Raw genomic sequence first — 1,153,433 nt, forward strand, 5'->3', positions numbered from 1 at the left:
TTTCTAATAGCCTTGGCTGTAAAGCACTGAAGGGCTTGTCCCTGCACAGAATATTTTCCTTTTTATCTCCTTTCTTTTGTCTTGACCACTTGTCTTTTTCTGATTGGCCAAAGTTCTGCCCCACTCCCCAAGCCCAAAATATAATATTCATGTGTCACCTAAGACACACTACATGGAGTCAAATGATGTAGAGGAGATATACACAAGGTGACATGCACAGAAGAACTCAGAGGTCCAGGTTCTGGCCCCAGCTCCTTTGCTTACTAATCCTGCGCATCTTAATTCCCTAGTTCTCTCCCCAATTTACCTCCATGAATGAAGATATTCCCATTTATCTCTGAAGACTGAAGTGTATCTAAAATCACCAACCGCTCTTCCTAGCTTTAGGTGCACATTTGGGTTCCTTGTTACTAGACCTCTTTCCAGATTGGGACATCCTGAGTTCTCCCGTTCTTCCTTCCCCCCAAGCCACAGACCATAGGATTTTAAGTCAGGGCAATTCTAAGAATGGCCCCCCTATTTTGGCCCCCCAGAGCCTATGATTCTCATACTCTTGCTAACTTGTACCAACTTGGCACTAAGACTCTACTCCTTGTGCCATCGCCCCACCTTGCCTGTTACCAGCCTGAGGTATAAGCACATGCTTATCCAAACAGTGGACCTGTTCTACTGTTCCCTTTCTAGAGAAATTCTAGACATTATTAAGATATTTTCTTTACAGACAAATTATCTTAGGATATTTAGTCCTCCTTGAGTCTTCAAATAAGTCTGACTGCCCCAAGCACCATGGTTGACACCCAGTATGGGCTTTGAGGATTCCAGCTCCATTTGGAGAAGCTGCCTGTGAAGCAGAAGCTGTCTGTGCCTTGCCCATAACCTCTTGGCACTCCCTGTTTTCAAATATGCAAACAGCTTCTCACTATAAGTCCTTGTGAGTTTGCCTGAGAGTTTTTCCTGGCTGCAAGAGCTTATCTGGCCAAGGGAGAGGCTAGACCTTTTGGGGAGTTTAAAAGCTGTGGGAACAGCCATCAATCGATGACAAAAATAAGTTCCTTGTCTTTGGGTGGGATAGGGCTGAGGCAAGGCCTATACCAGGTTGGCACTTTTCCTTAAAGTCGGTAAGAAGTACTTCAGTCTTTGAGGGGTATATGGTCTTTGTTGCAGCTACTCCTCTCTGGTATAGGGTAACAAGCAGCCCTAGACACTCTGTAAGTAAGAAGGGGTGGCGGTGTACCAGGAAAAATGTGAATTTCAGTATCTTGCACATGTCACAAACATTATTCATCTTTTCATGATCTATCAACCATTTAAGAACATCAAGACCTTTCTTAGCTGATGGGCCTTACAAAAACAGTCAGTGGGCTGGATTCAGCTTTGGTTGGCTGACCCTAGTTCTAAACTGTCCTACTGTGGCCTCCAGTGGGACGGAGCCCCAGCTGCTTCTATTGGCTTCTGTGTGCTTCCTTTCCTTCCTTGCATCACTATGCCCACTCCCCTGGAATCAACTTTCAAATAAGCAGCTTGCACTCAAATCCCTCTCAGAGACTGACTCTGTTCTTAAACCTCCTCTGAACTGGTAAACTGCATTTTCTCCTCTTTACAAAGCTACAGACCATAATGCTATAGAGGAGGGCAACTCAGGCTCCTAGACACTGGCTCTCCCCATCTGCCTTCCCTACCCTTTGTCTAGGCCATCCTGTGCTTGTCCTGCCTCATCCCATTCGCCAGTTGCCATATTCCATTTCTCCAAGGATACTTCCGTGAATAAGCTGGTCCTTCTCTGATACCATAGTGCTTTCATTCTGCTGGGGAATGGAGAAGAGTAAACTCACAATTATAACCGGTGAGATCACCAGGTTGGATAGGAGGGCACAGGGGTCAGAGAGTATTTACAAGAACTTTCTTAAGCATCATTTCCTGACCTGAAGAGGGGATGATCATAGTTTCTCCTTTATGGGGGTTTGGAAAGATGAAATTGATGTCAAATGCCAATCATCCGTTATAAGGCAGGGAACACAGCAGGGGCTCAGTGATTAGAAGTAACTGTTGTCATTAATGGACAAATAATGTTCTTCACAACGGAAGGTTCACTTGCTAAAGGCCAGCATAGTCATGGGAGAGGTATAAGTGGGTGGGGAAGACTGTAAGAAATGAGCAGGGTTGGGGTTGATTGCAATTGGGAAGAGAGCACTTCATAGTCATAGTACAGTGTGAGCAAAGAGATGAGCCCCCAAAGGTCCCACAGAAGAAGCTCCAATAACTAATCCAGCCCCTCATCCCTGGGAACACAGACCAAAGGACAAAGTGGCTCAAGCAGCTGGGACACACTTGTCAAACATGAATTTATCAAGTCTCTACTTCTATTGTAGGCAGTGTTCTTAGGGCTCAATAGATAATCTCATTTGATTCTTACAACTTTAATGAGACCAGCATTAACATCACCCACATTTTACAGGGAGGAAATGTGTGGTTGTAGGGGGGTTGAGGGGCCAGTTTGTCTAGCTGCAACAACTCTGTGGCTAACTGCCATGCTAGGATGATTCTGTGGCATGCAGGAGAGAGGCTGAGCTGGACTGGAGGCTCAGAGAAGGCATTCTGAAGGAAGTGATGTGTATGCTGATGTCTGAAGTTATCCCTGGGAGGGAGAGAGAGAGCACCCAAGGCTCTATCATATCCTAAGATTCAAAGGAATGCTGGAGACAGCAGAAAGAGTTTTCTCTGGCTGGCGCAGAGTGTTAGAGAAACATATTGGGGATGAGAGGAGAAGTCACAGGCTAGATGTTGGCTCATAAGGAGCCCTAGAAACTCTGTTAAGGAATCTGGACTTTATCCCAAGAAAATAGAGAGGTTTTGGAGGGTTTTGAATAATTAGAATTTCTTTCTTTCCATTTTGCTTTTCAGATAGCTCTTGGTGAGCATGGAGGGCCAGGACTGGAGGAAGGAGTGTTCATTAGAAGGCTGTTGTAGCTTTCCAGGCAGGGAAAGATGGTGCCGTGGACATGGAGAATGTCAGCAGGGATTGAGAGAAGGCAAATGTTGTGAGAGGGATAGAAAGAACTGGTGGAACATGGTGATTGATTGATTGGAGGAGGTGAGGGTAAGATAGTTGAGACTGATGCTTGGGTTTCTGCTGTGAGGCTGGTGGATGATGGGGTCTTTCCCACTAAAGGAAGAGTCAGGAGCAGGTAGGAAGACAGAAATCACTAACATACATTCTAGCAAACCAAAGGATATATTCCTTCATTCATCCAATACATGAATAAATTCAATAAATGTACTGCTTAGATCAATGGCAGCTGGAAAAGTATGGTTTCAAGTCTGGGGATATATGAGATGAATAACTGTGTCTGGTGACCCAGAATTCTAGAACATATACATTCTTCTGCTTAATAAGTGTAATTTAGGGGCATCTGGATAGCTCAGTCAGTTGGGAGTCTGCCTTTGGCTCAGGTTATGATCCCGGGGTCCTGGGATTGAGTCCTGAGTCTGGCTCTTTGCTCATCAGGGAGTCTGCTTCTTCCTCTCTCTGCCCCTCCTCCTACATGTATGCTCTCTCTTCTCTATCAAATAAATAAAGTCTTTAAAAAAAAGTGTAATTTAACTTTAAGTGAAAGGAGAGTACCATGGTATGTTGAAAACATTATTACATCTCTGTTTTACAAGCATACCAAAGAAAGTACAAACATCTATCGCATCATGACAACCTTTGGCAGAGGTACATCAGTGAAGAAAATGATAAATAATTTTAAACACCTCTGGTTTTGACCAAGTTCTTCAGCAGCCCTGGAAAAATCTGATGGAGGCAACGCTCCAGTGAGGCTAACAAGAGCATCCATTCACGAGGTGGGTGTCCAAGGCTAGGCTCAATGTGTGGATGCTGTTCCTTGGAGAGAAGGTGTGGCTAAAGGTAACATTTTCCATGTTAAGACTAACTTTTGGGCTTTGGAGTGTGTAGCAATAGACAGAGAACGATCACAGGATTACTAACAGTCAGGGATTCAGCCTCCATTATCTCTTCAATGCCCTGCAAAGTTAGGCTGGGTGCATTTCTGAAGCCTCTCATGCAGAAGTAAGCATTCTTCAACCACCAGCTGGGCTCATCTACTCAATGGAAATTGCAGATGTATCTTTTGATGAGTCTGAGCATATGTCTTCTGAAAAATCTGTGGATATGTCTTCTGAGAAAACTGTGTCTTTGGCTATAAGGCCATGTTCTATGATGACATTTTCAGGTCTCAGATCTGCAGTTCCATACAGAGGTCTCTGGCTGTGGAAGGATCTGGATGAATCAGCAGCGGGCTGTTCTGGCTTCTCACAAGTCCTGCAGTTTTGGGACTCCAACATCAAGAGCCAGTTCAAGGAAGTCTCCTTCTGCAAACAGGGGAAGTTTGACTTTAGCTTTGGTGGTGACATCCTGGCATTTTAAGACTTCAACTTTACATAGCTCACCTTGACTTTCAGCAGAAATGACAATCTTTATCAGCATGAGGAAGTGCTCCTTGGCAATGAAGGATGCAGAGGGCTTCATATGGTTATGTGTAATCTCTGGAGAAGCAGTGAACTTTGCAAAGTCACAGCTACATCAGATGCTGAGTTAAAGTCTTGGTCTTTCCTAAGGAACTTGCCTTGATAGGAACACGAGATAAAATGCTGCCTTTTTTTGCCCGTGAAATCTTCATGACCATGAACTTGTTACCTCCTTGGTCCTGAGTGTGGCTGGGAGTTGTCCACACTTAAGAGGAAGGGGCTTGCTTATGACCTCTTTGTTCTTTGGAAGTACCACTGTCCATTTTAATTTTCCGTGGGAATTTCCTTTTTTCATACTGTATATTTGTCACTTTGTCTTGGCTTTAAGGGGCCCACTTCCCATGGCTGTAATATCAGTGACATGCACAGCCAACTGGAAAGGAGGGCAATCTAGATTTACCTGGAGAAGCACAGTGGTGGGGGTATGTAGTAGGAGGTCTTCAGGAATGAAGCCAACTTGAAAAGAAGCAATGGTAAGTAAATTAATATTTGATTCATATTATTACAACAAGTAGAAGATAATTGGGAACTGTAAAGCTATTAGAAAATTTCATGGGTGGGTTATCCCAGTGACAGGTGTTAAGGAGGGTACATATTGCAATGAGCACTGGGTTTTACATACAAACAATGAATCATGGAACACTACATCAAAAACTAATGATGTACTGTATGGTGACTAACATAACGTAAGGAAAAAAAAGAAACTTTCATGAGATGTCAAAATTGAATAATTTGTCAATAGGATTATTTAGTGATTTCCCCCTTTGCTATATCTTCTTTTAGCGAGTACTTAAAGGCAAATAGGAGGTACTGGGAACAGTACCCTTTCTAAAGGTCACAGGGCTGCAGAGTACAACTTCTAGACAGAACAAATGTTCTCAGTTGGATGATGATAATGCCCTTATGCTACAAAGCTAGAGCTCATACAGCTAATACAACTCTCCCAACTACAGTCTTCGTGGATCTTCCATTACCTCTTGAGGCCATCGGGGAACTGTTACCACTTCCATTCTATAGATAGGAAAATCAAGGATCAGGTAGCTCTTGGAAGAATCAGATGGCACACTCAAAATGAGTAATTTGAGGGAAGTTTAAAAAAGGGACTTTTTATTTAATTTATTTTTTATTTTTCTAAAAAAGATTTTTATTTATTTGTCAGAAAGAGAAAAAACAAGCAGGGGGAATGGCAGGCTGAAGAAGAAGCAGACTCCCCACTGAACAGAGATCCTGATGCAGGACTCAATCCCAGGATCCTGGGATCATGACCCGAGCTGAAGGCCGATGCTTAACCAACTGAGCCATCCAGGCACTCCACAAAGGGACTGTTTTTAAATGCATGGGCAGCAAAAGGGGAAATCAGTATCTGGAAACTGCTACCTTCCATTTGAAGGGACAAAGAGAAGCAGTCAGCAGAACTCAGAGCACATAGCTCTGGGAGAGGGTTGACCAACCAGAGCTTTGGGTCAAAGAACTCAGCCAACCACAGCAAGTTGTTCAGGAATACATATTTTGTTCCCCCTCTCTTTGGTCTCTGACCTATGATGACTCCCCCCAGCCCCCACCTTGGTTGACACTAATCAGAAGTCAGATAGCAAGAGAAACTGGTTGATGCCAGATCAGCCTGTGGGCCCAGAACAGGGTAAAGAAGACATGAGTGGGCTGGTGACAGTACAACACATTCTGCAGAGATGGTTCTATGAGTTGCTTGAGGCTAAGGCAGGAAGGCGCAGGTACAGGATGAAAACTTCATTCTTACCGTGCACCGAAATGTTCTTTCTACTGCATCTTCTACAGGAGTGCAGAAGAGTTCCTTGGAGTGTGAATGCGGCAGCAGAGATTTCTCTTGCTTAAATGCTTTCTGAAGATGGAAATCACAATGTATCGCTAAGCCTATGGTTTCAGGAGGATCCTGACATGACCCTTTAAGCCCCAAGAATTCTAGATGGAAAATGGCTTTGGGCAAGTGATAAAGGGAAGGAATATGAGTGCTGCAAGGAGCAGCTGGTCCATCATCTCTCGCTCTTTATTCTTTAGGTGTCCATTAAGAAATTTAAATGTTAGAATTCCTGGCAGGGAGTTTCACTGTATGTGTCATCTTTATGGATGACGGAGGCAATAATTCTCTCTTTGTTGTGCATCTGAAGAAGACAGAGTGACCCATGCCCTGACATCTTCCTGAGCATGTAAAGATGCAGTGAGACCAAGTGGGCAGCTGTAATTCCCACCTCAACTGGGGAGGAGGACTTACTGTAAAATAAAATGTTGGGAATCTCATTAAATTCAATTGATTCCTGAAAATCAAAGTTGAAGCCCATTCTTTTTAAAGGGATTCCTATATATGCTCACATACTACAGATGAATTTTGGTGCAATTGCTATCCCCAGATCAAAACTGGTCACTGCCAAAGATTTTAGGAGCATCTCAACATGGTCATTTAAACTGCTAGAGAAGGCAAGAAGTTGAGAAGCAAGAATTTCCTTAATAAAACTCAGAGTATCAACATAGATACTCAAATTCACTTGAAAAAAGTCATTTCATTAATGAAGGCATTGTTCTTGTCTGTTAAATGAGAATAATCACATTTTGGCCTCTCTCGCTTCTAGTTGTTAAGATCAAATGAGATCAGGGATTTGAGAGTATTAGCCAAATTATTTTAAGCTTCAAAAACAAAGTTATTGTTTATGTTCAACTTTCCCCCAAAAGGTATAAAAATACCATTTCAAATCTGGAGTCCATAAATACCCAAGTGTTTACCAGCATGAGTAAAGTTCCAGGGTGCTCTCAAATTAAAGGTTTCCTGTGATCATGTGTAGCTTAGGAATAGGTTTTTGGTGTCTAATACACAGTTCTCAAATCTAAAATAAGCAGAGGCTCATTGTCTACTAATGACCAGTATTTGGGCACCATCTTGAAAGGCATGGCCATTTAGGCTGCTAGAGAAGGTAGTTACTGCTCAGACTCCAGATTAGAAATGAGAAAGGGCTGAGGAACCACAGGATTTCAGAGAGACTATCTGTACCCAGAAGAGGTAAGTCCTGGACTTCTGGAAAAAACTGTAGAGCCATCTGTTGGGTCCAGAGTGAAGACTCTGGATGAAGGATGTGGCAGTCTCCATAATGGATATGACCAAGCATGCTGACCCAGACATGCTTGTGACCATGATCTAGGCATGGCTCTAGTCTGGTGAATCTGGGATACCCAGGATTTCAGCTCCTTTCCCATCATCAGCCTGCCCTGTTTCCTGGATCGGTCCTAGTTTGTTGCTATATCCCCTGTCAGACCCTAACTGGAGACTGGTCTCTCACCAGACAGAATCTTTGCCTGAAGTCCATACATTCCCCAGCCTGCCTTGACTTTGGCCACTGACAGGGGCCCCTCTCCATTGCTCTTTCAGCCTCATCTTTTATTTGAGGAATAGCAACTCTCTCAAATAGGAGCTATCCCTGAGGTCCCCCTGCAGAAGGGCTCAGCTCAGTTCTGACTCTTCCCATCACTTCTTATATTCTAACTTCGTTTTATTTCCTGACCAAAACCATCTTAAGCTCCTGGATGCTGACTAGCTCATACTGTTCATTCATATGTCGGCTTTGCCCTCACACTCTGAAAACTCAGCAGAAATTGGATGTTTGAGTTTTTGGAGAGAATGAGGAGGGAATAAGGAGAGAATAGGTATGCTGGGTGTGTGTGGGGTGGGGTGGGGAGGACTTTGCAGGCTGCCCCCCTGTTTTCTTCAAGAATCAGATGATGTCAGCAGCTCAAAGAGGAGAAACAGAGTTGGAGGTCTGCCTTTACTGGGAGGAGGTTCAGCTGACACCCCTCAAGAGCAAAGTCTGTCCTGCAAAGGTAGTTTTAGAGATTTTAAGGTTTTCTTTGTGCCCCTTGGCCCTCTCTCATACCGTGCCAGCCATCCAACCCAAGATTTAAAAGACTGGCTCGAATGCAATGATATGTTTTATCTGCCATCATTCATCTAGCAGCCTATTTTTATTTTAAAGATTTTATTTATTTATTTGACAGACAGAGATCCCAAGTAGGCAGAGAGGCAGGCAGAGAGAGAGGAGGAAGCAGGCTCCCTGCTGAGCAGAGAACCCGATGTGGTGCTCGATCCCAGGACCCTGGAATCATGACTGGAGCCGAAGGCAGAGGCTTTAACCCTCTGAGTTAACCCAGGTGAGCCACCCAGGTGCCCCTAGCAGCCTATTTTTAATAATAAATAGGATTCATTCTTCTTACTACAAATTATTGCAGTCCATATGATGGAAGCCACAGAAGCTGGAGAACAAATGGGAGATGAATCTGTTCAACAAGATTATAGGAGGAGGAAGAAATGAAATTTAATTTGAGATCATGCCTGTGCTCAGAGAGATGTTTCTACAGTCATCAACGGTGCATACAAAGCCTCTGTATACAGCTAGTGTGTACTCATCACCCTGAGGTCTCTTTGGGACCCCAGAGCTACTGATGATTCCCCTCTACTACATGTATCACTGTTGGCATCTTTACTCAAAAGATGTAGCAAAGCAAGCATGGGAAAAGGACATGAGCTTTCAAGACTTGATGGTATCACAGTTAGTCTGAATACAGCCAGTAATCACAATCCTAACAAATCAAAGCAAGGCTTCTGCTAGAAATTCAACAATTGAGAATATTAATATTAATATTCTTGTCCTGCCATAAAGTTGAATTACGTTTTTTTTTGTTTTGTTTTCTTGTGTGTGTGCGTGCGTGTGTGTGTGTGTGTGTGTGTGTGTGTGTGGTTGTTTTTTTGTTTTTTGGTTTTTTTTAACAAACATTGCCTCCTGGAAGAGATCTTCTGGCAAGCTAAATTTTAAGCCTGCTATAAATTCATGCCTAATATAATATAACATTTCTTTTCTGCAAAGGAGAATAAAATGATCCAGTCCATGAGCAGATAGAAAAGTGAATTGGAGTTTGGCATTCATGTGAGGTACAAATAAAGTCATAAAATTAATGTGTGATAAGAGACTGGCCTTTATGACAGTATATAAGAAAACGCACCAATAATAAATTTGCTCAAAGGATAAACTATTTTTTTTCCTGCCTGAAGCCCTTCTGGCTGTCACCTTGAAATGAATATTTATTAAGGGAATAAAATAAAAGCACTTTATATTCACTAAAGAAATGTGTTTAAATATATATGATGACAAAAATATAATAATAGATGATGAGGCAGACTGGATTTTTAAAAAATTGAATAAATCATATTCTTTAGGAAGAATGTGTTAGGAACATGTTTTTGGCATCTAATGCCCAATTCTTCTTAAGTCAAGATGACTTAAGTCAGTGAAGAATGAGAGGACCAATTTTTGGAAAGGGGATCTCTGCAGCTACTTCTGAAGGACCTCAATCCGCCAATTAGCAAGGTGCCCAGGGTAGAGCGGGGCCATCTTGGCATGCCCGGAACCAGCCGCAGCTGCCCAGGGAGAGAGCAGACCTAGTGGAAGCTTCTTCATCAGGACCTCACAGCTTAGAAATCTCTTCCCTTGACCCCCGAAAAGCCAATTAAGGACTTAAGAGAAAAAGTTTTTCTCTTTTCCTGTGCACCATGGGTAACCCTGCTGTGGAGACGAAAACCAGGTTCTTAAAGCAGGAAGGGCTCTTAGAGATTGTGTGTGTGGCCTTGAGCAATTTGGACCGAGTGGACCATGTTGGCTCTGGTTTCTAATGGAAGAGGATCTGCAATCATTTGGAACATCCCTGAAGAGAAACCAGTAGAAAAAAATGTTCAGTTGGAGTCATTTGTGAGTATATGCTGGCTAGTTTTACTCTTAGACTGCCCTGTCTCTCAGCTGCTAAATTCTAAGCTCCTTGGTTACTCTTCAGAATCCTCTCTTCTCCATTCTTTATTGTCTGCCCTCATTCAGGTCTCAGAACTCTCTCTCCTTTGCTACCGAATGGTCAACGTGCCTTTGAATCTCTTTCTGTTCCCCCAAATCACGTGCCGTCAACCATGTGTCCTTCCGATGTCCAAAATCCCATTAGGTTCCCGTCACCCACTTCCATTAGGCTTTTGTCCTCTGGTCATGCTGCCTCAGTCCTCTCTGTGGCCTTGTCTCCCATGGCTTTCTCAACACTTGCCCTGCACTGACCCACACTTAGAAGTTCCCTCTTGAATGCTTTCTTTCCCTCTCTCCTCTGCCCAGAACATTCCATTCCTTGGGCGCCTGATGGAATCCTGTCCCTTTTGGGAAGACTCCCCTCAACCCACCAGTCACATTCTCTGGGATTATGCATGAGTTTTCTCATCTTTCATTTAGCTCATGTCAATGACACCCTTTAGAATGCCTGGGAATCTGTTTCAGAACCCAGACCAGTGGTCTGAAGAGTATAGCTTTGAGGCTACTGTGCTGGAGAATCTGTGGCTGCATGAGGGTTTAACTGGGAGCTCCTGAGGGCAGGATGACAGAACCTGGCCCCACAGTCATGACACAGTAGCTGCTCATGAAAAGCTGACTGTGTTAAACAAGCCTCAAGGGGCACAAACCAGTTAGCAGGTGTCTGTGAGCACAAGACAGCATTTTTAAGCACTGGAAACTTTGTCTGACCTCACAGTTAGCCCCAGGTAGCATTTTGTCACTCAACACTGACCTTGTCATTCATTTTCATCTTCCACCTCTACCATGAATAGCATCTTCTATTGTCATCTTGAATAATTGAATTAATTGTCCCTGTAGTGAACACCGGTCTGTTGCCAGAACACTTCCCCTCCCTCCTGACAAGAATATCAAGTTTTTGTTATTTTGTCTTGTTTTGGTATTTTAAAACCATTCCTTCCTTCATTTTCAGCCATGTAGTTTGGGTGGAACACACCCCACCTTTGGGTCCAAGAGTCAGTTGGCATATTTCTATCTCCTAGTGACTAGGATGCATCAGGGAGGGGCCCAAGAGGTTCCTTTGGTAACAGTGACTTATCCAGGAATGGTCCATGATCTCCACTTGTCTTTTCATAGAGAAACTCAAGTCCACTTCCGGGAATCCAAGTACCTATATATTCTATTCCCAGGCTTGATGGCATGAGGATGGGAGGCTTGGAGCTTTTGTGCCATAAGGGAGTGCCTGGAGATGTACTGGAGGTTCACTGAAAACCCAAGAAGATGTCCCGCTAGTGGATGTGGATGTGGAGAGATGGTTCTTGCAGACATTGTTTGAGTCCTAGATAAAGCTCTGCCTGAAACCAGTTTATCCCTGGATTCTCAGTTTCATGAATTGAACATTGCCTTCCTAGGACTAATCCAGTTAGACCAAAGTAGTTTTCCATTACTTGCAACCAAAAGTATCCTGATGTTTTTCTCATAGCCACATTTGTTGTTGCTCTCAGTCTTCTTGCTTTCTGAAAGATTAGTCACCAACACTCAGCTTTTCCACTTTAGTTTCTCACTCTAGTGTGCTGTGCTCATTCAGATATATTGTTTATGGGTACATTTCTCCTACCTGTAAAGAGCCGCTCCATGTTTCTTCTACTTGGAACTTTCTTGGATCAAAGGATACTTCCCAGTTTTATAAAGCCATAATGTTCCTGATCATATCTGCAAAAATCCTGCTAAATGAGAAAAATTGGGAGACAGAGATTGCTAAAAAGAAACGAGGCCAATATACTTGCACAATATCTGGTAGGTGTGCTCCAGTGTAACTATGTAGGTTCATTGCCATGGGTCCTTCCTCCCAGAAATCCTCCATCTACTACTGCCCTGAAACCCCCAAACCCCAACCCTCAGGTCTGGGCATATGCCCCAGGCTAGCCAATCCAGAATCCCTGGCTACTGTGATTGGTTCAGAGATGGACACACAATCCAAAGAGGCCCTTTCATTGTATTCACTGAGGTTTAATATTTTCATCACTAAGACAATATATCCTAGGGTTGCTCATTATCCTCCCCAAGGAAGTTATATACAATAGGAGGGAAAGAGGCCAATGGTGAAAGGAAGTTGAAAAGCAGAGCCAAGAAATTGATAGAGGCAATGGAGAGAGAGAGAGTGTGTGAAGGAGGGAAGAAATTGAGATATATAGCCCCTGGATCTAGCTAAAACCATTATAATTGATAACATTTTGGTTTCATGCAGCGAATTCCCCCCTTTTTCTTTTCTCTTATCTTTCATTCTTCCATTTGTTCTTTCTTTTCTTTTCCCTCCTCCTTCTCTTCCCCTTCCTCCTCCTTTTTCCTTTCCTCCTCCTTCTCTTCCTCCTCCTCTTTCTACCACTTCTATTCATTTGCCTGGAAAGGAAAAGTGTTTTAAAAACCATTCTTTCCTAACTTCTTGATTTAAAAATTTCATGAGTTGTGTCATAAAAATATTAAGGAAGCCACATGGATACTCATCAGGCAGTTCTTCCAGTAAAGGAGGGAAAGTTCATTTGAATGAATAAGTACTTTTTGAAAAAGAGATGTCCATTTACTCACCACTTAGGTGCACACATGTGTTAACATTTTGTCATGTTCACTTCATATCAGTATTTTTTTAAGACATGAAATATAGTTAAAGTCTTTCCTCAGAAAGGATTTCTTCTGGTGAATTCCCCTTCCTATCAAAACTATTTTAAACCAATTTTCTGTCGCTTAAAATAGGAAGTTTTTGCTAGTAGGTATGCCCCTTGTCTGTGTACAGCAAACCTAAACAATCCAATTTGAAAATGGGCAAAGGACTCAAATAGACAACCCTGCAAAGAAGACATATAGATGCGCAACAAGCACACGAAAAGATGCTCGACATCACTAACCTTTAGGGAAATGCAAACCAAAACCACAATGAGATATCACTTCATACCCATTAGGATGGCTATTACAAAAAACAAAGCCAACAATGACAAAAAAAAAAAAAAAGAAGAAGAAGAAGAAGAAGAAAGAAAGAAAAACCAAAACCAGACAGAAAATAGCAAGCGTTAAGGAGAATGTGGAGAAATTGGAAACTTGTATGTTGCTGATGGAAATGTAAAATGAAGCAGCTGATGTGGAAAACAGTAAAGTGGGTCCTCAAAAAGTGAAAAATTGAATAACCATATGATCTACTTTGAGGTATATACTCAAAAGACTTGAAATCAGGAGCTCGAACACATCTATGTACGCCAACATTTATAGCAGCCATTATTCACAATGACTGAGGAGTGAAAACATCCCAAGTTCATCAGTGGATGAAAGGATAAGCAAAATGTGGTCTATACACACAATAGAATACTATTCAGTCTTAAAAAATAGGAAATTCTTTTCATGTGTCTGATAGCCATTTGTATGTCTTCATTGGAGAAGTGTCTGTTCATTCTTCTGCCCATTTTTTGATATGATTGTCTGTTTTGTGTGTGTTGAGTTTGAGGAGTTCTTTATAGATCCTGGATATCAACCTTTTGTCTGTACTGTCATTTGCAAATATCTTCTCCCATTCCGTGGGTTGTCTCTTTGTTTTCTTGACTGTTTCCTTTGCTGTGCAGAAGCTTTTGATTTTGATGAAGTCCTAAAAGTTTATTTTTGCTTTTGTTTCCTTTGCCTTTGGAAACATATCTTGAAAGAAGTTGCTGTGGCTGATATCGAAGAAATTACTGCCTATGTTCTCCTCTAGGATTCTGATGGATTCCTGTCTCACATTGATGTCTTTTATCCATTTTGAGTTTATCTTTGTGTACGGTGTAAGAGAATGGTCGAGTTTCATTCTTCTACATATAGCTGTCCAGTTTTCCCAGCACCATTTATTTTTATTTTTTTTTAAAAGATTTTATTTATTTATTTGACAGAGAGAAATCACAAGTACACTGAGAGGCAGGCAGAGAGAGAGAGAGAGAGAAGGAAGCAGGCTCCCTGCTGAGCAGAGAGCCCGATGTGGGACTCGATCCCAGGACCCTGAGATCATGACCTGAGCCGAAGGCAGCGGCTTAACCCACTGAGCCACCCAGGCGCCCCCCCCAGCACCATTTATTGAAGAGACTTTTTTCCACTGTATATTTTTTCCCATTTTGTCAAAGATTATTTGCTCATAGAGTTGAGGGTCCATATCTGGGCTCTCTACTTGTTCCACTGGTCTATGTGTCTGTTTTTATGCCAGTACCATGCTGTCTTGATGATCACAGCTTTGTAATAAAGCTTGAAATCAGGTAGCGTGATGCCCCCTGTTTTATTTTTGTTTTTCAATATTTCCTTAGCGATTTGGGGTCTCTTCTGATTCCATACAAATTTTTGGTTTATTTGCTCTAGCTCTTTGAAAAATACCGGTGGAATTTTGATTGGAATGGCATTAAAAGTATAGATTGCTCTAGGCAGTATAGACATTTTAACAATGTTTATTCTTCTGATCCAAGAGCATGGAATGGTTTTCCATCTTTTTGTGTCTTCTTCAATTTCTTTCATGAGTGTTCTGTAGTTCCTCAAATACAGATCCTTTACCTCTTTGGTTAGGTTTATTCCCAGGTATCTTATGGTTCTTGGTGCTATAGTAAATGGAATCAATTCTCTAATTTCCCTTTCTGTATTTTCATTGTTAGTGAAAAAATGTTCATCATCACTAACCCTCAGGGAGATTCAAATTAAAACCACACTGAGATATCACCTTACACCAGTTAGAATGGCCAAAATTAGCAACACAGGAAACAACATGTGTTGGAGGGGATATGAAGAAAGGGGAACCCTCTTACACTGTTGGTGGGAATGCAAGTTGGTGCAGCCTCTTTGGAGAACAGTGTGGAGATTCCTCAAGAAATTAAAAATAGAACTTCCCTATGACCCTGCCACTGATACTGGGTATTTACCCCAAAGATACAGATGTCGTGAAAAGAAGGGCCATCTGTATCCCAATGTTTATAGCAGCAATGGCCACGGTCGCCAAACTGTGGAAAGAACCTAGATGCCCTTCAACGGATGAATGGATAAGGAAGATGTGGTCCATATACACTATGGAGTATTATGCCTCCATCAGAAAGGACGAATACCCAACTTTTGTTTAACAACATGGATGGGACTGGAAGAGATTATGCTGAGTGAAATAAGTCAAGCAGAAAGAGTCAATTATCATATGGTTTCACTTATTTGTGGAGCATAACAAATAACATGGAGGACATGGGGAGTTAGAGAGGAGAAGGGAGTTGTGGGAAATTGGAAGGGGAAGTGAACCATGAGAGACTATGGACTCTGAAAAACAATCTGAGGGTTTTGAAGGGGCGGGGGGTGGGAGGTTGGGGGAGCCAGGTGGTGGATATTACAGAGGGCATGAATTGCATGGAGCACTGGGGTGTGGTGCAAAAATAATGAATACTGTTATGCTGAAAATAAATGAAAAATAAATTTTAAAAAAATTTTAAAAATGGGAAATTCTGACACACGCTACCACATGGATGAACCTTCAAGACGTTATGCTGAGGGAATAAGCCAGACACAAAAGGACAAACACTGTACAATTCACTTCTATGAGAGACCTGGAGCGGTAAGACTCATAGAGACAGAATGTAGACTGGTGGTCCCCACGGGCTGGAGGACGGAAAAGGGGGAGTTAGTGTTTGATGGATACAGAGTTTCCGTTTGAAGGGTGAAAAGTTCTAGAGATGAATGGTGATGATAGTTACACAACATTGTGAATGTATGTACTGCCACCGGATTATACACTTTAAAATGGCAAATTTTGTTATGTACATTTTACCACCACCACAACAAAAAAGGGAATGATTCTCAAAACTAGAGACCCAGGTGGAAGATTAGTGGTTGCCTGGGCTGTGGGGGAGGGGCTGTGGAACAGGGATTAACAAAGAGTACCAGGATGGTGTTGGGGTTGATGGAAACATTTTAAAACTGATTTATGGTGATGATTATACAACTTGGCAAATTTCCTGAAAATCATTGAATTGTACACTTGAAGTGAGTGAATTATATGATATGTAAAATATGCTTAATGAGGCTGTAAAAAACCAGCAGTGTTTCTAGAAACATCTCACAGAACAATCCTAGCTCTATAGTGTTAATAGGAGTTCTTAAAAAAAGGTGGGGGGGGGGATGCCTGGGTGGCTCAGTTGGTTAAGCAGCTGCCTTCAGCTTAGGTCATGATCCCAGCATCCTGGGATCGAGTCCCACATCAGGCTCCTTGCTCAGGAGGGAGCCTGCTTCTCCCTCTACCTCTGCCTACCATTCTGTCTGCCTGTGCTCGCTCTCTCCCCGCCCCTCTGATAAATAAATAAAATCTTTTTAAAAAGGGGGGGGAAGGGGGGCTCTACACTCACCTGGTTTTGGGAAGCACTGTAGGTTTTTCCTATCCAAAGGTTTACAAGACACCAGAGAAGGTAAAGTTCTGTGAAGGCATGTGGCAAAGAAGCCTAATTCACCTGTCCTCCCCCAGAATGTCCTCAGTGTTTCACAGGTACCCCCTTCCTCCCTCCAGAGCTCTCATTTACATCTCTCTGCCTAATGTCCTTTGGAACACACTTTAGCAAATGCTAATCAAATGTTTCCTAGACATTTCTTCAGTTGGCAAGCAGCTGCTTAAGATCTTTTTAATTGTTCTGTTGGGGTCCCTGAAGTTGCTTTCTCTGCGTTGATGTCCACATAACTAGAAGGGATTATTCAGCTCAGTGAGTGCGAAGAACAGGGATGGCGTGAATACTTCAGCAGACTATGTCCCTCTGTGCCCCCAAAGCCAGCAGTTCCCCAGTGTGGCATGTATGAGGCATCCCACCCCCTCCACAGGGAGGAGATAGGAAGAGGGGAAGGCACTCCCTCAGCCCAGCTTCCTCCATTTCTCTTGTAGTACTGCTCTAGTTCTCATGAGGAAAATAGACCCTTTCTTGACAGGCTGATGAGTGACAGCCCAAGGTAAAAATATTAGGTAGAAACTTCTAGAATATAAAGCTAACTGAAGTAAAGAGTATTTATTGCACACCCTCTGTACACTAGGCACCACACTTGGGGTGTCCCTATGTCTCATTTAATCCTCTTGGAGCTCCTGTGGCAGGTAGCATTCCATTCCTTGGCAGGGGAGTCCTGAGGTGAGGGGGTTAAATGACTCCCTTCTCAGCTTGCGTCACACAGCCAGGCCTGGGTTCAAATGCAGCTTGTGTTCCTCCTATGACACCACACATCGAAACTCTAGCCAAATGCAGCTCAAGAAAGTCACCAAGAAAGGAAAACAAGGTAGAAAATGTGGTATTGACAGCCCATGATTTGGACGAGGATGCTGGGTAATGATATGTGAAATACACACACACACACACACACACACACACACAAACACAATTACACAGTTAAGGTTGTGATCAGGTGAGCGGCCTAGGGCACAAAGAGGCACAGAAGGGCCGGTGTCCTGAGGGGCTGTCAAGGTGGGGGGCAGCCACAGGAGCACTTCTGAGCCAGGCAAGTCTCCGTAGTGAATCCACACAGAGACAGGAAGTGCTGGTGACAACCTCAGGCCCTTATCTCCAGGGCTCAGGAACTCATGGGAAAAATGAGAACTCCAGACTGACATCAGCATATAAACAGGCCAGCAGTGCCTTCAGCCAAGCCAGGGGAAGGGTGGTGTTTCCTGCCCTGTCCCCCCACTAGTCTGGTGACCCTGCTGCCTTGTTGAGACTAGAAGTCTGGCACTCCCTGCCCTCCCTCCAGGAAAGACCACATGCAAGCGGATCTCTAAGACTGAGGCCAAATGGATCTTCTTGCCTGCTGTCTGGATGAGGTTATAGGGCTCGAAACCAGAGCTGCCTAGCCTCTGCACAGTCATTGACCCATGGTGAGAGCTGGTTCTCTGGGCATCACTGCCATCTTGTAATGATGAATAATGAAGGGGCGAGCACATCCCATAAGCTGTCTCTAATGGCAAAACTGAGACATCTCTGAAGTAGGTATTGTTGCTCCATTTTATGGAGGCTGAAACTGAGAACACACAGAGGTGAAGCAATGTGTCTGAGTCTCAGAGAGAAGGAGGGTAGGAGCGAGCCCAGGTCTCTGTGTGCAAGGCCTACGCTCTCAACTGCTCATAGACAGGACCAAAGTCATGTGTTTCATGTCGCCACGATGTTGATGGAAATACTGAGATCCTAAATCAATTCTTTTTTGTTTATTTTTTAAAGATTTTACTTATTTGTCAGAGAGAGGGACGGGGAGAGAGAGAGAGAGAGAGAACACAAGCGGGGTGGGGGGCAGGCAGAGGGAGAAGCAGGCTCCCTGTTCAGCAGGGAGCCCAATGCAGGGCTTAATCCCAGGACCCTGAGATCATGACCTGAGCCCAAGGCAGATGCTTAACTGACTGAGCCGCCCAGGTGTCCCGATCCTAAATCAGTTCTTGCCCCTGTCTTGAAAACTGCCATGTGGCCTTCTGCTTTGGTACGAGGTTTTCGTCACTGCTTGCCTTGGGAGGGCAGTCAACACTACTGGCTCATCAGGTCGGTGGCTGGGGCCACCTCTCCGCAGCCCAAAACCCAGAGGCAGCACATGGTACAGAGTAGCTGCTTAATAAACACTTGTGAGACTTAACGAATGCCCCAAAGCCATCCAAACAGATGAACTGGAAGAAGTTCTAAGAGTTTTAACTAACCATCAAGAGCTACCTGTCACTAGGTACCAGGAAACCATCAGCCCCCTCCGGTCCTGGGTCCATCCTCTGTAGTTCCCTCTCCTGCCTCTCACTGTTCCTGCTCCAGCCGGGGCACCTGGAGGACCCCCAACCAGAACATCAGTTCTCCCACACTGCAGTGGACAATTCTGAGGATCTTTTAAAAAATACATGTATAACTTCTATTGCTCTCTTTTTCCTTACTGGAAAAGTAATACAGAATGTTCTTTTTTGTTGTTGTTTTTAAAAAACATTTTATTTCTTTATTTATTTGAGAGACGGAAAGCGAGAAAGCAGGGGGAAGGGGCAGAGGGAAAGGATGTCCAGCAGGGTCTGTGCCGAGCATGGAGCCCCATGTGGGGCTGGATCTCACGGCGCCGAGATCATGACCTGAGCTGAAATCAAGAGTTAAATGCTTAACAGACTGAGCCACCCAGGCACCCCCAAGAATGTTCTTAAAAAAAAAAAAAAAAAGGACAAAAAAATAAAAGGTTGTAAGCCCAAAGAAGAAACATAAGGTTGATCTGTAATACCTAAAACCGAGCAGTAATGAAGGCTTACCTTTGCCTTTATACCCTGAAGTGATTTTTCCCCCTAAGTCTATGTATCTATTTACAAAAATGGGATCATGTTATGTTTTGTAATCTTTCTTTTTAATGTATCTACATAGCGAATGTTTTTCCATAATATGTTCTACAGCATAAATTTTGAGACTTGTCTGTATTTTGTCATTATAAATAATCTCTTATTTTTAGACGTTCAAGTTGTTTTTAACTTTTTCAATATTATGAAAAATTATTTAGTGAAGATTCTGTAATGACAGCTACATGCACATTCATGATTAATTTTCGGATGATAAGTTACCCGATGAGGAGTTCTGGGTTTAAAAAACATTTTATAAAAAAATATAGTTTAAAAAACTTTCAAAAACAATAGGAAAGCAACATACTCTCATTACATGTAATGTAGGAAATCCAGCAAAATCAAAAAAAAGAGTCAGCATTATCCATGGTAACCTTTCCCTCCTCCCACAACCATTGATAATAGTTTATTTTACCTTGTCTCAGGTTTTTCTATGTATTAGAAAGCATTCTAATCAATTACTTTACATCCTTCTGCATTCAGTGGTTTTTACTGCATTATGTGGCAGGATAATTCATGTGATTCAAAACTTGTCCTCATTCTTTGTGAGTTTCAATCTTCAGCCTCCAGGATTTTCCCAGAGGAGAAATGAGAAGCTGCTTGAACACTATGGGCATTTACAGTAAACAAGCCACCCAGGACCATTTGAGGGGCTTCTGCTGAGCAAGCCTTTAAGTTTGAGTAGGAACACGGCATGTCCTGAGATGCTCTTTTAAAAGATCATTCTGGATGCTCTGTGGGAACGGGTGGAAGAAGAGGGAATCCAGGGAGGCTAGTCAGTGAAGTGCTTGAGGCAGGGGAAGGTGATGGGTCAGGTGGGGGATACAGCCAGATTGGGTTGGCTTTGGAGGATCAAACTTCCTATTAATCACAGACATGACATGGTTGGGGGAGGAGAGACAAGCATCAAGGAATATAGCTTGAGTTTAGCTTTAACCAATTGTATGAGTAGGATGTCATTTACTGAGATAGGAAAAGCTGGGAAAGGAATAAAGTTTGGGGTAAAATTTCCTTTTAGTCTGGGCAAACGGAGCCTTGATCTGGATTTAATTTCCCTTTGGAACAAAAGAAATGAGAAATTCTGACCCACCCTCAAAGTCAGCTATGCTGAGAACTCTCTCCCCTCTTGTCTCTTCTTGTACTGTGTGGTGTTTATCACATTCTAACTTCCACTGTAGGACATGCTTCTTATATTTCCACTATAGTTTTAAAGTTGTTAGGGCAGGTGTGGTTTGAATGTCCCTTATGGCTCTGTATTCTCTTCACTGCCTGCAACAAACAGCAGGCACTCAATAAATAGACCTTATTAGTAGATGTTAAATGTGTCATGTAACTCAAATGCTGTGAATAGAACAGGAATAAATTTACTGATCTTGTAGAGGAAGCATTATTAGACCATTGTATAAATAAGAGGACAAGTAACCCACCCAAGAACACAGAGAGATCATAGAGAGATGCTAAAGTCAGAGTCAGATGCTAAGTCCAAAGCCCTTCTATTCCAACAGCCATTCTTGTACGTAAGACAAAGTGACACTTAAATCATTGTTCTATGTGACTCTTAAAAATGTTTTATGTGGGGCGCCTGGGTGGCTCAGTGGATTAGGCCGCTGCCTTCGGCACGGGTCATGATCTCAGGGTCCTGGGATCGAGTCCTGAGTCGGGCTCTCTGCTCAGCGGGGAGCCTGCTTCTCTCTCTCTCTGCCAGCCTCTCTGCCTACCTGTGATCTCTCTCTGTCAAATAAATAAATAAAATCTTTAAAAAAATGTTTTATGTATATTTGATAGCAAGAATTCAGAGAGAAGTCATACATTTTCTCCAGTTCCTTTGTAAAACCATACTATATTTTCCATTGAAAATTAAATCAGAAAGAGAGAGACAAACCATAAGAGACTCTTAACTCTACGAAACAAACTGAACATTGCTGGAGGGGAGGTAGGTGGGGGAATGGGGTAACTGGATGATGGACATTAAGGAGGGCACGAGATGTAATGAACACTGGGTGTTATATGCAACTAATGAATCACTGAACTCTATCTCTGAAACTAATAATACACTCTATGTTAATTCATTGAATTTAAATGAAATAAAATTTTAAAAAAAGAAAATTAATTCAGCAGGAAGAAAATGTCCTTCCTGTATCAGTTTTCTATTGCTGATGTCACAAATTTCCACATAGTTAATGGTTTAAAAAATTACAGTTTTGAAGTCAGAAGTCTGAAATGGGTCTCACTGGGCTAAAATCAAGGCATCAGCAGGGCTGTTTCTTCCAGAGGTTCTAGGGAAGAATCCTCTTCCTCACCTTTTTTTGCTTCTAGAGGCCACCCACACTGTCAGCTCTTGGCCCCTTCCTCCATCTTGTTCTATTATTGTGAATGGGGATATTAAAGTCCCCATTTGTTATTGTAAAACTTTCTTTTTCTTCCTTCAATTCTGTCAGTTTTTCTTCATATATTTTGATGGCCTATCATTACATATTTATATATTTATAATTGTTATATCTTCTTGCTGTATTGAAACTTTTATTAATATATAATATCCTTCTTTATTTCTTGTAAAAAATGTTTTGATATAAAGCCTGTTTTGTCTGATATTGATATAACTACCCCAATATCTTTTTGTTACTATTTGCACAGAATATCTTTTTTTCACCCTTTTACTTTTAATCTATTTGTGTCTTTTTTATCTAAAATGGGTCTCTTGACAACATATAGTTGGAGCATGTGTTTTTATTAATTTTGCTTATCTCTTTTGATTGGAGAGTTTAATCCATTACATTTAAAGTAATTACTAATAAGGAGGGGATTTCGTGTTTTCATTTAGCTCTCTGTTTTCTGTATGCCTTATACCTTTTTTTGTCCTTCATTTCTTACATTGCTATCTACTTTGTGTTTAGTTGATTTTTTATAATGAGATGTTTAAATTCCATTCTCATTTCCTTTTGTATATATTTTATAGCTATTTTCCTTGTGGTTACCATGGGAATTATATTTAACATCCTAAAGTCATAACATCTAATTTGAATTTATAGCAGCTTAACTTCTTAATATATAAAAACTCTGCTTCTTTATATTTCCACTCCCATTCCTGTGTTGTTAATGTCACAAATTATATCTTTATATATTGTGTGTCCCAAACCATGAACTAGTAATTCCTTTAAGTGCATTACACATATTATGGGAAAACAAGATTCAGAATTACCAAGTAAAGCTACAATAACACTAGTCTTAGACGAATAATTTTTTCTTCAAATGTGCTAATCTCTTAAATCATATAGAAAACAAGAAGTGCAGGTACAAATCATGGTTGCAACAATACTTGCTTTTATAATTGCCCATGTATTTACCTTTACTGATATCATTAATTCTTTTTTAAAATTTTTTAAATTCTGAAAACATTTTATTTATTTATTTGAGAGAGAGAGAAAGAGACGGAGCATGGGCTGGGGGGGCGGAGAAGGAGAGGGAGAAGAAAATTTCCCTTTGGGCTCCATCCCAGGACCCTGAGATCATGATCTGAACTGAAGGTGAACCGAGTGAGCCACCCAGGCATCCCTAAGAACTTTAATTCTTTTTCTGGTTTTGGGTTACTCTCTGGTGTCCTTTCCTCTCACTTTGAAGAAATTATTTGGGCATTTCATGCAAGGCAGGTCTACTGGTAAGGAACTTCCTTAGCTTTTGTTTATGTGGGAATGTCTTAATTTCTTCCTCAGTTTTAAGGACAGTTTTGCCTGATGTAGGATTCTAGGTTGATAGTTGCTTTGTTTTTGGCACTTTGAATATATCAGCCCACTGTCCTCTGGTTTCCAAAGGCTCAAGAAGTCTGCTGATAATCTTCTTGAGGGTCCCTTGCATGCAATGATTTGATTCTCTAGCTGTTTTCGCGATCTCTTTGTCTTTGGCCTTTGTATATTTTATTTTAATGTGACTTGGTGTAAGTCTCTTTAAGTTCATCTTAGTTGAAGTTCATTGAACTTCTTGGATGTTTATCCTCATATCTTTCATCAAATTTGGAAAGTTTTCAGTATTATTTCTTCAAATTTTCTTATTTTTCCCTTCTCTCTCCTTTTTGGATGCCCACGATGAGTACATTGATCCTCTTAATGATGTCTCATGGGTCTCCTCTGTTCACTTTTCTTGAATCTTTTTTCTTTCTCTTTCTCAAACTTAATAATTTCCATTGTCCTATTTTCAAGTTTGAAGAATCCTTCTCTACCTGCTTACATTTGTCTTTTAATCCCTCTAGTGAATTTTTAATTTCAGCTGTTGTATTTTAAGCTCCAGAATGTCTTTCTGGTTTCTTTTCAAAGTTTTCCATCTTTTAATTGATATTTCCATTTTGTACATTCTTCCTTTTCTGGACTCTTTCTACATCTTCCTTTAGTTCTTTGAGCATCTTGATGACAATTTTTTTAAAGTCTTCGCCTAGTATATCTGCCATTAGGCCTTTTTCAAGGGCAGTTTCTCTTGATTTTTTTCCTTTGAATGCACCATACATTTCTGTTTCTTCATATGCTTTATGACTTTTTGTTGAAAAATGGACATTTGAATCTAATAATACTGTTACTCTGGAAATTGAGTTCTCTCCTTCCCTCAGGGTTTGCTTTTTTTTTTTTTTTTTAAGATTTTATTTATTTGACAAAGAGAGATCACAAGTAGGCAGAGAGTAGGCAGAAAGAAAGCAGGCTCCCTCCTGAGCAGAGACCCAATGCAAGGCTTGATCCCAGGATCCTGAGATCATGACCTGAGCCAAAGGCAGAGGCCTAACCCTTTGAGTCATCCAGGCACCCCAGGGTTTGCAGGTTTTTAAACAATTTTTTTTTTGTATTTGTTCTTTGGTGTTTTTTGTTTGTTTGTTTGTTTTATTATTGTAGGCTATCTCTCTGTGGAGGGTCAGCCTGAGGTGTAAATGTAAGATCCTCCCAGTTCTTTTCTGTGCTTTTCTACAGATGTATGTGTCATTTTCTTTTTTCCTATTCATGCAGCTATTTTTTCATGATTTAGTCCTTAATGTTTGGTTCCCAAAAGTAGAAAAAGAGAAGAATAAAGAGGAATGAAAGACACTGACTTTTAAAACACCCTGGAGGTCACTTCAGCTGGAGGAAGAGGACATTGTAACAGAAGGGGGTAATATAACAATAATGGCTACCCACTTCTTTGTCTGTATCTCTGTGAACAGAAGCAACAATCAGCAGTTAGAGCACAAATCCCTGATATTTAAAAGATCTTATTCATTTTTGCCCACTCTTGTTCTCACCTATTGTGTGCAAGCTGTTCTGCTTGTGACAGATTCTACTAGTAAAATTGTTGTCTAAAGATGGGGCAAGAGATTCCAGGTAGTTCTTATTCTGCCATCTTTCCCTATTTCTTTCTTCTTGACTGATATATATGTTTCCACTCCATGGATATGCCATGAATGTTTGATCTATCTTTTATTGATATTTAGATTTCAAAGTGGCACCATTGGTTGCTTTCCTAACATCAATTTCCCCCTCTTTCTCTCCTAACATAATCCCAAATCTCTTCAGTTACTTATCTCCTTTACTACTCTGGAAGAGGATACTGATTAGTCTAAGCCCATTAGAACCTGGCTTTATCCTGGTGACAGTTATTAGTCCAGGAATGTACATATAACCTACACTCATCAATCAGATTGAGAGTTAGGGCTTAGAGACCATGCTTGGGGGTGAGAGGCTACTCTCTGCCCTGTGTCCTTTCTTTCTCTTTTGGGTAGGCAGGAGGAAGCATGTGGCCATCTTGCCAGCATGAGAAGAATCAGCTGACCCAAGAAAGACCCCGATTCTCTCTTTCTCTCTCTCTCTTTTTTTTTGTAAGACCCTGATTCTTGATGACATTTTTGAGTTACTCCTCATACCACCTCTCACCTGTGGATTTGCTTCTCACCTCTGGACTTGCAATTATGTAAGAAACCAACTTTCCTATTTTCTTAAATTAGTGGAATTAAAGCTTCTGAAACTTATGTATCCTAACTGATACAGGGTTGTTAGGAGGATTTAATCAATTCATACGTGTAAAGTACTTAGAATGGTGTTTAGCACATGGCATGCACTATATCAATGTCTATTGAATAAATAAATAAAATAGGGATTTTTCTGTTGTCTTCAATTACAAGTAATAATACCATAAACCTCCAGAATAAATGTAGATTGAATGACTAAAAAAAAAAAAGGCTGGGTCAAAGGGTACGCATATTTTAAATAGAATGGGTATTGACAAACTGCACTCCAAAAACTTGCCGAATTTGCACGTCCACCAACAGTGATTAAGAAAGCTTATTTTCCTACCCTTCTACCAACAAGTCATATTATCAAGACTTTTAATCTTTGCTAATATGATAGATTAAAAGCGGCACATTATTATTTTATGTTTGAATTTCCTTTGTTGTTGAGGGTATGCCTTTTTCATGTGCATTTGCAATCTGTATTTCCTTTTTATTATTATTTTTATTTATTTATTTATTTTTAAGATTTTATTTATTTATTTGACAGAGAGAAATCACAAGTAGATGGAGAGGCAGGCAGAGAGAGAGAGAGCTGAGCAGAGAGCCCGATGTGGGGCTTAATCCCAGAACCCTGGGATCATGACCTGAGCCGAAGTCAGCGGCTTAACCCACTGAGCCACCCAGGCGCCCTGTTATTTCCTTTTTAAAACCTTAGAAATTCTAGTTTCAAATAATCAGAACTAACCTATTTTCCACAGATTGATGACATACAAATTAAAAATTCTACATGTTAAAAGAAAATAAAATATCATCACTAAATACAGAAAGTAAAAAGCATCTCTAAACACACATTAAAATAGATACTATAAATATTTCCTTCAAAGCAATAAAAAAGATATAGTCAGCTTTAAAATAGGCAAAGAACAGGGGCACCTGGGTGGCTCAGTGGGTTAAGCCTCTACCTTTGGCTCTAGTCATGATCTTGGGGTCCTAGGACTGAGCCCCGCATCAGGCTCTCTGCTCAGCGGGGAGCCTGCTTCCCCCTCTCTCTCCCTGCCTCTCTGCCTACTTGTGATCTCTACCTGTCAAATAAATAAATAAAATTAAAAAAAAAATAGGCAAAGAACAGACAAAGAATTTAAATAAGCAAATACTATATGGTGTGCTAGAACTCACTACAAAGTAAAAATTAGATAGCGTCATTCAGCTACCGCTTTGACAAGGATTTTTTTTTTTCTTATAATAATTCTTAATGCTGCAAGGTTCAGGGATGCAGAAACTCTCATACTCAATGGTAAAGCATGAACTGGTCCACTCTTAGGTAGTATTTAAATTGTCTTTAACATGTGTATAACCTGAAGATTTTTAGGGAAGTAAAACCACTCTTGTGATCCATAAAAGTGGATACATGTCATTATACATTTGTCTAAACTCACTGAATGTCCAACACCAAGAGTAAATGTTAATGTAAGCCATGGACTTTGGTGATAATGATGTGTCAGTGTTGGTTCAGCATTTGTAACAAATGTTCCACTCTGATGCCAGGATATTGATAATGGGGAAGGTGGTGCATTTGCAGGGGGCAGGGGGGAATACGGGAAATCTGTACCTTCATCTCAAGTTGCTATGATCCTAAACCTGCCCTAAAATTATTCTTTTAATAAGAAATTTTTTATAATGTATATAACATGTTCCCTAATACAATCATTCTACTTCTGGAAATTTATTCTAAGTCATCAGAGATGCAAAAAATAATTTACGTATGCAGATGACTCATTGTACCATTACTTAGAACTGGAAAAGTACACCCCCAATGTTCAGTAATTTGGGAATGTTGAGTAAGTGTTGGTCTAGCTATATGATGGAATACTGTGTAGACATTAGAAATCATGAGCTATCATAAAACATTGAATCTTAAAGGAAGTTGCTCATGATATGTTAAGGAAAAAAGATTACAAGGCAGTATTGGCAATATGATCTCAATTTTGTGTGTATGGGAAGGAGTATGCATGTGGCATGGAGGGCACAAGCACCCACAGAGAAAAAGATTGGAAGTATGGACAAGAAATGTTAACCATGGCTATCTCTAGTTATACAGTTGCAATGATCTGTGTTTCCTTTTGTACTTTTCTGTATTGTTCACATTTTCTTTTATAATTAGCATGTAGTACATCTTTTCCCACAAATAATAAAGCTATCCAAATTATTTTCTATTATATTAGTAATTTTTTATAAAACTTAGGATATACTAGTTTGCAACAAGCCAAAACAAGGCTAGAAAAATGCCATGCTGCCGAAGTTGGATATTGATTTTTTAAAAAGACATCTCAATTATTTGCATTAAAAGTACACTCCATACTGGCTTCTGCTATAAATCCTCATTTTGGAGATAGACACTATGCATTATTCTGATGGACTTAACACAGCTGAGGTTATTTTTAAATAGAAGAATAGTAGCAGCACTTAGTAGAGTCCAGACCAAAAATATATCTCCATTTTAAAGTTTTATTTTTCACAGCCACAAATGGTTAGTTGAGACTTATAATAAGAAGATTTTCCTGAGCTGGAAGCTACAGGGTTGTTTTTCAGAAACATGTAATTTGAAAATTAAAACGATCTTGTTCATTTTACTTTTGGTGGCAGTTGCGGAAATTAAATTGTTTAAGAGGAAAGTGTGTGAGTAAGCACCATGTCTTCTTTTTAATCCTATTGTAGTTTCTAAATTTACTTCTAATATACAAAGGAGCTGGAAATTAGCCTGATACTCAATGGGGCAGAAAACTTACTTATCTTGATGAAAAGAATAAAGATGCTGGGGAAGTTGCCTGATTTTACATTAAAAAATGACAGTAAGTTGCTTCGTGTACAAATTACCTAATTTGGACCCATGCTCACTGCTGTTTGGGTTGACCCTTTTTAGTCAGGCTTTCCACTTTTCCTTGCATGTGGGCAAACTTGCCATTAGCCTACGTTTGGTGCTTCCTGAAAAATTATTTAGGCCCGAGTAGCCTTCCATAATTCTCTCCTTCAGAAATGATTATGTCTTCTATCATTATCTGTTTCCTTATGCTTCACTAACACACTCCACCATGGAACCACCTGTCAAACCTTTTTAAGTCATAGCTTCAATTTCCAGTGGTTCTAACGAAAAGAGTCTTTCCTTAAAAACCCTTTTCCTTGGGGTTTGGGGATTCTCTAGATTTAACTGGGTCACCATTTTCACCAATAAGGTAATGTCATGGTTGTGTTTATGTTTCTAGGGAATAGTTATGGTCTTTGTTGCTACTTTGCAACTAGAAAGAAAAGGTGAGGTGTTTATGTTTTAAAAGCTTCTCTATTGCTTAGTCCAGTTTCTTTCAGAAATGCTGAAAAAACTGAAACAATCTCCCTGAACACTTAAGAGGTGGGGGTGGGTGGGTGGAGGGGGGTTGGGGGTGGTTCCTCAGGGTTTAGGCATAACCGAATCATCTTCTCTTTTCTTCCCACACCTTCTTTCCAGAGGATCACAGAAGTTCCCTGGACAATAAGGACCATTTTTACACCACTGTGTTCCAAATGCATGTCTTTCCCCTAGACTTCTCCTCTGAGAGAGAGACTGACAGGTCCAGCTGCCAACTTCCCCGGACAGGCCCCATCCTACGCAGCCGCGGCCGTGTTGGAAGGAAGGCTGTGTAGGGCTGGGGCTCACTGTTCTTTACACACAAGGTGCTTCCTGGGAGTTGGGGAGGCAACGGAGAAGATTTTATTTACTCTTTTCATTTCACGGAGGAGGAATCTGAGACCAGAAAGGATTCAGGATTATGTCTGCTTGACATTTTCAGAGAAATTCCAGTTACATTTGTCTGAAACACTGCAAAATTAGCGTGTCTATACAATCTCTGATTTCCCTTCCGAAAGGAGCTCCCTGCTCCCTACCTTTTCCTACGACAGTAAATGGCTCCAAGATTCTCCCAATGACTTGAGCTGGAAACTAAGAATCCTGCTGGTTTCCTCACTTTCATTACTAATCCATCTGCCAGTCCTGTGGGGTCTCCTGGGCAAGCAGCTTGTGTTTGTCCATTTCTCTCTCTGGCCACCATCCATCCCTACCTTGTCCAGCCACTGCCATCTCCCCACATCACCACACAAGCTTCCTTTCATTCTTGCCTGATTCCAACCCATTTGCCAAAAAGCCACAAAGTGACCGTGTTAAAAGGCAACTCAGAACAATGACATCTCGAAGGCTCAGAGCACAAAGGTGATGGTGAGTGAAGAAGAGGGGGGCCCCGGAGGGAGTTGCTGGTGGGCGGACTATCGATGCTGCTGGGGTGCAGGGTTGCAGCAGGGCGGGGGCGGGGGGACAGATGTGCATGGCTTTGCTAGCTTTCCTGTGTCTGAAGCCATATGGTGCCAGAGAACACTGGGACAATCAGTGTTTCTTTCTCCGCTGCGGGTGCCCATGCCTGGTGCTGTTGATCATCATGCCTGCTTAGGATTCAGTCACCACCATGTCACCAGCTACTTACAAGAACCTAGACAGAACCCTGAGCCTCTGAAAGGGCTGGATGAAAGATGACGCAGGTTCCCTCCAGCTCTGTCTGCAGTCAGCCTGTGATCCAGGTAGGGCTGGGGCTCACTGTTCTTTACACACAAGACGCTTCCTGGCAGCCAGAACAATTGTGAATTGATGTCTTAATATGGCTGTGGTCCTGGATGGCTTATTGCAAATTTTTTTTTTTTGAGATTTGTTTTTTTATTAGAGAGAGAGAGAGCACGAGAGGAGGGACAGAGGGAGAGGGAGAGAAGGACTCGAGCAGACTCCCCGCTAAGCATGGAGCCCAACACAGGGCTTGATCTCACCACCATGAGATTAGGACCTAAACTGAAATCAGGAGCAGCCTGCTTAACTGGACTGTGCCACCCAGGCACCCCGCCCACTGCATACTTTTAAAGTAGCAGTTTTTCTTGGACACACTCTCATCTTCCTTCTTTACTGCTCGTTTCCCTCCGGCCAGGTTCAGGGATCCTGGGGTGTTCAGGCTGCGGCTTCACCATCAAGGACTTCCCTGATTTCTGACACTGCACCTGTGCCCTACACGGGCAAGAACTAATGCTGTACCCTCTTCTCCCCTGTTTCCATTAAACCTCGGACTCTTTGTCATGAAAAGGACCTGACTCTCCCATTTTATGTAGAGACTACAAAACCAACTGACAACAACCCCTGCCCCTCTCCCCACAGGGGGATCTACAAGGAAAAGTACATCAGGAGGCAGGTGACAAAGCTTCAGGACGGGGAGAATGGAAGGGAAAGTGCTAACGGACTTGGCAGCCTCGAGGAGACAGACATCAGGAGCTGGTGATGTGTGACAGCGTCTGACTCAAAAAATGGAACAAAGCAAAAACAAAATGAGGAAAGTCTCAGGAATTGTAAGGACCAGAGACTTTGGAAAATAGAGGTACAGGTGGAATGGACAGCAGAGCTGTCTGAAGATCTGTTTAGGGAACACTAAGCCCCACATACCCTCCCGGCTTCATGCTGCTGAGGGACTCCCTCTCCCTAGCCACAGCAGAAGAGCGAAGTTCGACTTGCAGTGAATCTGGACCAGACGATATCTGTCTGGCCTTCTGGACACCAGGCATAGCTGAACTCAGAGCTACAGCATGGAGAAAAGGGAGGTTAGAGGAAAGAATACATACTGATTAATAAAAACTAGGCTCCCATATCATGCTTAGCGAAATAAGTCAAGCAGAGAAAGACAACTATCATATGATCTCCCTGATATGAGGAAGTGGTGATGCAACATGGGGGCTTAAGGGGGTAGGAGAAGAATCAATGAAATAAGATGGGATTGGGAGGGAGACAAACCATAAGTAACTCTTAATCTCACAAAACAAACTGAGGGTTGCTGGGGGGAGGGGTGTTGGAAGAAGGGGTGTGGGGTTATGGACATTGGGAAGGGTATGTGCTTTGGTGAGTGCTGTGAAATGTGTAAACCTGGCGATTCACAGACCTGTACCCCTGGGGATAAAAATATATGTTTATAAAAAATAAAAAATTTAACCCCCCCCCCCAAAAAAAAACTAGGCTCCCTTCCCTTACATGACTCCAGGGGTGTTCACAGCCGGACTCACACTTCCCAGTTCCCTCGGAGGAGAACCTAACCATACCAAGAAAAAAGACCCATCAATACCGGCCACAGGGGGGTGGGGAGGCTCAAATGCCGTGGCCAGCCCAACGCATTGTACAGCGAAGCCCAGTGGTCAAAAAATAACTCCCCTCCCCCCACAGAGCTCCTGATGAACTTTTTGAGTGTCTTGCCCCTAAAGAAGGCAGCTGAAGATCACCAGACCCCCTCAACATGAACGATGCAAACGAAAACAAAGGAATAAGGAAGTCTGAGGAAACCGTGACCACACAGAAAACAGAGTAAAATTTAAAAAAAAATTATAGTTTCACAAAGCAAGAACAGTGAGTCCACCCCCCCCCATAAGCAGAAGATATTAAAACTCTGATAGAAGAAATGAAAAATTGAACAGAGGGTCTGGGGTGATATAATGATAAGTCTTCTAGAATGTAGAATAACAACAAAGGAAGCAATATAGGAAGAAAATGATGAGAAAATTGAACGATCATTTTAGGAGATACAGCAAGCAAATACTAGGTATTCCAGAAATGTAGGATGGCGAAAACGGGATGGGGGCGGGAGGGGGGGATGATCACACAAGTGTTTCAAGACTTATCAGAATTGAAAGATAAGTGTGTCCAGTTTGAAAGGGCTCATTGGATATTCAGCTCATTGTAGGGAACAAAGGTCCATCTGAAGGCACATGAGCATAACCTTTCAGAAATTAGGAAAAAGAATTGAGTCTTAAATTTTCCAAATTAAAAAAAAAACAAAACAGGTAATAGAAAAAAGATCAGGAATCAGAATGGCAAGAGACTTCCCAATAGCAACCGTGGATATTAGAAAAACAGTGGAATAATGCTTTTAAAATGTGGAGGGAAAATAAATCTCAACATTGAATTCTATTATCTAGTCAGATTATTAATCAAGAATAAGGGTGGGGGAGAGAGATTCAAGATGTGCAAGGTTTCAATTTTCCCAGAAAGCTACTGGAAGACATCCTTCACCAAAATAAGGGTGTGAGCCCAAAGAAGGAAGCCACGGGGCTCAGGCAGCCAGTCTGTGACAGGAGAGGCACAGAGAGGCAGGTGACGGGGGCACCCAATTTAAAGTAAGACAAGGGGTGCTTCAAGAGGGAGGTCTTACAATAAAGGATGAAATTGATAGGATGGCCTGATGTATTTGAACATAGTGAGAGGAGATTATATAAATGATAGAGGATTTGAGGATAAATTAACAAGGGAAACTCAGACAAAAATCACAACAAAATAAGTTGCAAAAGAGAAATTTAGCCAGTGTACACATCTGAATCATTATATTCAATTATCATAAGAATGAAAGCCTTAATGTGTATATGTGTCTTTGTGGGTTGGGGTAAACAAGAGTTATATCTTCATCTTCTATAACAGAAACCAATAAGTCCTATCTAAATTGAAAAAGAAAAATCAAGGGGCACCTGGTTGGTTCAGTGGGTTAGAGCCTCTGCCTTCGGCTCAGGTCATGATCCCAGGGTCCTGGGATCAAGTCCCGCATCGGGCTCTTTGCTCGGTGGGGAGCCTGCTTATCCCCCACCCCCTGCCTGCCTCTCTGACTACTTGTGATCTCTGTCTGTCAAATAAATAAAATCTTAAAAAAAAAAAAAGAAAAGAAAAATCAAGAAATCTCAGTACTCACAATTTATTTAGAAATATAGAAGGACAAAGAAAAAGCTAAAAGAGGTTGCCTTCTAAGCAGTCAGAGAAGGCTGGAGAAGGGGACTTCTCCATTTTTGTTACAATACTGACCTTTTTTTAAAGAGTGCTTGTATACATAAAACTTTGCTTGGAGGGGAGGGAGAAAAGAAAGGAGGGAGGAGCAAAGGACCTGATAAATTAGTTCATATCAAGAGAATTATGATCCATAAGAGTTTAAAGCATCACCGTTCTCAAAAGCATGTGCATTTTAAAGGTGACAAGAAAATTCATTTACACTTTAACCCAAAGAAATGAATCAGGTGCCATAATGGGTAACTGGGGGATCTGTGTAAGAACCATATAATCTGAGATTCCCTGACACCTTGCAAATCACAAGTGGAAATGGCCGGAACATGGATAGCTAGATTAAAGAAGGGAAGTTACTCCAGAAGCCCAGAGAACTTTGCAGTAAATATTGCCTTGTTCCTCTCCTGATCTTGAGAGCCTGGCACAGAGCAGGTGAGGGGGAAATGGAGCCCAGCCAGAGCTTGGGGAGCTCAGGGAAGTACCAGGACACCAGAAAAGAGAACTGGGGTGCAAGACAGGAATAAAGTTGGAAACTATGTCTGCTTGCTTGTGTGTGTGTGTGTGTGTGTGTGTGTGTGAACTTAGTTGCTGACACCGAACTTTCTAGGTGCAAGTGGAGAGATCCTGAGTCCTTTCCAACATCATGCATCTATGCCAGGGGCGTGGAAAAGTCAATGTGTACAGACTTTTGCACAAAGATGCTGCAGTGTTATTTATAATGTCAAGGAATAAGAAACAATTCTGATTTACATAGTTTGTAGGGGTTTTTATATTCTTAGTAACAATGTAAATGTATGTCTGTGCATTAGTGTCTGCGTTGAGCTGTTATTAAAATGATGCTAATGAAGAATTTGGTAAACGAGACACTATGTTACAATGTTAATGGGGAAATGAAACAGTGTATTATTATCACAGTGCTTGCTTTAAAAATGTGTTAGAGGACAAAAAGAACCTGAAAGCAATACAATGAAATATTAACAGCAAAAGGAATATAAGTAATTTCTTTTCCTTTTTTAAATGCTCTTTTTCAAGTTTATATAATGAACATATACTGCTTTTTAGTGGGAAGGGTTAATAAATGCTTGCCTAGCAAAGCTCCTGAGGTTCCAATAGGTTTCTATCATTGGAATCAGGTAACATACAACTCCTTCAAAGATATCCCAAGATTCTCAGTTCCTTCTAATATATTTAGCTTTCATTTCTAAACACCTATTGAATTTTGAAAAGTTAATAAAAAATTCAATCATCATAATATCTTCCTATCTACAGAGTTATTGTGGGTCTCAAGTTATTCTTCATATTCTCTGCTAGACGTCTCAAGCTTATTCCAAGTGGATCAAGAAGTTACTATAGGGGAGCCTGAGTGCCTCAGTCAAGCATCTGCCTTCAGCTCAGGTCATGATTCTGGCATCCTAGGATTGAACTCTGCATCGGATTCCGTGCTCAGAGGGGAGTCTGCTTCTCCCTCTCTTCCCTGCTCACGTGCTCTCTCTCTTTCTCTCAAATAAATAATAAAAATTAAAAAAAGAACTTACTATACCGTTTTTTTAAAAGATATTATTTATTTATTTGACAGACAGAGATCACAAGTAGGCAGAGAGGCAGCAGGGGTGGGGGGGGGGGAAGCAGGCTCCCTGCTGAGCAGAGAGCCCCATGTGGGGCTCGATCCCAGGACTCTGGGATCATGACTGGAGCCGAAGGCAGAGGCTTTAACCCACTGAGCCACCCAGGTGCCCCTACACTGTTCTTTTTAGATGATTTGCTAAAGATTTTTATGAGCTTTTCCCCCGGCTCCGTGGTGGTCATAATTAACAAACCCAGCTGTCATTCAAACCTGAATACATCAAACCCAAAGGGCACAGATCGTGTTCGCAGACAGTGCTGTGCATGTCTCCCTGAAAGTGAGATAATGCCAGGCAAGAGGGAGGCCTATACATATTGCATTCCAAAGCACGACATTGACCTACACTGTTTGACAGAAACATTAAAACACAGAGAGATCTGACACGTTCTACTGAAATTTCTTTTCCCGAGGGTAGCCAGGCTCCGGGCCTTGAGAATTGTTGAAAAATTCTGAAATGTCTCCTATTTATTGTTACTGTTTCCTTGTCACACAGAAAAGACTACACGGCTTTTTCTCCTGGCCTCACCAGAAATTCTCTGTGTGGGGATGGGGAGAGATGAACCTGTTACTCTCAAGGCTTGACAGATCTCCCAGAGCTCAAGTTCTTGTCCTCCTCTTTACCTGCTCTTTCCAGATTATTCACATTGCCCTACTCAGAAGGGTTCTACAAGCGCTTAAGGGGTGTTACGTGAAAGAATGGATTTCACTGATGAAAAACAAGGATTTGTCCCAGCCGCATCTCAGCTGTGCCCTTATCGAGAAACGCTCCCTGCCATGCAACAGATCCCGCCCAGAACCACAAGATGGCGCTGTAGTTACAGCAAAGGTTTTGCTAAAGCCCGAAACACGGGTCCCTATTAGGGAATCTTCGGCGGGAGGCAAGCACTCTCCAGGCCTCTGCGGGGCGCTGTGGAGAGGGATGCTCGCTGCTCTGCATCCTGGGTCAGTTCTAAAGAGGTGGTGCCTTTTTCTTTTTTAATCTTTTATGATTTCTTAATTTGTTCCTAGGAACTTGAATGTGTCCAACAGGATCCCGACGCTCTATAAAAGCCCATCGGGTACAGCTTTTGTACACGACTCATCCGGGCGCCATATTTTTCTTAAAAATATTGTTTAAATGGGGAAAAAATATAAGCTGTGCTTAAAACAATCTTTGAACAAAGCTCACTTGGAACAATCTTTGTCCTACAAATCCCCCAAAAGACATTTCTCACTGCAATTTTTCAAAATGAGTCGGTTTCTGATATAAATAAGCAAGAAGAACACTGTTCTTCTGGCCCGATTCCGCTGCAAAGCACTTAAGCCAAGGTCTCAAGGGCACAGGCAATTTCTGGGGGCTCAGAGAGCTCTACATTTTCGCTATGGAAAATAGTGTTTTCCAGAGAAATCTAAGTGCGGAGCGAGGTAATAGAAGAGTCGCGTTTGTGTGGACTGTTCTTGGCAAAACGACCTTCTCCCTCAGTGGCCATAATGAGGTCTGACACATGTTCATTTGGTCCAGAAGAGGTAGGTGAACATGAAGCATGAACTCAGGGGCCTTCCAGACGCGGCAGGTGGGTGGTCATCTCTTCAAGTGGGGGTGACATGAGAGCTTCTGCCAGCTTGGGGCCAGAGGCCGGGTTAGCATTTCCCTGCTCCCCAGGCTATTTCTGAGGAATTATCTACACACCCCATTCAAAAAAACTCTGCTCACAGTATCTGTCCTTTAACATTCTTTTCTCTTGCCTATGCCTCTTGCGTCCTGAGGCTCCTACGTACGCTCTATCAAAAACCCTAACTCACCTGAGTGAGCTCACTGTCATCCCCCAGTGACCCAAGTCTTGATTCCATGTCAGCTACCCACATCTGGGACCTTTCTAACCATTGCCAGGTGGCTCCGTTTCTAATGATCTTAAACTCCATTCTTTCTTCCTAGGTCCTCTAAGCCAATGGTTGGCAAACTTTAGGGTCATTTAGAATGTCCCAGAGGAAGACTTGAAACCCAGAACGCTGGGCCCCAACCCCAAAGGTTCTGATTCAGCAGGTCTGGGGTGGAGTCCATGAATATGCATTTCTGAGAAATAGCCAGGTGATACTGATTGTCCTGATGCTGCCCTGCCGGGCCACACCTGAAAAGCCCTGCTTTGAGGGCTCTCGGGACCGACTGCATATTGGAATCACCTGGGGAGCTCTGTAAGCCCCCTAGGCTAATTAAACTAGAATCTTCAGAGACAGGGCATTCTTGTGTTTTTAAAATCTCTCCATCTCATTCCCAGGTGACGTCAGGATGGAGATGGACTGCTCTGAGCATCTCGACCCCACGTCTGTTTCCTGAGTGCTTGCCTTGCCCAGCAAAATTGCAGCCCTAGATCAGTTCCACCTTCTGCTGTTTCCACTTCTAAACTGGGGCTGCTGAGCACACGCATTCCCGCGGATTCGGTCCATTACAAGTGTAGAGTTTCCAGTCTCCATTGGGTACTCAAGGCTGCTCAGCAGTCCTTTGATGGGTCCCCTGTCAGCTCTCTCTCCCAAGCTCCACAACAGCACTTTCTTCTCCGGGCTCTTCAAGCCCTCCGCCTCAGCTGCTCGCGTCCACCAGGCAGCGGAAGCTCGGAGCCTCCGTTGTCCCATCTGTCAAAAGACAGTAATATCTGCCCAGTGGAGGATGTTCTCGGGATTAGAGACAGTGGCACGGTGCCAGGCTTACAAGGAACCCACCAATGATAGACTTATTGTCAGGTTATGGTGGTTGATGCTTCCTCTTAGAAGATGGTCCATCACCACCTGTGTAAAATGGCCACAGACCCTTCAGTTTCCTGCCTGCCTACTTCCAAAATTTTATTGTCTTAGTGTCGTCATCTCCTCTTGTCCTTCCTGCCTAGGTCAATTAAATAATTTAATTCCAGTCCTTACATCACCTATTGGGTTTAAAGCTCTTGACCCTGTTGACCAAGTCGATTTGCTTAGAAGAGTCAACTCGGTTTAGTCCCTTCTCTGGTTTTTCTTTTGAGAACTGCTTGAGATCTTTCTGACCTTTTTGAAGCCCCCCTTCCCTCTTGCTGCCCCCTAAGAGGTGGTGTCCCCTCCTTCTCCCACCCTGCACCCTTTCCTCCCTGGAGCGCAGCCACTCTGTGGCCTGAAACCACCAACGGGGACCCTCTCAGCTCTCCCTTCCAGAAAGTTCTCTGGAGCACCAGGACAGCGCCGTCTGCTGCTTTGGGCCACCATGCCCAGATGTCCCCCAGGCACTTCAATCCAAGTCCCCAACTGACCTTGTGGTCTTCAGCCCTTACCTTTACTGCGGTCCCACCATCAATGCCAGTGAGGGAGGAAATGCTTCGGTGTACCCAGCGTAGGTAGGAAGGGGCCTGAGAGGTTACATGACCTTCCATGTGACTGTCTGGAGAGCCTTCATACCCCAGGAAACAGGACCCTCTTGGCACACCCAGACACCAAGCTGTTTGCACCTGCCCTGCTTTGCTCATGTGGTTGACTCTGCCCAGCCCGGCCTCTTCCAGGGAGTCTGAAGACTCAGTTTACTATCATTTCCTCTCTGAAGGCTCCCAGCGTGCTCCATCGTGGCTGGGCTGGATGCTCTCTTATGTTTTCCCCTGATGCCAGGTGTGTGGGTTTAGCATGTCACTTTAACTGTTATATTGTGTGTTTCCTCCTCTTTCTCTCCCCCATAGAGGTTGGGGGGTTCCCTTGAGCTCCCAGGGGATTCTGAATCCCCACTGTCCAATACGGAGCTTAGTACTGGTAGGGACAAATGTTTGGTCTCACAAATGGTCAGGCTCTACTCAGAGGCTCTGAAGGCCAGATGGGAGTATTGGTAACCAAGGCTCTGCAACTTTGTGGTTGGGTAACCTTGGTTTTCATTTCTGTATCCATAAAACGAGATGGTAATTTTTTTTTAAAGAGTTTTTTTTTTTTAAGATTTTTATTTATTTATTTATTGGACAGAGAGATCATAAGTAGGCAGAGAGGCAGGCAGAGAGAGAGAGGAGGAAGCAGGCTCCCCGCCGAGGAGAGAGCCCGATGCGGGGCTCGATCCCAGCACTCTGGGATCATGACCTGAGCCAAAGGCAGAGGCTTAACCCACTGAGCCACCCAGGCCCCCCATGAGATGGTAATTTTAACTGAGTTACTGTTTGCCCCATGATTGCCTAGTGGCTAGCACTCAGTAAGCCCTGTTGTTGGTGGAGGTGTAATCTAAATTCTGTGACTGGGGGTCTGTTTATCAAGCCATTATGGGGAAGGTGGGAGGGGGAAGGGCTTTGCTGCATATCCGAGTGAGAAGGGAAGAGGAAGAAGACGAAGAGACAGGGAGACAGCTGCTGTATAAGGGGAATGTTGGGAAAATGGGTAACACCTTTGTTCAGTCAAGAAAAGCAAAAACTTCCATTTCTTCTTCCCAATGCTACATTGGGGCACATGCCTCTGTGTGTGTGCATGTGTGTGCATGTGTGTGTGTGTGTGTGTGTACCTGTGTGTGTGCATGGCACAGCTTGTACCCTGGGCTTTTTGGTATTGGAGGTTTGAGCATGAGTCAGTAAGAAGATATGTCTTGTTATTTAACTACTTTAAATCCCAATTCCTCACTTATTAGTCAGGGAATATAACGCTTGTTTTAGAGATACCACAGAACTAAGTTGTGTTTTTAAAGATTTTTTTCAGCCTCTTTTTGAAAGGTGTTCCGTAAGGATAGAGCGTTACAGGGAGGGGATCTTGAGTCAGGTCTATCGGCCTCAAACTAGGCATCTTGTTGAATTTTTTAAAATAGGTTTTTCATTCTTTTTCCCACAGGCTATCAAAGATGCTGGGGGAAGGCTAAAATACAATAAACCATGATAAAAATAAATGGAAACTGAGTCAAAATGGAAGCAAATGATAAGAAGTCATACCTACGGCTCTGTTATGAAATAGATCAGACAGAAGCAAATGTGGAAGTTATTTTACTTCATGTAGTCATCATTTTGTGAATTATTTTTTCAGATTAAAAACTTCCCCAGTCTAACAACAATAAAAAAGTCAACATTGTTTTCTCTCTTAGCTTTGCTAGACTATCTTTCAAAATACTCTGGCTGTTAGATTTGAGGCGTGTAGTATGGACATAACAGAAGATGTACTAGACCCATTTCCCTTTGCTTAATAGGACAGTTATATTGGCACATCAAGTTCTACTACCTTCTGCATGAGGCCAGAACACAGACAGGGCATCCCCAGCCTTCCTCAATGATGGCTTGTCTTATCTCACCTAGACACATAGGATTTAAGAAGCCACATGCCTCACTCCTACCAGTAACCACCTCTGAGGGTTTCTTACATGTGACCAAGTCTTGAACTCCGTTGGCTCACCTTTTCAATCACCCATACTCAGTAAAAGCGTAACACACTGTTTCTAACTCCTTAGCATCAGGAGGACATTGATGGTTATCTTGGCTTCCTTCTTTGGTCATCAGTGCCAACCTTGCCATTAAGGAAAGGAAGATGGCAGGTGGGAGTGTATGGAGAAAAGGGACTTCAGTGAACAGCAAAAGTTTGCAAGAAAATGAAAGGGGGAGAGGAGTTTAGACAGAAACTCTACTTTGCCTTGGGGGTTGCAATTAGCCCCAGGCGAGTTGGTGTGGTTGACTAGAGCCAAGTGCCTTGACTCAGAATTGGATCCCCCATTAGTAGGTGTGTCCCATGAGAAGACCCTGGGGCATCACAGGGCTTGGCTATCATTAACAGTGTTCATCAACAGTAAACTTACTATCTAGGCTCATGGGTAAATCCATAGAGGCATTCACTATTCACCTATCTATTCATTTATTCATCAACATTCTTGAGTACCACATCAGAGGAACCATCTAGAGAAACATCACATCAAATCAAATCGAAACTCATCGGCTCTTCTGATAAATCCAGATATATTCTTTCCTGGAGCCTTTAGTTTTTCTCCCCTGTTGCTATGGCTCTTGCCCTCAAAAGACTCAACCTGGTTTTCCAAGATGATGACAGTGGGGTTGAAGATGCAAATTATCAAAACTAGGTTACTCTAGCTGACTAACTTGCATATTTGAAGATATAATATCACTGCCTCCAGTCTCTGATTAGCTTAATGAATCCAGTCTTCTGATGACTCGGAAGGAAATGTATTCCTAAGTACAAAGGATGGTCAGGTTTTCATTACTTTCTGGAAACGGGGGGTGGGGGGCTGCCCACTGAGGAAGGCTACATCTGCTGAAGAATTCACCAAAGAAGAAAAGGGGGTCTAAAAGGTTTAAATGGCCTGATACCATTTTTGTTACCCAGAGTGTTAGAAAAAAATTCAATATATAGCCTCATCTTCAAAATACATGCCTCCAAATATACCAGCTCATTCCTGCTCCTTCTTAGAAGGGTCCCTGACCAGCAAGTAACTGGCCCTGGCCTCTTTCTCTTCTACTTATTCCCCCGCTGAAATAGAGCCATCTGGACGTATTTGAACAAACCCGAAGTACAAATACCATTTATCCTAAAATGAAGGCCAGTTTCTTAATTTTCTATATAGAGGACTGTGCGATTTTTTTTTTTTATCAGTAAAAAGGTCATTTTTAACACAAAACACTGAATAAAAAAATTTCCTGGGATGCCTGGGTGGCTCAGTCAGGTAAGTGTCTGCCTTGGACTCAGGTCCTGATCTTGGAGTCCTTGGATCAAGTCACATGCCTGGCTCCCTGCTCTGCGGGGGAGTCTGCCTCTGCTTCTGCCCCTCCCCCGACTCATACTCCTTCTCTCTCTGTCTCTCTCTCAAATAAATAAATAAAATCTTTTTTTAATTTATAAAGATTATTCTTTTATTTATTTGAGACGGAGAGAGAGAATGAGAGAGAGAGAGTGCGCACATGATGGGGGAGGGTCAGAGGGAGAAGCAGACCCCCCCGCTGAGCAGGGATCCTGATGCAGGACTCCATCCTGGGACTCCAGGATCATGACCTGAGCCGAAGGCAGTCACATAACCCATTGAACCACCCAGTCGCCCCAGTAAATAAAACCTGTTTTAAAAATTTCCTGGTATCCCAAAGCAGACCAGACACAATAACTCTGCTTAGGAACATGAATGTCCCCTTCAAGACTTTTACAATGAGCTCCTCCATCTTGTCACCCAGCAGCACCTGACGGAACAGTGGGGGTTTCTGTGCTGGGAAAGCTGCATCAGAGCAGCTGACCCCTGGGAGACAAAGGGAGGAGAGGGGCATGGACACAGTGTGTCGTAAGAGGGCATCAGCTGAGCAGAGACCAGCCCAAGTTTTTATAAAAGGGCATATTATAGTTGATCAGTCAGAGAATCAGTGGTCGCTGAGCTTCCTAAGACTTCAAAGCAGGCAGTGACTCATTTGGTCCTTCGGTTCTGCTTCTGAGAACTCTCCAGCTGCCAGTCTTGGTCATGGGAAGTACCCACGTGGTCTCCTTGGAGATGGGAGACTTCCCAAGCTTGGCCATTCCTGGGAGATGGCACAGATCCACTGGAATAGTGGTATTTTTCCATCTGGGGAGAACAGGGTGCTGGAAAATCACGTGGGAGAGGGTGGGCCCCTTCATGCACAGAGACTAATGGGTTTCCCTTAGTAATGTGCTGGCCACAGGACTACATGCTTGACATGCATTTTCTCACTTCACCCCCCCTGCAAACCTGTGGAGGCAGCGTCATTACCTAGATTCACGGAGAAGCTAAGTGGCTGAATCAGGGTTGTGCTGCAAACTGGTCCATAGAAATACACCACAGAGTCAGATAACCCTGGTGCCCAGCTTCTGCGGGTTTTCATGCACAATATGCTCTTTCTGGCCAGTTTCAAGGTACCCTTCACCGCCAGCTCACAGAATTCATGCATATTTAACTGTCAGCTCTCCCAAGCTTTCAGAGCTGACTCCAGCATCATTCTCCCCGAACCGCCCCCCATCCCGTGCTGTCCTTTACATAAGTAAACATGGGGTCAGTGAGGGTGAGGCCAGTACTTGGAATAGTTCCTCACTGGATGTAGGAGAGAAGAATTAATGAATCACTAATTCATACAACAAACATTTATTGTTTCTGCAGGTTCACCTGTGAACCAAGGCCAACAGGATTTTATTTCTGGTAAAAGGATTTTGTCTTATGCTAGAGTGATAGATTTCAGGGCCTTGCGGAGGGGACCCTGCAGCCAGCTATGTGGCAGACAGCCACTGAGCATGGGGAACAGAGGAAACCCACTAAGAAGCCCTTACTCCGTGCTCCGTGCCTTTATTACCTGCCACCTTGCCGTCCGTGTGTTCTTTTCCTCGTCATCTTGTTAGTGTCATCCTCCAAGCATCGACGGCTTAGGCCTCTGTCTGATCCTAAGTTCCTCAACAGGACTCAGACAGTCAAGCCACTGAGTCCCAGCTCAGCATCTAGCAGAAAGCATGGGCTCAAAAACCGGTTATGGCCCCCATCAAACTAAGTATACTCATTTCGATCAGTGCATTTCCAGACACTAAGGTTTTGTGCAGGGCTCAATTTTTCAGCCAAGAAGCATCGTGCACAGAAAAACCTGTCTCCGTCCTGATTAGAGGCAGGTCACGGTGTGCTGTGAGAACAACGACCATAAGAGAGATGGGGTTGAAGTGACCTGACCAGTGTTGGCAAGTCCTGTGTCCAGCCTGGCTTCTGGAACTCAGAGGTCCTTCCCTGGGAGCTACCCAGCAGAACAACAGTCAGTCCCCAGATCAGAGTCAAAATACAGCCATCCCCCCTTATCTGCGGTGTGTGTGGGGGGCACCTCCAAGACTCCCAGTGGATGCCTGAAACTGCAGAGTGTACAGATCCCCTTTATGCCAGGTTTTTTCCTAGACATATGTTTCTGTGATGAAGTTTACTTTATAAATTAGGTGCAGTAAGACATTGACAATGATAATAATAACAGAACAATTACAGCCATACATTATAATAAAAGTTGCGTGAATTGTGGTCTTTCTTTCTTTTCTTTTTTTTTCTTTAAAGATTTTATTTATTTGACAGAGATCACAAGTAGGCAGAGAGACAGAGAGAGAGAAAGGGAAGCAGGCTCCCCACTGAGCAGAGAGCCCAATGCAGGGCTCGATCCCATGACCCTGGGATCATGACCTGAGCCAAAGGCAGAGACTTCAACCCACGGAGCCACCCAAGGGCCCCTGTGGTCTCTCTTTCAAAATATCTTACATTGTAAGTACATTGTAAGTACATTGTATTGTACTCACCCTGCTTCCTGTGGTGTTGTGAGTTGATAAAATGCCTACACGCTGGGATGAAGGGAGGGGAATGACATGGGCACGGGACATCGTGCTAGGCTACTCCTGACCTCCCAACGATCTGTCAGGAGGATCCTCTGCTCCTGGCCGGAGGTTGGTTGTGAGGAACCACAACATAGAAAGCAACACCACGGGTAAAGGAGGACTACGGTACCCCTCATCACAGTGGTGGAGAGCAGCGTTCTGGAACACGTTAGAAGGCTGGTATAATGAGGACCAGGAAGCGAGGGGGGAGAGCAGAGCTCCCCAGATCCTCTGCCAACTGCTGGTTCTAATGAGCTTGGTGTCAAGGTAGGCGGCCGCTGTTACCATACACAAGTGTCTGCAGCTGGTCTCCATAGAGATCATGGCAGGTGTTCTGCTCCCAGGTGGGAAGACAGCCCAGGGAAAGGGATGCGAACCTCGACGTCGACTTAAGCCCTGTCATCCCTTGGTGTCTGCCGCAGAGCCCAGGTGACATATTGTGGCGTTGATGTCTTCTGTATCTTGTCACAGGATATCACATTCCTTCTTCTCAGATGACAAGGCTGGACCCACTTTGCTCTGGTACAACTTCCAGAGTGGTGGTCAAAAGCACAGAGCCTAGCACATGCAAGCCAAAGGCTTTGTCTCCTGGGGAAAACCTTGGGGGAAAGTCAGTGGAGCCCACACCCCCGGTGGGCTGTATTGCCAGGTAAAAGCGGCGGAACTTCAGGATAGAACCTGGCCACAGATGCCGCAGTGGTTTCCCGCCCCCCCCCCCCCCCCGGGGTAGTTGATTTGGCTCATTACCCAGCAGACAGAGATGTGAGATAGATAAGATTGAGCTTTGCATTCACACTGAGCATCATGGGAATTCAACAAATAGGATGGAGAAAGTGGTTTTGGGGTGACTCTTTTTTGAGGAAAGATTCAGAGCATTTTTCCCCTCCTCTTTGCTTGATTTACTGTTGTTAGCCTTGATTCCAACAGAGAACTAGGCTGGATACGAAGATACGGCAAGTCTGGTAGCAAGGAAAACACAGCTGTGATTCCATCATGTATCATGATTGTGGCCCACTATCAGGCTCCGTATCCTGCCTGCCTCTTTCAGGGACAGCCAGGTGGGCATTTTCTTCTAGAAGCTTCTCGTCCTTTCTGGGGACGCCTCAGGCTGTCTGTCCAAGCCTTTGCTATTCCTTCTTTCCTTTTGTCAGTGTTTGGATCTCCCAGGGAGACAAATCACCAGGGTCTTGTCTCCCATCTGTTGGATCCCCTCACCTTTGAACTAGAAAGGAAAAGTTCGCTGAAGGACTTGTCACCCGCTCCTCCCACAATCTGGACTCACTCTAATGACATTAACGGCCACGCAACCAGCTGCTGCGAGGTGAATCGTTTTGGAGAGTAAATTGTAACTGTGCTCCCTGACACTGGTTCCCAAGCTCAAAGCTTTGCCTCCGGTGCCTGCAAATGGAAAGCTGCATGCCAGACCAGTGCCTATCCTTTTCCCCACCCGGTTCCGTGGCCCCGCGTTCCTAATGTGCACTCTGGGCAGATAACTGCCCTGTTATTGAGAAGAGGCTATTCCAGCGATAATGCTAATATCAAGTATGCTGGGAGGAACCGTTTAGTTGCTTCCCCGCAGGGGTTCTGTTCACCTGCTGCTCTATTTTACAGTCCACTTCCATCCTATTGCAATCGATAGACACATCAGCATGTTCTGCTGCAAGCAGGCACATCCGCAATCCGGGAGGTGGGCTCCCAGAGGTCCCCGGCATGGCGCATTAGGCAGTGGGCCAGCAGGTTCAGATCCGAGAAAGCTCTCCGTCTCATTACCTTCTCCCTGTACAGCAAAAAGCATGGTCATCTAGGTCGTAGCAATCAGGGCAGAATTGCTTGCAATCGTGATGGCAGATGCACCAGATTTCCGAGGCTTTAGACAATGTGGTTCCGTGAACTGTCGAGTTTTAGTGCGGAGCTGATGCGAGGATGGGAAGTGGATTTACTCAGCACAGAGGTTTTGGGTCTTGCTACCGTCTTCTGAAGGGACAGCGGAGAAATGCTTCTGGGTGTCAGCCCTAGATCATCAACAATCCCAGGGAAGCTCTTGGCTTCACAGCAAAACATGACATGTTGCAAAAAAAAAAAAAGCTGTAAAACACATTTTGCTCTGCTAGGAATCCTAGGAGGGGCTTTAGGAGTCAAATAGGATCTGAGAGCCAAGAAATCCTTTTATCTGTGCAGTGAATACACGGGACCTGAGGCTAAGGCTGAAAGGCCCATGGTGTCTGGGCATATGTGGATGGATAAGGGATAAATTATTTCACGAGGCTACTATTGATCCTGCCGTCGATCTCATTTTCAGGGGATCATTCATATTCTTAACTGAAAGAAAGCCAGGGAACCGAGGGAGTAGATGACAGGCTTACTATTCAGGAGCACAGTATTTGATTTCTGTGGGCCGTTGAGTTGACACATTGAGTGAGACCCTGCTAAATGCCAACCACGGTGCTGTGCCTGACACCAGTCTTCGAAGCCTCCTGGCTGATGGGAAGTGCAGACAGACCTTGGAACACAGTTTCACCATGCTGAGAAATGGGATGGCAGTATACCGTCCGCCCTCGTCCCATTGTGGGGACTAGAGAGAGCCTTCTGGGTGGAACGAGTCCTGAGCTGAGGCTTGGTCTTTATCCACAAAGATTCCGGGCGCAGGCTGGGAGGATTGTTTTCTGGGAGGGTGTGACCCAGCTGGCCTCATGGCGCCTCCTACTGGTGGCAGAGACTCAACCTCACCTCTGGTTTACAGGAGTGGTGGAACCAGAAGTGGAGGCTTCTGGAAATGGACTTTGATCCTCTGGGATCTAGGGCCTGGGGGCTGGGTGGGAGATGTCTGGAGACATCTGCAGGGGGTTAAGTGAACACATCTAGATGAGAGCTGCACTGTGCCACCAAGAGCCTGTCTTCTTCCTGAGAGGAGCTTCCCACCTTGGGGCTCTAAGAGAACCATGGAGAGCCTGAAGGGCCCCCGTGCAGGGCATTAGAGGCAGTTTGCCTTGGAGCTTTTGTAAAATATGCGGGGATTCCCAGTCCTCCCTCGTCTGCCTTTCTGGCCTCAGGCTGGGCCGTGTGCGGGTTGCAGGAGTAGGGTCTGAGCGCCCTATGTGTGACAGGGCCGGCAGGAGAGACGCCCCTCCTCACGGGTCCTGGTCTAGGTTCCTGTTCCTTCTGTCTTCTCTCCGGAAGGCTTTCCTGCTAGAGACGGCTTCTGGGGTGTAAATCTCACCTCAGAAGGCCTCCGGAAAGGGCCCGGGTGAAGGGCTGGCAATGTATGAGTCCAGAACTGACTCATGGCACAGGGCGGCCAAGCCCAGCTGAATTATCGAGTAGCTGGAACTCCACCGGCTGGCTTTCCATCTGATGGCCGGTGTCCTCCATTCTTCCCCTGTACTCCTTCTTTTTGTCTGGGGGTCGCCATGTTGGTGCCCATTTGTCCTTCTTGGAGGGCCCAGTTCTCTTCAGGTTTGTGCCCCTCCAGCCAGCAGGCCACGGGCTTCAGGGAAAGCTCCCTGGATGTCCAAGGGGCAGGAGAGGAACCCAGACATAGGCGCTGGTTCAGGAATGGCCGCACACGACTCCAAGGGAAGTTTTCTAGGGCCCCTGAACAGGAGAATTGTCCTTGCTCTCAAGAGTGAGCCACCGGGGGATGTTCATTCCTCCTGGGGAGCGGGCAGAGCCGCAGAGGCCCGAGCTGGCTGGAGCACCCCGGCTGCTTAGGTACTGGTGAGGCCGAGGGCGGCAGGAAGGCAAACCAGGCGGACCCCACAGGTGGAGCGAAGCCGGAGCCCCCATCAGCCGCACTTTCCCCCAAGCGAACCAATCAATCCGATCTCAGATGTGGTTTAAGCTGGTTCCAGCGAGCTTCTGTTTTTGAATCCCCAAAGCATTCTAACAAAAGTCCTCTTTGTCTCACTGAACCTTCCAGACCTTCATTTAAGGTGTCACTGCCCTGACTTACCTGAACCAGCCTGGCCTTCCCCAGGCACCCTCCACAGAGGGCCAGAGGGAGGTGCCATCACACGACCCCGCCCCTCCCCTTTCCCCTTCCCCTACCCCCCCGAGAGTGTTGGCCTCCCCCACCCCGGTTTGTTCCCCACCTCCTACACCACCTGCCATGGACCGGCTCCGCCCAACCCCCCATCCCACCCCCAGGAGTCCCTACGCTGGAAGACTTTGGAATGAACACAGTCAGCACATTCCTCCACTGGTCTTCCTGGAATGGCTCCCCTGGTCCGCACTTTGAGGAGGGGGACCAGTCCTCCCTGCTTTCCCTGCTTGACAGTGCGGCCTCAGCAAGGGGCTTGCCAGTAGTAACACTGAAAAAGTCCCAGGCTTGTGGGGATGAGTTGGTTGCCTTGCCTCAGCACCCCCTGGGCTCCTACCCCAAAACCAACCTGGATGTCCTCTGTTCCCTGTAGCCTAGACAGTGGCCCACCTGCTTTCAAATGCTCCTCATTCTGATGCCCAAATTCCTGCTCTTTCTACCTTATGATGCCACTCCTAACAACTGCCTGGTCTAGCGCTGAGAGCAAAAAAATAGAGAAGGTTTTGAAAAGTTAGGTATATGTCTAGGAAGTCTTATCCACTGGAAGGTATTCGAAATCCCCCATCACGGAGTTGTCTTGCTTAAAATGTGGATATGATTTCACTACATTGTTAAACAGATCATTTTCTGTCGTGCGAAGAAGAAAGTGCTTCCCATTCAAACCAGCAAAGACCGATGTGGGTCCTTCTGCAATTCATATGCAGAGATGAGACTTCTGTGGGGGGATTGGAAACCGTACTCTGTCCCCAGTCCCGATACCCCCTAACGAGCAGAATGGTCACATCATATTAGCAAGTGTCCTCTGGCGCACCCCAGTCTCACGCGCGTGTGGGTGACTGATGTCTGGGCTACAGGTCTATTAAAAAATGCCTAAGCTCTTAGCCAAGAAAATAGAAGAACATAAATCACATGTTACTTTACACAGAAATTGCATGTTAAAAATTTAATAACCACACAACCCTCCCTCTTCCATTGCATTGTGAGGGGAACATTCCTGCCTCCCAGCCCCCCGGGAGGGACGGGAGGTTGTTTGTCCAGGTATCCCAAGGGATGTAAAAATAGTAAGGGCCATCAATAGGGATTGATTAATTTCAATAACATAAATAATGGTTGTAATTGCATTTGGAAGAGAAATGCTTTCCTCTTTGATTAATCTGACCCTCTAGGCCACCATTAACACAGGCGTATTAGAATGCTAATCAGGACAGAAACGCGGATAAACAGCTGCAACTCGTCAGGGGTCCGGTTCGTCTGGGCTCCCGCACGCTGCCCCTGCCTGCCATCCGTCCCAACCCTCGGGTCTCTGCCACCGGTGCCCAGAACATCCCCGAAGCCAGTCAAGAAACAGCACACTTCATTTTTCAAGGCTGGCTCGTCTCTTAGAGCTATTACCACTGCAGAAACATCCGGGTTGGCACTTTGACCATTGCCCCTGGTGTTTTGAAAGCTCTGTGTGACCCTCTGTGTGGCTGGGTGGGCCAAGGGGCTGCATCAGTATCCCCATTTTCCAGATTACTGGTAAAGACAGGGACAGAAATGACATCCCCAAGCAGCCAGCAGGGGTCAGGCAGGAACAGGAGTGACTGCGTTCCTCCACCTCCAAATTCCAGCTGTGTCTCCCCAGGAAGCTGCTGAAGGCCCTTCTGGGCTGCCTGCCCAGTGGACTGACCCTTATTCCTTCTTCCTCGTTCATCCTCAGGGCTCCCAGGCTGCTCATGCCTCCTTCCATCCTCTCCCTGGCCCGACCTATGCCAGCTGAGCCTGCAGTCACTGCTTTTGATGAGCCCTCTGGGTCTCTGAATGTTCCTTTTTCTAACACAGTAGGCAGGCCTTCAAAGTCTGGAACTCAGTCAGGAGGACTGACAGAGGAGGCCGGCCAGTTTGCATGGCCTCTGGCCCTGCTCAGAAACACAGTCTCTCTGTCCCTGCTTCTTGAGAAAAGTGGGGCCAAGGGCAGAGTCGCAATGGAGAAGGGAAGTAGGCAAAAGGCAAGCAGGGGAGACCGGGGGCCCTCACACCTAGCACTCTCCCAGGGCCTGCTCTCAGAGAATTCCCCCCTTGGGTTGGCTGCCACTTAAAAGGAATTCAAGTCTAAGCTGAAGGAAACCATCTCTTGACGAGAACATTCTGGAGCTTACAGGGGAAAAGGCATCACGGGAACAAAAGCGTACCCAGGGTTCCAGTTTGAACATGGAAGAGCAGACTGGCCACTGTGAGCTGGTCAGGAGGCAGGACTGGAGGCACGTCAGCCCTGGGAACATTCAGGAGCCCTGGAATTTCCAGGCACCCAGGAAAGACCATGCCCAACAGATCTCGGTTCTAGAAATGACCCCACAGTAGCTAAGAGCCTGCTTTGCTTAGGCAAACTACTGAAACTCCTTTTTGAGGGAATCCATGCCTGTAATGTCTTGACTTGAGTTCTAGGCAAGCTGGGGCACGTGCAGTTTCTTCATCTTTTCATAGAAACTGGAGGCTCTGGATCCTCTGGGAAATGAATTCAGGAGCCACTTGAAAGGATGAAAGATCTTTCTTTTGCCCAATTTTCTTTACATCTGTGTACTAGCCCCATGTCAGTATCGAAGCTTTTTTTAATCAACACACAATCAGTAAAAACTTTTTTTTTTAAAGATTTTATTATTCATTTGAGAGAGAAAGTGCTCATATGAGAGCCTGGGAGGGAGGAATAAGGTGGGGGCAGCAGAGGGAGAAGCAGGCTCCCCGCTGAGCAGAGACTCAGACGTGGTGCTCGATCCCAGGACCCTGAGATCATGACCTGAGCCGAAGGCAGATGCTTAACCAACTGGGCCACCCAGGCGCCCCAGTAACAACTTCTTTGTGAGAACTGGTTCAAAATTTAGCACCCTATACATTCTGGCACCAACTGTCTTGTGGCGGACACACACCCTGACTAGGTTCCAGAGGGTCTGCGAGAACTGGTAGTTCCAGCTCTGCAAACACCTGGGTAGAATCCTTTCTTTCCTGCAGCAATGGAGAGAGAAGACTCTCACATCTGTGCTTTCAACGTCAGGCCTAAATGAAACCCATCTTTGTTTGTTTTTTTTAAGCAGCCCGTTCTGGCAATCCCGTTTTTCTCTGTATCTGTCTTCTTCTTTCACTGTCCAGGTCTGCCTTTCTCCACATCTGTGTTCACTTCTTTCCTTTTTGTGCTTCTCTCATTACATCCTCTTCCCTGATCACCATATAGACATGAAATGCATTAAAACAGTTTGCTTAATTTATGCATCTGTCTGAAGCTACAGAAGTTGAATGGAATATTTTTATTCCTCTTTCTGTCTCAGAAAATAAAACCCAACCACTCCCTATTGCCCCCTCATCACAGGGGCATCACACAGCCTCTGACTGCTTCCTGAAATCTGTTTCTTCAGTTGCACAGGGACACTTGCTAAGTACATCTGAATAGGAAGTGGAAAGGCTTCAGGTTTTCTCAGACATTATTTCCAAAAGGAGTGGAGTTGGTATTACAACAAAGAACAGATGATCAGTTTGTGAGATGTCCTTGTTCTGGTGCTTGGGGGCCTTAAGAGTTTAGACCACTGTTCAAAGAGCCAAGGCAGGATCAAGCTGTCTGCTTTTCAAGCCTGTGTCACATGAAAATACCCAGTGATTTCTTCCTTTCTCACAGAGCCAGGTTCCAGTTGGCACTGCAGGGAGCTGACTTTCCCAAGAACGGACTCTACATGGGAAAACCAGACAAAAATCTATCTTTCTCAGTCTGACTTCCTTCATTTAGCTTAATATCCTCTAAGTCCATCCATGATGTCACAAATGGCAAGAACTTGCCCTTCTTATGGCCATGTAATATTCCAGTGTGTGTATGTGTGTGTGTGTGTGTGTGTGTGTGTGTGTGTATCACATCTTTCTTACCCATTTGTTTATCAGTGGCCCCTTAGGTTGCCATATATGGAATCTAAACAAGAAGACAAATGAAGAAACAAACAAAAAGCCAATCAGACCCAGAACTACAGAGAAAAAATTGATGGTTGCCAGATGGGAGGCATGCGGAGGGATGGGCAAAGATGGGTGAAGGGGAGTGGAAGGTACCGGCTTCTAGTCATGGAATGAATAAGTCACAGGAATAAAAGGCCCAGCATAGGGAATCTAGTGAATGATGTAATGGCGTTGTGTGGTGACAGACTGTAGTTACACTTGTGGTGAGTCCAGCAAATGTATAGAAGTTGAATCACTGTGTTGTATACCTGACACAAATGTGACACTCTGTGTCAACTATACTCAGATAAAACACTGAAGTTAAACTAGAATTTCTTAGCAATGGGAAGATAAATTAGATAGAAATAGCCCTTCCCACCACACTCACACACACCTCTCTCTATCAAGGGTCTCAAAGTCTTAAAGGGGACACTGTGTCCTTTCCCTGCATGTCCAGGAAGCTTAGAGATGATCCTCAAAGCTCGCTCCACTTCTTTCACTTCTGCTCCGAGATCCAGCACTGCAAGATCAAAAATCATTATTATGAGGAGAACATAAGCAGTAACCTCTTCAATATCAGTCACAACAACTTCTCTCAAGATATGTTTCCAAAGGCAAAGGAAACAAAGGCGAAAATGAACTTTTGGGACTTCATCAAGATCAAAAGCTTCTGCGCAGCAAAAGAAACAGTCAACAAAACAAAGAGGCAACCCACAGAATGGGAGAAGATATTTGCAAATGATAGTACAGACAAAAGGTTGATATCCAGGATCTATAAAGAATTTCTCAAACTCAACACACACAAAACAGTCAATCATATCAAAAAATGGGCAGAAGATATGAACAGACACTTCTCCAATGAAGACATACAAATGGCTATCAGACACATGAAAAAATGTTCATCATCACTAGCCATCAGGGAGATTCAAATTAAAACCACATTAAGATACCACCTTACACCAGTTAGAATGGCCAAAATTAGCAAGACAGGAAACAACGTGTATTAGAGAAGATGTGGAGAAAGGGGAACCCTCTTACACTGTTGATGGGAATGCAAGTTGGTGCAGCCACTTTGGAGAACAGTGTGGAGATTCCTCAATAAATTAAAAATAGAACTTCCCTATGACCCTGCAATTGCTTTCCTGGGTATTTACCCCAAAGATACAGATGTAATGAAAAGAAGGGCCATCTGTACCCCAATGTTTATAGCAGCAATGGCCATGATCACCAAACTGTGGAAAGAACCAAGATGCCCTTCAACAGACAAATGGATAAGGAAGATGTGGTCCATATACACTATGGAGTATTATGTCTCCATCAGAAAGGATGAATACCCAACTTTTGTTTAACAACATGGACGGGACTGGAAGAGATTATGCTGAGTGAAATAAGTCAAGCAGAGAGAGTCAATGATCATATGGTTTCACTTATTTGTGGAGCATAACAAATAGCATGGTGGACATGGGGAGATGGAGAGGAGAAGGGAGTTGAGGGAAATTGGAAGGGGAAGTGAACCATGAGAGACTATGGACTCTGAAAAACAATCTGAGGGTTTTGAGGGGGTGGAGGGTGGGAGGTTGGGTGAGCCCGGTGGTGGGTAATAAGGAGGGCACATATTGCATGGAGCACTGGGTGTGGTGCAAAAACAATGAATTCTGTTACACTGAAAAGAAATTATATATATATATATATATATAAAATCATTATTATGTCCCCTTTTGAGAGTGCCAGCTTATATGGTGACCCTGAACACAAGTCATTTGTACAAGAGAGTTCTCAAAGGCTGAAGTTACATTCAGCGACTTGTGCCTAGTTTTCCTCTTGCTAAGTAAGAGCTTACAAAAAAAAAAAAAAACCAGTTATTAAAATGGGTTCACTATTACATACCAGGCACATGGATTCTTCTCCAAAATAAAACCAGAAAAAGAACACTAATTAGGTAATTCTATACCTTATATAAAAAGGCAGAATTTTAAGTATGTCAGACTGTGTAATTCATGTTAAAATTTAAAGTCATTTGAAATAATTTTCTTTTGAGAAGGGACAACCATCATTTGCCTTGTCTGATGGACAGGTGCCCCCACCCCATCATTTCTAGCAGTTAGCCCCATTTTCCTGTGGTAACAGTGCAGAGAAGTAGTATATGGTTTTCTGCTATACTGGATGAAATCTCACTAAACCATGGGAAAATGCCTCTCGCATTGACATGATTATTTTTTGTACCATCAAGCCTACAAAAGACAATTTTTCAAGATCACACTTATCTATCCCTTAGATTTCATGTGTCAAATTGCAGTAATTTCTTAGCAGAGTGAAAAATATTCACTGCTCAAAAATAACATTAGAGGTTGTTTTTTTTTTTTTTTTTTTTCCTTTCCGGGCAATCACTAAACTTCAAATAGCCACTGGTGAATAGCTTTCTCCCCATCGTCCTGTCAGATTAAAAATAAAACAAAAAACCCCTAGAAAAACACCTTCAACTAGTAGGAAATATGACAGCATATACTGCATTTAAATTCAAGCAAAGAGAAAAAGCAAGGCTGTGTTTTTTATTCTGCTCAAGGCTAAGGAAAGTACCTTAGCAAATAAATATCTCCTATTAATAAAACATTTTTTTTTCTAATAGTTGACCTTCTTGGGAAAGGGGATTTCCCCCCAAAAGTTGGGGTACATTAAAAAGAAATAAGGCCAGGATATTTTCTAAGGGAAATCATTCCAGTGACATGACACAATCCTTTAAAATACAGCATTGTTTTGAAGTTATGTAAACACAAAACCTGCTTCCTTAACTCTCAGTCCTGAAGACCCACAACCAAGAATCTTGACAATCTTTCATTCCTTCCAGCAACTGATAGGTTAAGTTCCTAGCTGCTCTCAGAATTCCTTGTTGCGTTCATGGACTGTCTCCCCTACCTGAAAAATCTTTTCCACTGGTCACCTCCACTTAACTAGGCAAGGAGTTCTAATTTAAGGGATTGATTTAAGGATTCCAAGGCGACTGAGATTTTTTTTTTCCTGAGGGGTGCAGTCAGCACCACTCAAGGGAATGAGCTGAGGGCAGAAGCTTTCTTTTGTGGGCAGCTCATCAGCTGTGTGACCATGATGGGGAGAACAGGAAGTGGCTCAATTGTCCCAGAGGAGTGCCTTGCTCACCCAGAGAGTGGAAGGCTGGGAGGCGCAGGACCCAGCTGATCATTTGGAAAAGGCTCTCACTCAGCTCTGGGACTGTCCTCAGATCAGAGTGTCCCAAACTCTACGGGCATCAAATCACCCAGGGTCTTGTGCAAATGCAGACTCTGGTTCTGGAAGTCTGGTGATTTGCAATTCTGGAGACTTCCAAGTGCTGCTGCCGCTGCTCCTGGTTCTTGAACACTTTTGGGGGAGGAAGGTGCCGAGAAGTGAGCATTGCAGGTTTCTCCCTGAAGTGTGGTCTGTGGATCACAGCATCCACGGGAGCTCATTGGAAATTCAGGTTACCCGGCCCTGCCCAGACCGGAGAGCTGTAGGGTCTGGGTGCGGGCCTACCTATGTGTGTCTAACAAACTGTCCAAGGGGGTTCAGGTGCGCTGAGGTTTGAGAAACAGCCTTAAGAGCCATGCCGCTCAGAGGTGGTCCTTGTGTGGGCAGCATCTCTGTCATCTAGAAGCTTGATAGAAATGCAGCCTCTCAGGCTTTGCCCCAGACATTCTGAATCAGTGGCTGTGTTTCAACAAGATCCCCTGGTGATCTGCTCTAGAGGACTGTTTCAGGTAAGTGGGACAATCCTGGGCATTTAAGGTGGGGACACAGCTGAAACCTGAGGTGTGGCTCTCATCTAACGTGTCTTGGCCCACCTGTAGCTTTTTCCCCCGTCGGCCTGCCTGCAGCCTTGACCCCATGTCAGCCTAGATGGGCTTCTGCCAGCAGCCACACTACTCAGAATGAAGCTTCCCTCTGGGCACAACTGGGTCCAAGAGGGTCCCTTGCAGGCTTGGCCACATGCTTCACCCACTACCGCCCCTATCAGCACTGCCATCCAGCCAACAAAGCCACCAGGCCACCGGCCACCAGGCTAGGAAGCTGTCACTTGGATGCGTTTTCTTCTTTATTTAATATGTAGAGGAATATAAGCCTATTATAGGAAATATAAGGTACTAAGGAAAGAAAGCCTCCCCCCTCCAAATAATTCCATCCCTCAGAGAGGACATTCACATTTTGCTGTATTTTCTTATGGTCTTTTGTTCTATTTATGGTAGAACATCACCTTTTTCTTTCTTTTTTTTTTTTACTTAATGTTGTTTTGGGCCTTAAAAGTGCTTTTTAAAATTTTTTAATTTTTTAAAAAGATTTTATTTATTTATTTGACAGAGATCACAAGTAGGCAGAGAGGCAGGTGGGGGTGGGGGTGGGGAGCAGGCTCCCCCCTGACATGGGGCTTGATCCCAGATCCTGGGATTGTGATCCAAGCCAAAGGCAGAGGCTTTAACCCACTGAGCCACTCAGGCGCCCCTTAAAAGTACTTTATAAACATAATTCTAATGCCTATAAATACTCAACCCGAATAGCAGCAAGGAACTGTTTTACACTAATGTTAGACATTTGGGTCATTACAAATTTTTTTTTTTTTCTATATCGGCAAAGATCTCACCTTGACCTCACAAGCTTTGAATACTACTGTTTTGGGGATATTTGCTAATTCATGTATCGTGCCACTTTCCTGCTTCTTTATGTGATGATAAACGCTTTCCATTTTGGCAGGTCACTGTCATAGAACAGAACTTGTTGGAACCAAACATGCTAAGGCAATTTAACTTTTTTCCAATGTGTATACTTGGACAGCTCCACACCCCTCCCCCCAATTTCTGGGCATCTAGTGTCCACAGCCATTCTTTTCTTCCAGGACTGCCTCCACCCTTCAGAGCAGGTCCTTGGGCAGTGCAAGCTGACCACAGGCCAGGTTTACCTCCTGACTTTGGCCTGGTTATGAACAAGTAGCTCCCAGCCCACCTCTTCCTGTAGATCTTTAGTTCCAGGTGAGTATAACAGTGTGTGTGTGTGTGTGTGTGTGCGCGTGCACGCGCGTGTAGGCGTGCGCGTGGGAATGGCAACTGAGAAGTATTTCCTTCTGGGGAGAGGCAGCTCCTGTAGCAGGATATGCAAGGCTTGGTGAGGGGACTGGCTTTGATGTTAAACCTCACTTACCTATTGACCAGGTATCCTGGTACAGGGTCAACCCGCACAAGCATACAAGGCAGCCCCAAGGTTAAGCTCTCTGGGGGCTTCTTCATGAAAGCTCCTCACTAGATTTGAGAAAGGAAAGGATCTCCTCTCTCTCCCACAATGTCTCTTTCTTTCTTTTCTTTTTTTTTTTGTTTAATATTTTATTTATTTATTTGACAGAAAGAGAGAGATCACAAGTAGGCAGAACAGCAGGCAGAGGTGGCAGGGAGCAGGCTCCTCGCTGAGCAGAGAACCCAATGTGGGGCTCAATCCCAGAACCCTGAGACCATGAACCTGAGCTGAAGGCAGAGGCTTAGCCCACTGAGCCATCCAGGTGCTCCCAATGTCTCTTTCTAGAAAACCTTTCCTCTAATCTTTATGCTGCAACATCTTTTACCCTTGAACTGAGTACTGAGCAAAGGACATATAGGGTGGCATCTTTTGTGTCTTGTGCATATAGATTTCTCTCACTTTCTTTTGGACTGAGGGAGTCACTGAGACAGACACTCATGTTCACTTCCTGTCACACGTTTATCATCTGTTTGCCCTTTTCCTTCTAAAGCTGGATCTTCCTGCTGACACTGTCTCTGAATGCCTTCCTCCCTCTTCCTCCTCCCACCTGCTGCTCCCGGCCTTGGAGCTGGACCAGACACCATAGCATGAAGTGGGCAGGTCCTACTTTGAGCCAGAGAAGAGGATGAGGGGGATGGGGTGGGGGGTGCTGGCTTAGGGAGAAGAACCACTGGTGAAGAGACTCTACCTGTCTTGGAAGTGTAAAGGCCTACTTAATCAGAGGGAGCCATTTTGTTGCAGTAAACTTAGATTGACCCTGCCCCTCCCAGAGGAACTTACTTGCAAAGCCTAGATACAAGGGCGGGTCAGGCCAGGTGAAGACATCCAATCAGTGGAGCGCGCATATATCTACTAGGGTAAATTGAAATTCAATTGGCCACCCATGTGTTACCTAGCAGTTTTTTTCTGTGCGTGGCAGACTTAGCATGACTATGCAGTTTTCTCTGTGTATTGCAATCCCATTGGCCACCTGTGTATAGCCCAGCTAAACTACCTCTATAAAAGTTAGTTTGTGAGGCTGGGAGGGGTCACCTCTTTGCAAGAGACGGCTCTGACCGGTCAGTTTGATTCTCGATGCTTGGCGCGAAATAAAGCTTTGCTTGACCTTCGCTTTGTATCAGTCTCGCTCCTTTGATTACGGACCCTAACAGGAAGAACAATGGGAAAAATGGAGAAGTCCTGAGCCACCAGGTGTAAGTGACAGTCACCTAGGGGAGGAACCCAGTAGCAGCTTCTTCCTGGTATTGGAGACCATGAGAAATAAACAGAAATGACAGTCAGTGTTCTAACCCCTACTGCTATGATACCTAGATGTGAGAAGCATGTCTCTTGAGACCCCAACAAGGATCTAAGAGGGGCGATGGGTATCTTACTGCCACGAGTAGAGTAGCCAAAAGCAGTATTAAAAACTGGTAGGGCTATGCTTTTGTTCCATAATCGAGTTTCTAAGTGAGTCTCCATGCTGTTTATAACCATCACCAAAAGTAATACCTTTTTAACAGAACCTCATTGGTCTTCTGTATACATCCGGGGTAGGGGATGGGGTCTGTAAGACCCCCGCCCTGAGAAGTGGAGAAGAGCAGCTTCTTAGGGACCAGAACCCTCTCCTTCCCTGAGCCACTTTGAGTGCTTTGTTCCAGCTTCTTCCCAAAATGACATCTGGCTTATATGTTGATGATCATGTCAGAAGGGTGTGGTGCGTGTGCGTGTGCTTGTGGGGGGTGGGAAGCTCCCTGCAGACTTCCCTAATGCCAAACATAACCAGTTCACTCAAGTGGCCATGAGCAGAAACACAAGTCCAAGTCTACAGAAGACACTCAGGGCCATGGACGGGCAGAATCCAGAAGCAGAACAAGACAAACTCTTCATCAGCAGGAGTTCAAGTGACCGGGTTGATTCCTCTGGCCAAAAGCAAATTTCTTTCTTTAAGGAAGCAAGCTTCAAAGAAAAAAGAGTTGAACAAATGAATGAAAGGGGAACTCCAAGCCCCCTGAGTGGCTGAATCATACCTCAACAGGATTTCTGTGGGTGTGGGAGTCCTCCATAAACCAGCATCCAGTGGAGAGAAAACAATACTCTGAGCGACAGTTATTTTTGCCAAAAGGAATCTTCCTTGTAGTCATGTTGTTCTTCCCCCCCCCCCAAATCCTTAACACAGACCAAGGAGGTGTGTTTTATTTACGTTTCATATATCCTCAGGTTTATGCTTGATAATTATAATTCTTTTGAATCATTGTTTAATTCTACCTCAACAAAAAGTCACACTGTATGACACAGAATTCCATTAGAACATAGTCACACAAGCAAACATAAAAGATCTGTAGATCACCGACACACTGAAACCACCATCACGGAGGAGCGTTGATGAATTACCACACAGAGGCATTGTGTGGCCTTTTAGGAAGAGCAGAGCACCGTGGTGGGAAGGTCGGGCTAACTATTGCCTTCTTCCTCAGAGGTGAGCCCAAATCCATCCACAGCGGTTAAGTCTGGAGACTTCTGATCTGCAGAAACCCATGGTGAGCGGGTATAGAGGAAGGAAAGTAGGGCATCAAGGCTGGCAGGATAGCCCCCTCTGATGGCAGGAGCTACATTTCTGCCTACAACCAGAGGGGTTGGGGCAGACATTATAAGATTCTTCTCTAATGGCAAGGACCCCAAGATCTCAGCCTAGCTTTTCTTTCAATATATGGCCAGATGTCACCTGTATGCTATCAGAGTTGCCCCTGCAGAAAGACCAAAGGAACTGGGGGCCAAGCCATTCTGGGCAAACTACCGCATTGGGTGTGATGTACATTTTCATTTTGACCAAATTTCATTTCAAGTCTCAGGGGCTTTCCACACAATAACTTTCGATCGTGCAGACATCCTGAGAAGGTCCAAGGCGTCGTGTCTCTCTGGAACCCTGGTGTAGGGAAGGGGATCCTTCCTGTCCCTAGACCCAACATCAGCCCCAAAGAGGAAATTGCTGCTCTGAGCTTGTCATTGAGCCTCTAAAGGATTTTCTTTTGTGGTCAAATATTCTATAGTAAATCACTCTGGATGTTATCATGTTCTTTCTCTTTTTGACTTAAATTGTGCTTCTTTTTTTTAAATTTCCATTCCTTGTCCCTGCTGAATCAACCCAAAGAGAGGCCTACTTTGTCTTCTTTTCAACCATTTTCTGAATCTTCGAGGACAGTCATAATACTTAAATATTTTCATTTTCAAGCTTAGCACATGGCGTGTGCTCAACTTTTCTTCTCATGGTATGGATTCTGTTATGTGCATTGTAACCAGTCCGTCCTGAACTCGAAGACTGTGGGCAAATTATGAAATCTTTCTGAGCCCTAGTGTTCTCTCTTGTAAAATGGGGATAGGGATGCTGTATCTATTATTTATTGTTTCATAATGTCATGGGTAAAAAAACATTGATTCAGGCAGATGGTTTCTTCTGGTTTAGGCTGAGTTGGCTAATCTCAGTTGGGTTTGTACATGTGCATGAGGTCAGCTGACAAGTTGGCTGTTGCTGGTTGGTCCTGGGGGGCCTCACGCATGTGTGGAGTTCATGTGTGACACAGGTGACTGGGCCATACGTTTCTCAGACTGGCCAGGGTCCATTTACATGGTAATAATGTTCTAAGAAGCCTCAGAGCCTGCACCCGTTGGAAGCCTCTGCTTACATCCCATTTACCAACATTCTGTTCAACAAGGTAACATGGCCAGCCAGATTCAGGGGGTGGGGAACTAAACTCTGCTTCTCTATGGGGGTGTGGAGAACTGTGGGAGTCTTTATCATTGATCCCCAAATGTCAACCCCATAGTGGTGACACAAGGATTAAATGACAGACAAAATGCAAAGGGCTGAGTGCAGAGCCTGGCACATAGTAGGCATGCAAGAAGCCTTGGTCTTATTCCTCCATGATACTTCCTCACCTGGTGAGGAGAGGGCCCTGCAGACCCCCATTCTCTAAAGGGCTTACCTGCCAGGGATGATGATGGGATTAATTAGATTTAAAAATTGCCTGGTAAAGCTCCATTAGTTCTATAGAGATATGCAGGGTGTAAATTTAAGGTGTTATTACATTATTATGACTTTCTCATCCTGGCTGGGGCTGAGAAATGAAGACTATCAAATATTATAGGCCCTTCGTTCTATTTTTACTATCAGAGTACCAGATAATAAATTTAAATGGGAGAGCCCGGAAAGTAAGATGACCTCTTTCCTACCAACTGTATCTGTTGAGAATTCAGGTCTAAACTTTGAGAACTGTATCTTTTTCCAGGGGGAAGAAATGACTTGCTAGTTCAGATTGAGGTATAAGTCTTTTCTGCAAAGGTGGTAAAAATAGCCTGTCTACGGAGCTGATCCCTCCTTGGGAAATTTTATTGAATGAAATTTAATGGTGACCAATCTGAGCTGGACTCAGATTTTTTTTTCCCCGTCTCTTTCCATTGTGCCTAAGTACATATCTTTCTTTTTCCCTTCTATTTCAAAACATGATTTTAAAATATTGAAGTAATATTTCTCTTTCCCTTTAAAGATGCTTGCTCCAAACCGACAACTTAAAGCTTCTTTCTTCTCCCAGCATTTAATCTGTAATTTCATAGGTTACACTCATTTGCAGATTTTAGAAAGTGCCTTTTATTCTTCTCTAAGTGTTACAGCAATTTAGATTAATGGGCCTCGGACTCTTTGATACCCATTTTTAAGGCATTTCAAAATGCGTAGAAGACGATACCCTTTCATATGTGATAAGTAAAAATCTTGGCAGATGGAAGACTTTTTTTTTTTTTTTTTTGTACAAAAGAAATCTTTGGAACTGCAGAAAAATGGCAGAAAAGAGAAAAAGGATCTTCCATATTGTAATTTTCTTTTCTTTTCCTCGTGCTTTGGGAACCCTGCCCTTTGCAGCTGCTTGTAGGAAATGAGAAAAGGGGTGCAGCATGAGGTCAGGTCCACAGAGAGGGAAAAAGGGGGGGGGTCAGGCTGCGGCTCTCATGAGCCACCCCCATGCTCTGCCCCTCATGAAGTGTTTACAGACCTTAATAGTCCACCTCAGGCTCCTTTCATCAGCACACGATGACTCTGTGAGGACCAATGTTCCCTCATAAAGATAGTGATGCTGGCCCCTGGAGGGTAGGCTGGCTCGTAGAAGCCCGGAGTGGCCCTGAGAGCCTGGCCTTTGTGCAGCTCCGCGAGCAGGAGCTCAGCCTTGCGGGGCAGAAGCAGCACGGACAGCTGCCAGCCACTTCCTCTGATGAAGGACTGTCAGATCCCATATCTCCACTGCCCTTAAGGGGGCTGAAGGGAGAGCTACACCCGCCATCCCCCCCCCTCCACCCCCCCCCCCCCCGGCTGCAGAGTTGGAGCTCAGCGGACCTCTGTGTCTGTGTGTCTCTGTGCGTGTATTTCTGTCCATCTGTCTGGCTGGTAGAAAGCACGGTTAGTGGTGAGGAGAGAAAGTGATGAGGAAGTCTCATATTTGTTTGCTGCACTTAGACACAGAGGCAGCCTTTTTTTTTTCCTTTGATTGAGACAAATGCCAGGAGGTGGATGAATTATAATTTGGCACCTGTGTGAGCAGGCACACCCCAGCCAGACCCCCAGAGCGGGCTGTAATTAGCAGAGACTGGGGTGGGGGGCTCCATGCTGGAGTTGGGAGGTCTTCTGAGGGACCATACTTATTCTCCTGCTCGGTGCCTGTGACAGCTTCCAACAGTTTCACTACAGTGCGATCAGAACGGTGGCATTTCAGAGCCAGGAAATGTCACCCCAGAAGTTCCTGACAACAATACCACCAGGGGAGCATTTTACTGTTGCTCCCTCCAAGGATACCATATTAAAAAAAAAAAAAATCAATTCATCTTATTTGTTTATTTACTTGTTTATTTTAAAGTTTTAATTTAAATTTCAGTTAGTTAACATATAATGTAATATAGTGTACAGTGTAGTGTGATTCAACAATTCTATACAACAACTGGTGCTCGTCACAGGTGTGCTCCTTAAACCCCCCCCCACCTATTTCACCCATTCCCCACCCATCTCCCCTCTGGTACCCATCCGTGTGTTCTCTAGAATCTGTTTCTTTGTTTTTTTTTCTCTCTCTCTTTTCTTTCCCCTTTGGCCATTTGTTTTGCTTCTTAAATGCCACATATGAGTGAAATCATATGGTATTTGTCTTTCTCTGATTTACTTCATTTAGCACAATGCCCTCTGGTTCCATCCATGTTGTTGCAAATGCCAAGATTTCATTCTTTTTTATGGCTGAGTAATATTCCGTGTGTCTGTCTCTGTCTCTGTCTCTGTGTGTGTGTGTGTGTATCACATCTTCTTTATCCATTCATCAATCAATGGACACTTGTTTCCATGGTTTGGCCATTATAAATAATGCTGCTATAAACATTGGGGTTCATGTAACACTCTGAATGATTTTTGTATCCTTTGAGTAAATACCTAGTAGTGCAATTGCTATGTCATAGGGTAGCTCTATTTTTAACTTCTTGAGGAACCTCCATACTGTTTTCCAGAGTGGCTGTAGCAGTGTGTCTTCCCACCAACAGTGCAAGAGGGGTCCCCTTACTCCATACAAAGATATCACATTTTGAAAGATTTTGTTTACCAAATTGCACAGTTATATTAGATGCCCCAGAGCCTCCAAAAAGTTGAAAATCAACGCATCTCATTTTGCTGACAGATTTTTAAATTTAAAAAAAATGAAGTGAATTTTTTCCTTTTATGTTAATGAAAAATATATCAAGGATTCTAGGTAGTTGAAGTAATAGCAGCTACATAAATCTGAATATCCCAACAGCCTCCAAAAGTCAACCAACAGCAGTCAGAAGAGCAATGAAACCCAGCTCTCAGCAGAACAGGAGGACAGAGAATGCAGGAACTTGTGAGCAGAAGAGTAAATGCCAAACTTCGGCAAGCTATTTTTCATCTTTCCACCTCAAGATGGTGGGAGGTAAGGGCATTCTGGGAAAAACAGAATGGAAGAGGGAACCCAGTAGTAGGACTAAGATTGACCTAAACTCCTAAAAAAGAGTCCTCTTGAATCACAAGAATGCCCAGTGAGTGAGCATGACCAACGAGGGAAGTCTTCAAAAGGCATCACTTGGGGTGGGGTGGGCAAGCTATAAAGGAAGGGAGATGTTCCCTTTGGAGAATGGGTGATATGAACAAAAGAAGGCAGAGGGAGAAAAGTACAAGAAGAAAGAAAAAAAAAAGTTCACACAATCCCTCCCCTATGTCCCTTTCCAAAAAAAAGCCATTCAAGAGACCAGACCATCTCACAGCAACAAATGAGGAGTCTTGTAAGTCACTCTGTCAAGTGAACTGGGAAAACAGATTATGCAAAAGAACCCCTCGGCTGATAAAAATCTACTTTTCCCCAAAAGATCACAAAGCAAAAGATAACTGTAACAAAGTACTTGAAACTGACTTAAATGTTATCAAACAAGGATTTTAGAATACAAATTCCCACCTTGAAGCAGAAATTCAAATGCAAAACCCAGAAACAGACAAAAATAGGAAGAAATGAAAAGAGAGGTGATTGATCTCAGGGAAGAAAAGAAAAAGACGAGATGATCTCAGAAATGAAATAGAAGTTGTAAGGTATGCCAGGGAGAATAGGCTCAAATGAAAATTTAATAAGGAGCACTGAAGAAAGGTGGGGAAGTAGCTGGGGGAATGATAATGATATAAAGAAAAAGGTAAAAAAGCTCTTAGAGAAAGCAACTGGAGGACAAGAAAGGCAGACAAAAAACAACATACGGAATTGGAGACCATGAAGAAGAAAAACAAAACTAGCATTTAAAAGGATAATGCAAGAAAAGTTTCCAAGAATAAAGAGAACCTTGAATCTACACATTGAAAGGACCCACAGAAGACCCCATATAAAGGACCAAGATCAGTCCACTCTGAGACAATCTCCTAGAGACATTATTCAAATTTCAAAATTAGAAAACGAAAATCAAGGTTTCCAAGAAAAAGATCACAAATTTACACCAGCAGGAGATTAAGACACACATTAGAGTTCCCAAAAATGACAAACAAGTAAGACAACAATTAAGCGGTATTAAAAAAAAAAGTCATGGAAAATATGAATGAAAGATTTTTATCAAGCCAAGTTATTCTTCAAGTATGAAAGGACATGTAAAATGTTTTAAACAAAGAAGGAGGTAGGGGATCCTCTATCTGTGAGACCTTCTTGAGGAACCCAGGAGCAGATGGGCTTCATCTAGCCAAGAACCCAAGGGTAGTGACCATGTAGAGATACGGGAGAGCGTCCCCTTCTTCACCCCGAGCGCGCGCTGGTTCTTTGCACCTCCCCAACCTTGCCCTCTACATCTCTGCGCTCTGGCTGTTCTCGAGTTAAGTCCTTTTACACTAACCTGGGAGTCTAGTCTCTGTTTGGATCCAGTAAGTGGTCACGTTCCCTGCCTCCTGCTAGGAGATTGCCCGTTGAGCGTGACAAATGCGACAGAACATCACAGAATCCTGATGAGCCTTCTTCAACCTCGGGTGCTTCTGAGCACCAGCCAGACCTCTGAGACTGCATCTGCGCGGACTGCCCTGGAAATTCGGCACCAACACCCCTGCGGGCCCTGGGGCAGCACTGGAAAATGGTCATGCAAAAGCTGCAAGACTCATTGGAGAGGGTTGTGCCTTTGCAGAAGGGAAGGGAGCCTAAGGAACAGCCCAGAAGGATGTCCAAGTGACCCATAACACTCGCCAAGAATTGGCCTCCCCCCAAGCCACCCGGCAGTCTCCCCGTGTCTGAGCGTGTAGCGCCTGGGACTCCAAGCACCAAATGTGAAATGAGAGGTGAATATTCCAGGAGGTACAAAGGAGAGAAGCCAGATAGAATTCAAGAGGCAGGGTTGCGGGTGTGTATGGAGAGGTCTTTCTCATGTGGCATCTTGGAAAGAGAGAGGCCTGGCGGTTTGCTTCTCATAAGACTTGCTCGGGATGTCCACAGCTGCAGCTTGCCCCTGCCGGACTCTGAAATCAGGGCTGAACCTGATCTCAGGATGTTCACGTCCCTTGAAACTGGAATCTTTGACGAGCTTTTCCTTGTTTGCAAGTTGGGGAGGTTAGAGTTTGTCTTTAATTTCAGTTTAGTTTCGTGTGTTGTTGCTTATGCAGTGTCTCTGGTGGTGGCTTTGCAGAGGGGTGGGGTCGCTGGTGACATTTCCTGCCAGGTCCCTTGCTGTCCGCAGCTGCAGCTAACAGTCCTCACTCCGCTTCCTCCATCTGCTCCTGTCCACCACCATCCAGGCCCGCCTCCATTTCTTCCATTTGCAGGTGCTTTAAGGATTCTGACCTCCAAAGTTCCAAATCAAAGACCACTCCCCCTGTCCCTGCCTTGCAAAAACAGAACTGAAGGGGAAAACTTGAACAAGAGGACTTACAGTGAGCACGTAATCCATATAATTGTAGGTTCATGACTCCGGGAAGTCAGAATGAAGGCTGGAGAGTAGAATTTTATATGATATAGGTTATAGGTTATGTGTTATATATCCTGACAAAAAGAGAAATAACTAACCAAAAGTAGATGAGAAGGGAGTAGGAAAGAAGGAAGCAGAATAATCTCATTGATTATCGAATAGAACATTAGGAGGGGACAAAATAAAGTAAAAGACATAGAGACTAGTGGCAGTTAAAAAGGTGTAGTGTACTCCAGGCAACTACTGGAATAAAAAAATTCTTTTTTAAAGATTTATTTATTTATTTACTTGACAGAGATCACAAGCAGGCAGAGAAGCAGGTAGAGGAGAGGGGGGGAAGCAGGCTCTCCGCTGAGCAGAGATCCCAATGTGGGGCTCGATCCCAGGACCCTGAGATCATGACCCGAGCTGAAGGCAGAGGCTTTAACCCACTGAGCCACCCAGGCGCCCCTGGAATAAATGTTAAACCTTCCTAAATACCAGAAGAAAATTAAAAACTGAGAGAACAAAGAAAGAACATCACACAGAAAAAGAAACATCACACCTTCAACATAATGTGGTTGTTTTAACATAAGATAATATGAGAGAGTTGAGATCAGACCCAGACTTCCGGCTCCAGAACAAATATTAAGATATCCCTTTTTCGGGGCTGAGACAACTCAGCAATTGAAATACATCGGTTCTATTTAGCCTATTAATTTAACACAATCCTGGTAAAATACCAACAAATGTGTAAAACAAAGCCAAGTTGATCCTAAATCTTATATGAAAAAATAAACATGCAGGGATAGCAAGAATATTAAAGAAAAGATATGAAGAGAACTAGCCTTATCAGACATTAAAACATTCTATAAAGCCTTTGTAATGAAAATGGTTATACTGATACCTGAGTAGGCAAAAGAACCTGTGAAATAAACCAGAAACAGACTCAACTACATGTGAAAAATCTAGTTTATGAGAAAGGCGGCATCTTAAACATGGGGACAAAGATAGACTTACTGGTAAATGGAGTTGGGACAACTGGTTAACATTTGGAAAAATGTAAAAATAAAAATGAGATCCATATTTCATACCATCCAGAAAAAGAGATGGGGTCAGGGGTCCAAATGTCAACAGTGAAATCACACAATACCCACAGGAAGACGTGGACGGATTTCTCCATAACCTATAACCTGGGTAAAGGGAAAAGCTGTCTGTCTATTGCTCAAAAGGTGAATGAACTAAAAGAAAAGATTGGTTAAGTTCAACTATGTAAAAAATAAAAAGAACTTCTACATATCAAGAGAAAATAAAAATCTGGGAGAAAATATTTGCAGCATATGTCACAGGTGAGGGACTGATATTATGCATACACCCGATAGAAAAAATGGGCAAAGACATGAACAATCACAAAAATATATAATAATGTTCCTTAAATACATGAAAGAGTTTAACATAATGCTTACTAACAGGAGGACAAATGAAAATGAATTGAAATATACTATTTCTCACCCTTAGACTGGCAAAGTTCAAGTGTACGCTATGGTCCAAAATTCAGATGTTGAAAACTACCCCCCACCTCCACCCCCCACCAAGGTGATGGTCTCAGGAGGTGGGGCCTCTAGGGGGTGATTAGGTCATGAGTGGAGCCCTCAGGAATAGGTTAGGTGCCCTTATGATAGAGACCCCAGAGAGCTCCCTCTTCTGATGAGGATACATTCCGTTGGCCAGACAGAACATTCTGTTGGCAAAGGATTCACTTCCAAGTTCATGAACATGGTTGTTGACGGGCTTCTGTTTTCCTGGGGTAGCAGGCTGGGGGCTGCGTTCCTCACTGTGTCACACAGGGCTTTGTACCATGTAGCAGGTTGTTTCCTCTGTGTGAAGAGGAGAGAGGGAGAGCCAGCGCCAGAGCCAGAGACAGAAACGGAGAGGTAAGGTGATGAGGACAAGGTAGTTCAATGTTAACATTTGGAGAATCTGGCTTAAGTATAAGAGAGTTCTTTGTTCTTGCAACTGAAGTTGTGTCAAGACTGTGTTTTTGTTTTGTTTTGTTTGTTTTTTTGTTTTAAAGAGATGATTCTGGAACTATACAAAATCTACCAAAGTACCAGGCAAAGAAAGCCTTTGAGCCCCATGGAGCCGCCACGTGGCCTTGACATATGCGGAATGCTGCTCTGGCTTACTGCTCCTGAATGCAAAATGTTTTAATGTGACTGAAAAATCCTGAGCATGGGGTGATTTCGGAAGGACCAGAGATCTCAGACTGTGAATCATGATTAGTCCCTTTGCTTTGCAGATGAAGACAAATTGCGGGGAGGGGCTGCCCCTGTGCTGTAGTGAGCCCCATGCAATATTGACAGCTTCTCTGACACCCAGAGTGGGGTGGGGGAGGGAGGATGGTGCTGGCGGCCCGGCCACCCCTCTCACCTCCCCAGGAAGATGTTCCCATCCAGACTTCCGTCTCTCAGTTTCCCTGACCTTACGGTTGGAGGGGTGAAAATGTCCAGTGTCTCCTTCTCTGTTCTCTGCTCAGTTCCACACTTAGTTTTCCTCATGCTAATATATAATAATATGTGGCCCGAGGTCAGGGTAACAGATGCATAAACGTAGGCTTTCCTGAAAGGGAAAAAGAAACCTAATTGATTATAGTTGTCGTTGACAAGATTGATGTTTTTAGGCAACTGGGCACACACTTTCAATATCCCTAGTGATGGTCAGAGCCCCAGGCACCCACTTGTTGCTGCTCCCAGACCACCTCCCCTTCGGCTCCATAGTTCATTCAGCATTTCTTTATTTTTTGTTAAATTTTAAAAAAGATTTTAATTCTTTATTTGACAGAGAGAGAGAGAGAGAGAGATCACAAGTAGGCAGAGAGGCAGGCAGAGAGGAGGAAGCAGGCTCCCTGCTGAGCAGAGAGCCCAATGCGGGACTCGATCCCAGGACCCTGAGATCATGACCTGAACCAAAGGCAGAGGCTTAACCCACTGAGCCACCCAGGCGCGCTTCCAGCATTTCTTTAGATTCTTCTATTTCTTTCTGAACTTCCTGCACAAGAGAGGTGAAAATATAGGGCATTGTCTACATCTGTTTCCCAAGAAGCAATGCAAAGCTCAGTAAATTTGTTTGGATTAATCACTTTTAAACATAACAGGTATTTTAAAATTCAGAATCTGGACTTTCCCCCACTCCCTCCTTGCCTTCTCACTGCTCCTCACACTTCCCAGCCCGCAGGGGACACTGGAGACATCGAAGGGGTGGCTTCTTGAAGCCACCTGGCCTGGACCTCTCAGAGCGGCCTGAGTGGGCCTGGGATAGGAATGCTCCTGGGCTAGGGCCACCATTTTGGAAAATAAGCCAGAGAAATCCCAAGCAGCCATTTCTCCACAAATAGCTCTATAACTGTTGTAAAGGGGCCAGCTAAGATGTGATTATTATATTTAATAATTTTTTAAAACATGTTTTGATTTTTATTTATTTTGCAGGTAGGTCAATGGGAAGAACCCTCCTAGGATGGGGGAAATGCACCTGTTACACAACCATTCTGAGCAATGCTGCCCACCCCCCTCATGTCTGTCCTGGGGCACTGCATTTGGATTTCGCAGCTGCTTCAGACTTTTAGGCCTCAGTTTCTCCATCTGTAAAATGGGTGGGTGAGGGGTGAAAGTAAAAATCTAAGACTTCTTTGGCTTTTTTAAAAAAAAGATTTTATTTCTTTATTTGATACAGAGTGAGAGAGAGAGTGAGAGAGAGGGAATACAGGCAGGGGGAGTGGGAGAGGGAGAATCAGGCTTCCTGGTGAGCAGGGAGCCCGATGTGGGGCTCAAATCCAGGACCCTGGGATCATGACCTGAGCCAAAGGCAGATGCTTAACCACTGAGCCCTCTAGGTGCCCTGACTTCCTTGACCTTGATCTGTGATGTTGACATCTGGGTGAAGTGTCAGGCCCCTGCTCTCTTCATCCTAGAAGGTCCCCAGGTCTGTCTCTGAGCCCAGCCAGAAGGTAGGCCCTCTCCTCGTCCTCCCCCCCATTTAGAAGTTCTTCCTTGTTCATCCTTCGTGAGCAAACAGGTAAACATCTTTGTGGCCCATGCCACGATTCTGACCACAGACCCGGAGGGGCCGACTGTGAATCTCCAGTGTGACGTCCAGCTCTGATATTCCTGGCCCATTCCTGGCTTTGAGCTGCCCACTGCCTGTGCCAAACATATGTTGCAGAGAGATTGAAGCCTCACGACAGACTTCCTGTTGAGTTTAATCCCTGAACGTGGTAGTACAAAGCCCATCTGCAAATGCATTTTCAGGGAATCCCTTTTCCTATTTGGATGAGAGAAACACATGTCATGTAGGTGTAATGTGGTCAGTCTGTACGATGCTCACTGGGGCTTGGCGTGCAGACTGTTGTCCTGACTGCCACATTGTGTCATGTTAGTCTGGAGCAGCACAAACACCCAGGCAGGATTTGGTCCAAGCCGTTCAGCTGGTCTGGTGAAGTTCCGCCGCTCTCCAGAGCTGACATTGGAAGGCCAGGCGCCAAAGGTCTTTGGCTTCAGAACTCAGCAACTCCCATAAAAACAGGCAGTCAGGATCCAACCAGAAGATAGGAAAGAAATAGAGATTTGAAAGCTTAATGGAAAGAATCATTAAAGATTACAGGAGATTGGCATAGTGGGAAACTGGAAGGTAAGAAGTTAAGAGGACACCAAAAATCACAGACACAGAAGCAGCCACACCCTAAGGGCTGAGAAAGAGCATCTCCAGGGCTGAGCCGCAGACCTTGCTGGAGGTGGAGGTCATGGCTGCGGCCTAGGGGGAGCAGAGATGGGACGGAGGTGCTGCCCCAGTAGAACTGGGTGGGACTCTGTCCTCTGAGAAACCAGGGCAACTGTCCCCAAGGAGGGGCTGCCTCTCAGAACTCGCTGCAAGGCTGCACCCCAACATGCTGAGGACAGTGGTCCCTGCTGGCCTTTGGATGGGCAGAGGTCTGTCCTGCGTTTGCAGCAATCTGGTAAGACAGGCACGTGGAATGGGGAGAGAAAACATCTTCCATACTCCCCGGCCCTCTAGCGTCCTCTATAGACAAAAGGTAACATTGCACCAACCACCCTCAGAAATACATCTGCAGGGCCCACCTCCTGTTTTCAGAGCAGACGATGAATTTTGAGTTTGGAACTCAGACAGAATAGATTGATCACTGGTACAACAGTTACTGGAATTTCCAGCAGTCAAGAAGAGTGAGGTATGGGAAAGGCAGAGGGGTTTTTCCTTCCTCTTCCCTTCCAGGAGCCAGGACCTAAAGAGGAGGTCAAAATCAGTAACAGGATCAGGGCTGCTGTGTAGAGCCACACAGACTAGGTACCCCATATCTCCAGGAAGTCCCTTCACAAAGACATCCCTGGGAATGGTGTCTTAACGTTGTACAACTTGGTAGTCCTAATTTGGAGAGGTATGTCCTATTGCCAGATGAGGACCCATGATTCCTAAGGCAAGGACAGTTAGTGGCAGAGTAAAGACTATAGATCTGGGTTGAACAACACCAGGCCACAGACATGATGACAGAGGGTGGCCTCGGTTTACTTCGATGAGCCTGACTAGCTGTGTGTTCTTGGGAAAGTTACTCCTCTGGGTTTCAGTTTCTACAACTACAGACAAAGGAGCTGGGGCTCAATACTTCTTTAGGTCCTATTAGCCCTGCAAGTATACGTCTTTGCACTTCATTTATTCATTCATCTATCCATTATTTATTGACTCCATGGCGGATTTACTGTGAAACTATTGAAGTGGAAGCCTCGGGGTTTCTTGCTTGCCTGGGGTCCTTCCAAAGCCCCATCTTCTTTACATCTGTAAGTTTCATTCTTTTTCTTCAAGTCTTTGGACTCCCCGAATTGTATAAGCTTCACATCTCAAGAAATCTGGATTCTCTCACGACTTCCAAACACTTCTTGGGTACCTCCTCCACGATTAGACACTGCACTGGGGCTGGCGGTATGCCCGCGTCAGCTTCTGTGGCTGCCACATCATGGCTGCCCTACTTGGAAAAAGTTCTCATGGTCAAAGCCCAGGTTCTGGGGGGGACCACATGAAGGAGCACGTGCAAAGGCACTGGGCATCGACCAGGTCTTGCCCCAAAAGCAGTTTGCCCCACCCTTGGGAGGAAAGGGACGCTCTGAGAAGTTTGGTCAGGAGGCTCAGAGACGAGATGTATGCCCTAGTGCACAGGGCTGCAGGGGAACTCTTGAGGCACAAGATGCAGAATCAGCTTCCGGGTAACAGGTCAAAAGACCCTTGCCTTAGAGAACAAGGGTGGGTGCAAATGGGGAACTGGCAGCCCCTATGGTGGTGGGCACCCTGATTATACACAAGCTAAGTTCCAATCCTGAGAAAGCATGGAGGGAACCGTGGGGGAGACCTCGACACCCTCCTAAGGTGGACAGTAACCCTGCAGTTGCTCTCACTGACAGTGAATGAGAATCACATGCATGTCAGGGGAGGGGACATGGGGTGGTGGCCACCAGAGGCAAGAACAGAGGTCAGGCCAGCAGCAGTCTTTCCCCGGCACAGAGCAGGTCCCAGGAATACCACCCCTTGGGTGGGAGGGTCCTGGGAAGAGATATTTTTTTAATGGGTTCTCTGTCTACATAAATACTTATCTTTAAAATATATTAAAAATTCAGGGGGTGCCTAGGTGGCTCAGTCGGTTGAGCATCTGCCTTTGGCTCAGGTCATGATCCCAGGGTCCTGGGATCGGGTTCCGTGTTAGGCTCCTTGCACATCACTTAGCCTTTCTAGGCTCCATTTCCTCCATTTCCGTATAAAGTGAAGATACTAACAGGACCCATGTAATATAGTTTGTGAGGAGTCCATAGTTAGTACAATAAAGAACTCAGACACACAGCACACAGCAGGCCCCCCTCTGGGTATTAGCCATTGTCCCTGCTACCTGGGTGAGATCCTAGCACTCCAGGCCATCTTGGATCTGGGAAGCTTACACCATGCCTGGCATATGGTAGAGACTCAAAGGTCTGCTTGAAAGGGCCTCTCAGCCCATCCCCCAGTCTGGCCCAGTCCATCTCCATGCTGGGTGGAGGGATCCCGGGGCTGGAGTGGAGCGGGGTTTGGGGGTGGCTTGTCCTCCCAACCTATGCATGTGGGAGAGGGGGTGGACCACATGGTGTCTGACCTGTCTCGTGGCCCAGCAGGGGCTCTGAGGTCTTCCTAGCCCAACAGTCTGCACTTTCCTGCTACCCCAGCCGCCCCCCTGAGCGCCAAAGCCAGACTGTAGAGAACTGGGAGGGAGCGGTCCCGGGAAGGTCATCAGAAAAGCAAGAGAAAAGTCAGCGAAGAACAGCAGCACTACACGTGTATGTCAGAAACAGCAACAAGAAACGAAAAGCATGATTAAAAAAAAAAAGAAGAAGAAAGAAATAGAAATGCACGTGCAGCACTAATGGAATGAGAGGACAGGAGAGGAGATACAGAACCGAGAGATGGGAAGGGGTCCCGGGGAAGGAGGATTGAGAACAGCGCTCACATGCTGCCTGCTGACAGACGCCCTGGGGACCCACGCCATCAGGCCCCCCAAGGCTGAGGGGACTTCTCACTCCCAGTCCGCAGTAGGCATTCCAGAGAGCCCTCGTAGCTGCTTGTGGGCTCCGCACCCGGGAGAGCCACGTGAGGACGTGTGTCCAAACCTGCACATGGGGAAACTGAGGCTCTGCTTTCCCAGGGGTCACACTAAGGGAGCAGAAGGCTGGAAACAGGTGCTGGCGTTCCCGCCACCCAGGCCTGTACCTGCAGAAGTATTTTCCTCGCTTCCTCCTTCCTTTGGTGTCATTTAAAATATAATACTAAGGGCAAATACGTGATGCCAGGCAGAGTTCTAAATACTCGTATTCGTTCCTTGACCCTATACGCTGCGTGAGGATTATCCCCATTCTGCAGAGGGAGAAATGGAGGCCCGGAGAGGATGTCACCATTTCTGGTCACTCAGGAAGTGGCAAGGCTAGAATTCACACCCAGCGCTGTCCCCGTGCCCCCAGCTACCGTGGTGCTCCATGCTTCAGGACGTGGCCGCTTCGGGTTTGTGATGGCTGTGATTCTTAAATTGTATTAGCAGTTCATTTGTTCCACACCCCCATAAACTGCTGCTACTTGATGAGAAGGGAAGCAGAATTTCTGTGCCTCTGGAGTTTGGGACGTTTACTGGTTTGATTGAGATTTAATGAGTAGAAATAAAAAAATACTTGCCGTGTATATACATTATCAGGTAATATATATTCAAAACAGGACATTCAAAAATTAAACATCTGCTAAGAAGCATTAATTTGTGCAGGAAAGTGGTTGCCTCGTTCTGATATAAATTTACTGACAAAATCCATCACTCTGTATTTGCAAATTGGCTTTCGAGTTCTGGGCAGGAGGAGTCTCCCTCTGGGTGGATGAAGTATGCTATGTGGTATCAGTAGGTTTAAATGCCATTGACCACCAGGAAAGTAGGGATTGTAGCAGAGCCCCAGGTACAATGATGATGCTATGAGCGTGTTCCGTGCCTGTGGATGGAGGAGTTGATCCTGGCAACCTGTCCTTCAGGTTGCTAAGTGAGCTGGGCTCCTGCCCACGCCAACCAGAGCCCCTGCCCAGCTCGAGAAACTGCATTATTGCAAATCACATCGGGGGTGTGGTGACAACTGGGTGACATGGAGTGTGCTGCTGTCATTAGCCTATTGAGGCAGGCAATTTTATGACGGAGGACGGAGCCACCCGTATGTCACTCCCAGGACGGTAGGCTGGGCCAGAAAACATGCACTGCCACTGTGAGAATGTAGCAGAGCTCTGAAGACCTGGTCTGCTGAGGGGTGCAGAGCCCTTGGCCTCTAGAGCTTGGCTCTAGAGGGAGTGTGAGGGCCCAGTGGAGTGTGAGGGCCCAGTGGAGTGTGAAAGAGGAAGCTTCTGGGCTCTTCTCTCTTTCCAAGGGGGGCAGACCCCAGGCCAGAGGAGGATGGCTTGGGAAGCTGCTCTGGGAACTATGCTTCCTCAGGAAGACTTAACATCTTCCTGTACTGCAACATGAAGGCCCAGGCTTCCGATTGCCCAGCGAGGGCTTGAGGTGCCCAGTTTAGAGTGTGTGGGGAGCCTTGGTACAGTGGGGGCTTTGTGGAGGACAGAAAGATTCCATTTCCTGCACTCAGTTTAGGGGAGAGGTGAGGTTTGTAGCCAATGCTTTATACTACTCCTGGAAATATATATAGTCATATAAATAGATGTATAGATACAGATGTTGTTTATCTAATACAACTATATATCCAATGTGGAGAGTAAGAAAGAGGTTCATTTAATGAGGCTCACAATCAATTATCCAAAAGACATGGGGTGCTGGTTATGCGCTAAGTATCCTATATGCTCTGCAGGAAATTAAAAATGAGGTCAGTATGTCCCCAGCTTTAAGGAGTCCCCACAAAGCACATACCTGTGGATACCAGAGCAGCAACACGAGTGACGTGCCAGCAACACACATGCAGGTGTGGAAATACCTGCCGGATGGCAAGGGTTCTGAGTTGAGAGGAGTCAGAGGTGATGGCCAGAGCAGGCTGGAGGGCTTCCTGGAAGAGGAGGAACACAAGTGCATCTTGAGGGGGGGGCGTATGGGGTCTAGACCCCTCTGGCAGCCTTTCTTTCCTCACCCTAGTCTCAGAAGAAAAAGATGTGCCCTGAGTCACTGCCTTCCTGTGTTCTGGTTGGCAGAGCGGAGGCTGTGAGCCGCGCCACCATGATTTGCGGTAGAATCCCAGAGCAGGCACACAAGCTCACCTGTGGCTACAGAACAGAAGCTTTGCTTGGAGGAACAGCCATGTTGCTCCAAAAAAGGTACGAGTGAGGAAAAGGGAGAGGGAAGCAGTGGGGGAGACTCACCTCCATTCACAGAATCTATTTTAAACTCTCAGTTGATAACCATAGAGTCCATGTATTAAGTACTTCTATTTAAGTACATTTATTACGTACTTTTTAGGTGCTTTCCAGACTGAACCAGAATGTTTTTGGTGGAAAGTGACAGAAAACACACTTGGAATTTGTTTGAATAAATGGAACTTTATGCCTCATACAACCAAAGTCATCTCAGCAAGGGTCAGAGGTGGGTGAGCTGGGCTCTTCCCCATGCCTCTTCCATGGTCAGCCCCCTCTTCAGGCCAGCTACCTTGGTAACCAAGGGATTACAGAACTCATAGAATCTAGACGATCTAGACAAAAGAAAATTTCTCTTCTCCAAACCACCCAAGTCCTGAGCTTCACTCTGAATGGACCAACCTAGGTCACATGATTGGGATCAAGGCATAAAGTCCTGACGTGGTCAGTCACGCCCAGCGCCATGGTTGCCACATTCACAAAAGATGCGAGGAGGCAACTGTGGTGAAAAGGGGTCTACGACGTGCCCGTCCTCTCAGCACCATGGTGTGGTCATTGGTTTTCTTCTCTTACAGATGAAGACACGTAGGCTGCCAGGCAAAGTGAAGTACCATGTACAAGATTACTGGCTTGTCAGGGAAGCGCTTGGATTGAATCCACGTCTGTGACTCCCCAGTTTGTGCATTCAGTCGCCGTGTCTTATTGTCTCTCGTGTTAGAGGCAATGGTTAGGTGCATGGCTGGGTAGTAGGGTAGCTCTGTTTTCAACTTTTTCAGGAACCTCCATCCCGTTTTCCAGAGTGGCTGCACCAGCTTGCATTCCCACCAACAGTGTAGGAGGGCTCCGCTTTCTCCGAATCCTCGCCAGCATCTGTGGTTTCCTGATGCGTTGATTTTAGCCATTCTGACTGGTGTGAGGTGGTATCTCACTGTGGAAACCATTGATTCTAAGATGCACCAATTTTGTGGGTCACTGAATAATAAGAACTGTCAATACCTTTAACATACTCTTTTTAGCACAGCAAATTTTTCTTTATATTTATTCAAAGAGCTTATTTGGACTTCATACACATGCACTTTAATCTTGTGTGTCTATAAGATTAGATAAGTGAAATACATCGGTTAGGGTATTTCTAAAACTTCTCCCCGTTCAGCATCAACCTCCAACTACATGAGATCCACTTTGGGTTCAGGGCACAGGCCTGTGTCTCCCATGGTGACTGGGCCATCACGGTAGGAGAGAGTAACACTTCCTGTAAAGATCTTCCCAGGGTTTGTTGATTTCCTGGCCTTCGGCGGCATTCCTAATGTGGCTAGGCAGTTCCTTCTCACGTATCACCCTCTGAGAGCGCCTTCCTTTGTTAAGTCACTTGGCTGTTGCCTTGCAAGAAAACATGAAATTGCAATGTGAAATATTTGCTTCGCTAACATCAAATTCACACCCCACTGCTCTGTACCCGTGCTCATCACATCCATGGTATTTTCACATTTCAAGGCCGAATCATAGTATATTTTTGAGAATACTTTTAAATGGCAATTAAACTCACTGGGTGTAGTACCCATAACGCCAATTACTCAAAGTGACGACCACAGGATGGAGGTTGTCATGCCTGTCATTCGCCTGACAGTGTTGTGAGAAACGTCCCTCTCTGAATCCTATAATGTGCATCTTAGAACCGACTCGGTATGACAGTCGTGTAAGCAGGCATTACCGAAGGCGGGAGAGCACTCAGTGGGGACGAGAGTAGGAAGGGCTGTTGGTGGGTCCAGCCTCCACAGTGGAATCACCATCGGGGTCCCATGTCATTTGATCATGAGGGTCTAAGGTTTCTGGGAAAGAGAGAGAGTGACCCCATATTAGGGCTGTCCCTGCTGCCCGTGTGGGTCTCCAAGAGCTGGCTTCAACCCTGCCTCAATACTGTGGCCACTTTCTACCACAGCACAAAACCTTGAAAGCTGTACACTGCTGTGGCCCCCCAAGATTCCCTGGCCAAGGGAAAAGGTGGATTGTCCCTGTCCCTTGCTCTGTGGAGCATGTGGAAGGGTGCCACAAAGGTTCTAAGACAAGAGGTCTTAAGTTTTGTTTTGGAGCCCTGCCCTCTGTGGGGGACCAGACACAAGACATCTGTGTGGTCCTCTTTCTACTTCACCCCCCCCAACACAAACACACACACACACACACACACACACACACACCTGGCTCTGCCCCCAGGTGTGCACCTCCGAGGACCCATTTCTCATGTGCAAATCACTGCCTATGAAGATGCCCGGATACCAGGGCACAAATCCCCCAGCACACCTTGGCATTGGCATAGGCTCTGTGTTAAATTCAGTAGGACTTTGTATTTCTTGCTCAGAGATGGCAAATTTGTAGGGAACCCCAGATCCCCCCAGATCAGAGACTGGCTGATCTCAGCACTCTTGCAGCCCAAGTTAGGCAGTTCCTGCAACCTTGGTCCATTCAACTAGCTCTGCTCTTTTTTTTTTTTTTTTAATAATTTTTAGATTTTTTTATAGACCTATAATGTATTATTAGTCTCAGGGGTACAGGTCTGTGAATTGCCAGCTTTACACACTTCACAGCACTCACATACCCTCCCCAGTGTCCATAACCCCACCACCCTCTCCCTAACCCCCTACCCCTGGCCACCCTCAGTTTCTTTTGTAAGATTAAGCGTCGCTTATGGTTTGTCTCCCTCCTGATCCCATCTTGTTTCATTGATTCTTCTTCTACCCCCTAAACCCCCATGTTGCATCTCCACTTCCTCATATCAGGGAGATCATATGATAGTTGTCTTTCTCCGACTGACTTATTTCGTCAACTGGCTCTGCTCTCAGGTAGAGCTGTGTTTCATGCCTGCTGCAGCCCCTTCTGGGGCATGGAACATCGGGGGGCAGTTATATTGGAAACTAGGGTCTCTGACTGCTTGACTAATTCCCTGGGAAAGTGGGAAAATGCTTGTGCTTAAGCGAGGGGCCAACATGGGGCCCTGTGGCCAAAGCTGCCAATGATCAGAAGGGGGAGAGGCAGGCATGGGGGAAGACTCCAGTTGGAATGTGTGAGGGGCAAGCTTGCCTCTCACACACGTGTTCCCTTCTCCGCGCCTGCCGTCACGGATCTCTGTGTCTGGGGTGGGAGCCACGTGCTCTGCTTCTAACCTCCCAGGTCCTTTGGAGACACTTTGTAAATCCCCAAGGTCATCTTTCTGCTGCGGTATTCTGTGTTACAGAAGTTCCAAATACAGACATTCAGCTTTCTGGAATTGTCAAGCCAGAAGCGATTATTTGCTTTAATCAGCATTTCAACCATATACGTCTTTGATTTATAACTTTTGGGGGAAGAAATTAATTATAGCAGAAATAAACTTATAGTCTAAGGTGGAGCTTCCGGGTGTCCATAGACATGAAAAATGTAATGTTTGTGGGAGTGTGTGTGTTATTTTCTGAATGGGAGAGAGTTCAAAACGTTTTAGATTTTCTGGGTGCCTGGGTGGTTCAGTTGGTTAAGCATCTGCCTTTGGCTCAGGTCATGATCTCAGGGTCCTGGGATGGAGCCCTGCATCAGGCTCCCTCCTCTGCCGGGAGTCTGCTTCTCCCTCTCCTGCTCTTTTTCTCTTTCTGTCAAATAAATAAATAAAATCTTAAATTTTTTTTTTTTTTTTTAGATTTTCAAATGGGTTGGTGACTACTACCCACCCCCCCCGCCCCCAACAGTGAAGAACAATTTTGTAGAGAGGAAGGCTCATTTACCTTTGGTATCTTATCTCTGACACTGGTGTTAGAAATCACGTTGCTTCGGCAGTTTAACACAGTTTACTGAGGGGCCATGACAGAGTCCAGTGTTCAGTCCCAGGGGGTATAAACCATATGGGTGAGGAGGGAAAAGGAAAACACAGGACTAGAGCATAAAACTAAGACCCCTGAGGCCAATACCAGCATTATTTACAATGGCTAAAAGGTGGAAACAACCCAATGTCCATCAACAGATGAATGGATAAACAAAAAACATAGGTCTGTACATACAAGAGGATGGCATTCAGCCTTCAAAAGGAGACTGTGACAGGCTACAACATAGCTGAACCTTGGAGACATTTGCTAAGTGGAGTAAGCCACTCACAAAGGACAAATTCTGTATGACCCCACTTATATGAGTTACCTAGAGTAACTCATATCCGCAGAGTTGGGAAGTAGAGTGGTGGCTTCCAGGGGCTGAGTCGGGGGGAGACAGGGGAGTCACCGTTTAATGGGTGCAGAGTTTCGATGTGGGATGAGAAAATTCCAAATGTGGATAATGGTGATGGTTGCATGTAATATGAATGGACTTAGTATCACTGAAATGAACTTAAAATGCTTAAAATGATACATTTTACATTCTGTATATTCTACCACAATAAAAAATAAATAAAAAGAAATTTAAAAACTCCTGCAGTCAATGTCAAAATGCCATCACCTTATGTATGGGTTACCAGTAGGTTACAAATTGGGTACTAAGGTTTTCAGCAGCCACGTATTAAGCATTTTTCCTTGGAGAGTGAGGGGTTTACCTGACTTATGAAGCACAACACTTTGTTATAATGGCCACTTAAGTACTGACAATTAAAACCAATACCTATTACACGGTCATTTAAATGTGTGACAATTTGCTAATGCTTTTATAAGCTAATGGGATTGGAAAGAGAAGGTGAGTTATGTTTAAATGGATATATATAATTTAAAATGAGGGTAATAGCCAATAAATTGGTATTTTATCAAATAGATGGAGATGCTGAGATAGCGCCAGGAAGACAGGGAGACTTGGGTGGGCAGATGCCCATCCTGCCTACCCTCATTAAAGCAGCGGGTGAGCTGGACCCCAGCGTTATGTCTCTGGTCGGGGAGGGACAGCCAGTGCATGGGGTGCAAAAACCCAGATTCAATAGGTTTCCAGCTCCAGGAAACCCTCTTTTCAGCGGGGGGAAGGCAGCACTAGCTTCTCCGCGGTGCTAACCCGTGAGGAGCTGTTAAGTCTTCTCTAGAATCTGACGGCCCTGGAAGGATGCAGAAGCCGTCACACAGCCCCTGAGTCATACCTTCTTTCCAGGCTGCAGCAGACCCCCAGGGAAGCCCAGCTGTCCCTGACGGGTAGTGGTCCCAACCTGGCATCCCTGGGCTTCCTCCTAGGGAGCAGGAGTGCCTTCTGGTGCATTGGCTCAGCCTGGAGGGACCAGTAAGGGGAGGTGTCACCCTCCGCCTCCCCACTGGAGGAGGCTTCCGTCCCAGCATTCCTGGCAGGACCAAGGTCAGGGAGGAACGAGGAGTGAGTGTTGGGCAAGGTGGGTGCAGCAGGAAACCCGGGCCTGACAGGGGCAGGCGGTGCAGCTGCCAATTCAGCCTTTCAAGTCCAAGGCGGGCCTCTCTTGCTGCTGCGCTCTCATCTAAGACGGCAAAGCTGAGTGTCAGGGGCAGCATCTGCCGGTTTCTCTGCTCCTTCCAGGTGGCCAGGGGACTCCGGAAAAGTCAGACTCGGGAGCATGTGGGCACCCGTCTGCCTAGCAGGCACACCATGGTCTGAGCTGGCCAGAAGAAGCCCAGAGCAGACTCTGACCTGACTCCGGCTCGGGGCGCTTCGGTGACAGCATTACTGGGCATGGGTCCTCCAGGCCCCGAGTTCCAGGGCTCCCAGGCAGCTTTTGCAACCTGGTCCGCTTTCCAAGGTCGCTGTTCGACTGAGGCTATGGGGAAAGCTCTTTTTCCCTGGTATTCATTATGTGCTCACGGGATCCCTGATCTGGGCTGCCTTTTTCTTCATCCTGTGAATTAGCTGCAAATCCACTGTGTCCCCCATGGGAGCAAGTGAAAAGAGACGCCTCTGTGGAAATGCTCTGGGGTAAGACTGCTAAGGTCAGGCTGGTGGCAAGACAGTGGTTCATTTTCAATAAAGGGGGAAAGGAAAGGAAGCAAAGAACCCACGGATCTTTGCAAACTGTACCTGTTGCCAAGAAGCGCCTGATTGAGTTGTCCGGATGTGGAAATTAAGACAGAGAGATTTAACTGCCCAAGATCCAACAGCCAGAGAGACAAGTGGCCATGACTTGAACCCAGGAAGCAGGCTTGAGAGCCCAGGCCTGCCAGGGAGGGCCCAGGGGACACATGGGTGCAGCTGGCCTGAGTTCTAGTCTTGCCAATGCCTTTTGGTGCTGGTGCAACCTCAGGGAAGCCACAGGGTCAGTTTCTGTGCCTGCAAAATGCAGCTGATAAAACCAGCTTCCTGGGGCCACTTTCAGGGAATGAAGGTGCTGTCTGCCCACAGAGCTGGTATAGACCAAGGGCTCCAGATCCAGTTTTTCGTACACCAGGAGCAAGGGGCAACTTCCATAGCTGTTCTTAATTAAGTTGCTATGGTAATTACATTTTCATCCTATTATTTATATGAATATAGAGGGATAAAGGGGCATCTTAATGTTGCTTTAATGAACCAAGAGAAAGCGTCTGCCGATGCCAGGCAGTGCATCTGAGGCCTGGTTGTGGTGTTATCTCTGTTTACGGGCAGCCGGCTGCTCGCCGAGCTCCAGGCCTGCGGGGCCCATCTCGTTCATGGAAACAGTTGGAAGAGCCCAGAGTCCATGCTGGCATTGCTGTCCAGATGCCATGGTGAAGAGCCATCTCTTCCCAGGCCTGCCCATCATTGTTAGTTCCATTAATGACCATTTTATGTACCTCGACTTTCCCTTTCTCTGGGTGAAAATCTTTGGATGGAGGCTTATGCCTATACTCATATCAGCTGTGCCTTTCATTCATGGGGCTCTTTTAATGTTGACCACGTCTTCTTATTTCATTTTGTTTTGTGCCACGTCCTTGCAGGAAGAAGAGGGAAGACCCTGCCTTCACAAAGAAGAGGGGATGGTGGCCAGCAAGTGGTCGGCTGGCCCCTGGGGGGGCGTGGCAAGTTTAGTTTCTTTTTCACCTGACATGGGGCACGAGCATTCTGGAATAGTCTCTGCTCTCTTAGGAGAAGAGAAAGTAGAGTGGAATGCTGTCTTGTTCACTCAACAAACATCCAATGACATTGGGTTTCTAGGATGACTCATGACCTACATGGTGCATCAGATTCTTTTAACTCAATAGGATGGAGGTGGGTGGCTCCGTCAGTTAAGCCTCTGCCTTCAGCTCAGGTCACGATCCCAGGCTCCTGTGATCTAGCTCTGTATTGGGCTCCCTGCTCAGTGGGGAGTCTGCTTCTCCCTCTCCCTCTGCTCTTGCGCACGTGCTATGTGCGTTCTGTCTCTCTCAAATATATAAATGAAATCTTTAAAAAAAAGGATTGAGGCAGCTGTCTGGTTTCTCTTATAGGAAAAGGTAAGGGAGTCAAAAGGTTAAGTGCCCCCCAACCCATTAGCACATGATTATCCAATCATATTGAAATGGCTCTGTTAGGCTGTGTCTTATGTTAGCGGATTTGGGCTCAGCACTAGCCCAGTGGCAAGAGCTGGAGGTTCAAGGCACGGTCAGAGACAGCCATCCCAGGAAGAGACGTCCCCGCAGATGGGGAGGATCTGTCCTAAGAGCTGCTATCCAGTCTGCTTGGGGCTGACATTCACATAGGCTGATGGATGTTTCCTGAAGGATGAGTTCCTACTGAGAGACAACGTGAGGGGGCCCCAGGGATTCTGTGGGTTGGGGTGAGCTGGAACGATCCAGAACTGGTCACAATGGTCTAGAGGTTTCCACAAACAAATGTCCCATCCTTGTTCCTACCAGTCACTTGTATTTGTTGCTTCATGCGGCTAAGAAAAAAAAATAAACACTCTGATTTCCATTTGAAATCCTACAAAGGCAAACCTAAAATCTATGGGATTTTAGGAGGAGGAAGGAAATTAGGGGAGGAAATTCAAGGCCACAGAACCCTAGAGCCCCTGCAGAGGCAAAGACTGGGAATGTGATGGGGTTGGGGTTAGTGCAGACAGAGAGGTCAACAGGGGTGGTTCAAGGTGTACAAGAGGCAGGAAGTGAGCCCAGCAGGTTCCACAGGCGGAAAGACTTCTTTACCCTGAGGCATTTACATCACCTGGAAAGGAAGGAGGACAAGTTTTTGTTTTGTTTTATATTATTCTGTAAAACTGAACATGAGAAAATTTATCCTTTTACGCATTTTTTGTTTGGTTGGGTTTTTTTAAGAAACTTCTGTAAATTCAGATAAGTTTTTTTTTTTATTGCAATATAGTTGAAATACAACATTGTATTAGTTGCAGGTGTACAACATAGTGATGTTGTATGTATTGCAAAATGATCACCACTATAAGTTAACATCCATCACCGCAAAAGCTATGAATTTTTTCTCACTATGAGAACTTCTAAGGTCTACTCTCCTAGCAAATTTCAAATGTACAATATAGTATTGTTGACTATTGTCACCGTGCCATACTGTACATCCCCATGACTTATTTGTCAGGGAAATTTGTTCTTTTTGACCTCCCTCACGCATCCCAACCCCCCTCCCCCATGGGAGTGACGGTTGCACAATAGTGTGAGTGTCCTGAACGCCACTAACCTGTACACTTACAAATGGTTAAAATGGGAAAGTTTACGTTATATGTATTTCATCAGCAAAAAGAAGAGACAAATAATATCTATAGTTCACTAGTTGTAGAACTAGTGAAAGGAGCAAGAGCACAGCTGCTGTGGGACACGGTGTTCACCCTTCTGCATGGGGCCCGAGGCAACTCCCCGGAACGAAACTGGAAAACCCTCGAATCAGCCCAGCCTCTTCCATTTTTAGCTTAAGAAACTTTATCGGTAAGATCATTCTCCCTTCTTCCGCACTGCCTCTCCCTTACCATCTGTAATTCTGACCAACCCTTCTGGCTGAGGGTCTACACTCTTGACCAGAAGGAGGGAGTTTGAGGTCTGTTCTGTGAGCCCCAGGCCCCCATGGGTCCATCTGCCTTCTGCCTTTGGGACCTCACTGCCTCCAACCTCTGACTCGAAGCCCCTGCTCTTGATCACCTGGAGTGAAAGACCAGGCTAGAATGTTCCTCAGGCCACAGCTGGGCTCTGCTTCCTGCTACACCTGTTGTTATGGGTTGACCTTTGTTCACCCCAAAAGATATGATGAAGTCAAAACCCTTAGGACCTGTGAATGTGACCTTATTTGGAAACAGGGCCCTTTTAGATGTACTTAGTTAGGATGAAGTCCTATTGGAGCAAGGTAACCCTTAATCTGAGCCGTGTCCTTATAAGAAGAGAGAGACACAAACACTCTGGAGAAGATGGCAAGGTGGTGACAGAGAGAGAGATTAGACTGTTATAATTACAAGCCAGGGAGGCGAGGAGGAATCCTTCCTTACAGGTTTCAGAGGGAACATGGTCCTGCCAACACCCTGATTTCATACGTCTAGCTTCCAGAACTAAGACAAGACAATTCTGTTGTTTGAAGTCACCCAGTCTGTAGTGCTACTCTGAGGCAGGAGCAGGAATCTAATCCACTGTGCTGGGGCTGGGGTGGGGGAGGGGCTGGGCTCCCATGGGGACAGACCAGTGGGCAAGCTCAGAGGTCCTCTCATTCTCTATTCATACTCAGGGTCTATGTCACGTCCCAGTGATGTTATTTATAATGTATTTTTTTTAGTTGCCTCACTTTTTAATGTTAAACAGATTTTAAAAGGAAGCCATAGAACCTTGTAGTACATCCATCCTGGAGACATAGTCTTGGTGATTGACGGAATCATGTTATTAGACAGATCAGATAATATGACAAAGCACTAAATGTGGAACATCACTGTGAACACATGGACCTCAAAGAAATGTCATTGACAGTTATTTTGGGAAAAAAGTGTTCCAACAACATCAATAGGAAATAGCATTTATTCCAATAGGGGCAACTCATACACACTTGTGGGGCCCAGATTTTGGTTTCTAACACTTGTCTAATTAAAAGAAAAAGACTAAATTAAGGGTTGAGTTATTGGAGCAACAATAAAAAACTTCAGGATTGGGGTGCCTAGGTGGCTTAATGGGTTAAGCCTCTCCCTTTGGCTCGGGTTGTGATCCCAGGGTCCTGGGATTGAGCCCTACATCGGGCTCTCTGCTCAGCAGGGAGCCTGCTTCTCCCTCTCTCTCTCTGCCTGCCTCTCTGCTTGCTTGTGATCTCTGTCTGTCAAATAAATAACTGAAATATTTAAAAAACAAAAACAAAAACATCAGGATAGGTAATATAAGGTAAAAAAAAAATGGAGTTATTTCAAGAAAGGGTGGGTTTAATGGAAAAGACCCCAGCATTGTTATTTGAATAATGGAAAGTGGTCCAACTCAATAGCCGACAAAAAGACTCGGTATCCAAAGCTAGCTGAGATAACAGAGTAACCAATAACGAGTGACTTGAAACTTCTATTTTAGTTAGCTAAAATAATCCCAGTGTACAAAGGAACTGTGCCATGAACAAGAGCAAATGGAAAGTGAAGCAACCATGGGCCAGCATTTGTGATCCCACACGTAATCAGCTAAAGAATATCCATCTGGGTTCCCAGATAACACATTAGACAAATGCCCTTAAAAGAAGAAAAAAGCAAGAGAAGAAAAAAGCAAAAGAAGAAAAAGCAAGCCCCTGACTTACTCCCCTTATTTTTTCAACCAAACTTTGTAAAATGCCACTAATTATAATGAGATGTTAATAAGACATATGTCCCTGAGCTTCTAATTATGGAGATAGACCAGACCAACAAATCTTAATTATTGGACCTTAAGTAGATGTCACATACAAAACCGAGAGACCAGTTCATTACTGAAAAGACTTCGGGTCTCAGAGTCAACATTGTTAAGGAAGACTGGAAGTGAGGTGTCCCATGATAGAACATGTGCCATCTCCCAGTAGCATCGAAGTAATATTCTCTTACTCTGGAGTCTGGTAAATTTCTAGAATCTTAGAAATATGTAAAAGATCAGTTTATGGGGCTGACAGAGCTATTGAAATCCTAGAACAATGTAAAGCACGTGTTGCTGGGAATGCACGAGGGTAAAGGGAACAAATTAAAGCCATGGTACCAGTATCATTGGAACCTCTTCTGGTGTAAGGGCATTAATCTGTTTTGTAGTTTTGCATTTCTGGGGTGACCATTTTGCATTTAAAGAGTCTCAGAATACTGAAGGGAATTAATATGTTAGTTGCAAGATTTTAATTAAATGTCTAAAAGTGGCGGGTTAGGTTTGTAATCTAGGTTTTTTATTGATCGGGAACATTTACTTTGCTAAACTTACAATTTTTTTATTTATTAGTGGTAAGTAATCGTAAATATTTAGGGCAATGTTGGTTGTTTAATATCTAAAAGAATGCTAATTGTCTAATAAATTCCTAGGATTAATAGCTGGGACATCGCCTGAGTTTCAATTAGTAGTGAAAATTCCTCTCCATGCACAAATGCCCCTTAGACACTAAGAAATCCATCAGCACTGGAAATGGAAAACGAGTATTTTTTAATACATAGTATAATAAATTCAGAAATGTTATAAAAATAAATGTTCATCTTTGCACCAGCTACAGTCATCTCATGAACCATCTGTGGTCTGTGTGCTATACTTTGGAATATAATGCCCAGGTAGAAGGTTCTAGAACCTAAGGATAATAAAGAGCATTGACCTACACCTTTACATTTTTAGACTAGACACACTTCTTTCTGGAAACTCCTATTAGGTACTGGAATTGCAACCCAAGGCAGAGATACTGAATTATCCTTCAAAGCCCAAGCTAAAAAGAACAAATGTTTGTTATCTTAAACAGTCTCCAAGGGCCAGGAATCTGGGGGCAGCTTGGGTGGGTGTTTCCACAGTGTCTCTCCTGAGGTGTAGGTGGGGGTGCCGTCATTTGAGGCTTACCTGGGGCTGAAAAATCCTCTTCCCACTGAGTCTAGAGATTGTTGACTGAGGACTTAGTTCCTCACTGGCTGTTGGTTGGGGGCCTTTCCTGGGGCCATCTGGCTGCCCACCCGCTCCAGAAGGGTGGTCCATGAGGGGGTGAGGACCCCGACTGTGCCTTTTAAGACCTAATCTAGGAAATCACACACACTGAAAAAACAGGCACCGCCTGTTGTGGGGAGGCTCTCAGAGGATCTGTGGACGGATTTGCAAAACCGCCTCAGCTCCCTCTCAGCACAAGAGTGGGGGACAAAGCTAGGGCTGTTGTTTGGAACGAGGAACACAACAGCCTGTGCAGATGTCCCCGCGTGCTTCAGATTTCCTGGCAGAGCACGTCATGCGGGGCTGAGACGTGCTGAATCACCACCGTCATTTAAATGCCATTAGCTGGAAGAGAAGCTGCGTGAAAACGACACATTGTCTGCTAATTGCCTGCGTTTTAACTTCTATTCCTTCAGAACACGCACACTTCTTTCTGCTTTCTTTTCTCCCCCTTCTGTCAGGACCAAGATCAATACCAGTTCTTTTCCTTGTAGTGCCCCTGAGCGGGACGTTCTAGCAGTTTCTCAAGTAAGAGCAAATATTTTGGGGTGGGGGGGTTTGATGTTTCAGAGTTGGTCAAGACCCAGGGCAGCATCTCCAAGTGTGCAGGACTTGTCTGTGCAATCCAAAGGACAGATCTTGCTTCTTTGCTGATTCTGCCAGTCTCAATCAACACGATGTGGTGGCCCTGTGTCAGGCTCTCTGCCCCTGGAGCTCCTGTCTGGTGACAGGACACCAGACATTAAGTGGTGGAGGGTGACACAGGCATCAAATGGGGAGAAAGGGTGCACGGAGGTTATGAAGGAGAAGGTAAGGTCCTCAGAGATGGAGAATCTAGTCTACAGGGCTAGGGAAGGCTTTCTGCAATGAAGCAGGATACCTTTTTGTAAAACCTTTCACCAAGGTTTAGGTTGGGGTTCCCTTCTCACTTAGTTTTATAGTTGTATAGTTGTAGAGTTATATAGTGAGAACTATAGTTCTCACTTCCCTTTCCTCATGAAGGTGGGGACTGAGGTGCTCCACTCCTGGCCATGGGAGATCTGCTGTGGGTTGGAGAAGAGTAGAAGTTGTCTGTGAGACCCTCCCACTGAAGCAGTGGTTAGGGTGTCCTGGGAGTGAGGTAGGGGCATGGTGCAGAGAGACTGGGAGAACCGACACTGAAGGAAAGGATGTCTCAGGAAGGGGTGGAGAGAGGGAGCTGTGGATTCTTGAAACCCAAGGCAGTGGCAAGACCCCAGAGGGGGCTGGCTGTGTGATGCTCTCAGAGATGGGACCCTTGATGCCTGGCTGCCCAGCCCTGGTTCAGACAGGTTGACATGGCCTGATGATCACATGGGTTGGATGGGGTCTTCCTGGCTATCATGAGTGCTTTGCGGGGATGGGGTGGGGTGGGGCTCCCAACTACATAACACTGGGGATTTTGCAAAATATTGGGGAGTGAGTAGCATAAAAGCCTCAAGAAAGATTGAGATCTAATTTCCTTCTAGTCTGGCATGATGGGGGCTGGAGTCACATGTAAGTTGATTTGAAAAATAGGGTGAAGCTTCTTGCATCTCCTGAGCTCGTAGCCTGAGTCATCCTCCTCCAAGAAGGGAGGAACACTTAAAGCTGAAGCTGAAGGGCGGGCCCAGGAGAGGAGTCACAGGGTCGAGTGGCTTTCGAGGCTTCGGGAACAGTGCATGCGATGTGAAATGTGGGGGGATGTGAAAGAGGATGGTGGCCCAGGGGAACAGAGAGGCTGTGGGGGACCAGGTGGCCAGGTCCCATGAGGCAGATTGAAGAGCCAGGGCTTTGCCTTGAATACAATGCGGTGGGTGGGCAAGGAAGAGTTAAGCAGACCTAGGAGGTATGAAGAGATCACTCTGGCTTTCTAGAAGATCTTCCAGATGAAGCCTGGAGAGTGGTTTGGGAGGGCGGTGATCAAACATGAGAGAGGAGTTTGCAGGCCACTGCGGAGGGCAGACGAGTGGTGCTTGGGAGAGTGTTGTATTGGTTTGGGTGGGGGTGGGGAAGAGGATGGATTGGAGAGATACTTAGGAGGTAGTCTGACACGCTCACATTTCCTGATCAAGCACCCAGGGGAGCATGGTGTCTGTCAGACAGGGAGGCCGTGAGCAGCAGCTCCTGGAACAGAGAGGAAGGAAACCCACCCGCCCATCCCTCATACAGTCCTGAGCCCCAGGCAACAGCCGTGGCTCCTGCCTTCAGAACCCGTCTCTTGAAGGATTCTTTCTCTTGAGTTTGGTAAAAAGGAAGTGAGAGTGGACATGGAGATTAATACATGTATAGCTGTGAGCGTGGACCATTTATTTTTCCTTCGAATTAGGTTCTAGAGCCATTGTTGCCCCCTGAGTGCAGAAAGTCTTGAACTATTTGCCGTGGAGACTCAGAAGGAAAAGACAGATCCCAAGAATTTACAGCATCAATAATACTCCCATTGGTGTGATTTTCTTCTTACAGGCTTTAGGAGCTTGGGTGTATTACAGAAAGCAGATGGATAGGTTTCTTTATTTGTTTATGTTCAAAGTGGGTTTCTTGTAGGCAGCATATAGTTGGGTCTTGCTTTCTTATCCAATCTGTGACAATCTTTGATTTTTAATTGGGGCATGTAGCCCATTTACATTTTAATGGGATTATTGATATATTCTAGTTTAAATCTACCATCTTGCTCTTTGTTTTCTATTTGTCCCATCTGTTCTTTGTTCTATTTTTTTTTTCTTATTCTGCTTTCTTTCGGATTAATTGAGTCTTTTTTTATGATTCAGTTTTTATCTCCTTCGTTGGTTTAGTGGCCATAACTCTTGTTGCTTGATGTTAGTGTTGCTTCAGGGCTTATAGTATCTTTACTATAGCATCTTTAACTTCCTTATCACTGTTTATCTTTAGGAATATACCTCCATTTCTCCCCTCTGCCTTTATGCAATTGTTGTCATAGCTTCTTTCTCTACCATGTGTTATAAGCCACATCTTACAGTTTTAATTATTTTTAATAATAAAAAATTTAAATTATTGATTTCCTTTAAGGTATTTAAATAAGAACAAAAAAGGCCTTTGGCATTTAGCCATTTGTTACTCTTTCCAGCGTTCTTTATTTCTTTGCACAGATGCAAATTTTCACCTGAGATCTTTGATTCATTTCTTGTATTCATGAGTCTCCTGATGAATTGTTTTTAGTTTTCATAGGTCAAAAAAAGACTTTATTTTACCTTTGTTTTGGTAAATAGTCTTACTGGGTATAGAATTCTAGGTTGCCAGTTTTTAATCCATTCAGTACTTTAAATGGTTGCTTTACTATTTCCTGGCTTTTGTTGTGTCCAAGAAGAAGTCTTCTGAAATTTGTGCCTTCTCTGTATGCAATGTATTTTTTCTCTGGCTGATTTTCAGATTTTCTCTTTGTCATTGGTTTTTAGCAATTGGATTATGATGTATGTTGGTGTAGTTTTCTTTATGTTTCTGGTGCTTGAGGTTTATTGAGCTTCTTGGATCTGTGCATTTATAATTTCCATCAGGTTTTGAAAATTTTGGCCCTAGTTCTTCAAATATTTTTTCTATCCCCCTTTCTTCCACTCTAGGGAAGCTCAATCTTTTCTCTCTGTATTTTTTTTTTTTTTTTGGATGGTTTCTGTCAGTATCTTCAAGTTCACTAACTTCTTCTTATACTTTCTAATCTGTTATTAATCCCACTAATATATTTTTATCTCAGGCTTTGTAGTTTTCATCTCTTGAAGTTGTTTGTGTCATTCTTACATCTTTCGTGTTTTTGCTTAGATATGTTAAGTCTTTTCTCTACTTCCTTGATAATCTGAAATAATGTTACAGAATAATTGCTTTAATGTACTAGTCTACTGATTCTACCATCCATGTTATTTTTGGGTCAGTTTGACTGATTTCTTTACTTTTCTTCTTTTTAATACGTCATATTTTCCTGATTCTTTGTGTTCCTGGTAATTTGGATTGTTTGCCAGACACTGTTAATTCTACTTACTCAGATGATGGATAAATGTTCTTGAGCTTGGTTCTCCAATGCAGTTAAGTTACTTGGACAGTTTGATCCTTTCAGTTATCGCTTTGCTAGGCTGGACTACAGCTTTGTTTAGTCTAGAGATGATTTTGCTCCATTCATTGAGCCAAAGTCTTTCTGGATTCTCTATCCAGTGGGAACAGAAGCTAATCAGGCTCTGTGTGAACTCTGTTGTTCCCTCTAATGTTTTTGGGTGGTTCTTTCTTTGGCCTCAGATAATTTTCTTAATTGTTTATATGAGTCAGTACTTAATGGAAGACTTGATGGGGGAATGCTGCAGATGTTCAGAACTCTTTCTTTATACAGCTCTCTCATCTCTGCTGCCCTGCCCTGAAATTAGTCATTTTGATTTTTTGGAACTCTCAGCTCAAATAAGAGAACTCTTGTTTCAAAGGGAAACTACTGGGCTACACCTGGCCTCCCATGTCCTGCACACTTTGTCTGGAAAATATCTCCAGGCTATGAACTGTCACAGTTCTGAAGTCCACTTAATTTGTTTTGTGTCCTTTACTTCTTGATATTTTGAAAAACATTTTTTTAGTGGCACCTGGGTGGCTCAGGTGGTTAAGCATCTGACTCTTGATTTCAGCTCAGGTCATGATCTCAGGGTTGTGAGATTGAGCCCTGCGTCAGGCTCTGCGCCAAGTGTGCAGCCTGCTGAAGATTTGCTCTTTCTCTCTCCCTCTACCTCTGCTCCTCTTCCAACACTTGTGATTTATTTAAAAAAAAAGGGGGGGGATTTAAAAAAATATGTTCTCCCCCGGTTTCTTAGTTGGTCAGGAGATAAATCTGATCCTTGTTTCTCTAGCTTGTTGGGGATTAGAAGTTCTGGATGAGTTTCTCTAAAACTGACCTTTTGTAGGATAGATGAATTGGAACTCTAAGGAGTCAAAAGTATTGAGGATGTTGGTTAGATTGGATGAAGCAATACATCTTGAGGCTTAAGTTGTACTGGGGAAGGAGGTAAGAAGGAGACAGGTTATAATCAGAGAATGAACTAGACAGCTTCCAAATTCAAAGAGCAAGGACCACAGGAATAAAGCAAAGAGTACCTAGCAGCTGAAGAGGTTAGGCTCAGAATTTGGCATGTTTATTTAAGATTTCAGAGGGGAGGCCTTTCAAGGTGACAAGCTACAGGGTGTGGCTACCATTTGGCTTGAGTGGAGTATGAAGGGCAATGGATGAAACTGAGGAAGTATTCGGAATGTGGAAGAATGATTTACTTCTGCTTGGGAGAGTTTCAGATAAGGCCATTTCCTTGGGAGTGGGGGAAAGAGAACCTTATTAATCCAGGCTATGGGAGAAGTTTATTTACACTTGAATAGATGTTCCCTAGAGCACAGCAAAAATGACTAGAGGTAATGTCTGCAGTAGAAGCTGGTAGAAAAAAAATGCATAGCAGCATGGAGAGGACAGCATTGGAGAGGAGTGATGTTGATTGACAGGCTAGGCATCCCAGGGATAAGCTTTTCTACGTTCCAGCTAACCAGCCGGCATGAGTAGAGGTGACAGCTGCTGAGGGAGGTCAGGCTGGCAGGCGGTGGCTAACCTCTCAGATGGCCTCCAACGATTCTCACATCCTGGGATTTGTGTCCTTGTGTATCTGCTTTCATACCAAATGGGACTGACTTCCGTAACCAATTAGGATAGTTTTCCACAAATAGGATATTGTGGAAATGGCAGAGAATGACTTCCAAAGCTATGTCATAAAAGAATGGTTGGCTTCCACCTTGTTCCATCTTGGATCACTGGGAAGGGCTGGCTACCATGTTTCAGGGACACTTACACAGCTTGGGTAGGTGGCAGAGGCCCACATGGAGAGGAACTGAGGCCTCTGGTCCACAACCAGCACCAGCTTGCTGGATATGTGAGTGAGCCATCTTGGACGCGGGGCTCTTCCCCCTTCAGGATCTCAGAAGATTGCAGCCCTGACCCAACATTGATTGGGACAGTGACTTCGTGAGTGACCTTAGAGCCCAAACCACACAGCCAGGCTACTCCTGAATTTCTGACCCAAAGAAACTGCACGAGATCCTAAGTACTTATTGGTAATCTTTAGCATTTCATTTTGGAACAATTTGTTTCTCAGCAGTAGACAACTAATGCTGATTTTGGTTCAAAGACCTGGGCCATTTTCACAAAATGTAAAGATATGGGTCTGAGTTTGGATCCAGAGCACAGGCAGAAGCCAGAAGGACTGGAAGGAGAGCACTGGCGGGCCGCTCATTGGCAATGTCACTTATCTGCCAGTTGTGGGCATGTGGCAGCAGGTGTGGCTGCAGCTGTACCACCTTCTGAATGTAAAAACTATAGCAGCTGCTGCTTCATTTCTGCCTTCTGCATCTGGTACAGAATGACCTCCGGGGGCTCAGCTAATTGGAAGAAAAGAGAGAACGGAAATCTGGGAAATAAGTTCAGTGATGCCAAGCGGACATATCGCAAAGCCACCATAGCTCACACAAGGGGTGCTGTTAGCAAGTCGTCCCTGAGCAGGACCTTGTCAGGAAGCCAGGGGGCAGGATTCCCTGATTTTCCTGCCATCACAGGTATCGGTGTGTCTGGGGGGCTGAGGACGCTGCCATGGAGGAGAACCCAGAATACTGAGAAAGGAAACAGAAGGGATGCTGAGCCCAAGGATTAGCGTCTTTTTGGGAAAAGGGGCAGAGACTTACTGTGTCCTGAAAGAAAGGAGAAGCTCAGCCATGCTGCAAAGCCTCACGGGAAATCAGAAAAAACCACAAAGCGTCCCTTTTCTTCTATCATTATTTCTGCTAAGAGGTGAAACCAAGTGAAAGAAAGGTAAAATCCAAGAGATTCAAAAGTCTAGAGAGAACTATTGGCTTCCATACGAGATGGGGCTTGATAACTAGGAGGTGGGTTGAACTGTCAGACTCATCAATCTCTGGCCACTTCTGCGCCACACTCAGGTGGCTTTTCAGCCCGGCTAAGGGGATGAGGATCCAAGCCATGACTTCATAGGAGAACGGAGGGCGCCATCTTTCCCTCTTCCCACAGGCCGGCTGGCACACACTGGGTACAGCTTTCTGTATGTGTTCACCCCTAGTCCTGTGTCCTGGGGAAGCCATTTTGAAGAGTACTCAAAGAGCAGTTTTTCACATTTTAGTTGTTTATCAAAGAAAGTTGTGTGGGGCTGGTGAGAGGACAAGGTGCCGGAGGAGCCCAGCAGTGAGGCATTTTGTCTGGACCCCCAGCTCGGCGCTGGCCTGCTCTCCCTGTGTGTACGGCAGTCCCTCCCCTTCAGGGGTGCCAGGAAATCCCTCCAGTCAGGTAGTATGCAGCCTGTACTCACAGCGCCCCAAAGTGGGGTGGGCCTAAGACACAGGCGTCAACCCCATTCCCCTCTATTCTTGTTGTCCTTACTCACCAAGGTCCCTAGAGCTACAGGAATGACCACCCTCGAGCCTCCCCTTTTTCTGGAGCAGGCAATGGGTCCCATCTCCCCGTCTCAGCAGGTCTGGCATTTCCTTTCACTGTGTGTTATAACAAGGGGGTCTGTGCTGTCCTTCTCCCTCCCCCGGGCCCTGGAGGCACCTGCCACCGACCAGCTGGGGTGACTTTGGACAAGTTATTTAATGTCTTCCAGACCGAGTTTCTCCGGCTGTAAGATGGCTCCAAGGACCTGCTGCCTCTGGGGTAGGCGCCCTGCAGAGTTTCTGACATTGACCTGGGTGTTTGGTGAAAATTCATCCTCATCGCCTGCTGCAATCATTTAACATGGCCTGCAGCTCAGCTTGAACTGATACTGTAAGTGCACGGCCTAGCCTCCTCCTTCAGAGGTCAGGCAGGGCCCTCGAGGAGAGGGGAGCAGGCCGCCCTGTGTGATCGTTCTCTCTGGCAGGGACTGTTTTGTTCCGCTTTGCGTCCTGCTTCAATGCACTGTGATCCTCTAACCCTTTAGAAAGTGTTCTCTCAGCAAGTTTCAGGTTTGAATGAGGCCTGGAGAGGACAGAGGTCACCCTCGCTGACTGAGGTGAAACAGAGAAATGAAGAGGCTGTTCTGGTCAGGAAGCCGGGCCCTGGCATCGGCTCAGTGCACTCTGAAACAGTATACCCACCAGGTTAGGGGGCGGGCGGCTCTGGGGCTTGGGTTTCCTCAGACCCAAAGAGGCTCCCAGTATGGGCCAGGATTTCTCACTGACAGATGTTCTCTCTCAAAAATCCCAACCCTATCTTCTCCAGGCCAGCAGACCCCAACTGTCTGCCAGGGGCCTGCGGTGACCGGAGCTGCCCCCATCACCGGGGCGCTGGGACACCAGGAATACAGCAAGACTGATCATGGGTCTATATTTATTGAGAAAGAGTTCACACAAGGTCATGTTGTACAATCAATCATTTCCTGCGCTTCATAAAAACGATTGTCACTCACTGTGCTTCACAAAAATTTCTTTTAATGAATAAATAATTTGATGAAATCAAAAATATTTACAATATAAACAAAGGGAAAAGCTTTGGATCTGTGAATCTGATCATCGAGCTTTGCATTTTTTTGAACTGACTTCTTCCCAAGCTTTTCCCTTGGAAACAATACAAATCTGATAGAAACAACAACTCATACAACATATCTTTGTTCATTATATGTTTATCTGTTAGTCTTGGAAAGGTACATAAGCTTATATTATGCAACATGTTAAAATACAAATATTAACTAAAATAATATATTATCATAATGCTAGGTAGCATTCTCCACAAAACAAAAATGTACACTCAGCCGTAACAATAACAAAGGTTCACGGGCCACAAAATAATACCCCAAAGGTACAAATTCCTTCATAAGAATATAATTGTGCTCTTCAGTTTACCAGATGTCTACGCTGCTCTAACAAGCCGACGCCTAGGAGGACAGGATTGGACGACTCTGCTGTGTGTGTGTTTTTCCGTCAGGCAGCAGCATTGCTGGGAATTGGGCAGTGCAAAGCAGTTTTAGAAACGCTTTCTTGGGCTCTTAAAAAGAGCCAATTATGCAAAGCAAAATAAGCATATTGAGAAGTCTTCATCTCATTGACACAAATACCACAGAAGGTCTTGGCTTTGTGGGACGGAAGGGTTGGTGTGCAGAGCTCTTCAGGCTATCAGCCAGAATTCAAGTATTCCAGAGCCACCTCGTAGCAGAACTTGTACTGATCCTGGAAAGCAGAAGGGCAAAGATGTCAGCTCTGTGACAGCCAAAGACTGGCGCCATTCAAGCCATTATGCCAGATTAGGATTCTAATCAGAAGAAATCAAACTGAGAAGGATTTGAATCAGCAACGCAAGTCCCGGTTGTGAACCACAGACCTATCCGCTGTCTGCAGACCTTTCCCGCAAGGCCTGATGAAGGGTATTTTGACATCTACCTTCACTAGAATTCTTGGAAAGTTCTGGAAAACTGGAACCCATATATAGGTTTGTCCACATGTGTACGTTTACCTGTACATCAACATCCTGAAACAAAATATGGGGAAATCAAGAGGTAGGGGAAAAAATGAAGTCTGGGGGAAAAAACTTTGCGACCTGCTCAGATAAGGACCCCCACAAATAAATGTGTCATTTCTGGCCCAACTACATGCTTGATTTTCAGTCAGCAGGATGTCTTCCACTTTATGAGAATTTATCAAGCACCTCTTAAATACCAAACACCTTAACCTGGTCCCTGACTTTGAGAAGTCTGTGGTCCAGTGAGGAGGCTGAGACCAGTACCCAATTATAACACATGGCACGGAGCTGAACAGGGCCTGGGAATGGTCCCCTGACATGGGTGCAGTGGGGAAGAGAGCAGAACTTCCTAGGAGGACCTTCGAGGAAGTAGCAGGTTAACTTGACCCCTAACCTAATGGGGGATAGAACAGGCATTCCAGGTGGAGGAACTGGATAAGGAAAGGCCCAGAGGGGAAGTGTTGGATGTCCTCTGGGAGCCACCTACAGTTGTTAATCAGACAGTAAAGGAATTTTTCTTGAGCACAGCTTGCTCCGATCATGGACCTTGACCATGGCCTACATGAGGTCCTGGCCCAGCTGGGGTCTTGGCTGTTAGGAGACAGCATTCTGCCCCTGTTGGTGTGGCCTGCCACTGCATGCTCACCGGGAGGAGTCTCTGAGCCAAGAGAGGGACAGAGCAGTTGAGGATGCTTTCCTTGCCACCTGGCAACAGCCCAGCAGCTGGGACAGAGGCGCTCAGCATCTGGAAGGCTCTCTTCCCATCTCCGTAAGAGATACGCTTTCACAAGGTGTCTCAATACCCAACACAACGGCCTCAACCAAGGAAATGGAGCTCTTAATTTTGGGTTTGCCAAATTAATTAAAACTAAATTTCCATTTTTGGGGATACGTGCCTCTTAATTAACTGGTCATTGCAGTTTTCTGGTCTTCACCTACATTTTCTTCTCTATATGCCCCACTAGTCCAACCTATGTATTTGAAGACAAGAGCCATACTTTATCCCTTTGTGTGTGATACACCAGTCTTTAGTGTGGAACCTGACGTACAGCTGGGGGTGTCAAACGTCAACTGTATATGTAAATGACAACAAAATAAGGGTTTAGCAGCATTTGATTCAACCCAATAAACACGGAAGGCCAGAGACTGGGGAGTTTAAGATGCAGCTTTAGTCCTTCAGGAGTTTACCATCTAGATGGGAATATGGGAAGCCAACAGACCATCTCAACATACTAGATTAAAATGTCAGTAGCAGTAGCACCCACCAGGAGGGCTAAGATAAAAAAAGACAGATAATAACAAGTGTTAGTGAGGACAAGGAGAACTTGGTGGGAATGCGAAAGGTGCAGCCACTTCGGAAGGTCCTCGGGCAGGGCCTCAACAGGTTAAACAGAAGAGTTAGTTACCAATGACCCAGCAGTTCCACTCCTAGGTGTACATATGTCTACACCAAGACATCTGAACATATGTCTACACCAAGCCTTCTGATTTGTATTTCAGTACCTGATACTTTTATTTTCAAAATACTTAAATAAAACCATTGTCATGTCAAAATTTCAAAAGACCATGTGGTCAGATCGACGGGCTGACATATTGGCTATGAAGGGGTTAACCCTGTTCTGAATCCTTCACAGAGACAATTAATGTTTTTCATGGAAATCTGAGAGATCCAATTACTTACTGCACAGACACAGGTTTGCATATACCTGATTGCGCAATTTCAGAGCCTACTATGAACCATCCTTTTAACAGAAGATCATGCACAGTTAGAGCGTCACATAGCTGCTGGCCTCGGGCCACAGCCACAAAAGGATTTTGGGCCTTGCTGCCAAGGGGCTACTGTGTTGAAAATCACTGAAGCTGCCTTGTCCCCGGCATGATTATAATTTTGGAAATGAATTCACCATCATCTTATCCCTTCCTGAGCAAACTGTCAATCCCAATAGATTCTGTGATGACCGGTTTCTGAATCAGAAAAATAAAGGGAGTGAGAAGGAAGACCATCAATTTTTGTGTACCCTCCCCCGAGCACCTCAGGAAATGCCTGAAATCCTCCTGCACTGCAAACTGTTACCCTTGATCACCAGGTTCAGGCCTGTCTTCTGCATTTTCCTCTCTTAGCTCGCTTGCTTTTCGGTGGTGTAATTAAGCCACACGAGCTATCCCTGTGCTTTGGGGGGGAAAAAAAAAGAACATATCTGCCTCGGTCCCAAGTTCTCCTGACTTGGGCAACATTAGTTGGCTCTGGGCATGAAAAAGTGACATGAGGAGGGTTTATCTTTGGGCAGGACTGGAACCAGGGTGGCCGGCTGCTCCCCCTCCCAAGCTCCCGACCCCCCCCTCACTGCAGCCTCACTTCCTGTTCTCCTGAAGAAGGAGAAAGTGAACTCTGAAGACACACCTACAAGCGAGGTTCTGTATTAAAGGTTTCCCCCCATCCCCGTTCACTCAGTGAGGACATCACGACACCACGAGGCCTGCAAGTGGCTCTGGGAAGCTCCTGAAGGGCTCAAGGTGTGCCCGTGTCCGCCCAAGCTGCCTTGTGGCTGAGGAACTCGGGGCCCTGCAGTCCCTCTGGACACTTCCAACACCTGCTCGGGACTCAGAGAGCAGTCCGCATGGCTCACCCAGGGCGGTTCTGCTCTCCCTGACACACTTGCTTTGTGAGCCTAAAACAACTTTCACAATTTCACCTGGATCCTGTGCTGACGGGTCCCGCAGTGTGGAAAAAGCCTTTTGACTGATGCCCCTGCCCGGAGGGTCACGTGGCCCCCAGGGTGCCAATCATCATGGGGAGGGGGGTGCTGTCTGCTTCGAAGTTCCCAGGCTGTCCAGCCAAGGAGACCCCTCGAGAAGACAGCAGTGCGTCTCTGACGACAGACAGAATGGGTCATGACTTTCATCTCTGACTTTAAAAATGGAGGGAGGACGTTCTTCCCTCCGAGGCTCACGCACACTTTGTGCCTGGTTCCCTAGTGAGACTCCCCCATGTGGAGCCTCAGCTTCCCCATGTTCCCAGAGCAGCAAGAGGCCGCTCAGGACGGGCAACAGTCCAGGTGTGCTGTCACGTGGCAGCTCTCTATGGGGCTCTCCTCACAGTCAGGAGCGCCACTGGTGCTGAGGGGATAGCCAGGCCCCTACTGGAGGATGGCAGAGTCTGGGGGCGGAGGAGGGCACAGAGCTTTCATGGAGATTCCTTCCTTCAGAGTGCAGGAAGGCTAACCGCGGGGTCACTCGAGAGTGGCTGCTTCTCCAGGGGTGGCAAGGCCAGGCCCAAAGGACCAGGAATGTCCTCAAGGGTCTCCAGAGATGGGCAACACTGGGTCTCTCTGACTCCCCATCTGGGGTCTATGGCCTATGCGCCAAAACTCGCACACACCCATACCCATGCCTACTCCCTTATCTACCCCTACACGTGAGCTTGCACACATGCACTCACATACACATGCCCACCCCCACCCCTATTCGTGCATACACACCCACACCCCCCCAAACATCCACTCTTACACATGTACACACGAACCCCCCCCACCCCTACATGCACACACCCCCCAACCCACACAGGTATAGACGAGATCGGGCGCATTCGGGGTAGTCGCCCACACGTGTACATACCCCCCCTGCCCCCCCAGCTCCTGCCCCACCTCCTTTCAAATAGCCTGTATGTTTCAAGTTCATGATGACTTCTGGAGGGGCAGCTCATACCCATGGGTTAGTGGAGTCATGGTGTTATCCCCAGGAGAGGGAGAAGCGCAGGCCCCATGCTCCGTGCCAGTTTGAAGGGAGCACCTTGCACTGAGTATTATCTCAGCATACTGAAGGGGCAAGCAGGGGCTGCGTGTGGGTAGCCAGCTCCCAGTTACAGATATGGGAAGACACTGGCAGAGGGCTGGGTCTGAGTAGGAAGGATGGAGGGTTAGAGGTGGGGAGGTGGGTTCGGATGAGGAAAGGGATGGCCTGTTCACCCTGCTCAGCCACGTTCTCACCCACAGCCCATTGAACCCACTGGTCTTGGGCTCTGTCTGCCATACTTGGTCTAGGGCACGGCCGGGGCCTCGGTGTTTGTGACAGCACCTCAGGGGATTCTAATGCCTAGATGCCTAGAAAGCACATTTTGTTCAGTTGTCTACATCAGAGAAATATAGAACCACAGAAGAATTCTCAAATGTTCATCCTTTTAAATCTTGTAATTGGTTAGTCCATATTGTTAGGGTCATCAAAATATACTGCGTATCATCCTAGGCACTGTGGACATACAAATAATATGTAGTTTCTACTAAGGAAATTTAAACAAAATTAAAGCTGTATTTCTCAAAATTTCTAATATATAACAATATGGCCCAAGTTTTTAATTTAAACAACAATCAGTAAAAAAAAAAAAAAGAAGGCCAAATATGTTGGGAGATGATTTCAGACTCCCAGCTCCAGATGGGGCCCTGAGGTTCTTAACCCCACCACACATTACAATCACCTGGGGTGCTTTTAACATCCGGCTGTCGTGGCCAGGCTCCAGATCAGCCCAGTAATGATTTCTAGGGTGGGCCCTGGGCTCAGGATTCTGTAAGGCTTTCATTACAAAAAAATAAAAAAAATTTAAAAAAATGCTAATTTGTAGAAACAAATTAAATGGTGGTCACCAGGAGCCAGGGGTGGGACATTGAGGTGGTATTGGTCAAGGGTACAAATTTTCAGCTGTAAGAGGTTCTGGGGATCAACGTATAGCACGGTGACTAGAGTGAGTGATAGAGTGCTGTACACTTGAAAGAGGCTGAGAATAGATCTTAAGCATTCTCACCACAGACACACATGGGCCAAGTAGGTTACCCAAATGGGGTGACGGCTGTGTTAAGTATCTTGATCTTGGTAACCACCATAAAGTGTGCATGCATGTCGAATCTCATCATGGGGGTTGGAATTCTCCCACCTCCCAGGGAGATAATATGTTTCTTGGGGAAAGATCTGTTCCCCCAAAGGCTGTTTCTCTGTTAAAACAGAGCCCTGGGGAAAAAAAAATAAATAAAACAGAGCTCTGGAAACTTCCAAAGCCCAGTGCGGACAAAAGTGAGAAAGGAGATGTTGAAGCAGCCCATTTCAAAGCTCAGGCAATGGGGCCTCCATCTGACTCTAACCAGGCAGGTAGGGGGTAGGAGGGAGCCCCCTCTGATGGAGCATAGTTTGTGGGACACAGGCCTGTACCCCCTATACCCCATTCCCTCTGCCTCCCCAGCTGGTCAGCACAGAAGTGCTTTCCAGGACTTTCTGGAACACATTTCACATTCTGAGACGCAGCTCAGAAGGCTCAGTACTCTGAGCTTTTCAGCTTCTGTGCTCGGGAGAGACTCCGGTCTCAGATAGTCTTTTATGCCCAATGAAGTCGTATTGGGTTTTATCACCCTGACCTGAATTAATTAGTTCCCTCAACCAACATACATATATGTGACTGCTTAAACTAATAGAAATTGCACTTGTAAGCAAAAACAGACAATTAACATGGGTCCTTGTTTTAGTTCTGGAAGCTTCAAGCCTGCTGAAAAGAGCCTTGTGACATTTTTTTCCCCCCTTCAGTCACCAGATTTTACCTCGTATTTCGCTAACAGGCATTGTAACAAATTTATCAGACATTCTTCCAGGAAATTGAAAACTTTTTTTTTTTTTTTAAATTTTTCAACACTGAGCTTATCCTTAAACTGGTACTGACCCTCAGAAATTTGGGCATCCAAAAGTCCTTTTTGGGGACGCCTGGGTGGCTCAGTTGGTTAGGCAGCTGCCTTCGGCTCGGGTCATGATCCCAGCATCCTGGGATCGAGTCCCACATCGGGCTCCTTGCTTGGCGGGGAGCCTGCTTCTCCCTCTGCCTCTGCCTGCCATTCTGTCTGCCTGTGCTCGCTCTCTCTCTCTGATAAATTAATAAAATCTTTAAAAAAAATAAAAATAAAACAAAGGTCCTTTTGGTCTATTAGAATAACACCTTGTCACAAAAATGCCTAAATTATCATAGAAGAGTGGACTCCTTCCTTGTCTAAGCACCTCCATGTCCATTCACTTCACAAAGAATCACCTCCGTCCTTTAGCTTGCACCACTGATTTGGAAAAAGCCACATTGTTTCTGTGCATAAAAATTCGTGAGTGTTGAAAGCTGCAGCCAGAGCCATTAGCGGAAAGGCCTGGAAGGGTCTATTACTAATGACCTGCTTAATTGAGGCTCCACTGAGAAACGATATATATATATTTTTCATCAAGGTCAGCTTTGCCCAAGTACCAAAGTTTGGAAGCTACACATCTGTCCCTGAGTCCCAGGAGTTAAATGGCAATGAAGTCAGAGCATTTTAATTTAGGCATTTGCTTCCATCTTTTGCCCAACTTCTTATCTGTTTTAAACTCAGGCCGCTTCTGACAGCTCAGCTGCCCTATCTCACCTGCCCCCAGCCCAGAAGATGGGAGTATTCCCTGGTGGTACAAGTCTTCAAAATTCATGGGTGGTCGCAGGGGGTGAGACAGTTCTCTGCCTCCGGAGGGGCAGAACTACTGAAGCCCACACTTGGGACACGCCAGCCAGCCTTTCAGCTCATCCACAGGAAATCCGTGCCTCCGTAAAAGGCACTGAGCGTGTGGCCTGGGACATATTAAGCACCATGTAAATGTCAGCTGCTTGTTGCCTCCTCCTGTTCCTCACCCAATCAGATCGTCTACACCTGCCAGCTGCAGGATGCTTTGCGGACACCCGCACTCTCAAGAACCACTTTCTCTCCTTTGCATTTTCCAGAACACTTTCACATCTATTGTCTCGCAGGATCAGCTCAATAAGCCAACGTTATCCCTGGCTTACATGACTCAGACTCAGGAAAGCTAAGTGGTTGGCCCGAGAAGACTTCCATTGCCAAGTTCATTTGTCTGAGGTCACTTGACTTGAATTAGTAGCAGAGCTGAGATGAGAATTTGGGTTTTCCTGGGCCTCCCCTAGGGGAGGGAGGAGAGGGAAGCAGTCTGGGGAGCACGGTTCTTTCTCACAGAAGCCAGGGTGCTAACTGCTGATGGTTTTGGGAGTTGGTACCTAGCCACACAGGTAACACTTTCCCTAAGTCCATGGGCAGCACAGTACTTCTGCAAAACAGAACAGCACAGAAGTACCTGGGGGAGGGGGCAGATGCCCTGGGAAAGTGACGTGTGTGGAAGAGAACGTGTCCAAGGAGTGGGTCAGCATCGGTGACTACATTACCCAGTGTGGGGTACGGCTGGATGACTGGGACCACAGCCCCTTCCTCAGCTTTAGCTCAAATCTCCACTCTCTCTTTAGTCCCTTGTCTTATATTTTAAATTTGAGGCCCCCCGCTGCAGGGCCATGGGCTGGGGCACGCAGGCTTTCCAGGCGTGGCGTGGCACCAGTCATGTCTTCCTCCCTCTCCACCCCAGGCCACTCTCCCGACCTTAGGATCCATCCCACCGTCTCCTTCAGATCCTTCTTCCACTGGCAGAGAAGTACAAACACCTGATCTGAAAAGCTTCCTTCTTTAAGCTATTCTATTCGAAAGTCACAGTGGTTGGCATTTTAATAGCTGCACACAAGAAAGAGATTTCCAGAAATACTCTAAGAAAATCACTGCACGTAGTTCTTTGTTTCTCGGCTCCTCTGTCTTCATCTCAGATATGGCCACCAGAACTAAACGCAATATTCTGGATGTCAAACTCAAATTCACAGCTTTGATAAATATTAGATGATTAAGCTATTTATAAAATCTATAATTTGAAAATCTGGCATTTCGTGTGCTGTGATTATTCCTTCCCCGCGAAGTCTAAGTGCTTAGCCACACGGAAGGCACTGCCAGGAACGGAAATGAATAAGGATGTTCACTTGTGAGTTTCAACTCTTTCCACCTTGCCAGTGTGTGGAGATGAAGTCTCCCTGTGAAAAGCCAAGTGAGAGAGGAAGAGGGAGAAAAAGCTCTCACAAGGAAAGCGATTCTATTATGTTCCTGAAAAGGAAGTGTCAATCCCCCCCCCCCCATGTGAATCAGTGGCCCTGCCATCTATGCCAGCTAGGCGGGAAAATGCCCCGTGCTGCAGGACAGGGTGGGGGGCCTACCAGGAGGTCCACCATGTTGGGCTTGTTGTTCCTCAGTGTCTTCACAGCGTGGAAGACGTCCACCGTCCTCTGGTGCCGGAGCATCTCACAGACAATGCTGATGGCGCAGAATGTCCCACTGCGGCCTCCCCCGTTCCTGTGGGAAGAGAAATCAGATGGTCGTACTTGTCCTCATGCTGCCTCCTGACCTACCACCCGAGCCGTGGACAACAGGTCACGGAGAGGGCCTCGAGGCCAAGGAAACGCTCCCCCCCGGGGGCTGATTCTTTCAATGAAAACAAATGGTGTTAATGAGCTTTCCCGCTGGGCCTGACTGGTCTGTTCTGCTCTCTTAGCTTTGTCTATGCTCTGGCTTATATAATCTGATACAGCATCCTCTTGGTTTTTATTCAATGGGCCTACTGCAGAAAACTTCCGGTGAACAAAGAGCTTATCTAGTATCTGCTACCAAAACTGGCAATGAGTGCTGGTTACGTTCCAAGATAGACTTGGCCTTAAAAAAAAATCGGGGTGCCTGGGTGGCTCAGTGGGTTGAGCCTCTGCCTTCGGCTCAGGTCTTGATCCCAGGGTCCTGGAATCGAGTCCAGCATTGGGCTCTCTGCTCAGCAGGGAGCCTGCTTCCCTTCCACTCTCTCTGCCTGCCTCTCTGCCTACTTGTGATCTCTGTCAAACAGATAAATAAAATCTTAAAAAAAAAAATCCATTAGTGTTTCATTAATTATCTCTAAAACATAAGGGCTCTTTCTGAATGAAACTTTCCATTTTGAACTCATTTTAGATGTACGGAATCACGGCAAACACAAGCATGGCGAGCTCCATGGCGTACCTTCCCTCATGTGAACACCTCACAGTCATAGAAAGTGCTGGGAACCAGGAAATTAACCCTGGTGCAATTCTTTTAACTAAACTACAGGCCTTAGTCAAATGTCACCAGCCAAATGTCACCAATGTCCTTTTTCTGGTCTAGGATCCAATTGCAGACCCTGCTTTGCACTGATTTGTTTTAGCTTCTTAGTCTCCTTTGTCTGTGACAGGTCCTCAGGCTTTCCTTATTCTTCCTGACCTTGACACCTCTGAAGAGTACTGCTCAGTTATTTTGTAGAATACAAAATACAGAATGGAGATGTGGAAAGTAGCCATGGTCCCATCCACAATTCGAGAAGTCATTACAAAATACAAATTGCAGAATGTCCCTTCACTTGGGTTTTTCTCATGCTTTCTCACGATTGGGAATGAGGTTATGCATCTTGGCATAACCAAGAAAACCACAGAAGGACTGTCCGTCCCTCCAGCAGTTCAGGATGCTAAATCATCTTACTGCTGGTGATGTTGACCTTCATCACTTTTTAAGATGGCGCCTTGCAGATTTTTTTTTCACTGTGTAGTTATCTTCTCTTTGTAGTTATTATCTTGGGAGAGACACTTTGGAATTCTGCAAATATCTTCTCTCCTCAAAGTTTCACCTACCAGTTTTAGGATCTATAAGTGGATTCGGTCTTAACAGAATCTGTCTGAATTCTAAACGGAATCTGAATTCTGTCGCAACAACGATCACTGTGCTGTTTGACCGATTGATTTTCTACCTCCCTCTCTCCCTCAACATCCTATTGTAAGAGAGAGCTGTTTCTTCTCTGCTAATTGACTAATTTAGTTGCTTACTTCTTTTATCTTACTATTTATTTATGTCAGTTTAGACTTATACATGGTAATTTTGTTCGATGAGCTAAAATCCAATAGTATCAATATTTATTTTGTTGCTGGAATTGTTCTGGCTTTGGCCATTGGGAGCGCCCTCAGACCTCCATTCTTTTCTGAGTACTTCCATACTTTCTGGAACTACAAGGTGTTCCAGACTCATCTTGTATCTTCCCTGCACCAGTTCTGTGATCAACCATTTCTCAAGGAGCTAGGGACTTAAAACAAACAAACAAACAAACAAACAAACAAAAAACCAAACACAATATAATTATTACATCTAAAATAAATATTACCTTATCAATATAATCGGATTTCTAGTTACTGTTCCAATTTCCCAGATTGTTTCTGACATTTCTTTACAGTTGCTTTTTTCAAATCCACATCTATGCAAAGTGCACACATTGCAATTGATTGACATGCCTTACAAGTTTATTTTAATCTACAGGTTCTTCTTTGCTCTCTTTTTCTTGGCGATCTAGTTGTTGAGGAAATGGGGTCCTCTTTCCTGGAGACACTGGAGACAGCCCCATGTACTGGGTTGCTCTCATTCACTGCATTTCTGTGAATCATTGAACATGTTTCTCTCTCATCCTCATTTCCTAGATATATTGGGAGTTCGCTCTGCGGCTTCATAAGTATTACATGTATTTTAAGACAAGGACACCTTACAAATAACTTTCACTAGGAAGCGGGCACAAAATATCAATTTGTTCTTGTTTGGTGATTTTGAGATTGATTATTGTGCTAGAATGCCGGCTTGATCAGTTCATTATTAAGTCCCAAATCAGTTTTTTAAATAAAGTATAACAGAGCCAAAATTAAGTCCACAAATAGTAAATATAAAGCTCAGTTAATTTCCAAATGCATATGCCACATAACCCCTACCGAGATCAAGACGCAGACCGTGATTAGCCCCCCAGACCTCCCTCAGACTTCTTCCTCGTCAATACCATCGATAACTCAAAGATGATCCCTTTTCTCATTTTTGGCTTTATAAATTTTTTTGGTGTGTTTTTGAATTTTGTATAAATGGAACCATCCAGTACATATTCTTTTGCCTCTGGCTTATTCCACTTACTATTATCTGTGTGAGAATCACTCCCGTTGTATCCGTGGCTTGTTCTTTTACATTTCTCAGAATAATCCCATGGAATGGATATACTACTGTATAACTTACTTATCTACCAGCTGAGGAGTATTTGGGCTTTCTCGTTTTCAGTATTATGAGTAAACCCACTATAAAAATGTTTCCTGGTGCATAGATGATTCACTTCTGTAGTCATGTACCTGGGGTGGGAAGAGCTCAGAGAATACCTGTATATTTAGCACTCAGCATGGCTGTCAAACAGATCCAAAATGGCAGCACCATATTTACTTCCTGCCAGCAGGGTATGGCAGTTTTGGTTACTCTGCAGCCTCACCAACACTTGGTATTTTCATTTTTTTGTTGTTGTTATTGTTTTTTGGCTTTTAAATTTCACCCATTCTAGTGAGTGTGCAGGGGGCATGTGATCCTGGTTTCAGTGTATAATATCCTAAAAATGAATAATGCTGAGCACCTTTTCTGTATTTATGGGCTATGTGCATCTTGTTTAAAAATTGAAGTTCTTTCAAGTCTATTGCTCAAACAATTGGGTCGATCTTTTCTTATTGGCTTGCAGTGGGTAGGCATTCTGGCCATGAGTCCCTTGTCAGAGGCACATATCACAAAACTCTTTGCCCATTCTCCGTCTTGCTTTTTCACTCTCCTTGGTGTCTTTGGATGAACAGAAGTGCTTAACTTTAATGAAATCCAATTTTTCAATATTTTCTTTTGTGGCCAGTGTTCTGTCTTGGGTGACATCATCTTTGGTTACCTCATGGTCATGAAGATTTTCTCTTGGAAGCTTCATTGTTTTGCTTTTCACATTTGGGCCCATGATCCATCTGGAAAGGATTTCTGCATGCAGCATGAGGAGAGAGACCAGGTACCCGGGCTGTCTTTTCCTGCCGCCTGGCCCTGCAGGAGGTGTGTTGCTATGGGTCTTTGTTGTAAATCAGGTGACCCTGAGGTGTGGTTCCATCCCTGGATTTTCTCTTCCACTCCATTAGCCTACTTTCTGTCTTCGCACTGATACCACACTGCTCTCCCCCCACCAAATTTTCACCTGATGCTTTCAGCAGCTGCTGATGACCACTGTCTATGTCCATTATCTTCAACAAGGGCTGCAAAATGGTGATCTCTTACTTCTATCCATTTCTTCTGGCTTTATGAGCTGGAAGATGTATAAAGAAAAAAAAACCCTATTTGCTCGCAGTGAGTGTACATGTGGCTCAAGGAACCATTCCATTTAGTCTCAGGCAGGAACTGCTCTGCCCACAACCATTAGGTGGCGCTATGCTATGCTGAATATAACATTCTTCCCTCGGAAATGAACAGCAGAGAGCTTTCGTGGTTTGATGCATTCTTTCCTGGCCTATATTGGAGGATACGAATTCAACCTAACTTTGTTTCTCACAACTAAAATACCTTCCATTTAGATTTATAAATCTAAATGATAAACGCTTTTACCAGGCATGGGTCTCACACCCATCCTGACGCCAAGAGAGCAAGAGGCAGCCCCAAGGGAAACACAGGGACTTCAGAATTGGAGAAAATGTTTCCCAAGGAAAAGTCAAGTTTCTCCTAGCAGAAGAGGGGTGGGGTGTTGGGCTGGCAAGAAGGCAGAAACAATGGATGCCCACCACCGTGCACTACAGAGAATAGCCCACTGTAGACATCACGTGGAATGGCATTGTAATGACTTAGTTCTGGGGTCACAGCTGGGTCTTGAGAAACTGTAGTTGGTGGTTGGTTGTCTATGAAGTGCAGTGATTTAAGGGGTCTCTGTTTCTTCCCCTCAGGCCTGTCCTGGTGCCTCAACTTCCTCCACGGTGACCCAGTCCTTTAGCTTACAGCACTAGCCCTTGTTAGAAAGATACTAATCAGAAGCACCTGGGTGGCTCAGTGGGTTAAGCCGATGCCTTAGGCTCAGGTCATGATCTCAGGGTCCTGGGATGGAGCCCTGAGTTGGGCTTTCTCCTCAGCAGGGAGCCTGCTTCCCTTCCTCTCTCTCTCTGCCTGCCTCTCTGCCTACTTGTGATCTCTCTCTGTCAAATAAATAAATAAATAAATCTTTAAAAAGAAAGAAAGAAAGAAAGAAAGAAAGAAAGAAAGATACTAATCAAAGGGGTACCATGCATACATCACATTCCTAGTTCCAGATGCTGGCAGACTCCAGACAGAAAAAAAAGGGTATCTGCAGACTGTTTCTAGTTTTGTTTTGTTTTCAAAACACCTAACAGATAAAATATAGACCATAAATAAAATGTCAACTTCCCTTGCTGGGACTATATCAGTTCACACTGGTGACCCCCCTGGCTGTATTCTGATCAGAAGTTATTATATCTACACTTAGAGAAATAAAAATGGGGATGTGCACTGTTAATCTTCTTTGGCATTTTCTTGGCAGAGAGGTCTTTAGTGAACTGGGTCTATGAGAAGGAAGGGACAGGCAGTCAGCGGGGAGGACAAAGGACTGGGGCCTCTGGTTGAGGCTAAGTGTGAATGGGTTCATAAGACTCTTTTCAAGAGAATATCACTATCTGTAGGTCAAGACACTGCCACCTTTTGACTCCTGGGAAGCAGGGCAGAGTTCTAGGATATCACAGACCCTCCTGGGCCCCCCCGGGGGGGGTGGTGGCACAGTGTGAGCGACAGGCACCAAGGGGAGAAATTGAGGTCCCTCGGCAAGCTTACCATTCTAACTAGGGTTGTTCTGCCCAGAGTTAAATCTTATTTTCCCATCAATTTGGGAGAGAGCTCACTGTGTGCTAATGACACTCCACTGAAAAGAGACATAAGCTTATACTCGAAGTTTCCACAAATTCTCTAAATATCTTCCCTAACTGCCATGACTTTCTAATTGCTTGCTCCATTAAGCCAATCCCAGCTGGCTGATTAGCTACATATCATCACCAGTGAGAAAATGCAGGTGAAAGTACTCTGAAAAGTCTGGCTGTCTGTATTCAGGGGTTCTCAACCTTGGCCGCACATTGAGATAATCTAGGAGTCTGAAAAAAACACGGATGTCTGGAGCCCATCCTCAGGGATTTTGATTTAATTGCTTTGGGTGTGGCCTGGGCACACTGTTTGGTTTTTTGTTGTTGTGATTTTAAAAAATCTCCCCAAATGACCCTCAGTGTGCAGCCACAATTGGAAATCATCGCTCTGGAGCATAGATTTTTCCCATTTGAGTGCCTTCTAGATTCTGGCTTCTATAAACCGCACTTTAGAAATACTGGTTCTCACCAAATCTTCCTATATATGGACATGCCCAGGCGAAAACCAAGACATAAACAAACACATTCTCTTAAAAGATAGTTCCTGTGAAAGATAGTTCCTTTGAAACTTCTAACATGATTTCTTACAGAATCAGCAACTAGTGTGGTCAAGATGCTCTCACCGGCTTTGCCAGACTGGAAGGGGGCCTGGATTTGCAGCATTTGCTGATGTAGGTGATGTAAAACTTCCACTGTGGATGATTTCAAGTTATTGACAGTTTAACAACCAGCTCAGGAAATTCCCCTAAACGTAACCCTGGGCTCTCAGGAGCTAGTAGGAGCCCAATGAACACACTCAGGTATTATTATTATTATTTTTTTTTGGTGGGGGGAAGGACAATCCCAAGGTCAAGGCTTATTTTTATAGCAGTGCTCTTCCACCTGAATGCAAAAAGTGCGTATCTTGTTTTCTGCAAAGCAAACCGAATCCTTAATAAGAACCTACTGATTCCTTTTCCATTCACAGAGAGACAAAGGGCAGTAAACCTGGGGGGACAGCAGAATACCAGTCTGGCCCTTCTGAGGTGCAGAGCTCCCCTTAGCACTTACAAGCAATGCACGACTGTGCGGCCTTCACCGCCGTTGTATTCCTCCTGCCACTTGTCCACTTGGCGAATGAGCTTCAAGAAGGAGCGCTTGGACACCGGCGTGTCCCTGTACATGGGCCAGCCCAGGAACTGGAATTGCTGCACCACCCGATATCCATCTTGGGGCTGGAGGGAATCAGGCAGCAATCAAGGAGTGGAGAGAAAACAGGCATTGTTTACTGGTGGAATTCTAGCAGGCTGATCCTACCTGCTTGGACTTCTCAGCAAAGCAGGCCATTACTAAAGGACAGGCCTGCCTATAAATACCGAAACAAGCTTCCACTGGCCTGAAGAGCTACAAGTTTTAATCTGGAGCTGTTATTAAAACAAACAAACAAACAAACCAGGGGTTTTACATGACAGGCCAGACAAATAAAAGTGAAGAGAACGCTTACAGCTTTGCAAAAGCCAAATGACAACACACAACGTGAGCACTGACCACGCTGTAAGGGGCAAAATGGGTTTCCCTTAATTGCAGGTAATTTAAGGGTAAGGAATAAACTATAATCTGGAAGCATGTGTGAGCTCAGGGTAATAGAGGTTACACGGCGTTTGCTGTGAGCATACCATGGTTTTGTGTATTGGTGTGAATCTTGCTGAGAAAGAGGTTAGTAGTCAATGAATCTTTACTTATAGTTAAGTGGAATTAGAGTATTCAAAGAAAGTGTTAGAAAAATGGCAACAGTTTTAATCTGGCTGCGGCTAAGTCACTTAGATCACATCTCCAGTAGCCTTCGGCACCTTTGATGTGAGTGATCTCTCTCGTTCTCTGACACTTTCTTCCCCAGCTGTTCCTTCTCCCCTCTCTGCTGTCTTGGGCTCCCTTTCTCCCTGACCTCTTGATGATGGAAGCCTACGCTCCGTCCTCGGGCCCCTTGTCTTCTCTCTCTCTGATCTGATCTGCTCACTCAGTCTCACAGCTTTCAAGACTCCAGGAAGTCATCAGTTTGCATCTCCAGGGTGGGCCTCTTCGGAACTCCCCCCTCACAGATCCTCACATGCCTACTTGACATGTCCACTCAGGTATCTAACAGTCCCCCTCAAACTCAGCCCATTTCCTGGCCTTCTCTCCAATGCATGTCGTGAACCCCAAACAGTCCCCTCATACCCGCAGCCTTCCCCAACTCGGGTAACATCAATTCCATTGGTCCATTTCTCAAGACCTAAATCTTGAGACCCACCCCCTACTGCCTGGGATCCAGCCTATTCTCAAACCCTGCTGGCTCTGCCAGAATATAACAGCATCTCTCTGCCTCATGTACCTCCACCTGCTGCCACTTCATCCTCCTGTGGTCACTTCTCATTTGGATTATTAGAAGGGCCTCCTGACTGATCTGTTCTCAACCTGGAAGGTAGAGTCCTCCTTTTTAATCATGTGATTCTTCTCTACTCAACCCTGTACTGGCTTCTCATTTCCTTTACAGCAAAAGCCCCAGTCCTGGCAGTGGCCTGGACATCCTACATGGTCTCTGTCCCCTAGAACCCCCACCCTTGGCCACTTTCCCTCTAGGAGGACAACTCTATTAGCTACTCTCATCTTCGCTTACTGTGCTCTATCCACATCAGCCTTGTCATTGTTTGTGGACCTTACCAGAGGAGGCCCTACCTCAGGGCCTTTGCACGGACCTTGCTTCTGCTTGCAAAGCTATCTCCACAGACAGCCATGTGGCTGCTCCCTCACTTCAGTTGGGTCTTTGCTCATATGGACATCTAGTTAAGACAGGGACTTCTTCTCCCTCCTTTTCATGGCCTTAGTGCTTTCTATTTCCCCACTTTTTTCACTATAGCATTTACTGCTTCTAACATACTATGTCTATTATAATATCGATTATATCTGTTACTTATTGTCTGTTTTCTCCCATAAGAATGTAAGCTCCATAAGGTCGGGGAGCTTTGTTTTGTTCACAAATACCTAGAATGTATTCCAAAATCCTAACCGGTGACTGACACAGAGTGGGCACCCTAGCTGTTCAGCGAATGAGAAAATAATGAAAGCAGAACATAAGTGAGGTTAGCTGTGAGTCTTACTCTGGCTGCATTATAAATACGGAATATCCTGCTGATGATGTCTTCTTCTAAGTCAGCAGAAACAAATTCCACTTGGATGGGGCCATGTCTGTGAACTCCATTCTCTGGCCAGTACTGCGGACACAACTGAATTCAAAACACAGAAACGTGAGGTTAATTATAGGAATAAACTGACTCCTAACAGTTTGGATGTGGTCACTATTGACATTCAGTAGGCCTCAATACTTCCTCTATTGGCTTCACTTTCTTTTCTCTCTCTCTTTCTCCTAGCAAGTAGGCTTCAGGGCTTCCTTGTTGGCTGATTCCTCAGCTTCACCTGTCCCTCTATTACTTTTTTCTTCATTTTCTCAGATAGCATCTTTAAGTCCTGAGCCATCCTGTTTTCCAAGGAGGCCATGGGGATGCTGTTCAAGACTGCCCATTGTAAGGTCTCTTCTGCATGCCTTTACCTGGCCGTGGGGAGATACCACTGGATCCTATCACAGGAGCCAAGACAGCTGAGATGGCGCACGTTCCTACTGACACCCAGGTCTCCAACCTCCCTCATGCGGGCTTGCCTTGTAATCTGTAATCACTTTTGGGAATTGGGCCATTCACTGACAAGACACTGATAACCGTGTTAGTTTGCACTTTCATGATCTGGTCCAAATCCCCCACTGGTGAGACTGGGTCACCAGAACTTTGTGTGAACATGATGTCCAACTTAGGAGAAGGAGGGATGCTGGGAAGGGTGGCTTTTGAAAGAGGTGGCCTTTGTTTGTTACCAACGCACAGAAATACTCAACTTGCAAATAGGTGGGAAGAACCCCCAGGACGTTTCCTTTTTCTGAAGCCCTGAGATACTAATAGGCCTTTAAAGTCTGAAATTAAACTTCTTTTGGGACTTGGTATTCAGGAACAGAGTTTAATTTTTATCTTTCTGATTTACCCAAGGGACAAATGGCTTGTGGGGAGCCAAGAGGGAATTACCTCATTATCTTATAACTGGGTTCTATTGGGACAAGAGCAGATGAAAAATCTATCTCAGTTTAAGCAGAATGATGTACCATGGAAAGAGAATTGCTCGTTGAATTTCCTTTTTTGGATGACTTTATTTTCCGAAGTATTTAAAACTTTGTTGCTAAAGGTTACAAAGGTTGATTTATACCCAAGATTGCAAGATAGTTTTCAGCTAACAGTAGGTCACTGAAACAGCAATCTCTATAACAAAGAAGTTGAAGGTTTGAACTTTATGATCAAGAAGGAGGCCAGAATAGCTAAGTCTATAGAATTTTTAAAAATTACATTTATTTATTTTAAAATAATGCTTCCATAAAAATTTCCCTTCCACACCAGCACTTCCTGGGGACAAGTTCTAAGACTGCCTTGTCAAATAACAGCATGCTGATGTTTATTTTCTCTTCACACCCAAGCGTGCCCGCTGTTAAAATTAACAGGTGTTATGACGGGAAGTTGAGATGGTAATAAAAGTCCTACCATGCACATTTGAACCATTCTGCCCATTTTTCTCCAGAATGAGCTAGCTGTGCTTCCTGCTTGTTCTCTCAGTTCAAGCCCTGATTAAAGCTCGTCACTTGCACCAGAGAAATATGAATGGCCCAGGGCAGCACGTGATTCTTGGCACACGACATTCTGCACTCAGCCCAAGTAAACCGTGTAGAAAATGGCTTAAATGGTGCATAACACGTCCATGAACCGGACCTATAAATACTTAAAATAGTTGAGTGCTATTCTTGTACAACTGCAGAGACGTCAAGTTCAAATGCTCAGTTTAGTGTTCTCTAAATGACTGTGTCCCAGGAGCCTCTTTCTCTCACTCTGAAAATCAGCTCTGTCTGCCGACTGGAACTGGACTCTTTGTCTCTCCGACCAGGGTCGGCCAAGGTTTGGTTTGAATCCAGACAGTTCACGTTTAGAATGCGGCTTTAGAATTCCAATACCATCGTTCAAAAAGAACATGTGGAAAATGAAACAAGATGAGATCAGGAGGGAGACAAAACATAAGAGGCTCTTAATCTCACAAAACAAACTGAGAGTTGCTGGGGGTGGGGTAGGTGAGGGAGAGGGTGGTGGGGTTATGGACATTGGGGAGGGTATGTGCTATGGTGAGTGCTGTGAAGTGTGTAAATCTGGCGATTCACAGACCTGTACCCCTGGGGCTAATAATACATTATATGTTAATTTAAAAAATTTAAAAAAAAAGAACATGTGGAAGTCACTAATGTCTGATGCACTGATATGAAAAAGGCAGTGTGTTACTACGTTCCAGGATTCACATTTGGGGAAAGGAAATGATTCTGAAGAGGGAACAGTCACTTGTCCTTTAATGGTCTTTGGCTGAAGACTCTTGAATTAGTGAAATTTAACCCATGGCATTGTGAGTTAGAAAATCAGGATCCCTAGTGCTATTTTGAGTCGGGCCTTTGAAGTTCCCTGAACTGTGGTGTCTGCTTGTCTTTAAAAATGGCTACAATCTCTTTCGGAGGGGATCAGTGTGGAAGACTTCTAAAATATTTAAGCTTCTTAAGCAAAAAGGACTAGATGAGGACAAGGATTATCATTATTATTTCATTCACTAGATTTCAGGCTAGAGCCTTAACAATATCATGTAGGGCCTCAAACATAATTAAAAACATGATAGAACTGAAGTGAATGCCCACGGAATTTATGGCACACTGATGACAATAAAATGGATTTTAGGAAGGAAAAACCTTGTCCAGGCTGGATGTTGAAACACTTCAGACCCCCACACCCCCCGCCTTTTTTTCTTTTTTAAACTTGTCTCTATACAGATAGAGAATTAATTCAGTTTCAGAACAAGTTTATTCTTAAAACATGAGAAGCCTATCTTTCCCACAATGCCCTCTGTCATGGCAGTTAAGTACAAGACCAGTGTACCCGTCCCCGAATGCAATAAATTCACCTATAGGGCCACTGTGCCAATGCCTGCCGACAAGTCCCTTTAGGGGAATGTTTCTAACCCCATCACTAGTATCGAGCCATCACAGCCCTATTCTTTCTCTTTTTATGTATAAGGACAGCAGCTAGGGGAAAGCCCCATTGATCATCCTGCGCTTTTGTGTTCAAGTCCCGGTTTTATTCCTTTATGCTATCTTTACCAAAGAGTTGACAAAAGTAATTGTTGTCCCTTAAAATCACTTGCTGGTCTCCAGTGTCACCCCAGCATGACCTTCTCCACCTGCAGGCTCCAGCGAGCCATTCCCCAGAAGGACGTGGCTTCTCCTGGATGGGCGAGGGGCTGCACTCGGTGCTGCTGCACTTTCTTCAGAGCTCCCTGGTTTGCGGGCTCTGTTTGGTGCCTCATCCCACAGCTCTGACTCCACCCATTACCCTGTATCTCCCTCTAGTCTGTATTTCCAACCTTTGGGAGCAGCCAATTTCTGAACCTGTCCTGCTTGTCACTTCCACTATCTATGATCTCAATCTGTCATTTTGGTTTCAGATTACTTTTGCTCCCATCCCTAATTCCATCTGATTTTCACATTTGCATTTTCAGCTCTGCCTCCCACCTGTCACCTGGCGTTCAGGACCCGGCACGGGGACCTGCGTGTCTCGATGTGCAAACAGAACAAACCCAGAGCTGACCGTGGGCAGGAGTCTCACCTGAGCAGGGTCCACATCATTGAGCATGACCACAGACGTGCAGTGATAATCCAGGACCAGTCTCCAGAAGTCTTTCACTGTGTTTGGCAAAGGATGCTGCGTCACTATGAAAGCTGAAGGCTGTTTATAACTCTGCAAACACAAACAAGAAAGGACCAGATATTACCCAGGAACACAGAAGGGGAGGAAGCTTTGGTTATCTTGTGCATGTGGAAATTTGTGACACAGAATTCTGGGCACATTTAACAACAGATGAATCACAGCATCCCTGTCCACACCCAAACAGACTAAATATATACTGATCTGCGGAATAGTAATGATAAAGTATGATCTGCAGAATAGTAATGATAAAGTATTCTCACTTTGACACCAGAAAAACTTAATAAGTAGCCCTTAGAAATTTTTTGATGTATCTGCTAGAAAGGCAATATCAGCCCTGTGAGTAAGCATTTTAATGGAGAAAACGTAATTTCTTTAAAAAGATTTTATTTATTTATTTGATAGACAGAGATCACAAGTAGGCAGAGAGAGAGAGAGGAAGCAGGCTCCCTGCTGAGCAGAGAGCCCGATATGGGGCTTGATCCCAGGACCCCGAGATCATGACCTGAGCCGAAGGCAGAGACTTTAACCCACTGAGCCACCCAGGTGTCCCGAGAAAATGTAATTTTACAAAGTAGGTACGATGAAAATACTTCTGTCTTTCCTAAAATTTGTTTGAGGGTCATTTATAGGGGTGACGGTGTTACTCATTCCGGCCACAGAAGGATATACAAGCTTTTTACATCTCTGGAGAGCTTCAAGTAAATTTAAGTACCTTTTTACTGATACCACACCAACAGAATTTGAGTTTCTGTATTAGCCCTGAAAATATCCATTTACTTTTCCCATCAATCGAACAGCAAATGTTCATTCAGTTAGAAGTAAACAGACTGACAGGAAGTAATGAGTTGTGTGCTATCTGTCCTGACAGACCATTTTTCCCCCCTGTGTTAATTACTGCCTAAATTAGGAGGACAGGGAATGAAAATAATGCTGCGAACCATATTATACCACTTCACTGCCTTAGGGACTTAATAGCTGTCTCTCGCTCTCCGGCCCGCGGGTTAAAAATTTAAGTGCTCAGAGAGTCCCTGGGACATGTTTCATTTATCAATACCTCCCGACTGGTGGCCTTCGAGAGCCCGAGATCATCCGCCCTGACGCAGAAACGTCCGTGGCATCTGGTACGCGCTTTGCGTGGAAGATGGTTTGTGCTTAAGAAAACCAACAAGGGGAGCCTGGGTGGCTCAGTGGGTTAAAGCCTCTGCCTTCAGCTGGAGTCATGCATGATCCCAGGGTCCTGGATGGAGCCCCACATTTGGGCTCTCTGCTCAGCAGGGAGCCTGCTTCCCCCTCTCTCTCTGCCTGGCTCTCTGCCTACTTATGATCTCTGTCTGTCAAATAAATAAATAAAATCTTTGAAAAAAAGAAAAAAGAAAACCAACAAACAGGGGAGGGAAGAGGAAGGGCTCCCTATTTCCTTTGGGGCAAGGTGGGGGCAGGGCCCCCGGGCTTACGTCCATGAGCGCGGCGTTGATGTAGTTGCTACTCTCCCCGTCGATAGTGATGAGGAAGGGCAGGCAGCGGTCTGGGGGCAGGATGTCCATGCAGCGGTTCTTCTCATGGTTCCGTGGCAGCAGCGCAATGCTGCAGTCTTCCACGCGCAGCGTGGGCGTCACCATGTTCAGGGTCTGTGCAACAGCATGCGACCACAGGGGTAACCGTCTCACCTTCGCACTTGGGCAGATCTGAGTGTCCTCAGCCACCGCCTGAAGGGGGCTCCCTGTCCCCCGCCCCCACACACTCAGCCCCCCCCCCCATGCAGTGCCCTTTCCTCTCCCCTGGATTTTGTCCACAGACAGCGCCCATCACATGCAAGGGCCCTCAGGGATCTGGAGGATTGGATCACATGTCATCCGGTCTGAGGAGGGCTGCAATTCTGTCTGGGTGCTTGGGAGGAAGAGGTTGGATAGGGTGTAACTTAGAGCCAGGTACACTTAGACCGCCCACCGAATAGGGTGAGTGCCCCTTGCTGGGTCTGGCTGCACCCACGTTGCACTGTCCAGCTGCCTGCAAAGGGGTTTATGGCTCTGCTAGACCAGTGGCTCTCAACCAGGTCCCTTTGCTCCCAGGGCCCCCTAACCATGTCCGCACAGAGTTTTGGTTGTCGCTACTGGTGTGGTGGAGGTCTCCCAGCACCCAGTGAGTAGAAGCCAGGGTGCCATTAAATATCCTACAGGATCATACCCACAGCCAAGAAGCAGCCGGCCCAAAATGTCAGTAATGCCGAGGCTGATAAGCTCTGTATGGACTCAGGGGTTCCAGGGCTGACTTCGAGAGACTTCTGAAGGAGCAAAGTCTCAGCCAGCTGCCTCTCCCTTTCGCACCACTTACCCGGAACTCCTCTTTAATCTGGCTGGAGTTAGTCTGCGGATCCAGTTTGTTCATGTCATAATACAGAGACCGAACTTGGGAAGCAGGGACCGAGGTGTCTCCACAAAGACAGGCTTCCAGGATGGCATCATGGATAAACACATACTGTTCCTGGAGAAGCAGAGGGCATGAGTTAGTAACAGAGAAACCAGGTGGGTTGCGAGAACTAGGGAAGGGCAGACAGCCCCTTGTAAAGACATGAGAACGGGATAGTGGTCCGTCAGGGACAATCCACTCCCGCCACAGTGAAACCACGTAGGAGGACTTGACCGTGGTGAGGGGGGGATCCCGCTGAAGCCCACGTGGGATGGCTGGCATGTACCCTAACTGGTTACGCGTGCAGCGCGAGCTGGCAGGTATCCTAACTGGTTACACGCAGAGCGCAACAGGAGGAAGGGACACCCGGGCTCAGCGCAGAAGCATGAAACAGACTGATGAAAGCCACGCGGATGCTGACAAATCCCAGGGCAAGCTCTGTCATGCTACAGTAGCTGTGGCTTATACCTCTGTCATTCTGCGCCCACGAGTTTGGGACTCAGGTGAGGAGAGGAGCAGAATCTCCTGTCTCTCCTGCAAAGAGGTATTTGCTAACCAAATCAACAGTGCAAAGAACGTCCAGGGAAACTTGACATCACTATGAAAATAAATAGTTCCAAGCACTTAAAACTACTTCTTTTGAAGCATCAATGTGACAGTTACCACAGTCCTTATGGGTCCAGGGAAGAGCTCTTGCCTGTGGGCACTAGTCCACGGCTTACAAAAACAAAAGGGCCCTCTCCTGAACTGGTGCAGACTTTTACAATTAATCAATAAAGTTTTACCATATTTATTATTGATCTTTAATTATATGGGATGCAAAAGGAGTCTAATTACTTTTTACTTTAATTTATATAAATTATGAGGACTCTTAATTCTCAAAAGGAGTCTAGTCCTTAGAAACAGAGCAAGCAGGAAAGGGGATGTGACAACATTTGATCGGTTGTAAAATACATTAAAAAATACATTACTATCATTATCATCTTTAAAGCAAAGAATCCCTACTCTAGAGAAAAGATGATGGAAGTGTTTAGAGTTCCTGCTATTTTTATTTAAGTTATTTGAAAATGGAATTTGGTTTTTATAAACTTGAAACCAGTGGCTTTTGTAAACTTTAATGCAAAATCTAAATGGGAAAGATTCTTTAGTCTGTAATCTGCTTTCTTTTTTTTTTTTAAAAAAGATTTTATTTATTTATTTGAGAGAGCACACATGTGTGGGAGCATGAGTGGGGGGGACGGGCAGAGGGAGAGGGAGAAGCAGAGTCCCCACTGAGCAGAGAACCTGACCCCAGGGGGGCTTGATCCCAGGACCCTGAGGTCATAACCTGAGCCGAAAGTAGCTGCTTAATGGATTAAGCCACACAGGCATCCCTTCATTCTGTTTTATGAATCATTTTTCCTAGGTGGTGGATATAATGCCTACTTAAAACAAGCAAATATTAAGTAAAAATATGAATTTTGGGGGGGCAGGATGTAATTTTATTTTTTTCTCAAACACTTAAATTCCTGAAACACTTTGAATTCTGATCTATAGAAGTACTAGTCAGTACGGGCTATTTCTACAAAACGAGCAAATTCCCATGATGCCAAGCCACTGGGCAGAATTTGTAGGGACAGTAGGAAAAGAACCAAGTGTACAGAGATTAGCCTTAAGCCACTTGGCAAACACCTCGCTATTCTTAGGAGTCGTCTTGCTCTGGTAAGTTACTAGCTAGTTTAAACTTAAAAAAAAAGAAAAGAAAAGAAAAGAAAATAGCACCAAATCCCTGAAAGCTTAACATAGAGACTCTACAGGGGCCCTTGGTACAAAAGCATGGGTAAATTTAGGTTCCTGGCTGCAGATTCTGTGACCTAGGAGACTCCTGGCCTTTTTTTGTTTATGAAAGGAGAAGAGAAAGAAGTGGGGGAGGGAGGAAGAAGGAGAGAGAGATTGCCACGTTTATCACTTTTTCTTCTGGGGAGTTTTGAAGAGAGAATTGTCAGTGTTTCTTCCCCATGTGGCTCTGGGAGGTGGGGCGTGGAGGGCGCGGGGGACCAAGCCCGAGGCTGGGCGGGGAGCAGGACTACCTCTGTCTGCACCATGTTCACCCTCCGAGACCGCAGCTCCCGCACGCAGTTGTAGATGTCAACCACGCCTTCCCTTTCTGCCATGTCCAACATGATATCAATCACGATGAAACAGCCGGTCCTCCCTGCGCCGGCACTGGGTGAAAAGAGGGCTCTGTCAGCTGAGGAAAAAGGACCCCTGTGCTTCTGCTTCTTTTACATCCTTGCTATGGTGAGAGTCCGATCCCATAACATGAACCATTCTGAAGCGTGTCATTCAGTGCCATTCAGCACCTTCACAATGTGGTGCAACCATCACCTCTATTGCGTTCCAAAATACTGTCATCGCTCCAAAAGAGCCCCGTACCCTCCATGTCCTACAGAGCTCCTTTTGAGAGGCTCTGGGTGCTCCACTTACCTGCAGTGCACCACCAGCGGGCCTGCGTTGGGCGGGCTCTTGGATTTGACCTGCCGGACGAACCCCAGCAGCCCTGTGGCATGATAGGGGACCCCGTGATCCGGCCAACCAGTGAAGTGAAACTGTCTGATCTCCCGGATTTCATGAACACCTCTCTGCCATCGATCGGTGAGCAGGGCAAGGAAGAGAACAAAGCAAAATAAATGATGAGCAACTATGAGAAGGTCAAGTACACTGAAACAGTCAGTAAGCCTAAGGCTAGGAAGCTTGGCTTTGCTGGGAGAAGGTTGTTCTTAGATTTAACATACACTTGGGAAGCCTTATTCCAGGTGGGAAGCTGGTAATGGGGGTGCAAGGTGGGGGGAACGTTTGAGGGAAAATGCTAATTTACAGGTGCAACTGTAGCAAACGAGTGCATCTCTGATTCCTCGAAATTCCTTTCTCCAAAGTAGGCTCTAACAGTTTGTATGTCACTTAGAGCCTGTGGTGTGAAGTGCAAGTCCACAGAGATAGAGAGGCACAGAAGAGGGACCTGAAGGAATTCAAGGGTATTTGTAGGTTCGCGACCAGCCTCTGAAATGCAGGAGGAACCTGGTTGAGCTCTTCTGTATTCTGGTACCTTCTCACACCAGGCATTCGAGCAGAGCATACGCTGTGCGTGCACAGAGAATGTCCCTGGAAGAATGAATGAGGACCGCTTTCCAACTAGAGAGGCCAGAGAAGGAATTTTCATTTGTGCCTCAAGTTTGTTGGGCTTCTCTTTCTAATATGGATAAACATTAACTCCATTCAGCCAATCACCAACCACCGGAGTGAAGGCAATGCTGCAAACATGACTCTAGATGCTGCGGACACAGAGCTATGAGATAGTGTTTCCTGTCTTCAAGTTGCCAAAATGGTGGGCTTGTGGCAAAGAGTCAGGGCAGCAAATGTCTACCATGGATATCAAGAGTGATTTCCCTGGAATTCTGTTAGATCAGCAAGTTGAAGAGGAAGGGCTGCCTCCCTCCTGAACTGAAGGAAAAAGACTTGAAGGGCTTTTTTTTTTTTTTTTAATTTACTCTCGTTTTGAAAAGAATAAAGTTTATTTATATCCATCAGTTTTTTTCTGTGAACCTATGTATTAAGTCTGTGTTGTAAAACAGAAATCTGTTTTGGAGAAAACATTACTTCCAAAATCAAGGAGGGATTTGTAAACCTGGGATCAAATTTGGCTTTTTCCTTTCTCTTATTTAGTGACCGCTTACTGAATACCATCTCTGTGTTGGGCCCTGAGTCTGGTTTTATTCTATCTTAATATTAAATACCCACGAACCCTGTCACATTCGCTATTGGCCATTGTTCACATATACTTAGTTAAGCAAAGAAGAAATGCAGATTTTTTTAAAAGAAATTCAGAATATTTAATGTGTCGAGAAAGACTAAAAGATGCAATAATTAGTTGTGTGTGTGTGTATGTGTGTGTTTTTTTTAAAGATTTTATTTATTTATTTGACCTAGAGAGAGAGGCAAGCTGAAGGAGGGTTGGCGGGAGAAGCAGGCTCCCCACTGAGCAGAGAGCCTGATGCAGGAGCTTGATCCCAGAACCCTGGGATCATGACCTGAGCCAAAGGCAGACACTTAACCATCTGAGCCACCCAGGCGCCCTGCAAATAATTACAGATTTTAAGATAAGACTTGTGTGCTATCAAGGTGTTACTATGTCTTAGTTTAATAACCCATAAATTCTGAAGCTTAATTTCTTTTTGAAAATCATGCTAATCTTTAATGGAGTTTAAGTATTAAGGAATTAAGCCATCAGGGATTCAGAAATGGTAATCCACACTGTTGTCTACTAACTATGCTCTGGGACTCCAGAGAAATTTTACTCAGTGGTTAGGAGTCCACATCTCTTATTACTTAAACCATGGTAACACTTTGGCCAGGCCCAAAGTCTCCACCAGAAGACAAATGGTTGAGCCTGTATCACCCTCCAACCCCCTAGAGAGCTCCCTTGACCTTTACCTATGACTGGGGCAGGGGTGGTTCCATGAAGCGGGAAAGCCTGTCATAAATATTTATTTATTCCCAAGAGGACCAAAGGGCATTTGTTTATTTTTTGAGATCTTCACTTCCTAGCTGTGCTAGATTTTATCTCCAGCATCCTCCAAATCCGGAACTCCAGCCATCAGGAGATGGCCCCCCACTGATCTCTCTTAAGACTCATTTTCTGAGCAAGGTAAATGTCAGTTTCTGGCATGCAGAAAACGTTTTCCTAAAATAAGCCTGCACCCTCTAAAATATTCACTATTGACAAGAGTAGCAAAGGCAATGGCTTCTGAGCCAACTTTCCTTCCTGCTCATCAATGCAGCAATTTCTCCTTTTACTGTTCTGTAATATATTTTGGGGAAAAAAAATCATTGATGCGATCACTGATTACAGTCCAAATATCCCAACTTGATATCAATTATATTTTTAATTTCCTTTTCACTAGAGCAGGTATTAATGCCACATAAGCAGGTGATATTTCCTTCATTTTCCATGGAAATACAATCGGAAGGAAGAAACCAAGGCATGACAGCACTTAACTCCAACATCCAACATCTGTGGAATGAATCAATCATCAACTACATGTTCTGCCTTTGAAAGGCAGGCCCACATTCCCACTGCCTCTTCTCTGGCACCTCCTGGGAAAAGAGATTTTGGTAGCTATTGTCAGCTTCCTTTCTGCCAGGATAGTCAGGGATCGATTCACGGGGCAGCCTACACCCATGGAGACCTCCCATGGAGCTCTGTCTTCTTCCAGACATGATGGCAACTTTGTTATTTAAAATCTATCTAGCTTTGAGTCAACGTTTGGGGGAGAAAGAAAAGAAGACAGTCCCATGCCAAAGGAGAGCTCAGCAGTTTCAAATTGCAACATGTCTGCGTGTTTCGCAGAGACGAGACCAAATCCATTTTTTACCTTGGGTCCCTTTGGAGGGACATCCTCTCCAAACAGAACCAGAAGGGCAGGCCTCTCAAAGTATATACTTGACTGTTCTGTGTTTTTCCCTTTCTCCTCGAATGAGAAAGTTTAAAACCTACCAGAAGTGATCCACGGAAGTGCTAATGATTTGTGGTCCTTGAAGATTCCAATTGCCCAGTTAGAAAATCACTAACATGTCATTTTGATTTCCCCCAAATCCTTAATAAGCTCCTCATTCTTCCCTTCCCTCCACCGGCTCTTTGCTGTTGTCTGACGACTAAAATAACTGAGTATTTCAGAAACATTTCTGTGCAGCTGGGAATGTAGGAGAGTACAATAAGAGGTTAAAAAAAGAGCAAAGAAACAAATAAACCCTTCCTTTAGCAACGGAGATGCGTTTTCAGCTTATTAGAGAGCTGACTATTGTTCAAAGAACTCCATGTTTAAGTGATGGCTTTGGATGATTTTTTTTTCCTAAAAAAAAAAAATATTGAGGGTCTTTTATCACTATCTGTTTTAATGCACTTATTCATGAGTGCTCTTGCCAAGAGCTATACAAAAATCCTCCACATGTTTTTCTCCAATCCTGCCTAAGAAGAAAAAAAAAAGACATCAAAGTGTGAGGTTCAGAACTTGAAGAATTGAGTCAACCAGAACTCCACATTCTTTGAAGTCTCCAAGCCTCTTGCCTACTTATTAAAAAAGACAGGCTAATGGAAAAAAAATGCTAAATAGTATGAGAAACAGATTAAAATAAACTAAAGTCTTTTCAGCCTTGTGATTCTATGACAAATATGGAATTGAAAACCAGATAGGTAGTTCAAAACATCAGGGTAAATTAGCCAAAAAGCAGTGGCTGCCATCTCCTTGATTTTCCAAAACTCGGCTTGTTAGTCCAAAAGGTGCATTTGGATGTGAGGAAAATGAGAGAGGAAGGCCAAGAGCCAACTGCCCAGCAGTGCACTGCCAGCCCGGGGTCCTCCGAGGTGACCTGCTGTTACTGACTGAGTGCAAGCTTTCGCAGAACCCATTTGCCACAAAATTGTTATGTCTGGTGCAGGACTCCGCTATGGGGAATCAGCTCTTGGTGGAAAAGTCTGTGGACCTCCGACACAAAACTGTGTATCCCCTTCATCCAAGGCAAGGTGAGAATCGGAAGGCAGCGTGTTTCTCCCCACGGCCTACCTGTGCCACTTCTCTGGATGGACTGCAGTTTGCTTCACCTCCGGCCCCTCCCTATGTCAGCAGAAAGAGGGGGAATAAGGAAATTCCCTGTTATGCCCTACAGTGCTTCCCAGAGAAGAGGCCCCATCCATGCACATGGGATGAGGCAGAGTCGAGCCACAGCACAGCATTCACGACCCAACACCAGCAGGTACATAGGCTAAAACCAGTATGAGAGTGAGGATGAATGAAAGGACTGGTTCATGCAAGCGCGTCCCGTGTCTACTTCGGTTTCCAGGTAAGTCCCAGCCCCCTGCAAATTCCAACGGGCCTGAAGAGCCTCAAGGGGGAAGAGGGATTCCAGGAGGGGTTAGGACCTGTGTCTCAGCACTGATACGAACTCACCACTGAGAAACCCATACGGACATAGGACATGAAGGACATTTATCAAACTTTGAACAAAGGAAGAGAGATGGGCCGAACAATGTCAACCAGGTTCAACAGAAAAGGGAGAGAGACAGATCGGCCTTTTCTTTTGATTTAGTAGCCACACAGAGATTCCTATGAAATGGGCATGACTCGCTTCAAAGATGGAGCGGAGCTATTCTAGAACCGGAGGTAAGATGCAAGGCGGAGGCATCACTAGTTAGAGCCTACCTGCATCCAGGTGCGACCCCACAGAAATTATCCCAGGGAAGTTAATGAGGCTCGTCTCACCAACACTGGACTGTAGCATTTCAAAGTCGTGCGAAACTTACCTTTTCGACTGCGAATGTTCTTATCACGTATTCTGCCAGTAGTTCTGTTTCTATGAGGGTGACTTTAATGTCTTTGTATATCTCTGTGTCATCGGGCCAGTATTTGCAGCATTTGACCTTTGGAAAACAGAAAGGAAATGAAGGGTTTAGGGTGTTTCATTGTTTTGTTTTCTCTTTGGGAGCTCCCCAAATGATGGGTCACAGTGAGATTTACAGGAGAAAATTTTTGCACACAAAAGCAAAAGTTAAACTGCACATTTAAGAAGGAGGTTAGGGGCGCCTGGGTGGCTCAGTGGGTTAAAGCCTCTGCCTTCGGCTCAGGTCATGATCCCAGGGTCCTGGAATCGAGCCCCGCATCAGGTTCTCTGCTCACAGGGAGCCTGCTTCCTCCTCTCTCTCTGCCTGCCTCTCTGCCTACTTGTGATCTCTGTCTGTCAAATAAATAAATAAAATCTTAAAAAAAAAAAAGAAAGAAGGAGGTTAATTTTTAGATCACTTGTGTTTCTTTTCTCACCCCAGAAGAAAACAAAATTTGAGTTCTGAGAATAGTAAAGCTTAAGAAAATCGTCTAAAGTTAACAAGCTGTATTTCTACAGCAAATATCCCAGTTAACTCTGACCATTCATTTCCTGTTTATTCAGGGAAGGGCCTGGAAAAATAAACAATAAAAGGTAGTTCACAACATTTTAGCTTCTCTGAATTTAAAATCCTCCTAGGTTAGAAGTTGCCTGAACATTTTCGAGGAGGCGTGAGCAGGAAATCAGAGCCGACAGTCCAGATTAGAGATTCTTTTCTGAAGAAGGAAGTCACTATGTGGTTTTCCTGAGTTAAAATTACACATTCAGTTTAATCTGAGTAAATTCTATATACAAAACTTGGGAAAATATGAGCAGTCTTTCCATATTACCAGAGCCTCTCATTGAAAGATTTTTCAGGTGAAGAAATCTGTCAGACTTGACCCCTCCTGGAAAATTGCTTTTTTTTTTTTTCCGCTCCTATAGCTCTTCCAGACCTTCCCTGAAGGGGGGTAGAGCAGGAGGAGGTCGGGCCAGGCCAAGGTGGTGGTCCCTGGGGCTCTGTCCTCAACCTCTGCTCTTCAGTCCTGCATTCCTGACAGTTCTATCCACTCCCGTTGCTGTTCCTCTGTAGATGGATGACTTCTGTATCTCTGCTCTGGCCCTGGTTCTCCAAGTGCTGAATTCAATTTCTGCTTTGTTCTGTGGGTATTTCCTGTGGAGATCCTTCCAGTACCCCCAAAGACAACACAACTGAAAGAGAATCCTTGATCCCCCATCACCTGGCCTTGTCCGACTCCCTACGTCAATGACACCATGATTTCTGCAGTTACACAGGCACAGAAATTGACGATTCCTTCTCCGAAACCAATTGCCAAGTCTAGGAGTATTTTTCAATGATCTCTCCAATATGTTTTCCAACTTTTTATTCCCTCTGTCACAATCTCAGTTCAGGCTCTGGTATTTCCTGTGTGGGCACTGTCCCCGAACTAACCCAGAAGAACCCTTCCCAAGTGTAATCCCGGTGGCATTCACTTGCCCTGCTTAACAAGCTTCTATTTCCAGCTACTACCTGTGAAATTAAATAGAAATTAAATTTGGCTCAGCATGTAGTTATTTGTCCACAACTAACACTTTTGCTCTATCTTTTACTACTATCTTCTTCTCCACATATATTTTATGTTTAAAGACAAGTGGTTTGCCCACATCCAAACTCTACTCATGCCCTTCCTTCTGCTTGGACTGTTCTCCTCCCACTTGTACCTCCCCAGCTGAAGATTTTATCCATTCTTCAAAATACATCTCAAAGACCACATCCCTTCAAAGTCTTTCCTCCATAGATGAGCTCTCCCTCCCTCTCTCTCTCTCCTTGATTCTCTGATAACACATGCCTGTTCCGTAAGTAGGACCCGCTTCTTACACCTGTCGGATCCTTCTTCTTACCTGTCCACACACGAAAGGGGTTGTATTGCTTATCTCTGCAACATCTACCAGTGTGTCCTGTACACACTACACATGCAACAGATCCATACAGAATTGATCTCATGGAGAAAATCATAGGGTCGGCATAGGAAGGGCAATCCCAGACTGGGAGCATTTACAAATAGAAGTATGGGCTGAGATGACCTTTTCCAGAATGCCAAACCCCTTGGTACACTGATGTTTCCAGGGTGGTACGTGGCTGGTCATTATCTTAGCTGCTTCCTCAAGAAATGTTTTGGCAGCTGATTCAGTGCAGTTCTACGGAAGCCTTATTAGCTTTACTCGGCAAGATGTAAGCCAGACACGTTAGGGGCTGGGAACACAATGGAGCATAAGACAAAGATAGTTCCTGTCCTCATTAAATTTTTAGTCTTCTTTGGGAGTCTTTCTTTTTTCCTCATGGGAACATTATCTGTGACTTTATAAAGTATAAATATTTATAAGTATTATGGCTTAAATATAATATTTCAAAGATTTACATTATGGCTACCTTTGCTGCATTTGAAATACTTCATAATAAGAAGGATAATTTTTCTGGTTCCCTTCCTAGACATAATGTGAGTCTGGACAGATCCTGCATATTTGTGATGATGTCTAACTTGATAGTGCCCCTAATTTCACTTATAGAATGCCTAATTACTTTTACAATGCTAATTAACAAAGATGCTTACATGGTACATACTGGAGTCCCTTCTAATTTTGGAGACTTGCCTTTACCTTTTAGTGATTCCAGTTATGCAAGCAGATGCTAGTGGATGGGTACAAAGGGAGTATGTATGTGCATGTCTAAAATTAAGCAGTTTTCAATGGAGTGAATATACAATTCAAAAACCTATGTATTTCTCAGAAAATTACAAGAGTACAAAACACACGCTGGCACCTGCATCCTGTTCCATACGGGGCACATCGTATCTAATAAAGATAACTTATTAGAATGCAATCAATGTAGGACATATAGCACGGTCACTTTCTATTTAAGACTCCTTACCCGCCCCATCCCAAATTTGCAACAAATATGGGTGTGAGGGGCTTTGGTGCCTTGGAGTCAGGGACACCAGAAGCCCCTGCAATGTATCGATGGCTTAGCAATTCTCTTTGGGATGGTTCTTCCTATTCGCTTGGGAGAGCTAGGGTTCCACAGGCACCGTGACCCTGATGGGCCCTCAGTGGCCGGCTCTGCCCTTCCCCCAGTTCCCCTGTGCGCCCCGCAGCAGCTCCACCAGCCAGATGCAGCCAGGCGCCCCCAGGTGCTGGACGGCAGAAAGTGGTGGAGGCCGGGTCCCTGGTGAGGGGGTGGGGGGGCAGCTCAAGGGGGTGTCGCCTAGGGCCTCTAACTGCAGCCGCACCCCTGTGGTGCCTGTGCCACACCCTCCAACCTTCAAGAGAAGCACATGAATAAGGAGGAGAGATGCTGGCCCCCTGGAGCGCTCCAAATGGGGGGGGGCCAGAGCATCACGGGAGCAGAGCAGTGATTAGCAGAAATGAAGCCTCGGGGCTGCTTCCTTCCAGAATGTGTTTACGGGCAGAGCCTTCTTCTATGCAGAGGCACCTGGCTGGGCAGGCCCAGAAGAGGCCGATGAGCCATTCGAAGCCCGCCCTCTCCATCTCATCTCCCGGAATATCCTAAAATGGCTCGCCACATCTGTTTTTAGCCCACTAAAAACCTTTCTAAATTGGGTTCCTTTTAGTTTCTTTTTAACTGCTTGGACTGGTGTCAAGTTATTATTTTGCTTTTAAAAAAAAAAAAAGTAAGAAGAATGTATACTTTTCTAGAGGCAGACTTTCTGTGCCTGGGGAACCTGGGGCCTGAGTCACCTCCCGGCCTCTAGGGTCTGCATACGGAGATGTTAAGACAGGTGGTTTGGGGGCACCTGTTGGAGCCCGGGAACCCAGAACCAGATGCTTCTTTCCTCTGATCGCTGGCCAGGCTTGGCTGCCTTCTGCAGCCTGGTGCTACCCGCACAGCTTCTAGGACAGGCCGTGCCTCCCATGCATCCCAATTATCTACCGCAACAGTTTCCACCCCAGAAAGCAAGGCTCTGATCAGAGCTCGTCTAATTACCTGGGTGCCCTAGCGGCGGCGCTGGTTCCAGTGGGTTATCGATTGGACCCCAGCCACGGGGTGTGGCTGCCTGTGCCCCCCCGGGGAGAGCTACAGGGGTGCACGAGGAAATCCCTGCCTTCAAGTTGGCGGCGGGGAGGGGGGCTTTGTTGGCTTTAAAATTCACAAACATGAAACAGTAGAGAAAACAGTAATTTCAGGATTTTTAGCTGCCTAAAAAAAAAAAAAAATTGTTCGAGTTTGGTCATTTTTAACCAGGCAGTTGATCCCAAGTGCAATGAAGGCAGAAGACCCCTGGGAGTTTTATGCACCTGAGGCTGACAGCGCATTACCATCACCATCAGGGCATCCTGGCATCTCTCAAGCAGGTTCTCAAACTTCAGCAGGCATCAGAATCCCCTGGAGGGCTTGTTAAAACAAGCAGGGCTGCACCCCAGTTTCTGATTCCGTGTGGGGCCCTGGAATTTGCATTTCAGACAAGCTCCCAGGTGATGCCGCTGGCCTGTGGCCCACACTCTGAGTTGTAAGGATTCGCACAACGCAAGCCGACTGCACAGCCTGGCCCTCTCATGCGGGTGACTACAGAGGGATGCGGACCGCTGTAGTAAGTGATAACCTGCAATGACAGCATTTGCTCCAGTGATGTTTCATTAAAAAAATATGGATATTCCTTCTTTTCTTTTTATGATTAAGTAATGACTGTGTGTGATCTGGACTACAGGTGACCACAGAGTTGTTCAAGGGCAAGAAGTCCACAAAGGGCCTGGAGAGGTGAAGGGGGTTCTCCGGAGAAGGAAGAAGGAAAAGCTTTGACAGGTGTGCATGGTTTCCGAAGGGAAAAGAAAACAAACAGAAACTCCAGTGACCCCTTTACTCTTCTTTCCTGCAAACCACTTTCTGGGGATGGGGAGGATCTGGGAGCCATCCGTTCTTCCACTGGAGGGTGTGATGAACTCTCACCAGAATTTAGGAAATGGTGTGCAGAGAAGAGACCCCTCTCCAACAGAGCTGGGAGGAATCCCAGAGACAGCTGGTTGACACTCATTTTCAAGATCATTGCAACTGCTGCACAGAAGGCTTTCGTGTCTGAGTTTCGGCACTTGGAATCACTGTGTTCTTCCAACTGTGGCTGCACATAGAGGCTCAGAGAGGGCAAGCGATTGGCCGGAGATAAAGAGCCGGCGTGGGCCACGGCCGGCCTCCGTCCTAGCCTCTTCATTCCTTCCATTTCTTGCGTCCTAAATTGAAGAAGCGGAAGAAAGGCAGGCCTAGGGAGGGCAAGTGACTTGCTCCAGGTAGTGAGCTGGATGGGTGTGAGGGAGAGGCTGCAGACCCAAGCGCCGGTCCCAGGTCCAAGGCTCTCTGGGAGGAGGGAACTCGAGGTGGATTATACATTCTTCAGCCAGGTCTGGCTTCGGGATCCGGGCCCAAGTGGGAAGCTTTGCAAATGATTTTAGCCACCCTGCCTTTTTAGGAGCGAGAGAGGGTATGATGGGTACTGGGGGTGAGTGGGAAGAACAAAAGCACACTCTGAAATCATTGCTCATTTTTATCCAGGATCGCGACCTGCTGTGTTTCTCCTGGGGTTTTCTGTATCACCAACTCTAGCAGCTGGCAGGAAGGAACCTGGGGCAGACCGGGAAGGTCTATTTATGGGGACTGTATATGGGTCCTAAGACTCACTTTGCTAAGAAACTCATAATTAAGAAAGCTTAAGGAACTCAATGTTAGCTCGTTGAACTAGGGGCACCATAGTGTGATCCAATAAACACAATTGTAAAGGGGTAGAAAAGAAAAAGTCACTGTTAAGAGTTTTGATTTGTCAAGAGGTTTTTCAGCAAGAGCCATCATCCAAAGAGATAGTGACCACAGTCCTATTAATAGCTGCGTGCAGGGTCAGCCAAGTACAGCTTTGATAGAGATCTGGGATAGCAAGAGCTAGAACACTGCTAGAAGCAGTTACCAAAAAGATCCCCAGCCAAGAGCAGTTGCCAGCCAAGTTTCCAAGGGAGCAGATTTATTATAATCAAAAAAAATTTTTTACAGTGCTCTCACAATAAAATCATTCATTCATTTAAATATCCCCCAAATACAGATTGCTTGGAATCATACCGACAAGCATTTGCTTTTCTCCTGCTATTTTGTGGTGTTGCAGCCAGTGACTTACGCTCTCTGAGCCTCAGTTTACTTCTACATAATATGGGATGACAGCACTGATTTCATAGGGAGTTTGGAAAGATTACCCGACATGATGTACATCAAGGCTTTGTCTAAAGTACCTGACTTTTAAGAGGTTTCCTAGTTCTTAGTTCCAGACCTGCTTCCTTTGGCCCTGGGGCCTCCTTTGAGCAGCATTTTTGAAGATAATTTTGAAACTGGCACTAAATCCTGAACTTCTGGAAGTCTGGATAGTCTGAATTTGGGAAAAGAATTCCATAGCCTGAGTAAATCCCCCTTTCTGTAAAAGGGGGGATTTACTGTAAGCTTTGGTTGAACACCCCCGCTCCCTCAAAGCTCCTGGGTTTCTATCTGGTTTTCCAACCATGCCCATTAATGAATGTTACATATAATTCTTATAATAACGCACAAGGTCACACCCATATCCACAGCATTTCTTTCATCAACTGCAAAGAAATGGGTGGACTAGTATGGCCCTTGTGGCATTGTGAGGGTCATCTTACAGACCAACTGAAGAATCTGTCTTGTTACACTCCTCTCTAGTTCATATGGATGAAAAGAGTCCTCCCCAACTCTATCTGAAAGCATCAGCTCTTCCAAGGAACACATATATTCAGATGGCTCATTCCCACCTTATTCAGTCGGTTTGGCTTTGCCTTGTAGCCATTCCCCAAAGGTAAGTCCTTCCGCCACAGGAGGGAGATTTTCCAACACGGAGGACAATAGGAAGTGTGTCTCATAGTCTAAAGATCCTTCTGAAAGAGGAGTTTCGGGAATCTTTTAAGCAATGATAACATTATATCTGTATCTGTATTTTTCCTAAGTCTATCTCTGTATTTGTATTTATATATCTCCCAAGGAGACATTTCTTGGAGTGAAATCTGGCAGATCTTTGAGAAAAAGGATCTGTATTTCCTCTCACTGGGGTCACAATTTAGATGTATGCAGGAGTTTTCAGGTTTGTAAAGTTTTAAATCCGTTGACTTTACCCAAGTCCTGAGACTGTTCTGAGTAGACCACATGGAGGTTACAATCATCCCAAGTCCTAGACAGGGTCTGGGATTGCATGCCAACTCACACTCATTTTGTGGGGGGTCACAGTATTATCTCTTCTTTATAAACACACAATCCAAAGCTGGGAGAGATGAAGAAGCAGACTGGGAAACTGAAGGGTTCCACGTTGTGACTTCAGTGTGGCCATGCCCATGTCTGGGCTGAGGGGAGCAGTATCAAGGCGGTCCTGCCAGTCATTCAGACAGCTGGGAACCCATCACGACAGCCATTGCTGGAGTACAGAGGGGAATGAGCTATGGTTCTAAAGCTCGTGAAGAGACAGGCATGTAAACAACAAATCAAACTCAGGGCAGAATGAAAGGCAAGGTTAGTAGTCGGGAGCACGTTACCCGGAGCCACATGGTTTGGGTTCAAAGCCTGGCCTCATTTCTCAGCCGTGTGACCTTGCACATGTTATCTAAGCTCTCTGTGGTTCCGTTTTCCCATCTGTACAATGGGGATAATAACAACGTTTTGTGAAGATTCACTAGATTCTTGTTCCTAAAGCTCTTAGATAGAATATACTTGGCACAAGTAAATGTTTGCTAAAATTAACAAAATGGAAACAGCTATTGGAAGTCAGAGGAAAGAATATGACTTCTAAAGGAAGAGATTCAAAGCTGTGCAAGGGAGTCCACATTACAGATGAGATCAGAAAGACGAAGTGCAGTTTCCATGGATGGCTGGGGCAGGGAAGGCATTCTAAATGGAGAAAGTTGGCAGGGGTTTCTCTAGAAAGCCTGCGTGGTCCTGAGCCTCTGTTGGGGTGGCAGGGGTGGGGGGAACCGCAGTAGGAACAGTCCCTGTTTCAAATGCTCCATCTCCTTCAGACACTGTCTTGGCTGAACCTCGGTGCTATGTAAAACAGCAGAAATGGTGTTGGGAATAGGTGGGTGTTGGAGAAAAGGCGGAGAATGCAGGAAATGAATTTCTGCAGGACTAGTCCCTTTGTGAGAGAGCCTGCCATCCCTGGAACCATCCTGGGGCTCTCTGAGGCCGAGCCAGCTGCCCTGCTGGGATGGGCGGCTAAGGACAGAGGCAAGCTGGATGTGGGGTTGCAGACATGAGTCAGCTGGGCTTGGGGGATCTAAGGGCAGGTGACTGCCCAGGTTCATGAGTCAGGCATCTCTGTCATCTGCGGCAGAGTAGACAGTAGTAGCCAACTGCCTGCAGAAGCCAGATGGGGTGATTACCATAACGGATATACCTTAGTTCCTAGAGGTGAGCTCAGGGACTTGGCCTCCTGCCTCTTTTAGGCTGCCAGGATATGACCTCTCTGGCTTATTTATAGACCAGAAATGTTCTTGAAAACATGACTACCCAACACAAACACACACACACACACACACACACACACAATTTTTCTAGGCAGAGTCACAAAATTTATTTTTAAGGACCACCCATAAAAAAGGTAACCTCTGTAGACAATCACATTTGGTGATGACATGGCATGGTGTAATGGAAAGAGCCTGGTTGGCATATAGGAGAGCATGGGGCTAATTCTACCTGAATGATGATCCAGCCATATGACCTTGTGAAAGTCACAGAAAGATTCTGCTTCTCAGTTTCCTTAACGGCAGATGAGGAGAGTAGGTCATATGACTGTTCAGATTATCCCAAGTTTGAGAATTATCCTGAATACATGACTCTAGAATGAGGTGTTTTGGGAAGCCATAGAGCACAGAGGTCAAGAGTATGGTTCTAGAATTCTAACTGTGAGCTGACCGTTGCTAGTTGCATAACCTTGGACCAGTTTTGTAATGTCTGAAGTCTTCAGTTTCTTGGCTGGAAGGTGAGGATAGCATAATGCTTACCCTGCAGAGCCACGCTGAGGGCCTAAAGACCCACCACATTGGCTGGCATATGAGAAATTGCCACTAGCCCTCAGTGGTAGTTGTCACTGTGCCCCCTTACCATTGGGCTAGCACCCCTGTGGTTCAGAAGTGTAGCTCACCTCGTGCTTTATTGATTACAACAGCTCACACTCTATGGTCGATGCCAGGATTGGGAAGACAATCAGCTTTAATTTCAGAAACACAGATCTAGGCTAAATTCCTGTGAGATAGTCCTGTTCCAATGAATCTCTTTGGGCAGGTCAATGATTCCAGGGGTTAAGGAAGCACCAAAAAGGAATGTACATGAGTCACTGGCTTCACTGGACTCTTCCTCTGTCCTCCTCCTTAGGTTATCAAAGGAATTGCTAAACAGAGCAAGAGAATTTGAAGAATTTAGGCACATAGATAGGTGACCTACCTAATGCCTGACTGAGAGTCATAGAAGTGACCCTGAGTAGGGGCAATATGTGATTCAACCAGTTGAATGGATGGAAACTCCCACAGACCCACTCCTGATTTTGGCTTCTCTACGCTATGACAAGAATCCATAAAGGAATCTATCTTTGGTGAGATGATGAATGTACCCTGCTTTTCTAGAATAAAAATTCTCTGTCCACTGAGAGTTGTAAGGGGTCAGGTTTCCATTTCTATCTCAAAGGAGACAGTCTGAAGTGAAGAGAGGTAAACCCCAAAAGAGAGAAGCTGAGTACAGTCAGCAAACCCCTCACTGCATGATTTGACCCTCTTCTCCGGAAGGTGCCCCGCATTTGCTTGCATATTTCTTCAGCCAGATATCCCCAAGTCTTTAGGGCAAGGAAAAGCAAGGCCTCAGAAGATGAAGTTAGCAGATCCACAAAGCAAAGAAGGGGGAAAAATTTGCATTCAAGATGGGACATCATTTACTGTGGGCTTCAAAAAAAATTACCAAAGAATAGGATATAACTGCAGTGTGCAAAGTGGGGGGAAAAAAAGCAATTTTCAGGGGCTCATGTGAGCAGAACAAAGGTGGAGGGCTACTGCAGCCTTGAGATCATCCAAAATTGTGTCCAATTATCCTGCCAAGAAACTGTCTCCTGCCCACACAGGTACCCACATGACTGGGGCTGTGCTAGAAAACTCTCAGGCTAGGAAGCCCTGGTCCCTGGTGCCCTGGACATCTGCTGCTCACGCAGGCCAACCCCACCCCCTATATACACGAAGGCAGGTGACCACCTAGATAATGGGCAATCAAGTTCATGGGAACAGGGTGAGATGAGAGAGGGTCCAAGGCCAGGCCAGGAAAGGAGGCACTCTTCAGGAAGACCAGACACAGACGAGTGTGAGGTTTTCCAGGGCCAGTCGGTTGTGGCAACACAGCAAGTGACAGGGCTCGAGGCGGTGACCCGGAATACCAGCATGCCCAGACCATCATCTCCATGGGGTCTGCCGGAGCATGCCACAGAGCTGACCCGCGTGGCGCTCGTAGTTACCCAGGGAGCCAGGATGGCGTGTGCCCAGAGAAACGTGCTATTCAGACCTGCAAATCTGCTTTGATCCACAATACCCGGCATGATGGGAGGATCAGAGATAGCTGATAGGAAAGTGTCAGATGACTCCTAGCAGGTGAAGAATTGGACCCAAAGCTGACCTGACAACTCATCGTCCATTAGGTAAAAAAAAAAAAAAAAAAAAAAAATAGTTTGTTTTTTTTTTAAAGGGACATAATGGGCTAGGCTGAACTGCTGAGAATGAATACAAAAGGGTTAATTAGGTAGGCTAAATGTAGATTTATTTCTGTCATAGCCACCAGAACTGCAGTGAACCCTATTCATACCCACAATGACCTTGTACAAAAATGGGTGACTCTGGATTTCAGCCTATTCTCCCAACATGGAAGACAGCAAGGGAAGGGGGGCAGCAAACAGAGATTGCCCTTGTATCAAATAAGTTATTCTGCACTAGCTTATATATTCCCTCTTCTTCTTCTTCAAAAAACACTTACTAATTTTTAACACTTCTATGTGTCCAGCCCTTCGGGATTCATAGGGAGATAAACTGGTCTTTGCTCAAAGGGGCCTGTCTTCTTGCAGGGGGGAGAGCAAAATGGTACCCAAGGGTGTTTTGCCCCTTCTGGCATACACTGTGTGTCATGCCTCTAATACTGGATTGTTAATGGCTCCAAGGCAGGGATCCTCTCTTCTATCTTCCTGGCCCTCCCCTCTAGCAGGTGAAGAGGTCACCCGATACCCGCACGGTAAGGAGTTGCACGTGCAACAGAGGAAGCACAGGAGAGACGAACAAAGACTCTGAGGGGTTAAGGTTTCTGTGCAGACAACGGCAGGGAAACAGGTGTGTGAGGCAGATAGAAGACTGATTCTGTCCTCCCCATGGGAAGTTCATTAATTCACGGTGACAATGCATACAGAATCCAGAAGAAAGACACAAGGGTCTGGGCTTGGAACAAAGAGAGTTGGCTGTTCCCAACAAGGCAGAGAGCATTTCTGAAACTGAGGGAAGGATGTGTGAGCAAGGGAGTGTGTGTGTGTGTGTGTGTGTGTGTGTGTGGTGAGTATATCTGGAAGAACCTTCTTGTTAAAATTGTGAAAGAGGAGTCTAGTCTAGTTACCCATGTCAGCAAATGTGAGGGAAGGGAGTAGCTCTTCTTTCAAAAAATGCAGGTATGGACACACACACACACATACACACACACTCTCTCACACAAACACAAATTTATAGGAACACTATCCAGAATAAATTTTCCAGAAATTAGGGTCAGCTTTGTAGGTATCAAATTTTACATAAGAAACCTCATGACTTTAAGCCTTAAAAGGCAGTGCTTCGTAATCTAAGCCTTCAGTAAGACTGGAGAACAAAGTTCTGTGGTTTTCTCCTCGCTTCGTTCTGATAGTATTTGTTTTCCTTTCATCTCACGTTTTTCAACATCGTCCCCCAATTTAGTAGTCAATGAAGTGTTTCCTAGTGGAATGAGCTGGTTTGACAATCGTGCCCGTTTCCCCAGGTCCTTTATACCAGTTTACCTTTCAATTACATAGATTTGCTACCCAGACTGGATTGATGGACATTAAGTAACACGCTGCTTCTCTAACGGACTTGGGGGGAGCAAAATAATTATTTCTACGCACCAGGAGACAGTCTTCCGGATGTAAAAGTGACTCTTGCAGCTGCACAGGCCATGGTGGGGTGTGTGAAGATATCTTTATTAAATGCTTGCAAGAGTTCTCTGGAGGGGTCACTCCCCCCGCCCCCACACCAAGCCCCTTTCCTGCTGCACACAGGGGACAGAGGTGGTACCACTGATCAGAAATAAGATTGCTCGATTGTGTCCCTTGATAAACCAGGGGATTGTGATAGGCAATTCTGAGACTTTTTGCAAAGAATACCCTCTCTCAAAAATAATAATTGGCCGTAGCCCGATTAGATCATTTTGAAAAGAAAATTTATGAATTATAGACTGAGCATCTTCTACGGTCTGTATAAATGAAATATAGATAGAACACCAACAGAATCTGTCCCCTCGGTACTTAATCACACTGCAATATTCCTCTCTAGATCTACAAAATTCGTGTATCATAGTGCAGAAGAAATAGGAGCAGACAGCTCTCTCCTGAGGAGGCGACGCTCTAGTCTTTTTCCCTGAATCCTTCCCTTTTGAAAAATCCAGACTCCGTACTTTCCTCCCGCTGTGGGTGTTCGGAGCGGACACAGTGAGTGCCAGGCAGGTCCCAAGGCCACGGGCATTAAAACAGAGCTCAGCTGTAGACGCATCTGTTTTTCAAACAGATCTCGGCGCCAGAACATAAACAATAAACATACAAATATTCTTCATACAAACACGGAATTTTAGAGCTCATTGGGCCCACGTCCCTTCATTTTGAGGATGCGTAAACTAAGGCCGGGCAGTGAGACCCGGTTGGTTTAGTCCGTGAGAAACGTCCCCACGCCCTTAATGTTCACGTGTGTCAGTTCTGTGAGGACTCTGGCTCCCGGCTGGCCCGGGATCCCCGTGCGGCCTGGCCCTTCTTATCGCCAGCCGCATCATGCTTATTCCCTTCCCTAGTCTTCCCTTCTTCCCGAGGCAGGAGCATGCCAGTTCCGACCTCAGGCCAACCCCTTTCCCCTGCGTTCTTGGGCCTCCCTAAAATACCTATTTCCCCAACCTCCTCAAGTCTTTCAGCCCGCGGCCTTGCTTGTACCATCACGGGGAAAATGAAAGTTATCAGGAGAGGGTGTGATTCCAAGGTGATTGTTTAATGTCTGGTTCCATTTATTTAAATGCGTCATCATCTGTCTCTGTTCTCCTGGCTCAGAGGACAAAATGTCACCCCTCCTAAGGCTGAACTGAAGACCAGCACTCTGCAGCCCCTTCCTCCTGCCCCTCGGGGGAAAGTCTCCCTTGGCTGTCCACTTGCTAATGTTCAATTTCTCTTTCCTGATTCTTTTTTCGACATAAAATTTTCAAAGGTCTTCCACCTATAAAAAAACACCCTTTGACTGTTAATGCCCCTCTGTCAGCTGCCATGTTTCCTCCTCTTCCCTTATCAGCTAAGCTTCTGCCAAGTTTAATTTAAACTCAGTTTGTATGTCCCATTTTCTACTCTGGCCTTGACCCTGCAGACGGCCTTCAGCCCTCCCCGTCTCTTGCGAACACATGTTATGTGGTCACTCGACCTCCCTAATGTATACTTGACTTCCTCTCGGGGAGCTCCTTTTTTCCCATGGGGTGGCTTGTCATTTCGGGGTCCTGGACAACAAGGGATGAGCCTATGTACCAACCTAGAGGAGTTAGATGCCCTGCCCCCATTACTGGAACCCCGAGCACAGTGAAAATGGCCCGGAAGTTGTGAGCACATGTTCTCTCCGCACCAGAACCTCGACATCCCTCCTCTCACTGACCCTCTGGACACTGCCTTTCCCCGTTTGCAAGCTGCCTTCTTCTCATCAACATGCTGAGCTCCGAACCTTCTTGCAGGAGATTTCCCTTTGGCTTCAATTAGCCTGAATTGATTTCTGTCACACGCCATCAAAGGACCCTGATGGGTCATCCCTCGGAAACTACTCAGGCAGAAGGTCACCAAAGACCTTTTCCTTGTTACATCCGGTGGCTGTTTTTCTGCCTTTAGATTACATCCGCTCCTTCTGCAGCATCTCCTCTGTGTCCCCTTCTCCGTGTCGCTCTGTCACCCAGTCCTTCAGTGTACATATCCTCTCCTCGATAAAGCATTCATTCGCTCCGTGTTCATTTTGAACACATTTCTGCAGTTTCCCTTAGGGGGCCTGTGGTTCCCTCCAACTTCTTTGCTGACTGAATCCCAGCTGCTCCTCCATACTCGGCCCCATCCACCACATCCTCTGGGAAGCATCTGCAGAGAAACCCCTCCAACTTTAGCTCCCAGCTTGATGAGGGGCCTTGTAGGAATCACCACAGCATTCTGAAACCTCTGTCATAGACTTGAGTCACCTTGCTTGCTTCCCCATTCCTGTGGACATGCTTAATTTAAAAATCTTTGTAGCTGCAGCCTTTTGTGCCTAGACACACTGATGGAGGGTACAGCCCTAGCTTGTTCCCTGAAAGAATGCCTTCCCACCTTGTCTGGGACCTTCCTGTCCCCTTGCCCCTTTCTTTTCTTGCACCTTTAATCTTTGCTCCCAATTGCATCTTCTCTTTAGACTCTTTAGACTCCCTCTTTAAATCTCCTTTAGACTATGCTCACGTCTACCCAACCATCACCACCACCCCCACACTCAGCCCCACACACCCGTGCCCTACCCCCAACTGTGATCATACCCTGAGCTTTGCTCAGCTCTAGGTGCTGCTCTGTCTCTTTCCTTTGATTTGCATCTCCAAGAACAAGCTACTCTAGTGGCCTCACCACCCACAGAGTCACTGTTTCATGGTCACTGCATTTGTGGTTGTCACACTACCGAAACCTGGTATGTACCAAAGACGGTGGTGGTGGGGTGACCTGTGGAACTCTGGAGAGAACACGGGCTTTGGAACAAAACATTTTAGACATTCCAGCTCTGTGCCCTTGGCCAAATTATTTAACCTCACTGAGCCGTACGTTGCTAACTTTGAAAACAGAAATCTTTGTATGTATCTTAGAGGGTGACCATGATAACTAAAAGACATAAGGTTTGCTCATCATTTAGTAGAATGCTTGGCACAGAGTAGGTGCTCAATACATTCTGCTGTTTACCTACCTTGCCCCTGAGGTACCAGACCTCTTTGCAGTTTTTGTCAATACTGCTCACATTCTCCTTATTGAAACTTTATCATCTCTTACTCAGGATTCTGGGATCTCATAGTGAGGTGACTTATTTCTCTTGTATACCACTTTCAGTCTCCATTCTGAGCTCCTCTTTCCTGTCTGCCCCTAAATAGATAATCTCTGGTGCTCTGTCTTCACTTCTTCTCTTCTTTCTCTCTGTTTTTTTTTTTTTTTTTTTCCCCACAAATGCCATGTTTCTGTCATAGTGGTTATCACTTTGTATTGTAACTTTTTTGTCTGCCCGTCTTTCTATCCCTTAGATCATGTCATATCTTTTCTTCTTGCTATTCTCAGTCTAGGCCAAAGCCTAGCACATAGTAGATGCTCAGTTCAGATTCATACATTTCATAGTTAGTCTCTATGTCTTCAGCTCATGTATCCCTCCAGAGCTTTCTGGAAAAACCCACATTGTTCATTCAGCATCTCAAACTCAGCATGCCCAGAATGAATCATGTTGATTGCTTCTTAATCTGGCTTTCCTTTTTCTTTTCTTTTTCTTTTTTCTTTTTTTGGAGGAGAGGGGTAGAGAGAAGGGTTACTCTTCTTATTAATAATCTTCACATCGATCCAAGTCATAATGGTAGAAACCTTGTTCATATTTCAGTTCTTTTCCCTTATTAGCATCCCAGAGAACACCCAAATTGTGTGTCTCCCATAAATTCCCAACACCTTTGCCACAACTCAAGTCCAAGTCATCTTTCCCTGAGAGTCTTACTCTGACTCCAGGGCTTCTGTCACCTTTCTAACCCTTTCTGTAGTGGCTGCTAGAACTGCCTTGCAACAACAGTAATTAGAACATGTGATTTACCAGCTTGATGCCTTCCACTACAACAAACAGACCACCACTCCCTGCATCTACCTTTGCCATGTCCTCAGGAGCCCACAGCTAGCCTTCCAGCCTCAGTTAGCTGCCCATCCCCAGTAGCTCTCACAGCTGTCTCAGACCCCTCACTCTTTCTCATCTTGCCATTGCTCCCTTTCTCTGGGTTTTTCCTACATTGGTTATGGCTCCGTTTTTCCCAGACAGACCCAGCTCTTCACTGTGTTCTCCTTGATGTCTCCTATGCTTCCTCAGGCAGAATTAGCCCTGCATGGGTGCTATCATCCTTGTGACTCATATGTATTCTAGCTCAGTGCTTAAATGGTTCTCTATTACCATTTCCATGTTCCTTGAGGACAAGTGCATCATAAACATCTTTGTATTTCTTTGTGCCATGGATACAGTAAGTATATCATTACATTTTGGAGACGTCATGCTGGAAAGGGAGTAGAAAGCTTACTTTTGGGTTAATTTGTGAATAAAACAAATTGGGCTCTTTGGTTAGTTTTCTAACATTTTAAAGAGGGGAGCTGAGAAAACCTTCGGGCAGAGAAACCCTCAAAGGTTCAGTCGGGCAGCTGGGGAGTTATTCTTCCTGGAAGAGCTGCCTGGCACGGAAGGGTCCATCGAGGGTCCCTCTCCTATTGCTGAGAGCTCAGTACCAATAACTGCCTCGCTTCTGGGGTGACATGCTGGTGGCAGGTGCTGTGAAGTGTGGCGGTGCCTCGGTGGGAATCATCATAGAGTGCCGACTTCGCTCTTTTTCCCCCTAGTTTTGTGTTAACATTATGGAGGGAGGTATGGCTTGAATCAGCTTCATTAATAGGATCACTGAAATGGCTGCTGGTATCAAAATGGTGAGAAATGCTTGTTGAATTAGTATAAATTAATCAAAGGCTAATGCTATAATTACACAGTTCATAAAACATCAATCTTAAATATCCAGTTCATTAAAAAGGATCTATAAAAGGCAATGATGAAAGTTCAAGACAGAGAAACTTTCGTAATGTCTATAAAAAGAATTTGTCTCTTCCCTGTCAAGTATGAGTTTAATGTCTTAGAAGAATTCAAGAGATTCTGTACAAATATTGTTGGTATTTTGCACTGTTAGACATTACCTAGGTTATTCCTCCTATCAAGCATTATTTCCACATTTTATAAAGGGGCAATCTTGTGTCTCTCTTGCTTCTTCCATTGATCCTGGATCTGGTGGCTTCTGGAAGAAGCAGATGTCCTTTGTTGTATGTGACAGGGGCACTTGGAATCTTAATATACCTTCCTTGCATGTGAATTCGAGAGTTAATTCTGACATTTAGTGTTCATCTTAAGCTTCTTTCTTTGTTACTCTTTTAGTAACAAATATGAAAGGAATCCCAAGTCAACCTCTTTGCGTTGATAATAATCTTTAAAGCATCCATTCTGGTAGTTGCATGCATCCTCTCCATTGACTGAAGTTAATGTCTCTGGTTTTGGCTTCTCTTTTCTCCAAACCACTTTATCACCTGTTATCAGAACTCTTCAGAGCAGCTCAAAAATAATTCTCCTATATGACTATGAGACCTCATTTGGATTTTTAATAAACAGTCACATTCTAATGAGGTCTTCATAAAACTGACTAAATATGTTTAGAAATCATTAGCTTAAATTACCAGCACAAAAATCTCCTCTGGGAGTCCTGCAGATTTGGTTATAAGATTTTTGGCAGATGGATTAGTACAACAACACAACAGAGTTTCTGAATCTCCCCACAAACGGTGTAAATGGGAATGCCTGGGAAACAGGCGACTGGATAAAAAGCTCGATGTCCCTCAGGTGGGTTCATTAAAGAGGGAAAACAATCACAACACATTCCGGAGCAATTTAAATGCCAGGTGTGCAGCCGTTGGCAGGTGCCAGGGAAACTGACAAGGGTCCCTTCCTGGAACACATGGGCTGAAAGGGGATGCACGGTGGTGACAAGGAAGTCTTAGATAATGACAGGTCCTGGCAGATGTACTGGGGACCCCGCTGGAGGGAAGTGCAGCGCTTGTGTCTTAGGCACCAGGTGCTGCGACAGAGAGGCTTCCCAGCGGCTCCGGCCGGGCAATTACAGCCGCCTAATGCAGAGCGCTTCAGGGCAGAAATCAGGGGAAAGCGGGTTCCCAGCTCTGACTTAATGAATCAGCAGCAAGTCTGGGTAAACAAACAGGCATCCACCTAGCTCATGTCTAATTCATGAAGGACACACCATGTGCAGTAAACATGTTAAGGAGGTAGTGGTTGCCCTTAAAAACCATGTCATCTTGATTTCTTCCGCGGTTTGTTGTTGCTGTTTTTAAGCATGGAAAACGGGGAGGTAATCTCTAAACAAGTGTGTGGCATTAACAATGGGAAGTGGCGTGGAAAAAGGGTAGTGCATTTTCCCGGAGGGAATGTGACCTCTTGTCAAAACCCCCAAATCACGCCAGGCATTTCAAGGACAGATGCCATAAATTCATTACTAATTGAAGGCAGACCCATCCATGTTGCTTATGCTAATGAGGTGAGCATTCTTCAGAGCTGACCACATCCCCAAACCTGGCAAGGATTCGGAAGGATCTTTTTCTTTCTTTCTTTCTTTTTTTTAAATAAGCTTACCAGACCTAAACTTACTGAGTTTCTTTAAGCCTATGGGCTTTCATTTGTGACTAAACCTGAAACCTAGTCACCCTCCCCCCTTCAGCTGCCTACTTTTAGTTGGGATTTCCATGGTTACTTGTCCAAAGGAATAGTTTCCATTACAAGAACCAACACTGACCACCCTGGATGGGGTGGGTCCTGGTGGAAGGAACAGACCACCACTGCGTGGCCTTTATTTTGTATCTTCCCAAAGCCAGACAATTCAAAATGCAAATTCAAATGTGTACAATTCGAGGTGGTGAATAACTTTTAAGGAGCATGGTCACTGCGGAAATAAGGCACTGTGCCAGTAGTCTCCAGAAATCTCTCTCCTTATCACACACGGGCAGTCAGTAGGTAATTGTGAAATGAATGAAGGATTGAGAATCCAACACACATGCATTTTAGGGAAAGAAACCCACGTACATTAAAAACAGAGACAATTTCAGTTTAGCTCTTTCACGTTACCCTTGCATAGGCTATTTGCTGACGCTAAGTTGGAAGAAATCTTCATTTCACTGGGCAGCTACTGAGTGCCCAGAAGGCAGAGACCAAAAATTTTGGTGACGTTGAACATTTTTTTTTTTCAGGAGTCATTACTGCTTTCATAGCAAAAGAATGGGGTAGAAAAGGTAATTATAGACATCACTATAGGTTTTAGGTTTGTTGGTGGAAAGATAAGGGTGACACTAATACCTGTATTTATGAAGTTCTTGAAATGGGCTGGGAACTTCTCTAACCACCTGATGCATAGAAATTCACTTAATGTTCACAAGCACCCTATGAAGCAGGTGCCACGACATACCCACAGCACAGGTGAAAGGTGGGTGGCAGAGAGGTTGGGTGGCTCCTTCTCGGACAGGTATCCGGTGAGCACCTGCCACCCAGTCCCTAAGCCAGCTCCCCTGCTCTGGCTCCCAGCAGAGGGAACTGAAAGAGGAGAAACAGATTTTTGTACTTTCAGGACATAAAATATTGCTTTGTAAGTTTTTATACTTCATGTATTGGTCTCCTGGTATCTACCCCATTGTCTTAGGACTTTATATCTTTAATCATACAGAAAGTTTTCCATTTTAATAAGGTCAAATGTCCCCATTCTTTTCTTAGCATATTAAATATTTGGTATCTTTGAAACACTTTTTTTTAAAAGGTCAGAAGTATTTTCCTTCATATTTTCTTCTAAAAGTTCTAAAGCTTAATTTATAGTTTAAAAGCTTAATTTAAAGCTGTATTTCAGTCTTTACTTGGCATTCGTTTTTGGATTTTTAATGATTTTTTCTTTTTTGTCTGCCCGAATAACCAAATGTCCCAACTCAACTGATTGCGAAGCTCATGCTTTTCTCCATGAATGGACATAGTCAACATCTGGGCTCTTTTGACCTGCTGGTCTATTTCTCTCTGCCCAGTTTATGGGACCCATAATTTTCTATTGTCCTATGTCCTTGTCTGGTTTTGATGTCAAGGTTACACCAGTTTCCCAAAATAAAGTGGGGGAGCAGTCTTGCTTCTCTTCTCCTCAAATAATTTTTTTTTTTAATAAGATCTGGAGGCTCCATTCCTTGAATATTTAGTAGAATACATCTGTACATATGTCTGGGACTGGTGCTTTTCCATGGGCCAGTTTTCAACCATAATTCATTTTTTAATTAACATCTATTCAGAATTTCTGTTTCTGTTTGAGTAAGTCTTAGAAAATCATATTTGTTAAGAAACTTACCTAATTTGTGTCAATTTTCCAACTTACTGTTAAGTTTTTCATATTATCTATTATGATAAAAGAATCTGTACCCTCTTCTAAATATTGAAAGATTTTGGCTTTCTATTTTTTACTTCAGATTGTCAGATGTCTATTTCATGAATCTCTTCACAAAGCCTTTGTGATTCTGTTGATTTTTTATTATTGTTTCTTTACTATTTATTTGACAATTATCTGCTCTTCTATTCATTATTTCCTGTTTTCTTTAGTTATATTCTGTTCTTCACATATCTTGAGTTAGATGCTCAGTCTTTCTCCTTTTCTAACAACATTTAAAAACATATATATCGTTTTAGGTACTATTTGATTTGCATCCAAAAATTTAATCTCTGATCCTTCTTTATTCATGGTTCGAACTATGTTCTGATTTATATCAGGGCATTTTACTTTGACCCAAGGGTTGGTGGAAGTGCTTTTTCACCCAAATCCTCAGTGAAGACTGATCTGCCTCCTTTTCACTTCCCAGGCCTGGTGCCCGGCTGGCTTTCCCCTTTCTACCTCCCTCCACCTCCCCAGACAGTCTTTTCTCTGAGAGTCTATCTTTTACAGGCTTAGGTTTTCTGTGGCAGTCTCATTTCAAATTCCTAATCCTGCACAGGCCTATCTCCTTTCTCAGCGGGCTGTAAAACCCAAGATCCAAGACCCACCCCCTGCCTCCAGGACTGACCCTCCCCACCTGCCCAGCTTCTAGAGAGCAGCAGGCGTGTCCACTCTCTGTCTGGTCCTCATTCTTTTGGTTTCTAGTATTCTCCTTTTTTGACAGCTAAGCTAAACATTTTTAACATATTTACAGTTACATGTGATTTACACATATAGTACATACAAATATATTAAAACACATATTTATATTTTATCTAGAATTTCTAGATGTTCATAGGAGGGGTTTTCAGATTATTTAGTTTGTTATTTTTGCTAAAATTGTAAGTATCTCCCATTTCTTAAAGTCTCTCTTCTTGAGTTGCACCTCTAGATACTTCTGAAAATCCTTTTCTGGAAACCACTTTATTGACGTATAATTGATAAACAATTACAACATACAGGGTTTCATGTGTATACCTGGTGAGTCTGGACACATGCGGATGTCCTGATGGCACCACTATAATCAACGTAATAGACATATCCAACCCCTCCCCCAAGTTTCCTGTGTCCCTTTGTTGTTTCATTTTTTTGTAAGAGCACTTAACATGAGATGTACCCTCCTAACAAATTAAGTGCACAACACCATATTGTTAACTATTTTCCACCAGCAGAGCTCCAGAACTTATTCATCTAGTGTAACTGAAACTTTGTACCCACTCAACATCGACTCCCCATTTCTCCCTCCTCCAAGTCCTTGGCAACCACAACGGTATTCTCTGCTTCTACAAATCTGACTATTTTGGAAAATTCATGTAAGTAGAATCATCTGTGACTGGCTCACTTCACTTAGCATGACGTCCTCATCCACGTTGTTGTAAATGGCAGGATTTCCTCATTTTTTAAGGCTGACTGAGAATCATAAGAAACAACCCCTGGATGGTATCCGCCCCCATTTCACTTCTAGGCTAATCTCCAGACTGCCCTTGCTGCTGAGGGCCGATCTCACAAGGTCAACCTTCTCTAAGAATAATGGTTTCTTGAGTGGAGCAGAGCCATGAACCCTACTATAAAATCAAGCCACTGCACCCTGTGTATTTTATCATTTTTGAATTCCACTTTGGAAATAATCCTAACACTTCCAAGGTCATAACTACGTAAGGATTTCCTAGTTAAACAAAACTAGCTCTCATGACCAGTCCCTCCAGATAAAGTGACACAAGACTTTAGGAGCAGAGGGTGATCTCTGTTTTACAGGTTAAGAAACAGAGAACCAGGAAAGGAAAAAGGAAGCCAGGGGAGATGCGGGAATGCCCAGTAACGACAACACCCAGTGCTGCAACACGGTTTCTGGAGTCAATTTTCCTGAGTTAGGGAACGCAGTCACATGCAGTGCAACGCCCATTGAGTTTTGACACCCAACAACAAGTGTTCGTGCTCAGAGGTGTTTTTGTGTGCTCAATATAGCCAGATAACAACTGCTTTTAAATCTTGAGTGCCTTTTCTGTCTGTTGCTATCGCAACTAATGAAAGCAATTCGGTCTATGTTTACTGATAATTTATAAGCGAGTGCAGCAAGCGAGAAGAGGTGGTGCAGTAGTTCATGATTTCTGGAGCACACATGATACTTCGAAAGACCCTATTTGCCTTACTTCGTGTTACCAACCGAGCAAGGAACACACAGCCATGTAGGTGGAGAGCCGACTCACCCTTCCCACTTCCACGAGGTTGGTGACCATGATGATGCTTGCGGTGTTTTCATGCCACACCATCCTCCAGAAGTCATAGATGGTCTCTTGCATTGGGCCTGCAGCAAAACAGAACATGGGCTTTTTTTTTTTTTTTTTTTTTTTTTTTTTTTTTTTAAATTTTGCAAGTTTGTAACTGGAAAATTTCTGGGGCTTACAAATAAACTGATGCATACCCAACTGGCAGTCCCCTCACTTTTACGGGTGGACGTGGTTCTCCTTTCTAGTGTGGATGCAAATAGGGACTCTTTCTGAAACAGCACCTATAGAAATACTGAATTTTTCATTCATGGTTGAATTTTCTCATGTCGTCAAACATATCTGCATTCGAGCTCTTTCTACCCCTCTTAAACTACTGCTGTGAAAGAAAGTTATTTCTCCATCATTTAGCTATTTATCTCCATAATACTCAAGAGTGAAATTTTAAAAAATGGATAGCATTACTCTTCCTGCTAACAACTGGCAGATATCCCAGGGAAATGGTAGATAGAATGAAATGAGCCTCTATAGGAAAAATGGCCTTTTCTTGTTTCTAATATTTTTCTTTTTCTGTGCTATCTGTCAGATTAACCTCCCCCCCACTTTTTTTTCCACCTAACTTCCAAAAGTAAGAGAGAAGTTAGACTTTTAAGTAGCTGTACTTCCTGTCCCTGAACATGATCAGCAGCTTGGGCTCAGCTCTTGGGATTGAGCATTCAAAAGCCGTTCTTATGGACTGGGAAGAAAAAGGGCAGAGAGGCATCACAAAATGCTACTTCTATAGGTACTAGGTACAGAAATTTGGAATACAAAATTTCTTTGAATCCAGATTTGTAAAAATACTAATCTCTACCTTATGCTCGTGCATATTTGAGAGTGTAAGTCACAGTAGAAGTCTTTATAAGACAAGCAGAAACGGGGCACCTGGGTGGCTCAGTTGGTTAGGTGACTGCCTTCGGCTCAGGTCATGATCCCGGACTTCCAGGATCGAGTCCCGCATCGGGCTCCCAGCCCCTTGGGGAGTCTGCTTCTCCCTCTGGCCTTCTCCTCTCTCACGGGCTCTCTCACTCATTCTCTCTCAAATAAGTAAGTAAAATTAAAAAAAAAAAAAGACAAGCAGAAATGCAAGGAAATGAGAGGAATATAACTTCAAAGGTACGAGAGTCCCATGGTATGTATGGAATCACACGACTGTTCAGGCACATGCCGGGACCAATCGTACTGTAGGATCTTGGCATTGCAGATGACTGGATTTGAAGCTCCGATATTTGGGTTTGAGATGTGCCTCTGCCTCTGTGTGATTTTGGACAAGGCAGCCACTGTGAGCTTCAGTGTCACCATCTTTCTTTATCTACATACTGATCTCAATAACGTTTCTCAGGGTTATCTAAGGATCCCCGGAGTTAACGCATACTCAGGCGTTTTGTAAACAGTGGAACATTAGAACAAACAAATGTTTAAAGGTATTTATGAGAGGTCCCTCCTCAGCTAAGGTTTGGACGCTGAGCAACGGTGGCACACCCAGGGTCCCCCTTCAGTCACCTTCCGTTCCTCTTGACCAATTATCAGCTGGTTCTTGTGTAATTCTTCTTTTCCTGCTTTACCATCAGAACCTCCTTCCCTTCTGTCCACAATGGAAGCTTCTATTGTTTCTCCTTGCTGCTCTGACCCCACTCTCACCTTTCCCAAGAAAACAGACTCCACCTCCTGATCTCTCTGCAGCTCGTCCCTTTACAGGACCCTGCACACCACCTCTCATGAAGCTGGGTCTGCCATTTCAGCCCATGTCCCTTGGCGTGTTCATGCCATTCTCCTGATGTATGGGCTGAAGATCTCAATGATTTCAATTGAAGGTTACACAGGGGACAGGTAAACATTGGATCTTCTCCATCACTACCTTTCTAGCTTGTAGATAGGAACATTCACTGTGTACTGAACAGCCTGTCATTTATTCACAAGAAAAAAAAATGTCCCGAGTCTATCTTTGTGTAAACAGATAGTCTTCCCAGCATAACCCCCAAACAAAGGGGTGGCCCAGACACTTTCCCCTTCCTTCACTAGATCCACAGACCTGTGCCACCTACTCTGAAAGTTCCAGAAACAGTTCTGATGACAATGGCTATAGGAGATGAATTAGATACTCCAGGATCATGGAAGGCGTGTGCCTGAGGAAGAGAAGATACTTCTCCCTTCAGGGCCTGACAGGAGTCACCCCAGAGACATTCCAGGCTCCAGGCAAGTTCCCACCAGCAGCTCACTTATACTTTCTGAGTTTTAGACTCCCTTGTGTTTACTTCATTTCAGTTTTCCCTAGAGGGAAACACAGATGTTACAGTTTACTACGCTTTCTGTGGCACCTTATAGACTACCTGGGACATGGCAGGAGCTCAATGAATAAATGAATTAGTCTGTATGCCTACTTATAAACTGTATTATTTATTATTAAAATATGTCTAAGTATTAAATAATATTAATATATCATATTTGTATAAATCCCCTCCTCAATGGATGTTTTGGAGATTATCAGTAGAAGCTGGAAAGCACGTTGGTTTTACTACTTGCCAATTCATTGAAGGGAGGACATCTTTTGCAAGGGTCTCTTCAGAATGACAGTGACCATCATGCAGGCCTCAGAGCGCTATGACGGAACTGCTTCCAACCATTAAGTGAGTTACTCCTCTGTTTCCTGGACTCGAGGCTTTGTATCTCAGCTCAGCTTATTTCCCTAGGTAACCAGAATGCCACCCTGGCCTCCAGTAACTGTTCTCTACCGAGGGCCACGGTTCTCAACTCTGGTTGCATATTACAATTATTGTGTAGCTTTCTAAAAAGTTCTGAGATCCCCTTGTTCCACCCACATTGCTGCAAATGGCAAGATAGCATTCTTTTTGATGGCTGAGTAATATTCCATTGTGTATGTGCACCACATCTTCTTTAGCCACTCATCTGTCAATGGATATCTGGGCTCTTTCCATAGTTTGGCTATTGTGGGCATTGCTGCTATAAACGTTGAGGTGCAGGTGCCCCTTTGAATCACTATTTTTTTTTAAAGAGTTTATCCATTTATTTGACAGAAAGATAGAGAGAACACAAGTAGGCAGAGCAACAGGCAGAGAGAGGGGGGTTGATCCCAGGGCCCTGAGATCATGACCTGAGTCAAAGGCAGCCACTTAACTGACTGAGCCACCCAGAAGCCCCTGAATCACTATGTTTGTATCCTTTGGGTAAATACCTAGTAGTGCAATTGCTGGACTGTATCAATATTTTTAACTCTTTTCCAGAGTGGCTGTACAAGCTTGCATATGCTAAGTGAAATAAGTAAGTCAGAGAAAGACAAACACCATCTGATTTCACTTGTATGTGGAATTTAAGAAACAAAACAGAGGATCATAGGAGAAGGGAGGGAAAGATAAAATAAGATTAAATCAGAGAGGGGGACAAACCGTAAGAGACTCTTAACTCTAGGAAACAAGCTGAGGGTTGCCGGAGGGGAGGTGGGTGGCGGGATGGGGTAACTGGGTGACGGACATTAAGGAGGGCACGTGATGTAATGAGCTCTGGGTATGATATGAGATTGATGAATCACAGGCCTGTACCTCTGAAACTAATAATACACTAATGTTACTTAATTGAATTTAAATAAAATAAAATAAAAATTATGAGATCCTAACCCAAAAGACTGCTTTAATTGGGCTGGAGAGGTGAGGTCTAGGTGTGTCTGCACATCAGAACCCCACACCCACAGCACCGGGACATCTGGCTCCACCTTCCATCCTCTCAGGAGGTCTCATATGCAGATGCAACGCAGAAAACCCAAGATTTGTTTGTTTTGAATCTACTGACTAGTCTAACTTTATATACCAGCAATTTGAATCCAGGAATCCCATTTCTCTCTGACTTAGAAGGAACTTCATGCATCGAATGGCGAGGAGCACGGCTACACCGGCTGGCCGAGGAGCTGAAGCAGTTAAGATGACAGGGCTGTTTTTGCTGTAGTTTTTAATGTTTACCTAACTACATATGGGTTATCTTGAAAACAAAGGGCATTTATAAGCATCAGGGGCTCATATGGTTGATGATATAAATGGCAGTCTTGATAATTTTCTTGTCTGCCGACGTAAAAAAAAAAAAAAAGAAGATTGGAATAGACTAAAAAAACAATTAAAACAGAAAAGTTAGACAAAAAAGGAAAAGACTGGGATAGAAAAATGAATTGGGTCATTGTTCTTTTCAATGCTAAAATTAGGACAGTTATCCAGAAGAACTAAAACAGCTTGGGTTAAGATCTGAAAATGAATTTGAATGCAAAGATTATTCTAAGCTGAACCCAGGAGGGAAAAAAAAAGAATAAAAACCACCATCCAAGGCGAGGGTCCTGAGTCCCCACCTCCCCTGGTGCGGATTTGCTGTGGTCTTCCTCGTCTCTTCTGCCCTTCCCACCCGCCCCCCACCGCCCCCTGCGCGGGGTACTGTGCCTCCATATTTGAAAGTAGCCCTTGCTGACACACCGTGTGACTTTCTCCCTGACCTGGTCGCAGTAGCAGTTCACCGAAAAAACTGCCCAGGGACAGGCTCTAGAGAGTCTTGTCTTCTGGGCTAATGATGCAAGATATTTTCAACAATGCTTATTCAAATTTTGTTTGAAAAAGAAAAAGGAAGGCACCCCAATTTAAGGTTTTTAGGGCCAACATTGGTCAATCCTCTTTTTCTTTTCTCTTTGAAACTAGTCAAATAATACTGAATAACATATTTCAAATTATTTCCTGAGACACGAATACATTAGGACTCAGAGACCTAGGACTTACAAAATCAAACAAGCGTGCCAGAGGCCAGGGCAGGGTAGCCTTTGTGGATCCCAATAGCCACTCCTTTTGATTTTGGCAGTTCCTGGTGGATCTGAGAGACCCTGGCCACTCGAAGCCTATAGACACATGCCTGGGATGCAAGGCCATTACCCCTGGCACCCACACCCTCATAGGGCTGAGATTTGGGGAGTTCAGTGTTCCTCTGCCTCTGATGTCAGTCTCCCAAAAGCTGGTGTGAGGACAGTAACAGGTCACTGGGGATGGCTCCAGGCTGGACAAACAACTCCTGAGACAAGGAATCTATAATAGCAGACAATGGACTCTGAAAAACCTCCCTTGTTCCAGGGACGAATGGCAGTGACCCACAGCCACAGTGACCCACAGCCATAATGACCCAAAGCCGTGGTGCCCCATAGCCCTGCTGTCTGATTTCTGCAGTTTGTGGCTGGGTGGGAGCTAGAGGCTGCTTTGGCTGTGCCTTACAGATGTTTCTGCAATAGGCAAGAAGGTTATTCTCAGCAGTCATCCCCTTGCGAGACTAAAGTATTTAAAATGTAAGGTCTTGAAATTTCAGTATCAGAACAATAATACATTCCATTTGGCTTACACGGACCTCTGCTGAGAAGAAAATGTATGCAGGGGCCATTCTGACCACCACGAAGCCTGGAAGGAACAGCGACAACAGGAAAGGTCAGGGAGGACCAGAGTGCAATGGGAAAAAAAAAAAAAAGAAAAAAAAAGAAAAGGCAATGAAAAGCATAAGTGAAAGCCATTCTGATGAGTTCTCTAGTTCATGGGAAGTGAGAGATATTTAAAATCATCATTTTAAATCTTGATAGAAGACTTGTATCTCTTCTTTTCACATTCTCATTTCTATACATTTCTGTGTTAACTAGAGCCACTGAGAGGTCAAGGTCCTTAAGCTCCCAGTGGCATATTAGTTTTTTGAAGGGAAGAAAGGTAGTACACTATCTTTCAATCGCTATCCATTGTAAATAGAAAAACGTCTGACTTCTTTGAGGGACTGTCTATATTGCCCAGGTCCCATATGAAGTATGTTATATATCTTATCTTATTCAGCTAAAAGATTTCAATCCTATATAATGAGCACTATGGTTCTCCCACATTTTACTGAGAGGACGGGAGGCTGAGGAAGTCTGGCACATCATCAGAAGGCACACGGCTAGTGGATTGTAGAGCTGACCTTTGAGGTCTACCCCACCATGTGACGCTGCCTCCATGCCAATGTCAAAAGCAACTGAGAAGGGTTCTAATTGACAGGAGTGTGTGTGTGTGTATGCGCACATGTGCGCCCAGTCATCTTAACCTGGCAAGAAGATAACAGAAGAAAACCCATGTCAACTACCTGAGACTACCTCCTTAAACATGTGTGTTTTTCTTTTCTTTTCTTTTCTTTCTTTCTTTCTTTCTTTCTTTCTTTCTTTCTTTCTTTCTTTCTCTCTCTCTCTCTCTCTCTCTCTCTCTTTCTTTCCTTCCTTCCTTCCTTCTTTCTTTTTTTTAAAATCAGGTTGACTCCTGCCTTGAAACCTCCCATGGGGCCAATGAAATCCAACTGCTTGACAAGCATGGCCAGCCCCAGCCCTCTTTCTCCACCACCCAACCTCTCCTGCGTCCTGAGCTGCCCCGACTCCGGAGCACTTCCAGAGTAGAAGCCCTCCTCCAGCTGCTATCAGCCTCTTCCTAAGCAGATGTCCGTCCCAGCCTGCAAGTCCTGCTATCTCAGCTTGGCCCAGTGAAGATGACCTCGTCAGGCAGGTGCTCCAAGACCGGAGCCATGGCTCTCTGTTTCTTTATTTACCATCAGCGGTGATGATGGTGTGTTTTTAATGAACCTATTCCTTGGTGGTCCATGAGTGTGGATCTACCCATTCAGGTCACAGTTTCTCTGTGCCCAGTGGTTCTACACCTAGCTTGCTTCCCTCGTTCATACCCCCTTGCTGGGCCCTGGTGGGGATCTGAGTGTGAATTCCGCATCTAAGGTGAGCATTCGGCTTGCTCTGTGTCAGATGCTCGTCAAGGTGTGGAAGGGATGCCAAGGTGAGTGACAGAAACACGTCCCTACTTTCAAGAGGCTTTCACCTTATATAAGGAATATATCACACTCTCACTTAAAGGGCAGTAAAGTAAGTGTCCTAAGATGCTTGAACTTCAAACTGAGCTATGTATGACTCTGGAGACACATGGAGATTCCCCATGGGGCACAGGATTAATTTTTAAAAGGATTCATTTCTAGATATTTAATTCTACGTGGATGCTACCAAACTGATCTCCCTGAGAAGGAGCCACCATGCACAGCAGTCTTTCTCACACTTAACCAAACCTTCACCCATCTCAAATACTATAATGGGGCCCTGCTCAAGTATACAACCTACAAATCTGAAGCAAAGCAATTGACTGAAAACACATGGCTTTGTGCTTTCCTTATCTGAAACAAAGCTCTGTTATGAAAAATCTGATGTTAGAAATGGGGTACATCTATTTTAAATAATGGGAAAATTTTATTTCTTAAATAATGCCATTCAATCCTGTACTTGATCATATTAGAGACTGGGGTATTTTGGTTCATGTTAGGATGCTCTGAATCAGAACACTTAAAGCAGTGGAGGCTAGAAAGTTTTACTCTTTTTTGGGGGGGGGGTACAGGGGGAGAGGGAGAGAGAGAATCTTAAGCAGGCTCCACGCTGAGCACTAAGCCCGACATGGGGCTCGATCTTACAACCCTGAGACCATGACTGCAGCTGAAATCGAGAGTCAGACGCTTTACCGACTGACCCACCCAGGTATCCCTGCCTATTCTTTCAAATGAAAGTGAAACGTTTTGCTGGTCCACCAAATTTTTCTGGATGAAACCCAGGGCTCAAAGTTTTACGTGTTTCCTTTCAGGTTAGATATGCTGTAATCCATCAATTAGTGAAAATATATTTATCACATATCATAAAATATTTATTCTAATTATATAAATCCTCATTTTATCTTGGCAAATATTTAATATTATCTATCTCCTTTTCATAAGTGGGCGCAGTGGGCTGGAAAGCGGGAGTCCAGCTACCCAAAGGCTGAGTGCAGAGGGAGTCGTAGAGCTCTCCTGTGGGATTCGGATGGACGCGTGTCTGTAGTGGAGGGACCTGTTTTATTTATTGACCCAAAACTCCAAGAAACAGGAATTTGCTGAATATGAAGATTAAAAAAGGGTAAATAAAGTGATGAGACTCTATATCGATTAATAGAGGGGAAATTTTTGAATATTTTCTCTAGACATATTAAAAAATGTTCAAATATTCCAAGGATGGTTCCCTGGGCATGCAGGTGGCTGGCAGAGACCAGCAGTGGAAATGTCCAGGCAGCGTGGCAATGGCTGGGATCCCGAGGTAGTGGCAGCGTGGCTCCAGGTGAAGCAGCACACGGAAGATGGGGGTGCGAAGGTCAGAGCAGTGGTGGGCAGGGTGACAGCCCTCCGGGTAGCCTTGACTAGCTGGTACACTCAAGGTCACCCAGTGCAGAGACGAGGCTCACATTTGAATCAGACGGGGGAAACTGAGGCTACCCTTGGAGGGGGTTTTAGATGAAACTGAGCCGGACTCTTGCTGTAACCTAGTGCACAGGAGCCCAGCGAAGCCCTGGGTTGGAAGGGGGACCTGGGAAGGGGGATGACAAAGAGGGTGAACAATTAAATGAGGCACAGGGATGAGCCCCTCGGGCTAGGTGTGATTTCTGTCGACTGTCTCATCTGTTCACCACCTCAAGTGTGTAAATTTCCATTTTAAGATGAGAAACAGGTTTGGGAGAATAAATGCCCTTGAAACTGGGATGACAACCCAGGGCAATCCAGCTGCACTTTCTAGATTTCAGAATGACCTCTGCAGACTGGTTGAGGGTGAGGCTTGTTAGTGAACGTCAGTCCTCCAACTGAGACGGACTGGCCCCAGATGTGGGAAGAGGGGCTGTACTCGGTGTGTGGTACACACTGAACGGTGAAAGTACAGACGGAAGGGGCGGGGGCAAAGTAGCTGCAGGAGTCCTTGCCCTGGGCACTGGCCTGGTTTGGGCTTGGTCAAGTCCTTCAGCATCCAGTTCACTCCATTAGCACTGAAGACCATTGAAGGTGGAATTCAGATACGGAAAAAGATGAGCCTAGGATTTATGCATTTATTTTAAAGCTCTTGCTCATAAATAAAAGGGTCCTAAATTTTTGATCCATTATTGTTATTGTTACTGCTGGCAATAATCTAGAATAAGTATCATGAAGTCAGTCATTCAACATTCAGAGCGTTAGATGTCCCTTCAGTGGTTTCTGAGTCAGTTTTTATTACAAAACTTTATGTGATTTCTCAATATGATTGTTCCATAACACGTCTATAATTTTACATTTAGTAGCTTTTCATTTGTGCAGTAGTGAAATGTAAAAGGTAAAATATGCCACCACGTTTCACAGACTGAATCTGCCTCGTGTGTCACAAAAGAGATTATGGTGACACAGAAAACACTCGGCTTCTGCATTAATAAACCTTAACAACACTTATTTGATAGGTGCATTTGCTCTTCCCTGAGGCTACTTATGTTAAAGCATGGAGTTTTTATGAATAATTTTTGGTATCAGCTGCAGAAAGTGGAAACCAAAGTTGAGATGGCTGGGTGCACGAGATGTGATTTGCTCATTTTCCTGAATTGCTAAGAATATCCGTCCCCTCACCTCCCAGAAATTACCATTTAAAAGAAACAATATAAATCAGCTAAGGAATTAGGAGCAAATGCTGAGGATTGTTCTATGATGGGGAAAACATGAGAATATTTAACTTAAATTCAGAAATATAACTAGTAGCATGTTAAAATAGGGTTTCTAAGGATAGATCTTACGTGAAGCACCCTCCCTGTCCAGAATTACAGGGTTCGGAATGTTCACCAGTCTACTGGAATTTTCATTTAGTGACAATAAAAGAGAAAATAGGCGTTGGAGCTATAATAAAATAGACCTTTTAAGAAGTAGTGTCAAAAGTGATGACTTAAATAAGGACATTAAATAGTGTTTTCAGCTAATAATTTCAGTGGTTCGCACACAAAGATAAACCCTTTCTTACTCTGGAGTAGGCTTTCCCACTGTGAGTCTTTTCCCTTTGCCTGGCCCACTCATGGGAGCAGCTACTTGCCAATTACCCCGTCTGTTCTAAATTGGCTCACAGGTGTGCGTTCTTCTTATAACTGAAAACCAGGCACACACTTCCTGCCATTCCCATTAGTAACATTTCCCCTCAAACACATAATCCACATGTTGATGTTTACACTTGACTCATACCCTTCCCTAAAATTGTCCTTTCAGACCGAAATGAGAGAGTGTGCCAACATCGACTGTGCAAATATTTGTGGCTCTCCCTAGATGATCCGTTACATGGAACGTTGGTTTCCAGGTACATTACTAGAACATATGCAATCCTGATTGGACACCAAAAGGTCATGTCAGATTTAATTAAGAGAAAATTGGTACAAACCAAACACTAATAGACAGGCTGCATGCAGATTCTCAAAAAGCCCAGGAAGCCTCTGTCTGTGGATTAAGTCATAACCCTTCAGACATTGTCTCTGTTTTGGTTAATAACGTGCCTTTTGTCTTATTCATTTATTCGATTAAAATAGTTATAAAATATTTTTAAAAAAACCTCTAAAGAATAATATACTAGATACTCGTGGCTATGTCTTAATAAAGACACATTTAATCAATACCCATTTTCTGCCTAAGAAATATAAGGCACTTGGTATTTTAAAATTCTAGTTTCTCCCTTCCCATTTTTCACATTCATATTGCTTAGTACTTTAGTTCCAATGTGAGTTCATTCTACCTCGATTAGTCATTATTGTAATTCCTTCTTTTCTGTTGTGAATTTTTATATACCCTCACCGTTTTTACTGTGGTTTTCCCTAGTTCATCTTTGTTAGGATAAACTTCCTGCCTTTCCACACACCATTCTTAACTATGTCTCAAGTGACAGCAAAAATAGATGAAGAAGCCCATTTTTTAAAAAAGTAAACTGGAAAAAAAATAAAAAAGTAAACTGGAAACAAAATGAGTCAAGTATTCTGAGTATATTCTTCCTTTCCCCTACCAGGAATTTTAAGACCTTTAAACAAGGAAATAAATGAAAATAGTGGCTTTGAGAACAAAGTTTGTCATAATATTTTTAGAAGTTTTCTTTTTCCTTAAACAAAAGCTCCATGTGTTAAAATTAACTAAAATAAAGCACTTAAAAATAAAAATCTGTAAGATCACCCTTAGGAGTCTTTAAATAAGTGATTTCTGACACACAAACACATACATACCTTTAACCATTTAGATACATTAGTGTAGTGATAAAATCCCAAATAAAGATTAAAAAATAAAGTCATTCAAAAAATAACTATGATGGCTTCCATACCACATATGACGTACGATGGCCTAAATTACAATTGTGGGTTTTGTTAAAAAGAAGAACACCAACATATTTTTATCTATGAAAATGTTGGCACCAAACTCAAAACTAAAAAGTTTTTGGAAGTGATATAAATGTTCTGTTAAGAAAACTTAGGAAAAAGCTTTCTATGTGTCATACGAAGTAGAATAAGGTCATCTGATTGTGTTGCCAGGAAATTTGTTTTGGAAACTTGTTAATAAATTATTGGTGAAAAACTTTAATATCCTGTTTGCTTTCCCCTGTGTGAGCATGAGGCTTTGGGTGTGGGTCAGGGTAGGTGTCACCTTCACTCAAAACCATAGGCGCGATTACTCACCAGGGAAGTGTCTACATTTTCTTGCCTGCATGTAAGTATCTCACTGGGTATCTCCATATTTTTTAAAGAACACAACCATGATACTGTTATATGATTTTAAAAAGAACTATTGTTCTTTTTACTCTAAACTCTTTATGCACAGATGAACTATTGACCCTGAGGTCCTCTTCCTCAACTGACTCGCAATGCTTGAGAGACATGTGCATTTCCTGGGACTCTGCTGTGTGAGATGGATCTCAGAAGTGGTCTGCAGGAATTCCTTTTGGTTCAGCTCCACACTGTCTACAATCTCTTTGATGCAGATTGTAACTGACCACTTGTAGGCACCTGGTCAACCTCTAGCCAAGCAGAAGACGGGGCCTGCCTAACTAGCACCTCCCTACCCAACACAGACAGGTTGAAGAAGGAGCCCAAGAGTGCATATCTTTCCTTTTATTCCCCCCACTGCTCGTCTGTCATTATTATTCTCTTTTCCACAAGATCATTTCTCAGCCCCATTTGTTATTTCTTAGCCTTCCAAAGCTCCTCTCTAAACTATCCTTGTGTATTCTTATCTCAGAAATTGGTTTGGACAAACCCTGTTGCAAAAAAACGTGTCTGGCCTTTGGAATTAGCGGTTTTCCCTTTCATGTGATCTGTGACTCTATGTGTGCTTCAGGGAAGCCTTCAGAACACCAAGACTGGTGTGCTTTGCTGCTATCAGAGCTGCTCAATTTCTACAAGACTTCAAAAGCAGAGGGAAAATACGTTTCTCCAAGCTTATGATATAGTTTATTGTCTTTCCAACCAATGTCTGTCCTTCATTTTTTTTCTTTTTATAATTTTTTTAAAAGATTTTATTTATTTATCTGACAGAGAGAGTACAAGTAGGCAGAGAGGCAGGCAGAGAGAGGGGGGGAAGCAGACTCCCCGCTGAGCAGAGAGCCTGATGTGGGGCTTGATCCCAGGACCCTGAGATCATGACCTGAGTTGAAGGCAGAGGCTTAACCTACTGAGCCACCCAGGCACCCCTGTCCTTTGTTTCAAAATGATGATAATCTTGGGGCGCCTGGGTGGCTCAGTGGTTTAAGCCTCTGCCTTCAGCTCAGGTCATGATCTCAGGGTCCTGGGATCGAGTCCCACATCAGGCTCTCTGCTCAGTGGGGAGCCTGCTTCCCCCTCTCTCTCTCTGCCTGCCTTCTGCCTACTTGTGATCTCTCTCTATCAAATAAATAAATAAAGATCTTAAAAAAATGATGATAATCTTTGCACTTTGAGGAGGATGCAGGACACTGGTGAAAAAGTAAGTGGTTCCCTTTGATATATCCCTCTGGAAGGAAGCATGAACCGGTGAAGAATTATTAATTTTTATAAAAACTTTATGGGTATACACTATACCAGCATTAAAGTCCGAACGGCCTATGTGTCACTGAAAATGTGTCTTTTGGAATTCACATGATGATAATGATAAGAATTGCAGCTAATAAGTATTGAGCAGTTGCTAGCAGATCTGGTATCTGAGCACTAACAGTCTAACTCTGGAATCCACTCTTGTTGGCTTCTCTTCTCTATTGCCCCTTGGAGGGGAAGAAAGTCTCATCTTAGTTACTGACATAAAAATAATGTTTGTATGTGGGAGGAATTTGTGGACCCCAGTTTCAAAGATTTGATCGTGGCCCTGTGAATAAAACCAACAACGGGGTGATCCTTAGCATGACTTGTACTTAGAACTGAAATGTTTCAAAGCATTTCTCGAAACCCCATCTACCTAAATGAACCATTGTTTGGATTTTGCTCTTTGTGGCCTATATTCCACTCTCCTCTAGAATCAGGCCTTCCTGGCAGTTACGTAAACATTTTCAGTGTGCAGTGGTACCACTGTGAATGGGAAGGCAAAGGCTGCTATTTTTCCTGATGTGGAGAGCGGAAGGATAAAGGCAGACAAATCAGATTTGAGGGACAGGGGTAAAGATCAGGCCTCCAAAGAGAAATCCTTATACAGAAAAGAATGAAAGGGTTGATAGGCAGCGTGTGGCAATAATTTGCTCCCCTCCGCAGAGACCTTTGGTCCTTGATCCCTGGGAGGGGTTGTATGGCAATATTGCTTGAAGAGCTGGGAAGAGGCGCACAAAAAAGTGTTTGGAGCCTCAGAAGGGAGCCACATGACAGATGTTCACACCACAAGAGCCTCTTGCTGGCTGAGTCACCGAGCATTCATCAGGCCTGTCTCCAAAGAGAACCCTCATAAACTCATCTTGAGTACTTGTTCATGCTGTAAAGAGGGGACCAGAAGAGAAGGCAATCAAGGAGAAAAAAAGAAGAATGGTGGCTTTCAGAATGGAGGGGTTTGGTGACCCAAAGGACCTGGCTGCCTTCTGTCAAGGAGAAATAAAGCAAAGGGAAAAAACTATATTCACATGCTTCAGGGGCCACTGCCGGAGAAATAAAAGCTTTCATTAGTCTCTGTATTCTTTAATTAAGCCTTTCTCAGTATACAAGTGGGATCTGCTTTTATTTAAGAAAAAAGAGAATAAATCTAATAAATGAATAAAATACAAATAAGTTGATTCCCTAGGTATCACGCAGTGTAGGCAATCTCAAATTTTCAATGGCAGCATGGGGCACTGCGAGAGAAAATTTCCAGAAGCATCCTCTTGAGTGAGAAGGCAAGGCACAAAAGTAACTTGCAATGGCCAGAAAGGTCCCAAACTGTCTGCTGTGAACTTGTTCAAAACTGTGTCGGTGTGTGATCAAGGAATCTGATCACCAGAGTCAGGAAAATAGCAGCAGTTCTGCACTGGGTCTCATTTTTCCACCTACTGTGGAGTACAGGGAGAGAAATAGCCTACAGTAGTTCCCAGACCTGGTCTTATGGCAAAACCACAACTTAGTGCTGGCTGCTTATACATACACCAGCACTATGTAGTTCCTAAGGTCAGCGCTGATTTTCCAACCCTGTCTGAGCCAGACACTTGGTACGTTCACAGAAATATTTGTTCCATTTTGGGTGAATTGGGCCTGAGAGCAGTGTCTTTGCTTTGAAAGGGCCTGTGATGCTGCAGGCCCCAGAAACCAGCACCGGGGGAGCCTGCGGGCCTGGGTCCTCAGCTACAGCTCTATCCTTCCAAAGGGCTAAACCTAGAAGAAAGACGTGACCATGATTGGACAGAAGGCCTCTCGGGAGACTGGAAACACATTCGGTTTCTCCGAAGTTAACACTGCATGCCATCTCTGAAAATATTCATGAATGATAATCGGTGCAGTTTGCAAATACTTTTGTATCTACACCACACTTGAACTTATAGGGATGAAAGTCACTTGAAGCAATTTGTGCTTTAAGATCCAACTGTCTCAATGGCAAAACAGGGGAGCTGGACTTCAAGACTTTAAGAGTTTCTACCAGCTTAAAAAGATTCTAGAATGTTCTACTTCAAATGAAGAACACTGGTAAATTATTCTTATAGATTCAAAAAGCATGCATGACAGCAGCATTGTCTGGCTTCCAATTATTCTGTGTTGGTTTAAGTTCTGTTACTCAAGGGACATGTTTCCATTGTGGCATCTATAACAATATGGGTGGATGCCACCTACTGCAATCTATTTTTGGTTTTATCTTTTAATTTGCAACCTGTCTTTAAATGTTCTCACTACTAATGAGCAGGTTTATTAAGAGCATAGGGTGAGAAATGTTTGTGATCTGACCTTTTGGCTAATTGGCCAGTCTCTGTTGAAATTAATCTGGTGAAGAGAAATTATGGTTTCAAAGGCAGTTTATGGGAAAGCTGTTAGTTGCAATTGTTTATTCTTCTTTATTCAAAGAAGACTGTGCAGGAATAGTAACATGTAGTGGCACCATGGAGAGTTTGGCCCGGGCATACGGAAGGTAGACCTCACAAAAGGTGACTGTTTGCTGGATATCAAAGCCTCCTTATTTAAGTTTGAAAATTAGAGACTACTCCACTTTACTAGACAATACTTTTATTTATTTATTTATTTTAAAAAAGATTTTATTTATTTATTTGACAGAGAGAGATCACAAGTAGGCAGAGAGGCAGGCAGAGAGAGAGAGAGAGAGAGGAGGAAGTAGGCTCCCTGCTGAGCAGAGAGCCCAATGCGGGACTTGATCCCAGGACCCTGAGATCATGACCTGAGCCGAAGGCAGAGGCTTAACCCACTGAGCCACCAAGGCGCCCCTAGACAATACTTTTAAATTAACCTCAAAGATGACACTTCCAGTTGACAACCATTGGAAATATGGCGGCCACTTAGCTGGGAGGAACAATGGCAGCCAGTGAACTTGTACACACTGGTAGTTAGAGGAATACAAACAAAAGTTGTTTACTGAAGACTTAGCTCTTGATTAAAACTTTTCTCTTTCAATTCTACTGAGAAATAATTTCAAGGTTTCATCTCCATCTGGAGGCCAGAATGCAGGAGACAGAAGCTTCTTCATGAATGTGTAGAACTTGCATCGACACTGACAAGTCTTTGTTCCAAGTGTGACTGGCTGAGGAGGGTTAAGTTTACCTATTCTAAGCACCATTACTCACTGCTTCAGGGGCTAGCGGGGAGAATTTGGAGCTAGGAAAATATAAACCACATTTATCTTTCTGAACAATCTTTAAGAAAAATAGTGCTACCACATGGAGTATGTGGAAGACGTGGAGAAGAAGACCAGACCAACAGCAAACAGAAGGAAGCCACGATAGAAAAGTTTCAATCGCAGTGCTGTCGTGGACGACTGGGAAGTGTTTCTGCTAGAAATCGTCACTCCCCACATTTTTGTTATTTTCATGTTCAAAGTCTGTTCCTGGCTCAAGGTCGCTAGAGGACATTTATTTCCAGGCTTCTCTTCTTTTTTCTCTTTTTCAAGTTATCAATAAATAATAATCATGGACAAATAAAACTGATTCTAGCCAGTGTATATGGGAGGGGGATAGGCAAAGGTAGGGTCAGGACAGAGATTATCTCCAAAAACAGTGCCTGGATTGTCGGAAGAGAAAGTGTTCATAAGAATAGGAGCTGATCGCCTGGACCTGAGAATAGACAGAGTCACAGACATTGGAGATCAAGATCTCCAAATCCACCAGGTGAGTAGATGCTGTCAACAGGAGATAGCCTTTTTGCCTGGTTGGAATGTCCTACTGCCTAACAGGGGTCTGGCACACAGTGACTCCCAATTCATTCATTTATTCATTCCTTCCCTCACGCGCTCATTTTTGTATTCTCACCAGGCATCTGCTTCATGCCAGCTCTCCCCCAGGCAGTGGGTATGTACCTGTTGAATTAATACTTGATCTCTGTGGCCCTTCCTCGGATACGAGGACAGGAAGCAACATTCTGCCCAGGCATCTTCCTCTTTCTTTCTTTCTTTCTTTCTTTCTTTCTTTCTTTTTCTTTTTTTTTTTTTTTTTTTGGCATCTTCCTCTTTCACTGGCCTGCAATGCAGAATGTCCTTGCCAGGCGAAGGGCGGTTCTGCCTGACAGACAGTGATATTTCTAATGGTAAACAGCTATCTGGTAACTGGTTTTCTCTATCAGTCCCAGTGTGACTGGCATCCGGAAACATGACACTGAGCATCAGAGTTTCTGCGAACAAAAGATGTGCTAGCTTCAGATTGTTAAGACCCATGCATTTTACTCTTCTTGAGGATAGGTGGCTTGATACCCTTTCATTGTTTATTTTTGGGGGGGACTGTGCTAATTTGACAGGCCTGGCTACGCCCCTGGAATTCTGACCTCAGCCTTCATTTTGCTGCCACATAGAGTCTCTTCCTGTCACCATCCGTGTTCGTTCCCTGGACTAGCGACTCTCCAAACAGGGTGCCCAGAGGCCCGCTGGGGAAAAGGGAAACTCTGGAATCTTAGTGTTACATTTCAGGACATCTGAGACAATTTTAATTAAGAGGTATTTCCAGAAATGACTGTATCATAGAATTTATTTATTTATTTATTTTTTTGAGAAAGATCATTAACTTGGAAGGAAGGGATTAGATTTTGAGGAGAGAGCTTCAGCGCGGGAGAAAGACCGTAAGCTTTGAGCCTCTAATCCAGGGTGAGAATCACAAGATTATCAGGCAGCACTCGACAGGGAAAGGAGGAAAAGTGTCTGGAAACATTGTGGGTGCACTGCCGGCCCTCAACTTCACGTTAGTTCTGTTTTCTACCCCTACTGCTCCCCAAGGGCTTCTTCTTTCCTCTATTTATGTAATGGGACGAGTAATACCCAAATTCATCAGAGGACAGAAAATTAGTTATACCAGAAAGTCTAGCGCTTAATAGGCACTTCATATTTATTGAATCAATGGACAAATAAAAATTCTGACTTTCAAAAAGAAGTGTATTTTATCAAGCAAAACTACGAATATAGAAAGAAAATGTATTTATCACTTTTTATTACATGAGAAGGAACATACTTGAAAATCAACTATTTTGACACTATATTTAATATTAGAAAATATATTTCAGTTGTATGCAACTTAGGTTATTGAGTGAAATAAAAGCTACACCTGCCTTGCTGTCACTATCGTTGTCTGAATTATTAGTTTGTACTCCAGATTTTTTTTTGTGTGTGTGGTTATTCTGTTACCTCTATTTCCAGTTTTCTCTGAGGGATAATTCCATACAAACTAATCCTTTTACTTTTTTTTTTTTTTTTTTAGAGAGAGAAAGAATGAGAGCTCAGGAGGTGGGGTAGGGTCAGGAGGAGAGAGAGAGATTCCCGAACAGGCTCCACACCCAGAGCAGAGCCCAATGCGGTCTTGATCTCATGACCCCGAGATAATGACCTGAGGCGAAATCAAGAGTTGGACCCTTAACCAAGCACACCATCTAGATGCCCCCTAACTAATCTTCTTAAAGCACTGTTTTCACCACCACATGGCTCAGAAACATCCTTCCTCTCCTGTCTCTGCCCTTCCTCCTTTAGTTAAACAATGTTCTCCATTCACAACCTTTAAACCAATGTCCTCACTTAACCTGCCAGTTTTTCCTACCCCTCCAACTCAGAGCTTTTTTTTTTTTTTTTAAAATCTGGGATGTAGATATTTTTCAGGCTAGATTTTAGTGTCTGTGAATGTCTGAATGTCTATATAAAATTGTGTGTATGTATGAATTTTTCCTGAGAGAAGATCCATTTCGATCAGTGCCTAAGAGGACTCAAGACACCATGAAGGGAGGTGAAGACCCTTCCTATCTGTAGTCAGGTCTCCCTTGTGCCCTCTGCCAGGGCTCTGTGCTCCTGCCTGACCTGCGGAGTCCTCCTGTTCATCCCGTCCTCTGTCCTCTGACACAGGAACCCTCCCTCAAGGTTGGCTGAAGACCTGCCTTCCCCACTCACCCCACGGATGCTCTTTACCCCTCCTCTGGCTCCCAGAAATGGCAGTCAAGTGCTGGGGCCCCACCACAAGACTGTGACCTCCGGATTTCATGATGGCCCCCACTGAGGGAGTGACAGGCAAATTCCTCTGGCGGGATCCACCGATATTCCTGTGCCCCTCTAGCCCACACATGAGCGGGGTCATGAGGAAGAGGGGCTGGGTGCTGGAAAGGCCGTGTCCCTCACAGACTGACAGAGTTTCCTTCCTCAACTAGCTGACGGCATCTTTCCTAAGGTTTCTAAAGCAGGACTCTTGAAGTCAGTCTTAAAAATAAATCCAAACAATCATAAAAAGAACACTTCTCCAGCCCCCCTCATTTGCATACCACATGGCTGGCAGGTGTTCTCCAGAATCATTTTGGAGGAGCGATTCTAAATGTGTGCCGTTTCCTCCAGCTCGTGGCCCACACTGGGGTCTCCACGGGGTATCTTTTGATGGTGAAATATGATCGGTTCTGGGCAATCCTACCCACCTGCATACTCATCTGCCCCTCACCGTGAGCCCTGCTTTTGAAATCCGTACTCTGAGTACAGACATGCATTAACAGATGTGACTTCCCCTCCTCTGATTCCTGGTGTGCGAAATCATAAATCCTGAAAGTTACAATTGTATTAACGGCTGGTCAGACAGGTGTGATGAGATGCATACTGGGTCACTGACATATTAGCTGCAGACAGAAAACAGTTAAATGGAGCAGAGGGGCAGGCAGGAAGAACATACTAAAAAAGCTACAGATCTGGCTTGATTGTGGTCCCTTCAATTTGGAGAAACATGACCGTTATCATCAAAGGTCAAAGTCAGTTACTGGTACAAATGTCAATAAAGTTGAGGTTGGGGAGGAAGAGATTGAAGAGATAAATTGAGGACATGTCTTCTAGATTGAAGGGAGTTGGTGAAAATCTACATATTTTAAAACTCTTGGGAATAGATCTGATTATCAGTAAACTGGACTGTTCATGTAGTTTTGTGGGTTCCTGCTATGAATAGGTTTTAAAGAATTATATCAGTGCACACTAGAAAAGATAAAGAGCAAGGAGAGATTTTAAAATTGCATCTGCTTTATCGCCCATTTTCTTGGATTCTTAGAATCAGACGTTTGTGGTTTTTGTTTATTTACGAAGGAGCTCCATGGTCGTGTTCTACCTCTCCGTGCCAATCTCTGCAGAGGATCAGAAATCCTCTGGCAGTCTGAGGCTAACAGTTTTGTTGCATTTGTGTAATAAACTAGAAGAGAGATTCTAACGTTTTAACCCAGACCTTGTGGTCTGAATACATCACTCTTAACATGATGTGTACTGTCTTGATTAAATGCTAGACTTAAAATACGTGCTCATTTCTGGGGCGCCGGGTGGCTTCGTTGTTTGAGCATCTGACTCTTGATTTTGGCTCAGGTCGTGATCTCAGGTCGTAGGATCAAGCCCCACATCGGGCTCCACACTCAGCAGGGAGCCTGCTTCTCCCCCTTTCCCTCTGTCCTCTGCCCCTCTCCCTGCTGGCACTCTCTTTTCTTAAAAAAAAAAAAAAAAAAGTCTTAAATTTTTTTTTTTCTCATTTCTGTCCCTCTCCCTGCACCACCATCAGTGATATAAGTACTGCTGGTTTTCCAAGTGCAAGCTGTGGACCACCCCTGTGCCGGGAAAGGTGCCACGTTCTGGCAAACGGGGCGTTATGGAACATCCTTCTCCATTAAGGGCACATGGGTGGTCTACCACAAAGTGATTACATTTGCCATTTCTTAGCTGCCAACAAATGTATTTACTCATTAACACTTGATATGTTGAACGTTTCTAAAGAGGGCTACTGAGCAATTAAGTATGACTCAGACGAATTCTGAAGGCACCAGAAAGTGTCTTCTCTAATGGCAGTTTTCTTCGAAGCGTGATATCCCCAGGGGGGAGAGTGGCAGAGGGATGAACAAAGGAATGCCAGGTGAGGGGCTGCACAGAGGACTCGGGGGTTTCTATCTCTACGATGCTGGCTGTTTAGTCACAGTAATCTAGAGGTCCTCAACTCTGAAAATTCAAATAAGATTTAACTTTAGGTTCATGCTATTGGTGAAACAATGGGCTAATAAGCAAGAAATCAATATTTTGTGTATTTTATGATCAAATTTTCACACACATGTATAAAAACTGCTAATTCCAGATTATCATCAGATTTATTAAATGAGATCTGTTATGACCCTTACTTTAAATATTCTGGAATCCATTAGCAGGATTTTAAGGAACTAACAAAGGATTCCTTTGAAAACATTGGTGGATTCAGCTGGGAAGCAGCAGCATATAGGAGAAGGCAACCAAGGCTGGATTCAGAGACCCTGGATACACGTCCTCATTCTGTCCTATCAAGTAAGAGTTTGAACCAGGCACTTGCTCCCTGAAGGCCTTAGCAACTCCTATAAGGGTCTGCTTCGTGTCAGCTGGGCACGCTCCATGTGACCTTTCTTTGACCAGCCAAGTGATCCTGGAAGGAGTCACTACTGCCTTCATTTTGGGGGAGGAAACATACTGGAGGTCAAGTAGGTCGTCAAAACCCAGGTGTAGAATCACAAACGGTGACATGAGACTGTGGACTCTATGCATGGTGCCACCCGGGTTCTGTCTGAGGCTGTCAGGATTAGGATTAGGCCCCTTGGTGGCTCCATTTCAGTCACACTACCCCAGAGCTCTGCTCTATGAAACTACCAGTAGGGAAGAGCCAAATAAAGTCATTTAAATCAATACTAAAATCTAAAATTCAGTTCTTCATTCATAGTAGATACTTTCAGAGTATCTCCTGGTGGCTATTGTATTGACTGGCGCAGAAAAGGAAGATTTCCGCCATTACAGAAAGTTCTGCTGGTTAGTGCTTCTCTAAGTGTTGACACATTCTGTTTGCCGGTTACAATCTATGACTCATTAACTGAACCTGACCTTTGTCCTTTAGCTACTTCTCTCCTCTTGTGGCCCAACAAACAACTCCAACCGTCCCGCCTTTAAGCCTAGACTTTCCAGCCATGATTTTCTTGGCATCCTTTATTCTCTTGCTCCTTGATGTTCTTTTAGGCAACCCCTGCCAATCCCTAACCATTGGCAAGTCATATCCTTTCAATTTCCCTGCTCGTGTTTCTGGGATATAACACAATTACTAAAAACAATGGTAAAATAATAAAATGAAGAGAATGCATGCTCTCAACCCTAACTGGATTGTCCCTGCTTCTCAGCTTTCTTTGGCTCATCTAACAGACACACTAACACATCCCTTACGATGCCTCTTTCCCAACACCCCAGACTTCCATGATCCTCATTCTCCATAGATGACACACCTCACAGTCAGTGTCCCAGGAGGACGATACAAAAGCTGTTACCATGAGCTTCTCCAGCACGTTACTCCAGGTTTCTTGTTCCTTTACCCCAAACGATCTGACAACTGCTTTCCACCCAGCAGCACTAATTGCTGGCTTTCGATCTTTGCTCATGTCTCTGCTATTCAGATGTTGTCTTCCCCAGCTGACCTCTGCCACGAAGCAGTTTTTGGATCATCCTATCTGAAAGCAACTTCTATCTTCTCCAAGTTTCTCTAACATTTTCTCTGAACTTCTCACACAGATTTCTAACTGGTGCTGCTTGTAATAATGTACAGGTCACCCGTACCTTCCTCACCAAATCACAACCAATGTGCAAGGGGGTGCCTGATGGCTTCAGCCTGCCCCCCTGGAGGCAACCAGCATGGGTCTTGGTATAGATAATGCTCAGCACATATTTATTTAATGAATTTCTATATACCTATTTATGAAGATGTCAGATTAATTCCCAAGGTAGACAGATTTAATTCAATAATCAGTTGATGAATACACTTCTTCTAATAATCACATGACGTTCTAGCTAAATGACTGGATTACCAGATCTTCTGATGGGTGGTGTATTGATGATAAGTACTGTAATAAATGGGGCCACAGCAGTGTAGGATATCATTCTGCTGGGGAGGAGGTGTGGCACAGGGTCAAAATGATACAGAGTGGGCAAACAACCAAAGAAAGGTATCAAAGCTGTAAGAGACTTACCTTGGGTAGCAATATAATGATTGGGTCGATGATAACCCTAAAAATAAATGAGAAAGAATATTTGACCAACTTAAATCGATACGCAGTGCAGAAGTCACACAGTAAGTCTGCCACAATGAATGCACAGACAAAGACCAACAATGGTGTCGGCTGGAAGTTCAATGACCAGACGCAGTACCACGGAGTTCCACATAAAAAGCAAAGGTGCATCACACATCACAGTTCTGTTGCTTACACCGGGGGTGGGAGTAACTTAATCATACACTGGCTATGAGATGATGGGTGAGCAATAAACACTAACAACTTATGGATTCTCTGAAATAACATGACCACGACTCTTATTAGATTGCAAACAGGCTGGGAATGTGCAATAGGATTTCATTTGTGTTCGGGATGTTATTGGCAAGATGCCAAGGGTTTTAACGCATTTTCTGTCCTGCCGGTATAGGCAGCTATATCAATAGTGATACTGAACATCATTCTTAAACACTGCTAATGGTATGCCATGCTGCTGTAACAAGAGCCAGAAATTTGACAAGGCAGAAATTCTGCAAGGCCCCTTCCTTTTATCGTGACCCCGTGAGAAGAGGAAAAGATGAAAATTGGGACCAAGGAAAGAAGGGAACAAAGAACACTGGAGGATCAATATCCGGGAAAGAGAAAACCAATTTAGAGAAAATGACACACAGGTAACGGATTATCACCGTGGATCTTAATACTTTCCATTTCTGTCCCCCGAGATTACTCAATATGCTGTGCCCAAAGCCAGATGGGAGACAGGAGAAACTTGGAGAGGAAATACAGATTTCTCAGAAAAATGCATGTCTGTTGGATGCTTTTTCTCTTAAAGAAAAGTCATCGATAATGAACAGCAAAGGCAAACCCACTCTTTATACAACTGACCTGCTGTAGGTCTCAAAGAATTTTGACAGATATTAAATAGGATTATTAAATGATCACTCATTCCTTGCCAGATGGTAGATGCCACAAAGCAAGACCCTGTCTGATGTACGGTTCCATGAATCAGTCCTAGCAAGGCTAGGAGATAGGAGGAACTTGTTTACAAAACAGAAATAATCCACACAGTCCACGAATGACTTGCGCTGCTAAATGCAATGGTCATTTCTCTGTTCTCATCTCTGTGACCTGCCACCATCTATGTGACATGATTAATCCCCTTGAAATACTTTCTTCTTTGCCTTCTGGGATATGATGCTCTCCCGTTTTTCTTCCTCCCTCCCTCCCTGGCTTGTCTCCCTCATTCACTTGCCCATTCCTCCTCTTTGCCTTGACATTGATGTTGGAGGGCCCAGTTCTTGGACTCTTTCCTCATCTACATGGACTCCCTTGGTGATCTCATCTGGTCCCATGGCCTTCAGTGCCATTGTATGCTGATGAATTCTGCATCCTCACTTCCAGCCTGGCCTTCCCTGCCCCCCTACCCCCCAAATTCCTATGTGGGATAATCTCCTACTTAGCTCTTTCACCTATATGTATAACATATATTTAAGGATTAACACACCTAAAAGTGAATTCCTTATTTCCCCCCTACCTCCCACCTGAATCTGCTCTGTCCACAGTCTTCTTCCCAGATAATAGCAATGCCATCTCAAAGGCACCCTGGCCCCTCTCTTGCTCCTACACCCCCAAATAAACTGTCAGCAAATCCAGGGCTCTGGGTTGAATATGGATCCAGGATCCTACCATTTCTCATCTTCCAGTGCCACCATAATTCCAGGCACCCCCCCCCCCCACCCCAGCTCTCTCACTGCTCCTGTAGCCCCTGGGAGGTCTTCATGCTTCTATGGGAGGTGTTCATGCTTCTATTCACACCCACCTACAATGTGTTCCCCTCTCCACTCTGGCATCATATCACCCCTCTGCCCCGGTGACTGCCTATGCGACAGTAAAAGCCCACATCTGTATGACTTTTACCTTATCTGTCCCTACAACCCTTTTAACCTGTTCACCTGGGACTCTACCCCCTCGACTCGACTCTACTCCACCAACCCTCGCCTGCTTGTTTCACTTCTAATTTGCCAGCCATGTTCCACAGCAAAGCCTTTTCATGGGCTTTGATTTTTTTTTTTTTTTTTTTTTTTGAGTCTGGAATGCTCTTTCCCTGAATACCTACATGGCATAACTTTTCCATTCCATTATTACCTTCTCAGTAGAGCTGACTCCAGCCACTCTACCCAAAAATTACAATCCACCTCCAAACCGCTTCTCTGTGTCTTCCGTTACGGCTTCCATTTTCTCCATTGTCCTATTACCACCTCATATACCATAGAGCATTAACTGGTTTCATTCATTTGTTGCTGTTTCCTCCAATTAAAGCACCAGCTCCCCTGGGTTGGAGGTCGGCTTTTGTTTTTGATCTGCATCGCTTGCAGTTGCGACTCCAATATCTACACCAGTAACTGACATATAATATAATAGGCTGCTCAATAAACTCCTGTTGACTAAGTGAATAAACGGGCCCTGAATATTGACTCTCTTCTCCATTAAAATAAAAACTAATTAATCTGGTATTTTCATTACTTTTATGTCTTTCCTCCTCTGTATCTTTACCCGCCCATTCTTGAAAGTTTAGTTAAAATCACTTCTACCACAAAGCCTAATCAGATTCCATTTACTCCTTCAGGCCTTGATTCATCAAACACTTAACGAAGTGCTTACGGTATTGCAGGTCTGGGCCCAGTGCAGGGGGTACAGAGACGAGTAGGATACTTTCCCTGTGCTTAAGGACTCTGCAGGGGCTCTAGCAGCTGGGACTGGGGATGGAACAGGATTCCCATGGAATTTCCCAAGGGAAAGAGTATTACAGAGAAGATATTTCTTACTTTAGCTTCTAAACTGTGAGGCCTTGGGGAGAAGGTAACAGATCTCGGACACCTGTGAGTTATCCCATAAGTACTCACTAAATGTCTGCTGGGTAAAGAAATAAGTACAATGTACTTAAGGAAGAAATTTTGCTTTAATGGAAAAAAAAAATCCAACTTGGGTTGGGTACGTTTTGGGCCATTATGAAGTTTAGGGGTTCATTTGAGGAATGGGATGGGAATTCGTCTTCAAACAGTCATCCCGCAAGGCCCCCCCTCAGATCCATAGCCAAAGTCTCAAACCTTTCCAAGTCATAGTAAAAATAACATTTCTTCTGGTTTGATGCTAGATTGTGATGCTAGGACTTTACTCAGTAGCTTCCGATTTATACTCAACCAAGAAAACCAAGATAATAAAAGAAGTCATATATGTATGGATAAGAATCCATCCATATATATATATCATATATATATATGGATAAGAGCCTATATATATGTATAGGTTCTATATATATGTGTATATATGTATATCTATCTATGCATATATATATGGATAGATATATTTATATACATTATGGATAGATAGATGTATTTATTATAGATATAGGTAGATATATTTATTATATCTATTATTTATTTCCCTGCCCATGGAAGTACTGATGGGCTAGAAGACAATGTGACAGCCAAGCACACTGCCTGGGGAACTGCAAGAGAGCTGAAGCCTGTTTAATGTGAGCCTGGGCTTGAAGGTAACAATGACTTCCCTTCGTTTTCAGGCGACTTTTGATTTCATTCATTCTTTCAACTGAAAACATGCTGTCTCCTCAGGAATTTATTCTAATGTAAGACATTAAGTTAACATGATGCAGAATGAACAAAGAAGCCGTCTTCAATAATTAAACAGCCTACATATTTAATGACGTGTCTTGTGTGCCTTACATGTCCTGGTTAACAGCTGCAGACTACTTTGAAGGCAACTTAAAAGTACAGTAATGGTGTGAGATTGCAAATCATCGAATTAAGATATAGAGAGTTTTATCCTATTAATATGTAAACAGGTTTTTTTTTTTTAAGTGTCAAATAATCTAAGTTGTTGACAAAAAAAAAACCACCAAAAACAAAAACCCAGAAATAATGTTTTCTTGGTCCATAAGAGTGCAGGACAGCAAGGGGGCATGGGAGGGGAGGAAGGGAGCTCACCAGCCCATAGGCCCATTGGAGACCAGGACTGGCCATGTCTTCCCCCAAAAGTTCTGCAGGGTGTGGGGCGACAGCTATGTGTTTGCTCTGGAGTTGGAGCAATGTGTGCCCACCCATGTCACAGCAGACACACGATGTGGAATGTGTCAGAACGGTTGGGCTTACGGACAGTTTCAAAATACATACATCGATATAATTTCCATTGATGTAGTCTGAGTTGGTATCTCCTTCTATGGTCTGCAGCCTCACCCGCGAATGATCATCTGCAAAGCAAAAAGAAAAGTGATTGAAAGCAATCTGTTAGGCTGTTCAGAGCCCCAGAATGTAAGCCCACGACATGGAGATCAGTCACATCCATGCTGCTTTAAAGATAAACAAAGAATTAAATACTACACACCTTCCACACTTCTTATTCTTCTCTGAAAATTAGGAAGGATTTATAATTATTTGCCTTTTACAGCAATTCTCATTAACTTATTCTTTTATCACTGACAGGCGTGAGGCATTGGCAGAGGTCTGAAACTTCCTCACTGAGTCTTGGGAATCACAACAGTCTTATTTCTCAGATTGAATGTGTAGCGACTTCACTAAATCACATACAAACCCTGAAATTTTGATGGCTGCCTTTGACGTCCACCTTGGCAAATGATAGTTTTTTTTTTTTTTTTAATATTTTATTTACTTATTTGACAGACGGAGATCACAAGTAGGCAGAAAGGCAGGTGGAGAGAGAGAAGGAAGCAGGCTCCCTGCCGAGCAGAGAGCCCGATGTGGGGCTTGATCCCAGGACCCTGAGACCATGATCTGAGCCAAAGGCAGAGGCTTTAACCCACTGAGCCACCCAGGTGCCCCAGCAAATGATAGTTTTTAACCATGGCCCAGCCTTCTGGAAGGTGCAGACACACACCTAACTGGGACCTTCCCTCGGTTCCCTAAGCAGATCTCTATATCCTATGTGTGAGTTTCAGAGTCAGGTGTGTGGTTTAGAATCCCTCACCTGGAGTCTGGGGGACGTTACTACACCTATCTGTGCTTGAGTTTTCTTATCTGTAGTCTGGGTGACCACTTTTCTTATCTGTAGCCTAGTGACCTCAAGGGATTATTGGGAATATTAAAATAAAATAAAAAATAAAAAAGAAGAGGCGCCTGGATGGCTCAGTTGTTAAGAGTCTGCTTTCTGCTCAGGTCATGATCTCAGGTCCTGGTATCAAGCCTCACACTGGGCTCCCTGCTCAGCAGGAAGCCTGCTTTTCCCTCTCCCTCTGCTGCTCCCCCTGCTTGTATTCCCTCTCTTGCTGTCTCTGTCAAATAAATAAGTAAATAAAATCTTAAAAAAAAACCCAAACCAAAAAAATATTAGAAGAGAGCCTCGGACACAATAAGTGATGGATAAATACCAGCTGTTGCCACTGTCGCGTGATGCGTCATGGACACGCGGACTGTTCTCACTTCTCATCTGTACAGCTGAGGTCCACACGAGAGCAAGCCAGGAACAGACCCCATGTGCGGTTGGAAGTTTTCCTTGAGGTGACCTACCCTAAGATTTAGTTTCTCAGAGTACATCTTGCTTAAAACCAGAGCCCCGCCCCACCCCAACCCCCCGGTGCTTGTTTTTGCTGGGGCCGGGGGAGGTGAGTCACTGGGGAGCTGGGGATGTGTGGATTGTTCTGGCTTTTGCATTTGTTGGGAGAGCTGGGGCACACAGACAGTTACTGCAGAGCTGGGCGGTAAGCAATTTCTGCAGCAAAGCCATTTGAGCCTCCCGAATGAAAGATGTTCCAATAGACCTGAATCATGGCCATTCTGCACACATCAGGCTTTTAGTCAGCTCCTCTGAAGGGAGATTAGGTCTGCCTTCCTATACTCCTTGACTTTCCCTGGGCAGTTTTTTTTTTTTTGTTTTTTTTTTTTTTTTAAAACGCAGGCATCACATTAGAAGCTCCCAATCTTTAGAAGCAGAGCTCTCCTTGTCAGGAGATCTATTGTACCTCCTTGTCAGAATCCCCCTTCTCTCACACTTTATTTCTCTTAGAACCTGAGGATGAACGCCTCCCATTCCCTATGATTTACCATGCTTGGGCTTCTCAAATTGTTCTGGAATGTTCTGCAAAGGGACTTCAATCTCTGATAAGACTGCACTCTCATCTCCCATAAACAGAGCCTTTGAAATAGAGTTTCCCCATCATCTCCTACTGTTCAGTTGGTTACCTCTCTCCCTCTCTCAATCTTTTTTTTTTTTTTTTTTTTTTTAACTTGGCTGCTATTTCTCCACATTTAATTGCCTTACCCTCCTCCTGATGGGGAAACCTAGAAGACATATGCTGAGCATATTCTCTAAGCAGACAGAGACTGCTTTTGGTTCTCTTTATATGCCTGGTAGTATCTTCTCCTTATTCTAAGGCTGATTTTACTAGGTTATAACTTCTTGGGGTCAGAGACCACATAGTGTCCATTGGGAACATCCCCGTTTCAGCCAGGCCACTGTGCCCAGCCCCACGGCCTCTCTACACAGCACTGCCTGCAGTGATCCCCCAACACACAGCAGGTGCGTGCAACCCCCTTAACCACTCACCCCACTAACGAGAGCCCTGTCTCGACTGTCACTGTCTCAACGGAAGAAGGGGCAAGCTGTGGTCAGGCGAGGTTTGCTGGGGCTTTCGGGGGTGCTGGAAGGTCCTGTTGTGGACTTGCTTAGTGGTTTTATCTGTGTTTGCTTGACAACAAATCTGTTAGCCTGCATTTGGAGGCTTTATGCCCTGCTCTGTAACTATATTTCATTCTTTAAAAATAAAAGGGTCCCTCTTGAGTGCATTGTGTTATGCGAAATAAACCCAGCTTGGGGCAAATATTGCATAATTCCACTTCCATGAGACACTAAGAGTAGTCATTTCACAGAGACACAAAGAAGAATGTGGTTGCCAGGGGCTGAGGGGAGGTGGGAAATAGTGAGCCAGCGTGGAGTAAATACAGACCTGGGGAAGATGAGAAAGTTCTGGGAGAGGGTGATGGGTTCATGACAATGGGAGTGAACTTGCCACTGAACTGGACACTCACACATGGTTAATGTGGTAAGTTTCATATTATGTTCATTTTACCACAACGTTTTTACAAAGTGAGAATCCACTTTCTCCACTCCTCCCTTGTAGAATACCCCTTCAAGTTTCCCTCTAAGCCTGGGTGTCCTGAGAAACAGCACCTTCAAAGCTGGGAACGGGCATGTCATGGACTCGCTGTCTTAGCACCCTCAGGAGTTCCCCTGTGACTCCCCTTGCCCTGATGAAGGCAAGGCAGTGGTGACAGTGACTCTAAAGCTTGCCACCAGAGGACAACTGTCATACATTATTGATGTGTACTCAGGAGATGGCTTAAGAATTACTGCAATGAGGTTGAGGAGGCATTGTTTTCTTTCAGTGATAAAATGTGTGAGTGTTGGTAAGTCAGAGTATCTTAAGGCAGGGAGACAGAGAGTTTAACGGGGAGAATGGGCTGAATCTCTCGGAGGCAGGAGTTAGCTGTGGAGAACAAAAGGACATGAATTTTGCCCAGCGAGAAAAGGCTGGTCATTACGTGACTGCCCTCTTGGCTGTCCCAGGCCCGCATGTATCCAGGGAGTCCTCTGCCTTCTGGTGCACCCGTGAGAGCACCGTCTTTCCTCAACAGCAATTAAATAAAAAGCCTAGTTTCACCAACACTCATGCTGAGTCAGAGGGAGGAAGGGCAAAAGAAGTAAGAGGATCTGTCCCTCCGGCCAGAAGAGTCTTCCCTAAACTCCTGCTGCTCCTCTGAAAATGCCTCGGTGACGGAAACTGGGATTCTTGAGCATCCTCTTTTAAATCAAGCTCTCCGTTGGTTATGGAAACAATAAATATAGATGGCTGGGCAGCACATAAGTCAGTACATGGAGGCTCACTGCCATCTTTTCTTAAAATCTCATTCACCTTGAATCAGAAGCCAATTAAGAAGACTCTCATACATCAGGCATTCTTTTAGGAAAGCTCAGATCCTTCTCCTGGGGCACACTTGAGGTGAAATACTATCCAGTGACAATGACGAAATGCCCAGAGGACATTTCCGGCATATGGCAAATATGGGAGACGCTCAGGCAAGGGATCCACAGAACTGCCGTTGCCCACTGGTTGAGCCCCTATCCTTCCACTTTGTTTTGGAGGCTGATTAGCGGGGGTAGGGCCTTGCTCAGTACTAGGTCTATCGTTTGGGTTGAAAGGAGGAAGAAGTTTGGAGAACTCAGCTGTTCAGGTATAAAAGTATGAGAAAGCCAATGGGATTTGTGGCTAACAACAGGTCAGCTGTTCATGAAAGCCAAGGGGTTGAGACTTTATAGATTTGCTATCTCCAGGAGATACAGCCCAGGAAGGTTGAAAAGACCCGAGCTTTAGACTTATCAATTACCAAACCCATTTCTCCTCCAGTATGGGTGTTTTTTCCCCCCATTATTCCCAAACCATATCATGTTGATATAGTGCAGCGTTTGGCTCTGGTGTCCCAGAGACTCTGATTCAAATCCTGGCTCTCTACAATTCCCCCCAATTGTGAACTTAGACCAACTCTGAATCTCTCTGAGCTTCATGTACAAAGAGGTTGATGATGGGCTACCTTCCCAGGATCGTTGGGACCAAGTGAGATGAACATGTCAACTGCATGGAGTATAGGACTAGTATAGGACTATAGTTTCCATTAAAAAGGAATTACCCCTCTTATGGGAATAAAAGTGACATCCTTGTTGCTTAGCAATTCAAACTACAAAAAGCCCAGGGTGCTTGTTTGGCAGTCAGCGGAGGAGAGGAAAACCTGTACACTCTAAGCAGCCAACCTTTTAGAAAGATGAGCTTGAGCTACTTTTGATGAGGAAACAGGATGAATATGCCCCAATAGCTCCTACCTCTTAATCCCCTGGCATCTATTCAGGAACTTGTCTTTTTATTTAAATATTTTCTTTTTAAATCAAGGCATAATTGACATACAACATTACATTAGTCTCAGGTGTATATCATAATATATGATATCTGTATATATTGTAAAATGATCACTGCAATAAGTCACTAGACAAAGTTAGACATTTTTTTACTTATTGTGATGAAAACTTCAGGGTTTACTCTCTTGGCAATTTTCAAGTATTACTACAATATTGTCAATTGCATAGTCACCACGCTGACATTACATCCCCATGCTTTACTTATCTTTCAGTTGGAATTTTGTGTCACTTGACCCCCTTCACCCATTTCACCTCTCCCTCAACCCCCCTCCCTCTAGCCACCACAATGTTGTATTAGTTTCAGGTGTACAACATAGTGATTCAATATTTATCTGCATTACAAAACGCTCAGCACAGTAAGTCTAGTCACCATCTGTTATCATGCAAAGTTGATATAATATTACTGGCTATATTCCCAATGCTGTACTTTTTATCCCCATGTCTTATTTCTTTTATAACTCGAGACTGTACCTCCTAATCCCCTTCACCTATTTGGTCCTCCCCCCCACCTCCTCCTCCCTTCTGGTGACCAACTGTTTGTTCTCTATATTATAGGTCTATTTTTGTTTTGTTTTGCTCTTTTTTTTTTTTTTTTAGATTCTAGATATAAGTGAAATTATACAGTATCTGTCTCTGAAAGACTTATTTCACTTAGCATAATATGTTTAGTTCCACTCATGTTGTTGCAAATGGCAAGATTTCATTCTTTTATGGCTGAATAGTATTCCATTATATCTATATATCTGAATGTATGTGTATGTATTCATAACCATTATATATATAGATAGATAGAGGTATATTTACATCTATTTATATATGTGTCTATCTAATATGTCTCTATCTATATTTGTGTGTGTGTGTGTGTGTGTGTGTGTGTGTGTATCTTCTTTATTTATTCATCCATATTCATTCATTAAACCACTTAGGTTGTTTCCATACCTTGGCCATTGTAATGATGTGGCTGTGAATACAGGAGTGCATATATCTTTCCAAATTAGATAACACCTAGTAGTGGGGTTGCTGGTAGTTCTGTTTGTAATTTTTTGAGGAGGTCCCATACTGTTCCCATAGCGGCTGCACCAAGTCACATTCCCACCAATAGGACACGAAGTCTTCCTTTTTGCCATATGCTTGCCAATACTTGCTACTTCTTGTCATTTTGATAACAACCATTTTCACAGGTACGCGGTGATAGCTTCCTGTGCTTTTGATTTGCATTTCCCTGATGACTACTGATGTTGAACATTTTTCATGGGCTTGTTGGCCATCTGTATGTCTTCTTTAGAAAAAACGTTTATTCAGATCTGCTGCCTATTTTTAAATTGGATTTTTTCCCCTGGGTTATATGAATTATTTATATGTTGTGGATATTAATCCCTTGTTGGATATATGATTTGCAAATATTTTCTCCCATTCAATATGTTGCCTTTTCATCTTGTTGATGGTTTCCCTTGCTGTGCAGAAGATTTTTATTTTGATATAGTACCATTTATCTATATTTGCTTTTATTGCCTTTACTTTTGGAGTCAGATCCAAAAAACCATCACCAAGACCAATGTCAAGGAGCTTACCACCTGGGTTTCTTCTAGTTTTATGGGTTCTGTCTTGCATTCAAGTCTTTAATTCATTTTGAGCTAATTTTTATATCTAGAGTAATATAGTAGCCTGGTTTCTTTTTTTTTTCCCCATGTGGTTTCCCTGTTTCTCAACACCATTTATTGAAGAAATAAATTTTCCCATTGTATATTCTTGCCTCTTTTATTGTAAATTAATTGACCATATAGGTGTGGGCTTATTTCTGGGATCCCATTCTGTTTCATTGATCTATATCTGTTTTTATGCCAATTTCATACGGTTTTGATTACTATAGCTTTGTAATGTACTTTGAAATCAGGGAGTGTGCTGCCTCTAGCTTTGTTTTTCTGTCTCAAGATTGCTTTCATTATTCAAGGTCTTTTGTAGTCCCATACAAATTTTAGAATATATTGTTCTTTTTCTGTAAAGATATGCCATTGGGATTTTGATAGGAATTGCAATGAACTTGTAGATTGCTTTGGGTAGTACAGATATTTTAACAATATTAATTCCTCCAATCCATGAAGACAGAATATCTTTCCATGTATTTGGGTCTTCTTCAGTTTCTTTCATCAGTGTCTTATTGTTTTCAGAGTATAGGTCTTTTACCTTCTTGGTTACATTTATTCCTAGATATTTTAATATTTTTGATGAAATTGTAAATGTGATTATTTTCTTAATTTCTCTTTCTGATAGTTTGTCATTAGTATATAAAAATGCAAAATATTTTTGTATATTGATTTTGTACCCTGAAAGTTAGTGAATTCACTTATTAGTTCTAATTGTGTGTTTGTGTGTGTGTAATCTTGATGGTTTTCTATATATAAAAATCATGTTTTTCACAAATAGTGACCATTCTACTTTTTCCTTTCCAATTTGTCCAAATTGGACAAATTGGCCTTTTATTTCTTTTTCTTGCCTAATTTCTATAGCTAAAGCTGCTAATACTTTATTGAATAAAAGTGGCAAGAGTGGTTGAGCAGCCTTGTCTTGTTCCTGATTTTAGAGGAAAAGTTTTCTGTTTTTCACCATTGAATGGGCTTTCCCCCATTATGTTAGCTGTGGCTTTGTCATACGTGACCCTTATTAAGTTGTAGTACATTCCCTCTATACCCACTTTGTTGAGAGGTTTTAACATAAATGGATCTTGAATTTTGTAAATCCATGCTGACAGCTACTTTTCTAAATACAATTTATTCTGTCCCTATCTAGTTCAAACCATTCAAGAATATCAACAGGGAACTGATCAACAGTGGTCTCTGTTGGGGAAGGTCATCGAAAAGCTGTGACCAGTGGTTGACCCATGAGTTGGACTGGGTACTTGAAGTTCCTCACCCATCTCCCCATTATCCTTGGAATGTGGTTCTGCTTGCTCTTCCTTCTCCCAGAAGCTACTCCAAGGCATAGTCTTGAGATAGTGATACCGTGTTGAGAACACTTGCACAATATAGGTGACTGAAGCTAGCTAAGATCTCTTCATAAACTTCTAAGATTTGGCGGGCAGATACAGGGATCCTCTCATCTTGCTGCTGCCCAAGACAAGCTCTGTATATAAAATCCCTTTACTTATTAAAATTCCCAACTACCATCCTGGAGTGCCCTGCCTCTTTCTTTGTTCTCTCCCTTTCCTCTGTGTCTGGGAGCTGGTTTCAGAGGACACCCAGGAAGCTCGAAGAGGGTTGAGAACTAACAGTCTTATAAAACAATGGAATATGATATGATCATCAAAAAGCATTTCTATGCTTTTATTTAATTTTACTTAATTTCTTTACCTGGGAAGATCTCTGTGACATATTGTGAAGTAGAGGAGGTTAGAAAGCAGCATGTCTTTTAAGAGTCTATCTATATGAAATAATTGTATATGTGTGTAGAAATGTATACTGGGATAAGGGTGGGAATTCTGCTGGGTGGGAAAATTTAGAGTCATATTTATTTTCATCCGTATGATTTTGTGTATTAATAGTCTACACAGTTTATACTGTCTTTATAATCAGAAATAAAACAATAAACCTATTTTTACTTTAAAAAATAAAGGCAACAACTTTAAGGCAAAGAACAGAAAAAAGATCAAAGAAACAGAAAAAAAATATTAGTAGGGATCAAACATTGTTGGTGAGGTTCCGAGCAATTTCCCCCAACTTTTCATTACTGCATAATTTTTCTATAATGTGTATGAATTGCTTTTATAAAATTGGGGGGGAAGATACCCATTTAGCCATGGATGACTGGAATATGATCAAAATCCAACAAATGTTTATATTATAATCACAACTCAATGTTAGCCCATCAAAAAGGGTAATGAACTCTGACGTTTTGAGAAAATCTACATAAAACCCTTGTTGCTATGCTTCTCATTCCTTTAAAAAAAAGCCTTTACAATAAGAAATAGGGCAAAACAGTACTTTGGGGTAAGAAACAGGCACATAAAGATGTGTTATAAAGCATAAGAAACAATTGCTTGCTACTGAAAAGTTCTAATCTGCTGGTATTTTCCCCCACGTATGTATACTTATGTATGCAAGTGTGTATGTATTTATGTATATGTATGTGTGTATGTGGGTAGTTGTGTGTGTGCATGTGTGTATTTATGGATGTGTAAGCATGCATTTATGGATGTGTGCTTGCATACACTAGAGGTTGGGTAACGAGATATTTAAAGCAGGTCTCTATGCTTAACTCTAAGTCTCTAAAAAGGTTTAATTATGCCCTTTTTGTCACATAACATTATATTTAAAACACCTCTAAGTAGCTTCAAATATTTTAACATTTCCATTTTAAACATGATGGATATGGTTAATAGCCTTGCAATTCACTTGTATGTGATTAGATATAACTAGGCGGTGGAAGTGGAGTGTGTCATTGATAATATTTCATCTCCAACCCACTCTCATTCTGCTAAATATTGATGACATATTTAAGGTAAATTGGAACCACAATGATCTAAGTAACATTTGCCCTCTGAGAGGAGAATCAAAATTAATTTTAATTATAATTGATTTCTGCAAATAATGGCTTTGCTTCTCTGTGGTTACACACTTGCCAAGGACTATTGCTGCACTGGTCTCGAGGTACAAGACCAGAAGAGACAAGGGAATGAATGGGAGGTGCTCAGCCATCTACCCCTGTGTGACCTATATGCTGGCCTGGTGTCCCTGCTTGTGCCCACCTGGATGCTCAGGTCATGCTAGTTCTGAGCACCAAGCAAATAAGGAACCTTTGAGTTCAGTGGTAGGTGGCTTCATGTTCACTTTTGCTCTCTCTGTTGGTTTTATGTGTTACTCAGGCTTGCTGTGTTTATTGCTTATACCTAGACCCTTGAATAGGGAGACTTACTCTTTAATCTTCAGTGTCCTGGCAGGACCCCTGACTCTTACTTTGTCTAATTCTTCCAGATTTTTTTTTTCCTTCCTAAACATGTTGTGTTGATTTGTTTCTCCCTTATTCTCATCCATCTGACTTTTAACACCAAGAGCTCTCCCTGCCAAACTGTACCTAACCAACTAACCCCTTGTTCCTACCATCCTCTCTTCAACTGTCTTTATTCCTACGCCAGATCATGAGGGTAGTAGATTCCTGAGAAGTGACACTGTTGGAGGGGCTCCAATGGGAGAGAAAAGCATAGTGCTATGCAACAAAACCCTGGAAGAGTAGTTTTCAGCACGAATATCAAGACTGGGACACTGGTTCAAAGAAACAGATGGGAGAGATTGGGTCAAAGGTTTCACTCTCCTCTTAGATACCTCATTATTAGCTAGGAAAAAGGAGTAGGTGGGCATGGGTAACATGAGGATGAAAACCAAAGCTCAGAAGGGACCCTCTTCTCTTCCCCTTCGTAAAGGTGTCTGTCCTCCCGTCATGTCCTCACCCATTGTCTCCTCCCTCCCACCCCCCACCTACGCCATTCAAAGCACCATTTGCTAATTTCATGAACAATTCTCATGTTGTTACATCAGTCTTTATTGCACTACGGACACCCTCACTTCTCCATGAGATAATGCTCCTTTGAACACATTAGGCAGTATTGCCTGGTAATTCCCTATTACTGAAGCCCCTCCACGCTGGGTCGTAGGCGCTTGATGCCCTCCATGCTTCCTCCACACATAATCTTATCCTGCCAATGGTTTTAACTGCCATTCTGTGCCCCAAGATTCACTCTTTTCTATTTGGGCCCAGATCCCTCCTCTTTGGGTTTCGAAGCAGTCAGTATAACTGCTTACTGGACATTTCATTTGAAGGTTTCACAGGTATCTGGGTGTGTCCCCAGATTCAATTTATAAGCTTTCCCTGGTACTGCCAACACATCTATCCCTGAGCTTCCCGCCAAATCTGGTTCCCTTTCAGTGTTACCCGTTGGAGTAAATGTCCAGTTCTTCCACCGGTCTATCCATCCGTCCCTGACTGCGCACCACTCCTCCCTCTGACCATCCTCCTGTGAGTTGGAAACAGAAGCATCACTGACTCCTCTGTCTTCCTTGCTCTACATCCAATCCATCTGATCATTTATTTCTCTTGAATCCATCTACTCCTTTTATTTCCAGTCCACATTATCCTTGCTTTTCACTTGGGCAACTGAAAGAATCTCTTAGTGTCCCCTTCCAATTCATTTTTCATTTTGCAGTCAGATTAAATTTTCCAAATGCTTATCTGATGAACAACCCCCTCCCATCTCCTCAAAAACCCTTTGATGAGGTTTCCCTTTGTTTTCTTAATGAACACTGACATCCTTAATCTTCCCTGGAAGGCCCTGGAGTTCTGGCTTTCACTTAGATACTCCCCACCCGCTGCTGGCCTACCTGCCCTTGCCCTTCCCAGCTCTGGCTACCTGGCCTTCTTGTAGTTCCTCAGACTCCAGGGCTTCTCTGATGTGAAGGATGTGTTCACATGAGGCACTCCCTGTCCACAACACCGTTTGCTCTACCCCTTTACTCAGGGATCTTCCATTTCACAGCATTTCATTCCTTTGGAGAGTCATTTAAGTCTCTCCTCCCTTGCCCCTTCCTTGGAAAACATCAGGGGCTGTGTCCACTTTGGGCCACCACGGTCCCTCCAGTTCTTCACATTTTCACTCCCCTTGTTCGCCCTCCCACTGCTCCAGTGACACTGGCCTCCTCACTGCCCCGGGCACCACGCTGGGGCAGGTCTGCCCCCTGAGAGCCTCTGCCTGTACCTGGCTCCCTTCCTCCCCTGGGACAGGCCTTGGCTTGCATCTGATCCTCTCAGGGAGGCCTTTCTTGACCACAGTTTAAAAACTGCCACCTCTGCCCCATGCGTCTCCTTTCCCAGCTCCATTTTCCCTGTTACACGCCTCACTTTCTAATAAGACATATTACACAGTTTACTTGGTGACTTTTTCTGTTACCCCCAAAGAATGTCAAGTGCTATCTAGGCAAGGAATTTTGTTCTGTTCCCTGCTCTGTCTCTGACACCTAGCATAGTGCCTGGCATGTAACAGGCACTCAATATTATCTGTTGAAAGAATTCCTCTAGCTTGACACAGAGCCTGGCACATGGCAGACCAATATGTCTTCCTTGAATGGACCATAGAAAGTGGGGGAGGGAGCTTGGAAAGAACCTGCAGATTTCTAGCTCCTTATCTTCAACTGCCAGCCTCCAGAAAAGAGGACCCTAGGCTTCAAGGGGTTCCGTTAGCCAGGAGTTTTGGTGTGTATCTTAAGCTCAAAATTAATTATAATTAGGAAACATCGAGAAAAGCAGGAGTTCTGTTTTTGTGGTGTGGTGAAGAGGGGTGTTTTGTTGTTTTTTTTTTCTGCAAAGGACTAGCTCAGCAAATTTATAATGTAAATAAGGGAAAAGTTTAACTTACTTAAGAGCAAAAGCCAATAAACAGTTTTTAAGCCCCATTAAAACCATTTTATATGCAAACGATATTGCAAAACAATGAATGTGATCATTACCAGCACTTCCTATGTTCTCTGAAAGAGCTCTAAGGAGGATTTCTAAGATACGCTGACTGAACCCCCCAATTCCTTCTTCTCACTGGTGGTCATTCCTGAGGCCTAAGTGCTAGGAAGTAGGCTTCGCAGGCACAATAACCAACTCTTTGACAACCACATCATTTTTTAGGGTGGAGGGAGATGGTTATACACCTCCCCATGCCTATAAACTGACGTGGGTGCATACACAAGCGGGATTTGGATAAGCATTTTTATTCTTTTTAATCTCAAATCCGTCCGCCACTCTAACAATACTGAAGAGTTATTTTCACTGTTGGAAGTAAAGACACATAGAGAGTCTCTAATGAAGCAGCGCCCGAATGAAATGATTCATCAGAACAACCTGGGGCACTTACACCGACTTGGCTCCACTCCTTAGGACTGCGAGCCTGAGTGAGGCTGGGCGAGAGCAGGCCCAGGGCGGTTCTGGGATTCAAGGCAACAGCTGTGGTATTTTTGCAACCCATGGGTAGTATCAAACTTACCCTACCAGCTGTAGATGCCAGTGGTGTCTAAGGATTTGGATACCCTACTTAAAAAGCATTAATAATTGTCTGGAGGAGGCCTAAGTGATATGCCAACATAGAGCCTTGTACAGAATTACATAAACGATCACAGTTCTAGAGGGATCTCCGAAAACAACAGGAAACTAGATGAAAAGATTATAATTTGCCACAATGCAGAGGAAACTCGAAGGCATCATGCTAAATGAAATAAGCTAGACACAGGAAGAAAAAACCTGCATGATTTCACTTATATAGGGAGCCTAAAACAGTGGGACCTAGAGAAGCAGAGTCTAAGGGTGATTCCAGGAGTGGGTGGGGGACCTGGGGAGATGTTGACCAAAGGATACAAAGTTGCCATTCTGTGGGATAAATCAGTCTAGAGAGCTCATGTACAGTGTGATGACTATAGCTAATGATCCTATATTAAATACTAGAACTATTCCAGGAGTGTAGATTTCAGTGATTATTTCATATGTATCTAGTACATGAAATCATCCTGTGAGCACAGCAGAATGAACAGACTTGTCCACCTGCTACATGATCTCCCTGAAAGTAAGGTAACTTTGTGTGTCAGCTAGACTTCAATACAAAGTAGAACAGAATAATTCTGATACATAAAAAAATACAAGGAAAAAAGCAGAAGATAACACGTGAGCACAGAGACTGGGCTCCAAATGCCACAGCAACTGAGAAGGAAGAATGGGAGCCTGGATGCTGGTGCAGCCGGGGCACAGAAGTGTCTTTTCAATGTGGTCTTCAGAAAAGCATAAGAACAAACAATGCAACCAGACGAAGAAACACTGAACGACAGGGAGGGAACAGGATGGAAGGCAGGTGAGAGGTAGGAAATCAGCCTGGGTACAGCCAGGCAAACCACCCAGAAATGGAGCCCAGAGACCCTGTCTGTCAGGGCCTGTCTTGTTGTGTAGAGTCATGCTAACAATTAGGGAGCAAGATGGTGCCTGCTACTGCCTCCCCGCTCATCATTTGGAACTTGAGGCTTCCAGATGTTGATATCTTTAAAAATTTTTAAATAACCTCGGAATCCGCAAGCTGAAGAGTAAAGAGCAACTCAGGAGAAATGAGAAGATGTGATTTTTTTCCAGCTAACATCAATCAATGTTCTTATATGGCATTTAGTTCTGTTTCCATAATAGGTGAAACTCAGGAAACTTGACACTGAGAAGGTTCGTGACTTAGCCAAGGTCACTTGGTTAGTGTACCGTGGGGCCAAGACCCCAACTGCGTCTTCTAGCTCCAAATCCTGTGTTCTTCTCTTTTGCCTAAAAGGCCTTTCCTCATCAGTCCACCCCTCACCCGTGTACCCTTCTCCTATCAGTTCATGCATGCCTTGGTCTGCTCCGGCCCCTAGATTGTGAGGTCATGGAACATTCGGGGCCTACAGAGGGGGGTTTAAAACCGTCTTTCCTAAGTGAAGGTTCCTGAGGGCTGGAGATGATGGTGAAGATGGTAGAAGTGAGCCGTGAGTGGCAGAAATGAACAGTTGTCCCAGCGGGATCTGTTTGTCTCTAAACCAGGAGTCAAGCCCGGCACTCTATGTTTTGAACTGAGACTGGCCAGCCGGTGAAGCCTAAAGGATTTATTATCTGGCCTTTTTCAGAAAGATCTGCCAAGCCCTGCCCTAGATGCTAATGGCTGGGTGGGCAGTGTCCGACTATGTTTAATCATCCTTCGGTAAAAGTGCCTAGCATGGTGTCTGGCAAATAGTACATGGTCAGGAAGTACTTGCTGAATTAAGGGATCAATTATTTGGTCTATTTGAGCACACACTCTCAGTTCAGCCATGAGGAGAAATCAGGTAGAAGAATGATATTCAATGTTTCTATGGAAAACAGAGGCACACCCAATATCTAGTAGGTCAAGGTAGAAACAAGGTGGGTGGGGCTTCTTGAGGCCTTCAGTGTAGGCCGTTCTCATGTTCCAGGAGGGGCCATACCTCTACATGGGTGTATTAAAATAAACTTTCCCAAATAATTAAACTAGAAAAAAATATGTTTTACATCACAAAAGGACGACACCTCCTCGTGTGAACTCAGGCTGGTCATTTTGTCTCTCCATACCTCAACCTGAAGATGAGAATAGCACTTAATAGAATTAAAATATTTGATATTTGCATAGAATTTGTGGCTTCAGTGTCTTCACAAAAAACCCCCACAACAGTATAAATTTGTATTTCGATCATGCTGGGAGGTGTTTTGGACCACGCTGATCTCTTGTTCGGTTTCCCATCTCACCCTATGTTCCAACGTGCTGGCCAGTGCCCTGCAGCCAGCGTTCCCCTAGGCCAGACCAGGCAGGATGTAGGCAGTCTTGTCGCCTACTGCCCTTCTCACACCCAGATCATTTTTAAATGTCCTCTGACATCTTGTTTATCCATTTTGAGCTAGGGGAGATTTAATGATAATAGGTTAACAACTAATCCCTACAGGAGACCCTGCCCCCCCCCATCCTTCTCAGACAATAGACGACAAAAGTCGTGAACAAAGAGCTTCTGCAGGAGACCCTGAGCAGTGGCAGCTCGAGAATTTCTCTACAGGGGTCTGCAGGGGTCAGAGGAAGGGGGGTAGGGCCAAAGTCTCTACCAGCTGCTTCTTGTCACCTACACCTGCCTCCGCAGACCACGATGCTAAGGGAGAAAAGCAAATTCAGGCACCATAGCAAGCCGGCAGGGACCAACAGTCCAACCGTGCATGGCACAGCAGTTATGAAAGCAGTTCGTGGGTTGGAATCCTGCCTCCACCTTTATGGACCCTGTAACGTTTCTCTATGCCTTACCTGCCTCCCCTGTGCGACAGAAACAACCAGGTAACCTATTTCATGGGAGAGAGTGAGTTAACACATGCCAAGTGCTTACAGTAGCATCTAGCATAGAGGAAGTGCTCAACAAATGCAAGCTTTTATTATTTTTTTTCATTCTTCTTTCAGAAATATTCCTCAAGTGCCCACCAAGCGCAGGTAATGAACTTGGCTTCAGGAAGGAGCAGGCTGAGAGTTCTACTGAGCAAAGGACGCCGCAGCTCTGAGCACACTGATAATTGCCTTCATCGACACTGGCTTCTGTGAGTGCCCAAAGAGGCCCACATCTGGGATGGTAGGGGGACTATAGGACAAAGGCTCCCCAATAGCCCTTTCCACCTGGTACGGAGGGAGGCCCAGGGCATGCTGGGAACTGCCCAGTTTACCTTGCAGATCCCCTTGGAGCTTGCTGCAGTGCTGAGTGAACTCCTGGAGAGAGCCCTGGAAGCCATGATGAGAAATCCGAATCCTTCTAACAATGCAAAGCTTTAGCAGCTCCCAGAGACATGAAGGAACTTGGAGAGATCTCTATTGGTCAACCAATTCCTCCCAGGACCATCCTCCGGTGAGAAATCAGGTTCCCCTTCCCTGAGCCCAGTGGTCCTGCACCCACAATTCCAGCCCGGGGCTGTGTCACCTCATGGGATTGGCGTCACAGTGCTCTGTTACCTGCCCACCCTGCCTTGTCCTGCTGGTGGGGCACATGCGTCCCTGTCACCGTGGGATCTGGTGCTCCACAGTGTTGACGGAATCCACTGAGGGGCAATAAAGCCTTAGATCTTAGGGAAGCATATTTTGACTAACAAGGACCCTGACACGACCACTTGAACCGCTAAGTCAATGAACAGACAAAACATGAAGCTAGCACTTGTCACCTGCAACACCATGTTTGGGATTTAGGAGCTGCCAGAGGGAGAACAGGGCAAGCCCATGCGCAGTCAGGATGGTTCGCTCCTATGACATGCAAACCCCACTCCCTCCTTGTTGACAATCAAACATACTTTTGACGGTCCATTTGCACCGTCCAACAGTGGCACCCACTTGTCTCATGTACTATTAAAATTCAAAGTAATTAAGTGAAAAACATTTTAAATCTCAGCTTCTCAGTGGCACCAGCCTCATTTCAAGTGCTCACGGGGTACGTGTGGCTACTGTTTCGGATGACATAGGGAGGGAACACCTCTACAATCACAGAAACTCCGATATAGCGGTCTCTCCTGTCCTTCCAAGAAATGTTAACTCAGACAAATAGAAGTTCACTGCACGTTCACAATCCATACTACCCAAAAGTTTCCCATTTGCTTTCTCAAATCGCAGTAAGACAAGAGGAACTCCAAGCTCTCCCACTCTATTCCCACATTGTTTGTTTGTTTGTTTTTTTGTTTGAATTTATGTATCTTCAGAAATAGTATTCTGTTGGTACCTGTCAGAGCCTTGGGGGCAGTCCCGTGTGACTTGGAGCAGTTTAACGCAGGGGATGGATGGCTCCGGCCCCGGGAGAAGGAGGGTCATCAATCTACCAGGTGTCTCAGCATCGTTATGGAACATTAATGAGGTTGGGCTCGATTTAAAAACCATCTAAGGCATTACGGATTGGTAACATTCAGCTTCACAGGAACTGGGAATTTCTAAGATATAATCCTCCCTCTTTTGCTAATGAGCGTTGTGATACAGGGACTATCATTTAACTTCTGAGTTTCGGTTTCCTGTCCTTAAAATGGGGCTATTACTGACCTACGTAACCCAAGTGTCTGGAGGATTAATGAGTTAATGCTCGTTGAGAACTCTGAGCCCCTCGCATTAAGGCGTGTGGCACATCATTATTTCCATTCATTCCCATGTAGCAGCTGGGAAACATTAGGACTATTATGTTTACTCCTAAAAGGCATTTTCTTTCTCAGCATTTTAGCATTACCTATGTTACCCAAACCCTAAATCTGAAAGTAAAACTAGCCCCACAGCAAGACACATGGATATAGTGGGGGTACTTAGGTAGTTTTCCCTTTCTTTAATACGAGCATAACACCAGCTTTTCCAGAAGGATGAAGGCGGTAATTGCACTGTAAATTCTCGCTGCGTGAGGCTGGTGGTCAATCTTAGCAGATGCAGAAAAGAAAGTTATACCACAGCACAATTACACTGTCAACACTTACATGCGATGATATTCCCATATCTGTTCTTCATTCTGTTTTCATCTTTCTTCGCGGAGTCCCATGGTGCAGACTGCCCTTCAAAGAAGCTCTGGAAGAAAGAGAAAAGTGACACAAAGAATTACAATTTGGTGCAGTAAACACAGGATCTTAAGGATGGAGGATGTTTTTAAGAAATGTACGGCAAGGGTCAAGAAGGAAGGAGAGGAAGGATTAAGTACCTTGTTTTCCTTCACCTAATACGTTATAAACATAGAGGGGGGCTGGAGAGTGAACCTGTAATTTATCATATAGTCCATTAAAATGGTGGTGCTCACTCTATCCGCTTTTAATTTAATACAGAAAAAATTAACATTCCTCTCAATTTCTTAATTATATTGCCATTTTTCAATACTCTCAAGAGATACAAAGATATCATTTTTCTACCTAATTGCTAACCGAAAGAAGGTGATTTTTTGGTTGAAACGGAGAAGGTAGGGAAGCTATGACTTCATGCCTTCAAGGCTAAAATCCTGTAATAAATTCTGCCAGGGTTTTCTCTTCATTTTTAATGGAGCTTATATGTCCATTTATTTAAGGATTTGACATTATTATGCCCAGGATCTTTAATCTTCATGTTATTAGTCAGATATATGTTTTTTCTGTTCAAGTTATAATGAAAATGTCCTTTGGTATCAGTTGACAGGTGAAAAAAAAGCTGGGACTTTTATTTCCACTTTGGCTCACAGTCCCTTTTATCCTTGCGTAGCCAAGTCTATAAAAGGTGAGGGGAAGAAGGATGGAGGCAAGAAGCAGTTAGTCAAACTGACTTCTTGTCTTTGCCACGGCTACTCTTCTACTTCTTGGTACCAAGTGGGAGAGAAGATGGGAGGAGGAAGTAGGCAGAGCTGACGGGGAGGGCACCGCTCTGAGCTACTGTAGGGCCAGAGGACATGGTGTCAGGAACTCACACACTCAAACATGCCCAGGATGGCTTTTCAAGTTCTTTCCAACTAAAGCCCCTAATTCCTGTCTCTCTTACATTGTTTGGCCATCTTGGCCATTTCCAACCATTACCAATATTCAGTGATTAGTCTGTGGTTCAACAGAACCTATTTATTATCTCTTTCTATGGCTCCAGCGGGGGCTCATTAGTTAAGCGGCATGAGTACTGCGGCAGTGGGTAGGACACACCTGCTCTCAGACCCCACGAGAGAGCCTCACCACTGGCCTACTGCACAGGACCCGACCATGCCATGCACGGTGCTCAGCTTATTCTAGTGTCTCTGTCACCAGTCTGGAAACTCCCTGAGACTTTACAGGGACTGCGTGGTTGTCACTGTTGTCTGGGCGGAGCCTGTGCCTCATGGTAGGAATCCAATAATTCTTTATTAAGTGATTGAGCGATTGTAGTGTTTGGTGGTGGTCTCAAGATAAAGTTTTACTTGTACAGCTTAAGTGTGTGACGGGCTCAAATACCTGGAAAATCTGCCTATGTACAGTTTGTGAAGTCCACACCTTTTCCATGACCTGATGCGTATTGGTCCTGCTATGACCATTTGGCTCAGTGCCCATCACAGAATGGCTGGAAGAGAGCCCTGTCCCAGGTCTGCGCCCCTGGGACCGGTCCCTCCATGCAACAAAGCAGGAAGAGCACCCCCCCACTTTCATGACAGGCAAGAGAGAAAAAAATAACACTGTGTACATAAGTGTTACAGTTTTAAATTGCCTGTCTTAATTTAAGGTATCTTAGTCATGGTCATCCTCAACACCTTATTACCATAATAGTTTTTACATTATATTTATCATTTTGAGAAAACATGGCAGCAGACCAGGATCAGATGTACTATGTAGCTCTATGAATAGGGTCACACCATATGTAGCTAATTGAAGGGTAAATACTGCACAATGCAGGACAGATACGAGGAAAAAAACCACTTTCAGGTTATTAATCAATTAAGTCAATAGAAATACCAGCAGTAAAAAATCACTCGTTAATTCCCTCAAGAACAAGACCGTCATATGATAAAGGATTTATTCAGACATGGAACTTCTATTCTGCTATGAAATATGCATCTAAAAATAGCTTCGGGGGCTTTTAGAGTCATACTCTTTTTCTGAATAGTGTCTCTGTTACTCTATGAACGACAATCATTTTACAGTTGAGTAATAACTATTATCCGACTGCCCTCATAACAATTTAATTCTCCTTTGAGGGTGTTGTGATGTAATTGTCAATTTCAATTCCCTCTGCCTTTCCCACCCATCTGAAAGTTCTTGGGTTTTGTTTTTTTTTGTAGAAAGATGAAGAAGGGAGTGGCCTCTGTGAGGGGCCTTGACATTTTCCAGGAGAATCCATGGCCGCCAATGAACACTATCACAGGGCGTGTGTGTGTAAGTGTGTGTCTCTCTGTGTGTGTGCGTGTGTGAGAGAGAGAGGGTGGGTATCAACAGTGGACTGGGAGAGAGGCACTTGTCTAACAAAGATAATGATCCCAGGTCACCTGAGGCAAAGCCACACAAATCCCCTCCTCCCCAACAAGAAGATGCTTTCCTCTGAGGACCACACGCACACCACAGCTGTTTCTTTACCATCTGGGACAACTTCAGGCCTTCCGATACTATATTCTTATTTTAACTTGTTTGTATTTGTTTATTTAAAATGTTTATTCATTTTTTAAGATTTATTGATTTATTTTTAGCGAGAGAAAGAGAGAGAAAGTGGGGGCTCCAGCAGACTGCGCTGAGCGCAGAGGCTGACCCAGGGCTCGATCTCAGGACCCTCAGATCATGACCTGATTCGAAACCAAGAGCCAGACACTCAACCTACTGAACTCCCCTAGGTGCCCCATGACAGCCCTTGCTTTTATAAATAGTATTTTAATCTCATTGTTCTTATGTAACTGGTGACCAGGAAACAGAAAGAAGCCAACAATGCAATGATTACCGTTCCCTTTCCATTGGAGCAGGGCACGTAGCTCAGAGCATTTTTTTTTTTTTTTTGAAGGTGATGGCCAGCTTCACTGGTTTCATACCTTTATTTATTTATTTTTTAATTATTTTTTATTTTCAGCATAACAGCATTCATCATTTTTGCACCACACCCAGTGCTCCATGCAATCCGTCAGAGCATGTTTTTATAAGGTGAGGCCAAGTGCTCTCCAACTCGAAGCCCTTATTTCGGTGCACTTACTAAGTGCTTGTAGAATGAACAAGGCCACTGTCTCAACTACAGCTCCCGAGAGTGGTCAGGCATGGAGGGATGCCTCCCTGCTCTAAACGCTGAGGGACACCAGCTGCAGAAGGAACACCACCAACTCGTAACACACAGGCCTGGGTCAGACCTCCATGTTTTTCTGACTCTTAATCCACTTCTCTTTCTGTATTCTCCCCTGTCAAAGACTTCCAAGGGGGAAACAGTGTTACATCTACTTATATACACATGGGCAGCAACTGCTTTCCACATCGATCACATCTCTTTCTCTCTAAATGAAGGTTTGCAACAAGAGAATACAAGAGAGATGTCAAGTAAACTTCAATTAACTGTTGATTACTTTTACGAAACAGGAAATTTTCTTATCTCATAGGATAATGGGATCATGGCAGGGAAGCAGCAGCAGCAGAACAGAAGTGGGAGGGCATTTTTGCTACAAGTCTTCGCAATTCCCCATCCAGGAATTACGTGAGTTACGTTGAAGCGGCAAAATGTTATTTTTTTCTTAAAAGCAAAATAAAACATAACAAAAAGAGCTGCTCCAAGAAAAAGATGAAATGACTATTGCCATCCATGGTACCCTGACTCCCTATGGACATTGTGACAGGGTCCTGCATTTTCTGGAACAGGTCTGGATGCAATTATATAGCTAATCTCCCCATGAATACATTTGCAATTATTAGAACCACATGTCCTTATCTTTGGCTTGGAAAATAAGTAATAAACCTATGGGGAGCACAGAGATAGGAAACAAGGGCTCTCTGGACTGACTAACTTGGCTTTTGTTTCCTTTTGTTATGGTGATAAGTATTATTTTTTATTTTCTAACATGGACCCAGTTTTAAATATTATAGCTTTTTGTAACCATACATTGCCTGTTTACATTTCTAGTTAGAAAATGAAACTTTATCTACAGCTCTAGAGCCATTGGGCATTCCAAGAGACTATGACATGATGCAGAGGTGTTCCACACTGTGAGCTCCTGTTTTCCAGGTTTAGGAATTCTAAATAAGAATCATCATCAAGGCAGGAATACACCTCATTGAGGCTATAGAATACTGTTTCCTATCTGGCCCACAAGGAGGCCTGGCATAGACATGTGACTCTGACGCAGCAGACATACTTACTACCTCTACTCCCCATTCTCCCAAGAGACTGAGCTTTTTTTTTTTTTTTTTTTTTTTAGGTTTCATTTATATATTTGACAGAGTGAGGAGCAAGAGAGCAAGAATGAGCAGGGGCACAGGGAGAGGGAGAAGCAGGCATCTGAGCCCAGAGCCTGACAGTGGGACTTGATTCCAGGACCTGAGATCATGACCTGAGCTGAAGGCAGATGCTTAACCCACTGAGCCACCCAGGTTCCCTTAGACTGAGCCTTTTTGACCTTAGGTGAGCCTTATGACCCACCTCTCTCTCTCTTTTGGCAGACCATGAGATGGACAGTTAGTTCCCAATAAACCCTCCAGTGAAACACATCTCACTAAAATTAAGTAATTTTGTTATGCAATCTTTATATTATGTCCTATTTCACATACCGTTTGGCTTTTAAATATTTTTTCTTTTTCCACTTTTTCTGAGATATACTTGATATACAGAGCTATATAAGTTTAAGGAATACAGCAAAATGGCTTGAGTTACATATCATGTGAAATGATTCCTGCTGCAAGCTTAGTTACCATCCATCAACTCATATAGGTATTTAAATACTGTTTAATAAATTAAGCAAATCAATATACATTTTATGTGACTTTCTTCTGTGTATTTTTCTTTGGGTAAGATTCTTTAGCTATCCTTTTTTTTTTTTTTTAAATCTTTAAGACAGTCAAAAGTTTTATGTGTCCATTTAAAATTACATAAATTGCCTGATGTTTTGAGAAGAATTCTAATCTGAACCAATATTTTTGGGACCATGAGTTATCGCCACATATTTTATGTGGTATCTAGAGAAGGGCTGTTCCTATCAGATTTGTTGAAAGTAAAGTCAACAAGGTTTTGAGTAAATTGAACTCCACTCCCTTACAAACATAGTGATCTGAAGGGGCACCTGCACCCCAACGTTTATAGCAACAATGTCCTCAACAGCCACACTCTGGAAAGAACCCAGATGTCCAATGACAGATGAATGGATAAAGAAGATGTGGTGTATATATATATGTATATACAATGGGATACTATGCAGCCATCAAAAACCCTGAAATCTTAACCATTTGCAATGATGTAGATGGAATTAGAGGTTATCATGTTAAGTGAAATAAGTCAATCAGAGAAAGACAATTATGACATGATTTCACGGATATGTGGAATTTAAGAAACAGAAGAGAGGACCATGGGGGAAGGGAGGGAAAAATAAAATGAGACGAAATCAGAGAGGGAGAAAAACCAAAAGAGATTTTTAACCACAGGAAACAGACTAGGGGGAGGAGGTAGCTGATTGACGGGCATTAAGGAGGACACTCGATGTAACGAACACGTGATGTAATGAACACTGTTGTAATGAACAGTGTTATATGTAATTGATCGATCTCTCAACTCTACCTCTGAAACTAATAATACAGCACATGTTAAAAAAAAAAAAAAAGAGCTCCATTCCTGAAGGAACCAGAGGATTCCTAAGCACATGTCAATATCTGGCATCTGTCCGGGGAGGGCAAGGGTTCTCTGCTTACTGCCCCTTACATGTCCCTGTGTCTGAGACAAACCCTTGTATTCAGGTGGAAGTACAACCTCCAACTCCTTCATCTCTTATCTCGTAGTTTTTGCTTGATGGTTAGGAGCAGGTTCACTAAAGTCAAATTCAGCCAAAGCACAGGCGTGCTTTCGCAAAAGAGGTCCGAGAGAGAACCAGTGTGATGGGTAAGGGAAGAACGGCTACAATCATCCCGTAGCAACCAGTGATTTTGTATCCTTGGGGCAGCCACATAACGACAAGCTTGGGAGACCGACGATGACAGCCCACACTCCCAGGACACTTTTCATGAGAGGAATTTAAGATACAATATGGACATTAAGGCAATATTTAGTGTTTAGCGTTGATTTTTAATATGCAGATCCAATTTAACATGCCAACGATGGACTTTTTATTATGAAAACACATTTTATGTATTTTGGGGATTTAAGTTAATGGTCTCACTGCACCTTCTGTTAGAATTTTCATAAATATACTTATGCTTTGACTCCACTTAAAATGTAATTAAAGTGTTTCCTCTGACTACCTTAGCTCATATATACCGAGAAAAGGCAGCAAACCTGGGGAACCACTCAGAAAGAGTAATAAGTCTCAGAAACAATAAAAATGAAGCCAGGCAAGCTCCAGTGAATACCAATGACTTCTCCACTTTAAGACGCTGGGCTCTCCATGGGCACAGAGCAGAAGGAAATTGAACATCTTGCATACAGTCATTTTTTTCTGAATGGGAAACATGTTTTTGTGATCCAATAACCTCCTCCCCCAGCCCACACACCACTATCATTTTCCACGGGATATAATTATACATCTCAGTTGCCCACCTCGAGAGAACGTTACTCCAAAATGATGCAGTTTGTTACAAATGCCGCAGCTCCTAGATATTAAAAAAGGAGCAAAAAAAAAAAAAAAATCCTATTCAACAGAAAAGCTTCCAGGAAGGAAGGGATGCAGGTCAAGACGGCACATAATGTACAGTATATTTCTAGGTAGTGCAGGGTCAAGTTTTTTTTAGAAGCTTCTGAAATGGAATTTTTCCTCCCTTTCTCCTATGAATAAAACTGGGCACATAAAATGACTAAAGCCATCACCCTGGAAGATGGGAGATGAACTTGCTGGGGCATGCAAAGTCTCTGAACTTTGCTTTCTGCACATTCTTCTTCTTCTGGTTCCTTCAGGGGCTGCATTTTATTGGGGCCATATAAACTATTTACTGCTATCGCACTAAGGCAGTTGAAGACACCTAAAACTGCCGGATGGGCCATAGGGTGGTGTGCCAATGGGAAGGTGGCCCCAAAATCTGCCCCAGTGCAGTCTACGGTCACTGTCGTTAGCCAGTGTCCTGGGCAGAGGCAGCCAGAGGGAGCAAGTGATGCTTTAAGGGCAAAAGACGTGGGGGCGGAGCAAAGACACACAATCTGTGTGATGCCTAAATCAGCTGAAATCTAAATGTGAACATTGTTCTGTATTTTTAAAGAAGGCTGCTAATCGATTTCAGTACTTCAAATGGCTGCGTTTTACTGAAATTGAGTCCATCCCCAATTTGCAGAACTTTTCTATTTTGCAAGATGATCCAGGCATGTGATGATCTAAGCAATAATCATATTGTATTTCTGCACCTAATATCGCTCCCTCTTTTGATAATGAAATTGAGATTTGCAGCCTGAAAATATTATATGATCTTTTCATGCCCAGAAACAGCCTCCACCCACCCCCAACATTTGGCTGAGCTTTAGAGCATGTTTTATAGTCTGTTGAATATGCCTCTGAATGAGTGACTTTTCACAGCAATGTCATATATTTCCTGTTGAAAAATATAGGCTTATGGGGTTTTTGAAGATCTCTCAGGTAAGTCTCTTTATTCCTATTGCACAGATGAGGGAATTGAGGATCAAAGGTATGATGTGGCTTGCCTGAGATCAGGTAGTCAGTGAGGAGAAACTAGGCCCTGGACCCCACACCACCTAGCTTTGAACTCTGTGTTGCTCCTTCTGGGCCACAAAGCTGGCTGAGAACACGTGACTTTGTGCCCACTGTACTGCACTGTGCACACAGCATTCTGAAGTCACCTTGGCCGTGGGTCATAAGTCATCAAGCATTTCTAGTTTCCACTTTTTGTGGAGTAAGCCTATTTGATTACACACAGCTTTGTACCATCTGCACAGTGAGTTCCCAGGGATGGGAAGCTATGTGCGCTCCAGAGGGACCTTCAATCTACTGCTTTTCTTTAAATGTGCCCAATTTCAAAGTCCCCTCTCTTTCCACCTTCAGAATCACTGCAGTCGTAAGCTCATGCTAATGATGTGACATTCCTCAAGTGTACCGAAGCAGAAAAAAACTCTGAAAAACCGCTGATCCAGTGGCCAGAAAGACAAATACTCTTCAGTTGAGTGACAGAGGGAAAGGGGCAAAAATGCTAACTGGGCAGCACTGACCGGTGCTGAACACACCATGGTTGGGACCAATATCCCATGGAATTACAGACACTGATGCAAGGTCACGTGGTTTCAAAAGTGGGGGCTATTTTAGTGAAGAGACACATGAAAATATGCTCAATGTCACTCATCATCAGGGAAATACAAATCAAAACCACAATGAGATACCACCCCACAACTGTCGGAATGGCTAAAATGAACAACTCAGAAAACAGATGTTAATGAGGATGGGGAGAAAGGGGAGCTCTTTTGTACCGTTGGCGAGAATGCAAACGGGCACATCCATTCTGGAAAGTAGTATGGAGATTCCTCAAAAAGTTAAAAACAGAACGACCCTGCGACCAAGCCATTGCACTACTAGGTACTTATCCAAAGGATACAAAAGTACCGATTTGGAGGGGTACACGTACCACAATGTTTATAGTAGCAATGTCCAACAATAGCCAAATAATGGAAAGAGTCCTGATGTCCATCGACAGATGAATGGATAAACAAGATAGGGTATGAATGAACAATGGAATATTACTGAGCCACCACAAAGAATGAAGTCTTGCCGTTTGCAACCACACAGAAGGAACTGGAGTTATGCTAAGTGAAATAAGTCAGAAAAAGACAAATACCATATGATTTCCCTTATATGTGGAATTTAACAAACAGAACAGAGGAACATAGGGGAAGGGAAAGAAAAATAGATAAATAGATAAAAATAGATAAAACTTGGTCAAAGTTTACTTCTTTGAGGTAGGCACTGCCTACCTCTTGATCATGGGGGACATCATGAAATCAATCAATTATGCAAAAATTCTGGAACCGGGACCTGGCCCTGTCCTCATTACATTACCCAGGCAAGTTCAGGGAGGCCATAGTCATTGGACAGGGTATCAAAATAGCGATGCCAGTGAGTGCCCTGACACAGATAGCCCCAATGAGACGACTGCCTTATTTTAAAGCAGGTGAAAGCATCTGATTCAATTGCTTTGTGGTTTCTCTAAATCACTCTGGCTTTGGGTCCTTCTTCCAGGATTGCCACCCACGGTTCAGAGAGAGCAATTTTCATTTCCTCTCTGATGCAGATCTTGCCAGGGTTTGAGATGTTAATACTTCTCCAGAATTGTAATTTCCTCTACCTCTGCACCTGCCTTGAAAGAGTGATTTGTCAGGTAACCTGGGATAAAGGTGTCCAGATCTTCTGAGATGAACAAGAGTCCCTTCTAGGAAAAAGGAATCTTTAAAACATCTGGAGAACAAATAGATCCTTCTGTACAAATCTAGCTTCTCCTTTCTTTCTGGGACAGAAAAGCTGACTTCCACTTATTTTTGCCTGCATTATGGTAGCAGTAGGTTCCTGTCTGCGCCCTTTACTACCCACCAGCTAATTCACTTCTTCCAGAGTGAGTTTTTTAAAAACACACTTGGGCACATGGCACTCTCCTATTTGAATACCCAGCCCGGACTCCCTACTGACAACATGACAACTGAGAGACTCCACACGTGCAACACACCTATTCCACAGGAAGGGCTCGATCCAGGTGCTAGTGACTACTGCTCAGGTTCTAATTGTAAAGCTTCAGGCTTTGATGGCAATAAATTCCTAAGTGACTTTGCTGCCATTTTTGTGACTGTCACACTGACAATAATCCTTTCCATTTTTTTCCCCTCTAGTAGATCTATATTTTCCCTCCGCTGATTCTATAAAGTACATACAAATGGGGCGACTGTTGTTTTGTTCTTGCCCCTCTCTTGAAAAGTCACACATCCTTTCCAGGGTGTTTCTTGGAGAGCTGGGAGTTTAAAAATGTCCTCACCTCAGAAATCACAGCACATTGACTCCATCAAATGTGACTGAAAAATCTAAGGATACATTTTTAGACATGACAGGCTTGGAAATGAATAAGCGTAGCAGTAAAGGAAATTTTAATGAGAGGTTTGTGGTTCTCTTTTTGACATATATTAATTTATAAAATCTATCAGCACAATTCCCAGCCTCTTCCTTCAGTACCTAAGTCATGGCGATTAAAGATAAAAAAATTTAAAAGGGAGAATTACCTTAGAAATTTGGAAATCGAGGTTAGAAATGCCTTTTCAAATAGTTCAGTGAAGAATAATTGCATTTCAATTTACGCTGTCAAAAGTTCAATTTCTACTCTTAAAAGAAAATATTTTATTGAAAATTATAACCCATTATGAAATTAGAGTCCTAGATATTTTTCTTTATTGACCAATGTTTTACCAAACATCATCTTATTGAAGACTGGGGACACTATCACTTAAGAGGTCCAAAGACTACTCGTGAGGCAAGTTTTGGCTTCCAGCCCTAGTCTATGGGCATGAGAAGGAGATTCCAAACAAAGTCAAAACAATGAGCCTGTACCAGGCACAGAATAGAAATAATGGCATGGTAGAAATTTCTACAAGTTGCTAACCACACCCCTCATTCCCCGCCCCAAGAGACAGAGACACTCACAGCCTCCATGGGGAATCTTCAGAGAGCTACTTCAACTATCAAAACAGAATGAACATTATTGGTTAAAATCATCTTACCACAGACCTCGGGTGGAACGCTTTGTTCACCAGAATGTACTTCCTACTAACTGTTAGCGTCTCATTAAGATGCTCTGGGATTGGGAAGTTTCAAGTGGGTGAAGGGGAAGATGAAACAAGAATCTGGAAGGCAAGTGGTGCTGCGGAAGGAAAGAGCCACAATCTGTATCACTGTGTACCAGTGTCACTATTTCCCTGGCCCCTTACCTCTTTCCTCTAATTTATTTAAGGATTTAAATTTAACTTATATATTTAAACACATTTATTTGGAAATGAACTTTCTTATCATTACAATACATGGAAAGCCAAGACACTTGCTGCAGGTAAAGATGATAGAAGAAGTGGAGTGAAAACAAAACAAGTGGTGTTAATTTCAGCCACGCCCTACCACGTGGGTGTCTTCTGAGTCTTTGTTGGGTGAGAGAGAGGCAGAAGATGCTGTAGCCCCAAATCAAAGCTCACTGATGAATCAGGGCTAAAGAACTAACTGGACAGGTAGTGAATAACTTTCCCACCCTGTAGTTCAGTGGACCTCCTAGAAAGTCACCTTATACCATCTCATGCTTGGGGAGGACTCTAAACTCACCATCAATCTTGGCTCACAAGACAGGGTACAGAAGAGGAGAGAACATGGGATCTTGGACTAGAAGACTGTGGTTGAAATTCCAGCTCTGACTGACTCCTTATGTGATTATAGGTTAGTTACTGAATTGTAACAATTTAAATTACTTAATGGGATGGTTTTTTAATATTAAAACCAATGGATTTCAGTTAAAAGTACATGTAAGGGGGCTGTACCTAAAAAGTGCCACACAGCTGTCATGTTATCAGTATAATGTATATAACTCAGAGAAGTTTCACAGAAATGCCCAGGGCACGGGAGCATGGGTGGCGGTCTCTAACTTGACCATGAGTCCCCAGGAGCGGGGGAGGGGACAGAGCCTCTATACATCCTCCGCAATGAGCATCTACCTGCCACGTAGAAGCAGTTCCATAGGTATTAAAGAATCAGCAGGTGACAGTGACAAACTGGAAGATTCCTACATCCTAAATTTGATTAAATATTTTTGAGGCCAGGTTCCTAAAAAAAAAGTTTAAAAAAAATTACACGCTCATGCCTAGTTTTAAACAAATTACCATTCTGATTGGAAGAGTAACCCTGAAGAGGCACAGTTCACACGGAGGGCACTGTACTCAGAATTCTGAAAATCCCTCTAACGTTCTTTAGTAGAGTTTTTGTTGTTGTTGCTTTTAAGAATCACAATCTGCTGAAAGGACAACAATTAGTTTAAGTGAATCAAGGTCAGATGCTAAAAGGAAGCAGCCAAAAGTTGTATTTGGAATCTGCTGATGCCTTAAAAAAATGAAGAGTTGGCCTTAATTCAAGAAGCCACATATTAGATTAAAACCTTGGGGGGCACAGGGTTCAATTTTTTTATTTAGGCCTACAAGGTTTGGGATTGAACTGGAAATAAGATGTTTCATGCCATTAGAAGGACTGCCTTCCAATATTTTAGAGAAGGCAAGAGAGTTGAAAGTAAATTTGAGGGTCAGTTTTGAAATGCAAACAACAAAGACCTAAAGCCCTTGGTGGACCCCCGTTAGTAGCTCTGTCATAAGACACAATGAACTTTCACACAATATTCAGAGACTGTTGTTTCAGCAAAGAAAATTCCTGAAAGGGAATCTGAATTTTTGCCAAGAAGAGTTATAAGGAAAAAACTTTTGCTCAAAGGATTTTGATTACATAAGAATTCTCCTAGTGGGGGCACCTGGGTGGCTCAGTGGGTTAAAGCCTCTGCCTTCGGCTCAGGTCATGATCTCAGGGTCCTGGGATGGAGCCTGGAGTCGGGCTCTCTGCTCAGCAGGGAGCCTGCTTCCTCCTCTGTCTCTCTCTCTGCCTCTCTGCCTACTTGTGATCTCTGTCTGTCAAATAAATAAATAAAATCTTAAAAAAAAATAATTCTCCTAGTGAAATCACAAAAACTATCAACTCACTAGTATTAATAAGAGCAACAGAAAATAGTAAGAAGAGACTAAATGACATTGATAATAGCACAAGATAACAAATGCAGCATATGTGCTGTGTCCCAAATATGATTACAGGTGCTTTACCCATAACATCTCGTACATATTATTATCTCTAATCCTATCGATGTTCTTTGATACATTAGTGACTGCACTTATGGCCCAGGAAAGCTCCCTAAACTCCCCCAAAGGGGTTCCAGCCCTGCTGCCCATTCCTAGTCACCCCAGCCATGCTGACAGTACCCAGTGGCACAAGTGGCTAGTGGCCACGCTGACCTTCTGGGAGGGCCCATGCTCCCTGATTTGGCTGCCACCAAGGTAATCCCTGCTGCATGCGAGGAGGACAGAGCAGTTCCAGGGGCAGACAGGAGGACGAAGGCAAGCTTTGTGGATCTGCCAGGATGTGCCAGAGCCCAAGGTTGTATGAGTGAATGACAGCAAAGGCTGAGAAAGGAACAGGAGAAGTTAAGAAGCTCAGGTAAGCAGGGAGAAAGGAAAGCAACATGAACATAGGTCCAAGGTAAAGGCACAATAACTAAGCTGTTGTCAGGGTCTTTCCATGTTCCGATTCTGGGGGACACAGTGAGGTTCTAGCCGGGGGTCCTTGTTCGCCCCAGCGTTCTAGCACACTCAGCACACTTAGACACGAACTGCTTCCGGATACGGACACACAGAGATTAAACGGAAGTGACTCTGATGTACAAGCCAGAACGCTACTGTACGAATCTGAAACAGGGATATTCTCTTTCTAAGGCTCTGTCCTGCCCCCGGTGCCCTGTGCAGTGGGGCACTACCTGGGAATGCCAGTATTTATGCTGGGGCCCACCAGGTGCGAGTAAAGCAAGTGGGATGTTTCGGGAAGAGAAGTCCCCTGTGTGCAGGAAACGGCGAACACCTGCTCTGGCGACACGGCTCTCCCTCTGCAGGCTGACATTCAGTGCTGGAGAGGCCCATGCAATTTCTGCTTCTCTGCACATCTTTTCCATAGCAAACATTCGTGGTCTTAATATTTTTTTTTTTGGGGGGGGGAGAAGGAGGGTTGTTATGACTGACTTCTGAGTCAAGCCACAGTTCAGGCAAGTAGGGAGACCTCCTTTCTCCATGCTGCAATCTGGGCCATGCTGATTAAAACAGGCCTACTCACAGCGGCAGACACAGCCCCCTGCCACAGCTATCACAAACAGCGTCCAGTGAAAGGCAGAGTGGCTGTTGGCTTGCCATGGCTATTAACCCGCTCCTCAGGTAGGGCTTATTTTGTCATGATATACAGTGGCAACTCCGGCAGCTAGAATTAATTAAGAACTATATGGAGATGCCGGAGAGCCAGCAGCGATCTACAGGTTCCCACCAGTTAATTAAGGGTCAGAAAAGGGTCTTCCTGCCTTCTCCAGCTCCACCGGCCATGTCCAGCCTCAAGCTACGAAGTCTTGCACGTGCCGACTTTTCCATTTCATATTCCTCCTGGTGGAAGATGACCCAAGAGAGGTCATTACTGCACGGCTGTCCTTGCAAAATGCTCCCATTTAGATCATCCTTGACAAATGGGAACATTTTCCAGGATCTAGGATCCTTGAAAAAGGCGATTGCACAACCTTCTTAAAGAGTTTGTGTTTGCAAAGAAGGCAATTGCAAAAACCCTTTGAAAGATGAGGCAACAGTATATGTCATCCACACAAATACATCTCTGGGCAGAGAACCAAAGAAAAAGAGCGAATACCTCCACAGATGGGAGAGCTGGGGTCTGCTAAGGATAGGCAGATCTGAGCAGCAGCACGGATGGCGAGCCTTGTCCTAACGTCCTTCTTCTGTCATGTTCACGGGATGTACTCAGAGTGCCCCAGGACACCATGGGCCCTTCCTTATTTTCAGCAGCTTCTTTCACATACCCAAGAACTTCAAATGAACTTACAAGCCATTACATTTCCACTGAAATGGATAATGTGATCAGGTTTTTCATTTATTTATTTTTTCATTTTGCCTCAGCTCTCACTGATGACTGCGGCAATCCCTCAGTCAGAAGTGAAGGCTGAGGTTTAATGACTTTATGTATAATTTAGTTTTTGGCAATAGGCCTCTTCGCTTTCTGTTTTGCATAAGCTGGGGGAAGCAGAGCAGTTTATCAGCTCTGCAAGGACACCCAAAGATGTACATTTCAGCTCTTTTCTTCTTATCTTCCAACGTCCTTCGTTAGGCCTGTACAGTCACGTGAAATTAGCTGCTGTAAAATATGGCAAAAGTTCAGCCCAGGAGACAGTGAGTGGGTTTGGTTTTGCATGGCTCCCCAAATAAACATTTTTAGGAAGCTGTGGGTGCTGCTACATAAATATTATCTTTCCGAAGACTCTAGGCCCTTCTTTTTCATTAGATCCATGGGCCACTGATTTTGGTGGTTTCTCAAATTGCACAGGGGGTGTGGAGCTGTAGAAGGTTGGCCAAAAAAAGACCTGAGGAAATAGTGCATCCAACCTAGTCAGAATGCCAAAAATGAGACGTCCTATATCGAGAGACCAATATCCCACCTGCAGACATCTTCACGTTTCTCCATAGTTTTTTTTTTTCTTTTCATATCCTACTTTTCTTCCTATTCACGTGAAGTTATAAGCACACAAGGTATACTGGCTTTTCCATTTGAACCACTGTTATCTGAATACTTTCAAAGCAATTACTGTGCTATAAACAGAAAATATTTAAAAAGCTGTAGCTCTTCTAGCCACACACTTGTGATAATCACCGGCATACTTTCCAGTTCACCATGCCAAGAGAACTTTAAACACACAAAAACACAAGTGCACACAGATACACAAAACAACAAACTTTTACAAATCTCGATCAATTAAGGCTTTGTGTTTCCACTTGAGGATTTTAATTAGACTCTGAAAGTTTGTGTCATTGGAAGTTTGACTTTTGAAATATGTTTATTTCTACATACTGAACATTGACAAATAATTTCAGTTTCCTTTCCACTGTTCTTTTACTTGATCACAATACTGCCCTTATTGGAATAAAGCATTATAGTGTTTTGGGTGGTCAGGGACCCATGGGTGGCCAGCGCCAAAGGACAAGCCCACCTCCCTCTCTTTAGCCTTTCAGTGTTGACCAGAGCAAGTCTACACTCAAGTCTGATTTTCAACACTTTCAAATAAAGGGAAAGTATATATACAGACAAATAAAGGAAGACCAGTTTGCAAGATAAAAGTTCTTACATCAATACTCTATCGTTGTGCAGTTAATAAACTTAATTTCCAACATTTCTGCTACTTGTTTATATTTTAGGAAATCATGACTAACCTACCATTTGCAATTGAAAGAAGGTCGCCAAGCACTCTGGAGATCTGGTGTACACAGAATTCCTTTTCCAGTTGTCTCATTTTCTCCACCCCTTCAGGTTTTATAGGCCCAGAATATGGGGGAGATGGTGAAGAAGACTTTACTTCTTTGCTGTAGCCAGAAGGTGACCGGCCCCCTAGGGTCTGCTCTCCTGGGTTCAAATTCCACACCTCTCATGAGTTCTGTGACACAGGTACGAGATGGAACTCACTAGGCCTTGGATTCCCCATGTCTTTAGTGAGGAAAGTTTGGGGAGCTCTAAGTAAGGAAATGCTGGGACCAGGGCCTGGCCCATGGCTGACTCCCAAGTCATGTTGAGTGACTGTTATGATAAAAGTATTGATTAGTTTTGTCCCCATGAAGATGCCCACCATTACCTGGTTCTAAGAATTTTTAAAACCATGAAATTATAATGATTCGGTTGTTAAACTTCAGCACCAATGGCCTGCGTTGGCATATAAGACAATCCTGTAAAGGGTTCTTTGTACTAAATGTTCAACCACGGTGCCTACTAGGGGCTAAGCAGAGTGCTGGACACCGCAGAGATACACCAAAGAAGAGAAGGCCTTGTCCTTGGGGAGATACAGCTCAGTGGTAACATTCATGAAACAGCAAATGGGACAGAGCAGAAAACAGAGGCACAGTTATACAGCCCAGATCCACACTTGGGGCAAATTTTTTGAGAAAGAAGAGATCCATGAGGACTTGATGGGTGGCTGGGGGGGTAGGCCTCACAGAGATGGTCCAGCTGGTCCTCATAGAACCAACCAGAAGAACATGGATAGAGAGAGGGGAGACGGAGATGGGCACTAAGCAGAGGCAAGCGACCGATGCCAGCTTCGAAGACAGCTGTGGCAGTGAGGGAAAGGGAGGAGATGATCACACCTGAGTGAAGGATTTTCACTACAGAACAAAAGCCTATAAGGAGAAGTGGGACAAACAAATCTCACTGAGGGGAGGTCGTAACCACCCAATGCTTCACAAGCGATGGTCCTAAGCACGTCGCAAGTTGGAGCTAAGCACAAGGGAAGGCATACTATTTCAGTGGGTGAAATATTATTCAACACCTGGTGAAACCTGGTGGTGGTGTAATAGCCGATTCAGTTAGAGATGGTGACCAGGTGGCTCCGGCAGTGACCCAGGAATGGGGGAACCCAGTCTGCAACATGGTAAAAAAAATCTATTCATGCATACACAGAAGTGTGTACACAAAACACCGTTCTCACGGTGGACCTATGAGGAAGACATTAATCCCCCTTTGCTAAATAAGCAGTTGGAGGGTTTGAGAGATGTGCCCGATGGGACAACCAGAGCAGAGTGTGTCCTCATGCAAGGCAGGGCCGGAGGATGCTGGGAGATGGCCTGAGATCTGAAGGCAGGCTGCCCCCTTCTGTGTCTTGCCTAAACATCACAGCTGCTACTCTACCTACCTGCTTTCACATTTGCTTTCCTGCAAAGGTCTGAACGCATGAGAGACTCCTGGATCCATTATGGTCTTATTACTAACCTCCTCATAAATCAACTGGACGTATCTGAAAAGGGATGCTTTGATTTTTATTATCCATTTAATCACCATTTTAAAATCTACTGCTCATTTTTTATGCAGTCACTTTCTTACAGCTTTTGCCAGTTGCAGCCTGCAGAAGAAAGATGCTTTCCACGACCACGGTGGGCTGAAGAATAATCACATGTGTCCCATCAATTAAGGGGAGACTCGGCTAGTAAGCCTTCAACATGTGATGCTAGGATGGCAGCTGATGTCAATCAGAAGCCCAGTGAGTTCTTCCTCTATTAATTATGTATGCAAGCTCTTGCAGGAATGTCTCCTGAGGACAGAGAACTTCTAGACTATTATCTACCCTGACTCTAAGTTTTCTAACTTTTCTTAACGGGGTGTTCTGGTGCCTATAGTGGCCCACAGACTCTGTCCCCCAGGCTCCAAATGTCTAACGGTACTTCTGAGGGTCCTTGTGGGAAAAGTGTTTATAGTTCTAATTATTTAACAAACGCTTAAAGGAATGTCATACTGAAGGATGGTCTTCCAAGAGCAACGCCAGCACAGCTCAGGCATTGATTAAATTGTTTTGACATAATTGCCAGTTCCCAAGAATCATGACGGTCACTGCTTGAACAATTTTGGAGGGAAAACTACTGGAAAGAATCACATGGGTTAAGCACTGGAAAATCAATTATGGAGAATCATTTATTTATTTTATGGGAACACTGATGTCAAATATTGGCATTAAAAAAAAAGCCCTAAATTTATCTGACCAATGAGGTAATTGTGGCTAGAACTCAAACACATAAATTTAAAATTTTTATTTGGTGCAAAATAGATCAGATCCCAGGCTCTGCAACCCCTCCCCCATGCTCTTTAAAATGGTTAAGAGGTCAATAATATTAATGAGACCCGTGCCAAGGTATAAACAAAAATATGGACAAGGAAATTGGACATCAAGACCATATACAAGGCATAAACCACTAACGACTCCATGAAAGATTTACTCCCCAGCAAAGGGAGCTGCCTGACAGTGAGCAATGACAGCCAGCTCCACTACCAGGAACACTAGTGCTCCTAGCCCAGTGACAATTGTCACAGCTACACTGGGAGCAGGTTAGCTGTCCCACCATGTAAGCACTGGGTCCTGAAATGAGGCATTATGGGGACCGCACACGAACAGAACCTCCAGAGGAATTTCAGAAGGGCAGAGAAAAATAAGCAAGTCATACAGGGCTCTTCAGCAAAGCACTTCTCCATTCATTTAAAATCACATATCCAGTTCTATTTTCTCCTCCTTTCTATTCATCAGACTTACAGCACAAGTTGCATCATTTTTAAATACAGGCAGCCTTGAACCACAAACACAATGAATGACAGACCCACATACACCAGCTGTGACTACTGTAGCTCCTGATTCCCCCCCAACCTCTGACAGTGGGGGAGGTGTTTCCACTGGAATGACCTTATTAGAAGATGAGAGCTTTTAGACAAGGACCTGAGCAGCGGAAGAAAGAGGTGCAGGAATGGGAGCTGCATCAGGAGAGTGTGGGCCTGGCTGCAGTCCAGGCTGTGGGGCAGGGTGCAGAAAGAGGAAGAAGAATGATGAGCCTCGGGAGGCATAAGAGAAGAGGGGACTGAGCACATGAAGTGGAACATATAATCCCATTTTTCAAAAGCCTTGCAACCAGAGAGGAAAACTGAGCTGGCAAGGCGCTCACACAAATGGTCGAGATTGGAGAGATCCATGTGATAAAGGAAAAATTAGGGTGTTCCCTCCATTTCACATGTATGTCCTATGTGGAAAGGCAAGGAGCAAAACCAGAGGGAAAAGAGATCAGGGGTCTGCTCTCAGATGAGAGGAATGCAGTGGCTGGCTCTGGCAGAAAGCATCTCCAATAATGGAAGGAAGAAATGGATGATGGTAGCCAAGTGTGACAACTGTCATCAGTAACTAACAGCAAAGGACAGGAGGGGCCCAGGTTGCAAGGGAGGCATGGCCGACATGGTTACGTGCCATGTTGCAACCCTACAACTATTGGAACTACGTGACGACCAGGTTGAAAACATGATTTTAGGATATAAGAAAGTTCTACAGCTTTGGGTAAGTTCCTAGGTACTCACAGAGAAGAAAACAAAAAGGGATTGTCTTAAGAACAGAAATCAAGATTTATTTACCTTTTAATCCTAGGGCCAAGGCGTGAATGAGAAATTCATGCCAATGCGTGAATGAGAAAATTTAAAAAACACTACCTTGTAGATGCTACAAATCCCAGGCAATCCTGGTTGTCAGGAATTTCCTTGTCATGAGATATTTAGAGGGGAAGAAAGAGATCTATGAGGATAAGGTTAAGCGATTAAATTAATCCTAGATTTTAAAACTTAAATATGCACGCTAAAATTTTGATAGTGACTGATGAAACCAAAGAGAGCATACAATTTTCAAATTAGTAGAGGGAAAAATGAAATGATACATAAAAATACAATTAATTAAAAATAGGCAGAAAAGGGGTGACGGAGGGAAGAAGAAAAAGTGGAACAAACATAACTCACAAAATAAGGTGATAGCAATGAATTAATTCACATATATACCAGTATTCACAAATTAGAGCTTTACTAAGTGGCAAATTACTAGAGTTTAAAGGTAAAAGTTTAAGATTTAATTGAAGGAATAAAATTCAGCTATATGTAATCTATAAGAGTGACAACTAAAATAGAGAGGTTGAAAATATACACAGGAAAATACTAATTAGAAGGAAACTGGCATAATTATATTTAAATTAGGCAAAATAAACTATAAGACAAAAGTATTATGGAAGACAATAGCATTACAGACTAATGATGTAATGTTCAATTCACTTGGAAGAGATGACAATCCTACACTTGTTTTTTCCTGATAACCCAGCTGCAAAATATATGACCTCTTCTAAACAAAATATATGACCTCTTTTAACACATCTCTTTCAGTAACTGTTGGATGAAATAGAGAAAAAGCTAGTTAAGTATACACAAACTGGGCTGCCTTCGGCTTGGGTCATGATCTCAGGTTCCTGGGATCGAGTCCCACAGCGGGGTCTCTGCTCAGTGGGGAGCCTGTTTCCCCTCCCTCTCTGCCTGCCTCTCTGCCTACTTGTGATCTCTTTCTGTCAAATAAATAAATAAATAAATAAAATCTTAAAAAAAAAAGTATACACAAATCGTGAACAACAAAATTTTTAAAAAACTTGACCCAAAGACTATAGAGAACACTGCACTCAATACTGTTGTTAAAATACACAAAATTGTTGAGAAAGTTGACCATGTGTAAAGCTCTAAATGGTGTCCACAAATGTCGATGAATTTCCTCTGCTCATAGTGCAATTAAGTTAGGAATAAGGCAACAAAAAAATTTCCTATGCATTGATAAATAAAACACACACTCACATGCTCTAAATAACTTATGAGTCAAAGAAAAAAGGGTGATGAAAATTACAAAATTAAACACTCAAAAGTCAATGATAATAGTACTCAGCTCTTAGAGAAAAAATAAAGAGCCTTAAAATAATTGCTTACACTAGAAAAAAAAATTAATGTGTTTAGCATCCCATTTAGGAATCAAAAAAAAAAAAAGAAAAGAAACAGAGAAAGTAGAAGGAAAATAATAAAGAGTGGGAAGAGAAGGAGTCTTTAAAAATGCAATATTCAAGATCAACAGAGCCAAAAGTTATTTCTCTGAAAAGGTGAATAATAAAACTAACAAACTTTTGGCAAGAATATTCAAGAAACAAGAAAGACAGAAGGTGCAAATAAACAACATTAATAATGAAAAAAAAAAGGAACATGAGTGCAAATTAGACAGATAATAAAATATTAACACACGTATGCCTCTACATAACAAAGTTAGAAAAAATGCACAAATTCCTCTGAAAATATTAGCTATAACTATTGAGAATTTAGTAATTAAAAATTTTCCCATGAGGAAACTGCCAGATTTAGTCAGTTCCACAGGCTACTACCAAAGATAATTTGAAATCTTACAAAAAAAAACAAAACAAAACAGAGTGCTAGCCCATTCATTTAAAAAAGTACATATACTTTTTATTCTAAAATATAAAAAAGGGAAATAGAAGGATAATTAAGGGACGAGTCCCACTTGTGAACACAGATGCAAAAATCATTGGTGAATAGTATTCAGCAATGTTTAGTATGTATCATGACCAAGTTAGCTTTATTCCAGGAATAAAATGTTGGTTCAGTATTAGAAGATTAAATATATTAATGAACTCATGATGCTAATATATTAACGAAATCAAGAAACTATTTTACATAACAATAGATGTTGAAAGAGCATTCTATCAAATTCAATATCTATCCATGGTAAATAGTATCAATAAGCCAGGGATGGAAGGGACTATCCTCAACTTTATCCCAACTAATTATTAATCATTAAAAGAATTTTCTCTTAAAATCAGGGCCAAGACAAAGATGTTTACTAACCTAAGTTTTATTCAATGTTAGACTGAATGTTCTAGTGAGTTTCATAAACAAGAAGAAACAGATTAGATGTATAAGGATTAAAAAGAAACACATGGGGCACCTGGGTGGCTCAGTGGGTTAAGCCACTGCCTTCGGCTCAGATCATGATCTCGGGGTCCTGGGATCGAGTCCTGCATCGGGCTCTCTGCTCAGCAGGGAGCCTGCTTCCTCCTCTTTCTGCCTGCCTCTCTGCCTACTTGTGATCTCTCTCTGTCAAATAAATAAATAAAATCTTTAAAAAAAAAAAAGAAACACATGGACATTAAAGAGGGTAGACATGATTTCTCCACAGAAAACTCTAGAATAATCTACAGACAAATCACTGAAATAAAGATAGCTGAAAATGTTTCTGGACATAGGAGCAATATACAAAAGGCAACAGCTTGTGTTGTGTGTGTACATATAAACATATACACACACCCACGTATATATACATACACACACCTCTATGTATTCAAGTGTATCTTCTATATTTTTGCAATAAAAAGAAAATATAACTATTTTTAAAAGATTTTATTTATTTGAGAGAAAGTGAGAGAAAGAACAAGTCAGGGGAGGGGCAGAAGGAGAGAGAGAGGGAGAAGCAGGGAGCCTGGTTTGGGGCTTGATCCCAGGACACTGAGATCATGACCTGAACTGAAGGCAGACACTTAGCTGACTGAGCCATCCAGATGTCTCACTTTATTTTTCTTAAAAAATATTTTATTTATTTATTTGACAGATAGAGATCACAAGTAGGCAGAGAGAGCAGGCAGAGACAGGAGGAAGGAGGCTCCATGCTGAGCAGAGATCCCGATGTGGGGCTCGATCTCAGGACCCCGAGATCATGACCTGAGCCGAAGGCAGCGGCTTAACCCACTGGGCCACCCAGGCGCCCCTCACTTTATTTTTTTAAGATTTATTTTTACTTATTTTAGAGAGAGAGAGAGAGAGAGAACAAGCAGGGATGGGTAGAGGTAGAAGGAAAGACAGCATTGAGCAGACTGCAAGCCAAGCGTGAAGCCTGACTTGGGCTCAGTCTCATGACCCTGAGATCACAACTTGAGATCATGACCTGAGGCAAAATCAAGAGTTGGGTGGTGGGCCAGATGCACCACCCAGGCCCCCCAAGAAAATATAACGTTAAAAGATGCTATGGCCATAACAAAATAAGTATATACAGCTAAAAGATGTACAAGACTTTATGGAGCGCTTTTTGAAACTTCACTAAAAATTATAAAGGAAGATCCCAATAAATGGAAACATAATCCATATTAACAAATAAGAAAACCTAATATTGCCAAGAGGTCAGTTCTCTTAATATTGGTAAATGGATCCCATGCAATTCCAAACGAAATTACAGGTTTTCATGAAGTTGATTGTATAAAATGTCCACATTTTCAACAGACAAGGTAAGGATTATGGAAGCACAAAGCCTAACAACTGCCAACACATTTCTAAAGAAGAACAAGGCAGACAAAGTCATACATAGAGTGCATACAAGTCAATAAGAGACCTTAACACCCTAGTGAAAAAAAGAGGCACATGATACGAACAATTCACTAAAGAAATTTTCACATGGCCAGTAAACATAGGAAGACATATCTAGTTTTAAATGGAACAATAAGATAGTCTTTTTTCACCCATCAAACTGGCAAGGATTAAAAATAAAAACTGACTACTGCTCACTGTAGTGCTGGTGGGTTGTAATAAGCATTCTGCAGGCTGCTCGTGGTGAGTGTGAACTGGTACAACTTTTTTGGAAAGCAAGTTGTCAATTTACCTGAAGAAACTTAAGGACCTTATACTCTTTGAACCAGTGAATCCATCTCTTGAAATCTATCTAGAGAGAACAATGGAGATAAATCCAAAGAATTATTCATGGCAGTGTTCAAGACAAAGCCATAGGAAACATTTGTGCTACAATACGAAGTGGGAAAACATTGTATGAAAAAATATATAATGCTTTTAATGCATTAAAACATTGGATGTACTGAAATATACTGAAAATTGATAGTGGGTTTGTGGGTGACTTTCCTTTCTTTTTTTTAAAAAAATATTTATTTATTTGACACAGAGAGAGAGAGAGCACAAGTAGGCAGAGCAAGAGGGAGAGGGAGAAGCAGACTTCCCGCTGAGCAGGGAGCCCAACACGGAACTTGATTCCAGGACCCTGGGATTATGACCTGAGCTGAAGGCAGTCACTTAATGACTGAGTCACCCAGGCACCTTGTCTTGTCCTTTCTTCTTTATAGTTTTCTTAAAATTTCCATAAAAAACTATGCATTGCTTTTATTTGTTTATTTAAGATTTATTTATTTGAGAGAGAGAGAAAGTGGGGGAGGGGCAGAGGAAGAGGAAGAGAGAGAATCCTTAAGTAGACACTTCCCACTGAGCACAGAGCCCCATGTGGGGCTTGATCCCAGGATCCTGAAATCATGACCTGAGCCCAAATGAAGAGTTGGATGCTCAATCAGTTGAGCCACCCAGGTGCCCCCATTTTGCTTTTAAAGGAGAACAACAATAAAATTGGGATTTGGAAAGCTTTAAAAACATATTTAGTTACTCTGTATCCTACAACTATTTTTTGTCATTAAAAGAGAGAAAAAATAAAAGCAAGCATTCTCTTTAGGCAGATAAATTATGTTAATTGGATTTATAGTACATTCTTTTCATGTTTCAAGGAATAGGCTTAAAATACATGTAGTGATCAGCCAAGTGAAAGAGTTTGGCCATAAAACTGGCAAAGAACTCAAATGCATAATTACCTAAAGCACATAAATGCAATACATGTAAAAACATACGCTATTTATAATTAACCCTGAAGACATTATAACTGTTCAGTATCTCTCCTATGACTTCCCAAAAGTAAACGAGAAAAGGTATCCCTAATGGGAAACAATAAAAGATAAAAGAAGTGAGAAAGTTTTTAAATGCACAAGATACTGAGTAATACAGGCAAATTCCAACATGGAGGTAAAACTACTTTTATTCCAAAAGATGCAAAAGAAGAAATTAGAAAAGTTGGCACATCTTTCTTTTTAGTGGCATGGCAGGTCAAAAAAATTATGGGCTCTGTTTCAACATTATTTTGGTCTGAATAATGCATGGGATGATCATGTGAATTGATACAATATGATGTGAAATGAACTAAGTAATTAAAAACATTTAATCCTGGGCGCCTGGGTGGCTCAGTGGGTTAAGCCGCTGCCTTCGGCTCAGGTCATGATCTCAGGGTCCTGGGATCAAGTCCCGCATCGGGCTCTCTGCTCAGCAGGGAGCCTGCTTCCTCCTCTCTCTCTCTCTGCCTGCCTCTCTGCCTACTTGTGATCTGTCTCTGTCAAATAAATAAATAAAATCTTAAAAAAAAAAAAACATTTAATCCAAATAGTTCCTTATTATTCATGCTCCTTAAAAACTGGGGCAGTGAGGATCAAAGATTTATTGGAATTATGATCATAAACACATTTCCAAACATGGCAAGGGCTTGATACAGAAATGTACTAACATTCTTACTATATCCTCTCCATTCAGAGTTCTCAGTGTTTTGGAAATGGGGTGGGGGTTAGAAGTCAGAGTGGGAGGGGGTTGAGTCGGAGGAAGAGAGGGGAGGAAAAGCTAGAAAGGTTATACTAGGATGGAAACTACCTCCTTCAGAAATGCTGAATAAAGTCACAATTGGCAAGGGAGAGCCAGAGAGCTGCCCGTGGATGCTGAGTGGGGGCACTCTACACAGTGACTGCTGGGCTGTGGCTCTGAGGCAGCCAGTCAATGTCACCTGCTGGAAAAATCCCAGCCATGGACATTTGTCAACCAATCTGGAAGTCTGGCATCCCTGAGTGGCGGCACTACTGATGTGAGAGACATAAGGCGAACACCTGGTTCCCACAACTGATTGAGTTCCTTCAAGGAAGGTAAGTGGTTTGCTAGAGGGTCCAGCCCTAGGGTCTCAGCAGCCCCTTCATGACATGAGGTCAAAGGCTTGGGACCCACATCTTCTAATTGCCAATCTACTTGCCATTTCTACCATATAGCACTGTTCTTGGGAAAAAATGATTTGACTTTTCAACTAGTTATGTTTTTGTATCATTAAGTCAAAGCTTCAAGGTGTTATCCTGGTTCTGCCTAGACGACAGAAAGCCGGTTACCAGCACTGTCATCCTTGCATTGTATCATCTCACTGAAAAGAGATTCAGCATCTTCCAGAAAGGGTCTTTCAGAACACTGTAGGCTTTCACACACAACTCAAGTTTACACATTCATTTTCTCCCTCTACTAGATTGGTTGGCAGTAATGACCCAGGGAAGCAGCATATGGAACCCCCACTCTCCAGAGCTATAGCTTGATTTTAACTTATCACTGGTCCTGGTGGGATTCCGGGGTTTCAACGAGCCAGGCGTGCTGATATCCAAAGATATGGAGTCTCTGGTACATCTCAATGAAAAACAAGAGAAGGAGAGGGGTAATGCTGGAATGACCTCGCTCTCAGAGCTGGGACACTGAGCGAGATTAATGGGCAGCATCTGCTGCTGCCGAGATGCGGGAAGGCAGAGTTGGCACTGTCAGCGGGACCCCAGGGCTGGATGGGTCTTCTGCCAGAGGACAGAACGCTTCAAAGCAAACAAAAGCACAGAGAGGAAAAATAATACTCTTGCCATGAAATCGCAAGTCAAATCAATAAACCACAAGGTTAATTTCCATAGGTTTGTAGTTCTGTGGTGTTGTGTGAGAAAGTGATTGGCACAATGGATAGAACATGGGGTTTGGAGTCCACAGATACGGGATAAATCCTTCCACTCGATGGTGGGATGGCCTTGGGAAAGTTTCTTAAATTTGGCATCATTTCCTCCTTGTCTGTAAATGGGTATGATAATGATGTACTAGCTTTCTGTTTAGAAAGATCCTTGTGCGTGCCTGTGTGTGTTTGTATGTGTGCATGTGTTTGTGCGTGTGCACGTCTCTGTACAGGGCTGAACATGAGATGTTAGATATCATGATCAAAACTCCAAGAGCCAGGGGTGCCTGGGTGACTCAGTGGGTTAAGCCTCTGTCTTCGGCTCAGGTCATGATCTCAGGGTCCTGGGATCGAGCCCCGCATCGGGCTCTCTGCTCAGCGGGGAGCCTGCTTCCCTTCCTCTCTCTGCTGGCCTCTCTGCCTACTTGTGATCTCTCTCTGTCAAATAAATAAATAAAATCTTAAAAAAAAAACCAAAAAACTCCAAGAGCCAATGAAGACTTTATGAAAAGTCTACTCCTCCAAGCTTTGCTCCCTGCTGAAATATGTCCATGATAACACAAATTACTTTGATGAGCTTTTAAACTGTATATGGTGATACATAGTTTCTCTCTTGGAATAGTCATGTTAAAGTCTCGCCTAAATAATTCTATATTCTTTCTACTGAAATTAAATAAGAAATTTAAAGCTAGCATGGGTTACAAATATTTATCCTAAAAATTTTTAAACACATGGTTGGCATTCAGTGAGTAGAATGATCAGCTAGACCCACGTCCATTAGGACCAGTTTTAAACAATTGGTTATTGGTAAGGTTCAACTTGGTCAACACCATTTTATTCCTGGTTGGTTCTTGCTAACTCACTTGATCCTATATGATGATTTATGGCACTGTGTGTATTTTGTCATAGCTCTATCCATCTTTAATTTCGTCTTCCCGTCTAGGGATGTGTGTGTTTAAATACCCAGAAATCCATTAAGCAAATACAAAGTAACTTCTATTTAGCAGTGTTTGTCAAATATCTATTGAGTAAGTCAGTTAATAAATAGCCAACCACATTATCAGTTAAGATACTGCCTGCTGTATTATCTGTACGTATGTTGCCTACCAGGTTACTCACAATGGACAGTGCAGGGGGGCGCAGGCTGTTTCTGATTTCGAGAACCAGGAGAGCTCCGGGAGGAGGCAATGTCTGAGTTGGGTCTTATGGAATCAGGTCCACGAAGAGGGAGCTGAAGTCCATCTAGGCAGAGGCCACAACATGAAGCAGTGCCTAGAGTCATGAAGGTGCTTGGAGCAGAGAGAGGACCATAAGACATGTGGTGGAAAGTGGCCACAAAAGCAAGCCTGAAGAACAGTCTAAGATCATATCCTGGAGGTCTGAGGAGACTGTGCTAAGGAGTTTCCCAGTCTTGGAAGGCATCCACAGCAGAGTTTTGAGCACCACGTGATAACACAGAGAGGACATGAGGCGATGGAAAGGTAAGTTAGGGTACTCTCATCATGGCCCCAGCAAGACTGCGAGGACCAGGCAGTGGGGTTGGAGAGAAAGGGATGGGATTGGAAATGGTGGGGAAGGTGAGCATTCGGGACCTGTAGGCAGCTGATGTGGTGGTGAGGACAGGGGAGGGGGCAATGACAGCCATGCTGAGGCTCACCAGGCCAAATTAGTGGGTGGTGACACCATCCAACTGATCCCAAATGCACATGAGGTCAGCAAGAGTGAGGACACAGGCACATCTGCAGTCCCTTCTGGGCCGCGTTCTGTGATTAATGTCATCTGACACTAAAAGCATGTTAACAAGTGGGAAAAGTACTCAACTTCTCCCAGGGTAGAACATTCTAACAACCAGCTTCCAAATGCAAACCACACAGTTGACCAGAGTGCCTGAAACAAGCTGGTAAATGTCTACGGCCATCAACTCTCATCAGAAGGAAGCCATAGTCTCGTAGGAAACAACAACTTTTAACCAAATTTTCTGAAGCTTGAGCTCATATGTGATATCATCAGGGGCACAGGCAAGAGGCAACTAAGTAAAAAACCAGCTAACACAGGGGAGGTCCTGACAGCAAGCACGACTACGGGGAACACAGAATAAAATAAAAAAGACACTTTCATATTCGCAGTGTAAAAAACAACAAACTACTCATAGTAAAATCAACCCTTTCTACTGCATTATTTAAAAGCATGCAGAAACTTTTATCCAATAAGAAAGTATCTATAAACACTTGCACTCGATTTGCCCCAAATAGCCTGAGCAACTTCAAAATTTCGGATAGGTGTTTTTCTCATCTTCTCATGGACCAGCTCAGCATCACCATAATAATTAAAAAAAAAAAAAATGTGTCAAAACTCACTTGGCTGCTCCAGCCACTGGAGGCACAACTGTTGTGATTCTTAACGCATTTACAGTGCCTGCCAATTCTCCCTCTAATGCCACATCCTTAAGCTTTCAGTGGTTTGGCTTTGTTTGTTTTGTATCCTGTGGAACAGAAAATAACCTGCACTGATTGTGGCGATTGATTGACTCAGCTGGGGCCTCAGAGTATGAAATGGCAACTGAAACGCATATCTGAAAGTGTGTGTGGGCTGGAGGTGAGCAGGAAGGGGGTGCCCCCACCCCTGATTATAGGCGCAAGCATGGAACCAGCCGAGGTCAGGCAATGGTTCTATCAACTTAGTAACACAAAGTACCTTGTATTCTGCTTGCTGCTCCCAGCTTTTGGTACCTAACAAAGAGGCTGCCCGCACAGGGCGCAGGGAGGGCTCTGAAAACTTTTCGAGAGAGAAGGACACACAGTTCTCCCTCTGTCAGCTAACCTCCAGCTGGGGAGGGGCAGACAGCCCTGGGGTAGGGCGGTCCTCCCAGGCCCTACGGCTGTCCCCTCTAAGGATCCACATTTGTCTTCCCTGGCCTGTCCTGTCTAACAGCATCTGAGCCTGAATGTGGAATCATACTTGCAAAGGCCACAGAGAGGAGGCGGCTTTCTTTAACGTTTCGCTGGCTTCCCTGAGGTGGGAGGCAAGCAAGCAAAAAACAGACTTTGAAGGGCACTTCAGACGTTTTAATAATAATTCCTTCTTCCTTGGCACAACTTTGGTCAAACATGAAAAAAGAGCCAAATATTAATAACTGGACTCCATGAAACAAAATCAGCTATTTTACTCAGAAAAGAGGGGGAAAGATGAGAGGGGAAAATATCTAATGCATATATTTTTTCAAAGACTTATAAGGGTCTACCAGCAGATAGACACGTTTAAAGACAACTCAGGTTTCAGAAAAACGCATAGGCTGTACTTAAGCCTGAAGATTTTGGCATAACAACTTCAATTTCCCAGTTTAAATTGAGCTGAAAAACAGTCTCCATGTTCAATTATAAAATTAATCACCAGTGCTTGTACCCTTGAGAAATATACAGGAGAAAAGTAAGTGGGATAAGTATAATACTTCCCTAAATATATTTAGATATATATGTATACACTTTTTTTTTTCTTCTTCTCAAGAGCAGGCTGCAAAGTGTTACTTAGGTTTACAAGTTTTAGTTCAGTAATTGGAAAATAAATTTTTGTGGCCCAGAGCAATATTGATTATTAGCTAATGAGGGTCATCTGTGTTTTTCAGGATGCCCTACCTGGGAGTAGTTTTAAAGTGTGGTCCCTTCCTTTCTCTTAATTTTACAGTGATAGCAAAATGCGCTCTTTTAGAATTAAGCAACTGTGGTCCTGTGTAAGGTTAATGTCTTTTCTGCTTGGATCCGCAGAGGGACTTCAAATCAGTCATAAAATAGAGAATGAAAGAAGGTCTTCTGGGGATCCCAGAGGGGAAGAGATTCACTCTCCAACCCCACAGGGTCCACACTGAGGCCCCCGGGGGCAGCGACAAGTGAGAGGACAGGTCACCCGTGTCTAGGATGGGGCCTGTCAGTTCAGGGAGGAGCAGCAGAGTCACTGTGACTCCAGAGCACAAAGGCCCAAGTCTGTGGGGAGGGAGGGATGGGGAGTGGGCAGGAAGGCACAGTCCTACCTTGTGTTCCCTGTTCATGCTATCTTTTTTCTCCCATTTTTGGTAAAGGCACAGATGTTCCCCAAGGGGTTAGCACAGATTGCTTGCTAGGAGAAAGGACACGCTCCTCTCTGCAGCAAAGTAAACAAACTTGTTCTTTCTGTTCTGTCTTTCTCCTGAGATCCCTGATCCACTCTCCGATGACAACCTGCCATTTTCTGTTCAATTCAGCATGTTTACTTTTTTATTGTGATTCATGTCTGAGTTTCTTTTGAATCAAATTACTGCATTTCCCTGGTGAGGTATGACATATGACGGTCTTGTTAGAACAAAATCAAATATAAAATTTGCACTCAGTGCTGCTCCATCTCGTCCCCACCACATGTTTTCCCTTTGGTTTGGACACACTTCTGTCAGCTACTGGAACGGTAATGAGTCCTTCCAGCGCTTGGGAGAATTTTCAGACATTTCTTTCTTGGAAACAATAAAGACAGACGGTTTGAAACAGTATCAACAGAGAGAAAGTCACTATTTCAAAATTAGTTTACAACCTAGATGGCTGTTTTCCCCCAATAAGCATGGATTGAAGAAAACCAGAAAGACCAACTGATTGACACTGGTGAGTCACAACAGCAGCTGAAGACTTTCTTGACATTTTATCCCTGGAGATATAACATCATTCACTGTTTCAGTGCGTCTGAAACAGTGAATGGGAATGGAACAATGTAATTGATATTACACTTTACAGTGACTAGTTTCCCTCTCCCCTTTACTTTTCTGCATGCTGATTATTATCTTTCAAGCAATTTTCTGTGTGCCTCGTACAAATAATGTTTAAAAACTAGGTTGAGCCAAATAGTGCAAGAATGAGTCTCCGTCCAAATACAGGAGAGACTTAATGTTACCTGAGTCCTTCTTCTGTTCCCACAGCTTCCAGGGTGACGTTCAAGCTTCTTGGTGGGATGCTTTTTGATCAAAGCCTGACTACCTGTGACCCCCAGCCCTTCCTAGGATTCAGGCACATAGTACTACTGCCATTTTGGAGCACACCCCATTCTCTGCCTGGAATCTGTCCTTTTCCACTTCCTGGCCAACTCCCGCTCACTATTTTCAGGAGTCATCCAAGCTCAGTCTGGTGCCCCAGACTAGACGACGTGCCCTCAGTGGCCTTGAAAGGACTGCTGTGAATCTCTCTTGTGGGATTCAAGCTGACAGACATGCTGTAGTCCCCGTATGGCATGAGCTTCTGGCAGGGGAGGGTGAGACAGGAAGTTCTCCATCTCCCCAGCATCCGGCAGTGTCAGATTCACGGCACCCACTTAGTACACACTGGCCAGTTAACAAGTGCGGCAACTTGTTAAATTAACTGCCTCTCCTCCATCTTTTGTTGCCAAAGACACCCTAGAAACTTTAAAAAAAAAAAAAAAAACACCAAAAACAGTATTTGGTCATCTATAGTCATACCATTCTCTAGGACTTTCTTAATTTAGATATGAAAATATTCTTTTAGCAACAAAAGGTGACAGGATCTACTTTGAAATACTTATTTTCTCAAACCCTTTGTCCACAGAATCAAACCTACCTACTCATTTAAGTGACTTTTTAAATGGGAACTTTGGATGATACACGATACATGGTAAGGAAACCAATGAGTGTTTTAGACAAAGCCAAAATGTACTAAGCCATAATGTGACTGGCTCACTCTATCCTCAGAGTGCTGAACACAAGAAATGACAGAGATGGACTGAAACCACAAAATGACACAATTTCCCCACAAAGAACACGGTGTGAACTTTTCTCTTGGCTCTTATTATGAGTTAGTATTTTTCTTTTTTACTGCTTAACACTTGAACTAAATGCCAGATTCGATCCTAACACTTAGGCTGCTACATGAGGTAATCCCCCAGTAAGCTTATGAGGTTGACACTATAGGTATTCCATTTTATGGAGGAGGAACCCGAGGCCCAGAGAGGGTACACAGCTTACCCAAGGTCACACGGCTAAAAAGATGCAGAGCTGAGCTGGAGTACAGTGTCTGGCCCCAGAGCCTGTGTCCCAAACGACAGTGAGATGTATGTTGCACCAGGCAGACAGGGTATGCCTGACTTCCTCTGTGGATGCGGGGCGTCTGGATGGCTCAGTAGGTTAAGCCTCTGCCTTTGGCTCAGGTCATGATCTCAGGGTCCTGGGATTGAGCCTTGCATCTGGACTCTCTGCTCCAAAGGGGAGCCTGCTTCCCCCTCTCACCTCAGCCTGCCTCTCTGCCTCCTTGTGATCTCTCTCTCAGTCAAGTAAATAAGCAAAATCTTAAAAAAAAAAAAAAAATGAAAGGATGCACACTCAGCCACATGGTTCACAGAGGTGTATGTGGAGCGCAAGGACTGCCCCCTACAGAATCTTCCATTTCATAATTCTCCCTCTAACACTTCCCTGTTTATTCCTGCTTTTCTCTCTAGCACATGTTCTTTTTAACTTTTTCCCCTTTCTTCTTCTTTCCATCTTTAAAAAATAAAAAACCAATAAACTGATAATGGTTTTGGTGCTTAAAAGTATTTCCCCCTGCCCCCCAGTTTCTTGAGATATAACTGACATGTAACATTGTGTCAGTTTCAGGTGTGCAAAGTGATGACTTGAGACGCGCATATATATTACAGTCCTCTCTGATCCACTGAATAGCTAAAATGAGAAAGAGTTTCTTGAAATGTAATTAATACATTTTATTTCAGTGTAACAACCCTTAATAAATCTTCAATTATAAACTGCTTCAAATGAGTATACCCTATTCTAGTTTGCACTTATAAATCATATTTCTTCAGGAGATATGACTGGAAAGTGAATTTTTGTATGCTTTCAAATATGCATCATCTATAGTGTGTTATTGGAAGTCTTGAGGTATTTTTATGTAGTCCGTGAAAAATGGGACTTAGGTGATCTTATGAATCGTTATTTGAACCTCTAACTAATCTCTTTGACATTAACATCTTTAATAAACATTTGAGCAATATCTGCATTCAGAATATTGGATAGAACTAAGACATCATCTCTATTCATTAGGCTTATATTTTTTCACTAACCTAATTTTGTCTTTCATAAGATATTAATGCTTTTGGAAGTCTTACTCTTAATCCTATTAATTCCTAAGCTACCCTTTAAAAGTGCATGAGGAAATATGCAAAGGCAGTCAGTTTCATGGAATTACAAGCAAAATTGCTAAAGGTAGCTCTAAGAACTTCGGGGTCTCTAAAATGCAAAACTTTATTGGAAAATATTGCCTGGACTGAAATCTGACCATCGAGGCCCAGTTTCCTTGGTGCAGTGGCCTTGTGAGCTGAGGTCACTGGCAACAAGGAGAATGCTCATGTCAGCAGAGTGTGTGTCTGTCCGTTTCTCTGCATTGGCCTAAAGACCCAGTCTTAAAAGCCGCATGGTGCAGCTCTGATGGCTCTAAAGAAATCTCTGGCGATTCAGCTCAGAAGTGGGGCTAAATCCAAGACAACACCACATCTGGGGCATGAAATGAAGGATCCTGAGTGTCCCCGAGAGAGAAAGAAGCAGAATTTGAGGGCGCCTGGGTGGCTCAGTGGGTTAAGCCACTGCCTTCGGCTCAGGTCATGATCTCAGGGTCCTGGGATCGAGTCCCGCATCGGGCTCTCTGCTCAGCAGGGAGCCTGCTTCCTTCTCTCTCTCTCTCTCTCTGCCTGCCTCTCAGTGTACTTGTAATTTCTCTCTGTCAAATAAATAAATAAAATCTTTAAAAAAAAAAAAAAAGAAAAAAGAAGCAGAATTTGAAACTTGTAGGATACAGAGATGGTAGGAACTGATTTTTAAAATACTCTTAATTCCAGACCAAACGTTTCCCGACTGTGAGCTGATTACGGAGACATGCTATCACAGACACATTCTAAAATGTCCAGAGCTCCCTATCTATATAATCTTGTTTGCACTGTTTGCAGGCTGCTACTTTTTTCTCCACCAATGCATGTGAACTAATCTTATTTAATAAGGTAAAGTTTACCCCGCTATCTTCCTCACCCTCACTGGCCTCAGCCATACACACACATACTCAAGGGATGGGATGCTTCTTTGAATCCGATTTCTTCATGTCAACTAATTCTCTCCAGTTCTTGAATGGCTTTCCAACAGAATTAGCTAATGACTGAGCTGGCAAAGTGCGCCCTACATTTTAGGGAAGGTTAAGAGAACATTGCGGTGCCTAGAAATGTCCCTGGAAGTCCCCCGCACTAGATCCCTCTACAATCCACACGCTCTGGGCTGGCAGGACAGCGGCTGTCACAGCCATGACACTAGCCAGCCCCTTTCCTGGGGCCTAATCTGCACCACATGACATCACTGGTTGGTCTGTAATTGCTTTAAGTGGACAGTTTCTTCCTGGATAACTACCGCAACATTGTTAGGCTTTAACATCATACTTAATTATAGAAAAAGCCAAGAAGCGTAATCATGAACAGGGAAAGAACCAGCTCAGCCTCTGTTCTGTTGCATATTTATGAGGACAAAGGGAAATGGGGAAGTGGTCCTCCTTTTTCCATTTCACATAGGTTTCCTTCCTGGTACAGTGTCTCACTGCTGGATGGGTGAAAACAGGTCCCTTTCTGGCAGCCCCCAACCCCGCCTTGCCCCGATCCACCCCGGGGATCCTGCCGACTGGCTGCAGGAGTTGGGAGCACGGTCCTGGGCATGGTGCCCAGCAAAGAGCTCATCTCACCTCGTATTCCTCCTTGAAGCCGTAGCCCTCGGCACACTTCATCTGCGTGATGTGCTGAAGCAGGTCCGCCACCCGGATGGCGGGGTGCAGCTGCCCGGTCTGGTAGGGCACGTCGGCCGGCTCTCGCTTCTTGTAAGTGTGTGACTGCACCAAGCTGCTGGTGTCGCTGGCCATCGTGTGGCTTTCGTCTAGGAAAAGAAGGCCACGACGGGAGTGAGGGAGGACCAGTGGGCTACATGCGGGATCCCTGAGGACGCTCAGAAGCTGCTGCTGACATCCCCTCCACCTATGGCTCCAACCATCCCCACGGTGGCTCAGTGAGAAAGAAAAGTTAGATGTTTAGAAATTTACATGGGCTCGGCAATACTGATAGGAATGCGGCAGAAATCTTTGTTTTTACAAAGCAGTCCAAACGATATATTGATTTCACAAAGCTAGTTGGTAGGAACCCTTTATTTAGCCTTTGAGCACTCAAGTTTATAGAAGTTTCCGTCTGAAACTTCACCAAGGCCTGGTGCAAAACCAGCCTTGTCCTCTTCCAAAGATTCGTTAACTAGTTTGTATGATGATGTAAATAAACTCTGTACAGATGTTCTGTGAGCAAAGTAAAAGTGTACAAAATGGGTTGGCTTGGAAAGCTAGCAATGAAAATGTGGACTCGACACATGAAATCCAAAGAGAGCAGAAATAGAAAGCGGATGATGAGTCACTCGCATGCTGCAGTGTCAGAAAGCTTGACAGAAGGTTGTGGACCAGCGCATGACACACAGAATGTTCTACAAGAGCTAACATGCAGGCCGGCACACAGCAGAACCAGCTGGCTTTGTCAGAATCTACAGATAAGACACACACTCCCACTCCCTCCACACCTTTTCCGTGGGCGAATGGGGGAACTTACCATTTATTGGCACTTTTAAGAAGGTACATATCAGGAGAAAAGAGGAGGAGAAAAAGGAAACAGGGCATAAGCAATAGTACTGTGTGAATAATTACAGGTAGTTTTTATTCTGCGCTTTACTTTTATGGTTAAGTTTTCTATCTGCAGGTGATCAGAGGTCAGAGCCTCAATTCTCCCATCACCTTAGGATAGGGGCGTTTTATTGAAGTCCTCAAAACCAAAAAGGAGGTTAGAATAGTATCATAATTACTTTTCATCCCCCGTGAATTAACTAATGACTAAATAAGTCTTTGTATTTGACACATTTTTTCATTTAAATTTCTTGAACACGTCAACCAAGATGTACTATAAAACTAATGCCAAAATTTGATCAAATAAGCCTAAAAAGGCTGTATCTTAATGGAAGACTCCTAGTACATTAGATTAACGAACTGCAGAAACTGTAGCTATTAAAAGATGTCTGATGCAGGAAAGGGCTATTAGATTAAGACTACAGGTTAGCTACAGGTTAGCTACGTGCTACAGGTTAGCTCATGATAATGCTGAATCCCTTTAGCCATTCTGTGATTGAGGCTGTGTCTCATAAACTATAATGCGAACTTCACTTAAAAAGAGAATGTTAAATCAAAATTGATTTTGGGTATAGAGAATTAAAACATATATACAAAGGGACAAGTTCATTTAAAAAAAATTCCCAGAATGTTTATGAATAGGGAATTCAGCTATGGGTATTATTATTATTATTATTTAATTTGATTTTTTTTTTTTTTTAAACAGCTCCAGGAGAAATTTCATTCAGGGGCACTCGGCTGTGGGCCTGGTTTTCCAACCTCAGTTCTATCTGCGTCGCAAAGCCCCTGGGGATGCATGGTATGGAAGGTGGTACACAAGTGTGTAGCTATGTCGCTGTCGCTGAAATGGCACCTGGATCACCACAAGGTGGCTAAAGACACAAAGACAAAATAAAAAGGAGTGGTACACTGATTTTATGATTTTCGTTTTCATTTGGATTTGCTTTGATTAGCCACTCAGACGCTCCCATTCTATTAGAACAGTCACAAAGAAACCGGGATGTTTTTTGCGTCCGATCTGCTTGCTGGCAACTGCCAAGCCCCTAAAGTGGGGTATGGGACCCCTGCTGAAGGACTGACTCCCTGGAGCTGTCAGCTACTCCAGCAGGAAGTTCTGTTCTTGATACGAAAATAAATGGAACATTAATTAGTTTCCCCCCTGTGCCTCTCTCATTCTCTCCATTTTGTACCTTTTGGGATAAACGTAATTAAATGCCCTCCATTGTGGACTGACCTTCTAAATTTCCCCTAAATGAATCATCTGGGCCTTTCTGGTGGAGACACCGTAGCTGGGTAGGGCTCTGGTCCTAGGGCAAGGCATTCTTGGAAGGTTTAATTCCCGGGGTGGCCAACACTGTCACCACTGTACTGATCGCGCCCGCTCTATTATGATGAGCTTGGCCTCATTACTAGCGTGCAGGACCCGTTAAACATGACCGAGGCCATCCCAGAAATGAGGGCTATTATCAAGTACACAGACATCGGAGAGGGAATAGAAGGCTTCTCGTGCCACCTGTGGCATGAAACTGGGTCACCCACACAATGAGAAATTCTTGATGCCACCGAAATTACTGGGTAATCGGTTTGCTCTGACTTAAAAAGAATGATTACTGATAAAATATGGCTTTTCACATTGATTTCTTATATTGGCTTAAAAATTACCAACAATGTTTTCAATTAAAAATTATGCCTTGGAGGAAATCAGAAACAAAGCTTCTCACTAACAGTTCTGACAGTTTTTGAAGAACTGTGAATTAATTCTACCTATATTCTTTAAGAGGCTATCTTCAGTTCTCAATGAACCAGCTGACAAATCTAGAACTGAAATGGGTGTCCCATTTTTGAGGTGTGTGTGGGGAATTCTATCTACTTATCTGTCAATATCTGTCTACCTATCTACATCTATCTATCAAAATCTGTCCATCAACATCTACCTACCTACCTATCAATCTCTTTCCCTCTCTCTCTCTTGCTCTCTTTTATTTACTTGTTTTTTTGGAAGAAAATGACGTAAAGGCATACTACAGCTCTTTACATGAGGCTGGGCACCCTAGCACATGAGCATAAAGGGTGGAGATAATACACTATTTCAGGTCACAGCAAAACCCTCTTGGCTCCAGCACTGATGTCTGTCCAGCTTATCCTCTTCCCAAGGTGTCCCGGGATCATCTCATTCATCCTTACTATGCAATATATAGATTCACTGCACCAAACACCATGGGAAGAATGGTTCCCAAACACTGCCTTTTGCAGCGCTGGTACATATATAAGCCAGACGTGATAACAGTTATTTGTCAATCTGGCCGACTTCCTTTTCACGAATGTGCATCACTTTTGCTACTTGAATCATCTGTTCAAATGATTCCCTTTTGGCAAAGAAGCCTAACCAAGTTTCAAAGATGTCCTTAGTGTTCATAATAACAAAGCAATGACTTTAACAAATGATATTTGTTTAATAAGCTTATCTTAATCCTGCTGTGCAATCTGAACATTTTCTTCCCTCTGACAGTGCACGTCTTCGCCCTCCCCACTCCGGCTCCCCCAAGGTCAGAACATCTACTAAAGGAGCTGCAGAATGAATGCCGTGGCATACGAAGAAATCACAAATCCCCGCCTATCACATTCTGCAAATGTCATCTGCATGTAGATTACTTTGTTCGGGTGCCTAAAATTAGCCTGTGCCCCTTACTTAGGAAAAATGCAGCCTTTTCCCCATATAGCTGGTATTCAAGGGTGGAAGGAGGGCTTTAGTGAGCTATGTTTGTTAGCCGTCAGAATGATGCCAATTCAAAAATTTGGGTTCATGACCATTTTGACACTTCTGTCCAAGTTTGCATGAAACTCGGGCAATGACCTTGCTCAAGTCCAGAAAACACTACAAGAAAAACATATCACCCTAGTTACAGAAATTGTAACAACTTAGAGAAAAGAGAAGCACAGGGGGAAAAATTATGTTGCAAAGATATCAACCCTTGTAAAGAGGATTAGGAAGCAGAAGTCAAAGAGCTGGGGATGGAACTTTTGCTACTATGAATTGGTATACGCCTTGAAGTGGATTGTGTCGTGCTCCTTCTCGGTAAGGTTAGTAGTAGAAAGAGAACACAGCCGTGATACGCTTGGGTTATTGATGCATCTCAAATGCAACAGCAGCTCATGCTTATTTGGTTATCGGAGTCAGGTAATGCCATTTCTCCAGAACCTTCTTACATTGGGCAAATGGGATTTTTTTCGGCTCCCCGCAGGGAACATTTTATATTTTCAATGCATTCTGCCCCACTGGGTTAACATTTTATTTCATTTCTAGTGACATCTGACACATAATAAACCATGTGATTATAAAGTGCCATCTTGTCACTTTGCTGCTGAGAACACATCAGCTCCTTTGAAATTCCACTGTGTGACAGACACTTTGGAAAGCTGGGGGTGCCTTGAATGGCTCCAAGAAGGGGCAGGGGGCCCAAACTCGGCTGTGATCATTTTTTCTGCATAACATTGGGCATAATTTAGAAAAATGCTATTTTTGAAATTGAAGATTTTAGTGCTTAATGGCAAGTGCAAATAATAAGAAGTGATTTTTATTTTTATGATTGTCACATTACAGAATTCAGCACTTGGAAGTACACAGCGGAGTGATGACATACTGTGTTTTCCCTTGGGATCAAATCTGACTTTAAATTCTGAACATGGAAAGGGAAAATACTAGAGCCAGGCTTATTCATTTGAATCTTTTGGTGTCGTTTCCAACATGCATGAGGCAAACCCTTCTTATCAATGGAGATGGTTGGAGAGTCTTTTTTATTATCTGTGCCCTCCCTCCGAGCCACCCGCCACCCACCTGTCCTGTTTACAATCCCTGCACCATACAGAGCAGAAATCCAGGCTCCTAAAGCGTGGCTACTGACTTTCTAAATTACTCCTGCAATAAACTGTGATAAAGGGAAATGTTCTCACCTAAAATTGCAGTTGGCACAAATGGGTCTGTCATACATCATAAGCAGGTCAATGCAGAGAAAGTAAAAAGAGAAAGAACAGTAAATGATTGATGAAAGGCCCCCCACTTCCCCCGCAGAAAGCCATAGAAAGCATTGGGTTACAACACATCAAACGTATTAAGCTCCTCAAGCATCATGGACACAACGTGAGAGCGTGGATTGGTTCTGATCGCTAAGGGGTTATGAGTGGATGGGACAATGGAAAAATCTGTTACCTGGGTAGTAAGAATTGGGCACCGATGTGCTCAGTGTATTCGTTTTCATTGTAAAGGACGAGGGTGAAGACACAGCTGTAAATGAGAGAAGGACTGGTCAGTAGGGGCAGGGAGGCAGTACCGGAAATACAGCCCTCCGAGGTCACTCAGAAGGACACTGTGCTGGTACAGACTGGACTGAAAAACGCCAGACACTACTGAAGTCTATGTGGTAAATACGCTCATTCCCCACTGTTTCCAGGCAATCACTTGTACTTTAGAGGACAAACACCCTTTTACCACTGAAAAGATTTTCTTACTCTACAAATGAAGAAGAATCCCCATCACCCCTGCTGCCATTTTGAATTGAGAAATTCATTAGTCTTCTCTTTTGACTTCTAGCCTTTGCTGGTAGAATTCTAGTATCAGGCCAGTTTTTTTTCCCCCTAATAATAACTAAGGGTATGAGGAGATGTCTACACATGGTTTTTGGAGAATTTTCTGAATGTCAGTGTTTTCACACTTTGCTAACTTCTCTCTTTCCTCCTATCTTGGGCATTCTGAGAACATTCTACAATGTTCTGACCCGATCTACAAAAATAAAGGTGATGTCTCTCATGCACTGTATTTAAGGTGAAAGCTGAATGCCTACATATTGTTCTATTAGTCTTTTCAGTCTTTTAAAAAAATGCTTATTTTTCTTTGAAATAGTCCTCTGAAAGACTCAGGATTTAACTATTAGACCTTCTCTTCCTCCCTGTAATTGGGAGGGAAAGTCAATCCCATCCAATTAATCTGATTTCTCTGAAAGTGGGTCCTTCCTTTTTTAAAAGTAGTTTGTGAACTGTCTTCAATATCTTAATTGATTAGTGTTGTAAAATCACTTTCATTTCATTAAAGTATAAGGATAAATGGTTTGAATGTGTTCAAGTGTTCAAGTTGGTTAAATGTAAGTCTAAATCTTAACTTTCTGGTGTAGTTATATGATTTATTTGATGCTAAAGTTCTGAAACAAGACACTAATACCCAATTACATCATTTTATTACGGAAAGAAGTACCAAATCCCTGTGGATAGTGTATGTTATCTTTATTCTGCTGACATGTTAATATATTTTAGCTCTCCTAGAGAAGTTCCTCTATGACAGTGTTTATCTGTTTATATTTTTAAAATGTAAAATTAAGAAATGGCAGGCCAAGAACCAGAATGCAAGCTGCCCGTCATTTATAAGATATTTCTCTAAAATAGAGAGTTATCATATTTATAATGCATGTTGATAGTAAACTGCCAGGAAAAAAGAGGATAACTGGTGAAAATAAGAACAAGAAACCTGAGTACTTATAAGATGTGTTAGGGTCAGTGAGAATAACGTCTGTTACCTGCAGACATTTTTATGTCATCAGCAAAAGTGCTTAAAGCAGATACAAAAGAGCTATGTTTTTCACCCTTTAAAATATATTTTAATACTTCTGTATTTAGTATAAAAATGAAACCCATTCCCACTATACATATTTATTTTCTCCCTTTGTATACCATATTAAAAGAAGATGGTACAACTCTCATTTGCTTTGGTAGACAGATTATTCCCCATTCTCATAAATATGCTTGTGCTTATTTTTAAATTATTCAATTTCATTTTTCTCACAGTCTCATTTCTAAAAGCTGCTCACCTCCCAACTCTAAAAGACCTCAGACAGACCCAGACTTGTAATAGGTTCGGGGCTGGAAGCCTTTGGGGTCTAAAGAGCCCCTCTCCTGCACGTTTCCTCCCCCAGTAGCTCATCTCTTATTTTGAGGGTACTAAGAGAGTAACCATGATAAAGTCACTGTCAGGGTCACGCTGATGGTTGGGGATTGGATGGCACCTCGCCATTGCTTACTGAGTGGGAGGAAAATGGAACGCCCACTGCTGTGTTTCTTCCATCATCTTTATTGATGGGAGGCATAAAATAATGGCTTGTGGCAGATGAGCCATGGAAGCTGATGCTGGTTTCTGCAGCAACCTCTCTGCCTGAGCATTTATGGGTTTCCACAGACACTCACTTTGTAAGAAGTAACCGCCAAATTAAATTTCCTGTCCAGAGGCAAATATCCCCTGTTGTTCAGACTTCAAAAGCCTAGAAACTCATCATGTAGGTTTCTACTCTGGGCAGACAGTTCCTAGTAAATGTATGCGTGAGGAATTTCACCATGAAATAGGACATTTGGTACATTAATGGATTATCCTAGAAAGTGAGAACACCTATCTGAGTGGCCCCTTTATAATGACATTGAAGAACTAACCACTACTACCAAGATTCTAGCCCTTTGGTGATAGGCAGGACTCTTCTCTCCCCAGTCCACAACAGTGTATCATAAGTTGCTTTAATTTGGCCATTAAATATGTTATATCTATGATGATACCAAAGGGCAAAGAGCAATGACCCAGAATGAAGAGAGCTACCCTCTCCACTGGGGTAAGAGCCGACAGAGGTGTCTACTAAACTCCTGCTCCACTGGGCCAGGTGTGCATATAGATGAATGAATGTAGTGTCTCTAAGTAGGAAGAGGCAGGCAACCGTAGCCACCATAAATAGAAAACAGTCTTTGGGGAAGCTCTGGGGAGCCCCGCTGAATGCATAAGGACAAAGCGTGGGAGAGACAGACACTGACCACGCAGTGACCAGAGAGAGGGCTGGTAGATGGGGTGCCTGGGAGCTTGCAGCAAAAGAACAGGCCAAGTGGATGGTCCAGACATTCCACACATTGTCTACACTGGTGTCAGTCCTCTCCCCCAGTCCCTAAGACCCAATTTCTGTGCTTCTCAGTCATCATTCCAGACTTTCTGCATTTTTATTAGTGTTGGTGATAGCCGCACATTTGTTCCATCCTTCTGCGGTCCAACATGCTAATTATGTGGCTGGTGGCAGTGGGCGTCTGTGGGTATGGATTTCACACAGTAAAGGAACCTCTGTCCTTGAACCCAGCATGGCGTTGAACCACAGAATCAGGCATCCATGTGGGATTTACTTCTGGTCTCTGAGAAGATCACCAGGGACACCACAATTGCTTGTTTTGTTCTTTACATACTCAATCAAATTGTTAGCATTCTAAAATAATGCCTTGTACCTGAATCACAGGTGGCAGTCTGAGAAGGCATGAGCTGAAGTTTGGTTTACCCACCTGGTGTGAGATGTAAGATTTGTGAAGTGGAAATACAGTTTAACTTATTAATTGCCACTAATACCCCTATAATAAAGGCAGAACCTGTCAGCTAAACAAATAAACAATTAACTTGTTACTGCCATTTAGTGAGCTGTTTCAGAACAGGCTTCCCTGTGTAATTCCACACCTGGCTAGCTCACAAACGGGATCTCAACCACAAAAAAGGATGATGAGAAGCAGGTGCCTTCCTCTTCAAGAAGAGAAAAGCCTTCATGTCAATGCTAAGGCTCCATAGAAACTTACTTGTGGCTTCCTGCGCTCCCTGGTCTGGCCCTATCATCTCTGCCATATCCTCCTCTCCCAAGCAAGCCATGGCACCCACAGAAGTTTTCAGAATTGCTGAAAGGGATGGAGAAACCAATAGGGCGTAAGAATTTTTCAGGGAGTTTTTGTTTTTCAATGCCCCAGTACTATCCAGTATCCTGGAAAACCAGAGCAACGTATTTGAAGCTAAGCCATGCATGCACTTACATCTCCCATTCAAATTGTGTGTGTCCATGAACGAGAATGCCTCGTCGCAGTTGGTGCCTTGCTCGGCATAGCTCTTGTCCATTGAGTTCACCATCACGGTCATCTCCTGCCGCGTGCTGCTCATCGTCTCCTTCCGCTTCTTGGCCAGTTTCCTTAGGACAAAGAGTTCATTATATAGACAAGCATGAGAATGGAAAATGGGGCCTTGACATGTGTCCTGCGTAATGATCGGGACTATTTTCTGTTGAATTACTCGTATTCATTCCTAACGTCTATTTATGAGCCTTCTCGATGTCAGGTTCTTTGCCAGCTGCAGAGACACAAAGATGAAGAGCATCCACTGTCCATTCTCAAAAACCCACAGTGATATCAGGAACACACAGCCTAAAATATTACTTTCTGCTTCTCCTACTACAAGTTAAATTAAAAGTATAATGCGATCGTAATCTAGTTATTGATAAGCTTCTGGAGTTACTAAATTTTTTCTAAATTATTTTCTACATTCCGTGGCAAAGAGTAGATGCCCTGGGAAATATCTGCCAAACAAAACTGAAAGAATCCAAGGGTGAATCTACGAGGCATATTGTTGAAGTAAGACACAAAAGCAGGCAAGAAGCGAAGAAAGTAGTATCATTGGAGGATGTGCAGAAAGGTTGCTGGCCGTGACGTTCAGCCTGCCCAGGACAAGAGGGGCTCAGACCTCAGGTGCACAGGAGGGCATATTCCTACTTCTCAGGAGCTGTGATGGGGCTTAATTCCACATGACCCCAGATTAGTTTCTCACCTAGGCTGGTCAGAGCAGAAAATAATGGCTGGCTTCCGTGGGAGAGTTTAGCAGAGAGGTAAGTCCCCATGTCCCCTCCCTCCATGGAAGAGAATGCAAAAAGGCCAAGGGAGGTAGAGAGATTACCAATTCTTTTGGAGACAGTTTAACGCTGGCCTCTGAGGCCTGCTCCCTGACCAACCAAAACTCATAATCACAAGTTACAAATACCTGGACAAAGCCATAAAAATATAAGAGACCTGACATACAAATAAGCAGATAAGACAAAATTTTTCAGCTTTTACTACCGGAGGTTGTTTTATGTACCCAGGAAAACCAAGAATAAAATGAGAGATGTGTAAGGAAAAGGTATAAAGTGAGAAGGTTTAAGACTATTGCACCATAATACCAAAGATATAATGTCCCAAAATATTCTAAATTCTGCCCAAGCACTGACAGCATTTACAAAAGAAGATGGCAGCTCTTCTAGTAAATCATCTTGACTCTGATTGACCTAGGACACAGCAGAATTTAAAATGAGCCACATAATCAAAATCACGCCATATTAGGTGATTGCTAATGCAATGTAAGACATTGACAACATTAGACCATATGGATAATCTTTATTGTCATTTCCAAATGCCACATAATCCAAATGCTTTCTTGCCTGTAGTTATAATAATCTTTTAATTTCATACTTTGAAGGCAGTAGGGTTTCATTAATAAGTTGCCCTTTTTATTACTAAAAGTTGTTTAAAAAGATACATTTTAAACAGAAAGATGAAAAACATCTATAACTTCTATGACAGTGCTAAAGTTGTAAAGATTTTTAAAAAGCAACCCAGAGTGGCTTCTTTGGGAGCTAACATTCTTCTCTTGCCAGCATGAAGACCATGATGGTTTTCTCGAAAGCTCCCTTTTTTCCCCTAGCAAGCCATGCTGGTCTGAGCTTGGATGTTCCCCACAGGTGTTCTGGACAGAGGCAGCAACCAGGCTCAGGCTCCACAGCTGCAGTTACAATAACACATTTTCTCTCTACTTCTGAATGTGCCAGCTCGTTGGAAAAGCATCCGTAAGCCAGGTCTCCCCAGGAACACTGAAGTGGAGGACCGAGATAATTAGCTTCATAATTCAGGCAAAAAGTCCCCTTTCTGCTGGAATTTCTTCAATTTGCTTTGGACTGATTTATGCAGATGTCTATCTCCATATTCTCTCTTGTTCTGCCCATGAAGAAGGGCATCGTCAAGTTCACCAGACTTCCCTCTTCGTCTTTTCTTGCTTGTGTTCTAATCTAATCCTCACAGGTTAGAGATGCCAGCAAATGTGCTCCTGGTGTTGGTGGTGGTGGGTGCTGGTGGATGGGGGGGAGCTGTGCACCCATAAAAGCTAAGCTTGTACTGGAAAAGCTCTATCTCCTTTCTGATCCTCTATCTTTGTGAAATAATTTCAGTGATGTCAAGCTACACACTTCATTGCTGATCATCTTTAAGCACAGAAGAAGCCCATTAAGGACCCATGAGAGCCTGCTCAAGTCAGAGGTCCTGGTAGAGATCCACAGCGCTAAGCTTATATCAAGAACATACTCTCTTCATGAAACTTCTTCAAAACCTGGCAATGTCCTCAAACTCCAGCAGATGGATCCCTCATGGAGGTCCCAGACATCGTAAATTTCATGACAAAATAGAAATCCGGGTTTTATGTGGACTCTTTTAAGGGTTGTCAAATAACTCAAATTCAAAAAATTAAAATAGTGTGGTCCCCAAACAGCATGTTTGTGGTACTTCTCCTCTCTATTAATATGACAGCACTTATATACTTAATTGCATTGGAATGGAAGGGAGTGGGAATTAACTTATAGTGCCCAACAGATAGTGAGTGACAGTACTCTACAAGTGTTATCTCATTTAATCCTAGTAATCTTGTAAGAGCCCTTCTTAATTCCTAATCTGCAGATGAGGGAAATGGGCCTCAGAGAAGTAAGGTGACTTGTCCGAATGTTAGAGCTAAGAGGGCACTCCAGATCTCTTGATCCCAAAGACACTCATTCTAGAACAGTGTGTTATGTCTAGTAAAGTTTCAATACATTACGTTTCCTTATAAGTTACTTATAATTACCTCCAGTTTGTATGAATACTCTGACTTCCTGTAACTAAATATTATGCTTTGAAAAAGGAAGAGTAATTTACTAGCACCTAGCCAATTATACAAAGAGATGGTATTCAATATGCTTGTTAATTGAATTAATCATGATCATACCACAGTGTTATTAAGGAGAGTTTTTCTACAACCTACTTATCAAAAGTAGCTGGCTTAGTTAGGAGGTTTGGAGTCATTGCTTGGGGTTTTCATATACCGCTAAATGCCATAGTCCATAATTACAGAGGATGAAGAACACTGGATTTAGAACTGAGGTGGGAATAACTGGGGATAAATGGAAGTTTTTACTTTTTCTTTTTTCTATTTCCCTTCTAAGCTTTGTGTTTCAAATCTGTATTTTTTTAAATGAAAATTTTAAAAACTGTCAGAAAAACTTGGCAAACATAATGAAATGAAGTGTTGTTCAGGGAAACCCCTAAAGTGAAGGGAATTCTCTTTCCAATCTTATCTAAAGATGCAAGAAAATTTATTTTCCATTTTGATTTTTAACAAATTGTTGCCTAAAGTATTTCAATCTCAAATCTCCAAATCTGGACTGCGTGAGTCTCAAAGAACCTTAATAATAGTGATGATGATAATGATAATAATAAATTCCTAACAATATCTAAAAATGGATCATAAAAATTAAAGAGTAGACTTCTGTTTACTATGCAACATGTAGCCGATATCGAAGAGGTTACTGCCTATGTTCTCTAGGATTTTGATGGATTTCTGTTTCACATTGAGGTCTTTCATCCATTTAGGGTTTATCTTTGGGTATGGTGCAAGAGAATGGTTGAGTTTCATTCTTTTGTATATATCTGTCCAGTTTTCCCAGCTCCATTTATTGAAGAGACTGTCTTTTTAACATTGGATATTTTTTCCTGCTTTGTCAAAGATTAGTTGACCATAGAGATTTCTTTCAAGACACATCTCCAAAGGCAAGGGAAACAAAAGTGAAAAATAAACTTTGGGGACTTCATCAAGATAAAAAGCTTCTGCACTGCAAAGGAAGCAGTCAACAAAACAAAGAGGCAACCCATGGAATGGGAGAAGATACTCGCAAATGACACCATACATAAAGGTCTGGTATCTAAGATCTATAAATAACTTCTCAAACTCAACACCCAAAAAACACATAACCAAGTCAGAAAATGAGCAGAAAACATAAACGGACACTTCTCCAAAGAAGACATATGAATGGCTAACAGACACATGAAAAAATGTTCAACATTATAAGCCATCAGGGAAATTCAAATAAAAACCACACTGAGATACTACTTTATACCAATTAGAATGACAAAAATTGACAAGGCAGGAAACAACAAATGTTGGAGAGGATGTTACACTGTTGGTGGGAATGCAAGTTGGTATAGCCACTTCAGAAAACAGCTTGGAGATTCCTCAAAAAGTTTAAAAAATAGAGCTACCCTATGACTCAGCAATTGCACTACTGGGTATTTACCCCAAAGATACAGATGTAGTGAAAAGAAGAGGCACATGTACCCCAATATTCATAGATGCAATGGCCACAATAGCCAAATTATGGAAGGAGCCTAGATGCCCTTCCACAGATGAATGGATAAAGAAGATGTGGTCCATATATACAATGGAATATTACTCTGCCATCAGAAAGGATGAATACCCACCATTTGCATCAGCACGGATGGAACTGGAGGGAATCATGCTGAGTGAAATAAGTCAAGCACAGAAAGACAATTATCATATAGTTTTACTTATATGTGGAACACAAGGTATAGCATGGAGGACATTGTCAGAAGGAAGGAAAAGATGAAGGGGAAATCAGAGGGAGAGATAAACCATGAGAAACTATGGACTCCAGGAAACAAACTGAGGGTTTCAGAGGTTAGGGGGATGGGGAGGATGGGTTGGCCCAGTGACGGGTATTAAGGAGGGCATGTATTGCATGGAGCACTTGGTATTATATGTAAACAATGAATCATGGAACACTACATCAAAAACTAATAATGTGCTTATGGTGACATAATATAATAAAAATAAAATTTAAAAAATGCAACATGTGAAGAGCTTGGAAGTCATCACTCTGTTCTAACAAGTGAAAAGCTGAACAAACTGAAATTTGGCAACTCTCCTTAGCTTTGTCAGATAATTGAGGTCATTGAGGACATAGGACAAACTGCTGCTGCCAAAAACACGGAGACAAACAGGTGAATACAAAAAATCATGACCCACGAGAGCAGAAGCCCATGAGCAGAAAGCTCTGGGGGAATCAGCACCAGACTAGGAAAGCCTAATCTGTAATTGATGAGGCTTTGGTGGACAAGTCTGAGACTTAAAAACTCTAGAAAAGAGTCTTAAAGGATCCCCACACTTTTGTGAGTTTTATCCCCAAGAACCCTACCAAGTCTTCAAAGTAAATATGGGAGAAAACAAAACAAAACAAAGCAAAACCCTCCAGTTTTCAACATAAGGAGGTGGAAAGAAGCCATTCTGAAATACACCAGAGCAAAGCATTTCTGTGCTTCTTGAATGGGCTGGCCCTCAAGAGGAAGTATTACTAGAGCCTAACTGGTTGGGGTTTTACCAAAGTGTAAGGGATCTAGGGAAAGACTAGCTTCCTACAGCCATCCTGACCCAGTTAGTGGCAGGTTACTGAGAAGCACTGGTGAAGGTCATAGCCCAGGGGCACAAATTCACTAAAAGACTAAGACCTAATCATAGATCTATAGAATGCCTGTCCTTCTCTAATACCTACTATCACATTACCAAAAAACCTATTCATAGCAATTCTTTTTATTCAGTACACCAAGTCTGGATGTCAATCAAAAATTACAAGGCATATTAACAGGCAAAAAAAAAAAAAAAAAAAAAAAAAAAAACAAACAAACAAACCAGAAGAGAGAGAGCAAGCATTGGAATAAGATTTAGATGGCAGGAATTGGAATTATCCGACTGGGAATTTAAAATGACTATGATTAATGTAACAAGGGCTCTAAAGGAAAAAGTAGACAACATGCCAGAACCAATGGATAACATAAGCAAAGATAGGGATTCTAAGTGAAAAAAAAAAATCAAAAGAAATGCTAGAGATCAAAAAAGCTGTTAACAAAAATGAAGAATGCATCTGATGGGCTCATTAGGAGAGTGAACACGGCTGAGGAAAGAATCTCTGAGCTGAAAAATATAACCATAGAAACTTCTAAAACTAAACAGCAAAGGAAAAAAAGACTGAGAAAATAGAGAATACCCCCAAACTGTGGAACTACAGAGTTGTAATATACAAATAGCGAGAAACTAGAACAAGAAGAAGGGGATAGAATCAATATTTGAGGCAGTAGTGATGGAGAATTTTTCCCAAATTATGTCAGACACCAAAACAGATCTGAGCAGCTTAGAGTATACCAGGAAGAATAAACGCCAACAAATATACACCAAGGCATATCACATTCAATCTGAAAAAAGTCAAAGATAGAGAAAAAAAACTTGAAAGAAGCTGTGGGGTGGCAGAGGGGGAACACCTTATTTATAGAAGAGCAAAAATACCCGGCGGTTCCATGGTGTAATGGTGAGCACTCTGGACTCTGAAGAGCAAAAATAAAAATTATATTTGACTTCTCCTCAGAAACCAGGTAAGGAAGAAGATAGTGGAGTGATATATTTGAAATGTTGAGAGAGAGAGAAAAAAATAACCTAGAAATCTGTACCCTGTGAAATTATCTTTTAAAAATGAAGGAAAAACAAAGGTTTTCTCAGATAAAACTGAGGGAATTTATTGTCAGTAGTCTGCCTTGCAAGAATTTTTAAATGGAGTTCTTCAGTAAGAGGGAAAATTATGAAGATCAGAAACTCAGATCAACATAAAAAAAGGAAAACGATGGAGAAGAAATAAAGAAAAGTAAAATAAAAACTTCTATTTTTCTTATTTTTAATTGATCAGTAATAACAGCTTGTTCACTTTAATAATAGCAACAATATAGCTGATAATAGTTTATGTATAAGTAAAATGAGTGACACCAATGATACAAAGGATAGGAGGGAGGAATGAGGAATCCTTTATTATTATAAAGTACTTACACTATCTGTGATGCAGTATAATGTCATGTGAAAGTGGAGTTGGATTAGTTTTAAATGTATATTGCTAACTCTAGGGTAACACTAAAAAGAGTTTAAAAAACTAAGAAAGAAAATAGAAAAATATAAAATGCTCAGTTCAAACTACTAAAGCAGAAAAAGATTGAAAAACAAAAACAGGAACAAAGAAGGGCAATGAATAGAAAACATTAACAAATCTGGTAGAAAGTAATTCAACAATATCGATAATCACTTTATGTATTAATGGTCTTAACACCCATTAAAAGACAGAAGTTGTCAGAGTGGATCACAACACAAGACCCAAATAATATGCTGTATATAAGAAATCCACTTTAAAAATGAAGATAAGAATAAATGAAAAGTAAAGGGATGGAGAAAAACATACAATATTAATATTAATCAAACAGAAAGCAGGAATTACATCAATTTCAGACAGCGGAATGTCAGAGCAAGGAAGGTTATGGGAAGTAAAGAAGGGCATTACATAATGATAAAGGGGTCACTTATACAAGAAGACCTAATCCTTAATGTGCCTAACAATAGAGCATCAACTCATGTGAGACAAAAACTGACAGACTGCAAAGAGAAACAGATGAATCCGCTATCATAGTTGGAGACTTCACCACCCCTCTATCAGAAATGGACAGATCCACAAGGCAGAAAATCAGTAAGGACATAGTTGAACTCAATAGCATCATCAATCAACTTGATATAACTGACAGCTATTGAATACTTCAGTTGAGAGTATTAGAATACACATTCTTCTCAAGTTCACAGAGAACATTCACAAAGATAGAACATGTTCTGGGTCATAAAACACACCTTAATAAATTCAAAAGAATAGAAATCATGCAATGTATGCTCTCAGACCACAGTGGAACTAAATTAAGAACGAGTATGAGACGACAGCTGGACAATTCCACAATGCATAGAAATTAAAGGACACTCTTCTTAACACATTGGTCAAAGAAGAAATCTCAGGAGAAATTAGAAAAAATATTTTAAACTACATGAAAATGAAAACACAACTTATCAAAATTTATTGAAGGCAGCAAAAGCAGCGATTAGAGGGGAATTTCTGGCATTGAATGCAAATACTAGAAAGAAATAAGGATCTAAATTCAGATACACAGAGAATTCTTAAAAGTCCACAATAAGAAAACAACCTAATTAAAAAGTCAGCAAGAGACCTAACAGCCACCGCACCAAAGGATCCTTACAGATGACATATAAGTATATGAAAAGATGCTCCACATTCTATGTCATCAGGGAGCTGCCAATTAAAATAACAAGATACTATTATGAACCTATTCGAATGGCCAGAATCCACAAAACCGACAACACCAAATGGTGACGAGGAAGTAGAGCAACAGGAACTCTCATACATTGCTGGTGGGAATGTAAATTGGTACAGCCACTTTGGAAGTTACTTTGGCAGTTTCAAACAAAACTAAACATGCTCTTAGCATATGATCCAGCAATCACACTTCTTGGTATTTACCCAAAAGATCTGAAAACTTATATCCACACAAAAGTCTGCACACAGGTGTTTACAGCAGCTGTATTCATAAATGCACACACGTGACAGCAATCAAAATGACTTTCAGTAGGTGAATGGATAAATATATACTGTGGCATATCCAGACAATGGAATGTTATTCATCACTAAAAAGAAATGAGCTATCAGGGGCGCCTGGGTGGCTCACTTGTTAAGCGTCTGCCTTTGGCTCAGGTCATGATCCCAGGGTCCTGGAATCAAGCCCTGAGCTGGGCTCCCTGCTCAGCAGGAAGCCTGCTTCTCCCTCCCCCATTCCCCCTGTTTGTATTCCCTCTTTTGCTGTCTCTGTCAAATAAATAAATAAAATCTTAAAAAAAAAAAAAAAGAAATGAGCTCTCAAGCTATGAAAAGACACAGAGGAAACAAATGCATGTTGCTAAGTGAAAGAAGTCAATGTGGAAAAGTCACATATTGTCTCATTCCAACTATTTGCCATTCTGGACAAGGCAAAGCTGCGGAGTCAATAAAAAGATCAGTGTTTGTCAGGGGTTGGTGGGGAAAGAGCCATGTCTAAGCAGGGCATGAAGCATTTTGAGGTCAGTGAAACCATTCCTTATGATACTGTTCGAGTGGATACATGTCATTACACAGTTTTTAAAAACTACAGCATGACACTGCCAAGACTGAGCCCTAATGTAAGCTATGAACTTGGAGTAATAATGACACAACAATGTAGGTTTCCCAGTTGTCACAAGTGTACCACTTTAGTGTCAGGTCTTGAGAGTGGAGGAGGTGGTGCATACATGTGGCAGAGGGCATATGGGAACACTGCACTGACGGCTCAATTTTGCTGTGAACCTAAAACTATTCTAAAAATTAAAAAAATTACAATAATGCCTGGGATAAAATTAGAGGGAGAAAAAAAATGTTACAGCCCCAAATTTCCAAACTTGAATAATGGTGGGGAAGGAGAGAAATGTGAGATAGATTCAAATTAAAAGAATGATTCTTCATGCTCATCATATTCCCTTATTTCTCTTATATTTCCTAGCACAAAAATAAGGGGAAAAATGCGATGGGGTGAAAGAAATGGGAGAAACCTATTTGGCAAGTTATTCAGTATAGCAGTATAAATCGGGACCAGTAAAGGAAGTATGGTGAAGAATGAACTCTTGAGCTATATGTCCTTCAGAATGCCTGCCAGTCAGCACCCAAGTGCCGCACGGTTGCAAAGGAAGCAGAAGTAACACTTCCTCTCATCTCCACTCTGAAACTAAACTGACTGAAAACTGTGAGAGGATCAGGATGGAAAGGCATGTTGTCACCGATACCCAGCAAATTCAAGGAGAGGGAATCTAAGACTCAATGTCAATATGCACCCCAGTCACTCTGTTTATTGAGACTTACCAAAAAGTATGGCTTCACCAAAAAACATGGCTGCCACCTCTCCCATTCCTATTAGAGACCCTGCTGTGTTGCGTTATATCAACAAAGATCATGGATGAGAAATGACTTAGTGGCACTCACCTGAAGATAAGCTGTCAGCTATAGAAAAGGTGTCTTCATTTTTTAAGCTATTTGTCATTTAAAAGTCTACTGGGATGGCAAAACTTGAGGATTTTCAAATTGCATATAGACATAAGAATGAAGAGGTAAATGGCTTTTGGGTCCTGGCTTCTGCAATTAAGTGTGTGCTCTGACTTAATTAAGGACTGGGGCGGAGGCTGGAACCGAAAAGAAGTATTTAATTTTTCTCACAGTAGGGATGAAATAGATATTGGCCAAGTCAAAGAATGCATACATTATACCAAATTGCTAAGATCCAGCTGAATAAGCCTAAGCAAATACGGGGCTGTCTCCCCAAAGATGGATCTGTGAGAATTACTAGATAATGTTGTTTTTAAAGGTAAAATTTTAAGGGAAAAAACAACAGTGGTCTGACATTTAATTATTTCAATTTGAAAGAACTAGCACTACAAACCAAAACAATGAGGATAATAATTATAAAAACTTACGCAGAACTTCAGATAAGCCATGAACTTTATGTTCATTAACTCTCTTAGTTCTTACAACTTCCCAGTGAGGAAATTACTATTATTATTCCTATCTTAGGGAGGGGGAAACTGAGGCATGGTGGGATTATGTTGCCCAAGGTCACAAAGCTAGAGAAACTCCAGACATGTGGCATTGTTTTCCTTTGTTGAGATAAAATCATCTCCATGAGAGTGTTGTTGGCATCACTGACCAAAATCTATCCATTGTTTGAATCTGGATGCTGAAAATAAAGTCTATTTACTTTACCAGCTGGGACTTTATAGTGGTTCACCGAGGTAAGAGGGTTCTTCTAATATCACCGCTAACTGTATCATCATCAAAGAAGTGCACTCAATCTGTCTCTTATAGACACAGTACTATAAAGCACACTCATCGCCTATCCAGCCACCTTCTGGTTTCTATTGACAGTAAACATTGACGAGTAAATATGGCATGTGTTGATCACAAAGAATAAAGTTTCATATTAAGACAAGTCAAGATTTTGCTCTTTGCTGGGTCTCTTTCAGAATTTACCTCTTGACTGTGTAATGAGATAAAATGACCGGCTGATGTGGCTAAAGGAACCCTTGTCTAACATCTTCCTACCCTGCGACCGAGAAGTGAGGATGAATTGTACTAACACATCACTTTATGCTACAGCTTTATTTCAGGTGACCTAGTGGTAAAGACGCCCAGGAATGTCTCTCTGACAGGAGGGGGTATCCGCAAAGAAATGCACGCCAGCTAGAGAAAAGAAAAGCGATGTCCATCTCTTAGATAAGTAGGTGTCAGGATCGATCGATCTCTCTCTCTCTCTCACACACACACACACGTGTGTGTGTGTGTGTGTATGAGTATGCACACACAAGCATAAACCATGTGTATTTTATGTTGAGGAGGTTCAAAGAACAGAGTTCTATCACACAAACTGAATAAAAAGCTGGTCTTTCTCCCAGACTTAGAAAGTGAAATATTTGGAAAAGATGGACTCCCTTCTAAAAATATGTTGAAAGTACATGAATTACATTTCAACACACAGCCAGCTCATGGAGGTCGATGTTTTACTTTTGTCTAAGCAGTGAAAAGGAATAAAAAAAGCCCCAGAACTTGAAAAAAATAATTTGAATTTAACATTATTCTTTTAACAGCCTTGGAAGAAAAGCCTTTGGGTCCATCCTAAAATGCACTATATGTATTATCAACCCCCCCCCATTTTTACCTATCTGATCAGGCACCTTCCCCACTTCCCTCAGTTTTCTTTCCCACCAAAGAGAAATTCTTTGTGAGGCCCTCAGGCCCTACTAACCCCACATCGTTCCATATTTGGCTTGTGTGCCTGGACAATGAGAGCTCCCGTTTTGTAATCACTGGACTTGTGTTTTAAGCTGAATTGCTCTGAATGATGCTGCCACAAGGACCAACACATACACACAGACACACACTCTCCAACAAAATCCACCTGCAGATGGTGCCCTCCCAACAAATCCAACTTCCTCTTGGGAGTAACTCCCAGCTCCCCGGAGCACCTAAGGTAATCTCCCAAACCAGCTCAAGACTTTTAAACACTAAAAAAAGTCGGCAGTTAAAATAATAGACACAGTATCTGTCATCCTTAGTAATATTTGGTTTAGTCTTATTCCTCATATCAGGGCAGTATGGATCCAGAGGGACTGGAACCAGCCATGGCATAGGAAATATGAAATGGGTACAATCCACAATAGAGGAAAATGAAAATAAAGTGACATTAGTGGTGGCGGGTCCCCACTAAGGGCCAGCTTATGTTGCTGAATTCCATGCGTGCACATGATCTTGAAATTTAGTGGTTTCAAAAATGTCACTTTGTAGCAAGACTAAATTGGTGTAGTGTTGATCCTCCATCAGGCTATAAATACAAGTGAGAAAGAGAGGAATTTTTAATGCACGTCATATGGGAATGGTACCTCCAGTTTCTTCTTGATGATGTTTCTTAAGCTCACTTAAAAACTGGAATGTCTAACAAAAACAGCAAGCCTCTGGTATCTGCACAAAGGGGAAGTGGAGACTGATCAAAAAGAAAACTTCATGTTTTAATTTAAGTGGTGATATCATCATCAAGTCCAGGTGACCCCTTGGCTATGCAGAACTAAGTGTCCAAGAAACTCATAAACACATAGGATGACATTTTTGAACAAAATAATTCTATTACAAAGTTTAAAATATAGCTGCTGGTTAATTTATTGAGGAGCAAATACAACCTATTTCTTAAGGTGTTCTAGCAACCATCATGGGACAGAGCAACTAAAATAGATTATTCCAGAAGCACTAGCTTTAGCCGAGAAGGGGATGTCCCCTGTGCATGGACCCAGAGGTCATGCACTAGGGAGAAGGACCCCTTGAAGATGTCCACCTCCTAATCTCGGGACCTATGAATATGTGTTATACTACATGGCAAAAAAAGAATGAAGGTTGGAGATGAAATTGAGGTTGCTAATTAGCTAATTGTAAAAGAAGGGAGTTATCCTAAATGACCCAGGTGGGCTGAAGGAATCAGAGGACATCTTAAGTAGCAGAAGAGTAGGTCAAAGAGATGTGGTGTGAGAAGGACTCAATCTACCCTTGCTGGTTTTGAAGACAGGGGTCACAAGCCAAATTGAGTGGTCTCTAGAAGTTGAAAAAGGCAAGGAAAAAGATTCTCCTTTAGAATATCCAGAAGAGAATGCAGCCAGGCTAACACCTTGATTTGAGGTCAGGGAGATGTACCAGGCTTCCAACTTAGAAAAGTGAGAGATAATAACTTGCCACTAAGCTTGTGGTGATTTGTTAGAGCAGCAATAGGAGAATGATACAACTGCATTTAATCAGTGTCCAGAATTTGTTATAAATATTATTAAATTATTAAATATTTAGTATTACAGGCATTTCTGTGGTCATTCGACTGACCATTTGGTTCTTCTAAAACATGTATTCACCAATCATTCTTCTCAGCCCAGGTATACAGTTTCTCATTAACTTATCCTGTATCATGGTCTTTTTATTGTCAAAAATACTCCTTCCTTCATGAAAAAATATAAAAATCACACTTAAAATATTTTTACATCTGATTCCGAATTTGTAAGTTTCTCCTTTAAAGAGAAAAGCAAAATAAAGGCAAAGGCAAAGCAAAATAGATTTATTTTAGTATTTTGGTCACTAGTAGTACAAAGTTCTTAGTTGTTAATAGAAATAAGAAAAGCAAATAATTTGGCCTTCATGTGCTCTGTGTGTGTGTGTGTGTGTGTGTATGTGTGTTTGTGTGTGTAGGGGGGATAATGGGAAACAAAGGGATAATGAGAAACAAACTGTGTTTTCCCACATACTCACCAACCCTTGATATCAGTTACAAAAATGTTTGCTTATCTGATGGGTAAAAAGTGGCATCTCACACTGTGCAGTTTTACATATACCTGATTGTATATGAGGCTGGTTATCTTTCAAATGTTACTTAGCTGTATGTACATTGTTACTCTATAAATTGCCAATGTATATTTTATATCAATTTTTCTATCTAAGTTGCCTTTTCTTCTGATGTCCAGATATTTTAAAAAATATTTATTTATTTATTTGTGAGAGAGAGAGAGAGAGTGAGCACAGGGGGGATGGGCAGAAGGAGAGTGAGGGAGAGAGAGAATCTCCAGCAGACTCTCTGCTGAGTGTGGAGAGTGACGCGGGGCTTGATTCCATGACCTTGGGTTCATGACCTGAGTCAATATTAAAAGTCTGATGCTTAACCAACTGAGCCACCTGGCATGCTAATGTCCAGAAACTTTTTTATATTTAGGTTACTAGTAAGTACTTGGATATATAAATATTAAAAATTGTTTTTCAAATCTATAGCTTATTTTAAAATTTTATTTATGGTGTTGTTTTGTTTATAGGAGTTTATAATTATGATATATTCAAATGTATCAATTATGTCTATTATAGTTTTGAGGTATTTTTCTGAGGTCATAAAAATATTCTCCTATATTTTATATGCCAATGACCTTTTTCTTCCTAGTAACAAAGACAAAGGGGATGACTTAGATGTTGACTTGTCAGATATGGCAGAAAGATAGCTGACAACAGGGTTAAAGATTGTGGTGAGGGTAGTTGATGTGGGTCTAGAAGCAATCCTGTCTTGATTCAGTGATCAACCTTTGCAGCCTGATTATGGTCTCTAAGTGCCATTTCCCACTCAAAGAAGCCAGGGTTTCTGGAAGAAATGGCTTGATTCCAGTCATGGTGAAGACAGTGCACAAAATGCATTGAGAATATCTAGTCATGCCAGGAAACAGGGAAACTCTCAAAGATTTCTGGGGTGATCTCAAAAAGAAAAAACCAAACCCCACAAGAGACAACCAGAAGGGGCTCCAGTTGGCCAAAGATCAGATACTTTGAACATCCAAACTTGAATCACTGTAAAACATTAAAAAATATCAAACATGTTAAAATCCCTGAGAACATAGAGATACTGTTGGCCAATGTATAAAGTTGTTTATGGCATCAATTAATTCTGAAATTGTAAAATAATAGGAAGAAATCAAACATTTATCTTGAGTTCCTATATGAACTATATTTCAGGGTAACCAAACAGATAAGTAGAGAATGGCACTTAATAAATACAGGCAGAATGATAGAATTAGGATGTCACCATTTTGAAACTGCTAATAAAATAATAAATCTAGGCAATCATCATCAGTAGCTTAAAAAACCATTAAGTGACAGGCTGATGTGGAACTTCATAATGGATGCACCAGGTTGGCAAAACTGCCACCCACCCCCTAATCAATCCGAGTATTACGTATTTCCTGATGCAATGTATTAGGGAGTATAAAGGATCACATATGAACAATTCTTACCAAAACAAGAAACCTGAATCTAATGAAACCTCTAGTTCTTACCCCAGTTCATAGGAAGTGCAGATAATAAAAGAACATATTAAATGACCCTACAAGAATACATCAGCCAAGTTCACAATGTGGGAAATTCTATAGGATGAATGGTTTACTCAACAAACAAGAGAGGGTATAACCTATTAATCTATGTTCTGAATAAGGAATCATATAGGAAAACTTAGGTGACCAGAACAAAGTCCAGGTCTTCAAAATTTTAATTCATTGTTTCTAACACACTCTGATCAAGGCCTCTAGCTTGACAAGCTCATAATCAGAGTTAATTTTCATGCAGGCAATGTGGTTTTTCCATGTTTTGATTGAAATTCACAGAACTATGAATTGAGATGCACATGTAACATGAAGTCAGGGAGGACACTGTTCCAAATGCAGAGTTCAAAAAGTAACAATAAGCCTGATTTTTGAAAACAAAAAAAGAGCTTTCCTTTTAATCGAGTATTTCATCCTGAAAGGGGCTTCTCCCTTTCTTCATTGACTGTCTTTCCCCTTTTCTTAAGATCGAACAGTCACACGATTTAAATAAAAAGAGAGAAACTGAGCCTGCTCAGGTGATAGCTGTGTGATTCTTAGTAGCAAATAACACAGACATGAAAGACATTTCCTGCAATGTATAACAGACTTTCAAATTATCTTTCTCTAGCTAATTAGCATTTTAGCAAAAATTTGGTTTAATCATTAAAGAAGCCATCTGCTTATCTGGGAGCTGTCTGGTGAACAGTGCTGGCAACTTTCATGGGATATATACCCAGCAGGTACCGCATTTTCTTTTGATTTCTGAAGCAGAGAGAAAAACTCTACCAACTCTGCACCCCAACTAATTCGAACATAATGGCCTGCCTGCGTCATGCTATGGTGCTCTTCTTTCACGTCAAAGAGTTGAAGGGGAACCGACATTGTATAGAAGGTATTTGAAAGTGTCTCTCACATACTAGACCTACAGAGAAGAGATGTGTGACCTTCTTTAATTTCTAAAACAACTGTTTTTTCTCCTCTGTATTGAATGGCATGACATGACAGCCAACATACATTACATTTGACATGAGTCCCAATTGTAAGAGGCGCTGTTTTGAACAGTTTGAAGTTAAGACTCCCGGGGAGGGGGGAAACAGCAAAGGTGGGTCCATCACATGTAGATTTCGTTTTCAATCATGTGAAATTGCTTGATGGCCGTGCAAGACCATGTTCTTCTGTGAAGTATCTCCTCACGGAGTCAAGGAGAATCCTCAGCAAGTTATTCTGCCAATGATGCTTAGAACTAAAAAAAATTATGTGAAAAATATCTGGAATATATGAAGCCCATATTAATAAGGTTGAAAACCTCTTGCTAAACTATCCATTGAAAAGCTTGATTGGATTTCCAACCAGCAGCTCTGGGCCACTGATCTGAAGCCCTGTTAACATTTCATTCCGACAAGATACAACAGTTAATGCTTACAATTGATATGATATGGCTATATATTTCAGAGCTTATTTATTATAAGTCAACCAACTTTTAGGAGAACACATAAGGTATGGGCTGCCTAGGGTGAAGCCCTTGTTGTCACTCTATGGAAGGCTTCGAGGGTGAAGCTGAGAAGTTGGGACATAATGCTTAGACAAGAAGAGTAAAGCTGTGCAGAAAATGATATAATAGGGATTACATTTTAGGAAAATGAATTTTCCATTTTCTCTCATCTCCTCATAACTCCGTTAGCCCTCCCTTTCCTATCAGATGAATGCTTACTTCACCGAGCAAAGAGCAGTCACCAGGGGATAGCCCCCCCTCCTCCTGCACTACTTGGCCTGTTCTGGCTTCCCATGTGAAAGACACAGAAACTTCGTCTTGGCTTCCCCCTATATAAAGGGGAGAGTGTACCAGCTACTTTGCAGGGAGACCAAGAGGCTAAAATAGGAATACCTATAAAACACCCTTCCTAATATCTGCTCAGGACTTGATAAATAGGAGGGGAAAATCAGACTGAACCCTTTTCTAACAGCTGAATGCTGTTTATGTAATACTGCTCTTTTTTCATAGATATCTGGGTATCCACAAAAGATGTCTTTCACTCTTTCCCAACGTTCATTCATCCAGCATTTTGTAAGTATCCTCTGTGAGCCTAGAAAGGTGCTAGCAGCTTGGGACAAGGGATGAAGAGGAGAACCCTTGGTTTGGAGAAACTCGCAGCTCTTAGGATAGATAGAAGGGCATGTGAACAAAGCCAAGGCAGCAACCAACAAAACGCATTATAATACAGCCTCCAGAAGGTATCAAGGCACATGGGAAAATGACGAAATGCACTCTGGATTATTATCCAGACAATGCCTTCCTTCCTTCTATTCCTATCCTACTCTGCTGTGACAAATTCTCCTGACAATAGTTTGTAGAATAAATACCCTCTCGAATCAGTAGTGGCTAATGGGAGGAAAAAAAAAAATAGAAGAAAAAGAATTCAAGGTCAAGGTGAGCCAAATGCCTCAATTCTCCAAGGGTAATCACTTGACTATCATCACTTCATGTGATTATTCTTACTTCGTTCATTGGGATCTGCTATCCTAAGGGTTTGGTGCAGTATTTGTTGAGTAAACTGCCCTCACTCTGATAGTTCTCATTAATGACTATAAAGGTGAGGCGGTGTTTAATAACATCTATCAGCCCATAAGTGCTTTCATTTAGTCCAAAGGAAAATTGGGTATTAAAAACATTAATGATCTTTGGATAGGTAACTCAGGAATGATCAAAAGGGAAAAAAAACACCCCTATTATGAAGTGAACCAGTAATTATGGTCATACATGTCAAAATAGATACCCAAGAGCTAGACTAAGTCTTGGCTCTGTTCCCCAAATGAGTCTTACTCAGGAAAAACTATAGCTTTCCTAACTCAAAAAAATGATGTGGATTAAACAAACCCATCTATCACATTTTTTCCCCCTAATTCTCTCTTGACAGTTACTTCTAATGGAGCAGGTCTCCATGGGCAATGCCCCAACCTGGTCAATGGGAGCATTGAGTGTAAATTTCTTCGCTTTTTCAAAAGAGAAAATGAAAAATGGATCCCTTTGTGTGTGTGTGTGTGTGTGTGAGCGTGTGTATGTCTGGGTGTGTGCATAATGAAAAGCAGGAGTATTTTATGACTGCCCCATGCTGTATAAAAGGATTCTGATAAATGGCTTGCATTATGTAACGTCGGCATCCCCCCTCCTCCCCAAAGCAAGTCGGTCTGCATATCTGAAGGACATAAGTTCAGAAACGGAAACACTTTCAAGTTTCTCAACTCATTACTCACACTTCCCACATTTTCTCGGTCTCATTTTTTCCCTCCCTCTTCCTCTTTAATCCACACTGTTTCTTTAATCATTTCATATTAAGTTCTGCGGTCCTTCTCCGGAGCCATGTAACAATCGTACCACAGAATGCTTCTGCAAAGCCATACAAGCTGAGCATCAGAAGACCGGGGGTGTCTAAAAACTGAAATGAGAAATAATGCCTTCCCTGGAAGCAAGGCTGACTGAGTTCAAGCATCCTGCGAGTGTCCATATTGCCCCGAGGAGGCAAGGAGCCCCAGTGCTGGGCACCCCTTCTACTCTCTCAGCACCCTGAAGGACATCCTGACTTGGATAATTTGTGGAGTCTTTCTCTTCCTGAATTCCTCTCTTTCCAAGGACAGGTTCAGAGTGGTCTGAATTCTGCATATTCTTTGGAGACCATGATGTCACTGTTCTGCGTGAGAACAGCCAAGAGCAGAACCGGAGAGTGTACCGCTTCCGTTCTTTTCTCCAACGCTTTTCCTTTAAACCCCCAGAAGGCTCTGGCAGCCATTCCCAATGCTTCCCATCCCAAATGGTGAAACGTGGAAGACAGAGGAAAATGAGAATCCGAACATTTTTCTTTCGGCTGAGCACCACACTGCCCCTTTGCCATGGCTCCCCAAGTCCCCCATAAAAGTAGAGCAGTTAATCTGCTGTTTATTCGAAACCACCTAGAGAAGTTTAATAGACAGTTATGAACTAATTGAGTGCGTCTGTGCTGCTGTCTCCTCATTCATCTTGCTTATTCAATTTAACTCCCTTAGTCTTCCATAAGGCACAGTGTCCCTGCTGCTCAAAACAGTCGCTTGCTGCAAGAAAAGCCCTGGAACAACAGGAAGCTAATAGTTTAACTGTTCCTCTAAATTTGTTTGACAAAACTGACATTTAGTGCATTATGTCACGTTGTCGGTAATCTGCAATTTACCCCTGGGCGTGCAGTGGATGCTCATTTTATTTACCTCTCATAGTTAAAAGCGTAATTAATATTCCACTCTGTAACAAAGATTAGAGATTTGACAAACATTGTAATTTAAATTCTCCATTATAGCAAACATTAAAATCAAACATCTTCCACACGCCCCATTGCATAAAGGACACGTGTAGCTGTAATTTAACTTTTTAGTTTTTAATACCACAAACTAATTTCTGCTGTCAGTTTAATGAGCTGGAAAACACAAATCTTGCTGCTCTCCGTGTGGGCAAGGGCTGTGAGAGATGAACCGAAGGGAGAGAGCGCACCAATTTCTTTTTCAAAACATATTTCCAAATGCACCGAGCAAATTGCGTATGTGTAATCTAGCCAATGCGATGTGATACTATGGATTCCTGAAACCGTTTTACAGCTTTGAGAAAAGAGCTGCAAAAATAAGACATTTCAAGAGCGAAACAGAGAAATTGTGCTGATAGTTTCTAAAGTCAAGGTGTATGTTTAAGAAATCGATGGAAACATAGGTGGATACTGACCACATATAAGACCAAACAACAAAGCCACGCTTGTGCCTATGAGACTTCAAATGAACAAGGTGGTCACGATGATGTCCGTTCCAGACACAGAGCTCTTTCCAGAACATCAAAGGTGGGACAAGGTGGCCAGACCACTGAAGGAGTTCTCAGAGAAACACTCAGAATTCTAATTCATGCTAATTTTCACCGGAATCTCAGCTTCATAAATTTTATGTGACTGATTAAAATTACTGTATGTGGAATACCTTCAGGCAGCTAAAATGGCTCATTAAACAAGGAAGCTAGCTGGGAATTATCAGTAATGTAACAAATTTGTATACTATGAATTTGATGTCTTTAGAAAGGATGTAGGAGGAATATTTAAGTCCCCCTCCCCCACCATAGCTGGGCTCAGAGGGAAAGGAAGAAATGCCTTGATCTCAAAGAGGCTCGGGCTACCCCCCCCCTTCCTCCCCAATCCGCAGAAACCCATTGGCTTGCCGACTTGCGCGTGAGACTTCATTAGTCACTGCCAACTTCAATCTGCTTCAGTTATTTTACATTCAGATCCCGGGAGGGAGCGTACTCTCTGGTGCAATTTCAGGCTAAACCAAAGATAAACTGATTCACTTTAGAAAACGACAAGGCGGCATATCCCAACTTATGCTAACATCTCACAACATGGAGAAAAGTATGTGTAAATATTATTAACCTTGCCAAAGTCTGAAACGAAAGAGATACGTATATTGCCAAGGAGGAAGGTTTCCAAATGGCCTGAGAGCCAAACACTCCACACAACGCTGTTTCCATAAACAACAGGGCTCTAGGGCGAAGCACATTCATTTCCAATCTCCTGGGGGTGGGGATGGGGGTGGGGGGGTATGCAAGGGCCCTCTGGATCCATTTTCCAGAGAGAAGTCAGTTATTCTCCCAAGCAACCCATCTTAGCTGTATTGAAAGACTTATTTGATAACTCCTGATGAGTATCAATAGCATATTCAAAATGAAAAACTTTGCCAGCTCTTTGTGGGGAAAAAAAAAAAGAGCAGCCATTTCTACAAAGGGCCTGTAGTTTCTTTCAAAGTGCTCAGGCAAGCCTGTGGAAATAATGTGCCACCATATGACTCACAGACAGTTTGTAAACCAGTTGGGTGAAAAATTAAATCAAACCATACTTTGTATTTTAAAAACAGAATTTTGGAAGAGAGTAACCAAATGAAAGATCTGGCCTTTCAGGAAGCAACACAACACAAAACAAAACCATCTGTCTTCAAAACCATGAGAAATGAGTGAAAACAAACTAAAACAGGCAGATTGTCAACATGGTTGCTCTGAATCAGAGGAAGAGCATCAGAAAGAAAGGAATGTGTTTTGTTTTTACCCCTTACAGTATATTGAGGAGGTTGACCTATCTGAATTGTTATTGTTAATGTGTAGATATGACTGTGGTTCTAGAAATAACCTCCTGTGAATTTATTGAAATTAATTAAAATAGGATACCATGATCTTCTTTCAAACACAAATTCTCTTTAAGTGAAATTTGAATTCACCTAAATTTCTACTTCCTAATACCTTGGGTCATTGGGAGAATTTCAGATACAGTGGCCAGACAATCCTATCAAGGATACGTTTAAAAAAAAATGAGATTTGGGGACAGGAATATAAATCCAAAGTAACAGAGGTTTTTAGGATAAAACCAATCAACACAGAGGAAAATGAGGAAAAAAGCACAGAAGTGTATTCTCTCTGTGAGGGGGGCACTTTTGGCATGTGCTTTAGCAGAGGCTAGCCACTGGTATTAGGAGAGCCGGGGAGGTCACGGTAAGTATTTTGTAGACTACAGAAGGCTACTAAAGGTTCTTCCAAGCCTTTTTTTCTTTTTCATTCTTTTTTTTTTTTAAGATTTTATTTATTTATTTGTTTGTTTGTTTGTTTGACAGACAGAGATCACAAGTAGGAGGAGAGGCAGGCAGAGAGAGAGAGAGGAGGAAGCAGGCTCCCTGCTGAGCAGAGAACCCAATGCGGGGCTCGATCCCAGGACCGGCTCGATCCCAGGACCCTGGGATCATGACCTGAGCAGAAGGCAGAGGCTTTAACCCACTGAGCCACCCAGGCACCCCATCTTCCAAGCCTTTTTTCATTCAAAGCAGCCATGTTACTTTGCATCTCAGGGAACCAGGTAAGAAGTGGGAGGTAGCGCTAGAGGAGAGAATTAGAATAAGGAGAGAATAACTGAGTCTTAAAATCAGAAGGTTTTTGAACAATTGTCAATAATGCTTGACATGTGGGACAATGGCACTTAATATGCATATTCCCTGGAATTAGGGAAAATGCTTTTACAAGTATCATCCTCAAAGTTGGAGAATGGCAGATCTTGAAGAGTTCCTGTCAAGCAAGAGATGGTAAATGACAAGTATTGCATAAAATTGGTTATTGCTAGTTAAAAATGTTTTTGTAATTGATGGCCTGTTCATGTGGTGCCTCAATCTTTACTGTGTTACAGAATGGAGATATAACTCTTTGAAGGATGTCATAGGTCACCTCTTCCCCCTGGTTCCCAATCTTGTTCTTTAACCACAAAGGTAATCTTTTAAAAGAGCATAACTTTCAAATTTCATTCTATTTGCTGGTGTTAATGAAGTGGTCAAATGGTGCTAGTCAAAGAACATCAACTCTGATCCTACAGAAATACCTGTTTAAATCATTGACAAAGATGTTCTGAATTTCATGGGCAAAATACAAACTGACCATTGAAAACTCCATTGAAGTCTGGACTTACTAAAAGTTCAAAGATACAGAGTCACTGCAGAAAGGATCAACTGAAAAAGAAAACACAGTGATAAAAAATACAAAATTATGATTTAGGCTTGTCCTTTCTTTGCCATCATGAGTAATACACAAATCTTTTAACCATAGTTTAATAAAGGAAATTGGAAACAACCACCACTAAAACTTTCCAAGCTGTGGTTCAGGAACTGCTACCTAATGTTATTGCTGATTAACACTGTATCTGTGTCTTTTTAAATGCACCACCAAACAGAAGCAGACCCTTTCTTATAGGACTCTAGGGGTTATAATTTTATCTGGTGACTGCAGGAAGACCCACTTTCTGCATTACTAAGAGCTTCTGTGTGCCTTTCATGAAGGGCTGTGCTCATAGGATCCTAGCTCCTGATGGACCAACTGCCATCACCCCAAACCCTCAATGGGGGAGGCAGAACTGGTATTTCAGATGTGGGAGAATCCCTGTGACTTGGCAAATTCTTCCCATTCCCACATTTTTCTGGGCTTGGATTTAGAGTGTGGAATGACTAATCTCCATTTCCAAGTTTAACCTGGTCAAAAGTAGTATAAACTTGTGGGACAAACATCGGAATCCCAGGACGCTTGTTGCTAACCTATCATTGGCGAAGTATCAAAAGAATGCTGACAAGGAATCCATTTTATGAAAATGCCTGTCAAAGGCGTGCCACAGAATGTGTGCTCAACGAAGGCTAGATGGAGGTCAATCTGATCACTCTGGATATTTCATGTAGACCACCGCCGCATTGATGGTAAGGCTTGTAGGAGGCCAAGAGTCATCATCAATCATTTCTTATCCTGTTCATCTCCCTTCAGTTTTCTGCATACTACGTATTTCTTTCATATACTCATTTCTGGTACGTTGCCATCACTAGAATGTAAGTTTCTCTAGCTTGTTCACTACTGCGGTCCCAGCCCCTAGGACAACGTAGGCATCCAACAAGCGTTCGTTGAGTAAAGAATGAATGACATTCTTACAGCTCTCTCTTCTGAGTTTCTCTAATCTATTTATCACCTGATCAACAGATTCCTATAAACAATTGTGCAAGCATGGCACATTTGGAGAATGTGTTCCCACAGAGCAGCTTTTCTCTTTGTATCCCCAGACCCAAACATGCTTCTGTGCCACAAGCTGTGTTGAACCCCCCCTTTCCAAAAAGCCTTCTCTTGTCCATAGGGTTTTTGATAGGTGGGATCCCTTAAGGTTGATAATTAGCCAGGAGCAGCGCTGAATGGGTACAGCACCCTTTACCATCTTAAGTGTGAGCTTTCAGAACTCTGTAATCAGAACGCTATAGATGCCAGAGGACTTGCTCATGTTATGATGACTTTCTGCAGCCTGTTGAGTTTTACTCTGCTGAGACCTTACCATGTTAAGTCGCGACCCCACTGCTTAAGCATTTAAGAAAACATTGATGTGTAAGAACTATCCTTACAGAATATACTTAGCATAGGTGACTTCTGTTATCTTTGTGATGAAACAACCCAAAACAACAAATTTGAAACCTGCATCAGCATGTTCATGATTCACAGCCAAGAGGTTAGAGAGCCCATTATATTGTTCCTAGCACTTTTTGGTGTTATTTGCTCATGTAGGGGGCAAATGCAGGATGCCCAAAGATGGGCCACTTTGGCATGAATATTATTTTGTGTTAGACAGCAATCAAACCCCAGCAGATTCAGGAAAAGCTCTTTACTTCCCCTTCAACTGCCTAAAAAGAATTTAGAATGAGAACTTGCTTCAGGAAGAGAGCTATCACCATAGATAACCACCTTATGATACGGACCAGGTATGATAGAGAGAGAGGAACGGAGCAAGGCCTGTTTGATCAAAGTCAATGTCCCATGGTTTCTGAGAGGTCCAGCAAACATTTGTTTACCAGACATTTAACTCCTTCATTTTCCTATGAATTCCATTCTTTCTCTTTCGGCGCAGACCCCTTCCCACTTTCTCCTTAGCTCAGAATGACATATATATCTCATTTTGCCCGTCTTTGCAATTTCCCATGTCTGCATGAACTCCCCAAACATAGGAAATTAAATTTTATATTCTCCTATTAATCTGCCTCATGTCAATTTGATTCTTAGTCTGGCTAGAAAGACCTTGAAGGGGACAAGACATTCTTGGCCCCCTGCAACACTTGGTAATCTGTCTCACGTCAATTTCTTTGTCTGGCCAGAAAGACCTTGAAGGGGACAGGAGTGTCTTATACCCCCACCGCCCTCAACACTTGGAAGCCAAATTAAACATAGTAGAGTTTGGGTTTTGTATTTCCAAGTTGGTCTCCTGGAATATTGGCAGACAGAGTGGACTGAAGGCCAGAAGATGACAGATTACCCTAAATGTGGCTAGGAAGAACATTCAGGTCAGAGAAATGAAGTCAGAATGATGATGGTTGGTGGGCAAAAGGGGAAAGAGAAACAATGTACTTTTCCTCTGTATTTATTAGATGTATATGCAAGTTAAAAATCTTATATATATATATACATATATATATGTTCAAAATTTATACAATAGGCTTTTATGTAGAAGTTACATACAACAAATTATACACACACACATACATACACATACATACTGGGGAGTGACAGGAAGCATTAAACTTGTAATTGGGAAATACAGTAGTTATTATTTATAATCCTGGAGAGTGAAGAAGGTAGTTTCTAGGTGTGTTAATAAATGCATTACGTGCAGTCCACACATTCACTGTCATCCCTGGGGTTCACATTTGCATATGATGTTCTTTCCTTGTACCTTCCCGTCTGTGACATTTCCATTCATTCTTTATGACTTCCTTTCTGAAGTTGTTCCTGGTCCCCCTCCCCTTGGCAGAGGTGACCTTTCCTCTGCTGGGAACATTCCAATTGTGTCTTCCATGGTTCTCTTTCATAGTGCTAATTGGTTTGTTTTTAGGACTCTTTTCTTCACTAGACTATGATTTGTTTGAGATGACAGTTTCTTCTGTCTTTAAAAAATTCTCTACTCCTTCATTCCTCAAGGCCTTCCTATCTTTTCATGTCTTCACTTCTCTTCTGGCCCAGGTCACATCCCACTATGGCGTCCTCATGAACCCCCCAGCTCCTCCATTACATCACGACCCTGCACTGAACTGCAGTACCACTCCTGTCTGTGCTTCTGTTCTCCCTTAACCTTCTCCTTGTGTCTCTCCACACCATCTTCCCACTCTATGTGCCTGTTCCCAAATTTCCCCTTTTCATAAGAAAAGGGCCTATCCTAATGACCTCCTTTTGATTTAACTGCCTACATAAAGATCAGATTTTCAAGTAAGGTCACATTCTGAGCTATGGGCAGTAATAAAATACTTAGGAGTAAATTAATAAAGGAGGTGAAATACTTGTATACTGAGAACTACAGAACTGTGATGAAAGAAACTTAAGTAGATATAAATAAATGGAAAGACATTCCATGTTCATGGACTAGAAGAATAAATGTTATTAAAATGTTCATACTATCATGGTCTATTCTTAACATAGTTTCCACATTTTTTTTTTAAGAAATTGAAGACAAGTATAGAAAATGTTTTTGTTTTAAAATAAAAATTGGGTATCACTCCATTTTTCAAAATTAATAAAAATTAAGGTCTTTAAAACAACAACTCTGCCTTGCATGATTCCATTATCTTGTGCATCAGCTCAAGATCTTGTCCCCCCAAATGCTTTTTCTTGATCCTTTGGTTGCAAACTCACTGGTCTCCCAGCTATTCCCTCTGCTGGAAGTCTCTTTCCCCTGACACCTTCGGGGCTCACTTTGTCCCTCCCTTTAAACATGTACTCAAATGGAGACCTTCTTTGGCCACATGTTTGGCCACTATTTACTTGTTTAACCTATTCCAACTTCTCTCCCCTCCCCTCTGCTCCCTATATTTCTTCCCAGCTTTATGTTCCTTGAGAATACAGATAAGTTCCTTATTTTCTTTATGGTCTAGCTTCTCTCATCAGAAAGCAAGCTCTACAAGAAAAGGAATTTGGTTAATTTTGTTCTGCAGAGCTTAGAATACTGCCTAGCTCATTATAGCTGCTCATTTGGTATTTGTTAAATGAATAAAGAACACATATTTAGCATCTACATATGCACTTGCCAATGTGAGTGTGTTTATTGCAGGATTAGGATGACTCACATGCACGGCAAATGTGTTGTATATTGAATGAAGTAGCTGTACACATGGACACACGTGAGGTTAGGACAGGCATGAGTTTGAACTCACCTTGGTCTGTGATTGTGGTTGTTGACAGTGTCCAGAATTTGTTGCTCCTTTAGGTTCTAACTCCTTCCTTATTTCCTCTGAACTTGGAATTTTCTGTTTTTCCTCCCACGGATAATGCTTCAGGTTTAGACATAATATCTAATTACTGAATACTTGTTGATCAGATGCATATCTTTCAAATTGCTAAGCATTTTTAAAGAAGTTATATTCTTTATTATGGATTTTCTTACTTGTTGTGAAAGCTAGCAAACCAAATAATGGAATAAATATTAGAATTTGTTCCGTTATTTATTATCGTTTTATTATTTTTAAGCATTTGTTAGAGCAAAAACGAAAAGTTTCATCCTAAAGTTATGGTTTTCCTTTAGTTTTTATTTGTTTGAACACCGTGTTTATACAGTTGGTGATGCTCACAGTAATCCCTAATTAGGGTCATTTTTTCCTCCTGTAAAATAAATATACAGGTATATTTCAAGTAATTGGTAGAATTTCAACCAAAAGAGCCCCCAAAGAGATTTCACTTGGATTTTGCTGATATTTGATGGTGACTATTTAAAAACAACCAATGAGTCTGAACTAGAGGCCTGAATCACTTCACCAGTCACTGATGTCATACTGTTGAGATGTGATGGTGACATGTTGACATACTGGCAGCTCAGGCCAAATGTGCAGAGACCAGAAATGAATCTGAGAAGGGTATTTAGTTATTGGGATTTACAAAGTCATTCAAAGATTATTTGTATGTAAATACAGGACAGGAAGTTTCTTAGAATAATTCCTACCCTTACTAAACAAGATGCGTGCCATTATAGCTCTTTCTCTGAAATGTTTTAGATATTTTAAACAATGCTGGTTCTTGCTAATTATGTACATTGATTCCTATGCTATCCCAACCCCTACTAACATGTTTGGCCTGGGTGTCTAAACTCCTATCTCAGTGCCTTTTTGGTCCCTAGACTGTGGACAAGACACAGACCTTTCTCAGCACAGGCTCTATCTGAACACTGTTCTTAGCCTTATGACACATCAACACACACACACACACACACACATTTTTAATTCAGTAACTTCATTTCATTAGCTGGTCCAGGGATAACACAGGTATTTATTGATTTATAAAATCTCCTCTTTGCTACTTTACCCTAACTATCTCATTTGTCCTGTTTCAATAAATTGCTAAAATAGATGAAAGTTTAATATGTTTTTTTAAAAAATAATTTTCATTAAACAGAATCTAGGAAATAGAAGGTTAAATATAAACCATTCATAAAAAAACATAAACCATTCATAATTTTACCACTCAGAATAACAATTGCTAATGCTTTGGGATCTTTTAATCCAGTCTTTTTTAGCATACATTTATTTTAAGTAAATTTTGGATTTTACTGTTCCACTTATTTCTATAACTTTAACATGTCACAAAAATTTTTCTGAAGGCAATGTTTTAAGGACTCAACACTACTAATAAAATGGCATTCATTTATGTGTGTCATTATTAGAAGTTTAGGTAGCTCCCAAATTCTTCACTGTCATATGTAATCCAATGATGAGCTTTATGAATGATAAATGTGATAAATGAAATTTATCTATAAATCTAAAATTTTCCTTAAAGAAAATTCCAAACGGCATTGGGTTGTCACATCTACTTAAAATAGTAGTGATGCCGCGGCACCTGGGTGGTTCAGTGAGTTAAAGCCTCTGCCTTTGGCTCGGGTCATGATCCCGTCCTGGGATGGAGCCCTACATCGGGCTCTCTGCTCAGCAGGGAGCCTGCTTCTAGCTCTCTCTCTGCCTGCCTCTCTGCCTACTTATAATCTCTCTCTCTCTGTGAAATAAATAAATAAAATCTTAAAAAAAAAAAGTAGTGATGCCAGCTATAAGCAACTTTTTAAAAGACTTTTTGTGCCAATTTCTACTCTCACCAGAAAATGCACAAGGGTGCCCTTTGCACTCTATCCTACTGGATTTTAAAAGTTGTCAATCCGATATGAAAAATAAAGAGGATGTAACTTTCTAAACTTGCATTTCATTGTTTATTAATGAAGTTGAACAGCTTTTACTACATATATTGATTATTTGCACTTCCTTTCTATAAATTTACTATTCTACCCCTTGCTCATTTTTCTCTTAAAGTATTAGTACATCACTTGTGGACGTGAATGGATTGTGGTAAGAGTATCAGCCATTCTTTGTTTGCAAAGTGCTCAGCTTGGATAGGAGTCCTCATTGCCTCACTGCTCTCTCCATTCATCTCTCTGTGCATTTGCTCTCTGCCCAAATCTTTCCCATACTTCAAGGCTCAATTCCCTGATGCCTCTAACCTTTCCGTCCACAGTGACCTCACTTATGTCTGACCTCCAAAGCAATTGTCATCCACACCTCATCATGTCTTATTTAATTGGTTACCTTAGAATATATAGGATGTCTTCTGAGAGCCACGAGGTAAGAAATCATTTCTCACACTGCACAGATGAAGCACGTTGTCATGAAACAATAGTGACCCTAATCATGAGGCACTCAAACATACTATAGTGCCCCCCCCCAAAAAGCACGCTGATTTAAAAGATGTTGCAATTTTTCTCTTATAGAAATATATTTTTTTGAAGAAGGAAAATGTCATCAAATATAAACAACTCTTAGATAATAGAATTTCGTTATGCATTGAGATGAGATTATTTTATATTACCCAGCACAAGCTGACATGATGTCCTGAGATGAACAAGTAAGTAATTATGTATGAAAGCTAGCAATGTGTAAATGGTAATATTTTTGGCAGACACGATATCCACTGAACGAACATAGTAGATGTGTCAAATTATTTTTATAACTCAGGCATAACATATCATTCCAAATATAACTATATATGGATCACAGCAATATAACATATTGCTGTATGCCAAAATACCAAAATATTGAAAGTTATAAAGTACATAACTAATTAAACATATAATAAAGAATAAAGAAAGCAAATCCAAAGAACTTAGGGTGGTTTATTCCTGGTAATGGAAACCATATGCATGTTTGGTAAACACTTCTAAAACTGAAATATAAACATAACCTAAGGCCATTCATGCATGCAGGAAAAATAAGGATGTTTAGAGAACCTACAAGGTGACCTCATGGAATTTGTTTTCAGTATCAAATACTTAAACTTGATATATTTTCCTTTTATGGACAAGAATGGAATTTATAGCAGCGAGAAATGACTGTTTCTTTACATATTAAGTGCACAGCTCTTAAAGCTTTCCACTAAGTAGTTTAATATTTTAGCTTTGAACTTTAGATTGCATTCTTAATTTTTTTATGATGAACATATTTTGCTCCCAAGGCTAGAATAGTTGTCTAATTGTTGAGCAAATTAGATGAACTGAAATCATTTAGGCACACAATATTTTGGCTGATAACAATGTAAGAGCAACTCCATTAAAAAAATAGAAACATTTAACTGCAACATACACAGTAGAAAATATCACTTTATGTTCGCAAATGCTTACGAAACACACAGAATGCGGCACATGCTGATGACCCAAATTCTTTCCACCCTCTGACCCAGGAGAATCACAGAACTGGATACACTAGAGAGAACACAAGAGGACATAAATTCTCAAAAAATTTTTCTGGTTTTTTGATGGGAAGTATTTTTTTTTTTTAAAGTTACCACATAAGGATTACTTCTGAAGAAGAGCTCTCACTTCACTGTATGAAGTCCAAAGGAAGCTTGGGACAAGTCTTAAGTGAAGCAAAGTACTGGTGAAACGGCCCTCCTGCCACACCAACCTCTCCCTGGCGCATTAGTGCTGCCCCCACGGAGGCCTCACCAGACTGTGGGCCATTTCCCCCACTTCTGCCCCCAAACTGTAACTGACTTCAAGACGTAGGCCTCATTTTTCTTTTCTCCCCCCCTTTTTGGGGGCTATTTTCTAAGATGGCATTATGTTTTCAAAACTCATTTTTCTATTTATATATCAACTAAAAAATTCCCTCGGAACTATTTCATTAAACAATTAGGGGAATTTACAAAGAAAACAAGCCTATTTTATTTCAAAATGTTAAGAGCCAATTGACCTTCTCACACACAATTCAACACACCTGTAAAGAAGAGGATAAACTACATCTCAAATTAGGAGAAGGGATGACAGAATAAAAAGCATCATGTTTGGAGGGGTTGCCCTTTCAAAACTCCTAGAAATTAAGGGGTGTACAATCACGTGGTTCACCCTTCCCCCATCCCATTCTGCTTAAAGCAAGGGAGGGAGTGACATGGTAAAATTGGTCACCCGATTTTAGGGTATCCAGCGTCAAGTGATTTACATTTCTTGGGTTCATTTGGTCAAGAAATAGTGGCGAGGAACCTCTTGCAGTTAGCTGGTGGTTGGGTTTAATTCTGCACACGTGGAAGGAGGACACGTGGAGGACACGTGGAGGACGCAGAGAAAGCCGGTCGGAGGGACCTTCCACTCACACCACAAGGGAAGGGCTCAGGTGGGCTGGCCTCCCCCATCGCCCATCCCCTTTAGTTTGCCTCATTAAGTTTAAGAAAAATCTTGGATTTATCAGCAGGAAAGTTAACTTAGAAACCTATCTTTCCCTCATTTAGAAGAAATAAGGACAAGACTTTCTGTGTAAGAGCGTAGGTATGAGCATATGTATACACGCGGACATCCATATCTACACTTCTCATGCTGAACCATTGGACCAGCTGGCTGAAGATGTTATGACGATGTAGCCTGATATCTGAGCACATATCACCAAAGAACGAGGCATTTTACATAACTACACTGTTATGACTCTTAAAAGATCTAACAATGATGCAAAAAGATGATCTTATATGCATATTTGAATCTTCCAAGTCATCCCAATAGTATCCTTTATTGTTGCTGTTTGCTTAAGAATCAATCAAGAGTCATGCACTGCATTTACTGGTCATGCTTCTTTAAAAGAGTCCCTTGAATTTTTTCCTTACCTCACACTGACCGGTATGAAGAATACAATCAATTATTTTATAAAAACTTCCCGGAGCCCGTGTTTTTCTCAAATAGGACATATATTTGAGGAATTCACTCCATAGTAGTTTGGACCACACATCTCTGAGTTCCATCTTAAAGAGCAGAGGGACTCATGAATGTTAATACGTACAATATCACTGGCATCAGGTTACCCTCAAAAGTCTGAGGACCGTGCTATCCCTGCATTTCTCCCAAATAATCTGAACCGGCAGTAATTACACCCATCCACATTCAGTTTAATTCACTGTCAACAAATACATATATTTTATGTTTGCAAATTAAAGTGAAAACTCATTTTTAGGGGTGATGAATGGGAAAGTAATCACAGCTGCGTGCTGTCAGAGGTGAGCGGGTCCCTCGCGCAGGCAGAGGAATCCTGCGGGGACTAGAGCACAGGAAGGGGGAGGAGTGGTGAGCGAGACGCGGAAGCTTTTTGAGTAGAAGGGAAGGCCTACTGGCGTTACGTGCAGCTTTAATTATATTTTATTAAGATAAGGAGATTGCCTAGGAGAAGGGGAAGAACAGCACAGCTGAGACAGCGTCAAGGAGAAAAAGGCTTAAAATAATAGGATGATAGTCTTGATCTCGGAAGAAATAAAAGGCTGGTATAAGACAAGGAACTGATAGGGCAGACAGGTTCCATAAATTACCAGCAGCATGCTGAACGTTTGGAGTTCAGTGAGAAATCTGCCAATTTCTTATCATTTCCGAGACAATAAGAGGAGAAGAAATGCAAACGTGAAGAAGGCATTATAGATTTGACCGAAACCAAATATAAGCTTCTTAAAGGGCAGAACTATTCTAGATATACACAAGCCCGTGTTTTTTGGGGTGTGTGTGTACGTGCGTGCATGTGTTTGTCTATAGACCAATTCCTGCATATAAGCATCAAAAAAGTAGAGGTGCTTAATGAATGTGCATTATTCAGTCCTCTGGGCTCAAATTAGAACCAGAATAAAGAAGATATGATAAATTATATCATATAGCATAGTGAGGCACCTCCTCTTTCAAATATGACTTCAAAATATTTATTGTAAAACAGGCTTATATAATTTTTAAAAATGTGACTACTCTGTGGAAAAGCAGGATTATTATTATTATTATATAGAAAATAATCAAGAGAGTGTGCAGCTGGGGAAGGGAGAAGGTGAGGTGGTTGGAACTGGGGCTGGTGTGACTTGACCTCTCTTTCAGATGCTGCCTGATGCCTGGGGGGTGTGGGGAGGGATAGCACCCTGTTCCTTCACATAGGTTCTGGCCCAGGTGCCTCAGATCCTCTTGCTTATCATCCCTACACAACCCAATAATTATTAGTAAATTTGAACTAGTCAGTCCAGCCAGACTAGGTAAATATGTCAGCTTAAAGCTTCATTCATAATTGATTCTGGAATCTGGCCTTTTCAAAGGCTGTCCAGGATTCAGCCCATCTAAATGGGCAGGCAGTGCCATATTCAACAGAGATGATGAAGCAGCAGGCTGTGGAAATTGTGACAGCCACAAGGCCAAGGCACAAAGCACTTTGTTTCACTATTCAGAAGACATAACCCCTTAACCCCTCAGGCTACGATCTGTGTAGACTCTCACCAGTGTTGAACCAGCACTAAGCAGGCTTCCAAGTCCAAGCAGGTGCTCAGGAAACATCTGTTGAATGATTGATTATTGCAGCTGGTTTATTTTGCTGTAAATAGGGGGCATGTCTTTAATTGAAGAAGACACAACTTCAGTTTAAAATTATCCAATTTCTGACCAACAGGAGCAAAATTTTACCTTTGTGGAATGAGCGCATGGATTTCCCTAGTTTGCCATCTAGCCAAAGGAAGGGATCTTCCAGTGGCTATCTAGATACTAAAAATTCCAGAAGCAGAGTGCACACATAGGAGGATGTGGGCAGAGAGTAGGGATGACCTGTTTCCACCCATTAGTCTTGGGAGGTTCTCATCCTACCAGACTCCTTAGTGATCTCCTAGAGGCTGGAATTCCTGGAAGGAGCTTCCAGCAACTGGTGAAGTCCTACATGAAGTTTCAATGAGAATGTGTTTGGCAGCCAAATGGCTTGGCTCTATTTTCCTCTCGTAGAGTTAAAGAGCATTATCTTGTTCACCAACCATAACAGAGAAGCTAAACTTCATCTTTAATTATGTCTGAACATTTGCCGGTTAGGACTGCTTACATACTGCTCTGTAAGGCTTTTTGTGTGTGGTGTGGAAGAGAAAATGCTGATGTAACTCAGAACGATATTAGTGAAACCACAGGACAGCATGTGGCCTGATTAATCTTATGAACTCAGCATTAACATATTGCTGGAACATAATGCAGATTATAAATTTATGAATGTTCGGTACCAACTCCCAATAAACAGAAAAGCTTACTCCTAAGCAACTTCCTAATTCTGTTTCTCTTAACCTTGTCCTAGGAACAGAAACTGAAGTGCCAAAGAAGGGGCTCATGAAATTCCACAAAGTACTCAAAAGTAACAGGTGTTTGTTTAGTTTTCCTGTCCTTTCATTGTAGATGGGTCCTCCCAACAATTTAAGGGTTGGCGACCACATTGTAAGTTACATGGAACAGTCAGATGAGTGATTGCCGATGATACCCCACAGATGTTTAGCCTAGTGACACAGTGCCCGCGCCCACAGATTTCCCATGAAAATATACCCTGGGTAAATAGGAACATTATTACCTAAAATAATATGTAAGAACCTTGAAGGATCTGCCTTGTTAGATGGAACATTGGCCTAAGCTTTCTTTCCCAGGAGATGAGGAAGACCTTGAATGCAACATTATCTAGGGCCTTGCTATTCACTCAAATAGTTAATAAATAGTGTTGAGCACTTACTGCGGGCACGAAGTATTCTAACCTCTCAAAGCAAACCAGAATCCAATATTGTCCTTACCTCAAAGTGCTTGACTGGGCATTTATTTGACTTTCTAGCTAACATACAACTAACATAATCAACCTCTTGAAGGTAATAAAAATTTAGAGTTATTAATGGCCCTTCTGTTTGCCTGTTTCCATACACTCAGGTCAGATTTCTGTCCAAAATGTGACATAGATATAGTGAGGGATCTTTTCATTCCAGTACACACCTCATGTAATTCCAAATTTCTCAGTGCCCACAGCCATCCCTCAGTGTTCTCTGAGTGACGCCATGGTTTAGGACAGTGGCTTCTACCAAAAATCACAATAGGAGAGGTCAGGAACAGTAGGAGAACATGGCAACATTGCACACCATTTAGAAATATCACAGCTGGAGTCCCTCCAACTGACAGAAGTTTCTCCAAACCGCTTTTTGACATAATCTAAATGTCTTTTAGAACATAGTTTCTGTCAAATATGAAAAATAATTTGAAAGCCAACTACTGTGAGAATTTTCCTGTCAACCCCTATACTGGACATTCATCCTAGATAGCTGAATATTCTAGGCAGACATGTGCAAACAGGACACTTTCTGAGTTATCAGGGAACCAGTGTCCCGGGGGGTCACCCACCTGTGGGACTGACATTTCCTGTATCGACAGAGCACTCTTCTCTTGGGGGATAAACACTGCTCATTTCACTGCCTCAGTACCACCAGAACTCTCAAGAACAGAGGGAGAGAGCTTTATCCAAAAAAAGAGACAGAACCTGACAGCTTTTGCTATGTTTGTGGTAAAGACCTTTGACTGACACAGTATCTGAAGGCAGGCTTGCCCACACCCTCTGGGCAGGGCTCACATGGAAGAGATGTTGGTGCAAGATACTCCCACAAGCCTCCCTGAGCACCAGTGCCAACCCAAGTAGGCTCATCATACTCTGGACAACAGCTAACTCAATGCAAGCAGAGGCTCTGTAATTCTAGATCTTGAAGGCCTTCCCCAGAGTCTGCCACAGTGAGTCAGAGTGTCTCACTGGAAAGGAACATGAGCGAGTAACTCGAAATTACTCAAGCTTAGGTAAAGATTCCAATATGCCCTTTTCACTTTTCCTCATACAATGTCAAGCCTGATTTTATATTTTTTCTCTACTGCCCCTCTGTCTCTTCAAAATGGAGAGCCGGTGTGGGGCTGGTAAAGCCCCTCACGTCAGAATAGCGCTGCGCTTCGGTAAAGATAGTCACCCCTTACTGACTTGACACTGATTTCACAGGCGAGGGAGCCACGAAGCAAAACACAATTGAGGCCAGAGACCAGAATTTGCTACTGGAGTCCATCTGAAGGGCCTCTGCTTTTTGGGTTTCCCCAAACACACCAAAAAAAAAAAAAAAAAAAAAAAAAAAAGAAAGAAAGAAAAAAGAAAAGAGGGATTTCTAAGAGTTGAGAATTTTGACTCCTTTCCACCCTGGCTACGTTCCAGGGCCCGTGGCCAAGTGCGGATAACGGAATCGTAGCTCCTGACAGGTTTCTGTGCAGAAATGTCAGAGTCAAGACGGAACATGCTCATTGGTGGGGTCCGGTCCTAGGCCGATTAGGATCTCAGGTGCCCGACAGGTGGCTTTCCCAGGAGATGTCTGCCTCCCAAGAGGAAGGATTTATATGTCCCATCCTCCCTGTGTTAACAAGGGCTCACACAGCTCAGATCTGAGGACACAGGGAAACACAACCCAAGTCTCGGCTTGTCTAACATGATTTCATCCTGGGAACATGGCATTCTCAGAGAGGACTGCACTGAACAACCCAGTATTTCAGAAGCAAGGAAAAGAAAATAACCCCACAAAAATGTCTTTGAGAAGGAGACTTCTACATTGACTTAGAACAGATGGGGTATGTCGGACGAAGGTGGCCGTGGCTGCGGCTGTACCATTTCCTGCTCACGTTGGTTCCAGAAGCCTACGCCATAAATCATGCCACTACTGCCTTCATGACAATAAACACAGCCTCATGAAGGAACACCCAGTGCAACCCCACACCAGCTGGCAAGTTCCTACCGGTACAGGAATGATTTGTATGTTGCTCATACAGGGTCCTGGGTGCAGGCTTCCTTTATGAAAAAGCTTCCACAGGCAGAACTTTCTGGAGACAGAAACTTACTATTTAAATTTTTCTTACTTTCTGCATGATATCTCTTTGTTCTGAACAATTTTCTCATACTTCTGCTAATGTCAAACACTGTTGGCTAACACCCCAGGTTTCTCACACTGGTCACCATAGGTTATGACGTTCAAGGTTGCATGCAGCCTTGAAAGCAGAGAAAGGGTCAGAGCAGGTGATGGGGACAAGGAACGAAAGACCAGGCACAGACATTTTAAGGTTGAATCAGGTATTCTAAACATATTTTCAACTGTGGTGTTTAGACATGTAAAATAAGGGTGGAAAGTAGAAGGTCTGGACCTAAAAGTTGTTGCTTGGTTTCACAAATGGCCTTTTGTAACGATGAGGACTTTTTTAAGAGTCTTTTTGTAACAGTGTGACATAACACTCTTGTCCTGAAGAGAAGACATTCAACGTCAGTACAAACCAGTTGTACCAGATCGCTATGATCTGGTACCTTCTTGGGACGGCACCCATGAGAATTCAAAAGTTAAGACCCGGTATGTCTGCAACAGTTTAAAACACCCACAGCACTCTCATAAGACAGGCCAAGATACAGAGAGTGGGCCACAGGCTAAGGGCCTCACCCCTACAGCCACTGAGTTTGGAAGAGCCAGCGCAGGACCCTCCCTCTACACCTCGGTGTGCAGCCCTGGTTTCTAACCCCAGAAGCCCTGAGCCCCTTCCCACCATTCGGCACCTTTAATTAAAGCTGAAGCTGCTAGCTGTCCACTGCTGCTCTCTGTTCTCTGCTCCCCACCTGCTAGACCCCCATGATAAAAGCACCCTAAGGTGGTGGGTATTATAGAGGGCACGGAGTGCATGGAGCACTGGGTGTGGTGAAAAAATAATGAATACTGTTTTTCTGAAAATAAATAAATTAATTTAATTAAAAAAAAAAAGCACCCTAAGTCCTCTCAAGGAGACGCCCTGGGGAGGGAGGCTGGCCACGGGCCGCAGGGTGGGGGCAGGGAGAGGGGCTGCTTATGTTCATTTTGTCTGCCCATAACACCTGGGGGGAAAGGAAACTTTTCGTGTCATCTGGTCATATTTTTTAAAGGGGTTTGGGAGGTACACACATTTTGGTGACTTCACTTTTATACTGGAAAACATAAAGCTGGAAAGAAGAATAAAAAGAACTTGAAATCAATTTATAAGCATTTAGAAGAGAAAAGGCAGCTGTATCACTGTATGACTCAATGGCTTTCTTCTCCCACAACTTTTTATCTTGAAAATTCTCAAGACCACAGCAAAGGCAAAAGAATAGTACAACAGACTCTAACTGTTCTTCACCCAGATCCAGCATTTGTAAACATTTGCTTTCTCTCGCTCTCTTTCAGTATCTGTACATATCTACATCTTACATGTGTTTTTCTCCAGAAGCATTTGATAGTTTGGGATATTATTTCAATCCCTGAGTACCACCCAAGCATGCGTCTCCTATGTAGCCACATGCGTCTCCTACATAGCCAATAGGCTATGTAGCCTATGACCACAACCAAGAAAAATAATGATTCCATAATGTCATTTAACAAGCAGTCTATATCCATTCCATATCCCCAATTGTTCCCCAAATGCCTTTTTAGGAAAACCCTGCATCCAGGTTCAAACACTGCTTTTGGTTATGCCTCTTTAGCCTCCTTTAATCTAGAACAGTCCACCTGCCTCTTTTTTTTTTTTTCTTTCTTAAACAACACTGAGTTTTTGAAGAGTCTAGGCGAGCTATAGTGCAGAATGTCTTGCCTTCTAAAGAAATATTTCTGTTTCCAGGATAAACATTTATGTCATAAGGTTACACCGGGTGAATCTGAACCCTTCTAATTGCATCACATTAGGAGGCACAAATGGTGATGTTTGCTAATTTTGATGAGGGAGGAAATGACCACCAGATCTTTCCACTGCAGAGCCTCAGTTTTCCCTCATGATAAGATTATCGTCAGGGTGATAATTTAAGATTGTGTGAGCATTCTGACTCCGAGACTCCCTCTCCCCCAGTGTCTTTAACAAGCACTGATGGTTCTCATCTTCATCAATTCCCGTATTAGGTTTTGCAGAAGGGGATCTTTTCCTCTCATTTCTACATTTACTCAGTGGTATTTGTCTGTAAAGAGAGACTTCTCTTGTCCCCTTCTCTTTATTCCTTTGTAATTATTTCAGTTTTTTAAAGTTTAGCAAAGATGCATGATGTATAAAACATTCAAAGTGTTATAACCAATTACTGCCGTCATTTTTTTGGATGTTCAAACTTTCCCAAATTTGGTCTGTGGCAGTTCTTTCAAGCTGGCTCCAGGATCCTTTTAAAATCATCCCATTGCTTGTTGAATACAATCGTGCTATCTGGCATAACATTGATGATTTTTCCCTGACCTAGACCTGGAAGTAGTAATTTCTCCAAGAAACCTTACTTTTTTTATTGGGGGACAGCAATTAGAAATCAAGATCTTGGTGCTGTGGATGCCCATTGCAACTGGAATTTCATTGTGTCTAGTTCATTTGAGTGAAGAGAACTTAGGATATGTTGTTATATGTATTACATATTATATATATTTAAATTATGATATCATACTAATATGACATCATAGTAATATTTCCAACTCAAATTTAACATTATAGAGATTTTCTTTTCTTCTTAAGTACTTGTCTTTTCTCTTGCAGTGAAAATTTTTATCTTAATTATATTCATATATTGCCTTCTTTGCCTTATCCTACTGCATATAGAAATTTTTAGAACAACAATACCAGTATTACTATGAAAAATAAATCTGCTAAAAAAGTATAAGATTTTATTTTAGATCTCTTCGTCCTTTGACTATATACTACTAAGAATATATAGTCAGGGTTGTGTTCAAACTTATTTGAATTCATTTTTTCCTCTGAGTGGTAAAATTAGTAATTTGATACATACTTAGATCATATGTTTCCAACTGCATTCAGTCTCAGGGCTAGCTTGCTCCATATTTTTAATTAATTTTTTTTTGGAATATGCAAAACATTTACATGCTTCAAAAATCAAAACTGTATAAAAATTATATTCCAAAAAGTCTCTTGGTCATTATCTCTTTTACTTTCTACCCTACTGCCATTTACCTATCCACACAGGTAACCATTATCAGGTGTTTCAGGCTTAACCTTCTCAGGTTCTCTCTGTAAAAAAAAAAATGTGCCTGTGTTGTGCTAAGAGACAAACATACACATATATTTACTAACTCCCCTTTCTTTCTTACTCAGAAGGTATCACTCCATATACAATCACTTGAGCCTTATATGTCACTGACCTTTTCAAAATGGTGGCTTTCCAACCCTACCATCCTTTACTTAATTGTTGGTTGGCATCCTTCTATAAAGATGAGATTTTCTTCTAGTTGCCTCCTTCTCTGGAAATCATCCCATGGTCCTTCTGTTCAGAGACGTGGTTTTCCATTGTTTTGATAGCTGCAGTATGTGTACCATAGTTTCTCACAGCTTTTCAACAAGATGGGCCATTCAGATACACCAGGAGTATCTTTTCTACAAGCATTGTTGTTGCATAGCTAATGTTTTAAAATTTTATTTATTTATTTATTTAAAGATTTTATTTATTTATTTGACAGACAGAGATCACAAGTAGGCAGAGAGGCAGGCAGAGAAAGAAGAGGAAGCAGGCTCCCCGCTGAGCAGAGAGCCCGATTTGGGGCTCGATCCCAGGACCCATGGATTATGACCTGAGCCAAAGGCAGAGGCTTTAACACACTGAGCCACCCAGGCACCCCTTAAATTTTATTTTTAATGATTTAAACTTAATTTTATTTTTTCCGTGTTCCACGATTCATTATTTATGCATCACACCCAGTGCTCCATGCAATACCTAACTAACTGAGCTTAAGGCAATTTTGCCATAAAGATAAAAAAATAACTGGTTGACAGTTTGGCTTTCCAGTTTGTTGGTTTTATCAACTGGTTGATAGTTTGGTTTCATTTCACTCTTGTTGTAGTACTTCCATTTTTCTACTATAGAAACAGCTGTCGTAATGGTCTATACAGTGGCACCCACTTCTGAACCCATGTTTCCCACAGACCTTTGGAAGGTCTATCAAGGGACATGTGATAATATGCCAAGAACAAAGGACAGTGTAGAAGGCTTTTGCAGTGCAATACATGCTCAGTCACAAATAACATACCCTAGTATATGGAAACAGATGTCTCTTTTAAGGAAGGAAGAAATTCTAGTTAGAAAAGAAGTGCAATGCTGAATGAAGAGATGGATCAACCAGCAAAAAAACCCTAAATGAACTATATAGTACTAAGAATGAAAGAAAACAAAAACTGGTGGCATCACAATTCCAGACTTCAAGCTCTATTACGAAGCTGTAATATGTGCTGTATTGGTATGTGCAGTATGTACTGGCACAATAACAGACACAGAGATCAATGGAACAGAATAGAACATAGAAATAGATCCTCAACTTTGTGGTCAACTGATCTTTGATAAAACAGGAAAGAATATCTAATGGAAAAAAGACAGTCTCTTCATAATGGTGTTGGGAAAATTGGACAGCCACATACAGAACAATGAAATTGGACCATTTCCTTACATCATACATGACTCAAAAGTAGACTCAAAATGGATGAAAGACCTAAATGTGGAACAGGAATCCATCAAAATCTCTGAGGACAACATAGGCAGCAACCTCTGTGAGCTCAGCTACAACAATTTCTTGCTTTGTATCCAAAGGGAAAAGTGAACCTCTTGGGACTTCATCAAGACAAAAAGCTTTTGTACAGCAAAGGAAACAGTTGACAAAATCAAAAGACAACTGACAGAGTGGGAGAAGATATTTGAAAATGACATATCAGATAAAGGGCTAGTATCCAAAATCTATAAAGAACTTATCAAATTCAATACTCAAAAAAAAAAAATCCAACCAAGAAATGGGCAGAAGACATGAACAGACACTTCTCCAAAGAAGACATCCAAATGGCCAACAGACACATGAAAAAGTGCTCACCATCACTCGGCATCAGGGAAATCCAAATCAAAACCACAATGAGATACCACTTCACACCAGTCAAAATGGCTAAAATTAACAAGTCAGGAAACCACAAATGTTGGCAAGTATGCAGAAAAAGGGGAACCCTGCTACACTGTTGGTGGGAATGCAAGCTGGTGCTGCCACTCTGGAGAACAGCATGGAGGTTCCTCAAAAGTTGAAAATAGAGCTACCCTATGACCCAACAATTGCACTATTTACCCTAAAGGTACAAATGTAGTGATCCGAAGAGGCACCTGCATGCCAATGTTTATAGCGACAATGTCCACAATAGTCAAACTATGGAAAGACCACAGATATCCATCAACAGATGAATGGATAAAGAAGGTGTGGCATATACATATATACATATGTGTGTGTGTGTGTTGTGTGTGTGTGCATGGTGTATATATGTATGGTGTATATATAATACACAGATACATATACATACATATACAATGAAATAGTACCAGCCATTAAAAATGAAATCTTGCCATTTGCAATGACATGGATGGAATTAGAGGGTATTATGCTAAGCAAAATAAGTCAGTGAGAGAAAGATAATTACCACATGATCTCACTGATATGTGAAATTTAAGAAACAGGGCAGAGGATCATAGGGGAAAAGAGGAAAAAATGAAACAAAATGAAACCAGAAAAGGAGACAAACCATAAGAGACTCTTAATCATAGGAAACAAACTGAGGGTTGCTGGAGGGGAAGGAGATGGAGGGATAGCATCACTGAGTGACAGACATTGGGGAGGGTATGTGATGTAATGAACATCAAGATGATTGACGGCCAATTAGTTATAGGGTAAAAATGCTGGTGGCCAAAAGGCTTGTAGGAAAGACACTTAAGGCAAAAATACTAGAGCTGCATTCAGACATTCTCCTGTGTTCTACCAACCTCTATCTTAAACTCAACCTCCAGCCAGCCTGGTTCAGTGCCAAGTGACACAGCCTACACGAAGAACGCCCTACCAAAGTCAGGACTGCAGGTGAACTCAGGGTACCCACCATGGCTGGCTGGCAGAGTGACAGCAGCTGCTTGCACTGAGCCCCAAGCCTCCCTGGAAAGTTCTTCCGTGGCAAGTGCAGACCTCTCCAGAGGCCCACCTGCTTTCCTAATCATGTTTTCAATAGGTGTCCACCTAATAAGACATTAATTAGTCTTTTCTATGCCAGCCTGTGGAAGTTAAGGTAAGACCTATTCCATGGGACATTCTTCCCCTGCACACAATTTTTTTTTTCACTAAGAGGAAATTCAGTTTAGTTGTAGGAAAAAAAATCTGCCATAACTTCGTAGTTTTTTCACATTTTTCTACCTATATTCTCTGGAAGTACATCTATCTGCTCTCAATAAAGTAATCATTATGCATATGACTGTTGATATCTATATACTGGAAGTCTAATTTATCTGTAAATTAACTGCCTTTTATATGGAATTACTACATACAAGCAGAACATGGATGTATTATTTTCAAACGGTGCACTAAAATATGAGAGACTCAGGTAACATTTAGCTATTGCTTCTTAGACACTCTATTGCCTTTGTCTTCTTGAAATCCAAAGACATCTAGAACACAAATTCAGAAAAGCATGGTAGCGACTGTCCCTGTGCTATCATTTCAGAACGAGATAAGGTAAACCCAGTCTTACAGGGTTGGGACTGAGTATGGGGACCAGTAAGAAAATTGTCGGGCTTAGCAGCAGAAACACTTTAGCTTTCCCGAGGAGGACTACATGGACGCGATCCTGTCGACAATTCTGTATTGCAGAACAGGGTCACAATGTCCCTGCCTGGACCACTTAGAAAGACCAGCAAGGGCGCCTGATGTGAGCTGATCTCTTTAAAAAATAGGGGATGCTTTCTTCATTTCCCTTTCCATTCTGAGATCTTTCAATGAATAAAGCCAAAATAATTTATACCTACGGATCTTCAGAAAGGCATTTTCTGAAAAATTTGTTGATGTGGCCACTACTCTTGTCTTATCAATCCAGTGGCTTTTAACGGGGAGTGGCATTAACTTTTTTAATGTTATGCATTTTTATGCATGTTTGTTCATCATCCCTGGAGATTCTTAGCAGGTCTGGAGTGCAGTTTGAATCTCTGTTTTAAAAGAAAAAGTTCCCCAGATGTTTCTGATGCACACCCCTTCAGTCTGAGAAAATCACCTTTTGTTCTTTAGACTGGCTATAGTGAAATGAAGAGAAATTTCACAATGAAGACCATTGGCTTAATGGTCTTTACTGTTGAGTTGTTTGCATTTACCAAATTTCAACAGATTGAGCATTTTTCAGTCGTTGTCTTTCAAGGGCTCGATGCATACAATAAATAATATATAGGCCAACCATGATGACCTGACAGATCCTGAAGATGGGCATTTTCTTTAACATTATGGTAATGCACTGACTTATACACAGGAAGCATTAGGCCCTCTTTTCATTATGGGAAAGCATTATTCACTTAAATATCTCCTACAGAGTTTGCTTCAAAATTATGAGTTGGTTCAGTGTTATAGTGTGCAGAAAAATGTTGGCTGCCGTTATAATGAAGGACTGTAAAAATCCCAGCTGTGTGCATCCTTTGTATAAAACGCAGGAGGAACCATCCTCTGACTACACAGTATTCAAATTTTATGCACCACTGTGGATAGCTTTCTGCTGTAACTGCGTGCCTTCTGAACGTGTTTTGTTTTGTTTTACCTTTTAAAAATGAGACCCTGTGCTGAACATTTCCTTTCTACCTCTCCATCAATATCTGAGAAATAATTAATGGTAGCCAGTTTAATCTATTTTTTTGGATTCAGAAACCTACATTTTCAGACACAGTTTCTTCTGTTTATGGAATTAAATATATTTTTAGCTCATGGGATGGAAAGCTTGTATGCTTTCAAGAATGACTGGAAAGAAACAGAAAAAATAGGATATTAAATATAAGCATCTGAAATTGCCATCTGCATACAAATCTCCAAAAGGCAAATAGAATAAAGCATGATGTATTATTCAATGGCCACAGGAGAGCTGTTCTTCAAGGGTAAAGCAGTTCAAAAAGAAACGTGTCTGATTCTTGTGACAAGCAACCTGAAGTTCACATGCTTGGCAGGTGGGCACAGATACCACGCCTGGCGTTCATGGTCATATCTTGGCCAGCTGGGTTCACAGCACAGCCATTCCTTCCACCAACTCCTTGCCCAAGCTGCCATCTATCCAAGGCCTGTTAATTTCACCTCTTAAATCTGTCTACTCTTCTCCCTCTCCTCATTGCCAAATGGTGTAGGCTTCTGTTTTCTCTTGCAACTGCTTCCCTACAGGTCTTTCGAAGCCAGCCTGGCCCCATTCCAGTGGGCTCTCCACACCGTCACCAGAGAGAGCTTTGAAAACGCAGATCTGTTCGCATGATGCTTTGGCTTAAAACACAGTAGCGGTTTCTCTTCCTCTTCAGATGAGATGAAAACTCTTCCTCCTCCACCAACCCCTCCCCGCCCAACCTAGAAGGCATCCTGCTGTCTGGGTCCACCTGGCTTCCTCAGCCTTCTGGCCTGGCAGGCTCTGCCTCTCTCCTGGAGAAACCTCTCTCGTCCTGGCCTCTTCCCAGTTCCTCAGACTTGCCATGTTCCCTTTTGACACAGGGCCTTTGGTAGAGGTTTCCATGCTTAGCATGCTCTGTCTTCGACTTCATCTCATTAACTCCTTTTAACTTGTAGATCTTACTGGAGTCTCTTCCCACGGGAAGCCTTCTCAGACCAGGCTAAGTCACTGCCCCTGTTACGGGGCTGTGGATAGAATACCCTGTACCTCACCTTCTGGTACACCAGTCACAGAGCATTTGCACGTCCATTTTGTGACGATTTTATTAGTACCTGTCTTCTCAACTATAGCATGAGGCCGCCTTAGGCTTTTGCTATATTTCACCTTGCTCTGTGCCTGGCCTGTTGAGTGTAATATGGTGCTAACCAGATACTCTGGAGTTGGCTGACTTCAGCTGACATGCTAGGGCCACCATTTGTCAATGGTGTGACTTTGGAAAGTCATTTAAGCTCCTTTTACCTAAGTTTCTCCAGCTACAAAATGGAATTAAAATAGAGTTGTAAAATTAAAATACAGTTAATTACATAAAGGGTTTAGAATGGTGCCCAGCATGTAATTGAATAGGAGTGTTTGCTATCACTGCCTCTATCACCGCTTCTTCTGCTGTTATCGTTGAAGCCACCAAAAATGTTGAATGAATGAAGGACCTTCCTGGGAATTCTAAAAGACCCTAGAATATTCCCATGTACATGGACAGGTGTCTCTGATGTGGAAATGCGGGCGACAGCTGTCCATGGAGAGCATCTCTGAGGGCCACATATGAGAGTGGTCATTGATGACAATGAAATTGTTAAATACAACCAACTCTTGGTGTGGCAAGGTGTTTGTGACATACTATGTGAAAAAAATGAGCTACATTGGACAGATAATACATATACACAGACACATATACACAGTTGCACACACGGTAATATATGAAAAGATGATCATGGGAATGATCATTGAACTTGGGCGGGGGAGAAGATATTAGATTATTTCCCCATTTTCATGGTGTTTTTCTTCTATGATTGAATATTTTATAGTAGACATGGCTTCGCTTTCCAAAGATGAGAAAGCTATCAGTGTTATCCTGTAATCCGTTATTTTATGCCTCTAGCATGTGCTTTCGAGTAGAGTACAGCAGTTTCCAAACAGGATCACCTCTGGTGCTTTTTAAAAAATAAAGATCTCTGCTTATTCCCTATTTGGGGTAACAAAGACAGGGGCTAGATATCTGTGTATTCAAAAGTTCCCTTAGTGATTCTCATTTGGATATAAATTTAGTAAAAAGGCAGTTCAAGAGAAAAGGGCACTATAACTGATGCATTGTTCGTAACAGGCCACTTTAACTTTAAAATAATTAAAAATACACTATAGTTTAGCTAAAATAGTATCTCAGAGCTTTAGCCCTACCTTGAAGACGAAAACTTCTTGAAAATAAATCACATAAATGTGATTCTTTAATATACTCAGCAACTGTAAATACATCCACATCCTTGTTCAATTCTGTTCTACAGTGAGCGAGTCTAAGGGACTTCCTTTCATGATGTGATCACGGCCCAGGAAACATAATTAAATTAGAATAAGAACTGAAAATATCAAAGGCAGCTCGTAAGGTGAGCCAGACACCCAATATAAGTAAAGACCCTGAACTCATGCTGCTCATTTTCATTCTAAAATGGAACCGAAACATTTTAAGTGAAGAAGTTCCCTTTGATTTATAGTTTTTTCTCTTTTAAGACATATTAACAGGTTTAACTACTTTTAGGATGCCCAGCAACAGGAGCTATCTTTGCAACATTGCCAGCACCGATGAAGGAAAGTGTGGCCTGAACTAGTAATGTGGGGAGCACCTGAGTCAGGTTCACCTTTCCTCAGGGGCCCTGGGTTTGTCTGATCCACCGAAGGTCATGGGAAGTGGCCGATGGAGATGTTTCCTAATGCAGTTTTACTTTTCTGAGATGCATGAGTAGCAGAAAATAACGCACTCAGGCAGAATCGCAGCTGCCCAAGGCAGTCACCTTTCTTACACGAAGTTGTTTGCTTTCTCCGCTCAGTCTGGGTTGGCCTCACAGCCTTTCAGCACTTCAGTCCAGGCTTTGGTGCACTTGGGATGGGCACCTACTCAAGTCCTCCGCGAAGCCCCCACGTCTTCTGGTGAGACACAGCTCAGCTCCGGGTCACACTGCTCCTATGTCCCCATGCACAGGATCTCTGCCTTCTTGCTCAGGGGTGGGGGGCGCAGCTCTGCTAGAGGATGCCTGCTCCTCACGCTTCCCCGTCCATGCCTGCGTCTGTGTTCCTTCCCAGCCCTGCAGAAGCTCTGAACCACCTTTGCCTCTGGTCACTGCCGCATCTCCTATGGGCTGGTCTCAGGAGACTGTGGTCACTTAACCAACAACAACCGGAATGAAGAAGATTGAGGTACACACGGAGAAAGGCAAAAGCACTCTGGACTCTCCCACATCCCTCCCTGATTATCACTTATTACTGTAAAATTTCTGAGGTAATTTTGGAGTCTCCAGAGAAGTCAAGATTTCTGTTTATTTTGCTCACTGCTATACTCTCAATGTCTAGAACAGTGTCTGGGCAGTCAGTTTGTTGACTGAATAAATAAGTCAAGAGGCATGGAAAACTCTGTGACGAAATGCTAAAGAAACTGCTTATTTTGTTGAGTGGATGATGGGCTGAGAAAGTATACAATGTTTAAGAAAGCTTTTCATGCTTTTAAAAAAAGGTAACAACAACAACAACAACAATAACCCCAACTTAAAATAATTTTGCTTGTTCCTAAAGGCTATTTGTATTTGAATGAGTAAAAAGAAAACACATGCCCTAAGAATATGGAGCTGACAGAAAAAATATAAAAAGGAGCAAAAAAAAAAAAAAATGAAGAAATCAGTGTACCTACAGAGAAAGGGCAGAAAGAAGAAAGGGTAGAAAGAAAAGATGAAAAATCTGAAAGAAAAGATCAATATGAGCCACAAGTAATCTGAACTGAAGCCCTCACGAGGCTTTCAAGCCATGATGCAGGGTATTATGAATCAGTTCTGCATGGGTCCGCAGTGCTGAGAGATGGCTACAGCCACTGCTTATTACTGAGTTGACTTCCCTTTCAGAAGGTTACTGGCCTTGATCTTTTTTTCCCGACTGGCCGTTGGTATTTTGCTAATCAGAGCAAAATCCTTCTTGAGTAACAACGGGGTATGTCTGAAGCTGATCTTCGTGTGACCTTTCTCTCAGCCCTTCATGCAACAGTCATTTGGAAGTTCAAAAGACATCACAAATTACCATCCTGTTGGTGATGATGTGCACTTTGCGTCCCTTTATTATTATTGGGGTTAAGCTTAGTAATTGACAGCAACATTCTATAATGGGAGTGCTAAATTTGAGATTTTTTTTTTCACACAGTGACAACTGCAATAAAGAAAACCATATTGTCTGTATTTATATGTGCGCGAATAATTATGGGAATTACACAATGGAAGGGTCTTAAGAAGTCTCAGATCTAACTCCCTGCCTCCAGGCACATCACTCTGAAATCTCTCAAGATCGATGGTTATCCAACCTATTTTTAGAAGTTGCAGTGGATAGAGACTACACAGCCTCCCTTGTTAGCTTGTTTCCAAAAAGAACTTCTAGATTATGTCTAACTGTACTCTTTCTCTCTATTATGCTGCATACAACAAGCAATTCATTAATTGCTCAAAATACAGGATGAATTTGCCCTTAGGAAACTATTAACAATATAAGCTCATAAATTTTTAAATTTCCCAGTTTGACCCTGGGTGGACTAAAAATCCTTAATTTTCATACTTTGTGAATATTGCCTCTCTTAATTAATGTGCAAAGCTCCAAACTCTTAAAAATGCTCCCCCCACCTCCTGACCACCTTCTCAGTCATAGGAATAACACATGCTTGTCTTTTTTTAGGCTTTGGCATCCCAGAAATGAGAAGCAAGGAAGAAAACATGAAATGGCAAGGGCAGACAGCTCACAAATAAATCTGCTTTACATTTTCAGTGAGAAAATGTATTTCTCTGCCTGTGAAACAATCCACGCTAAAATATGCAACATTTCCAAGTGGAAATCCCTGCGACTCTACTTCTAAACTCTGCGCAATCAAAAAATTACCTTGTGATACCTGTTTGACACAGCATTCTAAACCTGGCCCATTGCTTATGGCTATTTCCTTCACAGGAGCTGAATATAAGCAGTCACAGTTCATCGGCTATAAACATCTGGCCTAAGGTATTAATAGGTGAAGGCCTTAAAATAAGAAAATTACACACTGTCTAATTAAACTCCCAAATGCAAATGTCGCCTGTTGGTACAGGGAGGGGGGGGTAGTTACAGGCTGCTACTGGGATTACACTGTAATATTGGCACAGTACAAAACAGTATCTTCCAAAACCAGCTCAAAAATGAAGACAAAGTAATTACACATTGATGTTTTTATAGGAATTCTGGAGTCTTTTTTTGGGGGGGGGGGAAATGCCCAAAATTTCTATATATGCTTTTATATCTAATTGTCTCATGAGACAAATACTTATCAACTCCAGTTGTAGAACTCTTTCTTGAGCACAAAGCATCACTTCCTTACTTTAGATTTTAGGTCACTGAAAAGCCAGAGAATAATATTACAAATTAATTTTTCTTGACGATGGTATAACAACCATAATTAGCAACAAATCCTTTTGCCCTATTTGTATGTGCTGAATTTTCCTTAATTACTCTGCAGTCTAATTATGAAGCTCGGTCTAGAGAGGAGCTCACAGAAGCCAGTGATGCAGAAAGCAGAAGACCACTTATTCCACCTCCTGGATTTACTGCTTTGGAATCCTATAGCAAACCAGTCGGAACAAACTCTATTTGTGTGGGCACGAACATGTAAACAGTGTCAGGGAGAAGATGCATGGCGCCGAGTGGCCAATGCTAATGGAAAGTGATATTGAGTTTACTAATTCAGATAAAGGCACCCAGATTGCGTTCTCTCCAAAGCACGGGGACTGTCAGAGAAACAAATGCATGGCCCATGTTGCAATTAATTTGATTCTTGTTCTTTTAAGGCTCTCCTTGTAGATTTAATTAAAGCTTTCACACACAGGCACATTCAAGAAGTATGCGAGTTTAATGGCTTCTTTTGAATGAAAGCAGCAGTTGGAAGTTATGATTCAAACAGTAACAGGCAATCATAAGACAAACCTATTTTTAATGAGAGAGTATGCTTATTCTTATTCATGGAGCAATTTGTGTTTTTGTTTTTGTTTTTTTTTAAATTTTAAAAAGGGACAGAAATTGCACTTTCTCCCTGGGTGTTTTTCCCCTCCTCTTAGTGCCTTACTATTTCTGCACTGAAGAGTTTTCGATGCTCTGTTGGAATTACACTTCTACTGTTAGGTGGATAAATATTTTCATCAAATTAATTTTGTTACCCATTCTTATGTTGTGAAATCCCAAACCCGCCTGTCTTTGCTTTGATCTTTAAGCCCACTTTCCCAAACGCACTCATTTTGCTTGTTTGTAAACGTCCCCCGATGACCTGTTTCAATCACTCTGCCCACATGTTACAGCAAGTGCTATGAAACACTGTGAAAATGATAATTATTAATAATGATATTTACTCCAACACAGACTTAACATTTTTTATGTTTGATAATTTCAACCTAACTGCCACTTCCTCCTTAAAGTCTTCATAATTCCTCCACCTGAAAGGAAGTTTTCCTTTTGAATTTGCAGAGACTTTATACACATCTTCTATGGTGTTCTATCATTTTCAACCTAATACTGAGATTATAGGCATGGCTCTGTTTCCTACTAAATGATAATGCTCTTGTAGTTCTTGGGTTAGTCTGATATGTGTTGTTGCTACGACCCCTGCTTAGTGCCTTGAAGAAACACATACTCACATATTCCTTGAATGAATCAGTGTGTCATTCTAATGCTCATAAACCCTGAACCGAGCACAGTCCCTTACTAAGAATGATGAAAGAAATATATCATAAATTGAGAAAAAATTAGTGTGCTTGTGTGTATATGTACACATGTGTACATACATATACACAGGGCTTTGTTGTATGTATCATCAAGCTTTGGGGTAATTAATGACAGGGTCAGGCGAGCCCATCTGGGCCCCATTCAAGACTAGCTGTTGCCATACCAAAGGTGCTTGCTGAGAGATGGTCACACAGTACCAGCAAAATCAGAGCCATGGAACGAGGTTCCCTTGAAATTTCCCTTCTGCTCCCATAGGTTATCCTTATCCATCAGATACATCTGAGTGGCAGCAAGGAAAATATCTGAAAATGTATTTATCAATTTTTATTTATTAAATCCTGTTTTCCCTTAGGCCAATGATGTGATGTGCATGATGCTGGAATGACATTAAATCCTTACTTCTCTGAAAGGAATAGCTAAAGGCAAGAGCAGTTTCATAGGGGAGTACAATTAATAAGTCCCAGACTTTATTTGTAGCCAAAAGGTGGACTTTGTAAAACAGGAAACAAGTTTCCCTATTCATTCGAGGCTACAGACCCGGCAGACTGGAGTGAGAGTCACGGAAATGAACAAATCGAACAATGGGACTAGAGTTCACATAGGAGCTACCCATGTTTTCGTTCATTGAATCTATTTCTTTGTTGTAAAAATCAGATCTGGTAATGTTAGAATCAGGCATCAGTAGTGCTAAGGAACCAGAAGCACTGCAGTTCTTGACTGGATCAAACAGAGAGGCCCAAAGAGGTCCTCTCCAGATCCAGAGGTCATGGATGACTTAGTGGTCCTCCTGGGGCTAAAATCCAGGCCCACTGACATAGTTCAATGCCTGTTCTTTCAAACCAGGATGAGCTTAATCATTTTCAGAAGCAGCTGAACATTTTGCATCCACTAGGATTCCCTTCAATGATAGGCAAGAAAACTGCTGTCCTATAAAATGGGTACGAATAATTACGTACAGTCACTGTGGCTTTAACTTGATAAGAAGAGATACCATCTCTCCTTTAGCTTTCAGCTTTTTTGCTGGGATCAGCTACTAAGGGCTGGCCTGGGACCAGACAGAGCGACATGAACAAGATCTCCAGTGATGTCATCCACTCCTACCCAAAAGTCTTTAGAGGAAGCTGATGACTTTCAACTTCACCCTTTTAAAAGTTAATCCAGGTTACACTGGACATTCAGTTATTTCAACAAAGAATGTCCCCAGGGACAGGAATCCTTATGGACTTGACTATTCATCTTTAAGCCCACAGACTGTTTTAACTTGAAAGTAAATCTGCACATTTAACACAGAACTATGCTAGGACACTTCTCATCTCAGGTGGCCCCCAGCCGAGTGCTCTTAGACCCTGGTCAGGATGGGCCATGTAGAAATAAGAAGGCTCTGCAAAACAGGACAACCAGAAGGCTGTCCTAGTAGCAAAGGGGATCAAGAGGTACAATCTTTAAGTTATAAAGTACATAAAAGTTATGGGGATGAAAAGCACAGCACAAGGAAAAGAGTCAAGAGTATTTAAATGACTCCGTACAATGGCAGAGGGTAAGGACACTTATCAAGACAAGCATTTATTTCTAAGGTTCATAAAGGCCACATCACCACATTGTACACCTGAAACTGATATTTTTTTCCCTAGAAAAAGAATTAAAAAAAAAAAAGGACAACTAGAGATACCTTTTAAAATACCAACTTTTTAATTCTTAAGCAAAATAAACAGAATGATGCTCAAGAAAGTGCTGGAAGTTGAAGTAATTGCTTATAGAGAAAATTGGGGGAAAAAATCTCTTTAACAATGTAAGGGCCTATTTAGCCAGAGCGATTCCATCCGGTTAAACAGTGATTTTGCTGTTTATGCAGTAAAACTTAAACTGACACTGCCCCCTTCCCCACCCCCACGCCAGGGGAACTTACTTAAAAGCAAGTCTGGGAAACCAGTAAACTATGGTCGACCAGTCCCTGATAACAGAGCCCAAATACAAGGGTGGGTCAGGTCAGGTGGAGATAACAGAGCCCGGATGCAGGGATGAGTCAGGCCAGGTGGAGACATCCAATCAGTGGGGCACACATACTGTCTCCCTAGCTACCAAGGAGTGTGGGCCCCGCCTTTTGAGAGCCTTTTGGGTGCCAATTCTGACCAAGGTGATAGGCTAGTTCAAATAGCTACTATGGGGTGAATTGTAATTCAGTTGGCCACCTGTGTGACCTAGCATGACTGTGCAGCTTTCTCTGTGTGTTGCAATCTCATTGGCCCCCTGTGTGTAGCCAGGCCCAACCACATGGCCTTTGCCCTATAAAAGTTAGTCTGTGAGGCTGGGAGGGGTCACCTTCTCTGTAAGAAGCAGCCCCGACCGGTCGATTTGATTCTTGATGTTGGCGTGAAATAAAGCTTTGCTTGACCTTCGCTTTGTATCGGTCTTGCTCCTTTGATCACAGACCTATCATTGGGGGACCTACCAACAATACTTGTCTTTCCTAATGAGAAAAATCAAAATTTGAATTCACAAGTTGAAGATTTTTTTTTTTTTTTAGTTTGAGAAACAACCTTTTGTCCTGACATTTGGTAATAAAAAAAAAGGGGGTAAGACTTCTAAAGTGTTAAGGAGGCTAATTGTCAGGCCCTCAAAATGACATGTAAGAATGTCATTCTGAGGGGACTGTTTTCTTTGCAAAACACTGCTAGTTCAACCCTGATGCCAATTATCTGATAATATTGTTGAAAACAGGAAGACAGCAAAAGCCTATCCAGTGGAATGACAGGGCTAGTCAGAGGATTAACACTGGCCAACAGTAATGACCCAGAAAAACCTCAGCCCCTAGTCCCTACCTTCCAGACTCAGACAGTTTTCCTGGAAAATCAAAAGGGCCCTGGGCTAGACACAACCTCCTATTATTCTAAATGAGCACAGGACACAGACGCAGACACATTTATACGAAACCTGCCACATTTCCTCCTGCCTGTGACTCGCTTTCACGGAGGCCCCAACGTGTTTCCCCCTCACAGAGACCCGAGCTGTTTACCAAGCAACTTTTCCTCATTTCTCACAGTCCCACATCCATGGCAGACCGGTGGCATCTGGTTCAATATTTCATTAAATCCTCCTGAAAACTAACAGTTCAATCTATTAGAAAAGTACAGTCCCTAAGCAACATAAATTACCTAGCAGGCTACGGTCATGGCACGCCACACAGCCCATTTGCTGTGGAGACATTTATAGCCGTGGACTCTCGGCACATTCTAGATTCAGCAAGCCTTCATAAGCCTCCCTCAGACAGCAAACACTGCAACTTAAAAAACAACAACAACAACTTTTTTACCTTTACAAGCAAAGGTTATTTAGGTCTAGAATGAACAGTTTTTGTTTTGCCTCAATTATCCAGGAATTCCAAGTAGACTCTTTTCTTGGGAATGTGAGTGTTTTGGCCCCTGTAGCCCCAGGATCTTCCAGTTCTTTCTTTGCCTCGAGCTAAATGACTGAGGAGCATTCACACAATGGCCCCATCTAAGACTCCACGCTACAGAAAATTCAGAGCTAATTTATTTTTGCTGCAGGGCATCCGCTAGTTATGTGACTTAGAAGTCAGTCTGGATGAACAGTTTCATTCTGGACTGGTTTTGACAATCAGTGGTCAGTCCACACCAGCTTCAAATGTTGTTGCCACTTGAAAAGTCGAGAAGTGTGGACACCTTTGATGGCTACCAGGAGGGACGGGGGCCTTCTATCCCAGTTACAATAAGAACGTCAGAACCACACACAATTCAAGTGCCTGGACTGGCCCAGAGATTGATTCGTCAGGGATCTTTCTGGAAATTTCTGCTTTAATGAGTTTCTCCTCCTACCCTGGGCCACGAGTCTGAACTTCTATTTGTGATAATGACTGCAAAAGTAAGCAAACCTCTGTCTATGACTTTTAAGGCCCCCAAACAAACTAGCTTTAGCCAACACTCCCCCCCGCCCCCCACCTGCCAATACTGTAATTTTGAAGGCGGCTTTTTTGGTTGAGTTTGATGTTACATGTTTGTTGCACAGAGGAAAACGGTACAATGAGGCTTTAAGAACCAGGAATGTTCAGCTCCTGCACCAATTTACTGCGTGCTGGTTTGAGGGAGCCGACACTGTAACTGACTGTAATTGTGCAGTTGGCAGAACAATCAATCACGGCTTGGCCTCTTCCGGGCTGAGCGCTTTCTCCAGGCATCTGGGGCCTGTCACAGATTAAGACTTCTTGCTTAGCGGAGCTCACCTAGCTGCACTAGAAAAATACAGACGTTTTCAAATTAATCGTGTGGCCCCTGCATTGTCAGTGACATGCCATGAAATTAGCATAGCTGACATCATTCAGTTAAGCAGTCCCCAGAAAAGTCACAGTAAAGCAATCTGTGCAGAAATTGCAAATTGGGATTCGCAGCTGTGGATGTCTCCTTCCCCCACCAAAGCGTTTAACTTCTATGAGCTTCTGTGTTTTCATCTATAAAATGAAAGGCGAGAAAGAGATGAACTCCAAGGCTCCTTGCAGCTCTTGAAATTCTAGGCATCATTTAGTTTGGACAATCTTGTGCATTAAATGCATTCCAAATGATAGCAATATACAGTGCATACTTGCATACTAAATCATGTTTCCTAATTACTTACACTGTTGTTTCAGGAATGAGCACTTACAGAAAACAAAAAATGGAGCCAACATTAAAAAAAAAAATTGCACCTCAGAGAATTAGTATCCATTCAGCCCATGTGAATATATAAGCTCTGCAGGGAAAAAACAACAACAACAACAAAAAAACCAAAAAACTCATTCACAACCAATCCATACCATTTCTCGAGGGTGAACAAAAGTACATGTTATGTACTATACTAGATTCCTGCCCTGGGTGAAATTCTGACCAATCCTACAAATTATATGGAATCTCACAATATAGATTAGACAGTTAAGATTTTTTTCCTCTGTTGTTGCCAATGTTGCTTCTATGTCTAAATTTCTGCTCTTTGGGAAAGTTGCATGGAGATATGCTTTATGAAGTGTTCACAGAATGCACTCAGCAGTGAAGGAAATAGTTTTAAATAAATCCACGATGCACCACTCCTTTCCTTCACCCCTTCAACGAACAAAAAGTTTTTGTCCTATTAATTTGAAAAGTGATAATTGCCGTCTTCGCCATGGTATTTTTGCAGATGTGACTTTAGGGGCAGCCACTGCTAACGTGTGTCTGTCAAAGACTGCAGTAGCACTTTCTAAATTAATTTTTCTGGGAAAGGGAGAGAAAATAATGAACATAAAATGGTAGGGGAAAATGGGACTCTTGTCTCTCGTGTTTCTCACTGTGACATGTCAATGACATTTATCCTTTTTAGTCTTCATTTTCCTTCCATAGACTTAGAATATTTCTTAAAGGAAACTATCTCTAACGGGGTTGATACGATATTTATAGAGAAATTTAATTCCAAAGTCAAACAGGAATGCAATATATTTTATTTAACTTCTTCCCCGGAGTCTAGGCAGAACTTACATGTGTGATATTGCAGCGAATCTGGATTATGGGTAAGCAAATGTCCCTGTCTGGAAGCTACCTGCAGTGACAGGGGATCTGTACTATGGTGATGCTGGGTGCCCCGCGGGAAGGCGCTACTGCAGGGAATTCCAACGCTGCAGTATCTGTCATTATGTAGATTTGTGTTACTAAGTAAGTGGTCCATAAATCAGCTTCGATCTATGAAATTCAGCACTTTCCCCTTATATAAACAATTTGTGATTATCCATTGTTTTATCTGGATCTTTTCCCTCCTCCATTAACACAAATAATTGAGTGTTGATTCTACTTATAAAGGGAACTTCAGAAAATAGTTATTTTAAGAAAAATGAATAAGGAGCTAACTTATTTTTCTCACTAATGATGAAGAAGCAGTCTGCAAATTACCAAATTTAGCAAATTTGCAAGAGAGAGAGAGAGGGAAAAATAATTGAAAACTAAGAGTACCACACACACTAAATGTAGTCTACCCATTTATTTTTGATGTTTAATTTAAAATAGTTATGATGCTACTTCAAAGTACATTTCATAAGAATTACGAAAGATGTCACAAAGATCTTACCATAGTTTCCTATTACTTGGTCTTGGCTACAAAGCAGTCTGGGTCTGCCAGGTTTAATGTGAAAACCAAAGAGTTTGGCATACAATTGAGATTTAGACGTGGTCAAAGATGAAATTATGTCCTCATCAAATTCCTTTAAAAATACTTAATAACTCTCAGGAAATATCTTTCAGACTAAGATAAATACTATAATATAATGTTGAAATAGACGAAAAAACAAAGCTAGAGATGCCAGTAAATATTTTTAACTGAGTGCTAGAAACATATGCAGTGCTGTCCAGAGCTGGGAACCCAAGACCGTGTCCTGCTCAGCAGAAGAGAGTATGGATGGGAGGATTTACAACTGGGAATAAGCAAGGAAGGGCAGGGAGCCGGAAGGAAAATCAGTTTAGAGCCCCAGTGCCAGCCAAAATGGCAAGGCATCAATCACTTCCAAGACTTAACATCCCATTTCCATATATCATTGGAAAGTATCTTTATCTCAGTGTCAGATGCCATACGATGTTAACAAAGAGAAGAAGAAAAAAAGAAGAGCTGCGGTATCATGTTCATTTTATGCAACTTTCCACGTAGGAAAACCACACACATGCAGCCTTGCGTGTTTGTGAAGGAAGGGTCTGCAAGCTTGTGTGGAACCCCCGTATCTGGCTTGCTACAGCTCAAACCTCAGGCTGCCTGCGATCTTCTCCACCAGGACACTGAATTTCTCACCCCAGGGGCCTCTTGCAATGCAACCAAGGGAGTCTTCCTTCTCCTGAAACACAGAGCTGAAGTATCTTCTGTCCGCAGCTGGACAGCTCTCAGAACCTAGCATGCTGGCATGTAACAGGGGATAACTACACAAGTGGTTATGAGTTCCAGTCTTTTCTGTGGGCTGGAAACGGGATTAATTGTGGACTTCTGAGTCTTAAAGCCGAGCTTCGCTGATTAGGGTCTTGCTGAGAAGTGGCAAGCCTGACTCTCTTGCATAGTGCAGTGTACACACAGCAGAAATAGGACTTGTTTGCTGGAGTCACAGGCTTCATGACACAAAGGCTAGAAGAGGTGGGAGCCATCAGGATCTCCACACCAAGCAGTTACTGTATTTGGATGAGAGAGGCTGCCACATCACCTTGGATTTTCATGATGCGTGTACCGCGGGGCTTGGAAATCAGTTACACATGAAGACAGCCCGTCATTTGCTGTGTATTTCAAGCCTGCTGGGATGCCTGTTGTTTCGAAGGCTTCTAAAGAAGCCCGGGGTGCTGAGTCCCCTCTCTGCTTCCTGACCTTTCCTTGAGCAGAGCCAAGGTCTGGCTCTATGGGCCTCCTCTTCCATATGGGGTATGATTTTCTTCTTTCACAAAATGTGTGAAGTGAGAAATATAATACTCGTACAAGGGAGGTCACAAGATTTTCTTGTGGCTTCTTTCCAGTTCAGGGGGTAGGTACTGGGTCCGTCTTTTTCCACTTCTATTGCATCTCGACTAAAGAGCCATAATGGTTTGGAAAGGCAGCTCTGGAGACAGGTGGCCTGGCTCCCCTCCGGTTCTGTTGCTTACTCACCCTGCTACCTTAAACAGCTTACTTTCCTCTGTGTCAGCTTCCTGAACTGTAAAAATACGGTCACGGTCCCTATGTCATAGAGCTATTACAGGTATAACTGGACCAATGCTCATCAGTAACTCAGAGTGGTACCCAGTATGAGGCAAAGGCTTGACATTTATTGACTAATAATCGTTACCATTGCTGTTACCATTATTATTACATATTATTTAGAAGAATCGACTCATGTTCACTCATGGATGTGTTCATAACAATTTACATATTTGAAGGTAAATTATTTTTATCCTTTTTGGGGTCACTATCACTTCTTTTGGTTAACAAACTTGCTTCTAGGGAAGAGAGACTCTGTACGAGTTTTCTTACAGATGCCACACATCATAGACACAAAAGTATAGAGCCTCAAATAAGACAGTTGAGCATGGATAGGACGCTGTCTTCATCGTGGTGATTCCAGTCACTAAAAGGAGTTCAGGGAAAGGAGTTTTGCCAGAAGAAGAGAGTAGGAAGCAAGAATAGGCCTTGCCCCTTCCCTCAGTAAGGACAGGAAGCAAAAGTGTGGGGTTGGCTGAGCCCCTTTAAAAAGCTCGGGGATGGGCCATGAGGTAGGAAGAGCACTGGGGGGCTCACACACGGTATGACCAAAGGTCATACTCATTTACTCAGTGACCTGAAAACAGTTATGTAGTCCAGGTAAGTAATGGCAGATAATTAAGCCATAGTTCCTGCCCTCAGAGAGTCTCCAGTCAACTCTGAGCCATTTAGAAAAGCTGCTTAGAAACAGTCAAACCAGAGAATAATTCAGGATCCACTAATTGAAGCTTCATTCAACCAAGAGGAACCCTAGCAGTAAATTTTAAGCAGCATATACTGAATTTGTTTTATTTTTTTAAATAAAACTAAAATTACACAAATCCTGAGGCCTGCGTGTGGGGAGCAATGTGGATCTGATTGGAAGCACTGTTAGCTTCTAGAATGCTGGACACATTCCCATTCTGTTTGTAGATGTTCTCTGCCACAGTCACCATTACTAGTAAAGAAAATAAAACATCTGACGTTCGTGTAAGCCACTGGCCTGGCACCACCTGCGTCTCACTCTGTGGTGTCTAAAGACAGTGCAGGGGGATATACTGTTTTCTTCCCTCACAATAAAATTGCTCAGTTGTGTCACCAGTGACCCAGGTCCATGTGTTCCTGCTGGTTCCAGGTTGATGGCAATCCTGCCTTGCCCCAGGGGTACTCTGGGAACATTTCAGGAGCTACTTTTCAGAGGCACTGGATGGTTTCCTCACTGCCACCACAGTCAGTAAAAATGTCGGGATACTTCTGGCTGCACATTTTGAATATGGCCCTTCCAGTGTCACGGAAACATGCATCGACAGCATCCACATTCTCTCACTGTGAGCTGCGCAAAGAAAGCATCCTGGACAGCCCAGGCCTGCAAGCCCCATGTACAACACTCTTAGCTGCGCTGGGTTGGCACTCTGAGGCTGAGCGTTGAGTAGAATGATGAGGGATCTCTCTGCCAAATAAATAAATAAAATCTCCCCCCCAAAAAAGGGCCCTTGGGTGGCTCAGTCATTAAGCGTCTGCTTTCAGCTCAGGTCAAGGTCCCAGGGTCCTGGGATCGAGCCCCGGCGTCAGGCTTCCCGCTGGGCCAGAAGCCTGCTTCTCCCTCTCCCACTCCCTCTCTCGCTGTCTCTTTCTGTCAAATAAATAAAATCTTTATTATTATGGAGGGCAGGTATTGCATGGAGCACTGGGTGTGGTGCATAAACAATGAATTCTGGAACACTGAAAAGAAATTTAAAAAATTAAAATTAAAAAAAATTTTTTTTTTAATTAAAAATATTTTAAAAAATGGTGAGGGCAGTGCTGAGTTCAGGAGCTGCCTCAACATCCTTCTGTCTAACAGTAGTAAAACACTGTTTATTGTGGGAGAACCCATAAAACACATTTTCTTTTTTTTTATGCTATATGTTACATTTATTGAATTGAAATAACATAAAGTCAAATATAAAGTCATATTTTCTTATTTAGTGAAAAATTCTATAAGGATAAAACATGATAGATGTTTCATTTATATAAAACACATTTTCTAACTTAACTGTTTTAACGTGTACTGTTCAGCAGTATCACGTGTGCACTCCTATCATTGGGGAACCAACAGCCCATCTGCCTCCAGAACTTTTTCATCTTCCCAAACTGAAACTCTGCACCCATGAAACCATGACTCCTTATCCTTCCTCCTCTCAGCCCCCGGCAACCAACCACACTTTCTGTCTCTATGCGTCTGATCATTCTGGATGCCTCACAGAGATGGAGTCTTCCAGCACTTCTCCTTCTGTGACTGGCCTATTTCATTTAGCAAAATGGCCTCAAGGGTCATCCATGTTGTAGCCCGTGTCAGACTCTCATCACTTTTTAAGGCTGAATAACATGCCGCTGCAGGGATGTATCTCTTTTGTTTATATGTTAATCATTGGTGGACACTTGGTTGTTTCCACCTATTTGGTTATTGTGCATGATGCTGTGAATACAGGTGTACATCCGTTTGAGTCTGCTTCTGGGTATATACCCAGGAAGATATTTTTATAAGTGAAAACAGTAGGGTTGCATTTCTGGGTCCCACTTTAGTACATTTTCCATTTCGCACACCTCAAAAAGGGACTGCATGTTGCTAGAGAAATAAATTTAGCAGACTGTGTTTGCCAAATCGCAGAATTAACTCAGGAAGAGACTTCCTTCCCTGTGGGCTCAAGTCCTCTTAATAAACAACATTTTAGAATTCAAAAATCTAGTTTGTTTTTCTATATTCTAGTTAGTTTCTCTCTTAATCTGTGGATCATCATTATGGCTATTTCATTTACCTTAGCTTAACTTGATTTGTTACTTGCTCAGCTCTCCAGTTTAATTGTACTTCTTCACATATTATCACTAAAATTAGCAGTGTAACTTCTGAAACAGAAATGATTGTCAAGTGCCCTCAATTTAAACTGAAAATGCTAAAGCTAATGCTCTGGTCAGGATAGTTATTAAAAGATATTTTGAGAATTCAAAATTTTATAAGTCATAGAACACATGATATTAAAATAATTGTTGGTAACGTCCTTTAACTCTCTGTGTTAGCAAAAGGACCTTCCTTAATATCAATAAAGAGTGTCACACTAGCACATAATCAGATCTGTAATTGTGACCTTTGAAAATGAACTTGTTAATGATATTCGTGAATCAACCACATTCTTCCTATAGCTGGTTTCTCCCTTCACATAATGATTCATCATTTCAGTTAGCAACTTATAACCTTAGTTACATTTTGTTGTCCCTGTTGTTTTTTTATATCAGTGTCGATCAAAAAAATAAAAAAGGCACATAGAATAAGAACCATTTATTTATGTTGTATTCCTTTGTTAAAACATTATCAGGGCCTCTATGCTTGGCAGGTTTCCCTCGGGACTAATCACCAACAATCTGGTATCAGCTGTGGACAGCAGAGGGACACTTCAAGCAGACCATGGAGTGACAGAGCCTGGACATCACCACTGCAATACTGACAAGTATGTTCCTACTTGAGGGGACACTCAATAAGCTAGACTTGCTGAAGGTCCAGGTGTTTTTTTGTTTTGTTTTGTTTTGTTTTGTTTTTTAAATCAGTTTTAGAATTTAGGGAGAAGTTCAGAGACAAGAGTTAGAAGCTGTTCGGAGATCCAAACTGAGGGTCATTTACGTTCAGACACCAGCAATTAGGACATAGAAAATTAAATTGTTCTTGAAGTGAAGCCAGTGGAGCTCAGGCACCTGAGCAATTTCCTGCCGAGGAGTGAAAGTGGGTTGGCCCGGCCCTCGGGAGCGAGCTGTGGCATGACTGCAATGTGGCTTGTAGGCTTCTGTGGGCTTCTGTGAAGGTGCTAGATGCTGGCTGGGTGGGGGTGGCTGGGCTGGGGAAAGGGGCAGGTCTGTGAGATGTGCCGCTAAAGCTCTGGAACTCACTGCAGACAAAAGCAACAGAACCTTTTCATAACTGGAGCCTGACGTCAAGACCAAGCGGGGTCACCATGCTCTGCACCAGACAAGGGGGCAGGTCCAAAGCTACAGGGCATCAGAACTTGTTTAAATTTGGATTCTCTTTCTTAAATAGGGGTTATAAAGGTGTGTGTGTGTGTGTGTGTGTGTGTGTGTGTGTTGGGGCAGGGGGAAAGGAGAAACAGGGGAGATACACTATCTTTTTATTCTCTGATTATATCAGATTGGTAAGTATTACTCCTTCTCAGACTCAGCATAAGGAAATCAATAGCCATATATGGTGTTAGAGCGCCACAGAGCCTGTTCTCACACAAGCTCCCCGTTTCCTGGCTGTGTTGTCCGTGCTGGACTAAGCAGCAGGAGAACCCAAGCATTCAAGGCACATTCTATCAGGAAGTCACCTTAGGAAGGAAGGCCTTGTTGGTGTGGGCCGTCTTCCTTCCCAAGAACCCATCCACAAAGATAAGCATTGCTGGGAGCAGCCTTGTACTCTCTCTTCCAATGCGGAAATTGTTTGAAAAGAACAGAAAGATGATTTAGGTGAAATCTTATCAGTGAAAACACTCTAAAAGCTGTTACTTCCTGAGGCTCATCTAGAGTCCAGAGATCTCAAACCTGGACTGGAGAGACAGACAGTGGTCAACAGTATTTCTAAGGGCAGAAAGCAGGGACAGACTCCAGTTGTAAACCAGAGACAAACTTAATCCACACCACCTGGCAAATCACCAACAAGCTCCAGGGAAGCTTTAGTTATTATGTTTCCAAACAGGAACCACCTACTCACAAAATACTTTGAGGACTGGATTCACTATTTGAGAGCATCATAGGGACTAATGAGAATGTGGGCAGGGAGGAAGCATGGGCAAGCAGTCTATTGTCCTTTTCTGGGATAAGACAATACCTGTAGTCAGAAACAGGTGATAAAGAATTTTAAAATGTGGTCCTGTCAATATCTTCTGCTTGGTTAATCTTAAAATAGAATTAGGAATCATGAATTAGTGAGTGGATATCCATTTTATTTGGTCTAAATTTAAATTTAGAAATTGATCAGTTGTCAGTAATAAAAATGAGAAGATTTAATGAAAGAAATTAAGATTTCTTACTTCCTTGGGGATGGAAAGGGCAGAAAGATCTGTGTCACTGTACGATACCTGATCCAAGCTGACAACAGGTGCCTTCCTGAGACACACACACTTCACCAAGGGCCTCCCCTTTACTCACCTGGCTCATCTTGTGACCTTTAAACTGTACCTACTGTGACCTTTAACAGCAGAACTCTGAGTCAACCCTGGCTTGACAATTTATACAAGAAACATCTCAGGTATCCTATCTATAAAACTACACAAACCCACAGATGCAACTTCAATTAAGCCATTTTCAGCAAAGACACCCTCGTGAATTTCCAAGTGTCCCCTAAGGGGGCAATACTGCTCCCAGATGACAGCCACTGAGTTAGGAATGTCAGTACTTCATTTTCAAAATCTTAATCTATTTCTGAGATTTCCCTCCCTTCCCGTTTAGTAAAGGTTAAGGCCATACCTATGAACCAGGCACTCATAACGGACCTATTCTCTTTGAGGGGTGATCAATTTCTTCAGTGACTGAGTGTTGACTCCAAACCCACCGCCCAGGTTTTTAAGTGAGTCAGGGAAAAAAGAAAAACCATTTTGAGATGGTCTTTCTTATACCCTTCTATACCCTTAGTACATACTTACACAAATCTGTTCAGTAAAGGGCTCTTTCCTGATTTTGTCTCTGTTAATGTTTTCCTTCTCATATAAGGACAGCAAACCAAAGTTTGTCATACACTCCTATCAAACACACACCCAAAGGCACAATTCCATACAAGGATGCAGTGGGAGAGCTGTTAGCAGCCAAAGGACTGGAAATGAGAAAACCCGTATGAATTTCAAAGAGCCTTGGCAGAGATACCCAAGAAAGGAGTCTAAACATTTCCATTGTAAACCCACTGAAAGGAAGACTAACAAACGGATATTTTAATTTATTTAGGACCCATGCTCGTAGTATCAAAGAAATTCATCATGAAGCTGTTTATTCATTTTTTGAATAATAATTTTTGCCTAAATTGGTCTTGGTTCTGAAAACTATCTAAAGGAGCACTCGCCTTATAAAAAAGTGTTTCAGAGGTGATTTAAAAATAAGTAACAATTAAAGTAAATGATAGTTATGAACTATTTTATTTCAATGAGGCTGTATCTGAATTTAAATATATCCTTAATCACTTAAACTATTTTAACATATCAAATTAACAATGTAAGTAATTGTTATTCAAACTATTCAAAATAGGGGAAACTGTCCACCCAGAATGTCCACACTACGGAAAACTTAAAAAATATCTTATGCTATTATAAAATTGACATCTCTCAAATAAATAAGAAACCAAGGCAACTCAAAGTCCAGTGTTGCCCTGAAGGGCTTGCATTAAAGAAGAATTTTTGTCTGTAATTGTGAAATACACCAGACCCTTACTACCACAGAGCACCTTGCAGGGCAGGAGAGTGGGGTGTCAGAGACCATTAGAAACACACACACACACACCCCACAGTCCTTAATATGTTATACTCTAATGGAAAAGACAGATGGGGCCCAGGTAGCTCAACAGCCTGCCTGCAAGGAGAGAGTATGTGAGTTCTGTAATGTAAGGAAAGCACCAAATCCCAGCACCCAACGGGATGGATTTCTGGCATTCGGGTGGGTGCCTGGGGACCAGAATTAACTTTCAGGAAGTGCGTGCGCCTGAGCGAGCATCCGGGCCATTCTTAGATATCACAACCGGGGCTACATCTGCTGCCAATTTTCTGTTTTGTGCTGTGTTCACAAACAAATAGAAATATGTTGAACTTAATAAGTAAGTCAAGTTTTGCTTGTTGTAGTACAACCCATAAAAAGAGCTTCACTTCAGTTCTCCCACAGCCGTGCTGATGGGGAAACAGTACAAATGAGATGACAGCAACAAAAACCGACCTCCAGAGGGCCTGGGGATGCCCTGGGGCACTTTAAAAGACACACTGTGAGGGCACTGGGCAGTACCACACCTTCTCTTGTTCACCTTGATACACTGTTTCATGCAGTGTTGTATCTGTAATGCTGAGGGCAGCCAGACAGAGAGAGAGAGAGAAGTATTCTTCTCCTCATTACCTCAGTAATGTTTATTAAGGCTCTTTAAAAATTAACTTTATAGGGGTGGCCGGGTGGCTCAGTGGGTTAAAGCTTCTGCCTTCAGCTCAGGTCATGATCCCAGGGTCCTGGTATCGAGCCCCGCATCAGGCTCTCTGCTCCGTGGGGAGCCTGCTTCCTTCTCTCTCTCTGCCTGCCTCTCTGCCTACTTGTGATTTCTGTCAAATAAATAAAGAAAATATTTGAAAAATTAACTTTATATAATTTTCTACAAATGAACCTAAGTCAAAAATTCCAGATATAACTCCCTTCCTTATTAAAAAGAATTTATCAACAAATTTAGATTTGTGTTAGAAGAACAGGGATTAGGAATCTTGACCAAAGAAGTCAGGTTTAGACAATAGTGTGCTTGGAAAATATATATTTGTATGTATGTATGTATATTTCTCCTATACTCTATGTATTTTCCATTATTGTCTCACTCATCGATACAAAACAAAGCAGGAAAGACTTGAAGAAGTGATCCCATTAAGTCTGAACTCCTAAACAAGATGACGGGTTTAAAGTCATCCTCAGTTTTCACACTCTGGGAACTTCCCACCCTACAAACCAGAAAGTGAAGTCATGTCAGTAGAAACAGCGACAAACACCCACTACAGAACCTGGACAGCCTGGGTGGGACTGAACTGAGGAGTGTCCACACACATCATCTGGGGACATCCTCTGTGGAGAATAGTCAGTACTAGTGGTAAAGATGCAACCCTTCTTAACCTCCTTCTAGGTACCATCAGACTTGAGCTTCAGAGGTAAGAGAGACCAGAAGAACAAGTTTTTAAGAAACTATGCTAGTGGGGGCGCCTGGGTGGCTCAGTGGGTTAAAGCCTCTGCCTTCGGCTCAGGTCATGGTCCCGGGGTCCTGGGATGGAGCCCCGCATTGGGCTCTCTGCTCTGCGGGGAGCCTGCTTTCTCCTCTCTCCTTCTGTCTGCCTCTCTGCCTACTTGTGATCTCTGCCTGTCAAATAAATAAATAAAATCTTAAAAAAAAAAAAGAAGCTATGCTAGTGGGTTCAGACCAAAATGAGCTGTGTGGGAAAGTTACAGGCATCAAAATTACCAACCAGCAGAACAAGTGTCCCTTGCAATGGGTGGTAAGCACCCTGCTCAATGTGTGCAGATTCCGGCTGGTGCCTGGTGACAAGGCAAGAGGGTCCACACTCCAGATGGCCCTGGATGCTGACTGTGACCTCTGGGAATTGAGGGAGTTGGCTGAGCAGGCTCTAAGGCAGGGAGTCCAAACAGACCCATGACACTATTCAGCAGGCACAGGAGAGTGATGCTGACCTTTGGGTCTGACCCCAGAGGCAGACCACTCGGCCCCTTATTGGGTCTGGGTCTCCCAGATTCAGAAACACAAAGTCTTTGTGTTGAATGCCAAGACTATGACCACTCAGAAGAATTGGGGCTTAGGCAGGAATCCCAAGAACAGCAGTACTGAGGCCCCAGGACTTCGGCTTGGTTCTCTGTAAACCATATTCCAGCCCTCCTCTTGACTGTGCAGGGGCCTGAGCAGAAAACACACTCCTGGTTGAGCCTGGCCCAAGAGTGGTTTCCCCCGTGCCATCAGCTACAGAATCTGCACCAAGGCCTGGCTTCCAGCTACAGGGACAGTGAGCTTTATCCTGGTAGCTGTGTTCCTTGCTACCTTCATGATTAAAGACCCATGTTCTCTTTGGGCAAAGGAGAGGTGGACTCCCTCTAAAGGAGAAACAAGGCCTTGTCCTTGCTTGTCTCTTGAGTATGGAAACAAGAGCTCTGAAGCATTCATGCACTGGCACTGAACCTAGAATCAGCCACCGCTCATATTCTAACGTCACAGGTTATGTATATTACTAATACAGTTAATAGTTATTGGGGCTAGCACTCTGATGGTAAGAACTCGTTTTCTTCTTCTAACATTCTTACGAGTAACTACTATTCTTATGGCCTTGGTATATATACCCTGGGAGACTGAGGGACACAAAGCCAAGCAGCTTGCCCATGATCACGCACCTTGTAAGCCACGGAGCATGCACTCGGGCAGCTGTCCCTTGGGACTGCTGGTACCTGCATGCCACTCCCAGACTCTAGGGTTTGTCTCTGAGGAGGAAAGTCTTACGTAAAACCCTCCCTGGGTTCACAGCTCACCATCAAACGCAACAAAGTTCTCTCAGTCACCCAACCAGACAAGGATGCAGCATCCTTCCTATAGTGAATTATCCGAAGGAAACTTAACGGCTGAAAAAAATGACATGAAATACACATCCTTGAAAGGATTTACAAAACACTTCTGTAAAGATGGAAGTGGAGAAAGCTTTAGTTTAGCTCTCTTCCTGTGATGGCTCAAAAGGGAGATTAAACCATGGTGGCAGAGTTTCAGGCATTTGCAAACTCACAGCAATGGTAAACCACCACAAACTGATGACGGTGCCGGTCCCAGCAATTGCACGAAGAAGGCACCTCAGTTTTAATAGAGCCGGAGATATCTCTGAGTTGAGTGCTGTGGCCGCAGGCAGTGGAGCAGCGTGGGTAACAATCGCACACACCCACTTTCACTAAGTCCCCCCTGTACTACCTCTGTCATCTTGAACAACTTCCCAAACTTCTGGGCCCCTGTGCTATTATTTGTCAAGCACCAGCTGTGTGTACCTGTTATCTGCCTTAATCTTCGTGGTGCCCTACAAAAGACCCAATAGCATCACTGCCACACTTCCCGCTGCGGACGGAGTTCAGACAGGGTAGGTAACTTCTCCCCACTCATTCTGCTACCAGCTGGGAGCAGGGATCCAGACCCGGTCTGTACGACTGTCCTTTACCATTTTCTGATACTTTCCTCTTATAAAATAGAAATAAAATAAAAAAACTTGATGCCTATATTCCCCACCTTTCTGTTTAAAATAAAATCTTCTGTATAAGCAGCTCCCAAAGAACCCTTAATAGAACATAAGAGTCAAACCATTAGATTGAGTCCAGAAGTAGCTCCTAGGATCAGAGCTCTTAGGATAATCACATGAAATCTGGGTTAGAGGAGCCTCCGCTTGTTTAACTTACCTCTGGACCACAAACCCATCCAGTTTCCATCTAGAAAACTGAAGGATATTAGCTGATTGATAGGTTAGGGTGACATATCCATACTTCTTTATGTACCCAGCTATCCCGTTCCTTGCATGCCAAAGCACGTTTCAGAACGGAAAAATCTCAGCATCTGCTTCTTTATCTGGCTGCACATACTCTAAATAATAATCATAAAGCAATGTCTATGTAAGACTCTCTCAGTGTGGTTCCAGAAAATGTGCTTTTGAAAAAAAACTCTCAATAGAGCTTCCAGACTTAAGACATTTTCCACATACAGCTTGCACTGAGCTGTAGTGGAAAAAATTTCCTATCGCATATGTCAACAGGTATAGCAGAAGAACTATAGATAATGTCAAGTTGCCTCCAGCCACATACTATAGGCATCTCTTTGAAAATTGGGCTTTCATCAAATTTTCTCTCTTATCTTTTTGTTTCATGATATCTTCAGAAATACTTCCTACTTTTATTGAGATTTTTCTCTCGGTACCAGTATTGTTTAAATATAATAGAATAGGTTCTAAATATTTAATGACAGGTGCTAGATTTGCAAAATGTTCACTTGTTAAAATATGTTCTGGAAAGAAGGTAGAGGTATTGTGCTTCAGGATTAAAATAGTCACGTTTACCTAAAACAGGTGTTCATGTAGTTGAAAAGCTAACATTTGCTATTTTGGCCAAGAATGCATATCTCTTTAATTATTTTCATTGAGCTACAACTTCCCTAATTTCTATTTACCACAGTAGCTGAAACAGGAATATTACTCTAATTAATACAAATGTCCTCAAATTTCTAAAAGATCTATAGCAATTTTAGAAACAATAGTAAATATAATTAATCAGGGTAAAATTGATGGTGCTTGTATACTAAATCCTGTCAAACATGTTATTGAGATAAATTATTCCCTATGAAAAATGTTGAAAATGCAGGTATTTTCATTTTCACAAATATATTTAATTATACATGGATGAAAAATGATAAACACTAAGTATCTCTTGCTCAAACTTATTTTATATTTATTTTGAGAATACAAATGACCCTTGAACAGCATGGGTTTGAATTGTGTGGGTTCACTTACACACTATTTTTTCCCACGATACAGTAGAGTAGCGTAAATGTATTTTTCTTATGACTTTCTTAATAGCACTCTCTTCTATAGCCTACTCTATCATAAGAATATAGTATATAAAACATACAACATAAAAAATATGTGTTAATTGACTATGTTATTAATTGACAGTAGGCTATCAGAAGTTGAGTTTGGGAGAGCCCTCCTACTTGGATGTGTGAGGGGGGTCCGTGCCATTCACCCCCACATTGTGCAAGAGTTAATTGTATATCATCCTATGACTCTATGAAACTTTAATTTCATATCCATCTTATACCCTTTCTTAACATTTGTTGCATCAAAACACTGCACCCTCAAAAGAACACATATTTTTGGGAAAGAGAAAAAAGTTGCTTTCCTTAGCAGGTAAAGTAAAAATAAATGTAAAGGTTTTTTTAAACAGTTTTTAAGGAAAAGATGGTTTCATATTATATTAGTCCAAACAAGGCTCAAATGGTTTAATATTCATCAACAAAATAACAACCAGTCATTCATCTGTGATAGGTTTATAAAACATAGCCAAATAAAACTGATGGTTATCTCCGTTTTTAGTCATTATTGCCTCAATGTCAAAGAATTCCATGAGTTAGCCTGAGCTGAACAGCTTTTACCCATTCTCCCAGAGGCCTACCTTCAGCAACTACTTTTTATAGAAGGCCAGTCCTTCAGAAAGCAATGTGATCTCAGCTAAGCTAATAATTAGCGATGCCTCCCAATTAAATTGGCTGTTCCCCCCACTCCCCCCACCCCCCGTCGTCCCGAATCTCAGGAGCTCAGGCCCACCTGGCCGGGATGCTGACACACACGGACGGTAACCAGTGACTTTCCCTGGGCAGGACAGACTTCCCATCGTATTTCCAGAAATATCGATGGGCACATTCCACCACCCTGTCTCCTGGGCCCAGTCTGTCTTTATGACCAACGACACACAGCCGCGTTGGCTGATGCCAAGCGCCGAGGGCAGAAGCACTGGGAGCTAACCAGCTAGTGCAGGAACGGCACCGGAGCCCAGGTAGCATCAGGCTTTAACCAGCGAAAATGACTAATGACATCGTGAAGCCCACACCTGGGGCCGTTCCTCGCCTTCCCTCTCCCTCCCTCCCTGTTTTCCTTTTCCTCCCAGCTCTCTCCTTTTCGCTGAGGGCCTCCTGTCTCACGGGGGGAAACAGGGCTAAAAGTGGGTCACCGGGTCACACTTTCCGACGTGAGCCGACCGCACCGAGACAGCCTTTGAAAGAGCTACAGGCTTTGTTTGAATAACGGAATACAGCAATGAGCTGCCCACTGTACTTCGAGAATAGCACACATACGGTGTCATCAGAGGCTGTGGCATAGAGAAAACCTGGTATTTTGGAAGTGGGAGGGACAGAGATCACCCAGTATAATTTTCTCAATTTACAAATGAGGACACTAAGGCCCAGAGAAGTTCAGAACCACCAACGTAGTTAAAATACAGGTCTAGGAATGCCAAATCTAAAGTCAGTGTTCTCCTGGGGGTGGTGGGAGCTGAGCAAAGTGGGGGTGGGGGGGTCAGAAGGTCATGAGGGGTGTAACGAAATTCATTATGGTGATTCAATACAAATATTGAATCACGATGTTGTATGCCTGAAATTAATGTAGTTATACAGCAATTAGGCCTCATTAAAAAAACCAATTCAGTGTTCTTCTAACCAAACCGTGTGGCTTATTACATATCAGTGATACACAAACAACTTATTCATGATTAATATCATGAATAGGTTTTAACGATTTAAAAATGTAGCTTTTAAAATTGGGACTAAAATTTTAGAGAAAACCCCAAACAACTAGAATTTTCTTAAGAATTCCTATTCAATATGAAAATTTGTACCACATGACTATTCAGGTCTAAATTTTAGAAGTTTTGTATTTATAGGCATGATATATTGGCAAATTTTCTTTCCAGAGAGCACGGTCTATATTTCAGAAAAAGCACAAACAAAAGTGGTACGTGCTGTGAAAACAACCCTTTTCAGATTAGAACTTAGCAAATAATCATGTAAATTTGATATGAGTTATTGGTATTTAGTCTAATGGTGTATCAAGACCATATGTTACTGTAGGCAAGCTCTTCAAATGCATAATTTATAACATAACCTCCATGACTACCTGAGAGACCTAGGTAGAATAATGAATTAATCCAGCAGAAATAGATCCTTGGAGGATGAAATGACATTTAGCTAAGGTCACAAGGGCAACTGGATTAGTAGTCTCAGGCTATTCCTCATAGAGAGTTTGCCAGAAGACACAAGAATCCAACCTATTCCCTCAACTAAAAATAAATCTCTTCAAAATGTTTAGTTTGTATTTCCAGGCATGGAAAGGCCTAGTGTTGCTTCAGATTTATACTGAATAGTATTAAAAAAAGAATGGGATTAACCACTGGCAGCAAAGATAAGCTATCTGCATAAACACTGGGGTGGGGAGCAAGGCAGGGCATTCAGGAAAAAAATGCCTAAGAGGTGATGGAGAAGTAAGAAGAAACAACCACCAAAAAAAAAAGAGAGAGAGAGAGAGACTTGGAGGAGGCAAGAACTAAAGAGACAAATAGCTAGAGAAGAATAAAAGAAGGATATAGAAAAGAAAGTTGCAGAAAAGTAAAATGAAAAGAAAAAAGAATAAAAATGAAATGACTTCTAGTACACGACTAATAGGTCATGGGATCAAATGCACAGGGTGGTGACCACAGTTAACAGCCCTGGGTTGCACATATAACAGTTGCTAAGAGAGTAGATTTTTTTTTTTTTAAGATTTTATTTATTTGACAGAGAGAGAGATCAGGGGTAGGGAGGGGGAGAGGGAGAGGGAAAAGCAGACTCCCCACTGAGCAGGAAGCCCGACATGGGACTCGATCCCAGCACCCCGGGATCATGATCTGAGCTGAAGGCAGACACTTGACTGACTGAGCCACCTAGGAGCCCCACTGAAAGAGTGGATCTTAAAAGATCTCATCAGAAGAAAAAAAAATGTAAAGAAAAATAAGGAGAGAAATTAAATGATCGGTGGAAAAAAGAAAGGAACTGAAGTGGTAGAGCAGGTGGGAAGAAAGCGCTTAAACAATGGGGGCCCACTACTACCATGTGCGGCTGGGACAGAGCAAGGGCTAAACATCAGATGAAGGACAAAGCAAGAAGAGATACATACATATGTGTATACATGTGGATATGAACTCACCCCCTAGACACTGCGTTACCCGAGCTTTTCTCTTCATCCTTGACTTCCTTCTCATTCTACAGGGACTGAGTGACCTCATCCAAACCCAGGGTGTCAGCTTGGCAAAGGCTGATGACCAGACGGTGGGAAGTGTTATTCTAAGTCCATTGCAGCACATCTACTCCCTGGTGGAAGTTTCCACTGAACTTCACGGGAACGGTGAACTAAAAAAGTACACCACCTACCTCTCCAATCTTCAGTCCCCACATATGTTCTACTTTCCATATTCCACATTTTCTGATTGGTAATATCACCTCTAAATTGTCCCAGCCAGGAACTAGGTTCTTTTTATGTTGTTGCTTCTCCCTCCAAATGGCCACTAAAACTTACTTCCTAATATTTCTAAAGCTGTCGCGCTTCATGCAACTGCTCCTCTTGATTTGAGTTCTTTTCCCTCCTCACTGTGTTCATTCAATCCTAACATAAGAGCAATCTTTCTAAGATTAGAATGACATCCCATTACTACCTGCTTTTTAAAGGCCACCAGTGGATCTCAGGACCAAGTCCAGCCTCCTTAGATGACAGACAAGACCAGACCTTCAAGACTTTGCTTTGGTGACCTCTCCATCCTCACCTCCTACCAGCCATGACCTTACTCCTATCCTAAAATTGTTTTTAAACTACAGAGAAAAGGATTAAAGTCTGAGTATTACTAATGTTTGGGAAAAATTAAGCTATTAAGATATCATTATCTATATTTTTATGTTGATAATTTTTATATAAGTTGAACACTTATATAGTAATTTCTTACTCATTTCTACAACACGAAAGCACTGTATATTTTTCCAAGGGTGGGAGGTGAAGATTGCTTATTACAGCCATATTGGGTTTTCTCCTCTCCCAGACCACCCTTCAACTAAACAGAGCAATCCGACAACATCCAATGTGCTTTATTCTTGTCCTGAGTCATACCATGGGCTGTGCTCCTGTTAGGCTGTTTTTTGAGAGTCTCCTTCTCCTGGTGTCGTGCAGATTAAACCCCTAGCATGGTGCCTGCCTGCCCATAACACGGGCTCAATAAACTCGGTCATCACCGTGATCTTCATCATAATGAGAAGGAAAACTCTGGTTTCTCGTGTCCTTGAGAACAGCAAATGTGTTAATACATCTGTAATCAGCACTAAAAATTTCATGATTAGTAAATGTCTTTAAAGAGTCTGCAGAACTTTATGCACCAATGTGTGGGAAAACACATCGCCTTATATTAACTTGGCATGATATGCTTGGCATTGTCATACAACACCACAATCATTACTCTGAATTTTGTCCCATAACTTTGAAGCTTAGATGAGAAATAGGAACAATTAGGGTCACAGGTGTGTCTTCAAAACCAATTCAATAACTGAATATTTTCACATGCATGAAGCAACTTGGCAAACAATGGGACAGAACCGCATTTCTGGCAATAGCTAGGAGCTCACCTTTTTTTCATCACCAACACAACTCCGAGGAATATAATAACAAACAGCAAGATGCCAGCAATGACTCCAGCAATTTTGACAGTATGGTCTGTTTCCTTCTCGGGTTCTGGGACTGGCTTCGGGGTGACGGCTCCTAAAGGTGGAAAAGGAAATGAAAAAGGACAGACGATGGGTAAGAATAAAGATGTTACATTTTTAAACATTTTGCTGCATTTAACAGAGTAAGAAGACTTATCAGAGCCAGCAGACAGACAAGCTTTTGATTTTTTTTCCACAGCTTTCATATGCACTGAAAGGAAGGTAATTGTTCATATTGTTCTTCAATATTTTACAAAACCATAACATAAGTTGGGTAGCACACCCACGCCTGACCCTTTTCTAAGAGACTCTTCTCAAACAGTTTTTTTGTATTTTATTATCTTTATTGGCTCCTTGCTCTTTCTGCCGTTTAAAAACTTGCTAACAACACAATAGCTATCCTAAGCCTTTATCCAAATTTGATTTGCTGAAACATTTTCCTCAATTATTTTTCATAAGTGAAGCAGTAATTCCATAACATATTAGCCCAAACACCTGGAAAAGTGAGATAAGCTCATTTACCATGCATTTTACCAGCAATTGTTTTTTAACACAATAGAGATTTTCCCCCTGCCTTTGGAATCTGAATCTAGGTCACATCTGGTAGGCAAAAGACTCCTTCTAAGCAATTTATTCACAAAGTGGGAGGCAGCTGATGATCACACTACTGGCACCCATATTTAATATCTGTTTAAATGAGATAACCAGAGCCTTCCAGTGGCTACTGTCTTGTGTGCCTGCTTTCCCATTTCCAAAACACCGTTTGTCCTGTTTATGGTATAATGTGATGGAATGTCAAATCTATGTCTGATGAAATATCCATTTCCTTTGCTAAATAAGTTCAGGACAAAAAAAAAAATATATTAGGAATGTAACGTTCAATTCACTAAGCAGAATCCATTATTTTTTAAGGGCTTCTGCCCTTTTTAACCAGAACGTGATGATGCTGAGCACCCGAGGCATTGTGCCACCACCCTCCCTAGGGTGCCGGGACAGACCATTCTAAAGTAGGAATTTTATGTCCAAATTTGCCTTAGAATTTTCTTGGTAAAAAAATTAATTAAAATTGAATATTGAGACCGACCCTTTCTACTCTCTCGTTGGGTTTTCCATTCGTGCGTCACCTGATTCTTAAAAAAGTTAGCCATCCTTATATCTGGTGCATTCTAGACTGAGACTGTCCTCAGATGAATCATCACAGGGAAACTGTGTCAAGCTCTCACTTTCCATCTGTTTCCATCGGAAACATATAAACTACATTTCTTTCAAAAGCTATTCATGTTAAGATTTTATATGAAAGGCTGCCTCTTGAACCCATCTGTGGCCATTTTCCTGATAAAGCTGGTTAAGACTGGGGAGACACACAAGGCAAAAGGTGCCCATATATACTATGGAGTATTACGCCTCCATCAGAAAGGACGAATACCCAACTTTTGCATCAACATAGATGGGACTGGAAGAGATTATGCTGAATGAAATAAGTCAAGCAGAGAGAGTCAATTATCATATGGTTTCACTTACTTGTGGAGCACAAGGAATAACATGGAGAACATGGGGTGATGGAGAGAAGTGAGTTGGGGGAAATTGGAGGGGGAGACGAACCACGAGAGACTGTGGACTCTGGGAGACAAACTGAGGGTTTTGGAGGGGAGAGGGAAGGGAGTTGGGTGAGCCCAGTGGTGGGTATTAAGGAGGGCATGTATTGCATGCAGCACTGGGTGTGGTGCACAAACAATGAATCTTGGAACACTGAAAGAAAAATTTAAATTAAATTAAGAATAAAAAAGAAAATGTCAAAAATAAAAAAACAAAAGACAAAATAAAAGAACGTTGTGAGGTACTGGGGGGGTTAGGATTTCCATGCATCTTTTTGGGGGGATACAATTCAACCCCTAGCTATATATATACATTATGTAATCCACATGTAGTAGTATTTATATTTAATGCAAACCTCATATATACATGTATTATATAATACACACACAATCCCCTTTATGTACACACATGTATATCTATACATGAAATAAATTTCATGGTGTAAAAGGAAAAAAAAAGGTGACTTTCCATCCACATGTGCATTCCAATCAAAGAGACAATTATAATGAGTGTCATCATGATGTAAAAATCATACCTTACTGAATACAAATCCTTTTGTGTAAACTGTTTCAGTTAGTTTTTATTTCTGATGACTTTAGGGGGAAGTCCTGCTACTTTATTTAAATGAATATCCCTCACACTAATTATCCAGATAAACATTGAGACTGTTAATGTTTATTATTTTTTAGTGTAATTACATCTTATGTATACCCCTCTAATATGCCACTGGAACTGAGTGTTCAGTGTTAAGATTTTATATGATGGATTTGTAGGATACTGATACATTAAATAAATTGCTAAGAAAGATTTAAAGATAAAATGTGTGCTACAAAAAGATGAAAATTAAAAAAGCATTTAAAATAAAAATTTAAAATGCACAAAAGTGAAAAAGGGGGCTATGTTTTCCAATTTTGATTTCTTTTCTAACTTTAAAGATTTTATTTATTTATTTGACAGAGAAACAGCGAGAGAGGAACACAAGCAGGGGTAGTTGGAGAGGGGGAAGCAGGCTTCCCGCAGAGCAGGGAGCCGCATGCAGGGCTCCATCTCAGGACCCTGGGACCATGACCTGGGCAAAGGCAGCTGCTTAACTGAACCACCCAGGCGTCCCTCTTTTGTAACTTAAAAAAATAAAATAAAATGAAATTGGCTTTATTCTTCCAAATGTTGGCATACTGGGGGCGGTCCCACTGATCTCACCAGTTAGTAGATTTCAAATGGCCCAAACATATTTTGTAAATAACCGATTCACTGAATTTCTTTGTAACTAAATTATGTCATTAATACAACACTTGGGAAAGAAATACAGAAAGACTTCTCTTAGCCTAAGAGACTGAAATACATTAACACACACACACACACACACACAGAGTACGTCATAAACCCTCAGTAAGGGAAGTTTGTCTTGTTAACGGTCACGTTTGCTTCTGTTAAAAAACAACTGGTTATTGTTTCACTTTAGCCCACATTTTGCCTGTATCCTATGAGAACTGGAGGAATACTCTACCCATCTTTGAGACAGGAAAAGAGACCCCATTCGAGCCTTTCATTCCCTTGGGAAGCAGGAAAGTCCATTGTTATTCAGCTAGCATAAGCTCAGTATTATCATTCTTTAGCACTTACTTTTAACTCATTTCACATTGCAGGTCAAGAAAATGAAATGTTCTATCTCTGCAGGACACAGCTGCAATGTGATTATGGTGGCAATCATGCAGAATGGGAGAGCAGCTCAGAAAAGGAGAGGAGGGTTGGCCGGGGCTGGTGGTGAGTGACCCTCCTTTTGCCTGCTGCAGGGCACCGCCACCAGATCATGGTGACAGCCCCAGGACGAGGGGTTGATTGGAATGTCCGGGTTTAGGGCTGATCCGGGAAGCAACAACAGCAAATACAGGCTGGGATGGAATAAGTAAATCACCTCACTGAGATAATCTCACGGAGGTGTGTGTCACTAATTCCAAGTTCACTCCCCGTACCTACCATTCCTGCCGTTGTCTGCCTGACCTGCCCCTCCAGCCTTTCCGGAAATTGACATCTTTATGACCCCCTTCCACCGGATGCTCTTTTCTCCACTTTTGTTTTTTTTTGGAAACATGCAGTTGCGAGCTGTCTGTCAGCCTGGGACAGATAATAATTTGTGACAGAATGTGGCTATAGGGGCACCTGGGTGGCTCAGTGGGTTAAAGCCTCTGCCTTCGGCTCAGGTCATGATCCCAGGGTCCTGGGATCGAGCCCCACATCGGGCTCTCTGCTCAGTGGGGAGCCTGCTTCCTCCTCTCTCTCTCTGCCTGCCTCTCTGCCTACTTGTGATCTCTGCCTGTCAAATAAATAAATAAAATCTTTAAAAAAAAAAAAGAATGTGGCTATAACTGATAGCTTGTCCCCCCCACCCGCCAGCAAATCTATGAATTTAATAGTATAATTTACAAACTGCTTGGCTAAAGAGTTGTTTTCGTATTTTCCCCTCTGTCTTGTTATTTTCTTGCCAGGTTTCTAATGGTATGAACTTTTATTCCTTTTTTTTTTGGTATAATTTCCAATTCTTTGTGGAAAGGCATTTTTTCCCCCTCTTCTGCTGCACATTCTGTTTAGAGTTTACTCTACATGTAGGTCCTTTTAAAGGGAATATATTCAAATGCATGCATTTAATAGGGGGTATTATCTAGGCTTGAACATATTTGTTAAAATAATGAATAAGCTAAACATTTCATAGATGGAGGGAGACATTCTGCTGAAACTGTAGAGCATAATCTTCACAGATGCCCCCTCTACTAACTCTTAGTGATGGCTTTGGGTGATTGTTTTGTTCAACGACCAAGAAAATTAAAAAGAGCGGTATTCCAGTGAACTTGCTTTAAGTAAGGTCACAGATACAACATCCCACATGAAAACCCTCAAAAGAAAGGGAATGATTTTATCCAATGCTGTATTCAGTGGGTTTCCAGCTTAGCAGGAAATAGTGAGTCTTGGCCTAGTGTCTGATGTTAAACTAAATAACAGCACACGCCAGGCCGAGAACATGATGTGCTCAGCCACTGATTTGAGGTTTGGGCCCAATTTTGACTACTGAACTGGCTGCAGAAATTTTTCCAGAAGACCCAAGGACGCAAGCTCAGAAGGTCAAGAAAGTCATCACGGCTGCCTGGGGCTACTGACCGCGGTGGCTGTGGCCCCAACACCACAACAGCATCACCTTGAGAAAACAGGAAGCCTTCCTGACAGGAAAAGTGAACATTAGGCATAGCCCAGGGACAGCCTGGCTGCCCAGACCATCTGCATAATGGTGACCAGTACTAGCTGTCCCTAAATGTTGGAGAAAATGAGCAATATTCTTGATTTATTCTACAAGATTTTATTGAGTACCCCAATGGTGCCATGCACTATTTCAGGAATACAACAGTGAACAAATGGGTCTAACAAAACCTCTGTCCTCATGGAAGTTCTATTCTGGTGGGGAAGGCCAGAGCCAGACGGATAGGGATGCACTGAGTGGTATAGGGGTGAAGGTTGAGGGGGAGAGGGAGAGCTAGATACCTGGGCTTGTTGGGCAAGGCATAATGCAATGAATCCTGATGTGATTGCAATGAATCCGGATTGTGAAGGGGAGATGTGTAGGTTGGGGTAGGGTCTGTGGGTTTATGCAGGAGCACAGAGCTGTAGGGCCCCCTCCTCACTCCTCATAACTAGCATGAAGAAGAGGGAGAGGAGGAGAAAAAGGAGAAAAGAGGATGACACTACTCAGAGTTATATCCCAGAGGTGGGGAGGGGTGTGAAAAGTGGTCAGGAATTGATGGTGGAAGCATTTCCAGAAGGGACACTTGCTTGGGCAATCCTAATCATGGGCTAATGCTAATATTAGTTTTCATAAGTCTTCAGTCACAACCCCTTACCGAGTACCTTTTATGCTCAAAGTGCTGTAACTGTATCTGTAGGGGAATTTGAGATGAGTAAGACTGGAGCCTCAGCCTTCAGGGCCTGACACCAGAAGCCACATGAAGTGCATGGGTGAGCCCTAGAACCCACTGTGGGGACAGTGAACAGGGAGGTTTGGAAAGGCTCCTCTCCAAAGGGTGGAATATGAATGGGCTTGAAGGAAGGGGAAGATTCCAATAGAAGGATGCCTCATAAGCGAAGACAGAGAGGCAGAGAGCACAAAGACATCTCTGTGATTAGATTCTCGTGTAGCTGGGCTGAAGTCCAGGTGAAGGTTCGGGAGTAGAGGAGGAGCGGTATGGGAAACTGAGGCTTTATGGTTCGCTTCCTGGCTTTGCTTACCAGCTAAGACAGCCTGTACTGAATATAAGAAGGGAGGAACAGCAGGAAATAATGGAGCTGTGCCTTGAGAGGAGTACGTGGGTAGTATTACACAAGCTCATGGAGTGTAGAGGGGGTGGTGAGGGCAGGCATTTGGGGACCATTGGGAAGGCGACTACCTCACCTGGTCTGGGAGCTCAATGTCTGATCTAAAGGGGTGAGTGGAACTGAAAGGCAAGGACAAGGGGCTTACAGAAGGCACCTCACCAGCTGCACAGAGGTGTGCTTGGGTCTCAGATGCCCAGCGCTGGCTGGATGCTGCTGCCACTGATGGACATACAAGGTTGGTCTCCTGCCGGGGAAAATGTGTGGTTGGGTTTGACCTTTGAAGTGAATCCAACCAACAAAATGCTTCATTCCCACTACACGCGAAAGGTTCCAGTGGCAAACCAAACACCGAAATACCACTCTCAGTATTTGGGGGTCAAGGAGAGAAAAACGCTGGGGACAGCAACCAGGGGAACCACGGACAAGAGAAACTGAGGAGGCCAAGACACCTTACAAGATGAGATCTGAGGAAAATTAAAAGCAGAAAGTAAAATGGCGGCTGTGGACGTTTGTAAGATGACCGTTTCCTCAAGCTCATTCCCCAGCACTCCGATTCTGAAAGGTATTTTCAAGCGTCAACTGAGGAAGCCTCAGCCACTTTGCGCTAGTCTTTTTATGGCCATTTGGACACAAAACCTATTTTAATTAATTTTCATAGGTTCTTTTGTTTTGTTTTACCTTTTGCAGAGGTATATTTCTTTTCTTTTTCTTAAAAATAGCAACACCCTGGTTTTAAATAGGACCATGAGACAGCTCATTCATGTCTTGTACAGAAAATTAGAATTCCTTGCAGTCTGTTTTTAGTTTTCTCAGCTGTCCCTTTAACATTATACATAATCGCAAAACATCTACAAGATTTTTCATTTAAATTACATACCATTGTTTTTCTTCCTGGGAATGCAAAGTCAATCAACTACTCTGGAATCATCTACACTCACACTTTATGTATTATTTGTAACCTGATTATGCTTTTGAATTTATAACTCTTCCTTTGTCCCTAATTTCCACCGTAGGGCATGCAGAACGCGTACGGCTTACAAGTAATAATCACAAATATAATTTCTCATATAAAACTGAGATACTGGATTGTTTGATATATACTGTCTCTAAAAAATTAATCTACTTTTTTATTTTTGTTCTAATTTCATGACAGTTACTGCTTTCATTTATTGATGTGGCCAACATCCTGTGGGGAAGATGATCTATCAAAGCCTTATCACTTACTATCTGGGCACTAAAAGTTTCAAGAGAATTATTAGTGCTGTTACTATTCTGATGAAATAGCTTTATTTTTTCCATTTGCATTTCTCAAATCATGGTCAAGTCATAAAATGAGGAAACAACTTGTCAATAAGAAGGTATCAGCTGTGTTCACTTTTCATACAAAGTGAATAATCCATGAAGGGAATGCCAGTGGATGTTTTTGGAGGATACTCCTGTTAAGAGTGAGTTTTGTCTGAAACTAAAGTTTAGGGGCATTAAAATAAAAATCTGCTGTCCCTCTAATTTGTTTTCAGACTTTGTGTCATGGGTCACGGTCTAGCTAGCTTATGTTTAGCTCTTAGAAATAATTCCTCTGGGAGAAAGAATCACTACAGCTTCTTGCACAAAGAAGTAGTTCTTTGTGTATATGTTTGTCAAAGCCCCCTGTAGCTTTTGTGGCTGCCTAAAATTGTCCATTCCCTATTTTATCTAGAAGTGAGTATACCTAATAGAGTCTACATGCTTACTAAAAGAATCAGTATTTTTGGGTGCCTGGGTGGCTCAGTGGGTTAAGCCTCTGCCTTTGGCTCAGATCATGATCTCAGGGTCCTGGGATTGAGGCCCGCATCGGGCTCTCTGCTCAGCGGGGAGCCTGCTTTCTCCTCTATGCCTGCCTCTGCCTCTCTGCATACTTGTGATCTCTCTCTGTTTCAAATAAATAAAAATAAAATCTTTAAAAAAAAAAAGAATCAGTATTTTTGAGATTCAAACAATGTACAGAGTCTAGCAAACTGAAGGCAGAAATATGATATGTTGTTCACATGGCTAAAAGGTAATCCTCAGAAATGTAATGAGGTTTCCTGGGATCAAGGAGTGGGTGGGGTCATGTAATCCCCCCATACTCACTCAGTAAACATACAGCTTTTCCTTAAACAATGGGGTTCTTTAATAAACAAGACTTATATTCATTTTGCCATTCTATTCAATATTTTCTAAACAGAGGTTCTCCATTCATAGAGAGTTTAAGAACATTTGGAGAGAACTTATGAAACATAAAGATGACTAGGTTTTCCAGGGACTCAAGATCAAAGGTCTAAGTAACACCCTAGGTGATTCCCTACACAGCATGAAGAAAAGCTCCCACTTGAGAACCTCATTGGTCCTAAATATCTGTGAAGGAAGGTTTTCACAGACAATGGCAGAATAAGAAAAATATTTAATTGGACTGTTAATTTTAAAACACCTTCTGATATATTGATATCTTTATCAGTTAGCAAATTTCTTTCACTGTACTGTTTTAAATGATTCTTTTACAAAATTAAGAGGCAAAACCTCATGGAATCAAGCCCTAGTTTTATGAGTCTCCAGTTAGTAGAGATTGGAAGAGATCCCTAATTGCAAAGGAATTTAAGGAATGCCACCGGAGTGCCCAGTTGCTACTACTATATTCCATAGGAAGGAAGAAGGCTGACCTTTTGGAAGTCCTACTTTATGTGCTAGTTATCTTATATAACTTTATTTACTATTTCACCACGAGGGGTAATCAACACCATTTTACAAATGAAGAAACTAAGGCAGCAGAAACAATCAGGATAAGCAGCTTGTCCTGACAGTGAGAAGCAAAGGGGAAGGAGCTACACGCTGGGTCCAGGCATGTCTGTGAAGCTCACTCCCGTTTCACTGCGTTGGAACCTTCCTGACTGACACAGCAAACTTGGGCGACTACTGCTAACTCTCTGAATGACAAGACTCAAGTTAAAAATCATCTTGGTCAGGTATAAAGAGAAGAGCCTAAGAGAAGAAGGATAACAAGCAAACAACAGTAGTACAGAAGAATGCAATAGAGAAATTTAAAATCCTGAAAGAATAGGATAAATATATGAGGACACAGGACTTTCCGTGCCTAAGTTTAGAAAAGAAAGGCCTGGTAATACAGCTCGTGTTACTTAGAAATGAACCAGAGGAATGACTTGCAGAGCACAATATCCTGGTCAAGGTAGAAACAGGTAAAGGAATCAAAGAAAAGAAACACAAATGGCCAACAGGGAAGAAAAGAAGGACAATGTAAAAAGAGACAAGGGATTCAGATCATTTATCTAACCAAGGAGCAGACCAGCAGGTACCCTGATATAGTCTTCCACAGGAGCTTTTCAGAAGTAAGGAGTATTTCTTATCCACAGTTGACTTCTAGTGATTAACACAATGCTTTTAACACAGTGGTCATTTGGGAAGTCTTTACTGAATGAATCTCTTAAAACACATAGGAGGTATCTATAAAGAGAATCATGACCATATGTGATCTGTATTGGTATGAGGAAAATTTTTGAACAAGAACGGGAGCTCAAGTTTCTACAGAGAAAAGTTGTATCTTTTCCTCTCTGTATTCTTATTGCCTAGAATGTAGCATGTACTCAACAAAAGTTAGAGCAAGTAAATGAGTTTTGGTTGTATATACAAGGCGTTTTGACCCTCAGCACATGAGAATGAAATATATTTCAAAGGCGGTTTACTCTCTATCCTTGGGTTGAAGAAGAGTTACTTGACATTAGACAGGTCAGTTCTCACCACCCTACCCATCTTGAAAGGTAAAAAATTGCTATACTTTCTTCATCTCTTCTCCATTCCCTTTGCCACGCACCTGGCTTATTTTCCTTCTGGACTTTTGTATTTGACTTCCACGTAGACATCCCATCCAGTCTCCTTCACATACTGCAGCCATACTGGTCTTCCTAAAGAATTACTCTAATCGGGTCACTCTTTCATTTAAAAACACAACATAGAACCCAAGAGTTTCCTAACACTTCTTTCAAAAGGTAATCGAGGACTTCCATGGGCTGGCTCCAACCCCTTCCCCTAACTGTATGTCCTTTTTAAAAAATACTTTCCTTTATCTACGTTCCAACCCAATGGACATGTTCAGTTTTCCCCATACATCCAATATTTCCCTTCTCAGGACTCCTGCCACTCTTTTCCATTTCCCTACTCACTTTCCATTGGTTCTAATCACGCCCATCTTTCAAAGGTCACCTAGCCCAAATATAGCTCTTGATTGCTTTGTAGGAAGTATTTTCTGTCCTGCTGAATGACTATAGAACCTTGCTTAACCCCTCTTGCATAGAACTTACTTTCAACTTCTAGTTCAGTCATTTTAGTAAATTCTTTGTATCACATGCTACCATGAGTTCCTTGAGACAAAGCTGTTTTGATGGGGCGCCTGGGTGGCTCAGTGGTTGAGCCGCTGCCTTTGGCTCAGGTCATGATCTCAGGGTCCTGGGATCGAGTCCCGCATCGGGCTCTCTGCTCAGCAGGGAGCCTGCTTCCTCCTCTCTCTCTCTCTCTGCCTGCCTCTCTGCCTACTTGTGATTTCTCTCTGTCAAATAAATAAATAAAATCTTAAAAAAAAAAAAAAAAGCTGTTTTGACTTTTTTGGTGCTCCTCTGACCTAGCCTAGTATCTTATTATTTATCTGCAGTTCATATGAGAACAGCTATACTGCATCACAGATCTCTCACGATTAATCACATTCTGAATTGTACTCTTTTCATAACTTGCCTCTTCTTCTCCCATTTATGTTGAAGTTCTTGGAGAGCACAAAGGATATAAAAGAAAAGAAACAAGAGAAACAAGGGGAAGTGGAAGTAAGTAAAGACAAGAGGCCCAGTGTTGTGGTCTTTCCTCCACTGCTCCCCAGGATATAGTGAGGGGATTATGATGGAAACAGGCACCTGCAGCTACTATCAGATGACCTTCCATGGGCATCCAGAAAATATACCGAGACTGAAGGAACATGTCTGAACATCAGTTCCACTGAGCACACCAAGAGACAGCCAGTATACAGAAGAAGTGTTTTTTCAGTATGCTGATGACAGATCAAAGTCCTTACCAGTAAATTCACTGACCAAACTTTCATCAATGATGAAATGAGATTAATAGAAAGAAAGAGCATGAAAATAAATATTAGTGGCAAAATGTTATATGTTCAGCACCAAAGAAGTGAAATATATATCCATCAATGACAAGGAAGTTAACTGGGTACATATCAGAGAGACAGGAAATGAGTATCTGTCAAGAATAAAGTGCTATGAACTCAATACTTGCAATGACTAAGTAGCTATCGACCATTTTTCACCATCATATATGGAATTTGTTTTAGAAGTCTTTAAACTAGCCAAAATTTTTGCTCGAGAACAATGACAATGGTCTGGGCTTTTTAGAAAGAAAAAAAAAAAGAGAGAGAGGGAGAGAGAAGGAAACTTGTAATAAGATAATGTCAACATATTTCAAACCATAACTTGGTTTAATAAAATGGTTATATGATTTCTATGACCCTACTTTAGAAGTATTTTTTAATTTCCTCACTACTCATAGAAGAAACAAGGTAGAAATCTGAAAATTCTCTCTATTAAGCCCCTGCACTGGCTAAAAGACACAGGTAGCCCACTCTTGATGAGGTCTCCACATGTGTGTCTGTGCTTGCATACATGTACATAAATATGCACTTGTGTCTATGGAAATTATTCAAAGACATATAAGGAGAACCCATCAAATTGGTAATATTAAAGATAGCTTTATTTCCCATCATGTTTACTCTGAAGTCATATATAATCTTGTTATAATAAGTAAAATTAAACCATTGCAAAGACCAGTAAAATCCCAGGCAAAAGCTGATATGTTGGTATGAGCTCTGACCAAGAGCTCCAATTGAGTAAACCATTATAATTAATAATAAAGCACAATTAATAATTGCATCATTAGCAATACCAATAAGTAAATTAAACTAAACATCAATTACATCGCTAAATTGATGTATTGCTTGAATATTTACTAGAGTAAATGGAAAACTCATCAAAGATATGGATAGATGTTCTGAACAGATGCCATTTGTTAACTCCAGGTCAGGTGCCAGGCTTACTTGCAAAGATTGTTTCTGAGATAGTTATTTACTCTCCTAAATGAAAACAGCATGTGAAAGAAAACTTCAGAACCACTCTGTATTTTTCCAACTTCATATTTAATGTCTAAAAACGTTATTCAATGCGATAATCTATAAGCTTTCTTAATGGAGTTCTATTAAAGTGAGTCGTCTAGTGCCCCCTGGAGAACGGATCAAAGAGAGGTGTCCACATTTAAACCAAGGACAGTGAGGAACAAAGGAACCCCAAATGGCCAGGACAATAAAGGGAGCCTGGCATTTATTCTGTGGTGCAGGGCTACAGGGAAGAGCAGAGTAGGTTATACACTGCTTTGGGCTATTACTGCTTCAAATAAAGCAGTTGTCTTTGAAAATGCAGTAACTTTTTCATCATTATCATCATCACCATCATTGCCAGGAGCACGACAATAGCCTGGGCCATGCTGATGCAGTTTATATCCCAAAGACAGGCAAATGGAAAATATCATCTGTGGGGGACTCATTACAGGTCTTGACATGTGATGGAATAATAACGTTCCTCTCACGCTCTGGTGCTCCTGGAGACCAGAGCGTGCACATGGTGTCCATGTAAATAACACCCTCCATAGTGTCAAGAAATCCATTCATTTCCCAGAAAGTTCAATTTGGAGCCTCTCAGAGGGGCTGCAGCTCTCAAATTTGGGAGTGGCAGTGGCCCCGATTAATTACCTAGTTCTCTTGAAAGACCAGAGGGCCCTAAAACAATCTTCTATTGGAATAACAACAGCGGTGCATAAAGGAAGTTACCAGCAACTGCCAATTCCTCCTCTTTACCCTGAGCCTGCTTGGTGCAGGTCCTTTGTATCTGTCATTGTATTCCTTCTCCCAAGGCCTACCATGAGGCTAAGAAAAGTAACCTCTCTGTTTTAGAGATAGGGAAACTGAGATTTAGAGTTTAAGAGATTCGCTCCCCCTCCCCCAAAGCCTGGACTTTGGACTCACTACATTTTATCTAAAGTAAATGCAACAAACAAACAAACAAACAAAAATTAAAGTGAATATTTTCTAAATTATACGCACTGGGATCCGGAGTTCTTAACGTGAACCACCCTGCTAAAATCTGGTGCAGAGATTCATTAGGCCAAGATTCCTGTCAGATATGTTTCAAAACTGCCCTGGGAAACCATGTGGTTTTAAAAATGTCCTGAAGTCTAAACCTGAGGGCCCTCAACTCACTGTTACTCATGAGCTGGTCAAAGGGACCGTGATTCTTATACTTTCCCATCGCTTATACCCGTAAGGGCAGATGAGACAATGAGCACCCAAGGTGTATCCTAAGTGATCTACTACTGGCAGGAAATTTCTTCTTTTCAAATAAAGCATGCAGATGTTGCATTTTACTCAAGGACATACTAATTTTTAATAAAAATACTGTTTTGACTGATTTATCAGCAAGGAAAGTGATAGCCCCTTGGTCCTGTACCTCCATGAAATCATGGATTCCCATTTGACAAGCATATGAGATGGGAAAGTGGCAAGAAAAACACTACAGTTCCACCAAAAAGAGCAACCTCTCTTCCCCTGGCCCCTAGCACAGCCTTCCCACAGTGAGAACCCTGACCAGATATAAAACCAAATAAAAAAACTGATCCTAGACTACATCCTGTAGTGGAGGAGGGAAATGTCGCAAAAAGCATTTTAGGTTTGGCAAACTGGAATAAGAAAATAATGAGTTAGAGTAAATTCATTACGTTGATAACTCTAGTATGATTATATAATAGAATATCCCTATCCTTAGCAAGTATGCACTCAAATATTTAGGGGTGAAGGGTCATGACATGGGTAAGTTGTTCTCGAATCCTTCAGAAAAAAACCATATGTGTGTGGGCACACAGGTGTGGGGAGAGAGCAAATGACAGAACAAATAGGGTAAAACGTTTCCAACAGATGAATGGGATAAAGGCTATACCAGTATTCTCTGTGATATTTTTATTTTTGCAACTTAAAGTTTGACATTATTTACAAATAAAAAGTAAATGTGTTTTCTGTTCAGAAAAAAAGTAAAAGAAAAGAAAAAGAATGAATGGTGGCCAAGCTAGAAATGCCATGGTTTGAGAACGAATTGGATATCACCCAAAATCCTCTCACCTTGGCAACTATGACATTTCTAAAAGTTGTGTGGATGTATGTGTGTTTGTGTGTTGGGGTGTGTGGTTGGGAAATTTTAACCTGCTAGAATTTTAGAAGCCCTTCTTTTTAAAGACTTTAGGCCTTCCTCTTAGCCCACTGGAGTCACTGATGAACACGTCTTGGCATTGACCAATATTGTCAAGATGGAAAATGAAATCTGTCCCTGTTGGAAGGACTGTGCTTTTCTCCTTTCACTGGCCCATCCTGATTGTCCCCTGATTCTTTTACAAGGTCAAAAAAGCATTTAGAATAAGAATTCTTTCTTTGAAAGGGACATTTATTCATTCTAGATCTACCCTCAATGTTTTCTTGATCTGCTACTTCTTCTCTATCGTGCTGTGTCAAGATCATGAAGGAATTTCTGACTCCTTTCCATCCTGAGTATGTATATTCGATCACATCTACAGATGTTGTAAAAAACCCCCTCTCACAAATGATAAGTATTTTACAGTATTCTAAAGATACTTATTTATAAAAGAGATTAGTTCAAAGCCAACCAAAAAGTTAATTGCACGACAGCAGAACATGGCCCTTTGCCTACAAATTCTGAATGAATTTCACAGATGCCTTACACCTAAAACTGTCAGAATTAATCTTGATGCCTTATATTCTAAATTGTAGTGACATTTGTCTAAAGCAAAAAATGAAAATCAGAATAACAGGATTGGTATCTATCAACAAGTAGATGCTTTTGAACATCTACTATGTGTCTGGTTCTGTGCTGTACACTAGGTTGAAGAGAAAGACCTAGAGAAATAGACAGTGTCACTCAATTTTGATAAATATTTTTAAAATATCCAGGACTTTTCCATGTTTACTCATATCAAGGATGAATTAACTTAATTTCACTATAAAATTTAAGTATCTTTCCTTAGAAAAAAGGCAAGGAAATTCAACTCATCAATATGAAATTTTTCATGCAAAAATCTTGAATTATTTTTCAAACTGTATGCACTTGCTTTTTCACAACGTATTGAATCTCTTAGCAAAGACTTGGTTTATTTTGAGCTCAAAACTTTATTGCAGCATCTGTGTTGGACCTGTACAATGCCCTAGATTCATATTGAAATTAAAAGGTAAGTTTCCTAAAATATAAAATTTCAATTTGCTCTTTTCAAGACAGAATGCTGTATGCCATAAGCAAATAAAAGACAGTTAAATACATTGTTTTATTTTCCTTTATCACCCTGCTGATAGAAGGGAAAACACAAAAGGATATTGAAAAATGAAGTTGTTCTCTTATATTGAAAATCGTTACACAGAAATTCTTAAGTTTATGTAGCAAAAATGGAAAACAATACTATTTTGGTGCAATATACATCTTTTAAAATATATTATTTCTGAAACTAAATGCTTGACATTTGACTCAGTATTTCCTTCCCCAAAATGACAAGGAAAAAGCAACAGAATCTCCCATGGCAGTCCTGTATCCCCTCACCATTTTCTTGTAACTATACTGTTTTATAGATGAAACTGCCATAGCAAAATGACAAATATAACACATAAAAGAACAAAAAGGGGTAATAAATCACCAGTGACACTACAGCCCATTAAAATGCATTCAGCTGGTGCTGCAGAAAGAATAAAAATTTCCTCTCACTTTACATTCTTTGCGGCGGAAAAGGAAATTTTTAGAATCCTCAAGCAACCTTTATAAGAGATGCTGAAATTCCAACCAAATTCTCCCCTCACTAACCTTCCATATTGGCCTCCATGGCCAAAGTATATACAGCACTGATGTGTAGTATATACATCTCCCCCTTCACTATTTGAAAAGAGAGTGCCCAAGATAAGGGGGCTTGTGAAGTGCTAGTCACCCATATTGATATGATAATATACCTGAAAAATGAGGCTACCTGATTAATTGGAAAATGGTAGCTTTAATTCAGCCACTGTTTCCAATAAATGGATTATCAGCTTAAATGAAGAGTTTGGCTATTTTTATTTATAAGGAAGCCTAAAGGGGGCATTATCTTCCCTTTATTTTTACCCAAAATTCTCTCTCAAGATTAAATCAAAGCTCCTGATACTGAGATAGAATCTATCATACAGGTACTATTTTTTGGAGCACAGCTGAATATATGTCAACTTATTTCATTAAACATTTACCATTATTACACATGGTTCAAGATACTAGTAAATTTTTTTTTGCGTGTGGAATAATTAGGCAACAGTTTATGTTGGGTTTTTTGTTTGTTTGTTGATGTTGGTTTTAACAAAGATCCTTGGTATCCCTGAGAGGAACATTGCACTTTTTGGATTTTGAATTCTCTGCATCTCTTAACACAGAGCTAATTACACATCAAGCTTCTCAAGGGGACAAGAAGCTCTTCACATAAAGGATGAATGAGTGACACTTCTCTCCTACAGTATGGACAGTGGACATGTTGGGAGCTGGGCAGAGCCTATCTCCCTAAAGCTAAGTATTTCAGCGATGGCAAAGTTATAACTTAGTTCTATCAGACTGGAACTGCATGTCCCACTTGCTAACAAAACCTAACCATGGGATGGCTGTGTGACACTTGGCCCAGTCCTTGTCTCCCCGAGTCCCATTTCTCCTGATGGCAGCCATAGCTGGGGGCTCCTCTGTGGTACAGATATTATTTTTCTTAAAAAAAAAAAAACAAAACTGGGGTGTGGAAATTGGTTCATGCCTTTAAGGGAATTTTAACTTTTACACATGAATTCATTCCACCAGAAATTTATAGCTGGTCTCTGAGTGTCTTTGAAGTACCAAGCACTGAGTGGCGGGTTGTAGAAAGTATCAAGATAAAAGAAATAGAGCCCCTGTAGTAGTAGATAAAAATATTTCTACATATATTTCCTAGTCGACAAAATTAACAGTCTTCAACACAACATTTTATGAGTCTAATGACTGAACTCTTAAAAGGACAAAATATAAGTGTCTGCAGCGAACAGTGGTGAGATTTTATCTGAGTGACCATATGTTCAAATAATATTGCTGAGTTTTATTATCCTTTATGTTCTTTGTCAATTTTGATTCATATGAATACCCTGGTAAATAGCTCTCAAAATAAATGAAGTGGGTAACTCACGCAAGAGGTTGAATGAAACCATTCCATCTCAAAGGTACTTAGAGCATTCCTTCTATATGTTTGAACTTGTCGCTTAAATTCCCTACCATGTGCTCTTCCATGCTGACTGCAGATTATCAAGACCCCAGGGCTGGAGCTGACACTCTATCTGTTTGCTGGCATTTAGCTCTTCTGTTCATACCCATTCCCTCTGTTCTTTTTTTCCTAGGCTGCTGGACAATCTTCCATTTCTTAGAGTTTTCTTCCAATCTTTAGCCTATTTCATCTGCCCTCCAATGTTTCTAGTGTGGCTGAAGTGTACAGTGCAAACTTGAACCTGTCCACCCCTGAAAATACCTCAATGGCTGCCCATTGCTTGTAGGATCAACATGAAAGTCCTTTATGTAACTTCTGAGGTCCCAGTTGGCCTCTGTCTGTCTGTACAAGTTGACCACTAATAACACATCCTTTTTGCAGGATGTTCTCTGCTCTCCAGCCACGAGGGACTTTTTTTTTTTTTGGTAATATTTCATTCTTCGTCATGCTACTTTTCACCACTGAACTTTTGCACTTGTTGTTCCTGCCACTGACTAAGCTCAAATTCAGGAAACAATCACACCATCTTCAAGCTGTATTCAGTCCTCTGAGCTCCTCAGTATGGTTAAAATACAATTTTAGTTACCACTTCATTTACAAATAGAGAACCCTTGGTTTATAGAAGGGCAAATGCAGCCTATCTGCACTTAAGCCTGTCCCAGCTTATTGTTGCTAAAGAGTACCAAAGATCCATTGGCTGGGTCTGACAGGTGGAGGTAGAGAAGTGGTCAGATGCAGTCTAGGAAGTGGGAGGAAACAGACAATGTTGGTGTGAGTGGGTAGGCCACTCTCTAAGACAATTAAATTAAAATTAAATCTTTCTTGCTAAAATAAATGGCTGATTAAAGTTGTACTTTTTAAAAATAGGTTGAAAACTATGGATCTGTTTTATTTGCAGTGCAAAGGTCTACTGAATCAAATACACACACACATTTATATTTATATTTTTTTAAAGAAGAGATGAATTTTGTGACTAACATAAAATCAGTCCAAAGTAAGCAAAATAAAAAGATTCAAAAGTTTCTAGTTCTCATCAAAATTTATTCAAACTTTACTAACAATATGGGAAAGCTATAAAATATCTGGGACTAAATTTAACAAGAAAGGTCATCAACTGTTCAGTAAATAATGTAGAACACCTGCTAGGTGCCCATGCGCTATACTGGGAATAAGACAGAGAGACAGAGCCCTGCCTCCCCCTCCTTCTGGGAGGAGACAGTAATTGGCAACTGCACAAAGAAGCAGAGTAATGGGCAGGGCAATGGCCTGGGGCCAACAAGGCATTGTGTTTCAGTATGGTGGTCTAGGGAGGCTTCTCTGAGGGAAGAACCTCCACACTGAATTCTGAACTTTGAGAAGGAGCTAGAAATATGAAGATTAGGGTTAGAGTTTCAGTCTGAGGGAAAAGGAAGTGCAAACTGCTGGTGTGGGATCCAGCTTGATTCTTTGATGAGAAAGAAGATCAGCACTGAGTGTGGGAAGTGTTGGAAGGCAAGGGCCAGGTGTGAGAGGAGCCAGACCATGCGCCCCCTACTTTGCTACAACATGACGTTTAGAATTTATGCAAGTGCTGTAGGAAGCGATACAAGGGCATTAAGAAGAGGAGTGATAGAATGAGACTTCAATTTCCAAAAGTCAGTCCAGCTGCCATGTGGCAAATGAGTCAACAAGGATCCGTGAGAGTATTTAAAATGTGTGGGTAGTGGTCCAGACTGGTGTGATGGCCACAAGAAGGTGAGATGCCATTGAACTTAGAATACATTTTTAGAGGGAGAACTACAAGGCCAGGTAATGCAGAAAACTCCAAATTTGTATTACAAGTCTTATAATAAGATTTGAATTGATGGAGAGATTTACCATATTTCTACAGTCAGGATAATATTTAGATTTGTTAAGATCCCAGTGAGAACCTCAGTGGCATTTTTTGAACCTGACTGCCCAGTGTGAACTTGACCAACTTCTCAGGGCCTACGATATGTCACAAAATAGCACATGAAGATTCCTGTCCTCAAGGGCTTGTATTCTATGAGAGGGGAAAGACGGGAGCAAATAGAAGTAAGCACATAAGGTGAGGAAAGTTATAAAAAGGAAGAAAGTAGCAGCCTAAGGGGACAAATTGTGAGGAGAGGATGGGGAGAGATCTCATGGAAGGCTGCAGTAGGAAGAAGGGTGAGTATTCATGGCCGACCTTGTTGAGAAGGTAGACTTGAGCAAGAAGTACTAGAGGAAGGAGGGTTAGTCAAGTTGATGTCTGGGGGAGAATATTCCTAAGCAAGGGGAAAGTGGGAGCAAAGGTGGAAGGGGGAAGCATGACAAAAGAGGAGTGATGGAATGAGAACAACAGGGAGGTCAGGGCAACGGATGTGGAATCAGTGTTAACAACAGGTGTGTTAACACCTAAGGCTGTAGGCCATCATAAGGACTGATAAAGTTAACAAGGAGGCATCAGTGGGGAGGGATTTTTGACAAAGAGTATGGGGAGAATTCTAGTTTTATCAAGTAATAAAATATCATAAAAGCCATCATAATAAAAAATTATGATAAATATGTAGGAAGACCCAAAGAGGACCATGACAAAATCTATACATGTATCTTAACACATGACAATATGGCGTTTCAGTTCTGTAAGAAAATCACTGTTTATTTAATCAGGAGAGCCAGTCTAACTGCTGTCTCTCTGGAAAAATCTAGACCTCTCCCTTGGCAATACACCACACCATATCAGTGGTCATTTCCAGATGAATTCGAGAGCTAAAATTCAGGGGACTGGCTGAATAATCACAGAGATGTGAACACCTTCTCAGGCAAAACAATAACCTTGGAGAAATAAAGGAACATGGGAACATATTGATTATTTGAAAATGCAAACTTCTTTAAGCCAAAGGACACTGTGGAGTCAAAACAAGAGTGACTGATGGGAATAAGTATGAACGAACAGAGAAGAAATGCAAATGGCCAATGACCATAGGCCAGGATGCCTGTCTTTGGGAAAGGTCAGGAGAATCCCATCTTCACGCACCATATTGGAAGCATGAAGTGGTAAGCATCAAAGCACGTGGAGCTGGGAGAAGGGGTGCTTAGCAGGTACTTGGGGATGAATTGCTACAATGTGGAAGGAAAGGATTGTACATAAAAAATGAACTTGGCCTTTGACACCAATTTGGGAATCATTGAGAAATAAATGTTATAATGGAAAGAACACATACAAGGTTCTTTATTCCAGTTTTTTATTTTATCCAATTTTTTATTTTATTTATCCAGTTATTTATTTTACTTTATTTTTTCCAGTTATTTTATTTTATTTTATTCCAGTTATTTTATTTATCCAGCTATTAATTTTATTTTGTATATTTCAGTTATTTATTCCAGTTTGTGGTGGTGATTATTGTTGTTAGCAGGAAAAAAAAAAATGGTGAAAATATGAATGTCCCTGAACAAGGGACTGAGTGAAAAGATCATCACATGGCCCTACAGAAGAACAATCTTCAACTTGGTAAACGAATGTCTTAAGATTGATATGTATTGGTTTGAAGGAGAAATCATCAGTTATTGAATGTAAAATGCAAGTGGCAGAGCTAAGTATATAAATGATAGTGAAAACGTCTGGATATATTTTTATATCTATAGATTTTTGAAGATTTTATTTATTTGTCAGAGAGAGAGCACAAGCAGGGAGAGTGGAAGAAGGAGAAGTAGGCTCCCTGCTGAGCAGAAAGCCCAATGTGGGACTCGATCCCAGGAACCCAGATCATGACCTGAGCCCAAGGCAGTTGCTTAACCGACTGAGCTACCCAGGCACTCATATAAATATATATATACATATATATACATATATATGTATATATATATATATATATAAAGATTTTATTTATTTATTTGACAGACAGAGATCACAAGTAAGCAGAGAGGCAGGCAAAGAGAGAGAGGAGGAAGCAGGCTCCCCATGGAGCAGAGAGTCCGATGTGGGGCTTGATCCCAGGACCCTAGGATCATGACCTGAGCCGAAAGTAGAGGCTTTAACTCACTGAGCCACCCAGGCACTCCTATATTTATATATTTTTATGTAGAGAGAAAGACCTCTATTATAGGTGCTGGGGATGAGGTCAGTACAGATGTAGGATACAACTGTTCAGTATACCTGAGTTTTTATAAGCTTTGTTCACTGGCATATCCTAAGAGCTGAGCACAATGTCTACCGTATGTAGCAGACACTCAGGAAACATGTGCTTGCTGAATCAATGAAGGAATAAAAGGGTTTGTGTTGTTCCCATAATTGAAGAGTGTGTTAAGGCAGAAAAACACTAATAGGTCACATTTATTGAGGGCTTGCTAAGTACTTCCCTTGCTCCATTTAATCCTCACAACTTTACTGTGAGTAAAACTGAAACTCCCATTTCACTGATGAGCAAACTGAGCCACAGAGAGCTGAAGTAACTTGCCCAAGATCACTCTGCTGGTAGGTGACACAGCTGGGATTTGAACCTGACTGATTTAGTCCTCAAGCCCATGTTCCCACTGCCATGCTACCCATAACTCTTCTAACGTGAGCTGGTGCCCAGCCCAGAAGCCTGTGTGAGAGGAATCCCATGGAAACCCACAAAGCACTGTTTGAGAACGACTGGATTAGACAATGTATAGGGTTTCCACTGCGGACGGTCTCTGGCATCTAATGAGCATCTATGGAACAAAGGATTTGAGGTCCTTACCTTTCCCCATGTACCTCCCCCTACAGTCACCACCAAATTTAGATCCTAATTTCGGCTTCCTGCCTAGTGTCAGCCCTTGCCTAGGGCTCAAAATCCATGAGTTGAGACAAATAGGATCTAGCACTCTCCTTTATTCTTTGTAAAGATGGCAGGAGAAACACATGTTCTGGAAAGATGGTGTTAGGGCTTCAGGGTATACTTAAATTTGATCTTTGCTACAGATTCCACTTATCAGTGAAGGTCTGAGAAATCTCCTTGGGCTGCTGCTGGTGAACCTCAATTATGGTGGCTTCTGTGACCCAACAGCTAGGACCCGCTGGGCTGTGAGGAAGGCCGAACGTGCCATGGCTGGCAGAGGGCAGCCTGCCTAAGACAGAGGGCACAGCAATGGAAGGGGAGGTCTGAGCTGGCTGTCTCGGGCTCGGGGCTGAGGGAAGAGCTGGGTGGGAGCAGAGGGCAGTGTTCTATAACTGTATGCAGGGGACATTCACTGATCAGCGGGAGACATCAAGGTGAGGGGAAAAGCACCAACCTCAAGTAGAATTACTCTGCCTGTTCTGTCATTTGTCAAGCAACACTTGGGAGTGTGAAGATAGGAGCCAGGTAAGCAGGTGATGGGATTTCTCAGGCTGGGATCCAGGATGATAGGTGGTGAAGGCAAGGGGGCAAAGGGCCCAGAGCATCCAGGTGTCATAACCCCCCCCCCCCCCGAAAGGGCTGTGTGGGGCGTCCGGGCCAGGTGGGAAGTAAGTGAGGCCTGAGGGGCCCAGGAAGGGACGGAGGGGAGCGTGGAGGGCACGGAGGGTTAAGAGGGAGAAGTTCAAACAGACGCTGAGGTTAGAAGAGCCCAGGGCTCAAGTCACAAGGCCTGGAATCTGATTTCTCTCCCTGACTTGACTGCATTGCAGTCCTTTGGGGCCCGTGGAGGTGTTTAATCCCTTTGTGTTTCCTTTTCTCAGCTGAGAAGACTGATAGTGTTCTCTCAGTGAAAGAAGGCCTGTGCAAGTCTCCAGCACAGAGCCCAGAACAAAGAAGGTTCCCGTACATTCAGAGGCTTGACTTCTTCAGTGGGATGGAATTCAGGGACTTCCATGGTTTAGACTTTACATTAAAAAGAAAAGAAACTCCATTGAGGTGTCAGTGACGTCCAACTTGTGACTTTGGGTCAGATCATGAACTCAGGGTCATTGGATGAAGCCCTGTGTCAGGCTTGCCTCTGAGAGGAGTCTGCTTGAGATTCTCCCCTTCTCCCTCTGCCCCTACCCCCACGTGTACATGCTCCTAAATAAATAAATAAATAAAACAAAACTCTATTTGTTTTAAGAGCTACATTAAGGAGAAAAAGAAATTCTTTGGAATTTATCTCATGATCACTTTGCCTACACATTGGCAAAATTCTGTGACCAAATTCCAGCCAGCTCCTCTGAACTCTACCTCCCCTAGTCCTCAAACTTGGCCTGTCAAGACTTGAACACTGATGGTTTCTAACCATTCAAGGCTGTATCCTTAGATGATCTGATCCCCCTTAAAATGTCTGCCTGAGGAAACTCGAGGCTGCCCAAAGAACTGAGGGTTTGTTCCAGTGACACCTGAAGACAGGGCCCGTTTCCTAGCTCCTAGGGGAGGGCAGCAACCCAACTTGGATAAACGCCAGTAAGCAAACCAGGTGGGGATCTTATGTACCAAGAAACCCTTCCTGATGGCTGTAATTTTTCACTGCCCTGACTCCACTGAGCCCTTGTTTGCATCCTGCCTACCCCCTCGTTCTCCTTTTAAAACACCGGTCCCATCTGCACACCTCTATCCCCTACAGTCGCTAGTTACTGAATAAAATGGAGCCCACCTCTATCCCCTACAGTCGCTAGTTGCTGAATAAAATCTGTTTTTACAGCTTTAATGTCCAGCTGTGTTTACCTTTGACAATACCGACATATGCTACATGTATATTTTTCAAAACTTAAAACGGTGTGGGAATAATTGTTGGCCAGTTCTCGCTCTCTCTTTTTTTCCTCCAGTACTAATTATATCTAGCGAGTAATTCTACATGCTCTGCTATATCTGATCTGTACTTGAGTCCCAGAAGCCACTTTGTTTATAAATATTCTAAGATACCGATTTTATCATATTAGATGTATGGGTGAACCAAAACGGATGATAAAAAATTTGTTTAAGGAAAACATTCTCTACAGCATTTCAGAGTTGGCTGGGTTATTAAATCATAAACAGAAATATCTTCATATAAAATAAACAGCCTACAGATATTTGTAAAATTAACTAAAAGATCTTGAAGAGAAATTTCTAGTGTATACAGCTTTTAATTTTCTTCCTAAAGCAGTACTATATTGCAGACAATTAATCACATAATAAAGGAAACAAAGTGGAAACCAGAAGTATTTCCAGTTTCTAGAACTTTCTCTGTGTGCACTCTTTAGAGTGGTTTTGAGGTAGATAGTACCTTTATTCCAGTTACATATTCTGTTTCCTTTTATAATCTCCTAAATCCAGTGGTTGAGTAAAGCATTTTTTAAAGCTGTGGGTTACAACCCAAGAGTGGGAAATGAAATCAGCTTAGTAGGTAGTGACTAGAATTTTTTAAGAAACAGAATAAGATGGAACAGAATAGAACACATCAGAGTGCATCTTACTCAGTGAGTAGCCTTAGCAGTATGGTTTCTAAGGTCTTTGCTTCAGTTAAACTAATGTGTCAGTATATTTGTGTATGTTGCATAATGATGTATTCTCACTGTTGATTGAGTACGACAAATTTAAAGACACTCCTCAGCGCAGTGACAGGCCTGCTCATCCAATGTACTAGTGGTCTGCGGACTGATCTGCCTTTGCTCAATGAATCAGATCAGTTAAATCTAGGAGAATTCTGCTGTGTCTGGCACAGTCCTGGTGCCGACATCAGGTCACCAGGGCGCTTGTGTTCTTTGTTAGGCAAGTGAGTGAGGGCCCACCCATGCCAGGGAAAACTCAAGCTTCACGTGTCATGTTCTGGGACGAAGGAACTATGTTGCAGAGAACTATCTCCCTAAAGCTTCCTAGTATAAGTACAGCCTTGAGCAGCCCTTGTAGAAGTATGATGTCAGCACAGATACAACAGGATGAACAAAAATACCGCAGAGGGCACTTCAGAACATATCTATCCCTTATGTGTCTCCTGTTGGCTTCTGGAAGGGACGATATTGATTGAATAAACAAAATCACAACTGTTAAATGGGTCACAGATGTGCAGTGTTCACAATTGTCCCAGAGACCATTTCCTAAGCTGCTCCGCATGATGAGAAAGGCTTGGAAATCCATGTCCTTTTCGCCCATTAGTTACAAAACTGTTGTCTTTTACTAACTGCTAAATGACGAGCATGACGGTAAGTTTTCACTCCGAAGAGCATGTGTGTACATGGGTTTTGATGTGACTAATGCAAAATGCCTGATGCCAGAGCCTGCATAACCATCCAGAGTAAAGCTCTTTATAAAAGTCAGTAGATCTATACCTGGCACACAGAAGGTGCTCAATAAATGTCAGATCAGTGATTGAACACATTAAGCCTCAAGCTTGCAGTATGACTCATGAATAAATCTATTAAAAAAGACAGTGTTACCGCTATCAAAGTTGATGGCTGATGCAAATGGAAAAGGCAAAAGAAATATTACTTGATTTTGATTTTATCTGGGTTAGATTAACCATCATTAAAACCAGCGGTAAATACTGAAAAAAAGAAAAAGATCAGAAGTAGGTTTTTTTTTTTTTTACTGGTTTTTGAGGCTTATTCTAACACTCCATCATTTTAATATCTAATAAACCAAAATAAATGATGGAGATCTCCTGCAGCCTTTAAATGAATGGCAGCCATACAGTACAGCAATATATGTGTCCTTCACAGACTAGTTCCCAAGTAACAAGATACGCTGGATTGGAAAGCTTTGGGAAGGAGGCTGATTTATGAGGTATCTTCTTAATTATGCAAGTTTTAGAGAGAAATCTATGTTTCAGAAGTCTCACTTACTTTATGTCTAGTAAACAGCATGCTTAATATGGAAGTAGTAGATTCAGGCAAAGCTTGAGAACAGCACAGCATTTATTAAAGGATAGTGGGGCCAACCCATTTTTAATGGTTAGCTGACAACATTGGTGCCAGCTGGGGGTCAGACTTGCTCAAGGATCTCAGGTTACTTCCACGATGGACACCTAACCTGACCACGGGCCATGTGCAGTCCTTACGTAGGAAGGTTTTAGAGTGGAAAGCTTATGTTAAGAGAGACACTACCCCTTAAGCACTTCTATTGTTTGGGAAGAGCACTTCAGAAATTCAGGGTAAGAAAGAGTCTGTAACAAGTAGGACTTGAATCAGTAAAAGAAATGTGCTTGAAAAGAAACTTGGAAGCAACAGAAGCAGAACAGTTAATAATAATTTTATAGCTTTCAGGCCCTAAAACAGAGGACTGGAAATGTGTAGAGAATTCCAGGGGAGGAAGAAGTAGAATTAGCCTACATTTCTTCGCCTTACGAAACTCAATCTGTACATTTCCAGAGTCTCAGTAGCTTTTATTTTCCAAAATAATAAGCTCGCAGAACAACTTAAACATTTATGAATTCTTACCATGAGTTAAGCTATGCTTTCCCCCCGTCTTTAAACGTTAGAGAATATTCCCTTGTTGCATACACTTAAAACAATTGCTGGAGTGGAATTCTATGGAAAGTGGCAGAATGTTCTACAACCTGCCACAAACTACAACATCGATGATGTCCCTGGGACCAGAATTTGAACCCTGCCCATGTAATTCTATCAGACATCTTGACCATGGCTTGCTTTTACTGCTGGACAAAAATTTGTCTTCTGGGGTTCTCTGGCCACTCACCTTCGATCTGGAGTAATTGACTGGGCTCTTTCCTTAGGTGTTTCTGCAGATGTCCATACACCTTTAGAGATAGTATGGATGGAGAAGCTAATTTCTCTTAGCTAAGTTCTCTTTCTGTGTGCTTTTCCTTTTACAGAGAAGCACGCAGTTCAACTCCATGACTCAAAGCCATTCAATTTTTTAAAAACTTCCCTAAATTATTCAATGCATTTGACTTGCAGATGTGTCACTGCTTTATATAAACACTTTGGTTCTAGAAGGAATACAGTCAGCTCTGCTGCAGTTGTAAGTACATGAAAAGCTGTTTGAACGGTGTCACCCCAAACAGCTTTGGGTGGCTCCAATTCAAGACTGTGTGTTGCTAAATGTGCGTGCAAACTAGACCCTACAAGGTGGAAAATAAACCTCGCTCACCCTCATCCTGCAAAGGCTTTTTAGGTTAATTTGCATAACGGGGCATCCGTCTCTCTATATTTTGACTGAAACCCTGTTGGATGGCATTGCTACCGCAAGTCCAGCAAATTTCATTCTGTTTAACATTAGGCTCAAAAGGAACAAACCAACAGACAAACACACAATGGAAACATGCAGTGGCGTTGTGCTTAATGCGTGGGTATAAATGCGCACACAGAAGAGGCCAAGCACATCACTTAATTTAATGCGGGCACAGGTCTGTACCAAGAGTCTGAAACATTGTAAACAAGCCTTAAGCAAAGGAGGAAATGTAGAGGGGAAACAAAGCTGAGAAAAATGAGCAGGAAATGGGCAAGATGACTCATCTATACTTGAACGTCTGACCTGTCAGTTGGTCGTCGCCTGCGGCAGGGGCGATGCGAATGTAAGGTGTTGTAAGCTGAGTCACGATTATCGCAGCTATGGCAAAGGAAGATTCCCAGGTCAGCATGCATGAGGGAAGAAAAAGCCAGACTGAAGCTAGGCTAGCAAGGAGAATCTCGATCAGTATATCACATCGTCTCAACTTTGTTCCAACAACAACAAAAAGAGAAGAAAAAAAAGAAAAAAAAAAGAACATAGCAAAGTGTTGAATTTTTGGAATTCTTTTCCCTTAAACAGGCTTTCGTCAGGCAGTTTGAGTTCTAACTATGACCCAATTGCAAGCTTTGGCTGAGATTTGGGGTAGATTAACCGAAGGGGGAAAAAATAAAAAAATAAAAACAAAACACAAGTCCTAAATAAGGCTCTAGACTGAAGAGTGTTTCCGACTGCTATTGAGCATAGTGTCTGAATGATTCGTTGCTAATTCTGACGATCCCGACTTTAGGCTTTTAAAATTTATCAGGTTGCTTAAAATTCTGCTGCTGAAGTCACAATATTTTCTCTTCTTGCTAAAATCACCTTTGTGGAGCACATTATCTTCTTTTCCTAAAAATATTTTTTAGGTAGAAAAATTTCTCTGATAACTAAATTTCACGGAGAACATTTCCATTTAGGAAACTGATTTTGTCACATGAAAGGACTGAATAAAAAAATGCATCTCAAAGCATCGGTTCAAGAAAGGAAAATGAGTAATCGCCTTGCTGTCGTTGTCAGGGACCACATGTGACCCAAGACATGATTAAGAGTCTTGAAGCAGACCAGTCGGGGTTCTTGGGTTTGCCTGCACAGCTCAGCAGTTGTGTTTAAATGGTTAACATTTATGACACACAGATATTGGGGGAAAAATAGAAAATTAAAACGTCAGTTCTAACATGATACAGCTGGAAAACGATGCAAAGAAAAAATATTGGAAAATTAAGGACAGGCTTACATGAAAGATTACTAATTTACATGGAACAGCCTGGGTGCTATTAGAAATGTGGCAGCGAGTAAGGAAAATAGATCATCTACCATCTGCACACAATTAAACCCAAAACTGCTGCTGCATAATATTTTGAAACATCCCTCTGCACCATTCAGACGGTGCTGCTCCTTATAACTAACAACTGTAGCGACTGGGTTCAAAAGTGGGATAATTGTCTTTCACACATTGTTAATGAAAACTTTCTCGTCTTGCTAAGTGAGATGAATAAACTTCTGGCTGGGTCAGGAGATGGGAGGACTCCTGAGGTACTACAGAGATAATTTTCTTGATAGGGCATAGTATGCAATTTTGCATACTGATACAATCAATTGCAAACAGTAAAATGGGATCCCTAATACCGGTTACACAAAGTTGTACCAAGTTTATACATGTAACATTTGCTTGGTCATTGACTGTTGTTGTTCAACCAACATTCCTGTGAGGTTTTCTATTACATTCAGGAAAATGTGACCTACTCTGCTTTCAAGAACAATTATAGTGTCTTATCAAAAACAGAGCATCTACCCAATACTGGAAAAGGTGAACAATATGAATAAAAAGTTACTTGAAAATGGCTACGTGGGGCAGCCATGTATGTATTCACTACTAAAGGAAGGGCAAATTGCAACTGGAGGCTCAAAACCCCCATAGAAAAGGTATCATTATAGGTGTCAAGAAGGATTTCTATATGATCTCCATGTTCTGCCTTCTAAAGTATTTGGGACTATTATTTTTAGTTACCAGAAAGAAAAAAAAAAACTAGATTCTGTTACAAATTACCTTAAAAGAGGAGTCAGCTGGCCCATGGCCTCCTTTTGCAAATAAAGTCTTATTGGAACATAGTCAGCCTTAATTGCTTACATATCACCCTCAGCTGCTCTAACATAGCAACGGGAGAGCTGAGTAGTTGTGACAGAGACCATATGGCTCACGAGGTTAACATATTTAACCATCTGCCCTTTGCCTAAAAATTTGCTGCCCCCTGTCTTAAAATATCAATAAAAATGTATGATAAAACAGAATGCTGCTAAATTTGATAAGGTAAAGTCAGAAATCCCAACCCTCTGCTTTGAAGATAGTCTCTAATAGTTGCTGATAAATTTAGGATCTCCTTTAGGTCCAAAGGTATGAATGGAAGCGCAAAAGTGGACCAGACATCCAAAGTATAATTTCAGTCCTGTGTGGTGGAATCTCCTGGAATGTGAGGAACCAATATTTACCAGACTCTTTGGCATGACTTTCATGCTTCTTGAAAAATGAGTTTGGATCAAATAATTTGGGAAACATAAGGTTGGACAAATTTTAAAAGGTTTTCTTTTCCTTAGTAACTTCTCAGGGGGCCTGGATGTACTCATGACATACATTGGGAAGACGACTTCAGATCAATCAAAGAAAATATTTTCTCTACAAAATGCTGAAAGACAAATGTAGATCATATCTATATTTCTATTTCTAAATCCATAACTAAATGATAGCAGATTAGCACAGATGAGTGGTCTTACTACATAATTTGTTTTCTTCTGTATTGAATATGAATAGATAAAAGGATTCTTAATTAGCTTTGCATGTCAACAGACATTCTTTTCAGCTCTTTTATCGGTGTGTTTTCATTCTGTAGCAGTGTGGCCTAGAAACGATGGTATTTCATTGAACAAAACAGTGAACAGGAAAACAGTCTAGAGAAACTTCTTCTCAAAGGGCCTAGTGATTAAAAAAAGAAATATTCAAATTTCTGAATCTATGTAGAAATTGTATCAGGACAATGGAAATCCTTCAAAGTTTTCTGAAGGTCTTCCAGTAAAGCATGTGCACATTGCAGTACAAACATAAGTTAAATAAAATACTGAGTTTAAATACAATAAAGCATTTTTTGCACAAAAAATTCACCTTGAAATATGACACTAGAGTAATGGTTTGTTTTCTTTTTCTTTTAGACTTATAGTCTGACTCCTATAATGCTTTTGGAAGGAATTTAGCATGTGTTCTCATGAGTTTTTTGGGTTTTTTTTTCAAGTCCTAGTTATACTGTTGTTAGCCAAGTAATAGCAAAGAAAGGAAAAGAAGTACACACATATGATTCTAGTCCCCATACACTAAAAACAAAGAGACAAACAAAAAACCCCAAAACTTTTATGAACCCCAAATCCTTAAAAACCTAAAAGTGGCACATTTACATATTAGGAACTCTCACAGATTATACTACGCCTAACATTTAGTAGGTGCCCACATACATTTTAAAATAAACATATACCAAGAAAGCCCCAAATGGCTATACTGTCACAGAGAAAGACAGCTGGTATCATGTTAGGGAAAATATTATTTTATGGAAGATTGATGCAAAGTATACAGTTTAAATTGATTATTTTATCAATTAGAATGGATATACCTCATTTAATATGAGAAGGCCAATTTACCTACAAGACAGATTTTTATTTTTAAGTGTATCCTGTCGGTTTAGAATCGATAATCAACAAAATCTTCCAGAACTAGCATAAAGAATTTTAACCCTACCACAAGGTAGTCATAAGGTATGCAAAAGTCAAAGAAAATACATACACTAACTGCTAAGGTACAGTTGGACCAAAGCGGTCTTGAAAAGAATCCCACTATAAAAATGTGAATGTGATTAAAAATCAAAATAAAACTAAGAGAATCGAAGTCTAGCTAAAAGCTCGTCTACTAACTTCACCATACAGATTGAGGGTAACATCCAAACATCAGGTATATTCTATTATTGTATGGTGTCTTTATCTTTTAACTTGAGACAGAATGTTCTATGATGAGTTTGCCTATAGCCAACAAAAAAAAAAATAGAGTCACATACACCTATGAGGAATCTGGATGTTAAATCAAAGGGTACAGGAAAATATCGCAATCCCCCACATATATGGATATAGGTAAGAACACACCTTAGGGTTTTTCCTATGTCTAATTTTTATGAGGCTTTATATTTGAGATGATTAGTGTCAAAATATGCCTGTGGAATGTGATTAAAATAATCACAACATTAAATGTATAAATAGTATGAAATATATCTTCAAGAGACATACCCATACTTGAAATTACAAACTAGCTTCCTGTGAAAACAAATCCACCTCCATACTTTCTCTATAAAGATACTTGTCAACAGTTCTCTCATGAGAACATCGACATCTTTGTAAATTCAAAATGCTGCTTAGGAAAGTGGTTTAGTGCCTGGAAATTCAATTAATCCACCACACTGTTGGCCATATGTGGCAAAACACAGAAATTTTCAACTTTTTAAAATTTCCAGCATCTTTACTGCAAGGGACAAGTAGAGTTATTAGAACTATTTCTCTATTTTGACTAAGTAGTCAAGATGGAAGGTTTCCTGCACTGCTGAAGGAATCTTTAACATGAATAAAGAAAAATGATCTGACTGTGGTGGGGGAGGGGATGGGGGTGGAGGGTAGACATTAGACTGTGCTGTAAAGAGAGTTCACTGAATCTGTGCTGTAGATTATAATAAAATAAAATAGTATGGGATAGTGCAGTTTCCTAACAAGGAGATATTCTCCCGAGGTGTCCTCCTGCCTTACACTTTCGTGAATAGACATGACATTGTTACATAATGACTATTAACATCTGTTCCCCTCTTTCCCCAAAAGAGTTGATGTGGAGAGAGTTTGTTGCTAGATCAATGTTTGCAATGACTCAGAAAATATGAGTGGGGAATATTTAGTCAATCAGGTCAACTGATTGTCTAATCATCCTTGGGTGAATTGAAAAACAAAAGAGAATATTGATTAAATCTAGCCAATGGAAGAAAATGATCCAATTCACCATCAAAGTCAATCTATTGTGAAAATGGCCAACGTCAGATTTCCGTATCTACAGGGGTGTTACTTATATAATTGTTTAGCTTTGTAGCTGAACACGATGGTAGATACTTCACTGTTTTCAAAGGAAACTGGTCAGGGTCTTGATTTTAATAAAGGGGAGAGCAGACACTTCTACAATGTAGTACTATAATCAGATTTATTAGAGGTTCTGCTGGATGAAGAGCCATGAAACATAGTGAAACACTGCGAGTCGGAGTCCAAAAGTTTGGAATTAAGCCTTGACCCACAGATCAGCTGAGTGACCTTGGTCAGGCAAGTCGTCTCTAAAAATATGCATTTTCTTCATTTAAAATATAAAAATAGCAATGCCTGCTTCTTTTCTCACAGTAATGTTGAAGAAATAGATAACACATGTATGACCGTGCTTTCAAATCTTTCAGCTATTATGTTAAATGTAAGGCATTATAAATTAGGCACTGGAACTGGATTTACTCTTTCAGACCCCAAGGGGAAGAATTCAATCCAGCAATTAGAGCATGGGCAGTGGTCTGGAGGTCTCAGGACATCGATACCTCATTTGAGGGCTTCATAAAACTGTAATAACTAATAGCTAAGCACATATTACAGTTTATAAAACACAACTGATATCTGTAATTTCATTCATTATTAATTTATTCCTAAAAATAAAGGCACTTAGCCAGGTACAATATGATATAAAAAACTAAGGGTTTCAAAATCAATATGCATAGATTGTTGGAAACAGAACTATGAGCCCATGAGGACCAATAAAATACAAGTAATGTGAGTACCTGACACAGTGTTTAGCCCATTATAATGAAACTAAGAAATATTTGTTGAGCTAACTGATTAAAAGGTCATATATCTTTAAGAAATAAGAATTCAATGAGAAACTTGAAAATGCAGATGGATGTTATGACATAGGAAACTACACTCCCTGAGAGGGAAACAACAAAAAACAAGATAGTTTCATCCAACAGAAGTCAAGTGACTTGCCTACAGCCCAATAACTTCTAATACTACAGACCCAACAATGCCTTTAAGCAGTCATTTCTGAATTTCTAAATCACACAGAATTCATTGTGTTCAGGGTCATTGGGATGGTCTGAAAGGGTGTTTTCAACCACAAGTGTTAATTTATAATGCCTCATTTTAATGCAGGACTTTATATTTTTCAAAGCATTTTCTGAAGTGCTTCCTAAATGCTGGCTAAAACCACACTGCAAGGCTGAGAACATGACATCACAGCTCGTGCCCACACACAACTCTACTCTTTTTTTCAGGAGGCTGTCTGTAGTAAGCCCATGGTGGTTCACCCCAGCCACTTCTACATTTGGTCCTTGATCACATTTTCTCAGAATTTTAACTGGGCCTGGGAAACAGAAGTTCCATTAACACCACCTAGTTCCTGGGTTCAAGAGACCTGTTGTCAGTGAAAACCTTCAGTGAAAAAAGCCCATGCCCTCCACTTGGGAGAGCTGTTATCACTAGGTCTTTGCTTAAAAATAGCAGACAATATTCTACTACTTTGCAAGTGAAGATTCATCAGCCACAGTACTCCTCTGGTTTAAAAAACCTGTACTTAGATCACATAAACATTACTTTTATTTTAAAAGAATTCTGAGAAAGCTAACCACTGAAAACTGCTTGGAACACAATCATATGATTCCTTAATTTAGAAAGAATCTACATGAAATAGTGAGTCCCTGTTAACTGCTTAGACTCTAATACCCCTACCCACACATACATACACTTCTTTAAGTGGAGTTAACATTCTAAGAAGTTTTGAAATACCATCTAAATTTTTAAAGGACATAAACTGGGAGAGCATCCCACAGTTTCAACCTACCTTTTGTGGCCACTCGGACACAGTCTATTTTGGTTTCCTGTGTCAAATAAAGAGGGAGGAAAAAAAAATCACTATTCATGTTTTATTTAAAACAAATAGGACTATCTGTCATTCTATTCAAATGCCGATAAAGAAGATCTCATTTTCCCCAAGTGTGGTGTTAATCACAGAATGATTACTTCTGGAACCCCACTCAGATTCATTTTGCAGTTCCATAGCTGAAGACTGTGGGCATTTCTGGGGCGGGTGTTGAATGAGGAGCTACCCCCAAGATGTCCTGCCTAGCGGTCCCAGCTTCTCCAGATCCTTGCTTGCTCTCTGGGCAGATGCTACTGGCAGAGAACTCAGGGTCCTAGATTTCTCCCCTTTGCACTGGCAAAAGTCAAGTCTATGCTGATACTTAGACCCATGCTGGAAAACTCACACTTCTTTCTAAGGAGACTTTAGTATCTTACCATAGTTCTGGTTGGCCTGAACAGGAAAGGGAAAAAATTCAGAAATGACTCCAGAGTTTTTATTTTGTTTTCATCTTATCTTTCTAAAGCTGTTTTCTCTTAGCAAGAAAAAAGGATACCTAATTTAGTCACAGCTACAGGAAGCATAAACTCTTGTGAAACTAAAGAAATGGGACAGAATATGCTGAAAAGACAGATGTTGTATATCTCACAAAATTTTAAATGAGCTGAATGTATGTGTTGCAACTATACTATTTTCCTGTAAAATAGTAAGCTAAGCAGAATTGTTAGCCAACTTTTGGTAACAAGTAAAAACTGAAAATAAAAACCATCATGTTGACAACATAGTCTTCCTACCAAAAACAAATACAAATATATTCATTTCTTTCCATAAATTTCTCTAGGTGAAAATAAGTTTAGAAAGAGAAAGAAAACCCACATTTGCCCTAAGTAAAAACACACAAAAGCATGCCTTTATTTCTGACTACTCTCTTCTTTAATCCATGTTCACATTAATAACTCTAAATAGCCTAAGGAAATAGCCATCTATAAAACTTACCCCGTTGGCTCTACTAGCAGCTTGGAAATAAATTCTGTAGCTTTTATGGGGGAGAAGGGGAGTGTTCCAGTAGCCGTTGTATGTCTTATTATCACCAATAGTAAAAGGCTGAGCAGCTTGGATACTGTTCGCTGGGAATTCTGCAGCAAAGTAGTACTGGGAGTTCAGTATGGACGCATTCTGGAAGTGAATTGGCACGGGGTAGCACTTCAAGATTTCTGTTGTCTTTTTAGTTCTTCGAGGACGTTCTTCCTCAACAACCACTTGATAGACACTAGGGGGAAAAAAGTATTATCAGTGATATTTTATGATAATCAAGCTGATGTCCTTTGCCTTTAATTGTGTGGGGCCCACAGGATATCCAAAATAAAGAATACACTGGATATAGTCAATGATAAGTGCTTAGTACATAATGAATACTCACTTAACACTTGCTCAATGCAAGAGAGGGAAGGGGCTTAATAGTCTCCCATAGAACGCTCTCACTCTCACCCAGTAATGTAATGTATTGATAGAAACAAAGCTCACAAAAATTAAAAAAAAAAAAAAATCACGTAACAATCTCTGCTATTTAAGTGAGCAGGGCACTAAAATAATGCTTTTCTCACATGTAACTGAAGATGAATTTATAGAAAATGAACTCAACTTACCTAATAAGTGAAGTTATATTAACTATATTTTCAGTTTTTTAAAAAGGCAATGTATTATTTTCTTCAATGATGTCTATATGAGTGCATGTGAAGTTTTAACAAGTCAAAAACACAATATGTAAAGATTCATGTTTGAGTAAGGTTTAACTTCCCATATTTTCTTACATTTTGTCCCTCACCATATCAGATCAATGGAGAGAGATGACATAAGGAGAACAGAGAAGAGACTAGCCTTGGAGTTACAAGCAGTTTCTAAGAGCAGATCATGAACTGGGCTACTTGAACTATATATAAAGATAAGATGGGGGTAAGCATGTTCCAAAGAGGCCTGCAAGGACAGGTGTCCCAGCACCTACCCCTCCTTCCTCCCTGCCCCCTTTCAATGTCTGAATTTCAAAGGAGCCATAGGAGAATGGGATAAGCCTTGAAGGATGGATGTGTCTATTAAGATATGTATTTTTCTTAAAAGATTTTATTTATTTATTTGACAGGGAGATAACAAGCAGGCAGAGAGGTAGGTGGAGGGGGAGGGGGAAGAAGGCTTCCAGCTGAGCAGAGAGCCCCATGCGGGGCTTGATCCCAGGACCCTGAGATCATGACCTGAGGCCGAAGGCAGAGGCTTAACCCACTCAGCCACCCAGGTGTCCCTAAGATTTGTATTTTATCAGAATGATGAACATTTGTGCAGTTTTGGTAGGGGAAAAACAAAACAAAACAACTTTCTGATATTAAGCAAAGCTAACATTTGACAGCAGCTTTCAAGAACTCAATCAAAATAGACTGATTCTGGCCAGGAAATGCAGCTTGTTCTCACTGTATCAGAAAAGCACTGGGACTCCCTGGAACAAGGCTGCAATCCTAGAGTTGCTCATACGGGTCCTCAATAAGGCCCAGGAAGAGGAGAAGAGAGGTGCCTAACACCTGGGGAGGACCTGGAGAGGTTCCTTTTTGGGTCTTGCCCTTGGGGACTCCAAAAGTGCCCTCAGGGAAATCACCTATTTCCGGGAGTACAAGCTACTTAACGCATTCCATTACAGGAATGCAATGCAGCAGCTGAGGCTCAGTTTGTAATTCTGTTCAAATAAACATCAACTGTTGTAGAACATCAGAATGATAGATCAGGAGACAGGTAGCACAGTAGGATTACAGTACAATGATAAAGCAAATTCTGAGTGTGATATAAACTTTTAAATAAAACCCAGAAATTGTTCCTAACCTTCTAACATCAGAGACTTTCTATTGGTTATGTAAGATACTCTACTGAATCTGGTAGAATTCTCACTGCATGATGAATCTAACATGACTAGATATGTTTAGGAAGAATCACCCTCTACAGAAGACAAGTAAAGTGGACTTTAATTTCTACCTCCCTTTTCCTTGACTTCCTACATATATGGTTAGATGTGTTGATTTTAAAATATGGCTGCAAAATCTGACACTTATCCCATCAAGAATAGGGTTGGTCAACCTTAATGACCATGTACAACCAACAGAATGTAACAGTGGGACAATGGGTAGCTCTCAAGGCTTTTGTCAGAGAAGGCTATACATCTTCAACCTGGTTTCCCAGGGAAGCCAGCTTTCTGGAAGAAAAACCCAGCCACCACGTATACGGTCCAATCACCCTGAACCTGCCACACTGGAGAGATCATATGCAGGCATTCTGCTCTGTAGTCCCAAAGAACTTCCAGCCAACAACTGGCATCACTGATAGCCATGTGTGGACCATCATGGAAGGCCACGTGGCTGAGTGTCAGATGATGGCAGCGCCAACATCCCAAGCGGGAACTGTGCAGACAAGTCTTTGCTGGCCCACAAAATTGTGGCAAAATGGAAATGTTATTTTCAACTGCTGAGTTTTGGAATAGTTGGATATGTAGCAAATATTAAATAGAATGTCAGGTCATAGAATAACAAGAGTGAGGGGTCAAAGTCAAAGTAAAAAATAACACAACGTGGGGCATCTGGATGGCTCAATCGGTTAAGTGGCCACTACCTTCAGCATAGGTAATGATCCCAGGGTCCTGGGATCAAATCCTGCAGTGGGTTCCTTGCTCCGCTGGGAGCCTGCTTCTCCCTCTGCCCCTCCCATTGCTCATACTCTCTTTCTCTGTCTCAATTTCTCCCAAATAAATAAAAATCCTTAAAAAAAAAAAAAAGACGGCACAACACAGACAACAGCTGATTCATGAAGAAGTTTAAGCTAGTATACCACTAAATAAAAACAGCACTGAGAGAAAGTGACTGTTCTCTTGAAATGCTTTTTGTGGGGTTGGGAGCTGAGTGGCATATGCATTGATCTACGCTCCAATCCTAATTCTGCTAATAACTGGTGTTTTAGATTTTATTTATTTATTTATTTATTTGAAAGAGAGAGCGATAGAGAGAGAGAGAATCTCAAGCAGACTTCCCGCAGAGCAGAGAGCCCAACGCAGGGCTCAGTACCTGACCACAAGATCATGACCTGAGCCAAAACTAAGATTTAGATGCTTAATTGACTGAGTCATGCAGCTGTCCCACAACTGGGGTTTTAAATTAATTCCTTTGGGTTTTATTATTTTTTTTCCAATGAAATATGAGAATTAGATGGATCTCTAAGGTGCATTTTGTGTTTTTATTCAGAATTTTGTCCAGCATACAAAAACTATTTTTAAAAAATAGGATAAATCAAAGCAATAATTAATTGCTTTGCAAAGGGATTCTCCATTAAGATAATGTTTAATACTGGCTTCCTTCTTAACAGTCAGTTTTTCTAAGTTATTTGCTATATGACATGATTTTCAAAATTTCACTTTTTCTAAATATTTATTTATTGGAGAGAGAGAGTAAGCATGAGTGGGGGAAGGGGGAGAGGAACAGAATCTTCTAACAGACTCCTATGTGAACATACAGCTGGACATAAGGCTTTATCTCACGACCCTGAGATCATGACTTGAGCTAAAACTAAGAATCAGATGCTTAGCTGAGCTACCCAGGGCCCCTCAAAATCTCACTTTAAAAACAACTCTGGAAAACTCATTTACTACACAAAGTGGAAATGTGAAGATACATGTGCAGAAAAAAATTTGCAGAAATTATTTCATACAGGAAGTGCTAGGCTGGGTACTTGAACAGGTCATCCTATTTTCCTATTTTATTGGTGTGAATACTGGGATTCAGAGGTGAAATGCCCATTCCATCTGGGGCTCACAGGTGATGAAGTAGTAGATATGGTCTCATGACCATCAAAGAAAGCACCGCTTAGTGTCACCAGTAAAAGCCCTGGTTAAGGGGCTGGTGTGAACCATCTGACTCATGTGCATCTTCTCCTGCTTACGGAGACACAACCAACACACAAACTGGTCCCCACCTACTTCCCAGAATCAACTGATTTTGAGTATTGTATAAATATTCTCATTTTATCACATCAACAGAGCTATAGATGGTAATGTCACCTTTGACCTCAATTCATTCTCCCATTTCCCTCTGAGTCATTAATAATTTCCAGGGAGGACACTCCTGGATCTGCAGTGAGGCCGGCACCCGGCTGGTGTCCTCTCCAGCTCTTGATTCCAACCAGCAACTCTGTGACCAATGACACCGAGGACAGTAATCACTCACTTTTCACTTTCAACTCCTCTACATGAAAGACTAGCGCAACCTCTTCCAGACTGTCCAAGTGCCACCATCTTGAATTCCCCTACACAAACACTTTGTTCTCTATTCCTTCACCCTGGCCTGGTCCCAAGTTTCTTATTGAAATGCTGTTCTCCCCAACACAAAGAAATCCTTTGCCACTCTCAGCAGATGACTCTATGTCACAAAAAGATTGAGACCCTCTCATGAACCTTCTCTCAGGGGCTTATGACCTGTTCCCCCGTGTTGATGTACTCTTGCTTTGCTCCATATTCACAAAAATATATTTCTTGTAGAGACTACTAATCATTTCTGTCTACTTACCAATATTTTAAAAAACCTCACAAGTTTCTGGAGGAAGAGGTCTATTTAGTCATCTCTATCCCAGCACACTTAGAATGAAGTGGGCCACGAGGCACATTTTTTAAAAGCATAATATAATCCACAAGTAATTTCTATTCTATATACATTCTATGTAGTGGTAAGGCAGAAATATACTGGTAATCACAAACATGCCCTGTTTTACTAAATTCTAATACTAAGTTTATTTTGTATTAATTTCTTGAATACCCAAGAGCAAAGAGAAGAAGAAATTATCAAGAAACAAGTTTCATGATGAGAGGATGCTGGTTAGATTGTAAGTTTATGAAAGACAACACACGATAAATAACAAGCTCTGAGAGTTTCAAAAGCTGCCTCTCTGTCTTTCTACCCCCTTCTCACACCTTCATTTCTTACTTCCCATTCATCTTTTCCCCAACTTTGTTACTATATATGCTATGTTGCATGTATATTTACTCGTTTTATTAACTCAAGAAATGTTTTCAAACACCTACTACGTAGCAGGCACTGTCCTACTTTAACTTGAACGCTACAATATTTGACGTTTCCTAATGAAAGAATGTTTTGTTTTGTGATTTAAATACCATTATGTGAATATGGGTGAAAGAAATTAATTTTTCCAAGTAGGAGTTTTGTAAGGATTAGACGAAAACTTGAGAATTAAATGATCACTTAATATGCCCCCATTTTAGCCAGTTGGTATGTAATACACTTCGCTCTACTCCAGATATATTACTTTTTAAATGGCTACCATCTACTCATCTTCAGATATATTAAAGGAAGAACTAAGTTGACTAGAGCAATTTCAGACCCAAAATGTCTTTTCATCCTTGCTCCACAAGAGAAATTAGATTTGCAAGCATCCAGACCTCAAATCTATTTGCTCTTTAATAATTTAAGCACTGAAAGGTCAAGCAGCTCTTTTCCATTCCCCTTTATCAACGTCCAAGTGCTAATGAAAAATAGCTAAATCCTATCTGCTGCCCAATTGCCACATGTTGCTGTCTTCCTGATGGAAATTAACGCATTATTGGCACGTAGGTCAATGGCATCTCAACAGAACTCTCTGACTGATATGTTTTTCATTGGTGCAAATAACATCATTTCACTAGTGAATTTCATAAAATCTGTCCAACCGCAATTGCAATCTCAAAAAGTAGCTTTGAAAATCTTTCTCCCTGAATGGTTTTTCCAAAAAATTGATTAAAAAGAGCAAGTTCTCAAGGATGGAAAACCAAGCAGAAGTTTCTAGCTTAGTGAGCTGAATTAAAATTCTATTATCCTTTTAATGTATTACTCATGCTCCCTTTGTTTATTAAAGTTACACCATCCCTTTCCTGATTCCACCACTATTCTGGAATTTAAAGTAACATAAAATCTTCCTACTGCATTTGCAGTAGGAAGGCACAATCCATAGTGAAGATGAATCTGCCAAAAACGTGACATCACTATATCATAACTTTCTTATGGAATGAAATTTAATTTAAAGTTTAATTTATGCGAGGCTTTCCTACAACAAAACTCTAAGGCTTTTACAAGGAGAATAAGAAATCTGCATTTATATAGACTAGCACATGAAGTATAACCTAGGAAAGAACATCGGAACATCTTTCATGTACTCTGTGAAACCTGAAAGTTCAAATGTGATGAGATGTTTTTGGTCTTTTTCTAACTTTGAAGATATTGAGGGGAAGCCTGCTGCAGAGTTGAAATTGACTTTAAAATTTTGGTCTTAATTCATTTCAAGATTAAATCCTTAGTTGCAAGTCCATTTTTCTTATCCACATATTCTATTTCTTATCAGCATAAAATATTGGAAGTTTAACCACCCGGATAGCAGAACAGGGGGTGAGGAGGAGGCGAGAGAGGGAGAGAAGTTAACGATCCATTTCATTGTTGTTTTTGCTAATCCTTTAAAGTCCGCACTTCCGATCGTTTCAAGGACTTAGAATATTGTTCATTTCATGGCACCTAAGAGTGCCTTTTAGCTTGATTTGCAATTTTTGGTAAAACCATCCATTCTGTATGTATGGAAAAAAAAGACTGGTATTTCTGTCTTCCTGAAGCCGATTTTTGGGTGGGAGGGGGCAATAGAAAATCAAAGTATAAATTAGATGCAAAGCAAGTAAAATAAATGTGTAGTTAAAGTTTATTGTAATGCAACATCACAGTTTATTTTCTTCCTGTTCTTGATTTGGTCCTTCCCTTTTCCTAAATCTGCCAGCATTTACTGGAATGACACCTTAAATAATTCAAACAACCTGGTACAATTAAACTAAGCTTTAAAAATATTCTCACCAGTTAAAAATTAAGGGGATAAAAGGTCAGTTCAGTATGTTCAATATGTTTATCATCATGACTAGGATTCTTCCAAGTCCTTCATGTAACACTAGCTCCAAGAGTTGCCGACCTGACAGTCCTGCTCATTAAGTCACTAAATGACGACTAATAACTAATTTTGCACAGGGAATGGGCACTGGGTAGAAAACACACTGTGCAGCATAAATAGATCTGGGGGGTTGAATATTTTATGTTAGCAACTTTAATTTCTCTTTGTCCTGCTCTGTTCCAGATAAGATTGGCCATAAATTGCTTTGGAATATTTGTGGGACACCACAAATATATTTTATGTTCTCTCAGCCGTAACTCATCCCAAGGAGCTTGCCTAGCATCCGTAAGTTACTAGTGCTCTGTGTGTGTGTGTGCGTGCTCACGTGTGTATGCACGCATATATGTGTGCATGTGTAAGTATGCCTGAGTGTGTGGTCTGATAACCCTGCTGCTCTGCTAGTTAGTGATAATATCTGATAAAATATTAATTACAGCTGTAAGGTTGGGTGAGAAATATGAAGTCAGTTACAGTTCCATATTGTGAACAAAGGGCAGGAAGAAAAAAAAATCCTTTAGTTATGGAAGTTTATGATAATAAAGGAACAACTAAAACATTAGACTCAGGCTGAGAAGCTCTGTAAAGGCCACCTGTTATTAATCTTCACAACAGGCACCAAATTTCAAGTAAATTAGTCTTAGATGGAACCTCTTTAAAGAATGATTTCTCCCCGTTTTAACAAATGAAGGCATTTTCCATTGCAGATTTTATTTCATTTAAGCTAATCATAATTTAATCATCACAATTTCATAACAAACATGATTGTAAAAATTTTAATTCAAGGTCAGTTACTATTATTAAAGTATGTTTTCTTAAATAGCACTAGTGATTTGAATAAAAATAGAAATCAAATATCATCAAAGCCACACTAAATGTTTTCATTATTGCATGTTTGTATTATATTCAATTCAGAATCTTTTGGTCTGTAAAAGGAATAATAATGTAATAATAATAATACTGTAGGCTAGGTGAGCTGGAAAAAAAATGCCACCATCCAAAAAGGCAGAGAAAGACAATTCTCATATGGTTTCACTCAATGAGGGGAAGGGAGGGAAAACTGAATGGGAAGAAATCAGAGAGGGAGACAAACCATGAGAAACTCCCTGACTCCAGGAAACAAACAGGTTGTGGAAAGGGACGTGGGTAGGGCGTTGTGGTAACTGGGTGATGGGCATTAAGGAGGGTACATGATGTGATGAGCACTGGGTGTTATGCGCAACGAATGAATCAATGAACACTACATCAGAAAGTAATGATGTACTGTATGTTGGCTAACTGAATTCAAATTGAAAAAATTACAAAGGAAGAAAACAAAGAAAAACAACAACAACAACAAACAGGCAGATGAACCAAAGATGGGTGCCATCGAGAGAACACTGAACGGGGAGTCACCATACCATAGGCAACTGGGTCCAGCTTTGCCACTAAATCATTGACTGACCAGTAAGGTCCCTTCAAGATCTAATTTTTATAATTCCTGGCACAAGATCAGGCAAGTCTCTACATTAATATGTGAGAAGATAATTATTTTATTCATGTGTCTTCCATCCTTCCTTTTTACAATATTCGTCATGTTTCAAGCACTGTGCCAGGCACTGGGGAAGAAGAGGAGGAGGAATTAGGCACAGACTGTCGCTGTCCTTGAGAAGACCAGCCCAAGGGTATTAGATATAGGTCACTCAAAGAAATGCTGTGACAGGGAGCTGATCTGGGTTTGTACTGAGGGTAATGAAATGCAGGGCAGGGGTGACGATGTTTATGCCAACCTCTCACAGCTTCTCTTCATTGAGAATATCCAGACTGGACCTAGGGCCCAAACATTCCCACCAGTAACACCTGAAGACTGCTGTCCTGCATAGGGCCACCAGCTCTCTCCCCAAATTAAGAATAAAGGCATGACAACAAACAAAAAAGCTAATGTTTTTAGATTCCTTATATAGTCCCCATTCTGTCCCACCACTAGTGCTAATAGAACCGCACCGAAGTTCCAACAAGCTCTAACCTCATACTTACTAATGACGGCTTGTGACAGCTTCTGAGATCCTGTAAGGTCCCTGTATCAATAGTACAGCAGGCTGAAGGGAATGGGCTGTGCCTTAGACTGGTTACCTACCCAGGTCATGCCCAAGTTTCCGAAAAAAGGCCTTAGAGGGCACGCCCAGCAGGGCTCCTTGTCTTGACCCCTATGACCACCTGTGAGGTCTGGGGTGAAGATCAAGAGCTGAACTGCCTCTGCTCTCTGGGGGCTGGTGGAGAAAGAAGACTACAAACATGCAGTCCTGGTCTCTGTTCCATTCCACCTCTCTCCAAATCCCTGTCCTGTAAATTTGCAACTATGCTTTCTGCCTTGTGTGATCAGTCCTCAGGTTACGAGATCCATCTTAGAGTTTAGTATTTTGACTGATATCCATGGTAACAATTAAGGTCAAATCAAAATACTACAACTGTGTTTTTTTGTTTTTTGTTTTTAGATTTTATTAATTTATTTGACAAAGAGAGAGAGTGTTCACAAGCAGGAGGAGCAGCAGAAGGAAAGGGAGAAGCAGGCTCTCTGCGGAGCAGGGCACCGGATGTGGGACCTGATCCCAGGACCGTGAGATCATGACCTGAGTTGAAGGCAGACACTTAACCAACTGAACCACACAGGTGCCCCTACAGCTGTGTTCTGTTGTGTTTTTGGGATTGGGCATGGTTGTTGAGTTTGGCCTTGAAAGCCATTTCCGGCTGTCCCCATCCACAGGCAGCTTCTCTGCTCTACAGAAGGCCTAGCTGCCGTCCCTCTGAGCACCGGGCCTCTGCTCACTGGCGCACCTGCCACCAAGGCCTTGGTAATAAGACCGGAGCTCTGATCTAATACATAGAATCCTTCAGAGGAGATTATGTTGAAGAGGAGAAAATTTGAAAAATAGGAGAAGGAAAGCTATGCACTATATTTTCATGCACAAAAGCAAGTTTGAAATGGAGTTTGAGGGAAAGTTAAATTAAGTTTCATTGTATAAATGCTCAAATACATCTACTCTATTATTATTATCTTCCCCTGCCATTTTTAAAGCTTCTTTTCAAGGGTTCTTGAAGAACAAACTTAGTTTCCAAAATGAATTTTCAAAGAGATGACTGACATTGTCATCCTAGAAGCAACATTAATAAAAATGATCTTTGTTTCCTGGCAGTAAAGGAATCCAGAGTATTATTTTTTAATACAATAAAATTCACCTAAAATCGGGTGGGGGAAGGACGGTGGTGGTGGTAATAAGAGATTTAGCACCCTTTGTTAACACACACTGTTGCAATTCAGACATAATAATAATAATAATAATAATAATAATAAAAACCCTCAAGTCTAATATAGTAATATAAAGACTGAAGTTTTATCATGGAATGACATTTTGGTCTTTGTGATTATGTGTATTCCAATGAAAAAAGGAAAAAAAAATAGGTTGGAAGTCAGATATTTAGCGCTCTTTCCCTTAAAGAATTTTAGCACCAGATAGAACCTTTCAAAAGTTTAAGCACTGACAAAAGAACAATTTAGCCCCCAAATTTATGATGCTCCTGTAGTTCACATTTCTTCAAGAAATAAGAAGGAGCAATTAAAAAGCCACTAATAAGCATTTCAAAAGAACTGGTGTCTTTTTTTCTTCATTCTCTGGAGACTATTAAGAACAGGGAAATGAAAAAGAACATACAAATCAACAACAAAAAGAGACTGATTAATTTGATTAAAACAATCCAATATACTGAAACAACTTTGTTTAATCCAAGTTCTTCAAGTACTCAAAACTATACTCTTATTTAAACAATGAGTAAACTGTAATGGGAGTTGGGCTTCACCAAAAAAAAAAAGGGGGGTGGGGGAAACGTTGGTTTCAAAATAATAATGAAGAAACCAAGGGAAAAAACCCTCCTAACTTTAAAGAAGTAACAGGGATAGACCCCACGGATTCCAATCATCACAATCTAAAATCAAAGGTATAATTAACATGTTTTCTTCATACCAGAAGAGACAATGAAGAGAGGATATTAATTTGCCAAGTGGTCCATGTCTGCCAAGGAAGGCATAACCAGGCTGGTTCTCTCCCAGGAAGGTCTACAGGGAGGAGGTCTGTGGGCTGAGGAGCAGAGAAGACACTCCTGGGAGGGAGCACATGCCTGACATGCACGTGACTCCACTTGTCATGTGGGGCTGTGCAGGAAGAGCACTGCTGTTCACCTCCCAGGACCTTAGCACCCTGTGCATGAGGATGCTGGCACCTGATGAGGATGTCTGCTCTTGATGGGTTAGAAACCATTTCATAAAGGACTGAGTGTCGGCTCGGCGCACGACAGCTACTCAGTCCGTCACAAGGATTATTCATTTTTATTATCATCCTTATTATTCCTGCATGACAGACTGCTCAGATCCTAACTGAAGTTCAGGAATATTATAGTAGGACCTAGAAAATTTCCCAAGACATGGGCAGAAGAAAAGGGGCCACCACATTATTTAGTTAATGTTACTGCCGTCATTACAGGCCAGAATAGCAGCAATAATAAATAAGAAAAGCTTTCCTATGTTGAGCAGATAACATCTGTGTTAGATAAGATCCTGAGTGCTTTGCTGACTGTTATTGATTCTCTCAGCTGTCCTCTAAGGTAGATTATTACTCATATCTGATTGATGAGGGGAATGGAACTCAGAAAAGTTACAGGATTTGCCCAAGGTTAGAGTGCGAATGTGCACCAGGATTTAATGCACCAAGACCATCTAACTCCCTGCAGTCGTTAGCTGCATTGTTTATGATTCTGAATACCTTTATGCCTTCCTTTCCAGGAAAGAGCTGTTATTTGTATCTACTCCACCCCATAGTGGTTGATGGAACACAAGTTCCTCTGAAACTTTGATGATTTTATGGAATGAATGTACAGTATTAACACCACACACGCAGTTCTTACAACTTCCATAAAATTGATATCAAAATATGGGTTATCTTCAGGACATAGAGCCTACTATATATTTTATAGTTTCTTAAGATTTTATTTATTTGTTGAGAGAGAGAGTGTGATGGGGGAGGGGCAAAGGGAGAAGGAGAGAGGGAATCTCAAGTGGACTCCGTCCTCCCTGAGCATGGAGCCCAATGCAGGGCTCTGTCTGCAACCCTGAGACCATAACCTGAGTTGAAACCAGGAGTTGGGAGGCTTAACTGACTGAGCCACTCATGCACCCCTAGAACACAGATCCTATTTAAGTGATAGTCACAGTATATGGGCACAAATGTTAAAGAACGCTGATGATTAGAAATCTGAAGTTTATTATCAAAAGCAGGGAAGAAAGGAATCCAAGCTAAATAGCAATCTAGCCAACATGCTTTGTTAAGCAGATCTGGATATCATAGTTTTACCCTTTTTGAGCACAACAGTTTACAAAGACAAAAGTTTACTTCCGCCGGAATTAATCTTCCTGACGAGACTGTGAAAGAGGTGGAGCATTTGCTGGTTTCCAGTTTTAGAACTAAAGAAGGCCCCAAAGTTCACAGGATAGCCCAAGGTCACAAACCCAAGGATTCTGGTCCACGGCGAGTGTTCTTTTAATTAGATGAAGTCCTAGAATGATTTACATTAGCGACATCAGATTCCACACGCTCTATGTAAAACTTCAGTCATTTGGAGAAAACTCAGAGTGTACCATGGAAGCAGCTTCAAGCCTCCTCCCCCTGGAGAGCCCCCGTATTTGGTGGGGGCAATGGCACTGAAGCACCCACTTGGATGACCTGTTAGTTTTTTGCCAGGAATTGACCCTCGTGGGTCAATTTTCCTTCCTCTCTGGCCCTGCCCAGGTGATTGATCTAATGTGCAAATGCAATCATATCTCTGCCCCTTAAAAATCCTACAGTCCCATCATTTGCGTGTGGTGGGGATTGTGGGTGAGCAGAGGAGGGAAGAAGAAAGAAGGTTCCATCCTAAAAACACATCAACCACAACCTGGCATATTCTCAGCGCTGAGCGTATATTTACACCTTTTTAGGATGGCCTGAAGGGGAGGGTGATCCAGGAAGTGACTGAATATAGACCCCACCCACATTAAACAAAGTCTGGATATATGCTGAGGGCAGTGGTGAAACCCTGACGGACTATGAACCAGGAGAGCGAAAGATCCTGGCAGCCACATTGTGCACTGGGGACTGGAGAGCCAAGAAAGGCAAAAGTATGAATTAAGACAATGATGGGAGGATGGAAATGAAGGAAAAAAGGTCGGAGGGTGGGGGTCAGTGATCTTGAGAAGGGAGAAGCGTGATAGCTTCCGTAGGAGTCAGGACAGACGTGCACAATTACAGGGACCTTCCTGAAGGAATCTGAATTTGGAGTAATGGCTTATTTGAAGTAGCTTTTCTGAATTTTTCTTCTAATTAAAAAAAAAATGACAAATTGATTCAAGGGTAAAGGTCGGGTAGTCTTTCATGCTTCTGTCCCATATGGATGGGACATGGTATTTAACGTTTATTTAAGAATGAAAATACAAATTTAAAATCCTTCTTGTTTCGATACGTCCAACTACTTAAAAAGAGATTTCAGTCCTTTGGTTTCTTATCTATAGAAGTTTCAGTGATAATTTTGCTCACAAGAAAAAGATGAGGTTCAATTCAATAAACATTTATTGCACACTTAATTAGGTTTGAGGTACTGAATGATATTCAGGAACTAAGTTATGAAGATCATTTTGTGATCCTTCTGCAGTTCCTGTTACATTTACATGCATTTTACATAATGATTAGCCTAGGAAAAATGCTCCCTTTCAGCATTAAATGCATAAATCTAATTAATATTCCCGAGTGCTGGTCAAACCTCATTTACTATGTGTGTGCTTTTAATTATATTTACTAAGATGACCCCTGTTTACATCGCTGCACTTTCTTTTCTTCCAGGCTTTTCTCCAGGTTGTTCATTCCTTGGGCAGACCTAAACCTGCATTCAGCCTCTCACTGGCTACTTTCTACTTCTCTTTTGGGTTTCAGCCTAAACAATGTACCCTGCTCCCCGGGTGAGATTTTGTCCTCTGTCAGATGCTCTTGGAGTATTCTGGACTTTTCTCTCCAGCTTGATACCATCTTAGCACAGTGACTTGAACATAAAAGTGCTCAGTAGGTATTTGGTAAACGAATGAGGAAAGACCGAATGATAGCACAATGTCAACTGTGAAGTTTCCTCTAACACTTTGCAATGTGACAAAGGGCAAGAATTTTAATTAGACGCGAACAACTGCAGAGAGCTCTTATGGCTTCTCAATGAGCAGAAAACATTTGCACCGACAGTGGTCAGGAAAACACTTTTGGGTCAAAGCAGTGAAGAACAACTGGGACACTATACAAAAGTGATGTGCTGATAATAGGAAAACTCCCAGCGCTCCTGATGGCTCTGTTACCAAACAGGCTGACAAAATGAGTATTAATTAAATAGCTGAAAGCCAAATACAAATGACCATCAAGCGTCAATTAAGTAGCTGAAAGCCAAATATAAATGACCATCAAGCAACTATATACTTAACAAAATCATTTTTGATGAAACAGAAGGCATGTCAGAATTTTTGTTGGTTTTAGTGTTCTCGCCATCAACAATCACCTTGAATGTACTCATATGTGTTGGGGGCGAAATGTTCCGCTGAAGAAAATGATGGAAGACCACACTCATGATCTGGCTGTGTCCCCACAACAAACAAAAGTGCTGTCACAACCAGAAAGTGGTCAGATCCTCTCGGGGCTACACCTCAGCTCTGAAAGTCTGCGACTTTAAGCAACGCACTTGGGCTGGCTTGCCTTCTCTGCCCCACACGTGCCTCCATCAGCCTCTTAGAACTTGGGATCTTTTCTCCCATATATATGTGATTTTAGCCCTTTAAAAAAGTAAAAGTGAGGCATCTATAGGCAAATGAATTAGTCTTTGTCAAAATTTCCAAGATCTTCAATCCCAAAGGCTTGCAGTCTTAGCTCAGAATACCTCTAGAAATTCATCCCTTAAATCTCCTGGAATCAACACCTGTGTCGGGAAGACCTAGTAGCTCCTGAGAGCGAAGGGCATAGTGGCTTCAAGATTCATAACAAAGGTGATGTAGTGTTCAGCTTAAGGCATTTGCAACTTTCTGGGGCTCTGGGTGACAAGTAAGTTATACAAGTCTTACAAGTAAAACTACTTATAAATTAATCCACTGTTAACATAGACAGATAGTCCAAATATTTGGGGGGACAGCAGCATGTAACTTTCTCTACCATCAGTGGAAAATGAGATCAACCTGCATGTCTACTTCCATCACCCTGATGGATGGTTTCAGGGCAGCTGGTCAGTGTTGGTCGGGGAATGGGCAGCACTACCTGCTCTCCTCTCTAGAGAGATGGTCATGCATAACTTTTGGCTTCTACTGTACATGAAGGCTTTCATGTCTTCTACCGAATTTGAAGGCTTTCATGTAACCTGTAGTTCCAATCTCAGGTACCTAGTTTTTCCGAGAGAAGCATGGGTTCCTTCCGGCATAGCAGAAACAAGACAGCGTATGATCAAACAGTTGGGTCTTCCCTGGCCCTCGCCAGGAACTGGCTCCAACCATCCACTAATCAGGCTGTTTAGTGGTGCTCAGAGGCGGCTTTGCACTCTGGATGTTAGTAGGCAAAGACACCACTGTGTCCCTTCAACAGGCCTTGCAGACACAACCTAGTACAAATTATAATCATCACAAAAGCAGCTAGTGCAGGTTCAGGGCAAAGGGATTAGGGTGACGCAGTAAAAGGAAGTAGAAAGGAGCAGAAAGACAAAGATCCAGAAGCTTCTCAGCAAGGAGGGTCTGATAATGCCATGTTTCTACTGCTTAGAAAAATGGAGATTTAAAAATACGTGTACAATTAGTAACTTCCAATAAATACCTTGATAGAGAGTCATTGCTAAGATGGGCTTTCAGTTTCTAGTGTCCTAGTGTCCACTTAACAATACTCTAAACAGTTACTATCACTAGTTGCTGTGGTTAGTCAAGATGTTTTTCCCTCTAAAAAGGACTAAATGGTTTTGATTCCTTTAAATCCTGTCTCTAATAAAAACTAGCATGTGGCCCTTAGACGATCCCTTTCCTTCATGCCTAAAGGTTAGTGATGTCCAAACAGGGACCAGCGAAAAGGAACAGTGGGAGGGGCTCAGCACACCCACCAACCACACTTCCTCTGAAGCTGTCCTGGGCCCGGTCCCTGCCTAACCCCTCCCTCACTGCAGGTCTGATCTTCCTTACATTTTTTTCCTTGCCTAAAGCTCTTGAGTGATTACTCACTGCCGAAAGGCTACATCTCTACTCCTTGGCATGAAGCATGAGGCTGCCCAATCTAGCCTGATCTCTCTTGTGGCTCCCTGCCCGTCTCCACCTCCCCCACCCCCACCCCCGGCCTGTTCTGCTCACTCTAATTCTAATACTCTTCTCATCCCCAGGTCAGGCTGACTTGCTCAGTCCTTCCTGCCCTTTTGGAACTCATCTGTCTCACTCATTATTTATTCCCTGCCACACACACTTAATCTCCTCTGCAAATACCTCCCCAGGACATATGTTTCTTGGACAATATCCATCTGCAAGATTCAGCTCCTTGGCTTCGGAGCCGCTTCTCTGAAGTCTTACCTGACCTTCCCATGTACAACCCCTCCCCCTGGCCTTTCTGTACCAGTCCTCATCCATGCAGTAGGGGACCAGATGACCCGCTGGTCCCTCCCATCCAGATTGCGAACCCCCAAAGAGAGCCTATAACAGGTTCTTCTGTGTTCCCAGTACTCAGCTCAGTGCCCCAAACCTAGTGAGTACTTAATAACTGTAATCCTTATAGCTCCCTGAGATAAGGTGATATTACCTTGCTCTGCAAAGATGAGGCTTAGAGATGTGAAGAAATGGGTAACAGTCACATAGCTCATCATTGAGAGAGCTGGGATTAGAAACCGGGTTTATTTAACTTCCGAGTATGTCCCTTCTCTATATCCTGGGTCTCATTTTAAAAGATAAGTCCACAATTTATGTGACCCATGGAACAAAGTGGTTATTTGACTATTATTCTTTCTTCCTTAGAATATGCCAAAGGAGGAAAGAGTGATTCTACCTGCCTAAAAGGCCATGCATGACATCTGATGCTATCTTGGGACTCAGGGTAAAATGTTCTTGATTATTGATTCTGCAGTTTCTACGTAATTTACAGAAAAGCCCTGTTTAGATACGGAAATTATACATTTACTTAAAATAGCTAATTTAAAATTATATTACTTTAAATTTATATTACAGGATCTTTGGGTCTTAAGATAAATTCTGCATTGTGGGGAAGGAAAACACGATAGTTTTTCCTTTCTCAGAATAATATTGTCATTCCAACAAGAAAATAAAATAAAGGCATAAACTTATGGGGAAAAAGTAATAAAAAACATTTGCAAATCATGATTTAACTGGTTCCTCTGGCCCAAGATAGAATTTTTGGACAAAACTGTTTTGATGAAAAAGATAATTTTTAGAATCTAGGGAATAAATTCTAAGATAATCATAATGATTAAATGACCATAAGATGGTACTTGAATCACAAGTATGCATACAGATATTTTTTAAGAAATGGGAAGAAGAATCAGATTCTTCAGTGGTGAAGAGGACATTAGACTTCACTGAGCCAAGTTCCGTGTATCACCAACTGCCCATAATCTGGTGTCAGATTATGGATTTTACTTTCAGAATGGTTGTAAACAGAAGATCAGTTTCCTTTTGTTCTATGGTTAAGTTTATTCAGTAAAAATAACCATAATAGCTAAGGGTTCAGACGCCAGCAGGGAAACATCCAACTTTTTAAAGAGCTATACTACATACAGAATTGGGGCAAAGAAAGGTTCATTACCTATTTATAATATCAATTCTCAAAAACTTGCAAATGCAGAAGTAAATAGGTAGCCAGATGCAATCCAATTTCAAAATATAGTAGAGATAACAGAATTTATTGGAATTCTATTATTTATGGATTTTATTGATAGAGACAATTATTAAATCCTTTATTTTTCGTGTAAAAGTAAGACTTTCTTTGTGTTATCAGATTTTTAAAAAAAATGAGACAAAGGAAAAGCGAGAGGACCAGAGTTAGTTCTATGAAAAGAAACAACACAAATCACCTACTGACTCAGTTTGAAAGGGCTGCTGTAAGGAAAAACACTTAAACAGCAGTTAGTAGGTGTGAAGTACAGTTTGGAGTGTTTAAAAAAAAAAACAAAACAAAAAACTACCTCTTTTAATCCTGACAAGAACCTCATAATGTTGATTTGCTTTCAGGCTCCTTGCATGAAGCAGAAGAGAACAGTATGACCAAGCTGGTGGTATGCACAGAGTGAAAATGTCTTTCCTTGGACTTACTGATGTTAGGCAAATGGATTGCTGCTGCCTTAAAAGAACTTTTCAAAAATTAATATCTGGTCCATACTTCCTAATATGAAACTTCCTAAACCATAATTAATTATATGCTAACAAGTGTAATTTCTGCAGGAAACTTCTTAAAACCAAACACACAATTGTCTCCTATCACTCATTAATTATAATGATCTCTTTCTTTGCTTCTCCTGTCAAAAGATCTGTTTCACTGTCCCATCCGAGGTGTCAGTTTTCACAGACTCCCTGACATTCTCCTGCTAAATCCCTTTAATAAAAACTTATGTGTGACAACCAGCTGGGAATGTGAGTGCAAGCTGATGGCCACGAAAAAAGAACAAATCTGGTCTTCCGTATTGCTCCAGGATCAAATCAGACATTTTTAGGAAGTTTAATAAATTTTCTTAAGATAAATATAATTGCTTTACTGACTATTTATCCACAACAGAATGAAAACCTGTCCTTCACCTTAGTCTAAGAACACAGCATAGAGTTTTCAAAGGGCAAAGAGCTCAGTGATGAGAAAAAAATAGCATCCTTTAATGCATGTTTAATTTTCTATCTGATTTGTTACAAAAGAATATTTGATGAGTAGTTTGGGTAAATGCAGAAATACTAGAAGTGAACAATGAGGCTTTAAGATCCATACACGTTTTGCTGGCTATCTAATAAGGCAAACCAGCATAAAGGGAAAAGTGACAGAGAAGAGTAAATGAAAACAGCACACATTTGTCAAGTCTACCGCGGCAATGAGTTCAAGGTGAAATCTTTTTATAAAAAGCCGAATATATTATATAAAAATAAATAAATTCTTGATTTATGCATGAAACTGAAGTTTTTATATGGTACACATCTTTTTTTTTTTTAAATCAAAAGTGTTTTGGATGAATAAAAACATTTATGCCTGCCTTTTACTAACAGAAAATATTCCCTGTCTCATTTGAAATCTTTTTTTCATTTTATTTTATTTTATTTCTTTTCAGTGTTCCAGCATTCATTGTTTATGCACCACACTCAGGGCTCTATGTCATACACGCCCTCCATAATACCCACCACCAGGCTCACCCAACATGTGCTTTAAAAAAGTAAGGCAAACTATTTCTTTCATCCCTTCCTTATGACCTCATCTCTTCCCCATTCATAATGTAGTGAAGTTCCAATTTGCTTTAAGATTGTGGCCCTGATCCCTACAACCAAAACTATCCGCAAATTTTTTTTTTTTTTCAGATTTTATTTATTTATTTGACACAGAGAGAGACAGAAAGAAAAGGAACAGAGGCAGGGGGAGTGGGAGAGAGAGAAGCAGGCATCCTGTTGAGCAGGGAGCCCCATGCGGGGCTTGATCCCAGGGCCCTGGGATCATGACCTGAGCCAAACGCAGACGCTTAACAACTGAGCCACCCAGGCACTGCACTGCAAATTGTTTTTTAAATATAACTGTTGAGGAAGTGTTCATTGCAAAGATAACCACAGTATAAGAAGTTACCAATGGCAGTAAAAGCACAGCATCAAAACAATTAGGACTATCCTTGTTAGAAGAACAAGGGGGCTGCCGTCCATTCAAAGCGTATTCTCACATTAAGGCATCTGCTTTACTGTTCTGGTTGCTCTGATTGTTGCCCACCTCCCATCCCTATGGACAGACCTCTAAATAGATGTTTTCCCCACTCGGTAGTTTCTCCTGAATGAATGAATCAAAGAATGAGTCCTTAAAATGGTAATTTTCTAACGTTTCACTGAAATGAATATCAGAATGTTTAATTAGCATATTCAAGCCCTGAGTTTTAATTAAGAAGACATATAGCTCCAAAACATTTATGAATAAATTGAGTCAACAATGCCTAAAGAACAAAAATGAGAGTCATTTGAAAACACCATCATCTAAGGCGCACCGACGTGCTGAGGTCTCGTGCTGTAGACCATGAGAAGGTATAAAACATCATTGAGGGACACTGGCACACAGTACATACAGCAAAAGAGTAAAATCATGGAGAGAATTTTTGTTCGTGCAAGAAAAGCACATAGCTTGTGTAAAACTACTTATTCTTTATTTAGAGCTGGTATTTTACTGGTAAATTACAAGGATTTTCTCTGTTGGACTGTCTGCGTGTAATGAACAGTGGAGAGAAGAAAGAGGAATGAGGAGATTCTAAATGAGTAAAAGAAAATTAAGCTTTCCCCTGTCTTATTAAAGAAAAAAATTGAATCCATGAACAGACATTAAAATTCTGTCCTAGGTGCTGGCTGACTGGCTAGAATGACGGAATTTGTGTTCTTCTTGGCCATCTCAGGATTTAAATAATTTTATGTGACAGTGCTGATGTGCTGATCAATAAAAAGACAGCAATCGTTTACATTGAGAGTTTAGTGCAATTTTAAGAATCTGCATTAAGCAAGCTGAGGGTCTGTAGTGGAATCAATGCAAAACCACCTTCCTTGGTGAAGTGCATAAATGAAGTGGGACTGAATTTTTAACACCAATGATTATGGATTAAAGAAAAATCAAATCAATTGAAAGAATTGCCTTTGGAAATCACACAATGACAGTATTTTTGAGCATATCATACTGGGCGAAATCCAGGAAAGCAAACAGATGTTCAGTTCCATTTCCCTCCTTCTTCTAGTCTTTATCTTATCATTTGGGAAAAGCCTTCTTGTATTGCAGTTTGATTACATGTGCATTTTGCAAATTTCCAGATGTGTTCAGATGTTTTAATCTACATTATGGCTTTATATTTTAGGTCCCCATGATTCCCTAATCAGAGTTCTTATTTCTCTAAACATTAAATGAAATTGAAAATTTTCATATACCTCATTTAGCTTCAAAGTATTACGGACATTTTTTTCCAAACTAGTCTTTCTAGCTATATTGGTCTTGCATCTACTCAATAGATAATCAGTCCCATTATGTTGTACTGTAATACCAAATCCCTTGAAAAGAACATTCACTTTCTTGCAAAAAAACACAAAAAAAACCAAACCAAACCAAAACAAAACAAAAAAACCCAAACCCCAACAACAACAAAAACACACAACTTTTTGACAGGTGGGGTCATGATAATTTCCATTCTCAATTTTGTGCTAATAAAATTTACACATTTAAGATAAGTATCCTTCCAGATAAGGTGGTATGTGTAGTGGGTTTGCCTGTAACACTTACTGAATAGTTTCCCATAAGAACTGATCTTGATTCTAGCATGGATTTAGATGATGAACATAGATGGTACATTTACGAATTTCAAGATGCTAATATTGTGGAAGAAGGAATCATAGAGACGATGAAAAGCAACCCTGGTAAATTCAAGGAATGTTTGGCCAATAACAAGACGATGTTTTTTGTTGTTGTTGTTGTTGTTTTTAAAGATTTTATTTATTTATTTGACAGACAGAGATCACAAGTAGGCAGAGAGGCAGGCAGAGAGAGAGGAAGAAGCAGGCTCCCTGCAGAGCAGAGAGCCCGGTGTGGGGCTGGATCCCAGGACCCTGGGATCATGACCCAAGCCGAAGGCAGAGGCTTTAACCCACTGAGCCACCCAGGTTCCCTGACAAGACAATGTTTAATCAAAGTGGAGCTATGGTTAGCTTGGAAATAGGGTATCATGACAGTTGTGAAGGAGGGTGTGTTAACAGAAACTGAAATATTAGCAGAGTTAGAGACTGGCCTTCAAGAAATGATGTGAAACATGGTGAAGCCATGTATTTTGGACACTCTGACAAGCACTTGAAGGTATCCTTTTATAAGAATAAAAAGCCTGAGGATATCTACAATTAACCAACTGATAAGTCTCCAGTATCCAAAAACAACTAGAAAGGTATAAAAGAAAACAAAAAGATAATGCCTTGTTTAAACAAAGGCATGTTTAGAAAATATGAATGGTAGTGTGGATGTAAGAGGCACTTTAAAAAAAGTAAGGAAAGGAGAATTGGGAAGGGGGATGATATAGATGACCCAAAGGACTATCATTTGAAAACTCAGACTTGGAAAGTCCTATACAGAGAATGAATTATATGGGCGAAAATCTGATTGAAAGTGTTTGAAGGAAAGAGGTAGTAAGAACAGAAGATGAAAAGGAGTTTATGTGAGTTGGGAAGGTTAGGATTTCAGATCCCTTCCATTTGGAGGCCTTGAAAGTGAGTGGCCTATACGCTTTCATTTTATCCTAATGCTTCTGTAGGAGAACACGGACTCCTGTCCTAACAGCCCATGTTGCTGAGTCTAGGCGATTCTTAAACGGGTCACAAGAAAATGATGCTCCCAAGGCCATGGTCAGAGCATCAGTTTTCATCTAATAAGACTTCAACTTTCTGGAGTGAAAAAAGTCTGACCCATGGCCACGGATACACTCGGATCTTGGCCAGCTGTCTAATGAGCATGTGTCTTGGGTCATTCGGATCAGGGCAACCCCTTGGCACTGTACAGAAGTCAGCACAAAGGGCCTAGGTAGTGTCAGCGGCTACGTTTTTCTAGTAGTAATAATATCTTAAATTTGGAGTAGGGCTTTCACACATTTCGTAGTGTTCTCGCGGACCGCACTAGTGGAGGGCAGTCCTCAATCCCTGACATGAAAATCTTTTCCTACTATGTCAAGTCAACAGAGCGAACTAGAAATTGTCTCCTAAAATTTTTTACATTTTTCAAATAAAAATTTCTGTGATCCCACCCTCATTGGACTTGCCTATCAAAGAATGCTGCTTTTTTTTTTATTGCTAACTCTGTGAAATGAAACTTGTACATATCTTATCATGTAGAAAGAAGTCCAACTGATTGCCTATGATACTGTAGTGAAAACATGATCAAGTAGAGCCAGGTTTCAAAAGGTTAATGGAGTAAAATTCTATACCAGGAGTACTGAAACAAACCCTACAGAGGCCTAAATGGGAATGTAAACGTTTCCTCAGAGTACGCTATTCGAAATAATAGGTTATTTTGAAGGGAATCTATTCTGATGGTACAGAATATCTAAATCGCTCTGAAACAAGTAGAGATTTCATTTATATAGATTAATGAGCTTATGACAAGTTCATACTCAAGAGTTATTCAGGCATTCCTTTGCTCCTTCCTAGGAAGAATAAATTTATTTTATTCATTCACTGTAAAAGTTACACTTTGTAATTTCTTAGCTATATAAATCACCGCAGAATGAGAAATAGGGCCTACATGTTGGTAATAAACTTAAATATGTTCAAATAAAGACTTCACAATGCTCTTTCCAATCATCTGTTTCTTTAAAAAAAAAAAAAAAGTTACACCACATATTCAATGGAGAAATCAGCCAATTTCCCAGAAGTTAACTGACTTAAAACCCCAGGTATACAAACAAACAGGCAAAAAAACCCAAAGGTCCATTGAAAGATGAGAGCTCAAGATAAAAATGTCATTGGCCCTTGGGTAACAAAATTGCAGCAAGCACTTACTTGTTAGACTCAAAGCCACCTCTCAAAAGACTAAGGCTTTTGTTCCTTATCTTCAAAGAACAACCCTCTTGCATCAGAATCAAACTCTGTACACAATACTTGATCACCCCATATCAAAGCACGTCCCCTTTCCTGAGTCATTTCTTTTAATTAGAGCTAATAAAGAAATGGGTTTACATGCTGACTGATGTTTGTAGCAAATCCCTAGAAAACAGGGTCAAGAAATTCATTAGTGTGATGTTAGGGTCTGTGTCTCTGGAGCCAGCCCGCCCCTCCTCTACTCAGTACCTGACAGGCGCGCCTCGGCTCTGTGCTGGTTTCAGCATGACTGTCACCGTGTTGTCCGTTTGATTCAAAGGGGTCTCGAGCTCATAAGCCGGCATAGAGGGCGCTGGGGGGAAAAATGTGTGATGGGAGATTCGTTATTTCTGATCGATCTTTTCGGTTTTCCTTCTAGTTCTGTTTGGAAAGAACATTAAGAACACAGTGCACTTCAACTATAGTTATGAACCGACCATGGACGGCCTCTGTGTATATACCTTATACAGAATATTAGGAACTGCTGCTAAAACCAGTATATGTCAACTTCTTTGATCCTGAGTTCAAGTTGGGAGAGAGTATGAGGGGGCTTGTGAGGTGGTACTAATAGTCTCTCTCTTGATTTGCATTCTTGATGAATGGGTGTAGGTTAGCTTGAGAACATACATCAAGTTGGGCACTTACAATGTGTATACTTCTCGGTAGGTATGCTCTTCTTTAGAAATAGCTTTAAATGCATATTTAAGAAATAATCACTAGGATCATAAAACTGAATATTATAGCTCTCCCATCAAAGTCAAGGTGGAAAACTCTGTGTATGCCACAGATCCATCTAGAAATCGGAAGAAGACTGTAGAAGCCAGAGAGGCTCGTTGAAATTAGTGACCACGAATGGGCTGTCAGGGAGAGCAGAAAGGTGGAAAAGGTACGGGAATTGGAGTAAGGAAGGCTTGGTTTGACTTTCTGTTGTTTTGTTTTAATCAGTGTAAGAGCTTAGGCTCACGAATTATCTCTGGGTCTTCAGTTTACCCTTCTTTCAAAATAGGAGAAATTACCCTCTAGGGTTATTATGGGAATTGAAAGAGAAAATAAAGGGTGTCAGGTAAATACAATTCTACCAATGTTCATTCTTTTCCCCCACTTCAAGAGAATCCTATTTCCAAGTCTATTTTCTGGCATTCTTTGTTTTCTAGATTGTTTAGTCTTCTCATGTGAAGATAATGATAGAGTTCTTCAATAACTTTGTCATTGCCATGGAATAGATGGATCAAAGCTGTGATGTGGGGGGCACATGGTCTTTTTAAGAACCACAGGAGTAGGTGACTGATGAGAACACTAGTGATCATTTTTTTTTTACAAATATAGTTTTTTAAATCTCTTACATATAAAAAGCTTTTATGTAAAAGGCATGGGTTATATCTCATTTCCATTTATTGGATTTTCTCAGCATTAAAAATTAACTCCAATTCTATTAAAAATTAACTCCAATTCATAACACAGAATTACATTTTGTATAGAGAATAGTTCTTTCTCTGAGGTCCATGAAAGTAGAAAATTGGGGCCCATAAACTGTAATTTTCTTTGAACTATAAAAATCAAATAGTTATTCTTGATGAGTCTGTGCAGGCTAACAAAAATGTCAACTGTCTTTGTTTTTGGATAGAACTATAGGAACTTGGGAGGTTAACAGCAGTCAGAGTCATATCAAATAGAATTTTTGTATAACAAGAAATGATAAAAATGAATTCTTTTTTTCTAAAAGAACATCTTTAAGATAATACTCTTTGAAATATAGTTTCCATAGGGGGAAACTACCAAAACAAAGAAGGCTTAGAGATACACATACTGGCACACATTTCCTCTTCAGTCTCCATCATAAGTTAAAGCACCAGATTCTATCACCTTAATTACATCTAGGTTATCAGTGCACTTGATCAAGATCAGAGAGGGCGTGCATAGAAATTACGACTAGAAGCCAGATTTTCTGATTCCAAGTCTAGTGGTCTCCAGAGATGTAGGACTAAATGGCATTTTCCTAACCTCACAAGGGCATCTTCCTCTTCTTCCAACTCTCCATATTGTTATTACCCAATGTTTGTTATGAAATATCAAGTGTATGTTGAACTTCAAGTTGAGTTTGTGTTCATAAACAAAATCTTATATGATGAAAAATTTCCCCTCAAGTTTCCCCTTAAAAACAAAATTCCAAACCTCCCTCCCTCAAAACCTAATTGAGTGCTTATAGTACTTTTTTTTTTTAGATTTTATTTATATGAGAGAGAGAACACACAAGCAGAGAGAAGGGCAGAGGGAGAGGGAGAAGTGACTCCCCACTGAGCAGAAAACCCCTGCCCTGATATGGGGCTTGATCCCAGGACCTCAGGATCATGAGTTGAGCTGAAAGCAAACACATAACCCAATGAGCCACCCACACACCCCTATAGTACTCTTGTTGTAAGCCTGCCTCTGATTCTAAGCAAAACTTCCCAAAAACTAGAAATGAGGGACAATAGATAAAGATAAAAAATAGACAATAGATAAAAAAAAAATAAAGCTAAACATTACTTAGCTAGAGTTATTCCCCTCACCAGCTTCTTGCTCATCTTCCCCTAGCCTAAACAGGCAAGGTCAAAACTCAAATACTTCACCACTCATACCCAAAGGGGGTTAAATGGAAAAAGGAAATGTCCATGGAATTGTGTTCATTGCTATTATATATCCCACAGCAGATGGCAACTCCATTTCCTCTAGTCTGAAGCACAAACACATTTTCTGCACAGTTGCACATGCCCAGAACTACTTCTCAAATTATGTCTTTGGTTGGATGGCATAACTGAGTCTCTACCAGCAAAAAGCTGGGGGATATAAGTGTCTGGGACCACCCCTCTGTCATTGCAGAGGATGTGCAACTATGAATGGTAAAGGTCCCTGATCCTTCTGGAAGCAGACTCCATATAATGCGGTCTTTCCCCCGAGCACAAAATCAGTCATGGCTCACCATAGAGATCTTTCCAATGGTGCTGCTCTGGTAACTTGTACTGTGAAGGGGACAGGAGCACACAGACCAGAACCCTCACTCTATGTTCAGGTCCTCTAGTGCAAAATGACACAACGTGGCTACTTGCCAATGCAGAAGGATCTTAAGCTTCCAAATTATAAGTACTTGCAGTATTTTATTCCATCCCATGAGTCTGATTTGCACATATGCCCAAGTGCTCATCTGAATACAATGGGTCAGTCGGGGTGAGCTTTGTATCCTTGACAATGGGGATGAAAAGGTACAAAAACCGCCACCGCTGATGAAAGACATAAGTCACAAAGGTATAATACCTGATATTTTGGTGGTGAACTGATTTGTGGCTGGAGGTCCAAACCCCTTAGCTGTGCTGGCTCGGATGGTGAAGGAGTACGTGGTCCCCGGATACAGTCCAAAGAACAGAAAATGGGTTTCATTCCCCAGTTTTGAAACTCTTCCACTTTGATTGGATAAATCTATTTCGGGGTCAAAGGAACTGACTGCTTTGTAGGTGATCTGCAGGAGAATAAGAAAGCGATAACATGTCTGGAGCAGGTGCACCGGGATCACATCTTTATCCAATAAACCCCTGTGATGTATGCACTGTCAGATGCTTCATGATAAGCTCCTCTACTAACTTAGACGCTTCAAATCCTGGATCCAGTGAAGGGGCTCAGGAACTCAGCCAAAACTGCTTTGAGTTATTACTTTTATAGACAGAGGAACTGAAAGCCAGTAGATTAGAACATAAAGGATGAGTTCAGGTTTAAGCTAATACCTTGAAGTTGTTTGCTTTCAAAATGTCACTTTGGAAAAACTACATTACAGTTGGCTTAAAACAACATCACAAAATGTACAACTAGTTTAAACAGATAAGGACCATACAAGGGTAAGGCCTCATCTCTCATCCAGGGGCCAGCTTGATTCTGCACTGAATAGGAGTATTGTCTCCTGGGAACAAGGGTGCTTTTAAATGTTTTCATCAGGGTGGGCCAAGATATCTGGTCTCACAATAAATCCCAGACACACATCAGGAGCTCCTGATGGTATGACAGTGGTGCTCATGAACAGTGGTATTTACTACTTTTTCTTCAGAGCCATGCTATCTGACTGGACTTCTTGTCATGATAGAAATGTTCTACTCTGCACTCTCATAGTAGCCACCAGCCACAAGTGGTGACAGACCCCTTGCAATGTGGCTCGTGAGACTGAGGCCCTGAGCATTTTATTTAATTTTCATTTACTAAAATTTATATGTAAATCACCGTGCGGGAGTAGGAGCTGCCATTCTAGAGAACCTTCTAGGGCAACATTCCTATGTTGCCCTAGAAGGTTCTTATATGTTTGCCACTTAACAGGTGTTTAAAGCACATTGGATGTGTCTGGAATGTGTGAAAATAAATATATCATAGGTATCTTTAAATTTGCCCTTTCAAATGATTTTTTAAAGAATTTTACTGTAAGTAGTTCATCAACTATTCACGAACGCGCATTTTAGTGGTGATTACGAACTTCTACTGGTTGTAATGACATAATTTTTAAATGTGCCATATCAAAAGTTTTAAATTGCAAAACCGAGCACTTTTCTTGCTTTTAAATAGGTAAACTTACTTATAATTTATGTGCATGAACACTAACACTGTTATTATACGGAGTGATAATTGACATTCTTTATTCTTATATTTATACCATGTCATTATAATTAGGGGGACCTCTCTGCGAGATTATTTAGATTGAATCATCTAAGCTTTGGCAAGAAAATGTTTGCTGTATATATTAATCACTACAGTACACACCACTCTCAGAGTTAGGCGGCATATCTGCTGTTAACCCTCCAGCCTATTTCCCTCACAAGGTTACTCTGAGTCAAGAAACAAGACAGCGTCTCCCACCTGCTGCTCTGGGAGGAACTTCAGCATCGGCACCACTGTGTGCTTCACTGTCTACTTAGTCCTCATACTGACACTTCTAGAGAAAAGGGTCATTCAGAGAGGGTAGGTCTAAGCTGTGATGGCATTTTTGCTCCCCAAAGTTTATTTATTAATTCATTCATTCGCCCATTCTAAACACATTCATTGCCTGCCTCTGGTGACCCAAGCTCGGTTCTCTGAGCTGGGATCTCACATGGTGGGGGAGACATGAGACCTGTCCTGGAAGAGGTAACAGGCTGATGGCGAAGTAGAGACACAATTCAACACCTATGATACAGTCTTCATAAATGGGGAGTACAGCCCACCAGGGCTAGGTACAGCTCCCTGTTCATCTCACTGCCTTACTAAAATCTTTAATGGGACACACTTGTATGGGAGACAAAATCCGAACTCCCTATCTTGGGGTTTAAGACCTGCAACATATCTCTGAATACTTGACACAAGGCCATTACATCACCTTCTGCTCTGGTCAGGGGATAGGATTTTCTGTACCACAAACACTGGGCTTTTCTGACATTCTTTGGCTCATCATCATTCACCTGCTTGGAAGGTGATTGAACCATCTATGACCTGCCTTCTCTCCCTGCTCAGAGTCAGTCATTCCACTGGAATATCGATGGGGTGGACACTGACACCACAAGCACTGTGGTCAGTGGGTGGACACAGGCCCTGCCCGCAGGTAGCTCCGCATCTGGACTACAGTGGGTGGAGCTGGGAGAGATGCAGGAAGTAAATTAAGAATTTGAAAATACTAAAATTAAGTAGATGAAATAAACACGGTGCTAAGACAAAGAATATTGTAGGGAGAGAGGACTACATGGTCAGCCACTGGAAATGACTGTGGAAGGGGCCACTGAGGGGCGGACAGTTAATCTGAGGAGACTGGGGGGCACTTGGGTGGCTCCACTGGTTAAACGACTGCCTTTGGCTCACGTCATGATCCTGGAGTCCTGGGATCGAGTCCTGCATCAGGCACCCGCTTAGCGGGGAGTCTACTTCCCCCTCTCCTCTCTGTTCTTACTCTCTCTCATTATCTCTGTCTCATTCTCTCCAATAAATAAATAAAATCTTTAAAAAAAATCTGAGGAGAATTTTGTGAGAGAGCCTACCATGCCAAGAGTTTGGGAAAAAACAGCAAGAACCAAGGCTGTGAAGCAGGAGTTTTCTGCACACAGTTAGTGGACAGAAAGAAGGCCTGTGTGACTGTGACCCAGCAAGCGAGGTGAGTGTGGTCCTTTGACCAGGATCCAAGTGGGCATGGGCCATACCATGCAGTGCTCTGTACCCTAAGATAAGAAGCATGGATGCATCCAATGGGGAGCCTTGGAACATCTTAAAGCATGAAAACCAAAGGATCTAATTTCCCTTATGAAAAGACCACATTAGCTGCCAGGGGGAGAAGTTGTTTGTTGGATGGAGGCAGTTAGGGGAGGAAGGGAGGCCACCAGGAACCACCACAGAGACCACGGGGGAAACTTCAGCACCTCTGACAGTGCCATGGTTGGGAATAAGGTGAGCATGGCCAAGAAGGCAGTAAATGAAAAGAACTGGCATATTTGAGAGTCAAAATGGACAGAAGTCAGTGATCAACTGAAGCCGTGGGGAGGGGTGTTGGAGGAATGCAGGATAGTTTCCATATTTGGGGCTTAAGCAAAAGAAAGCCCCGCTTGTTGAAAGAGATGGAATGGAAGAGGGGAAACGAACTGCTGGCTTGTGGACATAGTGTGCACGGTATCAGGCTGGGATTGGAGAGGTCTGGCCCAGAAATAGAGATGTGCAGGTGATCAACATTGCAATGTTATGGTTTAGGAAATGGGTGAGGTCGCTGGGGAAAGGATTTGAGAGAGAACACTGACATTTAATATAATCAGTGGTGGAGGAGGAGAAACCAACAAATGAACCAGAAAAGCCAACCGAGAGAGCTGTCATGGAAATCAAAAGGAAGGAAAAAAAAAAAAGGAAAGGAAAGGAAAGGAAAAGAGTGTCTGAAGAAGGAAATGCTTTCAAAGATGCTGAGAGTTGAGGCAAGACTGGAACAGTGTGTCCACCTGCCATGTCTGAAGCCAGAGTTCCCATTTCCTTCTCTGCAAAGCTTCTAGGACGAGGCCTAACCATCACTGGCTCAGCTGAATGCCTGGTGTTGTGGCTGTGTTCGTGCAGCTCACCTGGCGAGACATCATGGTGGACATCATGGTGTGCTGTGAACGCTCTCGTGTGCTCTGAAATCATGGCTTAAATATGCCAAAGGAAGTGGAACTATTCACCTAAATGCACCTTCCTTTCTGAGGAGGTACTGATGTCTTACTCTTCTTTCTGACCCCATAGCGATCTGTACATATTTTGCAATGAGTATACATTTTCCTCAAAAAGCTCCCAGGGAGAAGAGGTGTACGCATGCGCTCACACGTGCTCTTACTAGGGCAAGTAGGCCGTCAGGGCAACTGCTCTGACCATAGAGCAGAAAGCAAATGCTGGAGCAAGGGACCTGTTGCTCCACGGGGCGCATAGCTTGGTATTCACCTATCGCCATGGTCATGCAGGATAAGCTGAACGGGGGCTCCGTCACAGGACTTTTGCTCACAGCCCTTTGAGAATTTGCTAAGATTAATAGATCCTCTTTCCCCGACCCCTAAAAATGTACATACACACTAATGCACGCACTCATAACAATTATGGACCCTCTCCCTCACTATTTTTAAAAGATTTCGTTTATTTATTTGAGAGAGAGTGTGTGTGTGAGAGTGAGTGGCGGGGGAAGGGGTAGAAGGAGAGGGAGGGAGAGAATCTCAAGCAGACTCCATGCTGAGCACGAAGCCCGATGTGGGGCTCGATCTCACAACCCTGAGATCATGACCTGAGTCAAACCAAGAGTGGGATGCTCAGCTGACTGAGCCACGCAGGTGCCCCTCATCTCCCTCTCTTTGAACAAATCCCTAACAACCAAGTATGTTGTATATGTACAGACACAATACGTCAGAAAGGTCATCAATCCCTCTCAAAGCCACCCAGAGCCCACTGACCCCTTTCAAAACCATTCCAGAATACCAGGAATAAAAAAACGCGCTCCACAGGAACAGGAGCAATCCATTCTAGAATCCATGGTCTGTGGGATCTGCATATTATCTGAGCAGTTGTTCTAAAGGACACAGAGAAATGCCTCCATGCTCAGACCCAAATGTACCAGGTCCTTTTGGCATTTATTTTTTCATTTGCTCATTAAGAGCCTATGAAGTGCCAGACTATAGTAAAGCAGCAGGAAACTCCCAGAAGGAAAGTTTGGGACTGCTTCCATGCTTGCACTGGATCGCTGGCTGAGGGCCAAGGCAGTTTTGATGCAGTCTGTGTGAAGAACACTGACGGGGTGCCTGGATGGCTCAGTCCTTAAGTGTCTGCCTTCAGCTCAGGTCATGATCCCAGAGTCCTGGGATCTAGTCCCACATCGGGCTTCCTGCTCAATGTGGAGTCTGCTTCTTCCTTTCCCTCTTCCCCTTCTCTCCCCCTCACTTGGGATCTCTTTCTCTCTCTCCCAAATAAATAAAAATCTTGAAAAAGAAAAAAAAAAAAACAAACAAACAAAACCAAAAATGCTGATGTTCCACATTGGGCATATGTAGTTTTATGGGATGTCCCAAGTCAAAAGCAAACTGACATGCAAACAACATAGGTGGGGATTACACTTAGGTGAGATGGGGATCAACTGTTGCTTATATTGGATGATTTCTGGTTCATACATAGATGCCTGAAATTTTCTCAAATTACCTTCACTTCCTCTACTTATAGTTTCAAGTTCTGAACCAAAAGATTCATAAAGAACCAAAATAGAATAACATGCAATCTTTGGCCAGAAAGGGATTAAAAATCTTTTAGGGAGTGTGAGTTGATTGGAATTTCAGCTAGTGTTAAATACAGTCCTTTAACAAAGAGCCAAAGAATCAGAGGAAGGAATAATGAAATCTGATTTCTGGGGAGGAAGAACCTAGGATATTTCAGAGAATGTATTTAAATAATATTTAGATAAAAAGCTGAAAGAGAGGCAGAAGAGACAGGAAAGGAGAGCATCAGGAGGAAAGAAGGAAATAAGCCAAAACAGGTGGTGTGATAGTTTAGAAGGTTTTCAGAGAAAAGAATATTCCATATATGTAGCTCTAAGTTCCAGGAGAAAAATATTGGGAGATGCAGTAATAAATGAGTCGGAATTAGATCATGGCAGGCCTTGAATACTGAAATGAAACTTCTTGACATGGCCCTTAAATTCTACTCCTTTCTACACTCTTCCCTATCTCAGTCAGTAGTGCTTAGTTGAGCCCAGTTATCCAGGCCCAGGACCTTCAGGTGTCTTTAACTACTGAATGTCCCCATCTGTTGACAAATCCAGAATATTCTACTTTGCTATGTGCCCAAAACACTGCATTTTATGCTCCTCACACATTAAAGTGGTTTGCCTTTGGTACTTATTTCATTCTATCATTAGTTGTTGTCAGTACTGTTACTTCTAGAAGAGAAGGGACAGTACCTTTTATACTTCTGTCTTCTCCCCGTACCTTTTACACTCTCTCCCTCCCTCCATATAAATTTAAATTCCAGTTAGTGAACATACAGTTTAATATGAGTTTCAGGTGTACAATAGAGTGATTCAACACTTCCATACATCACCCAGTGCTCATGATGACAAGTGCCCTCCTTAATTCCCATCAGCTATTTAACCCATCCCCTACCCAACTCCCTTCTGGTAACCATCAATTTGCTCTTTATAGTTAAGAGTCTCTTTCTTGGTTTTCCTCTTTCTCTCTTATATATATATACATATAATATTTACATTATATATATCTTACATTAAATATATATCTATATAATATTTACATTATATATAATATAGTAAATGTATTATATATTATATTTATTTTTAAAATATTTATGTATATCATATATATAGGGAAAATATATATGTACATATATAAAAATATATATGTACATATATAAGACATATATAAATATATGTACATATATATAAAATATATATGTACATATATATTTTCCCCTTTTGTTCCCAAAGCTTGTCAATGGGAACATGGCCAGGAATCTGGAGTTTACTTACTAGGCAATCAAGAGCCATATAGAGTTAGTGAGGTACAATGAAAATATTTGGACATATGTATATACCCCTTTGTATTGGAGAGTATTACTGGCTGATAAACTTCTATGCAATGCTTGATATCCAATTTGCCTATGTAAGAGATACAACATGTATGTTTCCATCAACAGTCTATGCACACGTGCATTTGTCCACATCACTGTTTAACACATATTATACAGACCTAAACTTTTTGTAGCACTTGCTTTATTTCCTTTCTGAATCGTTAGTAAGGTAGGATAGGTATCTTTTTTTTTTTAAAGATTTTATTTATTTATTCAACAGAGAGACATCATAAGTAGGCAGAGAGACAGCCGGGGGCCGGGCGGGGGGGAAGCAGGCTCCCCGCTGAGCAGAGAGCCAGATGCGGGACTCGGTCCTAGGACCCTGAGATCAAGACCTGAGCCAAAGGCAGCGGCTTAACCCACTGAGCCACCCAGGCACCCAGGATAGGTATCTTTTCACTTAAATGCTACTTGGATCTTTTTCCTATGAGCTGCCTCCTCTTATTCTTTGTCCAGTTTTTCTAATGGAATGCTTTGTCCATTTCTTAGCAATTTGTATCAAGTCAGTTTAATGTGCCCAACAGCCCATCCACTGTTATAAATAAGGAAAATAATTTCCTCAAGTCTGCTGTCTGTATTTAGACCTTTACTAGTGCTATCTTTTGTTGTTCAGAAGTTTAAATTCTTATGAAGGTAAATCTGTCAATCTTTTAAAATATAACTTCCAGGTCTTATGTCAAGCTTAGTAAGATACATTACAGAAATATCTTCTTTATTTTTCTTATAGTGTTCTGGTAGTTTAACTTTTGTGTTTAGAATGCCAGTCCTTTTGGTTTTTTTTTTTTTTTTTAATGATGTGAGGTAGTTTATTATATGGTGTAGTATTCTTGTAAAAAATGCTGGGTTTGCTAGCATTTATTAAATTTTATCGATCTCTATTCATAAATAGAGATTGCTTGCCCTATAACTTCTACCTTGTAAAATTTTGGAAGGTCATATACCCAGTTGTTAACTCTGAAAAGTGAAATTGGGAAGCAATGATATTATGTTGAATACTTTTGTACTTAAAATATTCTTTCAGAGAGCAATATTACATTTCTAATTTAAAAAAATTAAAATTTTGATCACTGTCGAGGAAAGCTGTATTTATCAGTCTAGGTTTTAGGCAGATGACTCTGATAAAAATATAGGGCTAATCAAAAAATGAAACAAGATGGGACCAGGGAGGGAGACAAACCATGAGACTCTTAATCTTACAAAACAAACTGAGGGTTGCTGGGGGGTCAGGGAGAGGGTATGTGCTATGGTGAGTGCTATGAACTGTGTAAGACTGATGATTCACAGACCTGTACCCCTGAAGCAGATAATACATTATATGTTAATAATTTTTTTTTTTAAAGGACTGATCAAGAGGTAAAGGACAAAAAGAGCTAGATTCAGAACAAAGGTGGGGAAAACAGAAAGGAAAGGCTCGTTCATGAAGGCTGAAAATGGTTGTCAGGGAAATGAGAAGGAGAGGCAAAGACTAGGACCAGAAGAATGCTTTAATGTTGCCAACTGCCATGACTCCTGGCAGAAAACGATGATGTGAACATTTCCCAGTCATTGATGGTGTGGTATATTTGCCTAATAGATAAAGAGAACCTGAAAATAATCTGAACCCATAGCATATTCGTGTACAACATCTACAGTATTCAACCTGTTTTCTCTTCTCTTCTGCAAAAATGAGCCAACTGTGCTTCCTATTTTAATGAAACACCTGTATCATTTGTTACTAAGTTTTTCTTCAACTATGATAATTTACCTCACTTTCCAGTTTTTACCTATAGTCAAATGTGCTTCTATGACAGAATACACTGTCCCTAAGGTTCCTGCCTTTTTTGAGGGGACAACTGTTCTCTATTTCCTTAGCATGATGTCCGTAGCCAGAGACGATGGTTCTCCGGAGGGGACCAAGTCTGGCTCTACATCAGTCTTTGGCTCCAGGAGGAAGCTGGGCCTATCACTGACTATCGCTCACGCTGGGCATGGCATACAGTGCATCTGAGCTGAAGAAGAGCTCCTTCCTGAGACCCTATCTAAGACCTATTTCGTGAACAGAAAGGGGTTTAAGAGAGAGAAAGATTTGGTGGCGAGAAAACTTGTATTTCATCACTGAAGCCTGATGCACACATTTGACATTTTCCCTTTGGTACCTAGAAAAGTAAACCAACCTGCTCCACTTACCTAGATCTGATTTTTAAAACACTGATTTAAGGCACATTCAGGTATCCCCAATTATAACAGCATTTAGGTCAGTGTTCAACTGGGAGACCCTGGCTGCTGAATTCAGAGAGATTAACGGATTCCTCTTTTGAATTATTATTCCTATTGTTTCTGTGCTAAAGTTACTTGCTACACAAAGAAGTATGTTCAGTGGCATCAAGAAGAATGAATCTGGCTATCATTTTCTGTCTGTCTAGATATCTACATGTGGCTTTTAGGACAGATGGACTTATTTCTTGACACTTAACACTGGTTCAAAGGTTGTTATCTTTTCTAGGAAAATATCTGTTATTCTTAGGTAGGAATCTCCAAAACTGAGCCCAGAAAATGGTCTTGGGCCCAACAATATCAATTAAAAATCTGATCACTGAGAAAAAAATATGAACTTGTTTGATGGTAACACTTAGTTCTTTCAAAGCTGAGCCACAGATTTTTATAACACTGAATTCATTTACAATGAAGCTGCCCAAGGAACAGCGTCAATAACTTAACATGAAAATCAACTTTTTCTTTTCTCTTATGTTGTTTAGCTTTCAATTAAAAACATTATTTTTTGCATCTCAATACCAATTTTCTAAAGGTGTAAGGAAACATAAATGTAAGGCTAGTTGGGTCAGGGAGGGGGTTTACCAGCGATTACTGTCTGACAGCTAATCTACTCAGTCTTTTGTCAGTAGTTCTGAAAGGTATTCAAGCAGAGGTTCCATAAGAGGAATTGCCGCGATTTTTAGAGACCTAACAACATATAATTTTGTTAAATTTGCATTCAAATAAATGCTTGCTTAAAAAAAATGCACCTGCTTGTTTCTATGACAATAGGCACAGTGAAATGATGCTCATACAGACGTGATGATGACTGTCACTCCCTGTTACTGCTGTTATTTTTTTCCTGGAACAATTCATCAAATTCTTCTCTGCTCTCTATCATTCAATCATTTGATATGCCTCAGTAGACAAAACTATGTCAAGGAAGTCTAAAGGATGTTTTGCTAATACCAAGAAACCAAAAGACATTATTCTATTGTTACCCCTGAGAAATGTCTATTGACTTTGCTAATTGGATAAACAGTGTTCTTCTATAATTCAGGAGTAAAATATTTTATAGCTAACAAGAATAAGACTATGTGGTTGCCTCCTAATCAATGTACACTTCAAAATACTTACTGCTTTTAATATGGGTGATTTTTTTAAATACCGTGTTGTGTCTTTACATATAATAACATATAGTCTAGAAACATCCAAATCATTATAAGCATACTTCCTGAAACGACACATAACTGAAAAACCAGTTTTTTTTTTGTTTTTTGTTTTTGTTTTTTGTTTTTTTGCTTCTATGCAAGAAGCATTGTAGCTATCAAAGGTGTTAAACTTCTTAAAAGACATGATGCCATTATGCATTTTTAAATACTAGACAGTTTAGCTATCATAGACATTATAATGAAAAATTAAATTACTAATGAATGTATATACTACCTCGTATAAAGTGATGACACCATATGTTTGAATTGGTTCTCGCCATTGAAGAAATATCTTCTCTTCAAAAGTACTTCCTTGGATGGATTCAGTAGGAACAGCTCCTGGCACTAGAAGGGGGTGAGAAATCAATAAATGTTTGAAAGACTCCCCCAAATTAGATTTTCCTAGACATATTAGGTTTTTCACTCTCAACTGAGATATAAGATTTAATAGTCCATAGATGCACTTAGTTTTCTTTTAAAACCATTTTGGCCACACTGTCCTTATGAAGAAAATAGTCTCATCACATTTTTTTTTTAAAGTCTGAATCAACTAGATGAAGCTCAGTAATCACCTTTTAAATGAACTTTTACATTCTTCAGAAATAAAGATATAGAGCAATAAGATTCCCACACGTTGCTCATGAGAGCAGAAATGGGTACAGCCACTTTGAAAAATAATTTGGTAGTATTTAGTAAAGTTAAAGAGGCATGTATCATATGCCCCAATAATCCTACCTCCAGGTAGATTTTCTAGTAATATTCTTGCATGTATGTACCAAGAGACATATAGTAAGATGTCAACATAGCTTTTTTTTTTTTTAATATTTTATTTATTTGACAGACAGGGATCATAAGTAGGCAGAGAGGCTCGCAGAGAGGGAGATCGGGAAGCAGGTTCTCTGCTGAGCAGAGATCCTGATGTGGGGCTCGATCCCAGGACTCTGAGATCATGACCTGAGCTGAAGGCAGAGGCTTAACCCACTGAGCCACCCAGGTGCACCGACATAGAATTTTTTAAACAAAAATAATAATTTGGGGACAAACTGAGTGGTTTAATAAATTGTTATAGTCACACAATATAACACAAAAAATGAGTATAAATGACAGCTATATACATTATCATAGATGAATTTTATATTTATAATTTTATATTTTCATATATTTTACAGTTACAATATCAAGTGACAAAATTATGTGAAAGGAAAATGGATACGAACTATTGTACTGACATTTAATATATCTGTTAAAAATGCACACAAAATAGATATTCTAAAAAGATGTGATAGAGATGAGATAATATGTAATAATAAATATTTAAACAAATTTTATTAATTAACGATACAAAAGACTTTGGGAATTTTTATGCCGGTTTTAAAACCTGAAATATGCAACACCTTTTGACTAGTTTTCAGATAAATATAATTGACATAAGGAAAGGTGGAAATTTACCTGCCAATCTTCTATAAAATAACACTTAATATTATTTTTAAAATATTGTTTATCTCATTTTCATTTAAATTCAGTTTTTGCATTGCATCATATCGTACAAAATTTAGTATATTAGTGTGTCTATTCTATTTAAAAACTAGTATATCTGTCATACTTATACATATATTTGAAGGTACATGATCAAATTTTTTGGTGACTCTATGGGTAACCATAAAGTAGTAAGAGAGGACTCACACTTCTCAAAACTTTCTGCAAAGCTACAGTATCAAGACTGTGTGGAACTGACATAAAGATAAACATACAAATTAGTGGAGCAGAACTGAGAGTACAACCTACATTTGCAGTCAATTGATTTTCATTAAGGGCCCAGGAAAATTTAAAGGGAAGATAATACAAATGGTGCTGGGACAACTGGATATTCATATGTGAAAAAATGAAGTTGGGGGGCACCTGGGTGGCTCAGTGGGTTAAGCCGCTGCCTTCGGCTCAGGTCATGATCTCAGGGTCCTGGGATTGAGTCCCGCATCGGGCTCTCTGCTCGGCGGGGAGCCTGCTTCCCTCTCTCTCTCTCTCTGGCTGCCTCTCCGTCTACTTGTGATTTCTCTCTGTCAAATTAATAAATAAAATCTTTAAAAAAAAATAAAAAAAAATGAAGTTGGATTCTTACCTCACACCATATACAAAGATTGTATCAAAATTGATTAAGAGCTCAATGTAAGAGCTAAAACTACAAAATTCTTAGTATAAAACATATATTCATGTGAATATTCATGACCTGGGATTAGGCAATAGTTTCTTGGACAGGACACCAAGAGCAAAAGCAACAAAAAAAATATACAGATAAACTGTACGTCATCAAAATGAAAAGCTTTGTGCTTCAAAGGGCACTATCAAGAAAGTGAAAAGACAACACAGAATGGGAGAAAAGTTTAACAAATCATGTATCTCACAAGAGGCTTATATCTTAAATACATAAATTACTAAAAACCAATAAGAAAACAAATGATCCAATTAAAAACAGGCAAAGGGTCTGTATAAACAGTTCTCCAAAAAAGATATACCAATGGCCTATAAACACATGGAAAGATGCTCAACATCACCACCTAGCAGGAAAATGCCAATCAAAACCACAACAAGATAGCCCTTCGCACCACTGAAATGGACATAGTCCGAAGGCAGATAAAATAAGTATTGGTGAGATGTGGAAAAATTGAAATCTGCATACACTGATGGAGGGAATATAAAAATCCTACATTTTCAAAGGAGGATTTCAAGGGATCTCCTTTGAAAATAGTCTAGCAGCTCTTCAAATAGATGCAGATTGTGAATTTCACTCCTAGGTACATACCTAAGAGAACTAAAAACATATACTACTCAAAAAATTCTACACAAATATAAAATTATACATGAATATTAATAACATTTTCATAATAGCCCCAAAGTATAAACAACCCAAACGTTCATCAACTCATGAATGGGTAAATACATCTCAATAAAGTTATAAAAGGGGGTTGAAGAAGTTTTAGATTATGGGAGGCTATGAATGGTCCTTTAAGGGTGGGTAAGAGCTCCACAGATTGGAAAGAGTGCCTACAATTGCAAAAGGACACTCACAGGTAGTCCACATTTTTTTAGATGAGGGGATACAGAGGTAGATGTAGGATTTTATAGTTATTTTAAATAGAGCTCAGTATAGCTTGGCAGAAAAAAAAATACTGATTCAGGATTGCAGGCATGGGTTCTCATTTAAGACTTCTCAGTAACTAAACTATTTAGTTTGGGCAATTCACTGAACCTCTTGGGTCTCAGGTTCCTCATGTTTAAAATGAAGAAGTTGGACTAAGTTCATCTTTACTATCCAAACTCTAAATAACATACAAATATTCTCTCTTGTGATACCTTTAACATTAGTAAAAAGACAATTTTTTTCCACACATTTTTCATGAGGTAAATAATATTCAATAGAAATAGTATACCACTGTAAAACTCACAAGGTTCAATGAATTGTAGCCTTTTATAATAGTAGATACATAAAGTGACCTCATCATTCTTTTCTCTTCAAACTCGGTATTGACAATTATTCTATTTTTGTCTTTCTTTCTCTTTCTCTTTTTGAAGTCTTTGTTGTTGTTGTTAGGAAATATAATTTGAAATAAAAGGTTTTCTAATTAACTGGATGACAGTGTGCAATGAAAATAATGGGTTTTTATTTGGAAATTATGCATGCCCCAACTTCTGGGAATAACAAGACAATTTAAACAAACAAAAAGATAAGTTATTCTGATCTCAAGTTTTGACAGAACTTAACAGAACTCCTAGCTCATGTCCTTTCTCAATCTGAAACCCAAAAGGGGTAAGGGGATCCATCCATGTGGGTTCATGAATAAGACATATCTGCTCATCTCTAGAAATGACTATATCTTCCCCTGTTGTTGATTAAAACATTACTGTTGATTTAAACATGAATGAGACGATTATCAACAAACTTTATTGTTTTATCTAAGGACTAACAGAATACTTTTGAGTGTTTTGATACCTACTCAGTATGATGCCTAATGTTACAGAGGAATAGAAGGATTTTCTCTTTAGTTTATAGGTAAGAGACAAAAGATTGTATGTAACAGAGAGAGAGAGATCAAGGAAAGGTCATAAGGAATTGCTTTGAATCATTATAGCAATAATAATGACCACTTATTAAAGTGTCCCTCCCACCCCTGTCACCTACAAAGAATTCTCTATGTAAATTGCCTCTAACTCTAATATGGTTGAGAACTGTTACTATTTTCACTTCTCAAGTGAGGAAATTAAAGCCCAGAGATTTAAAAATTCTTATCAGGTGCAAAGGAGGTCAGAAGGATGAGTGCTACAGGCTATAAGCATTGGAGGCAGCTCTTTGAAAAACCTAAAGGCTGATGAGCCCTTTGGAGGGCAGCAAAGGAGATGGAAATGAGAGGCAGCCAGGTGGAGGGCAGGAGGCCCAGGAGAGCAGACCTTGAGGAAGAGCCTGGAATGGAAGAAGCGTGAGCTATGGCTTGATTGTCACTGATGTCTGGGTGATATCTTTGCAGAATGAGTTGCACTGGAGGAAAAGCCACTAGTTCTAGAGAAGGAGTCAGGAATAGAGAAAACCTTGAAAGTCAAGATTTATATTAAGTCCTTGAGAGCTCCGTGGAGAGAGTGACACGATGCAAATGTATTTTATTTTATTGTTAAATTTTGTTTAAATTCAAGTATAACTAACTGAGAGCGTTATATTAGTTTTAGGGGAACAATGCAATGATTCAACAATTCTATATACATTTCTCAGTGCTCATCAGGGTAAGTGTACTTTTAATCCCATTTATTTGTTTCACCCATCCCCCCCACCCACCTCCCCTCTGGGGACCATCAGTTTGTTCTCTTTATTTAAGAGACTGTTTTATGGTTTGCCCCTTTTTTCCTTTGTTCATTTGATTTTTTTAAATTCTACATATAGATGATATCATTTGATGTTTGTTTTTCTCTAACTTGTTTCACCCTCTATGTCCCTTATGTCCATCCATGCCATGTGGCAAGTTTTCATTCTATTTTACAACTGAATAATATCCCATATATCATCCATCTATATGTGGAAACTTGAGTTGCTTCCACATCTTATTATAAATAATGCTGCAATAAAAATAGGGGTGCATGTCTTTGAATAGTGTTTTCATTTTTGGGGGGGCAAATACCCAGTCGTGAAATTACTGGATCATATGGTATTTCTATTTTTAAGTTTTTCTAGGAACCTCCATACTATTTTTCACAGGGACTGCACCAATTTACATTCCCACCAACAGTGCATGAGGGTTCCTTTTTCTCTATACCCTTGCCAACACTTGTAATTTCTTGTGTTTTTTATTTTAGCCATTCTTAGTTTTAATTTGCATTTCTCTGATGATTAGTGATGTTGAGCATCTTTTCATGTGTCTGTTGGCCACCTGTATATCTTCTTTGGAAAAATGTCTTTCAGGTTTTCTGCCCATTTAGTTGGATTACTTGTTTTCTTGGTACTGAGTTGTATAAATTCTTTAAGTTGCATAAGTTATTTATATATTTTGAATATTAACCCTTTATCAGATATATCATTTATAAATACCTCCTTCCATTCAGTAGGTTGACTTTTTGGGTTTTTTGACTGTTTCTTTTGTTGAGCAGAAGCTTTTTATTTTGATGTATTCCCAAAAGTTTAATTATGCTTTTATTTCCCTTGCTAGAGGAGACTTACCTAGAAAAATGCTGCTGACATCGAAGAGAGAGGACTCGAGTAAATAAAATCGTAAATGAAGGAGAAGAAACAACAACCAACACCACAGACATGCAATTGTATTTTAAAAATTAGTTTTTGTGGGTGTGTAGGCAACATTAGAATGGGGTAAAACTGGAACCACCAAGGAAGGCTAGAAATTTCAGCATGAAACAATGAGGATCTGCATATAGTAGTGGAAAAGGAGAGAAAAGCACACTCTAATATTTTAGGAGTAGAAATAGCAGGAGTTAGGACCAAAGTAAGCACAGAAATGCGGGGATAAGAGGGTAGGGAAGAGTCAGAGGTGACCCACTGACAACGTTGGTACTTTCTTTTCACTTTTCAGAGAGATAAGGAAGAACTGAAAGAAACAGAGACAGGGCTTCTAGCCTCAGCCTGATGGGGTGACCTGTAGCAAACTCATATTCCTTACAAAAATAATGGCAGTAAGACAACTATTTGAGAACAACCAGCACAGGTAGGTTGTGGGGCTATAGAAAATAGAAGAGGAATTTTTAGGGTCAGCTCCTCATTTATCCTGGCTGTTCCCACATTTTCCTTCCACAGCAATATGCTGGGTGTTATATAGGTAATAACACTCAAAAATATTTCATTATTTCTTTAAATGGTACAATAGAGTATTGTTGTAAACATTTAATGTATGTTATATTCAATAATTAAGGATCATGGCATAATCAGCTGCAAAAAAAAAAAAAAAAAACGTGTAACATCTCTTTTTCCCAGGAATAAGTAAGTACATTCATTTGATGGGTTTCTCAAGTTCTTTGTCACTTCCTCTGATGCCTGGCAAATAAATTGTAGGTCAAATATATGGTACACTACCGCACTTTATGTGCCAAATCTAAATGTTATTGTACATGGGAGTCCCCTGTACAATCAATGTAAAACTCATATATCCTTGTTATGAGATTTAATGTATAATTTTACTATTTTAAATTATTTCAGAGGTTTATGGCAATTGTGTATTTGCTTTTTTTGATGAGTTGCTGGTGACATGCATTGTCGATTTGTTAAATCCTTGTTTATTGAGGTAATATCCAATTACAATATTGTTCCTATGGGAAAGTATGATCTATTACACGGCCACCAACCTAATGAGGTAATTTCTCAGCACTGTGCTGAAAAGCAAGGGCAGCCTCTATTTTCAGCTGAATTTTTATATGAACAATGAAGTATGTTTCAGAATACCATTTCAATATATTTAAATAAGCATTTCATATAAATAATACCCCAGCAGCAACTCTTAAGTCCAACATGATTATAAAACTTGAATGAAGAACTATTTACAGCAATATAGCATAATTATATATAGAAAGGTAACTATATGACTCATAAGGAATTAAACCTCTACATCTTTCTTCCGTTACCTTTTCAAAGCCATGCTTATGTTCCCAGAAGCACATTTATATTATTCAACCGAGTAACTAGTTCCTTCATTTTCCTTTTAGAGACCTCAATTTAAAAGAAATAAAAGCTGCTTTTCTGAAGGCATGTGTATTTCATACAAACATATCATTGAAAAGTACTCACAATCTTCATCCGTCTGTACTATGAGTTCTTGACTTTCCTTCCGTCCCTCAGGATTCATGAGGATGAGTTTCACACTGACATTGGTATACGGTGAAAGGTTAGTGATTGTGTGTTGAGGGTGTGAATTATCTGTGTCCCAGCTTACTTCTTCTCGCACTTGCTCCTGTCCCCCGACTTGGTAACAGTAGTGCACTGTGAGATTATAACTATGGCAGCGAGTGACATTATATCCAAATGGCTCCCAGCGGATAGTGATTTGTCGAGATTTGACTTCTACCACTTCCAGTTTTCTTGGGCCACGCATGGGATCTAATATAGAAAAGAAAAGGAGAACAAGAAAACATAAGAGAAACGAATTATAAGAGTTCCGGTGAAGCCCAAATGTCAGAGAGTCCTCCTTATTCCCAGTATCTGGTCTTCTCTTCTTCCATGATTAATGAAATCCCTAAAGCTTAGCTGGGCATAGCACCACCCAGAATTAAGACTAGAATTTTTAGTGTCTTCTGCAGTGAGATATGGCCATATGCCTACATTGTGGTGAATGGCATACAAGATAAGATTAAGAACAAGTTTCTGGGAGGTATCTATAAGAAGAAAGGCTCACCATCTTTTTTTCCCATCTTCCTACCCATTAGGTAGATTGAAGATATGATGTTTTTTGCTCATGCCACCATGATGGACCAGGAAGCACTTAAACATTAACCATTCAAAGTAATGATGAGGAAGGATCCAGAGTTCCTGATAACTGCTGAATTACTGTAATATCCTGGAACTGTCTACTTCCAAAACTTTCATTAGAGAGAAATACAGTGCTTTTATTTAAGGCTCTTTTCCTCTGAGGCTCTGATACATGAAACCAATCTTAACGCTCATTGATAAATATATGTTATCTTTTAAAATTAATTTATAATTATGTAATTGGAAAACATAAGAGAAAATATTGAGAATTCAGCATGAAACAATATAATGATTAGAGAACATAAACTTCTGAGCAGGACTCCAGGCCTTTCATGACTTTTGATTTGTACAGAATTTCATGCAATTACTGCTCTTTCCTATCCCTGACAATGTCTTAGTATTATTCTTGAGCCCAAGCTCCAGATACAGAGTTTCAAGCCTAGAAACGTAAATGGCATGCAGGGAACATAAGCATTTTAAGTGGTTTAAAAGAAAGAATATATACACAGGCTTCCTAAATATCTTTATGAAATGATGATGAAAATACAGTAATATTAAATACATAACATATACTGAGCACTTATTATGTGCTACACACTTTTCTAAGAAGTTTACCTTTTATGGGTTTGGGGAGAATCTGGTCTTAAATGTTCTGTTTTGGGATATCCATAAATACCCTTATTCCATATAGTCTGATTTTTTGCTTTCCTTAATTGTGGTCATCACACATGAATGCAAAGAGATCTATAATTGGTAAGGGAAAGTCAGCATGAAAACTTGAGAAATAATAGCTACCATTTACTGTATGTGCATTTATTATGTGTAACTTGCTTTATATGTAGTATTTATTCCTCAAAACAATCCTAAGAACCAACTACTATTCTTCCCAATACATAGATAAAAAAATTGCAACCAAGTCTGGTTCAAGAACTTGGCTCCAGGCTTGATTGTGGCTATGAATTCATACCTGTCTGACAATGAGAGATGCTGCTTTAACTCACTACTGCACTACTTTCTTTTACCAAAGTAAAAGAAAATCAGATAAAAAGAAATTGGAATACTCAATATACCCCAAACTTCTAAAACATGACCAAAGAATGTAAAATATAGTAAAGATTGCATGTCTTTAATCTTGGAACACAGGTGTTGTGAAGACTCTTCTCTTTCTCATGCCATAGAAGAGGGATCTACGCCATGTTCCCAGTTCAGCTTTGGCAGACATCCCTCCCTATACTTTGTGGCTACTGGAAATTTATCTGGACTGTTACTGAAGTTCATTTCTTGATTTCCATCTGTGCATAAATTCCTGGTTTGCTCTTAAGATGTAGGGAGAACCTAGAACTACTCCCTTTCCTGTGACCTCCAACAAATGAAAACATTTCAACTGAAATAATGCTTTGGTTTTTTAAATGCAAGATGGGATTTATCTGCCAGATATCTACTCAAACCATAAAATGAGGTTAATAATGATCATTCATGCTACTCCGTCCTGTAATAACTCTAGGAACCAAGGACGAGTAAGACAAAGGCTCCCCCAGGGAATCTTGAGTGGAATTACCCTGGAATGTTCCTTACTACTGAATCAATTTTTTATATTTAAATTACTAGTGTTAGGGGAAATATCATAAATAAGCTATTTAGAAATAACTTGAAAGTTTTTTTCAAGTCTAGTGACTTTGTACAATGCAAAGGAAATGTCTAATTTTATATAATGCTTCATTAGTTGAATGTTTACAAAAACTTTTAATAAGCTCCAGATCCCTTATACATAAGCAGATTAACATGCATCTCTTTGCCGGCTTCCTTATTAATCACAGGTATCCATTAGAAGTGTTCTAATGCATTTTCCCAAGGTTTCCATTAATCTTACTTACTAATAAAATGACTAAATATTTCAGATATTAGTTTAAACAATGCTGTTCTACCTTAATTTCCATAGAAACCTACTTTCTATTGCACAAATAAGCCTGCATCAATTCAGCACTTTTTAGTCAAGGAAATACAGACATGAAAGAAATTCCACAATTAAAAACACAGGAGTTCTATCTGTTTACTGCTCAAGTTTTCTTGACATTCATGCTAGTTTCCTCTCTGTTAATATATCTAAAAATTTCATTATGGTAAAATTGTCTTAAACTTTACATAAATTTGCCAAGTAAAATAGTTAAGGATAGCACAAAACAACCATATCTGTTACCAAGTTTCCAGAGTCCCTACTGTCAAGAGTGGAAACTAGCAGACTAGAGATAGCGGCTGTATGAAGTCTAAAGCTTACACAAAAAGAGGTTTGTGCTCACTGACTTGCATCTTCAAGATTCTGGCTAACCAAAACAAAACTATCTTACAGAGTTGTTACAAATAGAATATCTGTACTTATGTTCTTCGTGGGCCTTTACTAGGGTGTAGTGCTGTTGTGTCTCCTAAATGGCCATACCAAAATGGCAGGATCAAATCTTATCAACAGGGGCCAGGGATGAACGCCACATTGACCATCATTCTATCCCAATCATTCTATGACTTCTTCCACTGGTTGAAAGCTTAAGGCAGAAGCTGAATCAATACCACGACGCAGGCAATTCAGTCCACCTTAGAGGGAGACCTGTCATTTCTCTTGGGCCAGAAGGGAAGAGTTAGGTAAGCATGATGGGAAAATGAGGTCTGATGGCATAACTGGATGCTATGCATTAACCAGTACCTGTGATAACACGCTGTTTTGAGGGTAGTGTTGGTAGGCAAAGTCCAATGACTCAGGGAAACTGAAAATCCTTCCAACTCATCCCAAGCAAATGGCCTGATTTCATTATCTTTTTTTCCTTCTCTTCTGCTATTCTTCAAATTGAGCTCTGATCCAGAAATGGTTTATAATGGTTACATCTTAAGTTAGTGTTCTGTAGTACCTTTATCTTCAATGATTATGCTGGAACCATTTCTATTAGCGTACCACTAAGTGTGAATGAGGCATTCCATAGGGACATTTACTCTGGTGAGTTCTACTGATGATCATTGCAGACTTTGAAGGGCTGTTCTACTGTTGTAGAAATATATCACACTGGAAGCAATAAATGGCAACTTCATAACCAGAAATGTGTAATTTCAGTCGGCTAATTACAACTCATACTGCATTTCTAGGAGCAGAATGCGAGCACTGTCAACAAAATTTGGAATGTATTACTACCATTAGATGCACACAAAATAAATCTCTTAGGGTTAGCTAACAGGGCAATTAATTATATTCACAGGACCACTCGTTGTCGGATATCTGCTTCTTTCTCCTCAGAATCCTAGAGATGCTACTGAGGACATGAGTCGCTTCCAAGGCTGTTTGTCTTCACACTCATCCCCTCGGCCCTCACTGGAATGGGTCTCGTGACAGGCCCCACTGGCATGAATCATGAGGCCAGTCGGCCAGGTCTGGGCCTATGGGCTCATGATAAGAGACTAGAACAGCCTCCCTGAGGAGTGCCATGGCTTGTCTCGCCTGCAGCTTCGTCAGGGAGTTCTTAACCGCTTGCCGGGCTGGTGGCAGCATTTTTCATTCTGTTCCCTTTCTGCCAGTCGCAGCCAGGTTTCCTGCAGAGAAGTCTGACAGTCGCAGTCCTGACCTGAGGGACCAGCAAGCCCCGTTCTAGCCTCTGGCACTTCTGCATCCTATTTAATCAGTGATCCTGGCTTCTTCTACACTCAATCCTGTTTTCCCATGAATAAGGGCAGAAACTGACTGGTAGGATCAATTTCCATCGCAGGTTCAATTCACAGCTCATTTCTTTGGAACTCGGCTCTTTACTTCTATTACTACTATGGTGCTTTTTCAGAAACTCAATTTCAGAACCTGTGAGAGATATCTGGGTGTAATTTTAGGACCCTGCCATTGATCATCAAAAACACAGATCACAACCAATGCTCCTGCTAACAGGTTTCTCTTTCCCCCCTCTTCACAAACTATCCAGAGGTCTATTACAATAAAAGGAATCACAACCAGAATGGCCTGGTGGGCCCCCTTTGGCACCTTTAGCTACCCTATTTCTGCCTCATCAGTCACACAAAAGGAGACAAATAAAATCACAACAGCTTTCTCTACTCATCAGTTAAATCAGAGCAATACCTGATTAATTAATATTATGTTGGCTTACCCAATCATTCAATACTAAGCAGCAAGGATTCCAGGCACGTGGCACTGTTTTCAAGTGACACAGCTATAATTTTTGGACTAGACAATGTTATCCAGAGTTTAAAAAGTTCCCTTTGTCAGTGAGGCTTAAAATTTAATTTATAAAATTTGTAAAATTTAATTTATGCTACCCTACAGGCATGTATATATCTGGGATGTAAATTGAATAAATTAAAAGTTGCCATAAGAATTACATGAATTTGAATAGTCTCTTCAACCAAAATATTTTTTTCACAGGTATTGTATGAATTGTTTTGGATTGTATCATAATTAAAATCAAGAAATGTACTTGAAAGCAGTCTAGTTTTCTTAACTATTTCACACAATCCTATAAAAAAGGATAGTTTCTTCCTAAATAAAAAAAATAAATTTCAGAAATAATACTAATTAAAGAGATGAGAAGACAGGCCTATTTAATAAATTTGAATGGGAGTATAGCAACGTCAAGCCTCACACAAAATCAAACATTCTGCTTTCTTTCTTGGTTTAGGATGTACATACTCTTCATAATGTCCCTTGTATCTTCCAAGTATAGGTTTGAACTTGGCCTAACTGATAAAAGTATGTTACCTACTATCCCATGTTGCTGGAAAATGGACTATCCACTTATATTGATTGTTTTATTTTTCATCACAGAACAAAGCTGGAGCTGCTATTCACATTTTAGGGAAAATGTAAAGGATTCTTACATAATAAAATGACTAGGATACATACGAAAGTGAGAACACAGACCCTCCAGGAAGGAGGCTAAAGTTGTATAAAGTGCAATAGGAGTAAACCACTCATAGCCTGGGAAGGAGAATTCTCTTGCGGTGTCATGTGAACTGAAAAAGTAGAGGGGACAAATGCTTTGTTTGGTTTTTACCAAAAAAAAAAAAAGTATATAGTATATATATATATACTATAAAATATACATATATATTATATGTATAATATATACAATCTATATATGTATTTATATAGAGAGATATATATCTCAGGTCTTTGGTTAATCTAATGTGCGTGTTTTTAGGATAATTTCTTCAAGTGTTTCAGAATAATATAATTTTGTAAGCTTTATTTATTTATTTATTTATTTGAGAGAGAGAGAGAGAGAACATGAATGGGAGGGATAGAGGGAGAGAATTTCAAGCAGACTGAGCATGGAGACCAATGTTGGGTTTGATCTCATGATATTAAGATCATGACCTGAGCCAAAGTGTTGGATGCTTAACCAACTCTGCCAGCCAAGCACCCCCTGGATAATATTTTTTAAGCAATTTTTTAATTTTATTTTTTATTTTTATTTATTTTTTTTTTTTAAAGATTTCATCCATCTACCTGACAGAGAGATCACAAGCAGGCAGAGAGGCAGGCAGAGAGAGAGAGGGGAAAGCAGGCCCCCTGCTGAGCAGAGAGCCCAATGTGGGGCTCAATCCCAGGACCCTGGGACCATGACCTGAGCCGAAGGCAGAGGCTTTAACCCACTGAGCCACCCAGGCGCCCATTAGCTTAATGTTCTTAAGTAAAATTTTCTGAAAAGTGAGTGGAAAAAAAGAAGCAGTGAATATTTTACTGTTGACAACTTCTGAAGTAAAATAATGTAGGCATTGACAAAGTATTCAATGGCAATGGCATCTGTCATATTTTATTCTGCTTGAATTGGTTAACTGCACAAAATAAGGCTAAGAGTCACACAATGGTTGAAAGATGTTATTCTGGTAAACATAAAATGTTCTTTTTGTGGTTTTAATTTAAGGTCTTTGAAATTCTTTTAAGGCCTTTGAAATTTTAAGTAATAAAACCTTTGAAACACATTGAAAAGTACCAAATAAAGCAATCACCTGTGTCCCTACTAATATCAAATGTTAACATTTTGTGTTTTGCTTCAGACCAGTTTTTATTAAAGAAATAAAATATTACTGATTATTAATTCTTTCCACTTTCCTATAAGCAATTCCAAGGTTATTATATTTCATTCCCAGACATGTTTTTATATTTTTATTACATATATCTGTGATGCTTATAAATTTACATAAATTCTACCATTCTTTGCAACTTGAGAATTCATTCAATGCCAGTCAAATTGAAAAATATAAATCTAGTTATCATTTTAATGGGTGCACAGAATTCCATTAAGCAAATGAACCATAGTTTACTTATACTTTCCTTCATTGAGGGACAGATAGGTTGAATCTACTTTTTCTCTATTTCAACCAGTGTACAAGGAGCATCGCTGTTTATATAACCCTTAGACAACTTTCCTTGGGTGAACATAAAATGTGGGACTGTTGGCCTGTAGAGTCTGCATGTCTTCAAGTGTACTAGATAATGTCAAATTGTGCTCCAAAAGGAAAGCAACATTCAGATGATCCTTTCCCCCAGTGAGATTCTATTTCAAGACTGTAAATCTAAAACCTGCTCCTGAGGAGTGATCTTGAATTATTGGTACTGGTTCCAATAAAATGTAAATAAGCAAAGTCTAATCTAAGACAATTTCATGAACTGTATCATTTATTTGACATAAACTTTGAAATGGAAATTTATTATATACAGAACAATTTTTCTTCGGCTATAGTGTTTGACAAGTGTTTATATAAGGAATCTCTCCCAATTACCATTCCCTATATCATATTATGTGTATGTGTAAAAATAAAAAATTCAAATTCATCAAATAGAGAATTAGATAAATTGATAAATTGATGGATAATACATTTTAGGAATACATTCCTAAAATTAGCATTGTTTTCTGATTACATCAAATGGCCCTTCATAAAGTACTCTCCTATTTCAACAGAACTAGATCCAGCTTAAGACATAAATATACCTTCTATATTTATGTATATTTTAATGTATATTACATTTTACATTATATACTTACATACACACACAAATATGTATATGTACATATATATTTTTTATTGCATAGACCATGATGTATCTCCAATGGTACCTTACATCATGTTCCTTACTTAAAATAAAATAAAATGATAGGATTGCAGACCTCAGTTTTGCAATCTAAAGACTAATCCTTGGGCCCAGAGCAGCACAGGGAAGCTAAACATCTAGTTCTAGGTTAATCTCAGGTCCTTGGAAGTAGATAAAACATCCATAGTCAATAGTGATAGTCAACAGTGAAATCTCTTGGATCCCAAGAGACACAAACACAAATTTCTAAACAAAATCATCCTTAAATTAGATCTCCTGTTTTCAGAGATTAAGACAGCTAAATACAAGCGCATTAGCAGAGATCACACACACACACACAAAAAAACAAGAAACATACATATTCACCAGTAAGAATCAGCAGAAATAGGAAACAAGAGATTTAGACCCCCAAGATTGTCAGATGAAGAATATAAATTTTGAGTCACACTTTCAAATTTAAAACTGTAATTACCAAAATGAGCATGCCATCATGAAGAATAGCCAGTTGGATTTTAAAAGCAACTAAGTATTATTTTTATGAATAACAAATTAAAATATCACAAAAACTCAAAGGATGGATAAAACAACAAGATTAGACACAGCTTAAGAGAAAATTGATGAACTAGAAGATAGATCAGAGGAAATTAACTAGAATGCAATGCAGAGAACTGGAAACTGGAAAGTGGTAGAAAAATAGAAAAGAGAGAGGCAGAATGGAATTTGAAGGTCTAATTTGTTTCTAGTGGGTATTCCAGGAGGAGAACAGAGAGAATAGAGAAGAGGCAAGCTATCCGAAGATAGAATGTCTGAGAAATTTCCAGAGCCAACAAAAGATATCAGATAAAATATAAAGAACATATAACATATACAAAAAGAAGGTAAATGAAATTAAGTCCACAATTAGATAGTGTAGTTAAATATAGATAACCAAATCAAAGAGAAATCTTACAAATATCAGGAGAGAAAAGACATATCACTTATAAAGTCATAGCAATTAGATTGACAGAAGTTTTCTCAACATTATCCATGGAAAGCAGAAAATGGGAACAAAACATCAAAAGTGCTCAGAGAAAACATGTCAACTTAAAATTTCATACTAGTGAAACAAAATGTAAAATAAAGTTGATTTCAAAGAATCAAAACCAAGTGAGTTTACTACCAATAATCTACATTAAGGGATAAACGTCAGAAAGAAATAAAACTGATGTTCGAAGGAAGATCTGACATGCTAAGAGATATGAGATGAGCAAAAAATAATCTAAGTCTGTATACATAAAATAGTAATAATGTCTAATTTAAGAGGTTTTAGAAAATAGCATGGAATTTAACTACTGACAATAAAGAATAATATAAGTAGGGAAGACAGTGCTCAGAGTCAGAATAGTTCAAGACCCTTACATCATTGGAAAGAGATTTAAGATATTAAGTATAGACTTTTTAAAGTCTGCATGGCGTATTTTCTATGGTAACCACTATACAAATAGCAGTAGAGTGATATTTTGCAACAGTAAGGAATAGTAATTCTTAAAAATATAATACAGAGGGGAAAAAAAACAAGTCAAATACGAATATAAGTAATTCTACTTGTTGGTAGAAACATGTCCAAATATATTACAAATCACAATAAATGTAAATGGAACCTTCTCAATTAAAAGATCCAGAGAATTACACTCAATGTGAAATCAGTGTTTTGCTATATGTTGTTATAAGAAATAAATGTAAGTCATATGTACATGGAAATTTGAAAGTAAAAGCATATAAAAAAGGTTATTAGAAAATATTAAACATATGAAACAGAATAGTTGCATTAAGGGACACACAGAATTATTACATAGTAATAATAGTTTCAGTTCATCAAAAAGATAAGAAGATACAACAATTATAAATTCTTATGCACCCAATAAGACAGACAGCTTTAGAATACGTAAAGTAATTGATAGCTTAATATAAAACCAAACAAGGATAACGTGTGTGAGCAACATATCTCATTCATGCATCAATGAATCAATTGTGAACAAAATAATCAAATCCATATATATATACACATACACACATACATGCATATATATATATACATGCATATATATATATATACACACACATATATCTATATAAAACTGACAATACTGCATGACCAAGTTAGATTAATTAGGATGGTTTAACATAAAAAGTCTATAAATGTAATTCACCACATTAACAAATTAAAGAAGAAAAACCATATGATAGTTTTAATAAATACAGAAAGTGTATTTGTTAAAATGTCCATTCATAAGAGGAAACACTTTTGGCAAATCGAGAACATGAAATCTCACACACCTAATTAGCAAACATTGTTCTGAATGAAAACACATTACGGAGCAGCACAAGGATGCAAGCTACTTTCCTAGTAGCTAGGAGTCTAGCTGGTTCTAGACTGTATGGTAGGAAATAAAATATCTAAAATTTAAAAAGGAAAAAACAAAAATCTAATTATATACAACATACATGTTGACACCTGCACAGGCTCTACAAATTCTAAGAAGCAGCAAGTATTTAGCAAAGTGGCTAAATATAAATTACTGTTAAAATCCTTTGTATAGAAATACATCAGTAACAAACTGGGAGGACTGGTTGGCTCAGTGGGTTAAAGCCTCATCCTTCAGCTCAGGTCATGATCTCAGAGTCATGAGATCAAGCCCCACATCAGGCTCTCTGCTCAGCGGGGAGCCTGCTTCCTCCTCTCTCCCTCTCCCTGCCTCTTTGCCAACTTGTGATCACTGTCAAATAAATAAATAAAATTTAAAAAAAAAAGAAAAGAAATACATCAATAACAAACTGGAATACCAATTTTAAAAAAAGGTAAGACTTATAACAAGACCAAGATATATAGGTGACTCAGGAACAAATCTTACAAATGAACAATAATAAAATTTAAAAATGTACTGAAAATCATTGATGAGAATCAAAAGAACTGCAGATCTAAATCCTGGTCATGAATAGTAAGACTCAGTATTGTAAAGCTACTTGTCCTCCCTAAAATAATCACTGGAATCAATGCAAGTTCAATCAAAATCTAATTAGTTTTGAGAAACTTGATGAGTTGATTCTAAAATAAATACAGAGCCAACGCCCCCAAATATAGCCATAACACCCCTGACCAAGAATGGAGTAGAGAAACATGTTCAATCAGATATCAAGAGTTATTTACAAGCTACCAGGATGAAACAGTGATATTGTTGAAAGAACAGGCATGGAGTTGCCTAGACTGCTAATATATGATAGAGCTGGAAATTCTTATTCTGACTGCTGGAGTAAAGACAATTAGTCCTGGGGAACTTGTGTATCCACATTGGAAAAAAAGAAAAAAAAAAGTGAAAGAGAAAAAAAAAGTATCATGTGTCAATGAAAACCTTGGTAACTTATATTATGTTAAAATCAAGAATGTATGTTAATTAAACTGTACCATTACAAAAGCTAAGACATAAGTTTATTCTTGGTAAAAAAAAAAAAAAGAAAACCAATGAAATACACTTAGGACAAAAGATATAAATAGGCATTTCACAGAAAAGTAAAAAAGGCATGCCACCAGGCAGAAGATCTTGGCAACTATTTAACAAAGGAGAGATATAACACACACAGAATGCCCATGGATCACAGGAAAAAGGTGACAACTTGAAAGAGAAACAAGTGAAAACTAAAAACATGAGTTTCACAGAAGAGGAAAAAAACAGACCATAAACAAAAAAATATGCTCAAGCTTCATATTAACCTGAGAAATGCCAAATAAGTAAGGTTGTAGCAAGGCTCCATTTTATACCACCCAGATAGCAAAAATGGAAAAGTCTGGTCATACTAACAATCGGCAGGATGTAGGTCAAGGGCAGGTGTCATATACACACCCCACTAATGAGGGCATGAGCTGGTATAGCTACCATGAATGAACACTTAGCATCATCTTGTAAGGTAGACATTCAAATACTCTATAACCTAGCAATTCTCTTTCTAGGTTTGCATCCTAGAATGGAACTTCTAAACTTCTCTGCTAAGAACAATCTGGAACATTTTTAAAATATCACGCTTCCTAGGACTTTCCCCAGAGATGCTAATTTGGTGATCTTGTAATGAAGCTGAAAAATCTGCATCTTGAAGAAGCTACCCAGGGTAGTCTTATCCCCAGAGAAGTTTGGGGAAGAGGTCTAGATCCCTGCCTTTCAGAGTATGGCACCAGCAACAGCGCCATCACCTGTTAGAGCTGCAAATGCTCCAGCCCCACTTCTCCCATCAAGTGGAACCTGCCTTTGCACATTAAAGCTTGAGAAACTCTTAAGAGGATTATTTTTTAGAGTGAAGGTTGGGTCCCTAGGTCTTAAACTCAGACCAGCATTTTTTCTAAAGGAAGAGGACAGGAAGATAAACAAGAGAACACATTTTTGGTCCAAAGATGAGGACTATATGGTGCAATTTTTGCTGTAGATCTACATACCCACTCTTTTCCAAATTTATAGGAGTCTGTAACTGTGATACAATGTAAAACACAGCCATTCTGCAGCAAAAGCCTTTGAAAGACACATCCTTAGAGACGTTGTTCCCTGTGGGCACCAGGTACTACCTAAGAAATGTTTTTAGCAGCTTTGTTGACAAAAGAATATGAAAGAAAAGTGTGGAAACAGCCCAAACATCTACTGACCAGACAACAGATATATACTCATACAGTGGAAAATCATACTGTAATGAAAATGAATAATGCAAAAAAATGAATCTTAGAAATGCAGAATTGAGTGAAAAACTCAAGTTACAGAAGACTACGGGGATACAATTTTATAAAACTGAAAAACAAAGGGCACCTGGGTGGCTTGGTCAGTGAGGCATCCAACTCTTGATTTTGACTCAGGTCATGGTCTCAGGGTTGTGAGACCGAGCCCTGCGTTGGGTTCCATGTTCAGCTCGGAGTCTGCTGGAGACTCACTTTTCCTTTCTGTCTCTGCCTGCCCCCCAACCTTCTCTCTCACTCTCTCTCTAATAGATAAGTAAGTCCTAAAAACAAACCAAAACAAAACAAAACCCAAAACTGAAAAACCAGCAAAAGGGAATTGTATAAGAATGCATACATACAAATGTGATAACACAACCAAGTAAGACAAGAGCAAAGGAAACTTTACACAAAAACTCAGGAGTGGGTTTGGGAGAAGGGGGTGGGATTATGGACATTGGGGAGGGTATGTGATTTGGTGAGTGCTGTGAAGTGTGTAAACCTGGTGATTCACAGACCTGTACCCCTGGGGATAAAAATATATGTTTATAAAAAATAAAAAATTAAAAAATCAAAAAAAAAAAAAAAGTGGGGAAAAAAAAAAAAAAAACTCAGGACACCAGTTCCCTCTGACTTGGTGGCAGAGGGACAAAATGGGAAGCAGCATGCAGTTAGATTAAACACAAAGTTTCTAGGCATGGTCTGCTTTTAAGCTGAGGAGCCCACCCTTCTTACGCTACACAATTTATGTAGGTTGCATATAATCTTTCATAATAACTTTAAAAAAGATTCACAGACCTGTACCCCTGGGGATAGAAATATATGTTTATAAAAAGTAAAAATTAAAAAAAAATAAAGATTATTGTAGGGAAGGCATGAATATTCCAGAAAAATTGTTGGCTCCCTGAAATTTTCTTTCTGGAGAACAGTCAATCTAGGGTTCTCACAGGTAAAAGACTATGGTTTCTATAACCAGATCCGAGGGAAGTAAGACTTGAAAAGCATTACAAAGCCCTCTTCCCACAAAGTATCATAGGCTTTCTAGCTGCAATGTCCTCATCCCTGAAACCAGACCTTTGGGGCCTGCCCACTGTGTCTCTCCTGTCCTCACTTCATGCTGATACTTATGGCACAAGTTTTTGCATTCATTGCCCTTGTCCAAGCTTCTGGACTTCACTCTCTCATTCTTAGATACTTACAGAGAGGTTCAAAACAAAACTCAGGACATCCACGTAGGGAAGAGCCCCTGGGAAGGTAACTGTCCAAGGCCATGCCTAGCCCATGTGGTAACTTTGTGTAAATTAGAAAGAGTGCCTCTTCCTCAACAAACTTTTTGTCCTCTGCTGAAAAGTGTCCATGGAAAATACACCCATCTATGAGGCTTATGCGATGAGTTGGCACTGTGTGCTTACATACTGCTGAATTGAACAACTATACGCCATGGCTTTGTTTGTGTACATATATGTGTGTATGTTTGTGTGGTGTTCAATGTGTTCAAGTTATGTGATCAAAGAGATATGTTTCCTACCTGAGATATATACATATATACACACACTTATAGTAAAGATTCTTAGAGAAGACACTTTGTGGTGAAGAATCTCAAAACTTAGAAAAACCAGGTCTGCTGAAATAAATATGCTGTGGGGTATGCATGTTGACAGAGGTATATGGATATTTTTTTCATCCAACTCACACCATTGACTCCTTGACCAGACTTCAATATTCATACATATGTGTAACATACTACTATTGTGTTTTCTTGAAGGTATCCATTTTGGTTACTCCTCCTTAATCTTATCTGTCCCTCATGCCATTGCCAGAATATCTTTGATATGTGATGGTTCATCTGAATCAATCCAAGGATGTCTAATTGATTTCCCCTTATCATATGAGCAAAAAAAAAAAAAAAAAAAAAAAAAGTTTCCATTAGTTAGTTACAACTATCAAATAGATGACATAATCAATCATTCCCACTTGCTGTGCCAGTCAGGGGAATCGGTCTGCTATACCCCAAATACAATTCTCCCTCCAAAATTAATCTCTCTGTTCTCACTGGTCCATATACATGCAGTAGTAAGTGGTAAAGAGTAGGCCTCCCAACTTGGTTGCTTTCAAACTTAGTTGAAAATCAGTCTCTTTTGTGACTATTTTTTTCTTAGTCAAAATAAAAACTCACAGACTTTCATAGACCCATAGGGTCAAAATCCTGCTGTTCATATGTTGATTCTGCTTCTGCTCTATTGTGCTCTGTAACAATCAGGTGTGTTGACTATTGCTTTCAGATCTAATAAGAATGCTTTCTCCTAAAGGATGCCTAGATTTGTTACCGACACATTTGATAAAAGGATACTAAAACAGAATAATAAATGACAAACATCCAGTCAGTCACTTCGTTTTCATAAGTCAATTCAGGGAATGGCTCCTCTTCTCCAGGATTTACCAATGTTTTACAAAAAGCCCTTCCAAAGTCTGTGCTTTAACTTGCATCTCTGTTTTATTGTATTGCTTTAAAGAAGTCACACTATCAACGTGGCTTCCAGTAATCCCTAGCACTGTCTGTTTTGGCCTGACCTCCTTGGTGACATTTCCAAAAGTGTAAAGTTCATCTCTGTAGGAGGAACACTGTCACTCTACAGCAAAATGAGAATCTTCAACTGTTTTGATGCACTGGAATGAACAAATGGCAATTAATCCTATAGATTAATTTTACAAGAAAACTGTTGTATGAAATAAAAATGAGTCTGCAGTTCAAGACTTCCTTGGTATTGGGGCACCTGGGTGGCTCAGTGGGTTAAATCCTCTGCCTTCGGCTCAGGTCATGATCCCAGGGTCCTGGGATCGAGTCCCGCATTGGGCTCTCTGCTCACCAGGGAGCCTGCTTCCCCTCCTCTCTCTCTCTGCCTGCCTCTCTGCCTACTTGTGATTTCTGTCAAATAAATAAATAAAAATCTTAAAAAAAAATAAAAGACGTCGTTGGTATTTATTTCAAACTACACAAAACAGGAGGAGGCAGAATGATTTCCATAGAGTTTTACAGAACTGTCAAAAATTGGTTTGGAGTGGGTTTTGACCTCTTCTGGCCCTTATTAATCTGTGATACCCACAACAAGCCCCAGGAGCTTAGGATCTATTATTCTACTCAGAACATAAGAATACCCAGACCATTCACTCTTAGTTACAGAAGTAAAGTGACTAATGTTGGAAAAAAGCCACTCATATATAATTTTAGTTCTACCTATAGGAACCATTTTCTCTAGTTAAGATTAAGCAGAAAAATGTTATTTAAAACATTTTTACCTGTTCATAGCCTCCTATTCTTGTATTTACAATTTTTTTGTGACTGCATAGTCTTCTGTTTGAGGTTGTTTATGAGTCTGGGAAAACAGTTCCTCAAAAGGCCACATACAACTATGCTAGATTCATTACTGTCTTATGATTCTTCTTAGTCTTCATCAACAGCTTGCTTGGAAAAAAAAAAAAGCTTTCCTCAATTTTTAAGGTCACATATGATTGATAAGTCTGTATTGAAAAACCCAAATTTCCTTCCTGCTAATCCTCTAGGGATGCCTGGAGAATGAGAAGGTAGAAACAGAAAGTTCTGGAAGGATAGCAGGTTGTTCGCATCTTACCTGGGATGGTAATAGCAGGGAAGGTAGAGGGATTACCATGGCAAAAATGAACCAGTCCCTTTTTTTTTTCTTTCAAGACTTATTTATTTGAAAGAGAGAACCAATGGAAATTTTCACTACCCAGTAGTGAAATTGCTGGATTGTAGGGTAGTTTTATTTTTAACTTTTTGAGAAAACTCCATACTGTTTTCCACAGTGGTTATATGTTAACTATCTAGAATTTAAATGAAAACCTTAAAAAAGAAAAAAAAAGATACACATACACAATGGAGTACTATTCAGTCAAAAAAAGAATGAAATCTTACCATTTGCAACCACATGGATGACCCTAGAACTATTACGTGAAGCAAAATAAATTGGTCAGAGAAAGACAAATGCCATATGATTTTGATCATATGAAAGCACAAAACAAATGAGCAGAGGGAAAAAAAATAAAGAGGCAAATCAAGAAACAGACTCTTCACTAGAAGGAACAAACTGATGGTCACCAGAGGGGGGGTAGGTGGACAGGATGGATGAAATGGGATGGGGATTCAGGAGGGCACTTGTGGTGAGCACCAGGTGACGTATGGAAATGTATGGAAATGCACTGTATTGCGCATCTGGAATTAATACTATACTATGTGTTAACCGACTGGAATTTAAATAAAAACTTAAAAAAAGAAAAAAAATGGAAAGGCAATGTGGATTTTTTTGTTGTTTCCTTGGAAGCCAGGAAATCAATCCATTTTATTTATGGAAGAGGAACTGATTCAAAGTGATTGAGTCCAACATTCTTGTAGGTCTGTCATCTGCTCCATATCCCTTCAATAGTAGTTTGTTACATTTATTTATGTATGACTACCCCAAACTTCTCCTTTAAATGAACTTTGACTCCCAAATTCATAGCTCTCAATTGAAAAAAAAAATGTTCTAGAGACACTCATCTCTACAGCCCACAAATACGAGGAGGGGTTGGGTTAGAGAGCCCCTCCAAGAACACCTTGTCCTTTGCCCTTTCATCGCACCCCTCCTACATCCCTCCATCCAGACAGGAAGTGATTTTTGGGGAGGGTGGAAGGGTTAGGAATCAGGGTAAAGTGGATCCTCCAGGTGATTCAGAAACTACCCAGTATAATACAGCCCACTTTTATTCTTTTTTTTTTTTTAAAGATTTTATTTATTTATTTGACAGACAGAGATCACAGGTAGGCAGAGAGGCAGGCAGAGAGAGAGGAAGGGAAGCAGGCTTCCTGCTGAGCAGAGAGTCCGATGCGGGGCTCAATCCCAGGACCCTGGGATCACGACCTGAGCCTAAGGCAGAGGCTTTAACCCACTGAGCCACCCAGGTGCCCCAGCGCACTTTTATTCTTAAGTTGTTTGGTGCTAATTTTTCTTTCTTCTTCTTTTTTTTTTTAAACTTGCTATATTTTCCAAGAATCATTTCTTTAATAAAATAACAAGGAAACATCACAAATAAGCATTATTATAACAGATAATTCATCACTCAATCTTTAAAAATAAATTGCAATTCAATGATATGCATTTTTCATTTTTAATTGTTTATTTGCCACAGAAAATTTTTTAAAAAAATTACTGACAAGAATGCTTCCTTGAATATTGCCTCGAAATAGCTTCCAAACTATAATCTTAATAAGGCAGATCATTAATTTGCTATCTAGTGTTTAGTTTAGTTTAAAATACTCATGATTCTCAATAGAACAGCAATCAGATATTGGAAAGAATGAAATCTTGCCATTTGCAACCACATGGATTGACCTAGAGTATATAATGCTAAGTGAAATAAGTCACACTGAGAAATACAAATATCATATGATTTCACTCATGTGTAGAATTTAAGAAACAAAGTAAGGAACAAAGAAAAAAGAAACCAAAAAATACACTACAGAGAACAAATAGATGGTTACCAGAGGGGAGGTGGGTGGGGGGATGGGTGAAATAGATGATAGGAATTAAGGACCATAGTTGTAATAAGCATTAAGTAAATGTATAAAATTGTTGAATCACTGTATTGTACATCTGAAACTAATACAGTAGTGCACAGAATGGAGAATGCTCAGGAGGAGAGGGTGAGAAACAATTCCTCCATGCTGAGAACCAATGAAGAAAAATAAATACAAGAGTCTGGATACAAGATGCAGATTCAAGATAGAGACAAGATGCAAGATAAGTAGTGTTCTCAGCTATGCTTAAGTATGTTGAGATTGAGGTTTTAGGAAGTCAGTTCACAACAGTCTGTCTCCTCTTTCAGGCTCTCAACTGAGAGAGAGAGACCTACTGATATTAGACATAAGAAGATCATACCGTTAGGTTATTACTGATAAAGGTGACTGAAGAAAAAGTCTTATGTCTGTGGCCTATATAAGATTCTACTATAGCCATTCTTTTTTTTTTCCTCATTTAACTCTTTTAATATTTTATTTATTTATTTATTTGTTTGTTTGTTTGAGAGATTGAGAGACAGAGAGAGAGAGAGAGTAAGAAGACTCCCCACTGAGCAGTGAGCCCAAAAAGGTGCTCAATCCCGGGACCCTGAGATCAGGACCCAAGCCAAAGGCAGACATTTAACCAACTGAGCCATCCAGATGCCCTTATTTAACTCTTTTTAAAATATCTTTTTTGAGCTCTTATTCATGTCACAAATTTACCCTTTAGAGAGTAAATGAAGAGACTGTCTTTTTTCCTGCTTTGTTGAAGATTATTTGACCACAGAGTTGCAGGTCTGTATCTGGGCTCTCTACTCTGTTCCCATAGTCTCTGTGTGTGTTTTTTGTACGAGTACCATGGGTACTGGGTTCTTTTTCTTACTGAGTTATGGGAGTTCTTTATATATTTTACGTGCCAGTCCTTTATCATCCATATTATTTACAAAAAATTTCCCCATTTTTGCACGTTGTCTTTCATTTTCTTTCTTTCTTCTTCTTTTTTTTTTTTTTTTTTAACAGAGATCCTAAGTAGGCAGAGAGGCAGGCAGAGAGAGAGGAGGAAGCAGGCTCCCTGCTGCGCAGAGAGCCCGATGCGGGGCTCGATCCCAGGCAGAGGCTTTAACCCACTGAGCCACCCAGGTGCTCCTGTCTTTCATTTTCTTGATGGTGTCCTTTGAAGAACAAACATTTCAGTATTTTTTTTTAATTTCATTAATTGCTTTTAGTGTCATTTCTAAGAAACCATTGCCTAATTCACATGGAGGTCACAAAGATTTATACCTATGTTTTCTTCAAAAAGTTTCATAATTTTGGATTTTATGTTTAAGTATATGGTTCATTTTGAGGTAAGCTTTGTAAATGTTAGGAAGGTGTCTGACTTTATTCTCTTGCAAGTGGATGTCTAATCATCCCTGGACCATATTTTGAAAAGATTATTCTTTCCACATTGAATGGTCTTTGCACTCTTGTTGAAAATAAGCTGACCACAGATGTAATAAGGGTTATTTCTAAATTTTCAATTCTATCACATTGATCTATATGTCTATCCTTATGCCAATACCACACTGACTTGATTACTGTAGTTGTGCAGTGAACCCATTCTTTTTTTAATTGAAGTATAATTAACATAGTGTTTTATTAGTTTCAGGTGTGCATTATGATTCAATAATTCCATGCAGTTTTCAGTGCTCATTAAGATAAATGTACTCTTGATGTCCTTTATCTATTTCACGCATTCCCCCCACCCACCTGCCCTCCAGCAGCCAGCAGTTTGTTCTCTGCATTTAAGAGTCTGTTTTGTAAATTAAATTCACACACCCCCTTCATTCACTGGGAGAAAAAAAAAAACATTCTTCACCCCAACTTAGGGGAAATCAATTTATTGCTGGTTGTAGAAAAGAACAATTGTGTCCTGAGGAACCACATCCAGAGGGAGTTGATCAAATATCATTACTTGCTCTTTTTAGAGAGAGAGAGAGAGAGCATATGTGCATGCAATCCAGGTGGGAGAGGGACAGAAGGCGAGAGAGAATCTTAAGCAGCTCCATGTCCAGTGTTATGCCCCACACAAGCCTCAATCTCATGACCCTGAGATCATGACCTGAGCTGAAATCAAGAGTTGGATGCTTAACCAACAGAGCCACCAAGGTTTTTTTTTCTTTTCAGAAGTCATCATTCTGAGTCACTACTCATGGGAAGGAGTAAGAGTAACAAAGATTCTCTCTGTGACCAAACACAAGCCAGGCTCCTCTGAGCCCTTCCTCCCCTAGGTCTCAACCTTCTCCTGTGAAGACTTGAACAAACACTAAGAGTTTTCTAACTACTCAAGGCTTCGTCCCTAGGTGATCCAAACCACCTTAAAGTGCCTGCCTGAGAAAACTTGAAGCTTCCCAAAGAACTGAGGGTTTGTTCCAGTGACACCTAAAGACAGGGCCCCTGTATCCCATCCCCTGGGGAGGGGAGCAGCCCAACTTGGGTAAGTGCCAGTTAGCCAATCAGATGGGTTGTCTCTTGGACCAAGAACCCCTTCTAGATTTGTGTAAATTTTTGCTTCCCTGACTCGACTAAGCCCTTGCTCAACCGTTTCCATTCTCCAGTTATCTTAGAGCAAATCCAAGTTGAGTCATTTCATGCTGGATTATTTTTCCTATTGCAGTAGAACATTTCTGATTAAAACCTGTCTTTGCCACTCTAACAAGTGCTTGGCTTTGTCTTTGATAGAGGGAATGAGAAGCAAGAGCTGAGGACCAAGTCCTTTTACTTCTATGGAAGCATCAGGAATAGAGAATAGGCATTTCCCATTCCCCAAATATGGATGATTTAAAAAAGAACTAAAAAAGAAAATCCCCAAACCAAAAAAACAAAACAAAACCCAAAACCAAAAAACAAAACACCCCAAACTCAAAAAACTAAATATCCATCTAAAAAAGAAAGAAAAGAAGAAAATCAACATACTATATATAAAGCTTATTTCTAGTGTAGAACAGAACAGCAAGCATATGTTATAAAGGCATTAGCATGGGACCAAATAGTAGAAGAGATAATCCAGGTAGAGCAGACAGCCGGTAAGTAAAGACATAATATCAGGTGATCACATACTATGTTTAGCACACTAAAACAGAGGTGTCATTAGGAAACAGAGGTGTCATTAACATTAGGAAATTCTACCACTGACTAGCAAAGTCCTAGGCAGAGAATGGGATCCAGGGGGCAATATGAGGCATATTAATGCAAGAGAAGGCTAGGTACTGCCATAAGACAGGCATCTAGTTGCTTGACATGAAGTATGAGCTGAGATCTGATCTGCTCAGTTATCACTAGGGTAGAACAAATTGATAATGCGGCCAAAGCAAAGCAACAAGGTGATGAACTGCATGTCTTGTTCTAATCTCCCCTGCATGAGGTCAGTAAAGGTCCCGGAGACAGTGAAGGATTAGGGGTCCAGCTATGGGGTGGGGAGCTCTGATAAGCCTGGGAAGCAGATGCGGGTGACCAGCCTATGGGCAACAGAAGATGGACTGGAGAGGGGAGGGTGAAAGGCTGGAGCTCCCACAAGGGGACTCTTTTGGCCACAGTAAACTCGGCCTGTACCAGGAGCATGGAAACCCAAGAAACCTCTTTAAAACACAAACCATGAAATGCAGTCCTTTAGATGGTCAGAGGTGGGAAAGAAGTGTGGAACAAGAGATAGGAAACAGACCAATGAAAAAACGACTCAAAGTGAAGCCAGTCTTGTCAAGACCATGAGAACGGGAAAAAGGCTTGGGTCTCATTGTATCTGACAGTTTGTTGCCTATGTCATATCCATAGAAGGACACCCAGCATGGCACTTTTGGTAAACCTGAAGCTCAGGGTCAAGGCTAAAGGACAGGAGGTTATGTGGCTCTTCAAGCCACTGACACAGGTGGTGGTTCCAAGGAAAAGCATTCACAAGGATGAGAGAAATAAAGGAAAAGACCTCATTAGCTGAATATCATGTTTTGCTTTTAGGTTTTCCTTTTAAGATTCCTCACGGCATTTGCCCTCCCCTAAGAAACTAACAGTAATGCGATATTAAGAGTCAAATTTTTTAAACCATTCATTCTTTGAGACATGTTATTTTCAACGTATTAGTTTACAATAGGTTTTACTTGAGTTTTAAAAGAAGGTAAGTTTTCAGTCAAGCGAAGAATTTTCAACTCGAACTAGAGCCAACTGGTGTTTGAATTTTTATATTTGGTACATACTTAATAGTTACACATTTTAGAGAATGCCTCATTTAAATTCTAATGTATTTTAATAAGGAATGAAAGGAAATATCACCCAGTATTTTTTTTTCTTAAATTACCCCTAGTGCTTGATTACTCCTCCACAATCAAAATCATGTCTTAAATATGAATGATACAAAACAAGACTACATACAGCCTGAATGTCTAACAGAGAGATTTTAGCTGCTTGTTTAAAATGACATACCTAGCTATTCAGTAATCACTTTATAATAACCCCTTTCATTTCCAAATCTACTTAGCCATCAGGCAATAGTGAGCAAAAAGCTGGCAGTAGTTTTTACAACTGCACATTAGTTTTACATTTCATGACAAGCTAATTCTAGAGAATTCTAAAGAGAGACAAGTATTTTTCCTTGTGATTTTCTTGCCTTTGCATGACGGAAACATTTGTCTAGTTGCTAAATGAAAGATAAAAGACTACAGACATATACTTTTCACTTCACCCTTATGTCAGAGACAATTTGCCCCAATTATACCCTAGGTACATGGTACATATCTAAGTCAAAAAAAAGTGGGTAGACTGACAATGACTCTGACTCGAGACAAAGAGTTGCAGGGGTTCAGCATCCCAACCACAACTGAACTGAACTGTGGTGTGATGATGGGGTCTCCATAAGAGGTCCTGGGTTTAAGTGATGCATAAACATAATACAGAACTTAAACTTCCATATTTTATTTGTAAAGATTTTTTATTTATTTGGGGGGTGAGGGGGATGGGGCAGAGGAGAGAGTTTTCAAGCAGACTCCCTACTGAGCATGGAGCCTGATGTGGGGCCCAGATCTCATGACCCAAGAGATCATGACCTGAGATGAAACCAAGAGCCTGTCACCTAACTGACTGAGCCACCCAGAAGCCCCCTCCACTTCCACATTTTAGAAGGCAGAAGGTGTAACCACACTGTACTGATATGACAAATGTGCTTGGCGATTTTTTATTTGGTTACACCAAAGGCATTTCAATGCAGAATAACTAACTTAAGGTCATACCTTTCGACACCCCTAATTAAATTTAAAACCCCATCAAGGGTCATATGTGTCTATTATTGTACCAAATGGCTAAAAGAGCAAACTAATTTTCAAGGCATTATTTAAGCTAATCCATGACCCTCACCCCTAGCAATACTTTAAGCTCCTGATTTAAGCTTTAAGGTTGCCATGAAAATCACCTAGTAAGATGATAAACCATGGTATAAATCTTCTCGGATTTTAGCTGCTCCATCCTTGCCAGGAAAGCAGAAGCACAGATGTTGTTTGTAATGTTGTACAAAAGTAAATGGGATATGCTATTTCATACATCAGTCTGAAGAAGATGTGGCAGGACATTCTTGCTATCACTGCAGTCTACATCTGCTAACAAACTGCATTAATTCAAAGTCATTATCCCCAGGAATGTTAGCTAAAACAAGAATTTAAGGCAAGACTTTCCTGAACCGGAGTGAAAAGACTGCATGGCCCTATAAATCTGTGCTCAAGAAATGTTATCAATTAATGCTGCATGGCTACATAGCAGTTTTTTTTTTTTTTTTTTTTTTTTTTTTTTTGTAAATGGATACATTCTGATGTATATAATCAACCTGAGCCAAGGAACGTAGAATGAAATCAGTGATGGCAAATGAACTCTCAAATGCAGGAACTGATAAATGAACAATATTCTCCAGATCAACTGGTGAAATAAACTTTGAACTGCTCATTGCATTCAGGCCCAGAATGAACAAAAATAGCTCTCTCACCATGCAATTATGGTTAACTGTTTTAAACATCTGGCAACAAGGCAGAACAGAGCACAGATGTGAAAATGGAAAAACTCAAGATTAAAAGGTAATGCATGAGAAGAAAGTCACTTTTACTTTTTGATTGAATCTTGGTCTTTTTTTTTCTATTTTTCCATATAAAAACCCATATCACTTTTCTTAAAAAACATGTGGTTCTTTTCGGGCTGGGGGGTGAGGTTGGGCTAAATAGGTGAAGGGGATTATAGAGGGCACTTGTGATGAGCACTAGGTGATGAATATGAGTGGTGAATCCCTATATTGTACCCCTGAAACTAACATGACACTACATGTTAACTAACTAGAATTTAAATAAAAACTTAAAAAGAAAAAAAAAACCAAAACCCTGGGGTTCTTTTCTTTAAAATCCCACCACTACCAGTGACCTTGAAGTATATCTTATCCTATCAACTCCCAAGTCAGCTCTTGGTTGACAAGTCAGCTCTTGGTTGAATTTTAATGATAGCACACAGACTGCTGACCCAAGTGCAACCTTATACTCAGTTGTACCCATTCACAAGACAGAAGGTGAAAGAAGTAGCAGGCTCTCCATGTGGGGAATCACCCAAATACAACAATAATTCTTTTTTTTTTTTTAAGATTTTATTTATTTATTTGACAGAAATCACAAGTAGGCAGAGAGGCAGGCAGACAGACACAGAGGAGGAAGCAGGCTCCCCGCTGAGCAGAGAGCCCAATGCAGGGCTCAATCCCAGGACCCTGAGATCATGATCTGAATTGAAGGCAGAGGCTTTTACCCACTGAGCCACCCAGGCACCCCTACAACAATAATTCTGAATGCAGACACTATTTGAGTGAATATTATTGCCTGCCTCTCTGCCTACTTGTGATCTCTCTCTGTCAAATAAATAAATAAAATCTTAAAAAAAAGAAAACAAACAAAAAAAGAAAACGAGAGCCAGACTTAGGCCTGGCTGCTACACATCAAAATACAAGGTACAAATTCAGAGAACATATGCCAGCCACCACCTCCCCAATTTTCATGAGCTAATATGCACTTTCCCAGAATTATTGCTGCAATCCAGAAGCTTGGGAGGGTCACCCAGGAGGCTACATCCGAAAGAAATGACTGCAGTGGGTAGCAAAGATACCACATCCCCATTCAGCAGGATTCTAAGGACAAGAAAAAGTTGCACTGAGTTGGTGAGATGGGAGACACGTCAGAGCCTGGGGACAAGATACATGGGAAAGGAGGGGTCAAGGGAGGGTGCAAGTGCCCGCACTGTATGCACCCAACTCTCAGCTCACGGGGAAATCAGCATTAAAGCTTTCATTCTTTGTCATCTCATAAAAAATATTACCTCTTCGGGAAAGCTCTAAATGAGGAAGATTTAAATATTGACCTTAACTTATTCTGTCAGCTTGTAATATATCCAATTGGGAATATACCCAAGAAATTTTTCTTCCTTAATGGGGGCCTTCAGTTTTGGGGGGTTTTTTGTTTGTTTTTGTACCAGAGTATGGGTATCTACGACTATAGGAAAGTCCTCTCAATAATCTCAAAGTGTCAAGACCTTTTCTAGCCTTTTCTAAACTGCATACTACCTCTGAAAAATCTATCCCAGGAAAGAATAAATATTGATCTAACCATGTATCAAGTATGATATTTTAGAAAATAACATTAAAGATAATATCTACCATTTTTGAATATTTACATTTTACACAGTATTCTAAGCAAGTATACATACATATATATATATATATTTAAGCAAAACCTAATTAAATATAAAAGGAATTATTCTAAAATTATACTTAAGACTCTGTGGAAATGAAAGATTGAAATCAAACCTCCTTTAATTTAAATAAGAGAGCAGAATTGAACAAGTATCAAATTGTTGAGGAGAGAAATATAGTAATCTGTAAAAGTTCCCAGAACTTCTTATGAGGCTTCATTTCCTCATGGATGGTTTATATGCATACAAAATAATATAGAAGATTTAATGGGTATTTGCAACACTGACAACTGCATTTTATTAACTTCAAAGGTTGGCTTCTAGACAATAAATCCAGTATGTTCTAATAATGTAGGTATTAAAAATCTGCTACTTACAGAATTATGAATTTGGTAATTACTTCTGAGTTGCACAAAATCATAAAATGCATCAGGTTTTCTCTAACTTAACTCCAGTACAAAATAAACTAAAAAAATAGTTCCAGTTTTTTATTAATATTAAGACCTTTTCAAGGTGTTACAAGGACATGTTTTAACATGGATTATGTTCTTAGAACCAACTCTAACAAATATCCTAATTCTGGCTATGTGTATAACTTTAATCACTTTCCAGTTTCACAGAATTAAAAGGGGGGAAGGAGAAGGACTTGCCTGATAAAAATCAAGAGGCTGACTAAGTAGGTACTGGAAATATTATTAATACTGTGAAAATATTATGATTAGAAATATGACCATCTGCTAAAAATTCAAGCAGCTAACTGCAGAGGGAGGAAAAAAACAAAAAACAAAAAACAACCCCAGAAAGCTAGTATATATTTTTAAAACTGTGTGGGCTTTCTTCTTTCATTAATCCCTGCAGCTGTTTCCCTCCTCCTAAAACCAATAAAAATTTGATTAACGTGACAACAAACCTCATTCTAAGTTACAGAGACCTCATTAGAGTCAGGTGGAAGGCAGAGGTAGCCACACCTCTCTTTCTATCTGAAGATTCACAAGTGGCATTTGCAGGGAACTCTTCAGTCATTCAATGAATAGCCTTTGAGCATACATCGTGAGTTATAAGGGTCTAGAAGTCTGAAGAACACAAGGAGCTCAAAGTCTGTGACCTCAGTCATACCTAAGTTTTTTCTTTTTTTTTTTTTTTTAAAGATTTTATTTATTTATTTGACAGACAGAGATTACAAGTAGGCAGAGAGGCAGGCAGAGAGAGAGGGAGAAGCAGGCTCCCTGCCAAGGAGAGAGCCCGATGTGGGGCTCGATCCCAGGATCCTGGGATCATGACCTGGGCTGAAGGCAGAGGCTTAACCTACTGAGCCACACAGGCACCCCCTAAGTTTTTTCAATACAGAGTAAGTGTTCTTTCAATGGCGACACATAAGTGGGGAAAGGAAAACCCAAAAGTATTAACAGTAAACATCGGTGACCTGGGGCTAACATACAACAAAGCCAGCTCTACCTCAGGACTGTTGCAGATATTCTTGGGCAATGTGGGTCTTTCCGCCAGGTCCAGTCATTATTCCAGACCTCTTCTTGTTCAGATCGGAAGTTCTCTGCTACCCAAATCACACTTGGTTTACTGGGTATTTACCTCAAAGATACAGATGTAAGGAAAAGAAGGGCCATCTCTACTCCAATGTTCATAGCAGCAATGGCCACAGTCGCCAAACTGTGGAAAGAACAAAGATGCCCTTCAACAGATGAATGGGTAAAGAAGATATGGTCCATATATACAATGGAGTATTATGCCTCCATCAGAAAGGACGAATAACCAACTTTTATATCAAGATGGATGGGACTGGAAGACATTATGCTGAGTGAAGTAAGTCAAGCAAAGGAGTCAATTATCATATGGTTTCACTTATGGAGCATAAGGAATAACATAGAGGACATTGGGAGATGGAGAGAAGTGAGTGGGGGGAAATTGGAGGAGGAGACACACCATGAGAGACTGTGGACTCTGAGAAACAAACTGAGGGTTTTGGAGGGGAGGGGGTGGGGTGTTGGGTGAGTCTGGTGCTGGGTATTAAGGAAGGCACATATTGCATGAAGCATTGGGTATGGTGCATAAACAATGAATCTTGGAACACTGAAAAAATAAAATTTAATTAAATTTTTAAAAAAGCACTGGAGAATTAACTGATGAGAATGTAATTCACCTGAAAGTTTTACAAATCTGAACTGGACCGAGAAAAATGTAATCAGTGAATCAGAACTTAGAAAGACCTGTGATGCTATTATCTTAGAGGATGTATACTGACCATCCCTGACTTACGATGCCTTGACTTAGGATTTTTCAACCTGACCATGTGCGAAAACAATACACATTTGGGAGAACCTGTACCTTCAATCTGCAATCTTCATTTTTTCCCAGAGATTGATACGCAGCAGATACTCTCCTGCGATGCTGGGTAGTGGCGGCAGCTCCCAGTGAGTCATGAGATCACCAGCACACGAGATCACCAGGGTTAACAACTGCTAGACTTAAAACCATTCTGTTCGTCACTTTCAGCACAGGATTCAATCAATTACAGGAGCTAGTAAACAGTGGATTGTAAAATAGGCTTTTGTCAGAAGACTCTGTCCGGCTGTTGGCTAGTTTAAGCTTAGGCAAGGGCTACGCTGTGACCTGTGGTAGGTTAAGCATGTTCAATGCACTTTCGATTTACGGTATTTTCAACTTACAACATGTTTATGTGGACATGAGCCCCACTGTAAGTCAAGGAAGATCTGTGCTTAGAGGAATGGAGAATTCAGACTGCTTTATACACATATACACTTAATTCATTTCTTAAAATGAGAAATTTGGTAAATCAAGCAAAATGGGTATTTTTTTAATAGTATCCGTTGACTAAATAGAGGCTTCTCACACTTGAGATGTTGGATCAACAATAGAAAAAAATGACAGGAAGCTGCCTCAGTAATAAAACATTAAAATTGTATCTGAAAAGAAGAAATTCTCAAACATCTAAAGAAGCCATTATCTGAGGCACAAAAGATTTTCCCTCATAAATACATTCTGAGAGCCGGGAAAATGAGTAAAGTATAAGGAATTTATTTAGACTTGAAATGCTATTTTTTTAAATTGAATATGCTCATACTTTCTAATTTCTATCCTACTGAAATATAAATATTTTTATTACAATAACAACATAACGTGTTATAATATGTGTGGGTCAAATCACCCTCTTGGGAATGCTCTGTTTCAAAAATTTTTGGATTAGCTTCACATGTCTCTAATCCTCCAGATAAACTTTAAAAATACTTAGCAAGTCCCTAAAAGTTACTGGGATTTTAGCTGAAATTATATTAAATTTAAAAGTTACTTTTAGGAGAACAGGAAGCTTTAAAATATGAATATTTCCTCTACTTATTTACTATTTGTTAGGTTTTTTTCCCTAGGCATTGTATATGTTTAAGGAGGTTGTAAATGGCATCTTCTTAATTACATTTTGTTCTAAGATTACAGGCAAGCTGGGAGTAGCATGAAAACAACAATAACAATGAGCATTCATATTGCACTAGCTGTAGCAGGCACCATTCTAAGGCTTTACATAAAACCATTTATTCACAGATGGGGGAACTGAGGCACAAACATTAAGCAACTTGCCCAGCATTCTATAACTGACAGATAAGCATCAGAGCTAGAATTTGGATTCAGGCACCGTGGCTCCCGAGTTAGTGATTTTTATATTCTACTTTGTAACCATGTACCCTCTCAAAGAGTTCTCATAATTTTCAAGGGCTTTTCCTACGTTTTCCAGTAAGAAAATGCTATGAAAAAAAGTAATAGATAATTTTACTCTTTTTTAAATATTATATTTCATTTTCCCCTTAGTTTATCAAACTGGTAAACAATTCCCTAATATTAAATAACTGTGATTTCTTTTTAACTCTAAGATATCAATGGCTACTGTATCTGGTATTGTGTAGTGCATGTAATAAATGGATCCCCAGTCATTTCTTTCTTGCTCCTTCTACCCTCTTGGCTAAATCAGGCCTTTGTCATCCTTCACCACCTCCAGAATGAACCCAAGCTTGACTAGCCTAGAAAAGACTCCTGACTACGACTCCCAAATTCGACCACAGCCCTGGGTGACATCACTCTCCGCATCTCCACACATCCGCCAGACACTTGTTGCCGTCCCTTTGATGGCAAGGCCACCTCTCCCTCCTCTGCCCACCTTTTCTCTTTGTATCAGAGATCGCAAATGTGGCTCCCTTAGAACTCTCCTCCGTTGTCTTTCTGGAATGCATTTGCTTCAGATTCAAGAGGAGACTGGGTTTTTGCCCTGACTTTCTGCAGGACTGGCTTGCTGTCCAGACTGCTTTGTTTCTGGCATTTTCATTAATTCCACGCATATTGTATCTGACAGAATTACTGCTGTGTTTGTTGACAGGGCCCTCTGGCCTCCAACATCAAATACATGATGTTCCTATCAAACTTGACACCTGTTTTTCATTCCCAGGCATTGATTTTCTACCCACTAGCCAACATATTTCATAGAAAGAAACTGTTAGCACTATCTGCAAAGTATTGATTGCGGCAACACTGAAATCCCTACCTGAAATTTACAGCCTTAATTTCCAGTAGGTTCTATCAGTTATTTCCAAGTGGGGGAAGATTTAAGAGTGTGATCAGCATGTGCTAACTAAAATGTTTACTACTGAGCAGCCTCTACAGCTTGCAACTTAGGACAAAATTGGAAAGACAGAAGTAAGTGCTAAGCAATTGTTTGATTAAGTTCCTCAAAGATCCTATGAAATGGCCATGTGTTTTCCAAGGAAAGAACAAAAATGCAATACGAAGCAGAAACTCTTTCAAAAAAAAAAAAAGGAATCCCCAAATCAAAGGAAAATGTGAGGATCAATGTTGCACCTTAGGAAGGAAAGACTGGGTGGTTTGCAGGTTTGCAGGTAACTATTTCTAAAGTTTGGAGAAGAGAGTCTGTTTTTGGCAAAATGTGACACAGAATTTATCACATTGTATATAAAACATATACTAACCAAGAGTTAATGAACTCATTCGTCATTCAACAATCATATATTGAGGGACTACTATGTGCTAGTTAGTATATTCAGAATTTCATCTGAATCCCTTCATCTTGTCCTCAAATTATTCGTTAAATTTGAAACTATTTTTCATACTTTCAGAGAAGGGACACCTCACTTAGGAATTCCCTCTGGGTTCTACAAAGAGGAGACACAGAGAGAAGGCTTTCAATAATGGAATTAAAAGAACCCAATATTTCCAAATTTATTACATTAAAATAAACAGATGACCTTTAGAAGAACCCCAGGGGTCAGCATACTAACCTACCACTACAGAAACGTGCACTACAGAAACACAAAGAACACACACATAAACAGAAATCTATCCATGCGGTTTTGAATAAACTCTCACTTCAAACCAACATGGGAAGGGAAGGCTTGTTACTAGAAGTTACTTAGAAGTTGGCTTTGGGAGGTCAGTGGATCAGGTTCTAGGCCCACAAATTACTTTTCTATTCTACCTATACCAATAATTGCTGATGACCCCACCATTAGACCCAACAGTGTTCAGTGCTGCTAGGAATACAAAAAACAAAACAAAAAAAAAAAAAAACATAAGGTACGACTCCTAATGCTGAAAATGTTCATTATTTTGAGCCGGGTGTCAATCTAATATACACAGAACACATGAATGAAGATGGTACACGATGTCCACACTATACTAGAAGGCAGACCTCATACAGCTTTACAAGCTGTACTATGAAGTATAGCTTACAAAGACGGCGGTATCTACGCTCTTACTTAAAGGAAGAGATGGTCTGAACTGTTCATCCAAAAGAAAGAATGGATTCGAGGCAAGGACAACATCATTAGCTGAAGCCTGATGTGAGATTAGTGTGTTGGGACCAAGGGCTAAGACCAGGTGGATGTGCTGCTTCAATCACAGGGAAGATCAGATCAACCAGGGCTGCACTCGAGCTTGAACTTCCTCCCTTGGACATCAGGAACACATCAAGAGGAGAATGTTCAATTCAAGAAATAGTTACTGAGGGTTTAGTGTGTGTCAGGTACCATATTGATGCTGGAGACACAAAATTGAGTAAGACATAATCCCTACTTTCAAGGAGCTCACATTCAGTGGTGAAGAGTGAAATATAAAACCATAAGAATTACAGAACAACGCATCAGGACAATGAAAGAAGTGTATTCGAGGAATAAAAGAACGCAGGGAAGGAAGAATCAGCTCTCAGTTGGGAAATGAGGGAACAATGGTAGGGGGTCAGTGCAAGGAAGACATCCCAAAGAAGGTGACGTGGGAGCTGGGAATACAGGAGACAGACGGTGGCCAAGCAAACAAAGCTGGGAAGGACACTCCAAGCCTGACAAAAATGTCCAGGAGGTCAAGGTGGACTTGAAGTGAGGGAAACCATATTAATGAAACCAGACAGGAAGTTGCCTCAAATTCCATTTGGGAGACATATGCATAATCCACTATAATGAAGCCCAGCCCAGGGCTTTAGAGAAAAAGAGAATAAAGAACATGTACTTTCATTTTCTGGAGGGTTTAGGTGGATTACAGTGTTCTAGAACTAAAAATCAAAGGGTATGAATTGAAATGTTTCCTCATTTGAGATGTTACTGCCAAATTATTAAAAGGCATAATAATGAAGGGGGCTCATTTTCAAGACTGAATTCACAACCTTCTTTGCACACTTTGTCTCCTTCCATTGTATCTTCTTGGTCAAAACTATTGCCATTCAACCGGCTGAAATATAGAAGTAGTTGAAATGCTAGAAATACAGAAGTCAAATTTGATTCCTCACTTCTTCCCCCCCTTCCCCTTGTATACAATTCCTCATCAAATTCTGCATTTTATTTCTTATATATCATTTGAATTCATCAGTGTTTCAGCATGTCCACTTCCAACATCACAGACAAATCTACCATCTTTTACCTAGAGATGGTAAAAGAGAATAGTCTAGTCTTTTAGACTAGTCTAAATAGTCTAGTCTTTTACCTAGACTATTACAATGACTAACTCTAGTGTCTGATATAGTAGGTACTTTACAAATACTAGTTTAATTAATAAATAATGTGTTAAGTAAGGGAATAGTTAGCCCTACTTATATGTAACATATATGTGGTTTTAATTGGAGAGCTGATCACGCCCCTAAATTAAAAACACGTTGAAGGCACTACCTATAAATATACAAATGTGCATGCTGTATCTATTATTAATTAATATGGTTTCCTATAGTGGTACTAAGTGCCAAATATTATGCATTATATTATTTGGTCCACTCTAAAAAACAAAACAAAAAGATGAGGTTATTGGATTAGGGATATCTACATCTAAGAATGATAATCAGAATGGATAATCAGGGCCACCGATGGCTTAGTGGGTTAAGCAACAGCCTTGAGCTCAGATCATGATCCCAGGGTTTGGGATTGAGCTCCGAGTCGGGCTCAGTTTGCTGGCGAGTCTGCCCCTTCCTCTCCCTTTGCCCCCTGCCCCCACTCATGCTTGCTCACTTGCTCTCACACGCCTCTCTCTCTCAAATAAATAAATACATTCTTTTAAAAAAAAGAATGGATAATCAGATTGGAGAGTGTTTAAAAACAGAGTGAATGGGTTTTCAAGCACCATAAAAACAACCCACGAGGGGCGCCTGGGTGGCTCAGTGGATTAAGCCGCTGCCTTCGGCTCAGGTCATGATCTCAGGGTCCTGGGATCGAGTCCCGCATTGGGCTCTCTGCTCAGCGGGAAGCCTGCTTCCCTCTATCTCCCTCTCTGCCTGCCTCTCCGTCTGCTTGTGATCTCTCTCTGTCAAATAAATAAATAAAATCTTTAAAAAAAAAAAAACACACCAGTGGGCAGTGGTACAAGATACCAGTTAATGAAGAGGAAAGAATGGGGGTTGGGGGAGGAAGAGAGGGGAGTGGATGGGGCTGGAGACAGAGCAAGTGGTGGACAGATGGAAAGAAACACTAAGATAAATTTTAATTTTTATTTATAATTTTTTCAGACATAAGACATGTCTCTGCATCTAGTCGACTGCCCTCCAGTAAAACCTATCATTTTCTACTCAGTCCCACTTGTCAGCTTTTCCTACTAACTCAGAAATTATGTTCCTCTTTTAAAATCAAACTTTAATAGGTTAAGCTCCTTCCAGCTTTTTTTAAAAAAAGATTTTATTTTATTATTATTATTTTTTAAAGATTTTATTTTTAAGTAATTTCTATACCTAACATGGGGCTTGAACTTACAACCCTGAGATCAAGAGTTGCAGGCTTCACTGACTGAACCAGCCAGGCAGCCCAAGCTCCTTCCACTTTTATGTTGTCTTGATTTTTGTTTTTACATTTATTTATTTATGTATGTATTTCTTTCTTTATTTATATTTTGCTTTGTGGGAAGTCTCTTTAATGTCTGACTAACAAACACATATTTTTATATACATTCATATTTGGCTATGGAATATATTAGCAGAAATGTACAGTATCAGAACAAATAGAAGATTGAAAATGACTCACAAAGGTTATTACCTCACAAATGTACACATTTCCATGCAAAATATATTCTAGAGGAATGTAAAAATCCTAATAACCCTAATTTGCCAAAGTGCTAGGACCCCCATTTTTTAAGGGATGATTTTCTCATTCTAGAATATAATTATCAAGCCATCTCTAGGTAAAAATTGAATGTAACCAAGAACATAAAATATTTGTCTATGTAACTTATTTATATTAAGACAAAAAACAGATTGAATTATATGTTACTAAATTCTGAAAGACCCCTTAAATGGATAGATCAAGACTTGATCAACTTTAACAATACTTTATAGTGTTTTGTTAGAAGAAAAATTATTATATTTTATTTTATTTTATTTATTTGACAGAGAGATAGAGACACAAGTAGGTAGAGCAGGAGGCAGAGGGAGAAGCAGGCAACCCTACAAGTAGGGAGCCCGATGTGGGACTCGATCCCAGAACCCTGGGATCACGATATGAGCCCAATGCAGACACCTGACTGGCTGAGCCACCCAGGCACCCCGAGAATTTTGTTTTTTGATGAAGAAATGAGTATTATCAAACTCAGGCAAAGGCTTCCTATTTCATATACATAATACAGAAGACTATAAATTAGTACCAATTAGTACCAATTTGTGCACTATTAAATATCAATAATTTTGGATATTTGGTATCTATATTTGAAAAAGATTCTTTGACAGGGGAAATAGTTTATTTATGAATATATCACCAGCCCCAAAAGCTCATAATACAAGACACTTAGTGAAGACCACATAAGTCATATTTTTAAATGACATGCTTTGATCTATTTTCAGTATGCCAAAATTAGCAAATATGATAACTAAAATACTAGTTAAATAATATTCCATATAGTAATAAGTTAGCATGAAATTCAATAAATGTAACTATTATTATTGCTCACTTTACTTTTCTTGAGATGCTTAACACTGTGTGTGATTTTCCATCCTAAGTTTTTTGTCCTTAGTATATTCTTATTTCACTACACAATTTTCACAAGTTTGATTTTAATTCCTATATAGCATATGATTTGGAGTTATAATACACATCCAGTATCAGGAAAAGACTCAAAGACTTGAATATACCCAAGCAAATGGAAAAAGTTGACATTTGATACCATCTGCTTTCCCTCCTCTAAATCTCCCTGCCCTGTGGCTGTTCCATTCTCAGCTGTCTCCACCATTCAAGGAGGCAACAATATCTTAAAAACTTGTGATTCAGAGGTGTGCTGAAATACCGTGCTTCTGCAACACCAAAGAAATTGTCTTCAACCCTGTACTCTAGTCCAAGGTGGCCCTGTGTCTGCTCCTAGCAATTTCTCTGAAGATATTTGAGTAGGTAGGAATATATTTTCTCTTCCTTTTGGCTCTTGGTGCATTCCTTCTGTTGATGTATCTTGCGATGCTTCCAAGGGCACTAGTGCTGAGGGCCATTCACTAACAAGCACCTTTCCCCCTCTGCTCTTTGCTGCGAATCTTCCACGGGCATTTTCGTGTGTTACAGGCTTGTTGAAGTTCTCGGGGAGTAAACAGGAAGGATTTTATGACACACCCATGTAGTCGAGAACTAAACACTAAGAAGATATCTTTTGGTTCTTTTTTACCTTGAAGCTCAGTCCTATGTCCTCTCCCTCCTCCCATCTTCAAACCCCTGTTTTTACTTGAAATGGGAAAGCTATCATTTCCTTGGTGCCTGAAAACCACGGCCTTGGGTTCTATATCCTGCCAAGAAGTTTACCAAGGTGTTTTCCCAAACAAAGTTCCCTCCCTAAATCTGGGGCCAGCTGTTGGAACAATTAATTTCTTCTGTTTATGCAACTATAAAATATTTCATGCTGTATGATACAAAATCATAGCAGATACATATGCAGGAGTATTTGTGGCATGAATCAACGAATACCTTCTTTGGAGTGAAGGAAATGGCAATGATTAACTCAAAAGAAGACACCTGTTGTTCCAAATCAGGCAGCTTTTCAAGAGTTTTAAGAGGTAGGTGGTCCTCCCACCCCTCCAGCCACAACCTTTATGTCCCCAGGAGAGGCTAGAGGAGATCCAGAGACGTCCCCGTGTTTTCAGAAGAGTCAATCAATTCTTCTCATCTTCAAAATGTGAGGTCACTTCTGTCAGTTCTTTTCAAACATTCAGACAAAAGTACCGCCCACAACAGAAAAAAGAATAGAGAGGTTTGAGGATACTGTCATAAAAAACTTGTTGTAAATAAGTAAATAAGTCCTTCTCTGGACCCCAAATTTTACCTTAAAAATATGCAGACTTGGGATTCTCTTCTAGACTTGGGATTCTCTTCTAGATTCTCTTCTAGACTTCACAGGTTCACGTCAGCAAAGAAAGGCCTTCTCCGGTCAGCTCAGCTTGGGCTTCCCGAGGGACCCACTGGTATTGACTATAAGCAGGAAGGCTTGCGATTGATGCGTTTAGTAGGATGAAGCCACTCAAGCCCATGCTCTGAGGTTGTGGGATAAGGGTGTCACTGGCAAGGGTCAGTGGTTGGGTGGGCCTGTTGGCTCTGCTCCACATTCAAATGGGGCTGTTGAGTTGGCTCCCTCCTTGGCGGCAGGGAGGGGGGCTGCTGGCTTTACTCCATGGTCAAGGGGTGCTGCTAGCTGGACTTGACAATCACTTCTGGTTGAGCAGGTTGCCACACCGTGTTTCCTGGTAGGACCGTGCCTCTGGATGGATTCCATGATGGGCAGGGCTATGGGCTGTACTTCACCATTGCTGGTGGTCAGATGGAGCCTCAGGCTGTTTCCCAACCCAATGGTGTCACTGGCTAGAATCTGTGTTCAGGTAGGACTGCAAGTCAGCTTTTGAGGTCAGATGGGGACTCAGACTGTGGTCTGTAATAAGGCAGGGCCGCAGGCTTGCTGAAAGTTGGGTGGCGCTGTGGGCCAGACTTTGTGATTGGGTAGGCCACTGGTTATGCTCTGTTGTTGGGTGAGGTGACTAGCTGTGCTCTCTCTTTAAGAGGGGCCTTTAGAGGAGCACCTGGGTGACTCAGTGGGTTAAGCCTTTGCTTTTGGCTCAGGTCATGATCTCAGGGGTTTAGGATCCAGCCCCATATCGCCTTTCTGCTCAGCGGGGAGCCTGCTTCCCTTTCTCCCTCTGCCTGCCTGCTAGTGATTGATCTTTCTCTTCCTCTTTCTCTCTCTCTCTCTGTCTGTCAAATAAATAAATAAAATCTTAAAAAAAAAAAAAATGGGGCACTGGGTGGCTCAGTGTGTTAAAGCCTCTGCCTTCGGCTCAGGTCATGATCCCGAAGTCCTGGGATAGAGCCTTGCATCAGGCTCTCTACTCAGCAGGGAGCCTACTTGCCCCGCACCCAACCCACACCTCTCTGCCTGTCTCTCTGCCTACTTGTTATCTCTATCTCTCTGTCAAATAAATAAATAAAGTCTAAAAAAAGTCCCCCGTATATGGGTAGGGCTGGAGATTGTGCTCTGCAGTCAGTTGGGGTCACTGGCCACAGGTTATGCACACTATGATTGTGTGGGCTCACTGGCCGAGATCCTGCCTAAGTGAAATTCCAGGAAAATCCTGCCTGAGTGAAAATCCAGTGAAATCTGGATGTCCATCTTGGTTCTCTCTTTCCCACTGCAGAAACCATATGCCCAGGTAGGCCCTCTTGGTGTGGGTCTGTGCTGGCCTGGGGGAGGTGCATTTGGTCGGACTATAGCCTTTCCTCACTATGGTCCTTCTCACTCTCTGTGGTCTGGGGGTTGCTTCAGCTTCACACCTAGGTTCTACAATTTTCAAAATGATGTCCTATCTATGAATAGTTGACAGTTGCTCTGCTTGTGAGGGGGCCTGAAATCAGAAATGACCATGTCCCCATCTTGCTGATGTCATACTCACTTAAGTTTTTCATTTAATTTTCTAAGACTCCCTTCACATCGTTTAATTTAATTCTGAGGGGAAAAAAATGGGATTCTCAAAACCTGTTCATTTATATACCAATTTACTGCTGTGAACTATAAAAACAAATTCAGTGGCTCTCAGAATAAACTCCTTCATGTCAAATTGTGAACGCAAACTCCCATGTGCCAACTGTACTTAAAATAAAAACTATACCTATTATTATCTTTAGTTAAATATAGGTAATTTGGTTAAGTATGGTCTGTTTTAAAATCAATCAGAAGACACTACAGATCTTCATGTTAGTATGTGATTTCAGTAGTCTGCATTCCTAAGAACATATAAGTAGGTTTTTATCACCTGGAATTAATGTACCTTCCAAATTCAAACATGATAGAATCTTCATTTTCTTCAATTTATCCACTGCTCTGAGGCTATTCACCCCTTTCCTTCCTTACTTTTCCTTCCTTCTCTTCTAGCTGGGATGGTCTGCTCATCCCATCAATGACTCCCATTGCTACTCGGAACCCCTTGACCCTTGTTCTTCTCATTATCTACATGGAACAGACCCAATTACCTGCGTTAGCCTTCCAGATTCTGACTTCTCATTCCTGTGTTGGAGACTTTGTAAAATGTTGGGTAGCTCTGACTGAGAGGATAGTGCTACCTCAGACTGATGAGATCCCATCTCCCTGGGGATGGAACTTCATTAGGAAGTTTCCACTTGCCTTCTGCCCTCTCCAATTCCCTCAGAAACTTGTCCAGTTTCTATTTAAATGTTTTCCAGACATCTCATAGCCACAGCACTGATACAATGCCCAGCAAATTTTAGCTTCTGTATCTTTAGGTGAACAGTAGAGTGACTTCCTACAAATTAAGGAATTCAGAGGTCATGCATATGGCTGAGGGATAGGATGGATTTTATATTGCTCTGCATGGGAACTGTGTGCCTTGTGAAGAAGCTCCAGAGCAACAGACTCCAGATCAAGAGGGGGGAAACTTGGAGCCACCTGCATGTTACTAACTTATAAGGTGCAAACTTCCCAGACATATGTGTGCTTTAGTAATGTTGGGAGGACTCTACAGATGGCTGAGGTAAGAAAATGGTCTTGAGAAGTCCCTTCAAGATTCAGATTTCTAAAAGACATGCCATGAGCTGTAAAATGCTAGGGACGATGTGTGGAGAGTAATGAGCAAAAATCAGGACCAACAGCAAAAATCAGGACCAACAGTATTAGAAAATGCTACCCAAGATTCCTTGCTTTCTTTGCAGCACCTGCCCTGTAGAGCTCGCAGTACTTTGCTCTTGCTGAGGCATAGTAAAGTTGGGCAGGAGAATGAGAAATGTCAAGAGCAGCATATCATCATACAAGGATGGCTTTAGGGGGTTTGGCCAAGTTCACAATTAGTCTTTCTTTTTTCTTTGATTATGTTCAGTTGGCCACTGTGTAGCCCATCATTAGTTTTTGATGTATGGTTAATGATTCATCAGTTACACATCACACCCAATGCTCATCACAACACGTGCCCTCCTTAATACCCATCTCCCGGTTACCCCCTGCCCCTAGCCTCACCCCTCCCGTCTGAAACCCTCAGTTTGTTTGTATGGAACCAGAAAAGCCCCTGAATTGCCAAGTGAATGATGAAAAAGAAAAACAAAGCTGGCGGCATCATGTTGCCTGACTTCAAGCTATATTACAAAGCTGTGATCACCAAGACAGCATGGTACAGGCACAAAAACAGACACACAGACCAATGGAATGGAATAGAGAGCCCAGAAATGGACCCTCGACTCTATGCTCCACTAATCTTTGACAAATCAGGAAAAAAAATATCCAATGGAAAAGAGACAGTCTCTTCCATAAGTGGTACTGGGAAAATTGGACAGCTACAATTATTAGCCTTTCTAATAGGTTGTCTCTACCAGAGAAGGAGGTTCCAGATTTCACTTATTTAAAGGGTCCCTGAGAGACTGTAGACTCTGAGAAACAAACTGAGGGTTTTGGAGGGGAGGAGGGTAGAGCATTGGGTGAGCCTGGTGGGTATTATGGAGGGCAAGTATTGCATGGAGCACTGGGTGTGGTGCATAAACAATGAATTTTGGAACACTGAAAAGAAATAAAATGAAATGAAATGAAAAAAAAAAAACATCCCTGGGGGTACAATTTGAGAGCTGTGGGGAGCCTCTTAATATTCTACAAGATCTATATGAAAAGAGACGATGGCCCTCAGAGAGAAGAAAAATGAAGCAAAAAAGCAGAGATGCAAGACAGAGGGAGAGTATGGGTTTCCCTTCCACACAGGTTACAGGGCCCAGATCAGTCCTCTCTGCGGGCATGTCTGTATTCTCACTGTCTAGGTCTCTCTTCTGCTTCAGCACTTACTGCTTATTTTCTGTTACTTGGAACCAAAGCGACTTAACTAGGGTAGCACAGCTCCTGTAAGTCTGTGTAAAGACTTACCAACATCAACCAAGGCCCAGGTCAGAAATGCTTGCCTGTCACCAGGAACCGAAAGGAACGATTTCTTATTGCCCAGTGCCATTTTCCTACACGGCATGGAGCAGGGTTGTCACGAGGTGTTGCTACTTAGGAGACTGCCAGCCTCATGACAACTTTTCTCTAAGCTTTCCTGACAGGTGTTTCTGGCCAGGATACCCACACATTTATTATCAGAGTTTACTTAGTTACAACCAAGGCCCATTACCGCAATGGAAACAAAAGGCTCAGAGAATGTCACTGGAACTGTGCCCAGGAAGCTTCGGTGATCACAAGTGCCAGAAGCTTTAAAAAAATCATAGTCCTATAAAGAATCACTCCAAATAATACTTTGCTGAGCACATTCAGATTCTGTCCTCATCTGCCGCATTGAAACAGGATGCAAAATGGATGTTTACTGTGTTGGACGATTGTCATCTTGTTCTTTTCAAACCACCAATGAACAAGACTGTCCAACAGAAGTGGAAGAAAGAACCCTGGAAGAGCAGTGTGCAGCACGATATAAATATACCATAATTGGGCTGTAAATGCACTTAAGTGAGTAGTAAGAGATCAAGAAGTGATAAACCCGCAATCCTATGTAGCAGGGAGAATGCCCCACGTGCTAAAATGCTTTTTAAAATTCTCATGGGATCTATCCATATTTTCAGAAGTATTTTCACCTTGCTCAAATGTCATTTTAAAAAGCCCATAATCTGGTGCATTGCTTAAGTCTTAAGAGTTCCCCCCCTCCAAACTCTGAATATTCACAGGACCAGAAAAATTCTTTTTAATCACAGGCATTAGACTGTGCCTTGGCTCCCTCCCCTTCCTCAAGCCACAAAGACATGTGAACCCAAAAGCAATGAGAATCCCACTAGTGTGATTCAAAAAGAATAGCTACTTGGACAGAGGACTGGGATGACTTTGGCACTGGCACAAAAAAGAGATAAGTAGGATGTGGTTTTGTTAAGTAGAGAGTAATGAACTCAGATACTTCAGCCATTTTCTGCCAGAAACACTTCAATAAAAAAAGTTAATGAGGATTAGTGTCAACAGTTAATTATAAATGATTCATATATACTACAACTCATCGTTAAGGCTTCTCCTTGGTAAGATTTTTTTAGAGCATTAATTCTTGTTACCCGAGATTATTAGAAAAAAGTAATAATGTCCCCTTATTAAATAGTAATCAAGTTTCTCAGGAGGATCTTATCTTCAGTTACTCTAAGTCACAAGGATTCAACTCACCAGAACAATCTCAACAGCTCAATGTTTAGATACATAATAAACTTTGAGTCGGTCTTCCAAAAGTAAAACACAATCTCTAATCCACCTTGTTTAACTCCATGGCAGTCAACAAAGGATAAAGAACACTGGGGATGAAATGGGTTTTCTTTTCCACTGCTGCATCGTTGAAAAAGATTGAATAAGGTCCAGTGAGATGGTGAGATCACAGAAACAAGGACCAAATTACAAGGCCAACAAAACCTTGCTATGGTCTACGACATCATTGTGTTGTCTCTCTAGGATAATAATGCTGTTTATGTGTTTTTCCACAGGGACCGATACTAAAGAGAAATCGAGGTGGTTTTCAGATTGTGAATGCTGCTCAATATTGTAATAGATTAACATCTCATTTAATTCTTGTAAGTCTGAGTTAGGCATGTTATCTCCAGTTCTCTAGGATAAAACAGGCGCCGTCAAATTAAGTCACTTGTCCAAATTCACGCAAAGAATGAGTCACACGGTCACTCCAAAGTCAAACCACGTTGCCTCCACTGCCCTTCTTTCTCAAGAACCCATTTCTATGAAGGGAATTTACACTGTGCAGTCAAGTTCAAACGTGCTTCTCCTCCAAAGAATGGAGAGAACTGATGAGATGCTCTCTGAAACGCTCTTCTGCTGTATATTTATTCGGTCTTTTTCGGTGGAGTCTGAAGCCTGTCGTGGACATTACCTTATTAATCTTTACCATTTATCCGGGTACACTACTTTTGGATGTTATTACCATTGTTATTATGAACGAGAAAATTAAAATGAGCACTCGTGAGCAGGAATGCCAGTGTGTGAGTGGCAGTTTGGACTGGAAGTCTTGCCACCTAATACATAATCCAGGGTCCTCGCCACTAAATCTTGCTTTTTGTGATACGGTAAAGCACACAAGGCCAAGCTACTATTAATCTTTAATGAAACCAAATGTCAACTACGCCATTCTGAATCATCATTCAGTTTCCAGCATAATATTCAGTATATCTTCAATCTTATGACCACACATTCATACACAGAAGATGAAAGAAAATCCAATTTCCTTCTATAATTACATAAATTACTTTTAACCTGTTACAACAGTTTTACATGAGAAAGGAAAATGAATTTATCCATCAATTAACACTCAAATATGTTTTCTTTCTTTAAGGAGTCGATCCCCTGATATTGTAGCTAATTATTTTTCCTTTCCTTAAAGAATTCTGACAAAGAACACAGTTATGCTGACGAATGTCTCCTTTCCTGTTCGTCAGGAGCAGATGTCTGCGTCTGCCTCGAGGATCAGTCCACTGCACTGTGACACTGAGGGAAGTCTAGCCAGTGACCAGGAAACAACTTGCGTCTCTGCTCGAACCAGGTTCAAGAGACCACTTCCTCTTTTTACAAACGCACAGTAAGTACAAAACTGACATTTAAGAAACTGCCTATGGATTTCCCAATAACCCCTAATATTATTATTGATCATCGGGCTCCTATTTCAGTTGGATTTTGATCAAAAAAGCTATCTTTTATGTGGTTCCTTGGTAAAAATAATTATTTAAGAAACCCACACACATCAAGGTCAGGCCGGAAGCTCTCAATCTGACACAACCATTTCACAACATGGGTTCACCTTGCTTGATACTTGAGAATGAACATAACAAGTACGTTAACCCCTCTGTGTGTCCCTGAATGTTGTTTCTTCTTCTTCAGGCCAGAACATGCATCTACTTTTCTTATTTATCAGGAGCACAGTTTTTAAAAAATTTATTTATTTGACAGAGAGAGATCACAAGTAGGCAGAGAGGCTGGCAGAGAAAGGGGGGAAGCAGAGAGCCCACTGAGCAGAGAGCCCAAAGTGGGGCTCGATCCCAGGACCCTGAGATCACGACCTGAGCTGAAGGCAGAGGATTAACCCACTGAGCCACTCAGGTGCCCCTTAGGAGCACAGTCTTGGCTAACCTTTAAGGCTTGGCAGAGAGACACTCTTTCTCCCGTCTTGGGTCCACCGCTGCTAGCCCACCATGGGCTAGAACACTGGATTCTCTTGAGTTCTATCGCACTTTAATAGTTTCTCTATTAAACAAGCAATTCCCATTCACTACAGAATCATTTATATGAGATCCTTCCTAAGGCTACGCACTCCTTGAGAGGAAGGGCCAGGCACAGAATTTATCTCTGTACCTCCCCTAGCCCATTTCCCTCTTTGTTTCTCAAATATGTTAGCCATATATCAAATATGTTGGGCAAATATAGTACGGTGACCTCTTGAGTTATAGGATTCTTGGGTCTAGTCTGAGCTCCAATGGCCTTGTACAAGCCATACCGTTCACCTCAGCTACCTCACTGTAAAAGGGGCCAATGATACTTGTTTCTGGGAAGCTGTTTTCCTGACCCCAGATTGAAAATATGCTTTGAAAACTATGCTTTGTTAGAGAAGTAGAAAATCTCACGCTTGTGTGTGTGTATATTTTTTAGAGGCTAAAATGTTGTGTAGTGTGTAAAACACTTGAAATAATAAATACATGGACTGTATAATAACATATTTGATCCACTTCAACTACAAACATACTTAAAGAGAATCCTTTCAGAAACCAGCAGGGAATGCAACTATCCAACTGGTATCTAATTTATAGATGAATGGAGTAGGAAAAAATTCATTATAGATGAATGTATCTGTTCCTATAATGAATATCCAAACTGTGGCTACTGTTGTGATCATGTACCCATGAGTAGCAGAGAAGTTAACCATATCTACCCATGCATGAATACTGGCCAGCAACACAGACAGAAGAAAGAAAAGAGAATCATTACCTAAAACCTTCACTTGCACTCTGTTTAAAATGTATGATTGTTTTCAGATTATTTATATGGACAGAAATGTTGTTTTAAAAATGAATGTGCATTTGTGCATTTCCAGTGATTAAATGGTATCAGAGGCTACATTAATTATATGCTGTTCTCAACTCTCCTCTTGTCCTCTAGCTTCTGTAATCACACACTTAGTTTCTGTTTTGTCCTGGATCCACCAAATTCAGAAACTATTACCTTTTGGATGCACTAGAAAAAATCTGCTTATAGAGGAGGATAATAATGCTCTAATATTTTTCTTAAGTTTTTTTTTTTTAATTCAGTGAGGAAAATTAAGGTGTTTTTCAAACACCTTAGTTTAAGTGTTACACTCAAGAGCAAAAACCCAATCGTGTGTTTTCCTTCTTTTTTTTTTTTTTGAATTTTGTACTTACTTACTTACTTAATTAATTTTTATTTCTTTTCAGTGTAACGGAATTCATTGTTTATGCACCACACCCAGTGCTTCATGCATTATGTGCCCTCCATAATACCCACCACCTGGCTCCCCCAACCTCCCATCCCCTGTCCCTTCAAAACTCTCAGATTGTTTTTCAGAGTCCATGGTCTCTCATGGTTCATCTCTCCTTCCAATTTCCTTCTTCTCCCTTCTCCTTTCTATCCCCTATGTCGTCCATGTTATTTGTTATGCTCCACAAATAAGTGAAACCATATGATAATTGACTCTCTCTGTTTGACTTGTTTCACTCAGCATAATCTCTTCCAGTCCCTTCCATGTTGATACAAAAGTTGGGTATTCATCCTTTCTGATGGAGGCATAATACTCCATAGTCGATATGGACCACATCTTCCTTATCCATTTGTCTGTTGAAAGGCATCTTGGTTCTTTCCACAGTTTGGTGACCGTGGCCATTGTTGCTATAAACATTGGGGTACAGATGGCCCTTCTTTTCACTACATCTGTATCTTTGGGGTAAATACTCAGTAGTACAATGGCAGAGTCATAGGGAAGCTCTATTTTTAATTTCTTAAGGAATCTCCACACTGTTTTCCAAAGTGGCTGCATCAACTTGCATTCCCACCAACAGTGTAAGAGGGTTCCCCTTTCTCCACATCCTCTCCAACACACATTGTTTCCTGTCTTGCTAATTTTGGCCATTCTAACTGGGTAAGGTGGTATCTCAATGTGGTTTTAATTTGAATCTCCCTGATAGCTGGTGATGATGAACATATTTTCATGTATCTGATAGCCATTTGTATGTCTTCATTGGAGAAGTGTCTGTTCATGTCTTCTGCCCATTTTTTGACATGATTATCTGTTTTGTGTGTGTTGAGTTTGACAAGTTCTTTATAGATCCTGGATATCAACCTTTTGTCTGTACTCTCATTTGCAGATATCTTCTCCCATTCTGTGGGTTGCCTCTTTGTTTTGTTGACTGTTTCCTTTGCTGTGCAGAAGCTTTTGATCTTGATGAAGTCCCAAAAGTTCATTTCGCCTTTGTTTCCTTTGCCTTTGGAGACATATCTTGAAAGAAATTGCTGTGGCTGATATTGAAGAGGTTACTGCCTATATTCTCCTCTATGATTCTGATGGATTCCTGAGATTTCATTTTTTTATTTGAAAGAGAGAGAGAGAGAGAACATGATCAGGAGACAGGGGCAAAGCAAAAGCGAGAAACAGATTTCCCACTGAGGAGGGAGCCAGATGCAGGGCTCGATCCCTGGGATCATGACCTGAGCAGAAGGCAGATGTTTAACCCACTGAGCCACCCAGGCCCCTACAAGCATGTGTTTTCTTCAATCAGTTTACAGAATTCTATTTCTCTCTTCTTTCCCTATCCACACACTCACCCCTCCACTGATGATTTCCTCTTCTAGTAATAGCATTTCAGGGCTTTCTCAAGTTTGCTTCAATATCTCATTTCAGTGTTTATGCACAAGAAAAGGGATTCTAGTTAATAGGCTATACTTCTTAAAAGACATTTTAGGCACTATGTTTTGTTAATTATACTTATCTACTTTGGCAGCTTTTACAACTAACTTTAGTATTCACTGCAAGGTTAATTATGGCAAATTCAAATTTTTCCCTATCTCTAGGCACTGAAAATATTGTGGGGTTTTTTTGGGGGGGGTGGAGAGGAGTGGCATTTTCTATTATAATTCTAATTTAAAAGGCTTTAAAATGATGAATGCTCACATCTACACTTATCTTGAAAATAATTAGTAATAATCTTCTTTCATAGTTTTGGACCATCCATATAAATATCATTTCCTTCTCTTCCACATTAGTATTTAAACATTTTTGTCACAGATTACATGGAAGGAATTTTCTCTAACTCAATTTTAGAACTATCATACTAAGACAAGTATAGTCATTCCTCTGTTTATCCATGGTTTTGCTGTTTGTGTTTTCATTTACCCATAGTCAACAATGGTCCAGAAGTAGATGATCTTCCTTTGGACATATCGTAACATGCTTATGCCACTCACCTCACTTTATCTCATCACATAGGCATTTTATCATTTCACATCATCATTATAACAAGGGTGAGTACAATACACTGAGTTATTTACAGACCCTGCTCATATAACATTTATTACAGTATATTGTTATAACAATTGATCTTATTATCATTACTAATTTCTTACTCTGCTTAATTTATAAATTAAACTTAATCAGAGGTATGTATGTGTAGGGGGAAAAAAACAGCATACATTGGGCTCAGTAATATCTGTGGTTTCAGTGAGCCACTGGGGGACTTGGAACATATTCCCTGTGGATAAGGTAGGGAGGACTTAAACTCTATCGAAGTAAGCTAGGTTGTCAATTACAGTGATCAGATTGTCAGAGAATCAAGTCCTAATGACTTATTCAAAGCATTTGGGACATTTTTCTTTGTTGAATTTGAAGCAATATTTCACATTTTGAATTGAGTAGGAATAGTTTTAAATGAGAGGATGTCATTTAATATAATAACAAAACAAAACGAAAACCCAGGGGTTTGAAAAGCATGTTTATTCTGTCATGTTTAAAATAAAATAAAATAAATCATAGAAATACTATGAGCAACAATTTTTCATTTCTTATACCTGTTCTTTGGACAAGGTCCTCGTGTTAGGTTAGAAATTGGGAGTCGGTGATGAATGGTCCATAGCCCCTGTCCTCATGTAGGAGTGTCATGCCCTTTCTTACTTTGGCTGAAATTCGGTGAGCTTGTTAAGAATGAGTTCTGCTGATGAATGTAAACAACATTCCCAGAGATCTAAAGTGAGGGGCTGATATGAGCAAAGCCCTTTTCTCTGAGGCACCAGGTAACACCTGGAATGTGAAAAATAAATTCTGTAATTGACAAACTCTTCTGGATTCACAGCAAAGAACTATTGGAAAGCAACCGAAAGAATGGGCCATTGCAAAGGACTGTGAAAAAGGAGACAGTGGACCCAAAATGGAGTCACTTATGCTAAACCCCACCAAGATTTGATATCTAATCTAACTGCAGCTTTTGCTTCTGCTGAAATGGGACCTTTAACATGACAACCTAGAGTTTACTTGTCAGCACTAAGAGGTTATCCACCGATAGACCTGTTCTGTTTCCCTTGGGAGTGTGGCCTTGCCTAAAACAAGGCATCATTTCCTAATAATTTCCTTGTTTCCATTCCTTCTCTGTTTTTAAAAACCCATCTCTTTCTGTAGCCCTTTGGAGCTCCTTTCTATTTGCTAGAGAAATCAGAGCTTTAAAATATACTCCGCTGTATTTTTGTTATTTAATAGATTTGGTGACAGTGATGGGACCAAAGGAGGCCTCCAATGGCTTTGAGGACAATGAGACACACAGGTGTGGTACCCCATGAACACTCTGAGTTCACCAGCTCTCTCCCCAGTTCCTAGTGCCAGACTAAGTTACCTCTAGGTTCCAGGCTCTACTTTCTTTGTGGTGAGTTCCTGATATAATTGGCTTTTCAGTCTGCAATTCCCAGGTTTTTGGGTGGAAATCTTCAGTCCTGAATCTGTTCCAAGATCCATGAGGGGATTGTTAGTGGCAGTGTGCAGTTCCCCATCCATGTGGAGCCCCAAGTCTGCAATCCCTATTTGTTGAGGTCTACTGGCTCAACCCTTTCCACAGTCCAAGGTTCCATGGGAATGGCTTGTGGTGAGTACAGCGCCTACTGCTGGCCATTCTGTAGTAAGTCCTAAACCCCAGACCTTGGTTCTGTCCTCATATTCCATGCTCGGAGTTCCTCATTTGTTTGAGATAAGTCCATGGTCCCCATTCTCAGCTGGTTTAATCCTTTCCCCAGTTCTTCGTTATTTGGTTACCGTTGGTATCCACAGCTTTGTTTCCTCCATTACTGTTGGTTGCTATTTTTGTGCACATGGGTGTAGATTAATTGCTAAAGGGGATCTCAGAGGCCAAAAGCCACACAAATTGATGGGCATGGGTTGAGTGTCTAAGAGCTGTTGGAGTACTTACCAACTAACCAAAAGACTCCTGTGTTAGGATAAATTGGTCACGGAATGGGTTAGACTGATATTAATTCACCTGCCAACCTTAAGAAAATTTCTATATAAGGAAGTACAATATGAAACACTACACAAACACAACCCCATAGCACATCCCTCTTAGGTATTTATGTGGCTGTGAGAAACCCAAAGACTTGGGGCACGTGGGTGACTCAGTCAGTTAAGCAACTGCCTTTGGTTCAGGTCATGATCCCAGAGTTCTGGGATCAAGTCTCACATTGGTCTCAGTGCTCAGCAAAGAGTATGCTTTCTCTCTGTCCCTCTTCCCATTCACACTCTCTCTCCCTCTTTGAAATAAATAAATAAAATCTTAAAAAAAAAAAAAAAAAGAAACCCAAAGACATATAAGTGATCAATCAATCAATCAAAAATCTTTAATTTCTAGAGTCAAGACACCAGCTCTGGCACACCTGCTGATTTTATATCTAAGAAATATAGTTTGGGAAGCTGTAAATATCTAAAAAAATTGGCAAAATCATATAGTATCCTGAAAGCCTCGCTTGGCAACCCACAGAATGGGAGAAGATATTCGTAAATGACACTACAGACAAAGGGCTTATATCCAAGATATATAAAGAACTCCTCAAACTCAACACCCAGAAAACCAGAAAATGGGCAGAAGACATGAACTGACACTTCTCAAATGACAACACACAAATGGCTAACAGACATGAAAAAACATTCATCATCATTAGCCATCAGGGAAATTCAAATCAAAACCACACTTAGATACCACCTTACACCAGATAGAATGGCAAAGATTAATAAGACAGGAAACAACAAATATTGGAGAGGATGTGGAGAAAGGGGAATCCTCTTACACTGTTGGTAAGAATGCAAGTTGGTGCAGCCACTTTGGAAAACAGTGTGGAGATTTCTCAAAAAATTAAAAATAGAGCTATCCTATGACCATGAAATTTCACTGCTGGGTATTTACTCTAAAGATACAGATGTAGTGAAAAGAAGGGCCATATGTACGCCGGTGTTCATAGCAGCAATGGCCACAATCACCAAACTGTGGAAACAGCCAAGATACCCTTCAACAGACAAATGGATAAAGAAGATATGGTCCATACATACAATGGAATATTACTCAGCCATCAGAGAGGAGGAATACCCAAATTTTGTATCAACATGGCTGGGACTGGAGGAGATTATGCTGAGTAAAATAAGTGGAGCAGAGAAAGTCAATTACCATATGGTTTCACTTACTTTGGGAGCATAAGGAATAACATGGAGGGGGACATTAGGAGAAGGAAAGGAAAAATGAATTGGGGGAAATTGGGAGGGGGAGATGAAGCATGAGAGACTATGGATTATGAGAAACAAACTGAGGGTTTTGGGGGGGTGGGGGATGGGATGGGTGAGGCTGGTGGTGGGTATTAAGGAGGGCACATATTGCATGGAGCACTGGGTATGGTACATAAACAATGAATCTTGGAACACTGAAAAAAAAATTGGATAAATATTTGGTAAGGAAAAAAAAAATAGTGTGCTTAAGAGTTAGGGTTCCCAAATGAAACAAACAGAATTGGTATACAGAAACCTATTCCCAAAAGGTTTCAAAATTCCAAAAGAGTTTCACTGAAAGCTTCATTATAAAAGGCTAATGATACAACAAAGACAAGAGGAACTTAAACAAGAGACTGTAAGACTGAGGTTGTTCCTTCTACTTCCCTCTGACCTTCTTTGTCGGAGGACTCATCCCAGTTATCCTCTGCCTGAACTGTCTTCATGTGGGGGTACACAGAGGTCTGCCAAGGGAATGGCCTCCAGACACCCCCAAGTCTACCTTCAAGGGGGTGCCTCATAGAAGCCTCTCTCAGATTTGATGACACGCTAAGGCACCGTCTGGTAAACCGCTATTTTAGCCTTTCAACAGCCAAGGGAAAACTAAAATTTAAAACAAAACAAAACAAACAAACAAATGTTGCCAAATTCCAGTAAGTATCAGAGGCACACTCTCCACTTTAAACCCCACTCAGAACCTGCTGCTGGAATCCTGAAAAACTGGTGGAAGCCACAGGCCAACTAAAGTCCTTCTTCTCTAAGCTAAATGTACCCAGAGGAGGGAGAAAAAAACAAAACAAAACACAAAACATTCCAATACATGTGGATATGTCCGTTCTTTGACATCCAGGCTATAATCTAATTCCTTGAAGAAATCAAAAGCCACCTTCCTGATCTTACAAATCTTGGCAAAGCTAGAGATGCAGTTCTAGAGGTAATTCAAAGTTCACCTGTTCATTTTACCGACACCCAGAACTCACCTATTTATCTCAAATACCTTATTCATTATTGGCCTTAAAAAACCAAAATCATTCTTGGGGGAAAATAGCATTTTTCCCCATGAGATGAAATAGTAAAAGTACAAGCTTCAGGGAGGTAATTTTTTTTTCTTTTCTTTCTTTCTTTTTCTTTTCTTTCTTTCTTTCTTTCTTTCTTTTTTTTTTTAGCTCAGTTATCCAGGGTATAGTAATTTTTATCAGAAATAGAACAACAGCTAATGATGTACTATATGCTGACTAACTGAACATAATAATAATTAAAAAGAGAAATGGAACATTAGGGTGAAAATTCATTTGAAGTTTACACAAATGAAAAATCAGGTGTCTTCTCCACAAACATGAGTAGAAAATACTTTAGCCATTGAGCAGGTAAACTTATTTGCCAGGAAAACAGTTTGGATCCAACTGTTCCTTTATAAATGAATAAGTTTTGCATTATCATACCCATCTTACAGTTAAAAATTTTAAAACAATAAGGTCTGTGTTTATATGTTTATGTGTGTCTGTATATGTATGTTGCATACATGTGGCTTTTTTTTAATATAATTTTTTATTTTTTATAAACATATATTTTTACCCCCAGGGGTACAGGTCTGTGGCTTTTTTTTTTAACCTTTGAATGGTATCGCTAATATTAATTTATAAAAACTCTATTCAATTGGCTTAAAAATAAACACAGTGTATTAAAATACTTCCCAATTTCAGAAATATAACAGAAACTAACCCAAATGCTATACAGATTAATGTGATCTGGGAAGATATTCAGTATTAAAGCTAGGTTAGGCCTGTAAAGTTTAATTAAAATAGGTATGTCTTTACAGTCTTTCTCCCACCTGGGTTTACTAATCAAATAAGTTCATGTTATCTCTGTCACAAAAGTTTAACAAAACAGTAACTTGAGACAATGGCTGATTTCATCTTGTGATGCTTTTGTGGGTAATCTAAACATAATTGTTGAGAAAAAATAAATATAAAAAATTGAAAAAAAAAAGAATGAATAAACTGAATAGATGTAAGTAGGATAAAAACTTTTTAGGTAAACTTTTAAAATAGTTTTCCCAAATCTTTTTGGTAACCTGAAACCTTAAAGTTTTGCTAAGTGATGAGTTAGAGTCACTGAACTTGCAAATAAGATAAAATATTAAAATATTAATTTTTGAACATGGATTTATCCATTTTTAGCTTTCTTTTACAGAGTAACTAAAGAAATTTGAATCTGTTAGTAAGCATGTTTTATGCCACACTGAAATTTTCTATGAAAAAGTACCTTTTTAGAAATTATAAAAGGTATTTGTAAGTCTGCCCATTCACACAATGCTACTGTAAAAGGCAGTTCGAAACTGTTTAGTTCCTAAGGGTTAAGAATTCTAATTAATATATGTGATTAAAGCTACTGGAAATATTAAGGAAAACATCTCCATATGTAAGAAAAGATGATGTGTGCTTTTTGTAGAAGGTGTGAGGAATGGAAATGCATTTTCATTTAGGGAAAAGAAATAATTTTGTCCTGAGATGAGACTGGTTATTTTGAGGGAAAACACAGGAGATAATCTGGATGTAAAAGAAAAAGTTGTAGAAGGTTTGTTTAAAAGGAATATTTGAAAAGGAATTCTGACATGTGGTCAAGCTGGCTAATATTAAAACCACTTTATTTAAAAATGAGTTTTACTATTTAAAGAACACTGGTGCAAAATTAGAATTTGATTTTTCTCTCTTAAAAGTACAAAGTTTTGGGGACCCTGGGTGGCTCAGTCTGTTAAGTGTCTGCCTGCCTTGGGCTCAGGTCACTATTCCAGGGTCCTGGGATCGAACCCCACATGAGGCTCCCTGTTGAGCCAGCTTCTCCCTCTTCTTCTGCTGTTCCTCCTGTTTGTCCTTCCTCTCTCATTCTCTCTCAAATGAGTAAATAAAATCTTTTTTAAAAAGTACAAAGTTTTGGGGCGCCTGGGTGGCTCAGTGGGTTAAGCCGCTGCCTTCGGCTCAGGTCATGATCTCAGGGTCCTGGGATGGAGTCCCACATCAGGCTCTCTGCTCCACAGGGAGCCTGCTTCCCTCTGTCTCTCTGCCTGCCTCTCCATCTACTTGTGATTTCTCTCTGTCAAATAAATACATAAAATCTTTAAAAAAAAAAAAAGTACAAAGTTTTATTAGATTATTGGTCTGCTCATAATAGGCAATTGTAAGAAAGTTTCTTTTTTTGTTTTGTTTTACCTTTAATGTTATCTGCCTAGAAAAAAACAAAGATTCCATGCTTTGTTTTTATTAGGTCTTTGCTTACTTAAAACAACAACAACAACAACAAAAAACAACCCTCAAGTCTTTTCAATACTAAGGTTAGATAAAGTTTTTTACAACTAGTTTTCTGTATTTGCCTGCAAAGTCTTTAATTGTCATGTTGGTTAAAGCTTTAAGAACTCAACATTATTTCACCATGAACTGTGATCCAACTTAACCAAGAGTCCAAACCTTTTGATATTTTTGACAAACTGCTTAAAAATCAACTTCTAAATGAAGTCGTTTTGACCTTGAAATAACTTCGAAATATCCTGAAGGGTTCCTGCAATATCTCAAAGGATTTGTTCTCTCTCTTTTTAAAAAGGGAGATGTGAAACTAATTAAGCTTGTTAGATCTGTTAAATTACATGAGAAGCACTGTGAACAAGTAATCTAAGCCTTCTTTATGTTGTGCTGTAATGGTGTGCTGTAAGTACTCCAGATATTTACATGAAATGCCTGGAATCTGGTATGTCTTGGTATAATGTTAAATTGGTTAAGATTCCAGTTATTTTCCTAAAATGTTGTTTGTTATGAAAACAACCCAATTTCCTTGTCAATTCTATGATAATGAATCAGATCTTTAAAGATCGACATTTTAAAGTCTCCCATCTTTTACTTGGATGCATTTACAAAAGTGTCTCTGCAAAAAATACATCTTCAAAGAGATTCATGGACAGGCCTTTTGACAAATACAGGTTTCTGATAACCTTAAGATCATAAAACAGAACTGGGTGAGAATTTCCGGTGCTAGTGGGAAAAGCAGACTCAGGCGGCACAACAATAACACAGGACTAAATAAACTGAGGAGGACAATTATAATTTTTATGACTTCTTGTTTGAACCCCTGCTGGTTTTCTGATGTTTGCTTTTCCAGATGTAAGGAGGCTTTTTCTCTTAAGCAATCTATAACTTACAGCAATTTGGTAAAATACACCTTTGTCAACAAAGATGAAACATTTACTTTTTCTCCCTACCTGATCCCTTCGGAAACTGGAAACTCCTGAGTATTCTTTCTTCTCATGGCAACACAGTTAGCTATTTGCCTAAGTTTAGTGAGAATCTGTTCTCCTTGTAACAGACACAGTTGGAAATACCAGTTCTAGTACCAAGGTTTTTGCCGGATTGCCATGTCTGAGAGAGATGTACATAGACTCAGATATGATCACATGGCTTTAAGGAACTTCTTAGAAAAACTGGCCTGGTTACTTGCTTATAAGGTTCCAGCAAGGCAGTCTTGTAAAGAGTTTATATGGTCAATCACTATTCTTGCTGCACTTTTGTAAATAACCAGTCATGTTTAATACAAATGAATTCGTTTTACTGTGACTATCTTTAGTTTAAAAAAAAAAAAAAATTGGGGATGACCGTAGAGAGAAAAACTGAGCTTGAACCTGTACTAGATTCTGATTCTATTGAGTGTCTTTAAATTTTTGTTACATACCTGTAAACTGGGCTGGTCCTGAATTCTTAACTTCAGAGCTCCAACTCTCTAAACTAACATTTCTAATTTTCTTCCAATCTTCTGATTTGGAATCAGTAAGAGCAAAGGCTACTCTTAAGTCTCTTTGAAAGGGACTATTGCAAGTCATCCTCTCTATCCAGATGACAGCCAAACTTTAAGGACTTGAACCTTGGACATACATCTCACAGCTAAAAGAGGCTCCATCTGACATCTGGTCTTATACAAATGCTAGAAAGCTCCAAATCAAATTGACTAGGGAGGGAAGTAGTTGACATCAAGATAGATCGTTTCTTCCCGGGACACCAGATCAACATTTCATAGCTGAACATGAAAGCCTTTCTTCTTCTTTTCTTTCCTTTACTCTGGTACTGGCCTATAAATATAACACCATTATCCATAGATTACAGGTGCCTCCCAATGTGGGTGACCTTTGGAATTTAGAACAACTTTGAATTTCTGTCTCAGAGAAAACCTAACCAGCCCCTGGCTTGAATGGGCAAATGAAAGAATTTTGGGGAGTGAATTCACTCACAGGGTCACCTTTGCAGGAAGCAGTCAGTGCCTCGATGGGCTTGTCATTGGGATGGTTACCACCCTCCTGGCACCTCTATATGTCTAGGGAGCTGTCACATAGCTGGACAATGCCTAGGTGACCTAACTGTGCCCCGTAACATTGCCCAGGCAAAATAAGACATCTCATTGGTTGGCTTCCCTGAATTTACAGAAGCATTCATGCCTCAGGATTTGCTACTTTTGGTTGGGCCATACCTTAAGATACTGCAATAAGCTGCCCATCAGAGATCTTTGTCCTTGTCCTTGATAACAGGCCAGCCCTTGATTATCTTTTAGCTGAGCAAGGAGGGGTCTGTCTGAAGCCAACGCCTGCTGTACCTAGATTCACACTCCTGGAGAAGTGCAGAACTCAGTTACTAAAGATCATAGAGCAAGCCACTTGGCTTAACAAGGAGACTCCTTCGGAGGGGTCTTTCTTTGACTTGTTCCATTTTGATTGGCCTGGGTCCTAGGGACCATGGCTCTGAAGTGTGCTCCAAACAAGAGGAATTATCCTGCTTATCATAACGGCCATAGTCTCCAAGCGCACTGCATTCTCTCAAGCCACCAGGCATGCAAACCTGCCGAGCAAATGATCTCCCTCTGAAGAGTAGATCGTTGGAAAAGGAACAAAGAGAATGACTGACTTCGAGATTGTGAACCCGAAGTTGTGGTTTGTGAAGCTCACAGAGATTAAAGCAAAAAAAGTCATGACCTGCGGAATACCATACAAAGGATCAACAAAATTTCACAAAAAAGCTGCAGGTACTGCGGAGCAGTAGCTGAGAGAGGGGCGGATGCTTTCTGTTTTGATTACACTTCCCAGTAGAGAGTCTGGTCAAAATGGGAGAGCTGTTAGGAGGAGACGGTGGGCCCATAATGGAGTCACGTAGGCTAACTCCCCCCAAGACTTAAGACCTGGCCTGGCTGCAGCTTCGACTTCTCCCTGAAATGCAACCTTTAACACACCAACATGGTTTCCTGGTCTACACTAAGAGCTCATCTGCGGACAGACCCTGTTCATTCCCCTCAGAAGGGTGACCTTGCCCCAAACAATGCGTTCTTAGCTAGTAATTTCTCTGTTTCTCCTCCCTCTCTGCCTTTGAAAACCTTCCCTTTCTGTTACCCCCTTCCTATCTGCTGGAGTCCTGGAATGCTGCCTGATGCATGAGCCATCCGATAATGCCCATCAGATCTTGCAAATATACTCAGTTGGTTTTTTTGTTATTGAATAGGATAAATTCCATTTGTTTTCTACCACAAAGTTTTGACACTTGACGATTTCAGTGTATTTGGTGTATGTATATAAGTGCATATCTATGTGTAAATTAAGAATATATATACACACACATACATATACATCTCACAATATACATATGTATGCATGTATATTCTTAATTTATACCTATCTACAAATTTTCAAACAAGACACAATTTCCTTTGTAGTTAGATATATGCTGTGCATTATTCTTTGTTCTAATTTACACTTTTACATTTCATTTAGCAGTAAACAACTGAAGCATAATGTGTCCATAAAAGGCAATTATCCTAACAGTTCTAATTATGTTGTAACACTTGCTCTTTCTTCCTTAAGTGTATGTGTATACAAATGTTTGCTTTCTTCGAGAAAACCACTGAAAAAAATGTAGACAGAAAATATGTTTAATAATTCACTCATTTGGGAGAATGTCACTTTTCCAAAACAAAATAATAAATCTTTGTAATTGCAAAATGTTGAAAATAAAATTTCCAGTCAAAAGATAGCTTAATTATCAAAATAAGTGAATAGTCAGCTTAAAATGGGCTTTCTCAATTAAAAAAAAAATGTATTCATTATTACATGATATTTTTAAAAGTTTGATAATACAGATATCTGGTAAGAGGTAATTTTTCTTTCCAAAACAAACAAACAAACAAAAAACCTGGCCCCTTATTAATTTCTTATATTCTAACAGCCAGGTAAAAAGTTAGCAAATTGCCTCAAAATCTAATTAAATACTCTACACCAAAACAAAATCTCATCCTTCTTACAGTGCCTGTGTTAAGGAAGAGGAATACTAGAACTGACACTGAAACATTTTTTTTTTTATTATTTTAACTCCAATTTGTTGTTTATGACAAAATCTTGATTTTCAAGGTGGCGTGTTTAAACATAATTTTCACTAATGGATGTAAAAGAACTCTGTGCCTAAAATATATCTGTACTTCTTTCTCAAAAGACCTACGCTTTGAATGTTAAAAAGCATAATCTCTATAAGTGAAGTGGTATAGCTCTTATAGTTTGATAATTTTGAAACTGTAGAAAAACTTTTAGAAGCCCAAATGGATTTTCTTTCCCAAAGGAACATGTGCCCATTGAATTAGTCCCCCTCACCCTGGAATGAATGGCATACCTCCATCAGGGAGGCTAACAAATGGAGGGGTCTCAGGGGCAGGGTGTTTTCTAAACCACAAAGACTAACAACCAGGAATGCTGGTTGCTAAAAAAATGAAACAAAACAAAACAAAAAATTCTTATTTAATACTATTTTCATACTGTTTCCTGAAAGTTTTCATGCTGTTCAAAACTGAACCAGTCCTTCTAAACATGAATGCACTGAGAATAGTGTTTACACCAAAATAAGCATTTACCCACACAGTAAGGCTAGCTAGTGTGGCTTCCTTCCCATTCCACCATATGCCCTGCAGGGAAGGGTTATGGCTGGTGAATGGACTTTTGCTTCTGCTCCTATTCCCTCATCCTCCCTGCCCCCAAGGAGCAGCTAGAGGCTTCCACCATTCACCCTTGAGTGATCTAGCTCTTTTGTGCATTTCCCTCTCATCCATACTCTCAGCAAAACAAAAACTTACTTTGTATCTGAGAGATACAATAGTCAATAAACTGTGATTCCCTTTGTTCACAGAAAGCATTTCCAAATAGGACAGTGGCGCTCATGCAAAGAACACAGATGATATCATTGGAAGGCTATGGAATGCCAGAGGACATCTTGGTAGAAGCAAAGTAACCATTCTCAAGAAATTCCCCACAAGTCATCAGTTTATCACAGCAATGGCTATCCTTTAGAGTTTTAGGAAATAAACAAAAAGATTTCTATAATAACCCTTAAGTTTGATATAAAAACAGATATACTATTACCCAGAGTTGTATGGAATCAATAAAGAAAACTCTGTGTCTAAAACAATAAACTATCAGAGGTGTAATTACCATTTTGAAAGAGATGAGAATTTGCTACAGTGCTGCAAGTCTCACAGATCAACATTACCTCACAGTCATATCTCTTCATTCGGGGCTACTGGGAGCCCATAGACTGATCCACTAGAGAGTAGTCAGAAACACAGAAAAGAAACCACAGCAACAGACCTGATTTCCTTCTCTAAGAGAGTGAAGGCGAAATATGAGGAAGAAAAACATATACAGGAAAATGTTTCATTTTATACTTATTTCTATACCTTTAATTTGGTCATTTTACTAGAAATGATTTTAAGATGAGTACTAACAAATGCATATTTCTTCTTTTAATGGTGAAGGGGGTAGGTCTGCAAAAACCAACAGTTAACATTAAGTCGTTGTTAGTTGTCTTACAAACGTGGCACTTTAAGCTTTGTTCTTGGTGTTCCTGTTGAGTCCATTGGCCACTACAAACCCCGCACATCACCTGTGATAATTTTCTTGAGCAATTATTTACTAATGGCCAAAGCATGCCTTTGCATTTGAAAGTTGAGGTGGAAGGACCGTAGAAGGGAATTGTCGAAACAAGCTTCATATTTCTGCAGAAGTCCCCTCCAGATTACCATAGTTTGCTTTGGGCAAAGAGTGACTCAGACCAAAGAATTAGAAGTACAACTAACTGGAAATTATTGAATCTTTAAATGAGTCTAAAAATGGGTTAAAAAAAAACCTTATTGGCATGAAGTGAAACAATGCAAGAGTTTTTTACTGGGACTAAAGGCTGCAGATGGTTGGTTATGAAGAAGTGATCATCAGAAAATGTCCCAGCTGGTCTCTCCCCTATGGGAAGACTTGTCTGCTTCCCTTCACCCTGCCAGCAAGCAGGCGCAGGTCCAGAGGTTTCGATGATCAGTATTTCAGCTGTGGTCTTCCACTGCCAACATCTGTCTCCTATCTCCTGTCCAGCTTGAACTGGACATGAACTGTTCTTTCCCATCTTTCCTCCTATAATTTCAACCCAGTGAAGGCCCGAACTACTCTGCAAACTGCAATATTCCCTGATTTTCCTCAATGTTCCAGTCCTTTCTGGGGAAAAAAAAAAAAAAGTTTCATTGGAGGCAGATACTCCCTTTATTTCAATCTGGATTTTCCTAAATTGCAATACTTTCCTTGTTCTAAATACCCTGGATTATGAAAAAGGATCCTGGGTCAGGCTCTATAGGGCCTCTTCTGGACTTCTTCTTCTTTTTTTTTTTTTTTAACACCACTTTTCTCACATTCAAGATACTATTGCCAAATCACTTCCATGGCATCAAACAGTTTTCCAATGGAGTTTCACCTGCAGATCACAGTTTTCTCCTGCCCTTCATCTCCTACAGTCTATAATCTCTGTATCTATAAGAGTCACATTAAAGATTAACCTGGCTCAAAGAATCCCAAACCCCTCCCTGTCTCTCTCTCTTTTTTTATTTAGTTAATTTATTTGAAAGTCAGTGAGAGAAGAGGGCACGAGCAGGGAGGAAGAGCAGATGCAGAGGGAGAAGCAGGCTCCCAGCTGAGCAGAGAGCCTGATGCGGAACTCAATCCCAGGACCCTGGGATTATGACCTGAGCTGAAGGCAGGACTGAGCCACCCAGGCGCCCTCCCCATCACTTCTTTTTTTGACTTTTGGTTGTGGAAACGTCTTCAGCCTCAAAGTATGTTACATCCAACATCTTCAGTATAGATCTTCCCCTTCCCAATACCAACCTCTCTCCATCTTCAATGAGTCAGTAACTATTTGGACCCTCTGTGTCCGAATGCCCTGTCTATATGCGGTGACATATCCTAGGGAGAATCACAATACAGACATCTTGATATTTTCTTCTCCACTCCTCTTTTCAACATGGTGAATCCTCTTTCTTGAGCTGAGTCTTCTGGGATGGAGAAAATCTGGCTAGGCTGAGAGCCTGCTGCCAATGAAGCCAGAATGGTATGATAATCAGGATTTATTTGAGGTCTGTGAGCTAATCAGGCCTGAAGGAAAAGAATTTTCGTAAAGGAAAACAGTAAGAGATAACACTGAAAAGAAGGCGAATCCAGATAAGAAAGCCAGATACTTTGTACTTAACCTGTGAGACAAAAGTCACTGAAGGCTTTTGAGCAGGGATCTGACTTGACCAAAGAAATTTTGGGAAAACAAATTCGGTGACAGCATCAAGAAAAAGGAAGACAAGAGAAATCATCTCATGAACAATGAAGTGACTGTTCAAAGTCATCTAGCCAAGAACGGCCTCATCTCTGCATTATACGCTGCTACAGGCATCACATCTGTCATCAAACATTTCACAAAACAGACAGTCTCTCTTACTTTATGTATTTCAGGATGGAATAGATACTTATGTATAAGAAATGCCCAGCAAACTCGAATCTGTGCACCTGTACTTGAAATTTTTCACTCCCAAATAATTTAGTGTTTTACTATCAATAGGAGTGTAAAGGGAATTGATATCCAGATAGATATTAGAGTTAAAGGGAAAAGATAGAACTCAGGAAAAGAAATTGGCAACATGGTTTCATTCCATTGTCCCCAGTCCCAGTTTCCCCCATTCATTACAGCAGAGTGAAGCGCTCTGTTTCAAAGTGGAAAGCACAGTGATGTCATTTAGTTCAATGGACACACTTCCCATGGAAGAAAAGTGAGGCTGAAAGCAACGGGGATTTATTTGATTTCTCAGCTGGCTGGCAGAAAACCAGGATTCTAACTGGAGTAGGTACGTTATCCTCTCAGGCTCTGAGAAAAAGGAAGAAGAGAGAAGAAAGAAAGAAGAAGGAAGAAGGAAGAAGGAGGAGGAGTTCCGGAAGTAGAGGAGGAAGAGGAAGATGAAGGAGGAGGAAGAGGAGGAGGAAGAGGAGAAAATAATAATAATAATAATAATAATAAAAGTTATAGAAGCTGAGGAAATACAACTGCTTTGTTTACTGTCTGATGATGCCTCATCTTTTAACCATACTTCTCCATGAAATCCCACTCAGCACACAAGATCCATTTCTACATGGAGGAAGGCTACTGTAAACCCGCCTTGTTTTAAAACGTCCTTGCTTCCCCCACTCCATTTATCTCGCTGATACCTCTCCAACAGCTGCCTGGCTTTCAAAGCTCAGCCTACTTTTCCCAACCCTCTAGGAAGCCTTGTCTTGTGACCACCACTACCTGAGCGTCTCCTCTACAGGGCTGGAATGCACACCTGTAGGCAGTCCCATGCAATTCACCCCTAACTGGGTTTAAGCCTCCTTACATTCTTCTTTTTTTTTTTTTTTTTTTTTTTTTTTTTTTTTTTTTGGATTTATTATTTTATTATTTTTTGTCTTACTCAGAATTCACAACCCTATTTCCATGTCTCTAATCTGCAAAACCCACAATGTAACATCATTGTCTCAAAGTAACCACATTTCACAATATCAGGCAAAGGTATACAGCTGCTTATTGATTAATTTTTTTTTTTTTTTTTTTTTTTTTTTTTTTACCCCTGGAATAGAACCTTTTATTCAAATGAAATCTTGGGATCAGGGTCCCAGTGTCCTCCATATTCAGCCTCTTAGGCATTTTTTAGAGCAGTGTTTGAAAACTACTTCCCCTCAAAAAAGATTCAAATAATTTGTAAATCCCCCCAAAACAGTGCTACTATACCCAAAGTTTTCAGTGGTTAGCAGGAAAACCACCTTCTGAGGTCATAAGGCTTTTTTTTTTTTTTTTTTTTTTTTTTTAATTTTTTATTTTTATAAACATATATTTTTATCCCCAGGGGTACAGGTCTGTGAATCACCAGGTTTACACACTTCACAGCACTCACCAAATCACGTACCCTCCCCAATGTCCATAATCCCACCCCCTTCTCCCAAACCCCCTCCCCCCGGCAACCCTCAGTTTGTTTTGTGAGATTAAGAGTCACTTATGGTTTGTCTTCCTCCCAATCCCATCTTGTTTCATTTATTCTTCTACCCACTTAAGCCTCCATGTTGCATCACCACTTCCTCATATCAGGGATATCATATGATAGTTGTCTTTCTCTGCTTGACTTATTTCGCTAAGCATGATACGCTCTAGTTCCATCCATGTTGTCGCAAATGGCAAGATTTCATTTCTTTTGATGGCTGCATAGTATTCCATTGTGTATATATACCACATCTTCTTGATCCATTCATCTGTTGATGGACATCTAGGTTCTTTCCATAGTTTTGGCTATTGTGGACATTGCTGCTATAAACATTCGGGTGCATGTGTCCCTTTGGATCACTACATTTGTATCTTTAGGGTAAATACCCAATAGTGCAATTGCTGGGTCATAGGGCAGTTCTATTTTCAACATTTTGAGGAACCTCCATGCTGTTTTCCAGAGTGGCTGCACCAGCTTGCATTCCCACCAACAGTGTAGGAGGGTTCCCCTTTCTCCGCATCCTCCTCGCCAGCATCTGTCATTTCCTGACTTGTTGATTTTAGCCATTCTGACTGGTGTGAGGTGATATCTCATTGTGGTTTTGATTTGTATTTCCCTGATGCCGAGTGATATGGAGCACTTTTTCATGTGTCTGTTGGCCATCTGGATGTCTTCTTTGCAGAAATGTCTGTTCATGTCTTCTGCCCATTTCTTGATTGGATTATTTGTTCTTTGGGTGTTGAGTTTGCTAAGTTCTTTATAGATTCTGGACACTAGTCCTTTATCTGATATGTCGTTTGCAAATATCTTCTCCCATTCTGTCAGTTGTCTTTTGATTTTGTTAACTGTTTCCTTTGCTGTGCAAAAGCTTTTGATCTTGATGAAATCCCAGTAGTTCATTTTTTTCCCTTGCTTCCCTTGCCTTTTGCGTTGTTCCTAGGAAGATGTTGCTGCGGCAGAGGTCGAAGAGGTTTGCTGCCCGTGTTCTCAAGGATTTTGATGGATTCCTTTCGTACATTGAGGTCCTTGATCCATTTTGAGTCTATTTTTGTGTGTGGTGTAAGGAAATGGTCCAATTTCATTTTTCTGCATGTGGCTGTCCAATTTTCCCAGCACCATTTATTGAAGAGGCTGTCTTTTTTCCATTGGACATTCTTTCCTGCTTTGTCGAAGATTAGTTGACCATAGATTTGAGGGTCTATTTCTGGGCTCTCTATTCTGTTCCATTGATCTATGTGTCTGTTTTTGTGCCAGTACCATGCTGTCTTGATGATGACAGCTTTGTAATAGAGCTTGAAGTCCGGAATTGTGATGCCACCAACGTTGGCTTTCTTTTTCAATATCCCTTTGGCTATTCGAGGTCTTTTCTGGTTCCATATAAATTTTAGAATTATTTGTTCCATTTCTTTGAAAAGGATGGATGGTACTTTGATAGGAATTGCATTAAATGTGTAGATTGCTTTAGGTAGCATAGACATTTTCACAATATTTATTCTTCCAATCCAGGAGCATGGAACATTTTTCCATTTCTTTGTGTCTTCCTCAATTTCTTTCATGAGTACTTTATAGTTTTCTGAGTATAGATTCTGTGTCTCTTTGGTTAGGTTTATTCCTAGGTATCTTATGGTTTTGGATGCAATTGTAAATGGGATTGACTCCTTAATATCTCTTTCTTCTGTCTTGCTGTTGGTGTAGAGAAATGCAACTGATTTCTGTGCATTGATTTTATATCCTGACACTTTACTGAATTCCTGTATAAGTTCTAGCAGTTTTGGAGTGCATTCTTTTGGGTTTTCCACATATAGTATCATATCATCTGCGAAGAGTGATAATTTGACTTCTTCTTTGCCGATTTGGATGCCTTTAATTTCCTTTTGTTGTCTGATTGCTGAGGCTAGGACCTCTAGTACGATGTTGAATAGCAGTGGTGATAATGGACATCCCTGCCGTGTTCCTGACCTTAGCGGAAAAGCTTTCAGTTTTTCTCCATTGAGAATGATATTTGCGGTGGGTTTTTCATAGATGGCTTTGATGATATTGAGGTATGTGCCCTCTATCCCTACACTTTGAAGAGTTTTGATCAGGAAGGGATGTTGTACTTTGTCAAATGCTTTTTCAGCATCTATTGAGAGTATCATATGGTTCTTGTTCTTTCTTTTATTGATGTGTTGTATCACATTGACTGATTTGCGGATGTTGAACCAACCTTGCAGCCCTGGAATAAATCCCACTTGGTCGTGGTGAATAATCTTTTTAATGTACTGTTGAATCCTATTGGCTAGTATTTTTGTTGAGTATTTTCGCATCTGTGTTCATCAAGGATATCGGTCTATAGCTCTCTTTTTTGGTGGGATCCTTGTCTGGTTTTTGGGATCAAGGTGATGCTGGCCTCATAAAATGAGTTTGGAAGTTTTTCCTTCCATTTCTATTTTTTGGAACAGTTTCAGGAGAATAGGAATTAGTTCTTCTTTAAATGTTTGGTAGAATTCCCCCGGGAAGCCGTCTGGCCCTGGGCTTTTGTTTGTTTGGAGATTTTTAATGACTGTTTCAATCTCCTTACTGGTTATGGGTCTGTTCAGGCTTTCTATTTCTTCCTGGTTCAGTTGTGGTAGTTTATATGTCTCTAGGAATGCATCCATTTCTTCCAGATTGTCAAATTTATTGCCGTAGAGTTGCTCATAGTATGTTCTTATAATAGTTTGTATTTCTTTGGTGTTAGTTGTGATCTCTCCTCTTTCATTCATGATTTTATTTATTTGGGTCCTTTCTCTTTTCTTTTTGATAAGTCGGGCCAGGGGTTTATCAATTTTATTAATTCTTTCAAAGAACCAGCTCCTAGTTTCGTTGATTTGTTCTATTGTTTTTTTGGTTTCTATTTCATTGATTTCTGCTCTGATCTTTATGATTTCTCTTCTCCTGCTGGGCTTAGGGTTTCTTTCTTCTTGTTCTTTCTCCAGCTCCTTTAGGTGTAGGGTTAGGTTGTGTACCTGAGACCTTTCTTGTTTCTTGAGAAAGGCTTGTACCGCTATATATTTTCCTCTCAGGACTGCCTTTGTTGTGTCCCACAGATTTTGAAACCGTTGTGTTTTCATTATCATTTGTTTCCATGATTTTTTTCAATTCTTCTTTAATTTAATTTCCCGGTTGACCCATTCATTCTTTAGAAGGATACTGTTTTTAGTCTCCATGTATTTGGGTTCTTTCCAAACTTCCTTTTGTGGTTGAGTTCTAGCTTTAGAGCATTGTGGTCTGAAAATATGCAGGGAATGATCCCAATCTTTTGATACCGGTTGAGTCCTGATTTAGGACCGAGGATGTGATCTATTCTGGAGAATGTTCCATGTGCACTAGAGAAGAATGTGTATTCTGTTGCTTTGGGATGAAATATTCTGAATATATCTGTGATGTCCATCTGGTCCAGTGTGTCATTTAAGGCCTTTATATCCTTGCTGATCTTTTGCTTGGATGACCTGTCCATTTCAGTGAGGGGAGTGTTAAAGTCCCCTACTATCATTGTATTATTGTTGATGTGTTTCTTTGATTTTGTTATTAATTGGTTTATATAGTTGGCTGCTCCCACATTGGGGGCATAGATATTTAAAATTGTTAAATCTTCTTGTTGGACAGACCCTTTGAGTATGATATAGTGTCCTTCCTCATCTCTTATTATAGTCTTTGGCTTAAAATCTAATTGATCTGATATAAGGATTGCCACTCCTGCTTTCTTCTGATGTCCATTAGCATGGTAAATTCTTTTCCACCCCCCTCACTTTAAATCTGGAGGTGTCTTCGGGCTTAAAATGTGTTTCTTGGAGGCAACATATAGATGGGTTTTGTTTTTTTTATCCATTCTGATACCCTGTGTCTTTTGACAGGGGCATTTAGCCCATTCACATTCAGGGTAACTATTGAGAGATATGAATTTAGTGCCATTGTATTGCCTGTAAGGTGACTGTTACTGTATATGGTCTCTGTTCCTTTCTGATCTACCACTTGTAGGCTCTCTCTTTGCTTAGAGGACCCCTTTCAAGATTTCCTGTAGAGCTGGTTTGGTATTTGCAAATTCTTTCAGTTGTTGTTTGTCCTGGAAGCTTTTAATCTCTCCTTCTATTTTCAGTGATAGCCTAGCTGGATATAGTATTCTTGGCTGCATGTTTTTCTCGTTTAGTGCTCTGAAAATATCATGCCAGCTCTTTCTGGCCTGCCAGGTCTCTGTGGATAAGTCAGCTGCCAATCTAATATTTTTTACCATTGTATGTTACAGACTTCTTTTCCCGGGCTGCTTTCAGGATTTTTCTCTTTGTCATTGAGACTTGTAAAATTTTACTATTAGGTGACGGGGTGTGGGCCTATTCTTATTGATTTTGAGGGGCATTCTCTGAACCTCCTGAATTTTTTGATGCTCGTTCCCTTTGCCATATTGGGGAAATTCTCCCCAATAATTCTCTCCAGTATACCTTCTGCTCCCCTCTCACTTTCTTCTTCTTCTGGAATCCCAATTATTCTAATGTTGTTTCGTCTTATGGTGTCACTTATCTCTCGAATTCTCCCCTCGTGGTCCAGTAGCTGTTTGTCCCTCTTTTGATCAGCTTCTTTATTCTCTGTCATTTGGTCTTCTATATCACTAATTCTTTCTTCTGCCTCATTTATCCTAGCAGTGAGAGCCTCCATTTTTGATTGCACCTCATTAATAGCTTTTTTGATTTCAACTTGGTTAGATTTTAGTTCTTTTATTTCTCCAGAGAGGGCTTTTATATCTCTCGAGAGGGTTTCTCTAATATCTTCCATGCCTTTTTCGAGCCCGGCTAGAACCTTGAGAATTGTCATTCTGAACTCTAGATCTGACATATTACCGATGTCTGTATTGATTAGGTCCCTAGCCTTCGGTACTGCCTCTTGTTCTTTTTTTTGTGTTGAATTTTTACGTCTTGTCATTTTGTCCAGATAAGAGTAAATGAAGGGGCAAGTAAAATACTAAAAGGGTGGCAACAACCCCAGGAAAATATGCTTTAACCAAATTAGAAGAGATCCAAAATCGTGAGTGGGGAGAAAGGGGATAAAAAGAGGTTCAAAAAAGGAAGAGAGAAAAAGAAAAAAAAAAAAAAAAAAAAAAGAAAAGAAAAGAAAAGAATTTAAAAAAAAAGAAAACACCTAAGAAAAATGTAAAAAAAAAATATATATATATTAGATAAACTAGTAAAAAATCGTTAAAAAAGAAAAAGGTAACAGTTAAAAAAAAAAAAAAAAAATTTTACCCGAAGGCGAGAAAAAAAAAAAAAAAAAAAAATGAAAAAGAAAAAATTAAATTAACTGCAAGACTAAAAAAAAATCACAGGAAAAAAGCCATGAGTTCCGTGCTTGGCTTTCTCCTCCTCTGGAATTCTGCTGCTCTCCTTGGTATTGAAACCGCACTCCTTGGTAGGTGAACTTGGTCTCGGCTGGATTTCTTGTTGATCTTCTGGGGGAGGGGCCTGTTGTAGTGATTCTCAAGTGTCTTTGCCCCAGGCGGAATTACACCGCCCTTACCCGGGGCTGGGGTGAGTAATCCGTTCGGGTTTGCTTTCAGGAGCTTTTGTTCCCTGAGCGCTTTCCGTAGAGTTCCAGAGGACGGGAATACAAATGGCGGCCTCCTGGTCTCCGGCCCGGAGGAGCCGAGAGCCCAGGGCCCCACTCCTCAGTGCGCCCTCAGAGAACAGCGCCCAGTTACTCCCGTCTGCCTGACCTCCGGCCGCGCTCCGAGCTCACCGAGCCTGCGACCGGTTCAAGGTAACACGGAGCTGCGAGCTTACTGTCAGCTCTGTCTCTGTAGCCGGCTTTCCCGTTCCAATACCCGCAAGCTCTGCGACACTCAGACACCCCCGATCCTTCTGTGACCCTGCGGGACCTGAGGCCACGCTGACCCCGCGTGGGCTTCGCCCCGGTTTAGCCTCTGGAGCGATGTCCCTCAGCGGAACAGACTTTTAAAAGTCCTGATTTTGTGCGCGGTTGCTCCGCCGCTTGCCGGGAGCCGGCCCCTCCCCCCGGGGTCTATCTTCCCGTCGCTTTGGATTCACTTCTCCGCCGGTCCTACCTTTCAGAAAGTGGCTGATTTTCTGTTTCCAGAATTGCTGTTCTTCTTCTCTTCGATCTGCCGATGGATTTTCAGGTGTTTGCAATCTTTAGATAAGCTATTTAGCTGATCTCCGGCTAGCTGAAGCAGTCTCAGCTTGCTACTTCTCCGCCATCTTGACTCTCCTTACATTCTTCTTAAGCATTTAATTTTTACCCTTCGCTTTTCCCCCAGAGTCTAAACTCTGAGTGGGCAGGATTTAGCTCTTGCACCTTTTTGTATTCCCAGTGCCTGATGAATGATTTATGCACAAAAACTAAGGCAGAGGGAGGGAGTGACGTCAGGGTGGATCTCTAAGCACTTGCTGGTTTCCATGGAGTCGCGCACGAAGGAGCAGGAGCGTCCAGCAACAATGCTTTGGTTTTAGCAAGCCTCCAAAACTTCAGAGGAAAGAAGAAAGTAACATGCACGTCCAAAGCAACGTTAAGTCAAAGAGAACAATCCGCTTTTTTTTTTTCCTCTGTCAACCAACCACATTATTAAACCTCCAATCACCCCCAAATACAAAGAAATAACAGGACTTGTTATTTAAGTTTGGAGCCAGAGCATTCAAGCGCTAGAATAGGCAACACTTTCTTCTCTTATTCTTTAATTATCTATTCCCCAAAACAGTTAAGGATAGACATTTTATTTAAAACTATAAAACAAAAAGGGGGGCCTTTCTCTGAAGATTTAAAGCTGAAAGATGTAACCTTTCACCAACCTTCTTCGTCAGCCTGTAATTTTTCCATAGTTAGTCCTGTCAGCTGTTGTTTATTGATTTCTCAGAAATGTATTCTGTATAGCGTAGCGCTGAACTGCCGACCTCCCACTGCACGCGTACTCTGCAATTTCAGGGTGAAGAGGAGGAGGGGGACCTGAGGTTGCCTGGGAGCAGGGCAGCAACATCGCTATGTGATTAAGCAGGCAATGTCTCTCACACAATGCCACTGCCGTGGATTTTCCGTTCTCCAAACAAAGCCACCTGCTAATCCCTCATACGTAGCTTGGGGATAATTTCCACAGAAACATTTCTGTGGATATTACATGGATCTTAAAGAAGAGGCAAGGATGTGCCTCTTAGAAGTGAGGACAGTCGCACAAGAGGGAAGGCACTTGGCAGCACAGGCATCAGAAGGCAATGATGGAGAGGAATTCAAATTAATAAAAAGAATCAGGATTAATTCCTCTTCTAGCATCTTTAACCATTAGACAAGAATCTATCACTAGAAATTAACACAACGTATGAAATAATTTAAGATGTAGTTTTGCACACAGTGTTAAATTTCAGGGTTTAGAATGAAGATTCCTGGTGGTCCATGGCAGATTTCACATTGACACTGAAACAGTGGGTCCCACTCTACTATTCTATACTGCTAGCTTTCTTCATTCTCCACAACAATGGACCTCAATCGCGGTATCTCATATATTTGACTAATTCCAGTTTTTCCTTATTTGTTAGGTCAGCATGAGAACTGGTTGAGAAGCCCTCTTTGGGATCTAGTCTCAGCTGATGGCTTTGCAAAGCACCCACAGGCAAGTCATTTGACTCTGCTATGTCTTGATTTCACCTGAAAAAGACACTGCCTATTTACCTGACTCATTCAAGAATGTTCCAAAATTACAGACAGGATTCAGCATCAAGGGCTTCTCAGCATAAGCTAGTTGGAAAAATTAAAGGTGGTGTTTATGTAACAAATATCTGCTCACAAAATTAGTACAATGGTCCAAAGCTTGCCTGATCATAAGAACTGCTTCCAGTTGTAAAAATGCAGATTTCTAGGTCCCACCCCTGAAATTTGAAATTGGCAGGTTGGATGTGGTCAAGAGTAATGGTGTAGAGGGTAGAGGGACAAATACATTTTTGTGCAGTTTCTTGGTTCTCAGAGAATTTAATAAATAGCCATCTGGTGATACTGTTTAATTTCCAGAAGGAGGGGTTAGGATGCAGTGTTTCCATTTGGGTAAAGTTGACAATACCCTACAGAGAAGTGAAATGGAAATTAAACCCATAAAACCTTTTGAGAACAAAATAATGTAGGTTATCTAACAGGGATGAGTTTCCTGAAGTAAGAGTGCAGAGAGTCCTGACTAGAGTCAGAAAATTTCTCAGAGAATATCCATTTCAAATCCATGCTAAGATACAAAAACAGATACAAAAGACCCTTATACCCTTGGGCCACTTTTGGTCCATCTCTTGAGGACCTGTGTGAGTAGTGTGGTTGGCAAAGAAGATGAGAGCTGGGCTGGTGTTTCAGTGACTCAGGAGGCCTCGTACTTCCATGAAGGGGACCCAGAGCTCCACAGCCATCATAAAATCTGGACTCTGGGAACACCATGGCTTTAGGAATACCAGGTCCTGCTAGATTTCACCCTAATCTTTTGAAAACAGGACCCAAAACATAGCAGCTTCGACTCTCAGAAAAGCCAATCAATAAGTAGGAGGAGAACTTGCCTTCACCCCATGCCCTTTTGATCTAGACTTACAACAATGATTTTGATGCAAGGACTTTCTTTTTTTTTTTTTTTTAAAGATTTTATTTATTTATTTGACAGAGAGAAATCACAAGTAGATGGAGAGGCAGGCAGAGAGAGAGAGAGAGGGAAGCAGGCTCCCTGCCAAGCAGAGAGCCCGATGCGGGACTCGATCCCAGGACCCTGAGATCATGACCTGAGCCGAAGGCAGCGGCTTAACCCACTGAGCCACCCAGGTGCTCCTGATGCAAGGACTTTCTAATATATTTGTGATTCATCAAGAATAGGAAGGTCAGGGGTGCCTGTGTGGCTCAGTGGGTTAAAGCCTCTGCCTTCGGCTCGGGTCATGATCTCAGGGTCCTGGGATTGAGCCCCGCATCGGGCTCTCTGCTCAGCGGGGAGCCTGCTTCCCTTCCTCTCTCTCTCTCTGCCTGCCTCTATGCCTACTTGTGATCTCTGCCAAATAAATAAAATCTTAAAAAAAAAAAAAAAGAATAGGAAGGACAGATGGGGGGGGCCTCATCATGTAATATGCAAATGTTTTCTGCTAAACATCCATTAGGCCGATAGGACTGTGGCAACTCACACACAGAAACACTGATCATGGCTATGCACAACTATTACTCTTAAAATAAAGTTTTACAAGGATGTTGAGATTTCTCTGAGATCTCTTCCAAATATTTATACATGTTTACTTGAGACAGAGGACATGAGCTAGCAGTAATTCATGGAGTGGTAGCTCTTAGCCATGTAAAAATAGATTGTTCTAATTGATAGTCAAAACACACACAATCTCTGCCAATTGGCAGGAGCTGGTTTGCCAGGTCTCAAGGTCATCCTTCCGACAAAGCCACACTTGGGCCTTCAGGGACCATATGCAACCATCATAAGACTAAGGGATCATAATCCTTATATCTCGCACCCCTAAGTTACCTTAAAACCAAATAAACTCAGTTCCTGCTTACAGGCAGAGCTCCACAGATCCTGCAGGGGGATGCTCAGAAGGCTAGCCCCATCTCTGAGACAGGTTTGTCCTAGAGCTCCTGAAATCACTTAGAAAGGAAAGAAAAGCCATTTATTCCATAATTCAAAAGGAAAAGGCTTATGATATGAAAGGCAGGTTGAGGCAGTGCTTAAGTATAAATGAATTTCAGCTACACAATAATAATATAGTAATGATAATACAACTATTGGTAACTGCAATCAGGAGGTACAAGAAAGCAGGCACCCCAGGAGGTACCTAGGCTTCTAAATTAGGAGAGGCTACACTTGATGTGACAAAAAGGCAGTCTTCTTCAATGAGAAATTTCACTGGAGGTGGCAGCTGGAGTCTTGGAGGCAGACCTGTGATCCCACTCACTGGTAAAATTCAGGGACAGTCTTCACGTGACCGAACCACAGTTTATACATCTATACAATGGGAACTATGTCACCACGGCCATAATCTGGGAGTTCGATGGAATTACTGATGGAAAAACATTTTGAATGCAGACAACTGTGCATTGAAGTGAAGCACTATCTGGGCATCAGAAGGCTAGAGCGAGAGAAGAAAAACCTCGAAGAGATAGGACTTTGTCAAAAGTGAGCCTGTTTGCTCTAACAGGATAAAGACAATATGCAGTACCTGAAGCTATTTCAGTTACATAGCTAGTACATTAGTGGCCCTTCCTGAGAGATTTTGTTAGTTCGTAGCACAGTTGACATGATTATGGAAGGGGATCCCTTGACTGAGATCTACCTGTTCCAAAGCTTTGTTACCCTGCCTTTAGGTGTATTGTCACGCAAGCCACCAACCATGCCCAATGGACCATTCTTTCAAAAAGCTCTAAAATAAATTTAACATTCAGCTATACAAGCGGCAAACATGATTTTGGAAAATACAATATAGTGCGTGCTTATCATTTACATAACCAGACAGCTGGAGTCTACCGAAATGCAAATCCAGTCCCTACTTAAATGCACCCAAAAAAATCTTCCTCATTGAAAAGCAAGGGTGAAGGAGAAACGTTGAAGGGAAAAGACTTATCAACGGATACAAAAAGCTTACGGAAATTAAAACAAATTCAAGTGTCCTCTAAAAGTAGGGTGGGGGTTGAGTTTCTTCATATGATTCTGGATTTATTCTGACTTCTGCCACAAGCCAAGAGCTGTCCTCATGGTTTCTTCTGAAATGTATGGCAATCCATTGTTAAAGCATCTCTTCTTGCCCCAGTGCTACAGGCTTTTCCTCAATCGGACTTTCTTCCGTCACGTTAGACGTCAGCCATCTTCGGAACTGAACTATGGGGGCTGCAAAGGGTACGGACTCAGGCCCACACCCTCCCCATCTTCGTATTACCCAGTTCCAAGGCTGTGAGAGCAGCTTTTACATTTTCTTTTCTTTTTTTCTTTTTTTAAGTCCACTAGATAAGCAGGCAAACAGCCAGTCAAAATATGCTAACTAGTGCCACATGTTATCAATATGAATTGCCAGAGCAATTTTTCTATCCAGTTCTCTACAAGATAGACACCACTCACATGGCAGACACACACACACACACACATACACACACACACACACACACAATTTACATTAAAAACAGGGAAAAATCCGCAAACTACAGAATTACAGTGATTTGATGTTTCTTCATTATTTTAAAACAAGGGCTTTATATAACATACAACCTCTCAACCCTCACTCTAAATTTAAAGCCCAAATCACTTTTAGCCTTCAAAACAATCTTTGATTCACTCTCAAATCAGAGAAAGTGATTTGGATTAGACTAATTCAAAGCGCAGCTGAGACACCCCCCCACCCCGCCCTGGCCTTTGTTCTGAGGCCCACATGGGGGGCTCAGGCTCACGGAGGTTTACAGGTCAGTCCCAGAAGAAAGAATGACCATTTTCCCCCCCAGAGGTATGTACCTTCTATACAGGCAATGCCTGGCCATCAGAAAAGTTTCAGTTAAATGCTTTCAAGTCTGGAAGAATTCACTCAGCTCCCATTTGCCAGAACTATTTTTATACTCCTGGAGCTTCTGGCAGGAAGCAAGTGACTGAACTTGGTGCTCCCCTGGGGAAGAAAAGGAAAGTGAATATTTCTCTTCTTTTTTTTACATAAGCTTCCTTAAACAGAATGGTCCCAGGCAGAAGGCCAAGAGGCAGCCCAAGGAGCACAGAATTAGGGGGGGCCACCTTGTAGGTCACAGGCCCTTAGCTGTAGATTACATGAAGCTGTTGGACTAGGGTGTACTTACATGGATGCAAAGAAATACACACTCTCTTAAAATCTTTAATGTTCATAACTAATTAACTCCCAGGGATTTAGTTTAGTGCGTTGCGCCACAGCTAGGACTGTTTGGCTGAGGTTTACTTCTTGCTCTGTCGCTGTAATCTTCAAGATGGCAGGAGGGAACGGTCTGGTCTGTCCTTCACTGAGCAGATGTGAGAGGTTCAGAGGAGACCTGCAAGTGTAGGAACCAGGTGCTCTGGTGGAGGAGGGTGTCTCTCTCTGTCATCTGGAGAACACTGGTTCTGGGGTCTAGAAATGAGATGCCCACTTTGCCAGCTCTCTTTCTCAGCCACAGCAAAGTAAGAAGCACTCTGGATAATAAACACCCCAGAGCAAGCACGAGATTATTCTATATATTCCATTTTACTTTTTGATCACAGTAGAAAATATTTTCTTATTTTTAAATTTTTATTATTTTTAAAAGATTTTATTTATTTATTTGACAGACAGAGATCACAAGTAGGCTAAGAGGCAGGCACTGGGTGGGCAGGCTCCCCACTGAGCAAAGAGCCCAAAGTGGGGCTCAATCCCAGGACCCTGGGATCATGACCTGAGCTGAAGGCAGAGGCTTTAACCCACTGAGCCACCCAGGCACCCCCCAGTAGAGAATTTTTAGAGGATGTTACTTCATACTTCAGTTTTTAATAGAAGAGAAAAATTTGGAATTAAAAACATACTCCCCAGGGACGCCTAGGTGGCTCAGTTGGTTAAGTGTCTGCCTTGGGCTCAGGTCATGATCTCAGAGTCTTGGGATTGAGTCCCGTACTGGGCTCTTTACTCAGTGAGGAGCCCACTTCTCCCTCTGCCTCTGCCCCCTCCCCCTGCTCATTCTCTCTCTGAAATAAATAAATAAAATCTTAAAAAAAAAAATAATCCTCAAACCTGTGAGTCCCTTGACTTGCTGGTCATGTTGGTGAGTAGAGATGCATGAACATTTTTGACCCCTCATGGCAGCCGGAGGATTGAGATCATGGGATGATGAAGTGAAATTCGCTTTACCTCACCTATGTTGAGAAGTAATTATTTACTGGTTCCCAAACTTTAGAATACCTCAGAATCACCATAAGAACTTGTTAGCCCAAGACTGGTGGGCCCATCACCCAGAGTCTCTGAGTCTCTGGGCTGGGGGTCTGAGAATTTGCATTTCTAGTAAGTTCTCAGATAATGTTGATATATATGGCTGGTCTGGGGACCATACTTGGAGAACCCATCATGGTAGAATATATAGGGCTGGTGCTCACAAGAACGGAGAAACAACACACCCAGTTCCTCCCGGCCATACTTCTCTTTCTTATGAGGATTTTTCATCCCATGTCAGGATCTGATGACCTAAGGTTGTGTCATTTCTGCCACTGGCTCAGATGCCCACCGACACAATAGCAGTTGTTAGTGGGTGCTAAGTAGTCAGGATATGTTTAGGTCAAGTCATTTCTGGTAAGGAAGTGCTTGGTCTGCTACCTGAACCTATCAGTCTGTCTCTCTATCTGTCTGTCTGTCTATCTATCTATCTATCTATCATCTATCTCCTGAGGGTAGGAGAGTCTTTCCCTTCTCAGGGCTTGATTTTCAGCATTAATGAGATTTTTAGAAACCAAGCTCACATAAGAAAAGGAAGACAGAGACTATATGCATATATGTACACCCGGCATTCAGGCCCCTAAACGTCTATTATTCGTTGCCCATTCCATGTGTGCAGTTTTTCTGCCTTGGGGTAGGGCTTCATAAATCTAAATGCAGCTTGAAGGTGAGTGGGTGGATGGCCTTTAATTTTCCTATTATCCATCCCATGTGGTCCATGGATGGCCAAAATAATCAAGAGCCGTTTTCAACATTTAACAATAACTCTTTTTAAATTCTGAACCTTAATGACCTTAGCCGAGGCAGCCCTGCTTGAGGAAAGGAAAACATCAGTTATAATTCATAGCAGGCACTGACAGTGAACTCCGAGCTAGAGACAGAAATGTATGTGTTACCTGTAGTAGATACGATTTGTTCAGTAAGGCCTGTCTTAAAAGCCTTCTGCCTACTGGTTTTCCATAAACCTGACAGTCACCTGACATTGGCAACCTCATCAGGCCAACTGGCTGCTGGGGTTCAGGACAGAGGGGACATCAGCAGCGACCCGGCCTGGCTCTTCCCCGAGGAAAGATCAGCGCAGAGACAGGAGTGTGTGGCCCATGGGCAATGCACGCTTGCCCACATGAATCTTGGAATCATTCCATAGTTACTTCTAATTTTGGAATATGTATCTCAGGAGAGCCCTCCAAAGTCACAAAAGTCTGCATGAAGACTGGCAGAGAGGCAGATCCAAAACAGCACCTTTCCTCCAGATGTCCATCAGCACGGATTGCCTGAGTCTAGTCTCAAAGGTGATATTGTTAATTTCCAGTAGAACTTCCAGAAAACCTTTCAGGCCAGACATGTACAGACACACACACCTCACTGTCACCATGGTTTGGGCCATTCAAAGCTGAGGAAGGAGCAGTATTTGGCAGCAAAGCCACCTGTACCCTCAAGAAGAACAAGAGCTCCACTGTGGAATTTCTGAGGGGCCTACGATTTTGTGCCCTAATAGAAGACACAGGAGTGAGAAGTGCCAGCCCTACTCGGCAAGAGTCTTCATGGTTTGTTCCTTCACCAGCACTGTCACAGGAAGTGAGGGAAGGAGGCAGCTGCAGGGCTGATGAGTTCAGACACGTGCTGAACCAGGCACCCCACTCTGCCGCCTCAAGCTTCCATGGCTCACTCTTCCACCCCGGATCAGACACTGCAGCATGCTTTAAAAGGCCGCGTCTCCCTCAAGATCTTGGAACGGTCATTTCTCTCCTCAGTGGCCACCACGGTGTTCACCAATCTATCCCACCCACCATTCTTCACATGCCTTGAAGCCGCTGGCTGTGTTCCAACTCGAGTAGTTTGTTCAAGAGCCTGCTGCCACTGAAGAAGGTGAGTTAAGTCTTCGGAGAAGCTGTTGGCTGTTGTAAAAGCTGACTACTTGTTGACTTCCCCTACAGGAACATTTAGCAGAGATTGCCATTCAGGATGAATTGTTTTCTCTCTTCCTGTGGCTCCATGATGTATGGTTCCCATTGGATGAGGCGGCCTTTGTAAGGCACACCTCTGTGTCTATCAAACTTGGTCTAGGGGCACCTGGGTGGTTCAGTTGGCTAAGCGTCTGACTTGTGATTTTGGCTCGGGTAATGATCTCAGGGTCATGAGATTAAGCCCCTTGTCGGGCTCTATGCTCACTGGAGAATCTGCTTGGGCTTGGGATTTCCTCTCTCCCTCTACAACCACCCCTGCCATCACCCCACTTCTCTAAAATAAATAAATAAATCTTTAAAAAAATATCCTTAGTCTGAAAGGAGGTCAAAGATCCTTAGATTAACGTCCATAAACATGAATATTTATATATCAGGGTCCTATTTCCAGCTGAATTATAGAGGGCAGTTATTTCTTTGCTTAACTAAGGCTCTGTCCCATATCGATAATTATTTTTGCATAAAAATGTGAATCGACTTGAGGCTTTCATAAGAAGTAAGAATCCCATTATTCAAATATATTTGTAAAAATCCAAACAGATTATTTTTTATTGATGCATATAGTAAGATCATAACAAATCAAAGAGTGCAGCATAAACAAATGGATTTGATTAATAACAAACACATGTCACTTTAATACATGTGTTTTCTAACAGTTTAACTCATACAGACTTTTGCCTTAAAAGAAGTACAATTTTCAGCTATTTGCAAATTAAATGTATGTTTCTGGCATTGATGATTGTGATGGCTAATTTTCTGTGTCGACTAGACTGAACCATAGGATGCCCAAACAGTTAGCCAAACATTACACTTCTCAAGAGTCTGTTCATCTTGAGAATCTGAAACATCATGGATATTTCTTATGATGGGTTGTTTCTTACATCATGTCCATAAATTATGGACTTCCTACACCTAAGCCTTTTCAGCATTCACTGCTCGTGTTTTTCTGGGATTCAGGAACCACAGGGACCATCGGCAAAAACCTTAGTGTCACACAGTTACTAATGGAAACAAGCTCTCTTGAGTTAGGCAGCTAACACCTCATTAGCTTAAAACAGAGCCCAACAAAAGACGTTCTACATGAAGTTGCTGGAATGGGTTGCTACCCAAAAATATAAATCTGCTTCGTGCAGCTGGCTTCCTTCTTTAAGGAAAAGTCCTTGCTGCAAGGATGTTGATGAAATTAAGACCATGGCTTCTATTAGGTGCTACCTCCTTACAAACAAATAGTTGTCTTCCTTTAATAGTCAGTTCTGAACACTGTCTTAAATTCATTTTTATCCTCTCACTCCCTTCCTTCCATTCTTCCTTCTGTCCTTCTTCTCTTCTTTTCTGCCCTCCCCAATTACGAGCCTTTGTCCAGTCCCAAACAATCGTAACTCCATTAACATTACTGCCAAAGTTCCCCCCAATCTTCAAGCTTTTAAAAGTGCTGTGTCCCTGGAATAAAGTCTACACCCTCTGTTTTGCACTATTCCTCAGTTAAAGAATGGTGGCCAACACACTTGGTCTTTAAAAGAGGGTGGGGTGTGAAGGGTTTTCAAAGAGAATTTTTTTTTTCAACATCCCCAATTCTTTCATAATATTTCCTCTGATGTCAGGGCACAAGTAGGAAAGCAAATTAGGAATGTCATTCATGGTTTTTTCATTCTCAATTTTAATACAGTGATACTAACTGGAAGAACCTAAATTCACGGATTCCACCAAATTACACTCAATTATACTGGGTCAGTAAGCTTCAAGCAAACCAGGAGCTTAATCTGAATCATTTCCAAAAGGCCTCTATTAGCTACAACAATCATTCATGTAAGAAACCATTAAAAACACCCTGTCATCTGCGAAACGCGTCACACCGAGACAAGTTTCCTACAATCCATCTGGACCCCTGCCCCCAAGGACTCACCATCATTTATACACACAGAAAAGGGGTGACATGAACACACAGCATATTCTTGAGAGGAAAAAGGCAACTTATTAAAAGGCACTGTGCAGGGGGAAGGCACTCCTGTCTAGGTGACTGCTGCGGGCTATGTGCAGGCGATCCTCCTATGTTTGACGATCATCTCGGTTAAACTGCAGCAATGAAACATTTTGAGAAGCAAACACGGTCCATGCTTTGCACACACACAACCACATACATCATTTCACCTTATTTCAATCTAATAAATTTTATTTGAATATACACTGATGCAACAGGCAAGGTATAGGTAAATATCTAAGAGAAGGTACCATTTTCTCTAACATTTGGTGTTAGTGATAGTTATTAACTCCACAGTTGGTCTTCCCTGGGCTTTCACTGAACTCAACCTAAAACGTCACGGGACCTAAATCCGATGTGCATTGAAATCCCTTCAAATCCAAACAGATTCTTGTACATGAGAGTTCACTGCAGCACCAGAAAGAACCCAAATGCCTATTGAGAGGGGAACAGATACACAAAATGGGTTCTATCCATACAACGGAGTATTATCTGGCCACTAAATGAATGAGATTCTGATATATGGCACAACACGGATGAACCTTTCAAACACTATGCTGAAATGAGTCAGACACAGCAGAACAAATACCGTATGGTGGCCCTTATGAAGGGCTTATATGAAGTCCTTCCTTATATGAAGGACTGAGTAGGCACATTTGAAGAGACAGAAATAGAAGGAGGTTACCAGAGCCTAGGAGTGAAGAAAGAAGTGGAAGTTAGGTTAAATGAGTCTTTTCACTGGGGATGATGCAAATGTTTGGGGGATGACAGCAGTGTCAGGAGTATAGACAGTAGTGAAAGGCAACATGGTGAAAGTATTTAATGCCACCGAGTTACCCACTTGTGGATGGTAAAAATGGTACATGTTATGCATATTTTACCACAATGAAAAAAAAAATTAAAAGCCCTCACTAGGGACTCCTATGACTTTTCTTTTAACCAGATCTAGAAAGGTTCTTTTCTTTCTATTCCAACCACAAACATATAAAAGGGTTACATTTATTTCACTAAAAATTTCAAACTATTGGAAGGATCCCTAAATAATTTTATTTTCAAATACATGTTTGCTTTCGAGGACATCAAAGACAAGGAAAAGGGCTTTTTTACTTAAAATTTCAAAGATAATAAAGCATTGTGAACAGAAACAAATGAATCATAACAAAACACTGTTTTTCATCTTTAATGATATGTTTTAAAAATTAGCATGACACTCATGAGAGCATTAGGTACATTTGTTTTTCATCAGTTTTTCTAAACCGATTAAAATGGAAATCGAAACATCACCCAGGTCCTTGTCAGCATCAGCCTTCGCTGTGTCTTGGAGACTGGGGGTCCCGACTCCCTGTCCTCTATGCCCCGAGGATCACTGACCGCTGCTGGTTGTAGGCCTGCCCTCTGTTCATCGCGAGCGGTTACTTGGTTGAATGACGAGAACATTGCCAAGAAATACTCAGGACTGTTCTTCCCCATCACTGATTTTCACGTCTATTATGTACTAAGTATTGTGAAGTGACAGCTTATGCTATGAATAATTTAAGAACAATTAGACATAGTAAATATTTCTCCCCATGTTTCTTTACTAGTGGCTTAGACAGCTTCAACTGACTCACATCATCACAACTGAGTCAACCTTCTTCTAATTACAATGTAAGAATAAGCCTTATAAACTCCTATTTAAACACAACCTAACAAGGCCTTACATCAACTTCTACAACTGTTTCTCCAGAGGCACACTGCAGGGAGTGGGGGAGTAGACACATAAAGATAGATTTGGGGGTGCAGTTAGACTTTGAAAGCTCTATTTAACTGATGTCTCCATGATGGGGCTACCAATCATATGAGTTCGCTAGGGCTACCTTAGCAAAGGACCATAGCCTGCATGGCCTGAACAACAGAAATTAATTTTCTCATAGTCCTGGAGGCTGGAAAGGCTAAGATCAAGATGCCAGTAGGGTTGGATTCTTCTGAAGGCTCTCTCCCTGGCTTGTAGATGGCCGCCTCCTGCACTCTGCCTGTCTGTGTCCTAATGGCCTCTTCTTACAAGAACACCAGTCATGCTGGATTAGGACATGACCCAATGACCTCATTTTAACTTCATTACTTCTTTAAAATCCCCACCTCCAAATACAGTCACAGTCTGAAGACTGGAAGTTAGGACTTCAACGTATGCATTTTGGGGGAAGGCAGTTCAGCCCCAAACACCTACTCAGAACACCACTATCAATTACTGTGTACAAGAAATTTTCCCAAGTTTAAAAAATGGTCACTCAATTTGGACCATCCCACTCCACACCTGACCTCCTTTGCATACTGATGTGGAGTTAACTCCAGCCCTTGCCTTGCTATTGGATGCTAAAGGATCACGGCTCCTTCCAGCTGGGGCCGTGGCTGGGGATGGGCCACAGCTGGGATGTGTGCCCACAGCTCCCGCCAGTGGGTTGGAGCTTGCGATCTTCACTGAAACAAGGCCGGCTCTTCCTGGCACACAGAGACACTGGGAAACGCTGCCCAGCTGATGGCTGGCAATCACAGACTTGGTGTTACTGTGTTTCTCTGTTGCACTAAGAATGGATCAGAACCACCAAACAGAAAATATTCCTAGGCAATCAGGTACAAAAAAGTAAGGAATCTGCTTTTCTCATTCGAGAGAAAATGAAAACACATTTCAAAAACCCTACAAAAGGCTTTGATTCTGTGTGTGTTAGACTGAGCTAAGCTGCTTTAAGCCCTGTTACACAGTACTGAGGACTTGAACTTTAGGGGATCTGTTATCACATTCATTTCAAATTCTCTAGAATTTTTTAAAATGTTTTTAGCTCCTTTATTTGAGCACTGGGCCTCAGACAGCTCTCCTTTTATCTCCCAACTTCAAAGAATAATTTTGAAATAAAGGTTTACTTTCCCGTGAATTCTGAAAGTTTCATGCTGTCAGGGACAATGGGTTTGACGTTTTTAGAAATGTATCCCAGACTCTGAAAGACCTTCCGGCTGCATTCCAATTCCTCTCTCTCAGATGGTGGTTAGGACTACAGTGATTCCAGGGTCCTCCTAACCCGGACACTCAGTGATGTTACTCTTGGGAGAGCGATCACGATGGGAGATATTCTCAATAGTTTCTAAGTTCATATCAATTCAAAAGTTTTAGTTCCCTAGCAGTGAAGGAGCTGTGCTGTAACAGAAAGAACCTGATCTGGACCAGACACATCGGGAACTGTCTCTTAGTTTTGTGTGACCTCTGAATATTTCATAACCTCTTGCAACCTCAGTTTCCTGATTCGGAAAATAAGGATACTGTTAGCTACCTCACAATCATTTTGGGGATTAGGTAAGAAAATGGGAGTAACAGTGCCTTATAAATTACAATACACTCAGTATCAGTACAGGCATTTTTCTCAATTCTTCATGACTGTGATTGCTGGTCTTTGTTTAAAATTACTAGGCGGCCTCACAGCATGAGGCGACTTCTTACTTGGCTTTCTTTGGAGACTAGTCCATAAGGAATGCTGAAACATGCCACTTTCTAGGCCACACTGTATTCTAACAATTTACATTTTTACTCATCAAGATAACAGTATTTCAAGGCAAATTGATCACCTACCAACCCTGATAATGCCGATTTACTATTATGGGTGGATATCTCAAATGTCTCTGGCTCTTTAGCATTAAATATTGAGTGGAAGTAGAGCTTTTATTGACAGCTTTATTACTTTATTTTACTACCACACGTTTTTATGTGACAGTAAAGCAGCTAAACACACATTAAATACGTGCCGAGATAACTTGATAATGACCTTCCACAGATTATTTTCTCCAAAAAGGCTGGTGGCAAAGAAGACAGGAAAAAAATGCATTAAGAGGAGAAAGCAGCCTGACCTAGACAGAACTTAGAGTTAAGCACCGTGTGTGTGCCGGGCACTGATGCACACAGGACAGACAGACATAAGCCTGTGTTTTTGTCTTCTTCACCCTATAAACTAAGGTTGGGGCCAGGGACAGGAAATATGTCTGAAGTAGAGGAGACTCAAGCAAACAGAGATACTTTCAAAGTCTTAGGCAGCACAGGGGCAGGGCACGGGTCTAGATGGTGGATTTGATAAAGCCTCATGGTTTATACGAAGGATGTGCTAAGTGTTTGACAAGCAGAGAAGAGAGGCATTTCTGAGGAAGGAAACAACATGTGAGAAGATGTGGAGAGATGACAGAGAATGACGTGCTCAGCAAAGTGGGAAAGGTCCACCGTGAGTACAATGTAAGCTGTCGGGGAGGGTCCGGTCAGGTGTGTTGGGTCTTAAATACGAAAACTCTCTCCGGCTTTGCTAAAGCTCTCTGGTTCCCACAAGTGCCAGAGAAATGTCTATAGACTTATACTCACTTAGGTGTATGTATGGGAATATGAGAGCCATTCCTCAGGGGGCAGCCCGGGCATCAGAGAGGCTGGGAGACCAGGTCGGGGGAGTAAAGGATGGAGGCGTGTGGAATGGGACCAACTGCCCCGCACCGTGACTGATGTCAGTGGTTCCCGTGAGGAGAACACCTCCCCTTCCCTGCTCATTAGGTGAGAATCCAGATGCTAAATGATGTGGATTTCGTCACTAAATATCTGGGGAGATCCCTTCCCCGGATGGGTGCTGTGTTTACAATAGTGAACTAGACAGATATTACTCCTGACATCTGGAGTCTTCCGGGGGGTAGCAGAGAGATCAGATGTTGACAAGACGGCTACAGGGGAACACACGGTTCCTTTGGCCAGAAAGAGTTTGGGGAACCCCCCCACCCCCACCCCCGAGGAAGGGACACAAGGGGCAGACACGTGGGAACTCCGTGTTCCCCGTGTTTCTCAGGCAGGCAGGAGCAGCCTGAAGGGAGGGAAGCGAAGAGGTACAATCCGTCTGACACTGAGACAGCAAAGGAGCAAGTGCGAAGAGCGGAGGACCAGGGAAGCCAGAGCCATCCATCCGTCCATCCGTCCATCCGTCCATTCCCGCTCCTCACATGCCTTCCTTGTCCCAAGCACGGCAAGCAAGATGTTATCATCTTTTTATAAAGCCCTGTCCTACCCACGCTTACATTCTGGTGGACGGAGACCCGACACACAGCACCAACACCCAGCATGTCAGGCTATGAGAACGGGGACAGAGAACAAAGCCCTCAAGGGGACAGACCCCTCCTGTGAGGGGTCTGCATTTTGCCATCTTTTTGTGCAGACCTGGTACCATGACACTTGCAGGTTTAATAAAGCTCTTACCACCAGACAGTGAAACGCTGGAGGGGAACAAATAGGATCTGGGATGCTGAGCTGGAAGGATGCGCAGAGAGCCGGGCTAACGGGTGGCGGTCAGTGTGGGGCCATTGCAGACAGTGCTCCTCCACGCTCCACGCCCATAGGCTTGGGAAAGAAGAACGGGCAGGATTGGGTGATGGATTGCATGCAGGAGAAAGTAGTGGAAAGAGTCAAGGGGTTAGTCCTACTTTCCTGGCCAGAGTGAGTGGGCAGTTTGTGGAATGATTTATTGAGCCGAGAGACATGGGCAGTAAAAATATTACGGGAGGGTGTTGTGGGGGAGAAGCCTGTCGGGCAAGAGCGGAGATGCTCAGTTGCATTTTAGGGATGAAGAGGTGCAGATGCTCAGGGAGGGCAAGCAGGCTGTCTGGGACACCTGGAGGCAGCAGCAGGGCCAGTAGGCTCCGAGTTCTTCTGGGCCGGGTTGAGGACAGGGCTGGGGAGATGCACACACGCACCCTGGGCGTGACAGAAGCCAAGTGTGGATGAGCTGGTTCCCTGCCCTGCCATCCTTCTCAGTCAGGAAGAGGAAATGGGTCCAAAGCTGCTTCAACTAAAATGCCACCCCACCCCCCACCCCCTGCAAGACCCCAGCCCGGCCTCTCCTGTCTGTGCTTTGCCAACAGACATCTCGGTGACAAGGGGGCATGAACTACAACACCAAGATGCAGGAGACTGTGTTTCCCCATTCTCATTTTTACTTTATATTTTATTTCAGCTATTAAATATTCAAAACGATATCACTTTCTGAGCATAAAGTGCTGGAAAAAGATAAATAACGCAAATGTAGTAAGGGTTCTATGCCCTCTTTGGGAGAAGAAGGTTTACTTTAAATGTTTTTCATTTGAACTAATAAGTACATTATGTAACATGCTAACTCTCTGTCTCAAATGAAACACCTAGATTCATCATCTTTCCAAGAGAATAACTTAGGTATACATGTCTAAACCGATTATTAAAATACTTGCGAAGTGCCCAACTGATGATCTTACCAGAAAGAATTACCTAGTGTTAAGTGCTGGTATTTCTGCTTCTAAATCTCCAATTATTTTATATACAGAATACTCTATATTGTTGATTTTTCTTAAAGTCATTCTTAGAAACTTCAGGCTTCAACACTAGAGGAGAATGTGTGGATGTTTCATATATGTAGGCAGGGTAGACAGAAGTGGTCAGGAAAGCAAACTATGACAGAGGGTCAGTGATTTCCTCTGATGGCTTGAGCTAGATCATCTAAAGAAATCATTCCTCTGCCCTCACTGCTGTTTTCACCTTGGCTACAGTGAGAGCTTCGATAGTCACAATGAAATTAAAGACCCAGCTTACAGATAGGTCACCCCGGTAACACTCAATTTTCTTTGCCATGGGCCTACGGCTCAGTGAAAACCCAGGTGTAGAGCCTAAAGCCATGTTCTGTCGGCTTCCATGGTGAAGCATTGCTTTCTAAAAGGTGCTACAGCCAATTCTGAAAGTGTCTTTGTTTAAAAAAAAAAATTATGAAACAGTGCTGGAATTTATAGGAAAGATTACGCTGTCCCCTGCTTACAGACCCTTCATGATGGTTAATATCTTAACCTTACTATTATAATAGAAACTTTTAAAAAAATTACAGCTGAGATTTGATCAGTATGCTCTAAGGGTCAGGTATAATATTGATGAAATACAGAACAAGAGTTATGATTTCCTGGTGTTATAAAGAAATTCTTTTTAAACCAAAAAAGGATATGTGTTGGTATTTCAAAACATACCAAAAAAAGTATTACCGATGTACCCCTAATAAATGAGCAGGACAAATTGGCCAATCTGAGAGCTTAATTGAGGATGAAACATTGAATGTGATCACCTTACTAAGTCTATATCTCCTTTTGGCTAGAAATTATGTTTAATAACCAATGGTCAGAGTTCCACTTTATAAATTAAAATAAATTGACACCTGGCCTCAGACCCGCAGCAACAAGCAAACACACAAATTGAGAAGTAATAGAGAAGGTCACTTAATCTTACATTGTAGTTCTTAGCAGAGTTACAGCCTAAATGACCCTGGCAGATAATTATCTTTTATTCCCTCAGGTATCTCTTAGTGTCGAATAACTCTGTCAGTTTATATTTACATGCTATATGCAACTAGCCACCCCACGCCATTTATGTCAATTTCATCTGATTCTATCTTGAAATGAGAGATTTTTATTGTCCCATCACATCCTTAAATCAACTCCGAACCAGGACTATAGGCTTGACTCACAGAGCTGGGTTCTTTGGTGAAGCAAAAAGGAAAGTGCTCCTGGAGTGGCAAGCAGGGCCTCTGAGAGCTGCTTCTGCAGCAACAGGCTCGCTGTGCACGTGTGCAAACAGCCTCGCTATGCACTTGTGTTAAATAGACTCACTGCACATGTGCAAACAGGCTCACTGGGCACTTTTGTAAACAGAATCATTGTGCACATGGGCAAGGAGACTTGCTGTGTACATGTGCAAGTAGACTCACTGTACTTGTGCAAATAGGCTTCCCGAGGACTTCTGTAAATAGATTTGCTGTGCACTTGTGCAAACAGACTCACTGTACATGTGTGCAAATAGGCTTGCTGTATACTTGTGCAAACAGCCTCATTGTGCACTTGTGCTAAATAGACTCACCGTGCACATGTGCAAACTATGCACAAGTACAAACAGGCTTGCTGTGCACCTGTATAAACAGATTCACTGCACTGTGCAAACGGGCTTACTGGGCAGTTGTAAACAGAATCACTGTGCACATGGGCAAAGAAACTTACTGTGTACGTGTGCAAGGAGACTTACTGCACTTGTGCAAACAGGCTTCCTGGGCACTTCTCTAAATAGATTTTCTGTGCACTTGTGTAAACAGATTCACTGTGCTATGTGCAGACTGCTATGCACTTGTGCAAAGAGATCACTTCACTTGTGCAAAGACACGTTGTACCCTTGTGCGATGAGACTGGCTGTGCACTTGTGCAGACTTGCTGTGCACGTGTGCAAGTTGCTTCTGCTTTCCACATCTCAACTTCCCAGTCACCAAAATGTAGGCGTCAAATGAAGTTACTAAGAACTCAATCTTTCTTCTTCTAAGTATGTTCTGTCAGGGTGTGTGTCTTAGCTGTGAAGGGGCTGACATTTTACCCACCTTTCAGATGAACAGTAACCTGCCCCAATGTCATGGATCTTGACAGGAGAATTAAGATTTCTAAGTCAGAAACAAATGACTTTATTATGAATGACACAGCAAGTAGCATGAACTTCCTGCTCCTGTGGGCCCCCCCTCCCACCGCTTCCGCTTCCAGAGTCCCACGGGTCCAATCACGCTTCACACATAGTAGGTCTGTGGTACATATGAAGAACCATGGGTGTAGGGAATCCAAGTCTTTTCTTATGGGTGTAAGGAAACCAGTATTCCTTTTGCTCCAGAGAGAGAGAGAGAGATTATCTCTATTATACTGAGCAGTAAGGTAGCTTGTTCTCGGCTCCAGAAAGAGGTACTGTGTTGTCCAAAGCTGTTCCCTGTCCAAACAGCCTTGAAACAGCCCAGAACAAAGGCCACTGGTGCCTCTGCTGGCAAGGTATGCAGACCCAAGAGGGACCCATGCTGCATCCCAACATACTCTCAACAAGCCAGGTGATATAAATTTCTCTCATTATAACTGAACTCAAGTTTAGATCCATGATGACTATAAAGAATAGATTTCCAGTTAATCCCTATAGTAAATTTTTCTAGTATCCCTACTAAACTCAAGGATTTTTTTTTAATTAAAAGCAACATTCTCTGCAGATATTTCTAATCTGATATTATCTATCAGATGATTCAGACTTATAGCTAGTACTTAACATTTAGTCAAAATCAGAAATAAGCCTTGCCTAATTTCTCAATAGTAATTTAACTACAAATACTGCATTCAATTCATCAACTTGTATAACACACCCTATATATTCTTAAATAGCATTCATTCTCATCTGTCCTTTCTAGTAGCTCCCCAAATCCCTGCTTTTGTTCAGATTTTGTTTTCCCTCCCTTGTGGCTCAGGGATAGCACATCCCATCTCTAGACCCAAGGATACACATTTTCCCTTTTTTTATTAGAGTAGGTTCACAACAAAACTGAGCACAAAGTACAGTTTTCCCATTTACACCTGCCTCCACACACATGACCCTCACACTGATGAACCTGCATTGATTCATCATTCTCTGCCGGAGTCCATAGTTCATTAGGGCTCATGCTCTGTGTGGTACATTTTAGGGATTTTGAAAAGTTACCTTACAGCATAATGCAGGGTATCTTCACTGCCCTAAAAATCCTCTGCATTCTGCCGGTTCATCCCTCCCTCCCCTCTAACCTCTAGCAACCACTGATCTTTTCACTGTTTGCTTCCTTTTGCCTCTTCCAGTTGGAATTCCAGGTGGAATTCTACATATGTAGGGGTTTTTTTTAAAATATTTTATTTATTTATTTCACAGAGAGAGCGATCTCAAGTAGGCAGATAGGCAGGCAGAGAGAGTGGGGGAGGCAGGCTCCCTGCTGAGCAGAGAGCCCAATGCAGGGCTTGATCCCAGGACCCTGAGATCATGACCTGAGCTGAATGAAAGCAGAGGCTTAACCCACTGAGCCACCCAGGCACCCCACATATGTAGTCTTTTTAAATCGACATCTTTCACTTAGTGATAAGCATTTAAATTGCCTCCATGTCTTTTCATAGCTTAATAGCTCATTTCTCTTTAGCACTGAATAATATTCCATTGTCTAGATGAACCACAGCTTATTTAGTGTCCTACTGAAGAACATCTTGGTGGCTCCAAGTTTTGGCAAAATCTATGAATTAAGCTGCTGTGAACATCATGTGCAAGTCTTTGTGTGGATATAGGTTTTGGACTATTCGGGGTAAATACAAAGAAGCTCTATTGCTGGACTACATGATGGGGTGGATTTCCTTCTGTAAGAAATTGCCAAGCTGCCTGGCACGGTGGCTGGATGGTTCGGCATTTGCACTGGCCACGACTGAGAGTTCCTCTTGCCCCACATCCATACCAGCAGGTGCTTGTGTCAGTGTTCTGGATTTTGGCCATTCTAATAAGTGTGCGGCACAAGGGTACACCTGCATTACTCCAAATCAGTAATTCCCAACCAGCAACATTGGCACCATTTGGGAATTTGTTAGAAATATAAATTCCTGAGCTTGACCCCAAACCTACTGAATCATCAACTCTGGAATGGGACCCAGCAATCGCTCTTGTAACGAAGCTTCCAGGTGATTCTGACACACACTAACACCACTGAACTACATTAAAGTTAGAGAGTAAGGACACTAAGCCAATTAGTTCATAAAAATATCCTGGCTCTTATTATTGGTCCTTAATGGGCCTAATAGACCGAAAGAAAGCAGTGATATTCTGGGTGTGAGGAAATGTTTCTCTTTTCCTTTCTGGAAGATCTGAACAAAGCAATGTTTTCCTCGTTGCTTCCAAAGGCCACATGACGACCCTGAAGAAGAGCAGCACAGGGTTGAAACCAGTGCAAGGGAGATTTGGAAAGAACTCATGCCCCTGGTAATACTACTGAGCAATTAAATCAACACACTGTTAAGTGTGACTTATCTATGGACTTACTGTTACTACAAGGAAATGCATGTCCTTATTAATCTGAATGAGCTGGCTTTATGTTATTTGTAGCCCAAAACACCCTGATGAAAACAATTTATTTGTCAAGTCTGTCCTAACGTGTATGTTTACCCTACACTCTTTGGGTAATTTCTGCAAGCTTTGCTTCACTTAAACAGGCATGCACTGAAAACCAATGGAAGATGTTATAAATTGGAAAGTCATGTGCATGGGCAAGGTACTGACTTGTTTTACTCTCCACTGTATTCCCAAAGTCTAGGAGAGTACCTATCAAATAAAAGACTCTTAATAAATATCTGTCAGATAGATGAATACATGAATGAATAGATGAAGCAAACCAGAATAAGGGGTAGGGGGTCCTGTAATTCGGTTATGCCCACTCAGCTTTCATACCTGCTGTCCTTTTAGTTGGTTTCCCTGTGGTCACTGGATATGCACCCCACCTCATAGAGCCTCCCAGAGCAAAGGTGAGGAAAGATCATCTTTCTCTGTACATCATTAAAGAGCAAAGGAACCCTTCCCAGAAGGCTCCGCAGCCCTGTATTCTTCCCTGCAAGACCTTTATTTTTTAAAGATTTTATTTTTTTAAAAGTAATGCCTACATCCAACATGGGGCTCAAACTCACAACCCTGAGATCAAGTGTTGCAGGCTCGGCTGAACCAGCCAGGCGCCACTTCCCTGCAAGACTTTTGACCAGAATTTCACAGACTGAAGATCTAAGTGCAAAAATAAACTCATTCTGAAATATTGTTCAAAGACAAATGTGGAAAAATACCTTCTAAAACAAGACTGGAAAGTGAGAAGCCATGAGGAAAAATAAAGAGTTTAACAGATATTACTTCATTTCTGGCCGTTTCCTGATAATAAATTAATTTTTATTTGGATCGATTTAAATTCTAATGACATTTTTTATCCTATATTAATGTATATGGATAGCCCAAAAGGATATGATAGATAGATTTAACTTTATAAATTTAAACATTTCTCTTTAACAAAATATACCATGAATAAAGTCAAAAGGCAAATAGTACAATGAGGGAAAATATTTGGAAAACATGTGATAGGCAAATGGTTTGCAACCCTACTACAACTAAAACAATCCTACAAAATGAAAAGGAAAGTATTGGAAATGCATCCCAAGGATAGAAATAGATAATCTGATGATGAAAAATTATAAAAAGTCAATGAAAACATGAAAAACTGTGAAATGCAAGTTAAAATAGTGACATATTATTTCTAAACCAATAAACTGATAACAAAATTTAGAAGATCATTAACGTTCAATGCTCAAAAGCACGTTCAGAAACCATCACTGTCACACCCTGCTGATGCTGGAAACTTCTGGAAAATAATCTGACAACATCTACTAAAAGCTTAAATGCGTTTATTTTCAGCCCACCAACTCTACCTTAAAACTGCAGCCTCCAGAAATAAAACTATTTTAATATAAGGAGATATATTTACAGATATTTATTGAAATATTCATTTTAACAGAAAACATCAACCACCTCCCTATCCATCAAAATGAGGAGAGCTGAGTGATTTAGGCTGTCCATACTCCGGAATAATAAATAGCTCCTACTCAGAATGAGTTAAGTCTCTCTATATTGTACTAGACTCTAGCAACTAGAGAGATGTTCACTGAATACTGACAGACGTGAAATGAAGTTGCAGAATACCATGACAGTATGGTCTCATTTGGTTAGAATTAGCAGTAAAGAACAGATCTGGGACATATATGGATATTTATATGTCTAAATGGACATAGAAAGAGATGTGCAAAGAATATACTTATTATTCCCAGGAGAGAAACTGAAAGAAAGATGGGGGAACCTATTTACTTCTGTATCATTTGCCTTCTTATATGCTACCTATTACTTCAGTAGTTAAAATGGATAAGTAACAAGATATAAACATTAATAAAATGTTATTCATGATGAATTCATAGACAAACTTAAAACAATATAGCCTATTTCAAGAATTGTGAAATAGTAACATATAATACTTGACAGAAATATATATTAGTATATATATATTATATATCTATATGCTATTTGTAGCTTTTATACTGATAATTTAAGCTAGCAAGTGTTTTCAGTGCCAACTATAAATGTGTGTCTACTGTCACTTGCCTAGTTCTTTATGGAGGAAGTGCTAGGACTTGGTCAACAGAAATATTCTACCAGAATAGCTATATTGCTTGTGTTACTCCTTCTACAAGTGTAATAACATGGTTGGAAGATCAGCAATTTTGATATCAAACAGTTCTATTATCATTCTTATTTTAATAATAGGTGTAACCATATTTCTTAATAAAATTTCTTGTATTTGTAGTTTTAATTTCGTTTATATGCATTATTCATTTTTAAAGCTTTCTATTCACTTGCAATTTATTCTAATAGGTAATGTAATTACAAGTTCTTTATATTCTTAAAATTAATTTATAAAAGATATTACCCAAACAAAGAAGTGTGGTTAACGCTCATAAACTAAAATCTTGACATATCATCAATGTTTCATAATCTCTTGTTATTACTGTGCAGGTCTTAGTTCTCATTTATCTTACTTCTTATTAACTTAGTTTTTAACCCCACAAGCAGCTTTATCCTTATGGAATGGAGGAGGCAATTTCCCATTAGAGGCCAAATGCCACAGAATGTGCTCAGAAGAGTCATCTGTCCGCATGAACAGGGACACATATGCTGACAGCTGGTTTGAGAAGAGGAGGCGGAACCTGGGCTTGCTTAGGGAAGAAGGAGTAGAAGCACACAGATGTCTGCGGTCAAAGATAAAATGCGTCTATTTCCCATCTCATGACAGTGCTGCGTCTGAAGTTCCAGGCACAAACAGATGGCATACTGGTACGTTAAGACTAAGTGAACTTTTCCTAGTATGTTCTGGAGACAAAGGCCCTCCTGAGACTAGGTGTTTCTGTTCTTCAGTAAGGGGCCCAGAATACAGGCAAGCCCTTCTAGAAGCAGTCTTCACAGTGGAAGATTTGACCTGTGCGTTTGAGTTCCTCAGATCCAGAGCACCAGAAGAACCCTCATCTCTAGGTCCATGTGGGTGGCTCAGTCAGGTAAGCCTCTGCCTTTGGCTCAGGTCATAAACCCAGGGTTCTGGGATCAAGCCCCATATAGGGAATCCCCACTCAGCAGGGAGCCTGCTTCTCCCTCTCCCTCTCTCAGTGTGCTCTCTCTCTCTCACAAATAAATAAATCTTTTTTTTTTTTTAAAAGAGCCTCATCTCTAATCTCATTCAAAAAGGGTCCTCAATTTGTTTTTTGAGATTGAGTCACTTATGGTTTGTCTCCCTCCCATTTCCATCTTGTTTCATGGATTCTTCTTCTACCCACTTAAGCCCCCATGTTGCATCACCACTTCCTCTTTCTCTGCTTGATTGCTGGGGGGAGGGAGGTTGGGAGAAGGGGGTGGGATTATGGACATTGGGGAGGGTATATGCTTTGGTGAGTGCTGTGAAGTGTGTAAACCTGGTGATTCACAGACCTGTACCCCTGGGGATAAAAATATATGTTTATAAAAAAATAAAAATTTTAAAAAAAAAGAAAAAAAAAGGGTCCTCAACTTTCCTGAGGTCTGTGGGTAAAAAGGAAAGACATCCCCTGCAAAACACTCAGTCTTAGGCTGCCTCGCTATGCTACTCAAACTGTGGTTGTCAAGCTTTGTGTGTTCTGGACAAACTTTGGGTGTTCTGGGGCACTGCTCTTCAAAGGGTCAAAGTGTCAAAAGCATTCCTCAAGTCAACAATAATCACAACACATCCACTCTCACAGAAAAACAATGTAGCACATGTGAATAAGGCATTCACTCTTATCCTTTTTTCTGTGTCACCCTTCAGTGACTCTGGGTCATACATGGTGCTCTATCCTGACAACACCTGAAAGAGTAAAAAATGCAATGACCTCCCAGGTTTAGGTGAGCACACAATCATTTTTTGACATTAGCTTGAGGATATACATATGCTTTTTTGTTTGTTTTACTTAAAGCAAACTTGATGCGTATATCAAACAAAACCCAATCTACTCAGCTTAACAGATGTATGGAAGGTTTGCCATAGTATTCTGTATCCTCAGTGGTGACAAGTTTATTAATTTTTTAAACTGCCTACTTCGAACTCAGGGTGTACTAGGTGACCAATGTACCCCCCTAGCCATTTTTCATGCATTAGTGCATTTACTTCTGGCAGTGCTGTGAAGATGGCATCAGTGGAAAATGGACCAGAATTATCTGGAAGCTTAGGTCCAGAATGGGTAAGTAATTTGTTGAGCTATTTTTAGCTACTAGGTCAGAACCAGGACTCACCCCAAGTCAGTCAGCCTTGAAAGTGAAAGAAGTTAACCAATGGGTTTTCTCTTCCTTGGATTGATTCAAAATATTTACAAAGGCAGTAACAAAACCACAAACCTTTATGATTTAGAATGGTCAATCATGCTCTGAGTCCTGTCAAAAAACTCAAGCATTCAGTACCTATTGAACACGACTGGGAACGCTGGTAGATTCTAAATGCTTACAGAGAGACTGTAAAACACAGCTTGACAGCATCATAATTTGATAAGGAACTAACAAGGCATTTGCTCTACTAAAAATTAATAATTTCATTATCAATACTTCCTCTTTGTGCCAAATATATGACCCAGGACCTCTTTAAAAAATTGTCCAAAGAAGATTTAATATACGTCTTCCTTTTCTAGAAGATATCTACATGGGAAGCAGAGGTGCTCTCAAGCATTCTGGCGGCTTTAGGACATCACTCAACATACTGTAGCTCGTGCTCAATTAGAGGCTGATTCAGCTAAGGCTGATGTTTCTCCATGATAGCAAACCCCTCTGACAGAGGCTGACAGATCAGAGCACTACAACAAGGAATGTGGTCAGGCCCCTAACTGACAGATGTACAAAATGTACCTGTAATGGTTTTGTGGTTTTCTTTTTCAGTGTTAAATGGCCCATTAGACACAGCTGGGAGAGGCCAAAGGCCACTGACTGATAATCCCTAGAGCCTTCTCTTCATTTCTCCATCTCCTCAGTTTATTGGAAGCTACACAGGAAGCTGCCTACAAAGTTTTCCAAATCACGCCTACATGTACTGTTAGCGGGCTCATTCTTCACAGTGCAGAGGCCTGCCTGATACCTTTCAGAGAACTATGTGAAGACTTCAAGTGTCACTGGAGAACTCTAAAAGCAAAAACCTCCATCTGGTCTCTTTGGAGGTCCTTCCGAACCTCTCCCACACAACGGCTTGAGTAGTTCTATCCTACACTGCCCCCTCACATGCCATGTCCTGGGGTTCACATAGAGAGAGAAAGAGAGCCGACTCAGTGTTTAAAGGCAGCTGGACTGGAGGAGTGGGTATCACAAAGGCTCTGCTGCATAAAGTTGGGCAAGGAAGGTGCTGAATGCAATGTAACAACAACAAAAAAAAAAGGTGCTGCATTGCTACAATATTCCTGTCCTCTACCCAAATGCAAGGATGCTACTCAGTATAATGTATTTATATCTAGCATCTAATAGGGAAGACACTTTTTATGTCCTTTTAATGTTTATAATTTAAAAAGGTTCTTAATGGTTTAATGTGATGGAAATGCATTAAAAACACAATGCCCTTTGGCAGAGCTGTTTTAGAAGTAGAATTAGAACACTTTAATTTTCCTGGTAAATAAACTTAAATTAAAAATAAATTATGTTCTATTCAGTGAGCTCTCTGGCTGTACTACCTGTAAATAACATGCCATGGTTAGCTCTTAGAGAGGCTCCCATCTGCCCCCGAGTCCCCCGGGTCAGCCGTGTAAGTCCAGATATATATTGTAACACCAGTGGCAGTTTTGTATGGAAAAGACAATTGGGCTATCCTTGATTTGGGAAGAAAACAAATCCAGTTTTGGCAAGGTTTAATTTCAGATCAGCCCCCTTCCAACCAAAACGATTCTTCTTCTCCCACAGGAAGAACCAAGACTAATAGACAGACAGTGAGGCTGGCCTGCCATGGAATGCACGGATAGACAGGGTGGGCTTCACGGGGGGCCCTCTCGCTGAGATGCTATGGTGCCTCTTTGCCCATGCATGAACCTCATCCACATGTATGTAAAACGAGTCTCTCCAGTGTCATGTTTAGCAAACAGGAGAATTAACATTTTCAAAGCAATGTTAACCTGAATCTCGTGAGACTGAGACCAGAGCAGGTAGGACAGAGGAAGCAACTGTAGAAAGCACGCTCAAGACACCCTCAGGGTGTGATGAAAGAGAACCTGATACTCTAGCCCTGAAGTGAACAGAACATTCCCATGGTCAGGGCTGCTGAGGCTCTGCTCAAGTATGCAGGTGTTTCATCCACACCCATGGCCAGGACACAAGAGAGCAGAGAGACGCAAATATATTTGTTCTCATTCAACAGTTCGACTGCCATTACAAAGGAGAGGAGATACATGAAAACACACCATACTGCATTAGACACAAACTCAATCCTTCCCAGACCACAGAGCATTAGAAGGTACAGGGACTCAAAACAGATGAGAAGTATGTCCCACGTCTCATGTCACTGAAGGCACTACAGATAAGACAGCGGTATCTGCATGTGATCGAAGCAAGAGGGTAGAACAAAAATAAATTTTAATGTAACATATATTCAAAGATTCTATCACAATTACGTAAAAGGTTCAAATGAGGTTCCTATAGAACAAATTTACACCTCTATGCAAATGAGTATAAAAATATACCCACTTTATGAAGAGAATGGGACATTATAAAGAGCACTGTAATTTCTTGTATCACTTTCTATTCAGTGGTTGGCGGGACAGCTGTAACATTCTGACACAGTACTTCCTAGTAGTTATTTGTACTTGACCCTCCGAAAGCACAGCAGTACTACCTGCTTTAGTCAGCAAGACTTCCGTGAGTCATAAAGATGAAGCATTTTTTTAATACACTGAGCAGTATTAATTTCATTGAAAGCCCAAGTTGGTGCTTAAATTCTCAAAATAGTTTACAAAGAATCACATAAACGAAGTATACACAATACAATTATCAGAGTAATTAAAATGGTACAACCACACATACTATAATATGAATGAACCTTAAGGACGTAATGCTCATGGAATGAGCCAGTAACGTAAGGACAGATTTTACATCGTGCCATTTGTAAGAGGCACCTCGAGTAGTTAAATTCATAGAGACAGAAAGTAGAATGGTAACTGGCAGGGCCTGTGAAAGGGGAGTTGGGGGATTTGTACGGCTAGAGAGTTTCAGTTTTGCAAAATAATTTAGTGTGGAGAGCCATGAAATAGATGCAAGGAGTCACGTATGCGGAGGTGCCCGGGGATTGAGGAAGCGAGACTGATTGGCTGGCTGCAAGCATGGGTGAGCCCGTGCTCGCAGCGTGATCACGGAGAGGGGCGTGGACTAGATCGGTGATTGGCCGAGGTAAAGGATATAAAGCGGAGAGACTGTCGGGACAGAGAGAGAACTAATAAAGAAGCTTGCCACCCATCACGTTTGCGGGTCGTTCTTGCCAGCGAGAGCGACAAGTGGTGCTGAGACCCGGGACTTCGCCCGCGTTGCAAAGAGGTGATCGAGGTAGAGCAACGATAAGGTAAGGAGTGCACCAATAACTGTCTATTGACAGGGAGGTTCCCTGAAGACGATCGGAGGTAAGGTTGCTTATAAGGCTCTTCAGGGACGATAGAGAGAAAGTTTTCCCAGGATGGGAAACGAGATTGCTAGGTGCAGGATGGAGGGCCCTCTAAAGGATATCCTCAAGGCAAATGGCACCCCCTTAAAGACGAAAACAGCCCGCTCTTTCTTGAGAGAAGTAGGAGAAGTTGCCCCCTGGGTTATAGAGGAGGGGCTCCTGAATGTGCTACAGTGGGAGCACCTGGGGGAGGACTTGAAACGATGCCCATTTGTAACCTCGGGAACCCTTGCCGTGTGGTCCTTGGTGAGAGTGTGTTTACAATCTACTCGAGAGCCCTTGAAGCAAGCAGTGCAACAGGGAGGGGAGGTTCTGGAGCAGGTAAAGGAGGAGTCTCATAAAGGGTCTTCCCAAGACTCCGACTCTGAAAGTGAAAGTTCGGAAGGACTCTCAGATAGCGAGTTGCAGGAAATAGGGGAGAGAGAGGCAGATAAGAAGGAGAAATCTCCCAGTCTCCAGGCATTACAGGATTTGGAAGCCATAAGACAGCAATTCGAGAGTAAGGAGGTGGAGTTGCAGAAGGCATTAGAGGAATTAAGAATGCAAGGAGAAGTAATGGCGCAGCTGAAAGCAGAAGCGGAAGCTGCAGCTGTGGCGCAGATTGGGCCAACCTGGCCAGAGCGGTTTTAAGATCACGTAGGCTCTCGATTTGAAACAAATGTTACTTGCAATTGCACCTCAGCTAAGCACATAAGTTACTCACCAATGCCCGTCTGTGTTAGAGCTCCCTTTCTCTTCATAGTTTTTAATGCTTCTACTATTAACAAGTCATCTAGTCTCTCTTGTGAGTCCCAGAATTGTCTGCTATCAGAATGTTGGAATGCCACGGTGGGAGACTCGGCAGTAATAGCCAAGATACCGACGTATATCCCGATGCCAGTACAGGTGAACCCCGACAACCTGCCGGTGCTGCTTCGACATAAACGAGACTTTGGAATAACAGCAGCCATTATTGCAGCTATTGCAGCATCCGCCGCCGCTGCTACTGCTGCTGCAGTGGCGTTGACAACCTCGATACAGACTGCAGCAACACTCAACAATGTCACCGGGAGGGTAGCTGAAGCCCTTGCAACACAAAATCAGATTAATGGACTGTTGGGTGTATACAAAACCTGCCTGGACTCTGTGTCACCCCGGTAGCTTATAATAATTTGTCTCACGCCGCAAATTTACCAAACAGTTGCGAGCCCAAATTGTTATCATAAACGCCACTAAGGTACCCATTGGCACTGTCCATGATTGGGTTGTCATGCTACAACAATCACTCTCGCTCCTCAAAAACTGGGCAGGCATAGAAGTCCTCGTTATATTAATGATTCTGGCTCAAGTGCTCCTACTAAGATGCATCTGTAGAGTTGCGCGACGGCAGCAACGGCAGCAACAAGTTTTGGTTCAAGCTATGATGGCTCTAGAGGCTGGTACCTCCCCCCAGATATGGCTTATATGCTGGATCGGTAGTCAAAGACGGGTAAGACCGACCGACCCCACCCTATAGCAACCTAAGACAGGGACCCCTCGGCCAGGAGGGACACCCGATGACGGGTAAGCGTAGGGAGTGAGGGCGGCAACCTAAGACAGGCACGATCCCCGCCATCATATATAAATAAAAAGGGGGAGCTGTGGAGAGCCATGAAATAGATGCAAGGAGTCACGTATGCGGAGGTGCCCGGGGATTGAGGAAGCGAGACTGATTGGCTGGCTGCAAGCATGGGTGAGCCCGTGCTCGCAGCGTGATCAGGGAGAGGGGCGTGGACTAGATCGGTGATTGGCCAAGGTAAAGGATATAAAGCGGAGAGACTGTCGGGACAGAGAGAGAACTAATAAAGAAGCTTGCCACCCATCACGTTTGCGGGTCGTTCTTGCCGGCGAGAGCGACAATTTAGTTCTAGAGATTGAATATAATCAACGTTATTGAACTGTACACTTAGAAATGATTAAGATGGTAAATTTTAAGTTATATGATTTTGCCACAATTAAAAATAACAGATAACCTAATAAAAAATCTCCTGCTTCTCTCCATTCTGTCTCTTTCTCTTTCTGTACAGCATTTAACATACCATATGCATGTATGTATATGTATATAATGTGTGTATGTATGTATGTGTGTGTGTATATATATATATATTTTTTTTTTTTGACTGCACACTTCATCCCTCAATAGATCAACTCTAATGGCAGATCTTATCCTGTTGCTCTCCCCTCAGAGGCAGGAGCAGTGCCTTGGAAATACAGGTGTTTGATAACTATCTCACGAGTAAATTTTTTTTAAAGGTACAAGCTTTTTTTTTCTTTTCCAGATTTTTAGTAATATTAATTCTAAAGAACATATTTCAGTTGAGCTTTATTTTCTTTTCACTCTCGCCAATCTTAATTGTTAGGTCATTCATTTATCACCATCCTTTTAACTCCTGGGGCCGGTTGTTAGCAAGTCACTTAGACACAGTTAAACAATAACTAGGATACATAAAAAGCAATATCCCAAAATAAAACACATAAAAAGTCTACTGTGAAAATTAATCTAACAGCATCTCCCATTTCTCTTTTTTAAGTAGTTACCACTTACTGGCTTGTGATACAGAGCTGCACATAATTATAGGAATGTAAGATATAATAGAAAATACAAACTAAACTATATTTTGCTGAAGTGGATACTGAAGTAATTTCAACTCTCTGAGGTTACCAGACTATAGCTAAACTGCAAAATTGGAAAAATACCTGGGTATGTGTATCAATCTTGAAACTAGCTCCTTACTATAATCATTTTTTTAAAATTACCCCATATAGGAAGAACATTTTACCACTTGTAAAATCCCTTTACAGATAAGATCTAACCTCATCTTCACAAACACCTCTGACAGTCAAGGCCAGCGTCACTGCCCTTATTTAAAGAGAAGGAGAAGGAACCAGAGAAGCTAAGTGATTTGATCAAGGTTACGTGAGGAGCGCCTGTGCATATATTTGAAAATAATTTTCAGAAACACAAGAAGCAAGAGCTCTGGAAGTGGACTACCATATAATTCTTGAAAGAGACCTGACCAGGTAATGAGATTGCGTCTACTAGCCACACACGAAAATCAATTCTGTTGCTCAGAGAAGGACAATAAATACTGATCTTGCCATTTTAATGCAAGAGGCAAAATACATTTTCATGGGTGTCACCAAAACACAATAGGACAGGTCTCACTGGTATAGCACAGAAATGGAAACGGAGAGCTTGTCCAAAAGAAACAGATTTAATAGAAGAAATGAGAGAATGGCGTGTGTCATGAATGCAGTGTTCCGCTGCACAGAATTCTGTGAGCCCATGCTATAAAACTGGTCCTTGGATTTTCAATTTACCAGATAAATAATATTTGTAATACATCTAGGGCAATGAAATCAGGTTGCTAACATCCAATTATTTTGACTGAAAATGTTAAAAGATTTTTTTTTAAATGGCAGTTAACTTTTATTGACTATTTGTTTTATGTCAGGTTCTGTTGTAGGTGCCATACACACACACGCTCCTTAAAGTTTCATGGCCACAACAGGAGGTCTATATTTTGATCATCAGCCCTGTTCTATAGATAAGGCAGTGGAAGCCAAGGGAATGTCATCAGTGTTCCCATGGTGCCACGTATAGCTCTGGGCAGAACCAGAACTCAATCTCTGGCAGCAAGGTCCCAGAGCACCAAATCTTGGCTCTAATACCCTTTAGCTTCATTGTTTCATAAAAGGGATAATTTAACACAAAAACCAGGCACAGTATCTCAAAATAAGAGTCATTTCTTCAAATTTAATCTAGTTAGCACTATTAAAAACTCACTAGCTCCCTCCTTTTTGCTCAGACTTTTGTAAATGTCATCATAGACCTCCCTCCACTGGTCTGCCCAGCTGAGCCGCAGAAGCATGGGAATGGGGTTTCCAGACCAGGATAAAATAAAAGTGAAAGTCAGAGACTTTCAGGGTAATAACATACAATGGATCATCTCTTTAGAAAGAGAACAACACATGAATCAGAGAATCTTTGTGTCGAAAACATCTGCAGGGTCACCCAGTTCAATCCTCTTCTGAATATAGAAATCACCTTCTACAATGTCAGGTTCTACTTGAATGGGTCAGCCACTGGAAACTCACTACTCATGATTCAGCTCTTGTCAAATTTGTACAGACCCTCTGTTCTTCCCCATCACCTTTCTAAATTCTTTCCATCATTCCTCATTGGTGGAGCAAGGTTCCAGAACCTTTCCTAACCTAGATGCTATCCCTAGAGCATTGTGCTCTTTTAATAAAATACAGGGAGCAGAAATCAGTGTGGTAATTTTAGGGAGGCTGATTAGCCCTGGTACAATAAGACTATCACCTTGTCCATCATGGGTGTTTGGCTTTCTTAATGCAACCTAAGATTATAGTAGGCTTTGGGGGGGGGGGAGAGTGCTAAGAAAATAACAGTACAGAGGGATATTGATCATATGGTAGATTCATATGCATTTAAGCCAAATTCTCCACCTTTTTTTATATATGTTGCTGCTAAATTTTATTACTCTAGTTCCATAGTAGTACTGTTGGGTTTTAAACCATAGGATGAATGTGCAATTATTCCTACTACCTATCACCCTATTAGACTCATCCACTGATCAAGCTTGGCCAAGGACAATTTCCAACTACTTTTCAGAATGCTTAGAGGCCCTCCCAGCTTATAACCTCCATGACCTGCTGCTCTCTATGAGCCCCAAATGCTCACAAACCATCCAAGTTACAGTGGGGACCATCTTGCATTTTTTAGTCTCTAGTCTGCAGCACTGGTGTCCTTTATACCTCAGTCCTGCCATCTACCATGTTCTACTGCTCACTGTCTGTGCTCATCAGTCCTATCTTCACATTTTCTAAAGAGCCTCAGGTCAAGGAAGGGTGAAACTATTATTTTTTTCATACAGTAAAGAGAAATTTGACTTCACGTTCCTCACCCACCTCTGATGTCTCCCCCCCTTTATTTCTAGCTCTGACTTTCCGACCTAACACACTCCTACTTTCTAAGACTGACTTGCCCAACTATAGCTGTTTCAACAATGTTCAAGGTCGGCACGTGACACTCCAGGAATCGTATCAACCTCGGGTTGCAAACACTGAAAAAAGCACGCTTTGTCATTAGGCTCCCTCGCTTACATGAGGTTGAACACTTTTGAAGGCATAGTGTTGGTATGCAAATGTCAATTCAGAATTGGTTTTAATTTCTCTAAAAGTTCTCACAGTCTAGGATAAAAGGTATGTTGTCTCTTTGAAAGTTGTATATGTACGTACACATCAAGCAGCAATAAAAAAATCCAAGCATTCTATTCAGGGGAAATGTATGTAACAGTTGTGTCAGTAGCTGAAATACACAGGCAGAAAACCAAGAGACAAGACAAAATCTGTAAGGGAGAACAGGACTGGAAACATTAAGTAGGCGGGGTTGTTAGTGATGAGAATGAAACAGATGGCATCCTCTCTCCAGTCTAGACAATGGAATTCTAACCCTTTTTTGGACAGCAAGGGAGACTATATATTGCTGTGCCCAAAATAGGATTCCTTAAAATCACACTGAAGTGAAATAGCACTAAATGTACTGCTCATGGAGAATGCTTGGAGGACAGAAGGTCCCGTGGGCTCCCATGTCCCACTCATAATAAAGGGGTGTCAGCAACTGCCTGGGAGCCTTCACAAGGCAGTTACCAAATCAATAACAGGTTCGAAAGAGAGGCCTCTACTGCGAAATGATATATCTGGTGTTATACATTGCTACTGTTTGCCCTGTAACAGATGATAGGATCATATAAGAAATTATTTCACCAAAAAAGGGCAGTTTTATTCAACTAAAGAGACAGGGAAGATGACATCATTTGGAAACCTGAGGAAGAGAAAGCACTTTCAATTCCTTTCTCCTTGGACCTGCCAGCCCAGGCTTTGTGAAGAGCCCGTCCAGAGCTGCAGTTTATTCTAGAAATCCCACACCTGGTGGGCGGATCTGGGAAGGAGACACAGGGTTGGCTAGGACCGGCCCATCATGAACCCCCAGAAGGGAGCTGCTCCCTCTTCTAATGAAATCAACAACAACAACAACAACACAAGCACAGAATTTGCCCACGAGTGTTGAACTTGCAGAAGCAGTATACAACCTATTATCATCATTTCTCCTCCTGGTGAGGGGCAGACTGTCCTCTGAGAACTTTCAAAACTTAAAAAAAAAAATGACACATATGGTTGGGTCTACTTACATAACGCTATCTGAAGAATCAGTTAATTCCATAAAAATTTACTGAATCGCCTCACCTCAGCCCATCATTCAATACAGAGATCCTTCAGGTCACCGAGGAAAGAACATTGGAACGTCCCAATAGATCATTTCTCTCTACTTCCCTAGCAGAAAGTAGCCACACAGAAACAGCACTAACACCTCTCATGGAAGCTTTATTCAGGTTTTGATTTTTGTAAGGTGCTACATCAACCCTACTTTATTTAAGCTGTGAACCGGGTTCAGCATAGTCAATTAGAACTTTATAATCTCAACTTGAAGACTGCAAACAGCCCACAAATCACCCTGGCTGAGTTTACAAATGGGCCCCATGTCATTGGCAAGCAGCCCCTCCATTAAATATCCATCAATAAAAACACAGCTTTAAAGCTATCTCTGAGTTAGACTCTGTTATTCCAATGCCCCTCCAGGCTAAAAGCACATTAACGGTGAACATAAAACAAGGGGACCAGAATGAGAGGATCTGACCTATGCGCCGACATCACTGAAGGAGACAGTTTCTGTCAAATGTAGGGAGAATTCCTACACAAACTAGATGACACTCACAGGAAAGTATAAATAAAAAATAGGGTAAAAAGAAGTGGAGGTTGCCCGTAGATACCAAGCTTGGAGGTCCCCACGTCCACAGGCTGTCAGGCTACCGCTCGGAAGTGAAGGGAATTATTCGTTTCCACAGAGGATGCTGACGGAGCTGGGGAAGCTTATTAATCCCCTGAGAAACACAATGCTGCAAGTCAACACCCAGAAAGACAGTAGCAACTGGTCCCACGTGTCCCTTACTCACCGGCACACTTTGTCCTGGTTCTGAGAGCTGGCCCAGGAGACCCAGTGCCGCCCTCCCCTGGCCTGGTGAGCAGCACACTGATCTCGTACTCTGTATCCGGGTCGAGGTGCCCGATTTTGTAACTCGTGGAATCCACCGGCTGCCGGTCGTTCCAGCTCCCACTCGCGGTGCAGTACTCCACCTCTCGGGCGACAATGGGCCCATCCCCGTTGATGGAGTTGGCGTTGAGTTGAATCCAAAGGTAGGTTGCTCCCACGGAGGCAAGCTGAGGTGGAGCGATGGGAACGGGGGGCTCTGGAAGGTAAATCAGAGAGCTTTCAGACACGCTGCCCTTCAGTTTTAAACCAGGTGAATGTACATCAATTATTAAAATAAAGAAGCCGGGAATCTATCAGAAATGAAGTGATGAGAATGGTTTTGTTTAGGTTATTAAGAAAAAGCACACTGGTGAAATCTTCCCCCATGTTCAGATTTATGAAAAAAAAACCATATTTAAAACCAAAGCTTGCTCAAGTAGGGATACCCCCAGTTTGTTTTAGGACACAACTCCTTTTTCTCAGGCTCAGAGGATCTTCCCTCTCACTAAAAGTAACTTGCTAAAGCTTTCTCAGTGGTAGTACTTAAGCTCCATGAGGCACTCTATTGCCGAGTTCCTTATTGAGAAGGTCTTTGAAATCATCAAAGGTGCTAGTTACCTATCTCATTAAATTCAGTTTCCTTATATTTATTATTCCACAGATTTCATCAATTTTAAAACACGGCTGAGTTTAGAGTTTCTCTCATCCTAAACGCATTTCCAGGATGACTTCTTGCCCCCCAAAGCCCCCACCACAGTGGACTCATTCAGCCGCAGAAGTAAGACATTTGGATAAGAAAGCCTACCACTGCTTCTGTTCAAGGAGCCTTCAGTGATGAGTCCTAGGAAAGCAGAGAGGAGGAAGAAAAGCTCTAAAGGAATGTGCAAGCCAGGCCCAGCTTGGTAAAATTCCAAGCAATCAATAGCAAATACTCTTCAAACCCAGCAAAGTCTCTTTCATTGTTTAAAACCTGAGATGGACTCTTTTTCTGCATCATTGTCTGAGGAGGGAGAAATAGACAATCCTGTTTTAAATAGTATTCCCAATCTATCAGTGAGGTGTTGGTTGAATGGCTTTGCCAGGTACCAAGTGAAGGCATCTTATATGCCCAGTGTCAAGGTACATGATACCGGGAAGGGAGAAAACTGTAAAAAACAGTTTATTTCTACCTTCATGAATCTCCATCTGAGGAAAAAAAAAAATGTAAGTAAGATCTGGTGATTTTTTTTTTTTTAGTTTCAGAGGTAGAGTTTAGTGATTCATCAGCTGCTCATCCCATCAAGCGTCCTCCTTAATGCCCATCCCCCCCACCTTCCCCTCCAGCAACTCTCAGGTTGTTTCCTAGAGCTCAGCATCTCTTATGGTTTGCCTCCCTCTCTGATTTTTTTCAAGCATGTTTCCACAAGTGGTTTGTGTCTTTTTGGGTGAGTGTGTGTGTGTGTGTGTGTGTGTTTCAACTCCTCGGTTAGCACATCTGAATGTACAAAAAATAAAGCCTGCTATGTTCCATTGCAGGCATAGGCTGGCTTGCATATTGTAAATTCTGTCAGCCCCACAGTGGACACAGCCAACTGCTCAGGTCCTGCTTCCTGCTGATAGGGATCTCATCGCAGCTAGGACCAACTGACCTTGGCCCTTGGGATGATACCTGGTGGATCCCCAGACTAAGATGCCAATAACAACAGTTGTCTTTGTTGGGTGGAGGTGTCTTTGTTCTTTTTCTGTAATCGAGGTGTGATGAATCTTACTGACTTTCAAAAATAGCTGGGAAACCTCATCAGACTGTGTCAACATAGACACTGAAGGCCGAACTGTAGTTGCAAGACTACAGAATTCACGGAGACTTACTAATATATTGCTTCTATTGTTCATAAACCACAACTTTGTGCTGGCTCTTCATTTCTTTAAACAGTTCTTACTCAACTCATCATGATTTAACATCAATTTATATCATTAGGCGATTCCTTGAACCGAGACATGAAATGGGCCTTTTATAGTATATCCTAAGGCAGTTATGGAGCCAGGCTGAAAGAGCAGTTAATTACTTTGAAGTTGCAAATGCTAGCAAGGGTTGCTGAACTGCCATTCAAAATTCAACTCAGGGGCAAGGCCACAAAGGTTAGTGAGCACACCAATTCATTTAGGATACTGTTGCTAGTATCCTAACATAGACATGATTTTAATGCTTGCTTGACCTGAGAATATTTTCTCTATTAATTCCCCATGAAGAAAAGTATCAAATATGTGAAATCAAATGAAAGGTTCCACTGGAAGCTGGAATAATTGGACTAGACTTTCCAAGGGACTTTTAGGTTCTTGGAAGAGTCCGTATGAGAATAAGTCAATATTTAAATTTTGAATAATTCCCAAAGTGAAGGAAGGAAGAGGAGAAGGAAGGAAGTCCACCTATACTAAATGACAGAAAGCAATTTAAAATATATGATTCTAAAGAAAGTGCAAGTTCACAATTAAAGTACAGTTGACCCTTGAACAACACGGTTCGAACTGCATGAGCCCACTTATACATGCATATTTTCTCTCCTTCATGATTTTATTAATAACATTTTCTTTTCTCTAGGTTACTGTAAGAATACAGTATATGATACATATACAAAATTCGTGTTAATAGACTGCTTATGTTATCGGTAAGGGTTCTGGTCAGCAACAGGTTATTAGCTAAGTTTCTGTGGAGCTAAAAGCTATGTGTGGATTTTCAGTTACACAGGGGTTGGTGCCTCCAGCTGTTATGCTGTTCAAGGCTCAACTGTAATTTTATTTTATTTTTATTTTTTAAAATTAATTTTATTTATTTATTTGACAGACAGATCACAAGTAGGCAGAGAGGCAGGCAGAGAGAGAAGAGGGGAAGCAGACTCCCTGCTGAGCAGAGAGCCTGATGCAGGGCTCGATCCCAGGACCCTGGGACCATGACCTGAGCCAAAGGCAGAGGCTTAACCCACTGAGCCACCCAGGTGCCCCTCAACTGTAATTTTAAACCAAGCCAGCAATGAAAGAATTTATACACACACAGATACATAAACATGTATCTAATGATAAACATATGCAAATGCCTAATACACAGCTCACATAATTAAATGATACTGATACACATGCATATAGACGCAAATTGTGGAGATTGTATGAAATATTTTTTTATGTCCCTGATTAGCAAAAGCGTGGTAGACATAAATAAGAGAGGAGTGACAGTTACTTAATGACGTGGGTTTCCTTTTGGGGGCCTGGTACCAAATCAGGATGTGACCTTAAGAAAATTACAAGCTCTCTAGACTCTGGTTTTCCCATTTTTTAGAAGATCAACACTCCACATATTACATGCATACAAAAAAGAGTTCAATTCTATACAAGTGGCCTCAAAAGTGTCACCGCATATTTTAAAGTAATTATCTTTCTGTGTAAGGTAATGTCTACCTTATGTATTAGGTAATTATGTATCTTTATGTCAAGGTAATACTTTATGAAGCATAACATGCTAGTACGATTCAGCATGTTATCTCTCTTAAAAATATAAAACATATGAAAAATATGGCCATAAAATTATAAGTGGAAGAAAAGTCAAATTTCAGATTTGAGCCACAACTGCAAGCCAGCTGTCCCTGACTTTGGTCATGTGCAGCAATGAAAAGAGGTGCCGGGACATTTTTATTTTTATCACAAGGAGCCAAGCTACCACTATGCCATCCTAACACAGGAAAATGGGTTGTATAAATGTGAATTACAACCCATTCATTCTTTGTGCTCACGTTTGTTCTGGGAGACTAGCAATTTATGATTGACTTATGCCATCCAACAAATGAACTTTTGCACAGAGGCCATTCTGAGCAAGGTTACGAGAGTTACATTATACTGATAATGAAGCACGAAGTTTCAAGAACAGTGCTGGTCACAGTGAAATGCTGGAGCGACTATCAGTCAGAAAATGGAACACAATCACAGAGAACTGAGCCGGGAGGAACATTAAGTACTAATAATGATAATAAAGAACTCAGCCATGGAACGAACACTGAGGCTGCTGCTCTACTGGATTTGTTGGTAAATGCTGTCTGCTTTTCTTTCTTTCTTTCTTTTCTTTAAAGGATTTTATTTATTTATTTGTCAGAGAGATAGAGACAAAGAGCATAAGCAGGAGAAGCATCCGGCAAAGGGAGAAATAGGCTCCCCGCGAAGCAGGGAGCCCAATGCAGGACTCAATCCCAGGACGCTGGGATCATCACTTGATCCCAAGGCAGATGCTTAACTGACTGAGCCACCCAGGCATCCCTAGTGTCTGTATTCTACACGGTGATTCCTCGTCTTTCAGAGAGCCTTCTGCAGACAAGGATAGGCGTTACTGTGAACAATTAGTTTTCTTATGGCTCTTAAACGTAAACTCAAGTCTTAGCCAGACCTGCTAAAGTTTCACCACAAACTAAAATTCCTAAGAATCTGCTGTGACAAAATATATTAGCGGGATAGATATTTCAATATGCACAATGTCAGTCCTTCCTGCTTGGGGGAAGGCTCACCAATGATCATTTCTCTCCTAAGCCAGGTGTGACCAATATTGGCAGCAGGGATTTCACAACAGAAGCATATGCCAAAGTCACCTATAGATTTTATAAGAGAGGCTGTGTTCCCAGAGACTTGCATTTAATATGGGTGTGGTGCAGGGAGGGAAGAAAAGCTGGGCAGGCATTTAGGTTTTAAAATTCGGAAAGAGGGGGCGCCTGGGTGGCTCAGTGGGTTAAGCCGCTGCCTTCGGCTTGGGTCATGATCTCAGGGTCCTGGGATCGAGTCCCACACCGGGCTCTCTGCTCAGCAGGGAGCTGAGCTTCCTCCTCTCTCTCTGCCTGCCTCTCTGCCTACTTGTGATCTCTGTCTGTCAAATAAGTAAATAAAATCTTTAAAAAAAAATAAAATAAAATAAAATTCAGAAAGAGGGCAGTGACAAGCATTCGTAAATGAAGTTCACTGATGCCCAGAAGCAGGGGCTAAGGATCACCTCGCCCACCCCCATCATGGCCCTGACATGTGCCGGCGGCTAACTATGCATACTGTTCTAAGTGCCATTCATCTACGTTTTGCACTTGATCTTCTTGATCACCCCACAGGGAAGGTGACATTATTAATGTTTATTGTATACTTGAGGAAAGCACAGAGGAGGCAAGCCCCTGGCCCATGCCCACATAGCTAGTTCTGGGGTTTGAACCCCACAGTCGTTAAAACAGCTTACACAGAGAAATTTGCTGATACAAGGAAGAACTGATCCAAAAGAGATCAGCGTTATGTTTCATATTTAACAAATGCAATGGGAAAAAAATTCAAAAATGGGCATCATTCTGTTCTCCTAGGACAAAACAGCAATGGCCTACCACAAATTATCTAAAAATGCTTCACAGTGCATCCAGAAGTTCAAATCATTCTGTCTGGGACTGAGAATTGCACTAGTAGTTTAATATCATAAGCTCCTTAGCCCACCAAAAAAAAAAAAAAAAAAAAAAAAAAAAGCCATTAGACCAGCAATGGAAACTTATTTATCCTCTTTTTATTTTTTTTCCCTCACACACCACCTCCCTGAATATAATGACTCAATTTTTCAGTCATGCAAAATATAGTAATGGAACCTAACTGCAACATTACGAATGTTAACTCAGTATTATCAATATGGCTTGTGTGATATGACTGAGCATTTTTATACTGGCATTGCTTCATTTTATTAACCACCCTGCTATCATAAACACCCTGGCTGGTGAATATTTGCATTTTAAGTGATTTTCTATCAGTAAAAAAACAAAACAAAAAAAAAAAAACATTCCTTAAAAGAATTTATAGGTTGTAATCGCTGTGTACAGAGTTGGCAGAAGAACTTGCCAAGAGCACATTCAGGGCTTTTGCTTGCAAATAAACCAACATAAATAAAATACATTTTTCAGAAATATCGCTCACGTGCAAAATTTGTACTTAAAATGCAATCCATCAAGATAGCCTGTCACCACCAAGCTACGGTTTGGAAATAGACAAGGATAAGTTTGCGTTTTAAACAAAAAGTGAACTCACGGCCATCTGACATGTCTATTTTAATGGACTATTTAAGGGTATAAAAATACATTAAATACCTTTAACTACCAATTCTGCATAGTTTGATATTCCAACCCCTCCTTCGGTGCGAATCATGCAGCGGTACTTCCCAGCATCTCGTTTTGTTGTGTTCACGACATTAAAAGAAGCTATGAATCGCCGGGAACTGGTCACCTTTATTTCCTTGAGGGGAGCATCGCGCCCATCAATGCCCTGCAGAAACGGGGGTAGGGGAGACAAAAAGAGACAATATCAGTCATCATATTGAACCAGTGAGACGCTTGATGGCACAGTATCCATGTTCTTTGCATGTGGATCTGGGTTCCACTGTTTATTACCCAGGGGCACTAGTTCTAGGGAAACAGCTGGTCGGGAAAGTGAAATCCTGCCACGATCAACACTTTCAAGATTGAGGAATGCAAAATTAATGTGCAGAACCATCTTGACTTGGCCCCTTCAAGATATTAATTATGTGAAGTGAGCTCACCAGGAGTAGAAAAATGCATATGGAAAAATTCTTTATTTGACTCCCAAACGATTACCATTTGGTATTTTCATACCACTTTATACTTTATGTTTTGATGCTTGGCTAGGAAATAAAATTAATTCACATGCTACCCTACTGCCGACCTTTTTATAATCTATGAAAAAATAAATATTAAGAATAACATTAAAAAAATAAGTAGGTATTAACATATTCCTGAACTGAACAGGTCTGATGGACTATTCTAAGCTTTATGATGTGTTTCAGGATACAAAAAACAAGGAGATGTTTAATAGTACCTGATGGTAAAATGCTACAAGAGAAGTTTCTCCCGGGGTGCCTAGGTGGCTCAATGGGTTAAAGCCTCTGCCTTCAGCTCGGGTCATGATCCCAGGGTCCTGGGATTGAGCCCCACATCGGGCTCTCTGCTCAGCAGGGAGCCTGCTTCCCCCTCTCTCTCTGCCTGCCTCTCTGCCTACTTGTGATCTCTGTCTGCCAAATAAATAAATAAATAAATCTTTAAAAAAAAAAAAAAAAGAAGAAGTTTCTCCCACATCCTACAGAAAGCAGTTTCCCTCCCTGTGGTACCTTCATCTTACACCATCCTCAACAATGAAGCCCGTCTTGAGTTATGTAGCCTCAGATATCCATTATGCTTCTTATAATTTAGGGTCTCATAAGAAGGCTATAGATTTCAGTCCTTAATTACAATTCCCAGGATAAAGGTTACCTTTAATATGTCATTTGCAAGCACTGAATAAAAAACAGTGGACACAGACCTCAGAACTAATGCCTGATGCCAAGATTTCCATCCACTTGTTCACTCAGAATCCATTTTGGGTGCCAACCAGGTGCTACGAACTGTGTTAAGACACTAGGCTCACAGTGCAGAATGACAGAAGTGCGGTTATGGTGCCCACAGCACTTTGGTTCGTGGGAAGTTTAGGCTGGAAATGAATACAGAATGACAAATGATGGCCAGGGTGGTAAAGGGACCCATCAGATGGCTGGCAGAAATCACCATCTTCAGATATGGCGGCTGTGGGAGGCCAGTTTGAGGAAGTGAGCTGAGATCTGAAGGCCAACAAGGAGCTAACCAGGCAAAGGGAGAGGGTGGGAGAGGAGTATTCTATCTAGCCAGAGGAAACCGGGCAGGAAGCCCGAGATAGTTAGAGAGAACTGAACGCTTTGGATGAAATGAAGGCAGCCAGTGGAACCAGGGAGGGAAGGAAGCACCTGTGTATTTAGTGACTTGCAGGCTCCGTGAAAGTGTTTTTATGTAGGAGTATGAAAATGCTAAGCTACACATAATAAAACTCATCTATATTACTCAGTTATTTATATTACACAATGTCTTCTAAAAGCTTTCATCTGTGATTTTTTTCTTTGGCGGCGTGCCCTAATGGACATGGATTTGGAGTCAGACCGACCAGGGTGCCAAAGCCAACTTCAAAGTGATTTACCTTCCTAGAGCCTCCCTTCCCTTATTGGCAATAAGAAGTGTGATACAGCTCACCTGCAGGGCAGGTGTGAGAATTTAAACATACAAACACAGACACTGGTTTACTGAGTCGCACCACACATCCCCACCCCAACTGTGGACCAAGTGAGTGACAAGGTCAAGGAGAAAGGTGGACAGGCAGTCAAGGTACTGCTTTTATGACCTGTCAATCTGGTAGTAGAGGACATGGCTGAGATGCAGTGACAATGGGCTTGCTAAGACTGAAGCACAGAATTAAACAGACTCACCCACCCAGCCACAGGCCACCTTAGAAAAGCACTAAGGCCTCCCACATGTTGGGTGCTGCTGTAAAACTCACAGGATGGAAGAACAGGGCTCCTATAGGGGGTTAGCTCCCAAAGAAGGAGCTAGGCTGTGTATGCTCACAGCTTCCTTCCCAGGCAGCTCCTGCGTGGGCAGAGAAAAGGCAGCAGAGTGCTGCACTGGTACAGTTCCTGCCGCAGGGAAGGAAACATCAGGAGTGGGGAAGAAGAGTTCCACCAACATCCCCTGCAGTGCTTTCTGCCACAGCGGCTTGGTTAATAGCTGAAGAAGTTACAAATCAGAGCGTGGGGTCCCATAGATATCTTATGTGTCTTACACATCTGTCCCAGTTTTTACTAAATCCCCCAAATTTGCTCTGACAAGAGCACACCAAGGAGTTAGGAAAGCGAAACAAAATGGAATCAATCTGGCATCGCTGATTAACGCTACGGGGGACGGCACTCCTCTCTATAGTCCATGCGTTCAGTCTCCCAACCTTCCTCGCAAATAAACAATCCAGTTCTACCACTAGGAGTAACCTCAGATCTACTAAGTCTATAAAACGCAATTTGTCTTTTTCCAAACTAAAAACAAAGCAAAACAAATCTAATCTCCAAGTTCGGAGAAAAAAAAAGTTAAGCCCTAAAGAAAGGCATATTTCATATTTGTATTTGTTTTATAAATTGCGGCAACCAAAAAAAGGCTATCTACTTATTTATTTACTCACTTGTGGCATGAATCTTGTAAGAATATACTTCTACAGTAATCCTGTAATATTTTTCTGCCAGAATACGCCTATTTCAAAAGAAAGCTTCTTCCAAAGGATTTGGAAATACGCATTTATTGATTACTCACAACTATTCAAGACTGGGTTGATGGCACTCACGTTTAAAAAAACCTCTGTTTTGGATTTATACATACACTGAGAGTAGGATTACTTCCTAGGTGTTGTCTCCATGCCAGAGATCTATTCTTTAAATTAAACAGCTTCAAACTAACAATTATACCCTAGTCCATCAATTCTCAGGACTGGGGCTTGCTTTTTGAATCCCACATACTGAAAATTAGATTCAGTTTCTTCAAGAGAAATAGTATATAGGAAAGAGAAACCAAGTGCTAACTAATAATCATTTTAGCTTAAGTCCATACCTGCTCATCGATCTTACTCAAATCTGCAGGTCATTTTGCATTAAATCATTCCAAGATACATGCATCCAAGCATTCATTTCACCAACACTTAGTAAAAATCCCTTAGGAGGAAGGCACTGTATCACTGTATCATATACAGGGAGAATGGAATTAAAAGATCCCTTACCTCACTGAATTTACAACCTGGTGAGAAAAACAGCCAGGTAAGGCAATGGTTATATAGTATAGAGCAATAAATTGCATAACCCAGCAAACCCAGAAAAAGAGGACCACACTGGAGAGGGATGCGAGGTTTGGGTCAGCCTTCTAGAAAGCACTACTTGAGGCCAGGCTGGAGAATGCACGGGAGTTTCTTGGGCAGAGAAGGAGGAGAAATGGAACCCAGTGAGTGAGAAAAGCTTTGCAAAAGTCCAGAGCCAAGAGAGCATGAACAATGTAGGAAGTACAACCTATTCCATGCAACTAGAACAAAGCATGTCTAGAATGGCCGGTGATGAGGCTAGAAAGACAAGTACAATAGGACTACACTAAGGGATATGACATATTGAGTATTATAGTTTATCCTGATGCCAGTAATGGAAGGATTTTAGGTAAAGGGGTGACATGAACATATCTATGGGTACAGTAACAGACTGAAGGAAAAAATGTGGGATTCCAACTGAGGTCAAGGGAGATTGGTAATTTTTTTCTTTTTAAGAAATCAACAAATGACAAAAAGAAGGATGAGAGAGAGGAAGATAAAGGTTCTAAAAATAAGGATTCTGAAGATGTTCAGGAAATAAAATAGACAAAAAGTGTGTTATACTGTAGTCATATTCTCCCTTTTCTAGACTAGGGTACCTTCAAAGTAAAGAAATAGATCTTATTCATTTGGTGTACATGCGTGCACCAGAAATAAAACTCAATAAATATTTGCTGACTCTAAAAATCACAGCCCCAGTGGAAAAAGTATTTCATAGGTAGAGCACAGAAATATAAAGTTGCTAAATTAATATATATATATATATATATATGTGTGTGTATATATATATATATATATATATATATATATATATATATACTCTAGGTCCTAAAACTGGATAATTAATCTTTATCTACAAGGGGGACCAATATGGAAAATTATTTGAGAGATTTTGCATGTCCTCAATCAGCAACACTGCCCAATCATCATGATTGGGGCAGGCAAAATAATAGTCCCCAAAGATGTCTCCTGCCTAGTTCTTAGAACTTGAGAATATGCTCCCTGTGCATAGCAAAAGGAAGTTTGCAGATGTGATTAAAATAAGAATGAAGATGAGGAGATGAAACAATTATCCCAGTATCCTTGAATACTAAATTATCCAGATGGGCCCAATGTAATTACAAGGGAGGAAGAAGGTAGGAGGGTCAAATGCAGAAGAAGGAAATGTGACCACAGAAACAAAGGCTGGAGTGATGTGGTTTGAAAATGAAGGAAGGGATCATGAGCCAAGAAATGAATAAGGTCTCTAACAAGCCACAAAGGTAAGGAACCGATTCTCCTCTACACTTTTCAGGAGGAACCAGGCTTGCGGTCACCTTATTGAGGACCTCTGGCCTCTAGAACTACAAAGTAATAAAGCCATTATGTCTCTGGTAATTTGTTAAACAAGCAATAGGACACTAATACAGAGACCATCAGGATAATGAAAAAGCCTATTGTTTTTCAAAGATATACAGTAGTCCTGCATCCTGATTTGTCAGAGCTATAAGCAAATCTTTGAGATAGGTTTAGGTCTTAAGGGCTAGCAAAAGTTGTATGCACAGGTCATCACTGTAGACAAAACAAAAGAACAAAGTTGAAAGACATACTTCTCAACTTCAACACTTGCCTCAAAGCTGTAGTAATCAAAAGGACAGCATGACACTAGCATAAGGACAGACACATGCCAATGGAATAGAGCGCCCAGAAACAAACATATGAGGTCAGTGGATTTTCGACAAGGGTTCCCAGACCTCTCAATGGGGAAATGACAGTCTTTTCAGCAACTGATGTTGGAAAAACTGGACATCCAGGCAAAAGAATAAAGTTGGACTCTTATCTTTTGCTGCATATAAAAATGAACTCAAAATACAACAAATATCTTAAATTAAGATCTAAAACTGTAAGTATCTTAGAGGAAAAATATAGGGTAAAATCTTCATGATGTTAGATTCAGAACTGATTTCTAAATACCAAAATCACAGGCAACAATAGAAAAAAAATTATCAAAATTAAAAACTTTGTACATCAAAGGATATTAAAACAATAGAGAGTGGGAGAAAATATTCACAAATCATGTGCATGATTGGGATTAAGATTTTGAATATATAAAGAAGTCCTTCAACCAACAACAAAAACAAGAAACAAACAATCCAAGGATTTGCGACAACATGGCTGGACTTGGAGGACGTATGCTAAGTGAAGTAAGTCAGACAGAGAAAGACAAATACCATATGATTTCATTCATATATGAAATCTAAAAAACAAAACAATGACTAAATGAACAATGGCAGAATCAGACCTGTAAATACAGAGAAAAAACTGATGGCTGTCCGAGAGAAGTAGAAAGGGAGGGGACAAAATGGGTGAAGGGGAGTGGGAGATATAGCCTTCCAGTTATGGATTGAGTAAATCATGGGAATAAAAGTCATACCATAGGGAATATAGTCATTGATACTGGGATAGTGTTGTAGGGTCACAGATGGTAGGTATACTTGTGGTGAGCACAGCATAAAGTATAGAGTAGTTAAATCACTATGCTGTACACCTGGAACTAATGTAACATGTGTCAACTAGACTCAATTTTTTTTAATGGGCAAAGAAATTAAAAAGACATTTCCCCCAAAGAAGATATACAGATGGCTGATAAGTATATGAAAAGATGCTCAACATCTTTGGTCAACTGGGAAATACATATCAAAACCACAATGAAATACCACTTTACATTCAGCAGGATAGCTATCATCCAAAAAAAATTAAAAATTAAAAATAACAAGTTATTGAGGACATGGAGAAATGGGAACCCTGTGCATTGCTGGTGGCATTATAAAATGATGCAGTCACTGTGGAAAACAGTCTGGCAAGACCTTAAAAAGTTAAACAAAATTATCATATCACTCAGGGATTCTACTCCTGGATATAACCCAAAAGAATTGAGAACAGGTACTCAAACAAACACTTATACACCAATGTTCACAGCAGCATTATTTGTAAGAGCCAAAAGTAGACAACAACCTAAGTGTCCATTGATGGATGAATGGTTAAATGAAAGATGTCCTATACAGGCAATGGGATATCATTTAGCTTTAAAAAGGACAGAAGTTCAGATGCATGTCATGACATGGATAAACCTTGACCACATTATGTTAGGTGAAATAAACCAGTCACTATGGACAACTATGGTATGATTCTACTTCTATGTGGTATCTAGAATGATCAAATTCATCAAGACAGAAAGTAGAATGAAGGTTACTAAGAGTGGGAGGAGAGGGAATGGGAGTTATTTTTTAATAGGTTTTGTTTCAGGTGACAGAAAAGTTTTGGAAATTAATAGTGGTAGTGGTTACCTAACACTGTGAATGTTCTTGACCATTAAATTGTGCTTTTGGACATAGTCAAATTGGTAAACTTCACATTATGCATGCTAAGTCATCCCTACCTACTACAGATCAACAGCATAAACTCTAGCCTTTGCACCTTTATTCAAAGACTGCGCTAAAATAATCTGGAGTGCAGGTTAAAAATGATTGCAAAAAAATAGGTAAAATGTACTTGGTGAGCTGAATGGAGAATGGAAGGAGGGATATGAAGCTGACCTGATAAGTCCAAGCAGGGGCAGAAGAGGGAAGCAAGGGAGGAGAGCTTAATTCAACCTGCTAAGGAGGAGCCAACCTACAATCCAGGTGGCCGAGTGTCACAGGTGTCCACAAGCCACCAGGTACATCCAGCTCAGAACAAACCCACACAAAATATATTCTTAAGGACTATAAAAAGAGAAGTGCATAAACAATGAATTCTGGAACACTGAAAAGAAATTTAAAAAATAAATAAAAATTAAAAAAGAGAAATGGATTTTTAAAATCTAATGTTTACTGTAGAAACTTTTTTTAAATATAAAAAAATAGACATTTAAAAACTAGACATAATCCAATCACTTAAAGATAAATAGTGTAAATATTTTAAGGTATTTTAGTTTATATTTTTCTGATGCATTATTTCATTTAAATAAAATTTGAAATTGTGGTTGTGTGTGTGTTTTATCTATGATATCCATGGACATGTTTATGCCATTAAATGGTTTCAAAAACATGCTTTTTAATGTTTCCCATTTTATAGCTATAGCCATTATTTATCTATATATTTCTTTATCACTATATATTAAAATTATTTACATGTATCACTGTTATAAATGATGTTAGGACAATCCTTATTCCTAAAATGGTTGGTTTAAAAGGAATGAAAAATTTTAAGGTTTCTTTTTGATAAACAACATAAAAGGCTTGAAAGAGAGTTAATTATCTATTTATAAGAATTGTTTTTTAACAAGAGTTCAGATAGCTCCTAAAATGAAGTTATTTTCCAACTCCTTTCAGATATTACAAATGGATCAAATAGGACAGAGAATTGACCTGAATCACTGATCTTTTCTTACAATATTTCCAAAACAGTATAAAGTGTGTGGGGGGAGGGACCCTCAGCTTATCTTAGGTAAAAGGGCAAATCTTCAGAAAAAAAAATATTTATTTTTGTGATACTGCATGGCTTCCACAGTACAAATTCAGTTACTCTCCTGCTAGACAGAATTTTAAAATTAAAATGAAACCCATCTTTAGTACTTTTTTTTTTTTTAAGATTTTATTTATTTGACAGACAGAGATCACAAGTAGGCAGAGAGGCAGTCAGAGAGAGGAGGAAGCAGGGTTCTTGCTGAGCAGAGAGCCCGATGCAGGGCTAGATCCCAGGACCCTGGGATCATGACCCGAGCCGAAGGCAGAGGCTTTAACCCACTGAGCCATCCCACCCCCCATCTTTAATATTTTCAAGAAGGATAAATTCCCTGTAATATTCTGAGACGCAGTCTACACTGACCTCCTCCCACAAGACAAAACTATTCCTTGAAATTCACATCTTCAATAGCCATAAGGGGCTATTTCTAAAAATGGAATAGATAAACCAAACTAAATAAGATTAAGCGTGCTTAAGATAATTGAACAGAAGAACATGCAGCACTACTAAAATGTATATTTAGAATTCAGGATGCATGGCATTATTTAACTATCTAGAAGATAAATCACTAAGGTTCATGCATATCATTTAAGTTTGTGGTATGACCAGTAATTTTATATAGGCAGAAAAATCCCACCTTGTAAATGCATGTAGAACAGTTGCCTAAAGACTGGAGAACATAGAGGACTGGACCCATGAATAAGGGAGAATTGCTGTAGCGCAAACACAGAAAGTCAAAAAGGAGTGAAGTTGGGTGAGGCGACAGAAGGGAGAGGGATGATGGCAGAGGAAGGGCTCAAAGATGGCAAGGACTGCAGCAGGAAGAGACACAGAGATGAGAGCAGACCAAAAGCCTGAACTTGAGACGAAGTCCTAACTCACAGGGAGAACAGAGCCACTTCTTGGACGATATTGATTCATTTCCTTCTAAGTTCTGACACTGATACTTTAATAATAGTCTCTTTGTTTCCTGAGGCTGAAAAAAACCTGTCAGGTCCAACAGTGACTTTAGGTTCTGCGTTAGCTCAGTGACTGATAACACTCATGAACAAGGAATCCACAATAGGGTTGATGGAGGACACATGGGATGATGTCCTCAGATAATGGGGGGTATGGGGAGGAGGAGAGAGTGCTCACCCCTCACCTGGTTTGTGTCAAATCTGACTTCTTGGGTTGCTAGAAAGGAGGAGGATGGAGTGTTTCCAGCTGTTGGCAAGACACCAGGCGGCATCACCTGTGATATCTCCATGGACAAGAAGAGAGCAATATAGGACACGTGCCAGGAAGGCTGGGTGGACTAGAAGCCTATGAACGACCAGAGTCTATGGCTGCTTGTCAGCACGGATGCTGAAGCAGGTTTCTGAAGCCTTGGCAAACCTTATGTCCTTGACTCCTCCAACATGACTATTAATGTCGCTGAGAGTCGTAGTTGTGTGTGTCGTATGTACAGGTGACAACTAACCAGCACATGAATGTGTGAAATGGGATAAAAGAAAAGATACCTGCAAAGCCTAATAATGAATTTAAATTAATGAAATAAATATGAGTCAAAATAAATGTAAATCAATCCTGTACTCCCTGGACTTTACCAGTGGATCACAGGCGACCTTAGAAGCACCTTCATCACTTAAGGGTATAAGAAGTTTTGTGAAGTGGATTTTTTTCAAGCCTTATTCAGTTTTCAGTTATATTAATAGAAATAGAGTATCTGGGGAGGTGGTGGCCCCCAGAAGAGAGCCTTCTTTTCTGGGGGCCCCTGTTTTCCGAGGAGCATATGAGAAATAGGCTTGTTCAGTGGAACATGAAGAGGACCTCATGTGACTGTGCAGCATTCATCACTACAGGTAAAACCTGATAAACACCTGGAAATAGATGACTCGAGAGGGAGAAGAAAGGACAATTATCTTCCAAAATTAAAAGACCAGACATGTAAAATAGGAACAGCATTTGAATGTCATGGCCATGGGGCTCTATCCCTTATCTGAAACTCTTTGGGTAAAATGTGGTTCAGAATTCAGATTTATTTTTGATTTTAAAAGGGTTTCTATATGGTATATTATGTGATATCCCAGGGAAGTCTGGATCAGCACCCCATTACCAAGGACATTGATATTTCTGCATTAAAACATGTGACTATGATTCTAAGGACTATGACTCTAAGGAGGAAAAACAGGCCATAAAGTTTCAGGTGAAGTGTTGCCCTACAGAAGTGGGCAGGTTTTGCTGCTACATTAGATGTGGAGAACTTCCATGTTTAGACTTGCGAACAAGAGTGACCTCTAAGAATGTACACAACCAGTTCTGCCCACCCCACACTTCCATGACCCCATAAGTCTGCAGGATGCCTGGGCTCTAGCCACACTGGGCTCTGAGCTGTCACTTTCCCACCCAGACAGGCTACCCTCCAGATGTCTATCTTCCTCCTCCTGGAGGCCCTCCCTGACTTATCTCCATCACCCATGTATACTCAAGGAGGCCTACCCAGTCCCCAGATTTAAAACTGAAACCTCTCCTGCATGGCCCTGCTGATGCCCTGTGTCCTGCCTAGCTACTCCTATTAATGCTACTGAACACTTGCTAACATAGGATATTGCTTACTTATTAGGGTCATTATCTTCACCCCTTACCAGAATATAAGTCCCACAGAGATAGGGGTCATTCTCTTCACCCCCTACCAGAATATAAGTCTCCCAGAGGCAGGGATCTTTGCCAGGTTCTTAATTGATATATCTCTAGCACAAAAACCATGCCTGGGACATCCAAGGAAAGGTTGGTAGCACTGTTAAAGGGATTTAGCCATTGAATGGGTGACTGAACAAGCTGATTTTTAAGATGTCTTTTGGTCCACAGCTAGGCTTCCTCACGTCAGAATTAAACAGGGAAGAATGGGGAATAGAAGTCTCTGATTCGGGGAGGCATGAAAAGGCACATGACTCCTTTCCTTGTGTGTCTCTCCCCATGACAGTGGTGACAGATAGGACAATATGTTCAGAACCTTTGGTATTCCTGATCATCTCAGAGCCTATGGGATACTTTCTGCTCTTCTGGCAAAACAAAGCAATGAAAATGTACACTGCATAGAGACAGTGAATCTGTTGGACAGTTTTCTATTAATTCTCACATTTAGGGAGAGGCAGCCCTGCCAAGGACTGGTGCTCCATGTTCTCAAAACCCTTACAGAAGGACAATGTGGCATCGCCAAGGACAGGCATCCAGATCGTTCTTTAGATTATCAGAGTTCACGGTAAAAGACAGCCCAGGACATGCTGGTCAGGAACAAAGACCTATACCTGAGGAACAACCTGGCACCTGAATGTCCAGGGTTGTTAAAGAAATTGCCATCTTTTGTTAACTTAATAAAACAACCATAATGGCCTTGTCTGAGAGGAAATAATCTTAGTGGGTTAAATATGGCTTCATACAAAAGCAAGAGTGTCTTTAAACATGCATGTATTTCGGTTTGAGCATGCTAGGAAAAAAGGTACTGATAGTCATTTAAATTAGACTTATAATCTTCTTTATGCAAGGGACTGACTGTAGAACTTCTAAATGAGCAGTAATTTACCATCAAAAAGATACATATTAAGTCTTTTGGAAATAGTGTTGCCATAATCAGAGCAATGATTGAGAGAAATTGAGGTCTGGGATGTTAGCAGCACTTGGATCAAATTAGTCAATCCGGGGCATTTTGAAGTTGCTCTGAGTGCACAAGCCTGAAGGAGATACTGGCCAGTCACCTTTCCTGAGCCAGATGGCTGGGGATGAACTGTACCTTCATTTATTCAATAGGGAAAATAGTCTCTGTAAACGCACTTGTAAATGCACTCATTTGGATGAAACTGACTGAAATCCTTTTTTTCTTTTTTTAATTTTAAAGATTATATTTATTTGACAGAGAGGGACACAGCGAGAGATGGAACACAAGCAGGGGGAGTGGGAGAGGGAAAGCAGGCTTCGCGTTCCAGGAGCCCAATGTGGGACTCAATTCCAGGACCCTGGGATTATGACCTGAACCGAAGGCAGATGCTTAACAACCAAGCCACCCATGAGCCCCCAAATTGACTGAAATTCTTACCACTAGGATCACAACAATTATCAGCAAGATCTGGAATAAACGTATTGAAAATATTTTATATAATCTAAATCCAATAATAATAGACTACCTCAACATTTCTACCTTCTGGAGACATATATACATTATATATATAATATATATATATTATATTATGTTTTATTAATATATATCACATTTATCTTATATATATTATATTATATTATGTTAATATATATATAAAACTTTATATATATATATATATAAAATTTTAATAACCAAGATACTATTGACTTTTGATTTCTAGGCCATAATGAAGCCAACCCAAATATTTACCAATTTGGAAGCATAGGACTAGAAGTTCTTACTTATATTATCATATACTATGAGTACACACTGACAAGTATATTTAAATTGGCTAAAAAATATACAGATAGCCAAAGTAACCTGAAGATATCCAAAACTGCATATTCTTTGAATGTGTAATAGTCTTACAAGTATTTTCAAGTAAAAAATTAATTCTGGAAATTTAGAATCTCATGCTGATATTTAGGCATAGTCCATTTCTTTATATAGGTGTACTATTTGAATGAGGTTACTTAACCAAGTTTTGTTTCATTTTACAGAGACATTCATCCAAATAATACAGGATATACACAATAAATGCAGTTGTTAGAAACCATGAAATTAGAAGTTCCATAGTCCTAAAATCAAATATCCCACTGTTGACTAGATTAACTCAGCCACAGGAATCTCAGAGGCCTGACTGACATTTCCCGTTAGTTTAAAGGTTTGGGTTTTGCAAGGCAAGGAATTGACCCTGTTTCCTTCAAAACTGTAATAACGACTCTCTAATATGAGGATGATGGCAGTGCCCACATAATCGTTCACAATCTAAAAGATGGGGCTAGTCCTCAACATGGCTGGCTAAGAACATCACTTTTTCCCAATCAATATACCTTAAAGTACACAAACTATGAAACTATGAAAAACATAGCTGAACAAAGCTAAAGATGCATGATAAAGGAGGCTAAAAGCCTAGTGGTTCTGAATTTCAATTGGAATTGTCAATATGGGGCATCTAGGTGGCTCAATTCATTAAGCCACTGCCTTCAGTTCAGGTCATGATCCTAGAGTACTATAATCAAGTCCCATATTGGGCTTCCCCCACTGGGCAAGGAGCCTGCTTCTCCCACTCCCTCCACCTGCCATTCCCCATGCTTGTGCTCGTGTGCTCTCTCTCTCAAATAAATAAATAAAATCTTTTTTAAAAAAAATTGTCAATATGATCTCAAGACATGTTTTTAACTGTGTGTATAGGTATATATCCCAGCTCTGCCCAATGGGAAGATCCAGGAACAAAAGAGCATAGTAATGAGTACCTCTTATGCTCAGACTGTAATTTCCATAGATCAGTTCCCACTAAACAAGAACCAGCGCTCCCTGTAAAAATGGCTGACTCTAGGTCACTGAGGTAGAAAATGTAAAACATAAGCCTGGAATATATTGTCACACCAGAAAGTAAGAAAGCCACCTGGCATGGCCTAGGACAGGGGTCACCCACCTGAGTAAGTTCCATTTATTTGAGCTGAGATAAAGATAATAAGTGTGATGGGTCAAAACACATCAAATGTATTTAAATCCACAAGTTGATGACAATAACAGTGATGACAATGACAATGACGACAATGTGGTGATGACAAAGACCATGGTGCTGGGGACAATAATAATAATACTAATAACCCCTTGGTCACTTTTAGGTGATGCCAGTGAACTACCTCTTTACTTTTAAAAAACGTGCTGAAAAAGACAAAGTATCAAGCATTTCTACCATCCTCCCTTTATTATTTCCGTATTAAGGTAACTCATATTTGATATGGGAGAGCTTTTCTTGCTGGGACTATTCTAGCTACTAAATCAAGAAGAACTGGTTATCACGGAGCCATTCTACAATCCTTAACAAATCAATGAATGTAGGAGGGGTCACCTGTGGCTGACAGCTTCACAAAAAAGGAAATAATTGCAAGAAACATAGTAGTCAGAAGAACACATTAAATGATTCTGCCATTAAATGGCAACAAGCAAAATTGAAAATATGGGAAACTGTATAGGATAAACACAGTTTCAGCAACAACCACCAACCTCCCAGAAAGGGGGGGATGAACTTAAGACACTCACTGTTCACTTGCAAAATGTCAACTTAACTGTTATAACAATGCAAATAAATGGCTAAGAGAAATAAGATTATAAGACAATCAAGGAAATCTGAACACTGATTATTTTTCCAGATCACGCATAGTGTTTATTATTATTTAAAGGGCTCTTATCTTTCAGAGCAGGGGTCTGAGGCTCCATCCAGCCAGTCACCTGTTTTGTATAGCTCAAAAGCTGAGAATGGTTTGTATGTTTTTAATCATTTAAAAAAAAAAACAGGGAGGAGTCAAGATGGCGGAGAAGTAGCAGGCTGAGACTACTTCAGCTAGCAGGAGATCAGCTAGATAGCTTATCTAAAGATTGCAAACACCTGAAAATCCATCGGCAGATCAAAGAGAAGAAGAACAGCAATTCTGGAAACAGAAAAACAACCACTTTCTGAAAGGTAAGACTGGCGAAGAGGTGAATCCAAAGCAACAGGAAGATAGACCCCACGGGGAGGGGCCGGCTCCCGGCAAGCGGCGGAGCAATGGAGCACAAAATCAGGAATTTTAAAAGTCTGTTCTACTGAGGGACATTGCTCCAGAGGCCTCAGGTCCCGCAGGGTCACAGAAGGATCGGGGGTGTCTGAGTGTCACAGAGCTTGTGGGTATTGGAACGGGAAAGCCGGCTACAAAGACAGAGCCGACAATAAGCTCACAGCTCGGTGTTATCTTGAACCAGTCGCAGGCTCGGTGAGCTCGCAGCGCGGCCGGAGGTCAGGCAGACGGGAGTAACTGGGCGCTGTTCTCTGAGTGTGCATTGAGGAGTGGGGCCCCAGGCTCTCGGCTCCTCCGGGCTGGAGACCAGGAGGCCGCCATTTGTATTCCCGTCCTCCGGAACTCTACGGAAAGCGCTCAGGGAACAAAAGCTCCTGAAAGCAAACCTGAGCGGATTACTCAGCCCGGCCCCTGGTAAGGGGGGTGCAATTCCGCCTGGGGCAAAGACACTTGAGAATCACTACACCAGGCCCCTCCCCCAGAAGATCAACAAGAAATCTAGCAAAGACCAAGTTCACCTACCAAGGAGTGCGGTTTCAATACCAAGGAGAGCAGCAGAATTCCAGAGGAGGAGAAGGCAAAGCACGGAACTCATGGCTTTCTCCCTGTGATTTTTTTTAGTCTTGCAGTTAATTTAATTTTTTTCTTTTTCATTTTTTTTCTTGCCTTCTGGTAAAATTTATTTTTTAACTTTTACCCTTTTCTTTTTTAATGTTTTTTAACTATTTTATCTAATATATATATTTTTTCTTTTTTATATTTTTCTTTATTCGTTTTCTTTTTTTTAATTCTTTTCTTTTTTTTTTCTTCCTTTTTGAACCTCTTTTTATCCCCTTTCTCCCCTCTCACGATTTGGGATCTCTTCTGATTTGGTTAAAGCATATTTTCCTGGGGTTGTTGCCACCCTTTTAGTATTTTACTTGCTCCTTCATATACTCTTATCTGGACAAAATGACAAGACGGAAAAATTCACCACAAAAAAAAAGAACAAGAGGCAGTACCGAAGGCTAGGGACCTAATCAATACAGACACTGGTAATATGTCAGATCTAGAGTTCAGAATGACAATTCTCAAGGTTCTAGCCGGGCTCGAAAAAGGCATGGAAGATATTAGAGAAACCCTCTCGGGAGACTATAAAAGCCCTTTCTGGAGAAATAAAAGAACTAAAATCTAACCAAGTTGAAATCAAAAAAGCTATTAATGAGGTTCAATCAAAAATGGAGGCTCTCACTGCTAGGATAAATGAGGCAGAAGAAAGAATTAGTGATATAGAAGGAACAGGGATGAAGACCAAATGTATATTTCTTATTACAAATCAAAATATCACATGGTTATTAAGAGAATATCCTTTCGTGGTTTCATTTTAAATTATCCTGATTACTAAATAAGATTGGGCACCTTATCCTATGTACCCATTGGGTGTCATCTTTATGAATGGACTAATCAAGTCTTTTCAAGGCATCCAAAGTCTAATCAAGGCATCCAAATCGGCAAAGAAGAAGTCAAATTATCACTCTTCACAGATGATATGATACTATATGTGGAAAACCCAAAAGACTCCACTCCAAAACTGCTAGAACTTGTACAGGAATTCAGTAAAGTGTCAGGATATAAAATCAATGCACAGAAATCAGTTGCATTTCTCTACACCAACAACAAGGCAGAAGAAAGAGATATTAAGGAGTCAATCCCATTTACAATTGCACCCAAAACCATAAGATACAAAGGGAAAGGGATAAGCAGACTCCCTGTTGACTCAATCCCAGGATGCTGGAATCATGACCAGAGCTGAAGGCAGATGCCTAACCAACTGAGCTTCCCAGGCACCCTTCAATCACAGAAGACCAAATGACAGAGAATAAAGAAGCTGAGCAAAAGAAGGACAAACAGCTACTGAACCACGAGGGGAGAATTCGAGAGATAAGTGACACTATAAGACGAAACAACATTAGAATAATTGGGATTCCAGAAGAAGAAGTAAGAGAGAGGGGAGCAGAAGGTATACTGGAGAAAATTATTGGGGAGAATTTCCCCAATATGACAAAGGGAACGAGCATCAAAATTCAGGAGGTTCAGAGAACGCCCCTCAAAATCAGTAAGAATAGGCCCACACCCCGTCACCTAATAGTAAAACTTACAAGTCTCAATGACAAAGAGAAAATCCTGAAAGCAGCCCTGGAAAAGAAGTCTGTAACATACAATGGTAAAAATATTAGATTGGCAGCTGACTTATCCACAGAGACCTGGCAGGCCAGAAAGAGCTGGCATGATATTTTCAGAGCACTAAACGAGAAAAACATGCAGCCCAGAATACTATATCCAGCTAGGCTATCATTGAAAATAGAAGGAGAGATTAAAAGCTTCCAGGACAAACAAAAACTGAAAGAATTTGCAAACACCAAACCAGCTCTACAGGAAATATTGAAAGGGGTCCTCTAAGCAAAGAGAGAGCCTACAAGTGGTAGATCAGGAAGGAACAGAGACCATATACAGTAACAGTCACCTTACAGGAAATACAATGGCACTAAATTCATCTCTCTCGATAGTTACCCTGAATGTGAATGGGCTAAATGCCCCAATAAAAAGACACAGGGTATCAGAATGGATAAAAAAACAAAACAAAACCCATCTATATGTTGCCTCCAAGAAACTCATTTTAAGCCCGAAGACACCTCCAGATTTAAAGTGAGGGGGTGGAAAAGAATTTACCATGCTAATGGACATCAGAAGAAAGCAGGAGTGGCAATCCTTATATCAGATCAATTAGATTTTAAGCCAAAGACTATAATAAGAGATGAGGAAGGACACTATATCATACTCAAAGGGTCTGTCCAACAAGAAGATTTAACAATTTTAAATATCTATGCCCCCAACGTGGGAGCAGCCAACTATATAAACCAATTAATAACAAAATCAAAGAAACACATCAACAATAATACAATAATAGTAGGGGACTTTAACACTCCCCTCACTGAAATGGACAGATCATCCAAGCAAAAGACCAGCAAGGAAATAAAGGCCTTAAATGACACACTGGACCAGATGGACATCACAGATATATTCAGAACATTTCATCCCAAAGCAACAGAATACACATTCTTCTCTAGTGCACATGGAACATTCTCCAGAATAGATCACATCCTCGGTCCTAAATCAGGACTCAACCGGTATCAAAAGATTGGGATCATTCCCTGCATATTTTCAGACCACAATGTTCTAAAGCTAGAACTCAACCACAAAAGGAAGTTTGGAAAGAACCCAAATACATGGAGACTAAACAGCATCCTTCTAAAGAATGAATGGGTCAACCGGGAAATTAAAGAAGAATTGAAAAAAATCATGGAAACAAATGATAATGAAAATACAATGGTTCAATATCTGTGGGACACAACAAAGGCAGTTCTGAGAGGAAAATATATAGCGGTACAAGCCTTTCTCAAGAACCAAGAAAGGTCCCAGGTACACAACCTAACCCTACACCTAAAGGAGCTGGAGAAAGAACAAGAAAGAAACCCTAAGCCAGCAGGAGAAGAGAAATCATAAAGATCAGAGCAGAAATCAATGAAATAGAAACCAAAAAAACAATAGAACAAATCAACGAAACTAGGAGCTGGTTCTTTGAAAGAATTAATAAAATTGATAAACCCCTGGCCCGACTTATCAAAAAGAAAAGAGAAAGGACCCAAATAAATAAAATCATGAATGAAAGAGGAGAGATCAAAACTAACACCAAAGAAATACAAACTATTATAAGAACATACTATGAGCAAGTCTACACCAACAAATTTGACAATCTGGAAGAAATGGATGCATTCCTAGAAACATATAAACTACCACAACTGAATCAGGAAGAAATAGAAAGCCTGAACAGACCCATAACTAGTAAGGAGATTGAACAGTCATTAAAAATCTCCAAACAAACAAAAGCCCAGGGCCAGACGGCTTCCCAGGGGAATTTTACCAAACATTTAAAGAAGAACTAATTCCTATTCTCCTGAAACTGTTCCAAAAAATAGAAATGGAAGGAAAACTTCCAAACTCATTTTATGAGGCCAGCATCACCTTGATTCCAAAACCAGACAAGGATCCCATCAAAAAAGAGAGCTATAGACCAATATCCTTGATGAACACAGATGCGAAAATTCTCACCAAAATACTAGCCAATAGGATTCAACAGTACATTAAAACGATTATTCACCATGACCAAGTGGGATTTATTCCAGGGCTGCAAGGTTGGTTCAACATCTGCAAATCAGTCAATGTGATACAACACATCAATAAAAGAAAGAATAAGAACCATATGATACTCTCAATAGATGCTGAAAAAGCATTTGAGAAAGTACAGCATCCCTTCCTGATCAAAACTCTTCAAAGTGTAGAGATAGAGGGCACATACCTCAATATCATCAAAGCCATCTATGAAAAACCCACCGCAAATATCATTCTCAATGGAGAAAAACTGAAAGCTTTTCCGCTAAGGTCAGGAACACGGCAGGGATGTCCATTATCACCACTGCTATTCAACATCGTACTAGAGGTCCTAGCCTCAGCAATCAGACAACAAAAGGAAATTAAAGGCATCCAAATCGGCAAAGAAGAAGTCAAATTATCACTCTTCACAGATGATATGATACTATATGTGGAAAACCCAAAAGACTCCACTCCAAAACTGCTAGAACTTGTACAGGAATTCAGTAAAGTGTCAGGATATAAAATCAATGCACAGAAATCAGTTGCATTTCTCTACACCAACAACAAGGCAGAAGAAAGAGAAATTAAGGAGTCAATCCCATTTACAATTGCACCCAAAACCATAAGATACCTAGGAATAAACCTAACCAAAGAGGCACAGAATCTATACTCAGAAAACTATAAAGTACTCATGAAAGAAATTGAGGAAGACACAAAGAAATGGGAAAATGTTCCATGCTCCTGGATTGGAAGAATAAATATTGTGAAAATGTCTATGCTACCTAAAGCAATCTACACATTTAATGCAATACTTATCAAAGTACCATCCATCTTTTTCAAAGAAATGGAACAAATAATTCTAAAATTTATATGGAACCATAAAAGACCTCGAATAGCCAAAGGGATATTGAAAAAGAAAGCCAAAGTTGGTGGCATCACAGTTCCAGACTTCAAGCTCTATTACAAAGCTGTCATCATCAAGACAGCATGGTACTGGCACAAAAACAGACACATAGATCAATGGAACAGAAGAGAGAGCCCAGAAATAGACCCTCAACTCTATGGTCAACTAATCTTTGACAAAGCAGGAAAGAATGTCCAATGGAAAAAAGACAGCCTCTTCAATAAATGGTGCTGGGAAAATTGGACAGCCACATGCAGAAAAATGAAATTGGACCATTTCCTTACACCACACACGAAAATAGACTCAAAATGGATGAAGGACCTCAATGTGTGAAAGGAATCCATCAAAATCCTTGAGGAGAACACAGGCAGCAACCTCTTCGACCTCAGCGGCAGCAACATCTTCCTAGGAACATCGCCAAAGGCAAGGGAAGCAAGGGCAAAAATGAACTATTGGGATTTCTTCAAGATCAAAAGCTTTTGCACATCAAAGGAAACAGTTAACAAAATCAAATGACAACTGACAGAATTGGAGAAGATATTTGCAAATGACATATCAGATTAAGGACTAGTGTCCAGAATCTATAAAGAACTTAGCAAACCCAACACCCAAAGAACAAATAATCCAATCAAGAAATGGGCAGAGGACATGAGCAGACATTTCTGCAAAGAAGACATCCAGATGGCCAACAGACACATGAAAAAGTGCTCCATATCACTCGGCATCAGGGAAATACAAATCAAAACCACAATGAGATATCAGCTCACACCAGTCAGAATGGCTAAAATCAACAAGTCAGGAAATGACAGATGCTGGCGAGGATGCGGAGAAAGGGGAACCCTCCTACACTGTTGGTGGGAGTGCAAGCTGGTGCAGCCACTCTGGAAAACAGCATGGAGGTTCCTCAAAATGTTGAAACTAGAACTGCCCTATGACCCAGCAATTTTACCACTGGGTATTTACCCTAAAGATACAAATGTAGTGATCCAAAGGGACACATGCACCCGAATGTTTATAGCAGCAATGTCCACAATAGCCAAACTATGGAAAGAACCTAGATGTCCATCAACAGATGAATGGATCAAGAAGATGTGGTACATATACACAATGGAATACTATGCAGCCATCAAAAGAAATGAAATCTTGGGGCGCCTGGGTGGCTCAGTGGGTTAAGCCGCTGCCTTCGGCTCAGGTCATGATCTCAGAGTCCTGGGATCGAGTCCTGCATCGGGCTCTCTGCTCAGCAGAGAGCTTGCTTCCCTCTCTCTCTCTGCCTGCCTCTCCATCTACTTGTGATTTCTCTCTGTCAAATAAATAAATAAAATCTTTAAAAAAAAAAAAAAGAAATGAAATCTTGCTATTTGTGACAACATGGACGGAACTAGAGCGTATCATGCTTAGCGAAATAAGTCAAGCAGAGAAAGACAACTATCATATGATCTCCCTGATATGAGGAAGTAGTGATGCAACATGGGGGCTTAAGTGAGTAGAAGAAGAATCAATGAAACAAGATGGGATTGAGAGGGAGACAAACCATAAGTGACTCTTAATCTCATAAAACAAACTGAGGGTTGCTGGGGGGAGGGGGCTTGGGAGAAGGGGGTGGGATTATGGACATTGGGGAGGGTATGTGCTTTGGTGAGTGCTGTGAAGTGTGTAAACCTGGTGATTCACAGACCTGTACCCCTGGGGATAAAAATATATGTTTATAAAAAATAAAAAATTTAAACAAACAAACTAACAAAAACAAACAAACAAATAAAAACAAACAAAGCAGGAATACTATTTTGTGACAATGAGACTCATATGAAATTCAAAGGTCAGTGTCCATATGCAAGGCTGCACTGAAAACAGCCACTATCCTACACGTGTGTGTTGTCTGCAGAGCTGTGCAGTTGCCACAAAGCCCGTCTGGCCTGCAAAATTTACTATCTGGCTCTTTACAGAAAGTGTTTGCCAGCCCCTGTTTTAGAAAAACATTAACAAGTTAAATGATATGATGACTGGGATTGCTTCAAAAATAATCAGAGGGGGAGCAGGTGGAAACAGAGAGGCAGCAATTGGCCACATAGTGTTAGGTGTTGAAGTGGAATGCTGAGTATATTAAACTTTTTCCAATTTCTCTCTAACTCTGTGTATACTTACAATTTCTGTAATAAAGGTGAAAAGAAACTTTCTTCAAGGAAGATGTGAAGAAAGAAATGGCTCATTTTTCTGTATTACGGAACAACTATTTTAACTGTGGTTATTTCGCCCCACTGATTTTGCTACTGGCTTGCAAATACTCCAGTGTTGTAGAACTATTTTGTCTAGGTGTCATTCACTTCCTGGGCAAGCATCAAACTTTCTCATTTCTATGGTAAAGGTACCAGCACCAGTAGAAAAGAAAGTGTACTTTGAGCCAGGGAAGACATATCCCGGAGCTTGCGGCCTGGATCTCTGGCAACATTTGCCTAACTCATATACTTAGCGCATGGAAAATATATAATATACATTTCTTGAGTGAAAGTAATAAGGGGCTTCCAAATCTTAAAAATAAACAGAAACTCCGTTAGTCACTTGTCCTTGTCCTTTGTGCTTAGAGGACATCACTTCTAACAGAGACAAACAATTTTATTACACTTGGACAAGAGCCAATGCCCTTTCTTTTGCATGAAGGGAACAAAGGATGGGAGTTCTAGAAGTAAGGAGGTATGCAGACGAGAATAACAAACTGCTTTACGACTTCAAAGTCCATCCTCTGTAGGAACTGCCTGGCGGCCGCTGTGAACCAACCCAAAATCTTCAGGTCTTGCCTCCTGCTGAGTCATAGTTCTACAGTCCAAAAGACATTTTTAAAATAAAAACCCATCAGAAATTGCCAAATTTTCTTTCCATATCAAGGAAGGACTTAGGTAAACGTCTCTCTTTCCTTTCTCTGTACATGATGCCTGATGATGAAACTGAAAACCTTCTAGGACTTCCAAGGCCACCACAGGCCTGTACATAAACTGCCCACATAAGACATTTCTAATTTTCCTCTCCTTCCAAAAAAAGAAAAAAAAAAAAAAAGACAGAAGAGGAAAACAAAAGCAAAAACAAAACAAAAAACTAGAGATCCTAATAGTGTCCAAACCCTCCAGGACCCTCAGTCCTAGGCCTGGCTCAGTAAAAGGAGATAGAAAAACAGAGAGTTCGTATTCTCAGCCCTCAATCACAGAAATTCCAGAGCACGGCCACCTCTGCCTTCTCTTCTTGTGACACAGCTATGGATTCTCAGAGCCAAGAAAAACAAATGAACCACTTGATGAATTTGAGAAAAGCTGCAAAAAAAAAAAAAAAAGAAAGAAAGAAAGAAAGAAAAAGAAAAAATTGCTTTCACAGGATTTATGGCTCTTGGCCTCAAAGTAAGCACCCCTTAAGAGGACAAGTTGATGCCTTTCTCTTCTGCCCTCAGAACTGAACCATCTTGACCCATGGTTTCAAGTACCATTTCCCATTCTGGCCCGGAGACCTTTAGATTGCTGCTGAGGACAGAGCTCTCCAACTGCTGCTCCAACTTTTTCTGGGGCATCCTTCTTGAAGCACCAGAGATTTATGTCTTTTTGGATGGAGTTATGTCATATCACAAAATAAAATTTATTAATTAATGCCTCCTGGAATCTCGCATGGTAAGTTATACTGCATCTTTACCTTTAAATTAAGCTAATCCAAACTCACACTAAATTAAAACATACAGTATATGCTTTGAAGGCTTTTGGTGGTTTCAGTCTGAATGTGCATATTGCATTATATATATATATATATATATATATATATATATATATATGGATATTCAACTGACTAAAACAATAATGGATGTAATTTCAACCACTCAAAGTTTTAAGGAGCAAATGGTTCCTATAGCAACTGAAGACAGTCCTATTTGTGCATTCCTGGTATTTTCTATGATGGTAAGTGATGTTAAATTTATGCTTTAATATATATGGTATAAAATACCCAAGTTAAACTTGCCAAGGGAACCATAATTTTACTTCTTTTCAAATCATTTTATGGCTTTTATACATAATAGCAAAATTGGACTGATATACAGTTCTGCTTTTTCCCCTCATAATCTATAAAGGAAACTAAAAGCCACCAAGAAAGGTTGACCAAACATACATTCCCTAACAAAAAAGCCAAGGCAACATCCACACACATGAATAGAATTTTAATTTTAAATTCTGATAAAAGCTATCATGTAAATTACTACATGGTGTTTATGAATCCACAAGGAAATGTCTGGGTCTTTGTACTATGCAAGAGGCATTATAGTTAAGGATATACATTCTGGAGTTACATGGCATGGCTCAAATCTTCAGTCTTGTTACTGGCAATGTGTTCCTGGAAAAATTAGTGAAACTTCCTAAGCTTGTTTCTTCTCCTGTGGGCATAAAAGAGAGTGTTCCTGTGGATCAGTTCAGAGAAAAAAATGCCCAGACACAGCCTAGCAAAGTATCTAGCACACAGCAGTGCTCAGTAAATGGAGTTGTAATTTTTTTTTTTTTTCAAACACATCTGTTGAAGTCAGTAATATAAATACTGCAATATAATTTATAATTTATTCATTCATAAATCAAATTCTATAGCAGGCCAGACTACCTATTTATGAGAACCATTTTAAGTTATAAAAATCTGAAGATTTTCCTTTTTCTCTCTCAAAAAAGACCCACAAAGGACTAAAAATCTAACTCAGAAAAGAAATATGAGAAATGTATTATACTGGTGAGAAATACTGTTTTCACAATTGTGTAACTCAGACCCAGTTAGGTGGAATTACATATCAAACTCTCAAAAGAAAAAAAGAAAATCTCTAGGCCAACAACTACAAAAGTTTTAATCCTAAGTGAACATTATTCTTAGAAAATCAGTCTATCCAATTCAAGAGCTCATACTGCATTACATTCCATACCAAAAAAAGAAAAAAAAAAGTGAGGTGGGTTCATCTATCAATTACTATGACACAGGTCTGCTGTCATAGTGAGGATTCAAACATATTGTCCTTGAGAGGTGCATTTCTATTACCTTTCTTTGAAGTCCTGTGGCAAGAATTTTTTTCTACGGGGTGAAATAGAAAGCAAAATTTTACAACAGAGGGGGGAAAAGTACCTAGGGGAAAGGTATACGAAATGAAGGTTTAAAAGAGATGACATACTAACCACATTTGCTTCCAGAACTATTCTAACTCTGTGTGATATTTGTTGAATACTCTGAAATAGCAAAAGAGACATCATTAGGTTCTATGTATCCCTTCTCTCATCAAAACCATCCCTTGGAGATGAACCATAGCCATAAAACCAGCATCCCAGAAAGACAGATTCTGTGTCTGTTTCTTGTGCCAGCCTTTGAGACTCACCTGGAGGAGACACATGATTTGTTCAGGCAGGCAGTAAGGGAAGTGCCAGGAGCAGGCATTTACTGAGTATTTGTTATGTTATAGGTACTATTCTAGCTGCTACATTGCAACAGTATTTTTAATAGAGTACTTCATAGTAACACCATCTGATTTTTTTTTCTATTTCTATGAACAGATGCATGTTATGAAATCATTTAAAAATGTTATTCTGGTGCCTTACTTCTAATGAGCACTAAGCCCTATTTGCTAAAAAAGTAAAACTCAATGATATTATACTACGATGGCTCCAAAATTAACACAGCTATTTTCACAGTAAATCTGAGCATATTTGATTAAAAGACAAGTAATTGATGAAGAAATATGTCCACATGGCAAAATTTACTTATTTGTAAATACATATTTATCATTGACTTTCACTAGCAAACTAAACTGTATTTAATACATATCATAATTAAATACATAATATACGATTGTGTTACAGTTTCCTACCTTTTCTGGGCTTTCACTTTCTCATGAATAAAATTTGATTTTAAGACTATTCCATATTCAGATATTACATAATTCTGTGATTCTAGAAAATAAGCTATTGAAGAATGATAGGGGTCTCAAGATCTGTGGAGAGAAAATCACTGTCTTCCAGGTTTCCTTGGCCAACTCCTATTCACCCCACTTGCTCATGCCAGTTCCTGGCTTGGTCAAAGCTGCCATTCATCTATTTTTCAAAAGGCATCCCTACTGCCCCTCTGATTTCTGCCATTTGTCCTGGAGGCTGAACCACTTTCATTTCCCGCCCACTTCTGAGTTTAAGATGGTAGCCAAATGCTGTAGACTGAATGCTTGGGTCTCTCCCAAATTCGTATGATCGAACCTAATCTCCAGTGTGACGGTACCGAGGTGGGCCTTCGGGAGGTAATTAGGCTTAGAGGAGGTCATCAGACTGAATCCCTCTTGATGGAATTGGCATCCTTATAAGGATGCCTCGCCCAGAGCTCTCTCTCTCTGCATGCGGGGATGCAGTAAGAAGGCTGTCCATAAAACAGGGAGCCAGAGTCCTCACTGAAAACTTCACCATGATGGTACCCTGACCTTGGACTTCAGTCTCTATAAATTGTTTAAGCCACGCAGCCCGTGGTGGTTTGTTATAGCAGTCCAAAGCAATGAAGACACCGAATAAAAAGACGAAGGAATTTGGAGGAGCCTCCACAATGATCAAAAATGAATTAAACAGCAGAAGTTACAAAAATGTCCAAACTACACAGATGCAGGGGAAGAGGGCAAGGTGGCCCATGTTTCCTAGCAAACAATGTGCACAAGCCATCTTCAGATTTATGACTATCAATACTAGCTTTGGTGACCATCTTTATTTATTGAAAAGTTAAAACTGGTATAAATATTAATTCTTAGGGGAAACAAGTGTATGTAGGAAAATAAAATTTAAAATGCTTCAGAAAGTACAACAGTAATATTAATATGGCCATACATGGCTTAAGGGGCATTTAGGACTGTGTAAAAATACATCTAACTCATGAGAGACTATGGATTCTGAAAAACAATCTGAGGGTTTTGAAGGGGCGGAGGGTGGGAGGTTGGGGGAACCAGCCGGTGGGTATTAGAGAGGGCACAGATTGCATGGGGCACTGGGTGTGGTGCAAAAACAATGAATACTCTTACATTGAAAAGAAATAAAAATTTTTTTAAAAAGAATATTAAAAAAAAATACATCTAACTCAGAAATTGCCCATCAGTATGAAAAGGATACCTAAAATTCTATTTTCTCTTCTCTATCTTATTACATACTCTAAGATATTTTAAAAATGCAGACTCCACAGTGATCAGAAAGTTGATAATAACAGGCAATACTGTCGTGTTTTGTGTACCTGAATGATTTTAGACATACATTTCATTTGAGTGTATCCCACAGCGACAGTCCCTGCTGAGACCATGTATCTGATAGCACAGAGCCAAGTATCTCAACAAACACACTGCATGCCACTCTCATGCTACAAAGAGAAAACCATTTTGTAGACACAGTCTTCCTACTGTACATTGTCTGGAAGGTGTTTTAGGTCCTTTGCTGCTGTACTAATGGATGCTCGTGAACTGTGTTTTACTCTGTTGTTTCGTATTCTAGAAAAACCAATTCTATGTTGACAATAACCTGTAGCCCACAGATGAGACGGGGAAAATGTAAGCAGATGGGACACATCTGCTAATCATAAACATTTCTTCATTAGTGTCATCATCAAATTTATATGTGCTATGTTTTTGTGAAAGGCTCTGACAGCGATCATATTTAATCTATATTTTAAATAACTGAACTGCTGGCCATTTTGTAGAGGTGGGTCAGTATGGGCATGTAATACATATGGTACATATGGACTTTTTTTTTTTTTTTTTTTTTTTTGGTTATGATGGCTCCTTGAGGTTAATCATGCAATGTCAGTCACATCCAAATTCTTCCAACAGAGTGGTAAATACATATTACTTATTCATCTAGATTTGGAATATGGGAAGATGTTTTAGGATAGTGGAATCAAGCAATAGGTAAGTAAAGGAAATATGGGTGTATGCTTCTCTGCTATGCCATTTACCTCTGTGACCCTGAGCAATCCTGCACCTCAAATTCATCTATAAAGGAAGAGTACGACCATGGGATATACCCATGAAACTGAGCAAATGCCTACAGCATAACTCAAAATATGGTCATACAAGTAACACATATTATTATAAACGATGATACTCCAAAGCATCAATGTTTCCCTAAATAAAAATGCATTATTAATTCCTAAATCTTGACTTAGTACTGAGAAGAAAAGTCTAAAAACATTTTTCCTATTCATTTTTCTGCCTGGATCTCAGAATTACTTTGAGATGCAAGTGACTCTGTAGGCAGGAGATAAGCATTTTTGAGACTGTGATAGCATTAAAGGAGTGATGAAATGCCCATATTTATACCTCTACACTCGAAAGATCCTGCACCATGATTCCAAGTTTGTTTTTCCCCACAACTTCTAAAAGATGACCTCAGGCAAAGGCCAGGGCAAGGGTGAGAGGCTCGGAGGGCTCTATGAAACCATCACCTGCCACAAATCCTCACTCAACTGGAAGTCACTTTGCACAAACACAGTTTAATAGAAACCATTCTTGCAAGTGAAGGACACTAGTCTTATTTCATTAGCTATTAATAAAATAAACATTTCCCCACAGTATGCTTATCCAACCAGAGGAAATAAATCATTTAACAGTAAAATTATTCTAACATCATAGAGATTCGCACAGAGCACGCCAGGTCCAGGACGGAGTTTCACTTAGAATTTCAGTCACAACACCTCTGTTTCGATCATCCCCTTCAGAGTATGACCACGAGGACAACTGCAGGGTAATAGGTAGTCATCGATGCCAAGAAAGGCAAGACAAGGTTGGGTAATAGACAAGAAAGGCATTAATGGATGGACTGTAAAAACAATTTTTTCAACACTAATGATCAAATGTAATAGAACAAAAGCAAGAGAGTTCAGGGGCATGGGAAATTCAATGTGATAGTCCCATCAAGGCTAGTGAATACAGCTACCTTTGTACCTTGGGTTTTGCCTTTTTCTTTCCTGACTTGGGACATGCATTTGGCTCTGCTTGAGCCCAATAACTGTCAACCTTGAGCACACCCTGGAATCCCCTGGGAAGCCCTGAATGCGGGGACCTGACACAGACCCATTAAATCAGAATCCTGGTGTAGACCAGGCATTTTTTAATCCCCCCTCACCAAGTGATCCTAGTGGAGTGAAGGCTCAGACTTTGCATTTAGACCTGTTTTTCAAAAGAGCAGCTAGCTTTCTCTCTATGACAAGGCAGATTCTCTTTATTTTTTTATTGTTTTATATTTTTTAATTTAAATTCAATTAGCTAACATATAGTAAGTAAATCATTAGCTTCAGATACAGATTCTCTTTAAAACATAGTCTTCTCCTTTGTAGCAGGAAATAGTTAAAGATCCCCAATACCCAAGGCGATGCTAAATTGAACCAGGAGCATCCCAAGCCCAGGATATTTGTAAAAACAAAAAGATCAAATTGTAACCCTAATTTGCCTATAAATTCTTGGAAGTATCTAAGACTCGGCTAAGGCAAGAGTTTAGACTTTATACTGTGTTTCTGAAGTAACATTAACACAAATATCAGAAGCCCAAAACTATTTTCCATGAAAATCTAAGATTCTGGAGATAAATCAAAAATGACAGGAAAGTGCCATTTTTAAAAGGTAGCTAATGCATTGTGGAAAATAAGCATAAAAAATGCCTGTCTCATCAATTACCATACACAGCCCATCTTGATCAAGTTAAATACCAAACAACCACTAACGAAGAAAATAATTTTCAGTCTCTCATATCAAGATCCTAAAACAACTGGGAAGTGGGATACAAAAGAGAAAAAAAAAAAAAAGGAAGAAAAGAGAAAACAAAATCAAACACCGAGGATCAGGATGGAGCACAGTAGCCACGGGCTGCACAATCTCTTACAGTAGCGAGTGTAAAACTTTTGGAGAATGAGGAAGAGTTCAGATGAATTTGGTGCCTGTGGTCTCGGTCCTCTGCATACCTTCCTCCTTCCTGGCCAGTGGATCTTCTTCTCACAGGAACACCAAGAGATGAGAAAACACTGACGTCAAGGTAGAAGGGTAAGGAATTGTGCAAGTGGGTCCAAGAATATTTTAAGAACCCTCCTTCAGAATGTACTCCCCAGCTGTCAACATATTGTTGCCTAATCTTGGGACAGCACATTAGGCCATCTTCCGTGTGCCCCAGAAGTCGAGGAATAAAAACAGCCTTTTATTTCAGTTGTGATGATGAAAAGGCAAGAGAAATTTCACAGTTTTAGAGTGTCACGCAACTGTGACACGTCACAGTCCTCATGACAGTGCAGAAGAGGAGGGACGATAAGAAGTGGAGAGGTGAGAGGCAGAGGACAGGTCAGCGTGTGGGAAGCTCAAGTCATGGGGGAATGGAAGTCATGGATGGAGCGGCTCAGTAGCAAACTAACTTAAATGTAGGATTAACCAAACTAAAACAAGACCTACAAGGAAAGAGGGATAGGTGGAAATCAACACTAGTCTCAGTAAAGAACGAGTGTCCTGCAGATCAATACATAAAAGGAAGAAACAAGAATGAAATCGGAGAATGCCATGGGAAGGGGAGGTGAGACACAGAGCCTACAGCAGCGGGAGGCCTTCCAGGTGGAGAGGAGAGGTCTGAATCCCACTCATTCTTTCAGAATTCTGGCAACCATGGCTATGTCCATGACACTATTTGCCATGCAAAATACATATGGAATTTGAAAGATCATGGACTCTGAGAAACAAACTGAGGGTTCTGGAGGGAAGGGGGATGGGGGGTTGGGTGAGCCTGCTGGTAGGTATTAAGGAGCGCACATATTGCATGGAGCACTGGGCGTGGTGCATAAACAATGAATTTTGGAACACACACACACACACACACATTAAATTAAAAAAAAGAAGACACACAAATTATGATTACACTAAAAATGTCCACTTAAATAGTCAAAAGATGTGTTGTTAATTTCTAATCCTGCTCTAAAAGTATTTTGACAACCATATCTTCAAAGCAACACGGCTCAGCAGAAGCAATGGAAAAAACAGAAATTTAAAGGGAAAAACAAAAGGTCTGTGAAGAACAGTAGACATTATTTAGAACCTTTAGGAATCTCACAACTTATCAATAAAGAAGGAAGGAACAGAGACAAGTCACATCTTCAGTCGTCCATCAACAACCCAATCCTGACCCGGTTCCCTGGACCCCTCCCTAGGGGTCGTGCCCTTCTGCCTCTCGACCCTCCCTGAACAGGTCGGTGATGGTGAGTTACTGTACCTGCAACCACAGCCTGTCACCCGCCACAGTCCGGCCGATGGCACTGCACTGGAAGGTGGCAAACTGGCCTGCGTTGACTTCCACATTCTGAATCCGCAGGAAGTGGGGAGTTCTGGCTACATGAAGAAAGAGAGTGAAAGATTAAATTGGAGCTCTGTCACCTACATTTGTCTTGTTTGAATCTATCTGCAATTTGGGACCCTTCCGTTTTATTTACCTTTAAAGGAAATGTGGCTTTTGATTATAAGAATGCTTTCAAGATCTCATCCTGATTGTAAAAGGGATCATGGAAGGCTTTGGTGTACTCTGTGAAAGATCAGAAAAGCCAAGCATTCTGGGATAGACCCAAGAAGAAAGAAGATATTTTATTGTTCCTGCTGTGCAAATTATCATAGCTCAGCAGTCTTCTTGTAATAACAGATCTGTATTAATAAAGATTACACTGAACCCTAATTGATGTTTTGAACAAAAACATATTAGATATTTATACGAGCAACATGAAAAGAACAGTAAGAAGTTAAATGATGTTGTCAAGGAAACTTTCTAAGCCAAGTACAAAGCTGTGCGTAATATATATTTTAATACAACTAATTGGTATGCAGCATTACTTATGTAATTTTACCCAACTACAAAAAATACTATCCTTATAGACAGACTCTGGGGAATTATGTTGGGACTGCCATAGCGTGGCAGTTTCTGCTGATTCTTACTCCTAATTTAAGAAGAAAGAATGATTCTAAATGCTAAACAACATTAAGTCTCATAACGGACATTGTCCATGGGGGACAACCCTCTGACTAAAGGATAATTCTATTTGATCGGAGAAGCACAGACCAAATTTCCGCAACAGACAACACAGGTGTGTGAAGGAACTGGAATGACAGGTCAGGAGTTAAATTTTATGATAGGCTCCATTATTGGGGAAAGTCTCTTATCACAGCAATGACAGGGTAAAAGCAAGGTGCTAGGAGGAAGGTGGTTAGGGAGTAGAAAAGGAAGGAACAGGATGCTGGTACTTTCTGAAGGGATGGATAAATCTTCTGGACAATAACTTGAATAAATTTCTCATGCTTTGCCAGCTTGTCCTCACCATCAGTATGTCTTTAGGCCATGTCAAGGCACCTTCAAAGAATGGTACCCCACTACTGAGTACCCAAACGTGATAAACCAGCACTAATATTAACCTGTGCAGAACACAATTAGGAATGGAAGTGGGTTACTACCAAAAACAAAGAGAAATGTATTTTAATATCAGTAACACACAGTAAAAGCCCATTAGTAACTTGGAGGCCACTAGTAATTCAAAAAATGTATTCATGATGTTTAGCAAGCCAAATGTCCTAAATAACTTCTACAAAAGTAGTATAACTATGGGTCATTGTTGCTAATACTAACATATTAATTTAAAGCTCTATGACCTATTTTTTACTAATTTATCTTTGGCCAAGAATAACATGATGTTGTGGTTTTTAAAAACCTCTGTAAAAAGTCCCTAAATCAAATTTCTCTTCTAGTCTCTGTTCCCAAAAAAGCTGAAAGATGTTTTGCTTTTAGAAAATGGCAAAAGGTGACATGTTTTGAGCACTTTTCCATCTTTGCATTCACAAATGCTCTGTGAGTAGGTATTGTTTTCCACTTTGCAAGTTGGGGAACTTGTAGGTTCTTGCCTAGTAAGTGTCAGAACCAGAGTGTGAACACTTCTAAAACCAGGCACACTGAGTTGAGTTCATATTATTTGAAATTAATAATAATAATTATTTGAAATTAATAATACATTAAAAATAACAAAAGCATGTTATTTAAAATTAATCGATGAATTCATATTATTTAAATTGAATTTGTATTACTCAATTGAACTGATTTTATATTCTTTGAATTTGTATTACTCAATTGAACTGATTTTATATTCTTTAAAACCGTTTACTCACAACTGCAACTTCTGTAGAATTCTACTCTCCTAACCTCAACTTTGACACAAATGAACAAACTTTTGCTACACAAAAAGTCCTAACGATTACTATTCTAGATTTACCTATATTAGGGGTTCCCAATATTAAAAGAAATCATTAAGAATTTGAGATTTGACTGAATCGACAGGACTACATTAGAAGCAAAAAAGCTGTTTCCTTGCTCAAAGGGGATGACGAACCATGAGAGACTGTGGACTCTGAGAAACAAGATGAAGGTTTTGGAGGGGAGGGAGTGGGGGGATGGGTGAGCCTGGTGGTGGGTACTAAGGAGGGCACGAACTGCATGGAATACTGGGTGTGGTGCATAAACAATGAACCTTGGAACACAGAAAAAAAAAATAAAATAAAATGAAGACGTTAAAAAAAAAGGAAATAAAAGCAAATGGAATATTCTTTTTCAAATCCACACACTACATCCATTATAGCACACCTGTCATCAATTGGAAACTTTTTCGACTTTTTCCCTTTTAAAATAATTCTAAGCACATTACCCCTAGCCACATGGACATCAAACTATACTATGCACAGAGCATTCATGAAAGGAAAAAAGATGATGGAAGGTAAGTTCTCTGTTCATCTGTGTGTTTGTACAGCAGTAGATTTTAGCTACTTCACAGGAATTCAGAGGGAGCTGATCAGAGCGGTCTGTGCTCTACAGGCCACACACACATACAGACAGACACACACACACACACACACTCCCTTGCACTGCTAGCTCCTTAGGGAGCTGCTAGGTACATTTCCTGTCAATCTTCCTGAGGCACTGGGGGTCCCCTTTCAAGGGGTCCCCCAGCCACACAGCCTCTGCCCATCTACAGAAACCGCTCTCCTCAGATTACCAGCAAGCCCCTAGCCAGCCCAACAGCCTTCTTTCCTCCTCCTCCTGTGTCCGAAGGGGAAATGTTTTCTACCACACTGATCTGTTTCCAAAACTTCCCCACAAAAACTTTCAAAGTTCTACTTTTGAAGTCATTTTCCTGAAGCTTTTTTCCTTTGTTCGTTCTTCCTTGTTCTCCTCCCCAAAAGTAGATTTGTCTCGGAATTAGGACTCAGCTCACTTTCCCTTGGGCGCACCTGGTAGGTGCAACGTGAGATTCTTAGGGACAAGGAATCTGTTACCTTGTCACCACACAACACTCCCGTTGGCCACAAAGAGAGTCCTCCACCATCAGGAACCCTGGAGCCGCTCCAGTCACCTGTGTGCCCCGATCAGGGCAGACAAGCCCTTCTAGAGCCAGACCTGACTTCATGCCACACCCCAGGCAGAGGGCATCCAGACCACAGAAAACCGCAGCCACTATAATCCCTGCTGGTGAGCTGTGGGCTAGAGCCCGAGCCACTGCTGGGGTCACACCAGGAGGAAAGCTTATAATCCAGGTGCGCTCAGAGGCTGATAGAAACTACAGGGAACTATTGTCCTAAGAAGCACAGTAAAAAACAAAAAACAAAACAAAACAAAAACCATTCAGGCCAGTGAAGGAAAACCAGGTCCCAGGGGAAAAGGCAGGGGCCACGGAGATTGATAACTGACTTCAGATTTTGTGAAGTGAACTCAGTATGCAGGAACTATAGAGAGGCATGTTTCCCTAAGGGTGAAGAAGAGTTTTCCAACAGAGACTGCCAGAACATGGTAGGAGCAGGCTGGCGAGGGAGCCATGCGTAGACACAGAATCCACATCTGGCTGGGCAGAGAGGTGGGTAGAGCGGGAGTGCCTTTTGCGACTAGCATGCTATGGGCTGGTGCTGCTCTCAGTGGCTCAAAGGGCCGTTGGCACCTCTTCCCCCACTGCCGTGGTAGTGGTCCACCTGTGGTAATGGAGTCCTTCCTTCCTTTCTCCACAGGTGTTTTGGGTATGGAGGCTGCCTCATCTGCTCCCTCTTTGGAGACACCTCTTGTATCCATGGGTAAACTGTAAGAAGGCTTCTGGTTTGAGTCACATGTAAAATGAGTATGCTCTCCAAAGCTGGCTGAGAATCCCAGGCTTCTTTGTTTAGAAGGGGCCTCTTGGACTGGAAGCTCTTCTGTCAGGTTTTGATTTTGGCCTCTCTCTTCACCCTCTTTGGTCCTGCTCCTCCCTTGAGAACCTGCCAGTCAGCTGGCATGTGCCTTTCCAAGTCCTTGATGCCCACGTGCTCCACCAGTACAGGACTATGTCTGCTTCCTTTCTTGTCTGCGTGACTTTGCAAAGGATCATTTAGAACCTCAGTAGATCCTTTGAGAAAATCTCCCAAGCTGGCTCCCACCTATATTACAGTAAGCATCACCTCCACTTCCATACTCCTGTGGGTTGTTAAAGACCGAGTATCCTCTTCGTTCAATTGGCAGGACATCTCACTACTGCTGCCCTCTCCTGTCCATCTCATGCTTCCTCTCTCTGATTACCTCTCACTGAAGGCCACCATAGTAAGCTGGGTCCCTAAGACAGGGTTGAGTGTGTAGCCATCTTTTATGATCACTTCCGGTACAGGGATATTGCACCTGAGGTGCTACTCTGCCATTTCAGCCCACTGGGGGTAAGCCCAGGGTCAGTTCTGGGCCTGTCCTAAAAGTTTGGGGAGGATTTTGAGCATTACTCCTGGTATTTATGTACATAGTTAAGCTATCAAAAATTAAAAATCAAAAAAGTTTCCCCTAAAAACCCATTGCAAAATCTCCATGTGCTACTCATCTATGTCTTAAGACTTGGCTTCTTGTCCTGCACCCCACCTATGACTCCTTTTCCTCCCTCCTTTGTCTCCTCCCCATTCCCCAAGGCCCCCAAGGACTTTCTCAAAATCTTTCTCACTTCTTTCATGCACTACAAGTGAGTTCTCTTAAATTTCTCAATCAGAAGTTCTAATCAGAGTGTGTGGGGACAACACAGCTTAGTGTCTGTGCCTCTCCTCCCATAGATGCCAAAATGCAAGAAAGATTCTCTTTCCTATGGTAACATTTCCTTTCCTCATAAAATCACTAGAGATTTTCAGCCCTTCAAAGGTTTCTACACTTTCTGAGTGGCACAAGGGGAAAGCCAAAATACATTTAGTTTGAACATCAAGAGTAAGCTTCCCATGGGCTAAAATAATTTATAGAAAATAAATTTCAAATCTTGAAATTTTTAATTTCATTCCTTATCTAGCATGGCAGAGACTTATTTTGGAAGAGCAAGGATGGGGATATCCATAGAGTCCTCTTTTTCTTTTTTAAAAATAATATAGCATGTTTCCAAGCTGCCCGAGAAATAAGATAACTCATTTCCCCCCAGATCTGAACAGCATCTGAAAACAGCTTACCCAGACCAACTTCATTTACATATTCTTCCTATTAATATGGTTAATATATTTAAAAATGTCCAATTGATTGGAAATCAATTTAATTCTTTTTCCTAGGGTTTGTGATTTAAATAACTTTTACAAAATATTTTTAATAATAGACATTAAAAATAGGGAACTATTCAATTTTTAATCATACAAAAATTTATCTCTAAGAAATAATTTTTGAAATATGATATAATTTTATACAGCTTTATTTTTTTAAATATTTTCTTTATTTATTTGACAGAGACCACAAGTAGACAGAGAGGCAGGCAGAGAGAGAGGGGGAAGCAGGCTCCCTGCCGAGCAGAGAGTGTGATGCAGGGCTCGATCCCAGGACCCTATCCTGAGGAGCCAAAGGCAGAGGCTTTAACCCACTGAGCCACCCAGGTGCCCCTATACACAGTCTAAAAAAAAATTGAACAAAAACTGTAACTTGTTCAGACAAATAGCATGTTGACCTAAAGCCTGGACAAGGTGAGGAAGGCTGGGAAACTGAAGTTTGATTCATCCAGGAATGCTCGCAGAGATTACTTATTGTAGTAGACAAGGAGACAGATGAAAAGACAAATAAGAACAGCTGAAAATGGAGTAAGAATGGGGAGGTGGTGGAATGAAGGAAAAAAGAAATTCAGTTGAAACCAAAAAGGGAAGCTTTTGCACCTGGTAGAATCCTTTCTCATGGGAGCATATTATAGGCTTCTATTATTCATGGGCTGCTCTGAATTCTCTGGTGGGAGCTTCTGGCTTTGCCTTGCACTATCAGAACAACCCCTTGCCATTAAGAAAACTGAACACCCTCTAACATGGTCTATTGGTATCTTTCTCCCTTTTTGTGGTAACCATGCACTTAAAAATTTTTTAAAAATATTGTCAGCATTTTCCCATCTTAAATATTTATCTAAAACTATTTGAAAATCTGCCTGATATATCAGTGGTTCTCAACTAGGGCAATGGCCGCCCCCCCACCCCCCTGCAGGTAACATCTCACGATATCTAGAAACATTTTGGTTGTCACAACAGGGGTGGAGAAGGTAGGGGGCCTACTAGTATCTAGTGAAGAGACACCATGGATGGTGTTAAACAACCCGCAGTGCACAAGACAGTCCTCACCAAAAAGAATCAACTGACCCAAAATGTCAGTAGGGTCGAGATTGAGAAGTCCTGATATCCATGATAAAGACATACAAAAGTTTCCTGGACCACCCTCTCCTCTTGAACATTTGGAGTTCTGATATATAATGCTAAGATAAAAGATTCCATAATTAAATCATCGTATAGACTTTCTGCTTTTTCCTTAGGATAAATTTTCAGAAACTGAATTTAATAAGACAAAATAAATGCATTTTTAAAAGACTTTTGACAGAAATTGCCAGACTACTTTGCTTAAAGCATGTAACAATTTCCATCTCTACTAGCAGGGTAAGAGAGCTCTTTTCATTACACCCTCAAAAATACCAAGTATTAATTTCTGTAGCCTGTCTTGAGAAACTCATGAAATACATGTACTCTTCTCTATCAGCTAACTTAATAATAATAAATAATGTGACTATCAGAATTGTCACTAGTTCTGCCACTGGGTTGTTCATTCACTGGGAAGTCCACCGCAGGGAGGCTGCTTTCCTAAGGGCTCTGTTTCAAGCAATGGCTAACTGAACCAAAAAGAAAGACGCAGAAAAAAACTCATTGATCAAGACAATCTGCTAATACTTACTGCCTCCGGGGGGGGGGGGGGAGTTGTTAGGATATGACTTACATTTTTAATTTGGAGGCCAAAGATATAATTATGCGAAAGTCTGTCTTTTTTGCCCCTATTCTTAAAGATCTATTGGACAGGATGAAAGTTATTACTTTTCCTTTAGAATTGTTTTGATCTTTAATACAGCTTTCTGAAAGACTGCCGGTGCATATTACTCATACCGTAAGGTTAAAGGTCTAAGGAATTTATACCTCTGTTCAAATTGTATTTTGGGAGAGCCCTTCCCTGGGATGGTCTGTCTTTGGTTTGGGAAACAGCATTGCTTAGTTGAGAAAAAGACTGCCAGAAAAAAATAACCTGGCTAAGATAATAAAAGCCACAGCCTAAGTGGAAACCAGATGAACACATATGAACCTATTAAGCACAAGTATTGTTATAAGCAACTTACCCTTTTCAGATGAAAGATAATTAATTGACCTAAATGGAAGACAGTAACTCTTCCACGAGGCTCAACACAACAAAGGGACTGTGGAATTCTCTTTTCCATATCAGTTTCTTCCAAGAACGTGGAAGTCAAAATTTCTAATATTGCCATTTGTGTTTTTTCAACCAACGTTAAAGGCCTATATAATCTTTCCAAAGTTTTAAGATGCCTGGATTCTCCATGTCCACTGATGTGAATTCTAGAACGGTTTTCCAACTGGAAGGCTGACACTATTTTAAGATTTGGATTTCTGCCATGTGTGTTCAAGCATTCAAGCATCAATATTTCAGCCCCTGATGACTTCTGAACAGAAGCAAAAGTTCTTCAATCCAAGCTTTAGTGGAGATACGTGTGTGTGACATATATATTTAATCTGTAAAACAGGGTTTGCTTTTTTTTTTTTTTTTAAATAAAGTTACCTATTACATAGGGTTGGGAAAAAGATTACACAAGATGATGCCAGAAAGGTATTCTGTGTGTCTGGTACCCTCAAAAATGTTCATTACTATTTAAAATAACTAATCTACCACTGGAAACTGGAAAAGATCCCAAGAAATAAGAATCTCTAGCCAGAAAAGTTTTGATCCCATGCTGAGCTGTATGCTCTGATCCTTGCCAAACTGTCTTAATTGTAACACCAGGTATAGTACAGTTACAGCAGAAAATTTCAATCTATCCCATATTCAAAAAGAAAAATTCTCTCTCTTTCTCTCTCTCCAAATTTATAGACCCATTCGTCTCCTAGATACCCTTTCAAAATGCTATGCCAGCTTTCTTCTCAAGTCTGCAGGAGTTCTAAAAACTAAATATCTCCCATGAATATCAAACAGGATTTTTATTACAATTCTCCTATGTTCTCATCTCTGCCATATTCTGTTGCTTTTTATTAAGAAAATAGTTGTTAAAAGAATAGAGGTCTGTAGGTATTAATTGATCTCAAATCAACCTTTGATCCCAAAGCCAGAAACTACTGATCAAGATGCAGATCTTTTTGCAGATGTTTCCTATTATTGATCCTTCAAAGCCTGCACCTAAACGCCAACAACGAAATCGAAGACCGGTAATTTGTGAGATCAAAGTGCAGACTGAAGAGGGACAAAGGAGGACCGGGTCCTGACCCTTTTTTGTTTTCATTTGCATTTTAATGCAATGGCAGAGACTGAAAGGGACTGGAGGCATTCCCAAACTGCTAGGACAAGCAGCCAACTCTCTTATTTGTGTAGCATGTCTTCACAAACAAGGAAACCCAACTTCTGCCGAAAGAACAGCCTGGCCCTGCCCACACTGAGGCACAGTACATTCTGCAAACATTTTCCTTTTTAAATTTTCAGGTGGACATTGTTAAATCACCCCACGTAAATAATCTATCATTTTAGCTACTTCATCCGCGGCTTAGTCTAGTGGGCCCATCAGGATGGAGTGCCTAAATAATAAAACAGCTCACATTTATTGAGCTCTTAGAATGTGCCAAGCACTGTTCTAAGTTCTTGATGTACATTAACTCATTTAATCCCTACATTTATCCCACTGAGGGAAGCATCATTATTATTATCCTCATTATATGAATGTGTTTATAGGGCCAAAGAGGCCTAGTAATGCTTGTGATAGGAGCAGGAAGCTTTGCTCTTAACAGGTTACAGGACCAAACTATTTTTGTTTTGCTTAAAAGTTAAAAATGGGTCTTAATGAAATAATTTTTCAAGTGGCAAAACAGATTCAACATTCTTATCAGAGAAAAATAAGTTAGGTACTACATATAAATAACTTTCATAAATCACTCATATCTTGAAGAAGAATGATTGATATTTTAGAGGAGAAAAACCCAAGTCAGGTTCTTATGTGTTTAAAATGAAATGTCAGGGGCACCTGGGTGGCTCAGTAAGTTAGCCCTCTGCCTTCAGCTCAGGTCATGATCCCAGGGTCTTGGGATCAAGTCCCATATCAGGCTCTCTGCTCAGAGGGGAGCCTGCTTCCCCCTCTCTTTCTGCCTGCCTCTCTGCCTACTTGTGATATCTCTCTCTGTCAAATAAATTTAAAAAATATTAAAAATAAATAAATAAATAAATGAAATGTCAGTTCTGAGTCCTATGCGCTTCTCAGTCAAAGCATGTGATCACTCATCATTACTCAACAGAACGTAATTCAGAAAACAGTTCTAATTTTTTGCCACTATTATCCCTATTTTAATCACACTACTTAATGTCTTCATTAAAAAATCTAAATTGAGAAGTAGGCAAACAATATTTGGGTATGCAAATGAATCAATGAGTGAAAAATAATTTTGTTGTATAAAATAAGAATAATTTGAACCTAGGATGCTATATTATAAAGTCTGAATTTCTTTACTGTTTAAAAAAAACCTCCTTATTTCACACTCCAAAATAGTAAAACACCATAATATTGGATTTTATATTGACTTTATGCAATAAATGGCATGTGTGGGGTTTTTTTTTTTTTTCCAGTCTTTTTCAAAAAGTAACCTACTAAATAAAAGAAGATACCTGAAAATGATATATCCAATAAGGGGTTAATATTCAAAACATGTAAGGAACTCCTACAACTCAACACCAAAAAAAAAAAAAAAAACAAAACCAAAGACAAAAACAAAAACTAATAATCTGATTAAAAATAGGCAGAGGAGATGAATAGACATTTTTTCCACAGATGACACATAGATGGATGACAAACACACAAAAAGATGTTCAATATCAATGATCATGAGGAAAACATGAACTAAAACCATGATGTGAGAAACCATCTCACAACCATCATAATGACTAGTATCAACAAGACAAGAAACAACAGGGGTTGGCATGGATGTGGAGGAAAGGGAACTTCTGTGCACTATTGTTGGGAATGGTGGAGCCACTATGGGAAGTGGTATGGAGTTTCCGCAAAAATTAAAACTTGAAATACCATATAATGTAGTAGTTTCACTGCTGGGTATTTACCTAAAAAAAACAATTACATACATTTGAAAAGATATTGGGACCCCTATGTTTACTGCCCCATTATTTACAATAGCCAAGATAGGGAAGCAACCTAAATGTCCATTGATATGTGAATGGATAAAGAAAATGTTATACACACACACACACACACACACACACACACATATATACATATATCCATAATGGACTACTACTCAGCCATAAAAATGAAATATTGCCATCTGTGACAACATGCATAAATATACAGAGTATTATACTAAGTCAAATAAGACAAGCAAAACAAAAAAGACAAATATCATGTGATTTCACATATATGTGAAATCAAAACACAAACAAATAAAATAAGACTTATAAATACAAAAGACAAACTGGTGGTTGCCAAAGGGGAGTGGAAGGATGGGTAGAAATAGATTAAGAGGTACAAACTTCCAGTTATAAAATAAACAAGCCAAAGGGATATAAAATACAGCATATAGAACATAGTCAATAGTATCTTAATTATTTTTATGGCTACAGATGGTAACTCTGCTTATTGTGAGCACTGCATAATGCACAGAATTATCAAATCACATGTCACACACTTGAAACTAATACAGTATTATACATTAAGTATACCTCAATAAAAAAAAAATGCCAAAGGGAGTTCTTTGAATGGAAGTAAAGCAATGTTAATTAATAACATAAAAACAAAAAAATTTTATGATTACTCGTTGGTAATCATAAATTTATAGTCATAGTTAGAATTTGCAATATGGTAATAGTGGTGCCTAATTCATTTACAACTCTAAAAGTTATTTTAAAAAGAACATAGTAAAAATAACTATAAATAGAATGACCTGTTGTTAGTTACACAATATAAAAAACACATAAATTACAGCAAAAGAACCTATTTGGTAATAACCTAAAGTGTGAGGAAGAGAAGTAAAAGTTCAAAGCTTCCAAATGCTATCAAAGTTAAGTCGTTATCAGTTTAAAATCAGGCACTATAAGTTTACTTCATGTAAGCTTTATGGGAATTATATAGAAAAATGTTGTGGTAATTTCATGAAAGAAAAAGACAAAGAAGTCAAAGCATATTGAAACCGAAAACATCAAAACACACAAAAAAAGTCACCAGAATCAGAAACAAGGAAAAAAAGATCTACAAAGCAACTAGAAAGAAATAAACAAAATGGAAACAGTGAGTCCTTTCCTGTCAATAGTTACCTTAAATAGAAATGGATTAAAAGACACAGAATGTCTGAATGGATAAAAAGCAAAACCAAGATCCAACAATGTGCTGCCTACAAGAGAAGCACTTTCGCCTTAAAGACACACATAGGATGAGAGTGAAGGGATTGGAAAAAGACATTTCAAGCAAATGATAAGCCAAAAAAAAAAAAAAAAGAAGAAGAAAGAAAGAAAGAAAGAAAAGTTCATGTCTATACTTAGACAAAATAGACCTTAAAAATGATACAAAGAGAAAAAGTCATTATGTAATGACAGAGGGGCCTAATACAACAAGGAGATATAACAACTGATGTAACAAGAATATATATGCACACAATGGTAAAGCACCAACATACAAAAGCAAAAATTTCTAGAAATAAAAGGATAAATAAACAGTAACACAACAGTTGGGGATTTTAATATCCCACTCTCAAAAATGGACAGAGCATATGGAGGGAGAATCATTATGGAAACAGCAGACCTGAACAACAGTATAGACCAAATGGACCTAACAAACATAAAAAAAATTCTATCCAACAACAGCTGAGTAATACATTCTTCTTAAGCACACATGGAATATTTTCTAGGATGGACCATATGTTAGGCCACAAAACAAGTCTTAGCAAATTTAAGAAGATTGAAATAGTACCAAGAATCTTTTCTGACTACCACAGTGTGAAACTGGAAATCAATAAGAGAAAACTGGAAAATTCATGAATACATGAAAATTAAACTATTCTCTCCTAAAAAAAAAAAAAAAAAAGAATCAAAGAATGCATTAAAGAGAAGAAAATATTCCTTCAGATAAACAAAAATGGAAACACAAAACACAAAAAGAACTTGTAGGATGCGGCAAAAACAGTTCTAAGAGAGGACTTCATAACACTATATGTCTACTGAAGAAGCAAAAAAGATCCTAAATATACAACCTAACTCTACATCTTAAAGAAGTAGAAAAGAAAAACAAATTGAGCCCAAAGTTAGCGGAAGAAAGGAAACGACAAAGATTAGAGTAGAAAAAAAAAACAAAAACAAAGAACAGAAAACGTTAGAAAAGATTAGCTAAACTAAGAGCTGGTTCTTTCTTTCTTTTTCTTTTTTTTTTTTTTTAAAGGTTTTATTTATTTATTTGACAGAGAGAGATCATAAGTAGGCAGAGAGAGAGGGGGAAGCAGCCTCCTTGCTAAGCAGAGAGCCCGATATGGGGCTCAATCCCAGGACCCTGAGATCATGACCTGAGCCGAAGGCAGAGGCTTTAACCCACTGAGCCACCCAGGCACCCCAGAGTTGGTTCTTTCAAAAGATTAACAAAACTGACAAATCCACAGGTAGACTAACCAAATTAAAAAGAGAGAATAGGAGACATTACAACTGATAGCACAGAAATTCAAAGGGTCATAGGAGGCTGCTAAGAACAACTTTAGGCAAAAAAAAAACAAAAAAAAAACAAAAACTAGAAGAAATGGAAAAATTCGTGGAAACATACAGCTTACCAAGACTAATTTAGATAGAAATAGAAAATCTGAATAGGCCAATTATGAGTAAGGAGATGAATCAGTAACCAAAAGTCTCTCAACAAAGAAAAACCCAACACTAGATGGCTTCACCACTGAATTTTAGCAAACATTTAAAGAAGAATTAACACTGATCCTTCTCAGACTTCTACAAAATTAAAGAGGAAGAAATTGTCCCAAACTCATTCTTTGAGTCCAGCATTATCCTATACTAAAATTAGAAAACTAAAAACAAAACAAAATGAAATAAAACAAAACAATTACAAACATCCCTCAAGAATGCAAAATTTCTCAATTAAGTATTATATATTTATTTATATAAATTTATTTAAATTTATATATATTTATTTATATTTATATTATTATACAAAATGATATATATTCTCAATAAAATATTAACAAACCACTTCAGCAGCACATTAAGAGGATCATACAGCTTGATCAAGTGGAATTTATTCCTGGGAGGCAAGGATGGTTTAAACATAGGCAAATCAATCAATATGAATATATCACATTAAGACACATATGAGCATCTCAATAGATACAGAAAAGGCATTGGACAGAATTCATTATCCATTCAGGATACCTATTCTGAAAAAATTACACATAGAAGATCCATATCTCAGCACAATAAAGGTCACATAGAGAAGCCCACAAATAATAGCACAGTGAATGGTGAAATACTGAAAGCTTTTTTTCTAAGATTAGAACAAGACATGATTGCCATTTTCAGCACTCCTATTCAACATAGTTTAAGAAGTCTTAGCTAGGGCAATCACACAAGAAAAAGAAATAAAAATTATCAGAATTAGAAAGAAAGAAAACTATCTCTACTTACAGATAACATAACTTTATATAGAAAAAAAAACTAAAGACTCAACCATTAATGTGTTACATCAATGAGTTCAGTAAAGTCTCAGAATACAAAATTAACATATAAAATTGAGTAGTGTTTTTATACACAGACAATGAATTTTCTGAAAAAGAGTGAAAGCAATCAATCTCATTTACAACAGCTTCAAAACAATACAATACTTGGGATCAAATTTAGCTAAGGAGATGAAAGATCTCTACACTGAAAACTGCAAGATATTGATGAAAAAAGATTTTAGAGGACACAAAGACAAACATATAGGAAGATGTGGTCCATATAAACAGTGGAATATTACATAGCCATCAGAAAGTATGAATACCAACTTTTTGCCTCAACATGGACGGGACTGGAGGAGGTTATGCTGAGTGAAATAGGTCAAACAGAGAAAGTCAATTATCATATGGTTTCACTTATTTGTGGAACATAAAAAATAGCACAGAGGACATTAGGAGAAGGAAGGTAAAAATGAAGAGGGGGAAATTGGAGAGGGAGACAAACCATGAGAGACTATGGACACCAGGAAACAAACAGGTGTTTTAGAGGGAAGGGGGTTGGGTGATGGGTGATGGATATTAAAGAGGGCATCCATCACATGGAGCACTCCGTGTTGTATGCAAACAATGAATCACGGAACACTACATCAAAAACCAATGGTGTACTGTATGGTGACTAACATTACATAATAATAATAATAATAATAAGAAGAAGAAGAAGAAGAAGAAGAAGATACAAATAAATGGCAAGGTAGTCCACTTTCATGGTTTGAACGAATATTTTTAATATTTTATTATTTTTTGAAGACTTTCTATTTATTCATTTGAGTGAGAGAGTGAGTGAGAGCATGAGCAGGGGGAGGGTCAGAGGAATAGGGAGAAGCTCAATCCTGGGACCCTGGGATCATAACCTCAGCTGAAGGCAGATGCTTAACTGACCAGGCACCTCAAGAATTAATATTTTTAAAATGTAATACTACCAAAAGCCATCTATAGATTCAATGCAATTCTTACTGAGATTCCAAAAGCACTTTTTTTTTTAAACAAAAGTAGAAAAGACACTCCTAAAACTTATATGGAACCTCAGGAAGACCCTGAATATCCAGAAAAATCCTGAGAAAGAAAAGCAAAGCAGGAGACATCACACTTCCTGATTTCAAGCTACAGTATAAATCTATAGTCATCAAAATGGCATGGTACTGGCATAAAAATGGACAAACAGATGAATGGAACAGAACAGAGAGCCCAGAAATATACCCCCGCACACAGAGTCAACTAATTTTTAAAATGGAAGTCAAGAATACTCAACTCAAAAGAAGACAGTCTTCTCAATAATGGAACTGGGATAAGTGGATATTCCCATATGTAAGGATGAAATTTGACCCATATCTTACCCCATACACAGAAATTAGCTTGAAATGGATTAAAGCCTTAAATATGAGACATAAAACCATAAAACTCCCAAAAGGAAACTAAGGAATACAGCTCCTTGGCATGGGTCTTAGTAATAGCCTTTTGGATTTGACACCTAAAGCACAAGGGAAGAATAAAAAATAAACAAGTGGCACTACATCAAACTAAAAACTTCTGCACAGCAAAATAAGCTATCAACAAAGTGAAATGACAACATTAGAGAATGGGAAAAATATATGTAAACCATATATATGATGAGTATTTATATCCAAAATATACAAAAAGCTCATACAACTTAATAGCAAAAAAAAAAAAAAAAGAAATAACCTAATTAAAAAATGGACAAAGGACCTGAATAGACATTTCTCCAAAATAGATACATAAAAGATCCATAGGTACAGGAAAACAAAAGATGCTCAATATCACTAGTCCTTAGAGAAATGCAAATTAAAACCACAAAAAGATATTGCCTCCTACCTGTTATAATGACCATCATCAAAAGCGTAAGAAGTAACAAATACCAGTATAGATGTGGAGAAAAGGTAACCCTTATGTGTTGCTGATGAGAATGTAAATTGGTGTAGCCATTATGGAAAACAGTATGGAGGATCCTCAAAAACATTAAAAATAGAACTACCATATGACCCAGCAATTTTGCTTCTATCAGTTTAACCAAACATACTAAAAACACTAACTGGAACAGATATCCGCACCCCCATGTTCATAGCAGCATTATTTACAAGAGCCAAGACATGGAAACAACTTAAATTTCTATCAGTTGATGAGTGGAAAAAGAAGTTGGATAAAGAAGTATGTTACATACAATGGAATATTATTCAGTCATTAAAAAAACAAGGAAATTCTATCATTTGTGACAACAATGGCCTCAAGGGCATTACCAAATGAAATAAATCAGACAGAGAAAGACAAATACTGTATGATTTCATTTACATATGGAAACTAAAATGAATCAAACAGGAAAACAAACTCATGCGATCAGACTTGTAGTCACTAGAAGGGAAAGGTTACAAGGAGAGGAGGGGGAGGAAGGTGGTCAAAAGGAACAATCTTCAAGTTACAAATAAATACTAGGAATGTAACATACAAACATGATGACTATAGCTATCCTCGCTGTGTAATATATACCAATGTTGTTAAGAGAGTAAATCCTAAATCCTATGGGTTCTCATCACAAGGAGAACATGTGTTTTCCTTTTCTTTCTTTTTATTGTATCTATAATGAAAAGACAGTTGCTAGCTGAACCTACTGTGGTAATCATTTCATAATATATGTATATTAAAACAAATGTGCTGATGCCTGAAATTTTTACAGTGAGGTATGTCATGATCCCAGGGTCCTGGGATCGAGCCCCACGTCGGGCTCTCTGCTCAGTGGGGAGCCTGCTTCCTCCTCTCTCTCTCTGCCTGCCTCTCTGCCTACTTGTGATCTCTGCCTGTCAAATAAATAAATAAAATCTTAAAAAAAGAAAGAAAGAAATGGAGAAAAATCTAAAGTCATTTCTTTCAAAAGGTATATAAGTGGCCAATAAACAGACAAAAAGATGCTTGACATAATTTACCATTAGGGAATCAAAATCACAAAGAAGTGCCACTCTGAAGTCACTGAGGTAGGAAAAAAAAAAAAGACAAATGACAAATATTAGCAAGAGTCCACTGCCCCTGAGAATGTAAAATGGTGAAACCAATTTAATAAACAATGTCACTCTTACCTCAAATGCTAAACACAGAGTTGTTCTGCAACCCATCAATCCTCCTCCTAAGTACGTATCCAAAAGAATTGAAAACAAATGTCTACACAAAAGCCCGTAATAGAAACGTTCATCACAGTGTCATTCCCAATAGCCTCAAATTAGAAACGACCCAAACATCCATCAGTTGATGAACATGTAAAGAACATGCGGCATACCAAACCTAGGACTGTTTCTCAAGCTTTGAGAAAGAATGAAGTACTGAAACCCTCTAGAACATGGATGAACCATGAGATGCTGTGCTCAGGGAAAGAAAACAGAAAAGACCATGGATTCCACTTAAATGCACTATGAGAAAGCAAGCCAATCTATAGAGACAGAAAGTAGACTAGTAATTGCCTACGACAGAGGCCAAGGGAATGGAGAATTGACCTAACAGTGGGGGCAGGGTTTCTTTCTGGGGTGATGAAAATATTTTAAAGTGGCTTGCGGTGATGGTTACAGAACTCTGTGACTATACTAAAAACACTGAATTGTTCACTTTAGGTGGGTGGGTAAGCTGTATGATATGTGAATTATATATCAATAAACCTGTTAAAACGCTGCATGGTTTATAAGATATAAAAATATATGCCAGCCTTACAAGGTAATAGCAGAAATACCCATATATGCATAGCTTATAACCTACTTAAAAATAGGAGACAACATTATGAAGCTGATAAAAATGCTTCTTCAGGTTCTCTTACTATACTAGCATTATTGAACAAAATTCAAGATATATTTTTAGTGCGCATACCAAATACAAAAATTATCTGTGTTCATTAGAAGTGAACTTAAGCCATCGAGCTGCTGATTCTGCACAGCCAATATCCACATTTCATGCTGATCCTGCATTTTATTGTCACTACATTAAAATCAATTTTATGAGCAACTGTATACTCTTAACAGAACAAGTACTTTTAAAAAAATGTTGAAATGCCTACTCATAAACATCTATGAATCCAAACAGGAGCCTTTAGAGTGAAGTAAATAAAGTTCACCAGTTTTGCATCTTTTCGGAAAGCACAGTTTTAGCTCTGAAACACTAATGCTCCCTTATGATTTAAATCTAATGACCATCACGATTTCAAAATAATTGATTATTATTTAGAAATCTTTCTGGGAAATCCCCTAAAATATTACCTGCAAAGCTTTACATTTTAAGACCAAACTATTGCCTTCTTTAAAATCTTTATTTGCATCTTTTCCCCATAAACTTAGAGATTCAGGGAAAAATAACTACAGAAGGGCCATCATCAAAACCATTTAAAGCTTACAGTTCAAAGTGCTGGTATATCATACATCACCCTGGTACAGAGCCTGTTTTGCAATTCTGTGTCTCTTAACAGCAAAGCCAATTAGGTATTAGCACCGGTATTCTCCAAAGGAGAGAACATAAACACCATTTCTACGGCTACAAGCAGCTGAGTTGGGAAGGAATGAACACAACTGCAGAACACACATTTCGAGAGGCTCAGACAGAAGGACAAGCATTAAATTAAGTCTGCATCTTTCTGAAGACAACGACTCAGATCCTGTGGAATGGGAGGACCCACACATCCGGAGTTCTTTTGTTGGCAGATGGCCAGATGGAGAACAAACCCAGGCTGGAGAACAAGACGGACCCCTGCCAATGTGGCCTCATCCATTCCTCTGCAACAGGGCAGGAGAAACATCCACCTTGGGGTGAAGGATGCTCTGAGTAACGGGGAGCACTCAGCACATAGTAGGCATGCAATTTCCTCTATTCTCTTTAACCTCTTGGTAAGAGGTGAATCCAAGGAGGGATCACTTAAGCACATTAGAAGATCCCCGGCATTTTTCCAAGCCCAAGCCTATTACTCTGAGAATTTGGCCAAGTTCCAGCTCAGGTAATTATATTCTGCTTCCTAAATTTGCCCTGCTGTTCCAATTAGGTACAGCATAGTTCGTTTTCCTGCCTTTTCAAAAAAAAAAAGAGGGATAAATTCTCACAGTGTGTTACAGAAGTAACACATGCCTCAGTTAGGAAAAAGACGATTGCAGTGTTGAACTCGGGTGTTGTGGCGAGCTCTGAGCACCAGATAAGGATCCCCGAGAGGGCCAAATCCCTCTGGATGAGATCAGAGGACTGTGCCATGATACCTTCCTCAGATAATGACCACAAAGGGCTCTCCGTAACTACAACATGGAATGAGCTCATGATCCCTTCAACCCAGGCAATAAAAGCAGAGACAGTCCTGCAAATGTTTGTATCTTTAATACCATTGTAGGTATAACTGCTTTCTCAGGAACTGGGGTAGGGACCATCAGTGGAAATCGGGAACGTAAGAACCAGCCAGTCTCTCTTTAATCCCAGGAACCCTAAAAATAAAGCAGCTGTCATCTCTCACCCGGCCAAAGATTTAAAGTCTGACAATATCAATTTTGGGCAAGGATATAGGGAAAATAAAGCTCCCATGCACCACTGGTGGGAATATAAACTGGTTCAGACACTTTTCATAGCAATTTGGCAGCATCTTGTAAAACTAAAAGTGTTTCTACCCTACATCCCAGCCATCCTGCTTCTAAGAATACACCCTGCTGAGATTCTTGTACACTGCACCCCACAGCATGCACATCGGGCTGTCCACTGCAGCCATGTTTGTCCTAAAGCACAACTGGGAGAAAAATATTCGTGGAAGAATAGAAAAATATAGTATATTCTTATGATAGAATATCATGGATTGACCTAAAAAACATAATGCTAAGCGGAGGAAAAAAAAAAAAACAGAGTAATTTGTACAGTTGGATACTAATCATTAGAATTTATAAAAGGCAAACCATACTTTCTTTTTATGAGCCACACAGTGATTAAGGGGAAAAAGCACAGTTATACACATGCACACACGCATGCACACACATGCCTACATAGACATTTACAGCATTTTGGTGGCTCAGCTCTCAAAGCACTATTCTGGGGTTAGGAAATGCCCCTTTGTATTTTTTTGGTAAAAGTCTTGGCCTGGCTCCCAGAAGAGAAGGCGAAAAAGCCACCGTGCACTTTCCTAGATGACCCTGATTGCTAGCAAGGGAAGGAGCACATGATCCAGCTTGGCAACCCTGATAATCCCACTCGGGGTCTTGAGCCTAAGGCTGAGGAGGCACACGTACAGGGGTGGTGACAAAAGTTCTGGCAGATGGCAAAGGTCAGGTGGCTAGAGAGCAGGTTTCAGCACCCCTACCCCCATGGATGGCTCCTCTGGCATAGCAGTCACCGTGGTTCTGGCTAGAGTCTCCCTTTTGGTTCCCACCCATTATTAGAGCCTAGATCACCAGTGTTCCCCATGATTCTATTTGCCACCAATCCACTTTCTGTACAAAGTTTTCCGCTTGAAGCTCCCCAGTGGCAGCTCCAGGAGATGCAGGGGAGAAATGGGACAGGCTTACATGCAATATTTTATTTTGATTTAATGGCAATGGTTCAGATACAAATAGGACAGCCTGTTAAGAGCTATTCATAATGAACAGCCAAAAGAAAAGTGAATGTTTATCACCCCTTGGAATTATTGAGGTATTAATTTTTAAAAGATGAAGATCGGGCCATTTCTGGGGTCCCTAAGTGGTTCAGGTACATATCTTGTATTTGACGCATCCCAGTCCTGTTTGGGGTCCTATTCTTTGAAAGTATGCCAGTAATACACTGAATTTAGGAGCAAAATGCATAAATTCTCAAGGTTTAACCTGTGCTTTTGTTTAAAAGGGAAATCCACAGATCATTGCAAGACTGTTTGATTATACAAAAGCAGGCCATTAGTTCCCATTCCTAATCTTCATTTTAGAGACGCTCAATTACATACAATGAATGACACACAAAATAGATGTTTTTGGACTTCTGGGCTAACAAAGCAATACCTAAAGAATTGCTGGGGCACTCTTCCAGCAGGATAACTTCTCCCCAGGTTTCAGTGTATTTTCTTAATCTGTAACATAGATATCTCCCCAGTGGTGGACCCAACTGTGTAAGAGTTGAGGCAACTTACTGCATGGATGTCCTAACACCTTCACTTCATCAATAGCGAGGTAGCCTTGATGTCCAGAAGTTATCACTTCAAAAATCACCTGGAAAATGAAGAAAGATTTCCATCATTCACTCACTTTGTCAGTTTTACCCAGTGTGTCCTACATATAAGATGTATAGTCTGTTCATTCATTCATTCATGTTTCCAACAAGAGTGCCTAATATCTGCCAGTCAATGCTCCTGGTTCTACAATGACAAAGATAGAAAAGATCCCAATCCAGTTTTCAGAGAGGTTAATGGGAAGGGGTAGGTCAGACAGTATCCTAGCTTAAGATTCACCTTATAAGGAGGTGTGATACCAGACCTGATATTTGGAAGACAGAGGCTTAAAGTCACTTACCAGAGATGATATGGAGATTTAAATAGCTTTAAGACAATAAATTTTCTGGTCAACTCCTTTGAGGGGATTCTATGACATGCTGAACCATGTGGCCTTGGGTTTTATACAACTAAAATGAACAAACTAAGTAAGGGCTATGAAAGAAAAGTAAAAGCTACTAGAATAACATATACCAAAAGGACCAACAGTGAGGAGTTTGCATTTCTCCTAACAGCTGATTATGAATGAGGAAAGAGAGTAAGACTTCCTCGGCATGTGCAAAGACCCTGAGGTGAATGTGGCCATGGCCATGAAGAGGAGGAGTACTGGGACCTCTAGCTATAAACATCAGCTGTGACCAGGCTACAGAGGCTCCTCTCGTAGGACAGAGATTCTAAGGAAGACACAATATCAGTAATATAAAGATGCTATGGCTGCTGAAACTCCAATGGCAATGATATGAATTAAGAGGAGAATGATGTAAAAATCTCTTTACGGTGGTAAAATCAAGAGGTTTTTAACAAGTGCCCAATCACGGGAAAAGTAAGGCAGGAAAAGAAGGGCAACGTGTTCTGAAGTTCTCAAAGTGAATGATGTTTTTGAGATCATAAAGCCACTTCAGAGAAATTGAGGTCAAAGGAGAAAAATAGAAGCAGTTAGAAGTTATCAGTGTTCTCAACATGATTGTCTAAAGTTGTCTCTTATTGGGCTATTATTAAAAAGGCCCACATGACATTATTTTAATCTCCATTTATGTATACCTGCATCACCAAGGAGACAGTGGCTCATGTGACATAAACTTGCTAAGTCTTAAAACAACACAGCAACCGCACTCTCGGACAAATGAAATGTTTTATGCCTATAAAAACCTATACACTGTGGAAAGAACTAAGATGCCCTTCAACGGATGAATGGATAAGGAAAATGTGGTCCACATACACTATGGAGTATTATGCCTCCATCAGAAAGAATGAATACCCAACTTTTGTAGCAACATAGACGGGACTGGAAGAGATGATACTGAGTGAAATAAGTCAAGCAGAGAGAGTCAATTATCATATGGTTTCACTTATTTGTGGAGCATAACAAATAGCATGGAGGACATGGGGAGATAGAGAGGAGAAGGGAGTTGGGGGAAATTGGAAGGGGAGGTGAATCATGAGAGACTATGGACTCTGAAAAACAATCTGAGGGGTTTGAAGTGGTGGTGGGGGGTGGGAGGTTGGGTTACCAGGTGGTGGGTATTAGAGAGGGCACGGATTGCATGGAGCACTGGGTGTGGTGCAAAAATAATGAATACTGTTATGCTGAAAATAAATAAATTAATTTAAAAAAATAATAAATAAATAAAAATTAAAAAAAAAAAAAACCCTATACACCAATGAGAAGCTTTACTCTTGGTAGCCAAAACATGGAAACAGCTCAGATGGCATTCCATGGTAAGTGATAAAAAAGACTGTGGTGGTTCCATAGCATGGAATGTCACTCAACATTACCAAGGCAGTAACTACTGATGATAGGATGATCTCTAGAGAATTATGTGGAGTGAAAAGGCCAATCACAGGGATTACATACTATAGGATTCACAGAGGCTGATCACAGAGATTACATACTATGGGATTTATGTAGGATTGTGTAAAGCCAACATTTTTGAAGGGAGGGCAGATTAGTGGCTGCCAGGGCTTAGGGATGGAGAGGAAGAAGGCTCGGGAAGGTGGTTACAGGACAACACTAGTGAATAATCCTTGTGACATTGGAACCTTTAAGGTTTTCACTGTAGTGGTGGATACACAAACCTACTCAGGTAATAAAACGGTGTAGCTCATAGCAGATTTATTTGCAATAGCTAAAACACAGAAGTCACTTGGTGTGGACACCAATGAACACTTGGGTGAATGGATAAGCAAAGTGGGGTAAATACGTACAATGGAATATTACTCAGTTTTAAAAAAGGAAGGAAATTCCAACACACGCTATGACGTGGAGAAACCCGGAGGACATTACGATGGGTGAAATAAGTCTGCCACAGAAGGGCAAATACTGTATGACCCCCCACTACGAGTTTCCTGGAACAATCAAATCCAGAGAGACAGAAAGTAGAATGATAGTAGCCAGGGGCTGAGGAGAGGGGGAATGGGAAGTTACTGTTTTAGCGATTATAGTTTCAGTTGCCCAAGATGAAAAGAGTCCTGAAGATGGATGCTGGTGAGGTTGCACAATATTAAGAATTTCATACCAGTCACCAGTGGTATTTCATATCATGGAACTGTATACTTGAACAAACTCGACTCAGATGATATATTTTATGTTATTTGTATTTTACTACAGTAAAAAAAAAAAAAAGCAAAAAAAAATGTATAGAACTGGGGGCGTCTGCGTGGCTCATTCGGTTAAGCATCTGCCTTAGGCTTGGGTCATGGTCCCGGGGTCCTGGGATTGAGTCCTGCATCAGGCTCCCTGCCTGGCAGGGAGCCTGCTTCACACTCTGCCTGCTGCTCCCCCTGCTTGTGCTCTCTATCTCTCTTTCTCTCTGACAAATAAATAAATAAATAAATAATCTTTTAAAAAATGTATAGAACTAGATAAACACACACGTGTGAACAAGTAAAAGTAAAACAGAAAATCTGAAATAGCTCTGTAGACTTCAACCATGTCAGTATCTTGGTTGTGATATTATACTTTTGGTTTGCAAACTATTACCATTAGAGGAAACTTGGTACTATGTACTGGGTAGTATGTACCATGTATTATTTCTTACTGCTACAAAAATTTCAACTTAAAAACGTAACTATAAATTATGGTTTATTAAGTGCATAACATGGTACATACACTAGACAGATATCACCCCATTATCTTATTTATCACTTTGTGCAAAAATTCTTCAAGGCTTAATATTTCAAGAACAAAGAGATTCAAATACAAAATAATTGTTAAAAACCCAGTCTTTCGGGCGCCTGGGTGGCTCAGTGGGTTAAGCCGCTGCCTTCGGCTCAGGTCATGATCTCAGGGTCCTGGGATCGAGTCCCGCATCGGGCTCTCTGCTCAGCAGGGAGCCTGCTTCCTCCTCTCTCTCTCTCTGCCTGCCTCTCTGTCTACTTGTGATCTCTCTCTGTCAAATAAATAAATAAAATCTTTAAAAAAAAAAAAAACCCAGTCTTTCTGGATGGTTTCACTACCTCGCATTGCCTGAACAAACCCTTCAGCCCTAGGACTGCATTATTTATGTGTGTGCAGTGGATGTAAAAATGGAGAAAGCAATCAGCAGAGCCCAAAATGGAAAATCTCAGGGGGGTCCCTGGATAAGAAGTCATCCCAGAAACACCTGCTAGACTAGCTGACCCCGTGCCACAATTCCACCACACTGAAACACAAAACACACAGGGGAGAAGAGAGAACCAACATAGAACAGAAATGAAAAACCAAACCAAAACAAAAAACAGTAAAAACAAAAACAATACTATGTTCTATTCATAAGTATGTGTGTGTGTGTGTGTGTAAAATGTATGTATATATATGTGTGTGTGTGTGTGTATATATGTTATTTTTTTCCACTGATGACACAGAGAAGCAAGCCTAATATTACCATGTGATATTATCATATACCATGAGATATACCATGAGATATTATTTATCTCTCTACTGAAGTCTAGAAGAGGACAGCTGAGAGAACAAAAAGCAGATGAGACCCAAGAGCAAGTAGGGGAAAAAGCCCTCCAGACACCCCCAAAGGTGGGGCCCTGGGTACCAGTCCTATCCTGCCTGGCCGGAGACAGCAACAGCAGGCAGGACAGGACCCAGGCAGCTACTCTGGTCATAATGGTCTTTCTATAGACCAATGTCCATGTCCACTACCTACCCAAGAACTCCGTTGCCCTGGTCATGAATAGGGTATTTTGAAAGCCCAAACCAGGCATGTTCGTCCTCCTTCCTTCCTCCCAGCTGACCCCCATCACCTTTCTTCCCTCCCTCCTACACATTCATTCAAGTCTCCACAGGGTGCCCTCTTTCTTCCAGGCACTGTGATAAGCATCATGAACAGACCAGAGGCAAAACTGTCCTTCTCACAATGAACTATATTTTTACGTTATCAACTACAACGGCTGAAGTTTCTTATAAAAATGGAATAATCCGTATTTTTGAAGAGATATGCTAACTCTAGAATATAACGTACATATAAAAACGTTCATGTGGATCTATTTCTGAAGTTGCCATGTGTAAATTTAAAGCACAATATTTCATTTAAACCAATATAGGACCCTGGGCCTATGAAAGAAGGGGAGAGAAAGAAGGGCGGGGAAGACAGGTGAGACCTCCATAAGTCACTCTAAAGCCTCTGAACCTGTTTTTTTCCATCTATCACATTCACAGAACTTATGACCCTCAAAGTTTCACACTCAAAGATTCTGAGTCTTAGTACCCAACTATTTATAGGATATTTGCTCTAAGCTATGAGAGGGAGCTAAACAAATATTAGACAATTTTATAAGGAATGCAGTTAGGAACACAATGAATGAACAGAACAAGACAATGGCCAAATAACAGGTGGGAACAATAAAGGGCTCATAGGACTGTAACCTTTCTCCACCATAGGACTGTCACCTCCTCGCCCAGCCAACCAGGACAACTCCGACACAGCCAACACAAACTGCAACCCAATTCTCAGCCTGCTCATTAAACTCACGGCTGCCCCTAAAAGGACTTACAGGTGTCTCAGCCAGACAACAGTGCAGAGAGACACAGCAGCAGGCCCATGCACTCCAGATTCCCAGCAAGACGACTTGCCAGTGAGGTCACAACAAAAGAATCAAACACAGGTTTATTTCTGAAACTTTATCTGCTCCCCTCAGTCTTCCAACTGGGCTACAAAGAAGCATTTGATTGCAAATATACCCAGGAAACACTGGACTGCTCCATTCAGTTCATTAGCAATTTTGGAAAGTTGGGGCACTGGGGTGGCTCAGTGGATTAAAGCCTCTGCTGGCTCAGGTCATGATCCCAGGGTCCTGGGATCGAGCCCCGCATCCGGCTCTCTGCGCAGTGGAGAGCCTGCTTCCTCCTCTCTCTCTCTGCCTGCCTCTCAGCCTACTTGTGATCTCTGTCTGTCAGATAAATAAATAAAATCTTTTTTTTTTTTAAAGAAATTTTGGAAAGTAAACTTCAAAATCTTGGCAGATTCCAGCACTGACTTAACTTATTGTCTCTAACTGTAGAGACAACAAGGACAACATAATCTTCATAGGTAAGCTTATGTGGGTCTGTCCACACACTGCACATACATGTATACACTGACATACAACATACCAATAAAATGCTTACATGACTTAGTATTATACCTAAAAAGGTGGATTATGTGTTACAAGTTGGGAAGTGATAGCATCAATGCTTCTTTCCAAAAACTGAAGCAAGTTTTTCAAAAGGTTTTGAAGGGGTCAGGGGTAGGAGGTTGGGTGAGCCTGGTGGTGGGTATTAAGGAGGGCACATATTGCATGGAGCACTGGGTGTGGTACATAAACAATGAATTCTGGTATACTGAAAAGAAATTTTAAAAATAAATTTAAAAAAATAAAAAAATTTTTAAAAAGACCATTTCCATCTCTTTTTTATGTAATTTCAGCTAAAGTGCTTATGAGTGTAAGTTTTATTAGCTGCTTCATCAAGTTTATAATTTAATATATAAATGTTTCAACACATATCATAATTATAAAGTAGGTCTGATTTGTACTGAAAAGTTTGCTATTTTGAAATAAATACGATTAAATGAAAATACCTGAATTTAGGTGATATTGAACAATCTCAGATGGACTGCTAAGTTGATTTGAACATCTGAACAGTAAGAGATTCACTCTGTTGCTTCTAACAAACACGAGGGTTAAGACATGTAGCTGAGGACATGAAGCCTATTTTAAATAGGTGTCTTAAAAGCAGATTTTACACTCCCACAAAAGGTTTCCTTGTCTTGAATTCTTCTTATCTGGCAAGTTTTCCACTTCGTACTTTTTTTCTAGCCAGTGCCCTTACCAAGAAAGCTTTCAAAAGCAAGAATAGTTTTGTCTGTCTTTGTCAAATAAGGAAATAGTCTATTGAAAGTACAGGTATTGTTCTAGTGAAGTGTAGCAAGTGTATGCAGAACCCAGCGGGAGTCCCTGGGATGTCTGAAAACGCCAGCATCGAGAGCCAGAAAGATTGAGATCAGAGGAAAGAAGCAATAACACGAGAACACCAATGGCACCACCAGAAAAGAAAAAGAAAGGTGAAAGAAGCTGATTTTCAGATGTGCCCATGCTCACTTTTATCAAATAGAATAGATTATGTTGTAAGTCTATTGTGGAAGTGACATTTGGGTCTCTTTAAGAAACACACGTCTTTTCTTTTAGGAAAATTCAAAAATTTAAAAACCACTTATATATTGCACCCGTCTATGTCTCATGTATCTTTTGTATATATTATGTAAGTTTCCCCAGTCAACCATATGAGGTAAGTAAGTAAATTCCCTTTTAGGAATGAGGAGGCTGACTCAGAAAAGAATTACGTAAATTTTCTGAGATCACACAAATGGTAGATTACAGAGTCAGGGTGTAATTCTAGGTCTCATTTACTTGTATATCTGGACTCTTTACTGAACTGCTTTAACTAGTAGACATGAGAGACTACATATATGAAGAATACACACACACACTCACATATATATATATACACATAGACACACATTTACATATGTCTGATCTAGACATATATACATACATACCTATCTATACACATCACAGATATATATAATACATAACCATGCATTCACACACAAATATATATATATATTTTTAATTCATATATTATACATATACACATATGTTCTACAATTTTTACTTCCAGATTTAAGTAAGGAATGTAGTAATCATGTACTTGACCTAGAAATGTAGATGCAAGGAACAGTTGTATGACATAGTTTGACAACATAAATTTTAAGACAAGGGTCAGCAAACTACAGTCAACAGGCCAAATCTGCCCCAACCTCTGTTTTTCTGTTATCCACAAAGTATGGATGGTTTTTACAGTTTTCAACAGTGGGACAAAGTCAAAAGAATAGTATTTAGCAATACATGAGAATTCTGTGAAATTGAAATTTCAATACCTACAAATAAAGTTTTATTGTAACACAGTCATGTTCATTCAACTGTGTGTCATCCAGGGCAGCTTTGCACCAAAACAGCAGAGCTCAATAGATGTCAGAACGATCATCTGGCCTACAAAGACTGAAATATTTATGACTACACGGGTTCCAGAGTTAAGAAAAAACTTTCCTGCATGACTCTCCAACTGCCATTACTCTGGATAACCAGAGAGCATGTATCAAGAGCAATAGTTTGTCACTGCCAAATACAACATGTCCTACAGTCCACGTGGGAGCCTCATACTCTAGCAATGGCATGGAGAAGCCCTCCCGTGGCTTGACTTGCTTCAAGTGCATCACATGGGTACCATTCCCAATACCCACTGAAGCTCATAGTATCCTTACTATTTTTTTTTTAACGCATGATTGCAATATCCTAAAACAAAACCATAGAAAATAATTACTTGCTAGACCTTAAAACACTGTATAAAAAATTAAATCAAATTAAAAACAAAACCCAACTCATTTAATAGTCAAATCTTCTGCAAAGAAATGGAACTACCAAGAATGTATAACACTTTAATATTCGAACCCAACCCTCCATGAAGATTCTACATGATGTTCTATTGGCACAAGATAGAGTTCAGGGAAATGTCTTTGTTTGTATTTACTGAGATACACACAATTTTGGAAAAATATCTTTGCCCTCTAAGTCAAACTGAACTGTGATTATTTGAAAAAGTTGAAAGCAAAAGTGGTTGATCAGTATGACAAAAATCACAAAGCCATCCTAGCTGCTTATTCTGGAAGAATTTTGCCACAACCCAGTATTTATTCTTTCTTTCTTTCTTTTTTTTTTTTTGGACTTGGCCTGACAGAAAATATAATTAATTGTCATTATTTGCAGATTCTGTATTTGTAGATTTGCCCACTCACTAATTTATTTGAAACCCCCAAATCAATACTTGAAAAGCTTTCACAGTCATTTGCAGACATGCACAGAGGGACAAAAATCTGAACTGCTCAACCAACACATCCCAGCTGAGGTCAAGCCAATGCTCTGTCTTTTGAATCGGCTCTCATTCCATAAACAAGTGTCCTTATCCCAGTGTTTTTAGTAACGCATTTTTCCTATTTTTGTGCCTTTTATTGGTGATTCTACCATTTAAAATGGTGTCCAACTGCAGTGCTGAGGTGTTGTCTAGCGTTCTGAAGCGCAAGAAGGCTGTGATGTGTCTTATGGAGTAAACACATGTGTTAGCAAAATTTCACTGAGGCATAAGTCTCATAAGTACTGTTGGCTGAGTCTAATATGAAAAAAAATCAATGATGGACATCAAGTAAGGAGTCTTTAACAGAAAGACTCATAGAACAAGGTTACATGTGTCGATCAGTTGATGAAAATGTAGAGACCGGAGGCTCGCAGGACTAATCCCTTACTTCCTCCCATGGAAGCAACAGTTCAGTATTCACAAACTCACTCACTGTGTGTCACTAAATTAAGTAAGTCACTAACTGTGACTTCACCGAACATAACAACCATGAATGAAAATCAGCGGCACGAGTGTGCTTGGGTTCACACTGAGTCCCCATTTCTATCAAGGTACTCGGGCACAGGAAGGACACAATACTCATTTTTACTGAGGGCTCCCATATAACATCTGCAGTCATGGGATGTAAAGAAATGTAGAATAAAGAGAATCAATATCCATTCAATATTTCAACAAATAAATCTCAGGAGACAAGATGTTGGAACCCAGAGTCTCTGGAGCCTACAGGGATAGCCATTTGCTCTCAGGTAGGAAACAGGCAGTTAAACCACTAACTAGCGCTCGTGAAAAGCCATCTTGGAGGTTGGCCTGGGAGGGGCTTGACACAGGCTATCCTTCAGATGTCTGCCAAACAGGAGATGAAAGCAGTTTAACACGACAGCATCCCTGATCCTCCCTGCTCCATTGAAGGGCAAAATTAGATTTCCATGCCGCCACTTTTCCTTGCTATGTGTGAGCAAAGAAAAGGGGTTTGCTTACCAACACAAATACTCACCACGGAAAATGTGTTGGTGGAAGTCATCTGTCAATTCCCTAGGACAAAGGGGATTAAATACGTCTGTTCTCCCTCATCAAATCTGGGAGACCCTTTCTGGTTTTCATGAAAAAAAAAAAAAAAAAAGCAAAGGTGGCTCATAACCATTCACAAAAACCTGTATAGTAAAAGAAAACTTTCTCTAATGATAAGAGCGAAAGCTGAACCACAACCTACATAACTTTAAGAAATCAGCAAGAAAGTGGGGCACCTGGGTGGCTCAGTGGGTTAAAGCCTCTGCCTTCGGCTCAGGCCAGGACCCTGGGATTGAGCCCCACATCGGGCTCTCTGATCAGCGGGGAGCCTGCTTCCTCCTCTCTCTGCCTGCTTCTTTGCCTACTTGTTATCTCTGTCTGTCCAATGAATCAATAAAATATTTTTAAAAAATCAGCAAGAAAGTGTTGAATTATTTGTTTATGTGGACATATTAACCGACTCAAGAAAAAGGCCACTTTCCCAAGTTAAAGGTATTCAAAGGACTGCAAGATTCCCCTTGGAGTGAGTTGCTGGTGCTTGGTCTCCCCTATTCTTTTCGCTCATTCTTTCAGGACTTCATCTACTTTTCAACCAAAAAACATGACTGTCCTCACTTTTCTTTCTTGTTTTTTTTTTTCTTTCATGTTTTAAAAAGAACGAGTATTCTTCTCTTTTCTAACAATAGCTCAAATATTCATTCTATAAAATAGGATATGGAAGAAATTAAGGTTGAGGGAAAAAATAGAAAAGTTATAAAAAAAAGTGCAGATAAGCAAGAAGCAACAGACCACAGAGAAGTATGAGATGTTAATTCAGAACAAGTCCTTATCCTTGATCATCAAATACTAACTACAAGCTGAGAAGGAAACTTAGAGATGTGGTAAGATCTTAACAATAAATAAAAATAGTACCTTTGAAGGTAAAAAACCATCACGTGAATCGATTCACTTCCCATATGCAGTTCTAGGTCCATAGTAACATGAGAGCCAAATGTGTTCCCATGGATTTCTTAAAACATATTGTTCCTCTTCTTTTAGCAAAGAATGCAGAGGACAGGGGCTTCCCATAAAGGCAGCAGAGTAGGAGGACCCTAAGCTCACCTTGTCCCATGGATACAACTCAGCAACACCCAATCAATGTAAATAACCCAGAAAACAACGAAAGACTGGCAGGACAGACTCTCCACAGCTAATTACAGAGAAGACGTCACATTAAGAGGTAGGAAGCGTAGGGGCTACTAAACACACAGTCGTCACACTCTTATGAGCAAGGTATGATGTATCCACCCCTGTAAGTTCAACATGTCCATCTTGCTGGGGAGAGGTGGATTGCTAAAGCTTGAGCCTGCGACCACCACCAGCTGCCAGCACCCAGGGGGGGTTCCAAATTCTCCTGTCCTATGTTATCTGCTTCCCTTGTGGCAAGTTTATCTGAGTTTGGTCAGGAACAGTAGAGGCAGACGCAGCTTGGAACTGTGCTTCCCATCTATCCAGTTTCTGGGGCATCTCCATGTGCGGGATGTAGAGCGGTTGCCCAGGACAGCTCCCAGGTCTCACTCATTCTTTCCCGAATTAGTGGCTGTGACAAGTGGATGGATGACAGTTTTTGGTGAGCCAGCCAGAAGGTCATGCTGCTTGGGTGGGTGATCACCCTTGAAGAATCCTGACCAGTGGCACATCAACCTCCCACTATGGCTGGATTGCCTCTAAGGGGCAGGCAGCCAAGGGAAATCCCAGTGGTTGTACCAAGACCACCTGTGAGGGAAGATCTGTATCCTGCCTTTGCTGACCCAACTTTCACTCCTTGCATGATTTGAAAAGAGAAATGGATTTGGGAAGCAATGACTTAGGGTTTCTGAAGTTAGACCAGTGCTGACCAAAATGCTCTGATTTCTACCCTAGGGCTAAACGGTCCAACACTTGGTACCCAGCAGTGTGAAATCGTGATTGTACAATTCATAGTCCCAACTTTGTCTCACCGAGGAATTCAGCTTCCCTTGGTGGGAATTTGAAAAAGGACTCTGTTTGGTTTCATTTCCTATTCATTCCTTTCTTCCCTTTCTGGGGTGGGAAACCCTATTCTGTCCTCTCTGACAGTCCTTTGGGGTATACTCTGGCAGCACTATCCACATATGAGCCAATGACAAGGAGGATGATTTTTTTTTATTGCAACACTGCATGGCCTACATACATACTAGAATGAGAAAAAAATATATGGGTCTCTAAATTACCATCCTATCCTCCAATTAGAATTACTTTGTCAAAGATCTGGTAAATGAAATGAAATTCCCTACGTTCAGATTTTTAAACTGTTAAGTAATAGATATTCAGCCCATAAAGGCTCTAAGCTCATGATGCAAAGACAGAGGTTAAAGCGGGTGAGGATAGTGGGCCTACTGAGAGAAAGCCGGGGTGAATGTGTGTGAGAACAGCAGGTCAAACAAGGAAAAAATGAGAAACTCCGATTGTTACAATCTTCAAATTCCCTATCCTGGGAATTCTACTGGCCCCAAATGTGGATAATCACAGAGCCCCATCTACCTCAGTTTCTCTTCTTCCTTGCTCTTCCCTGGGAGGCAGGAATGGTCTCCCCTTTCAAGACCTTCTGGGACACCAAATGTGGTCAGGAGGCACCCCAATTTGGAATGGGGCAGTTCCTTTGTAGCATTATCCTGCAGGGGTGAATCCCCAGAGACAGCCTGCCAGAAACTATTGGACACAGACACCTTTCTCTAAGTCAGACCTTTTAAATTGGAAAAAAATCAAACCACACTTTATAGAGAGGATCCTCAGAAAATGTCTGAATGGTTCACTACTATTCTTGCCACGGACAAGCCTCCTTAGGCAGCTAGCCAGACTCTGTGAAGCAGGCTCCTTACAGCCAATTAGCAACTCCTAGTAAGTGAATGATGAAGCCCATGAGGAGGCTTGGCACATGTATGATTAAAAAAAAAAAAAAAACCAAAAAAATAAAAAAACAAAAAACAGGTAATACCCCCTTACTGGCAGGGGCAGTCCTGGTGGCCAAACCTGGTTGGGACCCAACTGTTGCTGACGGAATGGTGAACCACTCCTGAAGGTGTTAAGTTAATGGGACTAAAGTGAGGGGTGCTGAAGCAAAAAAAAAGGCTTACTAAAGTCAAGGAAATTCAACAAAAATTAAATGATGATCCCTCCGAGTTTCTGGAGAGGATTTATCAAGTCTATCAAAAATATACCAATGATGATCCTGAGACTCTTGAAAATCTGAGAATGGTTAATGTGACTTCCTTGGACCAAGTGCCCTTGATATAGGCAAGAGGTTCTAGAAGATCAAGAGAGCAGCAGCCATGAACTCTCAATTTTTAGACCTTGCTTCTAAGATATTCAATTTGAGGGAGGAAAAGTGTGTGAAACGAGCTGCTCGGTTTCCCACAGCCCAGAGTCGACAAGAAAAATGGAGAAAATGAACCATATTTTGAAAAAGACCATCACAAAGCTGAGTCAAGAAACTCATTTAACATGAGAAAGGGAACTGCTGCTCGCCCTTCTCCACATAAGGGTGGCACCTCAGCATGGGCTCAGAGGGAGCTCCTAGGGAACTCCATATGGAAGATCACTCCTGGCCCCCACCCACATAGAGGGAGAAACAAAAATTAAACAATCCATACAACACTTGAACCAAAATAATAACCATCATTCTTCGTTTGCTTCCTCTAGGATGGCCTCCTTGCTGGAAGGACCATTGCACCCATTTCAATCTGGGGACAAGCTCTTTTTAAAAACTTGGAAAGGACACACACTTGACCAAAAATTAACTGACAAATGGGTTGGACCTTATGATGTCCTCCCTGAAATTAGGCAAAGTGAACATGTGGATACATGAGTTAAATAGTGCCCATTAGTAGAAAAGGAGGAGATAGAAGAGACCACCAAACTCTCCTACTGGGAAAGTCACTCTAATTAGGACTTAAAATGCCTCTTTAGAAAAGAGAACACATAACCACTATGTTTATCCTGTGCACTGTATTTCTCCCTAGGTTGGAAAGGTAACACTAGTTTGTGTAACTCAGGATTTGCCCTCAACTACATGCGTTGTCAAGTGTTGGAAATGTCACCCAAAAACCCAGTTGGTATTGGACCATGGAAACCCTTTGGTACACACAGCTTATGATCCCTCAGGAGTTCCCAAGGGGAATAGAAGTCCAATCCTCAAGGCCCAGACAATAATGTATAGGGTTAGAATCACTAGATTTTCCCAAGATGATCAGAAGGCACCCCTGTGTGTTACAGTCCCTCTCCTTATGACATGAAAGGAGGTAATTTCCAGAACACACACAAAAAAGGCATATATTCCCCCAATCAGATACCACATGAAGCCAAAAAGGACAAACTCCCTATGTGTAAGCAACAATCTATTTCTTTTCCAGCTATGGGCAATATTCACAGCCAGGTTCAGCTGGGCAGAGAACCTGGGCAGAGACTGGATGGAACGGGCTGCCCATTCGGTAGACCGATTCTCCCTTTTGTCTTTGTACTCTTGGCTGGGTTTGTCTTTATTTGAAAATTAGATGGTGTCCCCTGAGCATGGACTGTGCTACAAATTCTATCCTGAAACAGTATCTCTGGTCACTTGAGTGACTGCCTTCTCCCTCCACACTCCTCAAGAAACTAAGCACTGGGCCAGCTCCCTGAAGGTATTTACCAGACTAGAATATGGCCTCCCAGGGAATATCCTTGATGGGAATGCATATTTCTGTGGTTATACATAGTTGCCATGGCAGGGGTCGGGGTGGGGTGGGGGTTGTTGCTGCATATGAACACATGCTTCGCAACTTACCCTGAGTTCTAACCAGTGTGGCTAATGATCATAAATCATTCAATTCCCCTGCTAAAGTCATCGTGGATAACCGTATGGCTCTAGTGTATACTCAAACCGAGCAATGGGGAATTTGTGTCATTATTCATTCTTCTTGCTGGGTCCATATTAAGGCTTCATCAGAGGTAGAAGCAAGCATCAAGAAAACTAGGTGACTGGGTGCCTGGGTGGCTCAGTTGGTTGGGCGTCTGCCTTCAGCTCAGGTGGTGATCCCAGGGTCCTGGGATTGAGTCCCATGTTGGGCTCCCTGCTTAGTGGGGAGCCTGCTTCTCCCCCTCCCTCTGCCCCTTTTCTCCCCACTCATGCCCTCTCACTTGCTCTTACTTTATCTCAAATAAGTAAATAAAATCTTAAACAAAAAAATAAAAAAATAAGAAAAGAAAACTAGGTGGCAAGGTACATGGTTATAATAACCATGGGCCAGCACACCCCTTTCTTGGATAGAATAGGGGAAGGGGTCAGAGATTGATTTGAACACTTGTTTTCATGGATAATGACAGATATAAAGTCTGTCTTCAAAGCAATAATCAAAATGGGCTTGGCTGTTCTACTCTCAGGAGCAGGGTTCTATTTGGGATTCAGGCTCACCTTGTGGTATGTACATAAGCTATATTCTTTCAATTCACATGCTTTAATGAGTCAGAATTAATTCATACAGCAACAGGTACTTTCCTTCCACTTTGAAAAAGACCTCCATCTTCCCTGTCCAGCAAGAAGAAGCTGGATTGAGAATGGCTGCCATATTCCCATAAAAATGGAAGGAAACATTGGCAGTGGAGCATGGTCAGCAAGCACTCTTGCTCAATTAGAGCTCCAAAAGTCCAACCCAGAAATGGACCTCTTAATTCATGCTCTGAAACCCACTGTTCTAATTTATTTTTTAAATTTATATATTTTTTATTCTGATTTAATTAACATACTTTGCTCCATTAGTTTCATATATTACTCATGTTAAGTGTGCCTCTTAATCCTCTTTACCTACTTCACCCATCCCCCACCCACCTCTCCTTTGGCAACCCCAGTTTGTTCTCTATAGTGAAGAGTCTGCTTTTTGCTTTGCCTCTTGTTTTCCTTTCTTCGTTTGAATTAAATGAATTCAAATTCCACATATGAGTGAAGTCCTATGGTATTTGTTTTTCTCTGACTGGTTTATTTCACTTAGTGATATATCCTCTTTCATCCATGTTGTTGCAAATGGCAAGATGCCATTCTTTTTTAAGGCTGTATAATACTCCATAGTGTATATCTATTACATCTTTATCCATTCATCAATCAATGGGCACTTGGGTTGATTTCATATCTTGGCTTTTGTATATAATGTTGCAAAAACACAGGGGTACATATTTTACGAATTGGTTTTTTTGTTTTTTTTTTTCCTTTGGGTAAATATGTAGTAATGGAATTACTGGATCATATGGTAATTCTATTTTTAATCATTTGAGGAGCCACTGTTTTCCACAGAGGCTGCACTAATTTGCATTCCCACCAACAGTACCTGAAGGTTTCTTTCTTTTTTTTTTTTTTAAGATTTTGTTATTTATTTATTTGACAGATAGAGATCACAAGTAGACAGAGAGGTAGTCAGAGAGAGGAGGAAGCAGGCTCCCTGCTGAGCAGGGGGCCCAGGTGCAGGGCTTGATCCCAGGACCCTGGGGCCATGACCAGAGGCAGAGGCTTTAACTCACTGAGCCACTCAGGTGTCCCGAAGGTTTCTTTTTCTCCACATTCTCACCAACACTTGTTTCTTGTGTTTTTTATTTCAACCATTCTGACAGGTGTAAGGTGATACCTCATTGTGAGTTTGATTTGCATTTCTCTGATGACTAGTGATGTTGAGCATCTTTCCATGTGTCTGTTGGCCATCTGGATGTCTTCTTTGGACAAATATCTCTTAATGTCCTCTTCTCATTTTTCAATTGGGTTATTTGACTTTTTGGTGTTGAGTTGTATAATTTCTTTATATACTTTGGATATTAACCTCTTACTATTAATATCCTTGGCAAATACCTTCTCCCATTCAGTAGGTTGTCTTTTGTTTTTATTATTATTATTATTATTGTTTCCTTTACTGTACAAAAGCTTTTTATTTTGATGTAGTCCCAACAGTTTATTTTTGCTTTTGTTTCCTTTGCCTCAGGAAACATATCTACAAAAATGTTATTAAGGCCAATGTCAGAGAAATGACTACCTATGCTCTCTTCTAGGACTTTTATAATTTCAGCTTTCATGTTCATGTCCTTAATCCATTTTGAGTTTATTTTTGTGTATGGTGTAGGAAAGTGGACCAGCTTCATTCTCTTGCATGTAGCTATCCAGGTTTTTGAACACTATTTGTTGAAGAGACTGCTTCTCTTCTTCTCTTGCATATTCTTCCTTTCAAAGATTAACTGACCATATAAGCATAGGTTTCTTTCTGGGCTTTCTGTTCATTTCCATTGGTCTATGTGTCTATTTTTGTGCCAGTACCATATTGTTTTGATTACTACAGCTTTGTAGCATAACTTAAAATCTGGAATTGTGATGCCTCCAGCTTTGCTTTCTTTTTCAAGATTGCTTTGGCTGTCCAGGGTCTTTTGTGGTTCCATACAAATTTTAGGGCTGTTTGTTTTAGTTCTGTGAAAAATGTTGTTGGTATTCTGATAGGGACTATATTAAATCTGTAGATTGCTTTGGGTGATATCAGCATTTTTAACAATATTAATTCTTCCAATCCATGAGCATGGAATCCCTATTCTCATTTTTTATTCTTTTTTCTTTCTCCTATTCAGCTTGATTGCTTTCCATTCCTCTTGTATTCTAGCTCACTGACTTATTCTTCTAATTCTTTGAATCTGCTTTTATTCCCTCTAGTGTATTTTTAATTTCAGTTATTGAGTTCTTCATCTGTGATTGGCTCTTTTTTATATTTTCTATCTCCTTGTTGAGGGTCTCACTGAGGTCCTCCACTCTTTTCTCAAGGCCATTAAATTCTCTAACAGGCACATTGCTTATCTCTATTTCGTTTCACTCTCTTGCCATGATTTTGTCCTGTTCTTTTAACTGGGAGATAGTCCTCTAACTCTTTATTTTGTCTAACTCTGTGTTTCTATGTTTTAAGAAAGTCAGCTACATCTCATGCTCTTGAAAATAGTGGCCCTATGCACAAGAGGCCTTGTACTGCTCTGTGGTGCAATGTCCCCTGTGGACCAAAACCTGGCTCTTCATGGATGTCTCCTGCTTGTGAGCCATGTTATTGTGGCTGAGCTGCATTTGCCTTCAGTCCAGTCACCTGTAGTAGCTCCCTCTTCCTGTGGTGGGCAGGGTTTGATCCCTATGCTTGTTAAGGCCCCAGTTTGGAGCTGCCTGGGGCTTGAGTTGGGTCAGAACAGATGTTTGTCAGAGCTATGGTCACACCAAGTGGTAGGGTGCTTTCCCTGCACTGTCCCCTGATGGTGGGCAGAGCCTGTCTGCCAACCACATGTCTGCCCTCAGCCTGCTGCTGGGGCCATAGGTGAACTGTTGTGTGTTGTTATATTCCCCTCTCCCACAGTCAGGAGTCACTCTGGAGTGGTGTTGGCCCCTGCCAGGGCTGCTTGTATACAGTCATGCCTCTGGCACTGCTGAGGAATTGTCTCCTACAGAGGGCAGGTTAGAAGGGACATGTCCAAAGGAGAACACAAAGCCGGGGCATGTGGTGTTAGCAAGGTCTCTACAGGTGTGTTTGTAGGAGCCAGTTTGGAGAACTGTAGCCTCTTCTCCACAGTTAGCTATGGAGAGCCCATTCTGTCAGTCTTCAAGTCATTTTCTTGTTATTTACACTAATTTAGGTTTTCTCTAGGTTTACCCATGGGATGAGGGGGGCTTGGGATTCCCCCCTACTTCACCAACTTCCCCAGTATCCACTTCTTTTGGTCTATCCGCCTGTTCTTGTGATCAAACATTCTTGAGGCACCGATGAAAATATTTTGCAATAACTGGAACATTCCAACCACCAGACCAAAATGCCTTGATAGCAGCAAAATGCCCAGAAGACCACATCCCACATGTCCCCTTCCCTGCCCACGATCACCCACTGAACACATACTGACCCCATCCATCATCAAGTGCTCTCTGCCCGCTCTCTTGCACGTAGCCTAGATTCTCTCCCAGTGAAACTCTAGGTGTCCATCTTGTGGGCAGACCGATCAATTGTTAAGGTTTGAGCTTACCACCTCCCCAGACTGCTGGCACCCAACATATATTACTCCCTTTCTCTTTTCCGAACTTTCTCTGGAGTTATTGGCTTCTCTTGTGAGGAGTCCATCCAAGTGTGTTGGGCAATATTGGCAAGCCCAGCCAGGGGACTATGCTCTGGATTTGTTCAAGCCCCTCAGGATTTCCTGGGATAGAGAAGTTGGCCACAGCAGTGCTCAGGGATCATCTATTTGTTTCTGAGTTAGTTGCTTTGACAGATTGGTCTGTGATACATGCAACAAATGCAGATAGAGCTGATGTTTTCAGAGTAGCCTTCCATGACTTTCTAGCAAATTAAGTGGGCTGAAGGCAAATACAGCAAAGAATCAAAGGTCGCTGGATAGGGAATAAAGCCTGGAGTTTAATGTAAAAGATGGAATGACCCAGTCATTCCTACTCCCTCAGCTGCTCATCTACCAGGAAAGATGTCAGACTGGTAACAGGTAGATCAAGGTTTAACTTCTGGCAAAGTCCAAGATCCTTTACATCCTCACTACACAGAGAACTCAGAACAGGTCTTAGGGTCCCAGGACCCTTCTGTACCTCTAAGAATTTGTTTGAATTGGGAGACTCTAGAGAAATAGTAAGACTGTCATCATTCTGACTCGGTCTTCACATTCCCTCTTACAACCTCCCACTTGCTCCCAGCCCAACCCCTTTCTTAAGAGGCACGGGGAAGGGACTTCAAGGCCATCGATGCATTTTTTTTTTTTCTTGTCAAAGCAACCACTTACCTTAAAGATCACTGCTTCCCTTGCCTCTGACTGGATTCATTACTACTATATTCCAAAAGCAGGGAGAAGGCATGAGTAGGTGATTCCCCAGGCATCTCTGCGTACAGGCAGGGTTAGATACCCTGAGAAATAGAGAGATAGCCTCCAGAAATTTGAGGGATGGGAAAGAATAAAGAGAAGTGAAAGATACAGAATCAAAGTGGAATCCTTCTCTCTCTCTCTCTCTTTTCATTAGCACAATAAAGCAAGAAGGTGTTTGGGAGAGGAAAATACTATTGGTAACATGGCAGAAAGTCAAGGTCTAAATCAAAGGAAGTGGTCCCTTAGCCCTGGTGCCCTTATGAGAGCAAGCAGCCAGCGCTGCTCACTGTTGCTGCCCAACAGAGGAGCAGGTTCTAAGTAGCAGCAATTAGGACAAACGGTAATTAAGAAATTAAACATGTGTTAATCACCAAATACTTGACAATTTATATTTTAACGAACAGCAATTAACCTACAATTAGGTGCATTCCATGCAGGTTACCATTGTGATTTGTACTTGTAGAATACTATTCTCCTAAAAATAGGACAAGCTCCACAGAAGGACTGCTATGGTGAGAACACTTTGCTAAGAAATATTTTGATACTCTAAATGCCAAGTTAAGATAACTTTAGGGGAAAGACTTAGAAAAGGAGAGATGCTCAAGGAGACTTACTATTGAGCAAAAGTGCTTGATACAGTTGTGTCTACTTTTAGAGAAAACCTCTCCAAATACAACAACTGCAAAACTCAGACCCTAACCAAGTTGAGAAATACCAAATGGGTAGTAGCCAAAACCCAATGGGCATCCCCAACCAAAAAAGAGTTAAAGACAGGACAAAGGAAAGGAACCCAGTGCGTCTATCCCCAAGATGGGAGGTATTTTGAGCACCTGCTTCCCATGGTAAAGAGTCCAGAGCACGCTGATACCTGACACACTCAGAAAACCTCACCTCGTTTTGTTTGTTTGTTTTTTTAAGGATTTTTTAAAAAGATCTGTTTATTTATTTGACACAGATTGAGAGGGAGATCCTAACAAGAGAGGCAGGCAGAGGGAGAGGGGGAAGCAGGCTCCCCACTGAGCAGAGAGCCTGATGTGGGGCTCGATCCCAGGACCCTGAGATCATGACCTGAGCTAAAGACAGAGGCTTAATCCACTGAGCCACCCAGGCACCCCTAACCTTGCATTTTTTTTTTAAAGATTTTATTTATTTATTGGACAGAGAGAGAGATCACAAGTAGGCAGAGAAGCAGGCAGAGAGAGAGGAAGGGAAGCAGGCTCCCTGCCGAGCAGAGAGCCTGATGTGGGGCTTGATCCCAGGACCCTGAGTTCATGACCTGAGCCGAAGACAGAGGCTTAACCCTCTGAGCCACCCAGGTGCCCCTAACCTTGCATTTTTGTATGACAGCAAGTTCTGGGGTTCTGGGGGGAAAGAAATCTGGTTCACTTTATTTCACCTAGTTTCATGGAAGGATTCATTTCTGTAACCCCTTTTCACTGAAGTCCTTCTGCCTTTCCACTGATCACATTTAAGGAGTGACTTAGGGAGAAAGCACTCAGATATTAGCTATTTCCCTTCTTCTATCTACCCTAATCTTAATCTCAATAAACTACTACTATTTGTAGAATGGCTAGAACATTCTAAATGTGCTTTTTTCCATTCCTCTTTAAACCCCGTACAGCTTTTATATTTAGTCCCATAATTACTGAGTTTCCATAAGTTTAAGTCAGTTGCCCAAACTTATAAGTAGACAAGGCTGATACTTTAATCAGTTCTGTTTAACCCAAACCATATGTTCTACTATACTATGATGTTACCCAATTCCAAATAATATTATAACATGAAATATCTTTAAAACAGTTAATTCATCAATCCTAACTCATTATATCAAAGCTACTTAATAAAATGTGAAAAGCGTCTTTTAAAAATAAAGTTCTATATGTTATGGATGAATGATATGTCCCTCCCCATTTCCATATGTTGGAAATATCCTCACAATGTGAGGATATTTGGAGATAGAGCTTTAGGGAGGCAATTCAGTTTAGATGAGATCATGAAGGTGGAGCCCCCAAAATTAGCAGCCTAAAAATAAGAAGGAAGATAGGAGCTCTTTTTCTCCAAATGCACACGTAGAGGAAAGGCCACTGAGCCCCCTCTGAGAAGACAAGAAGGTGGCCATCTACAAGGCAGGGTGAGGGCCTTCATTAAGAACTGAATCTGTGAGAATCCTACAGGACTCACAGGCTCTGCAACCATGAAAAAAGAATGTCTATCATGAAGCACCCAGTCCTTGGTCTTTCTGTCATAACCTGAGCTTAGACAAAGGCAAAAACACAACTTAAGATCTGGATTGTGGTCAATGTCAAAACTAAACCAATGCATTAGACTCTGGAGGCTGTAACGGGCCCAAGAGAGTTCACACCTAGAGATGCTGGCTGGGCAGTGTTAACTTGAAAGAGAGGAAAATCACAGTTGATATGAAAAGCACAGTTGAGCAGACCTACCTTCTGATCTTGCCTAGAATTTTGTCCCACTGCCTCAATCCTGCAGATGCCTGGAGGCTAAGGCAGAACCTTAGTGAAGGTACCAGAAGGGCAGTGGGAACATCACAGATCTACTTCTTCTCTACTCTGGGAAGGTCTCCTCCAAAAGAAGTTTCTAAAAACACTTAGCCCCTTAGCTTAATCTATCACATAAAAGTCTAGCTTAACCAAATCCACTTCCTCTCCTTCCATTTTAGTACTATGGAAGAAAAAATTTTGTTGGGGCCATATTTTTTTTAAATTACAGCACTGATTGCTAATATAGTTGTAAGAAAGGTTATTTGATAAATAGGATATATTCCCTGTGCAAGAAAAACGTTTTTTTCTTTTTTTACTCTTTTGAATTTTATGTATAAAAATAGTACATATATATTGGAGAAAACTTAGAATATGACCGACCAATAGTATAAAGAAAAAAAGTTCAAATCATCTGTTACCCAATTAGCTAGGGAGATACCACTTTTTAATGTTTATTTCAGCATATACTTTAGCCTTCATTTTATTATATATATATACACACACACATACATATGTTATTATATATATATTTTGTCATATAAATATAATTTGAAAATTTAAAAATATAATATATAAAATTTAAATTGTGGAATTTATTGTTTTATACCAGTTTTTCCACTTAATGCTTAAAGTAGATCATTAAATGGTCTTCCAGGACATTATTCTTAATTGTTGCAAAATACATTTTCATACTGAGGTAACATAAATTAACTAACCCTCTAATGTTGGAAATAATACTGTTTCTGATTTTTCATTATTATAAATAAACTGCCATGAAAATCCTTATAGTTAATTATTTGCAAACATTCTTCCTTATTTCCTTGGGATGAATTGCTAAGAGTAGATCACTAATTTAGACCTATCTAAATTTTTAACACTTAAAACAAGTGTACTTTTAAGAAATTTTAACAATTTATGTGTATACCACTTAATTTAATAATTTGTAAATGTACTATTCAAGACACATGAGATTTCTCAAATCCTTTAATTCTAGAAACTGCTGCAGGTATAAGGGTACAGAGACAAATCAGGCACAACAGTGACAGCCCATTTATTCCCATTATCAAATCCAGGGATAGAGGAACTGGGATAGATGCATCTTCCCTAACAAACATCAAACCCACAGAATGGATGCCTGGGTGTTGTTCCTGCCATTAGGAAGACAAGCAACCCTTGAGGAGGCTAAGTTTTCCCCTTCCCTGAGTCTAGCCAAGCACCTCAATTAAATATGAGAGATGGTCTTGGATCCATGTTCCAGCTGGCTCCTGAGCGAGCCAAAGGAATTAAGAAAGAGAAAAGCAAAATATCTCGATCCTCTTAATGAATCCTTTTAGCTTGAGATCAATTGAGTATTCTCAAATTCAAGTTATATTTTAAAGGTGCTGTCAACAAAAGGGAAAAAAGCACAAACTACCATTGTCACTATTTTCCCACCTTTGGTCCTAAGTCAGGACGCACTTGTGATACAAATCACTCTCTGCCAGAAGGGACATGAAATCAGGGTTCCTTCGGTACCACTTCTTAAGTGCTCCTGGTCTCCATCCTTTCATTACTTTCAATGAGAACTCCAACTGGGTGACATGGATCTTAACAGAACATCCCAAGGAATGGGACAGCCGCCCCTCCATGACAAGGACTTAGGTCTATGCATGTTCTTTTCTTCCCATAGCTTACAGGGATGGGAACAGGACCCTGCACCTCGCTAGCTGTCCATGAGGCTCACTTCCTAATGACTCATTTACTCCTGAGAGCAACTCATGACGAAGGATTCTCCTCTTTGAGATTCAAGTGCTATGTCTCTGTGGGTCAAATATGCCTTACTTAACATCGCGCTTCTAGATAGCATTTCCTGCCCTGTTGTAGGTTACTTAAAACAACATTTTTGGGGTTTTCCCCCCTCTTATTTTCTTAAAACAGTATATCCATAAACAAGTTTGAAAGGTGTTCTTTACTCATTTCTTAAGGTAACCTATAAAGACTTAACACACTCCTCAGCAAATAGCCCATGTTTCCCTAACATGGGTATTTAAAAAACACCTACACTTCTTACACATTCTCTGATTATACTAATATAAAAACTGTGTTTTCAGAAGTTAGAAGATGCATCAAAACAGGAAATGAGAACAAAGAGCGTACCTGATAAAAATTAGGCCAGAATGTACTAATGGCCAGTTCTGCCCTGTTCCACGTGCGGGTAGGGTCTCCAGATATGTTCCAGATAGGATTCCCCAAAGGCCCATTATTGACCTTCACGTAGACATTGAGTAACCCAGGAGCAGCATTACTCTTGCTGGATACAAAATAGTGAAAATCAATGCAGTGGGTGTCATTTTCTTTCAGCTGAGGTAAGAGGAGGTGGGCTCTCTGCCCCTCAGGTCTCCCAGATGTGTTCACCAGCATGAAAGAGCCTGTGGAAAGAAAATCAATGGAGAGTTACAACCTGAAATACTACTTCCTGATCATCGCTCAAAGCAGTCATCATTTACATGGTGGGTTGACACTGCAATGCTATGGATCTTTCTTGGGTTTTGAGAGCCCCGTCTCTTTCACACCTTTTCACCTTAAAGAATTATCAATATCAGTGAATGGAAAGGTCCCTTGAACTTACTGCATTCAGTCTCCTAAGTAACAAAAATATGCATAATTTGCTGACCTGGTAGTCACTAGCCATGTGTGGCTATTTACATTGAAATTAAGTAAAAACCCATGATATGAAAAGCTTGGGTCCTCAGCCACACTGGCCACACTTCCAGTGCTGAATGGGTTCCTGCAGTTGATGGCTACCACACTGGGAAAGCACAGATGTGGAACCTTCCTATCATCTCAAAAGGTGCTATGGGACAACACTATTCTGTGAGGGTTCCATCATTCAGCAGTTGAGCACGTTAATATTCTCATGTAACTTAGAGAGAGAGAGAACAGATTGGCCTGATTTGTGGAATCTAAAAAGACTTTACTGGCCCTATGATGCTCCCTGTTGCCAATATAATAGAACTTTCTTGTATTTCATTGCCACCAGCCCCATTGCCATAACAGCTGACTTCTTGATAGTGGAGGTGTTTTCAAGACTGGTAATGACTGAGTGTACTGATGCCATTGTTGTGCCAGTCAGAGGATGGTTGTGCTCAGAAATCTCTATGAGCAATGTGTATCTTTACATCCAAACCACCAGCCCACCCACGACTGCTGAAGAGTTTCCATGTGGATTCAAGCTTTCCAGATACCGTGACATCAACTGTGTCACTTGTCTAAGATCATGTCCCCATGTTTAAGATCATGTCTTAGATCAACAGAAATGTCAATTAAAATAATTATATGAGTTTTATATATCATATATTTGCTTTTATCTTTCTTTATGTAAATGTAAAGTTTTTATGTAAACATAAAGAAAGATAAAAGCAAAATGTTCTAAGATAAAAGGGAAAGCAGAACATCATAAAGCCTTTCTGGCAGAGAGGAAAAATGTATTGAAACTCTGAGGGGAAAGAACACCTAAATTTGGAGCATAAAGATGAAAAAAGAAATACTACTCACATATGGCTGGACTCATGTTTTCTATTGGGAGAGGAGACTATTCCTCAGCTGAGTATTCTTTTTAGAATTTCCATTATTATGAACCATAATTTTCAAGGATGTGTGTGTGTGTATGTATGTTTTTGTGTATATTTATTTTAGTACACACTCAATGAATACCAAAAACATACATACACTACTAGAAGAAGTGGATTTTTATTTTATTTTATTTTTTCAGTGTTCCAAGATTCATTGTTTACGCACCACACCCAGTGCTCTATGTAATATGTGCCCTCCTTAATACCCACCACCAGGCTCACCCAACACTCCACCCTCCTCCCCTCCAAAACCCTCAGTCTGTTTCTCAGATTTCTTTTCTTGTCTACAAGCTGTGATTTCCCAAACAGCAAAAACAGAAGACAGCCTTTCTCAGAGAATTATTATGAGGACAAAATAAACAAACCATAAATGTAGGTATATATTTTATAAACTAATAGTCTACTGTTATGGAATCAATACCAGACAATGTTTATTGATGGCTGTTAGCTCTACAGTGCCCTGTGTAAGGGGAGCTAGTAGTAATGGCATTAAAGATAAACTGGAATTGAGTCAAAGAGAGATCAGGAAGCTGTTTACCCAGGTTTTAGGATGAGTTAGTGGCCAAACCAAAACTTTGAGCCCCTAAGCTTCCAGCCCATCACTCACCCTGTTACACTCCAATAACCCCATGTTTCTTCATGTGCTGTTTGAGCGTGTATGAAGAAAACAAACCCCTTCGCGACAGTGAAGGGAAATTACAGTCGCTCTTTGAAAATAGAGCAATTTTTCAAAAGATGAATGTTATGCACCTGGAAATATGAAAGCCAAGCCACAAGGGAAGGGTTATCTATGGAACATATATTCCAGTAATAAGGAAGAACTACAAATGTGATTTAAGAATGAGTTGGGGGCACAGAGAGGAAACAAGTGGCAAGAGCATATCATTGAAATGATTCGGGTGAGCCAGATTCTATAAAATGTAAAAAAAAAAAAAAAAAAAAACTTCAAAATAGGCAGGTAGACCAGTCCCCTCACAAACCTAAAGCTGACTGTTCGTGTTTATGATATGAGTTAAAAATCATACTTTTCTGGGTAAATATAAGCAGATCTATTCCGTATTTGATCATGTGGGGCTCTGTTATCTGCAACCTAGTTACAATGTATTTTCCTACTGATAGGGCTGACCAGGACATGGCCTTGAGGTCAACGTTGAATCACCAAAACCTTTAGTACAAGGAAAGTACTTCTTGCAATGTTTCCATCAGTGAAACTCAGGCAGCTGCGGGTAGTAAACACAACCATATGTAAAGGATGGCAGAAGCATGTATTTCCTGTATCCCGTGACATCTAGTTTGGATGCCTGGGTGAAGCTGAAACAGACAAGTCTCTTTCCACATGTTGGTATAAACTGGATAGCTTCCTACCATTACTGTTCAGGGAATCACCAGGAATCCCTAAAACACTATTCTCCTAGCTGTGCAACCGATCCTCCATTATACTCCATTCCAGCACAAAATGCTCTGTCGGCGGTCTGCGATGTCTAAAGTATACAGACATTTTTAACTTGAGGTCGAGGTGAAATGCAGGTATTGTAAGTTATAAATACTCAAATGATCGTAATTTTATACTTCTTTCTCCTTTTAACCTTTTTAAGCCAGAAAACATGGTTTCTTTTGTTACCAGGTATGCTTTGGTGATGCAGATGAGCTCAAATGGGATTAGCAACAGGGGCATGACATCCATCTAACACGGAAGTCCCTTGGGTTCATGTGGGACTTTTGGCAGGAAATTAAAGTTTTTGAGTGATCTCAATAAAGGGCCTCATGATGACCTTTAAACAAAGATCCTTTCTTGCACAATGCCTCCACTCAGGGGAAGAAGTGACAAGAAATTTAGTGGTTTCAAAAGCCATCCTCTCCACTCTGTAAAGTTGTCCGGGAAACTGCAAGAACAGAGGAAAAAACCTTGGAGCTTCTGCTCCCCTCCTGAGTTGAAAAGGAAAGAACGTTGACTGATGAAGAAGACAAAACCTGGACCCTATTTTTAAGTTGGCAGAAAGTGAAAGTTGGCAGAAAGTGATCTCTATTAGAAGGGACTGACTACAGTAGAAAGACAAAAACCAGAGCCTGAGGATACAGAGTGAAGGATGGAGTTACTGGGATTCTGAAAGCCAGATGGGAGTTGATGCGACCAGGAGTTTTTGGAGGGTTGTTACTGTTCATGTTGGTTCTCCAGCTACAGAGCTGCATAGCTTCTGAGTGACCAGCCCCAACCTCATTTCTCTCACAAACTCTATCATTTTCAGTGTGTGATTCTGTGAAAAGAGTCAGAGATCTTCCAAGAACATAGATGTGGTATTGGAGGACATGCCTGCTCTATCCCCACCATCTTCTTCACCTGTTCTGGCCTGAGGAAGCAATTCTGCTTTGACTAGTCACAAGCAAAGTTCTTCTACCTTTCAACAGAAGAAATGGCACCTGAGCAACACTATGGTCAACACGGAAGATTCTGGAAGAAAAGTCTCTCTTTTCCAAACCCCTTCTCTGGGATATGGTCACCTGAGAAATCCTTTTTTTCCCCCTCAGTTGGTATTTTTATGTAGCCCCCATAATTAATGATTAATGTATAAGGATACTTAGGACAATGCTTGCACAAGTTCAAAAATTGTTGACCAGCATTACCACGACTTTGTTTTCCTCACACCTCATCCAAATGTGTGGCTTCTTTAAATTATCTGCAATTTGTTAGCATTTCACTTGATATTATTTCTGCCTCTCCACATCACAGCCTTCCTGGTCCTATCCTATTTCATCTAAGTGGTAATTTTTATGTTTCCTCTACTTTATTAAGAGAGGAACATTAGTATTAAAGGGTTACAAAACCTTCAACATAGTTGATCTTGCTTCTGCATTAAAGCTCTGGGAAAAGGATCTTTATTTCTACATGTGGTCACGAGGACTTATCTCACAGCTTCAAAGTAGAGAAGATGACATTTCAGCCAACACAAGTATTTCCTGATGGTTCTACAATATTGTCTTATGGTAACTTTACATGTGAAAGAGTGAACACTTAATGCTTAGCAGTCTGGCAAAAACAGAATCCTGGGGGTAAATTCCCAGTTGGGCATACAAAAATGGCAGGTGGGAGGGAAGAGATGCCTTTTAATTGTTTGAATTTATCACCTAACGGCTATGAAAGTAAAGTCAACTCGCCAATGTTTAAAGGATCCAAGGCATTTATATTCAATTTTAGACTATTAAGTCTGTTTTTTAAAAAATATTCCTATATGGCTGAATGTTTAATTTTCACCTCCTGCTTCAATGTTTTGACTGTGAAGAAATACATTTTCAAAGGCTAATTGGGTCTCCCTCAGTAGGTACTTCCTTACCTCAATTTTTTTTCCCCCAACAAAAAACACTCCAACTGGGCAAATAAATAAAAGAAATCAGAATTCAAATTAGCATAGAAATTCTGTGTTCAAATAACAAAACACCCTTAAGTCACAAGTGTAGAAGTAGAGAATATAACATTGCAGGCAAATGAAAAGAACTCCATGTAACAGAGCTGGCTTCAAAAGGGGAAGTTTTTTTAAAAAGCACACTTTGAAGGTCTTTAAGAATAATTATTTTGGTTTCTCTGAAAACGAAAACTTCGCTATGAGAACATGCAATATTCACATTCTTGAATCTTTGGGTGAATTAAATTTAGCTTAATCATATCCACTGGCAAATGCTTTTGATTGGACTATCTTCCATCATTGTTTATGACAGCAGCAATAGCTAGATATAATTAGTTATTCCCTTCTACCCCATCATTAAAATTTGCATTGGTGTGGTAGAGGCTCTAGATTTTTAAAAGCTAAGGAAATTGCATAAATTCTCTTCATAATTTCAGAAACTTTGTGAGCCCAACAACAAAAAAGGGAGCGTTTTCCATCATCCAGCAGGAAGAGAGAATGATGCGTGTTATTAAATACTTTGGCTGGTGGAGAAGCAGCATTTTATGAACTTGCAAGGGAGCAGATCTTCCACCCCAATTGTGTCTCTTTGGCATGGGGATTATTTTAAGCTGGTTATTCTTTTTTTTTCTTTCTCTGTTTTTAAAAATTCTTTATTCAATTCAATTTAGTTAACTAGTCACATAATGTATGACTAGTTTCAGGGGTAGAATTTAGTGATTCATCAGTTGCATAAAACACCCAGTGCGCATTTCACCAAATGCTCTCCTAATGTCCATCACCCAATTACCCCATCTGCCTCCCTTCCTCCCTTCCAGCAACTCTCAGTTTGCCTCCCTGTTTTCATCTTACAGTTTGCCTCCCTGTTTTCATCCTATTTTATTTTTCCTTCCCTTTCCCCTATGTTCCTCTGTTTTGTTTCTTAAATTCCACATATGAGTGTGATCCTATAATAATTTTCTTTCTCTGATTGACTTATTTCACTTAGCCTAATACCCTTTAGTTCCATCGATGTCATTGCAAATAGCAGGATTTCATCCTTTTTGATGGTTGAGTAATATTCCATTGCATATACATTCCACATCTTCTTTATCCATTCATCTGCCAATTAATATCTGGGCTCTTTCCATAGTTTGGCTATTGTGAACATTGCTGCTATAAACATTGGGGTACAGGTGCCCCTTTGAATCACTATGTTTGTATCCTTTGGATAAACACCTAGTAGTAGTTAGTTACTCTTAACAGCACACACAGGTGAAGTTCTCAAAACTGAGTAAAAGTCACCCTTGCCTAAGAGACACTTATTAGGGCAAACTCCATTTGTAACAGTGTCTCCTTCCTGTGGGGATAGCCACATTTCTAGAAACTCTTGTCAAATTTACAAACAACCTTATCCTTGTTGACTGCTTTTCCTTTCCTGATTCACCACTTCCAGCATCCTTGGTCTTTAGCTGAAGATGGTATTCAAGCTGAGGGCTTCAGCCATTTCAGGAAGTTCCTTTTCTAGGGTCTCTCCCATATATACAGGAAGTATACAAGATATTAAACTTCTGTTTGTTTCCTCCTTTTAATCTGTTTTATATTAATTTCTTGTTATATTAATTGATATTAATTTAATTACTAGACCAGCCAAAGAACCTAGAAGGTGTAAAGGAGCAAAATTTGCCACCCCAAAGTGTGTCTCTTTGACATATGGATTATTTTGAAGAAATGGAAGGCTCAGGAAGAAACTCTGACCCTCCCCCTAACTCAATAAAAGAATGTAGATAGAGGAGCTGCTCCAAAAAGTGAGCCATCACCATAGAAAATAATATGAATTAGGTGTGGTGGATAGGGAGGAACTTAGAAAAGTCTGTTAACAATCTTCTCTATGTCCCATTGTTTCTGCCTGACCCAGCAAACACTTGTTTGTCAAACACTTACTCTTTCTCATCTTCCTGTGAATTGTTTTTCTTCCCTGTGAAGTCTCTGATAACCACCTCCTTTTCTTAGCTCTGAATGGTGTATAAGCCCCAATTGCCTGACTCCTTGTAGGTTTCATATTCTTATGGAATGCCCTGTGTACATCTGTAACTAAGTTTTATTTTCTCCTGTTAATTTGTCTCATGTCAATTTAATTCTTAGATAAGCCAAAAAACAAAAAACAAAAAACAAAAACAAACAAAAAAAGCCCACCTTGAATCACAGGAGAAAATATTTCCTCTTGACAAAGGCGAGAAGGGAAAATTTCTCACCCCCACAAATATTAATGTCACTCTAAAATTCACTTCTTAAGCCTCTTAATTTTAGTAAAAGTACACAGATCATTGGCCTTTCTCTTCTTTTGGCTGTTTTGTCTTCATTTTCTTTTTCTTCTCTGTGACATGTCTTCAAATTTGTAGATTTAAAACCCAAAAGCTAAATAGAAAGTTTACAAGTTCCATTTTTGCTGGTATAAATCCTGCCTCTAGTTTACAGGGCCATTCTGTTTTTCTTCTGACCTACTATATATACCAGTTGTAACAATTCAGCTATCTAGAGAAGTGCTTCTCGAACCACCTGCGATGAACGACCATTTTTCTAAAAATATCTGATGCATCTCAGATCAAATGTATGTAAAATGCAATAAACATGGATTTCCAAAAAAGAATCAATAACAAGGCATGCAAAACACAAGCCCATATTTGTTAGTAGATTAAATAAGTGTAAAAACACTCTTGTCAAATTTCTATAAAATTTCTGAAGACTTGCTCTCAATTTTTATAGTGGTCATGGGCAGGAACAGTATGCTGACCAGCTCTGATGTGCAGATGCCACCAAGTAGCACAGGCTTAAAGTTCGAGTAGTAGAGCAAACTGGGTTCCCAAGTACCCAAGTGTATGTAATTTTTTTTCTTAACATGGGAGAAAAAGACAGAGATGGACAAATTGAAAGAAAGGAAGGAAAAGAAACTCTCTAGTTTCTTAACCCAAGGATGAAGGCTATCAAGCTGATCCTTTTAGCTGTGAAAGAAATTGGTTAAAGAAGACACAAAAGAAGAATGGAAAGTGAATGGAGAGGGAAGAAGCAAACACAATCTTGGAGAATGGAAAGATAGCAGCGAGGCTGAATTCAGAACAGAACCAGCTTGGAGGCAAGGAGGAGAGGAAGAGGGCTCCAAGAACACATCTTAGCTATTTTTAAGGAGAATGTAGGGAAGTCATGTGCCACCCAGTCCTTGGGTCAAGGGCTGCATCTATCCCATCTCATTAAGTCCTCCCAACAATAAAGACCCACAGAAACACAGAAAGCAGCTCATCAAAGGGTCCACCAACAACATCTGATGGAGCTAAAGGGAATATGAATTTTTCACATTCAGGCTCTAATGAAGGCAATGCTCTAAAACCAACATTTTCCAAACATGTGGACCCATCATGATACCAAAACATTGTATATGCACCCCAGTATGCAAGTGTGATGTTCTGTGTGAACACGTGCATTACACACACACACACACACACACACACAGAACTTCCAGAACTTCCACGAAGAAATATGTGCCCCTATTTTTTCTTATCAAGTGTATGTATATTATACTCACGTTTCCTATTCTGCTGTTTCATTTTGTGACATACAGACGAAAATGAATGCTGGACACAACTGACAACTGGTTCCACAGCCCACGGATGCTTAAAATCATATCGCAACTCCTGTCCAAATAACCCAAACAAATAAGATCTACACTGTGCTCTGCCGTCTTCATAAAAGAGCTTTGTATTTTTAATTTGTAATTTTAAATTTGATCTTATCCTTCAAATACCAAAATACCAGATTACATCCCTCCTCCTGCTCCCTCGGCCAATACCAACAATGGTTCTAAAAAAATGTCTTTTCTGATGAGAAATGAGGAAGTTGAAAGCCTGTGGAGAAATAAATGAACTTAGGGAACAAAGCTCCAAGGTAACAAAGCCTCTGTGGGGAGCTGCCACCATCACTTTAAAAACACTTATTAGCACCCATTTCAGCCCAATGGAACCACATCTGTAGCCACATCCATATTCTGCAGACCAGATGACATGCACCCTTTTTCATCTCCTGGGTCTTCTATGCCCCTCTTAAAAATGTACAAACATGAAATACTTATTTTGCAACCACTAGCGAGTACAACCTTAATTAAAAGAAAAATTCTTTTTACCCAAATATCATATCCACCTCTCTGTTTTGCCCTCTCTCTTGTCTTTCTCTTGGATTCTCCAATATTACTTGTCAGGTACGCTAATTTTGGCCATGGTCCTAATATACTGGTGAACATACATTAAGACGGTAAAGAAGTAACACCATATCACAGGAAAGCCCCAGCAAAACTGTGTAACTACACCACTTCCTCGCTTCCCCAGTCCAGGTGGCACTTTCCTTGGGAGAGGAGGGGATGTGGACGAGAACTTCTTATAAGTCCGACCAGCTAGTACCCAGCACTCTGTTCTCCCCAAGGGAATGCCACAGCAATAGGTGCTATAAAATTAATAATAAGCATAGCTAAAGCCTAGCATACACCTAAATAGTAAGCATCATGAGCATAGCATATACGAAAATGTGCGTAAAACACTTGCTTCAAGATACCTGTACTGAAGACCCAAAATATATGCAGTTGTCAGCTTAGTGATTCATGGCATAACTGAGTGGGTATTTTTATTATTTATTGTTCATAAAGATACTGAGCTGCCCAAAATAAATTCACTCTCCTTACCTGGTCAATTTTAGCTCCGGTGGGATATATCTGAGTGACCATTATATACTGGGCATTTTGAGAACTGTGAACAGTAAAACCTGAACCAATTCCTCCAGCAAGAAATCTCACAGCTATAATCATATTTTAGATATTTCAGCACAGAAAGAAAAAAATGCACAGAATTAACAAATCTGATCCATTAAGTTGACCAACATTTACATAAACCACAATCTCAAGGGCCTATAAAATTTGTGGATTTATAACTGTTAACCAGTGGAACTCCATGGTGGCTCAGTTGCTAAGCGTCTGCCTTCGGCTCAGGTCATGATCCCAGGGTCCTGGGATCAAGCCCCGCATGGGGGTCCCTGCTTGGTGGGAAACCTGCTTCTCCTTCTCCCACTCCCCCTGCTTCTGTTCCTTCTCTTGCTCTCTCTCTGTCAAATAAATAAAATATTTTAAAAAGGAGGGGGCGTGGTGCATGGGTGGCTCAGTGGGTTAAGGCTCTGCCTTTGGCTCAGGTCATGATCTCAGGGTCCTGGGATATAGCCCCACATCAGGCTCTCTGCTCAGCAGGGAGCCTGCTTCCCCCCCCCTCTCTCTACCTGCCTCCTTGTGATCTCTCTGTCTCTGTCAAATAAATAAATAAAGTCTTAAAAAATATATAGAACTGTCAACCAGTAACTCTTTTAAAAAAGAGTTTTGAGACAGGGAGGAAAAAGAAAATAAGATAAAAACAGAGAGGGAGACAAATCCTAAGAGACTCTTAATCATTGGAAACAAACAGGGTTGCTGGAGGGGACATGGGGGTGGATGGGGTAACTGCGTGATGGACATTGGGGACGGCACATGATGGAAGGAGCACTGGATGTTGTATGCAATTATGAATCACTAAATTCTACCACTGAAATTAATAATACACTACATAGGGGCGCCTGGGCGGCTCAGTTGTTAAGTGTCTGCCTTCACCTCAGGATATGATCCCAGGGTCCTAGGATCGAGCCCCCACATCGGGCTCCCTACTCAGAGGGAAGCCTGCTCCCACGCCCCCTGCTTGTGTTCCCTCTCTCACTGTCTCTCTCTCTCTCTCTGTGTCAAATAAGCATAATCTTTAAAAGTAAAAAAATAAAAATAAAAAAGAATACACTATATATTAACTAACTTGACTTTAAATAAAACATTTTTTAAAAAGAAGGCATGAAGAGACTCAGAGCAAATGGAGGGTACTCTGGGGGTTCCATTCAGAGAAGTACTGTGCTCTCCTTTCATAAGGAAAGTAAAGCTTTACTGAGTACTAACTCCCGTTGCATTATGTCATCCAAACTGCTTGCCTGACTTAGCTGGAAAATACTATGTGTGTGCTTTATAATTTCTAAGTAAAAAACAAATAGAGTAAAGCAAACAAACCCTTTTAACTATCTGCTAATGCTAATGACTGTATCTTGGGAAATAAGCCACATGTACAATGGGGAAGTGACAGGTATACTGTTCAGAACTTTCTTAAGAGACTGCTTAATTTCCCATACGTCAGGTTTTTCATTGATTGACATCTTAAAAATGAGTTCGTTTTTGTTCTAAATCTCAGAACAACACAAACCGTCACAATATAAGCATCTGCCACAATTACTGTTGATTTAGAGATGATTTTTTTTCACATGTGTATCTGTTAACAGGCTAAACCATGTCTTGCTTTAAGAAGAAATTATACAGTTAAGCTTCTATATAAAATGTAAATCAAACTTAACTGTTTAAAAAATGCATCAACTTTGACATTTTCAGTTTACCAGAAGCCTGCTGGTGGTGCTCAAGAGGAGTTCAGCTAAATCATTCTTTGTCATAAAAAATATTTCCCAAAACACTCTAAGGGTTCTGTTAACAACCATGATTGAGAGCTCCCCATAATCCTGGAGAAGGGGCCGAAGATTTTGCTTAAGATGTTTCATCTTGGGCTGGGGACAGAAAGCCAGAGCCAAGCAGGGACCCTTGATCAGAGGACAGAAGGAAGGAGTTATCGAAACTCGACAAGGTGAGTCAGGAGGGGAAATTATACTGGCCTCCACATTGAATCAGTTATATCATCAGTTCAATGATATAATATCAAATTTAGAAGTGATCAAAACAGTCTGGAATTCAAGGAATCTGTTGGATTAATTAAGCAGCAACAACATCAAGATACCAATAAATAAATAACAAATAATATGAAGAGACAATTTGCATCAGCAAAAATACAATTAGTGAAGAGACGTCTGGGAAAAATATTCATCTTCACCACTAAGTCATGAAATTTAAATTAAAGCAAATGTCGGTTACAATTTTAAATGGAAGCTTCTTAGATATGTAAAACTTTCCCGACTACATGTGTGTGAGGTTCTGGTGAAGATCCCGCCCGTGTTCAGATAGGAAGCCCTATCACTGGATATAGAATTCCAGTAGTAAAGAACATAAAGACAGTCAGACTCTTTGCCCTTTTAGGGCAGGTTGGGAGAGAAACCTACAGATCTTAACTTAGCATTATGTGACCTTATGAAAAGCAGCTTACACTTGAGCTGACTCATAGACAGTGGGGAAAAAAGAACACTTTCTGGAGACCAGGGGGACTAGTGAGGATCAAGTCCTCATCCTGGTGCAGGATAGGACACAGGGGCCCCCTGAGCTTCGTGGGAAGCTGAGCTCTGCAGTCACACAGCCTGTGTTTGGATAGTGACTCAGCCATGTACTGGATGCCACTGAGCAAGTTAGCAAACTCCACTATGCCTCAGTTTCCTAACCTAGGATGTAAAGATAAAACTATTCCCATCTCAAAGAGGCTGTTCAGTGATTAAATGAGATAATTCACATAGAATCCTTCTTAGCAAGGTGCCTGGCACCTACACAGTACGCATGTGCCGAAGTTTGGCTAAGTGTATTTGGCCTTGGCCTTGGCCTAGCCAGATGAAATAGCTGGGTGACTACTTCAAGGTCGTTACGTGTATCAGTGATCACATGATTACATAGCCTGCCCCCATCCATATCTATTCAATGTAATGAGGTCAGTGATATAAACCAAGTCTGCCACTTGGATTTATTTTCGATATCTGAACATTAATTTTCAAATATACATAATCATTCTGGATATTACTCAGGGCGAACTATCTAAACATTAAAAATATGTTAAGGTTTTACCAAATCCACTGAAATACAAATGTACATTTTTTAATTACAAGAGTAAAATGCAGAGCACCTGGGTGGCTCTGTTGGTTAACCCTCCGACTCCTAATTTGGGCTCAGGTCATGATCTCAGGGTCGTGAGATCAAACCCCATGACTGGCTCCATGCTCAGCACAGACTCTGCTTGAGATTCTCTCTCTCTACCTCTGCATCTGCCCTTCCCCTGCTCGTGTGTGCTCTCTCTCTCTCTTTATATGAAAATAAATAAATAAAATCTCAAAAAAATAAAATGCTACAATAGTTAATGGGAATTGTGAAAGCTATTAATTGCACTTATAATACTATTAAAAAGTTTCAAATAGTTACAAAGGTAAATATATCAGCTATTCATATGAGGAGTAACAACAGCAAACATATGTGTAATATTTAATATGCACCGGCATTCTTCTAGGTGCTGTACCTGCAGTAACCCTTTTAAATCTTACAGAAGACAAGAAAGCTGAGGTGTACAGAGGCAGAGGTTAAGTAACTTGTTCAAGGTCTTGCAGCTAGTTAAGTGGCAGATGTGAGATACGGCCTCAGGCAAATATGATACCACGTGGCCTCTCAGTTTTGAAGCTGTATTTAATTTAGATTTTATTTTATTTTATTTTTAGATAATTTTAGGAAGAACATTATATCCTCTTGAGTCAATACCTATATACCACATATAGTATATACAGTGTGTATTTTATTATATATACAAATCTATCTATCTATATATCTATATATATATATTACACATACACACATACATGTGTGTATAAAGAAGTAGAGTCCAGTTATGAGAAATTTCAGGCTCCAAGGGAAAAGGAAAAGTTGCTCACTTTCAGGTGAATAAGTCCCAGCTAGCCTGCTGGAGGAAGGGGACCCTGTGAGGCAGAGCTACACTTTCCCACCCAGCCCAGTCAACCTTATAGCTTATTGCTCATGCGTGAAGGAGCTCAGCCAAGAAGAGCCACACACAGCCCCCAGAGCAACAGAACCCCTCAGCTGAACCCAGCTCCAATGACTAACACACAGAACTGTCAGCTGTGGGTATTATTTTAAGATACCAAGTTTGGGGGCACATTGGTGGCTCGGTCTGTAAAGCATCAGACTCTCGATTTCAACTCAGTTCGTGATCTAAGGGGTGTGAGACTGAACCCTGCCTCGGCTCCATGCTGAGTGCAGAGCCTACTTAAGATTCTCTCTCTTCCTCTCCCTCTCCCTCTCTAAAAACAAAGATACAAAGTTTGGGGACAGTGTGTTATGTAGCTAACAATACCTGGTTAGCTAACAAAGCTAACCGTATCTGGCTGAATCTAGGTGAGCCATGCACAGAGATACGTTTCCATCCTGTGTACTAGAAACATTTTAATAATTTAAGTTTTAAACAATCGAAGAACTTTATAAAAAGCTAACAGTATCTTAAAAGGCCACACACTTATACCACTTAGGTAACAGTGTTTTTCCTTCAAAACTTTATTTTATACACACAAATGAACATTTACACATCTAAGGAAAGTGCTTTTTTTTCCCCTTAGCTTTTCCCTATATTTTTGAAAAAATAATCCAAAAATAGTAAAAATAATAACAACCTATATTTTTCAAAAAATAAAAATGTATTTATCAAAATAATAATAATTCATATTTTTTAAATTTTTTATTTTTTATAAACATATATTTTTATCCCCAGGGGTACAGGTCCATGAATCGCCAGGTCCACAAACCCCACAGCACTCACCAAAGCACACACCCCCCTCAATGTCCATAACCCCACTAATTCATATTTTTTAAAAAATAAAAATATATTCATCAAAATAATAATTCATATATCTTTCAAAAATAAAAATATATTTATCAAAATAATAATAATGCTTCATATTTTTTCAAAAATAATAAAAATAATTAAAAATAATGTTCCAAAAAATAATAAAATAATTCCTATATTTTTCCAAAAAAATAATAACATATTTCTCTGTTTTGTCCTTTAATCATTAATTTAACATGGACAACTCTTTAAGCCAAAATGAACATATGGACCCAGCTCCGTGTTTTTAATAACCACTACTACAAAGCATCATCTAATAAAACAGCCACCCATATGAACACACTGAGATTGTTACTTCTATAGAATAGGGTTCTGCTGGCCCAATCTGCTGGCCAAAAGAGATATATATTTTTAATTTTCCAATGTTTTGATTCATTGGATATAAGTACTAAACAAATGCTCCAAACATGAAAATAGTAATTTTTTATTTATTAATGATAATGGTCAGTGGTTTACACAAAGTGGTTCTGTTACTTCAACTAACAGCAGACCGGCTAAGGGAACAGTGGGTTTGAGCCCAGAGGAAGCTGCCTCGTGGCCTGATCAGTTCTTAGTATGGTTATGGCTATGACTTCCTCTTCACATTATCACTGTTGCCACTGAATCTTTATAGCTTGCCTGCTATGTGCTGCTCACTGTGCAAAGTACTTCATACCCATTTGTTTATCTGATCCCCTGAATAACGAACGCATTGAGGAGAGTATTATTACTTTATATTCAGAAGGGCTAAAAATCCTTCCCAAGGTCACACAGAAAACCAGGACTTTAATCCAGTCCATCTGATTCTAGGGCTGATATTTTAAACCAACATGTAATCAAGATTTTGTAGCATGCTGCAGAGTCAGATAACCAAATATTTGTGGTGTATGCTATGCTCTCTGGAGAAAATTAAAAATAGAGGAACCACAACCAAATACACAAAAACTTATCAGGGTGATCAGCTTTGAATTACAACTCCTAAAAAATAAAATGAGTTGACTCTCAAATCACATGAGCTATTTCTTCCTTAAAAATAGAAATTAAAACCTACCCTGCTTAAGATGACAGTATGTAGCCAAAATTAGTTCTATTATTTTTTTCTCAAGTAAACAAAAGAATTAGTTACAAATGCAAAATAAAGATATAGTAATAAGATCTATTTCTTTTAAAACTACCAAGGTTCACTAGAAAACATGAATTTTAAATAAAACATGTAATAGAGTATAAACAGATCGATCCCTGGATCTCCTCAGAAGCCCAGAGGATACTGTTTACTCTGGTTGCTTCCTAATGCAATAAAATGTTCTAATAACATTCACGTGGTTTTACTTAAAAATGAGGTTTAAGGTCAAATCATTCAAAACACAGATGTCCAATTCCCTTAGTTTACACAACCCTAGAGAAGACAAACATTGTCTGCTGAAAGAGCCTGGAGATCAGAAATATTCAGGATGATTCGTAAAGGTATTTGATGCTAAGAACATTCCATCTTCCTCCTCAACAAAGAGTCCCCCATTCACATGTTTTGTCAAGAGTCACCAGGAGAATCATTTCCAGCATTTGTCACTATACAAATAACACACTCATGGCTGCTGCTAACTAAAGGGGAAGAAATGTCAAAGAATTTGAGATATGGATTACCTTAGGCATTTTTATTCATGATCAGTGTCTCTTGCGTTTAACCCATGAACAACTTTGTAGATAACTCACAAAAGGTATTTCTCTTAATCCAGATGGAGAAACAGACCATGTAGACATAAACGCTGAGTAGACTTACAAAGCGAAATAAATGTAAGTGCACAATACTATAATTTTTTTCTGTTAACACATTGGTGAAATATTAGAAACAGCAGACCGATGACAATAGACCAACACAGGGAGTGATATTGGAGAAGTGGGGAAGGATAAAAGGATACTTCAAGTTACAACCAAAGGATTTTATTTGTGAATGGGTATTAAGAGAATAGAAAGCTGAGGGCGTCTAATATGATTCTTAGCCCAAATCATGTAGAAGAGGAGTGATTCCATCTTACGCTGACAACTGAATTCTACCTGACAGAAAACAAGTAGTGCATTCTGTACTACTTTATCCCTAATCTTACATATTACTTGGCATATGGAAGGCACTCTGTTAGCTGTTGAATTAACTTCCAGAATGCATTAGAAACAAAAAATGCAATGGGTGTATTTTGAAATCAATCTATGTATCTTACTGGTTAGGAATATTTTGTCTTTAATTTTTTTATCATTTATATAATTAACACACTGGGAAGAAAGATCAAGATTTAGGGATTTTCCAAGTATGTCAATTCTATTCTGAATTTCTGAAAAAAGTGTTCAAGGTCTACCCAGTCTATAATTATAAACGTATCTTTTTCACCTCCTAAATCAATATATATGTATCGAGTAACAATTGTATGCCAGGCGCTGTCGCAGGCTTCGCTGATTCATAGTTAAGTAAGATTCAAGCCTTATGCTTTTCTTTTTTTAATATTTTATTTATTTATTTGTCAGACTGAGATCACAAGTAGGCAGAGAGGCAGGCAGAGAAAGAGGAAAGGAAGCAGGCTCCCTGCTGAGCAAAGAGCCCTACGCAGGGCTCCATCCCAGGACACTGGGATCATGACCTGAGCTGAAGACAGAGGCTTTAACCCACTGAGCCACCCAGGCGCCCCCTTATTCTTTTTTTAAAATTTTTTTATTTTTAAAAAAAAATTTTTTTTTGAAGATTTTATTTATTTATTTGTCAGAGAGAGAGTGAGCACAGGCAGACAGAGTGGCAGGCAGAGGCAGAAGGAGAAGCAGGCTCCCTGCTGAGCAAGGAGCCGGATGTGGCACTCGATCCCAGGACACTGGGATCATGACCTGAGCCGAAGGCAGCCACTTAACCAACTGAGCCACCCAGGTGTCCCGTTTTTAAAAATTTATTTATTTTGAGATGAGAGAGAGAGAGAGACAGACAGACAGACAGGAGGGGCAGAGGTAGAGGGACAGAATCCCCAACAGACTCCCCACAGAGCACAGAGCCCTGCGTAGGGCTAGATCTCATTACCCTGAGATCATGACCTGAGCCAAAATCAAGAGTATGATGCTTTCAACCAACTGAGCCTCTGAGGCATCCCAAGCCCCATTCTTAATTCTAGCAGGGTAAGCCAGTAATTATACTGAAATTGTATAAGCGGTGATAGAGCTATTCTAATAATCATTCAGGGCAGAGAGAAAAGGGTAGTAACGTGAGCTCAGGGAGGTGGGTGCTAGTGACTGCTTCTTAAAGGAAGGGATCTCCAAGCCGAGTCTCACGGCATGTGTAGTCAGCCAGACCACTGGTGGAAAGAATATGGTGGAGGGGCTCTGCATTTGTTCATTTCAGCAAATATTTGTGAGGCCCCTACAGGTAACAGGCACTGATAATAAGCACGAGGAAGACATGCCCATGGCCCTTCAGAAGCTTCAAGTCTAAAGGGGTAGACAACATCATAATCAAATCATCAGAATACAAAGTTCTAAGTGTATGCCAGACATCCACTCCAAGCACTAAGCGGTAGAGAAGCCACGCAGGAAAGAGCGGCTAACGCAACTTCAACATTACTGTCGGTGCCATTTAAGAACTAAACCAGACCCTCAGTGGGAAATGCAAAAACACCACAAAATATAAATAATGATCCTCCTTATCTGGAAAGATGGAAAGATATTTCTATTCACTTCACTCACTGTGCAAACTGTGCAAAGGCTGGACCAACATGGAACGACTGAAAGCAAGATATGATCGGACCCCATGAGGAACAGCCTTTGCACAGCTGTTTTAGGAATCACAGTGTGTCTTCCTGGGAAAGCAACAGAGCTCTTGCAGAAGTAAGAGTGGCTCACATTAAAATTCTTTGTTCTTTACAGCTTGGTGCTTTGCTTTCATAAAACTTCTTTCAAGAGCTGCATTGCTGGCTTAAGTGGTCTTCCGGGGAGTTGAACTCCCACCTGGGCACACAAACAGGTCAGACGCTTTAAAATTAAACATCGCTGGGAGGGGCTTGAAAGGTATTTTACCCCCATGAGAGTTAACTGCCAGCGAGGCCATTCTTTTGGAGAGCATTTTTAGAGAGCATCTTTAAACCTTTTCATTAGGCAGAATGACTTCCACACCCAGAGGAGACGACTGAACTAAAGGCAGAGAATACTTAAAAATCATTCAGGGGGAAAAAATAATAAATGGTTTTATAATACATTCAAATAAAAAAATACATTAAAAAAGCACCCATTTGGCGTAATATTTAAAATTATCTACCTGACTTTATATTTGCTGGTAGGCAGGGAAATAATGAGAGTCAAGTTATTTATCAGCAACTGGAGAAATTAAATTCTAGAGAGTAAGGATATCAAAACAGGAAGCCTGGACAGCCCAACAGATGCCGTCCAGGCCACTCACTGATTCTATCAGGCATCTGTGAGATTTGAACTAAAAGAGATCCCAGATCCATAACCATGAAATGTTACCAAGGGTTAGCAGGATCACCAGAATGTTGGCTGCACTTAAACCACTGAAAGCACACAATGCATATTTGCATTAGAATATGCTCAGAGAAATCGGCACTTCCAAAAACACCTTTGGTTTAATAACTGCCATATACTGGCTACTCTAAGAAGAACAGATCATTTCCTTCCTGAGAAAGCTTAAAATCTAAAACACGTAAATCCTCATCATTTATCTACCCACGTGAAACCATCAAAGGCAGTTTGTACTTTAAAGGTATATACTTTATACTTAAAAAAAGAACAGGCATTTAAGTGAAAGGGTGGTGAGATTCTGATGACTTATGCTACTGCCAATTTTTTTTCCATCCAAACCTAATGGCAGAAAGCTAAGTATGACCATGGGAAGCTTTACAGAGTTTCTATAGAAATCTTCCTCTCCCCACCCACACCCACGCTTCCACAGAAATGAACAGGTATGAATATGTTACCTTTTTCCTGGCCAAAGTTTCTACAGTGACTTCTGACAACCTAATCTACTCAAAGGTCGTAGGGTCTGTCTCCCATCTCCAGGTAACTTACCCAGGCAGGCTGTACCCTGGGAATCACATGATTCTATATCAATGAAAGAGGGATGGTTTCCTCTTGAACAGAAATGAAGGTGAGATTATTCAGGGACTTAGTCACCTTTGCTGAGGAACTGCACTTGGCCTGTTGATGAGCACAGTTCATCTACCTTCCTCATCCCACTTTACGTCTCCACCCTCCATGTCTGCATCTCTCCATTCATTTACTTAAGAACTTCTTTAACTAGAGGTGCCTCGGTAGCTCAATCAGTTAAGCATCAGACTTTATTTCAGCTCAGGTCATGAGCTCAGGGTCATGGGTTGGAGGCCCACTTCCGGCTCCCTGCTCAGCACAGAGTCTGCTCGGGATTCTCTGTATCTCTCTCTCCCTCTGCCCCTCACCCTGACTCCCACAAGTTCTCTCTCTATAAATAAGTAAGTAAATAAATAAATAAAATCTTCAAAAAAATAATTTTTTCAACAAAACCAGAGAATTACCTGAGAGGAGTCTATGGATAAAATTCCAAGGATCCACAAAATTGCATGAGAATAAAATTACATTTTAATATTTAATACCTTCCGACTGAATGTGGCATTTCTTTCAAATACATGTAGGTGTTATACCATAATCATATTCTCAGTACTGTGACTTTTATCATCAGATGGGTATGGAGATTCTCCTATCACATGACCGGGTGATCTTAATTACTTTAAAATTACCAGAGTTAACAGATGTCTTCATTATTAGCACAATGATTATATAAAGGCATTTTTAGTATATCAAAAATTTTTAAGGATCTGATTCCTTCATTTCCATTTAAAGGGTTCCACTGTAATTGTATGGATTCTATCTTATGTATCCAGAACCACCATTCTGAGGAGCCTGTACGGTTCATGAGGCTGCTCAGGGTGGCCACAGCATAAAGACAACTATCATATGATCTCCCTGATATGAGGAAGTGGTGATGCAACATGGGGGCTTAAGTGGGTAGGAGAAGAATCAATGAAACAAGATGGGATTGGGAGGGAGACAAACCATAAGTGACTCTTAATCTCACAAAACAAACTGAGGGTTGCTGGGGGGAGGGGGTTTGGGAGAAGGGGGTGGGATTATGGACATTGGGAGGGTATGTGCTTTGGTGAGTGCTGTGAAGTGTGTAAACCTGGTGATTCACAGACCTGTACCCCTGGGGATAAAAATATATGTTTATAAAAAATAAAAAAATTTAAAAAAAAAAAGAAGCAATTACAAACTCATGTTCTAAATGTTCTGATCCTTCTATGATTCCCCTTCCCTTAAGACCATTTGCACTTTAAAGATGCTTTTAAAAAAAAAACCATTTTTTCATGTGTCTGATAGCCATTTGTATGTCTTGATTGGAGAAGTGTCTGTTCATATCTTCTGCCCATTTTTTGATATGTTTGCCTGTTTTGTGTGTGTTGAGTTTGAGGAGTTCATTATCGATCCTGGATATCAACCTTTTGTCTGTACTGTCATTTGCAAATATCTTCTCCCATTCCGTGGGTTGCCTCTTTGTTTTTTTGATTGTTTCCTTTGCTATGCAGAAGCTTTTGATTTTGATGAAGTCCCAAAAGTTTATTTTCGCTTTTGTTTCCTTTGCCTTTGGAGACATATCTTGAAAGAAGTTGCTGTGGCTGATATCGAAGAGATTAATGCCTATGTTCTCCTCTAGGATTCTGATGGATTCCTGTCTCACGTTGAGGTCTTTTATCCATTTTGAGTTTATCTTTGTGTACGGTGTAAAAGAATGGTCAAGTTTCATTCTTCTACGTATAGCTGTCCAGTTTTCCCAGCACCATTTATTGAAGAGACTGTCTTTTTTCCACTGTATATTTTTTCCTGTTTTGTCTAAGATTAATTGACCATAGAGTTGAGGGTCCATATCTGGGCTCTCTACTCTGTTCCACTGGTCTATATGTCTGTTTTTATGCCAGTACCATGCTGTCTTGGTGATCACAGCTTTGTAATAAAGCTTGAAATCAGGTAACGTGATGCCCCCAGCTTTATTTTTGTTTTTCAACATTTCCTTAGTGATTCGGGGTCTCTTCTGATTCCATACAAATTTTAGGATTATTTGCTCCAGCTCTTTGAAGAATACTGGTGGAATTTTGATTGGAATGGCATTAAAAGTATATATTGCTCTAGGCAGTATAGACATTTTAACAATGTTTATTCTTCCGATCCAAAAGAAGGGCCATCTGTACCCCAATGTTTATAGCAGCAATGGCCATGGTCACCAAACTACGGAAAGAACCAAGATGCCCTTCAACGGACGAATGGATAAGGAAGATGTGGTCCATATACACTATGGAGTATTATGCCTCCATCAGAAAGGATGAATACCCAACTTTTGTAGCAACATGGACGGGACTGGAAGAGATTATGCTGAGTGAAATAAGTCAAGCAGAGAGAGTCAATTATCATATGGTTTTACTTATTTGTGGAGCATAACAAATATCATGGAGGACAAGGGGTGTTAGAGAGGAGAAGGGAGTTGGGGGAAATTGGAAGGGGAGGTGAGACTATGGACTCTGAAAAAAAATCTGAGGGGTTTGAAGAGGCGGGGGGGTGGGAGGTTGGGGTACCAGGTGGTGGGTATTATAGAGGGCACGGATTGCATGGAGCACTGGGTGTGGTGAAAAAATAATGAATACTGTTTTTCTGAAAATAAATAAATTGAAAAAAAATTAAAAAAAACACACACAGAATTTCAGGTATCCAAATATGATATAAATCTGGAAGAGAGGTTTTCTACCCAATATTCAACCAAACATAGGGCCTACAATTTCTTGTCTACTTTGAGTTTTTATTTATTTTTTCCTGGTAGGAAAAAAGTCTTGCTGTCTGCACCAGGATTTCAGCTTCCTGGATAGATGAGGGTTCTTTTTCACTAACACAGCAGACACAGATACACAGACATAATCACACACACACACACACACACACACCCCAAGACCAAATCGTCTCCATGCTCATGGTGTGTTGGATTGCAAGAAAAGGCCTTTCTGTGCAGATTCTCTGTCCATCAGAGCATCCAGGTCTGTATACCCAGTTGTGTCCTGACCTCCTGAAACAGACCACATCCTTAGAAGAAGAATGAACTGCCATCTCCACACGTGACTTAAATGGAAGCCTTCAAAGTGTGATGATTTTTAGACTTGCTTTGTGTATATTTTGTAGTTTTAAGCTCATTTCAATTTTTCCAAAATAAGTGGTAGAAAATGCTCATTAGGTGCAAGTGTAAATATTTTAAAATATTATGCTGTCACTTGTGAGGCCCTGCTGCAGTAAGCCGGTTGCATTCAAATTTAAAGACAGGAAAATCCTCAGTGAAAAATTGTTAGCCTCACTTAGTTTTCACATTACTATAAATACTGAGTGTGTTTCATTTTAATCATTATTCTGTTTACTTAGAAACTTAAAAGCACAAAGCATAAATTTCGTTAGGAGATTGACTAAACTTCCAATTTCCAATTGAAAAAAAAAATACCTTGCAGGAAAGGCTGAGAGACCAAGGCATGAGATATTCAGTCACTCAGAATGCATTTACTAATGCTCTGGTCACTGAGCGAGGAGCCAGTGGACAGGGACGAGAACCTGGGCCTCAGGAAACTATGAGAGAATGTAGACATATTTAAGGCATCCTGGGAAGACAGTGTGAATGTCGGGTGTTCAGAGGAAGCACAAAGGAGGAAGTAAGTAAGAAGGATGGAGTAGGTCAGACCAGAAATGGTTTCTTTCTCAGAGGAGGGCTTTTCTTTTTTTTTAAGATTTTATTTATTTGACAGACAGAGATCACAGGCAGGCAGAGAGGCAGGCAGAGAGAAAGGAGGGAGCAGGCTCCCCGCTGAGCAGAGAGCCCGATGCAGGGCTAGATCCCAGGACGCTGGGATCATGACCTGAGCTGAAGGAAGAGGCTTTATTCCACTGAGCCACCCAGGCGCCCCCAGAGGAGGTCTTTTTAAAGGATGTATTTGCCCTTCCCAGAGAATCCTAAGAATAAGGATTCACATGCGAGACAAATGGGAGCACTGGTCAGCATATTTCCTTAGAAATAGCAGGGGCAGGAACCAGAGGGCAGGAGATGGCTGACAAGTTGAGATACATTTAGGAGTGGGCTCTACTGTGCTCAAGGACATCACAATCTCAGGGGCAAATTTGGTGCAAATCACAGATCCTTACAGGTCAAATAAAATTTTTCCCCTATAATATACATCTCTGGTAATTTCCCTGCATGGTGGGTAAACCTTGTTTCTGCTACATGTGAGTATTCCAGAAGGACAACAGGGAGAAGCCTAAACAGTGGTAAAAGAGCTGACCAGGGGATTCTCATGTGGAAAAGCTAAGTGTTCTGTGATTTTAGCGGTGGGGTTTCCCAAGCCCTGGGTACTGGGTCTTTCCCTGGGATCTCAGGCTGAAGGAGACGGATTCCACACTAACCCATCTGTTCACCGGCATTTGTCTTATCCCTCCAAAATTAAGAGAAGAAAAAAGGAAGAAAGCTAGTAGAAAAACAGTTCAACAAAGAGAAAATTCTCTAAGTTTTTTTAAAAAATGATCCCCAAATCCACTCGTCTTCCACCTCTACTTCAGACTAGGGGCCCCAAACACAGGGCCTCAGAAGGCTTGCTGGCTTGGATGGAAAGATAGTGAGGAAGGCAGGAGTGTGGGGATGTGATAGGGGAGGGAGAAAGAGAAGGAGGCCGGTGGGTGATAGTCCTGACAGTTGGCACATGCCTCGCAGGTCAAGTAGCTGAAAAAAACGCCCAGCATCTGCAGACGGTCTATCATGAGGGAAGTACTCATTCTTCAGCTCTCCTCTCCTCCAGGGATCAAAGCCGGCCTCACTAGCATTAACCACGCCCCCCATGTTTCTGATTGGTTCCCAGCTCCCTCAGTGGCTGAGTCCCACTGCAGAAGCCGCAGCCCTGGTGAAGGTCGGGGATGTGGGAACATCAGTCAGGGTCACAGGGAGCACTGACCCTTAGAGGCACAGGCAAGCCCAGGTGTGTGAGGTGAAAATGCTGGTTCTTGATCACAGGTGACATCCTGTGAGTGGGGGGATGTGTGTGACAGTGGGCCTTGCTGGTCCAGCGGGGACACCGTGACCCCATGGCTGCCACCATGAAGCATCAGGTGGAACCTGTCCTTTGTGTCTAGAGAATGCAGCAGACATCAGACAATCTCCCTGGAGGGCTGTCAGGAAGGTGGAGCACAAAACTATGGCCAGGAGGGGCCTGGAAGCTGCAGAAACTGGGTCCAACACAGCATGCACATTAAGTATATGCCACGTGTCTGTACATATGTGTAGATCTCATGTAGATATTAAATATCTGGCTTCCTCCTCGTTTTTTATTAAACACGCACACAGGAAACACTCAGAATGCATGCTGCAGGAGGCTTACATGTGACCCAACACTTAGAGCCTCCGTGGAAGTGTTCTTCCTTGATTTTTGTCATTACTGCTGTGAGTTAGGTGAAACTGTTCAAATCTCATCTATATGCTTGGATTTCACATTTCCTGCACTTGGGAGGGGGTTTCAGCAATTAATTACATGCCTCAAGGACTCCCTTCTGTAATCCAAGGATGCAGTATTTTAAAGCAGTCACATGATTAGAGCAACAAGCAAGTGAAATCATCCATTGTTGCTGTCTTCAATCTTCAATGACGATAGAAGATTGTCCAGTGGCCTGTCAGCTCTCAGAGGACCTGTTCACAGGTGATCTCAGCATCTCAACACACCATCTAGGACCTCACAAGTGCTTAGCCAACAATGTCACATTCATTTTCTGGTGTGTAGAATGCATGGAGCTAGCCTACAAGGATCATGGGATCCCCCATTATGGTAACTGCACTTCTTATCATTACATTAAGATTTCTCACCCAGGCATTGTGCTAAGCACTTTACATATATTAACACTTTTCTTAAAATAAGTTAAATCATGTTATATTGGTAACTCCCGTCACAATAATAAAAATAGGTTGCGACCAGAACTTATTTTTGCAGTTTCTAAGTGCTCCATTTAAACCAGCATTGGTGACATAATCTGGACTCTTTCAAACCATGACCTTCTCTGTATCTCACCTTTATTTACCATATTTGATAAGGAAAGTGAAGTCCACATCAAATCCTTAATAAGCGCTAAGAGGAATGTAAGCCTAATGGGCTTTGATTTAATATTTGGGGTATGAAGATCCACATAGAAGTCCTATAACCTGAGAAGTAAGAAAGATTCAACTGGAAGAGTCACTCTTTCCTTCGCTATGAGTAGCAGTTAAAACAAAAAAAGACTGAAATAAGTAAGACCCTTCTCTTTGCTTCATTTTTGTGAGGGTCCCATGGAATGCTTGCCTATTTATGTCTATAGCTTTAAAGAATGAATGGTATGATGTAATCTTAGCAGGACTCCTGCCCACACCTCCAATGTCAAGGGCATTCAAGGGCATTGTTTTAGTGCTATATTGACACAAAATAGTGGACTGTGCAAGCAGCTACCAGGAGCCAAACAGCAGGCCTACTGTTGGAAAGGTCATGTGATGGAGTCCTAAAATGAGGATGAACTCCCCGGAGAGGGTAAGGCAATAAAGACACCTGCTTGGAGACCAAATGGAGGAGACTGAGCTTTCCTGCCAATGGCCCACCTTTCCAGCCAGAGAGACCCCACAGCAAAACGTAAACAGACATAAAGTCTCATTCCTCTCTCAGCAAACTGATTATGCATTTGTTGCAATAATTCTTTCCCATGATTTTCAACCCTGGCATATGAGGATTTTCCTACATGCAGATTCCCCGAAGCCGCTGTCCCAGCTGTACAGCAAGGCTACCTATTAGCACAGTTATTAGATCACAGTGCCAATGACACCTGGGCTGCTTATTTTAACACCATGTTTAAATATTTAATCTGGTTAACTTTTATTTTGTGGTTTAAAAACCTGTTTTCCCAGCTGCTTATGAGGTAAAGCCCAGCGTCTTTACCAGGGCACAAAGGACCCTTCAAATGGGGCCCAGTCTACCTGTTAAGTGCTACCATCTGTCAGCCTGCCTGCCACGCGCGCCTACTCCCTACACACTCCTTCCATGGGTCTCCCAGAGCAGAGAGAAGCCAGTGACTCATTCTCTCTGCTGGAGTCAAGAAGAGTTTCCCAAAAGAGAAGGCATCTGAGCGTGGAAGATGAGAGGGAAAGAAAGAGATGAGGAACTAAGAAGGTATTTAGACCCACAGGTTCTCCAGAAAGTGGCTTTAGGAGCAAAGGCAAGGGCAGTCAGCTTGGAGATGACGCTCCTATCTGCAAGTTATTTAGAATCAGATGTATTTGAGCTGAGTCTTACCTCTGCATAAAGACACAGAATACAGATATTGCCCCAGTCCCCTGAAAAGGCACCAACTTGCTACAATTTAAACACATAAATAAAGGACTTTTATTTTTAATTGGGCATCCCTTAAAATATTTTTTAATTTCCACTTTCTGCAATTGTATCCCATGTCTCTGAGAGTGCATGTATAGAACATGACAGTGTTTTTAAACCTTTGCTATCAGAACAAATAATTATGGTTTTCAAGGCCAGCATCACATAAACATACAAAAAATAAGAAGAGAACAGGTACCAGGAAACTTCTGCATTCCTGTAGGGAATAAAAGGGAATCCAGAATATCAGATTATATTAACTTCGTTAATCACTTATCCACTATGACTCAGTATTTGGAAGGGGGATGAGGATGTCTAGCACTGGTGGTGCTTTAATACACATTCAATGGTGGTGCTTTATACACCATCAATGACTTAATGATTAAACTGAGCCAATGACCAGTATTATATCTTATTTGGCAGAAGCCGAGAAATGATGAGTAACTTACTCTGGGTCATACCAAGGCCATGGACACCCATAATCAGGTACATGGGATTCCCAAGTCTGTGTTTGTTTGATGGCAACCTACTCACTGTGAGGACAACACTTTAGGCCACATTCCCAGGCAACATTAAACATCTGAATTATGCCATTAACTCTCTTACTCTGATTCTGTGTTTGCTAAATTACCCAAATGTCTCTCCAGGTGTTAGCCAGAGGAAACTAGTGTCCTCTCTGATTGATGGTTAGTGGGTTTTGTTCTTTTTTTTTTTTTTTTCTTCTCAATTGCAAAATAATAAATTGGAATTTAAATTCACACAAGTCTTTTGGGAGCTTGGTTACTAAGAAGCTGATCCATTCTCATTTACAGACAAAAATCTCACATAGTCATAAGTTGCTTCAAGGTGAGTTTGGTATTATTTCCATTTCACAAATGGTACAGTAAGACTTAGTGAGAAGAGGTACGTCGCTCAAAATTATTCAGCCACCAAAGGGGTGGAGACGGGATCCAAAGGCAAGTCAGTTTCTGCGTCTTTGTGCCTAAATTGTACTGTGGTCGCGTTCCATCCTTAGGTGCATCCTACTCCCCAAGCGTGGGAGGGACAAAAGGAATAGAGGGAAGGTTTGTGGGTGGAGAGCAATCCCATAAGACAGAAGCATGCTAGGTAGAGATGTGGATGGAGCAGCATTTTGTAAGCCACAAAACCCCAGTCCCGGGCCGACAATGCCATATGACACCATGTCTCATTAGTCACTGTTTGCCATGCACATCACATAATGTCTGGGATGCTGATCAGTACAGCTGAACTCTTCTTTTTTTTCCTACTTTTAATACCTACTCCCTTACCAGCTTTCTTATATATCACACAGCAGTGCTAGTTACAGTTATCATGTTGTATATTTCATCCCTAATATTACCAGAAGTAATTCATTACTTCAAACTTCATTACCAGAAGTTTGTATCTTTTGGTTACCTTCCTCCATTTCCCCTTCCCCCACCCTCTGCCTCAGGTGTTTTTCTAGGAGTTTGTTTTTTGTGTTGTTGCTTTTTTTCAGATTCCACTAGAAATGAGGTCATACAGCATTCATCTTCATCTGATATATTTCACTTAGCATAATGCCTTCAAGCTCTATCCATGTTATTGCAAATGATAGAACTTCCCTGTTTTCTTTTTTGCTGAGTAATATTCCATTGTGGACAATATATACCAAAATCTCTTTATCTACTCACCCACTGATAGATACTAGGTCACTTCCATATCTTGGCTATTGTAGATGATGCTGCTGCAAACATGGGAGTGAATATACCGTTTCAAGTTTGTGATTTTGTTTCCCTCTGGAATTCCAATAATGTAAATTTATTTATTTTCATTGTGTCCTGTAATTCCTAGAGGCTTTCTTCAGTCTTTTTTTTCTTTTTTTTTTATTTCTCTTATCTGTCATTTCAAATGTCCAGTCCTCCTACAGTCACCATAGTAGTGACGGTCGGGTCTACTTCTGAAAATCTCTATTGAATCCTCCAGTTCAGTTATTGCTTCTTTTAAACTGCAGGATTTTTGTTTGTTTTTATTTTTTTAAGCATTTATTTATTTATTTGAGAGAGAGAGAGCACGAGTGGGAGGGGCAGAGGGAGAAGACAGAGAATCTCAGGCAGACTCCCTGCTGAGCACTGAGCTCAGAGACCAGCTCTGGGCTTGTTCTCGCAACCCTGACATCATGACCCGAGCTGAAAACCAAGAGCCACAGACTTAACCTGCCAAGACACCCAGTCACCCCTGTCTGTTTTTGATGGCTGCTATGTGCTGATCAAACTGCTTGTTTTCTTCATGCATTGTTTTCCTAATTCCATTTCTTTTCTGTTAATGTTTTCTTGTAGTTCACTCAACTTCCTTCAGGGATTATTTTGAATTCTTTGTCTGACAACTCATACATCTCCATTTCTTTAGTGTCAGTTATTAGAGCTTTATTAATTTCCTTTAGTAATATCGCATTTACCTAGTTTATTGTGTTCTGTAATTCCTCACATTGGCGCCTGTGCATTTGAGTCATCAGGCTCATCCTCCAGACTTTACAGGTTTGCTCTGGTAAAGACAGCTTTTCATCAGACAGCCCAGCCTGGGTTTCTGGGTGTGTCTGCTGATAAAGTCCTTGGGAAGGGGAAGGGGACCTGCTATTTGATGGTCTAGTTTTGGGTGAGGCAACTTTTGGAATTCTGAGGACAGGTACCGAGGGACACTGTTGGCTGACCCTGGGAGAAGAGTTGGGACAGGACTGCTGGCTTGGTTTCCTTCCAAAGTGAGGCTGGAGAATGGGCTCCAGAGTTGCTTGGATTCTCTGCACAGGCTTACTGGGACTGGGTGTTCTATTTAGTAATAAATGGAGCTAGGAAAGAGCTTCCCTTCATGGCAGAGCAGCATGCCAGGACCCAGAGCCTGTATAGCTCCCTGGGGGCGTGAATCAGACTTGAGTGTACACAGAATTTCTTGTCCAGGGGAGGCCACTCATTTTGCTCTGTGGATGGGGGAAGCCACAGGCCCTGTGGTCTGTTCAAGTGCCACTGTACGCTACCGGGTCTTGAATGGGCTACAAAATTTCCTCTGTGCTCTGCTTAGGCTTCCTGGTCAAACTGGTTAAAGGCTGTATTTAGCGACAAGCAGGTATAGAAATTAGATTCTCTGACCAAGTGCAGCAGGAGAAGCAAATCTAAAGCTCTTTGCATTTGATTAAGTCAAGAAGAACACCGCCCCAAGTCCCCTGACCAAACAGGGCCATGGCTTTGTTCCGCAAGCCATCAGCTCTGCCCTAAGCTTCTCTCTGCCCAAGATGCCTTTGGGCTGCTTGGTTTTCACCAGCCCTTTCGGCTGGCTGGGGCTGGGCCCCCCAGCAGGTGGTGCTATGTCTCAGCCCCTCTACCTGGGCCAGAAAGGGAGGGTCTGCTCCAAACTACTACGCTGAGTTTCCCAAACAGGGTCTCCTGTTGGGAGGCACTGGAGCCCCTAAGCCTTGGCTATGATTTAATCCCTTTGCCTGTGGGGAGTAGGGTAAACTCCATACCCAGGACTGGCTTTTCTCTGAAGATCACCTCTGTTGCCCTCTCTTCTCCTGCACTATGAGGCCATGCGCTGTCCAGAAGTCGTCACAAGCCCCTTCACAGTGTGTGCGTGGAGCTGTGATTCCACTCTTTGCATGTGTATGGGCGACTAAACTCTAGGGCTGGCAAAACTCAACATTTGGTATCCAAATACAGCAGCTCTGCACCCCAGGAAGTTCCCTGATCAGAATGCACCCCTGACTTGGTTCTGCAGGTGAACAGAGAGCTGTTGGTTAGAACTACTACTTGGGCACTGGGGGTGTGAACTTGGTTTGCCATGACCGTGTGCTGCTCATGGTGGCAAGGCCCTCCCCGCTTTCTGTCCCAGTCAGATTCCAGCAGCTGAGCCCCACAGATTCCCCTGCAATTTCTGTGGGGCCAAATCAAAACAGGCGGATCTATAAAGTGATCCACAATGCTGGTAGGGGGCCGCTGGTCCCCCCTGAGTTTTCTTTCTCACCAGAGAAGCCACAGGCTCGGTCATGGGGGTTGGGGGGTGACCACTCTGCCTGGTGCTCGGTGTCCTAGGGAAAGGCAATGTGATGGACATGGAGCTACTTCTCTTGCCCATCTAATGCAGCCTGTCTTGGTCTCTGAGGTGCAAGGTGCTTAGAGCCTCTCCCTCACACCCCCCCCCCCTTTCCAGCATTCAGGTTTCAGTGGCATCTGGTCCTTGAGTAGCTCTTATTCTTCTTATGAGGGAGACTGAAGTCAGGCCTGAGCTATTTGCCATCTTGATGACATCACTCCTTAGGCTTATATTTTAATTGCAATGAGATAGAAATTTCAGGAGAGAAAAGGCAGTACAGCTGAACTGGACGTGAAGATGCTGAGCACAGCATTCTAATCATTTAAGAGGCTATGTGCATAGAGGCTAGTAATTCGCTCTCCACTGAGGAGACAGAGGGAAGTAAATGGATATTTGTAGCATGAGTCTCTTAAAATATACATACTCAAGAATATCCTTATAGCAGATAAAGCTGTAAATTCTCCCTGGTAACTTTTCCATATAAAGTGCGTATCTGTCTGGGAGGTTGGTGAGTATGCTCATACCTGAAGACAGGGGCTATTACTATGTCCCCTCCAGGGGTATGTATGTCAAATGGGTAACTATGGAAAATTATTTCCTGGGAAACAAATCTGTCAACTAAAGATCAAAATCTGGTCTTCTGGATGGAGCAAGAGGAAAAGACTCTCCTCTTTCACACTCTTTCTATAATGTTTCTACAAAAAATTTCTAGGTTATTTAAAATCCCCTCTTAAAAACGACATATCAGTTAAAAGTCTCCATGCCCTCAAACCTTTAATTCCATGTCTCGGACATGACCAAATGCTAACAAGCTCGTATATGCACTCCTAGATATTAGATTCAACTGTAAAGTAGTATTTTAAGCTTAGGAAGCACGCCAAAGGATAGTTCTGCTCAGGTACTTGAATTTTCCAGGTAGTTGCCAGTATCTTATATTACAAATTTTCATTTTGCGATGGAGTTTCAAGTAAAAATAAAATGAGCTCCCATTACATTTTCCACACTGAATTTTTTGGGATGAGACCTGTCAAGATTTTACATAACAAATTCACTTGATTCCTACAAAAGTTAAGAAGAACCTTTGCAGAACTGTAAAGGAGTAACATACTAGATCCTCATTATTTCTGCTTTAGCTGAGAGAGGATGAAAAGAAGTAAGAGACCAGAACTGAAGTTCACAGAATCCTTTCCCTAATATGCTCTTATTTCTCTTATATTTTGGCAATAAAAATCAGAGGTCTTGTGGTTAAAAAAAAAAAAAAAAGAATGACATTTACTGGAAAATGGTAGACAACCAGTTCTTTCAAAGCAACTACATCTATCATTTCCTTTAGCTAAAAGCATTATTTTTTTTTCATTCTCTTATGGTATATACAAACTAATATTGCTTAAATTTTCTATTTTGTGGAACTTCAGGGGGAAATCCTGAAATGCATCATAACAAATAGCCAATTCAGCAGTCTAGGTCCAACAGATAGGGAAAGATAATTTTATGGCTCATTTTCTCTCCAGCACCTGCTCTCATTAGCTAGGCTTCTTTGAATGAAAAGACAACCAGACTGAAAAAGTAATCCCACTGACTAACAATTTAGAAAATCAGTTTTCATTGAAGTTCAAAGCTGTAAACCTGATTAGGAAAAACCGCTCCCTGATTGAAGCTGTTTATCTTGGTGGACAACGGCAGTTCTAATGAGAATCAGCTTGGTAAAGAATATTATTTTAAGCTCTTTCAAGAATACTTTTTTTCCAAATTCTATATTTCTCTTCCAAAGACACATCCATGTCTCCATCATTTCTCGTCAATGAGGATGTTTTCTTTAAGCAATGAGTAACCAGCATGTGGGGTACAAAATGAAAAAGAGACTCAAAAAGCCACTGCGATTTTCTTTATATTGACGTTTTTGAAGCACTGGGTGCAATAGCAAAGCGTAGGGAAGGTGGGCTTCTCACTCTTCTCGGATTCTTTAATTTTATCTAGGTACTTATGGAGCCAATATACCTCCAGTAAGATTTCTACTGATGTACAAAAGCAAACAGCCTTCCTACCAATTCTGGACTTGACCTGGAGCTCCCAGGTGTGGCACACAGAGCACCACATTCAACCCCTGGGAGAAGCAGACTGAGTCTGTTCTCTCTCACCCTGTTCCATTTCCCCAACTACACAATGAAGCCCTGTTTCATTTCCCCAACTACACAGCAGAGGTGACAGAAAACATCCATCTCCTTTGAAAAGGATGAGGAAATGAATGACATGGGCTTAAAGCTTCATAAAGATGGAGCCGGTATCAATATTTTCCCAATGCCTAGCCAGCTATCTGCTCCGCTTTGGGCAATCCTCTTCTTTACAGTGAAGCTGCCAGAATATTAAGTAATACACTTTCATAAAGTTTGAAGTTAGGCTATTAGGTAGATAACATTTAGAAGGGTTCTATTTTCTGTTGCATTGAATCTTTTATCAATGGAAAGTTTCCTATTGCTACTAATGTCTCTTGACTTAAGTCAACTTTTTTTCTGATTTCAATTCTGTATATCAGCTTTTCTTTGGTGTAGGGATGCAACATTTATTTTTACCTTTTCTATATCTTTATATTTAAAATATGATGTTTGTAAGCAGCAAATAGGCTTTATTTCATGCTCCCCCCCATCTTTTTTACTCAAGCTGGCATCTTTGCCTTGGCAGAGATCTTCTTTGTGCATATATAGAATAATTTTAACTATATTTGGGCTTGAACTTTCTAGTGAGTCACCTGTGTTTTGTTCCTTTTTCTCCCCTCTACCAGCCCTTTCTGCAGTTAATGGTTTTATTATTTGAATGTCTGGGCTGGTAGCTTGTTGTCTATGCATTTTCGTCTCTATTCTTTTCATGATTACCCCAGAGATTACAATGTGGCTCCCCAAATTACTGAAGCTCAATATCAGGTAGTACTTATGCCACTTCCTGAAAACTGAGGAAGTTTAAAACACTTTTAATTAAATTTTATTTTTTCCTGACTTATGTGCTATAGCTTCCATGCACTTTAAATCTCTAGGGGAGGCCCCAAAAGGTACAATTATTTTTGCTTTTCATGGCCAGTTTTTATTCAGATTTTTAAAAAGATTTTATTTATCTTAGAGAGAGAGACAGAGAGAGCAATCTTTAGCAATCTTTTAGTGCAGTTGTGCTGGTAATTCATTTCCTCAACATTTTATTTTATTTTTTTGTATAAAGATAACTTCTTTTCATTTTCCTTAAAAATAGAATTCCACATTGGTAAATATTTTCTCTCAGTACCTTACAGGTGCCATTCTGCCGACTTTAAGCTCATAACATTTCTGCTGGGAAGCAGGTTCAGTCTTACTATTGCTCCTCTGAATGTAACTTGTCTTACTTCTCTGGCTGATTTTAAGGCTTTTTCCTGTCTTTGGTTTTTAGCAGTTTAACTACGTGGGCTTAAATTTTCTTAGTATTTGTCATGCTAGATTGTAACTACATTTGTGGCTTCATGTTGTTTGTCAATCTTGGAAAAACTACTGTTGTTACCTACTTAAATATTATTTCTGCCCCTTTGCCTGTCGTCTTTCTTTCTGGGATGCCCATGATATATACTAGACCTTCTAGGTACTGTGTCTTATGTTTCCCATCCTTTCTGTCTCTCTGACTCCAGGCTAAACATTTTTGTTTTTGTTTTTTGTTTTTGTTTTTGTTTTTGTTTTTCTGTCCAAATTTTGGTTAATTGATTCTTTTAGCTATGAACAATCTTCTGTTAAACCAACCCACAGGATCTGTTTTTGTTTTTGTCTTTGTTTTTTAAATTTATTTTTAAGAGAGAGGGAACAATAGAGAAAGAGAGCACAAGCAGAGGAGGGAACAGAGGGTGAAGGAGAGGGAGAAGCAGACGCCGCACTAAGCAGGGAGCCTGATATGGTATTCGATCCCAGGACCCTGGGATCATGACTGGAGCTGAAGGCAGATGCTTCACCGACTGAGGCACTCAGGTGCCCTGTTTTTATTTTTATTTTTTGACAGAGAGAGAAAGAGAGAGAACACACTTGCATGCATGAGTGGGTGAGGAAGGGGCAGATGGACAGGGAGGAAGACAATCCCAAGCAGGCTCCACACCCAGAGTGGAACCAGACACAGGCCTGATCTCATGACCCTGAAATCATGACCTGAGTCAATATCAAGAGTTGGACACTTAACTGACTGAACCACCCAGGCACCCCTAGCCCATTGGGTTTCAACTTACATTATTATAAATTTTCAGTCTTGCATTTCCATTTGAGGATTCTTAATTTAAAATCAGTTCTCTTGAAATTCTTCCATATTGTCATTCAGTTCCCTCAATAACTCAATCACTGTTATTTTAAAGTCCTTTATTTGATGTCATGTTAAAATTAAATAACTCTAATATCTGGATTGCCTAGTGGTTTTTACCTTTATGATTCTTATCCTATTGAATTTCAGTTAACTCTTGCGTTTTAGGGTGCCTGGTTATTTTTAATTGAATGACACTCTAAATGACAGATTATAGAGAAAATTGGAGGGCCCCATTGATGTTACCTTCCCCCAGAGAGCATTTACTTTTTTTTAGGTGGGCTGGGAACAGATTATTTCATTCCAGAGCTGTGGTCACTGTGAGAACTGGCCTCCTCCAGGCTCACCCCTATTCTCTCAGTGAAGCCAGTTGGGGCCCCAACTGAAAGCTGAGCTTTTTTCCAGCCTCCTTCTCCTTAGCATGACATGACTTCCAAGCCTCTGAGTTTTCCACCGGCTCCAGTCCACTTCTCAGGCCCCAGAGGACACATTTAATTCTGCAAATGCCTGAATGAGGAAAGTTGCACCAAATACTACGCTCACCTTTCTGGGGCAACTTCGCTGGAGTATGAACCCCAGAAATTCTTGTTGTCTACAAATCTCAACATTTTCAAATGGATATCCTTTGCCCCTTTCAGATTCCCTAGCTCTTCTAGATGAAGAACAGGTCCCAAGAAGCTGATTGCCACCACTGGAAATGGAATTCCTACTCTGTCATTTAAAAGCTCAAAAACAAAAGCCCAGAATCTCACGTTCTCATTTCATTTTCTCCCAAACTGCATATATTTAAAAATAAACCTTGGGACAAACTGTTGTAAATATGCATCTATAATGCACGTTCTTATTACAGATAATGCAAGGGGACGTGAACTGCCCACATCTGCAGAGTGCCTGGGTGCCAACCTCAACTGTTACACCCAGATAAGTGACTGAAACTCTTCATCCACTTTCACTATTTATCAAATGGGGATAATTGTACTATCTATAACACAGAGAACTGTGAGGATATATATAAAACACCTGAAAGTATTTAGGAACGTACTTTCCACCATAGGTAGTAAAAACTCAACAGACATTAGCAAACTCAGGATTATTATTATTAAAACAAATATTAATGTAAGTAGCATCTTTCATACCAAGCATTCGTAAAGACAGTTCCTTGCTTTATACTGGAAGTTTCTCTCTTGAGTTTGTTATTTCCCATGACTCCCTTTTGTTCCCATACTTTGTGGAGTAAAGACACATCTCACTCAACTTCTGCAACATGGCCAGTCTCTTCTTTTAAATTATTCCTTCCCAGTTTATACAGACACTTCACTATTTTAAAGTGTTTCCAAAATGTCTCCATTTCATAGCCACAGAGGAACATACTAACAGACAGACCAATTTCATTCATTTCATTTAAACTGAGACCCAGACGAAAAGCTCAAAAACCACCTTTTGTTGTTAACAGTGCCCCCGCCAAGGAATACATCAGTCAGCATCTTCCTTCCTTTCCTACTCAAGGATTAGAGCTAGAGTTTTACATTTTTAGAGTTTTACCAGATCTGAATATTTCAATGTAATTTTCATGACTAAAACTCTAAAACAGGCAAATCTAGGATTCATTCTCTTTGCTTAATAAAGATGGCAAGGGCAGGCAGTGAGCATGGGGTGCCTGAGGGAGGCACAGGGAGAATGTCATTAAAACACACACCAGACTTCTGTGAGAGGAACACTTTCCTGACAGCCTGAAACATTCTGGATCCCCGCTGAAATCTACAAAACTTTCTGCCTGCAATCATAGACATATGGATTCCACCCAAAGTGAAATGAGCAAAACATCACAGTCGGCCACTGGAAGAAAATCTATTTCCCACGAAGAAGGAAAGTCAGACTCATTCTGGGTGCAATACATTCTACAAAAAGTATATGTATATATATTAATGAGGCAGATGCCACCAAAGAAGCAGCCAAATCGGCCATATGCTCCCCTGTGACACTGGGGAGGAAAAAAACTTTCAAATTCCTAAAGCAGAATTGAGGGTGAAACATACTTGGGAGTTTATTTATAAGGAAATCTGACACATTTACAATAAAAGCTATTTAACTTCCAGAAGTTAATGTGCTACTTCATGCAATGAATTATCACGGTTTTAAAAGAAAATGGAAATACTTCGTTTTAGAAGCAGTGGGTTTATCCATACTGTGTAAAGTAGGAGCGCTCCACGGCAAATTTTATTTTTCAGCAACTCCTTATAATTCAGAACTGAATGAAAGCAAACACATTAGATAACAGTAAACCACATCTTTTTTTTTCCTCTCCATGTGAAATATGGTGGCCTGCCTTTCACTGCGTGAATCATGTTTATCAGCAGCATGACGACCTAGATGATTAAACTAAATCAAGCATTTTTCTTACTGTTTCAATTGACTCTAGAAAGACAAAATCTCTGAGAGCTGCCTGGCCAGACTCCGAAAAAGTCTACGTATTTAAGTAGGGATGCAAATAAAAACTTGACATTGGTTCCAGTTTGCCCAGCAGATGACTACGTAGTGCTTTGTATAGGCTGGGTACCGCCCCAAGTGGGGAAGGGATGGAAAGAGACCAACTCCTATAAAAAGAGATGAATATGACAATGTACCTGAGGCAGACCTATGGCTACCTACTTTGAAAAGTAATGTATTTGAAATTCTGACTCATTAAGTAAGGGACCTTGTGATCTGAAATGCTTGTCTGTTTTTGCTTTGTCCATATCTCTCTTGAAATAGCTCTCTATGTGTGAGTAGCTACTCTCCCTTTTGGGGTGACAGATGACACTTGTGCTTGCCCAGAATGCCTTCTATGGGGGAGACTCTCCAAATGCACATAGCCTGTGTCAGCCTGTCAATCAAAGTGACCAGATGCCTCAGGCTGGCAAATAAGAATTCTCCATATCCTAGTACTGTTGAGGGCATTGTTTGGATTTGGGTGTGGGATCCTCTCCTGGAAATGTGTAAAATGTGTAATATGAATTCTGGGAGGAAGAAAGGTGGCCCGTTTTCCTTTCTGATCTTGAGTTGTAGAGAGATAAGTTTGAGGTCATCATTAGTCATCTCTCATACCATAGGGAGAAAGTCTGCCTAAGAATAAAGCCACAGCATAGGGGGAATTGAAGTGAGCTATAGAAAAGGAGAGAGAGCCTGGCTGATGTTGTTTGAGCCCCTGGATTCAGCTGTGCCTGATGCCATTCTCTTTCACCCCCACTCCCAACTATACAAGCCAATAAATTCCCCTTTTTGATTAAAATAGATCTGAGACTTAGAAACTGCCATCAAGCAAATAGAAGAAAACACCCTTCTACATACAATATTAAATAGAACTCTGTCAGTCAAGAAGCAACTATTAGATAACTAATGACAAATTAAATTCTAAGGGACCTTCAGGGACTCCTAATTTAGACCTGCTTGGTGCTTCTGTCCTTAAAAATAAAGTGATACTCTGAAGCGGGTAGAGAGGGCAGGCTAATTCAAGGAGTATCAGAAATCAGCTAAAATAGAGTTGAAATAAGGAAAAAGACAAGTATTCAGAAGAGGAACCAACATCAACAACAGGGCCAGAAGCCCCAGTAAGATCAGCAGTTAGAACGAGGAGCACACAACAACTACTCAGAATGGCTGAGTGGAGTTTCAAACAGAAGAAGGGAAGTAAAACAATGTCTTCTGACAGCCTTCATGTGCTGGGAACCTGGCTGGGCAGATGAGACAAGATTAATAAAATACGGTGCACGCCTTTCAATCCACTGTGGGACAAGGACATGCAAGACAATAACGGCAACCCTGTACGCATGTTAATCATGTTATGCACAAGTCACTAGTATGGTGTGGATGCACGGGGGAGTCCCAGAGTCCCAGGATAAAGGATGAAGGCACACATAGAATGGAACAATTCAGTATCAAAACCAAAAAACTCAACACGATAGACCACGTGTTCTCTCTTATGAGAGATCTACCAGTACCAAACACAAAGAACTCATCTGGCCTTCCCTCTGACCTCGTTCCCTTTCAGGTGTGTGTAACAGAACCTGAGATGCTGCCCAGATCCCTCCTCACCTTGGACTGAATACGGAACAGCCATTAGCTGTTGGCCTCTAATTTTGCCTGGGATGAAGAGAGTTACCTTGCCCCAGGTAACTCATATCCGGTGACTGGTCGACACAGGGATATGGACCCTCAGCCACCTCACCTCCAATGCAGGACCACTCCCAAAGGCCATGGTACTTCAGGTGTTACAGACGGGGTTGGCTGAGGCCTTGGGGAGACTGCTTTGCAGGACTGGGCAGAAGGAGAAGTAAAGCTGCTTCGTCTTTCCCTTCCCCAGACTCTGATCCCAAAAAGGGATGTTAAGGAACATCCTGAATGCTGATCTAAATCTGAGGAAACCCATTTGCAACACTGGGCCATGTCTATGGACCCTGGGAACATCACAGGATTTCCAGAAGAAGGAAAAGAAATTTTTGTTTCGAAATTTCCACGATTGAAGGATGAAGGACAAACATAAAAAAGGTACTATCGGACTTAAAGTAAAAGCGAGTTTTGCCTGTACCTGTAAAAAAGAAATCAATAGCAATAGAAAAATGTTGCTAATCAGGCTATTTCGTTTATCCCATAGATATTTAGGTTACAGTGTACTGGAAATTTCTCCCAAAGAGAAAGCTTTGATCAGAAGAAATTCCCGCAGGACCTGTGTGGGTCGTGAGAAGATGAAATGCTTTACACATGAGTGAGAATACAAGCAAAAGTTCATCATTTCATAAAAAATGTGACAGAACATATAGCCTAACTTAGGTAAAGCACCCAGGTCTGGACATTTTTCGTGTTTTTATGAAGGTCTCAAAAGTGTTGCACATTCATCTGAGATGTGCACTGTGCAAGTCCGCATAACACAATTTTGAACACGATGGGCCACATTCTAATTGTTGCTTCAAGAAAAAGCAATTTCACAACTTCAGACTTTCCTAGTGTAATGTTCTTCTAGGATGGATGATAATGAATTCCACCCAGCAAACAACCTTCAGTAATGAAGCCAAGGGTTCGCTTGTCCTTTAATAAAACATCTGAAAGACATAAGCCGGTGCCTCAGAGAACTGTGGCATTAGGCAAGAGGCTGAGGCTCTCCAGGAGCACGCCTCACAGATTCTGTCCATCACACAGTGCTAGCTCTGAGTATCTTGAGGGTGACATTCCTCATCAAAGTTACAGGGCTTATTTCAATGACTGTAGTTTTTGTCTAAAGGAGTGAGTTTCAATTAGATTCAGGGGAAATCCACCAGGTTGTTTTTTGTTTGTGTTGTTGTTGTTGTTGTTGTTTTAAAGACTGGGCCAATAGAAACATTGACAGCTCAGACTAAACCGGACAGAGACAGTTCTAATGAGAAGAGACCACTGAATGCTCAAATCAGTACAAGCAGATATAAGGCTGGAAGAAATACTTTAAAAAAAAAAAAAGCCACTTCTTACAGAAGAGGAAGAATGACTCGGACAGAAGCCAAAAGTCATGCGCAACCGTTTCTAGACAGCAGGATAGAATCTTAATCAAGTTTCTGCCCTGCAGGCCAGGCAGAGTTTCAGAATTTCTGTGAATCAGGGACTCCTGTGTGCTTCTCCTTCCAGGCCTTTCTGAACAAAAGGCCCTGTTCACCAATGGCTGTCCCACTGCTGTATGTGGTGGGTGGCGCAGATAACTTGTGTTTTTAGTTCACAGGTCTTCAAACTGAAGATACAAAACCTCAGCAGAGGTGGCCCTTCTGTACCTGAACCTGATTTAGATGGTGAGATCTTGGACTCTGAGACTATGCTTTTCTGAAAGGAGACGTCAGTCCTTGCGGCAGGAGGCTGAGTATATTTTGTACACACAAGGGACATAATATGAACTGCTGTGGTTGGAGGATGCTGGGAAGATTGTATTTTCCAACAATGGCCACATCAATATACATCCTCTTCACACACTCTTCCTAAAAGGTGATGCTGACACACTTCCACTGAAAGGTGGGGTCTGTGTTCCGTCCACTTGAACTATGAGGGCCTTGGCGGCTGTGGGGGAAGTGATGCTGCAGGACGTCTGAGGCTGGTTCTTAGAGTGCCACACAGTCCTCACCTTACCTCTAAGATGTTTCCCTTTCCAACCTGGTCACCATATTGTGAGGAATCCCAGGCCACGTGAGGAGGCCATACCTGGGGACTATAAACAGCAGCCTAGGCAAGGTTCCCAGCTGACAGCCCTCAACTCCTAGACGTATGAGGGAACAAACCTTCAGAGGATCCTAGGCCCTAGCCTTTGAGACCTCCAAGTGAAGCCTCAGACATCAAGGAACAGAGATAAGCCATTTCCACTGTGGTCTGTCTGAATTCAGGATACACAGAAACTCTGAGAGATAATAATAATTGCTGTTTGAGTCACGCATATCCCTGTGACTCAAGATACGACCCTTGATTGTAAATTCATCATAAAAATTTACCTCTCCATGTAATATAAAAGTAGAAGTTTTGATGTTTCTTATGCCTAACACAATATTAATTTCAATGAGTTACCCCTTCTAGTAGTTGTGAAAAATATCCGCCTATTGCATTATGTCTGAATTAGCACTAATTAATAATGATCACGATAATTCATTGATAGGTTTGGAGTAGGTCTGCTGCTGAAACACTTACCATAAATGCCAAAAATTCACAGAGATATTCCTTCATATGCCCTGAGACAACTTTGTAGGAGGGCAATTGAAGGATGCCTACTTTGGACCACAAGTACCAGTGGCTCAGTATCATACCACACAACTGTGTCAACACACAACTATCAGTGTCATACCAACACAACTCAGTATCAACACACAACTATCACAAAGGCTTTGACTGATGCTCTGTAACAGCAGAAAAATGTCAGGAACAATGAAGAGTCCCAGAAAGAGGTAAGGTGAGTTGAGACAAAAATCACATGAGGGTTTCTGTTGTTGTCTCGTTTATGTTTTTAAGAGGAAACAGAGCTTAATGGTAAAGAGCTTGAGCCCTGGAGTCCAAAAATCCAGATTCAGATTTCCTCTTTTCCATTTATGAGTTGTGTGACTTGCCTTTAGATAAGTTAATTAACCTCCCTGTGCCTTGGTTTCATCTGTAAAATCAGGATTGCATGAGTCAGAGTTCTCCAGAGAAGCAAAACCAATAGTACATATTGGTTATATAATAGAATGTATCAGAGACAGAGACATTTTAAGGAATTGTCTCATGCAATTGTGAAAACTGGCAAGTCCAAATCCCACAGGGCAGCAGGCTGGACACTCAGGCAGGGTTTCTAGGTAGCAGTCTTAAAGTAAATTCCTTCTTTAGGAGCTCAGTTTTGGGCACCTTGGTGGCTCCGTTGGTTAAGCAACTGCCTTCAGCTCAGGTCATGATCCTGGAGTCCTGGGATCGAGTACCGCATCAGGCTCACAGATCCACAGGGAGTCTGCTTCTCCCTCTAGCCTTCTCCCCTTTATGCTTTCTCTCACTCTCTCCCTCTCTCAACCATATAAATGAAATCTTTATTAAAAGAAAAAAAAAGGAACTCATCTTTTAAAGCTTTCCATTGATTCAAGGAGGCCCACCCATATTATGAAAGGTTATCTGTTTTGGTCAAAATTCACTGATTTAAATGTTAACCACATCTACAATTACCTTCACAACAACATCTAGACCAGGGTATGACCAAACAACTGTGTACCATGGCCTAGCCAAGCTGATGGGACATTAACCATCACAGGGTTGAAAAACAGTACATACCTGATTGGGCTCTCATTGGGCTGAAGGGAGATCATGCCCACAGGTGCTTAGCACAATGGTGGACAGAGAGCAAATGCTCCATGTGTGCTAATTATTACTGGGATAACCACTATCATGTCCTGGACAGCCTTGGCTTATACCCATTGTTCTCACTACTTATAAAGAGCAGCCTTGTGTCTCTTGGTTTTTACTTACAAATTAATCTTGTAAACCAGAGGATCAGTTGGTCTCATGCTTCACCCCACCTTTATGTGACACGGTGTCTAAAGGAAAAAGGAAAGGGACCTACTAGATGTTTCCAAGGGAGCAGATATGTCTAGGACATCATCCTCTTTAGCTCTGGGTGCCCTCACCTGCTTGGGGAACAAGACTTACATTCATGTTCATCACAGCAACTCACCCTCTGAATTATGAGTCAGCAAGAAAAGCCAATTTATGTTTATTGTAACTCCATTTTGATCATCAGGAGAATACATCATTCATTTCAGGGGAAAAAGTGCCTTAAAATAAAGGTGAATTCAAAATATCGGCACTTAACGTGTTAAACGCTTATTACAGTGACTTCTGTCTCAGGTTCTAGAAAGATTAAATAATATACACTCCAGTAACATCAGAAAGAGTTTAAACTGATCTAGGGTATTAAAAAAAGAAAGAGAAAAAACAACAACATGGTACAAATGTCATCTTTCTAAGCCCATAGGGCAAGAATTTCAAAGTATAAATTAAATGGTTTTATTTTTTTCTACTCCTTTCCCCAAATCCCACTCCTGAGCCAAGGGCCTCATTTTATAAACTTTCCGAATCCATGGTTCCATCTGGCACTTGATTCTCAAATTGCCCAACAAAGGACCCTCACACCATCAACAGTGTTAAGTCACTTCCTTTTCAGGATTATATTCATGTCAGAGTAATTTAAGCAACTCTGTTGCCGGATAATCTGCAAATTGCTCTCTGAATAAGCAAACGCTGACCATGCCTTTCATTAAGCAATGATGTGAGCCCAAAGTGTCCTAATCTGCCTGACCTAAAGTTAGAAATACGACGATTCAGTTTTTATAAAGAAGCTTCAAGCAGCAGTGAGGCTCTGGAATAACACTTACGTCTTTCTGAATGACACAATTTTGGTTATATTATGATCACTTACTATTCAGTGTGAGCTTCAGCATTGATAGAAATCCCTTCCATATGATCTGCTTTTCCACTCACGAAATTTAAAATAATGCCACGTGACTATAAAATAACCAGCTTGATTTCTGCATGTAGCTTCTCCAATTACTTTCCTTGTACTTTACAAATTGCATCTTGTCCTTTCATCTCAGATCAACTTGAAATTAAAAAAAAAAGAAGAAGAAGAAGAAGAAGTGAAGCCTGTCTTATGCAACAAAAGTTCCAATAAAATTTATAGGAAGTTTAATGCAACAAACACATTGACCAAAGCATCTTGGATTTTCAAGGGCACGTCAAAGCCAAACAGTAGCAGCTTCTGGAGTTACAACAAAACAAACAAATTCTGCAGCCAACTGTTGTACCATATGTTTCTAATGGCTTTTGTTCTACAAAAAGCCAATCTATCGTTTGAGCAAAACAAAACATCACCGAGGCACATCACGGAAGGCACATTTCTGACCATTTGTCAATTTCTTGCTACAGCAAGCTCTGAAGTTGGGAAGCTGAATCATGCCTGAAAAGAATGGACACATTGCCAATGGCTTTTCCAGCCTAGACCCTGCCAGAACAGTGAAAAATGTGGATCACTTTCCTTGTCAACTTTTGGAGATAGACATATGAAGTTAATTCTCACAGACCCCAGAGATGTCTTTTCCCAAAGCTTTAAGATACAATACCTTCGAAGGTGACTTTATGTACACATGTCCTCTAAAATGCAATCTTAACTTAATTCTTAACTAATCACATGTACGTTTTTTCCCTTGTAAATTATCCAGAACAAAATTTAAAACTCAGGAAGCCTTCCTCTGTCAGTCAGTAATCCTGCCTGGAATGTTAATTGGAGTGATCAGAAAATAAATATACTTTTTGTGTTGGCATAAGACCGGCATGAAAAAGAAGGCAGAGCTGTTCCCCAAAGGTTTGATTACAACGTAAAATATAAACAACCTTGGGCAATATTTCAGACCACAGCTCCACTTCCCAGTACAGATAATCAATGGCTGATGGCTGAAATCCAGCCCTTGTTGAAAGTAAAAGGGATATATATTTTCCTCAAACTAAGTGCCGTAAGATTAAAGAGTGTGATTTTCTAGAGTTTTAGGAAATTTACATTCTCCCCCACTTTATGACACAAGTTTTCCTAAATGCTATTCTGGAACATCCAAGTCAGTCCCTTACAAATCCTAGCACCGCAGTTGAAGTGTTCAAGAAGTGAGAGGAAAGAGCCGGGTCATATGCCACACCTGGCTCCATAAATAAAATGCAGAGTCTGTTCTTTTTTTTTTTTTTTTTTTAAGATTTCATTTATCTATTTGACAAGATCACAAGTAGGCAGAGAGACAGGCGGCGGGGGGCAGGGGGTGGCGGGGGAAGTAGGCTCCCTGCTGAGCAGAGAGCCTGATGTGGGGCTGGATTCCAGGACCCTGAGACCATGACCTCAGCTGAAGGCAGAGACTTTAACCCACTGAGCCACCTAGGCACCCGACAGTGTCTGTTCTATTCAGGGGTGACAGAAAACCCAAATCAAACTAGGGTAATCCAGAAGGGAAATACTCAGATTCACAGAACTAACAGATCGAGGAGTAAAAATGCTCCCAGGTGCTAGGCGAAAAGGACTCAAACACGTCAAACAATGCCTCTGGCTGAAATCCCTGTCCCTCAGCTCCGTCCTTGTCTCAGCGAGAATAATTGTCAACCACAACAGGCCTATATCCTCCCTACTCAAGGCCCATGGTAAACAGCCCGTTTTCTAACAACTATGACCTAAGTCTCATGATTCAGTCTAACCGAATGAGCTCAGTTTCTAAACACACAGTGGAGACCCGAGAGATGGGATTACATTGACTTGCGGTATCCTACCTCCCAAACAAACTTTATGGCTGGGGGAAACGGAGGCTTTGCCTGGCCCTGTATGTCATGTCCCACTCCTGCAGCTGAGCAGGGCCTCACTGGAAGCACAGGGTTGGCAATAAGACAGGTAGAGCCCAAGGAAATGTGGGTTCAGTTACTGAAAGAAGGGGAATGGATAAGGGGACGCAAAACACAGTATTTGAGACATTCTGGGATATTACTACATTTTCCTGATCCAGAAAGCATATCAAACTATGTTACAGCATTTAGCTCATGACAGTTGAAAGAAGGGAGGCATGCCACTAGGTCCAGTTGAACCGGATCATTCACTCTCTGAAGTACAGACCAGGGGGTCTGCTTTCAGCTTGGTTCATGATCTCAGGGTCCTGGGATCGAACCCCTTATGGGGCTCTCCGCTCAGCAGGGAGCCTGCTTCCCCGCCCCCGCCTCTCTGCCTACTTGTGATCTCTCTCTCTGTCAAATAAATAAATTAAATATTTTTAAAAAATAAAAATAAAAAATAAAGTACAGACCGGATTTGCTAAATGACTATTTAATTATCCCTGTACAAAAAAATTAATGAGGATCAATACTCTGGTATTAAAATGTTCGATACCAAAACGAAGACAAAAGTGAAGAGATAAGTAAATAAACAGAAAGAAGAAAAACACAAATTCCCAAGGGGCATAAGACACTGGCTAGTTAGTTCTCTCCAGAGAAGGAACAGTCTAGTTTCCACTAAAAATTAAAAAAAAAAAAATTGTGAAGTATCGCATGGAAGTCTTTAGCCTTTGTCTCCATGGCCTGCTGAAAGAATTCTACTTCATGAGACCCACAACTCCATGTATTTAAGGGTCTTACAACTACTCTTGCAGGTGCTTTATAAGCGTCTTAAGATTTATGTGTCACACTGACATATCTTTACAAGTGATCTCACAGCCAACATTTTTAAAATTTCAATAACATAACACAGACACGTGTTTTGGCTACTCACGCATGCAATTTTTCAACTGATAGTCCACTTATCTGCAAGGCACCGATATAAAAATGCCACTTTACCCTGGGAATCTAGTTTTGGCCACCTATCTCTGGAATACAAATACCTTGATTAGCTAAGGTAGAATGTACGAGCATTTGCTTGGAAATAAAATATGCAACTATTGTTATCTTGAATGTGAAGAGAGTGTCATCTTGAATTCTAAGGCAGGCAAATATATAATTATTATGTACTCGGGTTTTCAGGTGTCCTGAAAATATTATGCACAAAGCTGTCTAACATTTATATATATATTATTTTGTTTGTTCCTCTCAACACAGAAGTGCTTTGAACCGTGCACAGACTTGCAAAGATATCATTATTATTATTATCACCTATATTCAGGGTTTCATTATTTATAATAAAAAAAAAGGTACGGATAATCCAAATGGTAGATAATAGAAAAGTTATTTTATTTTGGATTCAAAATACGATTTGGTCTTGACAGTCGGTGCATGTCTTTGGTATTGTGGGATAAGGCAGTGTTAAATGTGAAATGCTGGAATTTATTGGAGGCCAGACCAAAAAAGGAGAAGAAAAGTGATTTGTTTTGGTAATATATAGAGAATTACATCATTCACTTATGTAATTATTCTTTTACAAATATTTTCATGCCTATTGCTTCCTTTATCTTGTCAAGAACACGAAATACAAGGAACACAGTTATTAGGGCCAACTGTAGGACCAGCTGGTTCCATTTCCAGTTTTCCTACATGGCTTCCAAAATACTCTTTCTCCATTGCACTGGAACAATCCTTTCATGATCACAGTCTTGGTTACTTCCTACTTCAGTCTAGAGAAACAAAGAATCCTTCCCACCATATGTATGGGATGGTACCGTTAATCACCCTCAACCCAGCTCAACAGAACTCAGGAATGAGGCACCTTTCCAGCTAGACGAGGGGTGTAGGCCAGACCCTGCCCATATGAGCAGGTATCAGAAAAGGGCCTGCTTGAAGGGCTTTCCAGTCTTCTTGCTTTCAGGTTTCAATTTCCCCTCACAAAATTTTCTTAGTGTAAGAATTCTATTTGAGCAGTCCCTAAACCTTGTTGCCCAACAAAACCAAGAGAGAAGCTTTGAAATTCTAGACCCTTGCATCCATATGATTTTAATAAGCCTGAAGTGGGATCACGTTTAAGTGTGACAGACACTTGTGCGTACTTACACACACACAATGCTAGGACATGTCAGCCACTGTCACATTGCTCTGGATTACAAACGGCCTGTGGTCATGGAATCTATTCGGCTTCTCTCTATAACTCTGACACTTGATGAAGTGCCCTGAGCAGATTATGTCTACTGTTTGTTGGCAGGTAACTGACCCATGATCAGTGTCCACAATAGGAGGAAACCATGTTTTCTGATCAACTCAGGACATTATGGATATGCCTGCACTGCCGTGGGCACGTGTACAACCGCAGAGATGGGTCCCGGTAAGGGGGCATGCAGATTCCCTGAAGGCTCCTTGTAGGGCTTAATTCCTCTCTGGTTTCTGTTGTGAAAGTCTAGGTGCTTGGTGCTCAGTGGCTGTGCCCAGCTAAGATCAATGAAACCTTAGAGCAAGGCTCTAATGAAAAGGAGATGCATACAGTTATTGAACACTTACCTCTTTCCAAGGTTAAAAAGAAGGGTAAGCCATAGTCCTTAAGCTCAGATAATTTGCTCTAGAGGAGAGAGATTTGGAAACTGGAGCACAGCTCTGGGAAGTATTATAGAAAAGGGGTAAAGATAGGACATATTTTCTTTAGCCTCTGCTATTAGGTGAATTTAAAAAAAAATTGAGAAGAGCTATAAGCTACATCTATCTTTAATGACATCAAGTTCATGGCTGTGAGAAAAAAGGGGGGGGAGACAGAATCAAGGGGGGTGTATGATTGAGAGGAAGTTTTGAAGATTAGGGAGATAATAATTTCCCTTCTCTTTATACCCATATTAATGGAAACATATTTCTATGCCATTTTGCACCAAAGTGCCACCATGATGCCCCACATACAACTGGTGAATGGTAGATTTTTAGTAAAGGAAGGGAACCCTGTCATTGCTAAGAAAAAGAGCAAAGGAAAATAGGCCAAAAAGTAAAGAGCTGTTTTCTTTGGATGATATGATTGGAGTTACATTTATTTTATTATATGACTTTCTGTACTTTTTCTGGTGAGCAAGTATTATTTTCATTATGGGAAAGATAGTAACAGTATGAGCTTTTTTTATTTCATGGAAATTTCATTTGATGTAACCAATAACCATCCAATATCCTTACTTTCTCAGTTTCTGCAGACTTTTGCTTTTTGAGGAAACAGCAGAGCCCAGCAACATATAGAAAGAAAACACTGTAGGGGCTCTGGGTGGCTCACGGGGTTAAGCCTCTGCCTTTGGCTCAGGTCATGATCTCAGGGTCCTGGAATTGAGCCCTGTGTTGGGCTCTCTGCACAGCAGGGAGCGTGCCTCCCACCTCTCTCTCTCTGCTTACCTCTCTTGTCTACTTATGATCTCTCTCTGTTGAATAAACAGAGATCTTAAAAAAAAAGAAAAGAAAAGAAAAGAAAGAAGGAAAAAAAGAAAGAAACCACTGTAGTAGGTCATGTTGATGTCTCTGAAGTCATGGCACTTGACGTCACCAGAGGACAACCCCCAAGTTGGCTGCTCTTCATTATGATTGGAAGGGACACTTGGATGGGACTGCCGGTTTTACACAGACCTCCCCCTCATGCTGTGTGGGGAGCAAGTCTCCCCATGACACATTCACAAGGGACATGCCCCCCATAGAGGCTTAACATTCTGCTAATGCAGGTTCCATTAAGTCTGCAACAGAAGCATCACACATGGAGATGAGGACCTATTCAGAATGTGTTTTAGACAATGCAAAGTGTATGGTCTCCTGTGAGGTTAAGACCAGGCAGGCTCATCCCCCCAGTCAGAACATCTCACAGTGATCCATGTAAACAGATGGATGGAACACGTTTCCTTCTGGTTCTCGAAGCTGCTGTTGTGTTTGCCCAATGAGTAGGATCAGCAAAGTGGTCTGAGAGTCACCCTTATGCCAGACACATATAAATGGCAATGATGATTACATTTATGAAACACATTTTGTGAGGATTAAATGAGTTAATAAATGCAAATCTTTCAGAACAATGCCTGGCTTGTGGTGATCCCCAATAACATCCTATTAGATAGGATTCCAGAAAAATGTAAGCTTCAAAGACATCCAGGATTCCCATCTGTTCTGCTTACTGTTATCTCCCCATGGAGGGGATAAGCCAATAAATATTTAGGGAGTGAGCAAATACTAGGCTAAGAATAAAGAGGTGAAGTGCTCGCGGTAGTGGTGACCAGCAGGGACAGAAGTGTCAGGTCTCACACAGCAGAGAAAGCATAGAGTCTCCAGTCCAGAGCACTGTATCTATCGTTGGTTACCAGCCAAACGGAAGCCTTTTAAATTAAAGTCATGTTGACCCAATCACTCAACTTCCAAATCTGCATTTTCTCCTCTCTCCTTTGCTGCCGCCCTGCCATCCCTCACAACATGTGGCTCTGAAGGACCTCCACTGTCCCCTTAGAGCAGAAGTTCCCAAGATCTCTCGGTTTGTGGCTCTCTCAGTATTTCAGTGATTGTTTTCATGGTATCCTTGGGCCAAAAGAGCTGCCTTCTTTGCATGCTTTCCAGCTGATATTGCTTTGTTTCTCTCCACAATGTAAACGATATCCCCATAAATTTGTTGTAATGCTCTGCGGTGCCTTGGCACACAGTTTGGGAACCAGGGCTTTAGCAATCTGTCTCTATTCTCTCCAAGACAAAATGTAACTAACTTAGGAATGCCATTTAGTTCAGTATCTGCCTCTTCGCCACCCCCTCCTAGCCAATTTCCTCCTTTAATTATTGGGCAGGGACCCTGGTCCCAGCAGCACGGCTAACCACCACATGTGAAATGACACTAAGCCTTATTATCAATGGAAGCAATAGAAGATCAATATCTCTGGATCTTGTAGCCATCTGGCCACATTGAAGCATCTGGCACAATTCCATGAAGAAAAACCCAAGTTTGGAGTTAACACTAGTGATCCCTTGAACTCAAGAGCCCCAGCAAGTGGCCAGCCCATCTTGAGGAGCAGAGCCCTCCTCCAATGCTCCTAGGCCAGCGTCTTTCAACCTGACAGCAGGTGCCTAGCATGCTCTAAGTCATTTTGGGGAAAGCATTCTGGGTCAATGAGGTCTTTCTCCTTTTACTATATCCTCTAAGAGGGAGAGACACATCTGAGTTTGTGATTTGTTTTATTATAAATGGCAAGGCAAAGCTGTTAACCTTAGGAATTAGGAAAATGAAATGCACAACTGAATTTAAAAATGAACCTAGTTGACAGAACTAGTCTTATCAGTTACTGAAAACAAAGCAGAGAAAAAGAAATGGGAAGAAAACCCTGAACGTGATGCAGCACAAAAATGAGCAATAAAGTGAATAAAAAAAAAAACACAAAAAAAAACCCCAACAAACAAAAAACAAAAGAATCTCTTCTCTGAAAGGAAAAGAACATGACTGGGCAAAAATCAAAACAAAATAATCACCACCACAAAACTACAACAGCTTCCAGCTGTTGTTGGACTGGTTGTTAAGGTCCATCAGACCACCACGGTTGTTCGTGGTTCCACCATGACTGGTGAGGAACAATCCAGATTCACATTGCCTTGCAGAACACTGAGAAATCATACTTCCTCTGAAGAGTTTATTCCAAAAACTGATGTTACCCACTTAAATGTTGCACAGGAAAGTAAGGCCCACCCACTGCAGGGTCTAGGTCATGCTCACAGGAGAACAGCTATGACCTTGCCTTGGGGAAGCAGAATGGGGCACCATCATGATGCCTGCATGAAGACAGGGATTTGTCCGAAAGGTGACGTGGAAGTGGCCAGGAGTAGGGACAGAGGATGCCAGGGAGGGAGGGCTCAAGGGCATTTACTGCTGAGACTCTGGGGTAGATCAGTGTGAGAAGCCAACAGAGACTAATTAGCTAACAGGTCTGACTGGGAGACAGGGCCCAGGGTCCCTGGACATCTGTCTTAGCTCAGGCTGCTGTGACACAAATACCATAGACTGGGTGGCTTAAACAACGAGCATTTCTTTCTCACAGTTCTGAAGGCTGGGAAGTCCAAGATCAAAGCACAGGCCAATTTAGCTCCTGATCAGGCCTTCTTCCTGGTTTGCAGAGAAATACCTTCCTGCTATGTCCTCACACAGCCAGTGGGACTGGGGGAGATTTCTGCTCACTCATCTCCTTGTAGATGCACCAGTCCCATCATGGGGGCTCCACCTTCATAACCTCATCTAAACGTAACTGCCTCCCAAACTCCATCTCCAAATACCATCATATCATGGATTATGGTGTCAACATGTGATTTTGGGGATGGGGTGGAGGGTCAAAAACATTCAGCCCATAGCTGAAAGCACCTTTCTGTCCATGGAGGTGAAAGTGTGTGAAATCATTACACTTCTTCTGCTCCCACTTGAGAGTCTTCCATTTTCTTAGTCTGTACTCATTAAATTTCTATACCGCCTTCATGGGGGTAAACACTAGCACGTAAACTTTCTCTGTGCTTTGTGAGGAGAGGAGGCAAGAGCAGTTCTGTGCAAGGGGACCTTTAGGTGTTCCCACCAAAATATCAAGGCCTGAACAAGGCATCGAAAATAGAATGGGCACTATAAATGTGAGGGACATGCGGACAGTAGTCCTCAACCAGGGGTACATTTATCATCCGGCAGACACATTTTTATAATGTCTACAAAAATTTCTGATTGCCAAGAGTGTTGCACATTGAGATGCAGCCACTAGATGCCAGGAATGAAGCTAAATGTGCTGCACTGCAGGGACAGCCTGGAGACTCGCAAACCCACAACTGTCCCTGGGAAGTCAAGTCTGGACCCCGGCAAAGAGCTGCAGGGGAGAAAGTGTGAGGGGTGATGTGAAAACAACCTAGCATATGAGCTCTAGAAACTTCTATGTGCCTAGTACTGGTGAGGGAAAAGGAGCCTGAGGACACTGACTGGTATGCCAAGACATAAACATACAATGTCATGGAAGCCCCAGAAGGCTGAGCATTTCAGCAGGTGGGACCTGAAAATTAAGATTAAGTTGCATTTGGCCATTTTACATATATCCTTCTTCAGTCCAAAAGGCAGTTGGAATTGACAGTTTGAGATCCCCAGTGGCCTTGAGAGACTTCACTGTAAGAGTAGTGACAAATGCGAAAATAGTCCATGAAGACTTTGCTCATTCCAAAAAAAAAAGACAATAAAGAATAAGATGGAAGTGGTATTTCTATCTCATCCACAGACCACATCAAATCAACAGCTTCAGCTTCTTAAACCCCACCCAGAAATATGTAAGTGTGCAGACCTTTATGTCATAGGCAACATTCTTTGGCTAACCTATCTACTAGCTAAATTATAGATATAATTCTCAAGTACTAGTTTATAAAGTACCATTCAGACCAGAAACTGTCAAGTTGAACACAAACTTACAATTCTATTACAAATTTTGTCTTTTTTGGTCACGAGAAATCATAATAATGACTCACCAATCTCAATGAGAGAATATTTCCACATAATAGCCCAGGACAGGCACTCTGAAGCCACACTACTTTTATTTTTTAACTTTTTATTTTTTTATTTTCTGAGTTTGCTTCAATAGATCTTCATATATATTGCCTACAATGAAACTGGTTAGGGAGAAAAAAACAATAATTCACAGAGAAAATACAGTTCCAAAGTACAGATCATTGGCAGGGGGTTGCCAATAAATATAAGTGAAACAAATTACTTGATGAAGGAAGGAAATACAAGTGGTCTAACACGTCAAGCAGATACATCTATGCAATGTTGATACTCTATCTTACCTCCATCCACTTGTCCCATAAATAAGCGAAGAGATACTTTAACATAGGCTGCTTTCACACATTAACCCATGGGATAACAAGGCCTTCTTTATGTGTCACAAAGCATTTTTCTAAATTCTAGGTGACACAGTGTTAAAAGTAAAAAAGAATAGCTCAACTTATAGTTAGGCTATTTGTGCTCCTCATAGGTGATGGTGAACTCCAAAGAATCCACACTGTGGGTAGTGTGTTCATGGCTGGGTTATTATGAAATTGCCCTGCTAGGGTCACAGAACTACACCAAGGTCCCAGGGATCCCTACTGGATGGGTCCTCTGTCCGCCACTTATACTGAGATCAGCCCTAGCAGGAAACATGGAGGTAGGATTTGGGCCAGAATTACAGAAGAGTCAACAGTGCCCTCAGTCTGGACTGGAAGAGGCTAATTTGTGGGTGGCTCCCAGTTGTGGGAAGGAAGCTGGCCCTTGTCACTAGAGGCAGGCTGGAGCCAGTGGAAGACCCCACAAGTAGGTCCTGACCTGCTGCATGACTCCCAAGCTCCATGTCCTTCCACTTAATCTGAACCTATGGCCAAGTCACACCACAAATGGCATTGGTCTGCCCCCAACAATCAGTAAGAAGGACCTGACCAACATTTGAAAGCATCCTTCCCCACAGGCCACAGTGGACTCACAGCAGGAGTCACTGGCAGAAGTAGCTGCTCCCAGAGGATTGGCAGCCAGGCAGCAGAAGACGGCAGCTTCCGGGGGAACATGTCTGCACAGAGGCAGTGGAGCTCCCCAGGGGAAGAATTCTCAGACCTGGGGGGACACCTCAAAGTTTCTAGCGGGAGACCTGGGGGCTCTCTCACCATCATTTCCTCTACATTCAATATCAGCATCTGCTGCAGACAGATTCTAAGTATTCTTCCCCCCCACAAGAATCACACCATAATGAAAGCAGCAGGTTTAACTGTATAGAGTGAGTAGATTGGGGGTTACTCTCCAAATATGAATACTGCATTCTAAGATAAGTACTTTTGGTTTAGCTGGTGACACCAACTGACAGGAGTGAACTGCAGTAGGGAGAATCTAGATACAGTATTGATTTTCCCCTGAGCTGGCCTTGCTCCAACTAGGGCTTATGCAGCACAGCTGGAAGCTCATCCGGGTGCATGCACCTAACTTGGGGGGGGGGTGGTAGGGCACATAGACCTACCAAAGGAGACCCACCTGTTTCTTCTCCAGGAGGATCTGGTAGTGTCTCATGCTAGGAGAAGGTGCAGTGGCAAGGATAAATCAGCAATGTGTTTCACCAACAGAACTTGGGACTCATCTGGTATTAATTTTTCACAAATTAATATCTGACCATGACTCACCACACTCCAGAAAACCCTTTCATGGCACCTGGCTGCCTTTTGTGGAAGGGCTTGCTTCCCACTTCCTTCCCTGCTCCCCTTTTCAATGTCATACCCTAAAAGTGTTAAACAACTTGAAATTCCTCAAGCTTATAATCTCTACTCGGCCACGCTAACCATCTAGAAAACTTTCATATTCTTTTCTCAGATCACTGCCCAGGCCTCATCTCTCCCAAGAAACTTTTTCGACCCTAACCTAAAAAAGAAATAAACCTTCTGCTCCTGTGTTTTCCTGGGTTCCTAATAAAACCCTGCTGCCCCCTGTGCTCCCACCATGAGTTCCCATGTGTCACTCGACTGGAACATGAACTCCCCACAGCTGCAGCTCACTCCCTCTCTGCATATTCAGACACAGAAGCCAGCACCATGCACATGCGCACTTCTGCATTCCCGCCATCCCTAGCAGTCAGGATAGCAGTTAATGCTAACCAGTCACGGGCACAGGCACAAGTACTTCCTAGACATTTAACTTTGACCACAATTCTGTGTGCAGCATTTATTATTTTTTTCTACCTTGAGGTACAGAAACCTACTCTGAGAAGTAGGTAACTGCCCCCAAGATGTCACAGCTACAAAGGACAAGCAAGATTTCAGATACGCTTAGGACCCCTTTCTTTATTATCTCCAGAATCCTCCATGTACCAAGTTCTATGGTAGATACAAAGATAAATAAAACCCAGAGTCCAGAGGGTGAAGACAAGACATGTTGAAGTTCAACTAAATGTCCTAGGTCCTAAAATGTTAGTCAGTGCTTGGGAAGAGGAGCTATAAAGAAAGGAGGGATGAATTTTACCGCAGAAGGGAGCCAAAATTGCTCTCAGAAGACAGAATGAAGTAAAGAAAGTGAATGTGGTTAGATAAACTTTAAAGCTCTCACTGAGAAGCAGTAATACCCAAATTGACCAAGGAAATGGATAGGGTTTTCTTCAGTCTCTGAACTACTTTTCACCCTAAATCTCTCTTTTTTTATCTAAGTTTCTTAAAAAGAAAAAAAAAAAAAAAAGTAGATGCAGACCAAGTTAGTTTAGGTGAAACAGTACTACTGTACAGAATCCTATTCTCCAGAAATCAAGTTACATCTTTCCCAGACAATGTTAGTTAAAGACTTCCTCTGAAGAGGGTTTTGGCCAAGAGAAAAGCAAACTAATTTCATCCTGGGGGCAGGTGGGATTAACATATCAAATCCCTAGGCCATTTTGACCTGCGAGTGTGGGGCTAAGGACAGACTCCATCTAACGCCTGTGCTATCTGTGCAGCAGAACATTCCTCTCCAGTGCAAAGCGTTTTTCATCCTTTAGTACTCAGATAGAGAGGTCAGTAGCCTCAGTCCCTACTGACTTCCCTGCAACTCATTCCAAGTGAAGACCAGCGGGGAGATTAACGCTGCTCAGAGAAGCGCATGACACACTGCCCTGGACCTGTGCCCGAATTTCATGACTTCTGAGAATCACACGGTGCAAAGACAAGTCCAATTTTACAGTGTGACCCCAATTATCCTACCAGAGATGGTTCTATCCATCATACTGTTACAGGACAACAGAACAGCCAAAGTGCATCCCTACATAGGTATGTATTATTTCACAAAGTACAGATGAAAAACAGCAGAGAAATAATATTGTAAATTGAATCATTTAAAACCCTCCACAAAGCTAGGCATATTTTTGTTATAATAAAAAATCATATTGTATATTTTATCCATTGTGCAAGTTTGGGCTCATAGAATGGCCAAACTGTCAATTACTTCAATACAGGAGAAGCAGTACAAAAGTAGCTCAAAATGGTATCTAATGCTGGTATATATCCACCCCCATGCAAAAATTACCATTGTCTCTGAAATTAACAAAACTTCAAATAATTTACATACATTAGTATATCATTATATTTATATCAGCTTATATTTATATAAACTGGCTTATATTTATTTAATTTCATGTGATACATAAATATTTTAGGAGTTACCACTGCATGCTTTTAATGTAAAATTTACATTAGATTATCAAAATGACCTATTGATCCAGTCTTATTCTATCAATAAATAATTATCACCCAGGTAAAAAAGACTAACTAGAAAAAATAAAAGACCCTCTCTTCCCAAAGAGATGCATTTCAAATAAAATTTCAGTCATTATGTTGAAATTCTATTTAATAGTCCTTTATATATTAATGTCGTTTGGCTCAATTGTGTGCTACAGATCATTATAACAACCAAATCTGAAAGCATTTGATTTTAAAACATAGAATTTTATTATCATGAGAAAATTTTTTAAAGTATTAATTTATGTTTATTTTAGATGGAGATAAACAAAATAGGGTGATCCATAAATGTGTTTCAGAAGCAAACAGATATTTAAATTCAGCAGGGAAAGTGAAATAAAAATATGATGCCAACAAGAAAGAATGTAAACTTTTTCAGTGTTAAAAGAAAACTTGTTCATGATTTAAAATGAAAGTAATGGACTTCAAATTACTATGGTATTTAGATTCCAAGTCATATACTTAAAAGAATAATTATAACATTTTCTTTCTGAATATCAATTTTGTAATTTATTGGGAATTACATCCCATATTGCAACTTAGGATGAAAAACTTCGCATGTCAAATTATAAGTGTGGGAGTATATGAGGGGAGAACATTATTGTTTAAAAACAATTCTTCTAGTTTGAAGACATCTAGGCTAGGAGATCTCAACTCTACATGCCATGCCAACACTGAGACTACAGCTTCTAAGGATTACCACTTCAGAGAAATACTGCTGACTTAACAGGACACAATCTTCTCTACTAACTACAGGGGCATTTTCCAAAGGCAATGCTAGTCCAATTAGAGACTCTGGGAAAGGGTTCCACGTTCAAAATCTGAAAACCACTACAAAGGGAAACTCTGCTTGCCACAAAGATAAAGTAATGGGGTTCAAATTAACCATCTTGTATGAAACAAATAAAATGTATACAGAATATACAAAACAAGGTTTACAAGACACAGGATTCCAGTGAATGAAGAACAACGATGTTTGAAAGATGGGAAGCAAATGAGGTGAAGCCTGTAACTATCCTAACTTACTCCCTTGAGAGAGTCTCCAGGTTGCAGGCAAATAGGAAGAATTCAGGCAGGACCCAGAAGATTCCCTAGGCTGAAGTGACTAAGCAGAGAGAGAGTTCAGAGAGGTCACAGTAGCTAGAGTTTGCAGAACAGAGTAGCAGAGAAAAGAGAGCTGCACAGAAAGAAAGAGAGTGAGCTCTGGAGATCCACAGAGCATTCTCTTTGAGTATTTCAGCTGAGTACCTTTCAACATAAGCACATAAGGAAACAACCCAAGCCTGGGAAAAGGATGCCCAGTGTGGACATTTTCACCTCTAATCCTTCTGCACAATTCTTTTAGTTCATAGTCCCACCAATCATTCTGAAAAATCTCTTAATTCACAGAATATTGTGCAGACCCAAGAGGGTTTTGCCTTTTGTAAGGGAAGATAAGTAACCCTAGATGGTACACCATGCCAGTTCCACCTAATGAGTCTTAAAAGCAAGATGAAAAAGAATCATATTTTTTCCAAATAACACAATGTATACCAGAACAAAGCTGAACAATATTTATAGAATACAAATATATTTGGTATCTAACAATGTAAAGTTCACAGTGTGTGGCATTCAATCAAAAGTTATCAAGCATCCAAAGAACAGGAAAGCAGGACCCATAATGAGGAGACAGATCAATCAATTCAATTGATATGAACTCAAAACTTAGAGAGATATTGGAACTAGTAGACAAGGACATTAAAATACTTATTATAATCCCATGTGTTCAAAAGTTAAATAGAGACATGGAAGATGTTAAAATAAAGTAGAAATTCTAGAGATGAAACTAACAATGTATGAGATGAAAAGTACACTGGTTGTAATAACTACAAATTAGATATTTCAGAATAAAAGATAAGTGAACTTGAAAACATAGCAATAGAACACCAAAATCATAATAAATATATAATTGCTATTCCCAGGGAAAGAAAAAGGAGCAGAGAGAAAAATCATTTTAAGGAATTACAGCAGAATTTCTCAAATTTAATGACAACTTGAAAACAAATTTGATGATAAAGATATAGATCCAAAAAGCTCATGAACCTCAAGCCCAAGAAATCTGGAGAAAATAAATAAATAAATTATGCCAAGATAAATCATAAACAAATTGCATCAAAATAGCAATAAACAAACAAAAAAAATCTTTAAAAAAGCCAGAAGAGAAAAAGGACAAATACTTAGATTAGAAGACCAAAGGTAAAGATGAAATCTGATTTCTCATCAAACATGGTGCAAGAGAAAAGTATTGAGAGTAAAAATATCAAACTAGAATTCTACATCCAAAAAATATTTTTCAAAAATAATGAAGGAAAAATAAAGACTTTTTCAGACATACAAAAGCTGAAAGAATTCACAAATACACACTGTAATAAGTGAATGCAGTACTCAAGGGGAAAAAAAAAAAAAGATACCGGATGGGAATATGGATATATACATAGGAATGACAAACAACAGGAAATAGTGACTACATGGATAAGTATATAAGATTTTTTTCCTATTATTTAAATCTCTTTTAAGAGACTATATGAAGGTAAAACAAAGTACCATGGGGTTTATGAAAGATGTAAAAGGGAAATGTATGATGATGACACTATAAAGACTGAAGGCTGAGGAATGGAAGTTCATTACCAAAATTTCTTATACTGTCCTTAAGATTTATTATTACCTGAAGGTAGCCTGTGAAAAGTTAAATTCTTATACCATATGAATACTATTAGAGTTATAGTGGATAAGCCATCAAAGAAGATAAAAAAGAATCACAGAACATAATACAAAAGAAGGCAGAATAAGAGAGAAAAGTCAACAAAAAAGAGATGGGATAAAACAAACAACAAAGATGATAGATTTAAGCCTAGTAAAATCAATAATTATAATAAATATAAGTGGTCTAAATATGCCAATTAAAAGACAAGGTACCACATTAGATTTAAAAAAAAAAAAAAGGCAAGTCCCAAGTGCATGGTGCCTACAGGAAATGCATATCACATACAAAGATAGAGGTAGGTTAAAAGTAAAATGGCAGAAAAAAATGTATACCTAATACCAATCAAAAGAAAGCTGGAATAGCTACAAGATAGATTTCAAGATATGGAATATTACCAGGGATAAAGGAAATAATTTCATAACTATAAAATTATCAGCTCTTCAAGACAATATAATAAACCTCACCATTTGTGTATACCATAATAGAGCTTCCATATACATAAAGAAAAAAGTGATGGAACTATAAGGAGAAATAAACAAATCCACAATTATAATAAGGGATTTCATGATCTCTTGCTTAGTAACTAATAGAATAAGTATACAAAAATCAGTCATGATAAGTAAATTTGAAAAGCATTATTTTTTTTTTAAAGATTTTATTTATTTATCAGGGGGGGGGGAGAGCAAGCACAGGCAGACAGAATGGCAGGCAGAGGCAGAGGGAGAAGCAGGCTCCCTGCCGAGCAAGGAGCCCGATGTGGGACTCGATCCCAGGACGCTGGGATCATGACCTGAGCCGAAGGCAGCTGCTTAACCAACTGAGGCACCCAGGCATCCCTGAAAAGCATTATTAATCAACTTGTACTAACTGACATCTATAGGACATTACATCCAAACAGAAAACTATACATTCTTACCAAATGTGCATAGAACATTTGCCAAGAGAGCACATATTTTGGGCTAAAAATAAATAAACTTCAATAAATATAAAATATTTTTATTTTAATTAATTTAATTAAATATAAAAAGGGCTCAAAATATTTTTTGTGATCATAGAGGAGTTAAGTTTTTAATTAATAACATAAAAATATCTGGATAATCTCCAATTATCTCTTCAAAGAGAGTACACAACATACTTTGATATCCTTTTAACAGTGTAGCACAATACACAATATAGATGCTCCCGTACATTTAGGGATTTTCACTGGTTTTGTGCTAAAACTTCATTTACCTCTCTTTATTGATCTTCCTTCTAAGCATTAAGTCTATTCCTGTACTTTCAACTATAATCTCTTCCAAATCTACTGATTCACTCTGATCTTTTCCTGAAATTCTAATTACATACTGGACATCACTATGAGAAAAGCTTACTATTAACAAGACAGAAACATGCCCCAAAACAAATTTATCACTTTGCTCAACAATCAATTTTTCTGTCTTCATGGAACAAAAGCATAAATTTGGTGGTATTTCATCAGTGACTAAGAAAAAGATGGTAGAAATGGGAACAGAGAGAAGTAGACAAATTTGAGGGATATTTAGGAGAAAGAAAGTACTGTAACTTTCAACTTCCTGAATGAAAGAGAAGAAAAAAGGAAAGACCACTCCTGATTTCTGGCGTGAGCAGATGGATAGCAGTATGGAGTGAAAAAGTTTTTCTGTACTTGACAAATGACAGTATGGAGTGAAAAAGTTTTTCTGTACTTGACAAATGTTACCAATGATTTCATTTGCTATTTATTAGTTTTATCATCCCTCTTTAGTAAACTGGATGATGCAGGGTTCCCGAAACACGTCTCTCACACTGCCTATCCTTTTGTCCATTCGGTTGAATTTAAACTGCACTCCCTCATCATCTGTTGTTCAAGGTCCATATCAGAATCCCCCAAAGAGCATTATTTATTCCTCTCAGCTTGACGTAACTTGTTCCTTTGTTGAATTCCCATAATACCATAATTTTAACATGGCACTTACTTTACTGGGTGCATACAAAAAGGTAAAATCCACCTGGCACAGTACATGTGTACAGATTGCCCTAGAAGGCTATCAATACCCTGAAAAAAAAACAGGAATCCCCACAACAGCCACCAAACACCCCTCTCAGTACCTATCACTCACAGTCTCTTAACTGAAAACAAATATAACCTCATGGTAATAGCAAACCTCAAGTCTGGAGATGCCCATATAACCACAGATTGTTAAACATTTGGAGAAAATGAACACCAAGAAAGAGAGGTAGTAAATACAACACATAGTAGAAGTAATACTTTAGCAAACAGGTATCAGAACAAACAGGAAATTTTAAAAGGAGTCTCTATGGAAACACACTGCCATGTTAATAAAAAAAAATGATCTTGAAAATGTCAAAAAAGTGATTTTTGAAATGAAAAACACCATATTTGGTCTAAACAAGAAAAAGGATACAGCTAAAGAATTAATTAGTAACCTGGAAGACAGGATAAAGAATTATTCTGCAAGGCATCCCCATCCCACCAAAAAAAAAAAAAAAAAAAAAAAAGAGAGAGAGAGAGAGAGAGAGAGATTTAAAATATGAAAGAAAAGTTAAGACAAGCAAAAAGTTTTAACACACATCTAGTATGAATTTTGAAAGAGGAAAATAGAGAAAGTAACTGAAAAGACCGAAGAAATAGTAGAAGAAAAACATGCAGAGTTGAAGGCACATTTCCTCCATCAAGATAGCTCATGAAATTACAAGCAGGATGAAGAGAACAACGGGTCACATCTATAAAAAGCTCCTGGGAGCCAGGTCCTCTGTCTTAGACATGTGAATATTTCATACATGTCCACCAAAAATGTTGTATTTGAACTACAATATGGAAGTTCAAAAATGAACAACTGATTCAGTCTTTGAGAAACAGTCTTACTGACTACTGAACCCAATCTTGTCCCCTTTGTCAATCTCAGTAACATTTCTGCTGCAGAATTCCTCTTTGAGATCACTAACACACTAATAATGTGCATCTGCTGTATCCTTAGCTCACATTCCTTCTCGTTTCCTCTCTCCTTTTCTCTCTCTTCTGCACACTCCCCACCAGCCCTTACTCTCTCCTACTTTTTTTCTCATGCAGAACTACAGGCATGTAGTCTTGGCAACTGTATATCTTCATGGGAAATTGTGTTTGAGGCCCTCTTAGAGGGAAACTTCACCAAAATGAACATAATCTGCAATCATATAGAAGTCACAGGGGTTAATTCATCAGCACGGCATCTCGTAAGAGGGGGGCTAATGCACTGTTAGCTGCATTCTATATGAACAGCACACATAAGCTACAATGAGGTTTAGAAATGTCTTTCTCTCTGCTTTAATCCCTCCTCGGACTGACAAGTTTTACCACACACCCCACTGTGCTCCTGCCACTCCTTATCATTTCACACCGCATTCACATGCCATGTAGTGGTACTTAATACTCCCTCTTCGAAGAGCCAGACCATCTAGACCCAAATCTTCCTTCATAAGCAAATGTACTTTCAACAAGTACCACTTTAAAAGAGAGAGAGAGGAAAAAAAATTCTTTCCAAGGCTTGGTTTTTAACATTCAGCAGTAATGCTGGTAGCTGGACATATCAAATTCTGGACTGATGGCACAACTCTTTCATACAACTTTGTAGACTTTTATTTTCATACAGTGCCATGACAATCCATCATATTCCATCCCCCAGGGTAAGAGAAAGAGCCTGCCTTTTTAGAAACAGCTGCAGGAGATTCCTGGGGCACATCACACCCCTCCTGCACTAAGCCCACGGAGCTAAAGATCTAAGAGGCTCACTTCCCACTGCGAAAGAGCATTCTTCTCCTTCGATCCCACATATGTCAACGGGGTCCTCTCTCGGTACCTGGACGGGAACTAGAAAAGCAGCTTATAAGCAATGCTCCTGCTTATGGAAGGGGAGAGATAAAAGGAAGAGCAATAATAGCACAAAATGGACCCAAAAGAACCTATAGCCTTATTGACATAATAATAATTAAAAAAAAAAAAAGGTTAAAAGTCACTTGAAAAACTAAAATAAGGGGAAAAGCAAGCCTTAAGGAAAGTGAATGCTGGCCACAGAGGAGCTGAGGAATAAGTGACAGTAACTCAATAATATCTCATTTATCTAATAATGACATCCCAGAGATAAGGTTTGCTAATGAAAATACATTTATTTGAAACTGGATTTAATTTACTGTTTCTTGATCAGGAATCAGTGGAAAAGAGCCACGACGGATGTGAACTATCACACAAAAGGTTTCAGAACCAGGGTTCACATTCAGCCCAAAGGCATAAGCTACAATTTTTTTTAAAGAATTTATTTATTTGAGAAAAAATGCGCTCACAAGAGCACAAGCAGGGGGAGGGACAGAGGGCAAGGGAGACACAGGCTCTTTGCTGAGCGGAGAGCTTGACGCAAGGCTCCATCCCAGGATCCTGAGATCATGACTAAGCTGAAGGCAGATGCTTAACCCACTGAGCCACCCAGGTGCCCCGGCATACGCTACAAATTAATTTTACTAAAAGCAATCTCCAATACTGAGCTATCTGGGGTCTCTCATACACAGAGGATACTCAGCTGTACAAATTCACCCTGGTTCTATAAACCCTTTCAAGTGTTCAGGATACAGATTGTAACTGACCCAGAGTACTTCCCACATGAAGTTCCAAGATGCCTATCTGGCTGATCCAACATGGCCACAGAGAAGCCAGACCCTGTGTCCCTCCCTTTGGTGCCACACTCACACGCTGCAGCTCCAACTTGGTTGAAGCCATGGTGCAGACACCATGATTTTGTGTCTTCCCAGCATGCTGTGCAAAGCCAAAGCCAAGTCCCTCACTGGGGATGTGCAACCGGGGAAACTCCCTCCTTCTGCAGAAGGACAGGATGCCAGGGAACATTCACCATGCTTGGAAAGTGGGTGGCTCTGGTGGGGGGGCGGGGGGACAGTTCAGGCCTTGCTATCACAGGCTGTGGACACTTTATCCACTCCTGCTCGCCTCTCCTCTGCTTCTTGCAGAAATTGTTCCAGGAAACCTCAGCGTTGTTTGCCTATGTTTTCTCCCCCATAGGATTGTTTCCTGAGGCACGTTAGTTTCTTATGCTACAGCATGACTCGTGGCAATTAGCCCAATATTGATTAAAAGAAAATCACTGCCCAGAAGATAGACGAGAAAGCAAGCATTCTATTGTTCACAAAAACTGTAAACCATGGATAAATGTTGATTTTATTAATTTAAAATGAACCTGAATTAATATCTTCATTCAAAATCACAGAAAATATGCAAGAGATTAAAAAAAAAATGGAGCACGCTTTGGTAGAAATCTACATATTTCAAATAAGAAAAAACCGCTAAGGAAAATACATGCTCCAGTTGAAGGGTATATAAGATAGGCTTGACAAGTACAGTGCATTTTATTAAGGTATGTTGGCAATTTTGCTAAAATCAGTCTGCAAATTTAATACCCTCCATCAAACTCCAGAGACAGTAGCTTCCAAATGTCTGTTTGAATCACAGTCTCTGCCTCCCTCCCAGAGTCTCTCTCTCTCTTGCACATGTGCATGTGTGCACACATACACACAGTAGGTGTCCTTCAGGCTAATAAGGCACATAGCTCATACTATTCTCACTGCACCTCTTATGTTTCATGAGTCAAATGCAAATGCACAGAGTCCATTGCTTACAAAAAAGCTTTGCTCAAAAAATTCACTTGTAAACAGGCTACCTAAAAATCATAATACATGTTCTTACGGAAACTGTGTACTTCAAGTGATTTGCATCTCTGGGTTGTTCATAAGGAGCCACCGAAGCCCACTCTGCGTCCCACGGCTGGTGCTGTAACAAGCGTACTACTGAACCTAATTCTTAGATGACCATGGCACCAAGGGAGGTATACGTGGTCTTGCGTTGTGGGGACCCATTCTTACCTCCGCTTTAACTTGCCAACAGACAGTGCTCGAGGCCCAGAGGGACAGGGACTAGAGCCCAGGAAAAGTGGGAGGGGGGAAGAAAGGAGGCAGGGAGACGGTGGGAACTTTTGCTCCTGTAGATTCCCAAGAACAGGGTATTTCTGATTCCAGCTGGTTCTCCAGTGGCCTTTTGTATCCCCTCACTTCCACCTGCCTCCTCTTATTCCAAAGTCACCATGTCCTGCAGCCACTCAGGAGCACTGACTTTCTTGGTCGACTCACTCCCAAGGGTACCATCGCAGGTCCACTTCTGAAGGAAGCACGCAACCTTGAGACTTCTGTAGGAAATGGGTTGCTGGTCTTCTAGGGGTGCTTCCTGCTTCTGTTCTGACCTTCATTCTCCCCTCCCTAGTCTGCCACCCTCCCCTCTCATCCTAAACTCTAAGGAAAGGACAAAAATCACATGAAGGACTCTGGTAAGACTTATCTTCACTGTAAAATGAACATGAGCTCAGGTTATCCATAGCGCTTAGTCACCGGCGAGCTGGTTAGTGTGTGTGACAGGGAACTGAAGAAGGCGTGCTGCTGGGACCTGAGCCAGAGATCCGTGGACTCCACGAAGATCGGGCAGAGGAACAATGAGGGAGCAGTGACCACAGCAAGGGCAGGGGAGAAGCAGACACAGAGTTACCTCTCTCTGTGCACCCTGCCCTGGCCAAGGAGGGGTGACATTAAGGCCAAGAGCAAGTGTGAGTAGATCAGGGCCAGCAGCTGTCCACCACAAGAAGTGGGAAGGGAAGAGGAAGGGTGAACTTGCTGTGGGCTTCATAGGGGTCCACAGATCATCTGCCAGCTCTGTGGGCTGACACTCGTGCTCGGGCGTCCTGGAGTCCAGGGTCCGTAACTGTCCAACGTGGGTAATGGCTACTAAGAATAAATGCCTAGGAAAACTTAGCACCACCTCAGACTTAGAGCAGGGACTCTGTAATTGGCCATAATAACAATTTTAATTATCTGAAGTTATATGAGGTTATATAGTTATAATTATATAATGGTATTGTTTCCAGTTCTTCCAATCAGGAAAATACTACCAATTCAAGGTGAATATCTTTATACTCGGTTTATTCATTTTTAATTTGCAGAATATTAGATATTTACATTTTACAGGAAATTCAGGAGACAGTTATTTCAGTTAGTTACTGAAAGACCTAATAAAATATATTTATTCAAAAAATTATTCATCTCTCATATTTTGAGCTTCATTGTGCATCCAAAAACTTTCTTTTAGAGTAGCTGATCTTTTTCAGTACTGCCCGTGCAATTTCAACAGTTCAACCTCAGTCCTTCTACAAACAGTAAGATTGAGCACAGCAGGAAGGAAGTCTAAGGTATGTCACCAATTCAGGCTCACATTCTACCTGAATCCAGGGAAGAATTAACAATTAGCATAGCTCTTTGCTGTAAACTTCATAAAGGTAGAGTTTCCTTAAAAGATGCAGTTTCCTGCATATGCTTGCTACATGTGGTTAGCTTCATCCAATTCAATGAAGTAAGACACAGACTTTGTCCAGGAACACTGTGTAGAGTCTTCCAGGAACGAGATCTGTTTCCCCAAGTGGCACTGAATTGCCTCTCCGTGGTTGGGGACAGGCCTCCAAGGCCAGCACACCCGCCCTCTGTGCCCCTCTCTGCCTTCGGCCGACAGCTTTCAAGCCACTTGACCACACATCTCTATTTCTTCAAAAGACTGTGAGAAGCTATAAAGAGGGAAAATTAAATTCCACCCTGTCAGTTTTGTTTCTAGTTCACGGATTTGATGGAACACAGAGAAAAAAAGATATATGGCCAGATGTGCTTTGGGTAATGCCTTCAGTCCACTTGCAGAAGCTCCTCCCAACCCTTGTGACAGACAGACAGACAGACAGAGAGACAGACAACAGAATGCTATGAACATGCATCAGGACAGTGGCACACAGGGAAACATGTCTTTTCCTGGGGTCGCTGCAAAGATTTACTACTTTATCTTTAAACTTAGAAAATAATGTTAAGAATCTGACTACAAAAGGATGCCTGGGTGGCTCAGTGGGTTAAGTGTCTGCCTTCAGCTTCCTGGGATTGAGCCCCACATCTGGCTCTCTGCTCAGTGGAGATCCTGTCTCTCCCTTTCCCTGTCCCCCCAACCCCCGGCTTTGTTCCTATTGCCCCAATCTGAAATAAATAAATAAAATCTTTAAAAAACAAAAAAGAATCTGACACACATGAAAAATCAATCAGTGAAAGGCTCTGTCTGTACCTCCAGAGTAATTATGTGAGGCAAAACCTATACCCAGGCAGTAAGTAGTAACACTGCATAGCCTCTACCCACAATGAATCAAATATAAAAATAAAGTGAAAAATTACATATATTCATACACATCTATTTCCTCAAACTTAGAAACCACCAAAAATCAATGAGCAGTCCTAGCAGATGACACTGTGTTTATTTTTCATTTCTCAACATAGCATTGCACTTGTTTATATAAGAAGCATCTTGGGTGCTAGAAACGACAAAAGTAAAATGACATTGAAAAAGACGAAATGTAAACAACCACATTGCAGGCACAGATACCTTTTTATTTCCCCCAGATGCCTTTTTGATGTGTGAGCAATAATTTAATTAGACATCCAAAATTCCTTGCGGTTCAATAAATATAATAGAGAGAGATGAATGGATGTGGGTAAGTAAGCCAACAAGCTTTATAAAAACCAATAGTTATCAGGTGGTATAGTTGTTGTGTTTAATTAAGGGGGACAACGAAAGTGTCATAGGACTGCCTAATATGTATTTCAATAAACTTTAGTTGAGATAACTTATAAAAAGTTTAATTTTTCTGGGATGCCTAGGTGGCTCAGTCGGTTAAGCATCTACCTTGGGCTCAGGTCATGATCCCAGTGTCCTGGAATGGAGTCCTGCATCAGGCTCCCTGCTCCTTGGGGAGCAGCTTGCTTCTGCCTCTGCCTGCTGTTCTCCCTGCTTGTGCGCTCTCTCTCTCTCTCTCTGACAAATAAATAAATAAAATCTTTTTTTAAAAAGTTTAATTTTTCTGTTTCCCATTTCTGCTGCCAACATTCCATACTCAGGATAAAAGGAAGTAATTTTTCCTAAAGGAGATATTTCAGCATATTTTTTTTTTTAAATCTACGCTATGTCAGCAGCACAAGAAAAATAGTGACATCACCAATTTCATCTCTGAAAATTGGAATCTGTGGAAAAAAACATGAATCCTTGGAAGCAGACCCAGGTTTATCAAAGGAGAAAAAGCTGGGAATAGAGAAAGAAAATTGCTTATCTTGTGATGGGCATGCGTCCCAAAGCAAGACTCTCAAAAGGAGCACTGCCAGGGTACCCAAGATGTGTTAAATACCATTTGTGGCTCTCCAGTGGGGGTCAGGGGAAAGGTTGTAAGGACAATAAACACCTGGCAAAGAACGCTGAAATTGGGGTAAAGGAGAAAAAAAAAAATTCTCTCCCCTCGATCACTGGAATAAGTTTAGGAACCATATCTTCTTATCAACATGGTAGCCCTCTTCCTCATGAACAAGGAACCACTGCCATCCTTTCCTACACAGGTGACAAAAACGCGGTCACCTAAACTTAAAGGAAAAGGAGCAGAAAAAGCAATTAAGCACGGAGTTCTTACCTGTGCCTATCAAATGTCCCATGTCCACTGGAAAAGGGGCAAATGAGAGAATAATGAGCAACCCTGAGCAGTGCCATCTTTCTACTAAGCAGCATAGTGTCTGGGCACAGCCCAGCTTTCACAAATCAACAGTGATGTGGCCTCAGAACCATCTCCAACATCCTAATCCTCTCCTTGCTGTGTTTGGTCCATTCTTGAACCAATATATTGAATTTTCAAAAAACTGAATGGCTCTATTTTTATTCTAGATTATTCTTCCCCAAAGTAGTCTGTGATTTCTTTTTAATACTTTCATTGTACCTTGCCTTGCCTTGCAGATGGTGTTCCTTTAGTTTCTATTACCTATAACCGATTAGTTTGATCTCATATGTTGCACCTGCTGATTATACCTCATGAAAGGGGATTTTCAGAGGCATTCATAACATTCATCTATGAGCTCATAATTCAGAATCTGTTTTCCCCATGGAAGTTGCATGAGATTCTTGGGTTGTATAGATATCCCTGATGAGGTCCCATAGGCTCACTGATTTGCAGACCAAATTTCATGTTAGTTCCTGAGTTTGGGGCTTCCATAGCGTGACAGTTTTGTTTACCAAACATGAAAGGACAAGCTGGGGGGGGGGTGCAGTTCCAAATTCCCACGTGGATTGAGCTAAGGGTTTTCCCCGTGCGTCTTTCCCAGTCAAGTCTAAATCCATTTCCAGTGTGCCATTAGGCATGAGATCTGCAATCTCCAGTGAAAACTCTAGACCCTAAAGCACACATCTGCTCAAGTTGGTCCCTATTGTGGTTCAATGTTGTGGCCCCCCCTCTCATTCCTGGTACCTAAGATACCCGTTTTTCAAGTCTGACCTTGTGTATGTATTTTTAAAATCTTCTAAATATTAAAAATTTGATAGGTTTTTCTGACCTTCCATTGATTTAGGAGTGGATAGGGCTACTCACATCAACTGGTTCTGCCATCTTGAAGAAGTTTCTCACCAAAGGCAAAACTCTCTCCCATAATCTTTATACGAAATTTACTGAGCATCAACCTTTTATAAAGATCAATACTTGGTTCCTTATATATTTTACACCATAAAGCATAAACCATGCTTTCTTCCCTCCAAGAAATAAGATGGTTGCATATAGAATGAATAAGTATCAAATATATAATGCAATCCCCAAGGGTTAGGAAGGTAAGAAAAATTGCCTCTAAACCTGCTGCCAAAAGGAGTGTTTCAATTCCTTTTTTTTTTTTTTTAAGATTTTATTTATTTATTTATTTGTGTGAGAGAGAGAGAGAGAGAAAACACAAGCAGAGGAGCTGCAGGCAGAGGTAGAGAAGAAGCAGACTCCCTGCTGAGTAGGGAGCCTGAAGTGCGACTCAATCCCAGGACCCTGGGATCATGACCTGAGCTGAAGGCAGACACTTAACCAACTGAGCCACTCAGGCATCCCAGAGTGTTTCAATTCTTAAAACTCTTTGAACTTAAACAGTTTTAAAGAAAGTTTTTATTTTAGTCTTACCAAGATTAAAGGAAAAGAGACAGAGACAGAATGCTGAGATGGCTCAGAGATCTTATGCGAAACTGAATGGGTCAGTTGCATTCATTCCGGAAAGAAATGAACAGTAACTGAAGGGAAAAAATGGTGAACGTTGGTGGTTGTATGAACATGGGGAATGAGTTTGACAGAGAAATCAGAGATAAGGAGTTCAGTTTTAAAGATGTCAAGCTTACAAAAAAAGTGTTATCCACAGATAAATGTTAAAAACAAAGATGGAAACATGGAAGTGGAGAAAGGTGTCAGATTTGGAGATGTGTTTCTGCAAGTCATCTTCAGAGAAATGTTGGTGAAGGCTGAGTTGGGAATGGCAGTGCCTGAGAACAGAAGATAATAAAGATGGAGAGAGATTTCAAGTGTTTCTGTCACTTTTAACATAAATAAAACCAATCAGAGAAATAACCATGCTCTAATATATTTTCCATTTGCTCAGTATAAAATTGTACCCTTAAAAAAAGTAAAGATGGCCCATTTACAAATGTTAAAGCACAAACGACAGAAATGCTAGGAGCAGGATGTCATTACATGCTCAATGTATAAAGAACATGGGAATTATCCTAAAGCACATCTCTATTTAAATGAAGATAATGTGACAGAAAAGGATTTATTGGAAGTGAGATTAAATCTGACAGAGACTGACAGAGACAGTTGCTTAAGGGAAGAAAGTGATCTAAAATAAAAGCAAGATTTTATTTTATTTTTGTATGAAGTTTAATTAAATATTTCCATTTTCAAAGTCAAGCAAATGATGTCAATGAACAAAAGCCTTTGCGCTGATTTTAAATGATAATTTTGCTGAACACAGACACTTACATCTTAAGATTTCAAATCTAGGTCCATCTGTAGAGAGCAATCAGACACCAGCAATAATATAATAGACTTCAGATCCATCCTGATGGTAACATGTGACAAAGACATTTAGAAAAGGCACCCATCTGAGCAATTTTAATTGAAATTTGGTTGTAAAGCTCCATGCAACTCTCAAAACATACTGTTACTTTCAGAAGCGAACTTTCTACATATCATTGCCTAAATATCAAAATAGGTAACTATTAGTCTGGTCTGCCCAGTTCCTATTTCATACCTTCCTAGCCACAGTAATTAGTTCATAAATGGGTGCAGAACTCCAAGTGGTTCAATGAGACTCAATTCTAGGACTTCCACTTGAGCTACTGGCCAACCCTTAGTGCTGCGGTGACTGATCCTTTGGTGTTACAGCCTCGAGTTCTCATTAGATTTCTTGTCTCTGCAAGGGAAGGGCCTACTCTGATGGATGATGAAACCAATACAGAGGGGAGCAGGGAGGGCATTATTTGAGCTCCTGGACCAAGCTAGGCCTAAAAGAATATCCTTAGAAATTTCACTTACATAACTCTGTAATCCTCCCGTGTGGATTAGGTCCATCTATGTTGAATATTCACTAGATGGAAGAGTCCTAACCCAAATGTTGATCAGTATTTTGAAGAGTCTGTCCTCATAGTCCTTTCAAAATTGTGTTTTTAGTGTTCTGTCAATAAACATATTTTTCTTACTATTACCTATTTCAGATTAAGTTCTGCTAATTCTAAATTAATTACTTCCAATCTATAGTCCATGAAATAGGCATTTGTTATGAGTTAAGAGGCTCCAAGCATGGACAGAGAGTTTTCAGGCACTCAAATCTGATTATTTCATTCTTTAAAGATTCCTCATTTTCCTTAACATGAAACTCAATCATGTTTCCATGACCTCCTTCTCCAGTCCTTTCTCTTGTTATTTGCTCCCTCATGAAGGTAAGCTTTTTGTCATTCCGAATTTCTTTCAGCTCTTCTAGTATGCTATGCTCTTTTCTCTGCTGTAGTAGACAGAGTAACACCTTCACCTCACCTCCAATAATGTCCCTGTCCTAATCCCCTGAACTCCTAAACCCTGCATCCCCCAACTGTGGGAATATGTTAAACTACAAGGAAAAACGGAATTGAGGTTGCCGAAGGAATTAAGGTTGCTAATAAACTGACCTTGACATAGGGAGATTATCCTGGATTACCAGTTGGGCCCAGGGTAATCACAAGAGTCCGTACAAGGGGCAGAGGCAGATGGGAGCTCCGAGTTAGAAATGTAAAGATGCCAGACTGCTAACTTTGAAGATGGAGGAAGGAACCACAAGCCAATAAAAGCAGGTAGCCTTGAGAAGTTAGAAAAAGTGAGGAAATGGATTCTCTTCTAGAACCTCTGGAAGGAATGCAGCCCTACTGACACCATGATTTTATCCCAGTGAGATTCATTTTGGGACTTCTTCCCTCCAGAACTGTAAGATAATTTTTCTTATTTTCATCTACAAAATTTAACTCTACAAAAAACAAAACAAAACAAAACAAAAACTTGTTATAGCAACAACAGGAAACTAACTTTTCTGTCTAAAACAGTTTTCCTTCTGCCACCCTCTCACTATAAATCCTTACCAACCTTCCAGTCTCAAATTAAGCATCACTTCTGTTCTGAAGCACTGTATGAACACCCAATATCAGGCACCCTTTTGTGCTGCCATAACACCTGGTATTCTAAGCATTGGTTTTCAGTAATTCTAACTGCCATTATATAAATGAAATTACCTACATACTTATCTAGACCCCTCAATAAATGGGGGACTCCTTGAGTGCTTGTTTACTCTTGAATATATGCTACCTAGCAGAGTGCCTGATATATAGTAGTTTTTCAATAATTATTTGAGCAAATGATGTTATCTATGAATGAATTAATGAAGACCGGTACTCCCTAGAAGTCAACTATACCAGCTCTCTTATTATAGGCAGAATTCAATTTATTGGGAGATTGGGTTCAAAAGTGAGGTCAGTGGTGACCAAGTGCTCAGATAAGTCTACAAGCCTTTTCAAATTGCAATACAAATTAAATACCACACACTTGTGTTAATAACAATGGACTGTTACATACAAAAATCAGAAAACTAGGCAGAAATAACAAACTATATTTCTGATGCTGAAGAGTATATGGGTGTTCTCTTACACCAAGTCTCCCCCTTCATCCTTATCATCTCAGTGATAATCTTCATTGGCCAATGCTATGCCCAACCTTTGTAGTTCCAACAAATCACCCAGTGACATGAGCTCATCTCCATGGCTCCCATACCCTTTGAAAGATCTGAAATGTTTTACTGGGTGAATAATACAATTCCCTAATCCAGTGTCCCCATGGACAGAGACAGCACACTTAATCCTTTTTCCAAGTGACACCAGGAGAAGCAGCAAGTTCCCAGGTAAGCAAAGAGAGAAACAGAAATGAGTGGCTAAGACAGGTTGCCCACAAAAAGGTCTTCAGGAAACAAGGCCAGCAAATGAGGATAACAAGCTGCCTAAAGCCAGAAAAGGTAAAAGCAATCCTCACTGAGATCAGTGGAAAAAATAAAAAGTTTTTCTGGCCAAAGACTGCCATACTTAAGAGAAGGAAAGGAACAGACTATTTCTAAATATAGGTTCTCTACTGCACACTCCCATAGGGTAACCATTAACCACATCTGGCTATCTAAATTTAAATTTTAATTAATGAAAAAAAAATGCAGTTCTCCAGTTATATAGCCATATTTCAAGAGCTCAGTAGCCACATGTGGCAAGTGACAGATCTAAAACATAGAAATCATAGAAAGTTCTATCAGGCAATGCATGATAGATGTAGTGTATGATTTGGCGCTTCACCTGCTTATAGAATGTAACTGCTAGCAATTTGGGAGCAGGAACAGATTTAAATAGTTTCTCATCATAGGAAGAAGATACACAATTGATTATAAGGACTTGGGATAACTGGGACAAACTCATCAACTGGGATCAAGTTAGACTCTTACTTGTAAAATCCATAAGTCCAAATATCCCATACTCTTTAAAAGATCTGTGGCAAGGCAGTACCATCTCACATTCACAGACACTTCCATGGAATGTTCCCAATCACAAATGAGGACTAGTACTAGGGGAGTCTCAGTGAACAACACTGATTTAATCATCGATTAGTAAGGATGCATTGCAATCCTTCCTTTTTAAAAGCAGGAACAAGATAAGGATGCTATTTATACAGAAAGTCCAAAAGAATCTACAGAAACACTTCTACAACTAAGAAGTGAATTTAACAAAGTAGGTGAATACGAGGTCAACAAACATATGGAAGAGGAATATATTTCTGTGTGCCAACAACATTTAACAAGTAATATAATGTTTTGAATATAACATTTATAACAGCATTAAAAAATACTAAGGACCAAGAACAAATGTAACCAAAGCTTTCAAGGTCTCTCCAAGGTATATTATAAAACTTTGCTGAGTAAAAACAGAAGATCTAAATAAGTGAAGACATGACATCATATTTACTGACTAAAGGAAATGATTTATTTGAGATAATAAATCTCTCCCAAATTCATCTATAGATTTAACCCACCTCCAATCAAAATCTCAACAGGTATATTTTTTAGAACTTGACAAGCTGGTTGTAAAATATGAATGGAAATGCCAACAGTATCTAAAATAGTCTTAAAATACTTGAAAAAATACAATGTAGGACCTGCTTTAGCAGATATGAAAACATAGCACACAATCACAATAGTCAAGACTGTAGTTCTCTGTGCAGGGATAGACAAGAGGACCAATGGAACAGAACGGAGAGCCTGATACATAATTACACATGGGTACAAAGTTATGTCCTTAGTTAGTTTATGAAAAGGTATTAGCACTGTAGGACAGAGAAGAAAGAATGGTCTTTTAAGTAATGGTGTCAGAGAAACTGAGGTTCCATATTGGAAATCAGCAGGCAGGCTGTCGGGGACCGCCTCCGGCCGGGAAAGTCCCTGCCATTACAAGATGGCGCTTGGCTCACTGCCAGCAAAATACGCTGCAAGTAAACAATGAACTTTCTGGTGAAGCCCGCCTAAAGGAGGACATAGTCATTGGCTGTTTCAAATTTAATCAGCTTAGTAACAAGACTCTCATTGGCTCTCCCCATTGCTTGGCCCCTTATTGGTCACCCTGCTGCATATAAGCTAAGGAAGTTGACGAAATAAAGGGGATGAAGCATTAAATAAACGAGGAATGAAGCATTACCACGATACCAGGCTTCTTGTCGTCCTTGCAGGATTTAGCGAGAACGATAGCAGGCAAGAAAGGAAAGAGGGAGGAAGGAAGAAACAAACAGAATTCGACCCTTCCTTCAAATCAGGCAGACAAATAAAGTCTATGTAGATGAAACAACAAAATAGGAAAATACATAAATGTTTTTAAAGATAATATAGAAGAATATCTTGTAGACCTTGGTATACAGAAGGATTTCTTAAATAGTACACAAAATGTCTTTGTTCTCATAAACAAAAGAAATTAACTTTTGACTAAAGTATGGGTTCTATTCATTAAAGAATACCATGAAGAGAATAAAAAGTCACAGAATGAGAGAAGACGGCTAACAACAAAGGACTTATAAAGAATATTTAAGAAACTGGGGGACCTAGGTGGTGAATTCAGTTACATGTCCAACTCTTGGTTTCAGCTCAAGTCATGATCCCAGTCTTGGGATCGAGCCCCACATGAGACTCTGAGCGTAATGTGGAGTCTGTCTGAGATTCTCTCTCCCTCCTGGTCTGACCCCCATCCCCACTCTCTCTCTCTCTCTAAAAAATAAATAAATAAATAAATATTTTTTTAAAAGGTTATTTAAGAAACTAATATAAACTGCTGAGTAAAGAGCTTCACAAAAGAGGAACTCCAAGAGTCCGCAGTATAAAATTGTGAACTTCCTTGGTAATAAGGGAAATACAAATGTCAACTGCAATAGGACTCAATCACATACCTCTCATCTTGGGTTTTTTAAATGATTTTATTTATTTATTTGAGATAGAATGAGCGAGAGAGAGGGAGAGAGCACAAGCATGGGGAGCAGCAGGCAGAGGAAGAAGCAGACTTCCTAGTGAGCAGGGAGCCGGATACTGGGCTCGATCCCAGGACTCTGAGATCATGGCCAGAGCTAAAGGCAGCCGCTCACCTGACTGAATCACCCAGGTGCCCCTATCATCTTGGTTTTTAAGTTGACAATTTAAATTGACAATATCCACCATGAGAAAGATGTGGCACAAGATTAATTCTCATATGTTGTTACTGGGAATGGGCATTCGTACAACCATGCCAGAAAAAGTTTGTTGGTAGTGAAAATAAAGTAGAAGTCACACATCCCACATGCTTAATTCCAACCCCTATGTGATTATGTTATATATGACACATATGCAAGAACATTCACAGCAATATTGTTCTATGTCATCCAGAAAACAGGAATAACCCCAAGTTCCTGCAAGGGTGAAACAGATTAACAAAATGAGGTATAGTCATACATTAAGTTATGTAAATGGATTAATGCAATTACATGCAACAATCTTGTATCTTGAATAATACTGAGAAAAAGAATTAAGATGCAAGCAAATACAGAGAATATGATTCAATTTGACCACGTTCAAAAGCCTTTTGGGAAAAATTAAAATTGGGTGTGGTATGTGAATAAGTGTAAAAATTATTTTGACAAGAATAATAAAGCTATGAGTGTAAAACATACATCTGCAAGAAGAAAACATTGTGGTGGGGAAGGAGCTTCTCTGATATGCACAATATCTGCTTCTTGACCTGGGTGATGGTTAATCAGATGTCAACATCAAAACTATTTAACTGTATGTTCTTATTTTACTCACTTTACTGTATGTGTGTTATAGATTCCAATAAAAACGCTTTACAAAGACCAAAGCTTCAATGAATCACATAAACATGAAGATCCTACACTCGGCCACCCTGAATTCTACATACTTTTCCTCAAATTTCCTTTTTGAAGTAATTAGAATACACATAAAACAACAATGATGAGTCATTGTGTATCCTAGGAAGCACTTGATCAAAAACTGTCTGAAGTTCAGGTCTTTATTTTTTCTTAATTATTTTTTTAAAGATTTTATTTTTTTATTTAACAGAGAGAGAGAGAGCACAGCAGGGAAGAAGTAGGTAGAGGAAGAAGCAGGCACCCTACTGAGCAGGGAGCCCAATGCAGGGCTCAATCCGAGGACCCTGGGATCATGACCTGAGCCGAAGGCAGACATTTAACAGACCGAGCCACCCAGGCGTCCCTAAAGTTCATGTCTTTAGAAAGGCAAACCAGAGGCACAGAATATAAAGGTATGGAAAGTTTGAAATATATCTGATCTTATTATCATGACTGCCATATGCAATATAATGAAAATGATTCACATTAGAACATAGCAATTTAAATGAGCCTAAGACAGGCATAGTTAGAATTTCTTCTATACTAGGATGTGTAGAGGCTCTGAGAAGACTTACAAAGCTTAAAGCAAATAATGGACATAAACAGTCTAAACTAAAACAGATTTTTTTAAATCTTAAATACATCTCTGAAAAGATGTTGCATTCTCCATCACAATAACATAAAGGGATCTTTTAATAGGTCTGTAGGATAGTCCTTCTTTTAACCCTATCATTTTCCAGGTTTATGACCATAGTATGAGACACATATTTAGATGTTCTTTTTTTACATCCACAAGAACAGGTAATATGAGCATTAAAATCACTATACCACATCACTGGAGGATGAAAGGGCTTTGAAATACCTAGTCTAATTCCTTCATTTTACTGCTTGGTTGAGTTGTCTGCCCTTTTCTGGAAATTACATGAGTTGAGCTAATCTATAGAGTTACCATAAAAACATTTTAAAAATTCAAACTGATTTTGCCACAACTGCATTCCATGAAGACAGACTGGAACGTTCAATACTAATGTACTTGTAATATTTTCATTTTCAAAATTGTATGGGCAATGAATTTTTGCTAATATAATTAATTAAAAGAATATTGATATACTTTAGTTAGATTTTTAAAATACCATGAAGTCTTATACTAATCATTTTAGTGCTGCTTGAGGCAACAGATAAGCCGTTATTTCTCATTTAAGTAAATATTCACACAAATCAGAAAATAAGGGACCTACAGAAAGGCCATAAAGAAATTTCAGTCTATCTATCTTAGCTGTCATTGTCAATATCCTGGTTATATCTTTCTAGTCACTGTCTTTTGTCCTGTAATTTTACAGAATGCAATCAGACCATATAATTTTGTAATCTAAATTTTCCCTTAGTTATTAATATTATATTCAGTTTTAAATGTCAATAAACATACATCTATAGCCTCTTTCAATGGCTCTAGGGTCTTCTAATAGAGGAATCCTTCATACAGAGTATAGTCAACCCAAGGTTGCTAGACATTAAGATTTTTTAAAAAATCAGAACCATGTACGCACAAAAGATAGGAAACAGGCCTGTCTGATGACTGATTTAGATTCTGTTTCAAAAGTAATATTATCCATTTGTGTGAAATATCTGGAAAAAGCAAATCCTTAGCAACAGAAAGGAAATTAGCAGTTTCTAGGGGCTGGAGGTTGGTGGGGGATGTTGGGGGAAGATGGAAAATGACATCTTAATTTACAGTGTTTCCATTTGGGGTGATGACAATGTTCTGGAACTACAGAGTTGTGATGGTTGCACAACAGTGTGAATTCATTTTATCACAATTAAAAATATAATACTAGAATTTAAACACAAGCAAGATAAAAATACCCACCTAAGACAAAATACTGCCAAATGCTCTATGGTGTACTTACATTCCTCTAATTTTATAAATCAAACCCCAAAATGGGTACTTGAAATATTCATTTTTAACACTTTGTTTTCTTGAGCAGGAGGTGTTTTCAGTAAATTTACCAGAGACTGGTAAAATTAAGCCATGAACATAAATGCAATATTGAACATCTTGAGTCTGGAGTATCTGTCTAGTAGGCAACTAAAATTAGAGGTCTGATTATAAAGGAAAATAGAGTCTAAATATTTATAACTAGAAGCCAGAAGCCTACTGATGATAAAAGAACAATGAAGAATATTTATGAAATATTACATTATTTCATCAATTCTTACTAACACAAAATATCAAAATTATTATGAGCAATTGGTAGAAAAATTAACTTCTATGCATATTGATTGCCTGGGTTTGGAGAAGCATATTTTAGCCTACTGAGATGATTAATAAATCGGTTTCTGGGTTCTAATTCATCACTAACCACTGAAAGCCTAGAAAAGACTTTGAGGTGATTTTTAAGAATAATTGACATTATTAATCATGATAAATTATACACACATGAAATGTCACCATCTTAACCATTTTTAAGTGTGCAGTTCAGAGGTGTTAAAACATACCCCCATTGTTGCATCACCATTATCTGTAACCAACAGATAATAAGATGAGTCTAATTTGAATTTTCAACTGCACGGGCGTGAGCCATCCTCTGCTTCAGTGAAAGGAGCACAGGACTTCTGAAGGCAAGGCAAACATCAGTGCCAAAATCAAACCCCAGAGGCAGTCCTAGGATTCCTCAGCCTCAGGGAGTGGTCAGTGGCAGCAGCACCTATAGCAACAACAGCAGTAGACCCTGAATTTGGGATTAGCCCCTTCCCAGACGGTTGCTAAGGAACCTACTGGATTGCAGAAGGCACCAGGCCCTCGCCAGGAAAAAGGCAGGTGTCTCGGGACTCAGCTCCCAGGGATTCTTCTGCTCTTGAGATCACACATACTCTCCTTGGCGGTGTTCTCTTAGAGGGGGAGACCAGGGAATGTGAGGGTTATGCTCAGTTAAGTACTTTCCAAGCCACCGGACAATAGCTTAAAAAGCTACAGCAGTTCACAGGCATCTAAGTAGCTATTAAGCCAGGGTGCTCACGATCTGCATAATTAATTCTTCTCGATGCTGTCATCTTCAATTACAGAGGACCACAGCATGTTAAACAAACAAACCTAAAGGCCAAAGATGAGACTGCTCTGATTGGGGGCACAGCCTAGGTCTTAGGGAGAGACCATGACAAGCAACAGAGAAGGGTTGAATTACAGAAATCTTAGGGGGAAGCAGCAGGAGCACAAAGCATGGACAGCAAACATCCGAGGGACATCAGGAAGGAGGGGGAGTCTTTGCTGGAGGGGGAGTCTTTATAGGAGGGAGAGTCTTTGCAGGAAGGAGAATCTTTGCAGGAGGGAGAGTCTTCGTAAGAGGATGTCTTTTGCAGCAAAGGTGTTGGAGACAAGTAAGTCCAGGTACCTGCAAATAGTTCAGGAAAGCGAAGAGGCCAAAGAGGGAAAAGGCCAACTGCACTGATGTTAAAGCCCACCTGGGACACACGCGCCACATAGAAGCCATTTCCATTTCTTTTTAGAGAACCCAGAAACCTAGTGACTCAGCAGAAAAAGGACAGAGATGAATGGTGGCAATTCTCTCCTTGACATTTGGCCTCAGAAAGTATTTAACTCCACCTGGTGATCTCCTTCAGGTCGTCCACCGAAGGGGGCAATTGTAAAGGAAAGGGGGCTGAAGCATTTTACTTACATACATTTCACAGAGTTGAAATAATAATAAAGAATGATGATGTTGTTCCCAGCCATCCAGTTAGGATATTAATAACTGTCTGGCTCCTAAAAGTTATACATTCACCATTACAAGTGCACACGGTGGGGGGAAGGATCACAAGAACGTTGCCTTTGGAGGTGACTTTCCCCAGTAACAAAGACCCCTTAAGAGGGTCACCAGAGGGAAAACTGTGACTGTAGGTTAGTGATACCAGTACAGGCCTAGATTTGGTACTTTGATATGACAGGAGGTTAACAACAGCCTCCAGAGATGCCTGGGCTCTGAGGAAGGAACAGCTACACCCCCTAGCCCCATGAGAGGTGATGGCCTTTGGTCTGACCCCACCCTCTCCTAGGAATGGTCTAGTGTATCAGGCTCACTCCATTTGGTCCATGACACCATTGTTCCTGCTGAGACCTCCCCGGGGTAAGTGAAGTGAGCTCTGACTTTTCCTTTTCCTAAATTAGTCAGCCTCCCACCTGCCCTGTCTAAGCCATGTGGTCAACGTACATACCGGCATGGGAGCCTTTTTGCTAAATCTAAAAGGTTATGCGTGTGTACATTTCTCTTCCTTCTCAACTCAAAGTGACCTATAATCTGACCCACAGTCTGTCTGCGACTTGAATGACGATCACATGCACCTGCCACCCACAAGCACTAAGCCGGCTCATTTCTGCCAAGTTCAGCGAGGTCCACAGTTCACAATCGTTGATATGCACTTACATCATCATCTTTCTGCTAATCACATCTGTTAAGTCTCTCATCTTTGTTACTATCCTGTGGTGCTCCAATTTGCAACGAATCCAGGTTTCAAAAGTGGTGTATTAAAATAAAAAGTAACAACAAAAATAATCACAAACTTTACAGTTCAAAATAATGATCTCTTGGTTTTTAAAAAACCCACAATGCAATATACAAAGCAAGTTAGTATGTGTTAAAAGCACAGGGGCACCTAAAGGAGTGATGGTATCATACGCTTTGCCAAAACGGATCAAAGGCAGAGGGAGGAAAATGATGACGGACTCAAAGATTTGACTGGTCCTGTGTGCAAATGCACTTGCCCCAGTTCTCAAGAAGTGGACTGTCACAAAACTTTCACAAACGGTGGCTCAACAAAAAGTTGGAAACATTTTCAAAGTGGCAACTCCAGGTAATCCAATAGGGATTTTCCAAAACAAGTGCGTTAGTTTCCTCTAGAAACCTAAAGAATGCTGTCATAAAGGAAGGGAAGGCCCTCGATTCCACGGTCACGATTCAAAACTGACCTCAAAGATGAAACAATACATGTACAAATCACACACTGAGACCCTTCCAAAGCCAGCTGCAAGGTTGATGAACCGTATTATGTGCAGAGAGAAAACAGAAGAGTCTCCTGGCAGAATTCCTGCATCAAATGACACTGCTGGCCACCAATCTAATCACAAAACCCAATGGCAACAGAAGATCAAAGTCATACAACAGAAAATGGCAATTGCTCTCCCCAGTATCTCCCTACGAGAGAACCACAGAATGTGGTCTGTGCATGAGCTCTTAGAACACGTGGGGCTAGATGGGAGAGAGCTGCCTCCATCTCTAGGTGTCTGAACAGGAGTAGGGCATTTGGCTTAATGTATTTGAGGCTTGTTTTGTGAGGCATGATATAGACTTGGAAAAGTGTGCTGAGATCGTCCTCCTGGAGCTCTAGCCAGGGCTTCCACCAGAAGAGCTTGGAGCTGCACCTGGCTACCACCCCACACCCTGATTTATTCATGGGCAGCAGCTGGCAAGAAGCAACTAAGGGTCAATGAGTCTCATGCCGATGTTATTTTTAAAATCCCTGGCACATTAAAAAATGTAGAGATGCCAATATACAATTTTAAATGGTGTCATATACATTTTAAATATTTAACATACACTTTTATTTTTTTAAGATTTTTTATTTATTTATTTGACAGACAGGGATCACAAGTAGGCAGAGAGGCAGGCAGAGAGGGAGGAGGAAGCAGGCTCCCTGCTGGGCAGAGAGCCTGATGTGGGGCTCCATCCCAGGACCCTGGGATCATGACCTGAGCCAAAGGCAGAGGCTTTAACCCACCGAGCCTCCCAGGCCCCCACGAACAAACACTTTAAACACTAAAAATGTTATAATGCGAGGTACTTAACTCACCATATAATAAATCAAAAATACTAATTTCCAGCTCATCAAAAGCAGTGTGATCCACCAGTGAGACATAGATTTGGCCGTATGATGAACACATTCTATTCTCAACTTTGTTCATGTGTCTCTGTGCCCTAAAGTTCATCCTTCTTTGAAGATAAAGTTGACAGTTTACATGTGAGGCTTGGGCCACATATGGCCCTCCTGTACCTACTGTCCCTCCACCCTAATGCCATTGACACATGCTCAGGTGGACTCAACTCCTGATCTTGATTCACTATTGAAAAAAGAGAGAATTGGGAAATGACCATATTTTAGCCAAACTTCCAGCACACTATGCACTGGAGAAAGAGAACGGATTGCTGCAGTGAAATGTCTTGGATGGCGACAGACAATGTCAAGAAAGATAGTCTATGACTTCATGTGGTCGACTCAAGTTGGGTCTTTCAGCAACACATTCAGTATTTTAAATAACTTGTCACTCTATAACTGGCAGATAAAAATAAACCCACACAGGGACCAAGATCATTCAATGGAGAAATGGTATATTAGTTTGCTAGAGCTCCCATAAAAAATATCACAACAGAAGTGCATTTTCTCATCATTCTGGGGTGTGGTAGTGTGCAGTAGGGTTGCTTTTTTCTGAGTTCTCTCTCCCTGGCTTGCAAATGGTCTCTTCTCATTGTGTCTTCACATGGCCTTTCCTGTGTGTGTTCATACCACTGGTCCTTTTCTCTTCTTCAAGAGCACCAGTCATGGGGCACCTGGGTGGTTTAGTCAGGCTCCCTGCTCAGTGGGGAGTCTGCTTCTCCTTCTCCTTCCACCCTGGCTTGTTCTCACTCTCTCTCTCAAATCAATAAATAAAATTAAAAAAAAAAAAGAAAGAAAGAAAGAACACGAGTCATACTGGATTAAAGCTTACCTTAATGCCTCATTTTAATATAATAACCTCTTTAAAGACCTAATCTCCAATACAGTTACATTTGGGGGTTAGGTCTTCAAAACATGGATATGGGATAAGGGGGACACAATTTGATGTGTAACAGATGGTCTTTTCAACAAATGGGACTTAGACTTTTGCATATATATATATATATATATATGCTAATAATAATAATAATAAGCTTAGACCCTTACCTTACACCATATGCAACAATTAACTTGTACAGATACTGAACCTGAATGTAATTTAGGAGGAAAGTAAACCTAAAACTTTTAGAAGAAAACATAAGAGAGAATCTATCTGATCTTGAGATATGAGCCAAAAGCATCCTCCATGAAAGAAGAAAATGAGTAATTGGACTCTGCACTACGCACTGTCCTAAGCTCTACACACAGCCTCTCTCATTTAATTCTTACAACAACATTATGACATGAGCTGTGATTTCCTTGAACCAGGTCATATAGCTGAGGTGCTAACGTCAGAGAGCTCTCTCTGAGTAAGCCAACAGTGGTTTTCCTACTAGGCATATTACAGAACAGAATTAAAACCCAAGCCCCCCACATTTCAGTAGAACAAAACCTTTTCTAAAATGAATACAGCCAAATGGTGGCATGGAATCGCTTTATTATTACCAAGTCAAAATTCCAGACTTCCATCCTTCTATTGTGGACATTCTTTAACATGACTTTGCAGAGTCTGCAGGGTGAATTCTCAGCATCTGGCAATGCAGACAGCTTGAAAATAATGTTAAGAAAGTTCTTTTTTGCGGGGCGGGGGGGGGGGATAAAAAACCATGTTTGTTTTTTCAATTTAAAGTAGGACTTTTCAAAATTTATTTTAAAATTTATGATTGGCCTTTTTTATTTTAAAAAAAATGTATTATGTGTCAGTCATACAATCAGTGGGCACCAAAAGTTTGAGAAATCCTGTCTCCTATGATGAGAGGTATGAGCCCCAGAAAGAGGAGCACAGATGCCAGAGGGATGGCAGACAGGAGAGCAGCAAAACCACACAGCACCGAACAGAACAAAACAGAATGGAAGAGAACGGAAGTGGCCTGTCCTCGGCACTGTAGTTTTCCCACCTAGAAAGAGAAGCCAGAGTAGCCTTTACATATCTCGACAATAAACCACTTCTGCCAGGCCCAAGGTTAACACTGAATTTAATATATTGCATCAGACCACCATGGAGAATAATCTATAAAAATTATGATGATGTCATCTGTAAATACTTATTGGTATCAATAGCTTTAAATTATGGGTTGGCATTCTGGTTTATTAGGAAGCTCCTTAAGATGTATTAAAAATCTGTTTACTCTTAGTATTGATTTTTTGATAAATATATTATCCAGAGAGGTTATATGCAGTGATTTCCCTGGAAAAGCTGACATTTATTCAATGATATTTACTTCACTGAATTAAGTAGCAATATATGCTCATATATCTTTGCTATATCTGGAAAATTATCTCAGAGTTAAGGTAAGGTAAAAGAATATCTGTTTTATAGAAATATTAGGGTATGGTTTAATACCATAAAGTTTAGGAAAGTCTTTAGGTTTGCAAGATCTACGAGTTACGGTTTCACTGGCTTTTATACGAAAATACTACAAAATTGAAGATAATTCTCAAAAGCTTATTTTGGTCAATTAATTGGGTTTTTTAAAGATGGCATTCATTTTAAATAAAAAATCATCATTATATTCAATTTCGAGCAATTTTCTCTCATAATAATCTACCAGGACTCTGGCCTTTTCTTAAATAAAATCCACTTAAGGCCAAGAATGGCAGAAGCTGAAAGCTAGTCACTAAAGGCTCTTTTCTTATTCCTCCTGGGCATTCAACTAAGCTATACCCCCAGGTGTCCCTGCAGGTTTCAGGACCACATGACTTTGCTCTCTCTACTTCTGAATCTGGTCCATAGAAATGTCCCACATGGATCCTCCACCTTCTCCTTTGCTACCTAGATGTCCACTTGAGGGCAATCTTGGAGAACACATCCTAAAGGTGGCACAGTCCTTTGTAACACGCATGTGTGTGGAAGGGCATTCCCAACCCAAAAACCTCCAACCTGGAACCAGTCTAGACTACTATATGAATGGAAAATAGTACTGAAATTTGGGGATTTACTTGTTCCAGTATATAGTACTTTTTTTTTTTTTTGGTATGCTATTAATTCTTAGCCAAAAATACAAAGAGCTTCAATTTCTTTAGAAAGCGCTTTAATATTACAGTAAAGATCCAGATCACAAGACCTATTCAATTTGGATGTATCCTTTTCTCAGAACTCATTCAATAAGTCAATAGACATTTGTGGAATAATTTCATTTGCTCTTACCAAGACTTACAAAGTAAGTGAAAATGTCTCCCATGAATGTAATTAATTACTTAGCTTGGAAAATAACCTATTTATAAATTGCATCTTCAAATTACAGAAAAAGCCTAATAATACAAAAATATGATAAATTACTAACTCCTTTAAGAACAATGCTTTTTTGATCACATTTGGGTTTATTATTACTATTATTGTCTGTTTGGTGAGTTGTTTTCTGTGTTTATTTCTTGTGAATCAATTTTCATTGCTAATTCTTAGGGGTGAGCAGCCACTCCCATGAATTACCTCAGGATGTTATCTTTCTGTTCTATTAGTATCTTGGAGGCAAGATCATCAACTTAGAAAGTACTGAACTTAGAATTTGAAAGCCACTAATTTACCCATTATCTGTAGAAATAGTAAGAAAGTCTGGAAATGCAACAAATGGCGACTCCAAATGGCTTTCCAATAATTACTATTTTTGAAAGGTTTTGCTGAATTTGTCAAAAATGAAGTCTCTTCTTTGACCTACCTGAACGGAAGGGTATAAGTTAATAAAGAAAGGAACTATTAACTTGAATCAGAAGATCCCTTGAAACCACCAGTTTCCAAATTCCTCTCTTCGGATGAGTGGGTGTGGACAGAGGCAAATGAGGATAGCCTCTCTCTCTGCTCCCTACATGGACCTCAGAAAATCTGGGACCAAAGTTTACCCTGCTGGCTGAAAAAGATCTGACCGCTGGGGTTTTATTCTGCATCAAAATACGGGCAGACTAGGGCATGAAAGAGGCCCAGAGGATTTAAAATTGCTCCCCTGGAGCTCCAGGGGCTCTCTGTTCTTTGCTTTGCTGTGAACATGTCATTAAAGAAAATATTGTTCTTATTCACTGGGGAAGGTCACTAATGATAAAGACCTTATGAAATTTAAGAATAAATAAGAACTGTTAACCCGGCCAAAGGAGAGGAGGAAGAGAAGTGCAGAGGGCGCATTCATTAGCTCATTTGCAAAACCTGACCCCACATCTTAACCAGAGAATTGTAGCAATGTCAACTGGGGCAAGAAGCAGCCCATCCAATAAAAGAGCAAAGAATTACACGTCTCCATCTGCTGGGGGACTTAAGGAATTACCCAAATTAGAAAGCGTGACTTGGCTTGAAGGCTTACTGAGAATCTTATCAAACAGAAGTTAAATAAGCAAAGAAAATACTACCCCGTTGCAGGGGTAAGAAAGCATGACTAAACACTATTGTTACTTAAAAGCTGAAATGAAACAACATGGCTTTACTCTCTTCGGTGTCAGGGAAAGCAATGTATGACCCAAATAAAGGCATTTTATAAAGACATTCTCTCAGTGAAGGCAGCCCCTCCCTTCATACAATTCTACCGGGGGAAGAAGGCTGTATCTTCAGCCTGCTGGGGGCAGCTGTGGACACCTGCTCCAAGTGGGCAGATGGCCACTGTCGGCTCTTGATCAAATCTACCAAATCTTCCTAGGGATCCTTGTTGAAGTCTTCCCAATCTGCAGGCATCTCCAATAACAGGGACACTCGCAGGGGAGTCACAGGCTTGAAAAGCCACCATCATAGGTAGGCAATTAACAGATGAAATTCATCCTCAGTGAGTCTTTGCCACTTCATACATTTAATTTTCTTTACTTCCAGCCAGCGCTTTATTCTATTTTAATACTTGGTCTGTCAAGTAAAGCATCGCCTCCTTGCACTTGGGTCATCCGTGACGGTCTTTATCTTCCAGGATACAAGAACAGTGGCTGCCCCCAGCAGGTGCTTCACAAGTACTTACTGAAACAGAAAAGGTGCTAGTCCTAGAAAGAGCTAGAAAGGTCATCTGCTTCTGTCTTCTTCCTCAAGCTTAAGTATTAACTATCTATAATATAATAAGCTATCTATAATATTAATATAATATAATAAATAATATAATAAACTATCTATAATATTAATAAGCTTAAGTATTAACTATCTATAAGAACTATCTATAATATTAACTATCTATAATATAAAAGTATTAACTATCTATAAGAGCTGGAAAAATCTCTAAAGATCACCAGATTCCCCTGATAACTCTGGCTGTGTCAACATTCAACTCAGAAAACATTTATCTGTCATGCCTTTTAAATATAAGCAAATGCTGTTTGAACTCCTGTCTTTGGAAATGAATGTGTCATCTTACATAATGTGGCTGTTGGTATTGGGGAGATACGCGACTGATAGGTTCACCCACAGGATTTGAAATTGGTTCCTATGCAGCTTTGATCGAGCACAATTTCCAAGTCTCCCTGAATAATGGTCAGCCGTCTTTATATCACTTTGTCACTGCACATTTCATAAGAAAAGGAGGTGAAATTATTTTTTCTTGACAGTATATATGACAGTTATGCAGTTAAAAATCTCAGAAGTAGAGCTACCAATGAAATTATACAACCTTCCTACGTAGGAATAAGTTCAAATAATTCACTTTATCCAACCCTATGCTGTCCAGAAAGCCTCTACCCAAACAATTTCAAATATAGGAAGGTTAATCCTACTTTCAAAGTTTTTTAGAGCATGATATTTCATAATTGGCTTTCGCAGAATTTGTAAAATTCATGATTTTCATTGTATGATTTTTGTACAAGGTAATTCGGGGTTTTGTTTTATTTTAAATAAAATACTTATTTTTATATTTATATATTTTTATATTTTTATTTAATAATGTAAAAATAACAACTATTTTATGTATTCATATACTGATTTAAATGTATATTTATATTCATAAATACCTTTTCACAATAGGAATGAAGTATTCATATTGTCTTTATTCAAAAAGAAAAAGTGAGTATGACACTCAGAGATACCCTTTTGACAAAATTTCCAGAACCTTTTTCCCTCCTTTACTTCCCCTTGAAAACTGTCTGAGCCTTTAATACGAAATTGCCAAGGAAGGCATTTCACTTAAGATAGTCTAAATCAGTGGCTCTCAGAGTGTCTTCCAGGGACCCTGTATTCCCTAAGACCCTCTCAGGGAATCCACAAGGTCAAGACAGTTTTCATGAGAGTAACATGACATTATTTGACTTTATTATTCCCATTTCATTCTCATTTAGTCACAGATGTACCTCACTGCTCTAGAGGCTAATGGAATGTGTGCTCATGCACTGTTTTCAAAATTTCTCCGTTTTAATTTCTAATCCAGAAAATATAAACAAATACTACCCACATGAACAAAAGCCCTTCAAACGTTTCAGAAAATATTTTTTTCAGAGTGTAAAGGGGCCCTCAGACCAAAGAGTTTGAGAACCACTCAACACACAACCACAAAATCTCTGTGGCATAACACCAGGAAGTTTCTGTCTCCCTCAGGCATGTGATACCTGCAGTCCGCTGAGCTGAGTGTGTTGTGGGGTGGAGCTGGTGGGGGGTGGGGGGAGTCATTGCTCCATTTCCTCCCTCAGGCACCCAGGCTAAAAGCATCCCAATGCTCCACAAGACAGGAAAAGGGAAGAGAACATGGGGAATCTCAAATTGGTTGTAGAAGCTCTGCCTGAAAGTGACACATGTCACTTCTACTCACATTTCACCAGCCAAATCAGGTGTAGCCACACTGAAATCAAAGGGGACAGAAAGACACAATCCTCCCATGTTTCTAGAAGGTGAAAGCTGAAAGCAGTTATTCAACAACAGTACTAACTCCTAGCTCTTCAGGCAGCTCATGTCTTCCCAGCATCTTTTCCTGAATAGCTCAGCCACATGGCCATGTACTCATGGGGCTTCGGGAAACACATTTCAGGAAACACGTGGAGAAGAAGTATTTAAGTAGGACAGATACGAATTCACAAGTTTAAGATTTTCTTCCAAAGTAATTGAGAAACATCAACTCTGAACAAAACATACCGTATACGCGCCTAAACTAGCATATAGTACTATTGTGTAAAACAGGCTTTCTAAAAGTCTTTGTCTGACTGACATGTAAAACCAATTATTTATAATTTGTGCCACTAACAAATGTCCAACACCTTCTCTGAAGAGCAAGACCCCGATCAATGCAAATAAATTCACATTCCTGTCTGAACTGACTCAGCCAGCCCAAGTAACAAATTCACATGTCAATGGTGGGCTGACCCAATGACCCATCTGCTGAAAAATACAAACTGTATCATTTTGTTTCCCAAATAACAAGCATTGATTGCAGTGTGAGAAAGGTCACTTGTCATCAGCTGGGTCGTTGACCTGCTGGCAAATTGCAGCCTGTCACTTCACAGTGAGCCAGGACCATCAGGAGGAATTAAGGCATGTTCTGTTTATCAAGTACAATGGGGGAGGTGACACCATTTTCACAAGATGTGTGTTTAGTGGGATGAGTATCGCAGTCCACAGAGATGGAAAAAGAAAACAGCATGAAAAGGAATGACTATAAGAGATATTGCATAATTTCCCAGGATGTTGACGAGAAGCCTCACTGATGTCGATCTGCTTTAAAATGCACTGAATCAAACCCAGTCTCCGTCTCCAAGTCAGAAGCCAAGGATTTCAATATTTTGTATGTGTTCTATGGGTAACAGAGTCAATAGAAAAGATGTCTCTTTCAAGTTCCCTAAAAGGAACTGGGAAAGGTAAAATTAAGAAACAACCCCATATCAGACAACGTAGTTGCAAGTAAGGACAGGCCACGTGAGAAACACATTTCCAAGGACGCCCTCTCTAAGAATGCAGCTACGGTCACATGCTATCCTACAGAGCCGATTCCACCTCTTTCTGCTACATCATCAGTTGTCTCAATCTGTCCACCCACCAGAGAGAAGCATCATGATTGTCCAGCTGACAATGAATTAAATAGCCATATTTATTTCTCTTTCAACCATTAAGCTTTTAAATATCACTTTAAGAAATAATTGATCACAATCTCCTAGAATCAAGTATCAGCCAACTCTGCATTAAAGGCCACTTATATAAAATAATGATCTGCACAATAGTTGATGGGGTTTGCCAAGAAATGCTGTATGATTTTTTTTCTATATTCATACCCATATAATGGACAGGATACAAATGAATGCAGACATGTATCCAAAAATAAAATTCAATAATTTCTTCTGCATCTTCTTACAAAGTTTTAGTTAGCCACCGAAATATCTACCAATAGGATAACAACCTTTATACTGGGTACGCTCACAGAGGCATAAGACCACGGTGTAAAGCATGTGTCCTATTTTAGAGAGTCCTGAAATGACATCCCTGGAGTTAGTCACTCTCAGCCACCGCAAGGCTCCACGAACCCTCTCCAGTAAAGACAGGGAATCGTCCTGATATGCTCAGAAAGGGAAGACACAGGTCAACTTTGATTTTCAAAATATAAATATAAATATAAATATTTTCAATGCGATGTGACAGGATAGCATTTGGCCTAAAATGCAGCTGTGTACAATCGTTGCTTTGGCATTGCCCCAAGTTGGTATACCGCATTCAGGTGGCCTTTCCTTCGTCCCCATGCATACTGCACATTATGCCTGGTTTCAAAACTACAGAACGGTTGAAAAAGCAGTGCAATAAATACTTATAGACACCTGACCCAGATTTAATGATTGTTAACATCTTACCACGTTGGCATTCTCTCCTAATAGACACATGTACACATGCATACATTTTTTCTACACTGATACCCAGACACCCCTACACACTTCAGCATTGATCTCCCGAGAACAAGGACACTTCTCCTACATAGTCTTACACTTTGTGGTACTTTTTTACTAACCAAATTTCCTCATGCCATCTTTTCCTGATATCGTCTAATGAGAAATTTTGAATTTTCCTCTTTGCACCCACAGTCAAATAATGTCTTTTGACCTCCTTTGCCAGAAATCAACAAATGACCCCCATGCTTTGCATTCTCACCAGCTCAGGACAGCCTCTAAGAGTCTTTCTTCCTCCGGGCTATGATGTCTTTGCAACTTCCTGAGCTGCACTGTGGGTGCATTTGCTCCCTAGCCTCCACTCACGGCCTTTGGACAGGCTGTTCGTTCAGCCAAGCATGCCCACCTGCTCTGGCCTCACGCATCATGCTCTCATGGCCCCTGTCATGACCCTTCCTCCAGGAGGCCCGCTGCTCGCCCTCACCTACCCACCAGTCTCTGGGCAGCAGCCTGCCCCCTTTCCCCACCCAGAGGACCGGCCATCCTGACTTCTACATCTCCTGGAAGATGGAGCACAGTTTGTGGCTCTATGCTCAGTGCCCAGAACAAACCTCCCCAGGGCCTCACACACAGCTGGAACTCCCAAAGAGGACTTCCATCTCTTCCTGGTCTTCAGGTAAAAAGAATAATAAGAATATATATATATATATATATATATATATATATATATCTATCTCTTGGACTCCAGGGGCCGTGGAAAGTCTCAGAAGCCCGTAACTGGGAGCCTACATCTGTGAGGACATGGGCAGCAGGAGATGGGGTGACCCAGAGCCCTGGGGCCACAAAGAATTTCCAAGGCCCTGGGGCGCCTGGGTGGCTCAGTGGGTTAAAGCCTCTGCCTTCAGAGCAGGTCATGATCTCAGGGTCCTGGGATCAAGCTCCGCATCGGGCTCTCTGCTTGGCGGGGAGCCTGCTTCCTTCTCTCTCTCTGCCTGCCTCTCTGCCTACTTGAGATCTCTTTCTCTTTGTCAAATAAATAAATAGATTAAAAAAAAAAAAGAATTTCCAAGGCCCTCTCTGTGCTGTGCAAGGGCAACTTAACCTACCACAGGCCACATAAGCCAGTTTATTAGTAGCCCACTCAAAACCCTTTTGACCCAAAGATCCTGCCCTCCATAAAGCAAAGCTACTAATGGCATCTCCAGGCCCTGCTGGCTTGTCTCCTTTGGGTCTCAGGCTCTCTGTCTGGTGTTTCCCAATCAGCCCACCCCAGTCCGCCACCCCTGCAGGCAGATGAGAAATCTGCATTCCAAAGACCCACACTGAGTTTCCTATCAAAAGTCCACAGGCCTTTCTTTTGACTCCTGCGACAAGGTGAGCTCCTCTTTTCCAACACTCTGACCATGCCCAGCGTCAGGGGGCCTTGCACAGGGAGCACAGCATATGTGAGAGCTAACCAGCTCCTCCCTGTGATTTTCTCAGGCTGGTTAACATCACAGCCCCACAGCCTACTCTGAACCCTTCTCAGATCCCTTCCTCTGCTCAGATTCCGAGAGATTTACAACCTCTCTCATGATTGGTTTATTTATTTCATTCCTCGGCTTCACATAACTCTTATGATGTCATACAATTTTACAGGAAATCAGGCAAGGAATGAACCTATTTTAAAAACATGTATTTATATATACAGGCTCATTTGTATCTTTTTTAGAAATATTTAAAAATAGCTAGACCCCGTTCTTACTTTTTGTTATGGTTTCCAATCAGCCAAGATGAGAATTTAGAACAAATTTAAAGGAGAACAGTTGTTGAACACTGAACATAAATGACTGAAATAAGCTATTATATATATTACAATGGCCCCTGGACCTCTTGAAACAATTATTTATTAAAAATCAAGACAATTTTCTAAAAGTAAAACAAAACAAAAAACAAGACTACCCTGATCTTGAAAGTCTTTACATATGAAAACTGAATCATTTAAAATATTATGTCAAGTGATGTAAGCCAGACACACAAGGACAACTACTATGTGATTCCACTTCTATGAGGGGCCCAGAGTCGTCAAAGTCAGAGACAGAAAGTAGAACGGTGGTTACCAGGGTGTGGGAGGAGGAGGGAATGGAGGGGAGGGAAGAGGATAGTGTCTCATGGGTGCCGAGTTTCAGATTGGAAAGATAAAAAAAAAAAATCCGAGAGATGGATGGTGGAGATGGCTGCACAACCATGTGAATGTACTTAGTACAACTGAACCCTTAAAAACTGTTAAAATGGTAAATTTTATGTTGTTTATACCCATGTTAACATGAGGCTACCCAAAGCCCCATCCTGTTTAATTAAGAACTCTCCAGAGATCACTGATCTGAAATGGGCTTTTTTAATGCTATTCTAAAGTTATTTTTCTAAATGTTATTTATAACAGAGAATTTATCTTTTATAATAGAGAATACAACTCCAGTCCAATCTCTTTCACTGTGTCTCATCATGCACTGTTTAACTGGAAACCCAACCCAAGCCTCACCAAGCCAACCAGAGTGAGATAAATGAAGGATAGACCATCAACGACTGTCTTACATCTGGATGACGGGCAGCAATTTCTCAATGGGACCCTTGAATGAGGTTCCCAGGGACAATGAAGCTGTTTGTATTTTCTGAGTTCGATGACTAAAAACATTCAGAATTGATCCAAAAGATGCCAACTTAATGACCATCCCCTAAAAAAATTGTTATTTTGATTAGAAAGTTATACTTGACCCTAAAGAAAATGTGTGACATAGAAATGATAAAGCAATTACCCCCAATCCTCCCATACGGAAATAAATATTGTCAGTACTTTAATGGACTTCTTTCAGCTTTCTTTTTTAATCATTCCAAAAATTATATGAAGGTCTATATCTTCTGCTTCGGTATTCGGTATCATTTAGAAGAGACACTAAGAACTTGGCATGAACTTTACTCAGAGTCCAAATTAAGCTAAGAGATGAAGTCATACCAAATTGCTCCTGAAAAATTTCTTAATAATAATAAAAGAAGGAACATGAGGCCAAGTTCCCAAAGTCGATTATCTTGTCTCACCTGGTCAACAATCTTATTGAGGTAGGTTCTAAACACATTTGCACAGCCTTTAGGATCACCTAAGACTGACCATCTCACTCCATCCAGCAGAGCTTACCTCTGTCTCCGGGCCTGGTTCCTGCTCTTCACTCTGCCTACATGACTCAACCTCCATGTTCTCCTTGTCCTCAGTAGAATCCCCATCTCTGCTCCCAGATCACCTCTGCAGAGAGGCTGGTCCTGTCTCCTGCTTCCATCACCTGCTATGCCCTTATCCTGATGTAGCTTTTCTGTACAGCCCTCAGCACATCTCACCATCACAATGTATGTCTCTGCCTATGAGCTCCTGCCTGCCTACCCCGCAGGCTATAATCGGCAAGGGGACAGATCTTACTAGTGCAGCTCCAGCACACAAAAAGAGTTCACTGATGAGGAGGCTGGGAAACCAACAGCTTAAGAAACTGTTCAAGATCAATAACTACAAAGTGACAGAGCCAGCATCTGACCTGGGTGGAACCCGCAGCCCCCACAATGGAGAGGCCTTCGTGTTCATTTTCAGAAGATCCAGAAAGCGACCCCCTGGGATGAAGACCATCTCCTCGCTAGGTCCCTGTGCTCATGGGAAGATGACTCCTCAGTAGTCAGAAGAGCAAAACTGGGAGCTGGCTCTCTAACCTGTAAGTCTGGAGCAGGTTTCACTTCTCTGAAATTGAGTCTCCTAAGACACAAAAGAGAGACAATGCCTCCCAGTCTTCCAGGGTCCTCATGAAGATCAAAGACACACAGCAAAGAAGCAAATGATGTTAACTGCTCAGAGTCATTTACATGTTTGGGATTCCTTTGAGAAAGGAAAATGATCAGAGGGGACTCGGTTGCCACTTGCCTGCAATATAGACTTTGTTTTGCTCTTGTTTTTACTTTTTTGAAGGGATAAAGCATCCAAGAAAGCTTAATTTGATGCTATAGCAAGCTGAGTCTGATGGACCAAATTCTGCATAACTTTTTAAGTATTCAATTCCAGAAAGTCATTAATACATCAGGGAATATGTGATTTTACAGGTTAGAATCTTTTGGCAATCCAAGAACCATGTTACCAGACTGAGGATGAAAGGTGCTTTGGGGAGGGGTCCTTACTCAGCTCACTCAGTGATGAATCCCAATGTGATGAATAACAATGACTAGTGCATTGCAGGTGTTAAGTAAATATTTGTTGAATGTTGACAGATTCAAAGAATGAATGAGATAATTAGACAACTGTCTGAATATTCCGTGCCAAAAATACTACTCACTAGATACACACTGAAATTTAAGGAGGAAAAAAATTCCTTTTCAACCCCATAGTCTTCTTCTCTTCCTCACTCACTAAATTTTGCATAAGCCCTGAAGTGGGAATAAATAGGGAAGGTTTCCCTAGCAAGAGGGAAATACGCCTGAGGAACACACCCACAGAGGAAACTCTCAATTCCTTTGTCTGTTAACCCATCCTCTTTCCCAAATGTGAAACTGACCCTACATAAATAGATGCGGTCATTTTTTCTATTCTCTGGGCCATCCCGCTCAAAGCACATATTGCCTCTCCACTCCCCTACCTCCCTCCTTCTCCCTGCCTTTCATAGGGGAACCCACGGAAATGGCTCAGTCCTTAGTCATGGTGTCTCTGTGAAGATCAGAAACATCACAGTTCCCAGTTTGCAACATATAAACTAAGTGTGGAAGGCTCCATGAGCTTTCCCTGGTTACACACTACACTTCCTGTTAAGTTTTCCTAGCACTGGGAACCAAATTCACTAAATTTGGCTTCTGCTGGAGGTTATGATGTCTTAAGGGGACCACATCAGGTGTAAACATACATTAATGTTATGAGTTATCAAATGATAGCTATGGTTATAAGTTATCTTTACATTTTTACTATTATGAAGAGGTTTACAAAAAGTTTTGTTTATTTATTTATTTATTGTTTATTGGGGTTTTTTTTTTGCATAAGATAAATTTGCATTTTCTTACCCATCAGACATGGAACTTGTTAAATACCCATTTTATAGAACTCGAGCGTGAAGGTACAAACAAAATCCTTTAATGAAATATAAAAATATAAAAACAGTTGTCGAACCGTGCAGGTGCTTTTACATGATAAAACACTTCTTATTCAATACTTCTTAATCTACTCTGATAATTACACCACGTACTACAGTACAGAAAGTGAGAGAATACAACAGTGCTAACAAAATGGACCAGGTTATTAAGTGATTACTTAATCAAGAGTGCTTGTGCTCAAAGTAGCAATCCTTATGCTAAAGCTCAAGAAAATTTCCCATTGTTAATGGAGATCAATTGATAGGAAATGAACCACACACCAATAAAGAGAAACCATGTGGAGCACAGTTTCAAGCTAGCTGCAATAATCTGGAACATAAACGTCAACTTCAAATACAAAAATTTAAACGGCATTTGGTCTTTATTTGCCCTAAATATGTATTTCTAGAGCCAATCTCACAGCCTTAGAGTAGTTATCAAGTCAGCTTATATAAAGCTCCAGACTGTATTTAAATTTTTTAGATGTGACTAAAAATAACCTTATACATGAAGATACAGAGAAACAAACTGTACACACACTCAAGCACTGATTAAAAAAAAAAAATCCAGAAAAAGTAAAATTTTAATTAGAGCAAATTTAGAGTAAAAATTTCAGTCTTTCACTTTCATAATTTTAAAAATCCTAATGATGGGTTATTTGTTTATTAGAATCACCAAAGTCCCAGAAGGATGATGGTATTAAACAATAAAGAAAAATCACAAAGCTTTTTCATAGAAAGCAAATTTATGAGAAAGAGGAAGTCCCTAATCATCATGGTTTTTTCTTACTGATTTTAATGGTCTAAAATTTGGAAAATATATCATCTGAAAATAAAAGAAAATATGAAATAGTACTTGGGTATTAATAATAACGATTCCAGAAGCAATAACTATGTAAACTGAGTTCAAGGCAACGATCACAGGCTGATGGCAAAATGGTCTAAGACAGGGGTCAGCAAAAATTTCCATAAAGAACCAGACAGACAGTAAATATCTAGGCTTAGTGAGCCCTACAGTGTGGCTTGAAACCAATCATAGACGATATTTAACAAATACACAAGACTCCATACCAGTAAAACTTTGTTTATGGACGCTGAAATTTGAATTTCACGTGTCACAAAATATTATTATTCTTTAGATTTTTCTTTCAACCATTTAAAAATGTAAAAACCATTCTTAGCTTTTGAGCCACCCGCAAAACTGGCAGCAGGCTGGATTTGGCCTATAGGACATAGGACGCCAACCCTTGGATTAAGGCATCACAGAACCATCCCACACACGAGAGAACATATTCAAATATACATGTGAGAACAAATCCAACCATATTGTAAATAAAGGTGTAAAGAAATCAGCCCCCAGGAGGCACTGGTTGTATCTGATTTTGTTACCCATTTACCCTGAGCGATTCATGAAACTGGTTTCTGTTTTAGCCCGAGATGGCCAGCTTTAGAATTTGTTTTTGAAATAAATAAATCCTCTAATGTATGTTAATGCCAAAGGAGGAGGAGGAGAAAACCCTTGTAACTAAATAGTACTTAAAGCAACTCATGGATACATATTGGAAAGTCTGTTTTAAAATCGATACCATAGAATACTATATGCAAAGCTTTTAAGATGATATTTCCTTATTTCTCCTTTTTTTAAAGTTCTTCTCTTTTTTAAAATATTCATTTATTTATTTGAGAGAGAGAGAGAACATGAGCCTGGGGATGGGGCAGACGGAGAGAGAAAGAAGCAGACTCCCTGCTGAGTAGAAAGCCTAAACAAGGGGACATGGGGCTGGATCCCAGGGCCCTGGGATCATGACCTGAGCCGAAGGCAGACGCTTAACTGACTAAGCCCCCCAGGCACCGCTATTCCCTTATTTCTAACAATGCCACCACCACCTGCAAAGGGTGTCCATTAAAATGACCTGACCAAGTTCCAATGTGATTAATGCTCAATTGTCACCACCTTCCCATTCTTCCTTCAAAATAAGTAGAATTTTTGCTGGTGTTCAATGGAATGAACATCTTTCACTCATCAGAGAATTTATTAAGGACTTCTTAAAAAGAAGTATCTACATGCATGCATCACCATCTTCTCTTCGATGCCAAGTGGATCCTGGAGGTTGACAAGGTTAAAGCTACTCTCCAAGGTCTCCCATTTGTGATGGAGGCTTTGTTACCTGGATTCCCCAGATAGAGTTCCACCTACTAGACACATTTGCCAGAAGAGACATCCATCTATTTCCCATATCTGCTGCTTGGGAAAGGATCAACTGGGAAATGCCTATTAATCTAGCTCAGGTGTGCCCAAAGATAAAGGAAGTATACTTTAATTAGACTTTAAAGGAAGACATACAAAGGTGAACTCTTTGTACTTTGTAACCAGTCCCTTAATTGTGCTATTCCCACTAGTTAATCACCTTGGGCTATCACACTCAAAGACCAACACCCTCATTCATTCAGCCAATGCCCAATAAATATTTACTGTGATTCAGACTCTATAGTGAAGCTTTGATTTTAGAAAGAAAATTTAAAACTACATGCAAACCTGATGGCATCCATGGATCAGAAGTTGGTTTGGTCAAGGTGTTCACCTGCTCCCAGTTGAAGTCATCGTCTTCAGCCTGACTATATCCACAGGTGCTATATGGCTCATCAAAAAGGCAACCACCTAAGATGTGAAAGAATGAAAAGTAATGTAAACAAAAATCAGACCTCTGGAAGAAGCTATGATGATTGCAGGTAACTATAAACCTACTTGATACCACGTTGAATTTGATTTGACTTTTGTATCCAGGTACCATGGATCTTGACCCTACTGTACCCTAAATGCTAAGTGCTAACCAAGCTGAGTCTTAACCAGGCCTTGCCATACTGTTATGCTACACTGTTCCTCCAAAGAATCCAATGTGTGTATAATCCAAATGAAAGTAGACCTAAGCAAATTTATAATTCATATTTTCCAGATTTGCAGGAATTTGGAATAACTGATCTTGTGTTCAAAACTTTAAGGGGATTACCCTAGGTATTCAGCATGTTTTCAATAGAAAAACACAATAATGTGTCCAAAAAAATTAAAGGAGAAACGCTTTCACCATAACACTGGCACAATGTCAGGGAGAAAAATGCAGTAGAGACCATGAATACAGCTTGCAAAATATTTTTCTAAGAATTATTCTTAATCTAAGATAAAATCAACTTTCACTTTAATACTTTGAAGATTTGAGTCTTGATATTGAGAGATTATAAATTTGTGTATAGCCCACACAATCTTTAAAGGCAAGAATAAATTCAAAGCTAACCATGCAAACATCTGCTTAATTCTGGTGCTAGAAATGAAGCTACTTAAAGAAACAAAGAATAAAAGAAGAGCAGTTTTACAAAACAATTCAGCTATTTCAGCATCCTGGGGCACATTGACAATTTTAAGTCCTACCCACATCCTCTTAAATATCTCTTATTACTTTGAGTTATTACAGTATTAAATCTTTCTACCAGTTTCACATTGTGAAAGGGAGTGATTATATTGATCATATTATTATTAAAATTCTGATGTGTATTATATAATGTTATTACTTATGTTAATTAAAGCTATTAATTATAATTACTTTCCAATGATGACAATTAAGGGTTCTGGTCAAGAAAATCCAAAAATAAGAGTATTATTGCACCATGTCTATACTGTATGCCCAGGCAGCAAGAAAAAAAATAAAATAGCAATTGTACAAACTCAGAGGTAGAGAGAAGTGTTAGAGGTCACCTGGGCCAGCTTCCATCCCAATGCTTATATAAAATCTACAATCTTCGAGACAGCTAGACAGCTCTGAACAGATAAGGCATTCTGAAAATTCAGGAACGCATCCCTGCCTTGTAGACAATTCCCCCTTTAAAAAGGCCCAAACTCTGCTTCTTCAAATGTATATGCATTTATCTTAGCTCTGCCCTGTGAACAAATGAACACAGGGCTATGTGGATCCTTACTAAACCCCATTTCATTGTTTTCCATGCATTACTCTAGCCTGTTGAGAACTTCTGGAATCCGGATTTTATCATTTGGATGTTAGTCACCCTACCTAGACTTAGGTTATCTGCCAATTTGATGAGCACACATTCTCCGTCTGCCTCCGAATCGTTGATAAAAAAAAAAAAAAATTTAAACAGAGCAGAGTCAAGGGACCTCAGACCAGTTTAGAAGGTTTCTCCCAGCTTCCTAGCTCTGTCTCAGTTGTTAGCTCCAGGCGTGATGGTGAAATTAGTGACCCTGGACACCATCTTCTCTGACACTTTAACAGAACTGGTCAATTAAACATTCCACTGAGAGCAGAAACTCATTACAAAGATATAGCACTAACTCAATATTTCACCTTGACAACAACTGGTAATTTATACTTCCCTCCTACTCAGCTTCAACAAGTTCAGAAACAAAGTGGATTTGTTTAAGAGCACATAAGACTAACAACTTTCCAATTTGGGGTGAGGAATGTTAGAAGACTGTGCAAACATCAATGGGAACTATTTCCCCTTGCTTGCAAACCCTAATTCTGACATAGAAGATAGTGTCAGTATAGGAGGAATGGGCTCAAACAGCAGTAGCACTAATAATATTCAGACAGAAAGAAACCACCATGAATTTTGAGAGAAAATTGCCCCCCTCCACACTGGAAACCTAGATAGCACTTTGATGAAAGTCCTGCAGAGCAATCTTAAACAGTGAAAAATCAGTATAGGCAACCACAGAACAACTCAATGCTGGTTAAAGATCTGATTTACAAAACAACCACTGGCACTGAAGATATAACCAAACATAAAGGCAAAAGCAGGCATGGCTGACAGTAAGCACCAAAGACTAACACAATGCTGGTGCAAAGATATAATCTCCCATTACATAAAGCTGTTTTTATCACTTGAAAGGACACATAAAATGTATGACATGGTTCTTTCTGGGTCCATGTAGGATTATCAAACCACTGGAAAATGGGATAGACTATGAATTTCCTATTGCTGAAAGATATACCCCCCTGCACACCAATTTTCCGAGCCACCACTGGCCTTCATCCAACAGACGTGAGACCCTAAAAATAGCAAAGTTGGTTTATTGAGCTAAAATGAGATGAAATTATCATGTTTACATCTGAATTAAAATAACCAATTAAAGGGAGAATGATTAAACTTTGGTTTTCAAGGCAGCTTTGTGCAGTGGACAGGGTCCAACATTTGGCACATCCCTAGTCTTCCACAGCTAGTTTTGTGACTGTAGACAGATTGCTTTGGTTCTCTGAGTCCAGGTTTCTCCAGCTATAAAATGGAGATAAACCATTCCTCATGTAGTATTTCTGACAATTCAATTAGATAGCAAATGTAAAGTTAGTGTATCATAGTGTGTTAGCCATGTTCAACCAGTATCAGTTATTATTAGTTCTGAAATCCTTCTTACAATAATTACCCTCATGGGTTCATTTCATTGTGAATAGCTGGGGTACATAACTGGAAAATTTAAAAATGTGTGTCACAAGAAGGTGAAGAGTCGTGAGCACTGACGCTGGGACACAGGAGTGTTCCTCTACGGAGCCATGCAGGAGCAAAGAACAGAGGGCTGGGAGGTTTCTTATATAAATGTTGTGGGGTCAATGAAGAAAGTGACAAGGAAGCCTAGTCCCCTGAAATGCAGTAAAATAAAGCATTTCCAAAAATAAACCTCCTTGATTTTCAAAATAACACAGCTTTTGTACAGGAACATGCGGCAATGTGGTCAGCAATACACTTGGCCAAGGTTTCTCCCGAGTTGTCTTACTTGGAAGGCTGTCCCACAGCTTATGGCTGGACTATATTCCTCCATCAAATCAAATTAAATGATGTCTCTTCGGTGGAGGGGAATCAGTATTAAATCAAGAGTCAGGCACAAGAGGGAGGAGAGGAGACACAAGCTAGGTGGGATGGGCGGTCTTCACCATCCACTTTCCTTCTCTCCCTCCTTCTTCTCCTCGCTGCCCCCCCCCACATACACTTACACACTAACACACATGTGCTTGTGCCTTCATCATACATTGGGGAAGACTTTTCCGTAGTGAATTTGAATACCCCACACAAATGTGCTGGGTGAAGAGTGAGGAATCGTGCAAAAGGAAGTGTGTCCACGGATGTCAAATATTTAGGTAGCAGCAGACAAGAGTGATGATTTCTATACAAGACTGATGACAGCATGGCTTGCTCCCAGACAGGCAGTGCAACACCATGACATAAACACTAAATTAACAGAAGCAAAGGAAAATAAACGTTCAAAAGCTGGGAAAGTAAACAAAGGAAAAAAGGAATAGAAGATTACACCAGCAATAGGCCTAGGACTCCACCACCACTGCCAGGTAATGAAAAAAAATGTCACTAGCCTCATTTGCTGGCAGTTAGCCACAAAGTTCACTTTGACCTCTGGGGTAGCTAGGGCAAAGAGAAAGATCTCACTGATTACACAGTTTGCAGTATCTATTAAGACTATGATGTTAGTACCAAAACTAATAATGGGGGCTGAGTGTGACAAGGGCTTGATGGCTGAAGGCTCCTTTAATCCTCATTCCCAACCTCTAAGGTAGAGACTATATCATCATATCACATATACAGAAACTGAGCCACAGGAAGTTGGTTATACAGCTCACACAGGTCTCAAAGCTGAAAGATCGTGAAACAGAGATTTGAACTCGGGCATCTCGTCTCGAGAGCCCACATTCTTAACACTCTGTGATGGTATCTCCGAAGCCGAAAACTCAAAGGAAACTTGAGCACACCTCATCAGAAATCCAGAGAGAACTGTCCTCCCTGGTAAGAAGCAAACAACGTAAATTAATGACGACTTCTCAAAAGCATCTACCAGAATAAAATGGGTCTTAGGGTGGATTTAGTAACATGTTAGGTAGGAGACCATGTCCCCAGACTTTCATTCAGTAAACTTGATTTTTTTGGGAGTTCAGTGCATTCTAGGATTAAAGTTATAATATCCTTTAAAATGATCTTTATGATTATTCTTTCTCTTGACAAAGTCTTAATGGGTTACCATGAGTTTATGTACTTACTTCCCAACTGAAAATTGCAACTAGTCTCTGCTATGACTCATGTATAGAGCCATGTACTTAAGAAAGCAGATGAAATGGCTGTTGGAGATTCTTTCTCCTTCTCCCCCAGACCCTCCCTCTCATTCTCCCCCTCCCTCTTTCTAAAATAAATAAATAAATCTTTAAAAAGAAATCAGATGAAATGGCATCAGGCCTGATTTTTTTTTTTCTCACAAAAATTGCAGAGTTTAAAAAAAAAAAAAAACAGGTGCATGAAAGCCTATAGCTAGGGTAGGAATTCTGCTGAAAAGTAACTTTGGTTTATAACTCTATCTTAGTCATCTTGGTACTCTCTAGAACTGGTATATTGTAGGCACTCAATAAATGCTTTTTAGAAAAATGGGTAATGAATTCCCCAAGATTCTATGCAGAATTTGGCTACAATAATTTTGGCTGGAATTTTTTAAAAGAAGTATAATGTGGAGGTGCCTGGGTGGCTCAGTCAGTTAAGCATCTGCCTCCAGCTCAGGTCACGATCCTGAGGTCCTGCGATCAAGCCCTGCATCAGGCTCCCTACTCATCTGCTTCTCCCTCTCCCTCCCCCGACTTGTGCACTCTTTCTCTCTCTCTCAAATAAAAATCTTTAATAAAAAAAGTTTAATGTAATATCCACTTGAACAATGAAAGAAATCTCAATATAGCCCCACAAAACACACAGCCCTGTACTTGTGTATTCCAACATGAATAAGCTACGAATGTGACAAAATCAGTGAACGTGTTCATTTTCTATTATGGTTGAAAACTAAGCAGGTTAAATGTTAATTAGGTCTCCACAAATTATGGCTTTTGCTTTAGAAAAGTTGAACACTTTTTTTTGGGGGGGGGGCAATAATTAGATAGCAAGGCTAGTTGTCTATAAAGGTTATTCTTGATTGATGAAAATAAAATATTGTCATCCGCACACTGAAGAGAATTTATCTTTCTCCTTTCTCTGGCATAGCAGAGAATTATTCAGTAGATCCAAGAATAGTTATTGTATCATTAAGATAGAAGCTATAAAGGAGAGGATGGTATACTTTTTCCCCAAGGAAAACCTTACAGGATCTTTCATATGATTATTCTATGTCATAATGAAGCATCAGGCCTGGAGAGCAGACAAAGGAAAACAAACTGCAAGGGTGAGGTCAGTGTAAATATATATATATATTTTTTTTTTATTTACTTTTATCATTTTATTATTGAAGTATAATTAACATTAAGTATTATATTAGTTTCAGGTGCACAATATAATGATTTAACAATTCTATACATTGTGACCCATGAGGGTCATACATGTTGACCCAGCACATATACATGTATATTTTATAAACCAAATTTATCTCTTCTGAGATACACTGATATTGTTGATCTCTGTTCTATTTGGTTTTGGAAAGTCCTACCCACTAAACTGACTTCAGGACCCTTCAAATGTTGCTACCTGAGGTCTTTAAGGTTTGGGAAGGAGAACCATTACCTGGGATTGTTTATATGTCTTGAAGTTACTAATCAACACTAATATATGAGAGCCTTATTAGGGCAAGCAGAGGACAACCTGTGATCTAGAAAGTTCTCTGGTATTAACAGCTACCTCTCTGTGGACATCTGCCGTGTGCTGGCCAGATTCTGCTGAAGGCAACATACAGGCATTATTTCACTTACTCTTCACAACCAGTATGAGGCTTTCCTCTCAGTTCAAAGAAACTGTTACATAACAAAACCATGCATATGTTTACATGTATTATTTGATCTTAAAAACCCTAAAGGCAAACACTCATATCCTTTATGCCAGCTCTCAATGCATTACCTCTTAGCTCTAAATTCACTTTTCCTTGCTTGCTCTGCAAAACTGTATCCAAGTCCTCTAACTATGTTTCCTGTCCCAGAGGGCAAGACAGTAAGCTTTAACAGTAGAGGGTTCTGGAGAAGCACTGTGGGAAGGAGGGGTAGTCTCGAAGGGCTCCCTGGAAGGCTCCTAAACGCACAGGGTTTCTCCAGACCCACAATGCAGGAGCTTCCCAGTGCCCAGCTTGACAGGTGCCTGGCGGTGGGCAGCACCCCAGAGAGAGTGGCTTACACCAGGACCCCCTGAGCAATTTTGTAGCGGAGTGCCTGTCAGAGACATGCCTCCCATGAACAGCTTCCCCTGCTACACTAGAAGACGCATTTCCTCGGAGTTGCATCGCGTGGTCCCACAGTGACTTGCCTGCCATCCACTGAGCCCTGGATCTCAGCTCTAGATGGATCTCCTCCATGGACCCTTTCTTCTCTGGAGCAGTGCCGGCTTCTCATGTTTGCTATTCCTTTGTTCTTAGAGCTCTCTTTACTCTGTGCTAGCCAATCTCCTATATTCCAATCCACTGTTAGAGTTAATTATTCTTTATAAAGATTTTATTTATTTGTTTCAGAGACAGAGTGAGAGAGAGCATGAGAGGAGAGAAGGTCAGAGGGAGAAGCAGACTCCCCATGGAGCTGGGAGCCTGATGCGGGACTCAATCTTAGGACTCGCGGATCATGAGCCCAAGGCAGTTGCCTACTAAGGCGCCCAGGTGCCCTAATTATTCTTTAAATGAAACTCTCCCTGTTCCAGTTACTGTGTGATTTCTGTCTTCTGACTAGAAATTCATCAGCACACCCCAGTTTTTACAAATGGGAGTGTGGAATGGTCAAATATCTTGCCCAAAGCCACAGAGAGTTAAAGGTAGAGCTAGAAGTTCACCCAAGGTCTGAGTGAAAAGTTCATTCTCTTTCCAGTCTGCATATTTTTACCCTGAATGTACCTCTATAAAGTAAACAACAATGTGTAATATTTATATAATGACTGTTGCCTGATCTCTTTGCAAATAAACTCTTCAAAGTGCTGTTTCTAAGAAGCCAGTGGCGGACAATCAAATGTTAATTTCATAAACTGACTTATAAGATACATATACATTTTGAATTGCTCTGCCTTTAACAGGTTAAATTGACATACACTGTAGCAATGAAGTTCTTCTTGCTATAATTACAGTCCATTTAAAGTTATTTTGTGAAAAGACAGGAATACTCCTTGAGGAGATTTCTGGAACATTTTTCTCATTTGTTCTAAATACAGAATGACCCCATTTAAGGCAGCCTTTACTAAATGCATAAAGTATTAAATAGGTCTCTTTACAGAGAGGGCAAATCAAAAACGAATGCTCAAGTACCCCCCCAAAAAATTAATGTTCTATTGTCCTACAATGAGTGTAACCTCAGGTCTTTTCCACTTATTTCAAATTAAAACTGTCAGATAAATGGCAATAAATTAATACATTTCAAACTATAAGCAGAAAGTGAGCTATAATATAAACAATTGTTTTAAGCATTAAAGAAAACCTACACCAACATAGCAAAGCCACTGCTTTCTTCTTATAAATCAATCCCAGTGACATCTACGTTTAATTGCCTGCCAAACAATGCAAGTATATAAAGCCTCTTAAACTTTCAGTGCCCCGGTGATGGTGAGTGAATCAGACACTAAGCATTATAGAAATGCTCTTCTACATAATTTAATCTAGCAAGCAGTTTTTACACATTGCACAGGCATTTAAAAGGCTAATGCTATGCTCTATTGTAAAACGTGCTATTTGCCGATGGATATATTTTATATAAGCCAAAGGAAATGAGTGGTATTGTTCTTAAAGTTTCTATGGCTTATTATACTTACTGCATATTTTGTTCTTTTTAAAGATTTTATTTATTTATTTGAAAGAGAGAAAGAGAGATCTCAAGTAGGTAGAGAAGCAGGCAGAGAGAAAGGGGGAAGCAGGCTCCCAGCTGAGCAGAGAGCCCAGATGTGGGGTTTGATCCCAGGACCCTGAGATCATGACTTGAGCTGAAGGCTGAGGCTTAAGCCACTGAGCCCACCCAGGCGGCCCTGAATATTTCATTTTATATCGATCTACTGATTCCTAATTTTTTTTAAAGGCCTGATTACAACAAACAGCCATGCATTTTTATTGACCTTAAGATCTTTTTTTTTTCTAATGGGTAACAGTGTCATTTCTATTTGCAAATACAGATGCATCCAAATCATTACGGACATGCCCCAGTTTTCCACTGACAAATAAATACCTTATAGAATTGCTAAAGGATTCATTAAGCCACTCATACAAACTCTCTGTAAATTTGAGTCTTCCTGAATCTAACACTGGTCCTCTTACTGTCCACACCAATATTGAAAATGACAGTGTGAATAACAGTTGTCTGCCTCGATCATAGCAACAGGAATAAATAAGGAAAACAAAATGATAGACTATCTCCTAGAACTGTCTAGAGGGGAAGATGGTCGCATCTAGATAAGCATTTATCACTTCATCTTCGGAGCTGCCTGTGTCCTGGCTTCCACCATGGAGCAGTGGTTCTCAGAGTGGATTCTTGGACCAGCAAGCATCACCTGGGAATCTTGCTGGACATGCAAATTCTTGGGCCCCACCCCTAAGCTCTTATATGAGAAACTCGGGGGAGGGTCTTGTGTTTAAACAAGCCAGACCTCCAGGAGACTCTCATGCCTACTAAGTTATGATAACTGCTGTCCAAGACCGACCTATTTAACCAGACCCTTCTGGAAGCAGCCCTGGGAATCGGTGCCTTAAAAAAAAAAAAAAATTCCCAGAATAATCTAATCATTGACCCAATTTTAGAAAAGTGCTCCAGATCAGTGGCTTCAAACATTTTTAAGAAGGTATATCAGCTTTTGAAAAAGGCACAACCATCCTATGTTTACTTATTTATAAACTATATAATGCAGATTATTATAGACACAGACAGCTGACCTTTTCAAGTGCAAACTATAAAGTAAATATAAATTGAAGTTCAAATATTTTCTTCCATGCACCAAGGGAGTGTACTATACACCTCAAAGGGGATGCAGAGGTAGCCTTTTGGAAATCACGGCTCTAAATAACTCCTTTTAGTCATAAATATCTCTCAGGTGACTAAGGGCAAAAGAATAACCTGCTTGATCAAAGTGTTGAATTCTGTGCTCTAATTTCATGCTAAGAAACCCCCCATCTGCCATTTTTTCCCCTAAGCAGAACTGCTCAACAAGAGTAGGTATCCTAAGTAGAAAATGATCCTCGTTGTTGGTCAGAGAAACCCAGGAAATTAATAAAAAAACAGAATTTCATTTTATGCCCCGTAGTGCTCCTGCCAGTTTAGCGTGATTTACAAATCCATCTCTCCATGATTTTATTAGCACAAAATCATTATCTGGGAAAGCTGATAACATAAACTCCTGAATTCACCAACAGGCAGGACAGCTGAGCCATGCTTTTTAGCTTCAAACCAGTGGCTGATTATTTTTTTTTTCCACTGGGTACTTATTAATCTAAACTCCACTAAATATATTTCCCTCAATAAACATTTTTTTCTACACATCACACTCATTGGGTAGAATCAAATTATAAGGAAAAGTAAATATAATTTCCTATATCCTCTTGGTAAAGCATTTGTTCCAATTTCCTATCATTACGAGTAATGATTCTACAACAAAAATTGTTAACTTGTAAGACTGACTCTGTTTAATTGGAATCTGAGACCCAGGATACATGAAGTCCTGGATCTGTCAACTACCTATTCTATCTCAGGGCAAGTCACAGACCGTGTGTCTTGCTCTCTGTAGGAAAAGGGGAGTTGCAAGGCTCACATCACAGGAGTGATAAATGTACATGATTTCAATGATGAAAATGGGGAGGGTGGTGGTTATAATACAGAAGTCTTCCATTTAGTTCAAGAGCCCAACGCTTATATGGCCGAATGAGCTGGAAGTGAGAAACAGGAAATGGGGCAGATCCCCACCTCACCCATCAGTTATCTTCCTTTATCCCTTGTGCCTTACTTAGAGTACACAACACAATGGGTTTGGTATAATTCTCGTGTCCAAAGATGAGCAATTTTTGTATACAACATGAGTCCAAAGTCTCCTACCAATATGGTACTCAAATGAGGAAACATCATCTATTCCAGAGCCAACAGTTGGGAAGTGGCTGTGTTGGGCTTACTCAGAAACAGTACACGGGTCTTCAACTCGGAAGTACCTGAAAGGATTTGGCAGGTGGAGGGCAATTCTGACCTTAGGCAAATCCCTGAGTATTTATATCCTACAGAAGATAGGACTCTTTTGTACAATCTACTACCTATTTCCTAGGGAAATGGTACGGGTTGAACTTGGTGGGGTATGTAAAAACATACTCACTGTTAGAAGACCATGAGCATCAAAGAAAGCCATAGCTATGTTAGGTGTATGCTACCTGAAATATGAAATTAAACTGACAGACACCTCTTTGTGGTTACTGCCTATGGTGGCTGATGGCACCACAAACCAGAGGCTCAAGCCAAAAATCTTTGGGTCAACCACTTCTCTGCATAACACCTTACCCCTCAAACACCTTCTCAGATGTTTTCCCTGCCATTCCCACTACTCCCACCATAACACAACTTGAATTTCAGCTCATGTCCCCACTGACTTTGACCCATCACATTTAGACTCTGCCCTGTCCACTATATCCTGCACACCACCAGCAAGCTGACCTTTTATAAAACACTTAACTAGAAATGGTCTATCCCTACTTACAACTATTCGTGGACCGCCCACTGCCCATGGGATAATATTCAAATGTCATCATGTGACATATGAACCTTGTCAACTTCTTTATCTTGATTTCTTGCCACCATTTCCCTGTAAGAGTACACTCCAGTAGTTCCTGACTATCTGTAGATTCACTCCAAGGACAGTGTTGCCCACATGCTGCATGTTTGCACACACGTGCCACCACCCACCCCTGAGTCTGCTTACTCTTCGAATGCCAGCTCAGATGCTACGTCTCCTGGATACCCATTCCTAATTCCTCTGCACAGATAAAATCAATCCCTCCTTCCTATGTACTATCACTGTAAAATATATAGTTCTTTTTTTTTTTTAAAGATTTTATTTATTTATCAGAGGGAGAGCGAGCAAGCACAGGCAGACAGAATGGCAGGCAGAGGCAGAGGGAGAAGCAGGCTCCCTGCTGAGCAAGGAGCCCGATGTGGGACTCGATCCCAGGACGCTGGGATCATGACCTGAGCCGAAGGCAGCTGCTTAACCAACTGAGCCACCCAGGCGTCCCTAAAATATATAGTTCTTCTAGGTATCCTTATCACCCCATTCAGCAAAATGATCGTAGGCACATTTGTTTTCTCCATTATATCCTGAGCTCCGTGGTCTGGCCAATGTTCTCTTCCCCTCTGTATCCTCAGTCCTACAGAGGTGCCAGTTACTCATTAAATACCTCCTGGATTTAATGGAGTTTTGTGAAGGTTTCTATAACAAAGGTAAATGCAAAAACTACTTACTGTTCTATCTTTATTAGAAGGGAAAAAATGAGGGAAAAAATACTAATAGATTCTACTCATTCAGTACTCTGACTATACTAGAAGAGGGAGAAATCCTGATTCTAGAGTTCTTTCTTGGCTTTTTTATCTGATTCATAACATCTCTTTCTCTCCCTCTTCCCCTCTTCTCTGTCTGCCCAGTTTCTCTCAGTGGTAGATCCAAATGCCAGGCACAGGAGGGGAGGAAGTGAGAGGGGGTTCAAAAAAATATGTGGAGAATAAAAAAGAAACCCTTGTCCTCAGGGAAGACAACCTGGGTGGGGGGAGGTGGTGGGGGGGGCGGGAAGTTGTTTAAAAGGGGGAAATAATGAAAACTGCTATAGGAGCCAAAAGAAAGATCCAAAACTCATCCTGAAGGCCTCCTGTCCCTAAATGGTCCAGAAAAAAAGAAAACCAGAGAGTCAGCAACTAGATGTGAGAATCTAAAATATCCATGGCCTGTTATTCTAAGAATCTGCATAATAAGGCTGTTATTTGGCAAACCTCAGCATAAGTCAACAAAACGCGTACGGATTTTCTGTGTATCACACTGGAACTCTGGTTGTTTTGATTTTATGTTTCAAACATAAAAAGAATACTAATGGTTACATGATACATATCTTTCACCTTCATGAAATGTAAAAGTAGTGAGTAAGTAATCAATATCGAACTTCCATTTGGGGGCCATAAAGAAAATAAACTTTGAAGTAAAACAGTTCATTGTGTAATTTTTTAAACAAGGAAGCTGTGTTCTCTAAGCAAAGAACAATACTTACATAATGTAAAAATGGCTGTGAATCAGCTTTCCTTCCAGTCATTGTACATGAACAATTAGTTGCTAAAATATGGGGAACTAAGAATATTAACCCTTCTCAAGGTCAACACAACTGAAGCATCCTACTTTTTATAAATGAGCATTTACTCAGTATTCTATTTTCCTTTTTAGTAGGGATTATTTTGCCACTGGCTAAAGAGAAGGAGTAGTCTAAGGGAACAACCCTGGTTGAGGAAGCAGAATTTCTGGGTCCTAGTCCTGCTCCTGCCTCCATGTGGCTTTGGGAAAGGCAACAGACTGGCCATGTGGAGATACAGCGACCAGAATGTAGATAAACCACCAAAAAGACCCGAGGTAAGTCTCAACCCTATCCATTTACAAGCTCACCTGACATATTCATCTGTAAAACCACCTACCTTCTAGAATAATGTAAGAATTAAACTTTGTGTATATGTGTGTGTGTTTATTTTTTTAAAAGATTTTACTTATTTGACAGAGAGAGAGTACAAGCAGGGGTAGGGGCACAGGGAGAAGAAGAAGCAGGCTCCCTGCTGAGCCACCCAGGCACCCTATGTCTGTGTTTACAGACACATTTATTTTGTCTGTTTGCCTGCCTACCAACGTATCCACTTCCCTACCCCCTCTTACCTTCTGTCTAGTAAATAGGTAACTGTTGGCTTCCTTTCCTTTCTGCTTCTCAGTGTCTGATCTACATAAAATAGCATAGGGATACCTGGGTGGCTCAGTTGGTTAAGTGTCTGCCTTTGGTGCAGCCATGATCGCAGGGTCCTGGGATCAAGTCCCTGCTCAGCAGGGAGCCTGCTTCTCCCTCTGCTGCTGTTCTGCCTACTTGTGCTCTACATCTGTCATAAATAAAAAAAAAATCTTTAATTTTTTTTTTAAATAGCATAAACTAGACCACTGTTCTTTCAGTGTGATGCTCAGAACCCCTGGGCTCCCTTAGACTTAGACTCCCTTAGACTGTAAAGGCGAGCCTACGTCAGGCCCTCCTAAAACCCTGCTTCAACCTCATACATTCAACAGTCATTTAAATATTACTGTTCCACAGACAATAAAAGAAGTGTACCCTAAAAAGTTAACACCTAACAATATTTGACAACTTCAGATCTAGATGATCTCTCACGTAAGATTTCCATTCTTCAAGTATACAGTCTATGATTTTTCTCTCTCTTCTCATAAATGCAATACTTCTTTATCCAGAACATGACAGAGGAGAAAATCTGTTGGTGTGTCTCCAGGTATATGGTTTGGAAGGGTCTGATTCTAATATAAAAACTAAGAAAAATAATGTTAAATAATACAAGCAGAAAGAATAGCAGAGCTCAACTGTAAAGAGAGAAGAGAAGGCAGAGGTGGTGAACAGGTAAAAAGATAGGAACATCCATGGGGTGGCTGGCCAGGTTCCTGCCTCAGAGAGTGGAGAGCACGATTTCACAGGACTGAAGTCAAATCCGTGTGGGCTGGAACTGATTTGGGGTGATCGTGGCCATCCCATTCAACCCCAAAATGATTCACATCTTATTTGCCAAAAGGATTCAGGAATATCTCATAGAAGATCAGTAGGACTCTTCTCAACCTGTCCTAGCCCTCAGCTGCTGCTCACTCATGTCTAAAAGCATCTGAATCAGTTTGTTTTTCACTGCAAGAGAGAGGCTCAAAATCTAAAACTCAAACAAACACTATGAAAACGGATGCATATGACCAGTCCTGCAACCACATCCACTCCGGTAAAAATATTTATTTAAAGCATATTCAGGGCTGTGCAAATAATCCACACATACAAATAACAAGATGTTATATAGTTCTTATCTTGATAGAGCCCATTTAAGGGCATTTAAATAGAGGAGAAGTTGATGGGGAGCAGCTCCAAAAAAAAGATCAGATCAAACTCAGTGACTTCAAAATATATCTAGGATGAGTTCTATTTGCTTCATAAGCTACTCATTGGGATAATTATAATAGAAAGACAAGAGAATAGAGATCTCTACTTTTCTAGAAGATTTTAAATTTATTATTATTATTATTATTATTATTATTTTACTATTATTATTACCAGTATTTTTTTTTAATATGGATGGTTTGTCATAAACCGTGGTCACTGTAATTAATTCATCAAAGTGTCCCTAGATAATTGTTTTTAAACATCTGAGTGCATAATTTTACATCTGATTAAACATGGCCTGGATCTCTCTTTCTTATGGGATACTCTTTCAGTAAGCTTATCGTTGGGCCTTGGTCATATTGGACACTGACCTTCAACAACATCTCACCTAGTGCTAGGTACCCCATGAATTGAAAATAAACCCTTGTGGATCAGTACAATACTGACTAAACATAAGAAATAGTAGCCCTTCATGGGGACAGAAATTTGCCTAGAGGAAACTACACAGGCAAACTTTATTTTTCTAATATTTAAGCCAATGATCAGATGTGGACACTGGGACACAAGCCCCACTGCTAAGAATAAGGAGGGTTACTGGGCGAGTTGCCCGGCTTTAGCCTTCGCTGGGGAGCACATCTCTGATCAGAGACCCCTGCCAGACTTACTGTGTCCCTTTTGTAGCAGTGATTTTGCCAGGTCAAATCATATGTCCATTTTACCATTGGTTTAAGAAAAAATGAGGGAGCACACACCAGTTCCCTTTTTTTTTTTTTTTAAAGATTTTATTTATTTATTTGAGAGAGAGAGAGAGCACAAGCAGGGGGGAACTGCAGGCAGAGGGAGAGAGAGAAGCAGGTTCTGCGTGGAGCAGGGAGCCCAATTCGGGACTCTATCCCAGGATCCTGGGATCATGACCCGAGCTGAAATCAGGTCATGCCTAACCAAGTGAGCCACACAGGCACACCCAAGCACTTTCCAGCTGTACACCTGACTGAAACAAAAGTTCTTGGGTTGGGAGTAAAAACCAAGTTGCATCAATATCAGTTCTTTCTCAGATGCTCCATCAGTTTCAGAAAGATGTTTATCATGGGAATGTAGACATGACTTTAGCCACAGGAGACCAAAATATGGCCCCATTACTAATAATTTTCAATAAAAACCTTCATTATACTGAACTTTATATACTGCAAACTTCAAAATTAAAAAATAAAACCCAAGGGAAACCAGAAGATTTAATTAGGTCAGAAAAAAAAATTTTTTTTCAAAAAAAAAAAAAAACCCATTAAAGATAAACTGTTAAATCTCTGGATCAACCAACACTGTATTTTCTTCAGATACTGAGATATTAATCCAAATTTAAATCCCAATTTACAAACCGGTGGCAAGCCTTCCTTTCCCTCATGTGTTTACAGGAGGGCTGCTGAAAATACCAACTTTCCCTGTATCACAAAACATTTTTTAAAGGTTACTGATCTCCAGTATTCCTGCCGTGGCATTGTTCTCATTCTGTATAAGCTTTCCTCCCAGCTCAGAGATCCTGAAACTTTTGGGGAGTTTATAGATCCTTTTGAGAATCCGAACAGAGCTATCCATGATCTGCCTCTGGCAACAAGTGTGTATACGTGCAAATTTTCCAATTCCTTGAGTTGATGAAGTTCTTGAGAACAGTTCCGCATTGACTCAAAGGGCAGATCACTGACCACCTGTATCAGAATCACCGGCTAATTTCTTCAAACCCAGGTCCTAAGCCCCGCCCTAGATCTATGGAATCAGAATTGCTGAGGGCAAGGTTGGGGCTCTGAGTTTTAGTTCACTTCCGGGTAGTGTTGCTGGCTGAAAGCAGGTAAGATCCTCTGCTCCGGCCATTTTCCTTTCCTCTCATGGTAGCAATTGTCTTGGAAACAGATGCTCCCGTGGCTCCCACTCACCCCTCCTGAGCAGCCCAGCCCCTGTCTTCTCCACCTGACCTGAGGGCATCTCCCTCAGCATCCTCACCTGCTCTGCCCAGTCCACGCCCAACCACCCCCGCTTCCAAGCACAACAGGCTCCTGGAGTCTTTCTTCCCTTCACCATCCACTTCCTGCCCAACCTCCAGCAAAGTGCTGTTCACTCATCATTAAGACCCAAGGCCTTAAGATGTATTCGTTTCCTCTCTCTCTTCCTTAGCTATCAGCTCCCAAGTCTCCCATGAATGAGATCGCCCCTCTTCTCACTATGGATGGGGTACGATTGTCTCCTCCCAAGTACATGGTGAGCACCCCAGGCTAACTGTGGAAGCAGTGCCTGGCCTGAAGGATATCTGTCTTACACAGCTACACAGGAACACGAATCCTGCCACTCCTTCAAGGGCAACGCCGAAAAGACTGGAGATCCTCCAAAATGCTATACAATAGGAATAATGAGGCTGGGGACAGGGGAGGGTTGCCTGCTTTATCAAAGGCACTCCAGTCACCATGTGGTAAGTCTGCACCCATACAAGGGACACCGCTCAGTGTGGCAACAGATGCCAAAACAGATGCCAATCCTCCACTTCCGTAAACTTAGCGAACCAGGCCACATCTGTGACCAACTCTAGTTCAGTCCCATGAGGAGAAGGACATGTGGTACCCGAGATTACTAAGAGGCTATTTCAGATTAGGAGGAACAAGGGAGAATTCATACGGGAGAAGGCATTTCAGGTGTGCCTGGGAAGATGGGTCAAGTGTTGAGGAGCCGAGACAGAGAGATTCCAGGGAGTAGAAATACCCGGGGGAAGCTCATGGGGGGAGAAACAGGCATGGTGAGAAGGCATGGCATCAGGGCTCACTTCAGCACGAATAATAGAAAGGAGGGCTGGGGAATCAGGCTGCAAAGGCAGACCAGAGCAGGATGGTGCCTAGCAGGGTCCGCCGTGGGCAGGAATGGGGTTGCTACACTGCCATGTCCATGATTCCTTATGGTTACCCACAGCAGCCTGGTGACAAAGGAGGGTGAAATAGATATCCCATCTTGCAGACAAGGGAGGAGGCCAGAACACTGATCTCACTTGCTTACAGCGAAGAAGTGGGTAATGAACAGAAATGGATCTCAGCTGACGCTTGGCTTCCCAACCCCTAAGACACTCGCTTCCCTTATGGTATAATTGCTCTACACAATCACAGGAAAATGACTATCCATGGATGTTCCTTCCATGTGTCCTGCTTAAGTAAACTGCATCTTTACTAAAATGGACACTTCAGATATCATCCTTGAATTTTTGTCCCAAACAGCATTGATATCTTAATATCACCGAAGATCCTTTACATACTTATTAAATAAAGATCTGATGGCAACAATATCAAGTTAATTAAGGGAAGGCAGAGAGAGAAGTAAGATTTATTGCCTCAAGTAGATTCCAGAGAAAATTTACTCCTAGAATCAACTACCAACAAGTCTGTCGGACCAATCGATCCTTTACAAATGGTAGCATGGTAAGCAGGCGTGCTTGGAGAAGCATTACCCTGAGGCCGGCATGTTTATGGCAAAATGCAGGGACACCGAGAATGAACCACTTGTCTGCTTTTCCATTTACATCAGAAACCTGACCTTCCACGTAAAGCAGCCACAATGAACCATCATGAAAACTCAGACACTGGGGAGGGTGCTGAGAGATCAAATCTCCCTTCGAAATTGAAAAAAAATGCTAATGTGCTCCAGCTCAGAAGTGCTGTATCAGAGAGGAAATTAATATTAGAGCTGGACCAGCATCTACTGTTCCACCCAGCGGGGAGAAGACAATGGTGTTAGGTCAGAAAGTACAAGGATACGGAGGGGTCTGATGGGAACAGAGGAAATGAAGATGGACCTTACAAAGAATCCAAAATGGAACAAAGCTGTCCAAGGGAAACTCCAGCGGGAGGGCAAGGTTTGTGTTGAAAAGGCCATGCTCAGAGCAGCTACTCGGGCATCAAATTTCATGTTCTGAACACTCTTATTCTTGCCCTCCACCCAGAGAGCTGCAGACAACTGGAAAGGGGCCACAAAATGGAAAATATGTGGAAGATCACAAACATAATTAATTATATCCCCTCATTTTCTGAAGGCAGAGCTTTCTATTTAAAAGGTCTGGTCACATACTGGGCCAACAACATTTAAGAAGAGAGAGAAACAGGACAGATTGTTCTCATCTCATTTTATCTTGAATCAGTGTAAAAGCCAAGTGATACACAATGCACACAATTCTTGCACCGCCTTCAAATCCTATTTTTGCTCTGGACCCAAATGCAACCAGCTACGAAGCATTCCAGTTACTCCTCCGTGTGGACCAGACACGCTCTTTTCCTCACCTAGCAGGCCGCCTATCCTTGTCCATGCCCGACAGGAGTGTGTTGCCATTTCCTTCTTTCTCTCCTCATTTCCGGTCCTCCTCCTCACTGTGAAAAAGAACCACGCCCACTGAACAGATTACAACATCTTACTCCTCCAATGATCTGTGAGATGAAAACTAGGCTTGTTTTCTTCTTTGTAAAGTCCTCTGTTGTTCACCACAGCCTTCCATTCCCACCATTACTGATCCACCTCGGCTCCTGCTGGCTGGTCCTCCTATTTTCAAGCCAGTCTCGGCTTGGCTGTGTTTTCGCTGATCACTCAGCCCCTTCCTATAAGGGGACACACTCCTCTACTACCACTACCTATTTGATCTGCCTGATGATTATCATCATATTCTTGGATCCAAATATCACAAAGCGTATAGCCTGCTTCATCTAAATAGAAGAGCGACTCATCAGAAGGGTAAATAATTAATGGTAGATCGGAGAACTACCGTGCTCTTGCAGGGACCTAGGGAGGAGAGAGAGACAGGAACAGTTTGCCCAGGAACCCTGGTCTCCCGTGTCACTCTGTACTCTGAAGAAAGCCACACAGTGAATCTACACTCACTAACCCTACTGGTCATATCCTCAAAGCTCACAGTCCCTGCATTTAACTGTCTAGCTGGCTGCATGTGGTCTCTGAACCACAACATTCCAGCTATGGTGGAGAAGACAGAAGGACTCTCCACACCCCTTCCCTTTGGCCTCTTCACAGGGAGGTGGGTCCTACAGCCCACTTGTCCTGAGATCCCCCCCAACCATGGCTTTGTAGCCCTGCTGCTTAGCTCTCCAGGGAACAGATCATGAAGAAATAAAGCAGCATTTCTATAAAGATGCTACCATGACTGGCACAACATGCCAGTCCAATCAAAGGACTTGTGAACTCATTTTCAAGCGGCACAACTGCCTAGCAATTATTCTAGGTTACGTGGAAGGGAGCCTAATGTCTCAATAGTGAGAGAAAATGAAGACAGTGGAGGAAGGTAACGTCTTGGAAGCCAGAAGTCTAGTCTATAGTAAATGACGCTCATGTCTCTTTGTTTACTATTTACACATACCTTCACTCAAATATTTGCTTGGACTACACGTCCATATTTGTGTTAGATTTGAGCACCTAAAAGCTGACAGTTCATATTCCATGCATTTCTTTTTTTAAAAGATTTTATTTATTTATTTTACAGAGAGAGAGAGAGAGAGAGAGAGAAATCACAAGTAGACAGAGCAGCAGGCAGAGAGAGAGAGGGGGAAGCGGGCTCTCTGCTCAGCAGGGATGTGGGGCTCGATCCCAGGACTCTGAGATCATGAACTGAGCCAAAGACAGAGGCTTCGCCCACTGAGCCACCCAGGTGCCCCCCACCATGAATTTCTTTATAAAACAGGCCCGTGGGGGGAACAGAGGACGATCGTACAGGGGGACTATATGGCTCCAAGGAAGATGCAAAACAGATCCCTGCACATGAGATCATTAATATTCATTCACTGGGGAAAGAAACTCTGAGGCATCTGAAGAAAATGGTAAGAAGAAATAGAAGCTAAAACACACCTAGACAGCCCCAGTTAACATCTAAAATGTTAACTATATTCAACAAGGAGTTCTAAAGCATTTTCCCATACATGAAATATAAGCTTGTCATTTTGAAAAATAAAAAGGAATAAAAAGGAATACTGCCCCATTAAAGATGTATTGGGCAGAATTACAGCACACGTGTGAACAGTTACGTTAGTGATGCCAAAATGAAATACGAAGACATGAGCCAACGAGGAGAAGGCGGGGGGAAAGGTGAGTGAAGCCAAAAATCCAACAGTGTAATGGGTCCCGAAATGAAATAGTATGCATACAGCCAAAAAGAAAATAGAATTATAAATTAAGCCAACAGAACATGGTATGAATCCACCAAAAACATTAGCAAATAGAGCCCAAACCAAATGATAGGAGCAAGCCTAAGAATGGCATTTTAAAGAGAAGCAAATTTAACCATTTGAAACTTCTCAAAGGTAGTAGGAGTATGGCAAGGCCCCCTTGCAGTCATGTATGGACTAACCGTTTTTGTTGATTTAAAGCCTGGTTATAGCACATCTAGGGAATGAGAAAAGAATCCAATCCTTACTGATCAACTGCTTGTAGCAGTTACTTATCATATCACACTTAATACGCACAACTCAGCAACCCTACCAGGAAGGATGGTGCTCATTTAATTGATGAAAAAGCTACAGCTTCCAGAGATAAGTATCTTGAGATTATATAAGCAAGTTAACAACCGGAACTAGTGAAAATCAGGACGTGTCTGCTTCCAGAAGTTATCCATTTCATTTTCTCCCCTCATAAATACTGGATTTAGAGATCACTGGTTACCTCTAAAATAGATGTTTTACAAAATCACTATTTTTCCTAAACAGCTTCAATCAAATGTATATGGCTAGAGAAATACTGGTATGCCTTTCCAAACTAACTTAGTCTACTAAAACCAATGATTTGTAAAACTGTTCTCCGTGTCTTGTTCATCATAACATTTCTAGAATCCACTCTTTCCCAATTATTAAGCCCCTAGATGACTTTTTCCTTTAAATAGTGATTAGAAAATTAAGAATATTTATTTTTAAAAATAGAAGCAAAATAGATTTTAAGCCAACAGCATCCATCAAAGTAACTAATGAACTTAGAAAACACATTTTTTTGCCAAGTGGCCACAACTGAAAAACCAAAAGACATTTGAGCTGAGTAGGGAATTTTCTCTGAATACTGTTTCCATGCTTATATGTTCGTGTCCAACATTAATAAATCCTAACTAACATCAACCATTACATTCATGTTTCCTTCTTGTAGAAATCATGAAAATATTTTTTTAAAAAGTACCTGTGGCTTATCATATGTACTTTCCCAGAATGTCTGAGCCCAAGTGGCATTCAAAATCACAATACTTACAAGATCCAGAAAACACAAATATGCATTCAGCAGAATTCAGCTGCATTTATTAACTTAGGCAGGAAACTTGGCTAATCCTTCCAAGATGAGATTTTCAATAAGAGGTGAAACCAAAAACACTGAATTCATTTTATTATAAATACATATTTGTATGAGCTGGAGGGGGACCAGGAGGGAGGAAAATAATAATAACCCAAAAAAGGTGCAAATGTCACATGGCAGATGGGAAAGTCATTCATGCAACAAAGATGCACAGGCACCAGGTACAGGCTGGGCTGTGTTCTAAGCCTTGTGATATGGTGGTGAACACAATGTAAGCAGTATCTGTCCTCATGGAACTCAGTGGTTAATATCAAGAATCTACTGTCTAGTGAACAAGACTGGTCTTTTCTCTAAAGGTCTCTGTCTTAGAGATTCATGATCTCGTGAAGAAACAAAATAGAACAAGGAGATGATGCTCTGGCCAAAGAATAATCCAAGACAAATGAGTTCAAAGACAGGAGAGAATACCACCTTCCTCTCTCTCAGTCCTCCCCTCCAGGGGCAGCCATACTGGCCATGATGGTTTATTTTGTGTCAGCTTGGCTAGATCATGGGGCCCCCAGATATTTGGCTAAACAGTGTATCTGGGCACATCTGTGAGGGTGTTTCCAGAAGAGTCTAGCATATGAATCATTAGACTGAGTAAAGCAGATGGCCTTTCCTGGTGTGGATGGGTATCGTCTAATCCATAGAGGGTCTGAAGAGAACAAAAAGGTAGGGGAATGGGAAATTTGCCCTCTCTGATTGACTGCATGAGCTGAAACAGCATTCTCCTGCCCTTGGACTGGGACCTGCACCATGAGCCTTCTGGTTCTCAGGACTACACCACCAATTCTTCTGAGTGTCTACCTTATAGTGTCAGATCATGGGATGCCTCCATAATCATATAAGCTATAAACATATTAAATAAATTTAAATATATACATAAAACAATTGTTACACAGGCCCCAAAAGCTAGCATATTAGCCAAAGCTCTCCAGAGAAACAGAAACCATAGGACACATATATATATAGGGTCACTAGGTCAGGTTGGGACGATTAGCTGGGGGCAAACTGATATTGGCCTTGACTGCTGGACACCCAGCCTTCCTCACATAATAGCACATACAGAAATATCATTGGGGTAGAGTGGGACAAGCCCAGTCTCTGTCCTGCTGGAAGGAAAGTTACACCTGGAACTAATCTGGGGCACACAGGCTGGCAAGTTCTGCTCTGCCTTAGGAACCAAGAAGAAACCATCTTTGTTCCTATCCCAAGGGGACTTGCTTCCATCCTGATCACTTCTGGCCTTGGATGCTCAGTTCTATAGAAGTTCAGTTTTACTGGGAACAGAGACTGTGAAGGAGCTAATTCTAGGTGGACATGTACTTTCCCCAAAATGAAGAAATCAGGTTGAAATAAACTGATCATCCAATGGCACACATTTTATTCCAATATGGAGAAACCCACAGGTGGGTAGGATAAGACAGGGATGTGGCATAGTTGAGGTAAGAATGTCAGGTGTTAAGAGTATGAGAGGGTTCTATGTGTCAAACAGAAAAGTTTTATTTGCTATTATGGCCAGTAATGAGCCATTCTGGACACCTGAGCAGAGACTGATGCAAGGAATACTACTCCATCCACAACTGCACAGTATGAACCAGAGCAAAAGAGAGGCCAGACACTGCCAATGAGCACACTGGCCTCAAAATCAGGAGAAAGGCTTAAATCCACCAAGTATTTTGGAGGAAGATTGGGCAATATAAAAGATGATATGCTTAAAAAAAAAAAAAAACCTGTAACAAGCTTGTTTCACTAAGAGGAAATCTTTTGAATATTCTCTTAAAAAAATAAATAAAACAACAGAATTGAAAAGCAAACAAAAGTTATAAATTTAAATTTAGCTTGTCAGAATTGGACTTATCCCCATGGTATTTCCTTTACCAGTTATTAAAATAACAGAGAAAAATATCCTTTAGTCACAAAACTATCCTGTAATTCCAATTTTCTTAGCAAAACCTAGAAAGAGATTATGCATTGGGGGATTTATATGGAAACCCTTATCAAGTTGGACAGCAGGTCTTAAAAGCTAAAGTGAATATGGACCTTGCTTAAGAAGTCAAAAAAGCAGCAGTTAACCGACATTAATTGACATTATAACACTAGATACCAGCCTTCTTAAGCCATCTGCAAACACAGGCTTTTATCCGATTCGCTTTAAATGAAATTTTTAAATGCTTGACAAAGCACAGACAGATCTGGCCTCACTAGGCAAACAACTTCACTTAAAAACAGAACTGTTTAACCTCGGGGATTTCTGCAAAGGTTTTTGCAGGGGGCAGGGGGTTGGCTGCTGCTGTTGTTAATATCCTTAACAAGGAGACTGAGAAGATGTAGCTGTGCTTTATAAACCACAAAGCACGGGATTCAGGTAAATCCTCGTCCCAGCAAGACCCATCTTCCTGTCTGTGACCAGTGAGCACACACCATATGCCAGCCCATTACTACGGCTCAGGCTATTAGGAGCAAATGGGGTCAGACTGTAATTACACTTAAATAAGGCTCCAAGTCCTACCGCCGGCAAGACATGCACTTCCCACATGGTCCCAAGGAATTTCCTTTAACGCACCCATAATCTCAATTAAAATAAAAGTATTATTGGCTTACATCTCTGGATCTTCCAAAGTATACAAGGAGACCAAGGCAGGTTGTGGATTGTAGAGAGAAGTGCGATTAATGAGCAATTACTATTTAAAGACCAAATCCCTGTCAAAACAGCTTGACAAAAAAATGGTGGTTTTTCACACACACAGCTTGCAATAGCGCTGCCAACAAAAACAGTGGGTGGTAATTCTGCTAGCTCAAATGCTGCTGTAATGGGGCTAGGGGAGAGAGCACTATTCTACCCCCTCCTATGGACACTCCCTTCCAGCAGCAGCTCACGTGACCACATCCCAGTCCTGTTCAGCAGAGCTCCCTGGTTCTTAACAAGGCCATCTGGGCAGGTAACCCCAGAGGCAAACTTACCAGCAGCTAGTAGACCTTCAAAGCATGTCACACGTAAGTGAAATTGCTCCTCAAATGCAAGCGGTCTCACCCTGAGCAAACTTAGACCACTTAGGTTGTAATCAGGAAATACCAACTGAGGACTTCTAAAATTATCCTGGAGTGAAACATGGGCAAATTGTTTTAAAGTTTTTACCGAACAGAAAATTCCAGGACATCTCGTCAATGTTGGAAGTTAATTCCAATGGGGAGGAGGGGGTTCTTTAATGGCACCCTCCCCAATCACAGGAATAGAAGACTAGGGGGTCCCTAAGACAAGAACTCTGCCTCTTGTTTGGAAGGCCATTCATCTTAATGGTGACTGCAAGGATTAGGGGCGCCAAAATATTAAATCCATCACCAACACTAACGATGTTGGGAAGCTATGCTTGGCTTTTGCCTCCTGTATTAATTAGGATTCGATTAGTCAAAAGCAGCAGGAAAATCAGGTGGTAGCGGGTTAAACAAGACCCTAGAGTATTTCTTTCCCAAACAGATGAAGTCTGTCTACATAGCCTGGGGCTGCTATGGCAGCTGTGCTCCATGAGGTCCCCATAGACCCTGTATCTTCCCTGCCTGTGGTTTCATAGTCTGAAGGGGTAACCTTTATCCTCACGGTCAAGATGGGGCTCTGTCTAGCACATTCATATTCCACGAGGAAGGATAAGGGAGGGGAGATAAGGGTACATCCCTCCTCTATGTGATGAGCACTGAATGTTATATAATATTGATAAATTATCGAACTCTACATCAGAAACTAATGATATACTATACGTAGGCTAACAGAATTTGAATTAAAAAAATAAAAAATGCACTCGGGGTACTTGTGCATGGTACTTCCACATTCAGCCACCATGTGGAGCTGGGCTGTTCAACTCAGGGCTATTAATTAACCACATGGGACTACTGCAATTGAGGGCTCATACCCGTAGGATACCCTGAAGTCACAGAGGTTTCCATTATCTTCTCTTTGTCCCTTGAATAAGCATATACAGACCCTGATATATACATCTCCATTCAACAGAAATGTGGAGAGGGAGTCTCATCTTACTGTCAATGCTATATGAGGTGAAAAGGCAGAGGGAAGAGGAGTTCTAGATATCCCAAGCTGGAACTCCAAGCACATTGTTTTACAGAAAGATCACTGTATGTGGTGGTCAGGTTCTACTGATTTAAAATACTGTTCTGTGGGTCTATTTAAGGTTCTAAAGAATTTAGAGAGCTGATAAAATTTTATACATCTGAAAATATCTGAATTATGCCCTCACTTTTAAAGGCTATCGACACTAAATGCAGAATTCTAAACTGGCAGAATTATTTCAGAACCTCAAAAATATCAAGTCACTATCTTCTGCATGCCACAGTTTCTGTTGAGAAATCAACTCACAATCTCACTGTTGCTTCTTTGAAGATCATAGGTCTTTCTTCCTCTGGCTGCTTCTAGTATTTTCTCTTTGTCTTTGATTTTCAGCAATGTGACCTTGATGTCCCTAGATATAGAATCCCTTGTGTTTACCTTGTTGAGGTTCAAAATTTTCCCAAATCTTTGCCAATTGTCTTTTACCAATTTTGGAGATTCTCCAGGATCATCTCTTCAGACATTGCTTCTGTTCAAATCCTCTCTCTGTTTTTTCTGGGCCCCTGCTGTCATTTAAGTTGTATGTATCCACCATGTACATATGTCTCTTAGTATTTTTTCTTTTGTCTCTCTTTTCTTCAACTTGGATATTTTATTATGGCTTTTTACTATTTTCCCTTCTTATGTTTAATCACCTATTCAGTTTTTAATCTTAGCCTATTGTACTTTTCAACTTTGGTATTTCATATTAACTGATGTCAAAATTCTCAAGCTTGTCTTTTCATTCTTCTAACATATTAAATCATAGTTATTTTAAAGCACAACCATCTCAACTCCTATTTTGAGATGCCCTGTAGATCTGTTTCTACTGTCTGTATTTTCTCTTGGTTTTTGGTCATAGATTTGCCATCTCTTCATAAGCGTGGTTATTTCTGACAGGCTTCTGACAGGCAGATAGATTTGAGGTGGTAACAATTCCAGACCACCTTAATCTAATCAGAAATTGAGATGATTTGAACTGATCTACTTCCTACTCACCCAAATACCTAGGGTATAGCCTTTGAGGTCCCAAAGCCTGGGGTATTTATCTTCTTCTTAGCAGGCCCTAAGTTTCGATCTAGTTGCCCTAGCCCTAGCCCTGTGAGTCTCTTGAAAGCTATGCTCCTTAATATCTCTTGTCAGCTACCAAAGCACAGGCTGAGAGGCTGTGATACTGTCTTGAGGACAAAAGTGGTGCCAAATGCAGGACTCACAGATCAGGGCCTCCTGGATCATACTCTTTAAGAGAACTTTGATAACTCCAAAAAGATAGCTGCATATACTTAGTCCAGTTCTCTAATTGTTCCTAGCAAAAGGGCCCCTATTAGGGGCTGATAAACTTTTATCCCTGTTGTTAAAACAATGATAGGACATACTACTCATTATTGACATTTTATAACAGAGAAGATGAATGTTTAAAGAGTTTTGATAAATTTCCCAGGATTATCAACTATCAAAGACTAAATCTGGATTTGAGCCAGTTCAGTAGAACTTTAAAGCTGAGTCTTTTAAAAACTACTTACTGTACTTTCTCTGATTTGATCCTTAATACAACCTAAGTGATAGAGAAACTTAGAAAATGGCATGTGGGGTTTCCAGGCATATTCTGACTTTAATACCTGACTTCAAAATCTCACCCTTCTGATAGTCTTTCTACTGGAGTTCAGAATCTAAATGTACTGGGTTTTGTTTTTCCCTATAGCAAAATAAATTCGAACTTCAAACAAACAACATTTTGAGATACAATCACATTTCAGTTGAAAAGAAGATCTTATCTATGATGCCAGTTATCCTCATAGTTTCTCTGGGAAAATGGGGGTGGGATGTCCAATATAGTTCTCATTTTTTAGACAAACTGAAGACTATGAAGATAAAGATCCTGGCTATTGGTTCATTTATTCATTCAAAAAATATTTATTGCATACTACATACCAGGCACTGTTCTAGATCTTTGGGATGTATCTAAACAGATGAAACAAAATAGAAACATAAACATCACAAATAAACCAAATCTATAGATGCTATGTTCTATGGGGGGTGGGGAAATAGAGCTGTGTAAAAGGACTGGTGGGACAGGTCAAAAAATAAAGAACAGATTGCAGGATTTCACTTTTACTGAAGACTTTCTAAAATACAGTTGATAATTACTTCACCTCACTCCCCCTCTATTCATCATAAAGACATGCCGCTTTACAGACTAATTGAGGCGTTTGTTTATTTTTTTTTTCACCTGCAAATTCAGTTTCCTGCCACCTTTAAATGCCTAGGACAAAAATCTTAGCACTCAAGATTCATTCTGAGTAGCTACTATGTCTTTATGACCTACAGGAAAACAAATACACTAATTATTCTTTTGCAACAGCATCTAGTATCCTCCACACAGTGGCCTTTTGGAGCCCCCAAATCTGCAGAGAAATGTGGTCCAATTTTTCAAACCTGATTTTACTTATTTTTCACAAAACCTTTTAAAGAATCCCTACTGAATAATTCTTGGAAAATATATAGTCTGGTTTAGGCTTTAAAAAGGATTTCCCCAGTCAATCTAAATATCATAAATCCAAGTATGATACTTTCCTCCTAATTGCAGAAAAATCTAAGTCAGAAGCCTGATTTCATGGTAATCATTGCCATTTGTTTGATGAATTTTACAGTTATTTCAGAATACTCAGAAGCCTCTCAGATAAGAACACACTAAGCCAGGAATAAGAGCTACTGAATAATGTATTCCTGCTTTTATGTAAACAAAAGTATTATTAATTTTGATAGCTTCTATGGATATTCTTAATCTGCAATTTAAAAGAACATAGGTTTCTATATAAACCAGTTTATAAAGCAAGATGCATATAATAGTTTATACCACATATAAATTTCCCCTTTTTATTTTATGTTCAAAATATTTAAGGGAAAATTCACTGATATTAGCCAGCTGCACACCTAATCCTATATCTATCTATCATATTAATCCTATGTCTATCTCTAACATGAGGCAGTTCTTTTGGTCTGGTTAGTTAAAATACTGGGTTTTAGCCAGCCTTTCTCTTTTTATTTTATGAACATAATATTATTCTAAATGCTTCACATAATTGTCTCTATTTCTACCACTCCATTACTCACAGTACTCACACATTAAACACTTAGGAACAAACTGACAAGTCACTGACATTAGTTAAGACAGAAGAATTTCTTAAACTGTTATCAAAGATTCTATTTAAAAATGCAGTGGAGGGCTGACTAGGTGGCTCAGCAGGTTAAGCGTTGGACTCTCAGTTTCAGTTCAGGTCATGATCTCAGGGTTGTGGGATCGAGCCCTAAATGGGCTCTGGGTTCAGTGAGGAGTCAGCTTGAGATTTTCTTCTCTCTCCCTCTGCCCCTCTACCACTCATGCACACACACACTCTCTTTCTCTCAATATCTCTCTCTCTCAAATAAATAAATAAATAAATCTTTTAAAAAATGCAATAGAGGTAAGTATAAGAATATTAATTTTCAGGTGCCTGGGTTGGCTCAGTTTGTTAAATGACTGCCTTCGGCTCAGGTCATGATCCTGGAGTCCTAGGATCTAATCCCACATCGGGCTCCCCACTCATTGGGAAGTCTGCTTCTCCCTCTGACTTTCCCCTCCTCGTGCTCTCTCTCTCAAATAAATAAATAAAACTTTAAAAAGTTTATTTTAAAAGAACATTAACTTTCATTTACATAGCACAAAGCACTGCACCTAACCATTTTTTACATGCATTATTTCATGACATCCTCACAATAGTGCATTATGTCTGATAAGACAGGTATTACAATTCCCATTGTTGTAGGTGTTAAAAATTAGGCAAGGAAAAGTTAAGTGACAAAAGGTGGTAAAACTGAATTGGATATTTGGACCCTTTTCCCTTCTACTCTGAACAACTTGAGAATTAAGTTCCAGACTGTGATCATTCCAACCTAGATTTGAATGTTTCCGTTAAGTGACATTTTTGCCTCTCTTTTCTCATCATTCAAACGGGAATATGATCACTGGTTTAACCGTGTTGTTATCAGAATTATATCAGAAAAAGTACCTACAGCACTGTGACTGGAACCTGGGTAATAAGCAAATAAAATAGCAAATACATAAATCTATGCAACTTAACTTCTAATTTCCAGGTTCAATTCCTCCTTTCAGCAGAAACCATTAACAATTTTATAAATTTGGGTTTTCCATATGTAATTCACCTCTGGCTGTCTCACACTCTCTCATCTTACAAAATTCAAGTATGCCTCAAGAGTCTTGTTCAGTGCCTGAACTCTGATCTGCTACTCAGAATCCCAGAGTCTCTTTCAAACCAAAGCAGTTCTTTGTTTTAATAGCTTTTTAATTCAAGTATAATTAACATACAATGTTATATTAGTTTCAGGTGTGCAATATCATGATTCAACAATTCTATACATTACTCAGTGCTCATCATGGTAAGTGCACTCTTAATCTCCATCCCCTATTTCACCCATCCCCCTGAGCCCTCCTCTCGGGAAACCATCTGTTTGTTCTCTGTATTTGAGTCTGTTTTCCAAAGTAGTTCTTTAAAAATATCAAACTCAGTTTCTCAAATATACACCTTTTTAATCCACATAATTTCCTAATATAATATTTTTTTAAAGATTTTATTTATTTATTTGACAGAGAGTGAGAGAGCACAAGCACAGGGAGTGGGAAAGGGAAAAGCAGACTCCCCATTGAGCAGGGAGCCCAATGCCAAGCGGGGCTCAATCCCAGGACCCTGGGATCATGACCTGAGCCAAAGGCAGATGCTTAACCGACTAAACCACCCAGGTGTCCCCCGCCCCTCAGTATAATATCTTAAATAGAAATGATGAGCAGACAGCTGGATGAATGGATGTGAAAGAAGACATTGACTACCTCCATTAGGACCTCAGTCTGTACTTTCTAACTAAGTTCTTTCTAGATCATCTCTTAACTCAGGCAAAAGATCCTGTAGACAAACATCCCCTGATGGGAACCCAAACTAACCCCTCATGCAATAAGGACTGCCCTGAGCCAACAGACCCCCATGTAACTGACCCCAAGACAATGACTGATTTGACCTTCACTGCCCACTTGCATATACCCACCCACCTTTGTCCCACCTTTGTCCCACATTTTTCTTATGTAAACCTGGAAAGTATTTTCAGCACTTTGGAGATAGTTTTTGAGACATCTTTCAGGTGTTGGCCTCACTGAAATAAATTCCTCTCTTGTTCCACCACTACGGTTTCTCTGCCTTTGGATTTTGCCAGAATCAAGTAGCTGAACCTGGTGTTTGGAACCCGAGCCAGGTGCCCTTGTGCCTCGGCTACAAAGGAATGATGAGTGGAAAGACACATTACTGGATAGGAAAAATCCAGGCACTCAGCTATTTCACATGATCAGTGGAAAATCCCAGGACCCTATGCACCATATAAAAAAAGGAATTAAAAGCCCATTTTTGCATCCATTTATCCACAATACTGTGTTAGATTATTTTTTTTTAATTTTTTTAAAGACAGATTTTATTTATTTATTTGACAGAGAGATCACAAGTAGGCAGAGAGAGAGAGAGAGGAAGCAGGCCCCCCGTGGAGCAGAGAGCCCGATGTGGGGCTCGATCCCAGGACCCTGAGATCATGTCCCGAGCCGAAGGCAGAGGCCCAACCCACTGAGCCACCCAGGTGCCCCTTAGATTATTTTTTGAAGTTGCTAGAAATGGCCAACATATTTTTCACTCACTGCAACTTAAATTCTGGAACTTAAAAGAATATCGTGCCTTAAAAATGGGAAGATGAAAACTGTCTGTAGGATTCGCACTGTGCTGTCACATATCACCTTTTTCCAGAAACTTCCAACTTGGTCACCTTTAGTTTTAGCTATTTGAAGGTATCTCTCCATGGCTTCCCACACACCCCTATCTTGCCTTCCTTCAAACTCTAGCAAAGGACAGTGGGGAATAATGTGTTAATGACCTAAGTAATCAGGCTCTGAAAGATGTCATGATTTTTTCTAGAACCCTGAGGAATAGAAGGTGGCAAATCAGAATAACAATAGCTCTTGACAAATGGGTGCACAGCCATTCCAGTAAACAGAACTTCCCTGCAGAAAAACTACCCCCCTACAACGCCCCCCCCACCCCATCTGTAATTTGACTATTGCCTTTGAGAACTGATGAAAGTAATTACAGGACCGAAAGGCTGATTTCTCCTGCATCTGTTCAGGCAAAGCCAGGGATACGGCTTAGTTTATACTAAAGGAATTCATGGTTTCTTCAAAATAGAGCCCTGAAAGATGAAACCAATCTCATCAGAGGCACAGGCACCTTATTGAGATGAAAACCCCTTAAGATTTCATTTCCCAGCCTTAAAGGTCAAGCCACTTATTAAGAGTTATAACAGTTTTGTCAAAAATGACCACCTTCAGCACTTCACAGAAGTCACAGGGGAAACGCAGGGCCACTCCTCTATGTTTTCATTAACTGAAAATATTAGTGACTGATAAAAATCACGTTTCACTAAGAAGCACCAAGGAAATTGCACACAACCAAATTAATTTCTTGCTGTCCATGTTTTAAAATGCTCTGGTCTGGGAGACCTAGCTCTGTGGCCATGACGAGCATTTGCTTTGGAGTAAGGCAGGTATGCCAGCAGGTGGAAAAGGCTCTCCCCATTTTCAGTAAAGCTGATGCCATCCCGGGGCTGCCTAGCTCCTCACTGCAGTGTGAGTGCAGCCAAAATGGAGAGGTATGCACTCTCAGGGGTAATGCCCACTGAGCACCTACTGTGTGCAATAAAGTTCACTGAACACCTGCTCCATGGCCACAGCTATGCAAAGAACTTTTCACTAAATCTCTCATCTTGTATTCAAAACAACACAATGCATTCTATGTATTATGATTATTCCTATTTACTGTTGAAGGACGGGAGGCTAAGAGAGGTTCACATCTCACTCCAGTTCATGAAGCCAGGTACTTAATCACCAGTCTACGCTCTTGCCTCAACCCCACACCGCTTCCTCTGCAATCCCAGTAAGAAGGGGGGTGGCCACAGACAGGATACTGCATGCTTGGAGCTGAAGGTGGGGTGGAGGAAACCAGTGAAAGCCCTCAAAGACTGGAGAGTGGTCCTGAATTTCTAGAACCTTCTCTGGTGATAGAAATGTCCAAAACTGTCCAATACTGGATCCACCAGCCACATGCGGCCAGGGAGCACTTGAAGTGTTCCTGATATCCCTGAGGAAGTGAATTTTTAATTTTATTTAATTTTTATTCATTTAAATTTGAATAGTCAAAGATTATAGCTAACATATTGGCCAGTACAGCTTTAGAATTTAGGAGACACCGAAGACTTTCTTCCTAAGTGTCAATACAGGACAGGAAATATGAAGCAGTAAATTCTCGGTGACATTCAGATGGACCCTCTTCCTTCAAAAATTTGAGGAAGAAGGCATTATGTACAATTGTAGAAAATCAGAGTAGAACTGACCACGGCAGCACAGGTGGTGGAAGCAAGACAAACATTCTAAGTAAAGGAAGCCTTATAAGCAAAAGTGTGCATGCCCCACTGCATCATAAGGTTAAAGAGTGTGGGAGCAAAAGGAAAATGGTCTACCCATTAAGAGAAAAGCATCAACAATTATGAGGAATGAAAAATAGAATTATGTGTCCAAGGAAAAAGATGATTCTAAATAAGAGGCAAAATATATTAGGAAAGCATGTTTGAGAACTACAAATACTTAATAGGCAAGGTCACTGGGGAAGCCACAGCACCCACAACTGACCACATAGGGCAACACTGGGGCATGCCAATGGGCACCCAATAACCATTACCTAGGGTTGGGAAGCAAAGGGCCTATGAGGCACCAGATATCTACTTTTCAGTGTGTCTCATCACCATCCCACTGGGAAAGACAAGTCCCCATCAAGGTCAGAGTCTACAGTGGCCTAAAGGGTACACTGGATGGAGTCTGGGCAGAGAATCTATCTAGGACAGGTTGGAAGACAAGGGGCTGGTACAGGACCCCAGTGTCAATCACACATAAAGCTCCCCAGGAGCACCAGCACCAGGTTGCAACTCCTTAGCAACAAATCCACAGATAGTGTAACACTTCAGAAGCCAGTTGCCTCCTAGGGGCAGATCCTGGATGGCTCACTTGGTTAAGGGTCTGTCTTTGGCTTGGGTCATAATCCCAGGATCCTGGGATCAAACCCTATATTGGGCTCCCTGCTCAGTGGGAAGCCTGCTTCTCCCTCTCTCTCTGCCCCTCCCCTGCTTGTGCACTCTCTCTCTCCCTCTCTAATGAATAAATAGGGGAAAAAAAAAAAAAGAGCCAGCTGCATCCTGGTTGAATATGTGGTCTGGCGTCTTACCTAATCTGTGGGATCAAATTAAACCTTCCACCATAAGACAGAAAAAAAGCAAACAGCTGACCTCAAGGCCACAGTCAGGTTTCATGTTGCTCACAAAGTGCTGAATGCCCAATGCTCTTTATTTTATTTTATTTGAATTACTCGACAGCACAGAGAGATCAGGAAATTTCAGTGACAAAGGCCAGATTTGGGACTTTTAAGAAAACTCAGAAGATCTGGAAAAACTGAGCACATATACCCACCTGGAGCTGAGCAGTGGTGTCCCCTCTTACACCTGACCTACTTCACTTGCTAATGTCACTTGTCCCTTGCCTGAGAAGTCATCAGGGCTTTAGCTCCTGCCATGGAACGTTAGGTGTCTGTGCTATAAAGTGGCATGGAAGCTAAGTCAGAAGCTCAAGCTGAAACAAAAATAAATACCCAGAGGAAGACAGGTAATCTTTGTCCTAATGAGTGTGCAACCACCGGTCTTCAGAGAATTAAGGTTTTTTTCCCCCCAGTATGCCAGTGGGGTAATCACAGACTATTTTTAACTGAACTTGTGCAATATCAAAATACCTCCTTAGAATCCTGGTACCAGGATGGCTTTTTTTTAAGCAGTAGTAGAATTCCATCCCATTTTCTCCCCTTTTCCAATGAACATATACAACGAATCTGTAGTCTGTTTCACTTAAGGAAAAAACTACAACTCTGATAAATTTCAAATATCAACTCTACCAGAACCCAGGTCTGTGTGCCCTTGCCCCCCTTCCCAATTTTACCTGTTCATAGAATTACATGATATTCTTAGTAGAACACAACGAGAAACTTAACTATAAAATCAAACTCTTAAGTATACATAAAATCACAATTATGTAAACATAGTCCAGATTTAATAGATAACCCAAAACTTAATTTAAAGCTGAAATATTACAGGGAGTGGGTAAGTACGGTGCATTTCTGCATTTATTTTTGAACAGAAACAATGTACTGCCTTGTTTCCTCTTTTCCTATCAGCACCTCTCCAAACCCTGTCCCCAAACCATGCCACCCGTGACCCATACAGATATGGGACACCTACTCAGTCCTTGTTCGTGGCACCTGATATTAACACCAATCATTTATCCTCTGAGCCCATTAGCTGGACTTCGCTTCATTTGGCTTTGCGTATAGGTGTGAGGCATAAGGCTGGAGCCTTTCATAGGTATCAATATTTAGTGTGGATGCCATTTTTCTTCTGGGAGAGAGGGAGGTTTATGTCTGATGCCTTTATTGTAGTGCAAAGGTCCCCAAACACAGCAGGAAGCTGGCTGCCTAAGGAGCCCTGGAAAACCTTTTGAAACTAACCCACAAGCTTTATACCCAGAGATTCTGATTCAGTGGTTCAGATATGGGACCCAAGAGTACATCCTGTGAATATGTTCCCCAAGAGCTTCTGAAGATTAGGCAGATTAAAGAAACAATGTCCCCTACTGCTGCACTAAACCTCCTCTCTCAAGGATGTAGCAAAGTTAAACCTATGGGGGAGGCCAGAAAAGGCACTGGGAAAAGGGAGCATGAATCTAGACAAAGAAGAACCAAGGGTCTACTTGGGGAGAAAAGAAGCCAACAAATCAAAGCTTCAAAGAGACCCTTCCTATTATGGATAGCTCTTTATCTCATGTGCATATAGGTCTATTAGTGATGGAAGGTTACCGGTGGGAGTACACGGACCTAGAAATCCTTCCCAGGGTCTGACTTTTCATTGAACTGTACTATTCACTTCAAGTAAGATACAATAAAAAACAACTGAAAAATACATACAGGGGTTCCCCCAAAATGGCCTTTGGTAGAAGGTTCTAGAGCATTTACAAGGTTCTTTTCATTCTTTAAGCTCATGAAAGAAAGAAAGAAAAAAAAATGCACTATCACCCAAAATGGACTTTACAGACAGAATGTTGAATTGGAGAACCTTTAAAGGTACCACTGGGCACCAGTGGCAAACTTAGTCACTAAAAACTGGCAGACTACACCTCCAAATTCAAATATTGTAATGTATCCAAATTCTCCAGTGTTCTTCATAGCAAGATGTATTCTTATAAGAGTTCTGACCAATGAAAATGTAAGTGGAAGTATTATGCGGCCACTCCCAGAAATCAACTTATAAACTATCTCATACTGGCCCTTCCCCACTCCTTGCATCTCTTCTTCATTCCCTATACTTCATGCTAGCTAAAATTAGTATGTGATGTGATGGCTGGAGCTTAAGCAGTCATCTTGAGCCCTGACTTGCCACATCAGGCTCCTAAAGGAAACAAGAAAGAAGGAGGCTGCCATACCAGTCACAGTTTACTTAATTCTGCATTCCTTTCACTTAAAAAATATAATAAAATTTCACTTGTTTACAACATGCTTATTTTGTGTTTTCCATGACCTTGTGTTGGATCTAATCCTAACTAAAATGTAATGCGTTACACCAATAATTTCCATCGAGATGTTATATAAAATGGTTGGATTTTCTTGCTCTTTAGAAGGAAAACTTAAGTATTTGGTCTTTGCCTCTGCCATTATCCAAGATGGCCACACACAGCAACTCTATAAGCAAAATTCATAGATTTTTTATCAGATCACAAGTGTTATTAAATATGCTGGAGAGAAGCAAGAACGAGGAGTTTTCTCCATTCCTTTTCTTGTCCCCACATATTTCCTCTTTACCTCAACATTGATGGTATCAAGCTTTTAGAGTCACATTACTTCTCACCATGAACATCCTTCCCCTCACCCTTAAATCCCCCAAGATACAGATAAGACTTGAGGCTCACAGAATCCATGTAGAATTGATAAATGAAGACATATGGTGGGGATGAAAAGAAAGGCTATCCCAAGAAGTCAGAAAACCTGCATTTTTATCCCAGCACTACTGCAGATGATTTTGAAAAGCCTAAGACATTCATTTACCTCCCAGTCTTCCTAACTCTGGACTAAAGGCACTGGAAGAGATCTTTAGGTGCTCTGTAAATTCTAGGGCTCTGTGGACCTAAAATAATACCTCTTAATGTTTCTTTATGGACTCCAAATTAATACTTGCTATACCAACCAAGCTTATTTCATTTCAGAACATAGCTATTTAAGAATAAGTGACTATTTTTATACCCTTATATCCTAAGAATGCGTTCCCATTGCTATTTCTACTAAATTGATATTCTGTGGAAAACAGAATGTTGGGGGAAGTTGAGGGCCATGAAGACTTTGAAAAGAATTTACTAGACATTGAGTGCCGGGGAACACATTTCAAAATCTCACACTGATAGACAGCAAAAGCATGATGAAGAACCATTAGTCCCTTTTAGAGTGTGCAAATCCTGTACAATAGAAGTTGTTAAATACAATGTAATCCACTCTGGAGTACAGTTAAATGGATATGATGGATGGCAGGCTGTCTTGATCTTTTCCATTTGTTCAATTATGATAGATGAGTGATGTTCACAGCTGAATCTCCACACAGCGCCTGTGTTTGAACTCCCTGTCTTCATCAAAAGCTTCCAATCAACGACTGTTCCGAATCTGTCTCCATCAGACCAATGTGACACTCCACGATTATGATAAAGGAGGAAGGTCAGAACCCTTACAGAAAAAGTCTCACGGTATTTTTGTGTGATGCGAAGTGCAATCAAGATGTCAGTGGAGTGAAACGGTCTCAAGAGATCTGCAGGATTTTGGACTTCTAAAATAGGCTTTCCAAGCAACCCTAGCCCCGCCCCCAATCGGGGGCGGGGGGCGGCGGTGAGGATGTTTCTAGCTCCACAATCATTTGCCTTAACAGAAAGAATTTACTATGAGATACTGCTAGAGAAATTTTGTACTTTAAATTCACTGAGTAATACAACAATAGCAGATAAATAAATGACTTTTAATTACCTGCCTAAATTTGAATGAAGAGTGATAGAGAACTGCTAAACTATCTAAACTATATAAACTGCTAAACATAATCATGTGGACTTCCAGTTACAATACAGGTGTTTACTTAGTTTATAAGTATGAAGCACATTCATGTCTCTAATTTATCTGGTTTAAGGGAAGACACATACTTCTCTGCCATAAAAACAAGAATTTATAATGTGGGGAGGTAAGGTAGGAACTAACATAGAAATGACTGGCAGTTTTAAAGACTCAAAAAGCTAAAGAAAATAATTTATGTAGAAAATTTCTAAATAAATAGGTTCTAAATGCTCAAAAGAGGAAAAGTGAACATGACATGGTTAATTTCTATCATCAGTCATCCCGTGGTGACATATTCTCAATAACCTGGAAATATTCTTTAAAGTTACGTGATTCAGCATAATATTGAGTGCACTTTCTCAGTCCTTACAAAACAGATCTTATTATATAAGAGCCAAGTATTTATGTTAATGGGGCCCTCATATCCACACAACTATAACCCAATGTTATAGTGAGTTTCCAGGCATAATAAAGATTAGGGTCAAAGCAGAAATTTTTTTTCACAAAAATTGAAAGATACTGACACATGAAAGGTATTTCATATAAGCATTACAGTAGGTTTAGAATATTTATTTTTTTAAAGGTTTTATTTATTTTGAGAGAGAGAGAATGCACACGAGTGGGAGGAGGGGCAGAGGCAAAGGGAGAGAATCTCAAGCACACTGCACATTAAGGGTGGGAGCCTGACACTGGGCTCAATCTCAGGACGCTGAGATCATCACCTGAGCTGAAATCAAGAGCCAGGCATTTAACCGACTAAGCTTCCTGCCGGCACCTCCGCCCCCGTGCCCAAGAATCTATTTTTCATTAAGTACATAAGAGATAACTTCAAGGTCCAAAGCTTGATGTTAATTCATTATTTTATCACTAAGATAAAAAAGAGACTGGGATTTAAAATTAGGTTAGCTTTACATGATTCTATATGATTTACATGATTCTAAAGCTTTTAAATACCTATAAAGTTAGAGGTATCTAAAACAAACAAACAAACAAAAAAAACTCACATAAACCAAAGAAGCTAATTGGGATAATAATTTAAATAATAAAATCAAATGTGTGCTTTGGGACAAGAAAAGAAAAAAAAAACACTTAGAATAAACAGTTTTAGAACAAACAGCAAGGAAAGTAAAACTGAGAGTCCCAAGATCATTTTTAATTGCTTTACTTCAATGCTTGGTACTTCTTCCTTCTGGCAGGAACTCCACCTTGACCATATTCTTTTGAGTGTTTTTACTGTTTGCTTTTCTTTCAGCCTTACTACAAAACAGACACTCTTTTTTTTTTTTTTTAAGATTTTATTTATTTATTTGACAGAGAGAAATCACAAGTAGATGGAGAGGCAGGCAGAGAGAGAGAGAGAGGGAAGCAGGCTCTCTGCCGAGCAGAGAGCCCGATGCAGGACCCGATCCCAGTACCCTGAGATCATGACCTGAGCCGAAGGCAGTGGCTTAAACCACTGAGCCACCCAGGCGCCCCCAGATACTCTTTTTAAGTGCAATAGAAATTCTGCATATAGCACAGTAAATTAAAGAATTAAAGAATAAGGGGGAAATGGGGAAACAGATAATACTGCACCCATGGCCCAGACTCAAGCCTGATTCTGTAATTCATTTTGGGATGATCATCTACTTCTTAGAACCAGGTACAATGCAGGCATCTTGCAAAGTCCTCTGGGAATAAAGTTAATCCATATGTTTCTCCATTTCTCTGAGGTACAACAGAGTTTAAGACATTTCATTCAAGAATACCCCACACAGAAAGCTGAAGGAACACTGATTTCCAAAAGCAACTAATAGCTAGTTTCTTCATGATCCTTTGGTTATTTACCTACAAATATACATTTAAATTGAGGTGGGATTCAGAAGCAGTCCAGGGCAGAAATAAATGTTCCTGTTTCCATCAACTAAAAGAGAGATATGCTATTTTAGATGTTAAATAGTCATTTAAAAAACAACAACAACCACAACAGGATAACTAGACCCACTGAAATACTGTTATATGATTTAGAAGTAGTATTTTTAAATATCAAAATATGTGAATGTGAAGGATCGTCTCATATTATGTTACCAAAGAAGTGAAACTGGAAGAACTTAGAGAAGTCTTAAAACAAAAGACCTGTGACTGGAGACAAGATTAGGGTTCTAAACCCTAATTTGTTACTCACGCTTCCTGATTCTGTGACATGGACCAAATTACCCTAAACTCTGATGCCTTTGATTGTAGTGCCCAGAATGTAGAAATGATTATAACAGCTACAGTGCTACTGCAGGGAGTACATTTGTAAAAGACAACATTTGTAAAACACTTGGCACACAGTAGATGATCTTAAGTAATAGATATGTTTCAACCACTTAGCGTAATTCTTTGGGGTTAAATTTCTCACATTTGGGTTTGCTGCAAAATTGCAAATGTTTAACAGCACGCAGGAAAACCTATTTATCCATTCTCAAGTTATTCTAGAAATAAAAGCCAAACATATACTCACTTTCCCACATCCAAATTGGGGAGAAATGGTAATTTGGCTGTTTATTTGGACTTCTATGTCTGCAAAACAGCTTTCCAACATAAATTCAAATTTGACATGCTATTGGATTGCTACAAAAAAACCAGCTACTTGGCTGTCTCTCAAAAGACTATACTAAATACAGCTGTGAAACTTGACAAAAAAAGTAAGAATACCCAACTAAGCAAAATTTATCTGAGTATACATGTAAATTCATTAAGGATTAATACTAAAGACAGCATATTTTCCTTACAAGCCAAAAAAATTTTAGGAAAAAAAAATAAAAGCAATCTTTTGAGGTTAAAAGTATCTAGTGAAAAAATAAATTGGAAGTATAATCTCAGAATTCAAACAAACTCAAAATGAATTGGGTTTTCTCATAAATATCTTTGGCATGTAATACAATTAGAGGAGAAAGAAGCTGGTCTTAAAAGTTACTCAGCCCATAGTCCCTTCCATTCTAGAATCCCTTCTATCATCTCTCTGACCAGTGTTCACCTGGTCTCTGCTTACATATTCTTAATAACAGGGAACTCAGCACTTTTCAAATCACTCATTTCATCTTTTGACAGCTCTTACTGATACTAAGCTCTCCATTAAAAATAAAACCATCAAGATATCATATAATTTCACCTATATGTGGAATTTAAGAAACAAAACTGACAAACATCAGGGAAGAGAAGGAAAAATAAAATAAAACAGAGAGAGAGGTAAGCCATAAGAGACTCTTGACTCTCGGGAACAAATTGAGGGCTGATGGAGGGGAAGTGGTAGGGGGATGGGTAACTGGGTGATGGGCATTAAGGACACTTGATGGAAGAAGCACTGGGTGTTATATGCAACCGATGAACCACTAAATTCTACTCCTGAAAATAATAATACATTATATGTTAACTAACTTGAATTTTAAATAAATAAGTGAATGAATGAATGAATAAAACCATCAAGAAACCCCCAACAACAACAAAACAAAATGAAACCAGAGTAAACCTTGATCCTACAAATAGTTTATAGCTAACGGGCTAACTGAAAAACCCAGGTCTTGTCATATGAGCTTTAATCAAAGCTGATGCCCTGTCTTCTTTACTCATATACTAATCCTTCTTAAACTTAAAGACATAGATTTGCATTGCATAGATCTGTTATTTCAAGGTAACTATTACACCTCATTTACTTGCAAAAAAAAAAAAATAAGAGCTGCATTAAAAGGTAGAAAATAGAAAACATGAATACAAAAGCGGTGTCAAGGGACACCTGGGAGGCTGGGTGGGATAAAGCCTCTGCCCTCGGCTCGGTCATGATCCCAGGGTCCTGGGATGGAGCCCCGCATTGGGTTCTCTGCTCAGCGGGGAGCCTGCTTCCCTTCCTCTCTGCCTGCCTCTCTGCCTATGTGTGATCTCTGTCTGTCAAATGAATAAATAAAATCTTTAAAAACAAAAAACAAAAGTGGTGTCAAATTTCGAAGGAAGTCATGGTTCCAATGCACCCACACTAGTGATGACGTAGCAGAAATCCAGTTTGGAGCATCACACTCTTCAGTAAGGAACAAGTGCCAATGACCCGACTTCCAGAGAATGGCTGTCCCCATGCTTTGTCAGAGATGGCAGGATTTGACACTCAACTGAGGAATGAAGAACATTTAGTGTGGTTAGTAGGTGAAGAAGGCCAGTGAAGCTATATAATTAACTTACTCATAAACCTCTGCCAAAAACCTTCTAGAGATCAGCACTGTGCAAGTCACATATTAGTAATCTTTAAATATCTGAAGAGCTATGAGGGCTAAAAAGTTTAGGAAAAAAAAAATGATACTCTCAACAGCCAACAAAATGAGAGAAAGTATTTTCAAATCGCCTAATAAGAAGAGACTGATATCCAGAATATATAAAGAACTCTTACAACTCAGTAAGAAATAAATAACCTAAGTAAAAATGGGCAAAGGACCTGAAGATACAATTTTCAAAAGAAGATATACAAATGGCCGACAAGTTACATGAAAAGGTACTCAACATAGTCAGTCATTAGGGAAATACAACTCAAATGTTTGTGAGTACTTCTCACCCACTGGGATGGCAAAAATCAGAAAGATGGACATTAATAAGCACTGGAGAATATGTGGAGAAAATGGATTCCCATATTACAACTGGGAATGAGAGTTGTACAATTTCTTTAGAAAAGCCTGGCCACTTTTCTAAAACATAAACACGGAATCACCATACAACCAAGAAATTCTACTCCTAGATAAAGGAACTAAGAGAAATGAAGACATACATACATACAAAATCTTATATACCAATATTCATAGCAATATTATTCATGAATAGCCAAAAAATGAGAATCCAGAAGTCTACTGACTGATGAATTAATACATAAAATGTGGTATAACCACACAATGGATTATTAAGCCATAAAAAAAGAATAAAATGCTAATATACACCACAATATGGATGAAACTAGAAAACATTATACTAGGTGAAAGAATCCAGTCACAAAAGACCCCGTCTTATTTGATTCCATTTATATAAAAGGCCCAGAATAAGCAAATCAGCAGAGACACCAAGTACATTAGTACTTGCCTAGAGCAGGGGTTGATGGGTGGAAATGGAGTTTCACTGCTAACGTGTATAGTATTCTTTAAGGAGTGATGAAAATGCTCTAAACTTAGATTGTAGTGATGGCTTTACAAATTTGTTTACACAAAAACCACTGAATTGTATATTTTAAATCAGCAAATTGTATGGTGTGTGAATGATACAGCAGTAAAGGTTTTGTTTTTTTTTTTTTAAGGAAAATGACACTGTATCATTTCAAAAAGCAGAACTAAACATCGATATTCAGAAGAATGAGAAAGTTAAACTTGGAGACAGAATGAAGTATGACAGTCCATCATTTAGAGGTGGCTAATAATCAGAATGGGTTCTCTCACTGCTAAAGACAGCAAGTTCAGGGAGAAGCAGAATAAGCTTCCAAACTAGCTCCTATGGATGGAATGCCTACAACTGAGAAAAATCATCTGGATCTGTTAAAAACTTAGAGTGAAATGCAACTCTAAAACACTACCATGTATGTAATGAATAAGAACCTGAACATTTTAATTCAACATTTACTCTTCAATAACACTACTGACAATAGTAGTTTAAAAATAAGAGCCATAGTCCCATCACCCTATGATGGTTTGAAATTTGAAATTTTATTTCAAATACAAATTTGAAAGTTTATTTCAAATATACATATGTACCGGGAACAGCCAACAAACATTTCATACTCTTTCTTAATCTTTGCTAATCTGTCTTTGCATTAAACAATAAGGTGCTTTCAGTCTTACTGTTAATTTGACCTCAGTGTATGTGCTCTGACCATGGGGAATTGTATAAATCCTGTGTATCCATATGGAGTTAAAAAAATTTTAAAAGTTCACAGCCAGATTCTGAAAAGTCTTTACAGTCAAGATCAAATAAACATCCTCATAGAAAACCATATGGCAGGATAATGTAATGCACCAGAAGGTACAGGTGTGATGAGAACCAGCCCAATCCATCTTCCTCTTAAAATAAGTCACCACATGCAAAAGGCCAGACTTCCTGTAAGCCTACAGGAAGGTCTAATTTAAGGTGGGTGCTACTGGGTCAATGTTGTTTCCATTTTTTTTAATTTTAAAACTGTAAGTACAAAAAGTAGTTAAAGCCACATTCTTCCAACAATAGAAACCATCATGATTGTCACTTTATCTGTAACTCCTAACATAATAGTTGATTAACAACAACAACCAACGAGACGTTATAAACATCACAGTAGTGTATACAATAATGATGGGATGAAAAAGTAGAAGAATTACTACTTTCCATTCAATGGATATGTACTGAGTAACAGCTATGTACACTGCCCAATACCTGACCCTGGAGGGTCACATTTTTTGTAAACTCCAGGAGTTTATACCATATATTTTTTAAAAGATGTCATTACTAAGGAACACAGAAGAAAAATTGCAATAAGATTCATGAAAATAAATATAAAGTCAATAAAAATCAATAAGAATATTTATGAACTATCCAAAATAAATAGGACAATTTCAGTCCCTGGAAGTATATGTAAGGGAGCTTCTGCTGACATTGCATGAGACAACCCAAAATATTTGTCCATTTTTATATATGCACTGATTCAATATAGCCTCAAAATAGTGTTCTAAAATACCAGCATCTACACATTTCATATTTCTATCTCCCCATTCTACATTGAGAACTCTGGTTCTCAGTACATTTACTCATTCACTCTATCCAACAATATACAAATTTAATTCAGAATGCCTACATCAATACTAATGAAGGGGGGCGGTTCAAGATCTCTTTGCAGTTGGATGTTTTTTCCTCTAGAGAATTTATAGTGTATGGAGCCCAACATTTAATAATAATTTGAATTTAATAATTCAAATGTTCCTTTGTGTATGTGTGTGTGTTTATGTCATCATCAAGCTCAACTCTCTGATCTTATGTTTCTGGTTCACGTTTATCACTCCTTTTAATTTAACTTTAGATTTGAGTATTTAGAACATTACATCATTCAAAAACCAAAATTACATAAGCATTCCTATAATCCTTCTGTACTTTGTTCTAGGACACAGTTAAGTTCCTTGGACACAGTTTGAAACTTTCAGGACTTGCATTAATGACTTGGTAGGTGGGTCTAAATTGGGGCTTAGTCTGGGGTTAATGATTCCCCACGTCTGAGTCCAGAAGGTTTCTCTGTCTGGTTGATGGAAACAAGCACTGTTCCTACCACTCCTTCCTTTCCCAGACTAGACAAGTTTCTTCACTTGCATGCCCTGAGCTGTTGCCCATTGGAGGGGCACAACTATCATCTTCCAGGTACCCCCTCTGGATGGCTCCCCCCCATTTAGTGCTCTGTGCTATGAACAACAGCCATCTTGGCATCTGCAGACTCCTATCTCTGTCTCCTCCACTCAGGGATGTCATCAGGCTCCATTCAGACTGCCCTTCCCTGTACTATATGGTCTAGAAGTTGTTCCCCTAAGTGAGCAGAGGCCATTAGAGAGCTTGACTCCTTTGTTTGGCCCCTCGCATGGATCACTGTCCTTCCTTGCCTCATGTCCATGTCTGAAGAAACATTGTTCCATTTTATCTTTTTGTTTGTATTTTTGTCTTATATTTGTTAGGTTTTGTTTTGTTTTGTTTTTTGATGAGGGTGATGAATTCAGTAGAAGGGTAAATCCAGTCCCTGTTTTTCCATCTTGGCCAGCAGCAGAAGATGAACTAAGAGAAATCCTACCCCATCCTGATCTTTCCACCTACCTCTCCAAGGAATCATGGTTAATAGTTTATGGTTTATTCTAGCTGCATTTCTTTCTATTAAAGTAAGAAAATACGAGTATACTTTCTTACTCTCCTGTCCTTCTTGCATAGAAGGTAGCATAATCCACATACGCTTTTCCTTTTACTTTTCCCTCCTCTATATGCCAGCTGTCCAGAGAGACCTTCCGCTTTATTTCTAATAGCTCCAGAATATCCGTTTCATACACATACTATGGTTCATTCAGCGGGACTTCCAGGGTCAGGCATTTAATTTGCTAATGCAAATAATGCCACAGTGAGTAATCTTGAGTGTATGTTGCTTCACTTTAGGGAGATGCATTTTCAGGATAAACTCTAGGGCCTGGGATTGCTGGGTCCCAGGGTAGCTGCCTGTCACACAGTCTTACACTGGGTTCTTCAGAAGCAGACCTCCTGACAGGGACACAAATGCAGGCAAGAAAGGGTGTTCTGTTGCGCCTAGTGCCCTACACAAGACAGGTGCTTAATCATGAAGGGAAACTCTGGGAAATGGTGCAAAGAACAGGCTTCAAGATTATCTCACCTGAGAAATTACATCAATCCATGCGCAGGACTCACTGGCTGACAGCTATGCCCACAGAATAGTAATTCGCAGACATTTCCAGCCTACCATGCTGGTAGGCAGAGGAAACGTCCAAGGTTCTGGGGATGGAAATCCCATATTACATTGAAATCCATGGACAGGAAGGAAAGGACAAGGACAGAGCCAGGAAGGTGATTCTCTTTGACTTTACCAAATCTCTCTCCACCGGATGGGTGCCATCTTGTACTCACACCAGCTGTATAAGTGAGGGCCTGTTTTGCCTCAGCTCACCTGATAAAATTTTTCAAGATTTTAATTTTTGCCAATCTATTGGATGAGAAATGGTATCTCGGTATAAGTGCTGCTTTAATTTGCATTTCTCTTATTTTGAGTGAACTCAAACATATTCACATAGGCCTAAGCCATTTCCATAACCATTTACATGAGCTGTCTGTTCAGGTCTTTTATCCATTTATCTCCTGAGTTATGGTCTTTTCTTTGATTTTTAAGACTTCTTTAATATTATGAGCCTATTCCTTTATTTCTGGTATTGCAAGTATTTTTTCCCAGTGTGTCATTTCTCTTTTGATTTTGCTTATAGTGGTTTTTGTCATGCAAATTTTTTCTTTAATTTTTTTAATGTTGTTACAAATTCATCAATCTTTTCTTTTACTCCATCTGGCTTCTGAGTCATAGAAAGGCTTTCCTTATATGCAGTTTATAAATGCATTCACTCATGTTTTATTTTAGTATTTGTCTGGCTTCATTTTTTCCCCTTGATTTTCCTCTTTTTTTTTTCCCTTTTAAAAAGTTTTCCTACAATTAGATCCCTGACCCATTTGAAGTTTATTCTTCTGTATGGTGTGCAATATGAATCCTATAGTTTCTAGATGATTATCCAGCTGTCCACTTATTAAAAAATCTATATTAAATCTATATTAAAAATCTATCTTTTCCAATAGAAAGAAAGGCTCAAACCACCAGAAGACATGGAGGAACTTGAACAGCATACTGCTAAATGAAATAAGCCAATCTGAAAAGGCTATATATGATATTCCAGCTATATGACCTTCTATAAAAGGAAAAACTATGGAGATGACAAAAATGAGGGGTTGCCAGGAGGAAGTAGGGAAGAGAGGGATAAATAGGTACAGTATAGGAGATTTTTAGGGCCCAGTATTATTCTATTTGATACTGTTACGAAGGACATATGTCATTATGCATTTGTCAAAACTTATAAAACCTATAGAATATACAACCCAAAGAGTGAATCTTAATGCAACCTATGGACTTAATTTAATAGTAATCTATCAATATTGGCTCATCAACTGCAACAAATGTTGCAACTGCACTAATATGAGAATGTTAAAAATAGGGGAAACTAGGGCCAAAGAAGATACATGGCACCTTCTGTACTTTTTTCACATTTTTTTCTATAAAGCTAAACAACTCAGAAAATAAGGTTCTATAGAACAATGGAATAGAATAGACAGTCTAGAAATAAACTTTCATATATGTTATCAATTGATTTTTTGACAAAGGTGACAAGACCATTCATGGAGAAAGGACAGTCCTTTTAACAAATAATACTGGGGAAAGGGGCACCTGGGTGGCTCAGTGGGTTAAGCAGCTGCCTTCAGCTCAGATCATGATCCCAGGGTCTTGGGATCAAACTCCCAAAGTGAGGAGCCTGCTTCTCCTCCCTCTGTCTGCTGCTCTGCCTACTTATGCCTACTTATGCCCTATTTCTCTGTCAAATAAATAAATAAAATCTAAATAATAATAATATTGGGAAAACTGTATTTCCCCATGCAAAAGAGAATGAAGTTGGACACTTACCTTACACCATCTACAAAAATTCACTCAAAATAGAACAAAGACCTAAACATAAGAATTAAACTATAAAAATCCTAAAAGAAAACCTTGTAGAAAAGTTTCATGACATCGCATTTGGCAATGATTTCCACAGGCAACAAAAGAAAAAAACAAACTAGACTACTTCAAAATTTAAAACTTCTGTGCATCAAGGCACAAGCAACAGAATGAAAAAGCAACCTACCAAATGGGAAAGGATCCATACAGGTTAGTATACAGAATGTTTGAAGAATATATACAACTTAATAACAAAAAAGAAGAGAGGGATAAATGAAATGACTTAGATAGTCATTTCTTCAAAAAAAATATACAAATGGTCAATAAGGACCGGAAAGGATGTTCAACATCTCTCATCATTAGAAAACTGAAAACCACAATAAGCTACCATTTCATGCCAATTAGGATGGCTACTATTGAAAAAAAAAATAGTAATAACTACTGGTGACAAGGTAAAGAAACCACAACTTTGATCCACTATTGTTGTGAGTGTAAAATGTATAACCCTCCTCCCCCACAAAATTGAACTCAGGGTCTCAAAGAAATTTTTTTCACCCATGTTCATTGCAACATTATTCACAATAGCCAAAGGGTGGAAGCAACCCATATGTCCATAGATAGATACATAAACAAAATGTGGTCTATATATACAATGGAATACTAGTCAGCCTCGAAAAGGCAGGAAATTCTGATACATACTACCACATGGATGAACCCTGAGGCCATTGTGCTAAGTGAAGTAAGCCAGTCACAAAAAGACAAATACTGAATGATTCCACTAACATAAGGTACATAGCGTAGTCAAATTCATAGAGACACAAAGAAAACTGGTGGTTGCTAGGGGCTGGAGTTAGGGGGATGAAGAGATGTTGCTTAATGGGTACAGAGTTTCAGCTTTGCAAGATGAAAAGAGTTCTAGATACTGGTTGCACAATGTGAGTGTACTTTACACTACTGACTTGCATACATAAAAATGGTTAAGATGGTAAATTTTATGTGTATATTACCACTATTTAAAATAAAACAAAATAAATAAAAACTATTATTTTGTTAAAGTCTATTTTTTCCCATGGATTTGAGAATTCCCCTATTATCCTACTGAATTTCTGTATGTCCTTGGGTCTACTTCTAGATTTTCCTCCCCGTGGCCAACTTATCTGTTGGCATCACACTTTTTAATTACTGACGCTCTGTGAATATCAGAAAATGTAAACTCCCCCTGACTCTTCTTTCAGGTTCTTCTAGATATTCTTGCATGTTTATTTTCTATATGAACATGAGAATTAAATTGTCAAGCTTGGAGTAAAAATCCACCACTTTTACTGGTTGCATTCAATTTCTTAACCTAAAGATAAATGGCATCTTTATCATGTTGAGCCTATCCAATCCAAGAACAGGTTATGATGACCCAGGAATGGTTTGGAATTTTCTCATATAGATTTTGCATATGTACACTTAGTTCTACTTCCAAGTATTTTATTTTCTTGTTGTTATTGTCATTGCCGTCATAAATAGGATTTTCTCTACCATTTTATCTTCTGGCTAGTTAATGTTTGACTGTTGTAAGCTATTATTATATTCTGGTACCTTACTGAATTCATTATTGTTTGTGTTAGTTTCCTCATTGATCCTTTTGGGACTTTTCAGGAATCACCTCCAAAGAAATAGTCCCCACTCCCTGCCATCCAATTCTTATGCCTCTAATTATCTTTCCTGTCTGCTTTCATTGACTAACCCCTCCAATATAAAGTTAAACAGAGATGAAGATGTTGTTATCCTTGTCTTATTGGGGGCCAGTTGGAATGATTCTCATATTTCAACATTAATTAAGACACTGACCTTATTTCTGCAGTTTAAATATTTTAGCTAATGTTACAGAATGGTTTACCAATTTGTATTTTATTGAGTGGTGGGCTGTTTTTTGTTTGTTTGTTTGTTTTTGAGTTTTTTTTTAAAGTCAAGAATGGGTGCTGAATTTTTTCAAAGGCCCTCAGCATTTAAAAAGAGGATCATAATAAAAATCTTGCTCATAATCCCAAAATCTTTATGAAGGCAGAAACCTTTGCTGCATTTTCAACACTCTTATCTGTGGAATATTCACCCATAAAGTTTAATATTATTTTTGATAAATGCATAAATGAGCAATTTTTAGTTCCTACTTCTTCCATATAACATATCAATGATTATATTGTTTTCTAATTTTGTAATATATAATGATCACATTATAATTGTCAGAGTATTCATACTTGCTCATCTAACAAGTGGAACCAAGAAATAAAGAAAAAGTAACAGTGGGAAGCTACACACTTCATCCCTACAATTTAAGCTTTAAAGCACTTAATAACAATTCCACCTCTGTACTAAGAGACTTGTTTCTTTTTTTCTCTCTGGAGGTCAAGAGCAGCAATAGAGAGCTAATCTAAGCTTATTTTAAATAATCTATACCAGTTTCAACATTCATTATGTTCTCATTGTAAAAATGTTTCAGGTGAAAAGCTCAGGGCATCTAACAGCAGGTTGAAAGCTTTAATTCAGTGGGAGTAGGGGACACCATAAGCCAATAATAGAAAAGCCTTTTTTAACAAAGGATGTTATTTTCTTAAAGTAGTAATCTATAGCAAATTACACAGAAAGAACTTGATTATAGTTTTCAGTCTTTTAGAAAAGGATAATTTAATATGAGTTAAAAGCTGATTCATTTTTGCAAGGGTTTTACTAGCTGTCAATTATACTCTTTATGAATTGTCCACTGAGTTTTACATATAGTTAAACACAGACCAGAAAACATTATTTGGTTACAATTAAGGCTTTCAATATGATATTGTAAAAGTCAGATGTACTACCAAAAATATATATTCTTAAACCTCTGTTTAATTTATATTTCTACAGTCCAGATACTCACTTTCTTTAAAAACCTTTCTGTATGCTTTCTGAAAGCCAACTCAAAACCTGAATAAAGCAGTTGGGTATAAATAATCGAAAACACTTTTAAATAGCATATTCTGCAATATTCTAGCTCTAAAGTAATTCTTGCTAGAATGCTGGGAAAAGTCAATATATAGGGTATCAACTTTGGGGATCATTGTGTTGAACACACAAACAGAATACTATAGTAGGATCTGAGGATCACCTACGAATACACTCAACCCTTTCACATAATAGAGAAAAAAGTGAACCCTAGGAGGTTAAGTGATTTTCTAAGCCATATATCCAGTTATTGGTAGAACCAGACTACTTTTGGGGCTCCCAATCAAGTGTGAATTCTACTTTTTCTGTTTTCCTTTCTAAACCACCACAAACAAGTGAATGTGGGACACATCTTGTAGAGAATTACACGGCATATTTTTAGGTAGTCAGCACTGGAGGTCAATTTATATTTTGCTTAAAGCCCCAGAGGAAAAGATCCCCGTCATTTAAAAAGGGCCTGCAGGTGACTAATAAAATATTTTTTCTTTCCTTTATGATTTTAAATTGTATAATACAAAGTTAAAATAATAGTGCCTTAAGTAATTAATAATGCTTTCTATTTGCCTCTAATAAGGTTTTTAAAACTAATTCCACAATTATCTCCAAAAGGAATTCAGGCACCAAAAGCCACCAAATATCAATGATCTAAAAAATACTGCTGTAAAGATAAATTTTTTGTAATCCTTCTGCCCCCACTCCCAAATCTTAAAGATTTTTTTACATGGCTAACGTCAAAAAAGTATTTCCTAGGGAAAATTTCAAGGCTGGTAGGCTAATAATTCATAGTTGCTTCCTATAATTTTTTTCTGTTTTAAATCATAACTCATCCCCACTACTCTCAAAACTTTCAATATGTGCAGTATCTATTTTCAGGATAATCTCTTTTACATAGGTGGAAACAACTTTTCTTTTGGCAAGAATAAGGGTGTAGTTTGCATTGTGTTCCACTGGGACAGTCTGTTCCCTCCATATCAGCATCTTGGCTTCCAATCCTTTTAAAGTTATCTTCTATTTGAAACAGACACCTCTCTTAAGCTTTCTTTAAATCTCAATGAAAAAAAAAATTTGGCACACACAAACCCTCATTATTGCTTCATTCTTCACGTCTCTCACTTCCTCATGCCTATAATAGATGATCACTATATGTCATTCTCAGATTATCTGGGCCCAAAGCAACAATGTCCCTTGAATATCTAGACTATATAGATAGTCTAGATATTATATATAGATATTATATATCTATATATCTATATCTCTATTTAGGATATCTCTATATAGGATATAGAGATATAGATATATAGATATATAATATCTAGACTATATATAGATATAGATATAAAGAATTGCAGGAGTAGGGAATGATAAAGAACTATTAAACCAAGTAAGATAAATAACATTTATATATTCTATATATTGAATAATCAATATATTGTCCCTTTATCCTTTGAGTTTTCAAAGAAACCTTAATTTAAAAAGTTAAAATTATTTACTGGGATTTAAAATGCAGAAAAAAACTTCACCTTAATCCTTATAGTCAAGAAAAACTATGAACCAGACACAGTTGACTGGATTCTGACTGTCACCAGTACCTCAAGCAGCTGTGTATGTTAAGTACTATATTACAATGTTCACAATATTTTTTGTTTCCTCCAATGTAAAGTTTCTTTTTTCTGTTCTTTCTAAAAACTCATACTCTATCTTTTTGAAAAACTAATAAAACTGAGACTAATGAAGACTATTTTAAAATCACACAATACGAATAGCCCAAGTACAACCACTATTAAAACATTGAGACATAAAGAAATAAATATAGATATTGAGATACTGAGATATTTTCAAATATTTTAGGTACAAATTATTTGCATTTATAAAAAGAGATCACACTATTCACATATTATATTTTTTCATTTAGTATAGTTTTTTATTTAATGTATGTTTTATATCAGTTGATATATTCCTGAAATGTTGTTTCTAGTAATTGTGTATTATTCTATAATTATAGATTTAATAATCAACCCATGTTGGACATTGATTTTGAACATTGAGCTCTTAAAAACACTGGGATGAAAATTGTATACCTAAATAAATATAATTTAAATTACTTCTTTAGGGGGCACCTGGGTGGCTCAGTTGGTTCAGCATCTGCCTTCAGCTCAGGTCATATTGTCAGGGTCCTGGGATCAAGCACAGCATCAGTCTCCATGAGTCCTGGGGCTTTTTCTTCTCCCTCTCCATCTGACCCTCCTCCCCACTTGTGTTCTCATTCTCTCTCTCTGTCTCAAATGAACATATAAAATCTTTATAAATAAATAAATAAATAACTTAGAATATATTCCTGACGTAAACTTGCAGGTTCAAAGACCTTGTACAATTTTAAGTCCTTTGCTGTCTTATTCTCTAAAAATGCAGCAAGCAATATAAACTTATCAGCTATATGTGAGACAGTTATATGACCCTAGAGCCTTGTCAACATGATTGTCCTCTATTTCAATTTGATGGACTATGTAATAATTACTATTTTAATTTTTATCTCTGGGATTATAGTAAGGTTCATTATTTACTTGCATTCATTCCCTATTTATAGTTTTCTCTTAAAAATTACCTTTTATTTCTATTCAAGTCAAAAATATATTAATTTCATCCTTAAGCCTGAGTGATAATTTAGTTGGGTATAAAATTCTAGGTTAACACATTTTCTCTTAGTACTTTAAATTGCATTATCTTCTGTAATCTATTATTATTGATGAAAGGTCTGTGGTCATTCTTTTTATTTTCTTTTGGTCAATAATCTGTCCATTCTCTTTGAATGCCCTTAATATTTTCTCTTTCTACCTGAAGGGCTTTGTAAATTTTTCCCATCTTTACTACACATTATCTTCTTCTAGCTTCCCAAGAAGCATTCCTTCGGAATGATTCTATGGTTGCCTTTACCTCAGCCTAATGTGATAAAAGAGTACCTGGTCAGATTTTATGATGGTTTCTTAATCCAGGCCTTCCCCAGAGTGACTAGAAAAAGAATTCAGTTCCAAATGCGTCCATTGCACAGTCTAGGATCTCTAACACCCCATAACTGGTCTTGTTTCCATCTACCATCTGGGACTTCAACCTCCATGCTTCATTGTTTAGCCAGCAGGCAGAATTTTACCAACTTAATCACTCTGTCCTGGCTGTTGGGTTTGCAGGAAGCCTAATTCTTGCTCATATACTTACTTGGTTCTACAAAGCATTAAAACTCCAGCACATAAAGGGTTTATCTGGTCCACTTATCTTTATCAGCCATGTGAATTCAATTCCTCTCACCATCAAGAGTCCTTACTTCATTTTTGGCAACTACAGATTTTCTTTCCTTATCTTCAATCTCAGTTAAATATTTATTTTTGTAAAATATTTTTTACCCATTTTTTTCATATTAGCAAAGAAAGATAAGGGACCTTCCACATCTTCATCCTCTAATGGCACATCTTAATCTATATTTTCAGAAATAAACTTGTAAATGTGAACAAAATTCTGTGAGTTCCACAATGAAGGCAGAAAATATACTGATTTATCACAACAATGACACCTCAGTGCAATGGGGGAAAGGACTGTCTTTTCAATAAACAGTGCTGGGTCAATTGGATATGGAAGAAAAGAAGACTGACCTTACCTCACACAATTCACAAAAATCAATTCCATAAGGACTGCAAATATAAATGTGAAACACAGTAACATATTTGCAGGAGAATAGAAAAATATCTTAGTGACCTTGATATAAGCAAAAAATTCTTAGTGGGCCACGGAAAATGTTAGCTATTAAAGAAACTATACATAATTAGACTCTATGAAAATCAAGAGTTTCTATTTATCAAAAGACATCATTAAGAGAGTAAGAATGAAACAGAACAAGTGGAAAAATATATTTTCATTAATTATATCCAACAAAGCACTTAAGTCCAAAATTTAGAAAAACTACTATAAATGAGTATTTAAAAGATAGGATAACCAAAGGAAATATGGGCAGAAAACTTGAATAGACCCTTCACACAAAGATATTAAAATGGTTAATAATAGATAAAATGGTTCCCTACTCCTCAAAAAACTGCAAACCACTACCATAATGTTACAGTACCAGACAGTCAACAGAATATATAAAATGAAAATGACAGACCAAGTGTTGGTGAGCATGTGGAAAAACCAAAACACTCTTACACTGTTGAAGGACTGTAAATTGACAGTCACCTTGAAAAACTATTTCATTGTGTCTACTGAAGCTAAGCTTATGCATACTCCATGACTCATTAATTCCACTTCTACGTATATATATCCATCAGAAAATAATGATGGAACTAAGGTATTAGTAGTCGGATACTGATATTAAATTTTAGGCAATCTTCCCATAAAATGGTTAAAATGCAAAATTTTGTATGTAATAAGTTACAATCATCTAAGAAAATTTTACTCATGTTATACATAACCTTCCTTTTATCATGATGCTGGATAACACCTTTGTATGAATGAGAAAATGTTTACTGCACTGAACTAGGTAAAACAGGAAATTCCTGGGATTAGGACAATGTGTGATTTGAGCCAGAAGGTACATCTCTGGAAAGCTATTGCAGAAAAAAACAAAAACAAAAACAAATAAACAACAACAAAAAAAACCCACCATGTAAATATAACATCACCTCCAGGGTCATATAGGAATAAGGGTGGACTCACACCATTCATATTCAGAAGAAACAGGAAAAACAGAATATAGAGACATTTTCTACCTCAGCTCCACAGTCGACTTCTAAGGATTAATAAGAAGGATGTTCAGAAAAGCCAAAATCCCTGTCTTAGTCTCAACCATCCGAGCCAACACCTTGCTCCAGCCATTTCATGGAACTAACTACTTACAGCTACAAGGGATACACCAAGTAAGTAGTTCTTTGTTGGGAATCCTAATGCTCTTTAAGTTACTAAAACCAAAGCATCCACCCAGAAAAATGGGCAAAAAATATTAAAAAGAAGGAATACAAATGAACAATAAAGAGCATAGCTGTTGTTCAGTTCACTAGTAATCCAAACAATGCAAACAAACTCTCTTCCACCAACCTAATTTAAGAGCAAAAAGTCAGTGGTAGACACGGTCTGAGTCAGTGCTCTGGACACATTCCTACATTCCACAGCTATTGATCGATAAGTCCATCGTTGGTCAATAAAGGAGCCTCCCAAAGTCCTTCTGCAAGTTAGATTGTGTCACAGCATCACTTCTGGTCTGACTTGTCTGCTTACCCAGAGTCTTCTCAACCATCAGCTCACCAGGAACCAATAAACAATATGCAGGGGGTCCACTGGCAGAGAGGAGCAAAGGCAAGAACAGGGGAAAGGGGAAAGAATACAGCTGAAAGAAAGAAATGCAGAAAAAGATGTCCAGTATTGTGTATGGAAAATGCCCATAACAACTGCAGATGTCCCCATTACCACAGGCTGTGAGCCCTAACTTATGCCTGTTATATAGTGTATATTTATCAAAGGTGTACATCTGTCTTCATAGTGACATGTGGGATCAGAGGATCTTAGCAACCTCCTACTGCTAGAGAGTTAGCAATTCAGAAACATAATAACGCTTATAGATGCTTTTACTGACTATAAATTCTTTCATACATATGTATGGTGTGTGTATGTGTGTGCACATATGTGTGTGCACGTGCACACAGGAGCCACTAAGGCACTGGTGTTTGGTGCATTCCAAAGCTACAAAACAGCAATTAGGAAAATAGGAATGTCTGAAAATCAAATAAGCCAAATATCCAAGAAATGGGTAAAAAGTTTCAAACCAACACTGCGGTACAGCTGATTATTTTCAGTGGCAGGCATTTAAGACATAGATGTATAATGTCTCAGAAACCCAACAGTGGCAAACATACCAACTCCCTCTGCAGGCTTCATCCATAGCTTACTTTTCAATATACTTGCAGGACATCTATTCTGCTAAAACACAGTTTTAAAAGTGAGAGGTCTGCAGAAGGTTGTCTAATGGTGAATGCGTATTAGTCAGTACTCATCATTGAAAAATGTTACTCCTTCAAGGGCAAGTTCAATTAGCACCTCAGTCAGGCATTTACTCCACAAACACGGGTTGTACACCTACAGTGTGTGAGCCCCTGGGAATGCACAGCTGAATAAGACAAATCCTTACCCTCGAGGAGCTCACAGAATACGCAGGAGATAGAAAAGTTGAAATGTGATGGGATAGGTGCATCCCTGGGGTATGGAAGGGGCACTAGATTCTGAAGGAAGAAGCTTCATCCCTTAGAAACAAAAATGTGAAGGCTTGACCTTCATTTGGAAGGCTGACAAGGAATTCACTAGACAAAGTGGGGGAGGGGGCGAGCCCTTTGGGTGGAATAAAAGGCAGAGGGAAAGCCAGGGAAGAGTGAACGTCACAGCCTGCTGTGAGAATGTGGGAAGAACGGCAGAAGGCCAGGGGGGTCTTCCCAAGAAGTCTAGCTTTTATGGGAGGGGAGACGTGAACACTGCATGAATGAGAGCAAGATGGCAGATGGCGTGGAGCAAAGGGAGACTGAGAGCAAAAGACCAGTTAGAGCTGACTTCAAAGGCCCAGCTAGGAAGGGGGCTGCCCTGAAGCAAAAGCCCTTGGGTGCTAGAGAAGAGAGACAGGAGTAGGTGAAGAAGGGGAAGAGGACCTTGTATTCAGGGCAGACGCTGCACTGATAAAGGGAGTATCTGCACAGGATGAGGGAAGGACAGACGGCGGGTGTGCGGTGGGAGCACTTCTGCAGTGGTTCTTTTCAAGGGGACGTGATGAGATGTTGTGGTAAACTGAGTTGGTCCGATGAGCACATGAAACCAGTCCTCTCTTCCACAGTGTTCCCTCTGCACGTGCACGTACCTCCACGTACCACTCGTGAACCCTTTGCAGATATTACTTATTAACACAACCGGTCACCCCGATTACAACGGAGCCAAAGGATGGCGATGTTCTTACTCGCTTTTTTCTCAGTCTTTGGCACCTGACAGTGACTAGAATGGAGGGGAACGGAGAGCATTTTCTGGGGCATAATTTTTTTTCTCCCAACAAACAGTTTTTGAAGATCTGTGTCTTCTCCCTCGGTTCCCGTGTACAGAATGTAAGATGGGCATAGTATCCTCTACTAGTGCCTAACAAGAACGTTACCATGCCTGACCAGGGTAGCCTCTCTCTATTACTATTTCAATAAACTGTTGCCAGGTTATTAAAACTACAGTATTCCTAAGAACTGAGCTTTTTATAGTTTGAGAAGGACCAGACTTAACACCCTGTGTTCCACTACAGAGCTGTCCAATAATGACAAGAGTCAACAGCAAGTCAGTGTCATGACTAAAAAATCCCTATAATCCCTATTAAACTCCTTCTTAAGTGTGTGTCCCAAGCTTCCAGTAAGACTAAATATGTAGATATCTGCTAAATAGCTCGATATCCGCTCATTTTGTTTATTTGTAGATGATAACGTTTTGTTCATTTTTTAATTTGGAGAACATTTCTAAAACAAGAAGCAGAAGTTTAATGAAGAGGGACATTTTAATTCTGGCAAAACCAAGTAACCAGGCACCTGTATGTTTAGAAATCTCTCCAGATGAGTGATGTTCAGGATCTTAAAAATCTCTGGCAAACAGCTCCATCAAGATAAACTGAAATCAGCTTGAAAGATAATATGTTAGTTGCGATCCTTTGCTGGATTTTATTCAGTTCCCTTCATCTGAACACACCCCGACATTCAATAGTGATGAAACAGCACATATGGATAACGCTGTATGGTATATGCTAACAATCTTGGCAGGTTTCCCTTTAATAAACCGCTCCAGATGTTAGTCTCAGTAATTACGCCTGCCATCATTCAGCTTTAGTAGTTAGTGAAATACTGCTGTGACAATTCCTTGTTTGTGTTTCTATGGATCATCTGCAAATATAAAGCCCGCACAGGAAAGACAGCCCCATGAACAGCCTCCGCCTAGAAATGTGCAAAAACAAAGACCCAGCAATAGGGTGACCAGGGTGAACAGGCAATATAAAAAACACACATGGCGTTAGAAGTTTTCATTGATTCTTACACAGTACATTTGTACGTCTGTAGCTTATGAAACATTTATGCATTCCTTTGTATGAGTATTTCAAAATATGCCAGGAAAGTGATAAACCCGATTTAAATGATTATCTGTGGTACAGGTAAAATAGGCTATTGTACCTGAAAAGCTACTCTGAAAGCCTGTTTCGAGGAAAATTTAAATTGAGATGTATGTGTTCGACATTTCAAGAGAGTATTGTTAGAATCGAAAAAAAAAAAAACTGAGATTATTTTCATTTTCTAAAGGCTTAATTTTCAAAAAAAATAAAAAAGTCTTTTTGTGATCCTATGAAGAAATAAAATAAGTCAAAATAGATCTATAACTCAGTGTCAGAACAATAAGTTATAATGACTTGATTTAAAGAAAAGTCCCTGGAAAGGTATGTCTGATGTTACAAGTAATGTGATTTTCTTGACTTTAAAATGAACCTACTTGGTGAGGAATAATAAACCCAATCTTTGGGGATATTTAAATGATCATGCCGAAAAGCCAACATTAACCATTAAAATGATTAAGCCGATACTAAATGACGGCTGACATTAGAATATTGAAAAGTGTTAATGAGGCTGTCAGTGTCACTGAGGTACCGAGACGGGAACTTTTATAAAGAACTAATTTTACATTAAGGAGTTTAAGCAACATTTTTATCTACTTATCCTCCAACTGTCGTGAGAGCGATGTCAATATTCCTGTCAAAATCCATTAGCTTCACTGAAGGTATGATCAGAAAACTGCACCGGGATGGCATGCTGGCCCCAAATTGTGAGCCACGATGCCTGAACTAATAAAAACAGCACAGCCGTGAACACCACTCTCCAGAAGCCGACAGTCAGAGCTGGGGCAGCTAAGTCTATAGAAAAGCCCTGTGAAGTAGATGAAATCCAAGCAAGGAATGCCAGCTGAGTAGAAAATAACTCTAGGTCAAAAACAGACAGGGACATTTTTAACTCTTAAAATTGCATCATGATACGCAGAAATATCCAGTAAATTGCTGTAAACCTATTGCATAGCTTGTAGGGCTGAACGCACTCAGAACCCTCAGAGGTGATGGCAAGGCAGCATACCTGCCCATCAACCCGTGCCCGTCCCCTCCATGCATTAAGGGCCACTGACAGGCGCCTTGTGCCCCAGCGCAGAAAGCTGCATGGCAGCCTGTCAGGACCCATGCCACATGCGTCACGGCATTCACGCTAACAAGGCCAACAACTGAAAGGGACAAAGTATTCTCAAAACCTGACGTTGAAAAGTGACCGTTTTGTAGCAAGAATACCTTGAAGCACCTGGGGGATCTCACTGCCATGATGAGCGCTGACACCTCATCTATAGGGGAGATTAGCTGGAAACAGCAGCCTCTGGAGTAAGGCTGACGTGGGTTTAAGCCCCTGCCCTGCCACATTAGCACTTCCAGCACACTGGCCAAGTTGGCCAAACTCTTGAAGCTTACGTTTTTCTTGGGGGTTAATCATAACCCTTCCAGCTCAGGGCTAGAGTCAGAATTCAATGAGATGATGCTTAGGAAAAACTCAGCCCAGGGTCCCTCTCAGGAAGCCTTCAATAAAGTTTTGTGTCTGTTTCTTTTTTTTCTTTAAGCTGTCTTTTGACCTCAATTTTTAAAATACTCTCTCAAACACATACATTCTGACCTCTGAAACTTACATGTTCGTGTAACATTTCATGAAGATGTGCTTATATCCTGTTCCTTTCCTTTATACTTAATACCACGGTGGAAGGGAGTTTCCCCTGCCTGCTGCTGTTAACAATCCACACCTGATCAAGATCAAAGTGTTTCCCAAAGCATTCTTTTTTATGAGGAAGACCTGTCATTAACCACCATCAGTAATGTCTCACCACATTTCACAGAATGGAAAACGACTACAGAAACATGCGACACATGGAATTTATTAAGTCTCGAATGCACACCTTTCCTACGTTCTGGGGCTGGTGAGTCCTCAAATTTAAGGGAAGCTGACAACAGAAAGGGAAAGTGAAATGGACAAGAGTGATTACAAGCCCGAAGAAGATCAGATCCCCCCAGAAGCAGATTACTAGGCTTCTGTGATCACGTGTGCTACTCATGATCGCTAGACTGGTACAGCAGAGAACAGCCATGCTTAAAACAACTCAGCCCCAAGGTTTTCTGTGATACTCCACTGCCTCTGAACAGGAACTTGATGTCCTACAGCTTTCGGAGACTTGGCATCACCAAATCTCTATGACTCACTACACTTCAAATTATACTTCACGTTTTTGAAAATACCAGTCCCATCTCTCCTTTCCCTATACTTATTCATACTTGACTTATTATTACTATTATTATTATTATTCATACTTGACTATTCATGTCCCACCTCCCACCCCTCACAGCCCTAGTCTGAATCTGCAATAGCTCACCTAGCCTTCCAGAACCCAGTGCAAATTCCACCTCCTCAGCAAAACTTCCTGGATTCTCATTAGTTGCAATTACTCTCTCCTTACACCTTTAAGACACACCTATTTTCCACTTTGAATTAGAGTTTTTTATTGGTGTTCTAGATGGCATCTATGATATTTTCCTCTCTCCTTGAACCATGAGCCTATAGGGGATTGATCTTCAGATTTTCCACATAGCATCACACATGATAGAGAGTCAATACAATTTTTTGGCAGAAGGAGTGGATTAAGTTAAATTCTAGACCAATGTAGCATGTGTTTCTGTTTCTTTCTGTTCGTCAGCCTTTTAATGTCTCTAGAATAGGAAAGCATTACAAAATAAAAGGAAGGTTAGTCTTTGGGATCGGGCTGCCTTGCTACCAATTCTAGTTCTGTCACATATGGTGTGGGATTGTGGACAAGTTACTCCCAACAGCTAAGGCACATGTCGAAGTGGAAGAGAAAGCTCCTAGCTTCATAGGATGGGTAGGAAGTAGAAACAATTGTGTTGAAAAAACATTTAATAGCTATTTAAATGTTTCTAAAAACACATTCTTGTAAGTCACTAGTTTCCCTCCCATCAGAATAAAAGGAGCAATGTCAAGGCAAGCTAGCCTGTAGCCCAGGTCCTCCTGCCAACACAGTCATCTTCCGAGCGAGTGCCTACGGTGTTTACATGCTTTCTGGGCAATGCGTATTGGATAAGATACTACTGTGAACTCAATGCTCCAGAAAAACTACTTCCAAAATATAAGCAAACTAATTCCAGGAAATCTTTCTTCTTCCTATTCCTCTGTTCTTTTGTGATTTCTTGCTGAAAAGTTAATTGGGGAAGGAGAAATATACCTCCACCCACCAAAATCTTTCCTGCAGGTGTACTGTACAATAATGTCATTTCTAGGGGATCACAGCATTTCTCTCCAATCATCAGGTAATCCATGTCTTTTGGTGGACACAGGGATAGCAGGCTCCTGGCATGATTAGAAAACCAAAGTTAATATGGTTTTATCCAGCGCAAATAGAGAAAGATGGGACTTTACGAGTGACACTCATCCATGAAACCCAAGGATAATAGCCGTTGGCTTCCCAATCATTTAGAAGTTTCTAATTACCCAACTGTTTACATGTAATGTTTCAAAATGAAAATGTTGGTGGTCCTTAGTAATGCCGTTATGGAAATACATTTTCTGCTCCCATTAAAACATTCTGCTAGATCTACACTGTAACTTTTTAAAGCTATTTAATACTTCTTAGGCTTGATCATTCTGATATAAGGTTGGAACTATATGAGGTACAGTTTCCCAGAGAGAGAAGGCAAAATAATATGTAATGTGGACTTTAACATGCCTAAGTCATTTCTTCATCATTTATTAATTCTATAAACATCAAGAGTTACTATGTGCCCAGCTCTGTGAAAGTCACTTTGGAAAAAAAGAAAACTAAGGCACAGTGTCTTCTCAAGGGGCTTGTAGTTAGAAAGAGATCCAGTCTAACAGAGATTTAAATTTCAAAATATAAACACATAACCCAATTCAAATTCTTATTTAAAGCACTGTTCAAAAAATATTGTTCCCATATGTTCACTACAAAAATTTTAAAAATTTTGCTTCCAATATTTCAAAAACAAACAAACAAAAAAACAAACACACTAAGAGAAACTGGGTGGCTCAGTTGGTTAAGCGTCTGATTCTTGATTTTGGCTCAGGTCATGATCTCAGGGTTGTGGCACTGAGTCCACTGTGAGGCCCCCTGCTCAGTGCAGAGTCTACTAGGGATTCTCTCTCTCCCTCTCTCGCTTTCTGCCTTCCCCCCACTCCTGCATGCTCTCTCTTTCTCTCTCTAAGTGAATAAACAAAATCTTCCCTAAATAAATAAATAAATATAAAAGTACTCTGATTTTCATATTTTCTCCTATATGGAAATTGGCTGAAGTAAATATCTTAAAAATACAAAAATGTACAATCAGAACATTTATACTTAACAGTTATCTTTTTCAAACTACTAAGTTCAGATCTGGCATCTAAGAAATTTCCATCCCGAAGTGAAAAAAGGTAAATATCTTTCTGGATCATAGGATGAGGCTTTTGAAATCTATTATAAATAGCATTATTCCCTTTCCATTAAAATTCCAGAAAACAAAGAACTCAACATATAATCATAATTTAATTTCCCATTGGATTAGAAAAGAATTAGAGTTGAAGAAAGCCTGTCCCAAACCCCAGTACTAACCCTTCATTTCCCATCACCGTGCAGCTGAAGAAATATTAGGCTTCTCCTAAAGAGGTTATCAAGGCAGTCAGAATTAATGAAGTCAACAGCCATAATTTTAAAATACTTCAATTTACCTATTCCATTTACCTATTCCAGGAGTATTGTGACTTCCAGACTTGGAATTCCAAACAGATTTGTCTCTTGAAAACATTTATATATGTGGTTAACTAGAACTAACAAAATGTCATACTCTCATTCACTTAAAAAAAAAAAAAAAAATCATGAATCGTGTATCCGGAATAGGCCTGAGGGCTTTCTGAGACAAACCTTCCCTGCTCATAGAGAACACTTCACCCAACAAAAGCAGGTGTAATATAAGACACTAAATGTAATAATATAAATAATATAGGAGACACTAAATGTAATAATATAAATGATATAGAAGGCAGAACAATGGAAGAAAACACAGTGGTTAAATATGAGCTTTGGAGCTACCCTCAGAACCTAACCATGGTAGGTTTTTGCCACGAACACGATTTTTCTACAAAACCCATTCCAAACAGCTAACAAATAAACTATAGAAATGCAGGCTTCTGCTGCACACTGGGAGCTACCTGTGACCTGAAGGCCACTGTGAAACAATGTCTCCTTGCCGGTGCTTTTCCAGATAGGAATAGTAGCCAAGACGTCGGCCCCCAATAGCTTCTGTCACATAGAGTTCATCTGTCACAGTTCAGGCTTTGCTACTGAATGACATTAATTTCTCTAGCTATTAATAAAAGATCTTGATTATACCCACTGTGGCACATGGCTCCTTCTCTGATTTCTGCTGATACAGGACTGACAAACTGAATGTCAGTACAATCATCTCTTCCTACACTATATACACCTCAGGTACCCAAATGTGAAAGATAATGTAAATAGAGCCATTTGACAATTATTTAATTGGGCTCTTTGTGGTGCAGTGATAAAGGATAATGATTCATCACCTTCAAGGTAAATAAGCCCTTGTTAAGAAAGTACATTATTCAGTAAAAACACTGAGTAGAAAGCACAGATATGAACTAAGGAAAATTATTTTTAAAAAATTAAAAGGTACTTACTACTAATTACAACTTTAATGAGTATAATAAATAAGAGTAAAGCCAGGGATGTCAACCAACAAGGAAAGTAGATTCAGGCAGCAGGTGTAGCTGATTGCTTCATTTCTGACATCTGTCTGTAAAGTTTTCAGGAGACCATGGTTAAATTTCAAGTTCACGTGTGTCCTGCTCCCTGAACTCCCTCATGTAGGAATAGTACCCAACAGGGCTGCTGTCCCCTCTGCTCCTGCCGCTATAAGGAAACAACCCACAGTGGCTTGTAGTCCCAAAGCACAGGATGAGGTACACACACAGCTGGGTGAGATGTGTTTATGAGCCAGGAAATCACAAGGTTCCAAGGGGTATACAAATAACTTCAGAAGACCTGCCCGGAGAAATAATGCACAAAATGATGAGATCTTCCCAGTCATTTTCAGATCTAAGATCAAGTCAATGGAGAAGGGTGTAGGAAGTCAGAAGGAGAACCAGAATAGGGAGGATCTGGAGTTTATAAGTGTTTGCAGAATATTTCCTATGTATACGGAGACTAGTTGTTTTCTCGGGTGGGGAAAAAAATCTGCAAGCTGCCTCAAAGACAGGGATAGGCAGGGTGGGAGAAAGTTGCTCCTACAGGTCCAAGGGCCATGGGCATGTGGATGGCGCAGCATCGGTGGGCACAGGCATTCAATGTGGCAGAGCAGGAGACCTCTTTCCAGCCCCAGGAGTCCAATCTTTCATGCTCAAGGGTCACACTGCCTAGAGCTCAGGTACACGTGCTATTCAGCTCCTTCCTATTTAACTTCAACGCATCTATTCCTTGGTCCAATCTGTTTTCAGTACTCAGATCAAGTCACTGCTCAAAAGCTTCCAATGGCTCCTCATTGCCTTTAAAGTCTAAATTCTTTACATTAACATTTCCTTCTGCTTTCATCCAAAACATGACCCAAAGCGACCTTCCTGAATACCTCTCCAGGCTTCGTTAGGCATTCCATACCCAAGCATAGCGAACAACTCCCTTTTCCTGTGTGTGCCTCCCACCCCTGCTATCTTGCCCCCGAGCTGGCTACTCTAGTCCATGCACCCTGGAATTTGGCACCTTTCCCACACCCACACCTTTACACAGTCCCCAAGGGATGAGTTGACCTCGGGTCACCCAGCTTTGTCTCCAGGGACCCTTCCTCATTTTCTCCCATTTTCTCAATACCCAGAGCCTCTTGTGTGATTACTCTATGTCTAAGACAGTGCTTATACCTAATAAATTCTCATTAGCTGTGTTCAGTGAGTGAACGTAACTTTTTTCTTTTTTAAGATTTTATCTACTTGACAGAGAGACAGCATAAGCAAGAGGAACGGCAGGCAGAAGGACAGGGAGAAGCTGAGCAGCAATCTCAAAGCAGGGCTCCATCTCAGGACCCTGGGATCATGACCTGAGCCAAAGGCAGACACTTCACCCACTGAGCCACCCAGGCACCCTGAGTGAATGCATCTTTACCTCTTTTCTGGAATCTATTACTTTAAATTACAAACGCTTAATACATAATCCATCTCACATGCCAGGAAGCAAGCTTCATAAGAACAGAATATCAGTCTAATGCACTATTCCTCACAGTACCTACCAAAATGGCCTGCCGATTATAAGCACTGAAGAAATACCTGTTTAGTTAGTGTTGAATGTGAACTAGGCTGAGAAACTAATTTCAGTTTCAAACACTAAAAGTTTGGTGTTTCAGATCAAGCCTCTTGTATTGTTAATATATCGGTTATTATATGATTATTAAATTTATATCAAAGTATAACAGAGATTTAAAATTAACTTCAAGGACTTAAAATCAGCTTAAAGTATATAGCATTTATAATTTTGAAAATTTGTATTTTAAATCTAAAAATAGAATAAAAATTCAACATTAAAGGTACACTCATGTATTAGCAAGTAAACTTTTAAAAAAATCTTGGGATACTATTAACTTGTGGTTTCGGTTGCAAAATACCTCAGCATATTCTTAACTTAAAGCTTTGATTGTGTCATTTGAGGGTTGTACCATTTTATAACTTGTGCTTATGAATTATTCAAATAAAACTGCAGTAAGAATAAAAAATGGAAACTGGTCAGTGTCTGATCAACAATAGCAGAGACAGCCAAATGGAAGTACTTTCCGAATCCCACCAAATTCGGTAATGCCAGGTCCGTCAGTGGAATGAATGGGAGAAATAATTTCTCTTTTCTCCCTTTAAAAATTATATCAATTTTCTTTCAATTTGCCAGTCTCTTTTTAAAATCTATTATTTCTCAATAATCAGTTCTCCCAAAAGCTTACCATACATACAGAGACATACACACACATAGAGGTTAAATTAATAACACATGGGCTCATTTAAGCCTGACTCAAGTAAACCTAGTTAGGTGAAAATCTACCCCACATTAATTACTTAACTATCATTAGGAGGGTTTCTATGATCTTTATGTTTTGTTCACACTATCTGAGAATTATCAAGTAGTGTTTTATGCTTAAAGGAGATGACAGCATGACAGTGAGCATCGTGCTCCATGGTAAATGCTGAAAGCTTTTGCTCTAAGACCAGGAATAAGACAAGGATACACACTCTCACCATTTTTACTCAATATTGTACTGTAAGACCTAGCTACAGCAGTTAACCAAGAAAATAGTAAGAGACACCCAAATGGGAAAGGAAGAAATAAAATGTCACTATTCGCAGGCGTTATGCTATTACATATAGGAAATCCTAAAGACTCTATCAAAAAAACTATTAAAACTAATAAACAAATTCAGTAAAGTCACAGGATACAACATTAACATAGAGCAATTGGTTATGTTTCCACACACTAATAATGAGCTATCAGATAGAGAAATTTTTAAAATCCCATTTATAATTGCATCAAAAGAAACAAAATACCTGGGAATAAATTTGACCAAGGAAGTGAAAGATCTGTACTCTGAAAACTATATAATATTCCTGAAAGCTGAAGACAACACAAATAAGTGGAAAAATAGTTCATGCTCATAGAGAGGAATAATTAATACAGTTAAAATGTTCATACTCCCCAAAGCAATCCATATATTTAATGGGATCCCCTATCCAAATACCAATGGTATATTTCTCACAACTAAACCAAAGAATACCAAGATTTGTATGGGATCACAAAAGTCCCCAAATAACCAAAGCAATCTTGGAAAAAGAAGAACAAAGCAAAGGTATCATGCTCCCTGATTTCAATTTACACTATAAAGTTAGAATCATCAAAACAGTATGGCAATGACACAAAAACAGAAACATAGATCAATAGAAGAGAAAACACAGAACCCAGATACCAGTATTTCTGGGTTCTCTGTTCATAGCTTAATAGAAGAGAATAGAGAACCCACATATATATGGCCAATTAATCTATGACAAAAGAGGTAAGAATATACGATGGGAAGATGGGGTGATGCCAGGAAAACTCAACAGTTATATGCGAAAGAACTGGACCACTATCGTATACGATATATATATAAATATAAATTCAAAATGGTTAAAGGTTTGAATATAAGACCTGAAACATAAAACTAGAAGAGAACACAAGCAGTAAATTCTTTGACATCAATCTTAGCAATATTTTTAGACCAGTTTTCTCTGGCAAGGGCAACAAATGGGATTACATCAAACTCACCAGCTTGTGTACAGTGATGGAAACTATCAATGAGACAAAAAGACAATCTAATGAATGGAAGAAGATATCTGCAAATCATGCATCTGATAAGGGGTTAATATCAAAGCATATGAAAAACTTATACAACTAAATAACCAAAGAAACTAGCAACTTGATTTAAAAATGAGCAGAAGACTCAAACAGACATTTTTCCAAAAAAGATATACAGGTGGCCTACAGGCACCTGAAAAGATGCTCAGCATCATTCGTCCTCAGGGAAATGCTAATCAAAACCACAAAGACAGGGGCACCTGGGTGGCTTAGTGGGTTAAGCCTCTGCCTTCCTCTCAGGTCATGATCTCAGGGTATTTATCTGAAGAACATAAAAACATCAGTTTGAAGAGATATATGTATGTCTATACATATACATACAGTGGAATATTATTCAGTCATAAAAAATGAAATACTGCCCTTTGGCCTCTAGAATGGACTTAGGATATTATGCTAAGTGAAATAAGTCAGAAAAAAACAGGTATGCTATGATTTCCCTTATATGCACAATCTAAAAAACAAAACAAAAACAAATTAAACTAAATAGAAATGGACTCATAGATAAAGAGTCATAGATAAACCAACAAACTGTTGGTTACCAGAGTGGGTAGGAGCTTAGTACTGGGCAAAATAGGTAAAGGGGATAAGGAAGTACAAACTTTCAGTCACCAAATAAATAAGTCACAGGGATGTAATGTACAGCATGGGAAATATAGTCAGTAATATTATAATGACTTTGTACGGTGATAGATGGTAACTAGACTTATTGTGGGGATCACTTCATAATGCATAAAAATATCAAATCACTCTGAAGTATACCTGAAAACTAACAGGATAGTGCATGTCAGTTATATTTTTTAAAAAAACAGCATGAAAAATTTAAAAGAGTTTCACTGTTTTATATTTTTCTCCAGAAACTTCCCCCCATTCACCATCTGTACTATATGAATTAGATGATCATGACCCTTACTGCATTTAATATGCGATCTCCATTCATGGACTTCCCGAGGGAAGTAAAAAGAGATCAAGGTAATACATGACCCTTCAATGTCTATGTGTTTAGAGTTATCAAAAAAATTCTGATACAAGTGGATTTGTAAAGAAAGTAGTGAAAGTACAATTACTATCACTACTGTTACTGCACTTGCTTTGACTTATGATGGAAGTAAAAAAAAAAATCCTCCAAGGAACCCATTACTTGTCTCACCTTGGTAACACACACACACACACGCACACACGCATGCAGGTTTTTAAACAATTATTTACCAACTTATCCAAATATATGGCACAAGTTCATGTACTTTAATATAGTTATATCCCTTTTCAGCAAAGGAAGAGGATCAAGAAATCTCAGATGCTAGACACACTCCACTAACCTTTACCCACAGTTAACAAAAATTAATGCAATGCAACAATAACTTCTCCCCTGGGGATAAAAATATATGTTTATAAAAAATAAAAAATTATATTAAAAAAACAAACAAACAAACAAACAAAAAACAATAACTTCATCTTCTGATTACTAAAATTTAAGAGGTTAAACAGTATATTCTTTCTGCTTTAAAATTAAAAAATAATAATAATAAAAAAATAAAATTTTTCTACTTAGCTCCAATATCAGATTTAGCACACAAATTATATGTGAGTTAAATTAAAAGTGTATTTTACAACATTTTCTTTTTAGGATAAAGGTGACATATAGGGGTTTATTCTGCTCCAACAGTCTTCTTTATTCCTAAAATAATAACTGTATTTATCATCCCTGCTTGATATCAGTATTTGTTGGGTTCATTCCACACAAAATACAACACTTTCCTATGTGATTTCTCACTAGCTTCCTTACCTTTGTAACATATTCTAAGGGTGATATTTTTATTATTGCACACTTAAAAGACACATATAAAATTTTATTATTCAGGAGTTATTACAAATAAAGAAAATGTTCTTTTAGAACTTTAATACCATTCTACCATGTCCTGAGTTTTTTTTTATAATAGTTAAGTAATTTCTTAAAACATTTTTCCCTTGTGCTGTGCATATTTCATATCTTGTTTCTCAAAATATTGTTCTCTGCAGCATCTCTGAAATTTGAAGTAATCCACAATACTCTACTGAGTAATAGACAAAAATTCTGAGTTAGCAGTGTGCTCTGAATACCGGAGGCTACAAAAACTCTGTATATGAACAATATATGAAGTAGACAGGCCCATTAACCACACTCTTTCTCCATCTCAATGTCCCCAGTTCTCCATTCAAAGCTCCATGTTAAGGTCCTAGTTTATTTTCAAGATTCCTTTTCATTTTAAGGCCTCCTATGGCACAGCTTCTAGCAACTGTATATCTTAAAATTATAATGCCAAAAAGGGATGATGAAAAGTTATCATGGTTCTGTGTCTCCACGGTTCGGTAAGTAACCACTTCTCTTCCTACAGAAGAGCATGCCGATGGACTTCTAGCGCTCTGTCTTGATTCTGGGGTGTTCAGTATCCTCACACCTCCAAAAGTGCTTTGGAGTGTCAGGAAAAACACTGGGTGATGAATCCCTCCGATTACCTAGCCATGCGCAGAAAAATGAGACAGAAGATTAAGGTTTTATAAGCTAAATATTATCTGTAAACTTCATGTATAATTCATCATGCCTTAAACTATTCATCATAACACAGAATGGTATGTAAATCTGTGCACTTCCCACTTTCCAATAAAGTCTGGGCTCAATATTCTCCACTAGCTACCAAATCCACTCCCACCTTCTCCAACCTTCTCCGGTGCCCCCGGAAGCCAATCTACATGGGCTCTGCTTCTGGTTGGGGTCCATCAACAGGGGGCTCCAAAAGGAGGCTCAAAGGCTTTAGGAATGAGAGATCTGGCATTTTAATTCCTGGAGGGCTCTGGTTTGGCACCAGCTGAATTCATCTATGAAAGTCAAAGTTCTTGTGAGCTACACCCTCTAATGACTGTTGCCTGCCCTGGTGCTCCCTCAAAAGTGCAGGAGAACATGCATAAAGGGCAACTGTGATCACCCGACAGCAAATCCTTATGGCTTGGGGGTGCCTGGATGGCTCTCAGGAATTCCTGACTTCTCGAGGCACCTGCTTCAGTGGGTACCTTAGACATAAAGTCCCTTCCACCTTCCTCTGCAACTCTTACACCTCATCACACACGAACCTTGGGATTCTCCTGAATGCCATCATCTGGGACTTCTTTTTCCCTAACACTTATACCCTATACTCAGCACTTACAGGAATTGAGCTAGAAGCTTCAGTCCTTTAATGATTGACGGAAGATACTCTGCAGCATCAGAAGCTCAGGAGAACAGCATTTCCAAAGCTTTTCTGGAAGGACTATCTCTGTATTTCTAGACATCCTCCCTTTGGAGATTCTCCATCATGCCATATCCATTCTTTTAGCGAGGGTGCATTCAAAGATTTCTCTAGCATTTCCTCCCCATGGAATAAAGCTCCCTGCTGGAGCAGGACAGGAGAGGGTGATGTCTTTCAGGTGTGGGACACAGATCTGGAAACATGGCATCATGGCTTCTGAGAAAGAACCAATCCTGCCATCTTCAAAAGAACTATTGCGCTGAGGAAGGAGGTTTGACTGGAGTGTATGTGAGGGCTCACAAAACATGATATTATAACCCTAGTTTGCTCCCACAAACACACTTCTGGGGAATTTATTTTTAATGTTTTAAACTCATACCTCCTTGGTTTTTTTGTTTGTCTTTTTTTTTTTTTTAAAGATTTTATTTATTTATTTGAGAGAGAGAGAGACCACAAGCCAGGGGGAGGGGCAGAAGGAGAAGGAGAAGCTGGCTCCCCCCTAAGCAGGGAGCCTGATGCAGGGCTCCATCCCAGGACCTGAGCCGAAGGCAGACACTTAACTGACTGAGCCACCCAGGCGCCTCACCTTGTTCACGCTCCATACAAACATAGAAAGTATATGTAGTCAAATGTAATTTCAGTCCATCTCCATTACCATAAAATATGAAGCACAGTATTGCTTGCTGTCCATTAAGGAAATTATCATTCTACATGAACATAAACATCTTCTGTTGCCAATACATACTTTATCGTGCTTAGATGTGCATTTTAAATGGAAAGTTAAATTATTCTAGGGAATAAAATTATCATTAGGAAGGTTTCCTAAAGCAATTACGGTAGCAGCGGATTTTTAAATTATCATCTAACAGGCTGCTGATATCAGATAAATTAGAGTAAATCAAAATAAGATTAAATGTGTAAATAATGTGTTGCTTCAATTACACTATAGGTATAAGTCATTACATGGAAAGGTTTTTATTGAAAATGGAGAACATTTACAAAAAGTGGTTTTCTTTTTCCATTGGTGGTTTTATGCCATTATTGTATCTCCTTGATAGAGTACAGTTAAATCTCAGATTTTCTCTAACTCACAATGAACCCCCTTTTGCCTATTTATCTATTTAGAAATCTCATCCTTCAAATATAAAAAATTCCATGTTATCAAAAGTAATGATTTGCTCTTGTCAAAATTACATTATCAATATTTAAAACAGTTTTTGCAATCTAATAGTGAAATTGGTCAGTTTTGTGCACTCCCAAGGCACACATTAAAATTTTACTTTAAAGCATGAGATCAGCTGAGGTTACAAACTAGAACAAAACCATTTCGAATAAATCAGAAGCAACAGCCTTATTTTTATACCAATTCCTTCAACAGCAACTTATATTTGTTTTAGAAAAGAGTCAAAATCTTTTTGAAACTATTACTTCTTTCAGGAGCTTTCTCTTTGATGTCATTAACTTTGGCCTCTTTTTTTATCTTCAATCTTAAATTAATTCCCTGGGAAGCATGTAGCTTGTTGGTTGGTTGGAGGGATTGAATATAAGGGTTTATAAAGAAAAGCAGCTTTTGATACAATGCTATTACAAAATGATCACTTACCCATAAATTGTCAGATACAGAGGGTTTTTTATGTTAGACACAAATGTTCATTTTAAAAGCTATTATCAGGCAACAAATAGAATGGGGATTATTTTTGTAGTTTGTATTCATTTTACAAATAAATAATCAGTTAACATGACTCCAGGACAACAAACAATGCTTTTTGCTCCTGTGTTATTTGCTTGCAGACATTTTTTCTTTCTTTCTTTCTTTTTTTTTTTTTTTTTTTTTTTTTTTGCCACAGGTTTTCCTTGTCATATGCTAAAAGGCCCCTTCTTATCCACCTAGTCAAAGGATTTCATTGATATTATGCAAATAAGGGAATATACGCCTGAAATATTCTAATTTAACATTAGCTTTGGGGGGCTTTTGGGTTTCTATGATTTAAGACAGCAATTGTGTAGCAATAAAAGACTGTCTTGTTTAAGGCAGAAGTGTTTATTTTTAATCACCACACAATACATTTTTTTTAGATGAGTTTTTGAGAAGGCATTTTAAGCAAAAAGATTTCAGAGAGAGGGTCGGCTTTTTGTCTTAGTGTCTTCCCCAGCATCTACTCCCTTCCTGCCTGGTAACCACACCCTGTGTTCCTTCAAGTTGTGTAGCCCTCCATCTTCAGGGCTTTCAGTCTTGATTGTGTGGTGCCTACAGAAAAAAAAGGATACCATTCTGTTGCCTGCAGCACGCCCGGAAAAGACAATAGTTGGGTAATCAATCTTGCTCCCTCAAACTCCCCTAGATCACTCCTGACAGTCACTATCCTGAGTCCAGTTTTCTGGCCTGCTACTGGATTCTGTGAGCTTCCTGATACTCTTCTGATAAATTCCCTTTCTGCTTTAAGTTAACTGTGGTCCAATTTTACTGCTTGCAACCAAAGAATTCTAACTGATACAGGTGCCCTTTTGTGAGATTATCTCTAGGATAAAAAAGTAATGGACACTGACTCGGTTTTAGCCATCAGATGTTCCTCTAAGAGACAAATTATTGCCTGACCTTGCCTGGTGGCCCTGAGGAGGCCTTAGGAGGTAAACTCAAAAAAATCAATAGCCTTAGGAGACCTGCTTCTAAAGAGTTTGGCTGTTGCTGTGTCACCCTAAGATGTGGTAACTGGATCAACATGGTAATGTTACATTCACTCATTTATATAATGGACTTTCTAACTTATGACCTATAATCTCAATTAAATTTGTAGAAACTGCAGGTGACCCAGTAGCACAGACTCATTCCCACAATAAAATGAGCAGGGAACTGACCTATAATACATCTCTGTCTCACGTATAAGACATTAGAAGTCTGGATAGAAACAGTTTGCGAAGAACAATACTCTCTCCTCTTCTAATATGTTCGCTGTCATCTTAGGAATCTCTCACACCCTTTGAGGCTTTAAGATATAATGATAATACTTGAGCTGAAAATTCTGCCCCCAACCTTTTAAATTCAAATGAAATTAGCCATCCCAACTGAAAATAAGATGTTTCCTGGGCCACACAGGTTTGTGTCTATTACAGCAGAGTTCAGTCAGAGCTCGGAGTGCTTAGAGCCATTCTGAGATATCTTTATGGTGGGTGGATTTCTAAAAATGTACCCACACCCACCCCTAGAGACCACACCTTCTAGAACTGATGTACAGGATGGCATATCATTGCTGTGATTTCTTCATTATGCCTATCATCATGTGCATACTATGACTACAATAACATGATTAAGCCATGCTATTAGATGGCAGACCTTAAGAGGGAGACATTCTAACCTTCAGGGCTGATCAAATCTTTTAAGTTCTCAGAAGTGGGGCACTGTCTCAGGCTGGTAGAGAAGCCAGGAAGATGGGACTACATGAACCCTTGCTGGCCCTGAATACGGAGGGGTCATGAAAAGGATGTAAATAGTTCTAGACAAGCTGAGAACCACCTCCTGATGAACACCAGCAAGAAAAGGTCTGGTCCTCAGACCAGAGCCACTGCCAATAGACATGGATGTGGATTCTTCCCCAGAGCGTCCAGATAAGCACTCAGCCAGGGGACACCTTGATCTTGGCCTTGTGGTACCCCCTGAGCATACAAAGCCAGCCCAGTCTTCTGATTCACAGAACTGGGAGCTACTCAGTCCATGTTGTCTTAATCTGCTACATCTGTGGCAATGTGTCAACCAACAATGGAAAGGAAGTATGTCTCTTGATAGGAAGCTCTTGGGGCACCTATGGGCTGAGTCATTTAGGTGTCTGACTCTTGACTTTGATCTCAGGTCATGATCCCAGGGTCATGAGATGGAGCCCCGTGGGGCTAAGATTCTCCCTCTCTGGCTCCCTCTAGCCCTCTCGCCTGCCCCTGCTCTCTCTCTCTCTCTATCTCAGAAAAAAGGGGAGGGCTGGTTTATGGGAACCTGAGAGGCTCTGTTGGTTGAGCTTCCAACCTTGACTTCGGCTGAGGGCATGATACCAGGGTTGTGAGATTCAGCCCTGCATCAGGCTCCACACTCTGTAGGGAGTCTGGGAGTCTGCATGACTTCTCCTTCTCCCTCCATCCCTCCCCCACTCATGTGCTCGCTCACTCTCTTAAAATAAATAAATATAAATATAAATATATATCCTGAAAGAAACTCTTGGTCAGCTAAATTTACTTCTCATACCAGAGCTTCTAGGTGTCTTCCCACAGAAAAGAAAGTGTCTGTGGGCACTTATTCTCCGAGTTCCTTTGCCAACCACCCATGCCCATTGAGATCCACTAGCTATCACAGAAGGGGCAGAAGGAAGGGACAGGACAACCATAATGCATGAGTGACATTTCAGGGCCTGGATGTTATAAGCAGTCTTCATCTGATGTGCAAATAAGTCCTAGCAGGAGACAGCACATCCTCATTTCACAGAAAAAAAAACTAAGCCCCCATAGATAGTAGGATATAGAGAAGCTCAAAGTTACCCACTAGCATGTGAGAGCAAACAAGAAAAAAGGGTTCTCCAAACTGGGTTTTCACTGTTAAATTTATCCCAAATTACATTTACCCAAAAATTACTGCAGGACACTAAACCATAAGGACACTAAAGAAACCCGAAGTGTAGGCTTCAGGCCCAGGGCGCTCTGGCCAATGAAACTCACACTCTCCATCCCTTAACTGAAGGAAAGGATGACTTCCCAGAGCCAATTAAAATAAAAACTCCTAAACGATTATCCCCAAGCCTCTGCAGCAAATTATTTCTGGGGGGGGGGGGGAAAGCCACTCGTGATTTCTTATAAGTAAATCATGTGTCATTTTTAAACTGCATTTTAAAAGTAACTTGAAGAGGTCATAAATTTCATCAACCTTACAATTATACCACAATGGGTCTTTTTCAATTTTGGGTTTTTTGGCACCTAACAAATAGAGCTTCTTAAATACTTTCAACTTTCAAATGCAAGCCAAGAAGACACTGCACCAATCCTGTAACAACTGTCCCATATCCTGAGAAAGCTGGAATAAATCAGATATAGCCTAATAAAGTCAGGGAACAGAAATGAGTAAAATTTAGGATGTTATAGGCTTTTCTTCTTCATTTTTGTTTTTAAAGAAAACTTATAATATGGATAACATTGACCCCACAGCCAAAAAACTGTAAATAAAATTGCTTGTTACTATGTATTTATTGCTACTTCCTCTATCAAGATGTTTCATGCACATTCTTAGATATTCCCCTGAGATAGCTCTATCTGAGATATTCTCCAGCCAAAATATTTAAATACATGTGAACCAGGATAAGGCTAAAATCTAGCCTGTATGTTATGAACTGGAACTCAAGAATCTGACCGACTACACTAGAATCCCAGCCCTTCCTAGTCGAGTGGTCTTGAGAATGATATATAATTTCAAATGCTTCCTCTTCTGGAAAATGGAGGTCACAGCACCACCCGTAAGATGGTAAAGGTGAAATAAATTAACAGTCACAAAGCACTTAAATAGCACTTACTAGGCATCAGGCACGATTATAATTATCAATTCTGATGAATGTTTTGTTCTATTATATTTACACACTCTCCTCAATAGCCATTACCACTGCATGACAAACAACTACACGAGGCTTTCCCAGGGACCCCCATCCCTACATATTCCCAATTAAACCACAATATACTCATCTATAGTCTTAGGTATGAGAGGATCACATTTTTAGCACATAAATAAAAATGTAAAATTACTGTTAAGTGAATATAAAAACTTCAGAGTTGTTATTAAGAGCAAAGTAACCAATAATCAAGCAGGTAACGTGGCTAGTGGAGTGGTTGTGGGTCATCTGGAAGGCAGCACAAATTAGCAATATTTAGTAGGTAAACCAATAATGCATTTGGGAGCTCTTCTTGGATGTGCATAAGGATTCTTTTTAGAAACAACACTATTTTAATTTCCAAACACAGTAGGTTGGAAGAGTACTGAACAGAAAAGTATGCATCAAGCTGATGCTGTAAACAAAATTAAAAGGAGTAAACTTGATGGTATATGCCAAAAGGCTCCACTTGCCCATTAAGCAGTAATTACAAATTTGCTCATGAAGAGCAAAGTCCTATAAAATGTGGACTTTGTAGGCAGACAGACCATCTACTTTCTAGCTATAATTAACCTTGGCAAGCTACTTTATTATTTTAATCAAAGTATAATTGATAGACAATATCCTATTAGTTTTAGGTGTACATCATAGTGATTTGATATTTTTAGACCTTATGAAATGGTCCCCATGATAAGTCTGGTTGCCATCTGTCACTATACAAAATTATTACAGTGTTTTTGACTATATTCCCTATCCTGTACTACATACTTATGATTTATTTATTTTATAACTCGAAGTTTGTACCACTCAGTCCCTTCCACCTATTATGCCAAACTCCACCCCTCCAACACCATCTGTATGTCTTCTTTGGAAAAACCTGAGTCCTGTGCCCATGCTTTAATTGGGTTATTTAGGCTTTTTTTTTTTTTTTAAATATTAAGTAGTGTAGGTTCTTGATATATTTTAGGTATTAACCCTTAAAAAGATCTCTTATTCAGTAGGTTGCCTTTTTTGTTTTGTTGGTAGTTTCCTTCACTGTGCAAAAGCTTTTTAGTTTGAAATAATTTCACTTGTTTATTTTAGCTTTTGTTGCCCATGTCTGAGGAGACCAGTCCAAAAGGGGTAAAAAAAAAAAAAAAATAGGGACACCTGGGTAGCTTAGTCGGTTAAGTGCCCAATTCTTGATTTCAGTTCAGGTCATGATCTCAGGGTCGTAAGATCAAGCACTGGGCTCCACACTAGGCATGGTGCCTGCTTAAGATTCTCTTCCTCTCCCCCTCCTCATCCTACTAATGCTCTCTCTCTAGCTCTTAAAACAACAACAACAACAACAACAACAACAAAAACAACCCTGATGATAAAGAGCTCATTACCTAAGTTCTCTGCTAGTTTTATGGTTTTAGGTTTTACATTCAAGTCTCTATCCATTTTTTATCTGTTTATGGTATAAAGTGGTTGTGTATCTATTGTAGAATCTTGGCTTGTGGTTACCATAAAGTTCCTATATATCAACCTATATTTATATATGGGGTGGGGCAGAGAGAGAGAGAGAGAGAGAGAGAGAGAGAAGTCTATTCTAAGCTGATGGCTGCTTAAGTTCAAATGTATTCTAAAAGCATTACATTTTTAACCCCCTTCCACATTTTGTTTTTGATGTCATATATTACATCTTTTATCATGTAAATCCCTAACCAACTTTTAGTTAAGTTATATTTGATTTCACTATTTTTGTCTTTTAACCTTCATACTAGCCTTTTAAGTGGCTAACCCCTGCCATACTATATATTTGCCTTTAACAGTGAGATTTCTTTCTTTCATATGCTTTCTTATTCCTAGTTATGGCCTTTGGCTTTCTGCATAAAGACGACAATGTAGCAATTTTTTGTAAGGCTAATCTAGTGGTGAGGAATTTCTTTAGTTTCTGCTTGTCTTAACTATTTATCTCCCCTTCAAATCTGAATGATAATCTTGCTGGGTGGAATATTCTTGGTTGTACATTTTTCCCTCTCAGTAATTTAAGCATCCTGCCACTGTCTTCTGGCCTGCTAAGTTTCGGCTGAAAATCAGCTGATAATCTTATGATGTTTCCCACATATGTGACTCTTTTCTCTTGCTTCATTTAAGGTTTTTTCTCTTTAACTTATTATTTTAATTCTAATATGTCTTGGTATGGATTTCTTTGGGTTTATCTTGTTTGGAATTCTCTGTGATTTTTCCCCAACTTAGGGAAGTTTTCTGTCCCCTCTCTCTCTTCTCTTTCTGGGATCGCATTCATGAGAATGTTAATACACTTGATGTTGTTTTAGAAGTCACTTAAACTATCCTCATTTTTTAAGTTCTTTCTTTTTTTTTTTTTATTTTTACAGTTCAGACTGGGTGACTTCTACTATTCTGTCTTTCAAGTTGCTGATCCATTCTTTGCTATCATCTAATCTACTGTTGATTCCTTCTAGTGTATTTTTTATTTCAGTTATCGTATTCTTCTCTTATTGGCTCTGTCTTATATTTTCTAACTCTTCATTTAAGTTCTCACTATGTTTTTCCATTTTTCTCCCAAGTTTGTTTAGCTTCTCTATAACCATTGCTTTGAACTCTTTCATCAGGTAAATTCCTCATCTCCATTTCATTAGGGGCTTTTTTCCTGGGGTTTTATCTTGTTCTTTCATTTGGAATATACTTCCCTGTCTCCTCATTTTGTTTGACTTTCTGTGTTGGTTTCTGCAAATGAGCAAGGACAGTTACCTCTCCAGGTCTCAAAAGTGTAGCCTTATGTAAGAGCATTGCCTGTGTAGACTGAATGTGACTGGTGGTTTCAGGTCCAACTGGAGCTGTATTGGATGCAAGTCATGGAGTGTAGAGTCCCAGAATCTGCCATCCAAGGCTGCCTTGGGGTAGCTGGAACTGGAGCAAATGCAGGCCAGAGGCCTTGGGTACACTGGGATAGCCCTACAAGGACAGCTAGAATACCTGGATCCTTCTCCCATCTCCCAAGGTGGAGGGGAGCATAAAAAGTGGGACTCACCACAGCCTTTGACATTAGAGAGAGTTCCAACAGTTACCCTCTAGTCTGGGAAACACTGTGGGGTTAGTTAACAGATTTCCTTCATTTATATTCTAGTTTCCCTTTGTACCACTGGTTCTTCTCTATGCCCCAGGGTAGTCAAATCTTCACTGAGCCCTTTAGTGATAACCCTACCTACCAAGGTTGCAGTGTCAGGAGTGGGGTACCCATCATTATCATTTCTCCATCTCTCCTAGCCTTCTGTATTTGGTCCCTCTGTTGTGCAGAAGCTGTTCAATTAGTCCTTGTTTCTTTTTAGGAAGGAACTGCTGTATATGTAGGAGCAGATTCTGTGTCCAGGGTGTAAGGTGAGTTCAGAGTCTCACAGTGATGCCATCGTGGACTGCCCTCCTAGTAAGATACTTTAAACACCACTGATTCTCAATCTCAACCAAAAGGATAATAGGAATACCTTCTCATAGCTACCTGAGGATTAAATGAAATAATACATAGTACTTGATGAGAAGGACTCATTAAATTTATCCATCATTATTCAGCCAAGTCTGAGATTCACAAAATAACTATATTTCAAAGGGGGGGGAAAGCCCCTCAAGAAAAATTACTGCTTTCCTTGCGTATTAACCTTAAGGAAGTTCAAGGTTTCTAAAGTGCAGCATCCTCCTTCTTCTGAGCATTCACTTCACACACATTTCCCCTTGACTCCATCAACCATTCCATGTTGGATTCCAAGATTCAAGTATGTCTGCAGCCATTAGAGAACAGGGAAAATGGTTACTTCCTAGGGGCTGGGCAGGTTCTCTAGGGATTGAGCCAAATGTTGAACCTGCCATCCATGGCAGACATTGAATCAAGAGTGGCTATTCTGAGACGGTATAGGAAGGAAGAGTGGCAATGTGCATGGCACACAGTTAGGTGAGGTCACAGCTAGGGCAAGTTGTAAGGGCCAACAAGAAGGATATATTTCATTATTTTTGAGGCATACTTACATTGTTAAGTTGTAAAACAATAGGTACTTCTTCAGTTTTCTCTGTACAAGTAAAAAAAAAAAAATGCCTCATTTCCCAGGTAAAACAGTACAGGAGCATTTCCCAATATATTAGTCCCTTGTCTATGTGCAATTGGACAGAGAAAGTATACAACAGTTCTAACAGGTGGGAATATTTTCCATACATCTCCTCGAAAATGTCATCCCTCACAAGCATGAGGTGCCATAACACAATTCCCTTCATCACTACCAGACAACAATATATTTTTATGTTGTGCTGCAACAATTCAAGTGTCAATCAATGAAGTTCTCACAATACACCAAGGCCCTTGGAGACAGAAACCTGCCACCTTGAATATAGCACGCTGCTGTAAGCAAGCTGCTATTCATGCAGTTGCCTTTGGTTTAAGGGATAGAAATGCCATTGCAGCATGGCACAGAATCACACATGGCCAAAGTGAACCACCACTCGTTCACTTGCCCCTCTCCATCACATTTGATTCCTTTGTACTTGAAATATCTAGAATTCATAACTTCCACTAAACTTCAATAATGGGTTAAAAAAGCCTATCAACAAGGTTAACTACTAACTTAAAATTACATGACAAATTAATAGGTCACAGCCTTCCATATTACTTTATAAAATATTTTACTTTTTTATATTTTTAAACTTTTTAATATTTATTTAGAGAGAGAGAAAGAGCATAGGAGTGGGGGGCAGGCAAAGGGAGAGGGAGAATCTAAACCAGGCTCCACCTCAGCATAGAGCCCAACTCGGGGCTTGATCTTAAGACCCTGAGATCATGACCTGAGCTAAAAACAAAAGTCGGATGCTTAACCTTAAGACTGAGCCACCCAGACACCCTAAAAGATTTTATTTTGGGGGGCAATTTTAGGCTTATACCAAATTAGAGGGCAAGGTACAGAAACTTCCCATATATTTCCTGACCTCCACTATTATACATCACTTTCCCATTATCAACATCCCCTGCCAGAGTGGTACACATTTTCCCTAGGATGAACTGACAATGACACATCCCAATCACCCAAAGTCCATAACTGACATTACAATTCACTCTTGGTGTTATAAATTCTATGGGTTTGGGCGAAGTATAATAACATGTATCCATCATTGTAATATCATAAAGAATAGCTTCATGGACCCAAAAATCTTCTGTGCTCTGCCTACTCATCTCTCCCTCCACCACTCAACACTGGAAACCACTATGATCCCCTTACAGTCTCCACAGTTTTGCCTTAAGCAGAATGGCATATAGTTGACACGATATAGTACTGGTTTCTTTCAGGTTGGCTTCTTTCAGTAATATGCATTTAAGTTTCCTCCACATCTTCTTGGCTTGATCGTTCTTTTCTTTTCAGTGCTGAATAATACTCCATTTTCTGGATGTACAACAGTTTATTCACCCATTCACTTACTGAAGATCATCTTGGTTACTTCTAAGTTTTGGCAATTATGAATAAAGCTGCTATAAACATCCAACTACAGGTTTTTCTGTGGACCTAAGCTTTCATAAGGACTGTGACTGCTCGGTGGTATGATAAGAATATGTTTAGTTTTGTAAGAAACTGCCAAATTATCTTCCAAAATACTGTTTTGCTTTCCCATCAGCAATAAAGGAGAGTTCCTGTTATTACCCACATCTTCACCAGCATTTGGTGCTGTTAGTGTTTTGTTCTGGATTTTGACCATTCTAATACATATATAGTGGTATCTCATTGTTGTTTTCATTTTCACTTTCCTGATGACATATGATGTTGAACATCTTTTCATATGCTTGTTTGCCATCTGTGTATCTTCTTTTGTGAAGTTTCTGTTATGTTCTTTGACCCTTCCATATATTTTAGGCTCACAAAGTCTATTAGAGGTGGACATAATTCACTATAAAACTTTGGATGCTAAAATTTTATAAATAGACCTCAGAAAAAATTTTAAAAAATACAAATTATAAACTCTGATCTGAAAGTTCCTTATCAGCCATACTTAGAATCAAATGTGGAAATAGGTAAATTTAAAAAAGTCCTTGTATGTTAAATAAGTCACCTAATATGGCATAGGAAGATATATTTGATGTTTTAAAAATTTGAACAGTGTATCTTCCTAGTTGTCTAAATTTTATTTAATGATTATCAGCAATTTTTGTAAATGCTAAATACCTTGCAGTTACAGACTACAATAAAATACTTGACCATGTGATAAAATATAAGCTCAAAAATGAAGGGCAAAAATAAAGATAATTTCATTGTTTACCTAAAGGATTAGAAAAAATAAAAATATTTAAGCGTCCAGTGCTGGCAAAGGTGTGAGGAAACAGGAATGCCCCCTATTGCTACAAGGAGGATAGATTATACATCCTTTGGGGAAAGTCTCTAGTGATGGCAGTTAAACTGAACATGCACATACCCTCTTGACTCAGCAATCCTGCTCTCAGGAGTCTATTCCACAGAAATAAAAGCATCAGCATTTAAGGGTAGATATAGGCAAGTATCTTTTGTTTAAAAAGTATTTGTAATAGTACAAAATGAAATAGCTTGAAAGCACATCACATGGATATGACTGAATTGATGCTCTGTCCATACATAGAATATTAAGCTGCAATTAAAAAGAATGGAGGAGATCGATATGTATTAACTAGCCAAGATGTTTTGAAATGCTAAGTGAAAAAGACTTTGGTAAGTGTTGGGTATGACATTATGCCATATCTGTAAAATAAAACAGAGAGGTGTTCTTTATCTGTATGTTTTACATATTTATATACCTATGCCTAAGCATAGAAAACATGCAGAAAGATGTAAGCCAAAGTGTTTGCACTGAAAACCTCAAAAAAACTGGGTTCCAAAAAGAAAGAAGATTTAACTCTTATAATAGCAAGCCTAAATGATTTTGTAATAAAAATGAGAACTGAAAAGTATAGGATACACTTTAGATTGATAAACTACATTTACTACATATGTGAACATACGTAGACATAATATTTTAGCTAAATATTACCTGCTACCTATACAAGTATAGCCCATGTGATCTTCTTCATAAACAGCTGCCTTATACCAACCATTCCCCACATTCAGGATGTACTCCTAGTCATACCCTGTTCATTTCTAAATGTAATTGTACAAGCTTCCCATCAGCAGGTTACTACCACCACCAAATTGCCCCAAACCCCCAAAACTGAAGCTGGCCAGAGTGGGGGCTTGCAGGATGGAGGGGGTGTGTGGCAGTTGCAGGGGAGAGGGGTTGGTTTGCATTGACCATGTGGACAGCTAGCATCAACTAAAATCACCATTGTTCTTGAGTCACTGCTGAGTCTACTTCTGTAGGACCTGACAGACGACGGGAGAGTGCTTGCTGGTCCGAACAGCACATCCTCAGTAGTTCCTTAAAGAAAGACCTCACTCCCCTGAGGCCCTGTTCAGTCAAGGATGAAATATACTTGTGTCCCCAAAGTTGCTTCTCTGACTGCTTCCCACTTTGAGTTCTCATCCATCCATAGAATAGCATCCCTCGGTACAATCAAATCTCTTATGTAGGATGACCATACAGATCCTCCTTGACCTATGATGTACTAACATCGCAATAAACCCATCTTAAGATGAAAATAGCATCAGTCAAAAGTGCCTGTAAGACACACAACCACTGCTCATCACATGAGCACGTCACTGAACATTATATCAAAACTAATGATGTACCCTACATTGGCTAATTGAATTTAAATTTTTTAAAAAGTGCATGTAATATACCTAACCCACTAAACATCATAGGTCAGCCTCACCTACCTGAAATGGGCTCAGAAGACCCACATTAACCTGTGGTCGGGTGAAATCATCAGAAGCAAAATCTATCTTATAATGAGGAGTTGAATATCTCATGTAATTGACTGAATGCTCTACTTAAAGGGAGGAACACGATGGATGTATGTGTACAGAAGAGTTGTAGGAATATCCGTTGTTTGTCCTCATGACAGCATGGCTGACTAGAAGCTGAGGCTCCCTGCCGCAGCCCTACATCATGAAAATATTTTACTACATACTTCTAGCCTGGGAAAATATCAAAATTCCAAATTTGAAGTATAATTTTTACTGAATGTGAATCGCTTTTACACCATCATAGAGTCAAAAAATCATAGTGGATTCACAGACCTGTACCCCTGGGGATAAAAATATATGTTTTATAAAAATAAAAAATAAAAAAAAATCATAGTGGAACCAGGGTAACTCAGGAGCATCTGAGTATCTTATAATCCAACCAGGGAAACTTGTAAGGGTAAAAAAGGCTGCTAGTGAATATTAAGCTGGAAAAATAGGTGTATGCCAAGACTATCCTAAGAAAAAAGAGACATATAGTCACCCTACCTGTGACCATTGAGTCATGATGGGCTAACCACCCCTTTGCCACAAGATATCCCCTTTTTAGGATGTCTGCCTTCATCTAGTATAATCACCACCTACTTCCTAAGGGACCATGTTTGGAGGGCTTCCTCACTTGGATGCCACAGGAATCACCTCTCTGCACTCACTTGTTCATCCCCCAAACACTGAACACCTCGCTTCCTTCATTCATTCCTTCAAGGGAAACCAAGTACAAGCAGACTCTGTCTTTTGGAGGTCACACTGCTTGGGGTGAACAAAGAGTAAATAAATAGATGTGTAACTCATTAAAGGAAAACCCCCAGAGAAAAATGAGTCAGGTTAGGGCAAGAGAATGTGGGCTGAAGGGAGTGGGAACTGTTTGATTTTATATGGAAGGTGGGGCTGTCCTCTCTGAAAAGGTAGCATTATTATTATTTTTTTTTTTTAGGAGATATCAGTTTATTGACTTCTCCAAAGCAAGTGGCAGGCAGGGGAGCAAAGGAGAGGCTATCTGCCAAAAAGGTAGCATTGGAGCAGAAATCTAAGGGAAGAGGAACAGAGCATTTCACGCAGGAGAAATGGCAGCAAAAGGCTCCGAAAAAAGGGCATGGTCCTCCAGAATGAGCGTGAGGTGGGCAGGGGGCCTGCTCACCCAGGGGAGGACTTTGGATTTTACTCCAAGACCTGAGCCAAGTAGCCTGTGCCAGGAACTCTGCCACATGGTGATCAGAAACAGAGCCGCCTCTGTCTTAATGGAATGAGTGTTTAAGAGGGGGCAGTGAGATATTAATCAACCAGAGAGAGAAAGGCCTTCTAAGGAAGGTGCCACTCGTCAACTCCCTTTCAACTGTGGTCCATCTGGTTCTCTTGCTCAAGATAAGAGTGGTACGTTCTGGTGGATTCTATCCCTACATGTAGATATTAAAACTTACTGTTTTGCTCTATCTGCTAAAACACACAGCTGTTAAGCCAGTAACCACTTGTCACTTTGGGTTGCAAGCATCCAATGTTATTGCTGGAAAAGTAAAGTTGGTCCCTTACACAATGTACTTATTAACTTCCAAACAATTCCAAAAGCTTGTCTTTGGGGAAGAATCTGGTGGGATTTCACAAACTGTAAGAAATATGTAGTCATTGGCTGCCTCGGGGCAATTCTATAAACAGGCAGTTTTTACACAACTGGTTTATCAAATTGGAAAGAGAAAAACCTTTGGAAAAGGGGACGGTATTTGGGATAAGTAGGGTATTAAATGTCGTCTTTCTACAAAGTGTCAGCTTTTTAAGTAAAGAGAAAATGTTACTCCTTAAATTCCAAAATAAATTCCCGAATAATTTCTACAACTGTCGCTAGAACAGCTTATCAGTGAATTCAGAGTCAAAATATGCAAAACACAAAATAAAAAATAGTTCAAAGACTCATAAGTGCCCATCAAAGAGCTAAGAAAGTACTTTTTAAAAAATATTTTCATATTCTCAGGAGCTAACAAAAATCATCTTGCTGTTATTATTCTAGTTCTTAAATAATCAGCCACATTCACATCAATAAAACACTTGTCAGTAAGAATTGTATAGTAAATCTTTAGATTTTTTGCGGGGGGGGGGCTCTTAACATTCTAATTCTTCATACAAACACTGAGTTAGAATCACTCTCCAGCTAATAGAAAACTTGCCCAGATGGGACATCAACCAACTATTTTGAGACGTAAAATTTTTGTGAGGGATGAGAGGATGATACCTTAGATATAAAAGTCAGTAATGCTGATTTCAGCTACATATCAACCATTTACAGCTGACCTTTGCAAACCAGATACAGTATAAATCAGGCCAAAGCACAAGGATGAGATATGAAGTTCAAGTTCACCAAAACACTGGACACAGGGAAGACTACACCCCCACAGATGGAACTGATGAGCGGGCACCCAACTTTTCTTAACGTCAGGGCTCCGAGGTGAATAAGAAGTTATCTATCTACTAACCTGTCACTAAAGAAGATAGTCAGGAAACAAAAGAATTTTTCCAACAATCACAACAATAAATGATTTCTGTTTTCTAACAGTCAAGAATGAAAAAGTAAGCCAAAGAAAATGTCTTTGCCTCCCTGGGCTTCTAGAAACTTCGACTACACTTCCCCAGGAACAAGAGCCATGTCTGAATTATGTCTTCATCCCTTGATGCCTAGCAGAATGCCACATTTAATTTTACAATTAAAAAAATGTAGTGAATGTAAGAGTAAACAAAATGTCTTTTCCATCAGCCGCCGAGTTCTGTGTCATGTTGGTTATCTGCAAAAGTCGGTGTGTGGAGAAGGGTCAGCCGTGGGGTAAACAATATCCATATTCTTCACCAAGTGATAAGAGCATCAGGAAGTTGTTCTGAAAACATATCCAAGCAGTCAATGTTCATTCTGTCCTCACCACTGGAATGAAAAGAAGTTGTGACATCAGTAAACTTCCAGGGATGTTTTCGACTGTGCTGGATTTAATTTTCACGCACGTGTTTGTTTTCCTCCTCCCCTACAGGCTCTGCATGGGCTCTTCCTGAACGTTGGCCCTGGCCTTCTGTCAGGGTACCCTGTGGATGACGGCGCTCACACATCCAGGCCTTTTCAGTCTTCCTTTAAAATGTCACAATGTCCCCAGCATCAAGGACAGCTTCTGGCAAGTTATGGGAAAGGATTTAAAATGCAAACTATCTGCACAACTGAAATCGTGTTTTAGAACACTGCAAGAATGGAGGCCTGAAGCTAAAACAAAGCTCTCTACTCCCAGGACCCCGCCAGCAGAACCTAACAAGAAGAATAACTTTCTATGTGTGGTATTTACAAAGCAGGATTGTTTTATTGAAACAGATTTAGTTTATGCCTTCTGCCAAGTTGACTCAAAGTGTATTTCTAGATGCAGCCTTAGTGTGCACACTGTTTCAACACTTATCACCATGGTGCCAATGCACCCTTGACTGCAAACCACATGCTAGTTCTAAAATGTGAACGTCACTCAGGGGGAAAGAGTTAGGGCTTTGAGCACTTCCCACTTGTGTTTTTGAACTTCTAGTATGAAAAGTCATTTCCTTCCATTTAATGGAGCAAAAAGGATCGTGTGTGGCTTCATTTCTATGCTATTCACAGAGACAGAATGAAAGCCAACCAAAGGAGATTTTGACAGAATTTAATCTAATGTGTTGTTTTTATATTTATTTACTTCCACCAGTACAAAATTAGAGAGCCTCACAGTAACTAACTTCTCTTCTCTTTGCTGGAAAACTTACCTCTCCCTCATCTGTGTTGTGCCTTATCTATACCTAAGAGAGAGAAAGAGCTGCCCGTACAGAAACTATGACCTTGAACTTCATTCAGCCTATCAACTCTGCTTGCCCAGCCTTTGGGTTCCTCTCTCTCATTCTCATTCTCCATAAAACGGCTACGCATTTGCTCCTCTGCTCCATACCTTCCCATCTTCCTCCCAGCACATTTCCCCACCTTCTGCCCCTTCACAGAGAAAACTGAAGCCAGAGTGGAAATCCCTTTAGCTCCCATCTGCCTCCCACCACTTCCACAATGGAAGTGGAAATCCTATTCTTTGGGGATTATCCACCAAGCTTAGGATCAACATACCTCCCATCTTCTTGGGACTCCATTTCAACTTTCTGGTTTTTTGTGTGTTTTGTTTTTGTTTTGTTTTTTTCTGTTTCAACTTTCTTAAAAACGGTTTTCAAATTCAGCTACTCCTTAGAATCACCTGGGGCAGCTTTTAAAAATCCCAGCACCTGCCATGCCCAATACCAATCACAGGGGAACCTCTGTGGGTAGGACCCAACATCAACATCACGGGGCTTTTGTTTGTTTGTTTTTTGTTTTTTTAATTTTTTTTTAAGATTTTATTTATTTATTTGACAGAGATCACAAGTAGGCAGAGAGCCAGGTGGGGGGGGGCGTGGCGGGGTGGGAAGCAGACTCCCTGTTGAGCAGAGAGCCTGATGCGGGACTCGATCCCAGGACCCTGAGATCATGACCTGAGCCAAAGGCAGAGGCTTAACCCATTGAGCCACCCAGGCGCCCTCAACATCATGTTTAAACTAACAACAACAACAAAAAAGTATTTTTTTTTTTAAAGATTCCAGGTGCCACCAGTGTTCAGACAAAGCTGAGAACCACTTTCCTCTGTCTTCTAAGAATGTTTTAAATATTTGCAAGTCTCTTCCATCTTAAAAACACGCCCTTTCTCAATCCCAAGTCCCTTTGTAGGTATATCCACAAGGCTTCTTTCCCTTCATGATGACATTTCTTACAAGATTTGTCTACGTTCTTCTCCACCTCCTCACCTCAACTCATTCCTCTACTCAGCTTATGCCAGCCTCTGCCCTCCTGTGCTCCCACAGCCGTGAGAGGCCCTACGACCCTATGCCCTAGTCCTGCTTCCCTGAGCGTCCTTGACCGCTCAGCAGTACATTGCTTCTTACTCATGTTTCCTAGTTTTCTCTTCCCTAGTAAACAGTGTGCCCTTCCGACGACTTCCACATATAATCTTTACCAGTAACATCATCTCCTATTATGCCTCTGAATATTTTTTCCCATATCTTACTCTTACTTTCAAAAAATAAACAACTATGTGACAGATAATCCTTCCTCCTTCAATGCGTCATCTGCAGATTTTTTACTTTTTTTTTTTTTTTTTTTTTTTTGGTAGGAGGCTCTCGAGTCTGACTGGTATATCCCTTGTTTTAACTTGTGCTTATTATTTTTTGTGGCTTCTAATGTGACTTTCATCTTTAATATGCTTTTATTTTTCTCTCTCATTTCTTCACCAGAATGGATCATCTCAGTTTCTTTCTTCTTTCTTCTCATTAAATGTTATCGTTTTTTAAAACTGTTTGTTTGCTTATTTTGTAGAAAACCCAGTTATTCTTCTTCCTTGGAGTCCATGAAGAACTAGGAGTCAGAATTTCTGTTTGCGAGATATTTTGCCTTCTGATACAGGCACCTTTCATCTGTGGTCCTTTCTTCTATGAGTTTGCTCTCTCTCTCCCAAGGCGTGGTATCCATGCTGGGATGGAGACAACCAGCCACATGCCAAATGGTAAGAGAGGAGAGCCGCAAGCTTCAAATACAGAAAGAAAATTCCAGTATTCTCTTCACTACTGCTAACTAAGTCTTTGTACCCTGGGAGTACTTCATACTTGGCTTTTCAGTGTGACTCTCTCAGCTTAAGCACAGAGTCCTTAGAGGGAAGCTCCTCATGTCACAGCCTGTTTGTGTGGTGATCTCATGACCACCACTATCTGACCCCTCTCCTAACTTTACTTTGAGCAGTCCCCCATATTTAAGATACTACACATTAAGATGGCACATGGTCACCATGGTGGCCAACATAAGCACTCTCGTTGGGCACTCAGTCCAGGGGACTCCATTCACCTAGTCTTCGATGATAATGGAGTCCCTAGGGTTGTTTAGTGTACAACCTGCCCAACTGTACCCAAGGATTCTTCTCTATCGGTTCAACAGAGCTGCTACAGAAAGAGTCCCACATCTCCTATCTTATCACCTTAGTGATGCCATTTATTTCTACAGGGCTGACTACTTGAGAAATCTGCATCCTGCCCTAAATTTTGGGATTGTGTAAGCTCATAGCATCTTCTCATCTTTGGTCCGAATTTTACTATATTTAGCAGATACTCCTTACAGTTTGTGACCTGAGGTTATGGCTTCTTAACAGAAGACAGCATTTTCTTCTTTGATTTTTATTCTCTTTGTTCCTTTTGGGAGCTTCAGGCAGAAAATGGAATAAAAAGCTTTTTCTCCACCATCTTTAACTAAGTTTTTGTTTAATTTTTAAACATTTCAAACTAAAGCCGATACATTTTTTTGGTAAAGCCAACCAAATACTATCCCAAAAGTCTTACTAAGTTGATTAAATTATGGAAAAATTACTTAGCCTTCAATTTTCTATTTTGAATATTTCCAAAGACTGAACTTATTTCTAAAAGACAAATTATTTTCACTGTATTTTACTATTACATTACGCACAAGTCTTAAATATATATATTGCTTTCTACTTATTAACAAACTTGATGAGAAAAGGCTCCCCACTTCAGTGATCATGGATTCCAACACTTGTTAAGCATGTACATCATTTTAAAAAATGGGTTCTTGAAAGACATGCCTGGAAAATTATAATCCTTACCAATGTCAGGGATTAACTTTCATTTAAACTTAATCCTGAATAAATTCAGGCTGAGTGCTTTAAGAAGGGTAGGTTCTTCCCTGAGAAATTACATCTAAACGTTAACAGTGATGATTACAGATGGCCACCTTCGTTTCTTCACCCTGCCAGGTACAAATAAAGCTTTAAACATCTCCACCACTTGTGTACTTTGGTGTATGGGCCAGTATAAAATTCTAAGATCATTGCCATGTACGTTGTAAGTTTTTAATTTATTTATTTTTTAAACCAAGACAGAATTAAACTAAAGCAATTTTATGGGCTTTAAAAGACCCAGTTTTCTCTTCCACTCAGCTAGCACAACCCTAAATGTAAAACCATGATCAAGTATAATGGCCAGCTATGTAACACTGACTTAGACACGATCACTGATTTTCTCTCAATTCATTACTTTCTTTCGGTAGAATATCTTAGAAATAATAATTATTATGTATTCTGTATTACTATCTATTCCATTCATACAATAATGAAACATCTATTTCATAATGTAAACATATACTTCATAAAAAGACAGCTGTCTAGGTATAAAAAATACAGATAGGCTATTACATATATTTTTTCTAATTAAGCATGACAAAATGAAGAGCTGACAGACAATGAGCCCTTGGAAGCAAGTTATGCAATCAGAAGGAAGCAGCGGGTTAGGGGTAGGAGGTGTCTGGGAAAAGCATCTCTCAGGACCAAAGCACATCTCCTGCTAATGGAGGCAAAGCAGGAAATACGACCTGACAAGTGTTCAAAGACTGGAGCAATATTCCATCAAGTGTTTTTAAATTCAGTTCCACACAAGTCAACTCGGGTTTGCCCAGGGATTTTACCAGACATTTAGCTGGTGTGTATATAATTATCTGTCTCTCCAAATCTTTAGGTGGGGAGGAGCAAACAGTACATGGGGGTGGGGGGTGCACAAAGGGATTAGAGAGGGAATGAACTAGAAGACCCGATAAAAAAGAGAGCTAAGACCCGGGGATTCTTCCCAACATTAAAAATTTTCTATTTCATTTTAACATCTTTACGCAACAATTTTTTTGTCGTTTTAAATCTAAAGGCCATCACTTCTGTTTTTGCTCAGAAGATGGAGAGCAAATATGTAATGTACTTATTCCTGATAGAAGACCTACCTTCTTCTTTGTCTTTATCAAGACAATGCTGTAGGATTCTCAGCATGTGTTACAACTTCCACTCATCTTTCATAGTCAGCCAAGTTGCCTATCATACCAGAAAGCATCCTTAGAATACAATCTTCAGAATTCATTTGGGGTCTTTAACAGCTAAGATTCCTTGGAAGAGGTCCAAGATATAACTACTCCATATAAAACTTCATCTCAGTTTTGAAATGATAATGCTCTTACAATATACAAATGAGCACATTCTTTGGCCAGACCGCTACAAAGTCTCAGGCACCAAATCAGAAACATGTATCAGACTGCCGCATCAATGTTTTTATAGACTCCAGTTACTTTCTCTGCTTCTAGTCCATATATCTTTGCTACTTCACTCACCAGTTAAGGTGAAATACAATTGCTATTAACTATGTTCATGATCGGCTATAGAGCAATATACATTTTCTTTGTGTTCCACAGTCTGACTTCATAATATCAAGCATGCTGCAACATAATTTACGGACTGAAAATATACTTTACATCAAAGCAAACTTTTTTAAGAGAGAAAGTGGGAGAGTGAGGGAGAATCTATACACAGTGTTTTTATCTTATCCTAAACTCTTTCTAGCTGCACTGTCCAATATAATAACCCCAGTCATATATGGCTATTGAGTATTGAAAGATGTCTAGTTCAAGTTGAGATGAAAGAATAAAATACACATTAAATTTTGAAAGCTTAGTTTAAAAAAGTAAAATATCTCATTAATCAACTTTTTATTGATGACAGGTTCAAATGATAATATTCTGGATATTCGGGTTAAATAAAATATACAAAATATATAATTAAAATACATTAAACTTTTTAGTTTCCTAAATGTGGTTCCAAGAAAATGTTACATTATAATTATGGTTCACACTGTATTTCATAAACAGTGTGGCTTTGTTCACTACTGTTGAAATAGTCTATAAGGCAATTCAAACCCTTCACTAGATTAAATGAAACTATAAAATAACATGCATTGTCTCCCTAACTCTCCTGTGCCTGTTGAGGGAGAGGGAATCGTACAGCCGCCCATCAGAAATGTTACTGAACAGAAAGGTTACTGAAACAAAAGATTCAGCTCCTTGCCTTTAGCCTCATCTCTGACATTTAACTCTTCCAAAAATGTCCTTCGCTTCACTGCTTCCTGCTACGAAAGTTTCCAAGCAAACAGTAACCCAGTGTCCCGGAAACAAGCATAGACTTCACAGATCAGGTAAGCTATCCCCACTGCTCTAGAAATGCTGGGATCCAAACACATATGTAAACGGCAGAGCCCTGGGGGAGTTCATAAAATTCTCTCAGGTTGAACGCAAGGGGGACATCGGTACAAATCAGGCCATCCATGCAACACCCAAACTACACAAGTAGTTCTCATTATAGGTCACTGCCACCAAACAGAGGCCTTCTCCCTATGGGACTGGTTACCACCAAGGGGTACGGAAATGGGTCATGTCACTGTGCTAACTTCTACCTCTGAGCCCACTCAAGCTCCCCACTGTTTCCATTGCTTCATACCTTCCTGCCCTGGCTTCGGTAGATTTCTACAGCTGGAAAGTCCTGTTGGCTGCGGAGCATTCACAACATGGTAATTGGGTGCTCTATAATACACCCCAGGGGCAGCAGATGGACCATGTTCATGGAAGAGTTTCATGATATACATACATTCACACATTTAACAAATACTTACTGAGCTCCTACTATGTGCCAGGCTTTGTTCTAAGGCATTCAGCACATACCATTGAACAAAAGAGATGGTGATCATCTGTTCAAGCAAGTAGGCACATAATACACAAAGAATATAATAGGTGAATTATGTAGAGTTCTAGAAGGTAGTGAATGATAAGCAGAAAAGACACAGTGCAGGCAAAGGCAATGAAAGCCTAGGGCTGAGGGTATTATAGTTATATGGAGTAGTTGAGAAAGTGGGTTTTATACAAAGACCTCTCAGCATAAGTGAGCAGAGCAGGCATGTGAGGAGGGGGCTGGAGGCAGCTATGTGGGGAGCAGGGCTGACATGGTGCATGTGTAGAAAGAAGGACAGTAGGGCAGCAGTCAGCTGGGAGAGGGGAGGCTGAGTGACAGGGAACAGAGGTAACAGGGCCACACTCAGCAGGCTTCAGAGGCCATGGAGAAGACTTCAGTTTTCACTCTGAGATGACAATCTGCTGAAAGGGTTTAAGCAGAAGAATGATTTGTTCCCAGTGTTCTCAGAACTAATCTTCCTATCTGCTGTTCTGGATACTATAGGAGTCAAGGGTAGAAGCAGAAGACAATGCAACAAAAATGTGTTAAATACTGGTGCAACTGGAAGCTAAGTAAGAATTAAGACAAAAAATCTTGTTTTATGATCTGGGCTTTGGGAAGAGAGGCTATGGGTGATAAAGTGGGAGACATGAGAGAAAGCCATCTTGGCCAGGACTCAAAATAGTATTGTTCTGACCCTTCACTCAGGAGCAGGTGGGCTTGTCTGCAGGCATGCTTTTGGTGAAATTCCTTGCTATTCCTGTCCTTCTATTTTTTTTTTAACATTTTATTTATTCATTTGAGAGAGAGCATGAGAATGGGAGCAGAGAAGGGCAGAGGGAGAGAGAATTTCAAGCAGACTCTGAAATGGGCACAGAACCCCACATGGGGCTCGATCTCACATCCCAAGACATGATCTGGGCAGAAACCAAGAGTCAGATGCTCAGGCACCCCCGCTCCTTTCCTTTTTTTTTTTAAGATTTTTTTTTAATTTTATTTTTTTTATTTGACAGACAGAGATCACAAGTAGGCTGAGAGGCAGGCAGAGAGAGGGGAGGAGGCAGACTCCCTGCTGAGCAGAGAGCCCAATGTGGGGCTCAAATCTAGGACCCTGAGATCATGACCTGAGCCGAAGGCAGAAACTTTAACCCACTGAGCCAACCAGGTGCTCCCAAAAAGGAGTGCTTTAAAGAGAGTTGGACTTTTTTTTTTTTTTTAAAGAAATTTTTTCTCTAGAAGCAAACAAATTCTATCAACAGAAATAGAAACAGAGGAACTCAGTTGACCCTGGGAATTTCAACCTGATTTAACATTTTATGTGGATTGCCTTTAGATTACCTCTAGCAAGAAAATGTGACCACGTAAAGGAAAAAAAAAATTATCTGTATAAATAAACATTAATACAGAACTAATTTTCTTAGTTCTCATTTCACTGAATAATTATACCTTTGGGCTAACATGAATAATTTATTAAGTAGCATGCAGTTTATATGTAGCCCTGTAATTTTTTGCCCTCATTATACAATCATTTGAAATCATTCTAGGGTAAAGCATGGCTGAAAAGTGACTTCCATGCAAATGTCCTTCTCCTTTTAGGCTATGGATAGTTAACTAAGTGTCTCTTTAGGTTAATAAGAGCTATTCAAAAAGCTTTTTAAAAATCTTCTGTATGAAATATGTTCAAGAATTCATTAAAGTTCTAAAATACAAGACTTTTTTTTTTTTGTTAGATTATGCATACTAGTCCTTAACTCAATGAAGCTTTTTAGGAATATAAAAACCATAGATTTCCTTCCTGGTTTCTCTGCGGTTATCAAAAGTAACCTATACTTCCACGAGAGCCAGCATTACAATAATGTCCTCCTGAAACATTCTAGCCTTGGTGGCCCCCCGAGAGCTCCACTTCCCATCAAAACGGTCTCCATTGTTAGCTGTTAGAACCAGCCACCGTGGAATGAAGCCTCAGTGCATTAATCCTCAGAGATGACCTGTTTAGATAAGTCTTGAACGCCAAGTTGTCCTGCTCATTTTTCTTCTTCATCTTCTGTTACATTGCGGATCATCACAAAATGGTAATCTAATTATGACAACTATTAATTATGCTCATGATTAATTTGAAATACTCGACACAAAATGTAAATGGTATGGTGAGAGACAACACCTAGTCTTAATGAAATTCTAACACCTGAAACTGCTCAGCATCATTATCAGTGAAGTAACTGCTTCTCAGTCCCTCTTGGCTGAGCATATTAATAGAGTTGGCCCCTGGTATTATTTACTAAAAATGAGCTTCGATGCAAAACAATTAGTGTGCACCTGAACTGTGGCCGGGCACCGCAGGCTCTCCTTCCCTAGCAGCCTCTCAGGCCACGCCTAAAATAAAATAATTAGTCCCTGGCTTTTGACTTGCTCTGAGTACCTTCTCACCTACCTCGCCCAACACGCAGTCCCTCAAAAAGTCTACAGTCGCCTTCGAATCCCCAAATGCAATAGGGCTTACCTGCCTTTAGGAAGCCTCTATGCAGACTGTTTATATTGGAAGAGTTGGGGAAAAATTGGTTGAGAAGGATAAATAAAAACAAGAAGGCTTAGGCTTATTCACCAGGGGTCTCATCTAAAGCCCATAACCCCGAGATATAAGATGGAAGAGTGCAGGCTGGGACAAAGTGCTGTGAAGATTATGTGGGCGCTGGAGCTTTTCCCTTAATTAAGCTAAAATAGAATTACCGGCCAAAGCCCAAGGCCACCCTGACGTCAGTCCCAGCAAAAACACCCTGGTAACTCACCCCTGCTCCGTAGGGACAGGGAAGGCAGGCATGATACAGACAGGAGCAGGAGTATTGGCCTAACCTGGGCTTTCCTTTCCATCTACTTTACAATTTTCCCCTTGCAAACAACAACCCAGCTCTTTGTTCTGGGAAGGGAAGGGAACAGGTCAAGAAAGGGAAGAGAAAAGAGAAATCAGGGGGAAGAAAGGGAAGATAGAGGACTAAAGGGCAAAGGGTGGAAAAGAGAGAAAGGGAATGCTGAATCCAGAAATAAATGTGTGGTTTTTTTTAACCAAAACCTTCATTAATAGTTTTGCCTTTTAAGGTTTCAAGACATTTTAATGAAATGTATTTTAATGATATATGTTTGAAATGTCTTATGGTCTGTCACACCCTGTTTCCATAAAACAACCAATCTCATTGCTTAAATCTAATAGAATATTTGGTACATATGTTCACAAAATATTAACAAAAGTTAAATACATCCGCTCTGTAAAACCCTGATTCAAGCATAGGTAGGCTAAGCACATACAACCAAGGAAAGGCTTGAAGATCCTAATTTAAATCTTCTTTTAAATTATAATACCTTCAAAAAGAAGCAGATTGCTGGAAGACAGCAGGAGGGATAATTTGGTCTCCCATCTTTGAAACATTATTAAGGCTGGAGCTGAGTTCTACATAGTATGTCTGATCAAATATGAAAGTTAGTAAAAAAAAAAAAAATGCAAACAAACGCCTACTTGCATGAAAATCTGAACATCTTAAAAACCTGGATAAGCGATAAAAAAACATAAATGTCCAGTATCTCAAAGGAAAATTCATTGGTTGAGATTCCTAGAATTTAATGCATATACATACACACATGGGAACACCAAACAAACTGAGGGTTTTGGAGGGGAAGGGGGTGGGGGTTTGGGTGAGCCTGGTGGTGGGTATTAAGGAGGGCACATATTGCATGGAGCACTGGGTGTGATGCATAAACAATGAATTTTGGAACACTGAAAATAAAATAAAATAAAATAAAATAAGAAAACCAGTTGGCTGAATGAAAGTCTTTTCTATCCAAACATACAGGATGAGGAAATGTGATAACAGCACTTACTTATCAGTCTAAAGGTAAAAAGAATACTCACCTTCAATGTCAAAGTAGCTACATGAATGAGGGGGCTCCTCCCAGGAAATACATTGACTCTCTTCCTGCTGTCTTGATGGAACTATGAAGTCTTGTTTTTATCTCTAACCTAGACTTCTCCCATAGGCACCAGCCTACAGGTCTAACTGCATGCTCAGTGACTCCACTAAATACCTGTTTGACATCTCAAATTGAAAATGCCCAAGCCAAACTCTTGATTTTCCCCATCACACCCCATCTCCCAAACCTGTTCCTCCCACAGTCTTCCACACCTAGGTTAATGGCAACACCATCAATCCACCTGCTCGGGCCAAAGACAAAGGGGTCACTCTTGACCTTGTCTATGCCTAACTGAAATCCAATCTGTTACCAAATTCTACTGGTTCTACCCTTAAAAATATATCCAAAGACTGATCACTCCTTATTAACCTCCATTGTTAGCAGCTGTTCCAAGCAACTGTCAACTCTTACATTGAATATTTCAATAGCTTCCTCTAACAGGTCACTCGGCTTCCACCTTTGCCCCTGTACAATCTACTCTATAAACAGCCAGAGTGATTCTTTTAAAAAATAGACCATATGACACCATGGCTCAAAAATCTTCAATGGCTTCCCATGTGCCAGGAAAAACCTTACAGTGTCCTACAAGACTTGAAATGATTTGTCCCTATTCCTTTCTGAATGCCCCTCCTGCTACTCTCCTCCACCTTCACTTTGATTCTGCCTAATGCTTTCATAATTCTCTCCAGACAGGCTCTCTCTTCTGCCTAGAACTTTCTTTCCCCAGATAGCTCCATGGCCCCATCTCGAACTTTCTTCAAAGGTCAGGGTGACATTACCTGACCACACTATTTAATGGTACAAACCACCTACCCCTGTCAATGCTCCTTTTCTGCCTTTCTCTGCCTTACTATTTTTTTCCCCCACAGCACTTCTCCCCATCTCAAATCCCATCTCACTGTGGCAGGTCGGCTTCTAAAAATAGAGCTCTGACAGTACATCCAGACCCACATGTTCCTCTAGAACCTTGTCATCCCCTCTCAAGACATGGGAGAGTGTATATGCTCTCCCCTTGAACCTGGGTGGGCCTCTGCGATCGCCTCCACTCACCCAGTGTGGTGACAGTGGCTCTATGTGATTTCCAAAACGAGACCATAAAATGCAATGTAGCTTCCGGCTGACTCTCTTGGGACACTTGTTCTTGGAATCCAGCCACCGTGCTGCAAGGAAGGCCAAGCCACATGAAGAGGCTTATCTGGAGGAAAATCAACCCAGTGCAGCTGAGAGCCAGCACCAACTTGTCTACCACTAGAGTGGGACACCTGAAAGCGCTTCCTCCAGCATTTGGCTGTGGACATGACTCCAGGGCCGTCAGATGGGAACCTGGACTCACAAGGGCTCACACATGGGATGTGATGCTCTGTGGCCAGCCCTGAACTTCCTAACAATCTTCCTCTCAAATGTGTATTCTGCATGTGAAGCCTGATGGGACAATGAAGCATGAGTTGGGGATTCGGAGGCTTCACTTCCTTATGGTCCTTCATCTGTGGGGCAGGTTCTCAGCTATCTGCTTCCCTAGCCAGTGGCCCCCCTGCTCACCCTCCCTCAATGCTCCCTCAATGACTGCTGCCTCCTCTGCTCCAGGCAGGATCCTGGGTGTAGTAAACACAGGGAGGACAGCCTGGGATGTTTCAAGGTACAGCGTGGCAAGAGCCATCCCCACCCTGAGCCAGCAGTCACGGTTCGTAAGGCAAGTGACTTGATGTGGGCAGGCCCTCCTGCCCCCCATTTCAGATACTGAACAGGTGCTTCACGGAGGCTCTACTCCCTTGAGGACCACCAGTGTGCTAGAATTTGGGGTGGTGGACCCAAGGGAAGAGAAAAAGCCTGCCTTGACATCCCCCCAGCCCTGGCTGGGACATGAAGCTGGAAGCTGGTGGGCGGCATGTGCTGAGTGGCAAGGCAGGGCCCCTGGGTGCGGATGAGGGGGTTTGCCCCATTCAGTACGTATCCCCAAGTCCAAGGGAACTCATCATTACAAAGCAAATTAAAAACACCATGGCATGTTCAGAAAGAGTCCCCAAAAATAAGGGAAAAAAATGTTCTGTATTTTAGTATTTGAATAGCCTTTTTTCACTGCCCTTCCAACAAGGGACTCTGGTTTCCACTGCCCATGAGCCTCCTGCGGCCTTGGCAAGAAGTGCCCCAGCAGATGTCCTCTGAAGCCAAGATGAGCCTCCCCCAAGCATCCCCACCCAAACTGCTGATTCCTGAGCAAGAAAAATGGTTGCTATGCTTTTTAGTCACTGAGTCTAAGGGCAGCCGGTTGTGCAGCAAAAGATAGGGAGAACACTTCCCTGGCTGTCTGCCTCCTGACTCCTGCTCTGCCACGCGTGTGTGCACACACGCGCACACACACACAGACACACACACACTGTGAAGGCATGATGTTGAGGGGGTTTTCATCACAGCTGTATCCCCAGTACCTAGAACAGTGCCCCACACATAGCAGTGACCCAATAAATACTTGCTCAATGAACTGAAGTCCCATTCTGATGAAACTCTATCTTCAGATGGGGTTACAAATAAGCAGGTGACCAGTACAGAAAATTTTTACTAGCTTAAATACTGAAGGGAAGATAGTTGGAAAATGTGGGGTATGTGCCTGCGGATGGGCAGGGTGCTGGGGCAGGCTATGGTCTTTCCTCGCAGCCATTAGTGACCTGCTGGCTCTGTGCAGAGGGCACCAAGTTAGCACCGTGCAGACTGGACCGCCTTGCCCCATGCTGACTGTTGGCTCACCCCTCAGAATACAATGTCAAGGCCCTGGACCACACACTGTTGTGCAGGGAGGAGCAGACAGCAGCATGCATTTATTTTTCAAACATGGACAAAACATCTATGAAATGTGAAGGAGTATTCCCGGTCATTAAAGATGGTGAAAGCATAAATGAGACATAGTTTTTATCATTAATCTTTTATTAAGAGTATATATGTGAACACACCTGGCAAAGAGTATATATGTGAACATACCTGGCATATGTTGTCACTTAAAAATAAGACCATCCAATGACAGTAATGATCGTGACTCAAGTCCTTTCCATACCACATTGTCCCTCATCCTAAGATATCGCTCAGCATTTACCCAACGAGAACAAAGAAGGTATACAGCAGGAGTCTACTGGGAGTACCCGATGATGGCAGTGTAAGAGGTTTTCCAGGCAGCAGATGCTATGTGTCTATAGCAGGAATAGCCTCACCTTTCCACAGGATTACTGGATCTTTCTGGACCACCAGATCACTTCTACACGTGACTTCATTCTTATGAATGGGTGGGTGAATCACATTCTTCAAACCAAGTATAGATTATGTTTCCATTTACTAGTGTGGATGTTGGCAAGAGATCGATTTCTCTCTTCTTGGCACATCCGTTGTCGCTGCCTTTCCAAGGACTCTTCCCAACCTTTCCCTACTGAGAACTCAGTCCGGGCCAAGATCTTTAGAGCAGCAAACTCACTGGCAAGAATCCCACACGAGCGTCATGAATGGCCCACAGATGCAGCTGATGCAAGAGACAGAACCGACTGCCAATCTCGGGTCTTCTTTTCTCTTGGAGGAATTCAGAAACTGAAACACATCTGTAATGAGAGCTTCCAAAGGCCACATCGGTCCTGCATCTTTTCATTTCTCGTGAAAAGAAAAACAGCTTTTTAAAAAATTTAAATTCTGCTGCATATGCATCCACGGTTTCTTGAAGACATCTTTCCCTTTGCCTCCTCCTCTGCCCTGTGCAAAGACCATCCCATTCTCCTGTACAGATTTCTCCTGTTGCCCCAGTGACTCAACCCACCACTAAGCTGACTTGGGTCCAGTAGGAAGTGACCCTGTGGTGGTGTCAGGAAAGCCAGAGGGCTCCCCTTGAGGGGAAGAGAGAGCCCAGGCTCTTCTTGAGTGTGTACCTGGTGAATTTAGGTCTCCAGGTATTTGGGGATGATCTAATGTTGTGCTTAAGGATTTAGGGGATGCCAATTCTTGGTTTTGGCTCAGGTTGTGATCTCAGGGTTGTGACACTGAGCTTGCACTGGGCTTTGTGCTCAGCAGGGAATCTGCTTGAGATTCTCCCTCCCTCTTGTTCTGCCCCTCCCATTCACATTCTCTCCCCACCACCCAAATAAATAAATAAATCTTTAAGAGTTCTGCCTCTCCCTGGCCATCTCTACAAAGGTTCCTGAGCTACTCCTGAAAAGCCTCCCTTCTGTGGGTACTTTATAGTCTGACTTCTTGTGAGCAAGTGCAGCACCTTCCAGGGTCCACTGGCACCCTCGAGAAGGCTGGCTGGAGAAGAACTCCTCAAGTCACAGTCTCTGAAGACCCCAACCAAATGAGGAAAACTGACAGACCACTTTAAAATGAGACAAAAGAAACAAAATCATTGACTTTCTGGGATAATCTAAGGCTTCTCCATAAGAATAAGCCAGTCTGCAAAGACCTAGTCATATTCTTTGGTGCCAGGCTTCTCTTCTAACCTGGCCACACCTGAGTTCCCATTGTCCACAGAGTACCCCAAGGCCAAAGAAAATACATGCATCACAAATGTGAAAGAGAGATTATTCAGTGAGGCTGCCCTGTGAAGAATGAGTACGACAGCACTGTACAAGGAAGATGAAGAGCAGGAAGAAGAGCCAATCAATGCCCCAACTGTTATTTAGTGAGCATCTACTATCTGCCAAGTACTACTGTAGGTTCTGGAATGTCAGCTAAGTAAGGTAAGCAAGGATCTTCCCCACTTCGAACTTTCTCTTCACTTAGAGAAAGGGAGGGAGAAGATAGTAAAGGAAATAAATCAAGGAACAAGACAACTTCATATTGTAGGTAGAAAATGTAAGGTAAGGAGAGGATGCTATAGATAGGGTGGTCAGAGATGGCCACCACATATCCACTTAGTCAATAAATATTAATTTCCTAAGTGCCAGGCATGGTTCTAGACACTGAGAATTCAGAAGTGAGCTCAGAGAAGTGGAAACGCAAAGAGATTCCTGAATTCATAGACTCACATTCTACTAAGAGACAAACAAAATAAAGTAAATATTTACTGCGCAAGATGGAAAAGTGCCTGTAGGGGGAAAAAAAAAAGGAGGGGAATATGGAGTGTGTGTATGTATACTTGTAAATAAGGTCCCCAAATAAGATCCTATTAGCAACCAACTGTCATTTGAATGGAGATTTGCATATAGAAACCCTGCCCCTCTGAAGAACTAGAGGCAAAGTTCCTAGCAGAAAGACAGGAGGTGTAAAGGCCCTGAGGGAGAAACAGGATTAGAGTATTAAAGACTAGACATGTCATCAGGGTGACTGAAGCACAGAGAATGAGAAGGGAAACAGATGAATCCAGAGAGGGTATCAACACAAAAGCATGCTGGAAACCAAAGCCAGGGAGCCAAAAGAGAAAGAAGATACAGCCTCTGGGAAAATTCACTCTTCCATCTCTTTACCAGGAAAACTTCACCTGAGACAAAGAGCACATTATCATACCCTCAGCTATTCACTAAGTCAACCAAATAAAGAACTGAGGACCTATAATGGATAAGACACTATGTCATGTACCTTCTCTGTTAGTCACCTCAGACTTCAGGTCCCACCTCCCATCCTCCATTTGTAAAGTCTTTACAAGACGGAGAAAGCAAGCACTCAAAACAGAGTAAGTGTGCAATTCTAAGACAACTGGTGTTGGAAACAGAAGCAGAGAGGTCCATTGAGTCCATCCAAGTCTGAAGCAGAAATCCCCGAAAAATGTCTGCATACATCACTGAGCATTTCTACGATCCTCTGCACTAAGCTTATGTACTTTTTAGGCAGATACATTCATGAAGGAAAGCTACCTTTTTTTAGAAGGTCTTAAAAGTTTTAAGTAGACACTCAAGCCTCCTAGGAATTGTTCTGGCGATAAAGAGGCAAATTCGGGGTCGCTACATTTGAGTCGGCCCACAGCCCAGAAGAACATTCAAGAATCAACAGCAGCCACCAGAGTCCTCTTCCCAAAGGAATACCACTAAAAATCCTCATTGTTCTCTCCTGGGAAAGACGCTTGCTGGGTTTAGCAAGCTGACATCACGAAGCGCCTTTTTGTTTCTCGGCTGCCTTTTGAGCAGGACGGCTTCATGAACATTTCGGTCCTTGAATGATGCCCTGCGCCAGGCCAGCATCCAATTAAAATCGTAATGCCCCTTTCATGGCTCGGCTCGTGAAGAACCCACTGTGTAATTTGACTAGAATATAGCCTATGAAATGAGTAGTGGAGCTCGTATGTGTGTTCTGTCATTCTGCATTACTGCTGTGTAAAGAAAAGAAGATGCAAACAGTTAGTGATGAGCGGGATGAAGGAGGGAAATGAAAATGTCAAGAGCAGGAAGAAACTGCTAAATGGCACCACATGCCCGGGCAGGGTGTTTGTCTGCCCATGTGCTGCCTGTCTCCCTCAATCCATCATCAGAAAGGACAAGCGACCTCAGGAGGAATGCACGTCCTAAGTCAGGAGGAGGGGGAGGCCTGCCTTCTCCGACTGCCTACGGCAATCACAGGCCTGCCCTGAACTGTCAGGTTAGGGGCTTCACCGGAATCTGGCTGCTGTCAATAGGAGATCCAGAAATAGCAGCGCACGAGGACCTTGGCCTTCAAACTCCGCCGACGCTTTGGGAAATGCTCCCATCAGAGGGGAAGAATGACAATTTGGGGCGACTTCTAATCAAACTGTACAGGGTCAAGGGCACAACTGTCTTCTCTCCATCTTTCGTTTGATTAAGAATCCTAATTTTATGAATTAAGACATGAAATACCTAGTCAACTCTTGGTTTTAAAACAACAGCAACAAAACCCGTTACACGCTTTATATTAAACATGGGAGTGGAAATTGAAAGCTGCAGAAATAACCCATAAAACTTAGTTGTTTCAAAAATGAACAAAATTTACAAAGAAAAGGGTGGTTAAAAAAAATGGTTAAAAATCCAACTTTTGGCAACAAGGGTCACCCCACGACTAAGCACGTGGGTCCAGGAAGAGGCAGAAAGATTCCAAATGCAAATGGAAGGACAATGGTGTTATCCCAGTCCACATGCTCTACAGCAGAGTCACTGCTGGGGCAAGACCACAAGATGCTTCCCAAGATAAAGTTGTTGCTCCCACAGGCCAAGGACTTTCCTCCAGAAAACAAGTGTTACTGTTGGAAAGAAGGGAAAACCACCTGCCCAAGTAAATCCCCTCCCTGAAGAAGGAAACAGCAAAAATTCTCCCTCGTTCTCTCAGAGAACAGGGAAGAGAAAAGCACCCATCATCGGTGAAAAAGCAGGCAGATCACCAGATGGCCCCAGAAAAGAACAAATCCCCTCCAAAAAGTTCTTCATGTGTGTTAGTGTCTTTTCATCAGTCTCTATTTCTCTGTAGCACTTCTGCTCACAAGCATGGACTTTGTTCTCTTTCCACGGAATTCTATAATGTGGTGACGGGTCAGGCAGGAAAGGGAAACATGGAGAAAGTATATTTAATACTATATTAAATACAAAAGATTCAATGATCTCAGGTAGTTAGTTTTACTTAGATTACTTCCAGTACGTGCATTATTTCAAAAATTAGCCCAATTATAATATTTTGTTCTTTAAGCTTATGTGATTATCTTAATTAATAGATTAATTTATATTATAAATAATTAATAGATTAATAGACTTTATTTTTTAGAGCAGGTTTGATTACAGATTGAGCAGAAAGTACAGAAAGTGCCTGTTTCCTCTCCCTTCCTCCACCCTGACTTTCCCCCTTACTAACATCTCACACTGGTATGGCACATCTGTTACAGCTGATGAACTGATACTGATACATTAGTATTAACTAAGTGCATAGTTGACATCAGAGTTCACTTTGTGTTATACAGTTCTGTGGGTTTTGTCAAATGTGCAATGTCACACATCCACCATTAGGGCAGTTTTATGCCCTAAAAATCCCCTGTTTTTCCACTAGTTCCTACTACCCCCATCCCCAACCCCTAGCAACCACTGATCTTTTTTTTCTCTTTGTTTAAATTATGATCAAATATGCATAATATGAAACTATAAGTGGATATCCATTTTAAGTGGATAGTTCAGTAGTGTCAAGTACATTTACCTTCTTGTGCAACCTGTCTGAATTCTTTTCACCTTACAAAACTAAAACTCTACACCCATTAAGTAATAACATCCCACTCCTTCCCTCTTCCCCTCAGCCCCTGGCAAGAGCTAACCTGCTTTTTGTCTCGATAAATCTGACTAATCCAGGTCTCTCATAAGTGGAATTATACAGTATTTGTCTTTTTATGTCTGCCTTATTTCACTTAGTATAATGTTTTCAAGGTTTATCCATGTTGCACAATGTGTTAGAATTTCCTTCCTTCTTTAAAACTGAATAACATTCCACTAAATGAATATACCATTTTCATTTATCCATTCATCTGTGAATGGTCACTTGGGTTGCTTCTATCATTTTAGGTATTATGAACAATGCTGCTATGAATAATAGTGTACAAATACCTCTTCAAGACCCAAATCAACTCTTTTAGGTATATACCCAGAAGTCGAATTGCTGTATCATATGGTAATTCTATTTTTAACTTTTTGAGGAACCACCATACTGTTTACCATAGTAGTCACACCATTTTATATTTATACCAACAGTGCACATGAGCTCCAGTTTCTTCACATCCTCACCAACACTTTCTATTTTATTTTATTTTTTTGGATAGTATTTGTCTTAATGGATGTAAGGTAATATTGACCTTTTTACTGCCTCTATCAGTTTGCTTTTTCCAGAATGTCAAATTTGGAATCAAATAGAATGTAGATTCTAGAGCAGTCTCTAGATGCAATTAATTAGCAGTCTCTAATGCAATTAATAATATGCATTTAAGTAAAGTGCATTTATTGCTGAATAGTATTGTATCAATTATAACGGGTTTTTGTAATCCATCTATTGAAGAATATCTTGGTTGCTTGCAATTTTAGGCAATCATGAATAAAGTTGCCATGAACTGTGTTGTTCAAGTTTGGTATGGACATAAGTTTTCAACTCATATCTTGCAGTACAACTGTTAGTCATTTGATATGACTCTTTAGCTTGGTAAGAAACTGCTAGACTGTCTTCCATAGTGGTTGTACCATTTTACAATCCTGCCAGCAGTGGATGAGAGTTCCTGCTGCTCTACGACCTTGACCTTGACAGCCTTGACGTTGTCAGCATCTTGTATCTGAGTCATTCTGATAGGTGTGTGGTGGTATCTCTGGTGTTTGAATTTGCAATTCCCTAATTATGTAATTATTTTGCACATGGAGTTTTTCATATACTTATTTTCCATCTTTGCATCTTGCATGGTGTCAATTCAGATCTTTTCCCACTTTTTCACTGCACTGTTTTCTTATGGTTGAGTTTTTACAGTTCTTCATATACTGTGGATACTAGTCCTTTATCAGATATATGTTTTGCAAATATTTTCCCCTAGCCTATGGCTTGTCTTCTATTCTCTTAAGAATGCTATTTTGCAGAACGTAAGTATTTAACTTTAACAAAGACCAACTTATCAATTTTTCACTTCATGGATCATGCTTTTTGTTATTGTTATCTAAAAAGGTATTCCCAAATCTCAGGTCACCTAAATTTTCCCCTATGGTATATTCTAGGAGTTTTATATATTTTTGCATTTTAAATTTAGGTCTATGACCCACTGTGACTTAGTTATTATGGCAGTGCCTAGATTCATTTTTTGGCATGTGGGTGTCCCATTGTTCTAGCACCATTTACTGAAAAGATTCATGTGCTTTTTATAAAGTTCCTTCAACTTTTTCCACTTCAAGTGTTGAATGAACAAACAGGATGATGCAAGGTGTTTCAGTCCGGTCTGGATCATGGATCTCTATGTCACTGAGATACAGTACACAAAGAGCTTCTTTCTAGTAATAAGAGCATATGGGTCACAGACAAGGGTAAAGAAAAATATCATTGCCCATTTCAGATAAACTGTTAAGGATCTTTAATCCAAGAATTCAATATTTTTACACTAAGGTATCTAAGCTTTCCTATTAAGTTTTAAGTCTCCTTGCCAAAAAACACAATAAATGACAGTTTGGGAAAATTTGCAATGTGTATGCTCGTTCAGTGAGGGACAGAATACACAATCAAGAAGTTTTTTTCATTAAAAACTTCATCAAGCAAGATACACCTGGGTTGTGCAGTTGGTTAAGCATCAGGTTTGGGCTCAGGTTGTGATCATATGGTCCCCAAACTGAGCCCTGCTCCGAGCCCCATGTTGGGCACCACACCGCACAGAGTCTGCTTAGGATTCTCTCTCCCTCTCCCTCTGCCCCTCCCCACCCCACACTCATCTCTGTCTTTCACTTTCTCTCTCTCTAAAATAAATACATAAATCATCAAGCAAAACAATTACTGGCTTCAGACACAATAAATTGTATGTTTTAAACATTTTTTATCCTTTTATTTATAAAAGAAATTATAGGGCTAATTTAAGGAGATTGAAATCCACCTTGTATTCCAAGAATATCATAGAAACTTAGCTTACAAAACATTTTGCCATAGCTATATATACCAATGGTTCTGTAAATGTGGTTCACGACTACCAGCATCACATCTGGACTTGTTAGAAATGAACATTATTGAGTCCCACCCTAACCTTGGGGATGGGCCCAGGAATTTCTGTTTTAATAAGTCTTCCTGGTAATTCTGGACACTCTAAAGTTTAAGAACATCTAATCTATTCTCTAAGACCAGCTCCACCAATCTCTGAAGTCAAAGAATTGTGTGTTCTTTTGTTTTTGTTTTTTTTTTTAAGATTTTATTTATTTGATAGAGAGAGAGATCACAAGTAGGCAGAGAGGCAGGCAGAGAGGGAGGGGGAAGCAGGTTCCTGCTGAGCAGAGACCCCGACGTGGGGCTCAATCCCAGGACCCTGAGATCATGACCTGAGCCGAAGGCAGAGGCTTTAACCCACTAAGCCACCCAGGTGTCCCAAAGAAGTGTGTGTTCTTAATCACCACTTGTCAGATTCCAATCTATTAAGAGACAGGCTCTAAGAGGCTTCCTCAAGAAATTAAAGATGGAATTACCCTACAATCCAGTAATCACACTACTGGGTATCTACCCCAAAAAATTTAAAAAAAAAAAATTAATTCAAAGGAAGATAGGCATCCTTATCTATATTGCAGCCTTGTTTACAATAGCCAAATTGTGGAAGCAGCCCAAGTGTCCATCAAGTGATGAATGGATAAGCAAGATGTGGTGTGTATGTGTGTGTGCATGCATGTGTGTGTATAATGGTATATACTCCATTAATATTTATATTAAATTATTAATATAAATTATTAAATTATATTAAATGTCTGTTTAATATTTAATATTTAAATTTATTTATATATATATATATAATGGAACATTTTCAGCCATTAAAAATAATGAAATCTTCCCATTTGCAACCACATGGATGGAACTAGAGAGTATAATGCTAAGTAAAACAACTCAGAGAAAGACAAATACCATACGATTTCACTCAGATGTAGAATTTAAGAAACAAAATGGATGAACATAAAGAAAAAAAAAGGTGGAGGGGAGGCAAACCAGAAAGCAGACTGTTAACCATGGAGAACAAACTCATAGGTACCAGAAGAGAGATGTGTGGGGTTTGGGAGAAATAGAAGGACAGGGATTAAAGAGTGTATTTATCATGATGAAAAAAAAATTAAATTTAAAAAAAAGAAATAAAAAACAAGGATCCTGTAGGAAGGCTGAAGAGTGAAGAAGTGACATTGCCATCTCTCCTGTCAGAACAGGGAGACACTTGTCAGTACCCTGACAGAGATGCTGAGACCTGCCTCCTGCTTCAGACTCCGACTAACTCACAGTCAAGTTCTATGCAAGGGAAGCTCTCCTGTGAAAAATCAAAGACCATGTAGGGACGCCTGGGTGGCTCAATCTGTCAAGCAGCTGCCTTAAGCTCAGGTCATAATCCCAGGACCCTGGGACTGAGGCCTCATTGGGCTTCTTGCTTAGTGGGGAGTCTGCTTCTCCCTCCCCCTCTTCCCCTCCATCCCACCCCCTGCTCATGCTCTGTCTCTGTGTCTCTCTCTCAAATAAATAAAATCTTAAAAAAATAAATAAAAAAGACCATGTCACTAACAACTGTGGTCATCAACACCGCCAATTTGGATCCCCTCCAATAAAGGCGACAGCAGAAAGAAGGTGGCAGCCCTCACTTGGGAAGATGGACAGCTACGGAGAGAGTGGGGGTATCCAGGCGGTAATAAGGTTGGGCCCAGGGATGCCCAGGTGGACAGTGGACGCTGGCTGCCTCTCTGCAGCCTCCTGGCTCCCTTTTCCTCAACCCAAGTCACTCTCAGTGCTGGCCTCCTCCCCCTTCCTCGGAGCTCCCTCCCTGGGCATCTCATGGCCTGTAAACAGGGTTTCTCCCTACTGTGCTCTTTGCCCCGCATTCCACATGAGTCAGCCCTCTCAGGCCCTCAAGGACCACAGACTTGGTTTAATCCCCCTTCCCCTGCTCTCACAGTCCTGGATGTACTCAAGATGCCTCGCACACAGACAGCAAGCTCCATGAGGAGAGGACTCGGGCCTACACAGCTTATCCGTAGGTGCAGGATCGGGGAAGGGAGAAGAATGCATCACCATTCCTATTAACACCACCCCAGCTTAAAACCTGGGAGTATGTTTACAGAAGAAACCCAAGCCTTCTGGTACATTCCGTTCCCTGCTTCCAGGTCCATCAAGACCAGTGTGATTTCACGGGTTCCCCACAGAGTTTGCCCACAAAGAAAGGCTGTCCTGGCTAAAGGCTGTGGGTGCCCAGTTCTTTCAAGTGGGTCTGATTTTCACACTATAATAATAAAATACCAACATGACTCTAGTTTGGGAGCAACTCAATCCTGATGAATTGACAAAACCTGGCTTCTGCTTCTTCAAAGACCAAAGGCCAGACTCTGAATCTTAGCAAATTTCATAAAAGAGACACTGCCAGCCTCCTGCTTATCTGGGCAGCTTTTATTCTCTTACAATGTCACTTACTAAATGGACTTTTTCTTTTAATTTCCGTAGGTGTTATAAATCCAGAAGAGAACAGCACTATAGGCTGGTCTTTATCTATGTGTTATATTGTATTATTATTATTGGTTTGACAGCCAAAATGAACAGGATTCCACAGGGGCAAAGAAGAAAGCTCACACATTTACTGCCTTTGAGACTACATGGTTGGTATTAGTATTTGTGTTTTTAAGGCTTTACAATAACCAGGACACGTGTTAGCATTCTACCAGTAATGCGGCTTTAAGTTTTACTTCATAAGCCTTCTCAAAATGTCTTTGAATTTTTAATGATTAATTGTGACTCAACCAAAAGAAAACCAAAGCTTAACCATTTTGATAAAATAGGTCATGAGTCAACTTCATTTCTAAACATTAAGGATTTTCCTTGAATTTTGGACATGGTCACACCATTAGAATTTTGGCAGGATTAAATCATAGGCAGGCAAGTGCACGGGGTACTGAACCACTCCCTAATAAATGGTGGCCAATGAGGTTGATGATTTAACATTGATTTTATATAATTAAATTAAGGACTTTCATTTTAATTAAATACTTGCTGGATTTCACTTAAAAATGTACTTCTGTAAAACTACTCCCAAGTTGAATCATACAAAACTATTTGAAGAGTTTTAGGGAGAAACAAATTCTTTTTCTGTTCAACCACTTTCATAGGACAGGAGATAAACACCTGCTTAAAAGAGCTGACCTAAATAAATAAATAAAGTTGACCAAAGTTTTATGGAGACATATTAACTGAAAGGAAGCAAATATATACTGAATATTTAATAACAATCATTAGAATGGAAGGCCTTTTGTTCAACCCAAAGAAATGATCAATTCTTTCTGTGAATTGGAAAGCAGTTTCAAATGAGAATCTAAAAATAATAAACTATCTATTTTGAACTGGAATAATAGAAATGTGTAATTTTCTCATCTCACATATGGCCCATCTTTTCTGAGTGTAGGTCTACTGATCAGAGTTCCCATTCCCCTGTCTTGCATCAACGCCAACCAGGTACGTTTTTTTTTCTCCCATTTCCGATTTGACTTTCCTCCAGTCTTTTTCTAATTCTTTTCAGCTAACTTGCTTGCCTTAGTGCAATTATATTATTTTTTTCTTTTTCTAAAGCAGTGCCTTTAGTGTTTCCAGGAAATTCATTTAAATTTTTGTAGGACAACTCTCTCTCCATCCCTGACTCAGTTTCACCAATTTTCTTCATAGGGTCATTTTGCAAACAAATTAAATGCAAACACAGTTGGCGTAAACAGAGTTGAGGACGTGTACAGCTGACTCTTCTAGGCAGACAATGCTATTGTGCATAGCCTGGGGTGGCATTAGTTAGGATGTTTTACTGAAGAAAGAGAGAGTATTAGTTGGTCAACTGTGTTACTTTAAATGCTCCCACAGTAAATAAAGATTTTCCAATTTGAAAATAAAATAAATACAAGTGTACATCCCTCTAAGAGAGGATAATCTAACACACAACTATCAAAATTTATAAACACAAGTAACAGGATATTTATTTTTTAAGTCACACTTTACTTTGTAAAAGAATTAATCTCAGAGCATCTTTAGAAAGTAAAAGCCCCCAAAGTGTCATAAAATATTCTATTTATAACATTTCACTTAATATGCAACATTTAAGACAAAAATATTCTTATTATAAGTTATACTAGTGTACAGGAAATCTGTTAAATTCTTATACAACTATTTATGTTTAAATATGTGCTGCATATTTAGGATTATTACAAGTTTTCTTGCCTTTTAACTTTTTTAAACTTGATTTCATCAATATTAAATTTTTAATAGCAATGATATTTTGAAATTAGTCCATAAATTATCCATTCATGAACTGTGTTTATATATATATAAATGCAATGGAAGAAAGAAAGAGATAATCTGAGTAAAAATATAAAACTTTTCTTTGGGCTGTGGAAAAAAAAAAAAAGCCTGATTATTTTAAATTGCATATTTGCTTTACTATTTAAAGAAACAGTAATTTGGATTTCACAGTTCATTGAAATAACCTGAAAAACATGGATTCACACTAAAAATAAAGAATCATAGTTTGAATCTTGTTAAGAAACAGGTTTTCCAATCACAGCTTTTATTTCATGCCATGTCGATAAAAGTTTCATTTTGCAAAGTATTCTACTAAGGAAAAACAAAGCACAAGTAATTGAGAGGGAACATCCAGCCAATAAACCATGAAGGGACACATGTTTTCTCAGTCATGAACACCCCTGTCTCATGGTTTCATAAAGGAATCTGTCTTTGCTCTCGCATAAAGAATATCTATTTTAAGAAAAGAGTATATTTACATTTTATAGAATACTATACTAAATATATTCCTAAATATTGCAAAAGATAAGTTTTATCAAACCATGGGGTGCCTGAGTGGCTCAATGGGTTAAGCCTCTCCCTTCCACCCAGGTTTTGATCTCAGGGTTCTGGGATGGGATCGAGCCCTGCACTGGGCTCTCTGCTCAGCAGGCAGCCTGCTTCCCTTCCTCTCTCTCTGCCTGCCTCTCTGCCTGCTTGTAATCTTTGTCAAGTGAGTAAATAAAATCTTAAAAAAAAAAAAAAAAAGTTTTATCAAACCAGCAAGTAAAGTTCATTCCCCATATGCTAGGAACCCAAATATGGAAAACATATTAATACCTCATAATCAGAAGATAAACAATGCAAAGATGGAAGGTTTGTTTTGTTTCGTTTTGTTTTTAAGCGATAAAATACGGAATGGGAGGCTATTCCTGAAGTCTCAAGCCCCTTTTCTTTCAAATATTGTCAGGTGGAGGAGGACAGAGGTAATTAAGCCAGGAGGATAAAATTAACCCACAGTTTTCACAATAAATGTTCACATAAACCCGTCAAATGACCACATACCAAAGCTTCTCACAAACAAAACGAACAATTAAACATTCTGTTATCCAGAAACGATGCCGTACGAAAGAAGAAGTACAAACTGGAAAAAGAAAAAAAAAACAAAACAAAACAAAACAGAAGCTCACTGCTGTCTTTTACTTCCCACACCGTGGAATAATTTTTTCCATTCCCAAGATGATTTAAGTTGACAAATTGGTTCTTCTGGTTGCCTAGCTTCCTGACCTCGAAAAGTCCATTTTCTAACTTCTGTCTCATCCAGCTGTTGACAGGCTAATGCCACCAACCAATGTAATAAAAGCTCCAAGGGGTTTAGGATTAGGATAGGGAATTGTAACAACAGTAGAATAATTAGATGTGAAGTCTGCCCAACTTTTAAGACCTGCTCTTGTCTCTAAAAGAGAACAAATAGTTCTCTGGAAGGAGGTTAATGTATATTCCATTCCTCCCAGGGTAGATCACTGTGGAGCATTTCTCAGGAAAAAAAAAAAAACAAAAACTGGTAACTCTTCTTGCCTAAAACACTTTGCGAAAGTTGATACAATTTAAAGGCACTCTCTACTTGGGTACAATTTTTCTCAGAAACAAATGTTCAATTTTCTTCTCTTCACAGAGCCACAAGTCAATAAGTCTCATAGAGCTTCTTGCTTTTAGACTCTAAGTTATTTGAGGCACTGCCTGCCATGGAGGCAGCCATGAGAACGTCAGATGTCTGCCCTTCCACGTGCATCTTAAGCCAATAGGGTTCCAAGCAGGTGCCCCCCACATCCCCTGATACGCAAGGGCATGGAGTCAGACCTACAACCACCTTAGCTCATTCACTGACCTATCAAAGGCTCAGTTTCCTCATCTGTAAGTGGAGTGTTATCTGCACTAGTACTCACTGGATGGACGGAAGGGGAGAGGAGTGAGACTGTAGGTAAAGCACAGTACTGGACCCAGACTGAGTATTCAGTAAAATGTTCACCTATTTTTTTACTGCCCTATTCTCAGATCCTAATTGCAGCCTATAAATAAAAGTCTTCCATTTTACAATTACCTTTGATTAATCATTATGTTCTCAGTATCATATCAGATCCCATAAGAAAGAGTAGTGATTACAGTTATCCATCTAATACGGAAATACAGCTTTGGGTAATTACCCTCTTCTTAGGATTCATGCTTTCCCTCTACATAGGGGGTATGATTACAGTATATCCATTTCTGTTATTAATATCTGGAAGATATGTACATCTTATTGAGTGAGAGAAACAGTCTGTTATTGATGTGACAGCAATCATATCTTGATATATGATGCAGTTTTGAATTAACTAAGCATTTTCATGTCTCTTCCTTTCTGTCCTGATATTATGGAATATTTATGATCAAGTTTATAATAACTCATCAAGAGTAATTAGGAAAAATCAAATGTAAAACTTAAACATATACCCATAATAAGCACATACTTCTTTAGTACTTAATATAAAAAGACAAATTAAATCTCCTTGCTGATATGAAACTTATCCATCTGTTACACTTCAGGCAACCTTTTCCCCTTGTAATTCATACTTCTCCATAGGTTACTTTTACACGACTAAGGAAATGAAGAACTAGTTAAATACAAGTGAGCCTTGCCTAGGCCCTTGAATGTAAAAGATGCTTCCAACAGCATATCAAAGCAAATATGCAAGAAATATTCAAGAACGTCCTATTTCGGGGCACCTGGGTGGCTCGGAGGGTTAATGCCTCTACTTTTGGCTCAGGTCATAATCCCAGGGTCCTGGGATCCAGCCCTGCATCAGGCTCTCTGCTCAGCAGGGACCCTCCTTCCCTTACTCTCTCTCTGCCTCCTTGTGATCCTTCTCTCTCTGTCAAATAAATAAAATCTTAAAAAAAAAAAAAAAAACCCTCCTACTTCATACTCAGCATTGTACTTGGAAAAACAGAAAAACTCAAGATGATCCCTGCTCTCAAGGCACTTAAAATCTGGCAAGGGAACGGGGAGCATCTACTGAAATGGACAGAAAGTGGTCTAGAGGATGACAACAGGGCCCTGGAGAAGGAAGGCTCGCCACGTGTTGGCCAGAACAGGTGAGGAGGTATTGCAGGAAGGAGCCAGGCCCAGCAGCCCCACACAGGCCCATAGTCAGGTTTACTACGGGAGGAGGACAGAGAGGTGAAAGGAAAACTTCATATTGAACTGATCACAGTTTACATGCTCTCAGAAGTTATTTCTACCACATTAAAACACACACACACACACACCCCTCTAGTTGTTTTAGCAGATTCATGCTTTATTCTGGCCTATGTTTATCACATCACTGACAGTGAATTTATTCTATAAACACCCTAACCTCCAAAAGACTGTAGCTGTAAGCTTTCACTGGCTTTGAGTCAAGGCTTTGGAACCCACATTTCTGGGCACCCTAAAGGGAGAATTAAATATGCAATCTTCTCAACGAAGACTTAGGGGTCCTTCTAATCCATCCAGCCATCCAACAATGTATTGAGCTTTTTATGGAAATGACTCTAGCTTTGAAGTCCAAAGGCCAGACTCCACCAGCAATTCTAGATGATTTGCTTCCTTCTCCTGAGACATGCTTCTCCCCTTCCTGTGGTTCTACGGGAGCTGCCACCATGTGTCCCTCCCCCATCACATCCTCAGGAATAGGGTCATGATCTAAAATTATGATACCTGACCCCTGACCACAGCAACGGGCTGGGAGAGCTGCACGTGAGCCAAAGCAGGAAAACCTAGTGGTTTCCTGCTATTTTAAATACAATCAGAGTACACAGGAGAAAACTGTGCTCCTTTTTTACTGGGACGGCTAATCTGGAATAGGCTCCATCATTACTCTTAATAAAATGCATAATTGCCTCGGGAACCTGGTGTAGGAGACACAAAGAAAGTACACAGTTGTGTACTAGCTTGTCATGTTTTTTCATCACTGCAGGAGAGAATGGAGTGAACCCGGACAGAAATTCCATGTCACAAGTTGGAGGCAAGTGTCCTAGGTGCACTGCTGAGGCTCCAAACCTACTCCTAGACTTCGCAGTTGCATAAATCAATACCTTGTTTCCTTTCTTTTTTTTTTTTTGTTTTTTTTTTTGTTTTGTTTTGTTTTGTTTAATTTGCTTAAACTAGTTTCAACTGGGGATTCTGTCCTTGTGATTGAAAGCATTTTAACACCCAAAAATCAGTGAAATTAAGCTTCCTTGAACCTCAGTTTTTCTCACTGTCCCAAAATTCCTCCCAATAAAATAACCTCTGAAGTCCTTTCATATAATTATTTGTTTCAAATTATGTAATCATCCCATACTTTGGAATGGTATATATTTGTAATTAATTAATTCCTTTAACTGGACAGTGGGAAAAAAGGAGCTTTCAGCAGCAATTTCTGGTTTTCAAACTGCCTGTCAGTACTAATGCATAAGAGAGATTCCAAATGCGAGTTGTCAATATAATAAAGTATATAACATTTCTCTTGACCTTCTAAGATAGAGGAAAGTCATTTTAAGTATCCTTCTCCTTTCTTAGGGCAATATCTGTCCCTGCCAATTATTCTGTTCTATCATTCACCTCTCACTGCAGACCACCTCTACCGCCACTATTCATACCTGGAAAAGACTGTTCATTTCCTGTGAATGACTTAGGAACTTGTACATAGTTACAAGTAAAACAAAGCACAGTGACAAGGCTGTTGCCCTAATCCACCCTTTAAGGTGTGGCTGGCTGCATTCTTGGCCTAAATTAGCAAGCATTGATACATTCTAACCAGGAAAGAAAACTAACATAAAGACATTCTATTTGTTCACAGGAAATGAGTCAATGGAAGCAGCAAGAGATTGATGTTCCACAACATAAGGCCGATATTTGCTTGCTCAACATATGTAAGAACTAGGAAGCATTTAGAATAGTGAAAGTAGATCAGAAAAAAAAAAAAAAAAAAAGCTTTAAAAGTGGAAATGAGATACCTAGATCATACAGATTGCCTGGAAACCAAGAAAATGTATTACAAGGTAAAATACTACAGTTTTCAGAGAAACAAATCTGATTAAGTTTACTTAAGAAGATAAGTTTTCTGCTGTGAGAAGTTTATAATGATCATTGCCTATGGAAAAATTTAATACTCAATTAAATTAAGAAGTGTTATTAATGAAATCTGTCTTGTACCAAGTGATTAAATCTAAAGAAAAACATTTTCTAAAAGACTATGAGAAATGCCTATGCATTTTGGACTATACAAATTATTGCTGAATCAAGAGAAAAAAATTAATACTTGGCAGACACAAGCATATCTGTTACTAAATCCAAAATTAAGATAAGTATCAACCTAATAACACTCAAATAACAAATGGATGAAAACTACAATTCTAATGTAAATAACTTAATACTGTAATGTACCACTTTATGATCTTGCTTCCAAGGACAGTCTACATAACATTCTCAACCAATAGAAGTGAACTTAAAATGATTAAAAAGACTGGAATAGACACAAAAGGCAGATTCTTGCAAACCCTACCACTGGACCAAAGATTAGGAAATTATAAGCTACTGAGAAGCTTATACACAACACAGGGCAGGCAGGAACTCGGATAGTCCTCTTTAAAACAGACTTGGGGAGCGCCTGGGTTGCTCGGTGGGTTAAGTCTCTGCCTTCAGCTCTGGTCATAATCCCAGGGTCCTGGGATCGAGTCCCGCATCGTGCTCTCTGCTCAGCAGGGAGCCTGCTTTTCCTCTCTCTCTGCCTGCCTCTCTGCCTACTTGTGATCTCTCTGTCAAATAAATAAAATCTTTAAAAAAAAAAAAAACAGACTTGGAAACTGTAACTGTACTCAAAAGCTGTCTTTCTCCTTTCCCAATATCTTGGGCCCTATATCAAAATATTAAGCATAAATTTTAAAGCAAAACAACTATATAAATCACATGAAGTCGCAATTATTAATTTGCAACTTCTGTCTTCCAAGAGTTTCCATTTATAGATATAATGCTCTTCATGAGACATTCTACTTTAGATCCTGCTCCACTAACCTGGCTTTGCTGGGTCTCTGCGGCAAATGTGATTAACGGGGTGTCTGAGGTGGGACAGAGAGAACACAGGTCCTGTGAGGTTTTAACTAATAATATTTAGTTTTCTGTTTGCTGCCTTGGTTTTTTGCTTATCTTCAAATCAGAGCTGAATGGATAAAGGCGTTCAGCATTAGTAAATGTGTAAAGCAGTGTAAATACCTGTTCTCCTAGTAAAGGGAGAGAGAGAGAGAGAGAAAGAGGAAGGAAGGGAGGAGGGAAGGGAAGGGAAAGGGGAAAAGGAAGGGGAAAGGGAAAGCGAAAGGAAAAGAAATGAGAAAAGAGAAAAAAGAAAAAAGGGAAGGGAAGGGAAAAAAGAGAAAAGAGAAGAGAGAGAAAGAGAAGAAAAGGGACGGGAAGAGGGAAAAGGAAAAGTCCTTCATGCTTAAATTACTACCAAAACCCCACTTGATGGTGAGGTTGGTCAAAATACAAAATTACCCTTTTGAACACCGATCTGGTTCACTTATGGAATCATGTGTCCCATTAATGCAAAGCACAGAAAAGTTTCAAGTGTAGTGGAAATATTCCCTTCTAGCGAAGCTCTATGAAACACAGCGCTTGATATTCGACTCCCAAGTCCAAAACCGTAATGGCATTTTCAACAAGTCCCTTTTGCTCATTAATGCCCTAATTCCCTTTTGCGATTTCCTAATATACACTTATTTGATGATTATTAAGAACCTATTATACTCCCTAAAGAAATTTTAATGGAGTAGAAGAAAGAAAAAGAATACAAAACATATCACAGGGCATTCAAGCACTGGACAGCATGGCATGCAGCAGGTGCCTAAAAAAAAGTTGTTGAATGGGTGAGCAGATGTACACAGTGGCCTCAGTGCCAGGGACAGTGAGGTGGTGTGTACTCACACTGGAGTAAACTTCCCCTTCCTTACCTCTCCCAGGGACACTGTCCCCTATAATGTTAAAGGGCAGCACAACATGAGATGATGCTTCCTTTTTTTATTTTGATTACTGAGAATCCCAACACTTCTAAGAAATAAAATAGTAAAAGTATAAAACAAAATTAAACAAAACTGGATTCTGAAATAGGTCCTGTACCAAAAGGAGAGTAAAAGGGGGGAAATCAAATTTATCTTAAGATTTATTTTTATTTTTATTTTTATTTAAGTAATCTCTGCACCCAACACGGGGCTCGAACTCAAAACCCTGAGATCAAGAGTCACATGTTTTACCGACTGAGCCAGCCAGGGCCCAGATTTATCTTAAATTTGACAAAGCACATCATTTTGCTTCCGTACATACAACCAGATTAAACCCTGAATTCCCATCACTTCACTGATATGACCATATGGTTCCTAAGCACTATGCCTGCTGCTGTCTCTCAGTGCAACACCTTTACCATCCATCTCCCACCTCGTCCACCTTTTTACATCCAAAGTTTCCTTCAAAGCTTTGTTCACGATGCAACTTCTATGAAGTCCTTCGGATATCTCCACCTACACATAGTGCCTCCTTCCTCCCAAGGCCCTCAGCAGGTAGCAGACCTCCGGTCCCACCTGGACACTGGTATGAGCCCCTCTCGTCTCTTCTGAGGCTGTGAGCACCTGGAGAAAATACACGCCTCTCATTTGTATGTCAGCCCCACTACTACCCAGCACAGTGACTTCCAACTCTGAGATACACAGTGTTTTTGCATCGTTGAGGGGATAAATAAAATGAATATAATCATGACAGGGAAGACTGGTTGTACCTGAAAGTAAATGGTATCACAGAATGATGACGTCATGATCAATTCCATTCATTGATCTGAAAATGATTTTAACCTTCCAGCAAAACACAGAGTATTGGGAGAACCAAATGAGGCTAAAAATTGAACCACCTCCAAAAAGGGAGCTACCTTCTCCACCTGGACTACCCATGTCTCCGGTCTGTCATCCAGCCATCTGAGTGCTCCTTGAAAGGCTACTATATTCCGAGTCCTGCAGACGTTCAAGGGCATACAAAGAAGAACCTGTTATAAGCAAGGTCCCAGCTTGTCAAGAACAATTGCTCTCCTTCTAAACGTGAGGCACCCAGGCAAAAGCGTCTGAAAGGCTCTCTTTCTTGTGTGACTACACAGTCAGAAAATAGAAGCTGTCCGCCGTGCGCGCTCTCCAACATTCTCTGCTTTGCCTTTGCTACGTGCCTCTAACAAATGGAAGCCAAATGAGTCATTAACCATAAATAAACGGAGTAACTAATCTTAACCAAATGGGTAACTCTATCAAATTTAGTTGAAGTGGGCATTCTGTGGGTTTTACGGTGCCTTAGAGGTCTCTGAACAATGTAATATATCCCCCTGTTAATTTAGTAGAACTGCCTCAGCGAGGAAGCTGTAGACAGGCAAATGTGACTTCTGGTTAGTCCCCAGGGGCTCCTCCCGTCTCCAGTGGCTTTTCTGGGATCATTTAGGGATTAACTTGTCTGTGCTCAAGCGTTTCCGCCATGTTTGGGCCCAGCGTTATGGAACATCAAATAATCAAAGCTACTTAAATTTTTAAAAGAATGTTCACAAGTTCATTATTTATTCAGTGGATAAATAATTGATCAATCCTTACAATATACAAAATTCTCTACAATCTTAAAATACAGTTAGCAAGAAAAGACATATAAAAATAAGTATGACATAAGGCAATATATGATAAATGACAAGTCAAGAAGGAGTCCAAAAAGGGAAGGTCACATCTTTTTTTTTTTTTTTATTCCTTTTCAGCGTAACAGAATTCATTGTTTATGCACCACACCCAGTGCTCCATGCAATACGTGCCCTCCTTAATACCCACCACCTGGCCCCCCAACCTCCCACCCCCGCCCCTTGAAAACCCTCAGATTGTTTTTCAGAGTCCATAGTCTTTCATGGTTCACCTCCCCTTCCAATTTCCCTCAACTCCCTTCTCCTCTCCATCTCCCCATGTCCTCCATGTTATTTGTTATGCTCCACAAATAAGTGAAACCATATGATAATTGACTTTCTCTGCTTGACTTATTTCACTCAGCATAATCTCTTCCAGTCCTGTCCATGTTGCTACAAAAGTTGGGTGTTTGTCCTTTCTGATGGAGACATAATACTCCATAGTGTATATGGACCACATCTTCCTTATCCATTTGTCCATTGAAGGACATCTTGGTTCTTTCCACACTTTGGCGACCGTGGCCATTGCTGCTATAAACATTGGGGTATAGATGACCCTTCTTTTCACTACATTTGTATCTTTGGGATAAATACCCAGTAGTGCAATTGCAGGATCATAGGGAAGTTCTATTTTTAATTTCTTAAGGAATCTCCACACTGTTCTCCAAAGTGGCTACACCAACTTGCATTCCCACCAACAGTGTAAGAGGGTTCCCCTTATTCTTTATGAATAATAAAAGCCAACACTTATTGAGTGTTTACTATGAATTAAGCATTGAGTACTGTGCTAAGCACTTTATACAAAATATCAGTGTATTAAATCATGAAGTACTATTTAATCTGGTGGGAGGACAGACAGGAAGAAAGTGAGATTTGAGCCCAGAACTATAAAATTGTCTTTGCCATTAAAATCAGAATAACTTTAAATATTGGAACATATATTTTAAAAATGTTGATTTTTAAAATAAACAGAAAGTCCACTTTATTTGTTTCTATAATTTGTAAAAATATTTAAAACCCTAACATGTATGGAATATTCACTTCAATATTCTTGGAGCATACATTTCAAATACACAGCAAAATTGTAAAGGACTCAATGCAAATATAAAAGTTCTTTTTTTTCTTTTTAATTAGTGATTTTCCTTTAAGTAAAAATACTCATTTTCCCTGAAATCCTAAAAACACCCAATTAGGATCCTATTAAGAGCAATTTAGCTTTATATATACACTTTTTAAAAAAAAATAAAAAATGGAATAAGACATACGCCTATGTGGTACATTAATAATTCATTGTTTATTATCTTAGAGGCATTTAATATGAGAATAACACATTCTAATTTATTATATGCATGTTATTTCTTGTTCAAGTAAATAATTCATATAATTCCCACACTAATTGAGATCATTTGAAATATGAACTTAGAGCTGTTTCAGTAAGTAAGCTGGGTAAACACAACATATAAGGTGATAAGAAGACAACAACCAAAAAGAAATGAAAATAAATCCTTCATCAAGGAGTTTTCAAGGATAATGAACAGCTTATGCAAGGCCCAATGTGATGGACGCTATGTAAGGGGTATCAAAATTCAGAGGAGGGAAAGATACAATTTTAGCAGGAGGAATAGAAGACATTTTTCTGTGGCTGACAACAGAGTTGGGCATTAAAGATAAGGGATGGGCCTTTCACAAGTAAGAATGAGGAGAGAGCTTTCCTGTATCTACTTCCCTCCATCAAAGCAAAGGCAAACAAGGCAAACCCGGGAGCAGGTAAACACTTAGGTATGGCGAGGATTCCTGTGAATTTCGCAACAGCAATGGCCTGAATTCAGTAGGGAACCAGGCCCTCTGGAGAAGTCTGAAGGCCATGGTAAGGAGCTGGAACTTTATTTTATGGGTCTGCATTTCTCGAACTGGAGAGGGGGGAAAGGGAAAGGGGGACAATGGAGACAGATGTAGGAGCAAACAAAATGGGGATAAAATCCTGTTCCTTATGGCACAGACATTCTCATAGAGGTCAAACATCTAAAAAATTGTAAGTGAATAAAAACACAATATGCTGATTTTAAGGGTTGGTATCTTAATATGGGTTGGCATTTGACCAGAAGAAATTGGAGGAAGCCATAAGGGACATGGACAATGTGTATTCCAGGCAGGAACCGCAAGAACGGGTTCCAAGGTTGAAGTGTGTGAACGTGTGCAAGGTAGAGTAGGAACCTGTGACAGAGAAGGGACTAAGGGCTAAAGAGTAGAAACGAAATCGGAAGAGTATTGGGAGCAGGTCATATAGCACTGTGGGGCCTTGACAAGGATTCTGTATTTTGCCAAGTGAAACAGTAAGTCATTGAAGGTTCATGACCAGATTCATATTTTGAAAGTGTCTGAGTAGACCATCATGGGACAACACAGAAAAGAGGAAGGTCATTTGCTAACAAAATAATCCAAGAGAAGAATCATACCAAGAAGACCCACCTGATGGCAGGGGTTAGGAATATTCTGAAGGTAGAGTCAACTAGGTTTGCTGACAGGCCTAAGGAAGGTATGAGGGAAACAAAGGAAGGAAGGATGATTCCAAGTTACTTCACGTGGGAACCAGACAAAAGGGGTTGTCATTTACTGAGATCGGAAAGAAGCAGGACAACCCTGTGGAAAGAGAGATGGGAGAATCAAGAGCTCCAGAGTGTGGCAGAGAGCAGGTCAGATCTGTCAAACTCCAATACCCACTCTACTCAGCTTTGACGGAGGCTGCGACGCAGGAACAAATGAGTGACGAAACCAGAAATTGAACAGAGCAAAGGGAAGGTTGGAGAGTTGACAAGAAAGGGAAAGTCAGGTAGAAGGTAAAGCAGCATACCAGGAACACAGGAGGGGAAGGCATCTGGGGACTCAAAGAAACCATAAAATATGGGGGCTATCTGCTGAGTGATTCTCCTATACAAGCCACCGAAGAGGAACAGAGGAAGAACAAGAACTTGGAGAATGCTGCCGAAATAGAACACGTTTGTGGAATAAATGACGGACAGCCTGTTGGAGCAAAAAATAGTTGCACCACCGGAACCCCTTTGAATTCAGCACCAATATTCCTCCTTCCAGGAAGCACTTGGAACGTCTTGTTTTTACCACAATGTCTCATGAAGACAACAACTAAAGAGCCCACTTATCTCCGTAGAGGGTAAGAGTTCATGACGGAGCCTCCTGCTCAGTACAGCGCCATGTTATCTAGCACTCTGAATTGAATGAAGAGGAACAGCGGCTGCTTTCAGAGAATTACTGCCCCACCGTTTTTCTGTCTCCAAGGGCTGTTTCAACACCACTACTGTAATGACACACGAGAGTGCGATGCCTCGATGGCTAATCCTGCGGATTCTCTATTATCTCCTGCGGCATCAGAAATCTGATGGATTAATGAAAGACTGTTAATGCTAATTGCTGACATAAGACTATTTAGGGCACCAAGGCAATCGTTGATATTTTTTAGATATTTTCACAGCTTTTCCTAGCACTGTACTCATCAGTCATGCTAATTCCAACAGGAAACAGCACATAGCTTTGGGGAGAGACCATGAAAACTCTCTTTCATCATTTCATCTCTACCACCCCTTCTCTGACACCATCCTTAAATCCAAATAATTTGCCTTAGTTCAGTTATCTGCTGTATTCACCCTATCCAGACTTCAGACACAGTTGGTGGCTAGATTTTGCACGTCCCTAATTAGAACAGATGTAGCCACCGCGGCTTAGAAACGCCTCAGCAAAGTGAACCAGATGCTCTTCTCCTGGAAAGGCCATCAAGTGCTGACACACTTAAGTTTCTTAGAGATGATTTATGCCACTGAAGACCTACGGGCCACCCAAATGTTAACAGTATAGAGCACAGTGAGTGGAAACACAGCTACTAGAATTACACATGAGCTCTAGCTGTAATTAGGACCATTATTATCAGTGCAACTTTTTTAAAAAATTTAATTTAATTTTTTAAAATTTATTTATTTATTTGACAGAGATCACAAATAGGCAGAGAGGCAGGCGGTGCGGGGGAGGGGAGGAGGCTTTCCAAGGAGCAGAGAGCCCAATGCGGGGTTTGATCCCAGGAACCTGAGATCATGACCTGAGGCAAAGGTAAAGGCTTTAACCCACTAAGCCACCCAGGGGCCCCATCAGTGCAACTTTTAAGACAATCACACAACTTCTCTGAGCTTCACTTTGCTCTTCTATAAAATGAGGCTATCACTTTGTGCCTTGGTATATAAGATGTCTAGTAGAGCACTGCTAGAAAAATGGAAGAGCCATTGATTCAGAAAACACTGCGGTCTGGGTCCTGCCATTGCTGTGTCACTACAGTGGGAATGGATACACTAGTCAGAACAGCTGGATGGCACCTGGTCATTGATATCAGTGCTCCCACTCCATACACAACCAACCTTCTAACTTGGCTTCCCTTTAGATCTGGGTCCAATGTGCCATTCACAGAATACTGTATCACATTCTCGTTGTAAACTGAGAGATTAGCATTTGACATTTGGATTTTTATATGTATGTCCCTTGTGATTTTGTTTAACTGGAGTGAGGACAATCAGTACCGGATATATTGACAATCAAATTGCATTAACATCCAGAACCTGGAGGACATTATGCTAAGTGAAATAAGCCAGGCACGAAAAGACAAAAGACTGCATGATCTCACCAATACATGGAATCTAAAAAAGTCAAATTCACAGAGGCAGAGAGGAGAACAGTGGTTGCCAGAAGCCGGAGTTGGGGGGTTGGGTTGGTACGCTGAACACGGAGAGATACTGGTCAAAGGATACAAAATTTCAGTTATGCAAGATGAGTAAGTTACAGACATCTAACACACAGCGTGATGACTACAGGTCATAATATTGTATTGTACCCTTGAAATTTGTTGAGATCTCAGATGTTCTCACCACCCAAAAAAATAAGTGGTAACTATGTGAGGTGATAGATATATTATAATTAGCTTGACTATGGTAATCATTTCTATATATATATATATATATATATATATATATATGTCAAATATATCTATGTGTATGCTTTAAATACACACAATGTTTTTCAATTATACCTTAATAAAACTGGGGGGGGGATTCATTAAGACCCATAGCTATGATTACTCCCTCACCTCGATGGATATGGGGCACTAGAAAAATCACCAGGGAAAGTCTAGATGGGAGAAGGGAAAGGTGTCAGGGAAATCACCCATCTATCCAGGAAACAGCTCCATGTTGCTATACCATTACCTAACTCCCAAACTGGGCTCGATAATCGTCAGAAGGACCCCAGTGTATCCCCCTGTGTGTATCGTGAAATTTACAAGTCAGCCTTGTGTTAGTTAACTCCCTGTCCATCTGAATACAAATGTGCTATTACAACCAAGTTAATGGAAAGAAATATATCTTATCACAGTTACTAACGTTGAGAATCATTGCTGTAGAAAATCAAGTTTATTGATTATTTTTAAAAAGGAAGGCTAAAAACAAAGAAGGGAAATTAGCACAGGTTTTGATGAGCCTGCCTTATATTTTCTCAGCGGGATTCAGTTTCAATTTAAAGCTGAAAGGACTCTGAGCTTAAAGATATTGGGTGATTTGGTTAAAATTCCAGAGGATTGGATTCAAGATTACTTTGTAATCTCATGACTTTAAAACCTTCTTAATTAAAGACTTACATTTGTTTTAAATGAAATAGGACATGGACTTGTAGACCAGAAAAGCAAATCACTGTGAGGGAAAAGGTTCTGAATGGTGGTCCCTGGGGCTCCGAAATTTAATGTGATACTCAATTAAAGAGGAAAATCAGGTCCTGGAAGTGGGTTCCCACCCTCACACCACATGTCAAGCGGTCTGACCTCAGGCCCCCCGGCACAGAACCACAGGCTCGGGGATCCTGTGCTGCAGCATTCATCTGGAACCATCCTCCCCTTCCTAGATAAGGCAAAATGTGGCAGGAATGATGTTTTTATCTTATCTCAAGGAGAGAAAAACAAAGCCTCCACCCTCAAAAAAGTCCCTTCACAAGAGCTCACTTGTGTAAGAGACTGACCATGGAAATCCATCATCCTCTCAAGGATTTCTCCAGTGTTCACAATAGAAAACATTTTTAAAATAACAAAGATGAAACTTTAAAAGCCTCACTCCAATTTTTTTTTTCTTTTCTCCTCACACGCAATCGTAAAATAAATCAGCAAACAAGCCACAAATCCGTTCCTTTTTTTCTTTTTTTCATGTTTCAAAACTCCCTTCCCCATTTTCTTTGAGCAACTGTCCTATTTCTCTGGTGCTCTTCGTAACCCCGTCTCTGGGGTTCTGAGATGACTCAGAAGAGTCATCTGCCCTCACTGTGGGTCCCTCGTCCCTGCAGCCGACTGCAGCCTCTGGAACACACTGGGCACTTGACGAAGTCCCTGACGGCTCCAGGCTGGGCACCAAAATGCTATTCTTCTCAAGCCCTGTCTTCCCTCCTGTGGACCGCCTCGCCATCTTGGAACACCCTCTCTTCTCTGGGCTTCCTATGTTCCCTCTTCCTCCACCAGGTGTCTCATGGGTCCATCTTCTTCTAACACTCTTCTTGCTCTCTAGACATTTCATCCACTCCCTGGCTTCAGAGGCCTGGCCTCCCCTTCTGCACGTCCAGTAGCCATTTCAGGGTGGCCATCTCCACACCTTAACGTCCATGCATCCAAAACATTTCCACAGCCCTGGTCTCTTCCGGTGTCCCTTCGGTGAGTAAATGGCATCTCCCCCCAACCTCAATTCTCCCCTTTCCCTCACCCGTGTTATATAATCTATCATCAAGCCCCGCTGATTTTAGCTCCCAAATGCCTCACCCCATTGTCACTCACCTGGAATACACAGTCCACGAACCCATCGACCATCGTCCACCCTTGCCCTGTCCACGACACTTCTAAATCCATTCTCTTCACAGCCCGAGTGATCTCCAACAGCCTTGTGTGTATTTGTGTGGGAATGTGCGTATTCACACAGACATATATAAACCTCTTAGCCTGCGCTGCTCTTGGCTCACGTGCTTTCCAACTGCACCTGAAATACTTCACGGGGTTCAGCCGACTCTCCCACTTCTGGCCCCCACTGTCACCTCCACTCTTTCTAATAGAGCTCACCCTATTCTCTCTGTGTTACAGACATGTCAGCCTTTCAGTTTCTAAAACACTCCAGACCCTCTCCTCAACAAAGGGCTTTTGTACACTGCTGTCCTCTACTACTCACCTCCTACCACCACTCCTACCCAGCAAACGGATCGTCTATTACGTTCATTAAAAATTTGGATGATCAGGCCCCACCCCAAAACCAAGGAATCGAAACAGCTCAGAATATCCCAATAGATCCTGTCAACAGTGGCCACGTGATTCTGTTGAGCAGGTTTGGGGACCTGATATAAATGATTACCCCTGGAAACACTTGACTCCTCCTGACCATGTCCATGGGGCCAAGACCACCATTAATGAGGCAATCCCTGCCTGTGGACAGGTTAGACAGCTCCTCCTTATTCTGGGCTGAAACCTGCCATACCCCAAACCTTGTACCCATTAGTTTAGTTCAATAATTCCTTAAAATCTCCTCAAGACTTATTGGTACCCCACCATCTTAATGGTTTCCCTCTGAAGTTGCTTCCATCCATCTACTATTTTGTAAAAAGACTATACATTTTTAGAGCACTTTTAGGCTCATAACAAAATTCAGGGGAAGTTTCAGAGATTTCCCACGCACCCCTCTGCCTCCATAAATGGATAATCTCTCCCTTATCAACATCCCCCACCAGAGTGGGACATTTGTTGCAACTGATGAACTCACAGAAACATCCTGACCAGCCGGAGTCCATAGTACGCCACCATCTTTAAGTGTAGTTTATAGGCCAAATTTCAATGGTTCCAGACCCAATTCCTCATGGAAGCTAACTCAGTGGTTCTCTCTCAAATGCACACTGGTCATGAAACCAGCAGTAGGGAAAACAGACATGCCTGGAAACCTGGCCTGTCACTTGGAAGACTGCAGATTGCAAACCACACCAAGTCTCCACTTCCTCATTGGTTAAATTGAAATAGCAACAATGTCTTCCTCTTTGGGCCAATATAAAGATTGAAATAGCTCATGCATAGAGAGCACACAGCCTGGGCCTGTCACACAGAAATGTACATAAATAGAAGGAGAGCTCCCTGAAGACAGGGCTTTATAACAATTCAAAACAGTGCCTGACCCAGAGCGGGCATTCCATTATTTGCTGAGAACAGTGATGGGCAAAAGCAGAATTTAAAATAAGAAAGTATTTAATTTTGAAGATAGGTTAAAAAAAGAAGAAGAAGAAGACAGAAAGGAATTCTAATTTAGCTTTCCTTTCAAAGTATAGTCTTAAGTGACCTTAAAATGTCAATTAATGATTTTGACCTATCCATACAGAGATTTAAGTATTTCATTTGTTTAAATAGAATAATAAATGTGTGATTTAGAATCAGGCTTTTGCACCTTGTTTGCAGTTTTCAGAAAACTATATTATCTTTTTCCAATCTCGTTTCAAAGACTGTATATCTACCATGCAACAAGAGTATACTAGGGAGTAGCAGAAATGTATCAAATCGGTCAAACTAACATTAAGTCAAATCACTAAACTACTTAACCTTTTTTGTTTCTGAATTTTTTTAATATTTTAATATTAAAGTGAAAAATGGTGAATGTCTCAGACACTTTAAAAAAACCTAATCTAGTATATAGAACTCCAAGAGTGGCTCGTAGAACACAGACCCTGACATACGTATTTCTTCTCTTACTATGGAAATATATACTAAGTATATTTATCTCATGGCCATTTGAAAATTCTCCAAAATCTTTTAGAAAAAATAAGCTGTTTTTTTTTTTCTTTGTTTGTTTTCAAAAGAGCTACCCACACTAGGATTTCCATTTCCACAGGGCCTCTCATTAGGAACAAACGGAACTCTGTTCAAGCATGTTTGCAAGCAACCTGCTTCCTAACCAGCCTTGACTGTTGGTTTCCTTGTTGGTCCTTCCAGAGGAAAATAGCTGGGTTTAAGTTCGGTGGTGCTCCCTACCACAATAACTTCCCACCTGAAATATCTAAGATGACATTTAAGGTAAGCATGGCCCAAGGCCCTGGCCTCTGTTGCCCCCTGGAACACCTTCCCGGTGCCCCAGAGGCCTCACCTTCATATTACCTTGGGATCTAGCATGGGGCTGGGCAGGGAGCAGGTGCTTCCTTGGTACTTGCTGAAATGAACTGGACATCACCACAGGCCCCTTGGTCATCTCTATTCTGAAGGTTCCCTTCCATGGTAACTTGAAGCCCAGAGTCCAGTAGGACAAAGACCATCACCCAACAGATGGGTGTGCAGTCTGTCTGGCCAGTGCTCTGAGCAGACAGAGTCTCCCTCCCAAGGCTTAGGAGGTCAAGGACAGGATGGCCCAGGACAGGACATACAACCCACATTAGTGAAATGTAAACTACTTCCCCGCTCAGCTTCTTGACTTAATCAGGTCCTCCAGGGATGGAGCTGTGACCCTGATGAGGGAAAGGACAACATCTGAGGCCCAAAAGGACCTGATGTTTGATGTTCAAAAACTGAAAAGAGAAAACATCCCAGCCCCAAGTGAAGACAGAGTGACGGGCTATGCAAATCAGTGGGGTCAGGAGGTGAGTATAAATAACATGGGAGGGAGACAAGGGCTTCTGGAAGAAATCATAATTCCACTGTTCTATTTTGCATCATCTTGGAACTTCCAGAATAGGAGAAGACCAGAATTCCTACAGAACAGGAATTCCCGGGGTGCCTGGGTGGCTCAGTGGGTTAAAGCCTCTGCCTTCGACTCAGGTCATGATTCTAGGGTCCTGGGATGGAGCCCCTCATTGGGCTCTCTGCTCGGCAGGGAGCCTGCTTCCCTTCCTCTTTCTCTCTCAGCCTGCCTCCTGCCTACCTGTGATCTCTGTCTGTCAAATAAATTAAAAAAAAAAAAAAAAAAAAAAGAACAGGAATCCCCTCTGTAGACAGGGAGGACACTAAGCCACTTGCATCGAGGTAGGAGGCCTATGGTGCCCGAGTAAGGGGCAGCCAACTGTAATGAACCCCAGTGGGAGATGTAATCAGATCGAGTATAAGAGCATGGTGAAAGCTTCACAACTATAACCCCAGTATGAAAGCTAGAGAAATCCAAGTCAGGCTGAGACCCTGAGCGAGAGCCTTGGTGTTGTACACATTACAGCTTCAGGAGGAGCAGGCTCTTATATTCAGGAAGCCACCAGCTTCTTTACAGGTATCGGGTCAGGGGGAGGGTAATGCTAGTAGAAGTTGTCTCCATGTTGCGCCCCCTCCACTGAGCAAATTCTACCCAACAGGTTCTTATGGCTATCCACCCATAGGCTGACAGCTGATCTCACTGAAAAAAACTCTGATAGCAGTTTTTAGGTCCCCTTGTACAAGACTGTGAGATGGAAAATTTTCTCTCCGCCTTAAGTCTGTATATCAGGCCTATAGGGACCTTGCCCACATCCAAGAATTTTAAATGAGGGCAGGGACAGAGAGATTTACCAAAGAGGAGTGCTTGCTCACAGAAGGCCTAGCATTTCCTATGTCGTATCACCTGACTGGACAGTATCAGAAAATAACCCATTTTAAAAAACAAATCTAGAATAGAGTCCCGATAAGAATTAAGCTTCGTCGGTCTATACACAGTCTTTCTTTTGCCTGGTGAATGTAGTCAGTGGAAGACACGCAAAATCAGGGGAGCCTTTGCATTAGGCAATCTCACCAACGTTAGCTCCTTCAGTCCTCACAGGAGGAAGTCTTTGCTCTATTTTACAGAAAGGAACGGAAGGGAAAGAGAAAGGAGAAGGGGAAGGAAAGAGAGGAATGGAAAGGGGGAGGGAAGGGAAGGGGAAGGGAGAGAAAAGGAAAGAAAAGAAAGGAGAGGGGAAGGGAGGGGAGGAGGAGAGAAGAAGGAAGAAAGAAAAATGAAGCTGGGAGGCAGGGGGCGTCCCTCAGCCACACACTGTGAATGTGGGTTTCAAACCCAGGCCTGTTACTGCCAACATCACACACTGACATTAGTGGCCTCCCTGCAACTTCATCAGTGACTGATGGGGACAGAATAAGTGCATCTTTTTTTTTTTTTTTTTTTTAAGATTTTATTTATTTATTTGAGGGAGAATGAGTGAGAGAGAGCATGAGAGAGGAGAAGGTCAGAGGGAGAAGCAGACTCCCCAAGGAGCCGGGAGCGGGACTCGATCCTGGAAGTCCGGGATCATGACCTGAGCGGAAGGCAGTCGCTCAACCAGCTGAGCCACCCAGGCGCCCCCAGAATAAGTGCATCTTGATGATCCTAGAACCTCTGCTACCTCCCAAGGTAAGAATATGTAAGTTGTGGAACAGTATTAAAACCATATGCAGGTATTAAAAATCGTATTTTCCGAAATGATTTCTCAGCATGGAGAAATAATGATCTTGATCTCTGAAAAAGGTAAGCTATAAAGACTGCATCCATAAGGTACTCACTATTTGCACAGGAGTAGACATGTACAATGCAGGCAGATACACAGACAGAAACACATACACACATAGGGAAATCCGGAAAAAATACAACAAATTGTTAATAGTGTTTCTTTGGGTAATTAGATTACATTTGGTTTTCTTTTTGATACTTTGTGGAATTTTCTAATTTTTCCTACAATGACGATACAAGATTCCTACAACCTGAAAAAGGGTTAAAAATATAAAGTGATTTTTGACAAAATAAATACACATTTTTCAAAAAAAAAATAAGATTTACACTAAAAGCAAAACCATTTTAAAGGCACTAACTTGTAAAGTAACATCCCAATAAGATATCACTTTACATCAAAAAGAAAAACAGAAAAATATTAATTCCCAGAAATTCAAATAGCATTAAAATAAGCAAGCTTAGCATACTGAGGATTTAAAAATAAAAAAGGTATAAAAAAATAAAAAATAAAAAAAGTTTAAAAGGTATAATAAAAAATTTTATACAAGTGACTGCCCAGAATCACAGAAAAATCAGAAATGGAAATTTTTAGAAAATGCTTTTTCCTTTTATGCCTGGAAAAAATATCTTGGAGGGATTATGGGTTCGGAGGAGAATGTGGCCGAACTTTGGCTTGTTTCAACAACCCCTTTTTTTGTTCCTTCTCTCTCCCTCAACACACACACACACACAAAAAAAAAACCAGGCCTCCTCAGGTATTTACCTCTTGATTCACTCAGATTAAACTCATCCTCCAGCTTTCCCTCAGGGCCTGACCTAGCACATGCCCCTCCTACTCAAAGCTGAGGTGGGGGCATGCTCTCTCTCCTGCCCCAGCTCACCAACCACCTCCCACACTGGCAGGAGGGCTACGAACCCATCTTAGGCTTGCCTCTCTGTAACCACCCTATATATCTGGGGCCTTGCCACACACAGTGGGGTGCTCAGGGGACATGTCATCCAGGCCTGTCTTGGCTGTATTGTGCCCAGAAGTTTCCACCTGACGGTACCTCACAAAGACTGACAAAACTCAGGCACAGTTCCATGATTGTTCCCTGGGGAATCTTCTCCTCCAGCTGATAGAAGGAAGAGGAGAAAATGTTGGAGGCGAACTAGGACTGGGGAAAAAGAAGCTGAAGAGAAAGGCCAACCCCCCCATGAAGCTGTTCTTGTTCAGGAACCAAAGTCAATGTGTCCTTCACTTACCACTCCCCATGTCAGCACAGGACTTGCTTTACTCAGCCTAAGGTCATGAAATACCAATGGGCCTCTTGAGCACACTCCTCTTGTTCAGGAAGAATCCAGCACCTTGCGGTTTATGTGAGTCAGAGTAGGCCGAGTTATACTGTAGTCACAAAATACCGGGGAATATATCCCTTCTTGTGCATATTCCATACCCACTGCAGGTCAGCTGGGTGCTCTTTCCAAGTTCACCCTGGAGCCAAAATACGGTAAGCTGCCATGATAGGGGCACAAGGTCAGCTGACATGCACACTGGCTGCTAGTGCTTCTGTGCAGAACTTGACACTGAATTAGCCAAGGTCATACAGACACATATGGTCAAATGGACAGAAAGAAGAGCCATTTACGCCAAGACGGAGAGTCAGAATATTTGTGAACACCCACGTTTCCAGTAGGTCCCCAACAGCTGCTTTCCACCTGCCCAATAAAGAACACACTCGGGAAACAGAAACATCTCCACCATCTCTGGCTAGAATAGAATGACCAGAGTGAGAAGCAGAGGCTTCAACTAGCTACCATTAGAAAAACTGTAACTGCATCTCCCCATCTCTTGCACAAGTGCTTTTTGAAAGCGAATCATTAAATAGTACAGAGCTTAAACAGTTACTCAAGACTCCAAGTCATCACCACTCTCTTGTATTTTAAACACACACACACACACACACACGCATACAAACACAGTCAGTCACTGCCAGCCATCTGTACTGAAAATAAAATATTCCTTTTTTATGAATAACACTTTTCCGGGATTGGAGTCCCCCGTGAAATGTTGCTTTACAAAGCTCAGTCAATCCCAAGTGAAAATTCCTTCTTTCTTAGAAAATGTCATCGTCTGTAAACGTTCCCTGGGGCCAAGCTCAAGTTGGCACTCCAGAGTTGCTCCCAGAACGAAACCTTCCGTGAATCAAGCTTTTAGATACTCTCAACACTTTTGGCATCCAGACATTCATACAGCCCTGAATTATTTATTCACCAATTTTGCACAACTTCCTAAACACCAGTGGAGACCAGGACGGTTTCAGCTATTTGATGTTACGTCTTCTCAAGTGGTTAAAGACGCGATAAAGCACCCCATTGCTTAAGCCTGCCATCTCAGTTCCATTAGCAGTAAAGACCTCTCTATTCAAACTGCTAAGTAAATCCTCCGAGAGCCCAGGGACTGTTTCATGCTTGAAAGCAACCGTTAAGAATTTGACAACAACCAAACTGCTCCTATTTAATCCTTCTCCCAAGGTAAAAAGAATTATAGGTAAACATATGCCTTCATTATTTGCTTTGCTGCATTTCAATACCCAATCCCACACAAAATTGCCAGCCAAGGATTTAATGCAATCACTTCTGTATTGCAGAGCTATTGCCTTGCAGAATGGAAAAAACTTAACAAGGGCTATGGAGCTGGTTAGCCAGCTACTGTATTTTGCGTAACATACATCTTAAATGTCACAGGGGTGATGTGCAATCACAGTGACGCTTTTCACGAGTTTTTGGTTTGGGTTTTTTTGGGTTGTTTTGTTTTTGGACGGGCCTTGAAATAACAGTTTGGGGCTGGTTTGTTTTAGCTAACAACAATCATCTCATCTGAATGCAAACCAAAGGTTACATGAAACTCTGAAAAGAAGAATGGAGAGAGATGTTGTTGAACTGACAACGTTGTCGTTTGGTTTTGAGAGATAGTCGATATGGAGTATCCACTTGCAGGGTTCTTTTCTTTCAGGTGGTTTTGTTTTGGTTTTAGCCCTGGGTACTTTATAAGCTTGTAAAGCTTCTCATACCCAACCGGGGTTAGGCAGACCATCTACTCCAGTAAAGGATCATTTGGAAAACCAGTACATAGAGCAACAATCCTTCCCCCATCACGACCGTGACCCACCAACACACATGTGCAAAGAATCATCGAGAGAATAGTTCCTTCGCGGAAAACCCTGCGGCAAGATTATCAAGTGAACCACCGGTGAGGAATATCCCAAGCTGTATTCCTACTTTTGGGGACAACCAGTCTTTACACACCCACTGACCAAGCTCTCCTCTAACTACTTCTCCAACTACTTCTCTACTACTTGGTACTGCTCTCCACAAAATCAATTTCTTTTGTCAGTGACCTAGAGGAAAGGCTACTATGTTACTTCTGTTGTGGGGTAAAAAACAGTTGGTACCTCCTGGGATCTGGGCTTCAAAAACAGGAATGACCCACTGTCTGTTTCAATCGTAGCTTCTCCTATGCAAAGCTCCCTACAGAGCCTTTGAACCTCTTATGCCACTGGGACACTATTTTCTCCAAACAGACATCCTCTATTCCTCACTGGTATTTTAAAGGTGGCTTGCATTAGGACACAGCCTGTTGGCCAACGAACAGTTAGAGGACATCCTTTACAAGTCCATATATACCATTTTGAAAAGAGCATTTTCGAATAAGGTTCGAACAACTGCTTTTGTCGTTTTTACTTTCAGGTGTTCTGTAGGTCAACAATCAAATACACATCATAACTTTCTTTTCCTTTTACAGTCTTTTATATTGGATTTGCTTCTAACAGGATAATATTTTACTACAGAAAAGCACCTTCTAGTTTTGTTATTATGGGCAATGAAAATATGGAGTGCTTATTATTCCTGACCAGAAGTTTCAGAAACACCCTAGGAAAAATCGGAGATTTTCCCAATCATATCCTAACTGCAAAGACTTTCTAATTGATAAGGCCAGTTCATTACTCAAGATACACTTTTAATCCACATCTGTTTTTTCCTACTAATTTACCACATTTGGGGACTATTCTCCCCTTAATCTATTTTAATTTGGCAAACTAATTTGGACCTTAGGCCAAACTGAACTGAGAAGGTAAGTGAGCTTTTGAAGTTAAAGAACTGTGATGGTCATTATTTAAGTGATATTATCCTTGTGTCTGAGAACTGACCTTTCTGCTAGGAAACATGCTTTCTCCCGGCTAGCCAGTCCTATCCTGTTGACTCTCCTCTGCCCGGCAGAAGAGAAAGGGTGAAGGTCTGACTGTGGGTAGAGTGCACTTGAGAAGTGCCAGCAAAAAGGACTTGTTCTCAGGAAGGAGGCCCTGAGAAGTATAACCAAAAGCAAAAGCAACACCAGTGCTCCAGGTACAATACCCAGCCAATCTGTTCTCTCAATCCAGCTGTTATATTCTGGATTTACAACTCCTACTAATGCTCATTTTATTAATACGTTAAACAGAAGTTCTAAAATGTGTTAAATCAGAGTGAAAGTGAGGGGAGAAAGATATCTCCAAAATGTATTATTCAAGTAGAAAAAACAGTCGTAAATCAGGACAAGAGAAGTGGCAGTAATGAGAAGAAGGAAGGGAAACACAGAGGCATGAAAACATACTTGACGGCAATCTCCTTCTATATTTAAGCTTGTTAGCCTGCCTCTCTTTCCTCAGGGAAGGAAAGACAACATTTTCTTTATCGCAGTGTTTTACTCAACTGTCTATGAAATGTGCACTATTAAGTAATCACTTCCAGAAAGCTTCTGTGGGTTTCTTGGGGGGAGGGTTTTGTTGTGTTTCAGAATTTTTGGCTACATTATTAGCAAGTTGCAAGTAAAAATAAAACATTTTCATTAGCAGTGGAAGAATATTTCCAGACTGGCAGCAACAAGTCAGATTCAAGGCAGCATCTCAGAACACGGATTCCAGTCCTCTGACTTCTCAAGATCCCAGTCCCCGAAGCTCATAATTCCAGCAGCTACTTCTAGCATTCCTCCTCCTCAGAGCCAATTCACACAGAACCAAAAGTCCAGGGCAGCGTTCCAGATCTTGCAGACCAAGAGTAGGTAAACCAAATTGAAACCAGAAATGTTCACAATTTATTCAACGATGCAGCATTCCTGAACCTCCCACTTCCCAGACATTCCACCACACTAACTCATGTGGTTAACGATTATTGTCTTCTCACGAAAGGCTTACAGTGAAATAAAAATATATATTTATATCTATTCCCAGTGTTCAGGCTTGATGCAAACCCTCTTTAAAATTCATTTTTTTTTAAATTAAAGCTTATCATCTTTAATTTAAGCAAGTCACTTCTAAGTTTACTCAGGAAAACTACATTTTTCCTAAAAACAGAAAAAGAAATACTATCTGATATATTTTGATTCCATTCAATAAATCTTTGTTGAGTGTATAATTTTCCTCCAGGGAAAAAGAAGGGAAAAGGGGAAGCTATGCCTTCGAAGAGTTTGCAGATAAACAGAGGAGAAAGTCATTTAAACAAAAGAGGTAAGTTCTGCCATATATAATGGTCATATGTTTTGGGCACTGGGAAATCATCAAGCATGGCAATATTAATTATAGTTAGAAAGAATTCAGGGAGCCTTCAGGGAAGAGGTGACATTTGAGCACGGACTTGAAAGTAGAAAAAGGTTTTAATTTTTTCAACCTACAAATAAAAAGATTTGTCCCACCATTTCAAGTTCACCACGTTTCCTTTCCCAAACTCCCCTTAAAACTGTAACATACCCCTTCGAAGATCTGTGCTTGGAGTCACGACCTCCACACACCCACCGACATGGCCGGGTGCTTTTCAAACAAGCCACACATGACGCAGTGTAGAGTTCTCCTTGTCTCGTACTGGAAAGAGGCCCCATTCAGCTGCGAACTATTTCTAAATCATCTACTTAAATACATCATTTTAAGTTCCCCTCTGCTTTTTGTGAATACAGAGCCTCCCTCTCTGCCACTTCTTTTGATCAAGGAGGTGCTGATGGTGAGAACAGAGTCAAACAACCCAGTACAGCCCAGCCACTCACATGTGGAAACACTAAGAAATCTGCGTCTTGGGCACCAGCCAGGAAAACAGGCCAGACCAACAAGAGACACCGGGAACAACTTGGCCATGTAAGTGGTGAGAACGGGCGGGTCTCCTTGGGCCTCCCGTAAATATCTCCCCAGAAGCCACCAGCAGCTCTGCTGTCCTAGGAAGGCGGGCGGGAGGGAAAGCGGGAGGAAACCATGTTTCCTCCAAGCACAAACTGGCTGCTGGCTCCGGAGTGTCTCTAGGAGGCCAGCCCTAGGGAAAGGAATAAAGAGGAAAGGGGGGCCCCAGGCAGAAGAGCAATGCCACCCACCCGCTGCCCTGGCTGGTACCTGGGGAGGGGACCTAAAGCTCTGCAGAGCAACACAGGGCCTTTCTAAGAGCCAGAACCAAAGATGGTTCTTCAGCTGAACTCAGCTACAGTCTCAGTAACCAAAAGACATCAGCAAATAATCCCCAAGGCATTGGGGCAATTACCTTGGGTCAGGCCTTGGATGCATAGTATGTGCAGGAGGTCGTTAGTATGCGTGCCTGGAACAGAGGCCACATCCCCGCACAGGAATCCAAGGAGAGGGTCATGAAGTCCCTTATAGGAAGGCAGGGAAGGATTCCTCGAAGGAAGAGAGAACAGGCATCGCTCCTTCATCCTCTCACTGCTCTAGACAAGGTGGCAGAAGAGGCCTTTGGCGCTCTTCCCTATCCCCTGAGATGTTAGAGACAGCTCCTCGGGTCAAACACAGGAGGCTCTGCTTCAGCCAAGGCTCATTTCACTGAGATGGCAAGATGTAAATACTGACACAGTTTGGGCCCTGGCCCAAAATTCAGCTTCATTCTGTTACATAAAGTCTTTCTTCCTTTGTCTGTGTCATCCAAGCACACATCTGACTTTGAGAAAGGGCCCCAAGGCTCGCCGCCTCGATGCACACAACACTAGGGCCACCCAGCCGGGCAGCTGGTGGCAGGCACCTGTTACTCCGTCGTGCCAGCACATACCAGAGTGGGTCTCACGGGGCACCAGCCCATCAAGGGCCGCGTGGGGAGCCTGATGAGGACATTCTGTAAGCCATCACGCCATCTTGGAGGCTCAGATGCACCATGGGCGCCCAGGACTTCTATAAAGAAACCGGGTTAGCCCCCGAATCAAACACATCTTTCACAACCACAATCAACTCTTTTCTCCTGTAAAACCTATTACCATATCCCCACATAACATATAAGAGAAACAAGCCCATTCCATTCATGGGATGCACTACAAGAAAAGGCCCTGTCCCTTTATCACCTTTCCCCAGGGAACCCCTCCCTTCTCAAGCCACACAGATCAGACTCCCTCTTTAAAATGCCTGCCTTGAGAGGCACCTGGGTGGCTCAGTCAGTTAAGTGTTGGACTCTTGCTTTCTGCTCAGGTCATGATCTGAGGCTCCTGGGATGAAGCCATGTGGGGCTCCATGCCCAGCGGGGAATCTGCTTCTCTCTCTGCACCCCGCCCCACCCCCACTCATATGCATGTGCTCTCGCTCTCTCTTCAATAAACAAATAAATCTTTTTTAAAAAGTAAATAAAATGCCTATCTTGAAAACGCTGAGGCTTCTCATGTCCCCTCTCAATTTTGATGGTGGTGGTAGATTTTACTCAGTGCTTTAAGTAATCTAATTCTTTTTTTTTTATAATTTTTTATTTTTTATAAACATATATTTTTATCCCCAGGGGTACAGGTCTGTGAATCACCAGGTTTACACACTTCACAGCACTCACCAAAAAACATACCCTCCCCAATGTCCATAATCCCACCCCCTTCTCCCAAAACCCCTCCCCCCAGCAACCCTCAGTTTGTTTTGTGAGATTAAGAGTCACTTATGGTTTGTCTCCCTCCCAATCCCATCTTCTTTCATTTATTCTTCTCGTACCCACTTAAGCCCCCATGTTGCATCACCACTTCCTCATATCAGGGAGATCATATGATAGTTGTCTTTCTCCGCTTGACTTATTTCGCTAAGCATGATACGCTCTAGTTCCATCCATGTTGTCGCAAATGGCAAGATTTCATTTCTTTTGATGGTTGCATAGTATTCCATTGTGTATATATACCACATCTTCTTGATCCATTCATCTGTTGATGGACATCTAGGTTCTTTCCATAGTTTGGCTATTGTGGACATTGCTGCTATAAACATTCGGGTACACGTGCCCCTTTGGATCACTACGTTTGTATCTTTAGGATAAATACCCAATAGTGCAATTGCTGGGTCATAGGGCAGTTCTATTTTCAACATTTTGAGGAACCTCCATGCTGTTTTCCAGAGTGGCTGCACCAGCTTGCATTCCCACCAACAGTGTAGGAGGGTTCCCCTTTCTCCGCATCCTCGCCAGCATCTGTCATTTCCTGACTTGTTGATTTTAGCCATTCTGACTGGTGTGAGGTGATATCGCATTGTGGTTTTGATTTGTATTTCCCTGATGCCGAGTGATATGGAGCACTTTTTCATGTGTCTGTTGGCCATCTGGATGTCTTCTTTGCAGAAATGTCTGTTCAGAGAGAAGTAATCTAATTCTTAAAACGACCGAGACTCTTCTGATACATTTAATGGCGGGTCTTCAACGAATTGCATTTTTATAACGCTCATTGAAATAGAGAGGGGAGGCATTAAGAATAAAGGCTGTCTCTAAAAAGATCAGGTCGTCTCAAACTACTGCCTGCTCCTTAAATAAGCAGCATGTGGAGAGTTTATCAGAGATCCTTCAAAGGGAGGTCCCCCTGTCTTGAGGTATGGGGAATAGTCAAAGCCTTTCTGGAAAATACTCTGACCTAGACAAGGGAATCTATTACATGTGCGCCCTTCCTAGTTTACATCTATCCATGGTCTGCACCTTCCCAAACCCCTTCCCACCATTCTATTCGCACCTTCTCTCACTGCATCCCAACCCCTACCCAATATAGACTCTTGTGTGCCCTTCTCTCACAGTGAGTGGTGCCTGTTTCCTCACTGCCCCCTATGCCTTCTGTGGGATGTCACTGGAGTGCAAAGGAAAGAGAACTTCAGAGACAGCTGGAGAGGGCAGAAACACCTTCCTTTTCTTTCTTTAAGGTTTTATTTATTTATTTGAGAGAGCACATGTGCACACATGAGAGAGAGAGCACAAGCAGGGGCAAGATCCAGGAGGAAAAGGGAGGAGCAGACTCCCCACTCAGCAGGGAGCCTGATACAGGACTCGATCCCAGGACCCTAGGATCATGACCTGAGCCAAAGACATTTAACCAACTGAGCCACGCAGGCACCCACATCTTCCTTTTTATTTCAAAATCAGAATGCAAACATGAAAAGGCTGACAGAGGTATTATGACGAGAAAAACAAGGTCAGATCTTTTCTGAAGAGAGTTGAGTCAGATTCGGCCAGCTTGGTTTGATGGTGAGGCCTGGCTGTGCCAATTAGGTTTTGCAGCTCCAAGGTTTTCACAGAAAACACGTATGGGAAATATCAATACACAGGTAGTGTTTTAGCCTACAGTGAAAAGTTTACAAGTCAACATCATTTGATGCAAACAAATTTCTGAACAGCACCGCCCCACAAAATGCCTTCCTTCAAATCATCCTTCATGCAGTGGCGATTCCTTGGGAAGGGCCACCTGTACCCAGTGGTCCCACATTGTTGGCACCCCCACCATTGGACATTGGAGGAAGGGCTGGCCTGTCTCCCCCGTACCAGCTCCTGACCCTCCACACCAAGCCGGTCACTCCTCTCTATTCGTAAAGGGAAAAGTCACAGATAATTTGTAGGGCAGGGTCACCTCTGTGCACTGGACATCCTCTCCCTGAGTGTCGAATAGGCACACAAACAACAAATAAAAAGGAAGAACAGAGTATGGGAAACAAACTGTGCTCCTAAAAAAAGGAAAAAAAAAAAAACAAAAACCAGAATGGAAATAACTCACCATTACTGCACTCCTATTTAGTGATAAGAGCATGGGTGATTTTCCCCACCTTAGAGTTCCCAAATTATCTCTATCATTACAATGAAATTATAATTAAGTGTATTTAAATGAGGAGGGTAGTTGTTTTTTTTTTTTAAGCAAAATCAAACCAGTTCCCCAAACGGAAAAATTATCAGAGTTAAGCAACAAGGGATTCCGAAGATAACCTTCCTTAAAATTCTCAATGTTAACCTCTTGGAACATCAACCTGAAATTTTAAAATGGAGAAACAAGCCATTTGTTGGATTTTATTATAATACTGTGTGCAGACATGTAGGGTCAGAGTGAAAGCCTCAACTCATCCCAGCTTGAAGTAGGAAACAGTGAAAAACTGCTCATCCCTCCTAAAAATTTGAATAAACTTCTAAAAATAGTCGTTAGAATGAGTTTATTTATGTGTTCCCTGGAGTGAAGAACCATCCTTTCAGCCAATGCGTGCAGAAGCCACGTTATGGGATAAACACGACTGAGGCAGTATTGATCCCGTGTCAAGCTGATTATCTGTTTGTCAACAGCAGATGACAATTTCTAAATGAAAAATGGGAGGTACACTGAACGAGGCTTCCACATGAGGCAGGAAAGGCAAGAAAAATTCATCCAGATGATCTGGCTGGGTCTGATAAAATTCAGATTATTAACTGCCTCAATTGCCTATAAGTGATCCAATTTTCTCTAAAGAGAAAGACAACCCTTCGGAGTAACAACAAGCTATTTTGCTCTTTTTAGGATCACTTATCATCCGCTCCCCACTTCTAAGCTTACAAGAAGCCCTAATCACCTCAGCACGAACATTCCGGGTTCTTTAATATTCCTTCAGTTCCTGAGCTTTGAAATGATCTTTGATCACACAGAATCAAACTTCTAGCATCTTTTTCTGCTTCTGAACCCGGCGTTCCAGATGTGTTCCAACTCTCGCCTTGCATATCCCACAGGCTCATTACCCTGTGTGTACTTTATTACTATGGCAACGCCCGTTTTGCCTCGTGTTTGTGCTGTTTTATGCTGAGTTGGCGGTTTAAGTAAATTTCCACGCTAACCCTTCGATCGTTTGCACTATTAGTAGGTTTGATTTGGATCTACTGGACACATGTGGTCTGGTTCTGCTTCTTACCCTTAGCTTCTCTAGGGAGGGTGGAGGTTCTTCTCTGCTGTGCTCCATCCACGCTCCCCGCCCCCCTCGGCAAGTCAGATCCAGCAGACTCCCACGAAAGCAGGTGTGTGCTGCCTTCTCTTTTTTCCAACAGCCAACCAGCAGTCCAAATAAAGCTATCAGTGCTACCAGGGAAAATTCTGATTTTCACTCAACGGGGCCTTTTCTACCTAAGCAACACTACAATTTATCTACCTGGTTTGAGTGAAAAAATTATGGGTTAGCCCTGCTGGGGCTGACAACAGTAATCTGCTATCCCAGGAGATTAATCAAATCGGGTCACCTCTTTGTTGCACTGAAAGCAACCAGGCATTTATTTCCTGATCAATAACTGCATGGGCGATACAGTCCCAGCTCTCAGGGGAGTTTTGGCTTCTTGGAAAAAAGACAAGGAGGTGAGGTCAGCAGCAGCTATGAGCCTTACTGACTGAGTGCCTACTGAATGAAACAAAAGTTAAGTAGGACAATCTATAATTGAGGGTTAAACTGTTTAACCCTTAAATTACAAGCTTTTCTTAGAGATTACCTATAGACCCAACATGTATAGATTTAATCGTTTAATTTATAGATTTTTATATAGATATCCACTCTACAGATTCACTAGACAGATCTAGATTATATTATAGATCCAAGTTTGAGAACCCCAAATTTCATTTGAGGCCATAAGCAAAGCTATTTTCTTAGCACTTGGGATGACGGCTCCCCTAAGGAGGAGAAATATTATAGCGGCAACCACTAGCGAAACGGTAACATCTCAGGGAGTATGCTATCTTCCTTAGCCAGGTGGGAAGGCAATGGCTGTGGCTCTCTAGGTCCTGTTCTCTTTGAGGGGAGACCTGGCAGCGGGGGGAGGGGTGAATGTAGCTGCAGAGGCAAACACACTTAAGGGGAATTTAGCAGTTGAAGCTGAGTAAATTCTACTTTGTTACCCCAATTAACTAGTTGCATATTATTTCATCAGGCTTGGTTGAGGTGACCCAGCCTTATCCATGCCACACAGAAAGAGTAGAGCACCCCTGAGGTCACAGGGAAAGGGACAATGGAAATGAGTGAGGGCACCAGAAGGGTGGCGGGAGTGTCTCTGCCTCCTATGTCCGATTCTGCATGACCTGGCGTGAACATACAATTCCATCCTAGCCTCACTCCCACTCACCGCAGAGCCACGAGTTGGTGCAAACATCAAGGAATGGTTGGACTTGGATGGACGGAAGTGACACTTTAAATGAGGGGTTTAATATGACCCAAGATTCCAAGGTAGATAGAATCAAGGTGATTTTGCGGGACAGGCCTGACAAGCATGGTTAAGAGAAGCTGGGACAGAGTGGAAGGTGCAATGGACCAGAAAGATGAAATCAGTCTATGCAAAGCCCGGAACCCAGACATAAATGATCTGATGCAGTGAAAAGGGAGTCAGTGAAGATTTTCCAAGCAGCACTAAGGATCGTGTGTCCTAAGAGGGACCTGTAATGTGACCAGCTCTTCAACTGTAAAGCTATATACATTTCTTCAGAACAGAGAGCAAAAAGAAAACTGTGGCATACAGAAGGCCATTCTGGCACACATGCACGCACGCACACACACACACAAGGCACATTCGTTCCCTTCTGAAGAAAAGAGACAAAGAAAGAAAGAAAGATGTTATTCCAAATAGGTAAGAGAGAAATCCATGCGATCTGTGATGTCCCTCAAAGTCCGTGTTTCTCAAATTTCAATAAGGTTCAAAAATCTTCTGAAGATATCAGAGACCCAATGAAATGTACTTCTAAAGGGTGCTAGAGGACCCTGGTTTAAGAAATACTGATTTAAAACTAGGAAAAGACTTCACAACTGATAAAATACACTTTTAAAGCATCAAGATAAAGTTTACAAATCATGTCAACTTTTCACCAACTGAGAATTATCACAGGAACACAAACTTGAGAACTCCATTCAGGACAACTGTAGAAAACCTACTAATTTCGGTCAAACAAATTGCTTTTATCAGTTTGCCCGCATTTCAAGGTTAGTATAAGAAATTTTTCAATTGAGGAGTCTTTGTGATACATTTCCTAAAATGACCATTTACCTTATCAAGTTTTCCAACTGCCCACCAGAATTTATCCTGGGTCTTTCACATACACCTATGTCTGTCTGACGGGTGTCCCTGTTGATGTTGTAATTATCACTTTCATTAAAATGTCTCCCACTCCCCAATACTAACAAAGAAGTGTGAGTCACTTATATGGGGCATCCTCAGGGAAATAAAGTCGTCCTCATTCCCCCACCAGTAATATGGGAAGTATCTTTGTTTAGCCATCATCATTAGTAAAATTCTCACTGTCTGGCAAGACCAGTTTCCCCTAAACGATTAGAAATGCACTGGAACTACCTTTTTACTTTTTTAAAAAGATTTTATTTATTTATTTGATAGAGATCACAAGTAGGCAGAGAGGCAGGCAGAGAGAGATTGGAGGAAGCAGGCTCCCTGCTGAGCAGAGGATCCTGGGATCATGACCTGAGCTGAAGGTAGAGGCTTAACCCACAGTGCCACCCAGGTGCCCCATACCTTTTTACTTCTGAGGAAATATTCTCCCTAACTTAAGATTAACAGCCACAATTGGGAAATAATCAGAAATCCCAGAAATCCCCCGGGGGCTTGGAGGAGGTCTTCTAATTCCAAAAGATCAAAAATTTTGGGTTTTTTTCCTCAACTGGAGGGGAAGCTGGGGAACCACACTAGGAACTGAGGGAAGGTGAAACGGAACGGCTCTCAGCTTCACGTATATACCTTTTCTAAACTGAGGTTCCATAGAAAACCATTTGAAGATAAGACTTTCCCTGCTATTGGAAGGGGAGGGGCAGTTTCTCGGACTACACCGCTATCCCACAATGTCATTTCCAAGGGAAGGAATTTGAGTCTGTGCAAGCGGATACAGTAGCCCAAAGTAAATAGGCAGCCAATAGCAGCAGTCAGAGCAGAACACTGAGGCCTGTCTCCAAGCCCACGCTTCTCCCAGGACCTACCTGTGCACTGGTCCCCGCACAGGCTGTGGCTTCTTAGTGAGTGGAGAATTTGATTCATCATCAAGAATCTCCCATCATTACAGAACAAGGGGAAAAAGAGTGGGAGGTCAACATTCACTACAATTCCAGAAGACCAAAACCGCGGAAGAAAGACCAGTTCAGAAAAATCTCAAGAACTCTAAGGACTACGGAATTATTTTTAGCTTTAAATGACATTGGCCAGAAAATATACACTAAGAGGGAACGAACAAGTATGTGTAATCATTTAATAATAGCATAAACATACCCTGGGGGAGAGAACAGGAATGACAAAGGGCACCCCAGACCGCTAACCTTGACATCCGCCCGCATTGCTGACTTCCCGGGGTACATGGGGTCTAGGAAGCACTACAGAGTTTTCCAGATGTTGCAGGAGTTGCTCTTTGCTTCTTACATCTGTTCTAACTGGGAGAGGCTACTCTTTAATCAGACTGCCCCCAGCTCCCACACCCCTACCCCAGTCTCCCAAGAGAGTTCATCTCAAAGTTCTCAAAGCTGTTTCAGGGCATACAATTCTACTACAGTTTTTCACCTCTTGCAAGACAGCTAAAGGCAGCTCAACTCATCTCCAAATCTTCATGGCTCAAGAATGGGCCAAAAAAACTAGAAGCAGCCCTACATGGGAAGATTTGGGGCTTTGTTCCCAAGGCTTAGGCCATTAAATGGAAAATTCAAAGGAAATTGGAACTCCAAAGACCACACACCAACTTCAGTCACCTAATCAGGGATGACAAAAGAGCCAGCTCCTTCCCATTTTCCTTTTAGAGACCTCAGAAGATCACAGACATTAATTCCACAGATCAGTGTGGAGTTTCAATGGGGGAAAATATCAGATAACCAATAGAGCGGTTTCTTAATGTAATCTCACAGATCGACAAGAGTCTCTTTTACCAAGAACCCTGAAATTTTTCATTAAAATGGAATGTAAAAAATTAGTAGAAACCTTTCTTACCCTGAACAAGCTGTATGGAGATGGGTGTGATGTCAGGAGTGTGCAGAAGCACGCCAGCCTGAAATAGAACTTGAATCAGGAAAAACTACTCTTCCATTCTCCAGACCATGCCTGCCTGCTCACTGCCATTTCGTCTCAGTGTTATGGTCCTTCTATCCGGCCATTTCTAAAAAAGCCTACTCAGAAGCAAAGGGGATGTTCATTCCTTTGAAGCAAATATCAGTGGATGTGATGCCTTTCTCAGGAGCTCTGGCCTTGGGATCCTCTTCTCTAGGGAATGGAAGGCTTGATGGTTTCATTCATTACTGGAACAGGTGGGAGAGAGATCCTGCAGAGCAAGAGGGTCCAAGATCCCTAAAAGGCCAGGACATGGGCAGCTGGTAAGCTAACAAGGGCGATAAGCCAACGACTGAGCTGCACCCACTCTCCCTACTCAAGTGGTTCAGGATTAAATATCAGACACGGTGGGCAGTAGAAAATCCTGTTTGTGGTTGGCGTGGGTGGTAGGGGGGCACTGTAGGGCATCTACAGGACTTTGCTATATGTAGAGAGGATGACCAGCTCTCTGAGGACTGCAGGGAGAGGAATGGGCAGCTTACCTATGGCATCCAGGATTCTTATTTTAGGAAAGTGACATCTTAGCATTCAGCAGGCAGTCAGCAACTTGAAACTTCGCAGCCTAGAGGCTCTCCTAGAGAAGGCCCCACAGCCCTATCCTCTACCAGGGCAGGAGGGGGGACACTGTTGAAGGAATATTTGTGCCTGGCACAAAGCATGACACGGGGTTCATCTCACAATCCCGAGATCAGGACCTAAAGCCAAAATCAAAAGTCAGATGCTTAACCAACTGAGCCACCTATGTGCACCGCCCCCCCCCCCAGTATCTCTAACTGTGAGGCACAGAGAGGTTAAGTAATTTGCCTGTCATCACACAATAATTTGGGGATCCAGCAATCTGGAGGGAGTGTAAGCTGTGGTCTAAATGCCAAGACAGGCCACCTCTGTCAGGCGGGAAAGGCACCCGAGGAGACGGCCTAGCACCCCAGAACACACCACAATTCATCTCTAGGCTCTTCCATGTGCCATGAGCAAAGGAAGCATCAGCTGCTGCGGTGAGAACTTCTGTAGGAAATATGTGTAAGATATCCTCATTTCTTACAGCTCTGAATCTCAGTTTCTGCCTCACTACAATGGTGGGAATGGCAGCAGCTCTCCTTAGGAGCTAGTGTGAACATTTAATGAGGTAGCACCTGTACAACATTACACCAAGGGCTGGCACACACCCAGCTCCTCCTCCACCTGCCACAGGCCAGTGGTCCAGTCCAAGTGGAATATTCCAGATGGCAGTTAGGCACCCCCAAGGTTAGGCAACTGAGGGTCTGCAAGCAGCAGAAAGGGAGGTCAGTGACAGATTGGAAGTAGAATTCAGAGAACCACCAGAGAAGCTAGCAGGTAAAGGGACCTTCAGGAGAGCAGCTTCAATCCAAAGGTGGGAAAGAGAGTTATGTAGATACACCAAGGCCAAGGTCAGAAAAAATCTGCTTTGGAGGGAATCCAGAATCTGAGACTAACAAGGGAGCTTCTTAGGAATTAGAATGATAAAGACAGGAGAACCCAAATAGCCAGTTCTTGCTCTAAACCAATAAAAACAAGCCAGGTAAGTAGAGCTACCTTGCTCATTTCTGCAAGTCAGTCCTGTGAAACACCAGCACGTTCCGCTAACACGTAGTAGGAGGTACTGTGTGCATCCAGGATACAGAAGAAGCATAACCCTTGGATGAACTCAACAATTCAAACCAGCCATGGGGGAAAAAAATGAAAAATGTTTACCCTCTCTCCTGGCTTTGGAAGCAGACCCCAGGACATGAAGCACTTCATCTCCACATGTGACCTGGGGGAGGTGTAGAATGAAGAGCAATATTCACGATACCTCCCCCACATCTAGTGGCTACCAAAGCAAGCTCAGAGCCTGAGGCTGATCTGTGTCCTTCCGAGAAGGAGGACGATGGATCCTGAAGCAGCTGTGGTGAGAGTGCCTCTTCTTTCTGGACTCAAAAAGCACCCTAAATCACCTACCTGCAGGAAACTAGGAATGGCAAGCACTGAATTCTCTATCCTCAATGCCATGGGCCAGAAGGGTCTTCTCCAAAACACCCAAAGCAGGCCATGACATCCTCAGTCTTTGGTCTAGAGAGAGAGCAGGTAGCTATGCAGCAACAAGGGTAGGTAGGTAGCGAGGGTATGTAGCAGGTGGCAAGGAAGCCACCCTGCAGACATGGAAGGAGCTAAGGGCCCCTCCCCCCTTCTGCCTTGCTCCATCAAGAGGACAGGTGAAGGGAATGACTGGGGGGAGGCGGGCAGTTCTAGAAGCACTTTCTGCCTTCCTTTATTTCCCAGGCCTTCCTTGCTCATCCCCAGAAACACTTCTCTGGTTCCAAATCATAGCCTCTTTCTATCTATTCTGTTCTTCACAGGCTTATCCTAGAAGGAGAACCAGACACCCCAACACCCCGACTAACCCCACATCATCTCTCTGTGCCCAGGTAGTCTTTGGGGAGCTGGAGAGGGTGGGCTGGGCTGGCAACACAGCAGACTCCTCCCCAAATCACTGCCACAGACCTCCAAGTTGATACACGAATGCCCATACACCACAACCTAGGCAAAACTGAAGCCGTCGGAAGAGGTAACATCAGAATGAGATGGGCGTCATCAGCCTCAACGTGGTCCACACAGTTCAATGCCACAAAGTAACCAGGGAACCAATCCTTAAAATAACCGCCAAGATTCAGCTTGATCCAAAGTCTTGAAAAGACAAGCTGATTTTCACCTTGCCTCCCTTGTAATTCTGCTGGAGAAAAGAATGTTGATGTGCTATGAACGAGAACATGTTCTCTTTCCTAAAACTTTTTGCTGTGAAGCATACTACCAGAAAAAGGTACTTGGGGAGGGTGGGATGGGTGACATTTTTGCTGATTTCTAAAAAATAAAACAAGGTGATGAATATAGCTAATTTTTGAGACATTCTCAATGAAATTTCACAGAAGCACAAACCTTTTGGCTATATAATACCTCTTAATAGACGAGTGAGTAAAAATGACTTAGCTGATCATATTAAAAATTCCTATGTGTTGCACTGGAAGTTCTTCTCAGTATTCCCAATTGTACCAAAGTGTCAGCCCCGAAAGAAAAAAGGCAAAACTCTATCCTCAGGGCCTAGGAAAGCTTTAATAGAATGTAAATTGAAAACTGAAAACTGAACGTTCCTGTGTAATGTGTATTATTGAGTAATACCACTGCGAAGTATGAGAACATTAGGGCCATTTTTATCATTCCAACCAAAACTACATTGGAAGAAATCGCATTCTTCCAACTCCAGCTGCAGGAAACCGGGCCTGCTCTCTGAGCTTGCTCTGACAGTCCCATGGAAATGCACGGGGCACCAGGTGAATGGGACACCTTGGAGTCTTTTTGGCACCAAACCTTCCCCCGCTTCTATCTTCATTTACGTTACTTCTACACCATGTATTTCACAGAACGGAGATGTCAAAATAAAAGTTTAAAGTCCTTTTATTTCTTCCCCCTGAGTGCACACACTCCTTCAATATTCCTACACCAGGGTATCACATCAATACTTCATGTTCCTGAAACAAACAGCACTGCAAATCCTCCCCCCTACCCCCCCCCACCCCCGTCGCCCCTAAGGAGCCTACTTCAGACTAATCTGAATTGGAATGAGTATTTCCAGGTGTCACCCACTAAAGCCAGGTACTCGGCAGGATTTCCCACACCAGAGAATCTTGTTTTTCTAGATTCTAGCACAGATTCCACTTGAATCAGATGAGGTTGTTTTGTTTTGTTCTGCCCTATTCCGTTTCAGTTTAACAGAGCAGCGGCTGCATCCAAACCCCTCCAGGAACCTTCTGCCTTACCTCCCAGCATCTGGCCTGTGGCCAGGCAGCCACCATGTCTCACTTTTAACTCTCTGGATCCTAAATCTGTCTCCTGAGGTCCCAAATTTAGCACGGAGACTCGCTCGGCACGAAAAGAATTGGAACAACTCATTCGCAACCTGGATCATTTTTCGGTCTCGCCAAGAGAGAAGCAATTTTAGTAATCTCAAAAAAGAGAATAAATGGATCAGGGTCAATGCACAGTAATGACACAGATCAATATATCAACCAAAAATCACTTCTTAGAGGAGGAAAGAACTCACACCCCTGATGGAATGTGATGATTTCATAAATGATGACGTCAGCATCCGAAGTCTATAAGGCAGCTAACCACTGCATTATAGAGAATGGAGATGAAGGGGAAGCAAGCCCCTGCTTTAGCTATAAACAAAAGCCAACGTGTCCGATCCAAACACCCACTGGGGAGTGCTTTCTGACGAAGCTCCCGCTGAGCTGTGCGAGTCCGAGTGCCACTCAGCCCCGGGGATCAATGCTCCATTGTGAGCCCGCGGGCTTAGCAGAGACTCAACAGGCTACTGTGTGTTTCACAGCAAGATCCCTTCAAGGATAAAAATCACTAATTCTGAACCAGACGAGCAGGAGGTTTGTCCATTTTAAAGCCAAAGCTACCAACGGGCCGGAGAAAGACACGGGGCTGGAGGAACAGAGAGAATGAGCAGGCCTCAAACAGACCACCCTACAACCAAGCACAGAGGGAGAGGGAGACAGGAGGCTCTGCCCGGCTGGGGACCTGCCCACCACACTCTCCTTGCAGAGGGTGCCCAAATACACATTGATCTCCCAGACCCCCAGCAAGGTTAGGAGCAAACGCCAATGCCAGACAGGCTGAGGCCTGGTGGCTTTTAACAGGCAGGAACCTGAGGCAAAGGTTAGTTTAACATCCAAATCAGACATGTCCAGAAAGATGCAAATGATTCTCCTAGGGGTGCCTGAGTGGCTTAGCAGGCTGAGCGTGTGCCTTGGCTTGGTTTAAAATCCCAGGGTCCTGGGATCGAGTTCTGCATTGTGCTTCCTGCTCAAGGGAGAGCCCGCTTCTTCCTCCCCCTCTCCCTCTGCTGCTCCCCCTGCTTGTGCATGTGCGCGTGCGTGCGTGCTCTCTCTCTTTCTGCTAAATAAATAAATCAAATCTTAAAAAAAAAAAAAAAAAAGATTCTCTCCTACAGGTGGAGGTGCAAGAACGTATTTCTGGAGTTCTGCAGTGGACCACAACAAAATGGATTCCACAGTCAAAAAAACTCCAATTATTTCTTTAATCATAAAGTTAAAGGCTAATTCTTAACAAAGATTATAAAAATCATTCCAAATATTTTTATTTATTTAATATATATTTATTTATTATTTATTATTTATATATTATTTAAAATTTTCATGACTTATCATCTTCTCATGTCAAATATTGACATATTTAAACTCACTGAAGCATTAACAAGCATTTTTTTTTATTCCATCAGGTTTATTTTAAGGTATCAAAGTCATAGTACAAGGAGATATGGGGTTAACTTAGTAACAGTATCAGTTAACATTTTCATACAGGGCTTAACAGTTTATACAGTGCTTTGTGTAGATATTTCCCAGATAACCCAAACATCTAACCCAACAAAGCCTTTCTCCAGAGCTTCTCATTGGCTTTCTTTCGGTTTTTCCCTCCTTACTAATCCCCTCTTTAAAAATCCTTTTACTAGAGGTGCCTGTGTGGCTCACTCAGTTAAGTGTCTACCTTCAGCTCAGGTCATGATCTCAGGGTCCTGGGATCGAGGCCCGCATCAGGCTCCCTGCCTGCTTCTCCCTCTCCCTCTGCTGCTCCCCTTGCTTATGCTTGCTCTTCTGTCAAATAGATAAATAAAATCTTAAATAAATAAAAAATAAAGTCCTTTTCCTGAGCAAGACTGAAAATCAAGTTTACAGACATGAAGTAACATGCCCCTGGTCTTACCACTATATTAGTGCTGATCCTAACCCTGACTGGCAGCCACCCCTCTGCAGCTCTGACAGTCTTTCCAAGCACAGACACTGAAGGTGGCCACCAGGAGTGCCCTGCTGCTTCGGCCACCAAGGAGATAAGCAGACCTTAGCAAGTTCCTGAAATGTCCCATGCAACAGTCACCTCATCAGGAAAACAGGGAGGGCGGTGTGAGCTGCACATATCATGGTACTTAGCACACAGCAAGGGCTCAAAAACTAGGCTGTTTCTGTAATTGTCATTATTCTCTCTCCCTCAAATATGAAAAATTCTGGTCAGCAACCAGACTGCCTTAAAATTAACCAGCACAAATAGCTTATGAAATCGGTACAATGCAGCAACATGTGATCATGTAAATGTTTACCTGTATGCAGTGGGTTGAGTAACAGCCACCTGAAGATAGCAAGTCATAATGCCTGGAACTCATAAATACTACCTTACTTGAAAAAAAAAAGGGGGGGGTCTTTTCAGATACAATTAAAGATCCTGAGATGAGAACATAATCCTGGAGTATTCAGGGTGGACCCCAAATCCAGTAACAAGGGTCCTTAAGAGAGACTTGCCAAGGAAAAGAAACAGGAGGAGAAGGCCAGGTGAAGGGGAGGTAGGGAGTGGAGTGATGTGGCTGCAAGCCAGGGATGGCCCTAGCACCAGGGAAAGGGGAGGAACAGCCTGTCCCCCAGGACTTCTGGAAGGAGTGTGACCCTGCCGAATTCAGGTAGCCACCTTGAATTCAGACCTCTGGCCTCCGGAACTGAGAGAATAAGTTTTTGTTGCTTCAAATCACCAGATCTGTGGGAATTTGTTACAGCAGTCTCAGGAAGCTAACACACCCGAGAAAAGGCAGCGCTTTGTCAAGCAAGAAATAAAAAGGGGAAGAGAAATTTCCAGAGTTAGGAGTCTACCTCTTGCAGAAAATGCTCCGCGGGAGGAAAAGCTGATTGAAATGTGGACCTGAGACCTGGGAAAGTATTTAGAAACTGTGTATTTTTGGAAAAAGGGCATCTGGACACTTCAGCCAGTTTATTCTCTTCTAAGAGGTAGGGATGTGACACCTGTTCCCTTGTAGGGCAGAACCATGTAACTCAGGAGCGGAGGCTCTGTCGATGCCAACGTAGTCTTTAAGGACTCTCCTCCTGGGGACCATGGCTACTGCTCCCAGATGTGCAGGCAGGCTCTGGTTTCTGGGCTGAGCTTGTTCCCAGGCAAGAAGCACTCATTGCAGATGAAGAAGCAGTTTCCTCCTAGGCAGCACCAGGAGGCCCCAGAGGGTCAAGTGCAGCTCGTGGAAGCTGCCAGCACCTGTCAGGAGATCAGGAGGAGCATCCTGGGTGCTCACAGTGTGCTGAGCCAGCCCCCCCTGCCACAGGTGCTCCTCCCTGTGGCTTGTGAGGACCCAGAGGCAGGGCAGGGCCTGGCATGAACACTGCTTTAGGAACAAGGGAAGGAACTGTCCTGCAGGGAGGATCCAAGGGGTCATGAATGTTCTGTAGCCACAAAAGGCTGAGAACTGGCAACATCGAAGGCAGAAAGTGTATTTGCAAGCAAAGTCAATTCAATTCAATGCCATCGACATTTGCAGGGTAGTCAGAGGGAGTGATGTGTTAGCTGCTGGAAATGGAAGGGAAGATAAGATTCCTGCCCTCCAGGTGTCTGGACTCAGGGGAGCCTCTATAGGATGATAATGATAATATTAGAGGAAATCATGAAGACAATGTCTGACCTTCGCTGCAGGCTTCTCACTTAACAGTCCATGCCCTGAGTCCTACATATTTATTATTTCATTCCATCCTTGCCACAGACAGTGAGGTGGCCACTATTCTCCCCCTTTGCACTTGAGGAATCTGAGGGCCAGAGAGGTTAAGTAACTTACCCTTCATCACACAGCGAGATGGAAGAGCCGGGTTTTAAACCCAGGTGCTCAAGCTCCAGAGTCTTGCTTCTAGCCACTGTGACAATTGTGAAGGAGGACAGGGGACTTGGCTAAAGCATACTGTGAACACAGATAAGAGGACAACTGACATCACACCAAAGTAGGGTGTGCTATGGGCAAAAAGTATAGTACAGAGAAGTAGTGACATGAAATTAGACTTTGGAAGATGAAGAGATCACCAGGAGGGAGGTGGGGTGGACCCCACACCAGAACATGGGCGAGAGGACAGGCTGGCAGGTAAATGCCAAGCGCGCCTCGGGACCAGCTCAGCCATCTTTCGGAGTGCCCCACGACATGCACCAAGTGTGATGGGAAAGGAGACAAAATCAGCCTTGCACCACAAAAAGGCCTTTGCTTTCGCTGAGGGGGGCTTTACGAGCACCTGAGATGCTTTTTTTAAAATTCTAGATTTTCCTAGGTCCCGTTCCAAGCTCCTGAATCCAAACTGTTCAGCGTGGCCCAGCCCTCCCTGGTGCCTTAGCAACCCCATCCCCCACCAGAAGACATTGTGAACCCTAGGGGTGGAGAAACTCAGCTGTGGCAAATGGGAACATTGTAGCAATGGTCCAGGCAAAAGATGGGAGGGCCCTGACTAGACAGTGGAATTTCTACAGAGTACTTATTAAACTTGCAATTGTACAAATTGCAGAATCATTTGAGACTAAGTAGGCTTACATTAATTCTCCTAGTACAATCTATGCTCTCAATATAGCAGTTCAGCTCTTAATTACAAATCCAATCTAAGAGTAGAGCCATTTTTTATTTCAAGTTTGAATACTGCCCTTGGCAATTAAAAATATGTACTTTAGCCATATCTCAAAACAAAGCATAATGAGTACATCTTATTTTCTAATCAAGACATTAAAGTTCCTTTTTCTTTAACAGCTCTTAATAAAAATGTACTTATAAAGCTTAGTAGTGGCTGAAGAATGACCTCCCTCAACAATAACTGAGTTAAACTCCTCCAAAATACATTGTGGCCAAGAAATTCTCAACATTTGACTGAACTACTCAAGCCACTGAAGGCCACTGGGTTTTGGAATGGCGAAATAATGAGACAGGGTATTTTTATTTGGTCTGAAACTTGACAACACTTTAACATTCACAGAGTTCCAACAATTCAAGAGTTCCTACAAGGAATACAAAGTTTATATCCTTTAGGAATGAGACTTTATTGCTAAGTAAGTGGGTATAAATCATAGTAAATAGGCTACTGGACCAAGAGACACACAGTTGCTTGCTTACTCTTCTATGTTGCTTTAAAACAACAAAAAACAAAAGATTCAGAATTGGACTCTCAGGCCAAAGATCCATTCAACAAAAAGCAAACACTAAGATAACAGCAATGTTTAGCAGAAAAAACCTAACATGAGGCAAAAGTTGAATAAGCAAAAAACACTTCTCCCAAGAAATTGCTGACATCAACAATGCCATCAACACAACAAAGCTCAACAAAGTTTGGCAGCCCTGTTATAAAAGGACACAAGATTAGCACTATTTTGTATCTGCTTAAAAGATAATGTTACTTAATTCTAGAAAATTCTGAGTACCTAATTTCTCCTGCCTCACCCCAGAGAACTAAGCACTAACTTGAGCAATAGTAGATGATCCATAAACACATGTATTCATGATCAGTAGACAGAATTTAATAAGTACCACATTAATTTATCTTAGCCTCCAAGCTATGCTTCATGTACATTCCTATGAGAATATGTGTAAGTTCAAATAGAACCACAAGCACTTAACTGAGATTTCAGTTCGTTAAACATAGGATCATAATTGTGGACCACACTGTTTACTAGAAGATACTACGTAGCTGTTGTTAGTAAACATATTGAGTCTTGAGAAACCAAAGGTTTTTCTGGGTAATTCTGGGCTCAGACACAAGAAATGCCAGAAAATATGTATTCTGATTAACTTCAAAAGGTTTTCATTTTATTTTAGTTTTATGTAAGCAGAATTTCTTAAAATACCAGCCTTTGTTTTATTGAAGAATCTAATGTTGTATCTAAAACTCCTCATTAATTTCAAAAGGGCGCTTTCTAGAAAGGCCATTTTTGAAAATGCAAAACATCCCATTTTGGGAAATGCACTATGTTGTTACAGATTTGAACATTTCAGTGTTCGCTAATACTAATGTGTGTTCTTTACAAATGTTCTGACACATAATCCGAAACGGCCCATATCTTGATGGTTTTAGGGAAGAATCTTTCCCCTACTGTCACATTTTTATTCTTTGTAAATGTTCATTCTTTTTCAAATAGTGTGGTCTCTGAAATCTCTGCAGAAAATCTAGTGCTCACATACATCTAAAGTAGCATTTTACAGAAAATCTGTAATACAGGCTAATACTAGAAACTTGAATTGTGCATCATCTTGGTCCACGGGACATACCCACTCTGACTGTCCTCCACTTCCTGCCTGACCAGTGCAGCCATCGAGCGGAGAACAGATTAGGAGAGGAGCCCAGAAACTTGAACACAAAAAAATAACTTTCTAAGAAACCTCAGCTGCCCTCTGGGTTATGACAGTGGCTAGTTCTCTGTGTCTAATTTCATTCTACTTGCCTTTTCCCACCAAAAAAAAGAAAAAGGCTACTACTAAACTAGAGTAAGTCAACAGTCTGCCCATTTGTGACAAAAATTACCTCCAATTGCAACATTCAGAGGATAGATGAAGAAATTATTAACATCCATATCTGAGACAGAGCAAATGGCCAAGAAAGGAAAAGACTGCTTTCTGCCAGCCCACCTGGCACCTCTCCATCAGCGACCCAAGGCCTATACCGCTGACCACAAAGCGGTTCTCCATCTCCGCACATGCACACAGCTGAGTTTCTCTATGTTAAGAAAAATTGGGGGAATTAAGAGATAAATGAAAAAAATAGGGGAAGATGCAGTTGGCCCTTTAACAACACAGGAGTTGGGGTACTGACACTGACCACCCACACACACTATTCAAAAATCATGTATAACTTTTGACTTCCCAAAAATTTTACTACTAATAGCCTACTTGACCAGAAGCCTTACTGATAACATAAAGAGTCGATTAACAGATATTGTGTGTTATATGTGTTCTCTACCATATTCTTACAAGAAAATGGGTTAGAGAAAAGAAAATGTTAATAAGAAAATCATAAGGAATAGAAAATTCATTTAATACTGAACTGTATTCACTGAAAAACTCCGCATGTAAATAGCCCTGCACAGCTCAAAACTGTACTGTTCAAGGGTTAACTCTACTTTGTAGAGAAAGGTAAATGATATTCCTACAAAGAATTTTAACAAAACAATAAGTAAGATGATGACTCCCGTAGAAAAAAAGCAAAGGACAAGTCAATCAATAAATACAAAGGGCCAATCCTTTTTCTTTTTTTTTCAATACATTTCCAAGGAACTCTGTCTTTTATCAAACAATTTGGCAAAGACTGAAATACTACTGGTGTGTTTTGGGGGTGTGAATAGGGATGGATTCAACCTTTCTGGAGGGCAGTTTGTCAGAAATCCATGGAAACATATATGGTGTTTATTCTATGTAAATAATAAGGCATCTGCAAAAAGTTGATGTGTGTAGAAAACTGTTAATCACAGCACAATTCAGCATTTTGTGTAACAGCCATCGCTTGGAAACAATATCCAGCTCACAAAAAGATGCATGACAAGCATGTTCTTCTATAGCCAGTAGCATTATGCAGCCAAGGAAATATGCTATCAGATGTATTCTTCCGTTTTAAAGATATAGAAAAGTACAGTTTAAGATCTTTTAAGGTTAAGTTAAGGCTACAATTTAAGACTAATTTATTTAAAGAAAAAGAATTATATACATATGACTTTAATTTTTTAAAACACACACATGAATTGCACAAACAGAAAATATATTGAAATATAGTAATAATGAGGGGCAGCATTATAAACTCTTTTCTTCTTTATATTTTTCCTGTTTTCCAAACTTGCTGTATGAAAAAAAAAAAACATTTTTAACAAAAAAGAGTTTAAGGGAAAAGAAACTACACAATATATAAAAAGTAAAGAATTAAGCTAACTGTAAAGAAATGTTTCTACTAGACTATTCCTAGAAGATGTGAATTCAAAATATATGTCCATATTCACTTAAAAGTTACCTACATCTACATCTTTAGTTTCCACTAAAGACATTTTAAGGTAACAGGTAAGCTACACAATGCTTTAACTTATGATACTTATTCATTTTTTGAAGAAATGAATAGCTTAGAGGTACCACACACTATTCTAGGCATCAGAGCCACAGAGTGATCATGTTTAATTAAAAACAATTAATTTAATTATAAAGTAAACAACCTGCATGGCAAAAATCTTCACTGGAATGATTAAGGAGCACCCTCCTACTTAATTGGGGAGAGGATATAACACCTTCAAAAAAGCATATGGATAGAAAAAAAAAAAACCCACAATCTAGTGGTTACCACTAAAGAGAACTTGGGTGATTTATTGAAACTGGCAAATGGGGGCACCTGGGTGGCTCAGAGGGTTAAGGCCTCTACCTTTGGCTCAGGTCATGATCTCAGGGTCCTAGGATCGAGCCCTGCATCAGGCTCTCTGCTCAGCAGGGAGCCTGCTTCCCTATTCTCTCTCTGCCTACTTGTGATCTCTGTCTATCAAATAAATAAATTAAAAAAAAAATCTTTAAAAAAATAAATAAAACTGGCAAATGGGATTTTAAGTGAGCAACATTTAGCAGTTTTTTCTTTTTCTTTCTTTCTTTCTTTTTTTTTTTAAACAAGTTCACCCACCTTAAGTATGAAGTTTATTCATTTAGTCCCAACTTGGGGTTAAATATTTAGTGAAAAAATATTCAATAACTGGAAATCTAGAAAGAAAATACAATACTTTTAAAAAGTAACTCAAAAATTAATTTATTACATCTTAATTTGCTTTGTTCACTTTTGGGTCTCCATTTCAATATCTTTAATCCTTTAAAAGTAAAAAATTGATTTTGACATCTTAACACAGGAGTATTTATTCTCCTAGTCTCTATCAGACAGACAACTGGGGAAAATTCTTCTGTGATGTTTTCTCTGATACATCCTCATTATGGCAACAAGAATGATCACTCCAAAAGTCACTTCTTCAAGGAAGCCTTCCCTGATTAGCTCAACCCTTCCCTATTATATAAGTTCTCAGTTTACCAAGAGACTTTCTCTGTAGCAATCATCTTTCTATGTCATTTGACCTGTACTTGTTCGCCCCCTCCACTGAAGTGCAAGCCCATGAGGACAAGACCAGGCCTGTTTGCTCTCCCCACCACCTAGCCCAGTATTAGCACTCAGACTAAAAAGATGGGTAAGTAAAAGTAACAGAGTTCTGGGTGTGAAAAGACTAAGAGATTGCTCATTAAAACCTAAGGATAATTAGGTCTCAAGTTTTCTCAGGAGTTAGATTAGTTTCATCAAAGAAGCACACTCCTCTCTTGTTCCAGGCCAGATGGGGCACAGGCATTAAGAATCCCAGATTCGTATTCCAGATAGGGGCTCTTGTAGGGCCATGGTAAGAATACTGCATGTGGACCCCAAAGGCCAGTGTTCACATCCTGGGCTCTGCTAGTGCTAGCTATGCCAGACCTAAGTACATTTCCCTATTTCTAAAATGTCAGTGCTATTACCAATATCAGGGGATTATTTTTCTTAGGACAGAATTAATTTTTTGAGAGAGGAAAAAATAAAGACTGCAAAACAGTTGGAAATGTTCTATTATCATCTTGATAAGTGAAGACTAGACTGCTTTAGCCTCATGGGGCCTCAGGACAGAAGATGTACACTCACCCTACCCAAATATTCACAGATAAACAGCAGAGCAGGACAAAAACCTAAATACAGGGCCAGAAGTAGTCATTACATAACCCAGGGGAAGATCTCCATCTGTTCCTGACAGCAAACATATTAAAACCCCGGATGGAGCAACATTGTTATTGAAGTCTCTCTCCCACCACTTTCTTCCACTAACTTAACCACCTGAGAATGTATAAAATGTATTTGACATCCCCCCGGGGAAGGGGGGGTGTTGCAAGGCTGCCTTCTCCTAGGATGACTCTATCATGAACTGATGTTCCTTCCCTTAATTACTGTCCCCCCTCCCACAAAAACAGATGGACATTAACTAGACCACAACAGAAATCACTGCTTGATAGACATTCCCCAACACTTAAGTAGCCAATAAAAAAGCTATTCCATACTCAGGTCAATCTGTTTCACTCCTAAAGGGACCCTTGGCAGCCACTTCCTCCTCTGAGGCACATCAGGAAGACACCGATATTGCTTCGATTTTGATAGTTGGTGGGCATCTTCCTGAGGTTTTCCTAACAGCCGTGGTGACTGCCGGGGTACCACCTGCTCCAAACGCCTCCAGGCAAAACCGATCTCTGCCACCATCATCCATGGGGTGCTCTGGGATCACAACCAAGTTCTGTCTGTGCCTAAAGAGAACCCTGGCTCCTGCCCACACATCCAGCCTGGCTGACGTCCTTGGAGAAGCCATTCAGACAGTGGAAAGACCCTAGAACTCCAAGGCACCGCAACAGTACTGCTGTGCCCTTGACTGCCAAATTCAGGGCGGCAAAATAGGCTTCAAGGACGACAGTTGGAGAAACAAGCCATTTTTTCACTATGCGAGGTATGTACGCTGATTTCGGTCCTTGAATCAAATCCGCTCTAACATCATCTTTGCTCCCATAGAGTTAGTTGTCTTCCCTGAGTTGTTTTCAAGGTATGCCTGCAATTTGGAGGTCAAGTTGCGAAAAGGAAAGCGTACATACATTTTGCTGCTACAATGACACCAAAGCTGTTCCTGAGCAGAACATCTCCCATGAGGTCACTCAGCCTGCTGACCGAGAACCTTTGATGGAAACCAAGTTGCAGAGAAGAGGAATACTATTTCCCTCTCCCTGGGATTGCCCTGCAGCTTCATACCAGCATCTAATGGTGTACACTGTTTCATTCTTCCGTTGCTACTTCTCTTATCCTTTTGTGCCTCGCCTCAAATAAATTTAACTGATTTTATTATTTCTTCTATACATTTGATTTTTTTTTCTTTTCCCAATCTAACGTGTCTGTTGCTTCCCTAACATCCCCAGGAAGTAAACTGAGGAAGAGGTAGGAGAGATGTTACAGGGAGACAAAGTTAAGACCTAATTCTACCCTCAAGGAGCAACTGAACAAGGAAAAAAATGAGTAAGCCTGACTGAAGAAGTTCTGGGTTCAGATCCCAGTACCACCAGCCACTGACCACCTATCCCCAGATAAGCGACACAGGCTTTCTGAATCTTGGTGTCCAAGATCTGCGACTTGCATTATGGCCTTCCTCACCAAGCGGTTAAAAGTCACCACTGGTAGAAGAGACTCAAGCAACTTACAATGCATAAAGCCCTATATCTGAGTAAGCTCTTTATGTCATTAGTACAGAGGTTCAAGGTTAAAGGCTTGCAGAGTAAAATTCCTGCAATGCTGTTTCCTCCAGCAGGGAACGAGTGGGCAGAAAGTGGACTTAAGTGATTGCTAATGCATTAATGACTGACATGTGGCAGCGACAATGAGACACACAGATGCAATGTGACATTAATGGAGAGATTTGCCTGTGGTCATGTACACGGTGGTGGGGGTGGGGGAGACCCACCGCCCCTTGCCTTTAACTTGGGTATGAAATCAAACGTCAGCCAAGATTAATTAGAAGCCTGGAGTTTCATTCTCCGCTGTTGATAGGAAAAGTACATTTCCATAATGTGAGGAAACGTTTACGTGGGACGCAAATCTGGCTGACATTGAGGGAAGGGCTGCTTCATTGTGAATGCTGCCTGTGTGGTGCTTGTCAGGGCAATTACTTTCTGCTCAAGTGGCTTGCTTTTTAACATTTTATTATCTTAACAACAAAAAACTCTGGAAGCAATAATTATTTATTATGTTAATTCTTTAGCTTTCTTCCTGAAATTTCTGTAAGACCATTAAAAACTAGCTGTGCCCTTGAAACAAACCATGAGTTTATTAATACTCAACCAATTAAGGGGGAAAAAAGCAAAGTAACAGAACACTCCACACCAGCAATTATTAACTAGGCAGTCAGTTTGCACTTTCTTTGCCACAGATTTTATTCCAGGAAGCACCCTATATAGTCAACTGACTGAAAAATTATGTGAAATGTGTTTACATCATTACAAGGAGACGAGAAAATCTGAAAGAAACAGAAGGAACTTGCCACATCTGTCTAGAAAATGTTCAAGCCCAGGTTATAATGGAAGCCATATTCCTCCCTCCACCAACCCCTCACAAATATGGAAAACCACCTCAGAGCGCTCTCTTAAGCCTGAATGGAAGGCTCCAAAGCCAAGGACAATTTTATCTTCTCAATTCAATTCCCTTTTCCTGGCATGCCCCCATGCACACATTCACACACACAAACATCATACCATCTTCATACTTATGAATTAAACCCTTTCTTTCTGACACGTACTCCTGTCTATAAATGCCCCCATTCCGGGACCCTGTTGCCTTATAAAGGTCAGGCCAATTCGCCAACAGCCCCAGACCAAAGGCCACTAAACAAAGAACAGCCACCAATGTGGATGATCCAGGGCAAGCCACTGTGACCCAGGAACTGGGTGTGGGGCACCCCACCTCAGGTGGGCAGCCCGGAAACAGGAAACATCCAGAACAAGTGGGACACCGTAGCTGGAGATGGAGAGAAGCCAGGCCACTAGACTGGTCTATACCTGTGGCAATAAGGGGCAGGCCCCCCTACCATACAGCCTTCGAGGCAGCAGAAACAGCAGGTCCTACCTGGAAGAGGACAGGAAAGCATTGGTTGACACTCTTGGGACATCTCTATAGACTTCCTGATGTGGCATGTGGGATGGATAACAAGGTGGCGCTTCCCCGAGAGTAGAGAAGGCAATATCACCTATTCATCTCTTTCCTTATTGTTCTACCTGACTTACCCTTCAAGCCCCTGCTTGCACCAACAGGATTACATAAAACTTCAGAAACTAATCATAGGTTTTATGTTTCTATTTTCCAGGTGACCCTAAAAACCCATGGAACCGTACGATCTAAAACAACAATGAACACAAGATAAAACATTCTTAGCGAGGTGGAGTGGAACTATTAAGAAAGTAAAGATTCTGACTGCTTCGAGGCTTGAGTGGTTTTTGTATCCTTAATGGTGGATCAGTAGTATTTCTTACTTTGAAGGTGCTAAAACACACAATATAAGGAATCAGTAACTTTAAATCAAACCACAGGCTGCTGAAATTCTTTACTTTCAGTTCCATTATGGTTGCAATAAAAGTTGAGTAAGAAAATGTCAACTTTTGGGGGAATGGAACACACCGGTAGATATGTATAAGCACGAGGATGCACAGAGCTCCCAGAGGTCAATGTCAATGCCTTCTCTTCCACTCTCCCAGTCCCCACTCCTTGCAGAAGAAAGCAGCTGCCAGGCATGGCTTTTAAAAATCTGTATATTTCAGTCTGTTAGCTTTAGGTTGCAAAATAGACGTGATCCAATTATATTTTCTGACATTGTTTCCCTAAGCACTAGTACCTGTAGCTTGGTGTGTAAATATAAACACAGGCCACCAGAATTAAAATCTAGCTCACCTGAGATCCTTGTTAATTTCTGCTCATTTCTTTTCCTCCAAATGAAGTAAATCCTAACAGATCTAAATAAAAACAAGTTGGCTCTTCTTCTCTGTGTCTGTCTGTCTCTGTGTGTGTGTGTGTCATTATTGATGCTGAAACATACAGCCAGAAAGCTGTTTTATATGCTTTTGAATACTTCTGAACGTTTAGCTGTGGGGTTTTCAATATGTGTTGTCTTATTTTTTAGGGGGGTGCTCAATTAGAGCAGAGACACACTTGCTCGCTTCCTTCTGCCATCCCTCTCCCCCTTTCTCCCTCCAACCACTGGCACGCTGCTTCCCTAAGCTCTCTGATCTAATTCTGCACAAATGCTTAATAAGGTTGTAGAGATTTAATACAATTAGGAGTGTTGCTCACAAATTAACCAATCCATTAACACTCTAGCAAAGAAACAATTCCAGAGGAAAAGCCAGCCAAATGAGGATTAGAAGACAATTGGCTAAGGGTACAATCTGTTTTTTTAAAAAAATCACACTGTGGTGCATGTGTTTTCACATCTACATTTCCATGTTTTGTGCTTCATACCTTTCAGGGCCAAGAAAAATAGACATAAATCGTGCCATCTGAGAATTTGCCTCTTCTCCTGTCTGGTTTCTAGAAGCACTGTGTCAGTTCATACTCACAAAATTGTCACAGTTTTTTATTCAGTTAAATACTCATGGATTCGACTCTTACATAATAAGTATTTCAAGTCACTTTCATCATCTGATGGATATGTGAACACATAGAAGGAAATCTGGCAAATGCAGAAAAGCTAAAGCAAAAATAACAATAAATCCACTATTCAAAAATAATTACTATTAATATTTTGGCTTGTATTTTATATATTTCTGTGAGTTTTTTAATAAAATTTTAAAATCATTAACTAAAAATGTCATTCTCCTATACACATGATTTCATCATCACCTGTTTTGGTCCCATAGTACAATATCGTGATCACCTGACATCCTTAAATATTCTTTGTCATGATTCCTGGTGGCTGGATAGCATTCTATTTACCTGAAAATACTGTGACTTAACCCACTCCCTATCGTTGGATATTCAAGTGTTTCCCATTTTTCACTACTGTAGAAAATGCCTTTGTGAATATGCTCGCAGGGGATTTTCTGTCCATGTCCACTTTTTTCCCTTAGAATAGATTTATCATATTTTAATAAAGCCTTGTCCTTTTAAGATTTTTATTTATTTATTTATTTGAGAGAGAAAGAGCACAAATAGGCAGAGCAGCAGGCAGAGGGAGAGGGCGAGGCAGGCTCTCTGCAGAGTGGGGATCCTGATGCGGGGCTCAATCCCAGGACCCTGGGATCATGACCCAAGATGAAGGCAGACGCTTAACCAACTAAGCCACCCAGGCGCCCCAAGCCCCATCCTTTTTTGCATCCCAATGCACCATCTTTCCACACTCTAGGTGTGCACACTCTACGTCAGAGGATCCCTCACTCTGGAAACCATGCCAGGCCAATGGGTCGACCACAGATAACCTACCATCTCACCATCTTGTACATTCCCACTCAAATCACATTATAAATGTCCTTATATATGAAAATTGCTAAAATGCTTACAAGATGCTGGTGTTGTGTGGTCTGAAAGAAATTTAAAGGAGAATTTTGACTGAATATTAATAAAGGGATAACTTGCTTCATCATTTTCCTAAGTAGTGCACTGAAAAATATTGGCTGCCTGGCTTTAGAGCTCACAGGCAACCTGAGCTCTGGCTTTCTCAGAGGCCTGAAAGACCACTGAAACTGTGCTTCAAGATCCATGGAATAAGATCATTGCCACCCTCTTCCCATTTAAGGAACCATGAGAAAGACCACACTGAGTGGACGGGGAAACCTCAGATTATAAAGTGCCTCAGAGACACACCAGCCTTTTGAAACATCTCTGCTGCTCTCTGTGCTTCTTGTTGTCCGCTTCCTGAAGACAAGGTGAGTATTCAACTGGAAAGGGCCAATTCTCTGGAAGATTTAGTTACAGAATGGGAAATGATTTTTTTTTCTTTTGCAAGATTCTTTCAGGTCAAATGGGTATATTCCATTATTTGGTTTCCAAATGATCATTAATGATTCAAAAACCGAAGTCCTAACATCTCAGTTATTTTTCAGTCATCATGATCTCTTTCGATTTCAGAAGGGGTAGTTGAGGCAGACAGGCACAAAATATCTGTCAAAGTCACAGACAAAGCCATGACCAGAATTGAGTTATACACCAGAGGTCACTGGCTTGGTTTCTGCCTTTTCATGTTGGGGGCCGAGCAGAGAGGACTTTTTTCTGGCCGTAAAAACACTCCACATGACACTATAATGGTGGACAGATGTCACCGTACGTTTGTCCAAACCCGCAGAATCTACAACACTAAGAGGGAACTCTAATGTACACTCTGGATTTTGAGTGGACAACGACGTGTCAGGACAGGTTCATCGATTGTGACAAGTGTTCCAAATGGTGGGGGATGTTGATAATGAGGGAGACTATGCCTGTGTGGGGGCTGGGACACACGGGAAATCTCTGGTACCTTCCTCTTAATAATTTTGCTGGGAACCTGAAACTGCTCTAAAATAATTAATTTTTTTTTAAATGAGGTCCCTATCTGGAAAGAAAAAGGCTACAGACCCCTAGCCATAGGGACCTGCCCCATCAGTTCCCTGGTTGGTGTAGAAGTCCCAACAGAGCCACAAAGTAGGAGACCTCTGCAGCCACAGGAAAATTAAAGGATGCACAGCACCTACGGAGGAAAGGGCACTGAGTTCCATCCTAGCTTCAGAGAGCTTTGCCTTTCCCGTCTGCCCTTTCTCAAGAGACCTCACACCCTACAAAACGATGGTGCGCCTCTCTTGTGTAAAAACAACCATGGCATCAAAGACACAATGTGAGCTACTGCTCTCAAGGAAGCATTCTTTAATGATTAATCATACACCAGACACTTACTGTGGGGTTTCGTGTCTTTCCCTGTCATATCCGTATTTCATTTAAGGGTAAAACAATGTACTAGAGATAGAATCTTTTAGTCCTTGCGGAATGTTATAAAATCAGATGTATTACACGAGTTAACAACCACACATCTTCCTTCCCTTGACCGTAAAGAACTCCTTTCACAGCTGAAGAATTAGTGAAATTATCAAAAGGGTGACATCGGTAAATATTAAATGCAAAAACATTACCTTTAAACGTACCTAAATGTAATAATTCTTTTTTAGCATATAGATTCACACTCAACAACATGACATCAGCTGGGAATAAAAGAACCTTCAAACAGTTGGAAGTGTGTATGTTCCTGACATTGATTCTTTCGAACAGAATTGCAGTGCCTTCCAAAACTTTCAAATTATACAGGAAAAATTCACAAATAAAAATACTTGAGATTTAGTTTAGATTCAGTGTGCCTTTTACAGTGATAGCATTAAAATCCACTTTGTCAATCATTCATTTATGAAGTAATTTGTCCAATGAAAGTCAGCCCTCATCTTGTAAAATATTTAATATTTTCTCCCTCATGTTAATAAAAATGTGCTCTGTCAATCTGCTGCTGCCAGTTTCTTTTGAGTGGCATATGCTTCTCTTTTGTTACAGACACAGGAAAAGTTGGATTCTGCAATCTTTAGAAACTGATATAATTATTTCTGAAAGTATGTCCATGATTCCCGTTTAACTATTCCCAGAAGTCAAACACCAGAATTCAATATATACTTTCACATATTTACCAGAGAAACAGCTGCTTTTTCATTATAACCCTCAGTTTCTAGTACCTCAGAATTTTAGGTGCCCATTATATGACATTCCTATAAATTAATGAGAAACAGAATAAATTTGCCATGATTTATAAAACTTATACTTAATATAAAATATAAATAATTCCATTACATCTGCATCATCTTAAACTTGACTAACCAGCTTTTAATAATCTGGTATATCATTTCTTTTCACTATTTTTTAAATTATTTCCTCAAAATGCAAATTAACACTTATTTGAAATTAAAAACTAACTTAGACCTTTTCTCATAGAAAGTAAAGCTGATGAGACTGACAGGTTTGATGAAGACTGCTATGCTTAGCAAATCATACAATAATTTTTTTCATTCAGTGATTAGCCTAAATCTTCATTTCTAAGGTTTGACAAAAATGTTTATAGATGTATATTTATCTATTTATACACACACACATAGATGTATGCAAGGTATATAAATGTATGTAGATATATATTTAAAACATGCATTGGCTGAAGTATATTAAAATCAATATTTTTGTTTTCACAACAATTTCTGGATATTTCTGTATTTCTGGGTTAAACAAGGTACCTTCAAGTTAAAAGTAACAGGTATAATTAACTTAACAGGCATTGAAGAATCTTGGTTTACGTGATCTGCTTGGATTACCTCCCAGCAATTGAGAAGGTGCATGACTGGACAGCAAAGGCTAAGACTGGTCAGTTTCCAATTTTGGGCTTTGAGCATTTCCAAGAATAAAACTATCAGACTGGTCATTACAAATAATTTCTAATGCTAGAACTCAATATAAATCTTGGCATGTAACTTGAAAAGAATTCAAAGTGGCACTGGTATGACAAAAATTCTCTAGTCCCGTCTACCTATTTTATATGAACAAATTTCTCAACACAGATTTGTAAAAATGAAAAATGGAAATAGAATTTGGATTTAACCCTACTGAGCAATAAGTAACATCCTAAGGTCTACTGGCAGATACATGAACTAATTTTTTTAAAGCCCATCTGATATCTGAAATACAAGTCCCATAAATTTTAATCATGATTCCATTGTATACAAATAATTTGAGTGATAATTCAACTAGATAAAATTTAGCACTTACTGCTTTACAGTCCCATAAAGTTAAAGATAGAATTAAAATCTCAATTTATATACAATTTTGTTGCAGAGAAGTTTGGTAAGTAATCACTGAAAGACTCTCAAGCTTAAACATGTTGTAATAGGATAAGATTCTATGGGGAAATAAAATGTAAACAGCAGTTCAAGAAGAAAAATTAAGCATGTAAAATTTCTCTCAATTAAATATAAGCTTGTTCATGTATTTTTAAATGGACAATGGAGAGAATCAAATCTCTTTGGTATTGGATGTTGTTTCTGAAGGATGCCTTTAAGAGAGTCTTGCAAGTTTTATCCTAAAATGTCAATATTTACTGTAGAGCATAAACTCCCTCCTTCCGAATTGTATACATTTATGATACAACATTTCAGATGTGAACTTATCAATGCTCAAGGAAGTGTCCAATTTTTAAAAATTCTTTGACTGGATACACAAGCTAAGTCAGAAGATTAGAAGACTATCTGTCCATGGCTGAAAGATCTTAGAACGAACTAGCATTGGCCGCTCGCTCCGGAAAACCATTTCTCTAGAGCAAGATCGCATGAAGTAGTATCTATTCCTTATTTTGTTCCAGACTCTCACAGTTTTGTTGGTTATGTTAAAACATAGTCTCCAGATTGAGTAAACCCATCTGTTGACTCTGATTTGAGACGTCCTCCAAAATAAAAAGACCAGCCTAAGTGTCCCAAGAGCTGGCATCCTCCTCTGTTCATTCATCGTGTTATGCAGGGGCCCAATGCCCTTCACAGGTGGGGTATCCAGGCACCTATCCTGGGTCTTGAAACAAAAGCATGTCAAGCTCATGGTGTGTGTAGAGTGCATCTGTGTCTGATACAAAGAACTGGCAGGTGGAGTGGCTTAGTGGCTTCAGGTTCAGGCTGGTCACGTTAAAACCTTAGCTTTGCCCACACAGCTTGTCTGAGCTTATTTCCTGGCTTGTAAAGTGGTTAGGGTAACTTAGGTGGTTATCGATATTAAATCAGGTAATACATATTTAAAAATTACATAGATTTTAAATATTCAATAAGCTTTACTTGTCCCTTTGTTCTATTATAATACTTCTACTCCTAAGTACTTCTGTGCTGATTAGAAACAAAGTACATAAAGCACCAACCAGTGCCTGACACAGACATGGTAGTGGTTACACTTCCACTTACCATTTCTATTTCTATCAATAGTGGCTGTTCTATCCACCGATCTCCTACCCTTCAGAGGAGAAACGGGATGCCAAGGACCTGTCTCTGATAGTTCCAATACAGTAAGAATGTTGACAGTCCAGTGGGATAGGGACACCTATTTAATTCACCACTGTCTTTTAAAACCCAACTACTATAGGAGATGAAGATGGAGGATGGGAACAAAGGAAAGAAGAAGAAGAGAAAGCCTAGGACCATGATATCAGGGATGGGAACAAAAGAGAAGCCACATTTTTGATTCCTGAACCTTCTCTAACACCCCACACTTTTCCAACTTCTGCCAAATTCCCATCCTATACAAACTTATCCTTGAATACAGTAGCAGTAGCAGTACACTACACACTATACACCTGAAACTAATGAAATATTGTACTTCTATTATACTTCAATTAAAAAAAAAACTCACTTGGTTAGGCATTATCCCATTTCAAGAGGGAAAAAAAAAAAAAAAACCTCAAAATCCTTTGTAAGGTCTCTCCTCTCCCTTCCCTTTGAGCAGTAACCTGACGAGTGCCTGCAGACCTCATCAGTGCCTTGTTTCCACTGGCAAGCTGCAACCCCACATCCTGTGAGCCAACAAGTGGAGCGCCCTCCCTGGAAGATCTGCCTTCCTGCAAACTCAGCGGCAAGCTCCCTTGCCAGACCGGCCATCCACTTATCTGTGTGTGCTCCCTGTGAGCCAACCCTCATCTCTTCAGTACCCAGCACACCCTGCCCCCCAAGGCCTCACCACAGAGTTCGCCTGCAAGTCCTCTGCCACAGAAGCCGCAGCCCTTCGCCTCAGCTGGGGGATTCCTCATTTCACCCTCAGACCTCGGCAATGATTTATATATTATTTATGCTTTGGAAACAAATATGCCCTGCAAACACCTCTTGACTCTTCCTCCAATTATTGAGGATGTCTCACCTCTGTGCACGATTTTAATCTCTAGAACTGAAGCATGAAAGAATAACCTTGGGTCCAGCACGGAAGAAACACTATGCATATCAGAAAGCATCCCAAGAGGGGGGGAAAAAGAATGCCAACTTGATAGCAATTTCCTGTGTATAAAGAGACAGAGAAGAATTCAGCTGGTGCGGGTAGCATTTTCATTTTCACTAAAAGCAGGCCCTGCAGGAGGGAGAATACAGGTCCTTTCTGCAGAACTTCCCAACTCCAGCTGGAGCTCTGAGAAGCCAAGCCAGTGGAGGGTGTGCCTTGGAAAAGGCAGCTCCCTCTGGCCGGGACTTCATGGAAGAGAAAGCAGGGTTTTTTTCTTTTAATTTTTTCATCTGGTCCTTGCAATCTTTTTAGGCCCTTTAAGTAGTTATTTTAATATCCATTGTATTCTTCTGCCACCTGACTCTTCACCAATGAAGAGACCTGGCCCAAATCACAGGCCACAGGAGAGCAGAAGCAAACATTAGAGCCCCAAAGTCCATTCCAGGGCTCTCCCTCATCCTTAACAATGAACGAATCACCTTATTTTATCTCCAGCTGCTCAAAGATCTTCTCAAACGAAGAGTAAAATAAAATAAATATGTATCTGTTGACAATGATCTTAAATGATACTGGCAAAAAAAAAAAAAAACTAATTCCATATTTTTTTTTAAATACTGTGAAAGATGCTAATATTCTGTTAATATTTACTTATTCTACTTTATTTTGGTATAATTGTCCCTAACAATGTTGTAAAAAAAAAAAAAAATAACCCTGATTAAAGCAAAGCACATCATTATTGTAAACTATTATAAACCAAACAGTTCTTTCCCATGGTGAAATAAGATAAGACTCAACTCACTAGATTGCTTTATATCCTTCAGATATGGATTTACTTGCTTCCTTTGTCTTTGTCCAACCTTGTCTGAGGCAAACCTTATGAATCAGAGTGCCACTGAATGCCCCTAATTACAGATCAGGAACTGAGCTCATTGAGGTTAAACAGCCTCCCTTTCAGATGACAACATCAGGGTGGACCCTTGAATACAGGGCTTTCGGTCTTAAATTTCCTTTTCTCATGGTGCCAATGATTTCCCAACTATGTTCTCCAAAGCAGAGGCATCTCAAAACACAGGCACTTGGGGCCTGGCAGACCCTATGTCAGGTCTAATTCTCCATCTGTCCTTGTATCCATACTATTTATACTGTGGTCTTAACCCCACCAAGGGGTGAGGTCTATTTCCCTACCCTTGTTCTAGGGTGGCCCTGTGGACTGGCTTTGACCAAAAGAACAAGGTGAAAGTGACAAGGTGCCCTTCCCAAGCATAACCCTTCCCTTAGCACCCTCCGCAGTCTTTGGAAACACTGCCTGCTGGAGAAGAAATGAGTACACAGAGGAGAGAGCAGCTGTCCCAGCCAAGGCTCTCCTACAGTAGCCTAGAGCCAACCAACCCCAAAATATCAAGAGCCCATCCAAGATCAGCTAAGTAAAAACATACACATAAAGTACGCCAATCCCAGTTTAGATCAGCAGACACATCCCCCCTTCTTTTACCTAAAACAGAAAAATGGAAAACAGTTTTAAGCCACCAAGTTTTGGGGAGCTTTGTTATACAGCAAAAGCTAACCATCACCCCTTGTTTTCAAACTTGGAGATTTAATCTTCCCAGATAAAATCTTGTTTAATCTTCCCACATGAAATCTTGTTTAATCCAAAGATTTTTTATGCTTTTTCACCTACGTAAAATTTTACTTAATGACAATATCCCAATGTTTAAAAAAAAACAAGCTGGCGAAGTATTAAAGTAGCCTATCATAACCTCCATACCATCTTCCCACTCCTGTGTTCTTCACTTTTAGTGACCTTTGTGTTCTGTGGTGTCACGGGGAAGTAAAAGAAAAGCACACACACACAAGTTGCACTTGGAACACTGACTCAGATGTTAAGATCGGAACTCATTTCTTTTCTGTCACACCACTCTCTTCAACTGGTCACAGAACCTGTTTCTTTCATGGTGAAAGCTCCATTTCCTCACTCTTGTTCCATATGGTCCATATAAGCAGGCCACATGCCTGGTCTCGTGGGCGGGTCATGCAGAGCAGAAGGTTAAAGGGGAAGCAGGTGATATGACCTGTCCAAGCGAGCTCACTAGCAGAAGGGGTGTGTCCCTTTGGGGCACAGGATCTCTCTTCCCACTGGGCTTGGAGCTGGAGGCTTCAGCCTATGACCCCTTAAAGATACCACATAAAGAGGAAAGATGCTTAGAGAAGAAGATTCCAAATCCCAATGGCCATGTTGAGCCCCTGGGACCAGCTGTGCCTCCCACCACCTTCTCTGTTCCCAGAGCCAACAAAGACTCTGATGAAGGCCAGCCTTGACTGAGGTTTTCCATTCAAAAAAGCTCTCACTATGACAGAACACGCTTTTGAATCTGGCTTTCTAACAGCCAACATGAAGAAGAAAACTTGATGGGTTATATAATTCATTATTTCCAATGGAAAAAACTAGTCCACAGTTCCTGGAACTTAAGATCCAGAAGGAAATCTCCCCAGGCGACCATTATAAAGATTCTAGATCATGTACTGAAACACCACTCAACGTCCTTCTAACAGACACAGCACTCCATCTGAAATGCTTCTGCATTGAGCACACCTCAATACAGACAGATGGCATCAAATCAAAGCATAAATCAGGAAAAAGTAGCTCTGCACCTGTGTGTATGGGGAGGGAAGACACATGGTGCCCATCTCCCTTGCTCAGATGACCTGGCTTTGTTAGAAATGGAGCCAGACTCTCCTCCCAAAGCTTCAGTCAATTTTCATAGTCAAATTTTATCAGCTACTGTGCGGCCATGGGTTTGAAAATATCATATCCTCTCAGCATGGTACCTCACACATAATTAGTGCTCAGTGCATGGCTATTACTTATAACTATCGATTCCAATCCCCTGAAATAAGGCCTAGCTCTGTGGCCACAATTGAGGTAGAAAATCACAGCCTTCAAACTAGTTGCCACATAGCCGTTGGCGGCCCCTGCGAATGGCAGATACATTCTCAGGTATGGAGGAAAAGGGCTTCGTTTGTGCAGAGGCAGCCTACGGCAAATGTGGGAAGCATCTTAAAATTGCTCAGTCCTCCCCCTTCAACTTCCTTTTAACAAGCAACTTCATGCTCTGTCATGCACTCTCTTGGATTGGACCCAATGTTCTAGACATTTCTCCCATCCTCCCCGATCAAAAAATAACCCATTGATCCAGGTCTCACCCACTCAACACCACGCTACCTCACAAATTAATATGAACTAAGATGACAAGCCTCATACTCTTCAAGCGATTGGAGAGACCTTGTAGATCCCTGAATCCAATGTCTTCATTTTTACGAGTAAGAAATCTGACATCTAAGGATATGTCAACTTATCAAGGTGACAGCTAGTTGAGGATGTCATATTAAGATGACTTAATGAGCCACCTCTCCCAGACATGACATTTCAACAAGCACCTTTCTTCCTTGGTCAAAATGATGAGCTGGTGGAAATTTCAAGTGCCTTAACAGACTGATATGCCCATTTTGAGGTTTGTGAGTCTTTTAGGAACTACTACAATCAAAATGCCAAGCTTCTGGGCCCCTTATGGGGCCCCGAAGATCAATTATTCTACAGTTTCCATGTTTCGATGAACAGGAGATAAAGGAATACGTACTGGGAAATATCACTCCCCATGCCATCTTGTCTCATCTTCTTCTATGAGTGAGTCATCCCCAAATGCAGCTCAGAGCTGCAAATTTGAAGATCTAAAGTCATCGTGTTCTGATTACCCTGAAATGTCTTTATTCTTTTATTATATCCTAAAAATTCCAGACAAATAGCAAATTTACTAGAGGTCACCAAGTTAAAAGATGGGTACAGAACAGCCAAGTTGCAATAAAATGCCTTGTTTCATAATTCACTGTCTTCTGACACTAGAAAGCCTCTGCTTCATAAAAGAAATACTCTTTGGTCAGTTAATAATTTGGTCTAAAAATACACATGCTGATCTTTGGATGCTTTCTTAACACTAATCAGAGAAGATGTGATAAGTTCTCCAAAGGGCATGGTCTCAGAGCCACGGCGACTTTTTTTAACGAAAAGTCTTTCAAAGTTTACAAACATCATGATTATCTGGATGTTTCCTGACCAGCTTCAGTGGCCCCTCCCAGAGATTCTGACTTGGCATGTCTGTGGGACCAAGACTGTGAGGACTAGAGGCTCACAAGACTGACTTTAAGGCACGTATGAACACACCACCTTCCATGCTACTGACTACTACAGGCTTTGCATGGTATCAATTCTTAGGGGATCATTTTGTTATTTTCAATTATTTTTTCTCTTTTAAAGCATAATATTGGCCATGTATCTATAACATATATATGTGTACAACCACATCAGCACAAATGTCCCTCCTATAGCTTCCAGACACCACAGGTATCAATGTCCTGGACCCAGAAAGGGGGTCTATTAGCTTGAACCATATGAAACTGTCAATATCAACTCTTTCTGACTTACAACAACAGTGGGTTCACACTGGCTGCAGGACTGGCCAATCCCCTCTCTTCTTCATGCTGAACAGACACAACCCTGTCACCCCAAGAGGTCTCCTAACATCAGGGCATCGGTTAGCCTTTACAATAATCTTACAAGGTACTTTACTAGAAAACAAAATTCAGAAAAAGTAAGTAACATACCCAAGGCCAAGAGGCTATTCAGAAGCTTTGTTGCAAAATCAGCAGTGCCTGATCTGCCCCCTGGGGGGGGGGGCTCTGCTCTTCTTTCGAAACCCCAGGGAACCTGGAGTTGACGTCAGAGCCTTAACATCCTCCAGCTGTCCAATTCCTTCTGTGACTGGGCAACACCCACTGCCACCAAACCTTCCAAGGGTCAGCAACACAGGATTCTGGATAAGCCTGCACAGTGGCTCCCAGCCCACCTAGCAGCCCTGAAAGAAGAGGGAGGGGCTCCCTAAGAAGCCAATGGGATGAACAGTTAACTGATAAAAGATATCAGACAAGAAGCCCCATCACTTACGCACAGGACACAACGCCCATGGATAACTGGGGAGATTCCACACCCTGTTCAGTGGTCTAGATTTTGAGAGTCAAAGAAGCAGAGAACACAGTTTATGAGGCTGTTGTTAGAGTGACCGCTTTTCATGAAGAATCGTTACGTGACCGTGTACCACACTGAATGAAAAAGGAACTAGAGGGTGCTGGCCCTACTGAAGATGAGCCAGATGTTCATGGGAGAGCATGAGCTCTGTGTAGGGATAACTAATTTCATTCTGAATCAGAAATTAACCCAGCAGGGATAATATATATTACTCTCTGTTATGGAACCTTCTTACTGGTGATGCCATAGTTCTCTTACTTTACCAGTGACTAAAAGCAAATCCCCCTAGAGTCATGATAAACCTACCACATAATAAATTCCATTTTTAGCAAAATTTTGCTTTATAACGTTAACTGATTAGTATGTTTCTATTACACATGACAAAATCACAGGCTTACTTTTATATGTTTAAGTAACAAAAAGTAATGCCTTTTCCTTGAAATTTAGCAGCTGAATATCTACATGCCTATAAATTGCAAAGGGTACCAAGCACAAAAACTCCAGCCTGGGCCTATTATTAACATTATTCTAAACGCTTCAAGAAGTCAAACTTGATAGATAGAAAAAAAAGAAAAAAGCAGTAAGCAGAAGTACTTTGATATTTTTCCTCCCTAAGGGAACTTGACCTCTGTATTCATTCAACAAATATATTATTAAGTAATTAAGACACGCTATACATTGCTGAGTAATTTGATTTTTATTTTATATATCATCAGTATTTATTTATTTTCTTTTTTTAGAAAGGGAGGAGGGTGAGGGAAGAAGAGAGGGAGAGAATCTTTTTTTCTCTCTCTCCTTTATGAAGTCATTTATTTCAATGTCAAAACAGTTTCAATTCTTTTTATTAGTATTATTTAAATTCAAGTTAGCTAACATGCAGTGTGTTATTAGTTTCAGAGGTAGAATTTCATCAGTTGCATATAACACCCGGTGCTCATCACATCCCAAGCTCTCCTTACTTCCCATTGCCCAGTTACCCCATCCATCCCACCAATTCCTTCCCCTCCCACAACCCCGTTTATCCCTTATAGTGAAGAGTCTCTTATGGCTTGTCTCTTTCTCTGTTTTTATCTTCTTTTTTCTTTCCCTTCCTCTATGTTCATCAGCTTTGTTTCTCAAATCCCAAATATGAGTAAGATCATGTGGTATTTGTCTTTCTCTGACTTATTTCTTTTGATGGTTGAGTAATATTCCATTTTATATATATATAACCTCATCTTTAGCATTGGGGTGCATGTGACCCTTCAAATCACTATGTTTGTCTCCTTTGAATAAATGCCTAGTAGTGCGATAGCTGGCTCTATTTTTAACATTGTGAGGAACCTCTATACTGTTTTCCAGAGTAGCTGCACCAGCTGGCATTCCCACCAACAGGCAGGAGGGCTTCTCTTTCTCTGCATTAAGCAGGTTCTGCACCTAGAACAGAGCCCAAAGTGGGGCTTGATCTCCCAACCCTGAGATTAGGACCTGAGCCGAAATCAAGTGTTTGGTGCTTAAGCTACCCAGATGCCCCATCAGGTATTTATTGCAAATGGACTGTTTTAGGCCACTTTATACTTTTATATCTAGAGAATATACAATGAGTCATTTCAAGCATGTGGTTGGGATATGATTTACAGTTGCTCAAAATACTGCAACTGAGAAGAGAGATCAAACAGGACCATCAAACACAGACTGCAAACAGGGTGTGATCCAATTCCCTGCCTCCTGCTGCCAGAAGTCTACCTGTGAACCTGCCCTGGATTGCACAGCAGGAAGCCGGGAGAGGCAGTGGGGCCCCTGACTTCCGGGGTAATGCAAACTAAAACACATTCTTCTCCTTGTATGCAATAAATCTGCGTTCTGCATATTGAATAGGAACGAGATCAAAATGAATATTCACCCATCTGAAAACAAACCCATGCTCTACAAGCTTTTATGCTTTGCAGCCCATAAAAAGTAAATGCTTCGCTTCTGCTTAGGCTGTTGTATTCTGAAATAAATCAATCTGTTAAACGGTGGCCTTTTCCTCCAAGGAAGATTCCAAAAACACATCTGTTTTGACAAGTGCCTGACAAGTCTGCTCTTACCCATCCTCTCCCTCCCATGCTGCAGCCACTGTTCTGGCATTCCACGTCCCAGCCTTCCCCATCAACCCCAGATATAAACGGAGTGACACTGCCTACCATCAGGTCTCCCTCCCTCCCCTTGCTTCGAGCACCGGGGTTTCAGATGCAAAGTTTTTAATGACGTGTTCATCTTCTATGTTTTAAGCAGGAAAATTAACGGCATCAGATTTCCACTGCTAATTGTAATGACTTCCTCCTGAACAGTATCCCGAAATTGACAACGCCACAAGAGGAATCTCTTGCAGATGTAAGCACAGTACACCAGCCGCTTCCTACCGACGTCACACACCTGCCTGTGGCTCTTCATCCCACTGCCTTCTCTGGCCTCTTGCCAAAAGGCCTGATCGGGAAGGGCCCAGAGGTCAACATGAACTCTTACTTACTTGGCAGATATATACTACTTCTAGCTCCACTGCTATATATAGAACGGCAGCAACAGACACAGCAAAAAAGAAGAAGGAAACGAGAAAGATTATCATGGGTAGATATAAAGTTGCTTTTGGGTCAGTGCTGAACTACAACCACCTAAAATGATGACTAGGGGAACTACCACTTCCACTCAAGAGTTTAACTTTACAGAGAAGAGTCAGAGGCATGGGGAAGTGACTGAAGGTGCACTGAACAGTATGCCTTCCTTCTGCTCTAAAGAAATGAGCGCTGGAAGCCTTCGGCAGGTAAGGCTGTGCCTCTCCTGGCTTAGGCAGGTGGGTTTAAGGGTGCAGCTACCCCTAGTGATCAGCTTCGGATGGCAGCAGGAAGCAGGCCAGCCTGCCTCTGTGGGAATTACTCTATGACTTGATTCTCTGAAAGTGTGATGACAATTTTTCCCAGATCAATCTGTTCAATAACCTCATGATTGCTTTTATTTACCTGGGGTGTGACATGACAGAGATGGCAATGGCTGTCTTTTGTGAATAACAGAAATACAAGGCTCTATTTTAGGATATGCATCAGCAGTACGCCTAAGCGAGGTATAAAGAAAACCTTTTATTTTCCATCGGGAAGTTGAGTTCATTTCCAAAGGCACAGTTTCACATTTCCACAATAAAATTTCAAATTTCTTGTACATTAATTTCCACTTCTCTCCTAACAAAGTCTTTGTTTCTATGGCAGTGGATTTTGAAACTTTTAATCAATACACAGAGCATTGTAATTGTATCATTCTTAACTTTGCCCACTACCACCCCAATGCTCCCCTATAAAAGGGCTTTACAAACAGTATTCTATAAGTGTTTACTTGAACTAAAGGCACTATTTTGTAGGCACACTGGGCTATGCACTTATTACAACAAAACAAGTATCTTCTAGACACAATATCCACCCAGAGAAATTTCCAAATGCTAATCATTACTGCAAAATTTAATTAAAACTTTATGTTGTGGTAAGTAAAATTACAGGAAACTTTTTCTATTTAAGTTTTACAACTGGCTGGATCCAATATCTTCCCCAGATAAGACTATTATTTGAAATGTCACACTGGCGGTTTCACCTAACAGGCTGAGCTGTAACACAGTCATAGCAGCCTCTTCATAATTTTGGCTGTGTTCATCAGGAGACTAATAAGTGCACAAATGTAAAGTCTATTTTTACCCCTGGTTCTCTTTCAACTCTTATTAAGGGAGGCTGATCACACCTGATGAAGATCACAGTTCTTTCGGAAAAATAGCTCCTGTGAGCATCAGAATGCCCTTGAGACAGACAGCGCCCACAGACAGCGGTCTGTTCCCCCTCTCCCTTCCTCCAGTTTGAGATTCAGTAGGTGGGAGGCAGGGGCAAGTGATGCTCATGCCGCTGGTCCAAAGACACTTTCAGAACTGGTTTTTTAGATCCACATTTCTCAAACCTGGCCACAAACCAAGGTTCCCTGGGGATGCTGTGAGACCCTCCGTAAACCTTCCACTCCAGAATCACCAGGGCTCCTCCCCAGAAATCAACACCAGGAACGGCCACTCCAGGGGATCCTTGGGCATGCTAAATTTTAAGAAGCACAGGTGTGAACACAGCTTGCCATCAATAGGGGCTCAATAACCCCAGGCCCTCCCCAAAGCCACCTAAAGCCACTAAGGAGCGAGATGTCAGCACCAACTACGTGTACATGTGTCTCTTCTCGTTATCTCCCCTTTCCCTTCCATAGTTCCATCCTTAAGAGCAAAGAGAGTGTAAGTGCAGAGACCCTCATCTGCTAGGACCTCCGAACTCACATCACTGATGCCTGAGCATAAAACCCTTTTCTTCTCATGCCTTTTTTCTTTGATTCATCTCACACACTTCCATACCATGATGGGGGTACTAGAGATTCCCAAGGTTGGTGACTAAAGCTTTCCTGCTTCCCACCCAACCCCAGCCCTCCTTATTTTTCTCTGCTGAGTTTTTCAGAGCTACAGAGTAAGCTCGGGCTTCCTGATGACGAAACTGGCAACCACAGCAGGATTTTAGCAGGATTTTAGGAACCCGAGAAGCTGCATCCTCTTAGGATGGAAGGTTTATATGATTTTGCATCTTTTTAAGTGTTTCACTAGTGAGTCTGAAACACATTAGTCATTAAGCCTTTTCTCACTTACAAAACAGACTTTTTAATGTATTACAGTCATAAAAATAATAACTGAGATATAAAACTTAAGAATGTTTATGGGAAAGTTGGTTTTTGAAGAGAAGAATCTCAGAATGAAACTGAAGAGCATTGTGTGGTGGCCACCACCCTTAAGAAAAATGTTATACTGCCAAAAAAAAAAAAAAAAAGAAAACAAAACAAAACAATACGTAACTACTTATTAACATGCCTGACCCCTAGCTGAAAACTGTCTTATGATATTTAATTGATACATGCTCATTCTAGAAAACTTAATAAATCCTGAAACAAAAACTGAAAGGAATTCAAAACAGTCCCTCTACCAAAGAGACACATAAAACCTGTCAGTTTCTACAATGTACTATAGTTGCTACAGAACTATCATGGAAAAATCAAATAAAGCCATCAACTTCTATATAATCGACACAGAAAACTTAAATTCTAAAACCAATTTGTCCAAAACTTAAGGCTATGCTTCTTTCATACATGGTTTATTTAATCTGAAGGCATAGATCAGATTACTTATTAAGGAAAGTTCTCTTAGAATTACTCAAGTTATATACACACTTACCCGTATGTCATGATATGTAAGTAACTTCACTTCCAAAAAGCTGCATAATAACCCTTTGGAAACATGAGAGACTAAAACCTGTAACTTTCCAGATCAGAACAATTTCTTATGCTCAAGCAATAAAAACTTCCCTACATACACATAACACTAAAAATGTTATAGTAATTTCTTGGCATATTTCTTTCATGCTCACTGATTTAAATTTGAAGCATTTTCATCATATGAATTATCAATCTAGTTAAAGCACCATAAAAATGTAAAATTTCATGACTATACTTACTTGGAAAAGAAAAATCACACTGCTAAATAAATCTATTCCCACTTTTTGTAAAGGGTACTTTAATATTTTGTATTTTTAAGTAACCTAGACGTAACAGAAAAGTTACAAAAAATATATAGATTTCAAGCTTTACCCACCTTCCCCTAACATTTACATATGACATAACCCTCATAGAATTTCCAAAATTTAGAAATTAAATACTAGTACAGTACTACTAGCTAAACTATAAACTTTATTCCAATATTGCCTGCTTTCCACAAATATCTTTAACGTATTTTTTAAATAATTTTTTTTCTACAAGAGTCCCAAATTCACAAGGTTATGTTAAGATTTTATTTATTCCAAATACTGTGGAAGAAACAAAGGGCCAAACCTGTTTGTATTTCTATCTCTGCAAATCAAAGTTTGCTTAAGAGAAAACACATCTATTACAATGTAAAACTAAGCACTTTGTCCTATAATATATATTACAACTCGGCTTTTAAGAAATTGGGTCAAAAAGGAATGACTTGCCAGCTATTTGGCTTCTCACCATGAACAAGAGAAATTCAAACAAAAGTAAAATGATTTAACTTCCTTGAGTCCGCCTCCATTCCTTCTTAACAAAAGTTAATTTTAATGACCATTAAAAGCCTAGCCTACTTGTGATTTCTCTCTGTCAAATAAATAAATAAATAAATCTAAAAAAAAAAAATTTAAAAAAAAAAAAAAAAAGCCTAGAAGGCAGAAAGTGAGCCTCCAATAAGAATACTGGCTTTAAAAATTCCCAGAATATTAACAAATTAGAAATTGCAAAGACAGAGAACCATTTTTAAAATGAAATGTTTATAATAAATAAAGTCCAAGTAAACCACAAACTGAATTCTTTCTTTCTTCCAGTAAGTTTAGCACTCTATTTCTGATCTCTGAAATCCAAACTCCCTATAGTCCATCTCCAGAAATGATTAATTAATAACAATATAAATCCCAAACCCTTCCCAAAGAGGACAGGAGATTGAGAGCACTGCATAAGGGGAAGAGGAAAGTCCCGTGTATATAAATCACAGTCGCACACACACACAAAAAAGCACCGATCACATAAAATCTCATAATTTAGGCCTTTGGGTGGCCTAAGGAGAACCCCTTGTGAAAAATGTTCATTTCAAAGTCGGGGAAATGCCAGCCAAGTCTAACTTCCTACAATCATCCCTCTCCCCCTCCCTTCCGTGTCAGTTTAATTCAGGTACAATGTGAATGTTGGCAAATAATCGGCATTCACATCAGCATTTTATTCAACCAACTGTGCTTGCCTATTAGATCTAAGACTCTATGCTAAGTGTTCTGCGGGGAACCAAGAAGGAAAAAAAAAAAAAAATACTGACTTTGCCTTCAAGGGGCTTACAATCCATCTCCTCTATCCCTAAACTGATTATCACATCAGGTGTGTCAGGTGAAAAGTAGCCAATTATTTCCATTTCCAGAAGAATCCTAAAAAGAAATGTGTCAAACTTATAAGAAATAAGAAATAAAAACTTTCCCAGCATACACAAAGAAACTGACTTTTCCAAAGCAGTAGGAGCCCCACACCTATACTATCTAAAATGTAAAGTGGAGAGAAAAAAAACATAATGCCCATCAAGATATCTGACTGTTGCACAAACAAAATTTGCCAACTTCAAATATTTACAATTTCAACATTTCAACACAATCTCTCAGATACCGTGCTTCATTCCGCCTTTGCCCACTAACATACCAGGATAACTCGGAAAGCACACCCCAGTTAATGGAATAATAACAAACAAATAGGATGATATATTTCCTCCAAAAGAAAAGAATATGGCTAAATTTTAGTAAAAGTCTCTTTGGGTTTGACAGTTTACATCAGCCTCCCCAAGGACACAGGTCAGTACTACCTAATGCTGAAATCCTTTTTAATGACAAAGAACTGGTGCTTTAAATAAGCTACATAAATATTTGTTTCCATCCCCTTGCACACAACTTAAAAATCCATCCAAACCCTACTTGATAGGCTTAACTTTAAACAAATCCCAGGCAGGGGGTTATGAATGTTAATAAAGAGAAAACCATCACCAAGGCCTGAACTTGGCTTCGAACACTAATGAGTTACAAGTCTCTAAAACTGGTGAGTTGACTACATAATCTGCTCCTAAGAAAGACTGAAGGCCAAAATCTGCATCAATTTTATATCGGACAGCAGTGTACCTGTTTTAAATCCTCTGGAGCACATGCCATTACCAGACAGTTAAGGAAATATTAAACTTAGGGGAAAGGTACTTCTTTATTGAAGTTGATGGTTTGCATTTCACAGTACAGAGCAAACTGCCAACCCCAATATCATTTTCATCTTTGCGGCCAACTGTGGTCAAGAGTCCTGCAGCTCAGCAACACGCAGGACACAGGCATCTGTGGCTCTGTGTACAGAGGACTCGAAGAAAGTAAAAATGTACGTTTCCAAACACCAGACAGCCAAATGTCTCCAATGTTTCGAATATGCATTTGACAGTGAAAAGCTCCCTTCGTCTAAATAAATAAATAAATATTTAAAAGGTCCAACTTACTCAATCCTCCCTAATAAGCACAGAAACCTATTTTGCAACCCAAGTTTATGGCCAAATAGTGTGGACTTTTCCATACTAAAACAAGCAGCCCAGGACCACCGTTATACGTGGACCTTAATGAAACTAATATATGTTAGAAATTGTACAAATGTGCACGCCTCCGCCGTGCATCCACGTTGACAATCTAGAGGTAACCCCTGTAACACGATGCGGCACTGGGCCCCACGCCAGACCCCCACCCCTGGGGTTTACAAGTCCTCTCGGCGAGGGGCTCCTCCAGGCTCCGCACGCCCCCGCGCCCGCTAGCAGACACAAGCGCGCGCACCCACACACATACACACGCTCACACTTGCACGCACAGTCCCTCTCCTTCCCACCTGGGACCCGGGACGGCGAGGCTGGGTTAACAAGTTGCCACTGACCGCTGCACTCCGCGGGGGACCGAGGGCGGGTAGGTGGGGCCCGGAGAGTGCAAGGCCGCTTTGGCCCGGGGCCTGGGAGCCTGGACGCCCTCCCAGGCTGCCGGGTCCTCCCGCTGGGACCGACGAGGAACGCCCGCCTAGGCTCTTCCGAGCTGTGGCGCGACCATCTGAAAAAGCCGGGGTCACCGGCCCCGAGGGCCTAGGGGCGGCGGCAGGAAGGGCAGGGCGCCGGGCGAACGCCACCACTGGAGCTGCTGCCGGGTCTAGACGATCGCCGCGGGCGCACCCGGGCACCCGCGACCCGGCCTGGCGGCTGCTCCGGGGCATAAGGATCGCGCAGCGCCCACGCTCGGCGGCCCGGGGCTGCGGCGCCGAACTTCAAGCAAAGTTTTCTGCTGTTCCTCTAGGAGCCGGCCGGGGACTCGGAGTGGCAGCGGTCCTCCCCAAGCACGAGCCCAGGCCGCGGAAGGGCGGGGGCGAGACTACGGTCCCGGCTTCGGATCTAGTGCTCGCGGCTCGCCGGCTCAGGCCGCCCGAGTCGCCGGTGCCCGCCCTCCCCGCCGGCCCCTCGCCCAGCGCCGGCTAACGGACAGCAGCTGCGCCGGGCCCGTCGCGCCCCCGCCCCGGACCGCAGCCCGCCTCGGGCTCTCCAGGCCCGGGAGCTGCCGGCGTCCCGGGCCCTCGCTCCGGCTCTCGCGTCCCCGGCGACGGCACAAACGGTCCCACCTACCTGAAAACGTCTCCCCTGCCGCAGTTAGCAAAAGTCCGGCCAAAGTCGCCAAGCACGTCCCAAGACTCCTCATGCTTCCGAGTGCGCGCCGGGCCGCTCCCTGGCAGCGCTGGGTGGGCGCGCGAGGGCAGAAGGCGGACGGGAGCTTGGGTTTCCAGGCAGCCAGAAGAGAAAGGTAAACAGCCAAAAACAGAACCGGAGATCCAAAGTGTCAACAGTTGCAGAAGTCCGAACTCCGGCAGCTCCAGGGACCCGGGGAGAGGGTCCTGGGTCCTCCTTCCCTGCCGCCTGCCCCACTCGGCGACTGGCGCGGCTGTGAGAGGGAGCGGAGGGCGCGCCCGCGGAGCCAAAATCCGCCCTCCGTTCCGGCGCCTGCACCCGCCGCCGCTCTCCTTCCCTTGCTCGGGACCCGAGCCGCCGGCGCCGGCCGTGGCCGTGGCCGTGGCGGTGGGCGCGCGCGTCCTGCCCGCAGCCTCTCCGCCGCCAGCCGCGAGCCCAGCCCCGGGGGCGGCGGTGCGCCGATGGCCGAGCCCGCGCCGGCTCTGCGCGGGGCTCTTGCTCCCCGACTGACTGGCGGTGCCCCGCAGGCCGGCTGAAGGGAGCGCCCACGTCACGGCCGCCCGGCGCCGCCGCGGCCCGCTAGAGGGCGTGAGCGCCCAGCCCCGCCGGCCCGCGCCCGGGCGTTCGCTGGCCGCGGCCGCCTCGGGGAGGGAGCTCGACTGGGGGCAGCCGCCACCGCCGCCGCCCGTGCGGCGTCACCCTCGCGGAGAGGAGCAGCGACACCGTATCCACCCTCTCTCTCCCTCCCTCCCTTTCCCAGCCGCGTCTCCTGCTCCGTGCCTGGCTTCCGGGAGGGTGACGGTGTGAGGGCTGCGCCTCAGCCAGAAGTTTGTCCCGGGTCACGAGCCGCTAGGAGTTTGTGCGAGCGGCGGGCGGGACTCGCGGCCTGCGGGCCCCGGGGGCGCGGCCAAGCAGCTCGGTCCCCGGCGCAGGACCGCGCTGTCGCCGAGCAGGGCCGGTTGCGCCCCCGCGTCGCAGGGCCAGCACTCCCCGGCCGCCGCGGAGAAGGCGAGCGGGCAGATCGGGGAGGCTCCGAGGGGCCGCGGACGCAGCGAAGTTGGCAGGCGCCGGGGACGGAGCGGGCGCCCGCGAGCGCCGCGACCCTGCAGCGCGCTAGCCTGCCCGGCTGGCCCCTAGGCACAGACGCGCCCGTCCCCGGGGGGCCCCGCAGTCGCCAGGCTGTCCCGCGTGGGCCGGAGCGAGCCGCGGGCAATGCCCCAAAGGCGGTGATCACGCCGAAACGAGGCTTTGGACTTAAGCGGTGATTTTTGTCCGAGGTGCCAAGTGTTAGGGAACCGGAGAGGAGGAGGCGGAGGAGGCGTGGGTAATGAATCAAACCACGTCTTGAAATATTTAATTTACCATTTTGTGCTTGGGATGACTATTTTATTAATTTAAAACCTTCTGGTGCTTCAGTAAGGAGATTCGCTTTATCAAATTACAAAAAGAAAAAAAAAAGTGATTCTTCTATCTCCCTGAGAGTAAGCACACTGAGCTAGCCCCTAACAGCTGGAGACGCCACTCCTAGCTAAGTAAACGCCATAGAGGGGCTTGGGAAGAGGTGGAATTGGAAACAGAAGTAACTAACGAAAATAACACAGTGTTCCAGCACGGGCAAAGCCACGGGCCAAAAGGCAAACCCACGATGTAGGTGTACTCCAGAGCTCTCCTGCACTGCTTCCACTGAGGGCTTCTAAAGGCCCGCAAAGTACATTGATCCCACGCTGACCTCCACGTGGCTTCCAAAGAACCCCGGAACCAACTGACAAGAACCTCTAAGGGCAAATTTAGGGGCTAGAGGACTTTTGCATTTGGTGTCCCAACCCCAAACTCCCCTTCAGGAATTCCACTTACTGGATCCTTAGGAGAAGTGCTCTTTAGAAGGCTCCATATTAATCATTTATTTCCTAATGATTTTACATCCTCCTACTACGTCTCACAAATATGTACTTGTTGAGCCTTATCTTTAAGCCCAAAATGAACAGTTGACCTATGGAAGAAGGAAGGGAGCCGCATACCTCAAAGGATCAGCAAGTGAGATGGTCCAATCTGCATCCTGGGCTTTGCATTTATTAAAGGCATGTGCGCACTGTGATGGAACCTAACTTTGCCTTTGTTGAAGGCCAATGGAACTTTTATGCTAGCAGATGCATGGAGCATCCGGATAAGGAGGTAAAAGTCAATCTAGTTGCTTTTCTTCTGAGTAACTTTTTTACATTGGGTGAAGTTAATATTAGTGTAGGATTTCCTTTGCAAACTACATTAAGTCGTTCAGCAAATATCTATTAAGGCCATACCAGGCACTACCCGGCTTGCTGAGGTTGTCTTGGGCTGGGCTCCCCCAGAAACAGATCTGGAGGTGAGGATATATGTGCAAGTGATATCTATAAGGGAAATATCCCAGGAAGCAGTACAAGAGGAATTGGGAAGTGAGACAAAGGGGGGGAAATAAAATAAGCCAATATATGTGTATCAATGAGCAGCCCCCCCCCCCAGGCAACTGGGACTCACCCCCCTGGGGAGCCTCAGGAAGAAAGTGTGCAACAGCCTTAAAGTGGATCACTCACAGCCAAGGAATGTGTAAGGTGGCTTGGTGGCGGGTTGGGAGGCAGCTACACTTGTAGCTTTTCTCTGCACCGAGGAGAGAAAGCCCTGCAGAGATTCCAACTACTGCTACCCTGGTAACCTGGAGATACCCTGTCCCTTCTTCCAGTTACTTAAAGCTTAGCTGGAGGGTCAATGCCTTATCTCTGTTTTCTAAACGTTACAATGTTAAGCCTCTCCCCTCTACCCTGCAATCCACATTGCAAGCAGTGGCAGGTTTTACCAAGGGTTCCTTACCTTTCCATTTCTTGATAACTGTTTATTTACTCCCTCTTATGGATAGGTAACTGGCCAAAGCAACTCTGAGCCCAAATAGAAGGCTCCTATTGAAAATGAATGGATTAGACTTTCCCTAAGGAAGGGACGCTGTAGGAATCCTCCCAGTGGGACATTTGCTATCACTTCGTTTTTCAGCAGAAAAGATTTTTTATTTTAGTCAAACCACAGGATACTCATGGCTCTCCAACAGCAGTGACATTTACAGAATGGCTGGTCACAGGGCTTTCAAAGCAGCCCCTAATATTGGTGGGCTTGGGGCAATAGTATACAAATGGAGACACATCATATGTCAATATCTCAAAGTTATTAATCAAGTTAGCATATTATTATGTATGTGTTGTATTTTCCTACTCTGACAAATTTAACAATATTGAAAGATAAGAAAAATGTATGGTTTTTATATGACAAAAGTCAGCAAAATTATCAGACATCTGAATATATCGTTGTGCACATCTAGGTCTTCTATTGATAGTTTGGCTATATGGAGAAGTAATCAAAGCCTAGATGATTCATACATTATTATATATTTATTTTATAAAATTGATTTTGCCCTTTATTTTAGTAAAATCTCTAATATGTTGCTAGAATCAAGATTGTCCCATGATTTGTGTTCTACTGTCAGCAATGATCTGACACTATGCTATTATGTATGGAGAATCCAGTCACGTTTCAGTTTTATTCCTCAGTGGTACAAACAGGTGCTCAGGAGCCTACATATGACTCGTGGTTGCTGTATTCAATGGCACCGATATGGAACATTTCCATTATGACAGAAAGTTTTATTCGATGGCAATGCTAAAAGATTACTGGATTTAGATTACACAAAATCTGAATATATATTTTCATCAAAAATGTCAATTAAAATTTTTTAATCAGAAAAGTAAAATTACCACCCTGTAATTGTTGGAAGTTATTTTCTCCCAAATGGTTCCAATTTATTAAAATAAAAATGTAAACTACAGATTATGGTTTTGAAAACCAACACTGAAATAAATAAAAACTATTCATAAAAAGCTTTAAGTTTTTACTTAACTTTTGAAAATTCAATTATACCTTATTAATTTTTTACTAAAATGGAAACCTATTAGCAATTCTAGCACTCAACATCGACCCTGGGTTGATGCAATCAGTATCATGTTTCACATGTTATATTTGAAGAGTAATATTATTTAATTTTACAACATACTCTTCAATCACCATATTCCACTACATGCAAACACTATACTAATGCGTGACTCTTTTTAGAACCATGAATTAGAACACAAAGAGAAGCAAGAAAATTGATTGTTGGCACTACTAGGAAAAAAGGAAAAACTTCTCATTATTTAAGACTGTTTAATATTCTTGCTATCTGAAAGGAAGAACTTGATTTTTAATTAATTTGACTTTTCTTTTAACTAAATGTCTCTGCCACCAAATCACCCACATGCTTAGGAGTGTCCATCTGCTTTGCCAGGGTACAGGGAAAACCACAGTGCTGTTTCAAGGCCATGAGACAAAATTTGTGAAGTTTCTCTGGGGCCTGAACAGAATTGGTTTTGAGATCAGATATTTAGGGTCATGTTTTAAGCTCTCTCATCACTGAGCACCAGAGCCCTAGTGACAGAGGTGACCTTGTGTCCCTTAATAAATTCATTTGTATAGGTTGTGATGCCCAGGGTCCTGGGAGGTACACACCCAGGGTGGGAGCCCACTTTGCTGGGTCTGTAGGCAGAAGTGCCAACTGTCCTTATGCAATGATGATGTCTTTGGTAGCAATTACTCTGTTCATGAAACTTGTCCAAACTGCACTAGAGTCAAAATGTAAATTAAAAAAAAAAAAAAAAAGAAGAAGAAGAAGAAGAAAACTGATCTGACCATAACCCATCCTTACCTATCTGAAATGTTATGTTGAATTTGAAGGTTAACCTCATGCACAAAGTTCCTAATCCATACAAAGTATCACGCCCACCAAAAAGCATAGGCAGAATCATTTAAATATTTCCAAGGTCACTTAATTGGAGCCATCATGACCCAGCAGAAAGGGAAAAGAAAAGATCGTCCTAGTTTCTGCTACCCACATTCTCATTTCTAGGCCTTTTGCAATGATTAATTCCCATTTTTTTTAGAAGTGTATTTATATTCTGAAAGTGTATTTTGAGATAAGAAGTGTAAATAAGCAAGCTTGTATAGGTTTCCACAATCATGTACTGTATTCTCTTTCATTGATGAAGGGTAGCGTGTCCTAGAGAAAAGGGAAGAATGAAAAGAAGGAAAGAGAGTGGATGCATGGATGAAAGAAGGGAGGGAGGAAGGATGCACAGAGGGAAAGAAGGGGAAGGAGAGCGAGCCAAAGACCGAGAAAGATAGCTCAGACTTCGGAGGCCAACTTGATGGAGTCCCAATGGTGTGATTTAAATTAGTTAATTTCTATTTCCTGGCTAGTGGAAATGGTATCACATGAGAAAGCTCTGTCTGAACTGGCAGACACTGAACAAACCTGATTATTGATGGCGCTGATCTCTGGTTAAGCAAGGCTTTAAGCGAACATCACATCAGGATCTCTGCTCCCCTGCTCTCATTTGTCTTTACTGCCTGGGAGCGTTGAGTCAGGGGGCAGTGGGGAGAAACTGCACACAATGATATTCAGTGCCCTGCCCTACACACACACACTCACCATTGTAGTCTACCCTACCTGGTCATGAGGGGAGCAACTTTTCTTCCAGCACTTCACAGGTTCAGTTACTTTGGAATGTGTATTTCATCACATAGCACTTTCTGGTCTCCCAACATCACAAGGAGGGTGAGCACAATACAATAAGATATTTTGAGACACAGAGAGGGAGAGACCACATTCACGTAACTTCTATAAAAGATATTGTTGTAATTGTTCTACGCTATTCTTGTTAATCTCTTCCTGGGCCCAATTTATAAATTACATTTTTAAGAAAGGTATGTATATATAGAAAAAAACATGGTACACATAGGATTCAGTACCATCTGTGGTTTCAGCCATGCATGGGGGCCTTGAAAGGTATTCCCATTCCTGGAAGATAAAGGGTTGGGGGAGACTACATACCTGAAACCAGAGAATGAGAGGAAAATGAAGAACACATCATTAGTTTTCCACAGAGGTCAGAAGGAACCCGGTTTTTTAAACTTTCACCAATGAAGCCCTGTTCTCACCTGAGCAGAAGAAGAATGAATAGGGGCAGGTGCCCTTTTCTGTAAGTGTTTATATCCTACCTAAGGTCAGAACCTGTCACTGACAAAAGGCAAAGCTCATCCAAGCACAGTTCAAAGCCACTTTTGTATAAAGGCTTAAATAACTAGGATAAATTTTTAGATGCCCCAGGAATTCCTTCTCATGGCCTAATTAAAAGGGGAGAAGTAATAGGTTTTAGTTCTTTGCTTTGCCCACTATACCCTGGGAATATAAATTAATCTCCTGAAATGTTGATACTAGGGCAATGCATTTGCATATTCTTTTTAAAAACCTTAAACCTCACACTATTAGTCTGTGTGACATTGAGCAAGTCATTTAACCTTCCTGTGTCTCAGCTTCCTTATCAGTAAAATGAAGGTAATAATTGTGACCATTTCACAGAGTTATGAGAATTAAATGAGATAATAATGGAAAGCATTTAATACAGTTCCTGCTGCCTTATTAGTGACATGTAAGTTCTTATTATTAACCACTGATTTCAAAATCAAATACTAAAGAGAGTCTAGATGCGCAGGGTTCTATGCTGGGGTTCTGTAGGGAGGCATGGGATAGAAATATCTAACTGGGCCCAGATCCCAGTTAGATGGGAAGACCTTCAACAGATATTCCTGTCCCTTCTCACCAGGCTCTTCTTTGGGGGCATAACTATGACTATATCAGCTGCCAGATCCCACAGCAGATTATATGCAATAAAACTACATGGTTTATTGTGGTAGGCTCTTCCGGTTTGCTCCTCTGCAAAATGAGAAGAGTAGCTCTGTCTTGTCTACCCCATTGCATTGTAAGAGAATGGATGTCAGCATGCATGAATGTTTTTTACAAACAAGCCCCTCCATGAATGAACTTAATGAACTTTTATTATGTAGCTCTTCTAGGCCATTTACCATGTGGGGCTGAAAGGTCACAATTTGCAAATAGGTCATTTTTTTTTTTTAAATCTGTTTCTGTTTGGAACTTCTTTTACCTTTCCACTATTTTAGATAAAATAGGTAAGTAGGTTGATTTTTTCGAAAAAATTCCCCACTTAGTCACGAGGTCCATAGCAAGATGGATGATCTTGATGATTGAGATTGAGATGATTGAGATGATTGAGATCCGGTGATCTCAATATACTAGAAGATGTCATTTTTCCAGCGATGTCCAAATTGGAGTCCCCAGAATAGTAGAAATAGGAAGTGACCTGCTGGAGAATCTCTGGAACGGTCTGATGTCTGTCGCCTCCGTGGGGTTTTTTGTACACTGCACAGGGAGTGATACCTCTTAAGATGACTTCCCTGCTCTGTGTCTGCAGGACACTAGGGCTACGTTATACTGAGGGGCCCTTTGGGGAAACAGGTCAGGCGGTGCCCTTTCCTTCCGTTGCTGCATCCTGCAGGAGGGGAAACTGCCCACACAGAAACAGAAACACCCTTCTGACCAGAATAGTTTGTCAGCCCTGCTCCCTGCCACTTTCCACCCCCCACCCCGCTCCTGGATAGGAGAGCCAGCGGCAGGCTCTTTCCTGTCTGGAAGCTGGGCTCTCTCTACATCACCAGCAGCCCGGGCCAGCATTAGTCTCCGTAAGCACCCTCCCACATGCAAAGCAAGGGTTGTTTTCAGGCTGGTTCCCTGGATATGGAAAAGGACAAAGAAAGAACCCGATTTAGGAGAATTTCATCAGAGTCCTCCAGCGATCACTATCCACTCACTCTACTTCTTCTGTTTAAGTCACCGAGAAGTCCTAGAAGAAAACGTTTTCCGCGATCTCTTTTTGGAGCTGGGAAGCATCACAGGTCCGCTAGCTCCCTTGGAGAGGAGAGTGTGAAATGACACTTTGCCGCCTGAACCATGGTCAGTTCAAAGACACAGGCTTCAGCCCACCACGCAGCAGCTACTTTCCACATGGAGGTTCATTAAAGGAGAGAGTGACTGTCTTCCTGTCCCTCTCATCTCCCCAGAGGCTTTGAACTAATGCTTTATATTAGTTCTTGTGCCTTTGTATAAGATAACTGTTTTTCTCAGAACACAGTCTGGAGGTTAGTGAGATTTTCTAAAATTTGAGATGGAAATCATGACTCTATCCTGTTCCCATGGATCCTTATTTCCTTTTTATTTCACTTTCTTTACAACAAATCCTTTGAAGTCAATAGGTATGTTCCTTAAAGTTCTGCTTGACTAATACTATTAAGAAATGTTATGCCAACAGTGACAGTCCTACCTCAGATTAAATTATTGCAACAATGGAGTCCTAGGTCCTGTGATCTGTAATAAGGCTGAGTTTCCCGTAGAATATGAAAAAAAAACATTTCACTGCTAACATCAAAGAAAAGATCGTCTTTACTTTTCTCTTCATCTTAGATATTTTAAAATTTCCAAATGTTGCATTTTGAATTGAAGATTTCTAGACAGTCATTACTGTCAAGTTGAGACAAGCCTTAGAGGAAAACATTCAGACTTATTTCAGTATGATTTGAGGGGCTAACATTTACTGAAGGCTTACTATGAACAAAGCCTTCTCCTAGGGCATTAAAGCTCTGAAAGACAGATATGTTCATTATGCCTATTTTAGAGATGGGGTAACTGAGGACTAAAGTAGAGTGACTTAGATCTTATAAAGATAAGAATAAAATTAGGCAATGGTTGCCAAGCTACTAACTGGAAGAGATGCAATTTATGGGCAAATATTCTAATTTCAGAAGCTCCTTTTCCTGACCACTCTGCCACATTTCCATCTGCATCCTTGTCTTTTTTTCTGACCATAAATTCCTCATCAGATTGTCTAACTTGCCATTTTTTGGCCACACCCTGCACCAATCTTTGTTTATATGATGATCCAGAAGCTTCAATCTAAGTGTTACCTACTCTTAAAGGATGTAAAGTTAAGATTACAGCCATTGGTGGATAATAGAAAACCCAACCAACACTGTCATATAGAATAATGGCTGAAGGTATGAGGCTAAAGGAATGAGTAGCACACTGCCCAAGTTCAAATTTCAACTTCTGCACTCACTGAGTACCTTGGGTAAATTATTCAACTTTCTCTGGCTCAGTTTGCTCATCTCAAAATGGGGTAACAATGGTGCTCACTCTTTTAAGTTCTTAAGAGGATTAACTATGAATTTAAATCAACTGCTTAGAAAATGTTAATAAAATAAGTCACCATAATCTAGTTTCTCACGTAAGGGTAGGGAACTCGGGTAGGACAGCTGTACCACTGTGTCACTGAGGACCCCAGTTCCTGCCATCATACTGTTCATTCTCAGCCTTGCAAAACATAAGTGTTGCCCTCTGCATTCCAGGCAGAAAGAAAGAGGAAAGGCAGAAAAAAAAGAAAGAAGACTGACCTCTAATTCCACCCAAAAGACCCAGCTCATATCCTACCTACATGTCTGTCCTAGTTACCAACTTCAAGGACATGACTTATACTATTCCTTTGGAATTATTTTATGGTTCTTTCTGCTAGGAACCATACTTTTTACACGGTTGGTTTTATCTTAGCCTTCAGGTTGCCGTTAATGCCTTTCCTATGGAAAGCAATCTCTAACCACCCCCAGTAAATACAGGCCTCTCCTCTTATCCTTTTATGGAGCACTTTGTTTATTTCCTTCAAAATGCTTCATTCAATCAGCAAGGTTAAATGGATGATATTTTTTATATTGCCAACAAGCAGGGCTTTCTCCTTGCTACAGTACTATGACCCCTACTAAGAGGACAGAATGGTATCACTTCAGGAAAGAGGAGGATATACTGTGGAAATTCATGTCAAAAAGAACAGGAGTTGGAGAGCCATCCCTTCCTGCCACAGCGAAACGCTAGAATTAAAAAGGACCTGAAAGTAAAGAGAAGGGGTCAGACATCAAGACAGAGGTCCCCAAGAATGCTGGGGTCAATGGCCCAATTTCAGAGAATAGTCTGAGAAGATGGCATACCTCTCATAAAAATCTCACATTTACCATGGCGCTAATCTAAGTGAGTCAGCCACAATCATTCAGTGGGCACACAGCAATGTACCTCAATTTTGATGAACGAATGAATGAATGAATGGTTTTGAATGACAAATTTTGACAGGATGTGCTTATCTTGTATTTTCATGGGGTTTGAGAGCTCGGGCTCACTTACAGTATAGCTACGATGTGATGTTTCATTTCCTCAAAAGATGATGACTCCTTCAGGGCAGGAATTGTGTTTTTCCTTTTTTTCATCTTCTTTTGGGTACTCCCTAGGTCTTTGTTAATTGATTGAATTTGGTGCTGAAGATAAAAAAAAAAAATGACAGATTTAGAAAGAAACAAAGGATGATATGTCCCAAAGTTACCTGTATTTTTTCTTCAGCAGAAAAGAGCGATCATAGTAGATACTGTCTGTTCACATCAGGTTTCACTGCTCCTTTAATAGAGAGGAATGGTCATGAAGGTAATAAGATTCCCAGAGGACAACTAAGATAAGAAAATCAGTATTTAACCTTACAAAATAAGGCTTTGTGCTTAAATAATGGCTTATGTCATCTGCATCCTTACCAGGAAATCTAATTTGATGTCTTAAAATCTCAGTTAAATTTCTAGGTTTCATTTTGTTTCTCTAACCATAGATTTACTTGGAATTGTTTTTAACTGTTGGCTTGACAGAAGCCAGAATCTTCTATTCCTGTCAAATACCCTCATTTTTGTCAAATTGTGTAGACATTTTCTGTTTCCAGAATCAACTCTAGTGCTCTTTTGTCTCCTTGTCCTTTGTTCATTCAAATAACTCCATGAGGCCACATGGCACACAGAAGCTGTGGGCCTATTTCCACCCCTTGCTGCCAGGGGGACCTCTATGCATGTCCCGCCCCCCACCCCCCACTATCCTAGGTTTCCATTCAGGTAAAAGAACCAACAATATCTGTCCAAATTGACTTATGAAAGTATCAGGAGGATGAAATGAAATTTATGTGAAACACTTTATATACTGTAAAGTGATCTACAGATGAGTTTTATTGTATCTCCCCCTCCACCTATGTGAAAAAAGAAAGAAAATTATTGTGTCTTATAAATAGCATCATGAGCTTATATCTCATTTCCTTTTTACAGGAAAAGATACTGAGAGCAGAAAGGCCAACAGACTAATCAGTGCTTTGGGTTAAAGATGTTATATCAAACCCACACTTTTATTTTTGCCTCTTCCTGAAAGCCCCAAAAAACGATATTGATAATAAAGAAAAAAAAAAAAAAAAAAAAAGGAATGAAGCCACAAAGACAATAAATGAGAGATAATGCAACAGCAACTAAATTTTGAAAATGGAAAAGCAGGAAGAAGACTGGTAACTTATCCAGCAAGACAAGGGAAAACTAATCCTAACTGGCATTTGAGAAATGTGAGAAGCTCCCTGATCTGTACCGCTAAAGACCCAAAAGTTTCAGGAAGTGTGGTCTATGTGGCTACAAACAGAAGGATTGGTTAAGTTTGTTTAAATGTAATTAACAGCCCCCTAATCAAGTCATCCTTTCTTCACATGGCTAGCTGACTGCCTCTGATCTGCTCTGGCTAAAGGCTAGAGGTTAATGCCATGGCCAAGTCATGACAAACAGTATCTGTACTGCTTCGGGACATCAGGTTCAACTTAGGGTGGGAATTACCATGTTGAAGAAGGAGTTTAAGTGACAGTATAAGGAATGAATGTTGAAAGCCCTTTTTCCCACTCAGCTTCTAGATCATTCACAACCAGGATTTTACTCTCCAGATAAAAGATGGCAAGATTCTTCTTTGAGGACTCTGACTAGACCAAGAGAAAAGACATAGATTCTGCCATTGAGGTTCCTGCACTGAAACCATACAAGTAGCTAAATAAATATGACAAGGTTCAACCACATTCTTAGAACTTCCTGTCAGCTTCATAAACCCCCACTTTTTTCTTTTGTCTGTCTAGATATCTACTGAGGTATAGTTACAACCATAAAATAATGCCCCACTTTTCTTTCTTTCTTTCTTTTTTTTTTTTTTTTTTTTGCAGGATTTAAATGGCTTATTTCACTGTCAGTTTTACAAGTCACCGAGGTTGGGTAAAGCCATGTAGTAAATTAAGTCTCAAATACTTTTGTCCAGTGACAACCTGATTAGCAAGGCCCTGTTATGGAGCAGGGGCCAGTGGAGGGCATCCCAGGAACCACAGCACATGTACCAGTGTTAAGAACCCCTTCCCAGAAGCATCAGGTAGGACTTCAATGCCCCACTTTTAGATATGAGCAGACAACCAGAAAGCTGAGGAAAACATCTAATATGAAACATCATATAAGTAATAAACAGAAGAAAAAAAAACCAGTTATTGGTTAGAGATATGAAAAGTTAAAAAAAAATTAATAACATCCTTTGTGCAGTGAAATAGAACCTCTTTAAGATAAGAACAGGATGTTATAGAAAAGGACTGTTCAGAAGACAAAAATGAGTATCTAGAAATTAAAAATATAATAGCAGAAATTAAAAATTCAGTTGGAAGTATGGAACATAAAGTTAATTAACTTACTTACTAAAGTAGAATGAATTTAATTCCTATTGAAAAACAACAAAAAGACAGGGAGATGAAATATAGGAAAGAAAAGAATGAGAAAATCAAATTAGGCCCAAAATATTTATCATCCAGAAAATGAAGTTCCAAAGGGAAAGACAAGAGAAAACAGTGGGAAAGAAATAATTGGGAAATAAACCAAGAAAATTTCCTAGAAATGAAGGGCATGGCTCTCCAGATTGAAAGAGCCCTTTGAGTGCCCAGCATAACTGAGGGAAATAGACCCAGCCCAAGGCACATGATTGTGCAATTTCAGAACAGTGAGACAAAGAAAAGATTCCACAAGCTTCCAGAAAGGAAAAAAATGGCTTCAGGAAACGATTGTGAAATGGAATGACATCAACTTCTCAGTAGCACTCAGAAGGCTGGAAAACAATAGAACAAAGCGTTCAAAATTCTGAAGGGCAATTATTTCCCTTCTGGAATTGTATTCTCAGCCATCGTACAATAAAGTGTGAGGGTGAAATTAAAATATGTTCAAATATGCAGTTTCAGAACAATGAACTCCTTCCATGAAAGCTACTGACAGCGAACCAGGATGTAAAAGGGCATAAAATGGGGTGCGTGGATGGCTCAGTCCTTTTAAGCGTCAGACTCTTGATTTTCTACTCAAGTCATGATCTCAGGGTTGTGAGATCTAGCCCCACAACAAGCTGCATGTGGGGCTTCATGCTGGGGGTGGAGCCTGCTTAAGATTCTCTCTGCTCATCTGCCCACCCCATAAATAAATAAATAAATAAATAAATAAATAGGCATAGAACTTGAGATACAAGGTATTCAACACAGGAAAGACAGAATTTTCAGAATTATAGTGTAAGGAGAAGTCAGGGTGACAGCTGTGCCAAAGACCGAGGAAGACTGGACTGAGTCAGCAGGTCCACAAGAGATAATCTCCAGGAGATGAACTTACTACTTTAAAATGTCTAAACATACTGAGAGGAGGTTCTTTATTTGTAGGTAGAGTTTGGAATACATTGGTGATAGAAATTAGATAGTTGGAAAATTAAGCCAGCAAGAAGCAAGTCTATTATTAATTATAAAAACTTAGGAACAAGAAGAAATATGATCATAGGATACAACATGTCTCAGCTGTGAATGGCATTTGGTTGTTATAATGTTAACAAGTACTTACCTGACCAAAATGAGGATGTAAGTGTATTCAGAGGATGGGAGCACAGAAGTGTGGTTGTTCTACTGTAAAGGAGCAAGGGGGTAATTGTAGTGAGGGGTGATAAGGAGAGAGAGCTGAATCTTTATGCTCCAAGGTGGGCAACCAATAGCAAAGTCTTAAGTTAGCAGTACATAAACATGATATTTGGATATATGAACTTATATATCAAAAGAAATTATCAAGAGTCGAAAGAGATTGCCCCTAAGAACAGGAAGTGTGCGTGTGTGTGTGTGTGTGTGAATATATGTGTGTGTGTTGTCATAATGGGTTCATCATGACAGATTCTGTGCCTCTATAACTGTAATAGATATAAATTAAATATAATAAAATAAATTTCTCAAAAGGTCAACTTAATTGCCAAGCTACATTTTTGTTACAGGGGACAACATTATAGTTTCTCAACCCTAATTTGTTCTTTGCTCCTTGGATTATACAATTTACCTCATTTCTGAGCATTTGAGACACTGAATTTACAAATAGGTAACAGCTAGACCAAAGACTAAAAACAAAACTCTGACCCACAATCTGCAGCAACAATTCCAGGAAACCAACCCATTGCCTACAGTACCCAGCCCAGAGAGCCAACCCGCTATATATAAGTCAAACTTGTAGAAAATCAGACCATTACCACTTGTAACAATTGACCCCAAATGGCCAGTACTTGATTAATAACTGACAACTACTCTAATTTTTGTCCCTACTTCCAAGTAGGACCAACGAATGAAAGCCAAATTCTTACCCTTACTCAATCACTAAGGATGTCTCTTTTCTAGTTAATCCACTTCCAGCTGCCCCATGCCATGATGGTCCAAGCAGGGCAAACCTGAGGCCATCTTTATTTTCCACCCTAAAGCTTTCCTGTTCCTTTACCTGCCTTGAGTCTTAGGCAAACGCAGGTGATGGCACCTGACACTCTTGCTGTAGCAAGATCTTAGTAAATGCCCTTTGTTTTCTTTGGTTGGTCTTCATTTGTTTCCACACACTATTTTGAGGCATTGCAAATTTTCAAAGACTGCAAATAATTTTATTTGTCAAGAATTAATACCTACTTGACATTGCCCTTAGCAACATGTTTCCAGTATATCTCTTTAGGCAAGGGAAACAAAGCAAAACTAAACTCATAAGACCACACCAAAATAAAAAAAAGCACAGCAGAAGAAACCATAAACAAAATAAAAAGGCAACCTACTGAATGGGAAAAGATATTTGCAAATGATGTATCTGATAAGGGATTAATATCCAAAATATCCAAAACATCCAACTAAACAACAAAAAACTACAACTAGTCTGATTAAAAATGGGTAGAGGGCCTGAATAGACATTTTTTCCAAAGAAGACATATAGATGGTCAACATACACATGAAAAGATGCTCAGCATCACTAGTCATCAGGGAAATGCAAATCAAAACCATAATGAGATATCACCTGATACCTGTTAGAATAGCTAGAATTGAAAAAAACAATAACAAGTGTTGGAGAGGATGTGGAGAAAAAGGAATGCTCATGCACTTTTGGTGAGAATAAAGTTTGGCACAGCTGCTATAGAAAACAGCATGGAAGTTCCTCAAAAAATTAAATACAGGAATATCATATAATTCCATTACTGGTATTTTCCCAAAGAAAATGAAAACACTAATTCAAAGAGATATGCACCCCTATGTTTACTGCATCATTATTTACAACAGCAAAGATGTGAAAGCAACACAAGTGTCCACTGACAGATGAGTGGATAAAGAAGATGTGACATATACGCATACATAGATATCTAATGGAATATTACTCGGCCATAAAAAAGAATGAAATTTTTGCCATTTGCAACAACATGATGAGCCTAGAGGATATTACGCTTAGTGAAATAAGTCAGACAGAGGACACATACCACATGATTTCACTTATATATGGAATCTAAAAAACAAACGGAGGCCATCTCATAAATAAAGAGAACGAAATTGTGATTGTCAGAGGGAAGGGGGATGGGAGAATGGGTAAAATAGGTAAAGGAGATTAGGAGGTACAAACTTCCAGTAATCAAATAAATAAGTCCTGGAGATGAAAAGAGCAGCACAGGGAATATAGTAAACTGGTGGGGAATGGGGGTGACCCTTGTGGGCATGGCATGACACGCGGAGTTTTAGGCCACTGTGTTGTCTACTTGAAGCTAGTGTGGCTCTGTGTGTCAACTATACTTCACTATTAATTAATTAATTAATTAAATATTCTAGGAAAAACAGTAAATCTCTGATGTATCCCAAACACCTATAATGATTGTTCAATGAATACCTATTGAATTAATAAACGATGAAAGGTCATGTATCCCTGAAAAAAGAAAAAGAATTAATGTCAGCTAACCAACAATCAAGTTCAAAAAGTCTTCATAATTTTTTGACAAGTTCTTAAATTTATTCACTTACATATTGTACTCCATTTCCACATGTCAAGCACTGCGCTGGGTTTTATGCATTCTCAAAGATACTAAGATGAATTAGGTAAGTTGATATTTTCACTTAATTGGATTTAGTAATTTTAGAGTTACTTAAATTCAGACAAAGTTATCTCAAACTTGGATAAGTCAATTAAATCTGTACCCATGCTTTTCAGCAAATGAACATAATTTTAAAAAGCAATTTGCCGGGGCACCTGGGTGGCTCAGTGGGTTAAGCCTCTGCCTTCAGCTCAGGTCAGGATCCCAGGGTCCAGGGATCAAGCCCAGCATCGAGCCCCGCATTGGGTTCTCTGCCCAGCGGGGAGCCAGCTTCCCTCTCTCTCTGCCTGCCTACTTATGATCTCTCTATCAAATAAATAAATAAAATCTTAAAAAAAAAAAAAAGCAAGCTGCCAAAAACAGATCAAGTTAGTGTTCTACTTTTATACTTTTTTATTTTACTTTTATTTTCCCTCAAATTGCCTGATTTAAATTTTCTTACTTAACTGTCTTGGCATGTGTCTAAAATGTGTTTTTTTAACACCCTTGAAATCTCCTCTTATGTTTGCTAATACAAATATAAATGTTAAATGTCATTTACACACATCTTCCTTTTTGTGCTTTAGAATTGAATTGCAGATGTTCTATTAAGGGGCACATATATGATTATGGAAAATTATTCTATTGAAAATAACAGTAGTTTTTATAATGATGTAAATCTGAGAAAGCAAAAGAAATTGAGGTTGGAAAAAACAGATGTATTCACTAAAAAACTACTGTGTGCACATGGCAAACTAGTTTTTAGCAAGATTCAAATAATGCAATCAGTGGGAACTTGACTAGTCCGTGGAGTTGTGAAAGGCATGTGGGACGTACGAATAATAGCTGGAAATTTGTTGTGGACACGAGGCTATTAAGCTTGTCTCCTGCTGCATTCAATATGGTAGTAAAAACTATTATTAAATAACTGATTTTATAGCAACTGTTAAAATTATTTGGCCAAAGTATAAATTAAAGTTTATGACGGATGCAAATGTATGTCTTAAAATGTAAAATACTAATTTAGGTTCCTTTCCCATTTTAAAATAACCACTCAGACGAGAGAACAGTGATTACCAAAATAAGAGCAAATTAATAAGGCTGCCAGGAAGGCTTCACAAAAGTCTGAAACATTAAATGTGACTTTGCTTTTCAAACCCACAGTCCCACAATTATCAAGGATCTCTTCCCTAGCTGAGTGCACAGAACTCACATTAGCAGTAATGGGGTTGACACACATGAATTCCTGAGGACTGATTAAGGGGACGCAAATGATGGGTCTGATCCCCAGACCCTCCCATGACACAGGCAGATGTGTGGAGGGTCACTGGACCCCTGCTACCTCCGGAGGGGTAGAATTGTAACTGATTAACCAAGTGGTGTTGGTTAACCTTTTAGCCTTTATTTGTACCTAAGCAGTCCCTGAAACAAGACTTAGCCATTTATAAAAGACAATATTCTTTAGCAAATGAAAGGTCTCACTGAATGTATCTTTCTGTGTATCACTGAAGCTTTGCAGAAATGACAGATTCTCAGGCCCTACCCTGTATTTTCCCTCTGGGAGGCTGCAGGCTGGGTGTGGTATTTGCTCAAGCTCTGGAAGGGAGGGGAGGTTGGGGGCTGGGCTGGGTGTGAGAAGCAGGGACTGTCCCCTGGAATTTAACTCAGCAACCAGCAAACACATTGTGTCTATCAGAGGCGGGATCCATTTTAAGGAATGTTTTCAGATACATGTACGGTTCAGGAAGCAAAAATTCTTAGGAACGTACGATAAGCTGGAAGATGCTGTAGAAGTCATACAATCTGAATTTTAAGAATGAATGGGTCTGATCATCACCTGGGGAGGTTTGCGAAAAGATCTGTGTAGCCTCCTGCCTAGCTACGGAATCCAGATTTCTGAGAATGGGACCGAGAACTCTGTATGGTTAAAAGTTTTGAAAGCACATTTTAAGATTTAGGAATTATCATTTTTCTCACTAAGCGTCCCTGTTCTTTCAGTACTACCCCAGATGGCATGGTTTTGTGCCATTCATCACCAGTCGCTGTTTTTTGGACCAAACAGTTCCATGGCTGTCACTGCACCCACAGTGACTGCTATGCAGATGGCGACAGCCATTGTCATTCCCTCAGGTATGGACTCTTGATCTACCAAAGAAACATGATTCAGTTAACTGTTTTGGTAACATTTTTTTCAAATTTTGGGGTTATGTTAATCAAGAAGTTAACCAAAACTTGTTTGTGGGGTTTTTTTTGTTTGGTTGTTTGTTTTTCCTTAACAAAGGGCTGTAAATCCATCGTACACTCATCTTCGATTTGTAAAGCTGAATATTAATCTAAAACAGAGAGGCCACTTCATATTGGTTTCATTAGATTTAGTTCGAGATCTAATTTGTCAGTTTCATTTTGGATTCTGTCACTCAGTGTATAATCTTTGTCTCTCCCCGCTCATGTTATACTTGCATTTAATAAACACACCATTCTGGCTTGATTGAAGTTATTAATAAACACATCAAATGAAAGAGAACTTTTGTCAAATCTCCTAAGGACCTTCGTCTGGATGAACATTGATTATTAGTCCATTAATCTAATTTTCACCTGGTCACACACCTGTCAAATGTCTACCTGCTCAGCCCTCCAATCTTGTTAATAGAAACACTATGAGACACTTTTTTTTAAAAGATTTTATTTATTTATTTAACAGAGAGAGAGATCACAAGTAGGCAGAGAAGCAGGCAGAGAAAGAGGGGGAAGCAGGCTCCCTGCTGAGCAGAGAGCCTGATAGGGGATCTATCCCAGGACCCTGAGATCATGACCTGAGCGGAAGGCAGAGACTTAATCCACTGAGCCACCCAGGCGCCCTTGTGAGAGCCTTTTTAAAAGCCACCTTCTAAAAATGAAATCTTGAAAGCTACACTGTTTCACATTATCCCAAATCTCTGTATCTGCAAATTATATTTTACTTTATATGCTCAGAAAATTTGATAACCAAAGTGTTAATTGTCAATGGAAAGAATAAATACAAAAGAGATAAGTTTAATTGTCAATAGCTACTGGCCTATTTGCCAACTTAACTTTTAAAAAATTATTTTCTCTTCATATAGAACTTGACCAAGGTGAAATTGCTTGCGATTCTTTTTTTTTTTTTTTTTTTTTTTTTTTTTTTCAAAACTTTCACCAACATACGCTGTCTCCTCTCACGACAAGATTCTAGCTGGTCCAAAGGTTACGGTGTGTGACAGTAATTCACCGAGGTACCACATTTCAATTGCTTCGGCACATTTCAATTAGGAAACCTTTGAAGTGAGAAAGGAAAAGAAATAGAGTGGGAGTCAGGTGATGCGGAAAGAAAAACAGCGTGAAAGGAGAGAATAAGAAGTGTTTCTGGACAATGGAAAAAGCAAAAAAATAAAAAGCCCAACAGGGATAAGGAACACCTGGATCCTATCTTCCACTCTGAGTCAGTGTTTGTAAAAGGCACACACGTATATTCCCAAATATTGGGTTTAAATAGGAAAATTTTCAAGCCCTTATGATTATGAAATGGCCCTAATGTGAGGTACTTTTCCGGAAGATATACTCTAATAGTGAGATGTAATTTATGCTAGTTCCTCTCTTGGCAAAGAAGAGAAAAATCTGGCTCAAGGAAAAAAGGAATTTATAGGTTTAAATAACCTGTAGTCCAGAAGCTGGCTAGCTTAGGGCCTGAGAGAATCCTGAAAGGATGTCATTAGGCCCTCCCTCTCTCTGTGTTCGGCTCTGCTTTCTCCTGCGGGTCATTCTCAGGCAGGGATTCCCTTGACGGCAAGATGTCTGCAGGCCACATACTCAAAGCCCAAGTCCAGAATACAAACGATAATGTTTTGTCTCATTAATTCTGCCCAGGTCTAGCAGGCTGAATAATGGCCATCTAAAGATTTAAGGGCCCAATTCCCCAAACCGGGAAATACTATTTTATAACAACAACAACAACCACCACCACCAAAAAAAAAAAAAAAAAAAGAGTCTTTGCAGATATGATTGTGTTACAAATCTTGATATGCGGTCATTATCCTGGATTTTTCAGGTGGACCTTAAAAGCCATCCTAAGTATCCTTATAAGAATGTAGAGGGAGACCCCCTCCACACATACACACACACACACACACACACACACACACACGAAAGGAAAAGTGAGGTGATGACAGAGGGAGCATGGGGTTGATGCCGCCAGAAGTCCAGGAACACTGGCAGACATCAGAAGCCAGGAGAGGCAAGGAGCAGTTTCTCCCCTAGAGCCTCCCAAAGGAGCATGGCCCTGCTGACACCTTGATTTTGGCCTCATGAAGCGGAGTTCAGAAGAACTGAGAGCGAGCGCGTTTTCTGCCGTTTTTACCAGGTTTGAGAGACCTGGTTACAACAGCCTGGGAATCTAATCCAACGAGTCCGCTCTGATTTGGCCATCCCGAGTCACATGACAAACTCTGAACCAATCACTGAAAGCGGACGAGTCTGCCTGGGTCGCTCCTCTTCTTCCTGGAGCCTGGGCAACACCTTATGGGAGATGAATCGACTCCGAGTGCTGGAGAGGGGCATTGCTGGAAGGAAAAGCGTATCTGCAAATAGACAATGGTTGGGGAGAGGACACCACAAAAACAGCAGATACCCATTTTATGTTCGAAAGGAGAAGACAGAGGGAAGTGCAAATTATTAATTTAGATTCACGACTATCATAACATTAGTGCACTTGAATTTGCTTTGTTGTTGTGATGATGTTGTTAAGCGGCATGTGATGAGAGATACGCTGAATTGAACAGACATCCCTTCCTAAGAGCAGATTTGTTTTTACTGCCCATCACTGGACCTTTTCCAGCTCCAACGTATCTTGTTTTGGAAGAGATGTACATTAAGATGCCATAAATCACTCCAAATAAAACTGTACCATGATAATAGATTTGTTTACTTTCTAATATCCCCTCCAGTTATGTCTAAAAACGTTTATAACGATGTTTGCTAGCGTAAAAGCTTGTGCCAGAGTTTGTGATGTGAAGTCTATAATACTTTCCACACCTTTTCTTAGATGAAAACCGACAGGTCTATGAAGACCATTCAAAGATGGCTTGGCCTCTTATTAGCTCTATGACCTTGGCTAAATGACTTATACTTTCCTAACACCAGTTTCTTTATATATAAAATGAGAATACATAATTTTACAGGATTTATTTTGAGGATTATGTAAAAAATATGTGTGAAAGCAGCTAACAGGGGGCACAGCATAAAGTAAGATGCTAATAGGGTTCCATGATAAATCTGTAACCCAACAAGCACAGTGTGGGTCATTATTCCTATAATTTGTCCTTCCCTACCCAGGCTAAAACTCTCCCAATGACTCATTTAAGCTTTAAATGATCTACCTCTAGTTTCCATTAGCTTAGTGCATTGACTCACAGGAGAGCCTGATGTCAAGTGCACATTTAGACATTTTACCATATTTCCATGTTTTTGAAACTTTGTAAAATTTGAAGGATCAGTTTCAGTGCTGAACCATGCAGAGCTATGCCTGCTTATTTATGCCCCAACTGTTTCCAATGCTAACAACATTTCTTTGTTGGGATGGAGTATCACAGCCTCCTGAACTTGAAATGGCTCATTTGCCTTTCTTTTGAAACAGTCAGATTTCATTTTGAAGGTTTAAATTAATTGAATCTATTAATTTTCCCTTAGCCTTTTCATTATTTACTCTCAAAAACTCTTGTGGGTAAGTTGGGCATAATTTCCCTTTGTGTAATTTTGCTGGAGGGGGGAGGAAAGCTGGCATTGTTTGATCCCTATGGAGGAGAGGTTCTCTCTAGGGTGTAGATTAGCCTCTGAGTTCCTATGCCTGCAAGCCCCTGTCTCCCCTAGTGAGCAATACCATGTGTGCTCCCCTAGTGAGCTCTGAGTTCCCTCAGGCCATGTGGGGAAACTGTGGCCAGGTTGGACACATGACACCATATTTGCCCAGGAAATTTTAGAAATCGGTTGCAAGGCCCTCCTAAACCTTTGATTGCCAGCCATTGTTATCTAATGAATAGCTGTTTATATTCAGAGTAGTTGTCATTCCAAATATAAACCACATCTAAAATGACTAATTTTACTGGGCTTGAGGGAGTTAGGGAGACATAGAGGTGAAAAACCAAGAGATGACTTTTATAGATATAATTTAAATGTTTCCTAAAGTTCAAATAATGGAAGCTTACTATTTAATGAGATATTTTATCCACCTTATATTTATAATTTACATCCTGTTGAGTGTTATAAAGTTTCAACTGAGAATACCAAGCATTCTGGAAATAAGTATGCCAGAGCCCCAAGTTTTATAAATGGTGAGATTATGAGCAATTTTTATTTTTTTCCTTTTCTTATTGTGTTATGTTAGTCACCATACAGTACGTCATTAGTTTTTGATGCAGTGTTCCACGATTCATTGTTTACATATAACACCCAGTGCTCCATGGGAAATGTGCCCTCCTTAATACCCACCACCAGGCTCATCCATCCCTCACACCACCTCCCCTCTAAAACCCTCAGTTTGTTTCCCAGAGTCCATAGTCTCTCATGGTTCATCTCCAGCTTCGACTCCACCCCCTTCATTTTCCCTTCCTTCTCCTAATGTCCTCCATGCTATTCCTTATGTTCCACAAATAAGAGAAACCATATGACAATTGTCTTGAGCAATTTTTAATTTTTTCTTTCTTCCCAAGCATAGTGCCCCAAATTTTCATATTTAACAAACATATTCACAATGTGAAAGATTGGCGTACCTCATTTTATTGTGCTTTGCCTTATTGTGCTTTGCAGATACTGTGGTATTTACAAATTGAAGGCTTGTGGCAACCCTGTGTAAGCAAATCTGCTTGCGTCATTTTTTTCCACAGCATTTGCTCACTTTGTGTTTGTGTTACATTTTGGAAATTCTCACAATATTTCAAGCTTTGTCATCATTATTACATCTCTTATAGTGATCTGTGATTATTATCTATGACTCCTTGAAAGCTCAGATGATGGGGTTTGCATTTTTAGCAATAAAGTATGTATTATTCAATTTTTTATTTATTTGTCAGAGAGAGAGAGAGCACAACCAGGGGGAGCAGCAAGGAGGGGTGGGAGAAGTAGGCTCCCCTCTGAGAAGGGAGCCTGATGTGGGGCTTAATCCCAGGACCATGGGGGATGGTGAGCTAAGCCAAAGGCAGACCTTGACTGACTGAGCCACCCAGGTGCTCCCAGCAATAAAGTACTTTTAAATTAAGAAATATGCATTGTTTTTTAGACATAATACTATTGTACACATAATAGATTCCAACTCAGTGTGAGCATAACTTTTATATGTGCTGGAAACCAAACTATGCATTTGACTCTCTTTATTGCAATATTTATTTTTTGTTCTGGCTCAGAACTGATCCATCAGTATCCCTGAGGTATGCCTGTAAGTTTGTTAATATTTTTTAAAAAGAAAGGACTTTTAAAAGAAACAACCATAAATGTGCATCACAGTGTTAGTTTTATAAGTTAAAGCTAGAAATATATCCAATAACAGAAAACACTATACTGAAGTTTATATTCATATAGTGAACTCAATTGTCCCCTACTTCCCAACTATTTGCATTTATTTGGGGGTGGGATGGGCAGACACTACTTTAGAAATTTATACCCATTTTCCCAGTCATCTGATTTTTTCATTGTTTGGCCAATAAGCCATCCTTTTAACTCAGTTCCGGTCCTCTCCAAAAACTATTGTCTTCCAGTTTCCAGATGGAAGGCTTACATCAATGAGAAGCAAGAATGATGTTAATTAAAAGAATACTGATTTACATTTTCATTTGGTTCTTCTAAGAGTCTGACTTTACTGCTAAGAGCCCAAATGAGACTGAGAAGAAAGAGCTCTTTGAATGGTGAAGAATTAATACCATGGACATAGGGACATTCCAACTATAGCCCAAAGTATCTGGAATTCAAAAGTAAACCTGAGTATGAGAGGGTAGAATATTTATAAGTATTTTTATCTCTAAGGTTGGATAATAAAAATATGATTCAAAGGAAAAAGGAAGGGCAAAACTACCTTAGGATAAAAAGTGTGTAAAGCACTGTGAATGATTGTAATATACAGGAACTCAAGATTTAACAAAGCAATTCCCATCATTAAGCCCGTTTCCAGTGAACACATTCCATCTAATGTGTAATGAGTGAGCAGAAATGAAAAGGTTCTGGGCATAGATAGAAACTCAGACTGATTGCAGTGTTTATTTTCCATTTAGCCATCATGAGTAAAATAAATTTATATTAAATGTATTGAGCAAAGTTTGATGATTATAAAATTCATTCTGCCTTCATGTGAACATTTTTTAATGTTTTCCCATGTTTATCCTATTTTTATACCCAGAAATTAGTATAAATGAATATACATATTTATGCCATTATTTTCATAGAGTTACATGCATAAAGAAAGATCACAATTAGATACATCATGTACTATATTCTTGCTTCTTCTTACTTGTTCCCACCTGAAAAATTTAATCAGTGATCTCTGTTACCAAAGCCAGACTCCATCATTCACCCAAAGGGAGTCTGGGCTACATATCAGAAATGGAGAGTAGTTAATCTTCCTGGTTTTATCAGTGTGGCCTCTAAGCTAGCAAGCCCCTTTGGAAGGGATCTAAGTAATTCATTCTCTGTGATCTTTTTAATCAAAACTAAAAGACTTAGGTTTGAAGAGAATGGCATGGAATTTTTAACCCACTATGGCTATGTTTTTACATTGTTCTTATAATCTTTATTCCCTAATTCAGAATCTATTCCTTTCTACTTGATCAGGGCTGCAAACCAGTAGACCTCTAATGTGAAATAGAAGTTCAACACAGCATGGAGAAAAACCTCCAAGTGTGGCATGGTTCCAAAGAGAAACTTCTATTCAGTTTAAATATCAAAAGAGACTAAACTTGGATTCCACATCTACCATGTCTATAAAAGACACACTTCCATATTAAGTCATCTTTTGTATTTTTAGGTTCTATTCTTTGTTACTGAAATAGGTTCAGAATTATATAAGACTGGCCCTAGACTGGTCTTGGTTTCTTTGCAGGAGCTGAGTCTAGAACCCATGTAGGTGCCCTTGGCTATAGAAAAATGTGTCCTTTAGGAAGTACATTGTCAAGGCCCATTCCAGGCACAGGTAACAGGAGGGACCATAAATCTACCACCTCTTAGATCTATTTACTCATACTTCAAGTTTTTCTCTGTCCATGCTTCTTTACCTTCTCTCCTTATCTTTTCTTGTCCAAATGGCTCTGAATAATTTTTTACATAGCAGGCATAACTACATTTGGGCCTCATTTCCCGGAGTGGTTATAACCAACTCTCTACTACTGAGTGGTCTTTTTTACCATATGGTTTCTTCATAGAGACAGGACCGTATCTTTTTGAAACTTTAAAAAATTATCTTAAAAAAAAATAAAATCAAGGGGGTTTCCTCTTACCTTATTACTAAATGTTATTACTTTTTGGAGGTGATTGTGTCCATTTGATCCTTTCTTTTTTGGTCCTACAATATGTGTAAATATGGGGAAGACACATACAAGTAAGAGTAATCCAGGATGAAAAGTAATACAACAGGGTCATGACCAAACACTACTGAACAAAAGGAAGGAGAATTTAAATTAGTGGAGGGAAGACAGAGCTGATGAGAAAACCAAAACAGGGCAATTGAGGCAGGCCTTAACAAATGGTTAGAGACACTTAAATCACTGTATATCTTGGTGTTTTTCTCCTGTCAATATTGGGTATATAAACAATGTGTGTATGTGTGTGTGTGTGTGTGTGTGTGTATGAGAGAGAGAGAGAGAGAGAGACAGTGAATAAATAGACTATAAATATAAAAACTGAACTGTTTTGTTTTTCCATTTCTCCAACTCTGTAGGACCTTGAAAATTAGTTGCCCTAAACACCCCAGAGGAGTCAGACTGGGTTTGAAGCCCCTCATGATGTCCCACGCCCACAGCTTTGTCACTGTTTGACTTGTCCCTCTGCCTCCTGGAAGAGCTCCATTCATAGGGTGCTGTCATCATATGATCTTACACAGAACCCCAAAAGCAATTTTCAAAAATAAACACTAGTAATTGTTTAATATCACCTCTACTTGAGGCTGTGATGCTTCACAGCTGGACCATACAAGAGGTGGTCAAAAAAAGAGTTAAAGGGAAGATCTGGGGAAAGGGATGTCCAAGGAGCTTTGAACCATACCTTTGGCATGTTGAAGACCACACACACATGGACAGGACAGGGTGTATGTCCAGGAAAGATCTCAGAGAACGGCAGTTTCTAACTTATGGCCTGGAGGCCTGCACAAACAGAAGAAGGGTAAAGCAGACTTTTAAACTGTCTGAGTGGTGAAAGTGATCCCTATACACACACACAGAGTTTCTCGTGAATGGGTGGAAATGTGTCTGTTCAAACCAAACATAGGTTTAAGCCAACTTTCCCAAGTCTCTGACCAGCATCACCTGAGCACTAACCTCACTGAGCAAATTTCAGTGGCTGCACTCCACAGGGAAGAAAGAATTAGTCAAGGGAAGTCATTAAACAAACAAGCAGCAAAAACAGCAATGGTGAGAACAACAACAAATACTCTGTAACAGCAATAAATTCTGGTGGGTGTAGGGAAGTAGTTTATTTCCAGAGTTACCACATTATATTACATAAAATGTCCAGGTTTAAAAAAAAAATACATATATATACATATATATGTGTGTGTGTGTGTATTTGTTAAAAAAAATATATATGTATATATGCATATTTTCCTGTGTATGACCACACCTTCCTATTTCTTCACTTGTTTTATATATATAAATATAAAATATAATATATAAATACACATGTTTAATATAATATATATTATATATGTTGATGTATATGTATACATTTATATATTATACATTATATATTTATACTTATTTACATATTTATATAATATAAATATATGTGTAAACATATGTATGTTTATATAAACATACATGTGTTTAATATATGATATGCATTATAATAAATAACATATGTTCTTATATATTTATATATTATATATATTTTATATTTAAAATATATATATATAAAAAGCAGGCAAAGAAATAGAAAGGTGTGGTCATACACAGGAAACCAAGCAGTCAGCAGGTCTGCCCCTGAGACAGCCTAGATGTTGGCCTTACTAGACAAAGACATTAAATCAGCTAAAGTAAGTATGTTCAAAGAACTAAAGAAACAACATCTAAAAGAACACACACACACAAAACACCAAAACAAAATAAACCAACAACAAAAACCATATCTCAATACATAGAGAATATCAATAAAAGAAATTATCAAGAGAGCCAAATAGAAACTTTGGAGTTTAAAAACACAACAGATAACATTAGAAAGTCATTAGAGGGTTTCTACAAAAATTTTGAGCAGAAAGAAGAAAGAATCAGTAAACCTGAGGATATGTCTATTGAGATTGTACAGTCTGGGGAATAGAAAGGAAAAAGAATGAAGAAAGTTGAATAGAGCTTCAGAGACCTATGATATAGCAAGAAATGAGTACTTTGCACTCAAAGTGCAAAATAAGAATCTCAGAAAGAGAAGAGAGTGAAGCGGTAGAAAGAATATTTGAAGAAATAATGGCTGAAAACTTCTAAAATTTGATTTAAAAAAATTAAAAAGCTAAGCTTCGCATCAATAAAGCTCAACAAATTCAGACTTGATCAAATCAAGGAGATCCAAACATAGTCACATGGTCAAATTGTTGAAAGACAAAAACAAAGGAACCTTGAAAAGAGCAAGGTAATAATAAATCATGATGTCCAAAGGATCCTCAATGAGATTAACAGCTGCCTTCTCATCAGAAACTATAGAAACCAGAAAGCAGTTGGAAAATGTATTCATGTGCTAATAGAAAAAGACTGTCAATGTAGTCTTATATCCAGCAACGCTACACTTCAAAAATGAAGGAAAAAATAAGACATCCTAAGGCAAACAAGAACTGAAAATTTGTTCCTAACAGATGAATTCCTACCCTGCCAGAAATAATAAAGGAAGTCATTCAGGCTGATGTGAAAAGGCACTTGACAGTTACTTGAATCCACATGAAGAAACAAAGAGCATCAGTAAATGTGATTGCATAGGTAAATATAAAATATAAAATTAGTGTATTTTTGTAACTCTTTGCTTCTATCTGATTAAAAAAAGGACTGCATAAACAACATTTATAAATCTATAATGATGGACTCATAATGCATTAAGACATAATTTATATGCCAATTATAGCACAAAGGAGGGGAAAAGGAATATAGATATATTCAAGCAAGTTTCTGTATTTTATTGAAATTGACTTAGTATTAAAACCGGCTTGATTTTTTTTAAGTTATGGCATACAGTTAAAACAATGCCTAAAAGGAAATTTATAGCTGTAAATGCCTATATTTAAAAACAAAAGAGGGGCTCCTGGATGACTTAGTAGGTGAAGTATATGACTCTTGATCTTGGGGTCGCAAGTTTGAGCCCACGTTGAGTGTAGAGATTACTTAAATAAATACATACTTAAAAAATTAAAAAAGAAAACAAAAGAAAGATTTCAAATCAATGACCTAAGCTTCCACCTTAAGAAACTAGAAAAAGAAGAAGAAAAACACACCCAAAACAAGTACAAGAAAGAAAATAATAAAGGTTTGCATAGAAATGAATGAAATAGAAGGTAGAAGAATAATCATGAAAATAAACAAATCAAAAGTTTGTTTTTTGAAAAGATCAACAGAATTGAAAACCTTCATCAAGACTGGCAAAAGAAAGAAAGATAGAAAGAAAAACTTGGAAGACTTAAACTACTAAAATCAGTAATGAAATAGGGGACATCATTACTGTCCTTACAAAATAAAAGGATTATAAAGAAATCCTAGGAAGAACTATAAGTCAAAGGAACTGTAGGATGAGTGACAATGGATGACACAGTGGGAATGAGAGTGGACAGATAGATAACTACATGATGATGGGGGGGGGGTTCTAAACATACACACACACCCACACACCTTAATATGGCCTAAGGCCCAGAAGCTTAATTAAACATGGGCGGTGCTCCAGAGTAATTGAGGAAGAATTACTGCTAGATAGGGCTGGTGCTTATATTAGACTGTAAGAGAAAATAAAGAATTATATTATTTCTTCCACACTTGAGATTTGTACATACTCCATTATCTTAACAAATGGAAATTATAATTTCAAGCAATAAAGTCAAGATCATGCATGATGGAACACCTCGAGTGACAGCTACCATCACTGTTACAGAGTATTGGACTTCCAGTCTTTATCTGTATGTTGTGTGTATATCTCAGATATGCAAGAAATGTAATTTGATTTTCCATAATTCATCTTAATTTTTATTTCTAAGTCTACTGGTAGCAGAAACTAGCTGTAGTCAATTTATGATTTTTCCCTGCCATCGAGTTGCATCTAAATTTTCCAGGGAGCTTACATGGATTTACATTCCTACCTGCCAGCTTCTCCTATTGGTCCATGTAAGAATCATGACCACACAGTCTTTCCAGGTCTGGATCTACCTCAAGAACCTTGGGCAGGTTGCCTGTGTTGTTCTGGAGTTTTGGAAACCTCTTGTGGTTTGAAGTCTTTCACCACAGCTAAGTCACACCAGGGATGGGGAAAATTATACTCCCTGGTTGATACTAGAACTTGGTCCAGATTCAACATGCAGATGTCTTTTCTGTCCTGTATTTATTGGGCAAAGGAAAAATCCGGACCCTATCTAGCTTTCCTGAGGTTTGACTGATTTGGAGACACAGGTCTCCTATGAGGTCAAGTCTCCAAACTTGTCTAGTTCTATCATAAAACATTATTTCATTGTATAGAGGAAGTATAATTTACTGCCAGTTTCTAGTTGTTCTATATTTAGATTGTATTAATTATTTGCTATCACATTATGTTCTCTTGAACATCTTTATAGTAAAAGCTGTATCCATTTTCATTGTTATTTCTTTAAAAGACATTCCTAGAATGGCAATTTACATGCTAAAAAATATGCATATTTTGGGGCTTTTCTGTATGTTGCCAGATCAAACCCTAGGAATTTACCTCAACAAAGATGTATGAGAATCCCTACTTCCCTACATGGTAGAAGATTTAGCAATACATTAGTTACACAAGTTGTATCTGTGTTATATACTTGTGTGCAATTTCTGTGCTGTTCATGATTCTTTAAGTTAAAAAAAACACTGATAATTTTTTAAATAGCCAGTGGAAAACCACTAACATAGTTAAGGGTTGAAAAGGAATTTTTTAAAGGCTAAACTGTGAGGTTGTTCATGAAGCATGTGACTAAGAGACTAAGAGACCACTTCCTGGAAGGTTAACAAGATTATCGATCAGCCCTCCTCCCCCATTTATTGAGATAAAACTCATTATAAATAAAAAAGGCCCATAACAACAATAACTATTGTTTGTTGTAGTAAGCAGAATGGCCCCCTAAAGATGTTCACACCTAAATCCCTAGATGTGAATGTGTTACATTTCATGGCAAGGAGATTGAATGAAATAAGGAAGATTGTGAACTTTAAGATGGGAGTAGGCCCTGTCCCAAATTATCCTGGTAACAGGAAGTTGGAGAGATTCCAAGTATGAGAAGGATTAGTGCCTTGCTATTGGCCCTTATATGTAGAAGCCCACATCCAAGAATGAGAGAGGGACATCTAGGAACTAAGGGAAGTTTCCAGCTGGCAACAAGGAAGAAAATGAGAACCTAAGGAACTGAAATCTGCCTGAGTGGGTTTACAAGTGATTCTTTTCTGAGTCTCTACATGAGATCCCAGCCAGGGGATACTTCGATTTTCATCTGTACTTCTAACCTAAGTAATTGTAAGATAATACATTTGTGTTGTATTAAACTGCTAAATTTGAAGTGTTGGTTACTGCAGTGGTAGAAAACTAATACATTGGCTGAATAAATAAATGAAAAAACATACATAAATGAATACAAATGAATGAATAAATGAATCAAATATGGCTTAAGAGTGGAAATTGTTATAAACTTTTCTAAAAGAGTTGTGGATTCTGAGAGCCATTTTACTTCCAAAGTCCTTTGAATCTTTCCTTTCACTCTGTGGATCCACGTCACAGTTTTGTCCCATCTGTGGCTTCCAAGAGGAGACAATTACATGCTGGAACCACTATCTCTGCCCTCATATAATAAATAAGATTTATTATAATTTTTAGTGTGTGGCAGGTACTTGTGATTTCTCATAATTATCACTTGAAGAATGTGAACATTCCCCATCCAGCACACAAACTATTACTATTCTCACCCAGTGAATTCAGAATTAAGCACCTGCATACATTCATTCTTTTTCCTACAGGTATTTACTAGACACCTGTCCTGAGTATAATTTTCTGCTAGTCTTTGAAGCCATTACAAAAGAAATATAGATAGCTTCCAAATGAAAAAGTGATTTATGTTCTATAAGTTTATTTCTAAATTAGGGCTTTGACACTCAGAACACATTTCCACATAGAAACAATTCTAAAAACATTGACTTGGCACCTAAATCAGCCCACAAAAGCCCATTCAACTCAAAAGTTACTTGAATGACTCCTTAAATAGTTTAACAGTATTTATGTTTTTCTGTGGGAAAAAAAAGTTTCAGTTCTTCAATTTGTAATGTTAGGAGCTCAACATTCCTCCTGGAAGAACTGACTCCTTCAGCAGTGGTATTGTGTATCAGAGGCTCCATTGTATAATCCATTTAGAAAAAAAAAAAAAAAAACTTTTCTCTATATGTTTGCACCATCTTATTTCGTTTTGTTTGTTGTAGTTCTCTGTGTCTAGAAAACCAGTTATTCTTATGTTGGATCATCTTATTCTCTCTTCCATGTCTACTATCTTCTCTCTAGTTGCTTTATTATATCAGATTGTGTAATCATTATTGTTAACCAGGCATCTGTACATCTGTCACATTAACTATTTCATTTCTTAGAAATTCTAAATGGAAATAAATGGCAATTAATACTACAGGGAGGTCAGTGCACAGATCCAGAATCTAAGTCTCCTTAACTTTTCACATATTGTCATTAGTAAAGGTGACTTTATAAATGTTACAGTCAGAGGGACTACCTGTGATTTTTAAGACATCCCACCCATGCCAGGAAGTGTTCTTCTACTTGGAGACAAGTCATGTACATGAACTATTCCAGTATGTAGGTTGATAGATGACTTATAGAATATTGTAGCTATAGAGAGATGACATGGTATAGACAGAGATAATAAGTTACATACAATAGTAAGTAGAATAGACTGGAAATATTTTAGAAGTTAAGAAAATAAAATTCAGCTTGTGCTTGCCTCAACCTTTCAATAATCTCCAAATGTATGGATAATTTCCTTGCTTATAATTTTATCTCTTCTTTGTAGACTCCTTTTCCCTTATCTTTGCCATCTCTGTATATCTAAATCTTACCTGCCTTTATGGCCCAACTTTGTGCACCCTTTCTAGGAAACCTTCCTCACCTTGAGATAATCTGCCCTTTCTCTTGTTTCCCCTGACAACTCATCACTGACATAGTAGAATGCAAATGGATAGGTGTGCTGAGAAGACTGCAAGGATGGACTTTAAAAACAATTTTTTAAGCAAATGATGAGATAAGTTGAGATATCTATAAAAGAAAGAAGCAGGAAGAACACTTCAGAAGTGGTAAAGGTGGTAAGAGAAGATGATGAACAAAGCATCGGGGCTGGAAGTTAGAGGGATGGCTTTCTGGAAACAGAGGATCCCTATTGAAAACAGCAGGAGGCAAAATGTTCAAAAGTAGTTGGGGAGCAGATGGTGTGGGACCTTTCACAATGCCTCAGGGATGAAGAGCTTGGACTTCATCCTGAAAGCAACAGGAAGCCATCACATGTACTGTTAAAGTAGGCATTTAAGAAGATTAATTTGACAGTGGTGTGTAAGATGGATGCAGGGAGCTTATTAAAAAGATATTTTAGTAATATGAAAGTAGCAGGTACAAATTCTAAAGGTCCTAGTCAAGTGTGCAACAACACAAACAAGACCCATAACTGTCTTCATTTTCTATAATTCATTTTAATTCTGGAGCTAAGCCTCCATTTTACTTGCTGGAGAAAATTTACTCCAGTCATTTCTAGGCAGAATAATGTCTATTCTGTGTGTGTGTGTTTTTTTTTTTTTTTCCAGGGTTTTTAACTCCTTTATTTTAGGACATGGTGAAAGCAGTGCAAAGGTAGACATGGGAGATACTCATTTTACTTTCTCCACACCACGGTGAAGCCAGGAGGTCATTCCTCTTGTCCTTTATGTGGGTGTGGGACAGTCATTGGGAGAAGAGACTGTCCACACAGAATCCTCGTTATGAGAAGTTCCCTTATTCTGACGGTGAGGATATTTGCAGGTCCCTCTTACCAATGACCCCAGTCTCCAGAACTGGGGGGCTGTGGCAATTTCAGTTGCCATCCACACCACTCCAGCCTGTGACACTAGGTAGATTGTCTTTAGCTAGCATTCGAATGTGAGCCACCTTGCGGGTTCTTTGCGATGATGGCAGCATGAAAGGAGGGGGAGGGGAGTTTGTCTCCCAGTTATACAGTTTGCTATCTTCCAATCCTATTCCATCAGAACAACTTTCTATTTATGGGTCCCCAAACTTAAATAAGAAGATCAGTGATGTCTTCTCTTAGGCCTTATCATGAAGGGACAGAAGGCAGGACACATATCTCACACACATATTTATTTCTTTTTCTCTGGCAGCTTCTTCCATTGTTGCCCTCTTTTTCAGCTTGAAGATTCTTTTATTCTTTTATTAGTCTAGGTAGGAAGGTCACACTTATGGATCTGGATCTTTCCGTATCACCTCCAGGGTTTTAAACTCAAGAATCAAGACTTTCTACCTTTTCTGGTTCTACAGTCCGTCCATAGCGGCAATGGATATCTCCTAACTCTCATCTGGAGGGGGGCCTCTTAGGGAGCAAATGAGTGACTTAGGTGGAGGTCATCACCTCAATTCGTACTTGGAAATACTTTGTCACCACATAATTATGATGTCCTCAAGGCCTAGACTTTAGAAGGAAGAATAAGAAGGAAAATTAATTGGCTGTGATTAGTGTTAGACTATGATGTAGATAAGAGAATTCGAAGAAAGCTTTTAATATCCGGGGCCTGAGTGGGTAGAAAATGAATGAAGTTGAAAGGACTAGGAAAAGAATGACAAACAGGCAGACAAACTAGTTGTTTATGCTCTGTTGCTTGAAATAACTGAATCTGAATAAGAGCCACACATGTAGAATGTACATCAATTTTACTAGCGATCTAAGATGAACAGATTCTAGAGGATCGAGCCCCTTAATCTGACTCACTAAATGGTTTGACAATGAGCACATCCATTCATTAATTTACCTTGGGAATTATGTCTAAGAGGATGACCATTAACGCCCATTTATGCATGACTACTGGACCACTCGGATGGGACTTGATGCTTGGCCATCAGCTGGATCAGCAGGTTGATGAGTGAACATAGAATAAAGAACAGACTCAGCTGTAATTAAGAGCTATCCAACTATCAAACAGGACGGATTGCTCTTCTTGGTCCTAGGAATATTTCTAAGATATACCCTAATAGTTTTTAGAATCAGCAACTTTCCTTCTCTGGAGATTGTGACAAATATACCACTCATTTTCTATACTTTTTATCTGTCATCCAAAACCTCTGTCATTTCCTTATGACAGTTTGCAATTTCTTAAATTACTACTAATCTTCTACTAGTTACATTTTAAATTGATGACTTCCCTTTTGGGAGAGCATGCTAGACCCCTAGTGAGATATAGAAAGCACCCTCGAATAGCTAGCAATATGTTTGTGAATCATCTCTTAGGTGGCTTATTTCCTGCCATGATTCCTGCAGATGGCTAATCTTATCCATTTTATGTTGATTCCTGTTAGTGCTAACCTCCAAGCATGATAATATCTGACTCTGTCCTAATTTTAGATTAAGCTTTTTGAGTTTTTTGTTGTCATTGTTACCCTTCAGCCTTCCTTTCTAAATTTCCATATTTCTGGTGTTTGCCAGAATTTTAAAAAGAAAGTGGTGGGGATTACTGCTTTCAGTTAAGGGTATGCTGAGAATTTGATATGTATTCCATACTGAGCTAATTAAAATAAGAATATGTTAATTGCAGTCCTGCTTCTGTTCATACCACAAAATCTATCAATTATAATGTATTGAATGTACTCGCCGGTGTTTCTTTCTTTTTTTTTTTTTTTTGTCAGACTTGGAGCTTCACAAAGACTGTTGTTCATCTTAGTGACTGGATTATAATAGGAACTCAATATATAGTGAATAAACAAATATTAGTAAATTATACATTAAAAGAAGCTAACTGTAGAGGCTTAAGGGGTTCACTACATAACACGTTTTCCTTTCCTTCTTCAATTTGGTTTTCCTTCCCCAATGAAGATCCAGGAATTGCACAGATAGAGATAAAAATAGCAGCTCATTACTCTGTCCCAAGTTCTCAGAAGAATGCTTGGAACACATAAGTAGTCAATGAATATTTGGTGGATGAACAAATTAGGAAAAAGCTAGATTGAAGAATGTAACATAAGGGCCAACAAAGTTGGCTTCCTGATACTTCATTTCAGAATTTAAGTAACCCACCCAGTTCAAGGAAAATCTGGAAAACCCCAAACCTCTCCTGCAGGCATCTGCAGACTTCTTTCTACAGCAGCCTCCCCTAGGCAGGCTGCTTCTAAAGGTGAGTGAGAGCTTGCCCGAGCAGGGAGAGTGGGTGAGAAAGTGGAGAGAAGCCCCCTCATAAAATAAAAGACCATGTGATGAATTCTCCTTTGTAACATTTATAGCTTCTGGCTCCTTTAAGTCACTGAAACTTACATTTCAATGTATGATCAACAGAAGCTGTCCAGCCCCGGGGAACATAGGCAAAGGAACTAGGAGGAAATTATATTTTCTATTTTTTTATTGTGTTCAAATATGTAATATCACATAAAATACATAGCACAATACAAAACAACAGAAAATTTACCATATTAACCATTGTTAAGTGTACAGTTCACCGGCCATACGTAAGTGCATTCATTTTGTTGTAGCTGTCACAATCATCCATCTTTAGAATCCATTTTCATTCTGCAAACCTGAGACCACACATCCATTAGACAATAACTTCATATTCTCCCATGGGCATAAGCCTTAGCAATCTCCATTCTACTTTTTGTCTCTATGGATTTGACTACGGCAGAAGGAGGATTTTAAACAATCAGTATTATCACAAATAAAGCCTCAATCGGAGAATGAAATTTAGATGTGTGCCTACAATAGGCTTCTTAACTCTCAATAACTCCAGTATTAAGCTCATTCAACCACCTGCCAAGCACACTTTCCTCCCATGCACTTGGCTTCCGCCACAAGGCCACCTAGGAAATGAGGCTGCAGGTTAGCTTGCTCTGTGGACAGGCAGTCCCTGAAAGGCGTGCAGAAGGGTCTGGACTGAGCATTCTTCCTTCAAGCTGCCCAGGGAGGTGTGACAAGACTTCCCATAGAGGAGAATGTGGGAGAGGCCAAGAGCCTTAATCTGACGGAATCCCTCCACAGGTCCGTAAGGCCAAAGAATGTCAGGAAATGTGGAGAGGAAACCTAGTAATCTGATCTCACTTTCACAATAAGTACTGTCCAACCAAAAAAAGGAAATCAGAGTCAAAACTAGGATATGTTTGGAGGACAATGGCAATTAGCTGCAAATTATATCATGTTATCATCAAGTCATATTCATCCATTTCATACTATTAAAAAAACCTGACGGCCTTAGAAGTTTATTGCTGACAACTTTTATATACATGTTTGTTTCTAAGTTGATTTTTTTTTTTTTTTTTTGGTATTGCAGAAAGAGAGAGTAACAATTCTACAGTCGCAGACTAAAGAGATTGTTATCCTCCAGAGATCACTTTTTTAACCCAAAGTGAATCAGTGGCCTGTGTCAATCGCTGTCTAGATAAGCTATGGTAAAGCATTTGCAGAAAACGGAGACAGAGCTGGGAGAGGGAGGGAAGGGGCTGAGCGGACTCTTTGTTTAAAAACAAAAACAAGGGGTGCCTGGGTGGCTCAGTGGGTTAAGCCTCTGCCTCTGGCTCAGGTTGTGATCTCGGCATCCTGGGATCGAGCCCCGCATCGGGCTCTCTGCTCAGTGGGGAGCCTGCTTCCCTCTCTCTCTGCCTGCCTCTCTGCCTACTTGGATCTCTCTGTCAAATAAATAAATAAAATCTTCATATTAAAAAAAACAAAAAACAAAACAAAACAAAACCTCTGATTCCTTCTGTTACCAACATGCTAAGAACAGATAACCTAGGTGTTTGGGTTTTGGCTAACTTTAACTGACTGTACATTTTTTTCTGAAAGCTTTTGGGGTCTTAAAGATTTTTTACACCTGCCTAAGTTAGAACGCACTAACAGTCTAAGGTTGGAGATCTGACAAGCAGCAGTTGGAGGACTGACTTCCCTGGAAAATTGCCCAAGGACCCTAAGTCTCGACAACCCTTGCACAGGTACTTAATCAGCTCTCCTGAGATTTTTCTCCCCTCATCTCAGAAGATCCTATTGCATTTGGCATTCCAAGAATCTTAAAAAGAATAGGGGCTTTGCTGAGGCAATGATGTAAAAAATATATATTTTGCATACAAGGAAAGCTGCTCCCTTGAAATCCACTCTTGCAGGCCACCTATGGTGTCACAAAAAGATTTTTTCTGACTGGTGGCCCTTAAATATAGTTCCCACACACTTGTGTAGAAACAGAGGCTATTTTATCTTTAAACAGAAACCGATGCTTTTATACCTGGAACATTACCCTGGGAGAATAAGAACTCTTGCCCAAGACCTACTTTAAGAAAAACCAAGTGGAATTTGCAGCTTCTCTGCTCTTCAATGCTGATTCTGTTCTCTTCTTGGAGGATGAGTTTCTGTCTGGCTCTTTGTTCCTTTCTCAGGCTGGGGAGGAGGGAGGGAGCATAAGCAGCTGAGCAAGTTCCACCCCCACCCCCCACGCCCCCCCCTCCCGCCCAGCCTATCCCCCTATCCTCCTATCTCAGAAATGGCTTCCTGCTGCCCATCACCCCCTTATTCTCCCACCCTTGGGCTCTGCTTCTTGTTCTTCCAGCCCTTCTTTGGAAAACTCTAGAAAGCTGCAAGGGAGCTGACCTGGTAGGTCCTACCAGCAGATGTGCATTGCCTCAAAAATCTCTGAAGGCAAATCTTCTTATTAAGCATTTTGTTTTCTTTAAAAGCACTGATGCATTTTGTACAATTCCCCTTCTGAAAAAGGTTATTTCACCATTAGTGGACTTTTGAAGCCGATATGTCATTCAGCTAAATAAGTAAGTGGTGACAGAAAGCAGGCTTAAAACACATGACTAGTAGAATCAAATTAGTAATTTGAAAATTGGCTTTTAGGGGGTTGGTCTCTGCATTTCTATGGCTTACCAAGCTGAGACCACAACTTATTAATAATTGCTGATGACATTGTTTCACCTGAAGATGTATTTTTTTCTAGGCTTGGGTCTATTCTTTCTTTTGCAGGTAGTTAAAAGTTTTCATTTAATATAAACATTATGCTCGGAGGGTCGGTATCCTTAGATCTTAGAAACTTTCTGCTGACCTTTGTGAAGGCAGGTGACCTTTCGCTCTGATGAGGTGGAATAGGAATCCCACCTTCAGTAAAAAGAATGACCTTGAAATCTTGCCAGCTTACAGTTTCCGAGAATAACAGTGTCCTTACTTCTAAAGTGAGGAAAGTGATATTTACAGCAGGTGTCTCAAGAGTTAAATGGAATCATACCTGGAAAAGCAGTCAGTTCGCTGCATAATCAAATCCAGTAACTCTCAATTCCAACAGTGAACTGGGAATCAGATTTCCTGCTCTAGTTGTCTTTTCCACTTCCTCACAGGGTGACCTTGACATAGCTACTTAAACATTTGAAGCCTCAGTTTCCTCACCTTAAAAAAGGGAACCTAAAAATGAGACATTGGTATGTAGAAATGGCTAGTGCTCTGTTAGGCTTGTGGTAGTTTTCTTTTTTTAACAGCTTTATGGGGATATAATTCACAATGCATACAATTCTCTCATTAAAGCATATAAGTCAGTGCTTTTCATGTATTCACAGATACAGGCAACCATTAACATGTCAATTTTAGAACATTTTCAGCACCTGAGAAAGAAAATCCTGGCGCTTTTCTTATCAACTCTTTATTCTCTTACCCTTAATCCCCCAGTCCTAAAAAATCCCTAATCTCCTTCCTGTACCTACAGATTTTCCTGCTCTGGACATTTTTTATGAATGGAATCATGATATGTGGTCTTTTTGTGACTGTGTGTTCTTTCACTTAACATAATTTAATCAAATTCATCTAAGTTACAGCATGTATGAGTACCCTAATATTTTTCCAGGCCAAAGAGGATTTCATTGTATGGATATACCACATTTCAATTAGCCATGCTCCACATATCCATTCAAACGTTGGGTTGTTTCACCTCTTAGCTAAGACAAGGAACACTACTATAAACAACTGTGTAAAAACTTTATGCAGACCTACGTTTCCATTTCTCTTGAATAGATACATCTGAGGAGAGGGATTGCTAGGTTGTATGCTAACTCTACATTTAATGGTTGAAAAAAAACTGCCTAACTCTTTTCAAAAAAAGGTTGCACCATTTCATATGCTCATGGGCAATGTACAAAGGTCTTTTTTTTTTTTTTTTAAGAACTCATTTATTTATTTGACACAAAGAGAGAGAGATCACAAGTAGGCAGAGAGGCAGGCAGGGAGAGAGGAGGAAGCAGGCTCCCTGCTGAGCAGAGAGACAGATGCAGGTCTCCATCCCAGGACCCTGAGATCATGACCTGAGTTGAAGGCAGAGGCTTAACCCACTGAGCCACCCAGGTGCCCCAATGTACAAAGGTTCTTAAGGGGTTTTGGAACAAGTCTCCCAGAATGTGGCACTTCGGCATATGGATTATTTTGAGCAGAAGACAACCAAGGCCCAAAAAGCTCAGGAAGAATGTTTAACCTCCCCTTTAACTGCTTAAGAAAATTTAGATAGAGGGCTTGGTTCAGGAGGAGAGTTACCACCACCAGAGATAGCTGCAAAGAGTACAGGCTAGGTATGAAAGCTGGAGGGAGCTCCATAGGGCCTGTTTGTTCAAATTCTTTTCGGTGTTCCATTGTCTCTGCACCACATATCAAACATTTGCTCACCAAAACATTCACTCTTTCCATCTTCCTGTGAATTGTCTTCCTTCCTTTTGAAGCTCCGGTCTTCTTTCCTCTTCTCCTTAGCTCAGGATGGCCTGTAAACCTTAATTGCCTGACTGTCTGAGAACCTCTCCTATCTCTGTGAGGCTTCCATACTTATGAAATTAAATTTGTTTTCCTCCTCTTAATCTGTTCTATGTTGATTTAATTAATAAGCCAGCCAAAAGAACCTAGAGCTTCCTCTCCTACAGCTCCAGTTTCTTCACATCCTTGTAACTACTCATTATATGACTTTTGATTCCAGTCATCTCAGTGGGTTCAAGGTGAATTATTTCTCATTGCACGTACACTTGATTTGCATTTCCCTGATGATTATGATATCAAATATCTTTCTATGTGCTATTTGGTCATTCTTCCTTGAAGAAATGTCTGTTCAGATAGATATGTCACCCATTTTTAAATTTGGTTATTTGTCTTTTTTGTTATTAAACTATAAGGATTCTTTATATATTCTAGATGTAAGTCCTTTATCAGATATACAGTTTGTAATATTTTCTTCCATTCTGTGGCTTTATTTTCACTTTCTTGATAATAGTCTTTAAAGCACAAAACTTTTACATTTGATGAAGCCATCCAATTGATTTATTTTCTCTTTTGTTACTCACGCTTTTGAATCATATCTAAGAATCACCTACCAAATCCAAAGTCATTAAGATTTGTCCCTATGTTTTCTTGTTAGAGTTTTCTAGACCTTACATTTAGGCCTTTGATCCATTTTGAATTAATTCTTGTATATGGTGTGATGTAAAGGTCCAATTTCATTCTTTTCCATGTGAGTACCCAGTTTCCCCAGGGCCATTGGTTAAAAAGACAGTTTTTAGCTCCACTGGTTGATCTTAGCACCCTTCTTAAAAATTGGTTGACAATAGATGTATGGGTTTATTTCTAGATTCTCATTTTTACTCCATTAATCTCTATGTCTACTGTTGTATTAGTTCTACACCAGCTTGATTAATGTTACCTTGTAGTAACATTTTGAACTGGGAAGTGTGAGTCTACTTTGTTTTTCTTTTTTCAAGATAGTTTTTGCTATTCTAGGTTCCTTGCAATTCCATATCAATTTTAAAATCGGCTTGTCAATTTCTACTAAGAAGGCAGCTGGGATTCTGATTTAATTTGCATCGAATCTATAGATCAGTTTGAGGAGTATTGCCATCTGAACAATACTGTCTTCCAAGTCATGAATACAGGATATTTTCTAAGTATTTACATCTTTCATTTCTTTAAACAACATTTTATAGTTTTCGGAGTATAACTTTCATTCCTCTTCTGTTAAGTTTATTCTAAATATTCTAATTTTTATAATGCTGTTATAATTGGAATTGTTTTCCACATTTCCTTTCAGATTGTTCAAGTGTATAGAAATACAACTGATGTTTATACATTGATCTTGAATCCTAAACCTTATAGAAGTAGTTCACTGGGTTGTTTTGTTTTAGTGTATGCCTTAGGATATTTTTGTATACAAGATTATGTCAACTGCAAATAAAGATAGTGTACATCTTCCTTTCTGATCTAGATGCCTTTTTTTCTTTCTCTTGCCCAACTGCCCCTGTGAGAACTTCAAGAACAATGTTGAATAGAAGAGATAAGAGCAGACATTTGTTCCTGATAGCAGAGAAAATATCCAGTCTCTTTACCATTTACCATACTTAGTTTACCATTAAGTACGATGTTATCTGTGGGTTTTTCATATGTGGTCTTTATCATGTTGAGAAAGTTCCCTTCTATTCCTAGTTTATCAAGTGTTTTTATTATGAAATGTTGATGAATTTTTGTCAAATGTTTTTGGCAATTATTGAGATAATTATGTGATTTTAAAAAATTCTATTGATATGATGTATCATGTTAATTGATTTTCAGATGTTGAACCAATCTCACATCCTTGCTTTAAATCCCAATTAGTCATGGTGTCATGGTGTATAATTCTTCTTCCTATATGCTACTGTATTCACTTTGCTAGTATTTTGTTGATGATTTTTGCATCCATATTCATAAGAGATATTGGTCTTTTGTTTTTCTGTGTTTGCTTAGTTTGGTTTTGGTATCAAGGTAATACTGGCCTCATAAAATGAATTGAGATGTATTCCCTTTTCTTCCATTTTTTGGAAGAAATTGTGTGAAATTGGTATTAATTCTTGAAATGTTTGGTAGAATTCAGCAGTGAGGCTGCTGCTAGGTGTGAGCTTTTCTTTGTGGATAGTTTTTGAATTATCAGTTCAATCCCTTTACTTGTTATAGTTTATTCAGATAGTGTATTTTTTATAGTCAGTTTTAGTTATTTTTTATCTTTCAAAGAATTTGCCCACTACTTAATTTGTCTAATTTGTTGCTGTAAAATTGTCCATATTATTACTTTATGAGCCATTAAAACAATTCTGTAAGATCAATAATAATGTCATCTCTTTTATTTCTGATTCTAATAATTTGACTGCTTCCTTTTTTTGTTTTCTAGGTTAATCTACTTAAAGGTATGTTAACTTTTTTAATCTTTTCAAAGAACCAGCTTTTTGCTTTTATTGATTTTCCCTGTTATTTTTCTATCCTCCATTTTGTTGATTTCTATTTTAATCTCTATTATTTCCTGTTTGCTTTATGATTTGTTTGCTTTTTTTCCCCCTGTGTCTTAAGCTGTAAGGATAAAGTTACTGATTTGAAATCTTTTTTCTTTCTTACAATATGTATTTGCAACTACAGAGTTCCCTCTAAGTTGTGCTATAGCTGCATTCCATCAGTTTCATTTACATTAATCTCAAAGTGTTTTCCGATTTTCCTTGTGATTTCTTCTTTGAGCCCCTTGTTATTTAGAAATGTGTTGTTTAATTTCCAAATATTTGTAAGTTTCCTAAATATTTTCCTGCTATTATTATTTTTTAAAGATTTATTTATTTATTTGACAGACAGAAATCACAAGGAGGCAGAGAGGCAGGCAGAGAGAGAGGAGGAAGCAGGCTCCCTGCTGAACAGAGAGCCTGATGCAGGGCTTGATCCCAGGATACTGGGATCATGACCTGAGTTGAAGACAGAAGCTTTAACCCACTGAGCCACCCGGGCGTCCCTCCTGCTATTACTTTCTAACGCCATTTCACTGTGGTTGGAGAGCATACTTTGTATTTTATTATGTTTACATACTATGTATTATTTGCCCTTTAATTTGCCTTATTTTTCTTCAGAATATTATGAAGACTACCTGAGACTGTGGACTATTGAATCTTCTTTCCCAAAAGGTTACAATGTCTTTTTTATGGACTAGCATATAGTTTATCCTGGAGAATGTCTCATGCTCCACTTGAGAAGAATGTGCTGTTATTGGGTGGGATTTTCTATAGAAGTCTATTAGGTCTAGTTAGTTTATAGTTGTTCAGGCCTTCTATTTCCTTGTTGATCTTGTGCCTAATTTCCTATCTGTCATTGAAAGTGAGATATTAAAGCCTCCAGCTATTGTTGAATTATCTGTTTCTTTTTTTAGTTATGTCACTTATTAGTTCATGTATTTTGAGTTTCTGTTTTAGGTGCCTGTATGCATGCAATTTATATATCTTGTCAATTCATATATATCATTATAAAATGTCCATGTTTATCTCTAGCAACATATTTTTATTTTAAAGCAAATTTTGTTTGCATTCAGTATAGTGACCCATCTTTCTTACGATTGCTGTTCACATGATATATCTTTTTCTATCCCTTCACTTCAATCTATTTGTATCTTGAAGTCTAATGTGTATGTCTTACAGATAGCCTGTAGTTTGATCTTACTTTTTAAAATTGAGTCTGACAATTTCTGCCTTTTGATTGAATTCTTTAAGCCAGTCACATTTAACATTATTGTTGATATAATTGGATTGATGTCTGCCATTTTTCTTTTTGATATTTATGTCTTATGTATTTTTCTTCCTCTAGCCCTCTTCTGCTGCTTCCTTTTATAATAAATCAATATTTTGTAGTGCAGCACTTTAATTTGTCACTCTATTTCTTGACTTGTTTTGGTAGTTGCACTAGGGTTTACCATATACATCTTAATTTATAAAATGATGCTGGAATGGCAGTGACATTGATAAGGCCTTATTTCCCTATTTCTCTGACCACACTCAGTTGTTAAACTCTAGTAATTATTGATGGTTTACCTCTGTAGTGCTTTCACAATGTCCCAGTGCATGAATCTCTTTTCAATTGCCTTTCATCACAACCTCCATTGTTCTTGAGATCATGATAGGTTTAAATATATCCATCTGTGTTGCAAATGAAATCGATATATTTAGGAAGAGACTAAGAGCTGGGGTTTTAGAGCCTCTTTTTCCCCTATGCAAAAATCTCTAAAACAGGAGTCTGGCACTTGAAGTGGGGATAATGGCAACCTTCTCTCTGATTCTGCTGCTCCAATAGCTGAGTGTTAGGTGGCGGGAGAGTTGTGTGGAGAGGCAGCAGCCTGCGCTTCTCTTGGCTTGTTTCTCCTCTCATGGAACCACAGGGGAGGCAAGAGCTCCCAGGGCTCCAGAATGCTCCACGAGCTATGCCCAAGGTAGAGCCTCCATCTCATGAGTCAAAGCTCTTCAGAGGATGGGAGTCCACACCTCTCAATCACACTTGCCTAGGGCTTAGCCTCAGTGCAGCAGACAGTGTGTGTGTGTCTGTGTGTGCACGTGCACGGGTAATACTGTGTCTGTCCTCTTGGGAAGAAAGCCCTCTTACAGGGATCCATGGGGAGACAGAGGCCTGCCCTCTTGGCTGCAGCAGGGACAGGAAGGGGGAACTGTCTTGGCTCAAATACCACAGACTTTCATCTTTCTCAGCAAAACTTCATAGATTTTCTTGAATCAATGCTTTCTTTATTTGCTCTTTGCCCTTAGGACCATTTGCAGAGGTTTTAATAGTTGTCTTTTCATGGTAAGAATTTAATAAATGATAGTTATCCTTCCCTTTACCCCTGTTTCCTCACAAAAGATGGAAAGGATCTTGGAAGCCTCCTCTACCCAACTCTTATTTGAGGGTTTCATAATTACTAACTGCCTTAGAAAGACTTCTTTGATCATACCCTATTTTCTTGTGATATAATTAGGGTTCAGCTTCCTTCTTTATACCAGGTAGAATCAAGAAGACTTTAACAGATGATGAGGAGAGATCATTTAATGCCATCTTTTTTTTCCTGTCGTCCAGAACCTTCACTAGCCCTAAGCCTTTATATTTTACCCAGCTCCTGGGGGTATTTCTAAATAAATAATGACTCAATGTTGCCCTGGGGTCCTATGAAAAGCAAGCTGGTTGGATATTTATTCATAATGGCAAATTCTCAAGAATCTTAGTGAATCATAATAACATTTCATAAGCACCTTTCGCTCATCCCACTACTATCAGATTTCTTCCACAATACCCCTTCATTCCTATCAACATCTGAAGTTTATACTTTGTGGGGCATCTGAGTGGCTCTGTCGTTAAACATCTGCCTTTGACTCAGATCATGATACTACGTTTCTGGGATTGAGCCCTGCATCGGGCTCCCTGCTCAGCGGGAAGCCTGCTTCTCCCTCTCTCACTCCTCCTGCTTGTGTTCCCTCTCTTGCTATCTCTCTCTCTCTCGGTCAAATAAATAAATAAAATCTTAAAAATAAATAAATAAAATTTATATTTTGGTATATTCAAGCTGCTGATACAATTTTCCTGCACTCTGGCTTAGTGGTTTCAAGTCTTGGTCATGCAGGTCATGCTCTAGTCCTCCTACTTTCTGCATAAATGTGGGGTCCCTTTATTACACGATCAAGTCAGAGCTCTGAATTAGTGGTGTTCTGTTTTGAGGGTTTCTTTGGACTCCTACCAAACACATCGAAGTCTACAAGAGCTCAAACAGGACTGTTTTGAGTATTCCTTTTCTCACTTCCAGATTTGATTATTTGCCATGTCTTTACTTCAGAATATCATGAAGACTTCTTGAGAGTATAGACTGTTGAATCTTATTCAGGGTTATAATTCAAGGGTCCATTATAATTGAGAATGGGGAAAAACATAGAAAATAGATTTATGTACAGTTGGAAGAGATATAGACTCAGAAAACAAGTGAGATTCAGAGAATAAAAAAGAAGAAGAAAACTCATGAGAGAAGAGAAAAAATATTCCATCAGCTGAAAGCTAAAATTAAAAACAAAAAAAATCGTCTGAAATTTTACAATATTTTCTAAAATACAATCTTTTGTAATATATACTGCATGATTGCTAATCTCTGTTTATGACATTTATCTTTATGAATTCATCGAGTTCATAAGGGAGAAAGGCTAAAATAGTATTGGCATTATCTTGCTGCTCTTCATGAAGAGAAATGTCAGTGTCATAATAAAAATGAGATATTTTTACTGATACTCCTTTTATATTATGTAATAAAATTACAATTAAAAAATCAGCCAAGTTTTTAAATGTTCTGATTAGTAAATGCATAAGGAAAAATATCTTCATTTTTATTGAAAGGCAATGGCATGGATATTAAAGATTATTTTATTTGGTTTTGGAAAATAAATTTTGGACTATAATATGAAAGTGGATATACTTGCTATTCAGGGAATTCCTATCAAATGACATACCAAGGCCATGTTGTGAAGATCTACTTGGGGGGAAGTGATAAATTCTCCACGTTATACTTCCGGTTCTCTGATACGTTGCCTCCACATTTCTGTATTTGCAAAAGTTGCCAACACCTTTCCCTCTTAGGCAAAGCACATTTGCCTTTCTAAGCTTGCTTGTCTGTCAGCCTCTGAACTTTCCTTGGGATTAGAAGAGATAAATAAGTGTTTTTTTGTTTCAAAAAGACATTTTTGATAGTCGGAAGTAAGAACCCGAAATATCTTTCCTTCTAAGATCTGCAGGCTGCATATGTAATTGGGGACAGTGACAAGTCGATAAAAGAGTCCAAAGGATGGGGCGCCTGGGTGACTCAGTAGGTTAAGCCTCTGCCTTGGGTTCAGGTCATGATCTCAGGGTCCTGGGATCAAGCCCCACATTGGGCTCTGCTCAGCAGTGAGCCTGCTTCCCCCACCCTGCCTGCTTCTCTGCGTACTTGTGATCTCTGCTTGTCAAATAAATAAATAAAAATCTTAAAAAAAAAAAAAAAAAAGAGTTCAAAGGAAAACAGGGCCAGTGGGAGAGAGTGTAAGGCTTCTCCAGAAATGAAGAGTGGATCGTTGCTCTCCAAACCAGTCTGTAACTCTTGTTAAGCTGCTACTATACATATACTCGCATTTTTGGTTATGTTCATTTCACCATTTTGGATAGTTTACACCTTCTACAGCTCTGGATATTCCTCATAGCAATCACAGAAACAAACAGATGGATATGGACACAGTGACCTGCCCAGCATGGCAGAAGCCTTCACAAAGGGGCCGACTTCTAGGGGTCATCCTGCCGAAGAGCTGTTCTGACTTCAGCTCGCTGAATCTCTCACTGCTCGCTAATGACCACAATCAAAGATATTTCCCATTTGTGCGAGACACACTCAAAACTAATACGAAACTCCAGAGTCATCGCATCAAGGACAAATTCTAGTATTCTGTGGACAGCTGAGTATTGTTATGATATCAACAGAATGAGAATATCATTATTATGTTTGATTTTCCTCCTGATGGGTATCTTACCATATTTTTCCAGGCTATTTTCCCGCAAGCATATGCTTTTCATTTGCATCAGAAGTTCCCTCATTAAGATGATCGTGTCCAGGGTTCGCTCCAGCTGGTGTTGAGCAACAGACCCACCGACTCACCGCATGAATAAGGCTTCGCTCAGGCAGAAAGATGAGCTCCTTTTTCTTTTTTCCTCACTTTTGTGACTAAAGGAGGAAAACCGTGATAGGCAGCTTATGTTCCTGGTGATTTGAAATTGAAGCACATAACGCAGGCAGAAGCTGAGTCTGAGAGCAGAGACAAAGGGTCTATAAAGCATGAAAGGATCAAAGGAGAATGTCAGCGTGAAGTAGATTGAGAATAAAGAAGAAAAGGGAGAAGTGGGAAGAAGAAGAGGCTGCTAAGGAGAAAGGAAGCAACCTGCCTGCAGCTGGGGAGAGCAAAACAGTGGGGACAGCGGGTGGTCCTGGTGGGAGGGATGCCCAGACTCGGAGCAATCAGACAGAGACTCAGGGTAACAAACTGTTCCTCCATGTTAATACCCCATTGAGCAAATAGTTCATTGAATTAGACTTGCAAAATGAACACCATATATCCCATTATAATAAGGAAGAAAATGACTGTATTAAAACTAAGACCGGATCTATGAGACGGAGTGGGAAATACTTAAGACTAGAAAGATCTAGATTAGCTCTGAGAGACGGAGCATGAATCAGTGTTTTCTGACTTTGTCACTTTCAGAACTTGTCCACATGAAGTCGAGATGGGAAACGTTTTATCTCATAACAAATGTGGGGAAGTGATTTACTGTCTTCGGTTCCTGAGAACAGATGGTTATAGATCATACCCAGTAGGCATTAGGAGGAGATAAAGTGAGATGTACCTGCACAGCTCAGTTTGGGGAAACTAAGGGGCACCCTATTTCAAAATACCAACTTACTTGAAGACTTTCTGTTCTTAAAACTTCACTACTCTGGTTCTGTTTTCCTTTGCTGTTAGCGGGAATTGATGGGCTATCTATGCAAATAAAACACCAGGTAGTGGGTTGAGGTGCCTGGGTGGCTCAGTGGGTGAAAGTCACTGCCTTCGGCTCAGGTCATGATTCTGGGGTCCTGGGATGGAGCCCCACATTGGGCTCTCTGCTCAGCAGGGAGCCTGCTTCCCCCTTTCTCTCTGTCTGCCTCTCTGCCTACTTGTGATCTCTCTCTCTGTGTCAAATAAACAAAAATCTTAAAAAAAACAAAAAACAAACCAAAAAGCACCAGGTAGTGGGGAAGGAGGAGGTGGAAGGCAAATGGGGAGAAAGTCACTTAGAAAAGTTTAGGGGGTTTCCTGGGACTTAGGAAGGGTTCCAAATGTTAAACACTTTCCTTCTATCCTTGGCCTGAATTAGATCATTGCCACTATCCTTTTTGTGATAAATATTTTACAGGAAAACCTGGAAAGTGAATGTTCAAGGGTCTCAACCGGGGTTATGCCCTCTTTCCCCCTCCAGCCGCAGGGGGCGATGTCTGAAAACATTTCTGGTCCTCCCGCTGGGAAGGCGGCACTACTGGCATCGGATGGGTAGAGACCAGAGAAGCTGCTAAAACGTCCAACAACTTCCAGGACAGCCCCCACCACAGGGAATTATCTGACTTAAAATGTCAAAAGTGCTAAGGTTGAAAAACACTGAGGGACTGCCCCCGTCGTATAAATGAAAGAAAAATAGTTTCGGGCAAATTCATTGGTTCATCCATTCATTCGTCAGCAAACATTCAGGAAGTATGTCCGAGGCAGAGTTCTGGGAGTTGGGGTATAACGGCAGGTGCACATAATCCTTGCCTTTAGGGATTTGCCACTTTCAACACGCACATCTTCTAAAGATTTAGAGCAAAGAGAGAGTCATCCCAGGCGTGCTGACAGAGAGACCTTCAGGCCCAAGTGGTGTTTAAACTGTGGGGTGGTGGACACTCAGAGGAGGGGGACCCGCTCTCTGAAGGCAGCAAAGGAGGAAACATAGTGCAGAACAGGAAGCAAACCCACGGGACAAGATCTGAGCAGACTGGAGCAGAAAGAGGGAAAGATGGTGTTGGAAGGCAGGCAGCCGCTGTATCAAGTCTTGAAAGTCAGGCTGAGGTTTTGTTGCTGTTTGTTCATTTGTCTGTTTGTTTTTACTGCACCTTGTAGAAAAGGGAATCTATTGAATGGTTTTTTGTTTGTTTGTTTGTTTTAGGATGTGTGTGTGTGTGTGTGTTTTGTTTTTTTATTTGTTTGTTTGTTTTAGAGAGAGAGAAAGAGAGCATCTAAGAAAACAGTCTTCACATCTCTCGTGGAGCCCAATGAGGGGCTTAGTCTCACAATCCCGAGATTATGACCCCTGCTGGACCCAAGAGGTGGGGATTAATGTACTGAGCCACCCAGGCACCCCACATGGGTTTTGTGCAGGGGTGTGCCATGATCAGAGAGCTGGACTTGAAGCACTTACTGAGCAAAAGTGCATGAGTGGTAGCCTTTGGAAAGTTCCTTGAATGTCCTCACTGCTCCCTGCATCAGCGGCCTTGTGAAAGTGCTGCTCAGCAAACATCCCGTTCTCAGCACTGTGGCCAGCAGGCCTCCCCAGCCTTTTCTAGATGCTGATCTTCTCACTTATCTCCCATTTCCTTCCTTTCTTCACTGTTAGGATATCATCTTTATTACTGTTTTGTGAGTCATGGCTCTAGGTCCTTCTAGTGACAGAATTTGTTTCACATCCCCTGTGGTTCTCACACATCAGCCTCAGAACCACCTGGGGACAATATGGGTGGGGGCAGAGGGGAGGGATTACCAAAGGGTGATTAAGATGTTCATTATTAACCGTGGTGATGGTTTTATGGTGCATGCATATGTCAAAACTAACCAAATTGCGTATTTTAAACAGGTGTTATTTACTGTATGTCAGTTACACTTCAACAAAACTATGGAAAAAAAAGAATCCCCTGGAGGGAGTGAGACTTTTCATTTCTAACAGTTTTCAAGAGGCACCGATCTTGGATAAACCAATTCCCTTCCTCTTTCTGCGTGATTTCCAGATCTTCGGTCACTATCTCTCTTGAGGGGTGGTTCAGCACAGGCTGACTTTACTTCATCAATTGCCATTTATCTCTGGTCATCTTAGTCTGGCTTCTGCCTTCAACTACTCTTAACAAAATCGTCCCTTCAAGGGATCCTAGGCGATAATCCTCATACACATAGTTCTCATGTGCTAGTTTTGTTCTAAATACTTTACACATACTTTACACATTAGCTCCTCAATCTTCATAACCAGCCAATGAGAACGATACTATTATAATTTCTATTCTAAGGTGGCAAAACAAAAGTACAGGGAGGTTTGTCAATGGGCCCAAGTCACAGGGTGAAGTCTAGACTTACATCCGGGTAGTCTGGTTCCTGAACCATGTTCTTATCCTCTACTTGTCTTCCCCTGACTTTCTGAAGCTGACTGGTCACTCGTGGCTGAGTCATGTTATTCTCCTATAAGACATAAACAGCCTCCCAGAACAGTAACCTCAGACAAGGCTACCCTTAGACCATGGTAAAATGAGCCAAAACAAGGCCACTTCATAATTTTGTTTTAAAAACAGATAATAGCAAGGTCGCTGTGCCACCACAAACTATGAAACACCCTCTCTCTCAGCCCAAACAAGTGACTGCTTCTTCTTGACCATTTACAACTTTGTCCTCCTTCTAGCTCTCCTGCCCTGTAGATAAGATTTACTGAGATAGCCAATCACAGAACCATCCCTGCTCTCCGACAGAATCCAGTTCACAGTGAGCCTGAGCCCCTGCTTCCTTACACTCCCCCCAGTCAGTCATTTAAAGCCCAGTTCCCGTCTTAGCTTCTAACACCATTTTACCATTTTACCATGGTTCCCATGATGCGTGCCTTCCCTCCTACAACAAGTAATACACCCAACTAGTTCAACTACATGGCGACTTTTGGCGGGAGGGCACTGACACCTCCATGCTATGACTTGTCACTCTTTGAAATCCTCTTCTTCCTTGGATTCTAGATTATATTGTCTCTCGATCCCCTCCTATTTTTGATGAGTTCTAGTGATTTCTACTTCTTGGTAGTCATGTCCTGTATAATCTCTTCCCTTTGCGGAGGGGCTGGACCTAATGACTCCCTACTAACGAACAGAACATAATACGACGTCCCTTCTGAGATTAATTGATAAAAAGGCTTTATCTGCTCTCTCAGTTGTTCATGCTGATGGAGCCAGTTGCCAGATGATGAGCTGCTCCACGGAGAAGCCAGCAGAACGTAGGCATCCCACAGAAAAAAACCCAGATAGAAGTGTCAAGGAACCAAGTTTGACCTCCAAGCAATAGCCAATGAAGAAATGAGTCCTGAGCCCAGAACCACTTGAGTTACTTTGGAATTGGATCCTCCCCTAGTTGAGTCCCCAGAAGACCGCCATTTCCTTCCTTTCCTCACTATGGACTGACACCTGGACTGCAGCCTTGGGACAGACTTTGAAGAGAGACATTCAGGTAAGTCACGCTGGATTCCTCACCCACAGAAATGATAAGATAATAAATCTTTGTTACATGAAGTTTAAATTTTGGAATGAGTTGTTACACGACCATAGACAACTATTACAGACCTCTGTAATACAAAGATGATTCTACACCATCAACCTAATTATGTCAATGGTAAGGAATCTTCCATGGCTGCCCACTGCCTCTAGGATAAAGGTTCACAGTCTGACCCAAGGTTGGATGTATCCTTTGTTTAGCCACAATAAACTGCTCCTCGGACTTGGAACATACCAAGTGACTTAGATTATCCTGTTTCCTTTCCTTAGATCATCCTGTTTCCTTTCCCTAGAAAACTGCCCACTCTGCCAGGTCTTTCCACGAGCTTTCATATTAAAATGAATTCCTCCTCCCCCCGCTTTCCAAAGCCCAGAGGAACACGTAGAAATGGGCAGGAAAGATAGAGAAAGCACACAGACAGGAAGAAAAATAAATATAACACGTGAGACAACAGCTCTAAGAATGATAACAGAAACTCATTGGCTCCGGAGAGAACAGACTGCACACCTGCTACAAAACTCAGACTTGCCCGTCAAGGGGATGGAAGACGTTCTCTGTAAGGGAATCACTTTGATCCTTAGGCTGGGAGTTTACATTTGTAGCTGGGGGGAATGAGGGTCGAAGCCTAGGTGAAAACTTGCTGTTGCTATTTTTGGCCAATCAACACAAGCAGCCTGAGGCACAGGCAGACGCCTAGGGCACTGTTCCTATGGGTGCCCATCATTTGATAGCCTCTGGGTACATTTATAAATACAATTTTCAGATGTCATTTTTGGCTCTCAGAACTTCTGGCTCTCGGAGTGACTTCACTCTCCAGCCTCAAATTATGTTTCTTCCCTGCAGAAAATCTATGACGAAACCAGATCAACTCTGCTGAAAATGGCTCTCAAATCTCTTCAGAATCTTGTTTTTTATTTTTCCTGTTGGAGTGGCCATTTGCTCTGAGCAAGTTTATATGGGAGAGACCATTGCTAAAGACAGCAGAGCTGAGATATATTTAATAGGAGGCGAATCCAGCAGGCAGCTCCCAGATGACAAGGGAAGGGAGGGGGCTCTTCTACTCCTTTGAAAAGGCAATGTATTAAAATGCAGTCATTAACGGGTGGAGTGTTCTAGAATTGATGCTTACCTACTGGGAATTTGGGTTAAGTTTCTCTGGGGGTGTAACAAAACTGTGTATCCTCCTGGGAAGCTGGAGAAGAGGACTGGAAGCAGCAGAGTGTGGATCTTTTTAGCACCGTGGGGCTGAGACAGCAGAAGTGATGCCTTCCCCTTCATTATCCTGATGGTGGGCGGGAAAGGTTGCCTGTGGCTGAGACAGGTAGAAGTTGTAGTTAACAGCAGGAGAGTGGCTCTGCTAGGGCTAGCCTGTGGCCATGTGTTACTCACTTATCTTGCAAGAGTTTTGACACTGTTAAGAGTCTGGGTAAATTTTTAAGGAGTGCCCTCATCACCGTTTAGGGTACAGGTAGTTGATTAGAAGGAGAATGCATTAAAGGAGAATAAGATACCCAATGTATTTAACTGTCACCGCGCCATGGATATTTAGGTCCTGGAAGAGGCCTGAGCCCTGATGGTCATAAGATTTCTCACTTTGTCTAAGGTCATAATGAGACTTTTTAATATGAAAAGCTTGCTAACATTTTATTTGGTTTATGAATTTCTAGAACTAATATACGTAACCCAGAGTTGTCATTTTAACTTTTATTTACATGGGTTCTTGGTTTGTCTGTCTGCCTTGCTCCCCCTCTCTCCCTCCTTCTGCCCCTTCCTCTGTATTCCAGGAACACATTCAGGATTTAGGCAGTCCCTGTCCTCTGCAAGTTTACTCCAGAACAGATGCAAGCCAGCCCAGACCCCAGAGATGTTCACTGCTGCATGTTCTCGTGCACTGGTCAAGGACAAGTCAGATTTCCAAGGTCTTCAGTTGCTGTAGGCTCCTGTAGGTGCTGTAGCACCTCCTTGCATAAGGAGCTCCCCCAGCCTGGTGTGACCTAAGGGTCCAGCTCATCATGCCTCTCCCCTCCCTGGCTGCCTTAGTCACCATTAGAAGTCCAAGCCTCACGCTCACCATCGTTGGCCAGGTTGCCCTTGGGTGCCCTCATTTTTCGTCCTTTTCTCTCCTACCAAATCATTCCAAAAGTTCCCTTCAAAATTCATAGTCCATCACCCACAAAGTCACGGTGTATTCAACCTCTTGCCCTAACATTCTACTCCCCTTCTTGCTCTAACTCAGGTCCTTAAACATTTCCTGTGTAGAACCACATAGTAGCTATTTTAGGCTTGGGGGCCAAGTAGTCTCTGTTGCAGCTACTTAACTTTGCCATTAGAGTGCAAAAGCAGCCATAGAAAATACGGAAACAAAGTGTTCCAATAAAACTTTATTTACAAAATCCAGGGCCGTCCAGACTTGGCTCGAGGGTGATAGCTCTGTAATTCCCATCTAACAAAAACCTGGCCACCACCACAGGACTCCTGTTTTCCTCAGCTTTAAGGTGAAGGTGATTTTCCCCCTCTAACAACTATCCTAGATCATAGCTGTGAATTGCCAGTGTCTCTGGTATGTTCCTCTCTTCTTCAGAGACTTGAATACTTGAGTCACTCCACTTGCCACCCTACCACCATTCTTGGAGACCTCAGAATTTAATCAGTGGTCCATCCAACACTCTGGTCTCTCAGTTTCTCAATCTTTTTCAACCACTAATCTTATGCCATTTCACCTCAGCCACCCACTCACAAAGCCACACCCCAGATGGTACACATTCCTGGCATCTCAATTTCAAAGATTTCCTCTCCAAATATCACTTCCAAGTTTCTTGAATATCTAGTAAGCCCAGGCCAGGAGTTCCCAGATTTTAATGAGACCTCAAATCACACACCACTTCCTGAAGGTCCCCACTTCTCTCCTAGACTTGATCTCATGGTATAACCATTCCCCAGAAAACACACAGCCCTCCTGCCCCTCTGACCCCTCATCCTGGCTAAACCCAGGATATGTTCTCAATGTGTACCTGCTGCAGAGTGATTCAGTGTGGCAGACTGGATTTGCTCCTGAATAAATAGAGCAAATCTGGGGCACCTGGGTGGCTCAGTGGCTTAAGCCTCTGCCTCAGGTCATGATCTCAGGATCCTGGGATCGAGCCCCGAATAGGGCTCTCTGCTCAGTGGGGAGCGTGCTTCCCTTCCTCTCTCTCTGCTCCTCTCTGCCTACTTGTTATCTCTGTCTGTAAATAAATAAAATATTTTTTATAAATAAGTAAATAGAGCAAATCCACACAAATCCCATTCTTCACAGAGCTATCATTCTAGTGAGAGAGAAAAGACAGTAAGTAGGATAGATAATTAAAGTATGTTGTAAGTTATAGGATGGTAAATTCCAGGGAGAAAAAAAAAAAGCAGGGAAGGAGGTTATAAAACGAGGGAAAACCATGAATTTTTAGATAAGCTGGCTAGAGAAGGCCTACTGAGAAGATGCCTTTTATGTGAAAACAAGAAGTAAGTGAGGGCAAAAAGCCATGCATATATCCTCGGAAAGAACATCTCAAGCTGAGGGACACAGCAAATGCAAAGGCCTTCTGATGGGCATGTGCCTGGCTCATCTCAGACACAACAAGGAGGCCCATGTAGCTCAAGCAGAGTGGATGATAAGGACAGTAGGAGGAGATGTGTTCAGAAAAGAAATGGGACTACATTTGTCATGTATCGCTGCTAACAGATTACCACAAACTGTCAAGCTTTAAACAACACCCATTTGTTAGTTCAGTTTCCTTGGGTCAGGAATCCATGCTCAGCCTAACTGGGTCCTCCTCTGCTTAGGTCTCACAAGGGTGCAGGCCAGGTTGTCCGCTGGGCTGTGTTCTCATCTGGAGGCTCAACTAGGGAGGGATCCACATTCAAGCTCGCTCAGGTCATTGGAATTCTTCCGTTGCAGCTGTTGGACTGAGAGATGTCAGGGTTTCTTCTGGGGTCTCAGTGAAGCCCGCCCTCATGCTTTGGGCCTACCAGATGGCCTACTCTATAGGAAGTTCACAACATGGCAGATTGGTTATTGAAGGTCACCAGGAAAGTGAGAGAGAGTCTGCAAGCAGGGGGAGTGTAATTACAGGAGTGACATCTGGCATCTTTTCTGTATTCTGTTGGTTGGAAGCCAGTCACAGCTCCCACCAACACTCAGAGGGAAGGGATTACACAGAATCATGGACTCCAGGAGGGAGGATCACAGGGTCTCCTGGGAGTCTGTCTGCCACAAGGACTCAGATAACATAGGGATATATGGGTCCTTGTAATGACTTTGATTTTTTTTTCTCTTATCGACATGGGGAGCCATTAGAAAGTTTTGAACTGAGGAATGGCAATGATTTGTGTTTTAACAGGATTGGTCCAAATGACTGATTGAGAATAGGCTTCAACAGGCCAGAGACAGAAGTAGGGAGATCAGTTAAAGGCTATTCCAATAATCCAGATAAAAGTTGATAGAGGTAACTTTGGGGTAACAACGAGTTAGGAGAAACTTTACTGTGGATACATTTTGAAGGCAGACCCAACATGATTTGCTAGTTCATCAGAAAAAGAGAGGAGTCCAGGCTTATCCCAAAGTTTTCAGGCTAAGTTTTTAGCTTTAGAAGAATAGATTATGATGAGGAAGACGGAAGGAAAACAAATTTGAGGGAGAATATCAGGAGCTCTATTTTTGATGTGTTTGAACTGCCAGCCACTTGAACACAGGAAAATTACACTGGACACAGTCAACTCTGGAAGGAGAAGAAATACATCTTTATGAAACTGATGATGGTCTTAGATTTGGGTTTTCATTCCACACCCGCAGCATATCTGTAAGCACAGTGGTCTGTGTGTTTAGGGTGCTTCATTTATAGGCACAGGATGCCAGATAACATTGTCTTGAACCAAAGGGCCCATTTTATGGCAAAGGAAGTATGACAATGGGCACATGACCAATCCACCATACAGTGGATTCTTCCACATACCTCATTACCTGGAAGCAGTAAGAACATTGGGATGGCTTATTCAAGGTTTTGAAAAGGCAGGATCCTGGGCATTCTGTCCTTCAGGATGGGATATCTGCAGTGAACTATTGGCTGGTACAGAGTGCTACATTTATGATAGCTAGACTTCGGGGTCTAGGAACTAAGGGAAAAAAGTAGGATTGAACTTCTTACCGTCACTCTCAGCACCCATCCATCCAGTGAATCTTTCTAATGGATTGAAAATTCTGGTTCCAGGAGATTGCTTTGGCCTAGACACAGTAAGTATTCTGTAAAAGTGAAACTATAGCGAGTTTGCAGCCTGGGCAATTTGGGTCTCAAGACTGGAGACTACCAGGAAAGAAAGGAGTTCCTCTACTGGCAGGAGAAATCAATTCTGATTATCATGAAGAGCTAATGTTGTTACTAGAATGCGACAGGGAGATGCATATCTGGAATTCAGAGAATTCACTGGGGCATCGTGTAAGTGCTCCAGGACGGGTGAATCCAACCGAGTGCATTCAAAGTGGACGTGAGTAGATCTGACACCTGCAAGAGGTTAACCAGCAGACACACATGGTGTCCATAGCATGCCCCACCTCCCACCTCTGGTTTTAGCTGCAGGAGCTGTGAATGCTATAGTGCCCTGTCTCAAGCACCTTTTGGATCTCTGTTTCTGACCTCCAACCTTCCTCTGAAGCTTCACGTGCTCATTCAGGTGGGGATGTTGTAGCTGGAAAGCTCAAGGGATTTAATGCCTTCAGGAACAACCCTGGAGCAACAGAAGATGGGAACACATTGATATGTCCAGCCTCTTGTCTTTTCTTTTTCTCTTTTATTGGGATATAATTGACATTTAACATTGTATTCATTTTAGATTTATAACATAATGATTTTATATATAGTGAAATAGTTATAATAAATTTTACATCCATCACCAAGTGTTCACATTTTTTCTTGTAATAAGAATCTATTCTCTTAGCAATTTTTAGATACCTAATACAGTATTGTTAGCTATAATCACCAGGCTATACATTACACCCCCAGGACTCATTTATCTTATAATGGAAGTTTGTACCTTTTGACCATTTTCATCAATTTCCTTCACATCCCCCCCCGCAACTCTACCTGTCTCAGACAACCAGCAACCTGTTTCTATGAGTTTGATTTTGAAGATTCCATACACTTGTGAGATCATGCACTATTGTCTTTCTCTAACATTTCATTTAGCATAATGCTTTCAAGGTCCATCCAGTTTGTTGCAAATGGCAGAATTTCCACCTTTTTTTATAGCTGCATAATATTCCTGTGTGTTTGTGTATGTGTGTGTGTGTGTGAGAGAGAGAGAGAGAGAGAGAGATCTCCATTATCTATTCATCCTCTGATAGATATTTAGGTTATTTCTATGTCTTGGGTGTCATCAGTAATGCCGCAATGAACATGGAAGGGCAGATATTTCTTTGAGGTTCTATTTTCATTTCCTTCAGGTATATACCCAGAAGGGGACTCATGGATCATATGATAGTTCAATTTTTAATTTTTTTGAGGAAGCTTCATACTATTTTCCTTAGTGGCTGCATCCATTTATGCTCCCACCAACAGGGCCCCAGGGCCTCCTTCTCTCCACATCCTCACCAACTTCCTGTGTTTCGGTGGTAGCCACATAAGGAGTGATATTGTGGTTTTGATTTGCATTTCCTTGATTCGTGGTGTTAAGCATCTTTTCTTGTGTGTTGGCCATCTGTATGTCTTCTTTGGAAGATGTCTATTCATGTCCTCAAACTTTTTTTGGCTATCGAATTGTATGAGTTTTTTATTTATTTTGACTATTAACCCCTTGTCAGATACATGATTTGCAGCTATTTTTCCCATTCAGTAGGTTGCCTTTTATTTTGTTGATAATTTCCTTTGCTGTGCAGAAGCTTTTCATTTTGATGTATTCTTTTCTTTTTTCACTTTTGTTGTTTTGGCTTCTGGTGTCAAATTCATAAAATCATCCCCAAGATCGATGCCAAGGAGCTTACTCCCTATGTTTTCTTCTGGGAGTTTTATGGTTTCAGGTCTTATGTTCAAGTACATAATTCATTCTGAATTGATTTTTGTGTATGGTGTAAGATGGTCCAGTCTTATTTTTTTGCATGTGCTATTCAGCGTTCCCAGCACTGTTTATTGAAGAGACTGTCCTTTCCCCATTGTGTGTTCTTGGCATCTTCCTCATAAATGAGCCTCCCATCTTTGGGTGGGACAATTTAGAGCTACTTTCTGCATGGGGCCTCAGGGACTTTCCTACAATAAGCCTGAGTCTCAAGTATCCAGAGAAACAATTAAGCCAATAGCACACATTATAGTGGTCTGTACTCCTCTTGTCTCTCCCACTTTGCTTTCCTCACTTTTTCTTCTGGGGATCGCCTCCAGAGTGTTCCCAAATGCAGCCTAAGACACTAGGTTCTCCGGTCTCCAGCCTCTGGCCTTCACAGGCCAGGCGAGCTCCACAGGGGCAAGTGTATGTCCTCTCTGGACAATCCAAAGAACAGGGCTCTGTCTCTTCCTTGTTTCTAAGAAGAAACAATAAGGACCCTTTTCTCGGGTCATTGTTTCAAATCACATTTTTCTGCTTAAGGTACACAGTTATGGAAAATCCTATGTTGGTTAGAAAGAGTTGAAAATTTCTCCCTCTTGACTAGAATTAGAACTGTACCCCCAGCCTCCCTAGTCTTACCTCAGATAGACTGCTATTCCTAATCCCTAGCCTTATATCATTTTTGACTTGAATTTGATGTAAATAAGGCACTGCATATTCATGAATTAGTTTATTGCTCTTGTGCTATACTTCCTGTTTCATTTACATGATTTCCATTCAGAAAGGGCAGCTCTTGAAAGACAAGAAATAAGATGTGTAACTCTCTTGGATATGCAGTTAGGTCCTTACATATATATCTTTTTTGCTAATGAAGAAAATATTTCTTTCCTCACTTGATAATTTACACGTTTTCTTCTTCTCATTCAGTTATGTGACTATGGATAAATATATCATGCATGATAAAGAAACCTTTTAAAATTATATGCATTCTTTCTTATCTAAATCAGTTCAGAACCATCATTTTGATAAATGTCTTAAAGTATTAACTGACCTAATTTTCCAGAGGTCACAATGCGGCGAAAAGAGGAATGAGCTGGAGGACATTGGGTTAATGGCCTCACAGGCTTGAGTGGGAAAATGGAGGGCCTTGTATGCAGCAATGACACAGAGGTGCCCATCTTCCCACACTTCATCCCAGCTCAGATATTATAAAAAATGCCAACTGTTATTAGATCTCTAATGGATTGTCCATGGTTCAAGCAAGGGAGTATCCCTTCTCATGGTCTTTCTTTCAAACAATATATTTCTTTTCTTTCTAACTAATTGCCCTACCTCATACGAATGAGGTCAGTGGTTCATAGAGCAGTGTATCTCCTGACTGAATTAAATCAATAAAGGATCAGAAGATTTCCCTAGGGCATTCCAGTAGCCTTTCCAACTAAAACAACTTTTTCTAACGACTGACAATGGTAGTACAATTTATGAGCAGAATCCTCTCTTCTATCTCAGCACTTTTTCTCATGTCTTTAACATGTCATGCTGGGTTGCTAGATGTGAGAAGTGAGAACAGCACCAGACATCCTATCCAGAGAGCCCTTTTGTTCACTTGTGTGCACTGATTCTCAGAACTAAGAAACCTATCCAACTAACAGAGACTTTTTTTTTTTTTTTTTTAATTATGCCACACCCTGGTTAGGCTACAAGACAACTGAAAAAGGTACTATTTTGGGGGTGTCTGGGTGACTCAATCTGTTGGGCATCCAACTCCTGATCTTTTTTTTTTTTTAAAGATTATTTATTTATTTATTTATTTGACAGAGAGAGACCACGAGTAGGCAGAGAGGCAGGCAGAGAGAGAGAGAGAGGAGGAAGCAGGCTCCTGCTGAGCAGAGAGCCCGATGCGGGACTCGATCCCAGGACCCCGAGATCATGACCTGAGCCGAAGGCAGCGGCTTAACCCACTAAGCCACCCAGGCGCCCCGCACGCAGGTCCTGATCTTGATCAGGGCCATGAGGTCAAGCCTTGTCTTGGGTTCCATGCTCAGCAATGAGTCTGCTTGTCCCTCTCCCTCTGCTCTCTCTCTTTCTCCCTCTATCTCTAGAATAAATAAAGAAAGAAAATCTTTTAGAAAAATAAAAATAAAATAAAAGTACTATTTCTGGGGGCACCCAGTTGGCTTAGTCAGTAGAGCATGTGACTCTTGATCTTGGGGTTGTAAGTTCAAACCCTAAGCTGGGTATAGAGATTACTTAAAAATAAAATCTTTTAAAAAGTATTATTTCTTGTTTTCTTTTTTTAATTTAATGATACAGATTTATTACTTAACAGGCATACATGTAAAATAAATATTAGGTTTATTTATTAATCAGTATAAGGATGTGCTATTGGGCTTTTCCTAGCTTTGGCTGCTACTTTCATTTAAAAATAATAAAGATTAAGTCAATGAAAGAAGCACTGTTTTTTGTTTTGTTTGTTTTTTAATACTTTATTTATTTATTTGAAAGAAAGAAAGAGAGCCTGAGAAGGGGGATGGGAAGAGGGAGAAACAGATTCCCTGCTGAGCATGGTGCCTGATGTGGGGCTCAATCTCAAGACTCTGAGATCATGACCTGAGCCAAAGGCAGATGCTTAACTGACTGAACAACCCAGGTGCCTCAATGCATTGTTTGTTTTTTTGTTTGTTTGTTTTTAAATAGCTGGTGTCAAGGCAAACTGATGAATTCTTCTGACTGCCCAACTGAGTAAAGCCTGTTAGACATGGAGGCTCTGTAACCTTGTGGAGATTAGGTCAGATTTGCACTGGAGAGAAACTCTGATGTGGAGCCCAGGACTGAGAAAATAATAGAAACTCAACAGTAGCTGTTTGAATGGACAGATCAATGAGAGGAGAATGAACACATGAGACTGAGAAATGGAGTGGCAGGGTTTTATGGTGATTTAGCCTGTTCAGGGACTTCTCTTCTCAGCTGAGTTAACCTGGGAATGGTGGAGAGGGCTCTGTGCTCTGAGGCCACCAGCAGTTAGGAAGATACTATCCAGCAGATGGTTATTGTTGCTTATTGTATTAAAGGGACCTGTATTCAGCATGCTCTCAAAATGAAATCTTAGTAATTGTCAAAGGAAACAGACCAATTCCATTTCTTTTTTCAATTTGGAAAACTCAAGTAATATGCATAATAATTCTTCTTGCTGTATTCCTCATATTAACAAAAGATAAAATAAAATTCAAAAGAGCAGGAGTTTAGATGTCAAGGCTAACGTTCTCCCAAGCCATCATAACACACTTGGAGATGTTCAACAGATGGTCCTGTCACCCTGTTATACAGTTTTACTAAGGTTGGTTCATGAATTTGAAGTGTCTATTGTTTGAGAGTCACATTGATTTCAAAAGTTCACTTCTTTAAAGATTAGTTCTTGATCTCAAATTCCTAGGCTCTCTTTGCTTATCCTAGTAAGATAGACTTGGCTTAAATCACATAAGTCCTCTTAATTATATATCACATTATTTTAATTATTTTATTAAAGAATGAAGAAAAGATTTCCAACAAGTAAATGTGATCAAATGAAATATTTACATAGCAGTTACTAAAAAAAGCCTCTGGATTTTCATTTTTAAAAGATGATGTGAGGTTTTTTTTTCTTTTTTTGTTAAAGTATAATGAATGTACAGTGTTATATTGGTTTTGGATGTGCAACAGAGTGATACAACAATTCTATACATTACTCTTAAACCCCTTCACCTATTTTACCCATTTCTCCCACTACTCCCCTCTGGAAACCACCAGTTTGTTTTCCGTATTTAAGAGTCTAGTTTTTTGCTTGTCTTTTGTTTTTTTCTTTGTTTGCAATTTAAGAAACAAAAAAATGAATAAAACATATGAGATACTTTTTTTTTTTTAAAGATTTTTATTTATTTATTTGTCAGAGAGAGCGAGCACAGGCAGACAGAGTGGCAGGCAGAGTCAGAGGGAGAAGCAGGCTCCTGGTGGAGCAAGGAACCCGATGTGGGACTCCATCCCAGGACGCTGGGATCATGACCTGAGCCGAAGGCAGCTGCTTAACCAACTGAGCCACCCAGGCGTCCCTGAGATGCATTTTTTAATTAAACCTTGGTCTGATTCACATCTGGCTTTGGCTCCATTTCTCCAATATTACTAATTAAAACATCAGGAGTTTAAAGTTGCTAATAACCATTTTTGGGGGATCTTACATATTTTGAGTTTGAACTACCTGAGGAGAGACATATATTCTCTATGTAATGTGATGAAGTATTCACCATATTACTATGATTAAAACTTGTCTTGAAAAATAGCACTTTACTATATCACTGATGTTTCAGTCCAGTCTTACTTGGTCTTGGCCATCTATGTTTTGGGGCCAAATCTGACTCCTAGTCTCTTTTGCATGATATGTGGGCTAAGAGCAACATTTACATTTTTAAATGATTAAAGAGAATCTGAAGAATAACTTTCTGTGAGACATGAAAATTATATGAAATTCATATTTCAGTGTTCACAAAGTTTTATTGGAACACAGCCCCACTCATCCTTTTATATATTGTTCATGGCAGCTTTCACACTCATGGCCAAGTTTAATAATTGGCAACAGAGGCCGTATGGGCCATAGCTCCAAATATTTACTATCTGGCCCTTTCTAGAAGAAGTTTGATAAACTTCTGCTCTACTCCATTAAGTTTTTTCATGTTTATAGCCCTGTCCATCTCCTCCTGTCTACCAGCGCCTAGCACTGGTTATCTTTGAGCATGAGTTTAGCTCCTAACAGTCTGTGAAGCTTTTGTTCCTCTAATAAGTCCACTCTGAGTTTTCCTTTCCTCAACACCAAAAAAGCCATTGCCAAACAGATGGTCTGAAACATGGGACCTCTGGCAGCCAGGTTTCAAGATGGTCCCAGCAATCCTGGCCTTTACACCTCTGTGTGTCCGCCTTTCAGCTGTACTGGGGGTTGGTGTTTGTGACCAGAAGAATATGGTAGAAGTGATCATATGCCATTTCTGAGATTACATTATAAAGACACTAGTGTTTCATTTTGTTCTCTTTCTTGCCCTCTCACTCTCAGATCACTTGGTTTGGGGAAATCACATTGCAAGAAATCCTATGGAGAAGTCCACGTGGAGAGGAAGATTTCTGCCAGTGTTATGTGAGTGAGCTTGGAAGTGGACCTTCTGGCCCCCGTCAAAAATTCAGGGACTATAGCCCTAATCAACAGCTTGATTGCAACTCATGAGAGACCCTGAGCCAGGCCATCCAACTAAGTCATTTATAGCTCTCTAACCCTCAGAAACCATTGAGAAAAAAACGCTGTTTCAAGCAGCTACTTTAAGGGTAATTTGTCACATAGCAATGGAGGACCGACACAGAACGGGAAAAACCTCATATTGTCCACCATGCCACCATCCTTTTTCTTACTGTGATACCCACTTTATTTCTGGTCATTTTGGAAGTGTGATTTCCTTTCACCTTCATGGCCTTGCCTCATCTGTGGAACTTGACTTTGAGCTTGTGCTCCTCTCCTAGAACTGGAATCCTATCTGTCCCCTTAGCTATTGTCCTCTCAGTGGCTTGACAGCTCAGTGCAGACTCCTTGGTTTACTTGGACCCCAGCATGGGAATCCTTTCTAGACTGTTGACCTCAAGTTCTCTTAATCAATATTTTTAACAGGAAAACAAAGTGAAGAATTCCTCAGGGAAAAATACCTGCTATATTTTTATAAATTATTCTTACTCATATCATTACCTTATGTTAAGCCTCTCATAAAGAAATTTTAGAGGCAGGGAGGAGCTTTAGAAATGGATTAATCTGACTACCTGATTTATTTATACATGATGAAATGAGGCCCCCGGAGGTTAGGTGAGATTCCCAACATCACTCAGCTGATTAGTGGGTCCTATGATAGTGAGATATACTATTTAAATGCTATAGGTATGTAGACCATAATCCAAGCTAAATAGTTCTTTTGAGGGATGGGAGGCTAGGGTGGGGTTTTGCTGGGGATATCTATTGAGCTCTTCTGCCTGAGTGAGTCCTCGCTCATTAGCAGAGATTGGACACTGAAGACGATGGACCATTGATATGACTCAGGATGGTTGGGTCAAGTAGCCGCTACTAGATGTGAGCCCCGATTGGAAGATATAAAAATCTTTTATCTCCTGATTATGAACTGCATTTGGATTATATGGAACTGTATTTCTTCTACTGCTACAGAGACAGAGAAGATAAGCTCTCAGTGAGTCTTGGGGGAAAAAAGTCATATCAGGCTGACAAGGTGTGGGAACTGGGTGGATAGTGTAGACGATAAATGGCTTCTGAAATCAATGTGGAGAGATGTGAGAGGAGGTGTTAGTGTTCCAGTTGATATACTTTAAAATAATAATAATATACTTTAAAATATATTTTAAAATCTTCTTTGGTAAGAAAGTATTTATGCATTTCTTGTGTACTTTTTATAAAGTTTTACAAATTTTTATCAAAAATTTTAGAAACTGGGCTTGAAGGTAGAATTGTGGTTACGTGTTATGTGCACATGACTCAACCGTTGTTTCTGTCGAACAAATAAACTCAAGTGGATTATATACAAGCAAAAGCCAAAAGCGGTCTGGAAACTCAGACAAATGCCCTGATAGAAGCGAAAGTCACAGGCAATAGATTCAGATACAACTGATCTCATGAGAAGAAATGGGGTGAAGTTATGGCTTAAGAGATTTAAATGAATTGTAATGAAAAGCTTCTTTATGGTAGAGCTATTCAGGGCAGGAAGGAAATTTAGTAACAGATTATGTGGGCAAAGTAGGAATGTTTTCCCTTGGATATTTTATAAATGGAATTAAAAATCACTTGTTTCTGACTCGTTGGGTATAGTTCAGCCTGTGGGTTGAATTAGTCACATCTTCTCTATTTGGTTAATAATAGAGGGAAAAACTAGTAGCAATGTTGATGGTCCCAGTCAACATGAAATCATTTTATTTATTCACTTATTTGTTTTTAAATTAAATTAAATTTGTCTTTAAAAATTTTTTAAAGATTTTATTTATTTGAGAAAGACAGTGGGAGAGTGAGTGAGTGAGTGAGAGAAAGAGCCTGTGCACAGAGGGAGAGGGAGAAGCAGACTCCCTGTTGAGCAGGGAGCCCTCTACAGGGCTCTACCCCAGGACCCTGGGATCATGACCCGAGCTGAAGGCAGACATTTAACCAACTAAGCCACCCAGGTGCCCCAGCATGAAATCATTTTAAAATATTTGTTGTTGTTTTGTTTTTTAAGATTTATTTATTTTAGAGAGAGAGTGGGGTTGGGGGACAGAGGGATAGAGGAGGGAAGAGAGAGTCTTAAGGTAGACTCCATGGCTCAGCATGGAGTCAAAGTCTGATGCAGGGTTTGATCTCACAATCCTGAGATCATGACCTGAGCTGAATCCAAGAGTTGGACACTTATCCAACTGAGCCACCCAGGTGCCCCGACAGGAAACCATTTTAAAATAAAATCAAGGTGTGTGATAAATCTTTGTGTTCTAAGTACCTAGCTAAGTCCTGGGAAATAAAATTAAATTTCATTTTAATATCTTTGGTAGATATCTCTACTTTATTTCTCACATATGGTTTGAATTCAGACCTCCAATTTTTTTTTCAGACCTCCAGTTTTTTGTTTTTTGTTTTTTTTAAGATTTTATTCATTTCTTTAACAGACAGAGATCACAGGTAAGCAGAGAGGCAGGCAGAGAGAGTGACAGGAAGAAGCAGGCTCCCCGAGGAGCAGAGAGCCCGATGCGGGGCTCGATCCCAGGACTCCGGGATCATGACCTGAGCCGAAGGCAGAGGCTTTAACCCACTGAGCCACCCAGGCACCCCAGACCTCCAGTTTTTTTTAAATGTCTTAAAACTTAGCTATACTGCTTATTTTTCTATAATGAACACGTATTATGAGTAATTTAAAAAGTATATAAAAACTACAAAAGAAAAAAGGCAAATTCTTGGGAAATTTGATACAGTTAAAATGTCACTATTTTGACTCATTTGGAAAATCACCCTCTATCCACACGTAACCACAGTTTTCAAATAGAACCTATATTACCCTGGTGGTTTTACTTCCTTGTCTTCCTTCTGTCTGTGAAGTGACAATCTTAATCTCTGATTGTCTAAGGGAAGGAGACTGAGTCAAAGAAAGGAAGGAGGGGCAAGCATCATCATAACTTCAGGAGCTCAGCAAATCTAATGCCAAAGATTAAATGAGACCAGATTTCACACATGATAATTATTTAGCATAGCCCATTTACTTTAAAATTCATCTCTCAAGGAGTATATTTATCACTCCCAAATGCTTACAAGAAAGGAACTGAGTCAGAGAATCTTATGTTAGTCCAAATATCATATTAGGGGGTCCCTGGGCACCTGGGTGGCTCAGTGGGTTAAATCCTCTGCCTTCTGCTCAGGTCATGATCCCAGGGTCCTGGGATCAAGCCCCACATCAGGCTTTCTGCTCAGCAGGGATCCTGCTTCCCTTCCTCTCTCTCTGCCTGCTTCTGTGCCTACTTGTGATCTCTGTCTGTCAAATAAATAAATAAAAGAAAAAAATCATATTGGAATCTTGCTTATTAAGAAATATTAAAATCACTTAAAATAATGGCTATTTTCATTTGAGACATTCTCACCTCCCTTTTTCTTTGTATTGTGATTTTTAGATGTGATATTAACTTTTCTGTTTTGTTTGCTTTCCTGTATTTTAAATTATTAGCTCAAGAACCATATTACTCTTTAAGGATTAAACAATTCAACAAATGGTGGAATTTACAACTATTTCAACATTTATTTTTATCTTTCATATCTTGAAATATGTTCTGCCAAGTTTTCACCCTTAATGTGGAGTATCTATTACTATCACAATAAGAAGGAAACTCCACATTAAGGATTAATAAAAGACAAATTGATTCAGATCTTTCATGGGAAAAGAGTGACACCCTGAAATCCTATCTGAGGAGAGATGTGGAGGAAATTTATGTCCAGCGATCTCCCCCCAATCATGAAGTAGCCAGATGATCTGGGAGGGCCCCACGCTAGAGTGCGTCCTTTTTAGGCTCTGCCTGGGAAAGCCAGATCTCACTTGCATTTCTCAAAGATTCATGAGAAGGAAAAGGAAAGACCTGATGGATTCCCCCAAGACCCCAGTAGATTCCTGAAATTGCAGAGAGTACACATACAGTTGACCCTTGAACACCATGGGGGTCAGGGGCACCGACTCCTGCATAGTTGAACCACTGTGTACAACTTCTCACTTACCAGAAACTTAACTACAAACTGCCTGTTACCTGGAAGACCTACTGATGTCATAAACCGTCTGTTAACACCTAACGTGTATGTTGCATGAATTACCTACTGTATTCTAACAACAAAGTCAGCTAAAGAAAAGAAAATGCTGTTAAAGTGCCTGGGTGGTACAGTCAGTTAAGCATCTGCCTTTGACTCAGGTCATGATCCCAGGGTTCTGAGATAAGAGTCCTGCATTGGGCTTCTTGCTCAGCGAGAGACTGCCTCTCCCTCTCCCCCTGCCTGCTGCTCCTCCTGCTTGTGCTCTTTCTCACTCTCTCTCTGACAAATAAATATATAAAATCTTTAAAAAATGTTATTAAGAAAATCATAAGGAAGAGGAAACACATTTACAGTACTGTACTGTTTATTGAAGAAAAAGTGTGTAAGTCGACCTGCACAGCTCAAACTGGCACAGTTTGAGGTTTAACTGCACACATCTATGATGAAGTTTAATTTCTAAATTAGGCACAGTGAGAGGCTAACAACAATAATAAAATAAAACAGTTATAACAATGTATTGTAGTAAAAGTTACGTGAATGTGGTCTCTTGGAATAACTTACTATACTTATGTGCATCCTCCCAGTGATGCTATGAGATGAGAAATTGCCTATGTGATGGGATGACGGGAGGGCAATGACGTGGGCATGTGATGAGTCTTCGGCTGCTATTGACCTGATCATACATCAGAAGGCCGATCCTCTGCTTCTGGACCTTGGTTGATCGTGGGTAACTGGAACCTCCATGAAGAAGTGAGTTTAATCAAAAAAATTTTCATTAGACACGGCGAAGGAAATCATCAATAAAACAATTTCTCCCTACTATGTGGGAGAAGACACTTGCAAATCATACATCCAAAAAGGATTAATGTCCAAAATATATAAGGAATTTATACAACTTACTATCAAAACATAAACGACCTGATTTAAAATGTGCAGAGGACTTGAACAGACACTTTTCCAAAGAAGACATCCAGATGGCTAACAGACACATGAAAAGATGCTCAACATCACTCATCAGCAGGGAAATGCAAATCAAAACTGCAATGAGACATCACCCTACACCCGTCAGAATGGCTAGAAAGAAAAGGATAGGAAATGAGATTCTTAAATAGAGAGAACAATCTGAGGGTTGCTGGAGGGGGTTGGGGGATGGGCATTAAGGAGGGCTCTTGTGATGAGCTGGGTGTTACATGTAGGTGATTAATCACTAAATTCTACTCCTTTTTTAAAAAAATATTTTTAAGTTTATTTATTTGACAGACAGAGATCACAAGTAGGCAGAGAGGCAGGCAGAGAGAGAGGGGGAAGCAGGCTCTCCGCTGAGCAGAGAGACCGATGAGGGGCTCGATCCCAGGACCCCGGGATCATGACCTGAGCTGAAAGCAGAAGCTTTAACCCACTGAGCCACCCAGGTGCCCCTAAGTTCCACTCCTGAAACCAAAATTACCTATATGTTAACTAACTAGAATTTAAATAAAAACAAAAATAAATAAATAAAATAAGTAACAAGTGTTGGCAAGAATGTAGAGAAAAAAAGAACACTTGTGCACTGTTGGTGGGAGTGCAAACTGGTGAAGGCACTTTGGAAAACCTTATGGAGGTTCCTCAAAAAGTTAAAAATAGAAATACCATGTGATTGAGCAATTCCACTTCAGGGTATTTATGTGAAGACAAAAACACCAATTTAAAGAAATATAAGTTTATCTATGTTTATGCAACATTACTTATAAGAGCAGAGAGGTGGCATACATACATGGAATATTGCTCAGCCCTCAAAAAGGAGAATGCCTTTTGCAACAACACGGCTGGATTTAGAGGGTATTAGGCTAAGTGAAAAAAAAAGTCAGACAGAGAAAGACAAATACTATATGATTTCACTTCCATATGGAATCAAAAAACAAAACAAACAAATCAAAACAGAAACAGACTCATAGATACAGAGAACAACTGATGGTTACCACAGAGGAGAGGGGTTGTGGAGGTGGGCAAAATAGGTGAAGGGGCTTAAGAGGTACAAATTTTCAGTTATAAAGTAAGTAAGTTGTGGGATGTAATTCACAACATGGGGAATATAGTCAATAATATTATAGTAACTTCGTGACAGATGATGACAGGTGGTGATTAGACTTATGGCGAGGACCATTTTGTAATACAGAAAAATATCTAATCTCTATGACATACACCTGAAACTAATAGGATATTGTAGGTCAGTTATACTTCAGTTTAAAAAATCCATTAGGAAAGCATTGTAACAACAAAAAAAGCATATATGTGCATTCACTCATGTATTAATTCATAGTGGTTGTCTCCAGGGAGGGGAACTGGGTAGTATCTGGAGATGGAGGAAGATTTACCTTCCAGTGTAGGCAGACCATTTTGTACCTTTGATCTTTCAACCATATACCTGTAATACCTAGAATACAGGTAATTTCCTGAAGAAAGTGTGACGGAAAAAAATCCTTTGTATTTTTAAAATTTTCCTGAATAACAACATAAGAGGACTAAGGTAAGAGCACAAGAAAACACTGGTACCATACTGAGATGTAATTATTTGTAGGCAAAGATTGAGATTATTTTTCTTTTTTTCTCTTTTTGCTTTGTTGAAATTTACCTCTTTTCTAAAGGGAAACTATTTTGCTTGTATATTAAAATAAAAAGGAAGTAGAGAAAGTGCAACAATTGTAAACACAGAGAACTATTGTGAACACTTCCCCTGCATAGGGAGACTTATTTAATTTTATGAGGTAGGTATTGTTTGTAGTATCTGTCTATGGCAAATGGGAAGTAAGAGAAACTAAGTACCAACCCCATGTCAGAGCAAGTCCAGTCATGCCCCAGAGTCTGTGCTCTTTTTTTTTTTTTTTTAATCTTAAAGATTGTATTTATTTTCTTGTCAGAGAGAGAGCACAAGAGAGGGGAGGGTCAGGAAGAGGGAGAAGCTGACTCTGAGCAAAGCAAGGAGCTGGAAATGGGACTTGATCCTAGGACCCCAGGATCATGACCTGATCGGAAGGCAGATGCCCAACCAACTGAGCCACCCAGGCATCCCCAGAGTCTATACTCTTATCCACTATACTCCACTGTCTCTCAGCAATGTACTGCAGCAACTGATGATTATAAGTTACGTGAGAAACAAACAAAAAAAGGAAACATAATATGACTTTACAAAATGATTATAGGGGTCTTTATAAAATAGACCAAATATATAAATATATATATGTATATATATATTTGAAATGGGAGAGAAAATCCACAGTGTACTTCTTAGCTCAAAGAGAGAAGGAAGTTTTTCTTTAACTGATCAAACTGATTGTCTACAAGTGACACATGATCATTATAAACAACTCAAGTAATGTGGAAAACGTATGAAGGTGAAATGTAAAACACTACTTTAAGTCCAAAAATACTGCTAAGTGTCATTCAGTGAACCTCATTGCAGACATCTGTCCATGCCTATGCTGGGGAGACAGAAAAATGGAGAATAGATAGAATATTTTTGTTTTCAATAAAAATAGTACTCTTAATTTTACCTGAATTTAATTAAAAAAGAATGGAACTGAAGGAAAGCCAAAAAGAATTGTTGGCTTTTCTATAAATAGGTCCATCTCTCAACATATATTATATTTTATGACATTTTTCTCTGGAATTAAGAAAAGTAATTATGACAACCATTTTGGCATTATTCTGCTATTAAAACCCAATGTGTTTCAGATGTAGAAAGGATCAGTGGATTGTCCCCTACTTCTCAGCAGGATGGAGATGAGCCTCGCCCCATCTCCTCCTGCGTCTGCTCCCCATCTCCCCACTTCTTCCCAGCAGGTGTTTCTGTAGTTCTTCAGTCAGACAAAGAAAAAGATTTATGATACTGTTTGCTTCTCTCCAGATCTGGAGACATTTGTGAGACTTTTCAGGAATAAACTGACTTTTCAGTGTGGCATCTGGTATATTGGGCAGAAGCCTGGTTCCACCTCTCTCCCTTCCTCCTGTGGTCAATAGATTTGGAAAGTTTTGCATTAATGTGTGATTACGCATGCATGTATATGCACACAGTTGTGTGTGTGTGTGTGTGTGTGTGTGTGGTAAGTGGCTAACATTGAACTATTTCCCCATTGATTCTTATAAAATCGTCTACTTGATGATTATTGTACCACAAATTTATAAAAGTCTTTGCCTTCCTTTTCAATATTTATATATTCAATTGATTTAAATTATTTTATGATGCTGGCTAGAGCCTCCAAAACCCCCAGAGATGGTTATATAACAATTATTGCTTTCCAGTCTATAAAAAAATCTTTTAGTAGTAATGTAAAAAATTCAAAGGCTGCAGTGAAAAACTATGGTTCCCTTAACCACCTACCTTAGATACACACTATCCTCCCAGACCTTCTTACTTAAATTTATTACATATATGCGTGCACAGATAAACATGATTCTAGTTATTTATTTACAAAAATTAAAACACAATATATATAGTTCCGTGATTTGCTTGTCTTACTCAATATTTCATGGATATCTATAGCATTCTACAAAAATCATTCTTTTAAACAGTAACACAATATTTTACAATATAGATGTTCTATAAATTGTCTATTTCTATATAGATGGACATTTCAGTTGTGTTTAATACCTACTACTGAAGGCAATGATGTCATGTTCAATTCCATACGATAATCTTTGTGTTTGCCCATCAATATTTGTGTAGGGCAGTGTCCTAGAAGTGGAAATTCCGTGTTACAAAATATACACATTTGAAGCTTATACACACATATGATTTTGGTATTGCCAAGTAGTCCTTGAAACTGGTTGTATCGGTTTACTTCTTCTCTGAGTTTGCTAAAGTTTGCCCATCTCCTCATTTCTTGCCAATGATTTCTTATTTTAACCACTGAATAAATAAAAATTAACCAAGTGCTATTAGACATTAGCCTTCTCGACAGAAAGAAAAAAAAAGAGTTGTTTATAGGTAGTTAAATTAACTTACTCATGATTTCCTTGCAGATTCCCTACTGACAATCCAATAATGACATTAATAGTTAATGGAATCATCAGCGACAAGTTACTCAAATAGATGGAGAAGGATAAGAGACAAAGAGTGGGTAGTAGGCCACTAACTCCATTCATAGGAGAGCACATCAGAGAACAGTGGGACTGTCACTAACCACTTACATGCTGTCACAGCATATGTCTCTTCCTTTTATAGCTCTCCCCAAAATATTTTGTTTGTGAATGATTCCTGGATTTTTAAGTCTTAAAATCTAAATATCTGTGTAGGCTCCATGAGGGCAGAGACATTCTCATCTTGCTCATCCTTTTCCCTGGCATCCCTCACAGTGGCTGTTACAGGGAAGAAAAAGTTTAGACTTAATTCAGTGTGTCAATTCAAGCCCTCGTTGTTATCTTTCCCATAACAAACAGAGTTACATGTCACATAGTTTGAGAAGAGAAGCCTGACATACTGAGACCTTTGAGTTTTACTCTCTTTTTTAAAATTATGTTCACTAACATATAATATATTATTTGCCCCAGGGGTACAGGTCTGTGAATCATCAGGCTTATGCAGTTCATAACACTCACCATAGCACATACCCCCACCAGTGTCCATAACCCAGCCACCCTATCCCTATCACCCCACCCCCCAGCAACCCTCAGTTTGTTTTGTGAGATTAAGAGTCTATTATGGTAGGGAAGGAAAAAATGAACAAGATGGGATCAGGCAGGAGACAAACCATAAGAGTTTTACTCTTCTTCGACAAGATTATGATCCTTTTGATGTGTTTGTCAGCACTGCATGACAAGCTCTTCAAGTTGACTATCTTCTCATCAATGTCACATACCTTGCCATGTTATAATCCTTTGCCATGATGAACTATGACTAAAAATATCCATTGCCTTTCCCCACTACTCACCTCTTCCCATACTTGTGGATATAGACTCCCAACCTAGCAGCTGGTCAAGGAGATAGAGTGCAGTAGTCTCCTTGGTTCTTCCTGGAGAAGGCTTCCCCCTGCCCTCCAGCATTCAGCTTTTAGGAAATGGCAAAATCCTACTCCACATTTTGAGTCTGTGTCTTTTTTTTATTTCCTTCAAAACATAGGTAATAGAAAATCCAATTCACATTGGCTGAAACAATGAAGATTAATTCATATGACTGACTTAAATGTTGGCTTAATCCTTGTAAATCAAATATGTCATCATGGGTCTGGTTGCATTCCATCTTTCCTTTCTCTCATTGTGTCAGTTTAATCTTAAAACTGACTCCCCTCATGAACTCAAGATAACTTCCAAATGCTCCCAGTTGACTCCTTGTGGAGAGAGAGAAAATTATAAGTAGAATTAGTACTACCAAAACCACATGGTGTCTGCACGGTGGGGAAGAATTGGAAGGAATCCAAGGTGTAACAAGGTCCTGTAAGTCAATTATAGATGGCCTAAAATCACCTTAGTGAGCACCTACCTTTGGTCAGGGAAATATTACTATCCCCATTTTACAAAAGAGGAAATTGGAACATGTCCAATTTTTATAACTCCACTAAGACTGGAGAAGGCATTAGATCAACTGAGGAGTCCAGGTATAGAGTTCACAATTAAAACAAACTCATTACATGCTGAGAGTGACAGAAAGATTTTTAAGGTGGTGTGGTATGTGTAAAGCAATGTTTTAGCTTCCTTGGAAGCACTCCATTAGACTGTTAGATCAACCATCCAATCTCCTATGTCATCAGCCAAAGCATGTTCATAGCTCTGAGAAGTGTTCTTCCCTCTCTCCCTCTCTCACATCATCTCCCCACCACTGCTCTAAAACAGACATTCTAAAGTATTTAAAATATTGAATTTTCCCATCATAATTTAGCCAACAAGAAGCATTAGATACAAATTCAATTTAGGTAAAAATAGAAAGTATAGATAACATTTTGAGACTCCATTATTAGCTTGAAACAGGAAACAAGTAAAACCTATATAATCCCTCAAATTATAAGATAAAATTGTCTCCTTTCATATAGAGACTAGTGGATGTCTGGAACCTGTTGCCTCCTCTCTATTCAAGAAGTGTTCTCTGGTAATTATTTCTTTTTGCTTTTGTGTTGTCAAAATTCCTCCTCTACTAGACCGTTCCTGTCAGTATAAAAGAAGCTATCATTTCTCTCATTAGCATGTCCTATAAACCCCACATTCCCTACAAGGAATAAATAGTGCCTGACTTGTGGTGAGTACTTACTATGTATTTGATAATGAATGAGTGAGTGAGTGAGTGAATGAATGAATGAATTACTTGATCCTCCTCCTTCGCCTTTGCTTTCTGCATCTGCTGAGTCACTAATATCTGTAGATTCTTCATGATGCCTTTCATGTCTTGCCTTGCCTTCTATTTTCATTACCACAACCCCAGGGAACCTTCTCCCAACCTCCAGCTTCCCCTCAGTCCGTTCCTCAGATCAGCTCAGTTCACTAACGTTGGTTTAAGTTCCTAAAGTCACTTTCACTTACAGATAAAATAGGAAAGTATTTAGCCTCTCTCTCTTTCACTCTCTTTATTCAGCCTAATTTTTGAAAAGGCAAGTTCTTCTCTGTTGCCTTTAATATATGTATAAAATCCTTAGCTCAATTTTTGACGGACTTCATGTTATAATATTAAAATATTTTCTAAAGTTTATTCACATAATGTCATGTTATGATATTAAAATACTTTCCAAATTTTATTTCCAGTTATTCTCCTAATAGAACCTCTCTTTCCACTCTTTTTGCACCACCTCAAGTCCATCCTTAATTACAGATCCATACTCACATTCTGGCTACAGCCTCTCCAAATCTGGCCTAAATCACAAGGCTTAGCTTCAATCTCACTTTCTCTTATGAATCTTTCCTCCAGCAAGCAGCCCAAGGACCCCTTTTCTGAGCCCTTACTCACTCAAGGTTCACCTAGTCACATGATACGGGCTCAAGAAACTCCTCTGCTGTATTTTGAAAACATTGTTCCATCAATTTCCAATGATAGTTATCTTCTCAATTTTGTTTTGCTCCCTCCAGGATGTGCTGAATTAGGTTCTTCATTAATTAGGTCATTCAATTTGAATATTAGTCAGTATAGTCTAGGTTATGCTGCCATAACCAGGTAACCCTCAGATGTCAGTGGCTTAACAGAGCAGAGGTTCCTTTCTCATCTGCCCTCCTTCCCAGTGGGGAGCTTGCCCTTCATGGGCTCTCAGAGACCCAGGCTGCAAGAAAGTCCAACACTTAAGAGGTGAGGTCCATACTCCAGGTCTTAAGGCCCTTTAATTAGATGTGACATTTGTCACTCTCACTCACAGCATTTTGGCCAGAAAAACTTACATGGCTCCATCTAAGTACAGGGAACTGGGAAATTGGGACAGCATGTAGATATATTTTTTAAACATTGTAATTATTTCTTTGGCAGAGAGAGAAAGCACACAAGCAGGGGGAGAGGCAGAGGGGAAAGCAGGCTGAGCAGGGAGCCTGACAAAGGGCTTGAATCCAGGACCCTTGAAATCATGACCTGAGACGAAGGCGGACGTTTAAAAGACCAAGCCACCCAGAACACAGATATTGCGCCTAGAACACAGATATTGAAGCAAACTATTTATATCATGAATAATGCAACAGATAGTTACATAAATTGTGACTTTATCTAGTATGGACCTCGCAGAAGATAAGTGGCAAGATAGTAGCTGTTTCATGCAGCTGAAAGATATCCTATAATTTATTGGCAGATTGAGAATAAGCACCTTGTTATGGTGATTGTAATTTAAGGTGAAAGCTCAATCCTGTGCCAAACCTTAACAAGCTTATTTTTGTACCTTGGCATTAAGTATCAACTGATGATGATTCCTGTGGCACACAAAAAACTAAATGGCACACAAAGCCCTTTATTTTTAAAACTTATGTGCAAAGTCTTAAAAGATTTTCATAGACTCCAAGATGCCTATGGAAAACATCTCCTTTTTTATACGTGATGGATGCCCGGTTAGAAAGAAATGTCAGGTTTTTTTTTTTAGCATCTCTTACTAGCACCCAAACAGGGAATTGATGTTTGGTATGTCACTCACTCTGTACAAAAGGATTTTCAGGTCAGAAGTGCACTTCTCAGTTCCCCCACGGAAGCGACAAGATCTATAATCAGTTAATGAAATGTTTTCATGAATCATGACTAGGGTATCTCACTCAAATGGAACTGAAATAGCACAACCTATTCTGACTTGAAAAGATAAAGCTGTGTGCGAAGTTATTATGCAATAAAGAATAGTTTCGTGTTCATTACCTTCAAATCATGCTTGGTAGACTCACGTTTGGAGATGTCAAAGAGTAAAGTAAGAGTAATGGCTGGGTTACTTTTGAAGATGTAGATCTGTGGGCCGTTAGGTGGGCTTTTGGTAGGCACTGCTCAAGTCCAAAGGATTGATCCTGACTGCGTATCAAACAATGTTGCCATTGCCTTTCAAAGCAGGAATTTCTGATTGCAACTTTCCAAACTTTCCAGCTTTTTCTCATCAGGGGATATAAGGCTTCCGAAGGAATCGAAGGAATCTGGAGTATCCAACCCTCCCTTCCTTCTTACCTCTTTCTTCCTCTTCCTTCTCTCCTCTTTCCCTCCTCCTCCTCCTCCTTCTCCTCCTTCTCCCCTTCCTCCTCCTTCTTTTTCTTTCTTTCTTTTTTTTTGCCTTACATACCCAGGGTTGACGCAAGCATTCCTTAAGCATTAATGTTCATGGACTTCATTATCACCGGCCCTTATAAGTCTTTTGTCTCATTTGTTGGTGAGCAAGCGAGTTTGTTTATTTTTATGTTTGATGTCTTTTATCAGTAGACTTCACTACCCTTCTAGTCTCACTTTTATAGGCAACTATTTAAATTTAATCTGCATTTTCATATTTACATGCCTCCTTACAAAATGCATATTGCTTTTTATAGGTGACTCTAGTTTGCGTAAATAGTGTTTTCAATCGCATTCTAGTTATTACCTTGTTTCTTAAGTCCACATACTTTGGGGTGGTGACCTGCGTGGGTCAATCTGTTAAGCATCTGCCTTCTGCTCAAGTCATGATCCCAGGGTCCTGGGATCAAGCCCAGTGTCTGGCTTCCTGTTCAGTGGGGAGCCTGCTTCACCTCTGCCTGCTGCTCCCCCTGCTTGTGTGCGCGCTCTCTCTCTCTCTCTGACAAATAAATAAATAAAATCTTAAAAAAAAAAAAAAATTCACGTACTTTGGTGTGTGAACTGCCTTTGGTTCTACTTGTTACCTGGTAGACCATGGTGTGTATCTGCTGCAGACTGCTTTCCCAGTAATGGGCACCGGCTCAGCTCCAACACAACAACTGGCCACTGCAAACAATGTTTCAGTGAACACCCTAATGCGTGTCTCCCAATGGTATGCATCAGGCATTTGTGCTCCCGTAGAAGTGTACGACTTAGCCATGACATCTTGCTCCTTAAACAGGTGTGTGGCACTGTACTTTGAACCCCCGTGCTATCTTCATGAATGCTGAGGCCGCCATCACTGATCTCATCTCCTGATCTCAGTTGGTTTAATCAGGGGTCAACATGCTGGGTCAATGAGTTTCATCCCAGGGCATTTAAGCTCAGTTAAGGAGGGATTAATTGGAGGGAAGAAGGAATTTTGGTGCAAGTCAGAGCAGTAAGAAAAAAGCCCAGCGATAGGGACAGAACACTCTCATGGGAAATTAGAGGGAGGCACCCCCACCTGTGAGTAGGTGGGTGGGTGGTGCCTGGGCGCCATGGATTCCCAGCTTCCAAGCCTGCAGACAGGCCTCCCCCGCATTGAGCCCCTCTGTGCCCAGCAGTCGGTGTCAGACCCATGTGGTGAGCAATGATCCAGTCTCAGCAAAACATCATCATCTCTCGCATTAAATTAATGATGTTAATTTGAATGTTATTGCTTTTGTAGTTCTGCTTGTAATTAATTTGTAAATTTGTTTTGGTTTTATAACTGTAAATGAGCCACGATCATAAGGACTTTATACCTAATTTTATGTTTCTTTATATTTGAGTAGCAATGCGATTAAAAAAAAATATTAACATCAACCCCTGAAGGGGTCCCTTTGTTTCTTGAAAGTGTGTATTTTCCAACTCAGGCCAGAGACCTATTGCTCGAGTCTGATCTCAGAGTTGGCTCCTGGGTCCGACTTGAGGGCACACATATTTATTTCTGTTTGATATTCTCTTGTTAGGTTCCAGTCCTGGGGATCTTTTTGGTCCTAATTCTATCATCCAATAGACTGCTTTCCTTCCAGCTTCATGCCTTTGGCAGAGTTAAAAAGCATGCCACCGGTCACTGTTCTCAGTTGCAAGCCACAAAATCAACTCTGGCTGAGGCAAATAGAGAAACAATTGATTGCAAAGATGTGGGGTGGCTCACAGGTTCATTGGGAAGGCCCGAGAACCCGAAGCATGGCAGGGAAAGAGTAGTCTGAACAGAAGGAAAGATGCCATCACCAACTAGGGGCCGAAACCTGAGTATGGAGGACGTCACTGCCCTTGTGCCTCCATGGCCCAGCCTGGCCGGCCAGTGGCCCTGGATTGTGGACGTAGGCCCTGTGGTGGGCCAGAGCTGCCCAGAAATCTAGAGCCGCACTGCAGCCCATTTCCCAACTCCCAGAAAGGATCTGCCTCTGTCATTCTCTGAGTTCCCATCCTCTGGCTCAGAACTAGGGGTGTGTTAGCCTGAGTGGCTGGGCCACGGTCACCTGCCTGCACCCTGGCTGGAAGTGAGCTGGGATTGCAAGTATCTGGTACTTTTAGGATCTACTATTGGAGGCGACCTCTGCCTTCCCACAGGGGCTTGTTATGCAATCAATTTCCCTACTACAGGAAGGAGGTTCAGATGCCAGGCAGGCAAAACAAGGAACTGACAGTCTCCATGCCCATTTTATCTTTATCCAAGTAATTGGCAACAATGGAACAGAGGACCAGGGTGAGTGAGGACAGCTAGAGTTGGCAAGAGGCCTTCTTCCTGCCTGCCTGCCTTACTGATGACCAGCGGGAGGGATCTGAGGGGTGGGGCCGGGCAGCATCTGATGTTCGCCCCTGCTCTGTGCCTCCTGAGCAAGTAGTTTGTTTTTTGTTTTTTTTTTTTTTTCCCTTAACTCACATTCCCGAAAGGAGGAGGAGGGAGGAGACAGGAGGAGAGCATGTTAGTTCTTGTTTTGTTTGAGTTCTTTCATCTGGCTAGATGCATTTCCAGTACCATGTAAATCAATGGCTTTTTTCATTACTGCAATAAAATTTGCCTTTGTACCTGACTCCCCAAGGAGCTGGAACACAAGCAAAGCTCTAAAATTCACACTTCACCACACTCGGGCGCGATGTCTTTGTTAAGATCCTGTTTGATCATTTTGCTTTTGATCTGCCTGTTTGCTTGGAAAGAACCATCCAAGTCTGCTGAGGGCCCTCCAATTGCAAACTCTCTGAGAGGGTCCTCTTAGGACCCAAACCAGTTCCCCTTGGAAGTATTCTTGTTTACGTTGGCTTCTCACTCAATCATGTCTTGCTCTGTGGTAGAATGGCCCGACTCCACAAAGCCAGAGGTCATGGGAAGTCAAGGGCATGTTTGTCAACACACTTGTCTTTGAGCAGTCAAGTGGAGGGTGAGATGGGAGTCTGATGAGGGGTTGGGAAATTGTGTCAGTGATCCCAGGTGGCTGGTCACTGGTCAACGAGGGACAAGTTCTTTTCCTCTTTGGAGAACAAGAGAAAGAGGGGGAACATGATTTTCCTTTGTGGTCAGGAAGGAATGCTAAAGGAACAGGCATAACGGGAGCCCAGCAGATGTTAATCAAGTAAATGTATCTAAACTAGTTATCTATATACTTACGAACAATAATGGATCACCGAAATTTGTAACAACAAGTGTGATCTCAGACCAATATGCAGGCAATTGCTTTGCTCTCACACAGAATGAATGATAGAAACCAAAGTCTAAATACGGTGGGGAAAGATCCCAAGAGAGCTGGGTGGTATCATAAACATGCCTGAATTATAGCTCCTTGGGGGCTGCTTACCTACCCAGTGGTCCTGCAGGCCAGCAAGAACCTTTATATGGTAAGAGGCAAGCTTCCAGAACTCAGGACTTGGACAAGCCCTGGCTGGCACCCTTCCTTCCCAAACAGGTGATCCCATCCTTTGGGCTGCAGTGCACTCTGGGGTAGTCCCAAAGGGAAGCCTCCTTCCCGCTAAGATGCTCTAGCTCCCTAACACTGACGTAACAGGGATCTGACCGATCCTCTTTCTTCCCCAACCACTTCTGCTCAACCTGAAAAGGAGGATGGGTCACCTCATGTTCATTTTATGGATAAGTAAGGCAGCTTCTAAGATGAAATGGACCACTGTCTGTAGAGAGGCTTCGCCAGTTTTTGGCATTTAATTATTTTTGAGTGGTAATATGTTGGCCCCAAATATGGTTTCTTAATTATGTTCTAGAAGCTGTTTTTGGATTATGCCTTTACATGTGGATAGAGTCTTCATTGGACTATGCCTAGCCTTTTAAACTGGATACATTTGTTTGTTGCACTCATAGTCAAATACTAAGGTACTTTGATAAGAAAGCCTTTTATCCATCCTTGTTTAATAGAACTAGAAGCAGAGATAGGAGAACTGAGCCTACTCGAGATTGCAACTAACAAAATACTTGGATAATCAGAATGCATATTAATAAAAACATGATAAACAAATTAATCATGTGTAAGTTTACACACTAATCATGTGTAAACCACATTTGTTCTCTCTTTAGGAAGGAGCAACATGAAAAAGTTAGACATTAGTTGGTAAGAAGGCCAGTACTGTTTCTCCTCGTTATTTGGGTAACCATCTGTCCTGGGTCTTTGTGTGAGTGCCTTTGTTTCAACCTCATTCATTCTGGGCAGTGGAAAAGGAGCTCAGAAGGGCTTTTTAGGGTATAGGGTTGATGAGAACGGGGCACCCCTCTGGGATTTTCTCAGCTTCATCATTATCTTGCAGGCATGTCATTCACACTCTGCTGAGGACTTACATCAAGTTATAGCTAAGCAGTCAGTCCCAGACCAGAGTCCCATCTCTTACTGAGAGGCTGTGGACCTACATTTCCTCTATACTATAATGAGAACAGAAGTGGTACCTACTCCATCGTTCAGTAACAAGAAAATCCATGTAGAATGCATGGCACATATTAAATTCTCAGTGAACATCACTTATTATTTTTAAATAATCCTCCTTGTTGTGCCAAGTAAAGCAATGGTTGAGAAGACACAGATACATTAACCATCATTCACTTCTGTTACAAATATGAAAGGAAGATACTCTCAGATGTATAATAAAAAGAATACTCAGTATTATTCTTTTATGCCTTAATTTAGGAATAAGTAGCATATTCTTAGATCATGCTTGGTGTGGGAATGGTAAGAACTCTGATTGCAACAGTTTTAGAAACATTCAAAAAAAACCTTTTTTAACCAGAACAATAAAGCCCTCTGTTTAAAAACAAAGTGATATATTTTCATTATTCAGTCTCCAGAACATTGAAGTTTATAAATTCAGGAACACGAATGTCTTTAGTCTTTTACTAGACTCCAGAAATAGGTACCTACCAACATTCCAAATATAAGGTCAAATCGGCTTACGGCACGTTGTTGTGAGGTTATCTTCCCAACGGATGGGTTCTGTTACCATGGACTTCAGGTCATGCATTTCATGATGCATTTGAGGGCTTGGAGGTTCTAAATATTTATTTCCCTCAATTAATAAAATAATTTCTTCCAATTCCTATTCATTCCCCAAAATATTTTGATGGCTTGCAAAAAGCTTTTATTAGAGATACAGTTAGGAAAGAGGAATGAATACCATAAATGCAATCTAACTGCTTCTAATGTTATTGCCCTGAGCTCCCTTGCAGTGAAACAAAAAGGGAAATGAAATTAGTTACAATATTCACATTGTTTTGATACCTAAATGCCCACTAGTGCTTAGGAGGAGCACATTTTGTCCTGGTCCTGAGACCCAAGAGGAATTTCCCCATTGGGTCTCATAAAGAGAAAATTATGTAATATGATTTTTAAAATATTCAAAAATATCCCTGAAATGAAGGCAGTACTGAATTTTTATATGATTGCCCTTACATAAGGGGCAGACATGATACAAAACCACAGTTCAGTAAAACCAAGTGGTTAAAGAGTCATCCAGAAATGAATGCTCTAGGACCCATGTACCATGTGAGGCTGCCCTCTCCTATCGTGGACTGAAATCTTGTTCCAGAAACCCTCATAAGTAGGGAGAGGATTTACCCCAATCCACTGCAGGTTGGTGACAGAGCCAGAACAAGATAAGTCTTTCTTCCATTGAGATCAACCTAGAGGCACTCCTCACCCAAAATCATCAGCTGCAGGACATATAATACTTTCTAGAACAGTTCAGTCCAAGAGGGCTTTCTGTGATGACTGAGCTCTTCTGTGAACTTCTTCGTGGAGACAGTTGATATGGTCCAATATGGCAGCCACCAGCCACGTATGACCATGGAGTATGTGCAATAGTAAGACTGAGGAACTGAGTTTTAACTTTTATTATTTTTATTTATATTTATACTTATTTATTTATATTTAAATACTTTTAATTTGAAAAACCACATTGGCTAGTGGCTGCTTTATCAGACAGGGCAGGTCTAGAGCACCATGAGGTGGCCACCAAGCTCAGCTTATCCCTGCTCTAACTCTGGGCTTCTCGTGTTGCAGGTCCGACAGAGAGGAAGATCAAAAGTTGCATTTGTCTGGGGGCGCCTGGGTGGCTCAGTGGGTTGGGCCCCTGCCTTCGGCTGGGGTCATGATCTCAGGGTCCTGGGATCGAGTCCTGCATCGGGCTCTCTGCTCAGCAGGGAGCCTGCTTCCCTCTCTCTCTCTCTGCCTGCCTCTCTGCCTGCTTGTGATCTCTGTCTGTCAAATAAACAAATAAAATCTTAAAAAAAAAAAGTTGCATTTGTCTGAACAGTGGTTCTGAGTGTGAGTTAAAATGGCTTCAGTCAGGGACGATGGGGAACAAGAAATTTTGGGGCACATGGATGAGATGCCTTAATTGGCCCAAATGCCTGACCTGGTCATGGGTCATGGAGCTCTCAGAGCCCTTCAAGTCCCAAGAAAGGCTGCTTCTGCTACACACATCCTGATTGCTATGCCTGGAGAGAGGATGGGAGCAATCTGGGATTGAGGGACCTGACAAGACCCCAGGCTGGGGTCCATAACGGTGGCTCTGATCTCCAGACTCAGCTTTGTCTTTATTGCCTTCTCAGGGCTGAGATGTGGAGTTCATCAGCTGAGGAACCATGGTATGGATGAGTGATAATATCTGAATTCATTTTAATTATACTGCTTATACTACAATTCATAAGCTTAATATATTTTTTAAAGATTTTATTTATTTATTTGACAGAGAGAGATCACAAGTAGGCAGAGAGGCAGGCAGAGAGAGAGAGAGAGGGAAGCAAGCTCCCTGCTGAGCAGAGAGCCCGATGCGGGACTCGATCCCAGGACCCCGAGATCATGACCTGAGCCGAAGGCAGCGGCTTAACCCACTGAGCCACCCAGGCGCCCCATAAGCTTAATTTTTTTTCAAAAATTTTTAAAAAATACTTAAAATAATAATTTCCAAAATTTCAAATTAAAAAGAAAATAATGGGAAGAGTTAATAAGAGGCAAACCTCATTTCATAATACAGGTCCAGTTAAGGAAAGTAAAAATAAACCAAATTCCATGATGTCTTACTCAACAACAAAATGCGTTTAAAGGGCAAAAACATGACAAGTTGCTCCAGCATGTTCCAGTAATTTCTGAAATTTTAACTCCCAAAAGGATACTCTCTGGTGATACAGAAAGAATGAGAGAAGATTTTAGAACAATGGCAGGTATTGCATGCATTATTTGAAAATATATAAACTTGAAATAAAAAGAACAAAGCTTGCAACATTTATTTTGTTTCAAAAATATGTTTTTGTTATGCAGAAAAATGACTTGCTCATAAATGGACCAGGGTATTGCAGTTCAAGTAAAAACCTTTTTTCTACACTGGCTTCCACAAGGGATTTCCCTAACTATGATTATGTGATTTTTCATAATGATCGTAAATATTAAGGTAAATGAAAAACCATTACTCTCCCTTTGTACTAATATATTGTGTTAGCTAAAAGAAAGGGATGTCAGATTCAAGTCTAATTACTTCTCTTTCATTTCTGCTATATTTCTGTGTTCTTTATTGTTTTGTTGTCTGGGCTTCCAACCATTTCTTAAAAGATGCAATATTTCTTTATCAAGTAGCAACAGAAACGATGTAAATAAATAATTCCTTACAAATTAAACAAAGTCAGTCATAAGAGTAGAGGGAAACAAATTATTGCTCTCTTCTAACAGCAAGCCTGTGGGGGTGAGGAAAAAGATACATTAAATAAGAATAAGACTCAAATCCAGGCCTTTGTGATTACATGTCCTCGGGCTGAGGATTTCTTGCTCATCCAGGAAATGAGGAACTGAGGACACTAGTTTCTTCAACTTGTCCAAATGGCTTGAACCTCTGTGTATTTCTGACCACCCTCACTTTTTTGGGTAAGCGTTACACAGGTCTATCATAAACCATTAAAAGCTGTCCCTCTTATCTTTATTTTATATTGAAACAGAATTGACATAAAACATGGTGTAAGTTTACAGCGTACGACATGTTGATTTGATGCATTTACATATTGTAGTAGGGTCACCAGCACAATGTTAGTCACCTCTCTCGGGTGGCAGAATTATTTGTTAGTTGTTGTTTTGGTTTGGTTTGGTTTTTGGCAGTAGGAATACTTAAAATCTAGTCTTGTAGGTACTTTGAAGTTTAAAAGATAGTGATTACTTAGCAAGAATTACATAGCAAGAATACTATGTCTTGGGGCGCCTGGGTGGTTCAGTAGGGTGGGGCCTCTGCCTTCAGCTCAGGTCATGATCCCAGAGTCCTGGGATCGAGCCCCACATTGGGCTCTCTCCTTTGGCGGGGAGCCTGCTTCCTCCTCTCTCTCTGCCTGCCTCTCTGCCTACTTGTGGTCCCTGTCTGCAAATAAATAAATAAAAATCTTTAAAAAAAAAAAAGAATACTATGTCTTATTTGTTCTCAAGTTTTCAAGTGCATCGACTTTATCCATGGCATTCACAACACTAAAAATTATACTCATGAAGTCCCACATGCATCTTTTCTATTCTAGATGGGAAGTCCCAACCCTTTCTGTATTATTTCTGGGAGGGGATTCTGCTTTCTGACATTTTCTTGAGCAGTTAGAGATCGAAGAAGTAGAGATTTGGGAATTATTTTTGCACGATGGTGGCCTCAGCTTTATTAGGAGGTCAGGAGGTAGAATTTCCCTGGAGTCTGATGTGTGCAAGGTTAATTTTTATAATGCTGTGTACCACCGAATCATTCTGCTACCGCCTACCCCGGGGAGTAACTTCACCTGGCTCTGTCACGGGCTTCTCGTGTATGAAATGGGGCTATCTTTCTCATCAGCTAGAGAGGGAGGTTTTCATTGGGTAGGTGGTGAAAAGCCCAGACCCATAGCAATCACTCACTCGGTAAATGGCAAGCCTGCAGTCCCTGGCTGAAATGACCCAAGCACTGTAGGGGAACAGAGACCGCACACAGCCAACAACGATGTCTCTCCTTCCTCCACACAGTTCTCAACACATTAGTTCAGACCCTGGTGGCTGATGGGCCCAAAATGGTGTCACTTAGACTGAGTTCTCAAGCCAGAGCTTGATCTACAATAACCTCATTGCAGTTTGGACCTTCCCCAGAAATGTGGTCTTAACTGACCCGTCAGGAATTTTTCAATCAATGCATGCGAGTCTGCCACTTGGGTCCCTTCCATCCCTCCAAAGAAAGATGAGCTCATCTGCATGATAAGACCCCCTCGCTTGGGGCACCTGGGTGGCTCAGTGGGTTAAAGCCTCTGCCTTCAGCTCAAGTCATGATCCTAGCATCCTGGGATGGAGCCCCACATCAGGCTCTCTGCTCAGAGGGGAGCCTGCTTCCCTTCCTCTCTCTCTGCCTACCTGTGATCGGTCTTTCAAATAAATAAATCTTTAAAAAACAAACAACCAACCAAACAAACAAAAAACCCTTGCTTTTCCCTTTAAGGAAAGCAGCCTTGATGGACACAGTCCTTTCCTTTTGCTGATAACGTCCTTGTCCCACCCTCCTTGTATATAAACCTTCTGTTTCGTATAACTCATTGGAGCACCAAGCACTCTACTTACTAGAGGGGATGTTGCCTGATTCATGAATCATCTAGTAAAGCTGATGAGATTTCTTTTTTTTAAAGAAAGAAAAGAAAATGGGCAGTTCCAGTCCCTTTGGGTTCTTGGGTGGTTGAGAGTGCACTGCCTGTATACACAAAGATAAGCTGGGTTCTTTTTTTTTTTTTTAATTTTTTATTTTTTATAAACATATATTTTTATCCCCAGGGGTACAGGTCTGTGAATCACCAGGTTTACACACTTCACAGCACTCACCAAATCACATACCCTCCCCAATGTCCATAATCCCACCCCCTTCTCCCAAAACCCCTCCCCCCAGCAACCCTCAGTTTGTTTTGTGAGATTAAGAGTCACTTATGGTTTGTCTCCCTCCCAATCCCATCTTGTTTCATTTATTCTTCTTCTACCCACTTAAGCCTCCATGTTGTATCACCACTTCCTCATATCAGGGAGATCATATGATAGTTGTCTTTCTCTGCTTGACTTATTTCGCTAAGCATGATACACTCTAGTTCCATCCATGTTGTTGCAAATGGCAAGATTTCATTTCTTTTGATGGCTGCATAGTATTCCATTGTGTATATATACCACATCTTCTTGATCCATTCATCTGTTGATGGACATCTAGGTTCTTTCCATAGTTTGGCTATTGTGGACATTGCTGCTATAAACATTCGGGTGCACGTGCCCCTTTGGATCACTACGTTTGTATCTTTAGGGTAAATACCCAATAGTGCAATTGCTGGGTCATAGGGCAGTTCTATTTTCAACATTTTGAGGAACCTCCATGCTGTTTTCCAGAGTGGCTGCACCAGCTTGCATTCCCACCAACAGTGTAGGAGGGTTCCCCTTTCTCCGCATCCTCGCCAGCATCTGTCATTTCCTGACTTGTTGATTTTAGCCATTCTGACTGGTGTGAGGTGATATCTCATTGTGGTTTTAATTTGTATTTCCCTGATGCCGAGTGATATGGAGCACTTTTTCATGTGTCTGTTCGCCATCTGGATGTCTTCTTTGCAGAAATGTCTGTTCATGTCCTCTGCCCATTTCTTGATTGGATTATTTGTTCTTTGGGTGTTGAGTTTGCTAAGTTCTTTATAGATTCTGGACACTAGTCCTTTATCTGATATGTCGTTTGCAAATATCTTCTCCCATTCTGTCAGTTGTCTTTTGATTTTGTTAACTGTTTCCTTTGCTGTGCAAAAGCTTTTGATCTTGATGAAATCCCAGTAGTTCATTTTTTCCCTTGCTTCCCTTGCCTTTTGCGTTGTTCCTAGGAAGATGTTGCTGCGGCAGAGGTCGAAGAGGTTGCTGCCCGTGTTCTCCTCAAGGATTTTGATGGATTCCTTTCGTACATTGAGGTCCTTCATCCATTTTGAGTCTATTCAAAATCTGTGGGACTCAACAAAGGCAGTCCTGAGAGGAAAATATATAGCGGTACAAGCCTTTCTCAAGAAACAAGAAAGGTCTCAGGTACACAACCTAACCCTACACCTAAAGGAGCTGGAGAAAGAACAAGAAAGAAACCCTAAGCCCAGCAGGAGAAGAGAAATCATAAAGATCAGAGCAGAAATCAATGAAATAGAAATCAAAAAACCAATAGAACAAATCAACGAAACTAGGAGCTGGTTCTTTGAAAGAATTAATAAAATTGATAAACCCCTGGCCTGACTTATCAAAAAGAAAAGAGAAAGGACCCAAATAAATAAAATCATGAATGAAAGAGGAGAGATCACAACTAACACCAAAGAAATACAAACTATTATAAGAACATACTATGAGCAACTCTACGGCAATAAATTTGACAATCTGGAAGAAATGGATGCATTCCTAGAAACATATAAACTACCACAACTGAGCCAGGAAGAAATAGAAAGCCTGAACAGACCCATAACCAGTAAGGAGATTGAAACAGTCATTAAAAATCTCCAAACAAACAAAAGCCCAGGGCCAGACGGCTTCCCGGGGGAATTCTACCAAACATTTAAAGAAGAACTAATTCCTATTCTCCTGAAACTGTTCCAAAAAATAGAAATGGAAGGAAAACTTCCAAACTCATTTTATGAGGCCAGCATCACCTTGATCCCAAAACCAGACAAGGATCCCACCAAAAAAGAGAGCTATAGACCAATATCCTTGATGAACACAGATGCAAAAATACTCAACAAAATACTAGCCAATAGGATTCAACAGTACATTAAAAGGATTATTCACCACGACCAAGTGGGATTTATTCCAGGGCTGCAAGGTTGGTTCAACATCCGCAAATCAGTCAATGTGATACAACACATCAATAAAAGAAAGAACAAGAACCATATGATACTCTCAATAGATGCTGAAAAAGCATTTGACAAAGTACAACATCCCTTCCTGATCAAAACTCTTCAAAGTAGGGATAGAGGGCACATACCTCAATATCATCAAAGCCATCTATGAAAAACCCACCGCAAATATCATTCTCAATGGAGAAAAACTGAAAGCTTTTCCGCTAAGGTCAGGAACACGGCAGGGATGTCCATTATCACCACTGCTATTCAACATCGTACTAGAGGTCCTAGCCTCAGCAATCAGACAACAAAAGGAAATTAAAGGCATCCAAATCGGCAAAGAAGAAGTCAAATTATCACTCTTCGCAGATGATATGATACTATATGTGGAAAACCCAAAAGACTCCACTCCAAAACTGCTAGAACTTATACAGGAATTCAGTAAAGTGTCAGGATATAAAATCAATGCACAGAAATCAGTTGCATTTCTCTACACCAACAGCAAGACAGAAGAAAGAGATATTAAGGAGTCAATCCCATTTACAATTGCATCCAAAACCATAAGATACCTAGGAATAAACCTAACCAAAGAGACACAGAATCTATACTCAGAAAACTATAAAGTACTCATGAAAGAAATTGAGGAAGACACAAAGAAATGGAAAAATGTTCCATGCTCCTGGATTGGAAGAATAAATATTGTGAAAATGTCTATGCTACCTAAAGCAATCTACACATTTAATGCAATTCCTATCAAAGTACCATCCATCTTTTTCAAAGAAATGGAACAAATAATGCTAAAATTTATATGGAACCAGAAAAGACCTCGAATAGCCAAAGGGATATTGAAAAAGAAAGCCAACGTTGGTGGCATCACAATTCCGGACTTCAGGCTCTATTACAAAGCTGTCATCATCAAGACAGCATGGTACTGGCACAAAAACAGACACATAGATCAATGGAACAGAATAGAGAGCCCAGAAATAGACCCTCAAATCTATGGTCAACTATCTTCGACAAAGCAGGAAAGAATGTCCAATGGAAAAAAGACAGCCTTTTCAATAAATGGTGCTGGGAAAATTGGACAGCCACATGCAGAAAAATGAAATTGGACCATTCCCTTACACCACACACAAAGATAAGCTGGGTTCTTACACAATGCTGGTGCAAGCTCTGTCCTCTTCGCGACGTGGCAGGCATTGACCATGGTGCTGGGGCTGATGGTGGAGGAAAAGCCGACGCTCCTCTCCCCTCCTTCTCCTCCATGAGGTGTTTTCTTCTTCTGCCTGGATCTCCACAGGACTCTCCTTGACACTGAAGTTCTATAAATTTATGAAAAGCTGTCTCAGTGTTGACCATTCTGTATCTTTCCCCCCCCCCCCAGGATGCAGGTTTGTTGAATGAATTCATTCATTCAGCAAGTATGTATTAAGTTCCTACCATATGCGGTGGGTAGGTCAGTGAACAAAGCAGACAAAAGCCTGGTCTTTACAGAGGTGATGTTCTCATGGAAAAAGGCAATCAGTAAGCATCATATAAAGAGTGAATTATACAATGATTTGAAGGGTGATCAGTGCCCTGGAAGAGGATTAGAGGGCCCACAGGATAGAATATGGATCACCATTTTAAACAGGTTGGTTCAGGTAGGCCTGACTGAAGACTGGCTTTTGAGCAAGGAGCTGGAGGAGATGAAGGTGAGTGGCAGGTGGTTATTCTAGAGGACGGCGGGCCAAGAGGAAGGACAGGGAAAGTGGAGGAAAAGCATCAAGAAGGCCTGTGTCATGGCAGTGGCATAGGGGAGGGAAGGAGGGGGACGGGAGGTTGGAGAGTCCAGGGGGCTCCATCCCACAGGACCCTGTAGTCAGTAGGGCCATTTGGCTTTTTCTCTGAGTGACATGAAAGCCATTGCAGGATTCTGAGTGGAGGAAAAACCTGACTTATGCTGCAAAAAGAATATTCTGGCAGCTGTGTTGAGACTAGACAAGGGTGCAAGAAGATTCAGCTCCTCCTTTTCTTCAGAAACTCTTAAAAATTCATTTTTGTTCAATTTATCTTGTATTTTCTTCTGAAATAAGAGTTTTACTTATCTTGGGTCTCTTGGCCAGTACCTCACATCTATCATCTATCACTTTTACAGATCGCTGCTTTCCCATCATCTTGGTAAAGATTCCTTCAAGTGCATTCTCTGTTTATTTACTTATTCGACAGACACACAGGTATCCAGGGCTTTACGTGTTAATCACTGCACTATGACTGAAGGTACTGAGAGGAACAGATGGCAAATCCCCTACTCCAGAGACATTTACCTACTAACGGTGGTGAAAGACAACATACCAAATAAACAAACACACACACTAATGTCACAACGCAATAGTGTTATAAAGAATATAAAATGGAAGGAATGTTCTAGAAAAGAATGGAGGAGGAGCCTCAGATACTTGGGTCAAAGGAGGTCTTCCTCAGGTGATCTCCAGACTGAGGATGAAGTGATAAGAAGAAACCAGCTATATTCCTGGGCAGGCAAAGAGATATGGAGGAAGCAGGAAGTAAGAAGAGTGAGACGCAGGAACAAACTTGCCATGTTTGAGGAATGAAAAGTAGGCAGCAAGGAGTGAGCAGGGGAGCAGTGGGGCAGCAAGGTCAGAGATGCAGGCAAGGAGGGAAATTATGTTTCATATTCACAGCAAAGGTAGTCACTGGAGGATTTTTAGCAGGACATAGATATAGTATGATTTACATTGTTTTCAGCAGGACAGGGTAGGGCAGGCTTTCTTAAACAAGACATAAAAAGCAAATCATAAAGAAGATGTATAAATGTCACTGCATTAAAATAAAAAGTTCTATTATAAAAAACATGACTTAAAAAGTGAAGCAACAAATACCCATAAAACCAACCAGAGATTAGTATGTAGAATATATCCATTTCCCCCCCCCAAAAGTCAATAGGAAGGGAATAAAATCAATAGAAAAATGGGTTGAAAATATGAATAGGAAACTAGAAGTTAATAAGCAGGTAAAAGATGCTCACTGTGATTGGTATTTAGATTTAAAAAGGCACAATACTATTTCACAACTACCTGATTGTTAAAAATAATTAGACTCACAATACAAAGTACTGGAAAAAATGTAGAGAAATAGGGGCTCATACATGGCTCTGGGTAAGAAATTGGTAAAATATATTTTGGAGAATTGTTCAGTAATGTCAAAAAAAGCTGAAGATGCTCATTCTCTTCGGCCCAGAAATTCCCCCATGAAAATATGTACCTTAGATAAATTCCTGCCCATGATTCAAGGAAAAATCTTAAATATGATCATAGCAGGTGCCTCAGGCTGTCTGGGCTGTGAGAACAAAGCACCATGGACTTCATGCCTTGTAAACAACAGACATTTATTTCTCATAGTTCTGAAGGCTGGAAGTTAGAGATCAGGGCACCAGCTTGGTCAGGTTCTGGTGAGATCTTTTCTGGCTGCAGATGTTGACTTCTTGCTGTATCTTTACATGGCAGAAGGGACAGGTGAGCTGTCTGGGATCTTTCTTCTAAAAACGTGACTCATATTCATGATGGCTCTGCTCTTATGACCTAATCCTTTCCCAAAGGCCCCATCTCCAAATAACATCACCTTGGGGATTAGGTTTCAACATACACATTTTAGGGGGGCATAGGCATTCAGTCAAAAGCAATAGGTAGAAGTGTTTGAAATAATGAGAAAGAAACTAAATATCCACCAAAAAAAGGATAAATTATTTTAGTTATGTGGAATGCTATACACCAGTGAAAAATGAATGAACAAGAGTCACAGGATCAAAATGGCTTACTCTCACAAACATATCGTGGGGTGTAAGAAAACTGCAGAAATATACTTAGTATGACACTCATAAATTAGGTTTAAAATATATAATTATATGATGTTTAGAAAAATCAAACAGAAGGATAAAAATATATTAAATAAATAAATAAATAAATAAATAAGAAGTGTCAATATAGAGGTCATTGGCTACCTCCACAAGAGCTGTTTTAGTGTTGTGATCAGGGCAAAATTGAGACCGGATGGGCTCAAATGGGAGGAAACACGGAAGGATCAATCCATCTATAAAAATTAAACAATACATATACAACTGAGGCCCTTCGTGATACCCCTACCTTTCTCATTTCCCTTTCATCTCAAATGAATCATTGTTTTGAAGTTGGTGAATATCCTTTCCACATTTTTTGTTTGTTTGTTTTTATTACATATGCATATTTATGCAGCTAAGGTGCTTCGTGTTTCTAAGGTTTGTACAATTGCTACCGTATTTGACATGTCCATGTGCAACTTGACTTTTCTACTCCTTGCTAAAATCCTGAGTTATAGTTCCATGATACCTGCAGATTAGTGGATTAGCTAATCCACTAATTGTAGCTGCTCTATAGTATTCTACTGTATCAATATAAGAAAATGCATTACTTTATTTGTGAAAAGCGAGTTGAGTTTCCATTTTTGCTATATGTGACTCCTTGGACTCACATTCAAACTTTCTCTTGTTCACTTACTTAGAACTTGAATTTCTATAAGGCAGGAGTCTTAGTCTACTCAAGCTGTCATAATAAAATACTTCACCCTGGGGGAGGCTCAGCAACTGAAATTTGTTTTCTGACAGTTCTGGAGGAAGGAAGTTGGGGATCAGGCTAGCATGGTCACTTTTCTGGTGAGAGCTCTCTTGTGGACCTGCAGACAGCTACATTCCTGGTGGATTTTCACATGATCATGATCTCTCTCTCTCTCTTTTCTTACAAGACAGAGTTCTACGGGACTAGGGCCCTACTCTTATGACTTCCTTTAACCTCCATCACCTCCCAAAGACCCTATCTCCAGATACAGTCGTTTCAGGGGCTGGAGCTCCAACATAAGAGTCTTAGGCTGGCTAGAAACACAATTCAGTCCATAGCAAAATGTTACGGGCATTTTAAATTTCACTAGATACTACCAAATTGCACTCCAGAATGATTGCAACAATTTACAATCTCATAAACAGAGTAAATTCTTACCATTTTAAGTGGGAAATGAAAGAAATTAAAATTTTAAATTTCTGTAAAATTTGAGGGCACAAATGGATATCTGAAATTGGAAACTCCTAAGACATGAATGTGAATGGGGTTTTGGATTCTAGAAACCATTAGATCATCAACTGTAAGGAACCACATCTCTGGGAGGCACGTGAAGTGAAATGCAGGCACTATCACAGTCAGGCAGAGAGAACACTCAGACACCACACGTCTGTTGGGCATACAGCATTGCCCAGACATCTTCCCATCATGGAAATCAGTTCAGCAGGCACGCCTAGATGATCTCATGAAGCTACTGCTCTGTGCAATGCAGGCTGGGAAATATTAGACCAGAGCGCTGCAAAGGGACAGACCCGTTTCTCAGTCTTTGGAACACACACCACCTCATACTGATGGCATAGTATATGAAAGCCTTGCTCAAGAACTCAGGATCTTCAGGGTTCACTGAATGGAGATGTTGATCCTTTTCTTATTTGGTATCTTGGTTCCTATGACTGGTTTCTTGCTAGGGTTCTGACTGACTGGTACCTTGTAGCCTTTTATTTATTTATTTTTTTTTTTAGGATATTTCTGTCCCTTGGCTTTATATCAGTTAGTCTAGCCCTCTAAAATGGAACCTGCTTTGATCTTCCCTTCCTTTCACAGGCTAGAGTCCTGCCCACCTAGGGTGGTCCTCTGTCAGCCCCTTCATATAGCACACACATCCATCTTCTCCTTTTGCCTTTATTGTATCCTGGCTACCCTCAGTCCGACCCATGCTGCCATTCCACCCATTCAACAAATGTGTGATGAGTTCCTACTGAAAGTTATGAAGAGTGAAATGAACAAGAAGAAGTGAATTGGGCACTCAGACACGAAGGATGGAGGGGTGTAGGAGAGATAGCCGGGCATTCTAGGTGAAAGACACGCCATTAGCAAAAGGTCGTCGTTCTGGAATAGATGAGGCATGGTAAGTTACGGAACACTGAATGAGAAGGCTGAGGACAGGGACTGAAGGACAGACCCAGCGCCAGGTACTACCAGAGAAAGCGTCGATCAAGCAGGCTAGCATGCATCCGCGGAGTAGCTGGAATATTGGTGGCAATGAAAACAAATAGTACTCAGTTGAGAGGACTGTGGTTTCGATGCCATAGATGGCATAGCAGAGTCCCAAGTACCAGTGGGACACAGGACAGGTCAACCTCGAGAAGGTGAAGTAGCAAAGTCAATGGCATTGGGCAGATCTGTATGAGGGAGCAGTCCCCACCACACAGCTTGGGCTCAGAAAAGAAAGATTCTGACCCTGGAAGGGAGGGTGAGAAAGTAAAGGTCCTTTCAGGAGTCGGAGGCAATGAGGAAACTCACCAAGAACCCAGCTTCCATGTGTGAAAGTGGGAGGCACCGGAAGACCCCTGGGCCTGGGTCAAGTTGGGCCTCATGATTGGCCCCAGAGCATGCTGGTACGACTACTATGTAGTTCCCAGAGACTGACTTCTGTGTCATTTTGATTTGGAGGGTCCCAAGGAGATGACGGTTTCCTTAGCCACAGATGGGGCTCAGTAGGTCACCGCGTGGCTGGGAAGAGATGCCATGGCTGAATGGAGTCAAATGGTGACCCACTCCAATGACTCAGGGCACCAACTCTACTCTAGTGTCTCACACACCTACACCTAGATCCCCAGTCCTCCCATGAAGGGAAGGTATTTTTTGCAGCTGAGAGAAACAGAAGGAGGCAGATGTTGGTAAGAAGAGCAAATATGTTGTTAACTATGACTAAAGGCGACTAAACGGAAAATGCTGGAAGCCAAAGTATTTTCAAAAGCAGTTTGCAATGTTTATAGGCGCTGCCTCAGCCGTATGGTTGTTTTCCCAATGTTGTGCCTTGACCAACATAGATCTAAGTATGAATCATATGTTGTATTTCTTAAAATACAAAAGCAGGGGCATTATGTAGGATCTGTTGACAGTTGCACAAATGTAAGGCAATACTGACAAGTTCTTTGTTCGTTTCAGTGCACCGGGCTGCCTTGCATAGGCATTTCAAGACTTTAATTGACCTTAGAGTAAACTAAATTGAGAGCACTTAAAAAAAAATAGCTTACTAAAGAAATACCGTCTATGGGTTAGATCAACCACAAACTTCTCCAAGATTCTGGTAGCTTTTTTTAATCAGCACCCCCCACAAAGGGTGGAATAGATGTCACACAAAACAGGGAGGTGTTTACTGGGGACCAGAATAGGGCTTTTGGCATATATGAGCCCTTTTGCTCCTTTCTGCAATTCAGGCATTTCAGTGACTTTAAATAATAATAGTAATTATAGTCTATGTCTAGACAGCAGCCTTCCCCCTTTGTGTGATGATAGCTGTGAAAGTCTTTTGACTCACATGCTCACAATTCCCCTGGAAATAAGAGGAAATATTGGTTGCCATGCAGAGGGTATCGTATCTTTGGGGGGCAGGGTGACAGTCCATGTCCCTGACCCACAGTTACACTGGGGTCCGGATGCTCCGTACCAGCAATACGGGGTGCTTCCCCTTTGCCTAGGCACTGCTTTGCATTTACAAATTTGTCGTATTTGATTAGATCAGAGATGCTGCTAATTGTAGAATGTGCCATTATTCTATGTGCCCCTAATTTAAAAAGTAGCTGCCAGTTCTCATTGTAAAATGCTATCAACACTCAAACACACCCTGCTTTCAGAGACGTGAACATGTGAAAATAGGAAGAAGTAGAAATGTATTGGGGGAAGACGAAAAAAATAGTATTTATGCTTTTCTCTGGAGCCAGGTGGAGATAAAGGAAAAGGAAACTTAGCAGAGCCTGAACTTTTAAAGACTGAAGTAAACATTGCAGGAAAAGCTACATTTTAGTAAAAGCCAATAGGAGCCTGGAGGAAAAACTCAGCAGGTGGGATGAAGGAGTTTCTGGGGACATGCCCTAAAGAAGGCTTGAGGGGCAGTGCCTATTGGGGTCTCTCTGTGATGTGGAGGAAGAGCCTGCACGAGGGTGGGCGGGGCAGCAGCTGTCTCCGCCCACGTTGCGGTCACATGGCCACAGGTGCTTCCTGTACGGGGGGGCAAGAAGAAGAGGCAGGCAATCTCCAGGCTGGGCTTAGGGTGCGCCCCGTGGCCCACCTCATCCCTCGTCGCTCTCTCCAGAAACCTGTTCACAGTTCCTCCTCCCCATGACCGCTCCAACCAGAAGCCTTCTCTCTTTCTTAGAAATTCCTACATTTTTGAAAAACATTTTGAAAAATTATTTCTCACAGGTGTCCTCACTTCTCACAGTATTTGACCCTTTCTCTCCTCAGATATTAAATGCGAGCCCCTGATAAGCTCGCTCACCCCTGCACCTTCGTCCTTAGCGCCTGCTCTGTGCATAGGAGCACAATTGAGTCTCCTCAGTAGGAGACTCAGTAGTGTCTATTGTATTGAACTTTATGTTTTCTTTGTGTCCTTCTTATATCTTTTTTTACAGGACTTGCCATGAGGCTGGCCCTGTAGGAGTCTGATAAATAAATAAATCAATGAGACTGACTTGCAAAGGGAAAGAATGAGAAACCTCTATCAGTGTCAAGGATATCTTAACAATGGTCTTGGAGATCTTCCTTCTCCATGGTCTAGGTTCCTGGTGCTGCCAGTCAAGGCCAGGAAGAGGAAAAGGAGGTATGGGACAGGTGGGGCTGTTCCAAGGTTCTAATCTCATACCCAGCGAAGGACCAGCTTACAGAGCTCATGTCTATTGTCAAGCAGTGAGCCCTGTTGACTCTCTCCAGTGGTAAGTCTCATATTTGGGAAGCCTGTTAGCAGGTGACCTTCCCTGTGGTCTTTCCAATACATATTTTCCAGTGTGTTCTAATTTGGGGCTGAGGCCCAGGAAAGGCGACGGTCACGGCTTAGTTAATGCCCAGACAAAGCAACCAAACAAAAACAAAACCTAGGTTTCTATGCAGAAAGAGTCTAGATCCAATTATCATAGTCCAGAGCATCTTTTGGAAAAAACAAAAACAGAAACAAAACCTCAAAACAATAAGCCTCCTGTCCCTAAAATGAAAATCTCTGACCTCTGTCTGCCTGACTTTCCATCCAGGTCTTTCTTAAGGAGAAGGTGCCCTTATTCTGGAGACAAGTCATGTGAATATCTGAAATAGATGGGAAAGGACACAGAGCCCTCAGGGAGCAGGGGCGGGTCCGGGGGGTTCGAGTGCTGGCTTTGGCATCAGAAGGGCTTGACTTTGGGTCTGAGCTCTGCTGTCTACTGACTGAGAAGTTCCGGGCAGATGCCTTAGTCCCCCTGAGCTGTAGTTTCTCCTGTGGTGAGACTGCTCGATCATTTAGTCTGAGAACCGACTATGTCAGGCCCTTTGCTGAATGGGACAGGTTTCATCAAAGCCTGGGAGGGGGGCTCCTGCATGGCTTAGTCAGCTAAGTGGTTGCCTTTGGCTCAGGACATGATCTCAGGGTCCTGGGATCAAGTCACTGAATTGGGGGCTGGGGGCTAGGGAACGTCCCTGCTCAGTGAGGAATCTGCTTCTCATACCTCCCATGCTTGCTCTCTTATACACGCACTCTCTCTCAAATAAATAAATAAATAAAATCTTAAAAAAAGAAAGCCTAGGAGTTGGGTAGCATCATCACCCATATTTCCCAGAGAAGGTAACTGCCCAGGTCACCGTGCCTGGTCAGTCCACGCTCTGGGGGTTACAATATCCACTGTGTAGAGCTACTATGAAATAGATCTAAAGTGCCTGGCTCTCAGCAGACACTTGACCGAGGGTGGCTGTGACCTAACACTAAACACTGTCCCCACCTCCATCACTGACCAGTCCCTCCTTTTGATGGATTGTGGTGTTCGTAGAAAATGAGGAGCTATGAATCCGTTAGCAATGATAATCAGAGAAGCTTCCTCTTGATTACCTGTAATGAATCAAAGGTGTCACTGATTTATTGCCTGCAGTTTAAATTCCATTTACGGCGCTGAAAATTAAGCATTGTAAAGCCATTCACAACCACATTCTCTCTGGTATGGATAAAAAGTTATTAATTTCCTAATCCTGCCTGGTATTTCAGACCCTGGATGTATCTACTGTGTCCATACAGAAAGCAACTTTGAGAGACAGGTAGCTCCTTCTTCTGATGTAAGATGACACTCTGTTTTGTCTTTAAAAAGGATCTTCCTGGCAAGGATCTCTTAAGAGTTTATTGTAAAATGAAGCCAGGTAACAGCTAGACTGGCAGCCCAGATATCTGTGGAGAATTAACTTGTCAAAATACAATCCAATTACTAGACATACTCCTTTTGTTTCCCTCCTTTGTCTTTATACCATTCCAAATTTAGACTAAATCTGGAAACATGAGAGAGGGCTGAGGGGATGACATGAACAGTTGGTAAATGAGAGCCTCTCCTAGCCATCGCTGAACATTTTGAAACTTTTTTTTTTTAATTAGATCATTAAAAGGAATCAGTAACTTTTTTTTTTTTTAAGATTTTATTTATTTATTTGACAGACAGGGATCACAAGCAGGCAGAGAGGCAGGCAGAGAGAGAGGAAGGGAAGCAGGCTCCCCGCTGAGCAGAGAGCCCATTGCGGGGGCTCAGTCCCAGGACCCTGGGATCATGACCTCAGGCGCCCTGAATCTGTCACTTTTATTCTCGATATCCATGTTCTGCTAATACATGTAAGAACAAAATAGAATAATACAAACACATAGAAGGCATAGGACACTTAACTATGGAGTACTGTTGGTTAATTGGGTTGTTACAACAACAAACAAAAGAATACTTTCTGAATTTTAAAAATTATAAACAAGCTATGTTGATATGATTACACCTTCAAATAAACAATTGGATGATTTCAATTTGATTTCTGTGAGCTTAAGAACTGAAAATTATCCCCAGCTCCCAGGTGCTCCTTCTTGTAAGTCAAATATCATTTACTTTTTACATATTTCTATCAACATATTCTGTTATAATTTTTCTTACTGAAGTATAATTGATAGATAATTGAAGCTCTTTAACTCCTGCTGCAAATTGTGCATTGATCCCGTCTGAGCCTCTGCCTCCAGCCCCTGATGGAGGCTCTGTGCTCAGTCGAGCAAAGCTGTTGTTCTGCACTGTGCGCGTTCATTTCCAAACTGTGAGCAGAGCCCAAGCCACTAACTGGGCACCCGGTCATATGCACAAGTCAGAGAGTGCACTGTAAGCAATGATGTTACCACAGCATGTAAATGGCTGTGATTTCCTGAACTAGAAATAATGCCCTTTACTAAACTGCCTAAAGAAAACCATATCTTTTAAATTTTATTTATTTATTTGACAGAGAGAGAGATCACAAGTAGGCAGAGAGGCAGGAAGAGAGAGAGGAAGGGAAGCAGTCTCCCTGCCAAGCAGAGAGCTCAAGGTGGGGCTCGATCCCAGGACCCTGAGATCATGACCTGAGCCGAAGGCACAGGCATAACCCACTGAGCCACCCAGGTGCCCCAAGAAAGCCAAATTTCTTGAACCATATGTCTTTCATCAGACAAAATACATGTCACCAGTTTCATCTAATATACTTAAATATCGATCATTTGTTAAACTGGAAAAAATTCTAAGCCAATCCTAAAAAATGACACCATTCTCTAACACGTCTGCTACTAGTAATGTACATTAAAGGAAAAAAGTGAAATACGCTCCAGTAATGGAGATTATCACAACCATGCAGTTTTAGAAAATATGTGTTTGGGGCTTGTTTTTGTTTTTGTTTTCACGTCAGACCCTTTGTCCAACATGCAAGTTCCTGCTTTCCTTCCTGGAGGCGTGGATATGTGCTTCCTTAGAGCTGTTTCCTCAGGAGTACAGAAACTAGCCAGGGTCCAAACAAAATATAAAATAATAAGGATTTCAGATCAGAAAGGATTTGTGGGTTGTCCTGGTTGGACAGTCAAAATGACAAAGAGGCAAAGAGCCCGGGACAGCCCTGCCTCCTTTCCAGAGATGACTGCAAAAGCCCAGCCTTTGATGCTCCGTTCCCCAAAAAACAAACACAAATTATTCTGCACTGTGAGACTACAGACAAGCGAGCTCCAGAAAGGGAGACTTCCACCTGCAATCCAGGTTTTGCTTCCATAAAGCAAGAAAGCAAGAAAAAAAAAGTTTCAGGGAACCATCTCCCCAGGAAGAGCTTTCTCCCTCCATCCCCCACTCTCCACCCCCACCCCCGAGGGCTCAGTTCCCTGAGTCTCACTTGGTTTAATCACAACGTGTTTGTATAATGTGAATCCGTGTTTCCATGTTCGTGCCTTCCCACACAGGCTGCAGACGAGCACCGGAGATTTCTCTGAGCACACAGATTCTTTCAAAGGAGACGGAGAAACGAGCGCTGTACAGATTTGAGAGATCACCCTCTATTTGCATACGTCGGAGACTGATTACCTATATACGACTGAAATCCGTGCGGCACACTCTTCATTTTAGAACAAGCAGCTGACACGATGCTGCTGGTGTTTGCAGAGCCAACTATCACCAAGACAGTAAAGAAAGGGACTGTCACATCAGATAGAAGATGCAATCTGCTCTCACATTTTTCCCCTTGGCACGAGTCTACACATTTCATAAGCAGGGGGAAATCCTGCTAAAAGCCCTCTCCATGCCGTTTTAGAAATATGGAATAATGGTACGTCTGGGCCTTTGAGTCCCATTTTCTGTAGTCGAATCCAGTTCCTATGATCTTGCAACCCATTCCCACACAAGTCAAAAACCGATGTTGGCGAAGATCGAAATTTCAGTCCTGCAAAGTGTTCTAAAACTTGTATTTCTTTCTCTCATTTCTAAAACACAGTTTGACTGTCTTTGTCCGAGCTTTAGTATTTGGGGTCTGGCTAAAGCAAAATGAAATGGCTTCACGCTGGCTAGAGTTCAGCATTTTAACATTTTAGAAAAACGTCTTTAGAGGGAGCGCCGCTGAAATAGACAGGAATGTACATTCACAAGGCCATCAAAGGAACGAGCGTGCCGGCTGGCCGCGAGGGCCTCCGTGAACTGCGGCAGGCCTCAGAAGACAGACCCGGGATCCACAGGAGCACTGGCAGGGGCTGGGGGAAAGAAAAGCTTTGTCAGGGCTACTGTTCCAGAATTTTTCACTGGCATACAAAGGGACAAGAGAAACGATCTCTGACAAGGACATGACTACATCAAACCCAGCTTCAGGAGACCGCTGTAAATGGGTCTCTGCTACTCCTGGAGGGGGGTGGGGTGCTGATTTATAGGCGGAGAGGGGAGGATGGGGGGCTAAGGGTAGGGGGTGGGGGGTGGCGGGTGAGTGGGGAGGTGGGAGTAGGGGGGTGGTAGGGGAGCCATGGGAATGGCTTCAGCCGAGCACCTGGCCCGCATGGCTTCAACGGAGCAGGCAATAGATGTTTGGGGCCTTTGAAAGGAAAACCCTGTGTCTATGCGGTCTATGTGGTGGAAACGCCAGCACAGCTTGGCACGCATGTGACAACCAGGAAAGGCGCTAGGAGTTCTCTCAAAGCGCGGCGGATGCTGCAGGCTGTGAGGTCAGTTCACCTGTTGCCTGACCTTGAAAAGGCCTGGTGGTTGAGCCCAGCAGCTCTGGAAAGGCTAATGAGGAGCCAACCTCCCCGCAGCTGTGCTACTGATGTCTCTCTCAGGCCTGGGGCTGTCACGCTGAGGAAGGGCACAAAGGCTGCTGGGGGGTTACACAGAGAACTCTGGGCTCCTGCAGGTGCCTGAAGGGAGGCAGGTGAGGCTGGAAGGAACACAGGGGCAGCCGAGGGGGGGGAAGGTGCCGTCATCTCCCCGGGGAAGGTGCCGTCATCTCCCCGGTGGGGTGACGGGGACCAGTTGCCTCCTCGACAACAGATAAGGACTTTTTTTTTTTTTTTTTTTTTTTTTTTTTTGCCACATTGCTCAAGACTGAGATTTAACAATTCTTGGCAAGGAACTAAACAGTAAAGAAATCATGGATTTAAATATCAATGGTTTTAAAAGGCAAAATTAGCTAACCTCTTGGAAAAGAATTGAGATGCTATGGGAAGATGCCTACCTCTTTAGAGAATTTGCTGGAAAAGATTTCAAAGGGTTATTGTTGTGTTTTTGTTTCCAGTAATAACAGCTCCACCAAAGCAATGTAAACTATGAATAGAAATAATAATATGTAGTAATCCAGTCACAGGGAGAATGCTGAAAGCTCATAGTCCCGTTTCCTTTTGGTCCAATTTTAGATTTTCCTATACAAGAGAAGTAACAAGGATTGTGGTTAAAAACTCTTTTCCTCTCCCTTTTTCAAAAACGTTTACTCCATAATTAGAATTTTTGATTCTGTACTAACGAAGTGATGTGGATGTACGGATGTTTGAAATGCACAGCTAATTCATAAATATTATCTTGTCAAGAATTTCAGCCTCTCCCCCAGGAGACCTCTTTATATAGAGCACAAGAACAAGGCAGACCTGCTTCAGGCTTGGATATTTTAGCTTTCTCAGGCCTTGTGTTAGATCAGCTGACACAGATGTGAATTCAATAGAGCCTTGGTCATTCTTGTCTCAGCCAGAAGAAAGCTCAGATAGAGCCCCCTTTGGGTATGAAGAGACTTTGGTGGGCATTGCTAGAAGCCAAGCCCTTGTGCCAGTGGTTAGGAGATTTGGGTGTGTGTTGGGGGTGTAATCAGGTCTGGAGAGGTTGCAAAATGCTAATTCAATTCTAGCAAATACCAATTTCCCTATTTTCAAAGGAGGTCATGATCCTATGCCCCCAGAACCAGGCACTGGAGAACTAGAAACCATCCCTGTACAGCCAGCTCAGAGCCTGTTGAAATTACTCAAACTATCTAACTCTTAGTTGGCCCAGTGCAACTACCCTGCCTTGCCCTTTCCTTCCCTGGAAAACCCCGTACAGGCTCTAGACCATGTTCTCTCCTCTTTGTTTCTGTCTCCTGCTAGATCTGGCCCTTCTCACGTGTCTTTGAATGATTCAGTGTGCATCCTAGCACTAGGGATCTGTGCGTGTGAACTTCTTCCTTTCTGACAAATCAATTCTGTGTCTGCTATCCTCTTATACCCGATTGAAACAAATCTCAGTACATTTTGAACACAACAGGGTGACTGGTCACAGAAGGCTCAGTGGTGGCTCATGTCTGTCCTATTCCTGCGTAACGCCTGAGCGGAGAATTAGGCACACAGACCCTTGAACTGTGGTTCCAGTAATGGGGGTGGGGCATCTGGGAATCTTCCAGTAATTCTGCTGAGGAGGGTCTGAGCAACCAGCTGACAAATGCAGGACTTAGGAAAATCTAGCCATGGGAGGCAGAACTGGTAGGATCAGGTCAAGAAGAGAGTCCTCCCTTAAAATACATCTCCTTGTATGCAGCACTTCCAGTTCTGGAAATTTCTCAAAACGCAATAAGAAGACATGCACAAATATCCTTGAAAATCTTTTCATTGCACATTGTTTGTAGTAAAAAGAGGAAAACAACCTAAATGGGTTGTGATAGATTTGTTAAGTAGGTAATGATACAGTCATATGATCCATGACTAAGCAAGGTTTCATGTCATGTGAAAATAATAATAAGATACATTAATTTAAAAATCAGTTAATAAAACAGTATTATGATACCATATCTTTTCATAAAATAGACATAGACATACACATAGAGATTGGAAACCGGGGTAATCGCTGGGTCATGTCATTACGCTTATTTTGTATGTGTGTTTATTTTCTTGCATTTTCCAAATTCTGTATTGTGAACACCTATTAATAATTTAACGTAATTATTCTCTGGAATACAGGCTGGGTTGTCCCTAGAGCAGGAGAGGAAAACCCTGAGTACCAGGAGGATCCCACAGAAGGAGTATGGACAATGAGCTACCCCTCTCTTCCAAAGACTAGAGAAGTCCTACACCGAGGGCTTTGTAAATAGTGAGAGGTCAGTAGACCCCAGGAAGTGTGATCTTAGGACAAAGCATGGTACAAGTTTATTTCCAGTCCCCTAGTGGGTAAGAGGTGCCGATACTGGGCTCCCTGGCTCTGAGAAGAGGCTCAGTGGCACCTGTGACAGGAAGCTCCCCTGGTCACCAAGGTGTTACTGAGCCCGGGCAGAGACAGGTGATGCTGTGGCAATGCTCCAGTCAGCACAGAGAACTCATAATTAGCAACAGCAGGGTTACGAAGCAAGGAGCATCCCCCCCCAAAAAAAAGGAAGAAGGGAGACAACATAATGTGCCAAACAAAGGCGAGAATAATCCACCCACCAGATCATTCATCCCTTAATAACCAAGGGATGATCATACTTACATTAAATACGCATTAAAAGGAAGGAATGCCAAGACTGTGATAAGAATACAATAATTTGTAAAAAAGCATCGACATAAGAACATAGGGTAGTCCATCCATCTACAAGAAAAGGAAATCAATACCGATCAATTCATTTCAAGGTAAGATCTCTATTTTCATTAGCAAATAAGTCTTTCTCAAATTTAAGGACGTGGGTAGCAGTGGCTCTCACTTTCCAATCCCTCCAGAGTGCTCAGGGGAACAAAAAGACCTGGGAAACGAGGGGGGCTCGTGAAATGAACATTCAGCCAATACTTGTTGCACGTGACTGAAGTGAGTGGTATTTTTTATAATTACAAAGAATCATTATTAAAATGGAAGCACCCCCAATTTTAAGCCTGTTAGATTCACGAGGCAGCTGCTTCCTGACAAATAACCTGTGACAATTTCATAACACAGGGTTTGGAAACCTCATTAGACTACACGCGTGGTGCAGCCGAAGCACTCCCTGGTTTCCAAGGGTTTGCGAAAATGTAATTAGGCGAACCACAGGCGTCTGCAAATGCCATGTTTGGGCTCCAGACGGGTGGAGTCTCAGGGTGCCCCAGAGCTTTCCCAGGGATGCTTGATTCTTAGTGTCAGCAACTCGTGCACACACCTCCAATGGTCTTTTTGCTCTTGCAAGAGAAAGTGCTGCCTGATGGATGGATTCAGTGGTGGGTGAGTGCCGGATTCAGCAACTCCCAGTGTGAGCCATCAAATGCTCGGACCCTTTAGGGGCTGCATTCTGCATGATCGTGGTCACTGCAGCCTGTGCTCGGGCAAGATGTGTCTATCAGACGGGTATAGGTTCTCAGCAGTGGATACCATCTGGTCCCCGGAGAGCTGATTGCTACTGTCTCACCGCAGCCGAGGCTGCTCCTAGAAGCTGCCTGTTGGCCATTCTGACAGGATCCATGGTGAATCCTCTACTGGATGTTAGATCGACAAGCTGGTGAAACAAACTGGAATGAGGGGGCGGGGAGGTGGGTAGGTGCCAACACACTGTCCAAACTATGGAAGAAAAGTTCCTGGTTAAAGACAACCACTGCGGTGTGCTATGGTGGGAAAAACATAGGCTTTAGAGTCTGACTGATCTGAACAGGGCTCCGGACACGCCAGCTAGCACCTTCGTGATCCATCTAGATGCTGTGTATCTACGTCTCTGAGCCTCAGTTTTCTCTTCTGAGGAGTTAGGGTAATGGCATTTTCCTTATGGAGTTTTAGTGAGGATTAAATGGTAGAGTACATGGCAAGATTATTTGGAGAATTGATTGATATGTACCCCAAATTCTTTCTCACACACACACTGCCTTATATCTTGTCCATGTTTTAATCTACTAATATGGACGCCTCTCAGCTTCCAATGAAAGTTGAACTGGAGAAAAGAAAAGGTCAAAATCCTGCCCTTTTAATGCAAACAAAGCAAAATAGAATGGAACAAAACCAACAAACCTCCCTGAAGGAGAGACAGGAAAACCTGAGGGTACGTGTTCTGTCAGATCTCCTCTCAGCCCTGACTTGAACCTTCCCTGTACACCATGCTGCGGAAGTAGAGCAGACCTTGTGGTATGTAGAAAGAACCAAAGAAGATGCAGTGGCCCACTAGGGACTCAGTCCTTCTTGAAAGACAGACACTGGGCAATAACGGAGACTATTACTCGCTTCTTTATCAATGCTAGCTTTTCTCTTTCTCAGCCAGGGCATTTTGCTCCTCAGCCCCTACCCCCTCCATGTGGGCATTTGGCATTGTTGGCAGTTTTGATTGTCACAACTTGGTGTGGGGGGAGTGTTTCTAGTATTGAGTGGGTAGACGCCAGGGCTGTGGCTCGATATCCTACTAGCCACAGGACCACCTCCTTCCTCCACCACAGAGAATTATTTGATCAAAAATTATAATAGTGCCAAGATGAGAAGCCCTGCTCTCAATCAGTCATTTGCAGCCTTAGTTATAGGTCATAGTCATGTGGGGGGGTTTTAACAAAATGCATAGGCCCTGTCCTCTGGTGTTCCGATGTAATGGTTGTAAAGCAGGCCCCACGGTTTTGTGTTCTTCCCCCCCTCCAATTTTGTGCGTGTGTGTCTATGTTAAAATACAGAAGACATAAAATTCACTGTCTCAGCTGTTTTACATGAACAGTTCAGGGGAACGATGTCCCTTCACATGGCTGTGCAGCCGTCACCACCACCCATGTCACAACTTAGATCTTGTTCAACTGCAACTCTCCCTATTAAACAGTCATTCCCAACACCATTTATTGAAGAGCCATCATGGAAATTCAAATCAAAACCACACTGAGATACCACCTGACACCAGTTAGAATGGCAAAAATTGACAAGGCAAGAAACAACAAATGTTGGAGAGGATGTGGAGAAAGGGGAACCCTTTTACACTGTTAGCGGGAATGCAAGTGGGTCAGCCACTTTGGAAAATAGGGTGGAGGTTCCTCAAAAAGTTAAAAATAGAGCTACCCTATGACCCAGCAGTTGTACTACTGGGTATTTACCCCAAAGATACAGATGTTGTGAAAAGAAGGGTCACATGCACCTTAATGTTCATAGCAGCAATGTCCATGATAGCCACATTGTGGAAGGAGAGGAGATGCCCTTCAACAGATGAATGGATAAAGAAGATGTGGTCCATATATACAATGGAATATTACACAGCCATCAGAAAGGATGAATACCCAACATTTGTATCAACATGGATGGGACCAGAGGAGATTATGCTGAGTGAAATAAGTCAAGCAGAGAAAGACAATTATCACATGATTTCACTTATTTGTGGAACATAAGGAATAGCCTGGAGGACACTGGGAGAAGGAAGGGAAAAATGAAAGGGGGGTGGAATCAGAGGGGAAGACGAACCATGATAGACTATAGGCTCCAGGAAACAAACTAAGGGAGCCAGAGGGGAGGGAGTGGGGGGTTGGGTGAGCCTGGTGGTAGATATTAAGGAGGGCATGTATTGATTGAATGGAGCATTGGGTGTTATACTCAAACAATGAATCATGGGACACTACATCAAAAACTAATGATGTTCTATTCAGTGAATAACATAATAAAAAAATGTTTTTAATGCTATTAAAAAAAAAACAATCAAAAACCAAAACCAGTAATTCCCCATCCTGCCCTCCCTTCAGCCTCTGGCAACCACCGTTCTACTTTGTATCCCTAGGATTTTGACTATTTCAGATACCTCATATAAGGGGGAGCCATCCAGTATCTGACTTACTGCACTCAGCAAAATGTCTTCCATGTTCATCTATAAAGTAGCATGTATTGGAATCTCTTTCCTTTTAAAGTCCATTGTATAGGCGAACATTTGGTTTCCCCATCTGTCCATAGACGGAGGGGTCACTACTGTTGGGACCAGGCAGCGTGTGGGTCATACTGAGAGAAAAAGATTAATTCCCACTCTTGACTTTTGTGCTGTTTGGGGGGGGGGGGGAGTCAGAATGACACCTGGAGATACCTCTGAGAGTGACCTGTTCATCAAAGGAGGGAAATCAACTTTTTTTTTTTAAGGGCCCCAACATTTTCTTCTGTGTGCTTAACAACACCCTGGAAAGTTTACTTATGTTGGCTCATTTGGGATTATTTCACTCCCACAGTGTAGTTTATTCAACCCGGATTCAGGTCTGACTCTCTCACTGGAGGTGCTGCTGGGATGTAAACATCACATTCAGACATCCCAGCTGAATGACTCGCAGGTAAATGTTGTCATAGTGTGAAAGAGTCAACACTTTCCCAGAGCAGTGATTCATAACCTAATACCTGACACCCAGACATACCAGCCTGGTGAAGTCACGGACCCTCTCCTCAGAAAACCACTCAGGTGCCCTCCCCCACACCCAATGTTGCCTTTTCCAGATGGCAAGAACGTATCTTCTCTCTGAAACACCAACAATTACATCTTCGTTAGAGCACGCGCACGCTCCTTTGTCCCTGTCTCCCATAATGTTTATTTCATGAGGTCATGAATACACTTTAGCCCTTCTCGAGCTTAACTTTCTAAATGACCCTCCTGCATTTTTTGACAGCTGGATGAAAGAAGATAGGGGAGAATAGTTCAGTCTGACTTTCAGACAGAGTGCTTTATTTTAATGGTTATGGACTGGTAAATTGCAATACATTTTTCTTCTCTAATCTCTATGCATTGAACATGTCCAAAATACAAATGGTTATCGCGGATGTTATTGCCCACGTCATTGTTTCCAGCAGGGCATGAATTCTGTGGGGGAAAAGAACCTGTTCCTCTTTCTGTGTATCTTTGACTATTGCTTTAAGAAGCCCTGGAGGTAGATTATAATCCTTTCCTTCCATGGTATTCTGGAGTATTCTGCCGAAAGCCCAAGCCTCATTCCCAGAACATAAATGAAGTTTACTGCAAATGAGACCATTATAAAACTTTTTTTAAAAGACCATCTTAATGTGAAAATAATCCTTCAAAAAAAAAAAAAAAAAGCTAATCATACCCTCAGATGGAAAATGGATAAAACTGAGAAACACTATAGGTTACTGCAGCTCCCACGGCCCAGTCCTATCATAGCCAAAAGTAATCACATAGTTTTACAGCCACTCTGCTGCCTGCAGGGTCTCAGCCCAGCTCCCAATTCAAGTGCCCAGTATTATAGAATCTATTGTCTGCTGTGACTGGCTCAGGAGGGAGTGGTCAGGGAAGCTCGGTGATTCACACTTTCTTCAAGTGAACCCTTGAGGATGGGTTTTGGCTCATTAGTTGTAATAGATGATGGCCCTTGGCATACAATCCCCATGTAAGCATAAACTGAAGAAACTTTCTCTTCAGTACAGCATTTACCTTCAGAGCCAAACACATTCAAAGACTCCGAAAGAAAAGCAACTCATCTTGCATTATGAGTACAAGTCGGTGATCCAGGTAAGAGTAAGGACTCCCACAGAAGGACAACGGTGGCCTTGTCTGAAGTCTATCAGTCGTCTTTATAAGCTAACTTCTTCAGATTAGTTGGTTCCGACTTCCCTGGAGACCCAAACACCGGCAGTTCAAGGGACCAACAGAGAAGAAAGGCACATCTAAAAGATAATAGTTCCAAAGTGTCAGAACATTTACAGTAAACATTGCAGAAGCAGGGGAACCAGGCTAATCATGAAATATGCGAAGCAGAATAAGGCTGGTATATGTTTTTGTATAAGATAAGTGTCATATAGGACTGACCAAGATAATGAGTGTCCATGTACAGACGGCAGAAAGCACGTACTCTGCACACAGGCTACTAGGGTTTGAATTCTAAGGCTCTTACCTTGGATTGTGGTATCTTGGGCAAACTGACTTCTCTGGGACTGATTTTCTCATCTGTAAACTGGGGTGTGCATAGCACCTGTGTTGAGTTGTTGAAATTTAAGTGAAGTAATATGAAGTATTAGAGCCTATGGGCAGTGCTTCAAACAATCACTCCTCCAACATATTAGTGCCCATGGCCAGCCAGCTGCTGGGCTTGGTGTCTGGGAAATAATAACAGACCACCCCCCCCAAAAAAATAACCCCAAATATCTCTCTCTTGCTCGCTCTCTCTCGCTTTCTCTCTCTCACACACACACACACACACACACACCTCTCAGAAGCTCATGGAGCTTTTATTTTATAATGAATATTCAATAAATATTCATATTTTATAGCAAACAGTCAAAAAATAATACTGTTATGGAGAAGCTTAAAGATTTGTTCCATCATGGATGGAACATGGCTTCTAGGAGGCCGAAATTCTGCTTATCCAGTCACCTTACCCCTGGAGATAAGTTTCCTGATTTTCTAATGAAACCCCTTCTCATTCTGGACTTTTAAAATATTGCTTAAAATCCAGCCTCAACCATGGCCAAGGGCCCGGAGGACTGAGATTGTTCCTAGAACCTCACCATCTTCCCCAGCCTCTCACTCTGGCCTCTCCGCACAGAGGCAGTCCCTGGAGGGCTGGGAGCTCCTGCCAGCGCTGTGATCTGCCCTGATGGCTGGAGCCATGGCAGGTACAAGTTTTTGGCTTCAGTGTGACACTCGAGCTCGTCTGTCTTGATAGCTACAACCCCCCTCTTGACCTTTAGTGCTCCTTTGCCCCTGCTTAGTGTGCGGGAACCGTGAATAAAGATATTGTTGGTGTTTCTGCTAGTCTGACTCGGAGATGCTGGCCAGTGCGGGCCGAGTCCATTGTCTCCCACAAATCACAGAGGTAAGAGGTGTGTTTGTTAAAGACAGCCGACACCTGAGACACTGCCTCCCCACATCCCGTGGGGAATGAACCAACCAAAGCTGCTGACCCCTCTCCCAGTAAGTTCCAATTCACTACTGTTAATCTTTTTCACATTTAAGATTGCATGCACAGCTATGCAAATGAGCAGGGGCTTATAAGCTCAGGATTTGAAAGAAATTGAGCTCATCTAAAATGAGTTGGTGGACAAGTACGAACTTAACCAAAACATTTAGAATTTATTCCACAGCCCTGGAGGAGAGTTCTAACACCAGGGAAAGATCAGCTTAAACACACACACACACACACATGCACAGGCACACACACACAACGTATATGCATGGTTAAAATGTCTTTGTATGGAAGTTTATAAGCTATCTGTGAAGTATATATGGCAATATTACATAGATCTCTCTATACATATACATTATACATATCTGTGTAAGTTTCTCAATTGACATACAACTTTGCTGCAGGAGCACAGTTTATACTAACATGACTCTAAAAATAAAATCTACATGGCTGGCTTTAGAGGATGATATATACCCATGATATTTAAATGAGATAACAAATAAAACCTACAGATTCATAGAACTGACATATAAGTCAAAGAACCATAAGTTTGGCTGAGGTTCAGAAATTATTTTCAAGATCCAAAATGATGTTAGAAAATACGCAACTTTGCCGTTAAAGTATATTTTTCCCATTGTCTTTATTTCAGTGAACGGGTTAATGTATATTCGTCATTTAGATTTCATTTAAACCAAAGCTCTAAAAGACTCCTGTGACTTCTTTAGGTTCCATCAAAGTTGATGCCAACAATCCACAAATTTCATCATAATTAAAAGATTCAAGTCTTGTTCCATTAAATATTTCATAATAATGATTTGTAAAGTAGACTGCTGTGAGGTTTCATGTGAGGTAGCAGAGGATAATCATCAAGAGAGGAAAAAAGTGATATAATCCACACATTGAATCAGAAACCCCCAAACAGTTGAGTTGTACATTTGCAAGATTTATGTCTCAAGTTAGAAAGTCTAAGAATTAGAAGAAAATGTAGAATTATCCCTGAAAAAGCAGAAAAGTGCTTTTCAAGTTTGACTTGCTCCTTCTCTGAATATTTTTTTCTTATTAAAAGAAAGTAGATGTGGAATGCGTGGGTGGCTCAGTCAGTTAAGCATCTGCCTTTCACTCGGGACATGATCCCAGGGTCTTGGGATCAAGTCCCACTTTGGGCTCCTTGCTCCTGTTTTTCCCTCTGCCTGTCACTCCCCCCTTCTTGTGCACATCTCTCTCTCTGACAAATAAATACAATCATTAAAAAAAAAAAGAAAGAATAGATGCTAAATAACCTTAGTTATAACTTTAGTTATATACGGTCTTGGAACAGTATCACAATTGCTTCTGTGGGTCATCCCTTCACAATAGGCTATTCTGAAAGAGTTCAAGTCTTTTTCTGTTTTTCTTCTAGTTGCTAAAATAAGTCTTAGAAAATTCTAATGTTTTTTTGCATTAATTAGTTTCAAAGCCTCTTGAAATAAAAGTGACCCAGAGGCTGAGTTTAAATATTGCAGCCTTAAAGAAAAAGTTAACATAATACTTCTTTCAGGAAAAATTGTATTTTTCAATAAGATGCAGAGACATTAATGTTGTTTACTTTTTATGCATTGTCCTCTTAATTTTCAAAGCAAGGTCAGAGTGACAGAATCATTAAAATAAAGGTTAAAAAGAGCCAGGAAAGACAATTGAACTAATGTTTATCTCAGGCAACTCTGTTAAAGGATAATTTCTGCAAGAGATATGGAAAAATGTAAAATATTTTCTTTACAAAATGTTTCTTCTGTATTTTTATTCCAAATTGCTAAAATTGACTTGCAATGACCCACTCACTGATGTTTTAAAGGCCTTGTTCACAATTGAACAGAGTTTTAGAACAAATTAGTTTACAGGTTTTTTTTTAGCAATGTCATCTTAGTAACCTGCTTTCTCCTATTGCCATTGCCCCAACTGCTGAAAAGGTTTACAACAATTTACATAGATAAATAAAATCTTAACAAAAGGCGGGAGGGGGGGGCACCTGGGTGGCTCAGTCTGTTAAGCATCTGCCTTCTAGCTCACAGCATGATCCCAGGGTCCTGGGTTCGAGTCCCAAGTCTGGCTTCCTGCTCAGTGGGGAATATGCTTCTACCTCTCCCTCTGCCGGTCTCCCTGCTTGTGCTCTCTCTCTTTCTGTCAAATAAATAAATAAAATCTTAAAAACACACAAACAAACCCAATTTACAGAGAAATATTTTCAAAGTTCTTAAGAATAGGGATTGTTCTCTGGGCCTACAAATTGGAACTATCTGTCCAACTCAGCAGTAGGAAAATTATAAAGACACAGTATCTGTCCTCTGGGATATTTACAGGTGGTTATACAATGCATGGACATCATAGTGTAAGTGTCATTCTGGGATGCAGATTTCTAGGGAGAGAATGACATAAGACTAGAGCTCATTCAGTCCTCGCATCTCACCTTACCTGTGAAGTGAAAGAGACTGGGGAAGCAGAACCCCTTATCTAAAACCACACAGGTAGAAATGACCTGACGGAGCCCAGGGTTCTCCCCCACCCCCCAGGATACACACTTAGGCTAACACTTGGAGCGATCCAACCCGCATTGTCTGACATACCAGAGAGGAGAGAGAGCATATCGGGTCTCCCCTACGTGCACCTGTTTTCTCAGATGCCCAGAGCTATCTGCTTTACTTTAGCCCTATCTGTCCAAACCAGCATTCAGAAAATGAGAAAGACAACGAACAAAGAATGTGGAGAAGTCCCCTCTCCTTCAGTGAATTAGCACTTGTGAACTTTCAAAAACATCCTAACAGTTCTTTATAGCCCTGGGGCCATTTCCTACTCCTCCCCAGAAGTGGATACAAATGAAGGCCTACCTTAAAAACAATTGTGAGGGAAACAAGTGAGTGGTTGCCTGTGGCTATGGGTGCAGAGGGGGAGAAGCCATAAAGGAGGAATCTTTTGAGAGTGATGGAAAGGTTCTGTATCTTTGTTGTGATGGTGGTTTCTCAGGGGTCTAGAACTGTCCAAACTCACGGAATGCAGGCTTCAAACAGACTCCGTTTTTGCACATCCATACTTTATCCATCCAGTTTAAGAAAACTGTGTCAGGAATCCTGTGATAACAGCTTCTGAATTATTATCTCTCTGGTTATGTGATGAATAAAGTAGGCTCTGTTATTGTTCTATCTAGTTTTATAAAATTATCATGAAGTAATTTTAAGAAAGTCAACCAATCTCTATGACATGGAGAATGAAAGATTTTGGAGTCTTAGTACATTTAAAACTAGAAGATGGTGTAAGAAAGGTGAATTTTAATTCAAGATTCTTCCGTTTCCTACCATGGAAAGGACTGGAAACTGATCTTCATTGATGCTAGAAGGAAGAAACCCTATCTTTTTTCCTCTTTGCTGTCTAGACTGTCCACCTCAGTCAGTCCACAGGCAAAAAACAAAACAGAACAGAACAAAACAAAAAAGAAATACCTTTTCAAAGCTTACCACTTTCCTTTACTTATTTTCCATTTGACCTGACATCTAAAAATAGACAGCTATCCAGTAGTCTCTCTTTCCCCATCGCAGCAGATAATTAATCTACAGCTCTGGTCAACTATCTTAAGTTCGTCAATTAGCATCTATCTTTAGGCATGCCTCTTCACATCACCTCTCCAGAGTCTCCAGGGAGAATGTCTAAATGTAGTGCCCTATTTTCATGCAACCTAATGCTCCTGAACCTGATACTATCTCTTGAATCTTGGATTGGGTCTGGTGTGGCAGGCACAGAGTCAAGGGAGCTGAAGAAGCCTAAATGTTTCTCTTGAAATGCCATGGAAAGTGTATGCTGCGATTTCTGCTTCTGTGATAGGAAATGAAAGAATTATAGGTTTAAGACATTAAGTGGAATGAGTGAAATTGCACAGAGCTAATAGTAAGTAAGACCAATTAGGCTTTTTGCTGATCCCATTGGGTCCTTAAATAATAGCAGAGTTCCCTCTGAGGCATATGCGCCCGCACACTGGGAACGGCGTGAAATGGACAAGGAGGAGTGTCTCCCTCGGTGGGCATGTGCTCCCCAGGGCACCCACGCCTTCTGCCCTGGCTTCCTCTGCTCTTCTGCCAGCCCTGGGCGTCTTTCCTTCTGTCCTTGCTCACCTCTTTTTCCTTTCCTGTAGAAGCTGTCCTATTTATAAGTATGACTCAGGAGAATCCAGGACGATAAGTAATTTAATGACCAGAAATTAGGAAAACAGGCTAGATTTTTCACTCTCTGAAGTCCTTCCTCTGGGGTTACCACTGATTCTTTGTGTGCTGGTTTATTTTTCCCTTTCATCTTGTCTATTCCCATTAAATATGGTAATATTTTTAAAATATTTTATTTATCTGAGAAAGAAAGAGAGAGAGAGAGTGAAGGAGAGATCATGAGCAGGGCCGAGGGGTAGAGGGAGAAGCAGACTCCCTGCTGAGCAGGGAGCCCCATGGGTGAGACTCAATCCCAGGACCATGAGATCATGACCTGAGCTGAAGACAGATGCCTAATTGACTGAGCCACCCAGCCATCCCAATACTGTAATATTTTATGTTATTTCCCCAATACATGTATTTCATCTATGTACATGAAGAATAAAAACTAAGTAGGGTTGTGCCGGAGAGTGGAATGGAGACAGAAAGGAGACAAACGTACAGATTATGGCAAGCGTTGCAATGCAGTATTGTTGCATGTGTGCCAGAATGGGGCTGAAGATAGGAGTTAAAGTCTGTAGCCTGTCCGTTGGGTTGGCCTTGGACACACATACTACCTTTACTCAAGCTGTTTCCTCATCTGTAGGGGAGAATATTATCTACGTTGCAAAGTTGTTAAGACAATATAATATATGTAAAATTCATAGTCAGTAAAGAATGGTATAAAAGCCCCATCAATAAGAAGTTTGCTGGGTTGACATTTCAGTCCTTGACTTCTGGAGACACTGCCCACTTTTAAATTCCATGGTCCATAGGGGCACCTGGGTGGCTCAGTGGGTTCAATTCCATGGTCCTGCTAGCTTGAGTAAAAGCTTATTCTTTGATTCTGGGGATAAATGTATCACCCTGTGGACATGAGCAAATGCCCCTTTGGGAATTGCTCAGTGAGTTAGTGGAGCCTGGAGGAAACACGGCTTGGCAGTCAAAAGACCTGGTTATAGCCCAAATCAGCGCCGTATTCGCGGTATGACCATGAGAAGATGTTTCTTGTTCTGTTTTGTTTTTAATAATAAAACTACGCATCCCTAATTTTCTCTGTAAAAAAAAAGCAAAAAACAAAAAACAAACAAACAAACAAACCACACAGAATTTTGATGTGCAGATTTGGTTTTAAGAAACCACTAATACCAAACTAGACAAGAACAGCTGTAAACAATTCAGCGACATCTCAGTTGACAGCAAATTAGGATCAGAAGCTCCCATCTGGAAGTGTAAAGAGGGATGGAAATGTTCCATGAGGAACTTAGAGATTTAACCTGGAGTAGAAGGCAAGAAGTAGAAAACACACTCATCATTGAAACAGAAAAGCAACCACGTGAGAGGTTGGTTGTAATAAGAGTGTGGGTTTCAGTGAACGGGGACTCTTCAGAGGGAAGACGAAGGTGCATCCCTGATGCAGGACAGGGGTGAGGTCTGGAAAGCAAGATCCAATGCACCACTGCAAAAATTCAATAATGGCAGACATTTTAAAAATATTCCCTAGGGGGAAAAAAATAGTAAATTAGCTGAATGTTTGAAATTTAAAAGTGTTGCTTCACAATTGAGTAACCAAACCCAACAACATTTTGTTGTTGCCAACAGAACCCCGGGGACCCAAAATAAATGAACAATGGAAAGACACAGTAGGAAGATTCGGAAAACAGCTGGTCAGGCTAACCAGCGTGGTTGCCTTCAGCAAACTCGTGTGCTCTGGGCGGTGGTTTTATTTTACTACATATGATAGAATCACATTTTTCTGTTAAGGGGACTATGGTGGTGACTTTTTTTTAAAATTTTATTTGAGAGAGTGTGTATGAGCGGAGTGGGGGAAGGGGCGGAGAGAGAGGGAAAAGCAGACTCCCCACTGAGCAGGGAGTCCCATGCACGAGCTAGATCCCACACCCCAAGATCATGACCTGAACTGAAGGGAGAGACTTAACAGACTGAGCCAACCAGGTGCCCCCTCTGGTGACATTTACTGAATGCTTACTATGTGCCCTGCACTGGGCTAAGTGCTTTCGTTGTAAAAGCTCACTTAATCCTCCTAAGATGGAGATACAAGTTTGTTTCCCACTTTGGAGAGGAACAGATATTGAATGACTGAACGGTCCGGTGATGTACCCGAGGTCACAGAACTAGCAGGTGTTTGGGGTTTGAACCCGTGCTTCTGCCTCCAAGGGCTGGTTCTTAATTTCTATCGGCCCAGCTTCTTATTGCCCTACTTGTCTCCTCTATCGGACGGAGTCTGGAGGCAAGCGTGGAAAAGGACGGATGTGGGAAGGCTACGAAAGCAAGCCACCTTGCTCAGTACGCTTCACGAGCTGACTGGGGGCTGATCTCGTGCTAGCTGAAAACAAGTTAAAACCTTTTAGAGATTTGAACACATTGTCATTTTTTTTAAAGTATTTTATTTATTTGACAGAGATCACAAGCAGGCAGAGAGAGAGGAGGAAGCAGGCTCCTTGCTGAGCAGAGAGCCTGATGCAGGGCTCGATCCCAGGACCCTGAGATCATGACCTGAGCCGAAGGCAGAGGCTTTAACCCACTGAGAGACCCAGGCGCCCCACACGTTGTTATTTTTAATATTAAGATATTTTAATTCATTTTTATAGACTTAAGAGGGCGTATTTAAATCAAATAAATGATTACCATTGATAAAGTGTGAGCCTTTACCAATGTCAATGGATCTCATGACATACTGTCAATCAAAAAAGTAAAAAGAAAGCAAGCTGTGGAATGCTATGTACCAGGTCTATTTTTTTTTTTAACCATTTGCTTAAATGTTTGAAATACAAAGTAGTACCATATATTATATATGGATGAATACACATTTCATCAAATTATGAAACCATGGATCATGTTGAAATTCATATAACGCCAGCTGCTCGAACATATAAGCCTTGAAATTTTATTATTTTAATTTTTATTTGACAGAGAGAGAGATCACAAGTAGGCAGAGAGAGAGAGAGGGAAGCAGGCTCCCTGCTGAGCAGAGAGCCCAATTCAGGGCTCGATCCCAGGACCCTGACATCATGACCTGAGCCGAAGGCAGAGGCTTAACTCACTGAGCCACCCAGACACCCTAAGCCCTGAAACTTTATTGGCTTTAACACAATAAATGCTTATTTATCTTCGTTTATACTGCAATCTCACGTTGGCCTCCCTCATTCCTTGCGGGCATTCAAGGATCCTGGCTGTTTCCACCTTGTGGTCCTTGGTCCTTCTGTCTTCAGGTGGCAGATGGAGAGAAGGACCACAAGCAAGGCAAATCTTCAAGTCACTACCTGGGCAGAGAAGTGACGTGATTGATCACTGGTGCCCAGGTTCCTGCGGCCAGAAGTCAGTCACATGCTCACAGCTAACTGCATGGGATTCTGGGGAGGACAGTTTATTTAACATCAGGCCCAGGGAGACAATGTAACAGATTTTGGTGATTTGCCACAGATGGTCAGGAAAAAGAGGAAAAGTAAAATATCCAAAATTTAACATTACCATGACTGAGTGAGGGGTACTTGAGTATCATATTACTCTCCATACTTCTCTTTATGTTTAAATGTTTTACAGCTTTGAGATGAAAGAAAAGGGTGCAAATGGAATCTTTTCTTGGCCTGTTACCCATGTGAGGTCTTTAACAGTGGGCTAAGGCCCAGAAGCCTTACTTTTCCATTTCACAAGGATTGTAATAAAGAAGGAAAATGTATGACAGAGACTATATATGGCCCAAAAAACCTAAAATATTTACCATCTGCCCTTCCGTGGGAAAAGCAGAGGCTGTTAACACCATGCTAAAACTAAAAGAAAATAGGACTCCCTGTCTTAAAACGTAAATTAAATGCATGCTATGCCAGGTACACATAAGTGTTCCTTTTTATTTTCCTTCTTACAAAGCTCTTTCAAAGTAGGTAAACAGGAAATTGAGGCACAGAGACGTTAAGCAACTTGCACAAGACAGCACAGCTATTAAATAACACTGAATGAATTCAAGTCCTGGCTATCGGGTTTTAGAGTCCCTGTTCTTCCTTATTATACTATTCTTTATTCCTAATTTATATTTTGATTTGTCCTATTTCAAAGCATTTTCTTAATCTTAATAACGAACTGATAAAATTACTGTTTACATTAAAGTCCTATGTTTTCATTCAAATTTTATTTGGGATTTACTTATGCTTACATACACCATACACACACATACATATAACTCCATCCTTCAGCAAATGAGACTTGTACCAGGCAGTGATGTCATCTCCGAATGCCTTAGGACAGTAAAGGGAGTGTTCTGAAATGGTTGCTATTTAAAATTTAAAAAAAAAAAAATGAAAATTAAAAAAATAAAATAGGGTCGTCAGGTCTGCTGCTTTGGGAACCACTGTCGTGGAGTAGGAAAAAGGAAGAGTTGAACTTGCCATTGTAGGAAACAAAAGATTAAGGGACACAGGGCAGGAGGGGAATGTGGTAACGAGGAAGTCAGTGCAGCAGATATCTGCAAGGCACGAGGTGTCTTAGTTGGTTTCCTAGAAACAGCCTGAGGTAGAGAGTCTCGGGCAGGTGATTTCTTGAAGGAGTGCTTTCAGAGAAAATCCATAAGGAAGTGAGGGGCAAAGGACCAATAAGGGAAGAAGCTAAGGGAAGATGTGGGGTTAGTTAGCATCTGGCCTCAAACTGACCCCCCATGACCCTCTAGAACGGGACCAGTCCCACAACATCCAGACAACCTTTTTAGCCAGGAGTCACGTGCACATTCCCATAGCTCAGGGCTGTTCTCTGGAGTGGGGCTCTGCTGTGAGCCCGTGGCAGTCAGTGTGGGGAGCACTCAGAGGGCGGGTGTACAGCGAGGAAGGGGCCCAAGGTGGGCCATCCATAGCATTCCCTGGGTGTCTGCTGCAGCCCCAGTGGCTGGTAAGATGGAGACTATGAAGTCTTCCTGGAGAAATCCAAGCCAAGATCATGCTGAGGACAAGTCCAGCTCAAGCAGTTCGTGCAGAAGTACTGGGAGTCAAATCTGATTGAATCAGGTTGAAGTTTGGAGGTGGGGACAGCAATTTCAGACCATTCCTCTAAAAACTTCCATTGCAAAGGGAATCTGAAAATACAGGATCAGCTAGAGAGACCTGTGGAGATGAACCTATTGGGTTCTGAAGATGTCCTAAGACAGGGCGTCTTCTGAGTGGTCTGGTCTTGTCTCTGCCCTGGGCACACCTAATTCAATCCAGGATGGGTGGGTGTCTAATCTATATAAGCTGCCGTCAGCCAGGCCAAAGAGGTTTGCTGATGGGGCCGCTGAGTCAGGACCTGGCACCGGAGTTTCTGCTCAACCATCTGCACTGTCTTGAATCATTAGAGCACCTGCTGTTCACCAATGAGCCACAACTTTCCAGTGATCCTGGCTGGGACATTGCTGGAACTGTTTCCCCTCTTGGTCTGTGATGCCTTATATTAAATCCTCATTAACTAAGATACCCTTTGGCTATCTTTTCTGACCATCTCAAAGAGCCTAACCCAAGGCAGGTATTACTGGGGCAACAACAACAACAAAAAAAGGCTTTGTGTTGTCTTGCCTCAAGTGTAAATATCAGTTATAAGGCACATCTCCATGTTCCAAGGAAGAAAAAAAAATCTTCCTAAAGACTTTTAAGGATCCTTTCATTGTAAGAAACATCCTGATATCAGAGATATTAAGTGTGAAAAATGTAGGTCTTAGAATTGATGAAATACAGCATATTCAGAAAGTGAAAGCTGGGATGTTTATAGATTGAGTGGAGGGAACTGTTCGACAGACAGAAGATGAAGATACATCAGGAGAGAGAGTGGGATAAATAATAAAGCAAGGTCCTTGCAGAAGCAGAAGGGTGCCTGCTCAAGGACATGGAGGAAAGTCTCCCTTCTTGGGAAATGGATGGTGGGGAGTACTGGTGTGTGTGCGAATACACATGCAGGGGAGAGAAGGGATGTTTAGGAAGCTTGGGCCTTGTGCCTCTCTTTTCTCAATAGTGAGGAGCAATTTTATATCTCATTTTGAAATTATTTCAGGATGTTTTTTTATGAGTTCTTTGATAAGCTCAGACTTGTGTTTCTGAGTGTTAACTGTGTTTTACCAATGATTTTAAGAGATGGCTGAAAGCATAAGGATGTAGAATTTAGTGTTTAATAAAGGACAAACTCCAATACAAGAGTGCTGCTTCTATGATCACGCCGTACTTCAGCGGAATTGCAAGCAATACATCTCCTACAATATTACCAAATGATGTGAGCTCCTATTATGATGTTTAACAAAAATATTGTGAGCTCAGAAGTGCATTGCTAGAATAGCCCGAGTACATGTAAGGTATTTATTATATCTACAAGGTCCAGAAAGTTCAGCTGAACCCATCGTTTGATTTATAGAGGAGAAAATGAGGCCAGCAGGTGACGTAATTCACCCAGAATCAGAGAGAACATGCGGAACCAAGACTTCAGTGCCTCTCCTCTGGGACAAGGGGGCTTTCCATGCCACCCCATTGCTCATGTGGCAGTTTTATAAATTCTCTCTCAGATCAAGTATTGTCAGTTGTTTTTGAATAAAGTTACATGCGTTCATGGTTTGCTTCCCATCGAGACAGCCATTTTACTAGTATTCGGCTCAAGGTAAAGAGATTCTTGGAGTTGGGGAACTTGACCCTCAGTGCATCCTTGTCATATCCATACAGGACTTGGATTTATCCTAGGTGGACATCAGCTCACCAAGGGCAGAGACTGCACGCGTGTGGTTCCTTCTGTGAAGCTGGGTCTCAGGTAAGGCAGGTCAGGGTCATGACTTACTTGGACCTCATCTTTGTGCAACTTCACACATGATGGAACATTCAGATATCCCATCAGCTCAGAGAAAACTGCCCTCGCTGGGGCTAGGCGTTGAGAATCTCACAAACGGGCTGACACAGAGCTTCCAGCCATATTCCCCAGTGGTTGAACCCAAGGCTCTGGTGTGTTACGGCATCCACCTCTCCATCTCTGCTCTTGCTAATGTCTGAGTCTGGAAGCATCTCTACCTGCCAACCTCTTCAAAAGTTTCTCTAACTGTAGAACTGCCCAGTACTTAGCAGACGCCTGCTGTTTACAGGTGCTGAGGTACGTGGGCATGGGCTTCCAAATCTTCCTGGTCTCTGCCATCATAGGTTTCATAGTCCAATGGGAGGAATTAGAGCAGCTGCACAAATACACAGAAATCCACACATCGCAAATAGCTGAAACCGGTGTTCTGACTGTCAATGGCACGGGGGTCGGGAAGGTACCTCTGAGCAAGTAACATTCAGGAGGACACCTGAAAACCTTTTAAGCTCCCACAATATCCACATGTTCACCAGCAAATACCTTGGCTTTTCTGGCGTGGGACCTTTCCTTCATGGCATTCCATTCAAGAACCCATAGCACTGCCTCCAAGAATTTCCTTCTTCATCTCACCTGAGCGGTTCCTACTGTACGCTCTTGTGCTCAGCTTAGATGTCACTTCCTCAGAAAGCCTTCCATGAGCCACTCCTTTCAGAACTTGGGTTTGGTGCCTCCTTCTGTGAGCTCAGGAAGAAGGCCACTTGACCTTCTATCACACGGTCTCGGCCCAGTGTCCTCTCCATCTATGGACCTCGGGCGAGTGACTCCAGTTCCTGGTGTCTCATAGTCAGCATCTCTAACAGGGGAAACATTCCAGTACCTACCTGCCCAGCTGTCTGGGGTTGAAAGGAAGCAGCATATGTAGTTGTTGTTTATCATGGTGATATTTATGATGTATGGAAGTAATATTAAAAAGCCTAAGAAAATAAGTTTTCTCAAAAGCCAAGAACCCCTTGACTCTTTTTGTTTTACTGTAGAGCCTAACAACTATTTTTCCCAGTGTCTTGGAGACCACAGGAAGACGCTCGACCATTATTCAATTCATTAAGTAAGAAATTCGCTACATTTATTTTTCTAAAATTAAATACAGTTAGGTTGAGGGGGTTAGTAAATGTTAAGTATGTGTAATTAATGGTAAATATTTTGCTTGGAGACTCTCAACAGATAATTTGTGATTAATCAGTTGACTCTGAAGGTTAATCAAATAAAATAGCCACTTTTTTTTTTTAAGATTTTATTTATTTGGCAGAGAGACGCTAAAAAGAAATGAGAGAGAGAGGGAGGACAAGCGGGGGGAGAGGCAGGCAGAGGGAAAGGGAGAAGCAGGCTCCTCGCTGAGCAGAGAGCCTGATGTGGGGCTTGATCCTGAGACCCCGAGATCATGACCTGAGCCAAAGGCAAATGCTTAACCAACTGAGCCACCTGAGTGTCCCAAATAGCCACTTTTCCACTGATAATACTCTCAACACACACATACACACATACCCACATGCACACACTTGCATCTCACATATTTTGCCCTTATCAGGTTAATTTCCTCCCACGTCTGCCATTTCAAATGTTTCTGGAAATCATAATTCATTTCTACTTTCTTCATGCCCCATTACCAAATTCTCCATCTCTCCTCTTCTCAAACATCAGATATAAATAGAACTGAAAATACATTTTTGTGCCAGAAGTAGTTTTTACTTACAACATGAACAGTGTAATATAGATCCATATACCAGACCTCAGCCTAAAGACGTTTGGCTATGACACAGTGGTCCTGTCTGAACGCAGGCTATGCGGTGACCACGGGCTTAAATGCACCAATTGGATTCAAATGTTTGAATGATTAAAATAACAGGATCCATTGTAAGCCAACTGTTTTTGCTGTTCCATAAACTCACAATGGTAAACTCACAATCCTGAGAGTATTTGCTAATGCATTAAATGCAGAAAGAAAAATGAGTGAATTGGTCTTTTAACTTCAATCTTCCATGCTGAGGTAAATTTAGAAAGTCTCAGTGAAGGCCCTTTTTTAAGAAGTAGCCTCATAAATTTTAGCCAAGGTTGTCTCCTCCCCTGTTGTAGGACACCTATAGAATACAACAAAATGACACAGCCTGTGCCTATTTTGAAGTCCATAGGGCCAGCCTCAGAACTTGCGGGTGAGGCAGGGGTAGCATGACGGCAGGGGGAGGTGATTGGCAGATCTGGCTGTGATGGTCTCGAAGAAGCAGAACAAAAAGCTTCCCAGCCTCCATCTCTCCGTCTGCCCTCAGCCTGGTTCCTCACGCAGCCTCCCCAAACCAAGCATTCTCAGACTTCCAGTCGTCTTTAAGGTCCCTGTAAAACTTCCATCAGTTTGGGGCTGGTTTCAGAAAGTAGACTTTTAAAAGAAGCCAAAAAATAATCTTCTTTGGAGCTTCTAAGTAGCTTCGAAATAAAATATAATTCTCAGCTTTGAATTAATTATCTGTGACAAAAACAAACGCAAAAGTCTTCACCCTCATCTCATTGTTCTGGACAAGATCTGAAGCATCAACAACCATTTTTACCTTCCATAATATCCTTTCAGTAGAATTTAACATCTAAATAGTGAATCCAAAATGAAGATTATAATAGTAAAAAATGGAGAAGTAGCCTCAAGGTAAAAAGTAGTATTTTTAATGCCTACAGATTCTTCATTAGGATCCAAGACGATAACGGAGAGACAAATACTAGTGAATTGTGAAATGGTATGTAAACGTAAGGTACTAATTCCATGATACAGTTCTGATTGTTGTCTTTATTATTATTATTGTGGTTAAGAGTTTGGTGCGGGCCTGTAATCAGCCAGAGAATCTTTGGGAAGAAATAAGAGACGACTATCTAAAACTGCATAAGAAAATGTCAACCATTTCCTTCCTGTCTTCCCCAGCATTCCTGGGTCCTGCCTGTCAGATGGCATCATGCTTCTGTGAGTTCCATTTGATTATTATAGTGCTTGATTTAAATCTTAATAGGCACGAAGTCTTCTGGCAAATATGGTTCAGCAATTCATTCAGCAAACATTCCTGGGTGGCTGCTTGTGTGCTAGGGCCAGATCTATGCAAACAAAAATCTCTGCCATTGTGAGATTTATAATCTAGAGGGGGCAGACTATAATCAACACAGACTGAAACGAAGTGGCTGACTCAGTTAGGAAATGATACAGATGTGTAAAAAATAGAAAACACAGAAGAGGTTGAGGAGGTCTGGGAAAGTTGGGAGTGACCAGGACAAGCCTCACTGAACTGGTGACATTTAAGCAGATACTAAAAGGAGCTGAAGGGGAACCACACAGGCATAGCCAGTGCAAAGGGCCTGAGGTGAGCACCTGCACAGCCTGCTTGAGGAGCAGTGATAAGGCCAATTCGGCTGGAACAAAATGAGAAAGTAGGTGAATACAAGGAAATGTAATGTCACAGAGGTTGAGCTGGATGACCTGGGAGTGGTACCAGATCATGAGGACCTTGTAGGCCATCATAAGTACTCGTCTCCCCTCGCTCTCTTTGTAAGTTGTGATACTTTATGGTATGGAGAAAAGGAACAGTATGATATGATTTGTCCTTTAAAAGAATCCTCCTTGTCATAGTGCTGAAAATAAATCTGATAGTGTGTGTGTAATTTTGGAAACACAGTGATCAGCCAGAAGGGTATTGCTACAGTCCAGGTGAAAGATCACAGACTCTGGACCAGGGTGGTGGAGAAGGAAATGGTGAGAAGTGGGAAGATTCTGGATATAATCATAAGGTAGAACTAACATGAGTTCCTTTCAGACTGGATGTCACATGTTAGACAGGGAGTAAGTCGGGGCCACTTCAAGTTGATAGGACAGTACTTTTCTTATAGGCAGTGTCCTGGGAAGTATGATACAGTCACTGAAACATCTTTAGGTTATTTTGTTAAAGTGTCCTTTAGAAAATTGTATCAATTTACATTCTGACCCACTGTTTTAATTTGTATTTGTTTAATTTGTACTGATTTGTTTTTTCCATGTATTTATTATGTGTTTTTCTTTCTTGTGTAATCAAATGTTCTCCCATCAATACAAATGTCAACTAGGCAATAGACTGTATTCCCACATATCCTGGGTTTATGTTTTCAGATAAAATATGGGATTAATTTGTTCTTCAATGTCATCCTGTTGGGAATTATACAGGAATTAAACATATTGAATTTAGAGATCAAATTAAGATGACTGGACATCTTTCCTTTTAATATCTTATTTTTGATGTTCGTTTTGTACATGATCAATTTATAAGCTTCCTTATTGTCCCTAATTTTTGTTTGTATGTTAATCCTAGGTTCTCAATATGTAAAAGTATGTCATCAAAAAAGAATAGTTTTGCTTCCTTCTTTCCTTTGCTAATAGCTCTTATTTCATTCGTTTTGTCTAATCACATTTATCAGCATGTTCAAATTAAGGTTAAAAAAAATGTGTATCCTAAACTGATTCTCACTGTGATTCAAAGGATGGTGTTTTTTCATTTGTTTTTACCACTGTGCTTGCTGTTTTTAATTTATATATAAATATATGTACATTTGACAATAATGTTTCAGAAGAAAGAATTTAGGAAATGGCTTCTTGGCATCAATTAAAATGGTCACTTTTCTCTCTTATCTAACATAGTTGAATGTCTTTGCATTTTGGCTCTCTAAGGATAAATCCCATTTGGTTGATTATTAGTTTTTAAAATATAATTAATACCTTTCAGTTAATGCTATAAGGAATAGTCACTTAGCAAATCAAGGCAACAACACAGAATTTCAGTCTTGCTTCTAATGGCTCCCATTTGTTAAATTAATAATGAAAACTAACTACAGATAAAACGCTGTGTAAGGAAGTTCATAATATCATGGACAAAGTTTCCTCTCACATTTTGGATAATTCTGAAAACATAAGACATGACCGGCAGCAAAAGCTAAAGTTTCAGCTTTACAGCATAAACTACAAAATGAGATGAAATGCACTTAGGGCTTTAGATGCAGCAGGAAATAATTACAAAGTTTCTGCTAGGATGAGGAGAGCACAAGCATGTTCCACCCTTAAATCCTACTGAAAAAGGCCAGCAACCAGGAGCCACTCAACACACTTTCCTTTCCCAAATAGATATGTTCAACGGGAAGAGTCAACATACAAAATAGTAAGGTGTTTGGCATTATATTGCTTTATCTTTCAACCTCAAAAGAAGGGAAAAAGTCTGTAGGGGACGTATTTCTGTAGGAGACAAATCCACTTCACTTTCGCTCACATGTGGCTAATTAGGTCAATGTCGAGGCTCTAGTTTTGATTAAAGAAAATAGGTGAGGTCTGGGAAAAGGGGGGGTACAGTTGGGCATGGAGATTTTGGGGGGCACTGTGCACACTCTGGTGGATACATGTCAGACATTTTTGTCCAAAACCACAGAAAGGACATGCAACATGAACAGCGAGCCCTAATGCACCCCCCTGGTCTCTGGTGGGGGGAAGGGGATAGTCAGGGAGGCTATGCTTGTCGGCTGGGGCAATATCTCAGAAATTGCTGTACCTTCTGCTCAATTTTGCTCTGAACCTAAAACTGTTTTATTCTGATGTCTTAGTAAAGCAAATCGGAACAAGCAGTTTGGTGAGGGACTCACCTCCCTCCGAGCCTGTCCTGTCCCGGCCTTCTCAGCTTCGCTTTCAACGTCTTTTGGCCCCAAGTGCTCTCCAGGGGTCTCGAAGCCACATGCATGGGTCTCTATCCTGCTGTCGTCAGGTTCTCTAGCTGTAAACGTCTCTTTTCCTGAAAGCGCTTATTCTGTGTGAACTTGTGTGCGGTCTTTGGGACTGCCTCTCTGGTCTTCAAAGAAGGAACCAGAGACCATACGTAATGGAGGAACATTCAGACCAACTGGAGCGCAGCGGCGATGAAGGGGATCGCCGGTTCTATTAAAAACTGCATTTTATTATTTATAAGGCCAGAAAATGAGTGCGATTTTTCAACCCTGAGTCCCAAACCCCGATCAAGACAAAGCAGGTGCTGCCTCTGCCGTCTAGAGGCCTCCTCCCTCATGCATATATGCATGGTCCCTTCCTGCAAAGGGACCTGCCTATCCTGTTATCAAAGTGCAATAGCAAATGCTGTTTACCAGGTACTAAAAAAATATATTTCCCCTCCAGAATACCTGTTTTTTATCTTCCAATTCCGAATGATTCTTGTGAAGGCTCTTGTTGGAGGATTTCCTCAGCATTTTTCATGTACAGTAAATCATTTCATCTCTATGCTGTCTGACATTTTCTAATAAGAGCTTCCCTTAGGCCTCGAGATGACTCTCCTGGTGAGAAGTCATGACATGTCTATTCATCTTCCGTCTTTCCAGAGTCTCAGGGACACCAGGTTTGCTGTAAAGGGGTACAAGTCTTGTACTTTCTGTCTCAACCAAAGTGACACAATGAAAAGGTCTCGGAAATGCCAAGAGCACAAATCTAGTAGTTGGATCTCAGAGCTCTTCACGGTGAGAGAGACAAACCTCTCTAAGCCTGTGGGCTCAAGTGGAGAATGTTTCCACAGTGGGTACGTGGGTGTCTGAGCCTCCTCTTTGTAATATAAAAAAGGGACTTTATATGGTGCTTCGGTGATGGCATGATTCCCTGGGCATCCTTTCTAGGGATGATTTGTTCTTCATTTCATTCTGTTCCCTCTTCCTTTCCTTCCCTCCCTCACTTCCTTTACCCCTACCCTCTCTTCTTCCCCTCCTCCCTCCTCTTCATGGGAAACTTCTCCAGTGCCTCCCACACGCCAGGCACTGTGCTAGGCTCTTTGGATGCAATGGTGAGTGAAACCACCGTGTCTCTCTTCTCTTGGAGCTCACAGTCTAATGAAGGAGTAGAAATTAACCAAATGATTACACAAATCAATATGCAATCACAAACATAATAACTACTGAAAAAAAGATCTAGAAAGCTGTGGAAGACCCAAACTGGAACATCTGGTGTGAGTCCCCTGCAATGGTGCTATTTGAGGTAAGACTGTGAAAATGAGGAGGAGGTAAGTAGGTAAATACGGTAAAGATGGGAATAAGGAAGCACTTCTACTCCAAAGGCCCAGCATGTGTAAAGAACAGAGGAGAGAGCAACCTTAGCCAAGAACAGCCAGGTGAGGTAGGCGGGGACAAGAGCATGCATGGCTATGAGATCCGGTTAAGGATTTTAGCTCACTGAACAATTCTGGTTGGTGCTACGTGTATGTGTGTGTTGGGGGGTGGGGGTTGTTGAAAAGGTCAGGTTTGCATTTTTTAAAATTTATTTATTAGAGAGAGAGAGAGAATGAGCAGGGGCAGAGGGAGAAACAGAAAATGTGGGACTCTATCCAAGGACCCTGAGACCATGACTTGAGCAGAAACCAGATGCTTAACTGACTGAGCCATCCAGGCACCCCTCACATTTGCATTCTTAAGAATCATTTTGTTGCTGCTTGGGGAATGGATTAGGGAAGAGCAGCATGCTCATGAGAGGCCAGGTTGGTTCATAGCTGGGTCTCTAGGGGTCTGACCCACACTGACAGCAGTGCCAATGGAGAGGAGATGCTGGATTGGGTGACAGTCAGAATGTAAAGTCCATAGGTCTCCAGGACAGGTTTGATATGGAGGAACACAGGAAAAGGAGCTATCCAAAGAGGAATCCCACATTTCTGGTCCATACCAATGGATGGTTGCTCATGCTGTTCACTGTGAGAGGCAACCTCAAGAAGACAGAGGTTGCGGTGGTGATAGTAGAACTCATCATTCATGCAGTGTGGAATATAATGACTTTGGGATACTTTTGAGAATCCAAAGAGATACAGAATAGAAGATCAGATTGCTAGGTCTGGGGCAAAGAGGAGAGGTCTCACCTGGAGATCTATCGCTAGAGGTCATTGGTTCATTGCTGCAACTGCAAGAGGGGGTATAGCTCAGTGGTAGAGCATTTGAGTGCATTGTTGCAACTGCAGCCAAAGCTATTGATGAGATTACCCAAGAAGAGAGATGGCCTATAGAATGAGGTGGAAGAGCCCAGTCTTGAGGAAGTCCTACATTAATCGCTGGGTGATGGGCAATGAGCGAGCAGAAGATTGAGGAGAAAGTGTGGCATCATGGAAGCCAGTGGAAGGAGGGAGTGGCCCATATGGGAAAATACAGGTGACAGACCATATAAAATGAGGACTGAAAACATCCAGTGGATTTGTGAACATCATTGAGGACCTCCTTTGTAACCTTCAGCTTACCCAAAAGGATAAAAGCATGCATGGGTCACTGAGCAAAGTAGGTCCTATGTAGAGATGGAGAGACTTAAAGCTACCTACTAACAGATGTGGTTTACTTTATAATGTCCTCTCGAACCAAAACAAAATAAATGAAAAATAAATATTACATTGAAATGACTGAAATCTGAGGATACACAACTGTGGATACATGTTTTTATATGTACTTTGTATTTAAGTTTTATGCTATTTTTATTCCTTAAGAAGCCTAAAAAAAGGGACACCTGCGTGGCTCAGGGGGTTAAGCCTCTGCCTTTGGCTCATGTCATGATCTCGGGGTCCTGGGATCGAGCCCCACATCGGGCTCTCTGCTCAACAGGGAGTCTGCTTCCCCCCTTGCTCTCTGACTGCCTCTTTGCCTACTTGTGATCTCTCTTTCTCTGCCAAATAAATAAATAAAATCTTAAAAAAAAAAAAAAGCAACCTAAAAAAGCCAGGGGTCTTGTTGAAAACTACAGCAGAATACATTCAGTAGTGGCTATAAAAGCAATCAACCAAACAAATTAAAAATGAATTTTAAAAAAAAGTTTAAGTGTTCTGGCTTAGAAAAAAATTCTGGTCAATGACTAATGTTTTCAGTCAAAATAATCCAGGTTGTTATCAAACAATTCAATAGCAGTAATTTTTTTTTTTTAAACAGTGCATAAAAACATGTTCCTGGTGACTTGAGGTTCCTGTTCAAAGACTTTTTCCTCCTAAAATCAACTGACGGGATCCTATTTCTCCCATTTTCAGACAGATGGGATTTCAGTGAACATCCTTCCTTTATCCATTATGCTAGGACCTAGGAATGCTATTTAGTCAATATCTTCAAATGTATAATCAATGATAGCTTCATATTCCCCCTTGCCCTAAATGGCCCTTTTGGATAAGTTCTAAAGCTGTTCTTCCCTTGACATCAGTGGAATTGCCAATTTTCATGTCTGTATCTTTAAATGAATCTTCCAGGAGAGTTTACGATTCCAGAGAGCTGGTCAGTAATGGGGGAATTCCTCTAAATCAGAGATTAGCAAATTTAAGCTCAAAACAACCACATGAATAGGTATTCATTGTTCCCATTTTAAAGATGGGAACGTGCAGACTCAAAGAGCGTAAGTACCTCACACAAGCTCACTGAGTCAGAACAGGACTTGAACTTGGATTTTCTAATACCTAATCTCCTAACGTCACTACTGACTGCTTCCTAAACAGAGCAGTCGGTGACTTTTGGGTCTGTCGTTTTTATACAGAAGGTTATCTCTGGCATTAACACTGACACCACCTTGAAGAAAAAGCCCTTTGTTCTTGGTCCTAATCTGGTGTGGGTCAGGAAGCAGTGGAGTGTATCTGAGATTTCTTCATATCCCTTCTGTAGACCTTGGCTAACCCTAGGCTGCTCTTCCAAGATGGCAGCCAATGCACTGCTGAGGAGGCCAGAGTACAAAATTGTTCAGAGCACTGAAATCGCGGCTAAGGAGAGCAGACCTCTGGTAAAACTAAAGACAAAGAAACAAGTTTCTTTGGATGGAAAGGAAATGATAAAAGATAAGAACGTGGAATGTGAGGGATGAAGAAAGAATAGAAAACGTAAAAATGAGGGTAAATATTATAGATTGTCCTCTCGAATTTTTTTTATGGTAGATGATTGAAGCAAAAATAACATTGTCTGATATTGTTCTCAATATATGTAGAGGACATGTTAATTACTCTATGAAGGGGGGGAATTAACGTTTGATAAAGCAGACTTAAGAGCAAAGGAAACTATAAGGGTCAAAGAGTACACACATACAAATGCTGGTAAAATCAGAGAAATCTGAATCAGGTGTGTGGGTTGTACCAACATTAATTTCCTGGCTTTGATACTATGTTATGAATATGTTTCTGTTGATGTTAACATTGGGGTAAAGGACCTCTCTGTGCTATTTTTGCAACTTCCTGTGAATCTAGAATTATTTCAAAACAAAAAGTTACAGAAACCCTGAACAGCAAGCTTAAAAAAAAAAAGAAAAAGGAAAATTATCTTCTTCCTTAACATTCAGCTCTCAATATGATTTAGGTATTTTATTTTATCATCTTGTTCTTTTTGTGTGTAAATAGCATATTTGCAACAAGAGCTTATCATGTTCACACTTTTTTTTTTTACTGTTTTAATTTTACAAAAATGTCATGAATAGGTTTCCTTGTTTAAAAATTTTTTTCCTGAAATATCCTTTAATATCTAATTGGTATTAAAGAGATGAAAACAACCCAGTTGTTTTTCAAACTCTTTTAAATAGCAGAATACTTCTTTCTTCAACCCCGGGATTACAGGGAGATAAATGTAGAGATGCTTTTTCCAGAGTGCCGAGCAGGAGACCCAGTGACAATCTGTGTGGTTTTCCCAGTTGTGTCCTGTAATGGCTCGTAGCATCCCTAGCAGACCTTTAAGGCTCTGGGAATGCAGGTTAAAAAGTGTGTGATTTAAATTAAAAAACAACAACAACGAAAAACAAAATCAGTGACAAAAATGCTGTATTGGATACGCTTAGTGCTACATTTTTTTTTTAAAAGATTTTACTTACTTATTTGACAGACAGACATCAGAAGTAAGCAGAGAGGCAGGCAGAGAGAGAGGAGGAAGCAAGCTCCCCACTGAGTAGAGAGCCTGATGCGGGGCTCGATCCCAGGACCCTGGGATCATGACCCGAGCCGAAGGCAGAGGTTTTAACCCACTGAGCCACCCAGGCGCCCCTGGTGCTACATTTTTAATTGTGAACTCTGTCCTCACCCTTTACCAGAAGTGGTAATCACCTTGGCCTCATATTTCACTTGATAAGGAAATGAGAAACATAAATGTTTGAGATGTAGTCACTATGGTGATAGACAGAATCAGGGGAATAAGTTCTTTGACCTTGTTTGTGTCTTCCAGAACTTTTCATTTAAAATTCCTACTTTTCTAAGCTGTGTCGCTATAGACTCAAGCCGTCCATCTCGACAGCTGAGTGTTACATAGCAATATATTTTCATCTAAAGAAATTAGTTATTGGCATAACACTCCTAGCAATGCAGAGTTTTTCTTATTGAAATTGAAAATATGTCAAGACCTCTAAAATCTTTCTGGTAGTAATTAACCTAAGCATGCCCTGTATAGTTTTTGCTAGTATAGATAATTTGTAAATATGGCACAATTTTTTTTTAAAGTTTGAGCATTTAATGAAATAGTCAACTACGATATATAGATCCAGCTACATAAAATGCCTCCTACAAAGGCACGTACTAAAAATTATATTTAGACTGCAGCTTCCTAAGAAAACAATTAATGCACCATATCTAGCAACACATACTTCTGCTATAACCGAATGGAAAGGCAATGTTCTTGCAGCGAGACACGCCTTTGGCAATTCTTCCCATTTGCAGAGTCTCAGGTACCAAATTTGCTGCTAATCAGGTTTTCTATCTCAGCTGACAGTCCTGGTGGAGTGCCACACTTTTATTTTCTTGGGCTATTTAATGTCACGATTCAGACTTGAGAAAAGGTGGGATCGTCCCTACTTGGTGCACAGTGTGAAAGGGAAACCAGGTCTGCGTAGCTCCCCGTTTTCTGGAGGAGAACTATGATTGATGCAAACTCTAAAAATCATTCCCAGAGGACTTTAGCAATCATGCAAGTGTTAGGGTGTAATCACTTCAAGGAGCACCCCTCCTACAGCTTATCGGAGCCCGCAAGCGCCCATCTCATGCTATTCTTTGTGCAAAGCTCAATTACCTTGCCACCTAGACTAAAATGCCGTTCCAGGGGGTCTCAAGAGTTTCAGGATGGTTGCAAAGGCACCTCAACCTCATTATTGTTTCTTGTGACTTTCCATTAATTGTGTTCCATTTCAAGGACTGTTGCAAGTGCTTTCTGAAAAGCAGCCCAATGAAGCAATTAACAAAACTGAACCACGAAGGCAACGCATTCCTGTGAGATCTTGATTAGTCAAAGCAAGGGAACTAAAAAAGAAGGCTGGACAAAGAGAATGACGTCCGTGTGCCTGGGCTTTGCCCGGCTTCCTTGTGCCTTTGTTGCTTCTCGTGTGGAAATGATACGTGTTTCTCCAGACATGTGGGAAAAGGCATTGTACCCTTCTGTACAAAGTCAAAGTTAATTCCCGTGGTGTTTAAAGTTTCCCTCTTCATGCATGGGGACCTCCATTTCCCCATAAGGCTGGCCGATAATGGAGCAATTCCTCATTTGTGAGATCAGGGTTCTTAGTGTATAGCTTGATTCATAAGACTCATGGTAAAGTGAAAGAGGGTCTGTGTTCTTAGTGTAATCGAGAAATGGATGTGGATGATGAGCCGGGGGACCGGATGTATAAAAAGAGGCCCTGACCAGGCAGACCGGGATTTGCTTAATACGATTTTGATTCACATGGCCCTCCCTTCCTTCTTGAGCAACCCATGATCTACGATATCCCGTCATCAATTTACAACCGGCACATCGTGCATTCTGAGCAGTCCACACTGGCTACAACACAAAGCACATACTTATTAGTGACATAAATCATGAGTTTCTGTGCCTGAATAAGGATTAATCTGGAATCCGCACCCGGAACAGGAGAACGGGGAAGCAGGGCTGTCTACCCCCTCGGCACACACCAACAACTCCCTTCCCCTGCAGCACAGAGTGGATTCGGTTTCCATGGGAAGAAAGGGCAAACAATCGAGCGTGCCCCTGGTTTGAATCAATTAGGGCCTCGGAGGGCTCCAGATGTGGGAGCCTTCTTTTTCTTAACCCTGGTAACAGTTTCGTGATGGGCACCTGGAAAAACAAAGTTGCGACCAACGGAAAGATAACAGAGGAGGCTTCGGCACAAACAAGACCTCGGTCTGCCAGATCTTTGCTGGGGAGAGGGCGAACTGATTTCCGAGAGACAGGCATGACCCAGGTGAGAAACGTGGGCTTGAAAATGGCTGCCTCCTGGGCACCCAGTGGGTTCATTAAAGGTTAAATGACTTTTAAAGCCCAGCTGAGTCAATTTAGAGGTCAAATAGTCACACAGGGGAGGTAAAGAAATGCTCACAGGCATCTGAAAAGCACGTAGATTCTTGGAAGTGGTGGGGAAATCCATTGAATGGGGGAAGGCATTGCTGGTGCCGGCCAGCAGGCCCTTGGCTGGGTGAGTTGGACATAGCAGAGCACGCCTGAGACCCGGCCTCCCAGATCTGGAGGAGGACCGGCCGGCAGGGCTGTGGCCCATAGCACCCAGGACAGGGAGCCATGTACCTCCGCCCCAACGGACAGGCAGCTCTCAGATAGGAATTGTTTTATTTATTTGACAGAGAGAGAGACAGAAAGTGAGCACAAGCAGGGGGAGTGGGAGAGAGAGAAGCCGGCTCCCCACCGAGCAGGGAGCCCCATGCAGGGCTCGATCCCAAGACCCTGACATCAAGATCTGAGCCTAAGGCAGATGCTTCACGAGGGAGCCACCCAGGCACCTCTCGGACATGATCTTTACTTGCGGTGTGAGCCTATGAGGATTTCTCAGAGCCCCCCATCTCCATGAAGGCTCTCCCCCCCCTCCAGAGGGGACTCAGTTACACATATGAAATAAAAAAAGGTAGGTGTCTTCAGGCACTGTTTGACAGCTGATGAGTAAATTGCCTTTATTTATAAGAGGAAAGCAGGGGACATGTCATTGTGACTGGCACAGAACTACGAGGTCAAAAGAATAAGCTGTCTGAATAAAGGCATCCCGGTCCCAGGAACATAATTCCCAAGACCAATCTGTCAGGGATTTGAGAGGTTAGCATGTTAGTACGGAAGGTGTGTGTGCGCGCACGTCTTTCCCCCTAAACCACTTCTTCGAACTCCCTGGGAGGCTGTTAAGCTTTTCCTGATGTAGTCAAATGCTGAATCCATGTTTTTTGTTTTGTTCCCCCCTGCCCTTTTACCTTTCACATATTCTGGGAAGTAACTAACTTTCTGCCTCTTGCAAGAAGCACTAACATGTTTACGGTTATTACTTCCAGTTCTTTCTCTTCTCCCCATACATGTGTTCACAAGATGTCTGAGCAGTTTAATCAGGAGCAGACTCGTCTAGTTTATGTTACTCTCTTTCTAGGTTTGCATTTCTTTCTTTCGATTTCCTTCTTTTACAATGCCGCGCCAAAAGTAGAAAAGGAGACAGGAGAGGCTCTCGCTGCCCCTGAATCAGATGGTCTCCCAACCAGCTAAGACAACCAAATCGGCAGCGGAGACCAGAGCAAGCTTCAAGCTAATCACAGTTGCACTGAGAAAACGGAAGCCGGTGGAAGCACATGGAATCTTCTTCACAGTGGCCCCCAGCTGGCCCAGGGGCTTCTCCTTCCCCCATCGCTATAGCCCAGCTGTCCACACCCCTCCTGGACCCTCCTCTTGGCCCCGCTCGTCCACTTGGGGGCAACACCCCAGGTTCTTCGTTCTCCTGTTACTATCATCACAGTTTGCCCTCCCATAGTTAAAAAGAATAAAAGAGAAATTGAGAAAGAAAGAAAGGGGCACCTGGGTGGCTCAGTCCTTAAGCGTCTGCCTTTGGCTCAGGTCCTGATTCTAGGGTCCTGGGATAGAGCCCCAAGTCAGGCTCTCTGCTCAGCAGGGATCCTGCTTCTCCCTCTCCCACTGCCCCTGCTTGTGTTCCCTTTCTCACTGTGTCTGTGTCAAATAAAATAAAATCTTTAAAAAAAGTAAAAGAGAAAGAATTTCTGACCCCACTCTGGGTTGTACTTCATTTCCCTGCTCCCTTTCCAGAAAAAAAAAAAAAAAACAAAAAAACAAAACACAAAAGAATGACTGATACTTTTTCTCTCCTTCCCCCCATTCTCTCTTAAATCTGATTCATTCGAGCTTTTGTCCTCACTGCTACACCAAACTGCTCTTGCAAATGTCCCCGATGACGACCCCCCCCCCCCGCCCCTGCTGTTTACTGGGACATCAGTAGCCTTTGGCACAGCTTCTTACTCCCTCCTCCCAGAAACTATTTCCTTGACTTTTGGATACCACATTCTGCTGGTTTTTCTTCAAACTCTCTGCTGGCTCCCCCAACTCTCCGTCCCCTCTCTTTATCTCTTTATCAGTGTCCTTAGCTCATCCCTTTTCATCTTGCTGACCTCTTGCTTTGAGAGCCTGGGGCTCCAACCCTTTGTGATCTTCCCCACTCTGAGGACATTAAATCCTGTTGCAATAATCACGGCTTTTATTTTCTACACGTTGCTACTTTGACATCTAGGGCCTCACTGACCCTGGAGGGCTGCTGCTCTCAGAGCTGGCCAATTCCTGGAGTTTCTTAAACAACTCTCCTGCTCCTGAGCTTGGCTTTCGGTAAAATTCAGCTAATCCAGAGCGGCTATCCATCTACCCTCATCATCCCAGGGCCAGGTGTCAGACCTGTACATACAGCTCCTGTGCTCAGAGCCTGCAGAAATTATTCTAACCAGCTGGTCCGATCTTACCCTGCTTACCCTGTCTTACCCATTCCTTTCTATGAAAATGATAGTCAAGGGTCTTCCCGGTCATTTCCCTGTCTCTCTCTCTGCACCTCTGTCTTCACTTGGGGCTTGCCCACGTGGCACCGTGGGCTGTGTCTCCTGCTTCCGGAGAACTGTGAGAATCACCACTTCTTCCTCCCTGATCGTCATTTCTGTGTCTACAAGTCTTACTATACCTGATTTTTTAAAAGATTTTATTTATTTGAGAGAGAAAGAGAGATAGCAAGCGAGAGAGAGAGCACGAACTGGGGGAGCTGCAGAGGGAGAGGGAGAAGCAGATTCCCTGTTGAGCAGGGAGCCCCAAGCAAGGGACTTGATCCCAGGACCCTGTCTGGGGTTGTGACCTGAGCCGAAGGCAGACGATTAAGCGATTGAGCTGCCCAGGTGCCCCTTAACATACCTGATATAAACAACTCTTGGGCGCCTTTGAGATATTTATAATCACACACACACATTCGTGATTTAGGTCTCGACCCCAGACTTCTCCTATAAACACCTGACTCGTAGGTCCGTTTGCCTTGTGAACATCTTCCCTAGGTGTCAAATAGAACCTCACACTTAATGTACCCAAATCTCAGCCTTGCATCGTCCTCACCGGCTTCCTGCTATCCCCTCCCCCTCGCCAACCTCCGTGCCACCCAGGCAACCGGCTCCTCTCATAGTCTTCCCCCTCCCAATGACACAATCCTTCCTGTTGCTCAGGCCAACAAGGGTGATGTCATACTTACTCCTCTCTCTCTTGCCTCTTACACCAAGTCCCACAGCAAATTCTCTGGGTTCTACCTTCCGGTGATATCCAGAACCTAAACTCCTTCTAAAACAGAACTCACTGCTGCCTATACCCATCTTCCGCTCATGAAAACATACCTAGGACCTAGTTATGCTCGATGAATATGGATTGCATGACTCTGCCAGTTAATGTGTTCTATTTATTTTATGGCCTGATTAATTGTTAAGTTAATGCACATCCTATAGTATTACAAATAGGATAATATAATGCATCACTTCAATTTTCTTAGACTTGAGGAAAGATGAAATTTTATTGCCCAAATGTAAGCTGAGCCCCTGAGATGAGATCGCTTCAAGTCCAATTCCCTTCTCTGTAGAAGTTCAAACCCCTTCCGAAGGTTTCGATGAATCCTCAAAGATCTTCATTCTCATGATCACCTCTGACTCCAGCTTCCATGGAAACAGGCAAGTCTCGGGGTGGCCTTTGGCTGTCCTGTACCCCCTTTGACTCTTTCTACAACATGGAAGTCGACACCAGACTCATTTTTTCACATTCACAAATAATCTTGAGTATAGCACAACTTGCTGAATAATTGTGTTCCATAGAGGAGGGAAATGTATTTCAGAAACATGAACGGTCTCAAATGGAACACCCAAGTCATTGTTCGCTCAACACGAATGGCCCCTTCACTCCACACGGCCCTCAGCACCGTGACCCTTCTCTCCCGCCTCCTCCCTCCCCTTCCTTCTAGACTGCTAGTCCACCTCCCTTTAAAATCCTTCTCAGTCTTTTCAGGAACAGGAAAAAAAAATGGGCATTCTGTGTTGCAAGACCTTCCACCTAAGATGATAGGTGTGGGTTTCTTTGTTTTTATTATGAATTCCCTTTTATTATAAAAAAAATTCAAACATACAAAAACATAAAGACTAGGGCAATGGATATCCATATAGCACACCATCCAGGTCTAATAACTGTTAATATTTTATCACACTCACTTCATCTATATTTTTTGCTGAACCATTTTAAAGCAATTTACAGGTATTACGGCATTTGGCACCTTCAGCATCATCTCCAAAGAATGACATTCTGCTACATAACCACAATGCAATTTCCACTTCTGACCTCTGAACACTAGTCCCGAATATCATTTAATGCCCAGTTCGTTTTCAGATATTTTCACTGGCTCCCAAACATTGTGCTTTGAAATCACCATTTTATTTATTTACTTACTCGGCCCATTAAACTTGTATTTAAAACAGCATTTGTCGTAACGAAACATTTTAATATGGTTGCTTTTTCCTAACGCTTGTCTTTGTTACAGACTGGAGACAAAAATACCGGTAGCCAAACACTCTTTATTAAATTACCTGTTGGAGTAAACCCACAGCATTAAAGCGGGGGTCTCTATTTTACACAGCTGTGTAATGGCGTAAGATGTATGAACTCATTTGTTAAATTGGGATCTGTAAATGAAAACAAATGGGAAGAAGAGCAACAGAGACAATAAGTAATGGAAACAGTTTCCAGGCTGCAGAAGCCGGGGGCTTTGGTAGGAATTATAGGCAGCCCTGAGGAAAGGCTTTCTGGGGTCCCTGTGGTTGTTGCCTAGCAACAAGCCCATTACACAGGGGCACACTGGGGTCCAGTTAACAGGGCTCAGGGGAAGCACGTGGGTGAGAGGACCGAATTTCTTCTTTTATACTATGTTAATAACTCAGGTCTCCGGCAGTCTCTGACAGGGGTTGAGTGTCTGAAGAAATCATCCCTGTATGATGCTTTACCCACATTAAATCCCTAAAGGAAGAAAATGACTGTAGCTTAATTCACAGCGCATGTGTCATTACTTATTTGGCCATCTATCCATCTGATAAGAGTTAAATATACCATATGAAAAAGAAAATCATCCAAACTCAAATTAGTTTTGATTTACGGGATAAGGCTCTAAGACCCATCCAAATTCACTCCTAACAGCAGAGGAAGTCTGTGTCACAAATTTAGTGCTATTATTATTCTTTTTTTTCTTTTGAAATTGCTTTTAAGTAAATTACTGCATTTTTCAGGTTTGTCCTCTTCCTTCTGTTAGGGTGTTAATCTGAGCCAAGAGGATAGCTTCTTGTTCATCTGTTTGTGCCTAAAATTTGTTGGGGGGAAAAAATTTGTTTTGCTAGTACAATATATATATATACATATATATTATTATTATTATTATTATTATTACATAATAATGTAATTATGCTGATGATATTAATAACAATACCATCCCTTTTTTAAAAAGGTTCAAAATGCTTTTCTAGTACTGCTTCTCACATTTGTTTGCGCTAAGTTACACATTAAAACCAAAGTCAGGACAGGAATCCCAATCTCTTGCTACCTGGTCTAGCTTTCCACTGCTTCCCTGGGATTTTTCACTTTTGTGTGTTTTAAACTTTTAAAATTACGATAAGATACACATAAAGTTTATCATCTTGGCCATGTTTTAACTGTGCAATTCCATAGTGTTAAGTATGTTTGCATCCTTGTAAAACTCACCTCTAGAACTTTTTTCATCTTACCAAACTGAAACTCTATACCCATTAAATAACAACTTCCAATTCCCTTTGCCTTTGGCCCCTGGCACCCACCACTCTACCTTCTGTCTCTATGAATTTGACTTCTCTAGGTACCTAATATAAATGGAATCATAACATATTCATCTTTTTGTGACTGGCTTATTTCACTTGATTTAATGTCCTCCAGGTTCATTCATGTTGTAGCATGTGTTAGCATTTCCATCCTTTTCAGAGCTGAATAATAGTCCATCTTGTGCATGTATAGACCACATTTTATTTATCCATTCACCAGCCAATGGACACTTAGGTCACCTCCACTTTTTCAGTATTGTGAATAATACTATGAACATAGGTATACAAAAATATCTCTTTAAAGGTGTTTTCAATGATTTTGGGTATACACTCAGAACTGGAATTTAGGGATCATGTGAAAATTCTATGTTTAGTATTTTGAGGAAATGCCATACTGTTTTCCATCGTGGCTTTACCATTTTACATTCCTACCCGCAGTGCAAAAGGGTTTCAATTTCTCTACATTCTCCCCCAAACTTGTTATTTTCTGCCTTTTTAAAAATAGTATTCAGCTTAATGTGCGTGAGGTGTCATGCTATTGTGGTCTGAGTTTGCATTTCCATAATTACTAATAATGTCGAGCATCTTTTCACATACTTCGTGACCTTTTGCATATGTTCTCTGGAGAAATATCTGTTCAGCTTCCTTGACCATTTTTTAATCCAGTTGTTTGGGTTTTTCTGTTGCTCTTAGTTGTAGGAGTTCTTTATGTATTCTGTATATTAGTCTCTTCTCCGATGTATGATTCACAAATATTTCCTCCCTTTCCATGGGTTGCCTTTTCACTCTGTTGATTATGTCCTTTGATGCATGAAGTTTTTAATTTAGATATAGTTCAAGGTTTTACATTTTACTTCTGTTGACTGTGCTTATGGTGTCATACCCAAGAGGTCATTGTGAAAGCCAATATTGTGAAGCTTTTCTCCTACATTTTTCCCCAAGTGTTCTACACTTTTAGCTCTCATATTTAGGTCTTTAGTCCATTTGAGTCAATTTGTGTATATGGTATAAGGTAAGGGATCAACTTCATTCTTTTACATGTGACTATCCAGCTTTCCCAACAAGAGTTCTTGAAAGGACTGTTCTTTCCCCACTGAATGACACCTTTCTCAAAAATCATTTGACCATGGGGCGCCTGGGTGGCTCAGTGGTTTGGGCTGCTGCCTTCGGCTCGGGTCATGATCTTAGGGGCCTGGGATAGAGCCCCGCATTGGGCTCCCTGCTCCGCAGGAAGCCTGCTTCCCTCTCTCTCTCTCTCTCTCTGCCTGCCTCTCTGCCTACTTGTGATCTCTGTCTGTCAAATAAATAAATAAAATTAAAAAAAAAAATCATTTGACCGTACATTAAAGGGTTTATTTCTGGACCATTTTATTCCACTGGACTGTCTGTCTTTAGGCCAGTACCACACTGTTTTGATTACTGTAGCTTTGTGGTAAGTTTTAAAATCAAGCAATGTGAGGCTTTTTTCTTTTACAAAATTGTTTTGTCTATTACAAGTCCCCTAAAATTCATATGGATTTTAGGATGGAATTTTAAATTTCTGAAAAACAATCATCAGGGTTTTGATAGAGATTGCATTTTTTCAAATGTTTGGAGGTGGCAGAAACTCATTTATCTAGGAGTAAGCTCCGAAATCTCCAAGTTCTGTAGATGATAAAAGTAGGACTTGGAACTTATTTAAAGGTGATGGCTATCTCGGCCATGTTTTCATTTTTTGGAAAATAATTCTGGATGTTCAGGAGATTCTAATCTTCCATAATAATAGAAAACTTTTACATAAGGCTTACTATTCTCTGGGCACTGTTCTGAACGCTTTATATACACTAAATAATTTGGTCCTCACAACAGTCCTGTGGGATAGATACCACTGCTGACTTCATTTATAGAAGATTAAACTAAGACACCAAGAGTTTAAATGCTTTGCTCAAAATCATAGAACTAGGAAAGGACAGAGGTGGGAGTTGAGCCCAGGCAACCTACCTCCCAAGTCTGGACTCTTAGCAACTACACCCCGCTGTGATTTCACATTGGTTGTTCCTTTAGTCCTTCATTTCATCCAACACACCTGGTTGTGAGGCCCTAGAAGGTCCATGGTGAGCAATGTAAACACTGTCCCTGCCCTCACAGGCTTGTTCTTATGACTGATGCGTGTTAATGGCTGCTGCTGTCCTACATCCCGGGTCATACCACATTATCATAAACCTCCAAGTAAGTCACTGCCACATCATCAAGGACTAGGCTTTTCATTAGAGAGGTAGGACTCAGTACGCGTTCAGTTTATTGACTCATTTATGGGGACACTTACTATTTGCCAAATGCTGGTTCAAACTATGTTGAGGGGAAAAGGGTGTACAAGAATGCACCCAGGTGTTAAGGACTGGCTTTTATCAAAGGGCACTCGGGGTGTGTAGGCAGCATAGAGAGTACTCCAGCTGATGGGTTAAGGAGGTGGACTGCTGTCAGGAAAGGGCCCTCATCCTTCTCTGGTTGTCCGTCTATACAGGAGTATCCATACAATCGGTATATCACTTTTCCTTTCTCCATAGGACCCATAGAATAATGCTCAGGAACACTTTCCCTCAAAGCCCCTCTCAGCTGTGGCTCTCCCCTTCATGGACCACTCAGCTACTAAATCTTCCAAACCCTTTGTACTCTCCAGTCCTTGTAACTTGGGATCACCATTTACAAGCATAGCTAACCAAAGAGCCACATGAGTGTAAATTCTATTTAATTTGGTGGTTGTAATATATAGAAATTAGAAGCTGTGAAAGACTGTCTCAGGCCGTGGCAGGGCTTTCAGCACCCTATCCATATCCACGGCCCTCGAAACTTTGTGGGATGGGTTTCCAACAGCCAGCACCTACATTTCTTTACCTGAAGGCATTCACTGGCCTCTAGAGGAACTTCGTTCACCGAGAGAAGGAGCCAAAGTGCCATGGGATCCATGTGTCCTGAGAGCAACTCTTGTATCCCATTGAACTCAGCAGACATCTGGAAGTGCATCTGGTTCCTGCATTTCCTCAGCAAAATGCAGTCCAAGTCACCCACTATGGGAACTACTTTGTTCTTTGTCAGCCACCTTTCTTTTCTGTCTTGTTTATTGTCCTGTAGGTACTTCCTGGGCACCCTCCCAAAGAAGCTTATTGCACTTGACTCTGTCCTGGAGATTATTTCTGGGGTCCCCAAACTAAAGACACAGTCCAAGAACTCCTCTCCTAGAGGCTTGAATGGGTCCTGGCACTGTTCCCATCCGGCCCTTCTCATCCACGTGTACATCACAGACCTCGTTGTTCTCTGAAAGATCTTCCTGTAGGAAGCATCACGTTCTTCCGAGATCAGTGACCAAGAATCTCAAACTTGTAGATAAGCCTTTTAGACACCTTGATTCTCAATTATTCCCACCACTACTTGGCCGACCCATTTATTTGTTACTTGGTTTCCTTCCAGATACATTGTTTTGAGAGTCCAGCCTGTGTTGGTCATGAAGGAGCCCAGCAAATTTGCTTTCAGCACTTCTATCTCCAGATTGTAATCACTTGGGGGTGGGGGAGGGACAGGATTTTATCACAATTGAAATCTCTCCTTGAAGTTACTCTTTCCCTGACATGCCAGCAAGTCTGTGGGTGCATTTCTCCTGTATGACTACATATCTTCTACCACGGGGAAAAATTCTGCTGTGTTTACAGGGACATTATAACATTGTAACATTGTTACATTCCAGCACATCAATATATATAGTTGTTGTTGTTGTTGTTTTAAGCTGGAACATCATCAGTCTGGAGAAGGGCTACTGAGATGTACTATGTTAGTAAATCAAGAAAAAAAGCAACTATCTAAAGACAGGAATGATTGAAAGGTAGCAGGGGGAGGCAAAGTTTACAGAGAGTAAGTGGGAAATTGACAAAGTGGGGCAGGGAAGGAGAGAGACAAGCAAGGGATAACAATAACAACAACAAAACCCAAACATGGTTTTTGTTTGTTTGTTTGTTTTGGTTGGGTTTGGTTTTTGAGTTTTGTTTGTTGTTTGTTTTGTTTTGTTTTGTTTTGTCTGCTTTGCTGCTCTGCATTTGACCTCTGTGCTTGGAAAACAGAAGAAAAAGAAAAAACATTGATGGTCCAACAGCCTCCAAAGCTGCAGTGGACAGCAGCCCAAGACTCCTTACAGGGCTTCTAAATCGTTCTTAACAGAACTTTGAGTGTTCCGATAATGACTGCCCTAATAGCTTTGCTATGATTTCTGTTTCTCATCACATTCCACATAAATTAACAGTGTCAAAATCAGAGTCTCTTTTAGACTCTGGGCCTATTTAGTGACTGCTCCAAGTTTTCTTAGAAAATGGGAAGTAGCCAAGACCGGCACTGAAGCTCTATCTTACAATTGCATTATTTTACATATTTTGCTACCCTTTCTTTCTTTCCTTTTTTCCCTCCGGGCTGGAAAATGACAGAATGAGTTTTCTCTCCCTACCCCTTTGAATACTATTTAACCAAAAACTGAATTGCAGCAAAGCAAAAATGCTTGTCTGTTTTCAAATTTGCAGGCATCCTACCATCCAGGGAAGTCAATTTCATCAGCCTGATGGGAAAACACCACGTCCTTTTTAAATGGAATGGTCCTCTCTGAAACCAAAGTTCCAGGGAAGCAAATTGCCAGCTGCGCTGGGGCTGGAGCTGGATTAAAGATGAGGATCACATCTTGTGTTTCTGCCACCCCCTTGTCATTTCTAAGTCGCTGACACACAGAAGCTGCCTGATCAGCTTCTCTTCTGAGTCTCTTCAAGGGTGGGAGAGTCATGGCCAGGAACACAAGGAGCACACAACCCTCATGTGTCTGGGAAAGAAGCATCCAGCCCGGGGTCTGGAATGAATTCTGCTCTGTGGAAATCAACCCGAGAGACTCAGTGTCCACAAAGAGCAGATGGGAGCCCTCCCTCTCTGAGGTCTGGTTCCAAAGACTTCTCCCCGTGCAGCAGCAGCAGCCCTAGCAATGCGGGGTGAGCCCCAGCTTGATCTGAAGCAGGGAAAGCAGGAAAGGCTGGGTTGACTTTGCTTCTGTTTCACTCTGAGGTTTTGACTCTAGCTCACACAGAAGTGGGGGATGCGCCCCCCATGGGGAAGGGACATGGTTCTATTCATGGCTGTACTGCTGGGGGGCTGCTTTTGTCCCTCACAGGCACTCTGTCCCCATCTCTGAAATGGGGCGATGTTGGTCCAGGTTTAACATATGTAGAGCTTTGAAATCTAGAATAAAAGGTGTAATGCAAGCATAAACCATGCTCTTATTTCTTCCCCACTGCTGCCGGCACTCTGATCTTCTTCACCATAGATCATTCTCCAGGATTTTGTTCAGAAGCTATTGCTGCTCCCCAGACAACACCTTCCCCACTGAGACTCTGGCTTCCTGTGCCATGCAACGGGTGGCCGTCCTTAGGGCATGGGGACAGCCTGTGAGCAGATCTGATATTTTGGTTCATGACTTAAATGAAAACTTTAAAACACACACAGCAACCATGATTTCCCATAAGCGTGGGGAAACTTGCTGCTTTTGAATGAATGCAAAAGACCCCTTTCATTTTCTGTTTCAATGTAATGTATGCGTGCTGGTCCTTTCTCCTTTACTGGAGAGGAACCCACGGCCCCCCAGGGGCGGGAAGCTGTGTGCTGGGAACTCAGCAGTGCTGGGAGTTTATGAGGATGGAAGGTTGCTAGTTATTCAGGACCACAGAGCTCCGGGACTGATCGGGGGTGGGGTGGGGAGAAGGGAGTCTCTTTACTATTACCTTTCATACATTGCCTCCATAAATATCTTTTTATTATTATTTCTGCTGTTTTTAGATTTAGTTTATGGATGTGGTTAATGCTATATCCGAATGTGAAGGGAATTACTACCCTTGTTAAGATTCTGACCACTTGGGGACAATTGCTCAGGCTTCTCTTCCCTCTGCAATAAACACATCTGGTGGATGGCAAGGGACTTATTTTTCCCCTGGACTCCTGGAGGGTGCTTGGTGGGAGTGAGCTTTAAGCACCAAAGAGAGCATTCCCTCAAACATTTAACACAATTTAATGCTGGCTGAGGAAGCTAATCATCCCAGTCTGCTGTTTTGGGGGAAAGTATGGGGAGCCCTACAGGAGCTGATTCATCCCCTAAAAAAAAGGAAAGAGTAGCTAAGACAAAATTGAGAGAGGACCTGCCCCATGTGGGGTCACCTACTGCCAGAACATGTCACCAACGGAGCATTAGCTACGTCCCCATCCTGTCCCTGAGAGGCAGTTCTCTGCCCCGAATGATGATGAACAGTAGGGTAATAGATTTACACACTGTGGGGCTCTCCATCCGCCGGGTATGGGGATGAGAAACTAGATCCCTGAGAGAGCCTGATCCATCCTCTGGACCACAGGAGTCCCTTTGAAGAGGAGTTTGGAGGGAAGAAGTACTCACCCAGCAATGCCAGTGGCCTTGATAATATTTCCCTGATCCGTGAGAACAGAGCCAAGATGCATGTGCACGCATGTATGTGTGTGCATACACGTGTGTGCGCATGTGTGTGCATGCACGGCACACTTTTGCGTGTGCGTGCATGTGTGTGTGCACGTGTGCGTGCACATGTGTGCATGTGTATGCATGCATGGTGCACTTTTGTGTGTGTGTGCATGTGCGTGCACGTGTGTATGTATGTGTGCGCGCATGTGTGCATATAAGTATGTGAGCATGTGTGTGCATGTATGTGTGTGCATATAAGTACTGTGTGCATGTGCACATGCATGTGAGCGTGCACGTGTGTGAGATTTCTCAGCAGCACTTTCTCACACTTCAGAGCCACATATCTGATGGCTCGTCTCTATTTGGATGTCCATAAGCACCGACAGCACAACATCCTTGAAACCCATCCCATATTGTTTCCCTATAAGCCCCTTCTTTCTTTTCCCGTATTTGAGAAAGCCATCTGCTCATCTGCCCAACTGCCCAAATCAGAAAGCTGCTATTTGCCTTAGCCCTTCTTTTCCCTTTGCTCCCAGTCCATATCCATTCAGTCGCCAAGTCACTGTGGGTCTGACTTATAAACATCCCACCTGATCACTCTGTTCTCCATTTGACTGCCTCTGCCATGTCAGAGGCTCCGTCCCCTGCTATCCCGGATTGCTCTGTCTGGCGTCTCATGTCCACTCTCCCAGAGTGATAGAGTGATGTTGAAATGTCGTACCACCTTCACTGGATCCCTACCACTTTCAAATAAGGGTCAGGCTGTGCAACATGACTTAGAAGACCCTTGGTGGTCTGATCACTCTCCTTAACCCTTGGAGCTCCAAACACCTGGCTGTCTTAGACCACTTGCAGTTTCTCAAACCGCCCCCTTGTCCATTACTAGGCATCGGCAAATATTAATTTTCCTGCCCACAACAATCTTCTCCACTCTACACCTAATTCGAATTCACCCTTCAAATTGTGACTTAGAGGCCACTTCTTTCAAGAAGCTCTTTCTGCTCAAAGGTTGTGCAGAATACCTTTCCAGGATATGGCTTGTACAATACTTACACAGCATTCCAGAACTAGAGATAAAATCAATCAAAGGGTTATAGATAGAGGGACCTCCTACAATGAGGACTTTCCCTTCAAGCCTCCTACAGCTGACCTCCCCCACCCCCATCCTGAAAGGACCTGAGAAGCCATTGTTCACAAGCCAGCTCCTTCCATCTTACACCACAGAAGAGCAAAGTCACCCGGTGCTGTACTCTACTGGCCTACTGAGCTTCTAGAAGGAAGCAAACACTGCACCTAGCAGCATTTAGGTATTTGTTCTATAACGACAAGCATGGGGATGCCTGGGTGGCTCAGTGGGTTAAGTCTGCCTTCGGCTCAGGTCATGATCTCAGGGTCCTGGGATTGAGGGGAGCCTGCTTCCCCTACCCCCTGCCTGCCTCTCTGCCTACTTGTGATCGCTCTCTTTCTGTCAAATAAAAAACAAAAACAAAAAACAATTGTTTTTGTACCCAGGTCAATGGTTTTCAACTGTATTATGCTTTCCTTTCCTCCTTTTCTCCTGTTTTCCTTGAAACTCTGTATTTTGCTGCTCAAGCCAATGCATCTACATAGACCCACAACTTTATACCCTATGCAAACTTTGGTTCATCTTACTCAAATGAAAAAATAGAAAACAGGAGCTGGGGCAGCAGCAACGGTGGTGATTGGCACCACGGCACCACTTATGAGGCACCTGCTGTATACTAGCCACTCTCCTAAGCTTATATTTGCTGTTTTGCTTACTTCTCCCCACAGTCCTATGGGGGAGGGTACTGTTAATGTCCGCATTCCAAAGATAAGGTAAGCAAGGTATAGAGGAGGGAATTTCTTTAATATTAGAAAGTGATAGAGCCACCATGCAACCCCAGGGGAGACTGACTTTAAAATCCAGCCTTTGAACCAATACGCTTTATAGAGTTGGAATGGAGTTAAGATAGGATACTGTGAATGCTTTCTCCTGGGAATTTTCTACAGTGTGAATGAAATGGTCCCACTAGATTTATATTGTTAACAATGCATAGGAGGGACTGAATTTCAGGGATCCTTTCCTTTCAGGGAAATGATCACTTTCCTCTGAGGATCTGGAATGAAAAGGCCAGTCATGATTTCAAAAGAAATGTTCCTGGGTCCTTTCAGGATTGGGGGGGGGGGGGTCACCCGTGGTTTTCAAAAGAAGTCCTCCCTTTTGTGTGGTCACCCCCTGTTTCTAGCCCAAAACCCTTTTGATGGACTTTAGCACCAGTTCAGGAGGGCTGTGCAAACATTGTGAGCATTGACTCGGCATGAAGATGAAAAGTGAGAAATTTACTTCTGTTTACCACCAAATGTGTTGGCTCGAAATGTTATGCACAGTTGGGGTCTGAGAGGGCACCCAAAGGAAAACTGCCTGAAATCCTCAGGGACCAGGGCTACCTAAAGGGTGGGTCCAGGGACCCTATGGGAAGCTGGAGAAGACCTAACAGTGGGTCCCACTGCCCACATCGCAACTGTACCCATTTGAATATAGAAAGGCTTTGAGAGGATGGCTCCCCTCCACGGCTTCCCCCAAGGGGTTGACTCATCCTACTTCCTGCCCACCTGTTAGGAACTGAAAGTCTCACTCAGAGACATCCTTCCTCCTCCAATAATTCCTTCCTTCACTAATACCAACCCTCCTAGTTGCAAATCTGCTGCTTCTCTCTCTTACCCCTCTTCCTACCTTTCTTCAGTTCTCAGAGACACAAGGTGTGAGAAAAGGGAGAAGCCATAGGTCTTCTGCCTGCACTCAAGGTTCAGACCTATCTGCTCCCAAGGGAACCACTCTAACTGCAATGGAGGAGAGATTAAAAGCTTGATCAGAGCTTTAAGAGTTTAACCCATGGTCCAGGCTCAAACAGAAATACTAGGCTCGTCCCTGGTGCTTTAATGCCAAAGTACCAGGCCAACATCTGTACCAGGGCAAGATGGCTTCCAGATGAGGCATTCGGCATTGGAGCTCACATGAGCATGTGTGTTTACTATGTCCAGAGAAGTCAACACATTCACGGGGCACTTACCCTGTGCCCAGAACTGGACCAAGTCAGCTCTGAGTGTCTGGCAGCAGCCATGCATATATTTGCTTTCAGCCTTGTGACAGCAGAACGGCAGAAGGGAAGAGAAGGCAGTCATGCTGAGAAAAGGAAGTTCTGAAGATTTTCCCCTGCGTGTACCCCCTTCCAGCTCAGTGGGAAAGTTGCTCCCTTCACTGTATTATCTATTGCAAGTCTTACTTCTGCCCCTTCCACAGAGTCACCTGGTGAACAGAACGATGCAAATGGGCAACATGGGAGCCTGGAAAGGAGAGGTCGAAAGTAGGCAGCCCCTGGATAGATGGCTGGCAGACATTTACTCCTTAATTTTTTAATTGACAGCACACACAGTGCTTATGGTTGCCTAGTCCCTGATCAATGTTAAACATACACCCATGTTTGTCCATAATACGTCTATGAGGTATTATTATTATTATTAGCCCCATTTGATGGATATAGAAATGGAACCACAGAGAGGTTAAGTTAGCTATCCAAGGTTTTGCAAATGTGGATTTTATCCAGCTATCAACATGGGCCAAATTCACTTGCCAACATTTACAATTTGGAGATTTCCACAAAAACCCAGATTTGCAGTGTTTCTCTAAAAACTGGGAGATCGTGCTCGCATCCATAGCACATATACTAAAAACTGCGAGATCAGGGGTGCCTGGCTGGCTCAGTGGGTTAAACCTCTGCCTTCAGCTCAGTTCATGATCCCAGGATCCTTTCTGTGCAGCAGGGATCCTGCTTCCCACACCTGACCCCCGGTCTGCCTACTTGTGATCTCTGTCTGTCAAATAAATAAATAAAATCTTGAAAAAAAAAAAAACAAAACTGGGAGATCTGATAACTCTGGGCCCTATGATAAGCAAAGCTAGGCTGTAAAATGGAAATGTTTATTAGTGAGCATGCAAACAAAATCAAAACCAAAAAACAACCCAAACCTATTTTGCAAATTCCACAAAGTTCCCACTCCACTCTGCAGACACTCTAAGACCAAAACGACACAGTGTTTTAACAGCAGATTCAACTCTCCTTCTGGTGAGATTAGGTAAGATTATCATTCAGTCAAATATGAGCCAGAGAATCAAATAGAGCCATGGGCCAGAGGTATTTCTCCCTAGTTGCTGGGCTACTGGGCTTGTAAGATTCTCAAATCCCATTCATGCAAGCATTGGAGAGCATGCATGAAATTTACTCAATACATCTATGAAAAATCATTTCTAATGATCAGGTAACTATACAACTTCTTGTCCAAAGTAGGATTCTTGCAAGTGTGCAGGTGGTCGTCCATTTCTCAGTTTACTGCAACTTGTCTTCAGATCCAGCCTTCACTGCCTGCTCTGCTATAATACAGTGACCTTCGTGAATATGTCTCCTTAGTCAGCCGGAACATGATGATGCTTTGTCAATACAGAACCTTCGAGGGACACCGGAGGAGGAAGGTGGGCTCCTCTTCAGGGCTTTGCCCATGGAGTTTCTCCAGAAGCTGGGGCTGGTGACACATGGTGGCCAGCAATGCCCAATGTCCAGCAACTTCCCCCAAGCAGCCCCGTGAGCAGCTTTGCCACTGGGGGCCACCAAGGAGTTCCCTCTCTGAGTGCGACTTCCCTAAGTGCTGAGGCACAGCACCTCCCCATGGACAGCTCTCCCTCAGCACTCTAGAAGGTGGGTTTCCAGCAAGCTCCACGGACATGGCTCTACAGTGTCTGATTTTTCAGACATCCAGGAAACCACAGGCACATCCTTTCCTCCAAGGTGAGAACTCAAGCCCGGAAGGGGAGGGGCTATGTCTCTTACTTTAGATGCTCTCAGTCTTTGGGGCAGGGCTGCAATTTAGATCTGCAATTTTGTATGTCTTTGGAATTTTGCTTAATTCTCATCAATTTCCCATTGTTCCAGTTTCCTGTGACTAGTTGTTTATATTAAACTTTCCCTGTGTAAATTACTGTGTGCTTGCTATTCTGATGGGACCTGGATTGATAAACAGTTGGAACTTAGAGTGGTCTCAAGAGATAGACTTGCAGGGATGGGATTTTGGGATTGGTTCGGTGGTACCTTTGGTTTGAGTACGCTGCCGAGCTCATTAGCAATGGGAGATGGGATGCTAGAAAGCCACGGTACAGCACCCTCACAATTAGTCAAGCTATTACCTGTGGTGGATTATGATGAAGTGCCAATTAAGCATGAGCCTTGGGAGCCCAAGTAGCTGCTACACTTGACCTTTATGGTAATAGTGATGGCTGTGAGGTCTATGGTGTGGGATGGATGGATCCTTGAGAGTGCACTTGGGCACGGAAAGAAAGAAAATGACAAGCTCAAGGCGTTTGGCTCTCAGCTCAAGTCATGTTCCATGAGACAGAAGTTTCTATGAGAGCCCTACAAGAATCTTATTTCTCATTGTCATAGAGCTCACTTTGCTAAAAATAAAACATAAAATTTAATTGCATTGGTTGCTGAATGACAATAGTTACATTTACAATCCCATCAAGTTTCTCATGTAAAAGCCAGAGCATTGAATGAGGGAAACGTACGCTCGTGAACCTGAGCATGGGAACATCTGGTGGGAAGGATCATCACATGAAACTGGCATCCAAGTCTTTCCAGGACAAGTGGGGCTTGCCTTCCAGATTCCAGGGACACTAGACTTATTTGCTTAAAAACCCTGTTATACCCTCACCCCAGTGGGGCAGATGCCCTGAAAAGTGATGCCCTGTTTTCCTCAAGCTCCTCTGTAACCAGCACATAACGAGGCTCCGTCTCAGCCTCCTGCAGGCATACAGACACCTACCCAGGGAGAAATAGGTTACATGCCAAGGGGATTGCAAGACTTATCTAACAGGCAAACAAGTGTGGGGCTGCATTCCAAGGGGGGTAGACTAGACAGGGAGGAATAGACTAGCAAAAACACATTCATTGTTATCGGTGCATTTACTGTTTTTTGGATTCCATGTGTTGGCTCCTGCCTTTGGAGGTGGCTGTAGCAATGGACTTGTTTGATGAACTGAACTTAGGACTCAACAGTGGCCTTCATTGCATGAAGTCAAGAGGCCAGAGGATCCCTGGCATAAGGTAGAGGAGGGAATCCAAAGACTTAGGGGACTGGATTTATTAGGTGTGACCCGCACAGGGACCACTTCCACAACTACAAGAAGGGCGGAAAGACACTCCCTTCACTAAGGCTTTGAGAAGTGTAAGGGGAGTGCCTATATCCACCGAAAGCTCTGGGGTTGCTCTCTTTTGCAAGACAGGTACAGCCCTAGGGGACTCGGTCATGCAAATGGGCTCCCTGATTTCAGTGGAGATCCTGAAGTGGCAGAGACCTGGATGGGCACATGCACTATGTCCGATTATGCCTAAACATCATGAGTAAAGCAGTGGCACCAGGAGGTAGAGTCACCCCACTCAGGATTATTCACGAACCATGTAGTGGAGATTCAGATAACATGTCTGGAATGTAGACCTTTGATTAGGATCTTTCAAAGAGCTACTAACCACCCCTGGAGTATGGATTTCTAATTGGAAGTGTACTTCAAATGTTAACTAACTGCACCTAAGGCATAGATTAAAATTAAATTGTAAACCCGTAGGTGTCAGAGAGAATGTGCTGAAGTATTTGAGAGTAAATTATAGGCAGGGTCATCAACACTCTTTCTCACATGATAATCATCAGTCATAGCCAATGCCGGCCACTCCGGTACCTGGGACATGCAGCTCTGCTTTACCACAGTCCCTGCCATAGTTTCCGTGGCCACTTGTCATCATGTTTGCTCTGTCACCTCTTCTCCTAGATGTGCTAAGAGGAAAGTGGAATATTTATTGTATTACCTCTGAATCAAAACAAAGAAGATGAAAACTAAACCTGTATTTCCAGAAAAGTAGGAGAGAGTATAGTTATTATTTGTATAAAATGCGTCAATGCAATTAATGTGCAAAGCAAAGTGAATTCATTTGGCAAAGATATAGGGGCGCCTGGGTGGCTCAGTGGGTTAAGCCACTGCCTTCAGCTCAAGTCATGATCCCAGGGTGCTGGGATAGAGCCCCACGTCGGGCTCTCTGCTCAGCAGGGAGCCTGCTTCCCCATCTCTCTCGACCTGCCTCTATGCCTACTTGTGATCTCTCTCTGTCAAATAAATAAATAAAATCTTAAAAAAAAAAAAAAAAAGAATCTGATCGAAGACAGGGTGGTGGATGGTTTTTCCAAAGATGGCTGCTGCTGTGGCATCGCCTCCCGGATATTCCTCTATAAGGTGACCAGTCACCCCTCAACAGCAGATGGGGTTTACAGAGGAGGAAACCCAGGTGAGAAGTCTTGCTGTGAGGCCACCCAGATTATCGACAGCCCAGTCTGGTCCCAGACTCCGTTTTTCTAATCTTAGCTCTATGTTCCCAGAAAAGGAAAAGCAAGCCAAGAAACAGGGGTTCCGGGAAGTTGGCTGTCTTCATCAAGTGGATGCCTGGTTGGTGAATACGAGCGCAGAGAAAATCAGACATAGAGATAAGATGTTCAGAGGCAAGAATGCAGGGAATAAGAAACAGAGATAGTCGCATCTGGGTTGACCTTGGTGAGGTGCCTGACCCATAAAATATGGAAGCAACGTTCTGGGACTGAGTCTGGTCAAGCCATGGAAACAAGAAAGATAATAATAAACGGTTGCTTTAGGTCTTAAGCCTGGGTGTGGTTCGTTATGCAGCAGTGGATAACCAAAATAGACTCCTTATAAATAAACTTATTTCTACTTATTGCTCTATTTCTGCCTGGGACCAGACAAGCATGGGAGTTGAAGACCTCCCACTTCCAGAGTTTGGTCGTCGGCGGATGCTGATTTCACCTACCTGTCTTCACTAGCACCCACCATGAATATTCATACCACATAGCCACAGTTTCAGCTGGCTTCTGTTGAGCAAATGTTTTTTCCTAGGGGAAGAAAAATAATCTCCTAATCATTCTCCAACTCACAGATAGGTTCCTGGGCCCTTCAGGTGCCCCTTCAGACAGGTATGCAATTTGTATAGGAACAGTGGTTAATCCAATTTTTACTTGAACAACCGCATTGGCTTCACGTATCTAACGGTCTTCTACAAAGAGGTTAAATGAAGCTGTTTCACCATGGGCCACAGCTGCCTTTCAGTGGCTGTATGCGGTCGGATGGACTCCGAGGCAATAACCTCAGGTGACCCACCATAAACGGGCATGCATGCCATCCTCCTCCCAGGCCTGTACCTGCTCTGACCTGTCCTGACTTTGTTGATCACTCTTTGTGCTCTTGTATTTGACCCTCTTGTCTCCATCTGCAATGGGCCCTTTCCCATCTGACTGCTTATTCAGTCTCTCTCTCCCTCTCTGGTTGGCCCACACCAACTAGACACCACCCTGGAAACAGCGTCCAAGAGCTCCTACTCCTCGACGGCTCCATGAGCACCCTGCTGTGAGTCCGATCTGGGCCCGGCACCTGGTGGTACCTGGATAAGCATGGTGGTCTCAGACCCAGACATTTCCCCTCCATCTCCTCACTGAAACAAAGGACTGTCATTCCCAGACTGCTTCTAGAGCTGTGTTCTTCCTCCCACATTTGTCTTCCTCATCCCACTTTCTGGCCTGGCTCCCAGGCACCGTGTTCCTCTCGCACACGCCTGTGGGCTGTGCGAGCCCTTCCTAGGCCAGCTGTTGTGCGGATGTATAGGGATGAGGCTTGGCCCCGGGTGTACTTTATCCTTCTCTTCTGAATATATTATTTTGCACTTTGACCTTAACTGTTTCAGAAACCCCAGCAAATGACTGCAAAGACGAAACCCAGGCTTGTTGTAATTTTGGTATTTCAGGAAAGCAATTGCTTCATCTATCACTTAGCTCAGTTCCACACTAATCAGATCAGGATCACATAATAACCTTTCTCATAAGGTGACAAAATAGTTGAATTCAAATAATGCCTTTACCAAGCCTCAAATCTATTGTTCGAAACAATCGAACCACGTTCCTATCAGAGAAGGCCATCTTTTTCCTGCCCGGGACTAGTGTGCCCTACTTTGGGAGAGACACACACAGACGGGAAGCCACTCCTCTTCCTCTTCCTCCACCTGGCCTCAGGGCCAGGACCTGGCTCCGGAAAAGGCCTCAGTGGCCCCAGCTGCTTGGCCCCTTTGCTCTGCGGGCCCAGGGGACAGCCTGGAGTTGAGGTCTCGCCGCTGCACAGAATCCGGTCGCTGAGCGGGGACCCTCCCACTCGGGTATTTATCCCTCCTTTTTCCTGAAACCCAGCCCTGCCAGCACAGCTCCCCAATGCTATCAGCATTCTGCTTCTTCCCTTGCAGATAGGCTTGGGAACAACTTCTGAATATAAAGACTTTAAACAATGAGCAGCGTTTGAGATAGAATTAGGGCTAAATCCTGAGCAAACAGCTGGATGAAATATGTCTTTATCTGTGACTGTCTCTAATTTAAACAACCCATAAGATGTTTGTTCTAAATGCTGGCCGTATCTGGCTGTGCCTGTCTCTCTGAATCCCTCCCCCCTACACACACACACACACACACACACACACACACATGCCCCCCCAGCTGCTGGGAGAAAATGACGTCTTTTCCTGAAAGTCAACGACCTTTCCCTGTTGTCAGGATGCATTCCCCCCAGCGTTGGCCCGGGGTCAGTTTTCTGGGAACCGTTGCTACCAGGCATTTCTGGGGTGGCCCAGTGTGGGGTATGCATGTTCACCCCCGCCCTCCAGTCACAAGAATCTGCCGTTTAGCTGCCTGTCTTTCTAGGCCTCTCTGATCTCAGTTCAGTTCTAATTGAATTCTTTGCAGAGTTTTCCAGGGAACAAACGACATGGAGAAAGTGGTTGGTTGGATATTTACATGTCACTAACGGGGTGGATGCGGGAGCCAGGTAGAAAGCCCTAGAAGGGGGAGCAGGGAGGAGGGAAGCCAGATGGAAAGGGCTGGAAGCACAGCCCAGGGCAGGTGCGAACTTGACCGCCAGGTTTCTGTCTGGAGCGAGTAAGACCACCCCTGAGGAGGAGGACTGCTCTCTGAGAGCATGAGATCCCGTGGACCCTCCCCTCCCCTGGTGGTCTCACCCCTTCCACCACACCGGGGATTCTCGGTGCTCTGCCCTTCGTGCTCCCTTGCGTCTCTGCGTGAAGGGAGAAGGTGTGCCCCCATCTGTGTGTCCCTGTGTGATCACCCGTCGTCCTCACGGCCTCGCTGAAGACGCCTAGATCTCCTAGATCAGTGCCACAAAGACGCTCTCACGGGCTTCGTGTGCCTTCCTGGCCTCGGCAGATGCCACCCCTGACACCTGCCCAAAGACGCCACGGCCGGGACAACGTGAGAAGACGTCCATGAGCCCTCCACAACCAGGGACAATAAGATGACCTCACAGGTCTCCTTTCCACTTGACGCAAGCAGACTTGTTCCCTCTTCTGGGGGAAATCCGTCTTCTTTAGAACTGGTGCAAAGAGTCCCATGGCCTCCCTGCAGTGGAGTGTCTGGGCCTACAAACGTCTCTGGCGGTGGGGGGTGCTTCCCAGAGAGACAAAAGGACCAGGCTTCTTCCCCACCCCCACCCCCTTTCCCCGATTCAGAAATATTTCAGGGACATGGAGTTTGACCGGTGGCCCAGAAGAAATGCATAAATACAAGGGACCTCAGACGTCCGTGTTGTAAATACGCCAAGTGCCCTTTCCTGCCGTTGACTTACGGGCTTTCCCGCGTGCCTGTCATGGTAACTCAGCTAAACTTGATGAGCAAGCCGCACAGGGCAGCTATTTTGTAAGAAGAGGTGCTTGGCGCTATACAGACGGCTGTAATTATCAAGGGCCTGATCACAGTATCATGGTGCAGCACGAACATTCGAGTTCCATTCAGAGAGCACCCTGAAAATCATCCCATTGCTAATTATAAATGTGGCTGCCAAGACCCCAGCTTCCTTCTATTCTTCTTACATCCTGCAGATGGCCAAACTTAGGAACTAATCACCAGATTCCCCTGGAATGGCAGCTGGTGGCTTGATAAGGCGGTATTTGGAGTTTGGGCTGTGGCAGAAATCTGTGAGATACAGATTTCTATCAGAGCATGGGTTCTGTCCCTCCATGGTCAGGACACCATGACAGCACCTCCCTGTGCCTCAGCATGGTGGCACCCCACCCCCCCACCCCCCCACCCCCACCCCCACCCCCCACCCCCCCCACCCCAAGGCACTCCAGTTAGATAAACATGCCACCCTTCCTGACCCCTGGGCATCTCTACCTCTGCTATGGTGTCATCCCAAAGGACCCGCCCTCCCCTGAATGTGCCCACCCAGAGTTGGGAGGATGGCAGAAAACGTGGATCATTTTGCCAGACAAGAGGCCGACTTATATATAATTACATAGACTTGGTCTAGAATAGTCTTTGTTAAAAGTAGAGCTTGGGATCACCTTTCAAGAAATAGAACGATTGGCTCCATCCAACACACGCAGGGCAACAGCTTAACCCTTCTCTCCCTGCTGGGTGTGGGGCATTATCCCTCTGCTTTCCAGCCTTGGGACTTGTAGGCGTTAATGGTTCTGGATTTTTTTTTCTTCATTATTATTTCTAATGTGGCTGTAAATCTGGATGGCTGTATGTGTCTAGCAGAAAATCAAAATAAGAAAACATATTATATTCTTGGTCCAGGTGTCTGGGAGCAGTGGAAGGGATCAGGGCCCTTGGACTCAAATACATGCATTAGAGGCCATCAGCTCCTCCCCTGCTGTGTGCTCTTGGGCAGGTCCCTTCATCACTCTGGGCTCCCACTCTTTCTTCCTGCAACACGAAGACTGTACTAGAAGCTTTTTCAGTCATTGATATTTATTTATTTATTTATTTATTTTAAATTTTATTTATTTATTTGACAGAGATCACAAGTAGGCAGAGAGGCAGGCAGAGACAGAGAAGGGGAAGCCTGCAGGCTCCGCGCTGAGCTCCATCCCAGGACCCTGAGATCATGACCCAAGCCAAAGGCAGAGGCTGAACCCACTGAGCCACCCAGGCGCCCCTAGTCGTTGATATTTAATATTAAGTCATTTAGGAGCAATTGGCAGTCCACTTGAGCCAGGCGATGTGCTGGGTGTTGAAGACAAAACAGCATTAAACCGGTAGCCCCTGTTTCTGCCTGCACATCAGGGTACAAGCCAGGCCACGAGTAAACAGCACCCCCCCCCCGCAGTGTGGTAGATGAGGATATGGCCACCAGCTCTGCTGCCCAGTGGCAGGCAGCCCCACATCCAAGGTCATGCCCTTCCCGTGATTCAGCAAGGCCTGGGGATAAAGACCCAAGACAGGATGACTTGGGGCCCCATTTGCTGCAGAGCCCGCTGGCTAGGCCGAGGTTTTGTAGGGGCTGAAAGACACTGGACTTCTCCCTGTCCCCAGTCCTGCTCTGCCTTTCCTTTCACAGATCCCTATCTGCAGTCCATATCTTGTCCCCCAAACTCTATCTTAGCACGCACATCCAGGAGACCCGGCTGCAGTGCAGCTAGAGAGGTCCTGTGGGGCCCCATGGGTGACTGTGCAAGAAGCAGGTTGGACCCTATTCTTGTTATTTCTTCGCTGTGGCTGTAGACGTGGAAGGGCTGCATCTTGGAGCATCCAGTCTTCATTGGGGTGCTGGGTGTTTGCTGGGCCATGTAAGGAGCTGGAGTAAGAAGTGGGGGGACAAAGGAAAGCCACACAGTGGCCACTGTTGAGCTGCCTAACCCTGCTGGTAATGGTTCGGTCTCCCAGGGGTCCACTAGGGAACACACAAAACGTGCTGCAGCATTCTCCTATTTCCTTCTTTCTACTCACTGGCTCCCAACCTTGTTAGGTAAAGGCTGCCTCCCCCTTCCACCACCCGCCCCCCAACTTCTGGGCTGCCATGTTCTTTGAAGAAACATCTGAGAATGGAGAATGGGAAAGACATGGTGGGCAGGTGAAATGACCCCACCAACAGCCTCAAAAAGACCATCAGCCACAGCAGCAGTTGAAGGGGGGGGGACGGGGGCTGAGCAGGGTGGTGTCGTCCAGGGGTCACCACAGCCTGTTAGCTCCTGCCACGCCCTTGGGTTGATGTCATTCCCTGCTGGGGGGTGGGGGGACTAGCCTAATCTCCCCAGACCCAAGACTGAGGCCAAGCTGGGCTATGGAGGGGCTGTCCAGACATGGCGTGGAGAGGACCATTGTGCCTGGCCCCACCTGGCCTGACAACCTGGCACACGGTCCCGGGGGCACAGGGTTGTGGCTCCATGTTCAAGCCCAGAAGTCAAATGACACGGCTCGGGTCCTTCCTTTGCCACTCAGGAGCTAATGTACCATTTCCCTGCCCATGGGATGTGGCTAAGCCAAGTGCCCACCATAGAGGCTCGAATAACATTGTGCTAGAAGGCACTCTGCAGACAGCCCACCCCCCGCCACGGAGACCGAGGTCAGTACTCACTAGCGGTCAGTGTGACGAGGTCTTTGACCGTGGAAGTCTGAACACCGCTTGCTCAATCGAGCACAGCTGTGGGTCGTGGCTCCATTGTCCTTGTAGAAACCCCGATCACAGCAAGCCCAGCAATGCAGATGTAAGACACAGCCTTAGAACTATTTCCTGTCCTGTTGGTGCATGAAAGGGTGAAAGGAACATTGTTTTCAGAAAGAATAGACTGTGCCTTCCACACCTCAAGCTTCTTGGGCAAGGTCTGTTGCTAACTTGGAGCCTCTCTGAGGTCACTTATATCTATAATGGCTTCAGGATAACTGTTTTAATGCTTGCCCCCTAAATCGCCCTTTATGCTCCATGAAACAAACTGCTTTCAAGTCATCTTTCAATGGCTTTGTTTTGTGTTTACTAAATTACTTATTCTACAATAAACCCGATGAGGGGCATGCTTCATTATTCTTGAGTTGTGCTCTTACAGAAGTATAATAATCGTGGATTCAAGCCCTTCTGGGTGGTCTCGAGATCTTATTCATCCTTTAATTCCCTCCCTCTCTGCCACATCTTGTGTCACCCTTGTCACTGGCCACAGAAGAGCAAATAGTACCACAAGGCAGTCTCCACTGACTCCGACCTCAGGCAACAGTTCAAGGACAGGGTTTGTCACCTGGGAAGGAATTTCATTACATTAATAACACCCATCCCATCGTGTGGAGCACTTAACGCAATGTTGGACGCGCACTGACCTAACAACAAGCCCTGCTGAGATTGGCATACTGGAACTAACAATGGTTGTGAACGTGGACACAGGTGGGTGAGATTCCCAAAGGAGCCTAACTAGTACATCTTAGGTTAGAATTTCAAAACCCTAATTAAAGCTTTTAAATTTTCCTTCCTAATAAGGGTACTCTCCCCAAGGGTATTTAAGGATAAACCTAGAACCTGATCAAAGACTTTTTTTAAAAGATTGCCTAATAGTATCAATTGTTCATGACTGTGTCCAGGCACAACAAAGGGCATGGGAGGGAAGGTTGGAGAGGCAAGGGCCCACAGCTTCCCTGCTGACTGTGGCTCAGTTTGGATCATGGAAAGAACTTCCCTAAGGAGAAAGAATTCTCTGGATTGTCCTCTGAACACAGACTGGATGAACAGAGGTTCTCCTCAAAACTGAAGCAGAACAGGAGAGCAAACACCGTATCTGGAAGGACTAGTTGGTGAATGTGTTCCATTTTGGAGGGGCTTGCTCCAAGTTGATATCCATGAATGGATTTCTTGGCTACCCATGGATATTGTGAATGGATAATCCATGAATTAACTCTCTGAGTTCATTCATCATAGTGTGAAAGTCAGATGTTCGGACTATTGGTCCTCTGTCAGGCCCTCAGCCTGTGATGGCAGCTGCCTGCTACCCATTCAATCCCACAGTTTCCCAGCCTACCATCTCCACACTTGGGTCTAGTGCTTTGACCCAGGTCTTACTTTGTGCATTATTTAGGGTAGACAAGGTATGCTGTGTGGGCAGGTGCTTTTCAAGACCAACAATCTTCCCATTTTCTCCTTAAATGATGTCGCAGGGGTTGGGTTCCTGTCGCTGTACACCATCATTGTGGGTCTCACACATGGGAACAAGGAGAAAGCAAGGGAGATCATTCACAGGATGCTTTCTGACTAGCCTGGAAGGCAAGGATACTGTTCCTCCCACATTCCATCAGCCAAGATTCAGTCACACTCTCCCAATCCCCCTGCAAGGCGGGCCAAGGAATGTCAGGACTCAATGCTTGAGTGCAAGGACAAGGGCACGGTCCTGTTGAGCGCCCAGCCGGGCTCTGACACCCTGAGAATGACTTCAGGCCATCCCTCCCTGAAGAGTTAGCTAGTGCTGCACTATGCTATGATCTCAGGAAGTTTGCAAGCATGAATTTATGTTCAGAGGAGGCAAGTGAAGTGTTCAAGGTCACAGAATTAATTTAAAAGGTAGAACTTCCTTGTTTTTCAACATTCAATTGTACCAGTCAGGACACACAGGCAATACGGCAGGAACAACCTTCAAGTCTTAGGAGCTTGAGACACAAGCGTCTATTTCTCACTCCACATCCTATGGGGATCTGGAAGATGAGCTAGGGCACCAACCTTCAGCACGAACAGCTTCATCCATGCCTTTGAGACCTAAGGAAGAGACTCAAGAAGGCTTACTGGGCCCAAGATCAAATGGTCACTCACGCTGCTTCTTATTTCTATCTTTTTTTTTTTTTTTTTTTTTTTTTTCAGAGTACAGAAACTTGAGTGTCTTGGGCCCTAAGGGACCCGGTGCTTTTGATTCACCCAGTACCTTCTTTCTAATCTAGACCTTCTTCTATTCTATTCTATTCTATTCTATTCTATTCTATTCTATTCCCTTTTTATTGCAACCCCAGAGGCTCAGGTGGGTGGGATTGTCTGTCATGAGTCCTTGCAATCATCTTCCTTCATTCAAGGTCTGTTTCCATTTCTCTAGGATTATGAACTGAAAGGAAAGGGTTTGAACTGTCAAGAGCCACTTTCTCAATTCCTCTCTGTGGCAGAGAAGAATGAGGACCACAGGCAACAGGAAACAAAGCTAAGTTAGACAGACAGACTCACACATGCACATACACAGACACACACACAGTGGGTGTGGAAGACGTGCTCTGATGACATAGTTGGGACCCTGGATCCAAGGACATCTGATACCACCTACCCTTGGCTTTCAGAGTTACAGATCCAATAAAGCCCCAGCCCATACTGGTTTCCCCTGGGCTGGTTTGAGGTGAATTTTCTTCACTTATAAACAAACAAACAAACAAATCCTCTTAATGTCCTCAGATATATAAAATTTTTCAAATAGTCTTTGGAGAACAGTATCTCTGAAACCAGGCTAGAGGATCAAGCAGGAACACTGGGGTAACTTCTCACTGAAAGAGAAGCTGGGCATTGATCCAGATGAAGAGAGTCATGGAGGAAATGGATACATATACGGATCTTTGGCTAAGAGCTAGATAAGGTTAGGGGCAGGAGGACCAGACCCTGTGATTCTCCAGAAAGCCTAAAGCCACTTACGGAGAGGAGACTGGGGGAGTGGGGTATGCCCTGAGGTCTCCAGTCTGAGCCATGATAGACAACTTCAGAAGCTTGGCACTGGAATGAGGATTTTCTATGTCGCCTCTGGCCTGAGGCATAATATAGGCTATTTCTAACATAACCGGGTCTGAACAGCACATTATCCTTCCTTCAGTTTCTATTATAATTTTTCTAGTTAAAGTTTAAGAAACAAAAGAGGTCCTTTCTGAAGATGGGTGTTAGGATGCAAACATACTCAGCTTCCGGACCCTCTGGATGCTTGGGTGGAGAGGTAGCCGCGTCTTATCTGTATGTGAACAGAACTCCAAGGAGAACAAGCCAGGGAGAAAGGAAATGAGAAAATGAACAGATCTTTAGTATTTATTCTGCTTTAGGTGCCTGCTTTGTGCATATGTAATATGTTTAATCCTGTAAGATCCTGAAAGGAAGTTTACTTTTTAAATGAAGAGATGCAGTCTGACAGAGGGTAAGTAACTTGCTCTGGTCTTAGAGCTAGCATGCTGCACAGAGTGATGGGAGCAGGCTCTCTCTGATTCCAACACCCATGCACTTTTCAGGGAACGATGACTCCCCAGGAAATGACCACACCCCCACCACTCTGACCCCCACCTTTGTTTGCAGAACCCCGAAGTTCTGTCACAGGAGCTAAAACATGAAATAAAGCCTTTCATTTGTGATAAAAAGCAAAACTTCTTTAGATTTTCAATGAAGAAAGAGTCCAAAATCAGAAAGGCTTGTGTTCCTGGTGACAGATTTCATACATTTCATAACTTTGTGTCTGGCGGTAGCAAGTCATGAGGTCAAGGGCCCAATGCCAGCGTTGCTGGAGTAGGAGTAAAGTATGAATCAGCCTGGGAACACTGCAGGCCAGCTGGTAGGTAAACACTCAGCTGTATACAAACCAGGGAACAGTGATAAGACACTGGGCTTCCAGAAAAAACAGTTTCCATTGCATTTCTACGTCTGTGTTAGAGAATGGGGAGGAGATAATAGCAGATAAAGCGAATGGGCACTATAACAGCAACAAAACCCACAGGCACAGAACAATATTTTGAAAAGCTAACTTTGGAGAAGGTGTATCCTCTCTTGAAATGCTCTGGAGTCATGAGGGTGGAAATGGCTGGTGGGTACTGAATACCTACTGGCTTTATAAAGGAAAGTTAATGTGGGAGACAAGTTTCAAGGACAGCAGGTTGAGCAGGAAGTCAGGTACAACGGAATACTATATAACAGTGAAAACAAGGAACTGGGGTTACAGGTAGCTGCATGGATAATGGATAAATCTCAAGGACATAATGTTACACATAAAGGTTACAAAATGTATTATATTATTTACATAACCTAAACAACAACAACAACAACAAGGAAACCAGTGAGTTCTATATACTTTTTAAAGGTATGTGCACATGTCTCATAAGTATAGTCAATCATGGGATCAATAAATACCAAATCCAAGATTGCTGTTTCTGCTGGGTGGGGAGGGGAAAGGATGTTTGGGGTGAAGAACAACACGTGTTTGCTATATTCAGAAGGGAGATATTCAGAACCCTTCACCAGAATCCCCCCAACTTGATCATAGTGGATTAATGATGTGCTTTGTGGATGTGGTTAGTCAATGACACCAGCTTGACGGATCTTTCTTTCTGCACCAAATCCCATTGAGTTATCTGGTCCCCTAGGCTGACGAAGAACCATTAGGCAAGGAGCACTGGCATCATCCAGGGTGATGTTCTTTAAGCGATTGACCAACCTATCAGTGTTTGCTATATTCACTGGTTAAGCTGAACAGGGACAAATTGATATTTACTGAATTTGTCCTTGCATGTTTTTGATGTCTGGAATATTCCTTAACTAATAAGACAAAGGTGGATGACAAAGATTAGTTTAGCATAAGGAAGTAAAGGGCAAGGGGTCCATGGATTGGGGAAGGGCTCTAAGATTTCCTTAGAATGCTCTGTCCAAAGTGTGGGGTCCTTCTGTATTACATATTTGGCTAAAAGTTAAAGACAGCATAAATACAACATTTGGAAATTGCTTTTCCTGATGAATCAAACACTTCACATGTCTTAACCTCTCATTTGATGCAAATATAATGCCAGTCACCCAACAGAAAAATCTCTTGTGGCTGATTCATTATAAGAATCTGATCTGTTTTCTTTTCTAGTCTTTTTATCTTGGCCAAATTATAAATATTTTAAATATCAAAGAGGAGGAAGAACAATGCCATGTGCAGTCTTTTCAGGGAGAGAGCTGATTGAACAACAAAAGACAGCGTTCAGGATGAACAGGGTAGCCAGGTTCCATCCTTGCAAACTGACAAAAGTAGAAACTTGTGCTATTTTTTTAAAGATTTTATTTATTTATATGACAGACAGAGATCACAAGTAGGCAGAGAGGCAGGCAGAGAAAGAGAGAGGAGGAAGCAGGCTCCTTGCTGAGCAGAGAGCCGAATGTGGGGCTTGATCCCAGGACCCTGGGATCATGACCTGAGCCGAAGGCAGAGGCTTTAACCCACTCAGCCACCCAGGCACCCTTGTGTTATTCTAACATAAGAAAATGAAGATCCTTTATTTATATCTATGATTTGATTTATATCTCTATCATATCTATGATATGATATATATCTACTGATTAAATAACATAATAACCTTTATTATACAAAGAGCCTTTATAAATCCAAAAGAAGACAAACACCCTAAAAAAAATTGGGCAAGGAATATGGGAAGGGAATTTACCAAAAGAAACAGATGACCAAAGACATCTTAAAATGTCAAATTCCATTAGAGATCTGCAAGGTAAAAATATTGAGCCTTCCTTTCCATTTTTCACCCATCAAACTGCAGAAGACTATAAAAATTGGAAAGAGTACTTTTTTTTTTCATGAGGTTCAGTGGCAAGCTGTAGTGCATTGTTTTCCTTAGGACAAACACAGGTTCCAGATGGAGAGGGAAATAGGTCTGAATTGTCTTGCCATATGACTTAAGTGTACCGAAAAATTCTACAAAATTTCTTCAAATTAGCCTAACATAAACAATTAAATTTCCTCTCCCACTCCCATCTTTAGATAAGACATTCAGGGTTTTATTAAAATGCAGCTTATCACCTGGGTGTGGCAAGTCCCTAGCCATTATCAACTATTTGATCCATTGCTAAAATTAATTTACAGATTAGCTGCTAATGAGCTACCAACAAACTCTTCTTCTTCTAAATGTTTATGGTTTGGAGCAGAAAATAAAGTTGCAATACCAAACTACCAAATACATATCCAAAAACTATGGCAAACACGTAGGTATATATATATATATATGTGTGTGTGTGTGTGTGTGTGTGTGTAGCACAACATTGTCGAATTTATTAACTCTAGGAACCTCCCCATAATAAATATTCCTTTAATCTTGGGAAGGAAATGAAACTTATGATAAAGTTAATTTGGCACATTCAGTGAGATACATGATTATTTTTTGTACTATGTAGTAGTTAGTTAAAAGGGGTGGGAAGTCCATGAAAAAAAAAAAATCAATGAATCAAAATTTTCATCTCCTTTCTTACCTTATTAGTTTCAAGTATTTATAATCACTATAAAATTAACATTTTAATGCCATTAATCAAAGAATATTTGACCTTTGACCTTCATATACATAATGTCATTGATTCTTGTTAAGAAACAAAGGTTTTCAATGAAGCCTCCTAATTCTACCTGTTCCCTGGCTTTTGACAAAGGCCTGGAAGTAGGTATTCAATATTACCAAGTGTCTTGATGTGGAGGAGCTTGATACAAAAGAAATCTTGACTTATAAAGCTACAGATTGCAGACTAAGGGGTGGGAAGAAAAATCTAAGTAAATGTTGGTGGCCAGGAGGAAGAGAAGGACCACAGGGAGAAAAGATGCCAAATCCTCCAAAATAATGTGTTTTGATAGATATTAAAGATAGGAAGGGACAAACCAAGAAAAGGAAGAAGATGGACTCCCAGAAATATCTTCCCGTTAATACTGATTCAGCCCTGGAAGCCATCCTAGAAAACCTACAACAGGATTATATGGAAGTCTGAGCTTGGATGTCAGTTAGTATCAGGACAAACCAAAGCCTGGTCCTGTTGCCCCCTCACTGCTCCTATTCCTATCTTCTTCCCATGGGTGAAACTCCCTTTAGTTTCAAGCAAAGCCAAATGATGAAGATTAAATATTCAAATAAATGGGAGAATATATGCTCCATGAGAATGATACAGAGTTAAACACCAATTCATTTGCTGTAACATGTCTTGTTGGAGGAAAGAGGGCAGGATCTAGATGAGCAGGGTAGATGGTCAAGAAGACAGAGCAAGTCCTTGCAAAAACACCCATATTCCACTTCAAACACAAAGCTATAATAAAGAAAATAATCTCAAGTGCACATTTGCTTCCTTTCCAAAGGCTCAATAAGAACAAATAAACAAAAACCTCGGTACTCAAGAAAGAGCACAATCATCTACATGAACCAGAAATAAAGTAAGTGGGAGCACAGAACAATTAGTAGGGGCCAAGTCTCAGGGCTGCTGGAAACCAGGAGCTGAGATAGGCAGAGATAATCAGGGCTTCCCTTCCAAAGAGAGGAAGGGGTTTCCCATACACAAAGAGGCAAGAATGCTCTGGGGCTCCCTGCAGAAGAATATAGGCTGAAAGAGTTCTAGTTACTAACTGAAACTGGGGTAGAAACTAGCTTCTTGCTTGGATGAAAGAAAATAAACAGAAACAGCTCTGCAATATTAAATTGTGTATTGGCAAAGGAATTAGGTTTCATGTATGGGCTCAAGCTGTCAGCCTCAGTCTTGATTCTAAGGAGGGACAGGGCAGTGCTGGGAAGTGGCATCCTCAAGGTTGGCCATGAGGAGAGGGATGGAAGAGACGAGCTTATACTCAATATTTCAAAACAGATGAGGAGAATGAAAGCCATAGAAGATAACCAAAACACTCAACAAGTGGAGAATTCATTCCTGAAGAAATGAAAATAGTAGAGAAATCTGAAAGCATTTTAAGTAAGTATGGTAATATCTTCAAAGAGGATATAAAAAGGGGAAACTTTATTTTAAAAAAGTAGGGTGGCAGATATTAATCACTAGCAAGTCAATATGAAAAAGTACTAATTGTGAGCCAGGAAGTGAAACACATAGTTATTGAAATGAAAAAGAAAAACCTGGGGTGCCTGGGTGGCTCAGTTTGTTGAGTGGCTGACTCTTGGTATTGGCTCAGGTCAAGATCTCAGGGTCTTGAGATGGAGCCCCAAGTAGGACTCCAGGGTCAGTAAGGAGTCTGCTTGAGATTCTCTCTCTCCTTTTCCTCCACCCCTCCCCCTGCTTGTGCTCTCTCTCACTCTATCTCAAAATAAAAAAAAAAAAAAGGAAAGAAAAACTCAACAGGCTATCAAGACACAAGACACCGCTGAAGAGAAGATGTAATACCATGAATGAAGTATTTAGTAATCCACCCAGAAAACAGCACAAAGACATGGAGATAAAGGGAAAATGAAAAATACTCAGACATGTGAGCAAGAGAGGCCCTAGTATACACCGAACAGTAATTCCAGAAGTAGGGGAGAAAGGAGTGGGGAGGGGCAGTACTCAGAGCCAATGCCCAAGAATCTTCTGAATGAAGTTTACAAGCCTTCCAGATAAAAAGAACACAGAGAACTGCATAAGGAAACAGATAATCAAAATATAACCATAGATCATCAAGAAAAGGAGAATTATTAAAAGATACCAGAGAGGGGGAAAAATCCTAGACCTACAAAGGAATAACAGCTAGATTGAGAGCATACTTTTTCCATCAGAAATAGTAGGGACCAGAAGACAATGGAGTAATGTCATCCATAGGCTGAAGGAAGACAAGGTCAGCCCAGAATTCCACACACACCTAAATTATCACTCAGGAACGAGGGAAAAATAATTCCTAAACTACAGACAAAGGATGTGTATCTTTTTAAAGATTTTATTTATTTATGAGAGAGAGAGAGAAATCACAAGCAGTGGGGAAGGGCAGAGGGAGAAGCAGGATCCCCACTGAGCAGGGAGCCTGACGTGGGACTCCATCTCAGGACTCGAGGATCGTGACCTGAGCGAAAGGCAGAGCCTTAACCGAAAGAGCCACCCAGGCACCCAGGACATACATCTTCAAAAAGATAAATAAATCTAGAAGGAAGCAGTGAGAGGCACGCAGCATCGGTCACTATAGATAATGCAACAAAGACCAAACTGTCATGTTGACAATGCCAATATTCCAAGAAAATGCTCAGTGTGTGACAGGGCCCACTGGGATATTAGACATCAGAGATGTGGTAATGGAAGGTAGAACCAACTCACAATTAAGCGAACTTCATTACTGTGTTAGGAAGGAAGGGACGGAGGCAGGACGGGGTGAAGAGTAGGAAAACAGGGGGCAGCGAGGGGGGAGTTCATCCTGCTGTCCCCAGATTTCTCAGAAAACAGAGAACTGCTCCCAAGGAGCCGTGATTGGAAATGTGGACAGAAGGGAGTTGAGTTCTGTCCCCTTTCCCTCCTTCCTCGGGGTGTGTGGGGTGTGGGGGCCAGGGGACCCATGGAGAGTTTCTAACCATGTGGGAATCCATGCTGTCTGTGACCTGAGAGATTTGGTCTGAGAAATATTGCCGTGCTGTGAAATTAATTACTTTCGGGAAAGAAAGCCTCCGGTGATTTTACTGTCTTTGACAAGGAGAGAAGGGCAGCAAGAGGAGGAATCCCTGGGACGGGCAGCCCGGGGACACAGGTGGGACCCACACCTCCAGGAGACCCAGGCTGGGAGTGGAGCGGAGATTTCCTGAGCAAGAGAGTGGCTCTAAAGTCAGAGGCTCCTTTCCAGAATCAAGCCAGCCTGCATTTTAGGGCGCCCCTCTGGCTAGGTGAGAAGGACACATGCAGCCCTCTGCCCCCAGCCCACCTCTTTCAGGAGCTCGATAAGCCAAGGGAGGCAGCAGCCGTGCTTTGAGTGGGGCTCTGGGGCGATACACGCTAACCAAGATTTTTTTTTTAATTTATTTATTTTCAGAAAAACAGTATTCATTATTTTTTCACCACACCCAGTGCTCCATGCAATCCATGCCCTCTATAATACCCACCACCTGGTACCCCAACCTCCTACCCCCCGCCACTTCAAACCCCTCAGATTGTTTTACAGAGTCCATAGTCTCTCATGGTTCACCTCCCCTTCCAATTTCCCCCAACTCCCTTCTCCTCTCTAACTCCCCATGTCCTCCATGATATTTGTTATGCTCCACAAATAAGTGAAACCATATGATAATTGACTCTCTCTGCTTGACTTATTTCACTCAGCATAATCTCTTCCAGTCCCGTCCATGTTGCTACAAAAGTTGGGTATTCATCCTTTCTGATGGAGGCATAATACTCCATAGTGTATATGGACCACATCTTCCTTATCCATTCGTCCGTTGAAGGGCATCTTGGTTCTTTCCACAGTTTGGCGACCGTGGTCATTGCTGCTATAAACATTGGGGTACAGATGGCCCTTCTTTTCACGACATCTGTATCTTTGGGGTAAATACCCAGTAGTGCAATTGCAGGGTCATAGGGAAGTTCTATTTTTAGTTTCTTGAGGAATCTCCACACTGTTCTCCAAAGAGGCTTCACCTACTTGCATTCCCACCAACAGTGGAAGAGTGTTCCCCTTTCTCCACATCCTCTCCAACACATGTTGTTTCCTGTCTTGTTAATTTTGGTAACCAAGATTTTTAACAACTTTGCTCAAATGTTAGGAATGAATCCCTTCTTGGTCCTCTGAAAATTCATTAAGGTGTTAAAATTGCTTTTAACTGCTTCTTTGGCTGTGTGACCAGAGTTTCTTTGGAAGGCAATGCTGTCCTGAGAACCTTATTCAGGTGACACACATGAAAAGGAGAAATCAACCCGCCTATCTTCCCGCTTCTCAGTTTCAGCCTGTCCATGTGCCTCGGCAAAAAGCCACCATTTTCCTAGACCTCTTGGGCTTGGAGGGCCAGAGGTGGGCCATCCTCACTGGAGAGCTTTCCAGTGCTTCATGATGTCCTCTATTCTAAACTTCCTCCTCAGCAGAGCCTGCACCTGGCATTTCTGCTGTGAGGACCACATTCCTCACAAGGCCAAGAGTGAGGCATGCTGGAGAGTTAGGTCAGAGGCCTGTCCCTACCTGTCACATGGCACCAAAAGTCAGTCTCCACAAGAGGAAGGCCTGAGGCTACATTTCTAATGCACAGAATCATGCCTAAATATATATATATATATATATATATATATATATATATTTAAAGATTTTTTTTAAAGTGCTTTAAGATTAATTTATTTATTTTCAGAAAAACAGTATTCATTATTTTTTCACCACACCCAGTGCTCCATGCAATCCGTGCCACCACCTGGTACCCCAACCTCCCACCCCCCCGCCACTTCAAACCCCTCAGATTGATTTTATTTATTTATTTGACAGAGAGAGAGATCACAAGTACGCAGAGAAGCAGGCAGAGAGAGAGGGGGAAGCAGGCTCCCTGCTGTGGAGACAGCCCGATGTGGGGCTCAATCCCAGGACCTTGAGAGCATGAGCTGAGCCGAAGGCAGCAGCTTAACCCACTGAGCCAGCCAGGTGCCCCCAGAATCATGCCTAAATATTTAAGGGAAACCACATGCATGGGGGATATGCCTGGCCATCCCAGCTTTCGTATAGGCTCTATATACCTTCCAAAACAGGCATTACCTGAGAGACAAAATAAAAGTTGGGTGAACAAACCTAAATATCGCTTAGGGTTCAAACAAGCCAGTAAAAAATAGCCTTGAGAAATACAGGAAGACAGGTTCCTGAGAATATATATATATACATTTTTTTCCCTGACTGCATTTTAAGTGGAGGAGAATAGGAATCCATGCTGCTGTCTGAGAGATTTACTCTAAGAAATATCGCTGTGCTGTGAAATTAATTCCTATCAGAAAAGAAAGCCTCCAGTGATTTAAAATTATACTGCATATATCTATGTAGTATATTACATACAGTACATTAAGAAAGTTAAAGTAAATTAAAAGCCCTAAAACAATCCACATATTATTTCAAGATCCCAGTGGCATATTAATTATGTCTTCTGCTCTATTCATTTTGTCTCTTTTGTAAATAGAGGCAGTCTCAGAATTAAACCACTTGACTCATAAGGGCCTTTGCATGAAACAGCCATTAATTCTCTGTTCCCTGACGTTGTGACAGGGCTGTGGCCACTGCGGGTCGGGCCGCTACTCACCCTACCGACAACCCAGAGCTGTTGCTTGAGGAGCCCCCAGGACTCTCTTCCAATTTCCCCTTCTCCCCTTTTGTGCCTTAAGGCCCCCCAGCCCTCAGGTCTTTGGAATCCCCTGGGTAATTCCTACTGTCTTGATTCCAACTGTGGTGCACTAGGCTTTCAAGGCTAGCCTGCGAATCTGCCCACCACTGAGAACGTGTGGATTAATTGTGAGTCTGTATAACATAATTATTAAGCTCTGCGTCTTAGGAGTAAAGAGGAGTTAAGTGGAAACTTGACCAATTCGCCTGCTCTTTGTCTCAGCTTTCTCATCAGTAAAATGAGAACAATAACTATAACCACTCTTATAGGTACTATTATGGGCTGAACTGTGGCCACTCAAAATTCATATGTGGAAGTCCTAACTCCCAGTACCTCAGAATGTGACTATATTGGGACATAGAGCCTTTAATGGGGGTAGTTGAGTAAAATGAAGTCCTGTGGGTAGACCCTAATTCCATAGGATGGGTGTTCTTGTAAGAAGAGGAAATTAGGACAGAGACTCACGTAGGGGGAAGTCCATGTGAAGACACAGGGAGCAGACAGCCATCTGCAAGCCAAGGAGAGAAGCCTCAGAAGAGAGGGACCCTGCCAACACCTTGATTTTGGACTTCTAGCCTCCAGAATGGTGCAAAAATGCAGGTCTGTTGTGTAAACTTCCCAGAATGTGGCACTTTGTTAGGGCAGCCCTAGCAAAAGAAGGTAGGTACATTAGAAGATTCTGTGAGACAACACATGTGTCAAATGCTTAGAAAGATGTCTGCGATAGTAGACATATGATAAATGCCAGCTCTCATTATTGCATAAGCAAATATGTCACTAATTCTAAATAATTTCGTAAAGAATTAAGATTTAGATCACAACCTGTTCATACTGTGGGTACTATTATATTAGAATTACCTTGAAAATGGTCTTCTTTGTGTTAAGCATTCATTCATCTGTCCATTCATTCATAAAATAAACATTATCACAGCTGACTTTGAGCCAGGAACTATGTTCGGTGCTAGGAGTACGAGACGAGTAGGACAGAGTTTGTAATCCTTCCTGGAAGAGCTTGTGGTATGTGGAAATGGTCCAACATGGTGCTTGGCACCATTAGAATAACACGGTGGTAGCTGGAGCCCAGTAGGGCTGCCCATAGCAATAAAGAGAACAATTGTGTGTCTGCAGGACAGGCAAAAGAGGGACTCTCTGGACCTGTAGAAATCTAGCACAGCTGTTACAACGATGTGGGCTTTCTAGGGAAACTGCTGAAGTCACTGGGTGCCGACCTATAACATCCAGAGAAAGGCTCTGTTTGAGTAAAACTTACATGTTGGGCTGAAGGTTAAAAGGTTGCACACAAGGGCCAACTCCATGGTGCACTCCTAGACGGGGTGCTGGGATCTGGCAGATATGTGATCTCACTGGGAAAAGTTGCTGAGGTCAGCCCCTCTACCCCGCCACACTCTGGCAAAGAAAGAGTGAAATAGTCACTTAGGTATTCCTTAGGGAGGCTTCTTACATGGCCAGATCAGATTTCTTTAAAATTATAATGTGATTAGTGAGTTTCACCATGTCTTTATTTTCTCAAACTGCCTTATTCAGTTATAATTCATATACAATAAAGTGCACATATTTAAAGTGTAATATTTGATGTTTTCACATATGTATCCATCCAGTGAAACAGGTGCCGTGATAAAGATAGTGAACATATCCCTCATTCCCCAAAGTCTCTTTGGGCCTTGGTGAGCCTGCCCACTCGCCCCCCCACCAACCACCTGCATGAAACCACTAACCTGCTTTCTGGCACTATCAATTAGATGGCATTTCCTACAATTTTATATAAATATAAGGAAACAGTATTTGCTTTTTCATGTGTTTCTTTTGATTCAAGATAATTATTTTGAGATTCGTCCATGTGGTGAGTGTATATTAATAGTGTGGTAGCTTTTTTTGTTGCTGAGGAGTATTCCTTTGTAGAAATATGCAGCAGTTTTCCCCTGTTGTTGGACATATGGGGTTATTCCCTCATATGGGCTTTTGCAAATAAAGCTATGGTGAACATTTCTGTACAACTCTTGGATGGATGGATGTTCTTTTCTCTCTTGGGTAAATACCTAGGTGTGGAATGGCTAGATCCTTATACCAGGTGTGTGGATAGTTTTTTAAGAAACTGAAACTGTTTTCCAAGGTGCAAAGTGCTTATATCATTTTACATTCTTACCAGCAGTGAATGAGATTTCTAGTTTCTCCATATCCTCCTCAGTATGTCCGATCTCTTCTCATTTTTGCCATTCAATAGTCGTACAGTGGCATATCCTTGTAGTCCTCATTTGCATTTCTCTAATGACTAACGATAAAATGTTCCCTCAAATCTTTTGCTGATTTTTTTTTATGGGTTGTTGGTTTTCTTATTAGTGCTTGGAGGGTTTCTTATATATTCTGGATTCAAGTCTTTTATCAGACATATGCTTTGCAAATATTTCCTCTCCATTTGTGGCTTAGTTTTTCATTCTCTAAACCATGTCATTTGAAGAGCAGACTTCAACTGTAATGAAGTCTAATTAATCAATTTGTTCTTTTATAGCTTGTGCTGTAGGTGTCATATCTGAGAAATATTTGCCTTCCTCAGGTTTGCAGTTTCCCCCCCTCTCTTCCAGAATTCCTATAACTTTAGGTTTTACATTTAGATATGTTACCTATTTTGAATTACTGTGAGGTCAAGTTGGTTCATGGTTGTATTCAAGTCTTTTAGTTTCTTTTTCTTTTTTTTTTTTTTTTAAAGATTTTATTTATTTGACAGAGAGAGAGATAGCGAGAGGAGTAATACAAGTGAGGGAGAGGGAGAGGGAGAAGCAGGCTTACCGCTGAGCAGGAAGTCAGATCCAGGGCTCGATCCCAGGTACTGGGATCATGACCTGAGCCAAAGGCAGATGCTTAACAACTGAGCCACCCAGGAACCCCTCAAGTCTTTTAGTTCCTTCCAGATTTTTTTATTTAACTATTCTATCAATTACTGAAAGAGACATACTGAAATCCTTGACTGTTATTGTGGATTTGTTTATCCTTCCCTATATGTCTACCAGTTGCTGCTTCATATACTTTGAACCTCTGTTATTAAATGCATACTGAAAATTGTAGGTCTTATTGATGAACTGACCCCTTTATCACTATGAAATGACATTCTTTATCCCTGGTAATATTCTCTGTTCTGAAATCTACTTAGTCTGAAATTAATATAGGTACAATACTTTCTTTTGATTATTTTAGCATGGAATATATTTTTCCTTTCATTTAATTTTAATCTATGTCTTTGCATTTAAATTATGTTCTTTGTAGGCAGAAAATATAGTCATGCCTTGCTTTTTATCCAATCTGGTAATTCTGGCCTTTTAATTGAGGCATTTAGATCATTAATGTTTACTGTGAATATGGATGGTCTATATCCATCATATTACTGTTTATTTCCTATTTGTCTTACCTTTCTTCTATCTGTCTTTTCTCCCCCCTCCCCGACTTCTTTTTCTTATGATTTCTTTTGGGTTAAAATATAAGAATAAAACTATTTTTAGTATTCTGTGTTATTTCCTTTGTTGGCTTATTAACCCTAACTCCTTGTTTTTTACTTTAGGGCTTACAGTATACATCATTAGCCTATCCTAGTTGACCTTCAGGTCCTTCAGGTGACATTACACTACTTCACATTTTGACTTAGCCCATTTGGGCTTCTGTAATGGAATACCATATAGACTGGGGCTGCTAAAGCAACAAACATCTGTTTCTCACAGTTCTGGAGCCTGGGAAGTCCAAGATCAAGATGGTGGCATAGCCAGTGTCTACTTACTGATGTGCAAATGAAATTCTTCTTGTTGTTTTCCTACATGGTGGAAAGGAAAGAGGGAGAAAGATTGCCTGTCTGTTCTTATAAGGCCACAAATTTCACATGACCTAATTCTAATGTCATTAGAGGCCCTATTATCTAATGTCATTACTTTGGGGCTCAAGTTTTCAACATACGAATTTCAGGGGGACACAAACATTCAGTCCATAGTACACATATTATAAGAGCCATAAAAAGTATATTCTATTTGTCCCTGCCTGCCTTTGTGCTGTGTCACATCTTTTATTTTTTACATGTTACAAAACGCACAATACATTGTTATTATGTTTGCTTAGAAAATTCTTTTAAACCTTTATCCCAAAGATGCAGATGTAGTGAAAAAAAGGGACACTTGCACCCCAGTGTTGATAGCAATGATGTCCAAAATAGCCAAACTGTGGAAGGAGATGAGATGCCCTTCAACAGATGAATGAATAAAGATGTGGTCCATATCTACAATGGACTATTACTCAGACATCAGAAGGGATGAATATCCACCATTTGCGTCAATGTGGAGGGAATTATGCTAAGTGAAGTAAGTCAAGCAGAGAAAGACAATTATCATATGATTTAACTCATATGTGGAAAGTAAGGAATAGCATAGAGGACAATAGGGGAAGGGAGGGAAATCCGAAGGGGAGAAATCAGAGAGGGAGATGACCCATGAAAGACTGTGGACTCCTAGAAACAAACTGAGGGTTACAGAGGGGGAGGCGGTGGAGGGAGTGGGTAAGCCTGGTGGTTGGTATTAAGGAGGGCACGTATTACATGGAGCACTGGGTGTTATATGCAAACAATGAATCATGGAACTACCTCAAAGGCTAATGATGTACTCTGTGGTGACTCACATAACATAATAAAAAGTATTAAAAAACATATTTAAATAATAAGAAAAAATTACCATATATTTCATCACTAGTCAGCATTTCTGGTGCTCTTCCTTCGTCTGAGTAGATGCAGACTTCCATCTGGCTGAAGGACTTCCTTAGTTCTTATACTTTGTGTCTCCTAGGGTGAAGAATATTTTTGGTGTATCTAAGAAGAAGAATAGTTTTGGTGTATCTAAGAAGTTCTTTATTTTGCCTTCATTTTTGAAAGATATTTTCAGTAGGTATAGAATTTAGGTTGACTTTTTTTCTTTAAAGGTGTTTCTCCACTGTCTCCTCTCTGCCACAGAGAGACAAGAAATCTGTCATCCTCAAATTTGCACCTCTGCACATACCTCCTGTCTCTCCTGCTGACTTTTCAATTTTCCTTGTCACTGGTTTTGAGCAATTCTAGTTTGATTTGCCTTGGTGTTGTTTTATTCATGTTTACTGTGTTTGAAGTTCATTGAACTTCTTGGGGCTCTAAATTTATCATGTTTATGAAGTTTGGGAAATTTGGGGACATTATTTCTTTAAATGACTTTTCCCCCTGCTCTCCTTTGGTGACTCTAATGCCATGTATATTAAGGTGCCTGAAGTTGTCCAATGCTCACTAATGTTCTTTTCAATTTTTAAAAATACTTATTTCTGTGTTTGTGTGGTTAGGTTCTATTGCTAGGTATTCAAGGTCATTAATCTTTCTCCTATAATACTAAACTGCCATTAAATCCATTCAATGTGTTTTCATCACATACAGTTAATTTTCATCTCCAGAATTTGGACTTGGTCATTTTTCTAGGTAAACTCTACCCCCAACATGGGGCTGAATCTCACCACTCAAGATCAAGAGTCACATGCTTCCCTGACTGAGCCAGCCAGGTGTCCTGGATTCAGTCATACATTTTTTTCATCTTGTAGATATTGACTTAACTTTTCAACAGATGAAATACATTTGCAGTCACTGATTGCCCTTGTCTGCTAATTGTCACATCTGTGTCACTTCTGAGTCAGTTTTGATTGAGCAATTACTCTCTTCATTATGAATCATCTTTTCCTGCTTTTTTGCACTGCAATTTTTTTATTGGATGACAGAAATTGTCAATTTTGCCCTTTTGGGTACTGGATAGTTTTGCATTCCTATAAGTATTTTCACGAACTCTGTTCTGGGATGTAAGTAAGTTACTTGGAAAGAGTTTGTTACTTTCAGTCTTGCATTTAAGATTTGTTTTGTGGGACAAGAGCAAGGTCAATTATCATTTGCTACCGAGGCAATATTCTTCTGAATGCTTCACCCAGTGTTCTGTAAATTATGAGGTTTTCTAGTCTGACTGGTGGGAATAGACTATCCCTGGCTCTGTGGGAGTGTCAAGTTCTATTCCTTCTTATCCTTTAAGATAAGAAAAGGTGGCTCTTTCCCCACCCTTGGGTTGTTTTGCTCACCTGCACTCTGATGAATACTCATCTGGATATTCAAGGGGAACCTTCTGCAGATTTCTGGAGTTTTCTCTCCATGAAACTGTCTCCTTGCTGTCCGTCCTAGAAACTCTATCCACCCTCTTCTAAATTCTCAGCTTTTCTCCTCAACTTGGTGAGTCTGCTCCTCCCAGTCTCCCTCCTTCCTGTTCTTGGCCTTAGAAACTCTCTCAAGGAGGTGAACTCAGATGGTTGAAGGGCTCACCTCATTTGCCTTCCATCTGTCAACAATCACATCCTTCATGACTGATGTCCACTGTCTTCAAAGCCAGGGCATCATATATTTCATTCACAAACAAATATGATGTCTTATGACTTAGTTCCAGAAGTTATACTTCATGATTTCCATAATACCCTGCTAGTGAGAAAGTTACCCCCTCCAACGTGTGTGCTGGGAAAAGGGTGCCAGGAGAGACCAAAGGGCTTGAATGATCCTGAAGTCAAGGATCACTATAGGCTGGTCACCATCCATAAGACGTGAGTGAATATACTGACTGGGGGAGTAGGAAAATTAGACTGGATGGGCAGGGTAAAGCCCAATGAGAGCACTTCAGAATGAGTTTTGACAGAAATAATTCCTTTCTACTTTGTATTCTATAAACATCTCTGTCTCAATTGAACTTTCATCACACTATTTCACTATTATTTAAGTGCTAGTCTCTTCTATTAATCTGAAAATTTCTTTAAAGCAGAGATGATGTTTTATTCATCTTTGGAACCCCAGGCTTTTTGTATCATGTTGTAGCAAGAGCTCAAGCATGGTCCCTTGAGTGGAATCAAACTGAATGGCCTGGAACAAAAATTTACCAATATCTAGGGTGCCTGGATGAATCAGCCAGTTAAGTGTCTGCCTTTGGCTCAGGTCATGATCTCGAGCCCCACATGGGGCTCTCCACTCAGCAGAGAGATGCCTCTCCTTCTCCCTCTGCTGCTTCCCCTGCTGTGCTCTCCGTCTGTCAAATAAATAATATCTTTTGAAAAATAAATTTACCAGTTTCTATTATATGGCCCTAAATGTAAGGTCTGCTAAACTGAAAAGTGTGGCATATTGAAAACGATGTTTTAGGAAAGCTGATTAGAACCAAGGGGGTTATGAACAGAGGTCAAGAAGTTCTATTCCAAGGTTAATGTCACAGTTCAGGCATAAAATGGTAAGACTTGAAATAGATGGAAGTGAGAAGTAGCAATAAAGTAGAAGATTTGAATCCCAGTGTCATATGAAGAAGAGAACTGATAGGTCTTACTGACAATTGGATTTGAAGGGAAGAGCTAGGATGAGTCTAGGTTTCAGCAAGGACACCTAAAAATCGTGTCACCAACAAATTAAGAAAGTCAGACCGGATGCATTACTTCTCTTCCAAAGTTATTCTTCTTCCTTTATTTCCTATCTAAGGTACCGAAGGTAGAAGTCTTAGAATTGTTCTCGACTTTTCTTTCTTCCTTACCTATGAATCAAGACACAGCTTGGCTTCCCCAGGAAACAGACTCAGATGGAGGTTTGTGTGTAGGATGCTTATAAGGATGTGCCCCTGGGATCAGCCCTGTGGAAGGGAGGTGAAGCAGAAGTAGACAGAAGGAGGAGTCAAGCCGAATGCACCCTTGACTCATTCCACAGGGAGCAGTGGACCTAGATTAGCCCTTCAGAGTGGCCCCAAATTGGATCAAGTGGGCCATGGCTTTATGCCCTCACTTTATGCAGTCATTGGACTACACCAGGATGGGAAGCAGCCTCAGATGAGAAGCTCCATGCAACCCCCACCATCCCTGAAGGATTGGCAGCTGAAGACCATCTACTCACAGCATTTTCAGTAACCATGGCAAAAAGCCCTTCATTTGGGTGGCACACCATAGTCTCTATGCACATCACTAATGCTTCCCAGTCTCTATCCTCAGCCTCATGAGATAGTTATTTGAAGTTCTCATTACTTAAAAAAAAAAATTTTATTTATTTGACAGAGAAAGTGAAATAGAGAGAGAGCACACAAATAGGCAGAGCAGCAGGCAGAAGGGGAGGGAGAAACAGACTGACTCTCCCCTGAGCAGAGCCCGATGAAGGGCTCAATCCCAGGATCCTGGGATCATGACCTGAGGTGAAGGCAGACACTTAACTGACTGAGCCACCCAGGTGCCCCTAAAGTTATCATTATCTTTTTCCTTAATTGTGAAAGCCAGGTCCTAGTTCCCCTCTCTGCTTACTATCTTGAACTCTCTCCAATCCATTTCCACACTGAGGCTACAATGATCTCTCTAAACACAGACTAGATCATGCCATTCTTCATCGTAAAACCATTCAAGGGCTTCTCATCAAGTGTGGGATCCAGTGTGGACCTCCACCCAGCTGTGCTTTCATTCCAAAAAACTCCTGAGAGTTGGTGCTGGGCTTTCAAATGGCTTCAGATTCCTTCTCTGCCAGATGCCTTTCCTCTCTGACCTGTTTTTTGTTGTTGTTGTTGTTGTTGTTGTTTTTTGTTGGTGGTGGTTCTGTATTTTTTGTTTGTTTGTTTGTTTGTTTTTTGTTAGCTAGCTCCTCCTAACCTGTTTTTCCAAACCCAACCTCTTTTGTGGAAACTCCATGACTCTGCTAGTCTGGGTTAAATGAAATTTCAATATGTCTGTAAAATGGCCACTATTTGCCTCTTTGTAGCATTTATTGCATGATGCTCCAAATGTCTGTGACCAGAATCTCATCTCGTTGAGAACACCCACAGTTCTCTCTTTTTAACCCAGCACCTAGCACATGACCCTCTCCCATAAAGGGGGGCTCTTAAACATTTGGACAGTAAATTAATTAATCAAATAAAACAGTTTAAAAATACACTTTCTCAATTTTATTCTCCTGGTTACCAAGCATCCTTCTTTGGACATCTGGAACAGTGTTCTTCAAAGGCAGGAATCAGTCTATCAAATGAGGCTAATTTATGGGTCAGCTCCAAATTTCAAGAAAAACAACAAAACAAAACTGCTATCTATGAAGTTTATTCAAGGAGCTGCTTTGGCTCATCACTAAAGATTTTCCCTGTAGCTGTTGATGGAGGTACTGCAAGGAGGGGGCATCTGACTGCTCTAAGCAAACTCTCCAAATTTCCCTGGGCTCTCTTCCTTTCATTCCCATAAAGAAGACCCAGGAGCATAAGGAGTAGGAGAGGGTATGTGCCCTTCTCCCTCTCCAGGAAGCTGCCAAGCTATATGAATATCTTCTTCCATTGGTTTCTAGCTTTCAGACTTCTAAGGTATATGAGAAGACATGGTGCCATGTGAAGAATTCCTCCTGTTCCACCCCAGCCCAGTGTTGTCCAGACTCCACCCTCTCACTGCTCCTTTTTCCCTGAGGTAAGAGAGAATCCAGGCTTGGGGATGTGGTTCCAAAATGGCGGAGGAGCAGGAGACCTAAGTTTCGTGTGGTCTCAGGAATTCAGCTAAATAGCTGTCAAACCGTTCTGAACACCTACAAACTCAACAGGAGATTGAAGAGAAGAAAAGCAACAATTCTAGGAACAGAAAAGTGGCCACTATCTGTAAGGTACGATGTGCAGAGAAGTGAATCCAAGGTGATATATAGTAAGAGAGGCTGTGTGGGGAGGGTCTGGCCCCTGGCAAGGGGTGGAGCAGCAGAGCACAAAATTGGAACTTTCAGAAGTGAGCTCCACTTAGGGAGGTCGCTTGAGGCGAAGCAGGGGGGGGGGTGTTTGGTGTGAACACTTACCATGGCAGTGCGGTCTCAGGACCCACAGGATCACAGAAAGATGGAGGTTGCCTGAGTGTGGCAGAGCAGGGAAGCTGGTCTCAAAGAGGGAGCCAAGCAGTGAGCTCTCAGCTCGAGGTTGCCATAAATCATGATCCATGGCACAGAACAACCATTGCTCTTTGAGCAGGGACCCCATAAGCAGCAGAACCGGGAGACTTCCATGGGAGGAGTGGGATGGAAGTGTGTGTCAGGAATCAGCTGGGTTTGGAGACCTCAAAGGGGGCCGTGGGCCAGAGACAGAAACACTGGGTCACAGGCCGGGTGAGCTCAGGGCACGGCTGGAGACCAGGGAGACGGGAGGGATTGACTGCTTTTCTCCGAGGGCGCACTGAAGAGTGTGGTCTCGAGGTCTCAAGGTTCCTCCAGGCAGGAGATTAGGAGGCCGCCATTTTCATTCCTGTCCTCCAAATCTTTATGGACAGCGTACAGGGAACAAAACTTCCCGAGAGCAAACCTGAGCATATTACTTGGCCTGGCCCCTGGCAAGGGCGGTGCAGTTCCACCTCGGGCAAAGGTATTTGAGAATCACAGCAACAGGCCCCACCCCCAGAAGATCAGCAAGGACTTCCAGCCAAGACCAAGTTCACTGATCAATGAGAACTGCAAAACTTCAGAGCAAGGGAAATGCAACACATAGAATTCATAGCTTTTTCCCATGATACTTTAGTCTTTCAAAGATAATTTTTTTAAAAGATTTTATTTATTTATTTGACAGACAGAGATCAAAAGTAGGCAGAGATACAGGCAGGGGTGGGGGAAGCAGGCACCCTGCTTAGCGGAGAGCCTGACACAGTCCTCTAACCCAGGACCCCAAGATCATGACCTGAGCTGAAAGCAGAGGCTTAATCCACTGAGCCACCCAGGGGCCCCTCAAAGATAATTTTTTTAATTTTTAAAAATTTTTTTCTTTTCATAGTTTTAAAAAAATTTTTTCTTTCCTTTTACAACAAACTTATTAATTCCTTTTTTAAAATATTTTTTAATTTTTGGTCATATTCTATCCTTTATTGTATTTAACCTTATTTTTTGTATATACATATAAGTTTTTCTTTCTTTAAAATATTGTGATGCACTTTCTTCTAATAGATCAAAATATACCCTAAATATCTTTCTCTTTCTTGTTTTTTATTTTTCTTCTTTCTTTTTTTCAAGCAACTTCTTACCAATTCCTTTTTTAAAATCTTTTTTAATTTTCAGTTTTCCAGTCATATTCCATCCTTCATTGTATTTACCCTTATTTTTGTGTATATATAAGTTTTTCTTTCTTTAAAAATTTGGGAGGCAGTTTCTTCTAACAGACCAAAATACACCCAAAATGTTATGTGTAGCTCTGTTCTATTCACCAGCCTGATCATATTCTTTTCTTTTCTTTCTTTTTTTTTTTTTTTTTTTGCTTTCCCCCCGAGTTTTGCATCTCTTCTGATTTATTTAGTGTATATGTTTCTGGGTTCATTGTTACCCTTTTAGTATTTTGTTCTCTCATTCATTTATTTCTGTCTGGACAGATGACAAAATGGAAAACTCACCTCACCAAAAAATCCCTTTTTGAATAAATAAAATCTAACCAAGTTGAAATCAAAAAAGGCACCTGGCAGGCCAGAAAGGACTGGCATGATATATTCAGGGTACTATATGAGAAAAATATTCAGCTAGGAATACTATATCCAACTAAGCTGCCCTTGAAAATAGGAGAGATAAAAAGCTTCCAGGACAAACAAAAACTAAAGGAATTTGCAATCACTTAATCAGCCCTACAGGAAATATTGAAAGGGGTCTTCTAAGAAAAGAGAGAGTCTAAAAGTAATATAAACCAGAAAGGAACAGAGACAATATACGGTAATAGTCACCTTACAGGAAATACAATGGCACTAAATTCATATCTTTCAATAATTACCCCAAAATTAAATGGGCTAAATTCCCCAATCCCTTATGTCTACAGGGTTGGATAAAAAAGCCAAGACCTATCAATATGCTGTCTACAAGAGACTCATTATATGCCTGAAGGCCCCTCCAAATTTAAAGTGAGGGGATGGAAAATTATTTACCATGCTTTTGGACATCAAAAGAAAGATGGAGTGGCAATCCTTATATCAGACAAATTAGCATTTTTGTCATTCTCAATGGGGAAAATCTGAGAGCTTTCTCCGTAAGTTCAGGATCAGAGAAGGGATGTCCTCTATCACTATTGCTATTCAACATAGCACTAGAAGTTCTAGCCTCAGTAATCAGACAACAAAAAGAAATAAAAGGCACCAAATCATCAAAGAAGTCAAATTCTCACTCTTTGCAGACAATATAATACTTTATGTGGAAAACCCAAGAGACTCCATCTCAAAACTGCGAGAACACATACAGGAATTCAGTAAAGTGGCAGGTTATAAAATCAATGCACCGAAATCAGGTCCATTTCTATATACCACCAATAAGACAGAAGAAAGAATAATTAAGGAGTTCATTCCATTTACAATTATAGCAAAGACCATAAGATATCTAGGAATAAACCTAACCAAATGCAAAGAATCTCTACTCAGAAAACTAGAGAATACTCATGAAAGAAATTGAGGAACACATAAAGAAATGGAAAAATGTTCCATGCTCATTGAATGGAAGAAAAAATACTGTTAAAATGTCTATGCTACCTAGGACAATCTAGGTATTTAGTGCAATTTAAGGCAATTTAATGTAATCCCTATCAAAATACCATCAACTTTTTTTTTCATAGAAATGGAACAAATAATCCTAAAATTTGTATGGAACAAGAAAAGACCCTGAATAGCCAGAAGAATGTTGAAAAATAAAAGCAAATCTGGTGGCATCAGAATTCCGGACTTCAAGCTCTGTTGCAAAGCTGTAATCATCAAGACAGTATGGTACTAGCACTGAAACAAATACATAGATCAATGGAACAGAAAGCCCAGAAATGGGGTCTAAACTCCTTGGTCAACTAATCTTTGACAAAACAGGAAAGGATGTCCAATGGAAAAAAGACGGTCTCTTCAACAAATGGTGTTGGAAAAATTGGACAACCACATGTATAAGAATGAAACTGGACCATTTCCTTACACCATCACAAAAATAGACTTGAAATGGATAAAAGGCCAACTGTGAGGTAGGAATCCACCAAAATCCTTGAGGAGAACACAAGCAGCAACCTCTTTGACCTCAGCTGCAGCAACTTCTTCCTAGACACATCACCAAAGGCAATGGAAGCAAGGGCAAAAATGAGCTATTGGGTCTTCATTAAGATAAAAAGCTTTTGTACAGCAAAGGAAACAGTCAAAAAAAAAAAAAAACAAAAGAAAACTGACAGAATGGGAGAAGATAGTCACAAATGACATATCAGATAAAGGGCTGGTATCCAAAACCTATAAAGAACTTACCAAATTCAACACCCAAAGAACAAATAATCTAATCAAGAAATGGGCAGAAGACATCCAAATGGCCAATATACACATGGAAAAGTGCTCAACATCACTCAACATCAGGAAAGTACAAATCAAAACCACAATAAGATACTACCTCACACCAGTCAGAAGGGCTAAAATTAACAAGTCAGGAAATGACAGATGTTGGTGAGGATGAAGAGAAAGGGGAACCCTCCTACACTGTTGGTGGGAATGCAAGCTGGTGCAGCCACTCTGGAAAACAGTATGGAGGTTCCTCAAGAAGTTGAAAATAGAGTTACCCTACGACCCAGCAATTGCACTACTGAGTATTTACCCAAAAGATACAAATGTAGTGATCTGAAGAGCATGTGTACCCCAGTGTTCATAGCAGCAATGTCCACAATAGCCAAACTATGGAAAAAGCCCAGATGTTCATCTACAGATGAATGGATTAGGAAGATGTGGTATATATGCACATACATACATACACAATGGATATTATGCAACCATCATAAAAATGAAATCTTGCCATTTGCAATGATGTGGATGGAACTAGAGGGTACTATGTTAAGTGAAATAAGTCAATCAGAGAAAGACAATTATTATATGATCTCACTGATATATGGCATTTGAGAAATAAGACAGAGGATCATAGGGGAAGAGAGGGAAACAAGATGAAACCAGAGAGCGAGACAAACCACAAGAGACTCTTAATCTCAGACTCTTAACAAACTGAGGGTTGCTAGAGTGGCGGGGGGTGAGAGGAATGGGGTGGCTGGGTGATGGACATTGGGGAGGATATGTGTTGTAGTGATCACTGGGTATTATACAAGACTGATGAATCACAGACCTGTACCCCTGAAACAATACATTATGTTAATTTTTTTAAAAAGAGAGAGAATTCAGGCTCCTTCAGGCCACTTTCATCATTAGCAGACACTCAGTACCCACCTCAGCTACATGACACTGAGCTCCAGCTGAGACTGACACCATCGAATGGAGGGAATCCTGCTCTGGTGGAACCTTCTGGTTTTCCTGAGACCTATGTGGAGGAGCTTAGAGACAGTTGTATGGATGACAATGACCTTTTGGTAAATTCTCATACCTTGTTGATTACTTCTCAAAGGACCCTTAGACAGAACCCCATTGTGTTTCAGACACTGTTGGCTTTTTGGAAGTCATGAAAACATTTGGGAAACTTTATTTTACAAGGCCATCCCCTGTCCTGGGAGGTTTTCATGTTGAGTTCTATTAACAGCTTTTGTCTTTTGTTAAGATGCATATATTAGCAATTAAAAGCCATTTTAAATAATTGATTCAATTCACCAAAGCCAACAAATTAATTAACTGATGCATAATTAATCAGAGCGGCAAGGCATTCCTTCTTAAGGGACCGGATAGGAAAACCGTGATTTGTACATTCATGAACAGAGTAGATACAGTCAGCTGTGCTCTTGAACCAGATCCTGATATGATCAGGGTCATCATTTAAGAGCTGAAGGTTGTTTAGCCCATAGAAGGAGCACTTGGCCTCCACTTCTCTGCTCAACATGAAGTGATCATCTATACCTGGGCTGGGTCTTAAGATGATAGACACAGCACGAATAGATGTCAGATCCAGGCAGGGTAGGGGGTGGTCCTTGGGAAGCATCTTGGTCCATTGTTCACCACATACCAATACAGTCAACTACAGTGTGAGGAAGGTGCCTGTCTGCAGATTGTTTCTGGTCCCAGAGGAGATGAGTCCAGAAATTGAGAGTAAGCATTTAGAAACATTCACAGGAATTTGACAGAATAAGTTTATGTCCACTCAATCTAATATTTTAAATTTGGAGCTTATATTTTTACATCCTTTTTTATTTAATTGGCCTAGTAATTCACTTTTATTTTATTTAAAATAAGTATCAGTATGCAATAGCTTCTAAATTGTAAAAAAAGCAAAACGAAACCAAACTGTGGTCCTTTCCACATGTATTTCTAGAAGTGCTATCTTGGATCATTCCAGAAATTCTTAAGCCCAGATCTTGCAAAATACTGTCTGGCCTGAACATGTTCTCAGGGAGATAAGAAGAGCTCCAATCCCTTTGCTACTGAGTTGGAAAATAGGATTTGAGTGCCTTGCGTTTGTCTCTGGAGGTACCCCTGCGCTCTGCAGAGTCAGTGCTATCTAGAGAGAAGATGAACAAAGACATATGAAAGCCGTGTATGCTGTCATATCATAGTCGCGCTGACACTTACTTTGAGCATGTGCCTACTGAGAGGGTCATAAGTTAACTGTGAAAAATAATATTGTACAATCACTAGCCACAGCTGGGCATTCATACCACAATGAATTAATGGCCCCAACTCCAATAACAAAAGTAGCAGGGACAGCGGACCTATATCTCTGCATTACTTTTAGCAAGCAAACAACAGAAAAGAAACCTAAGAGGCATCCTCTGGGATAGTGGGATGTTGATGAACAGGTTAGATAGAAAAGAGGCAGTTAACCTTATGCAGTCTTCACTAATAAAAATAGAGCAAATACCGCCACTTACTTGAAATGCAGTGGAGACTGGCTGAGCCTGACTCGGTTGTCCTTGGGTAGTAGTAATTAGGACACCTTCTAGCTAGCACGGCTAAAGCCTTTTTTTTTTTTGTGCTAACGTGGCTGTAAAAGCTATTGTAGTTTCTTGGATGGGATTCAAGGTGGGCCTGTCTTAGCGATTTATAGGTACCTACATATGCACATATAGACCACGCGGGACGATGCCCCACAAACACGTGCATCACTTTCCATTCCTTGAACTCCTACCATGCACATGAGCCCTGACTGGGGAAGGAAGAGGCCTTGTGGTTCAGTTTTTGTATGTGAGTGGTCTTTGAAATATCATCTCAAGATTTGGAAAAGTAAAATTGCTATTCCGAAGATAAAAGTTGCTTATTGCAAAACAGCTAGTTTTAATGCCTTATCAGAATAAAAGAGAAAATTGTATGTGAGATTGTACGTGAGAGCCATATTGTCATATGAACGGGGACAAATCTCACGTACCAAATTGGGAATATTACACTTCCAAAAATCAACGAGCCACTGAGTTATGAGTTATGAGTTACCTGATACTTCTTGCATCACCCAAATAGCCATGGACTATATCAGTAGTAGAGAAAAATCAAATCTGGGTCAAAATTCCTTACTTCTCGGGGCGCCTGGGTGGCTCAGTGGGTTAAAGCCTCTGCCTTCGGCTTGGGTCATGATCCCAGGGTCGTGGGATCAAGCCCCACATCGGGCTCTCTGCTCAGCGGGGAGCCTGCTTCTCCTCTCTCTGCCTGCCTCTCTGCCTATGTGTGATCTCTGTCAAATAAATAAATAAAATCTTTTAAAAAATCCTGACTTCTCTACTTTTAGCTATATAATCAAGGACACTTTACTTGACTTCTCTGAGCCTTGGGTTCCAAACTTATAAAATGGAGATATGAGCACCTACCCTGAAAGGTTATATAGCTTTAAAGAAACGGTATCTAACAGCCTGAGGAGAGGGCCTGGCACAGAGTAGGTACTTAAGAAATGGACTCATTAGCTTACTATGATTGCTACCACTGCCCAGGGAGACAAAAGTAACATGGGAAGTGAAAATGCACACAAGACTTTGCTCTGCATTCTCCCCTGTGTTGGAAGGATCCATGGATGCCCTGCTTTAATAAGGCTGAGAGGTGGCTCAAGCTCCTGGTTCTTGGGCCCCAGCCCTAGCCCCAGGTGCACCAATAAGGAAAGTGGGTTTTACCTTCGGGGCAAGCCTTAGGCAGAGAATAATTTTAGGGATAGCTGGAGGGCTGCATGACCTCCCAGATATCTCCCCTAAGGCCTGAACGTTGCCTAGAACTCATTTCAGGGGAGTTACACCAGGCATTCCACTGGGATGGGAAGAAAGCTCAACTATGCAAAATTCCCAGGAGAAGCTACGTGAAAGCGTGCATACATTGCAGGCAAACAGTATAAAATGATATCGGGTCTTAATAGCTGTGACAGAGGAGACTTTAAACTGTAGAAAAACAATAGTTACCCGGTATAGGTTAGAAGAAAGTGTTATTGAGAGAAAAGCAAGGCTGGAAACAATGTGAGGAGTGTGTCTGTTTTACAACTGGCTCTTCCTGCTTATCTTCAGCTATGTGCAGGGATGACACAGTGTGAGCAAAAGGAGGAAGCTTCTGGAAGAAGTGTGCCTGCACTTCAGTGCACCTCAGTGAACGGACCGTGCTTGCCACAGCCCTGGGCCAGCATGGTCAGCAAGTTCCCCCCTACCTGCCTCACATCCATACAAAGCAGCGACTCATCTCTTTTACCTGAATGTTGGCCTTGAAAGATACAAACCACTAGGGCAGGAGATCAGGGTTCCAACTGTCACACATTCTCTGTGACCCTGGGGGAATCATTTCCCCTCTCGATGCCATCCAGGTTTCCTCAGAGGGAAAAGGGAGGGGAGAGATGAGAAAACCTTTCGGAGCTTCAGCAGTAACTCCCTGGATGTGGCTAGGGCTGCTGTGCAAAGCCACGTGACAGTTCCTGAGCCTCAGTTTGCCTTGCTGCAAACCCAACTGTCACTACTTCAGGAAAATTTATAAATATATACATATTAACGAGCTGCATAGTCCCTTTCCAGGACCTATAAGCTAGCCTTTCTGGGCACTGCAGTCTGCTGGAACTATCTGAAGACAAAACCAGTAAGGTAGTTCAGTAAACAGACTATTAGATGCGGCTGATAAGAAATACTCAGAAAGGCCCGTGGAAGTATCACGTAGTCAGCAACCATCTGTTGAGTATCTATTAAGTGTGAAGGTCCTTGGATAAACTGAATCCGCATCCTTGTTCTGAAGGCATTTACAGTATATTATGGAGAGATAAACGCATGAAGAATCTAAGTAACCATAATTCAAATTTGGAAGGGAGGGGCGCCTGGGTGGCTCAGTCAGTTGAGTGTCTGCCTTTGGCTCACATCATAATCTCAGGGTCCTGGGATCCAGTCCCTCATCGGGCTCTTTGCTCAGTAGGAAGCTTGCTTCTTCCTCTACCTGCCTCTCCCTTGCTTGTGCTCTCTCTTTCCCTCTCCTTCCGACAAATAAATAAATAAAACTCTTAAATAGTTTGGAAGGGGTAAGTGCTACAAAAAGAGGTATAAACCAAGTATTCCATGAGTTCCAAGAAGAGAAAGTTGCCTGTGGCTAAGAAATCAGGTCCCTTTACATGCTAAATGTAGGAGAGCTTTGTGGAGGAGTTAGGGGATGAATTTTGAGGGTGGGTAAGACTTGGATCCAGGAAGGGGAGGGAGAGGAACATTCCAGAGTAAAGGCATGCAGGGGGAAGGGGAAGTCTAGGATGTGTCTGTGGACAGTGGTGGTGCCATTTGATTGGTCTGGTTCTGAGCAATAAGGTTTTAAGTGTGTGTTGAGATCTTGGCCTTGAACTCGGAGCGAAATAATTTGTGCCCTATTTTTGAAGTCATTTTTGAAGACATTAGAAAACACTGAAAGTTTTGCAACAGGGAAAGAGACACAGAATAAACGGAAGAGGATTAATAGAGGAGAGGAAGCTCTGTGAAAAGAAAAGTGTACTAGTGTACTAATCCAAATTAGAGGGAGAGGTCATCTGCATTAAGGCCTTACTAGCAAAGGGAAGAGAAGAAGTTCAAGGACAGAAGAACCATACAACCCTCCAGTTTCCCAGGTGCTGCTCTGGCTTCAGCCCGTTGCTCTGGTGTAATTATGAATAACGCTGTCCTACAAGTTACCAGTTCAGACAATAAATGGTGTGATCACCCCGGTTAAAGGTTATGTTGAGTTGAGTGCCTGGAAGTGTGGTCAGAGAAGCACAAAAAGCTTTTGGAAGAAAATGAATCTGGCTGTAGACATAAGTTCAAGGTGATGTTTGGGCTTCTAAGTGGAAAAAGATAACAGTAATGATACCGGCCAACATGTCTTGAGTGCTTACTTTACACCAAGTCTTAGCTTATGTGTTCTTACCTGTGAGGTGGGCACTATTATTATCCTCATTTTATCTGGCGAAACTGGGCAGAAGGAATCATATGATTCAGTAAATAGCTGAAAACTCAGGCCTTGACCTCAAGAGAGAATTCAGAATACAAGCACCCGGGGATTATCCACCAAGCAGAAGTGGTGAAAGCCAAGAGGTTCAGGTGGGTTGTTGCCAAAATAAGGAGGGAAGCTGAGAATGAGGATTGGGAACAAAAGTGGAAATAGCAAGAGGAAGAGGAAATCAGGAAAACCAAAAGAGAGCATTCAGTTAGAGAAGTGGAGAAACCAAAATGACAGTATCATGAAAACCAGGACAAGGGGAAAGAATGACCAGCTCAGGAGTGCAGAATGCACTCAGGGGCACTGGCGAAGAATGTGGGATGGGCGACCTCTGACCCAACAGTATGCATATACATTTCCCCATTGTCAAAAATGTTTCACTTATACCAGATTGTTTTGCAACTACATAAGGACAGACGCCAGGCTCCTCCTGAGGCTCCGGGAGGTGAGGAGACTGCCTCCTAGACTCATGCTCTTGGGAGTAGGAGGCCCATTTGGAGGCCACTGAGGGCTCTGGAAGGCAGGATGGCTGAAGCAAGGCGTGAGAAAGACCATGCGTGTGCGGGAGTCTTTTTTACCTAGAGCTACCACAAAACCAGTGTTTTTAAAGAGTGTTCAGACAAGTCCCTCAGAAACTACATGGTATGAAAAAGTAAAAGAGAGGGAGCTGTAAGGTTTATCTACCTTTGCCTATTGAAGCAACTCCCTAACCTCCAAGGATAGACCTTCACTAATCCGTAAGCCTGTCACCGAATTGAACAGACGAGATATTTGTTGTGCATACCACCTGGGGAGGAAATGAATTCTTTGTGTGTCTCTTGTATTGTGTGCCTGCTGGTATGTTGGGCATTTGTTTTCTGTACTATTGAAAGTGGGTTCAATTAGCTGGGAACTTGTTGGTTGCCTCGGTATTAGATATAAGAAGTCATTTGTGCTGAAACTGCTAGCACATCAAAACCTGAAGTAGGCTAGAATTTATTTTCTCTCTCTTTCTGAATTTATATCCTTTCTCCATCTGCACTACTTACCTCCCTGAGGATTTCAGTCATTTTATGATGAGCCTATCTTTTGACTCAGAAGAGAAATTAAGAGCTTCCAAGCCTCAGCAGTATTGACATTTTGGGACAGATAATTCTTTGTCATAGAGGTCTTGCCTGGGCACTGTCTCATATTCAGCAGCCTCCCTGGTCTCTTCCCATTGAACAACAAGTAGGGAGCAACCCTTCTGCCCAGACTTTAACCATCAAAAATGCCTCCAGATATCAACAATTGTCCCCAGGAGCATAGTCTCCTATGTTTAAGAACCACTGTGATGAGCTCATTCATACTAAAATGTGAGTGACTTACTCTGTTCTTTCTTCAAAGAGGAGTTCCATTTTGCAAGTGGAACAAAGGACAAGAAAAGCAGGCAAGTAGAGGGTTGATTTCTCTGCTTTTTTGTAACCCAATTAATTTAAGCTTCCCAATGGCAGAAATACAATCTATATAATGAAGAGACTTGGTCTTCCCTTGGTCTTCCCAATGGCAGAAATACTATCCATATAACAAAGAGACTTGGATTGGATTCACTCAGTTCAGTTCGGGGTGACTCACTCAGTCTGGGGCATTTGTACAGGACGTGACGTCTGCGAGGAGCAAGCAGCAGTAGATGCTGGGAGTGGGCTTGGCTTGTGCTGGGACTCGTCGTGTCATGCACACGTCCTCCCTGGTTCTCTGACAGGATCCCCTCTGCAAGCATCCCCTGGAGTTCTACCATCCTTTCGACCAGGCTGTCTCCACACTGTCTCTTTTTGATCCCTACCAATAGGCCCCTGTAAGGACACAGGACACTTGTGAAAACTCTCCCTGGCTTTTCTGAGACTAAGACAGCCTGTCTAGGCCTGAACCCACCTGACCATGTTCCTGATCTCCTACTGTCAATGCATGCTGGTGTGATGCCCCTTTAATCATTGGGTCCTTGCGCCCAGGTGGCGTTCTAATCCTTACACCTCCCTCCATGGCTAGAGGAGGAAGCAGCCAGTGGTCCCCTCTCTTGCTTTCCCTCTTCCCAACCTTGAATGAGGGACACAGGAAGAGAAGTCTCTTGAGCTTAAAATCCAAGAATTTACTGCCTTTGTTTGATTCTGCAAGGCAACTTCCTCCTAAGACAGTGATGAATCATTGCTAGCTGCCTGGGCTGGAGGAAGGCCCTTGGGACTTAATAGAGAAATTGACTGGAAAGAGAACACATGGCTTAATGTCTTCCTTTCCCCTCCTTTCTTGGCACTCCTCCGTCTACAGGTACCATAGCCCTGAATCTCCACATGAGGCAGCTTTTTCCAGTCACTTCCTCCAGAAACCAAATGACATTGCGTAGGGCAATTTAATTTATCTAGTTCCACCAGGCTCTCTGATGGGTAACTATGGGCCAGAAGTACGAAACCTTAAAAAACCAACTTCTCATCATCTGTCATCAAAACTACATTAAAAAACATACACTTTAAAGCAATGTCTTCTCAACATCTCTATAGACCTGAGGAGTACAGTGGGAAATCTGGAAGGTGTCGATATGGAGACAAATATTGCTGAATGTGTGCATATGACCTATGGAGAATAATATTATCCTTTATGCTGGGGACGCATAAGACACAGTGAAAAATAACATCGCCTTACCACATCTACAGTTAAGAATAAATAGCATCAAGAATTTGCCCAGCAGGGAAGAATATCATGCGGTCTTATAATTACCAAGATAACAATATCAACGTATTCTTTCTTTAAGAATCACCCCCTACCCACTCCTCACCCTCAGTGATGTGATTGGTTTCTGATTTCCCTGAGGGAATAGAGGAAGAGGGAGTGGAACTTACACATACCCCATTTCCCAGCACCTGCTCCTAGGTTTCCCTCCCTTTTTCCCTCCTGGCATTCTGCTTAAGACCAGCTATGCTGCTTCTCACCACACCCCATCCTCTTCCTCCTAAGAGTTCCCTCTCACAATTAATTATGATCCTCCAGGCTCTTTCCTGTCCTGTCAAAGTCTGCCTTCCTACTTCCCCCCGCCTCATCAGGAAAGTAAATATACTTTTCCCACTTTAATATCAAAGTAACTCAAAAGCTCTCTCTGGACTGTGCTTTCCCTCCACCGAACACCCCACCCCAAATATCTCTCCTTCCCATTACAGTGAACTCCACCAAGCTGTCCACACTCACCTCCCCCTTTCGTCCACCAACTCACTCCAGCCTCTCCACCCATCTGCAGAAACTGCTCTGATCAAAGGCACCCATAACCCACAGTTGTGAACTTCAAAGTCGGTACTCACTGTTCAAGGTTATGGCCCACTTTCCCTTCTTGACCCACTTGGAACCCACAGCTCTTCTCTTTCTCCCATTCCTTCTCAGTCTCCTTTGTAAATACTTCCTCTTCTCTTCTACTACTGCACATTGCAGGGTCTTTGGATACGTCCCTTTGTCTCTCCATATTTACTTCCTGGGAGCACCTAGCCAGTTCCATGACTTTAATGCATCTATATGCTGGTGACTCCCCAAATTTTTATCTCCAGCCTAGATCCCTCTCTGGGACCTCAGACTTGCATGGACATCTATCTACTTGAAATCTCTACCAACAGATATATAAAATGAATCATGTCCAACACGGAGCTCCTGATCGTCTCCTCACCCCCCGACCAAGTCCCTTCCTTAAGCCTGCTTCCCCCAGTCCTCTTCACTGCAGTGGATGGCAATTCTAGCCTTCTGGTTGATCAGAACAAAACCAAGGAGTAATTCTGGACTCTTTCAGATCTACATGTGGTCCATTAGAAATTTCTGTCAGTGTTCACCTTCAAAATACATCCAGAATCTAAACACTTCTCAGTTTCTCCACTACTGCCATCCTGAGCCACCCACCATACTATTATCGATACTGTTCACCAATATTGACTCAATACATGGGTCCTGTTCAAACCTGTGTTAGACCAGCGGTTCTCACACATTTGATCGCAAAACACGTTATGTCCTTAGCAGTATCAAGGACCACAAAAAGCTTTTGCTATGTGCATTATATATATTGGTATTTACTGTTGTATAAATTAAAGTTGAAAGCTTAAAAACAATCCATTGAAAAATAATAATAAACCCATTGCATGTTAACATAAGTAAAATAATTTTATGAAAACTGTTTCCTAAAACAAAGTGAGAAAAGTAACAGTGTACATTTGGAAAGTATATTTTGCAAATCTCATTAATGTCTATCTTATATAGATATAAATGGATTCTCCTACCTGCTCCTATTTTCACTCTCTTATGTCATATAGCCTCGAGAAAGTCCTCTGTATACTCATGAGAAGAAGAGAAACGAAAGATCTCTTGCATTAGTATGAAAATATTTTGAATTCATGATGCCCTGGAAAGGTCTCAGAGACCTTTCTGCCTCATACCTCAGAGACCCAGCAGCCCTTTGAAAAATGCTGAGTTAGACCATATCGTGCCTCTGCTTGGAAACTGGTAGTGCCTTCATGTTACAAGGAGAATAATAGTTAAAGTCCTTACAATGGTCTTCAAAGACTTACATCACTGCCTCCACTTCCTGTCTGGCTTTAGCTCCTTGATTCTCTCTGTTCCTGCCATACAGGTTTCCTTTCCATTCCTAAAATATTCTAGGCACAGTCCTGCCTCAGGACACTTGCACTTCCTGTTTGTTCATTCCAGAACATTCTTACTCTTGATATTTTGGCAGCTTGCTCCTTCATCTCCTTTGGGATTTTACTCAAATGTCACCTTTTTGGTGAGGTCTTATCTGGCTACCTCTCTAAAATTTCAACACCAGGGCATTTGTGTGGCCCAGTTGGTTAGGTGTCTGACTTCAGCTCAGGTCATGATCTCAGGGTCCTGGAATCATGCCCCAGGTTTAGGACCCTGTCCTCAGGAGGGAGACTTCTTCTCCCTTTCCCCTTGCCTCTCTAACTCTATGTCTCAAATAAATAAATAAAATCTTTCTAAAAAATTTAAAAAACAAAATAAAATTTTATTTTACTGTCCCCTCACTTTATCACAGCTCCTTTTTACTCCCTATCTCCTACCTCCCACTTTTTTTTTTCCTTAGCATTTATCTCTATCTGACATACTTATTTCACAACTGATTCTTATTTACTTCTTTTCTACCCCCAATACATCCTGTAATTTTATATGATTTTACAAATATCTAAATGAAGGTTAAATTAAATAAAAGATGTGACATCTGATCTTTGTCCCCCATGAGAATACAGGCAGGGACTTTGGTTCTTCTGTTCACTGCTGTCTTCCTAGCAACTAGGACAGTTGCATTCAGTTCACTCAACGAATGAATTGAGTATACAAACAATAAAATGAAGAATTTGGGGGTGACTGGGTGACACAGTTGAGTGTCTAAGTCTTGATTTCGGCTCAGGACATGATCTCAGGGTTGTGGGATTGATCCCGGTGTTGGGCTCCTCGCTCAGCAGGGAGTCTTCTCTCTGTCTCCCCCACCTCCTTATACCTTTCTACCCCTGCTTTCTCTCTCTCTCAAAGAAATAAATAAATCTTAAAAAAAAAGAAAGAAAGAAAACGAAGAACCCCGTGATGCAGGCATTATTATGTCTATGTTCTAGTTGAGGAAGCAGAAACTTAGTGAGAGAAAGACTTTGTCTGAGTTACAGAGTTAGTGAATAACGAGTCTTGAACACAGGTCTGTTGCCTGAAGCCTGTGTTTTCAACCTCACAACCCAAAATGCATAGACAGATGTGAATACTCTATTGCACAGTCAAGCTGAGGCCAACTTGGAGATGCAGTATCTTCTGGTTCTAGCTGTGCCTTCCTTACTAGACCACCCCGGGAGATGGCAAAATCCAGTGCTCTCATTCCACAGGTGAGGACACAGGTCCAAAGGTGTGACATGGCTTGCCAAGAGTCACAGGCCCCGGAGCAGAAAATAAAACCTGTGTGGTATTCCACTAAGGAGATGCAAGTCATGGGTGACTCAATTTTCCCAACTTTAGTTTGGTTCGACGATCTGTGTTTGGAGTAGTTTATAGTGAACATCTCTACTTGGCTTGGATTGACGATGTCACAGTCACACTGACTGCCTGGCATGGCTTTGCTACATAGACACATAATACTTTCACGGCTTGGTGACAAGTCAGGACACATACTAGTGCTGTGGATCCACCGTCTTCTTGGTCAAGGCTCAGCTGCTGGGCTCAGGTGCTCTGCTTGAACCAGAGTCTCTGCTTGAACCACTTAGGGGAAAATGATTAACACTGACCACACACTTTTGTGTTCATGCCAGGCACTGTGCTTGGTTTTTTACTCACATTCATGATCTCACTCACTTCCCAGTACAATCTTGTGAGCTAGTTGTTATTATAATTCCAACTCTTGGGCTCAGAATGTTAAATAACTTGATTAGATTCAGAAAACCAGTGAGCGAGGAAGCCAAAGGCGGAGCATACATGTATCTGATTCCACAGTTCCTGCAGGTACACAACACACCTGCCGCTTTAACTTTATAGGAAAAGCAAGGAGACAGGCTCAGCTTCCCCCTACCTAGCACCCCTCAAAGAGGTGGGCAAGAGAGAGGACAGGAAGGAAGGAGGTCTTAATTTGGTAGTCTTTCCTTATACAGCTCTTCAAAAGAACTAGAGTCATATTTGTTTTAAGTACACCAGGAAAAAAGGAGAAAGGGGTGTGTGTGTGTGTGTGTGTGTGTGTGTTGGGAGAAGGGAGATGAATGACACAAGGCTGACAAAGTGTTGATAATTTTGAAGCTAAGTAATGTAGATATGGGGTTTCATTATTCTATTCTCCTTATTTTGTGCATGTTTGAAATTTCCTATAACAAAAGGGAATAAAAGATTCAGCTGAAAGAGTGCTCATCCTTTTATTATTCATGATTGTAAAATATAGGAAAATTCGAAATATCAAACAATGAAGGCTATGTTAAATAAATGATATTACATCCGATCTATACATTCACAATGATGTAATTCATTGATGTGAAAAATACCCACAGTGTGGAATAAAAATCAGTTTCCAGAAAAGATGTATATTACAATTTCATTTTGACTTTCAAGTGTGTATTTCTATTTATATTTTAATGCTTGTGTTTATATCTACATTGGAATTACTCTTTGAGGGCCTAACTTCTTATATTTAGGTAATATGTAAGCTTTCAAAGAAAAGATGTATCACCATTGCAATTAAAATTTTTACATTTTTAAAAAGAGGATCATAAAATAACATGTATAATATGGTCATATTTTTTATTTTTAAAAAAAAAGGATAAAGGAAAGAGTCAGAACTAGAAACTGGATGTAGGATGCACATTCTATTTCAAGCTTACAGGACCAGAGCTCATGAGCTTGAGGGAACGTTTGGGGGGAAAACCTTAGAACAGATACATTTCTGGTCACACAGACCATAGCCCTCAAGACGGAGAAGAGGTCTTCAGTGCCCAAAGCAATGTAGGGCTCAGCTAATGCTTACCAAATTTGAAAGCTCCTCTCTGCTCTGTTCCGGGAAAGTGCATTTCCTGAACAGAGGGGGAGTACCAAGCACTTTATTTCTTAGATTGGAAAGTTGTGATGAAAGAAAGACTCCTTTGAAGAGAGAAGGGCAGCAACGAGCAGAACAGCAGAGGAAGTCACTCCTGAGAGAATCACAAGCATCTGTCTACTGACAGCTCTGCTGAGTGTCGCGAAACGAGGTACAGCACCTTCCAGGGGTGAGGATGCGGGCGCTGCCGATGCACTTTTTACTGGAAGGAAAAGCCAGAGGATAAAATAAACAAGTGCATTAGAATGCTGCGGGCACTCGAGGAGGTTGTAATTGTAGACATAATCGTGGTAGCAGATTCATGTTGTCCGGCTAAATGGAAAATCTGTAATTCAGACCATGAAGTAGGCAGCTGGGTTTGTTGCTTTAGATAACATAAATCTGAGGTCAGAAATCTTAGCCTGGATGTGCTACAGTGCAAGGCTCTCATCCGTATCCTTTTGCCATCAAATACAAAGATAAGCTAATATGTCGATGCAATACTAATGGGACTCCGCGGATTCTATTACTCAAGAGCTCCCATCAGTTAGGGGTTTTAACTTAGTCATCCCAACATAAATATACTTTAATACCAATTAAGGCCACTGTTCATCATCATGATGGCTTTATCTTGGTATGTGGTTTTTTTCCTGCTGAAATTTTAACAGGGAAGGAGACAGGGCATTCAGGACCGAGTGGAAGATTTCCTAGTCCCTTGACCCACACTGGTGTCTGGGAATACAGATCACGTCCATGTGGTGGGTTCTCCATATTCAAGGCTCCTTGAGCTCAGGGGAAGGGAGGCATTCACTGGGACAAGTATTTTCCAATAACCCATTTTGAGTGAGAAACCCTGCTAGGCTCTAGACTTCTATTTGCTACCCTAAATAAATAAATGAATTGAAAGCATATCATCTTCTGCCAAGGTTCTCAAAGTTAAATAACGTCGGTAAATGTCTAAATGCTAAAGAAATGCTGATCGGTATTAAACATTACAATCTGTGATTGAGGATTGAACCACATTTAAAGCAAAGAGAAAAAAACAATCCTGAGTCACTTTCACATTGTTCCTACTGCCACATTCCTGTTGCCTTCTCTAGCACAGAAACGCGTACAGTGAAGGGGGGTGCTTTTCTATTTCACTTTGTCGAGCAATGGCAAAATCTTGCTTTCTGATCATTCATCATAATCAATAAATAGTATCTGAAGAAAGAAATGCCTTTAAGCACTCTTAATTGAATTCAGTGGTAAAAACCTCCCTAAAAGTTTCCCCCAATATTTATTTACACACTGGTTTGTAATCTTTTAGGGGTATGTTCTGTGCAATTTCAAAGGGTTCTCAGAATCCCTGACAGCCATGCGGGGACACCCCCAGCCCCGTTAAAGTAAATATGACCACGGACTGCAGGTGTATCCATCCCTCCACCTGCCCACACACCCGCTCATCCATGAGATTCATGCTTACCCACTTTAGGAAGGAGAAACCGCCAAGACTGGGGAGTACCCTTGGTAAATCAAAACTGATATCATACATGTCTCTAGGTATTTATAAATACTCATTCAGAAGTCATATAATTTAGTCACTGAATATAAATATTCAGCTCCTCGGAGCACCTGTGTGGTTCACTTGCTTAAGCGACTGCCTTCAAATCGCATCATGATGGGGGTATAGCTCAGGGGAAGAGCATTTGACTGCAAATCGCATCATGATTCCAGGGTCCTGGGATCTTGCCCCGTATCAGGCTCCCTGCTCAGTGGGGAGCTTGCTTCTCCCTCTCGCTCTGCTGCTCTGCCTGCTTGTGTCTCTTGCTCTCTCTGTCAAATAAATAAATAAATAAATAAAATCTTTTTAAAAAAATTATAAATAAATAAATAAATAAATATTCAGATCCACACCTCCTGAACATTTGTGTGTACCACCTCCGTTATAAATGTTAAGCAACCTCAATAGATACACATATATCCGATATGCTTACATGTATCGCTGTGCTAAACTACTAGGAACATCATGAACTAAACATTTTTAGAAGCTGACTTTAAATATAGCATCCTTGATCTTATCTTCCCTCCCCTAGTGATGACGTGGTCTATGTTAGGTGTATCCATGCCCCTGAAGAGGCGGCGGGTGCCCTGTAAGTTTCTGTTCCCAGCTTGCATGAGTGGCAGATCCCAGCTTCCATACCTGAGCAGTCAGAAAAAAATAAGCACGGGCAGCTCCATTTTCTCACGGACTCTTACTGAGGAAATGATGCTTCACTTGTCCTTTTGTATAAGCTGACAGTGTTCCTCTGAGACAAATGTGCACGTTCAACCTTTTTCTGTGTCTGTAAGTTTAGTTTTATAATACTGCAAGTATCACAAGCCAGAGGACAGGATTCCCATATTCCTGGGGCCCTGGGGCTGATCTAGAGGCAGACAGAAAGGCTGTGTTTTGTACTCTGAGGGCAGTTATAGGTGCTGCCATGTCCATCCTTCCCCGCCCCCATCGCTGGTAAAATCCAAAGCCACAACCTTGATAGGCCACTGGTGTGCCTCTATGAACTATGGCTTCTTGGTAAATTTCAGCTAAATCCCAAATTAAACCCCACCATCATATACACACTCTTACGTCACACATCCACTGAGCTACTTTCCTACAATTCTTCTATCCATTCACCTATTTTCACCATAATGATCAACAACACATCTCTTTCCACAGTGGAGAGCAACAGCTCCATGCCACGATATCCATCAAAAATGAGAAATAGAGACCACCAGAGACTTTTAATAAAGCAGAGCAGTGTAGGAGTGCTCTGTAATCTCCAAGGAGAAAAGGATACTGTGACTCATTTTTATCTCGCCTCACCTAGCACAGGGCCTGGCACATAATGGGATTTCTGCACTGAATGAGGGCATACTCAACATCAGTAGGTCTCTAGGATGCAAATTAGGATAGAAGTGAAAAATTTGGCTGGGGGACATCTAGAGATAGCAATAGAGCTTGGCATGTTCTACAATTGAATGAAGACCTGGAAATGATGGTAAATTTTTGAAGCAAAAGTGGGAAATGATCAAAGTTGCTTTTGAGAAAGAAAATAATAGTAATATTGTCACCTACCTCTACTGGGCGTTCACCATGGCCCAAGCACTGCCTAACTGCTTCATCTTGAGTAGTTCAATCAATCTTCAAAGCAACCTCGTTAATGTTCACTGTCATTACTTTATAGATGAGAAAACTGATGCAGAGAGAGGACCAGTAACTCAGACACTAATAAAGGGTGCGGTGCTCTTCCCTACCAGCCTGCAGACGTTGCGGGTCACATCAACCTTCCTATGTTGGGACGGGTGAAGTCAGGTAGGACTTATACGCTGGGGAAAACCCAAGCAAACAGATGAGGGAGAGCCATGGGCTCCTAAGCTGCCTTGATGGTGGGGAACAGAGAATGCTTGCAAAGACCACAAAGACACCAAGAATTCTGTTTTTGCTGTGTGCTCAAGCAGACTGTGCAGATTTTCCTGATTCTCTGTACATTGTGGGGAAGTCAAGACAGCACAGACACACAGCGGATCCCCCTCCACTCAGCCTACTGGTAGAGGATCCCGCAGACCTGGTGGGTTGCATTTCAGTCCCGGAACAATAAGCAGGACTTCTCCTGGAGGGTCTTTTGAATACAAATTGATTTGATTGTATCTAAATATGTTTTATCCGCTCTGACCTTAGCAAAGCTCAGTGGTAGAAACATTTGCAGGTGTTAAATGACACAGCAAACAGTGTATTTGGAGAGCAAGCAAATCATTCCCTCTCCAGGGAGATTTGATTCTCCTTTAGTTTTTCTGGAGGGGACCAACATGATTTTTGTAGTTGCTAATGGATTGATTTAGAGCCACCTTTGGATCCTTTGGATGCCAGTTTAAATACCGGTGCTGAGTACTTACTGTTTTTGTTTTTGTTTTGTTTTGTTGTTTGAGAAAATGAAAGCAACTTAAGTCTGTTTGTTGCCTTTTCAAGGGCTCTTAGGTCTGAAACCTAGCTTTTTTTCTGTTTTAATTCTTCACTCTGTGTTCCCAACGTATGATACAGATGTGACCATCTCAGACAGCTGAGCCCTGTCTGTCTTCCTCTGATGGCTCAGCATACAGAGGAATGATCTAGAGGGGCCCACATCCTGCTTCACTGCCTTTTGAAGCCCATAGAAGCCCCAACAGGCACTGCTTAGAGAAAAGCTTTTCAGGAAATTTTAAGGAACCCTGTGTATCTGGCTTCCTGTAATCCACGTCATCCTAGCTCCTGCGTGGGGGCAGAATGCCTCCTTCCTTCCCACTGTAGTCCCCTACCGACCCCGCCCCCTTCACTCCCGACTCTGTTTCCTCTATCTACCCATTTCCCAGGGTGACATAATTTGCCTGCAGAAGCAGATGTGATTTGATGGGGGCAAAGAGAGGTGCTGAGAGTTGTCTGGGGAGAGTCAGAAGGCCGTGGGCAAACATGGGGTCCCAGTCCAGCTCAGACTCACATCAGAGCAGGGCCTTGGGCAAATACTTCGTCTCTCTGAGCTCTAGTGTCTTCATCCACAAAATGGACAAAATAATAACAGTTGTGTGTACTAGTTGGGTTCCCTTCTGTTGCAAGTGACATAGACCCTGTTCAGGTTGGTCTAAACAAAAATGGGGGCATCAGCTCACACGCTGTAAGGTAAAGATATCACTGAGGACAGGTGAACCAGGACTTGAATCTCTCGTTTTTCTGTTCCCTCTTCATGTCATCTCATTCTCTCCCACCGGGCCTTGCACAGTGGCAGGGTCAAGACACGGGAAACTCAGATCCTACCAGCTTTGGGCCTGAGAGGCAGAACAGAGGGGTCCTGCCAGCACCATTCCCAAGTGCCCAGAGGGAGTCTCTCATCAGGTTGAATCTGGTCCCAAGCCCACCCCTGAACCAAATTGGGGCATAATTTGATCGTCCCAAACTCTGCCAGGGTGCCCCAGTCAGGACCAGGGGGCTGTGGGAAGAGGGTATGCTAGGCTGGCGGAGATGATAGCCACCATATTACCTTACCAGTGAGGTAGAATGATATGTATAGAAAGGAAAAGTATGCTCAGCCAAGGTACGCCATGGTTGTTAAAGGGGTGGGTGCAGACCTTAAGGCACCATGGCTGGGGAGCCCTGGGAAGCAGGGGAGAAGGTTTACAGCTGGTGGGATAGGCTGGGAGGGTGTGGCCCCTAAGGGCCTGAGCAGGCTATGGTGGTGTGACTGGGGCTTTAGAGACTGCCTAGAAATTGGACCAACCCACTGCCACACATGCACACTTACACACTCACACACATTCACATACACATGTACACATAGGCACACACATTTGTACACCCACATACTTGCTCATGCTTACTTATATACTCAAACAATCATACTTGCACACCCATGCGCACACATACACTCATACACTCACACTGGTACACATCACACCCAGCCCTTCCCGGCATGCATCAAGCTGCACAGGGTTGCTGGAACAGGGAAATAAAGGGTCCCCTGGGAGCTGATAAGCCACCTCCTGAGGGGGGCCCTCTAAAAGGGGGACCCAGGAGACCTTCCTGACCAGATGATTTATACTAGCGGAGCCCAGTTTTGGGAAACCAGAAGGAGATGCTGGGGCACCCAGGGCCTGCAACAGCAGAGCAGAGTGTCAGCCTCAGGCCTGAGGGGCCCCAGGAGGGAGAAGGCCCCAGCCTGCGGAGAGACTGATGGCTGCAGGAGGGGGCTTGCGACAGGAACTGGGCCTTTGTTTAAAGAACCAAGGAGGGACGCCTGGGTGGCTCAGTGGGTTGAGCATTCAACAGTTGATTTTGGCTAGGGTCATGATCTCATGAGCCCCATGTGGGCTGCGAGCTTCGCCAGGAGTCTGCCAGAGATTCTTTCTCCTTCTGCCCCTCTACCATTCCCATTCTCTCTTTCTTTCTCTTAAATAAATAAATAAATCTTGGGAAACAAACAAACAAACAAGGAAGTCAAGCCCCCTTGAGCTCACTTGCCTCTCACCCTCCGGTCTCCTGCCACTGCCACCCACTGGCCCAGACCCGCAGCCCCCAGAGCTCAGAGCAGGTGGGGAAGTGGAACAAGGGGCAAAGAGCCCCACCAAACCCACAGGGAGTGCTTCAAGGAACAGGAGCCTCTCCCGACGGTCCCAGAGATCCAGTGGGCATTCTGATGCCTCTACAAGCTAATTCTCAGGACCTCAGATCCACAGCTAGCTCAGGAGACTGACCGCCCCCACCGTGCTGCAAATGGGGTCAGGGGTCACGGCTTGTCCTAACTCCGCCCACCCAGGAGGCAGTCTGGAGGCCCTGGCAGTGGCCCAGGCTTAAAGGTTTGAGAATGACTGTGCTGGAATCCTCCCCTGCTGTGTCACTTTGGGTTAGTGAACTACATCTAGGAGCTCATTTTCTTCTCCATGAAATGGGAATCATCCTACGTCCTGGATTATAGGGGGTTAGATAGCAGTGACAGCTCTGGGTGCTGGTTGGCGTTCAATGTGTAGCAGTTATCATTAGATTTAAAGGGAAGAGTTGCTTGCCTAGTAAAAATGTAACCGGGGCACAAGGTCCAAGGGCACCTGGGCTCTGGGGTCCCAGATGGGCCCAGGTTTGGCCACTTGCCGATAGTAAATCCATAGGCAGAGAGATGAACAGAGGCGGAACAAGAAAGGGATTGATTTCAGGGAGGCCAGCATCACCAAGACGGCAGACTAGTGTCCCAAAGGCCATCTCCCAAGGGCTGAAAATACACAAGGTTTATATGAGGAAAACGTGGCGCACGAGTGGGTGGGTCGCACAGCTGGGCAGCCGAGGTCAGGTGAGGCACTCTTTGGGGCTCAACCACGCAGGGTCTGGCTGGTTTCAGGGCAGTCCTTGCTGCTTGAGGGGTAGTTTTGGTCCCCTTCACAATGCTTTGCAGAAGGGTCTTTTGCCTGAGTTGAAAGGCTGGAATGAGGAATTTAATCAGGTAGAAAGTAGAGTCAGGTCAAAATGGAGATATAAGGCAATAACTGGGTCCTCCTTCAAATCTATGTTGGACATTTTTATAACGTCAAGGATGCAGGGAAGCCTTCCTCTGTGGCCGAATGCACGTCAGCTTCCACTCCCCATTTTGACTGAAGAGGCAGTGCCTTATCAGAAGTGCCTAAAACTAACCAGACTGACGCTGAGTCCGCTCCTTGGTGAGTTACAGGCAGACACCAGCGGGAGTTGTCCTACAAAGGGAACTTTATCTACAGCAAAGATCACAGGGAATACCTTTGAAAGCCCGACTACCTGAGCGGAAGTGAGTGGGCTCCTGTTAGGGAGGGTTAGACTGAAAATGCAGAAGAGGGAGTTTTGTCATCCCAGGTAAAGGCTGGCATAAGGTCCTGCAAGCACACTGGGAAAACATGCCTAGCCGGGGCTTCCTATGTTATGTAAATGAAGCTGGTGCTCCTCCTTCAGCAGAGATTTTAACACTGTGGTGAGGCAGACGTAACTGTCAAGCAAGCCAGAGGGGCTCTGGGCAGGTTCCAGGAGCCCCAGTAAACTGGGTGGGGTCTCGGGCTGTTATCTCAGGTGAGGAATGCCGGGCTTTGCTTATTCAACCACATCAGCTGACCTCTAGGCCAGGCTTTCCAGAGCCAGCTAGTGGATTTGTTAGAAGGGTCTGAAAAGACACAACAGCTGATTAGGGGGACACAGTTCTCTGAAAAACAAACTTTAAACTTTTGGCTAGTTTTAACTTCAAAAACGCTCTGGGGCACAGTTTCGAAACCTTCTTACTAACTTTTTTTGCTCCTGTTTCCACCAGGCGTACAAAATTCTTTGGTGCTTTGGTGTCCGGCATGCATAGAGTAATGTAAATATTTCTACCTCCGTAGAGAATCATGTGATCATAGATTTTGAGAGCGGAAAGGAATGTTAGAGTCTGTTTTATCAGTCTCCCAGTTTGCGAAACAGAAACAGGCTGATGGCGGTTGAGGTTGGAGGTAGACAGTGCAGGGCGATACCTGTTCTCTCCTGCCCTCCAGGCTCACAGCCTCCCCTGCTAGACCTCTTCTTGGCCACAGCTCCCCTGGAATGCTCCCTCGGGGCACAGGGGCTCCACTCCTAACTGTCAGAATTACCTAGGAACTTTGTTAAAGACTCTTGAGGTCACCTGTGATGATTTGGATTCTCTAGATCCGGGGTCCAGCCTGGGAAGCTGGATTTCAGACAGGATCCCAGGTGTTTCTGATGCTCAGCCAGGGCCATAAACCACCATAGCATGCACCTTTAGGACATGAAAGAATGCTGTGTACATAGGTTAATGGGATGGATACCCAAATCCTTACTGATTCAAAGGAGCCTGGCTGGCTTCTCAGATGGCTTTTCTGTTTTAGCATCTTTTCCTGGTCCAAACTGAGGGCCTTTGGGTCCCTGTTTCATGCGCTTCACGTCACTTTCAAGCATTCTCTGGTTTGACTGTCAGCCTTTTCTAGGAGAATGTCCCAGGCTAGTTGTCTATCAAGATCAGTTGCGGCTTCATGACTTTGACATAAACTAGAGGTTGTTACTCTGTGTTACGGCTCTAGGCTATTGCCACGGGATACCCGGTTTAGGAGACAATGCTGTCTTCTTCAGCTCAGGACTTCTGCCCTCTTTGGAGAAGCTGGAAGGTTTTCTCCTTTTCCAGCTTGTGTTAAATTCACCTTTTTCCTTGTACCTAACACAGAAATAACCTGCAGCACGTCCTTCTAGCCCCTACCTCCTCCGCCCCTCTAGGCTATTTTTCTGTTCCATCCTAGGAATGAGTGTTGAGTATCTGTTTTTTTTTTTTAAATGCAAATCAGATTGTACCACTCCCCTGCCTAAACCCTAGGATAGCTTCCCCCATAATATCCGAGAATATCTGCCCTCTAAATTCCCTTCCCTTCCCTGCCCCCTCAGCAGTTGGGGCTTCTTTCTGCTTCTTGAACTTGCCAACTGTTCTTTTGCCTGGAGCAGAGATGGCGTCAACTCTCCAACATTGGTTCTCCAGGGGATCATTCCAGACTGTGCTTGGTAATTGTGTTCCCCTTGTCAGGGATTGGCTTGGACAAGCCTAAACCAAACCGGACTAACGAGAAGAGAGGGGGAATTCAGCAGAGGGGCACCTGGGAAGAAGGTCCTCCCTTCTAAGAGGCAGCCGGGGGAGAAGGTGGGTGTGACTAAGGCTGCAGGCAGCTGTTTTTGCAGTCCTGGAGGACGGGAGGCTGGAGATGAAATCAATGCCGAACATGGCCAAGCAGAGAAAGAAACGATCGCATCCTTTTCCTAACCTGCTGAATCAATCAGTCCCAGTGTGGGACATTTCTCTAGACTGGCTCTTATGGGAGAAGGATAAATTTCCTTATTACTGAAGGCAGGGTTTTTTTGTTTGTTTTTGTTGTCGTTGTTGTTGTTTTTGTTTGTTTGTTTTCTGAGTAGAGATGTTTGCTTATAACCAAAATCATCCTAAATGTTCAATGCTATTCTCTCTGCCTCGGATCTTCCCCTTGCTCGTATATTATCATGATTCTGATCCCCCTCTTCAGACAGACCATCCCCAGGTGTGTTATTTAAAAATAGCTCCTGGGATGCCTGGGTGGCTCAGTCGTTAAGTGTCTGCCTACGGCTCAGGTCATGATCCCAGGCTCCTGGGATCCAGTCCTGCATCGGGCTCCTTGCTCAGTGGGGATCCTGCTTCTCTCTCCCTCTCTCTCTCCCTGCCCCTCTTCCTGCTTGTGCTCTCTCTCTCTCTTTCTGTCAAATGAATAAATAAAATTTAAAAAAAAAAGTAGCTCCTACCTCACACAGGAATTGCTCTGTGACTTTTCTTTATGCTCTTCATAAGGGACACCAGTAACCATCTTAAAGTATGTTATTTGTTGTTTATTTAGTATCTGTCTTCCCCACTAGATGTAAACTCTGTAAGGGTAGACAATGTCTCCCTTCACTGCCATGATGCACCCAATAGAACAGTGCTTGGCACATAGTAGGTACTCAGTAAATATCTAGTCAGTCTTTTCCCAACAAACGCTTCTCTGTGAGCAGAGCCTTCTGCCCGGTGCTCCACGTGGCCAGGGCAAAAAGGAATACAGCAAGCGTGGGAGGTGTTTCCCTCCTATTCTGGACTGTATTCAGGAAGTCGATTGGATTTTTAATAAATATCTGTTGAAAAAATAAAAATCCAGAGCAGTGGGCTATAAAATGTTGTCCTTGTATATATATTAATTAGTGTTTCTGAAACTTGAAGTGCATGCTTCCTTTAATAAACATAGAAATCTCTCAGCAGTACCCTCTCTGGGATGTGTCTCACACAAAGACACACACCCACACACAGAAGCAACATACACACTCTGGGGATGGGGGATCCTTCCTAGGAATCCCTGAACCTCAAGAAGAGTCACCTGAGGCTCATTTTAAACTGTTTACATTACAAATCTAACGGAGATGCCCTTCTCTCGTTCCCTTTCCTGCCTCAGATACATAGTGTGGTTGAGCATCACTGGTTTTCAAGCTAGCCAAGGTCTGGGGACACATTAGGAACAAATGTCTTTCCATTTTGCTTCGGGAGCAAGACTGCTTTAGCTTTGCAGAGAACTTGGCCATTAAATGCCAGAATGACAGTGACTAACTATGGATCCCTTATGAAGGCCAGGCACTGTGCTTGGCTCTTTGGCTGCCGTCTGATTTCATCCTCGTATGAAATCAAATGGGGTGGGTAACAATCTTCTAGATGCGGATATCAGGCTTAGACAAGATGCTAAGTAACTCAGCCAAAGCCAGGCCTGCACCAGTCCTGAACCTGCCCTGTGAGCCATTTCTCTGTCACTCAAGTGTCCTATCAGAGTGCAGGTGGCCTCAGTGTCCCCAGGGCAGAGTAGAAACATTATCTGGAGGGGGAGGAGCGACAGGTTGTCTGCTGCATCTCGCCCCTGATGCACGGCCCATCTCAGGAGGCAGCGGCAGGCAGCTGGCCTACCAGCCTTGCAGGGGAAGGTCTCCAGGGAGCCATGCAACAGGCCCGCTTGGAGAGTGATAGCAGTGTAGTTGAGATAAGAAATAATGCAATTCTCCAGGCAGAGCTGCAGTCTTCCAGGCCACATAAATGATTCCTTTAGTAATTTTGCCAAGGATTATGTGTTATGTGTGCTTGGGGAACCAACACAGGCTGAGAATCCGTCAATATTTCTAGAGCAGGGTGCATGCAATCAGTCAAGCATTCCCCCAAAAAATGTAGTCAATGATTTTAACAGCAAGTGGTTTGAGTATGAAAAGATTCAACTATAGTTTTCACTCCAAGCACCATACCCACCCCACCTTCCAAGATTCACCCTGAGCAATTTCTTAGAGAATTAAAATGAAATGTTTCTGGGGTAACAAATCATCCAGTCCTATGGCTTGGAGCTTTATCACTTTCCAGCTAATGAGTCTGAAGAGAGATTTCAGAAGATTCTCGAGACTGCCATAGAGACCCTGCAGAAAGAACACAGGGCACTGCTGTCAGAGCGTAATTGACTGGGTTACAAGTTAGCCTCTACGGACTGTGCCGGGAACAGCAAGGAGAGGGCTGATGGGGAGGAGGGCATTTGGGGAAGGGGCAGTTCAGTCCAAAGGGGGCACGAGGGCTGAGGTCACTAGGGCAGAGCTCAGTGAGGCTGGCATTCACTAACCAGAGGCTGGCTGGTAACTCACTAATCCCTCCCTTGGTTATGCATTAAGATCTGGCTGTGTTTATGTAAGGGCTGTCTTAGCATGGGGCCATTCATCATTTTGCATAGAACCAAAAGTGGGTATCTATCCTAGAAGTGGCATTTTCTTTGGAAAAGAGGGTATGATGATTTATTACCAGGTTACTGTATTTTGGAGCCTGTATTTTTGTATTTGAAGTCCTATAGGAAACATTGCTGACAGAGCCTTACAAGTTTCCGGAAAGTGTCCATTAACACCTTTGCTACCAGAATTATCTCTGAAGGGGAAATAAGAGAAGTGTAAGCAAAGGCTAAGAACAGAGCCACATGTCACCATCGGGGACCAAGATGAGGTTATAACAAATCCACCAACTTTTGAAAAGAGACATAAGAGGGCTTTTATCTTGACTGAATGTCTCAGGCATCCCTGAGAAGGTCGCCCACTGTGAGCCCTGTTGGGAGCGGGTTCCGGCTTCCATGGCTTCTCAGCGACCTGTGCCTCTTCTGCATCCTGGGTCTTGTCATACCTGTCACAACTCACATCTGAAATCAATACTCAGGTTCAAATTCCTATCCTGCCAGGGAACCCGGGCCTTTACACACTAAACATTCAGTCTTCCGGGCACCTCCCGATTCCTTCCTTCTCCAGCCTGGACATGGCTTATTATACAGCCGCTCGTTCATCAGGTCCCACCGTCTGCTTTCCCTATGGGACCAGCTGAGATGGCCCTTAGTTGTGTGTAATAGAATCTGACATTGGTGGCTTAATTAGAGGTTTCACTTTTTTCCTCCACAAAAGAAACCCACAGGGCTGATACATATATAAACAGTGCTCTGTTCATATACAGGTAACTTCCTCTTCCTCATTCAGTCATGATTAACATGTGGCTTTTGTCCTTGTCTTGTCGCCTCATGGTCACAAATGGCTGCCCTACTTCCAGCATGGTGTCTGCCTCCCAGGCAGGATGTAGGGGAAAGGGCAGGGGAGATTGACTGTGCCCCAAAACAAACCAAATTATGAAAAGCTCTTTCTTAAAAGGATGACTCAGGGATTTCAGCCAATCTCATTGGCCATCTACAGCTCCCCTCCCCCTAATGCCTTCAGATATGGGGGAGGCTGATACATGTATACGCGTTTACTCGTCGCATTGCCTCTCTAAACAGAGCAGGGCTCTTAGTAAAGAGAGTGAGGAGTGGACCTGGGCTGGTCAACCAGCTGTCTCTGCGCCCCTGCACCCTCAGGCTGCTCCAGAGGACAGCTGTTGCACACACATGGTCTCCTGCTCAGCTTTCCTTCTACCCTCAGAGGCTGCCCTGTACACCTCAGCACTCCCTCAGGCCCTCCGCTCAACCCCTCCGCCCAACCCCACCTCCCTCGTTGATCCTCTTCTGACAGGGACATGCCAACCTTCAGGCAAGTCCCCCCATGTGTAAACAGGCATTTTTCTCGTATTAAATCTCTGCAAATGAGTTCTCCTCACCACACCCTCTCTCTGTGCTTCTATATCCCACCTCCTTGTCCACATGGCCCCACTAAGCTCTTCGACTTCATCTTCTCTCCTGGCTGTCTTCCCACGGCCTCTCAACCTGGTAGTACTTTCTGTATCTTGTGTGAGGCCCACCTAAGTCAGTATGTATGAAGGGCTTAGAGTAGCGACTGATCCATAGTAACATCTCTACAAGGCTTAGCTGTTATTATTATTCTAAAACAGAAAGAAAGAAAGCTATACAAATAGCCTTCTTGTTTTCTCTCTCTATGTGCACGTGTGTGTGTGTGTTTGTGTGATTATGGAACACAGGCACTTGAATATTCTAGAAATACTAGCTTCAGCATGTCCTAAGCCAAGACTACCTTCCTCCTCAGGCCTGTTCACGGTCTCAGTGAATGAGATCAACACTCAGTTACTCAAACCAGAACCCAGGCACCATCCTTAGTTTCCGTCTCTCACTTTGCCCCAAGCCCAAAAATCGTGAAGTCAGTCAACTAAACCGTCCAAATATTTTGGAGTTTGCTCCTTCCCCTCCATGCTATGTTCAACCTAGGTGAATCCAGTATGGTTTGGAGCATAGTCCCTTCAAAGCTCTCCTCTAAGTACCACCTGTGCACCACGTAGACTGCCGACCTGCTCACAGCTCTCTGCATAGCGGGGCTGACAGCTCACAGGCTCACAGGAGCAGGGCGAATGACCATTCCACTTAAAAAACTTATCTGATGGCAGCTGAGCAAAATTTAAGTAAAATTTTTCTTTTTAAATATGAACTTTTTTCTAATGGAAAAAATAAAATTAGAATTCATTTCTCCCCTGAGGTTATATATATATATATATATATATATATGATTTTATTTATTTATTTGAGAGACAGAGCACACAAACAAGGGGAGAGAGAGAGAAGCAGACTCTTCACTGAGCAGGGAGCCTGACATGGGTCTTGATCCCAGGACCCTGAGATCATGACCTGAGCTGAAGGCAGACACTTAACTGACTGAACCACCCAGGCACTCTGCTCCTATGAGGTTGTAAAGGGCTGAATCTAGTTCTAGAATACAAACCTGATCTGTTTGGCATAAGTTATGGAATTCTGAGCAGTGGTGCTGTGGCCACTACCCCCATCTCTGCCCTTTCCCACCACCTGCCACAGCTGGCTCTCCCTTCATCTGGAAGGTCATAATAATAGGCATTCCTTCCCCTTTGGAAGAGCTGGATTTCAAGGTATTTATAAATCTTTATTAAGCTAGAAATTATCCTTGTAGGAATGAGGAGAGAGCCTTGTCTTTAAGTGGGAACATTTTGTCAAAGAGCTTAAAGCTTTTTGATCCCAGATCATTTTTTTTAAGTCTGCATTAGGTCAGAAGGGGGCTGGGATCATCATTGCTCTCTGACAGGAGAGGAAGCTGTAATACCAGATGGGAAGGTTGCTCACAGTGGTGGATCAGACGGATTTGAGCCAGATTTGATTCCCATGCAATGTTCTGGTCACAGCTTACACGTCTCAAGTAAAATGCAGTTCGTCGTAAACCTGCTCATCTGGACTGTTGCTTTGTGCTGGAGGTTGAAGGGCAGAGAGTGCAGTAGTCATGCTATCAAATTAAGAATTTTTTCAGGACTAATGGGAGGAAAATAAAAAAAGGGGTGAAAGTATAATTTAAAAAGTCAGCTTCTTCCAGCTCTCCTGCACTGTCTGATGACTCCTTATCTTTCTATTTATGATCTTACTGGTTCTATCAGTATACCTAATACAACATCTTTATGCTTGCATGGAGAAAGCACACTCTGGTTTCAGACATAAATGGCATTTTAAGGCAAGGCACAAGGATCAAACACCTCCCAGGAGTCAACCTAAGGATGTGGGGCTTAAGTCTACATAGTTCTCCCTTGTTCCTGGGGAAAAGAAAATAGGCAGGAGTCAGGTTATAATGCACAGAGCCCAAGGACTGGGGAGCAGTCAGGCAACTGGGGATATATAGCTACCAAAAGGAATTATTATTCTGAAACTGCAGCTGTTGCTATTAGGATCTAAAATCCTAAATTTTAAAAGCCAGAGGTCAATAACCAGGATAGAAACAACTTGTATTTTGGTCACTGCCTTAATTCTCATTCTTATCTCCCCAAAGCCTTCCAAAGGAACCTTCTGTTTCCATCCACATCAAACTACTCTTCATGGACCACACTCTCTTATGTTACTGTTCTGATTTCCTGGGAAACTCTTCATTGCTTTCTCTACATGCTTGACTTTTACTTATATTGTAAGATTGTTTCCCAGAGCAGTAGAATAAGAACTTCTACAAATTCACTCTTCCCAAAGAGCAATAAGAAAACTAGCAGTAACTATCAAACTCACCTTTATCAGAATTCTGGAAATTAACTAAAGGTTTACAATAGCCTGAAGAGAGTTTTTTTCAAGAAAGTTAAATCTCAGTAATACAAAGTTTTGTGGCATTTTCACTTGCCTTCATCCTATCCCCCTCTCACTAGCATTATGATAATCTTGAAAAACAACAACTTCACAACTATGATAGCTATACCCAAAGAGCCACTGAAGGAGGCAGATCAGATTTAGAATTCCCTTAAAGCCCAATCCTTAGTGATTTTTTGCTATTTGACCTATTTGGCCAGCCACTGAAAAACTCCATTCTCACTACTTGGCTTTATTTCACATGACTCAGAATTTCCTATGTATGTATGAACAGCAATATCTTTAGGTAAATTGTTGAAAACAATTAACAGCAATTGTTTAACATGGCAGCTTCCTGTAGCAGTGTTAGAAGTTGGGACTAACAAGAAGCTGACCAAAAAAAAAAAAAAAAAAAAAAAAAAAAAAAACCCAAAACAACAACAACAAAAACTTAAAAAGAGGTGGGAGATCTGTGATGGGCTTTGAAAAGGTCCAGCAAATTCTGGGGAATTCAAAAGACAGTGCACAGACACAGAGCTATGTGCCTGCCCATAAAAGGTAAAGGTTTTAAACTCTCACCTCGGGCTCACCTTGAAGCTCTACACAATCAGGAAGTGAAGGGTAAGGCACAGGTGTAAACACTGGATCTTTGAAGTCATGCCTCAACATGTATACAGAGTCCCTCACCAAAAGCTGAGGAAACGCATTGGTTCAAGGTGTTCAAGAAAATCAGAGATCCAAGGGTGCCTGGAAGTCTAGTTGAAGGTCCAGCTCTTGATTTCAGCTCTAGTCATGATCTCAGGATGATAGGATTGAGCCCCAGGTTGGGCTCCACACTCAGCAGGGAGTCTGCTTGGGATTCTTCCCCTCTCCCTCTTCCCCTCCCTCCACTCACACAACCTCTCTCTCTCAAATAAATAGATAAACTTAAAAAAAGAAAGAAAGAAAGAAACAGAGAAACAAAGAAAGAAAATCTCTATCTAATCATTAGCTAAACACTAAGTTAACCAAACAAAGAATTCAGTGGCCACACATATTAAGAAATATAAACTTAATAGAATTAATCCAAGAAAGTCACTAGTCAAACAAATGGCAGCAGCAGCAACAGCGACACCTGGAAAAAGGAGAGGAATCGGATTCCCAGAGTTGCCACATCATACTATTTTAAATGTCTACTTTTCAACAACACCAATTGCAACACAAATGAGACAAGCACAGTTGTAAAATGGTATGGCCCTTATAAAGGAGAAAAAAAGCAGCTGATACAAACTTTACCTGGGGAAGTCCAGACAACAGACTCACTAGAAAAATATTTTAAATAAATAAGTTCAAAAACTAATGGAAATTATGTTTGAAGAACTAAAGAAATTTATGAAATTGATGTCTCACCAAATATAGATTATCAATAAAAATAAAGGTTATAAAAAGAACTAAATAGAAATTCTGGGGTTAGGGACACCTGGGTGGCTCAGTTGGTTAAGTGTCTGCCTTCAGCTCAGGTCCTAATCTCAGGGTCCTAGAATTGAGTCCCATACCTGGCTCCTTGCTAAGCAGGGAGCCTGCTTTTTCCTCTGTCTGCCACTTCCCCTGCTTGTGCATCCCCCCCACCAAAAGTAAATAAAATCTTAAAAAAAAAAAAAAAAAAGAAATTCTGAAAAATTGAAGTGAAAAATTCACTATTGCATTCAATAGTGGATTTGAACTAGCAGGAGAAAGAATCAATGACCTTGAAGACAGGTCAGTTGAGATTATCCAATCTGAGAAACAGAAAGAAAAAAGAATATAGATAAATTTATCTGCAAGACCTGTCAGACACCATCAAATGTATCAACATAAGCATAATAGAAGTCCCAGAAGGATAGGAGAGAAAAGGGACAGAAAGAATATTGAAGAAACAATGATAGAAAACTTCCCAAATTTGATGGAAAACATCAAGATACATACTCAAGAACTTTAATGAATTTCAAGTAGAAAACCCAGAGATCCACACCTGATCATATTATAGTTGAAGTGTCAAAAACAAAGGCATGATACCAATATTCATATAATATTCACATCAGCACTATTCACAGTAGCAGAAAGGTGGAAACAATCCAAACATTCATCGATGAATGAATGATAAATAAGATATATACATAAAAATGGGAAATATTTTAGCTTTAAAAGAAATGAAATTCTGACACATGGCATGGGTAAGTCCTGAGAACATTATGCTAAGTGAAATAAGCCAGACAAAAAAATACCAAATATTATGCAATTCCACTTATGAAAGGTACCTAGAATAGTCAACTTTATAGAGACAGAAAGTAGAGTGGAGGTTTCTAGGAGCTAAGGAGATGGGGAAGTTAGGAATTATTGTTTAATGGGTATAGATTTTCAGTTCAGGAAAATGAAAAATTCTGGAAATGTAGTGATGGTAGCACAACAATGTGAATGTACCTAACACCATAAAACTATACATTTAAATGTATAAATTATATGTTATGTATATTTTACCATAGTTGTTAAAAAAAAAAAAAGACAAAGAGAATCTTGAATGCATCAAGAAAGAAATGATTCATCATCTACAAGGGATTTTTGAAAGTTTAAAAGCTGACTTCTCTTTAGATGGAGACCAAAAGTCAATGAGATGATATGCTCAGGTATTAAAAAGGAAAAAAAAAAATCTTGTTAACCAAGAATTCTAGATCCAGCATAATTATCATTTAAAAAACAAGTGAGAAATTAAGACATTCTCAGAAAACAAAAACAGAACACTTGCCTCTAATTGATCTGTTCTGCAAGAAATTCTAAAGGAATTCTTTAAGCTGAAATAAAAGAATGCAAGAGAGAAAATCAAATCTATACAAAGAAACAAAAAACATTGGTAAACATAAAAATATAGTTAAACATAAAAGACAGTATAAATATATTTTTGTTTGTAATTCTTTTTTCTCCTAGTTGATGTAAAAGAAAACTACTTAAAGCAATCAATAATTATAAAATTGAATTGGTTTATAAGGCATAAGGATGTAATTTGTTTGGTAACAATAATAATACAAAATAGGAGGGAAAGGCATGGAGCTATATTGGAGCAAATTTTGCATATTATTGAAATTAAGTTGGTTTAATCTGCACTGTGCTGTGTTAAGATGTTAATTTAATTCTTAGTGCAACCACTAATAAAAATAATTCAAAAGTAGATAGTAAAATAAACAGCAAGGGAATCAAAATAATATACTAGAAAATACCTATTTAACACAAAAGAAGGCAGTAATAGAAAATTAAAATGAGAAAAGACACATGCAAACCAAATAGTTAAATGACAGATATAATCTTATTTTATAGTTACATTAAATGTAAATGGTAGAAACACTCCCATCAAATAGCAAAGATTGGCATCAAATAGCAAAGATTGGCAAAATGTAAATTTAAAAACCTTATCCAACCATATGGCATCTATGAAAGACACACTTTAAATTAAAAATCACAAATGGTGATTTTTGGAAGTAAAAGGTTGGGAAAATACACCATTAGACAATACCCAAAAGAGAGTTAGAGTGGAGCTACTATTACGCAAAGTAGACTTTAAGACAAAAATTATGACATAGAGAAAGACATTTTTTAATGATAAAAAGATTAATACATCAGGAAGATAGAACAAGTATACCTAAATAACTAGAAGTGCACCCCATGTTTATGAATTGGAAGGCTTAATTTTGAAAAGATGGTAATAACCCTCAAATAACCTATGCTATAAACTATCCCAATCAAAATTCCAACTACCTTTATGCAGAAATCAATAAGCCAATCCTAAAATTCACATGGAATTGGAAGGAACCCAGGATTACCAAAACAATCTCTCCAGGTCCCGCTTCCTGCCCTCCATGCAAACCTTACTGCTCTGGGATTGTCTTGCTTTTCTCGGTCAGCGGTCACCATGCCACACACCCTGCAGCCTTCTGGGCATTCTGTCTGTCTGCCTAGTCTGTCACCTGGGGTCTGGTTTCATGTCTGGCTGCTGCTTGTTGCACATCCTGTTTTTCTTAGAAGGAGTCACCCATGCTTCCTCAGCCAGCCCAGACCCCCAAATCCCAAACCTCAGCCTGAAGTGAGAAACAATGGGGTTTCAAGGGGGCGAAAGATGCAGATATAAGAACCCTAATAACTGTTGGTGGAGGGACTTTCAAGGGGGACAAGAATGTAAGAATGTTTGCCATGTACTTGGTGTGATGTTAGGCATAACATCTGTGAATTTCTCAGTTAATTCTGTAAAAACGCTTTAGGATAGGGATGATTCTATACGGTTTTTCAAGATGAGGAAATCAAGGCTGAGAAAGGTTAAGTGACTAGTGACTTAACTGCTAGGTACAGAGCTGGGAGACGCAGACCAAGGCCGCTCGTGAAGGGAGTACTCTTTTCAGAGGCCAGCGATAGAGAGGCCCTATCTTGACCTGAGAAGTGTGGGTGTACGTGAAGGACACACGTAAACAGCACCACACTTATTTCTGCGTCTCTGTTAGTTTGGATTTTGAGTCCCAGGCTTTCCAGGCTCAAGCTCTGGATTTGCTAGCAGGGAGAGAAAGCAGAGTTGGAGCGGGTGTGGCACCAAAGCAGCATTTTGTTTCACTGTGATTAACAGAAAAGAATGGCCCATAAGAAGTCTGTTTTGAAAAGACAAAGTTCTTGCCTTCTCCAGAAAGACTGAGCTTTGGAATTCAAAACAACAGGCTGAATTAAATGGTTTAGAGCCAAAATGGAGAAAATTAATCACCTTATAATACATTATATATCAAGGCACCCGCAATCTAAAAAGGAAGGAAAATAACCCCACAGATAGAATTGACCCTACATTCCCTGTGTGATTGGGATAGGTGTGTATTGTCTGAAATGAATTATTTGGGGTCTGTTTTGCCTGTCGGCCTTTTTTGGTGAGAGAAAGAGAGAAAGGAACCGTAGTCATATACGTGTGAAAGCTGGCTTGGGATGAGGGAGTCAGGGGTTCATTTTCCTTGTGCTCTTGTGTTTATTTCCCCAAAGCCTGCATGGGTGATGGAGCAGGAGCTGGAGATCTGTGATGCTTAAGTGATTTCTTTATAATCTTTCTCAAAGCACATATCCCTGTTCATGATATCAAAGTAAAAGCATGCAATCTGTTCTGTATTGATATTTGTGTTAAAGGCATCACAATTGGGAGACTCATGTGGAGGGGATACATAACTTGATGATTAAATGATACGGATTTCACAGTGGAGAATTTATTTTCAGATTCTAATTGGGGCCAAAATGAGCTGTGTGGATTCTTGTTAACTCACGTGGATTATCTTGTAGATTATAATATTAATAAAACTCTAGTTTTACATCATTTCCAAAGGAGTCGGGGAGGTCAGGCTGGGAACCAGAGAGATTGGCTTTCTCCTGTGAGCCCGCCAGGGCTTGAGGACAGATCTGTGCCTGTGGACACAGCTCGGGAACCCTCCCAGCAGCTGGACAGGCAAGTGGAAAATCCCTTCCTATTCCATGATGGTTCTTGAAGGCGTTGTTCTGTGACCCTCCTCCCAGGACTACTCCCTGGGGCTCCACGAGACAGGGGAGAGACAGGACTTGCTGTTTCTGTGTAGGGAGAGGATTCTTCCTTGGCACTGCACATATGTGATCATCAGAATTGTTATTTACTTAGGTAGTCTTCTGCCTGGCCACCCAGAGTTTCTGGGTTACCATTTGCACACTTTTACCTAAGCCCCTAACGTACATTTCCCTGTGCCAAACACATCAGTGCCTCGGCTAACTGAGCCAGTAGATTTGACCAGTTCACCAGAGTCATTAGCACTCAATAGTCTCAGCCCCTCTCAGCAGGACAGAAGTCTTCACTTCACCCAGGGAAAAAAAGAAGAGGGAAGTACTTTTTTGTTTTTGACTCGCTAGGTCCTATTCCCCATGTACATATATCTTCTTATCGAATTCTCCCGAAATCCCACGAGATGGGCATTGCTGCCCCCACTTAACAGATGAAGAAACGGAGCCCAGAGAGTGAAGTGATGGGCCCATGATCTCACGGCTCTCAATCAGAGCCGATTCAGAGAACTGACGTCCATTCCATATAGGCCATCAGCGGGGTGATGTGGCTCTCCGTAGCTGGCGCCTTCTCCCATCTGTCCTGAGAAAAACAGCTCCCCATGCCCTGAAGTGGGGACCACTCAGGTTGTGCTAGAGGAAAGCTCCAGCCCAAAGCACCCATCATGGTTCCCCCAGGAACGGGGAAACTGGCAAAGCCTGTAATGTGGACCATCCTCATCCCCCACCTCTCCCTCCCCCCTCCCCCACCCCCTTCTCTTTGTCCCCCCATGGAGATGGGAATAAACAACTGAGAAAACAAACGGGTTTCCTGAAGTTTCCTTCCTCTCCTGTCCCAGCAGACTGCATTGTTCTTCACTGTGGAGGACAGGTTTCCTATAAATAAGGGATTCAGTGTGACTCCTTTCACCAATGTTAAAATTCCATTTAAAAGTAAATTGACTTCCTGAAATATATGTATTGGCAGCAGTGGCCACCACAGCTGGGATTACATTTTACATTTAACATAGTGCTGTTTGCCTTGACAGATTCCATATTTTTTCATACATAAATCAATAGAGTGATGTTTGAAGAGCTCAAATCTATCTTTCATCGTTCCCCACCCCCTCCGAGCCTGCATTCTGAAAACCATAAAGAAGTAACTTTCTAGCAGGTGTCATTTAGTCGGAGACCATTATTTATGGCATTTGACTATAACACCGTCCACTGTGAACTCAAACAGGAAATGCTACCAGGGAGAGCCAGGAATTTGCTTTTGGAAGGAAGCATCCCAAAAGTGTTTTCTAAATCATATTTCTGTGTGTGTGTGTTTGTGTGTGCACCTATATATGCATGTGTTGTAAGACCATTATGTGTAGTTTTTTCCTGACCCTCGGCCCTGAACTGGGTAGATGTGGGTATGTAAGGAGCGGCCAGCCAAGGCAAGAAGCATCAGGCTGGAAAGGCTGGGAGAAGCAGGGGATGGGCAATGGTGGGAAATGGGCAGGTGCATGGGAGTCAGAGTACCTGTGGTGGGAAATGAGGGCAGGTGAAAGCTCAGAGAAGGTATGGATCTGCCCTTTCCTTGCCCAACAGTACATTTTGAGATTGCCACTTAGCTTTGGGAAGGAAGAAAACCTCTTAGACCTCTAGCCTCCACGAAGGTCCTTCACTCAGCACTCAAGGTGGGCGGTGCTGATCAGACACTCCCAATTCCAGGCTGGAGATCTGGCTTGTTTTCTAGTGGGTGGAGCTTGGGGATATCCAGAAGCTTGTGCAGAAAAATGCAAGACTTGCTGGCTCCATTTTTTTTTTTTTAAATGTAGCAAGAAAATAAAATTTTGCTCAAATCTTTTTTTTTTTTTAAGATTTTATTTATTTATTTGACAGGCAGAGATCACAAGTAGGTAGAGAGAGTGGAGGAAGCAGGCTCCCTGCTGAGCAGAGAGCCTGATGTGGGGCTTATCCCAGAACCCTGGGATCATGACCTGAGCCGAAGGCAGAGGCTTTAACCCACTGAGCCACCCAGGCGCCCCGCTCAAATCTTTTTTTTAAAGACTAATGACCCATAATTTGTTGTTACCATAGGATGACATGATCTGTAGCCTTATTTTCTGGAATTGGTTGATCGGTGTAAAACAAAAAGTAAGTCAGGACTTCTCTGGGACCTTCTACTATTTAACATTTTAGACAAAGCAGAGATGCCAAGTCACAGCAGTGGTGGGTGAGGGCCATAAGCTAAAGGAAGGGCACGAGGGGTAGGGAGGGGGTGTTTAGAGCTAGGAGCTGACCCAGTTGTCCGTATTTGCATGGCCCAAAGGACAAAGCCAAGTACAGAGCTGTTGTAATGATTCTGCTGTTTCAGGAGGTCTCTGCTCGTCCTCTCCCTAACTTGCTTCTGAAGAAAAGAGTTTTCTATTTTATTTTAACCTGAAACATTCTGATTGTTTACATATATAAAAATTCACAGACTATTTTACCTCTTTCCCTGGTATTTGTAGTGCCTAGATTTTTGACTCTTCCATTCTTTACAATAAATGATATTCATTTGAAAGAGAATCTTATGTGCTTTAATTTTTATTCCTCTGCCAGTCCATTATTCCGATTTTGGTGTCAGAAATGAGGGAGGCTCCTAGAACTCTCTAGGGGAGAATTGTCTCTGTGCCTTTGACTCCACTGTCAAGAAGGAAACCTACTGGGCCAATGGATATGTCCCTTTTTCAGATGGGTTGAACTTGAAGACAGGAATAAGCATTTATGAGGAAATGGAAACTCTCTATTCCAGTTCTTATCTGTCAGAAATGTAAATATTTGCCCTGTCTTTTGGAAGCAGTATGATCTGAAATTTAGGTTTATGCTAGAGAGAAAAGTGGCTCCATAGACCTCAGTCCTGGACAAATGAATGTTTGCCAGGATCCAGCCCAGCCCTATTGGAGTTCTGCACTGGGATTTGGGCCACAGTCCTAGGCAGCACAAATATTCCTCAGCCCTTGATTTGCTAATCATTGTTCTTGATCCTCAGCGACTCAGAAGGGAGTTGTGATCAAGGACAGGGTTTTCTTGGCCCTTTGACCAAAAGCTCTCAAAGTACCATCTGATAGCTTCCAGTCTAACTATGTAACAGTTCTACCCAGAGGTCCCATTTTATAAATGATTGGAGCATAAAGAGAATTCAGTCAGCCGGGATGCATGGCTAAGAATTCAATCAGAAGAACCTTATTTAGATTCCCTGGCCAGAAGATTGCAGACAGAAGCTAGGTGGAAACAGAGTAAACTAAATCCATCTTCTAACTGGTCCTTTGTCCTTTCAGTTGTATTTCCTGGTAGAGGTGGGGGGAGTAGGTAAGCAGCCGACTTGCTCCAGGGAGATCTCTGATGAGTTTCCGCATAGAGTGCTATACTCTTCCCCTGCTGGTGGAGCACAGCACCCCCACCCCGCCCCACTGTCCAGATGCTGCCCGTGCCACCAGACGCCTAAGAACATGCATGAGATCAGGTCAAGTCCAAAGTCTCTGCTTTGGTGCCAGGCCCTATGGATCCTTCCAGAGCTGCCTGGAACACAACATGACTACTTGTTATGATTCTTAAGTTTTTATTGTTACTCTGGATAATTCCTCAACTCAGTTACAAACATCTTAAGGGCTTTCGCCATATTTTATATTTCTCTGTACCCTCCACAGAGCCAAGCACAGCGACTTGTATACAGCTCATACTCAGACACTATTAATGGATTTTTGTATGGATTATCTAAAAGGCCCAGGAATGGGAAATCCTTGGACTTTTGATTTAAAAAAAAATCTTCATCTGCAAGGCTACTTCTGAGTTGCAATGAGAGTTTTCCTTTGGCACCTTCTTGGCATGCTATGACTCCTACCTACTTATTATAAACTGCAGTTACAAAATAATCTAATTTTGGAAAGGATGTGCCTACTGTATTCCATCAATTCGTTTTTAACACTGATGGCTCTTGTAATTGGCAGTATTTTTTCCTTTTCTTAGTGTTATATAAAATAATAGTGTTTCTTATAATGAATGATGACCTAAAGTAACAGAATACAGTGTATTTGTATCTATCATTTGTTATATGTCTATCCAGTAATTCATCTATAACTCTACACAGTGGCCTTTACTTGATGAATGAACGTGGACAGAGTCCATAAATTACATCAAACATGACAGTCCCCTACCTTGCTGCCACTCTCATGCATGTTCTTAGGCGTCCCCTTAGAGCTTTTAGGGTACGAGTGGACCCAGAACTGGGGAAAGGGAAGGTTGCATAAATAGAAGACACAATAAAGCATGCCTATGCAGAGGAAGACGCTGAGTCATGAGGGTCTGCTTGTCATCTCTACTTCCATTTTATCCTCCCATTTCTGTTTCTTTATGCTTCTAGGGCCTGAAGTTTCACCAGTCCATGATTAATTATTAAGCTGGGCGTAGAAAGAAGCATCTAAAAACACAAATACCTGAGTCATTGGTCTTATCAGTCTTAGTGTGCCTTCATCTATGTCACGCCTTCTTGCAAGTCAACTGGGAAGAGAAGCACCCATGCCGGGGATTGCAGGAGAGAGGAATGCATGAAGGACTGAGGTGTGACAAACTCGGGGCAGCTGGATGCCTTGTTCTGCTCTAGTGTTCAAAACACCGGTTCAGATGTGGCCTTAGTGAAAGCCTGGGTGTGATGGACACAAGGACACAGGGAGGAGGATGCTGAAGGTTTAGAAGCTGTCCTTCTACAGAAGTGGAGAGGACACATTGCCTTCTCTTGCTTCATTCTCTAACACATGTGTGGTGAATAGGAGTGTTGTACTCAGCTGTCCAACCTCCCTTCCTTTTCCTTTTGTATTGAGGTACTGGCCCTTCTGCCTTTCAGCCTGGGAGTTTCAGGGACACCTTACTCCACTCCACCACCTGAGTGGCTGAAGTCAATGAATACATCTCATTCCAGAGATGTCTAAAAATGGACACATGACCCAACTGGAAGCGATGAGATGTGTGTGTCCGAAAAAGAATCTTCCACTTGCTTTGGATAGGAAGGTGTGAGGCTGTGATGTCCCATCTGCTGTAGGGCTATATAGATTTTTGTAGGTTGACCTGGAAACCTCACCATCATATATATCATTTTTATAATAAGAATTTTTTTTTTCATCTTGGGAGAAATAGCTGACTTCATACAAGCTTTCAGAAACCAATCTGCTGATCAGTTCTAGAGTAATACTAGCAATTTTAAAATAATAAGTCATTGATATGTAATATACCAAAGAAGTGAAGAATCTTTTCTATAATATTTCAAAAATTTGAGAGTGACATTGTATCCTGAAATGATATATTATATTAAAAGGGAATATGACACCCTGATATATAAAAATGCAAGACACTGAAGTAATTTATGAAGTGCTAGCAGCTAGCTTCATGTTAAATCTCACTGTGTGGGCACTAAATTACTTTGGACACCGTGGTGAGATGTTTCAGTACATTGTGTTATGAAAGCACCAGGTTCAAGGTCCTATAGTCAGAAGTGGCCTCCAACCCAGTTCTGGTTCTACCCAGTATATGTGGAGAGTGAGTCTATTTCAGCCTGATCTGGTCCAAGTGGGGGGCCCCAGGACATCCAAAGATTAAGATCCATTTGGATCCAGGGTGGTCCTAGAGGACCTATAGGTAGTCTTCACACTCACATAATACATAAATAAAATAATGATAGCAGCCAATGATTTTAGAGAGTTTTCCAGCTTGCAAGATGCTTTTAAAAACATATTTCAGTTATGCTCTGGGGAGGCAGCATTCCTGCTCTAGAGAAGCAAACAGGAAAGGATCTCGCAACAGACCAGGGACTCCAAAAGCTTTCCTGACCTCAAACATAAAACTCGAGTTTATTAACTAATCCAGATATTTCCAGTATATTTTGCCTTAAGCTTTACCAAGAAAATTGAGACCAAGGGTTGAGTTCCTTTGTTTTCCATCCTCTACATTTTAAGAGGTCTCTGGAATCATCTGTTCTCTCTCCATTTTCTCTTGTCTTAACTGAAAGGGAAAGATACCTCTGCAATATCTAGAGTTAATTCATTTGCTTGTGTTAATCCCTCTGGTCAGTCTCCCTAGATCCTCTTGGGCTTCTTTGTTCCCCTCCTCCTTCCACTCTGTCTCTAAATGTGACGAACTCTCTCTATACAAATATCAATACTTTCATCTGAAGTCACTGTCCTATTCTTTCTCTTCCTTTCCTTCCATCCTGTATCTTTTATTTATTTTTTTAAAGATTTTATTGATTTATTTGACAGAGAGAGAGATCACAAGTAGGCAGAGGAGCAGGCAGAGAGAGAGGGGGAAGCAGGCTCCCTGCAGAGCAGAGAGCCCGATGTGGAGCTCGATCCCAGGACACTAAGATCATGACCTGAGCTGAAGGCAGAGGCTTAACCCACTGAGCCACCCATCCCGTATCTTTTAGAAGAAGTGATCTCTCCCAAGTGTCCTTCTTCCTTCTGCACACACCCACCTCTCATCAAGTGTTGTTAGTTGTACTTTCCTTATGGTTCTAGATTTATTTCTCCTTCCTTATGCCCAAGGAAACCATCTTAATTCCAACCTCTATTGTCTATGTTGTGAGCTGAATTGTGTCCCCCCTCCAGTTCATATCGTAAAGTCCTAACTGCCAATCCTGAAGAATGTGACTATATTGGGAGATAGGGCTTCTAAAAGGGTAATTCAGGTAAAATGAAGTCATTAGGGTGGCCTTAACTCAATATGATTCTTCTCATATAAGAAGAAATTACGACATAGACACAGAGAGGAAAGATCCCACAGAAACAGAGGGAGAAAACGACCATCTACAAGCCTAAGAGAAAGGTTTCATAAGAAACCAACCCTGCCAACACTGTGATCTCAGATTTCCAGTCTCCAAAACTGAGAGAAAATAAGTATCTGTTGTTCAAGTCCTCTAGTCTGGGGTAATCTGTTACGGCAGTCCTAGCAAAGTAATACAGCCCCCAAGTTCTAGTCAGTTCACTAATCACTTCCCAGGCACCCAGATTCTCCCCTTCCAATGACAATGTCCTTCTGTATGGCCAAGAATAATTTTTCTAAATCACAGTGTTGACTACAGTACTTCCCTTCTCAAAAATTCCAATGGCCCCCTTCTACCTGTAGAATAAGTCTGAAAATCATCCTAACATTCAGGCTCCCACAATGTTACCATTTCTCTTTCTAGCTCTGTCTTCCTCAACCTCCCACCTGAATTTTCTCCCTCTTCATACTCAGTTGTTTGCCATACCCCACCATGTTTTTTCCTGTGTGTAGCCCTCCCCTGCTTCATATCTCCGTAAAGGAATCCCCATTTTAAAGCCTCAGCCATTTGGGCCCTGCAAAAAGTCATTGCTTAATTTCATTTTCTTGTAAATTGCAGAGGAAAATGGTTTCTCTTCTATTTGTATGACACAGAACCCACCTCACCTAATCTTATAATTATACATACACGGGAAACAACATCACTCCTCAGCTAGACTCTACTCTCCTGGAGGACAAGGATTTTTGTGTCAGGCTTTGTTGTTTTATTTGGTTTGGTTTGGTTTGGTTTGTGTTCTTTATACCTCTTGCCAGAATGTTTCATACATAGCAAACGATCAGTAACTATTAGTAATAAATGAACAAGTCAAAGTACAGGTTATAGTGAAAACCTATTACTTCTCATTCTTAGGTAACAGAAGTAATATTTTGAAGGGTAGAGAAACGTGGGATGTGACTCAATGTTCTACAACGGACCTTATTTATTTTTATGTACTTACTATCTTTTATTTCTCTGTCTCTTGTGTCTTACCTATGGATTGTGTTGTTTTTTAATCTGGCTATGAAGAAGCATTAGTAGAGAAGACCGTTGTACTTCACTTGGGTTCTCACTTAATTACTTCCGTAATGTATTCATTGTGTTATTTGTAGTAAGCAGTTTCTGTATAACTTCCATGATTGAGTGGGTTCATTTCATAAAGATTAAAAATGGATAGCAAACCATTTTTATTATTACATGTGTTATTAAAGAAAGTATGCTGTTGCTTTGGAACTTTTGATTCAGAGAGAATTTCCTTTTGTTTACTGTATTGCTGAATAATTCCCCTGTTACCCACCCTGACTCCTCTCCAGAATAGCTATGGCTTTGGCGGTGCTTGCTGGCTAGACAAATATATCACTGCGATTGGAAAAATATCACAAGAGGGACAGTTCCAGGTTTGAAAATAGGGCAATTAGCTCTCAGCATGAAAAGGTGTGTCAGATGTTCCTGAAACTGAGTGACAGATAATGTTGGCTTCAATCAGGCATAATACCAAGGGCTGAAATGGCCATGTAGGATGCCTCCCTGTGTGTTTCTGTCAGAGGATGACTTCTTAACTGACTTCCACTACTCACCCCGACAGAATTTGCCAGTAGGTAATTGGGCAGAGGGATGTGTGTGTGTATGTGCGCGCGTGTGCGCGCATGAGTGTGTGTACATATATATATATACATATATATATATGTATATGTACGTATATATATATGTATACATATATATACACATATATATATACATATATGTGTATACATATATATATACGTACATATACATATATATATGTGTATATATATATATATATATAAGGTCAAATATTCATTCCCTCATCATTTCCTTTATTAGTAGGAGGAATTCTGCTGCACAAATGATATGTTGACATTTCAGAAAAATCACCAAAATAAACACTAGACACTTGATGTGGGCATCAATAACAGTCTCTTCCTTTGGAGAAATGCTTTGTTGTATTTCGGGTGGGGCTACCCATCGTGGTCCCTCGCAGCCAGCCTGGAGAATCACAGCACCAGCCCTGAACCCCGTGACTGGTCACAGCAGTGAGAGTGTCCTCCACACCAGGCCGATAGAGAGAGCTCCTCTGGGAATCATAACACTGTCACAGGATGGAGAGGCTCCTTTCCTCTGGGGGTTGCTACACTGACCTGGTATAAGCCTTGCCAAGTACACAGAAGCTGTTTGGATTAGAAAAGAAAGAAAAAGACAACTTACCAAGATAAGCAAGGACAAGCTGGAGAGAGAGAGAGAGAAAAGAGAGAAGGAGAGAGAGAGAGAGAGCATTATTTACATCACTGTATCCAACCTTCCTTCAGGCCATTTCTCCTCCTGTCATCCCAGGTCCAGGAGGGAACAATCCTCTTCTCATTCATGCGTGGGTTAGGTCGAAGAGGGTGGTCGTTATGGGTGTGGAAACAGGGGACACTCTCTCACAGGTAGATGGCCTCTTTGCCTTCCCTGAGCAGGAATTGTCTTAGATAAACCAAGGAAGCTGGAAAGGGTCCAAAGGGCCACAAGATGTCCTGAGTCATCTTCTCAGGAACTGGGCTCCTGGGTCAGATCGTCATGGTGGTTGTGTGTGGATCTCCAGCATATATCTGTCCAAGCCTATTCAGCTTAGTCAAGGAAGGGAGACAGGACACTCCAAAAAATAAGGAACCATTTGGAGCACCCCGCACCAGCCCACCAATATTCATGGCGTGCTCATTGGTACTGTAGGGTTGTGGAGAGGGACAGAAAGGTGGGGCTTGTAGAGTCACCAAGGGTTCTTGGTGGCTGTGGTCCTTGATCAGGGGCTTGGAAAGCTGGGCAGAGATTATAGTTAAATAACTCTTCAAGTGCCGGGATAAAATTCTTCTCTTCCCTTTTTGGAGTTTCAGAGTTTGGGGGAAATGTTTGCTCCCTGCTTCTCTTTTAGGTTTTTCTTTTTTGTCTTACCCAACTTATCCCAAGGATGATCCGGGTCATGCCAAAAGCGTGGGGGCAGACTCCACGTTTACTCTGGTCTTCACAAAACTGACACACCTATCTCTCATGCCTGTAGAGAAAAGTACGTCTCTTTCCAGTGTGGTCAAATGGGGCATTGTACAACTTGTTCTAACTACCTCACAGTATTATTGTGACCAACCAATAAGATAACCTGGTGATAACACTTAAGAAAAACAAACAATAGGTATGATCAATCAATAACTCTCAGCTTTGACACCAAATCTATTACCCAAATGAATGGACCATAGCTTTGCAGTTTGGGTCTGCATGGTTCAGCATGGTTCTTGCTCCAGAAATGCCATAACCAGATAGACTAGGTGGCCTCCATCCGGACTACTGTTCTCGTGAACGACGCTAACAGATCCTTTTACTTTTCAGTATTCACAAGGGAAGAACTTGTTCAAGAAATGGTGAATGGGAAATAACAAGAAAGCACCCATTTAACCATCTGCAATTTACAAAATTATCTTATATTTATAAATTCAAACAATGATGCTTATTTAAGACAGATTAAAGCCTTTTTTAAAAAAAAGATAAAGAGTGGGAAGCAGAGAAAAGAGAACAGGTCCATTTGTGACAAGTACTGTTCAAAGCAATTTAAAGTTTCAGGGACTAAATTCTTTTCCTACAGATCAAGAGCCCCTGGGAAGACGGAATGGATGTAGCCATCTCAATCCATCCCCTGTGAGTACTAACACCTTGAGTGAGATAGTGAACAGCTTTTAAAGAGATGAATCTTCATTCCAGGGGTGAATATTAAATTTCACATTTCATAAAGGACTTGAGTCAGATCTACTGCATAAAAAGTGACTCCCAGTTAATGTCATCTACAGGCAAGAAGCACCCTCTTCTTGCTTCTGACTTGGATTGCCTGGCTCGCACCACCAGAAAAGGGTACTCATTTCTTCCTCATCATCACCTCAGCTGTATATTAAAAGATATCATAAAGATATTTTATTTCTGTACCAGGATCAAGAGGTTCCTGAATCTCTCAAACTTGTCTGAACCTAGATTTGGTTAACAAGAAATATAGGGACTATCATCTCAGGAGCCTCTTGAAACTTAGCTGGTAAACACAAAGAGGTAAGAGTAACACTTTGGAGAAAATGACTTCCTGGTAGGACATGCCTAATGATGGGCCGGCGCTCCCCTGCCCCCACCCCATACCTCTGAACTGGCATGTGTTTGCTCAGGAAAGACGAGAGTGCTCTAGTAGGGCAAGCAGGAAGGATCAGAGAGAGGCAAGTAGGTGCTGCTGCCAGAGAGTTAAGAGCTGATGTTGTCCCGAGTCAAGAAGCTACGAACAACTGCTACGGGTCTCATAGGTGATCCTTCATAGATCTGAGGCAAAAACCATGTCAGGGCTGAAAGCTGCTAATAACCCATGTCAGGCAAAACCAGAACCATGATTTCTAAAGGAAGAAATGAAATGTTTCCTGTCACCCTTCTACTTTCCAAATACCAAGTGAGTTCATCTTACTGGTGGAAAGTATATGAAGGGGTTCATGGGTGTCACTGTTGGTTTGGGCTCAGGTTGTGATCTCAGAGTTCTGGGATCGAGTCCAACAGGGCTCCAAGCTCCGCACGAAGTCTGCTTGGGATTGTTTCTGCCCCTCCCACCCCTCAAATAAATAAATAAATCTTTACAGTATATGGAGAGAGACACATGGGTGTCTCTGTCAGTCGCACGTCTGACTCTTGGTTTCGGCTCAGGTCATCCTCTCAGGGTTGTGGGATCAAGCACCAAGTTAGGCTCTGTGCTGGGCATGGAGTCTACTTGAGATTATCTCTCTCCTTCTCCCTCTGTTCCTTCCCCCACTCTCGCTCTGTAAATAGACAGTTGATAGATAGATGGATAGATAGACAGATAGATAGATAGAGTGTGTGGAGAACATTCCTAGCAAGGGAGAAGAAGAATTATAGCTTTCAAGTTTCTGGCATGTGAAACATGAGAAAGAACATAGGAGGAGACATATTGCCAACAGTTAGTATCCAACCCAGCCTCCATCTTAAGTATTTCTAGTTTGATATCTTTTCTTCACCAACCAGCCCCCTTCCTAACTTCCAGCCACCGCACAGTTGTGATTGGTGCTTACCCACTGAAGCTTATTGTCCTAAATAAACGCATTTCCTAGATGAAAAGCAGTGACCAAGTGGTCTTCAAATTACTTCTCCATTCATTTCTATTTTCTCTCCTTTGGACCCAAACCTCCCTATTCTCTTCCACCTCTACTTTTCTTGATTTAAAAAAAGAAAAAATTGCATAAGTCAACAGTCTAACAAAGAATGCCAATGTATGTCAAATTTATTGCATCTGACAACAGAGACGTTACCATCATAATGAAAGCTGTTGAAAGTGTAGTAGCTATGTCTAGTTTAAAAGTGCATTAATTCAATTCAGCATTTCCAATTCCATTTAACAAAAGGCCCACGATGACATTTTGACACACTTTTCCTACTCTTGTATCTGATTTTCTTGAAAAGTGAAACCATGCTAAGAAACACCGAGGATATAACCGTGGTGGTAGGGTGGAGGGAAAAGACACATTGAGGAAATTTTCCTTGATTCTCCAAGCCAAAAAGGAGTTATGCTACTTTTTGTGAAATTTTACATCATATTAGAGTGATAAGAAGAAATGAGTCAACAGACCGCATTCTCCTCTCTAGGCTGAAGCCACAGGACAGAGAACAAATACCTCAGTCCCATGGGGTCCTTTTGTCCTGCTCACACCGGGTGAGCCCCTGGGGTGGGGGAGCGAAGTTCTGTGAGTGTGCCAGCATCTCAGCTGCCCTCCCTACACTGTGCTGTGGGACAGGGACTCGAATGGCAAGTCCCCCCTCCCCCCACTCCCAACCAGGCTTTTCCAGTGGGCAGTGCTTGAGGGAGCCAGCAAGGAGGGACTAGAGCCTCCTGTCTGCCCCCTCTTCCTCTGAGCGTTCCCTAGCTACCTTTCATCCCAGGCGGCAAGTCTCTGTTGCAGTGGCTGAATCCAGTTTGGGGTTCTTTTTTTTTTTTTTTTTTTTTCTTTTAAGATTTTATTCATTTATTTGAGACAGAGCTTACAAAAGAGAGCACAAGCAGAGGGAGAGGGAGAAGCCGACTCTCCGCTGAGTCCATTGTGGGGTTTGATGCCAAGATAAGCCTGTCACCCCAACCCCACCCAGGCTTCTGGGAAGCTCCTTTCTGGCTCCCTCCTCTCTGCTCCCTTGCCTCAGCCTGGGACACCAGCTGTTTCTGTACCAAGTGTAAACACGCCCTCAGACAAGGAGGTGTCTGCACGAGGCCACTTGGAGCAATTAGCTGGGACAATCAGCTTTGCATGTGGACACAGCATTTCTGTCATCTGCCAGACCTGCACTTTGAACTCCCAAACTCTGGAAGATCTCAACCATCATACTTTGCTCCAGGAAAGAACGTAGCCGGGGGAAATGTCGAGTTGACTATTACCCAATTGAAGTAACACAGTAGGAAGCAAATAAACCTGATTAAAGAAAATGGAGTACATTTCTGGCTTGGCAGACAAAAAATATATATACAAATAAAATTTTAAATGCACCTGAAATTTTCCCTTGTTACGGCCTTGCTTAGGAGCTGGAATCCTAAATCGAGAGCACCACCTGCTGTCCATTGTCAGACCTGAATGTTGTGGGTATTCGGAAGCGGAGAACCATCCTGTGTTAATGTTGTGTGAAGGAGTAGATGTATGACTGCCCAAGTCCGAGTTCCCAAAGGGTTTCTGGCCCTGCTCAGAACAGATGAACTTAACACGCATCCGCAGTGATGCCAGCGGTGGTGTGTTCTCTGGCATCCACGTCTTTGAAAAAGTGTCTCTTCCGAGGTTCAGAAGTATGCCACACTTTCCAACAAAATCCATGGCAGAGGAAACTGAAAATGGAGAGTTAATGTACGGAAATAAGTAGTTATGGTTGTGCACTAGACAGAATGAGATTACAGGAAACTGTTCCATGGAATTGATGAACTGTGGGATGTTGGAACCAGGAGGGATCTTGGAATATTTTTTACAAGAGCCATACCAAGCCTTAAAAGTAGGTGAAGCAGTTGACAGCTTATAGATGCCATCTTAGGCTACTGGGAAAGTGGTGCCTATTCGAAGAAGCTTTGCAAGTACGTTGCGATGATGATGATGATGATGGGTTGTTTGTTACTCCCTCCTTGGATGAGGGGAAAAGACCAACTTCCCAATTAGTTTCTGAAAACCCTTAATGAGAGACACAACTCTTCCAGACAAAATGAAAGCTAAGGATGGAATTGCAAATATCCCAAAAAACAAGAAAACAGAGACTCGCCCATGTTACTTGAAAGAGCAAAGGGTTTTTATTTTTTTATTTTTTTATTTGAGAGAGACAGTGAGAGAGAGCATGAGCAAGGAGAAGGTCAGAGGGAGAAGCAGACTCCCCATGGAGCTCGGAGCCCGATGCAGGACTTGATCCCCCAGGACTCCAGGATCATGACCTGAGCCGAAGGCAGTCGTCCAACCAACTGAGCCACCCAGGTGTCCCGAGCAAAGGGTTTTTAATTGAGTTCTTTCCTGAAACACTTTTTGGAGGGCGCGTGGATGGGAAGGAATGCGTCTAGTATGTAGGAACTAGAGACAAACAAAGAGTATTGACCATGGCAATCAAGTCAAGGGGGCAGAAGGAAAGGCAAAAGGCTGAGTCAGCAACAGACTTGGAAGAGAATTCCCCTTCCAAGCTCATCTCACTGTGATGTGATCAGGACAGGTCATCTCGGACAGGCGCAATCAGAAGGGGACGTGCCTCTTGGCTTTCCTGCCAGCTCAGCTCCTCTGCGCCATTGACCAGGAAAGTGTGAGGAGGGGACCCTCGTAGCTCTGATCCTGCTTACAGAGCCAATGATGTGTATAAACCCCAGGGTAACTTGATACTGTGGTGAGAAGGAAGCTCTTCTGTTGTCCCTTTTCAACTTTTTACTGCTTTGTTTTTATTTTCTATGGAATTGATTTCACCACTTTGGGTAGATATGTGATGTCTCCCCTCCCCTACCACCAATAAAATTCCCTGCTATGGACCACATGTATTGATGGCTTTTCTATGCTACCTGCCACATGATTCGTCATGGGCGCATGAGTGGAACCAAGGGATCATCAAGGAGAGACATCACAAGACCCTAAGGTGCTTCTGAATCATCAATGGTGAGATTATGCTCAGTGAATTTATTTTAAGGATCAAGTGTATTTTCATATGATCCAGTGCCCTAACAGCGAACACCGACATTGCTGAACGTGACGCTGGGTGACTCGCTGTTAAGAGAATTCCCCTTCCAAGTGTGGGTATACATCATTTGCAATAGAAGCCAATAAAATCAAATTAGTTTCTGCGCTGATAAGACATTTTCATTACCATGATAATTGGAGGCTTTCTGGGTGAGAGAAATATACCTTAAGGTAAATCTCCAAAAATTATTAAGGAATAGCAAAGCGCATCAGTCATAATAGATATTTTCATGGCAGCGATAACATTGACGTCGTGGAACTATGTGCAGAGCCTGCAGCACCGCCGACTTTGTCCTCAGCACCGTGGGGGTTCCGAAAGAGTGGAAAAGATATGTCCTGGTCTTTCTCTGAATACTTAGTCAAAAATTGCTCCCTTCTGCACCCACTTCATCCCATATTACTATCTATACCATTAACCTGGATTTATTTTTCTTCATAGCAGTGAATATGGTCTGGAATAATATTTGGCGTGTATACAGCAAAATAATGAAATGAACACACCGTTATTATGCCGTTCTCTCCTTGCTGGCTCTGTCTCTCTCCCACAAAGAGGGGAAGTCCATTGAGGGGAAGACTTGGTCTCATTTGCTACTGAATCGTCAGTGACTAGTAGCACAAACTTAGTGTCTAATAATTGTTTGTTGACCCAGGAATGATGATCAAATCTATGTCAATATATGTTTTGGGTTTTTTTAATACTGGCTTCTTTTTTCCATTTTAAGTAAATCCAGGTGTTTCTGGCTTATACAAAATGATGATTGTAATTTAGCAAGCACTTTAATTGCTATGTGTGATTTATTTATGAAAATGAAACATTTTAAGCCATATATACCTTCCTAACTCATTCATTTTCTGCCAAATTATGTGTCTCATGTTATTGAGCACATCCTTTGGACAAGTGCCTTTTACCTACTAGACATTGCAGTCTTCCACGTTAAAATATATAAACTCCAGAAATAGGATTAATTTGAAACTGGTCAGGTCCAGGACATATATGTTCCTCCTGTTCTGTTGCCCATTTGCTGAGTGAATACTGTATGCCAGGAGTCCCTGTACCTTGTAGATGTCTCATCTTAACTACACAAATAAAATAACTCTAACAATAACTATTATCCTCATTTTGCAGGCACACACACACACACACACACACAAAACCAACAACAAAAAAACCAACCCAGGCTAGTTTAGTAATAAGCCTAAGATTTTTTGGTTTTGGTTTTATTATCATTATCATTATTATTATTCATCTGAGAAAGGAAGAGAGCACTGGGGGAGGGTCAGATAGAGAGAGAGAATCCTAAGCAGACTCCCCACTGAGCATGGAGCCCAATGCAGGGTTTCATCCCACAACCCTGAGATCATGACCTGAGTTGGAAGCTTAATCGACTGAGCCACCCAGACCTAAGGTTTAACATCTAATAAAATGCTAGGTCCTGGGTCAAACTCTCTGAGTCACTGTTTTGCGGATGAAAGATATGTCCATGTCCACACACATAGTAAGTACTAGGACTGAGCCTCAAGGGCATGTCTGTGACCCTGAAGCCCGTGCTCTTGACCCTCAAGCTGCATTTCCTTTTCTTCCTGCCGGTCCTACCTCCGTACCGGTTTTCACGTGTGATTTCCTTTTCTCCTCGTTCTGGGAGAGCGTCTCAGGTTTGTCCCCCTCACTACCAATCTTCTTCCGTGGTGCCATGTCTGCTCTAGACCATATCCGGGTGGATTAATCCAGCATTGAATTCTTAGTTCTTCCATCATCTTCCCTTTGCTTGACATCCTGTCTTGGCTCCATAGTGGTTCATCTGCCTTTGATATTATGTTCTTGTTTGAAAAAGACAACATGGTTTTTCATCCTAGGAAGAATGATAACTTTCTTTCTTTCTTTGTTTACAAATCGTATTTTTATTTTGTTATTATTTAAATCCAATTAGCCAACATATAGTATATCATTTGTTTCAGATGTAGTGTTCAATAATTTTCTGTGAAAATATTTTAGTGGTTTAGAAAAATATTGTTTCAGTGAAATTTTACCATGAGGTTCACTTCCTTTGGTCTGTAAGACTTTTTTCAGGCACCTCCCCCTCTCCTTTTTCCTGTTTCCATGTCTAAGAACACAGAGTTCCTACCAGCACAGGAGAAGGAGAACAAGCGTGCCACATGCCCTTGTCCCCTCTCTGTCTTGAAAGAGCAAGGAACATGCACATTCTTCTCAAGGACACGTTTCCGGTGTCCCTGGAACTCACATCTGCTACAGACTTCCTAGTCTCCCTGCCTGATGTTTTTGGCCTTTTGTAAAATATGCAGACTTAAAAAGGAACAGTCCTTGGGATATGTAGTCACCAGGGCTCTTCTAGATTCTGTTAGCTCTAATTATGCTGAAACTATGCTTTATCTGTGCTCTGTCTCTCTCCAGAATATAGCATGCTCTCTTAGATGCCCCAGAATTTTCTAACTGGATCTAATAATGGAAGTAACTTCTTTGGGGAGGAGGAATACAGAATTTGATTGTGTTAATAAGGACCATCAGAGAGTCAGTGCATTACACTTCCTGTTTGTTGCAGAGACAGGACGTCTGAACTTGGGGGAGGGGAGCATTGGGGAAAGATGAACGGGATGCCTACTACCCCTGCAGCAGGATGACTCATTCCTGTCCCCTCACCCCCCACGATGAGCCAGCTTCTGCCTTCTCCATTGAGTCACATTAGTGCTATGGTCTGTGGAAAGTCTTTCCAAACTCTGGCAAGAGGGAGTTGTGAATATATTTTTTTCTTATAAAGTGATAATTATTTTAAGGCGAGCTTAGGGGGATGGCATCAGGCCTGCTGGACTGATGATCTTTTACAATTAGAAACCTTGGCCTTTCCCTTCCCCCAGTATAAAATTACTGCACCACTGACTAACTGAAAGAACTGAACCTTGAAAGTTTTAAGTATCTAATCAACAAACAGATAAAAGGGGATGAATGATAATGATGGGATAAAGTGTTTACTGCCCCATAAGAATATTTCATCTCAAGGGTGCCTGGGTGGCTCAGTGGGTTAAAGCCTCTGCCTTCGGCTCAGGTCATGATTCCTGGGTCCATGGGATCGAGCCCCACATCGGGCTCTCTGCTCAGTGGGGAGCCTGCTTCCCCCTCTCTCTGTCTCTGCCTGCATCTCTGCCTACTTGTGATCTCTGTCAAATAAATAAATAAAATCTTAAAAAAAAAAAAAGAATATTTCATCCCAGCTTGTCTGTGATCGGGGCATCTCTTTGGAGAGCAGATCCAGAGAGAAGTTGATGCTGTGCCTCCCTTGGTCCTGATCTCTTATGGGAGTCCAGGGTGATACCTGGTTAATGAGAAGACACCCCCTCCTCACCCCCACCATCATCAGCATCAATAACCACATCAAATGCTGTCCCATTCACCCACACCATGAACCCATGGAAAGTTCAGCCCTGGGGGACCTGGGGACCTGGCACGCTCAGTCCTCTAGGGCTCTAGGGTTAGCACCTGCCTGCAACAGCTTGGAGATTCCTTTTATCCCCTCACATAATTGGGGTTATTTGAAATGTCTGGGTTTTAGGTGAGAAGGGAGATTAAATGAAGTAGAAAAAAGCATTCATACTATCTGTAATTTCAATTAAACACATTATTTCAACAATGATAATGAAACAAAATCTTTTGACTGCTGAGGGGCGCTTGGGTGTCTCAGTCCATAAAGAGTTTGGCTCTTGATTTTGGCTCAGGACATGATCTCTGTGTCCTGAGACTGAGCCCCTCACTGGGCTCCACACTCAGCAGGGAGCCTGTTTAAGAATCTCTCTCTCCCTCTCCCCCTGCAACTCACACGCTCTCTCTCTCTAAAAAAAGTCTTTCAACTGCTGAGAGGCTTAGTTATGACAATGAACTCCTACTCAGAAATCCAGATTTTATCATCAGCTCTTACTGAACTTTCTGGATCCTTAAAGGCAAATAACGTGGCCTGTCCAGTGGGCCTTAGCTTCCTTCCCTGGCTGGGGATAGGGCTCCCTGTGGCCCAGAAGCCTACCCCTGTAGGAGAACACAAGGGAGTGGGGGTGGGTGGAGAGGACCTTCACCTCAGCAATTTTAGGTCTGTCTGTGGGCATGAGAGGGACCCTCCCAAGTCAGCCACAAACCCTCCTGAGGAACGGACTTGGAACACCACGTAGTGGCCAGCATCTCTCTCAATGCACACTATGTCCTTGGGGATTTGGATTCTGGACATGCCGGGCTCCTCCTGTTACTGGAAGGAAAGATGGGTGCTTTGGGAGTAAGAAGTCCTGCATTAAAAGTCTTAGCTCTGGCATTTACTCGTAGCCAAACTGTGACAGCACAGTGAGGAAATATAGGTACAGCACCACAGAGCTTTGCACAGAGTAGGAATGTCAGGTTTGCTGCATGTCCTCTCTGCTTGGCTTTTAGCATAAGAACTAGGCCAGCAAGTCCAGCCAGATGGCCAAAGGAGTAGGAATTATAACTGTGTTCTCTCTCCTTACCCCAGAAATCTTCTGGCAGAAGAAAACCTATCAACAAGACCTCCAGTGACAACCCCTAATCCTTTACTTCCCTCAATGTCTTTGGTGACCCCAGAGTCTTGGGAGATAAGGGGATATAACTGTGCCTTCAGGAGAGCTCCATCCCAAAGAACTTGGGGAGCAGGACTCTGCTGGCCTTCAGGGATGACTCTATATTAATAAAGACCTTTGGGGGGTATCCCAGGATTTGGGATCTGGTAACAGTTTTTCCTGATTAGCCCTTGGAGCAAACCAAGAATGCCCCATCCCTTCCCTGTCCCTCAGGTCCACTTCCATAGACCAGCTGCCAGGGAGAAGAGCCCGGTGGGGCCTGTATGTTTTGGAGACATGGTCCTCTCAAAAAGTCAAGGCTCCATCCTTCTCATTCCAGAGATGAAGAATATTTACTGACCTTTTTCTCTGCTAGTTACTGGGAGTATGTCACTGTTTAGAAATCTATCAAAGTTTTCATTTTTTCTGTTAGAGTGTTTCTTTTTTTTTTTTTAAAGATTTTATTTATTTATTTGACAGAGAGAAATCACAAGTAGACGGAGAGGCAGGCAGAGAGAGAGAGAGAAAGGGAAGCAGGCTCCCTGCTGAGCAGAGAGCCCGATGCGGGACTCGATCCCAGGACCCTGAGATCATGACCTGAGACAAAGGCAGCGGCTTAGCCCACTGAACCACCCAGGTGCCCTGTTAGAGTGTTTCTTAATTGTTTTCTATTGGTGATATGTGGTCAAGAGGAGATCAAGTACTAGAGGAGATATAAAGGCGAAACTACTAAAAAGATGGAGAATAAGGTCACTGGGGACTGGGAGTTCAGAAACAGGGCAGGTTGTCCTGCTACCGGAAGGAGCTAATGGTGAGGGAATGTGAGAGATTAGGAGAAATTCTAGCATAACAAAGAGGAAAACAGGGCACTTCTCTATGTTGTTGAATCAGGGATAAATTGTGCATCAGAAATAAAAATGTTCCAGAATTCTCTGAATAATGTATCAGAATTGTCCTAAGATACATGGGACCAAAGAACCTTTACTTTGCCCTGGAGATCTTGAAATAAACCAACAGATACACAAACAAATAAGCAAGTGTCCAAGGGAACAAGGGTATACATATGGGCTCATTCACAGCCGTCTCAATTCCATTGTGCCTCAATGGTCCCAGAAGCCACAAGACAGCTGAGAGTTCGTCATTATCTGCCATTCCAGAAGAACATCTTAAAAGAGCTGTTTTAGCCACTTCTGCAAAGTAAGGGAATATAGTTCTTGCCAGCTCCTTGTCTAAATAGAAACATTTCCGTGAAGCAACCAGTAAAATCAGTAGCCTTTGACTTCTGAAGGTCAGGACAAAACCTGCTTTGCTTGCAAATAACAAAGCTGATTCTTGTCCAGCCTCTGATGGATATTTAGCCACTGCCCCAAACTGTATAATTGGCATCCTCTACTTCAATCAGCCAGAAATACTACAGATGAAACATGGAAACGACCCCCAGTGAGGCGTATGCTATCAGGATCTGGCTAATTAGATAATTTTCATATCCTAAACGCATTGACCAATAACCCATATATTCACCCCAGGCTTGAAAGAATTCGTCAATGTGTTGTTTGTGCCAAGAGCCACATGTCTGGCCTCTCATTTGGTCTCCAGCTTTCCTTTGCAAGTGGGAGCCATCAGCAGTGAATTCAGAGTAGAGGACCAGGCACAGGAATCCCAGAGTGACTAGTTGGTGGCGGGAGCAGCACCTGTCCCGGTCACTTGCAGTAATCTGGCCCTCAGTGATTTCGCAATTGTACAGTGGAAAGACTTATCAGCCAGCAAAGGGGACCGCTGGGATACAGTGACAATTCAATTGTCTCTGTCTCCCTTAGAGGAAATGTTTAATTAACAAATGAAAATAATCCAGAAATGGATACCAACTACTGAATACATAAATTAATAACAGCGCCGTGAGTTGATTATCCAGGCAGTTTGGTCTTAAAATAACAACTCTATTTTATGTGAGCCTGGGAAATCTAAATAAAGGCTTCTTTTTTTTTCTTTTTCTTTCTCTTTTTTTTTTATGTCATTAAATAGAAATCTGAAAGTTGACAAAGCCTCTGCAGATCCCCGTTTCCTGAACAAGCAAACGGACAACCAGGATGGGAAATGCCTAGTGTATGTCTCCTCTGCTCAGAGCAGATACCAAGTTACAGGGTGGGAGTAAGCAGAAGCACTTCTACCGGACTCTCCACCCTAAGAACAGAGCATGTAAGTGGCATGCGTAAATTCTGTTCACGAGGGAGAGAGCAAGAGAGGAATTCTTTTAGGTGTTCATAAGCTCATTATTTGCTAATTAGAAGAAAGGATTCTGCCTTGAGGGATAAATCTCACCACCCTAAGAGGACCAGGAAAGCTGACATCCCTCCTCTGACTCTAGGGGATCTCATGATTTAGAGAGAAGCCTTCTAGCATGTTCACCATTCAGCTGGCTCATCAGGGAGTGCTTTAGATTAACAAATGCAAACATTCTAACATTACTGGAGGGATTATTACATCGTGTTAAATATTTCATTTGTCTGACATCACCCTACTGACTCACTGCTATAATTTATTAAATCTGCCTCTTGGTAAAACTATTTGATCGTTTTTCACGGCGGGGCTTGACTTTCAATGTCCTCTCCCACCACACCTGCAAGTGCATCTCTTCCCTTTCGTTCCATCAACGCTCTTATTTCCCACAAGCGGCATGAATCCTGGCTACATGAGTGGAGCAGGTGGACAGGTTGAAAAGTCAATGGGAAGGGGCAAAGGAGGGGTGAGGGTACATCAGAACCGGTATGGGGTAGACATCTGGTCTCCATTGGACAGAGTCAGGACTCAGACAATAAGCATGGAACTTAGGGGCCACCCACAGGTCCAGATGCCTGGGGCTGTAGCAGGCAGAGAATGAACAACTTTTATCCTTGGAGCTGTTGGGACAACCCAGTAAAAAGTCATCAACAAGGTGAGTCCCAAGAAAGCTTCTTGATAGGATTGCAATACACCTTTTATCTTTGTCCTCTAAGATCATTCATTCTACCCCCGAGTACCATGCCCATTCATTTGAAGACTCTTCGTAGAATGCTTACTAGCTGCTAGCTACTCTAGAAGATATAATGATCAGGGAATGGTCCAGAACTCATGGACTTACGCAGCCAGGTGAAATCTCTGCCTTGTACCTTGTGGCAGGTTCATTACAGAGATCATTTTCAATTGTTCCAGCAACTCTGCAATGATAGATATGATCCTTACTATGTTGTGGATGAGATGTTAAACCCCCTGTAGTTCACCCAGTCAGGAAGCTGCTGGTTTAGCATTTAGACTCAGATCTTCGTGACACCAGAGCCCTTGCTTTTTGTCATGGAAGGAGCTCCTACTCACCCGAGGTAAAGTGTAATGACTGTTATCCTTCACTTGGCTCCACGTAGTTAAAGGACAGTGTACATTCACCTAGGACTTCTTGTTGAAGGAATTTAAGAATGACATCATCTTTTGTGCTCATCAAGGACTCAGGAAGGCGTTTAGGGCTTTGTTGGTCTTGCTCACATCTATGTCCTTGGGCTCCTCTGGTGGAATCCAATTCCACCAGGTGCAACCCCTTGCACCTCCACCAGTCAGGAAACATGGGGTCCAAGCTCATTATAGGAAGCTCTTTTTCAGACTTCAGTAAAAAGGAGAGCATGGTTATAGAGCAAATCAATTCAGATCGATTGCAGATTTTTGTCATTTTCAGAGTTTTTTTAGTAACTTGGATAAAAAGCCCCTATCTTGCCCCAGGAGTGCAGATGGGCATGTTCAGGCCTTTGCATGGGGCCTGAGGAGGGTGCAATTCAATCTGTGTCTCAGAGACAGGCCCAGAGAGGTCTGAGCTCATGTGAAACCTGTGGACTATTACTGCATTATTATATTGAAGCATTTTTATTTGTAAAGTACAAATGATCCTTTCAATCCCACTTGCAATTTCATCATACAACCCTTTTCTGTTAATGAAGCTCAAACACAGCCTGCAGCAGCGTATAGAAGATGGCCACGCCTCTTCTGCATGGCCTTGATCCTCGGTAGCTGGGCGCCTTACTGCCCCTCCCCCAGTGGTACTGTTTCTTCCATTACTGCTCCCTCGTGGTTTCCCGAGTGGATTCTTTTGATTAGATCCACCAGGATAGATTACGCAGAGCAATGTAGTGTATCTTACGGGCTGTTAACTGATCCGCCGTGACCTCAGACTAGACAGGGAGAGAAATAATGCTGAAGAATGATCATCTTCCAAATAAACAAACCCATTTAAAACCATGTGTTTTCAACTATTTTAAAATAGGAGAGCCCACCAAAAGCTGGACAAAAGTAGATTTAACAAAACATGAACAGTGACCACTTCTGGATGGTGAGATGAGGGATAATATCAAGTTTCTCATTGATACTTTCCCATCTCATTCAGGGTCTATAATAAGCAGGTAAAAATATAATCAGAACAAACACAATGAACATTGTGTAAGTCTTCTTTATGAAATTTTACCAGAAACATTTGCATTTAAAATGTATGTTATATACACATGAAGTCACTTGAGAGCTCCAGCTATAAGCTGATATTTCCATAAAGTCTCAATTTCAGGCTTTTGTCACAAGTATTCATAAAAAAGCCTGAATGATGATCCTACATAAAACAACAAAAAAAATTCTGGGCATCATATCTTGAAAAAAACTACTTTTAGATGTTGCAGTAACCTGGGAGTGGGAATTCAGAGAGAGGAAAGTAATCAATGAGGCAGGCACTTCAAACCAAAGTATTTGCCAAACCTAGAGGAACCTGAGCTTCAATTTCCATAGTTTTTAGGGCAAGAGGAAAAGGAGACATTGCCTGGGATCTGTCCAAAGTGAGAAGTCTGCCCACTGCTCTGCAAAAAAATGTCAAATCCAACCAAGTAGCTGACCTTCAAGAAAGGTGAACTGGGAGTAAACCCATATTCCTCTGTGAGGGGATAGCTATAGAGATATCCTGTCTTAAAGATTTGGGCAGAGTAGTGACAAAATATGTCCACCTGGGTTCATAACAACAAGGCAGGTCTCCAGCAGGTATGCAGCCCAAATCTTCCCAGTATGGGTAAAGCTCTAATCATGTACATGAGCAGAAAGCTATGCCAGGCAGGTGAGGCACACAAGAATCAGCAAAAGGAAATGCAGATCCTTTCTAAAGGAATCTCTTCCCCACCTCCAACCTTGATTTCAAAGGATTCCTCCAGTTCCTTCAGATGAAGCCCCACAGTCAAATATCATAATGATGATCATTTCTGTTGCCTTGGCAAAAATTAGCAGAACTGGAACAGGACATTAGGTGTTAAAGTGATTTTTTTAAAAAGGCATGTTTAATATGTTAAATGACATGGAAAGGAAAAGGATAAAAAATAGTAGTAAGGAAAAGATTACAAAGAAAGACCTTGAAGACTGGACTAAGAACCAAGGAGAATAGCTAGAAATTAAAGTGTAGCAATTGAAATTAAAAATTAAGTGAATATTGCTTAGGTAATCAAGACTTAACTGAAGCAAAATTGATTAAGTAGGAAGTATATATATCTGAAGAAATTTTCTAGAATTCAGCCTGGTGAGAAAAGTGAGAAAAAATATGAAAAAGAAGTTAAGATTTATGGTAAAGTGAGAGAAATCTAACAAACTCTGAATTGGAGTTTCAGAAAGAGTGGCTAGAATAGAGAGAGGCAATCTTATCACTTCTGGGAATTTCCCAGAACAGAGGAAAAACATCAATCTACAGATCCAAGAAGCTAGTGAATCCCAGCCAAGCCTGAGAAATAAAAACACTAAGACACATCATAATGAAAGTAAAGAATAACAAATGCAAGGAAAAACGTTTCATGAAATCGGCCACAAATAAAAGATGAATTGCCTTAAAAACACAGTAAGTAGACTGACAGCCGACTTTTCAAAACAAAATAAAACAAAGCAATGGAAGCCAGTATTACAGTGGGAAAAAACAACTCCAACATTCCAAAAGAAAATAGCAATCAGCATAGAGTTATATACCTGGTAAAAAAAATGTCATTCGGTAATAAGGACAAAGATATTTTTAGGAATTAAAAATGAGTAACATTTTCCAATAATGACTAACATACTCTAACCAAAGGAAATTTGAAAGGATGTACATCAGTTAAAGAAGAAATGTGATTGCCAGGTGGGAAATCTAAGCTTGACAACGAGGTGATAAAAAGGGGGGGAAGGGACTAAAACGGGGGCAACACTAAAGATAGACTGTGCTAAGCAGTAGTGAAAATGTCTTGTGTGATTTATTTTAAAAAGAGAGAAAACTAAAATATGCCATGTGAAAAAAGTGCATAATAAGCACATACAGAGGTAATCAGAATTATATTAAAGACCTTGTATAAGACAGTAGAGACATAGATTAACTGTAGACTTTGATAAGTGTTAATTAGAAAAATATATTGCATAACTTCCCAACTAGTAGAGGGGAAAGTGAAATGAGGGGGAAAAATTAAATTAAAAGAAAGCAATAAAGGAAAGAAGAAATTTGTAGACGGTAGGACAAATAGGAACCTCCCTCAGAGATATTGTGGGTTCAGTTCCAGACCACTGTAATAAAGACGGTAGTGTAATAAAGTGAGACAAATGAAGTTCTTGATTTCCCAGTGCATATAAAAGTAATTTTATACTACATTATTGTTATTAAGCGTGCAATGACATTATGTCTAAAAAACGATGTACGTATCTTAATTTAAAAATACTTTATTACCAAAAAATGTTAACCATCATCTGGAACTTTCAGTGAATTTTACTCCTTTTGATGTTGGAGGGTTTTGCCTTGATGTTGTGGTTGATGACTGAGCAGGGCAGTGGCTACTGACGGTTGGAGGGGCTGTGGCAAATGCTTAAAATAAGACAACAATAAACTCCGCCATATTAATTGGCTTTTTTTCTTCTGGACAATCTGTCTGTAGCCACAATGCTGTTTGATAGCATTTTACTCAGAACAGAATTTCTTTCAGAACTGGAGTCAATCCTCTCAAACCCTGCCGCTGCTTTACCAACTATGTTTATGGAATATTCTAAATCCTCTGTTGTCATTTCAACCATCTTCATGGCATCTTCAGCAGGACTAAATTCCATCTCAAGAAATCATCTTCTTTGTTCATCTGTAAGAAGAAGCTCCTCATCCGTGAGTGTTATCAGGAGATCACAGCAACTCGGTCATATCTGCAGGCTTTACTTCTAATTCTGGTTTTCTTGGTATTTCCACCACATCTGTGGTGACTTCCTCCACTGAAATCTGGAACCCTTCAAAGTCATCCATGAGAGTTAGAAATAACTTCCAAACTCCTGGCAGTGTTGATATTTTGACTTATCTCATCCCATGATTCACAAGTGTTCTTAATGGCATCTAGAACGGTGAACCTTTCTGTAAGGTTTTCCATTGTCTTTGCCCAGATCCACCAAAGGAATGAGTCCATGGCAGTTGTAGTCTTATAGAATGTATTTCTTAAAAAGCAAGACTAGAGAACCAAAATAATCCAGAATGAATGTTGTCTTTGCAGGCAGGAAAAGAACATTCATCTCGAACATCTCCATCGGAGCTCTTGGGTGACCCAGAGCATTGGGTCACATTGAGCCATTGTATTTTTAAAGGAATCTTTTTTTTTTTTTTTCCCCTGAGCAGCAGGTTTGAACAGCAGGCTTAAAATATTCAGTAAACCATCTTGTAAACAGATGTACTGTCATCCAGACTCTGTTGTTCCCTTTATAGAGCACAGGCAGAGTCAATTTAGCATAGTTCTTGTGGCCCCTGGGATTTTCAGCATGGTCAGTGAGCACTAGCTTCAGCTTAAAGTCACCAGCTGTAGTAGCCCCTAACAAGAGTCAGCCTGTCATTTGAAGCTTTGAAGCCAGACATTGACTTCTCCTATCTAGCTATGAAAGTCCTAGATGTAATCTTCTTTAAGTAGAAGGCTGTTTCTTCTACATTCAAAGTCTGTTGTTCAGTGTAGCCACCTTCATGAATTATCTAAGCTAGGTCTTCTGGATTACTAGATGCAGCTTCTCCATCAACACCTGCTGCTTCACCTTGCACGTTGATGTCATGGGTACGGCATCTTTCCTTGAACCTCATGAACCACGTCCTGCCAGACTTTTCTCCTGCAGCTGCCTCACCTCTCTCAGCCTTCCCAGAATGGAAAAGAATCAGGTCTGGCTCTGGATTGGGCTTTGTTTGGCTCAAGGGAATGTTGCAGCTGGTTTGATCTTCTATCCAGACCACTCAAACTTCCAAACAGCAATAAGTCTGTTTGGCTTTCTTATCATTCATGTGTTCACTGGAGTAGCATTTTAAATTTTCTTCAAGAACTTCTCCTTTGCATTCACAACGTGGCTAACTGTTTGGCCCAAGAAGCCTAGATTTCAGCCTATCTCAGTTTTTGACCTGCCTTCCTCGCCTAAGCTAAATCATTTCTAGCTTTTGACTTACTAAGAGAGACTGGTGACTGCCTTTCATTTGAACCCTTGCAGGCTATTTTACGGTTATTAATTGGCCTCATTTAAATATTGTGTTCCAAGGAATAGGGATGACTGAGGAGAGGGAGGGAGACAGAGAAACAGCTGGTGGAACAGTCAGAACACACACAACATTTATCAATTAAGTTTGCCATCTTATACGTATCCCACAACAATTACAAGAGTAACACCAAAGATCACTGAACACAAGTATTGAATCATTGTGAGAATCTCCAAAGCATGACACAGAGATACAAAGTGAGAGCAAAGGCTGTTGGACAAAATGGCTTAGGTAGACTTGCTCAACACAGGGTGGCCATAAACCTTCAATTTATGGGAAAAAATATGCAGTATGTTTGAAGATTCATAAAAGGAAGCACAATAAAATGAAGTGTAGGACCAAATAGATGGTAGAGAAAGATAATCTCAGTTCCACATAGAATTTAGAGCATCTGTTCTGAAGCACCATGGTTATTAACCTTAGATGTGTAAGTAAAGGGAAAAATCAGAAGTTGATTCGCTTCTTTCCTCCAGCCACTGCTGGATGGTTGATAAATAGAATGTCCATCTCTTTGGCACAGATTGATCTTCTTCACAACCACCCTACCAACAAAATTCTATTGAAGAAAAGATCTCCTCCTGTGAATGCTTTCACATCATTGTGGGAATCCGGCATTCACTGAGAACCAAACCTCAGTGACACGGTCTGGAGGTCTATGTTGCAACTGCTCAACTCTGTGGTTGTAATACGAATACAGCCAGAGCCAATAGACAAAGAAACAGGTGTGCTGTGTCCCAATAAACCTTTATTTACACAAATAAGCAGTGGGTCAGATTTGATGCATGCTTTTCTTCATCTCCCAGAATTAATGCCAGTTTTTAAAGACTTCGCAAGTCCCTTCCGTAATATGGTGTCTGTGGCAACCAAGGCTGCTGACCTCATGTAAGGAGACAGTAGTGGGGCTGTGCCAGGTAATTCACACATTGCTCTCTGGGGTTCATGATGTTGCAAAACTACTGTCACCAAGAGAAGACATAGAAGGATCTGGTCACTCCGTTAGGTGCCATCTTTACCACATGCATCTCACAGACTCTTACCCACAACCTGTGCTAAGGTGATGCTGTGATGTCAGCCATGGAGGCTACAGGCACCCTTGGGTGATGTCCTTGTACAGTAGAGGGATTAACCTTATTTATTAATCCATAAATATATGGATTAAAATAGTGGATGAGGGCTGGCTCTACCTCATGACTCTTGAAATTAGAAGCACAGCGAGAGGCTAAGAGGCCAGTGACGCTAATCCCCTTCAACCAAACAAGGAATCCAGAACCACACTGCAAATGCGCCGCTTGTGGGGATATATTATCCCATAACTATGGGTACAGCTCAGAAAAGGGAAAGAGGCATCCCATGGAATGTCCTGGGATCAGAGAAGGCAGTGGTTTACTTGGACCTCAACAAAAAATGCACCAGGCAGAGAAAAGTAAGAGGAATCTGAATGCAAAGCAGGGACAGATAGGAACTGGCAGAGGCTGCAGTGGGCAGAGAAGTGAAGCCCTAACACATGGAGAACTTTAGGAAACAGGAAGAGGGCAAGCCCTGGAGGAAAGTGCCTTAGACTTCAGGAGACAGGAAGGGCCTGGGAGTTGGGGTTGGCACATAGGATTCTGCAGCAGGCCACGCCCTCCTCGGGTGCCTGGTGGAGACCTTGACCTCTTTCTCCTTCACTGTTGCTCTCTCCCAGAGAGGAGAAAACTGAAGAATAGTGAGCCTGGATTTGCATCTCTCACAACAATATCCCAGGCCATCGAAGTTCCCGTGGGATGACACTAAATTGTGCCCTACATTTACTTTTTTTTTTTTTTCTTTTGACTTAGAACACATGGTGCAAAAAGCATGCTCTCTGTCAGCAGCCAAAGCAACTCATCTGGGACGTGCAAGTACCATCCATCCCATTCGGCATTTTGATCCAGTGCTCCATCTGAGGCTTGAAACGACAGAGCTGCCACCGTATGTGAAATCTGCCTTCTCTCTGTTTACTGTTTCGTTTCATCCTTGATCTGCTGTCACTTTTAGAGGTATTGAACGCATTATTGAAGGGCTGAGTTGATGTCTAAAACATTCCTTAACCTGTCTTCGATTTCCACAGCCAAATATTATGAGTTGTTACAACTGAAACCAGAGTGTAAAACTATTTATATGCACTTATCAGGGAAACTAATCAGTGAAATACTTCCTACAATGTTTGAAGACCTGTTTGAATCGGAAGTGATAGACTTATTACATCAGGACAGGTTGGCGTGTTTGGAGATCTGGAGTCGACGATGCGGTTAACCATACTGGGCAGCATGGACTGTGCTCTGGCAGCATGTCAGGGACGGTGTTCAGCCCCGAGTCTCACAGAAGACGCCTGTGGGGAGAGAAGGAGATGAGGAGAGGACAGGCTGCCTGGACAAGGACAGCATTCATCCCACATGAGAATCCCCTTCTCAGCAAACACTGAGGGATTCTGGGAATGTGCCCACGGGAGCCGTGGGCCCTCTGGAGCCTGCGGTGGAAGACACACATTAGAATCATCCTGACTCCTGAAAGACTGGTACCTGAGAGTCGTACCAGTGTGGGCATCAAGCACTAGAACTCAAAGATTGTCACTGGGAGAAATGTGACCGGGAGATGTACTCCATACAGCTGAAGTACAACGTCTGTCCTTGGAGAATTTAACAGCAGCCCATGATGGCCCAAATGCTCGCGGCTGTCTTAGAGGAGCGCACAGCTTTTGTTACAAGCTAGGGCTGCTCTAATGGTGACAGCAGGGACAGGGCAGGAGAGAAGGGAAGGAGCAGAATGTCAAAGGAAGAGGACTTCCCAGAAGCAGGATAGAGACTGTCCTGAAGTTCCTGGCTGGGCAGCTGGGGGAACAGGAATGGGCAGGGGTCAGCCCACCCATCCCAGCTACTTAGAAACCTTTACCTGCCCCCTCCACCCCTCACTGGCACTTCCCCACAGAACCTCCTGTTCTGGATGCTTGTGAAATCCAGCCTGAGACTGGTTTCCTCTGTTCCCACCCACTGCTCCTTTCTCTTATCTTCTCCAGCTTCAACTTACATCGACTTCCAATTCTCCCCACAAGGGCCCCTGCCTTGACAGCCTTAAATGATGCCTCATCTTCAAGCTGATCCTAACATCTCCCTATGGTAGCATTCACTGAGCACAGCCCAGGCTAGGCAAGGCATCAGCCTCCTCCAGGCTTGCTGCCCCTGAGGACAAGTCCATGGGCACACTCTGCACCCCACTTTCTTCATTTATGGAAAATAACCGATTAACAGGGTTGTCATAGGAATTATTTATGAGAGATGCATCACTACCTCATGACTTAATGTAAATCAGTTTCTCGATGAGGCTTCCCCAGTACCCACATTGAAGGAACCGTTGTAATACCAAAAAACTATCATAGACATGCTAGCGTATTAATGATCTCTTTCTTAAATACACATTCGGGTTACAAACAAATGTAATTGTCAGTAAACAGCTCCCTTGAATTCAGTCTGTTCTTATAAAGGTGTGAGTTAAGAACTCTTTTGTGTGCTAGTAAGAGGAGATATCCAACCACAAAGAAGGGGGTTTCCTGCCAGCAAGATCCTGATGCTCTCCATGGGCAAATCAGGGCAACACAGCTGGGAGATGACACAGTACGACAGTTACTTTCAAGGTGGCTGGCATCAGACAACCTGGAGTCAATTGCCCTGCTCCCTCAATGACTGCACTGATAAGTAATTTATGCTCCCCGAGTCTCAGTCCCCCAACCTGTAAAACGGGGTAATAAGAGTACCTACGTAATAGAGAGGCATCTTGTCAGAATTAAATAGACCTGACTTGTGCTAAGTAAGTACTCCACAAATGTTACTGACGCTGTGTTATGATCATACTTAATCTTTATTATTTGTTCCACGTACCACCAACAACCTGGGTAACGTCCTCTGTCAAACAAACACTAAAGGAGACGATCCTGCCAATGGGGGCCATTCTGTCCCCAAGCTCATCATTTATTTATTTAACTCATGACTGCAAGTTTAATTATGCATGCTCTGCTCATGTTAAAGTTAACCTAAATAAGCGATATGCACTTCATATGTTTATTTTTTACTTCTCAAGTACAATATTTCTTAATGAGCCTAACTTTGCTTTATAGGAAAAGGCACTTCTTAATCAGGGATACACATATATCCTTTGGTTGATTAACAAATTTCAACTAAGACGCAATTTCTAAATTAATGATTTCTAATAATTAGGTGTGACTATATATATTCTGGCAGATGTACTGGCTGCTTAAGGTGGGCCAGGAAGAAAATTGTATGGGGGGCAATTCAACAGTTAAATAAGGCAGATATTCTGCCCACTGTCCTGGGATGGGAGATATTATATATGTCCCACATCAGTGCGTGTCTATGTGTAATTACATATACATATTACATGTGCATACAATCACACACACACGCATGTACTTTCGATTGTGGTGAGGACCATAAAGAAAAAGTCATAAAGGAAAAGGTTAGGGAAAGCTTTTTTTTTTTTTAAAGATTTTATTTATTTATTTGACAGAGAGAAAGAGATCACAAGTAGGCAGAGAGGCAGGCAGAGAGAGAGAGGGAAGCAGGCTCCCCACTGAACAGAGAGCCTGATGCAGGGCTCGATCCCAGGACCCCGAGATCATGACCCAAGCCGAAGGCAGAGGCTTAACCCACTGAGCCACCAGGCATCCCATAGGGAAAGATTTTCTGAGAAAATGTATCTGAGGTAAAGTGTAAGCAGTTGGGCAGGTGCATTCCCAGGGGAGGGAACCATGTGCTTGAAAGCCCTAAGATGGGGCAGTGTTTGGCCCCTTCCAGAACTAAAGATGACCAGCCTGGGTGCACATTCGTGAGAGAACAGAGGAAGGTGAGGAGTCTGAAGAAACAGTTGGAGTGGAGATTGCAGGGCCTTGTAGATCATATGAAAGCTTTTGGATTTTATTGCAAATACATAGTGAAGGCCTTCCAGCAGCCGCCTATCATGGTCCTGTTCACATTTTTAAATATCCCTCTAGTGCTTGCATGGGGAATGCATGAAAAGGGGGCCAAAAGAAGGGAAAAGGGAGATCAGAATGAGGCATGACATTCTGGACAGAAGGACAGCGACAGAGACTGGGGAAAGGGTTTCAGAGGGAACACGTGGGACTGGGTGGTAGGTCATATGAGAGGAGTACGACAGTCAGATGGCTAGAATGAACCTTGGGCTGCTGGTGGTTGGGGGCGCCATTTATGGAGATGGAGAACAAGGCACCAGGATCAGGTTTAAGAGAAAAATATCAAGAGATCAAAAGACTTGACGGTTTACATGCGGGTGAGCGCCCAGTTCCTGGATGTGCTTGAGCACAAATGTCTCTTCAAACGATGTGTGGGGAAGGAGTTCAGCTTAGGTGAATTTTAAGTTTTGTTTGTTCTACATCTAGAGTTTGCAACTACTGGAAGGATGTTAGCCTGGGAAGATTAAGACGAGAATATTGATGAAGTTTCGGTCAGCCCTTGAACTACGGAACTGGGTACAATGTACAATTTTTATTGCCTTTGATAGCAACCGGACCAACACTTCTCTGCCCTATAAGATATTGTTACATTATATGAAAATGTGAATGTCAAAGATTTGAAATAATGTGGTAACATTATTAAGAAAGCTTTACTTTTGTACAAAATTCAAAATAATGTCAATCCTTTAGGTTAAAAAAAAAATCAAGAACTGTGATTTCAAAGCTGACAAATCCTGTGAATGTTGAAGTGTGTTTATATGGCTTTCCTATGGCTGGTAGACAGAAACACTGATCCTTCTTTTCTAGAATTAGTGATGAACTACAAAGTTTTGAATTAAGATATAGAGGAAGGCATCTCCAAGTGCAGTGAGAATTTCTACGTAGCAGAATTATAGGATTTTAGCTTAGAAATGATCTTCCCTACACTCCCCCCATAGATGTACCTTTATACAATGCTATGCACTCAGTAAAAATATTTCACACATATTCTCAGATATATTCTTTTAAAAAGGATCTTTCTTCTCTTCCCCTTTGTTTCTCATTTTCCCAGAGCGTAGATTTAAAGTAGGTTGTTAGCAAGTTTGTAGACAGTATTTAAACCTCGGTGATACGTGGACAGAACAGCAAGTATCAAATCAGAAGTTATTCCTTAAATTTCTTTTCCCCCAAGGAGGAGGAACTGCGAGATGGAAAAAGACCTGTCATCATCAAAACACAATGGAGAAAATAATTTCCCAGTGAGAAGATAAAATCCTGCGGGCTGTCTCTGCAGTTTGAGCTAGGAGGGTAGGATCTGTTCAAAAGAGCTTATATTAGCAAGATATAAATGACAATCAGATTATTTAACCAACGTGTGGAAAAAATCATGCATCCATGCCAGGAGAACTTTTCCTTTGTTTTTCAAAATTGTTCAGCCGCTTTATTTTCTTTCAATATCCTATGCAGAAGAAAAAGAGGAAATAATAGATCACAACCTGCATTGATCCCAAAGTGCCCCCCTCTCTCTGTGATTTGTGTAAAAATAGATCAGGACGCATAGAACAATTTTTCTGCCCCACATGCAAGAATAAAAATCCAAAGCTTCATAATTCTCCTTGTGCAGGACTTTATGGTGTTTCCATGTCTGTAAAGATAATATGAAATGAGGTTAAACAGAAGATGGTATTTAGCTGGTGTTCCAAAGCCAGGCTGTTTGCGCTACTTAAACTGGAGAGACTTAGTAATTCAGAACAAAAAAAGCAGAAGAATATACAATATAACAGTAACAGAGAGGCCTTGTGGGCCCTTGTCCTGTGGACCCATCAAGAAGCCCTGGGGATGAATCAGATGCGTAGGCAGGAGAAACTGCAGGGGCAAACTCCAGCGTTCAAAAAGAAAATCTAATGTGAATGTGGATTTGCTATTCCTCACTCTGGTTTTAACCATGTAATTTGCAAACATACTGATGTTCCCTCAGGTCAAGACAAATTAAAACCCATGGAGAAGGAAAAAAGGGGAGGGGAGATGCATTGAGACTTGTCTGGCTGTATTTCAGGGAAGCTTGAGGGATACCAGCACAGATCATTCCTTGGTGATGGATTAAAATCCCCTGTCAATTAGGAAGTAGACAAAGGCAGATGGGGCGTCAAGTGTCCCCTCAGGACATTTGCCCTTCTATGATCTAATTTCTATGTGATTAGAGAATGCCTCTCTTCCTAGCAACCAATAATTGCAGGGCTTTTCACAAACATAAGTCTGAGATCTAGAAGTAGTAAAATTCCATTTATCCAACATCTGGAAAAAAAAGCCAGCTTTACCACCTGCAGGAATTTTCCAGATGACTAAATATCACACTTAGATTACTAAAAGTTAAAGGAAAAGAATTGCCGGTTTTGACCGAAACCCTTCACAATGAACACATCTTTTCCTGACTTCTTCCTGTATATTTTGCTAGATTCCCAAATGCATATTCTCAACAACAACCATCCCAGAAACCCTAGATTCTCTATCCTAGTGTCTCTTCATCAGACCCATCGGAAAATCTATTTATCTTCTCAAACTTAGCATGTTGATCTTTTCCCCTGAACCCTTCCCTTTCTCCATAAATGACAACTTTAAACTTACAGCTGCTCAGGTCAAACACACTGAATTTAATCTGGATCTCTCTCTCCGTTTCTCTCTGTTTCTGTGTCTGTCTCCCCCCACCCCCACTTCACATTCAACCCTGCAATTTCTGCAGGAGTATCATCAAAATTATCTCCACAATTTCATCACCTCCTCCATCACCACCCTGGTACAAGCCACCATCATCATCTGTCACTGAAATACTGGAGCAAAGAAAGGAATATTGGAAAAGATTTTTTTCCTTTTTTTTTTTTTTTTTTTTTTTTTTTTAAAGAGAGGGCTCCATGCCCAGCATGGAGTCTGACTTGGACTGGATCTCACAATCCTGGTGATCAAGATCTGAGCTGAAACCGAGAGTTGGACACTTAACCAACCGAGCCACCCAGAGGCCTGGAAGAGATTTCTAACTAGTCTTTCCCTATAAAAAGGGAGAACAATCAAGGAAGTGAATTCTCTCCCCCAAAAGGCATCCCTGCCACAGGTGGCCAGCATGGAGGTGGCATCTGAGAGCCTATGGCTTCTCTTTTCTTGCTTTCCTCATAAAATCTCTCTACCCCATGCTTTGGGGGCACCCCCAAGACCACCTTCAGGTTCAACAATTTGCTAGAAGGACTCATAAAATTCTGAAAATCTGCTATACTCGTGGTTATCATTTATTATAGCAAAGAGACAGAAATCGAAATTAGCAAAGATAAGGAAGCATCTGGCAGAATCCAGGAGAGACCGGAGACAAGGTCCCCTCTATCCCCTCCCCAAATGCAACTGTTTGACAGTGCTGAATTCTGCCCGCAAAGACATGTGACACGTCCAGGGTAACAGCAACCCAGAGCACTCACCTGAGCCTTGGTGACTGGTTGATTTTTAGTGGGAGCTCCCATGTGGCTGACTTCGCTCCTGTCTCTAGTCTCTCCAGAGGTCACAGTGACAATGTGTTGCCACGGGCCACACCATAAATCACCATGTGAGCGTAGACCGGTATATACAAAGATACTAGTCAGACAGGGTACTTCGAGGGCTTAAATGTTATTTCCCAGGAATGGTCAAAGGCCAGGCTATTCTTTCAAATATGCAGAGTTTGACACCCTAGCCCTGCTAGGGTCCACACAGACCAGGTGCTTTTGTCAAATTCATCCTTGACCTTTACACAATGACTGTGAAGCAACTGGCCTCACAGTGCATAAAAAAAGGCATCTGTTCGTCCTGACCGAGGAAGTGTCCTCCTTTGGCCATACAAGAGAAAGAGTCCACTCAAATGGTATTTGTAGTAGTGAATTAATAAGAGCCTGGCAAGTTCATTTACAAACCAAGTGATTAAACTCAATTTTCATTTACAAACCAAGTGATTAAACTCAATTTTCTAAAGCCAACATCCTACATGAACAATGGAAGTTTTCTTTTCCATATATATATATATATATCTATATATATATATATATATATATATATCTACTTAGCTAGAACGAGCCATTTTGTTGTTTATGCAGTAAACTTAGATTGAACCTACCCCTTCCCCCCAAGAGAAAAGCGCTTAGAAACAGAACTGGTGAAATATGACCGACCAACCCCTGATAACGGAGCCCACATACAAGGACGTGTCCGGCCAGGTGGAAACGTCGAATCAGTAAAAGCGCACGTATTACCTCCCTACCCACCAAGGATGAGCCAGGCCAGGTGGAAACGTCCAATCAAGGGAAAGCGCGCGTAGTACCCGCCAAGGAGTGTGAGCCCCGCCTATTTGGCACCAGACAAAGGCGCCAATTCCAGCCAAGGTCATAGGCTGAATTAAATGACTATCATGGGGTGAATTTCAATTCAATTGGCCATTTGTGTGTGGCCAGGCTCAACCACATGGACTTTACTCTATAAAAGTTAGCCTGTGAGACTGGGAGGGGTCGCCTCTTTGCAAGAGACAGCCCTGGCTGGTCAGTTTCATTCTCGATGCTTGGCGCAAAATAAAGCTTTGCCTGACCTTCGCTTTGTATCAGTCTCGTCCTTTTGTCTACGGACCCTTTCATATATATTTAAAGATTTTATTTATTTATTTGACAGAGAGAGATCACAAGTAGGCAGAGAGGCAGACAGAGGGGAAGGGGGAAGCAGGCCCCCTGCTGAGCAGAGAGCCCAATGTGGGACTCTATCCCAGGACCCTGGGATCATGACCTGAGCAGAAGGCAGAGGCTTCACCCACTGAGCCACCCAGTACCTGGCAGGGGAGATACCATGATCACGAACAATGGAAGTTTTCTGTAACAAACATATTATATACATTTCTGGGAAATTAAACAGATTTCTAGATTATTTACAGTAGACATTTAATTATGATAAGAAAATATAAAATATGAAGACTTGCATTCTTCTCTGCTAGATTCTTTGTTTAAACTATTTCTGTGATTCCCAGAATGAAAACATTCCTTAACCTTGTTTTCTGTATGTTGGCCCAGGAGGAAAAAACCAAATCTGCCCTTCCGAATTCTCTAAGTACTTATGGCAACAAAATTATTCAAGATTCTTATCGGGGGCACCTGGGTGATTCAGAGGGTTAAGCATCTGCCTCTGGCTCAGGGAATGATCCAGGGGTCCTGGGATCAAGCCTTACATTGAGCTCCTTGCTCCGTGGGGGAGCCTGCTTCTCCCTCTCCAGTTCCCCCTGCCTATTCTCTCTCTCTCTGTCAAATAAATAAATAAAATCTTAAAAAAAAAAAAAAAATTCTTATTGAACACAACCATAGCTTAGCCTCTTACAAGGAAGGCTAGTCAAAAACAAATTCAGGTAGTTAATTTCCAGTTTCTACCCGTGTAGGTAGGTAGGTAGGTAGATATGTGTGGCTTTGACTAAAGCAACGGAGGCAGAGAGAGGACCATTATGAAGAATCAGAAAAACCAAGGGGAGAACTATTTTGCAGAAACTGCAAAGTATGTGAATTCATTTGCAGAAACTGCTTTTGAAAATTTATACTGAAATTCAAGTTTGACTCATTGCCTATGTGGACAGGGAAGTGTTGGGGAGGAGGCATGCATTTTATCACAAGAGTTCAACTCACACTTAGGAACACATAATGCTTTTTTGTAAAGAGGAAAGATTTCCACTCCAAGTGCCCAAATCATGTTATTGAACCAAATCCAATGAGCTTTTTGTTTTTAATGGAAAATGGATAATTACAAATTCTTTTCTCTTCCAGCAAAACAGAAGAGGTTTTGAATCAGCCAATCAACAAAGCCAAACTAGATTCTCTTTTCTGAGCCTTCAATCCAATAAAAAGTTAGAGGTGGGATTCAGACAATTTGGAGGTCTACATACTTGCATCAGAATTAAATGATATTTTCTATGGTGCCGCAAGGAGATATTAAAACATTCATAATGATCGTGACCAAGCTCCTCAGTGTTTTTTTTTTTTTTTTTTTTTTTTTTGCTTTTCTTGAGTAATCACGGTGATTATGAGCTCAGCTGTCTATTCACTGAGGCATTTGATAAAGGGAAGACAAAGCAAAAAAAAAAAAAAAAAACAACTAAATAGAGTCAGAATTTTAAAACTGAAGGAAGCTTGAAATAAGTTCTTGTTAAAATAAGTTTGCCTCACCTCACAGGAAATGGAGGCCTGGAGAGGGTAACATCTGTGTGTATGGGTTCACTTCATTATGCGCTGTTCATTCTTCAATCAACGATAAATCATTGCATCTCTTCTATAGCCTGGATGCAAAGGTAAGAGTCAGCAGAGTTCAAATTCGACGGCAGAGCTGGTCAGGAGAATTAGCAGCACCGAGGTCGTAGCTGAGTCTGGAACACAGGGCCTTTCCCATTTTCCAGTGGGACACATTCTGCTAGCCCACGTCTTCTCCAGTGTGTCATGTGATAGGAACCACAGAGAGGGCTTGTCAGACCGACGCATGCCAAACCCTCCCCGGACCTCCTGAATCTGAAGGGACACCAATGGAACCTGGGATTCTCAGTGTTTAACAAGTGCCCAGACGAACCCTACCACAATCCACCAGCAGTATTTCTGTGTGACAGCCATGGTCAAGGATCTCTCACCTCTTACTGCCCTCTCTCAGTGGGTAGCTTCCACCATTGGCTAACAGTTCTACATCACACCATTCAGGGAAGAGCCTGCATCAGCATTTCTCAGCACAGAATTAGCGAGGGAATTGAAAAACAAAAACAAAGACCAACAAACTAACCAAAAAAAAAAGTAAAAATAAGAAGCTCAGGCCCCACTTAATCCAGCTCTATCAAAATCTCTGAAATGGAGGCGTTCTTTTTTGAAGCTCCTCAGGGATTCTTTTTTTTTTTTTTTTTTTACCCCTCAGGGGATTCTGATGAGCAGTCGGTGTTGGGGACCACTGTCAACCTGGGTGCTTTCAGAAGCCTCCTTGCCCATAATGAGATGGGAGAGAGGCTTGACTTGAATTCACAGTACGGGGTGCCACCATTATGACGACGTGCTCTCTCCCAGGCCACGTACATGCCCTTCATCTTGGATTCAGGTAGGGGAGAAAAAAAAAGCCACAACATTGTTACAAAGCAGACCACTCTGGGAGGGTGGGATTCACAGATTTTTCAAAAGACAAAGCAGAACAAAGCTCAAAAGCTGTCAAGTCAGATTGTGTGTACCTCACACTACTGCAATCTCATCATCCCTCTGCCCCTCCTCTATGCTCACGCACATGTCTTTATACTCACTTATGCATCTACTAAGGCAATTTTCCTCCCATTTAGCTGTTTAGCTGAGCTTGGCCCTGGACATGGGAGCCCCTGGAGTGTGGGGATCTTGTTCTTTTGTCATGTCCCCAACACCTGCATAGTCTTAGGATACAGTGAAGCTTATTTGTGCAACTGACCTGCCCACCCTTAGAGAGGAGCTTTCCCTACCCCCTGCAGGGCCTCTCCCCATGTTTATGCACAGAAGTGATCAGCATGACATTCAGGAGACAGAAGAACACAGGCTTCTCCTAAGTGGGGGCTGGCTTCTGGGGAACTCCAGAAAGGAAAGAACATGGCTGATGATACAATGTTTCATTGGCAGCCAGCAGTCTTGTAGCTTTCACAATGCCTGTTTCTCTCCTGGGCATGAGGAAATACTTTTGATGCTTTGTGGATAGATGCCAATTCATCTTTTATTTTCTCTCTTGTGCTGAAATAAGGAGTGAGTCTAAAAGCAGCAGAAAATAAGCCCGCTCTTTGCAAGTAGATTCCTTGGACACTACTTTAAAAATCTGCACAGCAAGCTTCATGCTAATCACTTTCAGTGATGTTTGCCTAATGACGCCCAAGCTCTTACAAATTCATTATGAGCCCTCTCTGCTTCCTTTTTATTACTATGCTGTCCTTTTCTTTTTAATTAGTAATGCTTGGGATTCAACGCATAACTTGGCAGGTAGCTTAAAAGGAACATTTGTAAAAAGTTCTTTCCTCCACAAGGTCAAGGTTGTTCCCGTTATTGTTTATAATAGCTTTAATGTTCTCTGAATTTTATTGTTTTCTCAAAATATTTGAGGGTGTTGTATTTGGGTGTTCTTGGATGAATTATAATGATTGGGTACTGGTAATTAGTTACACGTTACATCCAGGCTGGGTATTTTGTGTTTCTCAAGTAGATCTCACATAGTACTGAAAATAATTCCTTAGTGGAGTTAAGATAGAGCACACATAGGAACTTCAATTGTAATCAGTGGAACAATTGAGGAGGACCATCACATAAGCTAAATCTAGCAGTTTGAATTTCTGCCTTTTTTGGTTTTTACACCATTTTCTGAACTTACCTCCTATCTTTCATCATCTGTAATAGCACGCCAGTGACTCAGTCCAGACTCTCCCTAGCCCATCCGTATTACTGAAGAGAAACACCCCAGCCCAGCCTCACACACCCAGTAATCTCGGGGGGCTGATACCTGCCCCTGTCTTCTAGAGACCAAGCCCAGGGTCCTTTAATCTCCTTCTGTTTGTAATGCATATATACGAAAATGCATATTCAGTATGTGCTTTGAGGCATATGAAATGGAATCTTAAAAAGCAATAATCCACCACCACAAAAAAGGGGTTTAGTTTAATGGGTCCCTGCAAACTATAATAGCATCCCTCTTTCCCTTTCCGTTGCCAGCATGACTCCCATTGTGAGATCCAGGTGTGCTGCTCCGAAGTCGCTCGATCTTAGGTAACTATAGAAAAGTAGTCTCTATTAACGAAAGCCCCAGAATGGTGCACAATTCTTCTATTAACCATTTATTAAGTCAACGAGCTGAGAAATGACTTCATTTTTCCTTCTCATGTGCAGCAGTTTTATGCATTTAGCAGTATTATTCCTCGAACAGATGTGTCTTTTCAAAGTCGTCTTACTTTCCCATGAACGTAGGATTTTTTCCTTAATTGTATGCTTGTAGTCTGCAACAGCTTCTAAAGGTGTTTCTGAACACACCTCGGAGATTGCTCCGTACCGAGAGCCGAGTGACTTGAGCACCACAATATCATCGAGAATGCGGGCCTCAAGCTCCCCACATCAAACGCCCAATTAGTGCGTATTCTTTGGCTAAATACACTCCGCTGCCAGTGCAGCCATCGTCAGCGCTTTGATTTCCAAAGCCTTAGAAATACCTGGGAGTTATTTGAATGTGGCAGTATTAGAACTACAAAAGAGAAGCAAGAAGCATTCACAGTCAGTCAGCAAACTGCAGAATTTGACAGCAAAGACACTGAAGGTGGTATCTAATTCCCTCCACGTTAGTGTCTTGAATAACTAAGCATGTTTATGCTTTTTTACTTTTTCTTTTTTCTTTTATTTGGAGGGGGGTGTTGCTCGGCACTTCCCTTTATCAATAAAAAGGAGCATTCACAAAGAATCAATATCTAAAGCATCCCGGGCAACTACGATGAATTTTATGATTTCCGCCACGCTGAGCATTAACAAAGCAAACCTTGGCACTATACTTTTGAACGGTACCAATGGCAGCATGGCTGCGGGCAACCAAATCGATACCAATTTTTTTCCTCTAAGAAGGTATAATCAGCTCTTGGGTCACCTTCAAAATATGGTCCTGTGCTTTCCCTGGAGTCGAGTTACTGTGGGATCAAATGACTGCAAAAGCAAGGAGAGGAAATAAACGGTTGGTTCAGCAGAAAAAGCATGGTGCCGCCGTGCTGGCCTGCCGCTCTGCCCAGTGCAAGGTCATGGCCATTCAGTGTGAGCCCAAGTGGTTCTTCAGCAGCAGACAGCAATGGGCGTGATCCTGGCACAAGCCGGCGTTTATCAGACAGCTGCATGTGCTCCAGCCAAAAAGCTGCAGTAAGCGATCTGCCCGGTTCTGCTCTGCGGAGGAAGGCTCGCCCTGCAGTGCCCCACTGAGTCATGAGGTCAAGGAAGAATGCCACTGAAATCTTTAAATAGCCTTGGCTCCAGCAAGCCAGAGAGGCTGAGGCTACTGGAGTGTGCCTGTGTGTGCCTGGCAGGGACACACAGATCTCGGTGCTGCAGGCTGGGTGCTTGGGGGGTACTTTTTCAGCTGCCTCCCAGCGACATTGGTAAGATCTGTTTGCAGTGGTTCAACAGAAGAGCTCATGCACAAACGTGCTAATGGAATTCTGGTATCTGATGCTAGCAGCAAGGATTGGCTTCACTGTTTTATGGACGGGAAGATGGACTTGAGGGTCCATTGGGAAAATCATTTTTCCTATGGAGAAGTTATGTGGACCCCTTTGAGCAGCTCCACGCTAATGTCGCTTAAGCTCAGAACCCGAGAGGGTGCTCCCCACTGCCCCAGGGCTTTGCCACTCTTTCCGGAGTGGGGTGGGGGGTAGGGGATTGGGACGAGGAGGGTTTGACTGGCTCACCCCAGTCAAGTCCTTCAGTCACTGTTCTTTGGTTACTAAGGACTCAGGGTTTGATCTAGTCTACATCATCCAGTGTGTCATCCTGGCTTGGCCTTTGCTTACGCTTACCTTGGGCAGGGATCCTGAGGTGCCACATATTGTAGAAACCCATGTGGGTCTATCTCTGTCACCAGACCATGAGTTTCTTGGTAGAAGCAACGGGGCGCTGCTCCTTTTGAACTCCCAGCCCAGTGTCCAGTGTGCAGAAGGTGCTGAGAAACCTAAGTTTAACTAAATTAAACTAAGGGTGTTAAGAAATTAGGCAAGCCTTCCAGCAACTGCAAATCCCAAGTCCTGATATTGTTTGGTATACTCTGTAGAGAAATCATCCCCCAAACCTGAGCATTTGGCTGGCTCTCCATTGATCTGAAGGGACTGCCCTTTCTTCACTGCCATATTTTCTTTGGAATTTCTTTACCTCTGAATAAATAGTCCTGTCTTAGGGGTTCTTGGCTGCTGACAGCAGTAAGACCCAGCAACCCTGGCAGCAGAAACTCTGTAATTGCTCACCCGAATGTCCACCTTTAACTAACAGCTGTGTACTCTAAGAATTAAAAACAAAACAAACTTAATATTTTTACAGAGCCTTTTGTCCAAAGAGCTTTTAAATGTCACCAAACTCATTTTTTTAAATGTCCACATGCAAAAGCGAAGTGGCAAATATTACCCTCCTTTGAATGTGAAAAGGGTAATTACTCTTCTGCGTGTGACTTGCCTGTGCCTTACTTCCTCCTTCCTGCCATTTGGCCATTTTCTCCCCCAATTATTAGCCTCACCCCTGAGAGGGCGAATCTAGTAAGGGAGAAGAGAAAATAGAATTGGCTGATTTAACCATCGGCTGGTGTCTTTGGAAAAGCTCAGGGATATGACAGTGGGTACCCGAGGATTGGAAAAGAAGGTTGAAACTGTGCATTAAAAACAGTTGTATTTATTATCTGAAAGCTATCATGCTATTCCTGTCACTCACCAGCAGACGTAAACATAAGCAGCTGGAGTGTTGCTCTACAGTCATTTTAGAGACAGATTTCTTATGATTGTTTCCCCCAGAACTCGGGGTGGGGAAGCTCTGCCCGACGCGGTCGTTGCCAGCAGAGCAGTCCTCCAGCTTGCTCTTTGGTCCCCAGTAACGTCTGATCGAGGCTGACCTAGGAGCACTCCTCACTGCAGCTCTCTGACGGCCGCCTGCCAGTTCAGGGGTTGAAACCAGATGGTGTTAGTGTCTCATACCATACTTGGCCCACAGCACATCCTTAGCAAATACCTGACTTCTGAGTTCCATCGATCAGACCTGCTGCCTACTCTTCCAAGGGCTGAATCCCGCGGCGCATCGGAAGAATCAGAATGGTTTCTCTTCAGAGAAAACCGAAGACCTGTTTCCATTTATGTTTGGGATGAGATGAACATCACATCAGGGGGCTTCTTAGGCACACACAGAGGTCAAAGGAAACACCTCCATAGAATGAGGGTTCCATACCACTCGGCAAATCTGAACGTAAGCACTGACCAACATGAACGGCTAGAGCAGAAAGCTGAGACCAGAGCAGTACCCAGGGGACAGGTGTCCATGAGCTGGCGCCGGACCATGCCTCTGCGGCCCAGTCAGTTGTGCTTTTTGTCCTTCAGGTAACTGAAGAGCATCTCCAGGCCCCCCTCCACCAGCTCCGGCAGAGGCTTGGACAACGGGTTATGGGAAATGTGGAGCCCTTTGTCCATGGGATTCCAAGCAATCCGCCCCAGTCTCCACAGCAGGTAGAGCTCGTCCGGGAGGGTCTGGATGTCATTGTTGTTCAAGTTCAGCAGCTCCAGGCTGGTGAGCAGGCAGAGCGACCGCGGGAAGGAGTGGATGTTGTTGCTCTCGGCGATGAAGATCTGCAGACTGGCCAGACACTGAATGCTCTCGGCGATGTTTTCCAGGCGATTAGAACCCACGTGCAGGAAATCCAGCTCCTTCAGCGCAAACACGCAGACGGGGATGTGAGCGAAGTAGTTGTTGCTCAGGTTTAGCTTTCGCAGCCTGGAGAGGTCGGCGAAGCTGGCGGGAAGCTGGGAGAGGCAGTTGTGGGACAAGCTCAGGACCTCCAGGCTTCTGCAAGCGCTCAACTCGGCGGGCAGCTCGGTCAGGCAGTTCATGTTCACGAACAGGACCTTGAGGCACTTGAGGAGGCTGATTTCCCGGGGCAGGCTCCGCAGGCGGTTCCCGCAGAGGTTCAAGACCACCAGCCGGCTCAGCTTCCCCACATCGGGCGGGAGAGCCCTGAGCTGGTTGTGAGACAGATTGAGCTTCTGGACCTCAGACAAGCTCCACAGAAAGTCGGGGACGTCCGTCATGCCCTTGGTGACCAGGCTGAAGCTGACGTGACGCATGCCCCGCTTCAGCAGAGCCCGGGGGTCCTTTCCCGAGAGCAGACTGTCGTCCCACGAGGAGAAGGGCTGCCTCCCTCGGAGCAGGACCATCCCCCTGGGGCCCTTGTCCCTGCAGCAAGCCCTTGACTGCTTGGCTCCCATCTTCCTTCCTTTCCACTCACTGGCCTCTGGAGAGGCTGGGAGGGGGTCCCCACCTGCCGAAGGCTGAGCTGCTGCTGGCAGGAAGCTCACAGAGGGGTCTCAGCAGGGCCTTGCAGGGACCCGAGCCGTCCCGCCGTGGTCCAGCCCCGAGGGTGGGTTTAGGTGGCCTCTCTCAGAACAGCCGGACTGTAATGATACGCTCGTCCCTGAGACTGCGGAACTGAACCGCTCAAGTCCCTCTGACTGCCACAAGGCAGCTGTCACTGTCATTCGGCCCCAGTTTTATTGGCCTGGTGTGTGTGCAAAGAGGTCACGGGGAGGCTGCACCTAACTTAGCCTTCTCAGCTTTTCTTGGATATGGGAGCTGAGCAGGTGATAAAGCAGCCCACCCCCAAAAAGCAGCAAAGTGGAGAAAGAAAGCCAACCGTGCAAGGGCCAGACTGTGTGCGTGGCCACGGGAACTCATCCAGATCCCTTCAGAGTAACCGTGAGCTTCATGAACGCTAGTGACAGAGCTCTGTTTCTGAAGCCGCGATGGTCAGATGATATGGCGCACACCTGTTTTCAAACTTTGATGAGTTGCACAGTTGTGAAAAAGTCATGGGAGGAGCCTGGACACCTGCAGTCCTCCCCCAGGGTTAAGGTTTCTGCACGGCGCTTGTCACAGGTGACTCCGTGAGGAGAGGATGAAGGGGCCCAGACCCCGCCATGCTCATTTCAACCAGAGACGCTCTGCGGTCCTCTGCTTCACTCTGGGCTTCTGGATGGAATAAGACACGCTTTACGTGTTCGAGTGGCTGCCTTAGTAAGGTTAGCACGGGGTGCCCGTTGTCCTTGAAGAGCAGTGTGGATCACCTCCCTGGAACACACCAACCAATCAATCTCTCTCTCCCCTCTTCCTCCCTCCTTCAACACACTCTTTCTTGAATTAAAATGGTTCATTTATACCTCTAAGTATGTAGGGTTAACTGTTGGCATCATGAGCTGAAAACTGTGTCCCCCCCCAAATTTCAAATGTTGAAGTCCTAACCACCCCCCACCTCCTTGTACCTCAGATGTGACTGTATTTGGAGATAAGGCTATGTGAGGACACAAGGAAGAGACAGCCATCTGTGAGCCAAGGACAAAGGCCTCAGAAGCAACCAATCCTGTTGACACCTTGATCTGAGCCTTGCAGCCTCCGGAAGGATGAGAAAATAAACTTGTGTTGTTTCAGCCTCTCAGTCTGTGGTGCTTAGCTACGGCAGCCCTGGCAAACGTTGGAGGAGGAGGCGGACACATTTGCATAGGTCGTGATTAAGGAGAGGGATAGCAAGGGTGAGGACCCAGGTTCAAAGAAAGGGCTTGTGGTCTGGAGCGCAGGCTGGCTTGGTTCGGAAGCATATGGCTTTTGCTGGCAGCCCTTGGCACAGCGGTTTATATCCTGGAGAGCGATGCTGGTCCTATGACCGTGCTCTCAGAGCTGTGACCACCAAGCCAGGAGTGGGAGCTGAGCCCCAGTTGCACACCCCCCGGGGGATCTGCAGGTCCCTCCACACCCTGGACAGGGGGAGCCGTGGGAGGTGCAAAACGAGGTGAGGCTATTTCTCCCTCCACTTGGCATTGACCCAACAAGCCCCCTGGGATTCTTGAACAAAGGTGGATACTTTGGGCATTTTAAAAAATGGAGTTCTTGAGTATTCTAGTTATTACCTGGGGCGGGTTTGGGGTAGGGGGAGGTAATGGGCTAAATCTGTATCCTAAGTTTGGGAAGCATGTTATGCCTTATATGATTTTATCTGACAACAGGGTTCTGCTGTTATAAAATTAGATATGCATCCTCTTTCCCTCTTTCCCTCCACGAGCATGAGAAATTATTTAGGGTTCCCGAAATATGGGAGCTGAGATGGTCCTGGCAAGAATTGACAGCTTTCTTCTTCGTGGTAATCCCCCTCTTTCCTCTTGTTCTTTTCCAATAAATGCTTTTGAAATACTTATCAATACCCAACGTTTATCACATGTTTACTCTGTGAAAGGCATGGCACTAGGGGGGCACGTGGCAGGTCCATCGATTAAGCCTCTGCCTTAGACACATGATCCCTGGGTCCCAGGATGGAGTCCTGTATGGGGCTCCCTGCTCAGTGAGAAGTCAGTTTCTCCCTCTCCCTCTGCTGCTCCTCCTGCTTGGGCTCTCTCGCCTTCCCTTTCAAATAAATAATATCTTTTTTTTTTTTTTTTTTTTTTTTTTTTAAGGCACAACACTAGGTACTGTGCAGGATGGGCATTAAAATCATCTCAGTTTTACAGATAAGGAAGGGAGAATAGAGAAGCTACTTAGGCACAATCAAGTCACTTGACCAAATTCAAGTATCTTGTCAATGTGATAATCAGAATTCAAACCCAGTTAGTCGGACTCCACAGCCCAAGCTAGAACCATAAGAAGACTCTGGGCTTAGCCCAGTAGTAAGACAGAATCAATATGGCCAGGATAAGGACTTTCGTTTTCAAGTTGCTAGGACTGAAAGAAACACGGATAAAGAAATGACTACATAATTACATGCATAGAAGTAACTACATAAATTGGCATTAACCCTTCTCAGTCTACCCCCCACCAGGACAAACAAGAAAAGCAAAGTTAAAATGTCGTCCCAGAATACTTTGGCATAAGGAGTTTGATTCCTTCTAAAATAGCCCGGTTCTTCTCTAGCAAAGTTCTTATTTATCAAATGAATGAACTACGTGAATAGCTGACTGTTTCTTCCAAGTTTTGAAACGTAGAGACTGCCCAGTGGCCACCTCCAGGGTGGTCAAGTTGTGTCTGGCTAGTGTCCTCATCTGCGAAATGGGCCACAGCACAGTGATCTCCCCACAGCTCCTTCTCACTAGGCCAGTGGGATTCTCACTGCAAAGTAGACCACCCTAGGGAAGTGAAAGATATTTAACCTATTTTCTGGTGAAAGCATGCAAAATTCAAGGCAACTTTTTTTTTTTGCTTGCGTTACTATTGGTCCCTGGAGAATTAACAGTAACGGGGAATGCTGTTGGCTTTAGGATTTGCTATGAAGTTTGCTTGTCAGATTTAGGCCAAAAGAGACTTCCCAAGGCTCTCTGAATGAAATTTGGTTTGGAATAAGTCTCAAAATAAAGCTTTGTTGAGCAGATCTTTGAAATCCCAAATCATGGTAAATCGTGTGATTGTCTTTAACACCTAAAGAAGTTATAGAATAATTGAAATGTATTTAGTATACTCAATGTGTTTACTACGTTTTTGTGTATTCTAATTGATTCCTCTTCCAACGAATGAAAATCAACAGTTATGATGTCTCTAGTTTTTAAAAAAATAAAATTAAAATGATGAGAGTATAAAACCGTAGGTTACGAAAGCACCTACAGCTGCCCCTTGAATTCACACTAACAGTATATCTACTGAAAACAATTCTTTTTATTCTCACTGTGGCTTTCCAGCTTATGTCTACATATCATGTCTCTTAATTTGGAAGAACCTACTGTGTACCTTTAAATAGTAGGTTAAAACAACATTTTGCTAATTTAAAATTTTAAAATAGAAACTATAGAAGAGTATAGACAATCTGGTTAGCCTCTTGCACATGGAAAGGTAGTTCCTTCTCTCACGAATATTTACGTCCATGTATTTTCTTTTATCAAAAAAAGAAAAAAAATTGGTCTTAGTGCAGGTTTCCTCAGAAGCTGTGCTTGAGGCCAAAGCTGTGGGCTAATGTCTTATTGAGGAGTACAACTGGGCAAGTAAGTTAGGGGGGAGCCTGGGAAGTAGGACAGGGAGGGAGAGCAAAGTCAAGCTGTGCACTCAGAGACCAACACACTCAACATCAAACGTAGCCCGTCGCTAAGTTTGCAACCATCTGCGGAGAGGCTGTGTCTCAGAACAGCCTGTGGTTAAGCATCTGTAACATACATGTAATGGGGAAACCCGACGTACGTAACACAGCTACTTACATGGTTAATAACATTAAGTACATTAATAACACATGGTTATTAATGGTCTATGACCCCCTGGATGGTGATGGTACATGGTACGACCTCAGCGTCAATGGCCCCAACACACACATGCACACCCATGCCTGCTGCCTGTTTACTGAATACACTGCGTGTTTTTTTATTTTTATTATGCCCTTGTTCATGAACTTAACACTGTATTTTCGAGGCCAGTCAAACCCATGTTCAGGAAGCACCCCTCTTTCATCTTTCACTCACCTTTTACTTAGAGAGTATTGACTTAGTGTCGGGGGCTGTTTTAGACCCTGTTGGATAGTCTATCTCACATTTAAATGATGTGAGAGGGTGAAGTTGCTAACTTCACTTTCAAGATGAGACAGCTGAGCTTTGGTGGGGTTTGCTGATGATGATTCAGGTCACAAAAGCAGTTAGTGGCAGTGACCATCAACGCCTGGGTTATCTAGACTAAATTCTGTTCTCTTCCTACCAAGTGCCTTGCCTTGCTGCACGGTCTTTTAGTAAAGTAGTCTGTTATTATTCTGATTAGAACACATCCCAGCCTTCCAGGCCACAATCAGCTCAGCGGGAGGCAGACAGGCTGGCAGTCAATGTCAGAGGCCCTCATTGCTGTGGCTAACCACCTTGGGTTATAATCCTGACTTTATTACTGAAAGGTTGTGTCTGTATTTCCATGTCTCTATATGTGGGCAAACTACTTAGCTTGTCTGTATTTCCATGTCTTCATATGCGAAGAGGAGACAGTCACAGTACCTATAAGGTTGCTTTGGGAATTAAATGCCCATATACACATGAGACACAGAGAACACGGCTCCATGCCTGAGAACCACCAGAGCTTGGGGAAGATGGCCAATTCCACTGCTTCGTCCAGGGGCTCAAGTGCGAGGAACTTCACAGTGACAGGGCTAGCCTGGTCCCTTTCCTCTCCTAGAAACTTCCCTTGGCCCAAGTTTTCAGCTCAGTTTATTGCTTCCAGAGGAAAACAGTTTCCTAGAGAGCGAGAAGTTCAGGGGCAGATTCTCAGGCACATCTAAATTGAGCTGCTTTTCTTTCAAAGGTAAGCTTCTCTTGCAAAATCATTTATCCTCAGGTTTCTAGCTCCTTGTCTCCCCCAGAAACATGGGACAATTCTGAAGCTATAGTAGGCTCCCAATAAATGCTTGCTGAAATGATCAGACATCTGGGGCCTGATGGACCTTTGATGCGAGTGAGGAAAAAACAATGCAGGAGGCACTTGGCTGTCCTGCTTGTTTTTAGTTGCTTCTCTGTGACTATATACTGACCCGTGTCTGCCTAACGAGTCCCTGGGAGGACTTCCACCCCGCCACCCGCTGTGTGCACGGGCTGATCACAGAAACCCTAACGTCACCTCCATCACAGCACGTGCTGAACAAAACCCTATCAGACAAGCTAGGCCTGTTTCATCTTGCAGAAGAGGCCGCTATACCTGCTCACAGAAGGTCCTGGTCCTCCTCTCCCGCGTGACACCCAGCATGAAGTGCGGAGGTCTGGCCTTTCTATGTCCTTGCCCATAAATGGGATCACTGTGCTTCCTTCTCCCAGGCCTATTGTGAGGACCGACTGGAGTAACTGAAGTGAGTAGTACAGCACCTGGTGCATTCTGGAGCCCACTGCAATCCATGCTGGGCACTGTGGCCAGAATGTTCCAGAAGTCTATTCCTACCGACCAGCTGCTTACAGGCCCAGCAGTGGCACACCTGGGCCCACAGATGCTTCTCACAGCCCATGGTCACACACTTGCCCTGTCATAGTCTCATGCCCCCCAACACACACACCCTTGACTTCCCAGCAATACCAAGGTAGCGGCTGATGGGCCTGCATACCTTCTGAGGGTTCAGGATGAGGCTCCTTTGTTACGTGGGTCCCTTACTTCACATGCTAGCACCACTCCTGCTTCCCACGAGACACAGTGTCACTCAAGGGAGCTTTCATGACAACCCTACTTGACTCCAAGGCTGCCTGGGCATCCTTCCTCCCCTCCTAAAGCATCCTGGCCTTTTCTTTGCCACACACAGTGCTCACTGCCCCCCAGAGCAGTGGTTCTCAAGTGGGGCAGTTTTGCCTTCGGGGGACACATGGAACGTCTGAGGCTAGGTTTGGCTGTCCGCCGTGGGGTTGGACAGGTGCCACCGGAATCTCATGGGTAGAGGCTCGGGACGCTGCTAACATCCCATCGTGGAGACAACAGCCCCGCCCACCATGAAGTTATCTGGCCCCACATCTCAACTGTACTGAGGCTTAGAGACCCGACCACACGGGAATCACCAGCTTCTATGCCAGTCTCCTCTCCTAGACTATAAATATATTCACTAGGGCTGGAGCTAAATCTTACTCCTTCTTGTTTGCTATCCTTGAGGGCAGGAGATTGGCCAGAGGAGGGCACCTATTCTGTGAATCCTGTCTCCTCCCCTGCTAAGACTTCTTCATGAATTGAGCCCACTCTATTTTGAGAGGGTTACTGCCCCCTACTACTATGCAGCCCACGTGACCATAAACATAAATACAACCTGTCTTGTTTATCAACCAGTCTCCGACTTCTATTGCTACAGAAGTGCACTGCTCCATTTACCCATTCAGAAACAGAGCCCACAGCAAGGCCACTTCGCTCCGGATTCTGAACGTCAACAGGTCCGGCCTGTCCGTGAAATCGAGTGTTGTGCAATTCTCAGAAAACACTGAGTCTACCCTTGCCGGCCAGCTATGTTTTATTAAATCCTCCCACAAATTAATGCTGAGGTTTTAAAAAGGGTTGCTTGCTTGTTATTGCACACTTTCTCCTCTCAGGAAATCCCTCCACTGGGCTAACGAACCCCAGTTGGCGCAGCTCAGTCTTCCCAGCACCTCCCTGTCTCTCCACGGAGCTGAGTGACAGTGACGGCTTTTATAGTCCTGCTCACTTGGTCCTGATCATCAAAGTACGTGTAAATGGCACTGAAGGAAAGAGGAAATAAAATGATGTTTTGATTAAAAGTCAAGGGAGTAATCAAACCAAATCAGCATTCTGCACGTGAAGTTTGTCACAGAAAGCAAGGTCATGGATTTAAGAGCAACGAGATTTCATATGATAGGCTTGGTCCAGAGTAGCAGAGCTCATTAAAGATCAAGTCTCCTTTTGAAAAGTTTCAAATTATTGAGGTATTTTAGGATAATAAATTTAAAAATGGCTAAAAAATAATAGAAGCGGAGAGACTAAGTTTGGTGAACTTAGAGAACTAAGTTCAATTCGTTCAGTCCCAATCTGAGATGTGTGCTTCTCCAATAGGGAGTTTAAAATACACATGGGTGTGTATTTAACTTATGCATTCCATAAATTAAAAGTTTAAAATCTTGTTTAGGGGCACCTAGATGGCTCAAATGGTTAAGCATCTACCTTCAGCTCAGGTTATGATCTGAGTTCTGGGATCAAGCCCTAATTTGGCTTCTCTGCTCAGTGGGGAGTCTGCTTCTCTCTCCCCACTCCTGCTCTCTCTCTCAAATAAATAAATAAGAATAAAGTCTTGTTTAAAAAATCTCCTCTATCAGGCGTGCCTGGGTGGCTCATTCGGTTAAGAGCCTGCCTTTGGCTCAGGTCATGATTGCAGGGTCCTAGGATCAAGCCCCGCATTTGGCTCCCTGCTCATTGGTGAGTCTGCTTCTCCCTCTCCCTCTGCCCCTCCTCCCCGTTCATGTTCTCATTCTCTCTCTCTTTCTCAAATAAATAAATAAAATATTAAAAACATATATATATATATTTCAAATAAATAAATAAAATACTTAAATATATACATATATAAAAATTGAATATTTAAAAAATATATATATTTCTCCAATTACCTATTACTGTTTTCATTTCAAGGTGATACGGTAGAGTATAAAGGGGCGGAAGCCGTGCATCTGAGCGAGTCCAGAATCACTTTCAAATCCTTGGTTACAAGTTGGGCTTTGCAGTCAGAAAGCTGAGGGTCAGTTCCTAGCTTTGCCATTTTTTAGCGGTGTGACGTAGGCTGATTACTTAGGCTCTCGAAACCTCAATTTAAAAATAATGTGACTTGGCTGTGAGGACTAAATGGGATGAAGCTGGTAAACTTCTTAGCTGGGGTCCTGGCCTAGAATGGAGTAGTTGGTAAGTATTAGGGACGACAAGTATTGTTTCTCTTCTACTGGTTTAGTGACTTTCGACAAGGCTACAGCAGTGGCCCAGGGTTGGAGCTCTGTTAGGTGACAGTCATCACCATCATCATCATGGAAACCATTGTCTTGTAGTCACCCAACTTCTAAGTGATTGCATAGAAGCTGAAAGAAAGAGGGTTATGATAAGACGCCTATATGCCTAGAAAATCTACATAAATTATTGCAACTGCATAAAAATTATATATGCACATGGGCAAGAATTGAAAGAAAGCAGGAAAGAATAGAAACTGATTGGTTGTGATGTTAGGCATGTGGATGAAGGTTTTACCTTTTGCTCTGATGTCTACTCATGTTATAACTGTAATAATTGTGCTTTAAAAAGGTTTATTATATAAAAGCACAATAATATGCCTATATACCTATCTGCCACTTTCAACAATTAATAGTGCCTTTTTAAATCATGAAGGAAAATTCAAGTCAGTACTGTCAATTGTAACAACTTTCATAAATAAAGGAGACAATACAATTGTTCTGGAATAAGCAGATGAAGGATACGGAACAGAAAGTAAAAGGGTCTGGCTCAACTGAAGACTTCACTCCAGCTGGCTCAGAGTAACCAGTATGTTCATGCCACATCATCTCCTGCATTCATTTGATAAGCATTAATGAAGCGCTTGCTGTCTACCAAGCCGGGTACAAGGTCCTAAGAATGTAAAGAAGAAAAAAGCACTGGGAAAACAGAAGATGAAGCCAACTCCACTGAGTTCTTACTGAATTCTTGCTCTCCATCTAACTCTGTACTTTGATGCATGGTTACAAGGGCTGCAATGAATCTGTCTAAGGTGCCATAGGAAGAGACAGAGGGAGGAAGAAGCTGTGTGAGGGATGGGGAAGGTGCAGGAGGGTTCGGGGGAGGCAGGAGCCTGGTTTGGCCATGTGTGGGCAGCGCTGAGCTAGGAGCAGGAGCAGAAAGTGCGGGCACATTGCAGTGGAGGCTCAGAAACAAACAAACGGGTGAGAGGAGCAGCAGTGGACAGGACAGACAAGGGAGGGAGAGGACTGGCACAGAAAAGAAATGGGAAGTACCCCCCTGCAGTGTCGCTTTTCTCAGAATAATTCATCTTTAAAAAGTTATTTGACTTCAGAGTTAAAGACCTATCTCTGTATAATGATTATTCTGCTCAATGTAAGTTCGAAGAGAGTTTCATTGTTCCGATGTCTTACTTGTAAAGAAAAATACATGGCTTTGGCCATAGGTCCCCAGGGGTCTAACAAGCTTGCATTTGGATATTTGCAAGATTTAATGATCTAATATTGTAATAGATTTTAAGTATCTCTTAAAATAATTAAAAGGAATAGAAAGAAGTCTCGTTTTTATTTTTTTTCATTTATTTTATTTAAAGTCAATTAGCCAACATGTTTCATTAGTTTCAGAGGTTGAATTCAGTTATTCCTTAGTTGCTCATCACATCCCGTGCCCTTCTTAAATGCCCATCACCCAGTGACCCCATCTCTCCACTCGTCCCTTCCAGCAGCCCTTAGTTTGTTTCCTAAAGTTAAGAATCTCTCATGGTTTTTCTCCCTCTCTGATTTCTTCCTATCCAGTTTTCCCTCCTTTCCCCTATGATCCTCTGAGATGTTTCTTATATTCCACATATGAGTGAAACCACATGTTAATTGTCTTT

The 1,153,433-nt window shown here is 41.3% G+C and overlaps 2 protein-coding genes across 11 annotated transcripts; both read right to left on the bottom strand.

Moving 5' to 3' along the window:
* Nucleotides 1-97,318: 97,318 nt before the first annotated feature.
* PTPRM (protein tyrosine phosphatase receptor type M) lies at nt 97,319-874,157 on the bottom strand. 10 transcript variants are annotated; one of them, XM_045065752.1, is made up of 35 exons: nt 873,570-874,157; nt 685,045-685,167; nt 584,555-584,826; nt 560,510-560,588; nt 539,360-539,475; nt 508,183-508,357; nt 501,993-502,286; nt 396,584-396,892; nt 389,552-389,661; nt 379,061-379,262; nt 375,980-376,082; nt 351,901-352,174; nt 350,887-350,923; nt 344,214-344,288; nt 316,399-316,531; nt 240,987-241,138; nt 240,759-240,854; nt 237,334-237,408; nt 237,078-237,104; nt 233,056-233,067; nt 232,158-232,345; nt 196,498-196,585; nt 178,686-178,762; nt 174,478-174,514; nt 151,478-151,575; nt 128,586-128,702; nt 123,716-123,870; nt 123,319-123,454; nt 121,175-121,324; nt 120,298-120,471; nt 118,742-118,873; nt 115,118-115,243; nt 113,052-113,215; nt 106,443-106,578; nt 97,319-98,073 (listed from the first exon to the last, which is right to left on the bottom strand). In XM_045065752.1, exons 1-35 carry the CDS (start codon nt 873,640-873,642, stop codon nt 98,020-98,022), a joined length of 4,569 nt encoding a protein of 1,522 aa, XP_044921687.1. In that variant the 5' UTR covers nt 873,643-874,157; the 3' UTR covers nt 97,319-98,019. The 10 variants fall into 10 exon arrangements, with proteins under 10 accessions (XP_044921687.1, XP_044921690.1, XP_044921691.1 ...); XM_045065755.1 differs by lacking the exon at nt 344,214-344,288; XM_045065756.1 differs by lacking the exon at nt 240,759-240,854.
* A 267,711-nt stretch (nt 874,158-1,141,868) lies between these two features.
* On the bottom strand, nt 1,141,869-1,143,902 carry LRRC30 (leucine rich repeat containing 30). The gene has a single exon (XM_013051391.2). It carries the CDS (start codon nt 1,143,643-1,143,645, stop codon nt 1,142,740-1,142,742), a length of 906 nt encoding a protein of 301 aa, XP_012906845.1. The 5' UTR covers nt 1,143,646-1,143,902; the 3' UTR covers nt 1,141,869-1,142,739.
* Nucleotides 1,143,903-1,153,433: the final 9,531 nt, after the last annotated feature.

This window comes from Mustela putorius, unplaced genomic scaffold, assembly GCF_011764305.1.
Source record: "Mustela putorius furo isolate JIRA1106 unplaced genomic scaffold, ASM1176430v1.1 tig00003858_pilon_pilon_pilon, whole genome shotgun sequence".
Lineage (NCBI taxonomy): Eukaryota > Metazoa > Chordata > Mammalia > Carnivora > Mustelidae > Mustela > Mustela putorius.

What these genes read in the sequence shown, in the direction of transcription:
- PTPRM (XM_045065752.1), bottom strand. Translation starts at nt 873,642, where the DNA reads ATGAGGAGTCTTGGGACGTGCTTGGCGACTTTGGCCGGACTTTTGCTA. An exon ending in CTGCTAGTAGAGCCAACGGG is followed by an intron (nt 350,924 to 351,900) that starts GTAAGTTTTATA and finishes TATTTGACACAG; the next exon opens with GAAACCAAAATAGACTGTGT. An exon ending in CCGCTGGTGGTGCACTGCAG is followed by an intron (nt 123,455 to 123,715) that starts GTAAGTGGAGCA and finishes CTTTTCACCCAG; the next exon opens with TGCCGGCGCAGGGAGGACCG.
- LRRC30 (XM_013051391.2), bottom strand. Translation starts at nt 1,143,645, where the DNA reads ATGGGAGCCAAGCAGTCAAGGGCTTGCTGCAGGGACAAGGGCCCCAGG.